The 1,153,433-nt window shown below is 41.1% G+C and overlaps 2 protein-coding genes, 1 non-coding gene and 1 pseudogene across 4 annotated transcripts; 2 read left to right on the top strand and 2 right to left on the bottom strand.

Moving 5' to 3' along the window:
* Positions 1-98,538: 98,538 nt before the first annotated feature.
* On the top strand, positions 98,539-226,178 carry LOC126185182 (isocitrate dehydrogenase [NAD] subunit gamma, mitochondrial). Of its 2 annotated transcripts, XM_049928040.1 has the most exons (11): positions 98,539-98,777; positions 103,506-103,562; positions 107,663-107,766; positions 119,627-119,742; positions 129,342-129,532; positions 145,218-145,351; positions 167,493-167,724; positions 174,608-174,794; positions 181,185-181,266; positions 213,971-214,006; positions 223,518-226,178. In XM_049928040.1, the coding sequence occupies exons 1-10, from the start codon at positions 98,694-98,696 to the stop codon at positions 214,002-214,004; spliced, it is 1,221 nt and encodes a 406-aa protein (XP_049783997.1). In that variant the 5' UTR covers positions 98,539-98,693; the 3' UTR covers positions 214,005-214,006; positions 223,518-226,178. The 2 variants fall into 2 exon arrangements, with proteins under 2 accessions (XP_049783997.1, XP_049783998.1); XM_049928041.1 differs by lacking the exons at positions 213,971-214,006; positions 223,518-226,178 and adding an exon at positions 213,475-213,854.
* Positions 226,179-258,459: 32,281 nt separating this feature from the next.
* LOC126183857 (microtubule-associated protein 1A-like) lies at positions 258,460-868,679 on the bottom strand. The gene is made up of 16 exons (XM_049926148.1): positions 868,555-868,679; positions 766,671-766,795; positions 586,216-586,368; positions 540,459-540,714; positions 516,479-516,608; positions 487,268-487,457; positions 477,665-477,795; positions 443,588-443,720; positions 442,010-442,196; positions 437,339-437,464; positions 404,160-404,309; positions 349,773-349,955; positions 322,740-322,952; positions 296,974-297,000; positions 274,193-274,312; positions 258,460-259,988 (listed from the first exon to the last, which is right to left on the bottom strand). Exons 3-16 carry the CDS (start codon positions 586,279-586,281, stop codon positions 259,495-259,497), a joined length of 2,406 nt encoding a protein of 801 aa, XP_049782105.1. The 5' UTR covers positions 586,282-586,368; positions 766,671-766,795; positions 868,555-868,679; the 3' UTR covers positions 258,460-259,494.
* Trnat-cgu (transfer RNA threonine (anticodon CGU)) lies at positions 814,447-814,520 on the top strand. The gene has a single exon. It is a non-coding gene; the product is annotated as a tRNA-Thr (tRNA).
* A 176,113-nt stretch (positions 868,680-1,044,792) lies between the features above and the next one.
* LOC126185949 (5S ribosomal RNA) lies at positions 1,044,793-1,044,911 on the bottom strand (annotated as a pseudogene).
* Between the last annotated feature and the right edge of the window lie 108,522 nt (positions 1,044,912-1,153,433).

Raw genomic sequence — 1,153,433 nt, 5'->3', positions numbered from 1 at the left:
TGTCGTAATATCGCATTCAAATCACCACTTATTGCCTTGTAGTGGGCTGCCATTTATAGTTATGTTTATCTCCGTATACTTCCATTACCTCCTTATAGATTGTGGGGACGGCATGTGCTTATTTTTAAAACAAGTCTTGATGTTTCTGTGAGAATATTTTAGTCTCTAAAACTGTTTTTGGTTTTCATGTTTACTATAAAGCCTACCTCTGAAATTTTTACCTGCGCAATTCCTCTGTAGCAAATCATATGTCCTGATTTTTATTCTATTTGGTGTCCGCTTTTTCGACGCTCTTCTGAAGACCTGTTACATACAATTTGCTGTTAGTTTATTGATCCTCTAACTCCACTAACATATAATAAAGATTTGTAATTAATTGTCGATAAATAAGGAAGTGGTAAGCTCACCGGAAAAAATATTACTCACAACCTAAAAGCGTCTCACAGGTCGCTTTGGTGCACAATAGACGTTGTAAAACTGGCACCAGTTGGTCATGTGACCCCCACTGCTAACCTTAGTCATGCGTATATGTAAGTCGGTTTTATGGAATCGGTGGTCGTTATACATCCCACTCAACAAGTACCGGAGGCGAAGGTCACTCCTTCTCAACGGCAATCGGCTTCGAACCCTACAAGAATTGTTAGTTTCTCCGTGTTCGGAGGGTGCTGGTTCCGCAGCTGTGTCTTCAGTTAGTGAAAGGCCGCTCTAGTTGCTAATAAGAACTTTGTTAAGTTCACGAGCGGTTTCAGGCTTTACATCAGGCCCGCTTCAAGTGGATTTGAAACTGCCGTTGTTAATACATTACAAGATGGATATATAAATTTTTAATAATGGAAGATGAAAAGTGAAGCATAGATATGTACAGCGTATGTACAGAAAGGATGTGTACCTTCCATTGTGCTGTAGAGAAGCAATGTCTGTTGATAAAAAAGTAGAAAGGCATGTGGATTTTAAATGTGCCCAATGACATTGTGAGACAAATGGGTATTTTAAGATTACGAAGACTATACAATTCCATACATTAAAATTATTGGTATGCATTTACCTTTAAGAAGAGGTATATTCACACACGTTTGAAATTTCAGATTGCATGCTTTATCAGCAAAAGGCTACAAATAACTTTAACATTTAATAGAAGTGAAAAATAGTTGCAGTTATTTAGTTTCATGTCCCATAGACCATTTGAACGGTTCTTTTATCGAAACCAAGTGGAACGAGTCAGTTTACTGGATATGTATACATGCTTAGTGTTAACATTAATGAGCACATTAATTTTTTAAACCTGCTCATGCAACTACACTTAAAAACTAGTGGGTTCTTTTTTTACGGGATACCAGTTTTCAAATAGAAATTAGCCCATGGAATAGAAGTTCTTCAGAGTAAATGATTTTAGATTAGACTTGCTTTGCACCCTGACGGACACTTTATATTATTGAGCAAATGACCAAAAGCTTCTGTTGCTGCATATTGAACTTCATTCTGAGCCGCTGACAGATTTAATAATGAACATGGTGGAGTATTTATGACGAATTTCATTAGTGAATGTGTGTACTGTTACGGTGTAGTTACAATGCCTAACTCTTGAAGACGTACCTACATGACGGACGCGAGTGAACACCACGTATTATTTTTAGTGTTCACTTTTGCGCACTTTCTAAGTTGTGAGCTACCCGATAAAATTATCCCATAAGGCATTAATGAGCGTAAATATGTAAACTACATCAAGAGGTTGATTCGTTTGCCGAGTGTAAAGTTACATCCTCTAATTCTAAAAAACTAAAACACAGGAAACAGTCGAAGGAGCTAGCGTAGATTGGACCTATCGTGGATTGCTTACAAAAGCTTGTTTAAAAACATCTAGTTACAGCTACGAACTTGCGGAGTAACTTCGTAGGTAGTTGTCAATAACCGGACGGCAGATCAGCAGGAAACTAGTGTTTCTTAATGTGCTTTGTGTCTTTTCTTTGGGGGGGCACCAATTTCTATTTCTTCGTATATGTTCATAAAGTACCCCCTCTTCATTGCATGAAGGATTTCGAGGCTGTTTTAGATATTGTACAATGTGTGACTGTTTTGCATGAAATGAACTGCAAAGGAGGACTTTCGTCCCACGTTTGTTTTTCTTTTTTTTCTTTTTACTCTGGGTGTTCCTTGCATCGCGCTTTAAAGTTCTTCCCGTTTTTCCGATGTAAATTTTGTATATGCGGCCGTCTGGTATAAGCCTTGTGATGTGTTAACGTCAGGTATGAAAAGACGTAACAGTGAAGATGCAAATTTATACGTGATGTATACATTATGATTTTTAAAAAGACTTCCGAATCTCTATGAGACCTGATCATGGAAAGGAAATGACACAAATTGCTTTTTATGCAGTATTTCGTTTTGTGTCAATTGATTGCATTTATACTTCGTGAAACAGTAAATTTCATCCGCGACCATGCTGTGACAGTCGTTATTGCAGGCTATATATCGCAGACAATCTAAGTTGCTTTTCTACTTCATTAGCTTATAGGCATTTTTTATTGAACAGAATGACGTAATGCGGCAGGAATAAGGTTTATGATCAACTGAAAAAACATGCTCATGTTGACTCGTGGCAGTGGAAAGATCTAAGAAGTTACTGTTATCCAGCCGATGCTCGACTGTTCTTACATTATTATGCACTTTACTAAAGGCTTTTGTAAACTGGTCAGTTTCTTGTTGTGAGCCACGGAAAAGGACTAGAACGTCATCAACGTAACGCTTGTAGTGCGATTTACAGGCGTTAAGTTCAGGGTGACGTTTGAAGAATTTATTTTCCAAATGATTGACGAAAACATCTGCCAGTGTACCTGCTAATAGAGATCCCATAGCTAATCCATCTTTTTGAAGGTAAATTTTGTTTTGAATAGTAAAATAGTCGTACTTTAATACAATTTCCAGTAACACGATAATTTCAACTTCCCTGGGGAAAGTGTCTTGTGTGTTAGGAAATTGTTTTAATTACTGTTATCATTTCGTTTATAGGAATATTAGTACACGTATTTCCTGTGTCAAGCGAAACTAACTTCGCGTTACGAGAGATACAAGTTTGTCTCATTGATTTCGCAAGATTTTGTTAGAGAGCAATTGTTTTGAAAGGTATAATGATCTCTTTCTAGATTATTGAGTTTTTCCTCCAGAAAGCTTGAAAACATATGTATAGATAAAAACGCTTGCCCAGTATCCACAAATAAATACGAAATTGCAGTGGATGTGTTATTCTGATTACGATGCAGAATTCCTTTGGACAGGCATGCATGTCAAAAGGAACAGGCACTGCGGCGACTGCAGCCGTTATGAAATACATTAAAGGAGTTAGAAACTGGGAATAAGGACAACCATCAGCTATAGAATGCAATGAAGACAGTGAATATTTGTACCGGACCGGGACTCGAACCCGGATTTCCCGCTTACCGCGAGCGGTCTCTTACCATTTTCATTGTCGTCATTCCATTCTACAGTTGATGATTGTCATTATTCGCAACTGTGAATTCATTCAATGTATTTCATAACGGCTGTGGTCGCCGCAGCACCTGTTCCTCTGGACATGCATGTATGCCCAAAGGAACTTTGCATCCTAATTAGAATAATGCAGGTACTGCAATATCGTATTTAGCTGCCGATAGCGGGCAAGCGACTTTTCTATACAACTTCTGACCTGTAAGGGAATATACATAATGGATGTACGAGTACGGGTCTTAGACGTATGATTGACGACATATGGAGGTTTGGATCTGCCCGCGGGTCGTGCACGGATCGTTGGGTGGTAAGGCGACCGCTCGCGATAAGCGGGAAATCCGGGTTTGAGTTCCGGCCCAGTACAAATTTTCATTGTCGTCATTCTATTCTACAGCTGATGGTTGTCCTTATTCGCAATTGCGAATTCATTTAGTGTTTCTCCTCAGTTTATCGCGAAAGAGGGCATGCGGCCATGTTGACGGTGATCTGTCCATAGGATGAGGACGTTCATTTCAGCGGCCCCATTAGTGCTGTTCGAGATCACACGAGACTACATTATGTGGCCGGTAATTGCACCAGAAGCCACGTTAAACCTGTTACTATAACACATAGCTTAAATTATAACAGTACATACACGATAAACCACATGAAGGGACTCCATATATAGCATATACAACACAAATCAATAGTATAGTATACAGCGGTGATGTTGAATGTACAACTTAGTGTGGCTGGTTATTGTACCTGCAAAACGCTAACCTAGAATTAAGTAGCCTATCATATCACCATACCTCAGTAAGTACTCTTGGGAGGCACTGTACAGGGATGCTGGGCTCGAGGTCACATTCCGAGACCACCTCACTGGGCAGTGCAGGTAAAGGGACCTCTAACACTCAATCTCCTATCCTCTTTTGTTGCTTTTCTTAAATCAGTTCTTTCTTTTATAATTTCCTATTTCCAACACGATGTATAATAGTTTTATAGGTATGATACAGCTCCCATTTTTACAAAGAAAGAGGCCGAAAGGTATCCACGAGACCGAACATCCATGTGATGCTGCATGGGCAACGGAGCCCGTGGCCTCAGCTGCGTAGCGTGAGAACTGCGCGGTGGAGCCCACTGGTTCCGGCTAAGTGCACTGAGTGGAGCACTATGGCCCGCTCAAACTCAACAGATGACAGGCTCTAGTAGTCCAAATGCAGCATGGGAAAAAACGCTACATCATGTATAGAGCCAATAAAGAACACTTGAGATATAACTTCCACTCTTCGCTAAAGGAAGGTGCCATTGTGAGCGAAAGAAGGAAAAACTTTCCACATTAGACAACTGAAACTACTCCTCGGGAGTTCCTAGTCAACTGTACCACACGACTTCTCTTTATTTTATCTTAAAGTCATAACTGGTCCTGTATATATCCACACACACTTACAGAAACTGGACCATATACACTGAGGTAACAAAGGTCGTGGCATACCAACATACACATATATAGATGGCAGTAGTTCCGCATACACAAGGTATAAAAGGGAGTGCACTGGCGGAGATGTCATTTCTGTTCAGGTGATTCACGTGAAAAGGTTTCCGACGTGATTATGGCTGCCCGACGGGAATTAACAGACTTTGAATGGTAGTTGGAGCTAGTCACATGGCACATTCCATTTCAGAAACGTTAGGGAATTCGATATTCCGAGATCCACAGTGTCAAGAGTGTGCCGAGAATACTAAATTTTAGACATTACCTCTCACTACCAACAATGTAGTTGCCAACGATCTTCACTTAACGACGAAGAGCAGTGGAGTTTGCGCAGAGTTGTCGGTGCTAAAAGACAAGCAACAATGCGTGAAATAACTGTAGCAATCAATGTGAGACTTACGAGACATGTTGTGGGGTTAAGAACCGAAGGAGGAGATGAAAACACATAGGGGAAGGAGGAGATAGAGAGCGAGAGGGGGGGGAGGAATGGACAACAAGGGAAGAGGAGGAGATGGAAAGAGTGGGGGAAGAGAAGGAAATGGACAGAGAAACGGAAGAGGAGGAGCTGGACAGAAAAAGGAAAAAGATGAACAGAGAGAGGGGAAGGAGGTAATGGACAGAGAGAGAGGGGGAGGAGGAAACGGAGGGAAGGTGATGGACAGAGGAAACAAAGAGGAATGGGCGCAGTGAGGAGAAAGAGGAGATGGACAAAGAGGGGAGAAGGAGAACGTGGGCTTAGAGGGGATGAGGAGGAGATACAGGGAGAGGAGAAGATGGACACAGGGGGAAGGAGCAGATGGACAGAGGTGAGAGGAGAAGACGTACAGAGAGAGATGGAGGAAGAGATAGAGACGAGGAAGGCGGAGATGGACAGAGAGAGGGGAAGGAGGAGATGGACTAATATAAGACTGGAAAAAATACGTATCCGATCAACATTGAATACTCAGCAACTAGTTTATGAAGCTGATTATTCTTATACAATAGTCACTAAACTAAATATCAGTGTTTCAGATATCTTGATACATATGCAAATAAAGGAAAAAATTACCAACTTTCTACACATGTTTCACGTATTTTCAAGGAGCACTGTAAACAACTGACTTTATCACATTTCATGCACTTGTATGTCGTCATTTTATTCAGTGTATGGTGACAATAATGCCACTTATTTCACTTTTCTGGCTTATTCCTTCTTTCTTTTGTAATTGGATCACCATCTCTCTGCTCTTCATTTATGAGGTCCTGTAGAAAGTGTGGAGTCTGGAACCTTCTCTGCATATGTCTTATTGAGCTCATTCCTATACTCTTCATGAACTCAAATCTTGACATCCTATCTTTATGTACATACTGTGCACAACATAGACATTTGCACAGCTCGCTGATATTAGAAAGTAAAATATTGCCAGTCCTTGGTCGACGGTTAGATGCACTTCATGTCTAGAATGTCTACGCCGGGCTTTGTGACATTGCAGAAACTGATGATTTTCGTTTTGTTCCTTTTTCATTGAAATATACGCAGAATGGCGCATTGAAGGAAGAACTATAACCGACTTAGACTTGTTTAGAAACAAGAGACAGTAGTGTAAAGTGTGTGAACTGAGGTTCGTGACCATACAATGTAGGCTTTCACAGCCGGTGTTGTCTTCAGTTGGAACTTTCGGGCTGAGAGGCCGTGGTCGATGTATAAAATTTCCACCTAACGTCTCGTCTCCATCTGCGGGAGACATCTTCCAAGGTCGTCCGGCTACTTCCACTGAGCCTCCAGGTACTCTCGCATTTACAGAGCACATAGAGGGCACCACCATTCGTCACGTGATGCCGACAACATGTCTGTCTTTGAAAGGCGTCATCGTTCTCGATTAAGAGTGATTGATTGTCATTCTGCTGGCGCAACGTCGACATCTATATTTTTTCTAACTTTAAAACTTCCTCTTTTCTATTAAAATTATTATGGTGTTTGTGAATCTCTATTGCTTCTCTATAAATGCGCGCATGAAAATGGGATGTTCGTGCTAGAGCGCTTGTCTCATTAAATTTAATTTCGTGGTTCCCATCTCGAAAAACATGCTCAGCTACGGCCGATTTTTCGATGTGTCCTAAGCGACAGTTTCTTTTATGTTCGGCTAAGTGGGTGTTTACACTTCTTTTCGTTGTTACAATATATACTTTTCTAGTTGGTGTGCTAGTTGGCGCCGGCCGCGGTGGTCTAGCGGTTCTTAGCTCAGCGTGTTCGGTCAGAGGGTTAGCAGCCCTCTGTAACAAAAAAACTGAGTTAATCGATCAACAACGAACTTAAACCGATGTCTTACGACGTCCGCCCCGAGCAGATTCAACGAACAAAAGCGAACAAAATGAGATAAAAAAAAAAAGCGGTTCAGGCGCTCAGTCCGGAACCGCGCGACTGCTACGGTCGCAGGTTCGAATCCTGCCTCGGGCCTGGATGTGTGTGCTGTCCTTAGGTTAGTTAGGTTTAAGTAGTTCTAAGTTCTAGGGGACTGATGACCACAGATGTTAAGTTCCATAGTGCTCAGAACCATTTGAACCATTTTTTTTTTTTTTTTGCTAGCTGGCAGCTAGTTCTAAATGTGATAAAATTTAAGTTAATGAGGATGAGTAGGAAGAACAAACTTGTAATTTTCGGATACAGTATTACTAGTTTCCTGCTTGACACAGTCAAGCCATTTAAATATCTGGGCGTAGCGTTGCAAAGTGATATGAAATGGAACGAGCATGTGAGAACTGTGGTAGGGACGGCGAATGGTCGACTTCGGTTTATTGAGAGAATTTAAGGAAAGAGTGACTCACTTGTAAAGAAGACCACATAGAGGACACAGGTGCGACCTATTCTTGAGTACTGCTCGAGTGTCTCGGATCCGTACCAAGTCGGATTGAAGGAAAACATCGAATCAGTTCATAGGCTGACTGCTATGTTTGTTACCGGTAGGTTCAATAACACTTCAGTGGTATAGAGATGCTTCGGGGACTCAAATGAGAATCCCTGGAGAGAAGGCAACATTCTTTTCGAGGAATACTGTGGAGAAAATTTAGAGAACCGACATTTGAGGCTGATTGCAGAACTATTCTAGTGCCTTCAACATACACTGCGCGTAAGAACCACGAAAAAAATATACGAGAAATTAGAGCTCATACCGAGTCAGACAGTCATTTTTCCGTCTCTCTATCTGCGAGTGGAACAGCAGCGGAAATGGCTAGTAGTGGTACAAGGTAACCTCCGCCACGCACCGTACGGTGGCTTGCGGAATATCTATGTAATTGTAGATGTAGATGTAACATTCCACGCATAATGCCAGTTTTGTTTCTCCAGATGACAGCACCCCCCTGAGTATTCCCCACACAGAGATACGAATGCGGGGCTCTTTTACCTCCACAATATTTTACCCAAGAGAATTCCATCATCGTTTAATCATATTGCAGAACTGCATAAATAAATTACAACTGTAGTTCCACCTTGCTTTCAGCTGTTCGCCATACGAGCGCAGCAAAGCCATTTTGGTTGGTGTTACAAAGCTAGATAAATCAATAATCCAGACTGCTGCCTCTGAAACTACTGAAAGGCTGCTGAACATCTTCAGGAGCCACACATTTGTCTGGCCTCTCAACAAATACGCCTTCGTTGTCGTTGCACATACGCTATAGCTGTCTTTGTCGCTGAAGAGCACAAGCTAGCCCACCAAGGGCGAGGTCAGTGGCTCTTGGAGGGTATGGTCATAGATACACATTCCAAATTCGCTTGGGCTTTGTCAAGGTAAAGACAGGAAGCAGGTTTCAGAGGTGTATGAATAGTTATTGGAGACAGGAACGAATCGGTGTTTTGACTAACTTCAGACTGATCATGAAGGTGAATTTTACAACGGGTATTCATTTCAAAGTGGTAATGGACCGATATGGAATAAGCCACTAGTCAAAATTCTCCCATTTGAAAAGTGGTATTGCTGAACGGTTGAAAAGGAGCATCAAATATCAGACGTGAATGCAATTTAAGGGGACCCGGACGTCATGAGGGCTCTAAAACTGGGCACTTTATTATTTAATAAAATTTTGTAATTTGTTCTGATTCTAAAAATATATTCATTATGTATAGTACCTCATCATTTTCGTGTTTAAATGTCTTTCTAAATCAGATGCGCTACGTGAATGCCCAGTTGTCACACTACTGTCAAACACAAAAACTTGCCTATAATGTCTCGTTGTTTAGTTTTGGTGCCGCTGTTTCCATAGCACCTCGTTTGTGTAACAGCCTTGAAGAACATAGCGACTGTGCTATGACCAGGGATTTATTGTAATCGATTTTTCTGTCCATATAAGTAGATTACTTGAGTTCACTTACATTTTTCGCGTTCGGTCGTGTTTTCAACACGTTGTTGTGACTGCACATTTCAGCCATTTTACATCATAAAGGGCCAAAAACCAAGAGGTTTAATTGCAGTCGTAAATTTTATGGTAACCAAGAAAGTATGTTATTGGAAATCGTAAAAATGAATGAACTGTTACGCCACAGTTAAGGACTAAAAGTTTGCTAGACAGTGCTTCAAAACACAGTTTGAAACATCTTATCAAAAATGAACTAGATGTTGGTGTTGTAAATAGTAAAAATAAAGGTTACGTTTTAATTAGTAAGTGCGAGCTATCATTGCTTTTGTCTGTTGATAAATCTAAATAACATAATAGTAAAATATCCATTGCGTTTAGTGAGGACGTAAGGAAGAGGAGAACCTATCCTGCATATTTGTAGTAGAATGTCAAGTGCATAAAATAACGAAATACACAATGAAATCTCCTGTAACATGTATGGAATATAGTGAAATGAATATTCGCCTTGCTTGTGCCATGACGTGTATTGGATAGGGAAGAAAAGCAACCTAGAAATTCTGTGCTATGATGGATCCCCCACCGTCACCTCTCAAATTTGAGAGGTATTATAAACGTTTGCATTTTGCTCTAACAGAGGTCAGTGAAGCATGTATGCAGAGGGCAGCGAAGGAAACTATAGAAATTTGTCATTCTACTGATACTGTTACTGCATTGGACGATTTCTAGCCGAAGAGAGGCCATACATCGCTGAATGGAGTTGTCACAGCTTCCTCTGTAGATACAGACAAGGTGCTGGACTATGAACGTCTAACAAAACAATGACAAAGTTGTGCCAATAGAGTAAATGAACACAAGTATGACAAAAACTTTGAAGGTTTCAGTGGTGTTATGTAAAGTAAGGTGGCAGTCTCTATTTTTAGTAGGTCAATTGCTAGACGTGTTATGCGACATACTCACAACCTTGGCGAAGGTGACTCTCATAGTGTTGTGGTTGTTAAAACATATGGTGACACTGAAATTTTTAAAAAAATTGAATTTATAGGACATGTGCAGAAAACAACGGGGTCAAGACTTAGGAAACCCTGCAAGGACATGACAGGACAAAAACCCTCTGACGGCAAAGCACCTGGTGGGCAAGGCAGATTCACCAAATCAAAAATAGAAAACCCTTCACAATATTATGGTCTAGCCATCTGAAGAAACAGCGAAGATGTCAGTGAGATGAGAAAAGCAATTTGGGCATCTCTGTTTCACAGAATATCCACTGATGAATTTGAGAGGTGACGGTGGGGGATCCATCATAGCACAGAATTTCTAGGTTGCTTTTCTTCCCTATCCAATACACGTCATGGCATAAGCAAGGCGAATATTCATTTCACTATATTCCATACATGTTACAGGAGATTTCATTGTGTATTTCGTTATTTTATGCACTTGACATTCTACTACAAATATGCAGGATAGGTTCTCCTTTTCCTCTAACCAAGAGGAAACACTTCATGATGTAAGTGTAATAGGTGTGAAGCAAATGGACAGAAACATACACATGCACACCCATCTCACACCAGAAACTGCTGTGATTGAACTAAAGCCTACATACAGAGATATTTCAAATTCTAAACTCCTGGAAAGATCTTTACATATAAAGCTTCAATAGTTGCATTTGGGAACACTTGCTAGAAACTGTTTTCATAGGCATGTCGGCTTTTCTGACTAGTGTAACGCTCTCCATAATATGTTTTAATGGTGGAGTAACAAGCAGATTAAAAAGCATGAGTAGACTAAGCATCAAATTTGGGGACAACATGAAAAGTGGGCTGCTACAAGTGGACAGACACTATCTCGTTGAAGCTGAAAAAGCCGATGAAAGGATGACAAAAGAGGCCAAAATAACTAACAAAATAAAGAAAACTTAAGTAGATGAAAAAGATATTCAGAATCAACAAGATTATGGAGTTGGAAGTTTTGTGAGGTTATTGTTGAGAAGAAAATGACATGCAAATCTTTAATTTCAATTTTCCGTCATCAATGTTTTTTCACACTTGCTATCATTACCTTATCCAATATTAAGGCTACAACAACAAAATTTTGCATGAATAAAAGTATAGCACTTGCTTACACTATGAATCACATTATTCAACAATGTATTAAATATTTGAAGCTAGAGAATGTCATATGTTCATAAATTATAGAAGCAAAACTTTACTTCTAAATACATTTTTTTAAATACATTAAACAACAAATTGGTACATATTTCTTGTTTACTGTTTCAACAAGTTGATAATTAAAAGAATAAAAATTTTTTGACGTTTTATTTTAAATACTGTGGAAGTACAGTGTGCCTAAAATAAAATTATACGTAATTTGGTACGTAAGATAAAAGTCACTATTCACCTCACTTTGCATTCCACAGTTTTTAAATTTTTTTCCATAGAGATCACAATATACTAATTATTTGGTTAAAGATTCATTCCAATATCTGTTAAAGTTTTTGTGTTACGTAACTTAACAACCCTGCGTGTGTTAACAGTTTCCTTCCATTCTGCCCCCTCGCTTACTTTTCTTCTCTATTCTCCTTCCTGGAGCTGTGACGTTTCCTTCCATGTCGTCCAGTCATCGTGTATGTGCTCTTCCTTCTTCCTATCGGTTTCCATTGGAAGACCTTCGTAGTTCCTGTGTCCTCCGTCCTTAGGATATGCCCCAACCAGGCCAGTATTTTACTTTCAATTAGCCTTACAATATCAGCTCCTTGTATGAGACGATCCAACTCATATTTGGTACTTGCTTTTTAGGTACCACCATTGTTTCGAATCCTTCCATAACATTTCCATAATATCCTTCGTTCAAATATTCTGAGTTTTCATCAGTGCTGGTTAACATCCATGCTTCACGTCCATATGTAACCACTGACCTAATCATAACTTTATGTATAGTCAAGACGTGTTAAAGCGCCTAGGCTTCTGCCAATACCTAAGACATCTGGCGGAAAAACTGCGTTTCTAATCCCTGCATTTTCGGGGCTGTCGGACATCGGTTTGTTAGTAGAAGGAGCCACTGCCATAACTCAAGCAATGAAGAATGCATGAAACGCAGAGAAGCAACTACAGGAGACTAAAAGACATAATATGGCAATGGAGGCCTTCGCTGTCGGTAAAGGACAGAGCACTAACAAATGTAGATCTGCATAAACTCATCAGAAAAATCAAAATCCCAAGAGTTTTCGGTATGTTTATGTGGAATACATTGGCAAAGATAATGCAGAAATCCAAGGTGTGGAGACGACCACAAGAATTGTACTGTTACTTCACTGACAATTTTCAGCTCTATCAAGACATCAATTCATATCGCTTATTTATTTTTTTATGATTGCGTAAAACAAGCAATATGCATTTGATTGCATTATTCAAGGGCTAGATACGATGTCATACACTCTGACTTTAGGAGAACTTTCATCTACATTTAAAGTGAACCACTTTCCGCCAATAGACCTAATCAAGGGAGAGTGGAGTATTGCATTGATCGGGCTGGAAACATACATTAGCATAGCTGATGTTACTGACGCAAGCACTAATCTTCATCTACGAAGTGGGGAAACTATGATAAAACCTCCTGGCTCCTATAACACTGACTACTTAAATACGTATGTAAAAGATTTGTTAAAGGGTTCGAGTTACGTGCAAACATTAATTCGTTTAAAACAGAAAGAAGAACAACAGAAGAGACAGCATGATACTGATAAAATTTAAGAGTCGAATCAGAAAGTTTATATACTGCTAGCCAATAGGATTCATGTTGAGTGTAATATCGTTACGACTTTACACCTTAATGACAAATTAATCCACTCTATACACGGTTTTTTCCTACAGTGGGTCCACGTTATAAAACTGCAGAGGTTCCCAATAACACAACATAGCTCACAGTGACTATTCAAACATTAGACCAACTCGAGCTGAATATTACAGATCAGAATGCGAATCTAGTCGGTTTTCACAGTGAGGCAATTATAGTCCATCTTTATCTTAATCTACATTTACATAGAAAGTCTGGAAATCACACTTATGTGCCTGGCAGAGGGCTCACCGAATCATCTTCACAATAATACTCTATTATTCCACTCTCGAACAGCACGCGGAAAAAACGAACACCTATATCTTTCCATGCGAGCTCTGATTTCCCTTATTTTTTTATGATGATCGTTACTCCATATTTAGGTCGGCGTCAACAAAATATTTTCGCATTCGGAAGAGAAAGTTGGTGATTGGAACTTCGTGAGAAAATTCCGCCGCATCGATAAACGCCTTTATTTTAATGGTGTCCATCCCAAAGCCTGTGTCATTTCCGTGACTCTCTCTCCCCTATTTCGCGATAATACGAAAGTGCTGCTATTCGTTGAACTTTCTCTATGTACTCCGTTAAGCCTATCTGGTGAGGATCCCAGACCGCGCAGTAGTACTCTAAAAGAGGACGGACGATAGTTTTGTAGGCAGTCTGTTTGGTAGATCTGTCGCGTCTTCTAAGTATTCTGCCAATAAAACGCAGTCTTTGGTTTACCTTCCCCACAAAATTTTCTTTGTGTTCTTTCCCATTTAAATTGTTCGTAATTGTAATTCCTAGATATTTGGTTGAATTTACTGTTGAGTTTTAGATTTGACTGATTTATCGTGTAACCGAAGTTTAAAAGATTCCTTTTAACACTCAAGAGGATGACCTCACACTTTTCATTATTTAGGGTCAATTGCCAATTTTCGAACCATTCAGATATTTTTTATAAATCGTTTTGCAATTTCTTATGATCTTCTGGTGAGTTTACGAGACGATAAACGACAACATCATCTGCAAACAACCTAAGACGGCGGCTCCGATTGTCTCCTGAATAGTTTACACAGATAAGGAACTGCAGAGGGCGTGTAACACTACTTTAGGGAATGTCAAAAACCACTTCTGTTTTACTTCATGACTTTCCATCAATTACTACAAACTGTGACCTCTCTGACACGAAATCACGAATCCAATTACATAACTGAGACGATATTCCATAAGCGTGCCATTTCACTACAAGCCGCTTGCGTGGTACAGTGCCAAAAGCCTTTTGGAAATCTAGAAATACGGAATCAATTTGAACTCCGTTGTCAATAGTACTCAACACTTTTTGTGTGTAAAGAGATAGTTGTGTTTCACAGGAACGATGTTTTCTAAATCCGTGTTGACTGCGTGTCAATAGACCGTTCTCTTCGAGGTAATTCATAATGTTCGAACACAAGATATGTTCCAAAATCCTGTTGCATATCGAGGTTAATGATATAGAGCTGTTATTTAAGGGATTACTCCTACTATCTTTTTTGAATATTGATGTGACCTGTGCAACTTTCCAGTCTTTGCGTACGTTAACTTTCGTCGAGCGGGCGGCTGTATATTATTGTTAAATATGGAGCTATTGCATCAGCATACTCTGAAAGGAACCTAATTGATATACAGTCTGGACCAGAAGCCTTGCTTTTATTGAGTGATTTACGTTGCTTCACTACTGCAAGGATATCTACTTCTAAGTTACTCATCTTGGTAGCTGTTCTTGATTCGAATTTTGGGATATTTACTTCGTCTTCTATAGTGAAGGAATTTCCAAAGGCTGTGTTTAGTAACTCTGCTTTCGCAGCACTGTCATCAACAGCACTTCGATTGCTATCGTGCAGAGAAGGCATTGACCGTGTCTTGCCGCTAGCATACTTTACATAAGACCAGAATCTCTTTGGATTTTCTGCCAGGTTTCGAGATAAAGTTTCGTTGTGGAAAACATTATAAGCATCTCGCATTGATGTCCGCTTTAAATTTCGAGCTTCTGTAAAAGATCGCCAATCTTGAAGATTTTGCGTTCGTTTAAATTTGGCATGCTTTTTTCGTTGTTTCTGCAACAGTGTTCTGACTCGTTTTGTATACCAAGAGGGATCAACTCCGTCGTTTGTTAATGTATTTGGTATAAATCTCTCAATTGCTGCCGATACTACTTCTCTGAATTCAATCCACACTGGGACCACTTACATTGTTTAATTGCAACTATTGGAGATTGTCTCTCAGGAAGGCGTCAAGTGAATTTTTATCTGCTTTTTGAATAGGTTTATTTTTCGTTTATTTTTGGAGGATTTTGGGGTTACGATGTTCAATCTCGCTACGACAACCCTTCGGATAATGTTTCATGCGTACCTCCGGATTTAAACATGTATTTTCGACAACATATCGAGGGTAAATTAAAGTCACCCCCAACTATAATGGAATGAGTCTGGTATGTGTTTAAACTTAAACTCAAGTTTTCTTTCAACCTTTCAGCAACTTTATCATCTGAATTGGGAGGTCGGTAAGAGAATCCAATTATTATTTTATTCCGTATCTGAAGGAGCATTATGTGTATAAAGTATAAATATAGCCCACACAAGCATCAGAAGACCACTTTGCAGTGGAGTCAGTACGTGATAACTCGTGAGAGTTACGAGTTTTTTAAATACATTGGATTGAAACCCCGCAAAAACTCCAGTTCAATATGACGAGCACATCATCAGCCAGCAATATTTTTCCTACAAACGTATTTCGTAAGCAGTGGTTAATAATAATGATGACATAAGAATTATCATTCAACATCAAATTGTTTAACAATTTCTATTAAGTGCTTCCCATATTTTTGTTTGTATCCTGCTCAAAATGTTAATTGACTTCTTTGAAGACGATAAATGTGTTATATGAACGCCGAACAGGCTCTGATACTAGTTTGAAGTGCTAATGATAATAACTCATACCTACTATAAGGTGTAGAGCAAAATGAGATTGTGGTACTAACATAATCTGAAACTTTTATGTGTACTGAATTTTGGAGTTCAGCTGCCATGTCCTTCCACAGTTATCCCACCAAGTGACTTAGGATTTAGACTTCTGATGAGCTGGAAACGCCTCGTTTTATTATTCTAGCACTGCAAACAGACAGGAAGTGGAATATGAAAAAAGATCTAAGCATATCTGGTGACTATAAACTAAAAGATGGTAGGTTTTACCTAAATTCTCAGTTTTTCATAGGATAACAGCTTGATTGGGACAAAAACGTATATGAACTATTGTATGACACGTACACAAGGTTTTACCCTCCTTACTTCGAAACTGGTGATGGTTTCGGATGTACACTCAGCCCACAGAAGTTAAAGAAATTACCACGCATATTAGTGACAGACTGTTCAAAGCAATGTGAGGCCGGGAAGACTGGAATAGTGGATGTACATACTGAATTCGAATCATCACAAAACTTTCCTGCAGGCTATACATTATTACTACATGACCATCTCGTAAACTACTCGTCGCTAACGGGAATTGTACAACTTATAGTATAAACTTAGAGGTATTACCCGCCATGTTTTACAATGATGTCTCAAAGTGCGAATATCATCGCAGACACTAAAAGGTTTTGCAATGAGTGTGTACAAATTGTCTTTAAAGATGTTGTTTTCATAGCATTCTCCAATTCTGGACTAGTATTAACGAGGTATTCCACAATCATTGTTTCGCCCAAACAGTTTAGCTCGGTACAGTTTACCAGTACTCCAAAAACAGTGGCGTCGTTGAAACAATTTTATCATGCAAAACGCTGGGACAAGATGGAGTGGCATATGAAGATATGGTGTCGTCGCCCTGAACTTATGATGATAGAGGCAGCATAGTTTACATCAAAGTTCGTGAGAAGGTGTTCTGGTTTCAAGATATTTATAAAACTGCATCTATTCCGAGTCTGGAAACACAAGGGGTCCTGCCCCCAAGCAGCTAAACATGACATATGGGCAACATGAATTTATGAACGCTAATAAAATACTAACGCGAATTCTTTACAGACGAATGGAAAAACTAGTAGAAGCCGACCTCGGGGAAGATCAGTTTGGATTCCGTAGAAAATTCCGTGGAAAATTCCGTGGAAAATATTTCGAGTAGATTTCCCCACCATGTTATAGTTCTGGGTGGAGATTTCAATTTGCCGGATATAGACTGCGAGACTCAAACGTTCATAACGGGTGGCAGGGACAAAGAATCCAGTGAAATTTTTTTAAGTGCTTTATCTGAAAACTACCTTGAGCAGTTAAACAGAGAACCGACTCGTGGCGATAACATATTAGACCTTCTGGTGACAAACAGACCCGAACTATTTGAAAAAGTTAACGCAGAACAGGGAATCAGCGATCATAAAGCGGTTACGGCATCGATGATTTCAGCCGTAAATAGAAATATTAAAATGGGTAGGAAGATTTTTTCTGTTTAGAAAAAGTGACAAAAAGCAGATTTCAGAGTACCTGTTGGCTCAACACAAAAGTTTTGTCTCAAGTACAGATAGTGTTGAGGATCAGTGGACAAAGTTCAAAACCATCGTACATTATGCGTTAGATGACTATATGCCAAGCAAGATCGTAAGAGATGGAAAAGAACCACCGTGGTACAACAACCGAGTTAGAAAACTGCTGCGGAAGCAAAGAGAACTTCACAGCAAACATAAACATAGCCAAAGCCTTGCAGACAAACAAAAATTACGCGAAGCGAAATGTAGTGTGAGGAGGGCTATGCGAGAGGCGTTCAGTGAATTCGAAAGTAAAGTTCTATGTACTGACTTGGCAGAAAATCCTAAAAAATTTTGGTCTTATGTCAAAGCGGTAGGTGGATCGAAACAAAATGTCCAGACACTCTGTGACCAAAATGGTACTGAAACAGAGGATGACAGACTAAAGGCCGAAATACTAAATGTCTTTTTCCAAAGTTGTTTCACAGAGGAAGACTGCACTGTAGTTCCTTCTCTAGATTATCGCACAGATGACAAAATGGTAGATATCGAAATAGACGACAGAGGTATAGAGAAACAATTAAAGTCGCTCAAAAGAGGAAAGGTCTCTGGACCTGATGGGATACCAGTTCGATTTTACACAGGGTACGCGAAGGAACTTGTCCCCCTTCTTGCAGCGGTGTACCGTAGGTCTCTAGAAGAGCGTAGCGTTACAAAGGATTGGAAAAGGGCACAGGTCATCCCCGTTTTCAAGAAGGGACGTCGAACAGATGTGCAGAACTATAGACCTATATCTCTAACGTCGATCAGTTGTAGAATTTTGGAACACGTATTGTGTTCGAGTATAATGACTTTTCTGGAGACTAGAAATCTACTCTGTAGGAATCAGCATGGGTTTCGAAAAAGACGGTCATGTGAAACCCAGCTCGCGCTATTCGTCCACGAGACTCAGAGGGCCATAGACACGGGTTCACAGGTGGATGCCGTGTTTCTTGACTTCAACAAGGCGTTCGATACAGTTCCCCACAGTCGTTTAATGAACAAAGTAAGAGCATATGGACTATCAGACCAATTGTGTGATTGGATTGAGGAGTTCCTAGATAACAGGACGCAGCATGTCATTCTCAATGGAGAGAAGTCTTCCGAAGTAAGAGTGATTTCAATTGTGCCGCAGGGGAGTGTCATAGGACCGTTGCTATTCACAATATACATAAATGACCTGGTGGATGACATCGGAAGTTCACTGAGGCTTTTTGCAGATGATGCTGTGGTGTATCGAGAGGTTGTAGCAATGGAAAATGGTACTGAAATGCACGAGGATCTGCAGCGAATTGACGCATGGTGCAGGGAAAGGCAATTGAATCTCAATGTAGACAAGTGTAATGTGCTGCGAATACACAGAAAGATAGATCCTTTATCATTTAGCTACAAAATAGCAGGTCAGCAACTGGAAGCAGTTAATACCATAAATTGTCTGGGAGTACGCATTAGGAGTGATTTAAAATGGAATGATCATATAATGTTGATCGTCGGTAAAGCAGATGCCAGACTGAGATTCATTGGAAGAATCCTAAGGAAATGCAATCCGAAAACAAAGGAAGTAGGTTACAGTACGCTTGTTCGCCCACTGCTTGAATACTGCTCAGCAGTGTGGGATCCGTACCAGATAGGGTTGATAGAAGATATAGAGAAGATCCAACGGAGAGCAGCGCGCTTCGTTACAGGATCATTTAGTAATCGCGAAAGCGTTACGGAGATGATAGATAAACTCCAGTGGAAGACTCTGCAGGAGAGACGCTCAGTAGCTCGGTACGGGCTTTTGTCAAAGTTTCGAGAACATACTTTCACCGAAGAGTCAAGCAGTATATTGCTCTCTCCTACGTATATCTCGCGAAGAGACCATGAGGATAAAATCAGAGAGATTAGAGCCCACACAGAGGCATACCGACAATCCTTCTTTCCACGAACAATACGAGACTGGAATAGAAGGGAGAACCGATAGAAGTACCCAAGGTAACCTCCGCCACACACCGTCAGGTGGCTTGCGGAGTATGGATGTAGATGTAGATGAAATATCGGAACACGTGAGGCAATACTGACCCTACGACTTATCTTAGAAACTAGATTAAGGAAAGGCAAACGTACGTTTCTAGCATTTGTGGAGTTAGAGAAAGCTTTTGACAATGTTGACTGGAATACTCTCTTTCAAATTCTGAAGGTGGCAGGGGTAAAATACAGGGAGCGAAAGGCTATTTGCAATTTGTACAGAAACCAGATGGCAGTTATAAGAGTCGAGGGACATGAAAGGGAAGCAGTGGTTGGGAAGGGAGTGAGACAGGGTTGTAGCCTCTCCCCGATGTTATTCAATCTGTATATTGAGCAAGCAGTGAAGGAAACAAAAGAAAAATTCGGAGTAGGTATTGAAATCCATGGAGAAGAAATAAAAACTTTGAGGTTCGCCGATGACATTGTAATTCTGTCAGAGACAGCAAAGGACTTGGAAGAGCAGTTGAACGGAATGGATAGTGTCTTGAAGGGAGGATATATGATGAACATCAACAAAATCAAACGAGGATAATGGAATGTAGTCGAATTAAGTTGGGTGATGCTAAGGGAATTAGATTGGGAAATGAGACACTTAAAGTAGTAAAGGAGGTTTGCTATTTGGGGAGCAAAATAACTGATGATGGTCGAAGTAGAGATGATATAAAAAGTAGACTGGCTATGGCAAGGAAAGCGTTTCTGAAGAAGAGAAATTTGTTAACATCGAGTATAGATTTAAGTTTCGGGAAGTCGTTTCTGAAAGTATTTCTATGCAGTGTAGCCATGAATGGAAGTGAAACATGGACGATAAATAGTTTCGACAAGAAGAGAATAGAAGCTTTCGAAATGTGGTGCTACAGAAGAATGCTGCAGTTTAGATAGGTACATCACGTAACTAATGGGGAAGCATTGAATAGGATTGGAGAGAAGAGGAGTTCGTGGCACAACTTGACTAGAAGAAGGGATCGGTTGGTAGGACATGTTCTGAGGCATCAAGGAATCACCAATTTAGTATTGGAGGGCAGCGTGGAGGGTAAAAATGGTAGAAGGAGACCAAGAGATGAATACACTAAGCAGATTCAGAAGGATGTAGTTTGCAGTAGGTACTGGGAGATGAAGAAGCTTGCAGAGGATAGAGTAGCATGGAGAGCTGCATCAAACCAGTCTCAGGACTGAAGACCACAACAACACAACAATAAAATGCAAAACTACCACTGAATTGGTTTAGCAATAAATAAACTGTTTCTTTTTTAAAAAAATCGCATTTATTTATTCATTTTCTGTTTTCCACCTTGTCACTTACAGGCTTAAGCTATACATTTAACATGCATTGTCTGTGCTTCTCTTGGTGAATAGGAGAAATCATTTTGGAAACATCGTCTATACGGTGATGGAAGCGCCAGCGGTCGATTGTTACATGCATTCAGCAGTCCTCTGTTATTCTCCCTGTATACTTATACACCACAGAGCAGAAAAAGGGGTGAAATTAAATTTTGCTTAAGTTCACATTAGCACATACATAGGCGACACAGGCTGAGGTGGTGACATAGCTATGCAGTAGAAGGAAAATATCAGCACTGTAAGTCAGTCGCTTACATGAGCACACATTGCTTCATCGGAAACAATTGCCCAGCACAAATTGTACATTCAGCAAAGTATAAACCAAGAGAGGGGGGTGGAGACATAGTCATTAGCTCTTGATAAGAATCAACGAGAGTTACCTCAGACACCATAAAAAATTTCAGAGACCTGACGGTGCAGTGAAGAGACTGCAGCAAATTGTTACGCAAATGGAGTGGAACGAGGACCACTGACAACTGGTTAAGAAACAGGCCACATTCAGTCATTCACTTGCTTCACGCCAGTCTCCATAAATACCCATTCTCCAGTTCTGAATTCAGGTGGTCCTTGGGATCAGTGGAGTTCACACTGTTAGCACTCGATTCAGTGATTGTTATGCATGTGTTAGATATTCCCGCACTTCTCGTGAACACGCTGTTTTCTGTTCCTGAGATGGCAACATCCAAGTAACCACGACCTGCCACTTGTGGAGCTTTGCATTGGTTGCCACCTACTACATCGTTGACTGGGAGACTGAGGGTCTTACAATGCCAGCACATCTGGCGGTGCTTATTGCATTAATGTCATTGCCAGTGCCGGGTGAGAGGGCCACCCAGTGCCTCTGTTCCTGATCATTTCTGCAAGCACTTCCAGATGCCAGGGCCTACCTGTCTGGTGGGGTCAGAATCATCTGACTACACGACTTCTGGCAGCACAGCGCATCCTGATGGGTCTTCCAGAGTGGGACCAAGGACACTCTAAACAGTGTGGGCCACACCCTTAAGCTACAGCTTCGCCTGCAGATTGGCAGAAGACAGCCCACAAGACTTCAGCCAAACTGCTGGAGCAGTGACCAAGTCGAGCCGACAACAGGAATCAGCGGAAACTCACCATATAAAAAAAAAATGGTTCAAATGGCTCTGAGCACTATGGGACTTAACATCTTAGGTCATCACTCCCCTAGAACTTAGAACTACTTAAACCTAACTAACCTAAGCACACCACACACATCCATGCCCGAGGCAGGATTCGAACCCGCGACCGTAGCAGTCACGCGGTTCCGGACTGAAGCGCCTAGAACCGCACGGCCACCGCGGCCGGCAAACCCACCATATCACTGACACAAGGGGTCAGCTGATGGTGAGGGGAAGACGCTGAAATGTAAATATGAACCAATAAATGTTAACAAGAAATCACGTTTATTAGCGCTGAAAGATGCTCTACAGGTCCAGATAATCCTGAAAACGCAGAGGGATCTACGCTTAACACCCCTACAATATGATAAAATGAGACTCGTGCATCACGTGAGTTGACGTCCACATATTGTCCGGAAAGGGCATTATTTTTCTGGCGTCCATATCCGGGTAGCCTTGACTGATAACCAGAGGTGGCACAGTACCACTGTGCTGGAAGAGGATAGGCAACTCGTCAGTTGCCAGTTTGTGCCAGCAGTTGCGATGCAGCCTTGGCTGATAACGAGGAGCAGCTTGCAGACGCCATTATCAGGTTGTGTCAGCAGATGTTAGCAGCCACGCTGCCTATGCCTTGATGCCTCTACTTATCTCGTAATTTGTGAAGTTGTACCATAATTTTCTTTTCTCCCTGACTCGGTACAGTAGACCTTCATTAGTTATACCATTTACCCACCTAATCCCCAACATTCTTCCATAGTACCACATTTCAAAAGCTTCTCATTTTCTTTTTCTTTTCTGTACTGCTTATCGTAAACATTCCATTTACATATAAGACTAAACTCCAAGCCGGCCGAAGTGGCCGTGCAGTTAAAGGCGCTGCAGTCTGGAACCGCAAGACCTCTCCGGTCGCAGGTTCGAATCCTGCCTCGGGCATGGATGTTTGTGATGTCCTTAGGTTAGTTAGGTTTAACTAGTTCTAAGTTCTAGGGGACTAATGACCTCAGCAGTTGAGTCCCATAGTGCTCAGAGCCATTTGAACCATTTTTTGAACTGAACTCCAAACATATACTTTTCTAAAAGACTACATAACACTTAAATTTATATTTTATAGTAAAACAAGACGCAAAGGAATTAAATACATTAGTCATCAGTAGGCACTGATTTATATCAATGGGGCAAGTTGAAAATTTGTTCCAGACAAGGTTTCGAACCCAGGCCTACTGATTCCTAGGCAGATGCACTGACTATGACATCGTACGGACACACTGGTCATCGCAACCACACGGACTACCCTAGCACGCCTATCGTCAGTCCTAAATTCTGAGCCTTCACCACACCCTACTGTTGTAGAGCCCTTGCTCATTAGCCATTTTACTCGCGACATCTCGTCGATTCCCGTAGGGGTTCGAGCTTGGTGTGTTTCTGCACTGAAGAAACTATTGGCCGCCATAGTCTGAATTATATATCAGGTGTGTGTAATTTCAGACATGTTCGAAAGAACAGACACCACATATATGTTTTTTCAGAGAAGCATTTCTTGGTGCTGACAATGTGCTTTTTATATTCTCTCTACTTCGGTCATAATCAGTTAATTGCTACTCAAAACACATAATTCGCCTCTTACTTTTAGTGTCTCATTTCAAAATCCAGTTCTCACAGTATCACCTGACTTAATTTTGCTTCCCTAGATTATCTTCGTTTTACTTTTGCTGATGTTCACTTATGGCCTCTTTTCACAACAATTTCCGTCCGTTCACCTGATTGTCTTGTTTCTTTGCAGTCTATGACAGAATTGTAACGTCATTGACAAACATCAAAGTTTAAATTTCTTCGTCCTAAGCTTTAATTACATTCCAAGTTTCTTCTTGGTTTTCTTTACTACTTGATAAATGTATAGACAGAATAACATGAGGAGAGCCTAAAACCCGTTCTCACTTCTTTCTCAACCATCACTTGCCTTTCATGTCCCTGCTACATTCAGAATTTCAAACAGTGTGTTGTAGTTAACTTTATCTAAAGTTTTCTCCTAATCTACAAATGCTCATAACGGATCTTTGCCTCTCGACGGTCTGTATCCAAATATAAGTCATAGGGTCAATATTGCCTTACGTATCCTTACATTTCTTCAGAGGACAAACTGATTTTTAAATGATTACCTGCTGCCGGCTGGGGTGGACGAGCGGTTCTAGGCGCTACAGTCTGGAACCGCGCGACCGCTACGGTCGCAGGTTCGATTCCTGCCTCGGGCATGGATGTGTGTGAAGTCCTTAGGTTAGTTAGGTTAGTTAGGTTTAAGTAGTTCTAAGTTCTTGGGGACTGATGACCTCAGAAGTTAAGTCTCATAGTGCTCAGAGCCATTTGAACCATTTTTTGATTATCTGCTTCCAGTCTTTCTATACTTCTTGCGTCAACAAACTGATTGTCCGCACCTGTCAGCAACAGACTCCTTTGGAATTGGATTTATTAAATTCTGCTTGATGTCTAAGGATATTTCTCCTTTCACATATACCTTGCACAAAGAGGAATAGTTTTCCCAAGGCTGGCTCTCCCAAGGATCTCAATAATTCTGAATGAGTTCTAGTCCAGGTAGGTTGTTTCAACGTAGGTCTTTCAGTGCTCTGTCAAGTCCTTCTTGCAGTATTATATACCCCTTCTCATCCTTATCTACTTCCTCTTCCCTTTCTACAATATTGCCTTCAACTTAATTTCTTGTGTATAAACCTTTATATACTCGTTCCACCTTTCAGCTTTTTCATCTTTTCTTAGCACTGGCTTGACATCTGAGATCTTAATATGCTGTAGCTCTTTTCCAAAGGTCCCTTAAGTTCCTGTAGGCAATATCTGTATTTCCCCTAATCACACATGCTACTACAGCTTTGCGCCTCTCATCTAACCATTTCTGCTTTGCAATTTTGTACTTCCCATCAGTCTCATTTTTATACGTCTGTGTTCCTTTTTACTTCTTTTATTTTGTGAAGTTTTATACTTTCTCCTTTCATCTATTGAAATCAATCTCTCGTCTTATCCAAGGATCCTAGTGGACTTTGTCTTTACGTTTATTTGAGCCATTGCCTGTTTCTATTGCAAAGCTTCCCAATCGCTTTCTATTCTATTCCTCTCCCCTGTTTCAGTCAATCGTTGCCTAATGCTCCTTTTGAAACTCTCAACAATCAGTGGTTATTTTAAATTACCCACGTATCATCTTCTTATTAAACAGCTTGACTGAAAGAAGTGATCGATCGATAAGACACTTTCTGAGGCATCAAGGAATTGTCAGTTTCGTAATGGAAGGAAGTGATGGTTGGGGTGGGGGGAAGGGAGGAGGGGCGTTAGGACTTTAGCGGGAGCCCAAGCCGTGACTGCAGTCAACAGCAGATCCACGGTTCGTTTCTTGGGGAGGGCATGGGTTGCAGTTTGTTGCAGTTCTGCCCCCTTCACCTAAAATCTACCTTGCAGTCACCGTCGTTTTTTACTTGCCACAGACGCTTACGATTATAACTATAAAAAGCTACATCGGTTCCAAGGAATTTCATTTCAGACAAATGTAGCATTTGAAAAGGATTCGTCCAAAAACTTGAGAAATACAAGTGTTGGGCAATTTATTTAAGAACTATAATACCAATAAACTCACAATTTTAACACTAAAATTTACGCAATGTAATATCGAGGCCTGTATTCACCATTATCTGTATTTCACTTAGCGCTAAATCAACGTCCGTAACCAATGTCACTAATCACGTTCGTGGAGTGACACTCGACTCGGAGGTAAGCCTACATCTACATCCACATCATACTCCGCAAGGCACCTAATAGTGTGTGACGGAGGGTACTTTTGTACCACTAACTGAGCTCTCCAACACTGTTCCACGTTCCACTCGCGAATAGCGCATGAGAAGAATGATTGTCGATAAGCCCCTGCATGAGGGTGGGGGGATGGGGGGAGCGGGGAGGGGGGGAGTAATATGTTGTCCGACTCTTCCTGGAAAGTACTCTCTCAAAATTTCAATAGTAAACCTCTCCACGATGCACAACGCCTCTCTTGTAACATCTGCCAATGGAGTTAAGTTGTTAAGCATTTCCGTAACGCTCTCGCGCCATAAGCGATCCCGTAACGAAACGTGCAGCTCTTCGTTGGATCTTCTCTATCTCTGCTATCAGTCCTACCTGGTGGTGATCGCAGACAGGCGTACAATACTCAAGAATCGGTCGAACAAGCGCCTCGTAAACCACTTCCTTCGTGGATGAGTTCCATTTCCTTAAGATTCTTTCTATGAGTCTGAGTATGGCATTTGCTTTTCCCACTATTTATTTTATGTGGTGATTCCACTTATGGTCGATCTGTGTAGTTACTCCTAGATATTTTCCAGTAGATACTGCTTTCAGCCGTTTGTTATCAATAGTGTAGGGGTGCAGTAGTAGATTTCCCTCTTTTCCTCAGTATGAGCAATATGTTACATTTATTTACGTTCAGGGTCAACTGCAAGAGCCTATACCAATCATCAATTCTCTGGATATCATTCTGCAAATCGTTGCTATCTTCTGACGTTTCTACTTTGTTGTAGACAATCGCATCATCTCCCAACAGCCTTAAAGAGCATTCGACGTGTCGGGTTCAGCTAAACTGGTGGCTGTCCGACCTTTGCTTAACGTGATTCAGAAGAATGAAGACCTTCAGTTGAGCAACAATAACTTTATTTCGAGCGCGTATCTGACGACGCCCGGCATGCATGGACCGATCGGAGCTATAAAATTTGCTTCCGGCCTATACAGAGGATCCTTAATCCTCGGAAAACTTCCGTAGTTAGGAGAGAAAACAGTACTCGTCCACACAAGTCAGGAGGCACGGAACTACTCTCTAACTCAAAAAACAGGGAATAATAATAATAATAAACAGAACGTATATAAAAGCTAGAAAACACAGCGCCTCTAGAGGCTGGGCGCGGAACTACACAAACGTCACGTAAAGTAATATACGACCGCACACCACTGCACTGACACACGCGCACAGCACACACACACACACACACACACCGGCGAGCTTGAATTAGCGTGCGGCAGCGTCGCTACAAACGCTTTCTACTAGATCATTTATATATATTATAAACAGAAACGATCCTATTAGCCTTTCTTGGGTAACTCTGGAAATTACTATTACGCCTTTCGATTTTGTGCAGCCTGAATCCTAGTGTTGAATCAATTTTCACTGTCAGGATTTGGCCGGCAGGGGAAGCAGAGGGGTGACAGAAATTTCCTAATCTCCAGAGTTTGCGACAGTATCCTGTAGTAAATTCCAAACCTCTCCATAGTGTCTCCTGAGGTGAGGACATATGACACTTTTGATGGTGATCCAATCGTCGAATCGGAATGTTAAGACCAGTGGTTTCCTTGGTGCTAATCGTGAGGCGTAGGTTATGTGCCGCTCTGGGTTACGCCCCCCATCTCTCTCATCAGCATCATCATCATCATCGACATCAACATCAACATCAACATACACCACAAGCATAACATTACAGTGTACACACATCCATTACACTCAGTTAAACTCAACAAATACATACACGCTCCAGTCAAATTAATGTGACCACTGCCTATGTTCGACATCAACGTGCAATAACCTCTCAGAACCGGCAGGTGGCAGCACTAGCAGTGGAGGGTACATAAAACTTATCTATGGGAGGCGGACAACATTGCAGTCGTTTTCGTAATAAGGTATCGGAGCGATTTATCTGAGGTCCAAAGGGTATGATCAGTGGCTTTCGGACCAAAGGTTGGAAGCATTTCCGAAACAGCTATGTTTGTAAACTGTTCGCGTGCCGCCATAGGTAAAGTATACCGTGCATGGTAAAATGGGGCTATCCAAAATCGTCGCTGAGGCAGCTGTGGTGCACCACGGGCCGTAGATGACACGAGTGAACGACAGTTGCGGAGATGTGTACAGGTGAATATACGTGGAAATGTTCGGCAACCGACCGCCCTGATGAATCAACTGGCTACCAAGAGTGTCTCCCCAACGACCGTTCAGCGAACGTTGCTGCGTATGGGTCTCCACCGCAGGTGCCTGGTTCATGCGCCCATTGCTGTTCATTGCCGACGAAGGCTGGTATTCGCACGCCAATAGCGCAATTGGACGTCCGCTAACTGGCGACAGATGGTCTTTTCAGATGAATCACGTTTTATGCTCTATCGAAAAGATAGATGGCCGTTGGCGCATACAGTGTGAAACGTCTGAAAGCAAACACCCTGCAAAAATCATCGGAAGGGACCAGGCCAGAGGGCATTTCCTAGGTGATCTCGTCATTCTGAAAGGCAGAAACAATGGATCAACACAAGTATGCATCTATCCCTGGGGATCATATCTATTCGTACATACAGTTTGTTTTTCCTCGGTATGATCTACCAACAGGGCAGTTTACCGTACTCCACTGGCCACTGAACCCAACCGGATTTAAACCTAATCGGGAATCTGTAGGACCACCTTAGTCGGGCTGTTCACACTATGGATCGTCAATTGAGAAACCTAGCGCAGCTGACCACGGCACTGGAGTAGACCTTCCAGAACCTCAGTGACCATTTTCTGCACGTCTAGCAGCGGTCCACCCTGCAGACGGTGGTTATTTGGGCTTTTTCCAGGTGGTCATATTACTGTGACAGGACACAACTCTCAGATATCGGCTAGGAAAGGGGCAATTATGCCCGAGGAAGAAGACCCTTTCGGACTAGGCGGCTAAACCCACCCTTTGGGGTCTCCCAGCCATCAATGCCAAACGACTTGAGTGTAGCTCTACGACTATAAACGCATGTCTGCAGGATAGGACTATGCGAACGTCTAAATGACTGTTGTTTCTTAGAGTCATTTCCGCCTACACTCCTGGCGTCGGTCTTTTTCTTACAAGGGGACCGCACCTACTCTTCATCCCCCATTTCGTCCACGTTTGTGGCATATGCAGGGCTTGGTCAGACAGGAGTGAGAGCTCAAGATGGACAAGCGATTCGAAAAAACAGCATTTTTGGTGGGGACTGGGTGAGGCATGAGCCTTTTATGTTGGCATAGTTGCCAGGTGCAGTTGGTGCAGCGGAAATTTACACAATCCGAGTGTCGTGCGTTCGAGTCGCTACACAGTAGCGTTTTTTTATCTTCAGTTTTTACTTTACCTACACAGCAAAAAGCCGGAAATAATACTCAAAATATTTTATTTGTTAATATTTGCATAAAAGTCATAAAAAGGAAACTCAAAGGAAAATTTGGGATTCCAAATAAATTTCCAGGAAATGACTGTAAGCCATGCACGAGAACTTCGTACATAAAATAAGACACTTATTATTTTACAGTTGATGATTTATAGATGCTATGGCGACATTCATCTTAAAAACAGGGGAGACAGTAAAATCTTGCAGACGTTATAAACACCGCATTTTTACAATTAGGTAGTTGTTTTAAAGTTTCTACAAAAAACAGATTTGGTTTATTTTCGTTAAAGGTTCTCTCACGTCATACATTTTGGCAATATGATTCTTTCTTGGAAATTTACTAGCAACCTCAGCCGTTCCTTTTCCTTTCCTTACTACTAATAAACATAATATAACTAGCCTTATTTCGGTTTATTTGCAGTGTATAAGGACTCGACCCCAGGAGCCTCGGGTTACCGTTCTGTACTCTTTCCTCAGCGCCAATAGCCGCCTGAAAACACTCTAACATAATGGCTCATAATGTCACTCCCGACCCGCGCCAAAAATGCTATTTTTTCTAAACGCTTGCCCGTCTGCATCTCTCACGTTTGCCACTTCCATTTCTGGCCAAGCCCTGCATATAGCACAACTTTAGAAGAATTGGTGATGACGAGTAGGCGCTATCCCATTGTCAGTAGATGGGGTTCCATCCCATTTTACCACGACTTACTCAACTCGCTATGGTTTAGACACCCTGCATGAGCACTCATGAAACGCGTCGATTTGTTGTCGGCTTCGGATACGGTCAATCTGTAAATGGGCATCCTTTACTGACTGAAACGTTCTTCGCAGGAAGTCTAATCGCTAGCCAATCAACGTGAGCAAAAAACTTAAAAGTAGCTTATTGTCTGAAAGTTAGATAAGAACTTTGGAAATTTATGCATATAAGAATATAAATGCTTTTATTAAAATATTTCTGTGGAGGAAAATGACTTCCACGACCTTCTCCCAGCCCCCTCGGATCCGCGCCTGATTACAGTAAAATGGAAGAGTGGATTGAACGTCCCGTCGACATTGAGGTCATTAGAGACTTGTCGGATGTGCCCTTTCAGAGGAACCATCCCGGCAATTTCCTAAAGCGATTTAGGGAAATCACGGAAACCCTAAATCTGGTTGTTCGGTTGCGGGTTTGAACCGTTACCCTCCCGAATGCGAGTCCAATGTGCTGAGTATAGTAAGCAGTTTTAAAAGGATATAGGTTGCAGTAGGTATACGGAGATGAAGAGGCTTGCAAAGGATAGACTGGCATGGAAAGCTGTATCAAACCAGTCTTCCGACTGAGGTCCATAACAATCCCAAATTTATTACATCGATATTCAGAAACTTTAGGCTCGATCACATAACTAAACTGTTACTAATCACTCTTGGAGCTTCTTCAACTGCCAGCCATCGAAGAGGTTCATTTGTAGTAGTGTTTTCAAGTGTATTAGGATGCCGTGAACACTAGTCGTAACATTACTTACGTCAGTGTTATTATGTACGGCGGAGGACTACATTTAAGCTGGGCGTGATTTCGGTTGCGAGAGTGTGCAAGAGCTGTCTGATGTGGCATACAGAACGCAGCACAAGGGGTCCTGCACTGCCAAACGTTGCACATAGCTCTATGACTGTAACGCTACTACCGACATGTTTCTTAAACCCTGTCCACATGAGCTAGATAAGATAATTTCTGCTTTAGGAAATACAGGTATCGAGCTGAACTAAATTTGTTGTGGACTCGTCGAAATTGATTCTTTCAACTTCCAAAACTTGCATCTGTGTTAAAGTTTCAGGTACTAAGTGACTACTTTAAACGAATTCATTTTTATGCTTATTTTTTACTCGAAATAAACAGTTCATTTAGTTGGTAAGTAACTAATTTTGCCCTCATTGGCCTAATCAATCAGTGTCACACAAAAATTTGATAATACTATCGATTCATTCACTCAGCTGATTTTACAGGGCTTAAGTTACAAAAAACATTAGTCTGTATTTTCTGTGAATTATCCAAGCTATTTCACCATCTAAATCGGAACATTTAATTGCAATAGTGCGGTTTTACGGAATTAATGGCATAGCTAATACACTCCTGGAAATTGAAATAAGAACACCGTGAATTCATTGTCCCAGGAAGGGGAAACTTTATTGACACATTCCTGGGGTCAGATACATCACATGATCACACTGACAGAACCACAGGCACATAGACAGAGGCAACAGAGCATGCACAATGTCGGCACTAGTACAGTGTATATCCACCTTTCGCAGCAATGCAGGCTGCTATTCTCCCATGAGACGATCGTAGAGATGCTGGATGTAGTCCTGTGGAACGGCTTGCCATGCCATTTCCACCTGGCGCCTCAGTTGGACCAGCGTTCGTGCTGGACGTGCAGACCGCGTGAGACGACGCTTCATCCAGTCCCAAACATGCTCAATGGGGGACAGATCCGGAGATCTTGCTGGCCAGGGTAGTTGACTTACACCTTCTAGAGCACGTTGGGTGGCACGGGATACATGCGGACGTGCATTGTCCTGTTGGAACAGCAAGTTCCCTTGCCGGTCTAGGAATGGTAGAACGATGGGTTCGATGACGGTTTGGATGTACCGTGCACTATTCAGTGTCCCCTCGACGATCACCAGTGGTGTACGGCCAGTGTAGGAGATCGCTCCCCACACCATGATGCCGGGTGTTGGCCCTGTGTGCCTCGGTCGTATGCAGTCCTGATTGTGGCGCTCACCTGCACGGCGCCAAACACGCATACGACCATCATTGGCACCAAGGCAGAAGCGACTCTCATCGCTGAAGACGACACGTCTCCATTCGTCCCTCCATTCACGCCTGTCGCGACACCACTGGAGGCGGGCTGCACGATGTTGGGGCGTGAGCGGAAGACGGCCTAACGGTGTGCGGGACCGTAGCCCAGCTTCATGGAGACCGTTGCGAATGGTCCTCGCCGATACCCCAGGAGCAACAGTGTCCCTAATTTGCTGGGAAGTGGCGGTGCGGTCCCCTACGGCACTGCGTAGGATCCTACGGTCTTGGCGTGCATCCGTGCGTCGCTGCCGTCCGGTCCCAGGTCGACGGGCACGTGCACCTTCCGCCGACCACTGGCGACAACATCGATGTACTGTGGAGACCTCACGCCCCACGTGTTGAGCAATTCGGCGGTACGTCCACCCAGCCTCCCGCATGCCCACTATACGCCCTCGCTCAAAGTCCGTCAACTGCACATATGGTTCACGTCCACGCTGTCGCGGCATGCTACCAGTATTAAAGACTGCGATGGAGCTCCGTATGCCACGGCAAACTGGCTGACACTGACGGCGGCGGTGCACAAATGCTGCGCAGCTAGCGCCATTCGACGGCCAATACCGCGGTTCCTGGTGTGTCCGCTGTGCCGTGCGTGTGATCATTGCTTGTACAGCCCTCTCGCAGTGTCCGAAGCAAGTATGGTGGGTCTGACACACCGGTGTCAATGTGTTCTTTTTTCCATTTCCAGGAGTGTATATGGATCAGGTCGTAGTTAACAAAGAGAAAGCAAGCTATTGTAATTCACAGTTGACTAGTTGATGACAGGAGATACTATTTTGTGATTAGAGTTAAACAATTAATCGAGTTTACGACGTGCAATATTGTGTCCTCTATTGTTTCTCGAGTATATTAATAATCTTCCATTTATTACACATGAAACAGAATTTTTGCTTTTACAGGTGACACAACTATTGTAATCAATCCAAAATGACACACAGCAATAGAGTAAACTCTTAGTAATGTGTTTAGACGAATTATTAACCCTCTATTGCAAGGTGTTAGCATTTGGCAACAATCCGTAAGTTTACATGTAACGTTAAGGGAACCACTCATACTGTATATTCATGATGGAGTCACCTGGCAACACACACACAGTCTGGCAGCATCGAGCTAGACGGTGTTCACAGTTGAAAATCAGTAATTTTCATTGAAGATCGAGTGTATGTAAACAAGTCCGAAAGCAGCTGAAAGAGTGTATTATTTCTGCCACTTAGATCACATCTAGTTTGATTTCTAACGTATGTAAAATGATGCTTAATGATATAACAGATTATATTTCCATGTGTCTGTAACCGATTGGCTAACAATATTCAGACGTAGCACTTCGTGGATCTTCGGTTCCCGCCAAAAGTGTGCGCCGGGTCTGTTAAGGGGCGATAAAGCACAGTTCAAGTTAAGAGCTGCACAATCAAAATCTGCGTTTCGAGCCGTATGACATTATATTTAGTAATCTCTATCCTGTATGTAAAGCAGAGAAGAACAGACTAGAAGAATAACTTGATTTTGTGAATGTAATTTCTCCAAGATACTTACTTAAAGCACAAGACTTATTGGTATTTCTAACATGTATTATGAAACGTATGACTTTGTAGACGTACGTTTGCAAAATACACTTTCTGTAGCTTAATGTTTTGTATGCAGCATGATTCGTGTAATAAATGAAAAAAGCATCTGGAATTCTAAAACCTGGAACGTGGCAAATTATATCGCAGAGTTGAGAGTCGAGCCACTCGCTAGTTTCTTACAACCTCATCTCAAGAACAACGGATTCGCGACCTGTGTGCTACATCTACGCAGGGACAAGGGCAACTTTAGAAGATTCCAGATTAGTGAATTATTAAAAAATACCAGTGTTCTGCCTTGATGCGACAGAATACACATAGGTGCCTTACATGTCCTGCATTTCCAGTACAAACGAAAACGGTACATATTATCTATGGTTGCCGGAATCTGTGGCCGAGCGGTTCTAGGCGCTTCAGTCCGGAACCACGCTGCTGCTACGGTCGCAGGTTCGAATCCTGCCTCGGGCATGGATGTGTGTGATGTCCTTAGGTTAGTTACGTTTAAGTAGTTCCAACTCTAGGGGACTGATGACCTCAGATGTTAAGTCCCATAGTGCTCAGAACCATTTGAACCATTTTGAACCGTCTATGGTAACAATGGTAACACAGAAGAGGGAAAGAAGGAATGAATGAATGCGGAAGGCGCGTGTTGCACTGGACATTTACTGCATTCATTACGTTCGGTTGTCGGTTCACTTTTGATCACTCTGACTACCTTGCCCCTCCCCCCCCCCCTTTCTTTTCTTTCATTCATATCAGCGCCGTAAACCTTACACAAGGTATCCAGAACAAACTGGATGCATGTAGAAGCTGTCTCTGGGATTCTTACTTAGCGGAAATATAAATGTTGACATGTTAAAAAATGTTTTGGACCTCTAGAAACGCCCATCGTTATCTATGGCTGTCCCTAGATTGAAATGATGCTCCTCCCGTTCTGTCCCTCTACTCGCCGCCACCCATCCTCATTGTAGGGGAAACATGTAGAGATGAACAGTCAGTAACAAACTTGCACCTCGGTGAAACTTCCACGAAATTTATGGCTCAAATGGTTCAAATGGCTCTGAGCACTGATGTGTTGGCAGAAGAGCCAACACCGTGTTGCTAGAGGAGGTCGAAATACACGCGTTAAAGCTCACGCAGGCTGGCGTGAGGTCTGGAACTGTTAAGGGAATTATAGTAGCAAATAAAGTACGTAGTTGATGTAATACTTAACTTTAATCCATAATTGGAGAACATCGCTCTTGATGATACATTAATTATAATCTCAATATAAACTGGTAATGGCGCCTTGCTAGGTCGTAGCAAATGACGTAGCTGAAGGCTATGCTAACTATCGTCTCGGCAAATGAGAGCGTAATTTGTCAGTGAACCATTGCTCGCAACGTCGGCTGTACAACTGGGCCGAGTGCTAGGACGTCTCTCTAGACCTGCCGTGTGGCGGCGCTCGGTCTGCAATCACTGACAGTGGCGACACGCGGGTCCGTCGTATACTAACGGACCGCTGCCGATTTAAAGGCTACCACCTAGCAAGTGTGGTGTCTGGCGGTGACACCACATTCCTCCCCCGCAAATCGGCGAACGGTGGTGTTATAAGGCTTCCGCCCGCCGTGGGGAGGACCCCATGTTGACGTATGCGACGAGGTGGGGAGCCTAACAACAGGCGAGGCTGTGCCACCCGCACCCGGCCATTCGGTCCGAGGGGAGCTAGGAAACATCTGAAAACCTAGTCCAGGGAGCACGCCAACATGCGGTGTATGCGCCCGTAGATAGTCAGGAGGGGCCGAAGGGTCGACCTCCATCGAGTCGGAGCACCCGACTGGCGAAGACGACAGATGGTCCGGAGCGGGCAACAGTTCCATGGCGGAGGACAACTGGTCACGGGAAGCGATCTGCGGCGCGTGACCCAGGGAGGCGCCCGGCGGTTGCAGCGACGAGTCCACTGCGGGCGTCGCCGGCGGGAGAACTGGCGGCGGCGGCGGCGGCGGCGGCGCGTCGCCATGGGGCAAAATGGAAGGCAGCGTCGGTAACACCTGGGGCTGAGGCGAGCCAGTAGATGGTTCCCCAGGGCGCTGACCGGACGGCACCGTCGCGGAAAGCAGACGGGGAGCGGCAGAACCCAGCCGACGACAGAGGCGCAGCTGATTGAGATGCCGACGCACCTCACCAGAAGCCCCCAAAACCAGATACATAGCGCGGCCGAGGCAGCGAAGAATGCGCCCGGCGAGCCAACGCCGTGAACCTCGATAGGTGCGATATTATACAGCGTCGCCTGGAGCAGAAGCAGGCGTCCGCCGCTGCACAGGAACCTGATGCGGCGGATGCAGCAAAGACATCAAGGTTCGATGAGGGCGACCGTGAAGCAACTCAGCCGGCGAGCGACTATCTCGAGGATGAGAGCGATACGAGGACAAAAAGAGCAATAACGCGTCCTCCCGCGAATGCGACTCTTTCAACTTCAACATCTGTGACTTGAAAGTCCTGACCAAACGTTCAGCGGCACCGTTTGACTGTGGCGAAAAAGGCGCGGACGTCAGATGTTGAATACCATTGGCCTTGCAGAATGACTGAAATTCTGCGGACATGAATTGTGGGCCATTGTCGGAAACAATAGTCTGTGGTAGACCTTCAATGCAAAAGAAAGCGGATAACGCTTGGATGGTGGCAGAAGACGTCGTGGAAGACATCCGGACAACAAAAGGAAAATTACTGAAGGAATCGACCACAACCAACCATCGAGCATTCCAGAATGGACCAGCAAAATCAATGTGTAAGCGTTGCCAAGGGGAAGTGGCTTTTGGCCATGCAAAGAATTTCCACGGTGGTGCGGATTGTTGTTCGGCACACGCCATGCAAGAAGAGCACATATTCGTAATCGCGGCATCGATTCCGAACCAAGTACAGTGCTGACGAGCAAGTTGTTTCGTTCGCACTATACCCCAATGGCCTTGGTGGAGAAGCCGTAAGACAGAGGACTGTAACGAACGTGGGACCACGACCCTGGACTGATCATTATCAGAACGCAACAGCAAAACACCACGTCGTACAAGAAGTCTCTCCCTGTGAGCAAAAAATCGGCGAACCAACGGATCCTCGATCCGTGACTTTGACAAGGGCCATTGTGTAGCAACAAAACGCAAAACGGTAGCAAGGACAGGGTCAGCAGCTGTGGCTGTAGCTACACGACGAAAATCAATCGGAAACGATTCGACCACGTCATCAATTTCCGAATCAATGAACATGCAAGCAAGTTCGGAGGAATCGAATGCTCTATCCTCAGCAACAGGCAAACAGGACAACGCATCGGCGTTTCCGTGCTTAGCAGTGGACCGATACAAGATATCGTAGCGGTACTGCGAGAGGAAAATAGACCAACGAATAAATTTCTGCGCTGTACGTGGAGGGACAGGCTTGGTCGGATGAAAAAGCGATGTCAAAGGTTTGTGGTCTGTGATGATGGTAAAGTGACGACCATACAAGAAATCATTAAACTTTGTAACACGAAATACGAGAGCCAATGCTTCTTTCTCGATCTGAGAATAATTTCGTTGCGCAGACGAGAGCAATTTGGACGCAAAGGCAATAGGGCGATCATGCGATCCATCTTTGTGCGCAAGCACAGCACCGATCCCGAAATCCGATGCATCTACCATCAACAAAAGGGGTTTCTGGGGATCGAATGGCGTAAGGCAAGTAGTGGAAAGCAACGCCGATTTCAACTGGCGAAAGGCGCGTTCGCATTCCGTCGTTCAGACGAACGGAACACCTTTACGGCGTAAGCGATGAAGCGGAGCTTAAATGGAAGAGGCGTGGCGCACATATCTGTTATAGTATTTTGATTTTTCCCAGCACACTCTGTAGCTGCTTCAAATTCCGCGGCGAAGGCAAGTCCTGTATGGCACGGAGGTGCTCTGGACTGGGATGTATGCCTTGGGCATTGAGTACATGGCCCTGGTAGGGTAAGTCCCGAGCAAAAAACACACATTTGTCCTTCCGCAAGCGAAGACCATTTTGTCGCAAGACCTGAACTAATGTTCGGAGATTGGCTAAATGTTCTTCTTCTGTCTTTCCGGAGATCACAATATCGTCCAGATAGTTTGCTGCAGTAGGGACCGACGCACAAACAGTTTGTAGATATTGCTGAAACAATGCAGGGGCGGATGCACACCCGAATGGCAGTCTTTTGAATCGATACAAACCAAGATGCGTGTTAACCACCAAAACGCGCTGGGATTCTTCGTCCACCGGTATTTGCAAGTACGCATCTGCTAAGTCCAACTTCGAAAAATATTTACCCGGGCACAGCTTGTCAAAAAGATCTTCCGGGCGAGGTAAAGGAAAAGTTGCTGTCACTAGTTGTGGATTCACTGTTGCCTTGAAGTCCACGCAAAGTCTCAATTTTCCGGAAGGTTTTTGCAAAATTACTAAGGGTGATGCCCAGAGAGAAGCCTGCACACGTTCAATTACACCTTGTGATTCTAAATCGTTTAATGTTCTTGCGACCTCATCACGCAATGCATGGGGAGCATTGCGCGTTCTGAAAAATTTCGGTTGCGCGTTTACTTTCAGTTCCAAATGTGCTTGATAGTTCTTAGCGCAACCGAGGCCCGGTGCAAAAATGTCTGCAAATTCTTCACATAGACGAGAAACACTGGCTGAAGGCACAGTCTGGTTCACTGAGAGGACCTGATTTACTATCGACAAGTTAAACAACTGAAGTAAATCTAAACCAAACAAATTCACCGCAGAAGAAGAACAAAGGACGTAAAATGACACAAGTTTTGATTGTCCCTTGTATGTTACAAGAAGGCTGCACTGTCCTAACACAGGGGTAGCTTGTCCTGAATAACTATTTAACTTAACATTTGCGGCACGCAACAGAGGTGCGCCCAGTTGTTTGTACGTGTCTTTATTGATCAATGAATCTGCAGCTCCGGTATCGAGATGGAATGGTATCACGTTGCCATTTATGACCAAATCTACAAAAAGTTTATTGTCCTGCTGACGACCAGAGCGACTGTCTCGTGCAACGTGAACTGACACTGGTACAGAATCACTTGCGACTTGACGCAATATCCGGCGATGTCGACGCACACTATTTGTGGGACGAACACAGTCACTGTTAGAGAGAGTGGCACTGGGCGGAGTGGAATTTACTACATGAATGTCCATGGGCGAAGGGTCACGAGCCCGAGTATTCTTGGTTCGATTCCGGCGCAAAGCAAAGGGCCTGGAATGGTTGTGAGTGTCCGATCTGAGCTTTTTCTGGCAAACACTCTGAACATGTCCTTTTTTATTACAGAAAAAGCAAATAGCTTGGTGGGACGGGCAATTCTCACGCGAATGTCTAGTAGCACACTGTGGACATGATTTTAGCACTGCATTTGCTTGCTTGCGCGGCACACGTGGCTGCGCGGACGGGCGCGAGAGCTGTTTACTGTTCCGTGCAGCTCGCCCAGCGGGCCGGTTAATGTGACACACGGCTGGCGAAGTTTCAAAAGATTCCTGAACAAAGTCAAGTGTGTCCTGCCGATCCAATATGTCCAGCACTTGTTGAAGGGAGGGATTGACTAGTTTCAAAATCTGTTCCCTTAGACGAACATCAGAAACGTTCTGAGCAATTGCATCACGCACCATAGTATCTGAATAAGGGAGTCCACATTCACACTCAAAAGCACAATCCCTAGTAAGGCCTTGCAAGGTTGCAACCCACTCCCTATTAGTCTGACCTGCCGTACGTTTGGTACGAAAGAACGTATACCATTTCACAACTACATTGATTGAGTCTTTGAAATATGCATCTAATGCAGACAAAATTTCTTCGTAGGACAGAGTTGCTACGTCGCGTCAGGGAAACAATTTCACTATCACGCGGTAGGTGGACACACCTACACACGAAAGCAAAAAAGGCTGCCGCTCAATACCTTGAATTCTGTAGGCGGCGAGATGAAATCCAAATTGGCGTGACCACTCCGTCCAGCTTTCCAGTGCAGCATCAAAAGGACGAAAAGGTGGTGCAACTGCGTGTTGTGGCTGCGGTAGCGGTGAAGCGGCGGCGGCCGCATCGTTTTGCATTGCACATTGACCCTGGACGAGCTGTCCAAGGGCATCCAATAAGGCCTGCGTCTGCTGATTCTGCAAGCGATAAAATTCGGACAGTACATCTGGAGATTGTGGCGAAGCCATGACACAAGTAAATTAGTGCAATGTAAAGAAGAAGACCGTTTTTATACTCGTCGCCAAGTGTTGTGTTGGCAAAAGAGCCAACACCGTGTTGCTAGAGGAGGCCGAAATGCACGCGTTAAAGCTCACGCAGGCTGGCGTGAGGTCTGGAACTGTTAAGGGAATTATAGTAGCAAATAAAGTACGTAGTTGATTTAATACTTAACTTTAATCCATAATTGGAGAACATCGCTCTTGATGATACATTAATTATAATCTCAATATAAACTGGTAATGGCGCCTTGCTTGGTCGTAGCAAATGACATAGCTGAAGGCTATGCTAACTATCGTCTCGGCAAATGAGAGCGTAATTTGTCAGTGAACCATTGCTCGCAACGTCGGCTGTACAACTGGGCCGAGTGCTAGGACGTCTCTCTAGACCTGCCGTGTGGCGGCGCTCGGTCTGCAATCACTGACAGTGGCGACACGCGGGTCCGTCGTATACTAGCGGACCGCTGCCGATTTAAAGGCTACCACCTAGCAAGTATGGTGTCTGGCGGTGACACCACAAGCACTATGGGACTTAACATCTGTGGTCATCAGTCCCCTAGAACTTTGAACTACTTAAACCTAACTAACCTAAGGACATCACACACATCCATGCCCGAGGCAGGATTCGAACCTGCGACCGTAGCAGTCCCGCGGTTCCGGACTGAGCGCCTGGAACCGCTAGACCACCGCGGCCGGCACGAAATTTATGTAATGGACGTTAATCAGTAGAAAAAAAAGTGTCTCAGTCGAATAGCCTTGAGAATTAAATACCTAAATGTTCACACTGATTGGCATTATTTTGGCCTCAGCTCAGTTCTAGAAACTCATCCAGGCATATGCCTAGAGTGATTTGGGCAGCCCACGGAAAGCTTATGTAAAGCTGGCCGGAATGGGATTTGAACCCTCATAGATAAAGAGAAACGTCACTAGCTAGTAAAGTCCTGTGGTGTTGTGATATGAGACAGCTCGAGGGGTAATTCAGCCGTATAATTGGGAATGGAATGCAGATGACTGTCTTGATGTCATGTTGTGTTCTTGGTTACGATCACAAGGAAGCGAGAGGATTAAGCCAAACCTGCCTGAACTTGGAGGCGGCACAGGGCCTACTCCTCCGGTATAGCACCAATGGCACGCTCATCTTAACGTCACCATCCGACAAAATTGCCACCGTCGACAGTATCGCATGCCCTCACTCCATTAGATACTGTAGAGAGGTTAGTTCAAGGCAATGGACCAACGTCCGGCGATTATAAACTGTGCGCCATCACCTCTCCTCTCCTTGCCATATAAATACTGGTGATGAAAATGTTTTTCACCTGCAAGATTCGAATTGCCTACCCCCGAGTCATACACGGTCGCGCAAGCTTACATAATTTACTTCGGCTATGGAAGTGTATGCCGTTAATTGAATTCTTCAATGCGCCATACGTAACTGTCATGATGTGATAGCATGTCACTTGTCGAAAAGTTATCTTCTTTCAGCTATTTGAAGAAATTCTTACACTAATATTGCTCTTATACAAAGTTTCATCGTGGGCCGAGATAAACACATATTAGAACCGTCACAACGAGTACGAATGGAGTCCAATAACCTTAGCTAAACCTACTATGACAATGACCAGAAGCCGATAAGCTATCTAAAGAAGAGAAATTATTTTTAGTTACTTTCTGATAAGACACAGACCAATGTGGCCCTTCACAATCGAAGCGGTACTTTGCTTTCCCGCCATTCAGTCAGTGTTTGCACTACGTTTGCAAATTTATACTGTCCTTCCGTGATGTTGAGTAAATCTTTCAGGGATGACTAAAAGGTCACAAAAGCAGCAAAAGACGACTACAGACCTAGAACTAGAAGCACTACAGTCAATAACTGTATGTCACAACAGCTGTCGAATGGAAGAGTCCTTTTCGGGACGTAAGAATCTAATTTACTTTAGCGTTCTGCACCTCAACACGATTAAATTTTAAAAGAGGGTAAACAGTGCACTTAGAACCTGTAAATATACTGGTACCAATGGAGCCAAACTACAGTCCAATTGTGTGCGTACTCACCAGGATAACAAATAAGCTATTAAAGGGCTCTTCAGTTATGTTATTGACAAGAATGGTCTCATCAAATCAGAAGCATTACCACCCAGATTGTATGGTTTGCCAAAAATTCACAAACAAGGCATTCCACTGAGACCAATTTTTAGTGCCATTGATTGTCCAAACTCTTCTACAGTCACTTACAGAAAACTGACACTTATATTGAAGATCCTGGCCATTTATCGAAAAATTAAAATCTTTCAGGCCTAGTCCAAGTGATATTTTGCTCAGTTTTGATACTGCATCATTGTTTACTATGTTCCTCTTAATGAGGTGATGTCACAGTTGGAAAGTATTTTCGCAAAGCATATGTTAGATCTCTAAACATTGTCTCACATCAACAAATTCTACGAGCAAACTGATGCATTGAATGTGCGGAGTGAATGTCCTCAGGGCAGTTGTAGCGAAAAAACAGCCCTTCAAACTGCGAAGAAGAAATCTTCATCTTAATTTCGGTACGCAGATACTTTCGTTCTCTGGCCTCATGGAAAACTGAGCTGTCTGAATTTTTAAATCTTCTGAATAATACTAATTCTTTTATAAAATTCACTATGAAAAGGGGAAAAGATCAAATTTCACTTTTAACGTACAGGTAATTAAAAAACCTACCAGTACTTTAGGACATAAAGTCTACGTATAGCCCACTCACATGGACAGATACCTTCACAGACATTCGAATCATCATCCCAAGCAGAAAAGAGGAGTGATCAAAAAATTGGTGGACTAGGCTAGAAGAAGCAGTCAACCACAGTACTTGGAAGACAAGCCCGATCATTTAAAAACTGCCTTCAAAAGAAACGACTGCTTTGACAAAGAGATAAATAGTGCTCTACAACCTAAAAGCTGTAGAACGTCTGATGAAAGAACGAACTAAAGGGAAAGTTTTCCTTCCCTGCGTAAAAACTATCAGGGATGGCATCAAAGCACCCAGAAAACACGGTATTGATGCAGTGAAATTAACGCTGCCAAGGAACTACGTCCTCCGCTTGCCACAACAGGAGTACATAAAACCAACCCCTTGCACTTGCGGCCAAGTGTTCATAGAAACTACAAAAACAAGCATTAACACCCGCCATTAGGAAAACAAGAGCAATTGTCGCCTGTGCAAGACAGATAAATCAGCAGTAACAGAGGATGCACTGGGATCGGAAAACCATGGAATTCGTTTCTATGACACTTTAGTTTTAGGAGGATCTAATAATCACTACGCTAGAATGTACAGAGAGGTCATAGCAGCACGAAAGCACAAAATATTTCAACAGAAATGAAGAGGGATTGAAATTAGACAATTTGTGGGCCTTAGTGCCAAATAAAATAAACAGCCCCAACTCTTCCCCACAACAAGATTCATAACATACGACAGGATGACTCCGTCATCTTAAGCAGCATTTGATGACGTCACGAACCAACCTTTGCATGTAACAGCTCGACTGGCTGAGCTTGTTTGAGTTTTTAAGTGTTGTCTGAGTCATTAAAGCCTCTGATGATGCCTCCATCATTCAAAGACGAAATGTTAAGCAGAGAATTATGCCTTGGACCACGGCCTAATGCTCATAAAACATATCAGCAACATCGAATATATAGGGTTTTTGTTATCAGTCTAAAAATTGTGCAATGAAACGCTAACAAATTCTTAAACTGTAGATACTATGAAATATTATAGGTTGATGGCACTAACTCCATATCACAGGACAAAATGCTAACTTCATATGGAAAAGAATTATTTGTGGTTGCGACAGTGGCGGATACATATGGTGGGCGCGCGGGGCGCGCCCCCCTATCCAACTCACCCTTGTGGGGCCAACCGTATTGCCCGCGCCTGTCAGCCTGCCGCACGCTATTCGTTCGTTACTTTCGTCATTCGACTCGACTGAATCGAGTTATCGAGTAGTTGTACTTTCCTACGTAGCACGCGCTTCCGCGTCATCGTATTTTATACGTTTCTGAAACTTCCTGGCAGATTAAAACTGTGTGCCGGACCGAGACTCGAACTCGGGACCTTTGCCTTTCGCGGGCAAGTGCTCTACCGACTGAGCTACCCAAGCACGACTCACGCCCCGTCCTCACAGCTTTAATTCCGCCAGTACCTCGTCTCCTACCTTCCAAACTTCACAGAAGCTCTCCTGCGAATCTTGCAGAACTAGCACTCCTGAAAGAAAGGATATTGTGAAGACGTTCGATACCTGCAAAACCCTACATTTCAGAAGGATAATGCACGACCGCATGTTGCAGGTCCTGTACGGGCCTTTCTGGTTACAGAAAATGTTCGACTGCTGCCCTGGTCAGCACATTCTCCAGATCTCTCACCAATTGAAAACGTCTGGTCAATGGTGGCCCAGCAACTGGCTCGTCACAATACGCCAGTCACTACTCTTGATGAACTGTGGTATCGTGTTGAAGCTGCATGGGCAGCTGTACCTGTACACGCCATCCAAGCTCTGTTTGACTCAATGGCCAGGCGTATCAAGGCCGTTATTACGGCCAGAGGTGGTTGTTCTGGGTACTGATTTCTCAGGATCTATGCACCCAAATTGCGTGAAAATGTAATCACATGTCAGTTCTAGTATAATATATTTGTCCAATGAATACCCGTTTATCATCTTCATTTCTTCTTGGTGTAGCAATTTTAATGGCCAGTAGTGTAGGAGTTAGGTGTGGGAAACTATTGATGCGTATATCTCCGGTAATAGTGACTTTCGAGAAGATTCCTAAAAACACAATGTTACCATATAGGTTCTCTGTCTAATGCACTAGAAAGGAGTTAGTTGTGAGTCGACAATAAAAGTTCCACACACACAAATTGCCAGGGGACGTCATCATTGTGAACTCGCCATTATATTATACGTCGTAAGGTGCATATTGACTTGTCGCTTTCGCAGTAGGTATTTGTTCACACTCCATAGAAGTCTGGAAGCGAACATTCTGGTAGCGAATGTTCTCGAAACAACCGAGCCACATAAATAAGGGAAGCAGAGTCTCTGCCAGGTAGTCAGTTTGAAAGCTACAATCGTCGCGATATCTTGGAAGTAATAAAAAGTGAAAAACTGGAATTATTGGCTATTACCACGGACTTCTGTCAGCATTGTGCTTAGTGATATCAGAAATACGCGGAGTGTGACCGAGTGTGTTTTAGCGCTAAGTGTACTAGTGGGCGTTTTTCAGTGCGAATAAAGTGTTTACTCGAGAATAATTGGCATCTAATTTAACTACGTCGTAACAATACAATAAAATGGATCGTTATGCAGTAAGAAAAAGAAAAGTAGAAACATCTGAAGATTCCGTTCAACTTTCAGCCGCAAAAACACCACGAGATGTACAGGCAGAGCCCAGCACCTCGTCGAAACTTTCAGAACAAAGTTCAGTAACTGATTCCTTTAATCCCACAGATATCGGCAATTATTTGGATATATTAGCGTCAGGGAATATTAATGATGATATAAAACACAAGCCTCTCACAGCTCCAAGGAAACCTGAAAAAGGTTGTATCTTTCTTACTTCCGAGAACAACAAGAGGGGACGGGTTGAACACAGACAAGTGCACGATAATCACTTTGAACAGTTGTCACAAGTTTGCATTAACTGTTCAGTTTTTGGGAATAATAAAATAGTTGGAAGAAAGAAATCTATTATAGCCAAGAAACTTGTGACTAACCACTAACAAAGTTTGCCAAACTTACTGGTAAAGTTGGTGACCTTGAGACCCACTCTCGGCTCAGGTACCACGTTGAAGCAACAGATGCAAAATTATATTTGGCGACACGAGACAGCCGCGAACTTGAGGTCATAAATCAATGGTCCAGACAGAGAAGGAAAGCATTAGGGAAAACAGAGACCGCCTTGTGCCTATAATAAAAACAAACATATTTCATGGAAAGCAAAATATCCCTCTGCGGGGGCATAGAGATGATGGGAGTCTATTAGAAAACGAAAATGATAGTGAAAGTATAGTGAGTAACGAGGGAAACTTTAGAGCTCTTATAAGATTTAGAATTGACGCTGGAGACTTGCAACTAAAACATCACCTTGAGACTACAATAGCGAACGCCACTTACATAAGTAAAACAATGTGTAACGAACTCATTTAATGCTGTGAAACGGTGATGTTATCGAGAATACTAGAGGAAATCAAAGATTCTCGCTATTACAGCATAATTTTCGATGAGGCTACGGACATAGCGCACATCGTCCAATTGAGTTTAGCTGAAAGATGTGTTAATGGTCACGGCAAACTACACGAAATATTTTCGGGTTTCGTTGACATCCATAAAGACAATGACTGTAGTGGAAACATTGACGATGAACGTCAAGAGAGTCAAGATGAAGAGCGTAGCGCTACTGCTGAAGTATTAAGTACTACAATTCTAAGGAGAATAGAAAGCCTTTCTCTGTCACTGGAGAACTGTGTGGGTATAGGTTGTGATGTTTGCTCAGTTAATATGTCAGAACTGAAAGCTTGTTTGTTATGGGCCCTTACTTGGCACCAAAATAGGGTATCGGACAACCATAACGGGTCCACCTTAGTCAAATTAAGTTTGATTAGCCCGCTAGTTGGGTCTCCTAACCCCCACCCCCCGTCCCCCTCTGTTTCTCCTTGAAAGTGAGAGGTTGAGCGCTGCTGCAGTTCGTGTTGGTGCTGTTTGTAGGTTTCCGTCCTCTGTTGGAGGCAAGACCGTATCGTTTAGTTGACATGGTTACAGTTGTTTGTCTTCTTCTCGTGTTGACTGGCGCCACTTGGTTTCGCAAGCGTTGCGTGTGCGCTAGTGGCAGCATCGGCGGTTATCGATATGTAGGAGGGTAATCCCAAAAGTAAGGTCTCCTATTTTTTTAATATGTACATAGACCTGTTTATGTCTACAATGGTTTACATCAGTTTACAACTTGAACATTTAGCTATTTTTCGACATAATCACCATTTCTGTCGATGCATTTTTGTAGATGCTGTGGCAGTTTTTGAATGCACATGTCATACCAGCTCGCCGCCATGCTGTTCAGAAAGTTATGAACCTCTTCTTTCACCTCATCGTCGAAGCTGAATCGCTGGGACCACAATTAACGCTGACAGGTAGTGTAAGACTGAAAAACCTCAAACAGGCAATTCAGAACCGGAGAAGAGGAATACGAGCAAGGGCGTACACATTCTCCATGACAACGCTCGCCCACACATCGCTCGGCAAACCGTTGCTTTCCTGCAGCAGTTTCAGTGGAACATAATCACCTACCCACCCTATAGTCATGACTTGGCGCCCAATGACTGTCACCTGTTCCTTAGGTTAAAAGAACATTTGGCTGGAAAGCGATTCAGTTCCAACGACAAGGTGAAAGAAGAGGTTCATAACTTTCTGAACAGCATGGCGGCGAGCTGGTATGACATGGGCATACAAAAACTGCCACAGCATCTACAAAAATGCATCGACAGAAATGGTGATTATGTTGGAAAATAGCTAAATGTTCAATCTGTAAATTGATGTAAACCATTGCACATTGTAGAAATAAACAGGCCTATGAACTTATAAAACAATAGGAGCCCTTACTTTTGGGATTACCCTCGTAGTTAACTGTGGCACTTCTGGTTCCTGTCAGTGGGCAGTTCGGTTGGGGACTCTGGAGGAGCCAGGTCCACTAGTCCTTTTAAATTAACCTTTGCTGTTGTATTTGCTGTTTTACTGTATGTCTGTTAATTTTTTTTATAATTGCCGTTCTTGGGGTTAAAGGCCTTCAGCCGTGACTGTGGTTACTTGCCTTAAAATTCTAATTGTGATCACATAGGCTTGTTTTTAAAACGTTTTTGCTGTGTCTGTATTTTATGCTCATTTGGTAAATTGTAACGCACCGAAAGCACTATTAATTGCACAGTCGTTTATTACTTCATTAATAACGTGTGATATCCGTATTTATTGCTGAGTCTGGAATTACCGTTTTAAAATAAAAGTTTGTAATTCCAAAAGGAAACCAATAGTAGCTGATTACGGCCCCGTCCACAATCGTAACCGAATCCTGCCTGCCTTGATTACCAGGTTCCAGCTGTGGCTACAATACAAAAGAAAGCTATCAACGTGCAAGTAGCACCGAGTCGAAGTCAACAGCTCAACATCGCTGTCTCTCGCAGTTGTAAGGTTATAAGTGTGAGAAACTCACTTCGTACTAATGAAGAAGTAGTAGAATCGTTCTTTACAGCGTCTAGCAAGCGGTTCGCAACATTGAAGAGTCCTCTAAAACACTCGCTGCAGTCACATTGTCAAACGAGATGGGTTGAGCGACATGATGCTGCTATTCAATTCGCAGCTGATTTCGGAACAGTTTGCGAAATTCTTAAAGAAATACAGTGTTGGAGGGATAGAACAACGGCTTCCAAAGTCAATATTCTCCTTCGAGCTCTCTCTAATTGCGAGTTTATTATCACTCTGTTTACACTGAGTGACATTATGAGTATAACATACCCAGTGAGCAAAATCTTACAAGACCCTAGCTTGGACGTCGCAACGCCTAAAGTAATATTAGATTCGACGCTCAAGGTGTACGATGGCATGAGAGCTAATGCTGATAGCCACTTTGCTCGTATTGTTGAAGAGGCGAAGACAGTTATGGAAGAGTTAGACGTGGAGATGAGAGTCCCTCGTCTTACAGGCAGACAAAGACACAGGGGGAACTGCTATTATAATGATGATGCTGTGATATATTGGAAAAGAACTGTTTTTATTCCAACACTGGACCATGTTATGACTGACATGAGAGAGCTTTTTGTTGAAGAAAATAGTTATAATTTAAAAATCAACGTACTTTTGCCCTCACAACTATTGAAACATGACGATAATGATCTGTCACATAAATTGAATCAGTGCTTAACGGAACTACCGTCCTTTGAAGAAGAATCACTCTTTGTGATTAAAAGGAGACTAATGGGAGAGATTCTTCAATACAAGCAAACGATCATAAACGCCCTTATTTGTCGTGATTCTGTTATGAAAGCGTTGTCTGTTTGTCCTAGATCTGACTATCCTACTTTGCACAGGCTGTACAAAATATTTGCTTGTCTACCTGCATCTATTGCTACAGTAGAAAGAAGTTTTCACCATTGTGGCGTACAAAGACATGGCTGACGTCGACAATGAAGAAGGATCGACTTAATGGCTTAGCCCCGTTGAGTGTCCTACTGACAATATAATTAACCAATTCGCCATGAAGAATAGATGCACAGAATTCATCATTTAAGGAAGAAAACCACAATTGTAACTTTTTTGTATCATAAGATGGCATTGTCTTGTGTATGTGTATAATCAGTTTAAATAAAACTTTATTAAACTTTTCCTGTGACTTGATTATTTTTTATTATGGTAAAAGCAAAGGTAGATCAAGATATCTTTAGCGCCTCCTCCTTGAGGTTTTCCTGTATCCGCCACTGAGTAGCGGATTCATGACGCTACTGCCATTCTCATTTTTACAGAGAACAGTAAAATGACCTGGCATGGCTCTCCATACTAGGTATAATCAGTAAATCACCATAAGTCAAAATTTAGCCTACAAAAACAGCTTTCAAAATCTTCTTCGTTAGGTACCTTACTTTTGCATAAAAATAGTATACACGGAATCAGTTTCAGAGCGTTAATACATTCTACAAATGAACCGCACACATCAAACTAGTTTATGCGTCCCTTGCGCTGATGGTGTGACGTGATGTTCATATACGTGATAGTTTGTAAGAAATGTTTTGCCTTAATGATAAGGAAACAAAACCGATGTACCGTTGCAGTATTAAATTTGTAAATAAGATGCAACCAAGTATAAATTATATTGTGATATATATTTTAAGGTGATTATTATATTTTTAGAAGCTGTCGATATTGGTTAACGCAAGTTAGTCATTTGTACACTTCAGGAAACCGTGACAGACGATAAACTTAACAAGAGCAATTCAGCTATGACTGTTTTGGATATACACACCTGAATCGGTTGAGTTCAACACTTTACAGATAGAAAGTAAAATATGTATTTAGAAATTATATTTAATGTCATGTAAAAAATTCATAATACACATCTTGATGGGTGGTTGGTTGGGTGATTTGAGGGAGGGAACCAAACAGAGAAGTCGTCGGTCCCATCCGATTAGGGAAGGATGGGGAAGGAAGTCGGCCGTGCCTTTCAAAGGAACCATCCAGGCATTTACCTGAAGTGATTTAGGGAAATCACGGAAAATCTAAATCAGGATGGCCGGATGCTTGTTTGAACCGTCGTCTCCCGAATACAAGTCCATTGTGCTAACCACTGCGCCACCTCGTTCGGTACACATCCTGAAGTAGATTATTGATGAAGTATGCTATGGTCGCAGTTAAAATATTATAGAAAACCTTTATTTTTATCTGTAGTAGTTGTCTAGACGGCAAACTTACATAGTACGGCAAACAAATAAAAAATAAATTTTACTAACCAAAGGAGTCACGATATTGGGGAAAAAACATGGAATACTGAGCTCGCAGTCAATTAAGGACGATTTCATCATCGACAACTCTCTGTCTCTCTCTCTCTCTCTCTCTCTCTTCTCTCTCTCTCTCTCTCTCTCTCTCTCTCTCTCTCTCTCTCTCTCGCCCGCTCGCTCCCATCTGTCGGAAATTTCATTAACTGTTGGAGTCAGTTTATGAAAGCAATAAATAAGCTATTGTAGACCACAATTTAAGTTTAATATTTCAAGTGACTATTTTGTTTCACTTTACAGACTAAATTTAAAGTCAGTCTGTAGACAGGATGTGATGGGGCGAGACCCAATCATTGCTTGCAAGAATCATTGTTAACTCCGACGTGCATACGCAGATAACGACAGCCGGAGTCAGTTAGAAGTACACTATGTGATCAAAAGTATCCAGACACCCCCAAAAACATACGTTTTTCATATTAGGTGCATTGTGCTATCACCTACTGCCAGGTTCTCCATATCAGCGAACTCAGTAGTCATTAGACATCGTGAGAGAGCAGAATACGGCGCTCCGCGGAACTCACGGACTTCAAACATGATTAGGTGACTGGGTGTTACTTGTATCATACGTCTGTACGCGAGATTTCCACACTCCTAAACGTCCCTAGGTCCACTACTTCCGATGTGATAGTGAAATGGAAACGTGACGGGACACGTACAGAACAAAAGCGTACAGGCCGATCTCGTCTGCTGACTGACAGTTGAAGAGGGTCGTAATGTGTAATAGGCAGACATCTATCCAGATCATCACACAGGAATTTCAAACTGCATCAGAATCCACTGCAAGTACTATGACAGTTAGGCGGGAGTTGAGAAAACGGATTTCATGGTCGAGCGGCTGCTCATAAGCCACACATCACGCCGCTAAATGCCAAATGACGCCTCGCTTGGTGTAAGGAGCCTAAACATTGGACGATTGAAGAGTGGAAAAACGTTGTGTGGAGTGACAAATCACGGTACACAATGTGGCGATCCGAGAGCAGGGTGTGGGTATGGCGAATGCCCGGTGAACGTCATCTGCCAGTGTGTATAGTGCCTACAGTAACATTCGGAGGCGGTGATGTTATGGTGTGGTCGTGTCTTTCATGGAGGGGGCTTGCACCCCTTGTTGTTTTGCGTGGTACTATCACCGTACAGGCCTACACTGATATTTTAAGCACGTTATTGCTTCCCACTGTTGAAGAGCAATTCGGGGATGGCGATTGCATCTTTCAACACGATCGAACAGCTATTCATAATGCACGGCCTGTGGCGGAGCGGTTACACGACAATAACATCCCTGTAATGGACTGGGCTGCACAGATTTCTGATATGAATCCTATAGAACACTCTTGGGATGGATTGGAACGCCGACTTGGTGCCAGGGCTCACCAATCGACATTGATACCTCTTCTCAGCGCAGCATTCCGTAAAGAATGGGCTGTCATTCCCCAAGAAACCGTCCAGCACCTGATAGAACGTATGCTTGCGAGAGTGGAAGCTGTCATCAAGGCTAAGGATGGGCCAACACCGCATTGAATTCTAGCATTACCGAAGGAGAGCGGCACGAACTTGTAAGTAATTTTCAGCCAGGTGTCCGGATACTTTTGAGTCGGACCTAGACTCAATATTACATAAGACTCGCTGTCTGTAATCATTTGCCTGCCGACGATTAAACAAATACAGTAGAACCCCTCTAATCCGTCACCTTCGGGACCGGGACCATGGTCGGAATGAAAAAGAGGTCGGATTATCCGAAAAATTTAATATTTAATGGAAAAAATATAAAAAGACATTAAGTACAAAAGGTTAAACGATTTAAGAATTAAAAGACGTCTACAGAAATATAAAAAGATGTTTTTTACACAGATTTAACGATATACACTCCTGGAAATGGAAAAAAGAACACATTGACACCGGTGTGTCAGACCCACCATACTTGCTCCGGACACTGCGAGAGGGCTGTACAAGCAATGATCACACGCACGGCACAGCGGACACACCAGGAACCGCGGTGTTGGCCGTCGAATGGCGCTAGCTGCGCAGCATTTGTGCACCGCCGCCGTCAGTATCAGCCAGTTTGCCGTGGCATACGGAGCTCCATCGCAGTCTTTAACACTGGTAGCATGCCGCGACAGCGTGGACGTGAACCGTATGTGCAGTTGACGGACTTTGAGCGAGGGCGTATAGTGGGCATGCGGGAGGCCGAGTGGACGTACCGCCGAATTGCTCAACACGTGGGGCGTGAGGTCTCCACAGTACATCGATGTTGTCGCCAGTGGTCGGCGGAAGGTGCACGTGCCCGTCGACCTGGGACCGGACGGCAGCGACGCACGGATGCACGCCAAGACCGTAGGATCCTACGCAGTGCCGTAGGGGACCGCACCGCCACTTCCCAGCAAATTAGGGACACTGTTGCTCCTGGGGTATCGGCGAGGACCATTCGCAACGGTCTCCATGAAGCTGGGCTACGGTCCCGCACACCGTTAGGCCGTCTTCCGCTCACGCCCCAACATCGTGCAGCCCGCCTCCAGTGGTGTCGCGACAGGCGTGAATGGAGGGACGAATGGAGACGTGTCGTCTTCAGCGATGAGAGTCGCTTCTGCCTTGGTGCCAATGATGGTCGTATGCGTGTTTGGCGCCGTGCAGGTGAGCGCCACAATCAGGACTGCATACGACCGAGGCACACAGGGCCAACACCCGGCATCATGGTGTGGGGAGCGATCTCCTACACTGGCCGTACACCACTGGTGATCGTCGAGGGGACACTGAATAGTGCACGGTACATCCAAACCGTCATCGAACCCATCGTTCTACCATTCCTAGACCGGCAAGGGAACTTGCTGTTCCAACAGGACAATGCACGTCCGCATGTATCCCGTGCCACCCAACGTGCTCTAGAAGGTGTAAGTCAACTACCCTGGCCAGCAAGATCTCCGGATCTGTCCCCCATTGAGCATGTTTGGGACTGGATGAAGCGTCGTCTCACGCGGTCTGCACGTCCAGCACGAACGCTGGTCCAACTGAGGCGCCAGGTGGAAATGGCATGGCAAGCCGTTCCACAGGACTACATCCAGCATCTCTACGATCGTCTCCATGGGAGAATAGCAGCCTGCATTGCTGCGAAAGGTGGATATACACTGTACTAGTGCCGACATTGTGCATGCTCTGTTGCCTGTGTCTATGTGCCTGTGGTTCTGTCAGTGTGATCATGTGATGTATCTGACCCCAGGAATGTGTCAATAAAGTTTCCCCTTCCTGGGACAATGAATTCACGGTGTTCTTATTTCAATTTCCAGGAGTGTATTAACTAAAAAACGTCTACACACACTGTAATATCTATTGGTTTTAAAAGGAAAAACGACGAACAAGTTATAGTACTGTACTGTACTTAATAACGTATAAACGATATACAGGGCTATTACAAATGATTGAAGCGATTTCATAAATTCACTGTAGCTCCATTCATTGACATATGGTCACGACACACTACAGAGACGTAGAAAAACTCATAAAGTTTTGTTCGGCTGAAGCCGCACTTCAGGTTTCTGCCGCCAGAGCGCTTTAGAGCGCAGTGAGACAAAATGGCGACAGGAGCCGAGAAAGCATATGTCGTGCTTGAAATGCACTCACATCAGTCAGTCATAACAGTGCAACGACACTTCAGGACGAAGTTCAAGAAAGATCCACCAACTGCTAACTCCATTCGGCGATGGTATGCGCAGTTTAAAGCTTCTGGATGCCTCTGTAAGGGGAAATCAACGGGTCGGCCTGCAGTGAGCGAAGAAACGGTTGAACGCGTGCGGGCAAGTTTCACGCGTAGCCCGCGGAAGTCGACGAATAAAGCAAGCAGGGAGCTAAACGTACCACAGCCGATGGTTTGGAAAATCTTACGGAAAAGGCTAAAGCAGAAGCCTTACCGTTTACAATTGCTACAAGCCCTGACACCCGATGACCAAGTCAAACGCTTTGAGTTTTCGGCGCGGTTGCCACACCTCATGGAAGAGGATGCGTTCAGTGCGAAACTTGTTTTCAGTGATGAAGCAACATTTTTTCTTAATGGTGAAGTGAACAGACACAATGTGCGAATCTGGGCGGTAGAGAATCCTCACGCATTCGTGCAGCAAATTCGCAATTCACCAAAAGTTAACGTGTTTTTTGCAATCTCACGGTTTAAAGTTTACGGCCCCTTTTTTTTCTGCGAAAAAATCGTTGCAGGACACGTGTATCTGGACATGCTGGAAAATTGGCTCATGCCACAACTGGAGACCGACAGTGCCGACTTCATCTTTCAACAGGATGGTGCTCCACCGCACTTCCATCACGATGTTCGGCATTTCTTAAACAGGAGATTGGAAAACCGATGGATCGGTCGTGGTGGAGATCATGATCAGGAATTCATGTCATGGCCTCCACGCTCTCCCGACTTAACTCCATGCGATTTCTTCCTGTGGGGTTATGTGAAAGATTCAGTGTTTAAACCTCCTCTACCAAGAAACGTGCCAGAACTGCGAGCTCGCATCAACGATGCTTTCGAACTCATTGATGGGGACACGCTGCGCCGAGTGTGGGAGGAACTTGATTATCGGCTTGATGTCTGCCGAATCACTAAAGGGGCACATATCGAACATTTGTGAATGCCTAAAAAAACTTTTTGAGTTTTTGTATGTGTGTGCAAAGCATTGTGAAAATATCTCAAATAATAAAGTTATTGTAGAGCTGTGAAATCGCTTCAATCATTGTAATAACCCTGTATATTGTAAACTAAAAAATGTTGATACCACTATGTATATAAAAAAGGATTTTTATACAAAGAAATAAACTACTGTAAGTATAAACTAAGAAATGGTTATAATGTATGCATTTTTTTACAGTAAAAACAAAAACAAATTACTTGGAAAAAAAGTCAGTGATACATTTTTGTTTAGCAGATGTTATTCTAAATTTAGTTGCAGTGTCCCTCCATTTTTTAATCCACAAAACGTCCATTGGAGTTGAAGTTGGATTCTGTTCGATGTATTGAAGGGCGATGTCAAAAGCGTTTTTTGCGTCGTTGTGTGAAATCCGAGTGGGAGGTTCGTCTTCGCCGTCCGAGCCCTCATTTACAGTTTCCTGGCTAACAGCGGCAACAATCTGGTCGTCATTGAGCTCTTCAAAAGTGTCACAGTCTTTGTCACATTCGTTGATCCACTCTTCAACTTCATTGGCAGGGACATTCGGCTCCAGAGTTTGTATATCTTCAACGATTTCCAGTGCGTCGTTGTTTTGCTCATCTTCGGTATGCTCATTTTCAGTCATAACTTGTGACCAAAGCTTACGCCACGATTTCCGCAGTGTGTCAGGTTTCAGTTCATCCCATGCTGCAGCGATTGTATAGATAGCATCTTTGATATTCAGGGATTTCATTGCCTCAAATCTCCTTGAGATTTTTCCAAGACTGAGCTGATATACTTTCTGCGATATCGCCTTTTTAACCATTCGATAACGCCCTGATCCATTGGTTGGATGAGTGAGGTCACATTAGGAGGCAGAAAGAGAGCTTTTATGTCCCCTTTCACCAAATCTTGCTCAGATGGATGTGATGGTGCGTTATTCAAAAGCAGTAGAGCACGAACAGGAAGATTTTTTGCTTCAAGTCTTTTTCGACCGATGGCACAAACTCTTCGAAAAATCAGGATTTAAAAAGGTTGCAGTCCATCCAAGCAGATTTTTGATTGCGGTAATAAACTGGCAAGGAAGATAAATTTATATTTTTGAATGCCCTTGGCTTCTTAGATTTGCTAATGACGAACAAGGGGAGCTTGTGAGTACCATCTGCGTTGCTACAAGGAATGACTGTTATTCTATCTTTTATAAGTTTCGTTCCTACCACTGATTCATTTGAAGCTGCGAGCGTTTTTGTTGGCAACATTTTGAAGTTCAGCCCTGTCTCGTCGATGTTATACACTTGGCAGGGTAACAGTTCATTTTCTTCTACAATTTCTTGTAACTTAACAGAAAACTCCGTAGCAGCTGCGGCATCGGCAGATAGTTTTTCACCGGAAATAGAAACAAATCGGACACCTTGACGAGTTTTCCAACGATCAATCCAGCCTTCACTGGCAGCAAATTTACTTTCGGCTTCTAGTATTTTGTGCAAAACTATCGCTTTTTCTTTGAGAATTGGCCCGGAGATTGGAGTTCCTTTCCTTCTTTCTTGACAAAACCACATCCACAATGCGTTATCAAGCCGTTCAAGTTTAGGCTTTTTTAATGTTTTGCAATTCTTCAGAGTGTTTTCACCATCAATCGTAACTGTATAGGATTCAATGTCTTTCCTATTCTTCCTCCAATCCTTAATTGTCGTAACACCACATTCAGTTCCTTCACAATGTTTTGGAACGATTCTCCTTCGCCCAGTCTTTGTAACACTGCTAATTTTTCATTTAGTGAAAGAGTTACGTGTTTACGTTTGAATCCAGACATGTTGAAAAACAGACAACTGTACACACAATGAATCTACAGTAATACGCACTGTAGAGAACACGGAATAAAGCAAACAACGGTAAAACTAACGATAAAACTGCACAATAACGTGCAGTATAACAATATGCACAGCGATAGACACAGCAACAATGGCCCGACAGGCGTCCAGTCAGTGACAAGTCGGCACAGGCTCGCGAGCCTGAGCATGGTCGGACTAACCGGAGTGACGGACCATCCAAGGTCGGATTAGAGGGGTTCTACTGTAGATCGATCGAACATAAATGAAATGAACTGAGCTGTGCCATTTCTATCGATACAGAACAATTCGATCGATCGCTACGACCACAGTAACTGAATGAATTAATGACTGAATGATCGTAAGACGTTACTGACCACCAGGTGCAAGTCTTTCATTAGGCACCATTCCAGCGACTTGCGCATCAGATGAAGGTGAGATGAATTATGAGGACAAAACACACAAAAATAGTCACGAGCGGTGAATATTCCCTGGCAGGATTGGAACTCTGGGCCCCATGATTTACCCTAGGGGAAAAAATTTCTACACTAAAAAATAATTAATGTAGAGTAATGAAATTTATGGAATACGTTTGTCTAGGTAATAATTAACATTACAAGATCACAGGTAAATGTAGCGCGAGAAATGTGAAATTTCGATACATTAATAACCGGTTTAACCACCAGAAAGTTAAATGTAAGTATGCAAACGTGCATTCATTGTGTTTTACAGTTGCTGGATGTCAATTTGTAGGATGGAGTTCCATGTCTGTCGCACTCGGTCGGTCAATACATGGACGGTTAATGCTGTTTATGGATGTCGGTGTACTTGTCATCCGATGGAGGCAGACCTGGTGATCCAGTAGGCCAAGAGAACATGTCGACACTCGATAGTCGTGATGGGTGACAACAGTGGTATGCGGAGAAGCATTATCCAGTTGGGAAACATCCCCAGGAGTGCTGTTCATGAATAGCAACACAACTGGTCGAATCATCAGATTGACGTACAAATTTGCTATCAGGATGCGATAATGACGAGAGTGCTCCTACTGTCATACGACATTGCATCCCAGACCATAACTCTAGGTGTAGGTCCAATGTGTCTAGCAAATCCCTTAAGGCTGTCTGAAGACAATCCTCCTGGCAGATTTTGGTTTTTACAGTGAGTTGTAATAGTCCACTTGTGTTAAATTCCACAGTATGAATAAAATTGGTTTGACATATGGTAAATTATGCTATTTACATGATGGAATCTATTGTCAGTTTTTAATACAAGTAGTGTTTTGTTATTGGAATTTCTGCATTTGTGTGGAGATTGTTTGATAAATAACCTATTGATGTGACTCAAATGGTTAGTCATCAAGATAGATTTTTACTATTTCAACGTACTTTGGAGATAAGTATGGTTTCTTGATCTAATTACCACGGGTTCAGCAATACCAGTTCCCTACTTCTTCACTCTTTGTACCTTTACTGTACCTAAGAGGCTGATGAATCTTGTATATGTCATCTACATCATGAGCAAGATATTAGAGCTGGAAAGGCTTTTCGACAGGATATGTAATAACAAGATCTCATCTTATCCTGTCACTAACTTCAAGTGCGTGATTGTTACTGAATCATTTTTATGTTAGGCCTCGTTTTTGTTTTAGTCTGTACTATAATTTGTACAGTACTGTAATTTATATAATGTTACATTCTCAGTCTTTACATAGTGACCTGGTCAACTGAGACCTTGATGTAAGCTTTTCATTGTGTCTTTTCCTGTGTTTTAGGATGGCATGACTGTATTAAAAAAATTACTATGCTACATGACGACAGTAGAGATAAGATTTAGCTTTCTTTTACGTTATTTGTCACATTTTGCAATTGAATAATGTGCATAACGATACATCTTCATAGACGTATCTGAAGCATAATGAGATCTTTGGGCTGTGTTGCAAAGTCACTTTGTATTTGTTGTTGTGATCTCATATGAATAGGACGATTGCTGCACTTGTAATTATTCTGAATGGGTTTTTTATTAGATGTTTCACGTGGAGTAAAATATTCAGTGCTTTGTGTTTCAATATCCACGACAAAAGAAATGTTTTAAGTGATTTTTCTTAGGTGTATTTTTGTATAATTGCTAGGCGCCAATTTGTGTTGTGTTAATGTTTTGCGTGTGGGGTAGCTGCGTGATCTAGGGCGTCTAGCCACTGTTCACATGGTTCCTTCCGTCGGAGGTTCGAGGCCTCCCTCAGGCATGGGTGTGTGTGTTGTCCTTAGAGTAAGTTAGTTTAAGTATGATTAAGCAGTGCATAAGCCCAGGGGCCGATCAACTGAGCAGTTTGGTCCCAACAGAACTTATCACAAATTTCCAATTTTTTTCTTAATGTTGTTCTAGAAATTGGAATGTTGTGTTGATAGGTACTATGTGATGGCTTACGGCAGAAACTGGTAGTACAAATAAAATCCAGTTAATGAAGTTCAGTGTCATCAGCTTTCTGAAACATATGTCAACTGCTGAAAAATGCCTAAAAAGAAACCCTATGAAAAAATTCGAGTCTAGCTTTTCACTTTGCTTAGTTAGTAATCCAATCAAGTGCTATGCCCGAATCCCCATCCAACACAAAACTTGATGTCCCATCATTTCAGGTATGAACATGTACACACTTCGCTACTTGTGGATGAAGCCAAATTTAACATGGATGGCTCACTCCAGTACAAAAAATTTCATGAAACTTCAAGTTCACGCTCACTAAATGACACTTCTCTCTATTCCTAGTCAGCAATGATGAGCTATGTGTAGGAGTCCCAGTCAGGTATGAAAGCTTTGCCTAGTTAGCATTGCTGAATTTGAGTCCACATCTAGAAGAAAACAGTTCAGCATGTTGTTTATAGTTCAAATAGACATCAGTATCTAGTCAAGTCATTAGATATTTACTGTCAGTCTATACTAGATAACAGTATATTTTTATTAATCTGAGGTAAATTATATATATTATTTTTTGGATAAGTACTTCTATCAAAATAAACAGTTATTGATTTAATATCTTCATAAACATCATTAGTTTTTTATTATAGATATAACTATCAGTATCTTGATATTTTATATTTTGTTTCATAACATTATAGTGAAAATTAAATATAAATTCCTCCGATAAATCCAATATAAATAGGTTTATTAAACAAAATTTTCGATTTATTCCTATGTATAGCAACTGATTTCTTATTAAATACTGTTGCATTTTTAAAATTATGGCTTAAATATTAGTTTATTACATTTTGTATTACTCTGTTTCTCACATTTTCTATCATTTCTTTCAAATACAGACTTATTCATCAGTTTGTAGAAATCTTTTTCAACATCATTTTTTGCTTTCATTCTCCTTTATATATTTAAATCTATATACTTTTTAACCAATCAGATTGTTTAAATTTTAAAACTTAATGAATTTTTGTTATTTTCATTCCTAGAGATTGACACTGTTAAAAATATGTATAGTGAACAACGTAATTATATTTATTATCTAAGGGAGATAATAACTATTTCATTAGTTTCTAATACAATTTTATTTTTAGGGCTAATGGTAAATCTTTATGTAATTCATGTTAATTTTTTGGATATGCTGAATCACTTTCAAAAATATAACCGATTTTAGAAGTACCTGAAATTTCATTTCCTTTCTTCGACTCAAAAATTTTGGGTTCATTCCATTTTAATCTACCATATGCTAAATATTGACTCATAGCATAAACATATAAATTATTTGCATCTAAATATGCTAAATAATTTAATATCTGTTTTACATAATAATTTTTCATATTTTTATTATTTTCTTTAACATATCTTTTACAGCACTGGGATATACCATCTTTTATTCCTTTTTCAACAAATAATGGAATAATGGAAATGGTTGTGTATTTAGCACCAAAGGAGAAAGCAGGTGCATATAATACCAAGCTAGATCTAAATTATAAGGTTTCATGATAGTTTTTTAAAATTTCGAAAACTTTGGCACATAATAAAACATTGGTGTTCAGATATAAATAATGGTATTCTCCAAGATTTTTGATATTACTTTTTTCCCAAATTAATTGTACACGTTTATAATCATCTTCACTAATATCAGTTACATATAATTTATTATAAAACTTTTCTTTTGGTGGAATTTTCGTTCTTCAAATTTTTCGCAATTATCCATAAAATGATGAGGATAAACTCCATTTCTAGTTACTAAATTTATTATTTCTTCTGGAAAAAGTTTCTGTTAATTTCGTTTGATTCTTCTTTTAAATTTGAAGGAAGGATATGAATGCAATAAGGGGAAAATCTAAATGGATCGACAAACCTCATTTTCAGATTTTTTCATTTACCAAACTAATACATCTATTTTCAGATAAGTAAGAACATCATATAACTATACTTCCAGCTACCCACTTTCAACTACTTTTTGAAAATAGTTACATTTAATGTCTTTTAATAATGATTTTGCGTCTTTAATTCTAACTACCTTTTCACGAATATAATAAAAAAATTTCTGTATAAATGGAATTCGAAAATAAAATGTGTACTACAAACAATGAAAGATTTGGTTTATGGTTTCTTACAGAAAATTTAAATAATAATAATAAACTTATTACAAATATTATAGATATTAATTACAATATAGGAGAAAGATATTAGAAGAATTTGAACAAATTATAAAACCCTTTTGCAATAATATTATGGTTTCTTTAAAAAACAGACTTTATAGATTGCAAATGAAAAGCAACAAATTTCGTGTAAAACATTCGGCATATGGCAGTTTTAATAGTTTTTTAATATCTAGATTGTCTAAATTTAATATGGCCAGACATGGAATTCAATTAAAATTCCTTATTAATTAGTTTCTAATGCACAAACACTTAATAGTATTAAACAAATTATTAATAAAGATACAAAAATTATTAAACAAAAATATAAATAAACTATTGCTAATCCTTATAAAATAGAATTTTCAGATGTTAAATTAAATACATTATAAAAGAATCAACAGATATTTTAAAAGAACTTCCAAAAGAATATTATTATTTATGGGATTTAAATAAAACACTAGATTTGGAAGGAGTTTTCAACAAAGCAGAAATTGGCGAATATTTAATGAAAAATTTTAATTTTCTAATATAAGGAGAATATAAATAAAAATGTAATGTAATAGTGAAGAACAACAATTCCATTAGAAAACACTGCTTAGCTTGGACAAACTCTACTTCTAAAGTAAAATCTATTATAAATTTTACTATCAGTTGACGATTCAGTAATTAATAAACAACTTGGCAACCATATAAAAGAGTTTTGAAATTGTTCTGACAGAATATTAAAAGCAATATTAGCTTCTAAATTAGCTAAATAAAATGCATTTATAGGATTAGAAGCAACAATTTATCGTTTTACTAACCCAGATTCCCAAAACAGTAGGCATTTGGTCCATTAATAGATTGTTTAGAATTAATAACAAATAACAGCAAATATTTACAGGAAGTTCCTTTCTATTGTGTTTCATTATCCAAAATGTGGGAAAAAATAACAGATTCATTACAAAATTGTTGTGATCTTATTTACAATATATTACAACATGTTTATTGGGGGAACAAAAATTTTAAAAATTAACTGGAATATAAATAAAAATTATAACAGAAAATAGAGAAGAAAGAGAAATATTGCTTAAATGTGTTTTATCTGCTGTTAGTTTTAATTATTTACCTATTAATTGTATTGAAAGTTTCGAAGAGATAAGAAACGTAATTTCAGTAAAAAGAACGATTCATAAAATCTGGGGAAACTTATTTTCCTGAAACCAGTAGTTTATTTCCTACAATGTCAAAAGATATAAGGTTGGTTGATTTTGAGGAGGGGGAATGAAAAATGAGGTCATCAATTCCCATTGAATTATAGAAAGACGGGAAGGAAGTTGGCCACACCCTTTCAAAGGAACCATCCTGGCATTTGCCTGAAGCAAAATAGGAAAATCACAGAAAACCTAAATCAGCATGGCCGGATGCAGGTTTTAGCCATCATCCTCCCAGATTCTACTCCAGTATTTTAACTACTGTGCTATCTCACTCAGTCCAAAAGATATAAATGTAAAAGAATTAGGATTAATAAAAACAAATAATATTATTCCAATTGTCTCTAAAATTGACAAATATCTCTACTAAACTTACCTTTCCTATTAAAGAATTTAAACCAGTTAATGTGGTATATTTACAGTCTACTAAAAAACGAGAATAATAATTAGAAAATTTAAGTATACAAGAAAGAAAATTAGAATATTTGAAAATTAATATATCTTCAAAAAATTTTAAACAACAGTAGATAGATTTTGTAACAAATGGAATTTATAAAATTTATGATTTACTTGTATACAACAAAATAAGTTTATATATGTAGGTGTTTTGGGTGAACAAAATAAAAAATTCCTGTGTATGTTGTTGAATGTCTCAATAAAAATAAATTTATGGAATTTAATAAAAATAGCAATATTCTTAAAATGAAGAATTTTTCAAAATAAAAACAGATGGTTTTTCTTATTTTAATAGACACTTGTTTCCCAGAATAATTTATTTAAAAACATAATATATTTTCGAAAACAAAGTACGTTTATTGTATAAATATGATGATAAAGAAACAATCAAAAATACGAAAATGGGACAAATATTAGGAAATATAAAAATAAAAGAATGTAAATGACAGAAGCTTTACAAGAATGATTAGATCTAATTATTTCCAATATTGCCATTGAAGATTTTGAGGAAAGATTAGATACATTCTAGAATACATTTTTTACATTTATTGGAGCAGTTGTCTTCAGTTGTTGGGTTCTTATAAAAATAATTTAAATCTATAATTTCTTGACAGTTCATATAATTTTTCTGAATTTGCATCAGCTAAAGCAGACTCATCGTTTACTACGTTTTCATCATTTTTAACTGATAATATTTTAAAGTGTTCTTCATTGGGAATTCGTTATAAATGTTCTTTATAGTAATAGTCAGAAACATATTTTCCACATTTATAAAGTATTTAAATTTTTATATATTTTTATGATATTCAGTTAAACAAGGTCCACATGTTGTTCTTTAACCATCTTTTGTATATTTCTCTGAAGCAAAATTATCAGTTGATGTTGCAACCCCACAATTTTTACAAATCTTAGAGTCACAACTTCCATTTATATAGGAAAAAATTTATTAGGAAAAGTAAAAATTGAAAATATGTTCATATTTTAAAAATAACCTCAAAACATTTAATTTTCTTTGTTTGGGACTTTTCTTTCAGTTGAAAATTTATGATTAACTGATTTCTGATAATTTTCAAATTCAGTTAAAATATGTAATTTTTTATTTATTTTTGTTCATGAAATTTGGTTTTTATTTTATTTCTGTCGAAATAAAAATGGTGTGCCCCATTCCACTCATCTAATCTAAGTTTATTGAATGATTTCTTTCCCTGCCATTCTAGTAAAGTGAAACCAGAGCCCTTGAAGAGTAATAGGAGTCCCTTTGCAAGATCTCTGTTAGACACAGTCTCTTGAGTAATTAATGGTCGAAATATTTTCTGTCTTTTCTCTTCTAATGCCTTGTGGGAAGGTTAGATGTGGTGTAGTTTCATACCCCTCACCTACACCTAGGAGCTTCTTTCTCTGTTCTCATCATGTATAGACGTTTCTTGAAGTTCCCATGGCCATTCTTACCATGGCCACCTGTTCAAACCCAGGATTACATAACTTCTATTTAAACATTATACTATATTTTTGTGTGATTCTGGATATCCTAACTATTTCCGGTTTTTAACCTGTATGCCTCTGCCACTGTCTCCTTTGTAACATGGAAAAGTAATAAGGACATGTCGAGTATGCCCTCCATCCCAGAAATGAGTGTGCTACTGATTCTGCCTGTTATGGCTAAACAGGCAAGTCTATGCATCTTCATGAGCTACTTAGCAGTTACCTACTGTTCTTCTTTATTCCACCATACTGTAGCACCATAAATTACCATAGGTCTTATAACAGAGGTGTGTATACAGTACATGCTCCTTGGATGTAGACTAGAGCTTTTCCCCAGGCTCTTCTAGTGCACACGAGAGCATCTTTTGCCTTGGAACTTCCACCACTGGATTTCCCTGAAGTTGACACATTCTTTGGCAGATCGCAGTTCTTCCATTGGTTACCTGTAAACCTGTACCTTATCAGAACGGAATCTTGGTCTGTATCATCTCCTAGAGCACACTGAGGGAAGTGAACAGTCAGCATATCCAGCGTCTCTTGTGCTGTCTTTGAATACCCACCATCCTGCTTCCCCAGTGTGCCTCCGGAACTTGTTAGATTTCTTGTGAGGATTTCATGAAATCTGGTCGAGACAGCCATAACGTCCACTCTTTCATGATGGTTCTTTCACTTGCACAATAGCAAGATTGTATTTAGCAGAGACATCCCGATAATGTACCCACTGTCCTTTAGTTATTTAGTCTTCCAACCCGGTTTTTTTTCAATTCTGGATTATTTTTCCACCAAGATACATTCCTGTTTGTGTAATTCTTCGTGATTGGACAGTTTTCTCAGCACGAGGTCGTGACAGCAGTCGTTACTTCTGATGTGTCGTAACTGAGATGGCCTAGAAATACAACCAAACATCTACAAAAAGGTAACACATTAATAAGTTTATTTACAATATGTACACTTATGAATAACTTTGTATAGTTGTGAGTTCTTCTGCAGTGCTGAGTTATATGTAAGAAGAGTAATGTTCTTGATAGAAAGAAATTGTCTTGAATGCTGATACAGTCATACGCTCTTTGACTAGCAGGCCCGTACTATGTAGATGTATTTTCTCATTGCAGTCTTCTGTATTAATGTTAATACAAGTCTGAAGATACACTCAATTTGGGGCCAAAGCCCCGAGTATGACTGCTTAAAAATACACACCAGCTAATCAGAGTCGCAGGCAGTGAGGTCATGTGAATTCGGAGTCCCTTAGTGCCTTGTATCTTTGGCGCCACCCATCGAAGACAACAAGCGATGTAAGAGCGAGCTCACCAGCGACGGGCTGGCGGAAGGTTTAAACGTGTCGGCTTCCATGTAGCTGTGCGCAGTGTGTAGACGCATCAGATGTGTTCAATTAAGATGCCGTCGATGCCGCAACTATACCTGCCATGTCCTGTAAATGTGCTTCATTTCTTATAGAAGTTCTAACTTCAGATAAGCGTGAGTTTGTCTTTTCTAAATGCTTTCCAGTCTGTTTTCCTAGGATTCCTATAGGAAATGGTCTGTTTAACACTCGTTTCAACGCTAAACTTGACATACATGTGGTCAGATAAGGATGTCTTCATCGCCACATACCATTGTTTGACATAACTACTCAAAAGTTATGTTGGTTACTTCTTACCTTCTCCTGTTGCTGAAGGTAGGTTCCTTAGTCCCATTCAAGATCTCTAAATTGCTCTCCACTCACCTCTGCTATTGGTGTCACTGCTTCCTCACACCAGGTTGTGGGAATTGGCATCACAGTCACCAGCAGTTCATTTATCTGCAAGCAGCTATCTACCAGTCCCCTCCAATCCTAGTAAGGAGGTAAGCTGGGGTCACTACAAATGCCTTCACTTAGCATTCCTCAGGCTGTTTCGTCCAGATGGTCTCTCAATCGTGGAACTCTGTGGTTAAGTATTATCCAGTCTTCTTTCGAGACTTTCTGGTTCTGTATCTGTTACTTTCTCAAACTGGGTCACTGGAGGAACATCCCTCAGTAGTTTTTGTACCCAAATTGATATCTTCGCGGTCTTGAGGAGTTCCACTGCTATCTTGACTAGCAATTTCGCGTCCTCCAAAGTAGATATCTCGAGCCCTTTCTCCTTAGGCCAATCCACCGTTCCCATCCTCTCACAGACAAAGATTAGAGCACCATTGTGTAAACAGACCCACATATTTAGTTAATAAAGGGTCCACAACCACAGAAGTCACTCTCCAAGCGCTGACTAAAATATTAACAGTAGAAGGCGTACCCTGAAACCACAGCCTGTAATTTGCATCCTAAGTATTCGATGAATTTGCTCCCATCATGGCGTGTCGCACATCACAGTAGTATCCTGTTACCCAACAGTGAGGCAGGAAAAATGGTGTTCACGTTCAAACAACGTTGTCAAAGGCCATGGGAGAGACATTAATGCAGCATATCTAATGTATTTCTTAGCACTTGCAGGACGATGGCTGTCAAGTGTCACAGCTCTACTGAAGTGTTCCGTAGATATCAACCTCACACCCTCCTGCACTTGTTATCGTCGTCTCCAAGGCTGCATGGATGTGTTCCACATCTCCAGGCTACCAAAGCGGCTTCCTGGTGTAGGCCTGCACATGCAAACATCATCACAAATGCACTCTTGCGAAAATTATATGTCGTGTCTAGAGAAGGCAGCGAGATGGTGTACCATTCCAAACGGTTGCAGCCCCGTGAAGCAATCTGGGGTCCACCCGCCCCCCCCCCCCTCACTTGTGCACCAGAAGGGGTCGGTCATTTCCACCTGGACATCACCAGGCACCAGCACCACCTGCCCTTCCAGCAGCTCCACAAATAGCACCACAGGCAGCGTGAATAGCATTATTCAAGTACCAGTGGAACCAACACCTGTCAAACACCTGACAGCACACACAACTGACCCACAACCAAACCCAGCCACACCTCCACAAGAGGGGTCCTCTGCAACGCTGTAACATCCACACACATTCTGGCTCAGACACCAGCAGTTTCTGGTTCTTAGGCAAGGTGTGGGCATTACTGTCCACATGCAACAGTTGAATGGGGAACTTGTAACTGGGTCAGAATATACACTACTGGCCATTAAAATTGCTACACAAAGAAGAAATGCAGATGATAAACGGATATTCATTGAACAAATATATTATACTAGAACTGACATGTGATTACATTTTCACGCAATTTGGGTACATAGATCCTGAGTAATCAGTACCCAGAACAACCACCTCTGGCCGTAATAACGGCCTTGATACGCCTGGCCATTGAGTCAAACAGAGCTTAGATGACGTGTACAGGTACAACCGCCCATGCAGCTTCAACACGATACCACAGTTCATCAAGAGTAGTGACTGGCGTATTGTGACGAGCCAGTTGCTGTGCCACCATTGACCAGACGTTTTCAATTGGTGAGAGATCTGGAGAATGTGCTGGCCAGGGCAGCAGTCGAACATTTTCTGTATCCAGAAAGGCCTGTACAGGACCTGCAACATGCGGTCGTGCATTATCCTGCTGAAATGTAGGGTTTCGCAGGGGTCGTAACACATCTGAAATGTAACGTCCACTGTTCAAAGTGCCGTCAATGCGAACAAGAGGTGACCGAGACTTTTGTCATTCGTGCACCCAGGTTCGTCGTTGAGTACACCATCGCAGGCGCTCCTGTCTGTGAAGCAGCGTCAAGGGTAACTGCAGCCATGGTCTCCGAGCTGATTGTCCATGCTGCTGCAAACGTCGTCGAACTATTCGTGCAGATGGTTGTTGTCTTGCAAACGTCCCCAGCTGTTGACTCAGGGATCGAGACGTGGCTGCACGATCCGTTACAGCCATGCGGATAAGATGCCTGTCATCTCGACTGCTAGTGATACGCGGCATTTGGGATCCAGCACGGCGTTCCGTATTACCCTCCTGAACCCACCGATTCCATATTCTGCTAAAAGTCATTGGATCTCGACGAACGCGAGCAGCAATGTCGCGATACGATAAACCACAATCGCGATATGCTACATCCGACCTTTATCAAAGTCGGAAAGGTGATGGTACGCATTTCTCCTCCTTACACGAGGCATCACAACAACGTTTCACCTGGCAACGCCGGTCAACTGCTGTTTGTGTATGAGAAATCGGTTGTAAACTTTCCTCGTGTCAGCACGTTGTAGGTGTCGCCACCGGCGCAAACCTTGTGTGAATGCTCTGAAAAGCTAATCATTTGCATATCACAGCATCTTCTTCATGTCGGTTAAATTTCGCGTCTGTAGCACTTCAACTTCGTGGTGTAGCAATTTTAATGGCCAGTAATGTAAATATGGAGCTAGTTCCAAAGGCAGACGACAACAACAGACAGGAGATAATCGAGGCAGGTACACAGTCATCAGATGTAAACAAAGGATTGATTACAGAAGTTTCTGACGACAACGTGGAGGGCACCCCAACTTGGTGCTAGATCCCACGCTATCAGAATGTAGCCAAGATGTCGCTGCCAGTCTGCACATGTTATCCAAGGCATGTTGGCAACAACATGTGACCTGGGAGGTCCCGTTCGTCAAGGACTGTGTGTAAGGCTGCCAAGAATCAGTTACAGGCACTTCATGTTTGATCCTCACAGAGGTCCTTCTGCATCAAGTTACGCACAGCGTCGCTGATATCGCTGTGACCTGAACTCTGCTTACGGATTAACGACTGAACTCACGAGTGATTACTGCGCATTTGCACGCTGCCCCAGATTGCCTTATACACTCTAATTATGGACAAACTAATTTGCAAATGAGTGCTGCCATTATACTCTGCCTGGATCATCGTCGGATTCTCTGTGTAACTGTGTTTTGAAGGCATGTCTGTCGGATAATCACACTAATCAGACACATGGCGATTTCTGCCGTCTGCCACACAGGTAAAGTGCCACCTTCCAGTTTCTCTCATCCTGGCAATGTGAAATACGAGCCGAGTGGCCGTGCAACCGTTTCATAGTCTGGCGGACGCGCTCACATACGCGATTTCTAGTAGTGCCCAGAGGACTGTATAATAACAATTTCACATCAGTGTTGTTTAAAAGTTTTATCGATACAGAAGAGAAACATTTAACCTTCCACTCTTCCAACCATAATCAAATGGTAAAACAGAACAACTTGTCCGTACTTCAAATTATATATGATAAAGAGTTTAGTGGAGGCACCCACAGAATACATTTTAATATCATTTTTCAGCACATGCAGAACAAAATCTATCAACCAGAGAAGCCCACCCGAATTTCTTTACTTCTGGCAACCTCTGACTCTTTATTTGTTTTGCCAGAAACTGTAGGCGTAGCACCTACCAAACTGGACCCATTACAGTCTCAGCACTCCAGTCTGGGTCTCAACGCTCAGTTGCTTGTCAATCTAGACACTGGCAGTAATAATCGCAACGCATGGACCCTGCACGTTTACTGTCAACACTAAGGGTTTTCCCACCAGTTGCACCCACAATGGGCAGACAATGAGCAGCCTCCACTGTGGAGGCAAAAGCAGCAGCTGTACTGTCGTAGAGCTTTATGTTAAAAAACCAGCAATGTTTCACAATTGCTAAATATGTATGGCAATTGGATATTCACCTTAAAATCATTTCCCATTTCTCTGTCCATCTCCTCCTCCGCTCCCCCTCTCTCTGTACAGCACCTCCTTCGCCCTCTCTCTCTCTCTCTCTCTCTCTCTCTCTCTCTCCCTCTCTCTCTCTCTCTCTCTTTCACTCATTCTCTCATTCTCTCCATCTCCTCCTCACACCCCTCTCTCTCCATCTCCTCCTCCCCTCTCTCTGTCCATTTCCTCTTCTCCTCTCTCTCTGCCCTTGCGCCTTGACTGGAAATTGAAGTAGCTTAAAATGAATGGGTAAATCGGTTCGAATCATTGGTATACAAGCTGCAAAACCTGTAAGGAGAGTACCTTCACTGACAGTATTTTGCATAGCATTAATCTGCGAATGAGTGTGGTTACGAAGTTTCCGACTATTCCCATTCCTTAGTAGTGTTCTAATCATAAACCGATATGTCATAAATTCTGCTCCCTTGTTTTCTGTGAAACTGATGGTGGGGAGAAGAAAACAAAACAGCGTATTGTAAAGTATACATTTTTTTTTAAATTATACATATTGAGCAGCAATATATATGCTAGAAACAATTTGTATAATCGTTTACATGTCCTGCTTTCATAGTTAAAACTGACTATGAGAAAGAAAACGAAACCTCACACTTTCACAGCACAACACAGCATCTTCTTTCTTACCTTGGGCTTTACCAAAAAAAACTATACATTCTCGTTTTAAAAAGAATCTATGTCCATGTTTATTGGCGTTTCGTGCAAAATTTAAAGTTAATTGATCAAGAAAATTTCAAGAATTTTGATAGCAACGTTTCCCATATGAAAACTGACAATGGCCGGAACAACAGAGAGCTGAAAACATGTTCCTCCATATCTGCATCTTCTGATGCCTATCAGCTGAGAATGAACTGGCAGCCGGTTCAGCCCGTCAGTATTGCTGGGCCTTCCGAGGGCTGTTGGACGAAAAGTGTATATAGATGCGGATATGGAGGGGCACGTGGTCAGTGACTGAATAGACACACATTAAAAAAAAGCTTTGCATCATCTCGGTTCCGAGAGTCCCGGAACATGTACAGAAAATTGGAATAGAGCTCAACATCAACATCATATCCGTATTTTTTATTGCTCATGAAAGCCACACATTGCATGTTGTACCATCATACAGCGAGACCATCATAGGTGGTAGTCCTGATTTCTATACACATTGGTACCTCTAATACCCAGCAGCACGTCCTCTTGAATTGATACATGCCTGTATTCGTCGAGGCATACTATCCATAAGTTCATCAACGCACTGTTGGTCCAGATTGTCCCATTCCTCAATGGCAATTCGGCGTAGATCCCTCAGAGTGGTTGGTGGGCCACGTCGTCCATAAACAGCCCTTTCCATTTTATCCCAGGCATGTTCGATAGGGTTCATGTCTGGATAACATGTTGGCCACTCTAGTCGAGCGATCTCGTTATCCTGAAGGAAGTCATTCACAAATTGTGCACGATGGGAGCGAGAATTGTCGTCCATGAAGACGAATCCCTCGCCAATATGCTGCCCGTATGGTTGCACTATCGGTCTCAGGATGGCATTCACGTATGTACACCAGCTTCTCAGATCTCTAGTGCTACGCTATCCACTAGAAATGATGTCCATGCTTTCGAATCAGGTGTTTCCATTCAAGCACATACCTGCGTTGGATCCTATTGAAAATTCCTTTAATGATTACAACCACTACTCATCATATTTCTGGCACTCCCATATCTCGAAACTTGTATCCTTTCCCGATCCTAGCTGCTACAGTAAAATTCCAACGTGGATTTAGTCACCCCCTACGCATCTTGCAACTGCTCCCATTTCTACAGCTTTCCGCGTGTGATCGTTCCAATTTACGCCAGAACTGAGAAGAAGTCGGAGAAAGACATATCCACCACCTTCTGCAACCCCCGTAGAAACAGAACGACCTGAGATAGCGCGACAGGACCGTGTTTCGACCATTCGGCGGAAATGCGCGCAATGTGGTACGTCTCGAAACTAGATAACTAGATACAGATACTACAGTCTGAAGCAGATCCGCGTCGATTCATATAGCTAAGAAAAGGGGTTCGCTACGCTTTCAACTACCTAGTTTCAACTCCCTCCCCCCCCCCCCCCCTAGAACAACCCTATCCCGCACCGCACAACACCGCTATCACGCTCGGATACTACGATACACTAGTCCATTCAGCTATTGCGCTGCACCATCCCTCCGATACCGTGTCCGGCAACAGTGCTATACCCTACTGTGCGAATACTGGGCTGTACCACCCCGTCCGTAACCGAATTCAGGTACAGCCCCAGACTCTACTGCATGGATATTTGCTCTCACTATACCGTCCAACAAAAACGCGTCGATGTACTCACGGGGGGAGGGGGGGGGGTGCAGTCACCTTCCCTCCCACGGATGCATGAGAGCCGCAACTGATCAATGTTCTGTCGTTGTTGAAAGTATCAACATGGATTCGTCCAAAGTACTTAACATACCTCAACTATCAGGGAGGAGGACGAGACCAACCGACGAACGCTTTGGTTTATGATTACTACTGGAGAACTTGGACAATCTTGTTTCTGACATTGGCAACATAAATTACATGGTTACTGGTACGCTCCTTAGCAAGAACAATTTAAATGCGCTTACTGCTATTGCAGAACCGTTTTGCGATAACATTATGGTAGTTAAAATCTGTGATCAAGGGGACTGTCAGGAGCAGTTAGAGAAGGGACGATCTGTAATGTTAAAGAAGGAAATGTCTGGCTCATTTAACTATTATGTACGTAGTAAATTCTCCAAGTTCGACACTGCAAGACATGGTGTCAAGGCGAAGCTACCATTTCTCCTAGATGGAAGCGACAGTGTGGCAGCAAGAGGAATATTGGACAAAATCGGCAAAGAAGCACTGGAAACCATTTCGAAGAAATATAAAAATCCTGTGGCTATACCATATAAAGTGGAATTATCAGACGTTAAATTGGATGTTCTAATGGAAGAGTTGCCTGTAATATTGCAGCAGCTACTTGTAGACGATTATTACCTTTTGGATTTAGACATAACGCAAGACTTTGCGGGAATTTTTAATAATATGGAGATGTGCGACTACCTAATATCGACCCACGACTTCTGCGTGGAAGGAGACCATCAGGGAAGCAGTAATGTGATTGTGGACAACGATAAGACAGCTGGAATAGACTGTTTAACGTGGATTAGCTCCAATTGTAGAGTAAAGGTATATAACAAATTTATATGTCAAATCACAAGTCCAGGAGTAAACAAAGTTATTGGTAACCATATTATAGACTTTATAGTGTACAGACACGCTACTACGGGAAACTTTTACGTCTTCTTTGGCTCAGGAGCATGGCATTACCAGGCTGAAGGCTACTACGTACAACGACAGAATGGATCGTATGTTCGACCCAGTGCAAAGCTGTGTATTAGACACTAACAAGCAGTATTTACAATGTTCTCCACTTTACTCTGTGCCAGTTGCGTCTATGTGGTGTCGGCTAACTAATAATTTACAGAGCAGTTGCTGCGTGGTGTTTGACAACGTTCTGCAATTTGTCTGTTGGGGTAATAAGAACACCCGAAAATTGAGTGGTGTGCAAGTAAGTCTGTCGGATTCTCAAGACCGAGAAAAGCTCATAAGTTATGCTCTGTTTGCATACAGTTTTACTTATCTGCCTGTAAACTACGCAGAGATTCGTAATACAGACTCCAACAAAGTCAATATTAGTATTACACAGAAGTGTTATGTTAAAGCAGGAGAAACTTATTTTTTTCAGTCCAGAACTCTGTTCTCCACAATACCGTCCGATATAGATATCGCCGAATTGGGACTGGTTGGGACTGGTTCCTACAGATAATGTTATACGCCAAGTCTTAAGAAAAAGGACCAATGTATCAAACACACTTAAACCATTCCCCATTAAATAAATTGCTCCTTCAAGTGCAGTTAATGTATTAAGTGTACGGAAATGAAAACTGGAAATGGAGGACTCCGAAGTAAAGGAAAGGAAACTGGAGTATGTGGAGAAGACAACTGTCATAAAGGAAGAATATAAGCTGCATTTGGGAAAGGAAGAGACTATTGCCGATGTGCAGGCCAGGTTTACATACAGATTTAAACATTCTGTATGGAAAAATTTGGCTACGAAGGGGGAATACAAAATATTGGCATTTACAGTAAACAGCCATGGAAACTGGTCACGTGTTGGTACTAGCCGAAATCAGTGGAATCGAGAACGTTTACTATATTAAGGGATACACGAAAAATGTATTTATTAAGCTCTATTCTCATTTGGATTGGCCTAAGAAGGATAGTTATATTCTATCTAAGTGAGGCGGGCTGGATGTTGTCCACCTAGCAACTGAACAGCCATTTTCCGATTTTAAAACTGATGGAATAACTACATTTAATGGACACTCGTTTGCACAAGTAGTAAACTTAAAGTTCTATACAGAAGTTCCGCAAGAATATGGAGCAGACGAGTTGCCGACATACACACAGGAAGACGTGGAACGCTTTAACAAGAGCGTCATGGAGGAGATACGAGGAAAAATTTAAATCCCCGAATGCTCTCGCTTAGAAGATGGCTCTGAGCACTATGGGACTTAACTTCTGAGGTCATCGTTCTCCTAGAACTTAGAACTACTTAAACCTAACTAACCTAAGGACATCACACACATCCATGCCCGAGGCAGGATTCGAACCTGCGAAACTAGCGGTCGCGCGGGTCCAGACTGTAGCGCCTAGAACCGCTCGGCCACCCCGACCGGCTCACTTAGAAGAATTGCAGGAAGGAACAGAGCTAATAGTTAAAGCCATAAAACAAATATTTTACAGGAAGAAAATTAGATATGTATTAGAATTCGAGAATATACCTTCTCTATATTTGTCAAATTACTGATTGGAGAAGAAGATAGATGATTCAGATGTGGATTTAAGCTATAAGTTAAAAATTAAATTGGGTATTATTAAATCTACACCTAACAAAAATAAGGAAAGAGTTGTTTTCTGTGTGTAAATGTATATGCAAATGTTAATAAATGTTTTGTAAGAGGATATTTACCTGTCTTATTCGCTAACCTACCAAAAACCCTAAGACATTTCCTACGTTGATCGATCTATGTGCCTGTATTTCGGATGTGGAATTGAGCGGTTGGATGACCTTGAAAAGTAGTTGAAACTAGGTAGTTGAAAGCGTAGCGAACCCCTTTTCTTACGCATATGAATGGACGCGGATCTGCTTCTGACTGTAGTATGTGTATCTAGTTTGGAGACGTACCACATTGCGCGCATTTCCGCCGAATGGTCAAAACACGGTCCTGTCGCACTAACTCAGGTCATTCTGTTTCGCCGGCCGGAGTGGCCGTGCGGTTCAGTCTGGAACCGAGCGACCGCTACGGTCGCAGGTTCGAACCCTGCCTTGGGCATGGATGTGTGTGATGTCCTTAGGTTAGTTAGGTTTAATTAGTTCTAAGTTCTAGGCGACTGATGACCTCAGAAGTTAAGTCGCATAGTGCTCAGAACCATTTGAACCATTCTGTTTCTATAGGGTTTGCAGAAGGTGGTGGATATGTCATTCCCCGACTTCTTCTCAGATCCTACTTAAATTGGAACGATCACATGCGGAAAGCTGTAGAAATGGGAGCAGTTACAAGATGCGTAGGGGGTGACTAAATCCACGTTGGAATTTTACTGCAGCAGCTAGGTTCGGGAAAGATGACTCGTTTCGAGATATGTAAGTATCAGAAATATAATTGAGTAGTGGTTGTAATCATTAAAGGAATTTTCAATAGGATCCAACGCAGGTATGAGCTTGAATGGAAACACCTGATTCGAAAACATGGACATCATTTCTAGCGGATAGCGTAACACTAGAGATCTGAGAAGCTAGTGTACATTTTCTTACGACCTCAATCAGCACATCATCTACTACTACTGTTTGTGTTCCTTCTCAATCAGGCATCGCCTATAATTCTGTGGATATATCGCAGAACCTCTTATATGATATCGAGCCAGAATGCACTACAAATATTATAGAATTATCTAACTGGGGCGGTGTGAGCGAGTCGCAAATGCCGCTTACATACCACATTCCTTAGCCGAATCACTTTCAAAATGAGGTAATTTTATCACGAGGTTGCATCGTGAGCTACGTGTTGGTCTGATGATACACATTCCTACGATCACCGTCACGGTATTTGTCCAGAAAAATCCACCTCATTCAGAGGTAATGTCGAGCCTCGATTTGAAAAGCAGGTATAGCTTTTAACATGGATACTTGTGTGCAACTGTAGAACCAAGACTGTTTGTGACAGTGACATACAGTCGTTGTTGCGATCGGGTTTTTTTAACATCTGGCCGATTACGTTTCTCTTTCTAAGACACGGTGGTAGCACTCGCAAGAAAAACCTAAGGGACATGCCCACCCTTCGGAGATTTACGGTCAGAGCCCGTGGTCTAGGGGTAGCGTCTTTGATTCATAATCAAAACGTCTTCGGTCCCGGGTTCGATCCCCGCCACTGCCTAGATTTTGATAAATACTCAGCATTGGCGGCCGAAGACTTCCGGCATAAGAAGTCAGCCTCATTCTGCCAACGGCCTTGTCAAAGAGGGCGGTGGAGCGGATAGATGTCCAGGGCACTCTCTTGTCCTAGGGGTGGGAAATTGCCCCTAAATGCGGAAGAATCAGCAATGATCAACGACATGAGGATGCAGAAGGCAATGGAAACCACTGCATTAAAGACACGTAACGTGTATCCACAGGACATGTGGCCTATAATTGAAGAAGTGTCATGATGATCTCTCCATTGGCAAAAGATTCCGGAATAGTCCCCCATTCGGATCTCCGGGAGGGGACTGCCAAGGGGGAGGTTACCATGAGAAAAAGATTGAATAATCTACGAAAGGATAACGTTCGGGGCGCGGAATGTCAGAAGCTTGAACGTGGTAGGGAAACTAGAAAATCTGAAAAGGGAAATGCAAAGGCTCAATCTAGATACAGTAGGGGTCAGTGAAGTGGAAGGAAGACAAGGATTTCTGATCAGATGAGTATCGGGTAATATCAACAGCAGCAGAAAATGGTATAACAGGTGTAGGATTCGTTATGAATAGGAAGGTAGGGCAGAGGGTGTGTTACTGTGAACAGTTCAGTGACCAGGTTGTTCTAATCAGAATCGACAGCAGACCAACACCGACAACGATAGTTCAGGTATACATGCCGACGTCGCAAGCTGAAGATGAACAGATAGAGAAAGTGTATGAGGATATGGAAAGGGTAATGCAGAATGTAAAGGGGGACGAAAATCTAATAGTCATGGGCTACTGGAATGCAGTTGTAGGGGAAGGAGTAGAAGAAAAGGTTACAGGAGAATATGGGCTTGGGACAAGGAATGAAAGAGGAGAAAGATTAATTGAGTTCTGTAACAAGTTTCAGCTAGTAATAGCGAATACCCTGTTCAAGAATCACAAGAGGAGGAGGTATACTTGGAAAAGGCCGGGAGATACGGGAAGATTTCAATTAGATTACATCATGGTCAGACAGAGATTCCGAAATCAGATACTGGATCGTAAGGCGTACCCAGGAGCAGATATAGACTCAGATCACAATATGGTAGTGATGAAGAGTAGGCTGAAGTTCAAGACATTAGTCAGGAAGAATCAATACGCAAAGAAGTGGGATACGGAAGTACTAAGGAATGACGAGATACGTTTGAAGTTCTCTAACGCTATAGATACAGCAATAAGGAATAGCGCAGTAGGCAGTACAGTTGAAGAGGAATGGACATCTCTAAAAAGGTCCATCACAGAAGTTGGGAAGGAAAACTTAGGCACAAAGAAGGTAGCTGCGAAGAAACCAAGGGTAACAGAAGAAATACTTCAGTTGATTGATGAAAGGAGGAAGTACAAACATGTTCCGGGAAAATCAGGAATACAGAAATACAAGTCGCTGAGGAATGAAATAAATAGGAAGTGCAGGGAAGCTAAGACGAAATGGCTGCAGGAAAAATGTGAAGACATCGAAAAAGATATGATTGTCGGAAGGACAGACTCAGCATACAGGAAAGGCAAAACAACCTTTGGTGACATTAAAAAAAGCAACGGTGGTAACATTAAGAGTGCAACGGGAATTCCACTGTTAAATGCAGAGGAGAGAGCAGATAGGTGGAAAGAATACATTGAAAGCCTCTATGAGGGTGACGATTTGTCTGATGTGATAGAAGAAGAAACAGGAGTCGATTTAGAAGAGATAGGGGATCCAGTATTAGAATCGAAATTTAAAATAGCTTTGGAGGACTTACGGTCAAATAAGGCAGAAGGGATAGATAACATTCCATCAGAATTTCTAAAATCATTGGGGGAAGTGGCAACAAAACGACTATTCACGTTGGTGTGTAGAATATATGAGTGTGGCGATATACCATCTGACTTTCGGAAAAGCATCATCCACACAATTCCGAAGACGGCAAGAGCTGACAAGTACGAGAATTATCGCACAATCAGCTTAACAGCTCATGTATCGAAGCTGCTTACAAGAATAATATACAGAAGAATGGAAAAGAAAATTGAGAATGCGCTAGGTGACGATCAGTTTGGCTTTAGGAAAAGTAAAGGGACGAGAGAGGCAATTCTGGCGTTACGGCTAATAATGGAAGCAAGGCTAAAGAAAAATCAAGACACTTTCATAGGATTTGTCGACCTGGAAAAAGCGTGCGACAATATAAAATGGTGCAAGCTGTTCGAGATTCTGAAAAAAGAAGGGGTAAGCTATAGGGAGAGACGGGTCATATACAATATGTACAACAACCAAGAGGGAATAATAAGAGTGGACGATCAAGAACGAAGTGCTCGTATTAAGAAGGGTGTAAGACAAGGCTGTAGCCTTTCGCCCCTACTCTTCAATCTGTACATCGAGGAAGCAATGATGGAAATAAAAGAAAGGTTCAGGAGTGGAATTAAAATACAAGGTGAAAGGATATCAATGATACGATTCGCTGATGACATTGCTATCCTGAGTGAAAGTGAAGAAGAATTAAATGATCTGCTGAACGGAATGAACAGTCTAATGAGTACACAGTATGGTTTGAGAGTAAATCGGAGAAAGACGAAGGTGATGAGAAGTAGTAGAAATGAGAACAGCGAGAAACTTAACATCAGGATTGATGGTCACGAAGTCAAAGAAGTTAAGGAATTCTGCTACCTAGGCAGTAAAATAACCAATGACGGACGGAGCAAGGAAGACATCAAAAGCAGACTCGCTATGGCAAAAAAGGCATTTCTGGCCAAGAGAAGTCTACTAATATCAAATACCGGCCTTAATTTGAGGAAGAAATTTCTGAGGATGTACGTCTAGAGTACTGCATTGTATGGTAGTGAAACATGGACTGTGGGAAAACCGGAACAGAAGAGAATCGAAGCATTTGAGAAGTGGTGCTATAGACGAATGTTGAAAATTAGGTGGACTGATAAGGTAAGGAATGAGGAGGTTCTACGCAGAATCGGAGAGGAAAAGAATATGTGGAAAACACTGTTAAGGAGAAGGGACAGGATGATAGGACATCTGCTAAGACATAAGGGAACGACTTCCATGGTACTAGAGGGAGCTGTAGAGGGCAAAAACTGTAGAGGAAGACAGAGATTGGGATACGTCAAGCAAATAATTGAGGACGTAGATTGCAAGTGCTACTTTGAGATGAAGAGGTTAGCACAGGAAAGGAATTTGTGGCGGGCCGCATCAAACCAGTCAGTAGACTGATGACAAAAAAAAAAAAAAAAAAATTATTTTGCATCGTGTGGAATCATTTATTGGTCAAGTATTATGCTTAGCAATAGTAGGGGGTGCGTGGTATGTTCGCATTTGAGCATCAGGCTTATAATGTATGTGGTTGTGTTCTGGCACGTGTAAAGGAAATGACTATTTCCAGGTCGTAAGGATGGTACAGATATTTCCATTTCCAGTGCCACAGCCATCAACAGAGTGTACTTCCAATTCTTCGCTCACTGTCGAATGCCGTTCAGCTGAGACCGCAATTGTAACATTTAGTTGTAAGTACAGGGATAAAATATATATGTGATTGATTTCTTAGGATAAACATTCTACCTGTACGTGCTTGGCCTGCAGTGCCAGTGAGCTGTGCTGGGGGGATTCATGTTTCCCATTAACGGTAGGAGCTGTCAGACTGGAGATGCCTGTTGGAGTGTAGGTATGTATGTGAATTAACCGTATTGTCCTCTAGACGACCAAATAGCGAACTAATACTTAGTATGTGTTGGATAGCTTTCGTGATCGCATGGAAATTTGAGAACGAATATGGAGATGCGTTTGCAGTAGATCGTTATTCCCGCCCACATAATTTGTTCGGTCGACTGCTTCTGCACATTCCGCCCCTTTTTTAGTTAAGAGAAGATCGATTGTGGGGTCTGCATCTAGCACGTGGAAGACACATTTGCCGGTTCTCTAGACATGAGAAACACTTAGTTGATTTTGTACATTATAGGGATAATTTCGAATCTGTGATCGCATGGAAATTTGAGAATGAATATGGAGATGCGTTTGCACTAGATCGTTATTCCCGCCCATACAATTTGTTCGGTCGACTGCTTCTGCACATTTCGCCCCTTTATTTAGTTAAGAGAAGATCGATTGTGGGGTCTGCATCTAGCACGTGGAAGACACATTTACCGGTTCTCTAGACATGAGAAACACTTAGTTGATCTTGTACATTATAGGGATAATTTCGAATCTGTTACATCACCAACATCGGTATTCGAGAGTGGTAACATCATGTTTCATCTGTTTGTTTCTAGTTACTCAGTGGTCTAGAGCACGCTCCACCTAACTAAAGTTTTGGGTTAGTATAGAAATAATTCCCAGTCTATATCTTCAGAGTATTGTTGCGAGAGCGATAGGTAGGATACTTCTGTGTGCAAACCAGGCGAAAATGTATTTGTTCTTGTAATCCCCAGAGTCTGGAGATGGGTGTAGAAAAAAGCAAGCAGGGAAGCAGGTCTGGACCAGAAATAGTAATGCGTTTGTATCTAGAGGAAAACGGGCCAGTTTCTTGCTCTAATATTTAATCTCCTGTCCTCAGTGGGAGAGCAGTGTAATTGGGTAGGCGTCTTTCCGTATTTGACGATATGTATGGCACTTTGTGAGGTATAGTTATCGGTGCAATATGGCGATCAGTGTAAAATAGCTTTTTTGCCACTGAAAGTCACGTCTGTAGAAAGAAACAAAGATGGATGGTGCTTCCCTAGGACTGAGGAGAATCGTGGAATATAGACGGTGTGAGTGTAGGCATACCATAATTTTTTTGGGTGCTGTGCAGATATAAAGGATAAGTGCATTGTTTGTGTAAAATGTGTATATATTGCATTGTAAAGTTATTGTGGCTTATTTTGTGTAAAATGTGTGTATACTGTATTGTGAAGTTAGTGTGGTTTATGTTGTGGCATGACAAGAGAAAATGACTGCATGTGATACATCTATATCTACATTTATACTCTGCAAGCCACCCAACGGTGTGTGGCGGGGGGCACTTTACGTGCCACTGTCATTACCTCCCTTTCCTGTTCCAGTCGCGTATGGTTCATGGGAGAATGACTGCCAGAAAGCCTCCGTGTGCGCTCGAATATCTCTAATTTTACATTCGTGATTTCCTCGGGAGGTATAAGTAGGGGGAAGCAATATATTCGATACCTCGTCCAGAAACACACCCTCTCGAAACCTGGACAGCAAGCTACACCGCGATGCAGAGCGCCTCTCTTGCAGAGTCTGCCACTTGAGTTTGCTAAACATCTCTGTAATGCTATCACGCTCACCAAATAACCCTGTGACGAAACGCGCCGCTCTTCTTTGGATCCTCTCTATCTCCTCTGTCAACCCAACCTGGTACGGATCCCACACTGATGAGGAATACTCAAGTATATGTCTAACGAGTGTTTTGTAAGCCACCTCCTTTGTTGATGGACTACATTTTCTAAGGACACTCCCAATGAATCTCATACTGGCACCCGCCTTACCAACAATTAATTTTATATGATCATTCCACTTCAAATCGTTCTGTACACATACTCCCAGATATTTTACAGAAGTAACTGCTACCAGTGTTTGTTCCGCTATCATATAATCACACAATAAAGGATCCTTCTTTCTATGTATTCGCAATACGTTACATTTGTCTATGTTAAGGATCAGCTGCCACTCCCTGCACCAAGTGCCAATCCGCTGGAGATCTTCCTGCATTTCGCTGCAATTTTCTAATGCTGCAACTTCTCTGTATGCTACAGCATCATCCACGAAAATCCGCGTGGAATTTCCGACACTATCTACTAGGTCATTTATATATATTGTGAAAGGCAATGGTCCCATTACACTCCCCTGTGGCATGCCAGAGGTTACTTCAACGTCTGTAGACGTCTCTCCATTGAGAAGAACATGCTGTGTTCTATTTGCTAAAAACTCTTCAATCCAGCCACACAGCTGATCTGATATTCCGTAGGCTCTTACTTTGTTTATCAGGCGACAGTGCGGAACTGTATCGAACGCCTTCCGGAAGTCAAGGAAAATGGCATCTACCTGGAGCCTATATCTAATGTTTTCTGGGTCTCATGAACAAATAAAGCGAGTTGGGTCTCACACGATCGCTGTTTCCGGAATCCATGTTGATTCCTACAGAGTAGATTCTGGGTTTCCAGAAATGACATGATATGTAAGCAAAAACATGTTCTAAAACTCTACAACAGATCAATGTCAGAGATATAGGCCTATAGTTTTGTGCATCTGCTCGACGACCCTTCTTGAAAACTTGAACTACCTGTGCTCTTTTCCAATCATTTGGAATGTTACGTTCCTCTAGATTTGCGGTATATGGCTGTTAGAAGGGGGGCAAGTTATTTCGAGTACTCTGTATAGATTCGAATTGGTATCCCATCAGGTCCAGTGGACGTTCCTCTGTTGAGTGATTTCAGTTGCTTTTCTATTCCTTGGACACCTATTTCGATGTCAGCCATTTTTTCGTTCTTGCGAGGATTTAGAGAAGGAACTGCAGTGCGGTCTTCCTCTGTGAAACAGCTTTGGAAAAAGGTGTTTAGTATTTCAGCTTTACGCGTGTCATCCTCTGTTTCAATGCCATTATCATCCCAGAGTGTCTGGGTATGCTGTTTCGATCCACTTCCTGATTTAACGTAAGACCAGAACTTCCTGGGATTTTCTGTGAAATCGGTACATAGAATTTTACTTTCGAATTCACTGAACGCTTCACGCATAGCCCTCCTTACAATAACTTTGACATCGTTTAGCTTCTGTTTGTCTGAGAGGTTTTGGCTGCGTTTAAATTTGCAGTGCAGCCATCGTGAGGGATGTATAGATTGAGCACATCGCTAACCGCGAGGGTATGAGAGAGGTTTTTTACGTGGAAAATTATGTGTGCTAGAGATACTGAGAGTCGTTCCACAAGCATAGCCGTCATGAGGAGACATTACCTGTACATCGGTCGGTGTCAGACTGTAGCAGCAATCGTAATATTTAATTGTAGTTACACTGGTAAATATGTTTCTGGCTTCCAATATTCTTGTGAGTTTAGTATGTATTTGATGATATGTAGACAACTTTGCGGGTTTAACTGTCAATGAACTTTAGCAAAATAATTTTACCACTGAAAGTCTCGTTTGCAGAAAGAAAGAAAAGGTGGATGATGCTTCGATACTAGCGGCATCAGTAACTCGTCGGGTAAATTAGATAAGAGCCAATCATAATGCTAAATTCATTCACAAGACAACCTTTGTGGTGGGGTATAGGAGCCTCTGCATAGTGGTGAGGATGTTTGCATATCTTGAGAGCAGGAAGGGTATCACATTAGGACCGCTGGGAAGAGTGAATTCGATGTTATTTTCGTAAACAGGTTCTGTTAGAGAAAGAATTTCCATGCATACAAGCTGAGACATCACGAAAACTCCTACAAAAGCGCACATTAAGTATTTATGGGACACTATGCAGTTTACTAGAGTTCGACTTGGTTATTATTTTAGATAGCCATGTGGCTTCAGTATAACATTAAGAATGTTGCTAGATATGCTTGCGATGGTTTGTAGCTAAACGCAGTGATGTATCAGCCACACGTCACGCATGGTCCATTACAATTGCTAGGGAGAAAGCAGCTTGTGCTATTCTGGAACAGATTTCTGCAGCGTCGCTCGGCAATAAGCTCTTCGTCGGACTGCAGGTAGAGGGAGGGTTCATGCCAGCAGTGGTGAACACGCACACATAGCCCACCTTGGAGCGTCTGCGCTTTGTATATAGGTCTTTGTTCCCGCCTGGTCACATCATGAACAGCGCCTAGGTGAACACGTATTTCGATAGGAATTTCTCAGGTGTTGAGTATGAAAGGGATGCCGCCACCTCATGCGTGTGGGACCTGAACGGGCGCCTGTGTGTGGTTTGACAGGTGATGGCCGCGTCACTTCGCGTGGCTGTTGGTGCATCTTGTCTTCTGGGAGCATGTGCGGTCCAATGGACAGGGGTCGGCGGGTGGTGTCTGCAGGTGTCTGTCACATTATTTTGCGAGCGGGTCTGTAGGCTGTGCTATGAGCTATTTGGATAGTTTACGAGTACTGAGCGTGTCTACACATCACTGTGCTGCATTATTTAAGAGCAGTTTTCAGGTCTGTACTAAAACTATTTCGGTAAGTTAGGAGTTGTTTGCGTGTCTGCAGAGCGTTATTTAGGAGTAGTTTACAGGTATGCAGACTGTGTATTGTGACTCCAAGCATGTGTTTTGTATCAGTGTGATAAATATACTCTATCCCTAAATAAATTGTTCCAAAATAAATAAAGTACACTCCTTCCTTACGCTCTCCAGCAGCCCAGCACAGGCTGAGTCATTTTTGCGCCATGTCTTGGATTACGTCACAGGAGGGATGACAGGACCTTCTGGTGGCAATACTGTGTACTCGGTCAGTTGGACTCTAGATCTCTTGGTGGGGACACTGTCTGTCGCTATTTTGCCCCGCCATCTTGGACTACGTCATGGATTACAGCGCCCTGTCGTGACAGTACTGTGCACTAGGTCAGTTGGAGTCCAGATCCCTTGGCGACCACACTGGATGGTGGTAGTGACTCTCATTGTTTAAACAAAGACTGGTGCATGTAAAATAAAGACTTATGTCTAGCACTGGTCGAGTTGTTTACCCACGAATCCTTAGGAGGAGGTGGCGGTCAGGTGACTGAGGTTAGTGCGAGTGTCCATTCTTTCGCCCAATTTTCTTAGCTTAGTAGAAATACGCAAAATGACCTATGTTTACCACCAAATTTAGCGCCATTTCCTGGGAAGAGGTGTCGTTCGGGTGACTTACGTTAGTGGGGGTAGCCAAGTGACCTATGTTACCGCGATTTTCTTAGGTTAACAGAGATGACCGTGGTGTGATGCATTATCCTGTTGGAATTTGAACTTCCCGCCATTTTTCTAGGTGAGGGGAAGGGAGGGGACGTGGCACTTCCCCCCCAAGAGCCGACATCTTGGATGACGTCACGGCCGCCATGTTGGAGACGTCATCGCCGCCATCTTGGATAACAGTACTTTGGCGTAGAATGCACATTGCCCTAACACTCCCCATGACTATTCAATTTTCGTCGCCCTTAACTATCTGAATAATTTCTTTTATTGCATCATAGATGTCTTCAATCTCTTCATCATCTGCTGAGTTAGTTGGCATATAAACTTGTACTACTGTGGTAGGTGTGGGCTGCGTATCTATCTTGGCTACAATAATGTGTTCACTACGCTTTTAGCAGTAGCTTACCCTCACTCCTATTTTTTTTTTATTCATTGTTAAACCTACACCTGCGTTAGCCCTATTCGATTTTGTATTTATAATCCTGTATTCACCTGACCAGAAGTCTCGTTCCTCCTGCCACCAAACTTTGCTAATTCCCACTATATCTAACTTTAACCTATCTACTTCCCTTTTTTAAATTTTCTAACCTACCTGCCCGATTAAGGAATCTGACATTCCATGCTCCAATCCATAGAACGCCAGTTTTCTTTCTCCTGATAACGATGTCCTGAGTAGTCCGCGCTAAGAGATCCAATCGGGGATTATCTTACCTCTGGAATATTTTACCTAAGAGGATGCCATCATCATTTAACCATACAGTAGAGCTGCATGTCCTCGGGAAAAATTACGGCTGTAGTTTCCCCTTGCTTTCAGCCGTTCGCAGTACCAGCACAGCAAAGCAGTTTTGCTTAATGTTACAAGGCCAGATCAGTCAATCATCCCGGCTGTTGCCCCTGCAACTACTAAAAAGGCTGCTGCCCCTCTTCAGGAACCACACGTTTGTCTGGCCTCTCAACAGATACTCCTCCATTGTGGTTGCACCTACATTACGGCTATCTTTATCGCTGAGGCACGCAAGCCTCCCCACCAAGGTGACCAGACGGAAAGTATAAAATGCTTTCATTCTCACCTGACGTAGTATTCTAATTACAAACAAGAGTGGTGAAAATTCCTAACTCAAACAGAGGTTAATTTTTCTGAGCGAGCTATGTGTGATGCAAATGCATACTGCAGGGATTTCACCGTATTGTTGAATACTGAGGCCACTGAAGGTATTAATTACAGTCAGTCGTCTCGTAGTCTCTTAGCTCCTTCCTTATCCGAATCTGAGAAATACATTTGAGTACTGGAACTGTCATCTGCTACGTTGCTAACGAGTCGATCAACAACAGAATCCACGAAGCCACCCAGGCGCTGCATTTTCTCCTCCTCTTTTATGACGTGCCGTTCTATATCCCGCCAACGTTAGACAGTGACATGTGAAAAGGGTGCGTGCGTTAGTTCCAGTACGTCTGACAGCTTAACAGTCTTATTATTTCTCGGGCCAGATCCCTTAACGTGGCTTCATATCTGTTCTGTTGGGTTCATATTGTAATGATACAGTGGCAGATGTAAAAATGCATTTATTTGTGGATTGCTCGATGCTGTGAAAATGGTTGTTTTTCATGTTTCTACTACACATATCTACATCTGTGGTATAAATCAATGGACATAGTCCAAATAAAGAGTACTTTGTATTTCTTTTTTGCCTTAAAAAATTAAACTGTTATGTTTTCTTAGTTTAAGCAGCCTTTATTAACAGTCTTTCATAAAATATCGATAACTGAGACTTTATAGTTGACATGAAGACAGGAATTTCGCGGGTAATATGTAATTAAACACAAGAAGACATGTATTATTCATAAATAAACGATGATGAATTTTACAATTACAAGATGTAGGTAATTAAAATTGAACGTGGAAAAAGATTAACTTGGGCGAGATTTTTTTTTTTTTTACTGGGTGTAGCTAACCCTCTTTTCTTTCTTTCTTTTACAGCTAACCCACCTTTTTCCTCTTTACCTCCCCTGGGGAGTATAAAGATCGTTCAAAAATAAGGCAGGAAAATTGCCACCGCCACTTTTAAAAAAGAAAAATAAACCATCACATCAGGCGTTGGCCCCTATCCCAGTAAGACTAACCTAGAGTATGAGGAGGCGAGAAAGGATAAAGGAAAGGAAACCATAGAGCAGCTATGAAAATTTAACATAATTTGTTTTAATTTTTTTAATAATTATATATATATATATATATATATATATATATATATATATATATATATATATATATATGTGTGTGTGTGTGTGTGTGTGTGTGTATGTATGTTTTACATTTTTTTTACTGTTTTTTCTGCTATATATGGGCGCTTTGAGTAATGGATACTGCGTCAGCCAGCAAGTCCAAACGTATCTTCTCGTTGAGTGGGATTATATTCAGTTATTGGTTCTGTTCGGTTCGGGAAGGTTCAGATCAGTTTTCAGCTCTCATGTCTTGGACGTTCCACCTGCGAGGTGGATCGTTAAAGGTGCTCCCTAAGAAATTAGAGAAGTACTGCTGATAATGTGGGTTGCGTGTTAGGACGCAGTGTCGTTCGCTGAGATAATTCCAATACCCTAGTACTGACTTATGGCCAGAATTAAAAAGATAACGGATTGTGTGGCCACAGATCCATTTCACAGAGTGAGTTCTGGTGGTGGGGTAAAAAGTCCCTTCCAGGAATAAAAGTGTGTGGATGTCGATCTGAGCGGGTGTTTGGTGTGTAAGAAACGCCAAAATGCGCCGCACAAGCGTCCAGACAACGGACGCTGGACCACAGTGGAACCGGTGGTCGTCTGTGTCGTCCACTCTACAGCGGTTGCAGAGTGACGAGTCGGCTTGAGGGATGCGATGCAGTCGATGTCAGTTAACTTGTTTGCCATTCACTGTGATATACCACACTGATTGGACGTCGAATTCGAGAAAGTGGGCGTGGACCACTTTCCATATGTGCAGCCACACATACTGGGGATACTTAATTTCGATGGGGTTGGGTGAGCGGCATTGTTGTAACGCTTGGTAAACTGTTTTCATCTGTAACAACAGTGTAGGGGGTAAAGACTGGTAAACATAACTGAAGTCCAGGAAAAATTGCCAGATATGATAAAAGGGAGAGGGGATGGTTGACACCAAAGCTGGGCAGACAATGACACTGGCGCAAGGTCTTGGAATAGGAACCCAGTGAGGCTTTGTGGGCAACAATGCCAGAGTCTGAGTTGGGAGCTGATGTACAGCGCCAGGACTCTGGTCGGCACATGTATTAGTCCCACACCACCATGGTCCCATGGGAGTGCAAGAGAGTCGTACTGCACTTTGAATAACATCCGCGAGCTGACGAAGGAGCCCAGTGCCATCAACAGATGTCGGGTCAGGATACCACGTGGTATGCTTGTGGTATACGGGAGGCATGATAGATGTTCACATATTGGGGGTCTTGGATAATGTCGAGGGCTCATAGCTGGTGATCTGCAAGGCTGGTAGTCTGCAGCAAACGCTTACCTTTAATAGCCGTTGATTGACGGAGATTGGCGGTGAATTCACCAAGACATCGAAACACGGTGGCGACGCTAAGGGGGGCGACGCTTCTCTCTGGTAGACCCTCACCAGTGGGTAAGACCTTCGATTTGGACACGCTGAGAGAGCTGCCCGACGCTTCGCCGTAAGTCATTAGCCTTATCAGCGCTGCTCGAACTTCATCCTCACTGCACAGGTAAAGAACGAGGTCGTCGGGTACGCCATACAGCAGAAACGGTGCCCATGCAACTTCATACCTTCTAAACGTTGGCGCAGTCCCTGGAGCAGGGGTTCCAAAACGAAAGCATATAAAATCGTGGAAAGGGAGCAGCCTTGCCGGACAGATCGAGCTATGACAAGAGGGGGCGTAAGGCGGCCATTGTACATGATTCTGGAGGTCGCGTCGCTCAAAAGGCGCAAAATGACTGCGATAAAACCGCCAGGGAAACCCATATAGGAGTGGTCTACATGGTTGAAGGCCTGACTAAAGTTCAGCGATGCCAAGGCACCAGCAAGACGTTGGTGAAGAGCAAAGGCTATCATGTCCCTGTAACGTTAAAGGACCGTACAGATATTGTTGTTGCCTCCTAGGGAAGTCTGGTCGCTGTAGGTGACGTATCGTGCGACCTTCTTAAGTCGCGATACCAGCAGCCATGTAAATATTTTCATACCGCTGTTTAACAACGTGACTGGTCGATAATCATGGACGCCCAATCGTCTGTGCAATTTGTGAACGGGTATAACGATGCCCTCGAGAAAGATGTTAGGGATCACTGTCGTCAGGGTCATCAGCTCTTGCACGATGGTCGTCCATGTGGAAGCCAACAGAGAATTAAAACTTTTGTTAAATTCGATGAGGATAACATCGGGTCCTGGGTATCTGTTATGAGATCCCGCCTTGATAGCATCGAGTACTTCATCTGTGGTCACGTCTTCTAGGAATTCATGCGCTACCTCCACCAGGAGAGTGCTCCTAGTAAGTCGTGCGACCTCTGTGATCAGTTCCACGGAATGTGGTACAGCTGTATACAATCTGGCGAAATGATTGTGGAGAGGGTGGCCGATGGTTTGTTGGGTCTTATACAGGTGACCTTCCGCATCAGTGAGGGCATGGATCAGAGCCCTGCATCTTCGTTGTCTTTCCTGGAGGAGGTAGTACATCGATGGATGTTCTTGAAGCATACGATTAGAGGTCGAACATCGGACTACTGTGCCTTCCAGGTGACGGCTCATGATCAAGGAAATCTGCGCCTTTGTTCTGTGTGCCACCGTCCGTCTGGCTGGCGAAAAAGGCATCGTCGCACAGTCACGAAGAATTGAATAAGAAAAGTGTAATGTTTTAGCAAGCCATGCCGTGGCTTCCTTACCATAGCTCATCAAAGTTTTACGGATGGTCGGCTTTGCGCAGGAGAGCCACCAAGATAAGGTGGAGTCATAGGCGTTATCGTGCCCATGCTTCCTCGACCATATGGCGACAGTCTGGGAAGGTCAGGCTGGCGACATTGGATTTCCACAGACCACACTGTGCCACACACGCTGTCAGGCGAGAGTACGTCGCAGATGTATGCTTCACGGTCTGAAAAGGCCATGGGCCAGACTTCTGCATGTCGGGTGCCATCAGCAAGTAGGTGGGTGAGGTAGGTACAGTCTATGGGGCTCGACAAGTGAGCGGTGTAAAATGTGTAACCCGGTTGGGTTCTGCGGTGCTTTGTCCAGGTGTCAATGAGTTGCAGGCGATCGATGACCAGCGAGAGAGCTGTACAAGGTGAATTCTGTGGGAGTTGGTCAGCGGGTCCTTATATCAAGTTGAAGTCTCCATCGAGCGCCAAATCCTCGTCGAAGAACGTACGCACGCTAAATAGGGTGAGGGCCATACCCTGTGTAGTTGGGAGGTATGCGACATCCTCCGCAGGGAGCCCGTCACGTGCGAGGATGGCGACGCCACTACCAGCGTCAGAGGCGTGAGAAATGTAGATGGTGTACCTGGTGGGTACTTAGAAGTCAGAAATGAGCACCTCCTGTAGGAGCGCAATATCTACATCCACAGGGTAGATGATGTCTCAGAACATGGCCAGTGTGTGAAGGGCTCAGATGGTGGTAAGATTCATTGTGGCGGCACGATATTGCTGTGTACAGTCGCTTGCAGTTAATGCAGAATGCGTGATGGAAGCATCCTGCAGGTGATGACGCAGCGGGTCTGCCGCAGTGGTCGTGATTACCGGCAGGGTGCCTCCGTGAGATGCTCTCGCTCGGACATGCTGGTGGTCTGATCCGCTCCTTCAACATCATCGGCCCACGATATTGTCGCCAAAGGCATGTGACAGTCGTTTGCTGTCGTAGCGGGTGAAGCAGGCGTTGTGGCAGTAGCTGCGGGGGATGTGTCGTCCTCATGTTCTGGCAATACTGATTTCGCGTTCTGGACTAAGAGAGGATTCTTCACAGGAGGAGCGTCAGGAGTGGTCGTACCATGTGACTGGACACAATATGGAAGGTCACCATCAGACATCCGGTCGTCATCTCGCGAGGTCATCTCAAGGAGAGCGTCATCTGATGGTGTTCGTAGGCATTTCTTGCGCTTCCTGGGCGACCGCTGTTTCCTAATGTGTTGTTCCAGATCAGAATGTGGTCGCCCATCATCTGACGCTATGCCCGTCTGGGTGAAGGCAGCAGTCGGCACGACATCTAGTTCGACGTCCATGGTTCGGGCAGGGTCGTCCTCTACGGTCCTGAGAGTGAATGTTCCCGGTGCGAGCACTGGCAGTGACGCCTTGCTGGTTTCGTAGCCGTGCTGTGGTGCGGTGGATGGCGTTGATGGTGCTTAAGGCGTATGCTGAAGTGACATGGAAGGGTTTCGTGATCTGCCGGACGCCATTTAACACTGCGTAGATCGTAAATGTTTGCCACTTATGCGCGAGGTGACACAAAACGTTTCCATATGGCTGGAAAGCGGCAATGACCACCTCCTGAGGCACCTCGAACGGTAGCTCAAACACACGCAAAGTTCGGAAACCGATTCCCGCGTGGACCGCTGTCACTGCACCTACGTGTCCATCAGAGTGTTTAAATTTTAGTCCGGCGGCGTGTCGTTGGACAACTTCAGGGCACAGCGCTTCGTCGACATCTTGATGTCTGTAACACTTCCTGTGATGGAAAAATGTATTCCGATCACGTCCACGGGGCTCAAACGCAGATTCTCTCCTATGAACTGTTCAACTTCAAAAGCTCTTGGTCGTGGATGTTCGGCCTGAAACGTTATTTTGATCGTTGCACGGCGGTAAGAATGTGCCACGAGGTACGGTAGTAGTGGACTCTATAACGCGAGTACCGCGGCGCGAACGTAAACAACACCGAGAGCGGTGCGCTTGGCCTGTGTGCGGAATAGTTCCGCACGCTACCACGGTTGAGAGCCGACTGACTGGTACTGAATTGAGTTATCAAGATACTACGCTACCGATTCCGCTGTGCACGAACGTGCACTTACGTCTCAACTATACCTAATAGAGTTGCTCGGAAAATTTCAAAGCCGATTAGCTCTGTAAATTTATGACAAACATTAAAAACAACCTATTTCTCGGCACTTTTTAACCGTGTTCCACACGCGTGGTTCACTACGGAACAGGAAGCAGCCTCAGCCATCTTCATACTGCGTATTAACATCTCGACAATCAGACCACAATAGTGCAGAGGCTGGTGGTAATTAAAGCGTGATTAAGAAAAACGTAAGTGGTAGCTAATATATTTGAATATCTTAAAGTTTTATTTAACGTAACTTACTAATAATATATCTAATACATAAGTACGACCTACATCCAAGAGCGTAACAACACCAGTCTATGTGTGCTACGGCTTCTGAGCAATCACCGCGTTTGTGTTTTTTTTTACATCAGGTTTATTCTTATGATGAACGGAGTATAGTTTCACTCAAAAGAATGAATGAATAATTCAACCGATACGTAAAATAACAACCGAATGAGTTGATTGTTTTCATTCAGTGGTTTCCAACACTAATAGAGAGAGAGAGAGAGAGAGATTGTGGTGATCTAGTGGTCTGTTCTCTTCTTGTTCATGATCTAAGTGCAGCATACTGTTTACGTTTGAACATCAAATGCTGATGACTTGCATTTGCCTATTTCCATCAAGGAGCTCGCTTTCGTCGCATTGGTTTCTGAGAGGTGTATTGATAACAGCCGGTTTTTTGTAAGCACAACTTGTAACGAACTTTGAAAAGCTAGGTTTTTATTGTATGAAATGGTTGAAACCAAAATATGTTTGAAAAACCTATGTAATTGAGACGAGTACCATCCTCTAGACTTATAGAGATATGAAACTTATATCATCAACGAATATAGTGCTATTTGCAGCACTTATTGAGGAACCGCACCTTAACATCGTTGGTAGTTCTCTTCGAAAACGGAGTGCATCTGTCGGTGAAGTCAGGCAAGAGACAGTACCATAGATACACTCTCGTGAACCCTATCCGTCAAGCACCTATTTTCATCTTCCTTACAAAAACATTGAGCTCAGTGATTCACAAATGCACATCGTGTTAAAACACAGAATTTCAGTAACATAGGAACTCCACTGGAGGTGTTGGGTGCCCTATGTACAATGTTGAACAGTTATTTATGTGAGGAATCGCTTAAAATCGCCTGGATATTGGATCGCTGTCTGTGTTATGGGGAATGACTGGAGTTTAACATACTGCTCAACATGTAAAATTATCGTATTATTCCAAACTAAAGACTTTCATGCTGCTTCTGCTAAGCTACAAACGTTGGAAAGGCAACTATGTATACTCTGCAAGGCTTCGTTCAGTGCACTGTGTAGTATATCTCACACCACTAACAATCTTATCTTTCCTATTCCATTCGCAGATGGAGCAATGGGATACTTATTATGTGCCTTCATACATTAGGTGTTCTGCATCAAGTAACTTTAAAGTGTCCAAGTCTTGTTAACCTGTCCAGTTTCCATGCTGCAGTATGGATTGCTATGGAGAGACTCAATCTGTGGTGGACATATCTTAAACTACTCTTCGTTGATGTTGTCAAGTATGTATTGGAATATAAAGTTCATGTTCATGCTTTCAGGTCGGGGTTAAATACAGTTCCAGGATGTCACGACATGAGCAAAATATGGAATATTATATCGGATTTCAACTGGATTGAAGAGTTCCTAGTAAGTAGCATGTTGTCCTTAATGGTGGGTACTAATTTCATTGCTTTCAGTACTACAGGGTGTTTCAGAAATGACCGGTATATTTGAAACGGCAATAAAAACTAAACGAGCAGCGATAGAAATACACCGTTTGTTGCAATATGCTTGAGACAACAGTACATTTTCAGGCGGACAAACTTTCGAAATTACAGTAGTTACAGTTTTCAACAACAGATGGCGCTGCAAGTGATGTGAAAGATATAGAAGACAACGCAGTCCGTGGGTGCGCCATTCTGTACGTCGTCTTTCTGCTGTAGGCGTGTGCTGTTCACAACGTGCAAGTGTGCTGTAGACAACATGGTTTATTCCTTAGAACAGAGGATTTTTCTGGTGTTGGAATTCCACCGCCTAGAACACAGTGTTGTTGCAACAAGACGAAGTTTTCAACGGAGGTTTAATGTAACCAAAGGACCGAAAAGCGATACAATAAAGGATCTGTTTGAAGAATTTCAACGGACTGGGAACGTGACGGATGAACATGCTGGAAAGGTAGGGCGACCGCGTACGGCAACCACAGAGGGCAACGCGCAGCTAGTGCAGCAGGTGATCCAACAGCGGCCTCGGGTTTCCGTTCGCCGTGTTGCAGCTGCGGTCCAAATGACGCCAACGTCCATGTGTCGTCTCATGCGCCAGAGTTTACACCTCTATCCATACAAAATTCAAACGCGGCAACCCCTCAGCGCCGCTACCATTGCTGCACGAGAGACACTCGCTAACGATATAGTGCACAGGATTGATGACGGCGATATGCATGTGGGCAGCATTTGGCTTACTGACGAAGCTTATTTTTACCTGGACGGCTTCGTCAATAAACAGAACTGGCGCATATGGGGAACCGAAAAGCCCCATGTTGCAGTCCCATCGTCCCTGCATCCTCAAAAAGTACTGGTCTGGGCCGCCATTTCTTCCAAAGGAATCATTGGCCCATTTTTCAGATCCGAAACGATTACTGCATCACGCTATATGGACATTCTTCGTGAATTTGTGGCGGTACAAACTGCCTTAGACGACACTGCGAACACCTCGTGGTTTATGCAAGATGGTGCCCGGCCACATCGCACGGCCGACGTCTTTAATTTCCTGAATGAATATTTCGATGATCGTGTGATTGCTTTGGGCTATCCAAAACATACAGGAGGCGGCGTGGATTGGCCTCCCTATTCGCCAGACATGAACCCCAGTGACTTCTTTCTGCGGGGACACTTGAAAGACCAGGTGTACCGCCAGAATCCAGAAACAATTGAACAGCTGAAGCAGTACATCTCATCTGCATGTGAAGCCATTCCGCCAGACACGTTGTCAAAGGTTTCGGGTAATTTCATTCAGAGACTACGCCATATTATTGCTACGCATGGTGGATATGTGGAAAATATCGTACTATAGAGTTTCCCAGACCGCAGCGCCATCTGTTGTTGATAATTGTAACTACTGTAATTTCGAAAGTTTGTCCGCCTGAAAATGTACTGTTGTCCCAAGCATATTGCAACAAACGGTGTATTTCTATCGCTGCTCGTTTAGTTTTTATTGCCGTTTCAAATATACCGGTCATTTTTGAAACACCCTGTATATTCGCTGTTTCCAAGCAGAATTCAGTGTCGTCAATACAATATTCGTTTTAAGAGAATAATGCTACACCTGGAGACGGACTTTAAACATTTCATTGACTTTGGTATGGAAGTGGGAGGGGGGATTGGAGAAGATCTGGCAACAACACAAAGCACGCCAGAACCTGAACCCGGCCAGCCTATCTACTTGTGATATGCTTTTTCAACAGAATGATCCATATCGACATTCGGCTGCTATGACGCAACGTGCATTTTGTGGTCTTACAAGGGGAGCCCACATACTCATCACCGAATTCCTCCAAATGTATGCTATCATCAGGAATGAAAGTGTCAGAACTGGGAGTCCAGATGGCCAAGCGTTACAAAAAAATTGCATTTTTGGCGCAGATCTGGCGAAGCATAAGGTTTTAAGATGTTTAGTACAGTCGAAAAAGTTCAGTACGGTAATCCGATGGTCGTCGGGTCGAGTCCGTGTGCAGAATCTTTTTTATTTTCAATTTTTACGTTACTTACACTGCAAATAAACCGAAATAACGTTCACTACATAGTATTTATTAATATTTTCGTAAACGGCAAAGAAATATTCGGGATTGCAAATAAATTTGCAAGACCTTATTGTAGTTACAGCGTCCACGAGGCCTCTGTAAGTAATTTGCCAAGAAGGGGTTGTAATGATAGCCTCCGGTACTTCGTATTCCGTTAATTTCATTTCGACCTTCAAGCAGTTCTTGGCAGCTGCACACGGACATTACGTTGCCGGTGCAGGTAAAATGTACTCACCAGCCCTTGGGGACAACGGTAGCTACAGCAGCGGAGCTCATTCGTTTACTAACTCTCGACTCCTTTCCACGCCGTTTACGAAAATATTAGTAAATACAACATATTCGGCATCATTTCGGTTTATTTGCAGTATAAGGAACTAAGAATCTGAAAATTAAACAAACTACAAATACCTTTTCGCAGATAGACTCGACGTCACGACCCGCAGATTGCCGTTTTGAATTCTTTCTACTGCACTAACTGCTGCGTGGAAACTACGCTAACATAAATGGCTCATTCCTTGCCCGTCGGCGCCAAAAATACTATTTTTTAAACACTTGGACATCTGGAGCTCCTATTTCTGTTACTTTCATTTCTGGTCAAGCCTTGCATATATCCCGTACCATAAATTTGCACGAAATCGGTGATGAAGAGTAGTTGCGATCCCCTTGTAAAACATCTTCCCCGGCCAGCAAGATCACTAGATCTCTCGCCAGCTGAACCCGTATGGGACCTGATTAAGCGGGAATTCAAAAGATGAACGGCCAGCGCGTTGGAATGCCACGCACGGGGGTCTGTGTTCGGTTCCCGGCTGGGGTGGGAGATTTTTCTCCCCTGTTGTGCTGTCCTTCATCTCCGTTTCACCCCCATTGTCGAGGGGCAAGTCGCCCAATGTGACGTTGCCATCAATAAGACTTGCACTTGGCGACCGACCTTTCCGCCTGGGAACTCCCGGCCACTGACGCGGTATGATCATTTCCATTTATCCAAGCGGGAATTTACTCGTTCTCCAAATCTTGCAAGAACCATTGCTGATTTGCAACAAAAGGCGCAACATACTCGGGATAATCTATCGCAGGATGCCATACACGCCTTTATGATCATTTGCATGTGTGAATATACGCCTGCGTTGCCATCAGTGGTGGAGTGGTGACGGAGAGGGGTACGCTGTGTCTTGGTGCGAGTGAGAGGACATCTTTACTGTGATATGTGTGTTTTATTTGGACTGAATTCGTTATCGTATACTCCTACAACGATGAATTACCTGCCACCTCACCTCGATAAAATGACCTTGTTCTTGAGGGTGTTCCATTTTTTCTGGTAGTGTATAATTTGGGATGGACACGTTTGGTGAACAATCGTGGCTTACTTTGCAATAGGGGTGTATAACAACTACATTGAAATTAAATTAAAGGAATCACTGCAGATAAAATCAATGGAACGCAATGATGTAATATGATACCGGTATGTGTGAATTCATTTCAGAAATGCTGACCCTGCAATGTTACGAGTATTTCATCTCCATTGACACATTTCATTTGTTTTCAGTTCATCGAAAATTAATTCAACTGGTACGGCAGGATAAGCCAATGTCCTCTCAGTCATGTGATTCTCACAAAACTGTGGGAATAAGTCTTTCTGTAGTGTTATTACTGACACTGGATATACGATGCAGGCCTCGAAGCGTCCTGATGTAGTTCCGTGTTTAACAGGACTGCCAATAGTAAAGGGGAAATCCAGTTTCATGTCCTGGTATCGTACAATTTTTCACTAGCAACGACATATAAACTACATTTGAGCTCCTAAATGTACTTCACTGACATCATTTCATGTCGCTGCATTTCGCTCAGTTCACCTCATCGGTTCCGTTATTTTATGTCAATGAATTTAATACAATTAAACTGTAGAAAGCATTCAAAAAACAACCAAATCCTTCCAAGTCGATTAAATTGTAGGACACATTCGAAGAAAAATAAAATTCTTCAAAGTCGATTAATAGTATCGATTAGCAACTGTCGATATTGTTTTTTTAATAACACTGGATATCGATAACTTTCATGCCCTTTACCCAGCTGATTATACACGCCGGTCGAAGGGCTTAAAAATTAAATTATTATACAGACGAAGTTGAAATCTTAGCCGGTGACAGCTGTTCTATTCGAATTAACATCAGCTTAGTTATGGCAGCCACAGTTACGAGAAGGATACCTATGGTGGTAAAAAATGGTGGCGCCATTCAAGTACGAAATCTTATAACGAAGAAGGTATGCCAAAATGCAATGTATCATGATTAATTCCTAACTTCGTCGTTAGCATGCATAACATATATAGTGTATTGTATTTTTGCCAACGTATCTTACAAACTTGAACCTGACGACAGATTAATACGTTTTAACCGAATCGTCAGAGACTAAGTATTGATGCGAAGTCTGTGTTTAATAATTGGTTTTGGCCAACTGTTGTTCAACCCTGTGTATCATTTTGGATGTAAAGTAAGCGATACCTATGTTCTATTTAGTGCTTCTTAGGATGACGTCATTGGGATGCTGAGTACGCTCATTTTAGTCTTCACTCAGAATGTAAACTTCTAGTTGGAACAATATGTTTGTGGGATTCATACCCATCACTGTTAACAGAAAAACAATTTTGGGTCTGTTGACATTGATTGATGGCAATATAAGATCTGTCTGTCTGATGTATTGTACGACTGCAGGCTAAACTCCCCTATATTATTTTTTACGTTATAGGAGAGAGTTAGTATTTTTGAAATACGCTGAAGAGTGTATAGTCTCCATAAATAATGGTATGTAGCTTAGACAGAGAAAAGAGCTCGATAATATTGTTGAACTTGTGTGTCTGTGGAGAATATCTCTATGCTGTGTGATTCTCAGCTAGGTTTTTTGTTCCTTTTCATAGCAGTATCTTTTTAGATAAGAGAGATATTTGTTTTTCTTGCATGTTCTGGTACGGCGTGCAAATACTTTTGCTAAGTAATATTTCACATTTACCTTAAATAATACAGCTTCTTTTTAGAAACAAAATTCTTTAGCTGTGGCAGACATCTTGCCCATGAAATTAGCAGTATTCCTATTTCTAGTATGTACAGTTCAGTGAAATGAGGGTGTAGAAAGCACAGAATGCGGGCAGAGAAGTCAATTGATGGATGGATCAAGGAATATTGCTTATCTTTCATCAGATATGTAAACAGGGACTTATAAACAATTGAGGACTTCAAATGAGCAAGCTTTAATGAAAACTGTTTCCGTGAAAAAAATTTCAGTGTGGAAAACAAAATTTCATGGTGGAGGAACATCAAGTTTGAAAGTGAAAGGAACACATGTGCATTAGGAATGGCAAGTACAAGAAGTCAACAGAACAGGACTGCAAACCAAGTAATTTTGGTGCCAGGAATGAGAAGAGATGTAATTAAAAGAATCACTTGGATGATTATACTCACTGCATGGCAGAAGTGAAGGTGAATACGGTAGTAGTTGGAGTATTGATGGTGAAAGTTTGTGGTAGCAGTACTCAGTATTTTGTGTTTCCCTGTGATTAGATCAAATTATAACAGTAAGTGTGTGTGGCGTAATCGCTTGGTTCAGGGCTTTAAATTGGATGTTACTAGTGCAACATGTGCCTACCGTACCCCAGTAGTCCTAATGGGGAAATGGGAGCTATAGTTCAGCATAGAATATGAACCATGTGTAGTTACTAGTGAATCTTCACATCATAAGAGGTGAAGGCTAGCTTAAAGGCAGACTGAAATATTGTACTGTCCAACCAGGATTCAACCCCACAGCATTTTGGTCTCCTGGTATCATTAGACCTCCAGGCTCGACAGATGATCAAAGAGGTAGAATGAAAGCTATATACTGTCGTCATGATGTGATTGTTTATGCTGTATCAAGCAATGTTCACATAAGGCAGAAAACCAAACACCAGAAATATGGTTGACGGATTGTAATTTGTGGAATGTAGGTAAGAGAAGAAAGGTTGGGGAAGTACTTGGCAGGGAACAGGAAGCTGCTGCAGTGATGGGTGGTCTTGCATGGCTAATTTTGGACTGGACGGGAGGAGAACTCACCATATGGTTGACAAAAATATTGCAGTTCCTATCCATTGTAAAAATGAAAGGGAAATATTATAGTGATTTTACCTTATTTTGTGTTAGACAATTGTTTGGAATCCATATGAATTGTATGATTATGCTCCTGCAGATGTCAAAAATTGAAACGATTCAAGTAGGGGGGGGGGGGGGGGGGGGGACAGAATTAAAGCGATTGTTGTCGTACTTTTACAACCTGTGTGTTGTAAATATTACCAGATGAGTATGAAAACAGCTTTTCAGTGTGATATAAAATGAAAATAATAATTACAATTTCAAAGTAAGGAAAAAGAGTAGTGATCTTTGATAGGTCATTACAAATTAACATTTATGGTATGAAATAATGGTGTAACTGAAGTGAAAGTATTAGGTGTTCTGTTAGTTATTTTGAGTGACACACACAGGACTGTATCAGAAATGAAATGGCAGGAACACTTCATACAGCCTTTGCTTCATAGCTAAGCAGGTAACACATACAGGAAAGAAACTCCTTGTAAAAACAAAACTGTTCTTTGGAGTTGATATCACTTAATAAGTATTGATTTGTGTGGTTTGGTGTTAATATTATTGGTTATCTTCTTTAGTAAGAAAGAAGATATATTTAGAAAAGCAATAGCTGTATTAATAGATGTTATAAATAAGCTGCCCTTTATAGATTTCAGCACATGCAAATTATTGGTATATATTTCAGCTGCCAAGGTGAAAAAAATTATTTAATGTTAACTAAATGATAACTTATGATCAGTCTTATAAGGAAGGGAACACTGAATGGACAATTGAGGTGTCAGGAAACATTTAAAATAGGACACAAAATAGAATTGTCGAACATTTGTAATATTCTCATACCAAAAACTAGTGAAACTAATTTCAAATGGTCTGGCTTTAATTATAGTGTTGTTGTTTTTAAACCATTATGCTGAGAACAATGTCATTGACAGTAAACATAGATAACACTGTGAGGCAAAAATGTGGGCATCTGCTGATGTCGGATAAATACATTACAGAAGTGTCTTATTCCACCCATCCGCTTTGACCCGTGATGTCGTCAATATGGCGGAAATGGCTACTTCTAGCATATACGAAGTGACATCACTACATACACAGACCAACAAACGCGAACAAAAGGAAAAATGACACAATAACGTCTCACTCCAAAAATGAAATCAAACTAATGGGACAACCATAGAAAATTGTGGGTTTAAGGCTGGGACAAGCTAAATGTACGACAATAAAAAAAGATGTGGCTTCATACCAAAACAAATAATAGCCAAAAAACTTGAAATCACAGAACTCTGCTACACTGACAAAACCACAGGAATTAGACATTTCCCTTGACCTACATAGCTCAACTGTAATTATCGATACCAAACAACCAACAGCGACAACTCCGAAAAGGGGAACCAAAACCACCAAAACCAATAACTCAAAAACCCAAATATCCTATATTCACTACATCAATTAAAACATGACTGACCTACCATATATATACAACACACAAAACTTCATAATTACTACAGAATAAAACCAAAACAAAAATCACATACTAACAAATGCCTCTGGCAATACCATCTAGGTTGCCTACAAAGTGTGTGCAAGTGCCCCCCCCCCCCCCCCCCCCCCCACACACACACATTATGAACTGCCGGAACTCTCATCAATTTCATGTTGTTGCCACAAACTTGACATGTAACATATTTAGCAATAAGACCAAAATCTGCAGAAACTCTATGGCAGGCATCACGTCATCACCCATCTCAAGATGCAGTGATACACTACACTAAACTAATCAGATTTAACAAAAATCCCAATACATAAACAAATAAAGACCTTAATAACTCACTGAAAACACTTCCACTGCCCACATTATCGCGCACTAACTACCTAAACTCAGAACCACATAGCACAATGACAACAAACGAATGAACCCAATACTATAATTAAACTCAGCATGTCTACATCCACCACCAGTGGGCACCATCGAATATAACACATGACGTCTACAAACACAAACAACTCGAAAACTCCATGCTGTAGTGATGTCACACACAACAGCACTATTATCTCACAGGTCAAAGCAGATGGGTGGAATTGGATGCTTCCATTGACCCAAGATTTCTTTTTTGTCAGATGAGATGGTTGGGGTGTAAAATGGCTGAATAATAAAATATATGTGTGTATTTGTTCAATATTTACATAATCTAACATTGGGTACCGAGTAAGGTGGCGCAGTGGTTAGACACTGGACTCGCATTCGGGAGGACGACGGTTATTTCCCGCGTCCGGCCATCCTGATTTCGGTTTTCCGTGATTTCCCTAAATTGCTCCAAGCAAATGCCAGGATGGTTCCTTTCAAAGGGCACGGCCGACTTCCTTCCCCGTCCTTCCCTAATCCAATGAGACCGATGACCTCGCTGTCTGGTCTCCTTCCCCGAACCAACCAACCAACCTAACATTGGGTGGTAATAATTATTCCACGTGATGCACTGCATAATTTAGACAGAGATTTAGAGTCCATTAAGGAATTGTCCTTAGTCAGCATACTAAATATGTAAGAGTTCTTTCATGTGGTACCAGTTCTGTTATGTCTTACTACATGTAATTAATTTGTATGTTAGAAATGTTTGGCAGTTCTTCAGCACACATGCATATTCCGAGGTCGTGTCATACAACTGTGTGTAGTTTTTTTGCATCATATAGTTTCTTGTGTTTTTATTATTATTTTACTTTGTGTATAGTTAAGTTTCGTTTGAGATATTACATAAACACAGTACATCCAATTATTGAATGTTATTAACATGGTACCATTTCAAGCATCTAGTATGTTATACTTGATACTGCCTTTGTTGACTGTATGATGTATACAATAGAGATGTTCCACTGTTCACAGGCAGAAGTGCTCACTGACTTTGAAGCTCAGCATAAAATGCCAGTTGCAAAACGTGTGGTAAGTGTTAAGTTGTATAAGGTACACCTTTCCCTTTTTTTGCCCTCCCTTTCCTCAGATGGATGGATAGTATTGAAAACTAGAGAACAAGAATGAGGATTTTTTTTTTGTTTTACTAGATAACAATTTGCATGTCTCTTCCAATTATGAGCCAGGTGTATAATTAAGCTATGGTCAAGGAATGCAATGATCACAATTGTCCTAATATCAAATAGATATGACACTTTCAAAATGGGGCTGGTGTAATTGACCATGTTGTTGTTATTGCAAGAGTGGTTACTGACAAAAAAGCACGGGGATTAGGAGATCAGTTAGAACAGGTGTATAATCAGTAATAGCCAGTCCAAACTTATTAAGTCTTTAAAATCTGTCTCTGCAACTACTAAAATTTTAGAACTTCAGAGATATACAGGGTGTCCATAAAGTCCCTTTACAACTTCAAAATTTTATTACATCGGCAGTTGTTGAAATATTTTAACAACATTCCTTTTATTGTAATCAGTGTTTATAAAAGTTTTTTTGACAGTGTTTAATAGACCTCTATATTGGGGCCTTTAGTTACACGAAGCACAAGACGGTACTAGATTTCTTGCCATGTTCGCTGTTGCATAGCATCATCAATGGTGGCAGTGGTGTTACAATTCCTTTGTTCAAGTCAGCAATGTGGCGAATGCGCTGGCCAAGGATTTGGCACATTCCTCCCAATCCATCTGTCTGGAAATGTTTCATTGGGGAACCAATGAACATGCAGTCAACAATGTGGTGATGCACCATCTTGCTGGAAAATTATGGTTGGTTGTAAATCAATCAATTGTGGTGCTACTTATTCGGTCAGAAGGTCGAGGTAACCATCTGCAGTAATTGTTGACTCGTTGAAGAAAAATGGACAAATTATTCAGTTGCACATGATTCCACCCCACACACTCACTTTTGGACTATCCCGGTGAAGCTCTCTAGTCACATGGGGGTGTTCAGGTCCCCAGATTCTCACACTGTGTCTGATTACTGTCCCAGAAACAAGAAAAGTTGCCTCATCACTGAAACAAACTTGCTTGAGGAATGCTTCATTCTCCAAAAGGTGTTCCAGGATATTCAGTGCAAACTCTGTCCATTTTGGCTTGTCGTTTGGCTCAAGTGTCTCTAATAGTTGCACTTTGTAAGCTTACAACCAAAAATTCTTTTGGAGGACCTTACGCATGGTCGAACGTGGTAGTTGCAACTGTCTGGCAGCAGTGTGGATGGACTTCATAGGTGAACGAGTGAAGACGTTTAAAATGTGATCGATGTTTTCTCTTTATCCAACAATGTCCCTGTCTCCATAAATTTTTTGTGCAACTCTTTGCATCATTTATATTCTCACTGGCTAACATTTCTGATGCTGCTGTTGGTCTTAGTCAATAAGAACTACTTTCAATTACATGCACACAAGGAAGATTTTATTGCTTTCCTTTGGACCTAGTCAGCGAAAGATGGTAGGTGAGGGGATGGGATGGAAGTTGTTCTTAAGAAAGAAAGAAAGAAATGCAAGTTGCAAAAAATTGCCACTTTCAGGAAAGAAAAGTAGTTTTCCTAATTGGCATCCACGTAATTTTAGTCTGCTGTGATACAGGCTTAGAGTTCAACATGCCGTTGTGGTGTGTCCCAGCAACCAGGTCCTACTCTGAGGTAGTCGCATCAAGCACATACTGCAGAAACTTCTGGCTGATGGCCAATAATGCTAGATTACATGTAGAGGGATGCTGTGATGAAGGCAGAGATCCATTTGTGTTTTTTGGCTGCTGTGAGACTCCCATCTTCTCATGACATTGGAAGCTTGTTAACCTCTTATCAGTTATGTTCCTAGACGGTAACATTGCTTCTAAAATGCAGCTTCAAGAGCTAAAAGTAAATTATAGCATTGTTTTGGACTAGAGCTATTCTTCACTAAACAACTACAGAATGTTGTTGCTGTTTCTGACATGGTAGTGTCAGAGTTTGATGTGCTTTTGCGTCTTTAGAAAAGTACATTGGGCCACATTTTGAGGAGGTATCTTTCTTCAGTTCTTTTTTTTTTTTTGAGAAAATGTGCTGAAAAAGATTTAGGAGGATTTTGGACAGGTGCACCTCAATCTAAGGTAAATCTGAAAAGGCAAGTCGTTCAGGTGGTAATCCAGAGGGTCCCATGGTTTTATTCCTTGGGACAGGTTGTATTAACAGTAGTTGGAATCTTGTTCAGCTTCTGAGAGCTTCATATAATTTATTAAACATGTTTCTTTCCACCAAGCTGATTTCAGAAATATTACAAGCACCTCTGTTTTACTGCAGAAGTTTTGCACCATTGTGGAAAATAAAATGGTTTCAGTCTGGGCTCAGCAAATATTAACGGCTATTTAAAACGTGTAAAGAAAAAAGGGACGGAAGTCGGTAAAACTGAAACCTGAGGTCACTACTGGAATCCTAAGAGTCATAACAACCAAGTAGTGTGTGTGTCTTTGAGGGACAAGATGCTGATAGCTCATTTCACCTTTTTTGAGACTGGACACTCAGGTTGAGTAGTTTCTGACTAAATTTCAGTCAGATGCCCCCTTAACTTCACTTCTCTATACTTCCCTCCATTCTGTGGCCAGAGAATAAGGAGAAAATTTGTCAAACAAAAAGGTCATAGAAACAGACTACCTAAAAAATAGATCTTAATGACAACATTAATTAGTTACAACCCCAGAAAGTGGACATCAGGTACAGAACCAAAGAAAGCTGTTGGTCTATGGGAGGAAGATGTCTTTGCATTCTGGAATGAGTGCCTTACATTTATGAAGAGTATGGTAACCAAAGTTCTGGGTAAAGTACCCTTGGCATACTCTGTTATGAAGGACATTCCAAGTTTAGACCCAGAAGTGGCAATTAACGGTACCTATGAGAAAAGACATTTAGGTCATAGCATTGACACATCTCATTACCTTAAATCACTTTGGTGGTCACGAGCCTGATGCCATTGCCGCTGAGTTCCAAAATGTAGTAGAAACCATGTCAGTAAAGGAAATCCTCAAAGAATTTGATGGGGATCATGTTCACATCAATCAGTTCTGGATGGTGGTCATTGTGATCAAGAGTGGACATGAAAATGTGAAGAGATTTATCAAGGTTGCTTGCATTCTCGTCCATGGCAATGCCAGCCTTGGAAAAGATTTTTCTGACAGCTCTATTCTGGTCAAAAATTTGACAAGCCTCTTTCACAGCTTTTTGCGCTTTTCCTGAGGCAGTCAAGGTAACAGGGCTTTTGTCTCTGTAAATATAACAAAGCAGTTAATACATAGCTTCCAAAATGCACATGGTGAAAAGTCCTCAAAAGAAAATGAGAGAAAGAAGAAAGTGAATAGAAAAAAGCTACGTGGGGGACCTAATTTAAAATGCTGAGAAAGAGGTTTCTCAATTTCAAGCAGTAGTTCTATCATTACAAAATATCTGTCTAGTCTATTGCTATTCCTTCCTTAATCATTTTGCTCAAACAGTATTTGAATATTATTCTTAGATCTCTTTGTAAAAACTGCAATTTTTTACTAAAATATCTTTGAAACCTAGTCTCATTCTAATTTTTCTGTATTTTTTATTCAAATTACATTTTACACTCAAGTATATATGTCTGCTCTTGTGTGTGTGTGTGTGTGTGTGTGTGTGTGTGTGTGTGTGTGTGTGTGTGTGTGCGGGCGCGCGCGCGCGAAGGTAAGTCTTTCCGCTCCCGTGATTGGAATGACTCCTTACCCTCTCCCTTAAAACCCACATCCTTTAGTCTTTCCCTCTCCTTCCCTCTTTCCTGACGAAGCAACCGTTGGTTGCGAAAGCTAGAATTTTGTGTGTATGTTTATGTTTGTTTGTGTGTGTATCGACGTGCCAGCACTTTCGTTTGGTAAGTCACATCATCTTTGTTTTTAGATATATTTTTCCCACGTGGAATGTTTCCTTCTATTAGATTCATATATAAAAATTGCTAGACACCCTGCTAAATCATCATGAAGACTATAATGCTATAATGCACAAACTATTCTGGATGTAGGTGTATAATGTTATTCTAGTGCTGTATTTGGTTAGTGCTATTGTTTAATTTTTGTTCATGGACTCCTCAGGATGCCATCCCTATAGCTCAGTATGGAGGACGCCATGCTGTGACAATGTTAGCTGGTGGTGGTATAGGCCCAGAGTTGATGAATTACGTGAAACAAGTCTTCAGGTAAATTTTACTTTTATGTCTGTTCACTAAATGGAATAGTTGTAAGTTTATCAATACTTCTGTTGCTGCAAACACAAAAAAATGGTGAAATTCTTTTTATGGTCAAACTTACAAAGCAGTAAAATACAGCACCAAAGATGTTGTAAGTGTACAATCCTTGTAATAAAAATCTCACCATATGACATGTAGCACCACCTCTGCGTGTAGTCGTAGTTGGTTAACTCGAGGAAGGACATTGTCTGAAAGCTTGGCAGAGAAATTGGTGGCTGGAGAGCCATGTGTGCCACATTTTGCTTCTTCCATCCACAGTCTCACCATAGACCTAATTCAGCAGAAATCTGAAGCCATTAGGCCTGCACCTGTGAGCGTAGAATCTAACATGTCAAGCCTTGCTGTCAAACTGTACTGTCAACAAGGATGTTTGACACTTGTATGATACTGGAAAATTCTGGGTGGATTACAAATAATGAAAGGAATAAATGTAACCATTCACTGTACAGTTGAGGTGTTGATCGTTCGACAGACACACGAAAAAGATTTCAAATGTTCCTGAGCTTTCAGTGTCCTCCTCCAGTGCTAACTACTACAAAATGCACATACACATACATGTCTACAGTGTCCCACCACAGTAGTCTGATAAAGTTATGTTGGGTGGAGCAGGGGAGCAGATGAGGCGGAAAAAGTAGTCGGGAGGGAGGCAGAAGTCTAGGGGAAGGGTGGCTAATGGGTAGGAGGTTGGGGCAGTAAGGTAACATAATAACTCTGGGGCAGGTGGGGAAGTTGCATGTGACACAGTATGGAGTGGTTGGTTGATAGGGGTAAGATGGATCTTATGAAGAGAACCTGGTATTCTGGGGTAAAGGGGGGGGGGGGGGGAGGAGTAGGTGTGCTACAGGTGGCACACATTGGTAAGCAGCCATCAAAGTCAAGCATTTTGTGTCCATCGGTGTTTCCTGCCACAGGGTGGTCAACTTTACTCTGGACGACAGTTTGGCGGTGACTGTTTATTTACCAAACAAGGTGGTGCAGTGGTTAGCATGCTGGACTCACATTCAGGAGGACCACAACGGCTCAAATCCGTGTCTGGGGCCCTATTCTATATCATTCAGACCGATCGGTGCAGTAGGTTAGCCTCGGTAGTGACATCATTTTCAGTTCTTTATCCAAAGTTGCTATTCTGTAAACTGCTGAGACCTGTTACTGATTGGTCCCCCTGCCAAGTTTTCGACAACTGTACCATGGGGTTTTGGATTATAGTATGGCCCTCTTGTTCGGTTCAGTGTGATTTATTTGCACCTATAATTTGTTATTTTAAACATATTGAGCAGTTTTAGTGTCAGATTTAGCGACTGTGTTACAGAAAAATCACCAGGACGTGTCTGGGTGGAAAGTGAGTTCATAAGACAACTTTCCTTTGTTAGAAATATGGTTTGTATTGTTGTTATTGTGAGTGATTATAACATAAAGAAAAACAGTTTCAGTCAATATTCTCACAAAATACCTGTTATTTTTATGTAATTAAGAGTTTAAAAAAATCATTAATTTTCAAAAGGTCGGCTCTGCTTACGTGTATCACATGAGTGTTAGCTGAAATTACTAGTGACCTTGCGTACTTTTTTCCTCTAATTGTTTGCTTATTAATTATCAAAACCTGTTTAAAATTTTTAAGTAACAATGCAAGTGCCACAGAAAATTGCACGAGTCTCTTTGTGGAAACAAGAAGGCCACTTATTGACAAAAAGTGTGCTTTCATTCAAATATATTTAGATAAGCATTACAATACAAACGTTTTTAATGTTTGGTATTTGTTGGAACATTTAAGGGCGGATGGTTTCCATCGTCATTTCACTAAACGCAACAGCTACAGTTAGACACAGAATCAACAGAGGTTTCCCTAAATGGCAGTACTATGCAGCTTTGATGCCTTAGTACAGTCAGGATCAAAAATGAACCATGGGAGAGCTATGAAAAACTGTGTCGAATGAGGCTCGACATCAGAGTGGAAGACAAGATTTCCAATGTCGAGCACCACTCGCCATTGGAGTGGAAAGGGTTAAGGAAGATGTTTGTACAAGATAGCATTGAACACTGTGGTAAGATGCTCACTTGGAAATATGTGGTCACCGAAATATGCCAATAAAGATTTTACAACCAAAAGTAGGCAACATTTTATTTTTAATAGTTTGTTATGACTGCAGAATTATTAAAAAAATACAGTAGTGAAACAGCAGCCATAATTCCATTATTTAACCTTTGTGTTTTCATTCATTTACATCTGCATCAATACTCTGCAAGCCACTGTAAGGTGTGTGGGGGAGGGTATCTGTACCACTACATCTACATCTACATCTATACTCCGCGAGCCACCTTACGGTGTGTGGCGGAGGGTACTTATTGTACCACTATCTGATCCCCCTTCCCTGTTCCATTCACGAATTGTGCGTGGGAAGAACGACTGCTTGTAAGTCTCCGTATTTGCTCTAATTTCTCGGATCTTTTCGTTGTGATCATTACGCGAGATATATGTGGGCGGTAGTAATATGTTGCCCATCTCTTCCCGGAATGTGCTCTCTCGTAATTTCGATAATAAACCTCTCCGTATTGCGTAACGCCTTTCTTGAAGTGTCCGCCACTGGAGCTTGTTCAGCATCTCCATAACGCTCTCGCGCTGACTAAATGTCCCCATGACGAATCGCGCTGCTTTTCGCTGGATCATGTCTATCTCTTCTATTAATCCAACCTGGTAAGGGTCCCATACTGATGAGCAATACTCAAGAATCGGACGAACAAGCGTTTTGTAAGCTACTTCTTTCGTCGATGAGTCACATTTTCTTAGAATTCTTCCTATGAATCTCAACCTGGCGCCTGCTTTTCCCACTATTTGTTTTATGTGATCATTCCACTTCAGATCGCTCCGGATAGTAACTCCTAAGTATTTTACGGTCGTTACCGCTTCCAATGATTTACCACCTATGGCATAATCGTACTGGAATGGATTTCTGCCCCTATGTATGTGCATTATATTACATTTATCTACGTTTAGGGAAAGCTGCCAGCTGTCGCACCATGCATTAATCCTCTGCAGGTCTTCCTGGAGTACGTACGAGTCTTCTGATGTTGCTACTTTCTTGTAGACAACCGTGTCATCTGCAAATAGCCTCACGGAGCTACCGATGTTGTCAACTAAGTCATTTATGTATATTGTAAACAATAAAGGTCCTATCACGCTTCCTTGCGGTACTCCCGAAATTACCTCTACATCTGCAGATTTTGAACCGTTAAGAATGACATGTTGTGTTCTTTCTTCTAGGAAATCCTGAATCCAATCACAAACCTGGTCCGATATTCCGTAAGCTCGTATTTTTTTCACTAAACGTAAGTGCGGAACCGTATCAAATGCCTTCCTGAAGTCCAGGAATACGGCATCAATCTGCTCGCCAGTGTCTACGGCACTGTGAATTTCTTGGGCAAATAGGGCGAGCTGAGTTTCACATGATCTCTGTTTGCGGAATCCATGTTGGTTATGATGAAGGAGATTTGTATTATCTAAGAACGTCATAATACGAGAACACAAAACATGTTCCATTATTCTACAACAGATTGACGTAAGCGAAATAGGCCTATAATTATTCGCATCTGATTTATGACCCTTCTTGAAAATGGGAACGACCTGCGCTTTCTTCCAGTCGCTAGGTACTTTGACTACTTGTCATTTCCCCTCCTGTTGCACTTGCAAATGGAGTGATGGAAAAACAACTGTGTGTACGCCTCCGTATGAGCCCTAATTTCTTGTATCTTATCGTCATGGTCCTTATGCGTGATGTATGTTGGTGGCAGTAGAATTGCTCAGCAGTCAGCTTCAAATGCCAGTTCTCTAAATTTTCTTAATAGTGTTTCCCAAAAAGAACACCGCCTTCCCTCTAGAGATTCCCATTTGAGTTGCTGAAGCATCTCTGTAACACTTGTGGTTTGTTCAAACCACCTAGTTACAAATCTAACAGCCTCCTCTGAATTTTTTCGATAACTTTCTTCAATCCAACCTGGTATGGATCCCAAATCCTCAAGCAGTACTCAAGAATACGTTGCACCAGCATCCTATATTCGGTCTCTTTTTACAGGTGAACCACTCTTTTCCTAAAATTCTCGCAATAAGCCAGAGTCAACCATTTGCCTTCCGTACCATAGTTTTCACATGCTTGTTCGACCTCATATCGCTTTGCAATGTTACGCCAATATATTCTGTGCCCAAGGAGTCATTTTAAGCTATTAAAAAATTTCCTGCAAAATTTTGCTAGATGCATTCCTTCAGAAAGTCATTTTCTTGAGACTCTTCCATGTGGCCTATTAACTTAATCCAGTATTTCACAGTAACATTATCAATAGCTTCTACAAGTAAATTCTGCACATCTTTAATTGGAATGTGCAATTTCTGGATGCCATATTTCCTTTCATTTGCACAACACATATTTCCTATTACCTTGGATTTGCAATGATAAAATGGAAGCTTTGCATCCTTACATGCAGTTTCTGCTACTAAGCAGTCAAGTTCAGACATTATAAAGATGCTTGTCATGCCATACATTCTCCAACATATCATGCTTTCGCATAGCAGTCCAAAAGAAATATTTCTCTCTTCTGGCCACTGTGTAATATCTTCCCTCCTTGTAGTTTGAATTAGAGGTTATGTCCATTTTTGAATTGTAACTGTGCTTATCCTTCATTATCACTCAACTCTCCCTGGAACACTGTAATGAAGTAAAAACCACAGATTAAACATATCACTGTTCACCACCTCATAATGATTACCAGTTTTGCTGGATGTAAATATTACCTTTGCATATTTAATGAAACCATTTTGTGATGATCCTGCATGATAACCAATGATTGTTTCTTTTGGCTGTCAGCACTTTGTCTCCACTTGCCCTTCTAAGTGCCAGCTAGATGTTCGTTCCCACACAATATTGCTTGAGCCAGGTCTGATAAAGATATTAAATAGGATGACAATTATTTTCTTTCCTGTCATAGTGCCATTTTTCTGAGAAAAGTTGCTCTAGATGCTGCTTTATCAGATATCTCTGGCAGAATGCAGTTGTCTTTGTCACAGTTTCAGTATATAAATTCCAAAGATTTCAGAATTGTCACTCAAATGGTGGTCCATTGTGAAGTTAATTTTGTCATTTAAAAGATCTGTTGCTCTGACGTGTGGGATACACACTACAAGTGTGGTATGAACTACATTCTTCTGGAAGCAGTCCAAATTGATGACAGTTATCCTACAAATATATTTTCTTAGTGATTGTAACTTAATTTATTTATCACAGGTTTCCATTCCATATGTTATGTGAGTGATACGTAGGATGGGGGTGGGGTGTGTGTAGTGTATTCCTAGAGTCATCCTTTAGACTTTGTTAGTAGACTTTCTCGGAATTGTTTATGTTCATCTTCAAGAGTCTGCCAGTTCAGTTTCTTCAGTATCTGTGTGACTCTCTCCCATGGATCAAACTAACCTGTGACCATTCATGCTGCTCTTCTCTGTATACATTCAATATTCCTTGTTAGTCCTATTCAGTACAGGTCCCACACATTTGAACAATATTCTAGAACCTGTTACATGAATGGCTATCCTTCATTATCACTCAACTCTCCCTGGAACACTGTAATGAATAAACAACCAGTGCTTGAACACATCACTGTTCACCACCTCATGATGCTCTCCTGACAGCCAAACATGTTTGATTCAGCATCTGATTGCACTTCCCCAGTATTCTATCAATAAACCGAAGTTGACCACCTGCTATACCCACAACTGAGTCTATGTGATCATACCATTTTATATCTTTTATATCCCCACAAAGTGTTACACCCAAGTATTTGAATGAATTGGCCGAATCCAACAGTTACTCATTGATATTATAGTCATAGGATACTATGTTTTTTTTTTTCATTGTGTGAAGTGCACAGTTTTACATTTTTTAACATTTAAAGCAAGTTACCAATCTTTGCACCACTTTGAAATTTTATTTAGATCTGACAGAATATTTATGCGGTTTCTTTCAGACGTTATTCATTATAGATAACTGCATCATCTGCAAAAAGTCTTAGGTTGCTATTAATATTGTCTTCAAGGTCATTAATATACAGCATAAACAACAAGGGCCCCAACACACTTCCTTGCGGCACACCCAAAGTTACTTCTACATCTGACGATGACTCTCCATCCAAAATAACATGCTGTGTCTTCCCTACCAAAAAGTCCTCAATACAGTTGCAAATATCAATTGATACCCCGTATGATCATACTTTTACAATAAGTGTAAATACAATTGTACTGAGTCAAATGCTTTTCGGAAATTATGAAACACTTCATCTACCTGCCTGCCTTAATCCAAAGCCTTCAGTATGTCATGTGAGAAAAGTGCAAGTTGAGTTTCACGTGACTGATGTTTTTAGAATCCATGCTGATTGGCATGGAGTTCAGTCTGTTAGAGATACCTCATTATGTTTAAGCTCAGAATATGTTCTAAGGTTCTATAACAAATTGATATTGGACAGTAGTTTTGTGGATCACTTCTACTACCCTTCTTGCAGACAGTTGTGACCCATGGTTTTTTTTCCAAGAACTGGCACGTTTTTTTGTTCAAGGGATCAAGGATAGATTATAGGTAGAAGAGGGCCTAACTCAACCACAAATTCAGTATAGAATGTGATAGGGATCCCATCAGGCCGTGGAGGTTTGTTAAATTCTAATGGTTTCAGCTGTTTTTCAACATCACTGACACTAATACTTATTTCATTCATCTTTTCATTGGTATGAGGATTTAATTGGGGCAGTTCTCCTGAGTTTTCTTTCATAAAGGGACATTTTAAAACAGAATTAAGCATTTCTGGATTTGCTTTACTACCCTCAGTTTCAGTTCTTGTCTCATTCACTAGGGACTGTATGCTAACTGTGGTGCCACTAACAGCCTTTACATATGACCAGAATATCCCTGGGTTTTGTGCAAAATCATTTGACAGTATTCTGTTATGGTAGTCATTGAAGGCTTCACACAGTGCTCTCCTGACAGCCAAACATGTTTGATTTAGCATCTCCCTGTCTATAGTCCTATGCTGTGTTTTACACCTATTATGCAGTAGCCTCTATTTCTTTAGAAGTTTCTTTACAGTGACTGTATACGATGAAGGGTCCCACTCATTATGAACTGCTCTACTGGGTACATATCTAACCAGTGCTTGATCAACTAGTCTCTTAAACTTGACCCATAGTTCCTGTACATGTTCCTGCCCTGTGCTGAAAGTTTCAAGTCCCTCTTTGAAATGTGACACTACTGATTTTTTTAGTCTAGTTTACTGACCATATATATCTTTCTGCTTGTTTTAGTTGTCATTTGTACTTTGGTAATCATTGTTGCTGCACCCATGTCATGGTCACTGATGTTCTCATGGGGGTCAAGTCTGTTTCCATTAGGTCCAATATATTTCCATCATGAGCAAGGTTCTGAACTATCTGTTCTAGATAGTTTTCAGAGAAGTCATTTAGTAATGTTTCACAGTATGTTTTATTATGCACACCATTATCAAAACTGTAATTTTCCCAAATGATTCTTGGAAGATAGTCTCCACCAATGATTACAGTATGGTTGGGGAACTTACATACAAGTGATCTGAGGTTTTCTCTAAAGTTTTTGATACATTGGAAGATGAGACTGGTGGGCAATAGAAGGGACCAATTATAATTTTATGCCCATCTCTGAAACTTAAGTTTTGTTCGATCAATCTCTCAAGCAGCTTCAGTTTCTGTCTTGGTGTATTTGAGTTTCTTGTCTTGTGTGACAAATTCCACCTCTATTTCTCATTTGCCTACCCTTTCAATATACACTTAAATTTTACCCAAAAATCTCACTGCTATCAGTTTCAGTTTTCAACCAGCATTCTGTACCTAGTATGCTTCACTGCTTCTCAGGAACACTTCAGACTCTGGCACTTTGTTGTGAATGCTTTAGCAGTTAACCATTAGGATTTTAATACTCTCAACTGTGAAGGGCATTTTTTTTTTTTCCATACAGGTATTGTTATCTGGATTGGATGGAGTTGTTGCTCCTTATAATACTGCTGGGACCACAGCAGTGGGAGAAACGACACTGTGACCACAGAGCATGCTTAGTCACAGCTGCTAGACTACACTAGACCAGATATTAGCAGTTACAAATTAAGGGAAGACAAGGGCAGGAAAAAATTAAAATTGAACCCAGGACTTCCCAGATCACATTAATTTTACAATACAATATATTGATTTACAATTATCACATTCACCTAAATTTTAATATGTATGCTAATGATGATGATATCAAATGTTAAAATTCAAAGCTCATTGAATTCACCACCACTGCGGACACCATTTAGCTACATAAGTTATATAATTGTTCATCATCCTGAACATCATATGTCATTCAGTTGTGAGCCTCCTAACAATTATAGGAATGCTGTGTAATGATTACACCCTCTGACAGTAACAGTAGTAGTGCTGATTTTGGTGGGGGATGGGAGGATTGGCTGTGTGGGTCTATCTACAAGAGAGTGCCTTCCTCACCCTCTGATATGTTAACATAGTTAAACATTCATAGAAAAGCTACTATCTGCCTATAAGAAAATTTCATAAAATCAGCAAAATGACCACACAAAATCAGGGTGGTATTACTCTTTGAACGAACCCATCTGTTGCTTGTATGAAGGACATGTGGATATTTTCCTGTGTCAGCTGACTTAAAATATGATTTCAGGCTGTTTATTAGCATCCCTTCCTTCATCATAAATTAACACATTGAAAACACTTATTCTTGTTGTTAAACATCAGTTCATGCACTGGAAGCGAACTGTCAGCTTCGAATGTGTTAATTAAGCTGACAAGGTGAATGTATGGAAGCAAGTGGAAAATTCTTAAGCTTGCACTAAAAACCACATTTTATGTATGAATCCAAGTGGTCAAAGTATTGTGGAGAACATCATTTTTGCATTCATCAAATGCAGCTTCCTTCCAGTACGAAACCTTTCATGTAGATTGTACCATAATTTCTGTTCACACAATATCACATTATGTACGTCCTTGGTGTTTTTGTCTGTGGTTGCAGTTTTGTGATATACTTAATGTAGATCATATTCAAGGAAAGTGCAACCATGTTGAATATCATTGGCCATATCTCAGATGTTAATAATGAAGTACAAATTTCCTTATAAACCTTCTCCAGATCTGCATACATTTTTGTTTGCAGTAAACTGCATGGCAAAGAATTTTATATCATCACAGTATTACAGATTGTCAATTTGAATGACCCTTATACAACGCAACTGTTGTAAAAAGTTGTGGAAACAAAACTGTTCAGTGGCACTTCTGTTATTATGCAACAGGAACCAACATAACAAAAACTGAAATTTTGTCATTATCAGTGCCATCACTGTGCCAAGCTGAGAAATTTCTCCCCTCTACATATTTTGTCTCCAGTTTTCAGTTTATGTCCTCAGCTGAGTTATCTGTACTTTCCAGTGGTGAGTGGTGATTTATTGCATTATTGGATGCCCTGAGCTTTGTTCTGTCGTTTGGGCAGACATGTACTGTACACAAGAACAGTGAATATAGCAGTTCACAATTAGGACTTCCAGAGGCTTAGTTGCAACTTAGAGAGTAGTAGGATGCTGTACTTGATACTGATTGATACTTGACTTGAAGAAAATCAGAAGACTGCATAACAGCCCATAAACTATTCTGTACAACAGGGTACATCCGATCAGTTTTGTTGTTGTGTACTGTGGCAGTGGTGACTGCTGTGAAAGATAACACTATGAAGGGGCTGTTTGTTCAGATATGTCCAACAAAGATACTGATTGAGACCCTACATAGGTCTGTCTGTTGATTTTGCTAACTGAAAGGCTTGCATGATCCTGAGTGTATCTAATTTGGGCTCCTGAGATGTATATGCTTTGTAGGACTACCTTATCCATGGCTTATTCAAGCACTACACCACAAATAAGAGAAACTATAAGAAAGGTGATAAGTAAAAATGCTCTTGGGAATGCTGCAAAGATCGACCACTGACAACAGTAATGTGGGTGGGAGTGCTTTTGGCTCATGGCCCACCTAGGGATATAATTTACACAATAAACAAAATAATTGCGATCTGACGAGGGAAATAAAGCTTTCTGGCTTTGTGCATCTGTTACCCAAAAGACGTCAAAATGTTGCTGTCGTAGCTTTGACATACAGTGAAAATTCTGGGGAGGACTGAGATAAACAGCACTGCTTATTTTTGGACCAATGATGGGTAGCTGCTGCTGCTGCTGCTGCTGCCGCCGCTGCTCCTCCCACTGTGGGAGTTGAGAGCTGGTTCAGTAGGAGTTGCTGCTGTTAATGTTCAAAGACATTTATTAGTAATAGATCCAGTGTACGTTTTAACTGCTCACATGAAAATTACACCCCAGTTATTTTCTAAAGTTCCAACTGCTGCAGACAGGTGTTATTGAACAGAAGTGAGGATTTTTTACGCAAGTGATCTGCCGAAATATTGGCAGTTGCATCACAAGCTGTGATGGCTTCATGTATGGTTTAGCTGCTTCCATTATCTCTGATGAGTTGTGAGGATTAATAAAGTTGAAAATTAAAGAATTCAAATTATAGTGTCATGAGAATATATTAAGTGCATGCAGTCGTGCCCCACCCGCAATCCCCCTCCTTCCCCATTTCTGTTAACCTCACATTTCTACTTCAAAAGAGTAAACCATTAGCTAACTTCAGGAAGAGATCAGTTGTTCTTAGTGTTGCACATATTGTTACATTCAATAATTATACAGCACTTGCAATAAGCTATGCAGGCCATTCTGTTTTATTTGTGAGCAGATTCTGCTACTGCCAGTACCTCATCCACTCTTGCTCTGCTCTTTTCCAAGCCTTTGTAGGAGAATGATGATAATGTGCAAGAATGGATTTAAATTCTCCTCTGGATTTAAATTCTCCTCATAAATTTACCTGTGCTAGTTTTAACTACCCATGACACATGACTTTCTATTAACTGCAGTAAAAGTAAGTTTTTAACTTCAGAAGTCCAGTGAAATTTGTAGGTCATACTATTGCACTTCGGTGAAGTAAAAACAATTTTCTTTAGTACCTCACAAAGGATTATTCAGGAAGTATTGTTGTCATGTTTATTGGCTATATGAATAAATAATAAATGCATTTTGGCACAAGCTTTAATTTTCCTAGAATTCATTGTCTATGAACATTCCAGCTGTTTTTTCATAAGTAGTGAACTACAATAAGCATAAAATTAAATTTGAATGCTTTTAAAACATAACATAAGCATTGTAACATAAAAAATGTCACTTTTCCCCACAAAATTTGGGAATATTTCAAATTAAATTTTTGGAAGTGTCGATAGTGGACACCAGTATGGTTCTGAACATTTCAGTGATAAAAGTTCATTGACAACATGATTTTCACTTATGCAGCAGCACTGAAGTTACGATGTTGGGAAGCCCTCACCAGTGGGAAAGTAGGTTTAATATGTAGTGCAGATACATTTCTCGAGCTGATTTGGCTTGTTATTAACATTTAAATTTTTAGTGATAAATGTCAAGAAAATTCCTGTTTTCCGTGAATTTTGTTTATTCAGCTACTGCAGTGTTCAGACTTTTCTCTTTTTGTGACCCTTCTTTTTTACAACCACTCTCATATTTGAAGCCCAAATAAAATACAGTATATTTAGTATTTTTCATATGATGATTGGACACATTAACTGTAAAACAGAATTACTGTACAGTCAGTTTTTGTGAACAGTGGTTTATTGTTTTTAATTGTTGTTTACATTTTTAGAGTTGGTGGTGTGCCAGTCGATTTTGAGGATGTGCAAATGAACCCAAAGAGTGAAAGTAATGAAGATCTAGAATACGCAATAACTTCAATTAGGAGAAATGGTGTTGCTATAAAAGGTACATATATTGTGAAGTAGTAAAACTTAAGTAGCCCCAAAATGTCCCGCTTGAAACTATTCACTTGAAAAGCTCCCAATTGAATTCCAGTTACATTAAAGTAGGTTTTAATGTAGTGTCAGTCTCCTTAATAATAATAATAATAATAATAATAATTATTATTATTATTATTATTATTAGTAGTAGTAGTAGTAGTAGTAGTAGTAGTAGTAGTAGTAGGTAAAAGCGTTCTTGAGTTTAATGTATTGCCTTCTGAAATATGATAAAAATTTATTCTGGGCACTTAGCCATTTTAGTAATCAGTTATTAATTTCAAGTATTAGAGAGATTGCAAACCAATAAAAACTGATGTTTAAGTATTTCACAGATTAATCATGCTGGTTAAAATTTAAATCTAGGATAATAACCATTTAGTTTCTATAACTATCAGGTCAGAAGTTTCCACTGTTATTTTTGCCATGTAATGGACTGCTTAAATTGTAACCTATTGAAGTATTTACCTCCAGAACTTGAGTGTTTTTATATTTATTTAAGAGTCTTACTTAAGTTCATATTTCTGATTCCCATTTCATAATTTGGACACTGAAATGCCCACATGCATAGCTTTGGTAAATTGTCTGAATGCTTTTATAATTTTTGATTATTTTCTGTGAGCAATAAAAAGGGTTTGACAGTTTGTCTGAAATTGGGTCTTGTCTTCTGCTATCTTAGTATTGGATTATGTTAGAGGTGGTAAGGCAGTGACCTACTGGACATGTTTGAAACACACAAATCTGATGTCTGACTTCCCATTGTTTCAGAAAATTTTTGAAAGCTCTTGGTGATTTATCCTCTACACTAAGGGTTGCACATGCAGACTTCAAACATTAGTAATAAATTGAAGTGAATAGTGGAAAAGAGGAGACACAAATACAGTGAGACCTCAACCTAAGAAATTAATTCATATTCAAAAGTTACTTGCTACCTCAATATCTCCCGTATCTCATATTTTTTTGTATTTTAAAAATAGTGATCTTAAGATTCACTGCACACCCAATACTTTACTGTACATGGTCTCCTGTAATCTAACTGTAAGTCTAAAAATCCTGTCAAAGAAATTTGGTTCTGGACTGAAGTGTTTTTGTCTCTTCCTTATATTACAAAAAAAAGCTAAATTTACTCAGTGTGTTGATAACTTCATTCTAAACTGAATTATACTGCAAAGAAAATCACTAACATGTTTTACTTATTTCTCCATTCTGAAAATTTTGTTCTCAAAGTAGTCTGGAGGAGGCCAAAATTGAATGATATAAGTACCTGGCTGTGTAGTAGATGGTGGAAGAACATACAAAAATTGTGCGATATCCTTCATTGAAATGTTCCTTCCTGCATAAACTGCTTTAAAGTTACAACATATGGTCCCAAATTTGTTATGCCACCATGTTCCAGTAATTCCACAAGAATCAATCCCTGTGCATTCCAAATGAACTAAGATATGATCTTTCTTTTATTATTTGTAGACCTATGGGTTTCCTCTTTCTTGGAAAATCTGGGCACCCCTTCCATTGACTTTCTCGTAGTCTCAGGTTCAAAAAAAAAACACTCCACAGCTCATCACCCTTTTCATTGCCATATAAAAATTTGTTTTGTAACATAACAAAAGTGCAACAGATCTGGAGCTTCTACTTTCCTCGCCTCTTTGACTAGTCTAAACTTTCTGCAACCATTCTTAACTGACCTTTGAATAACATAGGTTTTCAGTAATTGACACATCACTGACTTTAATTGTAGACAACAAATATAGTTCATCCAGTGAGACCCAGAGATTCAGGTTAATGTTATTGACATATGATGAAGTCTTGAGTCAGTAAGTTAAGTGTCTGTGCTGCTGCGGGTAACATTTTCTTAAAATTTAATTCTTTTTGTCTAGCTTTGTCACAGTGCCATGCACATTACCACACTGTACACTAATCAACAGCTGTACCCACATAAACATTGTGCAGATGTTTGTGTTTGAAATTCTCAATTCTGAAAATTGTTTTAAAAGTAGTCCAGAAGATCCCAAGATTGAATAGTGGATCCTGGCTGAGAAATTCTGCACCAAAGCCTCAAAAGTTATAACAAAAAGCACCCAGTTAAAATTGTACCAATAAATTCATCATTTTCAGAAACAGTAAATACCATTTTTTATGGCTCCTAACACATACATACTTTATAAGGCAATATATAATGTATGGCATAGGGTTCTCTACATTGTTACTCGTCATTAGCTTCCACTTGGGAAAAATGATTTTTCCAATCTTCTTTGTCTATGATATTCACCCTTATCTTGTCCAGTCATTCTTATGAAAAATGTGTTGTAGAGACAGTCAGACTAATTTTAAATTTCTTAAGTCCTGGTTATGTTCTTTATGCTGCTGTAAAGACCCCAAGAAATACCACTGTACTACGGTCGCAGGTTCGAATCCTGCCTCGGGCATGGATGTGTGTGATGTTCTTAGGTTAGTTAGGTTTAAGTAGTTCTAAGTTCTAGGGGACTGATGACCACAGATGTTAAGTCTCATAGTGCTCAGAGCCATTTGAAATACCACTGTAAAATTTGGTTTAAAAATCAAGATTGTGAAAATGGGGAAAAAAAATTAGACAAACTTTTTACTCATTTGTCTTAAAAGTATGGAACTTGAAAGTTATTAATAATTAAAATAAAAAATAATGCTGTTGTGTAGAATTCTTGGGGTTTCTGTGACTCAGTGCTCCTTAATTTTTTGGGTTTTTTTGGTCAAAAATCTGTCAGAGTTAAATTTTTGTTCTGATTACGTGCTAAATTGGAGTGCTTCCATAATGATACATATTCTGCAAGTCACCATGTGGTGCATAACAGAGTACTAGTACCACTACTAGTCATTCCCTCCCCTGTCTCTAAGATCTGCACTAATTCCACTTTTGTGTGGTTGTTATTAGTATTTTTATCACCAGAAGGAATTACTTCATATCCCATCTTAGTATGTTGGCAGTCATAGAATCATACTGCAGTCAACTGCAGATGCTGGTTCTATAAATTTTCTGAACAGCATTCTACAAAAAGAATATTTCTTTCCTCCAGGGATTTCCATTTGAGTTCATGAAGCATCTCTCGATAATACTTGCATGCTGATTAAATCTGCCACTGTCAAATGTAAATGTAATGCCACACTTCTGAATTACTTCTTATGTCTTTCTTTAAAATGGTCTGGTGAGAATCCGCAAACATTTGAACTGTACTCAAGAATGGATCGCACTGGTGTTCTATATGTGGTCTCATTTATAGATGAACTAAACTTTCGTAGAATTCTCCCAGCAAACTGAAGTCGATCATTTGCCTTCCTACTATTGAACTTATGTGCTCACTCCATTTGACATCGCTTTGCAACATTACATCTAAATATTCAGTTGACATGACTGTATCAAGTGCACACAACTAATACTAAACTTGAATAATACAGGATTGTTTTCCCTATTCATGTCCATTAGCTTGCATTTTTCTACATTTTGAACAAGCTGCCATTCATCACTCCCAACGGTAAATCTGAGAGTCATCCTGTATCATCCTACAGTCACTCAGTGTTAACAGTTTCCCATACACTTAAAGAATCATCAGCGGTCACAGATCGCTGCTCACCCTACAAGTCAAATTGTTTATGTAGATAGAGAACACTTAACGGTCCTACTACACTTCCCTGGGGCACTCTTAATGATACCCTTGTCTCTGTGAACACTCACTGCTTAGGACAATGTATATGTAAGAAGTCTTCAAACCACTCTCATATCTGTGAGAACTAATCCCGTATGCTTGGGCTATTGTTAACAGCCTGCATTGGGGCACTGTGTCAAATACTTTCTGGACTCTGCCTCTTACCTTTTGTCCATAGCCCTCTGGATATGCACGAGAAAAGGGCAAGCTGAGTTTCACATGATTAATGCTTTCTAAATCTCTGCTGATTTGTGGACAGCAAATTTTCTGTTGATGTAGATGAATGGCACTTCATATTCTCTCTTCACCAACAAGTGCAGAATATGTCTGATACCTGATGGTTGTTGTTGATGAGTGTGGAGTGACCAGGTAATTTGTGGTCTCAGGCACATGGTTCTGTGGGTTCAACATAGGGATGCCTCATTAATATTTTGAACCAGTTTCATGTACAGATATCAGACACCTCTCATCACTGTTGAGGTTATTTAGAGGTCTGTGCAGTATCGGGACTGAGTCCTCCAACCTACTGTCCGGCCCTACAGACAATGTTTTAATGATGCAGTCATCATTCAAGGCAATAGTGCATGATCACATAATGTCTACCTAGTGAACACCTACCTCCAGGAGGCATGAATCAACTAAATCGAACGGCCAGCAGTATCTGCTGACATGAACCCAGCTGAGCACTCTTGGAACAGGTCGAAACTTGCAGTGTGACGTCACAGTAAACCACATCATACACTGGATACTTTCAGGAGGGCCACTGTCAAAGAGTGGAGCAGAGTTGTACAGCAACATGATGACCACCTACATTGGCTGCTCTGCAGTTGACAGTTAAGTGCCTGATAGAGGGTTCATCGAACCATCTTCAAGCTATTTTTTTACTGTTTCACTCTCGAAAAGATTGCGCGCTCTGATTTTTTTCTTTTTTTACAATGATCATCTCTCCCTGTTAAGGTGGGTGCCAGAAAAATATTTTCAAATTTGGAGAAGAGAGTTAGTAATTGAAATTTTGTGAAAAGATCTTTGTTTTAATGATAGCAACCCCAATTCATATACTGTATCTGTTTTAGTCTCTCTCCTGTTGTGCTATAACACAAAAGAGTTGCCTTTCTTTGAACTTCTTTGATGTCATCTGTCAGTCCTATTTGATGTGGATCCCACAGAACCACTCCAGCAGAGAATTGACAAGTGCTGTGTTGGTAATTTCTGTAGTAGATGTTTTACTTCTTCTAACTGCCAATAAAACTCAGTCTTTGGTTTGCCTTCCCCACAACATTATCGCTGTGATGATTCCAATTTGAGTTATCCATAACAGTAATCCCCAAGTATTTGGTTGAATTCACAGGAATTAGATTAGTGTGATTTGTCATGTAACTGAAATTTAGCACACTCCTTTTAGTACACATGTGGGCAATGCCACACTTCTCATTAATTAGAATTAATTTCTACTTTTCACGCCATACAGATATCTTGGCTAAATCATTTTGCAATTGATTTTGATCACTTGGTTGCTTTACAAGGTGGTAAATGATAGCATCATCTGCAAACAATCTAAGAGGGCTGCTCAGATTGTGTCCTAGATTGTTTATATAAATCAGGAAGAGCAGAGAACATATAAAACTTCCCTGGGGAATGCTAAATATCCTATTTTACTCAATGACTTTCCATCAGTTGCTACAAACTGGAACCTTTCTGACAGGAAATCATGAATCCAATCACACAACTGAGTCAATACTCTGTAGGCGTGCAATTTGATTAGAGGTCGGTCGAACAATCCGCAAATGTACTACCAGTTCATAAGTGTCCAACAGGCACAATATTTTGGTGATTGTATATGTTGCCATCATCAGATGTGCTGACGAAGTGAACCCCCCGCGAGCTGCTCCCTCTGTGGTTTGCACACCTGGCCACATGCTGGTGCCCACGCAGATGCTAGCATTGGTGTCTGGGATAGTGTTGATGTAAGTTCTCTATGCACCCTGGTTGCCAGATTGTCTTTCCTACTGAGAGTCGTCTTAACTAAACTCAGTGCTGGTTCCCAAACCTTGCTAAGATTATGGTTGCAGTCTCAGTTAATAAGATTGTCCCAGGTGTGAATGCCTATGACCCCTCTAACGACGCTGTCCCAGTACTTGGAAGTCTCTACCAATATCCTTGTATGTTTGTATGCCATCGCATGATTCTCGGACAAACAGTGTTCTCTGAATGCCCCCTTGTTGGGATACATCAGTCAAAAGTGCCTCTGGTGTTCTCAGCAGTGATTGTAGACTGTGCATACTGTCTATCCAGTATATGTCTTCCCACATTGACATGGAATCTGGTAATCACCGGCCTTCTTCATCTTTGACATTTCCCAATAATGCTATGTTTTATTGGGTGGGCAAAGAACAATTTTTATTCGATGTTTCTTCAGTATGCATCTGATTTTTCCCAATAGTGCACCAATGTAGGGTATGAAGGCAGTGCCTGCCATTTTGTCCACGATTTCTTTCACAGATCGCACTGTTGAGGTGGGGCGGAGAGCACGCCTAACATGCCATTTAGGGTCTAGTTTTTTTGGAATACTGTTTTGAGGTGTTTCAGCTCCTGGAGCAGACTCTGTGTATCTGAAATGGTGTACGCACTATGTACTACTATTTTTAAGTCCCCATTCCTCTCTGTAGGGTGGTGGCAGCTGTCTGCATGCAAATACAGGCCATTGTGTGTTTTCTTCTGATACACACCATGACCCAGAGTGCCATCAGCTCTTTTTCTTGACCATGACGCCCAGGAATGATAATCCTCTTTCTGCTTCAGTCTCCATAGTGAATCTGATGTTGGGATGTATGGATTTCAGATGTGTAAGTAAGTCAAGGAGTTTTTCCTTCCATGGGACCAGGTGACAAATGTGTCATCCACATAACAGAAAAAAAAAGTGAGTTTCCATTTGGATGATGCCAGGGGCTTCCTCCTCAAAGTTCTCCATGTACAAATTCACGAACACAGGTGAGAGTGGGCTGCCCATTGTGACTCCTTCCATTTGTTCATAGTATTCTCCATTAAACAGAAAATATGTGGAGATCAGGACGTGCCTGAAGTTGCTTGTGAGGAACGGGGTCAAAAGCCTTCGATAAATCTAAAAATATGGAATCAGTTTGAGATTCCCTGTCAGTGGCACTCATTACTTCATGTGAATAAAGAGCTAATTGTGTTTAACAAGAACAATATTTTCTGAATCCATATTGGCTATTTGTCAATAATTTATGTTAGAGGTAATTCATGATGATCGAACACAGTATGAGTTCCAAAATCCTGCTGTAATTCAGTGGCTTGTACGTATTTCCTTTCTTGAATATTTTTGTGACCTTAGCAACTTTACAGTCTGTAGGTACAGTTATTTTATTAAGTGAGCAGTTCTCTACAACTACTAAATATGGGGCTATTTTATCAGCATATTCTGAAAGGAACCTAGCTGGTATACTATCTGGATCAGAGGCCTTGCCTTTACTTAGTGATTTAAGCTGCTTTGCTACACAGAGGATATCTACTTGTAAGGCATTCATGTCGGCAGTTGTTCTTGATTTGAATTTGGGAAATTACTAGATCTTCTTTCGTGAAGGAATTTTATAAAACCATGTTCAGTACCACTGCTTTAGTGGTTACCATTGCTATCATGCAGTGAAGGTATTGATTGTTTCTTGCTGCTGGTGTACTTTTTTGCTGGTGTACTTTTTATATGAAGAGAACCTCTTTCAATTTTATGCCAGGTTTTGAGACAGAGTTTCAACATGGAAACTATTAAGAGTATCTTACATTAAAGTCTGCGCTGAGTTTTGAGCTTCAGTGAAACTTCACCAATTTTAGAGATTTTTTGTTCTTTTCAATTTAGCATGCTTTTTCTGTTGCTTCCACAACAATGTTCTGACCTCTCTTGTATAGCCTGGAGGATCAATACCATCTCTTATTTATGTATTTGGTATATCTCTTTCAGTTGCCATCACTACTGGTTATTATTATTATTATTATTATTATTATTATTATTATTATTATTATTATTATTCAAACCACATCTGGTACATGCTTACAAAATTAGATTGGAAGGTGTGAAGACTATCTCTTAGGAGGACAATCGAGTAGAATTTTTATCTGATTTTTTAAATAGATTTATTTTGGTGGATTTGGATGTTACAGTACTCGGTCTCACTATGATGACCTCGTGCTCACTAATACCTGTATTTATTATGATGCTCCCTATTTGCTCAAGATTATTTTTTGTCTCTAAGAGGTCAAATACATTTTTTCAACCATTATGGACAACATGCTATGGGGGAGACTATGTTGTTAGAATACACAACGTGAAGCTATACTGGATTGTGTTACCCATCAGGATATTTTGATTTCACCAATGTGGATTTTCAGACTGCCTGCCTTTAGTTTGGATGTTTTTTCATTTCATGGTAAAGTTCCTTGTTTACTTCTATAATGCTCATTCTTTCATTCGCTGTGCCCACTGATATTCACTGATGGCAGAAAACTTTTTTAACCACATGAATGGTAAAAAATTATACTCCTCTCTTAAGGAAATAAAATCACTCTTACTGATGTTATTATTCTGTTTCATATCTCCTCTTTTACTAGTTATTTATTTATCTGATTGTTTCAGCCATCTATGGCACACTATTACACTACTGCCTTCACTTCTTGCACTATTTCCTCTTTTTCAATTATTTCTCTATTCTGACTCAATCCTGCTTCCTTGTATTACAAGAACACACATCTTGTTCTTGTTTTCTTGCTGGATGGATTTTTGCTTTCCTGTATCATCTTTATTGATGACACACTTGACAAGGTTCTGATTCGCTTCTTTCACATGAGGCCCTAGTTTCTTTGCTTTCCTAGTATGTCAGTATATTATTTGCAGTCCTCTTTTAAATTTTCATGGGCACTTTTATTGTGTGTTTGTGTCCTTGCTTACCACATTTTTACATGTAATGTAATAAATATCCATTTTCTATGTAAATGTGTGTGCGCCTATCCGTAAGCAGGTATTTTCTGTAGAATTAAATAAATATTCTATTGGAGTCGAAATCATATTGACTTTTAAATATAGGAGTTCATTGGCAATATGCCTCGTAAAAGTGTTTGTATTCAATGTCATGGAGAGGTGTTGCAAATAAAAATTAATAATTTTTATTATAAAGAAAAGTTTTGAAAACAGTTTAGCATATTGACTTTAATAGTGCTGTTGTTCGTTTTAAAGTGTCTAAACATTAATTTTTATTCCATAATATATGACCAAAAATCTGTTTATGGTGTGCATACTAGGCAGAGGTATAGGAGGAAATAATTTTGAGCTAAATCATAGTATGGGTACAATCACGAAAAAAGCAGTACTGAATTTTTTAATCAGATATGGATGATTCGTATAGTAAATAGTGGAAATATGAAGAGAGAGTGATATGAACGTACGAGTTGTCAAATAGATCTTTGCTCATTTATTTAAAAGTGCATTAAGTAAAGAAAATGTAATATGTGATGGAAATGCTATTGTAAACAAGTAGCCTCAGCTACAGCTAGCTGTTTGTTATGTGATATTTAACTTTATATTTTATACTCACAGTATCATTTCTACACACACCTATGAAATGATTTCTGATTATATTGAATTGTAAAAATACTCATAACTTGACCTGCATGCTTTGCTTCTCCCGTTTTCCTTTGTTTTGTCAATTTCTTTTCTCAGCATTTTATTAGTCAGTAGCCTTGCTCTGTCAGTAACTTTTGCACAGTCAGTAGCTCTGCCTAGTTAGTAACGTCACAAGTGCAATTTATTTTTCAAATTAAATATTTTATATTGTCATTTTAGATACAAATTTTAGTGGTAAGAACAATTTCTCTAAATGTGCAGGTAACATTGAAACTGGCAGTATGAATCGAGCTGTAATATCACGAAATGTGGCTTTGCGAAATGAATTGGATCTGTATGTGAACGTACTCCACTGCAAATCTTATCCTGGTATTCCCACAAGACAGAAGGGAGTTGATATCCTAATTGTAAGGCAAAACACGGAAGGAGAGTATGCCATGTTGGAGCATGAGGTGAGAACATGATTTTTTTTACTTGTGTACTTTTACTTAGTGTGGTTGAAAGTGAATTCATGCTTCACACTTCATTCTTTGTTTATATCCTACTTATTTGGTCTCCTTTTCTTTCCAGAAATTTTTAATGATGTTTGCTGAATAAATATAAGTTCTTTCTTGCCTATAGTTGACAAGAAAAAAATTACATTTTCATAGCACAATTTTTCTGATTTCTGTTAATGAATAGAACAGTGTTTGTAACATTACTAACTACTGCCTCAGATCTGCTAAATGTTGCAACTATTATGTTTTTGCACTTGCCCTCAAAGTATGCTGTTTATTCTATTATTATTATTATTATTATTATTATTTATTATTAGTCGCAAAGCTCCCAGAGTGGAAGACGCTAAGTGAAGATGGTTCATTTTATGTTCTTCTTGTTCTTCTTATTTGCCACTAGTTTTTCATTGTTTACGAGAATTTAGCTCTTTCTTCACTCCATTTTGTTCCGGTTCTTAAGGCTTTTGGCTCTGGTTTAACCTCCCATTTTTGTACTTTTATTCTAAAATTGTTCCTTATGTCTATTTCTTCTTTGCTGATTTTGGTAATTCCAAGTCTTTAACATTTTGGATCCATTCTCCTCCATTAGTAAGGGAACTATGTACTTTACTATTCTTTTTGTTAGTCTGTGTTCAGGAAGCCTCATTATGTGGCCATAGAATTTGAGGCGTGTTTTCCTCATGTCTGTCTCTGTGTTGGAATATTCTTCAATTTTGGACATTTTCTGTAGTCTATATATATATTCTTAGTCCATCTTGGTCCCAAAATTTTCCTAATTATTTTTCTTTTTTCATTCTTTAGATTTTCTGTATCAGTTTTCCTGTTTAGTACCAAGCTTTTACTGGCATATAACATTGATGGTTTAATTACTGTTTTTTAATGTCTGATTTTGGCATTTAAAGATAAGCATTTTTTATTATAGAGATTTTGCACTAATGCTAAACCTTAATGAGCTTTTTATATTCTTTCTTGATGTGCATATTTTTCAGAGATAATTTCTCCTAAATATGTAAAGTGTGATACTCTGTTAATTTCTCCATGTTGGTTTGTAATTTGAAAATTCCTAATTTTCTGTTGTAAACACCGTCTTTTCAAATGATATTTGCAGGCCAACTTTCTCTGCGCATTCTTTTAGAGTTTCTATCTGTTTTATAGCCATCTCACAAGAATCTACCAGTGTTGTGAGATCATCCGCAAAGGCTGAGAAGGGGATTTGTAGGGTTGTGGTTTTTTTTCATAGTGAAATTTGTTTCCAGCAATTTTCTTCAAGTTTCTTTTCCCATTCCTCCATGACTCTATATAGAACTACATTGAACAACATCAGCTTGTCTAACCCCAGTTTTTATCTTGAATGGTTTTGAAAGTTTTCCCATAAATTTCACTTTGGATGTTGTATTTGTTAATCTCTGCTGAATGATTTTCTGTATTTTCTGATGCAATCCTTTTTCTTCAAGAATTCTATTATATTATGCGTGCAAATAAATTTTTATATTATGATGAGCACTGATTTATTATTTAGCTTATGGCGTAGTACATACATCACGCAAATTAATAATACATAAGTAGCCTCTGTTGTAGGCATTAAGAAGAATCCATGTAAGATGTACAAGTCATGTATAAAGAAAGAAACTAGACAAATACATAAAATATATACATTCACAAAATACAATATAACCCCAATTTTATATTCCCGGCATTAATGGTTTCTCACCGTTTACAATATTTTTTATCACTTGCATCAAATTTTCCTGGTCCACAATGTTAATTCACACCTGACTTTGCATCAACGTATTTATAATCTTCCCGTGATTTACGCTTTATGAAAAAATGTTTGTGGAGAAAAAAAATTATGTAAAATGATGCTGGCATGATGATGGCCATCAGGTGGTGTTTACAAACATTATGTGGTTAAGTTTTTTGACACCAAGGTGCTCTGCTTAGTGGACTTGAACTGGTAAACATGTGAAAGTAGGAGCAGTCTGTTCCCTATCTCCTGCCAATGCCAAGCTCTACTCGGCATGGCACCTGATGGGAGCAATTAGGTTCGTTTCAGTAAAAATATGACCAATCACAACCATTTCCAAACTGTCTCTGGTGTGCATGTGCAGTTTCGTGATTGTTGTGACACCTGTGTCGAACAGTATTCAGCGTGATTTGTCATTTGGCCGCTTGTAGGGCTAATTGACACCTTCACTCAATTTGCATTACTCAAATGTTTTTGGTTTAAACAGTGCCAATTACATATTTTTTCATGCTGACCATAATGTATTTTGAGAGTTTATTCTCATTGCCAAGTACAGTATTTACGTACATATTTTTTGTGATGTTACTCAAACAAACAACGTGAATGATAGTTTGTGTTTGTGTGGTTTTCTACATAACTGAGGAGGAACAGTACCTGATAACCTCAAAAAGATGACTACAGTGCAAGAGATGCAGAACAACACATACACAAACACCACACAAAATACTTTTGTAAATATTAACACTTGACAATGAAAAAAAAATTCTTGAAATGTAACATGATACGCATGAAAAAATATGTAACTTGTGCAGTGTTTCATTGTTTAAATAATGAATGACAGCTGCATGCTTTTCAGAAACGTTGGTTATGATGTGTGAAATTGAGTCAAACATTTCTAGTTCCTACACAGTTTATCAGCTTCAGTTACATCAATGATTTTTATTAGATAATAAACCTTTAGTAGATAATAAAAAAGTCTCTGACAATTATTTTGATGCATATTATGTACATATACTGCACATTAAGTGTGAAAATGCAAAGGGGTATCATATACATAACTTTTACAGCTTGATATGTTATTTCCCACATTTTACATTTTCCTGTATTTTACACTACTTTTTTGAAAAGTGTATAAGTAGGGTTTCACTGTTCACTATATACGGAAACACAAATACAGCCAGATGAATGACAATTTGGTCATACACTATTTAGAGTGGCCAAGATTTTTCTAGGCTTGTTGACTCCAAAGTGGTGTGGTGTGCTGAGGCCAGGCACATTACGGACAGCAGGAGGTGCCTCTTTGGCCCACTGCTCTATCCAGCAATCACTTAGCCTGAATGCATGTCCATCTATTCATCTAATTCTTGTACTCTTTAGGGGTGGATCTCTTAGAGTGCAGTGTGGTTCTCTCACTGTTGGGGATGTCATGACGGATTTGTATAGTAGTAGAAATCAGTATAAAGGCATGGGTATCTGTAGGAAAATTAACAATGTCAGTTGGAGTACTTGTGCACAGTGTATATGCAATAGTATGAGAGCTAGTGTACCAACAAATGCAGTCAGATGGTATTGCGTTTGATGTCAGTAGTATACCAGGGTGTGTTGTGTGCATAAACCATGATTGTGACAATTCCACATGGAAAACAGTTGTCATGTGATGGAAAAAGTAAAAATCAGTGCACACAATGAATTGGAACTCTGTTTGTCAAATCACCAAGAAGTGGAACTATTCAAGTATGGTGATTGATAATTTTGTTAGATTGGATACACGATACGGACAGAATGGGATGTATGGGCAGAGTAGAAAATTATTTGATGCATAGAAACAGTTACTTTTGGGCATAGCAAGGGCCACAGACTGTTATTCTTCTCAACTTGCTGATTTACAGTGATCTGTAACTGCCAGACATGTACGACAAATTTGGTCACTTGACAAATATTTAGCATCCAAGAAACAACTGCAGAAATTTGCTCTAACACCCAAACATAAACAGACTAGATTGGAGTTTCCTGAAAAACATATGTCATGGACTTCAGAATGAGAGAAAGTGATATTCAGTGATAAGAAGTAGTTTAATTTAGATGGGTGGGTGGATTTCAATATTATTGGCGTGGTCTAAGAACAAAGTAAGAATGAGCAGAAATGGTTTTGGCAGCATTCTGCCCAAAAAGTAAATAGTGAATTCTAACGTGTACACTAAGATGCTGGAGACAGAAGTGATTAGAGAGTATGAGGACTCAGTGGATGAAAGCCTAATGTTTCAACAAGGTAAAGCATCTGTGGATGTTTGTACTACAACCAAAAAGTAGATTGGAGATAAAGATATCAATAAATTGCTGTGACCTGCATTCATGCCCAGATGTGAACCTCATGGAGAACCTTGGTGAATACATCCACGTTGTGTTTGTTACAATGGAAGGCAATTTGAGGCCACATTTTAGCTGAAAACAATGATAAGAGAAGAGTGAGCAACAATTTCACTTCAAGAACTACAAACTAACAAAATCAATGCCGAAGAGTGTTTTAGAGATAATTAGAGAACAGAAGTCAGAAAAAGTAATAACAATGCAATAGTACAACAGGTCAGTGAGTGCCTTTATACAGATTTCCATCCAAGAAATGCGAACACCTTATTTTGTTACTTGTGTTATGAAAGAAACTGTGTAATTCCATAATGATTTTGTATGTCTTATATGTATCTACTACGTTCATAATAAATTCATTAAATGTTACTTCAGACATTGTAAATTACTTTCATAGGAACCCTGCCTTTACAGATTTCCACTACTGTAGAAGATGGTAGCTCAACCTTTCTTGTGTTCTTAGATAATTGGCTTCTCGCATCTCAGATGGGAAGGAGCTATATTGTTTAGTGTGGGTTGCCAGTAGATTGTGGTTGCCTCTGTTGTGCCTATTATAAGGCACACAGTTGTAGTTGGACAGTGATGCGACTAGTGTGAGAACTGTTGAGTCAAACCCGTTAACAGTATTGTGCTACCAGACGGACAAGACCTAAAGCTGAAGCCCATAGTGTACTGTCTGAAAATCCCCGTGAAGTGCCAGCACATGCAAGATTTGAGAGTTCAGAGTTTGGCAGCTGTGTTTGATAGTTGATTCATGAAGCTCAGTGATCTATCCAGGCTGACACCTAAATATTTTGGATGTTGTTTGTGGGATAGTAATTTGGTCTCAAAGCAAATAAGGAGTTCTCTGTTGGCTAATTAGTTGTCAAGGTGGAATGTAGAGACTTCTGTCTTTGTGCACTGGGTTACAATCTTCAATGGCAAGAGCATTTCCCAATTCCTCTATAACAGGATCAGCCTAGAGATATTTAATCTTTCCAAAAGTTTGTTAATCATGTTTAGCAGTGCAGTTGGTCTATAGTTTTGTGAAGAATCATTTATTTTTCCTGGTTTTAAGATGGTGGTGATCTTGGCTCTCTTGAGTTGGTGGAGAGCATTGCTTGTGTGCAAGACATCAGTGAAAAAGCTGGCAAGCCACTTTTCTGTATAGTTGCTAAAATATATGAGGAATTAGGTATGGATGCCATCAAAACCAAGGGCTTTTCCGTTTCACTTCTTGAAGAGCTGCCGCGCAAGGTAGCCGCGCGGTCTAAGGCACCTTGCTGCGGTTCACATGGCTCCCCCATCGGAGGTTCGAGTCCTCCCTCAGGTGTGTGTGTGTGTGTGTGTGTGTGTGTGTGTGTGTGTGTGTTTGTTTGTCCTTAGTGTAAGTTAGATTAAGTAGTGTGTAAACCTAGGGACCGATGACCTCAGGAGTTTGGTCCCATAGGAAGTTACCACAACTTTCCAGATTTCTTGAAGAGCTGCTGTGATTTCTTTCATGCTGAAGGGGACCTAGTATGTGGTTTCTGTGTTGCAGGCTGCATTAATGGTCTTTAGCTCTTTTTTAACTGTGATTGTATGCTTTCAGTCTTGAGCTCTTGAGGTTGACACAATGAGGTTAGTGACTTGATTTGGTGAAACAAAGTCGCATACACATTCCCCATAGCTTCCTTAGTGAGGACCAAATTTTTTTACTTGACAGTCTAAAATCCAAGCCTTAAACATCTCTGCCCACTTTTTGTGTGTCACAGTATCAATATTGTGAAGTAATTCATCTACTATGTCATGTCTCCACTTTTCGGGAATTCCTTATACAAGTTCTCACACTCAACAGTGCAACCATGGATGTATTGCTTCCGTAGTGTCATCTTTAACTTTACTGATAACTGCCTCAGCAAACCTCTGATAGTTCTTATTTCATGACATTAATCTCGTGCACTTGTTAAAGGTAGTGGAGGAAGCCTCTCCGTCACCTCTTTTGAAATTCCATCTAGCTCGCAGAAAAGATCGTATTACTGGGATACCGATAAGATGTCAGGACTATACTCCTGCTGCTAGGCTGCTGATCAGAACGTGTCAAACACAAGGTGTGTGGAATGCTCCTCAGTCCAGTTGATCAAAGCATCACCATCTTCATCTTTTTTTTTCTTTGTACTTCCAGCAATGGTGGTGACTGTTGAACTCTCTGAGATAGACTGTAGCATGGGGACGAGTGTTTAACACATTTTTTAGCTGGTTGCAAGTAGGAGATTTGTAGGCATTAATGACAGCGATTTCAGCAATCTTCACAAATGCTTCATGAAAATTGTCGATGGAAGTGGCTGTGAGAGATGCATTTTCAGTATTTGGTCTCAGATATTTTGCCCCTTGAGAGAAAGTTTTCTGCTGATTAAACATGTGTTTCCTGTATGACGACCAGGTTGGTATCTAAATTGGATTGAAAATCCTCCAAGATGAATACAGTCAGTATCACAGTACTTATGAAATAGATTTAAAAAAATACTGTTAGTTTGCTCAAAAATATTCAGAGCTTTTTTTGCGAATTTCTTTTTGTTTCTTGTCACGGCATTTTTTGAGATTATCCCATCATTTGATGACCGGAAAGTACATATGAACAACACTACTTTGTCAGTCCAGTTGAGTTTCGTCAATTAAAAATTTAATTCTAACAAGAAACCTAACAGGGATAAAGCTAGAACATATCGTTATCACTTAAAATGTTTTGTAAGGTTTGACATTCAGTTGTCATATTCCCTCCATATTAAAGTGACAAACTTATAGTGAGACTCCGAACTTCCTAGTCACGTGGTCCATGGAAGATTCGTTGGTTCAAATCATGCTGTGATATGTGATGTAAGTATGAGGAGATCTCAGTGGTGGTCTAATGCCAGTTGTGCTGACTCATGTAGCGTTATCCAGGATGCACATGTAGTATCCTACTGCAAATATGAATAGTGGTACATTCCATTAATTTTATAGAATACTTAAAAAGATGTGTGTGTTTCGATTTGTGACCTCATTACATCTACTGAATTGATATTGTAACTTGGCCAACAGGACTGATACTGAGTATGAGCAAACCCAAATACTGAAAGCAGGTTCATTGTACACTATGTGATCAAAATTATCCAGACACCTGGCTGAAAATGACTTAAAAGTTTGTGGCACCCTCCATCGGTAATGCTGGAAATCGGTATGGTGTTGGCCCACCTGTAGACTTGATGACAGCTTCCACGCTCACATGCATACGGTCAGTCAGGTGCTGCAGGGTTTCTTGGGGAATGGCAGTCCATTCTTCACAGAGTGCTGCACTGAGGAGAGGTATCGATGTCGGTTGGTGAGGCCTGGCACGAAGTTGGCATTCCAAAACATGCCAAAGGTGTTCTATAGGATTCAGGTTAGGACTCTGTGCAGACCAGTCCATTACGGGGATGTTATTGTCATGTTATCACTCTGGCACAGGCCGTGCATTATGAACAGGTGCTTGATCGTGTTGAAAGATGCAATTGCCATCCCCGAATTGCTCTTCAATAATGAGAAGCAAGAAGGTGCATAAAACATCAGTGTATGCCTGTGCTGTGATAGTGCCACACAAAACAACATGGGGTAGAAGCCCCCCTCTGTGAAAAATACTACCACACCATAACAACAACACCGCCTCTGAATTTTACTGTTGGCACTACACACCTTGGCATAAGACGATCACCGGGCAATCCCCATATCCACGCTTTGCCATTGGGTAGCCACATTGCGTAACGTGATTCGTCACTTCACAGAACGTTTTTCCACTATTCAGTCGTCCAGTGTTTATGCTCCTCACACCAAGCAAGGCATCATTTGCCATGTACTGGCATGATGTGTGGCTTATGAGCAGCCGCTCATCCATGAAATCAAAGTTTTCTCACCTCCTGCCTAACTGCCATAGTGCTTGCAGTGAGTCCTGATGCAGTTTATAATTCCTGTATGATGGTCTGGATAGATGTCTGCCTATTACACATTACGACCCTCTTCAACTGTCGGTGGTCTGTCAGTCAACAGTCATGAGGTCAGCCTGTACGCTTTTGTCCTGTACGTGTCCCTTCATGTTTCCACTTCAGTTCACTATCACATCGGAAACAGTGAACCTAGTGATGTTTAAGAGTGTGAAAATCTCGTGTACAGACGTATGACACAAGTGACACCCAATCATCTGACCACATTCAAAGTCTGCGAGTTCCACGGAGCACCCCACTCTCCTCTCTCATCATGTCTAATGACTACTAAGATCACTGATATGGAATACCTGGCATTAGGTGGCAGTGCAATCCACCTAATATGAAAAAGTATGTTTTTGGGGGTGTCCGGATACTTATGATCACATAGTGTACAAAGCAGAGCATAGACAGAGCTGAACTGCCTCCTCAGCACTGCTGCTGATACGAAACAGAATTTTCATAAAACATTCCAATATTTTTTTAACAAAAAGTTTCTAGAATCTGTTAAAAATCTCAAATATTTTCTGACCAATACTGGTGAGTCTGAATCAAACCTGCCACTTATGCATCACCAACAAGAAACTGTAAACACTTCATCATACTTTACAATATTTAGGCTGCAGTATTGCTTTCACTCCTAGGAAAATAGTGACATGCTGTTTTAGATGATTTTTCAGCATCATGGTTCTTGATCTGGTCAAATGATCTTGATATGATGGCACTTTGAGCATGCTTGTGCATCACTGGGCCATCATGGCCTCACCATAAATATACTGTTTTGAGATACCCACTCCCATCAGTGCTTTGTGAATGTTAAGTGGGTCGTAATGTTGTATATGAAGGTAGTCGCAATCATTGATTTGCGTTGCAGGACTATGTTAGCATGCAGAGAACACACATAAGATCATGTTTAAAAGGTCCTTGATTATGAATTTGGGATTAAAGTAACTGCCCTAAAGAAGGCAAAGCAAGATTCACAAACAGATATCCCATTGATGATGTGGTTATGTATGTTATTAGACAGCATTTTCTGCTATGTTGTGAATGATACTAGAAAATACCAAGACTGTAAAAATTTCACAGCTTTTGTCACTTGAGAGTGGACTTAAATTATAATACAGAGTGTATACACCCAGGCCAACTGGGAAATCCAGAAAATACCTGGGAATTTTTTCATCCACAAGAAATCTGGAAAACACCTGGGAATTTTTTGACTTCTGGGAATTTTTCCTTATTTTAGTTTTCACTTAAATTTTTGTAGTTTTGACTGGTAAGAACAGATAACTCTAACAAAGAACTTTACTTTAGCTCACTGCCGCAGTACAATATTGCAATAGTAAAACATAAATAAGAGAATAACATCAAAATAAAACTTCAGTTGCAAAGAAAATCTGCCATTTATAACAACAAATCACTGTGGGGCCTTGTCTCGATGAGTGTGAGATCACAACTGTTTACATTTGTAACAGATCGTGGGAAAATATTGTGTTTGGTGGTTTGAGAAGTGTTACTTTCAATGTAAATTTCCTTTTACCTAAGATGAGTTGTGTTACAAGTGAGAATGTCCAATGAATTTCTTAAATTGCAGAATATTAGATTCTCATTCAAGAATTAACTCTGTGGACCAGCCCCTAAGAAAAATTTCAGTCCCAGAAGACCAGCCATTTATGCCTGTATTTAATATTGTACTGGCACATTTGTGTTTGATATACCTTAAAGGGTAGCACACACACCAAGAAAGACCAGGTTTCAAGACTAATTTTTCATATTTATATTAGTTGTCTCATGGATCACAAATTATGCAATAATGATGGCAAAAAGTATAACTAAGTGCAAAGTGAGTTCTTGAGCAATTGCAAACATAATTGGCTTTTCTATGGAAAAGTTGGAGTGCTTGGTGGAACATGTATTCAGCCAGGTAACACACAAAATGTTTAGTGCACAGTAGTGAAATTCATAATCGTGCTTGTCAGAAATATTCAGCTGCTCCAATTGAAGCTGCGTTCTTGGGACCCTGCCTAATCACACACTCGGAAAAAAAGCAAAAAAAAATTTGATGGCCAATATTGTATGTGAAAGCTTAGCTTGTAGCTATGCTTCATGTATATTAATTGAAACCATTAACTTCACATATCTGAGTGTTTGCACTACTTAACAGTGATATTGCTATTGGCTGACTACATCACTTGTCCTATGTTCTGAATATCTGCTGTCATTGGCTGGTGAGGTCAAGTGACATGGTCTATGATGGCTGACATACGAGGGGCATTTGAAAAGTCCATGCAAAAATAAAAACTACTTATGTGTTTGGGGTAAACCTTTTTTATTTTTTGACATAGTCTCCTTTTATACTTATACACTTCGTCCAACACTGTTCTGATTTGTTCATCCCTTCCGAATAATAGGAATTGTCCAAGTCTGCAAAATAGCTATTAGTTGCTGCAGTCACCTCCTCGTTTGCATAAAATCTTTGCCCCGCCAGCCATTTCTTCAAATTGGGGAACAAATAGTAGTCCGTGGGAGCCAAGTCTGGAGAATAGGGGGGATGTGAAACGAGTTGGAATCCTATTTCCATTAATTTTGCGACCGCAGCTGCTGAGGTGTGTGCTGGTGCATTGTTGTGATGGAAAATGACTTTTTTACGGTCCAACCAATAACAATGAATAATATGCACCTGTAATAGTTTTACCCTTTTCCAGATAGTCGAGGAGGATTATCCCTTGCGAATCCCAAAAGACAGTCGCCATAACCTTTCCAGCCAAAGGAATGGTCTTTGCCTTTTTTGGTGCAGATTCTCCCTTGGTAACCCATTGTTTAGATTGTTGTTTGGTCTCAGGAGTGTAGTAATGTATCCATGTTTCATCCACAGTGACGAAACGACACTTAGTCCTGCGGATTCTTCCTGAACAGCTGCAAACCATCCTTGCAACACTTCACACGATTCCGTTTTTGAGCAAGTGTGAGCAATTGTGGAACCCATCTTGCAGATAGCTTTCTCATGTCCAAATGTTTATGCAAAATATTATGTATCCATTCATTCGAGATGCCCACAGTACTAGCAATCTCACGCACCTTAATTCTTCTGTCATCCATCACCATAGCATGGATTTTAGCAATGATTTCTGGAGTCATAACCTCCACAGGGCATCCAGAACGTTCAGCACCACTTGTGCCAATATGGCCACTCCGAAAATTTTGAAACCATTTATTAACTGTTCTAATCAAAGGTGCAGAGTCACCGTAATGTTTATCAAGCTTCTCTTTAGTCTCCTGAGGTGTTTTGCCTTTCATAAAGTAATGTTTAATCACCACATGAAATTCTTTTTCATACATTTTTTGACAATCCCTCGACTTCCTTGATTCACATGAATGCCAGACACAAAGAAATAGACCAATATTGCTGAAACTTGGTGTGTATTCTTTCCAAAGATGCTACTAACTAAACATTACCTCGATACGCGCCGGTGGTGCCATCTCTTGGACTTTGCATGGACTTTTCAAACGGCCCTCGTAAATGCATCGCCATTTAGATTTCAGTGCTTCGGAAGGTACCGTGCTGTAATTGGTGGAATTCTTGTTTATACTTTCATAATGCAAAAATATGCAGTGTAACTGTTGCTGTGCATTAAGGATCTTTCCAAATTTTTTTCTGGGTTTAGTTTCATAAAGTGCTGGGAGGTTTTATGCCAGTATGTAAAACCTTCACTATTCAAAGAATTGATGACTTTTACAGCTCCAAGGCAAAGTATATTGTCACTTAACATGGAAAAAATTTACTTTCACAAGGGTATGGTGTATTTTCACTTGGAAAAAAAAGTGTATTTCTAATAGGGAAATCCAGGAATTTTTTTCTTGTCCACATATACATCCAATAATAAGGGATGTTTGGGGAGGGAGAGGTATAGTTGCTCACAGTATGAGATTTGGTTTTAAAGGTTCCTATATAAGTGTTATCATATGCCTCTCAGAAACCTATATAAGTGTTACCATATGCCTCTCAGAAATGGCAAAGCTGTTTAGCTGTTTGCATGCTACAGTTTTGAGAATATATGAAAAATGGTTGAAGGGCGGTGAAACCACAAATAGGCAACAAAGTGTTGGACATCCACACCTTATCACAGAACATGTACTCGGAGGCTTGCCCTCTATGTAAAGCAGGATGAGCCACAGTTTGTGACATATCTAACAACAGAGTACAGTGCTGGTGCAGGCACAAGCTTCTCAGAGCACACTGTTCAGTGTATGTTGTTGAACATGGGGCTCTGCACCAAATGAGCCCTACATGTTTCCATGTTGAGCCATCAGCATCATCAGTTCTGATTACAGTGAGAATGGGATCATAAAGATTGGATTGTGGGGCAGTGGAAAAATGTTGCCTGGTTAGATGAATTACATGTCTTGTTACATCAAGTCAATGGTAGGGTCCAGAGATGCAAACATCCAGGTAAATGGCTGCTTAAAACATGCAACTCGCTATGGACACAAGCTGTTGTGGGGGAGCATTGCAGTATAGGGGATATTCACCTGGGTTTCCAAAGGACCTGTGAGAGTAATTGAAGGCACCATGAGAGCTGTAGACTTTGTGAACACTTTTTTTGGACCGCCTGCATCATTTCTTGCCTGATGGATTCCCTGACAGCACCTTATAACAGGACAACTGTCAGTGTCACAAAGCCGGAATCAGAGTACAGTGGTTTGAGGACCATGTCGTGTTGATGTCTTGGCCACCAAATTCACTTGATGTGAACTTGATGGAATATATTTGGGAACTATCAGGCACCAGCTTCACAACCCCAAATCACTGGTCCCTAATTAACCAGAAATATGTGACTTGTGCATTAAATCTGGTGCCATGTACCTCCAGAAACCAACAAAGGACTTGTTGAATCCATGTTACATTGAGTCACTAATATATTGTGTTAAAGGGTGAACCAACATGCAAGTAAACTGTTCCTTCATAATGTTTTTTCTCATCAGTGTTTATGTGTTATGTCTCACTTAATTTGTGTATTGCTTTTACTTTTTTGGTACTCATTGTTCCTCCCCTCTTTCTCTACAAGGTTTTTATTTCTTTATTTATTTTTTTTAATTTTTTTTTTTTTTTTCCATATTGCTTCTAGTCCCAAATGGCATTACTCACTGCTCTAACTCTAAATATTTCTTTAGTTCTTATTCTGTCATCATCTCAGAGCTGTAACTGGTGCTGCGCTAATAATGTACTACTTTGATCTCCTCCTTGCTCTGATGCCTCCTTTTTCACCTTTGTCTCCTCTCATCCTTGCAACAGGTGGGTCCATCTCATCATCAAGTTTGAGTGACATGCCCTCCCTTTTTAATCACCCCCAAGTATGCTGTCAAGGAAGGAACTAATAGTTCTGAAAGCCAGACTAGTGTTGTGTCCATCTATATGTGTATGTATTAAATGTTTTGCCTCCAGAAGGCAAGTGCTGCAGACAGTTGTCTCATACTTTTTGTGAGTGAATTTTCTTTATGTAAATCATAGAAGCTATCAGGTATTACGAAGGAACTCATTTCCTGCTCCGACATGTCCATCTCAATCAGCTAGCATTCAGTCTTTTTGTTCAGGCATCACTACTCAATGCAGAGACACCATGTGCTCTCTTCAGTGCCCATAACAACCACAGGAAAGGAACAAGGCTTCTGACAAATGAATGTCATCTCACAGCGTCTTATCCCCTTCTTCCAAATTACCAGACACTCATTGTCTCCACAAAGAGTGGTGACTGATGAGTGGATCACCAGTATTGATTCAGTGTTACTTGCTGGGTTGTCTTATTTGTGGGAACCCCATCTCTGTGTATAAATGTTGAGCTTAGTTTTTATGATTTTGGTGGTAGCCAGGTGGGTAGCTGGAACCTCTGTTTGATAAGGGAAATGGCTACAGCGTGTTTAGGAGTGACCTTGGTCGGTATGTGTCAGCTGTATTTGTTTGCAGTCATTTGGTATGGAATAATTGTGGTGTGGATGAAATCTTTGAGAGTAATACTCATCATTCTGTTCACCCTTCTTGCCAAGAGCAGAGGAAATTCACAACATATCCATTTTGGAGGCATATTGGCTTAGAGTCCTTGTGCTCCTGACACACGTTTCTCTCTTGGTTGTCCAAATTGGCAATGGTGATGATTGTGTGCAAATTATTGGCTGGCTTGTTTGCTGTTTGATGGTTGTGGTATCTAAAGTTGCGGATTCAGTTCTCCAATATCTGATGGCAAAAAATGATGTCAAAGGTTGATGATGAACCTATTTTTGTAGACGTGCGCCTACCTCATGCTATGAGGATTGGCATTCATGGCTCACAGTAACTCCTACCTCTCATCCCTCCTTACCCATCATATTGTGAATGAAAGCTTGTAGTGGTTGCTCATGACTTCCATAGATAACAACAGTATGAACTCATAATTTATTTTGATCTACTATTTTCGATATGTTGCCTTGATGAGTTAGTTTCGCTTGATAAAATCCTCTCGCCTCAGATGCACAGTTTTCCGATTTGTTTAATTAGGTGCAAGTTGTCGGTTTCCAACATAATTTGGTTCACCTCGTGACACCATGCCAGCATTCTATGTACATATGACTGTGTAGCTCCGGAGTAACATGACTCAGCTTCATTTGTTATTCTGATAAGCAGACTTTCTGCAAGTTGTTACCAAAAGCATACATAACTTCTAACTAGAATTTTTCCCAGCTATTGGACTTGTTTTTCAACCCTTACTGTTCTATGGTATTAAAGTGAAAATGGATATTAATCGTGTCATAAGAGCCTATCTGTTGACTTTAGTGAACAGGGCTGGGTCATCATCCAACTATTGAAATTCTCTTGAGCACTTTGGAACCCACATAACTCTTATTGTTGGGAGTAGCTCTTCCTTTCTTCCATAACCTTGTGAATGGTCTGTACATTCCAATGTTTCAAAGTCTATGTCATGCCTCATTTGTGCATTCAGACTCCTCATTTTGGGTATCTATAATCCTGATTGCATCATGATGTCTTTGTGTGCACAGTACTTATTGTCATTAAAAGGATCTTCATCTTGGGAATTGTCACAAGTTCCGCATTTTAGTGATCCTTATCTACTTTCTTTACACCTACTTACTCTGTCAAAAAGTTCAGTACAGAAAGTATTGCCTTAATTACACAGTACCAGTATAGCATACCTGTTATGGTTACAGTATTATCCTCTCATCTTTAGAACAGAGAACAATAACACTCAAAATTTTAAAATATAAAATTTAAAGTCATTTGTGCTCACCCAATGTACCAGGTATAGTGATTGTATCTGCTACATTCCTTTATCCCTGATTCACCTTTCCATCCTAATGTCATATTATTATTGTCACTTCTCATTTATACCACATAATGTTTCATGTTTAAATAACAATGTTGTTTACCAGTTACAGTATTTTCTATGTAGCCTTCACTATGAAGAGTTGAGGTGAGTTGTCATTGTTGCCTATCACACTGGAACACCTAGTCTCAGAACATATTATTAAGGATGTAAGTTTCTTTATATAATCTGTCTCACCTGATAGACAATCTTAATTTTACACATTTTTTCAGAGTGTTACAGGTGTAATCGAAAGTATGAAGGTAGTGACACAGGAAAATTCTGAAAGAGTGGCACGATATGCATTTGAATATGCAAAAAAGCAAGGACGAAAGAAGGTTACTACAATCCATAAGGCTAATATCATGTGAGTAAGAGTTGCCTTTTTGCTCTGTCTTCTGCTTTGTTTTTTTTTTTTTTTTAAATTCTTTACAGAGCTGTTGAAATCTTCTAAAAAAAATTCAGGAAACATCATTAGCTGTTAATAGCCCTTTATACCAAGATTATAAATGACAGGTTTTTATCACATTGTAATCGTATCTTCAAGTGAAAAAATTTGCAGGAACATATAATGTGGATCAGGAGCAAATTAATAATACAAAAAATGTGAGGTACTTAAACCAAGAAAAGACACAGTGAAATACCCACATAGTTAGTTTAACATTAGGCCAGTAAACAGCACAGTCTCCCAATGTTCGAATGGCACAAGACATTAGCGTTGCCAGTTAAAATGGGGAGTGAGTAAGCCAGGGAAAGAATATAGCCGAAAATAACTGGTTGGAGGCCATGTAATTGAACAGAGCAAGTCATGTTTGTAGACCTAAAACAGGAATTAGCATAAGAAACTCAAAAAACTGTGGGGAAACTAACTTACACTGAAATAATGGAATGATGTCTCACCAGTGCTGCAAAACCAGTGAAAAACAGCAAGGAGTCACATGTAGTGACTATGGCTGTGTGTGCAGCAGAAAGGTCATACCACCAGATGCAGGTGTATACACAGCCAACCACTGGGGAAAACTGATGTTGGGCAGTGCGCCACAAGAGGACATATGAGAAGTAGTCGAATGTGTCAATAGAGGGCTTGAAAGAGGATGTTTATAAAGCAAAGTTTGGGAGCCGTGAAATAAATTGGAATGTATAGATAAAAGAAATACAGTATAGGTAATAGAGCAACAGAACTGTTACATGTAAAATGACATTATGACAAATACTGTAAAAATTACTAAGATAAAATAATCTGAAAAATTACTTTGGTCGAACACCAATGGCGACAGGCGATGGAGAGCAGTACCACCTGTAAATAATCTGCCAGAAGAAGAAGAAGAAAAAGAAGATCAATAATGTCAAAATTATAAAATTAACTTAAAATAAGGCTCAAAGGCCCATAAAGAATACCACAATTTATTTTATCATAAATCAAGTTTATTTACTTCTGATACCTCTAATAACAATTCAAAATGCTTAGACATTGTTTTTGTATACTGGATAATAAAAGATGTTATTATAATAGGAATAAAATGAACAAATCACGAGATTCAGTTTATATATTTTTTGGAATAATGTTTCAAAATAGTGTTTTCTTATAAAAACGACTTTTTTAATTCGATACACTACATGAAGCAAACAAAATTTACTGTCTCATTCTGCAACGCATTTTTCACACAACACTGTCTTCCTGCAGTGTTTCCCACAGACGTGTTTGTGGCACTGAGAGCAGGTAACAGTTGACTTTCCCAGCTTGTTGTACTTGATCTTTTTAGATGCAGCTTCTTGGCAGCATAGGTGGCACCGTCCACGTGTTCCTGGTTCTGCTGTTGAGGATGATGGTTCTACAGAGCAGCGAGCTTCCGTTGTGTGATGCTTTCCATTGCCATTATTACTGGCTTCTGAAGTCCATACAAATTTTGTGCCCGTTTATCTACTTGAGATCTTATTAGTTCGAGACCTAAGTTAGTGATAAAAACTCTTCTGCGGTTTAGCAAATTCTTTTTCCAATTCGGAAAGTTGAGGAGGAAGAGTGAATATGCATTTATTGCTGCTATGTCAATGAGTGTGTAGAAGAGGGACAAAGGCCATCTTCTTGTTCCTCTCTTTGTGCTGTAGTGTCTTGCCATCTGGTCTATGGTGTCCACGCCTCCCTTTGTAGAATTATAAAAAAGATTTATGTTAGTCTTTTTTGAGTCTTCATTCAACACCCCTTCTGAGTGATAAGTTGAAAGCATCAACAGCAGTCGTTTTGGCTTCTCGCGGACTAGCGTTGATGCAAGAGTAACTGGTGGCCTCTGTGTCTGAGGGTCAGTATAAGCAAAGATGGAAGAGTGTAAACTGCGGCCAGTTGTAGTCTTCAGCTCTTCAGGTATGTGTCGTCTGTTAGACTGTAGGGTGCCAACAAGTGTGAGGTGAAAATCATTCCATAGAGTCTCAGCAAGCTCCACTGAAGTATAGTACCGATCTGTGGTAACATTACGGCCTGATTTTTCAATAGGTTTTATTAGTCTCTTTACAATTTCCATCGGTCCATTTGAATGCTGTGTATTTCCTGACTTGCCTGTATAGATGTCCATGCTGATCACATATTTAGTCTCAGAATTGGACAGCATTCGAATTAGAATGCCGTATTTTCCAGGTTTTTCTTTTAGAAACACCTTGAATGGACAGCGACCACGGAACAAAGACAACATCTCATCCACTGTTGTATGTAGACCAGGAATGAAATACAATGGAAGTGAAGAATTGAAGCTTTCAAAAATTTCCCTCATTGGAGCAAACTTGTCAGTCTGGCGATGAATTTCTCTTGTGTTCTTATCATCAAACCTCAATATTTTAGTCAATTCGAAAAATCGGGTCCGACTCATTGATCCATAGTACACTTGTTGGCCCTGAAGCAAAGACCATAAATCTTGGACAGGTATCTTATTGTCATGATTTGAACCCATGATTAGCAAGAGTCCTATATAACAAAATAACTCGTCTTCATCTGTGTGCTGAATACCTAGTCGAGAAGCCTCTTCATTTGAGTGTAGTTTTATTAGATTCATAATTTGAGGTGTAAAAAAGAGCTCTATAGCCTCTTTCGGAGACGCAATTCTTCCTTGTTGTCCTAGCCCCATTCTTTCTCGCACTATATTTTGTACAGAACGCCGATATTGTCGAGATGGCTTCGTAATATACTCTCGTCCACTTTTTGCAATGAATTTATCACATTCCGTATCATTATCATCTGGTGGATTGGCTTCAACCTCATCTTCATTCTCAGACGATGAATCAGTTCTAATTTCTTCCACATCATCATCCACTTCACTTTCCTCTAAATCTGATTCGTTCAAAACTTCTTCTAGCACTCTTTCAATGGAACTATCACGTAAACGATGTCTACTCATGTTGCTGGTTCAACAGCAGCAGAAACACTGAAAATAACAATGGTCCGCTTCATAATAATATGTCTGAAGGCAACAATGCCAAAATTCGTTTCATGGTAAGAATTTGAAACGAGAGACTCAACCTCGTAAATCTTTCCTTGCTATTACCAATGGGTGGGCTTCTAAGGCCCACAGAGAATTAAATCAAGTAAATGAATTTTAATTACATTTTTATTCCGAAATTCTGTAATGACTCAATAGTACATTCAATAACGAACAATTACCTTTGCTTTCAAGTTCATATATCAAAGGGTGTGGATACAACATAGAAAAACTGAGTCAGTGGGCCTACGAGGCCCCCCCGTTGGTAATGCTAGGGTTAAGTGCCTTACATTTTTTATATTGTTAATTTACTTCTGATCCACACTGTATGTTTTTGTATATTTTTTCACTTGAACATGTGATCACAATGTTACAAAAACCTGTTGTTTATAATCTTGGAATAAAGGCTTATCAATAACTAGCATGTTTTCCAGAAGTTTTTTTAGACAATTTTAACAGAATTAAAAAAAAAAAATTATGATGTGTCAACTAAGCTGTTGATACCAGCACTGTAAAATCATATGCTTCTGCTTTGTTTTAGAATGTCTAATTGTTGAAGTTTTTGAAAAAAGTTATTTTCCATTTATATTGTTAGACCAGTAAGTCATTAATCTTAAGACTCATTTGAGGTGATCCTTTTATTGATATATCCTTCAAGATAGCTTTCATCAGTTAAGTAACCAATCATCTAATATTTTACTGAAAACTATTTTTCATGCATTGCTGAAACAACAGTTAATTCAAACTGTATGAGCCCACTTAATCAATAATGTTCTTACAAAACACACAGATTCAATTACATAATATTCCCCTTGCTATTTTAACATTTTACTATACTCACTGTCATTGTGTGACCTGAAACTTGTAATTTCAGGAAGGCCTTTCTTGTATGTTCATACCAGAGTAATCTCACTAGCAAAAGATACTCAGTAATTCAGCTTGACCCTGTTTTTGTTTCTGAAACTGAAGATCAGTATTTGAAGAATGTGAGTGCCAACATCAGAGGAGTCAATATGACTGTTCGCTCATCAGACACAAGGGTGCACTGCATTAAAAATGAGCTGGTGGTTTGTCATCTGTCAATCATTGTCTTTGCAACATTTATACATTTCTGTGTTTAATTAATAATTTCATCTTTTTTTTTTTTTTTTCAATGTATGTGCTCTGTGTTCTACAAATATTTGACTTAACATCCAATTACTTTGTTTATTCTGTGGCTTTGCCATAGTTACCTTTCCATTTATGTGCCAAAACAGCAGAATGTCATTTATGTATTATTGTTCCTTCAACTACAATATACAGGAAACACACACCACAACATCCTTGTGCATTTGCTGAAGAGTTAAGTTTACACTTCATATTATTCCAATGACTGTGGACTGTATGTGCAATTTTCAGTTTTGAAGCCCTTGACCAATGGCCACATGCTGAAATGGGTTGATAGTGAACAAGTGAATGATGACATAAGGAAACATTGATTATTAAACTTTTTAAATAGTGAAAGTGTGAAAAAAAGGTTCAGTCTTCAAAACATCTGCTTTCAGGTATACACATTGCACAAGACAATTAACGGTGCAAATCAAAAATATGTTGACACCTGTACCTGATATGATAATAAGATTGCATTCACTGCATCTTAAATGAGTGCTGTTAAGTCAGATAATTACCTGTGAGAGAGGTGCCAACTGTTTTCTTCTTGGTATGCACGACATGAAGCTTCACTTCCTATACATTCTCGTAACTTTATCTTGAAATCTTAGTGAAGGAGCATGTATAGATCAGAATTATTATTAGTATTCTTTTCATAAGGATGGAATGAGATTCATAAATTTAAGCTTAATTTTATGTACAGTGAAGAAATGAACTTCATTAACTTTTGTTGAGTGAGGTGTTACAGTACTTAAGACTCTGGTATTGTATTTAGGAGAAATAAACAAACATCAGTCCATCCACCAGGATATCTGTTGTAGTGTTGGTAAATGAGGAATACACCGTGCACATTTTTTTGTAGAACCTAAAATTTCATTTTCAATTGTTTTGCACTGCATTCAATCCAATATTTAGGATTTTTGTAGATGTCTGCAAATTTTATATGTGGACTATATCATCTACAATAACTTTCCTTACAGTTTCAGTGTTTCCTTATATCACTGCTGTTGCAGGATATCCACTGTGTCAAACAGAAAGAGCCATCTATCTAAAACACATGAAACAAATTTTTGATTACTGTCTTTGAAAGAAAACTCAACCGAAAGAACAATGGCAGTCTTTTTACATCCACACTACTTTTTGTAATCCTGTAAAATCACATTGTGGATGGCAATCTTGGGATTGACTCATTCAATAATTACTTTGTTTCACCCTCTCCATTGTTAGCCAACCTTTTTAGTTATCATTAATTCAGTATGAGGGTTAATAATGAATGTTTCTTCATATTTCAAAAGTCATATTGTAAGACTTTGGTACTGGTGTATTCAAAAAACTGTATTCATTCCATAGAATGAAAAATCAGTCAAAGTTGCAAATATTTTATTTTTCATTCGATGGCTAGTTTCAGGCCAAGACCCATTTTCAAATCGACCTACAGGACAGAAAACCAAATTTACACTCATACGTAATACAGTTATTACAAAATTCTTAAACATATGCCAAAGATACAGAACACATCATTTTAAACTTACGTAACAAAGTCCAAAATGGCATTTCCGAAGATGTCAACAAAATGTGAAATGTACATTAACAGTGCATACAGATAACTGGTAGTTTATTCCTTCCTCTGTCGTAAAGAAACCTTGGGAAGGGGGTGCCCTAAATGGATATAGGAAACCTTTTTATTTATTAAATTATTCTACAACCATCAAGAATACAATAATTCATACAATTGTTTTGATTCCCTTGCTGCATTGTCAAGTCTTCGTTGTTTTCTCTACTTTGTGATGACAGTTTTAGTTATTTCTGAACAGACGTCGCTTTAACTGCCATTGTGTCCATTTATTCTGTTGCCTCTGTCTATGTCACTAATTGGCTATTCACTGAATATTTGTAAGGTTTTTTAACTAGTCATTCAACATTTAATACACAAGTATGTCCTAGATTTATTAGCATCTAAATATGTGGATTTACTGCAGACTACTTAGTGCATATTGTAGAGGAGCAACTTCAAATCTTAATAGAACCATTAAGATTACAGTTGTCTTCCTGTCCTCTTTACCCTCTGAAGCATTCCAGGAGTGCAGCAAAATGTATCCTTGAAGTAGTGTTCCTTTGCTAAAGATTTTTCTGTTAAGATGTTGGACAGCAGCCACTATTTATATAAAAAAATTGATCTTTTGCTAAACTGTGTTATTACTTGATTAATTTACTATCTAAAATTTCAAGAGTTTCACATTAGTATCATTTCCTTTTCTGTTCATTCATCTGAAATCATCTATACTTCAGCTATATCTGCAATCATACCTTGCATTCCTGCATTAAATTTTTTTTGTCTAGTTTTATTGTAGTTCAGTAACTTAAATAATAATCTACTCTGCTGAAGCTTTGGATATAATGTTAACAAACCGACTTTTTTGTGATATTGCAAAAATTATGCAATTGGATGGGTGACCATCCGGTCTGCTGAGTGCTCTTGCAAGTGTGGTGCATTCAGCCCTTGTGAGGCAAACTGAGGAGGTACTTGATTGAGGAGTAGCGGCCCCGGTCTCTTAAACTGACGTACGGCCAGGAGACTGGTGTGCTGACCACATGTGCCTACATATCTGCATCAAGTGATGCCTGTGGGCTGAGGATGACATGGTGGCTGGTCGGTACCATTGGGCCTTCCAAGGCCTGTTAGGATGGATTTTAGTTATAGTAGTATTTCTCCATTGTAAATTACCTTATCTTTCCATTACTATAATGTATTTGAATCATTTTTGACTGAGACGTTATGTAGTTGTTGACTTGAAAGACAAGAAGAGGTCTTTGATATATTGCAACTGTACTTGGGTTCATTCACTACCTATTTTTTCACGTGGCTCATCTGCAAAGGGGGTTGGTAGTGAACAGTTGCATTTGCACCCCTAATACTGGGTCATATATTGGCTAGCCTTTGAACAGCAGTGAATTCAATACACAATTATCTATACCACAACCTTGCATAAAATGAGGTACACTATACAGGTTCAGATTGAAACTTATTTATTTAAAAACACACACACACACACACACACACACACACACACACACACACACACACACACACACAACTTTGTGGCCATGCATATTAGAGTTCACAAATAAATCCGATCTGGATAAATGACATTCAGTGCAGTTTGCACACATGGTTTATTGTCTCGCATATACACACTTTCATGTTGTTCCATCACAGTTTATTCGCATACACTGGCATCAAAGCTTACACTTGTGGCACTTTGCCACTCTGAACTTGCCACCACAACAGACAACTACCAAAAGCCCCACTTTCACGCTCATATCCCCAGTCCTGAGTCGGGTCATGTGATACTACGTTAATCAAAATAATTCCTAAACATACCCACAATTCGTTTACAATTTCATCAGATTTAAATACTTAAACCTGAATACATTATATAATTTTACACACATTTATCACCACATAATTTTATAGTTCATTGCAATTAAAAAAAAAGGCACTATGCAACAGAACTATGAATGCTCATCAAAACACAAAACAAGTACTTTCATGTCCATTTTGCATTACACTATTTTCACTCAGCATTTAATACATAATTTTATTCATAAGCACGGAAAATTAAAATCAGTACTAATTTATGACATGCTATCAGATTTACATAATTAGAAATAACTCCATGTTTTGGCACAGTTTCACCCCTCTCCCTTCATTTAATGATGCCTTTGCACGAAATATGAGACATACAAATACTTATCTGGCACTACAAAGATCGAAACTGAATTGTGTATTCATAATAAAATAATGACTTAGTTTGCAGTTGTTCTAAACATCTTTATAACTTAATTCTACTATGAAACATTTTGATTGAAGTACACCAGCCGAACATATTATTTCTGCTGCTGTGCTTTAAATTTAAATTACAAACTACGTAGAAGAGCTCATTTTCACATGACTTCTATTTCAATGATTAGGTATCCAGCAAATCCAAGGACTCGCATTACAAGCACACCCTACATTATTTACTTAAGTGCAAAGTCATGTACAGTAATTATATGCAGTTATGTAACCAAGTAATTTAAACCATCTGAAACTGCTGAATGCTGCCTTCTCTTTATCAGGGAAAGATGAGTCTATAAATGTATTGACTTGTGTTTGTGCTTTTCACATTCCATCCTTTTTCGTAGCAGATATTTCCATTGCTAGCAAAGCTGCTGTCTTGCCATATTATCCCCCATTACCTTACATACCCCCACTTCATGGAGACATTACCTTAGTAATGGCAACATGAAGTAGCACCAAACACAGCCAACCTATATTACTTTTTATTTATATCACCAAAACATGTAGAACAGTGTTACAGTGGTGAGTTAATGAGTGTGAATATTGTCATCGGAAAATGTACAAACATTGTCCGACAGTGTAGCCAACCTAAATATATAATTAGATAGTCTCATATTGTGGCTGATTCGGCTGGCAAAATGCAAAGAAATTTATAATATATAAATGCCCATGTTATTCTAAATGTAGGTTGCACACTTACTGCACATTAACACTTCCACTTTTTACACAGTTGTTTCTGTAGTTGCATGAGGTTGTTGTAACTAGATCCTTGTGTTCACAGCTTTATGCATTGGAATGCAGGCTTTCCAAACTTGTCAGCCAGCAGTACTGTGCTTCCTCTCGTTAGCCAAGCCATCCTATCAAAATTTGATCAAATCCTCTTAAATCTTGCCTAGACATTCAGACCCATGTTTCCCAGGAGTCAGGCTTTCCAAACTCTTCCTGGAACATCCTGTGTTCACTGATCAGCTGTTATTGGGGTTTATACAAATGGAAAACATGCACACAAACCAAACATAAACGTGGCATAATTAAATATATTCTATTTCACCCCTCAAATGTTCCCAATCAGGAGCTCTTACATAAATAAACTCCAAATACTTGCATGAATTCCTATATCATTTTTGCACATAATATTTGGTAATATCTTGAAACCCATTCTTTTCTGCCATTTCCATGAATAACTAGATTCAATAAAAAATGGCAAATAAACTCAATAAGGTCATAAAGTTTTACATGCATCCACTTAGCCATTAGTGTTCTTTCCCTTACTTCCCTCATTAACATCTTACAATAAGCAAGTTAATTATTTCCCATATGCCTCTACAATTTGCATATTTGGTAAGTGCCCTACATGAGTACCGTATTTACTCGAATCTAAGCTGCACTTGAATCTAAGCCGCACCTGAAAAATGAGACTCGAAATCAAGGAAAAAAAAAATTTCCCGAATCTAAGCCGCACCTGAAATTTGAGACTCGAAATTCAAGGGGGAGAGAAAAGTTTTAGGTCGCACCTCCAAATCAAAACAAAGTTCGTCTAATTGTAATATGAGACACAATTTAGGTCGAAAGAAATGACGATGCAGCTACAGTAGTTTGGTTCGAGTCGTAAGCTTAGCAGTTAAAGTTTACCAGGTAGCCATTGCTACGCGTCAGGCACTCCGTCCGTATTTATACGGATATCCTTCCTTTTTCACGTGCTTCGTCTGGTTTGAATTGATTGCTTATTTTTCTTTGATCTGATAAGTGCCGTTTTCTTTGTTGTAGGTGTTTACGTCACTCTAAGCTGAAAATGCATTATTGTACTGTGTTATGTATTGTTTGTCGCATTCTAATAGTGCGTGTTTACGGCCTGTCGCCGCTCGCAGCATGGCTTGCTTTTGTGCGCGCTACCACCGCTTACAAATAAAAAATAGAGAGGAATTATCTCATTAGCAAAACATTTGTTGTTACTTATACTACTGCTTTCTTTGATAATGATCAACAAGAACCAAATAATAGACTGCGTATGATAGATGATGTTCTGAACGAAATTTTAGCGAAAATTTTTCTCAGTTTGAAAATTTTTGCATGCGCCTCTTTAGTTCATTACTTTCTGCACAGAAATTAGAGTCATCTTAGATTTAAAAATCTAGTCAGTTGCCGTGCTTCATTTCTGACTGTATCACTATTAGGCATAAGAATAATGACACAATACGCATATTCTTTCGCGTTTGCTGTTGTCTCACTCTAGTTTTGTAGTTTATTAGGCAGACAGGATTTAAATGAGATAGTAGCAAACATGAAACAATACATGGCAAAATGTTTATATTCGTATTAATCTTATGGTGAAGAGAATACTGCATGTGATTCACAATTCATAAAAGTTCCTTCTCACAGGTAGGAAAAAATTCAGAACGTAGAGTTGGCCATATTGACAAACATCCCAAACAGTCTTGCCAGTTGGATTTTCGTAGTACATTGAAATGCTGCTACATTCGACGATCAACAATACAGAATTTGTATTTACTTCGTTGGATAATGTACCAAAATGCAGTGGTCGAAACTCTGGGCGGAGGAAAAAGGCTCGTCTTCCACCCTTTTTTTTTTTTACTGACGCAGAGGTTTTGATGCCAGTATTTATCTTTGTACCTACAAAGCATGCCTGTGTAGCGCTACATATATTCGATGGCAGAAGTTAGTTGTGGTGGAACCCACCAACATTTTTCAGAACTCCCGCTTGCTTTGCACTCGATTCTAAGCCGCAGGCGGTTTCTTGGATTACAAAAACCGGAAAAAAAGTGCGGCTTAGATTCGAGTAAATACGGTATCCCAGCAACAATCCTACACCCGCACACCAGTATCAACTCCAGGTTCAACAGTTACATTAGAAATTTTAATAAAATCTCAACTATTTTTAAACAAACTATTTGCAGAGTTCTCCCTGCTTCTGTATTCTCCACACTCATTTATACAGCAATAGAGACTATATATACAGTAGGTTTCAGTTCCTGTATGACTTTTTCCAACAAGGCTTCTATCATACCCACACCAGTTGTGCAAATTCATTGCACAACAGATTCATTTAATGCAAATACATACAGTATAATGAAGTTCGTTGACCATCAAACAATGGCATTGCAACATACACAGTACACAAGTAATCCTCCAATTATAAATACGCATATATATAGCCCCCAATAATTTTTATAGCTGCATAAATAAACCTAAAATTTTTTAACTAGACACAATAGTGTACATGGGAATCTCTTGCTTCCTTACCCTTTATTCTTTCACCACATATTGTTTCAACTCCATTACATTTCTCAGTCCATATGGCTTTTTGGACACTGGATATACTAACCTATATGCATTAGGGTGTGGACAACCAGTTATCTCGAAGTGCCATGGTATAATTCAAATAACTTTTTGATAGCACCTTATCTCCCTCCTTGAACTAGGTTGTCTTATACCTTTCTCCGTGCCTCCTCTGTCTCTCATGTGCTTTCTTTAACATTTGCTGTCTGGCCAGCTGCATCTTCTCTTGACTTGTCAAGCCTTGAGATGGAGAAAAATTAATGTGTTCTGCTATTACATTGTCTGGCTTGATATCTTTCATGAGCTCATAGGGTGAAAATCCTGTTGCACAACTCTTCACTGTGTTCATTAGATCCTCGAACACAGTTACGTACTCTGCCCAAGTTCTATGCCTTTTACTGCAATATGTCCTACATAGACTACCCAGCTCCCTCATATACCTCTCAGCCAGGTCTCCCGTGGGGTGATAACACTGAAATCCTTATATGCTTTATCCCAGATCTTTGCATAAATTTCCCCCACACACTAGAAAAAAATTGTGCTCCATTATCAGACAGAACATTCTCTGGTTTTATAACATTCACAAAGTAATCTTTCTCTAGCTTGTTAATTATTTTCTGGCTAGTGACCTTTTTCAGTGGATACAGCTTTACAAACTTGGAGAATACATCAATAGCTAATAAAACATACTTCACACCCCCTCAACCTGTTGGCAGCATCTCAAACAAATCAACAGCCAGCAGTTCACCATTTCTTTTAGGAACAATATTCTGCATCTTTCCGTGTACTGCAATAGTACTGTACTTCACTTTTTGACATTTGTTACAAGGAGGCAACAGTCTCTTTACCCTCCTGGCCATGTTGTTAAAACTAACGTAGTCCTGCAGTATTTCCAAACATTTCTGAGCACCATAATGCCCATGGCTAAGGTGGATGTAATTGATTAATGTTTCCACATGCTCATCTGGAAAACATCTCTTCCACTCCTCTTTGTCCAAACTTCTTTGGCTAAATAAAATCCCCTTATAAATTCTATAATATTTAGCAATTTTTTCATATTCTTTACTTCCAAAGTTTGTTTTGATAATCTTCAAAGTTTGGTCCCCATTCTGAAGTCTCCTCATGTCCTTGCAGATGGATTTGATTTCCTTCCCTCCACCCACTCCTTTCATATACAGTATCTGTAGTTCTTTCTCGTCTCCATTGCCTTTATGTTCTTCTCCAGTGAAAGGTAACCTTGATAAGGCATCAGCCACATTGTTGTCTGTGCCTTTTACATATCTTATCTCATAGTTAAATTGCTGCAGAAACATGGCCCATCTCATGAGTCTATTATTTAACAGCTTACATTCTTGCAAATAGCTCAGGGTCTTATGGTCTGTGTAAACAATCATTTTCCTACCTTCCACATATATCCTGAACTTCCGAAATCCAAAAACTGTGGCTAAAAGTTCCTTCTCTGAGATACCATACATTAATTCGTGTTTGGACAGCATTCTGCTTGCAAAAGCGAATGTCCTGTGCTCTGTCTTCCCATCTACTACCCTCTCCTGAAATAGCACTGCCCCTGTCCCGTAATCTGAGCTGTCTGCTCCAATACAGAAAGGCAAAGACAAATCTGGGTAGTACAAAATTTTGCTATTTTTTAAGCTATTCTTTATGGCTTTAAATTCCCTGTCGCACTCAGATGTCCAGCACCAGCTTACACTTTTCTTTAATAGTGTACGTAAGTTAGGTGAATTCAGGATATAATCACTTTTATACTTCCTATAGAATGAACATAGTCCTATAAATGATTTCAGTTGTTTCCTGTTTGTTGGCACCTTGCAGTCAACAATAGCCTTGATTTTCTCTTTATTCGGCAAGCCATCAGGGGTTAGCTGATGACCGAGAAATAGTAATGATTCTCGAAAAAATTCGCATTTACTTAAGTGTCATTCCCCCTTTAGATATAGCCTTGAATACATCCTCCAACAGCTGACAGTGCTCGTGGCAATTGCTACTCATGATCAAAATGTCATCTACATACCGTATTTACTCGAATCTAAGCCGCACTTTTTTTCCGGTTTTTGTAATCCAAAAAACCGCCTGCGGCTTAGAATCGAGTGCAAAGCAAGCGTAAGTTCTGAAAAATGTTGGTAGGTGCCGCCACAACTAACTTCTGCCGTCAAATATATGTAATATATGTAATTTGATTTTCTTTACGGACATGGAATGGATAATTGTCCTGTGCCCCCTCACACCAAATACACATTACTGCATGTGTAGTGCTGATAGATGCAGGCATGCTTTGTCGGCACAAAGATAAATACTGGCGCCAAGATTTCTGCGTCAGTAAATAAATTTAAAAAAATGTGGAAGACGAGCTTTTTTTTCTCCGCCCCGAGTTTCGACCACTGCATTTTCATACATTATCCAACGAAGTAAATACAAATTCCGTATTGTTCATCTTCGAATGTAGTAGAATTTCAATGTACTACGAAAATCCGACTGGCAAGACTGTTTGGGATGTTTTTCAATACGGCCAACTCTACATTCTGAATTTTTTCCTACCTGTGAGAAGAGATGGTTGCTAATAGTAACCTGATGAAATGTGAATCACAAGCAGTATTCTCTTCACCATTCACCATAAGAATAATACGAATATAAACATTTTGCCATGTATTCTTCCGTGTTTGTTGCTATCTCATTTAAATCCTGTCTGCCTAATAAACTACGAAACTAGAGTGAGACAACAGGAAACGCGGAAGAATATACTTATAGTGCCATGTTTATATTCGTATTATTCTGATGCCTAATAGTGATACAGTCAGAAATGATGTACGGCAACTGACTATATTTTTAAATCTAAGATGACTCTAATTTCTGTGCAGAATTTGATGTACTAAAGAAGCGGCCGCAAAGATTTTCAAACGGAGAAAAATTTTCGCCTAACTCTCGTTCAGAAGATGTTCTATCATACGCAGCCTATTATTTGGTTCTTGTTGATCATTCTCAAAGGAAGCAGCAGTGTAAGTAACAACAAATAGCAGTCTCTTGCCATTGTTTCGCTAATGAGACGATTCGCCTCTTTTTAGTTGTAAGCGGCGGTGGCGCGCACAAAAGCAAGCCATGCCGCGAGCGGCGACAGGCCGTAAACACGCACTATCAGAATGCAACAAACAATGCATGACACAGTACAGTGATGCATTTTCAGCTTAGAGTGACGTAAACACCTATAACAGAGAAAACGGCACTTATCAGATCAAAGCAAAATAAGCAATCGATTCAACCAGACGAAGCACGTGAAAAAGGAAGGGTACCCGTATAAATACGGACGGAGTGCCTGACGCATGGCAATGGCTACCTGGTAAAGCTTAACTGCTAAGCTTACGACTCGAACCAAACTACTGTAGCTGTATCGTCATTAATTCGACCTAAATTGTGTGTCATATTACAATGGACCAACTTTGTTTCGATTTGGAGGTGCGGCCTAAAACCTTTCTCTCCCCTTGAATTTCGAGTCTCAAATTTCAGGTGCGGCTTAGATTCGGGAAATTTTTTTTTCCTTTATTTCGAGTCTCATTTTTCAGGTGCAGCTTAGATTCGAGTGCGGCTTAGATTCGAGTAAATACGGTACACTGTCAATTTTATCATTAGTTCATCACCCAACACATGACTTAATGCCCTTACAAAAACTGCTACAGATATTGATAAACCAAATGGCACAATTGTAAACATATAAGTCCTTCCTTCAAATAAGGAAGCAGTGTACTTCCTGCTCTCTTCAGCCAATTGCACCTGCCAAAACGCTGAAGTCAGATCTACACTGGACAGAATTTTAGCTTATAAAAATTCTCCAACAGCTCATTCATGTTCTCTGGCTGATCATTTTCTTTGACTATTATTTTATTTAGTTTTCTTGCATCTAATACTATTCTTACAGAACCATCTCTCTTTTTCACCAATACTATTTGATTACAATACTCACTCCTCCCCATTTCCAGTATGCCGCTCTTCAACATCATCTGTATCCTGGCCCTTACAGCCTCTTTATCAGCTATTGCTATACGATAAGGTTTGGCCTTTATTACAGCATATGGCAATACCCTCAAAACATAATTGAAATCTACAACTTTTCCAGGTCTGTCAGAGAACACATGCTTATGTTTATACAATAAATCTGTAAGCGGCACCTTTCGTTCCTCATTTAAATGTCCCATTTCATTTACTGTTGTCGCATATCAGCTGTTCGGTACACATTTCATCACCAACCTCATCTATCCTCTGTAAATGAGTCATTGTCTCATCCCCTTTAAATTTTATTCTTCGTCTGTTTCCACCAGCATCAAATGCTACCACTCTGTCTTTTACAAAACTGCTACAGTCATATTTGTGCAGGAAGTCCACATCCAAAATTACATTCAGTGCCACACCACAAACCAACTAATATCAAAACAATAATCACTACTCTTAAATTCCAGAGATACTTCTCTGCTGATGGGCTTACTACATGTCCCAGTTGCTGTCTTAATTTTGACTCCTGTAGCTGGTAGTTCTATTAATCCTAAACATTTAATTTGCTGCCAGAAAAATTCAGAAATTGCAGATAAACTTGAGCCAGAGTCAAATAATACTATGTCTGTAATTCCTCCCACATTAATATCAATTATTGGCTGTATCACCACTATTTCTACTCTGTTCAACCCTGATTCCTGTAATAAATCGCTTTCTATTTCACTCCTGCTTTCCTCTTGCATAATGAAAATATCTTTAGGTCTTTCTCCAAAACATACATCAGTATCCCCTTCAAACAGATCCTTAATAGCAAACTCAGCATTCTCTTCTTCACTTAATTCTTCAAATTTTCTGGCAATCTTAAATTTTATTTTACTCCATTCTTCAGGCAATAAAGCTTTATGTAATTTTGCATAGGATACCCAATCACTCAAATTATAATCAGCTTTCAGGCTTGCATACTCATCAGTTAAGAAAACATAGGTTTCAATTTTATCTTCAGGGCAACCTATGGCAACATTCTCCATATCATTACACATTTCCATATCCACATTGAACTAATTATCACTACAACAGTTATCACCTGCACCCACAAGCACAGTAACAGTATCATTAGGTATTTTACCAGCATTTTCCACATTGTCCCATACACCATTCATATTAACCTTTACATCACACTGAATAATCCTCTCCTCACCTTTTCCATAATTCTCCGTACTATTTCCGATAGACATCTCTACCCATTCATCACATCCATTATTCCTGTGAACATTGCCCCTTAGTTCCATTTCCACTTCTGTTTCCCCTTTTGATGAAACTACATCTGTCTCTGATCTTTTAATGAATTTTGTTGCACACAAACCAATATTGTCCTCCTCTGCTTGTAATTTCTCTTCCCTCTTAAACATGTCATCAATGTTAAACTCACAATGTCCATTGCTGATATTAGCCTTGTTCCATTTTTTCCTGTTATACCTTTTATCTCTCTTTCTGTAATTGTTAAAACCTCCCCACAGATTTTCATTTCCTAAGACAGCATCATATGATACATTCCAATTTCCCTATTTTCCTTGCTGACTTTATTACTCATCCCATCATGCCCTTGTCTGGCCCTGTTTCCAGAATTACCAGCCCCCCTGCGGACCATAAGTGAGCTTTTTGACTGCCTACCCTGTCCATTTGTATCTGGCATTCCCTCTATTCTCACACCTTCTGTGTCACTCCTCCTCTGATCAAAATTGTCTCTTCTCCCCCCAAAACTTCTGTTATCTTTGTGGCCTGCTTCTTCAATCTCTATCCTGATTATTCTCATCACTTCTATCCTCTCTCCACCTGTTATGATTATTACTGTACTCATAATTAATACTGTTTACCTTTTCATGATACATTCCACTCTCCCTCTGTTCCATGTATTTAGGTCTGTAGCATAATGCCCTGTCCATATTATCCACAAAATTAAGAAATTCTTCCACTGAATCTGTTGCACTGTGAATCAAATCCTGTTGCAAATGCTCTGGTAATCTTCTCTTTAGTTTTGATATATCTGTTAATATACCCATTGGCCTATCCAGATGATTTAATTTATCCAGTTCTATAACACAGAACTCACTCATACTTTCCTTTCCACTCTTGTAACTGGATCCATTCAAAACATCGCTTTGCAATCTTAATTGTTTTGCCTGGCCCCAGGTTTTCAAAAGTTTTAAAATCACAAAATTTTTTTAACATTTTGGTTAGCACATGTTTGAGCTCTCCCTTCCAACTGCGTCTTAACATATTTAATTTTTGCCTGCTCACTTATCCCTGTCACAAAGATATCCTTACACACAGCTAAAAAGTCAGCTGCATGGTATTTACTTTTTTGTATCCCACCCGTATAGGTGGTGTGTGGGTCTGCTCCTGTGAACTGCTCGCAGGAGCAGGAGAGGTGAAGCACTTCCGTACTGCATGTAACTTAAACACTTTTAATCGAGTCAAAAACGCAAGTAAAAATAAAAGGCATACATAACTTTGGCTAGGATGAACACGTAGGTGTGAAGCCGTAGTCCATGTCTAATCTAATACAAAGTCTCAATAGCAAGCTAGCTCACTCGGTAGTAGTAGCGATATTTCCAGGCCGTCTGCTCTTGATGAAATGGGCAGAAATAAATGTCTGCCTCTGTTTCTGAAATAACATGCATTTCTGTTCCTGTGCCTGAATCTTCCCCACAAGATTACTTTGCACAGTGTCCATGTTGGCTACTAGTCCCTTCTCAACCTCATCAACTCTCAATAATTCCTTCAACAATTTTAACCATGTTTTCGACTTTATCTGTAATTTGAGGGAATTTGAGATCTAGCTGATAAAATTTTTCACTCACTGTCTTTATTTTATCACTTTATCACTAAGCCTCAGTTCCATATCTCCTATTTTTGAATCCATTTCTCCAACTATTCCAGATTTAAATTCCCTATTTTTGACTCTATTTATCCTAATTTACTACTAAATTTTACAAAAAGTGCACTCAGGTCACTTCCTGGTATCCAACCTATTTCTTTTGGCATGCTAGGGCTACTACAGCTACTCCTAACATCCACTAATTTGCCTTCACTTTGAGTTTCACGCATCTCATCGGCCATGGCTAATGAAAGAGCACAATTTTACAATGTAGCTGTTGGCTGTACTTATCTTTTATATCCTCGTGTGACGCAACATCTGCAGTCAGCAGTGGCGGCACAGCTATGCAATGGGTCATAGTCGGCGGCATGGACATGCAGCAAACTCAGTCAGGAGCGATAGGATGGGCATGGGCCCCTGGCAGCATGTAGACGTGTTGGTCGGTGGCACGGACAATGGTATGATCCTCGGCAGCACGTGGATACAGCTTCATCAACTACTTTACCCGCAGCAACACATGGGCACAGCATGGATGACGGTTTAACCCGCGGCAACACGTGGACGCGTCACTGAAGACTGCGTGTGTTCGGCACCTGTGGTAACACATGGTCAACACACCAGGCTGTGTAAATGACTGCATCACAATCATGGTGGCCCTACATTGGCGTAACCAAGCTGCAGCGCATATCTTGTCCAGTACAAACACGCTGCTACTGCTAATGCACTGATTTAGCTCAGAGCCCCTTCACTGACTGTTCAAAAGCCTAAACATTAGGCGGACACCTGAGCCCAAAATACTATGGAATAGAATGAAAACAAAAAAGTCCTATCCCAGCTGAGCCTCCAATGGCAACTGTACTCGGGCTCATCTGCAAAGGTGGTTGGTAGTGAACAGTTGCATTTTGCACCCCTAATACTGAGTCATATATTGGCTAGCCTTTGAACAGCTGTCAATTGAATACACAATTGACTATACCACAAACTTGCGCAGAATGAGGTACACTATACAAGTTCAGATTGAAACTTATTTATTTAAACACACACACACACACACACACACACAACTTTGTGGCCATGCATATTAGAGTTCACAAATAAATCCGATCTGGATAAATGATATTCAGTGCAATTTGTACACATGGTTTATTGTCTCGCACCTACACACTTTCATGTTGTTCCTTCACAATTTATTCGCATACACTGGCATCAATGCTTACATTTGTGGCACTTTGCCACTCCGAACTTGCCACCGCAACAGACAATGACCAAAAGTCCCACTTTCACGCTCATTTCCCCAGTCCTGAGTCAGGTCACGTGATACTACGTTAATCAAAATAATTCCTAAACATGGCCACAATTCATTTACAATTTCATTAGATTTAAATACTTAAACCTGAATACATTATATAATTTTACACACATTTATCACCACATAATTTTATAATTCTTTGCAATTAAAAAAAACACTATGCAAAGGAACTACGAATGCTCATCAAAACACAAAACAAGTACTTTCATGTCCATTTTGCATTACACTATTTTCACTCAGCATTTAATACATAATTTTGTTCATAAGCACGGAAAATTAAAATCAGTACTAATTTATGACATGCTATCAGATTTACATAATTAGAAATAACTCCATGTTTTGGCACAGTTTCACCCCTCTCCCTTCATTTAATGATGCCTTTGCACGAAATATGAGACATACAAATACTTATCTAGCACTACAAAGATCGAAACTGAATTGTGTCTTCATAATAAAGTAATGACTTAGTTTGCAGTTGTTCTAAACATCTTTATAACTTAATTCTACTATGAAATGTTTTGATTGAAGTACACCAGCCAAACATATTATTTCTGCTGCTGTGCTTTAAATTTAAATTACAAACTACGTAGAAGAGCTCATTTTCACATGACTTCTATTTCAATGATTAGGTATCCAGCAAATCCAAGGACTCGCATTACGAGCACACCCTACATTATATACTTAAGTGCAAAGTCATGTACAGTAATTATATTCAGTTGTGTAACCAAGTAATTTAAACCATCTAAAACTGCTGAATGCTGCCTTCTCTTTATCAGGGAAAGATGAGTCTATAAATGTATTGACTTGTGTTTGTGCTTTTCACATCCCATCCATTTTTTCGTAGCAGATACTTCCATTGCCAGCAAAACTGCTGTCTGGCCATATTATCCCCTGTTACCTTACAAGACGGAGAATTATTGTCTGATGTACGGCACAGATCTTACTGCTGCAGTACTTGTTCTTCTTTACGATTATCTGTGAATGTAGGATAAGAGAGTTCGTAGGTCCTGAACTCATGTTGTATACTGTGTTAGTTGTTGTGTTTTGTGAATTTTCCATTTTGAAGTTGTGCGATTCAAAAGTCAATAAGCATGAAAATTGTGTTGTATCAAAAGAAAAATTCATTTGTGGAAACTATAAAGAGATTGAATAGCTGGCCCGAACTTACCATCAGGAGTCAAAATTTCAGTACTGCAGATATATTCAAGTTCTATCTCATAGATGTGAGTACTGGCCAGTCTTCTGTTTCTCTGTAGTTTAGAATTTCTTGGTAAATAGGGTGTTTCTGTTCAGAGAAAATAAATATCCTTGTGTTGTCGGCCTGTTGCAGTACATATTCACTCATTAGCCAGAACATTATGACCATCTACCTCATAGCCGGTATGTCCATCTTTGGCGCTAATAACAGAGGTGACACATCATGGTGTGGAAGCAATGAGACCTTGATAGGTCACTGGAGGTAGTTGACACATCATCTGCAAGCATGCGCGCGCACACACACAACCTAATTCTCATAAATTCGGGGGGGGGGGGGGGTGATGAGCTGTCATGCCACATTAAATCACATCCCAGATGTGTTCGATAAAGATCAGATCTGGTACGTTGGAGGACCAGTACATTAATTGAAACTCACCACTATGTTCCTTGAACCACTCCACCACACTGGCCTTGTGACATGGTGCTTTATCTATGGTCTGCAACCAGTGTATGATACTCCGTGGCCATCATGATGCCTTGCGTGAGCTCCAGTGGACCAATGGATGTCCACATGAATGTTCCCGAGGGCATAATGGAGCCACCACCAGCTTGTCTCTGTCCTGCAGTACACATGTTGAGGAGCTGTTCCCCTGGAAGATGGTGGATTCGACAGGATGAAGAAGGTATCAAGATTCATCAGACCCTGCATGCTCTGCCACTGTGCCAATGTCCAGTACCGATGGTCACATGCCCATTTCAGTCATACTTGCTGCTGTAGTGTTAACATTGGCACATACGTGGGTTATCGGCTGCTGAAGCCCATCATTAGGAGTATTTAGTGCACTGAGTTTACACATACATGTGTACTTTGCCCATCATTAAAGTCTGATGATGTTAATTCCACCACAGTTCACTGTCCGTATCGTTTCACCAGTCTGCCCAGCCTAAGACGTCTGACACCTGTAATGAGCGGTGGCCGCCCAATCTGACGATGTCTGATGCGGTTTCACCTTGATTTTGCCATGTGTTGAAGACACTCGCCACAGCACTCTTTGAACACCTGAAAAGTCGTACAGTGTCCGAAATGTTAGTGCCGTGCCTCCGGGCCATCACAATCTGCCCTCAATCAAACTCAGATGAATGGTGTACTTTCCCTACTCTTTACACGGACAGCAGACTCACTGATACTACATGCACTGCGTGTGTATGTCTGATTAGCAGTCATTCATTGCCAGGTGGTGCTGCTATTGCCTGGATGGGTTTATGTTGATAGTTGGCCGTTGGTCGTAATGTTCTGGCTGATCAGTGTAATTGCTATTGTTAAATTATTGTGTACAGTAATGTCATCTTGACAGCTGTGTTTTTAATGCTTTACAGGAAACTTTCAGATGGACTGTTTTTGGAAACATCCCGTCAGATAGCAAAAGAATATCCGAATATAGAACATAATGATATGATCATTGACAACTGTTGTATGCAACTGGTTTCTAATCCACATCAGTTTGATGTTATGATAATGACAAATTTGTATGGTACAATAGTATCAAATGTGGTCTGTGGAATAGTTGGTGGTGCTGGCTTACTATCAGGAAAGAATTATGGAGACCATGTAAGTTGTTTTCACCTTACATTGTTCATACTGATTTTAAACTGAAAAGTTCAGGTTTTCATACCAAAATAAAAAACACATTGTCCTTTAGATATGTCTGGTGTTTGGGTCAGGCATGATGAGAATACTTAAACAACTAGAGACAGAAAAAAATAGTTCTTGGCCAATTTATGTATTATCTTTAAGCAATTTTGATTTTTTTATGGTGTTGGTTTTATTTCTGATGGCTTATTTTTCAAGTTTGTTCTTTATTTTTTTTGTCTTGTGACATAGTTTTTACAGTGTTATGTTGAAAATTAAAATATTCTTACAAATTCTGTCAAATTTATTGGGCATACAAAATGCATTTATTTACATTGTTGGGAAAGAAACCAGTACTTAAGTTAAACTTATTGAGTCTAATCAGTTATAGAAAAAAAATTCTATTCTCGTAAATCACTAGAAGTTTTTCAAAAGAAAGCATAGTCATAACATCAAAATTGTATACCTACTTAGAGTTTATACTGGGACATGTAACAACAAGGAATTGTGGGTTGCCATGTTTTGTTGGATATAGACATTTCCTGCTGCCATGGAAAGTTGCATTTCCACTAAATTTTGAAGGGATTTGTATGCATTCAGAAGATCTACACCATCCAGACCTGCCATTTCTATTACTCATAAAAGACTTGTCCAATATCAGCACTGATAGAGATCACTACCATCATCCTGGGGTTGAAAAAAGAATCTAGGGCAATGAACACAGACTTTCATAGCTCTGTGACCATAAGAGTTGTCAGCCTAGTTCAAAGATGCCACCTAGTGCATTTCACTATTTCATGTACCTTTGCTTGAAGTATTTGCCTCTCCATGTGGGTGCCAAGGTTTGTCGGTTTCATCACCTAAACAACAAAAATGTGAAGACATCTTCAAACTAGTTTACCATGGAATAGAGTTTATAGGAAGTAGGGTCTTTTGTAGGGTAAGTATAGTGTCAGGTTCATTAAGTAACTGGCACATTTAACAAACGTGAGATGAATTTATTTAGTGAGAACAAAGTGAATGAAAGTATTCAGTGCTTGCACGTGGTAATTACGTCATCACTGTGTAAGAATTCCACTATTTGTTCAAAATAATCTTCCAGGTAAGAGGCCATGGAAAGCCAAGAGTTAGCATGTTGTTACTGTAAGAAGGAAAAAAAAAAGTTCAGCTTCCTCCCCTGCTTGTCTTTTCTCTTTCGAAGAACTGTAAATACAAATTCCCTGGCTTTCTTGTGTTCAGGAAAGCACCCTTCTTAGTTGCAGTGTTAAACTCATAAAGTACCTTAAAAATTTTCAACTAGATTCCGTTTGTGTACCCAGCACTGAACATAGCTTATGTGATCTCCAGTGACTGTTCTTAAGAGTTGACGCATTTGTTCATATATCTGCATTGGACATAAATGAAATGTAACAGCACCATCAAATAGTGATGTGTTTGCCCTAGGAGGATCATCACCTCACTCAGTCTAATACTGAATGGCAAATATGATGTTATGAGGGACCATTTGCCTTCAAAAGGTTGAAATGTAGCATCAACATCAAAGCATTCTTGCTAGAGTGGCCAGAGGTAGCAATTGTGTGTGTGGAGATGTGCCTGCTTTTGTGAATGTGAGTGTTTTTTCCTTTCTTTTCTAAAGAAGGCTTTGGCCAAAAGCGTAGTATATATTAACACACTTTTCCGTGTGTTTGTCTGCAACTCAACAAATCATCTTTATCATGAGCAACAATCTGCCATTCTCATAATTGCTGATATTCCAACCTAGACTTCACACTGATAACACAAAATTCACTATGGAGATGGAGAATGGTGATATTTCTTCAGTTTTAGGCAAATCGGTGTGATTAAGAGTGATGAACACTTAAGCCATTCACTGCCTTGTGTCACAGTGGGACAAGTGTCTCAACAGCCAGGGTTAATACTTCTAACATACAGGTACTGATTTCTGTAATTATGCCTCCAGTTATTTATTTTTGAAAGCCTCTTACATAACCTTTCTTTCCTCTATGGAGGATAGTAATTTCGCCTCCCTTCAATTTGTGGCCTGTAATAAGCAAATAATCCACAAGGGACACTTTACACACATTAGTACCCTTTCTTCCTAATAAATACTCTTTACGAGGGCTATTCAAAAAGTATCCAGTCATATAAATTGTTGTATGTGGGCATGTGCTCTCTCTTGTTTGTGTGCATGCCTGATTTCTCCCCTCACCCCGCCCCCTCACCCCCACTCCCGCCTGCTCCCCATGACTGTGGAAACAAGAAGTCACTGGCTAGCCATTGACAAGTGAACATGTGTAAGTTGTTGGTGTCTGATTTTGAATTGTGGGTAAAATTACAGAAAAAGGGGAACAATGTTATTGCACCCAGTGTGTGTTTTAAGCTTGGCAATTCTCAAGTGGAAACCATTTGTAAGATTTGACAAATGTTTGGGGATGAAGCAGTGGGCATCACCCAGATGAAGAAATGGTACAGCTGTTTCAAATATGGCCACTCATCAGTGAAGAGTGAAGCATCTTCTGGTAGGCTCTCAATGTCCGCAAATGAGGTTATTATTGATCATGTAAGGATCCTGGTGATGCAAGAGAGACAAATCATGATCAGAGAACATGTAGACAAGGTTAAAATTACTATTAGGACCATGCATTCCATTTTAATGGAACATCTGAGCTTCAGAAGGATCTTTCAAAATTTGCGCCCTTCAGCTTATATGGTTTTATTATCCCTCCATGTAATGTGAACCTATGTAAGTAATCCCAGTTTTATTTTTAATACTCCGAGTGCTACTTACAGTTTTTGATATGGTTGTTATTCTCCTATGTTGATTAAAATATTTTTGTAGGTAACCATAACTTCTGATGAACATACACTTACAAGGGGAAGGCCTCAGACACAGCCAACCGATTCAGCTCAGATTTGGCAGGTCGCTTGTGTACAACCTAAAACGAAGGACTCTAAGATATTTTGGGTCAACACCCCTGCAATTTTGAGAAAATCACCCCTAAAGGTTATGACGAGCAATCAACTCAAAATTGGAGGGATCTATAGATAATTGTAAATAGAGCATTTTTCATCATCAGGTATGGGGTCCGCAAATGCAAACTTTTCCAGAAATTGAGGTAAGAAACTTTTACAACTGCCGCTTCTGTACCCACATGGTAAACGCTTTTCGCCAACAGTGCCGATATAGCACAGTGGCCGAGGTAACTGGCTGGGAATCGAAGAACCCGGGTTTGAATCTCGAAGAAACCTAGTGGATGTTATTCTTTTCGTTTGTATTTTTCCATATCTCAATTGATAGGGATAGGAGGGTCAATAACGTAAGTAAATCAATAAGGAATGATAATAATAAGGTAGGCAAACTAATTTCTCAAATGCCGTGAGTTAGTAAAGTATTAAACTTTTAAGCCTTGTCACATGAAAACAGCTCCGAGTAAGAGTGCTGTGAATTCCTCATGAGGGATCACAGATAGCCAACCGCACGATGCTTATTTACAGCAAGGCATGGGACAGAATGCACACGGGGAGAGTTATGTTGTCCCGGTTGCCTCTTCGTCATATCATAGTTGTGAACCTGGAAGAGTGAAGGTGTCCAGCACGAGCCTTATAGAAGTCAATCGGAAAGAGTTGTTTTCCATCATTAGGATGCCGTGAACCTCGCGGATACATGTAGTGAGTTTTCCATCATTAATGCGCTGAATGAAATACGTTTTGTGAATGAATACAGTGTTCTTCCTTAAGTAACATATGACGAGTACTGTATGTAGTTTGTAGTAAATAGCTTGTCTGTTATGCCATAGTAACTAGTTATTGTTTGTTGTGTCATATCTTCCAGGTGCATAATCTGAATAATGGAGGACGTACACCCTTTGACTATTGCTGTAATATATAGTTGAGAGCCTCTCACAGAGGATGACAAGCGGGAAGTTACAGACACTGTGTTTTGGTTTGTAAAAGCGTTGCAAGACAGATGCATCATCAATACACTACTGGAAGCGGGCAGTTCTGTTCCTCGGCATTCCAGATTGATAGGAGCGGCTATCGTCAAGTGATTTTTGGAGCTGATGAACGAAATGACTTTTTTTGATACTGAAGTACTGTACCATGAAGACTGAGCAGAAGATGATTCAGTGGAAGATATCCCGACTAATGAATCACAAAATGGTCATAACACTTTGGAAATGTCCACGTCACTGGGAATATGTGCTTCATCTGTTCCCGATGAGTACTACGAACCGGTTACTAAACGATTGAACTACGGCGCTATACCCCTTGAAGTAAAAGTAAAGGTGGTAGCGCTAGCCAGGAATCATCCAAAGTGTAACTTACAAAAACTGCAAAAGAATGGAGCAACAACAGCCCTGAAAAGGAAGAAGGACTTGAAATTGTGGGAAAGTGATATTGTTAAAGGAGGGACAAGATACGACAAATACCAGGCAATAAATAAGTGGACATACAACCGATTTGTCAAATCTCATTGTCGTAACGAGAATGTAACAACGAGAATATTTCAGGAGTGGGCTGCAGGTGCAGTGCTTCAATATATGGCCAACGAGGATTTTACATTTGCTGCATCATTATCTTGGGTAAGAAATTTGAAATTGGAGTACAAAATTCGTCAACATCGCGTCACTAAATACATCTCTAATAAGGAGGTACAAAATATGAAGATATACAGAAAGTGGTGGCTCTTTTCAGCACACAAACAGCGTCACTTATGACTGGTTTTAATCGTGATTATGTGATCAACACCAATCAAACAGGATGCGAGTATTGGGTGAACATTCGACGGATGTTATCACATAAGGGAGAAAAACGAACCCTTGTCGCAGTTGGTAGTAAAAACAAACTAACACATTCGTACACGCTGCAATATGCCATCACAGCCTCTGGAAAAGTGTTGCCTGAGGTTTTCTTGTGTTTACAAGAAACGAATGTTACATTTGGTCCTCGGGTTATAGAAGAGGTCAATCGTTTAACTGATTCATTGAAAGCTGTTTACATTACCTGCTCCAAATCCAGGAAACTTACGAATGTGATTTACAGAACATTTCTTGAGAATATTTTAAAACCATATGTTTCTGATAACAAGTTTCGTCTAGTATTGGATTCCTGGAGTGGACAAATTAATACTACAATATATGACACAATGTTTATAGATGGCGAGGGTCAGCCGACGTGCACAGTAAAAGTAATACTACCAAACTGCACACTTGTGTGCCAGCCGTGTAATGTTTATTTCTATCGCCAGGTTAAAAACTTTATTTCCAGGCTTCAGAATTGCAGTGTGCTTCTGGAAACCCAGTGGGAATTGCACAACCACACGGATGCAATAACTATTCACAGCATAAATCATAACCAACTTTCAGCACACTGATTTTTCAGGCAATGATATCGTATGTGTGGTACACATCAAAATTAATTCCCGAAAAACACATATTTTTTAATGTAAATCATGTTTGTTTTTTGCCGACTCTTCGGAAGGAACAGTGTAGCTGTCGAAAGATTGCATTCATTAGATGTTCTTGGTGCTGTGAGTATATTTGTCTCAAATGTTTATATGACAAGTACCATCCAACTAGTTGTTCGAAGAAAAGTGAGGACACGTAACAGTGACTGGAAGAGCCATTGTAAAGTGACCTGGAGTAACATTCTAGTTGTTTACTATCCCAAGAAATTTGAGAAATTGATTTACTTACCTTATTACCCCACCTATCCCTATCAATCGAGATATGGAAAAATACAAATGAAAAGAACAACATCCGCTAGGTTTCTTTGAGATTCGAACCTGGATTCTCCGATTCCCAGCCAGTTACCTTGGCCGTTGCGCTATCGGTGCTGTTGGCAAAAAGTGTTTACCATGCGGGTACAGAAGAGGCAGTTTTAAAAGTTTCTTACCTCGATTTCTGGAGAAGTATGTGTTTTCATACCCCATACCTGATGATGAAAAGTGCTCTATTTACAATTATCTGTTGATCCCACCAATTTTGAGTCGATTACTCGTCATAACCTTTAGGGGTGATTTTCTCAAAAACGTGGGAGTGTTGACCCAAAATATCTTCGATTCCTTCATTTTGGGTTATACACAAGTGACCTGCCAAATCTGAGCCGAATCGGTTGGCCATGTCTGAGGCCTTCCCCTTGTTAGTATTGACACCAAGTCAGTGCAATAAAATTTTTGCAACTGGATGGATGTTTATGTCCTTCATTACATATTACAGAGTTACCACAGTGACATCTTGGAAGCTTTTATGTTGATTAGGAAAGATATCTTCACCCAATTCTTTTCCTTTTATTTTTTACTGTCATTTAAAACAGATAGTCTATGCAAATTAAGAAATAGAATTTTGGGTCACCTGTAAATACTGTGCCATTTAACATCATTGATCTTAGGTTTGAATCATATAAAATGGTGTTCCTTTGTAACTTGTGTATTTTAGATTTCAGAATTAACAAATTTGTGGTGTTTCTAGAATGGAACCAGACTTTCCCCACACTGCCACCATTCCCATTTCCTATGGTAGATTTATGTATAGTGCTAGAGTGAGACATTACCATTGTCACTGGATAACCTAACCTGCTGTTTATGTATTGCCATTACTGGACCCTGAGAATTACAGCCAGACGTAATCTGTCGAAATCCCAAACTTAAGTGTCTGAAATTTGACAGTGATTGCTACTGCAACACAGGCTACGTAGACTATGTTGGGCGGTACCTGTTTATGGCAGTGAGATTTTAGTTTTAGTATTCTTAATTATAATACAGAGATTTTTTTGTAATAAAGTTATGTTACACATGAATTAAGTACTGAATCATAAATTTCACATATTGTTACTGTTTTTTTATACATTTTGTGATTTGCAGTATGCAGTTTTTGAGCCTGGCACCAGGAACACAGGAACTGCAATTGCTGGAAAGAACATAGCAAACCCCATTGCAATGTTAAATGCTGCCGTAGACATGCTTGACCATTTAGGTCATGTCCATCATGCAAAGATTATCACAGAAGCTATTGATAAAACTGTAAATGAAGACCGTATCCACACACCAGGTATTTATGTTTCATTGTGATTGTTTATTGTATAATTTACATTCCTTTCTTGCATATAAATACAGTTATATAATTATTTTGTGCAATTTCAGTATCCAATAATATTGGTGTATGTGAAAGACCACCTCTGTTTCATCACATTGGATGTATGTTAAATAGGTAGTGTTACATTTACTACAAAATTGATATGGTTATAAAGCTAGAGGCATTGTTGTCCATTTTTTAAACCTTCCAATAAATGCTATTCCAGAGAAATTTACCACAATTTTTAATGTAGTGTGAAGAAACACAATTGTGACGTCGTGTAGGAGGTAGATGACCATGTTGAAAATAAATAGTAATACTGCATAAAGGCTCAGTTTGTTGCTAATTAAAAAAGAAAAAGAAAAAACACCCTTAAAAAATAGAATAACTTTATTGCTCATAATATGGTGCATTTTGGACTTTGACTTCTTACAAATATGTGTTAAAAATAGTAAAGATATATGGAAATAACAAAACAGAATCAGAATAGCGAAATACAAGAACAACTCTCAGTTGCACACACAAAGTACTTCAGGAAAAAACATACCTGGGAGCAACATGGTTCACATAGATATAAAGGTTGCAAGATGTATACGTAAGTCTTAAACAGACCAATGAAAAAAAATCTTAACATGAAACTTTGAGGCGAACATTCACATTAGATGCCAGGATAGTAGTGATGGTGGCAGCATAATCAAAAAAATTAAATCGTAAAAATACGGTAGTAAAATACACTCCTGGAAATTGAAATAAGAACACCGTGAATTCATTGTCCCAGGAAGGGGAAACTTTATTGACACATTCCTGGGGTCAGATACATCACATGATCACACTGACAGAACCACAGGCACATAGACACAGGCAACAGAGCATGCACAATGTCGGCACTAGTACAGTGTATATCCACCTTTCGCAGCAATGCAGGCTGCTATTCTCCCATGGAGACGATCGTAGAGATGCTGGATGTAGTCCTGTGGAACGGCTTGCCATGCCATTTCCACCTGGCGCCTCAGTTGGACCAGCGTTCGTGCTGGACGTGCAGACCGCGTGAGACGACGCTTCATCCAGTCCCAAACATGCTCAATGGGGGACAGATCCGGAGATCTTGCTGGCCAGGGTAGTTGACTTACACCTTCTAGAGCACGTTGGGTGGCACGGGATACATGCGGACGTGCACTGTCCTGTTGGAACAGCAAGTTCCCTTGCCGGTCTAGGAATGGTAGAACGATGGGTTCGATGACGGTTTGGATGTACCGTGCACTATTCAGTGTCCCCTCGACGATCACCAGTGGTGTACGGCCAGTGTAGGAGATCGCTCCCCACACCATGATGCCTGGTGTTGGCCCTGTGTGCCTCGGTCGTATGCAGTCCTGATTGTGGCGCTCACCTGCACGGCGCCAAACACGCATACGACCATCATTGGCACCAAGGCAGAAGCGACTCTCATCGCTGAAGACGACACGTCTCCATTCGTCCCTCCATTCACGCCTGTCGCGACACCACTAGAGGCGGGCTGCACGATGTTGGGGCGTGAGCGGAAGACGGCCTAACGGTGCGGGACCGTAGCCCAGCTTCATGGAGACGGTTGCGTATGGTCCTCGCCGATACCCCAGGAGCTACAGTGTTCCTAATTTGCAGGGAAGTGGCGGTGCGGTCCCCTACGGCACTGCGTAGGATCCTTCGGTCTTGGCGTTCATCCGTGCGTCGCTGCGGTCCGGTCCCAGGTCGACGGGCACGTGCACCTTCCGCCGACCACTGGCGACAACATCGATGTCCTGTGGAGACCTCACGCCCCACGTGTTGAGCAATTCGGCGGTACGTCCACCCGGCCTCCTGCATGCCCACTATACGCCCTCGCTCAAAGTCCGTCAACTGCACATACGGTTCACGTCCACGCTGTCGCGGCATGCTACCAGTGTTAAAGACTGCGATGGAGCTCCGTATGCCACGGCAAACTGGCTGACACTGACGGCGGCGGTGCACAAATGCTGCGCAGCTAGCGCCATTCGACGGCCAACACCGCGGTTCCTGGTGTGTCCGCTGTGCCGTGCGTGTGATCATTGCTTGTACAGCCCTCTCGCAGTGTCCGGAGCAAGTATGGTGGGTCTGACACACCGGTGTCAATGTGTTCTTTTTTCCATTTCCAGGAGTGTATATTTAACATTATAACAGTAAGAAAGCTAGCTTTAAAAAAAAAAAAAAAAAAAAAAAAAAAAAAAAAAAAAAAAAAAAAAAAAAAAAAAAAAAAAAAACCAGCTGCATGGCTACAGAATCATAGCGATTGTGATGCTGCACATCACCAGGAATGACAGTGAATTTTATGTATGAAGAGTAATAGACAGTAGTACATAATAAAACTTCAATAAGAAAATATTTACAAAGTATGAAATAAAAACTAACAAGTGAAGGTGTATTGTGTCTGCCATCAGTTGGCAGAACATTAGCAACAGTGGTGTCATACGTGATTGCAGTTGACTATGGATGTGATAAAGGCTAGGCAACAAAATCGTGTAAAATTACAATGCAGAAAAGACAATGCATTCACAGAGCCATATTGGCTTACATCATCTGTAATAAAAACTAACACATGAAAGGAGTACAAGAGCTATCCCGAGTGTCTTTACAAAAATTGTAAACACCCAGAAATCGAATAAATAAATAAATAAATGTACCACAATACAAAGGAAAATCCAGGAAGGAACTTAACAATATTATGAAAAGGATAGTTGCTACTCACCATATAGTGGAGATAATGAGTCGCAGATAGCCACAACAAAAAGACTGTCGGAAAGTGAGCTTTCAGCCAACAAGGCCTTCATCAGAAATAGACAGTGTGCGTGCTGCCTCCCCCCCCCCCCCCCCCGCCCACACACACACAATCTCTAGCTGCTGGGGCCAGAATGCGAGCAGCAGCGCATGATGGGAGATGCAACTGTGTGGTAGGGGTAGGAGGAGGCTGAGATGGGGAGGGATAGCAGGGTAGGGGTGGGCAATGGTAAAGTGCAGCTTGTGGGAGCGTTCAGGGGTGAGGTGGAAATAGAGGAGGTCAGCTATGTGAAGGCAGGAGGTTAGATGGTGGGCGTGAGGGGGTGGGGGTGGAGGAGGCAGGCAGCGGAAAAGAAGTAAAAAGACTGTGGGTGCATTGGCATTGTGCTGCAATGGGAACAGGTAATAGGCTGGTGGGTAAGGACAATGATTTAATGCAGGTTGAGGCCAGGAGCGTTAGGGAACATAGGTTGTATTGCAGTGAAAATTCCCACCTGCGCAGTTCAGAAAAGCTGGTGTTGATAGGTATAATCCAGATGGTAGAGGCTGTGAAGAGCCACTGGAATGAAGAATGTCGTGTTGGGCAGCATACTCAGCAATGGAGAGTCCAGCTGTTTCTTATCCACAGTTTTGTCATGGGACAATTCATGCAGACAGACAGCTTGCCCACATAAATGCAGCACAGTGGTTGCAGCTTAGATTTTAGTCACAAGATTGGTTTCATAGGTAACCCTGTCTTTGTAGTGTTAGGTGATGTGATCTGACCGGAGTATGTGGTGGTGGGACATGTCTTGCATCTAGGTCTGTTACAGGGATATGAGCCATGAGGCAAGGTGTTGGGAGATACCAACCGTTTCCTCCACCAACTCTCCACACTTCGTGTTCCTTTACCACATGGTGCCTTGCTGATCACTATTGATGCCACCTCCTGTTACACTAACATTCGTAGTGCTCATGGTCTTACCACCATTGAACACTACCTTTCTCAACACCCAACAGATTCTGAACCTACAAATTCCTTCCTAGTCACCATGACCAACTATATCCTCACCCACAATTACTTCTCCTTTGGGGACATTATCTATTAACAAATCTTGCTATGGACACCCGTGTGCCACCATTCTATGCCATCCTATTCATGGGCCATCTAGAGGAATCCTTCCTAAACACCCAGAATCCCAAACCCCTCACCTGGTTCAGATTCATTGATGACATCTTCGTGATCTGGATCAAGGGTAAGGACATCCTATTCACATTCCTCCAGAATCTCAACACCTTCTCCACCATTCACTTCACCTGGTCCTACTCAACCCAACAAGCCACCTTTCTCCATGTTGACCTCCACCTCAAAGGTGGCTACGTCAGTATCTCTGTCCATATCAAACCTATCAACCACCAGCAATACCTCCACTTCGACAGCTGCCATCCATTCCACACTGAGATGTCACTTCCATATAGCCTAGCCATGCATGGCTATTGCATCTTTGGTGACAAGAGGTCTCACTGAGGCCTTCACAGACCGTAATTACCCTCCGAACTTTGTGCGAGAACGTATCTCCCGTGTCTTATCCCTCCAGTCACACACCACCTCCCAAAGTCCCACCATCAGGCCACAGAGGAGCATTCCCCTTGTGAGTCAGTACAACCTAGGACTGCAGCAACTGAATCACATTTTCCTCCAGGGTTTGATTACCTCTTGTCATGTCCTGGAATGAGGAGTATTCTACCCACTGTTCTTCCCATCCCTCCCACATTGGTACTCTACAACCCACCGAACCTGCACAGTATCTTCGTCCATCCCTAAACAGCCTCTGCTCCCAACCGATTGCTCATATCCCTGTAATAGACCAAGATGCAAGACCTGCCCCATACATTCTCCCACCATAACCACCTATTCCATCAAAGGCAGTACTACCTGTGAAACCAGTCATGTTATCTAGAAGCTAATCTGCATGACTGGCCACCGACAGACTGTGGCCAAGAAACAGCTGGACCACTCAATTTCTGAGCACGCTGCCCGACACAACCTCCTTCATTTCAGTTACTGCTTCACAGCCTATCCTTCTCACAAACACCAGCTTTTCTGAATTAAGCAGGTGGGAACTCACCCTGCAATATATCCAATGTTCCCGTAACATTTCTGGCCGCAACCTTCGTTAGTCATTGTCCTTACCCACCGACCCCCTCCCTGTTCCCATTCCAGCACTACACAGCCCTCTATTCCACCAATGCACCCATCATCTTTTTACTCCTCTCCTTTTGCAGTACGCCCCCCCCCCCCCCCCCCCACACACACACATTCTGGTGCTCATCGTCTATATTGTCTAGAAGTCCATATTTTGTTCTCTTTGCACCACAAAAGCCTCTTGTGTGCATTTGCCTAATTTACAAGACATTTAGCAATAGCCATGAATGAATGTTTAGTCACTGTAATATATTTATTTGTTAATGATCTGCAGCCACAGTTAAATGCTGAAATATTAGTCACAGTGTGAATAATTTTGACAGCAGCTGAATTAGGTATTGAAAGAATACCTATTGGCGACACATGACAATTGGTGTGGTAGATGTGAGTAGGACATGATTACAAGCAGTTGGATGGTACGTGGACCAAGGAAGTTGTTTGCAGGATTAGAGATTAGAAACAATTTAATATAAGTTAGCTGCATAGTATTAGAAAATCTGAAGAAGGTGTGTGTGTGTGTGTGTGTGTGTGTGTGTGTGTGTGTGTGTGTGTGAAGGCTGTATCAGATGGAATAGTGTAGAGGAGACCATTATCCAGCAGTAGATGTGAAATCATTGATGCTGCTCATTGATGTCGTCGTCGTCGTCATCATCATCATAACCTCATTAGGAATCAATCAAAGCGAAGTCACAAATCACTTAAAATCATTGTGGGATTGTAACAGATATGCTCAACCAGCTCCAGTTTCAGATGCCATAAGAGGGGCGTGATGCATGTCAGAGAGGCTCTGTTTCACTCGAGAGAGCACACCTTCCAAGAAGAATTGAGCAACATTCCATATATACTGCTCCAAATACCAGTATGAATTAAAATTTCTGCAGCTTTATGTATGCAGGTGTAAATCTTACCAGAGGCTGTTGTGAGTTCTAGAGACCCATCAAATGGAGAACTAATATAAATATGACAAGAAGGAAAATCAAATGAATTAGTGACTTTCCTCTAACTGGAAAAGAAATATTTGGTTCAAAAAGTTTGAGATTTGGGGCAAACTCATTAAATTTACAGCCTGTTTTAGTCACTAACTTCTGTAGTCTAATTTCGAGACACTATATTATTCTCGTTTCTCTGAAATTATATTTTAATGTAAGAAATTTTTATTGTAGGTGCAGAGTATTCCCTAGGCATTATTTGCCAATGTAAGGCTAATTAACTCTTTCAGAAACTGGTATTTTTGGTGGTGAAGGTACAGAAATTGTTGGTGCATTTAGTAATGTTTCATTTACATATTATTATTATTATTATTATTATTATTATTATTATTTTATTATTATTTTATTATTATTATTATTATTATTATATTTTGCAGTATGTTACTTCACCTCTTTAAATGTACTAACTTGTACTAATTATTACAGATTTGGGTGGAACTGCATCAAGTACAGATGTTGTAGAAAATATTCTGAAACATGTTCAAAAAGCAACAAAGACTATTTACTGGTAAGTCCCTCCTAAAAATATAGTTATGTGTTGTTTTTTAACTATATTTTTATAAAGCTTTTTGTTAAGAATGAAATCTCTTGAAAAAGAATTTGTACTATAAAAAGCAAAAGTGGGTAAAATCTAAGGATAAGGCCAGAGCTGTTAAATACATATTTTGACAGTAGTTATTGAATATTACTGTGCTACATATTAAGGAATTCCAAGCTCACAGCTTCAGTTCAAAAAGCACATATGTTTTTTTTTGCACATCATTGGTTACCCAAAACTATTCTCTGATTGGCAATGCAAAATTGATTTGTTGCCAACGTATGAATATCATTGGCAAAGTGTCCTGGCCTGCATTGCCTTTATACTTACTGTTGCCAATACTGGTCTTTCATGCTTATGAGTAATGCCTAAAAATTATTTTGGCCATAAAATTTTATGACGGTAAATTTATTGTCAGCTAATATGATATTCTTTTAGCTGATAAATTTTTATAATCATAGTGATGGTTGTATGATATGTTGCCTATTAGTGTGGATAATTTTTCAGAAATCTGTTCTGTTGTAGTTGTGCTTTAAAAACATGCATTTTCTATGTCATTAATGCTTAACTGTATTAATTACCTTTCATTGACAATGTGAAGAGTTCAAAACTTCAAATTAATATGTAAGGGCTCTTTTGACTGTGAAGTGAGTTGCATGGGGGCATTTTTTTCCCACTAACTTCCCTTAGGCTACAGCATTTTGATCTTGTTAATTTAACTCCGTGTGATCTATGTTGAGTGAAGTGCATCGTACCAGACTTTCCCAGTTTTTTTCTTGCATCTTATATATAGTTTTTATATTGTCATCTGGAACTCTGACTAGACAAATTTCCAAAGTGAGTGATTTGTCCGTCTTCTGTTCTAGTTTAACAACGAAACATCTACATCAACATACATACTCTGCAAGCCAGCATTGGATGCACAGTGGAGGGTATCTTGCACTATCACAAATAGTCATTTCCTTTCCCGTTCCACTCGCAAATAGAGCAAGGGAAAAAGACTTTCTAGATGCCTCCTTATGAGCTCTAATTCTTCTTACCATGTATTTGTGCTCTTTATTCGAAGTGTATGTTAGCAGCAGAAGAATCAGTCTGCAATCCACTGCAAATAGTGATTATTGTAGTTTTCTCAATAGTGTTTTGCAAAAAGCGCATTGTATTCCTCCAGAGATTCCCATTTGAATTCACAGAGCATTTACACAAAACTCGTGTGTTGATTGACCCTAGTGGTAACAAATGTAGCTTCGTTGACATTTAATCCAATGCAGTGGGGATCACAGTCATTTATGCATCACTCAGTAATGGGTTCCACTAATGTTCTGTACACAGTCTCCTTTATAGACAAGCTAAACTTTCAATAATTCCCCCCCAATAAACCAAATTTGATCATTCGCCTTGCCTGCTATTGACCTTATTTGCTCTTTCCATTTCATACTGCTTTGCAGCATCATGGCTAGATAGTTAATCGACAAGATTATGGCAAGCAGCACACTTCCATTATTTTTTCCTTGTACTCGAGAGTTTTCAGTTTCTTATGTTCATTCCTTTGTGGATGATTTATTGTATGTATCCTTCAATCAAAATACTTTGAGATAGCATGTCTTCAAATTGAACTACTTGTGCATTTTCATACTCCATTGCCACCTGAAACTCTATTCGAAGTACATCACAAGCTATATGCATATTCATAATATTTATTTTTTCATCTGTCCTTTCATCAAGTATCAAAAAGTCTCACTTCTTGACTGTAAAGTGAATTCCTTGTTGCCTTGTACTCGTTTATCAACATGAATAAATTGTTACAGCACAGTATAAGGTTATGTTCCTCTCACACACATGATTTCTTCTATTTTATCCATTAGCAGTGTGAAGAATTTTGTCCAAATTTTTATTTGCAACCATTATTTATATTACCTTACCTGGTTCAATAGGTTGCTAATTTAAGTCTTTTGTACACCATTTACCTCGTGCATCTTTGTAATTGTGTAACTTGGAAATCCCTACAAAAAAACCAATTTGGAATTTGCATGTTTGATGTCTTCTTATGATCCCATGGTGGTGTGAAATTTATAGTCTTCGTCTTCCTTTAACAAAGAAATTATCATATCCATGCCAGTTTTGTCCATTTTTCTCAGAGGTTGCCATACGACTTCATACAAAATTTGCTACATTTTCTTGCACAGCTGCAGTTGAAATGCAGTGTACTAAGTGGAGCCTCATTGTGGCGCTGCTTTGCTGCAGTGCAGTTCTGCTCAGTGCAGTCTTGCCTTTATGGCTATCAGCTAGTCTTCCAGGTTTTAATATAGCGATTATCTAAGAGAGTTTTAATTCTTGTGGTATATTGGTGGTTTGCATAATCTGTAAAGAAATGAGCCATCCATGCTTGTATATTTGCCGCAGTTTATTAGGAAGTCAGTATGGATATTGTCAGACCCTGGAGCTTTTCCTGGCTTAACATGTTTAAGTGCTGTTGGGGACTTCTTCAAAAGTGAAGGGACAGGATTCTTCAGTTTCTGTGGCTTTTGATTTTAGGGTTTGAAGTTCTCATTTCGCATTGATTGTAAGCAATTTGTCCCTCAATGCTCTGGATGTCGCTACTAAATGTCAAGCAATGGCATTTCGATGAACTGTTGTCTTAGTGCTTCATGTGGGGTCTCTGCTTCCTAGTTTCCTTAAAAACATACATGCTTGTCTACTCAGTGTCAGAAAATTCAAGCTTTCTTCAGTTTCCACTCACATTTGCCATCTCACTGTATTTAGAGTGTGTAGTAGATCACCTATGTCATGATCACCATTTTTGTGGAAGCTTCAGTACAACTCCTCACTTTTTTGGGACCAGCCAGGGATGTATTGCATTCAGTAGCCTCTTGGTATACACATTTTGGAAGTCCTGGCTGTGACAAATCTTCTGTAGTTTTTGCTGATAGGGGGTATCCAATGTAAGTTGTCAAGTTCTGTAGAGAACTTTGACCATTTGGCTTTCTTTAAATTTAACCTTGTACAAGGAATAAATGTGATTAGAGCAATTTGTGTGCCTGCCACTATTTTTACTGCTTAGTGCTTGCTGTGTGGGGTAATTGTCAAGGACTTTTTGTGAGACTGCTAAGGTCTTGCCATTGTTATCTGCTGAAACGAAACATCGATTGGGCTTTCCCTGCCTCCGTGCTGCTGACTTTTAAATAGGTCAGTCTTCAGCAGTGAACACAAGCATAAGGTGTTCACCTTCTGTTCATTTTACTATAGTCTGATTTAAAGTAGTTGTCACTTGACAGGCAACGGGCTTCAGGGCTCCCGCCACCAATAAACCAATGGTAGCCGGCGCTGTCGGCTGCCACTGCGTTGCCACTTCGCCCTGCTGAGCTGACTAAGGCATTGTGCCAGCCAGTCCTCAGCGAGCCGTTGTAGACGTACGGGTGAGAGATTTGAGTGACTTGTAGCTTCGCGTGTTTACGATGTCTGATGAAAGCAGTCGCAAGAGAGGGAGGCCGAGGCTGCACACTCCTCGGAAACCTCCAAAAAGTGGCGGACATGGCATCGTTAGACACAGTCATGCGCGTGAGTACGTGTGTTCCTTAAGGGAGTATTTTGAGAGAGAGAGGGATGCAGGAGGGCCTCTCGTTCCTTTGAATAAGGTGGTGGAGCGAACTGCAGCCGCTCTGCAAGTTAGCGAATGATCAGTAATAAGAATCTGCAAGGAGAAATTCATGAAAGAAGGCTCAAGTGAATCATCTAAATTGGATACACTTGGGAGAAGGAGGTGAGTAGAGAAAAGGGTCACAAAACTTGACTCTTTTCAGGAAGATGGCATTCGTCGTCAAATATACGCATGTTATTCGAGGAGGGAGTATCCAACACTCAAAAAACTACATGCTACTCTCACAGCGGCTGACCTATTTCAGGGTAGTAAATCGTCTTTGTTACGAGTTGTGAAAATGTTAGGATTCTGCTATAAATCCATCTCTGGCAGAATGTTACTAATGAAACGCCAAGATATTGCAGCCTGGCGATGCCGCTTTCTTAGAGAATTAGTGGGGACAAATTTTGATGATATCGTTTGGCTTGATGAAATGTGGGTGAATGCAGGACACAGTTTAAAAAAAGGCTGGACAGACGGTACCATCAGCGGAAGTATGGCAGCTCCGATTGGCAGAGGAAAAAGGATAATTGTAGCACATGCCGGAAATTCAAAAGGTTTCATTCCAAATTTGCTGCTGCTATTCAGTTCAAATAAGACTTCCGACTACCACGAAGAGATGAGCCACAATACTTTTGTGAAATGGTTTGAAGACTGTGTGCTCCAGAACTTAAAAAAAAAAACTCTATCATAGTTATGGATAACGCTCCTTATCATTCAGTAATACAAGACAAAGCACCCACAAAGCCAATGAGGAAAAACGACATTGTTAGCTGGTTACAGAAACATAAGGTACAGATCAACAGTAATTTTACAAGGGCAGAATTATTAGAACTTGTATCGCAACACAAGCCAAAGAACCCGATTTACACTGTAGATGAAGTAGCAAAAAAATATGGGCATAAAGTGCTCAGATTGCCTCCTTACCATTGCCATTTCAACGCAATAGAGCTGATTTGGGCTCAGGTTAAACGGCATATTGCTGCAGAAAATAAGAAATTCACATTAACCGAAGTGGAACGCCTTTTGAAAGAGGCAGTTGAAATTGTGACATCGGAAGACTGGCAGAAAGTTGTACATCACATGAAAGGAGTGATACAGGACGCATGGAACAATGAAGGTATCTTACAACAAAATGTCAAAGACTTAATTATATCTGTCAATACAAGCAGCGAGACGGATAGTTCCCCTGACTCTGACTCTGAATTAAGCGGTGTTTTTGCATTGTCTGATTAGTGTGTAGTGTACTTACTGCCATTAAATAGTGTGTTTGTGAATTTATTTCGATTAATTCTTATTTTTGTTGTGAGACTAAGAAATACTGTTTGGCCAGCTCTCGTCATCGCCTTATGGTAAGTTAGACTGAATTTTAATTCTATTTCATTTTGTATATACACCAAGATGTTATTCAATGTGTGTAATAGTTTTCGAGATTTGCAATCTAAAGAAGAAAACTTTTCCGGATGCGAAAATTTCTCACACTTCAATAGTTAATGTAACAATGGCCCTAATTAAAATCAAGAAAAGATATTTGATTTGCTTATAGATACCACTGAGACTGATACTGTACGTAAATTTCAAAATATTTACATAATATTTATAGGAGATAGAGATTTTAAACGTCATACTGATAGGGTTGCTTAAAAATGCTGTTTTCAGAAATTTATATACAGGAAACGTGATGCACTACGAAAACTTTTAAGGATTCTTTGCTGAGTGCATTATTTTGGTAATGAATGGAAAAAAATATTTTGCTGTGACACCAATAGTTTTTCTGTAATGACATAAGTTAGAAGCTGTTTGCAAAATCGAGAATTTAAATGGTATCAAACAAATTAACGTAACTTTTGTCCTAATTAAAATTAAGAATAGATATTTGACAGATTGAGAGACATTGTAGAGATATACATCATATGTGGGTTTGAAATTAATTGCTTACTTTTTGTAGAAGATACAGGCTTTCAAACGATTTTCTATCGTCGGGGGTAGCGATGCGCTGAGGCGGCTGCCTCCAGCCAGTGCTTGACGTGACAACGCCGCAACTTCGCAGCGCAAACGTCAAGTGACAACTACTTTAAATCAGACTATAGTATGTTCCCATTATGATTGCAGTCTCTGTATTTCCCTTGATAGTGTTGGCTGTTGTAGGCGCCCACATATATAGTAGGATAAGGACGTGTGTGGAGAATTTGAACTGACTAGTATATGGCTGGTGGCTTGCGAGTGTTGGAAACAGAAATGCTCACAACTTTTACAACAGCATATAGATTTTGTCATTGGTAGATGTGGAAACAAGAGAGGTGTTTTGTCTATCTTGTTTAATGTATGTTGCTACGCCTTGTGATGGGTAACAAGTAGCATCTAACACTTCATAGCCCAGTATTCCCCCCCCCCCCCCCCCCTTTTTTTTTTTTTTTTTTTTTTTTTTTTTTTTTTTTTTTTTTTGAAGGTTTTCATAGGTACTGGCTTTTCTATATTAATATGACAAATTCAGATGTAGTGTCAGAGTTTTCTGGTCAGTAGGTCCTGAGAAGGACGATTCGTTAGTTGTGACAGCATGTTTGCTTTTTGAGATAGGTAGAATGTGTCTTACGGTCAGCAAATTGCAAGATTGCCTGACAGCCAGTATTGCTAGTTCATTTAGCATTATCCAGGGTGTATGTGTAGCCTTCTGCTATGGAATTAATGAACTTTTTTATTGACGTAAAGTTCCTGCCTAAAAAGTTGGCATTATATTGGTTTTAAACTTATGCCATTTATTGATTGTCTACGCTTTGAGTATACAAGAAGAAACAAAATAAACAAAAATAAATCCTTCAGATTAATTCTTATTTTCATTTCCTTTTTTCTCCTTACTATGTAAACCTGTTGTCCATGGTATCACTGTTTTTAATCTTCATTATCACTACTATTGTGGCATACCAAAGTAAACAAGTGTCTCATTGGTATTGCCCATATGGGGTAGCAAATAGTCATATTGTTTCCTCAGATTGATTATATGACACTGATACAGCAGCAGTTTTTTGTCAAATGCCATGGGAAGTCACTAAGTTAGCATGGTTCTAGGTCATACTGTAAGCCCCACACTGTTCATTATTCTCACACACCATCCAGTACTTGCTTTGAAATCTGTGACATGTGCTGTTGTAAAATTCCTCATTATCTCCAGCATGCATCTTCATACAGATAATTTCTCTAGAAAAGTGGGAAGCCTCAATTGCATTTTTCTTGCCCGTACTGAACAGCCTCGTGAGACCTTTTCTGCTGTGGTCACCTGAAAGTTTGGCATGTAGAACTCATGTGCTTTGATTTAGTCTTTATCTGGTGCATCTACGAACATTCACTTCTGTGACATCAAATTTTGTTTCTACTACACATTCATTTGTGGTCTCTTCTTCATGGCCCCCTGCGGGTCTGGGAGTTAGAATAGGCCCGAGGTATTCCTGCCTGTCATACGAGATGACTAAAAGGAGATTCACACGTTTTGACCTTTATGTGATGGTTACCTGTAGGGTTTGACCTCCATTCTTCAAAATTTTCCCGAAGAGCGAGCCAATTGCAGAAGGGCACTTTACAAGGTGCATCGTGTCCATCGTGCATTGAGATCTTTAGCCACTTTCTCGTTGTCGCATTGCAGTCCTACCCATTCTCCATCTCTTGGGCGAGGACAACTTCCTGGTTGCGTTTTCCACCATGCACTACACAGTGTCGATTTCTGCATTGATGATGACCATGTTCTTCTTAGCACCTGACATCCAGCATGGTAGCCAGTCCGTTGTGGTGGGGCCGCCATGTATCCTATTGGTTGTAGCCCCCTGACCACACAGGGATCGCTCTGCTGATGCCTGCATCGTTAACTCCCCACATAAGCCAAGGGGTAGATGTCTATCCCTCTGGGGCATCTGGACTCCTGGCAATGGCCATCCTGCCAGGTGGCCTTTGCTGCAGCTGGGTGGCGCCTGTGGGGAGGGCCCCTGGTTGGAGTGTGTGGCATCAGGGAGGATGATACACACTGGAGCATAGCACATCGTCTCTTGCTGGTGGTGAAACACCAGCAGTCTCTAAGCGATCATGAGCTCAATTCAATGCACAGAAGTATGACCCCAAATCGTTCCCCTCCCTGACCACACCATTGGAGGAACGACAGGCTAAGGATGGCAACAGATCTTATTCGCCCCGGTGCCTTGTATGTTCGAGAGCTGATGGGGAATCCTTTCATGACGATGAAGCCTCAGTTTTTTGTTGAGCATGTAGAGCTCAAGTTCGGGGAGGCAGAGGGCTTGTCCAAAATGAGATCTTGGTCAGTCTTGATCAAAACAGCAGCCTCTGCCCAGTCACGGGTGTTACTCACTTGTGACAAGCTGGGGATGTTTCTGTAACCATCATGCCCCATAAGAACTTAAATATGGTCCAGGGTATCATATTTCACAGAGACCTTCTTTTGCATTCTGACGATGAGCTGTGCGCCAATTTAGAGCGGCGAGGTGTACATTTGGTCCAGCGTGTTCACCGGGGTCCGAAGGCTAATTAGGTTGCCACCGGTGCCTTCATCTTGGCCTTTTAGGGTGATACATTGCTCGAGAAGGTCAAGGTGATGGTCTACCAGTGTGGTGTAAAGCCCTATATCCCTCCCCCAATGCAGTGCTTTAAATGCTGGAAGTTCAGCCATATGTCTTCCCGCTGTAATTCCAGTGTCACATGCCGAGATTGCGGATGTCCATCACATCCTAATACTCCATGTGCCCTGCCTCCCATCTGTGTCAACTGTGGAGAGCACCATTTGCCTTGCTCGCCTGACTGCAGGATTCTCCAGAAAGAAAGGAAAATCTTGGAGTACAAAACCCTGGACAGACCCCCCCCCCCCTCAACCATAGGGGACATCCATCCCCACTTCTAAGTAGGAGAGGCATAAGTCTTCTTTGGCTTCTCTCACTAAGTAGGAGTACCTTGGGTCACTCCCTTCCCAGGTTTCTTCTAGTGGGAAAGACGACACCTGCCAGTGGCTGAAGAGCCCAAAAGCAGCTGGTTGTAGGGCATCACACTCACTCTCAGCCTCGAAGACTGAGCCAGTGAAGTCCTCCCAGCCAGGGAAACCCAAGGAGCAGCGAGAGAAATCCACTTCCGGGAGATTTTAATGCCCATAACCCCTTGTGGTGTGTTACCATGCTTACTAGCCAAGGCAGAGATGTCGAAATTTTACTGTTGCAATTCGACCTCTTAAATACTGGGGTCGCCACACATTTCAGTGTGGCTCATGGTAGTTACTCGACCATTGATTTATCAATTTGCAGCCCAGGACTTCTCCCATCCATACACTGGAGAGCACTTGACTACCTGTGTGGTAGTGACCACTTCCCCATATTATTCCTGTCACTGCCCCAGTGTCAGGCACACAGACGCCTGCCCAGATGGGATTTGAACAAAGCAGACTGGGAAACTTTCACCTCTGCTGTCACCGCTGAATCTCCCCCACATGGTAACACCGATGTGATGACTAGCACAATTGTTTCTGCAACAGAAAACGTGATCCCTCACTCTTTAGGGTGCCCGAAGCGTAAGGCAGTCCCTTGGTGGTCGCCGGAAGTAGCTGAAGCAATTAAGGAGCGTCGGTGAGCTCTGCAGTGGCGTAAGCGGCACCCTTCCCTGGAGCACGTCATAGCCTTTAAACAGCTCTGTGCCCGTGTTCACTACCTTATCAAACAATGGAAGAAAGAGTGTTGGGAGAGATACGTCTCCGCCATTGGGTGCCACATGTCACCTTCCCAAGTCTGGGCAAAGATCAAATGTCTTTTTGGGTACCAGGCCCCAACAGCTGTCCTCGGTGTTACCATAAATGTTGAGTTACGTACCGACGCAAACACGATTGCCATGCACTTCGCTTGAGCCTCAGCATCGGAGAATGACCCCTAGCCTTTCGCACACTCAAACGGTGGCTGGAAAGGAACGTCCTCTTATTCACTACACACTGCAGTGAATCCTGTAACGCCCCATTTACAGAGTGGGAGCTCCTCAGTGCCCTTGCACATTGCCCCAACACATCTCCTCGGCCTGATCGCATCCACAGCCAGATGATTAATCTTTCATCTGACTACAAGCGACATCATCTTGTCATCTTCAACCAGATCTGGTGCAATGACATCTTTCTATCGCAATAGCGGGAGAGCACCATCAGCACCATCATTCCAGTGCTCAAACCCGGTAAAAACCCACTTGATGTGGATAGCTATCGGCCCATCGGCCTCACCACGTTCTTTGTAAGCTGCTGGCACATATGGTATGTCAGCAGTTGGGTTGGGTCCTGGAGTCACGTGGTTTGCGGGCTCCATGTCAGGGCGGCTTCCGCCAGGATCGCTCTACCACAGATAATCTTGTGTCTATCGAGTCTGCCATCCGAACAGCCTTTTCCAGGTGGCAACACTTGATTGCCGTCTTTTTTGACTTACATAAAGCATACGACAGGACTTGGTGACATCATATCCTTGCTACATTGTATGAGTGCGGTCTCCGGGGACCACTCCCGATTTTTATCCAAAACTTCCTGTCACTCCGTACTTTCCATGTCCAAGTTGGTGACTCCCATAGTTCCATCCATATCCAGGAGAATGGAGTCCTGCATGGCTCTGTATTGAGTGTCTGTGTAGTGGCCATTAACGGTCAAGCAGCAGCTGTCGGGCCATCCGTCTTACCTTCTCTGTATGCAGATATGCAGATGGCTTCTGCCTTTCTACTGCTGCTCCAGTACTGTTGTTGCTGAGTGGCACCTCCAGGGAGCCATCCACAAGGCGCAGTCATGGGCTCTAGCCCACGGCTTCCAGTTTTCAGCCGCAAAGTCGTGAGTCATGCACTTCTGTCGGTGTCATACCGTTCATCCAGAACCTGCACTTTACCTTAATGACGATCCATTCACTGTAGTGGAGACATATCAGTTCCTACGACTGGTTGTCGTTGCTCGTTTGACTTGGCTCTCTCATCTTCGTCAGCTTAAGCAGAAGTACAGGCAGCACCTCATTGCCCCCTGTTGCCTGAGCAACACCAGTTGGGGTGCAGATTGCTGTACGCTGCTGCAGCTCTGCAGAGCCCTTGTCCAATCCCAAATTGACTATGGGAGTGTGGTTTATGGTTTGGCAGCGCCTTCAACATTGCATTTACTCGATCCTGTGCACCACTGTGTGGTTCGATTAGCAACAGAAGCTTTTAGGACGAGTCCGGTGACCAGCGTACTGGTGGAGGCTGGTGTCCCTCCACTGCAGATCAGACATGCACAACTGCTCGCCAGGACGTAGCACACATTCATAGTTCCCCTGAGTATCTGAATTACCATTTCCTTTTCCCGCCCGCGGCAGTCCAACTCCCGCATCAGCGGCCCAGATCGGGGCTAACAATAGCGGTTGGTGTGCGGTCCCTTCTCTCCGAACTCTTCACAACCTCTACTTGCGGTCCGTTCATGTACGCTTCCGTGGTGTATGCCTCGGCCACAGCTTCGTCTGGACCTTTTGCATGGCACTAAGGACTCCGTTAACACCGCTGCTCTCTGCTGTCACTTCCTCTCGATTCTTGACATGTTCCGGGGCTCTGAAGTGGTTTACACCAATGGCTCAATGGCTGATGGCCACGTAGGCTTCGCATATGTTCATGGAGGACATATTGAGCAGCACTCCTTGCAGTTGGCTGCAGTGTTTTCACTGCAGAGCTGGCGGCCATATCTCATGCTCTTGAGTACATCTGCTCATGCCCTGACGAGTCATTTCTACTGTGTACTGACTCATTGAGCAGCCTTCTAACTATCGACCAGTGCCACCCTCGCCACCCTCTGGTAGCGTCCATTCAGCAGTCCATCTATGCCCTGGAACAGTCCCGCCATTGAGTAGTGTTTGTGTGGACCCCAGGACACATCGGAATCCCCAGCAATGAACTTGCTGACATGCTGGCCAAACAGGCAACGCGGAAACCGCTTCTGGAGATAGGCATCTCGAAAACTGACCTTCGTTCTGTCTTACACCCCAGGGTTTTCTGGCTTTGGGAGATGGAATGGCATAACAGCTTGCACAACGAACTGCGTGTCATTAAGGAGGCTATGAATGTGTGGAAGTCTTCCATGCAGGCCTCTCGCAGGGAATCAGTTGTCCTCTGCTGGCTCCACATTGGCCATACGTGGCTAACTCATGGTTACCTACTCCGTTGTGAGGACCCACCTCAGTGTCTCTGTGGCTCCCAAATGACAGTCATCCACCTTTTGCTGGCCTGCCCACTTTTAGCTGCTCTGTGCCAGACTTTTAACTTTCCCAGCACCCTGCCTTCAGCAGCTTTAGTTTTATGTTTTATCTGTGAGAGTAGAATTTATACTTCTATGTAGGTTTTAGCATATGTCCTTTGTCCCTCTGTGTCGTGTTGCAGAGTGGCTGGCTTTCCCTTTTTATTCTCGTGGTTAACCAGCCACTGTAATCTGCTTTCATGTTTTACTCTCTTCTGTTTCTAGCATGTCTCTGTTGTTTTCTTGTCCTCTTTTGTTCCTTTTAGTGTTCATTGCCTTCCCTTCGATCTTGTGGCTTTTCCTTCCTTTCCGTTTTGTGTTATATGTTTCGTCCGTTTTATTCTCACACTTGTAGCATTGTTTTATTAGGAACAAGGGACCAATGACCTCATAGTTTGGTCCTTTCTCCCACCTTTAAACCAACCAACCTACCTACCTACCTATTCGTCATGAAACACCATTAACTTAAAATCAACATTGTATTGCCTGTGTGAACCATTAGTGAACTGAGAACTCGTAGATCCAGGTTTCCCGACAGAGTAGTCATGGCTGTATTATGCATCTATTACCGATTGCTACGGCTTACGGTCCTTACAGCACTGGCAATGTAAGCAAACTTAATGACAACAGTATGTTGTCTTCTCTACTCCTGACTGCAGAATTGATAGAACTTTTACCACTTCACATTAACACTACAACCAGCCTTGAAAATTAGAAGTGCTGTCGAACAGTAGCAGCTTTAGTGCCATTGTTAAAGATCATGTTTCATTTGTTGTTTCATGTTTGTCATGTTCTATGTGAATGCCTCTTTTTTTGCATCAGTTTGTCTCCTGTGGAAATGTATACTAGTGTTGAATGTTTGTCCAGTGTTAAAGGCAATTTAATTCCAGTTACTAATTGATTCAGGTGACTACAAAAAGCTGGTGTTACAATGGGGTAAATGACAACAGTCTCTGGAATGATGACTTAACTGAAATATGTTGAAATAGAGATACAGAACACCAAACATTTTAAATTGTTTTTTTATTCATTTCAAACTCTCATACACGGACTAAATTTCAGTCAAATATATACAAAATAGTGTTGTTTCAGAATATATTGCATGATATTATAATATGTAAGACTTGCTGATTTGAAGTGATAATATAGTACTAAATTTGTTTTTCCATAAATCGTTGTGTAACATGAAAAATAAAACAAAACTTTCCATTTTATACTATTAAACAGTCATTGAAACTGAATGTGGTGTTCTCAGACCATATTGCAACAAAAACTATATTTTATCAAACAAATATACTTAATATGGAAAGTAATAGGTCATTTGAAAGTTGTTTCTTAAGTCTTTTTATGGAACAATGAATGAAACACACAACATTTGCCTTTAAAAATGTATTAGTAATAATATAATTCACAATGTGAAATAAATGCATTTTTCTAATTAATTAATTAAATAAATAAATGGATGAACAGCCCAGAATGACTTACTTTCAAATGATCTTCAGTAGTCTTTGTGTGATCATTAATGATTATTTTTCTGTTTCACATTCTGAGTATACATTTCACTAGATGCATGTTCTTCTACAACTGTCATTAGCATTTCAGTATTTTCTTCTCACAGTAATTTGATTAGTGCAAAAATATCTTTCTTTTTTGTATCTGTAATCCCAGAATGTCATGTCTTCAAAATCACCATTTCAGTCTTCAGCTTTAGCATTGTGCATTTTCTCCTTTTCTGTTTGTTAAGGAATGCATGTTCCTGCACAAGGACATGACTGGAAAACAAATTTTTGTTTTCCATGTGTTGTTTTAAATTTGGGTTTGTTGTAGTATGGTAATCTAACTGATGCCCAATCCTCAATAAATTCCACTCCTTCTCGGGGGCTGTTTAAGGTCCAAGCATCACAAGCAGTCACTTAGGGTGTTCATATGGAAGAGGCACCAGGGGTGCCCAAGTGCTTCATCTGTGTAAAATGTGTATCACAATTAGTAGTGAAAACTGACACTGGTGAACATATACAGCAATAGAAGCAAAAATGTTCCAGCAAACATGGGTCTCCAAACAGTTGGTTTGCAAAATAATTGTGAAAGTGTCACACTGACTTCAATATTAAGTCTGTCCTGGTTAGTGCAAATGTATTCAAAATTTAAGCTTTTTTTCCGAGTCCCCATCTAATTGGGATTAAATTTCAGCCAAGGCCTATCTTAACAAAAAATAAAATACTACTTCAGTATGTTACAGTTTACTGTGCAATCATACATGCTAATGATGTTAAACATCTTTTCCTTGCATTTTGATGCAGTACCGCAATAGTGCCTGCAGTGAAATCTGAAGTCTTTCAAACTCCCCTAGAGTATGAAACTTCTTGGCAGATTAAAACTGTGTGCCGGACTGAGACTTGAACTCTGGACCTTTGCCTTTCCCGGGCAAGTGCTCGACCGTCTGAGTTACCCAAGCATGACTCACAACCTGTCCTCACAGTTTTAATTCCGCCAGTACCTCATCTCCGACCTTCGAAACTTTGCAGAAGCTCTCCTGCAGACCTTGCAGAGTTAGTGCTCCGGGAAAAAAGAATATTGCGGAGACATGGATTAGCCACAGCCTGGGGGATGTTACCAGAATGAAATTTTCACTCTGCAGCAGTGTGCGCTGATATGAAACTTCCTGGCAGATTAAAACTGTGTGCTGGACTGAGACTCGAACTCGGGACCTTCACCTTTTGCTCAGATGGTAGAACACTTGCCTGTGAAAGGCAAGGTCCCGAGTTTGAGTCTCGATCCAGCACACAGTTTTAATCTGTTATCATCTACTGTAAGAGCACCAGTCTTTAATGCCTGTAAAACTGTTTTTAAACAACTCTTAGTGAGTTGCAAAACTCTCTGGAATACGGCTTTACAGATTGCAGTACTATTATTATTGCAGTTTAGTTGATAAATATCTGAAGAACGACAGTTCGAACCAGGCTTAGTTTCATGAAATGTTCTAGATTTTTTTAAAAATTAAACTTAAAATCATATCTTACTTGTTCTTTTCACCTGTTGTCCAAAATCTTTCATGGATCTCTTCTTCATTTTTGGGTTTGTGTATATAATGTTTTGTCAACAGAAGATCTGTTAGTACAGCTTCGATATTTGCAGGAAATGGAAAATAACTTAATGGCCTTAACATTGTTATTCTAAGGAACAACTCAGATATGGTAATTCACACTTGTCTGCCTTGAGAATGTAAGGAAGGGTATTTTATTTTGCTCTAAAGCTTTATATCTGTTGCATATCACCAGACAATATTTGTGCATCAGATGCCTCCAATTCATTCCCTACAGGCAAGGTTAGGATGTCATTTGTCATCTGTATTCTTATTCAGGTTTTAGGGTCCCTCTCTGGTGCATCCCCACGCCCCCATTGTCCTTCTGCCTTGTTTACAGCTCAACAGTCTCTCCGTCCTGTTTGTTTTCAGTGATAGTATCATCCACATAATGAAATCATTAACATTCAGATAAATGTTTCTTTAGCCTTTTGACGTAAATCAGAAATTCTGTGCATTAATTATGACTTCATGTCTTTCATTGTTGAGATATTGTTCTCTTTTAGACCAGTCTGCCTTGTGGATATGATGAAGAGGTATCAGGGGATTGGCTTGTTTACTTGTTTATAGCTAGAGTGTGTGGGTCATTAGAAGATTAGCACACCTTATGGATACAGTTACACATTTAAAAAATTAAAAAGGAATTACATGACATTGTTGTTTCAGAATCATTTGAAAGTGAATATCTATTTAATTGTTGCCATTTTGGAAGGAGACTTATAAAATATGAGGGTAACAATATCAATGTTTGATCTCAGTGTTCAGCAACTCGCTCATAATGGGACATGCCACCACTGTCATTTTCTAAACAAATAACCTTGTTTTTGACATTCTGGAACTTCTGAGGCAAGTAACTTTCCCTTGTTGAGAAGTTAGTATCATATTAGCTCAGAAAAAATACTTATATTCATACTGTTTTTGTAAACACATTCATTTCCTTTTTCAACAGGTGATTTGATAGGTGACATGTTTGTGTTTAGTGAGATCCCCCTCCCCTTTTCAAGTCTTTCACATTGTAAATGTAAACCTCTCCATTTGATTGATAGTAGATGTGAAACAATCCAAAACAGTCATTGGATGCACTCTCATCCTCTTTTTAATTGTTACTGTTGTTTTTGCTTGAACGGTCACATCATGAAATAGTACATCTTCCATTTCTAGTATTTAAAGTGTTTAACAAATAAGTTTGTTTATTCCAGTGTCTCAGTCTTCTGCTCAAACATTTTATTTCTCAAGTTGTGAAGTGTCTTTCAACTATCCATTGCTGATTTTGTTTTTATTGCTTAAAGTCTCACCCATTGTGTGCCTCGGCTCTCCTCAAAAACAACCACCTTACAATTTCTGACCAAACTTTTGAATCATTTTGTTAATTATTCTCGTTCTTCAACCAATTTTTGTTTACTGCTTGATACTATAAGCACCTTACAAACAACATAACTCGAGCCTGTAGAATATTTAATTTTATATATATGAGGGTACTTTCTGGTTGAACTGTATGGTCCAAATGTTTGTTATTGGAATTATTGAAACTGTTGGCCTCCAACATCGATACATTTCCATGTATGAAACACAACAGATGTTTAAGCTTGCAGCAAAGCGTAAAATTATTATTATTATTATTATTATTATTATTTGCATACTGTTTGAATCTATACTTTGTTGTACTCTTTCTCTTTAACTGTGTCCATTTAGAAAAAAAAAAGACCAAGTGCTGTAGGGCCTGAAGAATATGGAGAAAAGTTAAATTGTTCCCCTAAATCTTATTGACTGGCCTGGAACATTTTAATCCAAATAAGTTCGCACAGCCCTATGACAGTGCAGAAGGCCACCATCTTGTCGGTAATAAAATCTGTCATAACCATACATTGTATGAATGGAAGGGAAAATGTAATCATAAACCACCATTAGGTACTTTACTCCTGCTACAATTCCTTCAAAATCTACATCAACATTTATACACGGAAAATCCACAATGAAGTGGAAGTGCATGGCAGCTTTGAGTCCCCTAGAATACAAACCACACCACATATCCCCCCACATCCCTTTCACCACTAACATGGGGATTATCTTCAGCTCAGGACACACCATTATGCTGACTGATAATTCCAATAAGTTTCAGTTGTGCTTTGTCAGATTAAACAGTGCCACCCATAAGTTGTAATTCACATGTAACCATCCCTTCAATGAATTCACAAAATTATGGTTGTCGCTTACCTGTTATACCACCCTTGGAATGATGTAACCTAACCTGCCTCTCTTCAGAATGTGTTGCACACTACTAGCACACACACCACTCTTGTGACCCTTCTCTTGAAGATTTTCAGGGTAAATCTGAAACATTACGAGCATCATATTTAATGATTCATCACTTGTAGCTGTGAGAAATCACCTGGATTGTCCTTTGTGCACATCACACACTATTCAGTGGACATCAGATTTGTGTTGTAGACATTTGTTGACCTTGTAGGTGGATGAATTGGAGACTCAAATTTCCACTATCTCTGAACTGCAGCAGATCCCAAGGAAGGTTGAAACGATTACTAATTTGTCAGTTAAATGGCCATCTTCAGATCTGAAAGTATAGAGAAGGCTACGGGCCAATATTCACAATATGAAGAATAGATGGAATCAGTGATCCGGTAATAGATTTTTTTTTTTTTTTTTTGCGCTGTACGCCGTTTCATTGTGTGATATAACACATACACCGTAGTGCTAGTGGCAACATAAGGAGCCATCTTGTCTGTTGACAGTATTGGAAGAAGCTATCCAACTGACAGTATCAGATAGACTGACCGATACAGTGTGTACCCGACTTTTGACTCATTGAAGCTGCCAACAGGTGACAGTTCAGTGAACAAACAGTACTTTTACAGAGTAAAACAATAAAAAATATACCGTAGTTTAAAAATAGGTGTAGAGTACATTACCGTATTTTGTTTATAAAGGTATGAAAGCTGCACAGATAGAACCAGTGGGTGGCATAGGTGATGAAGATTTGACATTCCATTAGAGCAATCCATCTGACTATATTTAACATAAAATGCCAGACACTAGATCATACAGTAGTATGTTTAAAATTATAAAATTTATACAAAATACGCTTTTACAAAAATTTTAAATATTGTGTATCATGGACAGTCGCTATGCAAGTAGCAGAACATCGACATAGTCGTGGTGTAAACTATGTAAGAAAAAATAATTCTGACATTCAGGACAATAGCAAACAATTACATATAAAGGCACGAGTACCATAAGTGCATTTAATGCTGTATGTTGAGTAGGTTAAGAGAAATAGAAGTACAAATAATCATTGTATCTCTCCATGTGAGCTTTTTATTTGAAAAGTTTTCCAAACGAAGACTACAACTCTATACTTAAAGGTCGCCTCCCATAACACTAACAATGTCAAGTAATTATAACATCTAAACTGACAATTCTACTCCCATGTAAACATCAAATTACTTTTTCCCAGAGATTTAATTTTTAGGCTCAAAATAAATATTCTATGACAGTTCCAACTTTGTATACTAAACGAACAGTTTATGCTATACTGCAATTACAAAACTTATTTTGTGTATTACCTAACACTGTCCTTACATGGGACATGTTTCTCATCATGTAGCACACCAGATGTGGTGTCTGTTGTGGCTACTGCGCATTGTGAAATGAAATGACCTGCTACATCTTAACAGGGATGCTTGTCGTCAGGGTTTGAGACCACAGAAATGTCCAATGGCAGTTCTTGTCTGCATCTGGCTTGCAAATCACAATTTCATAATGAAAATGGACTTGATTAAAATGGCATTGTTCATTCTGTTAGCAATTGTCTAGGAAGAGTGGAGAAAATGGTGAAGAAGATTCTGGACTCGTTGATAGCGTGAACATCAAATTACTGGTTGAGAAACACTACATAATGCTGTACAATGATCTGAGATATGTACTAGTAGAATTTAACAAATAACTCAATTGAATGTCCATCTTCTCTTCGGTTTCAATTTAAATACAGTTAGAGTATGGTGTCAAATATCAATTTGCACATCCATGTTCTATGATCACCCTGAGGTAATGTACTTCACATAGGTTTCAATATCAGGATTCGTTTTGTAATTTCATTTGAATGGAAGAAAAGTTTCTCACTCCCCCCCATTATATATATATATATATATATATATATAAAAACAAAGATGATGTGACTCACCAAATGAAAGCGCTGGCAGGTCGACAGACACACAAACGAACACAAACATACACACAAAATTCAAGCTTTCGCAACAAACTGTTGCCTCATCAGGAAAGAGGGAAGGAGAGGGAAAGACGAAAGGATGTGGGTTTTAAGGGAGAGGGTAAGGAGTCATTCCAGTCCCGGGAGCGGAAGCCTTTTTTTCCCCCTAAGGTAAGTCTTTCCGCTCCCGGGACTGGAATGACTCCTTACCCTCTCCCTTAAAACCCACATCCTTTCGTCTTTCCCTCTCCTTCCCTCTTTCCTGATGAGGCAACAGTTTGTTGCGAAAGCTTGAATTTTGTGTGTATGTTTGTGTTCGTTTGTGTGTCTGTCGACCTGCCAGCGCTTTCATTTGGTGAGTCACATCATCTTTGTTTTTAGATATATTTTTCCTTCGTGGAATGTTTCCTTCTATTATAACTATATATATATATATATATAGAGAGAGAGAGAGAGAGAGAGAGAGAGAGAGAGAGAGAGACATTCCACATGGGGAAACAAAGATGATGTGACTTACCAAACGAAAGCGCTGGCACGTCGATAGACACACAAACATGCACACAAAATTCAAGCTTTCGCAACAAACAGTTGCTTCATCAGGAAAGAGGGAAGGAGAGGGAAAGACGAAAGGATGTGGGTTTTAAGGGAGAGGGTTAAGGCGTCATTCCAATCCCGGGAGCGGAAAGACTTACCTTAGGGTAGAGATGTCAGTCGAGGCGGAAGTACAGAGGCAAAGATGTTGTTGAAAGACAGGTGAGGTATGAGTGGCGGCAAATTGAAATTAGAAATTAGAGGAGATTGAGGCCTGGCGGATAGCAAGAAGAGAGGATATGCTGAAGGGCAAGTTCCAATCTCCGGAGTTCTGACAGGTTGGTGTTAGTGGGAAGTATCCAGATAACCCGGACGGTGTAACACTGTGCCAAGATGTGCTGGCCGTGCACCAAGGCATGTTTAGCCACAGGGTGATCCTCATTACCAACAAACATTGTCTGCCTGTGTCCATTCATGCGAATGGACAGTTTGTTGCTGGTCATTCCCACATAGAATGCGTCACAGTGTAGGCAGGTCAGTTGGTAGATCACGTGGGTGCTTTCACACGTAGCTCTGCCTCTGATCGTGTACACCTACCTGGTTACAGGACTGGAGTAGGTGGTGGTGGGAGGGTGCATGGGACAGGTTTTACACCGGGGGGCAGTTACAAGGGTAGGAGCCAGAGGGGAGGGAAGGTGGTTTGGGGATTTCATAGGGATGAACTAAGAGGTTACGAAGGTTAGGTGGACGGCGGAAAGACACTCTTGGTGGAGTGGGGAGGATTTCATGAAGGATGGATCTCATTTCAGGGCAGGATTTGAGGAAGTCGTATCCCTGCTGGAGAGCCACATTCAGAATCTGATCCAGTCCCGGAAAGTATCCTGTCACAAGTGGGGCACTTTTGGGGTTCTTCTGTGGAAGGTTCCGAGTTTGAGGAGATGAGGAAGTGGCTCTGGTTATTTGCTTCTGTACCAGGTCGGGAGGGTAGTTACGGGATGCAAAAGCTGTTTTCAGGTTGTTGGTGTAATGGTTCAAGGATTCCGGACTGGAGCAGATTCGTTTGCCATGAAGACCTAGGCTGTAGGGAAGGGACCGTTTGATGTGGAATGGGTGGCAGCTGTCATAATGGAGGTACTGTTGCTTGTTGGTGGGTTTGATGTGGACGGACGTGTGAAGCTGGCCATTGGACAGGTGGAGGTCAACGTCAAGGAAAGTGGCATGGGATTTAGAGTAGGACCAGGTGAATCTGATGGAACCAAAGGAGTTGAGGTTGGAGAGGAAATTCTGGAGTTCTTCTTCACTGTGAGTCCAGATCATGAAAATGTCATCAATAAATCTGTACCAAACTTTGGGTTGGCAGGCCTGGGTAACCAAGAAGGCTTCCTCTAAGCGACCCATGAATAGGTTGGCGTACAAGGGGGCCATCCTGGTACCCATGGCTGTTCCCTTTAATTGTTGGTATGTCTGGCCTTCAAAAGTGAAGAAGTTGTGGGTCAGGATGAAGCTGGCTAAGGTAATGAGGAAAGAGGTTTTAGGTAGGGTGGCAGGTGATCGGCTTGAAAGGAAGTGCTCCATCGCAGCGAGGCCCTGGACGTGCGAGATATTTGTGTATAAGGAAGTGGCATCAATGGTTACAAGGATGGTTTCCGGGGTAACGGATTGGGTAAGGATTCCAGGCATTCGAGAAAGTGGTTGGTGTCTTTGATGAAGGATGGGAGACTGCATGTAATGGGTTGAAGGTGTTGATCTACGTAGGCAGAGATACGTTCTGTGGGGGCTTGGTAACCAGCTACAATGGGGAGGCCGGGATGATTGGGTTTGTGAATTTTAGGAAGAAGGTAGAAGGTAGGGGTGCGGGGTGTCGGTGGGGTCAGGAGGTTGATGGAGTCAGGTGAAAGGTTTTGTAGGGGGCCTAAGGTTCTGAGGATTCCTTGAAGCTCCACCTGGACATCAGGAATGGGATTACCTTGGCAAACTTTGTATGTGGTGTTGTCTGAAAGCTGACGCAGTCCCTCAGCCACATACTCCCGACGATCAAGTACCACGGTCGTGGAATCCTTGACCGCCGGAAGAATGACGATGGACCGGTCAGCCTTCAGAATACGGATAGCCTGGGCTTCAGCAGTGGTGATGTTGGGAGTAGGATTAAGGTTTTTTAAGAAGGATTGAGAGGCAAGGCTGGAAGTCAGAAATTCCTGGAAGGTTTGGAGAGGGTGATTTTGAGGAAGAGGAGGTGGGTCCCGCTGTGACGGAGGACGGAACTGTTCCAGGCAGGGTTCAATTTGGATAGTGTCTTGGGGAGTTGGATCATTAGGGGTAGGATTAGGATCATTTTTCTTCGTGGCAAAGTGATACTTCCAGCAGAGAGTACGAGTGTAGGACAGGTAAGTCTTTCCGCTCCCGGGATTGGAATGACTCCTTACCCTCTCCCTTAAAACCCACATCCTTTCATCTTTCCCTCTCCTTCCCTCTTTCCTGACGAAGCAACCGTTTGTTGCGAAAGCTTGAATTTTGTGTGTATGTTTGTGTGTCTATCGACGTGCCAGCGCTTTCGTTTCTGGCCACTGGGCAAACGTTTCAGTTGCTAGCCTATACAACAAGAACTGCAGCAAATACATTATTTATAATAAGTAACATTGAGTATTGTATATAATACTTCTATTAAATTAATAAGAATGACACAGAACTTTTAGAAAACAAAAGGTGAAACAAAATTTGGAGGTAGCTAGATGTGAACCTGCTACCGTTTTCTTTGTAGTTCATGACACTATCAACTATGGTACAGCTTTCACATGGCAGCTGTGCCTCCTTATATGTTATACACTGTGTAATAGTTGAATCTCCAAATTTCATTATTTTATATTTAACTGTGACAATTTTTTTAAAAAAAGATGTGCTTTTGATAACCACCGTTGAGCTGTAGCATAGAAATGGTATACCTTCATGGAACACAAGTTGTAACACCAAAAGCATCAAACATGGGAAGTCTTTAACTACCGATATGTATTTCCTGTCATTTTATTATAACAGATTGTACCTAAAATGATGTATTTTAAAGATATCCTCAATGTGCTGATGCTGTGAAACATTTTATATTCATACTGTGTTGTTGTTGTGGTCTTCAGTCCTGAGACTGGTTTGATGCAGCTCTCCATGCTACTCTATCCTGTGCAAGCCTCTTCATCTCCCAGTACCTACTGCAGCCTACATCCTTCTGAATCTGCTTAGTGTAGTCATCTCTTGGTCTCCCTCTACGATTTTTACCCTCCACGTTGCCCTCCAATACTAAATTGGTGATCCATTGATGCCTCAGAACATGTCCTACAAACCGATCTCTTCTTCTTGTCAAGTTGTGCACAAACTCTTCTTCTCCCCAATTCTATTCAGTACCTTCTCATTAGTTATGTGATCTACCCATCTAATCTTCAACATTCTTCTTCTGTAGCACCACATTTAGAAAGCTTCTATTCTCTTCTTGTCCAAACTATTTATCGTCCATGTTTCACTTCCATACATGGCTACACTCCATACAAATACATTCAGAAACGACTTCCTGACACTTAAATCTATACTCGATGTTAGCAAATTTCTCTTCTTCAGAAACGATTTCCTTGCCATTGCCAGTCTACATTTTATATCCTCTCTACGTCTACCATCATCAGTTATTTTGCTCCCCAAATAGCAAAACTCCTTTACTACTTTAAGTGTCTCATTTCCTAATCTAATACCCTCAGCATCACCCGACTTAATTCGACTACATTCCATTATCCTCGTTTTGCTTTTGTTGTTGTTCATCGTATACCCTCCTTTCAGGACACTGTCCATTTCATTCAATCGCTCTTCCAAGTCCTTTGCTGTCTCTGACAGAATTACAATGTCATCGGCGAACCACGAAGTTTTTATTTCTTCTCCATGGATTTTAATACCTACTCCGAACTTTTCTTTCATTTCCTTTACTGCTTGCTCAATATACAGATTGAATAGCATTGGGGAGAGGCTACAACCCTGTCTCACTCCCTTCCCAACCACTACTTCCCTTTCATGTCCCTCAACTCTTATAACTGCCATCTGCTTTCTGTACAAATTGTAAATAGCCTTTCGCTCCCTGTATTTTACCCCTGCCACCTTCAGAATTTGAAAGAGAGTATTCCAGTCAACATTGTTAAAAGCTTTCTCTCCCTAAGTCTACAAATGCTAGAAACGTAGGTTTGCGTTTCCTTAATCTTTCTTCTAAGATAAGTCATAGGGTCAGTATTGCCTCACGTGTTCCAACATTTCTACAGAATCCAAACTGATCTTCCCCGAGGTCGGCTTCTACCAGTTTTTCCAATCGTCTGTAAAGAATTCGAGTTAGTATTTTGCAGCTGTGACTTATTAAACTGATAGTTTGGTAATTTTCACATCTGTCGACACCTGCTTTCTTTGGGATTGGAATTATTATATTCTTCTTGAAGTCTGAGGGGAATTTCACCTGTCTCATACATCTTGCTCACCAGATGGTAGTTTTGTCAGGACTGGCTATCCCAAGGCTGTCAGTAGTTGTAATGGAATGTTGTCTACTCCCAGGGCCTTGTTTCGACTTAGGTCTTTCAGTGCTCTTCACGCAGTATCATATCTCCCATTTCATCTTCATCTACCTCCTCTTCCATTTCCATTATATTGTCCTCAAGAACATCTCCCCTATATAGACCCTCTATATACTCCTTCCAACTTTCTGCTTTCCCTTCTTTGCTTAGAACTGGGTTTCCATCTGAGCTCTTGATATTCATGCAAGTGGTTCTCTTTTCTCCAAATGTCTCTTTAATTTTCCTGTAAGCAGTATCTATCTTATCCCTCATGAGATAAGCCTCCACATCCTTACATTTGTCCTCTAGCCATCCCTGCTTAGCCATTTTGCACTTCCAGTCGATTTCATTTTTGAGACGTTTGTATTCCTTTTTGCCTGCTTCACTTGCTGCATTTTTGTATTTTCTCCTTTCATCAATTAAATTCAGTATCTCTTCTGTTCCCCAAGGATTTCGACTAGCCCTCGTCATTTTACTTACTTTATCCTCTGCTGCCTTCACTACTTCATCTCTCAAAGCTACCCATTCTTCTTCTACTGTATTTCTTTCCCCCATTCCTGTCAATTGTTCCCTTATGCTCTCCCTGAAACTCTGTACAACCTCTGGTTCTTTCAGTTTATCCAGGTCCCATCTCCTTAAATTCCCACCTTTTTGCAGTTTCCTCAGTTTTAATCTACAGTTCATAACCATTAGATTGTGGTCAGAGTCCACATCTGCCCCTGGGAATGTCTTACAATTTAAAATCTGGTTCCTAAATCTCTTTCTTTCCATTATATAATCTATTTGAAACCTTTTAGTATCTCCATGGTTTTCCATGTATACAACCTTCTTTCATGATTCTTGAACCAAATGTTAGCTATGATTAAGTTATGCTCTGTGCAAAATTCTACCAGGTGTCTTCCTCTTTCATTTCTTACCCCAATCCATATTCACGTACTACCTTTCCTTCTCTTCCTTTTCCTACTGTCAAATTCCAGTCACCCATGACTATTAAATTTTCATCTCCCTTCACTACCTGAATAATTTCTTTTATCTCATCATACATTTCATCAACTTCATCATCTGCAGAGCTAGTTGGCCTATAAACTTGTACTACTGTAGTAGGCGTGGGCTTCGTGTCTATCTTGGCCACAATAAGGCGTTCACTATGCTGTTTATAGTAGCTTACCCACACTCCTATTTTTTCTATTCATTATTAAACCTTCTCCTGCATTACCCCTATTTGATTTTGTATTTATAACCCTGTATTCACCTGACCAAAAATCTTGTTCCTCCTGCCACCGAACTTCACTAATTCCCACTATATCTAACTTTAACCTATCCATTTCCCTTTTTAAATTTTCTAACCTACCTGCCCGATTAAGGGCTCTGACATTCCACGCTCCGATCCGTAGAACGCCAGTTTTTTCTCCTGATAACGATGTCCTCTTGAGTAGTCCCCGCCCGGAGATCCGAATGGAGGACTATTTTACCTATGGAATATTTTACCCAGGAGGACGTAATCATCATTTAATCATACAATAAAGCTGCATGCCCTCGGGAAAAATGACGGCTGTAGTTTCCCCTTGCTTTCAGCCGTTCACAGTACCAGAACAGCAAGGCCTCTTTGGTTACTGTTAAGAGGCCAGATCAGTCAATCATCCAGACTGTTGCCCCTGCAACTACTGAAAAGGCTGCTGCCCCTCTTCAGGAACCACACATTTGTCTGGCCTCTCAACAGATACCCCTCAATTGTGGTTGCACCTACGGTACAGTCATCTGTATCATTGAGGCACACATGCCTCCCCACCAATGGCAAGGTCCATGGTTCATGGGGGGGATATTTATACTATGTACTATAATTTGTTTTATTTAAAAAAGGCATTTAACTTCATACAATAGGGCACCACCTAAACTGCTTGTGATGTAAAACTGATGCTGCATGTCATTAGTCATGTTCCTCTCCACAAGGCAAAAATCTGACATGCCAGATTCTTCATTTGCTGCTTCGCAGTGTAGTGTGTTTGTGGAATTCCACACTGGTGTCACCACCACCTCATCCATGTACATTTTCAGGTATTGTGACAGGCCCGCTGAAGACTGACTTTTGTTCGATTATATTGTTGGTGTTTAAATTCTCTTCTGTCTTAGTTCTAGGAAGGTTTGTGTTTTAGCCAGGTTGTTTTATATTGGAAAAATTACACTTTTTAGCATGTTTTTCTGTAGTGAGGGCAGATACATTAGTCCACAATCTTACTTCATTTCCCTATAAATGAAATAAATTTGGTATACAGTGTATGTATTAAACATGTTTGTAGATAATTGTAGGAATGGAGTCCTCTTTTCTTCCCCTGCAGAAACAAGATTTTCTGTAGGCTGCTTTACCCAGATATGTGCTATAACCTGTGGCTCTACAGTATTTATATTTCTTTCAATTGTATGGGTAACTGTAGGTTCCATATTTTGATGTCATCTAGATACATGGATGTGGCAGACTGGGTTTGGGGCACACCCAAAAACCACCAGCAACATGTCAGAATTTAAATGGTGGTTGATGGTTGTGTTACTTTAATATTGTTTCTTATTTTGTCCCCATTCAGCATCAATTTTCTTATGTTTTGTTTGGTATAATAACCCAAACAAAACACTATCAAAAAACATAACAACATGTAAATACCCTTTTGCCCCCACCCCAAAAAAACAAAAAGACAGCTGAACTATTTAGCAGTCACACTGTCGCGTCATGGGCCAACATGCCAGCAGCAAAATCTCTAAATTTGACAGCATGTCAGCAGCTTCTCGTGTGGCCTGATGTGACTGAATGGATTCAGTTTCAGGCCTTTCTGCCATAGAAAAATCTGAGATAGTCACTGGAAATTAATAGGCTACAGTTCTAACTCGATCAAATTGGTTGGATGTGTACCTTAATGATTAAAGTCAATTATGACAGTGATAGTGCAGCACAGAACCTGCAAGTTGGCCTCCACTTCAAGAAGAGCAGCCTAAAGCACTAAATGTACATGGGAGACTTACAGAATAGTCAGTAGGTTACAAGCCGGTGTAGTGCCAGTGAAGACCACCCCAGAAAGATGGGACCTTATCAACGAAGACATTATTTGTGAATACAATATCCTTGTTTATTAACAAATAAAATCATGTTCAAAACTTCAGGATGGGTGCAAATAATTCTGGTTGTAATTGATTATAGTTACTAAAGAATCATAGATTATTAGTAATACTATACATTCTAGATTTGTCAGGTTATATATCAGTCTTTACATATTGTTTGTTAATTTAAATAATTCAAGGTCTAATTGTAGCAAAAATTTCTATGGTTATCTCATTACAAGCAACCCTAAATAAGTGAGAGGGGGAAACTATCTAGGGGTAGGGAATGCTTGAGCCTAATGTGGGGTGGTGTGGCTTTGGATCTGTCAGTATGTGTGGCAGTGTAACAGTGTAACAAATTCACCCTTAAGCTATACTGAAAGAAAAGGGCAGCTAAAATTTGCAAGCTACAACCACAAAGAGAGCCCTATTTGATGAATAGAGTTAATTAAAATTGCAGAAAAAAACTGTTACAAAAATGAAAGGATTATTTTAAAAATCTTCATCACTTCCAATCTTCATCAAACAGTGGACAGATTTAAATAGAAAAATTGTCCAAAAACTGGTTGACGATTCAGATAAAAACATAATGCTGAACAAAAGAAGATAAACAAGACTGAGCATACCAGAATGGTCCTAGTACTAAGTGTCATTCATGTTGAGGAATGCCACCATTGCAGTACTGTGTGTTGCACAGTAAGTGAAATAAAAACTCTTTGAAGAAAGAAATCGCTATGCAGAGCAGTGGTCTGGTTAGTTGGGCTTCAGGTAAGGCTATTATAGAGCTATGAAGTGAACCAATGTGGTTCAGGCAGTGGTTTCATATTCATAAGTATGAGGACTAAGATAAATATTCAGCCTTCCAGGTAGAGTCCCTCCAGCTTGAGTAATGATCGATCTGTAATGAACTGGATTTTGATCAAAGACAAAGTCATAAGTACGTATCCTCAGAACAGGGAAGGAAGACAGTTTACATCCAGAAAGTGGAATTTGTAACAATCATTCATAATCATCAAAAGTGGAGATAAACAGTAAAACAAATTCCTTATGCAAAGTAAAGCATTGTAAAGCTCTAAGAGACCAACTTAAAATTTCTCACATTGATTTTAATGTTCATTTACCACCAAACAACATTGATAAATAGGTAGATATGTAGAGAGAATCATTAATGCTGGGATCTGAAGGGCCCATTAACAAAGGTGTTACAGTATATTGATAAACCAAATAAATTCCCAGGAGTTAATCTGAAAGCTTTAATAAGTAGGCTGTCCAGTTATCAAGATGCAATAACAATAATAAAACTTAATTATGAAAAGTAACTGCAAATTATATGTTTGTAATAAATATACATAAGAAATGTAAATGATTCTCATTCAAATGATCAGAAGAAATGGAAACATATTAGGTCATCCAATTTATTCTTCTTTTTTCTTTTCACTCAGAAAACAGCTACACTACATGTTTAAGAAAGGAAAGGGGGTCATCCTCCACTAGTTTCTATACTTTTGCAGCATTCCAGCATCATCTATAATTGACTGGGCCATTCAGTTCAAATGTGAGAGGAAGGCAAGGGCATACTACACCTAGCAGGAGAGTAGTAAAGCACTGTGGTGTTTAAACCAACCTTCAGTCATGTTCGTGACTATGAGCAGAACTCTCCAATTTGTGATGTCCACAGATTGAATGTGCAGATGAACCTTAAACCTCTCTCAAAAAGACATCAAGTAGTTTTAAATTCTGAAACTGTTTTAACAAGACTCCACTTGACAGTAAAATAATTGTGTACATTATTGTGGGTACACACACACACACACACACACACACACACACACACTCTCTCTCTCTCTCTCTCTCTCTCTCTCTCTCTCTCTCTCTCTCTCTCTCTCTCTCTCTCTCTTTGTCAAGCATAGAAAGTGGCATTTTCAATTTTTGCTTTATAATTTTATTAGGTCACAACTAAGTTTAGCTTTCTATACCATTCTCAAGTGATTTTGTGTACAAAATATATTCTATTACCTCAATGAATAGAAATGTAAACTTATTTAAAATCCATTTACCTGCAGTAGAAAATTATGCCTTACATATTGAAATGACAGTGTCTTTAAATTTGTCTTTTGTAGTCATGTTGGTTCACAAAAACTGTCTTCTTGGTTTGGCAGCTTGACATTTACAATGGTATTATGTTGATCAAAGAGTAAAGTTTAACATGGAATAAATGGAGTAATAATTTCATATACTATGACTATGTGTGTGTGTGTGTGTGTGTGTGTGTGTGTGTGTGTGTGTGTGTGTGTGTATTTGAGGAAGGTTAAAAATACTAAATGACAAGATAGTATGGGAAATAAAATAAAATGAAAATTAAAAGTAAATATTAAAATATATTCCAGTCGGCCATCTTGTCTTCTATTTCTTGCATTATATGCTCTCCAGTCTTCTTGACAATGGGTAATTTCGTTATGAATAAAATATTGTTCACAAGAGACCAATGTGTGTGTAATGTGCTGTAAGTGTGATGTAGTGCACCTGACTCTGTGAATTAATCCACATATCGACTGTCACAGTGCACTTCTTAGTAATTATTTCCATATTAAAACATGGCACTACACCATTTCATATTGTCAGCCTATTCACTGACATGGTTACTTGCAGTAGAGGCTTATTGCATTAAATTTGTAGTACTGATTTTTCCATAATGTGTAGTTACATCTGTTAATTGTTGGCCTACTCTTTGGAACTTTCACCCAAAACAGGATTAAAAGGTCCCATCTCTAGCACACCCTGAAACACACATTGCAGCAGTACTATTTTCATTACTACAGGTATCTCAGAAGGACCTGTCAGTGGGATCTTGTTAAACATTTTTTTTCTTAAATGGAATTGTTCACAACTGGAAACATAACACTGTTGAACAGTTTATGCATGATAAGTTAATAGTAGACTTGGTGTTTTCATCTACAGTCAGTGTAAATTTATTCCAGACATCACGTTTTAGACTCTACCATTTCATCAGTGTTTACACATTGCTGTCAGTCTTAACTTGTTCCTGCACCTGCTACCAAATACTGCAGGTCTCTCTCTCTCTCTCTCTCTCTCTCTCTCTCTCTCACACACACACACACACACACACACACACACACACACACACCACATATGAAACCTGACTGGCAGTTTCTCAGCCATGCTTTCTGCAATAATCCACTTATTTCAGGTGTTGATGTTTCTTATTGAAGTTTATGCAGATCTGCTTACTTTTTGTAAAATATACTAATTGCCTACTCTCGTGGTATTGCCATTTAGTGTAATGAAGCTTCACGGTACTTTGACGGAACTTAATTGTTTAAATATTTCTCCTGTGATACTGCTGATGCTCTTGATTTCACAATAGTGTAAGCACAGTGATCTATATTGACATTAGGCAATAACAATTACACAGTCCCAGGCAAAAAATGTCCTTTTTTAAGTTTGAAAATGTTCTTGTAAGGGAAATGCATGCCCTCAAATGCTCGAAATCACACAAAAATATGCTTAAAATATAAATGATTCATCCCAGAAACAGTAATATAAACTAGTATGCAAAACGGTGTGTTTTCCCATGAGACATATTAGAATGATCATCTGTTCAAGGTCTAAGAGAGGAGCTTTGGTAATGTGAAGAAACAGAAACCAATGTAATAGGAACAAAACCACACTGAATACAACAAACTATTGTCAGCCCATTGATGTCTATTTCCTTAGGCGATACAAGTTCTGCATGAGAAGGATTGTTGATATTGCAAAACCACAGTGAGAAAAACTGCAAGTTAAGTCACACAATCGTCATTTCATCATCAGTCTTCACTGTGTTCTCTAGAATCAACCTTCCACACCAAAGTAAAAGCCTATGTTATAGTATGCATGGCAAAAGGCAGGTCATAACATTGACATACCAATATCATAATATCTCAAACACAGTTTGATCGGCATTTGATATTGGACTGCATGAATGCAGAAATGATGTTGAAGTGAAAAAGCATCTTCAGTCAGATGTCCCTATTGTTCTGACTGAAATCCCACACCTGCACTTTGAAGACAGTATAACTGTGCAGCACTATTAAGTCAGTGGGAAAGTTCATTCTTCAAATAGCATAATTATATTAAGCAGAGGGAAATATAACAGTAAATCACAACATTAAAATATATGTATTTTTTGTCCTATTGTACTGATATTTTGTTTCTTCCTCTTACCAAAGTTCCTGCCTAAAGCCCTTGAATAGGTGATCCTTCAAAAGTATTTCATGATAAGACATGCAGTTTTTCATGCAAATGGCTTGTACTGCTGTTTTTGGGATGAGCAATTTATGTTCTAAACAAATTTTTGCATGGTTCTGAGTATTTGAGGTCACTCACTTCTGTTGTTAGAAAGATATCAAATTTTACCTTGTTTTGCATGAAAACAAGTGGTTACATTTTTTTCTTCTCTTTTGCCAGTAGATTGCTTGTTCGTTGCTCTAACAATTATGGCTTGCATAGGGTGCTGGAATAAACCTAAAGCCCTTAATTCTGTAACTCTTCTTAACTGCACTAACCTTAAATCAAAGGTAGATTGTGTGCCGAATTCAATAAGATTAAAATTGCATGCCATTAATGGAAAAGTACAAAGTTAGCTCATTTGTCACAGCAATGACCTAAGCTCAACATGGAGTTCAATCTTTGTGTGACATATTATTGTAGTTGATAAATTTATTTTAAAATTTACAGATAGCTTTATCAGGCACATCTATTTTTCTTGTATTTTGATGTTAAAGGAATTATTTTTCTTTTTTTCAGATTTCGTGACCTGCTTTCTTTTAAATCTGTCTATGTAGTGTATTGTTCACCTCATCCAGAATTCTTCTGTAGTGAGGAGTTCTTAGTAAGCTTAATCTTGCTCTTATACTTGCGTGCTTGCTTTGATATTATTTTGCTGGTAAAAATGTTTAAGTGCAGTATTTGACTTGTAGTCCTGTTGAAGGAACTTGTGGTATTATTCTAGTCATTATACTCAATATTTATTTCCAGATGTTATGTAATTATTTTTAAGAGTGGATGAAGTTTTCTCAAAGGACTGCTACATATTATTTGAGGAGTTCATGACTCCAAATTGTACAGAAATTTGTATTTGATGTACCACGTTCTTGTAGAAATTGAATAATAATGTATAATAAGTATTGTATTATTTTCACTTTGGTCCTTGTCCTCCAAATTACATGTATTTTGTGTACCATGTTCAGAAGTCATTTAGCACTTGTTCATTATATTTTGTCTTCCGTGTGTTTCTCTGCAGGATAAAACCAGGATCAATGAGGGTTTCTGCTTAGAGGTAAGCAAATGTTATATGTATTTATATATGTGTGTGTTGGGGAAAATTTGTCTATCTGAATGTTTTTTTTGTAATTATCAGTAGGAACTATTTCAATTTCATTAGTCACAAAAAATTGTGAAATATCAGTATCTAAACTAGTACAAGATTAAACACATTTAGATGAGGGAGACAAAGGGAAAGTCATTTAAAAGTGTGATATTGTTACCATCTTAGGTGTCTTGAATAGCAATGCTTTAATACCCCTGTGGAGCCGGCTGGTGTGGCCGAGCGGTTCTAGGCGCTTCAGTCTGGAACCGCGTGACTGCTACGGTCGTAGGTTTGAATCCTGCCTTGGGCATGGATTTGTGTGATGTCCCTAGGTTAGTTAGGTTTAAGTAGTTATAAGTTCTAGGGGACTGATGACCTCAGATGTTAAGTCATATAGTGCTCGGAGCCATTTGAACCATTAATACCCCTGTCATCCTTTTGAGTCACTCTTCAGTTTCAACAGATGTTTTGCTTCATTTCTACTATTGAATAATGGTATGTGAATACAACTGTATAGTTGAAGTATATTTAAATAGTGTAAGAAGTGGAATGAAATTGAATATCAACTGAAGAACATATATTTTGTTTGCTACAAATACTTGAAAAACATTTGGAATCAGCCCCTTCACTTTTTGCAGACAGAGAAAAAGCCTATGATTATATCCATCATGCAGTTTGTGGAAGGCTTAAAATCAATTCCATACCATAATTAAAGCAATCCAGAACCTATATGAAAACTACAGCAAGAATAAAAATACAAAGAGTTACTCCCCCTCCTCCTCCTTCCATAAGAGGACACCAGTCTCTTACTAGGGTAGTCAGGTGGTGGGTCTGCCACTTTGTTTCCTGACCTATTTGATCTTTCTGTTGGGGTTTCTCCCTTAGCCAAAAAGTCCAGTTGAGATGTAAGCCAACAACTGGATGCCAAGAACTCAACCTTCACTCTCTCCCATCTGCTACACTCCTAATGAGAGAGTGCTTTACCCAGGGGCTATATGGTTTTCACCTTCATGGATATGGGAATAGGATTTGCTAGCAGAGCTACAAAGCAATCACACAACCATTGCCCAAAGTTTCAGTGTCATAGGAATGGAAAGTAGCAAGAATTATAACTGCATACAAGGAAGGAGATAAAAAAGAATGCTGAAATTACAGGGCTCTATCCATTTTAAGTGCTACTTGTAAAGCTTATTCCTCTATCATTAAAAGGAAACTCTAGCCAATAGCAGAAACATATTTACGAGAGGGCAATGTGTCTTTTGTAAAGGCAGGTCCTGTGTAGATGCAACATTTGTTTCAAATCAGTTGTTAGAAAAGAGGAGAATTCAACAAACCACTATTTATGCTCTTCCTAGACTGATAAGACCTTTCATATGGTAGGTAGGATGACATGGAAAAATTCGCTGACAACAAGGTACCGCCAAACTTGTTGAATTCCATTAAATCATTATAACACCAAAATTAGTATAAATGAAGAGTTATTGACTGTAAACCAGGAACTAAAACAAGGGTGTCATCTCTCACAATCCTTTTCTATGTATACAGAGTGATTAACAGGTATCTGCGTACTCATTATGTGTGTAATGTATGCATCAAAATTAGAGTAAAATCTTAAATAAAGATTTGTCTGAAATTGCTTTATTACTGAGATATGCAGTAGAGTAGGGATCACAAGTGCAACACAAATGACACAAAGTTAATTCTTCTCTGAAAGCAATGACATGAAGGGACCAAAATGATTTCTGTGTAGATGAAGACAGTGACGTGCTTGACATCTTGCTATTCTCAGAATCTTGCAGACGCCATTCATCTCGTTCTGCACTGTTGCCAGCCATTTTCAATTCACTGCTGTAGTTGTGTTACATTCTTGACTACAACACCATAAAAATGTTCCCTGAGATGGACACAAAGGTACAAGTCCAGGGGGGCTAAGATCTGGATATCTGGCAGGCCAGACAGCTGGTCCTACACGACATATCCACTTATTGGATAAGAAACCTGATGTGCTCTCTTGGCTCCCAACTGAAATCTCCAGGGACACCATCGTGCATACACCATGATGTTGGTTTGTGTAGTAAATGGGACATCATGAAGCAAGCCACCTAATTCATTTTCCAAAAACTGTCAATACACTCTGCCAGTCGGTCACTGTAAAATAACATGTGGTCCGCGTAACTGGTTGTTTACTGTGCCAAACCAAAGGTTCACTGCAAAATGCTGTCTTGCATAAAGATTCTCATCCACCCACATGTGCATGTTCACAGTACCCACATGGATAAAGAGACTGTCATCTATAAACAGTACCCAATGACTGAACAGTGGATCAGCAGCATTGCGCTCATGTAACCACTGATCGAAATTCTGACATTTGGGTAGTCTGCAGGTGTTAGTTCCTATACCTTCCACAGGTGAGATGGATGAAATTGCTGTCTGCGAAGCAAATGCCATACAGTTGATTGAGGAACCCCTACAGTGCCACCTTTACAGCAGGTACTTATGACCAGATCTTCCTCTACCATTTCCAGGCTGTTCTCAACACCCACTCCATCCAGTTGAGACCAACTTAACTGTGGCACACCACACGTGCCATATTCCCATAAATGCCTGTCCACAGCTGTGAAAGTCCTATGGTTTGGTACTCTTCTGTTTGGAAACATTTACATATGCCATCATCTTGTTGCTTGTGCATTGCCTTGTGCTGCACTATTATGGAGGTGCATATCTGCATATCACCTTTTAAGTATGCCATCATACTGTACACAATGTCCGCCCCCTGTAGCTGAGTGGTCAGTGTGACAGACTGTCAATCCTAAGGGCGCAGGTTTGATTCCCAGCTGGGTCGGGGATTTTCTCCACTCAGGGACTGGGTGTTGTGTCATTATTTCATCCCCGTCGATGCGCAAGTCGCCGCAGCGGCGTCAAACCGAAAGACTTGCACCCAGCGAACGGTCTACCTGACAGGAGGCCCTAGTCACACGACATTTACTGTACACAATGATGATTAGTCAGTGATCTAGTGACATAGTGACAGAATGAATTTACGTAGTACACTGGGTGCCACTACACCGAAGTGAAGTAAACAAAGGCATTTGTGTCAGAATCAACTGAGCAGTGTAGAGGGGTGTACAAAGCAACATCTGTCGATACGCAGGTGAATATGACATGCCAAAAGCCTTTACTGGCCCATCGTGTAATGCCTACCTCAAATGATGTTATGCATAACAACTCAGAAATAAAGCCATTTCAGATGAACTTTATTTGACATTTTACTTTTGCTTTGATGCATACATTACACCCATGAAGTGTGTACAGCTACTTTTGAATTTCCCTGTATATATCAACAAGTTTCTAGAAGAATGGTATTCTGCATACCCCAAGGAGATGGACCTGGGAAGGAAGAAATTTACTGGCACTATTTTGTTTTTTTAGATGACCAACTTCTCCTAGCACAGTGAAAGATCTTTACAAGAAAATGTATTTAAATTGAATAACATTTTACAAAATTATCAAACAGTTATATCTGTAAATGAAACTAAAGTAATGGCAATCAAAGGGAAACACGCAAGAAGAGCAAAAATAGTGATAAACAACAAAATAATAGCACAGGTAAATTCACTTACATATCTAAGTACGGGGATGTCATTGTACAAAACTAATTCAGATGTGTTTCAGAATATACAGAAATAAATATAAAAAATAAAATATAAATAAATAAATATAAATGGTTTTATTTATAAGACGGTACTTTGTTAGGAAAATGGGGTATGGGACAGCCAATGAAGAGATTGAGACAAGAGTTTTGTTCAGTTCTGTTACTTTCAGAATGGGCCAGCTGTCACTCCATGAAAACAGGGAGAGGAACGAAAAAAACTTTACAGCTTCTAAGATGTTACAGTATGAATGCAGCCAAATACCAATGTTTTATAAAATATATGCTGAGAGAGAATTGGAAAAATGGAAGAATGTGGAAATCCCAATAAATGATAGTGCTATATATTCACTACAGTTCGCAGATGACCAGCTAATTTTGGCACAAGTTGGAGAAGGAATTGAATATATAACTACGAAATTAATAGAAGAGTGTAAAACATTGGCCTTTAGGTCAACATGAATAAGACAAAATATCTGGGAACAGGACAAACAAAGAGAGATTTGACCCTGGAAGAAGGAATGGGGATGATTACACGTACTGAAGAGTACAAATATCTAGGAATAAAAATCACACAAGATGGTAAACAAGATAGAAATTAATTCCCTGTTGGAACGTCAAATGGTAGGTGATTTGGTCCTCAGATCTAAAAGGAGACAAAAGAAACAATCATCAAAACAGGTATTAGAATCATAGTGAGATACGGATTGGAAGTGTGGACTGTTTAATCCCAAGTAATGAAAAGATTGACAGCAACTGAGATTGACTTTTCAAGAATGACTGCAGAATATTCAGGTGGGAAAGAGTCATAAATGAAGTTATCAGAAGGCAAATTTATGTCAGAAGTGCAGCTCTCGTATGGTATAGACATACAACAAGGATGTCAGAGAAAGATTGACTTGAGGGTTCACGGAATGGGAACCACCAGGAAAGAAGAAAAGAGAGACAACTGACTACATTGATACAAGGAATTCAGGCATTAATTAGAAGAAGAGATATTGAAGGAAATTTATGGACAAATAGGCACAAATGAAGAACAAATATTCAGTTAGGTGTACAGTCTCCTCCTCCTGACAAAGTCATTCTGTGCTGTGCATTTCTCACAGTGTCCCGTTAAATTAACTGTACTGAGAAAGATGTGTCCTCTGTACTTTTGCTAATGTGACCAAGAGAATAGTGCCCTGTGTAATTTCTCAGTGTTCTGTTACTTAGTTACATCTGACACATAAACGATACAAAGCAATACAGAAATGTGAAGGATTCAATTTTTTAAAATATTTGTTGACATATTCACATCTTTACTACCTTATCATGCCTATCAATATGTGGATTGCATCTTCCACTATTGTTATCAAGGCAAAAACTGGGAAATGATTGGAATAATGTGGGAAAAGTTTGCTTGTTGGGAATTCAGTAGTCAAATGTGGCAAGGTAAATGACTCAATGCTGATTAAACCTCTTTCTTTTGTAAGTTGCTGTTGTTAAGTCACCTTTTTTCAGTTATCTTTGTACCCACAATTATTGTCCATGCATGCAAAAGATGTGTAAGTATGTTTACATACTCCTCTCTCTCTCTCTCTCTCTCTCTCTCTCTCTCTCTCACACACACACACACACACACACACACACACACACACAAATGAGAAAGATTCTTATATATTTATAAATATTTCATAGAAATTGGGTGAGCTATGATGACCCACAATCCATCACCACAGTGACGACAAAGGCATTGCAATCTCACAATAAAGTTGCCACAACTCCAGAGAGCTGGAGCAGAAGCGTAATTGAGCCTGGTGGTCTAGCAGTAAAGCAAGTGCCTGAAAACCAAAAAGTTCACAGGTTTGAATTCAGGTTGGACCACAGAATTTTATTTTCATTTTTCACCCTAGCAATCACTTCTCAGTGATGTGGAGATTTGCCAGAAATGAAACTTGTTTTGGATTCCACTTTAAATTGTAGCTAGCCTTTTCCCGGTTGGATAACTGGCAAGGGAGATGCAAGTCGCTGAAGTGACGTCTGCATGAAAGACTTGTATTTGGACATTAAGCCACGTGGAATTATTATTATTACCAAAATCTGTATGTACATTCATTCATTCATTCTCCTTCTATACATGTTGTAATTTAAACTCTCCACTGCCTTTTTCTGCCTATACATACATGAAGGCTAATCTCAGGATTAACTGTAAGGATTTTGATGCAATTTTTCACTAATAGATACATTAAGTCATGAGAAAGGTTCATGTATATAATTTCTAAATATTTCTTTCCAATTGGTTGAACTACAATGAATTCCAGTCCCCCTGCCACATTTTTCTGTCTTTATGTAAAGGCTAATGTCAGTAATGACTGTAGGGATTTTGATATTTGCAGTGGACTGGCTCTGCAGTCTGCAAGCTCTCAGGAGGCACAAATGTTATATGTACTATATGTAATTGGCGTTTGGAGTGACATCATGTAGCAATATTGGGGGCTGCAAGTTACCGCACTACCTACAGTGGCAGGAGCAGTATCCAGTGATGATTTCCAGCAAACGGCTGGCTCTTACTGCCAGCAAACAGTGTATCCACAAAGGTGCAGTGCCTTTGATGAACAGTTTGCGTTGTTAGCGGGATGCGATTGGGCAGTCTGATGACACCTTTAGATGTTGCAGTACACCGTCAAGTGGCTTGTGCTGCTTAAATCATTTAATTTTTTGAAAGTGATGATATTGTCACCCGATGTTGTACTCTGACCTTTTTATCATAACCATGCAGTGCTCAGCTGTAGATATTTAATGCTACCTGTGCAAAACTGGGTTGGGTCACGAGGCTTCTTATCATTATACATTTTCAACACTTTATCCTTGACACATACGCACTACTTCGGAGATTTCTTTCATCTTAAGGGTCAGTTAATAATGATTTCATGTGAAAGAATTATCATCAAAAAAGATTGCTTACCAGATAAGCAACCGTTTTAATGTATAGAAACTGCATAAATTTATAAATATAATTACATGGAATACTTAGAACTTTGTTATTCAGTAATCCTTTGTGTAAGAGTGGGCATTTCAAATGTGTTCAGTTACAGTTGTGTTGTTGAAATGAAAAAGCATGTGAAGCCTATGGCTTTTGGGTTATTATTGAGTAAATCTATTGTTGCAGTTAGATGTTAAGAAACAAGGTTTGGTGTTATGAAAAAGATGAAAGTTAGGGTGGTTTAAATTTATAAAATATTTAAGTTATAGCAATTAATCCTTACAAAATAACTTACAATTATGGCATAAAGTGATAGTAAAGAAATTAGATTATTTGCATTATCATTATAGACAATACTGTGCATACATTAGTGTTTTTGTTTATGTACTTCAAGTGAAAAAGTATAGCACTCACAAATCTTAGGATTTTGAATATCTCTTACAGTGTAACCCATTTTTTCTATTTTTGGAAAGACAGCAAATAAGTAGAAGCAGATTGCTTCGCAGCATAAGCACAATCTTCTACAGTTCAACACACAGGAGGAAAGAGGTCTGATGAATACAGGCAAGAATTATGTACCTCATGAGCCATAGCTATCCCTTCCAGGGAAGCACCTACCATTTTGCGAGTCTTGGGCTGTAGCAGCTGTGTCAGTTACAAACAAGTGTGGAGTGTGTTTTCAAGTTTTTGGATAAGTGTAAATGTCTTTGAACTGATGATTGAATAGCTTTCATTCTTTCGGTTTAGTCAGCCAGTCAGAATGTATTCTATTATTTTATGCTTCTGTAAAATTAACTACACACGTAAAAAAAAGTTTTGCATCACATTGGTTATGAGAGTTCTGGAACCTGTACAGATAATTGGAATAGAGGTCAACATAATCATCATTTCCACCCTTTCTATTGCACATGAAAACCCCACATTGCATGTTGTACCACCATACAGTGAGACCTCCAGAGGTGGTGGTCCAGATTTCTGTACACACTGGTACCTTTAATACCCAGTAGCACGACCTCTTGCATTGATGCACGCCTGTATTTGTCGTGGCATACTATCCACAAGTTCATCAAGGCACTGTTGGTCCAGATTGTCTCACTCCTCAACAGCGATTAGGTGTAGATCCCTCATAGTGGTTGGTGGGTCACATTGTCCATAAACAGCCCTTTCCAATCTATCCCAGGCATGTTCGATAGGGTTCATGTCTGCAGTACATGCTGGCCACTCTAATCGAGCGATGTCGTTATCCGGAAGGAAGTCATTCACAAGATTTGCACGATGTGCGAATTGTCATCCATGAAGACGAATGCCTCACCAATATGCTGCCAATATGGTTGTACTATCGGTCGGAGGATGGAATTCACATATCATAGAGCCGTTACGGCGCCTTCCATGACCACCAGTGGGATATGTCAGCCCCACATAATGCCACCACAAAACAGCAGGGAACCTCCACCTTGCTGCACTCACTGGACAGTGTGTCTAAGGTGTTCAGCCTGACTGGGTTGCTTCCAAACACTTCTCCGATGCCAATCCTGAGCAGTCCATTCGGCATGTTGTTGGGCCCATCTGTACCATGCTGCATGGTGTCGTGATTGCAAAGATGTACATCACCATGGACGTCAGGAGTCAAGTTGTGCATCATGCAGCCTATTGCGCACAGTTCGAGTCATAACATGACGTCCTGTGGCTGCACAAAAAGCATTATTCAACATGGTGGCATTGTTTTCAGGGTTCCTCCGAGCCATAATCCGTAGATAGTGGTCATCCGCTGCTGTAGTAGCCCTTCGGCGGACAGAGTGGGGCATGTCATCGACAGTTCCTGTCTCTCTGTATCTCCTCCATGTCCGAACAACATAGCTTTGGTTCACTCCAAGAGGCCTGAACACTTTCCTGGTTGAGAGCCCTTCCTGGCACAAAGTAACAATGTGGATGCGATTGAACTGTGGTATTGACTGTCTAGACATGGTTGAACTACAGACAACATGACACATGTACCTCCTTCCTGGTGGAATGACTGGAACTGATCGGCTGTTGGACCCCCTCCGTGTAATATGCGCTGCTCATGCATGGTTGTTTACATCTTTGGGTGGGTTTAGTGGCATCTCTGAACAGTCAAAGGGACTGTGTCTGTGATACAATATCCACAGTCAATGTCTGTCTTCAGGAGTTCTTGGAACTGTAGAGGTGCAAAACTTTTTTTGATGTGTGTGTATTTCCTTATTTACACTATATTTTATCAGAAGATTCAGTTTTACTTTCAGCTGTGCAGATTATTATTTGGTACTGCAAGGAAAAGACTAACATTTACCTCATAAAAACATAATGTACTTCACAAAGGTAGGGCACTGAACATGCTAAGACATTAAAGAGGAGATGATGATGATGATGATGATGATGATGATGATGATGATGATGATGATGATGATGATGATCATCATCATCATCATCTGACCTTCATTTGTTAGGAATTGGCCTGATTATAGTGCTATTTTTCTTTACATTTATTCAGGTGCCAGTACTTTATTCTGTATGCATCTTCTGTGGGATCTGCTGTCTTTATTATCTCAGTGGACTTAATCATGTGCAATTACTATTAAATAATTTAAGGAGCTAAAATAATATGGTTACCTGACATTGTCATAACAACTCAGTGCTTCAATTATTCATTACCATTTTTATACTCAGTGTAATAATTTATAATGTAGTAGAATTAGGTGGTAGTTAATGAAAGTAGTAAACTGGAAAAGGCTTATGTAACAATCCAATTTCATCAATCAAGGGTCTCCTTCCCTCATACCCCATACGAAATCATATTTATTCTTCTGTGAGTGCTTTTGTTTATTTCTAGAATTTATACATATTTATTTCAGGTTCCTCAATACGCAACCAAGATGATAACCTGGATGTTGACTTTGCAGTATTATTATTCTTTATGTCCTATTAACAGGTATAAATCTGTGATGAAATTGTTTTTAAAAATTTGCAATTAATATTATGTTTGGATTCATTTAAATTGTTGAATGCAGATACACAATATAAACCGTGGGTGGCTAAGAGCACCCAGTTTTTGAAATGGGAACAAGATTAGCGCAGTCTGAAAACTGACATTTCATTTCCTGTATCACATCAGCTAATTTTCTGTCAAAATGAATATTTCTCCTAGTGGAGGGAACCTCAGCAGTAAAAGAATTAAGCAGACTGAAAATGTAACTAAGTCAAATGTCTTGTTCTTATTTCAATGACAGGTACTCATTTTTTAATCATAAAGTAACATTTAATTTACTGTGGTGTTCTCTTTGTGATACACTTGCACAGGTTATAATTAGTAATATATGAGTTTCTGAGGGCATGACATCTTGTCCCCAACTGGTGTAACATTGACATGCTGATGGTGGTTCTGTTCTTACCAAAAAGGTATTTTAATTTCCTTCATACACCATTGGAGCACTTGCATACAGGCCACTGAGTTGTCATTTTGCACAGTTAAAGAGTCTTCTATTTGAAAAATAATTGCACAGAAGTTAATTTAGTTCTTCAGAGGAACAACAGAAATTGCCTCTAATGCTGGAATTCTAATTGTTATACCATATATACCAGGCAGGTATACATAGAAGTTAATGGTAGTTTTGAAACATAGATAACATTACAAAATAATTAGTCTTAAATTTTATTCAGATCGTTTACTTCATAATTAAAATTGGTTATCATTTTGGAAAATGTGTAATGTTGAACACAGCAGATGGTCAGATTGTGGACTCTCTTACAAAATGAATAAAATATATTCCATGCACAGCAAATGATGACATGAATAAATAATGTTAACTTAATTAGTACATTCAAATTAATGGGAAAAGGAGTATTTTTAGAAACTACCATGAGTAGAGTAATAACTTTTGTATTTCGTCACTAAATCAGAAGAACTGCTTATCAACATAGTATTCCAGCTGTGTTACTTAGATTTGTACTCACAGTTCACTGGTATTCATTTTTAAGGACATTATTGGACCATTTATTCAGTGATCATATGCCATACATTATTCATTGTTGTGATGTGAAGGTTTGTCATACTAAGAAGTGGACTTGAACTTTGGTAAACTGCAGTTAACTGTTACTCAATTTGAGTAAGATGCCGAGAACGGGCTGCAGACATGGTATTATTTCAATTTGTACAACTCTACTGAGGTAGCACTTGAATTTTAGGGTACCTGAGTTTTAGGAGCTGGAATTTTTGATAACATTCTACTACAGTCCTCATTATCCAGCCTTCTGTTTATTGGATATGGTGCATTGAAATACATTATTAGTATCTATTGAATGTGGAGCCATCATTGTGTTCAAAGCTGTAATTCACAAAGACAGTGTCCCTTCTCAGCATGTTTGTCATGATCTTTGACAAACTGGCTTTGTGTGTCAAATTGTGAACAAATATACAAAATATATATTATTTATTCCATTTACTACCAGTAGTAAAACAAATAAATAAGAAAACTTCATCAGTACAGCCAGTACTTAAAATAACAACCACACCTCAGGAAAGATGTAGAGGTGCTGGGAATGCCGTCCTTTCGACTCATTATATCAAAACTAAATTGCTGTGTACTGTTTTATTGAATATCAAAGTTAGTTTCTCCACACTATAAAGGTACCTTTCTTTGTATGGTGTCATTTAAACCATGTGGAATATGATCACTTAGCAAGTGGCCTACACATTTATCCCATTCGTAAGTACTGATGTCCTGGATCAGTCAAATGAAGTCCTCCATCAACAAAATATGCCCCCTCTTTGTCATTTTACACTTTTTTCTTATATATAATTTTCTTCTGCCTGCCTTCCAGAATACTCACCTGTTTCTTGATACATTTATTTGTGTAACACAATGGATGTTGGCACTGAAGTCCTGCTGAATCTCAAGTCCTGTGTGTCACTTATTACTTATAGTGTCAATGCTAATGACTTTCCTCTTCTATGTGGGAAGTGGAAGTTCAGAGTACATTCATTGTAATATATTGTCACAGAGGGGCTAAAAACGTAAGATAGTTGGCAGCTACCTCTGCATTTACATGTATTCATGTGTAATTGTCTCCTAATGGTTGTCACAGTGGAGGGTAAATGAGGCCGTATATCTTCAAAAACAGTTTGTGTGTTCCATTGCTGAAGTAAGACTGCAAGAGTAAACAGAAAATATGTCTCTCTTGGTAACTGAATTATGCACATTTACCCAAACTTGCCACTATCTAGAAATAAAATTGGTCAAATAATAAAGAAATAAAGTTATTGATGCAAAATACCTAAATATTACCACATTTTTATTAAAAGAGTCTATGCAGTGCATTTGTTGGTAAAATGTTGATTGTAGAATATGAGAATTGTAGCAACTGGAATAGGAAGGAATATAGTACGTTACTGTGTTAAAATATGTATGTTCTCTTATTTGTATTCTCCATAGTACTGAATCAATTAAGTATTTATATAAAAATGTGAGATGTATTGTATAGAGTTTCCAATTGCCAAATAAATTTTTTAAGAAAGACTTTTGTAGTTTTTTGCCTGTCTTTTACCATGAAGCTGAATTTACAATAAGTTGACATAAAGTTACAGTATAAAGTTATACAAGATTGTTTTGAATGATTCATTTCAGTATTATAGAACTCCAAAGCCATCGACTGAATTTGCTCATTCAGATTTTAAGAAAAAAGAAAGAGAGACCCTCAGTACCTTCATTACCATGTTTGCCTTCATTGTCTGCAAGAAAGCAACAATAGCTCTATTTCAAGGGCTGTGGTCGAGAAAGGATAATCTAAGGCTGCTTAGGTGGAACCCAAAGTAATAAATCATTGCAATTTTGCAGGTTTCCCTTTTGAGCTTATTAAAGAAAATGTATTATTTCTGTTAGCAACACTGGATGTCTCCAGGGATGCGCTGATAGAGATTTTGATGTTGCGAAGGTACCAGGCTGTCTGTGAAGAGAAACAGAGTTCAGCTCCACATCTGTTCAACCAGATTTATGTTTTAAACACACACACACACACACACACACACACACACACACACACACACACACACACCTGTGCAGCATCATTGTGGCAGCTCAACAAACAAGACCAGGATTGCTGTTCAGCAATAGAGTGGATTGGAGTGAGGGGCTGTATGGGGCAAGGTAAGGAGAGGGAGAAATAGGCAGGAAAGGAGGAAGGGGATAGGACGAGTTAACTTTCAGCTCTGAGGTAGGCAGCTTGTGTGAGAGATAGGAATGCAGGCGGAGAAACAGCGGGTGCATGGTGTAAGGGTGCAGCACAGGCATCAGAGCCAGTGAATTCCTGTGGTGCACAATGAAGGTGACTGACATAGAGCTGTGAATTGGGAGAGGAGACTGTTGGGTAGAGAGTGTGCGTCTAGTGGGTTAGTGAAGATTGAGACCAGGTGGTTTATGGGAGTGAACCATGTGTTTCAAGGATAACTCTCATCTGTGTAGTGCTGAAAAGGAGGTAAGGATCCAAATGGCACAGATAGTGAAACAGCCATTAAACTCCGTATGTTGTGCTCTACTGTGTGATCCACCACTTGGTGGTCAACTTGTTCTAGGCTACAGTGGCCATTCGGTCTGGTGGAAACTAGATGATGGTCATGCCCACATAGAATGCTGTGCAGCACTGGCATATGACATGGCTGCCTCTGATGGGATTGAATAAGTTTATGACAGAACTAGAGTAAGACACGTTGGGTGGGTGAATTGGGCAGGTCTTGCACCTGTGTCTTCCATTGGAATATGACTCCTGTGGCAAAGGGTTGGGAGTGGGAGTACAACAGAGATAGAACAGGATGTTGTGTAGGTTGGTTCTTTGGTGGAATACCACTTCAGGGGGGAGGGGAAGGGTCATGGGTAGTGTGTCCCTCATTTCTGGGTGTGATATAGTTGCAGCATGGGTGACCAGGCTAAAGAAGAGTGATTTTTGGTGTGGGAGGGATGACAGCTGTCAAAATGCAGTGGGTTTGGTATGAACAAAGGTATGGAAGGAGCCATCAGAGAGGTGGAGGTCAACATCCAGGAAGGTGGTAGATAAGGCTGAGGAGAACCAGGTTAAGAGGTGGAGAGATGTTGAGGTAGTGGAATCAGGAGGATAGGTGTCTTTGTCATGGATTCAGATCATGAAGATATCATCAGTGAACCTGAACCAGACTAGGGATTGAGGTTTTGTGAGACTGGGAAGATTTCCTCTAAATGGCCTATAAACAGGTTGGCATAAGTGGGTTTCATGAAGGTGCTGATGGCTGTGCCATGGATTTGTTTATATAACTTACCCCAAATGAGAAGTAATTGTGTGTGAGGATGTAAGTGGTAATGGTTTTGGAGTCTGAAGGACATTGAGAGAGCTAGTGTACAACAGCATCAAAAACACTGGCTTGAGGAATGTTGGTGTATAGAGAGGTGGCATCAACAGTGACATGTAGGGATCTAGGTGGTAATGGGATGGGGATAGTAGAATGCAATTGAAGGAAGTGGCTTGTAGTTTTGGTGAAAGAGGGTAGGCTACATGCAGTTGGTTGGAAGTGTTGATTGAAAAGAGCAGTTTTTTTCTTTTTTATTTTTTTTCCTTCTCCTTCTTCTTCTTCTTCTTCTTCTTCTTCTTCTTCTTCTTCAGTGGGGACACAGTAACCAGCTACAATGGGGCATCCAGCATTGTTGGGTTTATGGATTTTTGGAAGCCTGTAAAATGTGGTTGTGTAGGGGGTCATTGGGGTAAGTAGGGAGATGGATTCAGGGCAGTGATTCCGGACTGGGCCTACGGATCTGAGTGTGAATTTGGTGCTTATGTTAGACTCTTGGGATGGGATCACTATGGCAGAGCTTGTAGTCGAGAGTCATCACAGTGGTGGTGTCTTTGTCTCCAGGAATGATGACTAAATCAGGTTGTAGCAAATGGCTGTTCTGTTAAGAGGTTTGTGTTGGGAGGATCCTGAAGAACAATGGTGAAGCCTGGTTGGTGAGGACTTCCTGGAAGGGGAACAGGGGGTGGTAACGTGGGATAGGGAAGATGCAAAGTTCAATATTGGGATTAGGTGGGCTTTGGTTGAAGTGTTTGGTAGCAAAGAACTGAGTGTTTGAATGGAGAAGTCCATAAAATAAGAGTGTTACCGTATTAATGCAACTTTTATTTCATGTAATCCATTATTTGCCAGAAGATGCAGTTAGTAGTAAAAGAGCACTTTGTAGGTGATTCTGAAAGCAGTATGATATGATGACTTTTCCTGAGTTGAATATTTCAAACATGTTGAAGTCAGCTTGGATTACTCTCTCTGTCTGTGTGTGTGTGTGTGTGTGTGTGTGTGTGTGTGTGTGTGTGGCCGCGCGCACGGGTATCCGTGCTTGCGAGCGCATGTGTGTGCTGACACGTGTGTGCGTGCAGGCGCACGCGTGCGTGCTTGTGCGGGTGCGCGCACGCGCGTGAAAGAAAGAAAAAGAGAGAGAGAGAGGGGGGGGGGGTGGAGTGATGTCAAACTCAATGGAGAGCTATAATAAATGATCAGCAAAACAATGAGAGAGAGCATGTGCTTCAGGTTGTATCACCATAAGTTTCCAGGGCATTACAAAATAGTTCATTAAGGAATAAGAGATTTTAAAAGAAAATGTGATTATTTTTCCATTACTGCCTCACAAACTTTGCACATACTAGATTCATATGTTGTGTTACTAAAATTAATATAATAGTATTAATCATTAAGTTGAAAGCAGTAAACTATTGGTTACTGAGCTACTTCAGAACAATATATTTATATTAAAAATAAATAAAATTTTGATATTTTACATTTACTGTGTGGTAGCACAAAGAAACAAAAATTGTCCTTAAAGAGGAAGAGCTGTTCTGCTGTATATCGTGCTCACTGAAGGTTACAACCAACGAGGTAGGAGGTACATGGGATAGTGATGGTTCTTTGGTGGGAATTTGAGGGAAGAAGAAGAAGAAGAAGAAGAAGAAGAAGATGATGATGATGGACTACGTGGATCCAAAGTATACAGATAACAATGAGAATATCTGATGCAGAAAGAAATACACAAAATAGAAATACCTGGAGGGGTGGGCATTAACAGCATCAGAGTTTGAGCAGTCATGTGACATGGAGATGCCGTGTATACTTGTGAGACAGCTTTATCAGCACCTGACATGGGACTCATTGTGAGTCTCCATTTGGCAGCCTGATCAAATTGTGCAATATACAGAATTGTGTGACATTGGGATGAAACTATGGCCAGATATTGAACTGCAAGGGAACATGAGGGCAGGCAGACTTGTCAAGGTTCCAGTCAACCACATCTGACAACCACATTCAAGGATAGCCAGACTGTGCACAAAGTACATCATAACTCCTTCACAACTCTGCATTCCATCAGAATACAAGTAATGAACTCCCTGCAACATTCCGTGTCATCCTGCACCATTCATTGAATACTAACAGCAGCCAGACTAGGGAATTACCATCCCATGCATTGGCTGCCATTAACATACCAACACAAACAGCTTTGTAGAGTGGTACCATGATGAAGTGTGGATTTGCTGATGATTAGCATCATACTGTGTTCAGTGATGAATCGCAGTTCTGCACTACCCCAGGTGATCATTGTCAGCAACTATGGTGGCAATGTGGGAAGAGGACCCATTCTTCCAGTGATTATTAGAGGCTTTAGCAGTGTTACTCCTGATGTCAAGTGTGGGGATCCAATGAGTACGACTTCAGTTCACGGCTGGTAGTGAGTGAGGGCGTCCAACGGCACAACAGTATATCATAGACATCCTGTCTCCTGATGTTACCTCTTTTTAAATTCCTTAAGAAAGCAATGACTCATAGAATGTGTCAACAATCATTTCAGACTATTCATATGACTATGACCCTTGCCAATTCATAATAATAAGAGTTTGAGCAGCTAGATTTTTGGATATTTTGCTTAGTTGCTGTGAAAGTCCTGTAGAAATAGACGATAGGGTCTTTAAGCACACAACTTAACTGAGTGAACTGAAGGCATGAGAATTGCGTGGGGAGAGAGCAGGACTATAGGACAGGTGCTTGAGTACATCCCAGTTAAGTTGGTATAACTTCTGATCTTTCCCAGACTTCAACCGGCATCATGTATCGAATCGTGACCAGCACGGAACTTGGCTCACCATTCCACAATAGTGATTTTTGACCGAAATGCTGCTCCATACACAGTCTTCATTCTCCAGTGGATGTCTATCTGTGTTTTTCCTTTGGCAGCCAACAAAAGTATAACAACACACTGGTGCAGTTTGGATGCATTTGGCAATAAAATCGCCATAGTTCATGCTTCCACATTTACTGCAATGCACATTGGGGAGGGAAGACTGCCATACTAATCTTTTGCCTATATGTCTGTGTTTATATACCTGCATTGGTGTAGCGCTACGTTGCATATAGGCTGCAGCAATGCTTTCAAATGGAAACCCTCTTGTATATTTTTTACAAAACTTTTAAGCAAAATACTCTCCACCATTACATTGCAGTTTCTTTTAAATAAAAACTGCTAAGTTCCCTTGGAAATGCTAGAAACTGGCAAAATTTGAAAACCTTAGAAGATAACAGAGGCAGAGGAAAAGGTGGTGGTTTAGGGTAGATAGAAAACTGTTATGGCTCAAGCTAAGGCAAAGACTCATTGCCATAACCTGCTGATGCAGCATTATGCAATGCTGCCCACCTAGGAGCTGTAGCATGACTGTTAGTCAATGACCAGTGATGTAAAATGGGACACTTCAGCAATGTTATGGCATCCAGCATACATAACAGCTGCAGCAACCACTCAAGCAAAGTCATCCTGATGCATACAAATACTGGCCATCTGCCCAGGCTGGGGATCGAGTCGCCCTGTGTTGTAGGGTAAGCTCCTGCTGTGAGGTGGCCTTCACACAGTTAGAATTCTGAGATGACCAACTGCATGGGGGTAAAGTCACAGTGCCAATGGACTGGGGGTCAAATTGAGACCCTCTCAACCACCAAGCCAATGGGTGTCTGACAATGCCTGATGCTGCCAGTCAGATACTGAGGCTTTGGGTTCACATCCCAGATGTTGATAGTTCCGTCAGTCCCCACAGCTGGTGCAGGGTGCCAGTAAACCCTGCTATTGGCATAGGCGTCCCCCGCAGGGGGTCCCATCTGTTGAGTATATGCATGGCACCATGGGTCCACAGACCTTGACATGTTACCTCCATTTCTGTGCTGCAAGTCATTCCTTCTACTATTTTTTGCTCCATTCTGCGTTTCCATGGATAATCTTCTTGGTTCTCATTGTGCTTGGATCTTGTTTACGATTTTGGACAATCGTTTACTTCCCTTCTATTATTCTGCAACTTTTCATCCTTTGGTTTGACTTGCTACACCTTTTCGATATTTTATAGATATGTGGATCATGCAGTGAAGGTTAGCCTGTGCAGGAGAGGTACTATGCCCAAAACCTGGCATGGTAGCCATTTCACAGTGGGGGGAGGGTGTAATAGTAGTAGTAAAGTGCCTGCCCACTGACCACACAGGGATTGCACTGTTGGTGCCTGAGATGGAAACTCTCCAAGCTAACCAATGAGTATGTGCCCATCATGGCTGGAACATGGGGTCTTCAGGCAAAAGTTTACTGGCCAGGTGACTGTTGCTGTGGCTGGGTGGCACCCATGGGGGAGCCCCCATTTGGAGTGTAAAGTACCATAGCAGAAAAGATCCACACATGAAGCAAATTAAACCATCTTCCATGTGTGGCCTAAAGGTTGCAGCTGTTTCTTGAGATGGCAAAGCTTATTTTCATGCAGAGAGATAAGTCTGCACAACATTTCCTTCACTGGCTACACAATGGGCAGAGGGACAAGCCAGATGTCAAGAAGTGAAACATTTCATCCAGTACTTGGTATGCACTCAGAATGAGGGGGATACTTTTAGCGCAACAAAACCATTTTTTTATGTCAAAAACATTGAAGAAAAATTTGGTGAATCTGTGAGAAAAATGCAAAATGGTTCGCTATTAATTAAAACTTATTTGCTGCCCAGTTTGGAGCTCTTCAGACATATGATCGTCCAAGTGATGTACCTATGACCATTGCCCCATACAGAACTTTGAGAATGTTCCAAGGACTCATTATCCACAGAGATCTTGTGCTCCAAACAGATGAGGAGCTCTGGACTAATTTCCAGTAGTGAGGTGTACATTTTATCAGGCATACACAAAAAGGGCCTTAGGATAATCACACGGATACGGGCCTCTTTAGCTTATCCTTTGAAAGGAATGTCCTCTCAGGGGAAGTGGGAAAAATTAAGGTCGTGGTGTACAGGTGTGATATGAAACTGTATGTCCCACTGCCTATGAGGTGGTTCAGATATTTATGCCTTGGGCTTATGTCACCCTATTGCATGGCGGACCCAAAGTGTGCCAACTATGGATGACAGAGTAGTACTTGTGAACATCCACCTTTGTGTGTCATTTGTGGGAACACCACCCTCCACATTCACCAGTTTTCAAAAAAGATCAGAAAATCTTGGAGTACAACTCTGTTGATTGCCTGTATGTACTGGAAGAGATATGAATGCTTACATCCTGTGGATATGATCATCAATTATGCTAACATCAAGACCATCACCACCTCTAACTCAACCTTCCTCCAACCAGATGTCCCAACACCTTCTTCTCCTGTGGTTCCTGCAGTACCTACTTCAGGAACCACATCCCACACCCGGCTGGGAAGCATTCTCCTTCTTCAGCATCTACCAGTGACAGCACTCTGTTTTGAGATTGCTCTCCCTGGCAACCCCCGGACGTGGAGGCCCAACATCAAACAATGGATGAAGGAGCTACAGCCTGTGGGTACCAGGGCTGTTCGTTCTTCATCTGTCCCTGCACTCAATGTGGATAGCCCCCTTAAACAAACCTTGTGACCAAAGATGATGATGATGATGATGATGATGAAGAAGAAGAAGAAGAAGAAGAAGAAGAAGGAAAGAGGTGCCAGATCCACCCATGCAATCAGATTCGGAACTGATGTTTGTGGCTGTGGCTCCATCTCCACTTGTTACAGGCAGCGATCCTATGGCGTGAGCGGTCCTCCTGGCCCCTTCATGCCCAACCTGGCCGCCATTCACCTAGTCATTCAGTGGAGCTACAGTGGGTACTTCTGTCACCTGCTGTAACTATCACACCTTTTTTCCTCTTTCTGTAGTTTGCATTGCTCTCCAAGACACCCAAGTCACTGATGACCATTCTCCAATGCTCTGTGGTTATCATGTGTTCTGTCAAAGCTGTGCAGGTCTTGAGAGGGCATCTGGAGGGGTCTGTACCTGAGTTCATTCAAATGTTGTCAGTTAATGGCTTCTCCTTCGTACCTTGTTGGAAGCAATGGCAGTGCTGGTGCAAATGACCTCAACAATTACCATTTGCAACCTCCACTCACCTCCAGGCAGGCTACTTATGTTGAATTGACCACAGTAATCCAACAACTTGCCCCCTTTTCTTCTGCTCGGGGACTTCATCTCACACCACCCCCTGTGGGAGAGTACCACTTCATCTGGTAGGGGCCTTCTAATTGACCAGCTTCTCTCATATCATGATACATGTCTCCTCAATGGTGGTTTTTCTACCCACTTCAGTGCTGCTCATGGCACCTTTCCAGCTGTCAATCTAACTTCCTCTTCTCCTAATCATGTGGCTTTGCTATATCTGCTATATCGGTCACTTCATGATGACCTTTGTGACAGTGACCATTTTCTGGTGATCCTGTTGTTTCCTAACCACCGCCAGACCACCCGACTACCGCATTTGGCACTTCTCAGAGCCAGCTGGCCTTTGTATACCTCTGCTGTTACATTCGCTATCTCTCTGTCAGATAGTAATGATGAGGTTGTGTGAGGCATCTCAAATGTGATCATTCAAGTTGCTGGAACTGCTATTCCCCTTTCTACACACACACCATACTGTCGGCCGGTGTCACTGTGGACCAAAGACATTGCAATAGCTGTTCATGACAGCCGACGAGCCTTACAACAATTCAAACATCATCTTTTGCAGGCCAATCTTATCACTTTTAAGCGACTTCATGCTAAGGCTCACTAAGGGACGTATGCCCCTTCATCTCGGGTGTGGGCCAAACTCGGTGGTCTTATGGGCTGGCAACAATGAACACCTGTTCCAGGTCTTTGTACCAATTCATCATTTCTTACAGAATACCTTGTGACTCACTTTGTGACAGTGTAAACATGCTTTTCCTATCCAGCTACCTTTATACTGCAGAACTGTCAAGTTGAAGACATCCCCTTATGTTTCACTCCTCACTAAGCTGAATCCTCTAAGGAACACTTCACTGGCTGGAACTACTTCAGGCTCTTGCCTCATCTCACAACACAGTCCCAAGCCCTAATTCAATTCACAATTACATGATTCAACACATGAATGTTCCCCAAATGCAACATCTCGTCAAGGTCTTCAACTGCCTTTGGCTCCAAGGTACCTTCCCCTCGCAATGGTATAGCATTGTTGTGTCAGTCCTTAAACTTGGCAAGAACCCAATATCTCTGTAGAGTAACAGGCCAATTAACCTGATCAACATATTTTGTAAGCTGCTTGAAAGGACATATCCCCACATATTACATTGGGTTCTCAAATCTCGGGGCCTTTCGTCCCCTTACCAGTGCGGTTTCCAGGAGGGATGATCCACAACTGATCATCTCCTTAGTTTGGAAACAACAGTCAGACAGGTTTTTTCTTAATGCCAACACCATGTCACAGTCTTTTTCAACCTGCATAAGGTGTACAATTCCATGGCTGGGGCTTTCTGTGAGCCCTACTGATTTTTGTTCATCAGTTTTCATCACACTAGTTGTTCTGGGTTAGAGTCGGCACTTCACTCAGCTCCCCACAGGTCTAAGAGAATGGTGTTCCACTGGGCTCTCTGTTTAGTATCACTCACTTAATGATTGCTATGAACAGGCTTGTGACCTCTGCTGGGCTGCTGGTCACCTGTGTGTTGTATGTCAGCAATTTCTACAGTTGGTACAGCTCCCACTTGGTAGTCTCTGCTGAAGGCCAGCTAAAAGGTGCCATCTAGCAGTCCTTTGCGTGGACTCTTTCCCGTGGTTTCCAATTTTCCTACAAAAATATGGATCATGCATTTCTGCCATTATAATACGGTCCATCCTGGCCTAGAACTCTACTTAAGTACCCAGCACATGGATTTTGTAGCACAGTTCCGTTTTTGGGCCTCCTTTTTGTTAAAAAGTGACTTGGCTGCCCCATATTCATTACCTGAAGAGTAGCTGCGTGGGAAGCTTAATGCTCTGATTCCTTGCCCACACATCTTGAGGTGCAGATCGTGCTACTCCTTCCATAGTTACCAGACCCTGGTTTCATCCCAAATGGACTATGGTCACCAGGTTTATGAAATTGTGGCTCCTTCAGCTTTGAAACTGTTCGACCCAGTCCACCATCATGGCGTATCTCTGGCCACTGGTGCCTTTCACACTAGACCCATTGACAGTCCCCTTGCCAAAGTGGGGATCCCCCCCTCATCAGATTCGATGGTACTAGCTCCTGGTCCCCTATGCAGTCGCTGTTCAACAATTCTCTTATCACCCTCTGTATCCCATTCTCATTACATACAAGGAGTACCAGTGAGTGGGATTGCCAGTAAGAATGCACTCTGCTTCCCTCTGCCAAGGTCTTGATCTCTCCAATTTTCTTGTGCACTCCCCCTTGGACAATGCCCAGGCCACAGATTAGAACCAATCTCTTCAAAGGTCCTAAAGTCTTAGCCACCCCATGACCTTTTGACATCTGGTACACTCAATTCTTCAAAGAGGCCCAGGGTGCTACGACGTCTTACGCCAGTGACTTCAAAAGTGTGGAACACACAGTATATGTATTTACATCTCCTGCTGGTATGTAATGCCATTTGCTGCCAAGAACATAAAGTGTATATATGGAAGAGCTGACAGCCATTAGCAGAGCCCTTGATTATATTAAATGGGCCTCCTTGACCATGTTTTAATATGTACTTACTCAACAAGCAGTGTCCAGGCTATTGACCAATGCTATCCATGCCACCCTTTAGTCTCTGCTCTCTGACCTCCTTCATGCTGCCTGCTCAGTTGTTTTTCTCTGGGTCCTAAGTTGTGTCGATCCCAGAGAACGAACTGGCCGACAGTTTGGCTAGAAGAGCACTTCCGCACTTCCTGTTCACTTTGTCGACCCCAGGTCTGGATTTATGGGTGCGTGAGAGATCACTTGCTTAGAAACACAATGACATCTGGTGGGCTACTGCCCCTTCTAATTAACTCCATACAGTCATGGAGACTACTGCAGCACAGTGCTCTTCTGTTCCATTCTCCCAGAAGGAATTCACAGTCCTATATCACCTCAACATCAGTCATACCAGGTTAACCCAGTTTTCTTTTGTGTAACGAGCCACCCCCACATTATGGGTGTGGAGCTGTACAGACAGCACCTCATATCTTGATGGAATCTTTCCACCATTTGGCCCTCCACGCAAAGTACTGGCTTCTGGACTCAGTGCCTCTAATATTAGTGGATGATTCACAGATGGTTGAACTGGTTCCCAGTTTTCTCTGTGAATGTGGTTTTTATTCTCAGTAACAAGGTTTTAATCTACATCTGGAGCAAGGGCAGGGTGGTTGGGATGGGGCATCTCCCACTGTATGCTAGGTGTGTGGGATCCCTGACCCTACCTCCTTGACAGGGCTACTCTCTTACAGTAACTTTTAGATTCAGTTTGCCTCCATTTTGCTGCATGCAATTCTCTTTCACAATTTATTGAATAGTGGTCTCTCTTGACTGTAATGGATCAGGGGTGGGACAGCTGTGGGTGGAACATTTCGTGTTGCATGTAGAGCCCTGGGGACACCCACCTGCTGACTTTCCTATCTCCTTCACCTTGCTTTTATTATTTAGAGTATAGAAGATGTCCATTACATTTTTAGCCTTTTCACATTTACCCTTATGACACTCTGACTGGATCAGAAAACATTTTCGGTGGACATCTCTACCTCCTGATGCACCACTCTTGGATTGTTGGATCAAGGAACTGACGACCTCATTGTTTAGTCTCTTACCCCTCCCACCCCTTTTATCCTAAATCAACCAACAACCGACCAACTATTGACGTAGTCTACAAGTTTGCTGTGCCAGTTCATGACACATCTCTGCCACCTTGCCAAGGTTGTAAGTGTCATGAGGTTTCCCTGCTGTCAGCCCAGACTTGACATAGCAACTACTAGCTTCGTCTTCTCTACACATTGTGCACAGTGAGTTTGATGCCCATCAGCATGCTTCCACCTAATGTGGGCATGATAGTACAATTACACTACCTGACACAAAATGTAAAGCACTCAAAGGGGTGGAGGAAACAAACTAAAGCTTCACAGTTTGAGAGGGTATTTGATATTATTTTGGTAACAACAAAATCGAGTCAAATTTACAAAGAACTTGAGAGTATGAGTCCACTTATCAGTATGTCCCATTCGGCCTAGATGTATGCATGGATTCATTTGGGATTGGTGTCATAAAGCCATTGTATCCTCTCATGAGGCAGGGTGCATTACAACTGTTGTAATTGGTGATGGATATTCTAGATACTGGCACTGAGACAGGTTGATATCATCCTGCACATATTATATCGGAAACAGATTTGAGGATCTTGCCGGCTGCAGGAGTACTTCAACATTATGGACAAAGACTTTTCATGTGGATGAGCATAATCCTGTTGTAAAATGGCACCACAGTACTGTTGTCATATGATAGGTAACGTGAGGATACTGAATGTCCATGATGTATTGTTGTGCCATCAGAGTTCCCTCAATCACTACCGGTCATGACCTATAGTCGTACCCAATGTCTCCCCTCACCATAACCCCAGGAGTATCACCACTGTAACCCTCCAAAACATTGGAAGAATGGGTCCTCTCCCAATATTTCTGTGATACTAACAGTGGTCATCCAGGGTAATGCAGAGCTGCAATTCACTGCTGAACACAGTGCAATGCCATTGATCACGAGACCCTGCTTTCAGTTCATGGCACCACTACCAACTCAGTTGTTTGTGTTGTGGCGTTAACAGCAGCCTAAGCATGGGACAGTGATTCCATAGCTCAATGGCTGCTAGTCTCAGACCAATGGTGCAGGATGACAAAGAATGTTGCAGGGAGTCCATTACTTGTTCTAGGATCGTTGGCACAGGTGTGAAGGACCTACAATTTGCTTGATGAACAATATGATGATTTTTCTCTTGTGGTGGCCAGACATAGTTGACTGGAATCTTGACGACACACATGCCAGCCCTCACAATGAGCCACTGTCATATCCAAATGACACATCACTAATGCACTCTGGTTTCTGTTCTACCTGTTACAGAGAATTGCATTGTAATCATTTATATACTTGCTGATGGTGTGCATGTGTACAAAATTATATTGACGTCCAACTATGTCTTGTGGGTGCTTCTCATTGTGTCAGGCAGTGCATAAACTGTTGAAAAACTGTCTTTGAGCTGTGTGTGACTTATACTGCCCACTTATCTCCTTCTGAGAACATCTGCAATCCCTACAAAATATGTACATAAATGACCAAAACTTAGAAGCAACAGAGAAAAAAAAATAAAGAAACTGCAGGCACACTATTTGGAGCCAGCTTTGAATTCTGTGGAAGGCACTGTGGTATTAGAACATTGTTCCAGTGATATAAAGTTTTAATTAGGATCATACAGCAAGCTATACAAGGTTACATTTCGAAGAAACTGCACAAATGGTTGCATTGTCTATGTGTGAGGAGAAGCAATTGTTAATGTTTAGAGTGAAGAATAAGTTTGAGGATGTCAAATCACAAAGACCTTTCAGCCGCCTAATTTCCAGACAATTATTTTATTTGTCTACCAGTTTTGGTGATTTACTTTGCCATTTTCAGACCCCCTGACTGACATGTAGGAAGATTCCAACCTTGGTTCCGGTCAAAATAGGGGCCAGCATTCAAATACTGGAGTCTGTAGATTTCTGCGTGATACAGCGATCACTTCAACCATCATCTCATCTCAGGGGGCCTGAAGGTGGTGTAGTAAATCATCGAAATTGGTAGCCAGATAAAAACTAACAGTTTGGAAATGTGATGGCTGAAAGGCATTTGATTTCATGTCCTGTACGGAACAGTAGAGTCCCGCAACCATCTCTGAAAAGAGGGACATACAGAGTGTTAATATCTTTGATGATGTTATTTCCAAATCAAACTCAAGATGAAGGGATGTACTGTATACTTCCAGCACGACAAAGGTGCTCGGTAGTTGTAAATTATTTGTGGTGGTGAAGTTAAAAGGGTTGCCTGGTGATATCAACAGTAGACGCAATATTAGTGAAATCTGTACTGTATGGATTACACACTCTCTCTCTGCACAATAATGGTAAATAATGCAGTAATATCATACTGCTTTGTGATATCTTACATACGTACCTTTTTTCACAGCATTCAGGACTTACCTATATCTTTGTGGATAGCCTTGACTGATCACTTTGATGACTTGCCAACAGCAAACCCCCCCCCCCCCCCCCCACTGCAGTCTCTGATGTCAGCAGTGTTTCAAGAACGCGCAAAGCGACTGCTGATGTCAGAGACTGCAAGGGGGATGGTTTGCTGTTGGTAAGTGATCAGTCAAGGCCATCCAAACAAATATAGGTATAAAAGGAAGGTACTATGAGACAGATGTTCAGTTGTATTGCAGTAACGATGGGAACATAATGTTAAATCATTAACACGGAAAGATAAAAGGACAGGTACAACTCGTTCTGTACTGTGGGCTGCAGTAAGATGAGTTTATGATGCAAGATCTACTTCATTTCGTACTCATGCTACTGCTGCTGTTGATAGTGATAATTCTGTTATAGATGAAGTACTTGATGCTGTGGTTGATCTGTTTACTAATTTAGATAAAGAACCATGAGATAGTATTCAAGAGGCATATAACAGTGGTGAGTTAAATACTCCACCTATTGAAGAAACAGATAAGCATTTTGGAATAAAATGGAAAGCTGAAGAAGATTCTCAGCCTGGTCCGGGAGAATGTAAGCAAGCATGAGAAGATACTCCAAGTAACAAAGCATGATAGTATTTATACAGTTGTTCAGTTTCACAAAGTAATTTATGATGCCACTTGAAGAGCATTCATAAGAAATATTGCTGGATTGGGGGAGAGATCAGTCACCATCGATGGTTCAGTAGTGGGTGGTGAACTCTTCATAGGGGTGGACAATGTGTTTGAAGAAGTGGGAGAAGTCCATGATGATAAGAAAAATCCCAATGTGCCCTTCATGACTTTGTCAAGCCACTTGTTAAGAAGTAATGGGAATTGAGCTTTCAAATCTTTTTTATGGCTGTCACAAAATTTCCTGAAATCAGGGAGTATAGACTTACAAAACATCCAGTCACCATCATCAGCTGATGAATCCCATTGTGTTTTCACTTTAGTAAGTGCTTCAGCATTTATCAGTAGCATATGAAAAATAGAAACATGAGGCAGCTCCACATAGCAGCAGGCAGCATTTAGCCTAGCACGTGACACTTAGCCGCCAACCTCATCGTGGACTACCTCCAGTTTACTTCACGTATTTTCTTAAGAATGAAGAGAGAGATGTCTCTCCTTCCACCATTAAAAACCATTTTGATATGTTAGCTACATTTTGTATGCAGCAAAGTATGCCATAAAATGTACAAAATTTAAACCGTCTAGCAGCTACATTTATTGCTTCAAACTTTTCAAAATAAGTTCTTTGTTTTACCTTTCTTCAAAGTATTACAATAACCATGAGCAACAACAAAAAGAAAACCAGTATATTATCAAGTTGTGATGTCAGACTATAAGATGCAAACACATCAATTATTTTTACCGAATATTTTCCTCAAAATCGAATGAGAAAGACTGCATAGCAGAGAACATGCATAAATCCCAAAACAGTAGTTTTTAGTTTATCTACATGAAAACTAACAGTATCACTGAGAAAGTAACTACAGAGATAAATGTAGCTGTGCTTCATCAATATAAAAACTTCTTTTTTAGGCACATGGAATGACTTGAAATACGACTCCCCTTGCATTGGAAGACACAAGTTGCATGCAGCAACCAGCACTCCATGTTGTACCAGGCTATACAATAGACATATGTAACAATGTTTTCTTGCTTTTATCTCATTGGGAATTGGGTAAGTGGCTTACACTGTGTTTCTATGCTCTGTGCTGATGCAGGATGCTTCTGCATCGTATTGCGAGTAGCGTTGTGTATAGTAACTCAGTGAGAACTGTGCCTTAAGTGCTTGGAAGAGGGTTAATAGAAGCACTTTCAGACTATTTCATGATGATTCCACTGTCAAATAACCCATGGGAAAAATGAACACGTAAGTCTTTTTCCATGTGATCTCTACTTTCTCCTATTTTCTCTCTATGTAGGTGGAACTTAACAAAATATTTTCACATACAGCAGAGAAAGTTACTGATTGAAATTCAGGGAAAAGATCTTGCTGCAATGAAATACATCTTTGTTTTAATGATTGCCGCCACAACTCACTTGTCACATGCATGACATTTTCTCACCTATTTCACAATAATACTAAACAAGCTGCCCATCTTATTGTTCAGGATCAATTGCCTCTTTCTAGGGGTACTAATATCCTGTGTAATTTGTTTTGATTTTTTGATGATTACTGGACAGTAAATGACAAAATCGTCTGCAAACAATCAAAGAGTGCTGCTTAGATGGTCTCTTAAATCGTTTCTATAAATTAGAAACAACAGACAGCGTATAGCATTTCCTATGGAAGCCCCAGATATTACTTCTGTAACATTTGATGACTTCCTTTTAGTTACTATGGACTGATTCATTTCTAACAGGAAATAATGAATCTAGTTTCACAATGAGACCGTGTTCAGAAGACACTTGTGGAAAATGATGTGACATCAAAAGCCTTCTGGAAATCTAGAAATCTGGAATCAACTTAAGATGCCCTGTCAGTGACACTCATTACTTCATGAGAATAAAGATCTAGTTGTGTTTAACAAGAATGATATAAAATGAATCCATGCTGGCTACACATCAACAGATGGTTTTCTTTGAGGTATTTCATAATGTTCAAATAGAGTGTGTGTTCAAAAATCCTCTTGCAAATTTATGTCATTGATGTGGATCTATAATTCAGCAGATTACTTCTGTTTCATTTCTTGTGAAATGTGTAACAAGTGTGTAAAATATTAATTACTGGCTTTTGTAAAGTCAGGCAATAGCTTTTGTAAAGTCAGGCAATAAAAGTAACCAACCATACTGAATTACTGAACTCCACACTATTTCACTGAGATGACAAAAGTCATTTGATGCCTCCTAATATTGTGTAAGATCTTTTGCCAGATGTAGTGCAGCAACTCTACATGGCATGGACACAATAAACTGTAGGAAGTCTCCTGCAGAAATACTGAGCCATGTTACCCACCCATCCATAATTGCGAAAGTGTTGCCAGTGTAGGATTTTGTGCATGAACTGATCTCTTAATTATATCCCATAAATGTTCAGTAGGTTTCTTGAAGGGTGATGTGGGAGGCCAGATCGTCCACTCAAATTGTCCAGAATGTTCTTCAAACCAATTGCAAGCATTTGTGGCCTGGTGACATGGTGCGTTGTCATCCATAAAAATTCTGTCATTGTTTGGAAATATGAAGTCCTTGAATGGCTGTAAATAGTGTCCAATTAGCTGAACATAACCATTTCCAGTCAATGATCAGTTCAATTGGACCAGAGGACCCAGTCTATTACTTGTAAACATGGCCTTAACTGTTATGGAGCTGCCACCACTTGCTTGCACAGTGCCCAGTTTGCAACTTGGGCCGAGGGGTCTGTAACACACTCAAACCCTACCCTCAGCTCTTACCAACTGAAATCCTGACTCACCTGACCAGGCCATGGTTTTCCAGTCGTCTTGGAGTCCAACCGATATGGTCACGAGGCCAGGGGGGTAGCTGCAGGTGATTTAGTGTAGTTAGCAAAGACACTTGCCGTAGCCTATTAATGCCAAATTTTGCCAAATTGTCCTAACAGATATGTTCATTGTAAATTCCACATTGATTTCTGTAGTTATTTCATGCAATACTGCTTGTCTGTTAGCACTGACAACTCTACGCAAATATCGCAGCTCTTAGTCATTAAGTGAAGGCCGTCGGCCCGTGTGTTTTCTGTGGTGAGAGGTAATGCCTGAAATTTGGTGTTCCCTGCACATTCTTGACACTGTGGATCTTGGAATACTGAATTCCCAATCAATTTACAAATTGGAATGTCCCATCATGTAGCTCCAACTATCATTCTGCATTTAAAGCCTGTTAATTCCTGCCCTGTGGCCATAATCACATCAGAAACCTTTTCACATGAATCACCTGAGCACAAATGACAGCTCCATCAATGCGCTGCCCTTTTATACCTTGTGTATGCAGTACTACTGCCATCCATGTGTGTTCGTACTGCTATCCCATGACTTTTATCACCTCACTGTATGATGTTTTGTAGCTACTGTAAGTAATAAGCCTCGAACTTCCCCTCCCCCCTTTTCTTCCATAAATTTTTCAAGCGTATCTGAACAGAAACACTGTAGGTGAACTGTGGCTGTTACTATTATAAGAGCCAGTTCAATTATGGCATCACATTTGAAAGAATATTAAATTAGAAACATGAGAAAGCTAAAGTACAATAAGTAACAGGTACAGGACTGACATTAGGTATGCAGGGCTGGATACTTAGCAAACAAACTATATATATGCTTCCAAGTACCACAGGGAAAATTTGGACAGTCAGTCCACATCAGAAGAAACTGAACAGAGTTTCTCACGAGGTATTTTCATAGCTGCATGTGCGATTGGGAAGAACACAGACATCCACTGTACTGATATTGAGTTCACATTTATATCTGTTCCTACTGGTCTGCAAACAAAGATGAACAACTGTTGCTGAAACATGTGAAGAAATGGGGGGGATTGAAGTATGATGCCAAGAGAAAATCAAATTTTATTACATAGTGTTCTAATATGATGTAACTAAACTTACACAGCAAATTAATACACTGACATGAAAAAAAAAATCCACTAAAAAATAACTAATGTAGAGTAAGGAATTTTGGGGACTACATTTGTCTACATAATGTATTTAAGTGATTAACATCGTAAGATCACAGGTTAATGTTGGCACGACATAAGCCATTGCAAATGTGAAATGCTGTTACATTAATAACCCATGTAACTGGCAGAACGTAGAACGCAATCATGCAAATGTGCATGCATTGTATCATACAGGTGCCAGATGTCAGTTTGTGGGATGGAGTTTCATGCCTGGTGCACTTGGTCAGTCAATACAGGGATGGTTCTGGGTGGTTGTGGATGACACTGGAGTTGTCGTCCAGTGGTGTTCCATATGTGCTTGACTGGAGATGGCTCTGATGATAGAGCAGTCCAATGTAACAAGTTGATGCTCTGCAGTATGTGGGTGAGCATTATCATGTTGGAAAACATGTCCTGGCATGCTGTTCATTAATGGGAGCACAACAGGTCAAATCACTTGACTGATGTACAAATTTGTGGCCCGGGTGCATGGGATAGCCACCGGAATGCTCCTGCTATCACACGAAATCATGCCCCAGACCATAACTCCATGTGCAGGTCCAGTGTGTGTAGCATGCAGATAGGTTGGTGGCAAGCCCTCAACTGGCCTCCCCCTAACCAATGCACAGCCATCACTGGCACCAAGTCAGAACCATCATCCATCAGAAAACACAATGGACCTCAGTCCTGCCCTTCAATGAGCACTCACTTGATACCACTGAAGTCACAAATGGTGATGACTTGGGGCCAGTGGAATGCACGCTAGAGGGTGTCTGGCTCAGAACTGTACTTGAAGTAACAGACTTGTAATAATAGTTCATTGTGTGACTGTGGTGCCAACTGCTGCTCAAATTGCTACTGCGGCTGCAGTACGATGCACCAGAATCATACTCGAACATGATGGTCTTCCCTTTCGGTAGCGCCATGTGGCCATCTGGAACCCAGTCTTCGTGTGACCATACATTCTCATGACCACCACTGCCAGCAGTCATGTACAGTGGCTATATTCCTGCTGAATCTTTCTGCAGTATCATAAAAGGAACATCCAGCTTCTCATAGCCCTATTACGCGACCTCGTTAAAACTCAGTGAGCTGTTGATAATGTTGCCTTTTGTCACCTTAAAGGTGTTCTTGACTAACATCAACTCACCACATCCAATCTGAAAGTTAAATAGCACTCGTGACCATTATAGCATGTATTTAAAGCAAACCTGATTTGCATCCTCCCAGTGGCAGTACTAGTAACACTGTTATGTGACTGATGTGAAATTTGAATACACATCATTTTTCAGTTGTAGAAACATGCCTGCCAACTTTTGTTTATGTCACACAGCTCTTGAGTTTTCTTCATGTTACATGCCCCATCACCCTTCCTTAGAGCAGGGGGGAGGGGGGGGGGGGGCTGGGAGTGAGGGCTTCACTCGAGTCCTGGTGTGCTTGGTCAGATGTCACCTTATGCGGCATTTAAATGTTTCTCAACTGGGAGCACCTGCAGTGTATTCTCGGCAGTAACAGATCCAAAGCAGAACATAGTTGGTAGTGACCATCTCTGATTATGAGGCCACCACTGGTCTCGATTTCAATGGCTTCCTGTATTACGCTGTCTCAAAATCCGCAGGGCTTGCTCAGCATTCTTGTCTGTTAAAATCAAACATATGGTTTTCTTCTAAGCTGTGCTCAGCGACTGCTGATTTATCCTTCTGTCTCAGGCGAATACATGTGGTGTACCACAAGCAGTGCTGCTGAGCCCAGCATTGTGTCTGCCCAGTGTGCTGCAGCCCACACTCACGGATGCCAGGCATGAACAGTCCCACTGGATCCTTGGCCTAGCCAACAAAATCTTTAATCTTCTGCAGTGGCTGAACGACTGTTTTAACATTATATTTCTTAAGGATCTTTTTCATCTTTGCTGTTGGTGGTCCCACATATGGCAAGAATGCCATTCACTTGTCCTCTTCCTTTCTTATTTCAGAGCAGCACATTGCGTGTATGCCCTTCTTAATTTGTGTCTCACTGTAGCCATTATCAGGAAAACTTCCCTCAGGTTTTTCACTTTGGTGGACAGGCTTTCCAGGTCAGTTATAGCCTGAGCCCTGTGACCAAGAATCAGTTAGAATTGTGGTACATTGGATCAAGTGATGGAAGATAGATGCATGCCAACACAGATCAGTGTGCAAAATGTCCAGAAATGGGAGGCAGCCATCAGTCTCCACCTCCACAGTAAATTTTATATTCTCGTGTATGGTGTTGGTGTGTCCAAGGAATTTGTCAGTGGTTTCACTGCCGTACACAGAGTTATCCACATACCTGCAGATGTGTTTTGGGTCTGAGGCATGTGGGCTCTCTAACCATAATCTCAAATATTCCATGTACAGACAGGCTATTCCTGGTGCCAGGGGAGACATCCTAGCTGTAGTTATTAATACTTGCTGCAATTAAAGTAAGAGGGAGTGAGAGGTTGTTTCAGAGGTCTCACAATCAGTGGCTCAAAAAGTTACACTCGCCAACAGAAGTTTTTTGACTTGAATATCTTCCAATAATTGTATAAACTCATAAAAATTCTTCACATGGTACACACAGTGCCCAAAGGTTTCAATAATTCTGCTACATGTTTGGCCACTCCATATGTCAGTGAGCTGGCAGTTGTTTACTGTTGAATGTAACAGCATTGCTTCCTTATGCCCTTTTAGGAGCACAAATGAGCAAGGATGTGCTGCTGCCTGTGGCTGTAGTTGTTTTATCCATTCGAGTGGCAAGTCAAAGTTCTTTAGAGGAGCGAAAGTCTTTCATGGTTGATGTCACATTCTTCGTAAGTTCCTTGTATGCTTATTCCAGGAATAGTTTATCAATTTTTCTGGTGTTATTCGGTGGTACTCAATAAAATGGTCACATTGCCTTTATTTATTGACAGCTCAATAGTATTTTTATCCTCTCACAAGGTTCAAAGTGTTGTGCTTTCTGCTGCTGTGATGTTCAGTTTCAGAATTTTGAACGTGCTGTCATCCGGGGCCTGCCTAACAAAAGAAGCCATTGAAATTAGAACCAGTGATGGCTTCAAGAACAGAGATGGTGCCTCCCAACAAAGTTCTACCTTGGAACCATTATTGGCCACAACATGCTGCCAGTACTGCCAACCAAGAGACATCCGTACGTCGTGTGAGACGGAGTCTGAGGGACCGTGCTGTTACTCAAGTGTGACCCCTCCTCCCTCTCCCACCCACTCTGTTGGGAGGTGAGGGGGCAGCCCACTGCCCTGCAATGCCTGTATAAGAATAACCAAGATGCCACCTCAACACTTCACCAGAAGATGATGGGAGTGACATTCTATGAAACATCACTCATTTTGACAAACTCACTCAGCTGGAAACCTGAGAGCTTTGTATTAGTTCACCTTGCCAAGAAAGACAATGCAATCATATAATGTGATTTATCCTTCAGCTATAGTCTGTCATTTACAAGCAATTATCATCTGATATCTGCAGATCAATGATGCATTACAAACTGCAAAATTCTGATTACGATAGTAGTGGCTCTAGACATTTTCAAAGGTGTTACTGATGCTGATTTTAATATTGATGGTATGAGGTACACATTTATTTGTCACATTGTTAACAAAAAGCGTTCATAAAAATGTGCAATACTGAGGCATTGGACATGTTTGCAGAGCTTTGCCAAAAAGTAGCCTTTTGTAGTTTATTTCAGAGATATGTATATATTGCACTTGTTCAGTTTTGACTGCTTTCTTTGTCCATAATTCAGCAGGTAGACAACTTCACCATGCCAGGGATGGTGCAGAGTCCATGATATGCAGCTGAATAGCACTTGTATATACAGGGTGTTTCAAAAATGACCGGTATATTTGAAACGGCAATAAAAACTAAACGAAGAGCGATAGAAATACACCGTTTGTTGCAATATGCTTGGGACAACAGTATATTTTCAGGCGGACAAACTTTCGAAATTACAGTAGTTACAATTTTCAACAACAGATGGCGCTGCAAGTGATGTGAACGATATAGAAGACAACACAGTCTGTGGGTGCGCCATTCTGTACGTCGTCTTTCTGCTGTAAGCGTGTGCTGTTCACAACGTGCAAGTGTGCTGTAGACAACATGGTTTATTCCTTAGAACAGAGGATTTTTCTGGTGTTGGAATTCCACCGCCTAGAACACAGTGTTGTTGCAACAAGATGAAGTTTTCAATGGAGGTTTAATGTAACCAAAGGACCGAAAAGCGATACAATAAAGGATCTGTTTGAAAAATTTCAACGGACTGGGAACGTGACGGATGAACGTGCTGGAAAGGTAGGGCGACCGTGTACGGCAACCACAGAGGGCAACGCGCAACTAGTGCAGCAGGTGATCCAACAGCGGCCTCGGGTTTCCGTTCGCCATGTTGCAGCTGCGGTCCAAATGACGCCAACGTCCACATATCGTCTCATGCGCCAGAGTTTACACCTCTATCCATACAAAATTCAAACGCGGCAACCCCTCAGCACCACTACCATTGCTGCACGAGAGACATTCGCTAACGATATAGTGCACAGGATTGATGACGGCGATATGCATGTGGGCAGCATTTGGTTTACTGACGAAGCTTATTTTTACCTGGACGGCTTCATCAATAAACAGAACTGGCGCATATGGGGAACCGAAAAGCCCCATGTTGCAGTCCCATCGTCCCTGCATCCTCAAAAAGTACTGGTCTGGGTCACCATTTCTTCCAAAGGAATCATTGGCCCATTTTTCAGATCCAAAACGATTACTGCATCACGCTATCTGGACATTCTTCGTGAATTTATGGCGGTACAAACTGCCTTAGACGACACTGCGAACACCTTGTGGTTTATGCAAGATGGTGCCCGGCCACATCGCACGGCCAACGTCTTTAATTTCCTGAATGAATATTTCGATGATCGTGTGATTGCTTTGGGCTATCCGAAACATACAGGAGGCGGCGTCGATTGGCTTCCCTATTCGCCAGACATGAACCCCTGTGACTTCTTTCTGTGGGGACACTTGAAAGACCAGTTGTACCGCCAGAATCCAGAAACAATTGAACAGCTGAAGCAGTACATCTCATCTGCATGTGAAGCCATTCCGCCAGACACGTTGTCAAAGGTTTCGGGTAATTTCATTCAGAGACTACGCCATATTATTGCTACGCATGGTGGATATGTGGAAAATATCGTACTATAGAGTTTCCCAGGCCGCAGCGCCATCTGTTGTTGAAAATTGTAACTACTGTAATTTCGAAAGTTTGTCTGCCTGAAAATGTACTGTTGTCCCAAGCATATTGCAACAAACGGTGTATTTCTACCGCTGCTCGTTTAGTTTTTATTGCCGTTTCAAATATACCGGTCATTTTTGAAACACCCTGTATTAGTACATTGCTTCATTGTTACTGGCTTCTGCAACACTGCAGCTGACTGCTGTATATTTTAATTACTAGGAAGATTCATTCTTTGCAGTTAAACAGGTCAAAGAGAACAACATGACCATGCAACATCTGAGCTGTCACAAATTCATCTTATGCTTTACATTAGGAATCAAGCAACTTGGAGCATATACCTCTTTAGCCATTACTTTATTAATCTGGCCCTATTGTTGAGAAATGTGAAAGACAACACATCATATAACATTCTACGTATGTCAGAAGTTCAGGTTTTATTTTGAGCCAAAGAAGTGGAAAAAAATTAATCAACTGGAAATCCAACCAGCTGTCTCATGAAATTAATGCAGTTATATCAGACTATAAAAGCTCATATTCATATAACCAATAGAATTCTTAGAAGTTGTTCACACATTATAATGTTCATTTGGAATATTGGCACATCATAACCACACTTGAGTCCAAATCTGATTGCAGGGTTATCATTGCAATACAACACTTCGCATCGAAAGAAGGTATTGTGAACACCAACATACAGCTAGAACAGAACTGACTCTTGGACAGAGAGTGCAGCTATTTATAAATTTGTGGAATATTAAGAATATACAAATATTATGAACATAAGAAATTTTGAGAACCTTCCATAACTGATAACTACTAAATGACAAATTGCTTGTGGTCAGGTTTGAACTGGTAACCCACAGCATGATACTAATTTTACACCACACTGAATACAATACAGCTTGTGACATTGCTACCTCTCCTGGAGAAACAGTGACTCGCTGTTTCTGAAGTTCTCATTGGAGACAGCTACAGCATCCTGGATCTAGATATTGTCAATGGTCCTCTATATGGCATTGTTGGCAGAGCCTCACTTTTTGGTTGTGTTGTCAGAACCTCTTCACTATGATGAACATCAAATTTATCCCAACCCGTCAAATCTTCACAAAGTTGAGCTAGTCTTCAGGTTCACTGAATGACAAGCCCTCATCATTGATCTGCACTTCAGGAATGTAGTAGGGTTTCATGCGAAGAACATGGATGATGTCTCTGCATTTTTATCTTCTTGAGGAATGGTTATAATCCTCAACTTTGGTTGTGATGTCCGATAAGCAACAATGTTTAAGATATGGCCCAAAGCACTACTTTATTAACTTTTCAAGTACTCACATTTGCTGAACAGGTGTAAATATTGATATCAAGTCCCCCAACCCATATTCCAATGGCTAGTGTTTGTCATTCTAGCATTCTTGATCTTTGTCCTTAACATGCAGAGTCTGTAGATGACCTAGCTGTCTTGCCTCGGTGGTCCTTGTGATTATGTGGTTCGCGTAGTCATACTGAGTATCGTCCACTTCAAACTGGAACAATGTATCCATTATGGTTTTGGCCTAGTGACTGTGAAGCAGAAAGAACAGTGTGAAACATGTAGTGTCTTGCTTCACTGTGTTGTATGTGAATGTCATGATGGGCAGTATTGTATCCCAATATCTCTGTTTGGCATCAGTGTACATCATGAGCATATATCTGCCATTGTTTTGTTAAAGTATTCTGTGAGACCATTCATCTGTTGGTGATGTCATAATGTGAAATTACATCTGATGCTAGTCTCGACTGGAAAACTTTTCCACAATCAGAAATCATTACACAGGGTGCTCGATGCTTCAAAATGATGTCCTCTACAAGGACACTTGCAATTTCTGGAGCTTCAGCAATCATTGCAGCTTTAGTGACAGTGTAGCAGACGGGGTAGTAAGTGCAGACTGTTATCAATCGATTCCAATTTGTCAGCTTTGGGAACCTCCCCAAGTGCCGCTGTAGTCAGAATTAGTACTAGATGCCCAGAGGTATTTGCTGCACACACTTCCATCACTAACATTCCTTACTGCTGCTCTGGTAGTATATATTCTGTCTAGAGTCGTCACAGATCCCAGGTGACCATATTTTGGAGTGACATGGATAAACTTTAGGATGACTAGCCATAGATCAGCTGGGATGATGAGCAACCAGTACAACCCCATTGGATCATAGTTTTTCTTAGACAATGTTCTCTTTATTAATTGAAATTCTCCTTTGATCAGTTCCTCATTCTTCAAGCCTTTGTGATTTTCCCTGTGTCCAGCAGCAATGTCATTTAATGCAATAATGACAGAGTTCATCCATACTGCTCCATACTGCTGTGCTCCACCAAAGGGTTCCTCGAAAGGCAATTGGCATCCTTCTAATTGCATGCATTTTTATATACCAGTGTGCTGTACTCCTGAAACCTCAATACCCATCTTGTCAGTTGACTCAGTGGGCTCTACGGGCTAGTCATCCATCATAGAGATTAGTGGTCTGTCACAATGGTGAATCGTTTGACAAATAAACATGACTTTTTAATGGCTCATACAACTGCAAGGCACTCTTTCTAGGGCGTATAATGCTTCCTCTCAGCTATTGAGAGTACTCTGGAAGCATAAGCTATCATTTTATCAGCACCTTCATGAATTTGTACTAGGACTGCTCCTATCCCATAACCACTAACATCAGTGTGAAATTTTGTCTTGGCATTCTTGTTATACAATTCTAGGACTGGAGATTTTAGCACCTTGTTCCAGGAAAATTTTGCATCTCTCTGCAGTAGAACAAGCACATTCCAAGAAAACATCTCACATCTCGAATGTGCTGAGATATTGGAAATTGGTGACTGCACTTCTTTATTCTGGTTTGGAATGGACTCCACTGCCATTCACTAGGTACACCGAGACTTTTATTTCTTTGGCAACAAAGATGCATTTTTTCGGATTCAGGTGTAAGCAGAGGCCTGCAGTCTGAAAACACTCCAACACAGCTTTCAGTGGCTTATATTTTCTTCAAATATGTTCAAAAAATATCATGGTCATCCAGATAGCAAACACACTTCATTCATTTAAGGTGTCAAAACAGGTTATCTATCATGTACTCAAGGCTGGCTGGTGTGTTAGATAGTCCAGACAGCATGACTTTGAACTGATAGAGGCTGCCAGGAGTTATGAAGGAAATCTTTTCACTGTCAGCCTCATGGCCCTTGATTTGCCATTTGTCTGTCAGTGTGTCCACAGCTTTTGTTTCTTTCAAGCAGTCTATGGTGACATCAGCATGCAACAATGGGTAGACATCTTTTTTCGTGAATGTTTCACCATTGGTCATTGGGTTTATCTTTCCTCCACACCAGATTTGAAAGGATGCAAAAGTGAGTGTGGAATGGGTAACACTCGACCACTTTGCTCCTCTGTCAGGTCATATCCTAGTGGCATTTTGATAGTAGCTTCCTCCTCTACATTGTTTGCAGTGTCAGAGGAGTACGATTCTTCATCAATGGTATTAAGCTACCCTTACTGGACTCGTCTGCGATTCAAAGTTCTCCTTGACCACCTACAATGCTTATGATCATTGCTGGGATGTAGATTTATTTTGTGAGCGTGAGTAGCTGTTTGCAATCAACAGTGTGTTCACAGTTTAACTGATCATCTATATTGATCTTTGTTATGTGTGCTTGATGAAATAGCTTTGTCAGCTGTGAGCTCCAATCTTCCACAATCTATGACTGCTCCTGATGCCTGCAAGAAATCCCATCCGAGAATAATGTTATGACTACATTCAGATAAAGTGACAGATTCCAAGAGCTGTGTTCTGCCACTGAGAGTTATAAGACTTACATTTTCTTATTGTCTGGACATATTTCCCATCTGTGACTTTCAGCACAAATGCCTTCATACCATGGGACCCAATCTTCTTTAGCTGGCAACAATAAGCATTTAACATTACAGAAAAGGAAGCTTCTGAGTCAACTAGTGCCCAAACAGGTTGACCATAACGAAATTTTCTGACATCTTAGGGGGTGTCGTCCATGGAGGATTTTCATCTGTGGCTGCCTCTCCTCCATAGAGGGTTACCTTGCTTAGTATCCCTGAATTCAGAGGCGAAGTGAGTGGCAGATACTCCTGTAAGCATCAGGGAAAGGCTACAGTGTGTTGGGGAGCAACTACATCCCCCAGGTTGGTTATAATTATCTGCAGTTGACTGGCGTGAATGGAACTGTTGTGATGGTAAATGTCTGATGGTGCAGTAGTCATCAAAAAATTCTTCTTCTTTCTTTGCAGCAGTGCACAACATGTCCAGCGCACCTACAGTGGATGTTTTGAACCAACCACTGTCTCCACCAAACAATGTCACATCATGACAAAACTCAAGTCCAAATCCCAAAGCACAGTCATCAATGAAATACAGCATTTAGCACTGAAAGCACATTTATTAAAACACCAACATATAGCCAGAAAATAACCAACTTCTGGGTGGAGAGTGCAGCTATTTGTTCAGTTATTGAATATTCCAGGATATACAAATGTTAGAAATGAAATTTTGAAAACCTTCCCGAACTGATAAATACTAAATGACAAATAATTGTGAGTGGTTGGGTTTGAACTGGTGACCCGTGGCATACCAGCCACTGATGCTAACTGCTACACCACAGGGCAAGTAGCACAGTTCATGGCAGTATGTAATCCACCATTCTCAGGTCATTTTTCTAATGTATTTAAAATGTTCTGTTGCTGAACTTCTATGTATGAATGTTGATAGTAGAGATGTTAGTAATTATCAATCTTTATCACTGCTGACATTTTATAAACACTTTGAAAAGTTATTTATTCTAGGACAGTGCCCTACCACAATAATGATGATGACGATGATGATGGTAATGTAGAGCATTGTAATAATAATAATAATAATAATGAGATAGATTTCAGATGAGGGAGAAATTCTGAATAACATTTGACAATATTTAATCTGAGATCCACTATTGCCACACATTGTGTGAGTAATCTCTCATTTAATGTAACAGTACTGAAACTAATCAGTAAGGCTTTTCAACAGGACACAATTGTTATACTCAATCCTTAGTACATATAGAGTAAAAGATGAGATGGTGTGTGATGTTTGGAAAAGAATCATGAAGTTATATATGTGGTGTCTGTTATTTTGGACATGTGAATCAAGACACAGAGGAATGACTGACATTAGATGCCAGTGGGCATTGATTAAATCAACCGGAAGTCGAAAATTTGTGCCAGACCAGAAACTGAACCCGAGTCTCCTACTTACTAGGGAGATGCGCTGACCACTGTGCCATCCGGACACAGTCGTCATTGCAACTGCACTGACTCCTTAGAACACCCCCATCAGACCCAAATTCTCAACTTATACATACACTACTGATGTAGTGTCCCTTGTCCATTATCATCATTACTTGTGGCAGTTTGTTAATTCCCGTAAGAGTTCAAGCTTGGCGTGCATCTGCACTTAAGTGATCAATTGGTCGTCCTCACCTTAATTATATGTCTGAAAGAACAGACAAAATTTTAATTCTGCAGCCATTATGAATCAGACACAAAGAAGAGCCTAGTAAGCAGAATACCCGGGTTCGAATCAGAGTCCTGCACAAATTTTCAATTTTCACCATTGATTTAAATCAGTGTCCACTAGCAGCTGATGACAGTCATTTCTTTGTTTCTTCAATCATGAAGTTGTTTACTGTAAATAATCTTAATTTTAAACACACATACATTAAAATCAGTTACTCCCATCATGGGTACAACACAAGTCATAAATACAGGGTGTCCCAGGAGGAATGGTCAATATTCATGCATATGATAGGGACGATCATTCAAAGCAAAAAAAGTCTAGTAAACATGGGCTCTAACATGAAAACCTTAAGAGCTTTGAGCACTTCTTCATCTCCTGTACTGTGAAACAAATCTCTTCTACTGCAAGTTCACAACAAAAACAAAAAAAAAAGTCTAGTAAATATGCCTGAGGGTGTTTTCATGTGACATGAAGTGCTAATTAAAAGCATTGTTACAATTCTCATTACAAACAAAATGTTATTCCTAGTGTAATTTAATGTGTTCAATTCATTTGATTTACATTCACTTCAAGAATGTGGCGATATGCTGAGTAAGGCATGTGTGACTCTCGGCTCTCTTCACATTATCAGCACACACAAGACTTTCTCAGTTACATATGAATATCCTGATTGCTCTTCAAATTTTACTGCCATCACATCTAGTTACTGTCAGAAAGCACAACCTATACATACTGGAAATTTCTAAATAATAAATCTGTAAACAGAGAGATGCCAAGTAGAAATTTTTTCAGTTTAATTTTAAAGTTAACTTTTCTAGACATTTAATGTCACGTACATCCATCCGTATTCTACAAACTATTGTGAAGTGTATGGCAGAGTGTACTTGTGATTCATAATTCCATCTACACATCTCAAAAACAAGACTAAAGATGTCTTTGGAAACACTAGCAAAAAACACACGATATCTCAGTGGAACTGCCCCTTATAGTGCCTGTATTAGGAATAGCTTTAATTGTAGTCTTCAGTCCAGAACTGGTTTGATGCAGCTCTCCATGCTACTCTATCCTATGCAAGCTTATCCATCTCTGAGTAACTACTGTAACCTACATCCTTCTGAATCTGTAGCTATTCATCTCTTGGCCTCCCTCTACGACTTTTGCCCTCCATGCTTCCCTCTAGTACTAACTTGGTGATCCCTTGATGCCTCCGAATGTGTCCTACCAACTGATCCCTTCTTCTAGTCGAGTTGTGCCACAAATTCCTCTTCTCCCCAATTCTATTCAGTACCTCCTCATTAGTTATATGATCCACCTATCTAATCTTCAGCATTCTTCTGTAGCACCGCATTTCAAAAGCTTCTATTCTCTTCTTGTTTAAACTATTTCTCGTTCATGTTTCACTTCCATACATGGCTACACTCCATACAAATACTTTCAGAAAAGATTTCGTGACACATAAATCTATACTCAATGTTAACAAATTTCTCTTCTTCAGAAACACTTTCCTTGCCATAGCCTGTCTACATTTTATATCCTCTCTTCTTCGATTGTCATCAGTTATTTTGCTGCCTAAATAGCAAAACTCATCTACCACTCGTCTGATTTAATTCGATAGCTATAGCTAACTAAACTTAATATCTGATGCTACTGAATAAACTCTTCTATATGTGTGCAGCTTGTGCCATGTATGTAAATGAATTATTAATAGTTTGGAAAACCACATAATTACAGTATTTCATGCAAACTATCTCTATCTAGCCAAGACACATCAGTTTTTCAAATTCTTATTCAAGTGTTTGTGTGAAAACCAGTTCTTTAAATTGTTCATTGACTTTTGCTGTCATAATTGGATGTTATTCATTGCTTTATAATTATCTCAAGCAGCAGTGACTTCTAACAATTGTTATCTTATCTGGCAGGGTGTTGTGATGATTTGTATAGACTTCTGTAGTATTAGACACTAAGTCAGCTGCGACACCTATTACCATGACAATCTTTGCAAGAAATTCTTCAGTTAAATGTGTACCACTGTTTGATGCATAAAGACCCAAGTTTATCTTGAACTACTTATAAACTATGCTACATAAGACTCCAGTGTATATTTCCTGAACAGTATGAACATGCTGAAAGAGTGCCATGATAAATAGTCAATGAGCACAATGAAATTTTGCCGTAACAGTATATTTCTGTTAATTTGCTCAAATATATGTATATCTAAATACACTTTATATAAAAAAACAAAGATTCTGTAACTTACCAATTGAAAGCGTTGGTATGTTGATAGAGACAATAACAAACACAAACACACACACAAATTTCAAGCTTTCACAACATACGGTTGCTTCATCAGGAAAGAGGGAAGGAGAGGGAAAGACGAAAGGATGTGGGTTTTAAGGGAGAGGGTAAGGAGTCATTCCCATCCCGGGAGTGGAAAGACTTACCTTGGGGGGAAAAAGGGACAGGTATACACTCACGCACACACACACATATCCATCCACACATATACAGACACAAGCAGACTTCCGCTCCCGGGATTGGAATGACTCCTTACTCTCTCCCTTAAAACCCACATCCTTTCGTCTTTCCCTCTCCTTCCCTCTTTCCTGATGAAGCAACCGTGGGTTGCGAAAGCTTGAAATTTGTGTGTGTGTTTGTGTTTGTTATTGTCTCTATCAATGTACCAACACTTTCGTTTGGTAAGTTACAGATTCTTTGTTTTTAGATATATTTTTTCCACGTGGTATGTTTCCACACACACACACACATATATATATATATATATATATATATATATATACTTTTCTTGGAGTGGAGAGGAAAAGAGGATATAGAAAAGAGAAATCCACTTTGTAACAGAATACACACAAGAATGTTCAATTGTTCATCAAATACACTTTATTTTCAGTCATCAAAATCAACATGAGTGACAAACTGCTTCCTATAGTACACTAAATCACACAAACTCTTGTGATATATGGAAGCAAACAGTGACTTAACCTTTATCAACAGCAAATACAACAATTATTAATTGCAAGCAACAGATATAATATTACATCCAGTCTGTTTCTGAAGTAGCACAACCAATAGATGAAAGCAGTCTGCTATGAATTTGCTCTGAACTAAGAAGCAGACACATAGATAACAAATAAAATGAGTATTTTTGGAATATTCATGTTGAACAATGCATTTCAAATTTTATACTTACAGAACTGTTTTTATTTCTTTTTTTATTTTTTATTTTAAATTACATAAGCAATGAATCTCATTTTTTTCATTTTGTTGAAAAACAGATATTCTTTTGAGTAAATATGTAACATGAAATAAAGAAATTAAAAAAAATGTATTCATTAGAAATTTCAATAGCTGACAGGCTGTTCACCTCAGAATTGCTTTAGAACAATAGATTAAAATTCAGTGCCATATAATTTTTTATATACACTGACAATTTGAAACAGCAAACAGTAAGCTCTTGAGGTACAAATGACATATTTTGCTACTTATTTGTACCACAAAATAAATAAATTGGCCATTTTGACATCTAAATCTGATTTATTACTATAATAATAAATTAGCAAACAAACTGTTGATTTATCTCCCATAAAGTTTAGGACAAGGGCACAGTCTCTTGTAATTATAAATTTCATATATCTTCTGAATGGGATGTTTCAGTGCATTTCCATTTTAATTTGTCATATCAAAGATATATAAATAATAAGTGAATCATAAATAACACATGTTTCTCAATAGTAAGAACAGCTAAAATGGAATAACATCCCAAGCAGGAGAATCAAGGGAATGGTTATCTACTACAGAAGTAAAGCATCGATATACAGTTTTGTTCCATGCATAAGACATGCGTGTGGACGCTGCAGTACATAAGAGCTGGATTACTATACAATGAAATGTGCTATAGTTTTATACCTTTCCTTCCCTGTCAGGTGACTCCTTGCTTTTACCCCAGAATTTGTCAAATCTTGTTCTAGCTTTCTCTAGAACATCAGATGCAAGTGAACGGCCAGAGGACGGGGATACAAGTGGCAAAGGTTTAGTGGGAGATTCTTGTGTCAGTGCTTGACCTTCTAATACATGGTAAGAGCCCTGTGCGCTTCCCAGCTCACTTGGCTGATATGCAATGTCGGATGGTGGACTAGGAGCTTCCAGAACTCGGTAACCAGATGGCCCTCCTGGTTGCTGTGTTCCTATAACTTTACCCTCTTCAGCACCAAATGAAACATCTCCAAGACATTTAAGTGTAGTTCCAGGAACAGGTGTCTCATAGTGAGTCAGTTCTGACCCTGTTGGTACGTTCTCCTCCCCTTCACTTTTTTCTTCAAGCCCATTAACTGTCTGAGAAGGCTGTGGAACTGGTGTGCTTGAAGGTTCAGTCTCTGTTGTGTCAGATCGCCAACCTGCAAAATACGAAACATAATGTGAATGCAACCAAATTAATATTTTTACTATTTTATTGAGACATAGCAGTAAGTTTTACAGCAGTTAAATAAAACTGGAATAGTATGAGTATATTATTATATTAAAAGTGGGTGGTTGGGGGGTATACAGGGTATATCAAAAAGAATCATCCAATTTTAAAAAATCATAACTTTTATGTTATCTGAGATGTGTGCGTGAACAATGTACTGTTGGGAAGAGCAAACTCTTGAGTTTCACGTGGTTCCCACTAGGTAGCAGCAGTGTACTTAAGTTTTAGTAAAAACTGTGTCGGGACAGCAGAAAGCATTTTGTGTTCTACATTTTGCACGGTGTGGGTCAGTAATAAATGATCAACGTGACTTCCATACTAGGTATGGTGTGAATCCTCCAACAGCTCAGATCATTAGATGATGGCATGAACAATTCTGAGAAACAGATTGTTTGTGTAAAGGCAAATTGCTGGGCTGTCTCTGAGTGTCTGACACCGACATTGAAAGCATCCGCCATAGTTTCACAAGGAGTCTGCAGAGATCCGTTCACCGTGCAGCTCAACACGACCCTGATGTCCATCTAGTATGTGTTGGATCTATGTTTACACATCAAACCATACAAAATTCAGTTACTGCAAGCTCTTTTTGAAGGTGACAAATAACAGTGTGTGGAGTTCTGTAATTTAGTACTTGGCAACATGGAGGATGACAGTTTTCTTCCATGGTTAGTGTTTAGTGAAGAGGCAGCATCCTATTTAAATGGAAAGTTGAACCACTGTAATGTGAGTATATGGGGTGCAAAACAACCATGTGAAGTTGTACAGCATGAGAGGGACTCTCCAAAATTTAATGTGTTTTGTGCATTTTCATGGGAAAGGTTGTATGGTCCATTTTTCTTTGCTGAGAACACTGTTACAGGAAGCACATATCTTGATATGCTTGAGAACTTTCTTTTCCCACAGTAGGAGACTGATTCGAACAAATTCTTTTACCAAGAGGATGGGGCACCAATACACTGGCATCTGGAAGCGTGGGAATTTTTAAATCAAACAATTACTGAACGATGGATCGGTTGCACTGAACCAAATGATTCAGCCTTACATTACTGACCTCCAAGGTCACTGGACCTGACTGTATGTCATTATTTCTTGTGAGTGTTTATAAAAGACTCTGTTTATGTGCCTCCATTACCAGCAACAAAGAATGAACTAAGACATCACATAGCAGCAGTTGTGGAAGACATCCTTGCTGCAGTGTGAGAACTCTGTGAATACTGCATTGACATATGCCATGCATCTCAATGGGAGCATAATGAACACCTATGAAAATGTATGTAAAAAAGCTTATTGAGTTTCCCCTTCACCGAGAAACAAAATTCATTGTATATGTTTATTAGTTTCAGAAATATAGATGTGCCAAATTGGGTGATTCTTTTTGATACACCCTGTATAGTACTTCCAATTACTGTTAGATACCTAACAAGAGAAATAATATGTATGGAGATACAGTATGTTACATGTGCTGGCAATGGCTGCAAGCATTTTACAGAATTTAAATACTGATCAATAGGAACAAGTGAAACTGAACAGCAGATTAGTTGCAAAAGCATTTAAAATGATAAAGAGGCTAGGGTTTTGGGGAAATTAAGATCTTTAGTACACGTCAGTGATGACATGAGGAAGGCATTTTATGTATTGTCCATCTACATGTTGTCTTTCTCACCAAAAAAATTCATATGAGACTTTACTGTTGGACACTCATTACAGAACAAAATTATAATTGTTACTGGACATTTACAAATACATCAGTGACAGTGTCTTCAGAGTAGATGAATAACTTAACTGATTCCTTGTTTGCACAACAGCATGTAGAGTGTTTGTGAAAAGAAGAAGTGGGGCAGAGGAGTTTATTCCACCAAAGACCAAAAATAGAGCTCTGCACTTAGAGCCTCTAGAGACCATGCCACTGAGATGCCTTTATTAGCAATGCTTCTGTTGGCATACTATTGGCTTAAATCAGTGGTCATCAAAGCTTTTTGCTCAATATCCAGTATTAACATTAAGGGTTGACACCTTGGGCTGCATGTGTACCAGTATTATTATTAATTGGTAAGCTATGGAAATCGGTATTTTGTAAGCGTCCAGTAGACTAGTTGTGGTAAGGGCGCAATAAGCTGGCAGCTGGCCCCCATGTAGTGATCCTTAAAAATCAGCACCATTCAGACCAATTTGAGTCAAACATTATCTATTTCAGATCGTTGCACCCTCAGCAACCCCAGAGTTGTAGCACAGCTTTGCATAACTAAGTCTTGTGTTGTCCGTGTGAACGGATAGTTAACTGGTTAATAAAAGTAACTGTACTTATGTTTTAAAGCACTATTCAATACAAGACCCTATGACATATGATTTGAATGTCAGTTTTCTTCTACTCATTGCCCCGTATGATAAGATCTTTAATGTAATGTTCCTTGCTGCAAGCAAGTATCACATTTGAAGATGACCATCTCTGTAACATGCATTCACAAATTCATGTTACTTCCATCTCAAAATTCATACCGTAGACTCTGATCACTACAAGATGCTCGCACACGAGAGTTGTTGGTACTGGAAGACAAAACAATAACTTTCCCGCGTTATTAAGCAGGAAAACTACAGCTGTTAATGTTAGTTGGCGTTTTGGGTTCAACTGTTAGTTGTCAGATGCATATTGTTATAAAATACAGCTGAGGATCGCGGGCCACACGAATACTTGATTCGGGCCGTATGCGGCCCGTAGGCCGCAGCTTGACGACCACTGGCTTAAATGAACACGTTGAGACATACAGTGCCACTGCACTTCTGTGGCTCTTAACAGCAGGCTATCACCACCACTGGCAGAACACTGCTTTCATTCATGGCCTTTGCTAAATGCCACTCGGTGGTACTACTGACAAGTCAAGCAGCAGATTAAGCTGCATAGGAACCATCAGCACATGACATACTGATATTGCCGTGTATGAGCATCTTGTAGCATTAGTAGACCTTTAGCAATACTGTTGGCTTGAGATGGAAATCAATGCAGAAGACTTCATCTGTGATACTGAAAAACATCCATCAATATGAAATGTGTAGTGTGAAGAATATTAAAGTCAAGAAATTTAAAGCAATGGAGGCAATCATCATTATGTTTTCTCAGGACTTTGGAGACAAAAGTACATCAGAGAAGAAAACAATTGGCAAGTGTCATAACAAAAATGATCAATAAACTGTACATGTACAACATTTTCACTTTTATTAAATGATTAAATATGGAATATACTTCATTTAAATATGTTCAGTAAGGTAATAATTTTTCAGACTGCCATGGTAAATGTGTTTTGCCTGTTGACATGTCATGTTAACTGAAAGTAGTCAAAGTGTTTTCAGATCTGTATCCATCTTCATCATATTCAAAATTCTCAAAACAGCATGTTTTCACATCATTGGCAAATTCTGGAGACCATTGAAAAATTCTCCACTTGTCATTAAGAATGCCAAAAGTATATTCAGTGTATCTTCTAGCCCTACAGAGATGGTAGTTCAATTTTTAACTGTTAAGAAATTGCTTCTGTATGGATGCAGAAAGAACAATGACATACTAAAACCTTTACCACCAATGATTGGTGGTACACACAGCTGCCAGTTTCAAGGGAATTTAATTATATTCTCAATTAACTTCTTATAAAGCAATGAATTCTTGAATACAGTTGAACCTTTCGCTCTTCCACAGGCACCAGCATCAGCAAACGTGAATCTGTAGTAGTAATCACACATGGCTAGCAGCACTATGGAGAAAAATTTTTGTATTTGTAATAAACAAGTCACTGTCAGCTGGTTTGATGGCACATATGTGTTTACCATCTATAGCTACCACTCATTTGGGGTTTTCTTGTTCATTAGGAGAAGTAAAAGAAAGTTATCTTCCTCATCCAAATCTATGATGGAACAGCAACATGGCAGAATGTGGTAGCGACGTTCTCACAGTGGCACAGTGCAACAACAAAGAGCCACTGCTCAATGGTGTAACACTGTGTGAGAGATCAGTGAGAAGCACAGCTTGGTGATGTTGTTTAAGGCCAGACTTAGTCATATGGCTTGCATCTGGATGTGTACCATCATTTTCACAATAAAAGGGTCTTTCATAAATGTGCAGAGGAACTACACATTGAAAATATTCAGTAATTAGTTTACTTTTGAGGTGTCATGAAACTATCAAGAGATATTATTGTACCAACAGTGATCATATTTAGCCCACCTCCATGGATGAGTGATTAGAGCAGTTGGCTGGAGAGTGGGGATGCAGGTTCAGTTCCCATACAGCCAGAGATTTTTCCTTGGTGGGGGACTGGTACAGGATGCACTCAGCCTTGTGAGGCCAACTGCAGAGCTACTTGACTAATTAGTAGTGGTTCCAAGCTCAAGAAATCAACAGTGACCAGGAGAGTCGTGTGCAGATCACATACCACTCCGTACTGCATCCGATAACACCACTGGCAGAGGATGACACAGCAGTTGGTCAGGCCCAATTGGCCTGCCTAGAGCCAGAATGCAGAACTTTACCTTTAGCGATCGTATTTGGTGTAGGGTGAATATTTCCTGTTGAGCATGTTAACATCAAGATCATCATACTCACATTTGACTGCTATGATTTAGTGGATCCATACCCAATATAAATAAACAAGGTCATACAAAGATTCAGTGTTTCATATAATACACTACATCAGTCAGTAATGACTCAAATTTCCATCTACTGCACACGCAAAATTTATGAAAAGTGTTACAGGTTGGTGGTTAGTAACTTAGAATCATGAAAAAGAACTGGAACACTTATGTTCTTAATAGTGAGTATATAAATATAACTTCCTGCAACTTATGAAAAGCCCAGGATAACTATCAGTATTCAACCTTATCTTCAGTTATTTATTACTCCCTTTTTCATACTTAGAACATGCAAGGAAGGCACACTGTTCTGCTCTTCATTTCTTGTCTTTCCTTATGTCAGCAGTGCAATGTGTTGGAACATTTATTAACAATAAAAGCAAATCAACATAACTCTTGTTCCTGTATTTGTTTAATCCTTTAAGCTCAAGACCCATCTTGTGATGGACTATTGAAATTGTGCGCTCACTGGTAGCAGTTGTTCATAAATAGACAGTGTAGTATGTAACCTCCCTCTCTCTATATTTTCTGATTCTTAATTGCAGTGATCAGTGATAGGTAAGGCACGGTTAACAGAGAGAACACACTTTTCATGGAACCCGTCAGTGTTGCTAAATGGAAACATATCTCTGTTCTTTATGAAATTTAAAGGTTCGCTTCTTCAGTGTAAGTGACATGGTTGCTCTGAAAGGAGAACAGTTCATACCATTACTTAGATTATTGAGTTCATAAATAGCACAATTCCTAACAATGGCCTGACCCAACCATGCTCGTAATAACCATCAAATCCCGTTCCATTTGCAAGCTAAAGGTAGCAATTGCTGTATAGCTTTTCCAAATTAAAATTATCATGTTTTAGAAGTTCATAGTCATATTAATAATTGTTCAAGGAAGAATATAGCTTGCCAACAGACACTACTGGCTAAAAATCATGATACTGATTTGTCCACTTGTTTTTTTTGTATAATTATATGCACTTTTCATGAAAAAACTGATTAATCACTCAACTTTGCTTTACTATTTGACAGAAAACTTCCAAACTCATATTTTATCAATATCTACAAAGGGTCAATATTTTTTGTTTGACTTGACTTCATGCTACTATTCCATGCAACCTGAATAATAAATTTTCTCACCTTACGTAAAGTACCCCTTACAAGTGTGAGCTCTTTCACTTTCTGCTGCTTGTCTGTGCTGGATGATCATTCTGTGGATTATATGCAGATTTTTAACTGAACATTTTGTAATTTGTATGAAACTCAGTATGTTGCAGGCAGTGGAGTCACTGCAAATGCACATCTGCAACTGTTCATAAGGCCAAAGGGACCTCATATATCCAAGCTGCTGGAGTTGTTGGAAGTACTTATTAAAACTGATTGCAAGGATCTGTCTGATCTTTGTTTGTCAGACAAAGATTCTGACTCCAAAGAAAGAACTGCATCTCCTCAAGCCTCAACCACAACAGGTATTATACATGGAACTGCATGTTGTGTTATTTCCAAATAATATTCAGACTTGTATGAAAGTAACAGTGAATGTGACTTCTCTACAAAAACAGAGAAGAGTACACATAACGTGTATTGGTCACAAAACAACAAAACAAATACCACCCACTAGTGCATCCTTTAAATGTGGAGAATGCAGGGATTATTTGTTATCTGGATGCCTGATGTTCAATCTTTCAATATTTTCAATTATTTGCATCACTGTCAGTTTTAGAGTTTATTGTGGAAGGAAGTAGTAATTTTTTATACACCCATTTTGGAAGAATTGCTCTCAAGAAACTGATTTTATTTGATTGTAAGTGTTCTGTATTTTGCTGACTTCTTGGATAGTGCTGGAGACAGACTTCTCAAAGTAAGAAAGGTTGCTGATTAAATATGTCAGACCATTAGGAATGTATTTCTCCATTCTGTGTAGCCAAAAGTTTACTTCTGTTCAATGGGAAACTATTCTTTAAGCACTACATTACTTCTAAGAAAAGATGATCTGAAATAAAGTTATCCATGTTCTGTGACTGCAAGACTGGTTACATACTGGATTTCTTTGTTTATACAGGGGCTGAAAGTGACATCAAAGAATATAGCCTGGGGAAACCAAGGGCTATAGTGGTCACTCGATAGCACATCTATTTATGTGAACAGATGGTATGTGATTGCATTACAGAGCTACAAATACATGTGGAAAAATCCCCAAAAACACACATTACATGCCTTAAATGAAAACATTGCTGAAAAAAGAACAAACTCTGTTAAGGTCATCTGATATTTTATTAGCTGTCAAGTGGTGTGATAAAGACAAGTTTGGATCTCACAAGTTGCAGCATTGGCAAAGAAAACTGACCATAAAACTAGAAAGAAGGTCCAGAAACAGGAGTGCGCACTGGACTACAATGAGTCAATGGCAGCAATGGACACATTGGATATGGCTCTAAGCTCAATAAAATCTATCCAAAAAACCATAGAATGTTGTAAGAAGTTCACCAGAATTTGTTTCCACTGTGCAGTGAAGTGCACACTGATTTGAAACATCTTGGCAGATCACAACTGTGGCAGACCAGGACCCAAACCTGGTACCTTTGCCTTTTGCAGGCAACTGCTCTATCAACTGAGTTATCTAAGCACAAATCATGACCCAGCCTCACAGCTTTATGTCCACCAATACCTCTTCTTCTACTTTCCAATCCTCACAGAAGTTCTCTTGCATGCTTTGCTGTAAAAAAGTTGTTTTTTTCATGTTTTGGACATGCGTGTCTTAAATGTACACAAAATACAAACACTTAAAATCATAACGAAAGGTTGAATGGATAAATACCACCATAGTCGTATATGAGAAATATTGGAGGTGTATGGCAAAGAAAAGAGGAACAGTGTTAGCAGATGTACCAACCCTTTGGTTAATCTTGTAATCTTATCGAACCTATATAGAGATCATACCATACTCAAGGATCAGTCAAATAAGTATTTTGTAAGTCTCTTCTTTTGTGGATGAATTATATTTTCTTAAGATTCTCCCACTGCATTTCAGCCTAGCATCAGCTAGGTGCATGTTAGCAGGTATTCCATTTTAGGTCACTGTGTATGATTACTTGTAAGTATTTTGTAATAGTCGCTGTTTTCTGTGATTTTACATCAATAGTGGCTGGCTCTGGTACCAGTTTTAATCTGCTGACTGTCCCATTCTATAACTGTCAATTTCATGATCAGGAAACTTACTCATGATATTGTCCAAGTTCTCTCTGAATCACTCTGCCACTATAGCTGCTGATTCATATAGTGCATAAAACCATCTGATGACCATGTTTGTTCCACCTTTGATGCTTAACTTCACTCAGATTATTTCACATTCATAATCCATAGTAACCCCACTACATATTGTTGAATTCTTTTTGGCAATAAATGTGCTGCCACCATTATGTCAAACATATCCTTCAGATATATGTTCGATCTGAATTTATGATTTCACTGCTATTCATTTAGATTTTCAGCTTACTTTCTGTTCTTAGTGTGTATTATTATCTTTAATAAACAATACAAATTCTGGAACCTTACTCTTTGTGCTCTTTCAGTCTCCCATTACCACCTTAACATTTTTGCTTTCTGATCTGCAAGGATGAATGTTCACCTCTGAGAATAATATCACTGATCCATCTTCAATTTCAGCAGGAAATTCATCATTGACCATGAGGAGGAATTCTTCTAACTTAAAAAAGCCTCCATGTGCACACTACATGTTCTCTGCTATCCAAGTAGTTTCTTTCTTCATGTGGTCCATGCCTGACCTATTCAGGGGAGCCCTATAATTTCCACCCTAAAGTGGAGATCAAGAAATTTGCATCCAAGATCATCACAGAATAATTTGAGCCTCTGATTCAGAGCTTCCTTTTGCCTCCAAACCAGAGTAGTGAGAGCCCTGTAATCTGTGCTAACATGATCTATGATTTTCAACCAGTTGCAGCCAATGTGTTCCATAACGGATGGCGCACCCTCCTCCATGTCTCGGATGAGACCTCATGACAGATGTACCAAGTGCATATGGGCCTTCATTCCTGGACTGCTTGCTATTTCCCTAAGGGGTTCCATTACCTGCTTAATGATGGAGCTCACTGAACTGGTGCAGCTTGCATGTTATGGTTGATTCTTATTTTGATATCTTTGGTGGTGTCCTATCTTCACCATCTTGCTTATTTGGCCAGCTTTGGTTTTGAAATTGATGATGGAAGTAGTGAACAGGGAGTGCTTGGATGGGAGCAGTGAGTGTGTTTGTGGCAGTGAGCGTGTAAAGAGTGTACAAAGCTGACAGCCGTTGAGTGCCGCACGTGGAAGTTTGCTAGCTTTCTGGACCAAGCTGCGGCTGTGTGGTATTAGTTGGCTCCCTTATACTGGAGAACACACAGTTCTGCATGACTCAGTGGGGACTGCTAACTCAACCCAAAGTGGCCTTCTGTCGTTATCAGCCGTGGACATGGAGCTGTAACACAGAATACTGACTGAGTGTTTCTGGCCACAACAGCTTACTGGCATTGTATTACTGCTCATGGCTGTCTTTGGCAGTTCTGACTGTTTGAAATCAATTAGCAATTAAGATCACTAGTTATCTGTTTTGCATCAGGTTTGTTGCTTTGGTGATTGGTACTGGCTCAACCTCTCAGTGTTAATGGTAGGTCACTTTCGTAAAGTTTGATTTCTAAGCTGTTATTGGTTATCAAACTGTAGTCTTACTTAAGGGGAATATTTTAAATTATAGGCTAGCCTATTTTTAATTGAGTTGTGATCAGAAATTTGTTTTAATCACTGAGCTGTATGGTTGTTTTTCCTTAAGCTTTGATTGATACTGCATATGGTTTAGACAGAGGTTTCCAATGTTTTGCTAAGTTACCCAACCCATTTTTATGTGTGCTTTGTGATGTATTGTCACTCACCATTGATTCTGTGGAGTGTCTTGTAAAATTCCTGTGATTTTCAGTTGATTTGGAGAAACAAGTTAGGATCTTTAAAGTTCCTTGACAGGTAGAGTTACAACTCATTTACCCACTATGTAAAGCTTCGCTCATTGAGTTTGTCAGTGACACCTTGGTGCAGGAATGAGATACAGGTAAACTGAGGTACACCATCCTACAGAGAAGATTATTTATCCCCATGGGCTCCTCAGCAGGAAAGGGAGCCTCTTTCATGCTACATTTGGGAAGTGCATGTGGCAGCACAAGCCCTTGAAGCAGCTTTATCCAAAGCTGAGATAGTGTCTATCATTGTTCAGGGGATAAATCCAGAAGATCGATCATATAATTTTGTTCATGGGTAGACCCTCCACATTTCAAGAATTAGAATTGTAACTTGCATAAGGCAATGCAAGGTGCTGGTGTAGTCGTGATGTTAAGCAAACAGAATGTGGGATTAATTCAGAATCTGGTGCCAGTATTGCTAATCAATCAAGCAGATGTTTTTGTTGTAGGTGGACACTGGACACTTTGCCTGGCAGTGCAATTGCCAGCCTAGCACAGAGCCAAACAGTTGATGCTGAAGTAGGACCAGGCAGAATGGCCGAAATAAGATACCACATGCTTGCTATCATCTCAGTGTGGGTAGTGCGCTGCCTGCCTGCACCAATATTAATCATGAACCAATATGTGGGTTAGTGGATTTGGGAAGCTCTGCATCACTAGTCAGTTATGAATGGTATACTAGACATGAGCATATTTGTAAGTCTGGGCAGTTGCACCCAACCTTTGTAAGGCATCACACTGCCAATGGTCAGCAACTGGTTACCATCAGAGCCTTGGGAGTCAATTGCAGTATTGGGAAATTTTCTTGGCCACTTTAGGTCATCATGATTAAGAATTTGAGTCTTGAATTAATTTTGGGCTGTTACTTTATGGATAAAACTGGATTAGTATTGGATTATGGGCAAAGGTCATTTTATTTCAGTTCATGCCTACAACAAAGTTGGTCTTTTGCCATGATAAGTGTGTCCGTGAGGTATGTTTGGTGGCTGATAGTTATGGGGAGTTTAATTTGCAGCATCTGTTGGAGGTGGAGGCATAACAGCTGTGGTGGGTATTAAAACAATTTCCTCACATGCCGACTAATAAACTTGGGATGACTTATAAGGTGGAATATGGTATTCAACTTAACAATGATATTCCTGTTAGACAGTCACCATATTATGCCGAGATTGACAAAATGTTGGGCAAGGGAGTTATCCGGCTGTCTGTCTTGCCCTAAGTATCTCCAATAGTTTTAGTTAAGAAATGTAATGTATCAGGCATCAGACCTATGGTGGATTACCATTTGTTAAATAAGAAGGTGGTGTTAGAATCTGTTCCTTTGCCAGACCTCTACCACTGTTTTACTTGATTTGCTGGTATGAGGTACTTCATGGTCTTGGACCTCAACCAAGCCTACTATTAGATTCCCCTGGTGAAGGCTTCTAAGCCTGTTACAGCCTTTGCTATGGACTGGAGTTTGTATGAATTCAGCTGACTCCATTTCAGTTTATCCATGTAAGCTGCAGTTCTTTCGTCTGTTGGATTCCATATAGTTACAGTTCACATACAATTATTTAGATGATGTCATCATATACAGCAAAACCTTCTCTGAACTCCTGGAGCATCTGTGCCAGGTTTTGGCAAGGTTGGGGAGGCAAGTTTAACCATGAATCCATCCAAGGTCGACTTGGCCCATCCAGAAATCTCATTTATAGGGCACTTAATATCAGTAGATGGGGCAGGAATAGATCATTCCCACATGCAAACCATTTTGAAATTCTGTTCTCCAAAGAGTAAGACAGGGATAATCCAATTTTTGGGAATGATTAATTTTTATAGCAAATATATCCCCAAATTTGCTGAATTAGCAGCCACTCTGAACACACTACGTAGGAAAAATGAGGAATTTACATGAACTGATGCCCAGCAGGCGGCCTTTGATACCCGAAGTATGCATTGAGCAATGCTCTGGTTTTAGCATTCCCGAATTTTGACTTGCCCTTCATCCTTCAAACTGACGCATCGAACTCTGGTGTTGCAGCCATGTTGCTGCAAGGGCAGGATGGTCAGTGACATCCTGTGGCTTATGCATCACATGCCCTTACTAGTGCTGAGACCAAATATTCCACCTATGAGCTGGAGGTGCTTGTGGTGCTATTTGGTACTGAAAAATTTCGATTCTACCTTGACGATCATTCCTTTGTGTCGGAGACGGACAACCAAGCCCTGTTGTGGGCGCTGGCACGTCCTTACAAGACTGGTCAGATCATGAGGTGGACCATTAGGATATTAGTGTTTAAGTTTGAAGTCAGACATATCACGGGTTCTGACAATATGGTCACTGATGTCCTTAGCAGAATGTTTGAATCTGATGCTGAGAAGAGCCCTAGAGAACAGGTGGCCCAGCAAGAGGCCTTGATGGCTGTGGTTTTGTGTGAAATGCCTGATCTCTTTGGGGATCAGGGGCTACATCAGGATTCAGACTCTGCTTTAGGAAAGATTGAGCAATGAATCCAATCCAGAGAAGATGCACCTGGGTACCTTGTTAGGAAAGGCATTACATGCGCAAAAACCCAAGGAGGTGGGATTTGGAAAATCTGTCTTAAAAGGGAGCTAATTCCTGCCATCTTTAAATATTACCATCATTCAATGTTGGAGGGGGGGGGGGGGAACCTGGGCCTTTACAAGATGCTTCATAAGATCAGGGACCACATCATCTGGACTTTCCTGCATAAAGATGTTAAGCAATTAGTTACACAGTATCAGGAATGCAAAAGGTGCAAACGCAGTTTGGGGCATAAGTGCAGCCTTCTTAACTCCAGATGGGTGGAATTTTCCATGCAGCAACTATTTGTTGACTATGTGGGCTCTCTCTCCACACAAAGTGTGCTTATTTTCATCACTGTTGATGCGTTTACTAGGTTCACGTTGTTGAGGCCCATTGACAGTGTAACGACAGGAGCTAGTGCGAACCTCCTAAGTAAAATCATTTCATGGTTTGGTCCTCCTGTTACCTAGGTGAGCAATAATGTCCTGGCTTTTGTTTCCCAGGAATTTTGCAGGTTTTGTTTTAAAAATGGCTTTAAGCATGTGACTATAACACTTTATTACCCACAGCCTGGCAAAATGGGACCAGTTTTTGTCACAGCTGAACTTTGCATTTACATGGCAAGACATGAGCCCCACTAAGCTACCTCGGTTTCATTGATGTTTGCACATCCAGTTAACTCCCTACTCACAAACATGTGGGGGGAGGGGGGGTACCGATTTGTTGCCCGAGGTGTTTAGTCCAGATATTATTCAGGAGAACTTGTGACAGGCTAAAGCTAATACTTTTAGGGCTCATTGTACAGATACGACAGGTTACCCTGCACAACTGCTAATGCACCAGCAATTTTCTAATGTTTTTGAAGCAGATGATTCAAAACTATCTGAGTGTAGTCACGTATCTGGACTATATGTTAATAAATGGCATTACAAGAGAGTGACAGCTGGCAAACTTACATCTACTATTCCAAGCACAGAAACAAAACTCACTGAAGTACAACCTAAAATCATGTGAATTCTGTCAAGAACAAATGGAGTGCTTAGGCCACATATTTAATTATAAAAGACTTCAACTAACTCAGCAACATGTGGAAGGCACTGAAAGAAACCAAAGTGCCTCTGAACTTTAAGACTTTGAGTCATTTCTTGACAATGAAATGAAATGATCGTATGGCATTTATTGGCCAGGATATCCCCTTCAGGGTTTGGCTGCCGTATTGCAAGTCTTTTTAGTTGATGCCACTTCAGTGACTTGCATGTCAATGATGATGAAAATGATAAAGGACACACAACACCCAGTCTCCTGCTGGGAATCGAACCTGGGCCCCCTTGCATGGTAGGCGGTAATGCTACCACTGTGCTACGGAGGCAGACATTTCTTGACAAAATAAACTATTACGAAAATTTATACAAAATGTGACCCAGGTCACCAAACCTCTTCAAAATCTTTGCAAAATATGAATGGTGACAGCTGTATCAGGACACTTTCCACAAGTTTAAATATCATCTAAAGTTTTCTCCTTGTCTGCTGAAATATGTAACATAAAAAAGCCTTAGCCTAGCCACCAACGTGTATCAGTGTTGCATCAAGGTAATTCCTTTTCACAAATGTGATGAAGGGCATGAAAAATCCATTGCATATACGTTTAAAATGCTCTCTTCAGCCTAGACCAAACACTCACAATTCATAGTTTCTTATGGCACAAAATTTCACCTCATAATAGACCATAAACCATTAATTTCCTTGTTTGGTCGTAAGAACTGCCTTCCAGGAAAAATAAAATGTGCAGTGCCCACTACACTGGACCCTTTTCCACAGCAATTAAAAATATTCAATTTAGTATCAGCTGGCTCTCAGAAAACAGATTTTCTGTACACACACACACACACACACACACACACACACACACACACAAACTTTTGATAATACTGACTACTATATTTATATACATTTATTTCATTCTGAATAATATGTATGTCATTACCGCCTGAGAGAGGTTGTTCTTGTTCAGCTAGTTCTGGTGGTGCAGACTGTGGTGCTGGAGGAGGGACAGCTGGTGGAGTCCATGCTTTTACCTCACTGTGTGGCCTGCTTATTAGTTCACCTGAAAAATAGTTTTAAGTGCAATGTATAAAACAGAACTTTCAAAAACACATCTAAAATAATTTGCACATGCTGTTTCTGAATGCAAGCAGATTTTTCATATCTCTTTTGAAGAAGCTTGCCATTATTGTGCCACTAGCTTGAAATATGTATTACTGTAACTAACTGCAAACACAATAAAATCTAACACTAAAGAATAATCAACTTTCAGCAGTTTATTTCCTTTGGTGCCGATTTGAATCATGATGAAGTCCTAACATCTGATGTGTTGTTCATGATAGTGTTTCATAGTAATACAGATTGTAAGCTATCCTACTCACTGTGTGTGTGTGTGTGTGTGTGTGAGCGCGCGCGCGCCAGAGAAAACTGAAGTGTGAATTCTTAATACTAAAATTCTGTATGAGTACCGCTTCGCTTCAAACAGAAAATGTATTATGAATTTTCACTAACTTCATGATGTTATATTCACTCTGAGTGATCAAATTTTTCTGGATATCAAAATGCAATTAAATCTGCCCCTCAAAAAAAATTGAAAATTTAACAACATTGTGTCATATACAGTTTTATCTAATGTCACATTAATGAGCTTAGTCTTTCTTGCAACTGCAACATAACTGTCTATGTACTGCTGTCCAGCAGCTAGCAACAGGCATGATGATTCTGCGAAACAACTTTTGTATCTAAAGATACATACTGGCATGCATTATGAAGCACAATGAAAACTCTGTAAAATCCAGAATGCGTAGCTGTTGGTGCCATATACAAGAAATAAGTAACTGGTCACTACATGTCTTTATAATGTACATATTCAATAATTTTCATTAGTTTGGTCAGTTTCCCTGACCATTAAAGTTACTTAAATGCATGCAAGTATCAACATCAACTAATAATGTAAGAGCCTTCTGCTCTGAATTATTGTTTTTATTTCATTGTGAATATATTTGGTGGCAACTTTGTATCTTGAGTCAGTATTTATGGTCATGTGGAGTAAACTGTAGATCATTAATCATAGCTGAAAATAAGAACTCTTTGTTGTCTGACCACTTTCTTAATAAAGAGAAAAATAATTCTACTATACATCAACAAGATAAAAGAAAAGACCTGTGACAGTCACAGTAAATGTCACTGAATGCAGTTGTTGTTTGGAGACGAGCCATCCAATGTATAGGCCTTTCAGTGAGCTGCAAATGAATAGATTTATAACAACAAAAACAATAAATTATTGATAAAATTATTTAATTCGATAGATGAAGAAGCTACTCACCAAGAGGTGGCAGAACACACACATAAAAGACTGTTGTGACTGGCAAGCTTTTGGAGCCAGTGGCTCCTTCTTCAGGCAGAAGGGTTGAAGGGGAAGGAAGAAGGGTGAAGAAAAAGGACTGGAGAGGTCTAGGAAAAGGGGTAGATTTTGGGAAAGTCAGCCAGAACCGCTGGTCAGGGGAGACTTACCGTACAGGATAAGAATGAAAGACTGATTGTTGGGGACTGCATCGGATGAGATATCTGTGGTTCTGGGTGACTTTCCCAAAATCTACCCTTTTTCCTAGACCTCTCCAGTCCTTTTCCTTCACCTTTCTTCTTTCCCCTTTAACAATTTTGGCTGAAGAAGGAGCCACTGGATCCGAAAGCTTGCCAGTCACAACAGTCTTTTATGTTTGTGTTCTGCCGCTGCTTGGTGAGTAGATTTTTCTATCTATCTAATTAAATAAATGTATCTAAAAACAAAGATGATGTAACTTACCAAACGAAAGCATTGGTATGTTGATAGAGACACTAACAAACACAAACACGCACACAAAATTCAAGCTTTCGCAACCGACAGGGAAGGAGAGGGAAAGACAAAAGGATGTGGGTTTTAAGGGAGAGGGTAAGGAGTCATTCCAATCCCGGGAGCGCAAAGACTTACCTTAGGGGGAAAAAGAGAGAGGTATACACTCGCGCGCACACACACACATATCCATCCGCACATATACAGATATGTCTGCTTGCGTCTGCACACATGTGGATGGATACGTGTGCGCGTGTGCGAGCGCACACCTGCCCCTCCCCCCCCCCCCCCCCCCCCCAGGCAAGCCCCTCCCAGAACCGGAACGACTCCCCACCCTCCTCCCTCACTCACAGTGAAGAAGAACTCCAGAATTTCCTCTCCAACCTCAACTCCTTTGGTTCCATCAGATTCACCTGGTCCTACTCCAAATCCTATGCCACTTTCCTTGACGTTGACCTCCACCTGTCCAATGGCCAGCTTCACACATCCGTCCACATCAAACCCAAGCAACAGTACCTCCATTATGACAGCTGCCACCCGTTCCATATCAAACGGTCCCTTCCCTACAGCCTAGGTCTTCATAGCAAATGAGTCTGCTCCAGCCCTGAATCCCTGAACCATTACACCAACAACCTGAAAACAGCTTTCGCATCCCACAACTACCCTCCCGACTTGGTACAGAAGCAAATAACCAGAGCCACTTCCTCATCCCTTCAAACCCAGAACCTCCCACAGAAGAAACCCAAAAGTGCCCCACTTGTAACAGGATACTTTCTGGGACTGGATCAGACTCTGAATGTGGCTCTCCAGCAGGGATACAACTTCCTCAAATCCTGCCCTGAAATGAGATCCATCCTTCATGAAATCCTCCCCACTCCACCAAGAGTATCTTTCCGCCTTCCACCTAACCTTCGTAACCTCTTAGTTCATCCCTATGAAATCCCCAAACCACCTTCCCTACCCTCTGGCTCCTACCCTTGTAACCGCCCCCAGTGTGAAACCTGTCCCATGCATCCTCCCACCACCATCTACTCCAGTCCTGTAACCTGGAAGGTGAACACGATCAGAGGCAGAGCTACGTGTGAAAGCAGCCACGTGATTTACCAACTGACCTGCCTACACTGTGAAGCTTTCTATGTGGGAATAACCAGCAACAAACTGTCCATTCGCATGAACGGACACAGGCAGACAGTGTTTGTTGGTAATGAGGATCACCCTGTGGCTAAACATGCCTTGGTGCGCAACCAGCACATCTTGGCACAGTGTTACACCGTCCGGGTTATCTGGATACTTCCCACTAACACCAACCTATCAGAACTCCAGAGATGGGAACTTGCCCTTCAATATATCCTCTCTTCCCGTAACCCACCAGGCCTCAACCTCCGCTAATTTAAAGTAGCCGCCGCTCATACCTCACCTGTCATTCAACAACATCTTTGCCTCTGTACTTCTGCCTTGACTGACATCTCTGCCCAAACTCTTTGACTTTACATATGTCTGCTTGTGTCTGTGTGTGTGCGGTGGATGTGTGTGTGTGTGTGTGTGTGTGTGTGTGTGTGTGTGTGTGTGTGTGTGTGCGCGCGAATGTGTGCCTTTCCCTTTTTCCCCCTGGGGTGGGTCTCTCCACTCCTGGGATTGGGGTGGCTCCTTGCCCTCTCCCTTGGAGCCTGCATCCTTTCATCTTTCCCTCTCCTCCCCCTCTTTCCTGGTGAGGCGGCCGTGGGTTGTGGGAGCTTGAACTTTGTGTGTGTGTTTGTGTTTGTTGGTGTCTCTATCGGTGTGCCAGCACTTTCGTTTGGTGGGTTGCATCATCTTTGTTTTTGGATGTATTTTTCCCATGTGGAATGTTTCCCTCTGTTGTATATATATATATATATATATATATATATATATAATGGAGGGAAGCATTCCACGTGGGAGGGGTGTATCTGAGAACAAGGATGATGTGGCTTGCCGGGCGGGGGCATTGGTGTGTTGATGGAAACACTGACAAGCGCAGGCACGCACGTGGGGTTCAAGCTTTCACAGCCCACTGTTGCTTTGTCGGGGGGGGGGGGGGGGGGATGTGGGTTTTTGGGGGGGGAGGGTGGTGAGTCATTCCGGTCCCGGGAGCGGAGGGGCTTGCCTTGGGGGGGGGGAGTGGGGGGGGGGGACAGGTGTGCGCTCGCACACGCGCACACGTATCCGTCTGCACGTGTGCAGACGCAAGCAGACATATCTGTATATGTGCAGATGGATATGTGTGTGTGTGCGAGTGTATACCTGTCCCTTTTTCCCCCTAAGGTAAGTCTTTCCGCTCCTGGGATTGTAATGACTCCTTACCCTCTCCCTTAAAACCTACATCCTTTCATCTTTCCCTCTCCTTCCCTCTTTCCTGATGAAGCAACCGTGGGTTGCGAAAGCTTGAATTTTGTGTGTGTGTTTGTGTTTGTTAGTGTCTCTATCAACATACCAACGCTTTCATTTGGTAAGTTACATCATCTTTGTTTTTAGATATATTTTTCCCACGTGAAATGTTTCCCTCTATTATATTCATATAATTAAATAAATGAATAGATTTATACTAGTGATTTGCTAAAATCTCATACAGTATGAGCTGGAAAATTTAAATTCAGTCTCCCAATGATATCAAAATCAAGAAAAACAAAGCACAAAGTCAGCTGGATATGGAACGGTAAAATAATCACTTATGGTAATAAACATGCATAGGTTTTCACAGCTTGAGTCACTTTCCATAAAATTCTTCAGGAGTGCTGACCACATCATCCTGTAAAATGATTCAGTGTTTCTGCAATCATATATGCGGCCTTCATCAGAATGGACAACAATGCGTAAAAATCTTATGGACGCTACAACCTTTGTGAAGGAACCCCAGAAACATAAATTTGGACGATTGAATAGGGTTCTTAACCATATCCCATCCCACTATGATTCCCATATTTCAAAACAGTACTGCCATGCTTAATTTAATCTAAAAAAAAAAAACTGGTTAGGCTCATTAAAATCCAGGTATGGTGGTGCACCATCTTATAAAACCAATGTTTTGGTCATGTTGTAGTGGAATTTCTTAAAGTACAGGCTAAATTTAGTTGGGAGGAGGGGGTGGGGTGCTTCAGTATGTTTGATTTCTAAAGGTATGAATTTCTTTGGTAGCAGTCTTTTTGAATTGTTTTGAGAAAGCAGTGTATAAGAGAGTAGGGGCACAACTGAGAATGCACAATTCGCAGTCAGACTCACACCTTGGCTCCAGGATAGGAGTCTCCAGAGAAACTGCAATTTACCCTTTTATGTGTGAGTCACTATTGAGGGTAACCAAAGGTTGGGGATATTGGGTATTAGCTATGAGTTAACAAAAGCATTTGACTGGCTGGCCTATGCAATGCTTTTGCATAAGTTTGAAGATTTGAGACTGGGTAAAAAGCTCAAAAGTTGTTCCATTCATATCTGGAAGTAGGAAGCAGAAGGTTGTCCTCCAGTGTCAACAAGAAGAAGTCTGAATCTGACTGGAGTCACGTAAAGTGCACATGGGGGAGATTGTTTTTCTCATTTTATATGTCAGTGATCTAACACCAAACATTCAATCATTTTTATTTTAGTGTGAAACAGTGTAATATAATTTAAATGATAAAGCTATTAGGATAGTTAGTTACATCAGCATATGGCTTTCAGAAAATAGATTAACACTTAACTACAATAAAATGCATTGTGCAGGGTGGTTATAATTAAAATTTCACTACTTGAGGCAGTGTAGACAAAAACTATTCACCATATGGGTACCCAACTTTGTAGGACTGTGTGCTGCAGGGTATGCATCGTTACCAGTGTGACTTGCCTGTTTTGCTCCGGAACTGGTATGGCAATGTAGGGTTGAAGCACAAGCATCAGTGTACATTACAGATGAAGTCAGTCTGGACAAGGTGAACAAGACTTTACTTGTAAAGCTGTTTGTTTGATAAAAACAACAGGCTGATGCTTTTTGCAAGTATCGACACATGAAAGGAATACTGAGATGTCCAGAGGTGCATAATCTGTGTCATGACAACTGAACATTCCATGGTCCACCATTCAAAATGTGCTGTGGACAAAGGAATTGATATCTTTAGTGTGATTCCAGAATGTCATGGATGCTGATGGTTGTCACACTGAGCAATGTTTGTAACCTGGAACGTAAACATGGTATGCAATCAACAAATGTTACCCTTTCATTTGTAAATTAAAAAGTGTTTCTTTCAATGGTTTACCCATTATTTCTCTTCTTCATGTCTTTGCAAATGTTTCCACTAACATTCATTGTCCTATGATCACCCATTTTTTTAGGCGGGCCCTCTCAAGTAGCAGAAATTTATTTATAGGGTGGCACACAAAATGTGTCACCATTTGTTTTATACATAATTTATGAGTTGTGCTGGATATCATGTTGAGCATCTCAGCATCTGTAGGAGTAGAGCTTGGAGAAATAAAGTATTTTTGAAATGATGTGGAATTCATCATACCGTCGCTAGGAGACTAGTGTTTACAACATGGCTGACAGTGGATGACTAACAACTTTCGACAACAGTTTAACCCATGGTGAGCCCATTGCAGGAGAACCATTCACAGGCTATATTCTCAATTTCTATGGGAAGGATCAATATTGGAAACAAAGCAACCCTGGCTGAAGCCTGTTTGTTCACCAGAGAATACAGAAGTGGCACAAGTTGCTTTGCAGAGAAACCCTGGCAAATTGTGTAGAAAGGCAGCAGTACAACTGGGCATATCCAGAGATGCTCCTTTCAACAGATTCTTAAAAGTGACTTCTGGATGTACCCGTACAAGATGAACTCTGATCAGAAGCTCACTGCAGAATACAAGCGGTAGACACAGCTGTTTTCCTGCTGGGTGTAGGATAGGGAACAAACGGTCAGCAATGTTTGGTTTTTAGATAAGATGCATTTTCATTTGGATGGTGTGGTTAATAATCAAAATGCATGCTTTTGGGCTCCTGAAAATCTGCAAGTGCTTCATGAACGACAACATCATGTTCTGAGGATTACAGTGTGGGTTGCAGTTTCAGTCACAGATTTGTTGGACCTTTTTCTTTGAAGAAAGTGTGAACAGTGCATATTATTTGAGCATGTTCTGAAATAACTTCCCTCCATAGCTTCTTGCTAGTATGTTGCCCTTCAACAGGCAGTGGTTCATACAAGATGGAGCAAGGCCATGTACTGCAAATACTGTGTTGCATTTCTTACACAAGCATTTTGACATACAGGTTATTTCAGTCAGATTTCCAGGTCATTTTAGTGGTGGACAATTTTGAACTCCCCTATAGCCCAGACCTCAACCCATGTGACTTCTTTCTTTGGGTGAATCTAAAGGAAACAATTTTCCTGAAATGTCTGTATGATTTAATGGTGCTCAGATGCCTTATTCTTCTCACGTTCAGTGAAATCAAGGAATACATGTGCCATAATGTTATTGCTAACATCAGTAATCATGTGAAGGAAGTTAGGAATCAAAATGGTGGTCATATTGAGCATGAGCTGAATTAGAACAATTCTCCACAGACCATTTTCCATAGTAGTGTATGTTCCATTGGGTTTATCTTGGCAGTAAAGTGTTTATTCAGAAACAAAATGGTGATACATTTCTTGCACTACCCTGTATAACAACCCGGTATATTGTTTCTCAAAAGTGAAATTTTACAGTCCCAGTGTGGTCAAACAGTCAATGAAGTCATTCATTTTAAATTCTTAGCGCATAGGCAATTGTTTAGATGGTTCTGAATTCTATCTCTGCCATCCCTGCATGTATGTACATTGTTCAAAGAAACTGCGAGATTCATTCACTGCACACTGGACAGAAAACTGATATTCACTTGGATAACACTTCTTCAAGCAATGTAGAAGGTTCATTTGCAATAGGGTTCCAAAAAAAACCGCCTGATAAACGACAAATATTCAAATCCAAGTTGAAGGGTTGAAGGCTTGGCACATTCCTTCTACCCTGTACAGGAGTTCCTCACAATAGTTCAGAAATTTTCTCTGTAATGTCTTATTTGTATGTATACTCTCTCACGAGACTTGTAGAGCTTTATTACTTCTTTAATTCTATTTATAAATTTTCTAATCTGAATTCTGTAAGCAATGTACTGACTTATTCCTTGACCAAGTATCTTTGGCCCACTGAACCCGAAATACACTCCTGGAAATGGAAAAATGGAAAAAAGAACACATTGACACCGGTGTGTCAGACCCACCATACTTGCTCCGGACACTGCGAGAGGGCTGTACAAGCAATGATCACATGCACGGCACAGCGGACACACCAGGAACCGCGGTGTTGGCCGTCGAATGGCGCTAGCTGCGCAGCATTTGTGCACCGCCGCCGTCAGTGTCAGCCAGTTTGCCGTGGCATACGGAGCTCCATCGCAGTCTTTAACACTGGTAGCATGCCGCGACAGCGTGGACGTGAACCGTATGTGCAGTTGACGGACTTTGAGTGAGGGCGTATAGTGGGCATGCGGGAGGCCGGGTGGACGTACCGCCAAATTGCTCAACACGTGGGGCGTGAGGTCTCCACAGTACATCGATGTTGTCGCCAGTGGTCGGCGGAAGGTGCACGTGCCCGTCGACCTGGGACCGGACTGCAGCGACGCACGGATGCACGCCAAGACCGTAGGATCCTACGCAGTGCCGGCGAGGACTATTCGCAACCGTCTCCATGAAGCTGGGCTACGGTCCCGCACACCGTTAGGCCATCTTCCGCTCACGCCCCAACATTGTGCAGCCCGCCTCCAGTGGTGTCGCGACAGGCGTGAATGGAGGGACGAATGGAGACGTGTCGTCTTCAGCGATGAGAGTCGCTTCTGCCTTGGTGCCAATGATGGTCGTATGCGTGTTTGGCGCCGTGCAGGTGAGCGCCACAATCAGGACTGCATACGACCGAGGCACACAGGGCCAACACCCGGCATCATGGTGTGGGGAGCGATCTCCTACACTGACCATACACCACTGGTGATCGTCGAGGGGACACTGAATAGTGCACGGTACATCCAAACCGTCATCGAACCCATCGTTCTACCATTCCTAGACCGGCAAGGGAACTTGCTGTTCCAACAGGACAGTGCACGTCCGCATGTATCCCGTGCCACCCAATGTGCTCTAGAAGGTGTAAGTCAACTACCCTGGCCAGCAAGATCTCCGGATCTGTCCCCCATTGAGCATGTTTGGGACTGGATGAAGCGTTGTCTCACGCGGTCTGCACGTCCAGCACGAATGCTGGTCCAACTGAGGCGCCAGGTGGAAATGGCATGGCAAGCCGTTCCACAGGACTACATCCAGCATCTCTACGATCGTCTCCATGGGAGAATAGCAGCCTGCATTGCTGCGAAAGGTGGATATACACTGTACTAGTGCCGACATTGTGCATGCTCTGTTGCCTGTGTCTATGTGCCTGTGGTTCTGTCAGTGTGATCATGTGATGTATCTGACCCCAGGAATGTGTCAATAAAGTTTCCCATTCCTGGGACAATGAATTCACGGTGTTCTTATTTCAATTTCCAGGAGTGTATTAAAAAAGTTAAGATCACCATCATCAAATTTCTTACATTTTATTGGGATTAAAGGCCACTATATGGCATACTATTTGCAGGTAACTGATAGCTCACTGGAAATTGGTGACAAGCCTGTGAGGCCCGTGTTTCCTTGCTGTTAGTTACAGAAAACTGACATCAGTTTTGCATGTGTTATTTGTTCAGCTGATTGTGTGAGCTCTGATTTCCCATATTTTATTATATCAACAAAACATTATCACATTCGGAGAAGACAGTTGGTGACTGGAATTTTGTGAGAAGATTTCTCTGCAGTGAAAAATGCCTTTGTTTTAATGATGTCCCCCCAAATCCTATATCATGTTGGTGACACTCTCTCCCCCCTATTTCTCAGTAATACAAAACATGCTCTTCTTCTTTGAACTTTCTCAATGTACTCCATTAATCCTGTCTTGTAAGGATGCCACACTGCACAGCAGTACTTCAAGAGAGGATGGACAAGCATAGTGTAGGCAGTCTCTTTAGCAGATCTGTTGCACCTTCTAAATGTTCTGCCAATAAAATGAAGTCTTTGGTTCACCTTCACCACAACATTTTCTGTGTGTTCTATCCAAATTAAGTTGTCCATAATTGTAATTCCTAGGTATTTAGCTGAATTTTGTGGCTTTTAGATGTGACTGATTTATTGTGCAACCAAAGTTTAACGGATTCCTTTTAGCAATCACATGGATGACTTCACACTTTTCATTATTTAGGGTCAATTGCCAATTCCCATACAGATATATTTTCTAAATTATTTTGCAGTCTGTTTTGATCTTCTGATGTCTACTAGACAATAAATGACAGTATCATCTGCAAACAACCTAAGATGGCTGCTCAGACTGTCTCCTAAGTCATTTATATAGATAAGGAATAGCAGATTAACTCCAGCTGCGGTAGCCTATACACTTCTAACAGATTAGGCTGGGGCAAGAAGATGTGAACTTACAAAGTAATATAATGAAGGGATGGGAACATTTACAGTGGCCTACAAGACTGAAATCCAGAACAGTCTAGAAAATAGTATACCAAATGCAGTTACAGATGAATTTTCTCAATAAATATTGTTACATGAATGAGTAAGAATTCATTACAGCTGCAAACATAAAAACTACTGTAGGAACTGCTGTGCTTCTACAGTTGTGTGTTACACAAAAACAAGTAAGCTTACATTGTACCTACTAATGTGAACAGCTTGTGAACTCATTCAACAGTTATTAAAGAACCAAAATAATGAAAGTTGTCACAAGCTGTCAAGCAGATCTGCAATACTCAGAAAGACCACTGAAGTATGCTCAGTCCTCAAATTATTATACTCTAAGCTTCCTTCTTTTCCTTCTCCTTAAAAACAGGCTTTATGATGCAAAAAGAAATAGAAAACACTGTATTACATTCAAAGAAAGTATATTCACTTAACATGTAACCTTCTAAAGTGATACCATAGTGGCCACTTTCTTTGAAAAAATTATGGGCACAAATTAAACTAGTGTTTAGATAAAAAAAACTGAATGGGATGGACTTGTAAAGACCTTGAAGAGATTTTTTCATAGTAAAAACTAACACTGTGTACTGGAAACTCGAACATAAGTTCTGGAATGTGTAAGGTGTTAACCTATATGCAATGGAAAACTCTATTACTGCAGAGACAGAGAGATGACAAAAGTGCTCCAAAAGTATGTGTGTTGGAAAAAAATGTCCTGCTGCATAACATAAGAAAAGAAGAAGATTAGTGCGGAAGAAATATGATATTCAGTATCAGCGCCAGAGTTTTATAGACTATGAATGAACTGAGATGAACAAGAAAGGTACCATCAAGTTTCTAGAAATGTATTGTCATGACACTATATAAAATTCACATTTGGGTAAATGTGAAGTCTATCAAATGATCATTGAACAAGATGGCACAGTGGTTAGTTATGGACCTGCATTTGGGAGGATGGCAGTTCAAATCCCCACATAGAATCAGGTTTTTTGTGGTTGCTCTAAAATGCTCAACTTAAACACAGGTGTTTCCTTTGAAAAAACAACGTGGCCCGTTTCCTTTGCCATCCATACTTATTCTAAGTTTGTACTCCATTGTTGATGGGACATTAAACCCTAATCTGCCTTCCTTACTTTTTCAGATGATCAGTTTGATATTACGTGCTCATAAGTTTCTGACAATTTCTTAATGAATCTCTACCTCACATGCTGAAAGCAGACTTGTCATTTCTATCATAGCTATTTAAGCTTTCTGATAAAACACCCTGTGATCTTTTCTTCTGGTACTCATGAAAGAAACCATTGATGTTTAGCCTCTGTCAACAGTGTTAGATGAACTATATCACAGTTCCAGTGAGCTCAATAAACCAATACATTTTCCATTGGCTGATTGAAATATTTAGGTACCATCTGGCTGTTACCCTGTTACTTGTGCAACCAGAGTGGGCACATTGAGTACCTACATCAGGTATCACCCGATGTAAGTTACATAATTCACATATGTATAGTCCATAAAATGACAACTACAGACAGGAAACCCAAATCTGGAAAAAGTCATAGGGTCCAATGCCTACATCTGGGCCTCCCTTTTAATGGAAAAAATGAGGGTTTTTTATTTTATTTATTTATTTATTTATTTATTTATTACTTCCTGTGGTATTTCTTGCAATTCAGTTGACTGCATTTAGGATGTTAGAATGTCTCAAGTGCATTGACATCCGTCACAAAAACACTGCTTGTTGTCCATCATCACTACTAATTCACATATGCTACCAAGGAGGTCACCTAGTGAGAGGCATGCCCCTACAACTTTGTACCTGTGTAGGGCCATTGGATGATGTTTCCAGAAGCAGGTTCCTACTGTCAATTTGTTCCTCATCATAACCTCTACAACCCTTCTGAGTTTATCAGTATTGTTTTGTTACACTCTGTTTATTTACAAAAAATATAGCTCCCAGAAAATACTTGATGTGTTGCCATTTTCTTTAACTTGTAATGAATATTTACATTTTGAGGCAGTAGCCATTTCAAATTTAGCTCTGGAAGTTCATGGTTAATTTGTCAATGATTGGAAACTTAATGGGCACGTCACTTCTAATATGATATAAGACATTGTTTGTGTTAGCTCAAAAACGTGGGATCAAATCATTCATCATGCTGTTCAGCTGAAAATTTTGAGTGGAATAATGATGTAAGATTAGTGGCATGGAAATTCCAGGTGAATTGGTACTGAAAACAACATTTTCATTCTTGTACAGTGAAATTGCAGTATTTTATTAAATAAATTACCAAGCACATGTACAGAGCATTTACACAAGAAGGACAGAATGAAGCAGCTAACTGCATGTTGCACTGTAAAGATAAAAAACTAAACAAACTAGACTTCTTCTGAACAGGCCATGAAGGCCCAAAGGTACTGACCAGCTGCCATGTCATCCTCAGCCCATAGGCATCACTGGATCTGGATATGGGGGGGGGGGGGGGGGCCATGTGGTCAGCACACTGCTCTCCCGGATGTATGTCAGTTTCTGATACCAGAGTAAAGATAAAACACACTCAAAAGAAACTATTCAAGTGCTCAGATAATGGTGCGCATAATTGCGCAATTAAGATACAAGAACCTTGTAATATTTATCTACCCTCATAAGCTCTTATTCATCCCATGTATGCCTTGTTGTGGCTGTATAGTAAAGGCAAAGATATACTGGTTTATCAGGTTGGAATGGATTCATAGAGGAAAGCACCCAAGATCTCCATAACACAATCACCTTTGTAAGTTACTAGCTGTTCGTTCACAGTTACTGTGACACCATCTTCACATCTCCGTTGTATGCAGTAGAAAAGACTGAAGAGTGGAATGAGAAAATATATGGTAACATTTGATGAGCCATGCATTTGAAAGCCTGAGGTGCTGTAGCATCTCAACATTGAGAATCCAAGCTTTTAAATCTTATCATACAACTTGTTGGATTCTCTCTCACAATGTCTTTGATGGGAGTAATAGTTTACATAACAGAAGCATTATTTATGCTTTTGTAGGTGAGCAGATGATGTTGAGGACCAGAACCCTGAACAGTTTGGACCTTCCAGAATCAAAAGACAGAAATTACTGTGATGTGTGTTATCTATCATCTGCAGATAGTAAATAATGTTATTAACATGTTATGAACAGACATTCAGTTGTGTTCTTTATCCAGTCCATTAAGTCCAGTAAGAAGGTAAGATGTTTCCTCTATGGTGTAAATAACATAAGAAGTGATAAATATTATAAGTTATTCAAGAATACTAAACAGAAAATCACTGTCTTAAATTTCCCACAAGCATATACTGCAAAACATGGCAAGACAAGTCAAAAAGCTAGTTCCATTATTTTACATTAGAGATGGACACACAAACACATAACTGTTTCGAAAAAAATGAAACAGTACAATGTAATGGTTCAAAACACTGTTTCAAAACAGTGAAACAGTTTGTCTTGTTTAATATACTGCCTGAAGATACTAAAAAAGTTTAAGTTTTTGAGATTAAAAAAAAAAATACATTTCCAGGGGATATTCAAGGTGATTGAGTTGAAGTTCATAATTGGCACCAGCCTGGAAGCTACCCATGAACAAGCAAAGTTTCAGAACTCCTCTGAAACTTTCAAGGTAAAATCCTAATATGCCTGAAGTAACTGTCCAGGTAAGTGAAGAGGCAAGAGTAAAACTGATGACAGAAGAAAGAATGAAATGGCAAATAAAAAATTTACAAAAGAAGACACTGGAAGAGATCAAATTCCAAAATTTAGTTCTAGTTGTCATAATATAATGTAAGACAAGAGACTCAATATGCTGATAAGGGAATATATTCTTTTTACAAGCAGACAATTCAGTGCCCTTGGATTGAATGTAAACTGTCCACTAAAAGTTTTGGACTGCCTCGGTGACTTGCACAGTGTGCATATTTTTGATCAGGAAACTCTTTCTCAGTACTCTTTTTAACACAGGAAATCACTACCTGTGTAAGGGACATAGAAAATAAACCTCCATTTTCAGTGGAAAGCAGTTCAATGCAGTGCCTGTTGTGTTACAACAAGCTGTCTTTAGCATGGGACACCGCTGAACTGTTGTATACAACAGTGAGATCATCATAACATTAAACCACTATCATGCGACACCAAAATTGAATATCTGTTTCACAGTGGTCTCCACAGTTAACAAGAACTGTTGATAACCAGTTCCTGAAAGTAAAGGCACATTGGTAGGCCAAGGAAACTACAATGCAACTGTACAACAAAATTTCGGAGGCAACTGTGAAGGCTGCATCAACTCAGATAGTACACAACTGTCTCCATATGATTAATTTGGCCTCTAGGCATCCCAAACAACATCACAATCCCCCAGGAACAGTGGTCCACAAAGTAGGAGAGCAAGGGAACACCTAGACTGGAACCTGGCTCTTCATGAATAGTGAAAGTTTTGTCTGATGCTTGATTATCATTGTAGAAGAGTGTGAAGGCAGCTAGGTACCAATAGAGTCACACATGTTTTGATGGGAGATGTGTCAGTCATGTTTTGGGCTGGTCTCATGTATGGATGTCAGACACATCTCATTGCTGTCAAGAATAATTTTAGGGCTGTTTAGTGCCACAGCAGGATCTTCCAACCTATTACCCAGCAATACACTCCACACTGTTGCAATGGATCTGTCTTGCAAGCTGTTAATGCACAAGCCAGTCACACCCACCTCATGGACACAATCCTCAAGAAGACAGGCATTGTGGTATTTGCTGACATGAACCCAATTGAAAATGCTTTGGATGTGTTGAAACTTGTAGTGCATCATTCTAGGAAGCCTTCATGCACACACTGGATGACCTCAGGAGGACAATGATAGAATGATGGAACAGGCTTTGGCAGCAATGCCTCAACCCGATTGTGGACAGTGTGCCAAGGAATATCCAAGCATGTTACTATGTACAGTCAGTTAAGTTATTTTTTAGTTTCATAATGTTTATTTTTTTACTCTCCGCTCCCTTTGAATGTAATCTCACACACATTTGCAGATGGATTTTTTTATTTTCCTTTTTTAGCAGTTTAGGTTAATCTAGTTGTGTCACCTCTGATGATGAATAAGTGCTACAACACACAAGCACGGATTTGAAACAGCAGAGAACATAGCACAGAAAATAAAATATGCTAGATGTTATGTTGATGAGACAATATAACATCTTGTAGGGCAAGTTCTCAGAAACTGTCCATAAGGTATGTGTTGCAGAGTATGCCCCACAACAAAGTGTTATTTCTTACTGATCTCAGTTTCTGTTCTATATCCATTAATCCTTTCTGATATTTAAGTGCTCATCCTGGTAATGTAGAAAACTGAATGGTGGTTAGTTGTTAGTTGCTATGTCATGTGTATTGTCACACAAGTAAGTCTTCTTTGGATGAAGTAAATATTATTAATGACTGAGCCTGAGCAGCAGTAGTAGGTAGGGCACAAATAAGTTTTATTGCAAAGATGTTCACATGGGTATGACTCATATGCAAGGACATTTTGAGGAGGTGAAAAGGATTTGACCAAGATCTTGCAGAGGTTGTAGAAAAGCTTTTGTGGGTGTTTTGGGGAGTGAAGTGGAAAACATAGACTTAATTTGAGGTAGTAACTTCAGAAAATTATAGCACTAGTTGAGAATTAGATTGATGCATTTCATGTGGTAAACTATTTTCTGGTCAGAAATAAAAAATCGTTTTTGGTTTCTGAATGAATCGACAATTTTGTAGTGACTGAGAGGCCACAAGAAATCTTGTGAATGACGCTTGCAGTGTGTCTCTGAGTAGAAGTGCTGTGGTGAAATTGCCTGTGCATTTATATAGCATATCAACAGATATGAATACTGATTCTGTGAGGGAGAGGACCTTTCATGTGAACAGGATGGCTATTGAGAAAGTGTAAGCACTGAACAGGTGAATTTATTTGTGAAACTGAAATACTGTGTTTTGGAAAAATCAGCCCTCACATTTGCGTTGATGTAATGCTTTGGAACTGCTTGCTTTCATGGAACTGCTTGCTTTGAGAGAATGAAGAGCCTCTGGTTGAACAATGTTTACATTGGGACCATGTTGGAGGCAACTGAGAATTTATGCAACCCAGTTATACGTCAAGAATTCTTGGAGTATCTGTATGTGTTGATTCTGTGGCAGAAGTGTTGGATCATATTGGCTCACTGACAGATCAATTTATCTGAAGGAGGCAAGACGACTACAGGCTTTGCTTTTTTTTTTGCAAGAGAGGAGTAAATGTGCTGGAAAGATGAGTGAAAAACCAGAGTGGGACAAATGAGGAACAAAAGTAGTGATGTAGGCAAAGAAGAAGGTCTGGTAACCAATTAAGGTGACTTAACTTGTTGCTGCAATATGTAATTATATCAGTGGACATTTTCCAGTGAAACATGATGGGCAATCAACTGCAGAGTTTTATGCAGCACAATATTTCACTTGTGTAAAGAATTACAGATAAAATGTATAACCTGAGGACAGTTTGGCTGAAGCCAAGAGAATGTTGTGACTGCAATTTCAAAAGACGATGGTGAACACTTCAAGCTAAGCCCTTGGGGGGTGATTCCTAAGGATATGCAAGTGCAGATGAAACATGTTTTCAAAGGGAAAAAACATGTTTGACAAAGAAATGAAGGTGATATACTGTCAAAATCATCTTGACAAAACAAGAAAATTGTAAGAATAGGCAACACTAGTAGATCCCAGCGAATTACTGAATTACAACAAATTGTGAGAAAAATCAAGGCTAATACTTACATCAGACGAGTGATAACTGTAGAAGAAAAGGAAACACATTGGCTCTCAAAAACACACAAAAAATTTAGAAAGAAATAGCAGAGATATTATCTTGATATAAGAAATCAAATTATATGAAAACAAAAAAATGATGCTACAGATAATGCAGAAATTTAAGAAAACCAGAGTAAATAGTGTACGAATTACATTCAAACACATGAAACAGAATGTGGAAAGAAGCACAGAGAAGATTTCAGAAGCCCCTTTTAAACTCCAGCAAGCATTATTACTCTTTTTCTTTTTCTGTAGTTGATCTCCTCATGCAGCCACTTTGAAAACAATATCCATGTCCCCATTGCATACCTCCCATTCCCTAACACTTCAAATGTTCACATTTTCTTCTACTTCTGTAATTTCAAGCACACTCCCTGACACATACCAATGCATGTCCACTCATTCCATGGTACAGAGAACAGAGCAAAGAACAAATGTACCTACATTAACATCCATACTCTGCAAATCACTGTGAAGTGTGTGGCAAAGGAAGCTTCCCATTATCACACACATTAGGGTTTGTTCCTGTTCCATTTGTGTATAATCACCTGCCTCGAGATGACTGGGTGTTTGTGTTGTCCTCATCATTTCATCATCATCCAGGAAAGTGGCGAAATTGGACTGAGCAAAGATTGGGTAATTGTACGGGCGCTGATAACCACGCAGTTGAGCGCCCCACAAACCAAACATCATCATCATCATCATCATCATCATTTGTGTATAAATCAGAGGAATAATGATTGATTAATGCTTCTGTGCATGCTGTAATTAGTCTAATCTTGTCATTCTGGTTCCTACAGGAGTGGTAAGTGGGAAACTGTAGTATATGCCTAGATTCCTAATAAGTAATTTTCCTGGAAACTTTGTAAGTAGGTTTATGTGGGATACTTGATGTCTAACACCAAGTATCTGCCATTTCAGGTTTTTCACCATTACCATGCCGCTCTCCCATAATTCACACAAACCTGTGATCATTTCCGCTGGCATTTTTTGTATATGTTCAATATCCCCTGTCAGTGGTATTTGATATAGGTCCACACACTTGAGTGATATTCTTGAACAGGTGATATAAGTATCTTGCAAGCTATCTCCTTTGTAGACTGACTGCCTTTTCTGAGTATCATACAAATAAACAAATGTCAGTCACCTTCTTTACTCCATCAAAATAGTTATACCCAGATATATGAGTTGTCTGACTGCAGTTGTGAATCTTTGCTATTTTAGTCATGTGTTACTTCATTTTAGCATTTTCTAAAGTGCAAAATTCCTTGTCATTCAGTTGGTATGTTTATCCCTGTATAGTGTATCTTTGTGTCAATGTCCAAAAACTTATTTCTACTATCACTACATATTTTTGTCTCTGTTTATGTATGTAATTTGCATTTGTATTGAATAATCATTCATCATGCCAAGTAGTAAAGAAAGCGTGATCTCAGATTTTTTTTGATTTCTCTAGTAATTGTCGTTTTCTGTAAATCAGATCATGAGAAAACAGTATAAAGATAAATTATGATTTTTCAATGAAAGTGGGTAGTCCCGATGTTCATTCATTGTAACATGTAATAGTTAGTCCCAGAACCTTGTACTCTTTCACCATTGGAATATATTGGAATGTGGATTGCCTTCTGATGCCGAATTTGTTTTCATGTCTGCTGTACTAGTGCTGCAATAACTGACATGTAAATGGGCCACAGACATTACTTTTCCATCACATTTCTTACAGTACAAGAGTTTGTAATATATATGGTTCCATGCCTTGAGTGCAACATTTCTGACTTGCACTGCTGTGACAGTTAATGCACAAATTTCTTTCATATTTTAAGTACCTTGAACGTTTTTGGACTAGTCAGCAACCATTCTTTATAGATACAACAAAATAGAAATGTAGCTCTTCAGATGAGCTATTCTATATTTTCAAGAGACTGGAAAAACATAGCATCTTGAGTAAGGACCAAAATAGTTTTCAAACCAACTTTCAGATTAGTGACTGCTTTATTTTATTTCTCAGTCGGAATATATCCTCAGATTTCAGCCTACATGTTCAGCCTACATGTTACATGTTACAATTTACTGTACTTCTGTACTTGTAGAAGGAGGTGTTCCAAGTGTCATTCTCACGCCTGGATGCATTACATCATTTCTGCAGTGATTTAAATTCTTTCAAACACACTAGACCACCTCCTAAAGCTTGACAGGACTGTACAATTTGCTGTTTCTTTCAATAAAATCTTCAATAAAATCAATAGTGCTGTACACTTTACATTTAAGATGATCTCAGATAGAAAGGTCCAGAATAATGATGGCACATGATCTTTTGGGGATCAAGTTACAGGCCTTCCTTACCTATCCATCTTTGACCATATTGGTTCATTACATGTTGCCTTATATCAACAGCAAAATATGCTGAACTGCATCAAGCATCTACTATATACCCCAATCTTATACAAGAGGCATTGGTTACATCTGAGGCTAATTGAATGGAGACTTAATGAAAAACTTTACATTTCAAATACATTTGTACTACATAGCACAGTTTTTCATAACCACACATTCACAAATACCTTCACCCATGTCAGTTTTTGTTAACATAACAGAAGTTGGACAAAAATATGGAAACTAAATGAGAAATGCATGCTTGAACATAAATGCAGGTGCTGACGAAGCCTGCAGGTTGCACTGTTGTATTTGACCAAGAGTGGCACCTGCAAGATATTGTCAATACATTGCAAGTGAAATATCCTCAAGACATTGTAAGTGTCAGTCATGATGAGAACGGTATTCTGTATAATTACAAGTCCATTATGTTGAGTCCGCAGCTCGTGGTCGTGCGGTAGCGTTCTCGCTTCCCACACCCGGGTTCCCGGGTTCGATTCCCGGCGGGGTCAGGGATTTTCTCTGCCTCGTGATGACTGGGTGTTGTGTGATGTCCTTAGGTTAGTCAGGTTTAAGTAGTTATAAGTTCTAGGGGACTGATGACCATAGATGTTAAGTCCCATAGTGCTCAGAGCCATTTGAACCATTATGTTGGAGCTAATTGAATTTGAACATGGGCAAATTATTGGTGTTTGTATGGTGGGTGCTTCCATGACTAATGGAGCCAAAGTGTTTAGTGTTTCGCCGGCCGCGGTGGTCTAGCAGTTTTAGGTGCTCAGTCTGGAACGGTGCGACTGCTACGGTCGCAGGTTCGAATCCTGCCTCGGGCATGGATGTTTGTGATGTCCTTAGGTTAGTCAGGCTCAAGTAGTTCTAAGTTCTAGGGGACTGATGACCACAGATGTTAAGTCCCATTGTGGTCAGAGCCATTTGAACCATTTTTGTTTTGTTTAGTGTTTCAAGAGACACTGTATCTAACATTTGTATTACATACAGAGAAAGCAGAAAAACATCATCCACTAAGACACAGTGCAGATTTAAGTGTGTAAGTGTGTGTGTGTGTGTGTGTGTGTGTGTGTGTGTGTGTGTGTGTGTGTTCATGACAGATGGACCTTGACAAGGATTGTGACAAAAAATTAGAGGACAACAACTGCAAAGCTCACTGCAGTACCGAATGTCACACTCATGAACTCTGTCATCACCAAAACAATATGAAGAGGCTCTATAAGCAGGGAATGCAGGACCAGCTGGAATTCCAAACTCACTCATCAATTATACAGATGCCTGCAATAGGAAAACAAGGTACCGAAGACATAAAATGTGGTCTGAGAAGCAATGGAAGAATGTCATTTGGTCAGATGAGTCTTGTTTCACACAGTTTCCACTTCTGGCCAAGTTCACATCCCAAGGGAGAAATATGGTGGGAGTTCTGTGATGATTTGGACATTCATATCGTGGTATCCCATGGGGACCATGGCTACTGTGCAAGTTTGAATTACTGTTAAGGATTATGTAAATGTTTTGGTCGATCAGGTCCTTCCCATGGTACTATGTTTGTTCCTCAGTGGTGATACTGTGTTCTAAGCTGACAGGACCACTGTTCACATAGCTTGCATTGTCCAGAACTGGTTTTGTGAGCACTTGGATGAATTCTTACATCTCCCCTGGCCACCACAGTCACCAGATCTCAATATTATTGAGTCTTTATCATCTATTTTGGAGAAAAGTGTGTGTGTGATTGGCAGCCACCTCCATCATCATTACCCAAACTTGCCACAGTTTTGCAGAAATTCCCTTGAAAGCCATGTAGGACCTGTATTTATCCATCTTGACAAGACTGTGAGCTGTCTTGAATACCAACAGCTTTTCTACACCTTTTGAGCATTGTAATTGTATCGTGTTTTTGCTGTTTCCATATTTTTGTCCATTTCTTGCATATATTATTTCAGAGTGAAGGGTTTACACTATATTTTGTTTCTACAAGGGTTGGAACTTTAATAGTGGCAACTATTTGTTTACAGTTCATACAAAACAGATACATGTTTCAAAGTTTTACTGACCTTCAAAGTAGTCACCAGCATTGTGTATAGCTCATTGCCAGCAATGTGGAAGTCATAGGATACTCTTAGCAGTGCCAGTTGTGTTGACAGTTCAAGTGGTGCGGTCTACTGCCCGACAAATTTGTAGTAGTTCTGAAGCAAATGCTGTTCATTTTTGGAACACAACCTACGACCAGCTTAGAGACAGAAGTGATGACACTTTCTGCAGGACCTGACCATCATTTTGCAGGACAATGCTCAACCACGTACAGTGCAAGCTGTTACTGAGTTGTTTGACTGATGGGGTTGCTAAGTGCTATACCACCTACTGCACTCCACTGACATAAGCCCTCATGAGTTCAACTGGATTTCTAAACTGAAGGAAACACTTCACGGCATTCACTTCAGAACTGCTACAAATTCATCAGGCAGTAGACTGTGCCGCTCAAACTGTCAACACACCTGGCATTGCTGAGAGTATTCTACAACTTCCACATCACTTGCAACAGGTTATACACAATGCTGGTGACTGCTTTGAAGGTCAGTAAAACTTTGAATCATGTATCTATTTTGTACAAGCTGTAAATAAATAGTTGCCACTACTAAAGTTCCAACTCTCATACAAAGCAGTGAATTCTTTGGGAAGTAGTCATAAATCATTATTTAACAAGAGCACTTCTGTGGACTTAAATGTTTAGCTTATGGCTTACTTATGATGACACCCATCAATGCAGACTTTTGTCAATTGTTCTCATGAAAATTTGATATTTCACTGCAACAGCCTTTAAAAATCATGAGATCTATGTACTGGCCTTTATTTGAAGCTGGTCCGTGGCTTACTTTTATAGTAAGCGCATACAACTGATAACATGATGAGTGCAGGCAAAATAAAGAACTAGTTGATACTCTACCTACACATTTCAGGAAGTGATACATATGTACCAATAGCTATAATTCTTAGAAAAATAAAATCAAAATATCCATTCAAAGTAACATAAAAAACAACATTGGAATTTTATATCCTTAGTAGAAAATGAGTGTTTTACTCTAATAATGAAAATTATAATTTTAAATATATGTGAAAATACTCTAATTCCATACCTCTGTAAAACCTCACATTTGGCATAGCTACAAGAAAATAATCAACCATGATAGTGTCTGCATTTACACACAGTATGTGAACTTAAATTACTTATTACAATAATGATGATACTGTGTACAAAAATTCAGTAATTTACCATGCACTAACTACTGCACAAACACATTAAGTGTGACAGAGTTCTAATCTAAAGTGTTTTGTTCGACTAAATTATTTTTAATCACATAAATGGGGTTCAACTCTATATTTATTCTGAGAAAATACTGAAGATCACATTTCCTAAATGAATATTTCTATTACTGGTAGTTTACATCTGCGACACTCAAAACTAAATACATGTCTGATGAATTAATAGTATGTGCTGTGTTGTTTGATCATCAATTTCTGTCAAAGAAACAACAGCCACAGCTATCTGAAATCAAATGTAGTGTGATTTAAATTTAAGGCAATGATAGAATTTGCTTCCTGTCTGAATTTGTAAAACAGAAAAAAAGAATTTTAAAGAAGATGCCAAGCTAATAACAGATCTATAAAAAGAAGAGTACCTGTACAACTCCAGTAAATGACAGATGTCCCAGTACCTACATAATTCACCATTTACCACAGAAAAATTATTTCTTAGGCTGATTAATTGGGAAATAATAACTCTTTTAGGTGTATTTTTTCTATTTTTAAATGTAATCCATAAGGTATGGTATTACTGCGGTTTACTAGTAGACCTAGTCTGCATAATCATATTTTCAATTTGAACATGCAAAATAATAAAGTTAAAACATGCTACATATATGGAATTACACATGGATATCTTTTAACATAATGGCCAAAGCATTTTTATGGAAACTTCTACATAAATGTGGCCTAAAACACTTTTAACATTATCTATCAGTTGCGCTGCACAGAACATGGGATGATTTTATAAGTAGACAAATCCACAATCTATTTTTTGTTTCTCTGCCACATTTAAAAGAGTAAAATTGTTTTAAAAGCTTTGATGGTTATGTAATCTCTGAAATTCAGTCCTAGAGATACTCCATAAATAGGAAGGGAAGGACTGATCCCAATCATTTCCTTAACTAGTTATGTTACAAGCCAGTAAGGGTACGTTAAGAAGTGTTGCCAAAGCCAACACTAATTCATTGCATTATCTCACAACACCAGAAATAGTGAGTAACTAATACAGTAATACGACAAGACTGGTAAATCTAGTATTTTTGTAAAGAATGCCAGAAATGGGCAACATTAAGTGCCATACCACCTCGGAGGAAAAAAAAGACAAGAAGAGCAAGTAAAGGAAGAAGTGAGCAAATGAAGACATTAAGTGGCAAATCACTCGAACAGAGGTACTGAAATGGCAGATGATGTTCAAGATGCAATCATAAAACAGAAAAAAGGTGAAGATGAATTTTTAAACATCCAGAATATTTCTTTGACCAAAATGAAGGAGAAGACTTAAATATTAGGATTACAGAGGCTGCGAGCAACTTCAAACTGCTGTGTTTCATTACAATAATATACCATGAAGAGCCAAAGAAACTGGTACACCTGCCTAATATTGTGTAGGGCCCCCACGAGCACTCAGAAATGCCGCAACACAATGTGGCATGGACTCAACTAATGTCTGAAGTAGTGTTGGCGGAAACTGACACCATGAAACCTGCAGGGCTGTCCATAAGTCTATAAGAGTATGAGGAGGTGGAGATTTCTTCTGAACAGCATGTTGTACGGCATCCCAGATATGCTCAATAATGTACATGTATGGGGAGTTTGGTGGCCAGAAGAGTTTAAACTCAGAAGAGTGTTCCTGGAGCCAGGCTGTAGCAATTGTGGATGTATGGGGTGCAATGCACAATGGACCTGAATAGATGCAGGTGATCAGACAGGATGCTTACGTACATGCCACCTGTCAGAGTCATATTTAGACATATCAGGTGGTCCCATATCACTCCCACTGCACATGCCCCACACCATTACAGAGCCTCCACCAGCATGAACAGTCCCCTGCAGACATGCAGGATCCATGGAATCATGAGGTTGTCTCCATACCTCCATATACATGGAAGCACCAAAGAAACTGGTATAGGCATGCGGATTCAAATACAGAGATATGTAAACAGGAAGAATACGGAGCTCCAGTTGGCAGAGCCTATATAAGATAACAAGTGTCTGGTGCAGTTGTTAGATTGGTTACTACTGCTAGAATGACAGGTTAAGTGGGTTTGAATGTGGTGTTATAGTCAGCACATGAGAAATGGGACACAGCATCTCTGAGGTAGTGATAAAGTGGGGATTTTCCTGTACTACCATTTCACAAGTGTACCGTGCATATCAGGAATCTGGTAAAACATCAAATCTCTGATATCACTGTGGCCAGAAAAAAAATCCTGCAAGTACAGGATGAAGAGAATCATTCAATGTAATGGAAGTGCAACCCTTCTGCAAATTGCTTCAGATGCTGGGCCATCAACAAGTGTCTGCATGTGAATCATTCAACAAAACATCACTGTAATGGGCTTTCAGAGCTGAAGGCCCACTGGTGTACCCTTGGTGATTGCACAACACAAAGCTTTACACCTAGTCTGGGCCTGTCAACAGCAACAATGGACTGTTGATGACTGGAAACATATTGCCTGGTTGGACGAGTCTCGTTTCAAATCATATCGAGCGGATGGACATTTGCCAGGATTGGAGGTCTGAATGTAAACTTCAAGTGCTGAAATGGGACTCAATTAATGACGTATGTGGTTTTGGAGGGCAAAATAATGAAAGAGATAAGGGTTTGCAGCCAGTTAGATATTTGTAGTGTAACTTGATGGGGCACAGTGCTCAATGGGCCCAGTCATGCCCTGTAATCTGTTTCGAGGATGTGTTAGTGTTCATAAAAACCCTATTAAGAGCTGAAAATGCTGGATGCTGATCAGAGCAGCTTTTATATATTGCGTAATTATGTTTGGTGGGACAAACTAAGAAGTTCTGGAACACATGGACATTTGAAATTCTGTCAGTAAGCTTAGTACAGCAATACAGAAGAACAATGTATGTAGGTATTGCAGAGAACAGTTGGGCAGTGTGTTGCAAAGACAGGGAGTCCATCAAAAACTTTGCAAAAGGGATTAGAACGCTAAACATTAATATATACATGATGATGGATGAGAGAGTCCTTCTGCAGGAGACAGAACAAAGGGCACTATATGCATTTTTATGGGGCCTGTTGCCTGGTGTATCAAGAAATGTACAAGCAGAATTCTGTGACTGTGATGGTGTTAATGGAGTTAGACGTGGTGACCTTAGTTTGAGATAGGAAGGGAATTGGTACCACATGAAGATGCGAGAGAACAAGCCACATACAGTGGGAATGCCCCATGATCTGCAATGTAGAAAATGCATGTGAATGTGGTGAACGTAAGAGGACCATAGACAAAAGCCTACCATGGAGCATGATAGATGCACATGGGGTGGGAACAGTAATCAAATGTTAACAACAATGGGTGTCCAGGGGTGCTGTACAGTGCTTCCAGTAAATAGAAGCTCTTCTAAAATGTGTGCAATGGTACAGTTTTACTCAGATAACTTAGTGGATGAAAGAAAGTGTAAGATTTTACTGGACACAGACTTTGAGATCATGCATCAAGACAATTCAGATACAGCAAATCCAGACCCTAAGCTCAAGCAAGCCACCAGTTTCGTTGCATTATGATAAAGGTAGAGCATTTGGAATGGGCAAAGAAGATAGCAATGGAGAAGTTATTCTTGGAATATGAGGATCTCTTTAAAAGTTGTGCATATTTGCCAGTGAGCCCAGTGACACAGTACTGAATCCCAAGTGGGGACGAACTGTCTGTGTATTATAAGTTGTACTGTATAGCACATCACCTGCAACCAGTGACGGAAGAATTTATTAACCAACAGTTATGAGGTGAATCACTTTTGGTGTGACTATTGGTACCATATCAAGTGTACAGTTATGGATGCTTATCCAGTGCTGAATATAATGGAAACATTGAATAATCTGGGGCAGTGCAAATATTTTCCTATCCTGGATCAGTGGTGTGGTTATCACCAGTTACAGAAAGCACAAAGGGATCACCCAAGACAATATTTATGATGCTGGCAGAACATTACATTATAGGTATATGTTGTTTAGGTTTAAAAAATACCAGCACATTTCTGCACGTCTTTGATAGGATATTGAAACTTAGATAATGTATGGTTAATGCAAAGAAAATGGAAGAGTATGTATTACAGCTAAGCAAAATGTTTAAGTAGCTGCGCATAGCACATTTAACACTCAGATTAGAAAAATGTTACTTCAGGCCAGAATAAGTACAGTATTTATGGCACGTAATAAGTTGCAAGGAAGTTGGAGCAACTCCAGGAAAGACATGCAGGATTTTCCAGTGCCACATAATACAGGAAAAGAGCTGCAGTCTTTCTTAAGCCTGGCAAACTGTTACTGTAAGTAAAAGCATGGCTACTCACTCATCTATTGGAAAAAGGAGTGAAATTTCACTGGTCAGTGGAGTGCAAGGTAGTGGTCAGTCAGTTGAAGAAACCATTAACAACTGGACCGGTATTAGTTTTCCAAATTCTAAGAAGGAATTTCTGCTGTCAGGCAGTGTAAGCAATCATGTGACCATCTGTGTATTAAGTCAGGAAGTGAATGGCGCAGAACATCAAGCTGCCTTATCTCAATACAGTTGAATAATGTGGAATAGAACCATTCTACAAAGGAGAAAGAGAAACCTAGTCTCATATATGGCATAATATATTTTTGACGTTATTTTTATGGAAGAATATTCGTAGACATAATAGACCATGCAGCACTGAGATGGCTATTAGCATTGAAAAACCCATCTACCTGGTTAATGCATGTGGCAGTAATATAAAGTGAATTTGATTTTGAGGTGATTCATCAACCTTGAAATTTACATAGGAATGAGATGGCCACAGTCAGAAAATTTGTGTGATTCAAAGAGTGGGTGCTTTCTCTGGAGAATGGCAGAATGTACATGCTACTGATGTGGAAAGCAAACTATCTGGAATGTAATGAAAGGTCACTGTGCATCATGGAATGTATGTAAATAAACAAAATTTTGATCTCATATTGCAGTACGAGCAACATTACAAAATGAAGTGTTAAAACAGGTACATGATCATGTCATGGAGGTCATAGAACCACAAAGTGACATTTAGCCATACAATATTGGAAGCAGGCACATAAGCACGATGTACAACATTGAGTAAGGAACTGTGTACATGTGCACAATAAGTCAAATTAAACCATCAGCATATTACACTGCAGAGGTCATTGGGGGCCAGCAAACCATTTGAGGTCATTGGGTTAGACATTTTAGGCCCTTTTCAGCAGACACTAGCAGGGAATCATTGTGTATTACCCATAACAGAACACTTTTCACCCCCTGTACAAATGATATTTATTATCAATTAATAAGCCACCACAATGGCACAAGCCATGGTTAGTAACTGGTTATTAAACTTCAGTACACCAGAGATCTTGATCTGGATCAATGTACTTACTTGATGTCAGAACTGATAAAGCAACTTCATTGTTTGCTACAGATTTGTAAAAATTAAGAACAAGTGCCTTCTACCATGGGTCCACAGGATGGTAGGAAAGATGTTGAGGCACTATGGCAACAGTCATCATCATGACTGGAATACACTGTTACCTTACATAGTGACAGCATACATTTTGAAAGTGAACGGCAGTAGAGGACTTTTGTCGTATGAGGTAGTATGTAGACAGAAGCCACCATCAGCATTTGAGATAGTAAAACACAGAGTGGGGAAAATGGTGCATCAGTGCTGAATTTTGGGAAAATGGTCCACCAGTGCTGAATTTTGAGAAAACTTTATACACAGTACGTCATCAAGGCCTAAAAGTGAACATAAAGGTCCTTGAGCAGTGGGAGTGAATGGGATAGCACATTGCTGAATTCTGTAAATGTCATGTAGGATGCTATGGGATGTTGATAGTCATTACATCCCATATGGAGAAAATAAAACTTCTATGTTCATTACCAAGATCCACAACAGGTGATCAAGATGATCTTACCAGTAAATGTGAAGTTACAGCTCCCTCCTTGTACCACAGTCATCTATGTTGTTTATATTCATCTCTTTCAAGGTGCACCACAGGCTTTACCCCCATTACCAGCACTGGTTCCAAATAAAGGTGGGTTGAAGGGGGGGGGGGGGGGATGCGAAAGGGAAAGTGGCATGACAAAGGAGCAAGCTGCTCCACATAGTCTGCACATACCTCACTGTGTGCACTAAGATCAAGAGATAGGCTCGCATAGAGAAGTAAGGAGGGTGATTGAAGTTTCCTTGCTTTAGGCAACATCACTGACAGACATGGCCACAAGATGTATCATGCTATTGATGCTGCTGCACTTCTGCAATTGTGGGGGGTTGCACACAATACAGGTATGGCCACTAGAGGATGGAGTCCTGTTAACTCAGTGAGAAGGCATTGACATGACAGATCACTGGTGGACATTGAAACTGAGAAATGAGGTTCAAGGCTGCATAAAGTCTTTGGGGAGATCCATCAGAAAGCTAAGGAGAAGGGGGTGTTAAATTAAGTGTGTGGTGAATACTAGAGTTTAAGGGCCTCTTATAATTGTTTAGAGGGACAGTTATAGCAGGCTACGGATCTAGTGCTGCACACCGTGAGAAGACATAAGCAGGGATGTGTAGATGCAGGAGGAAGATAGTTGATGACTGTCTTGAGGACAAATTATGCTGAAAATATGAGGCAGGTGTGCAGCATGATGATATATGTGCAGTTGGAAGCAGAGGGCAATAGAATTCTGACTAAATGGTATACAACCCAGCTCGCTAATCTGGAAAATGAAGTGTTGAAGAACAGTAGGACTAAGTGTGGAGCTGACTAACTACACTAAGGGGGTGGGCAATGAGGTGAATTGAGATTTGGATATTATACAAGCACAATTAGATCTGTCAGACACACAGTTAGCCCTGGAAAGAGTTTTGCGTACCAGAACTGACAGTAATGGCAACGCTCAAATAGAAGTAGCAGAGTTACAGGAAGCCTTCCAGTATGCAGTAGAAGGGCAACTAAAACTGTGCTACCTCCAGGAAAGTTTCTGGCAGGGCTACGTCAGACATAGGTAGGGGTACCAACCACTCTGGAAATAATTTGGCCTTCAGAGGAAAACACATTATCAATCTATCACCATCTTACAAGAGTGCATGTTAGTGCTGTCACAAATGACTCCATGGATAGCATGCAGTAACAGTAGTTATGAATGATGTGAGATACATCAGTATCCAGTGAAGTGGAGAACATAAGGGAAATTTATACATCTCAAAACAAAGAAGATTTTGTTAGTTATTTCAGATAGGAAGACTGATGAACTGATGGCAGCAGAAGTGCTGTACCAAAGCCAAAGGGAATAGCTTACAGTATGCTCTATAAGATGGTCCAAACTATCACTAGGACATGTGAATTGGAACTGTTTCTCATGAAGCAGATGGTGCTATGAGCAGGGACACTCAACGGTAACAAAACAATTGGAACAGTGGAATACTGCTAAACGAAACTCAATGTGACATCTCAGGATTCACTTTTTGGCTACCAGCAGTGATAATATGCTCAGAACCTTATGTGTCCTCTACTGTACCTACCTAATAATCCTCTCAAAATCCTGCCAGCAAAGAACCTAATTTACTCAATAGCTACCCTCTATCTCACCATACTTAGTTCCTAAACAAGCTGTTAGCAGCACTGAACGGCCACATTAGTGTAGAACAGTTGTTCCAGCACATTCAGCAATACTGCATTGGGTGCCAGCACTGAGACATGGTAACAGGAATTTCAATGTTGGGAATGTTCTTAATCTCGGCCATCACTTTTGTGGGCTGTATCCACCATCAGAAAAGAGCTGTCTGCCTATCCGATCTCCCATCTCACCTACCAACTTAATGGAAACCACAAAGTTTATCACAGGTGACCGAATATTCTGGTTGTACAAGTCACCATATGATATGATGGACTGTTTAAGAAGAACAGAGAGTGCATGAAGTGTAAATAGTGGAGTGGGAAAGTGCACTGCAAGAGTAGGGGGAAATCTGTAGACACAGTAGTGCTGTGCTGATTTAGTAATTCGTAAGTTCAGCAGCAGCCTGGAATTCAGAGGACTGGATGTTCCTGAAGGGGCAGGAGCATTGTGGCCTGAGCTTCATTTAGACCTCCATGACCAACTGAGTGATTTGTTGGCCAGCCATTCAAGTAATTCTGCAGCCACCTGCTGCAATAGTGCTGGTACAGTACTCTGCAGTGTGGCTTTCTGCTGTCAGAGATTCACTGCATTACTACATGCACAGTGTGGTACAATGTGGCTTCTCCATACTCAAATATGTGACCAGAGCTTACCGCTCCTTGAACACACCAGTCCAGAGGTAGTATAAATGTTCCTAGCTCAGCCAGTGGTTCCATTCCTGCAGATTCATGTATTTGACCAGTCATTGGACAAATGTATGACTCAGCTACTCTACCCTCAAGTGGCATCACTGACTAGCTGAAGCTGCTGATCTATGAGCCATCATTGATTCCTGATGGTTCTGAGCTCCGAATTGGATCTTCCAAGGTGAGGCCATCCGGTGGGTGATGTCAACTGACACTTCAGCCAGTCTCTGTGGGTCCCAGCTTCAATGTGGAGCCTGCTCAGTTCCTGCCTGACTTGCCCTTCGTAACCAAACTGATGGGGCAACTCACATTGGTAAAGTTACTGGTTGCTGCCGGCCCCCACTGTCTGAGCATGGCACAGAGGATATCAATCGCTGCCTGATAGCCATGAATAGTACTATGCTGATACCACCAATGCTGTAATTGTATTGAGTAATGAAGAATGTTCTTGTTGAATAAGTATTTTTGACTCAGTGCTTGACATGGTACTGGAAACCATATTACAGCTTCCCACACAGGCAACTCTGCAGCTAGAACCAGTCAGCCCATAACAATATGAACACGAATCTGCAATGAATTATTGGCTGTTTCCTATATGTTGATTACTAAGTCATCTGTAGTTTGGAAATGTACACATCAACCAGTTTGCTTATAACCAGGGCCTACCTTTTTTCTTTAGCTTTTTTTTCTAATCTCTTACTGTGGTTTAACAATAATTTTAATTCATGGGATTTTTCTCTACTTCACTATTCTTGCTAAATGGTAATTATGCTTCCCAATTATAAATAACTGTTATATTCTGAATATACAACAGACATGAGTATTGAACATCACAGTTTATGAAACACATCCATGTGTTACAATATTTTAACAACCATTACAAGACCAAAGGTGTACATTCAGATGCAATTTTTCTTTGGTATGATACTAGAAAATCCTGGGTGAAATAAAAACAATGGAATGACTCAAAATAATGATGCATATATAGGCATATAAGCAAGAGCCAGAACATAATAGCTTGGATGTTTTCAGTGGTGTTACAAGAATATTAGCTTGCAGTATTGCACCACAAAGCATTTGTTTGTGTGTAAGGCAATGGATGTTGTTTGAAGTAGGTGGAATACAGTAACTCCACTTCAGAAATTTTATGGACAGAAATGTGAAGCACTTACTTACAAAATTTACTTTACACTACAAATTATTGTACTGTGAATTATCTTGCATATATTACAGTTAAACAGTGCATCACTGAATGAAACTTTCAACTTTTTGCAAAATTATAATAGCTGAAATACTTTGACAAAAGCCCTTAGAGTCAAGAATTACAGAAATATAGCAACTGATGTGGAACATCATGCAGTGTTCAATCAGTTGAAAAAAAAAGAACAATCAATGCTTCTTCTATAACTTATTAATGGTAGCTAACAGATCAACAGCTAATCCCAATTTTGAAAATTTCAAACTGTAGTAACAAAACCACTTTCAGAATTTAATTCCAAAATTTACTTTACTACTCAGGAAATTTGATTATAATGTGTCTGACTCAGTGTAAATATAAACATGCCTCAGAGCAGCATTCCGTTTAATGAGGAGAATTTCTTCCTGTACAAATAGTCGCATTTTCAGGCAAACGATTATGAATATAAAGTTTAGTAAGGATGTCACCAATGCATAAATGAACACTGTTAGCACATGATGGCTCTATTTGCACTCAGAGCTCATAGCATGAGAAATAACTTTGTATCTCACAAGGAAGCCACGTATTGTTTCATTAAGTTTGGTTTTTGACTATGGCAATCTAACAATTTCTCAATAATCACACATGCTGTGACACTATGTTAGTTGCATAACAATGCTATTGAATAGAAATCAATGTAAATACAACACATACATCTTGAAGAGAAAAAGATTAACTGTATATCTGTGTTAACATTATGAATGAATAAATTGGTTAACATTTATTTCATAGTTATATGATTTTTCCCAAAGAAGGAGCTTTGTTATCTCCATATTTTTCATTATGTCATGCAGGACTTTCATTTATTACAATGATAGACAGTACTGGTATGGTAACAAAATATAACATATATGAATGATGTTCCTTTGACTTTTGAAGTGGAAACTCTTGCACTGCTTTAGAATCTTACATAAATACCATTCACATAACTCAGTACACCCAAAAATGCTATACAGTACCCTACAAAACAAAATTTATTACCACATTACAGTCGGCGTGATGGATGGTTTGAATTCTGGCAGTCGAGGTATTTTTTACCATCAGTATTTAGCTAACAAGAAGAAGACAGTTCGCAGTACAAAGTTACTGATTACCAGATTGTGAACCAAAGTCCGGGATTCAGTCTTAATTATCTCCCCATTGCGAGTGAGCACATGTGACACTGTTGATGGTGATTTGTCTCTCAGATAGAGGCTTAAAACTTAGGGAGGGTTGGGCTGTTTTCTTATCCTGCGACTGGTTTCATATGCTCCCTTCCTTTTATGATACTGTACATCTGCTGTACCTGGAATCCTACAGGCTGTTATTGCAGCAGTATTACCACTTTTCAAAGTATGTGTGCCCTGTTGCTATGTATGAGAGAGTAAGTAAAATCATGTCAGAGTGTAGCCTGCATGTGTTAAACATGACTGGAAGAACTCCAAAACTTAACCTCTCTGTGTGGTGTACCAGTTTTATCAAAGTGTTTTATTGCATCTCTCAACAAGACTTTGCAGAGATGCCTGCCATTTGTAAAAGGAAGTGAAATAAAGCCACACTCTTTATTGTGCCAAAAAATACAAGTGATGACTGTACTAACTCCTGATAAAGTTTCAGATGTATCATAATCTATAAATCTCAATCATGAAGACATTACCAAGAGAGCAAGGAGGATGATCTCGAACTTTGCTATTCTAAGTGCCATCTTACTCACTCAACATTATCTTATGTATTACATAATGACCTGTTGAACTGGCCTTTAACAAAGACTGTGTAAAGTGAAACTTAAACAGAATTAAAGATAAATTTTAGACAGTTTTATTGTATAACTCAGTGTAGCCTTCCTGAACAGTAAATTAATATTTTGGTAGTTCTTGCATTTATTTTCTGGGGAAAATTTATGTATCTTAGATAGAACAAGAAGAACTACATATGTTAGTGGGAAATGATGTATATTAAAATTGTGGCTACAACCAAAATATATTTTTACATCCTTTTTCAAGGCTCAGGGAATGCTCTTTTCTTTTACTGGCATTTAACATCTTGTTAAGTGTGAATTTCAGTTAATGTCTGTGATGGTTTTGTAGGATTTCAGTTACTAAATTTACAAACTATCAGTGGCTGACATAAATAATGTTTTACAGAAAGTTGTTAAGGGGAACATCAAACATGTGGTACCTCATTAATCAAAGAACAAACGCGAATGTTGAGCAGATATGATAAAATTTGGAAGTAACAAACTAATGTACATACCAAAACATAGTAAAAATGACAATTAATTCCAAGGGCATCTAGAAAGTAAAGTCCTCAGTGTAACTGAGGTGGAATAAGGGAAACCAGCCTGCATTCACTGAGACAGATGAAAAACCACCTTAAAAACCATCCACATACTGGCCGGCACACCAGACCTCGATGCTAATCCACTGGACAGATTCGTGCCGAGGACCATCATGACTTCCCACCTGGGAAGCAGTGTGTTAGACCTCATGGCTAACTGGGCAGGCTTCTTCCAGATACTTAATTATCACTTCTTAATTTTCATTTCCTGCTGTCATATTTTGGTCCCAAGATTTTTCTCTGTATTTTTGTTTTTATCTTTTATATTTTACCTAATTGCTTGGCTGTATTTAGCGAAAGAAATCCTGAAGCATAAAGGCATTCTGGTCTAATCACAGTGTTGTAGTGATGGAGTTTTGCATGTATGGATAAATATTTTTTGTTATACAAGTTTTTTTTGTTAATTGAAGAGCCATGGCTTCTTTGTCCAATGTATTTGGTTGTATTATTTTACCTTGATATGTAAACTTTGTAGTCTTTTATTATTCTATAATAAATTTCCATGCATGTTCATGCCTCCAACAAGTATGTCATATACTCTGGTTTTTTTCCCAAAGAAATACAGTTGTCTACTTTTGAAGGTGTCTCTTTTACGAGCTTTAACTGCATTGTTGCATCTTTTATACATTCATCTAAGATGTCAAGACTGCCTGCAAAAGATTATCCTCTTTTCTCTGAATTAAGCTTTTTTTGATTCCTTATTTTGTTCTTCTCTTTCATTCCTTTATTACCTATTCCAGTAAACAATTGAACAGCAACAGGGATAATCCCTCTCCTTCTCTTACACCAATTTTGATCTCAAAAGCTTTGGAATGCCTATGCAGCCCATGTTAAAATCACTAAGTTTGAGGAACATTTATGAATAAACTACCAAATAGAAAAATTTGAAATTTTTTTTACATATAGAGTGGTTTAGTATTGCAGTTATGACAGAGGGATTTTGGAGTATCTTTTCTAGTTTCCTTCCAATTATTTTTTTTTATTAATGACCCAATTTTTTTTACAAATAATTGTTTTATAATTAAACTGAAATGAAACTACTGAACATATTGCCAAATGGCTGTGTTACAATGTAAGTTTGACCACTAGGAGTGCTGTATAAAAATTTCATCTCTCTAGCTTGAGTGGATTTTGAGAAAATGTTCCTTATATTCGAAAAATTCTAATTTACTGGAAATGGCTTTCAAAGTTTCTCAATACATTCCTGCACTACAGGATGGATTATCAGGGTCTTCTTCTTCATCCTCCAAAAGCTTCCTCTTCTGTCTTCTTTTCTGGCCTGTTGTTCCATCATACTTCATATGCCTTTCTCTTCTTTCTGCTCCTCTTATCCTTTCTCTGTCAATATTTCTTAGTGCTCGTACAGTGTTCACCCCAGCTGTAAATCCTAATGCCTTTAGAACTTCACACTGTTCCCTTGGTTGTAGGTTGCAATTGCATCATAAATGCCAAAGTGCAGTCTTTTTACGCTTACAAACACCCTTTTAGGAATCACTTTCCAAATCAAATTGTTTACGCTCTCATTAGGATTCTGCGTCTTTCCGTGTAGACATTTGTGTAACAATTCTGGCTGTGCTAAGTCATGAAAAATTGGTTTTATTGTTTCCTCCTGATTCTTGTACATACTGCATATTATCCGCTTTACACAAGAAGTATAATACTACCAACAACAGGTGCAACACTGAACTAATTCGAAACAGTAAACAGCAAAGAGACGATGTTCCGCACTCTTATTCATTGTAGTATCGCAACTTGGTATTAGTGTTAATTTTCTTTTCCCTACATTCTTCCTCTTCTTATATACACGGTTACTAAAACGTGGCACCATAGCCAGAACAAAAGTGTACGACAATATTAAATGGAGCAAGATGTTCGAAATTCTGAGGAAAATAGGAGTAAGCTGTAAGAAAATACGGGTAATATTTGTCACAGAAAACAATGTAGCCAACACTTGCATACTTGCTGTATGCGTAACATAAGGCGCTGTATGCGTAACAGGCTGAGAAAATCCCAAGCAGTTCGCCAGGAAGTCATGAGAGGGTGTTAGATGCATTCAGCGGCCGCCCATTTCCTCTGCAGGCGTGGGGGAAAATAACTCCACTTCTAGGGCGAGTAGAACAATAGTTCAAAGTTTAAATTAAAGAGGAATGTTCCAATTAATTTTCAGTAGCAAAACAAAAAAAATCGTAGTTTTTTGGATTTGTCCACCTCCGGCTCCCCTTAAAATTTAATTTTACATTTTGTATTTGTTAGTGTGTCTTTTAGGACTGCAGCTGACTTTTTTCAACTCCCAAGTCTTTTAAAGGTCTTGAATAATGTTTCTCTGTCAATTGAGCCATATGCTTTTTGAAGCCCACAAATTTTTGGCTCTCATTCATCTACACCTGATCTTAAATTTCAGGTTTAAGATTTGTTCCACAAAGGGTTTTCCTTTTCTAAACCCTCCTTTGTACACTTCTAATTGCCAATCCAGTTGGCTTCCCAGCCTTTTTTTTTTTTTTTTTTTTTTTTTTTTGATGGAGTCAGTTTCATCACCTTTTTGGTGAATTGGGTGAATTAATGCTGTTTTCCAATTTTCTGGTATAGTTTCTGTTTCCCAGGCTATTTGAAAGACTCCATGTAGCTGCAGGACTGTCCCAGAATCTGCAGTTTTCCACATTTAACCAGTTACTGATTCTTCATCTTTTATTACCCTTCAGATCTTTAACGATATTTTGGATTTCACCCATACTGCAAGATCTTGAGTTTGTGTATATGCATCCCAAATTTTGTTCTAGAACTTTTTCTCTTGTCTCTTGGTTCCTCACAATTTAGTAATGTCTTGAAATAACTTGCTAGTATTCCACATTTTTTTCTTTTCCTTTTTTTGGCTAATTTTATGTCTTCATTTTTGAAGCACAAGTTGGTAAGTTTGGAGGCTTTGTCTAAAAGTTTTTTAGAAGTTCCTGGTATTGTTGTTTTGGAAGTCTCCCTTGGTTAGTGATAGCTTGTTCTTTTCAAAATTATTTTTGACTGTCCTTATTTTTATTTTTTGTTGTTGTTATTGCTTAAAGCTATTAAAGTCTTCACTTCTGGTGGTGGACAACCATTTTGGCCAAGCTTACTTTCTCAATAGCAATGGTTTTCACACTGTTCATTTCACCATCCCTAGTGTCTTGAGAGTGGCACTATTTCAAGTGCTGTTATACTAATTTTGCTTTAATCTCTTCCTACACTTCTAAGCCTATACTTACTTAGCTGTTACTTGAATTTTTGTTTCATTAGAGTTTCAGAATCAAATTTATAAATCCAATGCCCCTGTTTTGAAATCCATGTTTGTGGCATAAATTTAATTTTTATTGCAGTTAGATAGTGATCTGTTGCTATATTTGCCCACTTTGTAACTTTCAGGTTCTTAGTTTGTTTTTGATTGCTAAAAGATATAGTTACATGGCCATGTGAATTTCTTCTGGGTTTGTATTGGGTGATTTCCAAATTTTCTGTTTCCTTGGCAGTTTGTTAAAGTTTGTGGACCATAGTTTCCTCAGTTTTATTCATTCTTTTGTGCTTTGGATACTCTCCAATAGTTTTCCTGAACTTTCATTCTTTTCCAGTCTGTGCTTTGAAGTCCCCTAATAAAAGCTTGACATTCTTCAGTGGAGCTACTACTAAGATGTTTATTTTAATAATGTAGATAATAAGAGTTTGCTGCCACAAGTGATTGAGGACATAGGACAGATGAAGCTACTTAGTGTGAGTTTGCAGTTGTAGGGTGGAAGTCCTAAGATCTTGGGTCCAAACTAAAACAACTGATTTTATGTAATTTTGTATTAATTGAGTTGTGAAGCATAATTCCCCCAGTCAGATCCCTCTTTCTTGTTCTGGATTGCCTGTCACAGGTTTTGCAATATCTGACAATAATGTCAGCATTTAAAGCGCCTCCCCTTGTAGTAAAACTTGATCAGGAGGACACCACGTTGATCCCAGAAGACAATGCACACAATTTTTGACAGAGATTGTCTGTCTGAATCTGACTTTCATAACAGAGCAACCATACTGCCAATGAATGGATTGACAACACAAGCAAGAAACTATTGCCTTTCTTTTCATATCATTGTCAAGATGTGAATGCTGTGGTGAGAATTTGGGTTTGTGTTTATCTGCTGGCAGCCATCATGCACATATACTGTGGAAACCAAGCCTTTGGCTGATAATTTTGTTCAACAGTGAGCAAGAGATAGGGGGAAAAAGGCAAGTGTTCCAAATTAGTGAAGTGCTTGTGCTGCAGAATTATTTGTTGCAGACTTCTCATCAGTTCTGAAGTAGTCAGCCACTACAATATTTTCTGTGCAAATTGTATTGACTTTAAATGAAATGTCTGTACCATTGTCTAATTACGTATATTGTTGCTCACAATGTCAGGTCTATGGATGTGGCAGAACTGACAGACAGTTCCTGCTGGAGTTAGTTTCTGAGTGTGGTACCAAGCTCACAGTTGGCAGAAGATAGTACTGATGTTGGCTGTATCTCCTACACATATGAATGATGACTACTGCCACAACACTGAAACTACACCACAATGTTGCCTCATACCCACTCTCTGCAATCAGTCATGTATGTTTCACACCCATGACTCATGCCATAACTGTATGTGGTTGGAAACTGCATTCTAGGTGACCTTCATACAAAGGCTAGTAAAATGGCAGTTGTGGTGATATAACACCACTTATGCCTTAAGAGTTCCTGCACAGCTGTTTTAGAGTGCCACATCAGACAAAATGCATGCATGTGCAACCTTTGATGGTTATCCTTTATCCACAATAACAGTACGCAGACACTTGCATGATGATGTGCACAACATTACCAGATCAGTGGTTTGTTCACCACTGGCCTAGTATCACAGAAAAGAGCATTTCCAATGGAACAGGCATATGTGAACTGGACTCACAAGCAACTGCAGACAGTGCTCTTTGCTGATGAATCCAAAGGTTTGCTTGACAGTGATTTTCAGCTTTCTCAGTTTGCCGGCGAGTACCTGAGCCTGTTTACCAAAGATGATAACATCCATTTTTCTGATGGTGTTTGTGTTGGAGGGTGGTTCCATATGGGACCATGTCTGCTGAAGCATACAAAGGTGACATGTTGTATCACCAAGTAAGCATAAATTGTACAATAATGAGGAGAAAACTGAGCCCCCACAACTATAATAACTATCACCACGGAGTATGTCTAGTTAACTGAGAAATCACAATTTATGAATGAAGAATGGGCATGTGGTAAAGTTCTCTGTACATTATTCCTCCAGTATTATATGTATTTCTTGTGCTTCTCTACAAATCCTGATAAATGTACAGTGATACTAGTCCACTTGGCTCATGCCATTACTCCTACACTTGTACTTCAGAGGCCAACTAGGGTGTCTGGTGAAAAGCATTCAGCATGCCGGTATTGTTAGCCCCATTCTCCTTGCACGAATATATGGTACATCTGCGAGAATCACAAGGTTCTTTGTGATGATATTATTTCTTATTACACTTCAAACAAAATTTTATTTTTATTTCTTAGAATTATTAATAAATTAATGTATTTATATTCTGCTAAAATAATGTCATTATTTAACATTCTGCATCTACCTAAGCAACAAGTGTTTCAATTGCTCTGTGATATTTTATGGAATATAGCAGTGTAAGACAGTTCACTTTAGCAAAATTGTATTTTACAGGAATTAAGATGTAATTTCATGTGAGGAAAGTATATAATGCTAGATTAGCAACAATACTAAAAAACCCAGGCTCCCACTTCAATGGATAAATATCTGGCTTACTACCACTTATATGAGCTTAGGTATTTTTCAGCCCTTCCTCTTTGTTTATTGCATGTAACACATGGCAGTACTCCAGAAGAGCATCACTGAAAGATTTATAAACTGATAGATCATAATTGTTGGTTAAAAATTTAACTCATTGTTGTCAATCTATAAAAGTGTCATTTCAAGAGGCCACTGCATGTAGCAAGAAGTTAGAAGTGTTGGTTAAACTTCATTAATGAATTTGAAAATATTCAATTAAATTCATTGATAAATCAAGTTCCACAGACCCCAAGAAGAAGGAGAATCTTCAGGGATGTGCAACGAGTCAATTTATACATTAACAAAAGACAAATATATTTAAACCTGTATAATGTATTAACAATAAACTAGCACTACTACATTTAATGTCATTCACACGTATGCTACCGAAATTTAAATTCTCATGAAACATAATGATATTACTGTCTGTCAGATCTGTGTACATAACAAATTAAATAATGAGTAACTCAAAACTATATGCCTCACAAAACACATGTCAGTGAACTGAAAACATTTTGTCTGTTGCCAGAGAAAATCCACTCTTCAAGTGGGAGCAGATGGAAACAAGTAGAAAGATGTAAAATTGTAAGCTCTCAGAACCATAGGCACCTTCTCTTGGCAGAATAGAGGAGAGAGTTGAATGAAGAGAGGAAAAAGATGAAGATACAGGAAAAGTTACTCAGTACCCCAAGTCAAGGGAGACAAACTGGACAGGGTGAGAAGGACTATGTTGAGAAAAAAATATGTAGACATGAAGAATAAGGATCTAAAATCTTAAAAAAGTTTGTTTTATTTGAAAATCTTTAAGAGTTTTCACATAGCAAATACACATGCATTACTTTTCAGAATGGTCTCATAATATAGAAGCAGCATTCACATATGAGGTATCTTCAATATGTACAATGTCCATCACTGGTGTGAAAGTAACCCACACATCTCTTACAATCATGGATATCCAGTCTGCCTTAGCTTCACTGTATATGCCAGAATATTGGGAGACAGTGTTTCGGGTCTCTACTTGATTATTGTGTCATTCATTTCTCACAAAAAAATTTCTGAAGCACTACAAGATATTAAACTTTATGTTCAACAAAGGATATGGTTCCACACACTTTGAAAGGAATGTCTATGGTAGTTACTCCCATTGACTTTCCTGGGATATGAGTTAGTCATGGTGGTTCTGTTTTATGGCCTCCATATTCATCTGACCAAAATCCCCCTGGATTTTGTCCTGTGGGCACACTTGAAGGAGCACATTTAGTCTACTCCACCATCCACCAATGAATGTGGAAAAACTGGTAGTGCAAGTCCATGCTCCTCTTGTAACTGTAGATGCAGCTCTGATATGAAGAGTTCAGAGAAGCATGATCCAGTGAGTCTCTAAGTGTTTTGAGATACAGGGAGCTCACTTTGAACATGTACTCTGAAGTCATCATATGCTTTGTGAAAGAAAAGGTGTCACTGATAGTTTGTTTATAAGATTTTAGAAGGTATCTGATGTATTACGTATGGCTGCTTGTACTGAATGTAGTAGTATGTTTAACATCTCCACATTGATAAGTTTTGTAGTTATTTCTGTTTTATGATAGGTAAGTTTTGTTCGATAAATATTTTCAATATGTCTGACCAATGATTATTATTTTCTCCATTAAAGTTTCTGCAGCTGCAGGATATGTATAATTTAAGAAACAGTGTACACTATAGCAGTATTGGACAAACTGATGCCTTCACTATTTAATCTCTCAGAACTATCCATTCATCTTCTGCTGTATTCCTTGCTCCTGTTTCAGTCATCACCTATAACCAATAAGTTATGGTCAGAGTTCACATCTGCCCTGGGAAATGTCTTACCCTTTAATATGTGGCTCTGAAAGCTCTATCATACCATTATATAATAAGTCTGAAAGTGGTATATTGAAAGTAAAAAAAAAAATGGATTGAAAGGAAATACAATAAATAGGAACCATAAATTGAGGCCAGGTTAGTAGCACATTCTGGAGGAAATTTCCACCTGTAATGTTCTGAGGAACTGATACTGGGCAGGAGAATCCTGATTGCACATGTTGTGAAACAGACACATCATCACAATTATCACTTTCTAGACCATGAACTGCCTCAAAAGACTATTTATTGCTTTCATATACAGAGTGAAGAAAAATTCATATGTTTTTCCACAGTCCAATTCCCTGTCCAGCACCAATACAAAAATGTCACCAACGCTTCCTGGTTAGTGCAGTGGGTAGAGCTTTGTGTTAGAATATTTGAGGTGAAGAATTTAATTCCTGGTCTGGGTGTAATTTTTTTTTTATTTATCAAACAAAAATATTACACGTAGACCCAGAATCAAACTTCTCACCTCAAATATTCTAACATGAAACTTTTGTCACACATGCGACTATACTGTCACCAAATTGCCATTATTTGATGTCGACTTTCTACTGAAAATATGCATAGGATGAAATTTTCTTAGAGACATTTTTGTGTTGATAGTACATTGTGAAGTCCAACTTGATAATTTTTTGTTCATCCTGCATACTTTCTGCCTGTACCCGCTCATTCTAGTTGACAACTTTGTGACTGTCTCACCAATAAGTTTGGCTGCAAATAAACTGACAAAGCCTTTTCTTACAACTTTTATGTTTTCCTACACCTTTTTTCACCACTTATTTCAACTCATTAGGGTCTCCTTTTTTACCGTGATGAGTTCCATTACTTGTTATTTCTTTTTTCCTTTTGGTAACAGGCTTTTTCAGTCTTAAAAGTGATGTTCTACATCCTGATCTGTGAAAGCTGCCTGTCTCTGGAAAACCCCAAAGGTCAAACCTTGAAAGTCCCTATTTCCAGATATAACCCCACCCTCCACCATTCCCTTCTATGTTTCTAAGTACAGCAATCAGTTGCCTTTACTGAATCCATCCATGACCTTCATTTGCCAATAAGCTTTGGATCTCCAAGTGGGAACTACTCAGGAGCATGTAGTCATCAGGAAAAACAACCATAGCATGCTAAGAATCAGAATGTGAAATGACAGATTCATTAATCACATATGTAGGTTAGAAAATTTACAAAGGGAAACAGATAGGTTGAAATTAAAGTGAGGACCAGTGAAGTTCAGTGGCTGTATGAACAGGCCTTCTTGTCAGGTGAGTACCTGACTCAACTAAAAGTAATGCAGGAGTAGGTCTAATAATGAATAAGAAAATATAAATGCAGATACGCTACTGTGAGTTGCATGGTGAATGCACTATTGATGCCAAGAAAGCCAACACCCACCACAGCAGTACAAGTTTATAAGCCAACTATCTCTGCATCTGATGAAGAGATTGAATGAATGTATGAGAACATAAAAAAAATATTCAGATAGTTAAGCGAGAGGAAAATTTAATTGTGTTGGGTGCAGTAACCCAGTGTTACCAACTCGATCATGTTGGCAACTCTCTGTCCATTAAATCAGCAGGACATGAGGTGCTGGCCTGTCACTTGTTATTCAAGTAGCCTGTGTTGGTGCATGATGGCTAACCTCAACTTCCAAGAGGTGGCACATTCAGACAGCACTAACAGCTGTGCATCAAGAGTGGCAGCTGCCAACACTTGGGAATGTCACATGCTATCGTGTATAACCCCAGAGTGGAATGGCTTCATTTCATTGTGTAATGGTTTATGCTCTTGTTACCTTCACACTGAAATTCTGGGAAAACGGGTACAGCCATGGACAGGTGTCACAGGCTGTATCTGGTGTGACACGCAAGAGACACACCAACAGAGAAGAGAACATGACCAAACAAGAAAGCAAGAAACTTGTGGTTTTGCCTTTCTGTGGTACAGTGTGGGGAAAGGTTAGCTGGCTCCTGAAGAGATATAACATTTCATCGCTGTTCAGATCCCCAGAAAACATTTGGCAGCTCATGAGGCCTGTGAAGGACGATCTAGGGCTTTGAACGCCTGGAGTGTACAAGATACCATGTAAGTGTGGCTGTTACTATGTCGGCCAAACAGTGCGCACTGTGGAGCAACGCCGGACGGAACACGAGAGGTGCCTATGCCTACGCTATCCAGAACATGCCTTAGAAAATGGACACCAAATTCTATTCGACGAAACATCTGTCATTATGAAGATGAAGGGATTTTGGGATAGCATAATAAAAGAAGCTATTGAAATAAAAACCTCTGAAAACACCATCAACAAGGACGGTGATTTGCAGCTCAGTACAGCTGGGGACCCGGATATCGCAAAGTTAAAATGGCCGTGACAGACGTGGGATGAAAATATTACCATATATGACAAGGAAGAGCACCAGTGATGTCACAGCCAGCAGTATGGCTATATAGCGACACGGCCATGGCGACACAGCAGTCCGTCTTACCACTTGACAATGACCGGGGAGAGCTCGGTCCAAAGCTCATGGGATTTTAACTACGTGATGCGGTTGGAAGCCCAAGAATATTTTATCAACTGGATGTATCATTTTGCTACCAAACTGCAATTTTTTTGTATGGAAAACATATCATTGAACCTTGCCTTGAACAGTTCCTCGCAGTTTGATCCAGCACCATACATAAAACCACCCATTACATGGAGAATTATTCCACCAAGCTTTCTTTGGTCCCAACTTTATGACACCAACACATCCACTGTTATCTTACACTTTTCATTTCCTCAAAACAAATGACTTCATCATTATCTCCCCTTAGACAAGGAATCTACGACTTAGGTACTCAAATGTCACAAGTACATGAAGGAGAGTCTGCACCAGCTGACCCTTTTACTTTTGGCATCTGCCATCAGGATCTTAGTTTACTGCTTCTAATTGACCTACAATATTTCCTAAAACTCAAGCATCTCCAAAGGATTAATGTGTGAATCCCTATCACTTCTTACCCCCTCAAAACTGTGTACCCCCAACGTCAACTACTTCAGGAAACCAAACTGGCCTAGTGATCCCTTAGCTGTTGTGCGTCTACATTGCAACCTACCATACAGAAAATTGCTTCTAATTTTGCTGACACCAATGATTTCCTGGAACATCTGACATCTGTACCTGATTTACCCCAGCCACACACCTTGTTAGTCACTACTGATGGCACCCACCTCTATACCAACATTCCCAACACACAACATTTATCTGTAGACTGGTTATAGAAATATACTTCTGGTGTTACCTATGCCTTTACCACCCATAATTATCCAATGAGTCTAGTTCACAAAAAAATTCTCAGGCCAAATAAATTAGTTTTTCTGCTGCCAGTCTCAAAAAAAACTAAGGAGCACTCTCTTTCAATGTCCAATCTCATCCTGATATAAAATTAAATAAATAACTTCTTCAGCATGGTTATAAGTTTCTGACATGATATGCTGAAATGAGGTCTACTTTATTTAAAATTCTACACTTACATTTATACCGTTACACCCTATAGTGGACATTTATCCTGTCGCCATTATCAATTTCCTCTCTCCTGTTCCATTGGCAAAAAGTGTATGGGAAGAATGATACTCAGTATGCCACAATTTGAGCTCTAATTTCTCTGATTTTACCATCACGGTCATTTTGCAAGATGTGTGAGAAAGGAAGTAATATGTTGCTTGACTCTTGTAAGTAACTACACTCTCACAATTTTAACAGTAAACACCTGTACGATGAGTGTCTCACTCTTGTAGTGTCCATCAACAGAGTTTTACTGTCTCTGTGGTGCTCATTCTTATTAAGTTAACCTATTATTAAAGTCAGCACTCTTCTTTGGATCATTTACATTTCCTCTATTCATCCTACTTGGTAGGGACCCAGACTGAGGAGCAATATTCAATAATCAGTTGAATGAAAGTTTTGTAAGCCATTTCTTTTGTAAGCGAAGAACATTTCATTGAGATTCTTTCAATGAATCTCAATCCCACATTTGCTTATCCTGTCACATATTTTATTACTTCCTATCATTTTAAAACACTTTGGATAGATACTCCTAAATATTTTACAGTTACTTCTACACACCAAATCATAACATCTTGCTGTCACATGCCACTCCTTTTGAATCTGTTTCCTTGCTCCACAGTTTTTACCACTGCAAGATTTTTTCTCTACACTCTCCAGTAACTTCATGTGCCAGCTACTTGAAAGAACTATCCCACTGATGGAAGAAAAAGCTGTGACACAGCTTATGTCACATACCAACTTCATGTTGGTATAACAACCACAAACATGTCAATAAGGATAGTCAAAGCATATATATTAACAGCACACAGCACTTCATTTAGAGCATAATCTGAAACATGATGATATGAACTTTGGAGCTTATTTAGACACATACACAACTGGGATTCTTCCTGTCAACAACAGTTCCTCATAACTTCACTGATGGGAACTCGCTTTACATTGTATGTGCTCGGTTCTCGTCACCATCTAATCTCAGTTGTCATCATTTTTTGGGTATTGTTCCTCTTTTCTTTTCATTTTATTTACTTATTAATTTTAATCTCTGAATCATTTGTCTTGTAGTTAATTTTCCACTCATTTTACTTATTTATATGGTGTTTGCACTTATCTCTGACATGCCTACTGCCATCTCTGTCATTTCTAAGTTCTCAGGTTTTCAAATTTTGTCTGCATCCAGCAATCCATTTTTCCCTCTCATACTATCTTATTCCAGAAAAGGGAGCCCTTGGCTCTGTAAGCCATCAATTTCACAGTCATGTTTTTTCTCTCTCTCCGTAAGAACATATTTTGAAATATTGTGTTTTATATGTTTGGTCAAATTCAAAGACAAGAAGATAAACCAATAAGAAAAAAACAACTGCTCTAGTTTTATATGTTTGGTCAAATTCAAAGACGAGAAGATAAACCAATAAGAAAAAAACAACTGCTCTAGTAAACAGTACTCTCTACTGACACAGTTGGAACTACTACTTACCAGCATGTCGTACACTCATAAACACTACAGATAAAACAAATGAGTCTAATCCTTACTAAATTGAGGATTAGCACTTTCTTCCACTGACCCCTTATATGCATATTATAGCTAAGTAAATGGACACATAATCATATAATATAATTTAATTCATCATTATGAATGAGTCATTTCCTAAATCTGCTTTTATTTTTATTATACAAAAAGTCAGTGGAGCAGCTTAGTCTTTCCATTAAGTTACCATGTACTTTTGTGGATGAATAAAACTAAGTGTTGAATAAGTAAGCAGTGATAGGCTGGACATTTAAGAAATTCCGTGATGCAGACACAGATATATTAGTAAGAGAGCCATTTCTGTAAAAGACAGAAATCATAACATGTATTCAGGCCTCCATGCTATCAGGATCTGCTGTGAAATTTCATTATGCCACAAATTCCAATTTTTAGTGTCAGATTTTATATGTAAAATGACTGCACAGTGGGAAGGATTTATCTATGACATTTTATTTGTCTATAATAAATCAGCAAAACAATAAAAATTCAAATAATGCTGAAAAAAGAAGAATTTGATTTCAGATCCTCTCAGTATGAGTCCGATATAGCACTTATATATCCTCTTGCTCCCCAAATTGATCTTTGTGGAGGAAGATACTGATCTAAATGTTATTTACTTTTGTAACACAATACTGTGAAATTTTAGTTTTCCACTATTTAATTTAGTTTCTGATGCATATAACCAAAGTTAGTATTATGTACTTAGATGGAACAACACTTGCATAATGGAGGATGAAGCTTTCACTATTAATTTAATTTTCCCACAGCTTCTGCACATCAGCCAGTTTAGTTGCAAGAAGCAGCATCTCATCATTGCATTTGAGGAAACGCTAGTATCCTACCAGTCTGAACAAGTTGCTTTATTTCCAGCACACCTCACACTGAAATATATTAAGTACTGGGAGCTGATAATGAAATATGTGATGAGATAGTAATATGATAGACATAAAAACTTCTGTGAACATAAACTTAAGGAAGGGAACCCTACCTTCAAGAACATTTTGGGTTACAGTGAAAGTCTTTCCTGTGTCTAGCGGCACAGTCCAGTTGACTGGTTCAGGAGATCGCATGATGATCTGCTCAGGTGATTTCACCCTAGTTGGCTCAGGTGGAGATTTCACTACAGCTGGCTCAATCTCTTCCTTTGACTCTGATACAGTTTCTTCCTTTACTTCTTCATCCTTCTTTTCTTCTTCAGCACCTGAAAACCATCAATAAATAATTTAGCTGAAGTATATATCAATATTATTGATCCCACAAATAACTTATTTCTATGTACATAATGTGAATTCATTGTGCCATTTCTCATTTTCTGTTTGCTTAAGTTTATTATATATAAAGGCAACAATAATATTATTTATAAATATAAAGAAGTTATAATTATGTAGAACCAAGACTGTATTATGTATTATATGTTCATTTCTTCTTTATGCACAAGATGTGCATAAAGAAAAAGAACCATTACTGGATGTTAGTAATTATGCAGCGTATAAAATTAATGACTGTAAAAAAAACCACAGGGGATGAGCAGTGGCACAATTCACACAAGTTTGTGTACTTTGCAAACATTTATTCACCAAACAGACAGAATTTTATTGTCAGACTTCCCAACATTATCTATTATGTTTATGAGGCAAACATCTAACTCTGCAACTGATTGTATGAAGTAGTCTGACACTCTTAAAAGTATCAGTCCTGCTCATCAAAAGGAAACTATTATAATAAAACTGGCAAATGTGCCACACATAAACAATTAGGACCACAAAGATAAACATGCAAAGTATACGAGTATGAATGAAGCTGTCTCCTTATACCCTACTGAATTGAAAATTACAGAGCTCTTAAATAATGTGTCAGCAGCAATGTTGCATTTACAAAGCAAAATTTAAGGATATATAATAATGGAGACATGACACAAAAGCTGATAGGAATCTTGGAAAAGAGCCAACTTTCAAAAACTATTAAACACATTAAAATGTACACAAACATTAAAATTATCCCTTTGGGTTTGTTTAATGAAACACAAAGTAGTAGTAGGGTGTTTCAAATGTAGAAAGCAATGATGATGTTTCTTAGTGTAAAATCAGTTTGTTTTCCTTTCTATTTAATAGTATGTATCAACTGGAAGAAAGTACCTATGATTAAGGAATATTTAAAAGCTGTTGCTGAAGTAAATTAAAGAAATGTAAACTAAATCAAGTGATGACAAACAGTATGGGTATGAAGAATTAAAGTACACAATCATTTAAAAGTTAACACCATAAGAGTGCCACATAATGTTATATTTATGTGCAACAGAAGAATTAAGGGCTTTCATGTGCCAGAAGAACATAAACACAGAAATCTAGCTTCAAATGAGACAACTCTTCTTTGGCAACTAATGCTCACTACAAAAAGTAGACGCCTTGAGGAAGAATAAATACATGATGTAGTACCTGTTTGTAAGATCATTTATATCGTATTGCTCATACCATACTTTCTATAGACAATGATGTGGACTAAGAAGGAAGAAAACCTGAATTACTTTGCTTACAATATTCTGCATGATCACTGTTCATTTTCATTACATTGCACGTTGAAGTGATAACCAAAATACATCATATTGGTGTAAAATATCTGTGGAACTGTACACACAAGCAACAGTAAGCAAAAAAGATAGGCAATACTTGTATGAAGCCACTACATAAATGCATTACTTCCAATGAGTCTTGTGTGTAATAGGCATATGGAAAAAAGCTTAAACATTTTGGAGCACTTATGCGCTCTATTCTTTACGAGATTTATTGTTCTGATTCTATGTCAGAGGCTTAGTATGTATGTGACACACTAAGCGTCAGAATGTAGTTGTTACATATTTGATCACACAATTTCAGCATAGGACTGAAAGTTTGGTTTCAACAGAGGACTGTTAAGTTTTTAATACTTTAGTGTGTTGAGAGTGTAGCCAGTGAGACAGATGATGTTTGGCTAAGTCCTGACACACTGTTAAAATACTGGTGCAAATATATTTATAGTTACAAATGTAATGGCAGTGTTTGTAATTGGGGTACATCATGTACATGGCATTCAGTTTTCCAAGCTGGGCAAGGAGGCAAAAATGTTGCAGAAACTACAAAAAACTGTTTCTGTTTTAAAAGTGAGATAATAGCTAAAATTATGGCACTGTTCACATTGGAAGAATAATCTCCTTTCAAACTGGTATGTTGATTTTCAGTACCCTGTAGGTGTTTTATTCTTGTGGATGAGAGTAATTAGGAAAGCTGCAGTTCAAATACAGTTGTTGTTGCTTCATAATGGTAAAGGATCAATGATACTGTTAAATAATTAGTTACCTGAAGTAGAAATTATGTCACAGTTCACATAATGTATTGATATGCAAAATACACTGTCATACATATTCTGATGTGGATGACCTTACTCACTGTGCACAATTCAACAATGCTCCTGTTGAATATGGGAGTCTCTTGCAGATAAAATGCTGCATAAATATACAGCAACATTGATAATCTTTCATGGACTATGCACACTGCAGAAGACATCAATTTTACAATAAACTGTTAATATATAGATCTGAGTGCACAAATATATACATAGATTAAAAGAATACAATATCCTGCACCATCAGCAACTCCAACAGAAGAACTGTAGACATTAACTAGTGTCAAAAGTAGCCATTTTAATTCTAACAGCTTACAATATTTGCACAAATAATAGAAGTATATATCCACTGAAAATACCGAGCTCAATATATGAGAATAATGGTACAATTATGTGTATACCAGATGGAAATTATTGATTTACTATGACCGAAAATTCATCAGACATGAAAGAAACCAAGACATAGCTTATAAAATGATATAGGATGGAGAGTTTCCAGATAGGCTTAATGTAAATAAGATACTTCTAAGTCATCAGTGGAGTTTTGAATGGAAGACATAATAAACATCTGTTAAATTACTGAAGAAGCAAGATGTTTACATGCAAAGGAAGAGAGAAATGTTGAATGTCATACAGTGGTTTACAAGTATCAGTATCTTCATGTTACACACAGAATGTAGAGGTTTATATCAACAAGCAAGCTACAGTGCAACAAGTTAAACAAATTTATAGTAAAGCACCAGTTGATGTTTCAGAATTATTTCAAGGTTAGAAAATAATGCTTTTAAGCTACTTTGACAAGAGTGCTTGTGGTACATTTATAGACACAAACTATCACTTTATGTACATTCTTGTGTAGTATAATACTTCTTTTGATATATCATAGTGACTCTGGCTGTAGATTTCCACTTTAAATGGCACAGTTGATTTACTCATTTGCTTCACTATTAGAATGCTGTACAGCTTCTTAAAACAACCCCTTAACCAAACATGCAAGCCTAACTGTATACAGAAATATTATGTGGAATACAGAAAAGATAATACTTAAGAATATGCATATGTTGTTTGAATATGTTATATGAAAGAGGACATAAATTTAATTATGTTCAGTAATATATTTCTTTGTTAAGTACCTACAGTAATATAGTGGGTGAGTTTGTTCACAGGGCTGAGAAAGTCAAGGGCACACCACTTCCACTATAATCAAAAGTATTATAGCAACCTTTGGGTAGATGAATGCTTTGTTATAACAAATTGAAATAATTTTCAAAATACATACTTTGACAGAAATCTCTACCAAATGTAGCACAGCACTTCTTTATTAGATTTGTATAAAAATCATGACACAAATTTCCTTAGACTCCTATAGGAAGTAGAATGTTTTTGATTTAACTGCAACAAATTTGTTCAAGAAGATGACACAGCAGGTGAAACTGATCTATCAAAATTATAATTTGTGAAAAAGTAGCTTTCTACTTAAAAATTATATCAGTTAGAAATCCACAGAAAGCAAATTACATAAAAAGTTTGTCACTCTGATGTTACTTTCCTAAAGGGAACTGCACAAAAATTTTACAATTTTTCACAGTCTTTGGTGTTTTATTGTTTGAAGAGTATACACCATATCTGGCATGCCATGTCTGAGTCCTCACAATCTAATGATAACTTCATCTAAGTAAAGAAATATCATATATGCCATCTCTCTGGGAGATATGCAAACTCTACTCAAGTGTTTACTCACATTTTAACTGTTTGTGTACTGTGTTTATGAAGTGGAGATGGAAAACCATATGAGCATGACATCAATTTTTTGTAAACATGAATAAGTTTGAAAATCAATTATAGTTAATAGGAAAAATATATCAGCTTTGCAGTGATACCCAGTGACACAACTTATTATAGCTTTAAAAACAATTATATAGTGAATGGAGAGTGTGCCTTTGGTTTGAATTGAGATCCTTCTGATTGTCATCCTTATATCATAAGCCATGAAATCACTAGTACTACAATTTAGTACTCTCATTCTACCAATGTGATGGATTGTATATTGTTGAGTTACAGACAGGCACAATGAAAAGACTGTTACACATACAGCTTTCAGCCAAAGACTTCTTCAGTAAACAAAACATACACATATTCACATAAGCAAGCATACCTCATGTAGACATGACTGATACCACTGGCAGTTCCAATCAGAATGTGACTGTCATGTGAATAGCAATCTGGAGTGGCATGGGCAAGGGGGAGGGAAAGCACATTATGGATGGGGAGAGAGAAGAGCACTGTCTGGCAGAACATGCAAGGACTAGAGAGCGCCAGGCACAGCATCGCGAGGTGGGGATGTGGGGGATGAAATGGGGACCAGAAAAGATAAGGATTAGGAAAGGAGAGGGGCAGGGAAGGGGAAAGGACAAGAGGGTACATTGGCAGGGGACAGCACATAAAGGGAGTGAAAGTATGTGAAAAGGAAGGAACTTAGGGACAGGGGGGTAGAAAGTGTTGGGTGGAGGGTGTGAGAAAAGTAGGTTACCATTGGTTAAGGTTGGGACACTTTTGGAAGTGGAGAATATGTTGTAAAAGTGACTCCCATTTGTACAGTTCAGAAAAGCTTGTGGTGGAGGGGAGGATCCAGATGGTCTGAGTTGTGAAGCAGCCATTGAAATCAAGCATATTGTGTTCAGCTGTATGTTGTAGGATGTCTCTCATTTCAGGGCATGGTGATAGATAATCAAAACCATGACAAAGGATGTGGTTCAGTTGTTTCAATCCACAAGATAATTGTTGGGTGGTGAAAGGGACACTCTTTTGTAGCTGCCTCTTGGGGGATGGTGGGAGGATTGGGAGTGTGTTGGGAAATGGCATGGGAAATCTGTTTGCAGACTAGTTCCAGGGAATGGTGCCTGTCTGTAAAGACCTTGGTGAAACCTTAGCAGTTCCCCTGGATCTAGTCTGCAAACAGATTTACCAAGCCATTTCCCCACACACCCCCAGTCCTCCCACCAGCCCCAACAGCCACCTACGAAACAGTGCCTTCATCATCCAATACCACCCCTGACTGTAACAACTGATCTACATCCACTTTGATTATCTATCATCATGCCCTGAAATGAGAGACATCCTATCCAAGATCCTAAAGTGGAATGCCCACCTAACTTCCACAACATCCTATTCCATTCCTATGCCACTCCCAGCCCCAACCCCTTACCGTAGGTATCATATCGCTGAGGAAGACCCAGGTTCAAGACCTGCCAAATCCATTCACCCCGCACTTCCTCCTCCAGTCCTGTCACAGGCTTATCTTATCCCATCAAAGGCCAGGCCACCTGTGAAAGCAGCCGTGTTATATACCAGCTCTGCTGCATCCATTGCACAGCTTTTTATATTGGTATGACTACCAACCAGCTGTCCACCAGAATGAATGGCCACTACCAAACTGGGGCCAGGATCAAAATAGACCACCCTGTGATGCAACATACAGCTGAACATAACATGCTCAATTTCAGTGGCTGCTTCACAACACAGGCCATTTGGATCCTCCCCTCCACCACTAGCCTTTCTGAACTGCACAGATGCACTGAACTGCACACATTCCCCATTCCCAAAATTATCCCAGCCTCAACCTACAGTAACCTACTGTCCCCACAGCCTCCACCCAACAGTTTCTGGTCCCTTGTCCTGTCACCTCCCCCTTTTTCATATTCCCTCATTCTCTTTGTGTGCCGCCCTCCACCAGCATACCTTCCCATCCTTTCCTTTACCTGCCCCTCTCCTTTTCCGCTATTCTCCTTTTCTGGTCCCCATTTTTTCCAACACAGCCACCTCCTGATGCTGCATCTGGCAGTATCTAGTCCCAGCATGTCCTGCCAGACAGCACTCTTCTCTCCCCCCATCCATACCCTGCTATACCACACCCATCCCCACTCCCACTCCAGATTGCTATTCACATCACATTCACATTCTGGTTGGTGCTGCTGGTGGTAGTAGTCACATGTACGTGAGGTGTGCTTGCGTGTGAATGTGAGTATGAGTTTTCTTTGCTGAAGAAGGCTTTGGCGAAAAGCTATTATGTGAAACAGTCTAGCAGTATTTTCGTTTTGCTTGTCTGCAACTCAACAGATCTTCTTTACAGTGAGTAGCAATCTCCCTTTTTCCTAATACTGTTGATATTCCAACCTGGTGTTTCCACTGTTTGGCATTGTATGTTGTGATTTATACTCATACTCGTAAAATGGGCATGAGAAAGAATGCTAGTAAACAATGCAGATGCCTTGTCATTGCTTGGTAGAAGTCGTTTATTACAGCCAGCTTCATATTTTCCTATTAAAGATTCATTATATACTGTAAGATATAAACACAACAAAGATTAAGGAAGGCCCAGTTAGTATTATATTGCTTAAGTAGGTATATGTAAATTGCAGTACACTCATAAACTTTTTGTTATGAAGCAGCTACAAATTTCTAAATAATTTTTGAAAATCATCTTGAAACAAAGTTCTTGCAGGTCTTTTTATGGCTAATAACAGAATACATTATTCAAATGCAAGAGAATACATCTGTAAATTAAAATATTGTATCAGATACAATAAAGATGAACATTATTTCTTTACTGTAAATATATTTACACCACCAGATAGTAAGTGTACTGTCAAGGAGTTATTTATTTTGTTCCTTAATAACACTACAATAAAATAACTAGTTTCTTATAATGCAATAGTTTTATTTTATTAATTATAAGCATGCCTGTACTGTGACACCTGGACATATATTTAACAAACCGAATAGTTGTTAAAGGATTAAACACTTATACTGACTGTTAGTGTGTCCTTGTTTATTCAGATTAATGACTTTGCCATAGGACAGAGTACTGCAATGTCTTAGTGGTAATTTGCATCAAATTTAAAGCAACAATTTTAGGAGAATTCTAACAGTTGGTCCACGGTGTATATATCTCTATGTTGTAGATAACATTGACACATAACTTGTTTCTTAAAATTCTTAAAATTTACAGTATATGTACATACTCTGTTGTATAAGAAAACAGTAGTTCTCTAGGAAGTTTATGGCTTGTGTAGCATAATGCTAAACTATTCAGCTGGAAAATTTCTCAAAATATATATTTAACAATACTGTGCACCAGTACATATATTTAATAACTAAAGCAAATTACTGGCAACCAATTTAGCAGCCATTCTGCTGTATTTACAGTTGAGTGTGTATATATTTCAATATGAGGAGTAACATGTATGAGAAATACATAGGGAAACTGATCTAAGCAAGGATGTTATAAATACAAGCAATGCAATACTGCATTCTGCAAAGCAGCTGTAAGTCACAATCATGCCAAATGCAAAAAGAAAAAAGGAAATACAGAGAAGGAGGTCTATTCTTTTCATCTCTAGTGCATTTAAATTCTAATCAGTCATCATTATACCAGGCAAAATTTTTCTATAACATTAAAAGACTCTAATTAAGAATCAATATGGAGTATATGGAGTAACAGCACTGTTGTGTAATGCTGAAAATAAAACATTGTCTGAATATAAAAACTACACAAACATTCATGTTTACCTGAAAGATATTCTGTTAGTGACATGTGTCAAATAAAGTAAATTATACAAAATACATAACATTTTCTCTGTTCCCATCTCTCACTGACATTTCTGACATTTATCCACAATCATACCTAAACATACACAGCGAAACCACACACACATGTACGTTTGGTAAAGGAAGTGATAGTCATTATGGGGGTATGTTGCATATTTGATTCCAGTACTTCAATTACACTTAAAAATTGACATCTGTAAAATCTACATTTTGTGATATCACAGTGAACAGCTCTTATAAAAGGAAAATTTTGTGTACATTCTTATCATGGCAAGTGAAAGCCAACTTAAGCAAGAAGTTTGAAGTGTAATAGCTCATCATTTCATAAGCTGTAGCTGACACAAGTCATAATACAAAGCTGTTAGGATACTTGTTTGTTACTGTCACCTTTATCTCCACAATCTATTTATGAAAATTATCATAGCTATGCAAGGTTGTTCCCAAACTTGTAACACTGATTCAGATTTTTATGGGTTTTTCATGCAGTATTACCACAGAGAAATCTGAGGTTTCTTCTATTCACAAATATCAGTGAACATGTTTTCTGATCAGAAGTAACACCAGTTGCATCCCAAACAGTAACACTGCAATAGTCATTCTCATCTATGAATTTGAAAAACTGCACCAAAAAGATTATTGAATTTTTAGTTTTCGTTCATGACACTGGAGGTTTTATTTTTCATGTCATATAAAAAACAAATGTACTGAACAGTTATTGAAGCTTCTTAGTTGTGTGAATGGAATACAGAATGTGTAAATATATTATACAAAATTTTAGTTAAGAAACTGTAACTCTTTACAAAACTGATAATAAATGAAAGTAGAAGAAGATAATGGGAAGTGCTACCCAGCAGCCTGATGATGAGCCAGTCATAACAACTACAATAATCGTTTTGGCTTGATGTACGATAGTTTTAACATTAATGTTGTTAACAATTGTTTATTAATTTTTCATGTATGAATTTGGTTTCTGTGCCAACACAGTCTATAGGAAAATTTTATACTATATTTTTTAAAGTGTTTATTAATGATTCTGTCAATCGTTGGAGAACTTATATTGGGTGAATAGTTTCAAATTTTACAGGTTCATTCTCAAGCCTGTCCTACTAATGCTGCGCTGACAGTGCCTGATGTTAATAATAAACATCAATGTAGTAGTAGTAGTAGTAGTAGTAGTAGTGGTAGTAGTAGTAGCTTTATTCATCTGTAGATATCTTTTTATAATGATATAGGACATGTCAAAATATTTACAAGTTTAGATCAATTTAAAAAAAGCTAATTCGTATACACATATATTTACGGAATTCTAATTAGACACAATCATTAGATTTACCTCCTGGTATACAATACTTTTCTTACAAATAACTTATTAAATAATGTAATGCCACACTGCACACTCATATCTCACTATCAGCCACTGCACACACTACACACACATTGTGATGTTGAGCTCAGAAAGAGGAAGAGGTGTTAGTATTGTGCTATGCATAGCTTGCGGGTAAGTATTTCTAGAAAGGAAAGAAGAGGGGAAAAAAACATAAAGTGAAGGTGTTATGAGGAATGTTGGATGTGTTATAATCATTATTATTATTATTATTATTACTTATTTGTATAACATTTTTTTTATCGAATCCCTGCTCTGTTTTACCTAAGTAATCCTTCAATGTATAAAATGTATTGTATAACAGGTACTTTTTAGCTGCCTTTTTAAATAAATGTATTTTTGCAATTTCTTTAATGCCAACATATTCTTTGTAAAATGTTTGCAGAATGAATGCCACAATCCACATGTGCCTCTTAGCAAGTCAAAATGATTGATTATGTCTTGCTAAGAGGCATGTGTGGACTGTGACAACTGTGACATTCATTATGCAAACATTTTGTAAAGCATGTGTTGCCATTTTGATGTTTATTATTAATGCACTGTCAATGCAGCCTCAGAAGGCTAGGCTTGAAATTGACCCTGTAAGGTTTGAAACTAATCACCTAATATAAGTACTGCAGCTGTTGACAGACTCATTAATAAACACTTTAAGAAATTTAGTAAACATGCTGGTTCCCTTTCAACAAAATTCTTAACAAAAATACTATATTGTTTTTGAAATTCTTGTTATTGACCCAAACACTTATAACATAAAACCAAATTTCATCATTCACGTTATACAACAATAATTAACAGCACATGACATTACCAGTAGTTGATTTACTAAATATCCACAATGAGACACTAAACACACTTTAAAATATGTTACTCATTTCTAAGCATATAAATTGCAAATTTTCAACACACTGGAAATATTAAAATGGATGAGTATCCTAGGTATAAGAAAACCCACTGCTGTAGTTAAATATGGCATGTTTAATATGGGACATGCTATTTGGTCAACTGAGAGATTACATAAGGAACACCAGAAACAGATCTCACTGAAGCAACCAAGCAAATCAGCTGTTACTGAGCATACTGAGTATTTCATCATTAAATAAATGACAACTCCAGTATCATGGTGCGCTCTAAGTTTCTGGAAAAACATAATTAAGCAGTGTATGAAGTTCTGATGTTCTCAGATTCAGTGGGGCCTAATATCAAGTGCTGAATTTATGAAGATCTCACCGGTCACTGGATCAATGATAAGAAGACAGTGTTGATGGAATTAATATTATAAAAGAGCTGTTATTAGTGATAGGAAAAATAAATGTTTATAAAAATGATGGGTCCAGCCATGTTGAGAATTGATTTAAACTGCATTTATCAGCACATGGCTGACAATGTCACAATTTGGCTGGAGTCCAGACAACTAGCAAATCACAATTAATCATTTTGATGGAGAAGATATTGCTATACAATACAGAAAAAGGCTTGATACTACCAAAGCTGTCTTTTGTTATCAAAATTTATTCCCAGTAGAATAATTCCCAATTTCCTGCATAAATAAAGAATAATTGATGATAAATACAAAAGATAGGAGTGTTCCCCATAACCAGAAAAATTAAGAAAAACATTAGTTTCAAACTAAACAGAAATATGATAAAACTGGTCATAATGAGTTGACTATGGCAAAACAGGGTGGAAGGGGATAGGGACCTGTTGGGATGAGGTGTAAGCATAAAGAGAATTTATCACTATATTAGAGCACAAAAAATTAAGAACAAAGTAAACCAAACCCTGGATGACTCTAGTGATGAGGCACAGCAGTAAAGTAATAAAATTTTAAAAAATCTCCTTTGCATTGAGTTCAAAGGACAAAGAGGCTTTCTTTATGGTTAAGGAACATCAGAAGAGATTTTAATGCAACAGTCATTGATATAGGGAAGAAGAGAGTTCAAGTTATATTTGATGCTTTGGTTTATGTAAAATTCAAATTTATTTGAAACTTTTAGGCACTCATATTTACTGGATGACCTGAAAAATAGCTACCCATTTCTGTGCACATGTGGAGGAAGGTCATTAGTATCTGAATAACATTCACATTTACAGTAAGAGATTTGATTTTCATTTCCAGCATGTACATTGTTTTGAAAGCCATAGTACTGCAATGTTGAACTATTTCTGTTGACAAAGACTGACTTCCGAACTCAACAACTAATTATGTTATCCATATTTTTTGATTTGAATAAACCAAAAGTTAAAGCAGATAATATCTTTCAAATCCAGTGTATGTGCAATCATGAAAATAACAAGCTTGCATTCTATCTATTGTTTCAACTGTCAACACCTCATCCTTGAAAAATCTAAAGACTGATTTTCCATAGTAAAAAGGGAAGGAATGTAGCTTGTTTATGTGATTGATATAATACATAAAACATAATTAAATCAATAAGTGGTAGAGGAGACCTCATGAACTAAAGGATGCACAGATAAACAGAAAAAATACCCTTACAAAGGGCATAATTTGTGGAACTACTAGCAGCTCCAAAAAAGTTCACAAAGCATATAGGTTTGATGTTAAGCAGAAATTTATCGAGTTGTGCTGTCCAATACTGAGTCAAGAGTTCTGCTCTGGACATGTATCATTATTATGTTGAAAAATTAATAAAACTTTTAAAATAGCATAGCATCATTAAAAAACGAAACACCCTCTGCTTGCTGTGATCAATTTTCCATTGTTACTATATGCATAAGAAATATAGTGTGCAAAGGAAGCTGTCTGAAAAAACTGAAATGCAGTGTGATTACCAGATTTTGGCAGTGACTGAAATGAAAGAAATGAGAACTGAATTAATAATTTTAGCAACAAGAAACTTTTAATTACTGTAAAAAATAAGTACCAGTGCAAAATTTTAAACTAGATCTCACTTTTTGAGAGTCAGTGTGCTGTCAACTAAACCATTCATAAATGCATTTTGGGATGACACGCCATCTCCCAAACTGAAGGTTCCATTTCTAATGGCATTGGTGACAATGCAGAAATATACTCTAACCATCTTTCTCTTTCCTTCAAATGTATGAAGGAGAGCTAATAAGAAACGGAAGCTCTGAGTTGACCACAATAGTAAGCAGGTGGCTAAATTGGGAGAGTGTCTCCAACAAAAGGCAAGTGTCTGTGTTAGAGTCTCAATCCAGCACATACCTTTTCCTTTTTGCAAATGTTCAGTGTAATACATGGCCCCATTAAAGAGTACCATTCCATCTCAGTCACATTATTATGTAGTAGGAAGAACTAACCAGACTCTTACTAGAAGGTATCATTAAACAATTCAGAGAGTAGGCGAAGAATTTGTTATTGAATAAGGGGCAGTCAAATGAAAATGAGAAAGATGGAAAAAGAAAGTAAATTGTTTATTATTTCAGAAGTAATCTCCACAATTGTTAATACATCTATGTCACTGTGAGACAATATGGTCAATGCCTTCGTGGAAAAAGTTTTGCAGTTGCTTGCAGAACCATGATTGTACCCGGGCATGCACTGCCCAGGGCTCCAAAAATATGGAAATAAGATGCAGAGTGATTGAGACTGTATAGAGGATGTTAAAGGCTTCCCAGCAAAACATCTGCAGCATAGTCAAAACAACCTTGGCAACATGTGAGCCTATTCACATGCTGCAGAGGTTGTTTCATGTATGTTGAAGTACTTTTGCTGGGAAGCCATTACACGTCCTTCATATAGTTCTGATTTCTTCCCATGTGATTTCCATCAGTTTTGGAGCACTGAAGTCAGACATTGGTGGCCACTGATTTGCTTCACATGAAGAGGTGTATGCCTGGGAACAATAATCGTTCCGTAGGCAACCACAAACATTTCCCGTGAAGGCACTGGCCGCCTTTCCTCACTCAGGGATAAATGTATTGACAATTACATAATACTTGGCTTACTTACTTTTTCTCATCTGTCTTGTTTTAATTTGACTGTCCTTTATAGATTAGCCCAGATCTGTGAAAATTATTAGAAAGGATCACAAAACTGGGTACAGATGACAAAACATTATAGGATAGGAGAAGAGGATTTCTGCAGTAATGATTACATTTGATGCTGTCAATAGCATGAGAAGACCATTCTTTCTAATATTCACTCAAATTTTTAACTCACAAGGAGACTACATAGCAATTGGACTCTTGTAATTTTATTTTTATGTGATGTTCAGAACTCAAATATCAATCAATCAAAGCACTTCCATTGCACTCTCTAAAATTCTTGAGAAAACTGAATTTGAAGTTTTCCAACAATTTTTAATTTCTTACAGTAAGGTCCATTTTTCGCAACTGGCAATATGGCTGTGTAGTAGGATGCTCCCCTGCCACACAGAAGTCCTGGAATCAATTCCTGGCTGATGTAAATTTTTGAAGAGAGGCCCATGTTCTACTAGCATTTCCATAAAGTGTAAAATACATAAAGAGGGCAAAAAGTCTGGCTCATGTCTCATTTCAGTCATGACTTTTTCTTCATTCTTTTTTGTTCAATTCAAATACCTGCATCATTTAAATTAAAATTCATCAGATGTATGCTAATTAACACATATCTAATTGTCATTTTTATGAAAAATTCACCTCTCCTTGTTTCTAATTACATAGCACACACAAAAATCCAATTTCATTGTAAATATAAATTCTTGATTACCAATCTTTTGTAAAGGATTGTTACTAAAGATTGTTTAAATTAAAGAAACACATTAGAATTTTTTTCATATTTATATATTTTATGCTTCATGCAAATACTCATGTAACATGCACTTTCATTTAAAATCTTACCACAACTGAGAATTGAGCCCAACCCACTCACTTGGTAGACAAGCGTACTACTACAGAGCCACTCACACCATCAGAAATACAGCTTTACTTCAGGGTATTACAGATGTGCAGAAAACTTCAATGTTTATTCTCTTGAGAATTACTATGTGTTACATTGAACTGCTTTGGGAAATCAGTGTTTGAGTTCTGAACTTCACATAATGAAAATATTTTAAAAATACTACAAGTAAACATGAAATGTTTATTCCACTCAGGAACAATTTAAACAACAAAATGTTTCTTGCCACAGCTTTTATCTTAATAATACAGTGATTTTCATAGTCTGCAACTGTATTGTTACATAAACCAAACATTGTACACCATAAACCAATACACCCTATTACAATCACATATGCAATAATTATTATGAACATCTATAGAGGCAATTGATACTTCACTTTTTGTTTAATTTTTTGCTATCATTTTCCTAAATTTCAAAGTCAAACTTTTGCTCTGCAGGTAATGGCCCACCAAAATAAAAATCTGTCATTAATTAAAACTGCAACGTCTGTTCAAAAATCCAGAACTTTGTCCACAATTTTTCTTGCGCTTACCTTTTACTTATTGTGTACGGTCTCCAAAATTGATAATCACTCCCAACATTATTTCCACTTCCAGAAGCAGTCTTGGTATGCCTCTTGCTGGATCGTGCAACGTGCTGTCTGCGAATGTTTTTATCTCATCTATCATTGCAAATCTTCACCCAGTCAATGGGTTTTTCAACTTTGGAAATAAAAAATGTCTGCAGTGGCCAGGTCTGGAGAGTACAGGGGATGTGGCAGCACAGTGATTTCATTTTTTATTCAATAGTCATGCACCAACAGGGATGAATGTGCAGGTGCGTTATCATGATGCAAGAGCCATGAATTGTTTCACCACATTTCAGGATGTTTCCTTCTCACATTTTCTTGTAGGTGTTGCAACATGTCCTGACAGTATCATTGATTAACATTTTGTCCCTGTGGCATGAATTCATGATGAACTAATCCATCAAAGTAAAAGAAAACTATCAGCACAGCTTTGACATTTGACCGGACCTGATGAGCTTCTTTTGGTCTTGGAAAACCTTTCCCAACCCATTGTGAAGATTAAACCTTGGTTCCAACATCATAACCATAGACCTACATCTCATCAGCAGTTACAGTTCTCTTAAGGACTATCTCATTCTCATTTGTGTGATCCAAAAGCTTTTCATCGATTGTGAGGTGCAGGTCTTTTTGGTCTTGACACGTGAGCCATGGTATGAACTTGGCGGCAGCGTGATGCATTCCAAGATGCTGTGTCAGGATTTCATGACATGATCCAACTGAAATGTTAAATTCTTCTGCAATCTCTCAGATGGCCAACCTTTGATTGGCATGCACAATTTTGTTGATGTTCCTGACATGAGCATCATCAGTAAATGTCGAAGGGCATCCTGAACGAGGATAATCTTTAACTTTCATCTGGCCATTTTTAAATCACGTGAACCATTGTGAGTATGGCTTAAGGACTCATCATTGTAGGCTTCCTGCATCATTTGGTATGTCTCTGTAAAGGGTTTCTAGAGTTTCACGGAAAATTTAATGAAGACACATTGCCCTTCTAACTCCTCCACCTCAAAATTCACAGTGTTCTACTCAATACAGCACTGAACAATACTAACAAATGTGCAACAATGAAACTTTCAACAGTTACACATTAAACACATGTGTGCAGGGACGCCAACCATACTTTGCTCCATCACAGCATTGGTGTGAAATTATAAAGCTCTGGAATTTTTTGAACAGACCATGTATATAGCAAATCAGTGTTTGTGCTGAGACCTGTACCATTTCATGAGCAATGCTGTACCATTTAAGCCACCAGAGTACGTGTCATTAATTGATTTAAAGCTAGAATCTGCTAATATTTCTCTCCTGTATTTGCATAGCAGCACTCCCACATATTTTTCTAGATTAACACCCACAGGTGAAAGGATATGGCAAAGAGTAGGTTAGCCACAACCTACAGGATGGTCCCAGACTGTAACTATTAGTGTGAAGCAAAGTGTACACTAAAAATAATTCTCCTACAACACTGTAATTGTGTGCTTGGAGAAAACTTGAGTTAAATTTTGTCTCTTGTGGAAAATGATATATAATACGAATATATTTCATGACCTGACACAAAGCTTCAATATTTATCTCCCAGGAGTACCCTTTTCAGCAAATGATCCAAGAAGAGTGATAGTTTTAGTCTGAAGAAATGGAGGAAGGAAGATTTGGGTTTAACATCCCATTGACAGTTTCATTATGAAACAGCCCCCTAGGTTGTGACAAAGTGAGTCTTTCTCTTTAAATGACAGTTGTAGTGCCATATTGACCAGAAATCTTTCTGTTGTGTAGATTATTTTGGGTCAGTTAGATCTGTGACTTTAGATCAGGTCGGCTTATTACAGGGAGAGACAGTCACTGTCATTTGTCACAATCAGAAGCCAAAGAAGAATGAAAAAAAATTCTGTACCCCTCAATTGCCATAATTTACACAATTTGAATATACACCTATAGTTATACTAGGAAGACTTGAGCTTTTCAGAAATTATTGTAGAACAGGCTAAATAAACAATAAGGGCTGTCAATAAAAAATGTTATATAGTCCTGTAAGATATGTAGGAGAAACTCTGTTGAATATGGAGAAATGAAAAAGGTATACCAGCTCACTGAAGCTTTGACTTAACCTATGAGGTACTGCAAATAGCTCAACTGATAGAACACTACCTGCAGAAGGCAAATATCTAGATTAAATTCATTATCCACCACAGTTGTAATCTGATAGAAAGGAACATATGCAGTATTCTCTGATGATTCTTGCACACTCAGGCAGAGACAAGAATCACAAGCTACTTTTTAAACCAAGAAATATCAGTAGCTTGTTTGAAGAAAGATGGTGCCAAGTTAAAAAGCTTGGCATTATTACTAGTTTACCCAAAGTTTTTCTGATTAAGTTTTAAATTACAAACAGTCTATTTTGAAAAAGGTCTTCAAGAAGGACAACCATCTCCCTCAAAGTACACTATTGACTGTACTTATAAGTGCTGCAAAAACAAAGTACTGCTTGAAATACATAAGGTCTGCTTTTATATTCACTGCTATTTTCCAAAATAGTATGCCATAATAGAATTAGCTGATCACTATAATCAGTTACCTATGATTTGAATTTCAGTAGGAACTTGATTTATTATATAACCCTGTAATATACAGCCTTTTTGGTATAATCTAGGTTAAAAATTGGAGTCCTGAAATCTTCATTTATAAAATAATGTTTAAAACTTATTCCTTTAAATTTCAAATAAAATGAGTAGTATAAAAAATTAAATCCTGAGTAAACATGGAGGAAAGTTAGAGGAATGGGCTGTACTCATCTGTAGAGATTTTTATCTTTAGTAATGGGTAAAAATTTCACGGAAAGAAAGACAAAGCAGTGAATGAAATATTATGTGTCTGATGGAATCTGATATGGATTTGTGAATGAAAGCATTTAGATGTGCAAGTAACTTTAACCATGACTATCCATATTTATATTTACCTTTAAGTCTCATGTTATTATTATTATTATTATTATTATTATTTTATCATCAAGTAAAGCTGTCATCAATCTGAAGATTGTTTTGAACACCACAGTGCTTTACTAGGCATGTTCCTGCTATGGGTGGTATCCCAGATCATGCATACATGATCATTGATGGTATGCCTTTGCTTTCATCTGAACTTCGAGCTGAGTTCCCCAGCCTCATTAAAAGGACACCTACAGCTTAACGTGAATTCTGAACCACAGTGTCACTTAGCATTTTTCAGATAAACAAACATTTTCAGAGGTGAAAGAAGTGGTAAGTGACAGATAAAAATCCTAGGTTTGACCAGGGATCAAACCCTTGATCTTTGGGTCCATAATCTGCACCACCAAGCCATGTTTTATTATTATTACTTTACTGTGGATTACATCCTCACACTATGACTACCTTCAACTACTTGCCTCAAGCCAGTGGCAGTGGATGAACAATTTATTGCAGACAGGTTCTAATGTCCTGGTACTTTTCCATAAAATATTGTACACAAAATCTGACACAAAAAGAAGGAGAGAAATGCAGGAAATTTGTGTGATTACCAAATACACTCATCAGCAACTGAATATGAGGTAGCTGTTGTATTGGAGAGAGTCACCACAGTGAATAAAATAGTTTGACATCAGACCTAATGGTGGCTGTTGATATGACAGCATAGGATGAGAAAGACATGCTGTCTCAGCATATTTAGTTGGACACACATTGTGAGTGCCTGATGCAGGGGAACTCTCCATGGTTACACAGTCACTGGGCTTGTCACATGCTACCTTGTTATGGTTGCAATGAGAGTACCTCAACTCCACCACCAGAGTCAACTGCAGTGGGGAACAGTGTGTTAATGACAAGGGTGCTGCCAACTGTATTGGACTGTAATGGTGCAGCGAATCTTTCATAAATTCAGGACTGGATGACAACAACCAACAAGCTGTGACCAGCTACACTATCCAGAACCATCTCTTCATTGTAGGGTACAATGTCACTGGCTCACACATGTATTTCTGCTCACTGAACATCAAAGAGAATATATATTAGCATAGGGGTAGAGACACAGCTATTAGCTATTCAGGTTTGGTATAAGATCATGTTGACTGATGAGCTGTGGGAAACATTGGTATACACTGATGGATACTTATGATTATGTTAAAACACATTAAGATTGCCAAGGGCCTCCTTTCAGGCCAGTTTTGAAGGTATTCTCAGGTGAAGGTTGTTTGTAAGTGATTAAAAGGGATCCCTGGTCACTAGTGAATAATAATGAACTCTACTATCTAATTCTGTGCATCTGTTCATTCGCCTACAGTATACTGCACATGACTTATATCATCAGTAAGCCAACACTTCTTCTGAACATTCTTGAAGCTTGTAAGAATGGTATAAGGAACCATACTTCATTAACATGGTATGACTGTGTTTCCTCCACATTACCAGACCTCAGTTCTACTTAAATCTGGCAGTTGAATGAGATACATGTGCCCTGGACACAGACCATTCTACATGAATTGTGGGTGGAGGTTGAACTGCCATGGATTAGGACGACTCCTCAATGCTTTCAGTATTTTGTGGAGTCATTCTTGCAAATGATATTAAGTAGCTGCCTCTAATTCAGTTGCTCAACACTAAGTGTTCAGTTAAAGGTGCCTAACCTCAAAGTAAGACTTAGCTGAGTCCATACAAATCCAAAATTATTCCTTCAAAACAGTTTTGCATTTCATTTTCCATGAGGATTCAGAGGTTTGACATATTCACCATAGTGCAGAGCCCAAGAACACATTTGTAGTAAACTTGCTGTTCACAGCCACTTATTTTTGTTTTTGTATTTCCAGAAGTTGTATATTCCATGCATAGATAAGTATGGACACTATATGTGAACCATCTGTGCACATGTGGTTCCAAATAATGTGTTATGGGTAGTCCATATTATTCTACATTTGCCACCTGTGAAACAATACTATGCTGTGCAGCTCAGCTCAGCATATGACAATTATTGAACCATATGAAATGAAATCATCATAACTTCTGAACGGTTTGCATCAGGATGTTCAAACTGCACAGCTGACCACAGGGCGTGATGGAAATTAGGATGCAGATGTGCACTCATCTTCATGTTGTTGGTCATTTGCACATGGAAATGTCCCAGTACAGCACATTTGGGGGACAGAGAATCTGCATTTCACAATCAAGAAGTCTCTTCACCCTCAACGGGTGACTGTGTGGTGTACAATATCCAGTCACAGAATAATCAGTGCAACATTTCTTGATGGCACGGTGACTACCAAATGGTATGTGAAAGTTTTGGAAGATGATTTCAACAATTGCGGCTCAACCACAATGAAGCAGAAGAGTGTTTGATGTCCTTGAGGAGCATTTTGGGGACCATATTCTGACTCTGGGGTGCACAGAGGCCAATAGTATAGGCCTCAATTGGCCACCATATTCTCCAGATCTGAACACATGCGACTGCTGTTTGTGGGGCTACATTAAAGAAAAGGTGTACAGCAATAACCCCAAAACCATTTCTCAGCTGAAAACAGCCATTCAGGAGGTCATTGATAGCACCAAATGTTCCAACACATCAGTGGGTCATGAAGAATTGTTTCATTCATCTGCGTCACATGATTGCCAATGAAGAAAGGCATATTGAACATGTCATAACCTAAATACAAATAGCTGTATGTGACATTTACATGTTGAATAAAGTATCTGCATGCCATAGTTTGTAACTAATTCTTTTTTTTCATATAGTTCAATAATTGTCACCCTGTATCTTAAGCCCACCACCACCAATGGCCGGGATGGTGCTCCATACTGACTATCATTCTACAATATGAACACTGGTGTACAAAGTTAAAGCAACAAAGTGCTATTTCCCCATCCTGTATCTAATTCACAATACAATCATACAAACTGTCAATCAGATGTCTGTACGATCGTGTTCTGCACGGAAGATGGCATTTCTGTCAATGGACAACCACACCAATAATGATGTCAAAGCATCTATGAAAGGAGGTAGTGTTTGCGAGGTAGCCCCACATCCACAGTCGCTGTGTACACAGTCACAGATGGTGTAGTTTGGCACAGAGAAGATGCCTACTAGACTCTCTGCCATGGGAGCCCATAGAAGGAAAGTAAGCAGGACAGTCACAAACTGATTTGGCCCGATGGCTTAATGTGAATCATTCAGGTGTTTCTTGGATGTGGTGACAGTTTGTACAGACAGAAACTCTATCTCAAAGACCAAGGCAGGGCCAACCATTTGTGATTTCAGATGAGAGGACCATTATTTGACTGTAAAGGGATGACACTACCGCCTTAGTACTGCACAGCAACTGGCACGTGAGCTCGCAGTATCCACTGAACATGTTATATCAAGGCAAACAGTGTGCAGAAGACTTAGGCAGAGCAGCCTTCATTATTGGAGACTTGCTGCATGTCTACCTCTGACGCATCTTTGCAGAAGGAACATCGAGAGTGGTGTCATCAACATGCCACCTGGATGGTCCAACAGTGGGCCAATGTTGTTTTTACAGAGGAGTCCTGATTTAATCTGGAGAGCGATTCTCAATGGATTCACATGAGGAGGGAATATGGAACATGATTTTGGGACCCAAATATTGTGGAAAGAGACAGATATTGAGGAGGATGCCTAATGGTGTAGGCAGGGATTATGTTTACCACTCGAACTCCACTTCATGAAACTGTATGGGTGCATTGGCAAGGTTTAACTGCTGTCAGGTATTGTGACATGATCTTGGGACCTCATTTGTGGTTGTTGAGAGTTTCTGTGGGCCCAGACTTCATACTGATGGATGATAATGCTCAACCTCATAGCGCACAGGTGGTTGATGTTTTCTTGGAAACAGAAGATATTACATGCATAGCGTTGTCTGCTCACTCTCCTGGTTTGAATCCCATAGAGCATGTCTGGGATGCACTAGGGAGATGGCTTGCATTATGCTCGTATCCAGCAACCACTCACCAAGATTGCGAGCAGCTCTGCAGGGAGAATGGGAGTTATTGCCTCAACGTGAGACTGATGACGTCATTCACAGTATGCCCCGTTGTTGTCAGGCCTGTATTGCTGCCAGAGGTGGTCCCACCCCATACTAAGCACACTAACCAGTTGTTGTAATGTGTGTGCAAATCTATTAAGTCTGAAAAATGAAGAACATTTTTGTCTACCTTTACGCATGTTGCTGTTGTTTATGTTCTGTATTATTTACATTGTTTCTACTTTACTATCACCTGTTTATACTGTTTTGAGACAAAATAAAAGCAACATTGCAAAATTACCTCTTGTTGCTTTAATTTTGGACACCAGTGTAAGTTAACTTAAGTCAAAACAGTAACCCTCATATTAAAAATAAATAACTAAATAATTTATAGGGTTTTTATCTATTTCACCTGAGCAATTGGGCCTAGTACACATCTGTACTACAATAATAGTTTACAAGCACCAATTGTAACTGAACACCGATTATAACATGTGAATGTCATATCTGTTTCAAAAATGTAATTTTAGGTGATAGTCTGGCATCACACACTCAGATCTGATAAATTACTGGCTCTTGAAGTCTTGTAAAATTTTCTACACTGATATGACACATGTTTTCACTCAACTAATGATAGGATACATATATTGGAAAACCTGTGTGTGAGCATAACAATCTTTTGCCAGCACTTCTGATGAAAAAACTGCTCTCTGCTGCAATATCTCAAGAGAAAAAACTAATAATAAGGGCAAAACTAAATAAGAATAATCATGACTATTGTGGAGTTACATAGAAATTATCCATAAAACTCATGGAAAAATACAATTCAAGATGGATGCACAATAGAACATTTACACACTCATTATAGCTTCAGTGTTTAGCTTATGTACAGTACTGTTTCCTGTAATAGTAGTTAAAACAAATATTTCTCTAAAGGATTGTGCAGTCAGATACATTTTCCAAGATAGTCTGCTATAGTAGGATTAGCTAATGACTGTAATCAGTTACTTTCATGCTACCTTAATTACTAAATGGTGGGACAGGAGTAAACAAGGGCCTCAGTGAAACAATAATCCTATAATTAACTCAGAACACATTCAGAAGTCTACAGAAATTGTAAATCAGGATTCCTGAAAGAAGATCTCAGTCTGGTTATTCATGAATGCAGGTATCTTTTTTCACACAATATTCCATACTGGTGGGAAAGAAACATGGAGGAGCAAGTGAGAAAGTAAATGAAAAGTGGCACTCTGATTAAATGAAAAAGTGAACAACATTTAAAGATCTGAGAATAAAGAAATAAAAATGTGTTACAGACAGAATTCAGAACAACTATTTCAGAAATGAAAAACAATACATGAGGAATGGAAAGGCACAAAGAATCAGTGCAGATAGAAGCAAAAATTGTTGAAACAGAAGAAAAAGGCCCTGAAAATAAAACCTTCATCAAACAAATGCCAGGAAAAGTGCAACAGCTAGTATGAAAAATAGAAGTGATAAAAGCAGTTCAGAATGATGGAGAGAAAAGGAACTGTAGAAAAAATATTTCGCATCACTGAGTCCATGAGGTGACATAAGAGAGAAAATATTGATTTTAGACAGAAATAAAAACAAAAGTTGGGGAGGTGTGTTAAATTTAGCAGCTTATAATGCAAAACAGTAGAAAGAGAGTAAATGACTGCAGCAGATACACATGCTGATAACAGAATACACAAAAATGAAAATTCAGAAAGGGGCACAAACTGATATTCATTGGCCAAGTGAGTGAAAAAATCATCTCAGTAACAGTACGTCTATACGTAATTGAAGTTACATTTGTCTTCTTCATATAGTCTTGTCTCTATAATTCTACACATGAGAGAATAATTTATGGACAAGAGGAGAAGATTTAAAACAGGCCAGCAAACAGAATTATGGTTCCTTGACAGGGTCACTATGAACAGCCAACTCTTCTTCACACCTATGTGGCAAGGATTTGAAAGCTCAAAGATGAGTTTCTGAGCTACATTGTTCAACTCCTTCTGTCCCAAGATGATCTGCTGTGACCAAGATTCTGATAAATTCTAGCCAAAAGAACAGACATCACTCTCATACATACATTTTTTAACATTTCAGTGTGGATGCACAAATATCATCTGAACTCCTGCAGGAACCAGTAGTTGGTTGAAAATGTCTGACAGAACAGAAACCAGTCAAATATATACATTTCTGTAAGAGCACAACAGCTCCTTGGCATCTGTTTCAGTGCAGATGCAGTAATATTGTGCACACTCCTACAGGAATGAATAATTTGCAAGCAGGGGGTAAATGGACAAAGGGTGCTGCATTGTAGTGTATGATAAGTTGGAAATATGGGTTGGTCATGAACCATGTCTGGATGGCCAAAGCTGTTGAGGCACCCCCTCGTGAGATGTGGTAAATCTAGGTTTGAGTCCTATTCCGGCACAAATTTCCAACTTTCACCACTGTTTACCACAAGGCCCTATGTGGTTGAGAGTCATGAATTCCCCACACACCCCTTCCCTTCCCTTCCCCATTCTCTACTTCATATAAATATGTGCACCAGCCTCATCATTTCAAGTTGTGTCTGTTGTGTCGGACATGTCCAACAGAACAGATACCACTCAAATGTATAGATTCCTGTGTAGTAGTCCAGATTGTTCTTATCCCCCTTCTTATGTAGTGGGTGAATGATGGCCATGGTTCTATGTTTGAGGAATTGATTTGCTATCCAAATTTTTGTCTGTACAAACATGGTCTAGCTGCCACTCCATCCTTTCTCTAGTCTGGATGTTTCCATGTTTTGAATTTATTAAAGCTGTAAAGAGCTTTGAATTACTACAGCTTTTGCAGCTACAGTCCATTATGCTCCCTCCACTCCCACACCTACCAAGCATTCAAGCTGTCCCATCAACCACATCCACCACTGACTACCCCTTTAAGTTACAATAGTCATTCTGTAGCTGCGAGAAGGTTGTGTAACTTCCATAACACCCCCTCACCTATAAGAAAAAAGATTACAATACAGTTCAAAAGCTGGATCACTTTTGGTTCTGTTCAGTGTATTCTTTCCATTGTTCCACACTTCTCTGTAAAGTAAGTGGAAGCTTCATTTTTTCTCCTACGAGATTTTTCTCTTAGGTTTTTTACAATTATGTTAACAAATTAAGTGTTGTAATGAGTGCTCACTATTGCACTGAAATGATAAAGAAAGAATGAGGAATTCAATGTTCTCCATTTCAATAAAAATACTGCAACTGATTCAGTATCAGGAATGTTACTGTAGTATGTATACTATAGTATATCCTAACAGCAACATATATGTGGTTAAGAAGTTACTGGAACAGGAAAGAAAGAAAGCTGTTCTCATTTTAAAACTGTTCTTTTGACATTACTTAGAATTTGAAAAACCAGTTTGCTTGTACACAGACATTCTCAAAGCAAATTGAAGTTTGTGTCACTGAAATATTACGCATGGTAACAGGGGCTGGAATGAAATGAGTGTGGTTTCATTATTTAGAGATAGTGCTTTGATGGTTTGGGTTAGTTATTTTCAACTAGATGAACTGATTGTTCTGTTGCTGCAACAGCTCCCATCTGTGTGGTCTGTTTGTTTACACTTTCTGCAAGCTGAAGTTTCCACAGTTTGTTATCACAAAATGTGTATTATAGTAACATAAAATATAATGATTATATAGAATTACATGTGCTAGACATTCTATGATGAAATGTGTGACAGACATTTAACAGTCAGAATGAAATATTCTCCAGACAACTAATTTGGCATTTTACCTCCACTTCTTAGCATATAAAAAACATATTACTTACAACCATTTGTCAAACAAAATGATACCATAAATGGAAACATAATGGGTAAATTTTGCCATCTCATGTACTGCAATTTTTTCATCACAGACTGGAAAATTATTTCCACAAATAAGACTAGTGGAACCCATATCATATAAAGACTAGTGGGGTTAGTATCATAACCCCAACTAACATGTAATCGTTTTCAAACAAACTTGTTAACTGGCTCTCTTTTAAACAATAACAGCTGATACATGACCATTATGTAGAGGGAACATGAAGAAAGTGAATCCCCATATGTTTGCAATTGTTTGATTTCAGTGATGTGTTAAAGATCTTAGTGAAATATGATGACGCAAATAAGAGGTACCATTCCAATACACAGTTATTACAAATACAAATAAATAAGGTGAACAAAATAATAACTCTCTCTCCTATTTATGAAACTACAGTACTTTTCTGTGTCGGTGATAGAAACCTATGTGTTTTTATACTATTGTACCTGATTAGCATTCAGGAAAGAATAAACCTGCTCTAATTCATTATAATCATCAGTTTTTACATTAAATTCAATGCTCACTAGAGATCAAGAGTATATAGCATATCATTGAAATGTAGTTACAGGAGTAACAGATCACTAAGTTCAATAGGGAACTCTTTGATAGCTTCTCTATTGTAACATGATATGATTATGTAAACAACTCGGTGACGTACAAGTATGTAAACATTTGTTAATTAATAATGAATAATATGATGTGCAATTTTAGGGGAAACTATAGAGGCAAGCCTGAAGGATACTACCAAAGACACAATGTATATAGATAGATGTCTCAAAAAGCATAGAACATGATACGAGTTTCTCAATGAACCAAGAGATACTGAGTGGGGATTCCAAGATACTTCAACTACCTACTTCTATTTTCAAATTCAATAGTAATAATTACAATCCAATTTTACGAAACTATTAATCAAATCTGTATCCAACCTATTAATTCACATGCTTAAAAATGATTTACAGATGAATGATGACAGTTTCAACAGCTAAATTCAATACTGTCATACACTTACAGACAAAATCATCAGACCTCTGAAAGAAACAAAACCATAAAATAGTCTTATGTAAAAATTTCAGTTGAGTATAAATGTATAATTCTCTTCTATTAGCTTATAAATGTATTCAGTACTAAAAATTATGACCATATAGCTACCTAGAAAAAAATATGCTTTCAGATATCAAATGATTAAGTCTCAGAGTGTATATTGCATGACTGTATGAATATACCCTGCACCAAAAACATGTTTTAAAGGGTTTGCATACATCACTTCCAATACCATCTGTAGTTTAATAACAGGCTTCATCTACAGCACTGCTAAGCAGACATCAACATCCATCCATCTTTACAACACCCGGCCCAACTATATCAGTTTACTTACTGGATTCTTTTGTGTCAGCAACTTTGGTCCTGTCGCCTCTGACTTTAGCTCCTTGCACCCCACTCACCACCGATTTTGTAGGCATTTGTTTGGCTTTAACGGTGTGATGGGATTTGCCTTCTTCGGGTTTTAAGGGAGCAGAGCTACTTTTAGGACGGGAAGGACCTGTTGTGGTTAAGGAGGCTAGAAAAAGGTGAGAAGCAGTTGTAAAAAATATTAGCCTTCACAATCTAAAATCTGGCTCCAGCTACTTGAAAAATGTGAATTAATGTGTTTGAACACTAGCACATACAACATACATGACCAGACATACAAATTGCAACTATTAAACTAAGTTTCTAAACTCTTTTTCATTAAACAATTGACATTAATTTTGAAAGGAAATTGGCATTAGCAGAGAAACTTACAGTAATAAGCAACTTGTGTATCAGAGCACAAATAAGCTCTTAACCTAAACATAAAAAAATAAATGTCATATCCAGGTGAGGTAACATATGTGATAGAAACATACAAACATCAATGAACAACCATTAGGTTGTCCACTGTTTCATTGTCCAGCTAGAACAGTGATAATGTGTCAGACTAAATCTGACTGAACAACTAATTAAGTGAATAACTAAATATAAAGAAATATTTCGTGTGCCCAGTGAAGAGATCACTAAAACAATTCTCATCTCCAAATGATGACAGAAATGGGCAGCATCACATCACAAAAGGAACTATACTTCTAAAATAGGTGAATTATAAGGAAACATTCCAATTTAAAAGAAAATGGTGCTACCTACTGCACAACAATTATTAGGATCATAATACTCATCTGGCAAAAGATCATTCCCACTCTAAGTCTATAACTGAACATAACATACTGAATTATGGTTACGAGGGATATACCAGAACACATCTGTGCTACTACACAACCAACAGGAAACACATACTGTTCTATACCTAAATGTGACAGGCATTAATTTTTTGAGACAAACACATGATAAGATTAATAACTACAGCAAATTCTATTTCAACCATTGTGACCAGTCTGAGCAATTTACCATCTTTCCTGCTTTTAAATTAGTGGTTAATATTATTTTCATGTAGCTGCACTACATATATCAAAAGGCCTTTTATGGTAATGCTGTGTTTAAACTAGCAATAATATTCCATTGTAATTTATAAAATGTTATTTTTTTAGTTTTAATGAAAACCGGTAGGTTATTAATGTGCCTGATTTTAGAACAACAGTTGTTGTGTATTATGAGAAATAAAAAGTTGTAACTTCAAGAAAATTTTCGCTTGATAAGAGTTGAATTTTCTGATTAGCAGTTCTGCATTTTGAGGCTTATGAGAAAATTTATGATTTTTTTTAAAAATCTGGGCAGTTAAAAGAAATTATTGGTAATAACTTAAATGAAGCACAAACAAACTGGAGAAAAAACTCTGACTTACTAACAATATAAAAGGTAAACAAGAGTATGCATGTGACTTCAAATCAAACACTTTACAGAATTTCTGGGCTGAGAGGGTATTCCAAAATTAGCAGTTTCAAACCACCATGTAGGAAAAATCAAGTTCAGTTAAAAAAAAGCTACAATATCAAGTTACTCATGCTGTATTAGTTTCCAATGGAAAACTACAGTAATCCATTTAGCAATATCTGAAATATAGAAGGAATATTATGAGGTATTACTACATACATCACAGATAATACACTCTGATCTACGTATTCAATTCAAGCTCATTACCTGCATAGTCCAAATAGCTCTTCTATTTTAAATATCAGTTTTTGACCTTAGTGCTTCAGTCATTTGCAGCATGACTGTTGCAAAATACTGGATATGACAGCAGAGCACTCACAAATACACATGGAGATAATGGTCAGACACAGAAGAGGAACATTTACCATTGTATATGGGCTATAAGAGCCACATTCTTTATAGCAAATAAATTTATTAATCATATTAAATTTAGATAAACACACAAAATAATTTTTCATAAAACTAAAACTTTTTTCATATGTGAAACAAATTATTTCACTGATGATTATTTACACGCACACATAAATGTTCATTGCAAATCATCCCTAAAACATACTATTTAGCTGTTTATATAAAAGGGATGTGTACAATCTGTACATATTTTGTACTTATATGATTTTTTATTGAAATATACCAAAACTCCATTTTCCCACAGAGTGTGTTAGCAGACACATAATCAGATAGTAAGACACATGTATTAGGTTTTTAGAGTGAGACATGCCTTCAGCTGTTAGAACAAAGGAAAGAACTGGGCAAAATACACTAACCACACAAAATGTTACAAGATGGGAAGGAAATTGATTCCCCTCTTGTTCCATTCTGTTGAGTCTTTTTGATCAGGGGACTTTTCTAATTTGTTCATGATCAGTCTCATTTTCTCCAGCAGTTTCTCCCCAGATTAAGGAAATAAATGGTCTGAAATCTAGTGGCTTCTTATATGTCCTTGTGTCCCTTACATCTGCTGGGTAGTTATAATTAAACTTATGGTGTTCCCAGTGCTATTGCAGGGCACTGACATATCATAGGTATGTTCGTTAGTCAGTGCACTCATGGAGTGTGCTGAAAAAATAATAGTCTGGCTTTCTGCCACCAGGTGCAACAAAAGGCACGATACACAGTCAGAATGTGAGGTAGGTGCAGGAAAATGATAGGAATGATCAAGCACATGATAACAGTGGACCTGGCATGTTAATTAGGATACAGGCACAAATTAGAACATGTGTTCAATATGGTCTCCTTACTCAGCAACATACCGCATCCATAACATGGCATGTTTGACAGTTGCTCACAGCTTATCCAGGGTAATCAGAGCAATGTATCATTGTATGCTATCATTAAGATCAGGAAGAGTCTGGATACACTCCTGATAGACATGATACTTCAGATATCCCCACAATCAGAAGTCACAAGAATTTATGTCAGGGAGATATGGAAGACCACACACCTTGAAATTGCTTAGAGATGATGCAGTCATTAAAGAAGGTTTCTTGAAGCAAATCTTTTACCTGGCAAGTGACATGTGGTGTCGCCTCATCTTGCATCAAAGTAGTGGTGTGGGCACAGTTGTGTTCTTGGAAAGCTGGACTCATGTGTTGTACATGCAGCTCCTTAAAATATGTAGATTTCACTGTACACCTGATGGGCCTGTGAGGTGTCATGTCATCTCCTTGAAGAAAAATGGATGAAGTATGAAGGAGCTTGTGAAACCATACCATATAATCACAAATACTGAGTGCAGTGAATGTTCCTGCACCAACATGTGGTGCAGTAGAACCCCATATGTAATAGTTGTGTACATTCATGGCACCATGCAGAGTAAAATGTACCACATAGAATAGTCCCCAGCCACATGTCATCCATTTCCATGCATGTGCGTGCACGCGCGCGCACACACACACACACACACACACACACACACACACACACACACACACACACACACACACACATAAAAAAATGAAGGGCAAAGTCACGGTGTTGTAGCCTTTCTTGGGGCTTCATTTGCTGCACATTCTGAATCTTGCAGGGACACCAGTGTAAAATGTGCCACAAAATCTTTTGAGCCATTGACCAGGGGAGAGACAATTCCTGTGATGCAGCTTAAGCACTGGCTGCACAATCTGAGGCATGCGCTGCTTGGTCAGCTATAGATACAGTGACTTCATCAACAGTTGTCATGGAAATGGGCCACCTCCCTCTCCATGCTGCACCACTTAATTCACCCATTTCTTCCAATTTCTTGATCATATACTTTAGCCCATTTATTGACATGGGACCTCTTTGCAGATGTTTCTGTCAATTAAATTCCCATAGTGCAGTGCTGCTAATGCTGGCATTCTGATAAAACAACTTTAACAGCAGTGCACAGCTTTTCTTCTCAATATCTATAGTGTTTTGTATGAAAAATTCAATGTTCTTTACAGTTTACACCTACAGTCACTTCACAAAAGAAATCAACACAGGACACCAAGAGACGAACAATATACTGACATCAAAAAAGGAAACATGTCACCTTCTGACTGCTTACAGCATGTCATTTTCACCTGATGGCAGGAAGTGGAACTATTATTTTTTTCAGCATGCTCCCCAGGCGCACCAATTAACGAACATACCTACAGTGTTTCAGCACCCTGCAATGTATACAGTGTGCAATGCAGCACCTGGCACACCAAATTAATTGTAACCACCGAGTACAAAATTAGAAATTTTATCTACATTTGCCTGTATTTTCATTTCCTGCCATGTGGTAGCAAGATGCACTCTAAGACAAAAAATAACACAATATGAAGGAGTTATCCAAATGGGATGGAAATTTGTAGCTTACATTTACAGACAAACATACAATTACAATTTCAGAAAAATTGAATGATTTATTCAACAAAAAGAGCTTCACAAACTGAGCAAGTCAAAAACACATTGATCTACTTCTGGCTCTTATGCAAGTAGTTGTACAGCTTGGCACTGATTGACAGAGTTCTTGGATGTCCTCTTGAGGGATATTATGCCAAATACTGTGCAGCTGGTGTGTTAGATCATCAAAATCATGTGCTGGTTGGAGTGCTCTGGCCATAATGCTCCAGACATCCTCAGTTGGGGAGAGATCCAATGATCTCGCTGGTGAAGGTAGGGTTTGGAAAGCACAAAGACAAGCAGTAAAAACTCTCGCCATGTATGAGTGGGTATTATCTTCCTGAAATGTAAGCCCAGGATGGCTTGCTATGAAGGGCAACAAAGTGGAGCATAGAATATCATCAACCTATCTCTGTTTTGTAAGGGCACTGTGGATGACAACAAAGGGTGAACTGCTATGAAAAGAAATGGCACCTTGACCATCACTGTTGGATGTTGGGCTGTATGGTGGGCAATAGTCAGCTTGGTATCCCACCACTGTCTGGGGTGACTCCAGATACGTCTTTGCTGGTCATCAGGGCTCAGTTTGAAGTAGGACTCATCACTGAAGACAATTCTACTCCAGTCAATGAGATCCCAGGCCAAAGATGTGTCTGGATATGTCCCAGACAATGGTGAGATAACAAGCTGACTGTTGTCACCATATGGCCTGACAACCCGAAGTGATGGTTTGGGGTGCCACATCTTTTCATAGCAAGATCACTTTGGTTGTCATCCATGGTGCCCTTACACCACAATGGTATGTCAATGATATTCTATGCTCCATTTTGTTGTCCTTCATGGCAAGCCATGCCAGACTCTTATTTCAGCAAGATAATGCTCACCCACACACAGCAAAAGTTTCTACTGCTTGTATTTGCGCTCCCAAAACCCTGTCTTGGACAGCAAGATCACCAGATCTCTCGCAAAGAGAGAATTTTTGGAGCATTATGGGCAGGGCCCTCGAACCATCTCAGGATTTTGATGATCTAACATGCCAATCAGCAGTTGGACAGAATTTGGCATACTGTCCCTCAGGAGGACATCCAATAACAATACGAATCAATTCTTGCATAAGGGCCAGAGGTGGACCAATGCATGATTGATTTGCTCAATTGGTGAAGCTCTTTCTCTTGAATAAATCATTACATTTTTTTGAAACTGTAATCATTTGTTAGCCTGTACATATACATCACATCTATCGACTTCCATCCAATTCAGATAATTATTTCGTGGTGCATATTTTGTTGATCTTAGAGTGTATTTCAAAAATGTTGTTTCCAAGTACTAGATTTTAAATGCCATATTTGCCTATATCAGTGTTTTACTAAGTATATGTAACATTATTTGGGATGTTATGCAACAGGAAAGGAGCCCCTGACCACTGGAGATAGTCCCATAGACTATCCCAGTGTCATACAAACATGTTGTATTAATTCGCATAAATCCACCTGATGATGGAGGTATTAGTTTCTATTCTTCTGCCAGAAAAAATTTACATACTAGGAAATACTTTGAGGTCTGCTCTTGGAGAAAAAATTACTTTTGAGCAAGGAACATACTGGTTGGCTGTAGAGAAACATTGTAATTGGAAGGCTAAGTGGATAATTGATGATTCAGTAGCTTGAAAAGTTGTCCAGGTACATACCATTCAAAATAACACTCGATAAATAAAAGTGTTAAGCGTCTTACCACTGACTGTGTCAACTCTCAAATTACACTTATGAAAAGCTATGACCTACTGCACAGAAAGAGCAAGATAAATGGAAAGAAATATTATCATATTTTGATCAGTGGAACATAACCATTAAACCCAAAGAAGGAGTGGCTAAAATATAGAAACTGTCATAGTCAGAGGTGGTAAAATGGAGGTGGTAAAAAAATAAAATCACCTGAGATGAATAAATAGGCCTACTGGGAGAAGTTCTACTTAGCTGAAATGAAGTATGCAGTAGGCCTTCAGCTATAAATGAAAGTAAATATAGAATCTTCAGTCCTCAGAACTGGAGACTTCTCATTCAGGTGCTAGAAAGAAGTATAGTAGTTTAGAAGCTGCAGCTAATAAGGTGAGGCAATATTATTGACAAATCAGGCTCAGAAGAGGGCTGGTGAAAGCAGTGTGCATATTTATATCTCTTATGTACTGTCCCAGGGATTTTTTGTTTGTTTGTTTCATTGCACATGACTGCTGAGTGGTACCACCTGTGGGGAAAAGTGCATGGTTATAACAGTACTTGAAGTTGACCAATTATCAGCCAGGAAAGTTGTGTAAAAACAAGTCAATACTGACTGAGAGCTCAGGATGTAGCCACATGCACATAATGGACTTGAACAAGACCCTGTTTGTCTTTTCCTTAAATAGTGTTTGGCATTTAAAATGCTAATGTAATGAGTTTACAAATATGACAGTTTTAGCTGTATTTACCTATCTGAAATATAACTACAGTACTATAAAATATACAGCAAATACTAATACAAAATAATTTAAAAAAAAGACAGCAACAGCAGGACTGGAAAGGCAAGACAAACCTTAACAACTGAGTGGGCCATGGATGGTTAGTTACTGTAACTATCTTACACTCTACTGGCATCATCTACAATATGGCGACATATTGCATATGAGTTTTCAATACATTGTTTCCATTTTGAATTTCTTCAATCTCACCTGCATTAATGGTTGTGGTATCTAGTAATAAAAATTTCACTGTAAAGCAAACAAAACTCAATGAGGTCTTCTATTATTAACAGAATAGCACTGTTATTTGTGCCAAATAAAATTTATTTTGTCTGTCTTGTGTGCACCATTTTGTCTACCAGTGCCTGTGACCTTTTGTAAGTGCTAGACATCTCTAAATTTATTCTGTATAGGTTATCTAAACATTTTGGGATCCCTAAAAGTTACTGTTATGTAATAGCAACTTCAAGAAAATGACAAGAGATTATTGTTGTCATTTGTCCTTTTCAGACCTACTGGAATGTTGAAAAACTATTGCATTTTTCGTGGTCCACAATAAATGGCATATCAGAATACATTGTGTAGGTTTCTTGTTTTGAAATATTAGGATATGGTACCCTCTTAATACTCAAATATGTTTTCGCACATTTGGAGAGAGATATAAATTGTGGCAGCACTGAACAAGAGAAAGGGAACCTAATATACAAGCAAAACAATAATATTAAGTGAAAGAAATCACAACAAATGTCTGTCATTTCTGCAAGAAGTTCTTATGAATGAAGAAACCATCTATATCACTATTTCCTTTATTAATGATGACCAGTTTTGACCTGACCAGTAGATAATTTTCAGATCGAGAACTGCAAGGTGTTCTTTGTCAGGAGTGGTAAGAATGTAACATAAAAGTTGAGTTTTATGTTAAATTCTTATCACTACTAACAAACTGCACCTTGCAGCACTATATCTAAAGATGATCTGCTAGGAAGCTCAAAACCAGTGATCATTAATAAAAGAAAAGTATATTTATCCAGACAATGGTTTTCATTCATTGTACCAAGAGAGATCACTGTCTCTTCAAACATGCCTTAAATTAATAAATTATTCTGTCCTAGAGAATACCATGATCACTTCAATGTTGATTAAAATCCTTTACTATCAACGGTACAAACAATTCCTGGTGATCTCAAAAAATTATTTGTGATCTTAACAGTAATAAATTTCTTAATAAAAACTTCCAATTGTTCTCAAATATGCAGGATGTTATTACTTTAAATTGATTCTGGATGAAGCAATATATGAGATTCAGGTGAGCTTGGTAACTGTGAAATACACTTCTCTTAAATCAATATTCAATCAACTGTTGTTGCAGAAAGTAGTCAGTTATGAATTAAAAGATCTAGTTATCAAAGTGTACACCCCTGTTATCAAAGTGTACAACCCCATACTTTCAATATTAAGACAATATAAAATGTAATACTTTCTGTTGGCAGTTTCCTCATTCAAAACCAAATGTGCTCTTGCTGAATGAAAGCATTTAATTCCCTATTCAAATGGCCTGTTGACAGCATCTACTGTGCAACACCACAAATGAAGAAAATAATTTTAGATCTGCACAGTGTGTCTACTGAGTAACAAAAACCTTTCATAGAATTTATGGCATAAATACTATTTTCATTGTAGGTTTTGCCAGTTCTAAAGTCTGGCACAAAATACAATCTGCAACTGTTTAAAAATTGAAGAATTTTACAATATCTTCCATGGTTCAATAACATTTGTACAACAAAATGATGACAATCTTTTGTCAAATGTAAATAATGTTCTGTAATTTTTAATGAAATTGTACGCCACAGACTTAATAGAAAACTTGTTGACAAGGTAATTAAACAATGAAAGTAACAAAAATTAACAGTGAATGATGAAAGGAATAATACTGCACAATTATACCTGAGGATTTACACATTGATTTGAGTAATCAAAAAAAAAGACTGACTTTCTAATTTCAGGAAGCACATAACATAAGAGAATCACAAATGAAGATAAAATGTTCATTCTCCAGAAGCAAAGAACAGAATAATGTCAGTAGAAGTAATCAATAGTAAGACTTATTCTCATCCTAGAAACTAAAATATAAATCAGTATATGGAATTGAGCATGGCACATTTGGTACTGGTGTAACAGGAAATGTAGAAGCAGTTGTGACAAAATTTTTCTTTTTGTTTGTATTGAAACAAAGGAGCCTTTAGTTCTGATAGCTCATAATTAAAAAATTGTGGATGTTTCTCCTCTTCGCTTATGGTGAGTGTTACACTTGTCATTTGTATTTATTCATGTAATTTCATTTATGTTATTATACTAACATCAGTTACTTAATATGACACATAAATATTTCAGGAACACTGGGACTGTCTTTTCATCATAACAAATGCAAAAGGTAAACAACAGCTTACTCTACATCTTTGCAGGCATCGCCAATTACATGAAAATATTTAATTTGTGCTGTAGCCAAATACTAAAGCAGAGAAAATATTTGAAATATGACACTGTGTAAAATCTAGTGTTGTTTCATCACTCACTGAATGGTCTTCGGGAAAACTAAATAATCTACATATTCCAGAATGAGATTTTCACTCTGCAGCGGAGTGTGTGCTGATATGAAACTTCCTGGCAGATTAAAACTGTGTGTCGGACTAATACTCGAACTCAGGGCCCTGAGTTCGAGTCGCGGTCCAGCACACAGTTTTAATCTGCCAGGAAGTTTCAATCTACATATTGCTACTAGTATGCATCTTCTGTTATTGTAGCATACAATGACCAGTCAAAACACAAAGATAACCCTCCTATTGCAACGGCCATGGCTAGGTTATGTGGAGGACACATGTTCCAATATCAAAGTTACATGAGCCGTACTTTATGTAAAAATACATAATTTGTGTTCTGAAAACTGGGAAAGCTTTTAATTTATCTGACTCTGAAAAAAGACTGTCACTCATAAACCCCTGCCTAGGAATCACAAAACTGGTGATATTTGTTTGCTGTTCACTTGATGCTAGCATTAGTATCTGTAACATGTAGTAAATTGACTGTGAGAACTATGGTAAATGATTAAGTGTTGGGTAATTGTGCCAAATTCAGGAACATAGACATTGGCTGCTTCTCTGATAAGAATATATTATTATGAGTGGGGTAGTTCTCTGTGGAGTACAGTGTTGGAGAAGACATAATTCCTTCAAAAATCTCAGTTCATTGTTAATTGTTCATTGTTGAAAATAGGGCTTCGCAGCAGGTAGTCTTTATGTTCTTCGCTGTTCAGCTAACAACATTATAAGCTACAAATGCAGGTGCTGTTGGAATGTTGTGATGAGAATATGGAGCAATGAAAATCAACTGCCTTGTCTTACACATCACGCTTTCTGTGACATTATGATAATGGTTGGGTCAGGATACACAATACTTCAGGAGAATTACTAATTACACAAACATCACATAACATACTGTGTGTAGATAGAAAGCTGTAATCTATGACAGTATTGTTTCTAACCACTTGCACCCCCCGAAGGGTGATGTATTTACTACTCAATAGGAAGTTTTCCAGATGTTGAAAATTGTGCTACATTGGTTTGTGGAACATGACGATAGACTCCATTTGATATCATGGCCTGTAAATTTTAGTCATTTATCCTACAAACATATTTGTGATCCAAAGAAACCTTCTTACAATATTAACACTTGCCAATCTACGGTAGCCCAGTGCCCTTTCCTCGAGTTACTGGACATGGTCACTGTTCACCACTAACCCACAAGGTGCAGAATGGTGCAGCTCTCATATTATTGCTTCTAACACAAGTTGCCAATTGGTGCTGGAGGCAAATCCGTCATCCTGATTAATAAAATTCAGTGGAACCCACATTTTAATTGCTTCCTTAAGTAATGTATCCTAGAAAACATCAGTTAAACAGAAAGGAGATTTATATATTGCTGAACACAGCTTAATAAATAATAATAATAATAATAATTCAGCTTGTGGTTGCTGGGTAATAATGAGGCAATTGATACATGAGTGTTACTAAATTTCATCAAATGGAATAAAAGATTTGCCCTTAGCACAGTTCGTCAGCCCTTAATGGCAGTGATAAGACAGAAGTTATATCACACTGTACTTCATGGATCAGCACTGTAAAGTGGGTATCGAAATATTGAAGTGTTCAATGCCATACATTAGCTTTGACCCATGACATCATCACAATGGTGAAAATAAGCATCTCATCCACATCCAACGTGGTGGCCATTACTTCACTCATGCAACCGTAGAAAATGTAGAAAATAACAATTGTTTTGTTATTGAAAATATAAATAATTTAAAAAATTAATATGTAACTAATGGAACAATTGTGTGTATTGGAGTCTTTAGGTATGGAAAAATCAAGCAAACAATGCCACCTCCTTTACATAAGCACCAAAGCCAAAAATTAAGCAAAAGTCTTTTAATAGCATATTACACAAACCTTCTAAAACCATCAAATACTTGGTATTGTAATCTTTAATATAAAACTCTGAACTCCATGACACCAACTGATGAAGAAACAACTATTTCAACAAAAAATTACATAACTGCTTGACTGAAACTTCCTGGCAGAACTGTGGTCAGATCAGGACTTGAATTTCAGACCTTTGCATTTCACAGGTAAGTGCTTTACCAGCTGAATGGGGCAAGCACAACTCATGATTCAGCCTCACAGCTTTACTTACATCAGTGCTTCATCTCCAAACTTTAGAACTTCACATGCCACATTTCAAATAGGCTGTTCATACATGATGCCAAATGCCACAAAACATCATTACATCAAAATTCAAAGCTAAAGCCCAGTACAGAACATTTCATGTGACCAATGGACATGAGCTGCCACTCTCACAAGTGGGGCTGATTGTTCATTATGGATTTTAAATGTGTTGCCACTACCAGGTCATGTACAAAGAATTGGGCAGTGACACACTTTATTTTTACAGAAGATGGAAAGAGCAAATGCATCTTCCAAAAATCATTGCTCCATAAGAATATTTTACTGTATTAACAAACTCCAAAGCATTCATCTAAAGATATCTGAGATAACATTAAGCACCAGATTGTAAATCACCATCTTATCTATATATATAAAAGAAAGTCATATTAGTTACACTATTTATAACTCAAGAACGGCTGAACCGATTTGCCTGAAAATTGGTGGAGAGGTAGCTTAGAACCAGGAGACAGACATAGGATAATTTTTATCCTGTTTGACCACTATAAAATGTGGTATAACAAATACGCATCTGGCATGGAATAACAAAATGCAAATGTTAGATGAACATCTATGGTTAAGTATCAGTATATAACATTAATTAAAAATTTAAAGAAATATTTTGTATTTTCTTTGAATCATCATTAACAATGCCGTGACCAAGGTGATTGAATATTTCTTGACAAAGCCATAATGCAAGAAGGATACAAGACATTGTGCATGAAAGGACTGAAGAAGAACAACAAATTGCCTGTGAACAGCGCCGCATTAGTATGACTCGACTTCGTGCTTCTCAGTCACAAGAGCAAAGTGAGGCAGCCTGTGAAACGGCTCAGTTGGCAATGCAAAATCATCGAGTGAACAACAGAGATCAACATGTAGATAATTTTCGATGCACAAGAAGAGCTTTATCATGTGATGATTTGAATTGAGCAGCGTTTATTTATTGGCTTTAAGGCGGAACAGAGTTCACTGGGTCAGCTAATAATGTATAAAAATTACACACTTGTCCACCTATTTTTAGTACCATCTATCTCCATAGATATACAACATATCTTGAGGATCCAGGATATGGAAAAAGAAGAAAATATATGCTTTTTGAATGTTAAAGGTGGATAACTATGCAATTAGTTGTAATTAAAATATTCTGATTGAGTAGTGCACTTCAGTAAAGAAAATTCTTTTGAATAGGGTGGGTAATACAGAAACTGTTTTATTGAAGGATAAAAACAGCCAACTAGCTACACAAGTTTTATTGAATTCCTTGGTTTTGATACTGACTAAGGGCATATTAATTAGAATAAGTTATATTTACATATAATTTTTTTAAATAATGTAGGAGAATAACAACCATATAAAAACCTTAAGTGGCACAAGAAGCATTAAAAACGGAACAGGTATTAATTACACAGGAAACATTTATAGGTAGCCATAACTTATTCACTGAGTGGGGTGGTGCACTGGCTAGCACACTGGACTTCCATTCAGGAGGAGGACTGTTCAATCCCATGTCCAGCCATCCTGATATAGGTTTTCCGTGATTTCCTTAAATCACTCCAGACAAATTCCGGGATGGTTCTTTGAAAGGGCACGGCTGACATCCTTCCCCGGCCTTCCCTAATCCAATGAGACTGACGACCTTGCTGTCTGGTCTCCTCCCCCAGACAACCAAACCCCTATAACTTATTCTGATGAAGATACCCTTAGTTGACATCAAAACCAGGCCATTGCAATACAATTTGTGCAACCAGTTGGCTGTTTGTATTCTCCATTACAACTTAAATTCAGTTGCTGAATGTAAGCCATGCTGAAGATTGGAACAAACGCTGTTGTTACAATTTACATCTGATAATACATCAACTATTACATCCTGTCAATAAAAGCATAAATATATGAACAGATGTGTTGCAAAATATTTTGAAAAGTGAACTTTAAAAATGTGTGGATATAGAAGTGCTCACATCATTGTGAAGAAAGTATTATTACAATTAATGATAGGAATAAAATTTATATTTCATTTACATGAAAAAGAATAATTTCACAAATCAAAAGTCTGACTCCTCTAGTGGTATCACCATAGTGGAATTCAAACGTTACCTCTTTCAAAAGAGTTTATAGTAGAACCAGGTATTGCACATTGTTAATATTGAGTTTGCACTCCTAATATTATGAATTACTTCATTTGTTTTTTCAGCTTCTATAATTACAGTAAAGTAGCCAAGATGTATAGTTTACACAATGTGCTATCTCTTTGTAAATTATCATAGTTAAATACATTGTCCAGTCACATTAATGTGCAAGACGTTTCTTGGTTGAGGATCCTAGGTATGAACAAACCAATAGGGGTGGTGCCAAAGAATCTTGACTGGATTGAAAATTGTAACTACTGTAATTTCGAAAGTTTGTCCGCCTGAAAATGTACTGTTGTCCCAAGCATATTGCAACAAGCAGTGTATTTCTATCGCTGCTCGTTTAGTTTTTATTGCCGTTTCAAATATACCGGTCATTTTTGAAACACCCTGTACTTTAACCAGGGTGGCATGCAAACAGTTTAAAAACTTACCCATTTTGGAAATGCTTCCACTCTTGATCTGAAAGCTAATGATATGCCCTTTTTGGATGTCAGATCAATCACTCTATTTCTGCATTACAACAATGACTGCACTGTTTTACACATCCCCTAGCACACTTTATATACCCTCCACTGCTAACGTTACTACCTGCTCTTTGTGAGTGATAATTGCACATTGACATCATACATAATGGTGGTCACATTAATGTGAATGGACCTTGTAATAATGTACTTAGTTTTTTTAACATTCATTAAATAACATTCAGTTGAAAACAATTACATCAAAACTGCAAGGCAGAGACAATATAATACAAAGGTCATTCATATCATTCATTCATTTATGTCTGTCATGTCAAGTGGAACTAGATATGGAATTAAACTGCACAATGTGACAATTTGTGTGACAGTGGAGCTTTGTATACATAATAGAGGATTTAAGAATCTGTACAAAGATACTATCACTATATACAGGTATAACTAACACATGGCCATCACTGGCACTGAGGCAGAAACACCTTTCATCAGAAAACACAACAGACCTCCGCACTGCCCTACAATGAGCTCTTGATTGACACCAATGAAGCTGCAATAAATATTCGAGCTTCTGACAGAGTGTATAAATGTATCCCCTATATTGTATTATGATTAAAAGCTTATAGAAATAAAAACATTACTACTGAATACAAAATAATTTAGTAACATACAGAAATATTTATGTTTTCATGTACATATTATAAGTTTGCTAAGTTCCAAACTTCTCATACATAAAGTGACATTTTATTTAAAATTATTTTAATGTATTCAATCTAGTGTCTGAACATACACAATATGTTTTTCTTAAACTGTGTATTTTTGGTCTGATGTTAGCTCCTTGATGGAAAGGCATGCTGAGAAATGGAAATTTTCTGCATTTAGTTGTATGGAAAACCTGGTTTTCAGTCTTGACATAGTTTTTCACAGGGCTGATTTGAGGTTTTGGGCTAGAATCACAGATGATAACTGTACAGTACAAAACAAACACAGCTGAAATGAGTAAAATCCTAGCAATCAATTGCCAAAGCATTCACATCAAAGTCCCACAGTTTGAGACACAGGCTAAAAAAAAACAGTGGTTTGTATATGACTTTAGATACACAATGCTTGCTAAGATCCAGAATTGAGAGGAGTGAGATTTATCATGTAAATCTAAGTGTATATAAAAAGGATGGGGTAATGGGGCATGGAGGTGGTGATTTCATCACAGTAGACAAGAAACTCAAATCTAGCATGACAGAAATTGAAGTGGCGTGTAGCATTGTTCTGGGAAGTCTTGGTATCAAGTGTGGGTATAAATTTGTAATTGAATCCTTCTCTTATATATACACTGAAGGCAAAAATCTAAACACCAAAAAAAATTAATGTATAGTAACGAAATACATTTGTCTGAATAATGTACTTTAGTGATTGACATTGCAAAATCACAGATTGATGAAAGTGCAAGATAAGACACAAACTTGAAATGTTGGTATATTAATAACCAGTCTAAGCACAAAAATGTTGAATGCAAGCATGCAGAATTGCATTCCTTGTGTTGTAAAGGTGACAGTTGTAATTTTGTGTACCTATTGCACTTGGTCGTGCAATACAGAGACAGATAATGCTGCTGTTGATGACACTGGAGATGTTGTCTGATGATGTCCCATATATGCTCAATTTGAGACAGATCTGGTGATCCAGCAGGCCAAGGTTACATATCAACACTCTGTAGAACACGTTGGGTTACAGTAGTGGTTTGTGGGTGAGCATTACACTGTTGAAAAACACTCCTAGGAATGCTGTTGATTAATGGCAGCACAACTGTCAAATGACTTGATTTATGTACAAATTTGCAATTAGAGTACATGAAATAGCCAGGAGAGTGCACCTACTGTCATTTAAACTCACATCCCAGACCATAACTCCACATGTAGGTCCAGTGTGTCTAGCATGCAGACAGATTGGTTACAGGCCATCAACTTGCCTCCTCCTAACTAACACATGGCCATCACTGGCACTGAGGCAGAACCACCTTTCATCAGAAAACACAACAGACCTCCGCCCTGCCCTACAATGAGCTCTTGATTGACACCAATGAAGCTGCAAATGGTTGTAGTTTGGGGTCAGTGGAATACACGCTACAGATCATCTTGCTTGGAGACGTCATTGAAGTAACCAATTTGTAACAGTTCACTGTGTCATGGTGGCACCAACCTCTGCTTATATTGCTACAGCAGATGCAGTATGATGTGACAGAGGTGTATGCTGAAAACGATGGTTTCCCCTCTCAGTACTGCCACATGGCTGTCCAAAGCCCAGTCTCCTTGTGACCATACAGTCTCATGACCATCGCTGCCAGCAATCACACACAGTGGCTACATTCCTTCTTTCTGCACTATCACAGAAGGAATATCCATCTTCTCGTAGCATGATTACATGACCTCATCAAAACCCAGTGACATTGATAATGGCATCTCTGTTGTCTTAATGGCATTCTTGACCAACATCCAATCTCAAAGGTACTTAATGCTCACAACCATTACAACATGTATTTAAAGCAAACCTGATTTGCATTCTCACAGTGGTGCCACTAGCACCAGTTGTATGCAGCTGGTGTGAATTTTGATTAGACATCATCTTTCAGATGTAGAAACACACCTACCACTTTTCATTTATGTTGCACAACTCCTTCTTGGTGCTGCAACTTTTTTCTGTCAGTGTATGTTCTCTAATCATACTGTTATCATTGAAGGAGATTTAACAACCAAACAATTGATGTGAGTAATTTGTTATGTAAGTGGTGGATATGACAAAACATCCTGCAAAACAATGCTAAATGCCTTCTCTGAAAACTACTTAAAATAGGTAATTCAGAAGCCCAATGGTAATGACAGTTTACTAGATCTAATGGCAACAAACAGACATGACCTCTTTGCAGATGTTCACATTGAAACTGGCACCTGGAACCATGAGGTGGCTGTAGCAACAATGATTACCAAAGTACAAGGGCAACTAAAACAAGTAAAAAGATTTACATGTCAATAAACTATATAATGAGGCAGCAGTGTTATATTTCAAGGAGGAACTTGAAACATTTAACTCTGGGCATGAAATGTAGAAAAATTTTGACTCATGTCTGGAAAAATAATTTACCAAATTGACCAATGTCAACAAGTCACAAGTTGAATCAGTCAACTGATATAAATATCTGGGTGTAACAATTTGTAGAGGTATGAAACAGAATGGTCACATATACTCATTAGTGGGCCAGGCAGGTAGTACACTTGGGTTCATTGGTAGAGGGCTGGGAGAATGCTCTGAGTCTAAAAAGCACACTGATAATAAAACACTCATGCAACTTGTCATAGAGTATGGCTTAAATATGTGGAATTCGTACCAAATAGGACTAACAGGGGATATTGAATGTATACAAAGAAGAGCAGCATGAAGAGTCACAGATTTTGTCTGACCCACAGGAGGGCATCACTGGGATATTGAAAAACCTTAACTGGGAGACAACTGAAGATAGATGCCAAATAATATTGTATGTAAGCCATCTTATAAAGTTTCAAGAAACAGTATTAGTTCTGTATCTACAAATTTATTACAACCACCAACTTATTACATCCATAGGGACTACAAAGACAAGATCAGAGCAACTACAGAGGCATATAAGCAAGCTTTCTTCCTGTGCTCCATGCAAAAATGGAATGGGAAGAACGATTAATACATGCAACAATGAGAGGTACGCTCTACATTGCACTTCATAGTGGTTTGTACAGTATAGATATGCATATAAATCCAGGCGAAACTTGCACTATTTACAGGAAGAAGGTGACAGTGTTTCAAATATTATAATTAAATAAAGTGTAGATCTAGAAAAACCTTAAACAATTTACATGCACAAGATGACAGTCTTTCAGTTATTAAAAAGAAATCAGTGTAGTTCAATGCTAATCCACGCATATCGCATTCCACTCATGAACAAATGATTAGATGTTCCATAGTGAGGACATGATATGGATTAATACACAGTCATAGATTATTATATTCTTATGACAATTACCTAGCTGTCATTTCTGTCTTAAAAAGAGAGTGATTATAACTAAAGGCCCAATTTCAAAATACTGCAAAGAACAAACCACTGCTCACAACAACATCAAGTTTAAATGGAACATTATCAAAGAAGGGGGAAATGTTACAGAAACAAAATAAAAGACCACTAGATGGTATGTGAAGTGGCAGAATATGCAAAATAAAAGATGCAGAGTACATGACCACTCCTCAGTTTGCATCTGAGATACTAGCATGACTGTTTCCATGCAGGATCATGTACTGCTGGTAAAGATCTTTTACAAAAACAGTCACTGTGTGCCAGTAGCACTGCAGAAGTTCCAGACACATAGGGTTCTGAAAAAAGGAATTGGTTAGGTGTCTGCCAAGGAAAAGGATGGCTGCCTTCCCTTCCTTGATGTGTTGACCAGAAGGAAGGTTGAGGGTATGTTAGGACATGCTGTTTATATGATGCCTACTCACAGTGACATGTATCTATACACTGATAGTTGTTGCCATCTGGCTTAGCATTATGGCATACTTTGTACTTTGGTTCACAGGACCATGTCATTTCAAATCCCAGGAGTTTATCAACTGAGTTAACTCATCTTCCATCAAAATGGATATAGTGAAAGATGATCAGATGTGCATTCACTATGAACCAACTGTGCACCAACTGGGTGATGTTAATACTGTGCTGGTACTGAGGTCTATGGCCTTTCTGCGTTATGCAGGGAGCATGTCCAACAAGACTGCTCATATTTTGTGGAAATATGATGTGAAATGTATTTTCCAGCCTCCCTCTGAAATTAGGGTCATGGCTTGTCATATATTGGTCAGACTATCAGGACCATGGAGGACCAGTGTATTGGCATAATCATCACATATGCTTACAACAGCAGAGCAAATTATCTGTTACAGAACATTGTCTTGGCACCAGTCATCCTATCGAATTTAGCAACATTGAGATCCAGCATGCACTACTAGCTACTGGGATAGCATTGTTAAGGAAGCAGCTGAGATTAAATTAGCAAATAACCTTGTAATCAGAGATGGAGGTTTTTGCTTAAATTCTGCATGGAGTCCTGCTTTCTCCCTTGTCAAAAAACAGAGGAATAGAGTTAATGCTACCTCACCTGTTGTTTAGTAATTTTCACTATCAATAACTTCTGATTTCTGTCATCTATGGTTGTGTGGTGATGCTAGTGTTTGCAGTGTCTGTGTCTGTGTGTGTGTTATCTTTCTAGATTTGCTCTACAAACTGAGGTATTAAATTCACTTGCACTGCACTTACTTGCTGACTTTGGGCTTGAAAAGGACAGGGCGGTCACCTGTCTAAACATTAGTGGTTGTCAAGAATGTCACTCGGCTGCATTCCCGTAACTTATTTGGACATTGCATGTGCCAGAAGAAACTCAGGTCTCACAGTGTCACAACTGTTGAATGCCAAACTTATGTGGTCATGAAAAATTGTGCAGTATGGTTGGTTAATTACACAGTATGGTTGGTTTAATGTGCAACTCACACCATATCCATCATACTGCAACTCATTTGTTATTTGTAGCTGAACCCATCTACATTATGCTGCTTGCAGCACTATCTAGTGGGAAAATTTTGGGTAAATTTCTTTTGTTTCCATAATGTTTCCCCTTCTTCAATAATATTCCATTCAAATTTGACGTCATTCTGAGCAGCAGTTCTTTTTTTACAGTGTTTTGAAACTGTAACTTTAACTATTATCACCTTGTATATTGATGTTTCAAGTATACAGATAGATTCCACTCTACTCTGATATAATTTTTCAGCAAATGGTGTAAGCTGTAACACCTATATGAAAACAACTGCTTCCTCACAAATTATCTTCCTAGATGCATCTGGCTGCAACTCACATTGGAAAATAAAGACAATGAGAGTATTTTCTCTGTATGTTATAACAGGGTTGGAAATTTATGATAATAAATTGTTTAAATGTGTAATAAAGCCACTGAGTGCTACAGTGTAGCCGAGTGGTCTAAGGCGCTGCAGTCATGGACTGTGCGGCTGAACTCGGCAGAGGTTCGAGTCCTCCCTCAGGCATGGGTGTGTGTGTTTGTCCTTAGGATAATTTAGGTTAAGTAGTGTGTAAGCTTAGGGACTGATGACCTTAGCAGTTAAGTCCCATAAGATTTCACACACTTTTTTTTTTTTTTGTGTAATAAATTCTCCGGATGTGATATCTGCATGGAAACACATGTGCAACAATAATCACAACCTGTTAAAAATCAAAACCACTTATACAAACAACAGAAAATTGTTGTTGTTGTTGTGGTCTTCAGTTCAGAGATTGGTTTCATGCAGCTCTCCATCATACTCTATCCTGTCCAAGCTTCTTCATCTCCAAGCAACTAATGCACCTTACATCCTTCTGAATCTGCTTAGTGTATTCATCTCTTGGTCTCCCTCTATGATTTTTACCCTCCATGCTGCCCTCCAATACTAACTTGGTGATCCCTTGATGCCTCAGAATATGTCCTACCAACTGATCCCTTCTTCTAGCCAAGTTGTGCCACAAATTCCTCTTCTCCCATATTCTATTTAGTACCTCCTCATTGGCTATGTGATCTACCCATCTAATCTTCAGTATTCTCCTGTAGCACCACTTTTCAAAAGCTTCTATTCTCTTCTTGTCTAAACAGAAAATTACGGCTGGAATAAAACCTGTTTGAAAGGATAGATGCTACTCACCATACAGAGGAGGCACTTAGTGGCAGACAAGCACAGTGGCAAGGACTGCTAGACATTATTTAGCTACGAGACTAAGTCCCTCAACAGACAAATACAACAAAACTCACACACAAGCACAACTCATACACACATGGCCACTGGCGTCTCCATGCACTAAGGCCCAGCTGCGACTGTGTCTGAGGTAAGCAGCTATTCTTGCCGAGGTGGGCAGTAGAGCTACAGAGGAGCTGTGTGGCCTGATAAGATGTGGGGTAGGGTTGGGGGATCTTCCCAGTGCTGCTTGTGGGAGCATGCAGCAACACTTGGGAGCAAGATAGTGTCTTGAGGATGTGTGTGTGTGTGTGTGTGTGTGTGTGTGTGTGTGTGTGTGTGTGTAGAGGGGATGGGGGGTGGGGGGGAAGAAGGCAAAATGACAGAGAAGGAGAAAGGACTATGCAGGTGTGCTGGTGGGATAGAAGGTGTGTGTAGTGCTGGAGTGAGAGTAGGACAGGGATAAGTAGGTGAAGGACAGGAATTGGCATAGGTTGAGACCAGGGGTTACGGAAACAGACATGTTGCAGGAAGACCTCCCATCAGCAAAGATGGTTTGAGAACATCCACCTCCCCCTCCCCCAATCTCTCTCCCCCCCCCCCCCCCCCCCCTCTCTCTCGCCCTCTCCGCCTTGTTTCCTGACACATTTCCACCCTGTCAGTTTCCACTATTAATTGTGATATGTACCATGTAAAAATCTAGCACTTGGGCACCACTTTCCTGTGCTTTGTCTCCCTAGTCACCTTTCATTCTCCACATACCCACAGTCTGGCCATATAAGAGTACACCTCTTATGACTCAGTATCACCCAGGACTGGGGCAACTGAATCACATCCTCTGCCAGGGTTTCAACTACCTCCCATCATGTCCTGAAATTAGAACTGTTGTATCCACTATCCTCTCCACACCTTCCACAGGAGCATTCTGCCACCCACACAACCTATGCAATATCCTTGTCCATCTTTATTCCACCCCTGCTTCCCAACTGCATGTCCCAATGGCTTGAAACCCAGACCAAGACTTGCCCCATATTGCCACCCCAGCTACTCCAGTCATGTCACTGACATCTCCTACCTCATCAAAAACAGCACCACATGTGAAAGCAGCCACATAATCTATCAACTTACCTGCAATCACTGTGCTGCTTTCTACATGGGCATGACAACTAGCAAGCTGTCTGTTTGCAGGAATGGCCACTGCCAAACTGTGGCCAAGAAAAAGCTGGAACACCCAGTTGCTGAGCATGCTGCACATGATGTATGCGATATCAGCACCTACTTCACAGCCTGTGCCATTTTGATTACTCCCACAAACACCAGCTTATCTGATTTGTACAAGTGAGCAGGGCCAATTGAAGGCCAAAGTGACACAAGCTGCCACTAGGAACACCAAGTTGACGGGGTTCCTGAGGCATCACAACTGTAAGATTTCTGTAAAGGAAGTATCACAATAAGTAGTGGCCATTTGGGGTGCCAAGTTGAGAGTGGCACTCAAATGCAAGATTTGTGTACAGTGAATATCACAATTGGTAGTGGAAACTAACTCAGATGGAAATGCACAAGGGAGAAAAATGGAAAGAGGGGAGGGGGCATGGGGGGGGGGGGGGGGGGGGGGCACCAAATGCTAAGTTGCTTGTGTGGAAAAATGTTCTCATACATCTTCGGTGGTGAAAACTCTACCTCCAACATAACCAAATATTGGTCACAGTATTATGACTTTTCCAGTTGAAGGTACTGGTGATTTTCAAGTTCAGTAATAGTACAGAACACCTGGAGGAATTTGACAGTCATGCAAACATCAACCTTGAAAAATTTTGTTCATCCTGAGCATTTTTTGAGGGCGTGTCAGAACCAATATATATCACACTGAGAACATCAGAGTTTGTGTCCATAAATTAATCTGGAGATTGGCATATATTCTTAGCAATTTTTGTTTTTTGAAACTTTGACACATTAATTTGAACCCAAAAATTAACAAACTTGTACACTGAATTAATTTATCATCTATATCACTAACAACAGTTTAATAATTTACAAAAGGATTAACACTGAGTGTGTTGGAGGCTGTAGATACATGGAGTTAAGCTGTATTAGTTTGTAATTTATTGAATCATTTGAAGCAGTTGATTTGAGTTCAGAATATGAGGTAAAAAATAACATATAAACAAAAAACAACTAAAAAAAACTAACAAATATCAACTGGAAAACAGGTTATGAATAAATCTACTGCAATCTAACTCAATCTATACACAATGCTGAGAACATCAGTACTCAACAGACTCAATTAATATGATGTAGCCTATAATGTTTGATAGTTCTCATCCTGAGGAGTATGAGGTATCTGGATGTAAACGCAACAAGGTACAATTCTGACAGTTCAGGCTTACTTATGACAAGCAAAGCATAAAAGGAATATAATATGTTTTGAATTCAATCTTGAAATATACATATATTATGGTTGATGTTCTAGCTTAATTACTTTCCTAAAATGTGCTAAGGGCCATGCCAATGTTTTCATGCTGAAAAAAATTTCTCACTAAATATTATTAACCATGTGTCACCTAAACTACTCATACAAATATTTTCATTATTACTACAGCATGTTGAAATAAGCCATAGTACATGAACTTATTACTCTTCAAAAACTGGTAGTGTCCTAATGATTGTTTTCCACTGTCTGAAAATTGATTCCAGGATCTAAAGGGTGGTCCATTGATAGTGACCAGGCCAAATATCTCACAAAATAAGCATCGAATGAAAAAACTGCAAAGAATGAAACTCGTCTAGCTTGAAGAGGAAAACCAGACGGCGATATTGTTGGCCCACTAGATGGTGCTGCAATAGGTCAAACGGATATAAACTGTGGTTTTTAAAATAGGAATCCCTATTTTTTATTACATGTTCGTGTAGTACATAAAGAAATATGAATTGGACCACTTTTTCTGCTTTGTGATAGATGGTGCTGTATTAGTCACAAACATATAAGTACATGATATCACGTAACACTCTGCCAGTGCGGACAGTATTTGCTTTGAGATACATTACCCATGTTAAAATGGACCGTTTACCAATTGTGAAAAAGATCGATATCGTGTTGACGTATGGCTATTGTGATCAAAATGCCCAAAGATGGTGTGCTATGTATGCTGCTCGGTATCCTGGACAACATCATCCAAGTGTCTGGACCATTTGGCGGATAGTTGCGTTATTTAAGGAAACAGGAAGTGTTCAGCCACATGTGAAACGTCAACCATGACCTGCAACAAATGATGATGCCCAAGTAGGTGTTTTAGCTGCTGTCGCGGCTAATCCGCACATCAGTAGCAGACAAATTGCGCGAGAATCAGGAATCTCAAAAACGTCGGTGTTGAGAATGCTACATCAACATCAATTGCACCCATACCATATTTCTATGCACCAGGAATTGCATGGCGATGACTTTGAATGTCGTGTACAGTTCTGCCACTGGGCACAAGAGAAATTATTGGACAATGACAGATTTTTTGCATGCATTCTATTTAGCAACGAAGCATCATTCACCAACAGTGGTAAAGTAAACCGGCATAATATGCATCTTTGGGCAATGCAAAATCCATGATGGCTGCGACAAGTGGAACATCAGCGACCTTGGTGGGTTAATGTATGGTGCGGCATTATGGGAGGAAGGATAACTGGCCCCCATGGCAATCTAAATGGTGCAGTGTATGCTGATTTCCTACATAATGTTTTACTGATGTTACTACAAGATGTTTCACAGCATGACAGAATGGTGATGTACTTCCAACATGATGGATGTGTGGCACATAGCTCACGTGTGGTTGAAGCAGTATTGAATAGCATATTTCATGACAGGTGGATTGGTCGTCGAAGCACCATACCATGGCCCGCACGTTCACCGGATCTGACGTCCCCAGATTTCTTTCTATGGAGAAAGTTGAAGGATATTTGCTATCGTGATCCACCGACAATGCCTGACAACATGCGTCAGTGCATTGTCAATGCATGTGCGAACATTACGGAAGGCGAACTACTTGCTGTTGAGAGGAATATCGTTACACGTATTGCCAAATGCATTGATGAGATTTTCACTCTGCAGCGGAGTGTGCACTGATATGAAACTTCCTGGCAGATTTTTAATCTGCCAGGAAGTTTCATATCAGCGCACACTCCGCTGCAGAGTGAAAATCTCATTCTGGAAACATCCCCCAGGCTGTGGCTAAGCCATGTCTCTGCAATATCCTTTCTTTCAGGAGTGCTAGTTCTGCAAGGTTCGCAGGAGAGCTTCTGTAAAGTTTGGAAGGTAGGAGACGAGGTACTGGCAGAAGTAAAGCTGTGGGTACCGGGCGTGAGTCGTGCTTCGGTAGCTCAGTTGGTAGAGCACTTGCCCGCGAAAGGCAAAGGTCCCGAGTTCGAGTCTCGGTCGGGCACACAGTTTTAATCTGCCAGGAAGTTTCAAATGCATTGATGTTGACGGACATCATTTTGAGCATTTATTGCATTAATATGGTATTTACAGGTAATCACACTGTAACAGCATGCATTCTCAGAAAATATAAGTTCACAAAAAGTACATGTATCACATTGGAATAACCGAAATAAAATGCTCAAACGTACCTACGTTCTGTATTTCAATTTAAAAAACCTAGCTGTTACCAACTGTTTGTCTAAAATTGTGAACCATATGTTTGTGACTATTACAGCACCATCTATCACAACGCGAAAAAAGTGGTCCAACCAAAACATTCATATTTCTTTACGTACTACACGAATATGTAATAAAAAAAGGGGGGTGCCTATTTAAAAAAACACAGGTGATATCCGTTTGACCTATGGCAGCGTCATCTAGTGAGCCAACCATACCGCCATCTTCAAGCTAGACAAGTTTCGTTCTTTGTAGTTTTTTCGTTTGACGCTTATTTCGTGAGATATTTGACCCGGTCATGATCAATGGACCACCCTGTATATCAATCAAAGATTGCCACTGTCAGGCATCACAGATAAAGGTTATTTTCCCTGATCCACTTTCTATATGTACCTCCCCTTACCAAACCAAATACTGTATATTGCCAGTGAACTGTAATGACTACATGGCGATGTTCAAAAACTCCATTTGCTTTCAAAACATATCATTTTCATTATAAACACCTTCCTTGATGACTATATTTTTGCTTTAAATGAAGCTGACTTGATGAAAGAAGTAAGATTATAATTTAACAGCTTGATGAGTGATTTGTTTAGGTTCAAGTCAGAAGACAATGATTGGGGGAGAAGTCAGCTTGGTGATGCATAGCAACATAGTGGTGCACAGCATTTGCCTATGGAGAGCTGGCAGTAGGTAAACAAAGGTGATTTCATGTGTACAGAAAAACATTTACTAGGGACTAAAGATTACATGCATGGAGCATCAAATTATCAGAGTCTCCTGTACTGAACTACTGGCACTAACTGCACTCTAAACCTCGTATCAGTTGGCGAAGAGGAGACAACGGTAACATACGTGTGTACCTGCTGTACTAAGAAGGCTACTCTGTGAATGCACTGGACAATGATAATACTAGAAATTTATGCACTAGGTATAATCAACAACTGAATGAGTTGATAGACACTATCCACTGAACAATATTATTCTGAGAACAATTTTTAGTAATTTGTGTGTTAAGACCAATTAACTAAGTTGAACCTGAAATCAAAGAGGCCACTTACTATAGACATTGCAAGAAACCATTGTCCAACACATGTAGTCCAGAGCATTATTAATATTTTTTGTTTTAGCATGAGACTTCGCTGTTCCATGCCAGTGTTGATTTCAGAAGTAATGTGATTTTCAAGTTATGTATCACTGCCTATATGGAGCCAGCTATTTGCTTACTCAAAAGTAAGTGCTGATTATTACTGTCAGTGGCAAATCAAAAGCACTTTGGTGACATTGCTGCCAAATGATGGGCTCCCTGTGTGTGGCACCAAAATGTCGACAGCAGCTGCCAGTAGGCGTGTTCAGCTGCTCCGCAGTGTCACAGTACCTGTTAGTGCGTGATTGTCGTAGTCCATTCTCATAGACACCCTACCTCCTTGACATTGGCTCAGACCTCTCTGTCTGCCCCCTCCAGTTACTGCCAGCTGCTGGGTGGCATCCGCCCTCTCCCCTACTCCTCAATTCAGAATATAGCTCATCAATCACCACTTACTGTTCTCACGCCCATTCTGTTGATCACAGCCTCAGCAGAGATATCAACATGGACCATCACCATGGCTGACATTACAGACCCCATACTTGGTGACTATATCATTGCCCACTATAGCTCATCAATCACCACTTACTGTTCTCATGCCCATTCTGTTGATCACAGCCTCAGCAGAGATATCAACATGGACCATCACCATGGCTGACATTACAGACCCCATACTTGGTGACTATATCATTGCCCACTATGGTCTCCGCCTCGACTTGGTGAACCGCCGTGTCATCAGCAGCACCATTTTGCCTTTAGACAATTATCCTACTCTTGTTTGTTTGGTGACCTCTCTGAATTCCTACTCCTCACCCACCCTTTCAGCACCCCCCCCCCCCCTCCTCTCCCAACAAGGTATGCCACAATATGCAGCACTACACTGCAATGAGCCTGGATTCCCCAGTTTTCTACTGCCCCCACCACCTCTCACCTGTCAAATGCTGGCCTGTGCAGGGCGACATCGAGGCAGCCTTCGCTGCTTGGGTGTTATGCCTCTCAAAAACCCACTGGACTTCTGCCTTGCATCTCATCCCCAGAAAGGATGGGACTTGGTGCCCATGCAACAACTTCCACACCCTCAATAAAAGAATGGTTCCTGTCTGTTGTCCGGTCCCACTATTGAACAGCTACAGTGACAACCTATAGAGCGCTACCATGTTCAGTAAATTAGACTGCAAAAAGAAACTTTTATGCAAATTTTTGTTGTTCTGGAAGAAATGGAAAAGATTCCTTTCAGTCTATTCAAAAGTGTCTTTAAGCCACCTGGCAGTGTTTCCTTGATAACATCCCATGTGGTGCCTCAGGTCACTTTGTGTATGTTAATGACCTCTTTACCTATTTGCACACCCCAGTGGAACATCATTGCCACCTCCGGGAGGTTTTCTCCCACCTCCAAACAGCGGGAGTGATAACCGACCTGGAAAAGTGCATTTTCTGTGCCCTGGAGATTGACTTCTTGCGGCACAGAATATCAGCAACGGGCTCCTGCCCACTACATGAGAAGACTCATGCTCTTGATGAATTACCACACCCCGAAACGTTTAAAGAACTCTGCATATTCCTCAGTATGGTGAATTTTTTCAATGCCACCTAAAGAATGCAGCTATTATCCAGTCATTGCTCACTACTGCACTTCAGGGCAACCACACCAAAGGCAACAGGCCCATTCCCTGGGCAACTAAAATGAAGGATAACTTTGAGCTCACAAAACAAAGTCTTTCTGACTGCACTCTCCTCCCTCATGGTCACTGTAGATGCCAGCCAAGCTGCCATCAGTGCTGTCCTACAGCAGAATGTCAAAGGTGCTTGGCAGCCACTGGCATTTTTATCCGCAGAGATGTCTGAGCTGAAACAGCAGTGGGATGCATATGACCACGAACTTCTTGCTTTGTGTAAGGTGATAAAGTATTTACGTTTCTCTATTGAAGGGCTCCCCATTGCAGTGTTTACTGACCACCACCCCCTTAGCACAGGTTTCTGTCAGAGAGACAGCAGCCAAATTTCCCATTGGCAGTTCTGCTAACAAGAAAATGTTACACAATTCATGACCAACACACAACACACGGCAGGCATTGGCAATGTTAGTGCCAACTGTCCTAGTCACTCTTGTATCATTACAGCCCCCTCAATCACACCACCCTGACAGCTGACATCAAATTACAAAGGTTGCACAGGAACCCAAACTTTCAACTGTATATTATTCCAGGTACAGTGTCGTGCTTTTGGTGCAATTTCTGCATGTGTTGTGACCATATAGATGGGTCTAATGAATACATACACCCATACCTAACTCCCCCCAGTTTACGCCAGCCAGCTTTTGAGCACCTCTAGAGTTTTTCTCATGTCAATGTTTGGGCATCTGTGACACTTGTGCAAGAACAGTTTGTAAGGCCCAGCGTACAGTGAGGTTGAACCATCTGCGGTGCTCTTGCCTCCATTGTCAACGTGCCAAAGCATGCTGCCATATCTGTGCTCCAATTGCCTCTTTCCCTCCAGTCTCTCATGTCCATATTGACCTCACTGGATCCCTCCCACTGTCAAATGGTCACAGGTATATACTCAATGTCATTGGCAGCTGAAAACCATACTGCTGCCTGACATAATGGTGAATATGGTGGCTGCAGCTTTCATAGACATTTGGGTCTCACATTTTGGGTGGCCCCACCACATAGCAGCAGACTGCAGATGATTGATCACATCAAGCATATTTAAAATATTGGCTGCAACATGCAACACACTCATTCATTTCATGACCAGTTACCACCCTACAGCAAACCAACAAATAGCATGGTGGAGTTTCCACAGAACATTGAAAGCTGCCCTCATATGCCAAAGATAAACCTGGGGGACTGCCCTACTGCTAGTTGTCCTAGGTTTGGGTATGCTCACGAACCCAACATGGGTGCATCCACCACTGAAGTTGTTTATAGGCAACTACTTATCATTCCAGAAGACTTCATTGAGTGCCAGCCAATGTCAACCATCAGCCAAGTTTCAGCCTTCATTCAGCAGTTCCTTGACTGCATGGTGTGCCTTCATCTGGTACCCTAATGGCACCATGGCAAGCACAAGTCCTTCATGAACAAAGACCTCTGCATGTACATACACATTGTGCTCGAAGTGAAGGGCAATCAGCCACCCCTCTGCTCACATTATTCTGGTCCACACCTCGTCCTCAAGAGAGGAGAGAAGATTTTTTCTATCTGCATCCACAGAACCCCACCACAGTCTCTATCTACCATCTAAATCTGACATATACACTGGACCTCCCCAGCCCATGTGCAACATCCAATGTCAAGGTTGATCTGTCATCGGGTACTGTAAGCAATACCCCAGTTGCCATTGCTGATCCAGGAACTGAAACATAGGGCTCTCACCTGGGGTTCATGCTGCCACACCCATAGCCATCTACACCAGTGGAGCTGCCCACAACAGCTGCCACTGCCATCCCCTAGATGCGAACCTCTGATTGCCATCCTACCTGGGTTGTGGGATGCCTGCACTATGCACCCGCCACTGAGTGATGGATCAGGAAGCTCATGATATTAGCTCATGCCCACATGATAGCACGTAATATGCCCTTACACCAGGAGGTTACAGCAGCCTGTGGCACTGGCACATGATGGCGTGCAGTGTACCATGTATGCGGGAAGCATGGTGTACCTTGTACTACCTGTCCAAGTGCCAACAGCCTGCCATGGTCTCCATAGCCCGTCCGACCCCACCAGCCAGCTGCAACACTTTGATCTGCCTCCCCACCCCAACTGAAGGTGAAACATGCAACCAACCCATAGCCAGTACCAAATGATTCTTCAGAGCCCACCAGGTACAATGCCACCCGCATCTGGTGACCAGCATCTGTGACAGGCGGGCTAGCACCGAGCAGACAACATGTCAATTAGTGTGCACAACATCACAGACCGTGCGTAGTGACGTGGTAGTATATCTCATGCCCATATCTTTGCCAGGCATTGACTTTTTCCCAAAAAGCCATATGGCAGAAGGCATTCTTCTCAGTGGCACTTCCCGTGGAGATGCCTAGCAACACGCACGATGGGACATGCTCTCCTAAGTTTTGTTAGTGATTGTAAAAATAAGTTTGCTCATGTGATATCAGACATTTAACAGTTTGCCAAGTGATGATAGATGACAATGGGATAAGTCAGCTTTGTAACGCAAGCAACATAGTGGTGCACAGCATTTGCCTATGGAGACCAGGTGATAGACAAATAAAGAGCTGTAGGTAATTTCATGTGTGCAGAGAAAGACTTCCCAGGGGCTAAATATTACATGCATGGAGTATCCAATTATCAGAGTCTGCTGAACTAAACCACTGGCACTAACTGCATTCGAAACCTTGTATCAGTTGGCAAAGAGGAATACTAAGTAGACCCCTCTATGAATGCACTGGACAATGATGATATTAGAAATTTATGTTCTAGGAATAATTAATAACTCAGTGATTTGGTGGACACTATCCGCTGGACAATATTATTCTGAGAGCATTCTTTAGTAATTCGTGTGTTAAGGTCAGTTAACTACATTGATCTTGAAAACAAATAGATCACTTACTATAAACACTGCAAGAAACCATTGTCCAATCTGAATAATCCAGATCATCATTAATATTCTTCATTTTAGCAAGATACTTAGCTGCTCCACACCACTGTTGATTTCAGAACTTATGTGATTTTCAAGTTACATAGTGCTCCCTGTACAGAGCCAAACTTTTGCTTATTCAAAATTGGGTGCAGGTTATTATTGTCAGTGGCAAAGTGAACATTGTAAGTGATCAATGAGATTCTTTCTTTTAACTCAATAGATGTTTTTCTTGTGATACATAGTAAGTTGTTACAAGTGTCGTATGTCCTGGGCCACTCTGTCCTGTCCATTCCAATGAAACATTTATTTGGAGCAGATTAGTTGGTGGAATGTACAACAGTTACAACATGCTTATCATCATGAGCATGATGTGCCAATTTTTAACTGCACAAGAACAGCATATTTTGTTGACTGAAAACATAAATAATGCTGTTGTATCTATTGTCATGTTTCTCTGCAGAATTTTAATTTTGTAATACAGTTCTAAATAAGATTTCTGAAAAGAAATAATCAGAAGACAATGCAGTGGAGCTAGGAGTTCAAAGGGTTGCAGCTAAAAATTTAAATCTTGAAAATTGTGAAACTTCAACTGCACAGTTGTCATGCATTGACGTATATAGTGGCTTTAATTATGCAGATGGATCAAAAATGCCAATGAGAAATCAAAATAATTTTTAGAAATGAAAGTTTTTATACACTAGAAGTATTAAAGTGAAATCCCAGGCAGCAGATTATGTCTGCAAAAAGAATACTGAACTCATGAAACAATAACTATACCTGAAACTTCCTGGCAGATTAAAACTGTGTGCCCGACCGAGACTCGAACTCGGGACCTTTGCCTTTCGCGGGCAAGCGCTCTACCATCTGAGCTACCGAAGCACGACTCACGACCGGTACTCACAGCTTTACTTCTGCCAGTATCCGTCTCCTACCTTCCAAACTTTACAGAAGCTCTCCTGCGAACCTTGCAGAACTAGCACTCCTGAAAGAAAGGATACTGCGGAGACATGGCTTAGCCACAGCCTGGGGGATGTTTCCAGAATGAGATTTTCACTCTGCAGCGGAGTGTGCGCTGATATGAAACTTCCTGGCAGATTAAAACTGTGTGCCCGACCGAGACTCGAACTCGGGACCTTTGCCTTTCGCGGGCAAGCGCTCTACCATCTGAGCTACCGAAGCACGACTCACGACCGGTACTCACAGCTTTACTTCTGCCAGTATCCGTCTCCTACCTTCCAAACTTTACAGAAGCTCTCCTGCGAACCTTGCAGAACTAGCACTCCTGAAAGAAAGGATACTGCGGAGACATGGCTTAGCCACAGCCTGGGGGATGTTTCCAGAATGAGATTTTCACTCTGCAGCGGAGTGTGCGCTGATATGAAACTTCCTGGCAGATTAAAACTGTGTGCCCGACCGAGACTCGAACTCGGGACCTTTGCCTTTCGCGGGCAAGCGCTCTACCATCTGAGCTACCGAAGCACGACTCACGACCGGTACTCACAGCTTTACTTCTGCCAGTATCCGTCTCCTACCTTCCAAACTTTACAGAAGCTCTCCTGCGAACCTTGCAGAACTAGCACTCCTGAAAGAAAGGATACTGCGGAGACATGGCTTAGCCACAGCCTGGGGGATGTTTCCAGAATGAGATTTTCACTCTGCAGCGGAGTGTGCGCTGATGTGAAACTTCCTGGCAGATTAAAACTGTGTGCCCGACCGAGACTCGAACTCGGGACCTTTGCCTTTCGCGGGCAAGCGCTCTACCATCTGAGCTACCGAAGCACGACTCACGACCGGTACTCACAGCTTTACTTCTGCCAGTATCCGTCTCCTACCTTCCAAACTTTACAGAAGCTCTCCTGCGAACCTTGCAGAACTAGCACTCCTGAAAGAAAGGATACTGCGGAGACATGGCTTAGCCACAGCCTGGGGGATGTTTCCAGAATGAGATTTTCACTCTGCAGCGGAGTGTGCGCTGATGTGAAACTTCCTGGCAGATTAAAACTGTGTGCCCGACCGAGACTCGAACTCGGGACCTTTGCCTTTCGCGGGCAAGCGCTCTACCATCTGAGCTACCGAAGCACGACTCACGACCGGTACTCACAGCTTTACTTCTGCCAGTATCCGTCTCCTACCTTCGCAGGAGAGCTTCTGTAAAGTTTGGAAGGTAGGAGACGGATACTGGCAGAAGTAAAGCTGTGAGTACCGGTCGTGAGTCGTGCTTCGGTAGCTCAGATGGTAGAGCGCTTGCCCGCGAAAGGCAAAGGTCCCGAGTTCGAGTCTCGGTCGGGCACACAGTTTTAATCTGCCAGGAAGTTTCATATCAGCGCACACTCCGCTGCAGAGTGAAAATCTCATTCTGGAAATAACTATACCTACACGACTGTCTGAAATTATAGATGTCACAAAATATACTGCAGAAATCTCCAGATCTCTTTGAAATATATCAAAGTATGGAGTACATATGGTACTGGAAACTTAGCTCCAAAAGAAAAAAAAATGCAGTCTGACCTTTCATTACTATGTGTTGATGTAGCATTTCAATTGTAACAAAGTAAAGGTACTACAGTGAAACCTAGATGTTTGTGGGTTTGCATTTCTGATCCAGAAACATAACACTAATAGCTGCACACAGTGTACATTTTCAAATGATATTTTGTTCTATTTTTCTTGTTAATTTTTGACTTACCGGATACATCACTACATGTCCTTTGGATTTACAGAAGGAAAGTTTACATCGCCTATTATTAATAGATATCTTAAATTGCATCCTGTGTGTTCTTTGTGTATAAATAATGTAAAAAATGTCAGCGGCAGGCACACATTTAAGTATTTCCACAATAATTAGGTTGCTCTATCCACAGTCATAAAGAAATGTGAGAGACAATAATGTGAGGAAGATGTAAAAAAGTGACCACACAGTCGCTACTCATCAGTTGTCAAAAAGAAGGAACCAGAAGCAATGCTTAATTCCTTATGATACACTTCATCATTTGAGGTGTACATCAAATGTGAAGCACTTGGAAATAAAACTGAGTAACATTTGCAATGGATAAATATGTGTGGCTTCAGACATGTATGAGACGAAAATTGAGAATCTTGTCTTTTTACTTCATTTGAGCCTAATAATTACAATAACAATTATAAATTTAGATTCAAGCAAATGTAAGAAGATATCAGAATCTACAAAAGTGAGAGGGAAAAGTTAAGAAAAATGTGTAGAGATTGGGTGTACAGAAGTGGTCAGGTCCAAGAGATGGAGATTGGTGGGGCACACAGAGACAAACATGAAAAAATTGAATACTTGTAACTATATATATTGATAATAAAACATGATGAATAAGACATATAGGAACAAATAGGAGACATACACAAGAATAGTGACAGAAAAGAGACTAACAGAGTGAATACTAAAAATGGAACATAGGAGTGAAACTGGGGACAGATATAAAGTGAACTGGATGAGAATAATCCTGAATGTTTACAACTATACAGTAATTGAAAGAAACTGACAAAGTTATATTACATTCTCTTAATTTATTGCCATTTTAGTCATCAGCAACAGGAGCTGGCAGTTGTAATTGATAGTGTGCTGATATTTTAACTGACACTGTCTTGGTATTTTATGAATAACAGTTGGACAAATTATGTTGTAGTGACATTACACAAAGATTAAGGAGTTTAAAATGGCATGTTCCACATCCATGAGGATCTCATCACTCTGGGTCTGTGGAACAAAAAGTGTATCTAATCTATTGTAGTCTATCATTACTACCAGAGATTGTGTCAGTGTGATTTTGAAACAATAAACATATAGATGCTCAGCCATTAGATGATTATCCACATATAGTAATCTTCCTTCCTGTGAGGCTACATCAAGAAAAATAGAAAGGATTTTGGCAGACAAGGCATTCAACATATTTTTCAAGGACCCATGAAAATAAAGGATGTCTTGCACACAACAAAAGACAATTTTGGCTTCATGATTCTTTGAATTTATAAAATACCTTATTTAGTGTCACACATGTTATATTAGCATCATGTGGAATGCTGATAACACATAATCAATTATGGAAAACTCAGCAACGGTTGAGCACTACCACACAAACAAATAAAGAATTAAGTTTGATGAGATAAAAACCTAGTCCCACACATTGACCTAGTTGAATATTGGATTCCTTAACCATTTTATTGCTGTGGACGTGTTTAACCATGGCCTCCAGGATTCTCTTAAGTGTTATTGATGTGTTTACGTGTTCTGTTCTGCCAACTCTCTCACTCTCTCTCTCTCTCTCTCTCTCTCTCTCTCTCTCTCTCTCTCTCTCTCACTGAGCCTCTGGTGCATGCAAAGATGAATTCCTGCACTGTTCTTACAGATATTTTTTGATTTTTTGCTGCATAGTTAATGTGCACATCTACATTTGTTGTTCTGGATCATAGCAGATGTCAGTTTTGCTTTACATGTTTTTCTCAGTAGCAACTTTGCATTCTTCTGTTCTATGGGTAAAATGTCATGTTGCAGTGGTTGCACACAAAGAGAAATCCTGGAGATACTCACTAGGAGTGACTGTGAGAGTGAATTATGTGATGTTAGTAGCAGCAATGAGTCACCAATGTAATCCTGAATTAACAATCCTCAGCTCTGTGCATCAGCTGGTACAGCTCACTAGTCTGATCTTTCTCCAGGAGGCGCAGTCAGCAGATATTTAGAATCTGAAGAATCAGAAAATGATAGTGAAACACTTAGAAAAAGAGCACACTGAATGGCACTTTCGACCAGAAACAAACTGATTTTCAGCCATTGGAGTGTGCATTTGAGGAGTCAGCTTCAGGGCACAAATGTCAGCTAATTAGTGACTCAAGCAACCTGTAATTTTTTATGATATTAAAGTCAGAAGACTTGTTTCATTTTACAGCAGATGAAATGAATTGATTTTACATATACAGCAAGGCAAATACTTGTAAATCTGGTGGAAAGGTGGAAAGATATTGGATTTGAGGAACTTTTACTGTTTTGTTGCTATTTGTCTTATAATGGCTCAAGTTAGAAAGAGAGCTGAATGTAAGTCATTACTGGTCTACAGAGACACTTGAACACTCCAGTTTTCACTGAAATTATGTCGTAAGACAGTTTTATTTTACTTTTGAAAATGGTACATTTTAGTGACAGCTAGGCAGGCAATGGATATGACAGTTTGTTTAAAATTATGAATTTTGTTGAAAAAATTCATTCAGCATTTCAACCACATTTTAACCACATCAGAAATTTTGCATTGACAAAAGTCTTCTGTTGTTGAAAGTTCAATTATCTTTTAAACAATTTATTTCAGCCAAATGAAGTAGAACTATACTAAAGCCATTTGTGCTGTGTGAGTGTCAGACTGGGTTCATTTAGGAAGTCATTGCATATATCAGTGCAACAACAGAAATTGGGTTCCACAACGTAGAGGAAAGTGGTTATATGGTGGCAACACTTATGAGACAATATTTGGAAAATGGATATAATCTGTATCTTGACAGTATTATTCCAGCCGAGACCTATCTCTCTGACTTCGCAACCATGGAACAACAACATGTGACACTGTTCACAACAAGCACAACATGCCAAAACTGCATAGGTACCTGAAATGAGGAAAAACTAACTTTAGGTCAACTAACAAAATGATTGCTATCAAATGGTGTGATAAAAGAGAAGTGTGGGTGTTGATCATGTGTAACACAATACAAATGGTTGAAACAGAGGAGACTGACAGAAACACTAGCAAAAGATAAATCAGTAAAACCAGAAGTATTGTACGTGACAACTCAAATAAAAGTGCAGTTTACCGCTGTGACATGCTACAGAGCTCAGTAAGAATAATGTGTAAGATTGTGAAATGACATAAAAAATATATTTTCACATCTTTGATCAGTGCATTTTAAATGCTCATTTTCTCCATAACTCAGTTACAAGGGGAAAAATGGCATTGTAGAGTTTCACCTACCTCGCATTAGGGAGATTGTAGAAAAATATGCAACAGAAGGAGAAAAGCTGGCAGACAAAGTAATTCTGATAACTGGAATCTTCTATGATTTAGAAGAAAAATTTGCTAATCTACAGATGTGTGGTTTCCATTAAACATAAAGTGCACCAGGATACCAGAGACCAATGCAAATGCAATGCACCATTATGTATTGTACCCTGTTTTGAGACTTGTCATACAAAGAAACTCTTGCGAATAAATTATTTAAAAAAGACAGAAAAAAACACAAAAATGTAACAAAAGGACAAAAAAATCTATTTTTAACTTCATCAGTGCCAGTCCAAGGCCTGGACTAAAAGAAAAAATGACAAATAGATACAATGAGAGCAAAAAGTATTCAGACGCTTCCTTCAGGTAAAGTAGATCACTGACAAATGAATAGACATGATCTTTCAAAAGCTACACTATACATTTCTACAGCAAAACAAAGCTCATACATATGATGAGTGTTTCAAAATGAATATTTGGGTTTAAAGGCTTTGTAGCATTTATTACATTCAACTTACAATTATAAATTACATATCAAATGAAAGAGCAACTCAAATATCTCCTTATGATATGCTGATATTATTACCAAATAATGTATACAATTCGTATAGTATGAGTTTTGACAATGAAATTTACTTAGGCAGATATGGTACTGTAAAGCACACTTGAAATACAGACTGTGTGTTAAAACAAGTCTTAATGCTTCAAATTTATGAGTATGAAGCAGAACTCCTGATGATGAAATATGCTGGCAGCTAACAGATGTGGTGTTTCAGGTGCTACAATACCTATTCCGTGCATGATGCCAATACACAGTTAAACAAAACCTACATTTATTCATCACTTTAAAATGTTATGAAATTATTCCAATGTGAGGGAAACAATTATATTCAGGTAGCCTGATATTTGGGTCATGGTACTTGCCTAAGGATGCAGGGAAGGACTGAAAATATATACTGAGTATTTAAAATGTATTCAAAGAATTAAGTTTCCTCACTTTGGAGTGTCTTTCCAGATGAAGAAGTATGGTGGCAAGAAAAAGACTTGTTGTTTCAGATGATGTTAGATCTATTTTGTATATGATGTAATTACACAGCATACATTGCATGAGTAAAACAAATATTATAGATATTCATCTGCTTATGATATGCTGATATGCTGAAATTATTATCAAGTAACATAGACAATCATAGTCAGGAATAGTGATTTTTGGCTGTGAAAGTTGCCTAGAAATGTATAAAAGCATTGAAAATACATAATGCACATTGTAAAAAGAATTCAAAAACTTCAAGATTCCAAGTTTAACATGTCTTTCTAGATGGAATAGTGTAGTGGTAACAGACAGACCTGATTCTTCATATGCAGCAACAGCTATTCCATGCACAAAAGTAAATACACAGAACACATAGCACCAGTTAACAAAACATTATGCAGATTCATCTCTTTATGATGTGTTAAAATTATTCCAACATAATGGAAAGATTTTGTATTTGAAAACATCGATTTCTGGCTTTCAAGTTTGCCAGGGAACAATTAATTTTATTTATGTACTCAAAATGTATTTCAATGCATCAGAAGTGTATTTCAGCAAGCAATTCACTTCCCTTGTGAAGTGTGTGTGAATGAATTAGTGTGCTAGCATGCCCTAAGAGCACAGATAAAATTTACAGCATTTCTACAGCATTTAACTTGAAATCTATGACCAAAATATTCAGCACACAGCCAGGAGGCCACCACAGGTGCTACAGTAGCAGGAAGTCGACACAGACAGAGGGTCCTGTCACAGATAGTGGGGTAAGACCATAATGACACTGCACTCGGCATGGTCTGTGGCAAGTGTGTCAGTAGCAGTGAAGGGGTTAAGCAAGAAAGCTGTTAAGATCAGATTACACAACCACAATTTTGGTTAAGATAGGGACTGTAACTTCTGTAACATACTGCATGTAGTGTTTAATGTTGAGAAGTTACAGAATAATATTCCAAGCAGTATACATTCCCAGGAGATTGGCAGCTCTATCAAAATTCTTGCATTGCATGTCCAGGCATCTCTGGTTGCATATATGAATCCCTTTGCCCTTGCATGAGGTCACAACAATGTCATTTGGCTTACTGCTACATTTAAAATATCAAAACATCATAAATTTAAAGTTACAACACAATATTATTTACAACAGTCAGCTCCTGGGGATGACAGAGATATTATTCAAACTGAACACAGCAAGTGAAGTGAAACAATTTCATCTAAAACTGTTATTATAAAAACCTTGCTTACAGCTGATGAAATTTGTTACAATAACATCGTAACAGTTTGAGATTGATACACAGGTGTCATACAATAGGATATATGAACTGTAAGTGATGCAGCCTTCTGAAACACAACTACTGTTTTTTTATTAGTGGATATATCAAGTTCTTCAGACGTGAGATGAAAGTTTACTAGATTAGATGGCCACTCTTATTCCTGAGAATGCACTACTGATTTCTTTTTATATTTGTGACCCATAAGTTAAATGACATATGTTATGATAATAAGAGAAAATGTATATGGGACACTATTAGAGAGATATGGCACAGATAACATAAATGTTCACAAATGCAGTGTCAGATGGGAACACAATAATTCTGCAAATATCCTTGTATCACTCTCACAAAATTCAACTTATAATACATAGCAATATTTCACTGGCATCAGAACTCCATATTTCTTCCAAGAAAAACATCACTCAAGGTGAGTTTCAAAAATCAGAATTTGGAAAAGAATCAGTCAATATATTAATATAAATGGTAAAAATGATAACAAAATTGAGAATAGGCACAGTTAATTTCAGTGCATATGTTACATGGCATCACAGTAATAGCAAAACAAATAAGAGGCACAGTTAATTTCAGTGAACAAATTACTGGCTATTTCAATACAGCTTTTGCATAAATACAGCAAGAGTAACATATACAACAATTCAGCACCCATGAACAATGCAGCCATGTATAGAACAATGCTCTGCATTAACAATCAAACACTGATGAAGCAAATTGCACCATTGCACATGACAGCTTACTGATTTTAAAATAAAAATGAGCAAAATAATATTTATGCTTTCAAGCTGCAGCAGTTACATGATGTAAGAATAATTGGAATATTAAAATAAACTCAGATTTTTTAAGAAATACAGTGTATCATATGCTCTGCAGCCAATTATTATTTTAGAACCTTCAAAGATTATTTCAAACATGGGCAACTGCAGGATACTGGTATCATGGCTGTACATTTCTTTACATGTGAATTACTTAATGACATTTATCAAAAGGACTAGTTATTGCCATGAAGGAGTTATAAAACATCAAAAGTGAAACAGTACCACCAGTCATTATCAAAATAATAAAAAAAAAAAATAAAATAAAAAGGACACACTTATGAACTATTGTTACACTATACTTGAGAAATCAGTGGTACTGTACATGGATATAACTGAACCTGGGTTGCTACAATAATACAAAACCAGTGTTTCTGATGCTTCAGTATGTCTTTCACTACAACTTTTTACAAAGTGGGACTACTGAATGATGCATTTCTCATTTTTTGCAGCTGGGAATTAATCAACCTGAATTATTACAAAAATTCAGTATCTGTAACAATTAGATGCTTTAACTTCTTTAAACACATTGTACTAGTCTAAAACTAGAAGGAAGTTGTAACAGAACACAAAAACATAGAAGCAGAATCTTCATAAACAGAAAAGAAAGTGTGTGTGTGTGTGTGTGGGGGGGGGGGGGGGGGGGGGGATGCGTGAGGTGGGTGGTTGAATGTGCGTGTTGCACGGGGTGGGGAGGGGGGTGCAGGGGTGGAGGGATGTGTGTGTGTGTGTGTGTGTGTGTGTGTGTGTGTGTGTGTGTGTGTAAGCTAGTACGTGAGTGGGTGGGTGAGTGATCATTGATCACATGGACCCCCTTTGTGATGAAAATGGGAATCTAATAGCTGAGCAGCAATCATTGTTACTTCTTTGTGTACCATTTTATCATCTTGCATCCAGGATTTCTGATACTGAAATATGAAATGAACCAAAGAAGATTTTAAATGTCTGCAAGTAATCCCTACATTAGCTACAGCATATTTAGAGCAATTAATTTTAAAACTGATGGATATGTTGATGTCTGGTATAACACAAGCAAAGCTGGTGCAGACACTATTCTCATATATCTTTCACCACAACTTTTTAGGAATCATGTAATACAAAATGATTCAAGGATCATTTTATGCAACTCAAGAGTGCAAGCTCGTAATAAATAACTGATGACTTACAAATAACACCAAATTTTTGTAAATGATTGATCAATCCTAAAAGTGTAATAGTACCATAAAATTTCACATCTAGTGCCAAAAATTGAGAAAACTGCTTTGGGAGAAAGGTTTCTACTTCTGAGGTGACCAACAAAAGAGTAAGACATTTACATTACAATAATGAAATATGCTGCCTGTATCAAAACCACAATACAGATCATGACTGTTTGTTACCTCAATGAAACACTTCAGTGTACTTCCAGCCTAATGGAATGAGCTAAGAGGTACACTGGTGTTACAGACACATGTGACATAAAGTAACTGTGTTGAAAGATAAGACCAAATAGATAATCACCTAGAAAAACAATTTATAGAAAGAAAAATATCCATATTGTATCATTTATATTATTGTATAAATGGTCCATTTTTTAAGCAGAGAAAAGGTCACTGGTAAGATCACTCAACAAAGAATTATGCATTGATCTGTCATTAAGCTGGCTAGGTTGCATAAAAAGTCATACAGCAGGTGAAGAATGACTTTATTGGTCACAAAGTGAAATGTTTGAAGATTATTTCCATCTTCAGAGTCCTACACAAGTACAAAGGTAGCACAAGGATAAGAGTATCACCAAATGTGTTTGTAATATATCACAGGCTAGGAAGTCTGTCATCTCATGTTATGAACACATCTGGTAATGCTCTTATCCTTGTGCTACCTTTGCAGTTGGGTAATACTCTGAAGATGAAAATAATTCTGAAATGTGTCACTTTGTGATCAATATAGTCATTCTTCACCTGTTGTATGACTTTTTATGACACCTACCCAACTTAACGACAGATTTACACATAATTACTAGAATGGTCACTAGCCTCCTACATGAAATCATGTCACACTTGTATTATTTAAGAAGAAAACTGAGAATTGAGGAATCTGTCAAAAACAAGGTGTCATTTCTGCTGGTGTCTTCACGGTATACAAAAGTATGAAAACTGTCCTCCAAGAAGTGAATGTCAGCATCACAGAACATGACACTGAATATTCAAAGACAAAACTTGATAAATACAATTTCTGAAAATAAATTATCCTGTTCTCAAAAATTAAATTATTCAAATTCACATTCTTTATCCATTTCTATCTCTCTTGTTGCACTCTGTATTGCTTTTCCATCACCAATCTTTCATTCTTCTACTAGCACTATCTGTTATTTCTCATATTCTTCTCATTTTTCCTGAATGAGTATCTGTGTTTTGGTCTGAGCAGACTGGTAATTACAGTGTAGTGAATGAGATCCTGAATAGTTGGGACAGACTTTCCAAGCCAAGCAAATGGTCTCAGGAGAACTCCTGGGTGTGTGTTTTGATGTGTTACAAACTTCTGACAAGCAACACTGAATATGAAGCACTTAAGAGAAAAAATATTAACCCATGAACTTGCAGCCCAGATTAGAAAACTCTTGTGACAGTTCCTTTACAAATGTTATAGGACGGGACTTTTCTGTGTGTAAATGTGATGAGACATTTCCAGTTTGGTAAGCTGAAACGAATCCTATTGTCTGGACATTCTCTGGTATATCATTAGGAGTGGCTGAGATGCTTAACAGGTGGGGCACATACAAGCAGCCACTAATTTTGCATGGCTCATATGGCACAGCAAGCAGCTATTTGTGGTTCTTAAGATGAAACTCGTGCCAGTATCAAAGGAGGTGGGATTTTCACCACTTCAGAGTTACTAACATTAAAGCACATGCCACATCACGCAAGACTAAACATATTATTTTCTTATCTTCAGTATCAGTGCAGTATTAGGAATGTGCAGAATATTTATGTCTTAGGTTAGTAACAAAATGAATATTCATGTTAGTATGATACTTATGAGACATTATTCATTTTAAATATGTAGTGTTTTATGTCATTTTGATCAGTGTCTGAGAGTGATTTATTAGATAACTTTCTTGAATTAATGTTGGCCAATTGGTTCCAAGTTTTATAATATTGAAATAATGCATATACCTACAACGGAGTGGCACAGCAGGGAAGAGACAATGGCGGTAGCCAATAGCAAGAGAACTGAAAGAAGTAGAGGGGCCAAGTCACACAAGTCACAGTAAGCTGGGCTTGGGTGCCAGGATAAGTTCTGTTTTCAGGACATGATTTAGTAAAGTTTTTATGATTGTTTTCCACTTGGCAGGTGGCCATGTACTGGAAGTGCTGAAACTTTGATTATTTTTTTAGTCCATGACAATTCAGAATTTTTCTGTGTGCTTGATCATAGAGGAACTGGCAAGTTTTACAGAAAAGTATTTTAATGTACATTAACAGTGTGAACAATTAATCATGAGTTGTGAGCATTACTTTGAATCTGCTCTGAGGGTTTGGTTACCTGTTAGAGTTTACTGAAACTGTTTACTGCCACTACTTCAGTTGTGTTTTAATGAGTAAACAACTGAATTTCAAAGGTATTTGTTCTGTTGCCTATCTTATTCCTAATAAACACCTCCAGCTCCATTCTTTTATTTATATTGTATTTAACACATGCGCAAAGAACTTATGGACTTGAAATCTTTTGAAATAGAAACTCTTTTGCAGCAGTGTGCAATTGGTCTCTAGGCTACATGGCCACATCTTATGGGCAAACAGTAAATAAGTTTGTGCATTCCCCCCACCCCCCCCCCCACCCTCCCCAGCTCACCCCGCAGCCCCCCCCCATTCCCCCCCCCCCCCCAAGATAAATTTTCATTAATACAGGGTGGTAGTTAGGCAGCCCATCATCTGTTCGGGAGTTTGCGAGTCCAAAATTATCACTTCAGCACTATGAAATAACATATCCCTTTAGCCAACACTCTGAGATTTCCTGTCATTGTCAGTCCACAGTGTTGGTCAGAGATGTCACAGCTCATCAAAACAGTGCCGTGGCTTCCTCAACAAACAAGTTTGGAGTACTGCATCAGCACACACAGCATACGACATCTAGATTGTCTACATACATTAAGTATAGCTACTACTGCATTTTGTGAATGTTTAACTGAATTTTAAGCCATAGCAGACCATTGACTATGACTGTGGTTTGAAGCACAGATCTAGTGATTCAGTAAGCCCTGAGCTGGGAGTGGAAATGCCAATAGATACAAATCCATGGTAGTTCATTTTGGGTAAACTGTATTCAAAGTTTGAGAATAAATTTGAGGAAATTAGATCTAAATTTGAAAGTAAAAGTGACATAATTGAAGGGAATATAAATGCAAAATTCGAAGGCTGAAAGTTAGATTTATAGAAGTTGAAAATATGTTTTTTGCACATTGGAAGTGATCAAGGAGAATTTAAGAGAGTATATGAGAGGGAATAAGTTACAGATTGACAAATAGGAGAAAGATGTTAAATCTGCTCTTGACAAGCTTACCAGCAATGTAGACATCTGAGACCTGAATTAAAATGTGCTGTAGAAACTCAACCTACTCATTTTGATTCCAGGTTCACAGAAGCGGTAAGTTTCATCACGATTACTGAAACTAATAAGTCTTGTGTGTCATGCAGGGACCTGCATTGAAATTGTTTCCAAGTGATAACATGTATCACACTGTTGGTTTATTGCCTTTTCATAGGGTTAACTTTGTTGTGGGCGTATGTATTTGCTTATCAAATTATACCAGCCAATGATTTGTGTAATGGCTGCATACAAAACAATGAATGTCAATATAGAGTGAAAGACTTGAGGAGTAAAACAAAATTTTATAAATGCGTTAATGCTAAAGAGTGGAAGTAAGTTGAGAAATTTAAGTTTCACAGGGATCTATTAAAAAATAATAACCCTGAAAATACAGTTTTGCCTATATGGAAGTTTTTGGAGATGATAAAAATGTAGAGCCTGTATGTTGTATGAATGTAAACACTACACAGAGTGAATATGTGAAAGATGTGGGGAATGGTTTGCTGAAATAAACAGAATTAATGAGAAAGGATGTAGAGGAAGTGTAGCCATTTATTGATGTGAATGTGTATGATGTGTGTGTAGAGCTGTTAGCTGGGAGTGGGAGTAATATTTATGACTTAAATGAGAAGTTCTATGAACATGTTAAGGAACTGCATGGTAATAAAATGGTACAGTTTCCTGCAAAAAGCATAAAAAATTAATACAGAAAACCAATCAAAAGAGAGATAATGGTTGAGTTTGTTGTAGACAGGGAGTCATTTGTGGAGAATTTCCTTGTGATACCAAGACTGACTGTAAATGTAATGCCTGAAATGGATTTACTGATCAATAAATTTGTGACTGTGAAATGCATGAAAATGAGTTTGATTGTGCATTAATCAGCAAGAGGGTTAGATTTAAATATGTGTTATCTGAGGAAAATGTAATATCAAATGTGTGAAATTACAGGAGGCTGAGGATGCTTTCAACATAGAAGAGAAAACTGAGTATAAAATTAGCAATAGCGTCTGAACTTAAATTTATTGTGTTTGCTTTTGGAGTGGAGTACTGTGTAATTTTTGTGTATGTAGATTCTGTTGTCTTTTAAGGGTATAGTGTATTAATGATTTTGGTGGATTTATTAATAAAATTTTTATTAATCACACCATGTACCATGAAGTGAGAATGTGTGGAGTAAATAATGTACAAATGATGAAAGTTTCTTGTTTAATTAGAGTTTTAATTATATGTTTATGTGTTCTGATAGTACCAAAGTCATGGTACGTGGAGATGGCAGTATCACTGTAAACTTGTTGGCTGACAGTCAAGTGATTTTGACTGATGAAAAGTAACAATGGTAATCTGGAAGAATTTGACTCCTATGGTACTTATATATTAACAGTTATTTGTTGGATATCATATGAATTGTGTTTTTGAATTGGATCTAGAGCCTTATTAGTGTGGCGATTCAGCGGGTTTGTTTTTGTGTTGAAATGAACTTCAGGTGACAGGGATTTTGATATATTTTTTGGTATAAATGTAGTGTGAGTGATGTACAGGGTGATCATAATTAAAGTTAAATTTTCAAAATGATGTAGAAATAAAACCACTGGTCAGAATGACGTCAAATTGGAACGTAATATTATCGGAGAAGTGGGGAAACATTTGGAGGAAGAAAAAAAAAAAGTTACAAACTGTAGCAATAGATGGCACTGTATGTGTCAGAATATGTAAATGAAAACACTTATCATGAGCACAACCCATTGAAGTTGGTATAAACACGCTGGGTGCACGGCTTTTCCTTCTTTCACGTCTGCGACGTTCTCCATGACTGTCTCAATTCAGGATGGTCCTCTTCTTGTAAAGTTGTATTAGAAGAATGATTACTGTGTATAAATCACTCTGCAGAAGTTCCAGACACTGAAGGGTTTGAAAAAAGGTGTTGGTCCGATGACTGGCGTGGGTCTGGAGAAAATGATTCAGAAATTCGAAAAGACGGGTTCTTTTGGTATGGAACCTGGTAGAGGGAGGAAACAATTCGATTCATTGCCAGTGGAAGCTGTGGCTACAGCAATGCAGGAGGAGATGAGTGGTGATGTGCAAACATTTAGTGCACAGAGAATTGCCCGAACACTGGACATACCTGTGAGCATGGTGCATAAAATCCTATGAAACATCCTTCTTTGCTATCCATTCAAAATTAACCATGTGCATGAGTTGCTTCCTGTTGACCTGCCAGCAAGAGAGAACTTTGCTTTAGAATTTCTTGCTCACATGGAAGTGGACAATGATTGGCTGTGGAATATTTTGGGGACAGATGAAGCCCACTTCCATCTGACAGTACGTCAATACACAGTATTGTCGAATATGGACAATGGAAATTCCACACTCAAATCAACCAGTACCATTTCATCCTGAAATGGTCACTGGTGGTGCACATTTATGGCATCATTTGTCATAGGGCCACATTTTTCGAAGAGACACGTGTTCCAGTCCTGTTACCTGTACCATCACTGGTAAGCACTGTGAGCGTCTTCTGTGCAATCACGTCATTCCAGCTCTCCAACAGCATGGATGTGTGGATGGGATCATTTTTATGCAATATGGCACACCTCCACACATTGCAAATACAGTTAAACAGCTGCTGAAGCTCTATTTCACAAATGCTAGAATTATCAGCCACCATTTCCCTACAGCCTGGCTGTCCTGATCACCTGATCTTAATCCGTGTGACTTCTGGCTGTGGGGCTGTCTGAAAGGTGTTGTATTCGGTGTTCCAATTGCAAACTTAGCTTCATTGAAGGCATGCATTGCACAATGCATTTTGAACGTGACCCTGGAAACACTTCGATCAGTTGTGGAACATGCTGTTTCTTGATTTCACTTGTTGCAGAAAATGGTGGACAGCATGTTGAACATATTTTGCACCATGATTTTAATTGGTGCCTTTTATGCAGTTTTTCGCCTCAGGACAATTGAGAACCAAGGTTAATGATGCTTTTTATGCCATTTTTGCCTCAGGACATTTAAAAACCAGATTTTCCCATCTGTGTGATATGACCTTCCCATGGTGGATGGGCTTACATAACTAACAGTATCATACCCATACACCCATGCACACTGAGTAGTACAGTTAGTTTAACACCAAACATACACCTTAGGCATTGTTGTATGATTCATTTGTCATTTGTAGTTGACCAAAATTAAATTATGATGCTTACAGTGCCACTTATTACTATGTTTTGTAACTATTTATTTTTCTTCTGCCATACGTTTTCCCCCTTCTCCAATAATATTCCTTTGCAATTTGACATCATTCTGACCAGTGGTGCTATTTATACAGCGGTTTGAAAATTTAACTTTAATTATAATTACCCCATATAACTATGCTTATTTTCTAGTTACACAACTGTGGACACAGCAGTGCCTACAGAACATTTATTTAGAAAGTAGCAAATTCAGAAAAAAAGTATTCTTTATACAGTTTGATAAGAAATGAATTGATAATTAAATGAAAGCTTGTTTTTTAATTGTGTGTTGGTTTGGCTAGCTACTTGCATAAAAGCCATGTAACAGCTGATTCAGAGATGTAAATTCTGTAGTATGGGCCTACACAGTCCAATTGGGTTGGATCCTTGAACTAGACATCACAAGCAAGTTAGAGTCAAAAGAAAGTTCTCTGTTCGATTTCTTGTTTGAAACATTGCTACCATATTGGCTTTCATGGATTTAATTGAATTGTGTGAGATAATGCACAATTTGGTGAGTATTTATTGAACTGAAGATTCAGAATCCCTCATACCAACTCTACTTCATGCTTCTTTCTACCATTTTTAATTTCTATGCAAAAAAATTAATTATCAATTCCAAAACAATGTAAATACAATACTTTCTAGCAAGCACTCCTTTTTAATTTCTTTCTGTTTAGACTTAAATATCTGTACACACATAAGCAGTGAATAGACATATTTGTACTGGAAATAGAGCATCTCAACAATGCACTATGTCCTATATGACAGGAATATTGGCACACCTTGCCCTGCCCCTTATCATGACAGTCAAGCTCAGGATAAACAAGGCACATGATATTAGCACTCTGGATCATAAGCAGAACACGAGTGACTGACAAACAGGACACTTCCAAGCCTGAGGTCATGCAGACATTGTGCATTGTGTCACCCTGTAATGAGTGCATTATGCGTAAATTCATTGCAGGAAAGCTGCCACCACCACAGTCAATTGCCGTTGGTGATGATGTATTCATGACAGGCATTACATGGCAATGCAACTGACTGAAGTCTAAGACTGAAAACAGAAGTGTGAAATATCTCCATTGTTGAACCCATGTTTCCCTTCGTTATTGTTTTTCCTATAATAACATGTATCCTCACATTGGTGTTGCATATATTTCTTCAGTAAATTAATGAAGTGTGTGTAACAAATATTACTCATGTTTTATTGAGGATCGACATTCCCACTAGTGGTGACCCTGCAGTGAGTTGTTCATGCAACCTTCTGAACTAAGAGGAGGGGTGATATCCATGGTGTGTTGGAATGTTGAATAATGCTTTTATGTTTCTGTCCTTTCTTTGATTTGGTATACTTTCCTGGTGCCAACTTGGACAGTTGAAAAACGATTGGTGGTCCCACAATAAGAGGAATGTGGAAGCAGATGTTATGTAGCATCCTTGTGAAAGCTTCATGCAGCTCTTTCATGTCAGCCAGATTCTACATAGGTGTAGTGACATCTTTTAATTTCCACAGTTTAGTCTGAACTGTCCTTGAGGTAGTGGTGCATACACTAATGTGAGCGCAGAACACTTCATTGGTTTTAACTATGCATGTTGTCACTTCCTGCAAGGCCATCACCTTTCCAATCAACTCACTGGCAGTGTTCACTATGGTAAGAAGTTCACCTTTCAATGATGCTTCTGTGTTGACAGGTAAATCTGTAAGCTTCCATGAGGGCAATGTCACACCAAAAACAACAGTGTTTTTCAGTTTGTGAGGAATGCTTGAACAGCTTGTATGTCCATAAACAGTCTCAGTCTTTATATGGAGTTGAACCTTCCATCAACATGAAAATGGTGTACAAAATCCACCTCAAGGATCGGTTCATTGACTTTGGCAACCAGGAAGATCCTCTGCAATTTCTTGGTGAAACCCAAACTCACCACCTCACTGCATTGTCCAAAAGAAGGTATCTTAAAGCTGTTTTCAGCAGTGAGCCAGGGGACAACAGAAGATCATTCTTCAGGTTTCATCTTGAGTGTCATCAACTGACACAGCCACCGATGAAGCCACACCATCACCAGACTAGCCTCCACAGGAAACTTCCCAGTTTCTCCTGTTTTAAGACCAGTCTGCATGAAGGCTGGCAGGAGCATAGAGCATGAATATTCATTCACCCCAAGACATCCACTCTATGGGAGGGGGGCTATATGGTGAAATAATTAATTGAGGACTAAGACTGAAAGTTGAAGTGTGGAATATCTCTGTTGTTTAACTGACATTTCCTTTGGGTCATTGTTTTTCCTGTTAGTTTAGCTTATGTTTCCATGCAACATGTATACTCATTTTGTGTTGCATATATTGTTCTAGTAAATAAAAAAATGTGTGTAACTAATATTGTTCATGCTTTATTGCGGACTGATGTTCCCACACAATCAACCATTACAGATTGCAGTAGTGGATAGATGAGTCACAGTGTAACAACTGAAAAGCCACCTTCTTGCTATGGGGTACAGAAACCACCACCCTACATATGTACCTCAGCTCATCGAACATCTCAAGGCACAAAAATTAGCATGTGCACAGAAACAGCAGCATCACACACTCAAAGAGTGCAATACGTTTGTCTGGGTTGATTAACTGATTAACATGTTTGATACACACTGGAAGCTGGATCAGTTATGTCCAAACTCACATGAGGTCATGCATCTCCATTGCCAGAAGAACCCTGTTCAAGCAGGTGATGGATGGACATCAATGAATGGATCACAAGAACCACCTATAACTAGTGTCCATAAGTTATGTACAGTGATTCAGCAGTCAAGGATCAAGGTGGTTCCATAATACTTTCTCCGCACCACAATGTATCATCATACTCACCAGGGCAAAAAGAGATGCTACATATTACCAGGTACGTGTGCCTAATCCAACCACTCATAAACGTATAACAAGCTTACTATTTAAAGTGCTACGTTAGTTAAAACACAGAAAGTCAGTTATAATCTAACATAAGGAATTGTTTTACCTTAAATAATTCAAGAAAGACATTAACCATGAGCACTTCATTAGTACGATAACACCTACACTGCCAGAAAAAAATGCAACACCCTCAATGACAAAGTCATTTTATTGACAAGTGAGGTGACCGGTAATACATCACTGCAGAATTGTAGGGAACAAATTCAGACCAAACAAAACACATGTCACATTAAAGGGTGCCCAAATGATTACATCAATACACAATCCACCCCCTCTGGTGGCAACACAGGTGTGTATTGTCATGTGCAAACAATAATAAAGATGCAAAATGGCATCCTTCACTAGGTAGACCCAAGCATATAGCACCTTTTATTGCAATTTGACAATGGTTCTTGCAGGCCCTGGAGAATGAGTCAATTCCAACTTCATCATGTCCCATATGTGTTCAATTTGTGAGAGATATGGTGATTTTGCTGGTCAGGTAGTTATACACCTCAAAGAGCACCTTTTGTCACATCATCTGTATGTGGGCAAGCATTACCTTTCTGTAAAAGCACATCACCTTCTTGTTGAAGAGATGGCAGTAGCATAAAGATAACACCTATTGCAATGTAACAGGCACTGGGTACTTTGCCCTGCAGAAACACTATATGTGACTGACAGTTGTAACTGACAGTCCCCACATCATAAAGCCTGGGATGGGAACTGTGTGCCATGGGCAAGTGAATTTGGGAACAGGTAGCTCACCAGGTCTATGCCATATATGTATACGTCCATAACCTGAATACATACAGAACTTACTCTCATCACTGAGGACAATAGTGTGCCATTACACTCTGCAATCAACTCTTTCACGACACCAGAGTAGCCACGCTTGGTGGTGTCATTGTGCCAGGGGTAGCCTGATAAGAGGCACACATGATATTAATCCTGCTGCAAACAGACGGTTCCCAATGGTCTCTGATGACACGACAGGTGCAATATGTGTTCAGATTTCATCCCTGGATGATGTTTGGTTGGCCACCACTGCTCACACAGTGTGTCAATCTTAACATGTGTCTGTGCTATGCAGATGTCCAGAACCTGATGTAAGTGTATGGGCATGTTCCACAGACTACTGTTGAAAGCAGTTACACACCACTGACACATTGTGCTCAACGTGGGCAGCACTCTATCAATATGTCCATCTGGCTTCCTGCACACAATGCAACCCCTTTTTGAATGGTCGAAGCAGCTCAACAGGAGTATGTACTCCATTGTGGGACATGATTGTAGCCTAGAATGAATGTTGCAAACAGCACACACCTTTAAACTCAGCACAATTACCGCCTGCACAGTCAAAACAGAGGGTGCACAGACAGGCCTCCTGGGCACCATCTGATTGATGATGATGATGACAGATGAATCATTAACATTACAACCTCTCTGTATCCACATATTACACCCTGCTGCTCCCGACCACATTTTTTTCTGACAGTGTACATTCAGCCATAGTTCTTCAAACAGGCACCAAACACCTTACTGTCATATTGATTTATTTAGTTCAGAGTTTCCTTTCGCTTAAGTGTCAGCTTCACTTTGGAAAGTATTGACTTTTATCTTTCTAAAATCCTTATATTTCCACAAACTCTCTTGGGGAGGTATTAGTTCACTGAGCATAAATATGAATGATTGAAAGAGATTGATTCCTTGAGAATGTGACAAAATAATATTTTTCTTTCCAAGTTACAAAGAGCTGATGGAGGTTACTAGATAGTAAACTTCCCTTTGAATAAAACAATAATGCTTATTTGGGGTAAAAATTACTTCTATAATTATGTGAAAACTGCACTGACTTAAAAATAACTACTTTAATTGATGTTATTAGGAGAAATTTCAGTGTAGAAAAATTAAGAAACAAACCAAAAGGAAATTGTTACAGTAAAAATGAAACAGAAACAAATATTCTGGATAGATAAGAAGAGTCAGAACCAATTATTTGGCTGTTGGTCATGGCCCAGATTGATTTAACAGTTTAGCTTTGAAAAATATATCTGACAGCAATGGAAATAAATTCAGGTTATATAGTTTATACTTCACTAATATAATTAATTGTGCCAAAAGTTACTAACCAAATTAAAGTTCTGAAACTAATATATGTGAATTCCGTTGTAGATAAAAGTTTACTGATCACATAAATGTAACTAGCCTCATTTAAGCACTTAACTTTTCTTAAAATTTAAATAGAAGTGGGCCTGTAGCCACTTTAAATGTGAAACTCCATTAATTATTCTCAAACATTTTGCAGGAATAATGGTAATATAGCATAACAGAAATCAAACAGTAGTGGGTAAGTTGCTTGTTGGAGTATCAGCATGCAAACATGCAGAAGTCTTGTTACTTAACACTTAGTTTGTAAGGGCAAATTATGACACACAGACTGCTGCCAATTCCAAGTGGTATACTATGATTAGGCATAAAACAGTTCACGATATTTTTGTAAAAGTATTGGAATCCCTGCTCTAGATGACTTTTCTGTAATTTTAGGTTACCTCTTCTGTGAGAGTATGTGACTGTATAATGTTAGCAGGAGTTAATTTAAGTATTAAATTACCAGTTACACACTTACATTTAATTTTTCATTCCTATTTGTTGTATACAGGATGTGTATTTAGGTATATGTAATTATTTGTGTTATTATAATATGTATTTTTATATCGTGAAACAGTGTAATGTTATTTTCTTTCTTGATGAGTTCTTATGTTTTCTAACATATCCAGGAAATGATTAACAAATAAATAACAAAAAATTCACTGCTGGACATGTTGAAATGATAAATCAGTCACCAAGGCTTTTTTATGGCTTAAATATTAGCTCTGAACTTTGGAACAGTCATTTGACAGACTGTAATTGACTATCACTTGATTGCACACAACTTTTGTGGATACTGTGATAAATTAGCTTTCAATCACATGTTCAATCTACACAGATACAGATTTTCTATGGATAAAAGAAAATTCATTTCCATATTTTTGAAAACAACTTATTAATGTAATGTAGATGCATGTGGGCCTGAATACTTTTATATAGTAGATTGTCCTATTATAATTAATTATAACACCTTAAATTACTCACTTGGGCGTGGCCGCCGCTCTGTATGAACTGGTCCATTAACCTGGCCCTTATGAACAGCTGCAAGTGGAGCACTAGAGACAGGTGCCCTCGGTTGTCGCTTTGGTGAACGATTTTCAACGCTGACCCCTGGGCCCACGGAGTGAGAACGAACTAAAAGTGAAGTCCATACACAACTTGTAAGTATCAGTATCAGTATATTCAGTCTACTCTTAATCTTGCTATTTCCACTTAGATACAAAGTATCAACACCCTGAGAAAAATTTGAAATTTAGAAATACTAATTGTTGCAACTAAAACCTTTTTCTCGTGTGGTTGATAAACATATAAAATAATGCTTTAAAACTGTCCTTCATTTACTTATTTCTACTCTCCTCCCCTCAGACATCAAATAATAAATTCTAAATAATGAATATCAGCTGTAGAAAGAACAGTGTTGACTGATGTGTTATTTCATAATACATTATGACAAAATTACTTTTAAGTACAGAATTACAATGTATTTTAATGTTCATAGTTCTATATATTTAAATTCGCTTTATTAAATATGAATTGCCTGTATCACACTAATTAGCCCAGTCATGAATAAACATTCTAGATTTTTTTTTTAAATTGTTGCACTACCTTGAGGATTGGTTCAAATGGCTCTGAGCACTATGGGACTTAACTACTGAGGTCATCAGTCCCCTAGAACTTAGAACTACTTAAACCTAACCAACCCAAGGACATCACACACATCCATGCCCGAGGTAGGACTCAAACATGAGACTGTAGCGGTCACGCGGTTCCAGACTGTAGTGCCTAGAACCGCTCGGCCACACCGGCTTGCTACCTTGAGGATTATTTCACTATCAATCTGTGGAGTCAACACTAAATTTAAGACTATTATTTCTTGTACTGTGTTGTGGTTTTCAGTCCAAATACTGTGTAAATACTGTAATCTGTATCCATTTGGACCTGCTCTCCATATTCATCCATCTACAATTTTTACCCCTCATGCTTCTCTCCACTATCAAATTGACAATTCATTTATGTCTCAGGATGTGTCCTATCAATTGATCCCTTCTTTTAGTCAAGTTGTGCCATAAATTTATTTTGTCCCCAGTTTGATTCATTACCTCCTCATTAGAGAAATGATCTACCCATCTAATGTTCATTCTTCTGTAGCACCATATTTAAAAAAAAAAAAAACCTCTATTCTCTTCTTGTATAAACTGCTTATTGTCCACATTTCACTTCCATACAGGGTTACACTAAAGACAAAAATACCCCCAGAAAAATCTTCCTAACTCTTACATTTATAGTACATAGTAACAAGTTCCTGCTTTTCAGAAATAATTTTCGTGCTATAGCCAGTCTATATTTTGTACCCTCTCTACTTTGGCCATCAAGAGTAATTTAACTGCCCAGATAGCAAAGATCCTCCACTATTTTTAGTGTCTCACTTCCTAATACAATTCCTTAGCATCACCTGAGTTAATTCAACTACAACCTTTGTTTTACTTCTGTCTTCTAAGATAAATCTTGCATCAGTATTGACTTGTGTGTTCTTACATTTATCAAGAACCCAAACCCATCTTCCCCGAGGTTGGCTTTTATCAATTTTTCTATTCTTCTATTAATCACCCCTGTCAGTGTTTTTTTAACCGTAACTTATTAAACTACTATTACAGTAATATTCACCTGAAATTCTAAATATTACATTCTTCTTGAAGTCTGCTGGTAGTTTACCTATCACATAAATCATGCCTCCTAGATCAAATAGTTCTGTCCTGACATATTTTCCCAAGGACCTCAATAATTTTGATGGATTGCCATCTACTCCCAGTGCATTTTTTTTATTTAGGTCTTTTGGTGCTCTGTGAAATTCTCCTTTTAGTATCACATCTCCTTTTCCTTTCTATAATAGTTTGTTTCTGTAATAGGTTTTTCTATTGTACAACCCTCTACATATTCCTTACACATTTCAACATTCCCTTCTTTGCTTAGTACTGGCATGCCATCTGAGCTTTTAACATTCATTCAGGTGCTTCTATTTTCTCCAAAAGATTCTTTAATTTTCCTAAAGGTCTGTCGTTCTGATTGTCAAGCATACTTCTGTACTTTTGCATTTATCTTATACCAATTTCTGCTTTGCCATTTTGTGCTTTCTGTCAGTCTCATTTTTAGATATCATTAATCCCTTCTGCCTGCTTTATTTGTTGCAGTTTTATATTTCATGCTGTTAATAGTTAAAAAAATATGTCATGTATTATGCAAGGGTTTCTACTGGGCTTTGTCTTTTTTACTTAGTTGGCTGAATTCATGAGTAAATTTAATTAATACTTCCATTTTGTAGCAGTAAGGGCTGAGTCTCATAAAAGTAGATCATAGATAACAAAATGAATTACAGTGTCTAGCATTAAGAAGATGGAACTGCATATGGAGACAAAAGTTATTGAAACCCTGAATTTCTTAAATATGTAAGCACATACAAAAAAAAGTTTGACAAAAGTCATTAACTAGCAAAGCATACTTCAAACAATAGATTCATTTTAAATGCTAAAAACAAATCAAAAGCTTTTTGGTCTGTTATAAGAAGTTAAGTTGGGAATGAAATTGAGAGAAAATGTCCCTCTAAACTAATAATAAAAGGTAGAGCTGTTACAGAGCCCTGTGCAATATGTGAATCCTTCAATGACTTATTCATTAGCTGTAATGAAACTGGTGACTGCTCACCACCACATACAAATTCTAATAAGAAAGAGAGAAATTGCTCAGATTTTAAGTTTTCCTATGCTTCAAACTCTGATGTTATGAAAATCATAATGTCCCTAAAAAAATTAAACTCAGTTGGTCAGGGTGAGGTTCCCATTAGAATAATAAAAACAGTCTGTCATAGTATTGCATATCCACTCTCCCTCATAATCAATCAGTCTTTTGATGAAAGATGTTTTCCAGATAAATTAAAGTATGCCAATGTTTGGCCAATTTATAAAAAGAGCAAACAAGATAAAGTGAGGCAAAAAATGAGAAAAAATCTCATTGTTACTGATTATTTCGAAAATATTTGAATGGGCTTCATGTGATAAGACAGCAAATTATAATTCATCCCACAGCACTATTTTACATAATCAGTATGTTTTCAGGAAAGCCTGCAGCACAACCTTATCCATTCATGAACTGGTCACAAAAGTTATCAGCTGTCTTGGTAACAGAACATTTGTATCATACATCTTCTGTGAGCTTACCAAGGCCTTTAACACTGTAAATCATGACCTGCTTCCCCAAAACTGACAAGCTATGACTTTCAAGGAATATCTGTTACTTGAATGTGATCACACTAGGCAGATAGAAAACGAAGAGTACTTGTTAACAGAAGTGGTAAGAAATACACACAATTATACATTTCATAAGGTTCAATATTAGCACCAATACTATTTTTATATTGTATTATCTTTGCCATGCCAGATTCAATCCAATACTATCCATTATGCAGATGATTCAATAGGAATAGTCTGATGTAGAACCTATGAAGACTTAATCCACCATATTGCACAGATACCTGAAGAAGTAGAGGCATGGGTCAAATACAATAATTTGGAATTAAACTTTGCAAAAACAGATATTGTTCTTTTCACCACAAAACAAACAGCACAATGTATAAGTGAATAAGCTCTATGGACGAAAAATAGAACACTGCAAATTGTATCAAATTCCTTGGTGTAGTAGTTAATAAAAATATAATTTGAAATCTCATTGACCAATAATCACCTGTGACTGTTTTAAAAATATGAAAAGGTTTTCAAATACCACAAACAGTCACAACATTTGTTGATTACTAAATTATTTACTAAATTATTTATCACCTCAAAAATGTCACTAAATAACTAATTTAATACTCAACAAATTTTTTGACTGGTAGTGGTACTTGAAAATCTTTTCATAATAAAAATATGTTGTAGAGTTACCATGTGGACAGCATACTGATTCAACTGAACAGTCTCACATATGTCAGAATGTCTCATATCGAGTCACTGATTTAACCATAACAAAACTGTATATTCTGCATATTTTGTTTCAGTAGTTTTGTATAGTATAATTCTCAGTGGGTCTGATAAAACTAATCCACTAAGCTTTCAGACTACAAAAAAGATCATCCAAGCCATGATGAGAGATAAAAAGAAACAACACTCCAAGCAAACATTTACTTAAAAAGCTACAGCTAATGTCCATTCCAAGCATGTATACAACTGAGATTCTTGTTTTCACAAAGAAAAACCCACAACTTTTTGAGGGGCACTGCTTCTTGCATCAGTATGAGGCTAGACATAGAGAGATTTACATGTTGCAAAATTGCTTGAATGACAACCATGTAAAATAATGTGTGTCTATAGAAGTAATGTCACATTTATTATAACCCCTGATTATTTTTCAATGGTAGTTGTGTAAAATAATAACTGTCTGAAGAAGTAACAACGTAAGTTTTATAACCTTAGATTAAATTTATTAATCTGCATTCTGCTTTAGAATTGATAAGCCACCTCTGTCACAATCTTCAACTATATGAGGCATGTTATGTGATAGTAAAAAATTGATTTTATCTGACTGATTCATTTGACCCTATGCTGCCTTCACTATTTCATCTATCAAAGCTACCCATCCATCTTCTTTTGGATAGCTTTCCCCTGTTGCAGCCAATCATTGCCTAATACTTCCTTTGAAAACCTCAACAAACCCTGGTTTTATTTATCCAGTTCTCATCTTCTTATTTTCATACATTTCTGCAGTTTCTTTAGCTTTTAATCTGCAGTTCATAACCACTACATTATCTTTGATGATTTTTAAACAAAGCATTAGCAATGATTAAATTATTCTGTGTCCAAATTTCTACCAGGTGGCTTCCTTCTTCATTCCTTTCTCGTAGTCTATGCTCTCCCACTATTTTTCCTTCTCTTCCTTTTACTGCTATCAAACTCCAGTCCCCCATGACAAGTAAATTTTCTTCTCACTTAGTGACATGATGAAATTTTGTACCTCAGAATTCATTCTTTCAGTCTCTTCATCATCTGTGGATCTAGTAGGCATACAAATTCGTCCACCTTGAGATATAACTGGCTCATTAGGAGAACTGTATAATGAAAAACTCAATATTAGATTTATATAGGAGTAGACAACATACTTTTCAAGTGAATTTTCCAATACTTGTGTTTAATACATTGTATCTCTGTTATTTTGATCTACATTTGCAATTATGTTTCATACTGCCACATATATTAATTGCTGTTTAATATCATTTAAAGTAATTTAATGAGTTGTAAACAGCTAAGTTCGTCATCTCATTTCACATATTAAATTATAAAATTATACAGATCAAAACTTTGTTTACATCTATTTCAGTTCAGTCAATGTTTTAGTGACAAATCCAGGAAATCAAGAAATTTGCTAATTTTTTGGTGACTGCTGATGGCAGATTGGCTATCAAGAGTCTGTCTAAGCTGCTGTGAAGCTGTGTGATATCATCTTTGACTCGGTATGTTTTCTCTTGGTATTGTGATAATTAGTGAGTTAGGGCTTTGTATCACTGTACTGTAATAAACACGTTTTGTTACATAAAGTGGTCACGTGGCATTATATTCGCCAAGCATAGTGCCTTTTTTCCACATTGGTGAGCCCTTTTTTGTTTGTTTCATTTGTGAAATACATGTTGTGTGTTACCTGCTTTGCACCAGTACCTGTAGGCAATGGATTGCTTACCACATTGTGACTTGAATACTCTGTTCCTGGCTCCTACAGTGAACTTTCACTGTGAAGCACAAACTCTGCCTTCATAACACTTCTCAGATTCATCTGAACATGCACATTCACTTCATACTGGTTCTCCAAAGGGTAACCTCACCTGGCTGATGCTGCCATGGTGGGAACCACATATAGTCAGGCCACTATGTCCTGAGCAACACTGTTTGTTTCCAGGCTCATTTGGTCTATCCAACCTGTGTGCCACATGATTGGAAGCATGAAGCCACATTCCCACATCAGCTTGCTGCACCGCTGTCTCCATCTTCACTGCCTCAGCAGCCTGTGAATTTTGTCTATTTGCATGCAATGCAATGTTCCACTCGCTCATCCATACTGTTTCCTACAAACTACTTGAACTGTTCTCCAGTGAACATGATCATCCCATCTGCACTGATCAGGTTACCTTCCCTACCAGCCGCACCATGTGTGACATGCACACAATGCCCACCTGCCTCCCTTACGCAGGCCTCAGGCGGTACGTTGCATCCTCTGCCTACCTTGTCCACTGCTCTGTATCAAAATTCCACTGCTGACAGCATTCCTCTTCAACTACCTAATTCTTCACCATCCGCCAACAGCCCATGCCCTATACTGTTCAAGAACAGCACATTCCTACAGACAGAGTCCCCAGACTTCCCCATCTGCAGAAAGAAAACACAAAAACATGGTTTGCCTCAGTGGGCATCTAGGACATTTATGGAATAATTGACGACAATGCTCATTTTATTTGTCTTATCAGTCACGTCCATGATCATATAGAACTTATTAGGGATTTGCTTCTCAACCTGCCTACTCAATGTAAATAGGTCATTGCAAAGTCTCTCATCATTGATTACCTGTCGCACCCTCTGCCGGAGGTGATGCATCACATCCTCTGTGAGATACAACTACATGACAGAACACCTTTGAAGCTGTGGTGGCACCTTCAAGTGTAGGTTGGTTCAGAGGATATGCCTCATGTTGCCTTGTGGTCACTCCAGCTCATCAGACATCCACTGACCTGCAACTTCAGTTACTTTCACACTCCACCCACACAATGGAATCCAAACTTCAGTTGGCAGATCAGGCATATCATATCATCTGCCTTCGACAGCTTCTCCCTACTGCTGACTCTTTGTCTACATCTAAGGTTGGCAAACTTCAGTTGGCAGATCAGGCATATCGTATCATCTGCCTTTGACAGCTTCCCCCTACTGTTGACTCTTTGTCTACATCTAAGGTTGGTAACAGTGCTCCTGCTTCCTGCCTATCACCTCCATGTCCAGCTGCTAGAGCTGAACAAGCTATCTCCCTGCCACCTGTTGGACTGCCGCTGGCACCTCCTACTCAATCCTCTATGAGACTCCCCTCCAGCCTGACCTGAAATGTAGCAGTTACCTCAACATGCTGGCTGATTTAGATGCTACAGTTCATGGTGATGTTACAGTGTGACATTACTCACTCAGTTGTCCAACACAGTGGCTCCTCCCAGAAGCAGAAACTACATCTTGGACTCTGCCAGCAACCTTCCATTTCTGGTCGACACTGGGGCAGATGCCAGTGTCATTCTCCTCTCCTGCACACCTCCAAGCTTTCTCTTTACAAGGCTAGTTATTTGTGCTGCCAATAACTACAACATTACTGACCATGGTGCTGCTGAACTCAGTCTCCAGCTTATGCTGAAGCTACAATTCCCTTTAACCTCCTATGTTACCAATGCCGATGGCCTGGTCCTCAGAATCAATTTCCTCTAGCGTTTTGGTCTCTCTCCCAACCTGCATTTGGCCACCTTACTCTATCACACAACTGTCACCAGCATTCCCAGCTCCTTTGCCCCTTACAGGCCCTCACCTCTGGGTCAGTGTGGCCCCTTTTTTCATGCTACATCTGAGTGCTCCCATTTGACAGCTAACCTTGTCAACTCACTAGCTGAACTTGTGACACAGAGCTGTGAGATCAATGCCCTCCATTCCAACAGCAAAGTTCTCCATCAACTGATTACCAATGCATCATCCAACCTCGCAGGTGCTCTCCACATGGTCAATGACCTCACTACTTCATGGCTGTTTCACATCACTGGTTCGGCCTCCATGCCCACTGCTCCCTTGCCCCCCAACCATGCTTCATACAACTTAGGTCAGTGACACTCAAACTATTAATTTTTGTGTGATCTGGCACTTTCATCTCATGTTGATACACTTGTGTTCCCCCATTTACTCAAACTACTCTCATTGGTGCAATCACAAATGGTAACTGTCATAGGTTATCCACTTGAGAAGGCCCTCCAGGTCATTACAAGGCTAGGTGCCTAACCTCTAAGAAACTTCTTCATGTCAAACCAGCCATTCACAAACTATTAAATGGCAAAATTGTGCATCCATTCAATAGAAACTGGTCATCACCCATTCATCTAGTCCCTAAGAAGGATGGTTCATTCCAGTTGTGCTGTGACTACACAAGCTCAACGCTCATACCATTACTGACAACTACCCTATTCCTCACATACAAGACTTTGCTCAACAACTCAATGCCACATGGATTTCATTTTGATTGACTGTTGCAAGGCATATCATAAGATCCCTATGTACAAAGACACCATAACAAAAACATCTATCATTATGCCTTTTGGCTTGTCTGGATACTGCCTAATGCCATAGAGTTTCAAGAATGCTGCTCAGATGTGGCAACAGTTTCTTGACTATGTTCTTTTTCCCCTGCCTTTTTGCTACTCCCATCTTGATGACATTCTCTTCTACTCCACCTCCACCAAGGAGCATGAGCAACACTTAACATAGGTCCTTAAAGCAATTTCCAACCATGGTATGGAGATTAACCATGACAAATCACAATTGTGCCGCTATAGTGTTACTTTCTTTGGTTACATCATCACTGCTGCAGGAACCCATCTGATGTTGCACCATATCACATTTACCAATGACCTGCCATTACAAGAGGCCTACTGTGATCTGTGATGATACCTTGAAATGGTAAATTTTTTCTAGTGCAGTATACCTCATGCTGCTTCTCTCCAGGCCCTGTTGACAGACACTTTGTTGGGCAAGAATACTTTTTGGGTTGTGGAAAGTGCAGTGGTCCAATGACATGATCCACACATTCAACACTCTCAGGACTGCCCTTGATAAAGCAGACACTCTCAAGACTGCCCTTACTAACGCCATTACACCCACCACCTGCTTTCTGATGCTCACTTTGCTATCATGACCAACGTGAGTGAATCATCGGTCAGTGCCATTCTTCAGCAACACATCATTAATATAACCCAAACTCTCCATTTTTTCAAAAAAACTTCCCTTCTCAGTTCAAGTGGTCAGTATTTGTCCAGGAATTCCCCACAGTCTATGACGCCATGCAATACTTCCAAGAGGACACTGAAGGACGTGAAGTCACGATCTTCACTGAGCAGAAACCATTCATGGATGTGGTCCACAACCCTGCCAATGATCTTCCCCTGCAATGTTTCCATCATATGGACCTCACTGGTCAATACACCACATTTGTCCATTACATCAGGGGGACTGATAACATTGTCAATCATTAGCTTTCATGTGTGCATGCCATTTCTTCTCTCTTGGACTTGAATGAACTAGCATGCCTGCAGATGGATGACACAGACATTCAAAATCTGCAAGATGCTATCTCTGTGTTGACAGTGGAAACCTACTGTCTTATCAGCTCTTCATGTCCGGTGTTATGGGTACTCCCTGTCCCCTGGTCCTGGCCTCCCTCCAGTGTATGGTTTTTTCAGACACTCATGATCTGACACACCAAGGAATTAAGGCTACCATGTGCCTTGTGACTGGACATTTCATCTGGCCTGGAATAAAAAAGGATTGCCGCTTTTGGACATGCGCCTGATTACCTTTCAAGCATAGTTAGGTTGGTCATCCCCCTCTAGGAAAATTCAGGATACTGAAAGGACAGTTCCATCATGCACACCTTAATCTCGTGGGTCTTCTTCTCCCTCCAAAAGGTTTTAGGTACATACTATCAATCACTGTTCATGCCAGCAGATAGGTGAAGGCTGTTCCCCTCTCAGAAATATCTGCCAGTTCAGTTGCATGAGCCTTTGTCACTACATGGCTCCCCCACTTTGGTTGTCCCTCTTCTATCATGACTAACCAAGGGAGACAATTTAAGCCACTTCTCTTTACCAGGTTAGCCAGCCACGTTGGTCTAGCGGTTCTGGCGCTGCAGTCCGGAACCGCGGGACTGCTACGGTCACAGGTTCGAATCCTGCCTCGGGCATGGGTGTGTGTGATGTCCTAAGGTTAGTTAGGTTTAAGTATTTCTAAGTTCTAGGGGACTTATGACCTAAGATGTTGAGTCCCATAGTGCTCAGAGCCATCTTTACCAGGTTATGTCTCCTGTGTGGTGTTAAAAAATTCCACATGACTGCATACCATCCCCACAAAAATGGACTGGTCAAGTGTTGGCACCGCACCCTCAAAGTGGCCCTCATTTGTCACTCAGACTCCTTGTTAGAGATCTTTTTGTGAGTGTTTCTCAGCATCTGCACAGCCTTTAAAGATGATCAAAACTCTTCCTTAGCCAAAATATTATATAGCAAGCCTTTGACAATCCCTACTGAGTTTGTTGAAGACCCCAAGCTCTCTTCCCCTGCCATTCTCTCCAGCTCAGTCGAGCATATCCACTCTCATATTGACAACATCTGCACTCCACCTCCACAAGCTCACACCCTACCATGGTTTTTTGTACGCAAAGAGCTAGAACACTGTGAGTTCATTATGCTCAGAGATTACACAGTCCGGATAGCATTATGGCCTCCATATTCCAGCCCACACAGGATGCTTTGGTGCACAAACAACGGTTTAGACATTTTCCTGAGCTGGAAGCAACAGATTGTGATGCTTAACCACATTAAACCCACTTGGACCCTTGATGAGAACCCTCTGTTGATATCCAATTCTGAGATGCCATCCATGGACATGCCTTCCTCCATGTGCACCAACATATTGTCTTCTGAGTTCGCCTCTCCCTGTGTATCCATTGATGCCAGTGCTACACATGACGACTCTCTGCTGGATGACTTTTCCTCTCCATGTGTGATCTCTATACCATTATGTCCTCACTCTTCTCCTAGTGTTGCCATCATCACAGCTGACATACCTACATATCACATCAAGGATCTCTCTCTCCAGCTCTGAGATGGCACCCTCTTTATTCTCAATGCTCCTCTACACTTGCTTGATGATTCAGCAACCATACACATCATTCTTCTCTGCTCTTTCCAGCTTCCACATGCTGGTAATGAGGACAATATTGTGGCTTCCCTCGACAACAAAGGTTGCCTCTTTATTGCTGTCTCACTCATCACACACCCTCCTTCTACGGCACATGATCCGACAATCCCTCTCTCTCAAGCAGGCCGACCTCTGCATCCTCCTCACTGGCTAAAGGCTTATGTGTCTCCTGGATATGCGACTTCACACCACCTTTGGCATCAAGAAATGGTACAGTCTTCTCTCCCTCATGGACCTGCCATGACACAACTGGTCACACTATCTCGCACACCTCCTCACCAAATGCTGACTGGATACCACTCCACCCTATCAACCCCAGTGCCAGCTCTTCATTTCCTTCCCCATGCTCCACAATCCCAGGAGATAGGGAGCTCTGTAGTGACAGCTGACAGTGGATCGACTATCAAGAGTCTGTCTGAACTGCTGTGAAGCTGAGTGATATCACCTTTGACACAGTCTGTTTCTCGTGCCATAATGATCATTGGAGATTTATGAATTTGTATCATTGTATCGTAATAAATTTGCTTTGTTACTTAAAATGGTTATGCATCATTATATTCTCCAAATGCAGTGCCTCATTCCCACAATGTAATACAATTTTTGAAAAAGCACACAAATGTACACTACACAAATCTCTAGAAATAAGGAACAGTAAACCAACATTGTTGATCATTCAAAATAAGAACATTTCAATCTTTCACAACCTTTAGCATGATTTTAAAGACATCTTTATGTATAAATTAATAATACATCAGCACTGGAAAGTTTGGGAATAAAGTCAACTGAAATACACAAACTTTTTAGTTAGAATTTGTAGATTTCAAAGGAAATTTTTCAGACATAAAATTTAACGAACCTCCATATACAAAAAATTAATGTTTAACAAGACAAATATTTCAAATGCTGTATTTTCTTTGTTTAAGTGGAACTTGCTTACACACTTAAAACTTTGTGAATATATAAACTATAGTCTACTAATAATAAAATTATAAAACTGTTATGTCTATCTGTTTGAACACGCTAATCTCCAAAACTACTAGGAATTTTCACAGGTAACTTAAGAGTAGCTTGGTGCAACATATAGGCTTTATTTCATCAAAATCAGATATTGGAGAAAACAGCTATTGAGATTTAAGGTTTTATCTATCACCAGCATGTCTGTCTGTTTGAATATGCTAATCTCCAATACTAATAGACAAACTTTTGTGGGGTTTTCACAGGTAACTTGAGCATAGCTTGTGGCAAAATATAGGCTTTATTTAATCAAAATTGGAACACGGAAAAAAAAGATATTGTAATTTACAGTTTTACCTAAAACCACCACATCTGTCTGTTTGAATACATGAATCTCCAAAACCACTAGATGAATTTTTATGGGGTTTTTATAGGCAACTTGAGTGTAGCCTGGAGCAAAATAAAGGCTTTATTTTATGAAAATTGGAACACATAAAAAAAGGTATCAAAATTTAAAATTCTATTTAAAATCATCTGCTCAGCTTGCTAGTTCAGGTGTTTAGTCATCACAGTGTAGTACACCAAAGAAGCAATAGATTATGCCATTAGTTTCTTAGGACACTAACAGATGGTGGTGTTAGTGTTTTTTTTTAAATCAGTGACAGATATATTTTCGGAAGTTTATGTCAGTGTGGCAGTCTTATCTTTATGAACACAAGCTAACAGTGAATTTACTTGGATAGGATATATGGATTTACTGATTTTTCTTTTTGTATTAAAAACTTAATGATACTGCTTTGCTTCTTCAACAGGTTTTATTTATATTCTTTGCTAGAAAAAACAACAAGTTTATTAAGCTTGCTTTGTGATTTGTGTGCTAGCTCACTATATTTTTATTTCATTTTGTTTATGAATAAAAATGCCTAGAAAACACTCATGCCTTTCTGTATACACTGGAATGGCTAAAAGACTTAAGTCTACGTCTGAAGAATCCAATGAAGATTATGAAGTGAGACTTGCTGCTGCACAAGAACATGATGCTTTAATTTGCTTTTTGGTAGCTCCTTCCAAAAGTGAGGCAAGATATAACTTTGCTTGAGAGCATAGTGTGTTATCTCATTTTTAGAACTGTTCACTCTCACAGGGTAAAAGTTACTTCTCTTCAATGTAACATCATGGAAGTTGAAATCTTGATGGGAAGTGGTGCAGGAAAGTGAGTTTTTGCACCAAAATTCTGGTCATTCCAAGCAATTTACCATTTAACTTTAAACATGTACAATTCCCAGTGAGCTTATGTTATGCTATGAGCATAAACAAAGCACAAAGCCAGACACTGCATTTTGCAGGCATGAAACTTGGTGTCAACTGTTTTCCACATAGCCAATTTTACATGGCAGAGAGCCTCGTTAGTAAAGCGATCAAGCTCTTTTCTCATCCCCCCAATCATACCACCTCAAAAGTTATATACAAAGAATCCTTATAAGTCAAAAATAAATTAAATTCTATGTGTATGAAGTACTGGTTACAGCTATAATTAAGTACTTGTACAGGATTTGCAGGTAGTTCTTCATTATAATTATGTAAATGTAAAATTGGCAGTAATGTAAAAAAAAATTCTGATTGTTACTCATTTATATCAGGGCCAGTGCCAGGCCAGTTTGTGAAACCATTATGAGCAGTAATTTTGGGGGAAATTGAAGAAGTTATTTATGATCTTTTCTTTCCCAAATTTATATGTGGCCCAAATTTCTCACTCATCCACAACAATATGCCATCTTCAAAAGTTAAGTATTTAATGAAGTCTCCACACTCCTCCTTTCATAACTTTATGTGCTAAAATAATTTCATTGAATTAATAGCAGTGATAAAGCTGTATGTTTTGTTTGAATTGGGAGGTTATCTCAAAATCTTGACAGACACCCCTCTCATGTGGTTGCACCTATGGTATGAAGCACACAAGCCACCCCTTCACAGCAAGGTCCGAGGTTTTTGTGTAAAATATGTACTCTATATTACATTTTTCTCATGTTTTTCCTCCACAAGGATGATGTCATCACTATGGACTTATAAAATGAACACCATATTTAATATGGTCTCAGCTATACTAGATAAAAAAAGATGAATAAATAATAAAGATATATACTACACAAAATATTTAAAAAAGGAAATAAAATGTTGGCAAACACATGTGAAATACACAATAAATGAAGAAAAAATATGGTAAGAAATATAATATTGATAGCAAACAAGTTAGTGTGTCTCTAAAATATAAAGAGGGAAGCTATTTGAACAATAGACACATCTCAAATGACACATTAAACCAATTGCAGTTCCCTCAACAGAAAAAAGTACTACTTAATTCTCATAATTAGTGCAAACGTCTTATTGGGAAACTGTACAAAATTGTGAAAGAAAGAAGGCTAAGAATTCAACACACAAATGAGAAAGAAATTGATGAGTGGGACAAATTGATGAATGAAGAGTATCTTCTTTGAAATGTTTGATGTCTTTTCTCCCCAGCAATGAAGTGTTTAGCTTGACTCACAGCACAATACTAATTTTAATGAATTTACTAAGCAGTACCATTCTGATATTCAAACCTGTAGTGCACAGGACAATTATTTCCATTTCAGGTATGTCTTAAAATATTCCCCCATCTTTATCATTGGGTTGGAGAGTCTATAACCACACAAATCATATGAGCTGAAAAGTAAATATTGAGACAGAACTGGTAAATTAGCTTTTCACTAAAAACTGTATCTCAACTGTTTAGAATGCAGTAACTTGATCTGTATAAATGTCATCTCCCTGTTTCAAGAGTGGCTTACACAATTCAGCTTTTTACTTCCGTGGTGTTATGCATCTGTTCCTCAGGAATGAAAGAGCTCATTGTGTTTAAAATACTACAGTGCTCACACCCTTCTGTGGTAATTCATAAACACCCATTATGAGTAAAAGTATCATATTAGAATGAAACTTTCAAATACTTTGATATTTGGCCATATTGTCAATACCTCATACATGGGATATTCCATGTCTGAGGTTAGGCAGGTAGTAGACTTTTTATGCGCAAACTGCCAAAGAATTTCTGTGTGCACCTCAATTATGGGAAAACCACTGCAACAGTGAACTACCATTGCCAATAATATTTTGATTGTAGGTTTCATCGTTGTCTGCCATGGAGTGTAACAGCAAATACATGGATCAAAGAACAGCAAATCACCTCAGGAAACAAGAACTGGTGAGCAACTGTGACATCCAGAAACACCTTCTCATTATGGAGCACAGAAGCTGCCACCCCACATATGTACCTCTCACTTACAGCACATCAGAGGCCACAAAGATAAGCATGAGAGCAAGGACAGCAACAATGCATGCATACAGCATGGGAAAAGATCATCTGGATTTATGAGTTGTACAGATTGGTACTCGCTGATGGCTGTATGCAAGTATGTCAACAATATCACAAGGTAATACATTTCAGTCACAAGTAGAGCTCTATTCAGGGAGGTGTGGGATGTTTACATGAGTTGAAATGGGGCCCTGGACATGGGTGCAATCAGCTCTCAACAGTGAACAATATAGGAATTACTGTCTAAATATGTGCATGCATTGTTCACCTACAACATCTTACTTTAGTAAGCCAATGCTCCACTCAGACACTACTGAGTTTTGTTAGAGTGATTTCAGGAACCCTTCTGAAATACGTATGTGCTCACACTAAGGTCAGCAGACTTATTGAATACAACTGGAATGCCACTGAGTGACACGTGCATACCTTCAAGTCAGCTCCAACCAATGTCAACAAGAGTTATAGACAGAGAATCAGCAGCCATAGCTTAGAGTGGCTCCCAAATGATTTTGATGTCTCATGAAGTCTATGCCATGACAAATGGCCATTATTGTCATGTGAAATTAAATTCTATACAATAACAGGAATATGTCTGTAATCTAATTGTTGATGAGTGTGTACTAAGATTTCTTTCCTATCTACCACTATTGGATGGCATACATAATATGTAAATGACAATTGTTAATAATTTACCACAATGATGAAGAGGAAGCTGAGACAAACAGTTTGATATAGCACACTTGTGGCATATCAAATTGTAAAACTATGTCAAACTAGCATAAAAAAGCTACCTAAGCTACAGTGTACACACACCATGACATATCCTGAATATCTTTCACTTTAGTACACTACTGGCCTAGTCGGTCAAAATTTTATACATTTTATTTCATTAACATTAGTACTTTAAACTTTCCCATGAGGCAATGAAGGGAAAAAGATCTTTGTAAATGGTATGCAAAACAACTGAATTATTAATTTTAAGTTATTAAAAGTCACAAAATGTTGAGGTAAAATTTACACAGAAACCAATTTTACAATTTTTAAGTCCAAGAACAGGGCGTGTTTAATATTCAAGGATGATTTTAGTGTGAAAAAGAAATGATGTTCAAATGTGTAAGACTGACTATGCTGGTTGTTTAAGAAGGCTTTTTTTGTTGCCAATTTGAGGTAGTTTACTGACTTGATAGACCACAAGTGGCCTGCATAAAATTGCTGATCTTGACCTCCTCTACACCAGTACAGTATGGTACATTGCAAACAGATATCATTTACAACCTGTATACAGGGTGAAGAAACATTCATGCACTCAGACTTTGCAGTGTGATTCCTCACATACTATCAATACAAAAATGTCTCCACAAAATGTCTCCTGCACTTATTTCTGGCAATAAATAGACATTAAAGATTGGCAGTCTGGCAACACTGTAATCACATAGATGATAATTCCCTCTGTCAGCAGACAGGAGGAGACCTGTGCAATTGGTGCAGTTGATAGCGTTTTGGTTTAGCATGCAGGAGGTCCAGGGTTCAATTCTGGATGAAGGAGTACTTGTTTTTATTTGCCAATTTTATCCTGCATATAATACTGTAGAATGCATCATTTCTTCAGTCATACTTATCCAACATTTCCGTGTACATGTTTAGAAATTACTTGTTTGTAAGGACACGTTGCTAGTCCCATTGGTTATGTAAGGCCATAATGAAATGTAATGGACTTGAACATGGCATGAATAATAATTGGTACTAATCAATGGGACCACTGGGGAGCGGGGGTTACAGAAAACGGGTCTGATATCTAATAGATGCAGTGGTGTGAAACAATTTGCATCCATGACATGGAAAAGGCTTCTTTAAAGGCTGACCAGTGAAAATGATTGTACTTTCATTCCTGTGTTCACATACTGTACCACACAGCCTACATTTAGCAAATAAAAACAAATATGCCTTGCCACAATCCTGAACCCTTGACCTCCTGCATACTAACCCAAAAAGCTATCTGCTGCACCAACTGCACAGCATTACTCCTGTATGCTGACAGGGGTAGTTGTAGTACATGACTACAGTGTTGCCAGATTGCCAGTCTTTAACATCTATTTACTGCCAGAAATATGTGCAGGACAAAATTTTGTGAGTGACATTTTTGTATTGCTAGTATGTGAGGAATTGTGCTGCAAAGTCCAAATGTGCAATTTTTCTTTGCCCTGTATATTTACAACAATTTTTAAGAGTCCATCTGACCTAAGGGCAAAACTGCTCTAATTGTTATGTACCAGAAAATAATGTATGCAATTTATGTCTGAGGTATGTTACCAGTGATTATTTATTTAAGCTATCAATCTGAAAATAGTTTTGCTGCAACCAGAATACTTTTATGTTTTCATGGTATCACATTTCAGTTTAATGAGGAATTATTAAAACAACATTTAACATCTAACATCACACAACCAGGTACTATGCAATGAACATTTCGAAAACATATGCTATATGATTGTGAATAAAAGGTAAATTATACAGAAGGGATATTTTTCTCTTCAAGGTCTGATCGGTAATGAAATTAAAACCAGAGTGAAAATCCAATAAGCCTTTGTGTAGATGTGTTGCACTGTGTTTATAGTATGTCTGTGAATCCTGTCATGTCATAATTTCCACTTCTGAGCACACAATGAACATGTAAAAATGCCTGAAACAACACTCTGAAGCAGGACATACAGACTTTTATGATGCAGATGGTCAAGGAAGGGAGTGAGTGTTTCACCAGCTGAAACAAAAGCTGGACAGCAGCTACTTTAGGAACTGCCTTGAGGCAAGTATATTTTACAACACAACGCTCGGCATAACAGAGAATCACAAATTTGTCATTGGGACTGTCTCTTAGAAGCATCAAGGTTGCTACACAAACACAGCTGTGTCAGAAGGTGAGAACATTGCCTTTTTGGTGGCTATCATTGAGCTTATACGCTGGATGCATAAAACAAGATCTGCTGGAAATGGAATTTTCTATTTGATCAGTTACGTAAATAAAATCCTGAAAATGAAAAAAGGAAAAAAAAACCCGTCACAGTACCAGTATGTATTATTCACACAAGACATCAAATTTGATAAAAAAAACTGCATAAAATCTACATCTACATCCACACTCTGTAAACATCTGTGAAGTGTGTGGCAGAGGGTACTTCAGATTGTACCAAATATTATGGTTTCTTCCCATTTCTTTCATGTATGGAGCATGGGAAGCACAACTGCTTAAGTGCCTTGCTGCATGCTGTAATCAATGTAATCTTGTCTTTTCAGTTTCTATGGTAACAGTACAAAGGAGCTACAGTTTATACCTAAATTTGTCACTTAATACTGTCTCCTCAACATATAAAAGTGGTTATAACAGATTAGTTTTGATATCTATTTTCACATATCTGCCAGTCTAGGTTTTGTTTTAAGCATTCCCATTGACTTTCTCACATGAATCATGCTGCCCTCCTTTTGTATCTGTTCAATATCTACTGTTAGTCCTGTCTGGTGAGGGCCTCACACACTAAGCAATATTCTAGGATGGGTCATACATGTGTTGTAAACAGTCCCCTAGAAGACTGACAAATGAACTGAAATCTGCCATCTGCTTTACCTATAACTGTGCCTCTGTGAAAATTGTATTTTATATCCCCAAAACTGTTACACCCAGGTATTTCTAGGAGTTACCACATTCCAGTTGTGATTCAGTGATACTGAAGTCATAGGATGCTATGTTTTGAGTTTTTGTGCTGTGCACAATTTTATCTTTTTCAGCATTTAAAGTGATATTTGCACAGTTTTGAAACCTTATCAAGATCTTACTGGATATTTTTGCAACTTTGAATCCATTAACTACCATTAATTTCTTGAACAGCATATGGGAAAAATGAGCACTTAAATATTTCCTTACACGCTCTGATTTCTTTTACTTTGTTATGATGGTCATTTTTTCCTTTGTAGGTTGGCATCAATAAAATATTTTTGTGTTCAGGAGAAAGTTCATGATTGAAATTTCATGAAAGGATCTCTCCACAATGAAAAATGCCTTTGTTTTAATGGTTGCCACCCCAACTCACTTGTCATATATGTGACATTCTCTATCCTAATTTACAATAATACAAAATGAGCTGTCTTTCTTTGGGCTTTTTCAATATCCTATGTGGTAAGGATCCCATACCATGCAACAGTATTCTAGCAGAGGACAGACGAGCATAGTGTAAGAAGTCTCTTTAGTAGGACTGTTGCATCTTCTAAATGTTGTGCCAACAAAACACAGTCTTTGATTTTCCCTTCCCACAATATTAGCTATGTGATCATTCCAATGTAAGTTGATTGTAATTGTAATTCCTAGGTATTTAGTTGAATTGACAGTCTTTACATTTGTGTGATTTATCATGTAGCTGAAATTTAATGGATTCCTCACACGTTTTTTATTTAGAGAAATTTGACACTTTTGCACTATTCGGATATCATGTCTAAGGAATTTTACAATTGGTTTTGATCTTCAAACGACTTTCCTAGACAGTAAATGACAGCATCATCTGCTGACAATCTAACAGGGCTGAGCTCAGACTGTCTCCTAAATCATTTGCATAGATTAGGAACAGCAGAGTGCCTAAAACACTTCCCTGAGGAACACTTTCATTTTACTCGGTGACTTTCCATAAATTACTGCAAACTGTGACATTTCTGGCAGGAAATTAGAAATCCAGTCACACAACTGAGACCCTATAGGTACACAATTTGATTAGAAGTCTCTTGTGAGGAATAGTGTGAAAATCCTCTGGAAATCTGGAAATGTGGAATGAATCTGAGATCCCCTGTTGCTAGCACTCTTAACTTCATGCAAATAAAGAGTTAATTGTTTTTCAAAAGAACAATATTTTCTGAATCTGTGTTGACTTTGTGTCAAGAGATTATTTTCCTCAAGTAATTTATACTATTCAAATACAGTACATGTCCCAAAATCCTACTGCTAAGCAACATCTGCAGTATAGGTCAGTAATTAATAAGATTATTCCTATTTCCTTTCTTGAGTGTTGGTGTGACCTGTGCAACTTTCCAGTCTTTAGGTACAGATCTCTTGTCAAGTGAGTGACTGTATAGTATTGCTAAGTGCTATTCTAATAAATGTCTGAAACGCTGTGGGTGAGAAAATATTGTCTCCTTTAAAGTATCTGCAAAGTGTCAAGTCCTATTGAGGGGGCTTCATCCAAGTTCATGTAGCCCACATAATGTAACTGGCATGTGTTCCCCTCTTCATGACAAATATCAGTCACATACTGCAGGGGCAAAGAAGATCCTCCTGTAGTGTTTTAAATGGGAAGTGTTTAATCACCCACCATATGGCTTGGACTTGGCTACTATTTTTAAAGCCCTTCATTCACATGAGGCACTGGCTATGAAGACAGCATTGTGGCACAGATAATGAGCTGCAGACCAGCACTGGGGATTGGCAGGAATCACATGCAACTACCTTCTATGATGAGGGTATTGGAAAGTTGGTACCACGCTACAACAAATTTCCAAGTAGGAGTGGCAACTATGTAGAGAAGTAGCTGTAAGGTGTCTCTGAGGTGAGTCAAGTGCACTGTGATGCTGCATAGGTGACTGCACATTCAACTGTGACACAGGCAGCTCACAATGTCCAAACTGTTGTGGTATACATGCTGTTAATTACAGGGTATCCATTACTGTTACAGACATAATCACAAGAGAGTGAAGGTTGGCTATCATGCCTGCTGTAAAGATGAGTCATAAAATTATCTAGAATAACACAACAGAAGCAAGTTTTGAAATGAAGCCTCTTTTATTTTATTTTTTTAGCTTTGCTTTTATTGGTTTGAAAGTATCTCTTCATCCTTCCACATCACTCATCCTTCCAATTTTTTCTAGTTTCTTCCAAAAACTAAATATATTTACAAGCCAATGCCTACTGATGGTTTCAATCTGTATAAAATTGCTATTTCATCAGGCAGACCTTCTTAATGAAGATGTTCAAGAACTTTGTAGCCTAGCACAGCTAAAGAGTAACCACAAATTACTGTACTTACTGAAGTACTGTCATTATGAAGAACTAACTTCTAGATCTTAATGTGAAATGCTTTGTTTTTAGTGCTTTATAATACTACCTGATTCTGATGTTGAGTAAGTGTTTCAGGACACCAAATAGCTAAGGTCATCAGTCTCCTACTCACCTCTCAGGACAGATGCAGTGAACGCAACCTGCCTGCATGTAGAGTAAATTCTGTGTGCACATGTGAGAAAGTATACTAAATATTTGTATAGCATGTATCAGAAGCAGAATGTGGGAACCAGACCAGTATTCACCTAGTGTGATGAGCGAAACCACCTAAAAACCATATCTAGGCTAGTCAGCTCACTGAGCCCAGGCAGATTCGATTCAAGGTCTGTATATGTTCCAGTCCCAGAAGCTGTCACATTAACATGAGCGACTACATGGGCAGGTCTAACACTACCTACCTACCCTCCAACAGTACACTTCATAAACCATTAGATTGCTTCCAGTAAATGTAAATTTTGCGCATAAATGCCAACTTCCAGAAGACACAAATATTTGCATAAAAAAAGCATTTGCATCATCATCAAAACACCAGCTCTCAATTAACTGAAATGAACTATATTATGTAAATTCCCTATAGATCATAACCAACTGCATATTAGTTATATAGTCAAAAACCTACCCATGTACTCATGATAATTATAATCTCTAGCTAAATGTTTAAGCAAATTATGAAGTATACCTTTGCCTTCCATGCCACTTCCATTTCTCTCTCTCTCTCTCTCTGTCCCTGAAATCAACAGCCTTAAGTTTATGTAGAAGTACTATATTTTTAATATTAAAAATGTCTATCATTCTGTTTCTAAATCCGTCAGTCATTCCTTTTCTGCACCACCCCATCTGACCCTCTCTCTCTCTCTCTGAAATTCACAGTCTCAAGTTTACATAGCAATATTATATTCTTAATATGTAATGTGTCTTTCCTTCTGTCTATAAGAGTTTCCAATGCTCTACATTTACATACATAAAGAGAATTATACTCACATACTCAAGCATATAATATAGAAATAAAACTAACGACTGAGCTGATATTGTACATCCACTGAAGCTAGAGGCAAGCATCATTTTGCATGCTCTTTTATCAGTGGCTGTCCTAAAAACTTGAGCAAATTTTCAAGATTGGCTGTATGGTGAAAACAGTTATCATCATTCTCTTCCCAAAAGATGAGAATTTTCCAGACTACAATACTGAGACCACTTTCCTTAAAATACTGTAATAATAAAGACAGGTTTTTATGTATTTAGGAATCCTCTTTACAAGATGATATGTACCAATTTTAAAGTTCTTTTTTGTTTTCTCACAACACATGACAAAAAGTGCAGTCTGCTCTCCTATCAAAGAATGTGGTTCCCTGATGGAACAAACATTCCTCATATCATCATGAGAAAACTGCATGGGTGAACAGGCTCAATGTCTCCTTTATGTGTTTGTAGGACATAAATCCATCTTCTTAGAAGTTTCAGTGTTCCAGCAATACTACTGCAAGCTGTACTGCATGCAGTGTGGCCTAGTGATTAGTATTGCTTCTGACATGCTGCAGGTAACCAGTTCAAACCTGAGCACCTGTAATTATTTGTTATTTAGTTTTTATCATTTCTGGAAGGTACTCAAAATTTGTTATGTTTAAAATGTTTGTGCATTCTGGAATATCTCATGTTCTTATAAATGTAGCACTTTCCATCCAGTAACTCAGTTCTGTCTGTATGCTGGTCTTCATGATAAATATGTTTTCAATGCTACGTATTGTATTTCATTAATGACGCTGCCTTTGGATTCAGACTTCATTTTATTTAGAACATGACATTGTTTGGTAGAAATAGCAGGTACTTTTAATCATCTGCATCATTGTGGCTCCAATTAGGTAAAATAAAACTCATTGCTGACACAGACAGACATAAGAATACAAGCAGTATATCATTCCCAAGGTCTATGTATTCATGAAACCAGTGCATTCCAAAACAGCAACAGGTCAGGTTTATGTCAAACATCTGTTAGTGTTTTCCAGAGATGCTGGTTAGTACCATACAAACTGGCTAAAAGCAATCAGCTGGGTCATTAAATACAACAAGTGGGATGTCATGATGCGTTTGCCAAATGTGTATTTTAACTTGGATGGCACAGCCCAGCAGTAAGCTGCAAGTTTGCTTAACAGAAAAGCAATTTAAGAACAGAGTATAACATGCTGAGGAAAGAAAACAGTCTCAATTAAAGACTGTTTTGGTCCTATGCCACATCATATTTCTGAAAATGACAGAAGCTGAAAACATCTCACACTTGATGAAAGGAATCACAGAATACATGTATCAATCTCTTCTGATAAGTGATATCACAATGACAGAGGAATTCATTGATTGGTGCTAGTTTATCAAGGAAATGGAACAGAGAAGAGTCAGACAAAATAAATATTACTGACTTCTGAATGTGGTAATGATGCCAGTTGTGGAAACCACCATAACCTCATCTCTCTCATAATCCAGGTGGTAAGAGAAAAGATGCAACAGATTATGGCAGCCTGAACTGTCAGATACCACATATCAGTAGGTAAAAGAAAATCGTGAAGAAAATGGGCATCGTTCTTTAGAGCCAATCTCCACCACACCTCAGACACACAAGAAAAATGGGCTCAGCCAACTTGGACTTCCACTGCAGCCCTCAAACAAAAACTCAGCATTGAGCATTGTAGGTACACCAATTCCTCCACCAAGTTATGGCCCACAGAAGAACAGACATCTGAGGTACAAAAGAAACAAGCTGGTACGTTTTCTATTTGGACAACCCAGACACAATGTATGCTACTGCAGAGAAGGAAGATGAGTGTTCCACAACTACTATGTCACCAGATGTGAACCATCACAACCATTTTATTCATGCCAGTCAACTGCAGATGATTATAGTCAGCATGTGGAATGAAGCCCATCATTGTACCCTGGATGAGGTCACTCCCCAATATGCTGTAGTCTTTCCCCATCATTCTGCAGAGATACCAGCTGCTTGCCTAGCATTTGAATTCACCAACTTGTTTGAACATTAGATGAATCAAGGGCATTTTTTTCCTATAATACCAAATACTTACTGAGTCAAGCTAAAGAAGACTAAGTTCTGTGATATGAAAGTGACTGTGCAGAAAGTCACAAATGGGACACACATCCAACCAACAGCAGCAAATGTTGCCAGTACACCTATGACTGACAGAACACAGACATTCAAATTTTTCATTTTAACAGAATGTAGTCATAGTGTTTTTCTCAGATGGGACTTCTTGCAAGTATCACAAGCACTCAGAGACTGTGGAAGATCAGAGTACCATATTTACAAAGCTACTCCAATGAGCATACATAACAAAGAATGGTCTGGGCAGTTGTTTGCCATTGAAGATGGCATTAGTATGCCATCATCAATGAGACAAGTCCCAGTCCTCAATCCAGATGCTCAGTTAAACAGTGAAGCTCTTGTTGACTGCAAAAATCTACTCAGGATCATAAAAAATCTACTTGTCTACAATGATCATAGCACTGCAGGTGGTCAAGAAGAACTTTAGATCACTAATTGTCATGAGCAACCACAGCTCTTTCCTAAAGATATATCCATAGGAACAGCCAAAGGAATCAAAGAAAGACACCGTGATTCCACAACAAAGAAGTGTGGTCTGCTACTTCTATGGACAATGCAGTGGAGGAACCAGCTATCGAACTGTCAATAAGATTTGGCCTGATTGTGGAACAATGTTACTGAGTATCAGATGTTCTGCACCAATTTTTTGATGTTTTTAAATCCAAAGCAGAGAGAAGGCAGACCAAGCAGCCCATGGCAAAACCCTGTATCAGCACTGGGGGTGATCCACCAATTAACCAGAACTCATATAGGATATCACTGGCAGAATGACACACAACTTGGAAGGAAGTGGAGAAGATGTCGCAAGATGAGATCATTGAATATTCAGAGATTCCTTCATACTCAGCTGTAGTCCTCATGAAGGAGAAGGATAGGACATGGCATTTCTACATCAGCTACCAATAACTACAAAAAAAGTAAGTCTACCCACATTGTGGAATGCTTGGAAGGAGCAAAGTATTTCTCATTTATGCTTTATGGACATGCAGACAAGCTACCTGCTAACTGAAGTTGGCAAGGCTGATTGGAAAAGAGACTGCCTTCATAAAACCTGCCACTCTCTGTGAGTTCAAAGTTATGCTGTGTGGGCTGCATAACACTCCAGCCACCTTCAAGCATATGAAGTACAACTATTGTACCTTTGACACCTTAAATGGAGGATATATCTTTGCTAGCTGGATGACACTGTAATTTTGAAGGTATTAAGAACACCTAATCCAACTGACAACCACTTTGAATTTTTTCAGACCACCTGAATCCAAAAATGTAATTCTTCACCACTCAAGAAATAAAAATCTTGGGGCATGTAGCAAATGGTAGGCAGATCGTCTCCATCCAGACAAGATAAGCAGTCACAGATTTTCAAACCTTTCAGCACATTTATGACATGAGAAGTTTCCTCGGGATGTGCTCATACTACCTGTGATTCATAATAGACTTCTGCAACACACCTTACAAGGTCTACTGTAGGGAGAGGCCAGATTTTCCTGGAATGAAGTATAAGAAAGATCTTTCATTGTACTTAAGGGGGTCCTAACATCTCTACCAGTTCCAGTACCATATGACAAAAATGCTGAGACAAAACCTCACACCAACACTAGCAGTCATGGCGTAGGTGCAGTCCTAATGCAGATTCAGGAGGGTGCTGGAAAAGTGATAGCATATGCTCCCATAGTACTCTCCAAGGCTGAGATCAACTATTCTACAAGTGAGAAAAAATACCAGCAGATTCCGGTCATACTAGTTTCACCATTCTGATGGACCATCACTCTCTATGCTGTCTGACCAGCCTGAAGGACATTCCAAAAGTCGACAGATGGAAATGGATGGACAATAGTTTGCACTACCTACCTCACTCATTAGGCTGTCAGTTCTTGAAATTGCAAGGTTCTTTGTAGAAGACATCATTTTGAACCATGGAGCACCCTGAGTGATGATCTACAACTGTGGGAATGTTTCCCAGTTGGGACTAGTATCAGAGGTAATTTCGCATTGCAACATCACCCTCAGGATGACAACTGCCTACCACCCACAGACAAATAGCTTCACAGAACACTTTAATAAGACATTTGCAAATAGGTTTTTGATGTATATTGATCTTGAATAGAGAGGTGGGTAACAATACTGTCAATCATGACATTTGCATATAACACAATGAAGCAAGGCACAACAGGTTTTACACCATTCTATCTGCTCCAGTGTCATATGGCTGAAATGACAATGGACATACTAATCTTGTTTCAACCAGATGACACTCAGGATGACCTTATCACCAGGACCAAAAATCAAACAGGTGGCTTTCAACAAACCTTGGATGTCCAGGAGACAGACTGAGAGCACTACAATGGGAAACAGCATCCAGCGAGATGCAGCCTGGGAGCCATGGTATGGAGTTTTACACTTGTGGAAAAAGTGGGGCTACTGGAAAAGTTACTAAAGTGTTACTTTTGGCTGTATTGTATCCTCCATTGCTTGTTAGACATTGCATATGAAGCGAAGGATTATGACACACCATCAAGAAAACAAAAGCACAGAGATGTCGTCCAAGTCCTCTGTGTTAAGCACTGCTACAGTCCTGAGGTTCAGATCAATGATGGGGATTCTTGATCCAAAGAAACTGAAGACCCACACAGTAAGCACAGAGCTTTAATGGGAGGGGCTATTTTCAGTGCTCATCATAGTGAAGTTCACATCCCAACACAAGGATCTGCCAGTGCTTCTGTACAGAGGACTACTGACAAGATCTAGAGCCAGGGTGCTCAATTTGGCTCCAATAAGAGCTTCTGAAATTGCAATTATTTACTATTCAGTATTTATCATTTCTGGAGGGTTGTTGAAATTTCTTATGTTTGGATTGTCAGCATATTCTGGAATAGTCAATGTCTGTATAAAGAGCATTTTATGTCCAGGAGTTCAGTTCTATCTGTACATTGGTATTCACAAGAAACATGCTTTCAGTGGTAAGTGTTGTACTTCACTGGTGACTCTGCTTTCACATCTGGACTTGATTGTGGTTATGACATGACAATATTTTCTTCAGTAATTTATGAAGAAGGCTTTCTGATCCATCTAAAAATTGTGTGGTAGTGTGGATAGTTATTTTAACATTCAAAATGTTGATGTGTTCTCTGAGAGCTGGAAACACTTCCTTGATATATTCTTGTTCTTTTTTGCCCTTTCATGTTTTTGTGTCTGTTAATACTATCAGATTGACTGCATTGGCAAATCTGGTAGGAACAGCACAGTTCTTGATTACATTGGATAACTGGACTGATCTAAACATGCTCAAAAACTGAAGTCTTACAGTAAAAAGCTTTTAAGGACCCATTGGACAATATAGATGAAAACACACAAAATGAGAGAAAATGTCCTGTAAGCCATATATCATGGCAAGAAAATGCCGCAGTGATAGTGTGCATGTCACTCCAGTCAGCACTGTGTACAGCATGTGTCGTAGCAACTTTGTAGTTCCGTGGCTGACTGATAAGCAACTGCACAATGAACACAGAAAATTAGTAGAACAAACAGTTCAATGTTATTAATATGTCTTTTCGGTCCTCAAAAGGGCACAGTATGTCATTTCTTTACCATTTAATTTCTCTTCCAAAGGCCTTCCACTTCAATGACCATCTGCACCCTGTGACCAAAGAAGTCTACAAAATGAATACTAAATCTCTCATTTTCTGCAACCTCCTCTCAGCCAACTTAGGTGTTATTCAAAGGTCATTACAGAGCCTTGGCATGGGGTCACACAAGTTTTCACTCATTTCATCTCCATCTATATATTTTCAATGGGGCTGAAGTCTGTTGTAGAGGGAGACCAGTCAAGAAGAGGAATCTCACTCTGTTCAGTAAAACACTCTTGCACTGTAGTTGACATGTGTATTGGAGAGTGGTCATGCTGCAGACAGATTAATCCCTCCAGGATACAGTTGTCATACTGATGAGATCAAAACATTATCTATAACATGGGTATACTGAGCCACATCAAGTGAAACACCGAAAGTACACAGGAACACATTCAACCCAAGCAGCTACAAACACTTGGCCACTGCAAGCTGTCTCACAAATATACACTGCCTGACAAAAACAGTGAAGTACCCAGAAGGTGAGGAAGAAATGAAATAATACTTCATAGTTTGAGTGGGTATATGACATAATTTCAGTTATTACAATATTGAGTCAAATTTATGAAGATCTTGGCAGTAGGAGCCCACTTATCAGTATCACGTTACACCCCATCTGGCTTCGGTGCATGCTCTAAGTTGCTTAGAATGGCTGTCATAAAGCTGCTGTATCCCCTCCTGAGGTAATCTGGCCCACAACTGTTGTAACTGGTCCTTGATAATGGCACTGGGGAAAAGTTGATGTCTGAGTTGTTCCCACACATGTTCTATCAGGGAGAGGTCTTGGGATCTTGCTGGCCACAAGAGTCCTTCAGGCAGTTCGTGGAGATACAATGAAAGTGTAGATGAGCACTGTCTTGTTGAAAAATGGCACCATGGCACTGTCTCATGAGACATAATGCATGAGGATGCAGGATATCTATGATGTATGGTTGTGCCATCAGAGTTCCCAGAGTTCCCTCAATCACTACCAACCATGACCTGACTTCATTCCTGAAGGCTCCCCACACCATGGGACAATGAGTAACACTGCTGTGATTCTCCAAAAAATAGGAAGAATGTGATCTCACCCTAGGTTGCCACTATACTTACTGACAATGGTCATCCAGGATTGGCAAAACCATGATTCAGTGCTGAACACAATATGACACCATTCATCAGCAATCCATGCTTCCTATGCAGCTTATGCATGGGACAGTAACTTCCTCTTCCAGCAGCTGCTAATCCCAACCAGTTTGTGGGATGACACAGAATGTTTCAGGGGGTCCATAACTTGCATTCGTATGGCAGGCACAGATGTGAAGGGGTTGCAATGAACTTGGTGCACAATGTGTTGATCCTTCCTCATGGTGACCAGACATGTCTGACTGGAACTTCGATGAATATGAGTGGTATTTATGACTATAAACATACCCCCATCACTAGTGTCAAGCCCTTCCATGTGATATACCGGGTGATCAAAAAGTCAGTATAAATTTGAAAACTTAATAATAAACCAAGGAATAATGTAGATGGAGAGGTAAAAATTGACACACATGCTTGGAATGACATGAGGTTTTATTAGAACAAAAAATAAATAAATAAATAAATTTAAAAAAATTGCTAGACGCCTGTAAGATCTCTTGTGAGCGTCGTTTGGTGATGATCGTGTGCTCAGCCGCCACTTTTGTCATGCTTGGCCTCCCAGGTCCCCTGACCTCAGTCTGTGTGATTATTGGCTTTGGGGTTACCTGAAGTTGCAAATGTATCGTGATCGACCAACATCTCTAGGGATGCTGAAAGACAACATCTGACACCAATGCCTCACCATAACTCTGGACATGCTTTACAGTGCTGTTCACAACATTATTCCTCGACTACAGCTATTGTTGAGGAATGATGGTGGACATATTGAGCATTTCCTGCAAAGAACATCATCTTTGCTTTATCTTACTTTGTTATTCTAATTATTGCTATTCTGATCAGATGAAGCTCCATCTGTCGGACATTTTTTGAACGTTTGTATATTTTTGGTTCTAATAAAACCCCATGTCATTCCAAGCATGTGTGTCAGTTTGTACCTCTCTACCTACATTATTTCATGATTTATTCAGTTTTCAAATTTATACTGACTTTTTGATCACCCTGTACATTCCAATCAGAACTTAGAATTTTATTGCTATTAACATTTGTTTTCAGTTAGTTTCTGGCTGTATTATTGTGCGAGCATTACTATCATTTATAAGCAAGACTAGTTCTGTGATCTTTTCATGGATGATCTTGCAGTTAACTAGCACTGTATTAACATTTCCTTTCTCTGATCTGTCATGATGAATCTTACTCTCTGTAGCTGATGGTACTAATATCCATTCCTCTCTGAAATCAGAATATAATTTATTGGGCCTTTGGTGGGATTTCTCTCCTCTTACAAACAAAATTTTCATGTCACGCATATTCTACTACCCTCATAGCCACATTCTGTATGTAGTGCACAACTGTCCTATTAAGAGGGGTCCTACAATTCTCCATTCAATGGCAGAGGTAAAGGAATTTGCATCCAAGATTGTCACAGAATAGTCTGAGCCTCTGGTTGAGCAAGATGGTGCAACAGTTAAGATATTGGAATCACATTAGGGAGGAGTCACATTCAAGTTCTCACACAGACATCCATATTTATGGATTCCATGGTTTCACTAAATTACTTCTTCCTCCCTGAACAGTCAGAGAACATGCTTTATCTCCAATGATCTATTAGCCAACATGACATAAAATCACGACTTCCTTCCCTGCCACCTTGTGGTGTCACTCTATCTGACTGGAAAGTTTTTCTTGGTAGTCATTTCAGTGCTGAGAAAACCACACAAAACTCCAGGATGGCCTGGGTGGTGGCAGCAAGGTTATCTGTGCTGCTTAAGTACATGAGATGTTTGTTGTCAGTCCTCATGAGCTAACAATATTCTTTCAGCAAACAGATGTACTTGACAGGAGCATAATGGAAACAATGTCACATAACAATGGAGGTGAAATGAGAAATATACTAAACTTAGATCATTTACTGATGATTGTTTAATTCCCTATCATTTTTGCTGCAATCTGATGCAGTTAACCAGACCATACCAAATATTAGATAATATGCTATCACTGTTTGGTTTTCTATATGATAGTTTCATAACTGTCAGTACTGATGATAAAATATATGCCGTAATGCACAGTACTCTTCCAAAGGGCATGGTCTGCAATATGATAGTCATGACCATGATATCTGTTCACCAAATAATTCTTTTTCCTAGCACCAGAAACCCGGGTGAGTGCATTTTTTGTTGCTACCATGCCAATGGCCTCAAATTTCCTCGAGCTGTTTCTCGCTTATTTTACTTTTTCTCTCATGTTTCATTTAGCTTTTACCTTACCTCTGCACTAACATTACCTTTGACATCTTTCTGTGAGCTTTGTCCCCTCTTGACATTAATCTCTTTTCCCTTTTATGACTCCCTCTGTTATTCCATTTCATTGATGTGTAAACTGCATTGTTGTTTCTATTTTATTGACTTATGTTCCTCTCTTTTGTGATTTACTACTTCATGGCATCCTCTACAATTGTGCCTTTAATTTAATCAACTTATCCAAATCCACTTTCTTATTCCCATATGGCTAAATTGTCAGCTGCTCATTCAGTTGAATATTGTCTGTTGGTGACATCTCCATGTTGACTTCCTAGTGATACTAGCAACTTCTCTTATCACTCACTCAGCTGCAGCTTCATTAGTAGACTTCTTTTCTATTTTTATTTAAGAGGTAACCATAGACAGTGGCAGGTACACAGAAGATGGAAAGTATCAATTTTGGCTTAAAAGTAGCAGCACTTCAAAAAAAAAAAAAAAAAAAAAAAAAAAAAAAAAAAAAAAAAAAAAAAATGCTTTACTGATAGCATTCACATCTTCTGTGCAAAATGTCCATTAAATGACATTACCAACATAATTAATGTAAGCCAAATTCATTTGAACAGATATCATGCAAGCAGAACTATCATTATTGTTAGCATATTTATAGCTACATCAGCTTACAGAAGACCATGACATTCATTACTAGATTCTACTAATTGATTCTCTGATGTTTTTTCTTCAATGTGAGAAATCCTCCTGTCTTTTCATGCATTTAGCAATAATAAGAGCTTTCTTTCTTATTCCATTCACGTATTAAGTGAGGAAAAAGGCTGTCTATATGCCTCTATCATGGGCCATGATCTATCCCTAAATGAGATATATACTGGCGGAAGCTTAATGGTCTCACAGTCTTCTTCGAATACAAGTTCTCTAAATTAACCCAACAGAGCTTCACGAGAACTATGTAATCTTTTACTCATTTCAGGCCCCTGAGTATTTTTGTTCCACTTTTGGATGGGCTTTTCTGATCTGTTATGATTCTAGCAGCATGTCTCTGAATTTATCTGAAATCTGGTATCATGCCTATTTGTTAAGGCCTCTAAAAACTAGAACACTATTGTAGAACTGGTTGCATCAGTGTCTTGTAAGCTATTCCCTTTACAAATTCAAGGCACTTTCACAGAATCCCCCCCCCCCCTCAATAAATCTAAGTGTTCCATTCTCCTTCACCAATAGTGATCTTATGTGATTTTGTCCCATCTCATATTGTTTCTTAGTATTACCCCTAAATACACTATGTAACATGCTCAAGATGTTTACCACTAATCTTGTAATCAGATACTATATGGTTCTTTCTCTTTGTTAGAGCTGTTATATTACATCTATCTAGTGTTAAAGAGAGCTAACATTCATTCCACCATGAGTCAATTTTGTCCAAATGTATCTGCAATGCTTTAGAATTGTCCAACAACGATACTTTCCTGCACACAACTGTGTTGCCAATGAACAGTCTTATAGTTTGGAGCACTTATGAATGCATGTACATATTTGCACTTATTCAGCTCTTTTAAATTTAAAGTCTATTTTGAAACCAATTAGCTGTTAATAGTAACATTTATTACTTCAAAAGATGATTTTGAAATTCTTACCTGCTCGGGGACTACACTTTGGGCTGGATTTTTGTGGACTCTTGTTTGGGGCTTCCTCTTCTTTTGGACGAGGTACCACTGGCTCCAGTTTCTCTCGGGTAGGAGATGGCAGCAAAGCACCATCAGCTGAAACAAGACAATTCATCTACATGCTCACTGAGAGTTTTAAAGTTAAATTTGTGCAAAACATATTTTATTGCCAGAGTAAATGTTTTATTTTCTGATTTTCAACAAAATTTTAATATATATGTGTTGAACAACTTATTATGAATTATGAAGGCCTGTTTTAGCTTAAAAAGGCATAGAAAAAGAATCAGTGGTAAAGGAGGTCAATATTCATCAAGAACAAAGTTCTGTTTTGTAGTGGTGGTGGTGGTCGGGTTTGAGGGTATACGGCAGCACCAGAATTGAGCTATGTACTGCCAATCAAATTTGGGGGAGACTGCTTACTGTTGTAGTTTAATAAATTTACTGTAATTAGTGACACAGAAATTAATACTGGAGTTACTCAAAATAAATAATTAAAAATTACGTGGTTGTAATCTGCAATAGAAATGAAAATTGTGAAAAGCCTGACACTGACGAAAGAGGAAACATACTCAATGAAAATTGTGAAAAACCTGGCACTGAAAAAAGAGGAAACATACTCTATTTCTTGAGGGTTTCATCTTTAATTTCTTTGCTCTAGAGACTTAGATGAGAAATAGGAGACATCAAGTGGTAAATAATGCAGTTAGGCCATTGATAACAAAGTTTATGGGAAAGCTAGTATAAGCAGAGACAATAATAAATGCTTGCAAAAACATATCCTTTAACATCTGCACATATTAGGCTTTGTTTCAACCTATAATGTAGCTAGTTCATCCTTTTTTCCATATTGTAATGTATCCCTTTCCTCCTTTTCTTTGGAATAAAAAATGTCCATCCAGGAAAGGTGAGAAATTTGGGTACTCTTTAATATGCTTCTTTCCACCTTGCCATGATTTCAAATTTTTTAAGTCAGTATAGCAATAGTATTTTTCATTTGATTTTTGTAAACAAAAATTTTTGCACTCTTTCATTTTTATTCTGACCCCTTCATGATAAAATTTAGTAACTGATTCTCTATGGTTTAACAACTAAATTCAAAAAATGCCAACGAAGCAAAGGTTGTTGCACTCTCAGTTCAAAAGAGAACACACCAATGATGACATATAAAGGTTAGTAGAGATTCACACAACTGTGATGAGATCTATGCATGAAGCACACAACAACCATCACCATCATATCTTACCAAAATATCTGGGCAAGAACATGAGAAAATTCTGGTCCCATGTAAAATTGCTAAGCAGGTTTAAGGCTTCCATCCAGTTATTCACTGACCAGTTTGCTGTAGCAGTTGAAGCTGGCAAAACGAAAATGGAAATTTTAAATTTTGCATTTAAGAAATCATTCAGGCAGGAGAATCATACAAGCATACCATCATTTGAACATCAAACAGACTCATGTATAGATTGCATAGTAATAAGCATTCCTGGCATAGAGAAACAACTGAAAGAGTTGAAAACAAGTAAGTTGCCAGGTCTGGATAGAATCCCAGTTTGGTTTTACAAAGAGTACTATACTTGACTGGCTCCTTACTTAGCTTGCATTTATCATGAATCTCTTGCCCAACACAAGGTCACAAGCAACTGGAAGAAAGTGCAGGTGACTCCAGTATATAAGAAGGATAAAAGAATGGGCCTGCTATATTACAGACCATTCTCCTTAACATTGTTTTTCTGCAGAATTCTTGAATGTATCCTAAGTTCAAATATAATAAATTTACTTTGGACTGAGAAGCTTATGTCCACAAATCAGTACCATGTTAGAATGCATGACTTGTGCAAATCTCAGCTTGCCCTTTCCTCAAATGATATGCAGTGAACTATGGATCAAGGCCAATAGGAAGTTTCTATATTTCTAGATTTCTGAAAAGCATTTGACACAGTGCACCACTGCAGACTTTTAACAAAGGTATGAGTATATGGAATTGGTTTCCAGATATGTGAGAGACTTGAAGACTTCTTAATAACAGAACCTAATATGTTGTCATCAACAGTGAGTGTTGATCAGGGACAAGGGTATTTTTAGAAGTGCCCCAGGGATGTGTGATAGGACTGCTATAGTTTTCTTTGGACATGGTGGGCAGCGATCTGCAGTGTTTGCTGATGATGCTGCAGTGTATGTAAAGGTGTCTAAGTTGAGTGACTGTAGGAGGATATAAGCTGTTTTATACAAAATTTCTAGTTGATGTTTGGATACAGCATTAGTAGTGTCCTACTTGACACAGTCATATTGTCTGAATATAAGGGTGTAGTATTGCAAAGCAGTATGAAACGTAACAAGCACATGTGGATTGTAGTAGGGAACTTCATTTTATTGTGAGAATTTTGGGAAAGTGTGATTGATTTGTAAAGGATACTGCTTATAGGACACTGGTGTGAGCTATTCTTGACTACTATTTGAGTTTTTGGGGTCTACACTAGATTTGATTAAAGGAAAACACCGAAGCAGTTCAGAGGTAGCCTGCTAGATTTGTTACTGGAGTTTTGAACAACATGCAAGTATTGTGGGGATGCTTTGGGAACTCAAGTGAGAATCCCTGGAGAGAAGCCATTGTTCTTTTTGAGAAACACTATTGACAAAATTTAGAGAACCAGAATTTGAAGCTGACAGCAGAATGACTCTACTGCTGCCAACATACATTTTGCCTAAGGACCATGAAGATAAGATACAAGAAATTAGGGCCTCTATGGAGGCATATAGATAGTCATTTTTCCCTCTCTCTATATTGAGTGGAACAGGAAAGAAAACAATGAGTAATGATACAGGGTGCCCTCTGCCATGCAGCATACAGTGGCATGGTGAGTGTGTATGTAGATCTAGATGTATATGTGGATGTATATTCATAGCTAACATTACCAACCTTACTCACAATGCATTTTAGAACTGTTCTATATTTACTTAAATACATCAACAAATATCATAGCCAATTTCAACTGTGAATATAACAATTCAGTTGGAAAATGAAGATGAAGTAAGATAGGTCACAAGTGAAGATGATGAAAAATGAGTCCTGGAGATATCAATAACAAATAACACAGTTACACTCAACAGAAGAAAAATGAAAATACAAATGAAGGATTTAGTTTGTTAACTAAAATGCAGAGACATTAGGAAAAAGAAACTTAATTTCATGCTTTTGAAATTGCATATTTCATAATACTGAAGTAGATCCTAAAGGAACAGATGATTGCTTACAAATGCCACACAGTGTGAGGAAGGGAGACGGAAAGAATATTATGGTTTAACATTCTGTCAATGACGAGGTCATTAAAGATGGAACATAACCTGAGACTGAAAATAATGGGGATAATAACTTCACGAAAACTATAAAAAACATGCATCTGAATGGCCAGACGGGTAATTGACCCCACTCTTAAATGTGACTACAGTGCCTTAACCACTGCATCATTTTATTTGGCAGCCCGGCACATATATATGAGATCCACATAAGGACGGGGCCAGAAGGTACAGGACAGTTCTGAGTCCTGAGTACCATGAATTTTCCAATTACATGAAGAATGAATTTTCATTATCTGTTTTATTTATTAGAAATGTTTGAAGAAAAGATAATATACAAACTATTGAGTCCTAGAAATTGTTACTACAGGTTATTTAAACCTGTCAGGAAATGTGCCCTGAGTCACTAATTAATAACGAAGATAGCTTACAGCTAATCATATGAAGTCGTCATAAGATTTTAATATTCTGCAACAACCATCATCATAGCCACCAGAATTACTATTTTGTAGGTACCTGAAGAATTATGTAATCTCCTTATGCATTGTATTTTTGAAAGTACTGTTTGTTGATGATGTTCAAGTAAATTTAACACTTGGTAGAGTGTTTTCAGTCACTGTGAGGAAGTAATCATTAAATTTGGTGTACAATGATTTGAAAGTGCCATCATTTCTGCCAGAGCTATTTTCTGGGTGCTATATTTCATTTGGATGACTAGTTTTGTCTGTTTCTTGTTTAATAATGTTCCAATTAATATTAGCCTTATTTTAAGAGCATTTAATTTTTTGCAAATAGAACATGAGTTTTTAATGACAGAGTGGAGGACTTGACAGTACTGATGATAATGGAGTTCCAAATCTTGATCACTGCTCGTTCTCCGCATTTTAGCTTTCTCTCCCTAACACAAGATACTTTAATCCCAGGAATTTTCCATACCTTATCCTTGCTTCTGTTCAGTTTTTCTCTTATTTGTTTTAGAGGAAAACAGGATTCAAAGTGCTGGAAGAATACATTTAAGAAAAAGTTAAATTATTTTTTAAAGTCCCCAGTTTAAGCTGCACAGTATTTCCCAGAGACACCTGCTCATTGTCTTCAGGTGCATGCATAAAGATGATGAGCAGCTGTCTCATGGAAATACTGTACAGCTTAGACAAAACCATCTGATACTGTGCCCATGAAACTTTCAAGCAGTTATTACACTGGGAAAGACACAAACAGTGCACGAGTTAAATGTCCATCAACATTGTCTGCCTTATAAATTTCTCCCAGGTGTTCTTCCTTTAATCTCTCTTTAAAAACTGATACCACTATTTCTGAACAATTAAAGAAAATTTGATATCCACACACTTGCTCCTGTTGTGCGCTCCAGATGATGCCGTATGAGATATTCTCGTTTTGATCGAGGGAATTCTTTCTTCATCTCCTCTTTCAATTCCTCCCGTTTCTCTTCTTTCTTCTCTTCTTTTTTATCTTCTTTTTTCTCTTCTTTTTTCTCTTCATTTTTCTCCTCCTGTTTCTCCTCTTTTTTTTCTTCCTGTAAATTGGCACAATTAAGTTATAAAAACAACACACTCCTGTTACCATGAACTTAGTAAATTCACTGAAATAACAAAAATTGTCAAACAAGTTTAAAATATCTGTTTTGTTCCATAATATATCAAGCTCTGTATTTTCATTTATTCTTAACCATCATCCATAAGTTAAGAATGCATCACAAAATTTGAGAAATGTTTGAAACATATGGAAAATGCCATTTACTATTATTATCCATGCAAATTACATCAACGCTAAGAAATCGAGTTACTACATACATTACTCATGCACTACATAGAAAAAAAATTGCAGTGTAATAACTGAGCCAGTAAATAAAGTTGAGTGGCACAAAATAATGGTATATCACACTGTAGAGTATCAGTAAAATTCTACAAACATAAACACTTCTGCTTATATAAACACAGAAAAAGTTATGCAAAAATATGTTACAAATATCTATGTAGCACAAATCAGTGTAGCTGTATAAACATTTACATTGATAGTTTTAAAATGAAATATTCACTAAAGCACTCAGCATCAGTCAACTGCTCATTGCAGGCTTTGAAAATGGCCAGTATGACAATAATTTGCTTTTGGGAGGTACAAATACATGCTATAATAATGAACAAACATTCAGAAATTTACAGTCATTATCAGAAGCAATTCAGTATAAAAATACACATACTAAGAGATCATTTGTTATTTGAAGATCTAAAAATTTCTCTATACCTATAACAACTTCTAGTGTCAAATAATCCATCAGATTCTAGAGTTAGCCTCGTACTTACTCATTTCTTTGCAATATGAAAAAAAACTGATTTTCATCTATCATTAACATATGGTGCACACATAACTGACTGCTTATATATAAAAAGGTGATAACAGAATTAGAGAAAACAGATGAAATTGCACAAAATATATAGTGTATAAGTATTTGTGAACATACTGTATAAGTACTTCAATTGATATTTTGAAACAGGGCACAGTTTTTGTTAATGTAAATATGTGACACAAGTACTTGTACCTATAGGTATACAGTCAAGAACATAAGAAAAAAAAGAGTGAAAAAGAGTTAGCTTCTGTAGTGAAGAGATATATGCTCAAGAACTCATTGCTAACTACAATTAATTAACATATATTATTAAAAAATAATTCACATAGAGTGTTAGAGGAAAGAAACATGTTGCCCATCAACTTTAAACAGGTAGTGCAGGGCTATGTTTTAAAAATATGAAACAGAATATAGAAATATTTTGCAAAAAATTCTATTAAAAATTGACTACTCTTACCAAAGTTAAATTTTAATTAATGGAGGATTTCACAACATATTCTAAGTATGGGTTTCCCATAAGTAATGATATGATCCTTTCAGACTGACATCTGCTAACTTACCCGCTTTCTTTCATAACGTGTAATCTTATCTTGGAATGTTGATACTCTAGCAGACTTTGGGCGATGGGAAACTGGCTTTGTGGGGGAGCTTTTCTTTGTATTTTCTTTCTCTTTTTCCTCCTTGGAAATGGATCTGGAATTTAAAAGGGCAATTGCTCTACATCAACATCCTGAACATCACTGAACTGATGCATCTGCTGTTTTAAAAAAAGGAATCATGTTTATGCCATATGGCCTAAACAACGACATTTTTTATATACTTATAAAACAACCATGAGTTATAAGAAAAAAGTCAGTACAATACCAAAGAATATGGAAATAGTTAATCAAGAGACTGAACAGAAAGGAAAGGAGGAGAGAGAGTGGAAAGAGCAGGAGAAGTTCTGCAGAATTTCATTCAAAAGAGACTCATCAGACAGTGGAGATCAATCAAACATTCCTTTGTTGTCAACAAAAGGGGGTGGAGGGAGCAGAGGAAGACAGCTGCACTCAGCACACAGACTGTTGTGAGGAGAGGAGTGATGTAGGGGACAACAAGTTCAGCTGTCTTCGTACTGTGCGAGTATGACAGCTAAGCTATATGCTTCACACTGAGTTTCAATGGACGTACAAGTGCCGTGTCTTCCTACATATTGTAACCCACCTTCACTGAGTAGTCATAGGCAGTGTCTGTCATGAACCCAGAATTGCCTTATAATTCTTTTTGTAATACAGAAACTGACAGCAAAATATGACATTCACAACTTAGTGTTAGCTACAATGCTGCACACAGTATTTTCATTGTTAGATCTGTACAATTGGCAGTGACTTGACAGAAGTAGCCCAAACTCTTTCAACATCTACTAATTCAGAACTAGAGAGCACACTGATCAAGAAAAGTTTGAAAATGGCAGAAAATAGCAAGTTCCTCTTTTCCACACTTTCTTGCTTGTCTGTACTTGGTAGGTTTGTCTGTTTTATCTTTCTCTCAGAATGACTAGACATTTCCCACACCACTTCGTCTGACAGTTTTATTCTTCTGTTTTAGAAAATAAAATCTACATTTTTAATATTTCCCAATTATTTACAAGTGCTTTGAATTTGGCACCAGTTTATATCTGTACAAATTACATTTTTGCCACTTTTCTGCAGACCTCAAAAACCTTGTGGCATTCTTATGAGTTGTCATCCAGAGAGTTTCTATATCATTGTATGCTTTAGAATTCATACAGTTTACAAAAATTTGTATTGAATTATATATTAAACTTACATACTACCTAACAGCCCATTTGTAAATCAATTTGGCTACAATACTGAAATTAGTGCTACCAGTTCCGTATACGTTCAGTGATGGGAAATATGTGTAGAATTAATTTTATTATTTCATCTATGCACAAATTTGAATAACTAATTTAACATACAGGAGACACCATCAAGGTGCATTGTTTCTTAATCATAAAAAAAGATAACCAACATAAATTCTATATAACTATAAAAACCTAAATTAATATTGAACAACAGTGGAAATTACTGGATGGAATAATACATAAAATAAGGGAAAGACAGACACTCACCTACAGCTGACTGACATGTGGCTCACAGAAACATGAACAGTGAAATATTTATACTAGCTTTCGAGCTCTTGCTCTTTCTTTAGTAGATGTACACACATTCATGCAAACAACCACACAGAACACAAATGTAGATGCCTGTGGTCATGGGTGTGTGTGTTTGGGTGTCTGTATATAAAGTTTCCTTTTGCATATTCCTATGTGCAACACACATCAGTAAGCTATAGATGACTGGTTGTTTTTCCTTTATTTTGTTTTATAAAAAATGTTAATTCTAACATGAGTTCTCCAAAGACAGTGCTACAATCACTCAGAAATTCTATTATTAAATTATAGCAATTCAGTGTAAATTTGGAGTGTAAGCTTTTTTTTTATAAAAGCAACATGTGTAATATAGATGTGTCTGCCTTTAAATTTGTCATGAATCATTGTGAATATATCAAGTACAGTTTGTAAAAAGAGTTTCAATCTGTGACACAGAAGCATGAAATTCTCTTCATTTCTGGTATTTTTCAAACATTCAGAATGATTTCCTGAAAATAAGTCTGAATTTTTTATGTACAAAGTTAAAATACAAAGATGCAGAGTAGTTAAAACATTTAGCTTTCTAACTAGCATAAGAACAAATCCCTGGGATATGTCTAGACAGATTTCTCCAGACTTTGTGTTACACATAATTCTATTCAGATAAACAAACTACTCACCAAGTGATGGCAAAACACACACACAAAAGGAAGTTATAATTAGGCAAGCTTTCAGAGCCAGTGGCTCCTTCTTCAGGCAGAAGGACTGACAGAGATAGAAGAGGGGCAAAGGAAAAGAACTGGAGAGGTCTTAGGAAAAAGGGTAGATTTCAGGAAAGTCACCCAGTACCGCAGGTCAGGGGAGACTGACCGGATGGGATGAGAAGGAAAGTGAGAAGGAAAGACTGATTGTTGGGGACTGCATCAGACAAGATTTGAAAACCTAAAAGGTTAAAAGTGGAAGACACGGTAATATGCAAGACAGAGATTGCTGCTTAAACATCATGCATGAGTTAATAAGAGTTAAAAGCTAAGAGCATCGTAGGATCATATGTAACAGAGAACGGGGGAGGGGGGGGGGGGGTGAAAAATAGATGGGTAAGACAATGAAAGATGTATTACACTAAAATGGAGTGGACAAAAGAGTAGTTACTGTGAAGAATTGCTGAGACAGAAGAAATTAATGTAAATTAAAGCCAGGTGGGTGGCAAGAACCAAGGACATGTTTTAGCACTAGTTCCCACCTGTGCAGTTCTGAGAAACTGGTGTCTGGGGAAAGAGTCCAGGTAGTGCATATGGTGAAACAGCCACTGAGGTCACGTTTGTTATATCATAGAGCATGCTCTGCAACAGGATATTGCATGTTGACAGCATACACCCTCTGCCTATGCCCATTATCCTAATAGATAATTTGGTGGTAGTGATAATGATGTAAAAGGCGAAACAGCATTCACATAACAGCTGGCATATGACATGTTGTTTCACAGGTGGCTCCAACTTTGATAGTATATGTTTTGCCAGTTACAGGGCTGGCATAGGCGGTGGTAGAAGGGTGAATAGGTCAAGTCTTGCAGCAGGGACAGTCATAGGGGTAGGAGCCATAGGGTATGGAGATGTGTGCAGAAGAAGCATAGGGTCTGATAAGAATATTGCAGAGATTGGGAGGGCGAAGAAAAGCTATTCTACATGTGGTGTGCAAAACATGCACAGTCTCCCACCTTTAAGCTCGCAGGTTTTCAAATCTCATCCAATGCTGTTCCCAACAATCAGTCTTTCCTTCTCATCCCGTCTGGTAAGTCTCAGGTGAGAACCTGTGGGTCTGGCTGACTTTCCTGAAATCTACCCCTTTTCCTAGACCTCTACAGTTCTTTTCCTTCACCCCTCTTCCCTCCGCTTCAACCATTCTGCCTGGAGAAGAAGCCACTGACTCCAAAAGCTTGCCTAATTATAACTTTCTTTTGTTTGTGTATTCTGCCACTGCTTGATTAGTAGATTTTTTATCCATTCAATTAACTTATTTTGTCAAATATTGATTTTTTCATATGTTACATATTTCTATTTGCAGTTTTTCTTGTTTTCATTCCCTCAAAATATTGTTCCATACTGACAGTATCTGTGGGATGCTCTCTATCCCTTCTCCACAACTGATGCACAAAGCAGTACTGCACAGGAAAGACTGTGTCATTTGTTTAACAGTTAGTGAACATGTGAAGACCTAGACAACTTTTTTTAACCAAAAATATCCCAGGGAATTTTACACAGTCATTTTTATTAAGCTTCTAGTTCTTTGCATAATTTCAAAATAATTTAATTTTGAATGCTCAGATTTAAACTGTGTTAGTTAAATGTTTGCAGAATTTAATCTTAATCTAATTAGGCTATGGTGCCTGTAGTACTTGGAAAAAATTCCCCATGGCTTCAATGAACATACACATCTCATCTGTACATAAAAAAGAATGGCATTTGATATTTAATGCTAAAACAGATATAGAAAATAAAAACAGGATTGAGCTCAGTACAGGACCTAATGGGACTACCTGAAAAATAATTTGAAAACTAAAAAATTATTGGCTGTGTCTTGAGGTAAAATTAGTTTCTTTCTGTTGATAATATGATCAAAATTATCTACAACCAGGGTCCCATATCCATATTTTGACAATTTGTAGAGCAGCAGATGGGAGTCAACCTGCCAAATGGTTCATGGACTGAGCCATGACAGTATGACCACCTACATAATAGTGGGTTCGTCCACCTTTGGTACATGGTACAGTAGAATTACTGCATGACACAGATTTGACAAGCCACTGGTAGGTTTCTGGAAGTATGTGGCACCAGATGTCTGTGCACAGCTCCTGAAATTCCCATAAATTATGGGCCTGTGGCTTGCAGGCACAGAGATGATGCAAAATAATGGCCCAGATGTGTTCCATTGGTTTAGGTGAAACTGGTGGACAAGACATCAATGAGTTCACTGTCATGCTTCTCAAACCACTGTAGCATGATTCTGGTCTTGTGACAATGACAGTTATCCTGCTGGAAGATGCCATCACCATTGGGAAAGACATCAAGCAAGAAGGTATGATGGTATCCACATTAATGTTCACATAGCCTACAGCTGTAATGGTGCCTTCAGTTTTTACCACAGGTACTACAAAAGCCCAAGTGAACATCATCCACAGCATAATACTACTCCCACCAGCCTGCATCTATGGTGCTGTACACATTTCAAGCAGTCATTCATCTAGATGATGGGATATCTGGATACAACCATTGACCTAGTGTAACAAGAAATCTGATTTATCCAACCAGGCAACACATTTCCCTTGATCTATGGTTCAATCTCAGATATCCTGTTCACACTGCAATTGTAGATGATGATGTCATGGGGCCAACATGAAAACACATAGGAGGATCTGCTATGGAGCCCCATGTTCAACAATGTGAGCTAAATAGTGTGCTCCAAAACACTTGTTCCTACATCAGCATTCTACTCTATCATCAGATCTGTCGCCTACTCATGGTTTCACTGTCCTTCATTCACTTTCAAACAGACATGAAATACCCACAACAGTAGTACTTAGACATGAAATTCCCACAACAGTAGTACACAAACAGCCAACCACCTTCACTATTTCTGAGAAGTTCATTCCCAGACGCCATGCCATAACAACCTGCCCCATGGGAAAGTCATTTATGTCAGTAGCTTTCCCCATTTGTGGCCAATGATTCCTCATTTGTCTCTGCTTCTCTAACATACATTCCTTCCTGTGTCATGTGCCCACAGTGCAATTGGGTGGCATTCAGTCTCATGGTGGGCAGTGATCAAAATGTTTTGGCTCGGAAGTGTATCTTAAAATGTTGTCGTATTAGCTGGCCAATATATCTTCAGTGCTATTTCCCACCATATCCAGCTGCTAATGTAACTGGTAAGCTACAACATAAATTACCTTGGCACAACAAGTCTTCATAGTTGGATTCCACAGTAAACAGTTGCTTTATATAGATGTTCAGCATTTAATACAACATCTAATTCTGATTCTGATTCCAATATAATGCCTGAGAAATGGTTAAGCAAAGTCTATATACGCAAATATGCAGTTTCCACTACAAAGTAGAAGAACAATCATTCCAAACAATATGTAGCCCCCTGCTAAAAAATATCTCTGCAAATATGAATGAAAATATATCTGAGACATATTTTGCGAATTTTGTGTTTGTATCAGGAGAAAAAGGGAACTGTATCTGTCAGTCACAAGCAAACATTAAAGCACTGTGACAAAAATATAGTCACACCAAGTAACAAAATAAAGATGATATGAGACATAATGAAGAAGAAGAGTGGTGGAACTAGAGGTGAGGAGGTGCAGATAGCTTTAAGAATAAAAGATACATTGTTAACAGTTGTGTATGGTGCTGCAAAAATTTTAATAAACATTTCATAACCATTATTAAAAAGATGAAGATGTCAGATTCAGTAGATGGTGCCATATCTTCAACCAGATATTACAAATAACTGCAGTAATATGAAGAGAACCTGCACTATACTAAAAGAAGTAATGTCCACCATCAAATCCTTAACATAAAGAAAAATTCTAAAAGATATGATAAATGATCAACAAAGTGTAATTGAAGAATATTTCTCTGAGTTTAGTATGATTAAGTTATTTCTGTTTCCAGTCATTTATCACTGGAACATTTCCCAATTGGTTAAATATGCTGCAGTTATGTTTCTTTATAAGAAAGGATCTAATGAAGCACTATAAAAAATCTGCCAAATTTCAATTTTGTTGGCATTCTCAAAATTTTTAGAAACAAATGAATTCTTAACCATCTGATTAATAATAATGTGTTGTCAGAGTCACAGTTTGGATTTCTACAGGCTCCTGATACTGAGAAGGAAATTTACTTGTACAGCAAGAATGAACTTAAATTTTTTAAATTAAAAATTACAAGCTACTTGTATAATCAATGACGTGACAAAGGGATTCTGTGTAAATCACAACATTCTTTTAAATAAACTGGAACATTAGTGTTGACAGGAAATGGCTCAAAATGTCTCAGATCATATCTCTCTGAGAGGAAAAAAACAGTGTCAATAGGAAATTGTCCTGTGTTACGCCATCAATATTATCCAATTAGGAATTAATTATATGTGGTGTCCCACAAGGTTTCATCCAATGGCCTTCACTTTTTCTTGTGTGTATTAACAATGTTTCATCAGTAACAGTACCTAATGCCAAGTTTGTTTTGTTTGCAGATGATATAAACATTGAAGTAAATGGAAAGTTACATATTTTTGGAAAGAGTTATTAATGAAATTTTTATGGACATTAATAAATGGTTCCTAGCCAATTCTCTGTCATTACCTTTGAAAACAGACACTATATGCAATGCAGAACTTGTAATAAGGGGTTTCCTCCCAGTATATGTCTAAAATATGACAACAAGCACACAAAACAAGTTGACAGTGTTCAATTCTTGAGACTATAACATGATAACAAATTCAGCTGGGAGCAGAATACTAAAGAGCTGCTGAAAGGCCTCAACAAATCGTTGTTAACAATTTGCATCTTGTCAGACATAGGTGATATGAAAAAAGAAGATAACATACCTTACTTGCTTACATTCCCTAATGTCATATGGTATAATTTTTAGGGTAACTTACCAAACAAAGCTAAGGTTTTCTTAGTCCAAAAGCATGCAATACAAATTATTTGTGGTGTGAACTCACGAGTGTCTTGCTGAAGCCTGTTCAATGAGCTGGGGATACTATCTACTGCTTCCCAATATAATTACCCACTAAACGAAATTTATCATAAATAACATCTCATTTTCAAACTACCAGTTCAGTTCATGGAACCAATAATAAATAGAAATAAGAATAATCTAAATAAAGATTTAAAGTCATTTAATTTGATTTATAATGGTGTCCCTTAGTCAGGAACACAAATTGTTAGTGTGACCAGCAGCCATAAGAAGTTTAGCTACTAATAAAAGTCAGTTTAAGAGTTGCCTGGAAGGGGTGGCCAATTCCTAATCCACTGATGATTTTCACAGTAGAAACAAGCTTCTGTCAAGAAGTGAATATTATCTATATTTTTGTCTGGTTTGACCCATGTTTATTCACATTTTCTAAGAGCTTGCATATTTTTTCCATGCATTAGCTTTTTGGCAAGATGTCTTTGCTGTGAAATAGTGTAATCTGTTTTTATTTTAAGTGCTTCGTGATGCTGTGACCTTAGTGTACTGTGAGAACTTTGCAGAACAGATTTTATGGTTTGCTTATTCTTCTTGTTTATATTTTGTGTCCATCCTAATTTCAGTAATGCCACAGTTGGTTAATTTTATCTCTTGTTGAGGTCTGTTTGTTCTTTCTCAATTAGTCATAACTGCTTTGATAATATTGTTTTGAGATTTGATAAAGTTTTTTACGCAGTATGACACACATGTGGACTGGGATTGTTGTGTGCAGTCAGAAGAAGAATTGACCACTGTCTGGAAACAGCTGAAATCTGTGTTGGCCACAACTGACAATCTTCAGAAAGCTGCTCAAGCTGCAAAAGTATTATGGCATCAGTAGTGAAATGTATGACACCTATGGTACTGTTGGTATCCCTTGTAATACTGCTGTCATTGTGTTTTATGTTACACAACATGAGTCTTCACTTGAGTACAAGTGGAAATGCCCATTTCTGTTCTATGATGGTTTCAATTCAGAGGTGTAATATGTCTACATCTGCTGAGGAAAAGAGAAAAATCTCAGAGCTGCTTGTCCTGGTATGCAATAGGATAGACAGGATGACATGTGCTATGTTAGACGGTCACCTGATGTCACTTAATGTCTGCCTTGCTGTGAAACCTCTTCAATGCCTGTGCATCTCTGATACAATAAGAGATTCTGATCATATGTGAATTATGCTAATGGCAAGACACAATCAATGCCTTCTCTGCTGTGATAGCAGTGGAGATACTATCAAAGACAGTGCTGCCAAAGCAGAGTTACTAAGCACAGTCTTACGAAATGTCCTCACAAAAGAAGACGACGTAAATATTCCAGAATCTGAATTGAGAATAGCTGCCCACATGAGTAACATAGAAGTAAATATTCTCAGAGTAGTGAAGCAACTTAAATCACTTAATAAAAGCAAGTCTTCTGGTCCAGATTGTATACCAATTAGGTTCCTTTCAGAGTATGCTGATGCAATAGCTCCATACTTAAAAATCATATACAACCATTTGCTTGACGAAAGATTTGTACCCATAGACTGAAAAGTTGTACAGGTCACACCAATATTCAAGAAAGGTAGTATGACTAATCCATTAAATTACATGCCCATATCATTAATGTTGATATGCAACAGGATTTTGGAACATATATTGTGTTCAAACATTATGATTTACCTAGAAGAAAATGATCTACTGATGCACAGTCAACATTGATTTAGAAAACATTGTTCTTGTGAAACACAACTAGCTCTTTACTTGCATGAAGTGTTGAGTGCTATTGATGAGGGATTTCAAATTGATTCCATATTTCTGGATTTCTGGAAGTCTTTCGTCACTGTACTACACAAGCGGCATGTAGTGAAATTGTGTGCTTATGGAATATCATCTCAGTTATGTGACTGGATTTGTGATTTTCTGTCAGAGAGGTCACAGTTCATAGTAACTGATGGAAAGTCATCGAGTAAACCAGAAGTGATTTCTAGTGTTCCCCAAGGTAGTGTTATAGGCCCTTTGCTGTTCCTTATCTATTTGGGTGACAATCTGAGCAGCCATCTTAGGTTGTTTGCAGATGACGCTGACAGTTATCAACTATAAAGTCATCAGAAGACCAAGACAAATTGCAAAATGATTTAGAAAATATATCAGTATGGTGCAAAAATTGGCAACTGACCCTAAATAACGAAAAGCATGAGGTCATCCACATGAGTGCTAAAAGGAATTCATTAAATTCGGTTACACAATAAATCAGTCAAATGTAAAGGCCGTAAATTCAACTAAATACCTAGGAATTTTTCATTGCTGCAGATATTCTCACAAAATTCCAATCACCAACTTTCTCCTATGAATGCAAGGGAGAAATGATCACCATGATAAAATAAGGGAAATCAGAGCTTGTATGGAAAGATATAAGTGTTCATTCTTTCCACGTGCTGTATGAGATTGGAATAATAGGGAATTGTTAAGGTGGTTAAATGAACCCTCTGCCAAGCACTTAAATGTGATTTGCAGAGTATCCATGTAGATGTAGATGATTTGGTGCACATTTTTGAAATATACAGACCTGCTCCCTGTGCATGGAAAAGCTCAATGTATTGGAGAAGCTGTTAGTCAGCCATATCACGAATATTTTCTGCAGTGTAGCATGCCATCACACAAACTTTTTGTTCAAGTTATGCAGTGGCTCTGAGAAACAGGTACCTTCACCATGAGAAGGCAGGTCAGTGGTGCTCCACAGCAATGCAACATGCCCAAATTTGAAGAAGGTGTACTGCATCACATTGAAAAGAATCTTTCAACAAGTACATAAAAACAACTGTGTATGCAATTAGTGTTAGTCACAGTATCACCTGGAATGTTCTGCATGAGCAACAATTACAACTATATCACTTACAAAGGGTACACACCTTGGGTCCAGCCAATTTTCCACAATGCGTTGCCTACTGCACGTGGTTCCTACACTGCTGCATCAACATGCCCTGTTTCCATGTTGAGTTCTGTTTGCAGATGAATATAAGATCACTAGGGACCATGTTCTGAATTCATGAAACTGCCATATCTGGGCAGGCAAAAACCTTGTACCATGCACCTTCAGGGGTTTCAGCACAGGAATGGTGCTAATGTGTGGGCAGGTATTCTGGACAGTCATGGGATTGGGCCATACCTCCTACCAGTCAAGCTAATTGGATTCTTCTAAAAACATATTGGACCTGTTCTTGGAAGCTGGGCAACTGAATGTCCATCAGGAAATGTGCTTTAAGCATGATGGTGCACCATCTCATTTCTCAACTGTGGTTTGGAGACATCTCAACAAATGATATAGTGGAAGATGGATAGGCCGAGGTGGTCCAAATACATGCCCACCAAAATTGCTGGATTTAGCTCCTATGGAATACCTCTTGTGGGGTTGTATGCAAAGTTTAATTTATGAGACAGAGGAAGACTTGCTGACATTATTTCTGGCCACTCCACTACAAATTGAAGAGACACCAGGTGCCATGGAGAGTGTGTATCAGAACATGTTTCATAGGTACAATGTCTGTAACAATACTGGTGGTCATCACATCACCACTGCTGTTGCACTGCATCAGTACTGTTCTGTATGTACAGTATGCTGAGTTCTTTTTTGTTCTGGAATAATGCAAACACATAAGGTTTAAGGGTTAATACAAATAAATGTGCTGAAGTGATAAATGGATGCTTCATTATGTTTCCTTTCAAATTGTTACCTAATAACTGTACTGGGTCACACCTGATTCAGTTCCTTATACAGAAGTGGACAAGTTAAACATCTGGATTGAAAACATAGCACAGAAACAGTACATTTCTGGACATGGGTTCATATTCAAAATGTTATGTACTTACTCCCCTCCAGAAATCCTAGATGTTTGTAACAGGAATTTCCAAACACCCTATAGAATGCAGTTTTCCAGCTGTCCTCTTATCAACAAATAACACAAAGTCAATTAAAATGTGGAGTACTGAAAGCTGCATGCCACAACCACCACAAGGAGTTGCATCCTACACAGCTAAAAGAAGAATCATCATTACAGTATGGATGGTTTCATGAAATGCAGCTTGTAATGTATCATCTCTGACCACTGAGTGTCCCAATGATAAATGACAGATCATCTTAACAATGGCACTGTAATACACAAAAGAAATGTACAATGAGTCATATTATGTAGTCTATCTCAGTTTATGCATGAAGAATTTACTAATTTGTTTCCTCAGATTTTCATGTGCACTAGAATTCAGAAATATGAAACCTCTTTTCCCTGTCATTACAAACACTGACGGACATTCTGTATATTCTGGACCGCTTTAACTGTTGGATAAAATTGGAGGATGGTCTGCACAGCAAATAAGGTAAGGAATTTAAAAATCATTAGAGAGATACAACCTGAGAACACAATCAGGAATGATAATGAGGCAGCCAAGGATGAAACTATGCCTGAACATATAAGTTTTTATCAAATGAGAATCTTTGTTCTCATCTGAAATGTTTAAATTTGTTCCTACATGTACACATGTTTTGTCATGAGCTGGGTAGGGTCCTCCAACCACCCTAGATTTTGATGATCTAACATGCCAGTTGGACAGAATTTGGTATGATACCTCTCAGGGGGACATCCAAGAACTCTATGAACCAATGCCAAGCTGAATAAATGCTTAAATAGGCACCAGAGGAGGACCAATGCATTATTGACTTGCTCAATTTGTGAAGCCCTTTCTCTTGAATAAGTCATCCAATTTTTCTGAAACTGTAATCATTTGTTTGTCTTTTATTTATTTATTTATTGTCTTAAGAGTGTATTACACTCTGGCTGAAAATGAGACAACATATGCTGATATATTTTGTGCAGGTGGTGTTGGACAGCTTTTAGGGACATTGAGAATTTCATTGTACAATACACAACTGTACAAACTTCCTTTCACAGAGGAAAATTGATTTTGGTCTTGCATCAATAACTGGAAGGTGGTCTGGTGCAGACAAAAATCAAGGGTCTTCAGCAAAAATAAAGTAGCACAGTTGTGTATTGTACAATGCAGTTCTTAATATGTAGATATATTCTAGGATAAGTATACTTTCTTGGGTATTTATTGAGAAGTACAAGATTTATATGACCACGGAAACTAGATGTCATTTTTGCCAAAATCTCTTATTCATAGCTTATAAATACCACTATTTCTTATTTACTGGTGCATATTTGTTGATTCCTTACAGCCATTTCATCACAATAATATCTGCCATAATATAGCTGTTGGATTTTCACAGTACTTATTGCAGCAGCAGCAGAGAAAACATGGCTGCAAAACCTAATCTTTAGTACACATACTTGATAACATTTTGATTTACAATAAGCTCTAAATAAATGAATATTGTAATCAACTGTGCATTTGTAACAGTGAACTAAAAATCAGTGCATGATATGTAGTGATTAACTCAAACAAATTTTTTGAGACATATTGCTATATTAAAAGATTATTTTAAGCTATTTTTCTGTTATCTGACTTCATATTACTATTGCAGTTGATTAGTTGAATATGTGATGATTATTTTATCTTGTGACAACAATGTATTCTCTGTGAATATGTAATGTTGAGCTCATGTACATGTCTCTCTGAATTCCTTCAGAGAGGCAGAGTAGTGTGTTTACATTTTGCAGGATGCACTGCAGCTGTAGTGGTTATAAAGCTAAGTACTGACAAACTTATTTGTGCACTTTTATATAGTTATTAAATTTAACAGTTTTCGGCGGTGTTTCATGCCATTTGTGACAAAATAATGATATAATAAACTTTTGGAAACTCACTGTGGTTTTTAGAGTTTTCTGTGTGCTGAAGTCATTTAGTAAATGAAACTTCCTGGCAGATTAAAATTGTGTGCCCGACTGAGACTTGAACTCAGGACCTTTGCCTTTCGCGAGCAAGTGCTCTACCATCTGAGCTACCAAAGCACGACTCACGCCCGGTCCTCACAGCTTTACTTCTGCCAGTATCTCATCTCCTACCTTCCAAACTTTACAGAAGCTCTCCTGCGAACCTTGCAGAACTAGCACTCCTGAAAGAAAGGATACTGCGGAGACATGGCTTAGCCACAGCCTGGGGGATGTTTCCATTCTGGAATCATTTAGTAAATTTTGTGCTTTAGTTTTCAACTGACATTTCTTATTGTTTCTAGTGAAATATTTCCATAAAATTTTCATTCAGTGGTTTAACTTCATTTAGTGTTCCAGTGGCTGTTTGAATTTTTTGGTTTTAGCTAATAATTTTGTGAAGTTTTGTTGGTATTGGTATTAGCTATGGTGTAGTAATATTAACACAAGTAGTTGCTTTCTTAGTAGGCAGAGAATTTTGAGACCGTTATTGTTGGTTCTATAAATAGTTCTACTGGTGTCACTGAACTTTGGTAACTTAGACATATAGTTTTTCTCAGTAACTGTAAAATTTTACCATGAGTGAGAAGTGTGGGCTCTGTCATAGGTTTGTGAGTAGTGGGTTATGGTGTGGGATTTGTTCAAAGTATTTTCATTTGGGGGAATGCAGTGGGGAAGCTAGTGGTTATTTTAGTGAGATCCTCTCATGGTAATGCAGAATCTGTAGTAGAAATAAGCTGACAGAAGAGCAGGAGCGTAAGATCTGTGCCCTTCAGGTGAAATTACAACGCACAATGGAAGAACTTGATAGGTTGAGGAGGGTGAAGTGTGGTGGGGAATGGGAACTGGCAGTTCGCAAGAAGGCAGCTAGGAAGAGGAGGTATTCAGACAGTTTTACTTTGCGTATATGCAATAGATTTGACCAACTGTCAGAGCTGAGTGGAGAGGAGTCTCGTGCAGCTGTAGATGTAGGGAACATGCAGCAGCCCTCAGCAATTAGGAGGCCTAAGTTAGTTGCAAAGTCTAACAGAAAGAAGAAGGTTCTGCTGCTAGGTAGTTCTCATGGTAAAGGTGTGGGCCAACAGTTGCAGGAAGTGTAGGGGAGTGAGTACCAGGTCACCAACATTGTGAAGCCTAGTGCAGTGTTGGCTCAAGTGACTGACAGCATAGGGGAGTTATGTAGCAATTTTACAAAGGAGGATCACCTGGTAAAGATAGCTACTCAAACTGGTGGCACTAATGTGCATTTTGTGCAACTGTTTCAGCGTCATGATTGGCCTCACCTTAATGCGGTTGTTAGGCACGCTGATATGGGGCTGAAGAGGGTACTGATTGCAGAGGGCATTGGTCACATCTCAGTGGTGCCAGTTGGGTGTATCAGCAGATCAGGTTTCACTAGTCATGGCCTGCACCTCAATAGGTATGGGAAGGGGAGGCTGCCTAAGCTTATTGGTGACAATTTAGTGGGTGGTGGTGGTGGGGTCACTCATGGAAAAATTCCTGTAGTAGTTGGTGTTAGAGCATCACCTTTTTTAGATTGAAGTCAGCTGATAAGTATACCTGCTTAAAGGAAGTCCCTCTAACTAAGGGTTCACCTTACGAGGATGTAATGTTTCCAAGTAGATAAGGAATTAGCATATTTCATCAAAATATACGAGGTATTAGAGATAAAGATAAAGTTAGTGAACTGCTTATAGATACTGAGTCTGAAATTATTGGTATATCGGAGCACCACTTAAATAATTTGGCAATTCAGAGGCTTCCTTTACCAGGATACAGATTAGCAGGCTGTTTCTCAAGGAGTTCCTTGAGGGGTGGGGGAGAGGCTATGTATGTAAAAAACAGTATTCCAGTTGAATCCATAGATGTATCACGACACTGCACTGAACAGATATTTGAATGTTGTGCACAGGCAGTTGAATTTAGTGAAACCAAACTTCTAATTGTTGTTGTTTATAGGTCCCCTAACTCCGACTTCAGAGCATTTCTGCTCAAGCTAGAGAGGTTCTTGATTCACTTTGTACGAAGTACCAGAAATTACCAGAATGAGATTTTCACTCTGCAGTGGAGTGTGCGCTGATATGAAACTTCCTGGCAGATTAAAACTGTGTGCCTGACCAAGACTCGAACTCAGGACCTTTGCCTTTCGCGGGCAAGTGCTCTACCATCTGAGCTACCGACGCACGACTCACGCCCGGTACTCACAGCTTTACTTCTGCCAGTATCTCGTCTCGTCTCCTCTCCTAGGAGATGCTTCGGTAGCTCAGATGGTAGAGCACTTGCCCGCGAAAGGCAAAGGTCCCGAGTTCAAGTCTCGGTCAGGCACACAGTTTTAATCTGCCAGGAAGTTTCATACCAGAAATTAGTTATATGTGGTGACTTCAAAGTTAATTTTGTATATGATGGTGCAAGAAAAGGGATGTTGGTAGATCTCCTAAATTCATATGATCTGATGCAGACTGTATTTTTTTCCAACTAGGGTGCAAGGGAACAGTAACACAGCCATAGACAATATTTTTATTCATTCTTCATTACTAGATGGGCATTCTGTTACTAAAAGCGTGAACGGCCTTTCAGACAATGATGAAAAAATTTTAACTCTAAAAGGCTTTTGTACTTAAACCAATGTCATATTTAATCACAAACTATGTAGCAAAGTTAATTCAGCAGCAATAGAGAGTTTTTTAAACCTTGTCAAGGAACATGAGTGGCAGGATGTTTATGGTGCAGATAACATAGATGATAATTAAAATGCTTTCCTTAACACATTTCTCACACTCTTTGAGAGTTGCTTTCCATTAGAACATTCTAAATGGGGAACTAGCAGTAATAGGAGGCAGCCCGGGTTGCTGACTAGTGAGATAAGAATATCTTGTAGAACAAAGCCAGAATTATATCAAAATGTTAGAAGTAGTCACAATCAAGCTACAGTAGCCCATTACAAACAGTATTGTAAGGTGCTTAAAAATGTTATTAGGACGGCAAAGAGTATGCGGTATGCAAACAGAATAGCTAATTCACAGGGTAAAATTAAAACCATATGGTCAGTTGTGAAGGACTGGTCAACAGCACAAGGTTGACGATATAAAGTCAGTTCACAGTAAAAATATTTCTGTTACTGGTAAATCAGATATATGCACAGTATTTAACAATCTTTTCTGAGCATTGCTGGTCAATTAAATAAAGATTTAGTTTCTACAGGAAATAATATAACTTTCTTGGCAAATGCCTTTCCAAGATTGGTGTCTGAAATACTCCTCTGTGATACAGACAAGAGGGAGATCGAGTCAATAACTAAATCACTGAAAATTAAGGACTCTCATGGTTATGATGGAGTGTCTAGCAGAATATTAAAGTACTGTGCTGCACATTTTAGCTCTGTATTTAGCCATATTTGTAATTTTTCCTTTAGGAATGTTCAGTTTCATGAGTGATTAAAGTACTCAATCATAAAGCCACTTTATAAAAAGAGAGAAAGGGATAACATAGATAATTTTGATCTATTTGTATGCCATCAGTGTTTGCAAAAGTTATTGAAAAGGCTGTGTATGTAAGGGTAATTGTTCATTTTCTATCACACGATTTGCTATCGAATGTACAGTCTGGCTTCAGAAATCGTTTAACAACTGAAAATGCTATAGTCTCTTTTCTTTGTGAGGTACTGGATGGGCTAAACAAAAGGTTTCAAATGCTTGGCATATTTTTTATTTAACTAAGGCATTAGATTGTGTTGATCACAAAATATTGCTCCGGAAGTTGGACCATTACGGAATACGGGGAGTAGCTCACAATTGGTTCACCTCTTACTTTAGCAACAGGCAGCAAAAGGTCATTATTCACAATGTTGATAATGGCTGCGATGTGGGATCTGAGTGGGGTACTGTCAAGTGGGGAGTGCCCCATGGATCAGTGTTGGGGCCACTCCTGTTCCTTATTTACATAAATGATATGCCCTCTAGTATTACAGGTAACTCTAAAATATTTCTGTTTGCTGATGCTAGGTAGTAAAGGATGTTGTGTGCAACATTGGCTCAGTTTCAAATAGTGCAGTACATGACCTCGGTTCATGGCTTGTAGAAAATAACTAATGCTAAATCACAGTAAGACTCAGTTTTTACAGATTCTGACATGCAATTCAACAAAATCTGATGTTTTAATTTCACAGAACAGGCATATGATTAGTGCAAGTGAACAGTTCAAATTTCTAGGTGTTCAAATAGATAGTAAGTTGTTGTGGAAAGCCCACTTTCAGGATCTTGTTCAAAGACTTAATACTGCCATTTTTACTATTTGAATGGTATCAGAAGTGAGTGATCGTTCGACACGGAAATTAGTCTAATTTGCTTATTTTCATTCACTTATGTCATATGATATTACATTTTGGGTTAACTCTTCCCACTCTAAAAGGATATTTTTGGTTCAGAAACAGGCAGTTTGAGCAATAAGTGGTGCAAGTTCACAAACCTCTTGTTGACCCCTGTTCACGAGTCTGGGTATTTTGACAATGGCCTCTCAAAATATATATATATATATATATATATATATATATATATATATATATATATATAAATAAAAAAAAAAGAAAGATGATGAAACTTACCAAACAAAAGCGCTGGCAGGTCGATAGACACACAAACAAACACAAACATACACACAAAATTCTAGCTTTCGCAACCAACGGTTGCCTCGTCAGGAAAGAGGGAAGGAGAGGGAAAGACAAAAGGATTTGGGTTTTAAGGGAGAGGGTAAGGAGTCATTCCAATCCCGGGAGCGGAAAGACGTACCTGAGGGGGAAAAAAGGACAGGTATGCACTCGCACACACACACATATCCATCCGCATATACACAGACACCCTCAGGTAAGTCTTTCCGCTCCCGGGATTGGAATGACTCCTTACCCTCTCCCTTAAAACCCAAATCCTTTTGTCTTTCCCTCTCCTTCCCTCTTTCCTGACGAGGCAACCGTTGGTTGCGAAAGCTAGAATTTTGTGTGTATGTTTGTGTTTGTTTGTGTGTCTATCGACCTGCCAGCGCTTTTGTTTGGTAAGTTTCATCATCTTTCTTTTTAGATATATTTTTCCCACGTGGAATGTTTCCCTCTATTATATATATATATATTCTCTCTATTATATATATATATATATATATATATATATATATATATATATATATATATATTCCTTACTGTCATTTTTTGTTAACAACATTAGTTTATTCCCAAGAATAAGCAGCTTTCACTCGGTTAATACTCGGCAGAAATCAAAGCTGCATTTGGATCGGACTTCCTTAACTCTTATGCAAAAAGGTGTGTAGTATACTGCTGCATCCATTTTCAATAAGCTACCACTCGAATTCAAAAATCTTAGCAGTAATTTATGCACTTTCAAATTGAAACTGAAGAGTTTTCTCATGGGTCACTCCTTCTATTCTGTCGAGGAGTTCCCTGAAAAATTAAGCTGATTCTTCTTGTATTGTTGATTGTGTTTACTTAAACTTATAGACTCACTTTTTTCGAGTTCATAAACATTTATTTTTATCTGTTATTACTTTTATGTTGTAATTTTATGTACTGAAACGTTCCATGACCTTGGAGAGTTGGTCCTACGGGACTTGATGTGTGTAAAAAAAAAAAAAACATGTTGCACAACATACTTTAAGATGGGGTGGAGTGGTTCTTTGCCACCTTGTGCCTTCCAGATGCTCAAATTGTCTTGAATTCATACCATATAACAGGCAACCTCATAGAGTTGCTCTTGTTACCTACTGAGAATAATTCAGACTCCATAACAAATTCTTCTATTCTTAAATGGGGCAGTGCATGTTCCATCGGGCCACATTTGTAAATTTATTGCAATATTTGAATGGGAGTTCTATTTTATTGCTTTGCAGCCATTCAGTAATATGAGAGCTATTTTTTTTACCTCCAGTCAGTCATAAAATAAAAACAACACTGAAAGTCTGATGAAACTTTGTGCAGTGTCTCTAGTATCCCCACTATTGTGTCACATCACACTTTAGTTCTGATTGCATATTGAGCATGTAAAGATGCCAAGATAATAGTGTCTCCCACCAAGTGTGAAGTCCTCATGAGGAGTTTTATCTCATTTCATGAGGCCCACATAAAGTAACTGTCATGCATTTCCTTGTTCATAACAATTCTCGGCCACATACTGCAACAGAAACAAGGATGTTTCTGCTGTGTTCGACCACCCTCCATCACTTTGCTCATGTGGTCTGCTCAGCTTGAGCACATTATTTTGGCACAGACAAACAACTGCAGACCACCACAAAGAAATAGTGGAAATCACAGATGGCTGCCTTCTATGAGGAGGGTATTAGAAAGTTGATGCCATGCTACAGCCAGTGCGTAAGTCAGACTGGTAACTGTGTAGAGAAGTAGTTGGAAGGCATAGCTAATGTTTCAAATAAAACATTTTGGTTTTTCACGGTGGTTTCCACTTCACAACTAATTGAAGTTTGGGGAAAAAAAGCCCTCGTAACATTTTCTCTGCACCAAAGAGAAAGCTGATGATACTGGACATATTATTATGTGATAAGAGGGGTGGTTGATTAGAATCACACATTATGGAGTGATCTTTTTCAATGAGCATCCTGGACCACTCTTTTTAGCATCTTGCATTCATATCAAAATGATAATCCTCACCACCATTTTGCACAAAAAAAGAAAAACTATCATTTTTCATGCAGCAAAGGATGAGGCATTATGAACTACATAATAATGTATTGTAAATTAACTATATCCAGTTCAAAAATGATTAATAGTTGCAGGACATGTATGGTCAATGTTTCATTAGATGTTACACTGCATCAGAATGCCACATATATATACACCACATATATATATATATATATATATACACTATTTGATCAAAAGTATCCAACACCCCTATGTAATGTGGAATTGACCACTAGATGTCATGAGAAGCAGACCAGCCAGTATAAGAGTAGAGTTGCAGTAACAACAAAATGAGTTGGTCAGGAGAACTCAGTGACTTCAAATTTGGACTGGGCATTAGATGTCACCTGAGTATCAAATCCATTAGAGACATTTCAAACCTTCTACATCTACACAAGTTGATTGTTGGTGATGTGACTGTGAAGTGTATAATAAAGGAATGACTACAGCTACACCAAGACCGGTATATCTCACATAATGATGAATGGGGATCATAAAACATTGCAGATTATGGTTGTAAAAGATCACATGAAATAAGCAAAAGGAATTACTCATGAGTTCCAAAAAGTTACCAGAAGTCCAGTCAGCATTACAATTATGTGTAAGGAGTTAAAAAGAATGGGATATGATTAGATCCACATAAGCCACACATTTCTGTAGTCAATGCTGAGTGATGTTCTAGGTCTTATAAAGAGTGACATCACTGCACATTAACTGACTGTAATTGAGTCATTTGGATGATGAATCACCTTATACCTTGGGCAATTTGATGAGAAAGGTCTAGGTTTGGTGAATGCTTGGAGAACATTACCTGCCATCATGTGTAATGCCAACAGTGAAGTATGGAAGAGCTGATATTATGGAATGGTGATGTTTTTCATGGTTATGGTGCATTTCCCTTATGGTTCTTAAGAAAATGCTAAATGCAGAAAGTTATGAAGTTTTCACTGCATTATGTACTGCTTACATTATGGGAAAAGTTCAGAGATGATGATTGTCTGTATCAGCATGCCATGTCAGCATGTCATGTCATTAAGCAGTATCTGTGAGCCAATTGTTTGTGATAAACAACATTCCTGAAATGGATTGGCCAGCTCAGAGTTTCAAACTGAATTCAATGGAAGATCTTTGGAATGAGTTACAAAGTCGATTTCACTCCAGACCCAAGCATCCAACATCACTCACTACCATGTATGGTTTTGGCTCTTGAGGAAGAATAGGCTGCCATTCCTCCACAGATATATAGGCACATCACTGAAAGTGTCCCCCTGCAAAGCACAAGCCATCATAAAGGCAAATATCCATTGTAGCATATAATTGGTGTCCAGATGCTTTTGAATAGATAGTGGGTGTACTGAATCACTTCATGAGTTGTAAAGAAATATTTTAAATATTTTGTTCATTAATATTCTTGACTTTTAAATCCAAAGCATTAAGATCAAATTAATCAAACAGCATGTACTAAACAGTCATTCCAGATGTGGATCCAAATGATAGTTTGGTATAGCCAACATCTGACATGCCACCAAGTTCATCATTCCAGTACATAATGTATTACTGCTGACCTGCTTGCGTCAAGTTGGTGTGCATAGCTTAGGAAAGAATAAATGATGAGCAGTTCTTAATAAATCAATAAAAGGACAAAAAGTTTGAGTGTAGCATTTTTTTTTTCATTTTTAAACTTGATTGAGAAAGTGGTATATTTGATAATGACACATTGATGATGAAACACATTTTGTAACACAGCAACACATGACCAAACAATATAATACCAGTCATCTCAGGAGTCCCACAAGGATCAACTGTATGGGAGGATGAACCGTAGACTCAATCATCCTTATTCTTGTTCTTAATTGCTACCCAGAAATTGTACCATCAATTTTCCTTTATTAATTGCCAACTACACAAACATACTCTCTTAGAACATTTTGCCACAGCAGATGAAAGTTAACTAAGCTGACAGTGGTAAAAGTTTATTGTACTCGCTCTATGATAACATCCTGCTCAACATGGATATAACCACTCATATGACCTTCCCATGAAAGAACCATATAATATATATAAAACCAATAATTATTGAAAATAAAGCTATTGAACAGGATAGTCACACTAAATTCCTTGCGCTATGGACAGATGATGCGTTACAGTGGAATATTCACAGAGATAAATTATTAAGAAAATCAATCAGCCTCTGCTAGACCCTTAGAGAGCTCACTCAAAGGGTGACTTGACTACCAAAGAACTGTTTCCTCTGTTCAGGTCAACTTTGTCATCTCATATGGTATTTCTTTATGGGAATCAACAAACATAAAAATATGGCTCTGAGGAAAAAAAGTGAAGATCATGATGTGATTCCCATGATATGCAACAACTATGCCAATTTTTAAATAAATTTTACCTGTCTCATGCAAATATATATCAGACACCATTTCATTTGTTAATACAAATTATCTCAATCTGTCTGGAAGAAATGATGATATGCAGATGACACGTGCATACTACTGGACTCAGACTCAGTGATTGCCATGAGAGTTTGAAGCACACAGCACTTCATAATAAATTGTCCTCCTCAGTCAAAAATAATAAGAATTTGCTCATTAAGAATGCCACCAGTATACTGCCCCAACATTGATTTTATTTGGATACAGAATACGTGGAGACCAATTCATGACAAATTAAATTAAACTTAAATTTTCCTTGCAGCAATAACTAACTTTAAATTACTTATTCTGTTGTGTTTACTGGTTTGTTTTAATAATTGAGACCAATTTGTATACAATTTAATGCTATAAACTGAATTGTAACAGTTTCAACTTTCAATTAATTCTTATGTTGATGTGGCACAACATACCCTGTCCTCTGCAGACTGTTATTTTGTATAAATAAATTGCTACAGCTGATAAATATTTGAAGAAAAATATTTCCATAGCTATCAGCTGCAGACATTTAACTTTACTCTTGACCAGTTTTGGTTTTTACAGCCATCATCACTGGAAGACTAAACAACAAATACGGAAAACATATCTAGTATAAACAGATGAAAACAACAAAAAATCGTACTCTGTACTTACAAAACAGTACATTAGATGGGTAAAAAAATGCATACTTCACATACATGACTTATTACCATACCAAATAAGATGATGTCTTACATTATTATGTGAAATACATATGCATTAGCCAATGTCATAAATCACACTGACAGGTTGCAGAAAGACTAATATTAGTTAATAGGTGAGTGTCATCAGAGGCACATGTAACCAAAGATCACCAAAGAGGCTAATGCAGAAGAGTAAAAACATGTGAAGATCTGAAAAATAGTCATTACAAAAAGTGAAAGAGTACAACTAATAAAAGACTAATGCTGCTGTTACTATCAGTGGAACAATATACACTTGAATATACAGATTGATTCATAAAGATATGCAAATATTTTAACATGTTATTCTACAAGTAAAACTAAAGAAAAATGTTTGTATAAACATAGGTCCGCAAATGTTTTTTGTGGAGTTATGGCTAATAAAAGATTTTGCTTGGAATTAAGCAACTTCACTAATATGAAGCCATCACAAAACTGTATGAGGTTAAAGTATAACATAATTTCCATTTATTTTACTGTTGTTGGTCTGTAGAATGTAAGAAAACATGTCTCAGACGTGTATATGCAGTAGTTTTCCAGAACTTCCAGACAAGCAAAAAAGTAAATTCATAAAATTTTTAATTTATTAACTACATAGCCCATTTTTTTAAATTCCAGACGATTTCACAAAGTTTTCAACAGAAGTTGTAGAGAATTCAATTTTAGTATTAATAAAAGCAGATTATCTGACACATTCACACAGTTTCAGTTAATATTATTACCATCATTTATCCAAAATTAAGTTCCATTGAAAACTTTGTACAACTATCCGGAATTTAAAAAACAAATTGGGCCAAGAAGTAAATAAATTAAAAATTTTATGAATTTACTTCTTTGCTTCTCTGGATGTTCTGGAAAACTACTGCAGATACACATCTGGAACATGTTTTATTAGATTCAATGGACCAATAACAACAAAATAAATGAAAATTGTGCTGTACTTTAACCTCATACACTTTTGCGATGGCTTCATGTTAGCAAAGTTGCTAAAGTTCAGGCAAAATCTTTTATTAGCCATAACTCCGTAACTAAACATTTGTGGACCTATGTTTATATAAAAAATTTTCTTTAGTTTTACTTATAGAATAACATTTTCAAATATTTGCATACCTTTGTGAATCACCCTGCAGTATAAGGAGAACAAGTCTAAATGACACTACATCATAAAATATTTCAACTAAACAAATCACACAAATGATGTCTTCTAAGATATATGTTTTTGGTATAATAATAATAATATACACTGAGGTGACAAAAGTCAAGGGATAATGATATGCACATATATAGACGGTGGGAGCACTGCTTTCACAAGGTATAAAAGGGCAGTGCATTGACAAAGCTGTCATTTTTACTAAGGTGATTCATGTGAAAAGGTGTCCAATGTGTTTATGGCCACATAACAGGAATTAACAGACTTTGAATGTGGAATGGTAGTTGGAGCTAGACACATGGTACATTCCATTTCAGAACTCATTAGGGAAGTCAATATTCTGAGATCCACAGTGTCAAGAGAGTGTCAAGAGTACGAAATTTCAGGTAGTACCTCTCATCAGGGACATGGCTGATGGCTTTCACTTAACAACCGAGAGCAGTGGCGCTTGCACAGAGTTGTCAGTACTAACAGATAAGCAACACTGCATGAACTAACTGCATAAATCAATGTAGGATGTGCAACAAATCAATGTGGGATGTACAACAAATGCATCCGTTAGGACAGTGTAGCGAAGTTTGGCAATAATGGGCTATGGCAGCAAATGACTGATGCCAATGCCTTTGCTGACAGCACAACATTGCCTGCAGTGCCTCTCATGGGCTTGTGATCATACTGGTTGGACCCTAGATGACTGGACAACTGTGACCTGGTTGTACGAGTCCAGATTTCAGTTGGTAAGAGCTGATGGTAGGGTTTGTGTGCGACACATACCCCATGAAGCCATGGGACCAAATTGTCAACAAGGCACTGTGCAAGCTGGTGGTGGCTCCAGAATGGTGTGAGCTGTGTTTACATGGAATTGACTGGGTCCTCTGGGCAAACTGAACTGATCATTGACTGGAAACGGTTATGTTTGGCTAGCTGGAGACTATTTTTGGCCATTCATGGACTTGATGTTCCCAAACAATGATGAAATTTTTATGGTGACATTGAGTCATATCACAGGGCCATAATTGTTCATGATATGTTTCAAAAACATTCTGGAAAATCTGAGTTAATGGTCTGTCCACTCAGATTGCCTGATATCCCATTGAGCATGTATGGTACCTGATCTGGAGATGAGTTTGTGAAGAGAATCCTGCACTGACGACACTTTCACGATTATGGATGGCTATAGAGGCAGCATGGCTCAATATTTCTGCAGAGAACTTCCAATGACTAGTTGAGTCCAGGCCACATCGAGATGCTGCACTATGCTGGGCAAAAGGATGTCCAACACAATACTAGGAGGTATTCCCTGACTTCTGTCACCTCAGTGTATAAAGACATTTGTACGTGGTAATTACAATCAATGAGCTTGTCATACAAGTTAGGTTGGTTAGCATGTTTTTTTATGATGTAGCATCATTTAAGCATGTTCTACTTAAGCTGTACTCAATGTATGTCATTTGTTGATAGTAACCACAACATGTTGTCAATACTAAACCAGTCTTGTGTCACTGAAGTCACTGACATTTTCTAATGGCTACATTGCACATCCTCATGTGTTTTTACACTCTTTTGTGATCTTACATTACATGTTATTTTGATGACATTTATCTATTAACTGTCAGTAGTTTTTATGTAACCTGTCTGTGTGATTTATGACATTGATTAAATTATGTGTATTTTATAGACCACTCTGAGACCATTGTATTTGGCATGCTAATGAGTCATGTAGGCTTATGAGTAGTGTGTATTTTTAATCCATCTGATGTAAGCACTGAGCACGATTTTAATTTACATAAGTAAAATTCTTATATTTTTCATGGTTTTTGTCCATGTATATTACAGATGTTTTTGTCTACTTGTTGTTTAGTTTTCCAGTGAGGTTTGGTTGTAAAAATTGAAACCAGTAATGAATAAAGTTGACTGCCAGGCATTTAATTTTGAATTGGAGTGATCATGTAAATGTAGATGTGTAGCTGATAGCTATAAAAATGTATTTATGCTCCACAGAATATATTTCCCTGTATGTAAGAACTGTTGTAACAAAAAGATATATGCTTTCCCAAGTTTTGTTTTACTATGTACCCAATATCATGGACATGTTTTGTCAATTAAAAAATAAATATTTATGTATGTGAAAAATTCATCAATGTAAATACTTTTGAATGAAAGGAGACCATTCACTGAAAAGGAGAAGCATTGATTTGTTGATAGGAACAAACAAAAAGTAGGAAAACTTGCTAGCTTTTGGATTAATTCTTGAGCTGGAGTAAAATACACACGAAAAACACACACATGCACATACATACACATACATTTGTAGTTATTCCCGAACATGGTGTCAGATGGAAAAACAATGCCAGAGCTACATTTCGGCAGGTGGACTGTGTTGTGGTGGGTGTTGTGTCAGGTGGGGTTATTAGAGGGACAGGGAGTTGTGAGGCAGGGAGAGGGATTGAGGGTGTGTGGCTAGTAGCTCAGGGTTTGCTGGCTAGGAATGTGGCAGTAGGGGTGGCAGGTACATGGGCTAGGCATATGGTGCACAGTTGTTGGAGCTGGTGGAGTGTGGCACATGCTGAATGTGACTTGGAGACATGAAATGGGAGGGGCTGACAGGATGGAAGAAGCAGAAGTCTTTGGGTAGAGGGTGTGGGGACAGAGGGTTACCAGATATTGCGGCCAGGGTGATTACAGGAGTGACAAATGTGTTGCAAAGATAACTCCCATCAGCATAGTTCAGAGAAGCTGGTGGTGGAGAGAAGGGTCCAAATGGCCCAGGTTGTGAAGTAGCAACTGAAATTGCAAGAGTTGTGTTCATCTGCATGTTGTGACACTGAGTGGTGAACTTTGTTCTTGGCAACAGTTTGGTGGTGGCCATTCATCCTGCTGGACAGCTCATTGGTAGTGATAACAACATAAGAAGTTGTGCAGTGTTTGCAGCAGAGATGGGGTATGACATGGCTTCTTTCACAGGTGATCTGGCCTGTAATGGGGTAGGACAGGATAAGCTTGTGACTCCTGCCTTGGGGCACCACTATCTGTAAACATCCATCCTACTCACAATGAAACCCCAATCAACCCTCATAGCATCCAGACCCTGCCTAGCTGACTTTTCAAATTTACCATATCCTCCAGAACTTCCTTCCAATGCTCCACAAAACCCAGACCCCAAGCAAACACAAAACACTGTTGTTAACCTTTCCACTGAACACCTCAGTCTTCAGAAGTTTCAGTCCAATCCAAAGGCCTCACCTTCAGCCCCACACAAGACCTACTCCCCTTCTCCCGATCCCTATAGTGGAAACACTTCTTAGCCACCAATCCCTCCAACTAAAGCCTACCTAGTCCCAACATTACCTTGCCTGTCCCACTTCATACTACCACCCAACTGCGACCCTCCTACCGCCACTCCCCCCACCTCCCACCCAACCACCCCCTGGTAACCTTCCAGGAATTCCTCACCTCCAAATTGGTCTCATCATCCTTTCTAAGGGCCCTTCCCAAGAACACTAACCTTTCAGCAGAAGAAAGGACAGTCATGCAGAACTTGAAAACAGATTCTGATCTAATCATCCTCCCTGCGGACAAATGTTCCATCACTGTCATGATGAATCACATTGACCACCTGACACTGCCTCTGCCAACTGTCCGACTCTCCCACCTACAAGTTCTGCCATAGTGATCCCATCCCAGAAGTCCAACATAACCTCCAATCTCTACTGAAAACTATAGGCCCTTCCCAGAACCTCTCCCCCTTGTCCACCTCTCTCCTGACCCCAATGACAACCACAAACCCACCTTCTATATGCTTCCATAAATACACAAACTCAACAATCTAGGACAATCCATTGTAGCTGACTGTTGTGCTCCCATTGAAGGAATTTCTGCTCTTATTGACCAACACCTCCAACCAACTGCCCAAAGCCTAGCCTCCCACATTAAAGATACCAACAACTTTCTTCAATGGATCTCCATCATCCCCACCCATTTACCTACAGGATCCCTACTTATCACTGTTGATGCCAACTCCTTATACACCAACATCCCTTATGCTCATGGCCTTGCAGCTATTGAACACTAACTCTCCCAACAACCTTCAGATTACAAACCCACTACCTTATTCCTTATACACCTCACCAACTACATCCTGACTCACAACTACTTTTCTTTGAAGGGAAAATATACAAAGAGATCTGAGGCACAGTCATGGGCACCCACTTGGCACCTTCCTATGCCTGCTTATTTATGGACCATCTAGAGAAAACCATTCTGGCCTTCAATAACTTCAATACTCTAGTCTGGTTCTAGTTAATTGATGGTATCTTAATGATCTGAATCCAGAGCCAAACCACTCTACCCTCATTCCCTCCTCACTTTCTGTCCCATCTGCTTCACCTAGTCACTCTCAACCCAATGTGCCACCTTCCTGGTTATTGACCTCCACCTCTCTGGTAACTCTATCCACATCTCTCTCCACATTAAACCGCTAACCACCAACAGTACCTGCAAATCGACAGCTGCCATCCCTTACACACCAAAAAATACCTCCTATACAGCCTAGCCATCTGTAAATAATGTATCTGCAATGATGACAACTCCCTTGCCCAGTATGCTGAAGGTCCCATTAAAGCATTCCCACACAGCCACTACTGCCCAAACCTAGACCACAAACAAATTTATCATGCCATTTTCTCACACAACCCCAATCCTGCCAGAACTCCCACAAGTATCAGCTACTAAGGAGTGCCCCCTTTGTCACTGAATATCACCCTAGTCTGAAAGAACTGAACCATATCCTTCATCAGGGATTTTACCCTAGCACTAATAAGGATAACTCTAGAATATAGCTAGTATTCTTTCTTTTTGTGTATGCCTATTGATGACTCTGATTTTTGGTGAGTGGTCTCCTCTAATCCAAAAGTACTTACATTCTACCCGAACTTTCCTTCAACAAAAATATACCAATGTAATATTAGCACAGATTTTTACTTAGAGCACATAAAACAACTAAATACAGAGTAACTGTGTTCATCACACACTGGACTCGGGAAATGGGTAATTTTACTGTATACAATTAAGTCCTATGAAAAAGAGTGTCATTCTTCTAAAATCAAGCATCCAGAAGCTCATGAGGTAGTAAAACTCTCCTTTTCAGGACAACCATGCAATGTATTTGAACTCTCAATAAGAACTGTGATGGTTCTGATCAGCTGACAGTCATCCATCTTTTAATGAACTATACTGAGAATTTGGTCAAGGCTGAAGTGCACATATATCTAACGTTTTAATATTATATTTACATAAAAACAAATGATAAATATAACATTAAATGATTACTTTAGATTGTGCCTGATCAAACAGCACTCAATGAGTGTGAATGGAGAATCATTTGGCAACAGATATGATGATCAACACTGATACAATCACACAAAAATTAATACTTTGGAAAAATCAACTTCAAGTTCATGGCATGTAATGCTTCCTAGAACTCAAGACAGTCATTTGTAGACTAGACATAGCACATTTGAGTAACTGAAACATTTCATTATGAGTTCTGAAGGAGATTCCAAGACATTTCACAACTGGACACTGATTTACATTTCTCTGCCAGACTGTTCTCGCTTTTGACTACTGGTGTACCTCATTACTTCCAACTTGAGCTTGTAGACGTACATCCAGCTCAATGACCTGTTTGTCCAAACCAGGAATTTACAAGACTTTTATAAAATGTTACCCCAAGAGCAATATTCTTGACTGCACAGAGAAACCACATTCAAAGCACATTCAATAAATGTGTGCAAACATTTATTTTTCCTGTTATGAAATTGACAGAGCCCCACCAGTATTTGGGTTTAACAGATTTGAAGTCTGCGTACCTCCATGTGTTTGAATATATAATGAACCACACTTACAGATATATAACATATTCTAAAATTGAAATGTGAATAAGTTTACAAACATCACAACTTAATGTTAAATGCCTGTATGTATAGGTTTTTGTAGTCCTGCTCACTGTATTAACTCTATCTAATGTACTTATTTAGTTAAGTAATAAAATTTGTTCTTTTGGCAGAAAAATACAAAGATTAAAATAAACACACATGATTCTGCTTATGAAAATATGCTCCAATATTCACCTCTTACACCCAAACCTCCAGATATCAGATATTCAGATCAGTACCAAATGTTATATATCAACAGAGTATCAACCAGAACTACAGTATAGTTTGGGCTATGTGCTGTTGTGCAGCAGAATGTGTGTAAATGGTAAGTAATAAGTAGCTCCTGACCTACAGAGCACAGTAAAAGAAAAGCTGAGTGTCTGTTGTGTAGAGCTTCCATGGGAAAGTCAGTAGAGTGTTAGTTTGTAGAGACCTGGTCACACCAATTTTTGTACTGGTGTATGTGTGAAACTGTCACAGAGGACAACATATTCCTGGCATGTAAAAGGACTGTCCAGAGTTTATAGCAATGTTCTGCTGGAAGTCCGCTATTGCTTCATTTATTTGAAAGTAACAAACCTATAGAGTGCATTTGTAGTTTCACAGAATAAACATAAGCAATTGGAACAGAAGAATAAAGAAAAAATTGCATCACACACGTGGAAGTATTTATGGTATTGTCTAAAAAATGTGGTGCCACACCAAAGTTAACAATGTCTCACTGCAATCTGCAATGATGAATGGGAGGTGCTCCTGAAGAAACACTCTCTCTCAACACCACAGTGCCATCACACAGAGGTTGTTATAGAGCTGAGCATGAACTCGGTCTGTCTCAGTTCATGACCTGTAATAAAGCAGTCAGCATCATCTAGTTAGGACACCAGTGCTATTCAAGTCTCAAATGGAACTGTACTTCAAGAGAAGAGTATGTAATTGGATGCAGCAAGTGAAGACAGTTATAAATATTCAATGCACTCCTGTTGCAGTGGATTGTGTAAAGTTAAGTAAATCTCTTTATCATTCTTGTAATAAAGTAAACTAATGTTTCATATGTTGTAGTTCCAATCAGCCACCTCCCAGAACAATCAAAGAACCCACAGTTATGTCTGTACAATTGTACTTTCATCATGTCATAAGAGTATAAATAGTAGTAATAACAATAATAATAACAATTTACTGCTAGATGGCAGCACTACTGTACATCAGAGGTGTGTGTTGTGGCTAGAGTGTTTTGTTTGTGCATACATAAACAAGCAGGTCTGGAATTGCTGTCCAGTTTGCACAATACTGCCACTGCTGCAACTGACTGCTGTTTTGTGACATGAATCCCTAGATCACTGCTGACATTCTCATCGAATTTTTGCATAGTGACACCTGTGTACCTACAACAACGGAAATAACTGAAGATGACAGAAAGTTTGCAGCATTCGTACTGGACGTGACTGGTCAGTGGAAGGTGTTAAATTTCACCATAGGGGAAACATTACATATCAATGAGCCCACACCAGATGGAGCAGAATCATTCATTTTTGTCCAAGTATATGGACAAGAGACAATGTCTTTGATATCGCCACCAGGAGAGTCCTCAAATGATGGAAATGATGAAATACCATAAAAGGAGAAAAGGACATTGTTTCCTCAACAAACAAGAAAATCAAAATGCTAAAATATTAGCTTAATGCCAAAAAGCAGCTGAAGTCAACTCAAATATTTGTACATTGGTGTCTGTAATGAAAAACAGATTTCTCACCAGATGTCCTGCATGATGTATGTTGTTTCAGTGGAAACAGTGGTGGAGAAGTGGAGAGAATAATGTCTGTAAAAGATAGGTACAAATATATTACGATGCACGTGCTGAAGATCTTCAAAGAGCATTGCTGGAAGGGATGATGTCTTCATGATGTAGACATGTAATCGTGGGCAAAAAGAAAAGCAAGGTAGTTAAATTTCCCAAGCTTTGATGCACATGACAGTTGAATATTGCACTGGAAGCATAAAAATAGTATTATAAGTTGTAAAGTCAAATCTTTTGTTACAGTGAAAATGTACCAGAACAGAAATGACATAAAAAACAGTAGAGAGGACTGGTAACAAACAAATTGCACATTCATGACAGCCTACACAGATGTACATATCTAGTGCTCATGAAAGTTGATTCAACAACAATATGACTGTGGGCTGCACTCTCTTGAAGCTAGAGGATCTACAGATACTGTAGGGATTGTACGATCTATTCACGTGACCTCACATACATACACAGTTATTCCATTGCTTCCACAGACAGCCAAATTTGCTCCAGAGTTGTCTGTAGTTCTTCAAGAGCCTCTTTCTTTGAGTGCTTATATATGTCAGTCAATGTCTGCAGCACTGAATTTAATTGTCCACTCTCATTCCTCTGGCAAAATGACCGAAGAACTGTCCAGGACATTTCTACAAAAAGTGGTAGTGAAACAAAAAACCAGTGGAGAAAAATGTCTGCTAATACTGGTTCCTTACAGGCTTCACAAAGATGGCAGTGTTCTTCATGGCCTGCACATACAAAATAACCTGCCAGAAGACAAAATCACAATTCACGTAATTCCAGCAAACGCAACCTCCATTCGTCAACTGCTTGATCTTCATTTCTTCAAAATGTAAAAGCTAATGATTTCTAAAATCTCTGATGCTGGTCAAGGTTCTTCAGGAGAGATTAATCCACAACAATGGAATAATCTACTTAAGCTGCAGTCCCTCTCATATAATCAGTTGTGTTCTCCACCTTTCTATAATTCTCACCATCACAGCTTAATGATGGCTAAACTCATTGAGAAACCCAGATCCTTTGAATATTGATACAGTTCTGTTTCAGAAAGTTCCATTCTGCAATCTAACTGCAATCTACAGGTTGGATGCACAAATATGGCATTCATCAAATGTTCTTGGTGTACAAAAGTAATTTGTTTCATACACTTCTTGGTATGCAAGCACTATTGTGAAACCGTCATTCCAGAATGAACAACACTGTGTTTGTGTGTGTGGTAATGTTTGTATTGATTCCTGAACATTATGAACTTACAATTATTCTTATTATTTTGTTTATAATTATTATCATTATTAATGTTATTGCTGTTGTTACTGTTCCTACTTCTGCTTGTGTGATGTTGTGGTTCCTTTATTCTTCCAATTGTTAATGTTTATTCTGTGAAACTACAGATGTTGTCTATAGGTTTGCTACTTTCAAATAAATGAAGCAAAAGCAGACTGTCAGTACAACATTGCTATAAACTCTGAACAGGCCTTTTACATGGCAGAAACATGTTGTCCCATATAACAGTTTCACACTTACTACAGTACAAAACTGGCTTGACTAGGGCTCAAACCCAGGACCCTTGATACAAGAAACTAATGCTCTACCAACTTCTCATGGGAGCTCTATACAACAAATGCTCACAGTTACACCTTCCCTGTGCTCTTTAGGGCAGGAGTTACTTATTACTTACCATTTATGCACATTCTTCTGGATGACAGCACAAAGCACAAACTATATCAGAGTTTTGGTTGATGCTCTGTTAATATACGATGTTTGGTACTGATCTGTCTATCTGATATCTGGAGACTTGGATGTTAGAAGCAGTTGCACTATGTAGTAAACACAGCCTTCTAAATTTCCCACATGTGCAGCATTTGGTATATAGCCATCTCATTCACACCCCTGCCGGAATAGCTCAGTGGTGGGGAAAGCTGGGGTGCTGGGCAAACTTATCTGCACTTGTGGAGAGTGACTGCACTCCAAGAGCACAAACCTTGGCCAGGCCTGCTTTAGATGATATTACTTTTAAAAATGGCTCAAAGACATTGGGGTATGCAACAAAAAACACTACATGCATTGCAAGTTGTTATCATTGTTCCCATGAAACAAAAAAAGTTGACTTAAAGATCTAGATATAAATCACAGTAAAACATAAACTTTATCAAAAATCAGAAATTACAAAATGAAAGTTACCTTGGGGTTGTAGAAGCCAAAGACAGTGCAGACAATGAACTTCTGCGTGATACTTGTTCCCAAAGAGTCATTTGCTTGCTGTACAGTTCTGCAATGTGCTGAGGTACTAACTCAGTCCCCCATCCACGGTGCTGTAAAGTGATTTATTACATGTAAGCATACAATATTTTTCTCTTTTTTATAGAGAATAATGTTTTTTGTTTTATTACAAATGACTAAAGTTCAAGTTCAAAAGATGTATTCAATGCCCAAAAGCTACACATCACTTTCTTCCAAGATATTACAATTTTGATCATTCAACATTTTCAGAACTGAGAAACTCTGCAAAAAATTGTTTTTTTTCCCCTTGTGTGTACGTTCTAAATTTTGATAGTTAAACTTTCTCAATAATGATTCCATACAGCTGTGCAATTTTCAGAGATAATTACATTTTGTTAATCTCATCATTTCCAAATGACCTTGGCATTCCTTTAAACTACATTTCAGTTTATAAGTTAATGCATTAAGTGTCACAAGTACTTGTGGCATCTTCAAGATGAGAGCAGTTATATTTAAAATAGTGATGTTGGTTCAAAGCTTGCAACATTTTCTGTTAAACATAATTTCATGTTTCTACTCATTTCATATCAGAATCTACCTTTAATGACCTCACTGTGAACAGAATTTTAAACAATAATCTTCATTTCTCTTTCCTTATATTGGTTGTTAGTTTTACAGTGAATCATAATACACTCTATGTGTGTGTGTGGGGGGGTTCAATGCACCATGAAGGAATTATCCAAATGGGATGGAAATTGATAGATGTTATGTACATGTACACACAAACAAATTATGACAGTTTCAGAAAAATTGGATGATTTATTCAAGAGAAAGAGCTACACAAATTCAACAACTCAATAATGTGCTGGTCCACCTGTGGCCCTTATGCAAGCTGTTATTCAGCTTGACATTGATTAATAGAATCATTTGATGCCCTCCTGAGAGATTTTGTGCCAATTTCTGTCTAACTGATGAGTCAGATCATCAAAATCCTGAGCTGGTTGGAGGGCCATGCCCATAATGATACAATTGTTTGCAATTGGGAAGAGCTTGCCAAAGTAGGGTTTGGCAAGCATGAAGACAAGCAGCAGAAACTCTCACCGTGGGCAGGTGGGCATTATTTTGCAGAAATGTAAGCCCAGGATGCTTTGCCATGAATGGCAACAACATGGGGTATAGAACATTGCCAGTGTACTACTGTGCTGCAAGGGTGCCATGGATGACAACCAAAAGAGTCCTACTATGAAATGAAATTGCACCACAAACAATCACTCCTGGTTGTCAGGTCATACAGCAGGCAGCAGTCAAGTTGGTATACCACTATTAATTGGGACATCTCCAGAGAAATCTCCACTGGTCATCGGGGCTCAGTTCAAAGTGGGGTTAATCACTAGATACAATTATACTCCAGTCAATGAGATTTCAGGCCAAATGTGCATGACACCAATGCAAATGGGCTAGCTGGTGTACAGAGGTCAACAGTAGTCGGCACAAGGGGCACTGTAGGTCAACAGTAGTCAGCACAAGGGGCACTGTGAGATCAGCCTCATTTCTGTGAGACACCTATTAATGGTCCTCATGGTCAATGAAGCACTAGTTGCATGTTAGATCAATGATAATGATGAATCCAGGGCTCTGAGTGCCACTCTGATGATTGCTAAGCTCTCAAGTTCTGCATCTTTCTAGGTCAACTGCTTCTTTCTTCATGCTGTTCCGTGATTGTTCACCCACTCCTACAAACACTGTCAAATAATGGTATCACTCGTACTCACATGTTGAGTGATTCACCAACTACTCCAACCACCCTCTTTGAGCCAACTATACGTCCTCTCTCAAATGCTGACATCTGCATGTATTGTTCATGCACCTGTCTGTGAGACACAGTTACTATCCAATTGAGTACACAAAAAAGATATTCACAAAGACTTTATGTACTGGTATTGACATGTCCCCAGTTTACCATCCTTGCCAGCTGCACAGTGAAATTGGGTTGCAGCATCACACATTCATCTGTCAGCCTCCAAATTGTATTTTGCATCAGTACCTGCATAGATACCCAACAAGGATCCAGTTTCTTAAGTAGACACAGCAAGTTGCTGAGTCAGTGTTTTAAATACAAGAATGTAGAACCTATCTAATTATGTTGGCCTATGTGTGCATGATACCAAGGATGATGAATGCAGTAATAGTAAAATCCATTCAACTCAAAGAAGGTTGTTTATTTGCAGATGAAAAATAGATACATTGTGTGGCTTGTCAACAGCTGTGAGTTGTACTTTCTTCTATTCTCTGAGGACTCATTCTTGATACAGGGATTTCAAAAAGTTATCTGTAAAAAGGCTGATGGAGTCTCATTGAATGGAGTGGCACAAAGAAACACTTGAAAGTATGTTTTCTGCTTACAATTGAACACTGTTGGTGTGTAACTTATTAACAAGTAACTATATAATTTTTCCTGCTATCGTAACAGATTGAAATTACTGGTAATTGTAAGCAGTATTATTACTGGCTGCTGCTGTTAGAATAGCCAATATTCCATATCTATTTTTCTTCAAGAAAATCACATTTAAATTGCCTTTCATCCTGTGTAAATTATAATGTTTGTACACAGATAATTTGTGTGGTTGTCTATAAATATGACATACTAACTGAATTAAATTCACTGCAATGAAATAAATGGAAACAGAGAGGATGAAATCAGAGAATGTGATGACATGAAATGATACTGGTGAAATTCATTCAGAAATACTTAACTTGCAATATATGAATATATCATGTCAAATGAAAATTTTTGCTAGACCAGGATTCAAATCCAAATATCCTGTTTCTTGTGAGCAGTCACAATAATAAATAAATAAATAAATAAATCATCACGTAAGCACAAGATCTGGGTTCAAATCCCACTCTGGCACAATTGTTCATCTGTTATATCATATTAAATACAAAATTAGCCACTTTAAATAATTGGGCACATGTCACACATTTCATCCTAGGATCAACTGGCCAATGGAAAATTTTACCAGCAGCCTGGCTGAATGAACTGTAGAGTTCAGGCAATTTCACACTCTCGCCTGTGAACCATTGGGGCCATCACCAATTTTATTTGTAATTGCTCTATTCAAAAACACACATTATGATTTTTAAAATCCAATTTAATTAATTCACAAAGGTCACCACCATCACTTTTTTATGTAGAGGCCAATTAGAGGTAAAAATGACTGTTCATTTTGTGGTCCTTTTTGTACACCTATCTATTGCCCAATGTTCCCTCTCTTTAGTGAATTTAACTGAACTGAATTTTATTTGATCCTGCAGGATAACACGTGTATAGTAAATGTGCGCCGTGCGGGATTAGCCAAGCAGTCTAAGGCACTGCAGTCATGGACTGTGTGGCTGGTCCTGGTGGAGGTTCAAGTCCTCCCTCGGGCATGGGTGTGTGTGTTTGTCTTTAGGTTAATTTAGGTTAAGTAGTGTGTAAGCTTAGGGACTGATGACCTTAGCAGTTAAGTCCCATGGGATTTCACACACATTTGAACATTTTTTGAGTAAATGTGCATGAAATGCAGGAAACATCAAAAACAAAAACATTTATTATAAATTACTTTCTAAGGAGCAATCATTTTGAGGATTATAAAAAATAATATACCCAAATTTAATTTAACAGATACCCTTTAACACAGTACAATTTCTTTTCCACCAGACAGTCTTTGAGTGTCTTTAGAAAGTCAGTGTCAATAGTATCACTACATATTAAGTGCATAATAGATCACAAAGGTCATCAGCATGCATTATAGCCCTTGATCATTTGATTTTATTTGATTTTTACTGATCCCAGAATGTCTTCTTTTTTTCTATTTATTGACTTTCAAGCTATGCCCATTCAGCAATCTCAACAATATGATGTCAGTTATAGCAATACAAATGTAAGGACTATATGACACCCAAATCTCTAACCTGGCAGGGAATAAACCCAGCCCCCTTTGCTTAGCAATCCACTTTTCTCACCATGCAGCTACTTAGGAGGACATTCCAAAAATTCTGTTATCTGACATTACACATGGGTATCAGACAAGCCACAATTACAAACTATATAAATATAATTAACTCATAATAAAAAAAAAACAAATTATGTCTGTAGAACAAAATATATTAGCTAAAAACTTGTGGTATTTAAGAAAACATTAGACTCATAATAACAAAAAACATAATAAAAACATTTAACTCAAATATTTTAGACTAATAATACATAAAATAACAGTTAAATCTGTAGAATTAACCAAATCAGCTATAAGTAAAGTCATAGTGCATGAATGGCTGGGAGGCCCTGAAGGGCTGGTTCAGCCACCTAAGGAAATGTTTTCCCTCTCCTTTGCAACTGCAGCCACCTTCCCTTTATGCAGTATGAGAGCTGTGTGTGGAAGTGTATTTGTTAGGTACAGGTGACTGTAATGGGTGCGTGTGTATTGGTGTAGTGTAGTGTATTGTTCGTGTTGGGGCCTACTCCTTTCAAAGAGCACCAAGCAGGCCACTGAGCTTAATGTCCCCATCTGGTGGATGGATGACCATCAAGAGTGTAGCACTCTCTCAAATCATGATGCGCTGCAAAGACATTTGGAACTTAATCCAGGACATTGGCACAAAGACTGTTGATCTGGGATGTTACACCACCACCCTTCTTGACTCAGCCTTAAAGGCAAAGAAAAAATTGTCAACAGTGTGTGGCAGACCCAGATGGTCACACATCCATGTACTGACCACATCATATGGAGCTTAACTTCAGCAATCTGAAGGAAAATGGTGTATCCATCACAACACAACCATTGAATAAATCTGCTATGAACTTATGGTATATATGGAAAATATTTAAATTCGTCATTTTAGACTTGCATTCATAAATTCTTCTACTAAACAGAAGCAGATCTTCTGTAGTAACATTTATTTTTGCTCTGAATTCTTCTCTATTCAACTTTAAGCTTTTTGCATGAATCACCTGAGTACAAATGACATCTCTGTCAATGCATTGCTGTTTTATACTTGTGTATGCAATACTGCTGCCATCTGTATATGTGCATATCACTATCCCATGACTTTTGTCCCACAGTGTTTTTATTTTTTTTATTTTTTTTATTTTGTGTGTGTGTGTGTGTGTGTGTGTGTGTGTGTGTGTGTGTGTGTTTCCAGCAGGCTTGTGTACGGGTCCAAGATGCTGTTGCAGTTACGATCAACATTTATGTATTGTTAGAAACTATATAATTTATGAAGAGGAGCAGAGGCTTTTTTTCGAAGTAGCTGTTAGTGTCCTGATATATATATATAGTCTAGAAGTATTTCCATATTCGTTAGCGTGAATAGATTCTCACCAGTCAAAATTTGTTTTTAATGTACTTTATAGAAGTAGCTTGCTTCTTCCTATTACTGTATAACTTAACTCCTTCCACATAGCTGAAGGCTCTCCATGATGGGATTTATGGAAAACGTTTTATCACTGAAATGCCAATTCTAACTTGTTTGCCAATTATGTTGTTGATGCTAATTGTAACTACAAAGTTGTTGTTGATTAATGTACTAGAATTGACAGTGACTTGAACAAGTAAGATCACTGTGGAAATTAGATAAAAGGAGCACAGCAGGGGATAAGATCTACTTTATAGCAGAAGTCAGTTAAAACTTCATATTAAAATTTATGAGAATTGTAATAGCCTTCACTTTTACTGCATTTAAATGCTGTAACAGAATACCTAAATGACTCATGAGACACCTGAAATTATCAGGAGAAACTCCATTAATGGCTGTAGGTGAAAGATGTTAGAAATTCATTCCATTTCAGTAGTCTTGAATATTTTTGTCTCAATAATGAGACATCATCAGAAGTACAAATGATATTACATGCACCAAAATAAACTGTGGTAGGATTATTATCATTCAAAGGCATATATGTAGAAAATTGCAGTAAAATGCAGTAGGCTGCAATAGAATTACATACTACCAGTGGTTGGTGAACACATTCGTAGCTGACTTCCAATACAAGTGAGCAAAAGTTATGTTTGCAAAGAGACAAAAAATTTCTGTATCTTTATCCTGCACAGTATGCAATAAATTTGTTACAACAATCAGTCACTATTCATGCAGTACCACTTTTAGACAATTAACTAATAGAAAATCACATTTAAGGCTAAAATTCATCGGAAGAATTCTTAGAAAATGTAGTCAGAACAAGATTGTCATTCATTTACTTAATGATATCCAGTTGGAGACATTAAAACAAAGACAAACAGTGATGAACCAGCACATTATGATAACTGCACACTGCAAGACTTAATGCTGCTTGGTGGCAGTAAAACAGTGGACATGGTAAATAAAGCATATAAGTGAAACAGAGATGGATGGAGAATCAATCCAGTGATGCTACGGGCCACGAATGAGGAAATTCACTATCATAAGTGATTCTGACAAAGGGGACATTGTTACAGCCCAGCACCTGCAAATGAATATCTTGTATATGGTTAAGCTGGTCAGTTCTCACATGCTACTATTATGAGTTTCTCTGAAAAGTAGCTGCACACAGTGAAGCCACAAACAGGTAACAAGGTATTGGATGTCCACACCTCATCACAGAATGAGGAGGTCAGAGGTTTGCCCACTCTGTGAAGCAGAATGGATGACAATCTGTGGCAGTCTGATGAGGGAGTACAATAGCAGTGCAAGCATATGCTTTTCAAAGCATATATTTCAGCACACTGTTGAACATGTAGTTCCATGGTTGACAACTGCTACGTGTTCCTACATTGAACCAATGACATTGTGAGTTACAAGCACAGTGGGCATGGGATGGTTAAGACTGGACCATGGATCAATGGAAACATAATGTCTGGTTGGATGAATCACACTGATGACTGGAGTTGCTGATGACAATTTCAGATCATCGTAATTTAAAGATGGGCCATAGTGCAGAAAGTGTCTCATCACTGAATGCTGCACTACAGAAACCAGTAAGCATCCATGCCTTTCAGAGCCACCCCCTTGCTGTGGATTACAGAAGTCATGCCTTGAATGTGTAACTCCACTCATCACACACCATAGGTCCTAGAGATTATCACAAGCATGGGACTAGCACTATTGGTTGTCAAAAGCCTAGAGAAAAGTTAATCTGGCCTGATGAGTCATAGTATACAATAGTATGTACTGATGACAAGTTATCTCTAAATCATAACTCACAGACGTGATGGAACCCAATTACCAACAGGGCACACTTTGGGGATGTACTTTAATGTGAAGATTGTTTTTGTTGAATGAATGGTCCCCCACAGATATCTGCATTCTTTCATTATTCACACATGGTAAAAGACCCAACAATCCAATTATGTGCATCCACCTGTTTGGTTCAAATGGTTCAAATAGCCCTATGCACTATGGCACTTAACATCTGAGGTCATCAGTCCCCTAGACTTAGAACTACTTAAACCCAACTAACCCAAGGACATCACACACATCCATGCCCAAGGCAGGATTCGAACCTGTGACCTTAGCAGCAGCGCAGCTCCGGACTGAAGTGCCTAGAACCACTCACCCACAGCAGCCGGCCATCCACCTGTTTACCTACAGTATTCCATGGAAACCTCGTGCCTTCAGCAAGGTGATGCATCACTCGTAACTTAAGTCAGCATAGATTGAGGAACACTCCATGTACTTGAGGGTGGATGGTGGCCTACGTTATCTGATTTCAACGAACATCACTGAGCAAGATGTGCATGTACCTTGGACTCAGCTCAACTTAATTCCCATGAGATGAGGGAGAGAGTTGAGTGGTCATGGATCAGGATTCCTTCCCGATACTTTGTGTCTCGCGGAAACCAAACTGTGATGCATGCTCCTGTATCATGGCAAAAGAATATTCTACACATTGTTAAATATATATCTGTCTCATACATTCTGTGTGTGTGTGTGTGTGTGTGTGTGTGTGTGTGTGTGTGTGAGAGAGAGAGAGAGAGAGAGAGAGAGAGAGAGAGAGAGAGAGAGAGACAGACAGACAGAGAGAGAGAGACAGAGAGTTGTAAGTGTGGGCACCTCCAACAGCCAACGGTGGAATCACCAATGCAAATGAAGCCATCAGTTACAGTTTTTAGAAACTTACAACACATGCACATTGTTACAATGTTCTAGTGACTGATACTGACAAGAAGTAGGGTGCGAAAGCTGGTAGAAAAGGGAAATGACTATTGATAGCAGCATCTTAAAAATAAATAGACATTACAGCTGGAGTGGACTGTCAAATGTGTAAAAGACGCATGAACACAGCAACTGGCTGCAGTTACTATAATAAAATCATGGGCATACTCCTTTGTGGGGGTGGTGGGAGTGGGGGGGGGGGGGGGGGGGTGGGGGATTAGGGAGGCAGCTTTCATCTCTCTCCCCATAGGAAAAAAATTGTTACTGTAAATAAAACATTCAAATCATGACCCACTTCTATAATAATTGATTCCTAATGGCAAAGCACCTAGAACACAGTTTTGAATGTTTGCTGGCATTAATATTGACATATGTTACATCATCAAGGTCACTTCCAACAAAATCTCAAATGTCTATTGTGTTTCTTATTACATGAATATATCTTTCACTTAGTGACACTAATAAAGTCATTCATGTCAGTAACAATTTAATGCAGTCCTTGACATCTACTTACAGACAGGTTGATGATCAAGGGATTTATTTTATTTATGTCTTTCTGTAGTATGACTTTCCACAGGGGCCAATGTGGGCAGCACAAATGAATCAGCAGACACACAGATATGGAAATATGTCTGCCCCTGTGGTGTTTTCATGTGTCCCTTTCCTCTAGTGGCATTTGACAAATGTTTGATCTCATGAGCAAACTGCATTTGACATCCTACAGGCAGCTGCACAGGTTGGTTACATGTGGCCCTTGCTGCTGGTATGGGCTCCCAGCATGCTGACTGCATATCTATAATATACTATCTATTGTATAAAACTGGTCTTCTGTGTTCTTGGTCAGTCTTGTGTTTTTGGTAATTTAGTTTCAATTTTTGCTCATTATTTGATGTAACAAGAGGCTGTGAAATGACTCATTATTTTTCTAAAAAAAGTCTCTTTTATAAGTGAATACTGAAAGATATACTGAAGATGTTGCAAAGGCTCAGTCACTAGTAGCAGTTTCTTACAAGTATGATTTTGTGCTTTGAGGAGATGGAAGCATTTCATATTATCTGAAGACAGTATCTGCTGTTGTTTTCACAATAAACTAGTCTGTAATAAAAAAAATGTAACAATTCCATAAAGAAGCATTTCAAGTAACAGAATATACCTAAGCAGAATATATAGGGAAAAAGAATTAAAAACAGTCTAATTTGCAGAAGAGTAGCAGTTTTATTTCAACGCTCATTGCAGCAGTTTTATTTCAACAATATCTTATTCTTATTATGTACACAGGTAGAGCAAAAGTTACTTCTAAAAACAAAATACCATGTTTCACTGAGAGCAAAACTTTATGAAGAAAATTAACACTAGGCATGCACATAATGTAAACTGTGTCAGGAAAATGTTCTTTACCTTGTACTCTCCAGCCTTTTTTCGTAGTTCAAGAACTTCACAATACCATGAGTCACTATGGGGCATATCAGATAGTAAAAGCTGTTGTGAAGAAGGATCTGCATGTTTCTTTTTGAAGAATTTTCCTTCTACATAATCATAATGAGAAAATGGCTGGAACTTTTTCTTGTATTCTGTTTTATATTCTTTCCTAATGAACAGAGAAAGATTTAATTTCAGTAAAATACACACATATTGGTGGAAAATATATGCAAATATTCAATGTTATAACTGAGGAAATCAGACACTGTTCTTTACCTATGTAACATATGAATTATGATTTCTGAAAGCCCTTCTTTCCCATATTTTGAAAGTTGATTTACTTTTTCTTGTTTTTATTGTTTATAATGGTATTTCCCTTCCCACAGTTTCAAAAGAAAAACATATAAGCACTTAAAGATAAACTGATATTTATCACACAGGGAATGTGTTGAGCAGCAGAGAAGGCATTCTACAGGGCAACAGGGTGAGTTGAATATATTTTTAATGCAAAGAGGCTCCCTATAGGAGAGAAAGTAAGATACCTATTGCCAGAAAAATCAGCCAATGATATGATTAACATACAACTAATATCAACTGGAGAAATATCACTCATGTTGTATTACTTGAGTGATAGGATGGTTTCTCCCAGAAACTCAAACCCTTTAAACTAAGAAAAGACATGAACTATACAGAGGTATATACACTGATGTCAGATTTTTATTTCATTGAATACACATTTAAGTTGGTCTAAAGTTATTGCTTGCAACTTCTCTTTGTCTGAAGTGACGTGGACTGCACACTTTGATATTTATTTTGCTGTTGTCTTGCCCTGTACGTAAAGCTCACACCTGGAGCTATGGAATCCTTAATATTGTAGTGACCTCAGGATTGACAAATCAGTTGTGAACAAACAAAAGACAGATTGTGTGCAAAACTTCCCTATATTGTGCTCTTTGCACTTTCTCACTGATCACATGCTTTTGCTTGTTGTAAGAAGTTTTCATGTTGTGTAAAGTAAAGTAAAATAATTATGCATATTCAGACAACATGTCTACATAATCATTGTAGTGTTTGTTTACTTTGTGTCCACAAAAATCCTACAGTGATGACCATGCAAAGGAGCACAGGAAATTAATAACCTCAAAGATGGCAGAAATGTCAGGCAGGAGACTACACATCAAAAAACACATATGGTACAGCATTCTGAGGCAAGTACACAAACTAATCATCATCCCATGCTACCTATGATGTCAGCACAAGGAAGGATCTCCAACCATGTTAAACAGCCTCCATTCTGGCCAAGGAGACCAGAGTTATGGTTCACTCATGTAGAAAACATTTTCAATGAGCATGGCATCAGGAATGATATGGAACAATTTCACTGTGTCATTGCTCACTTGAATTAAATTCAGATAGTCTAAGCAGAGGAAGCATAGTGAACTCATAGTTATATTCCTTTTAAAAAAAATGCCTTATCAAGCAAAGCATTTCATGTCAATGCCTGCAATACGGCTTCAGAGATTACTTACGGACATGCAATTGGGAAACAGAGCACCCAAGCATCTATTCCAAGGGTTTAGGTCACTGGTGAGAGTGCATTTGTTGATTGTTTTGGCAGTAGACATGGAGTTGCCACTTAACATGGCAGCAGATAATGTAGAAGCCTTTGTAAGTTGTTTCCAGTACAAAGTCCACAGCATAGAAGCAAAATACAACAGGGCGGAAGGCACCAAACCACACATACTAGGGGTGGAGCCACCTGATAGCCCAGATCAACTGTCTATGAGCGTGAAAGAGTTGAGTGCCTTAATTTTGGCACTTAAAAACATGCAACACACTGATGACATGAGACAGTGGCATAATGCATCCTTTCCTCATGATCAGGATGATGAGAGATGTTTTGAGAAATTCAGCTGGTGCCGGTATTGCCAATGATTCAGAACCAAAGCTCAAAAATGTGTAGCATCCTGCAGTCACCCGAATGCCTCTGACAGCCACTAAAGGGCACCAGTGGCTGTCACTCTCTTTTAAATAGTTTCTGTACCCACTATTCTCCTTCTGTGGCTACCACATTGGGAATTCTTGAGATATGCTTCCGTTAACTCCCGTGGAGTGCAGCCACTTGCACCACACAAGAAGATGTCTGCAAACAACTAGTCACAACAAATTCCCCACAATGCTACTGTTTGACAGAACCAGTGGTACAACACGCAAAACAATGAATGAATGGGACATAAGTGGCTCTGGTTTCGACCGCAACTGGTCAGCTCAAATCCATTTCACACAACGTGGTGACAAGTGTGACAAACTTCTCCCCAGGGCAGAATAATGTTAATATTCAGAAGGCACAGACCACTACCATTCCAGATTCTGATACAATAGCCACAGATGGAGTTAAAACACTAATAAACATAAGACACCATTGTTGAGGCTTTCATGGCTACTTGTTGACATTTGTCAATGTTTGGTTTCTGTCTCGGATTCTTTGGCCAACGGTTGTTTGATGATGTACAAGTGACTGGCATTGTCAAAGCTTCACCCTCCATTGTTGGTGGTGGACTGTCCATCATTAAACAAATGTTGGCCAAAGAACCTGAGACAGAAACCAACAGGCAGTTTGTCAACAAGACGCCACTGATCAACCTTTCATTCAAACATTTAGTAGGAAGCAGTTCAATTTGGCCCTCAGTTTGGACAAGAAGTTCCAGTGGATATTCATAGTCCTGAACATTACTGAACCTATAATAGGGGTGGATTACCTTCACCAGTTTCTATTAGCAGCAAATCTCCACAACAAGAAACTACTTTCATTAGCAACAGTAGAATCAACACAGTGTGACCAGAACTTGGATAGTATCATAGAAAAATTTCTACAGATTAAAACAGTAGACAAGGCAAGGTGCCTGGGCAGTCTATGCATTTAATTATGATATTGCCTGGACCACTGGTGGTGGCCAAGCTGTGCTGTATAACACAAAAAAATTTGTGGCTGCAAAAGAATACATTAATAAGCTGATCCAAGGGGATGTAATGGCACCTTTGGAGAGTCAGTGGGGATCACCACTATACATGGTGATCAAGCAGAACAGCACATGGTGTTTGTGCAGCAACTACAGAGCTCTGAACACCAGAACTGTGGCAGACAGATGTCATATTCCCCATGTGTTGCTTTTTAATAATGCTAGTGTGAAATCTCAAATCTTCAGTTCATTGATTGTGTAAAGGCCTATTCAAAAATACACCTGGATATACAAGAAAAGACAGCCATCACTACCCCAATCAGCCTGCTGAGTACCAATTCATGCCATATAGTTTGAAAAATGCAGCACAAATGGCAGAGTTTTATTCACCAGGTTCTCAGAGGCACTGATTATATGTGTTGTTATGTGGACAGTATTGTAGTGTTTTCAGAGTTGCTAGAGCAGCACAAAAATGATCTCAGACAGATTTTCCAATTCATATGCAGACACTGGGTTGCCATCAATAAACACAAATGCATCTTGGGAAAAAGCAATGTAAACTTCCTCAGTTTTAAGGCATCAACAGAGGCCATAGTTCCAATGCTTGAGAGGGTAGGAAACACTCACGAAGTGCTGATACTGAAGATGTACAAAGATCTGTGGTACTGCCTCAGAATGATTAGTTATTAGAGAAGGCACCTACCAAAAGCAGCAGAATCACAGGCATCTGCAGGAAAATATACCAAAGGAAAATATGTAATCAGCAGGAGGAAAGTGAGGTAGAGTCAAGGGCAACTAATGGCATTTAACTCAATTAAGGACTACGTAACTCAGGCAGTGCTCCTCACATACCAATGGCATTAAAGGTGGACATCAGCCAGGTAGTGGTAGCTTGCAGCAACTCGTACATGGGGCCTGGCAGCCCCTAGCATTTTTCTTGCAAATGATTACAGCAACACAGCAAACATTGAGTGTGATAGAAAGGAATAGTATGCTATATTATCTGCAATACAACATATCCAATCTGCAATACAACATATCCACAACTTGGAGGAAGGAAACACTGCACTGCCCACATGGACCATGCTCCACTTACTGCCTTCTTTATAAAGTCTCTACCCATGGCTCACCAAGACAATGTGGACAAGTGGACCACATTTCTCAGTTCATTGTTGTTGTTGTGGTCTTCAGTCCTGAGACTGGTTTGATGCAGATCTCCATGCTACTCTATCCTGTGCAAGCTTCTTCATCTCCCAGTATCTACTACAACCTACATCCTTCTGAATCTGCTTAGTGTATTCATCTCTTGGTCTCCCTCTACAATTTTTACCCTCCACACTGCCCTCCAATGCTAAATTTGTGATCCCTTGATGCCTCAAAACATGTCCTACCAACCGATCCCTTCTTCTAGTCAAGTTGTGCCACAAACTTCTCTTCTCCCCAATTCTATTCAATACCTCCTCATTAGTTACGTGATCTACCCACCTTATCTTCAGCATTCTTCTGTAGCACCACATTTCGAAAGCTTCTATTCTCTTCTTGTCCAAACTAGTTATCGTCCATGTTTCACTTCCATACATGGCTACACTCCATACAAATACTTTCAGAAACGACTTCCTGACACTTAAATCTATACTCGATGTTAACAAATTCCTCTTCTTGAGAAACGCTTTCCTTGCCATTGCCAGTCTACATTTTATATCCTCTCTACTTCGACCATCATCGGTTATTTTACTCCCTAAATAGCAAAACTCCTTTACTACTTTAAGTGTCTCATTTCCTAATCTAATTCCCTCAGCATCACCCGACTTAATTTGACTACATTCCATTATCCTCGTTTTGCTTTTGTTGATGTTCATCTTATATCCTCCTTTCAAGACACTGTCCATTCCGTTCAACTGCTCTTCCAAGTCCTTTGCTGTCTCTGACAGAATTACAATGTCATCGGCGAACCTCAAAGTTTTTACTTCTTCTCCATGAACTTTAATACCTACTCCGAATTTTTCTTTTGTTTCCTTTACTGCTTGCTCAATATACAGATTGAATAACATCGGGGAGAGGCTACAACCCTGTCTTACTCCTTTCCCAACCACTGCTTCCCTTTCATGCCCCTCGACTCTTATAACTGCCGTCTGGTTTCTGTACAAACTGTAAATAGCCTTTCGCTCCCTGTATTTTACCCCTGCCACCTTCAGAATTTGAAAGAGAGTATTCCAGTTAACATTGTCAAAAGCTTTCTCTAAGTCTACAAATGCTAGAAATGTAGGTTTGCCTTTTCTTAATCTTTCTTCTAAGATAAGTCGTAAGGTCAGTATTGCCTCACGTGTTCCAACATTTCTACGGAATCCAAACTGGTCTTCCCCAAGGTCGGCTTCTACCAGTTTTTCCATTCGTCTGTAAAGAATTCGCGTTAGTATTTTGCAGCTGTGACTTATTAAACTGATAGTTCAGTAATTTTCACATCTGTCAACACCTGCTTTCTTTGGGATTGGAATTATTATATTCTTCTTGAAGTCTGAGGGTATTTCGCCTGTCTCATACATCGTGCTCACCAGATGGTAGAGTTTTTTCATGACTGGCTCTCCCGAGGCCATCAGTAGTTCAAATGGAATGTTGTCTACTCCCGGGGCCTTGTTTCGACTCAGGTCTTTCAGTGCTCTGTCAAACTCTTCACGCAGTATCTTATCTCCCATTTCGTCTTCATCTACATCCTCTTCCATTTCCATAATATTGTCCTCAAGTACATCGCCCTTGTATAAACCCTCTATATATTCCTTCCACCTTTCTGCCTTCCCTTCTTTGCTTAGAACTGGGTTGCCATCTGAGCTCTTGATATTCATACAAGTGGTTCTCTTCTCTCCAAAGGTCTCTTTAATTTTCCTGTAGGCAGTATCTATCTTACCCCTAGTGAGACAAGCCTCTACATCCTTACATTTGTCCTCTAGCCATCCCTGCTTAGCCATTTTGCACTTCCTGTCGATATCATTTTTGAGACGTTTGTATTTCTTTTTGCCTGCTTCATTTACTGCATTTTTATATTTTCTCCTTTCATCAATTAAATTCAATATTTCTTCTGTTACCCAAGGATTTCTATTAGCCCTCGTCTTTTTACCTACTTGATCCTCTGCTGCCTTCACTACTTCATCCCTCAGAGCTACCCATTCTTCTTCTACTGTATTTCTTTCCCCCATTCCTGTCAATTGTTCCCTTATGCTCTCCCTGAAACTCTCTACAACCTCTGGTTCTTTCAGTTTATCCAGGTCCCATCTCCTTAAATTCCCACCTTTTTGCAGTTTCTTCAGTTTCAATCTGCAGTTCATAACCAATAGATTGTGGTCAGAATCCACATCTGCCCCAGGAAATGTCTTACAGTTTAAAACCTGGTTCCTAAATCTCTGTCTTACCATTATATAATCTATCTGATACCTTTTAGTATCTCCAGGATTCTTCCAGGTATACAACCTTCTTTTATGATTCTTGAACCAAGTATTGGCTATGATTAAGTTATGCTCTGTGCAAAATTCTACAAGGCGGCTTCCTCTTTCATTCCTTCCCCCCAATCCATATTCACCTACTATGTTTCCTTCTCTCGCTTTTCCTACTGACGAATTCCAGTCACCCATGACTATTAAATTTTCGTCTCCCTTCACTACCTGAATAATTTCTTTTATCTCGTCATACATTTCATCTATTTCTTCATCATCTGCAGAGGTAGTTGGCATATAAACTTGTACTACTGTAGTAGGCATGGGCTTTGTGTCTATCTTGGCCACAATAATGCGTTCACTATGCTGTTTGTAGTAGCTAACCCGCACTCCTATTTTTTTATTCATTATTAAACCTACTCTTGCATTACCCCTATTTGATTTTGTATTTATAACCCTGTAATCACCTGACCAAAAGTCTTGTTCCTCCTGCCACCGAACTTCACTAATTCCCACTATATCTAACTTTAACCTATCCATTTCCCTTTTTAAATTTTCTAACCTACCTGCCCAATTAAGGGATCTGACATTCCACGCTCCGATCCGTAGAACGCCAGTTTTCTTTCTCCTGATAACGACGTCCTCCTGAGTAGTCCCCGCCCGGAGATCCGAATGGGGGACTATTTTACCTCCGGAATATTTTACCCAAGAGGACGCCATCATCATTTAATCATACAGTAGAGCTGCATGTCCTCGGGAAAAATTACGGCCGTAGTTTCCCCTTGCTTTCAGCCGTTCGCAGTACCAGCACAGCAAGGCCGTTTTGGTTAATGTTACAAGGCCAGATCAGTCAATCATCCAGACTGTTGCCCCTGCAACTACTGAAAAGGCTGCTGCCCCTCTTCAGGAACCACATGTTTGTCTGGCCTCTCAACAGATACCCCTCTGTTGTGGTTGTACCTACGGTATGGCCATCTGTATCGCTGAGGCACGCAAGCCTCCCCACCAACGGCAAGGTCCATGGTTCATGGGGGGCTCAGTTCATTATGGACATAAATTACATCAGCAGCTGTAGAAATGTCATACTGAGTTTTTCTCATGTTGTTGTGTAAGTGTGAGGGCCATTCCAGGGTATAGCATTGCACAACAACAACAGAATGACAATGACCTATGTTTTATGCTTGAGTAGCAGTAGAGGCCATAGTTCCAATGCTTATTTATTACGGAAGGCACAAACCGAAAGTAGAGTAACTGTGGGCACATCTGTAACAGATACATTTGCCCAAACTGCAAGATTCATTGTAGTGTGACATATAGCACAACCTACAGAACACTTTTATACCCACAAACTTCTGATGCCAAGTTTTTGTGATAAGGTGAAGTCAAGCTGATAACAAAAAAGGAGGTTTGTTTTGGGAATAAAAAAGACTGCTGAAAATGAGTTGAAGCTTATGCCAGATGCCAACAATGCAAGATTGGCAGGTACTTATCAGCACCCCTCAGCACCGTAACCACACTTATGGTGCACTTCATGTATGTTGATGTTGACCTGGTGGGACCCTTGCCATATACAGGACAGTGTAGTTACTTATTAGCAGTTGTTGACAAATGGTTCAAATGGCTCTGAGCACTATGGGACTTAACTTCTAAAGTCATCAGTCCCCTAGAACTTAGAACTACTTAAACCTAACTAATCTAAGGACATCACACACATCCATGCCCGAGGCAGGATTCGAACCTGTGACCGTAGCGGTCGCGTGGTTCCAGACTGTAGCGCCTAGAACCGCTTGGCCACCCCGGCCGGCAGTTGTTGACAAATTTACATGCTGGCATGAGACAAGATCACTGATATGGCTGTAGAAACAGTGGTCAGAGCTTTTGTAAATGGCTAGATTGCAAAATTCTGGGTACTTCTGATAATAACAACAGACTATAGAAGACATTTTGAATCATTACTGTTCCACAAGGTCCAACAACTATGTGGCTGCTCATATATTAAAACCAAAAGCTCCCGTCCCACTAGGAATGAGATGCTACAAGGATCCCACATGACCTTGAAAGTGGCCATTATGGCCAGGGAGAGTAATGGATGGAGATGTTACCCCTTGTGCTACTGGTGTTATGGACGGTGGTGAAACAAGAGCTGGGCTACACCGCACCTCAACTGGTGTTCTGAGAGCACTTGAGACTTCCAGCTAAAATCATCTCTACAAGATCAAGACTTCTGCCTGCTGAGGAATTGAGGAAGCCACAACAGAATTTGTACAGCTTCTTCAAAGAAGCATGGCCCAAATTCAACCTTCAGCACCAGAAACTCAAGATACTGAACCTATCTTTGTCCAGAAAGACCTACACAAGGCCCCACATGTTTGGCTGAGGAATGATTCAGTACAACCATCATTAAGACCTCCTTACACAGGACTATTTAAATTCATTCAACATGGAGCAAACACAATCAAGATAGCATGGAATGATAGGGAAGAAATGGCTCCATCGAAGGACTCAAGCCAGCCCACATGGAGGATGACTCCACGGATCAGAGGCCACTGGTTAGACATCCTACTCCATCAGGCTCTAACTTCAGCCTGTCTCCATCAGTTCAAATAATAGGGCCATGGTGTAAGACTCACTGGCACACAAGTATCACTAACTACAAACACATCTTCCTGACATCCCCAGTGCCCCAGGATTCAGAAAGAGTGTGTGTGAGAGGGCAGGGGTATTGTGGGGGGGGGGGGGGGGGGGGGGAAGTAGCAGGGGTCACAGCTAGTGTAGTGACCTCTGGATCAACCGATCAGTTCTGAACAAACAACAAACAAATGGTGTGTGACATTTTCTAGGTTGTTTTCTTGTACTTTCTTGTTGGTCTCATGATTCTACTTGGAGGGTGAGAGGGGGGGGGGGGGGGGAGGTGTAAGAAGTTTTCATATGGTGTAAAGTAAACTAAAATAAGTGTGTGTATTCAGAGAGCATGTCTACATAATCAGTGTAGTATCTGCTTACTTTGTGACAAGATAAATCCTACAATGTCTTTCAAAATGGCATAGTCAGTCTTGATGGTATTGGTTCATTTTTTAGCCTTTCATTATTGTATTTATCATATTTTTTAGAGACATTTACTTACTTCTTTAACTGCTCCCAAACTGTGACAAGACATGGATGAGCTTAGCTTATAGCATTTTACATATAATTCTTACATGCACACATTAATACCACAACATTTAAAATACACACTTAAAGTTAATAAAAAAACTAGTAGCACAATATCAGATTTTATCCACCCCCAAAACACCATTATTCAGTTTTGGGCCATGTGAACACACAGCTATGAGCCATCTCTTGAAATCTCTCTGCAAAATTTTGCCCACTAACTTCTGACCTCACTTGGTAAGGAGCCATGACACAGCTCCTTTGATATACTGACTGTTTTCCATTAGTCTCAGTCTTCTCCAGTCTAAGTGAAAATCTTCCTTTCTCCTTGCATTATAACCATTAATTTTTAAATGCCTGCTGGTAACTTTCCTGTCCTCTATCACTATTGTATTTTTTTGGAACATATAATAATAATGCCATATGGTTCAATGGTCTGGTGCAAGTCTTCAAATTGGATGTCATTTCAGGGACTTAGGTGTCTCTAACCTACTCCAGTAGTCCTACCATGAAAGGGGACCTACTGTTTAATGTGGAATCTAAACTGTGTGTCGTCTCTGGTGAGTCTTCACATCACTGAGAGGCGAAAGTTAGGTTAAAGGAACACTGCAAAATTTCTGTGGTTTGAATGAGATTAAATCCCACACACTCTCATTTTTCAGGCATACACTTTATCACTAGACTGCAAGACAGAAAAGAGTTCATAAGTTCACAATATGCCTTCCTTCATGTTTTTGAATTCGGATATGGCGCTAACCTTCTCAAAGTGCATAGACTAGATGTTAGCTTATTACTCACATAATCAACTTGATGTTTCTAGTTCAGTTTCTTATTTATTACATGCCCAAAAACATGTAAGGAGACCTTGTGTTGTTCAGCACATTTATTTTTTTTATATAAGTAGCTTATTTTCATCCATTTTTTAGAGCCACATGTACAAACTTCACTGCTTCTGACATGGTGCTCTGCTCTCTTCTGAAAACTTGTTGAGAATCCCCTGATTTATTCTTACTGTTATAATGAACCAGCATATGTTTTAGTATTTTTTTCCAATAAAGTGTAAATTAGAACAATAGGTCTGTAATTTTGGAGAACTTCGAAATCTCCACATTTAAACAAAGTCTTGGAAGTTGTCAGTTACAAGTTATGGGAAATATAAGCACCCGGAAAACACAGTTTATTGAAGGAATCAGTTGTATAAATAATTCTTGTTTACATTTTTTCTAATAATAATAGAGAATTTTGTCACAACCTTCTGAATTTTTTAATTTTTAGGCTATTTATCAGCTGAACAACACCCACACAATTGTAATTTGTTCCTCAGTTCTGTTTTCATGGACTCATCAGTATTCTGCTACATAATCTGACCTTTCTATCTGTAAGTTAATATTATGAGCTATTGGTCCCTTAATTTCTCTGTGAAACATATGCATGCTTTCTGTATTGCTCTTTATGTAGTGGTACATTTAAATTTGTCTGTCTATGTAATCTAGACATGTCTAACATTTTCCCACTCATCTAATGTTAAACATTCCACATAAGATATTTTTTGTTGTTGAGATTTACTTTCCTTGAGGTATAACCATTTATAGTGTCTTTTCAAAATCAGTAATTATGCGATCTGTAGCCTCAGCAGTTGTATGATCTATTCTAGTTGGGATAAGTGCAAGCAAATCTTTGTGTCCATAGAACAGAATGCAGTCTGTTTATTCTCCAGGGTATTAATGTTTAGACAATAAGAATGAATGTTTATGTCACCAAGAATTAAGAGATTAATATTATGTCTATTAAATGTTAATTTACATATTACTAAATCAAAAAATTTCAGTTAGAACACAAAATTTGCCACAAGGGATCTATATATGCCCACAATAAAAAAGTCAGTCTGAGGGAAAACTACTTTAACTATTACTATTTCAGTGTGTTCATCTTCACAAAATTAGGTTATCCATGACTGTTTTTTGAAAGAGATCATGAAATATTTTACTTTCAGTGTAAAGCTACTCCACCATTTTTGCTTTTAGAGCAACAATAAGATGCAGCTAGATTATAATTTTCCTGTTTGTGATTCTGGACATTATTTAATTTTTTGGTTTTAGTATTCACTACTATGTGTGGGCCTATATCTAAAATAAATCATTCAAAAGCATCAATTTACACCATCTAAATTATAATGTAAAAGTGGTTTTTCCTCTTTGAAGCATATATCTTCAAACAGTTCATTCATAAGTGTACCTTCTTGTTTAACAGTACTGTAGCCCTTACTTATCTCAGAAGAACCTGACATTGGATCAGTTGTACTACATTACATCTTGTGTGTAGCATTTTAGCAATTACATCTGAAATATGTTTATCTACTACCCTTCACAACACAATTAACAGGTTACTTTTTTGGAACCCTATAATTGTCTCCCATTGTCACACAGAAGTTTAAAATTTAGGTCAAAGGGCCTAAAAAGTATCCTCAGCAATAGCACAAAAGCATGGTATCCTGTAACATCACCATCGGGTTCAGCAACACTTCAAACAGCAAGGTGTCAACATACGTGAAAACAAGGTCAGAGCTCAAGAGTTCATGTGAGGTGTAAGGTGGGATAATGATGTCACATTGGCAACAAACTTCACCACAATTCTGCCAAACACCACTGTGGATGTGTCACATGATTGGAACGTTGTCACACCACCTCTTACCCACTGTTCACCCCTAGTTTGGTGCCTCTGTCATGGAGGTCAGAACCACAATATCCAGCCTTTGAAATCACGTGGTTTTCTTATGGGTGGTCAAGGAAAACATTTCAGATACACCTCCACTCAGAATCAACATGATAAGGCCTCAGGGGGTGGCGTAAAGGACATAAATGAAACTAGCCTTCCCCTTGGGCTGTTGGTTCCCACACATTTCACAATCAAAAAAGACAGTTTGTTTTGTGATGAACAACAGGACAATTTTCTTGCAACCTTTGACACTGCTGACACTTCCCTGATAATTCAATCTTTCTCTGAAGAGATTGTGGGCCTGCAATGCTGCTAAAAATGATAGCATCCCTTTTGAGAGCAGTGTGATCACAATTTTTGCTTTGCTGTACAAGATGGAAGTGCTAGGGGCCTTTCAAAACCATTTGAAAAAATTTGAATGTGATCTGAAGCAGCAAAGGGTGTTTATGCTTTTTCAACACTCCTGTTTTCTGCCCTCCTGTGGTGTGTGTTGCTTTTTAATGTAATGCTTGATATGTATGCTTATGCTTCCCATAATGAACACTACAATGACTAAGTAACCTCACCATAATCAAAATAAATCCTTAATATTCTATGGGCCCTGCAAAGCATGATCTACAGAAGCCAAAGGCTGGTATTGGCTGGAGCATTACATTGTATACTGGTCCTTGCCACTGTGCATTGCCCCATCACATGCCCTGTTATGTGCACCATTTTAACAATTGCTTGTGAAATATGCCACTTCAAAATACTGCTTCCACTGGTTGCAAAACCACTTGAACACTTTACTGAGATGATCAGGAAGACTTTTTCTGACATTGTTTACCTTTTGATTTTTGTTTTTCAGTCATAGTCAGGGACACTGCCACATTGTTATCATAGTGACACTTCCTCTTGAAGTATCAGTTAAAGAACTAACTGATATTTTGCAATGGAATAGTTTTGTTGGCAATGCTTGACCATATGTAAGAATTATGCTACCAGCAGGCATGACATTTGAATTGAATTAAGTTTCTTCAATCATTCTGTGGAGGCATTACTTTTCAAATAAAACCTTGAAGTGTGTAGCAAAATGAACCCTTATAATCTATGTCCTTTGATGCCTCACATCACCTGATAAACTTCTTACAGCTTGGGCTTTTGATTAAAAATATACATAAATCCACATTGCCATAAAAACATCTCCTCCATCTCTGTAGCTGAGTGGTCAGCATGGATGGTTACTGTGCAGAGGAAGATGAGCTATTTGAATGAGAAGTAGAAATTCCAAGGTCAGGTAAGTTGGTAAAATGGCAAGGAGTGCAGTGTGCTGACCACATGTCTCTCCATACTACATCCGCATGATGAAAAATGGTAGACGATGGCGTGGTGGCCAGTTGAAACGCTCATGTCTCCAGTGCCTTGACGAGGAACTTATTACAAAATAAAATCCAGCAAAAAGATGTAACTGTGATGCAATATTCATATCCTTATCCTGTTACTTGAGTACAGTACACATTTTTTGACATAACTTTTATCAGAATTACTTTGCGCATCCACCCCCAGAGGAAACACCATCCCATAAAAAGGATTTTAAATTACATAGAATTTCACTGCCAAATTGACACTGTTCCATTTTAAAAACTATGACCAGTCAGTAACATCAGTATTTGGCATATTAAGTCAAGAAGATAGTACAACACAGTACTGTGTGGCAATAGTGCACTGCATAATGGTTTGGTGAGCTGTTACAAATTGTATTGTCTACTTTTGTTTACACACAATAGGCATATATTATTAGATGAAAGATTTCAAAAGTTACAAGAATGAAGAGATTAAGAAAATGATCAGGAGAAAGTGCAATGTTTACTTGAGTAAAACATATAACAAATTTTTGTCTATGGGAAGGAATAAAATTAAAAACAATGAGGGAAGAATCCTGCTGTCATTAATCTATGAATGATGATGCATCTCTTAATGCAGATAAATTAATGCACAGCTACTATCGCAGTTAGTGATATTGTAATGGGCACCTGGAGACCAAACTAGTGTTGTAGAGACAGTTTCAAACTGTATAGGTTGACAAAGCCCTCCCATTTGCCTCCAAATGGTAGCACATAGTTCTGCTTCATTCCCCATAGGTTATGTAGGATCCATAATTAGTGGGTAATGGTCATCACATGATGGTGCTGACTGTGGGTAACAAGTACACTATAATTCTTCAATGTTTGGGTCTTATAATAAGAGTAGAATCTTGTAAAGATGTTTCTGAGGTTATGCAACCCCCCATGCTGAAAATCCTTTTTGCCATAAAGTGACAAGGCATGCGTGGTCTAAACTTGAACTGACCAGACTGAATAGTGTACACAATGAACATTCTCCTGTTTTACATTTGAGACACAGTGTGCTCTACCCAACTACATGGAGTATGGAAGTTTACTTGTACCTCCATTATACAGGTGATGGTAAGTAGTGACTTCCTGTGGCCAATAAGGTATTGAGAGAAATAAAATAAAAAGCTATGCAAGTGGTAAGGATGGTGCAAAATGTTTATTGTAAACATACTTAAACTCTCTTTTGAATCAGAGTTATTTATATTAGTGATTATTTTTATTTAAATATCTACCACTTTGTACATTCACAATTATATTATGATATGTAGTCATTATTTGTCAAATAAATAATCTAATGTAGCCCACAAGAGCCAAATTAGTTTGCCTCTCAGTTTAGATTCTGAGTGACCTGCCCCTCCTTACCGACCTATCTTGATCAATACCTCTTTCTCCTCTGAGGATGAACATCACAAGAGTATTTATTACTTTTAACTGATTTTATTGACAGAACTTGGAATTTCATTTCTTGAGGTTAAGTGCTGGCCAACCATGCTATCTCCTTATAATTTAACAGTAAACTAGCTAATGAAACATTTATGATACATTCTTGTCTTGTCTGCAATTTCTGCAAATAAAATGAGCTCTGCTATACAAAAGAGCAAAACTAATGTACTTTATTAGAAGTCAATAACAATTTTGTGCAGTTTTACTCTATTTTCCTTTTAGAGGTTTCATAAATGGTTTGATACCTGCATCACTGCCTTCATTATTCACAAGCACCATATTAAAACATAAATACAATCAGCCAAATCAGATTACACAATGTGACCCATGATCATAACTTTAAAATCCTACATAATTTATCTGTTTCAAAGTAATAGATACCAATATAATTACATACATGTCTGCATTAAAATCCTGAGTGTACTACCACATCATACTTCTGTTGTTAGAAAAGTTCCAGGACAGGTTTTTTATTTCTGAGTTTGCAACACTAAAAAGGAACAAATGTTGTTTTTTGTTACATGGTACATGTGCATCCCAGAAACGACCTTGGCCATGTTCCTTCACAAACTCGTGAGGTGGCAGGGCTGTGCTTAGCAACACACTGTTTGGGTTCTTAGTGCACTAGTTACAGTCACACAATTGATGCTGATTGTGAGCAAAGAGTGAACATTAACTTCTGTGTTAAGCTTGGGGAAAATGCTAGTGAAACATGGACAGTGATTAAGCAAGCAAACATAGACAAGCCACTTTCAGGAAATCATGGTTTTGAGTGACACTAAAGTTTCTGTGAAGGCAGAATTCAGTGCAAGATGTTCCCTGATGCAAACGTGGAGTGTGTAAGGCAGTTATTGCAAGAAGACCATCATGTAAGTGTGGGTGTGATATCAAAAGAACTTATTGTGAATCATGATGTGTGTCATAAGATTTTACAAAAAGATTTAAGGAAACAAAAACTTAATGCAAAACTCATCCTTCACACACTAACAGATGAACAGGAAGTGGTAAGACAAAGAATTTCTGCTGAACTACTGGGTAGAGCCAGACATGATTGCACATTCTTGTCAAAGATTATTGCTGGGGATGAAAGTTGGTTCTAAGAGAATGACCCTCACACAAAAAATCAAAGTGCTGAATGGTGGAGACCTGGCTCAGCAGCATCAAAGAAAATCAAATGACAACCTTCGAGAACAAAGACAATGTTGATTGCATTCTTTGATAGTAAAGGATTAGTTTTCCCTGAGAATATTCCTCCAGGTCAAACAGTGAACCAAACTCTTTATGTCAAAGTTCTGAAACATATGTGACAAGCAGTCTGATGTTACTGTCCTAATATGTGGCATTCTAAGGACTGGTTCTTACTGCATGACAATGCAAGGCCCCTATACGGCTTTATCTGTTACCGAGTATCTCAGCCAACACAAGTATCTCACCAATATGTTGTGAGCTCCCAATTCCAGCAAGTACTATAACTTATAAATAGTGTGCCATACATCACCTCCCTCTCTCCTACACTGAACAATGGTATTTTAGGGCCAATAGAAATCTAAGAAATGTGTCTTATGACACTGTTAGGAATGCAATATACTGAAGCTCTCACCCTACATCTAATTATTATTTGCCCTGAAGAAGGACACTGGAATGCAGCTGGAACATTTGTTATTTTAGTATTTTTAGAATTTCAGCTATTTTACAAGATGATGTCACATTGCACTCTGAAGGATCTACATCTACATCTACACAGATACTCCACAAGCCACTATACGGTGTGTGGTGGAGGGTGCCCTGTACTACTACTATTCATTTTCCTTCCTGTTCCTCTAGCAAATAGCGCGATGGAAAAATGACTATCTATATGCCTCCGTATGAGCCCTAATTTCCTGTATCTTATCTTCATGGCCCTTATGCACAATGTTTGTTGATGGCAGTAGAATCATTTGGCAGTAAGCTTCAAATACCAGTTAAACTTCAAATGCTGAGTCACAAAATTTTCTCAATAGTGTTTCTTGAAAAGAACGTCACCTTCCCTTCCGGGATTCCCATTTGAGTTCCCAAAGCACCTCCATAACTCTAGCATGTTGTCCAAACTAACCAGTAACAAATCTAGCAGCCTGCCTCTGAATTGCTTCGATGTCTTCTTTCAATATCACTTGGTATGGATCCTAAACACTTTAGCAGTACCCAAAATAGGTTGCACCAGCAGTCTCCTTTACTGGTGAACCACATTTTCCTAAAATTCTCCCTATACACCAATGTCAGCTATTCACTTTCCCTATCACAGTTCTCACATGCTCTTTCCATTACATATTGCTTTGCAACATTATGCCCAGATATTTAAACAACTTGACTGTGTTAAGCAGGATACTACTAAAACTGTATCCGAACATTACAGGTTTGTTCTTCCTACTCATCTGCATTAACGTACATTTTTCCATATTTAGAGCTAGCTGCCATTCATCACACCAACTAGAAATTTTGTCTAAGTTGTTTCATATCTTCCTACAGTCACTCAACTTCAACACCTTACCATACACCACAGCACCATCAGCAAACAACCATAGAGTGCTGCCCATCCTGTCCACCAAATTGTAATTTTTAACATTGTAGTTTTTAACTGCTACTAGTTTTCACTTTCATACATTATGTTGGCAAATAAGGGAATGCATGTCAGTGATAGGTCACCAATCAATGACAGTTGAGGAAATGAAGCTACAGTAAGAAAAGGAAAAAAAGTCGATGAAGATAGGCATTTCCTCTATTGATACCAGAATATATCATCAGAAACATAGATATTGACATTTATTTGTATGGTTATGAAGACTTGTGGTAATAGTTATCAGGTAGATTCCATTCTTCTTGACATTTAGAAGATTTATAACTTGCTACTTTTGTTTGCAAAATACTGACATGGATTATTTATGGAAGAATGGAAAAACTGGTAGAGGCTTACCTTGGGGAGGACTAGTTTGGGTACTAGACATATGTAGGCGCTTTTGAGGCAATGCTGACACCAGAACTTATCTTAGAATAGAGTTTAAGGAATGTTAAATCTATGTTTACAACATTTGTAGATTTAGAGAAAGCTTTTGACAATGTTGCATGGAATACACTATTTGAAACTCTGAATGTAGCAGGGATAAAATACAGGGAATGAAAGATTATCTACAACTGATACAGAAACCAGATTGCTGTTATGAGAATTGAAAGACATGAAAAGGAAGCAGTCTGTGCAATGAGCAAGATTTGAAGGAAAACTATAATACAGTTGAAAAGGGAATTAAGATTCAGGGAGAAGAAACAAAAACTTTGAGATTTGATGATGACACTGTAATTTTGTCAGTAATAGTGTCTTGAAAATACAGTAAAGATGAACATCAACAAAAGTATAATTAAGGTAATGGAATGTTGTCAGACTTATACTGAAGTGCCAGACAAACTGGTATAGGCATGTGAATTCAAATACAGAGATATGTAAACAGGCAGAATACAGCACTGTGCTTGGCAATGCCTATATGAGACAAAAGCGTCTGGCACAGTTGTTAGACCATTTACTGCTGCTACAATGGCAGGTTATCAAGATTTAAGTGAGTTTGAAAGTGGTATTATAGTCAGTGCACAAGCAATGGGACGCAGCATCTCAGAGGTAGTGATGAAGTGGGGATTTTCCCATACAACCATTTCATGAGCGTACCACAAATATCAAGAATCCAGTAAAACAGCAAATCTCCAATATCGCTGTGGTCAGAAAAAGACCCTGCAAGAATGGCACCACCAACAGCTGAAGAGAATTGTTCAACATGACAGAAGTGCAGCCCTTTCACAAACTGCTGCAGATTTCAATGCTGGGCCATCAACAACTGTCAACATGTAAACCATTCAACGAAACATCATTGATATGGGCTTTTGGAGCCAAAGGCCCATTTGTGTATCCTTAATGACAGCATGACACAAAGCTTTATGCCTTGTCTGGGCCCATCAACACTGACATTGGACTGTTGATGACTGGAAATATGTTGCCTGGTCAGACGAGTCTCATTTGAAATTGTATTGAGCGGATGGAAGTGTGCGGGTATGGGGACAACCTCATGAATTCATGGACCCTACATGTCAGCAGGGGACTGTTCAAGCTGGTGGAGGCTCTGTAATGGTGTGGAGACTGTGCAGTTGGAGTGATATGAGCCCCTGATACGTCTAGATATGACTGTGACAGGTGGCATGTACGTAAGCAACCTGTCTGATCACCTGAATCCATTCATGTCCATCGTGCATTCTGATGGAATTGGGCAATTCTGGCAGAACAATGTCACACCCCACACATCAATAATTGCTACACAGTGACTCCAGGAACACTCTTCGGAGTTTAAACACTCCCACTGACCACCAAACTCCCCGGACATGAACATTATTGGGCATATCTGGGATGCCTTGCAAAGTACTGTTCAGAAGAGATCTCCACCCCCTTGTACTCTTACGAATTTATGGACAGCCCTACAGGATTAATTGTGTCCATTCCCTCTAGCACTACTTCAGACATAAATTGAGTCCATGCCATGTCACACACTGTGGCACTTCTGCGTGCTCGCGAGGGCCCTACACAATATTAGGCAGGTGTACTGATTTCTTTGGATTTTCAGTGAGTGTAAATCAGGTGATGCTGAAAGAACTGTATTAGGAAATGAGGCATTAAAAGTAGTAAATGAGTTTTGCTATTTGTGCAGCTAATTAACTGATGATGGCCAACACAGATAGGACAAAAAATGCAGACTAGTGGACAAAAGCATTTCTAAGAAAGAGAAATCAGTTAGCAACAAGCATAAATTTAAATGTGAGAAAGTCTTTTCTGAAGATATTTCTCTGGAATGTAGTCATTTACAGAAGTGAACATGGATGACAAACAGTTCAGACAAGAAGAGAATACAATTTTTTAAGATATGTTGCTACACAGTAATGTTGGAGATTAGATGGGTAGATCAAGTAAGTAATGAAGAGGTACTGAATCAGATTGGGGAAAAGAAATCTATAGCACAACCTGACTATAAGAAAGGACTGGTAGATAGGACACATCCTGACACACAAAGGATCATCTGTTTGGTAATGGAGAGAAGTGTGGGGGGTAAAAATTGTAGAGGAAGACCAAGGCATGAATACAAGAAGCAGGTTCAAAAGGATCTAGGTTACAGTTGTTATGCAGGGATGAAGAGACTTGCACTGGACAGACTACTGTGGAGAGCTGCATTGGACTAGCCTTTGCAATGAGGATCTTCACAACAAAAATTAATATAGTCTTCCACCTTGTTCACTTTTTATTTCAACAAACTATACAATTTTAATGCATTTCAGTTGAAGCTGGAGTAATTGTGGACTCATCATTTCATGTCCTTTATTGACAGAAGTGTTTTAACACAGTTGCACATCACTATATAATAAACTGTCACTGAAGTAACGATACAGCATAACTGATGCCATGTCAACTGCCCCATAAATATAAAAATGCAGGCAGCCACAAATAACTGTCTAGCTTGTTACATATCTCTCTGTTTTGGGAAGCAGTTCTTGAGTCACGTTTTCAGTTGGCAGAAATGGACTGCATTTCAATAGAAGATCTTTTCACCGAGAAAGAAATTGTTGCTAACTTGAAAGTAGCATATGAAAATAAATATTTGTTTCTGAGAATGACTGACAGATGCTAGCCACTACTCCGATCTTTAGTCCTCCTCAGATCTTCCTCACAGGCACCGACAGCATGGGGCCTGAGGGGGCCCAAGCCCCCTCAAAATTCATAATTTAAGAAAATTATTAATTATATTATGCTTTGTAAAATCACAAAATTATGTTGGAATTTTTTATTTTCCTTGTTTGACAATAGTTACCTTTTAGAATGCATTGGTTAATGAGTTAAAACAAATAATTACTATGGTAGTAAGCAGGTTAACTGAAAATGAGTGGTGTGAATCATGGTAGTGTTACGGTGCTGCGGGCACACTTAGAATTTGTCCCAGTGAGCGAACCTTCAGGTAAAGTCTGGTGCTGGGAGGCCAGTGCTGCAGCCATGATGACATCAAAAGGACTGGAGAAAAAGCACGTGGAACTCTCCACCTCACATTGCCTTGATGCTTCAAGACATTAAAACGCCATGACTATATAAGGCCCACCCTGCAGTCGCAGTCATTCAGTCGTTCAGCGCATGCTGCAGACGTGTTAAGTATTCCAACTTTAGTGTCTAGTGGATTATTTTACATGACTATATTTTATTTGTTTACTTTAGTCTCTTAGTGTATTGTGAGTTAAGTTTGCAGTGGATAAATTTGTTATCAAAAAGCACGCTTGGAAGTTGATGATACTGCAAGTCAACCTCCAACAATTATTGTGCTTCAACTGCTTTGTTGTCTTCAGGTGAGAACCATTCACAGCCCAAAACCTGGACAATCTGGTAAGGGAAGATCATTTTAGAAGTCTTGGTTGATCAAATATACATGGCTAGAATATGAAGCAACTACTGAAAAAGTTTTTTGCAAAACCTGCAAGGAGGTAGATGCTAAAAGTCTATTACAATTTTCTTCAAAAAAAGAAGATTCATTTACTTCCATAGGGTTTTATAACTGGAAAAAGGCTTTGGAAAAATTCCATCTTCATGAAAATACGTTTATGTGTAAAGAAGGTGTTCTGAAACTGAATTCTGTCGCTAACCGAAGTGTGGCCTCCCAATTGAACGAACAGTTAGATAGTGATATGAAGAAAGGCCTTTTAGCTCTTGAGACAGTTTTTACTACCATACAATCTCTGTGCTGACAAGGACTGACAATTAGAGGGCATGAAGATGTAAACTAATTTTTTTTTCAATTGTTGGAACTCCAAAAGAATGACATACCTGATTTTAAAGATTGGTTAGGGCATTTGAGGTATAAATGGATGTCCCACAATATTCAAAACGAGATCATTGATCTACTAGAAAAGTCTGTGTTGAAATAGGTATTGGCTTCAATCAAGAAGACTGAACATTTTTCTATTATGGTTGACAAAACATGTGATTCTTCGATTCACGAACAAGTTTCATTTTGTATTTGTACAGTCGATGATACCTTAATCATCAATGAAGACTTTATTGGCTTATATGAGACCCCAAACACTGAATCACACACTCTATTTAGTATTTTAAAAGACATTTCTGCTCATCTTGATTTGTCAATGAATAACTTAAGAGGACGGTGCTATGATGGTGCCTTGAATATGAGAGGTAAGTTCAAAGGACTAAAAAAGTTAGTTTTGGATGTACAACCAAAAGCACATTATGTGCACTGCACTGCTCACAGTTTAGACTTGGCAGTTGTAGACAGTCTCCGCCATCTTACATCTATGAGGGATATTATGGCTTCAGCCAAGGACTTAACAAACACCGTAAGGGAATCCAACAAAAGGATGGGACTTTTCAGAAGCATACGCTGTGAGAGCACCAGCGACCAAGTTGGTCTACGACCCCTTTGCCTGACTCGATGGACTATGCAAGCTTCTAGTATCTTGAGAATATTGAAAAACTTTGAAGACCTCCTAGAGTTTTTTGAAACATTTTCTGCAGAGGACAAAACAGAGGCAGGTTACAAATATGCAGGCTACCTTGAGTCAATGTTACAATTCAAGACTTATTTCCTTTTACGTCTTTATTACCATGCAATGAATCCAGCAGAGAATGTCAATTAAAAAATTCGATACCCTCATCTAAGTGTTGCTGATCTGGAAAAAATATATGAGGGCTTGATTTGTATGTTGAATGGAAAGGAATGATAGTTTTGAACACTTTTGGGAATTGTGTTTTAAAGAAAAATGTTCACTAGCTTCCTTGGAATCGAAGTATACCAAAGAAGTATGAAAACAATGAAGCCAGCTCACTGCACACTTTCAAAACCCCACAGGGATACTACAAAGCTATTTCCATTAAAGTTTGTGAAATGGTGCAATCTTGCATTACCGAGCAGTTTGCTTCAACTGGACTCACACAGGTCATTGCAGTTGAACAAGAGTACTTGCTTTTAGTGAACAGAGGTGAAACAAATTTGGAAAAATCAACCGAGTTTTTAAAAAATGATCTAGACATTGAGAGACTGTGCTTACACTTGAATATGTTAGCTGATATCACTAATAAAAAACAACTGGTCGTAAAAAAAAAATGTGTGATGTAAGAAAGTACATTACACAAGAGCCTGCAGTTGGAGAAATGTTATGTGAAGTAGTGAAGTGCATTAAGCTTCTCCAAGTAGTTGCAATCATGACAGCAACAGCAGAATGGTCATTTAGCACCCTTAGACGTCTGAAGTCATATCTGCAAACATCAATGGGACAGAAGCGACTGATCAACTTGGCTGTTCTTCATGCCCACTGAGATGTTGTGGATGAATTCGATATCTGACCAGTCATCATATTCAGTAATCCAGTAAGACTGTTGACATTTACACCTTTCTATAGACACTCTAGCCCTAATAATGGCATTTAGAGCAATATTAAAAATCTTTATAAAATAGAGAATTAAATACATACAAGGTTTACAACTTTGCTTCCAGCATTTGCCGATAAGTAGTGACAATGGTAAGTAGCGGTCGAAAGAAACAGATCGCAGATGTCAGGCAGTTAGTTTGGACCTCAGTCAACATAACGTAAGTCAAACATTAGTCAATTTGTGTCTGCATCATAAAGCTGATCTTGATTGATATGTCAGTTTATGAGCCTAATTCTCATTTTTTGCAGGAGGTGTTACTGTTTTGTTTCAATATGAAGAAAACAGCGGCTGAGTCTCATTGAATGCTCTCAAGTATGTATGGTAAGGATGCTATTAGTGAAAGAATGTGTCATGAGTTGTTTCAATGCTTCAAGAACGGTGATTTTAATGTCGTAGACCAGCAGAGTGGTGGAAGGGAGAATGTTTTCAAAGATGCAGAATTGGAGACATTGGTGAGTGAAGACTGACATCAAACTCAAGAAGAATTGGCATGATTAGTGGGAGTGACACAGCAAGCCATTTCAAAATGTCTCAAGACTATGGGCATGATTCAGAAAGAAGGAACTTGGGTCCCTTGTGAGCTGAAACCAAGAGACGTTGAACGGCATTTATGTGTTTGTGAACTGTTGCTTCAGAGGCAAAAATGGAATGGATTCCTGTATTGCAATGTGACCAGGGATGAAAAATGAGATCATTACAATAACCCTAAATGCAAAAAATCATGGGGATATCCCAGCCAGCTTCCACGTCGTTGGCCAAACCGAATATTCACGGCTCCAAAACCGAGCGAGGTGGCGCAGTGGTTAGACACTGGACTCGCATTCGGGAGGACGACAGTTCAATCCCGCGTCCGGCCATCCTGATTTAGGTTTTCTGTGATTTCCCTAAATCGCTCCAGGCAAATGCCGGGATGGTTCCTTTCAAAGGGCATGGCCGACTTCCTTACCCGTCCTTCCCTAATCCGATGAGACCGATGACCTCGCTGTCTCGTCTCCTTCCCCGAAACAACCAACCAACCAACCACGGCTCCAAGATCATGCTCTGCATTTGGTGGGACCATCTCAGCGTCGTGTACAGTGAGGTGTTAAAACCAAGTGAAACAATCACAGGTGCACATTATCGAATGCAATTAATGCATCTGAGCAGAGCATTAAAAGACAAATAACTGCAGTACGGCGAGAGGCATGATAAAGTGATTTTGCAGCACAACAACGCTTGGCCCTATGTTGCACAAGAGGTCAAAATTTACTTGTAAATGTTAAAATGGGAAGTCCTACCCCACCTACTGTATTCTCCAGACATTGATCCCTCTGACTATCACCTGTTTAGATCAATAGTGCATGGCCTGGCTAACGAACGCTTCCAATCTCATAAAGAAGTCACAAATTGGATTCATGGATCGCTTCAAAAGATGAACAATTTTTATGACGCAGTATTCGTACACTGCCCAAAAGATGGGAGAAAGCAGTGGCTAGTGATGGAAAATACTTTGAATGATGCATGTGTAACCAATTTGTTTCATTAAAGCCTCAAATGTTCGGGAAAAAATGGCGAAAACAAAGTAGTACACCTTGTACATAATGTTAAATTTTCAGTTTCGAAATATTAGTACTAGTTTAGTACTATATTACTATAGTACTGTATTAGTTATTTTCAAATACTTAAATACTTTTAGGGTATAAGACCCAATTAAAACCCGCTATTTACATACTTTTTGACTGAATGTATTAGGAATACTGAATTTACTTCAATAACTGTATTAAAGCATTAACTTTGAGATATTATTTTTATTTAATGAACCCTGAGTCTTATTCAAAGTAAGCTTAAATTTGCTATTTCACTTATTAATCAAAGTGCTATTACTGTGCAACAGCAATATTTTATGTTTTATTCTTTTAATGATAGTTTAGGATTTATTTAAATATATATTCATTACTCTGTAATAATCTATAAGCATGTTTATTACTGTAAATTAAATTAGCTTTTTATGAAAATGCCGTGCATGTTTGTTTTGTTTCTTTTTTCAAAGCCAAAAACTGAGTCAGGCTTGTCAAGTTCCCCCGAGTGCCAAGTTACTGAGAGTCCAGTTTTCAGGGTTCTAATGTTGATCATATGACTCTAAAATGCTTAAAAAACTTTAAAACTCACTATTTTTCATCTACAATTTAGAAAATTTCCCAGGGCAAGACCCCCAAGTACCCCCCCCCCCCCCCCCCCCACCGCAATAGTTTTTGTAAGTCGGTGCCCCTGGTGTTCCTGTATGTTGCTATAGGGTTCTGGAGTTGCAAGGTTCCTGTGTACAACAGCAGCATTCATAAAAAGCCTCATAGATCTTGCGATGCTCCAGTTATGTGGTGGTTTTTCAACTTCATTTTCATTATAAAGAATTGAAAATATGCTATTTCAGCAATAGCAACAGGTATTTTGGATCAAGTACGCTAACTGAACAAAATCCAGAAAATGGGAAGTCATTTGCATGGTATCGTTTCTTCAGCAGTGATATGAGGAAAATATCTGATCCTACATGTGACTGTATCAGGATTTATCATTGGTCATTGCCTGGTATGTCCTCGTACATGCATAGTTTGCATTATAAATATATGCCATATGGTGTGCCCTTGCCTTCTTCCCATCTCTGAACTGACTTCCACAGACAGTTAGGGAGGGACGTACAGTTCAGCACATACTGTAAAATATGGTACAACTTACATGACATTTTTTGTACTGGAAGTGAAATAAGCACAAAAATCACAGGACCACAAACTGTGAATTCTCAGCGATTTACAAACATGATTGAGAAATTTTTCGGCCCAGTCTTGAACAAACTGATATTGGGGATGTATGGTTTCATCAGAAATACATCATGGCAAAGTGTTTCTGGCAGGAAAAGTTTTTTGAGCATCTCATCTCCTTTAGAGGCAATGTTATGCTTGACCAATTTAGCATCTTGTGAGCTTTTTTATAGAGATGTCAAAAATAATTTGCTTATACTGATCATTAAAGAGTCCTTGCACTCTTGAAGAAGAATATTTACCAAGCAATAGCCCATTATACCCGTCATTTTGCTGATAACAGTTGACTGGAACTTTGGAATTTGAGTAAATCAGTGTATTGACAATAATGGGCACTATATTTATGATATAATAATTAAAAAGTGCAATTTTAAATTTACAATTATGCAGAAACACATACAAATGGGAATTAAAATGATAAATGTAATTTTTGTTCAAATCAGAAGTTTCATTGCCACATCTTGTATCATCTACATCAGTAATATATAGGGTCTTAAAAATTCAAATGTCTTTAGAGGTCATTGAAACAAGAAAAACAAGTTTAATAAACAAGGGTTTGTGATGACATATTTTCTGAGATCTGAATACTTTTTCTTGGGAGGGGATGAAACATTTTTCATTGTGGATATGAACACAGATGTTGTGTTCACATTACATCAACATGGACAACAGAGTTTTTTATGTCTGCATGTATGACAATAGATATATGACAGTCTGAATATTAGGTAGTCTGCAGTAAGTAGTGTGATTTGAGTTGTATTTTACCGAAGCTTCAAATATTCCCATTACTGTATAGTAAACTAGCTAAATACCTTTCACTGCCTGGGTATGTATTTATTCTAGTTATTAGCTAAATGCCTGGGTATATATTTATTCTAGTTATTTGAGCAAATCTCTTCTTTCTCCCTCTCTCTGTGTATCTCCTTTGCCCTCCTCTCTGCCCATCTCTTTCTCCCCTCTCTGTCTGTCTCCCTTTTCCACCCCACCACTCTCTACCTCCTCCTGACCCTCTCTCTCTCCATCTGCTACTCCCCACACTGTCCATCTCCTCCTCACTTTCTGAGTCCATCTCCTCCTGCCCCCTTGCCCCTCTGTCTCCTCCTCATTCCCTGTACCTCCTCCTCCCCCTCTCTATATCCATTTCCTTTCCCCATTTCTCGCTTCATATCCTCCTCCACTCTTTCCCTGTCTATCTCCTCTTTCTTTTCTCTGCCCATTTCCTCTTCCCTGTCTGTCTGTCTGTCTATCTCCTCCTCCACCCTCTCACGATCTCTGCTCCCCCCCCCCCCCCCCCCACCCTTGCCCACTACACTAAAAAATATCCATGTCACAGGGTACTATTGAATGCTTAGTCAACTTTTACACTGTAGTAATGAAAATCCTGGAACTGGTATGCAACAGTTAACAGCAGAAAAAGGTGTCAGTCACCCTCTTGTGTAGTTCATGAACAACTACTGCATCCACACCATCTTCAGCATATCCAGATCGTAGGACCACAAGACCACTGTGGCAGATCGCATTTCTGTCAATGGCTCTTGTAAAAGTGTTTACACCTAAGATTTTATTTACTACAGAGCTGAGTTCATGACAGAGGGTCATGTGAATTTTGACAATCAGCATAAAAACGCCCATACAATAGCAGAGAGCATCATTTCTTGATCAGCACATGGGTAGGTGTTCTTGGTGATAGAGTAATACTGCCATTACTGTCATACATGTTACCACAGAGTTCAAATGGAATGCATTATCAGTGCTTCCTACTTAACAATTGTCTGCCTTGCTCAAGGATGTGAAAAGTCAATAAAGAATATACATATGTTTCAAACATGATGGCACATTAGTACATTTTCACAACAATATGAATGAATATCTGACACTGACACTTCAGGATCAGTAGATTGGTCAGGAAATACCCACACCTTGGCACCCTCATTCCACAGACCACAATACTCTCCACCTCTGGTTAGGGGACACTTGTAGGAATTGGCTTATGCTACTTCAGTCAATGATCTGTAGACCCTACAGGATCAAATCTTCAGTTAATGAAAGCCTGTATAGTTACTGAGTAAGCATTGAAGGGCAGAAAGATGCTTTGCCATAGATGAGCATCACAATGTCATGTTGAACACCTGCAAACAAGTGTCATGAATGAATGTCACATTGAATCCCTCCTATTAAGAACTGCCAAAATCTTAGAAAGTAAGTGTTGCCAAACCCATGTGTATTGAAATTAGTTTTCTTCTTTGGATGAGTATTACTACCTCTCAAAGTACTTAGTATATATTTAACACCTCACATACCAGAAAAAACACGAGTTGCATCTCAAGAAACTGTAACAGGGTTGCTGCCTTTTACTACACAACACTTAAAAGGTAGTGAAATCTAGTTCTCCAAGATGTTCACTAGATGATGCATTCAGAAAAACCAATGTTTCAAGAGTCAACTACAGCTGAATTTCTTCCTGGTCAGCCTGAATAGGATAGAAAACCTGAAGCAGTACTCAACAACAGATGATACTAAAAGCTTTGCTCCCTCGTAAACGTACCACATTTTTAGTGAATTCCATATACAAATGGAAATCTTCAATTTGCCCTCTCACCTAATGAAAACCAACACAGAACATTATGTCCATCAAAATAATCTGACCTGTCACTATCCAGGGAAACTCTTCAGCTACCATGAAATGCTATGTATTCCCTTGTGCAGTTGTGAATTTACTATACAACCAAATGGAACAAATTGTCAGCAAGACCATATTTATACAAGCACTCATTTGACAGTGTGTTGTTCTTGAATTAATTTGTTGTAAATAATATTACTACATTCTCTGCTGACGTTCCTTACCTGTGGCGAGGCTTCTCTTCTTTGCTTACAATTTCTTTCTGAATTTTTTCTTCTCCAAAAGAGTGATCTTCCAAACTTTTCATTGTCTCCCCACCATCAGTTCCAACTAATGGTTCTAGTTCTGAGGCCCCTTTAAAACAAAAGACAACATCACTGAGTCACATATCAAGCATCTTTGCAACTTGAATAAATAAAAAGGATACACAAATAGAAATAGTTTTTCACATGTTAATCAAGATACAAGGGTACCCATACCCAGAGGCAAGGAGGATTCTTTGCCTCCCCCCTCCCCCCTCACCCCCCCCCTCCCCCTGCTTTCAGGGATAGGAAAAAACATAGTGTAGTCAGGTGTTTTTCTTCCAAGAAAATAATTTAAAAGCCAGTATTATGCAGGTTTTTAACGTTTAACGTTTAACAGGGTCAGAACTGGGACTTTTTTTATGGGCACTTACAAGTAACCTTTCATCATTTTCCAAAATATAGAAATACTTCAAACCCCCATCATGACTTGCTGCTATTATATGGGTACCCTTGTCAATATACATGTACATTAATATGTATTTAATAAATACAATACAAGGAAGAACCAAATAATTCCTAGAAGTTAGTGATAACAGCACTTTTGTTAAATTTACATTACTTTAAGTTCAGTTTCCTTCAAAATGCTTCCATCCTGTATTCACAGACTGATTTCAATATTTATATAGCTATTAAAACATTCCTGGAACTCCTTTATGTATTATTTTGTTTGGATCGTATGCATCATTTTCAACCACTTACACAGAATTCATTAAATGTGGTCTATTTAGTTTCATTTTTAGTCGTACGGAAAGAAAGAAATCAGCTGAATGTATGGGTGAGTAAGATGTCCCAGCACATTAGTGCTACACTTCACAAGATAATTTTTAATTAATAATGACTGGCATGCAGGAGCATTGTTGTACAATAAAACAAAATTGTGTAATGGGTGTTTTTCTTGGGTGTTCCTTCAGACAACATCTCAGTTAGTAGAGACTGCCCATATTACGTTTCTTAATAAATGTCTGGCTCTTTGTCATGAATTTACAATGCCTGTGAAATTTTAAGTATTTGGCAATGTTGTCTTCTGTTCAAGTGACTGCTGTTTTGGCTGAAGAAACATCCGGTTTAATTTCATTCATGATAGTTTATGGAAAGTTTTTAGCTTTATATGATGTTGTAATCAGATTATTTGCCGTTGACAACCCAATACAGGCACAAAATCTCACCAGTATGCTATAAACAGTGTAATACGAGGGACTGAATTGCAATTTCGTGTCATCAAACGTTTGTCATCTCCATAGCCTGATGACCACTGAAATGCAATCAACGTTTTTGTCAGTGGTGAAAGTGAACAGGTGGCTACATAAAGGTTTGTTTGCAATACTTGTATGGTGATCAAGAAATGTCTTGTGCCTCTCATCCCACTGAAGCAAACGGACGTAGCGCAATGAAATCTGGCAACAGAAGAAGACCATCATAATAGTGATTATGCAGAATGTACCAAGAAAGCCAAGATCTACTATAAGAGTAACTATTTAGAACTGACACAGCAGAAAAGAGCATCTGAAGTGACCAAGACAGCTCACCAAATGGGAAAACAAGGTTACTTGATGTAATTGCTGCCTCTCCACACCATAGACATGAGAGTGACCGGCCTAAATACTACTTCTGTTCTGGTGGATTTCTATTCAGTTGCAGTGGGGCACTTATGTCAGTCAACCCCCCCACTTGCCTGGTTACCTGCAAGCTTCCTTGGAGCACCAAGTCCTGTTGGAGGGACTCAGCCACTTTGAGCAGCTGTGCCTGCTACTGAGCCAGAACTGCTGGGGTGCTGTGACTGTCACAATCCAGCTGGCCTTCTGGAGGCCTGACCAGCAAGGCCTATGAGCAGATCATCATCCATAAATATGAGGGTGAGCCACTACTGTCGCTCGCCCTCATTCCTGCAGCAGACACTGATGCTGCCAGCCTCTCTCTCCTAATTGGAGGCCATGGCCTTCCTCTGAAAGACTACTCATGCTCCAAGCAGGGCTGGAGGGTGCCTCTCCTGGGAGTTGATCTTCAATATCAATGAGAACACTCTGAGATCAACTAGCAGATCTGTGGACCACTGCATCCAGTGCTGGCTGTGTGCTACCGGGGTTGTCGTCCACCCGTGATGTAGCAGCCCGCTATGTGAGCCATCGCTGCCACTCTGAGAGTGCAAGGCGTGCATGCGTCAGCACCTGCTGCCTGACATGTGATCCACCAGGGTGCCTAAGCTGCCAGCATCCTGGAGAAGAGGAATATGTACTTGTGATTCATAAATAGAAAACTGACAGTAATGTTTTCTTAACACTTTCGAGAATCTGACAGATATCCACTATCGCATCCCACACAGTGCAATCCTAATGACTGTAGGGGCCATGGACCAGCCCTCTATATCTAGTGTCACCAAGTCGTTCCCAGTGGTAGAGATGCCTACGCCTAGTACCACACCTGGACATCTACAGTATTATCAGCCTACATTGTCTGTTCAGTTACTCCTTGAGCTCAACAGTTACAGATTGCAGTTCACCATTGTGCGGTGCTCTGAGAAACTGTCTTTTGTTGGCCTTTTTTGTGCCCCCTAAGTTGTGGCCATACTAAGTCATAGACACATCCCCAGTACTTTAAAAGTGGCATTTGTTAGCCCACAGGAGCCCATGGGCCTACCTCAGTTCAGTGGAAATAATAGGTAAGTTTACCTGAGGTCAATGAGGTGCCCATATTGTAATTTGTCTGGACATGAGCTGCTGTGTGTTCAGGCAGTGTCAACAGTATGTAGTATATGCAGAAGGCTTGGCCATGAGACACATCAGTGCAAAGAATGCTGTTAGGCCACGTACAGTGCAAGGATTATTATAGTTTGTTTCTTGTTTGTGAATCGTGGTTACAGTTTGCATATTTTTCTTGTACAGCAGCAAAGGGAGGTTGTAAAAATGCCAGACACACGTGCAGCAACTTCACACAAGATGGTGGGATCCATGAAAGGCAGATGGCTGTGTTGTTGGAAACTACAGCTGAATATAAATGGAGTAATATTGGATTACGAAGGCTTGTAGAAGCATTGCAAGTTACTAGTGGGCAAGCATGATCCAATTCAGAAAAGGTCAAAGGTTTATTGAATACAGGTGGCCCTTATGTTGATCTTGTAGTGGCTAATCTCTTAGTTCTGGGTTTGGGGAAAATGACCAAGAATGCGTTTGTTTTCATTAATGAAGTGAGGGCTGCCACCAAACAAGGGTCAGACGAAACTCCTGTGAATATGGTTATGCTACAATTAGTGGGTGACACAAAGTAAGGCAGAACCATTTGAGGAGCTGGCTGACGGACTTGTCCAGCATTATCATAAACAACATAGCACAAGGTCTTTTAGCAAAAAACTCAGGTGCTTGTCACAGAAACATGTGAATCAGTGGAGTCCTACTCAGACAGGATTAAGAAGACCAGTTCTCAAAATTATGAACTAACATGAAATGCAGAGACTGACAGAGTCATCCTGGATGAGGTAGACAATAGGGTTCTAAAAGTGTTTCTGAGGGGTATTTTTGGCGATATGTCCAGAAGGGTCAGGATGGAAAACCCAAGTAATTTGCCTGCTACTATTATGATCAACACACAGCTGGAAGAAACTGAAATTGCTACTCAGAGACAGAGAGACTACAATGTTTCTTCCTCTGAGGTAAAATGTTACAAATTTGGGAGTATGGATCACATCAGAAAGCAATGCCACCAGCCAGAATGTTGCAAGTGTGGAGAAGTAGGACACAAGGTACATGATACCACAGCAAAAACAAAATAAGTAATGTCCAAATAAGCATTCGTTTAATGGGAACTGGAGAGCAACATCCATCAGACAGCATTGCCAGTAGAACAGAAGACTGCAAAAAGTGTATGCGTGATACAGAGGACTGGTCCATTGCCCCTACAGTCATCAGGATTGTGCTGTGCAGGATTCAGTAGTAAGGAACTGTCAGATGCTCAGAAGTGCTAAGAAAACATTACTGTCAGTAATATAGCTACTAATCACAAGTAAACAGTTATCTTCTGCAGGATGCTGGCAGATTTGACACACTGGTGGAGCACATATCAGGCCAGCAGGTGCTGAGACATGCACACCTTGCAGTCTCGGAGTCACAACAACAGCTCATATTGCAGGCTGCTACGTCATGGGTGGACGACAACCCGGGTAGTACCACCGACACAGTCAGCATGGGAGACAGTGTTCTGCAGCTCTGCCAGTTGATCTCTGGAGTGTTCTCGTTGATGCTGAAGATCAACACCCAGGAGAGACACCCTCCAGTCCCGCTTGGAGTGTGAGTAGCCTTTCAGAAGAGGGCCACAGCCTCCCATTAGGGGAGAGGGGCTGGCAATATCAGTGTTTGCTGCAGGAACCAGGGTGAGTGGCAGCAATGGCTCACCCTCACGATGATGGATGATGATCTGCTTCTAGGCCCTGCTTGTCAGACCTTTAGAAGATCAGCTGGATGGTGAGTCATAACACCCCATCAGCGTTTAGTCAGTAGTAGGTACTGCTGCTCAAAGTGGCTAAGTCCCTCCAACAGGAATTGGTGCTTCATGGAAGTTTGGAACCATCAAAGTGAGTCGAGGGTTGACTGACATAATGCTCCACTCTCAAAAGGAGCACTGAAAGCGAATATAAATCCACCAGGACTGGATTAGTATTTATGCTGGGCGTGCTCATGTCACTGGTATGGTGAAGCAGCAATGACATGCATCATGGTTTTTCCGTTTGATCATCTCTTTTGATTGCTTCAGGATTTCTTAACTTCACCTTTCAGATGCTCTTTTTTACTGCATCAGTAACTGAGTAGTTACTCTTGCTGACACATCTGCGCTTGATGACAATCTTCTCGGGTAGCCAGTCAGATGATGCAGTCATCTTGACACAATATTTCAACTTTAATATCAGATAAAACCAGATTCCATGTCTTACTTACAAGGAAACCCTTATCCTTATTAATAATATTATGAGATAATCAAATTTCAATACATTGCTTCAGAACACATTCCCAGTAGCGAGAAGCACTTCATTAAGAAAGTGTTCTGCCACTGTGTATTTCTCTGGGTGGGACAAATGAGTGTGATGATGGTTTCCTACACATCCGTCCTGAATAATACAGATAGTTTGGCCAATATAATCTGTCCCACAATGACATGGAATTTTATATACTTCGGGTTCACTCAGTCCAAAATCATCCTATACTGATCAAAGATGGGCTCTAATCTTAACCAATGGCATAATTACCTTTTAATATCAGATATTCTAAAAAATCTTGAAATTTTTGAGGATATACTGCTGGCAAAAGGCAAAAATGCAACAGATTTACAAATAACATCTAATGGTTCAGCTAACAGTCCAAACTGAAGAGCATGACATATTAGTTTAGTTTGTTGGGTGGACAACAAAAATTCAACAATAGTCTCACTTTCCTACAATGAGAGTATGTGTATAAACAAGGTAAGAGATGATGGTTATTTTAACTACAATGGTTAGGCAATTTTAATTCTCCCCTTGTTATGTGTTTTTTTTTCCTTTTTTTTCCCAACTGAGGTTAGTTCATGGCCTACGAATATCTTACTATGTGGAAACAGGCAGTTGGTTATGATTCTATGAGCTACATGCTGTTTTTTCTTTTTTAAAAATATGTCCTTCAGTCCTTACACGTTTGATTCTTGTTGTTGTTGATGTGGTCTTCAGTCCAGAGACTGATTTGATCTCGCTCTCCATGCTACTCTATCCTGTGCAAGCTTCATCTCCAAGTACCTTCTGCAACCTACACCCTTCTGAATCTGCTTAGTATATTCATCTCTCGGTTTCTCTCTACGATGTTTACCCTCCATGCTCCCCTCCAATACTAAATTGGTGATCCCTTGATGCCTTAGAATGCATCCAACCAAACAATCCCTTCTTCTAGCCAGGTTGTACCACAAATTCCTCTTCTCCCCAATTCTATTCAGTACCTCCTCATTCGTTATGTGATTTACCCAATTTTTATGCAATTCTAATCTTTTGAAAACACCATAATTTTATGTTACATTAAGGTAATAAGTGGCTTTTAGGATTTTAAAGCTCAAATAGGGAAAAATGAGTATTAATGTCGAAATAGGCTGTTTTAGGTGCTATAAAAGTAACAGTTTCAAGTTTAAATAGTCATGAAATGCATAAGCACAAAGTTTATTTGCAACTAGGAACTCAGGAAAAGAATAGGTTTTAACCTGAAGGTCTGTGGTCTACCGTATTTACTCGAATCTAAGCCGCACTTTTTTCCGGTTTCTGTAATCCAAAAAACCGCCTGCGGCTTAGAATCGAGTGCAAAGCAAGCGGAAGTTCTGAAAAATGTTGGTAAGTGCCGCCACAACTAACTTCTGCCGTCGCATATATATGTAGCACTACACAGGCATCCTATGTAGGCACAAAGATAAATACTGGCGCCAAAACATCAGCATCAGTAAATAAAATTTAAAAAAAATAAATTGCAAGACGAGCTTTTTTTCTACGCCCGAGTTTCGACCACTGCATTTTCATACGTTATCCAATGAAGTAAATACAAATTCCGTATTGTTCATCTTCGAATGTAGCAGAATTTCAATGTACTACAAAAATCCGACTGGCAAGACTGGGATTTTTGTCACTATGGCCAACTCTACGTTCTGAATTTTTTTCTACCTGTGAGAAGAGATGGTTGCTAATAGGAACCTGATGAAATGTGAATCACATGCAGTATTCTCTTCACCATAAGAATAATACGATTATAAACATTTTGCCTTGTATTCTTTCGTGTTTGCTTCTATCTCATTTAAATCCTGTCTGCCTAATAAACTACGAAACTAGAGTGAGACAACAGCAAACGCGGAAGAATATACGTATCGTGTCATGTTTATATTCGTATTACTCTTATGCCTAATAGTGATACAGTCAGAAATGAAGCATGGCAACTGACTAGATTTTTAAATCTAAGATGACTAATTTCTGTGCAGAATTTGATGTACTAAAGAAGCGGGTGCAAAGATTTTCAAACGGAGAAAAATTTTCGCCAAACTCTCGTTCAGAACATGTTCTATCATACGCAGTCTATGATTTGGTTCTTGTTGATCATTATCAAAGAAAGCAGCAGTGTAATTAACTACAAATAGCAGTCTCTTGCCATTGTTTCGCTAATGAGACGATTCCTCTTTTTTTTAATTGAAGGCGGCGGTAGCGCGCACAAAAGCGACCAGCGACAGGCCGTAAACACGCAGTATCAGAATGCGACAAACAACTCATGACACAGTACAGTAATGCATTTTCAGCTTAGAGTGACTGACGTAAACACCTATAACATAGAAAACGGCACTTATCACATCAAAGCAAAATAAGCAATCGATTCAAACCAGACGAAGCACATGAAAAAGGAAGGGTATCCGTATAAATGACAGAGCGCCTGACGCATAGCAATGGCTACCTGGTAAAGCTTAACTGCTAAGCTTACGACTCGAACCAAACTACTGTAGCTGTATCGTCATTCATTCGACCTAAATTGTGTCTCATATTACAATGGACCAACTTTGTTTCGATTTTGAGGTGCGGCCTAAAACTTTTCTCTCCCCTTGAATATCGAGTCTCAAATTTCAGGTGCGGCTTAGATTTGGGAATTTTTTTTTCTTTATTTCGAATCTCATTTTTCAGGTGCGGCTTAGATTCGAGTGCGGCTTAGATTCGAGTAAATACGGTACTCATTAGTCTGGGACCCTTATCAGGTAGGATTAATGGCAGAGTGTTAGTGTGTATGGAAGCATAAGGCACATCAGATGTGAGTGGGGCTAGTCATTTACTTAAATTTGTAACACTTGTAATACATATTTAGAAGCAATATTAGTTTTCTATGCAAGTAACAGTTTATACACTTACTTCATTTTTTCCTATCCTTCAATCACTAGACATAATATATGATTTACTACTGTTTTTCAACACTTTTAAAAGCAGATGAAAGAAAGGAAGGAAGAAATATTATGCTTTAATTTCCCATCACTGGTGAGATAATTAGAGACAGAGCTCAAGCTTGGATTGTGAAAGGGCGGGGAAGGACACCTGCTGTGGCTGAACCTGACAAATAACATTTAGAAAGCTTGGTACAACCATTAACTCTTCATCAATAAAAACAAATAAAAAGTAAACTACAGCATTGTTTTAAACAGTTTCTTTATTTTAAAAAATAAATATTATTTTCAGGGAATAGGGCACAAGGCTAGCTTATATTGCAACTTTACACTGAGCAGACAGTAATGAAAGGAAATATCTGACAGTAAGCTTGTAATTGGTCTGGTCTTTCATGTTGCTAATAATGCTCATGAGCCTCCAGCTCCACATTAAACCTGATGCTAATGCTTTATTAAACCTGATGCTACTGCTTAGCCCAGTATATTCCTAAAATGTACAGTCCCACATGATCAGCTCTTCTTCATTGTCTAGGGGGAGACTGAACACCCACTGCACTAGAAACCTATCATGGTGAGCTCCTGTGACCAGATGCTCCACTGAAAACCAGTCCATACATTTGGAAGTTGATTTGAGAAATCACCAATGATGCATCCCACAATGAAGTTTAAACTTGTGTTTATTCTTATAATAGACATACCCCAGTTACAATAGCACTGCACTGGTAAACCTCACTGGAAGAACTATAGTGATTCCTTACTTACTGTCAATTGCAATTCATTGTCCCACGAAAATTTCTACGAGCAACAGTCTGTGAACAGTCTCTATCACTCTCAAATGGCACTCTCAAACTTTCCAACAACAAGAGAGCACCACAACATCTCTGTTCTAGAAGACTCATTCTAAAAAACTACTGACTTATTGTTAAAAACCACTCACTGCAAAAATGCCCTCTCCCTAGAGCACAGCTCTCTGCTCTTATTTGTCTGAGCTGCTCTACCTTTTCCAATGGCTTGTCATGCTAGCACTGCAAAATTACACTTTTATAAGTGTACTTTTACTATTATAGGTTATATGATCATCCAATGTTTTATTACGAGTTGTATTTAATGTAGGGAGGTCGTCATTTTCAACTGACCTTACTACTGGTTAAATCTACTTACCATTTCAGTAATACTTTATGTTAAGCCTTATTCATATGTCACAAGTCATATTCTAACACTACTCAAGTATTATTACATCTATGATGTATATTTTTGCCTGTACAATATTGTGGCATAAATGCTGTGCATTGACATCTCGCACATGGTTGTTGGTATCAGCATTCACTTGCAATCGAGTTAATTAAGTCCGATTCATGTGTCACTCTTCAATTAAAAGTGGTGCTGAAACCATGATATAGTTGACACTAGACTGTGTTGCTTACATATTCTGGATAACATTCTTGATTATCATCTGATTTACTACTGGTGTCCTTATCATGTTTTGTTTTACAATATAATTACATTGTGAACAATAATATAAAATTCAATTAAATTTCTTGTGGCATGCAGAGTTTCTGAAGTTCAGATGAGTCCTTAGTCTCACTGCACTTGTCACACTGATATGGAGCAATCAGTGTGCTAATTTCATTTTTAGACTGTAGTTCATATCTTGTTGTAAACGGAAGTAGTTTTGTAATACTTGACTTTCTCTGTTTTCTAAGGACATGGGTCATATTAGCATCTGTCTCTGGGACTTCCCAGTCTCTTAACCATCACTCTCAGCCCCTAAAATGCTTTCCCACACCAGTGGCTATTGTGCTAGACAGGACATACCTCATTCACACCAACCAGCAGCTCCCTACCTGTGGAAGCTTTCAGCTAGCACTGAAGTGTAATGTCATAAGCTGTAAATTGCAGATGATAAATATAGGTATTTCCAGATAAATTGGTATTGGTCAAACTGGCCAGATCACATGTAATCTCAGAACACTGACTGCAAATTAACAGACAAAATAAGAAAAATAGACTTAATATACTTGGAAATAGCCAAAAAATTCTTGCACATGGCTGCAATCATGGCATGGTTCTGGAAGGTTTCTCACACAAGATCAACATTATAGGCTTTTTAAGGGGAGAATTTAATAAGAAGAACCATGTAGTCATTATGTAGGGTGCTAATACTCATTTATACAACAATTACAATTACAAAATTGAGAACAATACTGTAAACACTACTCAACTCTTACATACAAAAGCGAATATTGTGTCATTTTACAATTAATTTAATTAACAATAGATGGAAGACTCTGTGGAATATACCATGAAGTTTGTGAAAATTGCAACACCCAGAAAGAGTAGCCTAATAAATGCAAATCTGGAGGATATCTAGAGCAGTGTGTGTGGCATCAATAAGCAATTTAGGAAAAAATGACTTTCTGTCAGTGGAGTGACTGATGAATTATACACCTTTATTTTTACTTTAGACATATTCACATTTATAATATAGTAATAGTCATTACTAGTCTTGGCCATTCATTAGCTATCTTCAGTTTCTATACATCACAGGTGGTAGTTGTGAATGTTTTGTACGCCAAATGACACCTATGACATATACAATCTGAAGATGGCTAATGTATGGGCAAAACCAGTATTGACTCTTATCATATCACATATGTAATAGTGTCTAAAGTAAACAGAAGTGTATACATAATTTATGTTACAGAAAGATGGCATACACCTAGGCTCTGAAGCTTGCCCTGAAAGATCAGTGTCTGACACAGTTAGTAAGTGATTAACTGTGAAATGACATGGAAATGAGAAAACAGTTATCAGTGTGTGATGGTCAGTTCAAATGAGATTGTCGTAGTATAACAGTATTGTTTACTGTAGTGTTTTCAGACAAGCCACTTCAAGCTATTCTATAATAATGACCCCATATGCATTAGATGCTGTGGTAACCACAGTGTTACAGCTTCCGTGGATGAGTGCTAGAGTGCTGTCGTGGATGAATGTTAAGTGTGATTGTTGGCGCATCCATTCCAGCAACCTTTACATAAGGGAAGTTTCAGATCCCAATGTACTGCCCCTACTTGAGGCAATTTTACATACTGCATTTCAAGTGGTAACATGAGGAATGGGAAAGCCTGGTTCAGGAATGAAAGGTATCACTGTCACTGGTTCCTTGAATTACACATGTGTCTAAAATGTAATCAATCAAAAATTCCTGGGATACTGTTGGTCAGAAACTTACCAGTAATTAACAAAGGACTTAAGCCAAGTAAAAAGTAAGCAAAGACATATAGGTATAAAATCACAAATAGACTCAGCTGCTAAAATAACATCCTGTGTTACCTTGATGTAACCATCAAGTATCAGTCCAGTGTAAATAAGGAGGAAACAAAATTTTATGGTAATTGGATACAAAGTGACCTAAAGCGGACAAACATATTGAATACATCAATTCAAAACTGAGTACAGGTTGTTATCCTTTAAGAGTCCCTAAAGGATGTGTAAGTGACCAGTCAGTAATTAGTGATTGCTATGCATATTTTAATATGCATCTGAAATATAGTCTCATAGTCTGGGGAATTTCCCGAGCAACTCAGAATCAAAACCCATTAGGGTCAGTATAAGGAGCAGAGATAGACATTCATGTAAAGAATTGTTTAAAATATTTAAAGTGCTGCTGTTGCCATGCATGTATATTATAAACACACTAATGTACAGGGTGATTATAATTAAAGTTAAACTTTCAAACTGCTGTAGAAATGACACCATTTGTCAGATGACATCAAATTGCAACAGAATATTATCGGAGAAGGGGGGGAAACGTATGGCAGAAGAAAAATAAATAGTTACAAAATGTAGCAATAGATGACACTGTAAGCATCATAATTTAATAGTGGTCAACTACAGGTGACAAATGAATCATACAGCAATGTGTAAAATGTACATTTGACAATAATCAGACTGTACAACTCAGTGTACATGGGTGTACAGGTGTGATACTGTTAGTTACGTAAGCCCATCAACTATGGCAAGGTCATATCACATCAGATAGGAAAAATTGGTTTTTAATTGTCCTGAGGCCAAAAATCACATAAAAAGCATCATTTGCATCAGTTTTTAGTTGTCCTGAAGCTATAACCCACATAAAAAGCATCAATTAAAATCAAATTGGATTATTAAATTCTGTGTGACTGCCACAAAACATGTTCAATATGCTGTCCACCATTTTCTGCAACAAGTTGAAATCAAGAAAAAGGATGTTCCATAACTGATTGAAGTGTTTCCGGGTCATGTTCAGAATGTGTTGCCCAATGCGTGCCTTCAATGCAGCTGAGTTTGCAATCAGAACACTGAACACATCTTTCAGATAGCCCCACAGCCAGAAGTCACACAGATTAAGATCAGGTGATTGGGACAGCCAGGCTCTAAGGAAATGGTGGATGATAATTCTAGCATTTCCGAAATGGCACTTCAGCAGCTGCTTAACTGGATTTGTAATGTGCAGAGGTGTGCCATCTTGCATAAAAATGATCCCATCCACAAATCCACACTGTTGGAGACCTGGAATGATGTGATTGTGCAAAAGACACTCATAGTGCTTGCCAGTGATGGTACAGGTAACAGGACCGGAAGCACCTGTCTCTTTGAAAAAATATGGCCTTATGATAAATGATTCCATAAACCCACACCGCACAGTGACCTTTTCAGGATGAAGTGGTACTGGTTGATTTTTGTGTGGATTTTCCATTGCCCATATTCAACAATTCTGTGTATTGGCATATCCTGTCGGAAGGAAGTGGGCTTTGCCTGTCCACAAAATCTTCCACGGCCAATCATTGTCCACTTCCATGCGAGCAAGAAATTCTAAAGCAAAGGTCTCTCCTTCTGGCAGACCAACAGGAAACAACTTGGGCACTTAGGTTATTTTGAATGGATAGTAAAGAAGGATGTTTCGTAGGATTTTAAGCAACGTGCTCATGGGTATGTCCAATGTTCGGCAATTCTCCGTGCACTACACGTTTGCACACCACCACTCGTCTCCACCTGCATTGCTGTGGCCAATGCTTCCACTGATGACAAATCAATTCGTTTCCTCCCTCTATCAGGTTGCACACTAAAAGAACCTGTCTTTTCAAATTTCCAAATCATTTTCTCCACACCCAAGGCAGTCATCGGACCAATGCCTTTTTCCGAATCCTTCATTGTCTGGAACTTCTGCAAAATGATGTGTGCACAGTCATCATTCTTGCAATACAGCTTTACAAGCAGAGCACAATCCTACATTGAGGCAGTCATGGCAAACATTGCAGACGAAGAAAAGCCGTGTACCTGGCATGTATATACCAACTTCAATGACAGGTGTTTTCATTTATGTATTCTGACACATACAGCACCATCTATTGATCAATTTTCACACTTTTTCTTTTGTTCTGCCATTTATTCCCACTTCTCTGATGATATTCCGTTGCACCAGTGATATTATTTCTACAGTGTTTTTAAAGTTTAACTTTAATTATAATCACCCTGTATAATAAAAAATGTAACTGACAATGATAGTAGTCTAAGAAAAAATTGTGAGATACATAATCACAATACTCGATTGAAAGGAGAATATCCACAGTACCACTGCTGCTATTCAGCTGTTCAGTACATGAACTTCAATGTGTAAGGAGTATTCAAATGAAAATGTATGAAATGTCATAAGAACCAAATTGGTTGAAATTTGCACATACCACTTTCGGATAATGCTGCAAGACTTCTAGGGATGTGAATTTAGTATGTGGCATGGATTTGTGCCCATGACAGAGGAGAGAAACAGGTAGTTGTGTGTCATATCCATTTGACATGGCAAGGTACAGTCACACTGCAAAATTTGACAATTGAGTAGTAGTGAGGCATTATCAGATTTTGGACTATGAAAGGGGTTAAACTGACCAATATTCACTGCCAGATGGCAGCTGTATATGGGGGAGACTCTGTATCTGACAAGTCAGTGAGAAAATGGAGTACCCGTTTTTGTGAAGGCTGGGAGTGTTTGAGTAATGACCCGAGACTAGGCCAAGCAAACATGGTAATCACAGTCAAACTCATTGAGAAAATGAACAACCTGGTGAGATGTAATCAATGTGTAACAATGCAAATGTCGGCAGTGATACTGGGGGCCACTGTTGGAACAGTGTAGACAACTGTGCAAGACAGATTTGGTTACCAGAAGGTGTGCATGTAATGCCTTCTGAAGAAGCTCAGTGAATCACAAAAGTAACTGCATATAGGGGATACCATTGCAACATGTGTTCCAGTATAATGAAGATCCTACTTTTCTGGAGGCGATCATTGTTGGTGGAAATAACTGGTGCCATCACTTCAAGCCTGAGATAAAGCAGGAGAGCATGCTATGAAAGCATATGTCATCACTGTCTTTTTCAATGTCTAAGGTCCAATAATCATTGAGTTCCTCAAGCATGGAAAAACCATTAACTGTGACATGTACTGTGAGACATTCTATAGCTACACAAGTCCATCAGGAGCAAATGGCCCAAGCTACCTATGGAGGGAATGATTCTGTTGCATGATAACACATATGCATACATCTCTAAGGTCACACAAGGTGTAATGGCCAAATTCAAGTGCGAACAGACTGAGCAATCACCCTACAGCCTGGACATGTCACCCTAGTTTGGTCCACTATAAAACATCTCAAAGGGAAGCACTTTGACTTGGATGATGAACTGAAGAATACAGTAGAGGACTGGCTGTTGTCACAGACACAGGGATTCTGGCAACACAGAATCCTTCAACTAGTTAAACAGTGGGACGGTTGTGCTCAGGCCTCTGGTGATTACATTTGAACAAAGACTCCAATTATACCCACAATGTTGTTTCATACCTTTTCTTTTGAACATCCCTCATACATATTTTTGTACTTTGTAATATGTAGGCCTACATCTTATTTTGATTATGTTTTTGCATAAATAATAGATTTAAGCCAATTTTCATATCCTCCTGTATACTGTACTTCATATGATAAAAAAGAGCTAAATTAACAAACATAAATAAATAAAACACTGTTGACTCTTTGTTGACTTGCATGTAAACAACAAGCAAGAGTTTGAATGACATTGCAATAGTACCACCTCAACTGCGGTGTAACTATTACAATGATCAACAAATTTATGGCTGTCTCACCCTATGTGTAGAAAATTATGTGAGAGCTTGTCTCGGAACACATTAAGGTCCTCTTTGATTCCATGCCCCTTTTTTAGCCAGAGTCCATAAGGTTCAGTTCTCTAATCTTAACTGTGTGAATATTTTCAGGTATCTAATCTGTCACTTAAAATTCATTTTGTGATGTGTTGCTCCTATACATAGTTCCCAGGTTAATAAATCTCTGCACAAAAATTCTGAATCAGATTTGTCACTAACATCAGTTTTAATAAAGTTTCCTGATCATGTCAACCAGGATTTCTCATACAACACAGTTTGGGGAAGGGCAGAAGGTCATTAAAAACTAGTTATCAATGTACTCAGGCATCCACCAAGAATAAATTCCCATACAGCACTGGGAAGGCAACTAGTGCAGTTATTTTGGAATCCAGAGAATAATGAAGTTCATCACATGTGAGTAAATAAGTGAAGTAAAATGAAAGATAAGTGATAAAATAACAACAGATTCCATTTCATACCACAAGTGAAACATCACATTATAACTGCTAATTCATATGCATACGTATCGACAGAAATTGATGGTGTGTAGGTCATGTGCATTTGTCACTGTGCTGGACAGCATCCAAAGTGGTTGAAAGTTAACCCAATCTTAATAGCATGGTCAGTTACCTAAAAGCACGTTACTTGACTAAGACACTGAAGATGACCAAAAGTTCACTTCAAAGTAATCTGACTGCTGAACACATGACTGCAGAAAACTGATCAATTGAATCTACTAATGACCACAGACGAAGTGAACACAGCCTGCTCTACGAGATGTTACAAAGCCTTAGTTTCATCAACAGATCAAAATTGTTGTGGTGAACTCATCAAGAATGCTACCAACCTGACCCATGCTGCGGCAGGGCACCGTTGCAGTCAGTTAACTGTGGAAGCACCCTGGACCCTATTTTTAAGGTTACCAACACTGCCATCTGACTTTTGGTTACACTAATCAAAAATGTTCAAAGCCTTATCACTATATTTACATACCTTCCCTTTGTAATAATGACATTGTTTGCAACTACCTTCCATTTCCATACTTAATGGTCAATTTGGTCTGAAACCTTGTCAGGCCATAGTCATCTTCTTCCATGTTTTGTCTGATTAACTTTCTTCCCTCTCTTTTAAGCACAAAATGCTTAAAATTTTATCAAAAATTTTAAGAATTGTTAATTGATCAAGTTATGCTAATTTCATGTTTGCCATCAAACTTGCCATGTTGCTCATATGCAAATTCAAGATGCTGCTTTTTGACTGTGATATCCTAAGGGTGTACTATGACATGTAAGCTCAGTGAAGAAGAGATTTGTCAACCTCTTGAAGGAGCACACTGATCACATTGGAGTGGTGCAGGTGGTGTATAACTGGTACCAGTTGTTTATTTGACCCTCCAGTATTGCCATAGGTCATGGCAGTAGTGTGTATGTGTCAGTCAGTTCTATGGAATTAGCACACAGTAAGAATGATTGATGTGGAGAAGTGACATAAAGGTAGAATGGAACTATTGTGCTTGGACATGCTTATGATCACACTGACAGTGAAGTTGCCTCATTTATTAGGGTTTCAGTAGGGACTGCCCTGCCCAATGTGTATATAAATAATTGTGTGCCATTCACTGCCATGTAACCTGAAGTAAGAACAGTGATTGTAAAAAAATTATAACTGATTGGGACCAGAGATGAGATTTAGGCATTATCAATGACAATTGGTTCAAACCTGACAAGAATTACTGGTTTCTGTGAATGGAGATCCATGCCAACCAGTTTATAAGTGAGTATTTTGAAGGGAACTGCATTAATAGCCATATGGAGTCAGGCAATTCACAAAAAGCCATTGGTAACAGCAGCACATAAAGCTACAAATCTTAAATGGACCAAACAACACAGAAACTGGACAGTAGTGGACTGGAGGCATGTATTGTGGTCCAGTAAGTCACAATTATGCTCTTTTCAAGTGATGCAAGGTATTAAGTGCACTAACAGCCAAATGAGGTGTTTAACCCACAGTATGTGTAAGGTGTAGTTCAGGTAACTTGTGGTTCTGTCATCTTTTGGGGGCATGTTTCATACCATTCAGCTTACTGTGAATATGAACTATGATGTTTATTTCAATGTCTCAGTAACAGGTGTTGCCCTTTCTTCTACATCTTTATGATGAGTGTGCTGTGAACAATTCTATCTCCCAAGGGTGACAAACGACCTCATTCATAAAGCAGCAAACATACCTTCCTAGTTTGACAAACACACAGGCACCCTATGAAACCTTGTCTGATTGAGCAAAATCACCTAATCTTAATCGTATATGGGAATATTTGGAACAGCTGGTGAAATGTACCAGTCTACATCCTTGCAATTTGGTAGCTCTTCTTCTTTAAACCTATTCTGACCCCAGTTTCATCTTTTAACTGGCCATCTTATATCCCTATTTCTTTTGGGTTTATATTGTAAGGCTCTATAAAAGACCTGGCCAAATAGCACTCTGCGAGTGTGGGCACTCTGGGCACACTCCTGGCTAGCACTCTGAATGCAGTGGTGAGTGGGGTTGAGGAGCGACGAGGAACAGGCAAAGGCTGCTAGAGCAATTCAGTGTGCTAGTCATACTTTGCCAACACTACCAGTGGCGTTAAATTAGATTTACACTCTGCATTAAGAATAGCATGGCATCTATGCACTTGTCTGAAAAGAAAAAAAAGGTGGAGAAACCACATCATTCAATGCTTGAATGCGAACTGCTTTACTTTTATTGGAACATCATTACAAATCCAGCCACAAAGATGATATGATGCACTTGCCTTCTGATGAATGATAGTGAATGCTGGTGGAACTTAAGATGGTCACATTAGGGGAAAACATGAGTTAAGGGTAAATAAAGCAGTGACAGAATCTTTTATGATGTGCATCACCTACTGTTTGATTTCATTAAGTCTTTTAATGCAAGAGAGGAATCATTTGGTAACAGATATGTCAAACAAGATTGATGTTATGAAACAGAAATTAATCTTGTGGAAAAATCATCTTCAGGTTCATGACCTGAAACATTTTCTGGAACTGAAGGCAGGCATTTGTAGATCAGACATGACCGATTTTGTTTCAATAACTGAAACATTTCACCATGCGTTCTCAAAGAGTTTCTGAGACTTTGCACATTGAAGACTGATTCCAATTTATTTGACAAACAGTCCACACTTTTGGCTGTTGATATATCTCCTCATTGTCTCTCACTGGACCTGATTGATGTACAGCATAGCACCTGGCTCAACGACCTGTTTGTCCAGTCCGGGAATTTACAAGACTTATAAAATCTTAACCCAAGAACAAAATATTTGACTGCACAGACCATTCGCTAAAGTTATTTCAGTGTTTGGTTTAACATTTTTTATAATATAAATTTGAGAATGTTCCACCAACTCTCAGGTTTAACAGATTTTAATCTGTGTAACACCATGTATTACATATCTAAATTAGAAATGTGTAAAAATTTATAAATATCACAACTTAATGTTAAATGCATACATATAAAGCTTTTGTAGCTCTGCTTACTGTATTAGCAACGTCTAATGTACTTATTGAATTAAGTAGTAAAGTTACTGGTTTGACAGAAAAATAAAAAGTAGAAAATAAACATTATTTATAAAGTGCTCCTTATAAAAGTATGCTGCAATATTTGCCTTTTAGAAGTAGTCACACTGTTTTTCAAACACATCCTCCTTAGTTTCCTGCATACACAGTCTTCAGTAAATAGCCATCTCACACAACACCTGCTCGGAGCAGTCCAATGGTGGGGGAAGCTGGACTGCTGAGCAGACTCGGCTGCACTCGCAGAGTGCGAGAACACTCTGGGAGCACAAATCTTAGTCAGGACTGCTCTATAAGATGTAATCATCAATGAGAGGCTTTTTCTGGATATGGAATACCTGAAGAAAGATGTGGACTGTCTTTTGAGCAAAACTGACACCATTATCATAGCTAGATGAGGTGTTAAAGAATATTAGTGTGACATCTCCTGCAGTTAAATAAATTTTTATCTGGTGTGCTTCACTTTCTTGATGTCACAAATTTCACAATCATCATGTACCAATGCAGGGCTAGGAAAATCGTGGATGAAGACAGAGTGATTAACATACACTATCTGTTCAAAAGAATCTTGACACCGATTAGTGGACCATTTGAGTTCTGCTGGGGACACTTTCAAAGAGGTATCTGAATGTGGAGGAATGGCAGCCCATTCTTGCTCAAGAGCTGAAACTGAGAAGGGGAGTTTATTTATTTATTTATTTACTCATCAAGTTCCGTAGGACCAAATTGAGGAGCAAATCTCCAAGGTCATGGAACATGTCAGTACATGAAATTACAACATAAACATGATAACAGATAAAAAAATGTTCACGAACCTTAAAAAAGTCAGTTCATAAGTTTAAGTAAATGTTATCACCTTAATTTTTCAAGGAATTCCTCGACAGAATAGAAAGAGTGACCCATGAGGAAATTCTTCAGTTTCGATTTGAAAGCACATGGATTACTACTAAGATTTTTTAATTCGAGTGGCAGCTTATTGAAAATGGATGCAGCAGTATACTGCACACCTTTTTGCACAAGAGTTAAGGAAGTCCGATCCAAATGCACGTTTGATTTCTGCCGAGTATTAACCGAGTGAAAGCTGCTTATTCTAGGGAATAAACTAATATTGATAACAAGAAATGACAAAATGGAATATACGTATTGAGAGGCCAATGTCAAAATACCCAGACTTGTGAACAGAGGTCGACAAGAGGTTCATGAACTCACACCACTTATTGTCCGAACCACCTACTTCTGACCCAAAAATATCCTTTTAGAATGGGAAAAGTTACCCCAAAATATAATACCATACAACAATAGCAAATGAAAATAAGCAAAGTAGACTAATTTTCATGTCAAACGATCATTCACTTCTGATACCGTTCAAATAGTAAAAATGGAAGTATTATGTCTTTGAACAAGATCCTGAAAGTGGGCTTTCCACAACAGCTTACTATCTATATGAACACCTAGACATTTTAACTGTTCAGTTTCACTTATCATATGGCCATTCTGTGAAATTAAAATGTCAGGTTTTATTTAATTGTGTGTTAGAAACTGTAATAACTGAGTCTTACTGTGATTTAGCGTTAGTTTATTGTCTGCAAGCCATGAACTGAGGTCATGTACTGCACTATTTGAAACCCAGCCCCTGTTGCACACAAAATCCTTTACTACCAAGCTAGTGTCATCAGCAAACAGAAATATTTTAGAGTTACCCGTAATACTAGAGGGCACATCACTTACATAAATAAGGAAGAGGAGTGGCCCCAACACTGATCCCTGGGACACTCTCCACTTGACAGTACCCCACTCAGATCCCACATCACAGCCATTATCAATATTGTGAATAATGACCTTTTGCTGCCTGTTGCTAAAGTAAGAGGTGAACCAATTGTGAGCTACTCCCCGTATTCCACAATGGTCCAACTTCTGGAGCAATATTTTGTGATCAACACAATCAAATGCCTTAGTTAAATAAAAAAAAATATGCCAAGCATTTGAAACCTTTTGTTTAACCCATCCAGTACCTCACAGAGAAAGGAGAATATGTATAGCATTTTCAGTTGTTAAACGACTTCTAAAGCCAAACTGTAAATTTGATAACAAATTGTATGATATAAAATGATCAATTCTCCTTACATACATAGCATTTTCAATAACTTTTGCAAAATCTGTTGGCATAAAAATAGGTCTAAAATTATCTACATTATACCTTTCTCCCTTTTTGTAAAGTGGCTTTACTACTGAGTACTTTAATCGCTCAGGAAACTGACCATTCCTAAAGGAAAAATTACAAATATGGCTAAATAAGGGCTAACATGTGCAGCACAGTACTTTAATATTCTGCTAGACACTCCACCATAACCATGAGAGTTCTTAGTTTTCAGTGATTTAATTATTGACTCAACCTCCCTCTTGTCTGTATCACAGAGGAGTATTTCAGACATCAATCTCGGAAAGGCATTTGCCAAGAAAGTTGTGTGATTTCCTGTAGAAACTAAATTTTTATTTAATTCACCAGCAATGCTCAAATAATGATTGTTAAATACTGTACATATATCTGATTTACCAGTAACAGAAATATTTTTACTGTGAACTGACTTTATATTGTCGACCTTGTGCTGCTGACCACACACTTCCTTCACAACTTACCATATGGTTTTAATTTTATCCTGTGAATTAGCTATTCTATTTGCATACCACATACTCTTTCCCTTCCTAATATCATTTTAAGCACCTTACAACACTGTTTCTAATGAGCTACTGTAGCTTGATTGTGACTACTTCTAACATTTTGATATAATTCCCGATTTGTTCTACATGATATCCTTATCCCACTAGTCAGCCACCCGGGCTGCCCATTATTGCTAGTACCTTGTTTAGAATGTTCTAATGGAAAGCAACTCTCAAAGAGCATGAGAAATGTGTTAAGGAAAGCATTGTATTTATGATCTATGTTATCGGCACTATAAACATCCTGCCACTCTTGTTCCTTGACAAGGTTTAAAAAACTCTCTATTGCTGTTGGGTTAACTTTCCTACATAGTTTGTAATTAAATATGACATTGGTTTGAGTACAAAAGCTGTTAAGTGTTTTAGTGTTAGTGATGTCATATGCTGGGGTCTGGAGTGCCTGGAGCGAAGTAACATCATTCACTCATCCCAAAGGCATTCCATTGGGTTCAGCACGTGACTCAGGGCATGCCAGTCCATCTCAAGAATGTTATTGTCCTCAAATCATTTCCTCACAGATGTTGTTTTATTAAAGGGTACACTAACATGCTGATACAAACAATCATCATCTCTGAGATGTTACTCTGCTGTATGCAGTACATAATGCTGTACAACGTTTCCAAATCCTTCCACATTTGGTGTTTTCACAAGTGCAAAAGGGGAAGTATACCCTAACCACAAAAAACATCCCCATTCCATAACACCACCTCATTGTTGGCACTAGATATGATGGCAGGTCCAACCCAAATGCTTCCATCAAATTTCCACAGGGTATAAGGTGACCCATCATTTCAAATCACTTGTTTCCAGTCATTCACTGCTCAGTGATGTCACTTTTAACAGGACCTTGAGCACTGCTTAGTACTGACTACGTAAATGAGTTGTGTGAGGTACTGCTTGGGAATTATATGCCGAACTTTTTGACTCCCTACACACAGTCATTATGCTAGCTGAACTGCTGGTAGCACTTTGGAAGTCATGACTGATTCCTTCTGTTGATTTCATGTGATTTTTTATTACCACTCTCTGCAATTGCTTGATGGCTTCTGTACATCAGCACATGAGGCCTACCTCACCTTGGTTTAGCTGTGGTTATTCCTTCACATTTCCACTTCACAGTCACATCAGCAAGAGTCAACTTGGGCAGCTTTAGAAGGGTTGAAATGTCACCAATGGATCTTTTACTCAGGTGACATCCAAATACTAGTCCATGTTCAAATCACTGAGTTCTCCTGCCCCACCCAGTCCACTGTTAGTGATTCTCTATTGACAACACAATACTCCCCATTTCTTTTGTACTGGAGGATCTGCGTCTTGTGACATCTAGTGATCAATTCTGGATTACATAGGGGTGTCCAAACACTTTTGTCCAGATAGTGTAGATGTGACTGATATAGTGTCACCAAACAGGTAACACCACAAGAGACATAACCACTGGTCTAACTAATTACCGAAAAATGTAATGCAACTAAGATGTAATTTGTTCAGTACCAACATATATGCAGTGCAACAAGTAGACATTGGTGTTAGTGTAGAAGAAACATGAAATTACAGACCAACAGCAGTTTTAGACAGCACATATCACTCATATAAAAAATAAAAATATTGAGGATTCAAACAAAAATGAGTATAGCTTTAGGATAGAGAAATTATACAAAATAACTATAAACATATTTTTGTACTAGAAAGTAATCTGATAACTGCAGAAATTGGAAAATAGGTATGGATCTTAATAATGTAGGACTGACTGACACGAAGGAACTGTAATAATTTACAGAAATGGGATGTACAAGCCTCAGGCCAAAGATCATATCTAATGTTATGCTGTTAAAATAGAACTTAAAATGTAAACATTAAACGCAGGAAGAAGGGTGGGACACACACACACACACACACGTATATACTGGGAGTGGGGTATAACTGCCCCCCCTCCCCCAAGCCATGAAGTTTCCTCCTCTCACACACACATTTTCCTGACACCCTTATGTTTGCAAACGGACTTCAGGGATAAAATGCGTGGCAAACTTATGTTGTGCATCAACTAAAAAATAAATAGCATAACGAGTGTGTTTGAACATGCCCAGCTCTGTGATATAATTGTACATAACCTTGTTACTTCTATGTGTAATGTATACCATAACTGCTAATTATCTGCATGCATGCATGTCTAAAGCAGCATCATTGTACAGCAGACAGATAATATTCCCCCTTCTAACACAGATATTTTCCCAATCAGATAACTGCTTTCACAGACAGTATTACTTACACACAATTTAAAAAAATATTATTTACAGGAATCAGTAACAATGAATAAATATGAGATATGTAAGTCATGAGTGATTAAAATATGTTTCCCAGTTGTAAAATGACATACTTTTCAACAATTGTATTAAAGTTATTCATAAAAGTAAATTTTTCAACAATTATATTAAAGTTATTCATAAAAGTAAATCACAGTTTTACTGTAAGTGCCACTCATAATAAACAAACAAATAATGTGTACTTACCTTCATCACCACGATCAAAGTCTGCACTTCGTTTCTTGTGGACAGGTGCAGGTCCAGTAGAACGTATGGCACCCATAGAGAGAGATTTTCTAGGTGGACCACTAGCTGCATTGCCTGGAACAGCTGACATAATGTCTGTCTTGGTGCGACCCCCACGGGGCCACGCAAACTGTAGCCGGTATTCAGTGCTAATGCGACTCAGAGCACTGCTTAAAGGGTTGCCAGTTGTCGTAGTAGGAGGCAAACTTGAAGTCATCTGTGCACATAAAAGGAAAGGCAAATGAATCATGTCATGCTTTCAATAAGATGTAAAAGACAATCATACTTTTAAAAAATTATACAGCAATTGCTGGTGAAATGTGGGTTTTATAATTCCACATGCATGAAATTATTTCTTTCTGTGTTGTTAAATGTAGCTTCATGCATGAAGAGGTGCCCAATAAGTGACAAATATTCTCTGTATATGTTACATTAAATTTTTTTGTAAAATATCATAATGAGACCAGCTTTTTGTATACACAGATTTTTGTGTCTTAAACAAAATTCTGATAACCTCTAGTTCATTGTATATCTATTGACTATATTAGAAAAAAATATTTTTTACAATTCTCTCCTCAAATACCTACAAGTGAAAAAATGCATCTATTTAATGACAATAAATATTGTTTCACCAGGCAATAATTAATTTTGGTCTAGTAATATTTATCTTTTTGTTGTCTTAATGGATTCAACATTATTTCTGCAATTAATGTGTAGTATGAAAGTAATACAGTACACATATAGTTTTCAGTGGCGTGGCCTGAATGGTCAGAAAGAAGGATATACACTATGTGATCAAAAGTATCCGGACACGCCCCCAAAAAACACGTTTTTCATGTTAGGTGCATAGTGCTGCCACCTACTGCAAGGTGCTCTGGGGAACTTACGGACTTCGAATGTGGTCAGGTGATTGGGTGTCACTTGTGTCATACACGTGTACGCAAGATTTCTACACTCCCAAACATCCATAGGTCCACTCTTTCTGATGTGATAGTGAAGTGTAAACATAAAGGGACACATACAGTACAAAACTGTACAGGCTGATCTCATCTGTTGACTGACAGAGACCACCCACAGTTGAAGAGGGTCGTAATGTGTAATAGGCAGACATCTATCCCGACTATCACACAGGCATTCCAAACTGCATGAGGACCACTGCAAGTACTATGACAGTTAGGTGGGAGGTGAGAAAACTTGGATTTCATGGTCGAGCAGCTGCTCATAAGCCACATATCACCCCAGTAAATGCCAAATGACGCCTCACTTGGTGTAAGGAGTGTAAACATTAGACAATCTGAACAGTGGAAAAATGTGTGGAGTGATGAATCACAGTACACAATTTGGCAATATGATGGCAGGGTGTGGGTATGGTGAATGCCCAGTGAATGTCATCTGCCAGTGTGTGTAGTGCCAACAGCAAAATTCAGAGGCAGTGGTGTTGTGGTGTGGTTGTGTTTTTCGTGGAGGGGGCTTGCACCCCTTGTTGTTTTGCTTGGCACTAACACAGCACAGGCCTACACTGATGGTTCTACACGATCAAACACCTGTTCATAATACACGGACTGTGACAGTGTGGTTACAAGACAATAACATCCCTGTAATGGACTGGCCTGCACAGAGTCCTGACTGAATCCTATAGAACACCTTTGGGACTTTTGGAATGTCAACTTTGTGCCAGGACTCACCGACCAACATCGATACTTCTCCTCAGTGCAGCACTCCCTGAAAATAGGCTGCCATTCCCCAAGAAACCTTCCAGCACGTGATTGAACATATGTCTGCGAGAGTGGAAGCTGTCATCAATGCTAAGGGAGGGCCAACACCATACTGTATTCCAGGATTATCGATGTTCGGCACCAAAAAGTTGTAAGTCATTTTCAGCCAGGTGTCTGGCTACTTTTGATCACATAGTGTAGTTAAATTATCTGAAATCTTTAAACAAAGAAGTTTTATCATCTTTGAACAGCCATTTCCTTGCACTATTCTGCATCATGCCATATAAATGGCCTGTCTAAGTTATTCCCATGACACATTTATGTATGGTTTATATTTAGTGACAATTTACATTCTATCTTATTCCTTGGTTCATCTGATTTTAAAAATGGTATGTGTAAGAAAAAATTTAGTTATTTTCTCAAGTGGTAATAAATATATTACGTAAGTGAATCACAGAAAAACTTATTGTGTCCTATTTTACGAGTATTAGGTTTTTTGTTTTCATTTTCAGAGTTATTTTGGAAAATAGTGAGTACAGACTGTGAATATGTGACTCAATATTGTTGGTTGATTGCTACAATTGTAGAAAACTACATGTATATGTGCCAAAGTAAAGAAAATGATGATCCATATCTTTTCAGGAAAAGATGCAATTTCCATGGTAAACTGTATACCATACTTCATATTTCTAAAACTGAAACCATATAATTGAAAAGAATGGTGCGGTTTCCTTGATATAGCAGAAAGAGAAATCTTAAAAGTCAATTATAGGCTTCATTTTAAAAATACAGCAGAGAAAACAAAATGAAATTCATGTGATGAATAATCATTGCTTAATGTTGTTATAATGATCTCCAGTTCTCTGTTTAAATGGTATTTCCAAGACATTTTCAGTCAGTTCTGTACAATTGTTGCAGTAATTTGATATTGTTTAAAAACTGTAAGTATGTTGTCTCCAGTTTGCAAACTATTTCAACTGCTTATAAGTATTGATCAGAAATTCATTTCTTCTCTTAATCCCATCAGAGTTCATGTTTACAATAACCACCAGACCTTTACTGCCTTATATTGAACCATAAAATGTATTCAGTATACTTTCTTTAGTGCCATTGTTGTGAGTAACTTATCCCTTGCCCTGTTACATTTGTCAGCTATTTGTACATTTTCCTTTCCTACTTATTCATATTGTTTCCAACAAATGGATCTCCAGTTCAAAAGTTTCAGTATTATGTTCATTCCTGAATGGCTCTATCAATCATATTACTGTATTTATATGGTACAGTAAGTATAACTTATTTGTTATTTATTGTGATTCATGAAGTTTAATTGCATTCTGAGTTTACATTATAATGAACATAGATGACGTAACGTTATGGATTTAATATTTCATTCAAAACATGCTCATTAGAGATAGATATGAGGCATTTCATACGAAAGCTGTAGTAGTAATATATTTAATTCATATTCAGGCCAGTGCAAACCATTTGCAATAAGTTTAAGATGTGTGACAGAGCAGGTTTCATATCTGAACACCAACCTTTCATGAAGAGCCCTCTTTTGGCTTGCCAGTCTAGGGATATCTCATGACTCACTTCCAACTTCAACCTCCCTCCCTCTTCCCCCCCCCCCCCTCTTATTCTCTTTCAAATACCTTAAAAATAATTCCACATGACCCTGAGGATCTAACACATCTGGGTTAAAAAATACAGAGCAGAGGTTATGTAACATACTGCACACACATAGGAAAAGAAATCCACTACTGTACAACTGCATTACTGATGATAAGTTTCTGGAAACAGTATCTACCATAAAATATTTAGAAGATTGACCTTAAGTAGAATGACCACATAAAACAAATAGCAGGGAAAACAGTTGCTGGACTTAGATCCGTAGGAAAAATCTTCTGGAAATATTACTCATCCATGAAAGAACTGGCTTACAAGGCATTTGTTCTTTAATATTGGTCATCAATATGGGACATTTACCAGTTATGACTGATAGAAGAGATAGAGAAGATCCAATGAGGAGCAGTGTGTTTTGTCAAGGAATTGTTTTGTTGATGCAAGAGTGTTACAGAGATGCTCAACAAACTCCAGCGGAAGATGATAGAAAAGAGGCATTGCATGTCACAGAGTGTTTTACTATTGAAATTTCTAGAGAACACTTTCCGGGAAGAGTTGGACAACATATTACTCCCTCCCACAAATATCTCACGAAATGACCATTATAAGAAAATCTGAGAGATCAAAAGTAATACAGAAGCTTATCGACAATCAATCTTCCCACATGCTGCTCAGAAGTGAAGCAAGGAAGGGGGGACCATTTAGTGGTAGCCAAGGTATACTCCACAACTGACCATCAGGTGGCTTGTGGAGTAATGATGTAGATGTAGACTACAGGCTTTCTCAGTGTATTCCAATGATAAAATCTTCTCGGGTAATAAGCTGAGTGGTGGCATAACCTTGTCACAATGTTTCAGTTAGTTTCACAACCAGCACCTTCAGGCAAGGTGTAGGGATGCCATGTTCTGCATTTCTATGTAGCCACTGGACCAGTGATCACCTCTGCAGGTGGGCCAGTGATGTGCCTCTGGAAATGAGTACTGTATTGGTGGTGGGGAAGGGGAATACTGCACGGCCCTGGTGCAGGCATTGGCTCCTGGTGCCTGTCCATTCTGTTCATGGACATCACCTTCATGGTGGAGCTCTGCTGTAATATTTTTTCAGTTGTGGAATACCACACTATACTGTCAAGGAACACATTTGACAATGAATGCTTGGAACTGCATGAAACCACACTAAATAACACTCTATCATAAAAAAATAAAAAATAAAAAGAACAATGGTCTGAGCCATTTCCACATAAAACGTTGCATTCTGCCATAAGTGTCATTTTAATAGAGAGGAACAAAGTAACAAGATGCCAATACCATAGGAGGGAAATTATACATAATTTAATAACACCAGTGTATCATTACATTTTCTGTCAACAGTGCCAAAACCCCAGTGCTTAAAGTAATTTGATAGTGCAAAACACAATTATCCTACACACCTGATAGTGCTTACATTAGTCCTCATAATACAGATGTGGGATCTTGATGAAGTGATTAAAACAAAGTGTGAGAAAGCAATGTGTACACCTCACTAAAGCCACGTTTTAACATTCAAAATCACTTCCGCATTCAGGCAATCCAGTATCAACAGCCACATTAACTGCATTTTCAAATGATGATATAGGTATATCAACCTGTCTTTCACCAAGCATGTTGCAACATAGGCATACACTTTGGTGCAGAAAATTGATTGTAAATCACAGAGTGAAGTTTGATGGTGAAATAATGATCATGTATCTTCACTTGTGGTTTGGCACATTGTAGTCTTATAAAATCAGCAGTCCTTCTGATATATAGATTATACTGCTGAAAGAAGTAAACATTATAGGACTGGGAATATTTTTTTTTGTTTTTGGAGGCAATCTCTTCAGCGTAAGGTCTTTGTTTGAAAAACTTGCATCTAGAAGGGTATGACCTGTATGACCTGACCAGAAATCACACAGCAATAGGCTCTTTTTCACTTGTTACATGTTTGTCAAGGACTCAAATTAGAAAACATTTCATGTGTTCTTTAGTCATTTTTCCACTTTTACTTGCCTTCACATGAATGTTTCATGGGCAGGGTATTTCGAGTTTCTTTGAAATATTTGAGTGGAAAGTGCCTTGCACCTCTTGAAAACATATGTACAACTTGTCTGCTAGCCTGTTTCTCACTGATAAACCACAGTAATTGTGTATCTGTGGGCAGTGGCCTTGTCGCAGTGGAACACCGGTTCCCGTGAGATCACCGAAGTTAAGGGCTGTCGGGCATGGTCGGCACTTGGATGGGTTACCATCCAGGCCGCCATGCGCTGTTGCCATTTTTCGGGGTGCACTCAGCCTCGTGATGCTAATTGAGGAGCTACTTGACCGATTAGTAGCGGCTTCAGTCAAGAATACCATCATAACGACTGGGAGAGTGGTGTGCTGACCCCACGCCCCTCCTATCCACATCCTCCAATGAGGATGACATGGCGGTCGGATGGTCCCGGTAGGCCACTCGTGGCCTGAAGACGGAGTGGGTAGATCCACAGATGTATAGACAGCAACACAATAGCTGTAGTTGTCTCTCCTCTGTGAGGCAGTGTTGATGATGAAGACATTTCATACTGGAACTGACTCTGGTCATTGTTCCAAACACTTCCCTTCTCCACAACCTACTCTGTCATAAAAATGTTCACTTACTCCACAAACTATTGTGCCTTCTGACATATACTATTATCATCTTCCATGTCCTTACATGTGACAAATGTAGTATTAGGCCTGGCAGAGATGCCATATTCAGCCTTAAGATCATCAGTAAAAGGAACGGAATCTTTGAAATTGTCCAAGCCAATCAATTTAGGTGCTTCTAGTGACCACATTTGCATATGCCATTAGCGAATGGTAGATCTATATGACCTCGCTCTATCAAATTTTGATATTACGTGCTCTTTTATAGTTTGTAATTGCATCAGTCTGTGTTATTTGAAATGAGCTCCTGCTCACCTTTTGCTAGACATATAATTTAAAATTAATGCAATTTGATTTACTTTTAATACACTTTTAGTACCTTATTAGTTTGCTGCAGGAATTGAAGCCACAACTGCAATAGTCATCAATATCTTATAATACACTGGGTCTCAACTGTTTGAGTGAAGACAGTTCATACTCATTTTGACTGGACTGTTCCTGTTGCTCTGGAGATGAGTGTCATTTACTGCTTGAACAGCCATCTTTAGGTCCAGGTTTTTCCTGCCCTTCAAACTCAGTGTATCTGTCAAGTGTAACATCATGTATTTCTGTCTCATCCCCCTTACATTTCTGAATTATTATGTTATATAATATATCCATGAGCTCACTATTCTTCAACCTGCTTTCATTCCCATATTCAGCAAATCGCAATCTTGTCCCTAATATCTGGACCACATTCATTGGATTAATTCTCTTCATTATATCACTGTACACAATTTACACAGTAACTCACATGTGAACACTCCAAGAGACACATTTGTACAGCAAATATACCATTCACGCAACTCGAGTTCCAAGCATTTGAGGTCAAAGGTGTCCCTTTTGAGTTGAAATCCACTATCCACCTTCATTATCTTGTTGTGCAGACATGTTTCAACCACCTATTTAACTGTTAACTCACATAACCCATTAGTGGTGCATATCTTCTTCATTTGTTGAATACTGAAGGTGTGTTCCTTATTAATGCCATGCTCTACCACTGCAGACTTGTCTGACTGCCCTAGTCAAACGTTTCTATTTTGTTCTGTATGGTGCAATGAGATACAGTCTTTCTGATACATTTCATCTGATATTTGCAGTCAATACTGTGTGTACCCCTTGTCTATGAGTCTTGCTGGTCTTTGGTTGAGTCAAGCATGTCCTTAATTTCTCCATGTGGAAAATGGCGTTTATTTGGTACTCCTCCATTATTCTCATGATCTTGGCTGTTAGCGGCCCCACATATGGCAAGAAACCCACATGTTTGGCTTCTTATTCTTCTGATTTGTCCTCCCTCCTCTTGTAAGTCTGTAAAGAGTGTCTTATTTGCATCTTGTTGTAAACGATTATCCCTTGGTGGGATGATTGGTATAGGTGCACTCAGCCTTGTGATGCCAAGTAAGGAGATACTTGACCAACTCGTAGTGTCTCCAGGGTCAAGAAACCCAAAAACAACCAGGAGAATGGTGTGCTGAGCACATGCCTCTCTATACCATATCTGATGGTGCCATTGACAGAGGATGACATGGTGGTCAGATAGGCCAAACGGGCCTGTCTAGGGCCACAATACAGAACGTTATCTTACCTGACCTTAACTTATTTTTGTTCATCAATAAATGGATGAAGCAGTAAAAACAGTAAAGAGAAAAGACCATGCAACAAATATCTTTGTTTTTGGTGATGATCTCATAGTATGGATTTAGTAACTCTATTAGGGGACATGTAGATGAATGATACAGATGATCACCATGGCTGGGTGTTTACTTCCTCAGTAGCTAGTAGTCACAAAGACAGAAGCCTGTAGCCATCATCTCTATTGCAATTTTTGTGCGGGTCCACAGTCTCAACATGTTTAGAGAATGAAAACATGGTGCAAGTAGGCTGTATTGCAACTGCACTCATTCTTCGATATTTCAATTGCTGTGTGGGCTTTCCTTCTATATATAGAAATGTAGATTAGAGATGGCAGCCTCAGGTTTCTATCTTCATGATACTCACTATCATTGAAATAAACATCCAGCCACAGAGAGTGGAGAACAAAACCACCTATTAGAAAACAACCAAACTGGCACAACAACAATAATATATTGGATTCTCTCTCTGTTTCAATGTCTACTTTCAGTATTTACCAAACAAAAATAACCCACCAATGGTAGCCTGAAGAGTTTTACCAAGCAACTCCAAATCTCTGGAAAAATACAGGAAAGTAGCCTTTTACACGTGAACATGACACTGTCTTTCAGCAGTGCTGTCATCCAGGGAAACTGCTGGAATCCTGATGAAGGATCTAAATTTTGAGCATTCAAGAAATTTAAGGAAGAATATGATGTGACCCAATGACTCAGAAGATTTTACCATCAGTGACAATGTCCACAAAAGGCTACACACTTACATAATTTCTGTCTCCTTTATTTGCCTGTTGACTGTTCAATGCCTCAACTGTATGGTGACTGATTACATTTATTCACACTGTTTTATGTATTCAACTCAGTAATATCCAGTATCATATTAATTTACAATCTCTGAGGTATGATATTAACTTTGTCAGCAATGATTTTTCATGCAACATTTATTCCATTCCATTCCATTCTGGCTGGCTGGTACAGCTACTGATTTCGATTACTTCAAATTGAAAAATAGTTTAAGTTGCAAAGTTATTTTAATTTCAATAACATGTTTTATCTTTCGGGACACCATCATATTGTCTACAAAACAAGAAAACAATCTTTTAAGAACAAATAGAGGTAGGGGTATGGTCCTATCTTGCACGATTATGCAAATAAATAACTAAAACATATAATTAAACTTACAAAGAAGTAACTGGGTATAAAACCATGCAACATAGAGTCTCAAAGGCCTAATTAAAAGAAAGAAATTACAACCATAAACCACACTATGTATGAAAGAGATGGAAAAATTCCAAAAAAGTTTGAAAAAATTATATATTACCTTAAGCATGCTAGCAGACACTGTTGTGGCAGCACAGCACAGGACCATGCTTACAAATGTATAAATGCAGTATTGGTGTGTATGGCACAATAGGTCCATTTAGTGCCCATGAATATATGCCTGCGATAGATTAGAAAGCACACACTGTGCTGGTGTGGCAAAAGGTTACGAGATAGTGTGGAAAACTATGCAGATGTGCAAACGTAAGAAGTCATACAAATTACGTAAAACCATATATATATTAAGATGCCCATACATGAGAGAGGGGGGAAAAAAAGGTAAAGTGATGGTAGCATGGTACGTAGTAAGTCAAGTATGTTGTCAAGGCCCAATAACGTGTAGCAAATTGGCTAAAATTTAAAGTGCACGTTCAGTGCATGCATCCAATGACCAACAAATCCAAACATCAGGACACCAGAAACAGGAATCACAAAAAGCAAGACCTATCCTCAGACACTTAAAATCAAGAAATACAAAAATGTAAAAAAGAAAATATGCCACATACAACAAAATAAATCCCTTAAAAACCCATAACAATCCTCCCCCAACTTCTCTCACACCAAAATGGTAATATTAAAATAATCCTGTTCTGTGAGATGACCTAAAACAGAAACCAGAAAGTGTCATTGCATTAAGATTGTAAAAGTTGGTTACACTGAATTGTAATACACCTTATTGTTACTAATCAATTGATCATTCAGAATATTATCTGGGCATTACTGGGCTTTTACGACATACTGGACTCACTATGTATTGTACCTCTTGTATCATATCACTTTTTTTGCTCATTTATGTAATTTGTATGACCTATCATGTTTACACACACTCATTGTAATCCATTCATTATACATTGTTTTATATTCATGCACACACTTTATGACTAGTTTTGCACAATATTCGGTTACCTTTTGCCAGACTGGAGCAGTGTGTTCTTTCTAGCCTGTCACAGTCATATGTGCATGAGCATTAAACGGATCTACTGTGCCATGCACAGATAATACTGCATTTACACTTTTGTAAGTGTGGTTCCATTTGGTGTTGCTATGGTGGTGACTGCTGGTGTGCTTAAGAAACATAGTTTCTTGAAACTTTTTTGAAGTTTTCCCATATCTTTCATATATAAGTTGGTTTATTGTTGTAATTTCTTTATTTAATTCGGTCCATGTCTGATCATTTATTACTCTATGACAGATGGGTTTTATATCCAGTTACTTCTGCATAAGTTTTAATATATGTTTTAGTTATTTACATGCATAATTGTACAAGATAGGAATATGCCCCTCCCTATATTTGTTCTTAATGAATGTTTTATTGTTTTGTAGATAATCTGATGATGCCTCAAAAGTGCCAAACACATTACTGAAATTAAAATAACTTATCAACTCAGGCTGTTTTTCAACTTGAAATGATTTTCCATTCATATAGCTGAGATTAACACAGACAAATATATATGGAGTGGTCAGAAATGGTCTGTAAAGATGGAAAGGCTGTTCTGAGGTAGGTTGCGCTAAGAAATAATTGTTAAGAGAAAAATTCAATATGTTGTGCCATTTCCAAGTTAATTAGCATTGAAGTTAGCCAATCACACCATTGTGTGTACAAATTAAAGTGGCCCACCAGATACAATTAGTTTCAATTGTTCTCACAGTATAGATGACAGTGCACGAAATGCTCAGCCTTTGAATTTGGTTCGATCCTTACTGTCATCCCACATCCAAATTTTGTAACACTCTCTTGTTTGGTTTTAAGAAACAAAATGAAAAACACACTGGGTGAAGCCATCTTGGCAGGCTACTTGAATCTACATGCACAATGGCCTCATTGGCTATCTTCAATACAAATAAACTTAGAAACGATGCAACATATTGAATTTTTTTGTTAACAGTTATTTCTCAGCACAACCTACCCTGCAACATCCTTACAAGCTATTCAGATTCACTCAAAAGCAGAAGTTTTGAGTCATCAACAGGCACACACAACAAGAAAGGAAATTTGCTAGCTTTCAGAGTCGTTTTTTAAGCTAGAATAAAATACACACACGCACGCGCACACACACACACACACACACACACACACACACACGTGTGTGTGTGTGTGTGTGTGTGTGTGTGTGTGCGCGCGCGTGTGCGTATTTTATATATATATATATATATATAAAAATGGAAAGAAACATTCCACATGGGAAAAATATATTAAAAAACAAAGATGCTGACAGTTACCAAATGAGAAAGCGCTGGTAGATAAGACACAAGAAAAAACACACAAACACACACACACATTTCAAGTTTTTGCAACCCACAGTTGCTTCATCAGGAAAGACGGAAGGAGAGGGAAAGATGGAAGGATGTGGGTTTTAAGGGAGATTGTAATGAGTCATCCAATCCCGGGAGCAGAAAGACTTACCTTAGGGGGAAAAAGGGACAGGTTTGCACTCGCACACACACACATATTGATCTGCATATATACCGACACCAGCAGACATATGTAAAGGCCTTTGGTTCCATCAGATTCACCTGGTCCTACTCCAAATCCCATGCCACTTTCCTTTATGTTGACCTCCATCTGTCCAATGGCCAGCTTCACACATCTGTCCACATCGAACCCACCAACAAGCAACAGTACCTCCATTATGACAGCTGACACCCATTCCATATCAAACGGTCCCTTCCCTACAGCTTAGGTCTTCGTGGCAAACGGATCTGTTCCAGTCCTGAATCCCTGAACCATTACACCAACAACCTGAAAACAGCTTTCACATCCCGCAACTACCCTCCTGACCTGGTACAGAAGCAAATAAGCAGAGCCACTTCCTCATCCCCTCAAACACAGAACCTCCCACAGAACAACCCCAAAAGTGCCCCACTTGTGACAGGATACTTTCCGGGACTGGATCAGACTCTGAATGTGGCTCTCCAGCAGGGATACGACTTCCTTAAACCTGCCCTGAAATGAGATCCATCCTTCATGAAATCCTCCCCACTCCACCAAGAGTGTCTTTCTTCTGTCCACCTAACCTTTGTAACCTCTTGGTTCATCCTTATGAAATCCCCAAACCACCTTCCCTACCCTCTGGCTCCTACCCTTGTAACCGCCCCCGGTGTAAAACCTGTCCCATGCACCCTCCCACCATCACCTACTCCAGTCCTGTAACCCGGAAGGTGTACACGATCAAAGGCAGAGCCATGTGTGAAAGCACCCACGTGATTTACCAACTGACCTGCCTACACTGTGAAGCCTTCTATGTGGGAATGACCAGCAACAAACTGTCCATTCGCATGAATGGACACAGGCAGACAGTGTTTGTTGGTAATAAGGATCACCCTGTGGCTAAACATGCCTTGGTACATGGCCAGCACATCTTGGCACAGTGTTACACCGTCCGGGTTATCTGGATACTTCCCACTGACACAAACCTATCAGAACTCAAGAGATGGTAACTTGCCCTTCAATATATCCTCTCTTCCCATTACCCACCAGGCCTCAACCTCCACTAATTTCAAGTTGCCGCCCCTTCTACATCACTTGTCACTCAACAACATCTTTGCCTCTGTACTTCCACCTCAACTGACATCTCCGCCCAAACTCTTTGCCTTTACATATGTCTACTTGTGTCTGCATATGTGCGGATGAATATGTGTGTGTGTGTGAATGTATACCTGTCCCTTTTTCCCCCTAAGGTAAGTCTTTCCGCTCCCGGTATTGGAATGACTCCTTACAATCTCCCTTAAAATCCACATCCTTTCGTCTTTCCCTCTTCTTCCCTCTTTCCTGACGAAGCAACCGTGGGTTGCGAAAGCTTGATATTTGTGTTTGTGTGTTTTTTTTTTTGTGTCTATTTACCTGCACACACTATATATATATATATATATATATATATATATATATATATATATATAGACACACACACACTCCTGGAAATGGACACCGGTGTGTCAGACCCACCATACTTGCTCCGGACACTGCGAGAGGGCTGTACAAGCAATGATCACACACACGGCACAGCGGACACACCAGGAACCGCGGTGTTGGCTGTCGAATGGCGCTAGCTGCGCAGCATTTGTGCACCGCCGCCGTCAGTGTCAGCCAGTTTGCCGTGGCATATGGAGCTCCATCACAGTCTTTAACACTGGTAGCATGCCGCGACAGCGTGGACGTGAACCGTATGTGCAGTTGACGGACTTTGAGCGAGGGCGTATAGTGGGCATGCGGGAGGCCGGGTGGACGTACCGCCGAATTGCTCAACACGTGGGGCGTGAGGTCTCCACAGTACATCGATGTTGTCGCCAGTGGTCGGCGGAAGGTGCACGTGCCCGTCGACCTGGGACCGGACCGCAGCGACGCACGGATGCACGCCAAGACCGTAGGATCCTACGCAGTGCCGTAGGGGACCGCACCGCCGCTTCCCAGCAAATTAGGGACACTGTTGCTCCTGGGGTATCGGCGAGGACCATTCGCAACCGTCTCCATGAAGCTGGGCTACGGTCCCGCACACCGTTAGGCCGTCTTCCGCTCATGCCCCAACATCGTGCAGCCCGCCTCCAGTGGTGTCGCGACAGGCGTGAATGGAGGGACGAATGGAGACGTGTCGTCTTCAGCGATGAGAGTCGCTTCTGCCTTGGTGCCAATGATGGTCGTATGTGTGTTTGGCGCCGTGCAGGTGAGCGCCACAATCAGGACTGCATACGACCGAGGCACACAGGGCCAACACCCGGCATCATGGTGTGGGGAGCGATCTCCTACACTGGCCGTACACCACTGGTGATCGTCGAGGGGACACTGAATAGTGCACGGTACATCCAAACCGTCATCGAACCCATCGTTCTACCATTCCTAGACCGGCAAGGGAACTTGCTGTTCCAACAGGACAATGCACGTCCGCATGTATCCCGTGCCACCCAACGTGCTCTAGAAGGTGTAAGTCAACTACCCTGGCCAGCAAGATCTCCGGATCTGTCCCCCATTGAGCATGTTTGGGACTGGATGAAGCGTCGTCTCACGCGGTCTGCACGTCCAGCACGAACTCTGGTCCAACTGAGGCGCCAGGTGGAAATGGCATGGCAAGCCATTCCACAGGACTACATCCAGCATCTCTACGATCGTCTCCATGGGAGAATAGCAGCCTGCATTGCTGCGAAAGGTGGATATACACTGTACTAGTGCCGACATTGTGCATGCTCTGTTGCCTGTGTCTATGTGCCTGTGGTTCTGTCAGTGTGATCATGTGATGTATCTGACCCCAGGAATGTGTCAATAAAGTTTCCCCTTCCTGGGACAATGAATTCACGGTGTTCTTATTTCAATTTCCAGGAGTGTGTGTGTGTGTGTGTGTGTGTGTGTGTGTGTGTGTGTGTGTGCCTGTGTGTGTGCGCGCATATGTCCTTACATGATGTTAGCTGGACAAACAGTACCAACATGCATTGCAGCATATGAACTGTGTTGTGGTGGGGGTAGTGTCGGGTGGGTATGGTAGGGGGAGAGAGAGGCATGAGGCCGGGAAAGGAATTGGGTTGGGTGACTAGCCACTTGGAGTGAGGCAGGCTGTTTGCTGGCTAGGAAATCAAGAAGGAGGGGTTGCAATTATATATAAAGAAACATGACATGTAAAATACATATCCTGATGCCAGTTGTCTGAACATGATGAGAGAATGTCAAGGGCTTTAGTGAAGTAATTAGTTTATGAAGCCCATAATATAAAGGAAAATACTCTTACACTGTAACAACATCTTTCTTACTTATGAGCAAGTGCTTCTGATTTTTTATGTGAAAATTCTTAAATGTTTTTAAGAAAAGCAAACACTATTAACATTCTACATCTTTATTCTTCATATCTACATATTTATTTCTCTACACAGTCACCCTGGTGACAAACACATTTCTCCCAACGGGTCAGTTTGTTGATACTGTCACTGTAAAATGTTTGATTTTGTTGACAGAAATGCAATGACACCTCTGCCGGCACCATTTCATCACTATTAAAGTGAAGTCCTCAAAGGTGTTCTGTAAATTTTGGAAAAAAGATGAAAATCTTATGGGGTCAAGTCGGGGCTATATGGAGGATGAGCGATGACAGTGTACTCAATGTGTCAGATTGCTGAAAATGTTGCAGTGCTCATTTGTGATCTGGGATCGTCATGCTGAAGGAGAGGATGCTCCATGTTTGGAAGAACTATTCGAATTTGAAACTCAATTACAGCATGCTGTACTCCAACATAGTTATCACTTTACACACTGCCATATTGAATCCTACAATTTAAAGAGCTCTAGTGGCACAGGACTGCAAATATGTAAACATGAAGAAAATAAATGTATAGAATGTTAATAATGTTTGTTTTATTTTAAAATTGTTAAGAGTTTTCATGTAAAAAATCAGCAGTATTTACATTAAATGCAAAATGTAAACTGAATCTGTCAGCAAACAGAATCATAAGTTGAACAACAGCCAGGTTTCCTTGAAACAGTACAACATTTAGTGGCACACTGGCCCATTTGATACATAATATATAAAAAAAATTATGAAAAAAAAATTCAACAGTGCCTTGACAAAACACAAAATGGCACAACAGAAAGATTTGGAGTCATCATTGTCCAAACATGAACAAATACCAGATAAACATTTCAAGAATATAAAGTGCTTGTATCAAGTGCTGTCACAGAAAAGGTTGGGAATGTCATAATTCCTTAAACTCATGCTCCAGAATTAAGGTCTCCTCCACATATTAGAGGTTGTCACATTTTAATTATCAGCTTGATAAAATAAAGTTATGTAATTAATGTTTTATTTGTTGTAGGTACATGTCTGGAGTCCTGGTAGACACTGAAATTCTCTCGGCACTATAGAAGAAAAAGGTGGAAAATGGTGGAGCTCACTGATAAACATAAATTTTGCACAGTAATTTGTTTTCTGCATTTGAAGGGTAACAATGTTGCAAAAAATCATGTTGAGTTGGTGGAAGTGTATGACAACAATACACCAACACATTTGACAGTGATTAGGTAACACAGATGCTTCCAGTAGTGTCAAAGAAGTCTGATTTTTAAGAATAGAGTAGCAAACCACCTCACACTGAAGGACCACAAATCACAACAGAAGTGGAGCACCTGGTGCTCAAAGACCAAACTGGCATGTCCCAACTGAAGTGAAAGTGAAGAAAAGGTAAATTAAAAACAAATTATCTGTGTCAGTCACTTTTATTTCCTTCCACAATGTATTTCAAGGGTTTACATACTCATCTTCACTTGGATCAATGGATTACATTACAATTTTATTGTGCTGGATTTAGCTATTTGTATGTTTTGAACTTCATTGCAAAGATGTCACAGCAAAAACAACCCTAAGAGGTATTATTAATATACATTTTTCATTATTAAATGGCACAAAAATATGAAACAATGACACAAACAGTTCAGAGATTGTACATGTGTAGAAGTACAGTACCTCATAAGCCAAAGAGAATTACCTGATTATATTGTGAAGCAAAGATACAGATAACATGCATAGAAGTGTTTAAATCATTGCAACCTTTCCACTTAAACATATCATTATTACAAAAAAACTTATAAACATGCATTTCAGAGTACTTATTTGTTAATGAATCAGTCTGGTGATTTATCTCTTATGTCATAAACAGTTGCAATTTCCAAATCACAGTACAACTTCAATGACACAAGTTTAAAGAGCAGTGAAAAAAGTAAAAATAAGTCATTTCTGAACATCTTGCACAACATTTTGAACATGACAAGGGTTTATTGACCAAGTGTGTACCACAACTGGTGACACCCTAAGGCCTCCAGATCTGAGGGAGCAACAGAAATATTTTAGCTATATTAGGCCATGAATTTCTTATCTGAACGAGTGCTGGGTGTGTTACTATGACCCTGAGACAATGCAAGCATTGGAAACATGTGAGTTCATCATCTCCACTAAAGGCAAAGACCCAGCCATCATTGAGCAAGGTGATACTGAGTATTTTTCCAATTGTCATAGTGTGGTGCTAATAAAATATGCTCATAACGGGACAAATATTCATGGCAGCATACTACCAAAATCTCCTGGTGAGGTTACAGTACACTAGCAAGATAAAACTTTGCAGGAAGCTATCAAAGGGGGGTATTTTTACTCCACAACAACACCCTGCTTGCTTTCCAAAGGGTACAGTGGCACAAGCTGCTCCTATCACCTACCAAATTTTGCATAACCACCCCACCCCCTTCTATTCTCCTGACACATCACCTGGTGACTTCTTACTCTTAAGTTGGATTAAGAGACCATTGTATGGCAGACATTTTCAGTATGATGACAAGGTTATTTTTTTGTAGTTATTATACTTTCAAAGGCCTTCTAAGCTTCAATACCTGGAACCTCTTAGGTGCTTTCTTACTTCTGAGTGCAAAATCATTTTCCACCACTTCAAGTATGTAAAGTGTCTGCTTGTTATTGACAACAGTTATCTTTTACAATTTGTCAGTGTTGTGCTACACACAAATGGTATGCTGTGATGGTGATGTGACACATAGCCTGAACCAATGCAGACTGTAATGTTGCACAATGTCATCCTAATGTTATGTCAATGCGAGTCCATTGCAATTTGTTATTATACAATGCAGAACGTTGATACACATTTCACAGCTGTTTTGCAGTCTTGTGTTGCATTACTTTGTTCCTATTCATTTTATCCTGATATAGTAGACTTACACAGATGTCTGCGTACTTATATTTCTTGTGTTATGGACTGAACTAAACTACTATCAATGATAATTTAGCAGGTTCATTCAATGCTGTGTAAAGTACTTATGTGAATTCTTTGACAGTGTATAGTCAGTATCAACAAAGATGCTACAAGGTGGTTCAGTACTGCTCATTTCAGGAAGTAACGGACACGAAGAGAAGAAAATTAGATGGAGTGGAAAATACATAGAAATATTATTTTTGTTAAATCAAAGTGACTCTCACAGTTAGTGTTTCAGATGACAAGATCATTTGCACCATTAAAAGTGATAATTGTTGCCAAGTTAGGTAACTCAAGCAGAGAGACAATAGCAACCTATCTATACAATACTGATCAAAACATGTAATTCCTTAATGAACCAAACACAGCACTTTTCATTTTCAGTTGGATATTGAAGTAAATGACAATCAGATCTTTTATAATGGTAATAAAAATTACAAAAGGTAATATAAAACTGAAAAGAATCAACTGAAGCAGAATGAGGAATGTGGTTTACAGTAATTTGAATGAGTATATAAAGATAAACAAAAAATTTGATCAAAGAAGACTGACTGAAGGGAATCAGTCAAACAGAATTGCATAACTACATTATCTGGTTAATTTTTCAGGTCAAGGATCAATTTCCCATTCACCTTACAAGCTGCTTGGAGTTACATGATAACTTCACTAGAGAAAACTATAAAATTATGGAAGAGAATTGTTTTTCAGTATGTACCATCAGGAAGTGAAATATCAATACTGATAACAGACACATACAAAAATACAAGACACTATTCTAGCTTTTGAAGCTTTTCTTCCCTGGGCTTGAGAGAGGGAAATGTTGGGGAGGTTAAAAAGGGAGGGCTTCTTGCTGATGTGCCTATTGGAAGTACTGATATTTGGCATCTCAATCGTAAGTACTGACCACAAATTATTGTATCGTAATTTTATAGAACTACAGGAATCAACAATCAGATTCCACAACAGATACAAATGATAGTATTTTGTCATATAATTGTGCATATGACTCTGCATATAAAGAGTGGGTGGGCACAAAAATTATGCAACCTAGAGGTTCTACATATTTATTTATTTATATTATTTATTTAAATGTAATCAAATATGTGCCTGAGTGTATATGTTAGTTTCAAATACATTGATGACTCTTGTGTGCCATCTGCTTTGAGTTTGATACGTATGATTAGGAACAGGAGTTGACAAATTATGTACCACTTCAAAAGTTCAAATTATGCCAATGTATTATTTATACATTCACAAAAGTGTGTCAGTTTCAAATCAGCTAGTTAGAGGGTGTACGTTCCAGTTTTTATAGTAACATTTGATGCTGACAATAATATAAGACACTCTATTGACATACTGTTTAATGCTGCTAGTTTACAGTAGTTTCCATAAAAAGTGATGAAGGTGTACATAACAACAAATGTCAACAGCTGTCGATTTGGTTTTGAACTTTGCATTGATCAACATTAAAAATTCACTGGATGTTGTGCTCATGCAGAACAAGATTGTTAAAAGTAACTGTATGATAATTAAAAAATTTTGAGTCCTTACAGCCTTTGCAGAGAGTGGCTTTGAAGTTTTTAATCTTATGTCTGCATGCTTCCATGCAGAGACAGACTCCACATCAGTTTTGTGGTTTCATGCAAGGGGAAAAATTGAATGATTCTGGTAAAATCTGAATTATCTCCACCTCAACATAAACTTTTGTTTGGAAGTAGTACAGGATGGCCAGCTCTTTTTTGTGAACATGCCATGGGAACTAGAAGTATACGGAACCTTTGGAAATGTTGTATTCAAAAAGGTTTCCAATCAACCATCCAAGACCAGCACTACATTTTTCAAATACAATTTGGATGTTTTCTGCGATCTCTGACAGTGCAGTAGAGTACACATCAGCTATAAAGGAAGCCTCATTGAAAGAAAATGCTGAAAGTACAGGGTACCACATAAAAAAACTCTACCAGCCTGCAGGACAGCAACAATACATCTTTGTGGGTCATGGTAAAGCAAAAGTACCAGGACTACCTGCCTTCTTTCCTACAATTATAGTTTGAAAGAAATCATTTTACTCAACTAGTTTGTAATTTTCTATCTTAGGAGAGCATGAGACCTCAAATTTTCAGTAATGAGTATGCAATGCTTATCTATGGTAGAGCTCAAACTGAACAGGGGTTGCACCACTACAGAGCTGACTAGTTGTGTCATCACATTAATTGTCAACTAGGTAATTCAGACTGGCATATTCAGGTACACTCTGTCAGAGAATGCCAAATGGTGATCATGCTCAGTAAACCACTGCTAGCCTGCTGAAAGAGAGGATTATTTAATGCCTAACTGCTTCAGTGTCAGCGATTCTATGGTATATGTTAACTTGCCTCATCACCTTCCAACATCACTGACAGGTTCTTGGTAAAACTACATTTGGTATACTTGCATCCATTACATGTCCTTCTATTAAGACACACTCATCATTGCAACTGTTTGCAGTTGTGTTATGAGAGTACATGCTGGATTTTAAAGTATTAGAGTGATATTGTGTTTAGTAATGAATTTGAGACCTCATTCACTAATATTTTTCTGATGTATCTACTAATACAGGATGTTTTCAGACTATCTTCAGGAAATGTAGTTTTGACAATCTTGCATTCAGAACAGTCCTTTTTGCTTAAGATCATATATGCCAGCAGAGCATCTGCACATTACAATCTTTAAAATTTTCAGTAAAATTTGTTAGATACACAAATTACGGCAAAAATATTTACTTATCTGTGTATCAGAACTTCTGCATGCTGAATGAAGTAACATATATTGATTTTTGTATTTGCTTCAATCTATGTAATGTTGAACTAATATTATTACATACCAAGAATTCTACAACTTCTTAGGAACTTTGTGAAATTATAGAGTGAATTTAGTACTCACCTTTTCAGCTGGTTACCAACTAACTCTAACAGCAAATGCAAAAGAAGATAAGTCAAAAACAAAAAGTAGGAATAGACACCACATGATATGCAAATACTAAATCAAAAAATGAAGATGAGAAACGTAGAGGTGATAAAAGTTACTCATACTTAAATATGGACAACACACCATGAGTGCAAATTTGTAATATAACAGTACATGGTGCCTTAACAAGTAATAGTTTCCAAATTTTTAGCAAGGAAGTTAAAATTCACTTGAATTATTTTATCAAAAATAACAAACGTGGCCCACTTTGGGTAACTCCATAAAAATGAAAAACATGGCAGTAGTGTATCCATGACTTTTCTGAGCATACTCAAAAGATATCTCCAAAAGACGTTATGTGAAATGTTGGTGACCATTTACTTGTATGTATATGTACTTCAAATATTATACAGGGTACACATTTAATAACAGATAATCTAGTGGAATGTACTAGCTATTGTAAATATAAATTATGGAAACAATGGCATTCAACTTTATTTCAGTGGCAACAATCTTGCAAAACATGGATGTCTCTGTAAATGAATTGTGCTGATTGGCAGTACAACAGAAAAGCTGGTAAAATTAAACTACACACAATTCACCTCTAATTACTTTATATACATAGAACAGGTATATTTCTAGTAAGAGACTATTTAATAAAAAATAAACAGATAAAGTAAAATATACTATGTCAGACTCCTATGTACAAAGATTAAAATTTAAACTTACATTATGCAAAAGATTTTATTTTGCTTAACACATGAGTACACCTGTTGATAATCCAAATTTATAATATATTAACTATGAGCTAATAAACAAGTGGAAATAAAATTAGATGGAATGTAAAATAATCATTTAAATCATATATGCTGCTTTGTGGATGCAAATACTCCTGAAAATGAAGTAATGATAAATTCTACTAGATTTTTATTGACAGGTTAATGGTAAGTTAAATTTAAAATACAGATGTGAATCTACAACTATTCTAATCAAAAGACATCCAGTGCTACCAGTACCTGTAATTATTGAATTATCTTTAATCATGAAGGAAAACCACATAATAAAAATTAAGTATTTACCATCAAACTGAAAAATCGTAAGTATTCTCCTCAACAGATTATTTGTTTACTAAAAATATTTTTATCAATATATATTTATGCAATGCATCTCTCACCTTTATTTTTGCAAAAAGTGTTTTCCAAATGGTAAGTAAAGATTTGTAGCATGTGGTGCACCTTGGATAACATTTTTAATAGAAAATAAATGTTTTAGTACTTTATAGCACTCAACAAGTGCCTGGGCCACAGAATACTGGAAGTAAAATTTAAATCAGGCTACTACAATAGTCAAGTAATGCAGTTTCATTGTTTTATTCACACACTGTATCTATATCAAGAAGGAAAACTCTCAGGGATTGTGAACAAGTGCAAAAACATACTGGTACAAAGTTGTGGCACCATTTGTGCATGATTTGCAGCGCAGTTGAGACAAAAGTGAAAGTAGAAAGAGTCTTTGAGTGTCTGAGCTCCATGCTGAGCTCTTTATAAAACTGGCAACTGTGCAGACATCAAGTAAATATGAGCAAAGTTAGTAATGTGAATACTTGAACTTTATGTACAGTATACCACATAAAATGTCACACAACATATATTGACTTCCAAAGATTAGCATGAATTTCCTTTGTAGGATTGATGAAAAATAACAGCTTCAGGACAACAGAAGAGTACCCCATGAAATGCAAAACAGTCACTAGTCATCTGTTCAGTGGTACCTATACTGCTCCAAGGATGGCATCTGTCACAGCACATGTTGAAAGCTTTCCTCAATAAGTACATACCCCAAATTTGACATTTCAAGAGTTGCAAATGCTTCACTAGTTTGACCAATTTATGAGAGACAGTGGATTTTCTAACCAAGATGCCATTATTCTGTTAAGTTGGTGCATAAGTTTGTATTAGTTTTGTTTTGCATGTTGGTATTCCAGTTGCTGTGGGTTTATTTATCAATAGTCTTTTTTACTAGTGGTTGACTGTTACTATCTGAATTTACATATTGTCAGTTTGCTATTTGGAGATAGTGAGTGGAGCTGTGGATGCTAGAAAATGGAGTGCCAAATGGAGAAATTGGAACATTTCCGATGTATTTTTCTGTTTGTGTTAAATGGAGGGGTGATAGCAGTGGATGCAACCAGAAACATTTGTGACATGTATGGTGATAAAACCATTGAACAGAGTATGGCAAGAAAATGGTTTCCTTGTTTTAGTGAGGATTGTCTTGACATTAGTGACTCTCCATATTCAGGATTTGATGAAGATTGCACAAATGCATTAATCCACAATGATCCACAACAGTGTACTCAAGAACTTGCAAAGGTGACGAACTGTGATCATTCCACCATCACACAACATTTGCATGCAATAGGGAAGGTTAAAAAATTGAGTGTATACTCTAAGCCAAAATTTAAAAAAAAACCTGTGGGTGGCCATATGTGCACCTCTGCTTGCTTGTTATCAAATGGTTGATGAACAATACTGACCACTCCTATCCTGTATCATTACTGGTGACAAGAAATGGTGTCTTTATGTTAACATAAGGAAAAGAAAGGAATGGTTGAGCCCCAATAAAGGAGCATCTTCCCGTACAAAGACCTGTGTGCATTCACAAAAGATAATGTTCTGCATCTGGTGGATCACTGACCACATGATGTACTAGGAACTGCTTCCCTGAGGTGTAACCATCACTGCTGACATTCACTGACAACAACTGAGATGTCTTGTACACGCAATCCAAGATCCATTGACCAAGAAGACCACATGAAGTGATGCTACTCCATAATAACGCCAACTCGCATTATGCTAGACTGACAGAAAACACTATACAGGAGCTCGGTTGGAAAGTCATTCTGCATCCCACTTGTTCATCTGAACTTGTGCACTCAGAATTTCACTTTTTCTGCTCTCTATTGAACAGCCTTGAAGGAACTTTCTTCCTGGATGAAAACGCACTCCAAATATGGCTAGATGAGTTCTCCACATGAAAACTACATGGTTTCTACAGCCGTGGAACTGAAAAGTTACCCCAGCACTGGCAGACTGTTGTAAACAGTGAAGGAGAATATATTATGGATTACTAAAGTCTCTGTTATGTGTATCTATTGTGTTTATTAAACTTATGGAAAAACATTACAAATTTATGCACCCGCTCAATACATCTCTGTCTACATCTACATAATATTCTGCAAAGCAACACACAATGCCTGGTGTAAGGTACCTTGTACCACTACTGGTGATTGCCTTTCCTATTTCATGAAAAAATAGTGAGATGGAAAAACAGTTGCATATATGCCTTCAAAGGAGCCCTAATTTCTGTTATCTTGTCTTCACAGTCCTTATGAGAAATGTGCTTTGGCAACAGTAGAATTGTACTGTAGTCAGCTTGAAATGCCAATTCTCTAAACTTTCTCAATAGTGTTTCATGAAAAGAATGTTGTCTTCACAACGGGGATTCCCATTTGAGTTCATGAAGCATCTCCATAATAGTCATGCATTGACTGAACCTCCTGGTAACACTCTAGTGGCATGCCTCTGAATTGGTTTTATGTCTTCCTTTAACCAAACCCAGTGGGGATCTAAAACACTCAAGCAGTAATATGATCTTATAGATTCCCTCAGCTTCACTTGTGGAGTCCAGGCTGTGAATACATATTACAACAAAACTAGCAGCACCTGAAGAAAATAGCTGGGTCAGTCATTGAAATATTGTGCATAAAATGGAAACAACAACTTGTCAGAACATTCAAGCAGTACTCACAAATTGGTTGCACTAGTGTTCTATATGCGAACTCCTTTATTGGTGAACTACACTTTCCTAGGATTCTATCAATAAAACAGAGTTGATTATTCACATTCCTTGCTACTGATCTAACATGCTTGCTCCATTTCATATCACAGTGCTATGCCTATATATTTAAAACAACATGACTGTGTCAAGCAGCACTCCACTAATACTGTATTCAAACATCACTTGGTTGTTTTACCCATAAATCTACGTTAACTTACATTTTTCTACATTTACAGTAAGCTGCTAAATAGAAAATCTGTCAAAGTCATTCTGTATCCTCCTACTGTGACTCAACAATGACATTTTCCTACACTGCAGCATTATTAGAAAACAGTCACAGATTACTACTCACCCTACCTGTCCGATCATTTACATGTATAGGGGAAAAGAGCATTATTATCGTACTTTCCTGACACACTCTTGACAGTACCCTTGTCTCTGGTGAACACGCACTGTCCAAGACAACATCTCGGTTCTATTATTTAAGAAGTCCTTGAGCAACTCACATGTCTGGGAACCCATTCCATATGCTGAGACCTTTGTTAAGAGTCTGTAGTGAGGCACTGTATCAAATGCTTTCTGGGAATCCAGGAATACGGAATCTGCCTGTCACCCTCCAACCATGGTTTGTAGGAGATTGTGCAAGAAAGGGGTGAGCTGAATTTTGTATGAGTGATACCTTCCTAATCTGTGCTGATTTTTGGACAGAAACTTTTCTGACTCAAGGAAAGTTATTATATCTGACCTTGGTATATGCTCAAAAATTCTGCAGAAAATTGATGTTACAGATATTGTTCTGTAATTATGCAGGTCTGTTATTTTACCCTTTTCATGTACAGGAGTCACCTGCATTTCTCCCTTACCTTAGGATCTTCTGTTGGGTAAGAAATTAACAATATATACAAGCTAAGTAAGGGGTCAATGCCAAATACGTGTAACTGAATCACTTCTCTACACCAGAGATGACTATTTTTATGAATGGTATATTATGTATGTGTTTTTATGGTATGATGAAAGACATTCTTGTATGCTTCAGCCACTGACCTTTACATAGACACATGAATTTCTATTAAATTTAGCCTGCTGACATTTCTGTGTTCTTTTTTAAATCAAGAGTGCAACAATTTCTGCTTCCTTGGGATTTTTCAAACTTTGTTATTAAACTGCAGTGGGTCTTTTCCATCCTTAATCTAATTACTCAGCACATGATTCTCGACATTGTGATTTACTGTCAGTTTAAGCTTTGCCCATAATTCCTCTATGTACATCGTATCGAAACTAAGTGATGCCCACTTGTTGTCTAAGTGGGATGCTAACAACTGCTTATCCGCTCTTACCAGCATTGAAAACCCTCCTAGCATTCTTGATGGACTTATTAACTTTAGTAACCATCATCACTATAATTACATGACAATCACTAATCCATGTCTCTGTACTGACACTGTCAGTAAGGTCAGGCCTGCGTGTAACTACAAGGTCTAAAATATTTCCACTGTGTGTGGCTTTTAAGACTAGCTGCTCAAGACAGTTCTCGAAATGTGTGTTCAAAATTACTTCACAAGACTGTCTGCCTGTACTATCCACAATGAATCCACAGACATCCCATCTATACTTGGTGGGTTAAAGTTGCCTCCAACTAATATTACATGATAGGCATACTACTGCATTACTTTCTTCAACTGATTCAACAACTGTTACAGCAGAACTGGGTGGCCTGCTCACACATAATCATCTTGTAGGTATCTCTTTAAGGAGTTAGGCATTCTGACTAATGCTTCACAGTATATTTATTTCCTCATGAAGTTTGTTGTCAATAATCCATTACTGTTCAAAAGGAACAATGAGGTACATAATTACAATACTGGTAGGAAAAATGACATTTGTTATTCCACATTAGGGTTGTCTTTAGCACAAAAAGGGTGGACAGTGCTGCAACAAATATTTTTGATCACTTACCCAGTGACACAATATGACTGACTGACAGCAAAATTAAACTTGATAACAAACGGAGAAAGTTTCTTCTTGACAACTTCTGTTCTGTAGAAGAATTTTAATAATTTTTTTTTAATTTAAAAAATTGGAAATGTTCAGAATGTAAACCATATGTGCAAATTAATTTGTGATGTGAATGTAAAATGACCCATTCCACATCATTATGATCTATTGTGTAAAATGACCCATAAAGCATGTAACTAACTAAATAACTATCTAGCCTGTAGAAACATCCAATGATTAACTTTAGTTCACCTAGGCTTGGTATTCTTGTCCAGATAACATCTCAGTCAGACTCAATTTTTAACTCAACAGACACAATATTTTTGTCAAATGCAGTGAACACTTTTGTCTTTTTGATACATGTTCCATGCCTTGTTAAATATTTCAGAGCTTTCTACTTCAGGTCTGATCCAGCTCTTGGTTTCAAGTACCATTTGAACACAACAGTTTCCCTGAAGGGCAGTAAATTCAGGCCCTTCACTACAAGTGCTTTACTATTTTATTGTTAAACTTTTGTATTAGAAATGCCTTTACTTTGTAGGGGATCTGATTTTGCTCTCAGTGTATTGACTGATGAGCTCTCATCAGAGAACCTCAAACTGTCACCTAGCTTTAAAAAACAGAAACAAGAGAAAGAAAAAGAAGAAGAACAACCATGTGCACTGTACAAGACTCTGCTACCTGAGTGACTGATTCATGTAGTGCACCCCTGACCTATTAAGAGCAGTCCTACAATTCCCCGTCACACAATGCACGTCCATAAATCTGCAGTCATGACCATCCCAGAATTGATGGAGGCTGTGATGGAGACCCAAACCAAATGATCTCAAGCAATTCTGGGTATAATACTGAAAACTGTAAGCTCTGCTTGCACCCCATTGGTGAGGCCAGTCATCTTAACCACTTCTGCCAGTTGCCTGTATAAGTTGAGGATGACCTAAGGACCCAAGTGGCAGGTGTAATTGATGCCAACATGAGCTATAACTTGGAGATGACTGCATTCTGGACCCTTGATACCTGTATACAAGGCCTCCTCCACATCTCAGATGAGACCGCCCAGTAGGCATACTGACTACACACAGGACTTATGCTACTAGCAAAGAGTTAGGATCCTGGTTTGCACCTTTATGGAATTTTTGTATGCAAACAATTTTCAGCAAAGCATGTGTTTTTTATGAGTAAAATGTATTTCAGCCTCTCTTAGTAAAGTGCCAAATACTCACGAGAAAATCAATCAAAAATTTTATTTTATGTAATTCATCTTATGTTGTGTGTGGCAATGAGAACAGAAATTATACATCAATCATGTATGGGGAACACATCATAAACACGTGTACACATATTCCCCTCTCCGAAATTCCTTTTATCTAGTATTTGAAATCACCATTACCAATGAATATCTGGAATATCTGCCCCTTCCAGCAGACATATCAAATCTGTTTTCCCTTAGGCCCAGGGCACTCCAGGTTTCTGCTGCAAAAAGGCCTCTTAAACAAGTGTTTGAGCATAGCACTTCCAAACTGGGGTGGGGGGCGGCGGGGTGCAGGGGAAGAGGGAAGGTTAATGTGATGTATGCAACGATGTAGTGATCAACTACTGAGATGGGTCAAATTAGTAATGAGTGTACATTACATGTGTGTCATATCTTTTAACTGATCACCACTGCTTTGTCCTACTTGTATTGTTAGATTGAACTGTGTTAAATAAAGAAGGTGTGTTAAAGTACTTGTTACATATCTCATCTCTACACAAGGTTATTCTTGTTTCTGTTGTTGGCCCAGCTACATTTTAAAATCAGTGTTATGATAATGGAAAAACTTAGTTTGAATACAAACAATGGACTGAGAAAAACACACATGGAGAGAGAGTCACAGTCTCAGTTGACCCCCTGACCAAGATGCAGCAGCCAACTTGACTTGTGGAATCTGCAGCCAACTCACCTGAGACAGCCATGCCAGTTCCCCCTCCATCCTCCACCCTCCATCCTTTGCACCTTAGACCTATTCTGGGAGACATATCAAATCTGTTTTCTCTGAGGTCCAGGGCACTCCAGGTTCCTGCCGCAGCAAGGCCTCTTAAGCATGTGTTTGAGCATAGCACTCCCAAATGGGTGGATGGGAAGAGGGGGGGGGGGGGGCTAATGTGGTGTATGCAATGAGTGCAGTGATAAATGACTGAGATAGCTCAAATTAGTAATGAGGTACATTATATGTGTGTCATATCTTTTAAATGATCATCATTGCTTTGTCCTACTTGTGCTGTGAGGCTTTCTGTATATGTTAACCTCTTCTATGTAATTAGACTGAACTGCATTTATGCTCTGAAAACATAACTGCAACTTTGAAAGTTGAGCTGCAATGCTCATGCACTGGTCAATGCCTGTATTATGCTTACATGCTAGTCAATGCCTGTATTATTGGTTGCATTATCGTAATTACTCATTCCACTGTTGATAAATGGCGAATCCACAAAACAGCTCACAGATCTTTTCTAAGAGCCAAAAATCAAATACGTAAATCATGTACAGTAGACGCAGTTCAGGAACATAGAAGATAGATCAGTTGTAGTCAAATACATGAAATGGTTGAAGATCAAAAGCTTTAAAAAAAATTACTAATTATCTAGCACCTCATTGTGGGATTGTGCTGATAGCTCATAATCTGGACCATTTTCTTGCACAGATCATAAATTTTTTCTCGCCTAGCTCACTGTTTATTTTATATTATTGCTGCTCACTTGGTTGTATGACAGCTCAACTTAGCACTGTGTTACATCTACATCTACATCTACATTTATACTCCGCAAGCCACCCAACGGTGTGTGGCGGAGGGCACTTTACGTGCCACTGTCATTACCTCCCTTTCCTGTTCCAGTCGCGTATGGTTCGCGGGAAGAACGACTGTCTGAAATCCTCCGTGCGTGCTCTAATCTCTCTAATTTTACATTTGTGATCTCCTCGGGAGATATAAGTAGGGGGAAGCAATATATTCGATACCTCATCCAGAAACGCACCCTCTCGAAACCTGGCGAGCAAACTACACCGCGATGCAGAGCGCCTCTCTTGCAGAGTCTGCCACTTGAGTTTGTTAAACATCTCCGTAACGCTATCACAGTTACCAAATAACCCTGTGACGAAACGCGCCGCTCTTCTTTGGATCTTCTCTATCTCCTCCGTCAACCCGATCTGGTACAGATCCCACACTGATGAGCAATACTCAAGTATAGGTCGAACGAGTGTTTTGTAAGCCACCTCCTTTGTTGATGGACTACATTTTCTAAGGACTCTCCCAATGAATCTCAACCTGGTACCCGCCTTACCAACAATTAATTTTATATGATCATTCCACTTCAAATCGTTCCGCACGCATACTCCCAGATATTTTACAGAAGTAACTGCTACCAGTGTTTGTTCCGCTATCATATAATCATACAATAAAGGATCCTTCTTTCTATGTATTCGCAATACATTACATTTGTCTATGTTAAGGGTCAGTTGCCACTCCCTGCACCAAGTGCCTATCTGCTGCAGATCTTCCTGCATTTCGCTACAATTTTCTAATGCTGCAACTTCTCTGTATACTACAGCATCATCCGCGAAAAGCCGCATGGAACTTCCAACACTATCTACTAGGTCATTTATATATATTGTGAAAAGCAATGGTCCCATAACACTCCCCTGTGGCATGCCAGAGGTTACTTTAACGTCTGTAGACGTCTCTCCATTGATAACAACATGCTGTGTTCTGTTTGCTAAAAACTCTTCAATCCAGCCACACAGCTGGTCTGATATTCCGTAGGCTATTACTTTGTTTATCAGGCGACAGTGCGGAACTGTATCGAACGCTTACCGGAAGTCAAGAAAAATAGCATCTACCTGGGAACCTGTATCTAATAAAGCGAGTTGGGTCTCACACGATCGCTGTTTCCAGAATCCATGTTGATTCCTACATAGTAGATTCTGGGTTTCCAAAAACGACATGATACTAGAGCAAAAAACATGTTCTAAAATTCTACAACAGATCGACGTCAGAGATATAGGTCTATAGTTTTGCGCATCTGCTCGACGACCCTTCTTGAAGACAGGGACTACCTGTGCTCTTTTCCAATCATTTGGAACCTTCCGTTCCTCTAGAGACTTGCGGTACACGGCTGTTAGAAGGGGGGCAAGTTCTTTTGCATACACTGTGTAGAATCGAATTGGTATTCCATCAGGTCCAGTGGACTTTCCTCTGTTGAGTGATTCCAGTTGCTTTTCTATTCCTTGGACACTTATTTCGATGTTAGCTGTAGCAATTACGAAAGAATGGCTATGGGCTCATAATTGTGAAACAACAATGAAACGGTACAAGACAATGTCATTTGTGCTTGGTGTACATTATACATAAGGGCACCCACTTGAGAGTTAAACATGAAAAAATGTAAGAGATGTCCTGTTTAGGTAGTTTTACACATACAGAAAAAGAATTGAGTTTGATTAACTTATACTATGACCTTCAAAAACAGAAAAATAAAACACTGCTTAATTACATGAGAGAAGTAATGACTGATAAAATAATTGCATATTTAAAAACTTATGACATCGATATAAAGTTGGGTGTCTATTGTTTTGTGCTATTGGGACTTTGAGAGCTTTGAATAAGGAAATGGTTACATAGAACAGGTCTTTATTTCAATCAAAATACATGACATATGAATATCCGAAGAGGAAGGAAGTCAGCAAGCAGTCATGATTCAATCTGTACTTTATATTGCAGATCCAGATTTCAACTACAATATAGCTATTATCAGTGTGTATAAAGTGAGTCATATACACTCAACAGGCTTGTAAATGCACATGTTATTACACGATCTCAGCATGTACATAGTTTAATTTAAACTGAGTATGTTGTTTACAGACTTATAGGTCATTTACAGCTTCCACTTTTGTGGGGAAATGTGAGCACCATATCCATAATTAAATGAGTTTTATTAGTAGCTTAAAAATTCTGAAATTTAACAGTTTTGTATTATAACCCACTACAGTGACTATTGCTGATTTTTTTCACTAATTGGCAGCAAATCTCATGAAGGCATAACAGCATGACTTAAGCAATTGTCTCCACTAGCTTATCATTTGATAAACAATATTTTTACAGACTGATACTGTCATGCTCTCAGCCTAGGTCCTAACATTTATGGTGAATTCTGATGAAAAATCACTCAATTCTGTAGTTTTAAATCAACTGTGTTTCAGAGATACATCAACGATACATTTATAGCATGGCTCTGAGGTGAGGATAAACTTGTGGGGGTCTTGGGGCATCTTAAAGTAATTAATAAAAATATGACATTTACCATAAAAAGGGAGAAAAAGCTTGTCTGACCATTTCTGAATGTATTAGTTTGATGTAAGAAGGATGGGTCTTTAGGATATTGCCTCTACCACAAGACCACATATACTGATTTATGCTTGCATGCATACAGTTGTGACAATACTTTGCAAACTGTGAGTGTACTTAAAACTTCAGCTCACATGGCTCATGTGTTGCCTCATGTTGACAGTCTGCAGGGTGAACTAGTACACTTGGAGGCATATTTTTTAGGAAAAACAGATATACACAACAACAGCTTAAGAGACCTCTGCAAGCCAAACCAACAAAAGGAAGAGGAAGAAGAAACACTTGTAAAGCCTATGGCCTTTCACCAATAAGTAAGACATGATTCTTCAAGAATTGCATGAATAATGAAGAACCATAAAGCGATTGTCATCTTCTGCTCACAGACCAAGATGGCCGCTCTTCTGGCCTTTCTGCAAAGGATGATCAGCTTTTACAAACTGTGAGAATCTATGAAATTCTTTGTCAATGTGTTAAAAGTTACATAGGACAAATTACATGCACTGCACAAGAATGGTACATTGAACACCAAGAGCACACCCACCTTCTACAGCATAACAGATCTATGGTGGCTGAACACTATATTCCTACTGGCTATCCCATGTAATACAGAAATATTAAGATACTGGCCACAGTTTCATTCTGCTGGGATTCAGTTATGAAGAAATGTGTGGAAGTACAACTGGCAGACAACTTGCTCAACTGAACAAGGGCGTCTGTCTTAAGAATTAATGGAAATTTCTTATTTCAAACCTGCATTCTGAAAAGGAATTTCATTTTGAATCTTCATTGCTGGACATTCCAACACCTTCCATCAATTTTAATGACTAACCACATAATTTGTAAGTACTGTGCATTTTCAGACTCAGTCCTCTCAACATTATCATCTTGGATGAATATGTTTTATTTATCACAGGCATCATCATGCCATTTGCAATATCTGTAATACATACACATTTTACTCCAAATACAGGTTTTAGTATTTAGCATATCAGCATACACACTGTCATGCTTGGATATATGAAACTAAGTCACCAATTTGCCTTTAAAATGGTTCACACCCGAAATATCAAAAGAGGGAGTATCGCTGTTCTGGATGCATGTCTGAATAATTACGGAATATTCTTTTCACCAGAAAAAATCTTGATAATCTGTTCATCTTAGTTATATATCTCCAGATGCCACATAGAAAATTATGAGTCTTACCTAAGTTGCTGATTCGAAGCCACAATCATTTTCACTGATCGATGAGTTTCACTGCCTGTTTCTAAAGAGCAGGTGTCTCTGATCTCCTACATAAATTATTGCCTTTTCATTTTTGATACAAAGGGCAACTGTACCACCCTTCCACTCTATTCAATAGTGCTATTCCTTTTTTCATGATAGTTTTCCAGCTTGTCATTTTAAATCAATATCTAGAAATTCTGTTCGCATTTCATAGCCATTAGATCCAGTTCCTCTGACATTTTCAGGATAATGTCTTTGACCATAAATTTTTAAATCTATTAATGAAAACTAAAATGCTTATATGTTGCACAAAAACCATTTAACTCATAAATCATACCATTTTATTTTTTTGTTTTTAGATTATTTTGGAAGTTGTAGGCTCTGTCTACACTAAGATATTTCTGCAAATAAATGTATCATTAAGAGGTGTTCTAATACTATAATCCACTTTGTTGTATAATTTATGAACATAGTTAATACCATGTACCTTTGTGCACTGTCTGTGATGGAATTAAATATAAAGTTCCATTACTGCATTTAGACAAACACTGTGTCATTGTAAAGAATGAAATGATAATGGAGGCCACACAAATTTTATTCAGAAGACAGTGATAACTTTGAGGGCTCCTTGCTTGGATCTGACATGATGCAATTAATGATTTTTTTCCCTCTTTTCTCCAAATCGCCTGCTAAAAGAAAGCCATCATAGGTTCACTCCCACAATCAACAGCAGAAGGCTCTGTAGAAGGTGATAAAATGTAAATAAAGCATAAGGGCATATAAAAACAGAATGAGCTTAAGATATTTTAACATTAAATATTTTGAAACACAGTATCCAAATAAAAGTTAGAAACATTATGGGTATTTACAAAGACATTTAAATTAAACATGTATAATCATATTCCTGAAAAGAGAGAAGACATTAAGGCATTCATTCATCAAACAGATAACAACACGTGGACATGTAAAAGTGTATTTTTCACAAGGAAATATATTTCTAAAGTATATCAAATATTTTTTGTTCAAAATAATAATGAAATTTATAAAATGTTATAGGTTCAGATTGCACATACTGTTTAACAGTGTGATGACAGTCTACAAGATGTACTGAAACAAATTCATCATGGTGAATACACTTTAATGAAGGGGAAACTGCAGTAAAACTGGTTTGCAGATTGTGTTCACAATGTAAATATGTGATTATTTGTCTTTTACAGCAATGACTAACCTTAATCTGAGCAGTTGACTGAAATTTAAAAAAAAATGAATAAATGAAAAACATAATATGTTTCTCATGTTAAACAAAATAAACCATTGGCAAGATGCAGCACCATGCTAATTACATTTGAAAAGCCTAAAAGAAAAATTTGGAAAATATGGGATCCATGCAATCAGCAGGCACAGCCAATACAAGTTTAACATACCTCTACAGCTTAAAAGCTAGAGAAGAGCAGCAAGCAATACAAAGTCCCACATACGAATTGTAACATACTGACACTGGAGAACCATTCATAAGGTTCTTTTCCTTTGTGTGAAAACTTTTTCAACCAGTGACCTCCAAATGAATAATATTCATTAAGAGGAAATTGTTTTGTTAATTCTGTTAACTTAAGAAATTAAGTCTTTAGCAGTCTAATGTGGCTTAATAATCTGTTTAATCCAACTGCCTATAAGCTGAGCAAGCATCTCCTTCATTCAAGTTTTTTAAAAAGTATCTTGCTTTGTATGTTCAAAAATTCTACTATGATTTCTTTTAAATCACAATATGAACTGATTTAAATTCTCTACCAGACACAATATTGCAAGAGGTGGTCTCCTGAAACTTTTTAAAATGTCTGGATGATACCTATATAGGACAATGACATGAGGAAAGAACAGGAAAAGGTTATAAAATCTTAATGAGATAATAGCGACCAACTCAATTATAACTATGGCAGAGAACATACAAAATGAACTTACACTCATCAAAAGAACAGGAAAATGTAAGTAGTGATGGAAATTCCTCATTGTGAAACTTGTTATGCCAGGAAAAGGTACCATAATTAGTGTTGTTGCAATATCTTCAAAACATTTGCACAATATGATTTCAATCCTCTGCCTTTCATTTACACCACAGAGCATCTTCCAGAAAATGAGTTTCGGTGAACATGTGTCTAAAACTTCACAAAATAGAATCCAGTAATGTTGGCATGAACTTGTAATCTGCTTGTAAGGCTTTGGAAGATAAAATAAAAATTTTCTTTCTCATTTAGCCAGCACCTTTAACTGACATGACAGTACTTACTAAGAACATTCCTCCCTTAATTTTGGACTGTACCTGCATTCTTCCAATAAGGCACCGAATATTCTGCCAGGTGTGTAAGTCTTCAAATATCTTGGCAGCAATCAAAGATTTATCACCTCATTTAAGCTGACATTAGGCATATTGAGTTCAGTATATAAAATTCTAAAAGTAACACAGAGGATGGGAAAAATATATAGGAATATCCATCTGTATCATGAAAAGAGTAAGATACTGATATGATGTGCAATTTGTTAACAGAGACCAGAGCAGTGTACAGTGTGAAAAATGCTCAAAGCATTGATACCAGTAAAGAGGTCCCAGAAAGGAAAATGCCTTATGACTCACCAACATGCATGATTGTAAATGTGGCACTAAGAAACAGTTCCACAGAGAACAACAGCCTGTTAATAGACTACAGGCAAATAAGTTCAGTACAAGTTTTCATCTCTGGAGGGCACATTCAGTAACATGATTAACTGAAATTGATGGCATGGTAAGTCACTGGTATGATATGACAAAATGAGAGGCCACTGATGCTATCAAAGTTTTCAAAATGGAATTCAGCAATTGTGCACTTATTTTCCCACAAGACGGGGTGTTTGAAAAATGCACAGTAAGGTCATTTGTGTAATCAAAGCTGATCATTATTCCTAGATAGCATAAGTAACAGAAAGCAGCTCTACTGAAAACAGAATTAACAAATACAATATTACCCCAAAGGTGCCTCTATTTACACAAGTTCATAGAGTGTATGTCACCATGACATCATAGCATCTCAAGGCATATACGAGGAAACAGAAGGTAGAGTCCTGATTTGTTTCTAATGAGCTACAAATGTATCTAAAGCATAAAAATTTATGCATCTTTTCCACAAAAAAATCCAAAGTTATTGTGGCAAACTAGTGATATCAAAAGGGGTCACCACTGGAAACCCTGGACTTTGACACCAGTCAAAGCAATTGTAAGAGGTAGATATAATAGAATAATCGTTCATCTGTTTTGTCTGGGATATACTAGTTCCATTGGTGATAAATTTAATATTATATTGAAAGAAAACCCCAATCCTAAAGCAATCATTTTCTAGTTGACATTCTGCAAGGTGAAACATTTTCTCAAATATCAAAATACACAACTGACTTAAATCAAGACCTGCTTTACGTAAAGGGTGCAATTCTAAAGGCAGAAAGACAGACTCAGAGTACAACATGACACTTTCCAGAATACAGCTGGAAAGATCCGCAGTAATTGTCCCAAATTCATGAACTGCTTTTCAATGGGTTCTGAAAACTACAAGTTTACCCCAGAAGCTGATAAACCTGTAATTCATCTTACAAATGCTGAGTCTCTTCTGGTCATATCCCCTATGCCAGTGTCCCACTTTGTGAGTGTTCCAAACTAAAACCATGACTCATAAATTCACCTGTAACCACCTAAGGCTTTTATTCATATCATCAAATGTAATGCCATTTGTGACAACATTTATCTGATTGGTCAACTCACACTGAATTGATTTCCTGTTTTGTACAGTGGGATTACTATCACAAAATGGAGTAGGCAGAAAGCTAAATAATAATCTTTTTAATCATTAACTTGTAAATCATTTGAGATAATTCTTATTTATTGTTCCATCTCAGTTGCACATTTTTTAATTATATTACATGTTTTGATCCCTCTGAATCATATTCACATCTAAAACAAAGTAAAACTAAAAATGTACCACCCAATAGCTTAGAACAAGTAGAAAAGGAAAGAATTGTGAATGAATGTACAATTTACCTAAGTGGTTCCGTCAGTAACCCATCTTTTCTACTCAGAACCACATATCAGAGTACTGTGTTTCGCAACTGGGGTCACTGTTTTAAATAGGCATATCTACATCTACATCTACATACATACTCCACAAGTTACTGAATGGTGCATGGCAGAGGGTACCCTGTACCACAATAAGTCATTTCTTTTCCTCATCCGCTCGCAAATACAGCAATGGAAAACGACTATCTATATGCCTCCATATGACTCCTAATTTCTCATACCTTATCTTTGTGGTCCTTATGTGTGGTGTATGTTGGCAGCAGTAGAATCATTCAGCAGTCAGCCTCAAATGCCAGATCTCTAAATTCTCTTAATGGTGTTCCTTGAAAAGAATGTCGCCTCCCCTACAAGGATTCCCATTTCAGTTCCCGAAGCATCTCCGTAACAGTTATGTGTGGTTTGAACCAACAGGTAACAAATCTAACAGCCTGCCTCTGAATTGCTTTTCATGTCCTCCTTCAATCCAACCTGGTACAGATCCCAAACACTGAGCAGTATTTGAGAATAGGTTGGACCAGCGTACATAAGCAGTCTCCTTTACAGATGAACCATACTTTCATAAAATTTTCCCAACACAACTGTAGGCAGTCCTTGCAGCACGCTGGCATGTAGACTGGCTACTGTACATACTGGAAAAGTGCGTGCAGCACAGTACCACCAAGCAGAAGCAAATGCAATGAACCATAACTGTCACACCATCTTTCCTATAGTTTTAGCTGCTGCACCTAATTCCACTTTTATAAATAATTGTTGTATACTTTTTACAGTTTCATTCTTTCAATGTTTTTAAAATTTTATAATATTTCATGACACTTCATGCAGGTCTAGGTTCTGTACATAAATCCACTTCTGTAATTTTATGATCCTTATGTCTTTTGCTGTGTATAAAGCCATCCTAAGCCTATACTTTTAACATTTTAATGAAAAAAAATTTGTACACTTGTTATTTTTATGCTGTCACAGTAAGACCTTATGACTTATACTTTCAGAGTTTCAAACTTTGAATATCTTAAGATGCTAATTCAGTTTTAGCTACTTTATTTCCACTTCTATAGACTACTATTTTAGCCCCCTTTTACAGTTGTACACATTCATTCCAGTATTTTACCACACAGTTTTTAAAATAATTTACTTTTTGCAATTTTAGTATAAGACCCTCTCTTGTTAAGCCCATAGTATCCTTGTCACTATCAATTGCTCATCTCCTCCCCCACCCGCCTTGCCTTTGTTGCCTGCTTTCAACCCCCCTCAATCCAATTTATAATTTCACTATTTTATGCCATTAGAATTTCACATACCCATTGTTCTACACTATTATTGCTTCAATGAGAATTTTACACAATTATGTTTTCTACGATTTTAGCATGGCCACTCTTGTTAAACTCACGACATTCCAACCACCCTCATGCTGCATCCTTTCCACTCCCCCAACCAGCCTCACTCCATTTTCCCTCCCACCGTCTCCCCACCTCCAACATATGCCTATTTAAAACATTGACCGCAGTTGCAAAACACTGTATTCTGACTACTTAGGTAAATTCTACAGTTATGTACAATTCTTTTCTTTCCTGCTTATTGCAAAATATTACATGGTATGTATTTAGTTTTCCTTTGTTTTCTATCTGAAGATAATCTGCATGTGACCAAAACATGTATCTAATTAAAAAATATGCACCTGAGATGGAATAATAAATGAGAATTATCCTAAATATCAATACAATTGCTGTATCTCTCAAGATAAATATGTAAGCTGTAGTGAAAATTGTAAATCATATGGTGATAAATCCTTAATTCATTTTTGTTTTATGTCTCTTTATACTAAGTTTACCATGAACTTGCTTTTACTTCATTATTTTTTATGTTTTCTTCTTCTCTCTTTGCCTTTATAATCTCTAAAAGAACAGCCTCTTTATAATCTCTAAAAGAACAGCCTCTTTATAATCTCTAAAAGAACAGCCTCTTCTTATAGAGACTGTAATTCAATACACAGTCTTGTACATGTTTGTCAGTTAATTTAAAACATTCATTGTACATACATATTATGTTTTATCCTTACATCAACATTACATGGAACAAAAGTAATTTTGTTCTTCAGTTATATTGTGGCAGCATACAAGCTGTCTGACAGTATTTAGTTGAGGCATTATCTTACTGAAATTCTGATTTGTCTGTAACTTCATAACCAGTGACACTATTATCTGCAATTTTAAGTGAAACAATATCTAGTCATCTCTTCCTCTGTACAATGAATGTCAGCAGTTATCACATGAGAACTTCTGTTATTAAAAGTGAATAACACCAAATGAATGAAATATGGTTTCATATTTTCACCAATTGTGTAAGTGGGAAAGCTTCCAACTATGGAACTCCACAAACACCTTATGTGAGTTTGCATTAATTTATTGATAATTATAAAGCTTGAAAATGCCATCAAAATAACCTAAATATGCTAATGGAAGTCCTTATACAATCTAAATAATTTAGCCTTGAAAGTTAACAAAGTAAGGTATTCAGGACATGCAGCTGGGCATATATGTGATCACATGGAACAGATTACCTGCATTGTATGTCAAAAGGAAGAAGTCTGACAGAGATCCATAAGAGTGGGCTACCTAATTTCCAAGTTATTTTAACCAACGTGAAAAATGAGTTTTGAAAAAGCGTATTTGTGTCATTAGCTGCACAATTTTATGTTTATTCTCTACTGTTTTTGACTCTTACACTAATCTTCAAGGAGAAAAACACTGTACATCAGTGGATCGATCATACATTTCCCATCATATATGAGCCACACAAATATAAAACACATCTAATTATCTTAATAGGCTGCCTTAACTCAGTCCATATAAACATGCTGTGCCATGGCATAATTACAGTCTGAAAGCATGTTTATATGGACTGTATTAAGACTGACTATTATGGAAGATCAGACAATGGAAACTCAAAGTAGGAATATCAATAATGTGGGAAGAGATAGATTTCTTCTTATAGTAAAGAAGACACTTCAAGTTGCAGACAAATACAATTGAAAGACATGTAGCTTTCAGCCTCAGCCTTCATCAGTAAAAGAAAACACACACACACACACACACACACACACACACACACACACACACACACACAGGAGTTAGTGGTCGTATGTTAATGAGATGAGATGTGCTTGCTTGTGTGTGTGTGTGTGTGTGTGTGTCTCTTTACTGACGAAGGCTGTGGCTGAAAGCTACATCTGAGTGACTTCTAATCGTGCCTGTCTGTAACTTGATGTGTCTTCTTTACGTTATGTAGCAATCTGTGTTTTCCTGCATTGTTGTTATTATGACAGTTAGATATGTTTTACATTTGTATGTCTCATATGTGATGAAAATGTGTGGTTGATGCATTGATGTACAATGTTTTTCTCCTTAAAATGATGGTAACAACTGAAACTGGTAGAGAATCATCAATGAAAATCCCCATAAATATTGAAGGAGATGTACTTGCCCACTTACAAGTTTGCAATGGAAAAACAGTTGGCTCTTCAAATCACTCATATTGGCAAAAATATCATCTTCAGTAACTGAAATGCAGATTCTCTGAGCAAGACTAACAGACTTCTGTGACTTTATGCAGTTTGGCATAGGGCTAATCATTACAAATCTTAACAACTGAATAAAAAATTAATCAATGGCACCATGACAGCTGAGGAAAGGTGATTACACGACTTTATAAATCATTATGTACGCATACTGGATTACATTCCAATCCTTTCAACTGCATCTTAAAAAGTGGGGAGTACACCATCCTGTTGATATTTTATTATATTTGGCTATTAAGCCTTGTAAGCATCTTAAGTGTTTTCCAACAACCGTATGTTATGTAACACTAGGTTTCATCACAACAATCCTTCCATCCTCAGTACTGGAAATGAAACACCACATTTAGTATACAGTCATCTAGTTGAAACTAACTGAAATAATAATTTCATTAATTTATTTTAACCACATCTTATATTGCAGACTGCATCTGGACAAACTGTAAGGAAAGTCCAAATGCATCGCTTTGACAAATTGTTAACATGTAAAAGATCTACAGCATAAGGTTTATTCAGTGAGTTGAAATCTCAATGAATTAGCACCAATAGCACTTTGAATAAAATAAATTGGTTTTCCAGTCATAGAAACATCAATTTCAGCCCTTTTTATTATGAGTGAAACAATTGTTTTAAAACAAATATTTTACGTTTTTTGAAGAGGATATAAGTAAATTTGAAACTTTAAGAGTACCAAGTGGACATGATTAGAATACACAGAAAAGTTCTTTGTGGCTGGTAGTACTAAAGTCTTTATGGTTACACAGATCCAAGATTCTAAATGTTTTCCACTCACACTAGATTTAATTTCAGATTTAGTCATGGGAAGCTACAATCTTTTGTCAAACATTTACATGACTACTGACTTTCTACACTGCAGATGAGTGAACATGAAAACTAAGGAGCAGTTACTTTGTTATATGCATTTATAAGTTACTCCAGTTGTGGCAAGACTTAAGAAGCTCATCTCAGCTTCCATTCTGCTGTGTGAATCATCATCTAACTTGTGGTTCATAGTTACTAATGTCTCTTTAAATAATGCTGTAGCAGAAGCTATTTAGGTGGTGTAGCACCTTGATGTGGTTCTGATGAAACACGAAAAAACCACTAAAATGAATACAGTCAAAAATGACTAAGTTGAATCCAGAATTTATCCAGTAAAACAACACCATGACAGTCCACATGTGGCATATGGGTCTGACAGAATGCAGTAGACATCCTGAAGTACAGGTTTAGCCATATTTGTAGTTTCTGGTGCATTATTGATAATCGCCAGTATAGATTTCTGATGTTAACCCTTTTGTTATCAGAATTAAAAAGGTCACATTAATTCAAATGTTTAGGAAAAGCTTTAACTGAACACATTGATGAGTGACATTTTAATATTTTTATTCAACTGAGAAGATATCCATAACTGTAAAGCTATGTTTTTGCAGGGAAGCCAATTTGGCAATGTACGTAAGTGGCAAGAAAACATTAACTGTGAATCAAACCACGTAACCAGATATTTTGTAACGGAATGGTTTTCTTGAAATGGGCACAGTAACCCTGATTTAAGTTTATGTAGTGACAGGTATTTCCAAAGGACAATCAACCTCAATTCAAGTTGTCAAAAAACAAATATATGATATTTATATTACAATGTGACTAAAATGGCTAAATTCATGAATTAAAAAATGTAATATATCAACATTTACTTGCTTCTTTACAGAACTCGTAATGTGTTTCATTTTCTGCTTTGAAAGGATTTATATTGTTCCACCAGTAGAGTACACCAGCTTTAATTGCACTATTGAAAAAGAATAATTTTTTAAGAGACAGTGGTTTTCAGTGATAAGTGCTAAAATATAGGCTACAAGTGTAAGCTGTCTCATGCATGTTACTTTCATTTTTATGGCAAGTTTCTTGTGCCAAGATATCTAACTGAATAGTAAATGATGAAAAGCTCAAAAATAAGGTCACAGGTAATGAGCAAAAAGTTAATACATAATGGAAAATTATCTTCTTTACTGTAATAATGTCATATACTCATTTTGAAAGAGTGACCTACATCACATTAATACAGGTCAGGGATGAACCTTGTTAAGAGCTGTTTGCTGAATTGTTCAATGTGTAGAACTGATAGTATTAAATGTCTTGTAATAATGTAAACTGATATCAGTGTACCAGCCATGTTATTTTTTTGAACTGGACAGATGGATTTTTATATTAAAAATGAATAAATTGAATATTCATTTCATTCTGACAACTGTAATGTCATATATTAGGCACAGTGAAACAAGATTTACAAAACAAACACAGGAGTACCAAAAAGTCCTCACACAAAACCCATACACTTAATTTTGTGGCTTCCACAGTAGGGGGTATCAGCTGTTGAACTTGTCACAGTGGAAAATAAATAACATTTATTCTTAGAATGAGATTTTCACTCTGCAGTGGAGTGTGCGCTGATATGAAACTTCCTGGTAGATTAAAACTGTGTGCCCGACCGAGACTCGAACTCGGGACCTTTGCCTTTCGGGGGCAAGCACTCTACCATCTGAGCTACCGAAGCACGACTCACGCCCGGTCTCACAGCTTTACTTCTGCCAGTATCTCGTCAGTATCTCTTAACATTTATTCTCTTTTCATTTATATTTAAAAACAGATGTGTTATTGATTTCCACTTTAATTGCTGTCAGCTGCAAAGCCACAAGGTTGCATCTTCAGGCACAAAATGCAGTAACTGGTGTATTGCAGCTACGCTCATAAATATATCATATGGAAATTGATAGGTAGATGGATACCTGATATACTTTCAACTGTACAGTATGTCACTTTCCACATTATGTGCATGAATCTGAAGCATTGCAATTTCGAAATGGATTGCAATTAAAATAAAAAGCAAAAATTATAGCTGTTTGAAAATAGAAATAGAAAGGAAATAAATAGCATTTTTTTAACCATGGAAAAAATATGCCTATGTTACAGTTCCGTTCAGTATCAGTTAGATTTTGTGTATAAAACAGTTCCTTTACAGAATGTGGTTTAAGAGACACTGATCAACAATAACATGGATCCGGCTGCTTGGACTGTTGCACCCATAAAAGCTGTACATATGGAATGGTAAAATGTGGGCAGCAGTTCATCTTGTGTTTTTGTTCAGTGTAATAATTGTCACGGTTAACATTGTGCATGCCTACATTGAAGAAACACTTTTTACATAAACAAACATATGTACAACAACATACTGAAAAATGTATATGTTTTGTCTTTTTGAAAATTGTTACACTAAGCATCCAATTTGATTCAAATTTTATGATTATCAGCTCTTATGCACATGAACTACAGTTGCCAGAAAATAATGAGTAACTTACTTATTTATTTTTACAATGAATATCCATCAGTCACAGCCCACACACCATGTATGTTTTACATCAGCATGAAATTTCTAAAGAATGAGTCTTTGGACCCAATGACTGGGTTAAAGCAACCACCCAATAATCAGATCTCTGAAAATTAGTCAACAGAAGCTTTACAGGTTGTTTCACATAAAAAGTATTTCAACTTATCCATGACCAGTGTCACAAGGAATTTAACTGTTACCTCATGTTAATCTGCTCTATGAGAGATTTTCCTCTCATGACTTGTAATGGTAACATGACAAATAGTTATAGCCAGATTAACTTGGAAAGTCTGGACTAAACATTCTACTGAGCTGTCAGTTTGACAGTGGTGTGGCTACATAAAATCTTAACAAATGATACAATACTGTATCATATTAGAAAAAAGATAGATTGCTTCTCATGATAAAGTAGACACATTGAGTTGCAGACAGGTACAACAAAAAGAAAAGACTGTTACACATTTAGCTTTTGGACAAAGCCTTCTTCAGAAACGACAACACACAATTCGCACAAGCAAGCACACCTCATGCACACATAACCACCACCTCCAGCAACTCAGATCGGAATCCGTTCTGGTCCAAGCTGCCAGAGATGTTGGTCATGTGTGCATGATGTGTGCTAGCTTGTGTCTGTTTTGTCTTGTGAAAAAGTCTTTGGCCAAAGGCTAAATGTGTAACAGTATTTTCTGTTCATTGTGCCTGTCTGCAACTTAACGTGTCATCTCCATGGTGAGTAGCAAACTATCCTTATCCTAATATCATTCATATTCCAACCTGGAGTTCCCATTGTTGAATACCGTATTATGTGTGTTAAATATCAGATCAAAGAAAGTAAGAGAATAAAATCAGTTCAGAAATTTTAAATTGGATTTTGTATTGAGCTGCACTTCTGATGAAATTCCTTTCTGATATAAGACTAATAAAATTATTTCCTATATCTGACCACTGTGTTATTCTACTACAGTATTGGAGGTAGTGACAAAGTGTCTAAAAGTGTGTGTGTGTGTGTGTGTGTGTGTGTGTGTGATCTCATCAGAGCTGCATCATGCACTTTCTTAGAAGACCAAGGTGGACAATATACTGCAATAAAGACAGGAATGAGCCATTTGAGAAATAAGTCTACAAAAAATGTGCTTGTCACTGCAATAAAATGATGAATTATGAATCTTCAGCTTTAATTACACCGGGCAAAAACCATCACCACTAGCAAGATGTAATATTGAATGAAGCTCCTATACAGGATTTCATTTAAGTAATAGTGGAATTGCCTCCTTCATTGCAGCTTTGTTGCAGTATTATCACAACCTTGCATTTATTGTAGCTAACCCCTACATTTCAGTACATATTTGAATTTAGCTGAGCGTATCATGTCACACCAAACTGGGTAAAATACTGTTGCAAATGGCAGTTTCATGAGCATGCAATACAGCAGTGGATGTTTTGCAGGAAAAGATCTAAGCATTCCGAAAAGTGTATCTCCATATTTTGTTGGTTTCTTTTCTTTTTTTAAATTTTCATGCTGGGTCAGGGTAAAGGAGGGATGATATGGAGCAGGGGTGGGTGTGCCCTTCTCAGGGCTTCCCGTCGCCTACCATGTCCTGGTCTTCTTCAGGATCGCAGGGGTCGGAGTCGGAGCGGTCCACTGGAGCGAACTTCATGTATTGTAAGCGGTACTCGGATTGCGGGGGGCCCTCCGACTTGCTCCTGCGAGCGGGCCTCGCCCGGCCACCTCCGCGCTCCTCCGACTGCAACACCAATCATCCACTTGTTCCCGATTCCACTCACACTCGTAGTACTTCCAGTGTACCACACATGGAAATATACACTTCGACAATGGTAGCCCTGCAAAATATATTTTACTGCCCCACAAATTCCACAGAGAATTTCACTCTACTCAATTTCTCTTGTTGATCTTTTAATCTATATTGGCATGGAAATGCATTAGGCCATGTAGATATGATCAGTTTCTTGTAAGACGTGATGGTGATTACTCTTCATATTTCAGCATTATTGCTAGCCCTGAACTTGAGAAAATATTGGTTGTCCACTGTGAACAAGTCTTAAAGAGTTTTTCTGTATTCTTCACTGTCGCAACTGATTATCCTTGCAAGAACACTCCCCTGTTTTGAGGTTTTCCAGCAACTTCAGGCAGAGAGATGCAGGTCTCAAGCTTCTTCTTTGAATTTCTTCATTACTTGGAAGTCATTTATGGCAAAAATGTACTATTGTGAGTCATTTTTATGGGAAAACATTGTTGAATGTGAAGTTCATTCAAATTCTTTTTTGTATTGGATGACATCTGTGGGTTTGTTATGGGGAAAAACTACTAGTGTACACCTACATGCAAAGCACAGTTATGTTACTTCAAAGGAAAATGTTTGCTATCCCTGCCAGCTCTGTCTTCTTTGTTAGTTACACATCAGTAAAAATGTTGCCCCCAATGTCCCCCCCCCACCTCCCCCCCTCTCCATTTGAAGGGCAACGCCAGCTCAAATAGAGTCAGTTCTTGTAAAGTAGGTTGCTCTTATGGTTGATTGATACCTTACTTACTCTATGCCTGTGATACTCTCAATGAGATTTTTTGTTCGCAATACCATTCGTGTTTAATCTCAGTTTTAACTGATTAAACTGTAAAGTTTTTAATCTTGAGATACATTTTAGGAGCCATTATTATCCTCTCTCAGTCCCCTTGTCATTATTAAAAAAGTTATAGTAAATGGAAATCGGTGGTACTTTAAGCAATAGGAACTTTGCTCCACATTTTAAATTCCTAAAGCTTACAGTGAGACAGATATTAGAGTTATATTAGAAGAACTGTAATTGTGTCTCTGAAGTTGTGGAATGTGGAACAAACAAATGTAATGTTTCTATATTTTATTTTATGAAAAAGTTACCTGACCAAATTAATAATATATAGTCCATACATAGCTACTTCCCCAGTTTTTTCTTTCTCACTGATTTCATCACTGGGTAGTAATATAGTAGGATGAAACATATGAATTGAGCATTGTCCTGAAATATTACATGACCGCCTTGTAAGATATAACTATTAGGCTATAACGTCTGAAGTGAATAATTCATTTCAATTCCTCAAAGCAGATTTGTCTGGCGTCATGTGTAACATACAACAGTGAAACTTAACAATATGAGGCATCTTTCAAGCATCTGTGAATGTCGCAAATACTACTGAAAGCATATGCACTTGAAGGATTGAGTGAATTTTTTAGTGTATTAACATGCCACAACAGCTAACAGCAGCAAGTTGTAGAAGAATCCACTAGCACAGTAAAGTTTTCAGGCAGTACCTGGTCTGATTAGGGAATCAGGAAAGGTATGCACAGAATGCAGTACAATCTACAACAGGAAGCTGGGGCTGTCACTCACCTGAATATTAGACAAAAGATGGAAATGCAAAAATATGTAGGGGCCTACAGACAGACAGTGGGTGCATATGGACAAGGATATACACACATTGACACTGTTGGAAGGTGGAAGAAGATTTACTGCTATGATTTCTCCATCTGAATTGTGACTTCATGAGTTACATAAATATATTTTGAGGTCCTGAGTTGGAGCATATTAAGGTGAAATAATCATGTAAATTTAGTTGTGGGGGAGGCACATACTGTAAGAATCCTAAGAAAATGTACTTAATACATTTGCAAAAAATGTCATCTGACAGTTCCTGTGTACTATTTGTCAAATTTGGACTCTTAACTGCATTAATAGAAGAGACACAGAAGATGCATCACAAGTTTGCTCAGTTAGCACGAAAGCCTCACAGATATGCTTAAAAATACCCATTGAGAGACATCACAAGGAATATGGTGTGCAGCATAGAAAGGACTGTTCTTAAAATTCTGTGAGCATGTGTTTCAAGATGAGGTGAGAATCATACTATTTCTTCCCACACTAATATCTCATAATTACAGTACCTTCTGTGGAAGTGTAGCAACATTTGCTCTTCCCCAACACCGTCCATCAATGAAATACTGTGGGAGAAAAGAGTACACAATATATCCCCTGCTGCACACCCAATTGTGATTTGCAGAATAATGTCATGTCATATGGCAGACAGAGAAAGTAAATAACACCTGCATTCACATGGAACTTCTGGCAGAAGCAAATGAGTAATTGTAGAATATCCATGGTGAGTATATGTGGTCAGTGAATCTATGAGCATTATGAATCCGGATGCAAGCTGATAAAGAAAAAGAAACTAAATGACACTATGCGGTGAAAAAGACTGTTCTGAGTGCCCCATTACAATTCTGAGTAAAAATCGGGCTGATTCCTTCAATAAAGACATGTGCTATTTGTTTCCAAACTAAACTGCCACCTCTGAAGGCCTAATGACAGTTGGATCAGGAAAGGCATAGGAGAGGGCAAAGAAAGACAGAAATAGAAGTCTCATAGGTAAGAAATGGGTGTTTCTCATAAAAAGAATATTCAGTATCACTGAAATGATTTTCTGCATAGAGCAAGAGGCCCCAACATTCCAACCGCTGAATTGTATCCAGTTGGTGCCATAAGACCAGTACCTCTTCTTTCCTATGCTGTTATCATACTTAGATAGTGCTCTGTCTTAACAGATGTTACTGTTAGCAGTTTTTTCTTTCTTTTTTTCCAATATATTCCACACATTTCAAGGGGTAGGAGCTGTGAGCAGGTGGCCACTTTCCAGCCTTTGATATATAAAATTAAAGAGATAAATGATACTGACTGACATAAAAAATATAACCTATGGCACAATGAAATGTAGATGAAAAACATTATGCAACATTATTTTCGGTATTGGCAAAATTTTTTTTGTTCCTGGAATACTTTTTTGAGCTGCTTTCAGATCTATTATTAATTTTTTCTGTTACTTCTAGTTTTTTCAGAAATCAAGCAAACTCATTTTCCATTTAAACCTAAGCTCCACAAAGAGACATTTTATTGCAAGTAAGAGAAATTTTATTTTAGTTATATGGAGTACATGGCCACCTATCTGGCTGTATCACCTGGCCACCAAGAGGTGTTGCATAATGATTTGATTCACGGATCCAGTTATATGGCTCCTTCCGTGTATAGCGATTTTACGACTATGATGTGTGGCGCCTGAAGATAGCATCAATGTAATGCCGAAACTGGTAGCACGTAAGAAGTTCATCAAATAAATTTCTACAATACATATGGCTGTTGGTAAATTATTGCATCAAGAAATATCTGGCTGTTAGGTGGGAAACTTTAGTACATTGTTGAAGTGCTTTAATGTTGTGAGGTTATATCTGTGCTGTCAAATGTAGTTTTGCACTTTTTAGAAATAAGTTTCCACAAGTGTTTGAATAATTCAAATGTATTCTGTTGTGTTTGTGGTAGCTAAATAATTCTTACACAAAGACAGGAAATTAACAATTTTTTGAAAAATGGCTACTACACACACTTTGGTGTAAGACTTGGTGATCAAGACAAAAGGTGGGGACCACACAAGGTGTGCTGTACATGTGTTAAGGGACTGTGACTGGAAAAATGAGAAGAGGAAATCAATGCCTTTTGCAATTCCCATCGTTTGGAGGGAGCCGTAAAATCAGGTATATGATTGTCATTTTTGTATGAGTAACACTGAAGTAGGAAGGATATGAAATATTCTAATAGTTCTTCAGCTTTATGACAAGTTAATGTATACTGAATCTCTCCCTATTCCAATTGCACCAACCATCCTTGAAGATTTGCAAGAGGACAGCAGTGCAGAAGATGAATGCCACGATGCTGATGATTACAAGCTGGAAGAAGATTCTGTAGCACAACTTTGAGTCAAAATAAACTAAATGACTTAACTCATGACTTGAATCCGACAAACTGCTTAGTTCATGACTGAAAGCAAACCATCTTTTACTACCCAGGATATGATCCTCTTGATACAAGACCAGACAAAAGGAATTGATAAAGTTTTTTTAAAGAAGAAGATCATCTGGTTTTTTGTTGTGATATTAATGGTTTACTGAATTTCTTTAATGACACTAAGGATCCACATCAGTGGAGGTTGTTCACAGACTTATCAAAATGTAGCCTGAAATGTGTATTTTTACATAGTGGAAATTTGTTTGGCTCATTACCTGTTGCCCATTGAGACACCATAAGGAGACATATGAAAACCTCAAAGCTATGTTGAAATATGTGAACTATCAAAAATATCCTTGCTCAATATGTGAGGATCTGAAAGCAGCTGGCATATTACTTGGCCAACAATGTGGCTACACAAAAATGCCATGCTACATTTGTGATCAGGACAGTCGAGCTAAAGACAAGCCTGAAAGAAAAACTCTACAATCCAGCCCACAGAATACAATAAATGAACCAATTGTTCAACCAAGCAAGATATTATTACATTCTCTCGAATTAATGAAACAGTTCACTGAAGAACCCTCAAAATATAGCAATGACGGGGTCTTTGTGGGGCAGAAAATCAGAAATTTAATGAAAGACTATAGTGTTTTAAAGTACAATGAATCCACTAAAAAGAAGGGCTTGGGTCTTGTTTAAAGAAGTAGTTCCCAACTTTTTGGACAACAAAAAACAGGAAAATTACAAAATCACACCATGAGTGTGAAGCTTCATTTTCTATATCCACGTACTGATTTCTTCCATGTGAACCTTGGCAATGTCAGTGAAGAACATGGGGAATGGTTCCACCAGGACATCAAGGAGGTGGAAAAGAGATGCCAGGGAAGATGGAATACATACATGAAGGCTGACTACTGTTTTATGCCAAAGGGAGATGGCACTGGTGAAAGGAGTCAATCAAAGAAGAGAAGTTACACACCACGTCAGAAATACGAGGCGTGTTTTTTAAGTAAGTACCATTTTGAAATTAAAATAAAAGATGTGCTAAGATATCTCAATAGTTTTATTTTTACATGAAACCCTGTACCTTCATCTACGTTGTACCAGTTTTTGAATACCCTCCTCATAGAAGTCTGCCGCCTGACTTGTTAACCACTGCATCACCACTGTTTTGACTTCGTCATCGTCTTGAAGATGCTGACCACCCAGGTGTTTCTTCAAGTGCAGGAACAGATGGTAGTCACTGGGTGCAAGATCGGGGCTGTACGGAGGATGACCTAGAGTTTCCCATCGAAAAGATGTGATGAGATCTTTGGTCTGATTTGCCACATGTGGATGGGCATTGTCTTGCAGCAAAATGATGCCCTTGCTCAACTTCCATGGACTGTTGCTTTGATTCTGGTGTGATGTAGGCCACCCATGTTTCATTGCCCATAACAATTTGGCTTAAGAAATCATCAACGTCATTGTGTACCGCTCAAGGAAAGTCAATGCGCTGTCTAAATGTTTGGTTTTGTACACATCCGTCAACATTTTTGGTACCCAACGTGCGCACAATTTTCGGTAATTCAAATGCTCAGTCACAATGCCATACAAAACACTACGAGAAACATTAGGAAAGTCATCCCACAAGGAGGAAATCATAAAGCATCTATTTTCTCTTGCTTTATTGTCACTTCCTGCACCAAACTTTAATTAATGACCAAAGGACACCCACTCCGTTGTTCATCATGCACATTTGCATGGCCATCTTTACATGTTCTCACCCACTTTCTTACCATTCCATCACTAGTAATGTTTTCTCTGTAAACTGCACAGATCTCGTGATGAATGTCGATCACTTTTAGGCCTTAAGCACTAAGAAATCTTGTAACAGCCTGTACTTCACAGTCGGCGGGACTCACAATTATCGGAGGCATCTTAAACACTCAGTATATAATGTAAGCAAGGAAGAATCAGACTGTAATGGCGTCAGTGCGTAGATTAAGGTACAGGCTTTCATGTAGAAATAAAATTATTGAGATCTCTCTGCACGTATTTTTTTAATTTCAAAACGGTACTTACTTAAAAAACACGCCTCGTAACTTGATGCAGTGACATCGGCAAAGGGAAATTAAACTGTCATACATGTGCCATGTTTTTGTAATAATTGTTAGCATTTTTAAGGGAACAAATACCACTGTATACTTTAATGCAGTATGTAGTGATTCTGTACAACATAAGAAAGTAAATAATTTACTTTTAGTGGGACAAAAAAATTCACTGTTACAAAAAAATGTGATTTCAGCTACAACTTCAAATGTGATTTGTACAGAAATTGGACAAGGAACAGGACTCAAATCAAATTTTAAATCAGGATGAAAAATACATTAAGTATACCTTACAGTCATAAAACATCATTCAAAAAGTTTTAAAATAGAGCATAGTGTAATGTGTGTACTTCTGTGACATATGGAGCTGATTGTGGTGAGAGTGCCTCATAACATTTTGTAACCGTGAGATGTAATTGCAAAGGGTGTTATGTGAAAGAGGATGTGGAACGTGTACAAGGGAATAAACTGGTAGTTGGATCATAGGTGACAAAAGTGGGTAGGAGTGCACCTAAAAAGAATAATGTTGGCTTGGAGCCTTTATTTGGCATGTAGGAGAAGTTACAGTTGATAGTATAGGCAGATTTCAGGGATGATTTCACAGCATGAGAGGAAAACATGATTAAAATTACCTCTGGTGAGGATATTGAGTGCTTTTAGATAGGGGAAGGTGAGATGTGTTGATACAGAAATGGCAACAAGTCAGAATTCTCAATGATGGGAGATAGAGTGGCAAAGATGTTCTAGCTGTATGAAGGTGTGTAGGCACTTTATAAGGTGATGCAGGATATAGGTAACAAAAGTAAATGGATACAAAATGCAAGACTGAGTGGGTGTCATTCAAGGATTTGTAAGGAGTGATAGAGCATGGAAGAAGCAGAAATCCCTACATTTGCTTGTATAAGAAGGGAATGAATAAGTCTTGTACACATGGATTACAGTCATGAGATTTTGATTTTGTTCTCACATTTGTCTGATTAGTCTTCACAGTTTTTTTGTGTGGGGGATTGTAAACTAATTTTTGATGGTGTGTTGTCCTAGATACTTCAGAGTTTTAACTAGATGGATCGAATGGTCATGAATTTTGTGAGTTAAATTGTTGAGATGGAAAAAGAGTGATTGATGTGATGAATGGACAGTGCACTGTTCACTAATCGCAGCTTTGGTGTATGGAGTATAAAGGAAGATAAAGGAGTTGTGCTATGACAGATATGGGGGGCACAATGTTATTTGTTGTTACACAAGACATCCATCCATTAGGATGGATGCAAATAAGCTGATGCAATTGACTGGAAGGGTATACCAGACAAGTTTCAACAGGAGATCTCAGTGTCACATGTAGTCACAGTATTGGTGACTGTGAATAAGAACTGTGAGGATATATTCCCTTGTGTTGGTGGACTAGATGCAGCAGAAAAAGCCAGGATGGTTTTAAGGAGTGAAGGTTCCAGGTCAATAGGAAGAGGTTTCTCTGGGGGTGGTTTGTTGACTTTTAGGAAAAAGAGAACTTCTGAATTATTCCATAAGTTGCAGTGGAAACCAATGTTATGGGTGGTTCTATACAAGACTGAAATGGTTTCTGGACTATAGAGAGGACATTCTTCAAGGTGGTGATATGTGATGGAATCATGGCAAGGAATTGTATTAAATTTCTTTGCAACAGTGCCTTTTATACTGTGTGCTGTGATTGGTGTGTCTAAATCTGATTATGATATGTTATGTAAACATTGGAAGTTGTTAACAATGTGAGTGGCAGATGTATGAATGCATTTGTGGTTGAGTGGAGGTTAGTTGAGATCAAAATTAATGTTGTCAGTAATAGTGAATATTTCTTAGATGTAGAAGGATTGTTTTTCCTTGGGTTGTTGGGCAGGGGTTAGTTGCTGCAGAGGAGTGAGTAGTAAGCCACAGGATCGTGACCTCTATGTCAGGTTTTAGTGAGATATGTGAATGGTTTGGTATGGTTGTAGAAAAGAGAAAAATAATGTTGTGCCTTTGCCACACCATTTTGAATTTTCAGGGAGTACGGTGGGGAAGTAGATAGGTTACACTGCAATGGATGCAGGGTAGCTGTAATGATGAGGAGGAAAGTGAATAGGGGATCTAGGAATATTTGGCTGTAGTGTTTGGAAGTTCAAGTTGGCAAATGTTTTGTATAATTTTTGTATCTAATCAGGTCGTCGTCATGTGACTAGGGCCTCCCGTTGGATAGACTGTTCGCTGGGTGCAAGTCTTTCGATTTGATGCCACTTCGGCATCTTGCGCGTCAATGGGGATGGAATCATGATGATTAGGACAACACAACAGCTAGCCCCTGAGCAGAGAAAATCTCCAACCCAGTCAGGAATCAAACCCGGGCCCTTAGGATTGACATTCTGCCACGCTGACCACTCAGCAACCGGGAGGGGGGCATCTAATCAGGTAATGTCTTTGGATTTTAGAGGAAATGAATGGGGGTTTCAACAGACTTAATGGTGAAGGTGAGTCTGTTACTTTTTGGCATGGAAATGGAATAGGATTCATTATTAGTATCATGGCGAGTTATCAAAGTGACACAGGAGGGGAGGGGGTGATTTGGTACTTTCAGACAGGTTGAGAAGAAGAGAGTGAGGATGGCTGAGATTCCACAGGCAGGAATCAGGTGTGTGCAGAAATTGATACCTGTGGATTTGATAAGGACAAAGTCTATGCTATGACAACTTGGGAGATGGTTATTTGTGAACATTTGTACTCCTGGGTAATGATTTAAGGATTCAGAGCTTTGTGTGGGTCTCCTTGATTGCTGTTGCATTAGTTTTGGGGAAAAAAATTATTCAGAACAAATGAGTTGTCAACATTTTCCCCAAAAAGCAATCTGGCATCATTAATGGTAGTGTCCACACAGTAAGTGTTTTCTATACATGAAATGGTAATAATAGTAACCATACATGTGTCTACGATTTCAGTAACAGTTCAATACAACATTTTTATAATGGAGTGGAATTGAATTTTATGGGAATATGTACTTTTTTTTATCATCAGTCTACTGACTGGTTTGATGTGGCCCGCCACAAATTCCTTTCCTGTGCTAACCTCTTCATCTCAGAGTAGCACTTGCAACCTACGTCCTCAATTATTTGCTTGACGTACTCCAATCTCTGTCTTCCTCTACAGTTTTTGCCCTTTACAGCTCTCTCTAGTACCATGGAAGTCATTCCCTCATGTCTTAGCAGATGTCCTATCATCCTGTCCCTTCTCCTTATCAGTGTTTTCTACATATTCCTTTCCTCTCCGATTCTGCATAGAACCTCCTCATTCCTTATCTTATCAGTCCACCTAATTTTCAACATTTGTCTATAGCACCACATCTCAAATGCTTCGATTTGTACTTGAGGACTTTTATTTGGCCAAAAATATACAAGAAGTTGGGGAATGAGCATTTTGTGGTATAAGCTGATGGGAGATCTGCCTAAAGTGATTTAAAAAACCTGTAAAGTTTCCAGTTCCTCACTGCTCATCCGTCACTCTGACAATGCACATACAAGATGATGGCATTTTCTTAGCAGAAACAATACATCTCACATGATGAAGCCCAAACAAGAATTTATTTTGTACATGGTGGTTGATGAAAATTGGGATTTTAAAAGAATGCATCATTCAGCCACAAATATGGTAGGCACTTTTTTTTTTTGAATGAATCTTCCACTTTGTAGAGAAGTGTATGCTATACTGGAACTTCTAGATAGATTAAAATTTTGTTCCAGACTGAGACTCAAATTCTGACCCATGTGTTCAAGACAGTCCTTGCTGTATACATAAAATGCCCCCTTCACCAAGTACAACAGTGAAAATTGTACTGGCAGTGTGTCTGAATCTCTATCACCAGCACATAACATGTACATCAAGATACATGTTGCAGATGTCACCTGTAGGAGGTAGTCATAATAACCTCTGACCCAATCTCTCCCCCCCCCCCTCTCCCACCCAAAAGAAAAGTTGAGAACAAAATGTTAGGAGCTAACACTCTTCAAATCACTATGAAGTGTGTGGCAGAGATGCTGTACTTGCTATTGTACCATTTATTAACATTTCTTTCTGTTCGATTAAAAAAAATGCAGCATTAGGACAATGTCTACATGTACACCTTCGTATGAGCTCTTATTTGTCTACATTTATTTCCACAATTTCTATGAGATTGATACATGGTGAGTTGAAGAATATTTATAGTTTCTGCCCTGAAAGGAAGTTCTTATAATAACTTCCTTCAAGTGACTCTGGTGAAATTTGTTTAAAGACTAGAGATATTGTTGCATTCTCCTGCTAATCAACATGACTATTTGCATGAACATTCATTGTCTACATGCAGTGTACCCTGGTAACCCTACTTGATACAGAAACAAACAAGATCAGGTTTTAATTTCCCAAGGTCATTATCAATCCCGCATTCACATTAATCAGTTTATGGGACCACAGAAAACAAAGTCCAGATGGATGGACACAGTTTGAATACTTGATATTTGTCCCATTTACTTGCACATTATTCAGTTAGCCTATGGGGACCAAAAGCAGGTAGACAAAAATATGGAAACATCAAAAGAAAGGCATGGCTGTACATAAATGCTGATGCTAGCCAAGCCTGCAGGTTGCACTATTTTATTAGACCGCAAATGGCACCTGTGCAATGTCCTCAATATATTGCAATTGACTGTTGTAGTCGAAATTGTGTTCTGTGTATATAGTTGTGAGTGTATTATATCAGAGCTCATTGCTTTCAAACATGGTAACATTGTTGGTGCTCATATGGTGGATGCTTCCATAACCAAGGTAGCCAAAGTTTAGGTGTTTCAAGAGCGACTGGTTTACAATTCCCTTGAAAATCATACAGGACCCATACTTCTCCATTCCAAGATGACTGGAAGCTGTTCTGAACGCCAACGGTTTTCCTGCACCATATTACACATGGTAATGTGTTGAGTTTCTTGTGTTCCCATATTTTTGTATACCTCCTGTGCAAGTGTTGCATTTGCAATTGATTTTGTTGATTAGCTGCCGTTATCCAGTAATCTAGCAAGGAATGGCAGCTTGGCATTTGCTTTGCTGAGAGTCATATCTATATGGTTGTACCATTTCATATAACATATGGGTACGGTACTCCCAAACATTTATATGATACAATAGACTATATTCGTGACTCGTTAGTCAAAGGACGCCACGAGTTTACGTTTTATAAAGTGTACAACACTGCATTTCTCCATGTTAAGAGCTAATCGCCAGTCTTTCATTTTGTCAAGCTATTGCTATATATTACTGCATTTTTTTTTTCTGGATAGAATTTCCTCATTCCCAACTGTAAACAATTTGGGACTGAAACTAATACCATCCGCCTGGTCACTAAATGTTCTGGGCAAATCAAAATGAATATAGCGATCACAGAATGGGATAGGCTAACTATTTAAGCATAGTGATACATTGATAAGAATGACAGAGAATATAAAAGAAAGAGCAAGAATGTTTTTACCTACTTTATAGATGTTCTGTGGTACTCCCCTTGGTTACACGGACAACATCGAAGTCAAAACACATTTCACGTCATACATTCTGAAGCCTATATGGTGCCACCGATAGGAGCGCATTAGAAATGCGCATTTTGCGTTCTAGAATCGTTTTCGGCAAAGGACGCACGCACACACACGACGTCTTACACGTGACCGCATAAAAAGAAATCCGTAGATATCAGTTCTGGACATTTAGGAGACCATGAGTAGGGCATAGCATCGTCGCGTCCAGTGCGGCTGATCCAGTGGGCTGAAAGATGATTTAAAAATCTGTGAACGCCCATATCCCAATGTGGGTGTAATCCATCTTCCTGACAGATGTAATCAATGTTAACTGGTGACAGCAACCATTGCTCCAGCAGCTAAGGTAAATGTATGTTGAAACACTTTTCTGAATGAAGAAAAAAAAGGCCGTACAATTTTTTTATTGACATCACATAGAATACATTAACTTTCTGAGTGTAACTCTGCTGTTGTTCTTCTTGTGTAACGGTCCCTGTATGAGCACGGCTAATCCCTTCTTGGATTGCATTTGCCTCTTCTCCTCCTGGAATCTCTTCATTGTTTCTCTTCCTTACTCCCGTTCTTCTTCCGTGATCTTCTGCATCCTCTTCCCTTGTCTGCTCCAATGGTAACACACTATCTCATATTAGGATGGTGTGGAAAGTTTCCTCATCACTAAAAGTGAGACGTGCAGCAAATGTTTCTTCCTCCATGGCTTCCAGCATTGCCATGGCATAATTCTTACGTTTTACTTGGTCTTCGAGTTTCAATGCCCGTAAAATTTTAATTACGTACGAATTCATTTTCAGGTTAGTTTAGAGAATATGCTAAACCGCTGTTATAGCATTTGTACATCCCTACTGCCTTCATACGTCGATTTCCGTGAACTATGTTCAAATAAAGAGGAGAGTCAACGTTTTGTGCTGATACAAGTTACCGTCCGGTATATTTTCAGTTGCAAAGCATCGTGTTTCTTCAAATTGTCAACGCCATCTGCGAATGTTTTTGGCGTTTGGAAGTGCTTGATTGTATCGCTGACGACATCTTCCCTGCATTTCGATCACAGAACGACAACTGCTAAAGCGCCCTATACATGCACCAACCGATCGACCGACAAACTGGACTTGTGTGTAGTCGTTTTGATCGACCGACGGACGAACCTTTCTCGCTGGGATGTCGCCATTGTAGGATCACCCCACCACTCCACCTAACAAATCGTGCCGTGTGTAGCGCTTTCGCGCCAACCACCCGACGGCCGTTTGTCGTTACTCTTATGTCACCGCGCGCAGGAGTGAACGCTATTCTATAATAAACATTACAGGGTGCGAGCCGGATGAAACTCTAAAGACAGAGTTTCTGGAGAAATTTAATGACTGTAGATGTTTGTTGCACAGGTCGTGCGAGAAGTATAGCAATACAGATGCAAGAAATGAAGCAAAATGGTTCAAATGGCTCTGAGCACTATGGGACTTAACTTCTAAGGTCATCAGTCCCCTAGAACTTAGAACTACTTAAACCTAACTAACCCAAGGACATCACACACATCCATGCCCGAGGCAGGATTCGAACCTGCGACCGTAGCTGTCGCGCGGTTCCAGACTGTAGCGCCTTTAACCGCTTGGCCACCCCGGCCGGCCAAGAAACGAAGCACTTTTTTCATTTTCTGACGAAGCCATAATAGTTTCGTGTGGCACATAGAGAGAATAAAAGATCGTCGACCTTCCGTATTTCTGACTTAAATGGAAAGTGTGGGATTTCTTTTCACGTGTGACAGCTGCTAAATGCTTCATTTCTTATGTATGTGTTATTGTATTTATTAGATGACCTGCGCTACTACCATGCGTAATCTTTCGCCTTCGAATTTGAAATGAGTTTCTTAGCTTACAGACCATCTTTTATGCTATGTACATAAATAAATTAATAAGTTCACATGAAAGTCTATTGTTTTATTTATTTTACTTTACCATAATGTGTTTCCTGAGTCAGCTATCAGTCACTTTGTAGGTTTCAAGAATCATAATTGTGGGGATACGGCAGCACTGGATTGGATGCACTCTTACTTCTGCAAGTGGCTAGAAATCGTAATGTAGCTGACAGCCTCTCTCATTACTGTATTCTTTTTCGTTAAGAATGGTTTGATGATGTTCAGCAGTTCTGAAATGCATGATTCGTCCATTCTTAGATACATATGAATATCATCGGCTCCCAGCTACTTAAGTAACAGAAAATGAGTGTTTTTTTCCATGGTTTAGCCGCTTCATTGTCCACAGCTTTCCCTAGGACTTTTTTGGCCTTGTTATCTCTCAAGCAGCCAAGGCAAACCGCCGTTTTTGTTTCTGTGTAAAACCAATCGTAGAACTGAAAAAAAAACTTGAGATAAGCAAATCAAAACAATAGGGCGGCGTTGTAATCGCTGAGTGCAGTCGGTCGGGATGTGCATAGAGTGCCTCTGAATTGGTCAGTTGGTCGGTTGGCTAGTAAATTGATGTGTGTGTAGGGGCTTTAATTTATAACACGTCGAATACCTTCTGTATGGGATGCGCAGTTTTCACTTACGACACGGAACTTCTCACTTTTACATCACTGCGCACGCGTCGGCTTCCGATTCACTGCGCTTGCGCAACGATAGATATTCTGAAATTTTTTTTTTTCACACTCCGTAATTGTTGCCGATGTATCACTGTGGGTTAAATAGTTGTAGCCGTTTGTAATAGCTATAATCATTTTGAATTGGCCTGATTTCTTCCGGAGGTGCAGAAAATATTACTCGTATATGCCTCTAGCTTTTACAGAACAATTGTATGGCTAACGTTGTCTGTTCATTCCATGACGAGGGGCCGCTGCGACACACTGCGCCAAATACGAGGGGATTCCAGGTCAACGTTCCCCTCGCGCAGGGCTCACAGGGGGAATGTTGGCAACACCGCCACCGCAAATGCACTACTGGGGAGGGGTGCACGCCTCACACAACTACTGCCCACGTGCTTCTTGCCGGGACTGGCGTTATAGGTATAATAAGCGCTGCTCAAGACGTAACCCGTCTGTACGATGTGCACTGCAGCAGTAGCTGTATTAGTACGGAACTCAAGCCGACAGAGAGTTCACTTTATAAAGCCGGTTTGCCAAATACAACTAAAGTGACGTCCCAGTAACTGGATGGTGGTGGTGATTAGTGTTTAACGTCCCGTCGACAACGAGGTCATTAGAGACGGAGCGCAAGCTCGGGTTAGGGAAGGATTGGGAAGGAAATCGGCCGTGCCCTTTCAAAGGAACCATCCCGGCATTTGCCGGTAACTGGAATGACGGTCCGAACTACTGTGGTGCCGAAAGTTACCGTTTCCACACGTTGCAGCAGAAGCGCTTGTGGTACAGTTTCCAATACGACGTCAACTGACAAGATAGAGTTGGGCAGTAATGTCACCGTTCAGGTTGCGACAGTAAATCTGCACTAAGAACTAAATAGGAAAAAATAAGAACCACAAATATTGGGTACAAAAATAACACGTGTATACCAAATATAGTCACGTGTTATAAACACGAATATTCATTCTTTATCGTCCAAAATTTCGAGCTATCATTCACTGTGTCACAAAGTAAAACCAGCAATTTACTCAATACCGGGAGCTTGTGTCGAATCGAAATTATTTTGCATGCAGCCTTTCAAGAAGTGCTTTTGTGTTTTTAATTTTCAGACCTTTAAGTGATTCATGACCAGTTACGTTGTCATTACCAGAATCTGAATGTATTGTCAAGAGTGAACGACAGATCCTCATTAATTCTAGAGCTTTCATTTTTTCCGCCCATGGAAAAGACTGAGCTGCTGAGAAATTACTATTGCCCTTCTGTTATTAATTAATCAATTACTCTCGTTTACCTACAATGTACCTCACATAAAAACAAGTCTTATCCGTGGATCTGATGGTATGAACGTGTTATACTTTCTCCGCAATGCCTTGTTTTAAAGTAACAAAACACGTAATTGTCAGATAGATTGTAAATAAAATATGCTTTCACTGTCACTGAATTGATCTATTCTGATCAAACTTCGAAACTTGTTCTAGGGTATGGGCACAGTGCAAGGTCGAAGAGCCGGCCTCAGTGACCGAGCGGTTCTAGGCGCTACAGTCTGGAACCGCGCGACCGCTACGGTCGCAGGTTCGAATCCTGCCTTGGGCATGGATGTGTGTGATGTCCTTAGGTTAGTTAGGTTTAAGTAGTTCAAAGTTCTAGAGGACTGGTGACCTCAGAAGTTAAGTCCCATAGTGCTCAGAGCCATTTGAACCATTTGAAAGGTCGAAGAACAGTTGAGTACAACTGTTAGCGGTTTCGTTTCTTTTGTGTCCAGCTAACACACTCGCAGCACTGACATCGACACCAATTCCGGCCGATACAGGGGTTTTGTGTTAGAGAAAACACACACAAATTGCTAATGCACCCAACTCTGGTAAGACATGCTGCCTACGCGTCACAGGACGGCTAGTCGCTGGATTTTTTGCGATTCGATTCCCAGTGAGACAACGAAATCAGTATAGAGGTTTGTGGCAAAAAATTTTTAGCGATGGCAGGAAAAATATTCCTTTGAAAGCAAAACACCGGTCCAATCATTGAGTTTTTTTGTACATCTCTTGATATTAACTGAGAGAGAGAGTTTCTTCAACAGTGCCCCGGACAGTTTCCCCCTCCTTCCTCCTCCTCTCACTCTCCATCCTCTCCCTGTTCTTGTTTAACTGAACTAGAGGAAGGGAGACATCATAAGAGACGGAAAAAAGATTGCAACGAACAAGGATGATAAGGAAATAGTCCGTGGCTTTTCCAAAGGAAACATGCAGAAATTCACCCTACTTCGTTCAGGAAAACCACGAAAAACCTTAATCTTGGTGACCGGACTTCAATTTGAGGTCTACTCCCCGAAATGTGATGCGAGTGTGTCAGTGAGCCACATCTCGCAGTAACGACAGCATGAAAGCGCAGGAATGCCAACGCTGGCTACATTACGCAAATAAAGATAGCAATAAAAAATAGTTAGGTGTAAGTCATGTCTACGTCGAGGTCCTTAGAGGCAGTGCATAAGCTCGCAATGGACAAGACTGAGGAACGAGATCCTCGTCTTAAGCGATTTAAAGCAGCTACGGAAAATATTAATCTAGATGACCGGACGCGAATATGAACCCTGCATTGGTTACATCCTTTACTCCAGCAGAACATAATTCATTGTATCCAAAGTACACTCATCTCACAGCGGCGTAGCATCGCACACTTTCATTATCTAGCGTGACGTAAAAGCCGCAATAAATTTCTTGCTGGGTGACATATTCCTTTACACATTCCGATTATTATCAACAATTAAATCTGCAGAATATTTAACTTAACTCACAGAAGAACGATCAAAATGCACCGTTTTCGAGGTTTCAAATACAGCACCCACGACTCAACGAAGATCACATTCTTTGTAACAAAAATGTTGTTGACCATGTGAGTTAACGAGCATTACGCTCTCATTTAAATATATGGCCGAAAGAATCAGCCTACAGGAATTGTGAAGCGAACCCTGGTGTCCAAGACTGCGTGCCACAATGGGCGCAGATTCACCACGAGATGGGGAAACTCACAGGCGTCTATTGTCTATTGAGGCCTAAGCGCTGTTATGTGCGAGTGAGACAGACGAGAACCTACGTCATTGGATAACCCAGTAGAAGCCTTTTGTGGCCAAGGAGACGTAGCAGTGTTAAATATGGCGGACCTAAGATCGGCCATAAAGGGAAACGTTTATGAAAACTATTTAATTCTGTAGTAATTCAGGGAATTAAGCCACAGTTATTTTAATCTAGCATCCTTCATAAATTTTTATGGCGATCCCAATAAAACTTGAATATTGATCATATCTATAATAGTTTAGGATTTACTGTTAAAGTGAAATTCACAAGTTTTGTAACAAAGAGCTGAATGCTAAAATCTGAACGCTTTAGTCGATCTTAACGATCGGCATTTCATATAGAAGCGCATCATTAAAATGACAAACTTTGTAGATACCAACTCTGCAACTTCATTCGTTTAAAAGATATAGTAAACTTAAATTATCAGTATTTTCAGTTAAGCATCATTTCCTCCACACGGAACACATTGAACGATGACAGCATGACACCTTATCGAATCATTCATTAGGTAATAGAATATTTGTTGTAAAGTTTAGTGCATAGTAGTTACTTTTGTTCTTTATTTTATTATCAGAACGCACATTGGTGCAAGGCTACTTACTGCCTGTGATATTCAAAGTTAAGAAGGAAATTGTATTGGTTTTATGTAAAAGAATTTAACAGTTGATATTATTGTTACTTTATTTAGAACGTGAAAGTGTTCAAGCTTTGATTATTTAAATATGTTAAAATGTAAAATAATGTAGAATAAGCTGTAGCCACTCAGATGGACGGATTCAGGAAAGGGAACTGCGCTAGGCAGTTGAGCGAAGATGATCGGCGCGGGAAACGCGGTCGGAGACGGGCAGGAGAACAGTTCTGGTCTAGACACCAAAGAGTAGAGTTCGGCTGGAGACACCAAAGGGTACAGTTCGGATTGAGACACGAAAGCGGACAGTCGGTCTGTAGGCAGCTAGGAAGTGAAACGACTTAGAGAATTTCGCGTTGCGTGGTATCGCAGGACTTAGTCTCTGAGCGGTGAGCAGTCGCACGATGAGATTGTGAATGATCGAACTGTGTCAAATGGATATGCGTTCGAGTGTAAAACAATAACTCTAAATAAGACCACTTACACTATTAGTTTGCTTTCTGAATAAAAATTATTCGAACCAAATAGCAAACGTGTGGCCTGCATCATTTATGGGTCGTTAATTTAGTTCCCGATATTATTATTACTCTTATTATATGCTATGTTAACTTTGTAATTCGCAAACTTGCCAACAGCCAGACAATTTAACCAAAGGGTCACAAGTGTCTAATTTAGGGCGTGTAATGCGACACGTGCGGTTCAACCACTAGACGAGTTTGAGCCAAGACATTTCGACGAAGAGGAACCGCATGTGAGCCCGAACATCTTTGGGAATGTTAGCTCTCAACCAGTGTTACAACGCTCTCGCGAACCTGTTAGCCAAGTAACTACTGTTACCTGTTACCACGAAACAAAAGGAACGAGAATTTTTCGCATTACTAAGGCCTCATTTGTCACGACGTATTATTTCGCCCCTGTTTTTCGAAACCTACGCAGTGACAAGTTTTATGGAAGTGGATCAATACAGTGGCACATAGGGAGTGAATAAGTAGTTTAACACTGACGTGTCCTTATCTCAGTCGAAAAGCAAAAAACGGCGCAGCTTCTGCGCAGCCCAACAGGAAACGCCAAGCAAAAATATTCTGGGTAGTTACGACTTTCTCAAACGAGACTTATATTGACAGCGCTCACCGTTGCCACGAAGACAGAGTAAATCACGTCGAGGAAATGATTAATTACACATGAACAATCTGTATACGTATATCTAGACCTACACGGTCCAGTCACATTAATGTGACAACCGTCTATGTTCGACGCCAACGTGCAATAACCACTCACAGATAGCAAGTGGCACCCCTATCAGTGGAAGCTGTATGAAGCACGCGGGGGCACGAGGAAAACAGTGCAGTCCATTTCGTAATGCGGAAACGGAGCGATTTATATGACGTCCTTCGGGCCACAGGTGAAAGCGTTTCCGAAACTGCTAAGTTTGTAGACTGTTCGCCTGCCGCCGTGGTTGAAGTATACTGGGCAGGGAGAAATGGCGCTATTCAAATCCGGGACCGTGGCAAATGTGGTGCACCACGGGCCGTAGATGACAGGGCTGGACGACGGCTGCAGAGACGTGTACGGGCGAACGGACGTGCAACTGTTGAGCAACTGATCGCCCAGACGAACCAAAGCGTTACCAGACGGTTCAGCGAACACTGCTGCGTATGAGCTTCCGCAGCAGGCATCTTGTCCATGCAGCCAAGCTGACTGCTATTCATCAGCGACGAAGACTGGAATTTGCACGCCAGTGCCGCAACTGGAAGTCTGCTGAATGGCGACAGGTAGCCTTATTAGGTGAATCGCGTTTTATGCTCCAGCGGGCATGTGGCCGTAGGCATGTATGGCGTGAAACATCTGAAAGCAAACACCTTGCAACAATAGTGGAAAGTGTTCAGGCCGGATGGTATTCCCTGAGTGATCTTTTCGTTCTGGAGGGCAAAATGGACCAACATAAGTATGCATGTAACCTTGGGGAACACGTCCACCACTGTACGCAGTCTGTTTTCACTCAACACAAGGAAATTTACCAGCGTGACAATGCAACGTGTCACACAGCTCGCAGTGTTCGTGCGAAGAGCACAAGGATTTGCTTACCGTACTCGCCTGGCCACCAGCCTCCCCGGATCTATACCCAATCGAGAATCTGTGGGACCACCTCGATCTACATCTACATCCATACTCCGCAAGCCACCTGACGCTGTGTGGCGGAGGGTACTTTGAGTACCTCTATCGGTTCTCCCTTCTATTCCAGTCTCGTATTGTTCATGGGAAGAAGAATTGTCTGTATGCCTCTGTGTGCGCTCTAATCTCTCTGATTTTATCCTCATGGTCTCGTCGCGAGATATACGTAGGAGGGAGCAGTATACTGCTTGACTCCTCGGTGAAGGTACGTCCTCGAAACTTCAACAAAAGCCCGTACCGAGCTACTGAGCGTCTCTCCTGCAGAATCTTCCTCTGGAGTTTATCTATCATCTCCGTAACGCTTTCGTGATTACTAAATGATCCTGTAACGAAGCGCGCTGCTCTCCGTTGGATCCTTCTCTATCTCTTCTATCAACCCTATCTGGTACGGATCCCACACTGGTGAGCAGTATTCAAGCAGTGGGCGAACAAGAGTACTGTAACCTACTTCCTTTGTTTTCGGATTGCATTTCCTTAGGATTCATCCAATGAATCTCGGTCTGGCATCCGCTTTACCGACGATCAACTTTATATGATAATTCCATTTTAAATCACTCCTAATTCCTACTCCCAGATAATTCACAGAATTAACTGCTTCCAGTTGCTGACCTGCTATATTGTAGCTAAATCATAAAGGATCTTTCTTTCTATGTATTCGTAGCACATTACACTTGTCTACATTGAGATTCAATTGCCATTCCCTGCACCATGCGTCAATTCGTTGCAGATCCTCCTGCGTTTCCGTACAATTTTCCATTGTTACAACCTCTCGAAATACTACAGCATCATCCGCAAAAAGCCTCAGTGAACTTGCGATGTTATCCACAAGGTCATTTATGTATATTGTGAATAGCAACGGTCCTACGACACTCCCCTGCGGCACACCTGAAATCACTCTTACTTCGGAAGACTTCACTCCATTGAGAATGACATGCTGCGTTCTGTTATCTAGGAACTCTTCAATCCAATCACAAAATTGGTCTGATAGTCCATATGCTCTTACTTTGTTCATTAAACGACTGTGGGGAACTGTATCGAACGCCTTGCGTAAGTCAAGAAACACAGCATCTACCTGGGTACCCGTGTCTATGGCCCTCTGAGTCTCGTGGACGAATAGCGCGAGCTGGGTTTCACACGATCGTCTTTTTCGAAACCGATGCTGATTCCTACAGAGTAGATTTCTAGTCTCCAGAAAAGTCATTATACTCGAACATAATACGCGTTCCAAAATTCTACAACTGATGGACGTTAGAGATATAGGTCTATAGTTCTGCACATCTGTTCGACGTCCCTTCTTGAAAATGGAGATGACCTGTGCCCTTTTCCAATCCTTTGGAACGCTACGCTCTTCTAGAGACCTACGGTACACCGCGGCAAAATCGAACTGGTATCCCATCAGGTCCAGTGCCCTGGGTCCTCAACCGACAAACCTAGCGCAGCTGGCCTCTGCACTGGAGTTGACATGGTTCCACAGCCCTGTCAGTACATTCCAGAACCTCAATAACTCTCTTCCTGCACGTCTTACAGCGGTCCGCAGTGCAAAATGTGGATATTCAAATTTGTATAGATGGTCACATCAATATGACTGGACAGCGCCGGCCGCGGTGGCCGTGCGGTTCTGGCGCTGCAGTCCGGAACCGCGAGGCTGCTACGGTCGCAGGTTCGAATCCTTCCTCGGGCATGGGTGTGTGTGATGTCCTTAGGTTAGTTAGGTTTAAGTAGTTCTAAGTTCTAGGGGACTTATGACCTAAGATGTTGAGTCCCATAGCGCTCAGAGCCATTTTTGAACTGGACAGTGTATATCCTCAAGCCAGTTTACAGAGTGTATCTTATGTACCTCTGCCAATCTTTTCCCGTTTCAGTCGCGAAATGTGTGAAGGAAGAAGGACTGATTTTAACCTCTGTGTGAGCTCGAGTCTCTCTGATTTTACCTTCAAGGTCTATATGCAAGAGGAAGCAAAATGTTAATTGACTCTTCTATGAATGTACGATCACAGAGCTTTAACAGTAAACCATATCTTGATACATCCCTCTCTCGTAGTTCTGTCATTGAAGTTTGATGAACATTTCTGTGCCGCTCTCGAATTTACTAAACGAACTGTGACGAAATGTCCTGCTCTTATTAGGATTTTCTCCATTCCCCCTATCAGCCGTACCTGCTTAGAACACCAGACTGTGGAACAATACTGAAGTATTGGTGGAAGGACGATTTTGAAGGCTGCCTCTTTCGTGGCTGGACTACACATTCTGAGGTTTCTTCTGCTGAATCACAGTCTGGAATCTACGCTAACTTAATTTTATGGCCGTTCGATTTTAAATTTTTCCGTGTGCATACTCTTTGATATTTAATGGATCTGAATGTTTCCAGTGACTGTCCGGGAATCAAACAATGACGACTCTTTCGTCCTGCTTACGCGCAACATCTTGTATTCGTTGTCATGGGTTACCCGTGAATTCCTGCACCAAGTATCATTTCTCTATCGACTTCGCTGCAATTTTTTACCACTACGACTTCTCTGTATACGACGGGATCATCCAGGAACTGCCTAATGTGGCTTGAAACGTTATTCAATAGACCATTTTGATATATTGTGAACAGTAATGGTCCTATAAAACTCCCCTGTGGTTGCGCCCGAAGTTATTTTTACGTCAGAAGATTTCCCTCCGTTAAGATGGGCATGGTGTGTTCTGTTTGTTCGAAACTCTTCAATCCAGTCACACAGCTGGTCTGATATCCGTCTCGGTCGTACTTCGTTCAGTTACGTGAATGTGTTTCGGAAGTAAAGGAAACAGCGTCTACCTTTGCGCCGATATTTACTGCCTTCTGTATCTCGTCGTTGAAGAAAGAGAGCTGGACTTAACAAAAGCGTTGTTTGTGGTATTCTTACGGAGGAGATTTTCGTTCTCCATAAATTATTATTATTATTATTATTATTGTTATTGTTTACAGAATAATTTTCGTTCTGGAATTTTCAGGTATGCATTTCATTACTCTAATTTGTTTTCTCTCAATAACTTATGGTAATATAATGACGTATTTTATAACTTTGTGTCGTTGACACAAATACTCGTACGGCCAGCTGAATAAAAATAAAATTGTGAGCTCAGTTTACTCGAGTATTTTTTGCATTTCGTTTAACATCTGCGCCCGGCCTTACACAATACATATTCAGTGATCAACGTGGAAATGAGTTGACTAGGTCAGCATCACGTATCACACGAACGTGGAAATGTAAATGAGCGACGCCACCACAAAGTGAGACTGAGTGGGAAGGCGCCTCTTGTCAGGGTGTACTTTGCAGTATACGGTCCAGCGACTGAGCACTCTGCGTGATTCAGTGCTAGTCGCTTAGCAGATTTGACACAGGGTCGTAGTTTAATGTACTGCGGTTATTAGGCGCGTTTCTATAGGGCCGAGTTTTACGTGACAGGTTGAATGGTAGAACCGTAGACTTAAAAGAAGGGAAGGAAGGAATATTAGGGTTTTACGTCCCGACGACGGAGATGTCGCAGAATCGTCGGAATAGACTTTTGGAGGCTCAGACTGTACCACGTGGGGCTTCACTCCATGCTGAAACCACAAAGTCCGAGCTCATGTACAGTTTTAAAACCCTAACCATTTGTGCCTAAACCCTAATCATTTGTGCCTTAACCCTAATCATTTGTGCCTTGTCATTAACCTAACCTGAGCTGTACAGTTAATTTTTTCACATGTGGCCTTACTGATGACCCGGCTACTGTGACCGAGCGGTTCTAGGCGCTTCAGTCCGGAACCGCTCAGCTGCTACGGTCGCAGGTTCGAATCCTGCTTCAGGCATGGGTGTGTGTGTGATGTCCTTAGGTTAGTTAGGTTTAATTAGTTCTAAGTTTAGGGCGCTGATGACCTCAGATTTTTAGTCCCATAGTACTTAGAGCCATTTGAACCATTTGAACCTTACTGATGCATCAACTTCTTAATCGTTAGTGTACATCTGACAGTGTGCTTCCTCTTCTTTCAGCCTATACTCTTTCGTGCAAGTAAAGTACCCACACGTTCTAAGTAGCGCGTAGCAGCCGATTTCGCAATGATAATGACGGTAACGTATCGTGGCATGAACTTCACGATACACTTAAAATGTTAAGAAATCATCTTAATCTAATACCTACCAATATCAGATTTCTCAGAGATGGGCCCAGTGCGTGCATATATTGCTCGATAGCGTCCCAGTTGAGCTCAGTACGAGTGAAGTCTGGAGAGGGGATCAATATAAGCATCATTTTCATTTGTGAACAATGGAATGGGGCGTTGTCTTGCTGAAGGCATACATCGCCTACAGGGTACTTTTACACGCGATAGGAAAGTAGGTTCGTCGCGTATCATTCGCTGATGAGAACGAGAGGAAACATACCAGAATCTCAGTTTCATCACATTTAAACATCAGCAACCGGCCTGGATGTTGCCGTTTTACCAACCGGAATGCTCATAGCTTGCCATTGGTGCATACTAACGTGTACCGTGAAATATCAGTCGTGGAGCCTCTGGCAGTGCTAGTGTACAGTGTCATTTATGAATACTTCTGGGATTTCAGAAAACTAAAAGACATACAGAAAATAGACACATATCAGGGGATAGAACATTTATCCAAGTTTTTAACTCACATTGCAGGTGGTTACTGTGAGCACTGTTTGTGACTGATTGAAGTCGCCACTGCAGCTGTCTCGGAAGCTGTATCAGCAGACCGCTTTGGGACTCTATCTGCAGGCGCCAACTAATTCGATCCGCCAATGCGGAACGGATGATTTGTCTACATGTTCTGCTCCCTAGGGTGCTGCGCTCTGCAACTACGCCACGACGCGTAATACGAATCGAAACTTTGAGAGATGCTCCGTGCATTCATGTGTGTCATTTTTCTGTATGTCATGTAGTTTTTGCGCAGCCGCGTTCTGATTTCCCGGAGGTATTTATGAATAACCTTTCGGTCTGTGAAATGCGACGTACTGTTTTACATAGGTGGGATGGTGGCCCCTGTTCTTCTCAGTGCCATAGTGGTACTGAATAGTATGGCTGCTCACATAATTTTGTTACCTAGCAACGAATTCACTAATCATTTGCCCGTCTGTCCACTGTTACAATCGGTGGCAGTCTACGCACTCGCGGTACACTCTCATCACCGTGGGATGTGCATGATCTGGGGATGAGATGTTCAACGTGACGAGCGCCTTTCGCTCAGCCGGCGCACACTTTTCTCGCGACGGCCGTTACAAGTATGACGACATTGCAGTGACGTCAAACCCTCTGACAGCTATCTCTATTACAGTTTTGCGCCAGTGTATAGTTTAGTTGGACTTTACACACTTCTAGAACTTTATAGGACACAACTACTCCAGACATGATTCATTAATCTTTTTACTACATACTCAACTTTTCTTCTTCATTTCGATAAACAAATAAACTGCATTTTTGTTCTGCTAATTTGTTTATACGGAAGAATCCGTTAATATCATAGGCTTTGACGTTTCTAAGATCACATTTCTTAGATTTAGAACTACCTGACGTCTATGAAGCAGGTTTGTATGTTGTCAAGAACTGTGACTTGTTCGCACTGCGAATGCGCAACAGGCTAGCTCGCGAGACGAGGTGACCCAGACTCGGATCGAATCCGCGCGGCGGATTAACGACCGTGGCCGGTACACGGGCTACACTGAGTCTGGTTCTTAGGCTGTTGATCACACTCGTTCAGGCAAATTCCGGGGTGGTCCTCAAATTCCGCCACGATACACAAACAGTTCAAACAGTTAAAATACGATCAGTTAAAATACAGAACAAAATTTACACGATTCACAGACAGATTAAGCCCACGACATCCCTCCCTTAAGTTGCTTTGACGACTGTGACGTCACGAAGAGCATCAACAATTAACTAAAATTAAAAAAATAAAATAAAATGTGGCAACCCCTGAATAATTGGACCCTATATTAGATGGGATGAACGCTAGGCTATGGAAGAGAGGTATGTTGTCAAGAACTGACTGGATACGACTACCATTGTTATTATTTCAAGAACATTTTTGTTGGGCAACATGTACACTGTGGTCTATTCCCAAAATTATAACTCAGCCGTGTGTGCAACTTTCGAAAAATATGTGAAGTGTTAAGTGGGAAATAGCGTACGCTGTATTAAGACATCATTGATTACAATTTATGTTGATAATTTATTGGTTAGCACTTTGGGACAAGTAACTACTCGTCAGAGCACTTTTGCAAGTTGTGTTTCCCCCATTATGGAAGTTCTTCAAATGGTTCAAATGGCTCTGAGCACTATGGGACTTAACATCTGAGGTCATCAGTCCCCTAGAACTTAGAACTACTTAAACCTAATTAACCTAAGGACATCACACACATCCATGCCCGAGGCAGGATTCGAACCTGCGACCGTAGCGGTCGCGCGGTTCCAGACTGCAGCGCCTAGAACCGCTCGGCCACTCCGGCCGGCTATGGGAGTTCTAACAAAGCTGAGCAGTAATAGGAAATACAATAAAAAACGAGCAATTGCGAGTAGGACTGGTACAAACTGAAACATGTATATAGGCGACAATAATAATTACTTCGTGCGTCTCAGTGGCCTAGTGCAAATCTTTCGGTTGGGCGTACTGAGGTAATTTACGGGTGCCATTCGTGGTCAGATATAACAACGCCACCTGCAGGCTTTGCTGACATCTGTATTTATGTTCAAGCGTGCATTTATAGCGGTGTTTCCAGATTTTTGTTCAATCCCTGTATGTTTAACAAAGAAAACTTTTCGGTGCTTGCCCGAGGGATAACCCACATGGCTGTATTTGCAGGCTGGCTGGCAACAAATAACATTCCAGCCAAGCAAAGGCGCCGACTGTACCTGCTGCCAACAACAAATCTGGCACGGTTACTGAGTCTGCTTACAAAACGGGCAAATCACTGGAACTTGAATAAACAAGGCAGGAAAACATAGGCTCTCCGTAAGAAAAAATAAATAACAGGTAATTTCCCGACCGTAGGTGGAAACGACTGAAACAACATAATCCCCCCTCCTCCTTTTATAGTCTGCAGACCTGTCTTCACAACCGTTGTGCTAAGTGAACTATTGATGATGTTAAGTGCAATTCTCAATTTTATATCGTATGAATTATGACATTGTGAAAATTGTTCGAGTTTGTTGCTATTATAGATTTTAAGTGAAATGCATGACACATTCACTTTTCAGTTTTTTAGCAAATACTGTTCAAGTGATGTATTTTTCTGAACTATAATTTCTCGTAAGTTATGCTAAAGCGATGTACCAAGCGCCGATGTTAACAAATTATTGACGTTGTAGTAAGACCTCCGACATATTTTACTGTTATTATTAAAATTGAAGGCGTCTGTGGCACCTTAAAAGTGAGGGCAACTGGAAGCTATATTTTGTTGGTGGAGTGGGGGAACAGTCCCCCCCCCCTCCACCCCACCCCCCATCTCTCCGGCCCTCCACCTCAGAACTAAGCTGGCTGGACGGTGTGAAGGGAATCTGAGCCACGGGATTTGGGTGAATAGGTCAGTGGCGCACGGCGCCGGCTGCTTTACTGAGGGGAGGAGATAATGCCCAGTGACCCCAGCGGGGCTACCAGGTGGGGGAGACATCGCCGCTACAGCTGTCCGAGTGTCGCTCGACGCAACTGCGCTCACATTGCTCTGTTAAATACCTCAAATCGCTTCATCTCGCAATTTCTCCTACTTTTCCTGTTACGGCGATGTGTTATTGTATGCGTAGACTTAGGTCAAGAATGGTGCAAGTGAAGTGTAACAGCGTGCATACAAACATGTGTGAAAAGATATCTGATGAGATTTTCCTTTACGAAGTAACACACTATAGCACGTGGTACACAGTTTCAGTTGCACATCGAAATTAATCAAACGATTGGTTCCAGAGGTCTTCAAATTTGCTACAACAATACTTAAAGTTAGTATCATTAATGTATATTTATAGAAGAAGTCTACTTTTTTAATGGAGGTGGTAGAACGCTTACAATTAGCGCTAAAGCTGCCGCTTCGTCACAGAGAATTTACAGAGAAATTCCAAAGGGTTTACAAAGAGTTTGTAGTGTGAACTTATATTTAAACTATAGCAGTCGTGACATAGAAATCTAGGGCTAAAATAGGATATAACAAACAAAACGTAATCTTCATTGGCCAGTAAGCAATAAAGACTTTGTATCCACTTTTTTCCCAGTTTTAGCATGCAAAGTTACTATGGCGGCTCCAAGAGTTGACCACAAGGCACGATAAAGGGCCCCTCACACGCCAATATTTACAGCACAATAATGAGCATTACGCAATAATATTAATGATCTGGGGTCGGTATTGACGGTTTGAGCAACATATTAAAGAAGGTAGCAAAGCTTTAAAAATATTGAGACTCATTTAACATACTGGGCAATATGTTGTACCACAACAGGGTCCACAACAGCAGAGGAAATTGATGATCACGGTGTCTTGACAATAAGCAGAATTGTTTATTTTAGTTGCAGCAGTTCTCGGAATTGACAAATAGGATCATGGAAGGTTTCAATTAGCATAATTGTTTTATTTCATTTGGAACAGTATTTACGGTAGAGAGATACACAGTAAACAGCATGTGTACACGATAAATTATACAGTTCACTTACTTAATTTGATATCTGTTGTTGTTGTTGCTGTGGACTGTGCGGCTGATCCCGGCGGAGGTTCGAGTCCTTCCTCGGGCATGGGTTTGTGTGTTTGTCCTTAGGATAATTTAGGTTAAGTAGTGTGTAAGCTTAGGGACTGAAGACCTTAGCAGTTAAGTCCCATAAGATTTCGCTACGGTCGCAGGTTCGAATCCTGCCTGGGACATGGATGTGTGTGATGTCCTTAGGTTAGTTAGGTTTAAGTAGTTCTAAGTTCTAGGGGACTAATGACCTCAGGTGTTAAGTCCCATAGTGCTCAGAGGCATTTGAACCATAAGATTTCACACACATTTGAACATTTTTTTTGCAGCAGAGCTGTATTAAGAGATAAATGGTGTTCTGGGGGTATAAATGGGCGGTGGAGTTTGGAGGGGGGGGGGGGGGAGGGGCGGAAAATAGAAGTGCGAGGTAAGGCAGGTCACCGGATTGTGGTCATGCAATTCCCTCCGTCATACGTCTACAAGTTGAAGAGCGAGCAGATGATTTCCCACTCTGTTTACCCCTCTACGTCACAAGAAGCAACTATATGTTGTTTCACGAAGTTATACCGACCGTCCGCAGTGCACTTTATGAATCACTGGCTACACAGCGCGCAGATATGCCGGAGGTGTTTATTTTCCACAAAGTTCTTTGACGCTGTATTAACTACTAATGTATTAACTACTAATGATACTAACACAAGAAACGCATATGCGCCGAATCTACATAAATCCCTTCACGGTATTCTACACTGCTAGAGGGGAAACTGATTCCTCGTTATGCTGCACGGCAGGTGTAGCATTCTTCTGAGAATGGCAGCACCCTCACCACGAGTGCTGCTCGATTTTCAGTTTACAGACAGACTATGCCTTCCCAGAATTTTCTGTCCAGTTTTTTTTTAAGTGAGCAGTCAAAATAAGTTTATTGAGATCGTTTTTATATAGTGGAGCTATTTTCATTTTACTAAATGAATAGTTATTTGCAGTTGTTAAGTGCGCATGTATGTAAAATGATTTACCATAAACAACGGCTGAGAAGTATATAGCCGGCCGGAGTGGCCGAGCTGTTCTAGGTGCTACAGTCTGGAACCGCGCCACCGCTAAGGTCGCAGATTCGACCATGGGCATGGATGTGTGTGATGTCCTTAGGTTAGTTAGATTTAAGTAGTTCTAAGTTCTAGGGGACTGACGACCACAGCAGTTAAGTCCCATAGTGCTCAGAGCCATTTTGAGAAGTATATAATTTGTGTGATGTCGTCAGGGACCTTCGTAGTTTTGCTGGGAAAGGGATCCGTTGGTAAATGTGGCATCTTGTTGCTGTCTGTCGTTGACGCCATGTTGTAAACCCGTGTAACTCTGTTGCAGCCACTTGATGATGAATTAATGAATGACCAGAAAGTGCTGCATTTCTCGCACTATTAATTATGTAATCGGTAGACTGCATAAATATCTTCCGTTCAAAAATGGTTCAAATGGCTCTGAGCACTATGGGACATAACTTCTGAGGTCATCAGTCCCCTAGAACTTAGAACTATTTAAACCTAACTAACCTAAGGACATCACACACATCCATGCCCATGGTCGAACCTGCGACCATAGCGGTCGCGCGGCTCCAGACTATAGCGCCTAGAACCGCTCGGCCACACGGTCGGCTCTTCCATCCAAGAATTGTTCGCACGTGTAGAGTGGGCTGCAATGAGCGGAGCCACTTGACACACATCCACAGTATTTCCTCTAAGGTGAGTGACAATATGTCTTATGGAATGGGACTGATCGTGTTCGCCGGCCAGAGTGGCCGAGCGGTTCTAGGCGCTTCAGTCTGGAACCGCGCGACCGCTAAGGTCGCAGGTTCGGATTCTGCCTCGGGCATGGATGTGTATGATGTCCTTAGGTTAGTTAGGTTTAAGTAGTTCTAAGTTCTAGGGGACTGATGACCTCAGATGTTAAGTCCCATAGTGCTCAGAGCAATTTGAACCAATTTTGATGGTGTTCAGCACTAGTGCAGCAATCTGCTGTAATGCAATGCTTGACTTATGTTGAAATATTTGAAGTTCCGTAATATCTAGGGGACGTAATTCTGTTGCAGATGGAGAAAATTTAAGCACCCGCCTCTCATCAGATGGTGAGAGAGCTGAGGCTTGATACCCCTCATGCTGCAAAAAGGATTTCAGACAGTGATAGTGGGGACAATGAAATTGACATTATCGAATACGTATTGACAGCGTGTTACACTTGGGACAGCCGGCCGGAGTGGCCGTGCGGTTCTGGGCGCTACAGTCTGGAGCCGAGCGACCGCAACGGTCGCAGGTTCGAATCCTGCCTCGAGCATGGATGTGTGTAATGTCCTTAGGTTAGTTAGTTTTAATTAGTTCTAAGTTCTAGGCGACTGATGAACTTAGAAGTTAAGTCGCATAGTGCTCAGAGCCATTTGAACCATTTTTTTTTTTTACATTTGGGACAAACTCTTCAGCGTGACAGCTGACAGCTCCAGCTGTTGAACGTTTCTGCATAACAGGTCACATAACAACTATAAATAAGTACTCATTTAATAGATTGAAAATAACTCCACGTTATAAGCACAAGCTCAGTGAAGCTATTTTGTCTACTCACATAAGAGAGCTGGACAGGAAAAGCTGGGAGGATATCATCTGTCTGCAAAATGAAAAGCGAGCAGCACTTACAGTGGGGGATGTTGCCTTTCCCGAAAGAATGCTATAGTTGTCGTATAGGATCACTAAGAATCAGTTTCTCCTCTACCAGGGTAGAATACTGTGAAGAGATTTACGTAGATTTTGTTCATGCGCATTTCTTGCGTTAGTACTATTATTTACTCGTATTTGTATTCCAAGCAGTGTTAATGCACTTTGTGGAAAATAAACGCTCCTTGGGCATGTCTTCGCACAGCGTCACCAGTGATTCATAAGACGTACTGCGGCGGGTTGGTATAACTTGGTGAAATACACTGTAGTTGTTTCCTGTGACGTAGTGGGGTAGATAGAGTGGGAAATCACCTTCTCGATCTTCAGTTTGCAGATCTATGAAGGAGGGAATTGCATAGCCACGATCCGGCAACCTACCTTACCTCGCGCTTCTACCCATTATCTCCCTCCACCACCACCCAGTTACACCCCCAGGACACAATTTATCTCTTAATATGGCTCTACTGCAATTAGACGTGGTACAAACGCTTAATATTTGTTCTTCACCCAATTCATTTAAGAGTAAAGAATAATTTTGTATCGTTAAAAATCTACTTTTAATAATTTGCGATGTTTCCATCCCCTGTAACGTAGAAAATATTAGTCCTAGTCAAAAAAAAAAAAAAAAAAAAAATGGGGGCCCTTTCTGCTGGGAATTTAATGTATTTTAATTTTGTACTGAGGTTGTGGATTTTTAGTATGTTGTTCATGATACTCCCTCCTGCCACTGCACAAAAATTGGCGACTACATGAATTTTTCAAGGCTTCAAGATTGTAATCTACTTCTGAAAAACAAGCGAGAATTGTACAGCCGCGAGGGAGCAGTAACGATTCATATCATAATTCATTATCAACTGTCAACAGAAATTTTTTAGGCAGTGTTATCATATGCGTGGTATGCATAAAAATTAATTGGCGAAAAAGAAATATTTTAAAATGCAAACCTAGTCTGCTTTCCCCGGAATCTTTGAAAGGAGCGATGTAACTGCGCGAAGATTGCATTCATTAGATGTTCTTGGTGTGGCGAGTAGGCTATATTTTCTTCAAATATTTATATGACAAATACCATTCATCTAGTTGTTCGAAAGAAATGGAGGACATGTAAAAGAGTGAGTGAAAGCGCAATTGTAAAGCGGCCAGCATTAAATTTTTAATTCTCTCCTGATCCAGTCAATTTATTTGCTTACCTTGTTACTATTACTTATTGATTTACTTACCTAATTAACTCTCCTATTCCTAGCAATTTCGAAACGGGAAAAACACAAATAAATAAAAGAAGAAATGTATTTGGCAATCGAACACAGGTTCTGTGCTCTCTAGACAAATGCATTGGTTGTTACACCAGCGGCACTTTCGTTGCAAGGTATTTACCTCGTGGGTACATAAGCTACAGTCAAAAAGTTTTTTCCTCGACTTCTAGGAAAACATGTGTTTGGGGACCCCTATATGTGATGAATCCATCAATCTCATCAATTTTTAGTCGACTGCGCGTCATGAACTTCAGAGATGGTTTTCTGAAAAAACGGGCTGTGGGGGGTGTTGAGGCAAAGTATCTTAAATTCTTTCATATGAGGATGTACTCAAACGACCTGCCAAATATTGAGCTGTGTCTGAGGCGTTACCCTTTTCAGCCTTGTTTCACCACTTTTGCATAATTTCTGTTTATGTGTCGCAAGACAGGCGACTCAATTAGCAATATATGTGAGTTGCACATCGTCGAAGAAGGAATTGTAACTGACGCGTCGTGGCATGAACATTATGCAGCAACATTGTGCCGTTCTGTCTCGCACTTCCGCGCCATAGCGGGTGGTTGGAATTAACGTGGAGGTCCAGAGTGGGCTGTAACTATTGTATGGCAGCAAAACTTGGTAGTTACGCTAATGCGTTAATCCGGAACCGAATTATGCTGAAAACAAAATTATTTCCAATTTTGGCCATCAGGAAATCTGGCACTGTACAACGAGCAGTCGACGTCTCTGGTGTTCATTTTGAACAAATTGTACAAGCGGCAGTTAATAATAAAATTAACATTATGCATATCTCACCTGTTTGACCTTTTCTGCCCACATCCCATTCCTAATACATCACATAAATTATGCAACCTTTTCTATACATCTTTCTTGCATTCACTGCCCAGATTTACACCTGGTGGAAGTAATTTTTTTTCCGCATTAATGCATTACAATATCTACCAAGTTTCGCTGCCATACGGTAATTACAGCCCACGCTGGACGTCTGTGAACTGCTGCACTTCAATTATAGCCGCCGGGCATGTTTACAAAATAACGTTGTATCAATAATACAACAACACCGAGCGTGTTAGAGTCACTTAAAAGGGAAGTGCTCTGTGCCCATGCGTAACACGATTAACGAAGCCCTAGCGGGGCAAATATCAGTCGTGCCATTGTTAACGTGGTTAGTGGTCATTATTGACATTTGCTGTAGGGTCGGTGGCAGCTCATATGCCTACAAGCTACTGCGGCCTCTCGGGCACGTATAGTATCGCTTACTGTGTATAGATATTTGGAGAGTGACATCCGTTGCTAGGTGACTTACTGTACTTGTTTATTCCACTGTTACGGCAGATGCAGGTTTACTCGATTAAACCTTTGTAAACTCGCTGTAAAATCTCTGTGACAAGGATCCAGCTTAACCACAACTTTAAGTGGTCTGTCAGTTCCATTACACAAATAACTGGAGATTTGTACAGTTTCCACATTAATACGAGTCACCTTAGGTTATATATTGTTGTAGGACACATGCGAATGGCTGCTTGACGCACTAAACCGGTCGTCTAATAAATTTTACTACACAAGTAACACTGTACCCCTCAGCTCTCGCTATTGCTCTGTTACACCGTTGAAAAACTTTCCTTGAAAACATTGCCTCACAAGGACATATCATTTGACGAAGCCTCCCCGCCCCCCTCCCACACCCGTAGACATTAGTTGCCTCTACTTTTGTCGTTACTTATTTTAGTCACGTCGTAAATATTAAAGTCCCCTTCCGTAGCAAAAGGGTAGTGTCCATGCTTTTTCACACTGTGGATCTGGGTTCGATTACTGGTGACGGCACCAATTTCATTGACATTCTCGTCACTGAAATGGAGTCAATTGAAAATATTTTCACCAAGCTGTGAACCACGTGAGATTTATTCCTTACTTATTTATGAACATTAGAATAGAAATTTTGTTATAATGTATGCAATATGGGTCACAATTAGCAGCGAAAGCTGACACGGGTGAAGGTATACGATAATAGCAGCGAAAACCGTCCAGTAAACATGGGTCCGCAAACGACCCATTTCTGAGATAACTGCGAGTCGTTACGAGACATCGCTGACCTCTGCTTAATAGATTGCTCTAGTTAGTACAAATGAAAGAGGAATTGTCGTGGAATAGGAATCCCTGTAGGACAAGAAATACTGCATAATCTGGTTTTCGCTGACGACCAGCTCCTGATAGCGGGAGACAAAGAGGAATCCTGTTACATTTTCAGGAAACTGTATGAAGACTACGCAAAATGGAGACTGACAATAAACACAGAAAAGACAGAATACGTGATAATGACTGAAGATCATCGAGAAGATTTGGACGTAGAATCCCAGCACATTGAAAATGTTGTACAGTTAAATACTTGCGAGAGTATGGGAGAGAGTGTCACAGAAATGATACAGAATTTGGGCTGGAAATCATTAAAAGAAAGGCGTTTTTCGTTGCGACGGAATCTTCTCACGAAATTCCAATCACCAACTTTCTCCTCCGAATGCGAAAATATTTTGTTGACACCGACCCACATAGGGCGGAACGATCACCACGATAAAATAAGGGAAATCAGAGCTCGTACGGAAAGATATTGGTGTTCATTCTTTCCGCGCGCTATACGAGGTTGGAACAATAGACAATTGTGAAGGTGGTTCGATGAACCTTCTGCCAGGCACTTAAATGTGATTTGCAGAGTATCCACGTAGATGTAGATGTAGACTTGGGAGTCACAGTTACAACAAAAGAAAGCAGCACACAAGACATCACAAACAATAGTATGCAAGAAAAAAGAGTAAATGGTCAGCTTAAGTCCTTGCTATGGAGTGAAAAAAATATAAACACAACAAAGGACTTTGTATAAAGGTCAGTCGTAGAGAATATCACCACATAGGGCGCAGAATTATGGGAGCTAACCCGAAAGGAGGGAAATAAAATTATGTCGCTTCAGATGAATTAGGCATCATCAGTGGTCTGTAAAATAAAAGATAACTGTTTAGCTATACATTTTGTTATAATACATGTAGTGTTTCCTGTCAGCACATTAATAACCCTGAAGAGTGAATGTACCCACTCCGCTCGTGCATAACACGTGATGGATGAAAATTACCACCATACTGGGATAAGAACAGAAATGACAATCTTATGCAATAAACACAAAATAAAGTGAGTGCCCACTCTCCAGGAAGTACATTTCATACAGATGATCGTAAAGAAGAATGGATATATGCTCAATAATCAAGAAAGCAATAACAATATTGCCACTACTTCACAACTTACCATTCTGCCTCCCTTCCTTCCCTCCCGAACACCCCACTCCCCCAGTATCCCCTACAGCCTCCATGATCCCTCAGTCAGCCCTACAGCAAGGTCATGTGTAGTTTGCAGCAAGAAAGGTAATTTCTAGTGAAATGCATAACTCTGAACTGCATTCAATTGGCAATCTGTGTTGTATTCATATAGTGTCTCCACAAGAATAATGGACACACAAAAACCATAGGAAACATAAGTTAGGTGACAAATCACAATTTTATTACTATATGTTATGTTAACTGGGGACCTAGAAACGACGGAGAGGCTCCGTCCCCGCTGCAGCCGCAGTGGTCCGCAACCCCACGACGACTATCGCAGTCCACTTCACCCCTCCGCCGCCCCATACCGAACCCAGGGATATTGTGCGGTTCGGCCCCCGGTGGACCCCCCAGGGAACGTCTAACACCAGACGAGTGTGGCCCCTATGTTTGCGTGGTAGAGTAATGGTGGTGTACGCGTACGTGCAGAACTTGTTTGCGCAGCAATCGCCGACATAGTGTAGCTGAGGCTGAATAAGGGGAACCAGCCCGCATTCGCCGAGGCAGATGGAAAACAGCCTAAAAACCATCCACAGACTGGCCGGCTCACCGGACCTCGACACAAATCCGCCGGGCGGATTTGTGCCGGGGACCGGCGCTCCTTCCCGCCCGGAAAGCAGTGCGTTAGACCGCACGGGCAACCGGGCGGGCTTTATTACTGTAAATAGTAAGAGAACCTGGATGTGATGCTAGGAAAAATCCATTCTTCAATAATATTTCACGAAATCCACTAGACGTAGTCCAAGTGCTATACGATTTTCAGCTATTACACGTTTTCAACACAGGGCAATTACACAGTCCAGCCACATTAATGTGCTGTAATAAGTCTTCACAGCATGCTGTTCGTCGGCAATGAAGGCTGGAATTTGCATATTAATACCGCATCTGGACGTTCATTGCGTGGCGACAGGAGGCCTTTTCAGATGAGCCACGTTTAATACTTCATCGGACGGATGACCGTTGGCGTGAATGGTGTGAAACGTCTGGAAGCAAACACCTTACATTCCCTAGGTAACCTCGCCATTCTGGAAGGTACAGTGGATAAACACAAATATTCATCCATCCTTGGGGACATATCCAGCCCTTCATGCAGTTTGTTTTTTCTCGGCTCGATGGCATCTACCAACAGGACAATACAACGTGTCAGACAGCTCACAAGTGTACGTGCGTGGTTCGAAGAGCAGCAGAATGAGGTTACCGTGTTCCTCTGGCAACCAAAGTCCCGGATTTAAATCGAGTCGAGAATATGTGGGATCACCCCAGTCGGGCTGTTCGCACCATGGATCCTCAGTCGAGAAATCTAATCAGCTGGCCACGGCACTAAATTAAAGTGCCCTGCCACGTTTTTCTGCCTGCGTAAGAAGGCAGATGTCAGGAACTACTGTAGGGATTTTCATACGGTTTTCATTGATAGATATACTGGTTCCCGAGGAAGTATTGTGTATATAACTTATTGCCGCTACGCCAGACAAATCGTCCTGCCGTAGATACTTAGTGCTACTCTTGCGAAGCCAGGGCTGGTTGCTAGCAGCTAAATAGAGGAGTTGATACGGCGCATTTAAAAACTAAGAAAAATTCATGAAAACATAAAAACTCCTAGTTAGTTTACTACTACGGATAGATCACGAATGGTTTAACACATGCTAAAGATCTTTATTACAGTCCTACAACGGCAACCTACGACATGATTGACTCTGCAACTGTCTCCGATGCTCTAACGTCGCCCTAAACTCTTGCGTGACCCTTTCCTACGATCAAGTTACTTCTTCATTCAGAGACCTCAGCCATTTATACGCAAGGCGTCAGCGGGATTGCCACGCATCACTTTCCTGTAGCAATACGAGGATATGCTCAGAAGTGACGTCGTACAGACTTGCTCTCTGACATACCATTCTATTTTCAGCGACACCAGATCTACATTGTTTTTCTTTCCTCCTGGTGTCCCAAGTACTTACGCCACATTTTTTTCCGAAAGCTTGTAGAAGTTACTTGAAACACAAAAGTACGTACATATTGACAGTTTTGTCCATGGTTTACATCTTCTTACACACTGCGCACGTCAATGTACAGCACATGTTAGAGGGTACTTCTATTACTCCTGGTCATTACCTTTCCTGTTCCACTCGCAAATGGAACGAGAGAAACATTATTGCCTGCATGCGTCAGTAAGACCCCTTTCCTCCCTGATTTTGTTCTTGCAGTCATTACACGAGATGAATGTTGGAGGCAACGGAGTCGTTTGCTGTCTGCTGCAAACGACAGTTCTCTAAACTTCCTCAATAGCGTTTCATTAAAAGATCGGCTTCTTCCCTTCAAGAATTCTGATCTAAGCTCACAAGGCATTTCCGTAACACTCTCGTACTGACTGAACCGATCGGAGACAAATCTAGCACGCTTCTGAATTACTAAGATTTCTTCCATTAATCTGACCTGTTGGAGATCCCAAACACTTGAGCAGTACTCAAGAATGGGTCGTACAAGCATTCTGTAAGCGATTTCTTTTACCGCTGCGCTACACTTTCACAGAACTCTCCCAACAAATCGTAGTTGCTCATTCGCTTTCTGGACTACTAATAATATTTGCTAGTTTCACTTCATGCCGTTTCACGACGTTACACATAATCAGTGAAGCACCATATCATTCTAACATAACAGGAATCCACAGTGAGATTTTCACTCAGCAGCGGAGTGTACGCTGATATGAAACTTCCTGGCAGATTAATACTGTGTGCCGGACCGAGACTCGAACTCGGGACCTTTGCCTTTCGCGGGCAAGTGCTCTACCATCTGAGCTACCCAAGCACGACTCACGACCCGTCCCCACAGCTCCAATTCTGCCAGTACCTCCTCTCCTACCTTCCAAACTTCACAGAAGCTCTTCCGCGAACCTTGCAGAAATAACACTTCTGGAAGAAAGGATATCGCGAATACATCCCCCAGGCTGTGGCTAAACCATGTCTCCGCAATATCCTTTCTTCCAGGAGTGCCCGCGAAAGGCAAAGGTGCCGAGTTCGGGTCTCGGCCAGCCACACAGTTTTGAACTGCCAGGAAGTTTCATAACAGGAATGTTTCTCTACCCATAGGCATTAAATTGCATTTATTCACGTTTAACGCAAACATTTAACGCACCAAATCGATATGCAGTCTAAGTCATCCTGAATCCTCTTATACTCACCTGAAGGCGACACGCTCCCGTACACATCTGCATCATCAGCATTATGAATAATATCTTATGTCACTATTGCCTGGAAGACGTCAAGATGTAGGTTTGACCTCCTAGTCGGGACGGATTTTCCTCCTCCACTTGCACAAATGTGAGTGTTGCATCTGATGTGTATTTTGTCGAGTGCAGGTTACAGTAATGGATGTATGTATACCGTGGCGTTATGTTTGTTTTGTATGGTAATGAGGAAAGGAGAACGTGCAGATAGCCCACTTCTCTCGGCACTGAGGCGGGACATCACGGAGCAGGAGGTAGCCGTATGTCACCCAAGCGTGGCCAAAGCAGAGCTGACAGAAAACCACAGAGTCCCTGCGAAAGGTCGGTCCACACATTCGTAGTCTCCTTAATGGCACGCAGTTTGTTGTGCGTACTGAGATGATGCCAATCCGTCTCCCAAAGCCGCAAACCTTGAGGCGTAGTACTGATCGCAAGTCAGTTGCAGAGGAGCCGATCTCCATAAGCGGTTTCCGTGTAGCCTGTCTGGCCAGCCTGTCGGCAAGTTCGTTGCCTGGTATTCCGACGTAATCTGGCGTCCAGACAAACACCACTGAACGACTGGACCGTTCCAGGGCTTAGATGGACTCCTGGATGGTCGCTACCAAAGGATGACGAGGGTAGCACTGGTCGATAGCTTGTAGGTTGCTCAAGGAGTCAGTACACAGAAGAAACGACTCCATAGGGTATGACGGGATGTGCTCAAGAGCACGGGATACAGCCACCAGCTCGGCCGTGGAAACACTGCAGCCATCGGGCAAGGAATGCTGTTCAGTGTGTCCTCCATGAACATACGCGAAGCCGACGTGATCATCAGCCATCGAGCCGTCGCTGTAAACCACTTCATGGCCTCGGTACATGTGAAGAATCAAGAGGAAGTGGCAGCGGAGAGCCGCGGGGTTAACTGAGTCCTTAGGGCCAAATGAAAGTTCCAGGTGAAGCCGCGGCCTAGGTGTACACCATAGAGGTGTACGTCAATGGACCTCAGGTACAGGTGGTAAAGCCAAGGACTCCAGTTCGGAAAGAAGTGGTCGGATACGAACTGTAATTGGAAGCCCTGATCTGGGCCGCCAATGAGGGAGATGAACTGCCGTGGGTGGGAAAAGGAGACGGTAATTCGGATGCGCAGGAGAACTACGAACGTGTGCAACGTAACTGGCCATCAGTTGTGCACGCCTAACCTTCAATGGAGGGACTTCGGCCTCGACCAGGACGCTTGTCACCGGATTCGTCCTGAAAGATCCTGTCGCTAGGCGAACGCCACAGTGGTGCACTGGGCCGAGTAAACGCACGCTGAGGGCGCCGCCGAACCGTGAACCAGACTCCCATAGTCAATGCGGGACTGAACAAGGGCCCTGTAGAGCTGCAGCACCGTAGAGCGATCTACACCCCAGATGGTGTTGCTCAGGCAGCGGAGGACATTGAGGTACTGCAACATTTCCGCTTAAGCTGACGAAGGTGGAAGCCAAGTCAATCAGGCGTCGAAAACCAGTCCTAAGAATCGATATGGCTCCACTACAGTGAGTGGATCGTCATTAAAGTAAAGTTCTGGTTCCGGATGAACGGTACGACGCCGACTTAAGTGCATAACACACGACTTTGCGACCGGAAACTGGAAACCGTGGGCTAGAGCCCATGACTGTGCCTTGTGGATGGCTCCCTGCAGGCGCCGCTCAGCAACACCAGTACTGGTGGAACAGAAGTCGTCTGCATACAGAGAAGGTGAGACGGACGGCCCTACAGCTGCTGCTACACCATTAATGGCCACTACAAATAGAGATACACTCACTAAAGAGCCCTGCGGGACCCTATTCTCCTGCATATGGGGGGAGCTATGAGAGGCACCAACATGGACAAGGAAAGTACGAAGAGACAGGAAATTCTGGATAAAAATCGGGAGTGGGCCTCGGCGACCTCACTTGTGCAATGTGGCAAGGATATGATGTCGCCAGGTGGCGTCATACACTTTTCGTAAATCATAAAAAGACGGCAGTTAGGTATTGGCGTCTGGAAAAGGCTCTTTGGATGGCAGACTGGAGGGACACAAGATTATCAGTAGTAGAGCGACCCTGGCGGAAGCTGCCATGACATGGAGCCAGTAGGCCACGTGACTCCAGGACCCAACCCAACCGCTGACACACCATACCTTCCAGCAGCTTATAAAGAACGTTGGTGAGGCTGATGGGCCGATAGCTATCCACATCAAGCGGGTTTTTACCAGGTTTGAGCATCGGAATGATGGTGCTCTCCCGCCACTGCGAGGGAAAGACGCCAACGCACCAGATGCGATTGAAGATGACGAGGAGGTGTCGCTTGTAGTCAGATGAGATATGTTTAATCATCTGACTGTGGATCCGATCTGGCTCAGGAGCTGTGTCAGGGCAATGTGCAATGGCACTGAGGAGCTCCCACTCTGTAAATGGGGCGTTATAGTATTCACTGTGGCGTGCAGTGAACGAGAGGACTTTCCCTTCCAGCCGCCGTTTGGGAGTGCGGAAGGCTGGGGGGTAGTTCTCTGATGCAGAGGCTCGAGCATAGTGCTCAGCAAAGTGCTCGGCAATCGCGTTTGCGTCGGTAGATAACACGGCATTTATGTGAACACTGTAGAGCTCGCCGACGCTCCTTGCTTCAGCGACTTCCGGCGACCACCAAGGGACTGACTTTCTCCGGGGGCACCCTAAAGAGCGAGGGATCGCGTTTTCTCCCTCAGAAACGATTGTTGTAGTCACCTGCTCAACCATCACATCGTTGTTACCGAGTGGGTGAAATTCAATGGTGACAGCTGAGGTGAAAGTTTCACAGTCCGTCTTGTTTAAAGCCCATCTGGACAGGCGTCCGTGTGCCTGACGCCAGAGCAGTGACAGGAAGATGGGGAAGTCGTCACTACTACACATAGTCATGTGCTCTCCAGTGGATAGAGGGAGAAGTCCTGGGCTGCAAATTGATAAATCAGTGGCGGCGTAACTACCATGAGCCACATTAAAATGTGTGGTGGCCCCAGTATTTAAGAGGGAGAGGTCGAACTGAGACAGTAAAGTTTCGACATCTCTGCCTCGGCCAGTAAGCATGGGGCCACCCTGTGGGAGATTTAGGGAGTTGATCAATCAGTGCAGCTAATATATTCAGCGGTACTGCACCATCTGGAGGAAGATATACGTTGCAGACAGTTATTTCCTGCGTCGTCCTTATTCTGACAGCCACAGCTTCAATAGGGGTTTGAAGGTGCTCAGTTTCACTACAGACTGAGTTTACGACACAAACGCAAACTCCACATGACACTCGATTATAGTCGCTACGGTTCCTGTAATATCCCTTACAATCACAGAGGGCAGGGGTCTACATTGCCGGGAACCAGGTTTCCTGAGGGCAATGCAGAAAGCAGCTGTAAAGCTTAACAGTTACCATAGCTCAGCCAGGTGGTGGAAAAATTCCATTGGAGGGTGACGTCATCGTGGGACTGGGAAGGCATGGAACATTCAATGAGGCAGTTTACACCTCAGGATCACCTGCTGCCACCGACTTATTGCCTGAACAGTCTATATCCATTGTGCCTGAGGGTCTGGCGAGATCTAGGTCCTCAGTGGAAGCCAGAATCTCCACCTCATCCTCAGGCGTAGAGCTTGTAGATAGCGGGTTGGGTGCCACCACAATTCCCTTTGTCTTGGGGGTCTTTGCTAAAACAGACATAATGTCTGATGGGATAACCGCAATCAGTGGTTTTACAGTGTTACTTATAATCTGTCTTGATTGAATAAAATGTTTTTCACACGACCGGTTTCTGTTCCTCTAGAACCATCTTCAGATCTGCAGTTTCGGTTACAGGAGTAACCCGTCCACACACCGCAACCTTCACATGCTGCGTCACATTAGACACAGTATGTGAAGGTTGCGGTGTGTGGACGGGCTACTTCTGTAACCGAAATTGCAGATCTGAAGATGGTTCTAGAGGAACCGAAACAGGTCATGTGAATAAACATTTTATGCAATCAAGAAGTGTTATAAGTAATATTGTAAAACTTGGGGATCTTCTTTTTGGATTTCTTTCGCTGTTACGTGGGTTTCCCTGGCTGGGAGGATTTCACTGATTCAGTCTCCAGGACTGAGGGTGAGTGTGATGCCCAACGATCAGCTGCTTTTGGGCCCTTCAGCCAATGGCGAGTGTCATCTTTCCCATTAGCAGAAACCGGGGAAGGGAGTGAGCTGAGGGACCCCTTCCTAGCGAGAGGAGCCGAACAAGTTGTACACTTCTCCAGCTTAGAAGTGGGGACGGACGTCCACAATGGTTGGGGGGGGGGGGGGGAAGTGTTTCTCCTGAATGAAGTAGTGCAGGAGCAACAGGGAGGGAAGTGCCCCCCCCCCCTTCCATCAAGGGGGCAGGTGTAGTCTTCTGGCTCTGAGAATTGACTGGGGTTGGCGGAGCTGAGGGGGCTAGAACTGTTGCAGCGGTGGCGTAAGACGATGTCATGCATACAGGATGTAGCCTCAGTGTAGGTCAGACGGTCCAGGGTCTTATACTCCATTATTTTCCTTTCGTTTTGGAGAATCCTGTAGTCTGGTGAGCAAAGCAAATGGTGCTCTCCGCAGTTGACACAGATGGGAATCGGGCACATGGAGTATTGGGATGTGATGGGCGTCTGCAATGTCGACATGTGATGCTGGAAGTTCAGTGGAAAGACATATGGCCGAGCTTCCAGCATTCAAAGCACCACATTGGGGGAGGGATATAGGGCTTTACATCACAGTGGTAGACGATAACCTTGACCTCGAGTACAGTACTACGCTCAACGGCCTAGATGAAGGCATCGATGGCAGCCTGATTATCCCTCAGATGCCGGTGGACACGCCAAACGAAATGTACACCTCACCGTTTTGAATTGGCACGCAGCTCATCGTCAGACTGCAAAAGAAGGTCCCTGTGAAATATGATCCCCTGATCATATTTAAACTCTTTTGGGGCGTGATGGTTACGGAAACATCCCCCAGCTTGTCACAAGCGAGTAACGCCCGTGACTGGGCAGAGAATGCTGTTTTGAATCAAGTTTGACCCAGATCTCATTTCGGACAAGCCCTCCACCTCCCCAAACTTGTCCTCTACATGCTCAACAAAAAAACTGAGGCGTCATCGTCATGAAAGATTCCCCATCAGCTGTCGAACATGCAAGGTACCAGGGCGAATAAGAGCCGGTGCCATCCTTAGCCTGACGTTCCTCCCATGGTGTGGCAAGGGAGGGGAACGATTTGGGGTCATACTTATGTGCGTTTAATTGAGCCCGTGAACGCTTAGAAACTGCTGGTATTTGACCACCAGCAACAGATGATGTGCTACGCTTCATCGCATGTCATCTGCGCTGATAGCACTCACTCTGACCAGGGCCCACCCCACGGGCGCCACCCAGCCGAAGCAAAGGCCCCCTGGCAGGATGGCCATTGCTGGGAATTCCGATGCCCCAGGGGGATGGGCATCTACCCCCTGGCATACGTGGGGAGTTAATGGCGCAGCCATCAGCAGAGCGATCCCTGTATGGTCAGGGGGCTACAGCCAACAGGGTACATAGCGGCCCCACCACAATGGACTGGCTACCATGCTGGATATCAGGTGCAAACAAGTCCATTACCATCGTCAGCGCAAAAAACGATACTGCACAGTGGATGGAGGGTGACCTCGCACAACAGCTGGAAAATGAGCGGAAGTGCAGATCCCTGTCGACATAGGATGCGAAAGGTCTCAGCGTGCAATGGACACGATGCACCATGTAAGGTGCTCTTCCCCAATTGGCTCGCTCTTCGGGAAAATTTTGAAATATGGAGTTCAAACACTACAGGGGTCCATAACATAAAGGCCGAAACATGTGAGACTCCTTTTAATCGCCTTTTACAACAGGCAGGAGTACCTCGGGCCTATTCTAACCCCTGGACTCGCAGGTGGGGGGTACTGTATTGACCGTAACAGATGTTGAAGAAAATTTTAGACAGTAAACAAGCAAAGTAATAATCTTTTTATGCTAAATACGTGAACCTACTTAGAGAGCGTTAGTCGTCTGAAATGGAAGTGAGGCACTGGTGTACCAAGTATCAGACTAGTGGCATCGATGTTGAACTGCTCAGTTTGCAATGCTTGGAAGACATAACATAAATAAAGAATTCAGTCGCGAATTTCTATGTGAATCACCCCCTTGTAGCGTCTTCATCCAAGCCATCTGGATATCTGAGGCCCTCTAGTACTGCAGTTAATTTTGTTACGCTGTGATCCAACCGGTAAGTTAAAGCTCCCCAAGGTTTCGAAAATTTCAGGTGAAGGAGCAGGAATCTGATAACTAACCTGGTACGAATGTGTACTAACGATTGTGCAACTCCTGCCCACATACATCGGATAGTCATCGAGCGGAAGCATTTCTGCGACTGTCAGAAGAAAGGAGATGTAAACCACCTGGTATTTTCCTGTAGGGTCTTCGACGTACATCATATTGCTTGCTTCAAAATCTTGTTAAAATGAAAGTACGACTTCCATAAAGAGCTTCCGTTTTACTGTGCCATGAAGGTGCTCAAATAATAATAATTATTATAATAAACGGTTTTGATATTATACGGGATAGCAACGTGTGTACATGAAATCCGGTATACCATCAGTCGTTATATTAACAGATTAATCTTCTGGCGTGTGCTTTTCAATCTGTGTTGAGTTCCTTTTTTCATGTTCTATTTTCTCCAATGTTGATAATATGTCAAGATTCTCTAGCTGTGTGTATTGTTTTTAGGTGAATACTATAAATAGTGTTTGATCACTGTACAAACTCTCTTTATATCGTGATTACTCTGTGTAAGTGTTTTCGTATTTGTACGAAGCCATTGGCGGACTGGTACAGTAAATTCAAGCTAAAAAAACCATCCCTGTGTGATTATGGTACAGAGAACACCTTCCACATAATTTTCGGCTGCCCACGTGGTACCATATGAAAACCAGTTTACTGCAGCGCTTAGTGCTTTGTGGATCACAATTACCCAGTAAGATGAGGACGTTGCCCTCTCCCCCATCTCCCCCTCCTCCCTATCACTCTCCTCTCTCTCCCTCCGTCTACCTCTGTCTCTCTGTCTGTCTGTCTCTCTCTCTCTCTCTCTCTCTCTCTCTCTCTCTCTCTGTGTGTGTGTGTGTGTGTGTGTGTGTGTGTGTGTGTGTGTGTGTTTGTGTAAATATGTATTATATTTGTTAAAATAAGTGTTGCTCATTACAATTTGTAGAATATCATGTAACGTAGGCTGGCTGAGTCGATAATGTCCCGACGTCCTGCGTATGTCCAATGCGATTTAAGAAAACCATAGAAACTTAATGCATGATTTTTCAGCGGTGAATTGAAGACTTAAAGCTTTGAGGAACTCGATCTGGCCAAACTGCGGATTCCATAAAGGCTGGTTGCAGTTTTACAGAAGGTGTTCCGTTGCTAATTTTGTATCTCAGCTTCAACAGATATGGTTCTTTTTTTCTTTCTCTTCGTGCATGTTTCTACACTGTACACAGGAACCTAAAGAAATTTATTGTGGTCTCATTGGATTTATGAGGGACAATTTTAGCTTGTTCTTAACGTTTCATTTACGTACTGTATTGCCAGCTGACTCGTACATTTGTTGTGTTCCCTAAAATTTCACAAGTAAGTCCGAATTCTGAAAGTCTCTTCCAGTTTTATTTTCAACTATACGAATTGTAGGTATTCTTCTTTTGCTCTATGATCTACAAATAATTTTTATTTCCATGCCCCAGAAATTATCGTAGACTTTTCTTCACCGTGCCATTTGCACTTTAGGATGAGTGGATGGGCCTCCATATGTTCGTGTCAATAGGTGCTGCCGTAAGATTATACGCAGCTGTCTGCACTCTTCGTTAAGTGCCTATCCATGTTCATGCTTGCGAGACAGCGGCTAGCTGGAGGAAATTACTGTTCTTAGTGTTTGCACTGATTTCTGCCACAGTAACTAAGTTAAACGCCATCAGACCACCTACAAGCTACGGAATATTCAGATTCTAGGGGAGGAAGAAATTTAACGAGGGCAATTAATCGATCTGGCGAACGCCGCAATGTGTTCTGACGCACGGTCACGCCATTTACTTTCTCCGGTCATTGTGATATGTGAGGTCCTTTCAGATACAATGATCTCACTGCCGACAGTTGTTAAAATCCCACCGCAAAAACTGATCTGTCAAGACAAGAAAACTGAAAATACCGTAGATAGAAGTCACATCACCTGCTTGAAGAAAGATCCCCCCTACCCGAGTTCTGAAAGAACTGCTCACCGTTTAAAAGTAGCCTACACGAGAGAGAGAGCTGTCGCGCCTGGTATTTCCCGGTATTGTTCTTGAACGAGGAAGGCACAACTTGCTTCGTGCAGCGAATGTACAATGCCGCAATTACAGGCTCCTCATCACAGTCCCTTGTCCGACAGAAAAGGCGGCGGCCGAATGAACTGAAGCACGCAACTCGCGCACGCCGCGACTTTTTATAGCTGACAGAAAGGCGAAAAAGCTCCGGGCGAGCGTGTATACACCGGGAAAAGTAAGCAGTCTCGAAATGATTCATTCTCTGAGTCACTAGTGCACTCAGCGACGGAATGGACTTTCACTGACTTCAGTACAACACGGCAACGTGATGGCACTCCCCTCGTTCTCATGTATTTCGTTGAAAGGTAAGGGTTCAGAGGGACAGAGTGGAAATATTACCAACGTTCTTTTTCTCTCAAAAGAACCTGTGGTGAAACAGTGCTGTAAACACACGTTCCCAAAAGGGTAAAAATTACGCCACAAAGGATTGCTCTCACTATTGAAAACTCAGACGATCAGAGTTTTATATTTTCACATAGTAGGAAGAGTCATGAACCCCCCCGTCCCTCCCCCCACCCTCCAAAGAGGTAACAAAGACGTTCAACTGCTTCACGGCAAATAAATATTTCTAATGAAAAACCAGACCCTGTTTGCGGAATATTACACTGAGGGATGTAATATACATGACGACTAGAATAAAACTGGTCTGAAAGTTTTTTCGGCATTTCGGGACATCATCACCTAACCTCCATAGAGTTCATTAGAAACTTTCCGAAATGAGTTTCAACACTAGGAAACACTGTTCAACAGAAAGACTGCCTGCAGAAAAGCCAGACGAAATCGCAACTCCAGTTGTCTGTGTAAGTTAGAATTAAAATGTAACCGTGCCAGAACATTATCAAAAAGGCCCTGCGGTTTTACTCTCGCAAACTTTCTGTTGTCCATGTTTTATAGCTTTGCGGCCAGTTTTCGAATACTGAGTTCTGCCAGAGATTCTTGAATGAAGCGGTATCGAAACATTTGGAGCATCGGTTTTTTTTATTTTCTTGGATGCAGGATTGTTCAACCTATCAGAGTATATAAACTCAAAGGAACACACGCAGTTAGGCAACAGACGTTCATCATCGACCTACACAGCATGTTAAAAGTTTTTTTTGGTGCTCACTTTCCATGTGGTTTTATTTTGGCTACCCTGTGCACAGTTGTCCACAGCTACTTGGATTATATCTTTATCACTTCATGATCAGCTTCTAGACTACATGTTTCATGAGCATTAATTGAATATTGTAATGTAGGATGGTCATCATAAATCTTAATAGCTGACATTGTCGGGAACCAGGCATCAATTGCACATGACAGCAGGCCCGTTATCAAGGCGTTAACTTTTCTGGAAGATAATAGATGACAAAAAGCTTGTTACCTTATCTAAGGAGTCTACTTTGCAGTACTGTCGGCAGAAACTGATTGCTAGTAGCGTCCTATAACATAGTTTGGAGAATGTGTCACGTATAGTGATGAGCGTTTCCACAAATTCGGTGTGACCCAAACCTTTAGGGTCAGACCTATAGAAATGGCAGAGGATCCTATACCGAGTACTTCCAGATGAGGGACAAAAGAAGGGAATAAGTATTTAGATTTTTATTTACATAAACGATTTACATCTTACAGCAACGTCTCAAGCTCATAGCAAGTGTTCAAAGGGATTACTGCAAGTCCAAACGCATTCATTGCGAAGATTATGATGCACCAGTTGCCCAAAAGTGCGATTTGTTTTAAAAAAAGATGTTTGGGGGTAAATACGATACCATTATTAAAAGACCTAGCCGGCCGGTGTGGCCGAGCGGTTCTAGGTGCTTCAGTCTGGAACCGCGCGACCGCTACGGTCGCAGGTTCGAATCCTGCCTCGGGAATGGATATGTGTGATTTCCTTAGGTTAGTTAGGTTTAATTAGTTCTAAGTTCTTGGGAACTGATGACCACAGATGTTAAGTCCCATAGTGCTCAGAGCCATTTGAACCATTTTTTTAAAAGACCTATAAACAAGAAAAACAGAAATCATTATTTCGCATTATTTCACATACTAACACAAAAGTAATGACATCTGTCTATATTCTTCAGTTGAAACTTCCGGGCTGAGAGTCCGTGGTCTATGTATAAAATTTCCACCTGACGTTTCGTCTCCATCTGCGGGAGACATCTTCTGAGGTCGTCCGGCTACTGTCCGTGTAGTATTACGTACCTTAAAAGCATTATGGTACTACGCACAATTAAAAATAAGCAAACAGTAAACATGCATTGTAACACATATAAGACTCCCCATTATACAGGGTGACAATTATTGAATTGTGCGAAGAAAACGTAAATTAGTTACAAACTACGGCGTGTACACACTTTGATCAACATGTAAAACGTCACTACAGAGTTTCGGATTTACGTTATGACATGTTCGATATGCCTGCCATCATTGACGATGATCTGGCGCAGACGAATAGCGAAATTCTGCATTACCCGCCGAAGTGTCGGAACATCGATGCTGTCGATGATCTCCTGAATGGCTGTTTTCAGCTCAGCAATGGTTTTGGGGTTATTGCTGCACACCTTGTCTTTCATATAGTCTCACAAAAGGAGTCGCATGTGTTCAGATCTGGAGAATACGACGGCCAATCGAGGCCCATGTCAGTGGCCTCTGAGTACCGCAGAGCCAGAATGCGGTCCCGAAAGTGTTCCTCCATGACATCAAACATCTCCTGCTTCGATGGGGTCGAGCTCCATCTTACGTGAACCTCATCATGTCGAAATCAGGGCCACTTGGGATAATAGGGATGAAATCATCTTTCAAAACCTTCACATACAGTTCTGTAGTCACAGTGCCATCATGGAATATCGCACCGATTATTCCGTGACTGGATATTGCAAACCACACAGTCCACCCGTTGGGGGTGAAGAGACTTCTTGATCGTGAAATGCGGATTTTAAGTCCCCCAAATGCGCCAGTTTTGTTGGCGAACCCATCCAAATGAAAGTGGACTTCGTCGCTAAACCAAACCATATATCGCATGCACGGATAAATTTCGTTGTAAAAACAGATATGTTACAGCAATGGTTCTCGTGTGAGAAGTCAAATGTTACTGTGAATTCCCACTATATATCATCTGCGCAACTGATCGACGTCTTCAGGTACGACTAACACCCCGCTGAGCTATATGCCAGTCCAATAAATAGGGAAACGCGCAGGCCTGAAAACGCTAAATTCGGTAGCCAGAAGTGAATATTTTCTGATTGGCAGCGGGAAGGACAGCTACGCCACCTGCTGGACGATAAACCAAGGACTTCGACGCGCACGCAAACACTGTCGTTCCTACTGTGCGCTGCCCCCCCCCCCCGCTCCCCTCCCCCACCCACCACCACGACCATCACCACCACCACCACCTAGCACAGTCTGGTGGAAGCCACATGCCGAAATACGCGTCCGCGCTGGCTACTGGTTAAAAATGGTTCAAATGGCTCTCAGCACTATGCGATTTAACATCTGAGGGCATCAGTTCCCTAGAACTTATAACTACTTAAACCTAACTAACATAAGGACATCACACACATCCATGCCCGAGGCAGGATTCGAACCTGCGACCGTAGCGGTCGCTCGGTTCCAGACTGCAGCACCTAGAACCGCTCGGCCAAATCGGCCGGCCAGCTGGCTACTGGCTATACTCGAGATTGTCATCCGGATATCGAATATACATGGTGGTCAGTAACAGCCTGAAAGGATTTTGAGGACGTTGAAGAGTAGGTTGTGCTGCGTAATAATTGTTAAGAAAAGAATTCGATATGTTGCTCCGTTAGCGTTGAAGTTAGCAGTCGTGCACTGAGCTTCAAGCGGACGCCGGATACCGAGTCGCCAAAGTTGTTCTTCATTTGCTTTCCTAAACCCGAATGGGAGAGCAATATACAACTGGATATGGGATCAAACCCGAGCCAAAGGCTGAGCAGTCTCGTGCGGTATCATCTACGCTATGGGGACAAGTAACTCTAACTGTATCTCACGGGTCGCTTGAATTTGCGGTGAGCAACGGCCTGATTCTCTAACTTCAATGCCAATTAACTCGGAAATGGGGTAGCGTATCCATTGTTTTCCTTAACAATTATTTCTCAGCACAGCCTATCCTGCAGCACCCTTACAAGCTTTTTAGACTGATACTGACCAGCATGAATAAGTCGCCACCAAAGCGTCATCGCTTGGGTGACCAATAGTCTCACAATGACATCCAACGTCTCGTCCGAGAACTATTTCTACAACTAGCCTCCAGCAACGCACATATGTTACACATTACACTGTTTTTTCTTTCACATTTTAACATTCAGAATATCTATATACACTACAAAAATATAAATATATCAAAGACTAAGACACATAGATACTGCATGTTTTCTATTCGAATACGTGACTATAGTTATGGTGATAACTTTCGCCAGATTTCAGAGAGGGCTTGTATGTTATACACAATGTTAATTTCTTGTATCCATGTCTTCAGGTCTCGACATTTTTAACTAATAAATACAACTATGACCGAAAACTTATTTTTTTCTAAGTCATGCGTTCGATCACTCATGTGTATTATGCACACTAGCTGAGTACCATGTTACAGAAGATTCACAATTTCAAAAGCAGACAGTACTTCGTCACATATGACAAGGCCGTATGCTAGTTGAATTTCGAGCCCAGGTTCCTGCATTCTACAGGCAGCGCACTATGCCTCTAAAACATTCGGGCTAGCATTTTCGTTACTTTTTAAAACATGATTTGAAACGCAATTTCTTAAGTCCCAAAGAATATCTTTCCGCTTGGGAATCTGTAGCAGAGTGGAATGGCAAATACAATTTCGAGGTAGTAGATTCCGCCTGTTGCTGAACTCGAGGGCCGCTCCGCTGGGTGGCCCTACGTATCGGTTGCAGCGTAAGGTAAACATGATTTCGCGGCGTGGCCGGCTTCGAGTTGTGTCACGACTTGTTAACGTGGCGGTATGCAATGTTTGCAGAGCTTACGAGCTCCGCGCGGTGAGGTGACGATCTTCTGCGAGGCTGTTATATACACGATTTCTCTCCAGAAGCTCGGGATATGCCATCAAGAAACGACAAATATTGCAAACAGGTGCTGTCTGCGACTCCGGAAAGACATTTTTTTAAAAGTGTAACTCATCATCGAATATCTGGCCACTTCCCACAGTCAGTAAACACTCTGTGATTTAAATGACAATATCTCTACAACCACTGGATGGTGAGGCTTTGCTATGAACATTCAAACGTGCTTCTAAGTAGAACGTGAGCGCAGTAGTTATAGTAAAATTCGTGGTGGGTGTGGAGTAACTAAAATACACATATAAATGGCAAAGGCAGTTGACAGTACACATCTCCTTGTGGATAGAACACTAGCTTGCTGATAGTAGCACAGTGATGCTAAGAAGCCAACAATAAATGTAATACTTAGGACAAAATCAAATGTGGTTTACAATGGGGAGATCGTGTAAAATTGTCTAACACTAGTCGTACTAGGAACTGAAGAGATCACTAGTATGTCCCATTATATTACTAGGCTATCATTTTTGCTGTAATAAATAAATATTTGAATTCTTCCGTTCCTCTCCGTCATCTCTCAAACTTTTTCCCGTTTTCACGCAACTTTATGAGTATTTAGCATTGTAGTGCTGAGTGAGGTAGCACAGTGATTAGCATGCGGTGCGCCGTTCATGTAATAATCATCTGCATCTACATCTCCACGTCTACTTTGCAATTCACACTTAAATGCCTGTCAGAGAATTCATAGAACCACTATCAGATTCTTTCTCTGTTGTTCCATTTCTGAATAGCGCGAAAAGAAAAACAACACTTAAATCTTTCTGTGAGAGTTATAACTTCCCTTATTTTATTACTATGATCATTTCTCCCTAAATAGGTTGGCTTCGACAAAATATTTCCGCATTCAGAGGACTGAAATTTCGCGAAAAGATCTCGCCGCAAAGAATTTTTGTTTTTATGACTACCACTCCAACACGCTCATCATATCTATGACACTCTCTCCCTTGTTTCGCGATAGTATGAAACGACCTGTACGTCTTTGACTTTTTTCTGTGTGCTCCGTCAATCCTATCTGCTACGGATTCCATACCGTGGAACAGTATTCCAGAAGAGGACGGACAAGTGTAGTATAGGCAGACTTCTTAGGAGACCTGTTGCACCTTTTAAGCGTTCAGGTCTTTTTTTTTAATTAAAAATTTTAATTATTACTAAGACTCTTACATCGCCGATTACAGTACTGCCTCGTACAGTACTTTCAGAGATACAGTGTCGTAGCGAGAGGCAGTTCCCCCGGCTGGAGTTAGCTTCAACAGCACATGTCACGACGCAGTATTTGGCGCGTATAACAGATTCGGTTGTTTGAGGAGCGACTAGCTACGTGAGAAGATATCTTATACAGTTATAGCATAGATGTTCTACCAGCCGTTGCTCATAATCCAGCTCCAGAGAAATTCGTACAGGCTAAGGCATGTTAAACAACAGAGGTAGTGGAATATGAACGTATGGTGCGGGACTACTGGAGGTATGGTCCTCACTTCACTGAAGAAACCTTAACGGCTAAAAGATACGCCCAGTTTCTTCCCGAAGGGCACCGTTTCTCCTACAGGAAGGGCTATTTGAAATACACATGGGTGTATGTGGTATCAGCACAAAGGGAACCTGGTTCACTTTTCGTTTGTGCCTAGGAAAGTAGTCACCCATCTCTTTCCTGGTCACTGAATAGGACTTGAAGGTGTTACCAGTTGGCCTGCACGTTCGCCTGATTTGATGCTACTGGATTTTTTCTCTGGGATAAACTGAAAGATGATGTCTATGCACAAGTTCCGACGACCCAAGGAGATTTAAAATATCGCATTGTTACAGTATTTGCAGTTATATCAAAGGATTCTCGTAAGTAAGCCCAGAAGTCCTTATAACAGTTACTGCAAAAGTATTCTACAGTAGATGACGGACATTTCCAACACTTGATGACATAAATGGAATTTTAAAGGTGTGTTTGTAACAACATGCCTTCCAGTTTCCTTTAGTTGCAGTTGCTGATGTAATTTTGCAATATAATGTTTATCTTGACATTAAAATAATGCCGCGAAGTTATTATTTTACAATTGTTATGCATCAGTTCCTTGTTTTACAAATCCATTCAGATTTGGTGTGTATCTTTCTTTCGAGGCTTTGACAGAAAAAAAAGCAGAAATGTTACCGTAGTCATTAGATGCCAAATCCTTTGCCTTCCAGCCGGTTGTCGTTCCAACCAGAACTAACCAGTTATGATTAGTAACAGTTTTTAAATTAAACTTTTCTCGACTATTCCACTTTTGTAAGTAGCCTCTCTTATCCGTGTCAAGCTGAAGCGCCCCGTCGGCCTCATGTGACAGCTCGGATTTTTATTTCTTATTTTTTTGGCCTCCAGAGTATGTATTCTGTGTGGTCATCCATACCACATGGTTACATTATACATTGAATTATATGAAAAGAACTCATAAATTCGTATATACAGACATAAAAGCTCAAGCTGTCACAATTTTGTTCATCATAAATTGATAAAAAATACACTGAGAAGTAGATGACACAGTTGCGACTTATCAGTTTACACCAGTAAGGAAATTACATTACAAGCAGGACACAAAAATGAAAAACGCATACCATTAAAACCTATAGATTTTTCCCAATATTATTAAAGAAATGAACAATCATTTTAGAAAGACGAATTTCTTTGGTAAACAAAAGAGAAGACTATGAATAAGAGAAGTGGTACGGTAGCACATGCTCAGCAGTGTTTTCAAAATGTCCACCCTTTCGCAGTCAAATTTGGGGCATGAAAACAAGATGTGGTTTAAATCAACTTCCGATTCAGAACCACTCTCACATGCAGCAGAACTGTAACTGTTGATTCGATGTAGATGGAGAGGAAAAGAGACTTGGTTGAAGCGGGGTCGAATGATGGTTGATATCGTTAATCGGTCCAAATTTGTGCCCTTAAACCACGGTTTTGCAGAAATTCGACGTTGTAACACCGCATAATAACCACCCTTCATTTTTTGGGACACGTTCCACATCTCTTAACACTGATGGTTTCCATCGCTCTTTACTTCACATAATTAGGGAAATTTCAGATTAAGAACAGTGCCTATAAAGGCTGCTTGCTTTGATAATACAACTTTCTCATTATAGCGAATGCCAGCGTGGGAAAGCACCCAGAGCAAATGGATGATCTGCCCCCTCCATATAGTATGAACATATTCTAAAACGACATCCAATATACAACAGTTGGTTATTTTATTCCATCTCCAGTGGTGAATATTTTTAAGGACGCGCTGGGAGCCAGACACGATTAATATGTTTGAGAAGAGAGCTGAAGATACAAACCTAAGTGCTTACAAAAGTGTCACTGTCTCAGCCACAAAAATAGAAGCGCTTGTAGGCAGTTTAAAGGGACAGCTCCCTATAATAACATTAATTTCCGCATAAGATGGCAATAAGTTTCTTGTTCGGAACAGATAAATCCTAAGTTCTTAATACTGTAATTTCTCAGAAATTACCAAGCGGATTTTGAAGAATGAAACACCAGAAATTCATGTCTTTTAGAACTAAAATACTGGCATCAAAAGTTACTACATTTCTATTTAAAAAATTTTATTTGAAGAAAAGCATTTTTATAGCCATCAGCTGTAGACAATGTGTGCAGATGATGGGTATAAATAGGCTTTTTTTCATATATTAGTAGCAAGTTAAGATAATAAAATAGCGAAGTTGATACCAGTATATCTTTGATTAATATAGCTATGAAAAGAAATTGTACATAATTTAGTGAGGAATTTTTCGCAATTAATTTGGGCGAAAACAGAATTAAGATATCTTGAACGATTCGGGAAATACCTGAGGTAGCTCGTATAGTTAATTTTATAGCGCGCCAAGTCCGTCAGGGCTTGAACACGATCCAGCAGAGATCTTCATGTAGGCCACAATCTTAGTATTTTCCATTTGTGAGTGAATTATGTTAGTTATCATCAGAAGTGTATTTATTTTCAAAACATTCAGCGTGATAGCATCCCCATTATTTATTTATTAACTGTAGCTACCCACTTTCCTATCAGAAGCCATACTTTTATCTGTTTGCAACACAAGGCTGGTACCGAATGCGAGGGACAAGATCGGTGTAGCAGTACGGCACCAAGGACAGTGCTCGCGTGCGAAGCGTGTGCTTCTAATTAACATCGTTAGGGGCAATGCATGGAAGGGACGTTGCGCCTGGACTCGTATTGGGAACGGGCAGTGTTCAAAACCCCCGTCTAGCCAATCTGATTTGCGTTTTTTGTAGTTTCCCTAGATCGATTTTGATCAATGCCAAGACGATTACTTCGAAAAGGACATAGACTATTTTCTTCACCGTACCTGCTCTAACATCGTGACCTGAAATGCTAATTTTCCTTCCTTTCTACGTCTGATTTACGAGACGCTCTAAAAAAAACCTTACGCTAAGTAAATGGTAAAACACTCTCACAGGTTAAAAATTTTGTGCCATACCGAGAATCGAAGGCGAAATTCTGAATTTCGAGAGAAATGTTCTACAGTTCACAGACTGATGCAGAATGAAAAGTAAGAAGGAGTAATAGAATCTAACGTCGATATACGGTGAGATCATTACAGACAGAGCATACCCTCAACCTAGGGAAGGGCGAGTAAGGAAATTGACTGTGTCCTCTTCAAATGAACCATTCCGGAATTTGTCTTGAGTTGTTTATAAATACCACGGAAAACCTACATTTGAATGGCCACCCGGCATTCTGAACTCCGGCCCTCGCAAACACGAGCCTGTGTCGCAGTTACTGTGCCAACTTGCTCAGTACAGAGACAAAAATTCATTCCGAAGTGGTATCTAAAACTGCTAACGTGGGGACACGTGCCAGTTGCAGGTTGCGTACCTAGCGGCTTCCAGGGGCAACAAAACTTTGATTTTCAATATTTCAAAGAGCTATTGAACAAATTTAAAATGCTGTTGTAATCTACTCATTAAGAGCAATAATATTATGTGAAATGTTTAACACAACAAGTATTACAATTGGAAACTGTGTAAATGTCTTGAAGGAACGCAACTCGTGAGGCGCAAATTACCCAGACTACAGTGAAGCGCCAAAGAAACTGGTAAAGGCAAGAATATTCAAATAAAGAGATATGTAAACAGGCAGGAGACGGAACTGCGGTCGGCAAATCCTATACAAGACAACAAGTGTCTGGCGCAGCTGTTAGATCGGTTACTGCTGCTACAATGGCAGGTTATCAAGATTTAATTGAGTTTGAACGTGGTGTTATAGTCAGCGCACGAGTGATGGGATACAGCATCTCCGAGGTAGAGATGAAGTGAGGATTTTCCCGTACGATCATTTCACGAGTGTACCGTGAATATCAGGAATCTGGTAAAGAATCAAATCTCGACATCGCTGCGGCCATAAAAGATCCTGCAACAACGCAACCAACGATGGCTGAAGAGAATCGTTCAACGTGACAGAAGTGCAACCCTTCCGCAAATTGCTGCAGAGTTCAATGCTGGGCCAACAACAAGCGTCAGCGTGTGAACCATTCAACGATACATCATCGATTTGGGCATTCGGAGCCGAAGGCCCACTCGTGTACCCTTGATGACCGCACGACACAAAGCTTTACGCCTCACCTGGGCCCGTCAACACCGACGTTGGACTTCTGATGATTGGAAACATGTTGCCTGGTCGGACGAGTCTCGTTTCAAATTGTATAGAGAGGATGGACGTGTAGGAGTATGGAGACAACCTCATAAACCCATGGGCCCTGCATGTCGGCAGGGGACTGTTCAAGCTGGTGGAGGCTATGTAGTGGTATGGGGCGTGTGTAGTTGGAGTGATATTCGACCACTGATATGTCTAGATACTACTGACAAGTGACACGTACGTAAGCATCATGTCTGATCATCTGCATCCATTCATGTCCATTGTGCACTCCGACGGACTTAGGCAATTCCAACAGGACAATGCGATACCGCACACGTCCGGAATTGCTACAGGGTGGCTCCAGGAACACTGTTCTGAGTTTAAACACCTTCGCTGGCCACCAGTCTCTCTAGGCATGAACATTATTGACCATATCTGGGAGGCCCTGCAACGTCCTGATCAGAAGAGATCTCCACCCCTTCGTACTCTTACAGATTGATGGACAGCCCTGCAGGATTCACGGTGTCAGTTCGCTTCAGCACTACTTCAGACATCAGTCGAGTCCATGCCACGTCGTGTTGCGGCACTTCTGCTTGCTCGTGGGGGCTCTACACAATATTAGGCAGGTGTACCAGTTTCTTTGGCTCTTCAGTGTATATTCATCGACTATTTAAGAATGTGAGCATTGAGCGACTTCCAACAAACTTTACGCATAATTTCAAACCTTCACGAAATTTTTTCTCGGTGACACCCCATAAAACGATTAATCGAAATTTTTTTATCGCTTACTACATTTTAGCTGTTCATGCAGTAAAACTGTAGTACCAGGCATGACGTTTTAATTTATTACTTCTTTGCTACTAACTCTACTGCAATACATTTTGCACAGTGTATCCACATATAACTCTGAATGTACTCGCAAAATTGTATCATTGTGCGGTACATAGCTCAGGAGATACGGCGTTTTATGCATGGGAATGCGATTCCTTAAAGAGTGCGGGGTAGTGGTACTGGTTATTTCTAATTCTTACCGTGTTTTTAAGAAATGTTCACGGGTGTGCGTGTGGTGAGACACGTGGGGAAAATGCCACGCATTGTAGAGCACACTAAACCAAGGCCATACTGGCTGTTGCAACCAATTTAACGTAGTGAGTGACAGATTCGCGATTTATAGCGGTATTAACCAACAGCATTTCAAATCGCTTTGAGATTCTCGTGATTATGAGCTGATTCAGGTAGTGCAGTGGACTCGCATACGGGAGGACGGGTGTTCAAATCTTCATCCGGTTACACAGATTTAGGTTTTCCACGGTTTCCCTCCATCGCGTAAGACTTACAGTAGGATATGTCTAATGAAAAGGACTTGGTTTACCAGTCCTTTTCCTATCCAAACTTGGGCTCCGCCTCTAACGACATCGTGGTCGACGGAGCATCAAACCACAATATTTGTAACAAAGACTACGAATTATCCATTCGCACCTCTCTCGCTAAAAAGCTTGAAACTTTCATCGGATTTTGTTGATGCGATGTGCAACATCTTCTCTTAATTCAAGGAACGGCACGAGGAGAAACTGAAATTCAATCGACGCTTACAAAGTGAGGTGCGCAGAATACTAGACTTGAATAAAGAACGTCTGAGATCCAAAATGCTCTCCAACCACCGTCATCTAAGTATTCGATGGCTTGCCTGTTGAATTCACGTAAATGGCGGGATGGTTCCTTCACTAAAAGCACAAGTGAATGCTTTCCAACCCTTGTCCAGGAGAGCCGGTGCTCCCTGTAACTATCACGCCGAAGAGATATGACGACTGTAACCTTATTTCGTTGATACTGTAACAAGCTGGAACAACTGGTAGCAGGGAGGTGCAAGAAGTACTGCACGTTCGTCAAGCTGGCGCGTTCCGCCAGCTGACCTCAATATTGCTAAAGTGGACGTTTCCGGAGGAAACTGCAGTCGGTCATGGACGTCGCGCGTTGCTCAGGCTTCCAGGCCGCCTGCATGGATATCCTGGCTGAAAAAAATTGCGTTACTCTTGTGATTAAAAAAAAAACCGTCGCTTCAGAAGTTTTCCATTAAATGGAAGTAGAAATACATTATTGTTCTAAGAGCAGTTGTTACTCGTAAAACTGAGGTACAGCTGTACCTTTAAATCAGGATTCGATTCGGTCATAACATATCCCCGATATGGCTGCCGTACGTGCGACATTGAATGTGCTCAAGGTTAACCGTTACATGTTGCATGGACGTCCCTCATAGTTTTCTAATCAGTAACCTGGTTACGTTAAGCGAATTCTTACGTTTACTTTCGGAATCTGCTACTTAGCAAGCGTCCATTGCCTCCAGTATGGAATATCGGTTATTAACATGGAAGTAATTTAATCCACAGTAACGTATTTAAAGGAAATAATGATTTAACACCTGAAAAATTCAAACATTAATACCTTGTGGTGTGTAACTTTCGGTGAGGAACATTCCAATAACTGATGGGTACAGAGGTGTTGTCATAGGTGTCTGCAAGGGGTGGAGAGGGGTGAGGGGGGCAGGGGGAGGGGATAGGACTGAGGTGCTTGCAACCACCACCCTCCTCCCCCGCCCCTTTCCCACAGCAATCATGAGTACAGAGTTTTTACTAATTACGGAATTCCCATATATTTATAGAGGTGACTTCAGGTGATTCCTCTAAACCTTTCGTTTAACTAACTGTAGCATTATGTGGCTGATCGCTGTGAGACAATACTATAGTTTCTCGGAACAGGTCACTCATTTGCATCAAGAATGATAGTTTTAGTTACTCCAAAGGGACTAGCGCGTCCCACTATAATTACGTCTCGGAGCTGCTGATTAATAAACTCCTCCATTAATGACTGTGGATCATGAGGAAACGCGAATCGGTTTTATGTATAAAGGTGACTCACTCCCAGTGTAAATATTACGCTGCGCTACTGGCATAGCTGGCAGTTGTCTAGGCGGATTAAATAATTCCATGTATTCCTCCAATAGCCTATTCATGTTCACCCTGTCACGTATTTTCAAATTTTTCAGTGCGGATAAATCGGGAGACTGTTCTGACACCAAATACTTTACACTGAAATACCTCGTCAACTCATCTCCCTCTAACAACTGTAAGTTCGTTATCAGTGCGCCACTTCGTAGGTTCACCTCTTCCGCACCAAAATTGTTTACACCGACAGACACTACCCTGCTTCCGTCAGTTTCCTGCAGGTATGATGAACCACGTAGTATTAAATATTGTGACTGATCCAACTCCTCATTTTCTGACAAGAGTTGAACCACACATAAAGAATTATACGAAAGGTCAGTTACTACGTTCACCCAAAGCAGCTTCCTTGTACCTTTCGGTATTCTATCCCGTGAGTCGAGTCTAAGAGATCGTGCACGCAGTTTAGCTGGCTTACACATTAATTGAGTGTGTTTTGCGAAAGTTCGGTTCTTTCAGCAGCAAAACTGAGATGGAACGACGACCCATCCACCTACAAAATGCGCTGTTGGAGAATGACATTGGCGTGATGTTTAATCAGGAAATCTTCCACACGCACCTGGAAGTCTCCCCTCCCCCCTTCCCCCACCACCCCTCCTAGGAAACCGAACAATAACGCAGCGAGCGAGTGCGCACTATTGCCAACCACAACACATAGCCAACATGATGGGTTCAAATTTATTACACCACATATACTCAGTTTTGTCACAGATACAGGTATCCAATGAAAACCTACAAAACTTCCGTTTTACTTCACTGGTTAGATAAATGCTAGCCACTGGTTTCACACAGGGATATCCCGTGTCACAATTACTGAGAGCGTTGCTCAGTGCTCACAACGTCCGGTCCTGTTTAACATAGTGGTGTGAGCTTCTCCCAGAGTTTCCCTTCCTAGCGCCTGTGGATATTTTCGATCGGAGTGCCCCACCTGCCTACATCTTTGACACTGATCCTTCGCGAAGACGAGAGCAATTGTCTGGCAAATCTTTCTGAAACTGAGCTAAAGCTCGTCATCTAAGAGTCTCATTGTCGACTGACACTAATTTTCAACAACAACAAAAAAGAAAAAGAATTGTGCACGAGAAGAAATACTTGGTTCAAAGCAAACACAGATACAAGAAGGAAAATGACAATGGTGTCATTGTATCATAATAGTTCTATATCTACATATATATTTCGCAAGCAACCATACGGTGCGTGGCGGACGGTACTCTGTACCGCTACTAGTCATTTTCTTTCTTGTTTCACTCGAAAACAGAGCGAAGGAAAAATAGTCTTCCTACGAGCGCTAATTTCTCTTCTCTTCGTGATATTTACGCGCAATGTATGTTGGCGGCAGTAGAATCGTTCTGCAGTCAGCTTCAGATGCCGATCCTCTAAATTTTCTCAATCGTGTTAATTCGAAAAGAACATCGCCTTCTACGACGGATTCCAATTTAAGTTCCCGAAGCATCTCCGTAATAGTTGAGTATTGTTAGAATCTACCGGTAACAACTCTAGCTGCCCGCCTCTGAACTGCTTCGATGTCTTCCCTCAACCCGACCTGGTGCGGATCCCGAACACTCGAGCATTACTCAAGAATAGGTCGGGTCAGTGTCCTATATGTCGTCTCCTTCACACGCGAACGACACTTTCTTAGAATTCTCCCAATAAATCGAAGTCCACCACTAGCGTTCCCTACTGCAATCCTTACATGCTCGTTCCATTATAATTCGCTTTGCAGCGTTACTCCTACATATTTAATCAGCGTGACTGTGTCAAGCAGTACACAGTACTCGAAAAGTACGGATTTGTTTTTCCTACTCATCTGCGTTAGCCTACATTTTTCTACATTTAGAGCTATTTGCCATTCAACACACCAATTACAAATTTTGTCTAAGTCATTTTGTATCCTTCCAAAGTCACCAAACGACAACATCATTCCGTACACCACAGCATCATCAGAAAAAGACAGTAGCTGGTTGCTCACCCTAACCGCCATATCATTTATGCATAAACAAAATAACAGCGCTCCTATCAGACTTCCCTAGAGGACTCCTGACAGTTCCATCGTCTCTGATGAACACTCATTGTCGAGGGCGACATAGTGGGTCCTGTTACTTAAGAAGTCACTCACATATCGAGGAACCCATTCCGTATGCTTCTGAGAAATCTAAGAACATGGAATCTGCCTCTTACCTCTCATCCATGATTCGCAGAATATTATGTGAAAAAGGGGTAAGATGAGTTTCGCACGAGCGATGCTTCGTATAACTATGTTGATTTGTGGACAGAACCTTTTCCGTTCTGTTATATTCGAAATGAGAATGTGTTCAAGAATTCTGCTGCAGACCAATGTTAAGGACATTTATCTGTAATTTTTCTCATCCGTTCTTTTGTCCTTCTTATATGTAGGAGTCACCTGCACTTATTTCCAGTCGCTTGGGAATTTGCACTGGGCGAGAGATTCGCGATAAATGTATGCTAAGTAGGAAGCCAGTGCCGTAGAGTACACTTGCTAGCGGCATATAATAGTATCAACAATTACTAGCGAAAACTGACACGTCTCGAAGTATAAAATGACTGAAAAAAATCGTTCCAGCAAACGCGAGATAATTGCCAATGTGTGGTTAAGTACCACCACCGACTTCAGTATGAAATATTGTAGTATTCAGTGCAGATTTATTTGAAACCCCCATCTAAATGGGATCAAATTTCACCTGTGCCATGATTGAGCACCGGTATGTTCTGCTGCTGATGTAAGATGGCATCCAACACATCAGTGTGGATAGATCGAGCACGGCCTGTACCTTAGGTTTCCAAGATCACATCACCTCAATCCTCTGGAGTATTCTGTCTGGACTTATCTCAAAAGTGAAGTGTACAGCACTCTCGTTAATAGAGTTGGAGAACTGGAGTAGCGTATTGTACAGTCTTGTCAAGATTTACAAGATGTTTCGGGGTGTTTGAAATATTTCGTGACTGCAGAAATGAGTACAGGATTGTATCCAAATGCGAGGACGACGCCTGGGACACCTACCTTAGTAGGTACGTGTGCACAGTAAATTGTGTCATGTAGCGTGGTGAAGCAGTTTTTTCTTTCTTGTTAAGGTAGGACATGGGTGAAATTTGAATCCCATTAGATCCGGTCTTAATCGAAAAGTTTACAATTCAAATTCATTTGCAGCAACTAGGACAATATTTCCTACTGAAATCAGTGGCGGCTCGTAATAAAATATTCGTAATATTCTTGCAAATGCCTTGTTTGCAGAGCCATGCCTATTGGGATGTCCTCTACTGGCGTACCAGTATATTTTCACCCGGGTCAGTTTATGATACACCTAGCATATACGCACGCTCTGATACACTCAAGTGTAGACGTGTTGCAAACCATGATTATTCCGACCGACCGCCGTGTCATCCTCAGCGGGTGGATGCGGGTATGAACGGGCACGTGGCCAGCGCACCGCTCTCCCGGACGTTGTAAGTTTTCGTTACCGGAGCCGCTACTTCTCAGTCAAGTAGCTCCTTAACAGCCTCACAAGGTCTGAGTGCGCCCCGGTTGCTAATAGCGCTCGGCAGACTCGGACGGTCACCCATCCAAGAGCTACTCAAGCCCTACAGCGCTTAGCTTCGGAGATCTGACAGGTACCGGTGTTACCACTGCGGCAAGACCGTTGGCACATCGTGAGATTAGCAGCAAAAAAAGGCTGCTTTTTGGTACTTCGCGCGAATACGCCAGGGAATGCGATGCGAGATCGTTATTGTGTTATCTTACCAAAAACCGTCTAACTACGGAGTCGAGCACGATAGCGCAATGTTTCACACATCAGACAGGTAGACACATTTGGAAGGTGCTATCAAATTCTCGTCTGGCCATCCTGAGTGAAAATTATCTGCGGTTTGCCTAAATAGAATCATATGGGTCTCACGATGGCTGTGGCCAGAAGAGACATCAGGATTTAATGACCCGTCGGCGTCGAGGTCATCAGAGACGGAGCATAAGCTTGGGCAAGCCAAGCAAAAGGACGGAAATCTAATGCATCCTTTCAACTGAAGGACTGATTCCTCTCTAACGATCTCACCTTTCTTCCAGTTCCTTCTCTCTCTTTTTCTTCTTCAATTTACAGAAGAAGCTATATTTCTTCACCACGTCGGTGTGGCGTCAGTAACGAATAATCGCGTGATACTCCAGATTAAATGAAAGCAAGGAGGAAGCACATTACGCTGCATAGTAAGAGCGGTGTTGAAGCTCCAGCTAATGCGAGGAGCGTGCACCCTGTCCATCTCTTCCTTACAAAAGTGTGATTTATCTTAAAGACAATGGGCCATCTATCCATTATAGCTACTGCTGGTCTGGTCTCTCTTCACTGAGAACGAAAGGGACTATATTCACGTGTTAATGCCAGAACACATTAAAAGAAAGAAGAGACATCAGGATTTAATGACCCGTCGGCGTCGAGGTCATCAGAGACGGAGCATAAGCTTGGGCAAGCCAAGCAAAAGGACGGAAATCTACTGCATCCTTTCAAAGTAACTATCACAGGCCGGCCGGAGTGGCCGAGCGGTTCTAGGCGCTACAGTCTGCAACCGCGCGACAACTACGGTCGCAGGTTCGAATCCTGCCTCGGGCATGGATGTGTGTGATGTCCTTAGGTTAGTTACGTTTAAGTAGTTCTAAGTTCTAGGGGACTGATTACCTCAGAAGTTAAGTCCCATAGTGCTCAGAGCCATTTTGAACTATCACAGGATACGCCTTGATCGTTATCTCTGAAATCACGGAATACTCTACCAGGTTAAACCCCGTTCCTCCCGAATACATGTCCAGCGTCTCACCACTTCGCCTCTTCTTCGCTCAGAACGTACGAAGGCCATTTACATTTGTTTGGTTGTTATAACCGTGGAGGCCACTGGCTCCACCCACACGTGGAAGAGCAGCTGGAACCGTCCACTGGCGTCAGTCTACGCCTTCACATTTACCACTAGTTATGCTTATTTTAGGAGACATTTCACAGTGAACACTGACGATTCTTATATTATCTTATTCTTGTTCAGGATTCAGATTGCCGTTCGTAAAATACATGGTTCCATTTTGTAAATGCATAGTTGTTCGAATATTTTGATAGGGCATAAAAGTAGGAGCACTGTACAGCAAAACCCTCGTTGATTATTTGGAGTAAGTTTTGTTTAGCTATCTTTAATAGTTTCGAAAATATTTGAACTCAGCAGTTTGATTTAATCATATACGATATGACGATACTGGTTTGCCGCGACAGTGTCATAATGAAGCTTATAAATATCTCCCGATATTTTCCACAATGTTTGTGTATTATTGCTTGCTTTAATTTATTCGCGGCGCGTTTCGAGCGACTGGTGTTAACATTAGACATCAAATATAAACAAAACTCTATCAATTATGTCGATAAAAGGCGGCCAATTAAATTAATGTCTAGGTTATCTTTCGATTACGAAGGTCACCGCTTGAATTTCTGTTGTTATTGAAAGAAATATGTTCTGTTGCGTAAATATTTTGCCAGCAGCTTAACGCGTATTAAATCTTCAGTTGTTGTGATGGCTGAAATTCTGTCTTCATTTCGTTTCATGCTATAGTGTACTGCTTCACCCTGTTTTAAACGCCACATTTGCCTTCTCACTTTTTTGTACATGACCATAGGTCGACAGCGTAAAGAACTCACAACATAACATCACATTGTAACCGCAAGATGGACACAAGATAAATATTTACCTGCCCTATACAGGTTTCTTGCAGACAAATATGTTATAATCTTACAAGATGCTTTCTTGCTTATATGACGTATGACATAATTTTGGGATGATATGTATCGCGCAGAATATTTCTCGCATTGTGTTGAGAAGCATATAAATTGGTCGTCTCCAGCGCAAGCAAAGTCCTATATTACATGATTTCCATTTTGATGTATGGAGACGTGAGAGCTGAGACTTCAGCAATTGAGAAATAACCTAGAGGTTAAATTAGTTGAAAGCATTTTTAAGAGTTCTGTAAGCGTTTTAGATCTGGTGAGGAACTGTAGTGGTTCGAAAGATGTCGCAAATAAACTGATGCGAAACAAAACGTTGTTACCGGCTGCAATAAATAAATACCACCTCCATCAAGTGGATTACACCTTAAGAAAATGCGGTGCTGAGAAATGTGACTGAATCTCAAGTCACGTTACAGCTGCGAGTATAGAGTAAACTTGAGAGGATTACTCCTTATTCCGCTGACTACCATCGAAATAAAAAATAATAATTTTAAAAGTTTTCACAAAACTGACATTTATTATCATAGTAAGCAACGAATACAAGAAGAAAATGCCAAAAGTAATCAATCAATTGTTTTAGAGTTGTTATTTTACTTTGGAACCACTGGGACATATAATTCTCAACCACGCATCACTTAATGAGATATATTTGAAAGCAATTTCTCATTTCTCCTAGCCAAATTCCCACATCTCGAAACTTCCATAAACTCCTAATGCCTACATCAAATTACAGTCGTAAATAGTAAGCAGAAAAGGGCCTAAAACTTTTGTAAATTTATATCATGAGTACGTACTGCTCAAGTGGTTTCATTTTGAAACCACTCATGACATCCCTAGTACCAGCTCAAATTTATCTTACAGTAACTTTAGATGTACTTATTTTCACTGTCAATGACCTTCTCAATACGATCCCTACAAAAAAATAAAATGTCACGGTCTCCAATAATAACGTAGCACAATATTTGCGCCGACTCTTGCTTTGAACGCTGTCACAGACTGCTACAATGTACTACATATATAGAAGTATCTCAGTGTACCACAAGATGTATCTGTATTGCAGTAAAATCGGTGGTTTCATGCGAAAGTCACTGGTGCTTTAAAAAAATTAATGAAATGGTAGTTTCAGGGCAGAAACCACTGGTACTCAAAGGGATAAATAATATATTTTTGGCAACAGAGCTGGCTGAGCTACTATCCACAAATACACTGCCAGCACACAGTATTGTAGTTTATATTATTTTATCATCATGATGACCTTGCTATGCAACTGTTTTTACAAAACCGTCCCATAACTGATATAAACCTGAGTTAAAGAAACCAATGAAAGTGGAATAATCAGTCCTCATCAGTAAGTGAGGTGTGTATCAGTACCAGTGTTTGACAAGTACTTAATTAACGTAGTTATCATATTTACATTGAGTTTCATCGTTCATTTAAATAAAAGGCCACTCTGGAAGCATATTAAGTTGAGCTGCATGCGCAAGGGTGTGCAGCGGATCAACTTAGCTGGATAGAGGAACCCACCCCTTGGAGAATTCTCGGAAGACACTAGCTGGTAGCTGCACAGCTCACTGCCATTCGGTCAACCAGCCTTTCTCTGAGGAGCTACAAATGGATGCAGGTCACTGAAGTCACAATACAGAAACAATCTCCCTTAGTGTAAGGCCACCAGCAGAGTCTCTCCTACAACTTGAATGTGGAAGGAGAGAAAATGTCATTCATAGCGAGGTATGGAAGGACGCTTTTGTGAACAGAACTTACAAAACAGGGCTGTCTTCGAAACTGCCCACCATAGATGAGATAGAAAGTTGGAGTTAGAACCTGTAGTGTGGTGACCTTTGAGGACTCGGGGTGCCGTAGAACTCAGACACTGCCAAAACCGAATATTTAACACAATGTATGAGCCACAAGGACTGGCTAACGTAAATAAATTAAAAGTTAGAGAGAGAGACTCGACTGTGCTGCTCAGGACACACCTCATTGGTTACAGAAAGAGACAGAGGGAGAGAGAGCAGGACACAGTTTTTCAGTGCCAAATGTTAGGAAGCGTGTTATCTGTTAACCGCATGATATCAGAGTCGGAGATGGGACCAGCATTTTTAAAAATACCCTTTTACTGATTGGTGCTCAGAATAACCGTAGTTTAGTTTATCGAAACGACGAGACAAACGAAAACACGAAAATACGAGTCTTCAATTTTGGAAGCAGATGGAACACAATCACTTCATCACCGGGGCTCTTCTTCTCCGCCAGACTTCTCCCCATCTCATCGACCAACCAGCCAGGCGCCTCCGAGCAGATGAGCTGGGAAGTCAGAAAATTTTTCGGCTGAGTGGAACTTCATCTACATCTACATCAACATCCATACTCCGCAAGCCACCTGACGGTGTGTGGAGGAGGGTACCTTGAGTACCTCTATAGGTTCTCCCTTCTATTCCAGTCTCGTATTGTTCGTGGAAAGAAGGATTGTCGGTATGCCTCTGTGTGGGCTCTAATCTCTCTGATTTTATTCTCATGGTCTCTTCGCAAGGTATACGTAGGAGGGAGCAGTATACTGCTTGACTCCTCGGTGAAGATATGTTCTCGAAACTTCAACAAAAGCCCGTACCGAGCTACTGAGCGTCTCTCCTGCAGAGTCTTCCACTGGAGTTTATCTATCATCACCGTAACGCTTTCGCGATTACTAAATGATCCTGTAGCGAAGCGCGCTGCTCTCCGTTGGATCTTCTCTATCTCTTCTATCAATCCTATCTGGTACGGATCCCACACTTCTGAGCAGTATTCAAGCAGTGGGCGAACAAGAGTACTGTAACCTACTTCCTTTGTTTTCGGATTGCATTTCCTTAGGATTCTTCCAATGAATCTCAGTCTGGCATCTGCTTTACCGACGATCAACATTATATGATCATTCCATTTTAAATCACCCCTAATGCGTACTCCCAGATAATTTATGGTATTAACTGCTTCCAGTTCCTGACCTGCTATTTTGTAGCTAAATGATAAAGGATCTATCTTTCTGTGTATTCGCAGCACATTACACTTGTCTACATTGAGATTCAATTGCCATTCCCTGCACCATGCGTCAATTCGCTGCAGATCCTCCTGCATTTCAGTACAATTTTCCATTGTTATAACCTCTCGATACACCACAGCATCATCTCAAAAAGCCTCAGTGAGCTTCCGATGTTATCCACAAGGTCATTTATGTATATTGTGAATAGCAACGGTCCTACGACACTCCCCTGCGGGACACCTGGAATCACTCTTACTTCGGAAGACTTCTCTCCATTGAGAATGACATGCTGCGTTCTGTTATCTAGGAACTCTTCAATCCAATCACACAATTGGTCAGATAGTCCATATGCTCTTACTTTGTTCATTAAACGACTGTGTGGAACTGTATCGAACGCCTTGCGGAAGTCAAGAAACACGGCATCTACCTGGGAACCCGTGGCTATGGCCCTCTGAGTCTCGTGGACGAATAGCGCGAGCTGAGTTTCAAGACGATCGTTTTTTTCAAAACCCATGCTGATTCCTACAGAGTAGATTTCTAGTCTCCAGAAAAGTCATTATACTCGAACATAATACGTGTTCCAAAATTCTACAACTGATGGACGTTAGAGATATAGGTCTATAGTTCTGCACATCTGTTCGACGTCCCTTCTTGAAAACGGAGATGACCTGTGCCCTTTTCCAATCCTTTGGAACGCTACGCTCTTCTCGAGACCTACGGTACACCGCTGCAAGAAGGGGGGCAAGTTCCTTCGCGTACTCTGTGAAAAATCGAACTGGTATCCCATCAGGGCCAGCGGCCTTTCCTCTTTTGAGCGATTTTAATTGTTTCTCTATCCCTCTGTCGTCTATTTCGATATCTACCATTTTGTCATCTGTGCGACAATCTAGAGAAGGAACTACAGTGCAGTCTTCTTCTGTGAAACAGCTTTGGAAAAAGACATTTAGTATTTCGGCCTTTAGTCTGTCATCCTCTGTTTCAGTACCATTTTGGTCACAGAGTGTCCGGACATTTTGTTTTGATCCACCTACCGCTTTGACATAAGACCAAAATTTCTTAGGATTTTCTGCCAAGTCAGTACATAGAACTTTACTTTCGAATTCATTGAAGGCCTCTCGCATAGCCCTCCTCACACTACATTTCGCTTCGCTAATTTTTGTTTGTCTGCAAGGCTTTGGCTGTGTTTATGTTTGCTGTGAAGTTCCCTTTGCTTCCGCAGCAGTTTTCTAGCTCGGTTGTTGTACAACGGTGGCTCTTTTCCATCTCTTACTATCTTGCTTGGCACATACTCATCTAACACATATTGTACGATGGTTTTGAACTTCGTCCACTGATCCTCAACACTATCTGTAATTGAGACAAAACTTTTGTGTTGAGCCATCAGGTACTCTGAAATCTGCTTTTTGTCACTTTTACTAAACAGAAATATCTTCCTACCTTTTTTAATGCAACAAATGACAGCTTTCGCAGCTACTTCGGCCTCCGCCTGCTGATTAACACAGTGAGATCTAGCCGTGGCAGCGAGTCGAGCCGTAGGTTTCAGAAACTTCAAGCTTCATTTGGAAGACTTGCTTGCAGATTTTACAATAAATATGCTTTCAACTCCAGCCGCAGATGCTAATGTATACCCGTCTCTAACGTGATCTGCCCTTTAATACATTTCAGCAATAACGCTACGACTTCACAAAAAAATAAGAAAAAAGAATAGGTAGCCACAGATGACAATCGTCAAGAAGTGAGGCTAAACACGAAACATATCAACACGTTAGTTCTTGTAGTACGAGTAAAACTACTTGTTCCATAGTAAAACAACTCGTTCCATATCGTTATTGTATGTCATTAAAAAGAAAGTTATGTGACTACGGCCTCCCGTCGGGTAGACCGTTCGCCGGGTGCAAGTCTTTCCATTTGACGTCACTTAGGCGACTTGCGCGTCGATGAGGATGAAATGACGATGATGATTAGGACAGCACAACACCCAGTCCCTGAGCGGAGAAAATCTCCGACCCAGCAGAGAATCGAACCCGGGCCCTTAGGATTGACATTCTGTCTCGCTGACCATTCAGCTACCAGGGGCGGACATTATACGTCATGAAAGTGGTCTACAGAAGATGGAACTAACAGCCTAACGTCATTGTCGAACATACAGTGACAACTTTCAGGTCACTGAAATCAAGGTCGGCCATCGTGACTTACGTTTCAGGTCATTTTCTTACACTGTTTTGGCCATTTTTTTCAGCTAATATGAACTACGTATCTTGAATCCGCAGCTCTGTATAAAGTACTATCTTCACTTGGGAGACTTTTCAGTGGGGTCGTGAGACATCAGTCGAGCAGTGTGTAGCACCCTCTGGCTCCCTGATATCGGGCCGTAGCATGGACTCCACATGACAACGAAAGACATCGGATGCCAATCGGATGGACGACCTCTCAGCTGCCGCTCAGAAGTTGGAGCTGAGGTTACACCTGAGGATCCATTTAGCACTGTGCCAACATAATACAGGGAATTCCAAAAATATTCTTCCAACTTACCAAGACTGCGCCGGCCGCAGTGGCCGAGCGGTTCTAGGCGCTACAGTCTGGAACCGCGCGACCGCTACGGTCGCAGGTTCGAATCCTGCCTCGGGCATGGGTGTGTGTGATGTCCTTAGGTTAGTTAGGTTTAAGTAGTTCTAAGTTCTGGGGGACTGATGACCTCAGAAGTTAAGTCCCATAGTGCTGAGAACCATTTGAACCATTTGAACCCAAGACTGCCATATGTATAACGATAAAACTTGGGGTAAATTTTAACTTACACAAAGGAGCACAAAGTTTTAATTGTTAAAATAATTATCGAATGTTCAAGGATATATCTTTTACATGAATCAGTTACAATTTTGGAATACTTTTTACAATTGCATTTAGGATCTAAATTTTCATTTATGTTTCACAAATGTTCCACAGGACTCATGAGAAACATCCATACGGAAGAAAATAACATGAGATCAGGTTATCTTGGAGACCAATGGTGCAATGCTGGTAGCAACGTCGAATGCTTTGAGCTGTGTTAGGTGCAGTCTCGTACTCTCGACGAAAATCACGCCGTACAGTTGTAACTGACTAGCTCCTGTCGAAATGAATAATGAAGAAAACTTTTTGCCTCTGTGTTAACGCTTCCTCGATCCGATGCGCACTGCGTAGTGAGTGGGCGTGTGAGCTAGCTGCGCTACGGTGACCCCTACCGTCAGCCACATGAGCTGGAAACCTACAACTGGCGCCAAGACACGCTTCTGGTTTCGATGCGTAAGTTAAAATTTATCCTAAGTTTCTATCTTCATTCATGCGGAAAATGTTGAGTGTGTAGGGCTGCCCTCTGCATATTTCGGCTACCATACTTAGGTGTATGTTTCGCAGGCCAGGTATGGCCCCTGCTTCACCTAGGAGGTTATCTGCATGCAGAAGAGTAAGGTACTGTGTACGGTCAAGCCGCCAGTAGTCTCCACAGCGTCCGGAGGCGGCGGTCACGCCACTAGGTGGCGTGCAAGCGGCAGCACACAGCGCTGCTGTCGCGGGCACTAATTTACGTCCGCACGGTCACGTGCTCACGTGATATCACACACATTATCCTCGCGCAGGCGCGTACTTCAGTCAGCGTTCCGCCTACGGAGAGCCAGTTACGTCCCAAGCTCCGATTAACCAACGGCTGCCTCAAGTCTCCGCTGCGGACACCGTCTGCTACTGTCGCTTCGCTGTCCGCAGCTCGTGGTCTAGTGGCTAGCATTGCTCCCGGGTTCGGTTCCCGACCGGGTTAGGGATTTTCTCTGCCCGGGGACTCGGTGTTTGTGTTGTCCTCATCATTTCATCATAATTCGTGACAGTGGCTCTATTGGACAGTGAAACAAATTGGACTGCGAAAAAAATTGGAACTTCGTATGGGTGTTGATGACTTCGCAGTTGAGCGCCCCACAAACGATACGTCATCATCATCTATCGCTTCGCTGCCCGCCACGGTGCCGTGCCGTCCCCGTCCTGTGCCACGACCGACGCTGTGCTTCCACCAGCCGCTTCGCAGTATTTTTTGCTGCCCACGTGCTTATCACCTTGAGGGAACTCCTTGTTACCAGCTGACTGCATACGAGCTCTCGGCCGCGTAGAACCGTGTCGTCACAGCACCAGCTTTTCGTCAGGAGATTGCCTACGAGTTACCAGCCTCGTGGGACTGTGTCGTTGTTAATCTTCCCTGCTCCTGAATACACTGTTGTTCTTAAGTTTCGTAGACATTAGTTTCAGAGGTTGTATTTAGCTTAAAGCTTGCAATAAACTGTTGTTACTGCAAAGCGTATGTCTCACTTCAGCGAGTCTCGCTTCTCTAGAACAGGATAGAACAGACAATATAGTCTTACGAAATTGGATTAATCGTTTTGAAACACGCTGTGCCTCGTTCATCCGTGTGAACGGTGCCGTGTTGTCAAACTAAATGCATTACTTCACCAGATATATGACGCCCCTGTATCCTGCCATTACCCCCTAAAAGCTTGTACTGCGATTCATCAGTCCAAGCCACCTTTTCACATGCTTCGACCGTTCAAACGACTATTTATCATATTGTTTGATTGTAAAGATCAAAGCCAGTAGAAAAAGTGTTCTAAGGCAGAGTTCCTGTTGCCATGCTATTCTGTGACGTGCGATACACGGAGGTGTTTCCAAAGTCTGGTGACTCGCTGCTTGTTCTGATTTACTGCACTGTGGCCCATCACGCACGGAGGTAATGACAGTGGCACATAAGGTGCCCTCCGCCACACACCGTTGGGTGGCTTGCGGAGTATAAATGTAGATGTAGATGTAGATGTAGATCCACTGTTACAAGCTGAGATAATCGGCGACGTTGTTTCCAAGACAAGTAACTGAATTAAGGCAATCATGCTTCGTCCTTGACGCGGTGTCCAATAGCGGTGATCAAATTCTCATGGCTTCGCCACTCTGCTCCTGTACGTCACACCGACGGGCAGTTCAGAGTCTGACACCATTCCTGTTTTGCATGTCCACAGGAACGGCGTTTCCCTCCAACACACCAACTATTCTGCGAGAGCCTGCTGAAAAGTAATGCCTCCGATTTTTTTGTATGCGAAAACTCTTAAAGCCCTTTAAATAAAACAAATTTTATTAACAGTCAGCATCTTTATTCTTTATGTCTGCTGCGCGGGATTAGCCGAGCGGTCTAAGGCGCTGCAGTCATGGACTATGCGGATGGTCCCGGCGGAGGTTCGAGTCCCTCCGCGGACATGGGTGTGTGTGTTTGTCCTTAGGATAATTTAGGTTAAATAGTGTGTAAGCTTAGGGACTGATGACCTTAGCAGTTAAGTCCCATAAGATTTCACACACATTTTTTTCATCATGTCTACATATTTATTTTTCGACATAGTCACCCTGACGACAAACACATTTCTCCCAACGCGAGCCAGTTTTGTTGATCTGTCACTGTAGAGTGTTTGACTTTGTTGACAGAGCCAAAGCCTCACCTCTGCTCCCAACACATCATCCCCGTCAAGGTGAAGTATTTTTTATGTTTTCAGAACAGATAAAAATCGGATGGGGCTAAGCCGGGGCTGTCTGGAGGATGATCGATGACAGTGAACCCAAGGAACTGGAACATCGCAGATGTCGCAGTGCTAGTGTGTGGTCTGGCACTGCAGTGCTGAAGGAGAAGGTACTCCATGTGTGGGCAAACTCGAGCTTCCAATGTTTTGACGGTTCCTCACGTACCGACATAGTTACATTACACACCGCCATCTTACACGCTGCAGTTCGACACAGGGTTGCAATTTTGGTCAACAAAGCTGGTAAATCAACCGAGTAATATGCATGGCCTCGACCGGTATTGAGAACAGAATAAAAAACCGGAGGCGTTACTTTTCAGCACGCCCTCGTAACTTGGCTACTCACATGTATGTATAAAGCGTGTACTGATCTAATTTACACGAACTAATTTCAAGGCCACTTCAGTATATTCAGTGGGTTGAAAATTAGAAGTCATTACCTCATATTTCGTTTGATCTGCTGACCAACGTCAAAGAGAAGTTATAAGAAAGTAAGTCGCTGATCATTAGAATGATTAAATTTTACACATGAGTGTGTCACTGTATGGGTGAGAAAGTTCAACCCCCCCGGAAAATCGACAGAAAAAATTAAAAGAAACTTGGGAAGTGGATAAGAATAGCAAAGATAGAATGGGCAAGCAGAGAATGGCCGAAAGAAGTTCGACAAAGGCAAGCAGTTTTGGCAGACATCCTACACAGAAAGTCTGATTGGACATGGCACTGTTTTCAGACACAGTTGTTCCCTACAAGAAGACAAGATGTGAGGCAAGTGCGGACTGAGAAAAAGAAGAGTACATTTTATTGATGATTCGAGGACAAACAGAAAATACTGACTGTTGAAAGAAGTAACTGAAGATAGAGATCAATGCAAAAGAAGAACCATAATCGGAACATGGAAAGAAGTGGACGAGCTCTTCATGTCAATAGGCACAACGCTGTTGATGATAACTGCTTAGTTATTGGCCACTGCCCTTAAATTAAGTTTGCAATTAAACATCATCTTTAGCCTCAGCTGCATTTTAATTGTTGCGTACAATGTATTTCCAGTCTTATGACTCTAGCACCCGCTGACGATTCGACTGGCTTAGAAATGTTTTATGCACAGGGAAGAAAAATTACATCTAATCTTGGCTTAGAGTCATTATTTCCCTTGTAAGCGTTCTTACTAGATATGGTACAATACGGTACAATATTTGTATATCTATGCAGTGCGAAACACAGTTTGCAAGACGAGGCACTAACAGTATTCGTGAAAATGGAAGAGACCTCATCTGTCGCGCCAATGCATTTGGCTCGGACTGTTTCCAGCCAGAAGGCCTGGAGCCAGCCTGCTTCATCTCCGCTCTCTAGGAAATTGAACAGTTAACTCGCTCGCTGTCTTGGTGGATTAACTTTGCTTTCATAGCTAAGCTCGTTACCAACCCCATTTCCCACAATAAACTACGAAATGACGAAGACAACAGAAACACAGCAAAATCAAACTCGACGGAGGGAAAGTGCGATAAAGGCTTGCATGCGAAGCGACATCATTGTCAATTGCTGCCAAAGGAAGGAAGACGAGAGACAACATTCTGCCGCACTCCTCCAAAATGCGAGTTCTGTGTGTTTGTTAATCACCACACCATCTGGCTCAGAAATTGTCTCGAACTCAACCACTCGATTCCCATTATAGTTTCTTCTTTTTGTAGTCGTTGAAAATTACTTAGGTTAAGAGCTTAAACACGCTGGAAATTGCGTCGGAGAAAGCAGGATTAAAATGACGGCTTGATACATCGATTTACATTTGCCGTGATTATGAAAAGGACAGATTGCTACTGACAATAAAGATGAAACGTTGAGTTGCAGACAGGCATAACGAAAAGACTGTTACACATTGAGCCTTTGGCTAAAGCCTTCTTCAGAAGAGAAAACACATATACAGTCATACAAGCAAGCACGCCTCACACTCATATGCCTACTATCTCTAGCAGCTCCAAGCAGAATACAAATATAGCGTTGAACGAAAGCAGCAATCCGGAATGGGGCTGGGAAGGGGTAAGGATAGGAACATACCGGTGCCAGGAGAGAAGAACGCTATATGGAGGAGCGTGGAGGGACTAGATGACGGTAGGTCAAGGCTGCCAGCTGCAGCGTCAGGAGGCTGGGGGGAGAGTAAGGGGGGGGGGAGTACGGAGCAGAAAAGGAGAGGAGTACAGAAGAGGAACAGACGGGTGGGTGTGTTGGCAGAGCGTCGGCACAATAAGGGTGAGGGGCTGTGAATTGAGAGGAGGTGACAGGAGAGAGGGGGTGGAAACTGTTGGGTGGAGGGCGTGGGGCAGCAGGTTACCGTAGGTTGCAGCTGGGATAATTTTGGGAGCGGATAATGTGTGGTAAGGGTAGTTCCCATCTGTGCAGTTCAAAAAAGCTGATAGTTGAGGGGAGGATAAAGATGGCACGGGTTGTGAAGCAGCCATTGAAATGTAGCATGTTATGCTCAGCAGCATTTTGTGTCACAGGGTAGTCCACTCTGCTCTTGGCCACAGTTCGGCAGTGGTCATTCATCCTGGTGGAAAGCTGCTTGGTAGACATACCGATATTAAAAGCTGTGCAATGATTGGAGCAGAGCTGGTGAATGATACGGCTGCTTTCACAGGTGGCCTGGCCTCTGATAGTTTAGGATAAGCCTATGACAGGACTGGAACAGTAAGTGCTGAATGGTTGAATTGGGCAGGTCTTGCGCCTAGGGCTTCCACAGGGATACGAGCCCTGTAGCAAGGGGTTGGGATTGGGAGTGGCATAGGGGATGTTGTGGATGTTGGATGAACGATGGAACACCACTTTAGGGGGGTTAACAAGTCGGTACAGAAAATGCGAGCGTCCAGCAAAGATGCTCAGGGACCTTAACTGGGGGACTTTGAAAGCATGAGACTTTGTTCTCGTGAAAACCTGTTGGGTAAATGCAGAGAACTGGAATTCAAGGTGTAAGTAGGCTGTTTAGGTTTTTATGTTGGTAACGCCACGTAGCGCTCTATATGAAAATCACTGACTGTGCTGTGTGAAGGCTGTGGTTCGTTTGCATGGTTGGAATTTGCTATTGTAGTGTTGGGCAGTTGGCTGTTAACAGCGCGTAGCGTTGCGCAGTTGGAGGTGAGCCGCCAGCAGTGGTGGATGTGGGCAGTGAGATGGCGGAGTTTTGAGAGCGGATGATCTGGACGTGTGTCCATCAGAGACAGTAAATTTGTAAGACTGGATGTCATGAACTGATATACATATATTATGACTTTTGAACACTATTAAGGTAAATACATTGTTTGTTCTTTATCATAATCTTTCATTTGCTAACTATGCCTATCAGTAGTTAGTGACTTCAGTAGTTAGAATCTTTTATTTAGCTGGCAGTATTGGCGCTCGCTGTATTGCAGTAGTTCGAGTAACGAAGATTTTTGTGAGGTAAGTGATTCATGAAAGGTATAGGTTAATGTTAGCCAGGGCCATTCTTTTGTAGAGATTATTAAAAGTCAGATTGCGTTGCGCTAAAAATATTGTGTGTCAGTTTAGTGATGAACAGAATAGGTAAAGAGCGAAATGTCTGAGTACGTTCAGTTTTGCTCAGCTGTTTGAAAATCAAATAACGTAAGGTGTTTACCAGCACAGTAATTCATTAATTTTTCTAAGGGGACGTTTCAAAGGAAGACTGCTGCCACTGCCATGTATCTCATGCAGGGACCATGAGACTAATTGAAATTAGGGAGTGTACAGAGGAATTTCTGACTCACTCAACATGTGAGTGGAATATGACATAAAATTGATAATATTCATATCCCTCACCAAGCAGTGTACAGTGGCTTGCGGAGTATACATGTAGATGTAGAAAAAGAATTCTCAGAGGAGCCAACAACTGTGCTGCCTGGACTGTTGTCTATGAAAATGAGTATTTACGTGTACTGGATGCTTTCCCTCTCTTTCTCTCTCTCTCTTTCTCTCTATCTTTCCTACCTTTTATCCCCTCAGTTTCTTTCATAAATTTGTGGCCAGATACCCTTCCTGCCACTATAGTCCTCAGGTAATCTAAGGTACGGAAGTCATGTGTCCCATTTGTCTGTTAATCGTGTGTACTTTGTACTGAGTATCATCATATACACTGTCCAGTTACATTAATGTGACCACCAGTCAACAGCCAGAATAACCACCTGGACATGGAGGAAGGGAGTTAATGAGGTTCTGGAACCCACCAACAGGGATGTGGAGCCCAGCCGACTCCAGTTCCGTGGTCAGCTGCTTCCTTTAGGTTGAATGGCGCTAACTGCACGATGCAGGTGATCCCAAACATTCTCGACTGGGTTTCTACCCGGGAAGTTTGGTGACCAGAGGAGTACGGTAAACTCATCGTGGTGCTCTTCGAAACATATACGTACACTGCGATCTGTGTGACACGTTGCATTGTCCTGCTGGTAGATGTCATCGTGCCGAGGAAAAACAAACTGCATTTACAGGTGGACATAGTCCTCAAGGACAGATGCACACTTATGTTGACCTATTCTGCCCTCCAGCATGACGAGATCACCCAGGGAATGCCACGAAAACATTCCCCAGGTTGTAACGCTCCCTCCTCCAGTCAGGACACTTCCACCGACTGTTGTAGGGCCGCACACGCCAACGGTTACCTGTCCGATGAAGCATAATACGTGATTCATCTAAAAACATCATCTGTCACCATTCAGTGGACTTCCAGTTGCAGCACTGGCGTGCAAATTCCAACCTTCGTCACCGATGAACAGCAGTCACCATGGTTGCATGAACCAGGCACCTGCTGTGGAGGGCCATATGCAGCAACGTTCGCCGAACAGTCGCTGAGGAGACACTGTTGGTAGTCCCCTGGTTCATCTGGGCGGTCAGTTGCTCAACAGTTGCACGTCTACTCGCCCATACACATCTCCGCAACCGTCCTTCATCCCTGACATCTATGGCCCGTGGTGCACCACAGACGCCTTGGCGCCGGTTTTGGATAGCGCCATTTTGCCATGCACGGTATACTTTAACCACGGCGGCACGGGAACAGTTTACCAACTTAGCCGTTTCGAAAATGTTTCCACCGTTAGCCCGGAAGCCAAAGAGTCTGCCACTTTGGACGTTACATAAATGGATACGTTTCCGAATTGCGACAACGACTGCATTATCTTCACGTTCCCCCGACATGCTTTATATTCCCTCCACTGCTAGTGGTGCCACTTGTCGTCTGTGAGTGGCTTTTGCACGTTGACAATGAACATCCGCGGTGGTCATATTAATGCGACTGGATTGCATATTGACTGTTAGTGTGTCATAATTTTTTTTTTTTTTTTAAGCGAAGATTGTGGGCCAGACCAGATTTTGCCCAAAGGAGCGTGTGAAACCACCTGGAAACCACACTCGGGACGGCCGGTGTGGCAGTCCAACGGGCATTAAAATGCTGCGCTGATTCGATCCGGGTTTGCCTCACTTACCTGGGTCGGAAGCTAGCGCACCGCACGTTTAGTTAGACGAGCAGTTGGAGATATGTGCGGTGGAAGCTATTTGGAGGAAGCTCGGCTGAACGTGTACAGAGGCAATAAGGCGCGGCAGTGAGGCCACCAGTCACAGCCGCGATTGATTTACAAGCTATGGCTGAGAGCATGCCCAACAAGTGGGTGGTTGGCGGAGTGCGAGGCGGCACAACTCACGGCGCTGAGCTTTGTGAAAAAGTCAGTGTTCATCACTTGTATACTTTATTTCAATACGATTACCAGCTCACTATCTTTTTTATCTGCACCCAAACGCTTTGTCACTAAAGCAAAGGTAACTATGTATTTCATCTGCTTTTCGATTTCTGTCATGAATTACTTGACACGCACTCATTACAAAAAATGAACAAACTACTACGAATCTTTTTCTAAGTATATCACTAAATACCAACGTGTAAAGCTATGAAGCGGTATGAAGTGCACGAAAGCGTGAATGTAGTTACGGGACGGATGAAATGAAAACATTGATATGTTTGAATAATGATGCGAAACTGCAGCGCGACTGTAGTTCACTTGCGATCGGCAGAGATATCTTCGGGTTGTACATTTAGGTACCTGCGACATCCGACGTATCTTTCGGCGGCACGCGGTTAGCCCGCTCTTTGAGTCCTCGGCAAAGTAGTCTGCGGTCCAGCAGCTGTAAACGACTGAACTAGACGTGAACACAACATTTTGCCTCAAGATGATGAGTAGGAAACTTACCGAAACGTTGCGGCAACAAGACGCCACGACTCGGCTGACAGCCCGAGATTTCATCACAGATACACAGGGTGTTTCACAATTCCTATTACAGGTTTCTTGGTGCTGAAGAGGGGACTTAGCAGATAAAGTTTTTGTTACGAACCCATGTCTGGAGATGTACCATTTAGATATACACAGTCCAATCACATTAATGTGAGTACCATATATGTCTGAGGTCAACGTATAATAACCACCCACAGACGGCAGGTGACACCACTAGCAGTGGAGGGGTATATAAAGCATGTTGGGGGCATGCGACGCAACGCGGAAACGTAGCGAATTATCCAACGTACAAAGGGGCAGGATCTTTGGCTTTCGGGCCAAGGGTTGAAGCACTTTCGAAACGACTGAGTTGGTAAACTGTTCGCGTGCCACCGTGGTTAAAGTATACCGCGCGTGGCAAAATGACGCTACCCAAAACCGGCGCTGAGGTAACTGTGGTGAACCAAGGGCCATATATGACAGAGATGAAGGACGATTGCGGCGAGTAGATAAGCAACTATTGGGCAATTGACCGCCCAGATGAACCAAGGGACTACCAATAGTGTCTCCTCAACGACCGGTCAGCGACCGTTGCAACATATGAGCTTCCGCAGCAGGCGCCTTGTTCATACACTGATGCTGACCTGTGTTCATCGGCGACAAAGGCTGGTATTTTTACGTCAGTACTGCAAGTGGACGGCACCTGGGCCCCAACATGCAGCCTTTTCAAATGAATAACGTATTATGCTCCATCGGACAGAGGGCCATTGGCGTGTACGGCGTGAAACGTCTGAAATCAAGTATCCTCCAACCAGGAGGGACTGTTATGGTCTGGGGAATGTTTTTGTGGCATTCCCTGGGTGATTTCGTCATTCTGGGAGGCGCAATGGATTAACAGAAATGTGCATCTATCCCTGGGCACCATGTCCACCCATATACACTACTGGCCTTTAAAATTGCTACACCAAGAAGAAATGCAGATGATAAACGGGTATTAATTGGACAGATATATTACACTAGAACTGACATGTGATTACATTTTCACGCAATTTGGGTGCATAGATCCTGAGAAATCAGTACCCAGATCAACCACCTCTGGCCGTAATAACGGCCTTGATACGCCTGGGCATTGAGTCAAACAGAGCTTGGATGGCGTGTACAGGTACAGCTCCTCGTGGAGCTTCAACACGATACCACTGTTCATCAAGAGTAGTGACTGGCGTATTGTGACGAGCCAGTTCCTCGGCCACCATTGACCAGACGTTTTCAATTGGTGAGAGATCTGGAGAATGTGCTGGCCAGGGCAGCAGTCGAACATTTTCTGTATCCAAAAGGCCCGTACAGGACCTGCAACAAGCGGTCGTCCATTATCCTGCTGAAATGCAGGGTTTCGCTGGGATCGAATGAAGGGTAGAGCCACGGGTCGTAACACATCTGAAATGAAGTGTCCACTGTCCAAAGTGCCGTCAATGCGAACAAGAGGTGACCGAGACGTGTAACCAATGGCACCCCATACCATCACGCCGGGTGATACGCCAGTATGGCGATGACGAATACACGCTTCCAATGTGCGTTCACCGCGATGTCACCAAACACGGATGCGACCATCATGATGCTGTAAACAGAAATTGGATTCATCCGAAAAAATGTCGTTTTGCCATTCGTGCACCCATGTTCGTTGTTGAGGACACCATCGCAGGTGCTGTGATGCAGCGTCAAGGGTAACTGCAGCCCTGGTCTCCGAGCTGATTGTCCATGCTGCTGCAAACGTCGTCGAATTGTTCGTGCAGATGGTTGTTGTCTTGCAAACGTCCCCATCTGTTGACTCAGGGATCGAGACGTGGCTGCACGATCCGTTACAGCCATGCGGATAAGATGCCTGTCATCTCGACTGCTAGTGATACGAGGCCGTAGGGATCCAGCACGGCGTTCCGTATTACCCTCCTGAACCGACCGATTCCATATTCTGCTAACAGTCACTGGATCTCGGCCAACGCGAGTAGTAATGTCGCGATACGATAAACTGCAATCGCTATAGGCTACAATCCAAAATTTATCAAAGTCGGAAACGTGATGCTACGCATTTATCCTCCTTACACAAGGCATCACAATAACGTTTCACCAGGCAACACCGGTCAACTGCTGTTTGTGTATGAGAAATCGGTTGGAAACCTTCCTCATGTCAGCACGTTGTAGGTGTCGCCACCGGCGCCAAGCTTGTGTGAATGCTCTGAAAATCTAATGATTCGCATATCACAGCATCTTCTTCCTTTCGGTTAAATTTCGCGTCTGTAGCACGTCATCTTCGTGGTGTAGCAATTTTAATGGCCAGTAGTGTATATGCAGTTTGTTTTTCGTTAGCACGATGGCATTTACCAACAGGATAATGCAACGTGTCATACAACTCACAGTGTATGTGCGTGGTTCTAAGAGCACCAGGAAGAGTTTATCGTATTCATCCGGCTACCAAACTCCCCGGATTTAAATCAATCGAGAACATTTCGATCGGGCTGTTCGCGCCATAGGTCCTCATCAGTTGGCCACGGCACTGAAGTCGGCATGGCTGCGTATCCTTGTCGGTACCATCCACAATCTCACTGAATCTCGCCCTGCACGTCTCGCGCTGCAAAATGTGGTTACTCGGGCTTTTTTGAGAGGTGGTCATACTAATGGGACCGGACAGTATAAAAGGAGCGCAAAGATCGAATCACTTTCTAGTCTTCTGCTTTACGGTTCGGTACTTAACGGTAGAACTGCACAACGCGTGTATCAAGAACGTTTTCCTGTTCGTCTCAGTTCTTCACCTACGCTTTCCGTTCGACTAGGACAATGTCTGTGTGTTAATTAGGAGCGTGGACTGTGGTGCTCCACACAGACGTGCGCCATGGTACGTGGACAGTGTGTATGGCTTGCGTCGCAGATACACCTTGTACAACGAACAGCTGGTCGCTACGTGTTGCAGCTCTTCTAGAGCACACAGGTCAGAACTCACTGTCTTCGCTGTGTACGTATTGTGATGCAGGAGATCTGCAAGTGATCCAATCTACAAACGTTAAATTTCCGGACGTAGGCTCCTTATCAAAACTATATTTTATAAATTCCCTCTACAATCACTAGAAGCCTGTAATAGGAATTGTGGGACACCCTCTATATCGAAGAAGGTTGTGAAGTCTCAATACGTTATTTACTAGTTTTTAAATTATAAGTGTGGTGTCACCGCCAGACACCACACTTGCTAGGTGGTAGCCTTTAAATCGGCCGCGGTCCGTTAGTATACGTCGGACACGCGTGTCGCCACTATCAGTGATTGCATACCGAGCGCCGCCACATGGCAGGTCTAGAGAGACATCCTAGCACTTGCCCCAGTTGTACAGCCAACTTTGCTACCGATGGTTCACTGACAAATTACGCTCTCATTTGCCAAGACGATAGTTAGCATAGCCTTCAGCTACGTCATTTGCTACGACCTAGCAAGGCGCCATTATCATTTGCTATTTATCTTGTGATGCATGTACCGTCAGACCGATGTTCACCAATTATGAATTAAAGTTAAGTATTCCAGTAGTTACTTACGTTCTTTGCTACTATAAATTCCCTTAACTGTTCCAGACCTCACGCCAGCCTGCGTGAGCTTAAACGCGTGCCTTTCGGCTTCCTCGCATAGTGGCTTGGCTGTCTTGCCAAGTCACAACAATAAGCATGTGATCCTGTCTTATCAAGTGGATGGCAATTACGTGACATACAGGGCTAAACCAAAGAAAATTGATTAATTTTATGTCGTTGTATCACTTTTTTAATTGTTGATTTTTTAATTGTTACTTGTTTGTATGCCCGCCTCATTTATGTGAATGGTTTTATGGGAGTTTCACAACGAGAAATTAAAAAAAAATTGTATTCCATGCTGCTAATTTTCCTACCGCTGAAGTGATATTTCTTGAGTGCATTGAAATGTATAAGGTAACAGAAACTACGTACCCGGAAGGAGTCCGAATCGTGTGTTGATGCGGCAACAGCGGGAAACCTAGCCACAATTCGTTTTGAAGGGAACTAATCATTTGGAGCACGAAGAGGTGAGTAGTGGTTTTATTGTTGTCAGCTGTAAGGACCGCGTCGGAAGGCAGTAAATGGCAGGAACGTGCCTGAAGAAGCGGAACGACCGACCGCAAACTCTCAGCTAGCGCTGTGCTCGAGACACTTGCACATCAGCGGACAGCAACGTGCGAATCCTGTTCATAAGGTACTCCAAAGACAACGATACCAAGTCAGACAAATATATTTACTAATCTAAACAAAACGCAGAATGAATTACTATACATTTCACCCTTTTCAGGGACATTACGCATGTTCTACTTGCGCCACTCTGCAGAGCGTGGATCAACACTCGGTTACTAGCGAGGGGATTTACAACATGTAATCACAACTTGGTGTTGAAAGATTGCTTCATTTACCTTGACTGGTTTCGGAAGTGCACTTGTGTTAATCGTAACGCTACACAGTGTTCAGAGGTTGGACAAAGCTATGGAAAAACCAGAAACACAACACTCTACTGCCTAATACGGTGTAGGAAACTCGTTAGCATTCAAAACAGCTTCCAGTCCTCTTGGAATGGATAAATACAGGTCCTGTATGGTTTTCAACGAATTCTTATATCATTCTTCCTGCAAAATAGTGGCAAGTTCACGTAACGATGATGGAGGTGGACAGCGTAGACCACAAAGGCAGAAGTTGGAAATAGTGTGAAATAAGACTCATCCTACGAAATGACTTTCTTCCATTGCTCTGTGGTCCAGATTTTATGGCTTCGGCACCACGTTTCCTTGTTACGGCCATTTGCATCACTGATGAGTGGTTTTGGAATGCCATCACGTAATGTAATTCCCTACTTTTGGAGTTCGTTTCTGAGGTTCTGCAGTAACCTTTGCAGTTGTCAAAATGGTTCAAATGGTTCTGAGCACTGTGGGACTGAACTGCTGTGGTCATCAGTCCCCTAGAACTTAGAACTACTTAAACCTAACTAACCTAAGGACTTCACACACATCCATGCCCTAGGCAGGATTCGCACCTGCGACCGTAGCGGTCGCGCGGTTCCAGACTGAAGTGCCTAGAACCGCTCGACCACACCGGCCGGCTTTGCAGTTGTCGTCCTCTTATTTTTCGTCAGAGTTCTCTTCAATGACCGTCATTCACGACCACTTGAAATACATTTTCGTCCGCGTTGAGACATAGCGGATAATGTTCGATACGGCGTCTCTTGAAACACCAAACGCTTCGGCTCCCACGATTGCGGAAGAACTCACCACACGAGCACCAACAATTTGCCCACGCTCGAATTCACTTAGCTGTGATACAATGCACAGAGCGAGGTTCTGATCAGCACTGACACTTGCAACGTGGTGAGGGCGTTGTACAGGCGCCGTTCTTGATCAAATACAACAGCGCAACCTGCAGGCTTGGCTAGCATCTGAATTTATGTTCAAGCATGCATTTCTCGCGATGTTTCCATATGTTTGTCTCACCCCTGCACGGAAGTGCCGTGATGACGTTCGCTATCGTGTCCTCTTAACGTTTCCGTTCTTACTGCAGGTGTGGTACGTACCCTACTGTCGTGTCGCGTAATGTACAGACTCTGGAACTTCATAGACATGTGACACTCAGTAGATAACTACAGGCCCAAGTTACCCTCGTTTTTTCTGGCATATTTATTTTGGCGAACTATCGATAAAGCTCGATTAATGTGTCACGCTACACATTGATAGTGGGAACAAGTGTACCATAGACGACACTTCGCAAACCGGGCAGCGTTCGGCAATGTGCTGGAGGTATCCTGGTGCTGATGATGTTAATATGGACTAGCTGCTACTTGTACCATCGTCTGTCTCCGACCAACGATACGAGAACCTGCAGTTCCCTCCTGTGTTGTCTTTTGTCCGGCTACAGTAGCCAGTAGGCGACATACAGCTTCAGCAAGACAGTGTAACCTATATCAGAATTGTTCAACACTTTGTGGACATTACGGTGTTTTTGTGCAAAGGCACTACACTTTCATTCGAGAGGAACAGAATTCAAATCCTATTCAGATTAAGGTTTATCGTATTTATATATATACCACTTAAGAGAACTGCTTTCGTTTCTCTGGAAAGGACACTGCTGATCTCCTTCCGAATCCCCTTATCCTATCTGAAGAAGTGCTCCATCTGTAGGGAACTCAGTGTCGACCGAAGGTTGAGCCCTAAATTTCCTCCCTTCCTTCGACACTAAGTAGTAAAAAAAGAAAAACGCAGGGAGATAAACTCTATTTCTTCTTCATACTGTCTCTGCACAAGCGAGCGGCAACATCTTTTATTTTTAATATGAATAACAAGAATGAAATACTCACTGAATAACTTATTTTTCTACATAGCAACCTAATATTAACTCATTAATAAATAGACTATTTTATTCGGCGAGGGTATGGTATTTGAATCTCCAATTATTATCGAGAGTCTCAAACCGTTTGGGTTTAAGTAAGCTGGAAATATACCATATTAAAATTAACTGAATTTTCTGCCGGTGCTTGGCAGAAAGTAATAATAGTATCAAAAAGGAAAATGCATCTTAATGTTCTGCAACATTGTATTTATTTGGACGCGAACAGGCTTTCGGCTTTTCAGGCCATCTTCAGGTAACAACTGAATATTGTAAACACGGAAAATCATGACATGCGACTTAGACAGATATTATTTGTACAAAATATACAAAAATGACAAAGTGCTTCCGTAGCACAACAACAATTACGTTATCTAAAAAAGTTTTAACAAAGTTTTTATGAAGAGACATATTTAACAAATGATGAGAAATAAGATGAATTTACAGTCTGAATCTAGTATTTGTAACGAAAACTTACTTTAACAAAGGGGAAAATGGAAATTTAGTCTAATCATTTAATACTAGGTCGGCATTCTGTGTCATGTGTTTGTTGATCTTCAGTGTTTCCGGTAGGGTCATATTACTACTTTTCTCGACAGAATGTCCCCATCATTTGTTGAACGTATTTCCACATAAAAAGTTTGTTTACCCCCTTTTTTCAGTTAATGTAATTATTGTAATGTTTCCCTATGTAGACGCTTCACTATTTTTGTATATTCTGTACAAATAATATCTGTGTAAGTCGCACATCTTGCTTATCTGTGTTTGCGACATTCAATTGTCATCTGAAGATGGCCTGAGAAGCCTAAAGCCTGTTCGTGACCAAATAAATATAATTTTGCAGAACATTAGAAACTGTTTTCCTTTTTAATGTTAAATCATATTAGATAACCAGGAATGAAAACAGCATCAATGCTCAGAAGGTTCACCCATGGGGAAAGGAGATTAAGCAGCAATATCTGTAAAAGGAAAAATAATCATGTTGCGTTTATTCGATAGGACACTATACATCACTGATAAAAAAGAACAATGGGTTAATGAACATAAAAATTTCACTTAATTTAACAATCATGAACACAAAATTTATTCATAGTCTCGAACAGTGGTAGTCTACCTGTTTCCTACCGCCCAGTAGTGGGCGTTCTTGCTTTTGTGGTGAGCGGTATGTGACAGGGATTTTAAAAACATTTTCATTAAGTTTCCATAAAATTTGGACATAAAGTATTTGGTAAGTAATTATTATAATATGTTTTAACTTTCTATAACTCTACTTTATAAATTTAATGAAAGTAATGCTACCTCCCTACTTTATAGCTCACCATTAACGTGGAACCGGTTGGTGGTTAGAAAATTTTTATTGCTAATAGAGATACAAAAGTGAGCGGTAGGTGATAAAGATTGACTACACCTAGAGTAGAATAATAAACACGAAAAGAGGTATGAACGGCTTCAGAGTAGTGTTTATAACAAAACAATTGCAGTATATACTTATACTTGTTAGTACATAAATAATCTGTGCTGTTTCTGCGCACCTGACTTATATATTAAAAACGGGAGGAGTTTTTTGCCTTATGAAATACAAGGCAGGCCTGTATATGGAGTACTCGATTTCTACTTTTCATTCACCCGAGATGCATTAAAAACGAAATCCCTGTTTCAACACTGCAAAGCAATAATTGCTCAGTCATTATCTCTAACGTCTACTGCCAGACGTCGGCTACCAGAACGATTTCTTACGTCAGTTCTATTCGTAGTGCACTGTTAACTGTAACCATCTCAGCCCAACAATCAATTATACTTCTAAATTATGTCTCTATTTCTTAAGTCTGCATTAACTGAGGCTATGATGTAAATTTCTCAGTCATGACAGATGGATTTAATTTATCTTAGTATATGGACTGAAATTTAACTTATAAATTTAACTTAAGAAATGTTACGCTAATAATACAGAACTGAACTTTTCAAAAAGTTCTCCTTTAATTAAGATGCTATTAATAGCAAGTTTAACGAAGCAGATATTTTCTTGTGGTACTATCTTTTCAAAAACACAATTTACCACGTATTTGTTACAGCTTCAGAAAAGTTTTCAGTCTGAACTGTCGCCCATAACGAATAACGGATTAGAATTTATCTTCAAAATTACAAAAGAATATTGGGAGCACCTATGCGGGACGAGCTAACGACTTGAAACTCTTGTGACTAAATATTTGGCACAAAATTTAGGAAGCTCACTGTGAAGTATACATTTCTTGCAGTTATTCTCCTATCAGCAATTAATAGCACGCTTAATATGCGATTCTTTCTAACGTGAAAATGTCAAATTAAATTAGCAGTTTCCAGTCAACGCAACCCTTGGACCATAGACGATATAGACCGCGCGTGGCGTCATGATATTGAAACCAAAATCTCGATCACCTGACTATCTGCAGCATCCATTTACAGGTGACATCTGGAATACTTTTCAATTGGTTTTCATCTTAACTGCAGTATTTTCAGAAAAGGTTTCTTTATTACATTGGAGAAATTTTGTGCAGCGGTTGGTTGCACCGAAAGATATGTGAAAGTAAGTAATATTTCGTTCTATGGGTAAAGTTGCTTTAAACATACAAAAAAATTTGCTAATACACTTTTCGAGTTTTTGAAAAAATGGTTCAAATGGCTCTGAGCACTATGGGACTTAACTTCTGAGGTCATCAGTCCCCTAGAACTTAGAACTACTTAAACCTAACTAACATAAGGACTTCACACACATCCATGCCCGAGGCAGGATTCGCACCTGCGACCGAAGCGGTCGCGCGGATCCAGACTGTAGCGCCTAGAACCGCTCGACCACTCCGGCCGGCTTTTCGAGTTTAACTCAATTAAAGCTAAGCAGCTGTGAATGGCCTTCTATTTGAGATTAATTTTTTGTGTCTGCATATTACGAATTAAATGATATAGATCATTATAAATCAGTCTACGAAAAATAAGTACAAAAATTTATGAAATATTAATTGCAAGGATTTACTTTTTCACTGTTTTCTATCAGCTTCATTACTTGTTTCATGTAATCTCAGAGTTCGTTACAGTTTTGCCGCTGATGAAGTAAGAAGGCACGTTTGGATCCTTGCCACGAAAAGGGAGAATTTTAAGTCAAACGATTTCACAAAACTATGCAGTAAACGTATTACGAAATGCTTGTGGATTTCTTTCCACGACTGAAAGATAGGTCGTATGTTGCTTTTTAGATGTAAAAGTCTATGAATGACGAAGATTTTGGAGACGACAGAATATTAACATGTTCTTATCTTCATATAGTTTCTGTATGTGCACTGGATTAAGCAAAATTCGAATGACATAAACGCTTATTTTGAGTGAAAACTAGAAATTATGGTTTTTAAAGGAGTGTCGTTTCTAATGAAAGTGTATTGTTGCGGACCAATAATAGAAAACAAAATACTTCCTGCCAAATTGATATTTCGTCTTCTCCTCCTATGGAAGCAGTGGACTAACTGATTCACAGTGGAAAAACTGTCAGTACAATGTTTGAGTCTGTTTGTTAGCCATTTGCCTGGTCAAATGTAAAAACTATAGCCATCACATTACTATCGGGATTTTCGTAGAATTTAGGTGTTGTACTACATGTGTAATACTAATATAACAAGTCGTGCAGTTGCTGAAATCAGTGACTGATTTCAGCTATGAATGAGGCAAACTAACTGTCGGTTGCACTTCGCGTAGTGCGTAATGATAGTAATTCGGCTTTTTGCCCACCGTCAGATGACATAGATGTTCGTTTCACACCAGAGACAGGCCGTGCGCGGTCTACATGTATCTACGATGTAAGCTGCCAGCACACGTGTGTCGCTAACCTGCGAGGGCGGCGGCAGCTGCATGACGGCGGGCCACGCCAGGATACGCCCAATAACGCCGTAATTGCAACGCGCGGTGCGGCGCGGCTGCGCGACTGACTCACGCAGCCGCTTCTGCAAGCCGCACGGCGCTCGCCGCCGATGCCAGCGCCTCTGTGGCCGTTGCACCAAGCTGCGGCCGTGTAAACACGGCCACGCCGAGCCCAGTGACGTCATCGCGGCGTGTCAATCGTGTCGCATCTTCGCTTCCATTCCCCATTTACACTTTTCTCATTTTCTAGCGATGGAACTTAGATTTAGCTGTTAGTGTCCAGCAAAATTCTCATTCTAGACAGCTAGGCCCAACCAGGTGTAATTAGCCTCGAGGAGTAAAATGGTGTTTTTTGAGGGATCAAGGGAAAAAAAGTGTTCGAGTACCGTTTGGTCACGACTCCAAATTGTTTGTAAAAATAATCTCTATTACTTTTATTCCCGTAGACTCTAATGTTTATTAGAGCGTCTGCATCCGTGATAATTGATGGAAAGTCCTCGAGTGATACGTGTGATATTTGGCGTTTCGAGTAAATGTTATAGCCTTCCTGCTGTTGGTAATCTATAAGGGGTAGAGTTGTAAAACTACCATAGGCTTCCGTAGATTGTCATAAATAATCGTAGACTACCGAAGTTTTCCTAGCAGCATTGGTCAGTTAAGATCGTAACCGCGCTACCTGTATGTGAAGTATGTTGCGTACCTATCGGGCGTTACCTCACTTCGATCGCTTTATTTGTATGTGTGATCAGCGTCTCACTAGTTTCCCATAGAAACCGGAAGCGACGAACCGTCTAGAAACTAAGTGAGGATATAAAGAAGGCGCTACCTATCTAACATTTTTGCTCTACTTAGTTATCCTCCTATCTGTTACTTAAAAGTAAACAGTATTTACAGCAAAATTGAAGTTGTCACTGTTTAATTCAGATTTTATTCGAAAATTGTTGATTTGTAAGGTGAGACAGAGGTGGAGTGTAATAAAAATAAGAAAAATAAATATTTATCATTTAGCCATACAGAATGCAATTTCCTAAAAAAGGGTAACTAAAAAAAGAAAAAAAAACTCAAAACGAGTTCTAATTATGTGCAGAGCATACAAGCAAACAAAAAACCAAGGGAAGTCGTCGGCTCCCAGTTTCTCTCTCACACATCCATTCACGTTTCTTTCCCCACCATTGCTACAAATACTTCTGGTAATCCCACCATTGACTACGTCATTTATGAAGTGTACCAAAACCACTGAACCGTAGTTTTGGTAGAGGGCAGCTCCAATAAGGGCGATCAAAAAGTTTCCGTTCGAAGGCCACACTAACCCCTCGGTTACATCTCGGTGCTTATATACCCGCATTGGAATCGTGCTGGGTTGCATATACGCTGCAGCAATCCACTCAAACGGAAACTTTTTGAACGACTCTTATCTACAAATGATTTAGGAGACAATTTAAACAGCCCTATTAGACTGTTTGCTGATGATGCTGTCGTTTACCGACTAGTAAAGTCATCAGATAATCAAAAGGAATGGCAAAATAATTTAGACACGATACCTGTATGGAGCGGAAATTGATTCTCTAAACAATAAGAAGTGTGAGGTAATTCACGTGAGCACCACAAGCATGCGTTAAATTTCGCTTACAGATAAATTACATAAATTCGAAGACTGTCAATTCAACTAAATACCCAGGTATTACAGTTACGAACAATTTGAAACTGGAACGATCACATGGCAAATGTTGTGGGGAAGTCAAACCAAAGACTGCATTTTATTGACAGACCACTTAGAAGATGCAACAAATCCACTAAAGAGACTGCCTACAATACACTTCTCCGACCACTTCTGGAGTACTGCTGTGCTCTATGTGATCCTTATTAGATGGACTGACGGAAGATATCGAAAACGTTCAGAGAAAGGCAGCTCGTTTTGTATAATTTCAAAATAGTGGAGAAAGTGTCACGGATATAATACGCTAGATGGGGTGGAAATAATTAAAATAAAGGCATTTTTTGTTGTGGCCAAATCCTTTCACGAAATTTAGATCACCCACTTTTTCCTCCTAATGCTAAAATATTGGGTTTACTCCCATCTACATTGGGAAAAACGACCATTGTAATGAAATAGGATATATAAGAGCTCGCGTGGAAAGATTTTAGTGTGTATTGCAGAGTTGTCACGTCGGTGAGGATGTAGATCATGATCATCAAGCTTTTTGACGTCTCTGCTAGGTAAATGCATTCTCTAGAATTTCTATATATTTCGGTCATTGTGATAGGCACCCATACTACTGTAGCATTTTTGCTGTTGGCACCTACTTATCTACCATTAGTTCTTCGTCTTGTTATTTTAGATTAGATTAGATGAGCTCTTCGTCCCATTGATCAGTATAGAGGTGATCCCTGTGGACGTGGGATATTTCAGATGTCTCTTACATTATGCGATATTAATAAATAATATGGTAATAATACGTATAGTTCATCAAATGGCGCTTTTTTGAAAATTAGTCAGTGGAGTAGAAGAAGTTGGCCCACAGGTAAGTCTTTTAGACGTATTTACAACAACAAATTTCATTAAGGAATAAATATACTGAGAAGCAGTGCTTGGTATACCCAGTTGCTTGAACAGACTTGTACAGGATATTTGCGCATTCACACCGCAAACAATGCACAATGGACTCTGGAAACGTTGTTTGACATGAAGGGTTACTCCAAAACATGATGTCATATTGCGTTATGGAGTGAAAGTAAGTAATGTATGCCAGCTTTTTTACTGTGGTGTCACCTATGTTTGATAACATTCGCATTACATTGCATGCTTACCTTTTGAGTGTAGCAAATATCTTTCTTGGTCCATGTCCCACTCATATGCCTGTTCACATGTATCGCCCACACCTTTTCATTTTCATTAAAACCATAATTACGATGTGTACTCCAGTCTGTTAACTGATCCAGATGTTTGGTTTCCTGCCTCCCCTAATAATTCACATCATATGTAGCTACATTACTCGCTGGTCAACTCTAATTTTGAATGGCTTCTGCATTAACAGTCCCTATGTCACTGCCGTAAATCAAAACTGCTAATACGCACTCATTCCAAACTTTCAGTTTCAGGCACAGCAGAAGCCAGTTTGGGAAACTATATTTAGTTTACCAAAAGCATTCAAGACCATTTTTGGTCTCTTGTTTTATTTTTGCTGTCCGTCCAGTGATAGTAGCCAGCACTTGCCATCTAAAAAACTCTTTTAGCATCAATTTTTCTTGTTCATTAAATTGACATGTGAATGTCAGAATCCAAAGACCATTTTCTTGGACTCCACGACAACACACTAAAGATAGATTGTTACAGATCTCGGTTGTCGATATCTGAGAGGAAGGTTGATGGCGAGTTTGCATTACAGGGAAAAAAACTAAAGGAATATCGTTTCCATTCACAGTGGGAGTAATGAAAACAAAAGCAACGAACCGAATGAACCTCGACCATCACTTGCGGTGAACACTGATCGACGTTAAAACGTCAACGTAACAATTTCCTTATCTAGCACAGTCGTGGGTATTGTATTGTGCGAGGGTTTACTGAGGAACAGCAGAATTAGATACGCCTAATAAGTATTGTGCAGTATTCCGTTCCACAGTGGCGACGGCGGCGATTCAGTCTGGATTCCAGATAAGACGGGTTTCTCAACGAAGAATGATGTTTACACATTCACTCACAAATATTAACAGCCTTAAACAATAAAATATTGCCAGATGGTATTTCTTGTGATCTTTCTAAGGCATTTCACTGCGTAGATAATGCTACACTCTTAGAAAAACTAAAGCGTTATGGGATTGATGGCTTTACACACAATTCATTTCAGTCAAATGTGACTGAATCTAAGCAGAATGCAAAATGTTGTGCTGAATATTTCAGACAATGTTGGAAAGGTAGAAAGTTTTAGTGACTGGGGAGAAATCACAAAGAAAGTCCCACAGGGTGCAATTTTGTGTCCACCCTTATTCCTTATACACGTGAATGAGTTTCATTCACTGGGAGAATTGGTACTTTTCTCAGGCGATACTAGTGTCACAATAAATCTCATTAGATAGAAAACAAAAGAGCAGACTGCTATTGATGTTTTTCAAAGAGTTGTTAAGTGGTTCTCGCAAAAAGGACTCTCCCAAAATTTTGAGTAAAAAAGCTATATTCGATTCTGTACAACAAATAAAATCATACCACACTTAAGGTAGAACGTAAACAGGACTCCGTAAACAGGGTAGAATACTCCAGATTTTTGGGTGTACGTATTGATGGAATCTTTAACTGAAGGAACATACTACTAAGCTGCTCAAATAATTAAGCTCAGCTACTTTGCGGCTTTGTACAATTGCTAATCCTAGAAACAAACGAATCAACCTCCTGACATATTTTGCGCCTTAGCAAGCAGCAATATCTTATGGAATAGTTGTATGGGGTAACTCACCACTTAAAAAGAAAGTACTGATTGTAGAACAGTAAGAATAATACATGATATTTACTCTCGGTCAGCGTGTAGGCATTTCAACTGCATCATTACAATACACATATTCGCTAATCAAATTCGTCGTAAGTAATGCATCACAATTTGAGAAGGATAATGATATCCATACCTACAACTCTAGTGGAAAAAATGAACTTTATTACTCATTATTAAAGCTGTCAGTAGCTCAGAAAGATCTTTAATATACAGCAACAAAATTATTTGATCATTTGACCAATATCATAAAATGTCTGGCAGATAGGAAAAAAAGTTTTAAATGTAACCTAAAACCACTTCTCCTGGACAACCCCTTCTACTCTGCGAACAAATTTCTATGTAAAAACAGAGAGACTATAAAAAATTCAAAATAAATTAAAAAAACTACTTTTAAGTGTAGTGGCATAAGGACGACTAAAAAAATGTAATCTGACTCGTTCCACATCATTTCTGTAAAATAATGTTTCGAATTAGCTATGGAACACGTAACTAAAGAATTATCGTGGGCACCGAAAGCACTGGGGACCCGTTTCACCGCTCAGCAGCCTCCCAGAACTCACAGAGATTCGACGGCGCCGGGTCCAAGGCATGCACATCTCGGTCGGCGGTGTCCAGGGCGTGTCAATAAGACCGAAAGGCAACTCCACCACACTCAGGTCTATCAAGTATATCTCACACGAACTTAGTGGCAAATTAAAACGCATTACCGGACTGGGACTGAGACCCAGAACCTTGTCTTTCACAGGAAATGCGCTTACCGATTGAGCTATCCCAGACGATTCAGAAGCAACCCTCAGAGGAGAATCGTCAGGAGTGAAGCTGTAAGGGTGGATGTTTGATTAGCTCAGTAGGTGAGACCGCGCGACGAAGTGTATAGTGATTTGCTGAGGAAAAATGATTAAAATGGCTCTGAGCACTATGGGACTTAACATCTGAGGTCATCAGTCCCCTAGAACTTAGAACTACTTAAACCTAACTAACTTAAGGACATCACACACATCCATGCCCGAGGCAGGATTCGAATCTGCGACCGTAGCAGTTGCGCGGTTCCGGACTGAAGCGCCTAGAACTGCTCAGCCACCGCGGCCGGCTTTGCTGAGAATATACAGGGGTTGTACGAGAATATTGAAACACCAAAACCACAACATATTACCATTCCTAACACGGTTTGGAAAACCCTTCGGCGGTCCAAACAGCTTCTAGCTGTCTTGGAAAGGGTAAATAAAGGTCCTGTAATGTTTTCAAGGAAATGTCATAGCATTCTTCCTGCAAAATAGTGGCAAACTCATGAAACGACGAAGGGGGTGTATAGCGATTACGCATTCTTGTTTCCAAAGCAGACCACAAAGTCTGAGTAATACCGACGTCTGGTGACTCTGGTGACCGGGGGAGACGCGAAAATTTATCGCCATGCCCACAAACCATTCCTGGACGATGCGAGATGTTGTGAATAGGGGTCCTGTCGTCTTCGAACACAGTGTACCATGAGATAGACCATATCAGCCAAGATAATAAAATAATCCTTGCCAGTAATGCGAGCTTGCAGAGTACCCATGGTTCCCATGAAATTCCATGACCTGGCTGCTCAAATCACCCCGAAACCCCACCGTGTTTCCCCCTTGGTACGTAAACTCGACCAGAAATCGGAAACAACGTGAAACAAGACTTGTCGGGCAAAATGACTTTCTTCCACTGCTCCATAGTCCACATTTTATGGCTTCGAGACCACGATTTCCTGTTACGGGCATTTCCATCACTTGGTAGTGGTTTTGGAGTTCCAACTCGCCCTACAAATCCCTGATTGTGGAGATCCGTTAGTGTTGTTTTGGTACCGACAGGTTCAAATGGTTCAAATGGCTCTGAGCACTATGCGACTTAACTTCTGAGGTCATCAGTCGCCTAGAACTTAGAACTAGTTAAACCTAACTAACCTAAGGACATCACACACATCCATGCCCGAGGCAGGATTCGAACCTGCGACCGTAGCGGTCACGCGGTTCCAGACTGAAGCGCCTTTAACCGCACGGCCACACAGGCCGGCGGTACCGACAGGATTCTTGTGTGCGACATTCTCTGCATTGACATTTGCAGCTGTAGTTCTCTTGTTTTCCGTCACAATCAACTTCAATGACAGTCTGTCGCGATTCCTGTACACGGTGTAAATATGAAATTCGGTACCCCTCGAAACACCAAACAAATCGGCTCCCTTGGCTACGGAAGCACTCGTCATACGAGACCGAACAATTTGCCTACGTTAGAAGTCACGTAGCTCGACATGATGCAGTAAAAAGTACACAGAGGGCTGTTCTTACCACGACTGATACTTGCAACGCAATGAGGATACTGTACAGGTACCATTCGTGGCCAAACGCAACAGCGCCACCTACAGGCTTAACTATTTATGTTGAAGCATGCTTTTCTCGTGTTTCCGTATTTTTGTCCAGCCCCTGTATGTAGGAGTACAGGGCATTCCAAAATGCTTGCACCAAACGTCTAGGGATGATAGGTCACGTCATGGTTAACATCTTTTGTTGCAGACAGTGTTCTTTTTTGGTGACACTAAGCGTACTATAGTATACGCTGGCTCTGTGATGACGAGATATTACCAAACTGGCGGGGTGTAATAACAAGGTCTGGTGCATGCTACCTATCCTAGTAAGCTGACAGAGTGATTTTCAGCAAGAAAACCTTAAGTATGAGTGTCTCTAAACGAAAAATGATATTTTAGAAGCGAATAAGGATCTTTAATTTTGTTGGACCCACCCCCTTTCACAGTGATATTATGGCTAGATTATAGGCGACACTACAACCTACGCACGCTGCAGAGCGCCCACGCACTGCCGCGTCTGAGGGGTGTAATCAATACAAACGGACGCCTCGTGTCACCGGGGAGCATCAGCGAACATTTGTATCTAACGAATGTTATTCCTCATGGCGTGATCTGTCACCATTAGACGTTTCAGAAAAGACTTAAAAGCACTCTGTAGAAGCGATTTGACCGCAGGAGCAAGGTTCTGGTTTTGAGCCACGGTTTGATACACAGTTTTAAGCCGCCATGTAGTTTCATAACGGTGTACACTCCGCTGCAGGCTGAAAGACTCATTCTGGAATTTCAGACACATTTCTCAAGCGTTGAGGTGTAGCGTTGTCTTGCTGTATGAATAGATCGTCTTTGGGTGCTGCGGGCGAGTAAAAAGAAGCAGATGTTCGGCAGTAGCTTCATGTTTAATTCTCCGCACTCTTTCGCCCAAAACCTTCCTGAACGGGGCCCTGTTACCAAGTTGGATGTAAAGCCCCGTTTCTGCCAGCCTGCCGTCGACGTGTACTGTCTCATCACGCTGGGCTACTTTTCATCTTGCATCGAGGGTCAATACGGTCTTCCTGCCTCGTACTTATATCTTTGCCCTGCCAGAATGAATTTTCATTCTGCAGCGGAGAGTGCGCTGATGTGAAACTTCCTGGAAAATTAAAACTGTATGCCATTCCGAGGCTCGAACCTGGGACTGATGCGTCTCTTTGGGTTAAAAAGGTACTCAGGCAGTCAGCCTTTTTAGATAGCAGAGGTTATCACCTCAGTAAATAGTTAATGATTCTGTCCCACAACAATAATGACAAACCTTATTCATAACATAAGATTTTAAATAGCTACAAAAGTGTTATCCCCTCGTGTTACCTAGCGTTACCTTGCAATACACTTCAGCATAAGTGCCAGCCATTATGAGGGCACAGGCAACCAATAGCCAGACCAACCAAGAGTGGGTGGGGAAACAACAAATTCACAATGAGGGCAGCTAGCCCACCGACAGTACTTAAAATGGTGGATTCACTTTCCATTAGGGAATCGAGCCAGCAAACGGCCGCCCGCGGCAATGTTCAAGATACAAATCAAAGTAAAACGTGCTTACAACTTGAGGAAGTATATCAGACGTGCTTCGCAGAACTGACACGAACGCTCTCTCTCACTATCGTTTGAAAGAACCAGCCATCAGCAAATCCTGGGGCAAGATAGTACCATACCAACGGAACACACTAGCCGCTCCCCAGGAGACACTCGAACAGGTCGCATCGTACGTCCACGGCACGGCCGCGCAAGACCCCTACTCCGGGTGTAATTGTACCCTCCGTCAACCCGTGCAGAATCAACACCCGGCGCAGTGCGGAAGAAGGTAGCGTCTGCTGCTCACCCGTGTCCGGTCCCCACTGCCAGCGACCTGGAGCCTCCCCTCCCAGCTGCGCGAGACGGCCTGCAGACGGCGCTGCGGCCCAAGCCGAGCGCGCAACGGAAAGATAGCACTGAGTGACAGCATCAAGATATCGCAAGCGAGCCATACGGTTCAGGAACCTTCGCCTATCGCGGTCTGGTGCTCTACCAACTGAGCTATCTCAGCACGACTCACGAACTGTCTCCACAGCTTTACTTCTGTCGGTAGCTCATCTCCTACGTTCCAAACTGGGCGAAGGTCCCAGGTTCTAGTCCCAGTCCGGCACACAGTTGTAATCTGCCAGGAAATTTTCATTTGTGCCCCATACCAAACGACCATAGTGAAGAAGTGGTTTTGATGGTACGGTTGCTAATCGGTTGTTGCACTCGCGCATTGAAATATCGAGTGATTTAGTGCCGTGTGGCCTGCGTATATGCTGTTACAATTCGTGACAGTCGGTCTCCCATGGAATCGTCACATTTTTGTCCGTAGTAGATAACTCTGCTGATGGCGGTTTCCCCTTAATCCAGGTACTGACGATACACAGTCGATATAGAGGTACGTGAAAAACCCAGTGCTAGCACGGTCTCGGATTTAAACTGAAAATGGGACCGCGTCATCACTAGTTTCGTCGAAATTTATTGTATACGCAGGGTTGGGCCATAACTGATAGTGACAAAAGTGGGGCTCCAGATGGCCAAGAGTTTAGAAGAAATAGCATATTTTCGTGGCTCAGGCGAGGTGTTGGCGATTTATGTTGGTGCTATTCCAGGAAGCGGTTGTGAAGCGGAAAGAGTACAAAAATGGCTCTAAGCACTGTGGGACTTAACGTCTCAGGTCATCAGCCCCTAGAACTTAGAACTACTTAAACCTAACTAACCTAAGGACATCACATACATCCATGCCCGAGACAGGATTCGAACCTGCGACCGTAGCGGTCTCGCAGTTCCAGACTGTAGCGCCTAGAACCGCACGGCCACTCTGGCACGGAAAGAGTACAGATTTGTAATCCGAGTGTCGTGGGCGTGACACACTACGCGGAAAGTTTTCTTAATTTTGAGTTTTTACGTTATTTACACTGCAGATAAACGGAAATAACGCTGGATATATTGTATTTGATGTGATAAAGCCCTACGAGCAGAAGAATAAATTTCTTCTGTCAAATGAAACGTAGGCAGGACAAACAAATTAGCAATTTTAGGAACAAACTTTTCAAGGTGAAGAAGGATTGCCATCCTTCTGTATTAAAGTGATTCCATCCAACCCCTGTCCCCCCCCCCTCCCCCTCCAAATGCAGTCCCTAGTGCAACCCCGCGAAGCCTGTTTTTAGCGTCAACTACAGAATTTGATCAAGAAGCTTCAAAACTGCTCTTACCTCGTCGAGAGAGAGAGAGAGAAAAAAATCACTTCCCAAGAAGACTTCAACAAAATGCATTCCATTGTACAGTGAGTCATGGGATAGCGATATGCACACATATAGATGGCGGTAGTATCGTGCACATAAGGTATAAAAGGGCAGTGCACTGGCGGAGTTATCATTTTTACTCAGGGGATTCATGTGAAAATTATTGCTTCTACATCTACATCTTCATCTACATATATCCTCCACAAGCCACTGCATGCTCATGGTAGAGGGTACATTTTACCGCACTAGTGCCCTCTTATTCGGCGTATATTACCCTAAGACGTGTAAATAACCAACTGCAAAATAATAAAAATGTTTAATTTTATAATCACAGTTCTCATGCACGCCTTAAATCCCGTCCTGGAAATTTATTTGCAATCCGAAATTTTCCTGTGCGTTTACTTTCAAATGGTTCAAATGGCTGTGAGCACTATGGGACTTAACATCTATGGTCATCAGTCCCCTAGAGCTTAGAACTACTTAAACCTAACTAACCTAAGGACAGCACACAACACCCAGTCATCACGAGGCAGAGAAAATCCCTGACCCTGCCGGGAATGCGTTTACTTTCCTGCCTTTTATGGAAATATTAATAAATACTATATCGTGAGCATTATTTATGCTTATTTGGAGTGTAAGTAATGTAAAAACTGAAAACAAAAATAAAAAAGTTTCCACATAGGGAGCAAGTCCACTGCCCTCGGATTACAAAACGGCTCTGAGCAATATGGGACTTAACATCTGATGTCATCAGTCCCCTAGAACTTAGAAATACTTAAACCTAACTAACCTAAGGACATCACACACATATTTTCCCGAGGCAGGATTCGAACCTGCGACCGTAGCGGTCGCGCGGTTCCAGACTGAAGCGCTTAGAACCGTTCGGCCACGCCGGCCAGCCTCGGATTCCAATTCTGCACTCTTTCCGATGCACCGACCACTGCCTAGAAACTACGCTAACATAAATCACGCATGCTTCGCCCAACCCGCGCCAAAAGAGCTATTTTTTTAAACACTTGTCAGTCTGGAGCTCCCACTTCAGTCAATTTCCTTTTTGGTGAAGCCGTGCATACACCATAAATTCAGGCGAAATCGATGATGACGATTAGGCGGTCCCTTTGTGAGTGGCTAAAAGTCACGGTTATCCCATTTGAAGAAGGCCATATGTGATGGCTGGATTTCTCGACTTGATGCGGTTTGCGGCATGAATGTAGACACGACATTTGAGCAGTCTTTTACAGGCAGGTATGCAGTGAACTTGAAGAACGTCGTGAGTTAATCGAATTTGGACATGGTATGCTAATCGGTTCAAGGCGCACGAGTCATGGCATATCCGAGATTATACAAGAATTTGGTTTCAGTATGCCAGCAATGCATAGGGTGGATGTTCAACGTCGCAGCGAAAATGTTTCCACACGCATAAGACAGATGATTTTTTTGAAGTAACACGTCTGTAAAATGCCGTATCAACATCCAAAGTTGATACTTCAAGTAGGAGCAAAGTTACGGGTCATTTAGTTCGGGCACGCAGGGGCTCCCTGTAGTGTCTCGGCGAACAGATGCGAATGCGGGCACATTTGGCGCTCTCGGTCAAATATTTGATGGAACACATGAATGCTAGTCGGTATGGGCCATCTGGCAACTGGTTCAACTGGCTCTAAGCACTATGCGACTTAACATCTGAGGTCATCAGTCCCATAGACTTAGAACTAATTAAATCTAACTAACCTAAGAACATCACACAGATCCATGCCAGAGGCAGGATTCGAACCTGCGATCGTAGCAGCAGCGCGGTTCCGGACTGAAGCGCCTAGAACCGCTCGGCCACCGTGGCCGGCTGCCACCTGGCAGTTTGCTCCAAAACACATTGACTGCGGCTCGAGAACCGTTAAAAAAGTGTACTTTATGGCGCCTTCAATTTTCAGTGAAGGCTTAAAACCCGTTTTGAAAATACTGCAAATTGTGGGAGGTCGAAATTAGCTACCGCGCAGAAACATTTGCCATCGATCGCGACTATGATCGCCTGCAGGACGCTCATCGCCGGGAGCTGTACGAGTCCAGCAAAGCGCAGGCAGTCAGCAATCATGCGAAAACTGTGGCTCAAAAGGATTTTGAGGTCGTAGAAAGACTCTTGTGCTGTTCCAGGGTAGCAGATTAGTTGTGAGTATGAAAACTGTTACACACATTCATTGTTAATCTGACAGAAATCATACTTTTATCTGTAAAAGCTTAGTTCTCGATACAGTGTTCAAGCTGATGGAATGGATTTCGGGCAAACTAACAAAGATACCTTTCAGAAATTTGGCTGAATTACTCCTCGGGCATGTCTGCAAGGAGTAAAAGGCTCATTCTTTGTATTCTAATATATTCATTAGTTACTGCAAAAATCGCAATCAAAGAAATACTAGCCGGCCGAAGTGGCCGTGTGGTTCTAGGCGCTGCAGTCTGGAACCGCGAGACCTCTACGGTCGCAGGTTCGAATCCTGCCTCGGGCATGGTTGTGTGTGATGTCCTTAGGTTAGTTAGATTTAACTAGTTCTAAGTTATAGGGGACTAATGACCTCAGAAGTTGAGTCCCATAGTGCTCAGAGCCATTTGAACCAAAGAAATACGACAAAACTACATTTCTGTTTCAAACGTCGGCCGTTTTATTATTTTTCCAAATTTCATAAAAACCGTGTTATTACTGCTTGCGCAATTTTAAAACAATAGTTAGTTTCTTTTTATTTCAGATAAGATTTGCAGAATTTAGGACTTCCGTCATGGACACACCTCATGTTGGAGACCGCAACTTCGATGACGACTGAATTTCTTACACCAATCAGTAAATGTTACTCTAGAATCAGTGAATAATGTGCAAAAAGATTTACGTTGATTGCTTCATTAGCTTAAAAAATCGTTAATATCGCTTATTTGATAGGCTGACTGAGAAGAATGTATCCTTAATTTAGTTGATAACATTGCATTCAACATGCCTGATGAAGAACACCAGAGGCAGAAAACGAGTCACGAGTAAGGCAACATAAATAAAACAGACAAAAATTGCGACTGATTGTGGAACATACATATAACCTTAATTATACACGGTTATTCATAAGTACATCGGGGGTTTAAGAAGATTGTGAAAATTACAAGACGTAAACGAAACATATTCAAAACAGTGGGTAGAGAACCCCTCCGAATTTTAAGTCAGATTACAGATGCTCAATGTGTCCATTGTTTGTAATTCGGTGAACGTCAATACGTGCGTGCAGTTCACAGAAATCGCTCACAGGAATTTCCAGGAACGCTGGGACAGCAGTCTGCTTTCAAAATCTGTTCATTGGATTGCTTACCTTGCAGGTGCGAACTAATTCGATGCGACAAACGGGAGCGGATTATCTGTATACATGTCCTGACATGCCTGCCCCCTCGTGCAACTACGCCACGGAGTGTATTGTGAATCAAAACTTTGGAGAGAAGCTCTGTCCATCGATATGTATCATTTTTCTGCATGTCTTTTAGTTTTCGTGCAGTCCACCTAAACTCCAGAGGTAATTATAAATAACCCTGTATATAATAATTTAAAAAAAAGGGTTATGTGGCGAATCTAATGAAACGCTGTGCCTGTTCGGAAATAAGCTCGATTTCAAACCAAGCAGTAACCACAATAGGTAAAAAACTACCTTAACTAAGCACGCGATGTACAGGTAATGTACCTGTAAGTTTAACATTCTTTGTCAGCTAGTGTAAAAATGTAATTAATGATGTGATACACGTGTTCAGGTTTCTGAGTAAGAAGTGAGGTACACTACCTACACACTACAAGATTAGTTGCCCTATTTGTTTAAGTACGTTGGTATCAGCCTTGTGTTTGGATTTTACTTGGCTTGTATTCGTAGACTTGTGAAGTCATGTCCTCTTTAAATACACTCCTGGAAATTGAAATAAGAACACCGTGAATTCATTGTCCGAGGAAGGGGAAACTTTATTGACACATTACTGGGGTCAGATACATCACATGATCACACTGACAGAACCACAGGCACATAGACACAGGCAACAGAGCATGCACAATGTCGGCACTAGTACAGTGTATATCCACCTTTCGCAGCAATGCAGGCTGCTATTCTCCCATGGAGACGATCGTAGAGATGCTGGATGTAGTCCTGTGGAACGGCTTGCCATGCCATTTCCACCTGGCGCCTCAGTTGGACCAGCGTTCGTGCTGGACGTGCAGACCGCGTGAGACGACGCTTCATCCAGTCCCAAACATGCTCAATGGGGGACAGATCCGGAGATCTTGCTGGCCAGGGTAGTTGACTTACACCTTCTAGAGCACGTTGGGTGGCACGGGATGCATGCGGATGTGCATTGTCCTGTTGGAACAGCAAGTTCCCTTGCCGGTCTAGGAATAGTAGAACGATGTGTTCGATGACGGTTTGAATGTACCGTGCACTATTCAGTGTCCCCTCGACGATCACCAGTGGTGTACGGCCAGTGTAGGAGATCGCTCCCCACACCATGATGCCGGGTGTTGGCCCTGTGTGCCTCGGTCGTATGCAGTCCTGATTGTGGCGCTCACCTGCACGGCGCCAAACACGCATACGACCATCATTAGCACCACGGGAGAAGCGACTCTCATCGCTGAAGACGACACGTCTCCATTCGTCCCTCCATTCACGCCTGTCGCGACACCACTGGAGGCGGGCTGCACGATGTTGGGGCGTGAGCGGAAGACGGCCTAACGGTGTGCGGGACCGTAGCCCAGCTTCATGGAGACGGTTGCGAATGGTCCTCGCCGATACCCCAGGAGCAACAGTGTCCCTAATTTGCTGGGAAGTGGCGGTGCGGTCCCCTACGGCACTGCGTAGGATCCTACGGTCTTGGCGTGCATCCGTTCGTCGCTGCGGTCCGGTCCCAGGTCGCCGGGACGTGCACCTTCCGCCGACCACTGGCGACAACATCGATGTACTGTGGAGACCTCACGCCCCACGTGTTGAGCAATTCGGCGGTACGTCCACCCGGCCTCCCGCATGCCCACTATACGCCCTCGCTCAAAGTCCGTCAACTGCACATACGGTTCACGTCCACGCTGTCGCGGCATGCTACCAGTCTTAAAGACTGCGATGGAGCTCCGTATGCCACGGCAAAGTGGCTGACACTGACGGTGGCGGTGCACAAATGCTGCGCAGCTAGCGCCATTCGACGGCCAACACCGCGGTTCCTGGTGTGTCCGCTGTGCCGTGCGTGTGATCATTGCTTGTACAGCCCTCTCGCAGTGTCCGGAGCAAGTATGGTGGGTGTGACACACCGGTGTCAATGTGTTCTTTTTTCCATGTCCAGGAGTGTAGCTCTGCAGCCAATAGTAGTATAAATAAAATAAAGTCTTCGTGAAAAAAAAAAATACATACATCCTTATTGCCTCCTGGCATGTACGAACTCAGTGAACTGAGTTTCGCAAAATCACTACTGCTGCCTATAGAGGAGAGCACAAAACTTGTCCCATAATTCTACAATAGACTGGCGCCAAATATAAAGTTATAATTCCGTCCGGTCGTACGACGATCTCTTCTGAAAACGGGAATGATCTGCGCCTTTTTTAAAATCGCTTGGCTCTCTTGATTGCTCCATCGCCCCATGAACTGCAGGGGTGGGACAAAAATATGGCAACACCACGAGAAGCTTAAACATAAGTGGAGGTGCTAGCCAAGTCTGCAGGTCTCACTGTTATATTTGATCACGAACAGTACATGTACAATTCCCCAGTACGTTGCAAGTGTCAGTCGTAGATATAACAGTGTGCTGTGTCGTCATGAGTGCATTATGTCAGAGCTAAGTGCATTCGAACGTGGGTACATAGTTGGTGCTCGTATGGTGGCTACTTCCGTAACCGAGGGTGTCAACGTTTCTGGTATTTCAAGAGTCACAGTACCGAAGATTTATACCGCATGCAGGGAAAGCGGAAAGTATCAGTCTCTAAGTCACAACGCCCATGGAAGTGTGTGTTGAGTATCGTGACAGATTGACTGATGAGGACTGTGACGAAAAATAAGAGTAATACAGCTGCAGAAGTCAATACAGAACTGAATGTCACAATTTCGAATCCCGTCAGTACCAAAGCAACACGAAGGGAGCTCCATAAGTAGGAAATAGCAGGTAAAGCTGGAATTCCAAAACCACACACATAACAGGAAAACGTGGTGCCGAATCCATAAGGCCTGGTCTATGGAGCAATGGAAGAACGAAGTTTGGTCGGCTGAGTCTTGTATCTTACTGTTTCCCAATTATGGCCGAGTTTACGTCCCAAACGTGAAACACGGCGCCAGTTGATTGATGATTTGGGAAACCATATCGTGGCATTCCATGGGCCCCAAGGTTACTCTGCAAGGTCGCTTTACTCTCAAGAATAATGTGACCATTTTGGCTAATGACGTCCACCCCATGGTACAAAGTTCCTTCCTCAATAGCGATCTGTGTTCCAAGACTACAGGGACCCTGCTGACACTGCTCGCATCGTCCAGGACTGTTTTTGTGAGCACGCTGGCCACCACAGTTACCAGATCCCAACATTATTGAGCCATTGTGGTCTAGTTTGCAGTAAAGGGTGCGTAACCGATATCCGTCTCCAGCCCCGTTATCTGGACTAGCCACTGTTTTGCAATGCAAACGGAACATTGATCCTTGTACCTACGTTCATTCTGTCAACACCCCTGAAGGGTTACTTGAAGCTTACACCGTTTTGCGTTGTCACTTTACGCACAGAAGGATTGTCAGCACGCCAGGTTGCCCGCCGAACTGGTGTACACAAAAAAATGGTTCAAATGGCTCTGAGTACTATGGGACTTAACATCTGAGGTCATCAGTCACCTTGAACTTAGAACTACTTAAACCTAACTAACCTAAGGACGTCACACTCATCCATGCCCGAGGTGGGATTCGAACCTGCGATCTAGCAGTAGCGCGGTTCCGGATTGAAGCGCCTAGAACCGCTCAACAACCGCGGCCGGCTGGTGTACACAGCGAAGTCAGTCGAACATTCAGTTGCTGACAGGAGACACCAAATGTAGAAACTCTGCTTCTTAGTGGTAGTCCGCGGGCAACAATACCAGCTGATGACCGCTACCTGCCAATTATGGCTCGTAGTACCACGAGCAGAATGCAAAAGAATTGCACATTGCATTTCTGGAGGCAACTACATGGGCTGTGTCGATCCAGACAGTATATAATCCGCTTCTCACGATCAGTTTGGTCTCTATGTGTCGATTTCGAACAAAAAGTGTGGTGTCACCGCCAGACACCACACTTGCTAGGTGGTAGCCTTTAAATCGGCCGCGGTCCGTTAGTATACGTCGGACCCGCGTGTCTCCACTATCAGTGATTGCAGACCGAGCGCCGCCACACGGCAGGTCTAGAGAGACTTCCTAGCACTCGCCCCAGTGGTACAACCGACTTTGCTAGCGATGGTTCACTGACAAAATACGCCTTCAGCTACGTCATTTGCTACGACCTAGCAAGGCGCCATTACCAGTTACTATTGATACTGTGAATAATGCACCGTCAAGAGCGACGTTCACCATTAATGGATTAAAGTTAAGTATTCCACCAGCTACGTCCGTTTTTTCTAAATTCTAATTTCCTTGTCCTGTTCCAGACCTCACGCCAGCCTGCGTGAGCTAAAACGCGTGCCTTTCGGCTTCCTCTAGTAACACGGTGTTGGCTTTCTTGCCAACCACAACAAAAAGTACCAACCTAAAAACGTTATGGTACGTGGAGGAGGTGACAAGGAAAAGTCTGGAATGGATACTGGATCAGAGGCATCGGGCTCTCGTCGGGTACGAATGTAGTAGTTATCTGACGTCTGATAATCGTTGCGGAATAGTGTGGAGGCGGCCAGATACTAATGATCGTCTCAGAAGTGCAGTATCATCGGTTCAGTCATGTTCTGGCCAGTATCATACACGGATGTCGCGATCTCTTATCGCTGCGAGGGTAATCTGAAGCTGTGTAGTATCGGGAAAGGATGCTGGAATCAATTTTCACCCTGTACTCAACAGTTGGTCGATGGTTTCGTCTTTTAAGACAATTAAAGACATGCAAAATGCGGTCACATCATGTACTCGTTCCACCAGAAGTAGCCTGCTGTGCCGATGGACACGACTGAACGCGATTGGGGCAGTTGAAACATGAGTATGTCATCTCAAGAACCTTCTGCACGCAGACGAAGAGTAGGACAGGCTTCAGCAGCAACGTCTCGACTACCTAGTGGACGGCATGCCAAGGGGGATCCAAGCGTATTCCAATGTGCAGTGTAGAGCAACAGGTATAGGATATTACCCAGCTACAAATTTTGCTGTCACTCATGTGAAAATATGTGTACCTTCGAACAGACTACCTGTTTGGACATTGTTTTGTTTTTGTTCCACAGTACAGATATTTTTTTTAGTTTAATAAGTTTTATTCCTTCATTCTGTGCTCTGCTGAAACTAAGCCCGCATACGTTCGCATAAATCCATGTCTTATTCATGAATGTACTTGCCAGATTCTGCGTATGCAACTTTTGCTGGTCACATCATACTGTTGAGCGAAATGGCAACGTATGTTGACCGTTATGGGTACGCATTTCTTCAGTGGGTGAGTCAGTGGGAGAACTGGACTGCATTCGTTTACCATATGGTTCGCAGTCAGCCATTGCACATGATGGACTGCATTAATAGGAGGGGATGTTAACCGAACACGGAAGAACATCCCTCACTTTAATTATTTACTCGGCTCCAAGTCCAACAGGCACGGTTGTCCCAAAGACAAAAGGAGGCTCATCTAACTTTAACAGAAATTTCTTTACATCGTGCGGAGTAAGGGGAAACTCCTCCATGAATAGCTGCAATTGCACGCTTTCACTTACTGAGCGACAGTAAAAAGAAGTTACTCATATTAGAAAGATATGTCTGTCCGTATCGTCAAGAAACATTGCACAATCTGAAAGCTTCACGTGACCATTTGCACAGACGTCTAAGTAATAACAAGAAATGTTTATTTACTTTCCTTTAGGACCGTAAACCTGTGCTCCAAGGTAGCTGCAGTACACAGTAACTGCATATATGTAAGTACACATAATATTTTCAGTATTTTGATGTTGTCCCACACTATTGGTACTATATACATCGTGTTTCAATGTTATATGCGAAACTGCCACCACCAGATGTCATAGGTCAAATAGATGAGGAACTCATGTATAACATAGTGTCTAAAGTGATATCTGAGGGTGCTGCTTTGAAATGTTTCTCAGTGATGGATACCGAATGCGATATAGAAACAAAAACTGGCGTACCGCCAAATATTCGTAAGATAGATTACCATGGAACACAACGGATTACAGAGGAATTCTCACCATGAAATCACTTACACTTTGGACTTGCGGCAAATTCACAAGATGAGGTAAGAATTGCAAGCGCTGGTCTTAGCCATTCTCCTCTGTAGCCTTTCTCCCATCCTCCCGACTCACTGTTTTTACTGATTTGAAAAACGTATTTTTTTTATCTTTGTGGCTGTTGGCCCCTCGGTTGCCACAGTCATCAGTTAACATGGGAGAGATGTGGTATTCGCCAACTCTTTGCGAATCATGTAGGCTTTGTCTTGTATGTTATCGTAATTTAACTGCATGTGTGTGGTATATTATGAGGCGGTAATTGCAAACTAATCGAACGTGCGAACCAAATAAAAACCGCACAAAAACTGGGCGTTGTTACTAGCACATTCACTCACAAAATTTTACAAGCATTAAATAACAAAAGAGCGCCGGATGGTATTTTCTGCGACCTATGAAAGGCATTTCACATATGGATCATAGTATTCTAGTAGATAAACTAAGGTTTTATGAAACTGATCTTATAGTCAACCAGTGGATGTCAGATCTAACCAAAAGTACGCGAAAATTGTACCTAGTAATTCAACAAATGTAATCAGAGGAGACCATTCTGACTCGGATCAAATCACATATGCCGTTCCCCAAGGCTCAGAGTTTGGTCTGCTGTTGTTCCTTTTATAAGTTAACTATCTCTAGTCTAACGTATAACAATCAGAAGTAGTTCTTTATGCGGATGACACTAGTATTGTAATGAATGCTAGCATCCATACAGAAATGGTAAATAATGTTCTTAAAGTCTCACCGAATGTTTTCCTGCGAATATCTTACACTCAGTTTTAAAAAGACACAACATATTCAGTTCTGCGCGTCTATACTTACTACACCAGTGACTAGTAAAACACATTGTGAGGAAGTAATCAATAGGCTGGAAACTTTAAAATTTTTGGTTGTCGATTCTGATGAGAATTTATACCGGAAAAACACATTTAGGAACTCCTGAAACATCTTAATTTAGACAGATTTGCACTTACAGTCATTGCAAATCTTGGGGAGTGACAAATCAATAAGTTGACATATTTTGAATGTTTTCATTCAATAACGTCATACGGAATTCTGTTATGGGATAACTCATCTTCAAGGAAGCAAATCTTCATTGCTCAAAAACGTGCTATTAGAATAATATGACGCGCTCACCCACGATCACCTTTTAGACAGCTGTTTAAGGAGTTGGACATTTTGCCTACTGCTTCACAGTATATTTATTTCCTCGTGAAGTTTGTTGTGAATAATCCAAGGAACAATGATGTACATAATCACAATAGCAGAAAAATGACATTCATTAAGCGACGTAAGGTTGTCTTTAGCACAAAAAGGGGTGCACAATGCTGCATCCAATCGTTTTGATCATTTACCCAATGATATAAAATGTCTGATGGACAGCAATGTAAAATTTGAAAACATACTAGAAAAAGTTTCTTCTTGACAACTCCTTCTATTTCGTAGAACAGTTTCCGTTAGTGTACTGTGTAAAAGGTGCAGAGCAGGAATTACTAACTCACATCTGTATGTAAAAAAGCACTTCTAAATGATCAGCTAGCCACATTTAGAAAATATTTTTTTATGTAAGCATAAAATTACTCGTTTATCATTGCCACATCATCACGATTTATCGCATAAATTATCAATAGAACATGAAAATAACTAAGACACCAGACCAAGGGTCGCTAATACGCCGTGAAGATTCGACCCGGATCTGGTAGGCGTAACTCCCAGGCTTGCAAGGTAGCACATTGCTCGTTAAGCTATACAAGGTGCAGAAGTATGAAACCAGAATTTTGTTGCAATAATTTCACCTCTGCTGTTTGAAACTGATAAACAATATTTTCTCCAAAATAATCTCCATTGCTATTTATACATTTCTCCCCGAGCCATTTTTGTTCATTTTCATATGGATTGAAGCGTTGTTCAGCGAAAGCGTGTCCGAGTGATACAAATAGATGATAATCGGATGGAGCCAAGTCTGGAGAATAAGCCGCATGCCTTAGTATTTCCCAACTGAACGCCTCGATCGTTTCCCTGACTCGTTTTGCTGTGTGTGCTGGGGCCTTATCATGGAACAATATGACTTCGTGTAGCCTTTTTACATATTCGGGTCGTTTTTCGCGTAATGATCGATTTAAATTGATCATTTGCTGTTGGTAGCGGTCAATGTTAACGGTTTAACCAGGGTTTAGCAGCTGATAATAGATGGCACACTTCTGATCCCTCCAAACACAGAGCATTGTCTTCTTTCGAAAGCGATTTGGTCTTGCAGTGGATGTCGATGGTTTGCCTGAATTCACCCATGATTTACGACGCTTAGAATTCTCGAAATATATCCGTTTTTCATCACCTGTCACTATTCGATGGAAAAACGACTTTCTTTTGTATCTGGCGAGCAGCATTTCACAAGTGGTCTTTCGATTTGCTTGCTGTCTTTAATTCAGTTCATGTGGAACCCATTTTCCCACTCTCTGCACCATTCCCATAACTTTAAACCGAAGAGAAACGGCTTTCTGCGTCACATTCAATTGTTCCGCGAGTTCGTTTTGAGTTTGAGTAGCATCTTCTTCCAATAAAGCCTGCATTTCGTTGTCTTCGAACTTTTTCGGTGGTTTCCCGCCCTCGTCGCTTCTTACATCAAAATCATCACTTTTGAATTTTTCGAACCACTCGAAACACTGTGTTTTCCAAAGAGAATGTTCGCCGAGAGCTTCGACAAGCATTCGATCCAATTCTGCAGCAGTTTTCTTGAAATGACAACAGAAAACCAATGCTGTCCGCAAATCTTAGCTCGCAGGCACAAAACCCGACATATTTAAGAGGTTGAAACAGATCCCGATCTATGGAAGTTGGGTTACTGTGTATTGACATTACGGAACACATGGCGCTGCAGACGCGATCTCATAGACCCTACACTTACGGCTAGCCCCATGTGTAGGGAAATTCCGGTTTCATGCTTCTACACGTGGTACAAGCAGGTTGTGTGTTAATTAGGAATTCACAACTTGAAATTGCTCAAGCTCTTGACTAGGCGCAAGTTCACTCGAAAAACAAGACTACGACAAACATAAAACAATGAAAGAAGGTTTCCATTGTGGTAGGCGCTAATCCTCTCCATTAACGCAAAAATTATTTTTTTATAGATGGAAAACAAATAGAATGCTGCCTCTGAGTTGCACAGCGCACACTACTATCGTGTAAACTGATATCTCGGCTACTCATCCTATCCAGAACAGCTGTCTAAGAGTACTCAGAAGTTACTACAGGAAAGACCTTTTTTTGTATTGTATCAAGTGGCGGATGATGGAAGGGACAACAGCCGCGATATCATTTAACACTACATAGTTATAAAGTTATAAGCAACTCCACGGTGTGAACCCTTGTTTAATAGATGTTAGTCTCCAAAAGGCCTTCTTGTGAACTAACGTGTCTTGAGAACGATTGCCTCTATGCCAGTTTTCTTTGATTTATTGCAAGATATTTCTGATTTATTGTTGATAACTCATTTCACGTCAAACAGCTATGTTTCCCTGTTAATTTCCCAAGGAATATGCTCATGGCATGTTAGCATACAGTAATGAAATATTCTGTATATTATACTCGTAACAGCGATAATTTTAAAATAGAAACTGAATATGACTATAAAATAAACATAATTTCTATATTTTGGTTTCTGAAGCTATTATAAATTTCGTGAGAGACAACTTTTCCTTCCACAGCAGTTGGAATTAATTATCTTCGCTCAGCTAGTTTTGAGTAGATCGCATCTCTGGGTGGTACCTTTGTTACGAATCAATATTTATGGGAACGTTTCGTGTTACCAAAATTCATCTGTTATAATCAGTAAGGTTAAAATATTTTCAATGATATTAAAACTTACATACGTATATTACACAGGTAAACGGCAACGTCATCGCCATATGTTTTTATACAAGTCGTTGGTTTGGAATTATTTATCATATGGTGCATCACGAGAGACATGAGAACAAGAGATATACGATCATAGCATCTCTTCGAGTTCATAAATACCCTGGTGTGTTACAGTTACACATGCGTAAACAGCGACTGTTCCCCCTATCGCAGAAAACGTTGTTGACGTTATCAATGTAATTTGCCTCACGATGTTCTACCACTGCGCCACCTCGCGTGCTGCGCAAAACAATTAAAAACATGTAAACTTGTAAACTCCGTTCACAGGTAATGGCAGACCCATCGGTACCGAGCAACCGTCGTGTTATCCTCCGCCACTGGCGCCAGTGGATGCGGTACGGAGGTGCGTGGTGACAGCACACCGCTCTCCCGGAGGCTGTCAGTTTTCGTGCCGTGGAGCCGCCACTGCTAAGGTCAAACAGCTCCTCAATTGGCGCCACGAGGCTGAGCGCACTCAGTTCCAGTCCTCTCACCGAGAAAAGTCGCAGGCAGTACACGCAATCGAAACTAGTTCCTCCGCATGTCAGTGAGCCGCCCTGACCGTTCAGTTACCGAAGCGGACAAAAATGTACAAAAAACGCATGTATATTTCAGGGATATCCATCACAGATATTAGACACGAGTCCAAAGTTTTATTTCTAGATCAGTAAAATCTGAAAGTTAATGTAAGGCCTATTACAAGCTTATGTCAACTATGTATCCTAGACGAATTACTCGGCACATTTTGTGCCGTGCGTATCTGCCCTGATATAATGCAGAATATGTTTTCTTGGAGACAAGTTTCCGCTTGGAGATGCTGTCCTCCCGTAATGTCAGCTGGGACGGTTAAAACTTAGCGTGAATTCCCCAGAAGCGGTCGTGACCGCGGAGGAGCCTTGGCCATTGTGTCCACTGAACCGTGCAACCTCGTGGTCTGAACACCGTGATTTGCAGATCGTGACGCTAACCTCGAGCGTCACGTGGCATCCGTTACCCACGTGCCCTTCTCCAAGAGACCCGGAAGTGCCTATTTGCAAATATGCTTCTGTCTTACTTTACTCAACTTGCTGTCACTTGCCGGTTCTGTAAATGGACTCACTAACCGTGTCACATTTGTTGTTGCCAGCACGTACAGTCAGCACCTTTCCCTGGGTGGAATGTTTTCTGTTGCCAGTCAGGCTGCAAATTCAGGCACTTGGGCAGCATTCAGGCAAGCACCGAAAAGTATTCTGCGTTAAACATACGGAGGTTGGACAAAAATATGGAAACACCGTCAGAAATGGATGCTCGAACATAAATGCAGATGCTAACAATCCTGCAGGTTGCGCTGTTGAATTTGACCACGAATGGCATCTGTGCAATGCCCTCAATACGTTGCAAGTGTCAATCGCGGATAGAACAGTATTTTGTGTAGCTTTAAGTGCATTACGTCGGAGCCAAGTGAATTCGAACGTGGGCAAAATGTTGCTGCTCGTACGGTCGTTGCTTCCGTAACTAAGGGAACCAAAGTGTTGGGTGTTTCATGTGACACCCTATCGAAGATTTATACCAAGTACAGGTCAAGCGGACAAACATTATCCGCTAAGTCACAACGTGGAGAGAATTATGTTTTGCGTGATCGTGAAGACTGTCATTGAAGAGCATTGCGACGAAAAATATGGGGACGACAGCTGCAAAAGTCACTGCAGAACTGAATGCCGCGCTCGCGAATCCTGTAATACCAAAACAACACGAAGGGAGCTCCGTAAGCTGGGGATTGCAGGGCGTGCTGGAACTCCGAAGCCACTCATCCTTGATGTAAATGATCTTAACAGGGAAACGTGGTGTCGAAGCTATACAATCTGGTTCAAATGGCTCTGAGCACTATGGGACTTAACTTCTAAGGTCATCAGTCCCCTAGAACTTAGAACTACTTAAACCTAACTAACCTAAGGACATCACACACGTCCATGCCCGAGGCAGGATTCGAACCTGCGACCGTAGCGGTCACGCGGTTCCAGACTGTAGCGCCTTTAACCGCTTGTCCACACCGGCCGGCATACAATCTGGAATGAGGAGCAATGGATGAATGCGTTTTGGTCGTAGAAGTAACGTTTCACACTGTTTCCAATTTCTGGACAAGTTTACGTCCCAAGAGGGTTCGGTGATGATTTGTGCAGCCGTCTGGTGGTAGTCTGTGGGCTCCATTACTCTGCAAGGCCGTATTAATGCCAAGGATTATGTGACCATTTTGGCTAATCAGGTCCATTCCATGGTACAAAGTTTGTTCTCCAATTGCAATGCTAGCGGGAATCCTGTTCACATAACTCGCATTGTCCCCAACTGCTTATACACTGATCAGCCAGAACGTTATGACCACCTACCTAATAGCCGGCATGTCCGCATTTGGCACGGATGACATCGACGAAGTGTCGTGGCATGGATGCAATGAGGCCTTCGTAGGTCGCTGCATCACCACATCTCCACAAACAAGATACATAATTCCCGTAAATTCTCGGGAGGGGGCGATGAGGTCTGACGTCACGTTCAATCACATCCCAGACTTATTCGATCGGGTTCAGATCTGGCCAACTGGGGGCTAGCACATCAATTGGAAGACGCCACTGTGTTCCCCGAACCACTCCATAACACTCCTGGCCTTGCGACATTGCGCAATATCTCGGTGAAAAATGTCACATCAGTCGGGAAACATGATCAAAATGGTTCAAATGGCTCTGCGCACTGTGGGACTTAACATCTGAGGTAATCAGTCCCCTAGACTTAGAACTACCTAAACCTAACTAACCTAAGGACACCACACACGTCCATGCCCGAGGCAGGATTCGAACCTGCGACCAAACATGATCATCACGAAGGGGTGTACATGGTCTCCAACTAGTGTACGATACTCCTTGGCTGACATGATGCCTTACACGAGCTGCAATGGATCCATGAATGCCCACGCGAATGTTCCTCAAAGCTTAATGAAGCCGCCGCAAGCTTCTCTCTGTTCCGCAGTAGAGATGCTAAGGAGTTGCTACCTTGGAAGACGACGGATTCGCTCCCTCCCATTGGCATGATGTAGAAGGTTTCGGAATTCATCAGACCATGCAACGCTCTGCTACTGCGCCAACGTCCAGTGCCGATGGTCACCTGCCCATTTCAGTCGTAGTTGCCCGATGTCATGGTGTTGAGAGTGGCACATGCAAGGGTCGTCTGCTGCGGAGGCCCATCGTTAGGAGTATTCAGTGCACTGTGTATTCAGACACACTTGTATTCTGCCCACCATTAATGTCTGATGTTAGTTCCACCACAGTTCGCCACCTGTCCTGTTTTATCAGTTTGCTCTGCCAACGACATCCGACATCTGTAATAAGGGGTGGCTGCCCAACCCCACGACGTCTGGACGTGGTTTCACCTTGGTTTCGCCACGCGTTGAAGACACTCCTCGAACGTCCGACAAGTAGTGCAGTTTCTGAAAAGCTCTTGCCGAGCGGCCGGGTCACCACAATCTGCCCTCGGTCAAACTCAGATAGATCACGCTCCTTCACCATTATACACACGGACATCACGCTCACTGATACTACATGGACAATGCGTGTGTCTGACTAGCAGTCATTCCTCGCCAGGTGACACTATTATCACCTGTACGGATTTATTTCGGCAGTAGGTGGGTGGTCATAATGTTCTGGATGATCAGTGTGTGAGCACGAGGATGACTTGTCGCACGTTCCCTGGCCACCATAGTCACCAGATCTCAATATTATTGAGCCTTTGAAGGGTGCTAACAACCTGCATCACCGTATTTGAATTTGCCACTATTTTGCAGGAAGAATGGTATAATAGTCCCTTGAAAAACACAGGGAACATGTATTATTCATTCCGAGACGACTGTAAGCTGCTTTGAATGCCAACGGTTTTCCTGTACCGTATTAAGCGTCTCGTTACAGTTTAACCAACCAATGGACACCTGCAGATGGCTTCTAATGGCAAACGTGTTGTGTTTGTGGTGTTTCCGTATTTTTGGCCACTCTCTGTCGTGTCCTGGCTCCGTATTGCAAGCACGTTTTTGTAGAGCAGACTACGCCTGCATACTGCCGATACATATACGAAGACGACTAATAACTTTATCTTTCCCTGCATCTCCGTTTATTACTTCTATCCTTAAGGTGAAATTTACGAGGAATTCTTCGAGCGACCATTGGACACAGTCTAAGAAACAGCATTTGTAGCTGTTTGTATAACGTTCCTCGCAACTCTTCGTTCAGCTCTAAACAGGTTTGCTAATACTATAAATTTTTCACTACAGCACAGCAGCATATGTGTTACTAACATTAAACACCCGACAAGAAGTGATAGAACCTGAGGGTTCAAAATTAGGCGTTGACTAAATAAAGGAGTTAGGACGGGAAGATCGCCTTGTTATTTATTTAAGTCACAGTTATGAGGTGATATGATTAGTCATGACGTGCGGCCGTTGATAGAGGCCATCTTCAAGTCTCGATTGGTTAATTAAAATGTTACAAAATGCGTCTCGTTACAGTTTAACCAACAAATGGACATTGTAGATGGCTTATAATGGCAAATACCGGTCATGGTCACTTATATCTCGTCGCAGTTGCGACTGAAAGAAATACGCAGTTATATCTCAGTAACGTGTGCTGTATCTCTTGAACGCAATAAGCCTGCCCTAATGCCGGCCGGCCGGAGTGGCCGAGCGGTTCTAGGCGCTACAGTCTGGAACCGCGCGACCGCTGCGGTCGCAGGTTCGAATCCTGCCTCGGGCATGGATGTGTGTGATGTCCTTAGGTTAGTTAGGTTTAAGTAGTTCTAAGTTATAGGGGACTGATGACCTCAGCAGTTAAGTCCCATAGTGCTCAGAGCCATTTTTGAACCTGCCCTAATAAGGCAGATTTTAATCGCAGTATTTATCAACTTCGCAATACTGTAAGTGTGAGGCTGAAGCTTAAACTCGTTTCTACCCCTTCGTCTATGTCTTTCACTGTGAGGTCCGTCTCTATAAAGATGAATAATCCATTCTACGCTTCCCCTGAACTACGGATCTTTTATAGATTTCGCTTCAGAATTTCTTTATGGATTTCTTGTCCAGATTACCGATACTGTGTAAGAAGTCTGTCTCAACAGCAAATTCCGCCCTACAGCAGGATATATAAGATGTTGAGAGTAATTTTCACATTTTTCTTTCTATTTATTGAATAATTTGTTTGGTTCTTGTAGTTTTAATATGGGTCTTGCTTTGATATTGTTCCGCGTTACATATTCTATGTTACCTAACAGCCCTTTAAGACTATGGTGTTGAGATTTTCTTCTATGTCTCCCATAAATACTCAGAAAACTTTTGCTATCCATTCTTGAGTACTGCTCCAGTATTTGAGATCTCCATCAGATCGAATTAAAGGAAGAGTCCGAAGCACTTCTGAGGTGTGCTGCTAGATTTACTTTTGATGCAAGTAGGGTTTACATCCAAAATCATAAAAAATCTATGTTATTATTGTTTTTTGACCTCAGTCAAAAGCAAGAGTTTCCTGTTATTATTGATAAGCGCGAAAACTGTTAATGAATAACAGAAACATGTTTTACGTATGCTCGACGAAGTACTGAAGCGACTTTTGATGTGTTTTTGTTTTGCGGTTTTTTAAAGTTTTCTAGCGCTATATGATAAATCTGGATTGTATTTTTTATTTTTAGTACAACGTCTCTCTGTTTCATAGTAAAAGTTAACAAATATCGGATAAAAACCTGAGCTACCGACAATTCCAGTTTTGCTATAAATACTGTTTATTTTTAAGTAACAAGTAAGAGGAAACAATGTAGAACAAAAATATTCCGTATGTTATGGAGCCCTTCATGCATCCTCACTCAGTTTCCAGATGGTTCACCGCTTCCAGTTCCAAGGAAAACCTACATATTAAGACACGGACCGCATATGGAAACAAAACGATAGAAATGAGGTAACGCCCATAGGTATGCAACATACCTAACCCACAGGTAATGCAGTTACGATCTTAACCGACCAATGCTACTAGAAAAACTACCGTAGTCTACGCTTACTTGCGATAGTCTAGTGTAGCCTTCGGTAGTTTTAAAACTTTAGATTTGAGCCAGTGTCGCATCACAGAGGACGCCACCGTAAGTGCCGCTTATGTAGTGCCTCTCGGGTAGACCCTCTGGCTGTCTTTTAAAGCTAGCGTTGTTTTTATCGTTGGTGCTGGCGTTACCTTCTCGCTACCCCTGTAATACCTGACAGAACCAACATTATATCCAGTCGCATCGGGAAATAGTTTGTACACGTGACTAGGTACAGCCACGTTTCAGTTCGAATTAGAGCATATTGCTATCTGGAAGTGCAGGCATGGAATGTGACCGCGGTAAATGTTTTTGCGGGCAGTTGCGGTGTCCTGCTGTCAACGACAGTAAATGTACTCACTACGAGAAGGCTAAAGAAGGGATAGTGCAGATGACAATTATGACGGAATTAACTAACAAAACGTCAAGTTGAGGAAGTCGACAGAGTGCAAATTACGGCACGAGGGACACAGTGCTGCGCGGAGTGGGATTCTAGTATGTGTCCAAAGGTGCACACAATAAATATCCCACTGACGGTATGGATAGAGCTGCGATTTCTAAGATGTGACCAGCTGTAGCGCCATCACGATTTTTCGGCACTACTAACAAGGGAAACTCCCCATTGCAGCCCCCTCAATTTGGTGGTAAGATGGCCCAGTGGAGAGCCTGTCAGAAACTAAACACAGATCAAGCATGAAAACTGGAAAACTATGCACTGAACTGTGGAAAAAGAAGCAAAATGGAAACAGTGAACGGCCCAAGCTCAAGACGTGCAACATCGAGCGAGTTGGAAGAGCCACGGCGCCGTGGTTACGTGGTCACGGTGATTGACTGCAAAACGGGAGATCCGTGTTCAGTTCTTCCGTGTGCACCATCATTTTTTTTCGCAGAATTATGTACTGTCCGCTCGGTCATTGATGTGTCTGTTCTCTTCTTGTAAGCCTGGAAATTGTCATACTGTACAGTGGTTGTAGAATATGAGTAATGTGGTGAGAATATATTACCATCGCAAGCAAATGTAATGAATAGGGAGAGCAGGCGAGATACCGCATAGGCCTCTCACAGAAAAGAAAAAACAAATAAACGGGTGTGAACTATGTTACAAAAAAGGAATTCAACAGTGAAGACTTACAAAACGGAACACAACTTCAAAAACGTTAAAAACGTATGTTTTGAAAGAGTACAGGGAAAGCTGTGTGATTGTGAAGCTATTACTTTCAATTGTTGCAGCCTATGTGACAAACTATTATGTCATTTCTTTGGCAGTAATCACATTCACATTCATGCGAACACCCGAAACGGGCAAAGAGGCATATCTCAGTCATTCACTTACCAGGCGTACAAGTTAGGTGCGTCAATGAGAGATTCCAATCATATGACACACATACTATCACCAATGTCGTGTATGATATGCCAGAAGTGTTCCCCGGTGGTGGGGTAGATGGACTTGTCACTTTGTCATCAAACGTTTGCGCTTCCCATTCGAGAGCCACTTCCTTTCGGCTACAAATAGAGTAATTGTGCGGGATCAACTTCGTTATAGGTCCCCTCCGTACATCTCGCTGTCGCAAATGGACTTTACACCATGACTCAGACACAAATTTGAATACAACGAACAGACACGTCAGTGACCGGATGGACAGTTCATAATTGTGTGAGGAAAAAAAAGGGAAATTTGAAGACGGATCTCCCGCTTCGCAGTTCAACACCATGACCACATCACCACGACGCCGTGGCTCTTCCAGGTCGCTCGATGGTGCGCATCTTAAGCTTGGACAATTCACTGTTTCTATTTTGCTTCATTTTTCGCAGTTCAGTACACCTTTTTCCTGTTTTTATGCTTGATCTGTATTCGGTTTTTGACGGGCTATCCACTAGGTCATCTTACCACCATATCTGAGGAGGGCGCGATGGGGAGTTTCCCTTGTAAATGAAAAAGCAGTGCTGCCGCAGCCGTTGCGAGCGGGCCGTAGATGCCAGTGACCACGGAGCGAACCAAAACAACTTTGAATGAGTTGTAGCAATCCCGCCAGCCGGTTTCCACATTGCAGGCCACTGGTCAGAGCTCGCAGTACTGACTACGCAGTGGAACGGCAGTGACAGGCCATTTGACACACCTTCCGGCCGCCACCTTATTTTGGTTTTCGTGGTTAGAAGCAGTGCCTCGGCTAGAGTTGCACTCTATCAATGTTACTGTGTGGTACTTTCGGTCAGACATAAATGACGTAATAAATGATAGGTTTATCGGTAGTATTGGTATCATTGGTAGGGAAAGAAACATAAGTGTATGTATGAGGGACAAACTGGGAACCGACGACTTCCCTTTGTTTATTTGTTTGTTTTGCACATAATTAGAACGGCACATCGTTCAATGTTAGTCCACTGTGTAATTTATATCCATACAAAGTATAAATTGCATTTTATAAGTAATAAAAACTTTTGCGCTTTTATGTAACCAGAGCAATTACTATTGATACAAGTACAGTTTACATACAAAAACATACAAAAATCTATGCGATTATTGTTGTTATTTTGTACTCTGTAGTACGTTCTTCATCATGATCAAACACAAGAGTTTCCTGTTATTATTGATAAATGTGGAAGTTGTTTATGAATAACAGAATCATGTTTTATGTAAGCTCGATGAAGTACTGAAGCGGTGTTTTACACGTTTCCGTTTTGCCGAATTTCTTAAGTTTACCTTTTTTTAAGAAATTGCGTTTTCTAGCGCTAAGTGATAAATCTTTATTATTTTTTATTTTTACTACAGCTTCCTTCTGTTTCACATTACAAATCAACAATTTTCAAGCGCATCCTGAATTAAACATTGCTATAAATTCTTTTTACTTAACGCGGTTACGATGTTAACTGACCAAGGCTGCTAGGAAAACTACTGTAGTCACTCTTATGTATGATAGTCTACGGTAGTTTTGCAGCTCTAACTTGGGTATAACAAGTGGATACCTATTTTCAATACAGGTTTTCACAGTGTGGCGGCACCTACGGGGGTCTACGCCAGGCAATAGCATGTCATGGTTTTGGGAACTGCCACCATCATTCTTAGATTCCACTTCCGACGTGGCGTGTATTGGTTCTAGGTCCACTCCCGTAGGCTTGGCGGCCTCCATCTGGGTGCGCCAATTCGGGTTCACTTCAGTCACAGCTGGACTCGGTAGCCTTTTTCCACCTTGGCGGTGCACCCGCTCATCTGCTCTTAATTGAGCTGGTAAACTCACGCTATGCTCCTCCGCTGCTGGGATCTGTCTTCCACTAGAAGAATCACCGAGTGCTGCCGCGTCTGCAGGCGCACGGTGCCCCGAATTGCAAAACTGTGCCAAGACGGTGCACGTACTGCCGCAGGCGTTCCGTGTTAGCAGACCTGCTCCGCTGCTGACGTCATGTCGGCCATTGGCCGGCCGTTGCATCAGCAACCACTGTATTCTTGAGCCACCATCGGTCAGCGTGCTGACGTCAACCCACCACCTCAACTAAGCCTTTCCACTGCATAGGCCATCAAACTCGAGCCTCTACACAAGAAATATCAAGATACAAAAACTTCACAACTGTTATCTCACAGAAACAGGCTTCACGGCTAACAACGGTACTCTGTGAAAAGTTGTTCTGTCTATGAGATTTAGTTTTATAAGGTGCCAGAATAAACTAGTAATCATGTGCGAACGAGGCTACATAGCTTCAAAAGGTATACAATATTAGATTTTTTCTAAAAAGTGAAACATCAATGTTAAAGGAACCAGTGGTTTACTCACACGAAACATGGCTTCGCTTAAGTTATACTGTGTATAAATGTCATAGTGATAATGAGTGAGAAGTATTGCCAAAAAATGTTAAACTGTTTTTCTAGGCAGGGCACTGTCGCATAGACGTGTAGTGGTGTTAGCGCTACACTTGTAAGACTGCTGGAGCCGTACACCGTTGCTAACTCCACTTGCTCGTATAGTGTAACGCACCACGGGATGGTGTGACATACCTGGATCGGATCCGCACGGTTGATTAACGACTGTGGCTGGGGTGCAGGGCAGCCTGATGGTGGTTTCCAATGTTCGTTCAGGCAAATGCTAGTCTCGTACCCTGTTACCACCTCAGACAACACGATGCTTAAATATTTAAAATACGATCACACAAGCAACAGAGTTTACACAGTTGACAAGGAGGTGGCGCACACAGCATCCCTCCCTTAGGTAACTGACGACAACGGTGATAGGAACTGCATCTAGCTAGTAAGTTAAATAACAATAAATTTGCCTAATCCTACGAGTACAGCGGACCCAGTACTCGACGGGGTTACCGCTAAGTAAAATAAGAAGAAAACGCTGTTACTAATTTGCCGGCCGCTGTGGCCGATCGGTTCTAGGCGCTTCAGTCCGGAACTGCGCTGCTGCTACGGTCACAGGTTCGAATCCTGTCTCGGGCATGGATGCGTGTGACGTCCTTAGGTCAGTTAGGTTTAAGTAGTTCTAAGTCTAGGGGACTGATGCCCTCAGATGTTAAGTTCCATATTGCTTAGAGCCATTTGATTCGTTTGTTACTAACTTCCTTCCTTGTTTCTCTGATGTAAACACGACAACGCTAGTATCCTGGCAAGATCTTAATTTCGCTTTGCCAAGTAATACAGATTCAGCTAATTTCACAATGCTGTGTTCATCATGCGTGAAGACAGAAACTTGCTGTAAATTTTAACGTACGCATCAAAGCTAATAGTTTACTTTGCCGCCAGCTGTAAGTTTCCAATTTTTTTCGCTGCTGATAGGTTCTCCATACGGTGTTAGCTCCCTTACTCATTCATTTCCCACCTTGTGGCGAGCCGAGATTGCAATAACTCAGCAACAAAAGTCGTTTGCGTTCTCCGTTTCGACTGGTGCAATTCAACTGTAACTGTGTGATAGTACTTTCTCTATAGATTCAGACAGGTCTGTCTTTTTGCCCTCTTTCATATTTTTTCTCATTTCATGCCTTACTAATATTTCGCTTATGTTGTTTTTACTGTCTAGTCGATCATCTGACGGTACTTTGGAAAAGGATGCGATAGAGCGCCAATGTTTTATTTCTTTTAAAATCAGTAACCCCTTCCTTTTCCTTACCACCCTCTGAATGATTTCTGTAAGGTATGGAGGCATGGACAAGTGATTTCAAAAACCCGGTGAAGGTCACAGGTGTTTCCTTTAGTCAGAATATAGCCATACCAATCTCACTGGACACCTTCCATAGACGTCCATTTACATAGGATGCCGTAAACTCAGAGTTTTCCCGTTTGTTTGGTCCGTTCTACAGGCTCTAGACCTATGATGTAGTGGAGTCCTCCCCCAACATGTAAATAAAGATGCACTGTCTCCAACCGTCTTCCGTTCGCTGGCTCTTTAGGACACACTTGTTGCAGCCGTCGTCTCATGAGTAGTCCTGTTCTTCGGACCATGGTCCGTTTTAGGTTCCGATCGCTTTGTGTAGTCCAGAATGTGAATAGTGATGGAGGAATCATCGCATTTACATCTGTTTACCAATCAATAATGATTTTATGAAGATCACGTCTTGTGTAGAACTAAATTCAAGTGTAATGGTTGAACTGTGCTTTGTTAATAGTCTGGATCAGACCACATGCTCTCAGCATAATCGTTTTGGTTGAGTTCATTGTTTCCGCCCAAATTCAAATAATTAATACAAGCAAAGGCATGGAGGGCAAGTTCGTCACAGCGCGTTATATGAAAGAAAATGATCCGGTGTAACAGACAGCATGTATCATGAATGATAGGCCCTGTGCTGATTTCTAGTAGACTCAATTTCCCTAATAATTCTATCAATTAACTGGCATCGGCGATTTTTCTACATACATTCGCGCGCTCTTTATCGTGCTTTCACTAATATACATCCTCTATGTAGAACTTTTCCTTTGTGTGTAGCCGAATGCCACATGTATCTGAATCTGATTTGTGGACAGGACGCCTTCGGATTAGATTGATCCAAATTTCGTGAATGTAACGAACCCCTAAATAGACAGCAATAATTTCATGTATCAAATTTTATAGATTTTTTCCCTCTCTGCTCTGATCCCAGAGTCTGTCCTCAGTTATCCTCTGTAACAGCATGGTGCTAAATTTAATTAGTAAAAGGAACCCTAATATGTACGGTAATGTTTCCATATATCAAGATTTAACAGAACAATTTGGTTTCTGTCAGGTTTAATGGACTTCGGTTTCCACCCTTCGAGACTCCCTGTATCCAAAGGACTCTTCTTGCACTGGCTTAGCTTGAATTAGTTTCCGTTGTTCTCTCCTGTGTGACTCATTATTCGGTGCAGCCCAGAATTATTCATTCCTCAAGAGTTTCCGGAAATCATATCCCAAATCCTCATGGGAGTGTGATAGCTGTTGTCTAGGTTAACGAAGTGTATTAATGTTTTTCCGTGCGTGTATAAGGGACCACATAGGATAAATATTTGTCGACAGTGTATTTACTGTTTTCTGGACAATAGTATTGTTTCATTGAAATAAATGTCCATTTTGATCATTTAGGACCTGCAGGTGGTCTAACTTCTCCTCACACTCCATTTTGCCTTGTAATCTCCGCATGTTCAGCAGTCAGAGCCACCTATTTCAAAAAGATTTTTCTGTCACAAAGAATGTCAAAGGTATTAATTAGCTTCGGAATTCTACTTGTATTGGTCCGTCTTCATCGCATAAATTGTACAATTTAAAGTTACCGGTTTCGGTCATTACCATCTTCAGATCTGTTACAAATAGAAAAAACATTGGTGTAACCAACTCAGTTCAGTTAGCTGAAGCAAAATCTACAACAGACCTAGTGACCGTTATATCTTTAATAGTGCTCATTTTTATTTTAAGGAACCCCTTCAAGTGATAAATTTGTGCCTAGTCAGGCCAAGAATGAGGTAAAACCATTCCTTAAAATAAAAACGCGCACTATAAAAGATATAATGATCACTAGCCCTGTTGTAGATTTTGCTTCAGTTAACTGAACTTGGCCGGCCGGGGTGGCCGAGCGGTTCTAGGCGCTACAGTCTGGAACCGCGTGACCGCTACGGTCGCAGGTTCGAATCCTGCCTCGGGCATGGATGTGTGTGATGTCCTTATGTTAGTTAGGTTTAAGTAGTTCTAAGTTCTAGGGGACTGATGACGTCAGATGTTAAGTCCCATAGTGCTCAGAGACATTTAAACCATTTTTTTAACTGAAATTAGTTGATTACAGCACTGCTTTCTACTATCAAAGATCTGAAGATGGCAATGGAAGAAACTAGTAATTGTGAATTATAGAATTTATGTGATCAAGCCGCATCTTTACCAGTAAAGTACCTTCACATGATCTTGGATTCATTTACAGACTTCGTGTCTTCAATCGATAGCTCCGGTATGCATAATAAGCCCAATGGAATCGACTGCCACCGCGTAGTCGTGCCGTGCCGAGACCACGGTGTTTTTCCGTTGCGCGTCTTAATGTTTAGTTATCGACTTCGTCAGAGCTCAATCAGTGACTTCATAAGGAATGAATAGAATCCCATGCTTATCTCAGCGGATCCGTATTTAAGAGTAATCGTTAGAAAAACGTAGGGACCAATTTTATTTTATCAGTGGTAACCTAAACTGACCGTCCCAATACAATGTACCTCTTTAAGGTCAGCGGTCAAATTTTAAAACTGTTATCTAAAACAGATCTCATGAGACATCTAAGAATTGCCTCATCATTCTGCAGTAGAGGACTAGTAACGCTTGCAAGAAATGCTACTCTGAGCTTTCTCAATTATGTGGGGCGGCCGCAATCTAAGACAGTCTCAATATCAGTTTAACTGCATGAATTTACGCTGTGTTTCTGAGTGATAAACTGCCCGAGTTGTTACAACATATCGATCCTGATCTTCGTGGCATGTGATTCTAAAATGATATACATCTTCGTCGTGAGACGGGAAGAGAAAGTCCAGTACCTCGTTCACCTGGTCTGAGCCCAAATGGTTCGTTTTTGTAGTGTCATTTGGAAAATCTTGCATACGAGACGCCTTTAGAGAGTTTCCTGCTTAGACTTTTCTGACTTTTCTGGAGACTAGAAATCTACTCTGTAGGAATCAGCATGGGTTTCGAAAAAGACGGTCATGTGAAACCCAGCTCGCGCTATTCGTCCACGAGACTCAGAGGGCCATAGACACGGGTTCACAGGTAGATGCCGTGTTTCTTGACTTCCGCAAGGCGTTCGATACAGTTCCCCACAGTCGTTTAATGAACAAAGTAGGAGCATATGGACTATCAGACCAATTCTGTGATTGGATTGAGGAGTTCCTAGATAACAGGACGCAGCATGTCATTCTCAATGGAGAGAAGTCTTCCGAAGTAAGAGTGATTTTAGGTGTGCCGCAGGGGAGTGTCATAGGACCGTTGCTATTCACAATATACATAAATGACCTGGTGGATGACATCGGAAGTTCACTGAGGCTTTTTGCAGATGATGCTGTGGTGTATCGAGAGGTTGTAACAATGGAAAATTGTACTGAAATGCAGGAGGATCTGCAGCGAATTGACGCATGGTGCAGGGAATGGCAATTGAATCTCAATGTAGACAAGTGTAATGTGCTGCGAATACACAGAAAGATAGATCCTTTATCATTTAGCTACAAAATAGCAGGTCAGCAACTGGAAGCAGTTAATACCATAAATTATCTGGGAGTACGCATTAGGGGTGATTTAAAATGGAATGATCATATAATGTTGATCGTCGGTAAAGCAGATGCCAGACTGAGATTCATTGGAAGAATCCTAAGGAAATGCAATCCGAAAACAAAGGAAGTAGGTTACAGTACTCTTGTTCGCCCACTGCTTGAATACTGCTCAGCAGTGTGGGATCCGTACCACATAGGGTTGATAGAAGAGATAGAGAAGATCCAACGGAGAGCAGCGCGCTTCGTTACAGGATCATTTAGTAATCGCGAAAGCGTTACGGAGATGATAGATAAACTCCAGTGGAAGACTCAGCAGGAGAGACGCTCAGTAGCTCGGTACGGGCTTTTGTCAAAGTTTCGAGAACATACCTTCACCGAAGAGTCAAGCAGTATATTGCTCCCTCCTACGTATATCTCGCGAAGAGACCATGAGGATAAAATCAGAGAGATTAGAGCCCACACAGAGGCATACCGACAATCCTTCTTTCCACGAACAATACGAGACTGGAATAGAAGGGAGAACCGATAGAGGTACTCAAGGTACCCTCCGCCACACACCGTCAGGTGGCTTGCGGAGTATGGATGTAGATGTAGATGTAGATGTAGACTTGTCGCGGTTTGTGCCACAATCTTCGGGTCGTACGAATGGGTACTGCAGAACTTCGTGCGACAATGCCATGCCTCGCACAGATGTCAGTTTCATCACTTTTGTGAATGTAGCAATTTGTTCAATCTTTAACGATAAATAACGTTATTAAAAAATTTTATACTTTGCTTCCACGTATTTTGTCGAGTCTTTACTTCCTTCTTATGCACAACAATGCGACCCAGCCATTTACTTCAGGTGCTGAGTTGTACCTGAAGAAGACGGCTGTGTCGGTCATCGGAATATTGTGAATAAGATAAAAACAACAACTAGACAGAACACAATATCAATCAGTCGCACCGAAGAGAGCTGAGAGGTTAAGAAAATTGTCTACATTGACTTTTGTAGTCGTCAGCAGACAAACTTTAATCTTGAAGTTTTCGTGTTTTCGCTCACACTGAGGTGAAAGTCATAGGACAGCGATTAGCACATGTGCAGATGGCGGTGGTGTCGCTTACACGAGGTATAAAAGGGCAGTACATTCACGGAGCTGTCCTTTGTATCCAGGTGATTCGTGTGATAAGGATTCCGACGTGATTGTGGCCGCACAACGGGAATTAACAGACTTCGAACGCGGAATAACAGTTGGAGCCAGAGGCGTGGGACATTCTATTTCGGAAATCGTTAGGAACATCAATATTCTGATATACACAGTGCGAAGAGTGCGCTGAGAATACTACATTTCTGGCATTACCTCTCACCACGGACAATGCAGGGCCGGCGGCCTTCATTTAACGACTGGGAGCAGCAGCGTTTGTGTAGAGTTGTCACTGCTAACAGACAAGCAACACTGAATGAAACAACAGCAGAAATCAATACGGAACGTACGTCGAACGTATCAGTAAGGACAGTGTGACGAAATTTGGTATTAATAGGCTATAGCACCAGACGGCCGAAGCGAGCGTCTTTGCTAAAAGCAGGACATCGGCTGCACCATTCTTCTGGGATGTGACTATATCGGTTGGAGCCTAGGTGACTGGAAAACTGTGGCCTGGCAAAATGAGTCCTGACCTCAGTTGGTAAGAGCTGATGGTGGGGTTTGAGTGTGGCGCAGTCTCCACGAAGCCGTGGGCCCAAGTCGCCAACAAGGCACTGAGCAAGCTGGTGGTGGCTCCGTAATGGTATGGGCTGCACTTACATGTAATGGATCTTCTGATCCAACTGAACCGATCATTGACTGGAAATGGTTATGTTCCGCCATTCATGGATTCATATTCCCAAATAACGATGGAATTTTTATGGATGACCATGCGCCAAGTCACTGGGTAGAGTTGTTCGCAATTGGTTTGAAGAACCAATTCGGGTGAATTATTTAACCACCCAGATCACTCGACATGAACTCCATCGAACATGTATGGACAATAATCAAGCGATCAGTTCGTGTACAAAATCCAGCAACAACACCTTCGTAGTTATGGACGGCTATAAAGGCAGGATGGCTCAATATTATAGCAGGGGACTTCCAACGACTTGTTGAGTCCGTGACACGTCAGTTGCTGCACTACGCCGGGGAAAAGGAGGTCCGACACGATACTGAAAGGTGTCCGATGACTTTCGTCACCTCAGTCTATAACTTGCTTTCTGGACCAAGGACTTTTACCTCAAACTGACCTCATCTCTGGAACTCTGTGTCATCATCACAGAAACACACTCAGTGAGTTAACGGTGAGAGTGCGTGACTGCCATTTCGTGGGCGCTGTTTCGATCTGAAATACTACCGTCCTTGGTCAGAAGACTTTCAAGTGAACAGCTACTTGAACGAGAACTAGAGGTTACAATTTAGAAAACGGAGATGAACGGCCGCTAGAGCGGCGTGTTAACTGCAAACACATCCAACACTACAACCTTGTGTCGTCTTAACGGCTGAAGTGATGGTGAACGTGGACGTAGGCGTGGAGCGTGACAAATTTTGTACGTCGTGGGGTGGAATTCCACGACGCGGACAATCAGGAACATTAGATTTTTCAGGTTTGCTTTGAAACATAACCAGTGCGATGCAAGATCGTTTCTACCTCACGGGTGGAACCGTGCAGACGCCATATTGGAATAAACCTTTCTGAAACTAAAGTGTGTCCTTTCAGTGAATCTCGATGTCGTATCTCCCTTTCATAGAACTAATATTATGTGATCGTTCCACTTAAAGTCGCTGCGGAAAAATACTTCCTCATACGTTAAGGTTGTTTCCAGTGACTCATAATAGAGCACTCAAACAACAGTAGGTTTTTACCTCATATTTATGCGCAATCCGTGAATAGCCCCAGAGAGCTTCCGACGCTGTCCACTATGACTGTATATTTTATTAACAGTAACGGCTCTGGGGTACGCCCAAAGTTACTGTTACAGCAGACGACTTGGCCTCGTTACGAAGGACGCGTTGAGGTATGTCTGCTAGGAAGTCTTGAATCGAATTACAAACCTGATCCACGAAAGATTTTAGTACGATTTGTTACAATCATACGCTCTAAGAAAAAAAATAATGAAAACGAAACAAAATGATGCACCACGAGGAAATCATCCGTATGTGACAGAATCGGAAGATGTGTCATACATGTACAGGCAATCAGATGATCACAATTTCAGAATGATTTGGTGATATATTCAAGAGATTCACAAACAGAGCAATTCAGTAACGAGCTGGTCCACTTCTGGCTCTTATGCCAGCAGTTATTCGGCTTGTCATTCATTTCTAGAGTTGTTAGATGTCCTCCTGAGGGATATCGTGCCAAATTCTGTCCGAACGACGCGTTACATAGTCAAAATCCCGAGATGGTTGGAAGGCCCTGGCAATAATGCTCCAAACGATCTCAGTTGGGGAGGGATCAGGCGATCCTGCTGGTCAACGTGGCGTTTGGCATACACGGAGACAAGCAGTAGAAACTCTCGCCGTGCGTTGGCGGGCATTATTTTGCTGAAATGTAAGTCCAGGATGGCTAGCCGCGAAGGGCAGAAAAACGGGCATTAGAATATCGTCGACGTCCCGCTGTGCTTTAAGGGTGCCACGGATGATAACCAAATGGGGCCTGCTATGTAAAAAAATGGCACCCCAGAACATTACTTCTGGTCCTCGGGTCGTATGGCAGGTTTGTATCCCCCCGTTGTCCGGGACATCTACTGACACGTCTTCGCTGGTCATCGGGGCCTGGAATCTCATTGACTGGAGTAGATTTGTCTTCAGTGATGAGTTCCGCTTAAAAATGAGCCTCGATGACCAGCAAATACATGTCTGGAGACGCCCCAGACAGCGGCGGATACTAACCTGACTGTCGCCTGACAACCAGAAGTGAAGGCCTGGGGTGCCAATTCTTTTCATTGCAGAACACCTTTGATTGTCAGCCTTTACAGCATAGCGGTACGTAGACGATATTCAACTCCCCGTTTTGTTACCCTTCATGGAAAGCCATCCTGGACTTACATTTCAGTAAGATAATGCCCGCCTGCACACGGCGAGAGTTTCTACTGCTTATCTTCTTGCTTACCGTACCCAGCCTTGGCCAGCAACATCGTCGGATCTCTCCCCAACTGAGAACGTTGGGATCATTACGAGCAGAGTCCTGCAACCAGGTCGGGATATTGACGATCCAACGCGCCAATTGGACAGAATTTGGCACGGTGTTCCACAGGAGTACACCCAACAACTCTATCAATCAATGCCAAGTTGAATAACTGTTTGCATAATGGCGATAGGTGGGCCAACGTGTTGTCTCTGATTAAACCTGCTTCCGTTGTTCTATGTGCAAAGGAAGGATGCTACTATAAACCTGCCCTGATGTTTCGCTCATCTAATGGCTGTGTGCATATCCACCGATTAAATAGAAGTTTAAATTGTATTTGATATGAACTTCCTGGGTATAGGGGCGAACAAATGAAAACTACAAACTTTTAATAGCTAAGTATCTTATGCTCCAACTGCGAATCCGGTAGCGCAGTTGATACAAAATTCAAAGATCCCCTTTGGGAACATATTTTTTTTGTCGAATGTTCGACATTTCATTTGGCTGGGTGATTTGTTGTGAAGGCATGATTGCTGTGGGAAGATGAAATATTTAAAGCTCTCTTTTCAACCTTTTTTTAGGATCTTTGTATCTGCCTACGTCTCCACACCGTCCATCTGAACGTTCTCCTCCGATCTTCCACTATCGCTAATGGAACTGACGCTGCTGTTTTACGTGTGTTGTAACGCTTCTAGCTCTTGAAGCTTAAGTTTAATTCCCACGTATCACATTTCAGTTGAGCGAAGATACAGTAGCTGACGCATGACGTCATAATGTGGAGTGAGGCAAGAATGATATGTGCTGCTACCTGGTTACAGCAATCGTGGGAAATTGTGCCAACTGAATCAAATAGTGTTCTGACTGACAGCTGTAATAGAAAATGAGGGGACTGTCCGCTGGCCTTGCCTGCGTGCCGAAACTGTTTGTTTTCGATAATTAATTATTACTAAATTAACATTCAGATTTTGTTCATAATTACAGGGAAACCTCTTAATATTGCGCTATCGTTTCGTAATCAAAACATCATTTTATTGTTAGCTTTTTGTGGTATCAACGTTGGATACCACACTTGTTAGGGGCTGCAGTTATCGACCGTGGTCCGTGTAAGTATCGTTGGACCCGCGAGTCGCGACCAGCGCAGCTGGCGCCGCTCCGCCGCTTGTGTCAAGTTTCTAGCGAACTCTCGTTCTCTCATAGCCTTCAGCTGATAGGAAGCAACCTCTAACAAGGCGCTTGGTAACGTATGGTCTAAGTGAGGCCTCAGTAGCTATCTGTTTATAATTATATGTATGCAGCAAAAACGAACCCTGTACAAACAGTTAAGTACAATATATATTATTTTTTACCATCGACTTCTAATTATTTTAGTCGTTGCAGATCCAGACCATGCAGCCAGCACCTGATCGACGTTACTGACAAACCTGCTGTGATTTATATGTTTCTATTTAACACTGGCCATGAGTCAACATTGGCGAAGACTAGTCCGTCGTCATCATAACACTTTTAGTAGGCAAAGAGGCACAGCACTTCGTGTACATCGGTTTCGTACCGATTACCGAGTTGGTTCGTGTTGTGTTGGCAGAAGAGCCAACACCGTGTTACTAGTGGAGGCCGAAATGCACGCGTTTTAGCTCACGCAGGCTGGCGTGAGGAGGGAAGAACTTTACCGACGTGAGGTCTGGAACATGACAAGGAACTGGAATTCAGAAAGCGGACGTAATTAGTTTGATACTTAACTTTAATCCATTAATGATGAATGTCGCTCTTGACGGTACATGATTCACAATATTATCTGTTCAGAATACATTAGTAGTAACTGAATATGGCGCCTTGCTAGGTCGTAGCAAATGACGTAGCTGAAGGCTATGCTAAACTGTCGTCTCTGCAAATGAGAGCGTATGTAGTCAATGAACCATCGCTAGCAAAATCGGCTGTACAACTGGGACGAGTGCTAGGGAGTCTCTCTAGACTAGACCTGCCGTATGGCGGCGCTCGGTCTGCAATCACTGATAGTGGCGACACGCGGGTCCGACGTATACTAACGGACCGCGGCCGATTTAAAGGCTACCACCTAGCAAGTGTGGTGTCTGGTGGTGACACCACAGTTCGCGCCTAACATATCAGTGTTAAGTCGGAGGGAATAGAGTTCAGATGATAAGTTGGATAGAACGCAATGCGCACCTGAGATCGCGAAACTGCTAGCAATGCTGATTATTATTGAATTTAGGGAATTGTATTTTGGCTTGTGATATGTTAGTAATATTTGTTGCTCAGTTTGAAAATGAGAAAGAATTGTACTTTGAACCGTAACAATGATTGGTAACTTTGTAAGTAATTCCTGTAGGTGTACCCTAATGTTCAGTTTTCTACTTTATCTGAAGAAACGTTCACAATAAGAAATAGCTAGCATCTCAATATACTACGGACCTCATCATTTCATTGTAGTGTCATTAAAGTCTCACAGCAAAAATAGTGGACTAAAGATCTACGTGCTACCTCTGAGCTGGGGCCAACTTGGTGAAAATATTAGAAAGTCTGTGTTTTGCTTCAACGCGGCGAGAGACAACTAGGTTCCTGATACGTCCTACTACTCCGGTTCAAATGGAGACAGTTGCGTGCAATGTGTGATAACACAGAGAAGGAAAGCGCACTGGTGACTCATATTCACTGCACCCGGGATCGACGTAGTGTACATCTTCGGAAAAAGAAGAATCTGTATCGTTGGTGTGGCAAATCTAGCCGACAGCTGCCGCAAGAGACCGTTGCTTGCGCCACGCCCCGTGTGATTATTTCAGAGAGTTCTCCAAACACGTCGTCGTTCGAGTTCGCTACGACTTTGGGCGGAGAGTGAAGCAACGATCGATTCGATGGCCAATAACTTATAGGACAATAGCGCCACGGAGTTTGCTATAATTTTGATACCTATACCCTGAGCGCCCAGTTTTCAGAACGATATTATTTTCTAGTTTTCTTGTTCATTTCTCCGAGACTTTAAGCGTTTGCGGGAAGGAATGTCTACTATTGGTGACTAGAATATTAGCTGATCAGAACTGCGGGGGCAGCAGGAATCACTAAGCAAGTAGACGACGCGACGAGACAGTCGGAGTAGAAATCCAAAAACAAGCCAAAGTTGACGCGAAGCAAAGTTGATAGTATCAGAACAGAAATCCAGACACGTAAACAAGACACCAGAGGTTGACCGAATGACAGGTACCGAGATGCCGCTTTACGAAGAGCAATACAATGCTGTACGGACTAGGGCGCTCCGCCAGCTGTGCATTTCGCGAGACGCTGTACTGGCTCATTGGATATTCGCACGCTCGGGATCGGACACTGCTAACGCCTCTGCATCCAAGTCCGGCGTCCTAGCATACTAATAGATGACAGAAAAGCAAAGTTTTATCTACGTCAGGTGCTACTGGTTCTGTGTGGATCGTAGACGATGGAAAATGTGTGTCAAAACTTCGGCGACTATACCATTGTAAACATACGCTTTACTGTTAATCGTCTCAACCACGGAGCCACTTCCACACTGGCTGTATACTGCTGGAGCTACAGACCAAACTATGGACCACACTGTAGTAATCATTACGTCAATTTTGCCTGTTTCTCCAGTTCGTGTAGTAGCTCTGCTGCGTTTCGCTACAAACAACACAAGTTTCTACCGAAGCGACAACACACCAATGAGCGCCAACAATTCTACAGTGCAGCGTCAACAACGCTTACCTCGAGCCGACTTCTGCTGACGGCTTTCAGCCAGGGTGTTTGTTATTTGAAATGGAGAAAGCGAAATCGAAATATAAAAGAAAAAAGAGGGAGAACCTTTCACTGACGAGTGACAGTACGTACCGTACGAAGAGGCCAAAGTCCTCTCTTCAGCACTGCAAAATGGACAGCGCACAAGCAAAAGCCGACTGCAGTTTTGTAAGGTGCGCTAAACGCTCACGCCAGCATACACTAATATGCAGCTACAGTATCTCCTACGTACGTGGAGACGTTTAATGTTCCGTGCTATACTGTGTCTTACAGTTGCTGCTATGAACTATGATGTCTGCATTTCGATAAACTTGTCTTCATATGTACAGGATGATAATTATTGAACTATATGAAATAAAATCGTCATAACTACTGCACAGTTTGCGTTAGGACGTTCAAAATGCACGGTTGGCCTCGGGGAATGATGGGAATTAGTGTGATCAATATGGTTTGGTTTAGCGACGAAGCTCACTTTCATTTGGATGGGTTTGTTAATAAGTAAAATTGGCGCATTTAGGGGACTGAGAACCCGCATTTCGCGATTGAGAAGTCTCTTCAATCTCGACGGGTGACTGTGTGGTGTGCAATATCCAGTCACGGAATAAACGGTGCGATATTCCTTGTTGGCACGGTGACTAACGAACGGCGCGTGAAATTTTTGGAAGATGGTTTCATCCTCATTATCCAAAGTGACCCTGATTTCGATAAGATGTGGTTCATGCAAGACGTAGTTCGGCCTCATCGAAGCAGGAGAGGAGCACTTTCGGGACCGCATTTTGGCTCTGGGGAACCCAGAGGCCACTGGCATGGGCCTCGATTGGCCGCCATATTCTCCGGATCATGCGACTACTTTTTGTGGGCTGTATGAAAGTGAAGGTGTACAACAAAATCCCCAAAACCATTGTTGAGCTGAGAATCGCCTGTGTGAAAGACAAAGTGTACAACAAAAACCCCAAAACCATTGCTGAGCTGAAAACCGCCATTCCGGAGGTCATCGACAGCATCGATGTTTCGACACTTCAGCGGGTCATGTAGACTTTCTATATTCGTCTGCGCCACGTCATCGTCAAAAATGGCAGGCATATCGAACATGTCATAACCTAAATCCGAATATCTGTAGTGACGATTACGTGTTGAATAACGTGTGTACTCACCGTAGTTTCTATCTAATTTACGTTTTTTTCCATATAGTTCAATAATTGTCAGCCTGTGTATTTACGTGACTGACGGGTTGATTCCGTATCTCGCCCTTAGGAACACTAAAGACAAATAAGTAAAACAAATATAGCAAAGCTTATACGGTTCGCAGTCAGATGGTAATGTAGCGTCAGGACGAGGCCTGTAGGAAGTGGCCTGCTGTATAGGCTAGATCGCACCACACCATCAGGAGAATACAATCTTACATCACTTCCTAGAGGAACTCGGTACTTCGCCTCAAGAAAAAGTGTATGAAACTTTTAGAAACGGTGCTTAAAGACGACGATGTTGCTTGAGTGTTAACTTGAGAACTTTTCGTCGGTTACATAACTTGTAGCAATAGAGCGTATTAATTGAAGGAGCATTATTAATTCTCGGTGCCACAATGTCCACAAGCTGTTGTGAAATGAAATTATCGTATGGCATTGATATCCTGGAGTCCCCAACTAGGGATGTTCGGCAGCCGAGCTGCAAGTCTTTTCAGTTGGCGCAACACTGGGTGACTTACATGTCGATGATGATGAAATGATGACGAGGACAATCCAACATCCAGTCGGCGAGCGGAGAAAATCTCCGACCCGGCCGGGAATCGGACCCGGGCCCACTGCATGACGCGCTGAATATTCAGCTAAGGGGTTGTAGACAAGATGTGGTGTTCTCATATGACGCTTTACACTCCCGGCGAGCTCCAGAAAAGTCGTATGACATTGTTGGTTGGGAGACCTCGAAGGGCAGGTTCAGCCGCGTAATGGGAAAGGTTTTTCTGTCTCTGGCGCACAGTGACAACTTTCCTTCGAGAAGTGTGAGAGTTGTGTGTTTAAGTGTGTCTAGTAAGTTTTAGTGACAGTAATGGGTGTATGTAGTGTGGTGTCATGTTTTGTACTGGATGAGGATTAGAGAAGGGAGACGGTGAAACACGGTGCGGGCATACAGACCAATCCTGAATAGCAACATGGGAACAGCCGAGCTTAATGTGCCCATCCAAGGGACGGATCGCTGTCAACAGCGTCACATGCCCTCATGTTATGAGATACTTCTGAGACGTTTGCAATTTAATCCAGGACAGTGATGCAAGGTCTGGTGATCAGCAACTTTACGCCACCATACCTCATCCCCTTTGCCATAAAAGCAAAAGAAAAGCAGCCAACAGCACTTGGTGTACCCATGAGGCTACCTAGCCAAATACTGCCCACGCTCGACGTCGCTTAACTTTGGTGTTCTGACGAGAACAGGTGTATTTAACGAAACAAAGCCATTGGCAGGCGCTAGACAATGTTGTTTGTAGAATGCAGCAAAGTTACTGGGTTGTGGAGTGTCTTTTACTAGACCGATCCTCCTAGATACGAAGAGCATCTGTTCCATTACAATTCGTTGATAATCTCACCGTTGAGTGCCCATAAGATCCAGCCTCCGTTGCCTTTCGCCTCACCGTACCACATTATCATCCCAGTGTGCTCAAAAGCTTCGCTGTCCACTGTGCACCTAGAACTGTCATTTAAACAACTGGCAAGTCACACTCATGGCGTAGAAGCAGAACATGGAATTTTGAGTTGGTTGCGGTGGTCTGTCCTGTATTATAATCAGTGCGTCTTACTAGAGATGTGAAAATACCCAATTGAAAAGTTAAATTGAAGTAGTCATGGTTTTAAAAGTTTTTTTAAAAAATTTATTGGCTTTCTCAACGTGCCCATTTGTGCACTGGAAATACTATGTTACAGTTTGTTTTTAGAATGGAGAGTATACATTAGTTTAAGTCGTATCCTGGTACGAATTTATATAGGACTAACAAAGAACAGATTTCGACCTAAAACAAATTTTACTTCCTTAGTATATTGAAACGAGTAAACAAGACAAAAATGTGATACAGGATACAGTTTTCAAAGGTTTTATAACAGGTTATTTTAGTTGCTTAAATTACTGCAACCCGCAAGACGTGTGCTGGGAGTTGCGAAACACCCCTGGACGGGTAAACGCTCGTTAGGGGAAGTGCAAGAGCGGTACGTGCTAGGAGGTGCTGTAGATAGTGCACTCTATCGAATGAAGCGCTTGTTTACTCGTTATGCAGGCTTATAAATCCGTGGAAGTGTCTGTGATCGTAGTAGTTACAAAACATTCCACAACGATGCAGCTTCGTGGAAGTTTTTGGAACCGGTACGAAACACTAACTGTAAATGGACAAACAGAAGCCAGATATAAAAGCCAGCATCTCAGTGAAAGTCAGGTATGTCCGTCTATTAAATGCTTGGTGTCGTCACGGCGTACAACAAGATATGAACGGAGGCAGTCACAAATGTAAGTTGAGAAGAGTAGTGTTGAGCCTAGACCTTCTACATTAGCGAATAGGTCATGATCTGCAGAGCCATCTAAGTGGACAGATATACTGTTGCTCATAACATCATCTACCGTGCCGTCCACAATAATCACAGACGAAGGAGCTGGAGAAAGTATTGCACGAGACGTGTATGCAACAGGCGTTCCGCATTCACTGTTAGGATCCAAATACTGGTGAGAATCCTTCCAGAAGATAAGACCTAGTTATAAGCCATTACCTTGAGGGAATCCTTCTGTTCACTGAAAACCAGTGTGTGCACGAGACTTTTATGCAGAAGATGCAGAAGTCACATTCGATCGTATTAATAAATTGTGGATGGTCAGACATATGCATCGGGTCACAGTGTTGTTAATTTCGTAATAACCACTCTGGAGCTAGTATTTTACAAGAGCATCCGTCCTTGAGCGCAAAAGGAACTTGCCCGATACTGTTTAGATACCATCATCGACCTTATCGGTGAGCGAGACAATGAGAAGTTCGTTGCTGTTATAACAATGTTCGAAATAGGCTAGCTGCAGGCAACAGTTTACACCAACAATATCTGCGTATCGTCAGTATAGGCTGCGCAGCACACAGCTTCAACCTTATGATAAGAGACTTTATGGCTCCAGAAAAACTTCATTACATTAACCATTAGCTAAAACAATGATTAAATCTTTGAATTTCAGCCATACCCCTAATGCGATATTTTAGGGTAAGCGGAAAGAGAAATACAGTACATAATCTGTCGCATTCAGATTTCAATTTCGGACGCGCTGGGCTGCTGTAGCAATATGTTTTGATATATTGTTAACCAACGTGGAAGCTGCACTGGAAACAACTGCTTGCACTAACGTACAGTTCTCCAAGGCCGGGGAGACCGCTGTGATAAAGGATGAGAGATTGCAGAAACTGTAAGAGGCCTTGTAGTTACTGAAAGCTGTGTATGATGCTACAACGCGATCAGAAGCAGACAATACCGTTTTGTTTGAAGTACGTGAGTTTTTGCTGGGATTTCAGCAAATCTAGAAAGGCTGCTGAAGCGGAGCAAAATATTTTCTACAGCAGACCAAGGAGTTGTAAAAGTAGCACTGAAATGCTGGATAGAATTTATGTGCAAAACAGTCCACACAGTAGCAGCCCTTCTCGACTCCGGTACAAGGGAGTAGCTCTTATTGCAGATGAAAGAAGTCAAGTAGAGGACTATATAGCAACACTAAGTAATTTGCTTTAATCTGATTCGGGAATTATTGCGGTAAGTCTAACGGAATTTCGAGATGGTGTTGCTCTCTTTACAAAGATTTTCTCTGAGCTGATGCTAGTAACGTCTCTTCGCCATCCTGGTGGCCAGGACTGTCTACTAAGCAACATTCGTGTTTTTTGTAATCCAGAATGCGCCAGGACACAACTGCTCCGTTCATAGCCGGATTCACAAAAAAATCCGTAACAGGTAGGCGGACAGAAAAACTAGTCTGTACAATGTAATCTCAGATACAATTCTGATAGAGCAGATTTACAAGATCCCCCAGAAAATACCTTTCTTTTATCGGATGAAGACTCAGTATAGTGGGCGTCTTTATACTTCAAACTTTGTGAACTTATTTAAAATATTGAAAGGGGTCTACTTTAGCCCAGTTTCATTTTCCAAAATTCATATTGCCTTGTTATTTCGATTATAGGTTACACGGGTGTTATCTGTGCTATTCGACAAAACCTTCTGAAAGGCAGTAGGTATGGAGACAACGTGTTGTATTCATTCTGATAACCAGTCACCTGTTTTACGAGAGTAAGGTTTCAAATATGCCGGTGGTGAGGCAGGGAGTTTCTTTTCTATCGGGTTGAGTTTCCAACTTTTAGAGTTCCTTCAAAGACGTCTGGTAACGTTGTTACCTTTCAGTTTCTGCACTTTTCGTCCTTATAATTGGTTAGAGGTCCGCCCACACACTGCTGGATCCTAGCTGCAACGGCCGTTAGCCAGCGCTTTTTTAAGTCGTTCTGGGATTCGCTACGGAGCTGTGAGTACGCCTTGTTCTCCAGAACACGGCTAGGTATGATTACGTTTGAGTTAGTCGCACCGAACAGTTATTTTTTATAGGTGAATCACTGAGCTATTTCAGTTACGCATTCTGATACGCTTGTGATTTTATTCGTGTTCTAACTCCGATGCATTTACTGTGGAATGAACGAACTTAGCGTTAGATTAGGAAATAAGACACTAAAAGTTGTAGAAGAGTAATGATGTTTTAGCAGCAAGATAACTGACGATGGGCGAAGTAGAGAGGACGCAAAATGCAGAATGCCAGTTGCAAGCAAATCTTTTTCTGAAAAACGGAAATTCCTTAACATTTAATATAAACTGAAGTGGTACGAATCCAATTCTATAAGTATTTGTCTGTTGCATAGCCCAATATGGAAGTGACATGTGGACAATAGACAGGATAGGAAAGAGCAGAAATTTTTTAAATGTCGTGCTACCGATGAATGCTAATGAATAAATGGATAGATAGTATAAGTAATGAGGAGGTACTGAATGGAACTTGGAAGAAAGGAGTGTTATGGCACCACTTTAGTAAAAGAATAGATCGATTGATAGTACATATCCTGAGGCATCAAAGATATGATTATGGAGGGAAGTGTGGCACCAGTAATAGTAGAGGGAGATCAAGGATTGACTTCAGGGAACAGTGATAAGGAAAGAAGCTGAAGAAATGAATTAAAAGTTGTGCCAAGGCAGGGATTGTAACCCAGGTCTCCCACTTACTAGACAGCTGTGTTATCCACTACACCACCGTGGCACTGTAGCAGGTGATTACCCTAGTCCAATGCTCTCCCTGACTCTGGCAGGATTTCCCCATTACCTACAAAGCTGGAGCGCTATTCCAATAGAGGAGAGCCTCGCAAATACTGGCGATTTAAGAAGGGGAAAATCAGGATGGGCTGACGCGTAAACTGACGTTTGAATTAGGGAGGGCATTGGACTAGCTAAGCCGTGCCGCGCTGTTAGCCACACTGGCAGGATGGTGTAGTCGACAACCCACCAACCTAGAGAGCAGGAGACTGGGGTTCAAGTCCTGCCATTGGCACAATCTTTAATTCATTGCTTCAGTTTCTATCCTAATCGAAAGTAAAGTTGGGACTCAATCTGTTTTCATGAAAACGTTGTTCAATAATCAGATTCAAGTGGGCGTAGTATGCATTAGTTATACAATAATGAAGCGGCTTGTGCAGGATAGACTAGCGTGGTGAGCTTCATCAAACCAGTCTTCGGACTGAAGAGCGCAGAAACAACAACGTACAACTCAATCGCTTCCTGTCTCACTAACGCTCTTTAAAGTTAAAATTGCCGCTTCGTCAGTGCGCGAGTAAGCATTCAAAATGTATAAGCACTTAGTAAATCTGAGCTTTGACAAAAATAGCTGATGTCGCACCCAGTTACAGCGAAGTAAGCTGTACAGTGTTATTTGAAGAGCCGTGGCTCCCTAAAGCCTACCATTATCACTGAAGAAGTACAGTGGCTTCCACGTGCTGAATGTGTGAGACACACACGAGAGTGCAACTGCTGTGCTGGACTGGATGATAACACGCTGCATCGTACGTCGACAAGTCACGCGATTTTGTCCGCGTTGCGTGTATGTAAGTGGAGTAGCCACGGCTGGTCGCTTACGGCGTGTTAACATCGGCTGCCGAACTGCCGTCTGCAAATTATCAGTCCTGGTCCACTGGGGAAAATACAGCGAATAAAACGTAGCTAAATGGAGTGTCTCCTTTTGTCCTGGTATCACTTTTAGAGTAAATTAATACAATTTTTTCTTTTTCGTCTGAAATTTGCTTTTGGCGAATAATTGCCTATTAGAAATCAAAAATTGCTTCATGGGCTATGTTTTACAAATTATTGTGATTTATATACTAAATTTTTGGTTCACTGATTTATGATTTTGATGGCGCAGTTAGATTTGCTGAGGAATTCCTATTTTATTGATATCTAAAATGTCATTGTGGCCAGTAATTTAGTCAACTAAAATCATTTACTTGATAGGAAATCTAACCGAAAGTACAAACTGGAGATGAATCACGCTTCTCTCGGTGCCAGGCAGTCTTTTGCCTCGTTTTTCTAAAAAGGATACAAGCAGTAGTAGATTGTCGACTACGAGAACAACTGGTTTTCTTCTGCTCTGAAGAAATATTGGTTCTGCAAAACGTAACAGAAAAGTGCATAGAATTCAGCTGTCCACCGTATCTGAACTTGAAATTACAATGAAATCCAGACCTTTAGCTGCTTACAGGCGTTGATAAATATCAACGGAGACAGTTGAAATTACGTACCGCGACCGGGACTCGAACCCGGGCTCTCCTGCTCACATGGCAGACACTCTATCCGTCTGAGCCATCGAGGACACAGAGGATAGGGTGACTGCAGGGACTTTTCTCTATCACGCTTCCCGTGAGACCAACACTTCCAACTTTCTGTCCACACACTACGTTTGTAGCGCCCCTGTCCACTACACTCAATACTTGCGGCAATCAATCTACCGATTCCCGTAAGAGTTGGGGCAATGTGAGTGCATCCGCACTGAAGAAGATCATTGGCCGGTTAGCCTTTTGTATATGAAGATGGTATCTGTTCATTCGGACATGTCCGAAAGAACAGATACCATCTTCATATATGTATCTAAACTTCGTTCATTTTTAAAACGCGCCGACACTCATTGCGGAACATTGTAAGCCTATACGTTACTCCTGACCACCTCACTGACGTTTCCAGAAACCTGTATCTATACTCGAGATGCTGCATAACAACAGAAGATGGAAACGTCCTTTCATTTAGCATTCTGAAAAGCGTCAAACAATAATGTTTCCTGTCACCGTTCCTTTTCATATTAGTGGTGGATTTCACAATGAGAAAAGCTATGGACAACTAAAACATGGACATGCATTGAAATGAACGATCTAGGCTTATAGATATGAATTTTGCTAATGACATCATTCTTCTGGCAGAAACACCACAAAAATAACAATTCATCACTGTCAAGCTGCATGGAATGGCCAGTTCTGTGGGGCTCAAATTAAATGGTGATAAGACATTAGCAGTGTGCATGAAACGTGGAAATATGTCTTCTCAGATTATAGTGCAACAAAAGGCATTACAAAATGTTAATCGATTTTCATAATCCTACAGTCTTATTTGGGTAATAACGGGGACGTACAGCACATTACCACGACTAATACGGTATACGAAAACCGTTGGCATTCAAAACAGCTTCCAGACGTCTCGGAATGGATAAACAAATGTGGTATATGGCTTTCAATGAAACCTCATATCATTATTCCTGCAAAATATTGTCAAGTCTAGCTAACAGGAATGGAGGCGGATAGTGGTCACACACCATTTTCTTCAAATCAGGCTCATTAATATTGTGATCTGGTGACTGCGCAGCCGGATGAAGCTGTGACAATTCATCCTCGTGATCACAAAATCAGCTCTGAAGGATGCAAGAACCAGGATCCACTCCTCTTGCAACACACTATGGCCACTGGGGAGCAAACATTGCACAAAGGCTTGGACCTGATTAGCCAAAATTGTCAAATAATGCTTGGCAGTAATGCGACCTTGGACAGTAAGTGTGGAGCCATGGCAAAACACGATATGGTTGCCCAATTCATCACTCTTGGAATGTGAAACCGGCCAGATGTTAGAAACAATGTGAAACAAGACTCATCCGGCCACATGACTTTCTTCGATTGTTCCATAGTCCATATTTTATTGCGTCGGCAACACGTCTTCCTGTTACCGGCATTTGCGTCACTGATGAGCGGTTTTGGAATTCCAGCTCGCCCTGCAATTCTCTGATTCTGGAGCTCCATTCGTGTTGTGTTCGTGCTGACAGGGTTCGTAAGTTGGACATTCAGTTCTTCAGTGACTTTTGCGAATGTCATCCTACGTTTTGTTACCGTTCTTTACAATGACCGTCCGTCACGATCACTCAACACACACTTTTGTCCGCGTTGTGACTCAACGGATGATCTTTCTGCGCTTTCCCTTTATGCGGTATAAACCTTCGTTTTGGTGCCTCTTGAAACACTAAACACTACCGCTGCCCTGGTTACGGAAGTAGCCACCATACTAGCACCAACAATTTGCAAACGTCCGTGTTCACTTAGCTCCGACATACTGCACTCACAACTATACAGAACACTTTTCTGACCACGACTGACACTATCAAAGTAGTGAGGACATTGGACAGATGCCGTTGATGGCCACATACAACACCAAAACCAACAGGCTTTGCTAGGATCTGCATTTATGTTCAAGCACACATTTGTCTCACTGTATCTGTATTTTTGTCCAATCCTGTAGTTTTCGTACAGTAATCTTCTGGAACCCCGGACGTAGTTATAAATAAGCTCGGCCAAGCTCGCCCGGTTAGCCGCGCGGTCTAACGCTCTGCTTCCCGAGCGGGAAGGCGTGCCGGTCCTCGGCACGAATCCGCCCGGCGGATTAGTGTCGAGGTCCGGTGTGCCGGCGAGCCTGTGAATCGATTTTAAGGCGGTTTTCCATCTGCCTCGGCGAATGCGGGCTGTTTCCCGTTATTCCGCCTCAGTTACAATACGTCGGCGATTGGTACACAAACACTGTCTCCACCTACGCGTACGCTATAATTACTCTACCACGCAAACATTTGGGGCTACACTCGTCTGGTATAAAACGTTCCCGAAGGGGCCCACTGGGGGCCGAACCGCACAACAACCATGGGTTCGGTGTGGGGCTGCGGTGGGGTGGATGGACTCCTGTGGCCTGTTGTAAGGTTGTGAACAATTGAGTGCCACGGCGGGACGAAGCCTCTCCGTCGTTTCTAGGTCCCCGGTTTAATACACAATATACAATACGCACAATAGTTATAAATAACTCTGCATGAGTAAAGTCACAATCAGTGTGTGTGTTATTATTTACATTTCTTTATTTGTGATTCGTTTCATGCCTCTGGCGTTCTTCATCAGTCGTCAAAAAATTGTGCTGAAAGCAATGTTATCAACTAAATTAATTTAGGACTCGTTGCGGTGAAAGTCTCGGTGGAGTCTCGGACAGTGTGTCTCCCTACAATGAAATGAAAATGATATGTAGGATTTTTTCTCCCAGACTTCCAGCCCAACTGCAGACCGGCAGTGGGACCTAACTGCAGTTGTTTGAACACTGCCCACAGCCTAGACCGTACCTGCTCCAACTCCTGCCTGGACACAATATGGTTGAGGCTCAACATTCATAGCTTCATAGAGCACTCGCCACAGTCTCACGCACCCAGCCCAACTGGAACTGGGTTCATCAGACCATGCTACTACACGCTGCCACTGTTGACGCCACCCAGCAGCAGAATTAAGAAACCGTCTGTCTTCCAACGAATATGATCCATATGGCAATTAGACTTTGTAAGTATGTCCACAAAGTTACGGTTGTAATCCTCTATCATTCTAGCGACGAACATATATTCGAACGAGCACTGGAGAATGTCAGCAAAATCAACACACAAGCTCAAGGTTTTCACCAACGATGTCTCAGGCGAATCTTGAAGGTATGTTATCATGATCAGGTTTCAAATAAAGAACTGCTGAAAGGAAGTGGTCTACGCAGCCGGCACAAAATCGTTACTGAAGGAAGACTGAAGCTTGCGAGGCATGTTGTACGCAGGAAAGATGGAAGAATTCCTACATCATACTGGTGTGGAAACCTATGAATGTATACAGAAGTAGAGGATGACCTCGTAACACCTGGAAACGAACTTTTGCGAAGGATCAACAACATATGGACATGAGATTGTAGGAATCTTAACAAAGTGGCAGCTGCTCGATTTCACTGGAGGAAACGTGTTACTCGATACGCAGCCTAGCGTTGGAGAAAGTAAATCTAAGTAAGTAAGTAATTAATTAATATCAAAACAGCATCAAAACAGCCGCGTGACGTTTGGGTCTATGAATAGCACTTACCACCCTGCGAACGGTTGTTTGTTAAGCTTTGGTAAAAACTTTAAATTGAACTGGTCAGAAGAGCGCTTTCGGCAGATCGTCACAAAGCTTTTTAGAGGATGAATAACTGTCTGAATGGAGAACTGCACACACCGCACTTGCTACCTTGGCACGAGTTCATGAGTTTTTCGGTAATGAGAGGGCAGTCAGCAACGACAGTAGAATCTCCTTGCCCCCAAAATCATCTGATCTGTCTCACTGCGATTTTCACCTGTGAGGCAAGTCAGTTGTACTCCAGTAATTCCCACCCAATGAATCAACTACAGCAGAACAATGAAAGAAGGAAGAGTAAGGTTTAACGCACTGTCGACGACGATGTCTTTAGAGTGGGAGCACAGGCTCTTATTGGGGACAGATGGAAGGAAAGTGGTCGCATCCTTTCAAAGGAACCGTCTCGGTATTCGCGGTTTAAGGAAACCACAATAAACCTAAATCTTGATGGCCAGAAGGGGATATGAACCACCGTCCTCCCGAATATGAAATCAGTGTCTTAGCACAGCGTCGCCTTCCTGTTAAGCGGTAAGTTGGACACAGCGCAGCGTGTGACGTCAGCGAAGATCATTTGCACCAATTATCCTGTCCATTGAATAAGCGACATTATTTCGTGGTAGGCTTGCATACTTTTGATAACGGATCATATGTTGTCACGAGACATGCAGCAAATGTATATTCTTTAAAATATTTATTGTACAAGTCTCAGTTTGCAATTTGTCACACATGATAACTACAATCCTGGAAATTGAAATAACAACACCGTGAATTCATTGTCCCAGGAAGGGGAAACTTTATTGACACATTCCTGGGGTCAGATACATCACATGATCACACTGACAGAACCACAGGCACATAGACACAGGCAACAGAGCATGCACAATGTCGGCACTAGTACAGTGTATATCCACCTTTCGCAGCAATGCAGGCTGCTATTCTCCCATGGAGACGATCGTAGAGATGCTGGATGTAGTCCTGTGGAACGGCTTGCCACGCCAAATCCACCTGGCGCCTCAGTTGGACCAGCGTTCGTGCTGGACGTGCAGACCGCGTGAGACGACGCTTAATCCAGTCCCAAACATGCTCAATGGGGGACAGATCCGGAGATCTTGCTGGCCAGGGTAGTTGACTTACACCTTCTAGAGCACGTTGGGTGGCACGGGATACATGCGGACGTGCATTGTCCTGTTGGAACAGCAAGTTCCCTTGCCGGTCTAGGAATGGTAGAACGATGGGTTCGATGACGGTTTGGATGTACCGTGCACTATTCAGTGTCCCCTCGACTATCACCAGTGGTGTACGGCCAGTGTAGGAGATCGCTCCCCACACCATGATGCCGGGTGTTGGCCCTGTGTGCCTCGGTCGTATGCAGTCCTGATTGTGGCGCTCACCTGCACGGCGCCAAACACGCATACGACCATCATTGGCACCAAGGCAGAAGCGACTCTCATCGCTGAAGACGACACGTCTCCATTCGTCCCTCCATTCACGCCTGTCGCGACACCACTGGAGGCGGGCTGCACGATGTTGGGGCGTGAGCGGAAGACGGCCTAACGGTGTGCGGGACCGTAGCCCAGCTTCATGGAGACGGTTGCGAATGGTCCTCGCTGATACCCCAGGAGCAACAGTGTCCCTAATTTGCTGGGAAGTGGCGGTGCGGTCCCCTACGGCACTGCGTAGGATCCTACGGTCTTGGCGTGCATCCGTGCGTCGCTGCGGTCCGGTCCCAGGTCGACGGGCACGTGCACCTTCCGCCGACCACTGGCGACAACATCGATGTACTGTGGAGACCTCACGCCCCACGTGTTGAGCAATTCGGCGGTACGTCCACCCGGCCTCCCGCATGCCCACTATACGCCCTCGCTCAAAGTCCGTCAACTGCACATACGGTTCACGTCCACGCTGTCGCGGCATGCTACCAGTGTTAAAGACTGCGATGGAGCTCCGTATGCCACGGCAAACTGGCTGACACTGACGGCGGCGGTGCACAAATGCTGCGCAGCTAGCGCCATTCGACGGCCAACACCGCGGTTCCTGGTGTGTCCGCTGTGCCGTGCGTGTGATCATTGCTTGTACAGCCCTCTCGCAGTGTCCGGAGCAAGTATGGTGGGTCTGACACACCGATGTCAATGTGTTCTTTTTTCCATTTCCAGGAGTGTAGTTTCGATCACGGGTTATGAAAAGTCAATTTTTTTCATAAAAGAACACAGTCATTAGTCGTAAAATAAAAGGAACAGCTTAGTAACAGACTTGTTATATCATTTAGTGGTCAATGCTGAGTAAAATGCTGGATTCCACTGAATGTTGTCACAAGTCTGCTACAGTACTGCTCCTTCTATTTTACAGCTGATGGGTACATTCTTCTATTAAAAGTTTTGACACTTTCCACAACTTGTGATTAAGCAGACACGAAAGTGATCATTAAGTGATCGGACCTAGTTAACATCTGTGACAAATTGCAACTGATACTGTCGCAATAAATGTTTCACGTATATCTTCTGGGCCATTTTTATTTGATCACCTTGTTTTATTTGCAGGGAACTGTTGTGGTGTGATCCTGTTCCACTGATTAATGTTAGTGCTGGTGGACAATGCAGTTCGATAGCGAAGTCTGCGGTGCCCCCGGAAGTGAAAGCGGAGCCACCTCGATCGTACGGCTTCGTGGCCACCAGTGCACCAGCAAATTCTTTGCTGTCTTTGCAAGCAGCGTTCGATTCTCTGTAGCTCTATTCTTTAGTGACCTACATTCAGTTCGGTGACATTGAGATAAGGCGTGCGCGCTGCAACAGTGAAAATAAGCCTCGCAAGACTTTACAATATCCCTGAGAATTTGATGTTTTAGGCTTAATTGATATTACGCGCAGATCATTTTATGTACATGCATCAGTTCAGAACCTTACTGTTATATAAATCACACCGATTTGTGGGAAGAAGGGAACAAAAGAAGACTAGTGTTCAACGTCTTTAAGCGATTTACGGGAATCACGAAAAATCTAAATCTGGTTGGTCGGGCGGTCATAACGTGCAAAACGTACCAACTCCCTCTGTTCCATTCTAGGGGACACATCAGCACCTCATAATATGAGCCTTTTGTGGTTCGAAACCAGCCGGGGTCAATTTAGACACCTGCGTGAACATTCGTAGCACGTCGTGTAGTATGAGAGTATGGAAATAAAACGATACCTGAGCATGTCCTGATATAAAACATTGAACATCGGAATAGTTGAGAGATTGGTTGTCAATTTAGTCTAAAGGCAAAGACATAGGTCACTATGTCGCACCATTCGCCGTACTGTTGCTCAAAACATTATTTTTGTCTGTTATTATTGTTATTTCTTACTCATGTATTCATTTAAACACGCGGCGTGTGGCTCGGCAGCTCGGAGGGCAGGTATGAAACTACGAAATTGTCGATCAGCGTAATTAGCCTCCAGGCTCTTGAAATCACATGCAGGAAATTTTCTGTTGACATACAACCAAAATTCATTTTAGGTAATTTCCAGTATGAAACTATTTGCGTCGATTTCACTTGAACAATAAATATGTTTTGAAGACTACGCCTGAGGAAAGCACAATTCCTCGTTTCTTTCTCTCTACCGTCATCAGTGACATTGCCTTTACTTTAGCGTCGAACAACAAGTAAGCCGGTCGCGGTGGCCTAGCGGTTCTAGGCGCTTCAGTCCGGAACCGCGCGACTGCTGCGGTCGCAGGTTCGAATCCTGCCTCGGGCATGGGTGTGTGTGATGTCCTTAGGTTAGTTAGGTTTAAGTAGTTCTAAGTTCTAGGGGACTGATGACCTCAGATGTTAAGTCCCATAGTGCCCAGAGCCATTTGAACCATTTTTTAAACAACAAGTCCCGGCCGTGGTGGCCGAGCGGTTCTAGGCGCTTCAGTCCGGAACAGCGCGACTGCTACGGTCGTAGGTTCGAATCCTGCCTCGGGCATGGATGTATGTGATGTCCTTAGGTTAGTTAGGTTTAAGTAGTTCTAAGTTCTAGGGAACTGATGACCTCAGATGTTAAGTCCCATAGTGCTCAGAGCCATTTGAACCATTTGAACAAGTAAATGTTCGACGAGAATACATGCAAGTTAGTGCTGTGGTCATCATATTCACATAAAATATGTTTTAACAAAAGCAAGCACCTTAAAACATATTTTGTTATTAATGTTGCTATTTGGCAACACAGTCTGTCATCTGCAAGGAATGACGATTTTTTTTTTGCAGTATGTAGGTTCTATAGAGCGAAAATTTGGGCCTAAAATAAAATTAATGGTGTATGAGCTATTTTTCACTTTTTTATTGTTTTCTTACGTAACTTACTATTACTATATATTTGATATTTCTGTTGTCAACACATCTCTATTGATTGCGCTAAGCGCTTTTTTTATACTAATTAGCGGGAAATGTGCGTGCTTGTTAGTTGAAAAACGTATTATTCGTGAATGTGGTGAGTGTGGGAAACTGAAATTTGCTTCAACTTACTTTTATTTTTGGTGGTAGTGGTTCAGGGAGTTAGAGAGAAACAACAGAGTGAAAAATAACCGGAACACCAACTGTTTCATTTTAGATTTAAATTCTCTCCCTACAGGAAGTACAGATCTCGGTGGCCAAATCATTCAGTCGAATTGTCCAGAATGTCCTTCAAACCAATCGCGAACAATTGTAGCACGGTGACATGGCACATTGTCATCCATAAAAATTCCATCGTCGTTTGGGAACATAACATACATGAATGGCTGCAAATGGTCTCCAAGTAGGCGAACATCCAAAAGACCAAGTCCATTCCACGCACACAGACCCCACACCATTATAGAACCACCACGAGCTTGTACAATGCCTTGTCGACAACTTGGATCCATGGCTTCTTGGGGTCTGCGCCACACTCGAACCCTATCAGCCATTACCAAATGAAATCGAGACTTATCTGACCAGGCCACTGTTTTCCAGTCGTCTAGGGTCCAACCTATATGGTTAAGAGCCCAGGAGAGGTGCTGCAGGTGATGTCGTGCTGTTAGCGAAGCTACTCGTGTCGGGCGTCTGCTGCCATAGCCAATTAATGCCAAATTTTGCCGCACTATCCCAACGGAATGTGCGTCGTGCATCCTACATTGATTTCTGCAGTTATTTCACGCATCATTGCTTGTCTGTTAGACTTGACAACTCTACCCAAATGCCGCTGCTCTCGGTCGTTAACTAAATGTCGTTGACCACTGTTTGGTCCGTGGTGAGAGGTAATGCCTGAAATTTGGTATTCTCGGCACATCCTTGATACTGTGGATTTTGGAATATTGAATTCCGTAACGATTTTCGAAATGGCATGTCCCATGCGTCTAGCTCTAACTGCCAGTGCTCGCTCGAACTCTGTTAATTGCCGTCGTGCAGCAGTAAACCATTTCTCAAGAATCACCTGAGTACAAATGACAGCTCCACCAATGCACTACCCTTTTATACCTTGAGCATACGACACTACTGCCATCTGTATATTAACATATCCCTGCCTCATGACCTGTCAATATTTATAAGCCTATTATACTCATGGCAGTTTTCAGAACCACTTGAAATTTGCCTAATGTAAAGATCGAAACCAATAGTCGGCTCTATAAGGATCTCAGTAGCAGCTGGAGTGGTTTCCATTAAATAATTGTTTCGCTTGCTTCAGATCCAGAACAACTTCAGTAAAATATGCATGAACTGAATATAGCAAGTGTAGCAATAGACCTGACCATTAAATACGATAAGACCAAAATTATGTACAATCAGTATGCCTATTGGAAAATAGTAAAGATTAACAAAGAAGCTATACAAACGTTAAATGTACGAGATGTTTAAAAACAGATGGTTGCCCAATAATCAATGGAAAGTTGCATATTGGGCATAGCAAGGAGGGATAAGAGAAAATAATTTAGGACGTAATAGTGATTGTTACGAAGATGGAATAGAGATTGGCTGGGTGTATAACGAGAAGAAATTATGGGAAATGTAGTACGGAGATTCCGTGTTAGATTGCTAGTGCTATGTTAGAAACCAAAGGACGACGTAATGGAAAATGAATTTATGACGCAAAGAAACAAGCAGAATCCATTTGACGGTGTGCAAGGAGGTCCACCCTGCAGTGGACTACACAAGGCTGTTGTTGATGCAACTAGTATGTGTTCTCATTGAGTATCACCATATTGCTTTACTGTAGCGTAGGCACCGAGGCAAGTATGAGTAATGTGAGAAAAAGAGGAAATGTGACCTGCCCAAAATGTATTTCCTCAAAACTTATTTAATGTGTAAATAATTTTGTTTTGTCTGTTTATGTAGGCATACTATACAACCTGTTCTTTTTTAATTTGACACGATTGATTATACCGTTAACTAATTTTCGAGTCTCTACAGGGTCATCATTAGATGGCTGTGTTACAGGAACATTATCTGGAGCATGTGCAGCAGAACTCTAGGGTCGTGGTGACTGCAGTGTCTCATGGTAATGTTCCTGTAACACCTCCATCTGATGATGAGCCTGCAGTGGCTCGAAAACTAGTTAGTGGTACAATTAATCATATCAAATTTAAAAAAAAAAAGCGACTGGTTGCGTAATATTCCTACATAAATCGCCAATTTAAATCACATTTGCAGTTCGTCATCCGCAACGGATGTAATGAAGTTATTTTATATTCAAATGGTCGCCAGAAATATTCCACCGCAGTTATGTTGAAACAGCAGCCATTACTCGGTAAAACTGTTTGTGGCGGAGATGAGCAGATGTAACGGTACAGACTCCAGCTAGGTAGAAGTGTGCAGACAGAACAAACGGCGGCGGCCGGTCGAGGGGGCGTGTGCCGCTGGGTCAGGCCGGCAAATCAATACAGCCGGACAATAGCGCCGCCGCTGACTCACGCTATGTAAATAACCGCTAGGCTTGAGTGACGGCTCCCTGTAAGGTGCCATCTGTCAGCAGCTGGGGGAGCCCCTTAACCTCGTTGCACATCTCTCTACGTTCCCGTTCAAACTCATTGAATGGAACTACAAAACAAAACGGGGGCTCAGCAAAAAGAAAACAGACGCTTATGTCCTGTGCCTTGTGGATGTCACATATCTTCGGGTGTAAAACGTCGAGTGACTTACCATTTCCACCCATGATGATGGTTATTTAACTGTGACTTTGCTAACATTTATGAATAGATTTTACGGGGACCGCTACCTGACACAATTCTTTTTCACCTTGCTTCAATTGCCTTATATATGCAACATGTTTCGAGGTATGACCTCCTCGTCGCGCAAATATTCCGTACAAAAATATCTTCACTTAAATACACGGACATCTTATAGTTTTTTTTTTTTTTTTGTCTCGGCGTGTACTGTAGACTTCCTGCTACATAAGAACATAAGAGCAGTATAACAGGTTTGTGAGAGCGTTTACTTTGTTTGCTGATCTTGTGGCGCTTTCCAGTGTCTGTAATCTCACCAAATATTCTAACGACACGTTATGTGTTGCACAGAATACCACTGTGCAGTAAAGCCAAAATAGCGCTCAAAAAAAGGTTAATTCGACTTCAGTATTGATGTGTCGATGCTGCTAATTTCTGTCACTTTCTAATATCTTCTGTACACTTGGACAAAGTATGTTTGATATTAAGAGACGAACTGTGTGACGATACGAGGGTATATAAAGTGTTTATTATCCCTAAACACAATCACATAATTACTTTGAAGTCCGCAGCTCGTGGTCGTGCGGTAGCGTTCTCGCTTCCCACGCACGGGTTCCCGGGTTCGATTCCAGGCGGGGTCAGGGATTATCTCTGCCTCGTGATGACTGGGTGTTGTGTGATGTCCTTAGGTTAGTTAGGTTTAAGTAGTTCTAAGTTCTAGGGGACTGATGACCATAGATGTTAAGTCTCATAGTGCTCAGAGCCATTTGAACCCAATTACTTTGAAGTTATGAACACATATTTTCTGAAAAAACACAACTATACATTCCATAATGACTAGTGCTTATACACATCTGTATTTTCAGAAACGATGTCTTTAAAGTAATATTAAGGGCGAACGCAGAGTTTATTGAGAGATGTAGTTCCTGTTGGAAAGCTATGCGAAATTATTTATTTCAGACACATTTTGAATTTAATATCGGGAATTACCGGCTTCTACCGTTATGGCCTTCTTCAGATCTTTCCAGCGTAACACTTCCACTTCGTCGTCGTGTATGGCTGCCTCAACATTAAAACGCTGTATTTAGTATTTTATTATTGGTATACCTGCGTGGTGCTATGAATATGCTGGACGGATAGTAGGTTCCTGTGGCGTGGTTAAAGACCTCTCTGCCAGGACCCGGCGTAAACATCCAAGCAGGATGAATCACTATGGAAGTGCACCAATGTTTATCGCGAATCATTCTTCTAGGTGTCCTTTTTCCATGCTTCTAGGGGGTTAAGGTTGGCGTTCCTGACCACATTCCGATGTTTTCAAAGTGTATCTTTAATTTCTTTCGCAGATTTTAACGAGGAGCTTTAAGTACTAATATAAAGTGGGCGTAGTACAAGTAAATATGTTCAGACAACAGCGAATCTCCTAACTGCATACACATCGCTTGAAACCATCTAACTACGTTACACTTGGGAATGACTCATTTTTCGGCTTGCTACAAATACTTTTATGTGTGAAAGCACGTACCGGTGAGTTATTTCACTTATTTCCAACAAAGCATAGGAGAAAGATAATTTTATTATGCACGGTGTGGACACACAGGGTGTAAACAGTAACAGTTTACAGTGAATCACAGTAGCTTAGATGACGTCGAGACGAACAACCTGATATACGACACAAGTGGTCTATCAAGTCAGGAAACTACTTCAAACTGGCCTACAAGAACCACCTAAGCTACAGGGCATGCACGTCGTGAGAGACTTTGAGTATCCTCTCTCCCTCTTACACCACCGGCTTAGTCAGTCAGAATTTGGAATTTCTCACTTTCTTAACACTAGTAATTTAATCTTGAAGAAAAAATGAAAAAGAAGAATGAAGAAAATGAAAGAAAATGAAGAATGAATGAATGAAGAGAAAGAAAGACTTTTTTGAAACTAATTAGTTTGAAAATCAATCTAAACTTAGCACTTACAAGCACAGTAGTCTCGCAGTAAGAATGCCAGAGAAACAAAAAGATTTAATTATTAATTTTAAGCGGTTCAAATTCACAAAGTCGGTGAAAAAGTTTACACGAACCGCAATATTGCAAAGTGTGAATGTAAGAACAACGTTTGTTAATTATTCAAGTATAGGTACAGAAAGCTGGCTAAAGTCTGAAATAAGTTCTGCAGAAATTTTTACGAAGTCTCAGACGGTGTTCAGGAAAGATAGATTAGGCAGAATTGGTGGTGGAGTGTTTGTGTCTGTCAGTAGTGGTTTATCTTGTAGTGAAGTCGAAGTAGAGACTCCGTGAAAATTGGTATGGGTGGAGGTTATACTTAACAGCCGAACTAAGTTAATAATTGGCTCCTCCTACCGACCCCCAGACTCCGATGATATAGTTGCTCAACAGTTCAGAGAAAATTTGAGTCTCGTAACAAATAAATACCCCACTCATACGGTTATAGTTGGTGGGGACTTCAACCTTCCCTCGATATGTTGGCAAAAATACTTGTTCAAAACCGGTGGTAGGCAGAAAACATCTTCCGAGATTGTCCTAAATGCCTTCTCCGAAAATTATTTCGAGCAGTTAGTCCACGAACCCACGCGAATTGTAAATGTTTGCGAAAACACACTTGACCTCTTAGCCACAAACAATCCAGAGCTAATAGAGAGCATCATGACTGATACAGGGATTAGTGATCACAAGGTCGTTGTAGCTAGGCTCAATACCGTTTCTTCCAAATCCACCAGAAACAAACGCAAATAATTTTATTTAAAAAAGCGGATAAATTGTCACTAGAAGCCTTCCTAAGAGACAATCTCCATTCCTTCCGAACTTACTGTGCAAATGTAGACGAGATGTGGCTCAAATTCAAAGATATAGTAGCAACAGCAATTGATAGATTCATACCTCATAAATTGGTAAGAGATGGAACTGATCCCCCATGGTACACAAAACAGGTCCGAACGCTGTTGCAGAGGCAACGGAAAAAACATGCGAAGTTCAGAAGAACGTGAAATCCCGAAGATTGGCTAAAATTTGCAGACGCGCGAAATTTGGCACGGACTTCAATGCGAGATGCCTTTAATAGGTTCCACAACGAAACATTGTCTCGAAATTTGGTAGAAAACCCGAAGAAATTCTGGTCGTATGTAAAGTACACAAGCGGCAAGACGCAGTCAATACCTTCGCTGCGCAGTGCCGATGGTACTGTTACCGACGACTGTGCCGCTAAAGCGGAGTTATTGAACGCAGTTTTCCGAAATTCCTTCACCAGGGAAGACGAATGGAATATTCCAGAATTTGAAACACGTACAGCTGCTAGCATGAGTTTCTTAGAAGTAGGTACCTTACGGGTTGCGAAGCAACTCAAATCGCTTGATACGGGCAAGTCTTCAGGTCCAGATTGTATACCGATTAGGTTCCTTTCAGATTACGCTGATACAATAGCTCCCTACTTAGCAATCATATACAACCGCTCGCTCACCGATAGATCTGTACCTATAGATTGGAAAAATGCGCAGGTCGCACCAGTGTTCAAGAAGGGTAGTAAGAGTAATCCATCGAACTACAGACCTATATCATTGACGTCGGTTTGCAGTAGGGTTTTGCAGCATATACTGTATTCAAACATTATGAATCACCTCGAAGGGAACGATCTAAATGGTTCAAATGGCTCTGAGCACTATGGGACTTAATATCTGAGGTCATCAGTCCCCTAGAACTTAGAACTACTTAAACATAACTAACCTAAGGACATCACACACATCCATGCCCGAGGCAGGATTCGAACCTGCGACCGTAGCGGTCACGCGGTTCCAGACTGAAGCGCCTAGAACCACACGGCCACTAGCGGCCGGGGGGAACGATCTATTGATACGCAATCAGCATGGTTTCAGAAAACATCGTTCTTGTGCAACGCAGCTAGCTCTTTATTCGCACGAAGTAATGGCCGCTATCGACAGGGGATCTCAAGTTGATTCCGTATTTCTAGATTTCTGGAAAGCTTTTGACACCGTTCCTCACAAGCGACTTCTAATCAAGCTGCGGGCCTATGGGGTATCGTCTCAGTTGTGCGACTGGATTCGTGATTTCCTGTCAGGAGGGTCGCAGTTCGTAGTAATAGACGGAAAATCATCGAGTAAAACTGAAGTGATATCAGGTGTTCCCCAGGGAAGCGTCCTGTGACCTCTGCTGTTCCTGATCTATATAAATGACCTGAGTGACAATCTGAGCAGTTCTCTTAGATTGTTCGCAGATGATGCTGTAATTTACCGTCTAGTAAGGTCATCCGAAGACCAGTATCAGTTGCAAAGCGATTTAGAAAAGATTGCTGTATGGTGTGGCAAGTGGCAGTTGACGCTAAATAACGAAAAGTGTGAGGTGATCTACATGAGTTCCAAAATAAATCCGTTGGAATTCGATTACTCGATAAATAGTACAATTCTCAAGGCTGCCAATTCAACTAAGTACCTGGGTGTTAAAATTACGAACAACTTCAGTTGGAAAGACCACATAGATAATATTGTGGGGAAGGCGAGCCAAAGGTTGCAAAGGTTAGAAGAAGCAACAAGTCCACTAAAGAGACAGCTTACACTACACTCGTTCGTCATCTGTTAGAATATTGCTGCGCGGTGTGGGATCCTTACCAGGTGGGATTGACGGAGGACATCGAAAGAGTGCAAAAAAGGGCAGCTCGTTTTGTATTATCACGTAATAGGGGAGAGAGTGTGGCAGATATGATACGCGAGTTGGGATGGAAGTCATTAAAGTAAAGACGTTTTTCGTCGCGGCGAGATCTATTTACGAAATTTCAGTCACCAACTTTCTCTTCAAAATGCGAAAATATTTTGTTGAGCCCAACCTTCATAGGTAGGAATGATCATCAAAATAAAATAAGAGAAATCAGAGCTCGAACAGAAAGGTTTAGGTGTTCGTTTTTCCCGCGCGCTGTTCGGGAGTGGAATGGTAGAGAGATAGTATGATTGTGGTTCGATGAATCCTCTGCCAAGCACTTAAATGTGAATTGCAGAGTAATGATGTAGATGTAGATGTACTTTCTGTGGCGAAAACAATGAGCTTCATATGGTTAAGACTGACGAAGCCGGTGGCGTGAGAGGTCAAGAGGATACGCAAAATCTCACAAGGCGGGCACGCGCTGTTACTACGGTGGCTTTTGTACGCCAACTTCAGTTAGTTTCGCATACTGATAGACAACAAAACTTCCATATAAATTTTTCGTCCTGGCTTCCCTTGCACCACTATGGTGCACAGTAAACAATTATCATTTACGCCCTGCGGAGACAGTTATACCGATGGAATGCTGCAGATCCGATGATAGAAAAGAGATTGCTCACGATAGCATTTCTTTTCGGAGTGAGAAGTAGACGGGAAATACAAAGCTAAAAGTGTAAGAGAACTGGTAATCAACAAGAATCTTCCACATTCACTGCATTGCTGGAGAGAAAATAATGACAAAACGAAGGTCTGATTGTGCAGGAGCTTTGATGTAGTGTCGCCCATCGATCGGGTAGAGACATGAGGGGTGAAGTGAGGAGGTAGTAACGGTAACTACCGCCTACGCTCGTAACTGTCAACGAGATTTACGTACTTGTACCAATGAAGTAAGATGTAGCTTCCGAAAATCCGAGAGTATCCTTACCAGCTAACATACTAATAAAATATTTCACGCCCGACAAGATTTTATAAAGTAGTCAAATTTCCATTTGAAACTAAGGGGAAGGTTACATACGTACAGAGTAATCAGAAGCAAGGAAAACAATTTTATGATTTACTCTGATACTGGAATGAATAGTTTCCTGCGTGTTAGATTTTATATCACATCCTTCTCCATGGTACACTTAAGGGAAAGTATAGACTGAAAAATAAAGAGGAATGTCCAAACGCTAATTTATCTCAATGACTGATAAACAATAAATGAAGATAAATCAGCGTTACTGAATAAAAGGTGTTTATAGTTCGTTGCGTTTCGAACTGATTCATAGGTACGGATGCTGCCGAAACGAATTGTCCGTTTTTCTTTCACGTAGCGTTTCACGCGACAAAGCGTTTTCTTCGAAATTCGCAGCAGTTACGAGCAGTCCTGCACCCTTTAAGCCACACGATCACTGAAATCTTACGAACGGATGGCCTGTTGCAGGGATAATAATTCTGAGTAACCACTTTTGACCAGCAACCATTAAAAAAACAACCCAAAGTATATTCTGTATTCTAAATAAATACAGGGCTATTACAAATGATTGAAGCGATTTCATAAATTCACTGTAACTCCATTCATTGACATATGGTCACGACACACTACAGATACGTAGAAAAACTCATAAAGTTTTGTTCGGCTGAAGCCGCACTTCAGGTTTCTGCCGCCAGAGCGCTCGAGAGCGCAGTGAGACAAAATAGCGACAGGAGCCGAGAAAGCGTATGTCGTGCTTGAAATGCACTCACATCAGTCAGTCATAACAGTGCAATGACACTTCAGGACGAAGTTCAACAAAGATCCACCAACTGCTAACTCCATTCGGCGATGGTATGCGCAGTTTAAAGCTTCTGGATGCCTCTGTAAGGGGAAATCAACGGGTCAGCCTGCAGTGAGCGAAGAAACGGTTGAACGCGTGCGGGCTAGTTTCACGCGTAGCCCGCGGAAGTCGACGAATAAATTGGCTCATGCCACGACTGGAGACCGACAGCGCCGACTTCATCTTTCAACAGGATGGTGCTCCACCGTACTTCCATCATGATGTTCGGCATTTCTTAAACAGGAGATTGGAAAACCGATGGATCGGTCGTGGTGGAGATCATGATCAGCAATTCATGTCATGGCCACCACGCTCTCCCGACGTAACCCCATGCTATTTCTTTCTGTGGGGTTATGTGAAAGATTCAGTGTTTAAACCTCCTCTACCAAGAAACGTGCCAGAACTGCGAGCTCGCATCCACGATGCTTTCGAACTCATTGATGGGGACATGCTGCGCCGAGTGTGGGAGGAACTTGATTGTCGGCTTGATGTCTGCCGAATCACTAAAGGGGCACATATCGAACATTTGCGAATGCCTAAAAAAACTTTTTGAGTTTTTGTATGTGTGTGCAAAGTATTGTGAAAATATCTCAAATAATAACGTTATTGTAGAGCTCTGAAATCGCTTCAATCATTTGTAATAACCCTGTACTTGTCTACAAAATGGCAAAACTAAGTGGTGAAGTGTTGTTTGGTGACAGAAAGCGTCAGCCTAAAACTCCATAAATCTGAAGTTTGGCTTTAGTCGATCCTAGTACTTTATTCTCGTAGTCGCGCATATGAAAAAGCAAGTTACCCCGTAGATCGCTTTTTATGTTAATTTGTAAGACCTTGTATGACGTGTTGGGTGGGACGACTATCGTGTCGCCGGCCGGGGTGACCGAGCGGTTCTAAGCACTTCAGTCTGGAACCGCGCGACCGCTACGGTCGCAGGTTCGAATCCTGCCTCGGTCATGGATGTGTGTGATGTCCTTAGGTTGGTTAGGTTTAAGTAATTTGAAGTTGTAGGGGACTGATGACCTCAGAAGTTAAGTCCCATAGTGGTCAGAGCCATTTTTTGACTATCGCGTCGCAGGAAGCCGAAGGCATGCCACCTGCAGCTGGACCATGCTTAGTAATGCGCTTTATAGATCGGGTTGAGGACAGATTTACTTTTACCTTTTGCTGTGTAAATCTGCATTCTTAATTTCGTTTCAGTAAATCATGAACCCTGCGGAAGCCTTTCTGTCATTTCACTGTTGTTAACTTGCGTTTTTCAGGAAACATAATCGTAGAAAAACTACCGAAATGGAATGGCATATTCTACACATATGCTTTCATCTTACATGTATCCGCTAGTGCCGCTAAGAAATGTTACATTGTCTGTTGTTACGTAAATTGCAGTTATACTGAGTGTACTAGAAATACTGTTACATTTACTGAGGACATACGCCTGACACCAAAACAAGGAAGAAATGTCTAAGCATACCTAAGATCTGTGCATCTGCAAAATGGCAATTGCAGCATGATCCGGTTTTCACACTAAGGAACATCAAATCAACCTTGGTATTTAAAACTGTTTCGCTTTAAAAAATATTTCGTACAAATGTAGAACAACAGAAAGTGGAAAGAAATAAGTCAGTCCTCTACATCCTCACAGCCTTTCTAACATAGGAGTAGTCTCTGTTCTGTCGACGCAAATGTATTATTCACTCCAGCGCTGGTAGTTTGAAAGTCGCTTCGAATATAGGAGTTCTTAGACAGGAAGTTCTGTTGTGTAGTTACTGAAAGACAGCGGTGTAGCGCTGTTCAGATACAACCTGCATATGATTTACAATCGTCTAGCTTGCAAAAAACCCATTGCTCTTTTCTTTCGCTAAGACTCTTTGTTTTCCTAGCTAGTCTAAATTTTGTATTGTGAACAGAAGAAACGTAATTTCGTGTCTCTAGTGGAGGCAAAACGAGCGATCGAAGTTTAGTTTTTGCAATAGAAAGCTGACGGTTCGCACTTCAGTTGGAGCAATTATCGCTAAAACTTCAACGGCGACTATCGTCTATGTGTTGCGGCATTCCATTGCCAGAGATTGTACAAAACTGAACTTTGCAATAAAATGTCTCAAACTGAAAAAAAACCTGCTCTGAGCATAAAACTAAGATACGGGTTCCTTTACCCACAAAATCGGACGTGTCTTAGTCTGCAAGAACCTTGAATGTTCCGTTTGTGAACTGTTGTACTGCGCAGGTATGTGTGAATTATGTTCGTTGTTTTGAAGTATTTTCCGAGGATTCGACAGAATATGTATTTCACGGAATTTAGCGGGACTGGCGGTTCCGTACTCCTCCACTCTGTTTCAGCGGCTGAGTCGATCGCCTGCCTCAGGGGCAACTAGTGACGAACCCAGACGTGATCGTTGGCTGGACTCGAATCAACTGTGCGCTACTGTTGACAACGCGCCGCTATTTATACCCAAGATCGATCCCAGGCAACGCCCACGCCCTCTCTGAAGCCGGGCCTCTCTCCGGCGAGTGATTCGTCGCACGTTTCATCAGATATCTGTAATTTAGTTTTTGCGATGTGGATGTCAACCTAAAACACGCGAATTGCTTATGCGTGACGCCCATTGTCAACGAAACACGACGGTTTATTTCTCTTTACAACCAAAAAATTTTAAGTGGAATTCTGTTTTCCCATTCGAGAGAGCAGTGTTGAAGTAGTCCGTGGCGATATTCAGTTCGTGATGTGTGTTAACAGAGACGGCAAAATAAGGAGAATATCAAGTGATTGGGTAGCGACTGGCTATTTCTGATACTTGGCGGTAGTAGGCAAGCAGCGTGGCGCGGCTCGGCGCACGATACGAGAAGGGGCGTTTGGTGCCCGTCAAATGCTCACTGATGTTTATCGACTGCATTAGAGACTGGTGGAGAGTGAGCCATTGTACTATCGCAGACCGGAACAATATCGCCTTGAGAATATTTTCACTGATCGGACTGGAGTATGATTTCCCACATCACAATACAATAATTACTTTATTTTACGAGGGTCGTTCAATACGTAACGCCTCACATTTTTGAAAAGCCATTAATATATATAGACAAACGTCATTGTTTCTGCTTCACATTTGATGTTTGTTCTGTGTGCCCGTGAATTTTCGAACCGTTCTGGCAGATGGCAGAGCCGTAGTACAGCGTGAAAATGACGTCTACATACGACTCACGTTACAAGCAGCGTGCTGTTATTGAATTCTTGTGTGCAGAAAAAGGAACCGTGGTGAACATTCATAAACGTTTGTGTGCAGCACATGGCGATGCTGCAGTTGATAGGAGTACAGCTAGGCGATGGGTACAGAAAGCTACAGCCTCAGGAAATGCGGGAACAGAGCTCCATGCTCAGCCACGTTCGGGGTGTCCTGTCACGGCCACTACTCCAGACATCCAGACATGCTGAATCGTGCGGGTGCCATTATTCGTGCCGACCGGCGCATCACATCTCGCCAATTGGCTATACAGCTGTCGGTCAGCATTGGAAGTACGTCTGCAATGATCGACACTCTCGGATATTCAAAGAGGTGCTCACGATGGATTCCACGAATGCTCACAGCGGACCACAAGATTCAAAGAAAGGCCGTTTCATCTGAGCTGTTGGAGCGTTTTGAGATCGACAGACAGGCCTTTCTGTCACCGATCGTTACGGGGGACGGAAGCTGGGTGCAATACTTTGCGCCGGAAACAAAAAGGCAGCCCATGGGGTGGCATCATCCTCATTCACCACAAAAGAAGAAATTCAAGACAACCAGGGGAGGGTGGGATGGCAAGGGGGCGCCATGGGGGCTTTAGTCCCCCCCCCCCCCTCACAATAAAGTATCATATTACTCAGGATAAAATGACTTCAGAAATCAGATTCAACATTTTTTTTTAATAGCCGGCCAGAGTGGCCGAGCGGTTTAAGGCGCTACAGTCTGGAACCGCGCGACCGCTACGGTCGCAGGTTCGAATCCTGCGTCGGGCATGGATGTGTGTGATGTCGTTAGGTTAGTTAAGTTTAAGTAGTTCTAAGTTCTAGGGGACTGATGACCATAGTAGTTAAGTCCCATAGTGCTCAGAGCCATTTTTTATAATTATGTAGCAATGTATTTCAAACACATTTTAACAAATGAATAAGAGCGGCAAATAGTTTACTATCTAAACCAATAAATATCATTTAAATTAAAATGTGCGTCTTATTATTTATTAATACACATTGGATTTATATTAATTTATCACTTACAATAATCGAGAAAACTCAATATGCCGGGTACGCCTACCAACACTTAAGTTGCTAACCCCAGACAAAAACTTCAAAATCGCCGGATACCTGGGTCAAATGGTATTATTTTCCCGGGCACACACATTTCTGTAGACGCGTTGCAGTGCTGGCGACGCCCAAGATTTTCGCACCATATTACCACTTGAAGGTCTCATTCCTGCATACCGTTTAAAATACAATGAGGATGAAGTGATCCAGGCATCCGAAAAATATGAACAGTTCTTGGAGAGTTCTTCGCTTTTAATGAAAGGAGAGCTGAAACTATGGAAGAAAAAGTGGATTGATGAAAGTAAAGACTTGAAACAGCAACTGAAGTTTTAAAGAACTGTGACAAGTTTTTTCTCAAATGTACATGTTTTACTTCAAATATTTGGGACTATTCCTGTCACCAAAAGTGCTCCTGAACGAAGCTCCTCTACTTTGAGACGAATAAAGACTTATTTGCGTAAAACAATGGGGCAGGTGAGACTAAATGGATTGGCTCTGACAAATATCCATAAAGAAAGAGATATGGAATATGGCCATTGAAAATATCATTGACGTATTCAGTAAAAAAGAAACAGAGACGAATGAGCATGACAAATTGGGCAGAAGACGGAAATACCCAGTGAATTTTGTTATAACAAATTTTACCAATTTGTCGGTTGAGGACCCCAACTCTCCTTTTGTTAAGCGATATTCCATTCCCTTGAACACGCTCCTCTCCTCCCCCCCCCCCAATTAACACCCCCCCCCCCCTTGACCGACTTCTAGCATCGCCCATGAAGACAACCCCCTCTGCCGGAAAAGTCATGGTGACCGTCTTCTGGGATTGTGATGGCGTCATTCTCGTGGGTGTGATGCCAAGAGGGCCAACCATCAATTCAGAGGCATACGTGAAGACCCTGAATAAATTTCCGACGTGTTCGATAGGACAAGAATCCAGCAGAAATCTTGCTCCAACACGATAATGAACGCCCACGCACAAGCCTGAGAACCCGGGAACACGACGCCAAATTCGGTTGGACATCTTTGCTTCATCCATCCTACAGTCCAGACCTGGCACCCTCGGACTTTCATCTGTTTGGGCCGCTTAAATATTCTCTACGGGAATCACACTTTGAAGATGACGAGGGTGTCAGTCATGCAGTGAAAACATGGCTACTCTTTTAGGACAAGAGCCTTTACCAGCAGGGAATACATGCTCTTCCACAACGTTGGCGTACTGTCATAACACGTGATGGAGACTACGTAGAAAAATAGAATATGGACAAGACATTTTGATGTATATTATCACAAAATTCTGACTCTTAACAATAAATATGTACTGAGAAAAAATATGTATTGCATTACTTATTGAATGACCCTCGTACCATGCTGAAAAAAAAAGTCAGCTCCAGTGTCTTCTGTCAGTCGTCTATACGGTAAACAATTATTCATCATGTCTTCTTTACCGAACTCATCCCGTTCCTACTCACTCGCTGCTGGTGCAACGGATGTACGTCGTGTTTTGATCTCCCTGTTAATATAAATCGTTAAGCCGAATATCGTACTAGACTAATTTGGACAACTAAAATTCAATTTCAAAAACATTTTCTTTGCAACAAGAAACAAACCGTTATGTTATGTTAACCCTTGGCGTCTTATGTGAAGCATATAGTTAACAGCATTTCTTTGGATTGAATCCACTCACACATTTAGAAAGCGAACTTACAAATATCTACCTTAACGCTAGAGATAATGCGTCTGAAAACTGTTACGGTAGAGACCTGGTGTAATGAGGACAGTGAAATACAAACCCGGCTGCACGCGCGGTAATATGCATTCTATTTCTTCGCATGTTAGGAGGGAACTGAACACCGTACCGGCACGCTTAGTTTCAGTTATCCTGCAAACGCATAAAAAAATTTGTAGTTCAACTGGTGTTAAATAGCCCAAGTTAGTTTGCAGCTGCATCCTGTAGACGACCAGAACTTTTAAGTAATCTGTTACTCTGTTGAACACTTCCTTTTCTCGGTAACCATACACCACATCACACTGCGCATACGGTGGTCACAGAATAATGCAAATTTGTGTACGCATGCGAAGGAAAACGATTCTCAAGCTAGACATGCAAAGAAATTTAACATATTGGTAAGGTATACAAACTCAAAGAACAATAGGTTTTTGGTGTTCATAAGGTAACGACTGAAGAAATACTTGTCTTTTCTTGCAGGAAAACTACGCAAGAAGGTTTCTTTTTATTTTCAATCACTGGACGACTACATTCAGATACAAAAGCTAGTAATAAAATGTCGTACTAGGTTCAGGAACGGGAGGTCTGTCCACCAGCTACTGATGCCAAGTTGGACACAAAATTCGTTTGTAATTACTGAGCATGTATTCGTGCTTTTGATTTTAGAGAATATGAAATATTTTAATTTCACATCATGAAGATGGGGCAGAACGCTGAATTCTTACTGTGTAATTGCAACTTTCGAACAAAGGCACGTAAATTAAGTTCGGCGGCACTCAAGTCCCTGGTGGCAGGCAGGATGCTAATAATAGCGGCCTCTTTTTCTTCGCTGGGTGCACTCAGACAAATTACACCCTGGCCGCAATGCTGTGCGATGGAAAGGCACTTCACATAATTGGCTGAAGATTTGGGGCACAGAACATATTTTGTCACCGAATAGTGACAGGCTGATATCGCGGTTATCGGTCGGGGTTCCGGAAAGAAAGAGCCAGCCATTCCTTCACCAGTATTCAGAAATCAGCTGATGCAGTACTATACGCATGCATTCCAAGGACATACCGAGTCAGTGCTGGTCGTACTAACTATTAGCAACAAATGGATAATATTAAAATTGTATACAATAATAAGGGGAAAAAACATTGTTCCATTCATGTTCTCACCTGTCGCTGACGTTATGAGGGCTTGATGACAGTATTAAATAAAAACTTGCTTGCAGAAATGATCGTTGGTGCTTTCATTTAGAACTTACTTCTTTCTTCAGTTACCATGCAGTCTTGAACCAGAGAGGTGGTGGTAGTTGTTGGTAGTTCTACAAAGAACTGGATCTCGACTTTCGTTTGTATTTTGCATGCCACTTATCATTAGTTCGTCAGTAGAGCTAAAGACATAACGTGGGCGTTATGCATTTTTTATGGAGGGACAGTTTACCTGGACACTTCGTTGCCGCTGAAGTGACATAGCTAAATGAGAGGTATCAGGAAAATATAGTTTCCAGGTTATCTGGCTGTGAGCATGCTTAAAAAGGTTACCTAGTAAGACCTCTTATAAACTTGTAATTATGCTGACACATTATGTCAGTTTTTTCGTCGATAACTGCCAGACATTGGCGTCATTAGAAAAGAAATCTGTTTTGAGTCCTCAAACTACGTTAAAGACATAGGCTGACGGTTAGTGTTCTAAATGCCTACCATAAAACAGATGGAAATCAATATGTGTGGTAGGGCTATATGGAGAGCATGTCAGTGATTCACTTCTCAGCAGATAATCACAGAAGCATTTTGTGGTAGGAGAATCACAAATGATAGTGTCGATCAGCATTTCACACGACAAATGCAATGAATATTACAAAGGGACGGCTAGACTGTTAGAGACGAAAACAAACTCAGGCTGTTTAGGGATTCTCTGTGGCTGAATCTGAGGCTTGCTCTTCAACACCAGGACACCTCGATCGAAGCAATACGTGCGCTGCGTATCATTGTAATTGTCTGTTGAATAAAGCTGGATCACGAAAACTCTTGTTGTCCCCACTTTTTTACTTATGATCGCATTTGGATAACGGGCAAATGAACGAAAATGAGGCCCATGTTCATTCAGAATGTCCTGTAGTCTTTTTGTCATGTTTCCACTAGAGACATTGATACCTCGTATTAAGAAGACTCGTGTGTATCAGAAGACAGGAAATTGTCTTAACATCTTGATGCACTGCTACAGACAATAGCCGCCATTAGGTTTGAGAGGGATCAGTTAAACAACGTATAAAATGTGTCGTAATAAAAAGACGCCTAAAGAAAGGAGTTAAAGCATTATCGGAAAGAAAGAAACAACAATGAGAAGGTTGCGCGAATGCTCAGAGGCGATAAGACTATAATAACAGCAATAACAACACATTCCTGTATCTGGCCTGTATAAAGAAATGTATCATCGAAACTATGAACCTATGCGTGACTGAATCTCATGGAATAGACCAATTCTAGACCAAGAGGAGTTTTTCACTTACACAAACCAAATTTGATAGCAGGTACGAGAAAACTACTTTATGAATTATGGGTATTTCTCGATATTTTTCTATTTGCAGTCACGTAACATATCAGACTACGAGGCAGACGCACTGATGTTCTTTGAAATCACTGATGACTCACGGTGATTGTTTATGAATTAATTTCTTCCGCTTCCGTCACTTTTCACTACTATTTAATTATCATGACGCAGGTCAGCTGCATGTTGTCATCATCAAGTGCAGTTACACATACATGAACATTACATTAATCTGAAGTGTGCTGAGATTCATTTGCTGGGTGTACCAATGAGGTTACGTATCGAAATACAACCCTGTACAAGAAGATACATTTATTTTAATGTGTACTATAAGAGGATTGTATGTTTAAATCACACAACATAAAACTCAGTTATAGTACGCATTAAAATAAATGTTTTTAAGTACAGGATTATTTTTCGATGTATAACCTCAGGGTACAACCAACAAATAATTCTTATGATACTTATGATTAATGTAACGTAATGCAAATGTAACTATCAAGACCTTCTGATGGCAGCACTCCGCCGAAACGAATCATGCTAATTAAATATTACTAAAATGTGAGTGAAGCAGTAGAAATTATTTCATAAAAAAGTCGCAGACCTCAAACATTTCCATGTAACGTGGATAATTTAAGTCACAGTGATTATGTTTTTAAGGAAGGTGGACTTTCCTGGCCCCCAATATCATGCCTTTCTTCATGAGGTACTTCGTTGCTTAAATTCAGTGTCACCTTCAGCTTCTGGGATAATCTATGTATGACACATTCCCGCAGCTGGAGTTATTACTTCTTTCCCTTGTGAGTTATTGATCTCTGCATGCCACTATTTCCTATCTGGTTTGTGCTGCTTTATAACTGTTGATATATACATAGGGTCTAAGACGTGATGAGGGCGCCCCTTATATTTCACAAACGGTTCGAGATATTTCGAAATAATATTTTCAAAAAGTGAATAATAACTGAAAAGCTCAGTATTTAGTGGTATAGTTAATACTATTAATTTTTTTATCTGATGAAATATTGAAGATATATGGGAGTATTTTTTTTTACAAATAGAACGAAGAGAGGTCTTGAATAATAGGAGTACTACATAACGCATGTTACGTTTGGTATTAAAATTCGACTAAGAAAGATAGGATATGAGCCAAATAGGCCGACACAGCACAATTTCAGACCCATCTATGCCTCGCAGGCATGGTATACCAGAGTACAGACAGCGCTGTGTGTGTTTTGTCAATGTTTGGTTTCGGAATAGTTTTGGGGGAACTTTCACAAAGCATCACTTCACTAAATTTCCTTTATTAAGATCTCACGAATAATATTAAGGAAGGCCATATTTCCTTTCAAATGAGACATCGATGTTTCAGTGTTTCCGTTCATAAGAAGTTGCAAGTACGCTAAAGTAGGAAGGTTAGAATTTAACGCCCGTCAATGTTGAAGACATTAAAGACGGATACCAGCTCGGATTGGACTACCGTAGGGGAAGAATTGGTCAAGGGTAACCGTGCTGGTTTTGGCTGGAAGAGAGAATCAGGGATTTCAGCCCCCATCTTTGTGAATCCATTGTTTCAGCCAGAACCCTGCCTCGTTCCGTAAATCTACATTGAGAACATGGTGAAATACTCGCCCTTTACGAATTACCACATAAAACATAGTTTCGATATCTTGAAGCGGTTGTGAAATATGAGAGATGTCCCTTCTACCTGAGCCTCACTGTATATAACAAACAGGTTCCTATGCTTAGAGACTGTGTTTGTAGACAGACTGCTGAGAATTTCACCCGGTGCATTTAAAGAATGTAGCGTGGTGAAATTCTCCCAGGAAGGTTCCACATACGAAGTTCGTCACACTCTCATGTCCATAAGTCAAGGGGTCTTCGAGAACCACGAAACCACATTGGCTGATGGGTAATCCGTGCGGACTGATGTGTGGTGGGATAACACGGAATAACTTGACACGCAAGGTGCACCAGTAGGAGACTGCTCAGTGTGACTACAGGAGTCCGTGTCTACATCTGCAGACATACTCCACACTACGTGGCTGACGCGATTTTCCACTTCTAACAATTCACCTATTGAGCGAGAGAAAAGTGACCCTCTGCACACGTTTGTACGCGCCAGGATCTATCTTATTGTATTCTCATGATCTCTCCCCGAGATATACGATGGTACAACAAAACAGTTTTACAGTCTGCCACGAATACTAGTTTTCCAATTTGTCCAACTGGGTTTCGAGAGAACTAAGTCACCTCTCTTCGAAACATTTATGTAAGATTCAAGAGCATCTTTGCCACACTTTCGTGTAGGCTATACCAACTTCTTTACGATCGAATCAGTACGTTTCTGAATAAAATCGATGTCTGAGACGTCGCACTTACTTGATAAAGGCTCCAAACGCTGGAGCAATGCTCTAGAATTGATCGCACGAGCGACCTGCATGCGATTTCGTTTACAGATGCACTGCACTTTCCCAGAAACGCTTCAAGATATCTAAGTCTTCCATTCGTCTTTCTTAGTGCTCATTTTAAGTATTAGACCTATTCCATTCTTAGAATTACACCTGAATATTTAAATGACATGACGTACTCAAGATGTTCGCCACTACGTTTTAATAGTCTCAATTGTTTTTTTCCTCTTTTTTTCTCCCTTGGGTGTACTGATCTGCATGTTTGAGGGATCGGAACACCATAATCGAGTCGTAGTGAAGCAGGATGGCACAGGTAAGTCAGTAGGATGACATTATGCACGGCCAGGTTAGTGGTGGGCTAGAGGTCGACCTAAGTCTCCGCGATGTGGGCTAGGAGTTATATGTCACCTGTAGTGTCGTTTTGTAGCTGTGAAGAAGATTCATCGACTGTACATGCACGCTCAACCACAAACTACAACCCATTGCCACTTTTTCTAAGAGTTCCCGAAAACATGCGACTAGTACAGTACCTGCCCTACAGTCACTTGTCTGGCGCTAGACTGTGTAGGGAGAGTCTGCTCTGTGACCTGCCATCTCGCGACTTGGTGAATGTTTTCTTCTGGGTACCATGTGTATACTGAAGAACAGTAAGTAGTGTTCTGTTCACGGACTAATCGTCTCCGGAGGGCGGTTCTCGACGCCTGTTTGTCTGGCGCTCCTGGGACACCCTACAACGCTGCCAAAATTGTGCAAAGTGGCCGTTATGGGGATGTCGGAGTACTAGTCCGACGTTTCAGAAAGTGTTGAAACGTTATAAACGATTTCTTTTTGTTGCTGGTTTCATCCTTGTTTAACTGAAGAAGAAATGTGTTGCAGATTAGGCCAGTCATTGTCCCCCAGGACGTTTGATGCCACGGTTACACCGAGGCTCAGAACGTCTTCACAGAAAAGCATGGTGAGGATGCACCAGACAAGTTCACCATCAGGCGGCTGTACTAAAAAAGGAAGGAAAGAAGCTTAGAACTTAACGTCCCGTCGACGACGATGTCATTAGGGACGAAGCACAACTTGGAATTGGGGAAGTATCGGGAAAGAAGTCGCTCCTTTGAATCACCCATGCATTTGTCTTGATCAATTTTGGCAAATCATTGGAATCTTGATGACTGGACGAGGATTTGAACCACCGTCCTCCCGAATACGAATCGAGTGTGTTATCAATGTGCCGCCTCTCTCGGTGGCTCTACAAGTTTCAGAAGACAGGAACTCGTAGTAGATGCAGCCAAACGTGATCCACAGAGAGTGTTGACACCAGGAAAGTTCATCGAGGTGCAAGCTGCGTATTCCTTGACTCCTACGAAGTCTGTATGTCGGCTTTTACAGCCAGTCTGGTTTCTCCATTGGCAACGCCTACACCGCACTGCGCGAGCGTTTAAGTAATTGGTGCTGTTGATGAGTCGTTACCTGAAGACTATGGAAGATGAGCGGCATTCTGTAAGTGTTCGTGTCATCTGTATCGCTAGGTGTGCAACTCGATTATCGGTCTGGTCTGACTACGCGTGGTTCCACGTTGATTCGCAGTATATGTGAGTTACGTGAGTGCAAAAAACCCGCGCATTTGGGGTAGATAAACCCATATCATCTACAGTAGTCACCTCCACACGGAAAAAAGGGGGCGCTTGTTGTGCAGTGTCACGTAGACGAATCTTGTTCACAAGCGTTGATGGCACAGAGAACAGTGAGTGTTAGACTCATATGGTGCAAGAACTTGTAAATCAGATACACTTGGTTTCAACAGGGCAGTGTTACGACATTGCTGAGTCAGTGTTATAATCAACAAGTGATTTTGTAGAGGTTGTGGCCTCTTCGATCTCCTGATTTATCTTCATCTGTCTTTCCTTGTGGGGATACCTCACATACGTAGGTTATAAAACTCACCGTCACACTATTCCCGACCTATAGAAAAAAGTTGGACGATATGGTGCTGTAGTTCCTCAACAAGCGATACAGCGTTTGTCTAAGAACATACAACGTTGTACTCTACTGTGTAATTTTACATGTTGCTTTCACATCAACTGCTGCGGTTGTGGAAAGACGACAAAGAACATTCGAAGCGTGGAAACTGAAAACGTTCTAAGTGCTACTTTTTTTCAAAAACATGTTTCCAGAGATATTGTTTTTTCGGCACTCTATTGCAATACCTATACTTGTTCCATGTGCCAAACCAAAGAGAAATTGTTTCAAATATTCATTATTAGAAGGTGCATGATCTTCGTACCAAGCAGTGGTTCCAAGTGCCATGCTCAGACGTCCTCCATTTCCCCTGGGTTTGTTTGAAGAGATAGCACAAAAGTTTTCAGCTGCGACAGACATTTTACAATTATAGAGAAACGAAGAAAGGTAAGCGAGGCTCTTGTCCACAAGATTTACACAAGATTTAATCAGCTAATCCTATGAATCCATGGCATGTAATGCCAATGCATACAACTGACTTCTTTGATTTTAGAGATGCTGTTGAAACATTTGATGTTAATGCAAAGTTTCTCATACTTATCCACCTCAAATAGCTATTAATAATTCTTAACTCTGAAACAGAAGAGTGGAAAACGACGATGTTTTCAAAAGAGGAAAGGCATTGGCAAATGTATGCCATACCGTACTTCATCTGAAAGACCAGCTATGTTTATCAGTTGCAAAACGGAAAGACCATTTGACGGTGTAGCCTCAACGGCACAGGGAGTTTTTTAGTAAACTTTACGACATCTGCTCCCAAGGCTGGAGTTGTTTAAGAAACAGAAGTCAATATTGAGATATTTTTTATAAATTTAATTTTTTCAACTTCTTAAAATTGAAAAAATCCTTTTTGAAAACTCTTTCGATTGCTTACATCGCGTGCATACAGCGTGATCCTTGAGGATGTCACAAACTTTCAGGGACGGTGGAGAAGGGAAACATATCAATTTGAGGTAAGGGACCCTGGTCCGGAAACGACCATGTCGAAAGTTAGAAGCGAACATCGTTCTATTACCTTTGACAGAGAACTAAATTTTCTGGTACTCTTGTTGCGAAGATTGTACGGTAGGCAACTTTCAGAGTTGGAGGTACGAACCACAATAAATATGGGCTCTAAAATGTGTACCTTAAGAGCTATAAGCACTTGTTCATCTTCGCAACTGTGAAACACATCTGTTCTACCGAACAAGTGCCCATAGCTCTTGAGGCATGAAATTTAGAACCCATATTTACTTAGACTTTTTTTCTTGGTTTGGTCCATATCACCTCTTCCAAAAATATTCAAACCAAAGAGCTTGTAGTAGAAGAGATGTGTCTCACGGTAGTGAAGATGAACAAGTGCTTGTAGCTCTTAAAATATGCGCTTTAGAGCTCATGTTTGCTAGACTTTTTTTCTTGCTTTGGCCCATGCTACCACCTCTGAAAGTTGCCTACCTTGCAATCTTAGCAATAACAATACCGGTACATATATTTCACCATCAGGGATATTAGAACGATTTTCGCATATAAATTTCGACCTGCTCGTTTCAGGATCAGGGTCACTTACCTCAATCTGATAATTTAATCTTAACCATCATCCATGAAAGTTTGTAACATCATCACGGTACAACCCTGCATATGGAAACTGAAATATGATGACTAAACTAGTTCCGGCTTTGAGCGCAACCGTCCTCAGACTATACTCTTACGAGACGCAGGTTGAACAAATACTGGGTGTACCATTAGCAACCATATCATGCATAAGAGACAAGTTCACTGAAAACTCCTTTGGTGGTAACAGCACAACAGAAATGTGACTGGTGCTGCAACATGGGTGATAAAGTCGTAGTCAAATTTTCAGTTATGTTTTGGCTACGAATAGCCACACCGTACTTCATCTGAAAGACCAGCCATGTTTATCAGTTCAAAACAGGAACACCTATTGACGGTGTAGCCATTTCTTCCTCAATGGCACAGGCAGTTTTTTAGTAAACTTTGCGACATCTGCTCTCAAGACTGGAGTTGTTTAAGAACCAGTAGTCAATATTGAGGTTTTTTTTATAAATTTAATTTTTTCAACTTCTTGAAATTGAAAAAATCTTTTTTCAAAACTCTTTCGATTGCCTAGCCAAGTTGAATAGTCAAGTTAGCCGAACTGGACACACAGAGATTTTATTTTGCCATCATCAAGTTACACCGTGCCACGATGACTTTTTGACACCTATGGTGTAGAATAAGTCTTATTTTTGTTGTGTTGTTGCAACCAAAATTTTTTCTTCAGTGAATTTTCCTCTTATACAAGCGCAAGTTATTGCATGATATGATTATTACAGCTACATCCAGGATTTGTTCAACTTGTAGTTCATAAGAACATGGTCTTAGGATGGTTGCACTGGCAGCTGAAACTAGTTTAGTTATCATATTTTAATTTCTGTTAATGTAAGCGACTGGGCAAATAAAATATTTAAAAAAATTATTTAAAAAAATATTTTTTTAAATTTTAAGAAATTACATATGATCATCGTTTTCTCATTCCACGAAAATTTCAGGCATTACTAATGTTTCCAGAATGAGATTTTCACTCTGCAGCGGAGTGTGCGCTGATATGAAACTTCCTGGCAGATTAAAACTGTGTGCCCGACCGAGACTCGAACTCGGGACCTTTGCCTTTCGCGGGCAAGTGCTCTACCATCTGAGCTACCGAAGCACGAATCACGCCCGGTACTCACAGCTCTACTTCTGCCAGTATCTCGTCTCCTACCTTGCAAACTTTACAGAAGCTCTCCTGCGAACCTTGCAGAACTAGCACTCCTGAAAGAAAGGATATTGTGGAGACATAGCTTAGCCACAGCCTGGGGGATGTTTCCAGAATGAGATTTTCACTCTGCAGCGGAAACATTCTGGAAACATCCCCCAGGCTGTGGCTAAGCCATGTCTCCACAATATCCTCTCTTTCAGGAGTGCTAGTTCTGCAAGGTTCGCAGGAGAGCTTCTGTAAAGTTTGGAAGGTAGGAGACGAGATACTGGCAGAAGTAAAGCTGTGAGTACCGGGCGTGGTTCGTGCTTCGGTAGCTCAGATGGTAGAGCACTTGCCCGCGAAAGGCGAAGGTCCCGAGTTCGAGTCTCGGTCGGGCACACAGTTTTAATCTGCCAGGAAGTTTCATTACTAATGTTATTCTCATGTAAAAATGTGAAAGAAATGACATACTGTTTTTGCTGACTAGAGTTCTACTAGTTAGAATTATTACTGCTGTATTGCTGTACTTGTGTTATCACAAATAAAAAGTGGTGGCTCCATATTAACGGCACTTAGAATAAAAACTTTCTTATTGGTAATCGGAACCATCCAGTTCCCTGGTATGGCACTTGGAACGTAGTTAATAAATCACTTTCGCACCTAGAACGCATTCCGCTTCCAGTCTTTATTTGGACGCATACTCTTACAACACTTCACACTTTGCAAAGGAGAGATGCCAACAATCGTTAAGCATTCCAGTTAAGCGGCTACATTTATCATTCGGCGATCCCCTATTCAAAATTTCGCACATCACCTTCTACAGCCCGTATTGACTATCTTAATGGCACTGGCCCATAGCCAGGCTTCCAGTTTCCCTAATATCCGTATCACGGGATGCAGTGTTGCCAGGGCACCTTTAAACCGTCAGCGGTCAAGTTGTTTCGTGGGTCTCGAGAAATCGGTGACTAACTGACATGAGTGTGTGTGTGTGTGTAGGACAACTGGAAGTGAACATATTTGCGACGACGAGCACAGCAGGCTGCCAGTGAAGTAAGTCGGCTACTTACGCGCCACTGGGCTGACGGGTGGGAGATGGCGCCAGAAGCACTTACCAGCTAGCGGCTCTGCAGAGCAAGCGGCCGGAAAGCGGCGCATACTGACCCTGGCGCGGTCCACCGGAACGGCAGAGTCCAGAGAGTCGTCCGACGCGGCCAGGAACTCATGCGTGCGGTACGCTAACTCAGGGTGTTTCTTGCGGCGTGGAAGCGCCGGCTCGACGTTCCCGCCTGCAACACAACACACAGCACTCCGTTAGTGTCGAGCGCACCGGAGCGGAGCGTCGCGGGATGGGCAAGATAGGCGGATTAGCAGTACAGTCGATCGCAACAGTCAGTTGAAACTTCCTGGCAGATTAGAACTGTGCCCATACTAGAACTGTAACTTGCAAACTGGTCCTTGGGGCAAACCTCTTACCGACTGAGCAGTCCAATCACGACTCACGATCCGCCCTCAGATTTACATTTCTACCAGTTCCTCTCTCTTCGTTTCCAAACTTCGCAGAAGCTCTCCTGCATAACCTGCTGGAAAAGACCTTGAGGTCTACCGCTAAGTCTAAATTTGCCAGGAAGTTTCAAAAGAGCACAAGCAGCTCTGCAGGGTGAAACACACTGAAGCGCCAAAGAAACTAGTATAGGTATGCTTATTCAAATACAGAGATATGTAAACAGGCAGAATGTGGCGCTGCGGTCGGCAACGTCTATATGAGACAACAAATGTCTGGCGCAGTTGTTAGCGCACGAGCGATGGGTCACAGCATCTCCGACGTAGCGATGAAGTGGGGATCTTCCCATACGACCCTTTCACGAGTGTACCGTGAATATCAGAAATCGGGTAAAACATCAAATCTCCGACATCACTGCGGCCGACTAAAGTGAATCGTTCAACGTGACAGAAGTGCAACGCTTCAGCAAACTGCTGCAGATTTCATTGCTAGGCCATCCACAAGTGTCAGAGTGAGAACCATTCAACTAAACAACATCGATATGGGCTTTCGGAGCCGAAGAAAAAAGCTTTACACCTAGCCTGGGCCCGTTAACACCGACATTGGACTGGTGATGAGTGGGAACGTGTTGCTTGGTAGTACGAGTCTCGTTTCAAATTTTATAGAGCGGATGGAAGTGTACGGGTATGGAGACAACCTCATAAATCTATGGACCCTGCATGTTAGCATGGGACTGTTCAAGCTGGTGGAGGTTCTGTAATGATGTGGGGCGTGTGCAGTTGGAGTGATGTGGGACCCGTGATACGTCTAAATACGACTCTGATTTTGATCACATGCATCCATTCATGTCCATTGTGCATTCCGAAGGACTTTTGCAATTCCAGAAGGACAATGGGACAACCCACACGTCCAGAATTGCTACAGACTGGCTCCAGGAACATTCGTCTGAGTTTAAACACTTCCGCTGGCCACCAAACTCCCCATACATGAACATTATTGAGCATATCTGGGAGGTCTTGCAACGTGCTGTTTAGAAGATATCTCCACCCCCTCGTATTCTTACGGATTTATGGACAGCCGCCGGCCGAAGTGGCCGTGCGGTTCTAGGCGCTGCAGTCTAGAACCGCGAGACCGCTACGGTCGCAGGTTCGAATCCTGCCTCGGGCATGGATGTGTGTGATGTCCTTAGGTTAGTTAGGTTTAACTAGTTCTAAGTTCTAGGGGACTAATGACCTGAGAAGTTGAGTCCCATAGTGCTCAGAGCCATTTTTGGACAGCCTTGCAGTGTTAATGGTTTCAATTCCCTCCAGCACTACTTCAGAGATTAGTCGAATCCATGCCACGTCGTGTTGCGGCATTACTGCGTGTTCGCCGAGGACCTACACAATGTTAGGCAGGTGTACCAGTTTTTTTGGCGCTGCAGTGTATTTAGTCTGGAGTCAACACCTACGCTGTAGCTAGTCATTTCTCTGCAGTTTCCTTTTGGGTCAAATGTTCGAGCGGAGCAAAAATAATACTCACAACGAAGAGTGGGAAATCAACAAATGAGAAAAAAAACTGACCAACGAGAGGTATGGTTTTACAAAAAAGGGTTCATTTGCTTAAAGGTAATAATGGTAATGAAGAAAAAATAATTAGTGGTTTACGAGAAAATTGAAATATTTCAGTAACAGCTGCTCCTAAATATGTAAATGAAGTGCCAAAATCTTCATGTCTTCAAGGCCTAGATACTATGCGTAAAAAAATTGCAATGTTGTGATATTAGATTTTTATAATGGTTTCCTCCGAATTAAGTACCAAATTTAGGATACTTCGACAACAGTAGACACTAGGAAGACAAAGGAGTTTAAAAAATTTGGCTGTTCAAGGTGTAGCTATTTCGCGCACAAGAAGTTACATTAGTGTAGCATTCATCAATAAATATGGTTTCCTTCGAATCAAGTACTAAATTCAGGACATTCAAAGAATAGAAGAGGCTAGGAAAACAAATGAGGTGTCAATAAGTTCATGCTTTCTGAACAAATCTCGAAAATAAAATGATTAAAATATCAATCAAATGTTTTACAGAAAGATTCTTCTAAATTTAAGAAATAAAAGAGGTTACACAAACATCTTAAGAGCCTTTGAATTATTCTCGAAATCATGTACAGGAAATGAGGTATCTCAAACGTTTCTGTAATCTATTTTATCTCTTACATTTAGACAAATCTCTTCACAAAACATTTTCCGTTGTTTTTTTTTTCGTTTGCCGGTGTATTAATCCAGCAAGGCATGGTGGAAAGCGTCTTTGAAGGTTAGAAATTAGGCGTGAGGTATCTCACTGAAGTTCATCTGTGTGAAAGATTCGTGAGTCGTGTTTGAGTAGTTCAGAAGATAAAAGCATTTCCTGCGAAAGGCAAGATGCTGGATTCAAGTTCCAGTCCGGCACGTAGTTACAACCTTCCACAAAGCTTAGAAACATCGTGAACTTCTCTGCAGAGTAAAAAACTCGTTCTGGTATCAGGTTCTTAGATGATCCGTCCACAGTTCATTTATGCAGTGATGTTTCACACGCCATCTTAACTCAAAGGGATAAACAACTAAAAAGTTAATTAGTTCATAGATACAGCCATGTCACTACAGACAAATTTAGCTGACAAATTATTTATGTGTTGTCAACAACGCTGTTGTTTGTGCAAACGAATTTATAAAGAAGAAGTTAACCAATAACATAAAAGAATACTGGTACACTTTATAATTTTATTTATTCGTGTTGCTTCACAAGTCACTCTCTACACTAAATTATACACCCACCTATCCCCTCCCCCTCCCCCTCCCCCCCTGGCCACACACACACACACACACACACACACATTACATACAGAAGATTGACGATACTTCTGCTTTTGTATTACCTTCTTCTTGTTTTACCATCTCTGTACATAAAGAGTCTGTGTAAGGATGCCTCCACATGTGAGCGAGTGTTGAGCTCAGGGCAGTGGAAGGAGGTTAGTGTATTATCCGTCGCAAATCTTGAGCGTTAGATTTTACACAGCGGTGCACTATATTTTCATTGTATGCTTTAGAATGACATAGGTGTTTGTTACAAATGTATGTTAATCTTTCAGTAGTCCCTGCTCTGTATAATGAAACAAAACGAGATTTCCCCCTGAACTCTGGTAAAAACAACTACACCATTGGCAAGGAAATTTCAAGCACCGAGAAGACGCCTATCAGACTCTCTTTAGTGGAAGGCGATAAGAAGAATGAAAGCAGGACAGTCACAAACTGAAAAGGCCAGATGGCTTAATGTAAATCGTGCTGTTGTTTTTCGGGTGTGGTGACACTATATAGAGACTGAAACTGTATCGCGAATACAGGGCACTTAATTTGCCCGTGCTCTTTTAGAATACCGCTGATCGGTGTGGGATCCTTACCAGATAGGACTGACGGTGTACATCGAAAAAGTTCGAAGAAGGGCAGCACGTTTTGTACTATCGCGAAATAGGGGAGAGAGTGTCACTGAAATGATACAGGATTTGGGATGGACATCATTAAAACAAAGGCGTTTTTCCTTGCGCAGCAATCTTCTCACGAAATTCCAATCAACAAATTTCTCCTCCTCATGCGAAAATATTTTGTTGACGCCGACCTGCATAGGAAGAAGCGATCACCATCATAAAATAAAGGAAATCAGAACTCTTACGGAAAGACATAGGGGTTCGTTCTTTCTTCGCGCTATACGAGATTGGAATAATTGAGAATTGTGAGGGTTGTTGGATGAAACATCTGCCGGACACTTAAATGTGATTTTCAGAGTATCCATGCAGACGTAGAAGAGTAAATGACAAGTAATGTTACAGTAGTCAGTTGTTGACAATCACTACTACTGTGTTGTATCATATTCCTCGGTGACGATTAAATAATGCTACCAAATGGGTCTTTCATTATTAATTGACATACGTTACATGTCTTTTCTCCGGAAAAAAGAAGCGTTACGTTTTGTGAATGCGAAAGTAATAACGATGGTAATATGTATGGAACCAATAAAACAGTAATGATTCTCAAAAAATGGCTCTGAGCACTATGGGACTCAACTGCTGTGGTCATAAGTCCCCTAGAACTTAGAACTACTTAAACCTAACTAACCTAAGGACATCACACACATCCATGCCCGAGGCAGGATTCGAACCTGCGACCGTAGCGGTCGTGCGGTTCCAGACTGTAGCGCCTTTAACCGCTCGGCCACTCCGGCCGGCAATGATTCTCATAAAACCACTACTGGAGTGGAAGAACGACGGACACTGTCTATTTGTTTTAGTTACATGAAAGAAATAAAAGTAATAGAAACGGTGTAATAATAATAGTTGCTGCTGAAGGTTGCACGCTGTTGTAGAAGCCAACACTAATTAAGAAAAACATAATAAGAATAAGCAGCAAACAAAAGCAAGAAGAGAGGGAAAATAAAGAAAACGAATAAAAGGAAAATAAATGAACGAAAGCTAACGAGTAGGAAGAACAGGGAAGGGGAGATAGTGAAATGAAAATGGGAGCGAGGTAATGAGGAAAAAATGAGGTTTTCACTGCTGGATAGGAGGAGCCGGTAGCGTTGCCTGCAGCGGCAGATTACTGGAGAGATAACACAAGGACTCCAGCTGCCTTTCAGTGCAGCCCGGCATTTGATTTCGCTTAGATTACTAGGTACTCCGCTCCACAGGCCTGTGACAGCATTAGAGAAGCAGTTGCAGGAAGTTTTATTTCATGCAGGCGTACAAAGACTTTATCGCAATGTTGAGTGTATTTGCAGCTAGACGATAGGCATCTGTTGAAAGAAGATAGAGTTCTGAGGAGACACTCCAGTATCCGACACTAATGCAGCGTAGATACAGCACTAAACAGTTTGTACGTTTTTTAGTGACTTCTTTTACTTCTTCATAATAATCACCCCTAACCTCTCTTTCAACTCAACAAACCTGATCGGACCCACCTCGGTGTTCACACGAAGGTCTTGGATCCTTCCATTTCTGGCACATACACAAACATCTAAACCAGCACCTACCCCTCCCTGTGTGGTGTCTGTCGTAACATCTCCTCTGACGATCAGCCCCTGTACCTTAGTCAACCCTATCTCACCAATTTAATAATTGTAAATAATAATTGTAAATGAATTTGTAATAATTGTAAATGAAACAAAAGAAAAATTTGGTGTAGGTATTAAAATCCGTAGAGAAGAAATGAAAACTTTGAGGTTTGCCGATGACATTGTAATTCTGTCAGAGATAGCAAAGGACTTGGAAGAGCAGTTGAACGGAATGGACAGTGTCTTGAAAGGAGGATATAAGATGAACATCAACAAAAGCAAAACGAGGATAATGGAATGTAGTCGAATTAAGTCTGGTGATGCTGAGTGAATTAGATTAGGAAATGAGACGCTTGAAGTAGTAAAGGAGTTTTGCTATTTGGGGAGCAAAATAACTGATGATGGTCGAAGTAGAGAGGATGTAAAGTGTAGACTGGCAAAGGCAAGGAAAGCGTTTCTGAAGAAGAGAAATTTGTTAACATCGAGTATAGATTTAGGTGACAGGAAGTTGTTTCTGGAAGTATTTGTATGGAGTGTAGCCATGTATGGAAGTGAAACGTGGACGATAAATAGTTTGGACAAGAAGAGAATAGAAGCTTTCGAAATGTGGTGCTAAAGAAGAATGTTGAAGATTAGATGGGTAGATCACATAACTAATGAGAAGGTATTGTATAGAATTGGGGAGAAGAGGAGTTTGTGGCACAACTTGAGAAGAAGAAGGGACCGGTTGGTAGGACATGTGCTGAGGTATCAGGGGATCACAAATTTAGCATTGGAGGGCAGTGTGGAGGGTGAAAATCGTAGAGGGAGACCAAGAGACAATACACTAAGCAGATTCAGAAGGATGTAGGTTGCAGTAAGTACTGGGAGATGAAGAAGCTTGCACAGGATAGAGTAGCATGGAGAGCTGCATCAAACCAGTCTCAGGACTGAAGACCACAACAACAACAACAATAACAACAAATATTCTATCTTTGTGTCCTTGACTTTGAGAGAGTATACGTGTATCTCCATATATGGAATTCCAATCTCCTTTCCAAACATGAGATGTATACATTTCCTTAGAAACTATATCCATCTTATTGCATCCTTTCTATACAACTGTCTATTCTACGTAACAATAAAGAACACTGATTCCTGTTTCTTCTATCCACCTACAGGTGTGTACCAAGGCTCTGTCTTTTCTCCACTTCTATTTATCCCCTACAAGATTTTTCTAACTCTGCCTCATGGGGTAAGGCTGTCGGGCCATCATCTAGCTCACAGACAGACGCAACTATTGTAGGCTACCTGCCAGGCAGCTCTATTGCACACTGTCTGCGCATGCGCTCACCCCTTAGCCTCCCCTGCCCGCGGCCGTGAGGCCACTGCAGTACGCTAGTATGGCTGCCAGACTGGCCGCGCTTCACATGTTAACCCGTCAACCGTTGCCTGTGGGCACCCGGCTGCCCACGGGTAGCAGTCAAGTCTATAGAGATGATATGCCGCGACCCCCACTCCTCCTGTCTTGCTCTAGTACAACGACAACACCGTCTTTCTAACCCTACACCCATCCCAGAAATTTCAACTATCTTTTCAGTTCAAACTCAACCAATTTACCGGCAGGTTCAGCCAGTGGCTCCTCAAGCTCAACCCTTCCGAGACTCAGGCAATAATTACAAGGCAAACCAACCGCAACACCGAACACTGTGCCTTGCCTTCCGTAGCCATCGACCATCCACCACTAGGATACTGTATCAGCTTGCTATTTTCCCCTCTTTGACATTGAGTCCCTTCAGATTTCCTGTTTCCAGCAGACTTGGCATCTTCCCTTCTATCGTTTTATCACTGTTCTGCATTTGTACCAACGACACTTGAACAATATCCCCTTACCTTACCACAAAATCCTCCCAGAGATCTGTCTACCCTTCTGGCATTAAAGGAATATTCCTCATCTTCTCTATGTCGGGGCTCTTGCTTCCCCTCAACCACCCCCCCCCCCGTCCACATTTTCCACTCTTCCTTTCCAAAGCCCTTTAGGACTAACAATCCTTAATGTAAATTGCCCGTAAATAATTTATTTTTTACTGTTTTTTAGAATTCATGGTTTTATATTTCTTAACTGCTCTCGGTCGACGAACAGCAACGTACTGCTGCTCGCCCATAACGAATGATCAAGAAAATAGCAGTAAATCGCACTCATACAAAGGGAACTGAGAAGAAGTTTGTGGGAGGAGAACTTTTAAAGCTTCAGGCATAGCGAAGCATTGAAGTATTTAGAGGATGGGTAACTAGACCTATTGTGTTATGTGGCTCTGAGCACTATGGGACTTAACATCTGTGTTCATCAGTCACCTAGAACAACTTAGAATTACTTAAACCTAACTAACCTAAGGACATCACACACATCCATGGCCGAGGCAGGATTCGAACCTGCGGCCGTAGCGGTCACGCGGTTCCAGACTGAAGCGCTAGAACCGCATGGCCACACCGGCCGGCAATTGCGTTGTGTATTCGACTCTATACAGATTATGTGACAGAACGTCCTTCCCTCCTAGTAGAAATTTATCGTAGATCTCTGGTGCAACGAACCGTTATAAGCGATTGGATAAAAGCGCAGGTGAGTCCTTTTTCCAAGAAGAGTCGGCCGGCAGATGCGCGTAACTATAGGCTTACAGTTATTGCCGACGTCAGCCTGTTGTAGAGTAACCGAAAATTTGCTTGCGTATACAACCTTCTTCGAACAGAAAATATGGTCCATAGGAATGAATGTTGATTCTTTGAACAGCAGCCTTGTGAAGCTCAGTTCGCTTTGTTTGTCCGAGATCCAGCAGGCGGTATACAGTGGCGTCCAGGTAATGCCGTCTTTCTTTACTTCCGGAAGGCAAACGATATTGTCACCTAGACAGAAACACCTGCGGAAGATCGACGCTTTGTGCAGCGACTAGTAACTGACTCCTCATTTAAGTAAAAATATAGGAGGGTCCACCACTGCACTATTAACTTATCAGCGAACAATCACTGGAAACATCCATAAATATTTAGGAATATGCGTTTGGAACTAACTTCACTGGAATGACCACAAATATCAGGAAAAGCAGATGTCAGACTGTTCACCTTCGTAGAGGAGCGGTCAGAGCGATTGACTGCCTTGTGGAGGACCTGTGTTCGACTCCCGGCACTGCCTGAGATTTTTCCTTGGTGGGAGGACTGAAATGGGGTCCGCTGAGGGTCGTGATGCACACAGAGGAACTGTTTGACCAAGTAGTAGCGGCTCCAGATCACGAACACTGACAACTGCTGGGGGAGTAGTGTCCAACATCCATTGACGGGGGATGACACGGCGGTCGCTAGCTACCGATGGGCCCACCAGGGTCGGTAGACAGAGTTTATGTTTAGATGTCAGACTATGGAAGAATTTCTTAAGTAACTGGTCCACAAAAGAGATAGCTCAAAACCCTCGCTCTATCTCTTCTTGAGTATTGCCGTTAATTTAGGACATACATCAGATGGATTGAATAAAGCTGATAGACGCGACACAAAAACTGCGGCGCGTCTCATCACGGGTACATTTAGTAAGTGCGAGGCAGTCACGGAGACCACATCAGACTCCAATGTCAGAGGCTATTAAAGTGACAATGTGCTTCACGGTAAGGTTTTCTCTTAAATTTGCGAGAGCGTACGTTCCAAGAAGAGCCAGGCAAAGTATTATCCTCCCACATACATCTAGTGAAATGCCCACGGCAGGGAAATCTGAGATATTCGACCTCATTCGGAGCTTTCTGACGCACACTACTCGTGAATGGAACAGGAAAGCGGAAAATGATGGTATTAAAAAATGGTTCAAATGGCTCTGAGCACTATGGGACTTAACATCTATGGTCATCAGTCCCCTAGAACTTAGAACTACTTAAACCTAACCAACCTAAGGACATCACACACATCCATGCCCGAGGCAGGATTCGAACCTGCGACCGTAGCGGTCACGCGGTTCCAGACTGAAGCGCCTAGAACCGCACGGCCACACCGGCCGGCAATGATGGAATTACTCTCCATATGACTACGTAATACGATTTGCCGATTACGGATGTTGACGGTGGAGCTTAGACTCTGGCTCCGTAAAAGTTTACTTCTCGCCAATTGTAACGATACTCCTGAAAAAAATTTGGCTCTTCAATAAACGTGCCTTACATCTGCAATCATTTTGAGACGTTGCCTACAGTTATTATTATTCGATATTGACGTATGGTCAACTATGAGCGTAGGATACTGGCACCGTATCAAATTTGTGTTAAACATACAGGGTGTTACACAACTAATATTATAGGCTGCTAGATGTTGTACAGGGGCTTGGTAGATAAAGTTGTATTAAGGAACCAATGTCCGGAAATGTACCACCTGGATGTAAACTAAGTTTGAAGGTTGTGAAGCAGGACATTTGAAAATGATCCGATCTTCAGATTTACATCCAAACGGTACATTTCTCGATATGAATATCTTTTCGAAACTTTATCTACTGGGTCCCTTTTAGAGGCCCTAGAAGATTATAAAAGGAATTGTAAAACACACTGTATAAACGACTTGTAAGGAGTTTGCTTTGATACCTTATAACATACAGCGTGCAAGTAATATCTCTTAGCCATCGTTTAATTCACTAGTAAATAAGAATTTCAATAATTTGAAGAAATAATTTTTACTTTGAGGAATTCACGTGAGACTGTTCTGCTACGACAAAGACATTAATGCCTCCATTAACATTAAACTGAAATAGCTGTAACACAGTCCCGGAGATATGTCTAGCTAAAGTAACGAGATCGTTCTTTAAAGGGCAGAAAAGTGTTGAGTGTACAACCTCAGTTAATACTAACAAAAGCACTGTATGGGTGACAATGATAAAACGTTGCATTGTAGTATTTTCCCTTTACGTAAACGCCCTTTTCATTCATGCTCTCTGTAACTGCTTCCCGTGGGAAAGCAGGCAAACTGATGATAAAAGGCAATAAGACGTTGCCCTTTTGCAGGTGCGACTCACTGCTGCACCCAGCGGAATGTTCTGGTGAAGGATCGATAATAGGGCAAACGTGGCGTCGAGATGCGCCTCAGCAACGGCGCATGCGTTACGAGTATACTGCGATGAAGCCACTACTCGCTTCTTTTCCTCTTCCAGTCACATCAGCAGATCGGGAAAACGCTTGTCTGTATTAAGGGCTTCTCTCATCAGCGCGAAAAGACATTATAATGTCTGTGAAACACAGATATGAACTAACAGTCGCTTTTTCGAGACTACTAGTGTTCTTGTACAGCAAAGCGTATTTAAAGCTCTCCCAGTTCACACTCCACATTCTTATAACAAATATAAAACCTGGACGCTGCTCCTTTAGAATGTTGTATTCAGTTCCAGCTTAAACGAAAAGAGGCAGATTGTGAAATTTCTGCTTGACAGGGGAATTTTTTGTATCTTCAGCTGCCTACAAAAACCTGCTGCTGTAAAAGTAGTAAGATTAGAGTTTAATGTCTCTTCGACGAGGCGATCGTTAGAGACGGAATAGAAGTTTGTATTCGGGAAGGAGGAGAGGAAATCCTTATCAAGGGAAGCATCCCGGTATTTGTGGAAAATCGAATTCTGGGTGAGCGGACAGGGAACTGAATCCCCAGTCCTTTGGAATATGAGTCCAGTATCTTAACAACAAAAAGCGGCACCGCGCTCAACGCTCCTTTACGCAGTCACCAAACACACACACACACACACACACACACACACACACATACACACAAACACAAACTTATACGTCGAGCCATTGCTGTAGACGGTAAATTTGAATGAAGTCGGCTGCGGTTATATGGGAGGCAATATAACAGGGTTAGCTATTTGGCTATAGCCCGGGTGTGGCACAGTATATTTCTAACCATTTTTCAATAAGTGGACTTTGCACTATATAGCAGCTACTACAATAAAAAATTGGTATTTGTTAAAACATAAAAAGAAATTTATATGAAATTGTTTCTAAAAGCCATAATTATTTGTCCAAATCTAGCACGGTCGAAGTCATATATAGCTAGACAATTTCAAGTGCTGACTAATAGTTAATGCACTTGCGCCGCGCGGTGTGGCCGCGCGGTTTGAGGCGCCATGTTGAGGACTGTGTGGCCCCTCCCGTCGGAGGTTGGAGTCCTCCCTTGGGTAGGGGTGTCTGTGTTGTTGTTTTTAGCATAAGTTAGTTTAAGTAGTGTGTAAGTCTAGGGACCGATCACCTTAGCATTTTTGTCCCTTAGAAATTCACACACATTTGAACATTTAATGCATTTGCGCCGCGCGGGATTAGCCGAGCGGCCTAAGGCGCTGTAGTCATGGACTGTGCGGCTGGTCCCGGCGGAGGTTCGAGTCCTCACTCGGATATGGGTGTGTGTGTTTGTCATTAGGATAATTTAGGTTAAGTAGTGTGTAAGCTTAGGGACTGATGACCTTAGCAGTTAAGTCCCATAAGATTTCACACACATTTGAACACTTGAACGCATTTGCGGTCATTTTATGTGAACAGTTGGCAGCACGAACGTGAGATGGAAGCAGGAAAGCATGTTGTGTTAAGTTTATTCTTAATCAGTTGGTGGCACTACCACATGTGTCGCATGCTCTGAACAGACAATACTTCTTTTATTCATTTGATTGACTTCCGTAAAACAATTTTGTAGAGGTTCATTTTGTGTCAATTATTGGAAATTAATTATGAGTTTCGTATGATGTTTTGCAAATATAGTGATCCATACAGAGGATTTGTAAACAGCATTTGTAATGTAATATTAGAGAAGGAAAAGCCGTGTGAAGTCCCTCTGTATTAGGTACATGTAAAAGATGGATAACAGAACTGAGTGCACGCCAAGCCAGATGCAGTGAGTCACTCAAGTATTGAGTGCTGAACAGAGCAGTAAGTTGAGGGCAAATTATCAGCCAGTAAAATTTGTATTGTGAGCTGTTGCTTCCAACTAGTAAACTGATACTGTATCCTCAGATGTTTTGTTTTAATGATAAGAAGATGAGTACTTGGAGCAGTGGAGCTCTAGCTAAGCACTGGATGTCCGCAGCTCGTAGTCTAGGGGAGCCGGCACGGTAGCTCAGCGTGTTCGGTCAGAGGGTTAGCTGCCCTCTGTAATAATAATAATTAAAAAAAAAGAAAAAAACTGAGTTAATGGATCAACGACGAACTGAAACTGGTGTCTTACAACGTCCGCCCCGAGCAGATGCAACGAACTAAAACGAACAAAATAAGATTAAAAAAAAAGGGGGGGGCTAGCGTTTCTCTGGATCACGGGGTCCCGGGTTCGATTCCCGGCCGGGTTGAGGATTTTCTCTCCACAGGGGGTGTATGTGTTTTCCTCATCACTTCATCATCACCATTTCTGATAGTGACTAGATTGGATTGTGAAAAGAAAATTGACTGTGTAAAATTGGGACTTTGTATGGTCGCAGATGACCGCGCAGGTGAGCGCCCCACAAACTAAACATCATCATCATAAGTACTGGATGGATGTTGCAATGTGCTTATGTTGCAAGAGTAAGACACAATAAGCTTCATGATACCTTTCAATATGCTGCACTAGCAAAAAGAATGACCTTGCGGGAACTGCAGTGTAAACAGGCTACATGAAATTGGTAAAATTGCCGTTGAAGGTACAATGTACTCGACGTAGAGTCTCACCACCTTCAGGCAAAGTAATAACTGGACTTGTATATGCGTGGAGCAGCGGTTTTTTTTTCAAGAAATACCAAGCATTATTTCAAATTGTTGTTAGCGTATTGGCTAATCCTCTTCGTGCCTCTTCGTGTAGGTCCATGGTCCGCAAACTTAGATCTAAGCTTTAGCATCGCAACTATACACTTATAAGAAAAAAATTATTTAGAATGATTTTAAAGTGCCATATTAAGTTTTCGGTTCGTTATACAAAATAATTTTCTTAGGCGTCTTATCGCCCGCATCTCGTGGTCGTGCGGTAGCGTTCTCGCTTCCCACGCCCGGGTTCCCGGGTTCGATTCCCGGCGGGGTCAGGGATTTTCTCTGCCTCGTGATGGCTGGGTGTTGTGTGCTGTCCTTAGGTTAGTTAGGTTTAAGTAGTTCTAAGTTCTAGGGGACTGATGACCATAGATGTTAAGTCCCATAGTGCTCAGAGCCATTTGAACCATTTTGAACCTTAGGCGTCTTATCGTAAAGTACGTTCACGTAGTAAAACAAAATTAAGAGACTTCCATTTGGGTGTTAATTGTGAGTTAGTAAATGATTTATAAAGCACATGGAAAATAATTAAAATCGTTCACCAATTTCATATATTATCTTAAAATGTTATGAATGAAATCTCTTTCTCTATAATTGTTTTGCCAATTGTTTGTGTTTCAGTGTCCCTAGTGGCGTTATTACCAAGATTGGAACGTTCCATTTCTGTTATTTAGTGTAAAAAATAAAAGCTTGGTAATAAGTGCAAATAATTGTCCTAATAGGATTGGCAACTGTTTCATACCTATAACTACCGCAAAATAGTCGTGTGTTTCTTGCATGTAAAGCTGCTGCGAATTCGCGCTCTTCCATAATTTTATGATTCAGCACCTTCGGAATAACTGCTAAAAAACGACGAATGCAAGATTATATTGCTACCTTTTGCTTCATTAATATAAATAGTCTCATTTTTTAATCCTAAGTAAAGGCAACACTAACAAGACGCAAAATATTTTCAAAGAAGCAATAAATGCAGCCACAAAAAATTTTTACGTTAACATCAACTTCAAGTTCGTTTCCCAAGAACAGCATAAAAATACATATGCAAGAATGAGTAGTTCGCAGCAAACTGTTACAGAGAACGGTTGTTTTTATTAAAGTTGATTCGTGTCGATGAATCTTCTGCCTGTGACGACAGGAACGTAAGCTCAATGAGAGGTGATTTTTGGAGTTTTAAAGACGAAAGAAAGAAGTTGGACCAACAGGTGTGAAAGTGGAGACGTTAGAACATTTGAATTGCGTAGATGACTTGCAAAGACACGAGTTGACAAAATGAATAGAGAATCAGTATAGCAGTTACCGACTAATCCATTCTGGATTCGGAATTTAATAAGCACGTTTGAATCAAATACTTGTTTCATTATCGAAAGCCTTTCCTCACCAGATTGCTTACATGCTCACGCTTGAAAGTAACACTAACCGACTAACATGTTGCCAACAGCTTACATTTCGTTTCAGGAGAGGAGGGAAGCATTATCCTATGCATTATCGCTGGAGATGAAATTACTGGGAGTGCGGCAGACGTGGAGAGGGCGATGGATCATTTACAGACCTGGAAGAAAGCACGTCCATAGAGTATTAGTACATGGGCTGAAAACAAGAAAAATTCGAAATGTTACCATTGGCTGGAAAAGTTATCGCATATTGATTTTATCGAATAGAGCATGACAATATATTCAGCTCGTTACGCACTAATGAGCAGCTGAGGTAGAGACACGTACCTAGTAGCGGTGGCGTGTAGCACACTCTTTCGCGCTAATGACGACGGCAACGCTTCGTGGCCCTGGCTCCGCGAGACAATGTAAGCCATCACCGTTCATCCAGCACTCTCATTTCACACAGATTAGTCGTAATTGAGTCTAAGGCGCGCACACCTTGCTCGAGAGAAGGAAAAAGAAAATTAAAGTTTAACGTCCGTCGAAGACCATGTCATTAAAAACGAAGCAAAAGATAGGTCGAGAGAACGATAGGGAAGAAGATCGGCCGTGTCTTTGCAAAGGAACCACTCCGATATTTGCCTTAATCGGTTTAGCGAAAACACTCAAAACCAAAATCTGGAAGGCTGAACAAAGATTTGAATCGCCATCTTTCCGAGCATAAGGCCAGTGTTTTACCACTGCGCCACTCACTCGGTATTTTGCTGGATGGTACCCCAAATTTGCTCTATAGAACTGAAGTGAGGTGACGTAGGGAGTCACGCAAACGCCACCATGTCCATGATGTGCTCCTCAAATTATTTAGGAGCAAGTTTGTTTTGCAATAGAAGAACAAGGACTCAGATTCTAAAACAAACTTGTAGCTTTCTTACATAGCCTTTGGCATATTAAGGGTGTCGGAAACGAAGGGACTCATCGGCTTTTTGCCACTTTGAAAATTTGAGATTAATGGCTCTGAGCACTATGGGACTTAACATCTTAGGTCATCAGTCCCCTAGAACTTAGAACTACTTAAACCTAACTAACCTAAGCACATCACACACATCCATGCCCGAGGCAGGATTCGAACCTGCGACCGTAGCAGTCACGCGGTTGCAGACTGAAGCGCCTAGAACCGCACGGCCACCGCGGCCGGCTGAGATTAATGGTATTACACTGAGGTGAAAAAACTCATGGGACACCTCCTGATATCATCTCAGAGCTCCTTTTGCCCGGCGTAGTTCAGCGACTCGACGTGGCATCGACTCAACAAGTCATTGGAAGTCCCCTGCAGAAATACTGAGCTGTGCTACCTCTATAGCCGTCCACTATTGCGAAAGTGTTGCCGCTGCAAGATTTTGTGTACGAACTGACCTCTCAGTTATATCCCATAAAAGTTTCTTGCTATTCGTGCCAAGCAATCTGGATGCCCAAATAATTCTCTCGAACTGTCCAAAATTTTCTTCAAAACAAAGGCGAGCAATTGTGGCCCGCTAACATGGCGCATTGTCAGCCACAGAAATTCCATCATTGTTTTGGAACCTGAAGTCTATGAAAAGTAGGAAAAGAGCTCTTTAGCAGATCATCTACAGAATTCGCCATGTTGCTTGCACAATACTTTAGACAGACTTCCAAAGAAAAATACTGACCTGATGGAGTGAACAACGTAGCACCCATAGTGGGGGAAGGGATGCCGTCTCATCAGAGCATGCACAGTCGAAAACAAACATCTGCGCCCCTTCTATGGGAGGACTGTCATTTCAGCACTCGACACTGGTTCGTAGTTATCGTGGAGAGAGCACTACAAAACATGTTTTCGTCCGTTTTATTCGCGTACCAGGAAGCTTTCGAAGAGAAATGTTTTTTTAATGCGATTTCCAGCTCGCATTCGAAGAGAAATTGCGTACTTTTTATGCGATTTTCGGCTCGCATTCGAAGAGAAAAGGCATAATTAAAGTACGATATTTTCAGAGTGCAGTAGCACATGAGCATATGGTCACCAGCCGTACCTGTGCAACAGCTGCGAACGGTAAGCATTTATTCTTTACTGGTTTCGAAAACTATATTTCCATTTATTATCGATGTTAAAGTATAATATCTTTTGGAGAAGAATAGCTGATTTATATTCGAATCCAGTAAAGGATAAATACTTACCATTTGCAGCTGTTGAACGTAGTTGACTCCTTCGTCAGCTCAAAAAGATACTGGAGAAACAGTAGCAGGCTCGCGGAAGTTGGCCAATCACCTCTGGGGCGAAACTTGGTACGAGGGTAGATAGATTTGCCGTTGGTGGGCTTGGCGGGAGTGGGGAGGTGACGTGACAGGAGGAATGTTTTCATGTTTGTCTTCCAGTACTGACAACTCGTGAGCGCATGTGCCTCGTACCAATTACCTGCTATGGTATAAAACTGAAACGGAAATAACACGGATTCGGGAATGTGCACTATAGAGACAGTCACCTTAGGATACGGTACTTCTTTTAAGCAAGAAATATGAAATGAAATTAAGTCTGTTGTAACACAATGCAATGAGGAGAAGAAAAATGACATTTAAAAGATTTAGTAAACATAAGTGATCGTGTCTCATATTGCATAATGCACTTAAATATATGTACAATATCACTGTAATTAATCACGTAATCACCAAAATGGTTCAAATGGCTCTGAGCACTATGGGACTTAACATCTGTGGTTATCAGTCCCCTAGAACTTAGAACTACTTAAACCTAACTAACCTAAGGACATCACACACATCCATGCCCGAGGCAGGATTCGAACCTGCGACCGTAGCAGTCTCGCGGTCGTAATCACCAGCTAGCAAAGAAAACACAACGACACTTCGTCAAACAATTACAGTTTCACAATTTTGGGATCGGTAATGGTGGTAGAAATATACGAATAAAACAGGGAACAGTCAACACGAAGTCTTCCGAATAGTGTCGACTTTTAACGATTAGTACTTGGAGGTGAGCGGGAAATTATCGCTCCCTTATTATAGCTAGTTTGCAGACGGCTCATAACATTCTAATGTATGTAGGTTACCTATTAATATTAAGATCTGTACATAAGTAGCCCGAGGTGCCTCCCCACATTATCAGTATTGGCTCTTGAGCAAAAACGTTTGAGGAACACTGGATTATAGGTCTTGTGCCTAACTTTAAACTTATGATTAGATTTGGGACCTAGCTCTCGATTTTATGACATAAAAAAATAAAAACTTGGTGTTTCTATTCTCCTTGCAGAGAGAGATGAATAGAAACAGCAGTGTTAATCTTAGTATTTTTTCTGGTTATTGGTCTTTCGAGTGAATTGGGACATGTCTAAATATATTTTGGATCTAGGAGAACAAAAAATAAAGTTTATTTGATTAAAAAAAGTTATATGAAATGCAAAATCTAAAAATATTGTATGGACTGTGATTTTTTATTCTGTTTTTCAAATAAAAATTGTTATAACTCTGACTGCTTTACCGTAACATTAAATTAATAAACTTCATTTGTTATTAATACATTTAAGTAACAGACCTCTTTGAATCTAATTCGTACCCTCAAACGTAGCGGCGAGCTTTTTAACACCGTCTCCTTGACTAAAAAATGGCTCTTCATTTATTAAAATACATGTGTTTAATCGGCCTTCTTTTTTTTTGAAAAAAAAAATCAACATAACTTTTCTTTCTAAACACCAAATTTTACAGGTATACAATCTCGATGATTGTTTACTTTTCTCCATTTACTCTAGTCACAGCATAATATCATGGGTTGAGAACAGTGGTTTTTCACTTCTGTCAAATTCTTGGCCTTCTTCTTAAGAAACACCGATGATTACTGTTTCTATTCACCCCAAAAATTCCGAAAAGCAATCCTACATTTTCAGTTAACCGAGATACAAGAGACATTAAATTATACTTTAAAACTGAACTTTTGGGTTATGATATGGAACTCTAAATTTTCTTAACATGTACATAAAATAACGCATTTTAGATTGGTACCTACAGATAAATTTCGAAGCAGGCAAATTCAGTATGACATCCGATGATTGTCATAGAGTGAACAGAACTTCAATGACACTGTCGCGAACTTTTAAATTCATAAATTCCCTGTTATATTTGTTCTCAACAAACCTAGACAGACAAATCTTTGAAATATATTCTCATTTGTTTTCTGACACTATAGTATAGAACTTTTTTTGGAAGTTTCGTTTCTATTCACTTCACTGTTTCTATTCACCCCATTTTCGGTATAGAAGGAGACAGGAGGTGTTGTGTTGTCGGTAGAGAAGCAGTAATGCCAAAACATGACGCTCTGGAGAGCTCAGAGATTTCAAACGAAGACTAGTGACTGGATGTCACCTCAGTAACAGGCCCATCAGGGACATGTCAGCTCTTCTAAAACTGCTCAAGTTCACACTGTTGGTGAAGTGCCTGTGAAATGAAAATGCAAAGGAACAACTACAGCCAAACTAACACTAGACAGATCTCATGTGCTGACTGAAATAGACCGTCGTACATTGCTGCCGGAAATTGTAAAAAAATCGCATTAAATCGTGAGGTCCAAAGTGCTATCAGCAGTGCAGCTAGCACAATGATTGTGCGCACAGAGTTAAAAAGAATGGTTACAGTGGGTGAGCTGTTCCTCATAAGCGATAAGCGACGCTTGAGGTAGCGTAAAGGCCGACGCCACTGAACAGTGGGCGACTGGAAACGAATGATCTGGAGTGAAGAATTACGATATATCCTGTGGTAACCCGATGGAAGGCTATGGGTTTAGTGACTGCCTGGAGAGCGTTAGCTGCCATTATGTGTAGTGCCTACGGTGAAGTACGGAGAAACTGGCGATACAATACGGTCGTGTTTCTCCTGGTTAGAGTGTCGTCCGCTTATTGCTCTTAAGAAAACTTTAAATGGAGAAGGATATAAACAGATTTTACAGAATTGTGTACTGCGTGCGGTAGAGGAACAGTTCGCAGAAGATGAGTGTATCATCATAAGAATGCATACAGTCACAAAACAGTATCTGTAAGGTAATGGTTTGCGATCAATAACATTTCTGAAATGGGCTGGCGTGTCCAGAGTACAGACCCGGTGCCACTAGAACACCGGATCAGTTAGAACGTCAAATTCGCTTCAGACCCAGCGTCCAGAACTATTACCTTGTCTAGTTTTCGGTCTTGGGGAAGAATGGGCAGCTATTCCTCCACAGACATTCAGACACTCCACTGAAGGTGGTCACGTCGTCATAAAAGCGAAGGGTGCACACAACCCGTGTTAATTAATAGGTGTCAGGATACATTCGATCGGATAAGTGTATCGTGCTCGTGGGTCATGGCTTTTCTAGAGTCCCAAAAAGTCCTATGTAGAAATCAACATTGTATCCGCAATGACTCTTCGTCAGAACCCAGCATCCTCCGTTCGTTCACGTGATACGACAGACAGAAGATAGTGACGCTCAAACTGACGCCGTGTATGTTGACTTACAGAAAGTCTTCTATACAATTCTGAACCGTGCACATGAGTATTCGAAGAAATACGTGACTGGATTAAAGACTTCGCAGCAAACAGAACACAATATGTCGTTCATAAAGTGGGAGTATCGCCAGAAGCAAAGGTAGCGGCCGGCTCACCTCAGAGTAGTGCGATGGAGCCTCTGCTACTCACAATGCATACGAAGTGAACGACACAATTTCGGAGGTTGGTGACGGAGATTTTCTGAGTGTTTCGATGTAAGGAATTTGTGGTTTCCCGTGGCTCGTTATGGAGTAATTGCATTCGTCTGATATCTTACCTCCATTTATCTTTGTACCTACACTCGAGTGAAAAATCTGTAAATGTCGAAGGCACGAGCTATGTCTTTGGAAACAAACTCGTTCCATTAACTCACATTACTTGCTATTGACAGGACTAAAGCTCACTTTACTCTTCGCCCTCAAGTTTGCATTCAGTACTGCTCGGTACAATAGTCTCGGTTTTTTTCCGATAGACTTAGTTGTGCGTAAACAGTGAAACACGGCAGTACTGACAGGTTTGCAGATGACGAGCTGGCCCATACTGAACGTCGTGTATGAGTTCACTGAATGCACTGCAATTTCGGCACAACGGCACTGTTTTCAGCTGTTGCCGCGTCCAAGGGTTGTTTTATTTCTCTGATTGGTGACTGAATACTAAAGGATTTTGCACTGCTGTGAAGGTATTTTCACAGAAGCAAACCCAATAAATCGTGAGTACCTTATCACTTTGTAGCGAGCAGCCGGAGACCATGGATTCCTTAAACTAAAATCCTCTAAAATATCCCTGAAGAAACACGGATAAATTGTCGTTGACGTTTGGTTTTGCCTTGAATAAAGAAGTTGGGGGATAATTTCAGTAGGTCTATAAAGCTATGTGGAGCGATATGACATAGTAAGAAAATTACTGAGTACTGGAGAGAGACTTACGGTTCGTCAGAATCTGATAGGATTATTAGCAGCTTATTCTAAACAGAAGTACGGTTTGCATAACAGTTGCTTTATTTCCTACTGTGTATCGTTACAAAAAAAAAAAAATGTTCAAATGTGTGTGAAATCTTATGGGACTTAACTGCTAAGGTCATCAGTCCCTAAACTTACACACTACTTAACCTAAATTATCCTAAGGACAAACACACACATCCATGCCCGTGGGAGGACTCGAACCTCCGCCGGGACCAGCCGCACAGTCCATGACTGCAGCGCCTAAGACCGCTCGGCTAATCCCGCGTTGCGTATCGTTACCAAAGGACAGCAATTTACGTTGCAAACCTCTTCGGGTGTGGCAGCAAATGAGGTCTATTAAATCAACGTGCTGGAGTGCGGAAGCAGTTTCGCATCTGTCTGCCTGTCACCAATTTGATTAGCCGCGGATCTCGAGATGCTCTCGGCACTGGAAGGCCCGCACTGGAAGAGTGTACCTCCAGGCCATTACGTTCACATTAACCCGCTCTAAACTGTTCTCCGACTCGCAACTGCAATGTGTAATAGCAGGGCCGTGAAGCGCGAAATTCAGTTTGCGAGATGAGTCAACGCCATCTTGGCGGGTTATTTAGGTGCTAGTGAAGAATATCATCTTCCACTCCTTTCTCATTTCTCTCCTAACTTTTGTCAACAGCTAGCACACTCTTGTGTAATAATTTAGGTATCATCGTACCCATTTACTGCTTAATAAACATACACCGCCTAAGTGACGCACACAAAAGATGTAGTCGGATGTCAGTGTAACTTTGTATATGTAAACATCATCGGCGTCTATGTAAATGATTAGAGCTGCAGTTCTCTGTGACACGTAGAACGGCCACCAGAGAGCGTTAGTGTTGCTCGTGTTTAGTGCTGCTGCCAGGCCTGTGGGGTGTATAAGGGAAGTGAAAAGCGTCAGATGTCCACTGAAACCACTTCCTCCCCAACACCCAATGTAACTTTTGACCTTCCTTCTCTGCTGATGACCAACTCCTACGCCTCACTCAACTCCACTCCCTCCAGCTTAGCTCCCGTCGCTCCGCCATTTTTGTCTCCCTCGACTTCGAAAAGGCCTACGACAGTGTCTGGCATCCCGGTCTTCTGTTTAAACTCCAGACCTACGCCCTTCCTGTCAACTACGTCTGTCTGATTGCCTCCTTCCTCTCCTGCCGCCCCTCCTACGTTACCATCCACAACGCCGATTCCTGCGCCTTCTACCCTTCTTCAGGTGTGCCCCAGGGCTCTGTCCTCTCCCCTCTCCTCTAACTCCAGTATACGCCAGATATGCCCCAACACCCCCCCCCTCCCCAGTACACCTCCTGCAGTATGCCGATGACACCGCATTCCTTGCCCTCACTCCTACCCTCCAATGGTCCCAACGCCTTCTCCAGAATCACCTTGACCTTTTGGCCACATGGTGTAACCAGTGGCTCGTGAAAATCAGTCCTTCCAAGACCCAGGCAATCATCGTAGGTCATACCACTCGCTCCTTCCAGCTCCTTGATTTCTCCCCATCCTGTCTGCCTCTCCCCCACCCTCACCTACCTTGGCCTCACCTACCTTGACCATCACCTCACTCCTCTGAAAGGGCACGGCCGGCTTCCTTCCCCATCCTTCCCTAATCCGATGAGACCGATGACCACGCTGTCTGGTCTCCTTCCCCAAACAACCAACCAACCAACCATCACCTCACCTCAATCCCTCATTTCCACTCTATCCAATCCAAAGTCCACAACTGCCTCCGACTCCTCAAACTCCTCTCTGGCCGGACATGGGGGTTGAACCCCTCTACCATCCTCCACACCTACAAATCCTTAATCCATCCCATCCTGTGTTATACCAGTTCCGCCTGGATATCCGCTCCCCCCCCCCCATCTCCCAAATTCAGTAAGTTCCACCAGATCCTCGAGCGCCATGCACTCTGCCTCGCCTTCTGTATATGCCTCCCGTCCGCCATGCTGATCCTCTAGAACCTGATTCCTTTCCCCCATCTGCTCCTATTCCTCGAACATATCCACATACTCTATACCTCCTGCTGTCTTGATCCCCTTGTCCACTGGTTGCTCCTCTCCTCTCCAACCCCCGCCCTCTGCCGCGCCTTCACTGTTGTGTCCCCCTACCCTCCATTTATACACCCTTCAACTCCTTTCTCAAGGTGACTTCAATCAACTCCCCCTCCCGGATGATGTCCTCTCTCCCTCCATTTATCCCTCATATCAACTCTGATTCTCACCTCCTCCTCCTTTCCTCTCTCCTTTCCCCGGGCTCCCTCTTCCCGCCCCCCTTCCACCTTGTTTTCCCCACCTACCCTCTCTCTGCCTCCCTTCTCTCCCCTGAGTCCTTTCTGCTCTCCCCTCCACAGCCTTTCCCACTCCTTCTCGTGTCTGCCCAGCCCCCTCTTTTCTATGTCCCCTCCCTCCATCAGCTCCCCCCTTTTTCTTTTCCTCTCCTCCCCCCTTTTTCCCGTCACAGGTCCGGGTCCTCCCTCCCCCCTCCCCATCTCCCGCCGTGTCACCTGTATAGTGCTGTTATAAGCGAGTGTTCAGTGTTGTGCATCCCTTGTCAGTGTTGCGAACAGCCGCCATAGTGTCGCTAGTTATGTTTTTTATCTCGTGCGAACAGAAACTAGACTGACGCTGTGGTTTTTAATTGTGCCTGTCTACTTCTTCATACCCATCGTCACCACAGTGTTTTTATATTTTAAATTCCACCCTTTACCGCCATTTTACAGTTTTTTTACCACGTCACCGTTTTATCGCCTGTTTTTCTTGTTTGTTTCTATTCTCATTAGGTTTTTTAATTTTTCTGTAGGCTTTAGAGCAGCATATTACGCTGCTGGCCAGCCCGCCCCCGCCTCCCCTCTGGGGGGGGGATTGAAATCCAATAAAGAAAAAAAAGTCAGATGTCGAGTGATCACTGTGGAGGATACGGAGATGCCGCCTACTTCTGTGAGGCAGCGTTGTCAGCAGCATATAGAGTTTGAAAGGCGCCTCATTGTGTGTCTCCACTTCCCAAGCTGGTCAACTGTGCTATATCCACATTGGTGGGGGATTCGGATGTGACAGTGGCGCGATGTTGGAGCTGTTATTAGAAGAGGTTTAGCACTGGTTCTGTCAGTCTGTTTTACTTTAATCATTTTTCTCCACAATCACATTTCAAAAGTGTAGGATAATTTTTCCTCATTCTTTTGGACTGGACATGATTCAGTGCCATACAGATGAAACACTTGGCGAATCACTTACTTAGTTCCATTAGATTTCCTTTTCATTTCATGAAGACTTTCATTTATTCAAAATATTTTTGATCCATAGAAATTGTACTTTTAACTCCTATCACACAGTTTCCAATATTTTTCGTTGCTATGAAGTCCACAGCCGTGATAAGTTTCTTGAATGATATCAACCTACCGCTCTGGCTGTTATTTTTAGGACTAACCGATTCTTTGATTTTATATTATTTACTACCACGTAGTTTCGTTATTGAAGCCATTCTCGGTGCCTGCAATACATACCAAATATTAAAAAACTAAAATACTAAATATAAAGCAACCGTTGGCTGTTTTCTCGGCAGTATAAAAATAGAGCTCACAAAATACAATCCGTTAAACGCACGTACTTCGGTCACAGTCAACGTACTTGTCTGCATCACACAACTGTAGAAGCAGAATGTGGTTGGCCTGATACACAATAAAATTAAACACGAATTAGGTTTAGTTAAAAATGGTAAATATGTAATAAGGGAGAACATCATACAATAAATTATATGATGCTCTCCATTATTCTGTAGTTATTTACCCTACCTTCCAAATTATCTTACGTGTTGTTGTCTGTCTCAGATAGTACCACTGTCTTCGGCAAACGTTAATGTTTTTATTTCTCCCACTTAAAGTTTAATAACTTTTCTAAATTTGTTTTTTACATTTCTTTACTGCTTGCTCAGTGTACAAATCGGGTAACACGGGGAGGGGCTGCGATCCTGTCTCACTCCTTTCTCAGTTAGTAGCGGCCTTTCCTGTTCATTGCAGTCTGGTTTCTGTGCAAGGTGCAGAGAACCTTTCGTTTCCAGTCTTTTATTCCAATAAGTACAGAATTCGCGACAGTGTATACCAGTCGACACAGTCAAAAGCTTTCCTCTAAATCTTCAAATGCTATAACAGTGGGTTTGTCTCTCTTCAGCCTGTTTTCTAAGATATGCGGTGTGACCAAGAAGTATGCACCGTCCATCCAATAAATTTCGAGACAGATTTTATTCGTGGCGTGTAAGCGACGTCAGCGCAGTAACTAAGGTGGCAGCTGTGAGCAGGCAGTGTAACTAGTGAACATGTGGCCGAAAAAGTCAAACTGTTGTGTCACAAGTCGAATGGGGCAAGAAACTGAATGTCTCTTAATCATTTGTTGAAGGCATTCCCCAGATTGTTTTGAAGAAGAGAAAAGTACGTGTAAGGATTGGCAAGCAGACCTTGACGCTCCAACATAAACAACGACGCGCGAACGGCTGCCGCGACTTAATTAAACCGAAAAACGCAGATAATTCTCTTCCGGAAAAAAATCATCACAGTGACTAGATACGCTGTCATCATTCCGAGCCTCCCCGCAATGAGAAAGTGCATAATGGATCTCTGATGGTTCGCCAAGGCCGAAGAAGGTGCGAATGTGACGCTCGAGTTGATGGACATCGCAAAGAAGGACTTTTCTGACAGTTTGGGATGGTTGTACGAACGTTCTGTGTGTTGAACTCATGAGGGGGAAGACTATGTGAACACTGAAGCATTAAAACCACTGTCTTAACTTTTCTGTATTTCTCTCTTTTTTTGGACGGACGGGGTATCCTCTACCAAAATACACTGACTGAAAAAAGATCGCAACACCAAGAAGGAGCTATGCGACAAAAACGAAAGTTTGTAGGCGTGTTTCTACATCTCAGAGATGATGTCTATTCATATTTCGCGCCAGTTGCATAACAGTGGCGCTAGTAGTACCGCTATGAAGATGCAAATCAGGTTTACGTCAAATACACGCTGTAACTGTCGTGAGCGTTAGTTACCTTTGAGATTGGACGTGGTGAGTTGATGTTAGTCAAGAATACCTTTAAGGCGACATAGACGCCATTATCAACACCTCAGTGAGTTTGAACGAGGTCGTGTAATAGGGCTACCAGAAGCTGGATATTCCTTCCACGATACTGCAGAAAGGCTTGGCAGGACTGTAGCCACTGTACATGGCTGCTGGCAGCATTGTTCACGAGAATGTGCGATCGCAAGGAGACCGGGCTCCAGACGGCCTTGTGGCATTATTCAGAGGGAAGACCATCGAGTTTAGCTTATGGCTCTTACGCATCGCACTGCACCTGTAACAGAAATCTGAGCAGCAGTTGGCACGCAACGAACTGTTACAAATCGGTTATTTCAAGGACAGCTGCGAGCCAGACGCCCTGTTGTGTGTATTCTACGGACCCCACACCACCGCCGTTTGCGACTTCAGTAGTGTCCTGGAGTTCGTTGGAGGACAGGGTTGAGGTCTGTTGTGTTTTCTGATGAATGCTGTTTCTGCCTCGGTGCCAGGGATGGCCGCATGTTGGTTCGTAGGAGTCCAGTTGAGGGGCTGCAACCAACGTGTATTGTGCTAAACACATTGGCCCAACACCTGGAGCTACAGTCCGGAGTGTGATTTCGTATGAAAGCAGGAGCACTCTCGTGGTTATGGCTCTGAGCACTATGGGACTTAACATCTTAGGTCATCAGTCCCCTAGAACTTAGAACTACTTAAACCTAACTAACCTAAGGACATCACACACACCCATGCCCGAAGGAGAGTTCGAATCTGCGACCGTAGCAGTCGCTCGGTTCCGGACTGGAGCTCCTAGAACCGCTCGGCCACCGCGGCCGGCACTCTCGTGGTTATCCCACGCACAGTGACTGCAGAGTTGTTTGTCGATCTGCTGATTGGGCCGGTTGCGCTCTCATTTATGAGCAGCATACCAAAAGGATAACCCCAGTTCACATTCAGTTTTTTAACCCAACATGCTGTACAGAGTGTCGACATGTTGCCTTGGTCTGCTCGATCACCAGACCTGTATCCAGTCTATTACATATGGACGTCATCTGGCGACAGTTCCGGCGTCATCCTCTAACAGTATTAATCGTTCCTGTATTGACCGACCAAGCAAACAGATATGGAGCCCCTTCCCACAAACTGACATCCGGCACCTGTACAATACAATGCACGTACGTTTGCATGTTTTCATTCTGGTGGTTAGATTAAAGTACCTGCTATGCACATCTGGCATGGCTTATCTCGCGCTTACATTAACCTGTGATCCTGCAATGTGAATCACCTAAATATGTTACGTAGACAAATGTATTCCAGAAATTTCATTACTCTATATTAATTATTTTTTGGTGTTGCGATTTTTTCCCATCTGTGTCTTAATACTGTGTCGCATCTTGGTGGGACTGGTGATGGAAGAGCTAGTTTGGGATGTATATATCATCATAAATTAAGTCACCCCTTTTCAAGTACTTCATAGCACCCTTCCTGCTGAGAATATCGCATAGAGACAAATATCCTTGGCCGTAGAGTTTCCAGCCTATAGAAACCTGTCTTCTACGTATATTGCAGCGTCCTACGAGGTTCACGTTTGAGCGGTGCTCTGGGCCGAGAGTAGCGGGCAGCGACCGCGATTAATATCGTCGGTCCCGTGAGCTGCACAACCTGTTCCGTGCATGCGCCGCTACACCAGCTTCGTTCCGGTTTCGTGCAACTGTGCGGTGCGCACCGTCTCGTACATATATTTACATAACGGGGACACATTACAGCGTGCTTCACGCTTTCTGATATTAGCTTTGAAAGAGTTCCAGATCGTTCTATTTTCGACTATTACTGAATTATTCCGTCACTCATTTCACTTTTACAAGTTGTAAAGGAAAGAATCAAGTTAGAGGAAGATTTATGATGAAAGATGCATTATCTGTCTGAGTTGGGACAAATTAATACTGATATTCGGCATTGTTCAATTCTAGTACCACTTCTGTTTTTGCTGTGTATAAAAGACCTTCCATCTTACATTGATAGAGCAGCAACAGTGCTCTTTACTGATGATGCAAGCATCATTATCAAGGCCAATAGAACTGCTGCAACAAAGGGGAGAACAACTGAAATAGCTAAAAGTATTATTGGCTGATTCTCGGTTAATAGCCTGTCAATTTACTTATAAAATGCAATTCATTCAGTGTTATACAAGACAAGATATATTGTCAATAATAATACGGCACGGAGGAAAGAAATATGTAAAGCCGATCATTCATGTTTCCTAATAATTGAATTGGAACTCACATATTATAGACCTTCTCAAAGACTCTTGAGCCTATTTCCATCCATTAATGTCATATGAAGTAATTTTCTGGGGCAACAGAAAACTTGGACACAAAGAATTCATTGCACAGAAACGTGCTCTAAGGATAATGCATGGTGTCAACCCAAGAATCTCAAGTTTAAAAAAGTGGGAATACCAACAACATCCTCACAGAAAATATACTCTCTTTTGAAATTTCTTGTGAAAAACCAGGAAAAACCTGGAAATAGTAGTAATATTCATAAATACAACAATAACAGTAAAAATATCCTACACTATCCACCCCTGCACAGAAAGACGCTAAGTATGGAGGTATAAAAATATTTGATTACCTCCCTTGTGAATTAATCGTACGAGCAGATAATGGAAGTGTTTTAAAATGAAATTTGCATTATTTCGACATGGTAACTCCTTCTACTCCAGAGACGAATTTCAGAGTTGGTTGTATGCGACTGGATTACATTTATCAAATTTTCTTGTAGATAAATATTTAAAAAAAATGCAGTCAAGGAAAAATCTAGCCATCTTTTCACAGAGGAAACCTGCTGATACGTTCTACAGCATAGCGTAATACGCAAAAAATTAAAGTAAAATAAATTGTTCTGTCGTAGCCACTTGAACAATCCAGATGTGTTCCAATAGTGCTACAGGCAGCGAGAATTCTTGAGACGAGAGTATCGGCAGGTGTCTCGTACAAAAAACTCTTCTCGTGACCCCACAAGCATAAATCACATGAGGTGCAACAGATAATCAAGAAAGAGAAACCATTTTTCATATATTTCATTCATTAAACATTTGTCAAAAATGTTCCCAAGGAGTATGGAACATGTGCCGGGGTTTCATCATGATTCAACGATATATATGTACGAAAATCAAGTGAGGTACCTTCTAACAATTTGAGGAGTACGTTTCTCAGAAATTCAGGTTTCACTGAGGCTGTTACAAAGGAGGAAGCAGATAGAGGCCTAGTAACCAATCACAGATTCATTGCAAAACTATACGTTCGACTCTTTACAACTGTAGCGTGTCGATTGTACATGACCCATCCACTCTGCTGCTATTACTGAACTTTTCGTCCCTGGTGGAATAAACTTCATCCCACGGGAAAAAAATACATACACAGGAAAGTAAGAGCTACCGTACAACTCAACACGACGCAAAGTCACAAGCCAGTAGAAGTGAGCGCATGCATTTTTTGTGAATGGTGAGAATGTTATCGTATCACTGTCTAAATAATATAGTGTATGAAACCCATTTCATGTACAAGTGGGCGAGAACTTCTTATCCGCGCGGCCGAGAACTGTTTCGTCACGTTGAGAGCTATTAAACTCGCGTTTTCCTCGGTTGTTGGGTTGTGGCACCGCTTGCACTCTTACCATGAATCGTTGGCAACAGTCTTTGAAACACACTGTGCGCCAGACATCTCCCAAATGTACATTTGGCCCGATACAACGTTTCAGCTTCATTACAGTTTCCATTATGGTCCGTACATGAAAATTACGTCCAATACTTCTGTAAGCTAGTACACCACAATTTCACCAGGGCTGAGCACAGACTATTACAACATGTCTGACCACTTCACTTACCAGAGTTTCCTATCCCCATCCCTCACGTAACTCGCATTTCCTTAGCCTACAGTATTACCAACTATGAACACAATAAAGTAATTTATTAATCAGCAAAACAACAATTCTGCTGGCAGAGTTACCCCACGACGCTATTTGGCTTCATAACGTTAGACTCAATTGTTTCCGGATCAGGGTTGGCCATCTCGAATCAATAAATTTGTTCTTCTCCACCACTCCTGAAAACACGGTAACACTCTGTAGATAGCGTAACAAGTCCTGTTGACAAGTCGTCATGTACAGCAATGGGCAAAAGTTATATAAAATGGAGATCGCCTTATGTATTGAAATATCGTGGTTTGATTCAGAGGAAAAGAGAATTTGTAAATAAGGCTACTCGTCCAGAACAGAAATTGGGGAGGGATGAGTACGTAAGGGGGATGGGATATCGCTTCTACGAGCTAATACCTATAACATCTCGCAGTTTGACGTACATATTCATGGTATTTTTAGAAATACCGTATGAGCCAAAATCCCGTCGAAGACGAGGTCATTAGAAACGAGAAACGTATAGAATTGTGATTCTTGTCCTTGGCGAACTAGTGGAAGGAGGGTTAGAGTCTGAAACGAATTTCATTAGGTACACCAAAGTGGTATTTTGCACTCCTAATTTTAATTTCAGTTCAACTGCTTAGATTAGAGCTCTGGTTACGAGTAAAATACGAAGATACGAATAAGTGATTTTACCAGGCCTAGAAGACAAGCAAATGATAGAGCATGGATAGGAAGGAGGTTTATAGTAAAATAATAAAAATAAAAAAATGGGCTGATGCTAAGAATCATTTGCTACTCCAGCCATAGCCCTAGTTTCGATTCTCGGTGGCCACTTCAGACTTTTTTCTGAGGGAAATATCTGAAAAAGGTGCCTATTCAGCCTTTTGAGGCCAAATTGGAGAATCTTCTTGAATATGTAGGCAGTGGAACGGACACTCAAGTTGCACCAAGTGACATCAGGTAGAAAGGTTTATATCATTCTTGGAGATACATGGCCATAATTATTATTATCCAAATATCGAAGCGGAATCTGCGAATTACGTCTATTTAAGCTGAAGTACCGCCAGCACTGTAGTTCGTCTCTGTCACCCGCTGACAACGGCCCAGCTCATCTCACCACAGGATCAATATTAAAGAAGCGCTCGCCAGATCTTCCTGCGCAACACTTCCTAGGGAAACGCCACATTCTATAAGAAACTAGCTACCATTCACTTCCTTAGCCACAGTATTCAGTCACGAGGAGTGCATGCGAGGGCAGTCACTAGGAAACAAGAAGCGTCTCGTGGTATTTTTCATTACAGCACGGCCCCGTAAAACCAGAACTTATGCCTGAAAAAATAGAAAAAAGCAGGAAATGCGTGTTCTCCACGCAATCCGACATGAAATATGTTACTCAGGTTTCGCTATTACCTGCAAGTAAGCCTCATTTTTGAGGCGTGGAAGGATAAGAGGCTGTTACCGCTTTCTCGTTTTTCTCGACAGAGACTATCGAACCATGTGGTCAAAACTTACTTTATTATGCTAGGAAGCAATATACATACAAAGCCTGACACGTCCTACTCAATACGCCTTTCAGTTTCTACAGTAGTGTGGCTCAAAGAATTTCGTCAACAGATATCGATCTCCAAACGATCGTTTGTTAACAGTAAATTACTTTTGAGTGAAGTTTTTGCTGGGAATGCCAATAAGGTTAGGCAGTGAACTTTCACCTCTGAGCGGAAAATAATTATAATTGTTTAGTAGGAATAATTAAAGATAAAAGAAAAGTAAGAAAAATGAACTTGCAAAATTATTTGTATGAGGGGTGACCTAAAAGTTCCGTTCGAAGACCGTACCGTCCAGAATTGGTATGACAGTTAGACAAAATCGCCACGAGCACTGATGGAATCATCCCACCGACGCACCACGTTGAAGATACCCGTTTGATAAAAAACCGTCTGCTGCGTGAAGAAGACTGTAAATGCCTGCTGTACATCCTCGCCCGACAGGAATCATCGCCTTCTCAAGACCTCTCTTAGGGGACCGAAGGCTTGATGTTCGAATAGGGAAAAATCGGGATTACAGCGCGGATGCTCGACTGTCTCCCAGTTGAGTCTCCCAGTTGAGGCTGGCCTCCCAGATTGACCGGTGTCCCATGTCGAATCACGACCAGCACTGCACTTGGCATACTATTCCACAACCGTGGTTTTCGACAAAAAATGCTGTTCCATACACATGCTTCTCTCTTCGGTGAGTGTCTATCGATGTTTGTCTTTCGGTAGCCAAAAAAAGAATAACAGCACGTTGGTCCTGTTTGGTCGCATTTGGTAATAACGTCGCCACAGCTCACGTTTCCATGTTTACCTCATCTCACGCCGGAAAGAAACGAATGCGACAATAATCCCTTACCTACATGTCGGTGCCTATATAGGATGGTCAGAAACAGTCTGAAAAGTTTGTCAGGGTGTTACAGTGTAGGTTTTATTGTTAAGAAAAAAAGGCGATACGTTGCGCTGTTTTCGAGTTATTTAGCACTGAAGTTAGCCAGTCAGGCTGTTGCACGTGCAAATTCAAGAGGCCCGCCAGATACAGTTAGTGTCAGTAGTTCTCGTTCATATGAATGCGTGGTGTCTGTTGTTTCGGGCATGTCCCAAAGAACAAACACAATGCATTCATATAACTGATTCGCCTCGATGGGGAATGAATCGGCCACCTTCAATGCTGATGCACAATTACGTTCGACCTTCTGCATGAATCTCAAAGTAGCGAACATGGAGGACGTGGACGAGGACTGTGGATACGTGGCGCGAGGTGGGAATGGTTGTCGGCCGGGAGGCGTGCCCAGATAGTCCGCGTAATTGCGATAAAAGCTGTGTCCGGGTGACGCAGTGATTAACGCAACTGCCTTGTCAGCAGGGGATCCGAATTCGAATACCAATCCGGCACACATTTCCACTTGTAGCCGATGATTCGGCATGAAGCCCCGATGCAGCTTTTCCTTTTCCTTTCAACCCCCTCTACCTTCAGTTTACCTAAGTTGTTCTCACAGAGTAGATAACAGCGTGCGTACGAGACTGCTTAGCCTTTGACTCGGGGTTCGATCCTTATTACCGTCACATGTCTAATTTTTATCACTCTCTTGTTCGGTTTTAGCAAATCAAACGAAGAACACGTTTGGCGACGCTGTTTCCCTAAAATAACATCACGAAGAACAAACTGCGATTTGCGTATGATGATGTATTGTTTGTCTGTAACGTAAATAAATTTCGGCAACTAATGGAATAACTTAACAGAGCAAGTTTGCAACTAATACAGAAAATAACTCATGAAAAGATTGAAAAAATATGTAGCCACTAATCAGTACATTGAAAGAAAATCTTACAAATTAATAGTGAATTCATAGTACCTGTTGATAAGTTTGTTTATTTGAAGCAGTTGAAGAGAATGAGTGCCGGCCGCGGTGGTCTCGCGGTTCTAGGCGCGCAGTCCGGAACCGCGCGACTGCTACGGTCGCAGGTTCGAATCCTGCCTCGGGCATGGATGTGTGTGATGTCCTTAGGTTAGTTAGGTTTAAGTTGTTCTAAGTTCTAGGGGACTGATAACCACAGCTGTTAAGTCCCATAGTGCTCAGAGCCATTTGAACCATTTTTGAAGAGAATGAGTGCAAGGAAAGCAAAGAAAATGCACCGCAAAGTAAAAACAGCATGGAGCGTTTTCGAGAACCTAATAGAGTTTTCAGAACTCATTTTCAGATACACTTGAAACCGAAAGTTTAGAATGAGAGTGTATTACTAGTTTTGATTTAAAGCAATGTGGTATGGACCTTTAATGCAAGAATCATCCAAAATCTGAGAGTTTCTCACTGAGCAGTGCTGAGATACATGCTGCGATTTCTAAGGAGAAACTGGAAAATGAATGGTCCAGGGAATGCATGGTGAGGCTGCAATGTGGGTGTGGAGAAAACGCAGTCAGACAAATGGATGGGGAGTACGGTTCTGGCTTTTTAAAAGATAAATAAGGACCGAAAATAGGATCAATAGATGCAAGTAGACGAAGGCTTAGCGTGAGGACTTCTCGAGGAGATCTTTGTCTGGCAATGGATAATGATGATCTCATGATGATGATGATGATGATGATGATGATGATGATGACTGTGGTGGTTATGGTATCATGGTTTTTATATTTCATATAATACAACAGAAAATCTGTAACTTACGCGTCGCTTATTATCATTTATGCAGCACTATACAAAAACAGAAAGAAAAATATCGTCTCTTAAGTATTCATTACAAAGCTGTTTTCATAGGTGTGGTCACTTCGACCAGTTTAGTAAATCTTTGAGATACTCGAGCCACTTTCGTGTAAAAGGGTGCATATAAATTAATGTATAGTCAATTTCTATCAGAAGCAGCATTTCGTCGCCTAACATAATTAACATGCTCTACAGAAACGTCGCTACCGAAAGAATTATGTACTAAAGGAAAGAATATATGCCTACTTGAAGATGGCAATGTGCTGAATATTCGCGTCGTCCCAATCTTTTGCTGGAAATGAATAATGATATAATTAGAAAAGTGTAACGTTTTATAAATTTTTAGACAGTCGTAAACCTCAATGAATTACATTGTCATATGGGTACATTTAAGACAAATGTGTTATTTTTCAAACGATGATTCTTGCTCTTTGGACGCTATGGGGCATCGAAATTTGTGAGAGGCGGTGCCAATGTTCCTTCGGATTGTACTGTATATGATGCTCTACTTATTCATGCTGTCCCAGTTACACTGACTGAGCACGACAGATTTCTTCACATTCACTGAGATTATCTTCATCTAATAGTTCTCGCCGAAATTACGTATTATGTGTCGTGTATCACAACAGTGGCATTTTTGATACCAGTATATGAATCAGCGCACAATTCAAAAATAACTGACGTTCTGCTTACAAAAGACATCATACACAAAGGTGACAAAAGTCATGGTGTACCTCTTAATTTCGTGTCGGATCTCTTTTGCCTGCCGTACAGCAGCAACTCGACGTGACACGGACTCGGCCATGCTGCCTCTCCAGCCGTCCATAATTGCGAAAGAGTTATCGGTGCAGGATTTTGTGTACGAGCTGACCTCTCGATTACGTCCCATAAATGTTCGTTGGGATTCATGTCGGGCAATCTGGGTGGTCGCATCATTCGCTCCAACTGTCCAGAATGTTCTTCAAACCAATCGCGAACATGGCCTGGTAACATGGCGCATTGTCATCGATAACAATTTCGTCGTTGTTTGGGGAAATTAAGTCGATGAATAGCTATTACCAACGGAAGTCGACACTCACCTGACCAGGCCACGGTTTTCCAGTCGTCTAGAGACCAACCTACTTGGGCACGAGACCAGTAGAGGCGTTGCAAGCGATGTCGCGGTGTTACCAAAAGCACTCGCGTCGGTCGTCTGCTGCCATAGACTATTAACTCCAGATTTCGCTGCATTGTCCTAAAGAATACGATTTTCGTACTTGCCACACTGATTTCTGCGGTTATTTCAGGCAGTGCTGCTTGTCTGTTAGCACTGACAACTCTACGTAAACGCTGTTGCTCTCGGACGTTAGGAACCGCGCCACCGCTACGGTCGCAAGTTCGAATCCAGCCTCGGGCATGGATGTGTCTGATGTCCTTAGGTTAGTTAGGTTTAAGTAGTTCTAAGTTCTAGTGGACTGATGACCTCAGAAGTTAAGTCCCATACTGTTCAGAGCCATTTGAACCATCTCGGCCGTTAAGTGGAGGGCGTCGGCCACTGTGTTGTCCGTGGTATGACGTAATGCCTGAAATTTGGCATTCTCGGCACACTCTTTACACTGTGGTCTCAGAATGTTGATTTTCCTAACGATTTCCGAAATGGAATGCCCCATGCGGCCAGCTCCAACTACCATTCCGCGTTCAAAGTCTGTTAATCCCCGTCGTGCGGCCATAATCATGTCGGAAACCTTTTCACATGGATCGCCTGAGTATAAATGATAGCTCCATCAATGCACTGCCCTCTTATACCTCGTGTACGCGATACTACAGCCATCTATATATATGTGCGTATCGCTATCCCATGACTTTTGTCGCCTTAAATGTAAGTGTCGCAGGCGTCTGTGTAGTTGTAAGCTGAAGCTTTTTCCGCCTGTCACACCCCGTATCAATCGACGTTCGCAGCTGTTCAGGAAGACAAACTAACCAGTTACAACGGAACTATGAACTGTGGAAAGAAGTAGCGCATGTCCAAGAACTGAATGAAGCACTGCACGGCCTATACTAATCTCTAATTGCTTACGTTATGAATTAATATACAAAACACAATCTGAAGAGCTTTTTGATACTTTTGTTCTCAAGCTTCGACAATACACAACGTATAAAGCGTCTTTTTACGATCAGGAGTTTCTTCTTGCAAAAGAGATTTTTCATCCCTCACAGCATATTACATCCAATCTGTGTTGTTGATACACAAACTGTCTTATCACAAAATACGGTATCGCAGACTTACAGATACTACTGCTTGCTTATGACCCAAAATTATATAGACGATAGATGATCTGAAACGGAGTACTTCGAGGCGAATAACTAACTGTCGGAAATGAATACTTACAGTAGCTTCTCATCGTTATAAACACCTTGCATCTTACAGCAACAGCGTAAGCTCATAACACTGTTCAAAGTGCTGACTCAGTCTCAGTGCATGCAGCAGCCACGTTTAGTGATGAAAGTCCATGCGTCACGACAATCGCTTATCACCAAGGACGCCTCTCTACCCGTTCGTGTGGCCCTCCTGATATCTGGGATACAGACTTTTTATTCATTACACAATTGTTATACATTCTTGTAAAGAACCATTCAATCTGCATATTTAGCAGTACCAACTCCAATGGAGAGCACTGTGGCTTCGGCAAGCCCAACATAATTTAGTTTCGTTGTCAGGCCGTTCACGGAATATGCCTGTTATATCTTTGTCTTGGAGCGGCGGCGATTTCGGCGTTGTTTTACAGTCATGGCGGATGTAAAACTGGGTACCTAATCATTTCATTTGTCACTTACTCGCTCAACCATTATCAAGCAGTTTGAACAGGAACACAACGAAATTATCTGCAATTTACCTGCCCGACATTTGTACCAATTTCCATGATGACAGATCCTTCACCTGCTCCAAAACTCAGTCACAGCAGTGGTCTACGATTTTTCTGCAGACAAAGAAGTGTCGTGTACGACTTCGTACACAACGGTAAGGAGAGATGGACTACAGAGTGGCGCGGCAGCTGTCGTCGTGGGACAGCTGGACTACAGAAGAAATAATAAGCGAACAATCAACCCAGCTAACAGAAGATTTACTTAACTTGTATTTCTCCAAACGTAAGAAGCAGAAGTACCATTTTCTGGACCAGAAACGAAGAAAAAATGTGAAATTTCAAGATGTATCAAACTGTATACAGTGCGACATGTAGCCATAAATTTACGAATTCTGCAGACCAGTAGGCAAGGCTGCACTAAGATGTCGAACTGAGGAGAGGTGACCATCTTGGTTCAGTCCTAAGCTATTAAGAATCAGTGCAAACTGCCAGTTTGATGCATGTCTAGGAAGGTATCTCACATTCACCTCGTTGAATGATGACTCTGAGCTACACTTGTAATGCAGCTTTCAAAACATATTTTGTTTAACTCTTTTTATGCCAATCAGCGTTAAAAAAATAAAATACAGGAAGGTAATGCATTAAAGCTATTAAAATGGTCAGATGTGAAGTTTTGTAGGCAATAAAAGCGTTATACGAAGCATCAAAGATGAATAAGAGATTTAAAGTTTATTTTCTTTTCCCCATTTTGAGGAGTATTAATCAGTGCTAATTAATGCTGTATAGCTGTAGAAAGCATCAGAATCTCTTCAAGATTGTTCACAGATGCTGCGGTTATCTGTAAGAAAGTGCCAACGCTTTGAGATAGTATCGATTAGCAAAATGACCTACAGATGTTCAAATGTGTGTGAAATCTTATGGGACTTAGCTGCTAAGGTCATCAGTCCCTAACCTTACACACTACTTAACCTAAATTATCCTAAGGAAAAACACACACACCCATGCCCGAGGGAGGATTCGAACCTCCGCCGGGACCAGCCGCACAGTCCATGACTGCAGTGCCTGAGACCGCTCGGCTAATCACGCGCGGCACCTACAGATGCTTGATGAATGGTGCAGGCTGTGGCAGTTGGTCCCGAAGATAAATAAATATGACATACTGCTCGTACATAGGAAAAGATATCCACTACTGTACAACTGCACTATTGATGACTAAATTGCTGGGAACAGCATCTACCGTAAAATATGTGGGAATAACTATCCAGAGCAACCTTAAGTGGCATGACGGCATAAAACAAATAGTAGGAAAAGCAGATGCCAAGATTCACAGGAAGCATCTTAAGGAAATGCAAACTCATCTACGCAGTAAGTGGTTTACAAGGCGCTTGTTCGACCTATTCTTGGAAAAAAGAGCGGCGCGTCTCTTCAAGGAATTCTTTAGTCGGCACGAGAACGTTACAGAGATGCTCAACAAAATTCTGTGGAAGACTCTACAAGAGGGGCGGTGCACATCACGGAGTCGCCTACTATTTAACTTTCGAGAGAGTACTTTCCGGGAACAGAAAATTCGCGAAATTATAGCTAATGCAGGGGCTTAGCGACAGGGGAGATAAGTTAGTGGTACCAGACGCAGCCTCCGCCATATCCCGTCAGGTGGCTTGTGGAGCATTGATGTAGATATATATGTAGATTTTTTGTTGATATGCAACAGGATACCTCAATTCATCTGATCTTTTTGTGTATTTCAAACTTTTAATTATCAGTGTCACTTAAACATTACTGGCATTTGAACAACACTTTGCAGCTTTCCTTCCCTACCCGTTGGTAGGAATGAAGATTATGGTTTATCATCACGTCGACGACGAACTTAGAAATAAACGACAAGCTCGTGCTGGGAAGGTCTGAAAACGAAATCGGTCAGTTCCATTCAAAGAAAACAGTGGGCATTCGCCTTAATTGACGTAGGGAAGTAAAAGAAATACTGAATGTACATATCTGGATAGGGATTTAAACTCCAGGCGGATGTTTTGTCACGGTACTATCACTCTTGATAAACTCGTTGGGCCGCTGTTTTAACTATAATATGATACAATTTCAGACGGTTAAATCAAAAAGTTGATATCCGTATTTACGTTAAAATATAAGGATATGTACTTGGCATAAGGTAACGAAATATGCTCAGCTTTTAAATATAAAAGTAAACTACCATCAAAAACATATGGAGTGGTTAAGCATCAAACGTTTGACATAGAATAAGTTTTGGGAACTTCCTTTCAAATTTAGCTCTTGAGGCACGTCACGTTCTCAAAAACCACCGAACCAGTTATATAAAAATCGGCAGTTTTAGAATATTGCCCTATGTTGTATAAATTTCCATGGGTGCTGATGAATCTATCAGTAGACCGAGCGAGGTGGCGCAGTGGTTAGACACTGGACTCGCATTCGGGAGGACGACGGTTCAATCCCGCGTCCGGCCATCCTGCTTTAGGTTTTCCGTGATTTCCCTAAATCATTCCAGGCAAATGCCGGGATGGTTCCTCTGAAAGGGCACGGCCAACTTCCTTCCCTAATCCGATGAGACCGATGACCACGCTGTCTGGTCTCCTTCTCCAAACAACCAACCAACCAACCAATCTATCAGTATGTTTCTCTTTTAAACTTACGCCAGAACCTACACGAAAATATACTGACATTGCACCCTTCCATAGCGAGTGTTAGTTAACAGAGGCTGTAACGAGCTGTCATTTGTCAAGGACAGTTAAAACTGTTGTAGGCCAACTTGCCTCTGTAGAGGGTACAGCGGTTTTATGGCATCCTTGCCAGCTGATACAGTCAATGCATCTAGACCAGAGTGGGTGCAACGGCATATTGATAAGTGGGATCATACTGCCAAGTCTTCATAAATTTGACTCACTTTCGTAATCACTCAAATAACGTGACTTACGCTCTCAAAGAGGCAGACTCCAAGAAGACGAAGGCAAAAGGAAATAGACACGATAGAGTGTTTATGTCATGTCTAGGGAAAAGAATAAAGCAACAGGTGACATGAAACTACAGGTTCATGGTTAGCTGTCACCTGTGGATGCGTGAGAACGGACGGATTGTGAGGTAGCGTGTGTCACGCGGGTCTGGGGATTGTAGCACGCACGCAAGAAGCGGCATTGACTCTGGCACAGAGAAGACCATTACGCCGTACGCATACACAGACAAAAAAAGTTAAACACATAGAAGAAATTGACCAATGTAGATGACATTCCGTGCACTTACTTACTAGGAGTGGATAGTGGTTAGAGATGCAATCTTCAATGACTGATAGAATGGCCACTAAAGTGCGTTAGTGTCTTCACCACTACGTCATGTTATCGAGTCTTACGGGGTACATGGTAGCTGCGCAGAGAGCCAGATGGCTAGTAAGCATTGTGAAGGACCACGGAGAAAGTTGAGTGCTCACTTGAGACATTATCTGCATTTGATAGAGTTTGAGACAAGAAGATTTGTGCGTCTGTATGTGGCTAGCTAGTCACATCGTGCAATATTCAGCCCACTATTGGACAGAATGGGAACATGAAAGGAAAACATAAACATTACAAAGGTTCCCCAAAGGAGCATTAGCCTATTATGCATCTAGCACATCGTAACCGCTTACATCTCCACTTGCCATCCGGAACAATTAAAGGACCTATATCACCACATATTATCCCGCACCACTGTGCAGAGACTGGCAGAAGCCAGTGATCCAACTGGTAGGTAGCTGTTAACATCGCTTCACACACTGCTGCCTTTGGAGTGACGCTGTACGTGGAAAGTATGGACTCCTGACAAGTGGCATAGCATCATTTTCAGTGATGAATTTCGGTTCAGCACTACCTTGGATGACCTTAGTCAGCGTGTATGGCAGCACTGAGGGAAGACGTGCGTTCGGCCAATGATTTGGAGATATACATTGGTGTTACCTATAGCACTCTGAGTTGGCAGCCACCGGGTATGACCGCAGGTTACCTCTGGTAGTGATTCATGGAACTCTAGCAGCACAGAAGGTCGTCGTGGGCATACTGGGTCCTCACATGTTCCCTCTAACGATGAGGTATACGGGTAGCGTCTTTCAACAGGACTACGCTCGTCCACACACCGCACGCGTCTATGAACTACACCCACAGTTTTGAGGTACGTCCTGGGCCAGCACGATACCCCAATCTGTTCTTAATAGAACTTGTGGGGGGACAACTCAGACGTCAATTCCATCCAAGTCCCTACATGAGGAATATGTAGGATATTGAGTACCAGTTACAAAACTTTTGTAGCAATGTACCTAAGGAGAGGTTAAATTGGCTGTAAGGCACACTTATCAATGAAATGAAATGATCGTATGGTATTATTGACCGGGAGACCCCGCCTGATGTTTATCAACCGGCCGCTGTAAGGCCATATGTAAGTCAACACTTTTTTTTTCTCTGGACGTAGGTTAGTTTTATTCAGAGTGACAATGCACCATATTATTTCCTACTCTTTTGGCTACAAAACTCATTTTTCTACGTAAGCATAATGAGACGGCCTTACGCCACCTTACTGGGAGGGCCTGTATGCTCGCAAAGTACCACTCTACTGGCCGACGTCGGAGTCAATGTCTTGCTGCGTCAATAACCTCCCGACGACCCACACACTGATTCCTGTGGAGTGCGCCCTTCTTTGAGCCAACCGGATGGAATATGGAAGGTGGGAGATCCGGGCTGAGGGATCGATGAAGAAGAAAAAGCCAATGAAGTTTTGTGAGATCCTCTCGGATGCGCAGACTTGTGTGAGACCATGCGTTGTTATAGAGAAGGAGAAGTTGGTTTGCATTTTTGTGGCGTAGTTGTTTCTTCAGTTTCCTGAGGATAGCACAATAAAATTTAGAGTTGATCGTTGCACCATGATGGAGGAAATCAAACAGAATAACTCCTTCAGAGTCACAGAAGATCGTCGCCATAATTTTACCAGCTGAGCGTGCGGCTTTGAGTTTTTCCTTTGGAGGAGAGGTGGTGTGCTGCCACTCCACGGACTGCCGTTTTGTTTCCGGTTCGAAGTGATGAACTCATGTTTCATCGACTGTGACGGTGTTTGACAAAAAATTGCCACGATCAGCCTCGTATCGCGCAAGCAGTTCTGTATAGATAGATGGCCCTTCGTTGCTCTTTATGGTCTCTTGTTAGACGGCGAGGAACCGAACAGGCACACACTTTTGAGTACTCCAACTGTTGGACGAATGTGTCAACACTACAAACAGAATAGTCCACATGAGCAGCGAGGGGTTTGTTATCCGTCTCATCCCGAATGAGAGCGTCTGCACGTTCCAGCATTGCAGGAGGCGAAGCCGTGCGTGGTCGGCCGGCAAGCACGAGATGACAGACGCCTCGCCCAATGACTCACCGTGCTTCTGTTCACTGCCATGTCTCAGAAGACATTCTGTAAGCGGCTATGAATATCTCGGATGCTCTGGTTTTCCTCCAAAAGAAACTCAATGACAACTCTGCTTGGAACGCACCTCCGCTACAGAAGCTACACTCCTGGAAATGGAAAAAATAACACATTGACACCGGTGTGTCAGACCCACCATACTTGCTCCGGACACTGCGAGAGGGCTGTACAAGCAATGATCACACGCACGGCACAGCGGACACACCAGGAACCGCAGTGTTGGCCGTCGAATGGCGCTAGCTGCGCAGCATTTGTGCACCGCCGCCGTCAGTGTCAGCCAGTTTGCCGTGGCATACGGAGCTCCATCGCAGTCTTTAACACTGGTAGCATGCCGCGACAGCGTGGACGTGAACCGTATGTGCAGTTGACGGACTTTGAGCGAGGGCGTATAGTGGGCATGCGGGAGGCCGGGTGGACGTACCGCCGAATTGCTCAACACGTGGGGCGTGAGGTCTCCACAGTGCATCGATGTTGTCGCCAGTGGTCGGCGGAAGGTGCACGTGCCCGTCGACCTGGGACCGGACCGTAGCGACGCACGGATGCACGCCAAGACCGTAGGATCCTACGCAGTGCCGTAGGGGACCGCACCGCCACTTCCCAGCAAATTAGGGACACTGTTGCTCCTGGGGTATCGGCGAGGACCATTCGCAACCGTCTCCATGAAGCTGGGCTACGGTCCCGCACACTGTTAGGCCGTCTTCCGCTCACGCCCCAACATCGTGCAGCCCGCCTCCAGTGGTGTCGCGACAGGCGTGAATGGAGGGACGAATGGAGACGTGTCGTCTTCAGCGATGAGAGTCGCTTCTGCCTTGGTGCCAATGATGGTCGTATGCGTGTTTGGCGCCGTGCAGGTGAGCGCCACAATCAGGACTGCATACGACCGAGGCACACAGGGCCAACACCCGGCATCATGGTGTGGGGAGCGATCTCCTACACTGGCCGTACACCACTGGTGATCGTCGAGGGGACACTGAATAGTGCACGGTACATCCAAACCGTCATCGAACCCATCGTTCTACCATTCCTAGACCGGCAAGGGAACTTGCTGTTCCAACAGGACAATGCACGTCCGCATGTATCCCGTGCCACCCAACGTGCTCTGGAAGGTGTAAGTCAACTACCCTGGCCAGCAAGAACTCCGGATCTGTCCCCCATTGAGCATGTTTGGGACTGGATGAAGCGTCGTCTCACGCGGTCTGCACGTCCAGCACGAACGCTGGTCCAACTGAGGCGCCAGGTGGAAATGGCATGGCAAGCCGTTCCACAGGACTACATCCAGCATCTCTACGATCGTCTCCATGGGAGAATAGCAGCTTGCATTCCTGCGAAAGGTGGATATACACTGTACTAGTGCCGACATTGTGCATGCTCTGTTGCCCGTGTCTATGTGCCTGTGGTTCTGTCAGTGTGATCATGTGATGTATCTGACCCCAGGAATGTGTCAATAAAGTTTCCCCTTCCTGGGACAATGAATTCACGGTGTTCTTATTTTAATTTCCAGGAGTGTATTATGAAGGCTACGTATAGCGCCGGCACCTATCGCAACTTCATGAAAGTATAGGGGCTAAATTGGGAATGTTCCTCGACGTTCCACAACAAATTCCACATTTTTAAACCGAAATTGGCCGAGAGAAAAGCAAGTGTTTCATTACTTATCGAACACTCCTCCTATTTGATGCTCCTTCGGCGACTTGCGCGTCGATGAAGATGTGATGAGATGATTAGGACAACACAAACACCCAGTCTCCGAGGGAAGAAACCTTCGACTCTCCGGCCCCGGCGGGAACCGATCTGGGGACCGTGCGATCTAGAGCGGTACGAACGGCTCTATTTTTTAAACACTAGACCAGGTGCTGTGAATTATCCTTCCCAATCAAATTAGTGCGAGCATCACGGTCCAACGGGAGCAACATCGTCCTGACAAGTAACCAGCAGTGTGCTCGTACTGTCAGTTTGGTCACTAATAACTCGATTTTGTAATTTCTAAAATAAAACCAGAAAACCTCTCAACGTGTGTATTTGTTCTGGGTGCTTGACTTTATTTGTCAGTGAGTGTACTTGTGCGCCTCGCCAGAAGATAATTAGTGACGCTATTATGGTCCATTGTTTACGTCTGACCGACATCCAGTCGAGTGGAAAATTAACGAACAGTGCGTTATGAGGAGCGGAGCATCTGTTTCAAAATATAATTGGAAGGGAAACGTCATCAATGAAATGTGCTTGAACAGAAAGACGAAAATACCACCAGCATTATCGGCAGCGACAGCACTGCAGTATAGGGGCTTCCATTACAATTTTGCGCGCTTTATGTTCTATAGCTACTCACAACCATGTCGGTCCTGCATGTTTTTAATTACATATACTCATTACTCATTATGTTGCATTTTCAGTCTATTCTCTTTGAATATATAACGGTTATATGAATACTGTATACACGGAGTTGCACAACTCACAAATTACAGGAAAAATAAATGAAGCAACGACATCGCTACCCTGGAAACATGTGATGTCGCAATAAAATCTCAAGTTACTACTAGTGAAATGTTTACAAGTAAAAGAAGTAAGTGTTCCCAGAAGACAATGTCATTCACGAAACTATGGCCTTCTAAAAACTGTCAGGAATTGATATTTGCGTGCCGGCCGGAGTGGCCGAGCGGTTCTGGGCGCTTCAGTCTGGAACCACGCGACCGCTACGGTCGCAGGTTCGAATCCTGCCTCGGGCATGGATGTGTGTGATGTCCTTAGGTTCGTTAGGGTTAATGGAGTTCTAAGTTCTAGGGGACTGATAACCTCAGAAGTTAAGTCCCATAGTGCTCAGAGCAATTTTTTGATATTTGCGAATGTGTACAGCTACCGTTCACAATGAAAGAAAAAAAAACAGTTGTCGTTAGAGCATGTAAGAGCGATAAAATTGTTATAATTTGTAACAGATGTCATACTTAGACAAAATAGTTGTTATGTCAACAGTTCAAAAAATGTTCAGATGTGTGTGAATTGCTAACGGGCCAAACTGCTGAGGTCATCGGTCCCTAGACTTACACACTACTTAAACTAACTTACGCTAAGAACGACACACACACACACACACACACACACACACACACACACACACACACATGCCCGAGGGAGGACTCGAACCTCCGGCGGGAGAAGCCGCGCATCCCGTGACATGGCGCCTCAAACCGCGCGGCCACTCCGCGCGGCTATATGTCAACACTTAATCCACGGAATAAACATTACTATATTCGCGAGCTGTTTGTCATAAAAACTAACGATGAATCGTTAATAAAAGTAAAATACCTCTGGCGAAAGAGCTTTTTCATTTTCATTACGCTCAAAGAGAGAAGAAACGAAAATAATTATTGTCACAATAGCAGCTTCAGAACATAGGCATCCATACAAAATATTAATTTAGGTTACTTTCATAAATTTGGCACCATTGATGGTAAAGTATTTTTTATTTGCTTCTAGCATACAAACATTTTAGCAATCACAAATGTTGAAGTAATTAATGCCGATGCGCAGCAAAGAATTAGCTGTACACTCGTCAGGACAGCGTTGGCCAATTTTGTGAGGTGTCCTCGTTTAAGGTTTTCGGTGACCCACTGCTAACCCCACCCCTCATGATGGATCCTCATCTTCCATTGGCTCCTTTCCCCCCTCCCCCTTCACTTTTCCTCTCCTTCCCCCCCTTTTTTCCCGTCATCTGACCAGTTTTCCCCCACCTGCTCTCGGGTGTGGTATGTCGTATTTGTGCAAACTTTTTAGTGCAGTGTTTAAGTGAGTGTTCAGTGGTGTGTGTCTTTCCACGGTGTTGCGAACAGAAATCATGCTGTCGCTGGGTGTGCATGTTATATCTCTTGCAAACAGAACCCACTGTCACCGTGCTTTTTTTAATTGTCTGTCTATTATTTTTCTGCTTCCTGTGTATTTTATTAGCATCATCAACCCTGTGTTTTATGTTTTAAGCTCCAGAATTTTCTGCCATTTTACCTTTAAGTCACCGATTTTATTGTCAACTGTTATTATTTTTTATTATCTTCATCTTTTTAAACCAAATTCTGTAGGCTGAAGAGCGGCGTAATAAGCTGCTGCCAACCCGCCCCCCTTTAGGGGGAATCGAAACTCAATAAAGGGAAAAACCACTGCTAACAGGCAATAGCTGCAAGTAAGGTTGGTTGGTTGGTTGACTTGGGAGAGAGGACCAAACAGCGTCATTGGTCTCATCGGATTAGGGAAGGACGAGGAACGAAGTCAGCCGTACCATTTCAAAGGAATCTTGCCGGCATTTGCCTGTAGCGATTTACGGGAAACACGGAGAACCTAAATTAGGATAACCGGAAGCGTCGCCCTCCCGAAGGCGAGTCCAGTGTGCTAACCTCTGCGCCACCTCGGGCGGTGCAAGTAAGGGAATATAAAAGCATCTCCATTAGTACCATGGCCGGTTTCAGTAGTCATAGAGTGCAGTCCTAGGCATTGGGCAGGTATATGCCATAGGACAATATGTCGACTACACACTTATGATTCCCATGTCTCGGGTACACTGCACTACAAAACCATCCACCGTCTGCCAGACAATTTCCTGTACAGCTTATGGCTGCAGTTTCCCTAGGACCTTAGTGCAGAAGCCTAAGAGCAGTTGGTCTTTACGTGCGTCCTGCTCACAGCTCTGTACAAACTGGTGGAGTCGGGGATATTGAGATTGTACTCGTACGCTGAACAAACTGAAGCAAGAACGTGTTTTTAACGGATGAATGCATCAGTTTTCATAATGAATCACACAGTGCGTTCTTCTCGAGGGAAAGTTTTGTCCGTACATTTGCAGGAACATAGCGAAAAACAGAAAAGCTTTTTCTTGGTGGTAGGGTTCATTTATAGGGATACGTCTTTGTGGACGGAAGTTTAGAGTTCCACTACTTCGTTCGTTGTCAGTGGAATGCTGTTCAGGCCTAAAGGTGAAGAGATTAGGTAGTGTAAACACATATTTACTAAGATAGTATCTGTTCTTTCGGACATGTCCGAAAGAACAGATACCATCTTAGTAAATATATAATTAAGGCTTACCGGCCACTTGACCATCTTCTTCTTCTGTGCGAATGCACAAACAGTGTCCGAACTCTTACGGGAATCGGCAACGCGCCGCGAGTAATGAGTATAATGGGTGGGGGCACTACGAATGTAGTGCGGGACAATACGATGAGAATGTGGGTTTCGCGGGAGGCGTGCCAGAAATAAATCCCTGTAGTCTTGCTATCCTCTGTGTCCTCGGTGGCTCAGATGGATAGAGCGTCTGCCACGTAAGCAGGAGATCCCGGGATCGAGTCCCGGTCGGGGCACACATTTTCATCTGTCCCCGTTGAAGTATGTCAACGCCTGTAAGCAGCTAACGGTGTTCATTTCATTGTAATTTCAGTGTAAACACATATTGTGTGTGACTCTGCGGATCCGTCGGTATGCGCCAGACTACAAATCTAAAGGACCAGGTTTCGATACCCAGCCGCCCCAAGCATTTATCACCTCTAGGTATGACGTATCGATCTGAAAAGTGTCAAGTCACAGCGTGGTTCGGAGTTCATGTGAAGCTATGGTTTCCCTACAACTAGCTGGGTAAGACATTTCAAGTAAGGAAATAAAAAACTATCTCCAATAGTACTATGCCCAGTAAAGCACTGTGATGTTGGATCCAACCTTCGGATCGACAGATTTAGCTTAGACACACGTGCAACTTCTCAAAGGTTCGGCTGGACCAGATAATAGCTGCACGCGTCGAGTTACGCTGGTTAACGAATTACTCGCGTCTAAGAGAGGCCAGAGAAATCTTGGTTTTTAATTCCTGTAGAGCATGTCTGGGGACCTGCCACGGTCCCCCTTCACACCTATTTCTCTGGACTGGGATCGATTGCTGATGGAGCTCGTTTAACCAACCCAAAGAGAGCAGGGCAACTCACACACAATCAGGTGTGGCAACTAGCGGTATTAGCTGTTTTTTTTTATAGGGGAAGACATCTTAAGATGTCGTTTTTTATATGTATCTTCTGCTTACGAGCTTTTATTGTTTCATACTTCGGACACTACTTCATTGTAAGCTTTATCTTGCAGTACAACACGCAAGACAACGCAAATAAGAAAGAATTCGACAGTAAACGATTGAAGAATTAGTGATGAACATGTGCAGCTAGTCGCATCGTTTAAATATTTATGAGTTCGTTAACTCTAAGAAGCGTTATGAAATGGGACCAATACGTAAAGCCAGTATTACGAAAGGCGAATGGAGGACTTAGATTTGTTGGAAGGGTACTGGGAACTGCAGTGCTTCCATATAGCAAATCGCCTACATAACAGTAGTGCAGTCAGTTCTGGAGTATTGCTCCAGAGTTTGGTAGACGTCACACGAATTCAGAGATGTGCTGCCAGTATCATAATAGAGTGGAACATACAATTCTGAAGTGTAACCGAGGTGCTCGTGGAACATAAATGGGACTTTTACTTTTTAAGAAAATCGCCGCTGCTTCGCGAAACTGTGTCGGGTGAGTTTAGATAACAAGTTTGAGAAAATCTATGCGACAATTCTACTGCCGCCAGCGTATATTTCGTGTATGAATGGTGGGAATAAGGTTAAATATTAGGCCGCGTACAGAAGTATCCTAACAGTCATTCTTCCTGCTCTCAGTACGAGAATGGAACTGGACAGAATGACGATAATATTGATTTAGTATCACTGCCAGATAATTATCCTACAACTTATCTTGAAAAATAATTCAGGGATAGGAAAACTACGTTCATAGCTTTTGCAGATTTGGAGAAAGCGTTTGACAATGTCGACTGGAATACCCTCTTTGAAATTATGAAGGTAGCAGGGGAAAAATACAGGGAGTGCATGGTTATATACACTACTGGTCATTAAAATTGCTACACCACGAAGATGACGTGCTACAGACGCGAAATTTAACCGACAGGAAGAAGATGCAGTGATATGCAAATGATTAGCTTTTCAGAGCATTCACACAAGGTTGGCGCCGGTGGCGACACCTACAACGTGCTGACATGAGGAAAATTTCCAACCGATTTCTCATACACAAACAGCAGTTGACCGGTGTTGCCTGGCTAAACGTTGTTGTGATGCCTCATGTAAGGAGAAAAAATGCGTACCATCACGTGTCCGACTTTGATAAAGGTCGGATTGTAGCCTATCGCGATTTCGGTTTATCGTATCGCGACATTGCTGCTCGTGTTGGTATCACTAGCAGTCGAGATGACTGCATGACTGTAACGGATCGTGCAGCCACGTCTCGATCCGTGAGTCAACAGATGGGGACGTTTGCAAGACAACAACCATCTGCACGAACAGTTCGACGACGTTTGCAGCAGCATGGACTATCAGCTCGGACACCACGACTGCGGTTACCCTTGACACTGCATCACAGACAGGAGCGCCTGCAATTGTGAACGACGAACCTGGGTGCACGAATGGCAAAACGTCATTTTTTCGGATGAATCCAGGTTGTTTTTACAGCATCATGATGGTCGCATCCGTGTTTGGCGACATCACGGTGACCGCACATTGGAAGCGTGCATTCGTCATCGCCAAACTGGCGAATCACCTGGCGTGATGATATAGGGTGCCATTGGTTACACGTCTCGGACACCTCTTGTTCGCATTGACGGCACTTTGAACAGTGAACGTTACATTTCAGATGTGTTACGACCCGTGGCCCTACCCTTCATTCGATCCCTGCGAAACCCTACATTTCAGAAGGATAATGCACGACCGCATGTTGTAGGTCCTGTACGGGCCTTTCTGGATACAGAAAATGTTCGACTGCTCCCCTGGCCAGCACATTCTCCAGATCTCTCACCAATTGAAAACGTCTGATCAATGGTGGCCGAACAACGTGCTCGTCACAATACGCCAGTCACTACTCTTGATGAACTGTGGTATCGTGTTGAAGCTGCATGGGCAGCTGTACCTGTACACACCATCCAAGCTCTGTTTGACTCAATGCCCAGGCGTATCAAGGCCGTCATTACGGCCAGAGGTGGTTGTTCTGGGTACTGATTTCTCAGGCTCTATGCACTCAAATTGCGTGAAAATGTAATCACATGTCAGTTCTAGTATAATATATTTGTCCAATGAATACCCGTTTATCATCTGCATTTCTTCTTGGTGTAGCAATTTTAATGGTCAGTAGTGTACAACGTTTGTAGAAACCAGACAGCAGTTATAAGAGTCAGTGGGTATGAAAGGATGGCTGAGAACGGAGTGGGACAAAGTTGTAGCGTATCACCAACGTTAGTCAATTTGTGCATTGAGCAAACAGTAAGGAAAACGAAAGGAAAGTTTGGAGAAAAAATTAAAGTTCAGGGAGAAGATATAAAAACTTTGCGGGTTGCCGATAACATTGTAATTCTGTCAGAGACAGCAAAGAACTTGGAAGAGTAGTTGAACAGGATGGACAGTCTCTTGAAAGCAGGATATAAGATGAAAAGCAACAGAAACAAAACAAGGGTAAGGGAATGTACTGAAATTAAATCAGGCGTTGCTGAGGGAATTAGATTAGAAAACGAGACAACAAAAATAGTAGATCAGTTTTGTTATTTGGCTGGCAAAATAACTGATGGTGACTGAAGTAGAGGGGATATAAAACGTAGACTGGCAATGGTAAGAAAAGTATTTCTGAAGAGGAGAAATTTGTGACCATCTAATATAGGTCAAAGTAACAGGAAGTCTTTTCTGAACGTATTTTTCGGGAGTGTAGCTTCGCATGGAAGTGAAAGGTGGATGATAAACAGTTCACACAAGGTGAGAATAAAAGCTTTTGAAATGTGTCACTACAGAGACCATGTAACCAATGGCCGGCCGATGTGGCCGTGCGGTTCTAGGCGCTTCAGTCTGGAACCGCGTGACCGCTACGGTCGCAGGTTCGAATCCTGCCTCGGGCATGGATGTGTGTGATGTCCTTAGGTTAGTTAGGTTTAAGTAGTTCTGAGTTCTAGGGGACTGATGACCTTAGAAGTTAAGTCCCATAGTGCTCAGAGCCATTTGAACCATTTTTGTAACCAATGAGGGAGCACTGAACATAATTGGTGAGAAAAGAAATTTGTTGCATAACTTAACTGAAAGAAGGGATCAATTGACAGAGCACATTCTCAGACATCAAAGGATCACCAATTTAGCAAATGGTTCAAATGGCTCTGAGCACTATGGGACTTAACTTCTGAGGTCATCAGTCCCCTAGAACTTACAACTACTTAAACCTAACTAACCTAAGGACATCACATATATCCATGCCCGAGGCAGGATTCGAACCTGCGACCGTAGCGGTCGCGCGGTCCAGACTGTAGCGCCAAGAACCGCTCGGCCACCCCGACCGGCACCAATTTAGCACTGGAGGAAAGTGTGAGAGGTAAAAATTGTAGAGGGAGACCAAGAGATGAATACAGTAATCAGGTTCAAAAGAACGTAGGTTGCAGTATTTATTCGGGGCTGAACGGGCTAGCACAGGATAGAGCAAAATGGAGAGCTACATCAACCGAATCTTCGGACTGAAGACCACAACAACAATAACAACAACACTGCCAGCGGACAACGACATGGACGCAGATGAGCTGGCGTGGGTCTCACGGCAGAGTAGTGCTGGAAACTGTCGCTGATGGGGCGCGGGGAGCGTTGTAGGGGCAGAACCGTGATCCAGGTATTTATTTGATGGTGGTGACAGGCCGGGCCCGTCAGTTTTACGCTGACATTGACTACCTTGGACCTAGTTCTCGCATCGCGCCATGCTCTTGGTTCCAGCTATCAGTCACTCGTAGTAGTCAAGTTTTGCGCTTTTTTCTGCGCTGTCTCTACGCGGTGTTCGCATTCTCAGCTCACTCGTAGATTAACCCACACGTTGAGTTTGTTTTCCTCGTCCGTGGTCCAGCTCCTTGACTTCCGTAGTCGAGCCACCGCCGGCTGGAGTAGTTACATTCTACATTTACATTTACATCTACATAGATACTCCGCAACCCACCTTTCTTTCCTATTCCACTCTCAAATAGAGCGAGAGAAAAACGACTGTCCATATGCCTCCGTATGAGCCTTAATATTTCGTATCTTATCTTCGTGGTCCTTACGCGCAATGTATGTTGTCGGCAGTAGAATTGTTCGGCAATCAGCTTCCAATTCCGGTTCTCTAAATGTTCTCAATAGTGTTTGTCGAAAAGAACGTCGCCTTCCTTCCAGGGATTCCCATTTGATTTCCCGAAGAATCTCCGTAACACTTAAGTATTGTTCGAAACAACCGGTAACAAATCTAGCAGCCCGCCTCTGAATTGCTTCAGTGTCTTATTTCGATCCGACCTGGTACGGATCCCAAACACTCGAACAGTACTCAAGAATAGCTCGCACCAGTGTCCTATATGCGATCTCCTTTACAGGTGAACCATTCTTTCCTAAAATTCTCCCAATAAACCGAAGTTGACCATTCGCCTTCCCCACCACAGTTCTCACATCCTCGTTCGACCTCATATCGCTTTGCAACGTTATGCCCGATATTTAAACAACTTGAATTTGCCAAGCACGATACTAGTAATACTGTATCCGAACATTACAGGCTTCACAAATTGAGCAAGTAAATAACCTGTTGGCCCGCCTCTGGCCATTACGTAATCAGTTACTCGGCTTAACGTTATTTGATAGAGTTGTTGGATGGCCTCCTGAGAAATACCGTGGCAAAGTCTTTCCAATTGGCGCGTTAGATCGTCAAGATCATGAGATGGTTGGCGGGCCGTGCCCATAATGCTCCAAACGTTAAACGTTTTCCATTGGGGAGAAATCTGGCGACCTTGCTGGCCAAGATATGGTTTGGCAAGCACGAAGGAAGCAGAAGAAATTCCGCCATGTGCGGGCGGAAATTATCTTGCTGAAATGTAATCCCAGGATGACTTGCCACGAAGGGCAACGACACTGGGAGTGGAATATCGTCGACGTACCAGTGTGCTGTAACGGTGCCGTGGATGATAACCACAGGGAGCCTGCTATGAAAAGCTGGTCGCTGAGGCCGAGCGGTTCTAGGCGCTTCAGTCCTGAACTGTGCTGCTGCTACGGTCGCAGGTTCGAATTCTGCCTCGGGCATGGATGCGTGTGATGTCCTTAGGTTAGTCAGATTTAAGTAGTTCTAAGAGTAGGGGACTGATGACCTCAGATGTTAAGTCCCATAGTGCTTAGAGCCATTTGAACCATTTTTGCTATGAGAAGAAATGTCCCACCTCTCTCCAGGGCGTCTCCAGATACGTCTTTGGCCTGGAATCTCATTGAGTGGAGTGGAATTGTCTTCACTGGTGAGTCCCGCTTCGACCTGAAACCAGCGAAGACGTGTCTGGAGACGTCCTGGACAGCGGTGGGATACCAGCCTAACTGTCGCCCGCCATACGGTCCGACAGGAAGTGATGGTCTGGGGTGCCATTTCTTTACATGGCATTACCCCTGTGATTGTTGCCCTTTCATTGCAAGCCATCCTGGGCTTAAATTTCAGCAAGATAATGCCCGCCTGCACACGACAATAATTTTGACTGCTTGTCTTCGTGTTTTCCAGACCATACATGGCCCGCAAGGTCGCCGGATCTCACCCCACCCAACTGAGGTCGTTTTAAGCATTATGGGCAGCCTCCCCCCCCCCACCATCTTTGGATTTCCCCAACTGAGATCGTTTGAAGCATTATGGGCAGCGCCCCCCCCCCCCCCCCCCACCATCTCTGGATTTCGACGATCTAACGCGTCAATAGGACAGAAATTTGCACGATATCCCTTAGGAGCACACCCAACAACTCTGTCAATCAATGACAAGGCGAATAACTGCTTGCTTAGGGGCCCGACGTGGACCAACGCCTTATTGACTTGCTCAATTTGTGAAGCTCTTACTCTTGAATATATCATCCATTTTTTTCTAAAAATTGGAATTATCTGTTTGTCTGTACGTGTACCTTACATCTACCGATTTCTGCATCATTCGGAAAATTTCTTCGTGGTGCATCTTTTTCTTTTTTCTCTTAGAGTGTTTATTGATGTGCTATATGTATGCCTTCATCGGTATCTGACGACCGTTAATCAAAGCACTGTAAAATCTTTTCGGACCAATAATAATTTATTTTTGTTTGTTTGAGAACTTCACCGCCGTTAAGTTGTAACAAAACGTGGTAGTGGTATCTCTCTGCACGTGGAGAGAGAGTCTATGATAAGATGGAGTATGTACTAGTTTCTAGGCCTGTCTGTTCGACTCTTTCCTCCTACCATCCCTTCAATTGCTGCTTCCAAGAACAACTCATGTTTTAATTCGTTTTCAACTACTCTACCTCTTCGTTTCATTATATTCTTCAGTAGACAATTTTTCTCATTGACTTGTTGGACTTCTCGGTTTCTTACTTATCAGTACATCTAATATTTAACAGTCTGCATTACCAAGAGCTTTCAACGCTCTAGTAGTTTCTTTTCTGTCTTCATCATTGTCCATATTTAGCTCATATACAGAACTGTGTTTCAAATACAGGTTTTCCCTGAGTCTTTCTCTAATCGTAAAGTTTTTAGCTTTGATATTAGTAGCGGTTAATTTTTATAGATAGCCTTATACCTTGTGCAATGCTACTTTTTTCTTGCATCTTCTCTCTGAAAGAGATATTAACTGGGTATACCCCTAGGATAACCAGTAGCGAATAGAGATTTTAGGCACCGAATGCTCCAGTTGTCCCTAGGAGCACATCCCTTTGTGTACGCCCCTGGAGTGATATATTATTATTTGTAGGTGGAGCTGCAGCCCTCACGTTAAGAAAACTTCACACGAACTAGTGTGAAGAATGTGGAGGGTCATACAGGGGAAGGGCGAGGTTGTGCGCTGCGGCTGCGGCTGTCGACTGTCGGCTGGTATCGATCTATGGCGGCGCGCCGGCCCTTGCCAACACAGCTCACGGCCGCACGCACACTAACTCAATTATCCCTTTTCGCTCCCCAGACTCGTTATTGAACCCCTTCTGTTGTCACTATCAGCGGCTGCGGGTTCTGAGCTTATATTCTGTTTACCACAGCTGCCCAACGCGAACGAGACCAATATGTTCACTGGCTCGGAAAGTTTAGTATGTCAGCGCAACGAGCAATTTTTCATTTTCCCCCTTTACCCTAACGGAAGAACTCGTTTCCAAAGAGTATTAAATCAAACAATTCGAATTTTGTGTCCTTTTTATATTACTGGATGCACTATACCTCCTCACATCTAGTCAACGATATGTTATCAAGCTAATCTGATATTTATCGTGATGTAGACGGTTTTAAAATTGGTGACTCTTCCCGATTGTATGGCTGTGGTCAACTTTCCCGTTCCTAATGTTTAATATAGATTATCTCCGCCGATCACATATAATCTTCGACCACGCCCTTTTTCCACAGTATTTATGTCACTCTCCGACGTCCGACCTCTCCGTCGGCGAACTCAGCGGAGGTCTAGAAGAAATGTTGGGAAGAGAAAAGTTTCGTGGAATATTCACCAACAGCTAAGAATTCTGTCGTGAAAGCCTCCACTGTATGGTTTAAAAATTGTTTTCATATTGAATATAGAGAGAGAATAATCGAGATATAACACTCAGCCTTTATTCACCACGTTTGATGAAATCTCGAAGCAGACAGTTCAGATGTTCAGGTGAGATTATTGAATCATCGGTGTTAAATATGGAAGTAAACAAAGATCGAATAGCATACAAAGAGCATGAAAACTCAGTTGGAATAAACACCAAAACTGACGAAATTACGATACAGTTTTTAAAATGAAATTGTTTTATGCATTAAAACTGTCATACTTGGTGACTGATTTCAAATTATAAATATCATACACCAAGAAAGAAAAGTTCGAAGAAGGAACGTAGGAACAAAAAGGCGAAATGGAATTTAGATGAAGAAGGAATCAAAGGAAATGTGTCAAGCTGCAGAAAAACTCACAGATACAATCAGGAAAGGTCGATTACAATATTATGGTCACTTACATAGAATGAATAACAACAATCTCATAAATAAAGTTAAGAACTTAGCTTTGTCGATGACAAACAGAAGAAACTGACTAACAGAAATCATTGAAGACGTTAAGGTAATTGGCAAGCATGAAGAAATCATTTAAGAAAGAACAAGACTCTGAACCATAATTAACAATCAAAAATTAACAGAGAATCCCTTTCGACAAGCTACAGGATGGACAGAAGAAACACAGCCAATGCATTAACGTGTATTGAGAGGCAAAGAAACTTTACACACACTCTTCAGTTGCACACAACGAAAAAAAGCATCTAACATCGTCGTTGTTTTTCACTTCCAGTATGTCTTAAATCCATGTTGTCACTCCATAGAAGCAAAGCAGTCTGCGACACATACCGTGTATCTCGGGCTACGTGCGGCAATCAACTGTTATTGTAAGAGTCAATGCATTTTTTATTCTTCTTATTTACATGATCGAAATAAATCTAACATTGAAGAAGAAGAAGAAGTAGTGTATCACTCGAATAGTTCCTCTAGCAAAATGACTATAACACCAACAATATGAGTAAAAACAAAGTACGTAAATAGACCACAAATAACTCGCAGCCTACACTAGCGATAAATGTCATTAGATTTCTTCCCCTTGTTATACTGGCAGCAAGCGTTTCCATACCATCGTTTTATTAGTGTCAAGTAAAATGGTTCAAACGTTTGTCATAACAATTAATATCACTTTTTCCGGTAAGAGGACATAATTATTTACCAGCTGATAATGTTTTTTACGTAGCAGATGCTTTTTTACGGAAAATAGAGCAACCTACGTTGCTATTTAGTTACCATAATGAATTCGAAAATTTAAGATACGCGTATGAAATTTTTAGGACTGATTTCTCTACACCTGCAAAGCAATTTCTAGAAATAAATTAAATCCAAAATGAACATTAAAACAACGCAAGTAAAACCCATTGAGATAACAGCTTGAAAAGCGGGTCTGAAAGCCACCTACCCGGATATTATCAGGTGTTTTCACTCCCTGTTAAAGAGGTAGACGAGGTAGTCATTACTTGAACCAAGTAAAGAAAAAAAAATGGCTCTGAGCACTATGGGACTTAACATCTGTGTTTATCAGTTCCCTAGAACTTAGAACTACTTAAACCTAACTAACCTAAGGACATCACACACATCCATGCCCGAGGCAGGATTCGAACCTGCGACCGTAGCGGTCACGCGGTTCCAGACTGAAGCGCCTAGAACCACACGGTCACACCGGCCGGCTGAACCAAGTAAAGAAGCCTAACTGACTACTGAAGGGAAGTTGATATTACATTGCTTTTCAGTTAGATAGGAACCTAGGAGCACCAGTCTGCAACGTCCTTTTGGCGTAAGTTCTGCTTTGAGATCTTGCCTTTTGTAACATTGGTATTTGTTTTCGGAATTTATTAAATTCATTTGAGCTAAATCATACCTAAACAGTTTGTTGTTCCAAAAAGTATGTTCTATGGAAATTGTTTCAGAAAGAAAAAATTAAATCGCGTAAATGACCACATTTTACCACACTTTCTGTCACTGTGTAAATATAGTAAAACACTGCTGTGTTTTGTCTCCATTACTGTACAATTTCGGCTGTAAAGTCTTTTCAGATGTTTTTGTGTACAACCCACTAGAATATCCAAGATCCTATCAAATCGTGCATTTAATTGTGTAAACGGAGTTTGGCCCATTATCAAATTGGGCAATCAAGAGTATGACAAGTGTATTTTGAGCAACAGTAATTCGGCGTGCCACTTAGACCTATATGGACTTCTGTACAGTGACCTAATCAGATATATGCAAGAGCACATGATACCCAAATGTGGGAAAAATGTAAATATTTTTGAGATGTCTATGGAACTAGAGAGCTCTTACTGTGTATGAATTGACGACAAAGTGTACAGTAATCTTCACATTCATTGCATGTGGTCTAGGGATACCGAGAAATATTTCAAAGAGCTTATTTGTTTCTGTTACTTACAAGGGAATGGTCAGACTTGTCATGTCGAAACCTGTGTTGCTTTTTTTACCACTGTGAGTTAACATTGCAAGAAATCTGTATTCAGAATTTTAAATGCTGACATGACCTGGAAGTCTGTAAACAATTTTATGAAGTAAGACATTATGGTTTCCACGCTTGTAACTGCCTCTTGTACAACCCCGACCTCTCTCGCTACGTTGTACCAACGCCATCTAGGGACAAGGTGGCGTTAGCTACGCGCCGCTCTCTTGCCACAGCGGTGAGAGAGCTGATTCCCCCAGTGAAAGCGATCGTATGATAATTAAACATTCGTTGACAAATATGGCTACGACATTCCTTCCAAATAGCTATGAAATAGACACAAATAAATAAATGGTTTAGAACACGTCCAAATTTTATTTCTTGTAATTACCACAAAAATGCGAAACATTGATACAATGTTCAAAACATAGGTTTTTTGTGCACCAAGAACATACAAGGAAAGACGACATATGACAGCCCTGCGAATCACAGACGTTGTTAGATGTCCGTAGACAAAACTGGGCTGGTGTTAGGAATGAATCAGGCCTAATATCAGCATATTTCGAGGAGTGCCACGCATATTTAATCAAATTCTGAAATCGTGGGGAGGAAAATTGATAATGTACTACTGATTGCAGCTTGAGAATATTGTCACGGTGATAGGCAGGAAATTGCAGTGATCAGCACACAATAATTTTCTCTGTTAGTTTTCTGTAAAATGCCTTCCACTGGCCGGAAAAATTCTCTGTCTAAAGGTTGAATTACGTTGGTCGTGCCGGGTGCAATCTGAAGCATCTCTACTTCTTTGTCAGGGTGGGCTCGAAATACAGCTTTTAATGAATCAGACCTTTTATGACCTGACCACGAATCTAGAAGGAGAAGAGATTTGTTCCCGCAGAACGGAAGGGCCGGCCGAATTGGTCGTGCGGTTCTAGGCGCTTCAGTCTGGAACCGCGCAACCGCTACGATCGCAGGTTCGAATCCTGCCTCGGGCATGGATGTGTGTGATGCCCTTAGGTTAGTTAGGTTTAAGTAGTTCTAAGTTCTAGGGGACTGATGACCTCAGAAGCTAAGTCCCATAGTGCTCAGAGCCATTTGAACCATTTTTTAGAACGGAAGAAAAGCATGACGCATGAAAAGTGTAACGTTTTCGTTTCCCATTTTTCCAGACTTCGATGCGTCTACTACAAGACTGTTCGCGTAGAACATTGTTCTTTTGACACGTAGTCCAAAACGTCCAGTTGGTTCTTGAAGACACACATATATTTTAGGCAGCAATGAACCATCCAGACTAATTATGGGCATTATAGTGTATGAATGGGTGAGTGCAGTCGTGGGCTGTGCAATCGCCTCAATATGTTTTTCTCCTTTGAATGGCAGTGTTCTCTTCACACGCATTTCTTTTTGAAAACCTGACTGATCTGCATTGTACACGTATGACTCACTAAAACTAGCGATCTTATTTTTTGTATTCGTAAGAAAAGCTTCTATCATTTCGATTTGTGTCACTTCATTTTCTGACTTGTTTCTCGATACAAATTTTGTTATTTTTCTTGCCACAATTTTATGTGATCTTTTGAAGCGACTAATCCAACTTTGAGAAGCTGTAAATTCTTTAGCGCCTATCGCGTTGGCAATCTCTAACGCCCAATCACGCAAAGTTGTATTGCTCACACCAAATGACTGTTGTCTGGCATCGGTAAATAACTCAAAAAGTCGCGCATTTATCCCCGTCGCAATTTCCAGTCGACTATTACGTCGTCGAGCGACTTGCTTTTTCCACCTATACAATTCACGTTCAGAACGGACAAAGCGATACTTATTTTGAACAGTACTGACACGTAGGCGTTTCTTAGCACTTTCGTTCAACCAATACGTCACCGCATTTTCTTTGTCTGATAAGGTAATTGTAGTTGCTGGTGTTACTTTCGGAGATAATTGATGATGATACGTGGCACTATCGCTCGAAGAGTCTTCATGAGTGCAACTTTCGTCGGTGTCTTCGCCGTCTGTAGAGTCACTGTCTGCAATATCGAGTGTTCCAGTTGTTTCTAGCCACATGTCTGCGCCATTTACATGCTCGTCTAGAAGTTTAACAACCATGTCGCACAACACATAGTCTTCACGCGTGTTTTCTGTTGATTGCTTCATTTGGCGTCTGTGGTATATCTCCATGGCAAGCAGCAAAACATTTACCGGGTTCGCCATCACCTGTGAGGGGAGATTGAGTGTTCACCGTAAAGTGGCTTGCGGAGTATAGATGAACATGTACAGAACATCTTTCATATCTCTAACCAGTTTCAGGACGGTATGTTTCGAAATACGTACCAGAAATTAAAAGGACGTGCATGCCACAGAAACGAATATTCGTTTCCCCTTTCCACCAAAACCTTGCAGCGATATTCCTCTTTAGTGAACGCCGCGATAAGACGGCCGCACTTGCCGACCATGCGCACAACGCTGGCGACTCGCCATTTCCAGGGGTGGCCAACCGTCACTGCAAGCGCCAAGCAGGAAACACAGCCATGTTCGTGATTTTTTTTTAGGGATTACCAGTTCATGTCAGCAGTTACAATTTTGCAAACGGACCTTTTTCACAGTTAAATAACAGTGCTAAAAAAATCAATACATGTTTCGGCATGACAAGTCTGACCATTCCCTTGTTAGATGGCTTGGAACTAATGAAACAAGAGAAAGTGTGTCAAAGGTTATTTTACACACGGACGCTTAAAAACGCTTAAATTGTAAGAACAATAGAAGTGAATGTCTTCCTCACTTCTGCGGTTAAACAAAAATTGCTGAATACATGATTTGAAAGGAATGCGACGTTTGCACTACCGAGAAACTATTAGTCATGGTGTATTAGCGCACAACGGTTTTTCGTCTTCAAACTGCGTCCTTGGGCTGTGACAGTTTAATGCAGAGGTATGATTGCCCTCTGTTGGAAGGAATGACAAAAAATAAAAGAGATTAATACTGCAAATTAATGTTTTACCACACATATATTCAGTAAGTAGGTGTTGCCTTAAAATTATGACTCGGTTGGGTCCTTAGACATCTGATTCGTTCCTTTTGGTGCTCCAAAAATATTTCTCACATTGCTCCCCGTGAGACTGCGCAGAAACTCCGGTGTTCTTTCTTCACGCTGGAGCTCACAAACACATCTGCGGTAAACAGCTCTTCCTCTGCCAATGAGTTGGTAGATTTTGTGGGAACTTTACTGTCATGCTGCTGTAAAAGAGGTTCTATAGTGGAAATCAAATATTTTCCTTCTGATCAACAAACACCCTCAACTTCAATGAAACTTCGTGTTAGAATATGAGGCTATAAAACAATAGGAAAAGTAGGTCAGTTTTTTGTCATTTTCATTTCAAAAATCTGTTGTAATCGGCAAAGCAAAAGTGCACAGCTTAGACATCTGTAATATGTAGCTTATAGGAAGGTACAGTAGATATTAATGTCCCTCCGAAGAGAAATTAATCAGAGACGAATCACAAGTTTGGATTGCACAAGGATGGCAAAGGAAACTGGCCTTTGATTTTCAAAGGAAAAATAGTGGCATTCGCTTTCATAGATTGAAGCTACAAATGATGTGAAAACACTGATAGACTGTAATAACGTCTTGTCTTCCGTCAGTCTAATACCAGTACCTTTTTGTAGCAGCAGCGTTATTGTCGGTGTTACTAGAGGGACCATTACGTCGATTAGCAAGAACACGTCACAATTCTGTGCACCTGGTACCTCCGGTGGTATCATGTAATTGTGTGTGTAGCAGTTTGCGATAGCCCCTGATGAAATGTCCTTGGAGATGAGACCCATGTCACGGGGCCGTTCCACATTGTATCTCATATTGGATGACTTGTCAACAGAAGTAACTGTTGTAATAATGATCAAAGTGCTGAGTGTCAACTGAACCGTGTCACTGGAACAATCGCTGGATGATGAATAGCATCACACAGCAAGCCGAAAAGAGCAGTGCTCTTAGCCTTACGAAAATGTTGTATAGTAAATCAATCATACTTGGCGCTTACCTTCTAGATTCAACATCTATAGACACACACCGCAAGCCGCCGGCCGAAGTGGCCGTGCGGTTAAAGGCGCTGCAGTCTGGAACCGCAAGACCGCTACGGTCGCAGGTTCGAATCCTGCCTCAGGCATGGATGTTTGTGCTGTCCTTAGGTTAGTTAGGTTTAACTAGTTCTAAGTTCTAGGGGACTAACGACCTCAGCAGTTGAGTCCCATAGTGCTCAGAGCCATCTCACACCGCAAGCCAATGCACAGAGCATGGTGAGGGGTAATTTGTACCATTTCCTCACCTGTTACAGTCATTAATGGAACGAAAGGAAAATGAATATCTGTGTACCACTGTACGGACCATAATCTCCCTTACTTTACCTGTGCAATGAAAGTTTAGCTGAATGTGGTCTGCAGATGATATGAAGGAATTCGATTGCGGCGACTTAGTAAAAACCACCACGTCTTTCGCCTAACGTGATTTACGGAAGCAGAGGGAAACCTACATCTGAATTGCCTTAAGAGGATTTGAATCTCGCTTCTTCTGGACGCTAGTCCGTTGTCCTTAACGCTGCGTCACCTCCATAGTTAAACAGTGGTCAGTTAACAAAACGTAGACAGGCACCTTCAGTGCCAGCCGCTCTCGCTGTAAGGGAAGTGAACATGCAGCTTGAGTAACGCAATCCAGGTTTTCGAGGCTCGGGAGCTAAGGTAAGAAAGAAAAGTGTTTTTAATCCGTTGTAATGAGTATGTCAGTGTTATTTAATGATTTTTCTATATTTTCTGTTAAAAGTAATAAGTAACAGAGAAAATGTGTGAAACTAGTATATTCCTCAACGGTCAACAGCGTAAATACTCTCTGAGAACCATAAAAAGAGGATTTTCTCTCAGCCTGAAATAAATCAGCCCTGTGAAGACATTTATTTGACGTGACTTAGGGACAGCACAACCAATTCAAATGAAGTCGGTTGTAGAATGGCGTTAAGCCGTTGGCTCCTCAGTACGAAATCGGGGCTATATCGCAAAGCCCCTTCGTTCTTGCGAAGCAGGTTTTTACAACGCAGAGTACGATGAGAATTTAATCTCTAATTAACTTTAAACCATAATCTTCCGTTTTCTCCCTTAGTGCCTACGGCAAGTAATAACTGCGGACGACGATCAAATTTAATGACCAGTCAGCCATATCAAACTTGTTTATGAGCTTGTTTTCCAAACTACCGGAATAAGGAAAGGGTATCCATTAGGCCCCGTACACTTTAAAATTTTCCTTCTGCCTACTGCCTTTGACATTTGCATCACATACGCTCAACTAAAAATCATACCGAAAATATCGCCTTCTCTCCTTCGGCGGACTGTGAAGACTTGCTGAAATGCAAATCACATATAATAAAATCACTTAGATGCAGTTTGTTAATAATTTTCATAAATGCTTAAAGCCATCAGTCTGCAACCGAGAGAGGTGGCGCAGATCCAGATTTAGGTTTTCAGTGATTTCCCCAAATCGCTCCACACAAATGCCGGGATAGTTCCTTCGAAAGGGCGCGGCCGATTTCCTTCCCCATGTTTGACACAATCCAAGATTGTACTCTGTCTCTAATGACCTCAATGCCGACGGGACGTCAAACCCAATCTTCCTTCCTTCCTTCCTTTTAACGCTAGTGCAACCAGTTCTTGAGTACTGCCCCATATTTGGGATCCACACATGGTCAGATTAAAGAAGGACATCGAAGCAGTTCAGGGGCGGGCCGCTAGATTTGTTACTGGGAGGTTGGATCGACACGGAAGTACTACGGAGACTATTTGGGAACTCAAATGGGAACCCCTGGAGCAAAGACTATGTTCTTTTCGAGGAACACTATTGAGGAAATGCAGAAAACCGGCATTTGAAGCTAACTGCAGAACGACTCTATTACAAGCAACGTACATTTCGCGCAAGGACCACAAAGACAAGATACTAGACATTAGGGCTCGTACGGAGGCATATAGACAGTCGTTTTTCTCTCGCTCTGTTTGCGAGTGGAACAAAGAAGAAAATGACTAGTAATTCTACGAGGTACCCTCTGCCACACGCCTTACAGCGACTTGCGTAGTATGTATGTAAATAGACTGAAGCGCCAAAGAAATTGGTATAGACATGCGTATTCTAATACAGAGATATGTAAACAGGCGGAATACGTCGCTGCGGTTGGCAACGCCTATATGAGACAAGTAAGTGTCTGGCGCTGTTGTTAGATCGGTTGCTGCTGCTACAATTGCAGATTATCAAGATTTATGTGAGTTTGAACGCGATGTTACAGTTGGGGACCGAGCGATAGGAAGCAGCATCTCCGAGGTAGCGATAAATAGGGGTCTTTCCCGTACGAACATTTCACAAGTGTACCGTGAATATCAGGAATTCGGTAAAACATCAAATCTCCGACATCACTGCGGCCGTAAAAAATCCTGCAAAAACGGCACAAAAGGCAACTGAAGAGAATCGTTCAACGTGACAGAAGTGCAACCCTTCCGCAAACTGCTGCAGATGTAAATGCTGGGCCATCAAGAAGTGTCAACGTGCAAACCACTCAACGAAACATCATCGATATGAGATTTCAAAGCCGAAGGCCCAGTCGTGTACCCTTGATGACTGTACGACACAATGCTTTACGCCTCATCTGGGCCCATCAATACCGACATTGGACTGTTGATGACTGGAAACATGTTGCCTTTTCGGACTAATCTCGTTTCACTTCATGAATCCATGGACCCTGCATGTCAGCAGGGGACTGTTCAAGCTGGTGGAAGCTCTGTAATGGTGTGCGGTGTATGTAGTTGGAGTGATATGGGACCCCTGATACGTCTAGATACGACTTTGAAAGGTGACACGTACATAAGCATCCTGTCTGGATCACATGCATCCATTCATGTCCATTGTGCATTCCGACGGACTTGGGCAATTCCAGCAGGACAATGCGGCACTCCACCCATTCAGAATTGCTACAGAGTGACTCCAGGAACACACTTCTGAGTTTAAACACTTCCGCTGGCCACCAAACTCTCCAGACATAAACATTATTGAGCATATCTGGGATGCCTTGCAATGTGCTGTTCAGAAGGCATTTCCATCCCCTAGTACTCTTACGGATTTATGCATAGCCCTGCGGGATTCATGGCGTCAGTTCCCTCACACAAATGATTCAAATGGCTCTGAGCACTATGGGACTTAACTTCTGAGGTCATCAGTCCCCTAGAACTTAGAACTACTTAAACCTAACTAACCTAAGGACATCACACACACCCATGCCCGAGGCAGGATTCGAACCTGCGACCGTAGCGGTCGCGCAGTTCCAGACTGTAGCGCCTAGAACCGCTCGGTCATCCCGGCCTGCTCCCTCACATATTAGTCGAGTCTATGCCACGTCGTGTTTTGGGTTACTTCTGCGTGCTCGCGGGGGACTACATGATATTAGGCAGGTGAACTAGTTTCTTTGGCTGTTAAGTGTATAAAGAAAGTGAAACGCCCAGAAGACATAATTATCTGGACCTGAAGAGTAAATTACCTACGCGATTCTTCCTTTAATTACTTTTATGTTCTCAATGACATGTAATTAAATAATCTGAAATAGCGTATAGACATATTCAACTTATGCGTGAGTACGCGAGAGAACACCGTGCCGTCACGGATTAAAAATGAGTTACGAGTAGTCATCGATTAAGATAGGTGTACCTCAGAGCTGAGCTCTTCTTGTTATGGTTGTTTAGTACAGGGCCGCTGACAGTCAGTTGTGAGACGTATGGAGATGGAAGGCGAAGTCGCCTTGTATTATTTATAATTGCAATTGTGCGTTCTGTTCTGAAGTTAATGTTAAAAGTGTGTAGTTCCATGAAGTGTAATAAAAATGAGTTACAGAAGAGAAAACTGCGTATCAGAAATTCTCTCAAGTTGTATCCCAGGAGAGCCTTACAGAAAAAGAATTCTGCAGCAAGGAAATGAAGTCGATATAACTGCTCGGCGAGCGAACTTCTGACAGGATTCGACGAATAGTTCATATGTCATCGTCTCTTTGGCAAAATAAGAGGTACGAGGTACTGTCATACCGATTAGCAAAACTTATAACAGTAGAGAACAGGCTTGTGTTAAAAAACATACTCTGTAGAAAGCCGCTTTAATTACGCTGCGATTGAGAAGTAAATGATCGTATTGTAGGAGTGTGTCCACAAGTATCACAACTTCCAGTTCAACACATTCAAATATAGAGGTATACTCTCATTTATATAATTAAATAACATCTCTTTATTACTCACTCATTTATAATTTAATTGCATTTTTTGTTAGATCCTGCTACACACACACATTCGACATAAACGGTTCGATCGACAACATCTGACCATCCCAAAGGAGGATCGACCTATCGCCTACTAGGAACATCATAATGGGCGCCTTGCAATATTCTGTTATCTCGCACCAGTGGTAGAACACTAGCGATAGCCGGAATAATGAATTAGTGTCCCAAGAGTAGGCTGCCGTTAACACCACAACGTAAACGGCTTTAGCTGGAGCGGTGCAGTCACTGGGAAGTATGGATTTCCGATGAACGGCGTCCCACTGATTTCAGCGATAAATCTCGGTTCTGCATCAACCCGGATGACCATCGTCGGCGACTATGGTGGTGACCTTGTGAGAGACACCTATTGTCTCCAAAAATGTTATTTATTGATACATGTACCCACTTGATATAGTTATGGCTGCTTTACTTTAATTATGGAAATAACTTCCGAATTTCAAACTTCAGAGTTCCTCCTTCATACAAGTAGGCTAAATGAGTGTTTTTTTAATTTTTTTTAATCAGTCCTCCTACCTTAAGGAGTATGTTATTTAAAGACTCCGTCGTCAAAGGGATATTAATCTCTAATCTCTTACAGATAATGTTAAAATTCGTCAGTTTCGTGAGGCTTTCAGAACCGTAGTTCTTTATTTGATTTCATTCATACCTTCTACGAATTAGAACATAATTAGTTGTCTTCTTTTACCATAGAACTGCCTTACGTATACGACTAAGCGCCTTATAAAATAAAATTAAAAATATTTAAAAATAAATTCCAGTCTATGAAATCTTCACGGGTTATCAGTCGAGTGGCGACACTTCGCCTGAAGATGATGGATACGCAATCCATTGAAACGTTGCGACTAGAAGAGGACACCACTCGGCTGATAACACGTGAAGATTTCATAGCTGAAATACGCCGAGGAAGCCTGCAATCGTAAATTCCAGCCTACCGTACTACGAAATCGATTGCCGCCGTAATTGTAATCTGTGAATATCAAGCTATTGTTGATACGAAGTGAGGTATGGAAAAAGGTAGATGTAGCTGTTGCTTTGGAGAGACATTGCCACGGCTAATGCAATAGTCGCGTCCGACACGAGACCGGGATGCCGCCAGGCTGTGAACTGACAGTCGAGAGATGGATGGGTAAGACACGCGATAAGAGAGCCATATCGTGACGCACGGGACATTCCATGTCTGATGTCGTGCATGCACTATGACATCTACCTGACACCGTGACTACCTTGATTGGATGGAAACCTCTGTCGCCAGTGTAGCGCCGTAGACTGCAACGTGTTGGTAACAGGGGTCGCCGTCACCTTCCGTGGATGCTAATAGTGGACAGATGGGCTAGATTGCGACTTATCGCTCGTCATCTCAGTTTTGGACTACAACAGCCAGCGAGAAGGCATCCCATTCAGCACCACCTCCACGCTAAGTGGAAGAGAAGCCACTGCTCCACACCCATCTATTTGATCACTACACGTCACAGATATTAGTGCTGGTGCTAATACGGATTTCCTCACCCATAGCATCCTGCAAATGACCTGCTCTTTAAGCAAGGCAATGCATCACCCTTGTCGTTCTAAATCTGTGCCAGAACGGATCGAGGAACATTTCAACACACGAGAATACTTTTGTGCCGCCTCTGCATATCACTTGACGTATTGTATTGAGAACATACGAGGTGCCATGAAGCGATATATTACCTGTTAGGGATCAGTTTGGTACCGGGACGCTTTCGGTGCCAGGAACAGTTCAGTCTATGACGTGTCGCATCCCTAATTAGAGTGGAGGGATGTGATACACGACACCAGGTGTGCGAACGAAACGAAGATTACGGTTTGATGTCCCGTCGCCGACGAAGTCACAAGAGACGCAAACTCAGATTGGGGGAAGGATATCAGTCATGTCCTTTTGAAAGGAACAATCTTGGACTTGTCTTAAGCGATATAGGCAATCAGTGAAATCTTAAATCAGGGTAGCCAGGAGGGTGTTAGGAGCGTCGTTCTCCTGAATGCAAGTCCAGTGCCTTAACAACTGCGTCTCCTCGCTCGCTAGGCAGCTATATCCAGTTCTATTACTCATGAGTGTATAGTATACTCTGCATTAGTCTAAAATATTTCCCAGATTTCTAGCACAAGAAATAGTACATTATGTCGTCGTAACTAAATATTCTAAATTTATTTATTAGTACTATGTGTGTATCTACGAATTATCTGCATATTTAACTAATAACAACTAATAACAAGTTTATCGCAAGTCTGAGCACAATCATTGAAGAAAATACTTTTTTAACTGTTTGCACCAAAGACGCTAATTATTTACTGGCTGCGTGGTTTCGGGATTTGCCCATTTACAAAAGCCACCTATTACAGGGAACGAAGATTTTTATGAGTAGATGTGTCGAAAGTTGATAATAAGGGTATAAGTAATAATACGGTCCAGATGGTAACTACTTATGTATTCTGTATTTGGTAAATACTTGGTGTGAACAGTTCTATTTATGTCATGACATTTTAGATGTGGCTGAAATCTGTGTTAAAAATGTCACAATTGTAGTTCATCTTAATGTAGTATGTCAGTATATGAACACAGGATATATTTGTTTTAATTGTAGTACCTTCTTTATCCAGAACGATATGATCTACATGACAACGATATATAATGGAGAATATATTCTCGTTGGAGTTCACTATGTGTCACACTGACTTGTTTTCATAGGTGCCATCGTAGACTGCCTTGCTGTTGTTGTGGTCTTCAGTTCAAAGACTGGTTTGATGCAGCTCTCAGTGCTACTCTATCCTGTAAAAGCCTATTCATCTCCTAGTAACAACTGCACTCTAAATCTCTCTGAATCTGCTTACTGAATTCATCTCTTGGTCTCCCTCTACGATTTCTACTCCCCCCTCCCTCCCCCCCTCCCCCCACGATTCCCTCCAGTACTAAACTGGTGCCGGCCGAAGTGGCCGTGCGGTTAAAGGCGCTGCAGTCTGGAACCGCAAGACCGCTACGGTCGCAGGTTCGAATCCTGCCTCGGGCATGGATGTTTGTGATGTCCTTAGGTTAGTTAGGTTTAACTAGATCTAAGTTCTAGGGGACTAATGACCTCAGAAGTTGAGTCCCATAGTGCTCAGAGCCATTTGAACCATTTTACTAAACTGGTGAATCCTTGATGCCTCAGAATGTGTCCTACCAAGCGATCAAGCGATCCCTACTTTTATTCAGGTTGCACGACAAATTTCTCTTCTCCCCAATTCTATTCAGTACTTCCTCATTAGCTACGTGATCTACCCATCTAATCTTCAGCGTTCTTCTGTATCACCACATTTCAAAAGCTTCTATGCTATTCTTGTCTAAACTGTTTATTGTCCATGTTTCACTTCCATACATGGCTACACTCCATACAAATACTTTCAGAAAGGCCTTTCTGACATTGAAATCTATACTCGATGTCAACAAATTTCTCTTCTTCAGAAACGCTTTTTTTTGCCATGCCAGTCTAATTATTTTATATCCTCCCTACTTTGAACATCGTCATTTATTTTGCTTCCCAAATAGCAAAACTCATTTATTACTATAAGTGTCTCATTTCCTAATCCAATTTCCTCAGCATCGCCTGATTTAATTCGTTTACATTCCATAATCCTTGTTTTGCTTTTTTTGATGTTCAATTTATATCATCTTTTCAAGATACTGCCCATTGCATTATCACTGACTATATTCAGTGAGAGACACAGTGCTCCATTAAATTACAGTTATACAATAAATTTTCGTTTTATGAATCCATTGCAGTCCCATATCTGGTGATTAATGTAGGTTGGAGTGCATTTCACATACTGATCAAGGTTGAAATTTTCTATGAATTTTTTGGTGCGCAATTCTGTTTCATTGCTTGATTTTTTATGGGTGCTTGGTTTTGTGAATGAAGAATTCTATTTCTACCAAAATGTCTATTAATTACCTTTGGAAGCATTATGTAAAAAGTGAGATTTATCTAGAAATGTTCAGCAAAGTGTTCAGTTTCTCTCAGATCCGTGGCGAAAGCTGGAAGGTTATTTGAGCTTATGTTTCTGCTTATATTATCTCGTTTTAAAATTCTACCTGTCCATCCAGCGTAGGCTTTATTACCGTTGTGTTTGGTCTATTTTACGAATTATATTAGTTCCTAATGTATTACTGGTATAGAAACCTATTCTGAGATTTGTTTTCTTTAACGCGTAATTTATTTTGTCTGATACATGCCCCCAGTATGGAATTACTACAGATTTATCTTTCTTTTAGTTTCAGTCTTTGTTAGCGTGATTTCGTCTTTAATGCTTCTCCGTTTTTTATTTAATTTCTCTTTTATTTGTAGAGCATAGATATGTTTAAAAAATGGCTGGGTTGTTACTAGAGGGGTTGAGAAATGGGAAATTGTAACGTCTTTGTGTGTGCAAATGCAGTACATGATTTAGGTTGGCTTCTCGGACCGGCAACAACTAAGAAAGCGTTCACGGGGGTGGCTCTCAGAAACAAGTGAAATAGGGGCTACCTGGAAATCTGAATTAGCGTTGAACTTCGTCACAGGTTTACCAAGAACAAGTAAATAACGCCAGAGCAGCCACCCTTGCAGGTGAACTTCTGTGCGATAACGAGCTGACGAGGTGGAAGCCACTCAACCGAAGAACTTCTCGCAAGTTGCCGAGTTTCCCATGGCTGTTTGGTGAGCAGTTCTTTACAGGGAATCCACAGCTTCGGTGAATCGTTATTACTTCTTGAACATCTCTGTTTCATATTTTATTTCCAATTAGCTAAATTACCTAGCGATAATTCATGCCGAATTTACTTCGTCTTTTGTACTAAACATCTTTTGCGGATGACCACATATGATACGCTAAACCTGAGTGCCCTACCGGGAATCGAGAAAAAGATCGGTTGCTTACGCAGGTTGCACTCCAAGAAGCATCATTAAACTGGTGACCACAGAACTCGGTGTATAGCGAGCGTTTATCTATGGTTCTCTGTTCTCATTTTGGACGTGTTGAGTTCATCCTTTATGTGAAGTTCTTTTGCAGTCGAGAGAAACAAACGTAAATAGAAAACGGTTTAGAGAACGGTATGTGCAAATTCCCTTTTCATCCCAAGAGTGAGAGAAAGTGTGAAATGCCTCAGTCGATTGGGTGGTAACAATTATATACATAAACAAGAAAACAGTCTTCTAGTGAACGAACAGTATTACGGAAATGTCACGGACATAATATATCTTAAGAAAACGAAGTATGAAATCTAAAAAATCAGAAGACCTCGAAGTGAACACGTATTGTCATAGGTGTCGTGGAAATGTTCCCTCTGACTTATGAATGGATAACATGAAACGCTGATTTTGGAGAGACAGAGGAACAATTGTAATGTTTTATTCACATAAACAATTACGATGTGAGCTGTTTCGAATCTATAAGTAAAACTAAAACTTTATTTTCCAGAATAAATCCACTGAAGATGTCTTTAAAATAAAAGGCGACATGTATCTGGAACATAAACAGATGTTATATCATAGCAAGAAGAAGCGGTTTGAAGTTAATAAATGGATGTAGGAAGCTCTTCATTCTTCATGCTTGTAACAATATGCCGCAGCATTTATACGGCGTGAGAATTTTCTTAATTTAGGGTGAGGAAAGACTTCAGTTTGTTTCGGGAGGATCGGGCCAGGATTTGTTTTCATTCGCTGAACCTTAGAGTGTAGGTACATTAGAAACACTGCGCACCAGTTCATCATATTGACATTCTACAACGGATTCTTGAATCTTCAATAGTATCAAAGATTTATCGACTTTCTCGTCCATGAAACTATTTATTTTGACCTTTACAGCTACATGTACATACTGGAAGCCACTGTACAGTGTACCATTGCTAGTCATTCCCTTTCCTTTTCCGCTCGCAAATGGAGCGAGACAAAAATGATAGCCAGCATGCCTGTGTACGAGCCATATCTCCGTTATTTTGACCTGTGGTCTAACGCGAGGTGGGAGCTGGAGGCAAAAGAATCATTCTGCAGTCTGTAGTAAATGCTAATTCCCTAAATTTTCTCAATAGGATTTTTGGCAATGATCATCTTCATCCTCCTCAGAGGATTCTCATCTTAGCTCACAGAGAATTTCCGTATCACTCTCGTATGATCGAACCAACCGGGTAATGTTTCCAGCAGGCCGCCTTTGGATAGCGTCGATGTCTTCCTTAAATCCGACCTGATGTGGATCACATCCACTCAACCAGTACTCAAGAACGTGTCATACGAGTATCGTGCACACGGTCTTATTTATAGGTGCGCTAAGATTTCCCAAAACTCTCCCAGCCAACAGTAGTTGGACATTCCCCTTCGCTACAACCGATCTAACGTCCTCGTACTATTTCATGTCATTCCACGACTCACGTGTGACGGTTACTGTTGTATAATAGAATTGCGCCTGTCCTATTTGCATACGAGGGTCGTTCAATAAGCAATGAGACACATTTTTTGTGAGAGCGGGTTGGTTTTATTCAGAATTCCAATACACCATATTATTTCCCACTCTTTTAGCTACAAAGCTCTTTTTCTCAACATAATCTCCGTTCAATGCGATGGCCTTACGACACCTTTCAGGGAGGGACTGTACGCCTTCGCGGTACCTCACTACTGATCGACGTCGGAGCCAGAGTTCATCCCTCGTTGCACCAAACACATGCAAGTCGGACGGTGCGAGATCTAGGCTGTAGGGTAGATGAGGAAGAACAGTCAAAAAAAATCAAATGGCTCTGAGCACTATGGGACTTAACTGCTACGGTCATCAGTCCCCTAGAACTTAGAACTAGTTAAACCTAACTAACCTAAGGACAGCACACAACACCCAGCCATCACGAGGCAGAGAAAATCCCTGACCCCGCCGGGAATCGAACCCAGGAACCCGGGCGTGGGAAGCAAGAACGCTACCGCACGACCACGAGATGCGGGCGAAGAACAGTCCAATGCAGTTTGCGATGATGGCAGACACTTTACCCAACAACTCACCGTGTTTCTTTTCATTGCCAGGTCTCCATAGACATTCTGCAAGGCCATATGAATATCTGCGAAGCTCCGGTTTTCCGCCAAAGGAAACTCAATGACAGGCAGCTCTCTGCTTTACACGCACCTCCGTTGCAGACGCCAATTTGAAGTCTAAGTATAGCACCGCCACCTATCGGAATTTCATGAAACTATAGTGTCTGAAGCGCGAATATTCCACGATGTTCCACAGCAAATTCTGCATTTTTTTCATCTGAAATTGGTCGAGAAAGAAATATGTTGCATTACTTATTGCCACCCCTCGTATATACCGGGTGATCAAAACGTCAGTATAAATTTGAAAACTTAATAAAACATGGAATAATGTAGATAGATGGGTAAAAATTGACACACATGCTTGGAATGACATGGGGTTTTATTAGAACAAAAAAAAATACTAGATGCGTGAAAGATCTCTTGCGCGCGTCGTTTGGTGATGATCGTATTCTCAGTCGCCACTTTCGTCATGCCAGGTCTCCAGACCTCAGTCCGTGAGATTATTGGCTTTGGGGTTACCTGAAGTCGCAAGTGTATCGTGATCGACCGACATCTCTACGGATGCTGAAAGACAACATCCGACGCCAATGCCTCACCATAACTCCGGACATGGTTTACAGTGCTGTTCACAACATTATTCCTCGACTACAGCTGTTGTTGAGGAACGATGGTGGACATATTGAGCATTTCCTGCAAAGAACATCATCTTTGCTTTGTCTTACTTTGTTATGCTAATTTTTGCTATTCTGATCAGATGAAGCACCATCTGTCGGACATTTTGTGAATTTTTGTATTTTTTTGGTTCTAATAAAACCCCATGTCATTCCAAGCATGAGTGTCAATTTGTACCTCTCTATCTACATTATTCCGTGATTTATTCAGTTTTCAAAATTTATACTGACTTTTTGATCACCTGGTATTTATGGAAAATTTTCCAAATTTCACTATGTTTAATTCAGTTGGAATTATACGCAAAACTTAGGACATTAAAAGAGTCGTGGCTTTAATACGTGGTCACAGCGTTCATACGCCACCAGCATTCCGTGTTTAATGTAAGTTATACTGAATCGATCCTCGCTTTGGCTACACATTTAAATTGAATTTTGCGTGATGTTAATCGTTCACGAGATGGCCGAACGAGGTGGAACAGTTGCCAGATATTGGACTAGTATTCCAGATCAAGGTTTCCCGCGCTCTCCCTAAATCGCCGAAATCGAATGCCGTTGTGGTTCCTTTGAAAAGGAAAATCGGCCGGTGTGACCGAGCGGTTCTAGGCGCTCCAGTCCGGAACCGAGCGACTGCTACGGTCGCAGGTTCGAATCCTCCTTCGGGCATGGATGTGTGTGATGTCCTCAGGTTAGTTAGGTTTAAGTAGTTCTAAGTTCTAGGGGACTGATGAGCTCAGATGTTAAGTCCCACAGGGCTCAGAGCCATTTGAACCATTATTTAAAAAGGAAACTGCAGGTTTCGTTCTCTGTCCTCCCCCCAACCCGCTCTTCTGCTCCATCTCTAATGAGACGCACCGTTAAATCATAATCTTCCTCAGTTCCTTCACGTGCCTCGCAGCTTACAGGGGATGAGAGATGGCGATGCCTATTGCGTATTGAGTGTGTCACGTTGTGCCGCCTCTTGACACAGCTCGCAGCATCCAGCGTGGTCTCCCTAAATCGCCAAATTCGAAAGGCGATACAGATCCTTTGAAAAGGAAACTGCTTGTTGAGTGTGTCACGTTATGGCGCCTCGTGACGTAGCTTGCAGCATTCAGCATGGTCTCCCTAGATCGCCAAAGGCGAATGCCGTTACCGATCCTTCTTAAAGGAAGCGGCAGGTTTCCTTCTGTATTCTTCCCCCAACCTGAGCTTGTGCTCAGTCTCTAATGACGTCGTTGTCGACGGGACGTTAAATCACATTCTTCTTCAGTTCCTTCACGTGGCATGCAGCGTGCAGCGAGTGATGGTGACGCGTGTTGAGTGTGTCACGTTGTGGAGCCTCGTGACGCGGCCAGCAGCATCCAGCAGCAGCACACATTCCTCCAGATCGATGCAGCCCCACAGCTGACGCGCCTCCCTCACTCCACACACTCGCCACTGAAACACATCACTCACGTGCCCCTCCTGCATTGACACAGTAACAGCTTTCGTCGCCGAGATACGGACTTGCATTCGGGATTACTGGTAGCCTTATTATTTGCCTCTCACGCCGATTAAGCTTATCTGTCATTTCCCTCGTCACTCTGTGAAGTTTTCGGTCTTATCGGTGATTTTGTTTGATTTTCTGTCTCGAATATGAATTCTTCGAGAGTTCTCCTCTGACTATGCCAAATTATCGACACTGGACGATCGTAATGAAACTCGCAAAGACAAAATTTTATCTTGAAACTTCCTGGCAGATTAAAACTGTGTGCCCGACCGAGACTCGAACTCGGGACCTTTGCCTTTCGAGGGCAAGTGCTCTACTTATTCTGATCAACACTAAACTGACACGAGTTCGAGTCTCGGTCGGGCACACAGTTTTAATCTGCCAGGAAGTTTCATATCAGCGCACACTCCGCTGCAGAGTGAAAATCTCGTTCTGAAAATTTAATCTTGTTGTAGTGTTTGGTAGCTTCCTTTAAAATTGGATGAATGTAGGAAAATGTCTAAAACGAAGAGAAAGAAGCCGATAGTACCGGATTGCAGGATAAGTGGTCAATATCTGGAGCACGCCACATCTGTTAAATACCTAGGGGTAATATTAAGAAGAAAAACGAAACGGTACCAACACGTACAATTACTATTAGGGAACGTGCATGGAAGACTTCAAACATACCCTTAGCAAAATTTATGAATTACTGTGCTGGTAAACCTCTTACGTTATTTGATTTTCAAACAGCTGAGCAGAACTGAGCGTACTCAGACATTTCTCTCTTTACTTATTCTGATCAACATTAAACTGACACACAATATTTTTAGCGCAACGCAATCTGTCTTTCAACAATCCCTACAAACGAATGGGCCCTGATTAACAATAACCTATAACTTTCATGAATCACTTACCTCACAAAAATCTTCGTTACTCGAACTACTGCAATATAGTGAGCGCCACTACTCTCAGCTAAATAAAAGATTCTAACTACTGAAGGCACTAACAACTGATAGGCATACTTAGCAAATGAAAGATTTTGGTAGAAAGCAAACAATGTATTTACCTTAATAATGTTCAAAAGTCATAATATATATATATATCAGTTCATGATATCCAGTATTACAAGTTCACTCTTTCTGGTGGACACACGTCCAGATCGTCCGCTCTTAAAATTCTACCATCTCTCTCCCCACATCCACCACTGCTGGCGGCTCACCTCCAACTGCGCAACGCTATGCGCTGTTCACATCCAACTGCCGAACGCTACAATAGAGAATATTTCAACAATGCCAACCAGCCACAGACTGTGCACAGCACAGTCAGTGATTTTCATACAAAGCGCTACGTGGCGTTACCAACATAAAAACCTAAACAGCCTACTTACAGACTTATATTAGTGGGTCGCGTTCTGGGAAATTGCAGCTCAAATGTAGAGAAATCGCATGCACACATTTGTTCTAACAGTTCTATTGTGCAGCTTCAGTGTTTGGAGTCCTTATCACGAAGACATAACAGCAGACATGAAACGAATTCAGAGGTGCGGTGCTAGGATCGTAACTGGTTGGGATAATCCTTACCAAAATGTAAGAGATGCAGATCTGTTCTGGGAAGTTAAGCGTGGATCATTGGGTAAATTGACAATGATCTTGAGTGACGATGTTGTAGTTGCGGAAGACTGTGGGAGAATTATGCTGTTATCACTGTATCTTGCATCGGGGTGATAAAAATACGATATGATTAGAAAGGGATCCTTACAGAGGCATATACAGGGACAGGGGCCTCATCTTTTAACCTCAAATAACTGTGGACTGAAAACAGAAATTTTTAATCTGTTTTCACCTAGACGATTAATGACCAGCTGCTAGTGAAACTACGACCAACGCGTTTTCGCAATTGTATTAATCTACGAGGTACAAGCACTGAATGATTTCTTTTTTAATTTAATTCTGGTACTTTTTTGCAGTAGTGTAGCAGATTTGTATGAGACAAGTTCATTATTTCCGTCGAGCGTCACGTAAAAATGACGAATCGCATACCTCTGTAGCCCTAGATTCCGTGGAGAGAGGTTTAAAATTACGTGCGGCGTGTTGTTCAAGCGACTGTACAACAGCACAAAGACCCATATTCAATGTATTTTTAATACGCAGCTTCTTGTCAGACCAACAAAAGAGCTATTTGATTAAATTTCATGACTATTTGTCTAGGTGAAATGAGGCTATAAATATCTTTAACGCTTCAAAAGTTATTTGAAGTGAAAAAAACTGGCCGCCTTACACTGTAGGTACTAATTTTTTCTCAATATATGGTAGGAACTGGTCAGTAAATTGCCAATATCGGTTTGGAGTATATTCTGCCATGCACTGTTAAGTGTCTTGTGGATTATATTGTATGTGTATTACATATAGGGTGATTCAGTTGCCCCTACCGATGGCGTGTTATGCAACCATCAATATTATATCTTGGCTTCAGAAACCACGTGTGAGATTTTCATATTCTCTCGCTCGCTACGCGCAAACTACTTGTCATACGGAAGAAATGAACAAGATCTTTTTGTAATAAATTTAATATAGTTAAATTTTATACTCGGATCCGTTTTCGCTGGCGCCCACGGCTTTCGAGTTATTCGAGAAAAACGTACGAAAGTGACCTTGAAACCCACGTCCACCTCTACACTCATCACTCATCAGTCAGGATTTTTGGTATGTTGTTCGTGACACTCCCTCCAACCACCGTAAAAATATTCTCGACTACACGAACTATTTCCGATATCCAACCTTCTTTGGTCTCTACTGGTTGGGCTACTACGCCACCATCATATTCAGCTATTTCGTTAACATTATTAACTTAAACGTGACTGTGGGAGTAATGAAAGGAAAACGACTTTTGTGAACGTTACGCTAAAACTAATTACTTTGAGAATTTGATCCCAATTTAATTATTAAAAACACAGTAGTTCGTAGTCAGAAGGGTTGATGAAAATAATAATGTAATTGCTTATTATATGCTGTTAAAATTCATAAAATTATTAGGTAAAATTTACAAAAACGTGAATTTTAAAATTTGTAGGTGCTCGACTAAACGGTGGCGTAATAAAGTAAGTCGATGGAGCCCAAGAAAGGTCGAATGTGGAAAATAATTCGTGTAGGTGCAAATTTTTGTACAGTGGTAGGTGGAAATGTCATGAGCAACAGACTAGAAATCCTGACTGGTGAAGACTGAGTGTGGGAGTGGGAGTGCGTTTGAAGGTTTTTCTTGAATAACTCAAAAACTGCGGTCTATACCCAAAACGTATCCCAGTACAAAATTTAAATTTCCTACAAAAAGGTATTGTTCATTTTTTTCTGTAGGAGTAATAGTTTTTGCGTAGCAAGGGAGAGAATATGAAAATCTCGCGCGTGGTTTTTGAAGGCCAGACAGAGAAACGACATCGATTGTATGAAACGACATCGGTAGGGGCAGCTCTTTCACCCTGTATACGTAAGCATATCAGACAGAAAATTTAACACCATCCCCTCGCCCACCTAGCCCCAAGAGACATCAAGCTTATCCCGTGTTTAGCCTAGATAATGGCCTCAGTTCGACGTGGAATCCACAAGTTTCTTTATGTACGTCGTTCTCAGCCGAAGCCACTCGTTAATGCCATCTCGAAGAATTTCCATAGAATTGCGGAGATGCTGGATGTTACATTTTACTTGCTCGTCTAAATAGTTCCATATATTTTCTAAGGGTATAGGGACGGATGGTTTATCGGGCCAGTCGATGCACGACAATGATCACGAGTGTTCGTCAAACCCGGAACGTATGCGTAAAGTCCTGGGAAGACGACTGTTGTCATCTTGGACGGGGGTGTCCACAGCAGACTCATCACCAAGATGTAAAAAAAGATAAGGCAGCCCTTGGCCACTGAGAATGTTGAAACAATCATCCTTGTTCATGTTCACGGGATCCTGAATATGTTAGCCGACTCATGTTACGAGAAACACCACCTAAACCTCGTAGAACCTCCTCATGCCTAAAATACGTCCTCTACACATTCCGAGTTTAAAGCCACATTGAGCCGCCACTGCACTCGATGCCTTGCATCATTTGAAAAGTGGCAAAATCGCGACTCGTCTGACCATATTTTTGAGGTAGGGTTATTACTGACCCACCGAACGAGGTGGCTCAGCGATTAGCACACTAGACTCGATTCGGAAGGACGACGGTTCAAATCTGCATCCGGCCATCCTGATTTAAGTTTTCCGTGATTTCCCTAAATCGGTTCAGGCAAATGCCGAGATGGTTCCTTTGACAAGAACACAGCTGATTTCCTGCCCCATCGTTGGTGAACTGGGACTGTGTTTCGTCAATAATGATCACGATGTCGACGGGACATTACACCCTAACCATCCTCCCGTCTTCCTTTCACAAAGTGTTGGCACGATGCCATTGTCCTCAGCTGTGGGTGGTAGAGCCGTCCAAAGCCGTAAACACACAAAGAGAATTTCTCCTTTAGTAACGGTCTGGATGTATTTGCTTTTCCGTTGCTTTTGGCGACGTAAGCAGTTTCTCTACGGAAGAATAACTTATGTCGCCGTAAAATGGAGAAGACTTGAGCCCCTACGTTTGTGCTTTAGTGAAACGCACAAGTAGAGCGGATAAAAAGGCGAGTGTATGGGCAAGCGGAAAACGGGTGCTGGGCTCTGTGTGTGGGTGGCCGCTCCCGGATCGATGGCTGGAGTTCCCCGGACCGACCCGTGCATTCGCTTCGTCCCCTGTCTGGACGTCCCACACGACGGCACACTGAAAGCTGTATACTTCAGCGCTCCTCAATTCGAAGGCTGCACCGTAATGAAGGAGTTATCACAGGAAAACCAGTGTTAGGTGAATTGCAGGGGATGTTATCAAAACGTTACTAGAAAAATGTAAGGAACGCAAATTGCTACAAATAATTGGTTTGAATCATATTTAATGCCACAAGAGCGTTAAATTATCAGACTACGTTGGAAGTGGAGCAAATTTTAGTGACTGGGGATAGCTCAGTGACAGAGTTCCACAGGATTCAACGGTGGATCCATTTGTATTCCTTACAGAGGATGTTTTGTACCTACCGAACAAGCCTGAAAGACGTTTCTGGAAAACTGATAAGGGTAAACTGAATGGTGAATTATAAACTGACTAGAAGCTGCTTGAAAACAGAGAAAACGAACTTCACCGCAGAATTTAAATGGGGCGTGGCACAAAAAATAATAGAGTCAAATAACACACTCTAAAAGTAAAATTTTTCCCGAAACTCACGAAAGGTCTGCAAGTTGACAGCAGATGTTGCTTTAAGGACAGAGTCATGATCACATTCATCAGAGACGAAGTTTTGTATAGCGGCGTATTCCGGCATTAAACCAAAGCATCTATAGTATGGGATCAGTCTTCATTAAATGGAAGTTTTACAAACCGAAGTAATACTCTTCCTTTAGGTTACTCTCAACGTTGTATTCCAGTAAAGCAACGACATACAAAATCTTATTCGGAATTTCCACACCGTTTCCGAAGAACGGCAAAATAGCGTTCGTTTCCTTGTCTTCTCGTTGTTGCCCAGGCGTACTTGAGCTGAGCGTGTAAAGGTTATAGTCTCCCGGGAGTGAAATAAGAACATTACGTGCAAAAAAGCACCTTCAAACGGCAGTTTACAGAGCTACAACAGCAGTCTTAAGGTTTTAGTTACGACAGTTTGCTACAGTTGGTTGCAAACGTGGCTATTTCCTCACAGCAGAGACCACAGTGCCAGTGTTAGGAAAGTTTATTTGGAGTTGACAAATCATCTCCACAACAATAAAGAAAGCATTGGTTTGGTATTTGGGTCATAGATACTTTGCCAGATACTTTTTACACTCAAACACGGCCACAAGTAAGGAAAGAAATTCAGTTGTTCTTGACTCAGGCATTGGCGTATGCGGCAGCAAATAAGACTCATTATAGGGCTCTGAGCACTATGGGACTTAACATCTATGGTCATCAGTCCCCTAGAACTTAGAACTACTTAAGCCTAACTAACCTAAGGTCATCACACAACACCCAGCCATCACGAGGCAGAGAAAATCCCTGACCCCGCCGGGAATCGAACCCGGGAACCCTGGCGTGGGAAGCGAGAACGCTACCGCACGAGCACGAGCTCATTATAGAGAGGAATTCACAATATCACGATGAAAGTACTCGGTTTATGCAGACATGTAGAAAATCGGCAACTAAAAATAGTAATAACCCTACCCCGGAAAAATTTTCAGCCATATAGGAAAACAAAACTCGGAGAAGTGTAATAAACACATTTACAGTAGAAGTTAAGGCCTTTCCGCTTTGTGATAAAATGCGCCGTGCACGCGGCTGTGATATTCATTGCACAGAGGAAAAGAATTTTCAATGTGCAGCTACCGAATATGCAAATGTATTATTTTGTAAAAGGTTTCATAAGATAATAGCTCCAGTGCCAGTGCAAACAACTCAGTTCATAGGTTTGGAGGCCGTACAAGTAGTGTACTTTAATTCATAGTTCATGGATATCAATCAAGGTATACGGAAGCACTTGTCTTTGTGATGACCAACAATATTCATAAACATCATCAATAGTTCATGTGTGTTTCATCGTAAATAGTTTTGGAATCGGCCTTCAGGGTTTGGAATTTTTATTTTCAATCTTGTATTTACTTGGATCACTGTATGTCCTTCTACAAGGTGGCGTACAGTCCTTTTGGTTGTCAATGAGACAACGCTGTGACATGGCGTTAGCGCACCGCCTGTTTTCGTAGTGCTAAGATGGGAGGCTCTCCACGCTAGTCTATCTTGTGTAAGCCTCTTCATATCTTCCATAGTACTGAAACCTAGGTCAACTTGAACCTGCTTGTACTATTTCTAAAAGCGCAAGTGAAGCGTTGGCATTGAAAAATAGACAATAAAACTTTGAAAATCCGATGCAAATAAATCGTACGTATTTCGTAGCTTCATAGTGAAAATTCTACTTCCTCATATAAAACGCTGATAAATTTTGCTCAGGAACATAAGGGCAGAATGGAAGTCAGTCGTCGGTACAGCCTATACGAGAGGAATTACTCAACAAAGAGTCATACTGTTACGCTTTTAATGCCGCATATGAAACTCACATTATAGATAATACTTGTTTCATTTTATATGTAAATTCCTGATTCGGAGTAATATTTACCTCTCAGGTCTACTAGATTTGTGATACTCGGTTTATTCTTTGTCTTAGAATGAGAGGCAGTTTTGTACATTTACTTTATTGCAGTGAAATTTGTCAACGACCTGTGCAGACACAACAAAAATAGGAAATAATAAATAAAACAATGAAATCTGGAGGAATAATATGGCCTGAGATACAAGCTGTAAAAGAAGTGTGGTCGTCAAATCGGTTCCTTTGTATGAAGGAGGACGCAAAGAGCGCAAGGATATCTCTGTTGGGACTGGTCCAACAAATCTGTAGAGATCTCTTAGAATTCGCTTATAAAAGAGTCATAAAGTATTGTAGTAACGTCCTTTTAGGATGGAAATGGAAAATAAAGCCAACCACGACAGTATGGTGTTTTCTTGCTCGAATCATATCTTTAAACAGAAACACAACAGGATTACACAGGCTCATTTTTGTCGGTTTTGTAAAGCAGCCTTGTGATGTCCGTTTCATGTAGTCTGTGTCCACGTCAGTGGACTTCTCGCTCTGCGCCACGTTGGCAAAAATCTCATATGAGAGCTCACACAGGAATCGTAAGAGCCTCTAATGCAGAGCGTGACGTTTACCGTTTACTTTCGTGATTTACGAGATCGCAACACGAACAGCCGGCTTGCGACCTGTCATGTAGAGATGCTCCATCCTACAGGCTAATAACAAGACATCATGTTCCACTCTTGCTTCTCGTCGCTCGCAATTCTCTCTCTTTCTCTCACACTTGTCACAACCCCATACTGCCTCTCTAAATATAAAAAGATATTAATTTTGAAACTTTTTCAAAAAGTATGTTTTTATTAACCAGTGAACCCCGATAATCAACACTCTTTTTCCCCGATTTCAGTGCTAAAGATTTGTTTGTTAAAGTGTATGTAAACCTTTGGGGGACAGTATACAGGGTGTTTCAGAATCTTTGCATCAAACGTCTTGTAGGCACTATGCGGCGTCCTTATCCGTACGCAGTGTGTGCTGCTTATAACCCTGTCATCTGTTCGGCAAGATAGGCCGAGCTTCTTTTATGTTCATCCGTTTACAGACCTTCATTCATAAGGGTCTTTTTTGTTGAAAGTCACTATCAATTAACTAGGATAGATCTTATCAGATGCAGCACACCTGGCTAATAGGCCCTGCTAGTTTGGTGAAATTTTGTCCGTCGTCCCAGGGCCGGAGAATTCAATAAAAAGAGGGCTAGAGTCAACGAGAAGTGTCAGCGAACAATTTTTGTCCAAAAAAAAAATTGTTCTCCACAACATGATCTATCATTTCTGGAACTTTGATACGAAGATTTTGAAACATCCTGTATTTTAACTGTCGAGTCAAATTTGGACTCTGCCCAGTGGTCTGAGCCTTCCTGTTCGCTTGCATCCCGGGGATTAATGTGCATTAATGACCAATTCGAGGATGGGTCGCGCAAGTTGATTTCTGCTTTTTGTGAAGTGCACAGTTTCACATTTCTGAAGTAAGTTGCCAGTCATGGCTACTTCACGTCTGTAAGAGGGATCGAGCATGGCGCTTACGAGACCTCACGGAATGGAATCTTTTTCTCTTGGTTCCACTAAATGGTGGGTAGGTAAGGTGTACTGCCACACTGACAACCATACTCGGCAAACCACTGTAAAGTGTATAGTGGAGGGTACTTCCCTGTGTACCATACAGTTTCTTCCAGTTCCGTTCTCGTTCTTTGGAAGACTGACTACTTAAATGTCTCTGTGCGTAGCGCAGTTAGTTTTACTTTATCTTCACGGTTTCTACCGTAGTGATACATGTTCCTAGATTTCTTACTTAATAACTGTTCTTGAAACTTTGTAAGTAGACTTAAGCGGGATCTTCAAGTGTCTGCCAGTTTAATATTTTGGCATTTCTGTGATGCTCTCTCGTGAGTGACACCTCTCACAGTTAGTGCTGCTGTTCCTTGCACATTTCCAATAACCTTTTTTATTCCTGTGTAGAATGGCCTCCCGCTTGACCAATTCGAGGATGGGTCGCGCAAGTTGACTTCTGCTTTTTGTGAAGTGCACAGTTTCAAATTTCTGAAGTAAGTTGCCAGTCATAGCACCATTATGAAATCTTATAAATGTCTGACTGGATATTTGTGCATCTTATCTCCTATAGTACATCATTACCGATAGCAGCTTTGTTTGTAGAAATCTGAGGTTACTGTTAACATACACTCCTGGAAATTGAAATAAGAACACCGTGAATTCATTGTCCCAGGATGGGGAAAGTTTATTGACACATTCCTGGGGTCAGATACATCACATGATCACACTGACAGAACCACAGGCACATAGACACAGGCAACAGAGCATGCACAATGTCGGCACTAGTACAGTGTATATCCACCTTTCGCAGCAATGCAGGCTGCTATTCTCCCATGGAGACGATCGTAGAGATGCTGGATGTAGTCCTGTGGAACGGCTTGCCATGCCATTTCCACCTGGCGCCTCAGTTGGACCAGGGTTCGTGCTGGACGTGCAGACCGCGTGAGACGACGCTTCATCCAGTCCCAAACATGCTCAATGGGGGACAGATCCGGAGATCTTGCTGGCCAGGGTAGTTGACTTACACCTTCTAGAGCACGTTGGGTGGCACGGGATACATGCGGACGTGCATTGTGCTGTTGGAACAGCAAGTTCCCTTGCCGGTCTAGGAATGGTAGAACGATGGGTTCGATGACGGTTTGGATGTACCGTGCACTATTCAGTGTCCCCTCGACGATCACCAGTGGTGTACGGCCAGTGTAGGAGATCGCTCCCCACACCATGATGCCGGGTGTTGGCCCTGTGTGCCTCGGTCGTATGCAGTCCTGATTGTGGCGCTCACCTGCACGGCGCCAAACACGCATACGACCATCATTGGCACCAAGGCAGAAGCGACTCTCATCGCTGAAGACGACACGTCTCCATTCGTCCCTCCATTCACGCCTGTCGCGACACCACTGGAGGCGGGCTGCACGATGTTGGGGCGTGAGCGGAAGACGGCCTAACGGTGTGCGGGACCGTAGCCCAGCTTCATGGAGACGGTTGAGAATGGTCCCCGCCGATACCCCAGGAGCAACAGTGTCCCTAATTTGCTGGGAAGTGGCGGTGCGGTCCCCTACGGCACTGCGTAGGATCCTACGGTCTTGGCGTGCATCCGTGCGTCGCTGCGGTCCGGTCCCAGGTCGACGGGCACGTGCACCTTCCGCCGACCACTGGCGACAACATCGATGTACTGTGGAGACCTCACGCCCCACGTGTTGAGCAATTCGGCGGTACGTCCACCCGGCCTCCCGCATGCCCACTATACGCCCTCGCTCAAAGTCCGTCAACTGCACATACGGTTCACGTCCACGCTGTCGCGGCATGCTACCAGTGTTAAAGACTGCGATGGAGCTCCGTATGCCACGGCAAACTGGCTGACACTGACGGCGGCGGTGCACAAATGCTGATCAGCTAGCGCCATTCGACGGCCAACACCGCGGTTCCTGGTGTGTCCGCTGTGCCGTGCGTGTGATCATTGCTTGTACAGCCCTCTCGCAGTGTCCGGAGCAAGTATGGTGGGTCTGACACACCGGTGTCAATGTGTTCTTTTTTCCATTTCCAGGAGTGTAGTCTGACGCGTCATTAATACACAACCTCATGAGTTTCGGTCCCTACACATTTAACAGGGGCACTCCTAAAGTTACTTCTACACCTGTCGATGCCTCTCCACACAAGATAACATGCTGCGTCCTCTGTACGAAGTCCTAAATCCTGTCACAAATTAGATTTGCTATTCCACATGATCGTACCTTCGTTAATAAGCGTCGCCGTGGTGGTGAGTCAAGCCCTTTTCTGAAGTCAAGAAGTAGTGCAGCCACCTGATTGCCTCGATCTATGGCTTTGAGGTTCTCACATGTTGAAGGAGAGAATTGGTTTTTGCTTGCGGAATCGATCTCCTCACGGATATTCGACTCGATAACACCTTTCTTTGCTGAGCTGTGAATGCGAAAAAGCTAGGCAACTGGAGAATAATCCAGAGCAAGCAGAGCATAACATGTCGTAAGTGTCTGAGCGACGAGCCGCAGCTGAGAACAGACTAGAAGGCTCGCCCGCAGGGACCGGTCGTAGGTAGCCCGAGGGCGTGTAGAGGGCATCAAAAATTTACCGCCGCTCCAGGAAACGGCGCCGGTCGAGAAGGGGTAGGGGTTCGGAAAGGCTGGGAGGAAAGGGGGGGGGATGTAGCCGTATTACTGCGACGCCAGATTGGAGGCGCTACTTTCCTGTCCAGCCGTCGCCCTTCTCCATCCATCACGCTACACTTAGTCACGTGCATGTTCCGTTTATCATAATTGGGACCTCCTACGCACCTACACACACACACACACACACACACACACACACACACACACACAAACCATTTTATCCCACGTTATGAAACTGTTCTATGGAGTAGGAGTTGTCAATCAGAAGTCAGTTCGTTTTGAAGTTCATTTTGTTACCTGTTGAATTGTGTACATCACTGGGTAGGTGATAAAAGATTTTTATGGTGTAGTATCTCGCTTCTATATGTAACACGCAAATGCTGGGTGATGGATAGTGTAAGTCATTTCTTCTTCGAGTGTTATGTTTATGAAGGACACTGCTGTTTTCGTACTGTGACTGACTGTTGACAACAAAATTCATAAAGAAATAAATTTACTGTGAAGTTGTCTGCACGAAAACTGTTTAAAGAGCTGCCTACAACAGGTTCAAAAGTGGACACCACATGTCACCGTTAAGAGAACGAAAACTTTTTCGTCAATGACGAATTACCGAAGAATATGTTCCCATAAGGCACTGCTGAATGTAAATGTACAAAAGTAATCAAACTGATAACATTTTCATCTTCAGCATCTTGTATTATCCATAACACGAAATTTGCAGAGCTTAGAACTTCACGAAGACCTGTAACATGTGACTCCTACTATAGGTTCTTATCACTATAAACCTCTAAGAATTTAGAATATTCGCTCTCATTTGCCATTACACACTATTTATAATGGTGGAGTCAGGCCTTGTGCAGTGCTGTATTGTATGTATTGTGTTCTCTATAAGTTCAGCAGAAAGAGTTATTACTTTTCAACAAAATATTATTTGCTTTTACAAGTGTAATACGTATCTCCATGATGTGTAATTACAACACTTGTGTTGTCAGAAAATAGGAGACTTTATGCTTCTTGAATATGTGTTGGCAGATCATTTTTATACGTAACAAGAAAAAGAACGGACTCAATATCGATCACTGTGGTACACACATATTAATTGTTACTGACGCCAGAGCTTCCGGTTTTACGCCAATGGACGTATGAGAAATCTACGAAGTCATTATTGGTGTCGACTGTGAGTCTCTTGTGTTTAATCGATACTTAGGCGGTATAGGCCAGTAGCATTAGAATTGATTCCCGATGAACTAATATTCGACTCCTAGTTTGTTCGTACTAATGTGACTTTTCTATTACCGTCTGAGTTGTTCGAAAGGATTTGCGGGGAGACAATAAGATATCTACAGCTAGCTATTGTCTGGTTAAAATCATTAAATTTTTTTGATACTGCAGATCTTGAAAATGATTTTGTTAAACCGCCACTCTTAACGTCACACACCAGTTACCAGATTCAGAAGTTCAATTACCAAATTCGATATGATATTGGTTGCCGCTATTCATATCTAACATTGTATAGACACCTCGATAATATCGGAACAATAGTATCGATACACGCAGCATCGCAAGGTATTGATTACTGATGTATGTTTACTGTTCTCACGAGCGCAAAATCATTTAGTCAGAACAGAATGTGAAACATAAAATTATGCTATGTTTTCACTAACCAGCTTGCGTATAAAATCAAATACAAACTTATGGAATAGAGACTAATAACTCCAACCACAGACGAATTATAGTCCTTGACATAAATCTTATACTACCAAATTGTGTCATTATGGGAGAAGTCTCTTACCAGCTTGCGAAGTACTGTAGACGCCCGAAAGGCGGGCGCAATCTATATAAGTGGTATGACCACGTGTTAGCAAGGAGAAAGGCAATGAAGCTAGAGCTTCATTTCTTAATATGCTACGTAAGAAGAGAAATGCCAAGAAGCACGCAACAAATCGAGTTCATTTCGCGTAAGACGTGATTCCGTACCAAGTACACAGTTATTAACATTATAAAAAACTTCATACTCTACATAAGCTTCTTACCACACTTTTCGAAGTTTTAAATACAAAATTACGGCAGGCCTTCAAACGTAAAATGAACTAGCAGACATGACCGCATGGCGCAGCAGATTTTTAAGGGACGAACCATACTGATTAGCTTTTACTGGCGTGAACAAAGCGAGCGTGTTTAACAGTTGCGCAGAAGCGTCCACGTGGTGTTTTGTCCTGTACGCGTCTCAATACGAGACTGTTCCCGTTGGGACACGAGAGTACTGTTTGGTTTTGTGTCCACACAGCAGGCGTGATTAAATTTTCTACAGTAGATGTCACAGGTGTCTGGCCGCTATTTTGTCGAATAATTGCACCTTGTGAGGTTTGCTAGGTTAGGACACGAGTTTTGCTCGGATTACAGAATACACTGTCTGCGTGCTGTTCTGTCGTTGGCTCCTCAAAACCAGATCCTGACACAGAGTTTGCGTTCCCGTCGCGTCCAGTGAGCTGAATACTGAACTGGAAAGACTAATCGCTGAAAGAAAGCCGCGATGCAGCATGTCAGAGCCGCCATGACATGTTGGGGCAAGCATTCCAATTATTTTGCTAGACTTTAGAAACAGCAATTGCTGCTTACTGATACTACGTAACTCTGTCAGATTTAATTTACAGTTCACTATTAAAACTGATTTGTATCTGCTAATTCTTCTCTGCAAGCTCAGTTACGCATTTGTTCAAGTCTGTTTATAAGCGTAATTTTTGTGTCGTCTCAAAAGAGATTCTCTGATTGAACTTGTCAAAACACTCACCCGTGTGTCAGAATTTTCAATTTCACTTCGCATAGCTAACTAACTGAGTGACTACAGGAAATGAGCAAAACATTGACATGAGAACTTATTTTTATATGATTATCTCGCCAATTGAGCTGTAAACATTACTCAGGTAATAAATCATTTTAATGCAGCGTTGTTTGGATCCTGATAAACACATTTGGTAGAAACGCTTATCCTTCTGTATCTATAGGACAAAAATAGTTTCGCTGACTTCATTAGGCAACAAAATTGCTCAGTTATTGTTTGCTTTTTTTTTTTCAAACAAGATATTGTATTAAAGAAGCAACAACTACATAAAACTGAATATTAACTCTACCATGCATCACTTACCAAGAAAAGTTATGTTAAGAATTTGCAGATATGATTTTTCAGGAAGCGAGGAGGATGTCAAATCACTAATGTTACCTGTAACACATTTTATTTATGTACTAATTTTTTGCGACACATATGTACAGAATGTTTCGACATTGACAAATGTAAACAGCTCGTATGGTTGCTGTTCTGCTACACATAGCTGGGAAAACCGAATAAACTCGACGCGTCGTCTTTCAGCAGCTTTTTATTACCTTCTGGTCGCACCGTGTACCGCCTTTTGCAAAATGATCGCTACAAATAACTCTATATTTCTATGTTTTAATGTTCTTTACGTACCACGCTCACCAATTTAGTACTTATACGTAGGTGATAGTAATGAAATCTCAAAATATTTTGCATTTCTTAGTAGCGTTATTTTTATTTCTCGAACATCAGTTTATTTCAGTTACATAGCTTATCTATCTTAATTGCGGAAATGAACGCCACTTGCTATCGATAAATGGAACACCGATCCTGACCATTTTGACCTGAAATACAAGAAGAGGAGTAGTTCGAATGTGGCAAAGAGTATGGCGGCTCGACCAAAGATTATCATACTTTTCTCTGCAATCACACCTTTGCGTAATCTCTCCGGTTTAGTACTGAGCTACTGATCACATGTCACAGCGGGCGGTGTCCAAAGTGTCCCGGAAAACAAGTAAGCAAAGGTGACCCGTTGCACCTGTGTCGCAACATTTGACAGCCGCTGTAGCGCCGCGTCAGACAAGTCGTTTTAATCACAGTACCGTCTCTTCCTCAGTAAAACTAACCGAGTTCACCGTTTATGACGACAAAACACTGCTACGAAAGGGAAAAAAGGTAACGCACTTACAGTCATCTTCTCTGCTGAGGCATTTGCGTGGAGGGGAAATTTCCTTTCACTCCCCTCAGGTTATGAAAACGCTTTTCGCTTCGCATTTTGTGCCTGTATGTCCGTGTAACGTTGCAGTCACGTTCGGACTATTAGTACCTTGCTGTAAACGTTAACGGAGTCGCCTCTTCCGCGCACGTTTTCCAACTGTTCGTTCGTGTTGACGGTAGTCCATGTTCCGCCTGTTCGACAGTCATATTCTGCGGAGAAAACTCAAATCAATTGTTAGCATTTTCTGCTTTTAAAGAGTTTATGCTGCTAGTTCTCTCTTCTCGCTGCTCGCTCTTCTACAAACTTGAATGTTTCTCAATTTCTCTTCCTGCTCCCTTCTTCAGCTCCTTGCTCACTCGCTGTCCCGATTATTTTGGAATCCCCTTTTCGTCTTAAAAAGGTGGGTTCGACATTAAAATATTCTTAGGCAGTCTGTACATGCCAGGGCACTATATACGTCATGATATGTGAATTTCCAGTTCCAAAAATTTCATTTTCTGTCACTTTCAACACACGTTTATTTCATAGAACCATAGACGCACCTACATTTAGTTATACGGTAGTTCACCAAAACCTATTGAGCAAAATTTCGGAATGATTCCTTGAACAGGTCACGGATGATTCTTTCCTGTCTTCTTCCTCCAACTAAACTAATGCTTCTTTTCTAATGACCACAATGCCTACGAGACAGTAAATACCAGCGTTCTTCCTTTTTTTTACGTTTCTTGGATTCTTTTATACAGTCTCTTCTAAATCTAGATTCGTATTTAGTCCGCAGGCGCCCTTACACTGTGTGACGTAAAGTATATCGTATTCCACTATCATCCCAGTTCCACGAGGTGCCGTGCGCGAATTGTGTTGTAGAAGCTTGGGTTTATCTGATTTTACCGTTACACTCATGCCAGGAGACGCCTGAGAGGGGAAACAATATGTTCCTTGACTCGTCCTGGCCGGCGTGATTTCGAAATTTTGACAGTAAGCCTCTCCCGGAAGCACAATGTCTGACAATGGTATATTATGGTCGGGTCACTGATATTCGGGCGCTGACTTAAAGACCCCGTGAGGAGACGCGCTGCACATCTTAGAAATTTATGTACCTCATGAATCAGCCTACTGAATATCGTTCCTAGACTGCAGAGCAGCATTCAAGAATATGTCAAAAGATGGTACTGTAGTTGCATGCATGTGGATGAATTACATTTCCTTAAGAATCTTCCAAGTATCACAAAATGTCTGTCTTCCCCAGGACCAGTTATATGTTGTCGTTCCACTTCATGTCGCAATCGACGCTAACCTCTAAGTAATGTACGTCTTTGTCTGTTCCCAATCAATGATCGCCTATGGTACAGTCAAACAGTAGTTGGTCTTTTCGACTATTTAGGAGCAATACGTATCATTTGTTTCTGTTTATGGTCAACTGCCATTTCTTGCACTAAGTACAGAATTTACTGCAATATGATTAAGTTCTTAGACTTTGCGACTTCATTGTGTAAAACAGCGTCGTCTACGACCAGAGTCGCGGAGTTTCCGACGCTGTCTACCATTTACTTACATACATTCACGAATTAGAGACGCCCACATAGCAGCGTGTAGCAGCACCATGTGCTCTGATGACGGCGACGATACGTGGTGTTAGAGTTAAGGGACATCGAACATGGGAAGTCTTCCTACTCGATTACCGCTTAGACACCGTCTTCTGTTCACGGAGATTGGTCGGAGCTGGATCCAAGGCGCACACACATCGCTTCGTGGCGTCCGAGATGTCATACGTAGGACTGAGGTCAGATGACCTGAGAGGCGTCATAGAAACCTTCCTGCGTGTGGAAGATTCCTCGAATCATTGTGACACGTCGGAGTGGTACAAGGTCTTGCTGAAGCTACAGGGCTCCTACCAAGTGCTGTAGGATGCGTTTAATTGAACAGTTGCTTCTTGTGTCGCTCACCGGTGAGAGATAACAGTAGACATAACAGTGGTACCATTTAATCCCATAACATCTTCCAGGCACGTGAAAAGACGAGTGCCTGCACGACGATGCAGATATAGGGTGTTACGCTTTAGAAGCGCTCTTGCCTATCCGACGCTCGACTCTCACCCTGCTGATCATTAGAAGACTTCACGACATACAAAACACGAAGTGACAGGAGCGCTCTGTCTGTCCAGTTCTGCAAAATTTCTAAATCAGTTGCTCACGAGTATACATCGTAAACAATAGCGGCTCCACAAAGAATTTAAGAAGAATGTCTCATATTCTTATGGTGTGTAATACTGGACAAAACTAGAAAAAAATGTGTAAAAATTTGACGGTACATAATTATTTATCGAGATGTGGGCCATTCCATCCTATGGTAGCCAACTGTCTACGGAAGGTGATCAATGAAGTTCCCTGTCATTCTTACACATCCTTCAGCCAAAGTTCTCAAAGAATCAAGAATTCGTGCGAAAACTCCTGGCTGCCCTCGGTGTTGGCTATACGCTTGTGATACGCGCTCCTGTCTCATGTGCACGTTGGCGATAGGTATGAAATACACAGGCTGTGTCGGCCAGAGTTGCGAGGCACAGTCGTACGTACCAGAGGGCTGAGCTGTCTGCAGCTCAGGCAGCACTGAGTTAAGGCAAGCGTCCAGAGAGAGTACCACACGGCAACTGCTGTCGTATTCTTCCGCCATGTGTCTCTCAAATAGTTCTGAAGACGACATCCTTGCGCCAAACGAGAATATAAACGAACACAAAGCTTTACTCAGTTAGTATAGCGCAGTATAAACAGGAACAGTAGTACCTCAAGGTAACATTAGTGCTCAGTGTACAGTCCCCATAAAGAAGAGCGAAAAATAGACATTCTATAAATGATCGTAATTATCGTCGATTTGATACTGGACTAGACCAGAGTTAAAGACAGATCAGTGCAAACGAGCTTTGAACTTTTACCACGCACTATCGTCATATTAAAGTTAGGCGGTGTAATATTTATTTTAATAAATTAGTATAAACTGTTGCTGACACGCGTTGCTATATATTTTTGTTTCACCGTTGCCTAACCGTATTTGGTCCTGTGACGATGCTGTATAACTGCAGCGTGCAAGCAAGCCACCTCATGAAAGTAAGTACTTTAGATGGTACAGAGTTCTCTTCCTGCACCCATTGAAGTTTTGCACCAAGTATGCTTGGTGAACAGAACAACACCAGTTCCTTTGAATGTCCCCAATAAGAACTTTACGGATTTAAGATTATGTGACCAGGGAGACCATGCTACTGGATCTTCTCGACCCGTCATCCCGCAAATAACGTTTGTGCTAATCACTATCGTATGAGGCGTAGAAAATGGGGCTTTCTCCTGTCGTGCATAACTCACATCCACTGCCTTCCAGCAACGGGTAACGTTCCCCATAGCGCAGGCAGTTTGTCGCATAGAAAACGGTGATAAACACCATCTATTAATGCGTACGGTAAAGTGAACAGCCCACAATTCCTACCCATATATTGATACTAAAGCGAACCGGATGCCCTGCTTTCACACTCACTCGAGGGTTTGCATCTGTCCGCACACGGTTGTTGCTTTAATTTATCATACCAATCTGTGTGAATTCCACCTCATGCAACAAGAAAATTCAAGCTGTGTAACAGCAGATCTTCAGTGCTCTGCCTTAGAATACATTGGTAGAACTATTAGGCGGTTTACTGGTCTTGTAGCCTAAGAACAGTCTCACAGAGGACGAAGTACAGAGAGAAACGCAGGCAATAAGTAATGAACCGGAAGATAGCTTACACTAACATGTAGACTGATAACCGCTCAGTTTGGTCCCTTTAATCCACAAAAAAAAAAAAAAATGTATGTAGTGATGGTTCATGCACAAGTAAACTGTCCCGCACGACAAGTGTTTATTTGCAGACATACATTTAAGGGGCTTTTTCTTCTAGTTTTGACCACTAGTACTATCTCGTGTAAGAATATAGGACACTTCTCTTTAAACACCCTGCTTAGTATTTACTTACCATCTTCTGTAGACACACCGAACATAGATGGTTTAGTGGTTGGCACACAGGACTCGCCTTCCGGAGGACGACGGTTCAAATCCGCGTCCGGCCATTCTGATTTAGGATTTCCGTGGTTTTCCTAAATCGCTCCAGGCAACTGCCGCAAGAGCTCCTTAAAAGGGCACCGTCGATTTATTTCTCCATACTTGAACGTTCCGAGCTCGTGCTCCTTCTCTAATGATCTCGATGACGATGGCACGTTAAATTCTAATCTTCTTCCCATTAATAAGATTTCTCCCCCTTTGAGTACTACGCACTGGCTTGGTCCTGCTAGGAACTATTCAGTCCGGCCACAAAGTTCTTCCAATTTGGAGTACCCAGCTATTTTGACGGTGACGAAGATAGCAGAGAGCCGAGTTGTCGCCTCGGCAGAGGCGCAGAGATGGGCGCGGCGGGCGCCGTTAGTAGTGCAGGTGTGGGCAAGCATTTAACAAGGCGGCACTGCGGATCTTGAGGCTCGTGGCCATCGACCGCGATGGCGCAGCGGCAACGCCGCGGGAGACGCCGGGGTCGATCCCCGGTCACGCCGACCCCGGCGTCGGAACTGCAACTAGCCCTCTCGCGGTACAAGGCCGAGCGCCAGCCAGGAAATCTCCAGGAAGTCACCTCTTGCACATACACACTGGGACTTCACACCTTTGACTGGGACGTATTGACTCAGAAATACCCCAGTTCTGGCCAAGACTCTCGGAAGGTTCCCCTCGGCTGTGTAAACAATTTGCGGAAGTAAGTATCCCCTCCTCCCAAATACTGCCAGTTGGGAACAATCCAGCCCAATTTGCAGCTCGCTACCGAGCGAGGTTTTTAATACAGCGGCAAGACACGGGACACGCATTCGGCAAGACGGCGGTTCAAGTCGACGTCCGGTCTTCCTTCCTTCCCTTTCTTTTTAGCTCGCCTGAAGTTTCTCCGAAGAGACAGCTCCAGACGGATCTCAGACAGTCCGTCCTACTATTAAGGACGGGGAACTTTACTAAAATAAATTTAAAAAAAAAGGGTCACTTAAATAAAATGCAATTAAACTTGCCGGTGCTCTGTTACTCTCGCGAATAACAACTGAAATTTACAAGTAACTGTAATCAGTCACTCCTACTGAGCTTACCAGTACGGATACAAGAAGATTATACCTCCTCTGCAAGTGAAAAGAAATTATAACTCATAAATACAATCTTTGCTTAGTTCGGTTTATAGAATTTGCGCGTCATGGTAATACCTGAGTTCAATGAAAGATACTGATATTTATACTACTGTTTGTCTATGCAGTCAAACCTTCCCCTAACTTTGAGCTATGTACTAAAATAGCTTCTTGTCCTCTGCTCCATGAAAATGTCACAAATTTCCCAGGAAACTCTGATGTCTAATTAATATAAATTAATCCGTTTAACGACTGAAGTATAATCCTCCAAAACTCGTAGTGGGACGGTCGATTGATTTCACTGTTTACAGTTACTTGTGTATTTCAGTTGAGATTCCTGAGTGTCAGTCACATTCTGACCCTCGACGGGGAAATTATAAAAAAAATAATGGGATAGTCAGAATTTTCTGAATGATTTACAAAATAAGTGTGATAATCAAGTTCAAAGTTAGGTTTTTACAAATTTCTTTGGCTTCAGGTTTATTGTGAATTTCTAGACTTTCTTTCATTTAATCTGCTGGCACGGCTAATTCTCTGAGTTCCCGTCTGGCTTCGCATCTTCGTTATCGTAAAATTTTTCTCGTTTGTCGACAGTTTAATTTAAATTCACGACCTTAAGCTGTTTGAGCAACTTTGCTCTATCGCTGTCTTCTGGAATTACAGGATTACTCACGCTAATTTTCCTAGTGTTCATTTCCAGGAAGATAAATATTCGTGTCCTTGATGCACCTTCTTTGTACTTTTGGCTTGTGTTCTCAAACTTTGCCGACAAGTGCAGTCGTTCCCTATTCATCGTCTAATTTTCATTGCTAACTGGCGTCCTCTTGGGTGGTTTTTACAGTCCACGACTTCATAAAGGATAGGAAGTTAGGGCTCAACGTCTTATCGACACCAAGACCATTACATGCTGTGCGCAAGCTCGCAAAAGACAAGCAAGTAGAAGACAATGGGCCTTTACACTGCCAACGGGGCAGATCAGTATACGTGGAGAAACTACGGAAAACCTATACGTGGATGTCTGTGCGCCAAGTAGAACCCCGCTCTTGCCGCATGTGAGTAGACAGCATTAACTACTTGGTCGTCTTTCCTTACCACCACGGAACAGCTAACAAAACTTGTCTGCTGACATCACTGCCATTTCTCTGTTCACACTCTGGTCTTAACAACAAAGCAGTGTTAGTTAGGCTGGTTCCAACAACACAGTTCTTTAATTAGCATGGTCCTTCCTCTCAACTGGAAACTAGTCGTAACGGGGTCGACAGACTGTGGTGCAATTCATGCCACGGTGCGACTCGATCGTTTTGCTGACAGAGTTATGTTAAATTCGGAAATAAAGTCCTTGGAGTAATCGAGAATCGGAACCCATGTTTATGCATATCTATTCAGAAGTAAGGAGAAATATACCGACGAAGGAAAGTAAAAACACAATGACATGTGGCCTTCATGTCATGCTTAAATGACAAAAGATGAAGAAATATAGTGTACGAAACGTATCAGGTACTTAAAGCAAATACATGAACCGTTTAAACAAGAGCGGTTGAATTCATGATTTTCTGTGTTCTTGATTACAAATTGTAAGCTGCTAGGCAGGGAATTAGAATCTATTTCTGATATTTCCCTCCACGGAGATAACTTTTATTTTCTTATTGCCCTGAATTTAATAAAACGAATTCGTCGTCCAGGCTGTGAAAGCCCAAAGGATGTCTATGGCCGCCGTGTCATCCTTTGCTTTTCGGCGTCACGCTGATGCGGTATGGAGGGCATGTGCTCAGCACACCGCCATCCCGTGTGCTTTGTAGACTTTCCAGAACGTGAGGCCGCTACTACTCGATTAAGTAGCCCCTGAATTGGCATTACGAGGCTGAGTGCATCTCTTACCAGTCCTTCAACCAACAATAAAGTCCTTGGCAGTACCGGGAATCGAAGCTGAGTCCTCCACATGGCAACCAATTACGCTGATCACTCAGCTACTGAGGCAGACTTGAATTTCATAAATCCTTTGCATAATTTGTTCACTATTCGACATTAATTCATTTGTCAATGCATCAGATTTGTACATAGATTTGATATTTTCATTGAAAATAATACATTTTGCGTATCGCATATCAGTAGTGCGAAATAATACCGTCCGGAACAAGAAATTTCTTCTGAATGTCAAAACAATGTTTTTTATACTCTATATTTTGAACACACCATTGCTTGCATAAGTTTTCAGTCTAAAATAAATGTAATAGCGGTGGTTAATGAAAAACTGCTAGGTCGGTTACACCAAATACTTGGCCAATATCGCTCTGAATAACTCAACGTCATCCCTGGATATTTTCTCACACAACGGAAATGCTCAGTTTCTTCCTCGACAGTCACAATATTTGATATTTCTTGGGTTGATAACTCCATAGAAGCAAATGATGAAGAATTGTTCTGGAATATTTTTTGGTATTCAGTCTTTACGTATTCTGTTCTGTGAAGGAGTGGCCATGCAATTGGAAACAGTGAACACAAGAAAGCTGAGGTATTTTTGATAATCTCGATACGGGGCAGGAACTGTTTTACGCGAGCTTCTGGTCTCAAGAGAAATTGTATAAACATGAGATGCAGGTTATGCGCATGTCAAAAAAAGAAAAAGCATCTGAATAACACATTGCACCGGGCTGTTGACCCGTTTCTGGAGCAGGTTTGAAGATCTTTGTCTTTCCAGGCACGTAGCTGCTAAGCTTACACGCAGCAGGAGTATACGTTGCACATAATGTGTACCGATGGTAAAGAATTATGACATCACTGCATTGACTTCCGTCTGTTCTTCACATGTCATGCGTTTTAAATATTTACCAACAGCGAAGCTAAAAACAGAAATTTTGATGGAAGAGAAAATTATCTTATTTATTATCCTGTTCGCAGATTAATAATTTAACAACGAATAGTAATAATGAAGAACAGAAAAGTTACATCTAATACAACATCAACACTGTTAAACGTATATAAATTACGAAGCCAATGTATTGAAAAAACTAACTTTCATGAAAAATAATTAAAATTAATGGTACTCTTTCTGTGAGAATTGTAAGATTGGTCCTGCCTGGAATAGATACCTTAACCTCAAGAGAAGCCGAACTGTACACTGTATCAGAAAAGTTCTAATATTTTGAAATTCGACAACTTTTCGGCCTGGAAAGAAAGCGTATCGTTGTTCGTGGCTAGTTCCAACGAGATTAAAAGGTTTTGAACAAAGTAGACACATTTACCAACAACGTGTTTGCCAGACACGCTCTTAAGCTCATGAGATGATCAATGGCAGGTAATTTATCAAGCTTACTATGCACTGGCTGATGTGCCAACCGTAAGTAAGCTTGGTCAACCGACATTCCGTCCTGGTCAGAGATTCCTCCAGACATAACACGGATATTTGCTATTTCTACCAGTAAACAATAACTGTACAGAAATCAAACATTTTCCCGTAAAATTATGTGGTAGAAACTATTTGATATTCATACATGAAGCACTAATTTACTAATTTTTTAAGGTGACGCAATGTTCCTGTACAATGTGGCAATTTTTTCGTATTTATAAAATATGATATAGTCGCGCGTGGTTATCTGTAAGTGATAATTTTAATTCCGTTTGACTGCATATTGTGTGGGAGGAGAGAAGCGTGAGCTTGCACTGTAACAGCAAAAGTAGTTTTTTGCCCTATTCAGCTGTTAAGAGACAAAAATATACAGAAGAAAAGAGAAAAATGAACTCACTGCGTAAAAGAAGGTTGCAATTATAAGAAAGAATCAGAAGAACAACAAACTTTTGAGGAGTATTTTACGAGTTAAGTAAACAGCTCAGTGTCGTCTGACAGGCATCGCGTGTAACTACATGATGTGTGACAAGCAACAGGCAAAGCAGAAAGTTTTTTTCTTTTTTTTCTCAACGAACAGCGCTAACATCAATATCCACCAGACACGAAACCCGCTCCAGAAGAGGAATAAAGCAACACTTCCTGTTTAAATACCGTCGGCTACAATAGAACACAGCTGACTGACGCCGACATGGGTATTTGTGACTCATAAATTATCACCACCGCCTTATAGAATGTAGTCGGGTTAGTAAAATCTTCAGAAACAGTATATACGTAGAAGCGTGTTTTCTTATTATTACAAGTATCTTACATAGTTCGTAGAAAGTATTTGCGGTTGGTAACATCTTGACATTTCTAGCTCTGCAGAAGGAAAAATCAATATTCTCAAGCCGCTTAACAATAGATATTAGCATGTCTTTGCGTATCTTTGTAGTGAGCGTCAGCCATACGTCTAGTAAAGCGAATGAATTCACTACAGCAGATGTTGCAAATCACACGAATGTTAAATAACTATGTAACACTTCATTACGATTCTTCCGGTAATTATGACGCGCTATATCATTAAGCTCTTCCGGTCTGTATTACTTCTGGTCGACGGGACGTGCTGCCGATCGACCTGTATCTGAAAGGAGGCGTGTCGGCTGTATCGATCTGGAGTGCACGTCATTGATACTCGTTTCTGTCTTTGGTACTCTTCGAAGGATCAGAAATCTGTAACGGGAAATCTCATATTTTATAACACATATCTTTGAACGGACGGCAGTTTTGCGGTGCTACAGCGCCACCACGAGTGGAACTTCTAGAAATATCGTACGGAGTATACAGTGGTGTACTGTATTTTATATCGTGGCCCACACAGCATTGCAAACAGGTTGTGCGGATTTAAAGAGGAATTTGGGCGAGACGCTACGATGTTCTAAGAAGAATGTTTGTAAATCTAGTAACTGTCATGTAGTTTAGGCAAACACACGAAATTTTCGAGAGCTATGTTTTGCTCCTAGCTACAGCTCAAATCGAGATTTCCGTTTGAGAGGTGAATTCTAAGGCCACAATAACTCACGATTTTGTCGTTCTCAAAGTTGAAAGAGTTTACGACATACACGAAAGCAGAATAAAAGATCAGTATTTGGTTAATCCAATGAGTAGACTTATATAAAATAGCGAAGCGAATGTGATATTCGTACAAATAAAAATTTATCGCAATATTCTGCTTCCGCTACTCGAGGAGCAGCGCAGCATTGGAAACATGTGGAGAGGGCTGCTGCCGTTTAAAGTCTACGGTTATTGCAACATCAGGCTATATGGCCATTATCTGATGTTTACATGTCGTATATTTAGTGAGATTGCAAGTTTCTCCGAGACGTCTCACTGTAAACAGTAGAGCGGAAGCTTCCTACTTGAACTAGCGGAGTTTGAAGTTGGCATTTACTCACGGAAGGAATGGTGGTCGGCCGTATGGAAATCCACAACGACGTTTTGAAGGGCGCGAGAGCGCTTCGCGATGCGCGCGACCGAGAGAAGAATGTTGGCGGCTCCGGCGGTGGACGCGGTCAGCCACGGCGGCCCGCACTGGCGCTCCCGTCCGCCGCCGCGACGCCCGCGCGCCTCGCGAAAGCGCCCGACCGCCGCCGGAGACGCCCGAGGCCGCACACGCCTCGTTACCCGCAAATTATTGTCGCCACTCTCCACTCACCGCTCGCCACCTAATGCTACAGAAATCAGATCGAGGCTTCCCGTCTCTGCGTCCGCCTCGCCTCTCACCGTAGATGAATATTACAAAAGCCATACTTTGTTACTTCACGTAAGCGAATTCGCATGCCTGTCGTTTGATGTCGTGACGGACACTGAAACTAACTTTCCGCCACTGACAAATATTGTTTCTGAAATCGAGAAAATCTTCTCTCACCATGTAACTATAACCTCAAGATAGTCTGAGAGTTTAGTGAAGTCTCAAATTTTCTTAGACATTGTTAGATCACAGTAAATACAACTAGAAAACGGTACATAATATGCGCCAAGATAGTATAAGACTACTTCGTCGTTATTATGACTTTTTCACTTTGTTTAGCAGTCCGCCTCCGGTAGCTGAGTGGTTGCTATCACGGTAGCTCAGCGTGTTCGGTCAGAGGGCTGCGTGCTCTCTGCAATAAAAAAACTGAGTCAAGGAATCAACGATGAAGTTGAATGGATGTCTTGTGACGTCCTCCCAGACGAAACGCAACGAACTAAAAATGTCAATCCTAAGGGCTCGGGTTTATTCCCGGCTGGGACGGAGATTTTCTCCGCGGAGGGACTGGGTGTTGTGTTGTCTCAATCATCATCATTTCATCCCCATCGACGTTCAAGTCGCAGGAAGACTTGCATCCGGCGAACGGTCTACCCGACGGGAGGCCCTAGTCACACGACATTTTTTAGTTTGTTTAGCGAGGTTATCGCTTTTTCACCCTGGAACTATCGCCAATACTGTTTATATACGTATAATTTTGGAGCTGTGCAATGAATAGGCTGTCAATTGTTGCCATGGCAAAGGTGAGGCGCTTTTACTTGAATAGACTGTATGATGTGATATTTTTTAAGCACATAATCCAGATTATTTGATGCGTTTGGTATTGACCACTTCCGAGATCAGAGGTGCGTCATTCGCACACCTAATACACACGCTTTTAAACTGGCGTACCAGCATGATAATGCTTACTTACTTTGAAAATGGGCAGTAAAGTTCTGCATCAAAAATTATCTATACTTCCAGTGCTATAAGGAACGTGACTTTTGGTGAAATTACAGATTTTACTTGTGTAATTTACCCCCCTTGCCGGCGTTAACTGCTTCGGGCCTGACGAGTTAGTGATCATCGTAAATCTAGAACTGGATTCTGCGGTCTTCCTGTCCCATCTCTAACGACATGGACATCGACGGGAAGTAAAGCTACAGTGTGGGCAAAATACACTACTGGCCATTAAAATTGCTACATCAAGAAGAAAAGCAGATGATAAACGGGTATTCATTGGACAAACATATTATACTAGAACCGACATGTGATTACATTTTCACGCTATTTGGGTGCATAGATCCTGAGAAATCAGTACCTAGAACAACCACGTCTGGCCGTAATAACGGCCTTGATACGCCTGTGGGCATTGAGTCAGAGCTTGGATGGCATGTACAGGTACAGCTGCCCATGCAGCTTCAACACGATACCACAGTTCATCAAGAGTAGTGACTGGCGTATTGTGACGAGCAAGTTACTCGGCCACCATTGACCAGACGTTTTAAGTTGGTGAGAGATGTGGAGAATGTGCTGGCCAGGGCAGCAGTCGAACATTTTCTATATCCAGAAAGGACCTGCAACATGCGGTCGTGCATTATCCTGCTGAAATGTAGGGTTTCGCAGGGATCGAATGAAGGGTAGAGCCACGGGTCGTAACACATCTGAAATGTAACGTCCACTGTTCAAACAGCCGTCAATGCGAACAAGAGGTGACCGAGACGTGTAACCAATGGCACCCCTTACCATCACGCCCGCTGATACGCCAGTATGGCGATGACGAATACCCGCTTCCAATGAGCGTTCACCGCGATGTCGCCAAACACGGATGCTACCATCATGATGCTGAAAACAGAACCTGGATTCATCCGAATAAATAACGTTTTGCCATTCGTGTACCCAGGTTCGTCGTTGAGTACACCATCGTAGGCGCTCCTGTCTGTGATGCAGCGTCAAGGGTAACCGCAGCCATGGTTTCCGAGCTGATAGTCATTGTATCTCGACCAACGCGAGCAGCAATGTCGCGATACGATAAACCGCAATCGCGATAGGCTACAATCCGACCTTTATGGAACGCATTTCTCCTCCTTACACGAGGCATCACAACAACGTTTCACCGGGCAACGCCGGTCAATTCCTGTTTGTGTACGAGAAATCGGTTGGAAACTTTCCTCATGTCAGCACGTTGTAGGTGTCGCCACCGGCGCCAACCTTGTGTGAATGCTCTGAAAAGCTAATCATTTGCATATCACAGCGTCTTCATCCTGTCGGTTAAATTTCGCGTCTGTAGCACGTCATCTTCGTGGTGTAGCAATTTTAATGGCCAGTAGTGTAAATACACTGACGGAAAAAAAGTCGCAACACCAAGAAGGAGTTGTGTGACACAAACCATAGTTGGTAGACGTGTTTCTACACCTGAAAGATGATTTCTATTCAAATTTCGCACCAGTAGCAAGAGAGTGGCGCTAGTAGCGATGCTATGAGGACACAATCAGGTTTGCTTCAAATACACGCTGTAACGGCTGTGAGTGTTAGTTACCTTTGAGATTGGATGTGGTGAGATGGTGTTAGTGAAGAATGGCTATAAAACGACAGAGACGCCGTTATTAATACCTCTCTGAGATTGAACGAGGTCGTGTAATAGGGCTATGAGAAACTGGATGTTCCTTCTGTGATACTGCAGAAGGACTTGGCACGAATGCAGTCACTGTACATGACTGCTGACGGCGGTGGTAATGAGAAAGTACGGTCGCAGGAGGACCGGGCTCTTGATGGCCACGTGCACTACCGAGAGGGAAGGCATCGCATCATATTACATCTGCAGCAGCAATTTAAGCAGCAGTTGGCACCACAGTAACACAAAGAACTGTTGCAAATCAGTTACTTCAAGAACAGCTCCAAGCTTGACGCCCTGTATCGTGAATTCCACTGACCTCAAACCACCGCCATTAATAACTTCAGTGGTGGCAAACGAGAGCTGATTAGAGGGCAGGGTGGAGGTCTGTTGTGTTTTCTGATGCAAGCTGGTTCTGCTTCGCTGTCAGTGATGGCTGAGTGTTGGTTAGAGGGAGGCCAGCTGAGGGCGTGCAACCAACCTGTCTGCATGCTAGACACACTGAACCTATACCTGGCGTTACGGTCGGGGGTGCGATTCCGTATGACAGCAGGAACACTTTCGTGGTTATCTCGCGCTCCCTGACTGTAAATTTGGACATCTGTCTGGTGATTCGACCTGTTGTGCTGCCATTCATGAACAGCATTCCACGAGGTGTTTTCCAACAGGTTAACGAAATGGTTCAAATGGTTCTGAGCACTATGGGACTTAACATCTGTGGTCATCAGTCCCCTAGAACTTAGAACTACTTAACCCTAACTAACCTAAGGACATCACACACATCCATGCCCGAGGCAGGATTCTAACCTGCGACCGTAGCAGTCGCGCGGACAGGATAACGCTCGCTCACATAGCGCTGTTGTAACCCAACATGCTCTACAGATCTGTCTCCGATCGAACACATATGGTACATCATCGGACGAAAATTCCAGCGTCATCCACAACCAGCATTAACCGTCCCTGTATTAATCTACCAAGTGCGACAGTCATGGAACTCCATCCCACAAACTGACACCCGACACCTGTACAACACAATGCATGCACCTTTGCATGTTTGCATTCAACATTCTGTGGGTCACACCGATTATTAATTGACCAGCATTTCACATTTGCAATGACTTATCTCGCGTTTACATTAACCTGTGATCTTGCAATGTTAATCACTTAAATATGTTATCTGGACAAATGTATTGCTGAAATATACATTACTCTACATTAATTACTTTTTGGTGTTGCGATTTTTTCCTTCAATGTATTTCAGACACATTAATATAGGCAACCCAACTTACATCGTCTGCCCCAGATTCGGGTTATGAAAACTGGGCTGCCTATCTTAAGATGCATGAAGTATTTTGCTGGACTGTTTCCCCCCCTCCCCCCTTTTTTTTTGTTCGTCGTCGCCCACCTTTCTTTCTTACCATGAAACGCCCCTGCTGTCTATTTTTAAGTGTATCGTTCATGCTATCTGTCTCTGTGAATCGCGTTAAACGTGTTCTGTTTTCCTGTTTTTATATTCCTTCATTGACATGTAGGCGGGTAACCAATCTTACATCCACTCAAACAAGTGCGGGAAGCCGCTGCGGTACAGGGTCTCGGAAAACTTTAGGATCGCGGTAGAGATCAGAGAAAATCGTACAGTGAATATTGTGAGATGACGAATGGACGGTCGGAAGTGCATATTTCAGGCTAGAACGAACAGTGTGTGAGGCACATGTTGGTAAGTTTCTTATGTTTCATAATTAACTGCCTGCCACATCCATTACACAATCGTATGTGATATTGTGTTGATAGTGGATTACCATTACCCGTTAGAGCAACATGCAGACGTCCATTTAACGTGTAGCGGAAAGTAGTACCTGGAGAAATAGGCAGAGAGAAAAATTTCGCATAAGGCTTCTTCGCCGCTCGAAAAAACTATCGATGTGGACAGAAATTTACGAGAAATAGGACCTTTCATGCCAAGGAGAGCTGGCTAAGGTTGTTCACATACTAAAATCTGGTGTTAGATGATGTTCGATTGTGTGTGGTAAGATTCATCTATAATCAACAGTCGACCTGGCCATGAAATGTACACGTCGAACAATAGTGTATGGAGAGTACCGATGAAGTAACAATTACATACGTATCATAAACAACGTATGCAATCAATGTAATCAAATGATTTTGAGTACAAGGCTGTACTGTTCACTGGTTAGGCTTGTTTCATCCATGATGGTGATATGAAATGACACACTGGCCACGCCTGAATGGATGAAAATGCTTTCGTCACGCTCGGTTCAGATTACTTTCACCAAAACGTGGATTGGAACTGTACAAGATTAAGTAATAGACACTTATGTGCTGCCACCAGTTTGAATGGCGAACGCTACCTGGTGGTAATTTGAGAGGTGCTGTCGCAGTAGTTGTACGTCACTTACGCGAGACGGGGAGGAAGTACTTCCAATGAAACGGTGCACCATCTCACAATGATTACAAAATGGTAGATCTGAAATAGACGACAGAGGGATAGAAAATAATTAAAATCGCTCAAAAGAGGAAAGGCCGCTGGACCTGATGGGATACCAGTTCGATTTTACACAGAGTACGCGAAGGAACTTGCCCCCCTTCTTGCAGCGATGTACCGTACGTCTCTAGAAGAGCGTATTTTTCCAAAGGAGTGGAAAAGGGCACAGGTCATCCCAGTTTTCAAGAAGGGGCGTCGAACAGATGTGCAGAACTATAGACCTATATCTCTAACGTCGGTCAGTTGTAGAATTTTGGAACACGTATTATGTTCGAGTACAATGACTTTTCTGGATACTAGAAATCTACTGTGTAGGAATCAGCATCGGTTTCGAAAAAGACGATCGTGTGAAACCCAGCTCGCGCTATTCGTCCACGAGTCTCAGAGGGCCATAGACACGGGTTCACAGGTAGATGCCGTGTTTCCTGACTTCCGCAAGGCGTTCGATACTGTTCCCAACAGTCGTTTAATGAACAAAGTAAGAGCGTATGGACTATCAGACCAATTGTGTGATTGGATTGAAGAGTTCCTAGATAACAGAACGCAGCATGTCATTCTCAATGGAGAGAAGTCTTCCGCAGTAAGAATGATTTCAGGTGTGCCGCAGGGGAGTGTCATAGGACCGTTGCTATTCACAATATACGTAAATGACCTTGTGGATGACATCGGAAGTTCACTGAGGCTTTTTGCAGATGATGCTGTGGTGTATCGAGAGGTTGTAACAATGGAAAATTGTGCTGAAATGCAAGAGGATCTGCAGCGAATTGACGCATGGTGCACGGAATGGCAATTGAATCTCAATGTAGACAAGTGTAATGTGCTGCGAATACATAGAAAGATAGATCCCTTATCATTTAGCTACAAAATAGCGCGTCAGCAACTGGAAGCAGTGAATTCCATAAATTATCTGGGAGTACGCATTAGGAGTGATTTAAAATGGAATGATCATATACAGTTGATCGATGGTAAAGTAGATGCCAGACTGAGATTCATTGGAAGAATCCTAAGGAAATGCAATCCGAAAACAAAGGAAGTAGGTTACAGTACGCTTGTTCGCCCACTGCTTGAATACTGTTCGGCAGTGTGGGATCCGTACCAGATAGGGTTGATAGAAGAGATAGAGAAGATCCAACGGAGAGCAGCGCGCTTCGTTACAGGATCATTTAGTAATCGCGAAAGCGTTACAGAGATGATAGATAAACTCCAGAGGAAGACTCTGCAGGAGAGACGCTCAGTAGCTCGGTACGGGCTTTTGTTAAAGTTTCGAGAACATACCTTCACCAAAGTGTCAAGCAGTATATTGCTTTCTCCTACGTATATCTCGCGAAGAGACCATGAGGATAAAATCAGAGAGATTAGAGACCACACAGAAGCATACCGACAATCCTTCTTTCCACGAACAATACGAGACTGGAATAGAAGGGAGAACCGATAGAGGTACTCAAGGTACCCTCCGCCACACACCGTCAGGTGGCTTGCGGAGTATGGATGTAGATGTAGATGTAGATGTAGATGTTAAATCCATAAGCACCAGAACAGCTGATGCTCTCATTGTTGGACTAGAAGGTAAGGTTTTGTCCCGTTGTCAGCAACACCGCCAGATCTCACGCCTATGGATTAATTCCTGTCGTGTTACATGAAATTGTTAGTGATTGAAACACCAGTAGGAACTGACGAGGATCCCAGAGGCTTTTCAGGTAACATGAATGTTTTATAGAGTGCAGCCCAATTTCAAGCGTCATTGTAAAGATAGTATGGTGACTGGTGGTATTCACTTTGAGTAGATGATGTGAAGTAAAAAATCTAAATAGGATCCTAAGGATCTGGGAGAACTTACATAAAACTCTGTGTGGCAGAGAGTAGACGCGCACATCTACCGCATGTCCCCGTTTCTGACGCTAGCGCCCACACGATACACTATACTTAGAAGACAGTTTTACGTCACCGGTAAAGGAAAATATACGTATAGTGCTACATTTTACGTCTATATTCCAGCACCTTATTATTTCGTTGTCTCTTGTAAAACAGTAATTAAACGGTAGTTTCAGCTGCTCATAGATTTATTACCACTACCGATTACGTCAAATGACTACTGACGATCATGTTCTATGAAAAATGCTTCTTAAATAATTGTCATGCTTGTATCGTACCCCCTATATCAAAACTTTGATGACGAAAACCTTCATCTATTCCATTTCTTTGTCTGCAATGTAGCTACACTCCCATTATTATACCTCCTAAAACGTAGCACTCGCTAATCTGTCTAATTCTAATGCCATGCCCAGACATTGTAAACAGCTGACGGTGTGGTTGCGTTTTACACCGCTGGTTTCAGTTATAGCTGTACAATATGGTCTGACAATTTTCCATTTTCGTGCATTCAGAAATTCATCCGCTAGTATCACCACCCACTTCCTGCAGGCTCCCCTTTATTTTGAGAACTGTTATTATCACCACAAAAATCTATTAGTGTCTGTTGTCCATTAGTTTATGAGCAGTGTACGCTGTGACACTTTTTCTTACCTAACACCTCATGCTGAGATACGATCCACAAAACGAGATGATTTACGATCTGGAAAATAAATAATACCGTGGTAAGACACCACTATTGGGTAGGTACTCTGTAGCTCCTGGAGCTATTGGTACAGACAAAACTTACTACCTGGAAGAAAATGCTGCTGCAGTAATGTATCCGTAGCTCCCGTGCTAAGTGGAATGGGCTTTGGAAAGAAGAGATATGTAAAGCTAATTGAAGACGACTTATTTTAATTTGCGAAGCCTATAGCCTGAATGTGATGGTCCGTCTGACATTTACGTTAAACTAATAGTGTAGTGAATTTGTAAGAGATGTTACTTTATAATTTGTATACTGAAGTCACATATTTTGAAAGCAAATCAATAAAATTACTTCGATTTTACACTACAGACAAATTCGCTTCATTATGAGACTGCGCTTTTCAGCGGAATCCCGAATGTCTAGATATCGATGATAATAATTATACGCAGAGAACACCCCACTGATCATTCTGTGCATTTTTATATTTTGTCAAACGTTCATTTTTTCTCCTGTAACTCTTTGTTTTCCATTTACTTTAAATATTATTTTCGAGACATCTGTGTTGGAAGACCTACTTACTGCGTTTACGGCGCAGAGGTCTGAAATCATACTGAAATATTATACTGGGTTCAAGTCGCTTCAGGATGCAACGGATGCATGAAAAAAAGTTGTTGAAGAAGCCTCGAATATTTTTTGCCACGATAATGGCCACGTACGTAATTAATGACTGCCTTATTTAGGAGAATACTTCTGGACGTAGCAATAACAAATTTTAACTTTGATCATTGGTGTATGTCAGGGTGTAAGCTGCCTCCACATTATTTGTGTAATGTATTTTTTAGATTTTATGCTTTCTTTAGCACTCCTTGACGGTGCTGCACTTTTTTTGTCTTCGTTCAATTTCACAGTAGAAAAAGTTCGTTCTTTGAGGACTTTTTCACATGAAAACTGCTGAAATAGATACCTGCAAGCCATAAAGTTTAAAATTTCGTAAATAATTGTAGCTTCCAAAGAGAATATTTTTCTGTGGTGTCACAGCCAGACACCACACTTGCTAGGTGGTAACTTTTAAATCGGCCACGGTCCGCTAGTATATGACGGACCCGCGTGTCGCCACTGTCAGTGATGGCAGACCGAGCGCCGCCACACGGCAGGTCTAGTGAGACGTACTAGCACTCGCCCCAGTTGTACAGCCGACTTTGCTAGCGAAGCGACACTGACAAATACGCTCTCATCTGCCGAGACGATAGTTAGCATAGCCTTCAGCTACGTCATTTGCTACAACCTAGCAAGGCGCCATAGCATTTGATAATTAATATTGAAGCATGTACAGTAACGAGAGATGTTCACTAATTGTGGATTAAAGTTAAGTATTCTACAAGTTACTCTTGTTTGGCTAGTCATATTTCTCTGACCTGTTCCAGACCTCACGCCAGCCTGCGTGAGCTTAATCGCGTGCCTTTCGGCTTCCTACAAACTCCATGAATTGGCTCCTGCCAATTCACAACATTTTCCCTACGTGAAGAGCAACCCAAGATATTATTCCATGGCTCATCAATAAAAGGAAACGTGAAATATATTTTCTGTCATCTGTGAAGGAACGTATAATTATGTTAACACTAACTGAAACTAATCGCCGTAGAATAAATGTACTCTGTTTTTATTAAGCTTAAGTTTATATCACGATCCATCCTAAAATACATCTATTCTATTTTCTGTCGGTATACCACTTTGGTCCATGATGGCACATACACTGCCTGACAAAAAATGGAGAGTACACAGATGGGGGTGAGAAAAAGAAATAAGGTATGTGACGTTATTCCGGTGATTTTAAAATCGAGTCACATTTACAAAGAACTTGCCAATGTGAGCCCCCTTAGCAGTATGACGCTAGGACCGCTCTGTTCTGGATGCATGTTTTGATTCAGTTGGGAAGGGTGCTATGAAGCCGTTGTACCCTCTCATGAGGTAAGTTGGCCAACAAATGTACTCTGTTGGTCATTGATATCCTGTGTACTGGCTCTAGGAAGGAGTAGACGTCCGATCTGGTCTAACACATGATGTGGGTATCTGGCTGACCATGAGAGTACCTCAACACAACGCAGACAGTTCATAGAGGCACATGCCTTATGTGGAGACGAGCACTGTCCTGTCGACAAATGGCACCAAGACGCAGTCGCGTCATAAGTGACAACTGAGGACCCAAGATGTCCGTAATATAGCGTTGTGCCGCCATGACACGAAGTCATAACCTATGACCCCCACACCATGACGCTAGGGCTAACACCGCTGTGGCTCTTAAAAACAATGAAAGAATGGGACTTTCTTCCAGATTACCGCCATACTTGCACGCAGTGTGACGCCATTGACCAATAGTCCATGATTCCCTGTCACGGCAGTACTCCAAATACAGCCGTCTGTACTGTGGTGTTAAAGGGAGCCTCCGCAAGGGCCGGTAATTCCCTAGAGTAGCTGCAGCTAGTCGCCGATCAATGGCGTGGAATGAAACAGAATATTGTATGAAATCCATTACTTGTTCTTAGATGGCACGTGCAGGTGTGATGGGCTTGGCGCACAATACGGCGTCTGTCTTAGATGTGGTCGACCTGAGTCCGGACAATGAGTATATCTGCACTCACGTTCCCATGCAGTCCAACATCGTGCCACTGTCACAGTCGAATACCCCACAGATCAAGATACTGCACGATTTGACTAACTGGTGAAATGGAGACCCACAATAAGGCCCATTTCTAACTCTGCCAAGTGCTCTAATGCTGTCTCACATGAGTATGCGGCATCTCCATGTCCCTCACAGTGATCACGCACTATCTGACGCTATTCACGCCCCTTACGTGCCGTACCAAGCCTGGCAACAACACTAAATGCAAACAAGACTAATGTACTCTGGCTGCTGCTCAGCCTGTCACAGAACTACAACTCTAATTATTTACATACCGGAGTGTATGTGTGCGAACTTACATTGACATCCGACCATATCTTCTGAGTGTTTCACTGCTTTTTGTCTGATGGTGTGTATATATTACAAAATGTGATGACATGTTACTTTGTACTTAAAATTCCCGCTGAACCATATCGTTAACGGTTACCTATATTTGAAAGCTTTTATCTCTCATCTCACTTTCAGTGAGAATTAAAAAACACATCTAATTAAATAAGTCTTATATGAAATTAAGACCACTTCCTTACTGTCAACGCTTAGGTTTTAAAATTGTTATAAGTATTCTGAATTATTTATAATGTGAAAAATAGTATATCTGTAAACTAACGAAAAATAATGAACATTGTTTAAAAGTACTAACAGTGGTTACTGCATGACTTCCACTACTGAATAAAGAGCTCCTCCACAACTCTTCCATCTATTCGTATCTATGTTGCTCCAACATGTTTTCTGAAGTCACAGATACTTCTTCCATTAGGTCTTCATCTTTTTCTATTCTTATCTTATGAATCTAGAATTACCTACCAACTATTTGCATGACTCTACCTCCGACGCACAACCATATGATTTTACTCACCGTTGTAACTGCGCCTTCCAGTCCATTCTTATCCCTGATAGATGTGTTTATTTTCCATCTCTCCTACAAACATCCATTTCTCCATTCCTCTCTGAGCGACCGTTAGTAAACATTTTTAAACTGAGAGGCCAAGACAGAAGACATGGTCAGATGTCAATGTAGCTTCGTACACCTCCACACCATCAATGGATGCGTAAACAGCTACAACTGCAATTCTCTGTGACAGGTAGGACGGCCATCAGCATGTATTACAGCAGAGTCCCGCTAATCCGAATCCCGGTAATCCGAATGTTCGGTTAATCCGAACATGAAAAATGTTAGGCATAACAATGAAAGAAAAGCTGTCAAACTTACTAAAATATAGCGGACATTTTATCCCTTCTTTTTAGATGACAAAAACTCATTGTTTTTTTGGCGTAATGAAGACAGTCTGTTATATGACGCATAGTTGCGCCATCGTCTCATACACATAAAATCAGCATGTGTAGCAGTGGTCTGTTGCTCCAAATAACGTAGCGCGAGGTCAAGGGCTTCTGCTGCGTCAGTGTGTGACACCAGCTCTCCTTTGTCGCTTTCAGGCTCATTGTCACTTCTGTCACAGCAGTCCACTTCTTCCTGGTCTCGAGTCACAGCAGCAACTAAATCAGCGTCAGTAAGTTTCTCCACACATGCCCCATCCGCTGCGATCCATTCATCTATGTCTCCTTCACTAGCTTCTTCACATCCAGGGATTGTGTGTATCATTTGTAGTAGATTTTCCTCTTCATTTTCAATTTGGTTGTCCTGAAATTCAAGAGATGTCCACAGTTTTCTCCACAATTTTCTCAGAGTATTTTCTGAAATATTCTGCCATGCCTCAGCGGCCCAATAAACAACATCCTTCACTTTTCTTTTTGTCCACTAAAGGAATGCTATCATCTTGGATCAGCATTCTTAAAAATTGTTTTCTGTAAATCAGTTTTAATGTTTGCAGTACGGCCTTGTCCATCGGCTGTAGAAGTGGTGTAACATTCGGCGGCAAAAGTTCGCCACAATTTCACCATCACATAATTGCTCAGTGCTGGGGTGCGATGGCGCGTTATCAATCAAAAGGAATGCATGTGCAGACAAATGATTTTCCTTAGAAAACTGTCAAACAGAGGGAACAAACAGGCCGTGAAACCGTTCTTTGAATAGCTTACTATCCATCCATGCTTTTTTCTGGTTGCGATAATATACGGGCAGGGATTTCATGTTGCAGTTTTTGAAAGCACTGGGCCTAGCATATTTGCCGATCAGCATTGTAGGCGGCTTGTGATTAACAGCAGCGTTGCTGCACGCTAATAAAGTCACACGATCTTTGCACATTTTAAAACCAGGAGCATGGTCTTCTGCTTTTGATGCCAGGCTTTTTGTTGGCAATGCCTCAAAATTAAAGCCAGCCTCGTCAGCGTTATAAATTTGTTGGGGAGAATACCTTCCCTCTATTATCATTTTTTTCAAACTCGACCAAGTATTCCTTCGCTGCATCACGGTCAGAAGAAAGCTTCTCTCCAGTAATTGTTAGCTGATGGATTACATGACGTTTTTTTAATCTGTCCAACCAACCCGTACTCGCACTAAAAGACTCATCACCATTCATTAACTTGTTCAGGTGAACAGCCTTCTCCCGAACCAGTGCTCCACTCAAAGGAGTTCCCCTTTCTCTTCCCTGCGTAAAACAAAGGAAAAGAGATTCATCAACTTTATCGTACTGGGACTGTTTCAGTCTGCCGAATTTCGAGTGTTTTTCCAGAACACGTTTTACAGGACTGTTCAAGCTTCGCTCGGTTCTTCTTCCAATCACAAATGGTTGCTTTACCAACACCCAGTTCCCTTGCCAGTTTAGATACATTCTCACTATTGTCTATCCGCTTCAAAGCATTCAGTTTTTCTTTGAGAGTTAACGTTGTATGTTTCCGTTTACTCATGACGAAAATACGTACACCACTACACCTGAACGAATACAATACAACTGTTACGCATGCTAGCGATCGATAACTAACATAACCAAGCACTTTGCAAGCCAACTGGCAGTGCACTGATCGCAGACACTACAAAGGTCTCAACAATGCACAACAACAAGGGCAGGGAGTGAGAGTGAGCCATTGTTCACACACTTGTTTCCATTTGTTACCATGGTGTACCTACTTATCTGCTTGGTATACTTCATTCTAGAAACTCGTCACTGTAATTCCGGCTAATCCGAACAAATCAATAATCCGGACAAGGTCCGGTCCCAATTAGTTTGGATTATCGGGACTCTACTGTACTGTTGTTCCTGTGTAGTGTTGTTACCAGGCATAGAAAGGTATATAAGGAGCTTGAACTGTGTCAGATGTCGAGTGATCACTCACACAGAGATGTTACGTATTCGTGTGAGACAGTGGTCTCCATTTGGCCAGCTGCTCGAATCGTGCGTTATCCAGATTTGTGGGCGTTCGGACGTGATAGTGGTCGAGTGTGGGCTGCATTGAAACGTGACAGCAGGAATTCTCGTCGTCAGAGTTCCGGTCGACGACATCTGACCACCACAAGGAAGTGTCGCCGTAGTGTGCACCAAGCACAGCGTAACCCATACACGTTAGCGCCTGCCGTCCGAGAGCAAACGATGGACTCCTTGCCACACCACTGGTCGGAGACTAGCAGCAGCTGGACTGTCCCATGCTTAAGCTGCCGTTAACACTACAACACTAACAGCTGTGTTTGGAGTGGTGTCGTGGCTAGTAAGCATGGACTGCTGGCCAGTGGTATCGCACTGCGTCCAGCTATGAATCACGTTTTCGCACGCACTAAGCCGGACGACCATTGTCGGCGAGTATGGTGGCGACCTGGGGAGAGGCCCAGTTTTTCCATTGTTATTGAGACGCACAGCGGTGTTGCTCATAGCGTCATGATGTGGGGAGCCATTGGGTATGACTTCAGATCATGGCTGGTATTGACTGAGGAAACTCCGAAGGCGCAACGATATGACATGGATATCCTGCGTCCTTATGTGTTAGGTTTCATGCGATAGTATAACGGTGCCATTTTTCGACAGGACAATACTCGTCCACAAATGGAACGTGTCTCTATGCGCTATCTAATTTATTCAAAGGTATTACCATGGCCAGATAGAACTTTTATGGAATCAACTTGGACATCGAGTCTATACTAATGAAAGTGATCAGGATATCAAGGACCAGTTACTACACATGTGGGCCATCCTACTTCAGGATGAGATGCAAAAGCCTTATAACACCCTTACTAAAAAAGTGAGTGCATGCACCCAGGCGAGACGTGGTGCAACGTCTTACAGATAACTGGACACATACTGCCAAGATCTTTTATCCTTTCTATTAATCTCTATTCTGACTGGTAATTTATGCATGTGGGACAGGTAATTTCGCTTATTAGCCTTGGTCTTGGGAGCCAGCGGATGGTACAGCAGGTGCTATGGACTTAGATCCCTGCAGAGATACTTTCTAAACGACAGGGTCTGACATTTGTAGACTATGCCAACAGAATGAGGGGTTGCGCCCCTGGTCAGCTGAGGCGCAAATACTCTCCCGACCAACATTGTTCTGATGGGTGCCATTCTGGAGGCACGGCAAATTTTTTCCGTGGGCCATAGGTTGCCAGTTCGCGCAACACGGATCCAGCTAAAATGCTAAGAATAATGAGTCATTCCAGAAACAGACGGCCATCGTCCAACCACGCCCACGTCGGTCAAAGCACGCATTGCAGAGGGCATTGTACTCAACCCAGTGTATTCTCGGAAAGCCGGTGGAGTCGGAAACAGTTTGAACACATCCCCACGTCCTGTCCTTCCAAAGGAAGCGGCACTTACAGCTTTATGTACTGAGTTTTGTGTCTGTCGATGAAAGTGAGTTACGTCAATCTGATGGCAGCCTTGGTGCAATGAGGAATTCTTCCATCAAATGCGGGAGATGTTTTCATTGGGGGTTCTTAAGAAATTCTAGAAAGTGAGAAGCTGGGAGCTGACGTTCTGAAAACTTTATACGAACGAAAAAACCACTGGTCGACGGACTAAAACAGATATCGATGAGATAGGAAAGTCTCATATAATGTTCTAGAAAAGGCGTCGGCGGGAAGCCGGCTGAACTTTTAGCACCGATTAATCGGTGGGAGAACGGACAGTGGCAAAACAATTTCTTCATTGGCCAGAGTCTGAGGCATCTTTTTATTGAAAGAGTATGTTTTTGGCATGAACTCTGTCTAGAGCAGCGACTGGGTTCGGAAAGGAAAGACACTCTGTGAGGAGACAAGATGCTGTACACACGTTCAGGGTCAAGACAAGAAGCTTCAACAGCGAGCGAAACTTACGTTTGGAGAGGCGGATTGCACGATGAGGAACAGTGGTAGCCACCTCCACTTCACGTCGTTTCCATTCTTTCACAACTATTGTGTCGATATTATCTGTCGGCTTCGGCTGGTTGGGACGGAGCGAGGCTAGGCGTTTTGCGACATTTAAATTAGGATGCATTCACTACCAGGGGATCAAGGATAATTGCATGTTATTTTCTCCTCTACGATCGGTACTGTCCTAAAATCACTTTTATTCACCCATGCCTACGTTTCACGTGATTGGTTTGTTAACTATGCCAAGTTAAGCAGTGTTACTTGTATCTGATTTTTTTTTTTTGAAATTTTGTGGTAAGGACTACAGGACCAAACTACTGAGGTCATCGGTCCCTAGGCTTACGCACTACTTAATCTAACTTAAACTAAGTTACGCTAAGGACAACACACACACCTATGCCCGAGTGAGGATTCGAACTTCCGATGTGAGGAGCCACGCAAACCGTGACAAGACGCCTGAGACCGCACTGCTCCCCGCGTGGCATATTTGATTATTTGTTCTAGTTTAATGTTGGTTTTGTTGTGCGTTTAATTAAGATACACATTAATGCCTTTATCTGACTTCCGCGTTTTAAGAATTATTATAATACACGTGGAGTCACTTGGGCAAAGATTTTAATTCTGTAGTTAATGAACCCTTTTCCATGCAGTATCCTGGTAATGAGTTTGTTAAGCCCAGCACCCACGATTCATTTATTACGGTCACTCCTTCAGTATTGTTAAATCCGTGGCGCAGAGTTCTTAGATCAGTATCTGAGTTCATTGGCGAGCGATGGGCCTCTCAGTATCCCAGCTGATGCAGTCCTTATAGCAGACGGAAGACTCGCGTTCATAGCTCGGTTGACACTTCACACAATAAGGCAGCTAATGTCCTTATCTGTTTATTTCTTTCCAGTAGTATTCACACACTATAAATAATAATCACACAAAAAATTCATTAGCTGGTTCTAAGACTTTACTGTTAATTGTATTATTTTCTTATCACCGTGGTGATTCTCCATAGATGAGCCACAAAATTATGACCAGTGCCGTACGCGAAATTGCTGGCTTTGCAGACAAGTGACGAGGTAACGAAAGTGTATAAGCTAATCAGAGACGAATGGGGGATCATTCTAGCGACAATACGGGCCGCAAATGGGGAATGCACTGACATAAAAATGGTTCAAATGGCTCTGAGCACTATGGGACTTAACATCTGAGGTCATCAGTCCCCTAGAACTTAGAACTACTTAAACCTAACTAACCTAAGGACATCACACACATCCATGCCCGAGGCAGGATTCGAACCTGCGACCGTAGCGGTCGCGCGGCTTCAGACTAAAGCGCCTAGAACCGCTCGGTCACTCCGGCCGGCGCACTGACATGAGCGGCTGTGGTACAGGGCAGTTTTTTGAGGCCCGGTGCTTGGTAACGAGTACCTCGGAAAGGACGAAGCTGTTCGCTGTTCGTGCGCTACTGTCGTGAGCATCTATGAGAAGCTGTTGGACTATAACGAAACCACGCGTAGGCGACACGATGTTGAACGTCCATGCCTCATCACAGAACGTGAAGGTCTCATTCTTACCCGTTCTATAAAGCTGGACACACGGCAGAGGACAATGGTGTTACAGGTGTTCCAAAACACACCTTTCAGCGCGCATTGTGGCCATAGACCTCTGCAGCAGATGACACTTAAGGGTTCCCACACTGACCCAAAGACTTCGTCAGTTACGTTTGCAGTCGGCTCGGGATCATCGAGATTGGTCAGCAGGTTAATGGAGGTGTGTTGCCCGGGCGAAAGAATCTTGTTACACCAGAACAATGGCTGTATCCCTAAACTCCATCATCTAAGCAAATGGCTACTCGAAGCATACACCGCGCCACGGACACAGGCTAGTGGGGGTGGGGAGACAGCATTATGCATTGGGGGATATTCACCAGAGGACTAGGTAAACATTGTTGCGGACCGTCTTCATCAGTTCACGCTTGATATCTTCCCCGAAGGCGTTGGCATCTTCCAGCAGGATGACTGCCAGTGTCACAAGGCCTGAATCGTACTACATTGGTCTGAGAGCATGCCTTGGCAACCAAATTCGCCTGAACTGAACCCGGTGGAACACATTTGTGACGCTATAGGGCGCCAGCTTTGCGCGCACAAACCGCGGGTCCGTAATTTATGGGAATTGCGTGACTGTGCATAGATATCTGGTGTCATATGCCTCTACAAATCTACTAAGGACTTGTCGAAACGATGCCACGCAGAATCGCTGCTGTATTGCAGTCCAAAGGTGGTCCAACGTGCTTTTGAGCAGGTGGTCATACTGTTTTGACTCATCGGTGTATGTTATTTTTATCTTCTTCTTATTATCATTTTTATTTACAGGACCTCTTCAGACTTCCTGAAGGATATTTTTGTAGAGACAAGTATTATAATGCCACCATCAATCGAAGTTGGTTCAGATTTGTCCATTAAAAGGTATTCCTTCTAATTGTTTCCAGTTTATGGATACGCAATTTCCGTCGGATACGCTGAGACTGTATGGAGTTTCCTTCCCTGACTCCCCTTTCTCACTATCTTCACGAAGTGTACTGGAACCTAAGGATTCGTGCATGCCGGCCGCGGTGGTCTAGCGGCTCTGGCGCTGCAGTCCGGAACCGCGGGACTGCTACGGTCGCAGGTTCGAATCCTGCCTCGGGCATGGGTGTGTGTGATGTCCTTAGGTTAGTTAGGTTTAAGTAGTTCTAAGATCTAGGGGACTTATGACCTAAGATGTTGAGTCCCATAGTGCTCAGAGCCATTTGAACCATTTTTGATTCGTGCATATTTTAATCAATTAACTAATACAGATTAAATGAATGTCTTGTTCTCAAGCGCTGTTAGAAAAAGAGTTTATTACAATTAAGTCAAACCCTTTCACAAAATCTATTAACTCCCGGCATAGTGTTAATTCATACTCCTTTCTCCGTACTGTAATTTACATCGCGGCTTGCAGATAGTCCACTGCGTTGCGTCCACTTCCATCGCATGTTTTATGCGATGCTACTGTGTCTAGTTTATGGTGTATCTGCCGTACAATTGAGAAGTGAGGCAGAGCACAGTGCCTCCCGTTTTGCGTGGGCCGCACCGGACGCGTTGCTAACACACGTCACGGCCCTGAATGTGGAAGCGCAGCCTGACCTCCGATCGAACTCGTGACCTGGAGTGCTCGTGAGCTTTAATCTGCCTGCTGGCTGGGGTCGCTATGATTTTCCGGGCACGTCCCGCACCTCACAGAGCAAATACTGTAATGGTACCCCATTTAGCCTCGTCTGCTGTGTTCAGCAACATAAAACAATGTTACGTTCCTTTAAGCCATTATACACTTGGTCTCATTAACCTGCAAAACATTGTGAAAACGGCGTCCAGCCGCTGCGATTTACATTGCTTTGTCTAATTTGCCGCGTTTTTTCATAAGTATTTTCTATTTCTCATAGACATTACTTCTATTAATCTTCTTTCAGATCTCCGTTAATGTTCCACTAGCTACGTTCCACAGCTGATCGGCTGGTAAAATGCTCTGAGAATTCGGGTAACTTACAAAACATACACTACTGGCCATTAAAATTGCTACGCCACGAAGATGACGTGCTACAGACGCGAAATTTAACCGACTGTAAGAAGATGCTGTGATATGCAAATGATTAGCTTTTCAGAGCATTCACACAAGGTCGGCGCCAGTGGCGACACCTATAACATGCTAACATGAGGAAAGTTTCCAACCGATTTCTCATACACAAACAGCAGTTGATCGGCGTTGCCTGGTGAAACGTTGTTGTGATGCCTCGTGTAAAGAGGAGAAATGCGTACAATCACGTTTCCGACTTTGATAAAGGTCGGATTGTAGCCTATCGCGATGGCGATTTATCGTATCGCGGCGTTGCTGCTCGTGTTGGTCGAGATCCAATGACTGTTAGCAGAATATGGAATCGCTGGGTTCAGGAGGGTAATACGGAATGCCGTGCTGGATCCCAACGGCCTAGCAGTCGAGATGACAGGCATCTTATCAGCATGGCTGTAACGGATCGTGCAGCCACGGCTCGATCCCTGAGTCAACAGATGGGGATGTTTGCAAGACAACAACCATCTGCACGAACAGTTCGACGACGCTTGCAGCAGCATGGACTATCAGCTCGGAGATCATGGTTGCGGTTACCCTTGACGCTGCATCACTAACAGGAGCGCCTGCGATGGTGTACTCAACGACGAACTTGGTTGCACGAATGGCAAAACGTCATTTTTTTCGGATGAAACCAGGTTCTGTTTACAGCATCATGATAGTCGCATCCGTGTTTGGCGACATCGCGGTGAACGCACATTGAAAGCATGTATTCGCAACACCGACTCAAAGGAAGGCCTTGGTGCTTGTTGGTGACGTCACGTCAGCTAGGCACGGCGAACGCCAGGTCTGTTGCAGGTAGAAACGCCTGGGCGTGCTTATCACTTATTTTTGGACAAAATCTTTGGTATTGTTTTGGATTCTGCAGTTTTATTTAGATGAAAGATTTTCTTACTGTCGTAAAGCTACAAATGAAGAACATAGTTCTGTATTACTGAATCCAGTCGAAACAAACGTAGATCAATATGAGAAGATGCTTTGCCCCATTGCAAGCTTCGGAAATTTTACATTCAAGTAACTATATTTACTTGATCCACTTTGTTATCGAAAATTACCCCAACACCCTTACAATGAACTCGTTTCTTTTATTTGTTTATTTATTTTCATTTGACATCGTCACTGGAAATGTGAACTAATTTACATGTGTAAATGTCCAACTGTTGCCAGTCACTAGATTACAGTCGTTTTCAACGAAAGGAATTCTAAACAGGAAACAAAATAGCTTCATACATCGAAAATACTGCTGAGCTTAAACTTTTTTAAACATGCACATTAGAAAAGATAAATAATACCCTCTTGTAACTGAAAGGGGAAACTTTATAAGATAAAAAAAATTATTTTATAAAACAAGTATCTTTATTTTGCCTCTTCTTCTGTCCCCCACCCCATCCCCAAACGTGTACAATCGCAAGATATTTCATTAACATTCAGTGCTCCTCACCCCATAGTTAAACAAGATACGTAAAGAAGAGTACCAATATGTTCACAGTTTATTGTAAAAGCAACCCAGTACAAACGTAACTTCCTCAGACTTACAAATGAGGTAAAGAAGCACGAATACTGTTGGTGCTGGACCATGAAGTTGTTTTTGTATGTCACTCCTTAAAACAGGTGGAAATTTAAGTTCAGGAGTACACTATTTGTTAAGAAGTGTGATGAATTGCACAATTCATTGATTGCAGAAATCTCTCAGAACAATGTGTGTTGGTCAACTACCGCCAATAGTTTCACATTTTCCTGTGTCAGAGAGGGAGACACCACCATTATGAGTATGCCTGCAACAAACCTGGCGTTGGTCGTGCCTAGCTGACGTGACGTCACGAACAAGCGCCGAGGCCTTCCTTTGAGTCGGTGTTGGTATTCGTCATCGCCATACTGGCGTATCACCCGGCGTGATGGTATGGGGTGCCACTGGTTACACTTCTCGGTCACCTCTTGTTCGAATTGACGGCACTTTGAACAGTGGACGTTACATTTCAGATTTCTTACGACCCCTGGCTTTACCCTTCATTCGATCCCTGCGAAACCCTACATTTCAGCAGGATAATGCACGACCGTATGTTGCAGGTCCTGTACGGGCCTTTCTGGATACAGAAAATGTTCGACTGCTGCCCTGGCCAGCACATTCTCCACATCTCTCACCAACTGAAAACGTCTGGTCAATGGTGGCCGAGGAAGTGGCTCGTCACAATACGCCAGTCACCACTCTCGATGAACAGTGGTATCGTGTTGAAGCTGCATGGGCAGCTGTATCTGTATACGCCATCCAAGCGCTGTTTGACTCAATGCCCAGGCGTATCAAGGCCGTTATTACGGCCAGAGGTGGTTGTTCTGGGTACTGATTTCTCAGGATCTATGCACCCAAATTGCGTGAAAATGTAATCACATGTCAGTTGTATTATAATATATTTGTCCAATGAATACCCGTTTATCATCTGCATTTCTTCTTTGTGTAGCAATTTTAATGGCCAGTAGTGTAATACCGTATGTATTGTGAAGGTGGTTCCCTCTGACAGGCACTTTAATGTGATTTGCAGAGTGTCCATGTAGATGTAGATGTAAACCTAAACTTTTAAATCACTCTATTATTACACATATGAGCAGATACTTTCATATGCAATATAAAGTTCTGGAACATACTGATATAAAGAGATGGTGCCTGTATGATTCAAGGGATGAGAGGATACCTTCACACTTTTTGCACAACTCACAAACAAACGAATCTGCCATGGCTAGTCCTAGTGTTTCCTCATATGGGTCGTTACCACGAATACCAACGCTACTTCGCGTCGTATGTCCCGTGACATTATTGACGAGCACGTGAGGTACCTTGAAGATTAGCAATCTCCATATCTGTAGTAACATTCCTACAATACCCTGCAGGACTCATCTGTAGTTAGAGGAAGTTACAGAAATATAGACATTTTAAACCAGCAAAGCCCTTTGGTATATGATTTAGTGATGAAGATTCTGCAGTGCGATTCCAATTTTCGGCTTTTTGCCCTGGCGTCATTTGTTACGTCATGAGTTTACGAAGCGGCCTGTGATTAAATGTTATTTGTGGTTGCCTTACTAACCGCGTAAGCTAAGCTTTTTATTCTGAATATGTCGCGATTTCTGAGGGTGCAGGAACCTGAGAGCAAAGCTTAAATTGCTGCGAGGGAAACGAGTAGCAGCCACCTTTATGATCTTGGTTCTCACAAATATTTAGTTGTTTTCCTCCGATTGCAGCACAATTTCGGAGGCTGAAGTTTGGCAGGAACTCGAAGGACAACTGAAAATTCTGTGGGTGAAATGCGTAACACTGATATTTACGATCTTAGTTCTTGGTTCGATTTGGTGGTAGTGATAGCACGCCTGTGGAAAAATATAAACACACATATACACACGCAGAGCAATAGCAGATGCTCCGGATACCACCAAAATGAAACAATAGACGAACGCATCCCGCAGTGTCAAAACAAAGAATACGAAACGGCAAGATGGCAGTGGATGTTCACAACACAAAAACCGTCAGTACATAGTGTTAGTGAAAATGATGCGTGCTAAAATGTACCACATACCCGTAGAAGAACTTGAAGATTCGTATAAGAAACTGTACATCAACTTAGCAAAGAAATTGCGAAGCTAGCCGCATTGTTACAGTGACCACTGAGGATGGTTATTAATAAAGCGTAACACGTTTGGTCTTAACACGACTTTTATTACGGTCGTAAAAGATGTTATTACCTTATATAAGAAAACGTTTGCTGACTTCACGCTGGCGCTAGAGCGCCTTTTGCTTGTGATTAAGCCCCTGAGGGGTGGCAGGGTGTAGGCAGTCTGTGGCGTGCATAAGCAATGTGTGTTGCCTATAATCCAGTCAGCTGCTCCGCGTGAAAGGGCGTACAGATCAAAATTAAAGTTCCCGTTCGCTTCTACAATATCTTTCTCCACTTACACACAATCATTCTTAAGGTTTTCCTGTTGAAAATCACTATCTATTCACTGGACTAGGTAGTACGCAGGTGCAGCCACCTGCTTAGGAGACCCTGCTAGTTCGGTGTAATGTAGTCCTCCCAGATACGGTGAATTCAATAAAAGGACGTGTATTGTTGCCGCGAAGCGTCTAACAAAAGTCGTTTCCCATTACGTAACTTATTATTCTCAGACATTTGATGCAAAGAACCTTGAAACACCCTTCTCGGCGAGTTGCTGTGTAGTGCGTGACGGCTAGTTCTCTAATTTTTTTAAAAAATTGTTTCTTATAGAAAAACGTGTAGGACTCATCTGTAGCTAGTGGAAGTTACAGAAACATAGACATTTTAAACCAGCAAAGCCCAGCCATACTAAACACGTTGTTTTAAATAATTGGTTCATTTATCATGACGACTTCGTATACCCTCTGCACAAAACTCTGATGCCAGTCTGTGGAGTTATGTCGTGACTGGACCCTGTGGGTTCTCATTTGAGGTCAATCGGCGCCCTCCCAGTAACTTCTTTATTTTCGGCGCGCAAGTAATCTAGTCCCCAAGGAGACAGGCAGAACGTCTCATTTGAATGTAGAGGTGATGTAGCAGCATGCCGTCACCCAGCAGTACGACACCTGAGGACTGCCTGTTCGATTTGAATGGATCTGCGTAGTCTCCCCAATATCTAATTCGTAACGGAAAAGTAAATTTGGGCATGCTCCACCAGTGTAACAGGACCATTACTATTCACAATAAAGATGGTGTTACATAATGACGTTTCAAAAATTCGGGAGATAGAAAATGCAGTTCAGAACTTCTGCAATAAGGAAATTACAGCCAGAAATATGAAATAAAATTTCTATAGCACTATGCACTTTCAAAGCATTTGGTAGATTAAATGAAACACCAGAATAGTGTAGTGTAGAAAACTTGTATTGGCAGTACAGTAGACTACAAACGAATACTGTAAATACTTCAGAGTAAATGTTCACTGAGACGACCACCAACTTTGTTAGATTAGATTAGATTAGATTTACTTTCATTCCAATTGATCCGTAGTGAGGAGGTCCTCCAGGATGTGGAACATGTCAGAAAAACAACAACACATGACAAATATTAACAACTAAAACAAATAACCTAATGTACCATTCCACAGGTCCCAAGTGGAATGATCGTCATTTTTTAATGAACACTAAGAGTCATTTTACAAATACTAATGCACTGAATTTATATGAAAAAGTTTTTTATTTATTTATAAGGTAATAAACATGTAATACAACTACTGTAATACTTATTTACAATGAACACATTACTGCACTGAAATGGTGCAGAAGTTAGATTATACTTACACACACACACACACACACACGCACACACACACACACACACACACACACACACACACACACACAAATTTTCAATGAACACATCACTGCACTGAAATTGTGCAGAAGTTATGTTGTACTTATATACAAATCAGTTGGTTTTACTAAGAAATTCATCAATGGAGTAGAAGGAGTTGGCCACCAATAAATCCTTTAGGCTTCTCTTAAACTGAATTTCATTGGTTGTGAAGCTTTTTATGGCTGCTGGCAAGTTATTGAAAATGTGTGTTCCTGAATAATGCACACCTTTTTGTGCAAGACTAAGTGACTTTAAATCCTTGTGAAGATTATTCTTATTTCTAGTATTGATTCCATGAATTGAGCTGTTGGTTTGAAAAAGTGATATATTTTTAATGACAAATTTCATTAAGGAATAAATATATTGGGAAGCTGTAGTTAGTATCCCTAGTTCCCTAAACAGGCTCCTGCAGGATGTTCTTGAGTTCACACCACATATAATTCTTACTGCACGTTTTTTTGCCCAGAAAACTTTAGCTTGGCTTGATGAATTACCCCAAAAAATAATCCCATATGACATTATGGAATGAAAGTAGTCATAGTATGCCAGTTTTTTTCATTTTTATATCCCCTATGTCTGACAAAATTCGCATTGCAAACAGAGATTTGTTAAGACGCTTCAGCAGTTGTGTGGTGTGCTCCACCCAGTTGAATTTATTATCAAGCTGTAATCCCAAGAATTTAACACTGTCCACTTCTTCTACCTTCTTGTCATCGTATGTTAGACATATACTCTTGGGACATCCCTTACAAGTTCTGAACTGCATGTAGTGTGTTTTTTCAAAGTTTAGTGACAAAGAATTGGCTAGGAACCAGCGATTAATGTCCACAAATATTTTATTGGCTGATCTTTCTAAGACTACACTTGATTTGCTATTCATTGCAATGTTTGTATCATCGGAAAACAAAACAAACTTGGCATCTGGTAATGTTACTGATGAAAGGTCATTGATATACACAAGAAAAAGTAAGGGCCCCAAAATGGAACCTTGTGGGACCCCACATGTAATTAGTTCCCAGTTGGATGATGCCTGATAACTTGATACATGTCTCTTTCCTAATAACACTCTTTGTTTCCTGCCACAGATATAAGATTTGAACCATTTTGCAGCATTTCCTGTTACACTATAATATTCTAGTTTACTTAAAAGGATATTGTGATTTACACAGTCAAATGCCTTTGACAGATCACAAAATATACCAGTTGCCTGCAATTTTTTGTCTAATGAATTAAGCACATTTTCACTGTAAGTGTAAATAGCCTTCTCAATATCAGAACCTTTTAGAAATCCAAACTGTGACTTTGACAGTATGTTATTTGAGATAAGATGGTTATAAAGACGACTGTACATTACTTTTTCGAAAATTTTTGAGAATGCTGGCAACAGTGAAATTGGACGGAAATTTGATGCTATTTCTTTATCTCCCTTCTTAAACAGTGGCTTAACTTCAGCATATTTCAGCCATTCAGGAAATATTCCACTGATAAACGACTGGTTACACAGATAGCTTAATATATTACTTAGCTCAGAATCACATTCTTTAATTAACTTTGTTGATATTTCATCATACCCACTAGATGTTTTTGATTTTAAAGATTTTATGATGGACATTATTTCTGTTGGGGTAGTGAGGGTCAAATTCATGTTATGGAAGTTACTTGAAATGTCTGGTCTAAGGTAGTCCATAGCAGCATCTACCGAACCTGACAACCCCATCTTTTCAGTAACAGTTATAAAATGTTTGTTAAAAAGTTCTGCAACACTATACACATCTGTCACCAATGTATCATTTACTCTTAATGCTATTTGTTCCTCTTCATGTCTGGTTCTACCGGTCTCCTCCTTCACTATATCCCATATTGTCTTTATTTTGTTATCTGATATGACTATCTTTTCCTTGTAATATATTTGCTTTGACATCCGTATTACAGTCTTTAATATTTTGCAGTATTTCTTATAATGTGCTATAGCATCAACATTGGAAATGTTTCGGATTGACAGATACAGTTTTCTTTTTGTTTTACAAGATACCCCTATTCCTCGAGTAATCCATGGCTTCTTTGTAGACTTTGCTCTAACCTTGGTAAGTTTTGGGGGAAAGCAATGTTCGAATAAGGTAAGCACTTTATTAGCAAAAATGTTATATTTTTCATTCATGCCATGAGCACTGTAAACATCAGTCCAGTGAATGTCTCTGAGGAGTGTCGTAAAATAATCAGTTTTTGGCTTACTGATTACCCTCTTGAGCTCAGATTTAACAGATTTTATATCCTGTTCAGTATTAACATTTAACAGAAGGAACTGCATGTCATGGTCTGAGAGGCCATTGACTATTGGTTTTGTAATATAATTTTGTTCATTGGACTTTTCTATAAAGATATTATCAATGGCTGTTTGTGAGCAAGTGGCTATCCTAGTGGGGAACTTTACTGTGGGCATTAAGTTGAATGATAGTGTTACTAACTCAAATAAGTTCTTATTGGGAGAGTCTTTAAGGAAATCTACATTGAAATCACCAGCAACCACTATTTCTTTGTTTTTGGTTGTTAAATGGGCCAGTACAGCTTCAAGGTGGTTTACAAACAGATTAAAGTTACCTGCAGGTGCTCGATATACACCTAATATTATGAAGGATTTTTTGTGAAAATCTAATTCTGTTGCACATGCTTCCATATGCCGTTCTAGGCAAAATTTATGAATGTCTATGTTCTTAAATTTATGACAGTTCCTGATGAATGTGGCAACTCCTCCTTTCTCCATTTCTGATCTACAAAAGTGAGATGCTAACCTAAACCCTGTAACACTTAAAAGTTCTATACCAGTGGTCACATGATGTTCAGAGAGGCAGATTATGTCAGCTGGGTTTGAAGACTCTAATTCATCTATGCAGATAGTTAATTCATGAATTTTATTTCTCAGTCCTCGAATATTTTGATGCAATAATGATTTCACATTGACTGAGTTAAAATTGGGTGGAGTTAAAATATCTGCTGTCAGTTGAAAATTCTTAACCAATGGCTGTTTATGCTGATGTAATAAGCTGGAATTATGTTTTTTGATTTGTTTCTCAAACTGAAGGTTTGTCTCAGTTCTAACCTCTCTTAAAATTTGCTTTCTTTCTGTCCACCCTACCCTAAAAAAGGGTCTTTTCTGAATCCTATAACCACTGGTATTTTACCACTCATGACAGTGCCTCCCCCCTTTAACTTTCCTGCTATTTCCCCAGCCAATTTACCCTTCCCCTTCCTGTTGAGGTGAAGGCCATGCCTAGTATAATCCCACCTACTGAGAGAATCAACATGAACCACACCAATGTGTGACCCCGCACCCGACATGAGCAGCGGTTCCAGCTTCAAATTAACCCTCTTGACAGAAGAGTTCAAATGAGGTCGGTCATGGCGCCCAAGAACAGATACAAACTCAACACTAGTATGCTTCGATGCTGATGCAATCTTTGCCAGGTCACACTCTATACTGTACCCAGGATCTCTGTCAATACTGTTACCTGCCCCACCCACTATAACCACGGTGTCTTCCTTAGTGAAATCTTTGCAAAGTGATCCTAAATCCTCTGCCACCTGCTCCAGACCAGCACTAGGTTTAATAAAATTGGTGACCTGGTATTCTGATCCTAGTTCATCCTGAAAAGTTGGCCAACACCTCTTCCATGGGAACTACCTAACAACAACACTTTATTTCTCTTTACTGATTTCCCTACATTCTTACTTTTCAATTTGCTGCTGAAAGTTTGTTGTGCCGTGTCTACACCTGCAACTGCTTGAGGCTCACCAGCTTCTAACTGAAGCAACAGGTCAAATCTATTCTCCACATTCACCATAAAGCTGTCAGACAAAGTTCTAGGCCTGTTCCTCCTGTTGCCTGTTGCCACTTCCCATCTCTCTTTACCCTTCTCCCTCCTTAACCTGTCAAGATCTCCCCTGGCCTTGTCTAACTCAGCCTGAAGGGCGGCAATTTTCCCCTCCTGTTCTAGTATCTTCCTATCTCTACTACAAATCCTACAAAACCACTGATGAGTCTCATTTACTTCCCCTATTCCCACGCCACTACAGTCACCCACATGGGAAAAACTACAGCACCCATCACACCAAAGCCCCGACCTAACAATTCTACGGCAAGTCAAGCACTTTTCACTCATGATAAACGTAATAGTTTATTAAGAATAAGTCAGTTAAATTACAGATAAACACGAAAATATGGTTACACAAATTTGGCCTATACGCAACTGTGTGTAAACAAAAAAAGTGCAAAGTTTCTGAAACAACAACTTAAACTTTACGCTACTTTCCGGAAATGCTAGTTAAATAATGAAGAGGTACGCTAAGTTAAATTGCTGGAGAGAGCAAGGAACAACTAAACGAAATTCTATAGATTTGCTGCAGCAGAACGTAAACAGAAAATACGACTGTACGGTCTTTTCGCGTTTTCTGCTATATTACGTAAAGAAAAATGAAACCTTTAATGGTACACTTAAACGGCACACTAATACACTTATTTACCACGTAATCAGTACTAATCTATATGTTCTATAATCTAAAATGACTTATCTTTACGAGAACACCAAAACTCGCGCTAGTCGCCTGGCTGCAGGGCTGCCAACCCATAATGTACATAATGTACTGCGTCGAACCACGTTTTGCCTGGTTCTCTGTAAGACTCTACACTCCCCTCTGATTGTATCAAACGCTGTATATATACCCTCAATAAGCTCAGATGGTGTTCCTACGCGTACTGAGTGCACAAGGGACTTAACATAACAGTAGAGGAAAAAGTCAAGAGGGGTGAAGTCAGGGCGCCGGTCGCGGTGATCGAACGGTTCTAGGCGCTTCAGTCCGGAACCGCGCGACTGGTACGGTCGCAGGTTCGAATCCTGCCTCGGGCATGGATGTGTGTGATGTCCTTATGTTAGGTAAGTTTAAGTAGTTCTAAGTTCTAGGGGACTGGTGACCTCCGATGTTAAGTCCCATAGTGCTCAGAGCCATTTGAACCATTTGAAGTCAGGGGAGCGCGCAAACAAGGCGCTAGGAATCCCCTTCCAATTACTCTCGGCCTGAAGTTTTCCAGCGTTTTAAGTGTCCTGAGACACCGTCGTGCTGAAACCACAAACTACAGCATAATTGCAAGGGAATGTTCTCGAGAAGTTCAGGCAAGGCATGCTCCATGGAGTTCCAATACCAAGCAGTGTTCAAAAGGTTTTGTAGGATGGGTGGTCCAGTAACGCGATTTCCAAGAATTCCAGCCCAAACGCGTACTGAGAATCTTACCTGTCAACTTTTCCTAAGGGAAGTGTGTAGAGTTTCAACAGCTCATTCCAGCACTGGAGCCTTAAATTTCATCTAGGAATCTGGTATGAACCGTCAATGTATAATTATGTACTTGTCATTCTCGAGACTGTTTACGAAAGCAAAACGACGATGAAGAGAACGCAGTAGTGAGTAACATATTCACCTGAAGAAATAAAGACATTTGAGAAAATCATTTTAAGATTGTAAAGAAAAAGAATGTAAGTGCAGACTCTTTTTTTAAAGAGTATATTGTTACTGCTTTTGTAAGTGTAAGAGGAGGAAATTGTATGTTAGGTATATGCATAAAGATTTGTTCAAACATTTAATTATTATTTTAATTCAATGAAAGATGTAGTTAAGAAAAAGCTGGCTATTGCGGGAGTTAAAAAGTACTCTTCCTTATGAAAGTTGACTAATTATAAAATAGCACGATGTCTTGAAAACTGAGGACAGCAACACGTTGACGCAGGAACCATTGTGAGAATCGTTACCATGTTTCAGAGTCAGGCTTTCCCCTAGTTTGACCTAGTTGATCATGGAATGGATGCAGGCGAGCACTACGCAAAAGCTGCCAGATATTCACGTGAACTAGTATATACATTGCGGGCGAAATTGCACATGTACTTCTTCATAGATAGGCAGCTACATGTTCCATAGCATCTTCTTAAAATCCTGGGGTTCGTATTCTTCTTCTTGTACCTTCCTTGTGTGTATCAGCTGACACGTTCCTCTCTCTCTCAGTCGACCAACGACATTGGTAAAAACACTGACGGAAAAAGAATCGCAACACCAAAAAGTAACTAATGTAGAGAAATGAAACCTCGGTAATACATTTGCCTAGGTAACATATTTAAGTGATTAACAGTGCAAGATCACAGGTTAATGTAAGTGCGAGATAAGCAATTGAAAATGTGAAATGCTGATACATTAATAACCGTAACCGCCAGAATGTTGAATGCAAGCATGCAAATGTGCATGCATTGTGTTGTTCAGGTGCAGGATTTCCGTTTGTTGGATGGAGTTCTATGACTTGCACTTGGTCGGTGGTTAATACAGGGACGCTTAATGCCGTTTGTGGATGACGCTGGAGTTGTCGTCGGATGATGTCGGTGATCGAACAGGTCAAGGCAACGTGCCAACACACAGTAGAGCATGTTGGGTTACAACACCGGTATCTGGGCGAGTATTATCCTGTTAGAAAACACCCTCTGAAACGCTTTTCATGAATGGCAGTACGACAGGTGGAATCACCAGACTGACGTACAAATTTGCCAAATTTACAGTTAGGGTGCGTTGGATTACTAACGAGAGTGCTCCTGCTGTCATACGAAATTGCACCCCAGACTATAACTCCAGGTGCAGGTACAGAGTGTCTAGCATGCAGACAGGTTGGACGAAGGCCCTCAACTGACCTCCTTCTAACCAACACAGGGCCTTTATTGGCACCGAGGCAGAGCCAGCTTGCACGAGAAAACGGAACAGACCTCCACCTTGCCCTCTAATGAGCTCTTGCTTGACTTCACTGAAGCCGCCAATGGCGGTTGTTTTGGGTCAGTGGAATGCCAGCAACAGTACGTCTAGCTGTAGTGCCACTTTGCCAGAGCCTGATCCTCTTACAACCGCACAGTCTCGTGACCACCGCTGCCAGAAATCATGTATAGTGCTTACATTCCTGCCAAGTCTTTCTGCAATATCGCAGAAGGAAATTCCAGCTTCTCGTAGCCCTATTATATGACCTCGTTCAAACTTACTGAGGTGTTGATAATGGCGTCTTTGTCAACATAAAGCCATTCTTGACTAACGTCAACTCACCACGTCCGGTGTCAAACGTTAAAACGTGTATTTAAAGAAAATCTGATTTGCATCCTCGTAGTGGCGGTACTAGCGCCACTCTCATGCGACTGGCGTAAAATTTCAATAGACATCATCTTGGAGATTTAGAAACACGCCTACTAACTTCCGTTTATGTCGCACAACTCCTTCTTGGTGTTGCGATTTTTTTCCATAAATGTAATTGGACGCTAGGCAGTCGTCTGGGTACCTTCCTAGGTACAACCGTATAACTGCATTCGCATTCCCTCGAGCTTCATCATAACAGAAATGCGTATCAGTCAGTTCTCCAAGTGTGTAAGTATACTATATAAGGCAGAACTTCCCTACAGTGTGGAAAGCATGGTAAGCAGACAACTGAACACTGACTCACGTAGACTAGCTGTGTGTTTACAGCGCAGCGCCAGTGGATGAAAGGGGTGAGGGATGACAAGCACTAAGTAACCAATATCCTGCACACAAGCTCATGTAGACTACTGTAGTAGTTTATTTACGGCCCTCCTTTCGCAGCAATAACATAGCGTCAATTGATGGAAGGGCAGTTACCCAAGTGATTGCAGATCAAACACCTCTTACTGCAGAAGAAACTTTATTTCACATTTCCCGCTATATGTTCCTTAACGTATGTAGTTCCTAATTTCATCCTCTAAAATGTCCCAAATTTGTTAAACGTCATTCTGTAAAGCTTTGTATGTAAAATGACCCAGTAGATAACGTCGGAAGGACCATTAGGTTGCTGGCGAATGATGCTATTGTATATAGGGAAGTCGTAACACCAGAATATTGTAGCGAAATACAAGAAGACCTGCCGGCCGCGGTGGCCGAGCGGTTCTAGGCGCTTCAGTCCGGAACCGCGCGACTGCTACGGTTGCAGGTTCGAATCCTACCTCGGGCATGGATGTGTGTGATGTCTTTAGGTTAGTTAGGTTTAAGTAGTTCTAAGTTCTAGGGGACTGGTGACCTCAGATGTTAAGTCACATAGTGCCCAGAGCCATTTGAACAGGAAGACCTCCTGAGGATCATCCGTTTGTGCAGGGATTGGCAGTTGACCCTCAACATAAAGAAATGTTTCGTATCGCGCATAAATACAGGTAGGAAGACCCGTTATTAAGTGATTAAACGATTTCTGAACAGTCCCACCCATTAAATAGTTTTAAAAATGCGTAAGGAACGATCTGATGTGGAAAGGCCAGATAAAGCTAATCAAAGGTAAGGAAGATTCCAAACTGAGATGAATAGGGAGACAGTTCAAGTTCAGTCCTCAGGCGAAGGAGATAATTTACAAAACATTCCTGCGTCCTTTACAGTCTGGGACGTGTATCTGATAAAGGAAACAGAAAAATCGAAAGAAGAAGAGTGTGTTTCGTCAAAGTTTTGTTCAGTAATCGCGAGAGCCTCAAGGAGACGATCAATCAAGACCAGTGGCAGACGCTACAAGAGAGACGTTGTGCATCACGACTTGGTTTCTGTTAAAATTCCGAGAGCGTACGTTCCTGGAAGATGCAACCGATATATTCCTTCCTCCTACGTATCTCTCGCGAAAGGAGCATGAAGGTGAAACTAGAGAGATTCGAGCTTGCACGGGGGCTTATCTACGACCGTTCTTCCCGCGCACCATTCGTGACTGGGACAGGAAAAGGCAGAAATGGTAGTGGTACACGAGGTATCCTCCACCACATTCCATAACGTGGCTAGCGGTGTATACAGGGTGGTCAGACCAGTCTGAAAAGCTTGTAAGGGTCTTTTATGGTAGGATGTGCTGGGAAATAACTATTAAGAAAAAAATTCTATACGTTGTGCCGTTTCCGAGTTAATTAACATTGAAACTGGCCAATCACACCGTTGTACGCGCAAATTCAAGTGGCCCGCCAGGTAGAATTAGTACCAATTGACCTTGTAGCGTAGATGATAGCGCACGAGACTGCTCAGCCTTTGGCTCGAGATCGATCTGTAATACCGGCCCGTGTTCAATTTTTGTGTTGCTCTCTTTTTAGGTTGTAGGAAACCAAATGAAGACTACGTTAGGCGACACCGTCTCTGGCAGGCCGCTTGAATTTGCGTGTTAATTTATGCACACAGAGGCCTGCTTACCTAACTTCAATGCTAATTAACTCGGCAACCGCGAAACATATCGAATGTCCTTCTTACCAAATATTTGTCAGTACAACCTACCCTAAAACACTCTTACAAGCTATTCAGACTTCCTGACCACGCTGTAGACGTATATGAGTTTCACTAATTCCGCCAACAATAAAACAAATTAGTAGTTTGAAAATAATTGTGCAAGGTACTTCACGAAAGTAATATGGCACGGCTGGACGTGGTGGGTGGTATACTTAAGGAAGTTCTGGAGGAAGCTAGGGCACTAAACTTGAATTGGGGTGGAATCTTTAATAGCCACCGCGACCACGCCAAAACAGAAGTACCGCCAAATTTAGATGAAAGGTTTCCCATCGAACAAAGTCTCTGTTGACTGTCGTTAAATTTGACAATAAAACTTCCTAACGAGGGAATGATGGCAGTGTTCACAGTCTGACGTGCTTCAGTGCGGGCGCAATTTAAGGGAGGAAACTAAATAGACACACAGTCTCTCTTTAAATGAGGACAGCATTTTTGTGTATTTAAAAATACCTCATGAATCCAGCGATAACTTTTTATTGCGTAATTCCATCCACAAGTTGTAGGAACCAAAGGCCCGTATTTCTCAATGTTCAGAATATGTGAAATATTAAAATTATTTAAAAAATTCTGGTTCATTTACCGTAGCTTTGCGGTTCATTGTGCTGTTGATCTCCTACAGCAATCTAAAGAATGATAATGAAATAAAAATGTGTGAAATGAATGATAGATGGAAAAGCACAGAGATAGCCGATGTTAACCAGGTAAAGTAATCTACCTATCGTGGAGTATTCTAGAATGTCTAAGGAGTGTTCAAATGAATAGGTACGGAACACCGTAAGAACCAAACTGGCTGAAAGCTGCATACACCACTTTAGGATAACGTAGTGAGACGTGTAGGGATGTGAATGTAGTGCTGTTACCTCCCCCTAAAAAATTCAAAGCTGTGCCCTCAGCGTACAAAGGGACGCTCAGAGTCATTTTCGACGTCCGAGGTCCGATATTCCTCGAGTTGCGCGAGCACGGAAAAACCATTAACGGTGACGTGTACTATGAGACACACGGTAGCCTAGGCAGGTCGATCAAGTGCAAACGGCCTGAGCTGCTCACGGAGGGAGTGATTTTGCTCTACGATAAGACGTGCCCACGTGCCTCTAAAGCCACACAAAGCGTAATGGCCAAGTTCATGTGGGAGCAGCTAGAACATCCGCCCTACAGCCCGAACATTTCGCCCCGAGACATTCATGTGTTTGGTCCGCGAAATAAAAAAAGAAAAGAAAAACATCTCAAAGGGAAGCGACTCGGACGACAAACTGAAGGACACTGTAGAGAACTGGCTCCTGCCACAGCCACAGGAATTCTGGGACCAGGGAATCCTTCGGCTCGTGAAACAGTGGGGTAGTTGTGCTCTGGCCTATGGTGATTACTCTAGAATAAAGACTTCGATTATATCCACAGTGCTGTTTCGTGCCTTTCCTCTTGAACACCCCTCATATAAATGATTCCTTAAGGAACGAGACTGAGCTGTCCTAAGACACTGGATTTGTATGACAGAATAATTAGGTGCAAATCATAGTGAATTTGGGCGTATGTGGTTTCTTTATTTTACGTCACGGCTACGCTGGAATTATTCTCTGTACAGGGCCACCGCTGAATCGCTTTCGCTTCCTTCCATTCGACCGAATACATTAATGCTTTGTTTCTAGCTCTTTCAATGTTGACACTGAAAATGTCCAATAAAGAAAAAAGCGGGTCAATGTCGGGAAGATAAATGCAAGGCGTGACGAGTAAGGTTCACATCTGTTTTACTTATTTTCTGGGATTCCGAGAGACCATTTTAAGCAAAGCTACACTACTGGCCATTAAAATTGCTACAACAAGATGATGACGTGCTACAGACGCGAAATTTGACCGACAGGAAGAAGATGCTGTGATATGCAAATGATTAACTTTTCGGAGCATTCACACAAGGTTGGCGCCGGTGGCGACACCTACAACGTGCTGACATGAGGAAAGTTTCCAACCAATTTCTCATACACAAACAGCAGTTGACCGGCGTTGCCTGGAGAAACGTTGTTGTGATGCCTCGTGTAAGGAGGAGAAATGCGTAACATCACGTTTCCGACTTTGATAAGGGTCGGATTGTAACCTATCGCGATTGCGGTTTATCGTATCGTTACATTGCTGCTCGCGTTGGTCGAGATCCAATGACTGTTAGTAGAATATGGAATCGCTGGGTTCAGTAGGGTATTACGGAACGCCGTGCTGGATCCCAACGGCCTCGTATCACTAGCAGTCGAGATGACAGGCGTCTTATGCGCATGGCTGTAGCGGATAGTGCAGCCACGTCTCGATCCCTGAGTCAACAGATGGGGACGTTTTCAAGACAACAACCATCTGCTCGAACAGTTCGACGACGTTTGCAGCAGCATGGACTATCAGCTCGGAGACATGACTGCGGTTACCCTTGACGCTGCATCACAGACAGGATTGCCTGCGATTGTGTACTCAACGACGAACCTGGGTACACGAATGGCAAAACGTCATTTATTCGGATGAATCCAGGTTCTGTTTACAGCATCATGATGGTAGCATACGTGTTTGGCGACATCGCGGTGAACGCACATTGGAAGCGTGTATTCGTCATCGTCATACTAGCGTATCATCCGGCGTGATGGTATGGGGTGCCATTGGTTACACGTCTCGGTCACCTCTTGTTCGCATTGACGGCACTTTGAACAGTGGACGTTACATTTCAGATGTGTTACGACCCGTGGCTCTACCCTTCATTCGATCCCTGCGAAACCCTACATTTCAGCAGGATAATGCACGACCGTATGTTGCAGGTCCTGTACGGGCCTTTCTGGATACAGAAAATGTTCGACTGCTGCCCTGGCCAGCACATTCTCCAGATCTCTCACCAACTGGAAACGTCTGGTCAATGGTGGCCGAGCAACTGGCTCGTCACAATACGCCAGTCACCACTCTCGATGAACAGTGGTATCGTGTTGAAGCTGCATGGGCAGCTGTATCTGTATACGCCATCCAAGCGCTGTTTGACTCAGTGCCCAGGCGTATCAAGGCCGTTATTACGGCCAGAGGTGGTTGTTCTTGGTACTGATTTCTCAGGATCTATGCACCCAAATTGAGTGAAAATGTAATCACATGTCAGTTGTAGTATAAAATATTTGTCCAATGAATACCCGTTTATCATCTGCATTTCTTCTTTGTGTAGCAATTTTAATGGCCAGTAGTGTACTTGGTCATGGAACCAAGCAGTACATGAAGTATATAATGTAGGAAATACTGGTTGAAGAAGCGAGATGAGCATGAGACTTGCAACAACGTATTCATACCTGTAAGCCGGCATAGAGATAGCCTCCAAACTACTGCAAGGGGCTCCTACATAATGATGGGGTAGTGAAGCATGCTGTTGCAACAAACAAGATTTTAAATTTAAATTTGAAAATTCCAGTCACTCACATTTTTGGATTCTAAATGAAGCGCAGTGGAAATTGAGTCTGTAGTGCAGACCTTTCTGCACGATGATAGGGAAGTGCTATTGAAGTAAAAATCTTATTGTTTCTATTTGTCAAGTGGGGTGGCAAAGTGGTAAGACGCTGGACTTGAGCTCGGAAGGGTGGCGGTTCAAATACCGTCGGGCAGTCCAGATTTAGGTTGACCGTGATTTCCCTGAGTTACATAAAGCGAATTGCGGAATGATTCCTTTGTAGAGGCACGGCCATTTTGCTTTCCCAACCTTCCTTATCCGAGATTGTGATTCGTCTCTAATGACCTCATCGTGAATGGGACGTTAACCACTAATCTTCCTTCATTCTGTCTTGTTTCACGGAATGAATACTTATGATGGTACAGAATATTTTGTGAACACGAGATATTCAACTACGAGGAGCGCAGTTTTCATTGAATTTTTAGAAGGGATTTAGTCGTAGAAGCCAGTTTAAAGGCTTTATTGCAGCTTTTCTGGTACTTATATGTTTATGTCACCAGCTTGTGCACAGGCTACTGACAATTACATATAAATGTAGGGACGTTGCTGCTTTACCGATGAGAATTATTTCCTTCAGTATTTTAATGCGTGTAGATGCTGACATAGGCTGAAAATTTCCATAATTGCTTACAAACGTTTGAGAGAAATTTTAAAGCTCCATTATTACACGCAATTGGCACTGGAATCTTGTTGGACAGAAGGGGTTTGAAATTCTAAGCCATATTTTTAGTTCAAACATTCCGGAAAAGAACAGAAATCGCAAGAAATCCAGTACGAAGCTCGAACTATTCACACACGAGACCATAGGTGTTATGGATAGAAATTAATTGAAAAGCTCTTAATTTAATTCCGTGTCGTTCTCTAATACTAAACCTGTGGTGGCGTTGTCCAGTGCAGTGGAAAACTGTTAATGTCGCTTCTTTGGCGTTTTCAATCGCTCCTGAGGTTGCAAATGCACACAATCCATTCCAGTTGATGCTTCTTACTGGTGCAGTGCCCTGCGTGCATTCTCGGCATCGGAATTCATTAAAAACGCCAAAGAAGAGGCATTAACAGCTGTCCACTGCAGTGGATAACTGCACCACAGGGATAAGACAAGTTGTTATGGTGTATCTAGCTAAGGCTGAGAACAACTTGACACGTGAAACGCAGTTCATTCTCCTTGACTGTCAGCCATTGGTACACGAGTAATAGCTAGTCTGCGCGGCGTGTTCCCTCCCTGATGTTAGTGCATTAGTGTAGTGACTCATTTTAGAATGACATGAATCTTTGCGCTCTAGAAACCGCAGTTACTGGCATTTTATACTTTTCTGTTGTGAGAAATGAGGCTGTGTTGTGTGCAGTGTTTTATATATTAGGGGTTCTACATATTTAAATGATGTATAACAGATTAAAGAAATTTGAAGGATATTCTTAACTTTTCAGTTACAGAGTAAAATTCTAATTATTTTTAAAATTAATTACTAAAAGTGTGGAGGGTTAAGCCATACTTCGATAGTAGTGCTCCATCTTGTCCGTTGAAACGGAAGGGCGTTTTCTACCGCGAAGCACGTATATTTGTAAATAATCTGAGTTTGTTTAATGTATTAACAATCTTCCGTGTCTTAAAAATAGAAGTTGTATTAGTTACCAATAGAATCTATATCAAAATGATGTTAATTTGTATTTTTTTTATAATATTACTCCCTAATACGATTTCACTTACTGGATATTGATGTTTGGTAATGTAATAGTGTAACATACTGACTATTAAATACAGCACTGACAAGATTTACTCGATTACACCACATAAATTTAAATAGAATATTTGTTCCGATTTACATGATCATGTTGTAACCTGGAGCAGCGCTTCACGCGTGGAAAAGCTTTATTTTTCCGAAGTAATTTTTGTAATTAAAAAAAGATTGCAGCACACATAAAATGAATGCTATCATTTCAGAATGGTGTAGAAAAGAATATTATACTTCTACAGGGTGGGGCAAATAAAAGTGACCTAGATGGTTGTGGCCGAGCGGTTCTAGGCGCTTCAGTCTGGAACGACGCGACCGCTACGGTCGCAGGTTCGAATCCTGCCTCGGGCATGGATGTGTGTGATGTCCTTAGGTTAATTAGGTTTAAGTAGTTATAAGCTCTACGGGACTGATGACCTCAGATGTTAAGTCCCATAGTGCTCAGAGCCATTTGAACCATTTTGAACTAGACGAGTGAATACGATTGGACCTGAATGTATGCACATAACCGCACCCCAACAGGATGGAGCAACTGCCATACAGCCGGCCGAATCTTGGAGCACATTTACACACTCTTCAGGTCAGTTTTGTCGCGGCCATGTCGGGCCATCCAGGTCATCTTATCTGTCAGTGTGTGATTACTTGGTGTGGGGAGCCCTCAAGCCTAAGGTGTATTGCAACAACAATCATGGTCTTCAAGAAGTGCAGAAGAACAGTTCCGATGAAACTGCAGCAGTCCCAGCATTCCAGCTTTGATCCGCCTTCAGCAGCTTGCTGACCAGGGTCAAAAAGTGCCAAGACATGAATAGTGGTCACTTTCTACATCTGCTATAGTCAGTTTAGCACCGTATTTCCTATGCTCTGCTGTGTTTCTTTGAAACCTGGAATTCTGTTCTCCGCCCCACTTTTATTTGCCCAACACTGCATTACATAGCTGGCTAGACGTGAAAGCCTGAAAAGTGTTCCAAGCTACAACGCTGTCCGGTACATAGCTTATTGTATATGCTATAATTTCTGACTAAATGGAGATGGTTCGGTTATCTACGTGGAATTGATATTCGATAAACGTTGTGGCCGCCCTCATACAAAGGCTTAGAATTATTTACGAGTAAAGGTGCACGGAGGTGACACAAGTCAAGGGATACCTCCTAATATCGTGTCGGACCTCCTTTTCCCCGGCGTAGTGCAGTAACTCGATGCGGCACGACTCAAGTCGTCGGAAGCCCCTGCAGAAATATTGATCCATGCTGCTTCTATAGCCGCCCATAACTGCGAAACGAAAATGTTGCCGGTACAGGTTTTCTCGCACGAACTCATCACTCGATTATGTTCCATAAATGTTCGATGAGATTCATGTCGGACGAGTTGGGTGACCAAATTGTTCTCTCGAATTATCCAAAATGTTCTTCAAACCAATCGCGAATAATTGTGGCCCGGAAACATGACGTGGTTGTTTGGGAACGTAAGTCCGTGAACGGGAGCAAATGGTCTACAAGTAGCCAAACATAACCATATTCAATCAATGATTGGTTTAGTAGGACCAGGGGACTTAGTCCATTCCATGTAAACACAGTCCACACCATTGTGGAGTTATCACCAGCTTGCACAGTACCTTGTCGACAACTTAGGTCCACCGTTGCGCTACACTCGAACCCTGCCATCAGCTCTTACCAACTGAAATCTGGAGTAATCTGACCAGGCCACGGTTTTCCAGACGTTTAGTGTCCAACCTGTATGGTCATGAGCCCAAGAGAGGCGTTGCAAGTGATGTGCTGCTAGCAAAGGCACTCGCGTCGATTGTCTGCTGCCATAGATTATTAACGCCACATTTAGCCGCACTGCCCTAATGGATACGTTCAACGTACGTCCCCCATTGACTCCTATTGTTATTTCACACAATGCTTCTTGTCTGTTAGCACTGACAACTCTATGGGAATGCTGCTGCTCTTGGTCGTTAAGTGAAGGCCGTCAGCTACTGCGTTGTCCGTGGTGAGAGGTAAGGCCTGAAATGTGGTATCTCGGCACACTCCTGACACTGTGGACTGAGGAATATAGAATTCCGTAATGAAGTCCGAATTGCAATGTCCCATGCGTCTACCTCCAACTACCAGTCTGCATTCAAAGTCTGTGAATTCCTATCGTGTAGCTGTAATCACGTCGGAAACCTTTTCACGTGAATCACCTGAGTAAAAATGACAGCTCCGCCAATGCAATGCCGTTTTAAACCTTGTGTGCGTGATACTACCGCTATCTGTATTTGAGCGAATCGCTGTCCCATGACTTTTGTCACCTCAATGTATATGTAAATAAGGACACCACAGGATTCGAGTCTTTAATTATCGATTAGTGTGTTACGATTAGAGTTCACCAGGTAATTCAAATAATTGGCAGCAATAAAATGTGGAAGTAAAAAGTGGAGCGGCCGACTGTCGTGACCGAGCGGTTCTAGGCGCTTCAGTCTGGAACCACGTGGCTGCTGCGGTCGTCGGTTCGAATCCTGCCTCGGGCAGGATGTGTGTGATGTCCTTAGGTTAATTAGGTTTAAGTAGTTCTAAGTCTAGGGGACTGATGATCTCAGATGTTAAGTCCTATTGTGCACAGAGCCATTTTTAAAGTGGAGCGATAACATTTCAAGTATGTAAAATGAATAGCAAGCTTAGATTCACTGATAAGATTCTAGAAAAGTGTTGTTCGTACACCGAAGAGATTGTTTACGAAAGAACTGTACGGCAATACTGGAGTGGCTCCATATCAGGATGGACTAATGTGGAATCTCGACCATGTGTAAATGACGTGAATGGTCACAGGCTTGTCTGATCAGCGAGACGGTTTGACAGAAGCGCTCAAAAATCACATCTGTCAGACAGTTGGGGAAAGGAACCACTTATCTAGCATAAACCGTCCCAGAAAATTCCAGAAATCGGCTTTCATGGTCGAATTTGTAAATAAAAGAAAATTTCTATGCATTTTTCCTGTAAACTTCTCATGAAGACAAAACAATGCCAATAAAAGCTCACTCTGAAGAGTATAAGCAATCATTCTTCCCTCGCTGCATACGTGAATGGAATAGGAAAAGACCTTAATGGCTCTGAGCACTATGGGACTTAACTTCTCTGGTCATCAGTCCCCTAGAACTTAGAACTACTTAAACCTAACTAACCCAAGGACATCACACACATCCATGCCCGAGGCAGGATTCGAAACTGCGACCGTAGCGGTCGCGCGGTTCCAGACTGTAGCGCCTAGAACCGCTCGGCCACCAAGGCCGGCGAAAAGACCTTAATGCATGAATCAATTAAAAGTACGCTCTGTCCCGTAGTTCATAGTGATTCATGAGCTAAGAGTACAAGGGATACAAGCGCTTGCTGAAGTAAACTGAATAAATGACTGCCAAAGTTAAATAGCTATTTATAAATTATGTGAGTTCTTTAAACCTCAGATACATCTTTTTAATGTTTAGTTAGTTTGTGTATAGCTGCAGGTATGGTTCGAGTTTTTAGTGCATCTGCATCATTTTGTGATATATTAAAATTAATTATACGCCTTGAACCTGAAAACTTTTTGAGTAAAATAGGCACAAGTGCAAAAACACTTTCTTTACTGTGTTTTACTCTAAAACATTTTCGGTACAACACACATGATAGTCATAGTAAAACACATTTTAGTTATCAAACAAGAATTTATGCTTAATTAATGCAAAACTAATATAACAAGCTGAAAAATAGATACATATCAAAATAAAAATATCAAAAGATATTGGTGTGGTTCCAACACGTAAGAAAGATTATTCTTTCTTATTTTCTATAATCCTTTCACAATCAGTGCCTTGATATAGAATCAGAATCATTTCCTTCTGTCGCATTTCTTGATGAATGTTCTTCCTAGGCAACACTTATGTTGCTGTACCATTGTGTTGCGCATTTTTCTGCCTTCCTCGTCCCCTTCTTTGACCACTTCCTCTTCTTTCTCCGCTCCATCTTCCTTACATCCATGGTAACTGCTGTCTGCGGATGGGATATGTTGTTTTAGAACTCTTGATAAACTGGTGAGATGTAGTTCTTTATTTCCTGAAGATCTTTTCATTTCTCAAATTTTATTTCAAAATGATTTTGATACGAAGGCTGCAGAAGTGGTATTGATTGCGACAAATGTTGTGCCTCCTAAAAGCCGCTTCAGTAACCTCAAGATCATGTCTTAGTGAACACGTGAACTGCACTGTTAGAGGAATTTCCTCGCTGATGCCCATCCTACTAATACTCATTCAGTGTACTTCGTGTTCTTGAGTGTCCTTAGCAACTTTGGCCTTTGCTATGGCATCCATGGCTTTAATCGAAAGGAGGTTTTTTGTTTTCATTTCCACTATTGAAAACTTTAGGCTGACCTTCTTCACTGTTTCCATCCTGTCTTACGGGACAAATAGATATTTCAATTGTTCCTTTGCAATATCATATTCCATGGTGAGGTTCAAGGAACTTGAGATCTATTGAGTCAATTTTGCCTCAAGATTTACATCCATTATTTAAAAAGAGGGCCAATTTTAACATGCATTAAATATTACCACAAATAATATTCAAAGCATATGCTTTAGGCTATTGCACTACTTTGAAAAGAAATCGTACCTGAAGATTTATTAAAGACAGCAGCAATTCTCCTTTCGTTTGCCATTTCACTTGTCCTAATTGTATTCTGAATGTACTCCAGGCATTGGCTTATAATCTAACCTTTATCGTCACAGAGTGTAGAACTATGCAAGAAATCGCTTGTAGTTTGAAGAGATCCACACTTAAGAAATGTGCGCTTAGAGAACTTTTATGTGAAATGTCACTTGTACCCTCGCCTGTACAACTTGTACTCTGTCACTCGCCTGGCTGCGTAAAGACATAGATGTGCAATTTGATTCTAACATTCCGTCCTAATTTTTCCTCTGGTTCTCTAGTGCTAGCCACAATTTCTTATTTTATTCTTTGGTGCACCAGATGATCTGTAACCAGAGGGTCTCTAACGGTATCGGTATGGATGGAAAGTGAAAATCTGTTCTAGGTATTCAGCTCGATAGCTGCCAGAGAGACTGTGGGGCAATGCAGAGGCAGCAGAGCTTTCTAGCCTGTGAGGCAGCTGGAAACAGAAGAGAGCCTCCACACGCTCAAGTCTTTTAGCCCCTAACTAGTTCTCTGGGAGAGTTAGATACACGAGAGGCTATTAACTGCCAGATGTAGTGCCAATAAACGACTTAATTTGGTCTCTTTTAAGTGGAGCCGCGCAGAGGCTAGACTGCCCATCTCGCTAGTTATTTTTAGCTGTTCGACTATTATGTACAGCAGCCGCGGCCAGCCGAGTCTGAAAAAGGAATCGAAATGACGCTGAGGATTTTAGATGCAGCGTGTTGCTGCAGCAGACTGTTTTATACCTTCCATTAATTGTATGTCAAGAATAGCTGGTCACTGTAATGAGAAGCAGCCAGCTTTAATTTGCAGGTGCTTCAAAGGAGACAAGAATGCTTCCCTAGCGGAAGAGATTCTTTTTCAGATCATTTTCATCACTCGCAGTTTGTTACCAACAGTACAAAGTGAAAGCAGCGACTACATCATTTCCTTTAAGTTAACAACCCTTTCAGCATCGTTACAATCTCATTTCTTCGTGAACAGACCGCGGCACTAATGGTGGTAATTTCTTGTTATAATAAGGGTTCCATTCGCTTCAATTGCATCAGTAGTATATAAAACATTATTTTGGCGTTTTAAGCAGTTAAATTTCATCGAAGCCAAGATTTGCATTTCCTTCCTTCATGTTGTTTTACCCGAATCATAAACTGGCGCCGACATAGAGAGTTTAGGTCGACAACCGACATCAGTCAAAGACGATCGATCTTTACAGATCTGTGCAATCTGAGTGCAACTGACTTTATCGGCCAATGTTTCCCACCTCGGACGGTGATCAGTGGAATTCAAATCAGTTTGTTTTATTTGGACTATCTGGGGGACGCTCTCTTGCGACAGGAAACAGATTGCGAAAAGCGTGATTCCGTAAAAATATTTTTTTCTAAATGAGGGTACACCGTATGTATTTCTGAAGTTCGATTTTAAGCAAATATATTCATCCGAAAAAGAATAAATCTTCTACTTTCCTTTCGATTACCGAAACAATTCCCTCTTGAAATTAAAATAAAAAAGTTTAACTTGGAAATTCTAACTAATTTCAAACTGATATGGTAACATCTTAGTTCCGTAAATAGGCACTTGCCATTACCAATGAGAAATCCTCCCATTACCAAACACGCGCTCTTGAATGATTAATGGCCGGCCGCTGTGGACGAGCGGAATCTAGGCATTTCAGTCCGGAACCGCGCTGCTGCTACGGCCGCAGGTTCGAATCCTCCTTCGGACATGGATGTGTGTGATGCCTTTAGGTTAGTTAGGTTTAAGAAGTTCTAAGTCTAGGGGACTGATGACATATGTTAAGTCCCATAGTGTTTAGAGCCATTGAACCTTGATTAATGTTGCGACGAAAAAATCATTGGTTTCTATTACATGTTTCTTCGTACGAAATTTTGTTGAAGGTCCATCATTGTTTATGGATTTGAAATGAAAGTGATATCTGTCTGTATTCATGAGTGACTGGTTGCGGTACAAGAGCTTTAAGACTGTACGTCTCAGATATACACTGACGGAAAAAAATTATGACACCAAGAAATAATTAATGTAGGGAACTGAAATTTCGGCAATACATTTGTGTAGGTAACATATTTCCGTGATTGACATTGTAAGAATACGCCATAACAAATCTGAAATGCTAGTACATTAATAACTGGTGTAACTGCCAGAATGTTGAATGCAAGCATATAAACGTGTATCCATTGTGTTGTACAGAAGTCGGATGTCAGCTTGTGTGATGGACTTCCATATCTGTTTCACTTGGTCGGTGAATACATGAACGGTTAATGCTGTTTGTGGATGACGCTCGAGTTATCGGCCGATGATGTCCCATATGCGATCGACTGGAGATCGATGTGGTGATAGAGAAGGCCAAGGCAACATGTCGACACTTCGTAGAGCATCTTGGGTTAAAAAAGCTGTATGTGAACGAGCGTCATCCTTTTTGGAAAACATCACCTGGAATGCTGCTCATGAATGACCGCGCAACGGGCCCAGTCACCAGATTGACATACAGATTTGCAGTCAGGGTGTGTGGGATAACCACAAGAGTGCTCCTGCTACCATACGAAATCGCACCCCAGACCATAACTGAAGGAATAGGTCCAGTGTGTCTAGCACGCACACAGGTTGGTTGCAGCCCCTCCAAAAACCTCCTTCCAACCAACTCACGGCCATCGTTGGCACCGAGACAGAACCAGATTTGATCAGAAAACACAACAGACCTCCCACTTAGCCGCCAATGACCTCTCTGTTGACATCAGTGAAGTCGCAAATGGCGGTGGTTTGGGGTCAGTGGAATGCTCGTAACAGGGCGCCTGGCTCGAAGCTGTCCTCGAAGTAACAGATTTGTAACAGTTTACTGTGCACTGTGTTGCAACTGCTGTTCAGATTATTGCTGCAGATGCAAAACGCAGAACCATACACCGAACACGATGATCTCCGCTCTTAGTTCCATGTGGTCGTCTGGAGCCTGGTCTTCTTGCGACTGTACGTTCTCGTAACCACCGCTGCCAGCAATCACGTACAGGGGCTACATTTCTACCAAGTCTTTCTGTAACATCGAAGAAGGAACAGCCAGCCCCTATTAGTCCTACTACACGACCTCGTCCAAACTTGGTGAGATGTTAATAATGGCGTCTCTGTCGCCTTAAAGGCATTCTTCAATAACATCAACTCACCAAGTCCGGTGTCAAAGGTAACTAACGCTCACGACCGTTACAGCGTGTATTTAAAGCAAACCTGATTTGCACCCTGATAGTGGCGCTACGAGCACCACTGGTACGCGACTGGAGTGAAATTTGATTTGACATTATCTTTCAAGTGTAGAAACACGACTACCAAATTTCGTTTGTGTCGCAATACTCCTTATTGGTGTCGCGATTTTTTTCAGTCAGTATATTTTGCTTCCTCATTATCATGAGTTCGTAGGATTAGTGCTCTTGTTCTAATAGCTCAGGAGAACATAGAGATTTCGGTTGTATGACTTCGTCATGTTTTTAATATTAATAAAAAAACAGGAATCCCGGACTTGTGACTAACTACATATGACGGATTTGTTGTGGCAGCTGCGCAAGACAGGTGACGCACTGTGACCAAGTTGTCGGTTGATCTTGTTGGTTGTCTTCTGGCGATGAGTTCTAGAGAAAAATATCGATGCCATTATTACTACAGCATAAACAATTTTGCTGCTCTCCTTGTCATATAATTTGCTTAGTAACTTCAAGAATGGCTATCCTGATTGAAAAAGTTTGCTTTTGTTTATAAAACACTAGGCACAGAACCTCACTAGTGTTGCGAACAGTCTGTCGCATCCAGGCAGAGTTGACCACTCGTGGTTCCTTGTTGTGCCACACTGCCTTTGCGAGTTCTTAGGAAATGAAGGCGGTTTTGCTCGTATTACTAGCGAACTACCTTTCTTTACATACCTGTATTAGCGCGTGACGTTCGACCTTGGCTTGTTTCCTTTCGTTGTGGAAAAATTTCATCTAAATCGATTCGTGACTGTGGATGGTCAGTTTATTGCAGACGTGAACTGGCACTCCATTGAAAGGAAGACACGGTGGAGATTCTGGCCAGCCTCAGGGAGAATCGTGGCATGTGTGTGGACTTATATGAAAATTTTTGCTAAGTATAGGAAAATGTCGATAAAATTAAAGGATCGAAGCAACCTAGATGCGACTGCTGAGCTATTATTATACATCGGATCCTTGATGGTTGAAGGGAGACTGAAGCTTCAGAGCACACCTATGTTCGAAGCGTTAAGTGATAATAACAAATTTAGCTTCTCGAAGTCTATAGGTCCAATTTTATCACAGAAAGCCAAAAGAGAACGTGTTGACAAACTGACGCGAGCCTACGGTAGATAACTATCACGTGCCTTAGGGGACGGGGACGAGAACGCCTGCATACAAGGATGAGAAAATAACCGAATGAAGGAAAAGAGATCCAGCAAACCGTTAGCTTTTTTTCGGATCCGAAAACGGAGATGAAGGAGAGACTGGATTTTCAGTATCCAACCTATTTCAAATAAACGGGGAATACTCCAGCACGCCGCCGACTTGCTTCCAAATCGGCGTGGTTCCTGAAGCTAGTGCATATAGTAAACTTTATGTAGAGCACTCTAGTTACTATCATTTTCTTCATTTCCTCTCTCTGCCTCCGTTTTTATTACTATAAATTCATTTATTATTATTTTCTTTACTAATATTAATGTTGTAATATTACTGGGACGAAAGTTTTAAACGATAAATTTTTAATAATTAAATATCATAAATTTCGTACAAAACGTAAATGTAGATCAAAGCACATTTAAAAACGATCGTCCACAGATGAGGGAAGGAGATGTGAACAATGTAGCCGGCAGGGGTGGCCAAGCAGTTCTAGGCGCTGCAGTCTGGAACCGCGAGACCGCTACGGTCGCAGGTTCGAATCCTGCCTCGGGCATGGATGTGTGTGATGTCCTTAGGTTAGTTAGGTTTAAGTAGTTCTAAGATCTAGGGGACTGATGACTTTAGAAGTTAAGTCCCATAGTGCTCAGAGCCGCTTGAACCATTTTTTTGCGTTCGATTCCCGGCGGGGTCAGGGATTTTCTCTGCCTCGTGATGGCTGGGTGTTGTGTGATGTCCTTAGGTTAGTTAGGTTTAAGTAGTTCTAAGTTCTAGGGGACTGATGACCTAAGATGTTAAGTCCCATAGTGCTCAGAGCCATTTGAACCATTTTGAACCATTTTTTTGCGAACAATGCAATGGCTGTTTAAAGAAAAAACAACAAAATTATTAATGGACTGTTTACAACGTGTTTAAAATGTTATGTAAAAGTATACTGTTCATGTTAGTAACCACGGTGACGGGTCACTAATAAAGATAAATAAATAAATAAATAACAGACAATAATAATTAAGGTTATTCACATTTGACGCGTTAGCGTCCTTCCTTTTGTGTAAGGCCTCGTACATATCATTTTCGCGTGAAGTGTCGCATACTACCACTGAGAAGTTACTTGTTACAGCGTAAGGACAAAGTTCAAAGACGAAAAACTGTTACGCACGTCAACGGTACGGCAAATAGTTCTGTAGCAATGCGATTAGCGTGGTTTCTTTCTTGGTATACTCTGTGTATTCTGCTGCAGCTGATGGAAACGTCATGTAATAGTGACGCTCTTAAGGCACATGATTGCCAGCTAAGGCAAAGGTTCTGCTTGTCAAATCCAGCTAAACTGCACTTACGTTGCAGAAGGGGTAGGAAGTATTAAAGATAGCTGAAGACGTAAAAGTAATATGGATCTGATATCGTGTTTTAGAGGTTTGCAAGTAGTGTAGATGAGATAAAACGAGTTTTTCAGTAATACGTTCGGAAAATTGCATGAGAAATGTATCTCAACTAGATATCAGGGGTGGGTACCGATTGAACGCGGAAAGGTTTACTGTTTGCCCAACTGCACTAGAGCAAGATTAGCATTACCGCAGCAAACATGTCGACTGCTCACGATGAAGTATGATATAATAACGTCGACAGCGCGTTAGTGTTTTGTTTGCTACTTGGTAATGTATGCAGTGAACTGTTGATGGCATTGTTATCATTAGTCACTTTCTCAGTGTTTGACAGGTCCGTATTTCGGAAAGAAAGAGAATGAGAACAAAGTAGAGTAGCGTGGAACTGCACAGAAAAAACATGACGTCACATATTTACTTAAACGATTCTTCAACCCACATTCTGTTTACTAATGAAGTCAGTCATTATCATGAAACCATTGATAACTTAATCAGAGAAATAACTTCCAATGGGTGAGTTCCCATAAATGTGTTATTCCAACTAAATCAGTGCTTGTGAGGCATTTCACAGGGCTTTCACCCTCAATTTTCAGAGGTCACATCCACATATATATATAATTTTGTTGACGGTATCGTTCGAACTCAGGCAACCACCTACGTCAATCTGAGTCACACAGCCGGGCCTCGCCGATCTAACAATAAAAGTGAAAAACATATGCAGTTTTATATAGGAATTTATTTTAAAGTCAGAAATGGAACTATGACACATTTGAATTTTTAAAAAGCGCTTTTTATTATTATCATAAGGTATGAAAATAGTTCCCGTGTATTTTTAAATTATCCATTATGAGCATGCGTCTTTTATCAAGTATTTTGAACAAAAGCTATGACTGGGCTACCTTAGCAGTCATAGACAGTTCTAAGTCTCTGAAAATTGGAAGGAAAATACTGCAGTGGCATATTATGTTTTCCTCCGCTTGCAGTTGACATGACACAAAAATTGAAAACTACACGCAGTTGACCTATTTCGAAAAGTGACCGTGCGCGCAGCTGACCAGTTCAAGACTAGTAAAAGTTTGCATATGCGAGCAGTTAGGATCACCCTGATGCCACACGGTAATCAACAATGTAAACATCATGACAGAATTAAATAGGGAGCTTACTCAGAAAGGTTCGAAATCTTTGTGTTTCAGAAACAGAATCTCTTCCACTAAGGACTCTGTCTCATTTGCTTTAGAGTACGTGAAAATTAAAAAATGGTTCAAATGGCTCTAAGCACTATGGGACTTAACATCTGAGGTCATCAGTCCCCTAGACTTAGAAATACTTAAATCTAACTAATCTAAGGACATCACACACATCCATGCCTGAGGCAGGATTCGAACCTGCGACCGTAGAAGAAGCGCGGTTCCCGACTGAAGCTCCTAGAACAACTCGGCCACAGCGGCCGGCTGTGAAAATTAAAACTAAATGCTACTCACAATGCTGACGAACGATTTTTGACTGATAAAGAACCTCACACCTATGTATTGCAACAAACGTCCTTAACATTTTTCTTTTTGCGAGTCTCTGGGGGATTGGAGGACTGTTACTATCCGATGGACGCTTGGTACCGTGCATCGAGGTAGCCCTGCAATGGTCAGTTGTAAGTACGCTGTCTCTGAGAGAAACAGATCCGAATTAAACTTCCGGTGCTGCATTCAGATTTAATCCTTCTGGAAATTTAATTACAGTTACACTCCTCTGAAGAGTAAAAAATTTATGAGATTTATTTAAAATAAGCACGTGGTGGACGTTTTGAGCTTTGTTGCCCTTATTTGCACAGACATGTTGCGCGCCGGACTGATTTTAATTGTTTCTGTTGGGTTAAATGCGAAACAGCACCACATTGATCTTAATATTTTCACCAATATTACAAATATATCAGAACAACACCATGCTGGTCCTAGTATTATAGCAGAATTTTACTTTTTTCCCACTACCCAGGCTTTTGACGATGAGACTGGTATTACAAGTCTGTCATAAGCGTAGTTTCATCCCCTAGTCGAAGTCGACAATGTTTCTTCGATGTCTACATATAAATTTACACATATACTTTAGAAGCTACTGTGCGCCGTGTTGCGGACGGAATTTACTTTCATTTTTGACGGTTTTATGTCGTACTTCATTCGCCTCGTGTTGATTGAGGGAAAAGTGACTCTACTTGCCTTCGTGCGCACCCTAATCTCTCACCTTCTTCTCATTATACCTACGCAAGATATTTGATGGTGCAAGCAGGATGTTTACTCAGTACCACTAGAATACCGCTACTCTAAATTTATCCAAGTGGGTTTGGGAGGAGCAGCATCTCCATTCTTTCAAAGATTCTCGAATAACTTCCCCGAGCAACACTGTTGCACTTTTGTGTGGGCTACTCACCGATTACCACCCTAGCAGCGCGTCTCTCAATTCTGGCGATTTCTGCTGCCATAGCGACTTATAAGCTGTTTCCTTCAGATACACTTCATGTTCCCGGACATACTGAGACTAACCAAAGTATTCCATTTCCCACACCTACTACAGAGTATACGCAGTCCAGTCACATTAATGCAACCATAATCTACAGTATGTTCGATGTCGACGTGCAATAACCATTCACAGAAAGCAAGTGGCGGCACTAGCAGTGGAGGTTATATAAAGCGTGTTGGAGGTACGCGGAAATCAGTGGAGTCGTTGTCGTAATGCGTAAACGGAGCGATTTAGCTGACGTCCAAATGGGCACGATCATTGGCTTTCGGGCCAAAGGTGAAGGCATTTCCGGAACGGCTAATTCTGTAAACTGTTCTCGTACCGCCGTGGTTAAAGCATACGGAGCATGGCAAAATGGCGTTATCCGAAACCGGTGCCGAGGCAACAGCGGTCCACCACGCGCCATGGATGACAAGGGTGAACGACGGCTGCGGAGATGTGTACGAGCTTATACACGTGTAACTGCTAGCAACTGACTTGCCCAGAGGAACTAAGGGGCTACAAGCAGCGTCTCCGCAAGGACCATTCAGCAAACGTTGGCAGGCGCCTGGTTCATTCACTAATGCTGACTGCTCTTCATTGGCGACGAAGACTGGAATTTGCACTCCCGTATTGTAGCTGGTCCACTGTGTGGCAACAGACGGCCTTTTCAGATGAAACACGTTTTATGCTCCATAGGACAGATGGCCGTTGGAATGTACGGAGTGAAACGTCTGAAAGCAAACACCCAACAACAATCGTCCGCTTTTCGTGGTATTCCCTGGGTGATCTCGTCACTATGGAGGGCACAATGGATCAGCATAAGTATGCATTTAACCTTAGGGACCAGATCCTCCCCTAAGTGCAGTCTGTTTCTCCTTGGTATGAGCCGGCCGCTGTGGCCGAGCGGTTCTAGGCGCTTCAGTCTGGAACCGCGTGACCGCTACGGTCGCAGGTTCGAATCGTGCCTTGAGCATGGATGTGTGTGATGTCCTTAGATTAGTTAGGTTTAAGTAGTTGCTGAGAAAGAGAATTTTGCACAGTCGTTTTAAACGTAGTCACTGCTCCGCTGACAAACAGAAATTATGCGTAATGAAAGCCGCTGTCAGAAAGACAATGAGAGACTCTTTTAACGATTTGAAAGCAATATTTTATCTGCAGATCCTAAAAATAACCCCAAAAAATTTTGGTCCTACGTAAACTCTATGAACGCTACAAATAATTCAATACTTTCTCTTGCTGACAGTACGGGTAATGTAACTGATGATGATAAACAGAAGGCCGAAATTCTAAACCTAGCTTTCAAAAACTCGTTTACGATAGAGGACTCCAGCACCATTCCCCCTTTCAATTTTCGAACAAACGAAAGGATGGCTGACATAGTGTTTAGTGTATCTGGGATTGTAAAGCAGTTAAGATCCTTAGACGCCAGAAAGGCATATGGCCCACACGGTATCCCCGTAAGATTTTATGTTGACTATGCTACAACTACAGCACCATTCTTATCCGTCATCTATCAGAGATCATTGGAACGGCGGAAAGTTCCACGGGACTGGAAGAAGGCCCAGGTCATAGCAATCTATAAAAGCGGTAGAAAATCTGATGCACATAATTACCGGCCAATTTCACTGACATCGATTTGTTGTAGAATCATGGAACATATTTTGTGTTCAGAGATAATGACCTTTCTAGACTCTGAGAAGCTCATCTGCAGAAACCAGCACGGTTTTAGGAAACAACGGTCATGCGAGACACAGCTGGCCCTCTTTGTGCATGATATACAACAGGCTCTAGATACCGGCTCCCAGGATGATGCCAAATTTCTCGACTTTCGAAAGGCGTTCGACTCAGTTCTGCACTGTCGCTTGCTACAAAGAGTGCTCGCTTACGGTCTATCCAGTGACATATGCGGTTGGATAGAAAGTTTTCTAACAGACAGGGAGCAGTATGTCGTCCTGAACGGAGTAACTTCAACAGAAACAAGAGTAACTTCAGGTGAGCCCCATGGCAGCGTAATAGGTCCTCTGCTTTTTACTATTTACAAAAACGATCTGGTTGATGGTATTGACAGCGGCCTTAGACTGTTTGCCGATGATGCTGTAGTCTACAGGAAAGTAGTATCACACGAAAGTTGTGAACAAATCAATGAGGATTTTCAGAAAATAAATGCGTGGTGTAATGACTGGCAGTTATCTCTCAATATTAGTAAGTGTAACCTACTGCGTACAACAAGGCGAAAATCCCCATTAATGTATGAGTACAAAATAAATGATCAGTCATTGGAAGCGGTAACATCAGTCAAGTATCTGGGTGTGACTATTCGAAATGATCTCAAATGGAATGATCACATTACACAAGTAACGGGTAAGGTGAACTCTAGATTGCTGTTTATTGGTAGAATCCTGAAGCGATGCAGTCCTTCAACAAAGGAAATAGCTTACAATACGTTAGTTCGTCCAGTCTTAGAGTATTGTTCGTCTGTATGGGACCCTTACCAGTTGGGTCTGATTCAAGAAATTGAGAAGGTCCAAAGAAGAGCGGCAAGATTCCTGACTGGTACATTTAGCCATCGCGAGAGCGTTACAAATCTCATAGAAAGTTTGAAGTGGGACACACTTGCAGATAGACGACGCGCTAAACAGAAGGGGCTGCTCACTAAATTCCGAAATCCAATCTTCACCGAGAATGTAGAGCATATATTATTACCACCAACTTTCGAATCGCGTAATGATCATCATTCAAAGATAAGGGAAGTAAGAGCTCGTAATGAGGCGTTCGGACAGTCGTTTTTCCCTCGTGCGATCGCGTGAGGAACATAGGGGGGGGGGGGGGGAGGGAATATGACTTTAGCGCGAATTGTGCCCTCCGCCACACACTGCTTTCTGGCTTGCGGGGTATATATGTAGATGTAGATGTAGAAGTTCTAGGGGACTGATGACCTCAGATGTTAAGTCCCATAGTGCTCAGAGCCATTTGAACCATTTGAACCTCGGTATGATGGCATCTACCAGGAGGACATTGCAACTCGTCACAAAGCTCATGGTCGAAGAGTACCAGGGTGAGTTTACCGTACTCCCCTGGACACCAGACAACCCGGATTCCACAGCAATCCAGAATCTGTGCGACCGCCTCTATCGGGCTGTTGGCACCATGGACCCTCAACTGAGAAACCTATCGCAGCTGGCCATAGCACTGTAGTCGTCATGGCTGCACTTCCTTGTTAGTACCTTCCAGAACCTCATTGACTCTCTTCCTGCACGTCCGGCGCTGAAAAAGTTAGTTATTCGGGCTTTTGAAAGGTGTTGGCCTTAATGTGAGTGGACAATGTACAGGTGTGTGCCTTTTCATACCGCTCTTTAGGTATTACTCCAAAATATTCCAACGATTTCACGTGTCCCAGATTTTCGCTACAAGTAGAATGCTATCGAATACCATCTTTTTGTTATACACAGTACCCTGCATTCATTAGTATTTTAAGGGGCATTTGTTAGACTAAGTCAAAATTTTTTCCACGTTTTCCTGCATTTAGTTACAACAGTCCAACGACGTTAATTTCTTGTAAACAACAGCATCATCTGCGAACAAAAAATGTTCAGATATGTGTGACATCTTATGGGACGTAACTGCTAAGGTCTTGCACACTATTTAACCTAAATTATTCTAAGGACAAACACACACACCCATGCCCGATGGAGGACTCAGACCTCCGCCGGGACCAGTCGTACAGTCCATGACTGCAGCGCCTAAGACCGCTCGGCTAATCGCGCGCGGCCATCTGCGAACAATAGTATAGTGTCGCTGACTCTATACTATAAATCGTCTATTTATACTGAGAACACTACAGGGCCTATTTACGTTTCCTTAGGCTACATTCGATGTTACTCTCGTTTTTGTTGATCATAGGCTAGATTCAGTTTATGCTATGCATGTGATATATGTACCAGTGGGTAATATATTACTGGCGCTTGAGGTTTAATATTTAAGCAATCACAAGTCTCCTGAGTCTGCATATTGAATTAAGCGAAAGGTATTTGAACCCATTATTTTCGTAGTCCACTATGCTGCAAAAAAAGTCTTAGTATTTTTTTGTCGAGAAAATGGCGGAAACGAGAAAACATGAACCATATTTAAAGTCAGAGTGGATCTTGGCTCGATAAGAGTCACATCGAGTAAGGCGACCCAGTGGTGAAGGCAGTGGACACGCATTCCGAAGCGATGTTCAAATCTCTGCATGACCATCCAGATTTCAGTTGTTTCCGTACGTCACTTAAGCCAAATGCAAGGGTGCACCATTGAAAAGAATGGTGTTGATTTTCTCCCCCATTCTCGTTCTTCCATAACTTTACTATACCTCTAACGAAAAGGTCGTCAACGGGACGTTACACTGTAATCTTCCATTTTTGCTACAGATGATGGTGATAGCGTTAACTGCGATTGAGGCATATAAAACAAAGTAGACCCAATGGATCGGCAGCCAACCCGCTGGAGAGAGGGCATGGTTTGCCCATCAAATGCTGCAAAACACGTTGCATCACCCCGTGATATTCTTGAAGTAATGAAGCGTAAGACTCAAGGAAGAAGATCTACAAAATGAATGGCGCCGCTCGCACTGCATGTAGGCTTCGAAATACACCAACAGCAGCTAGACCTAACCTGAGGCGTAACTCGGCAAGGGCTGCATAGCCAGTTGGCGGCAAAGTGTTATTCTTATAGATGCCCGAGACGCTCGTAACTTGGTTGTAGAAGACGGGTTCCTCGTACTGCCTTCAGTAATGTGTATTTATTGTCAAAACGAAAGATGTGTGGTTAGAGCGCGACACACCACCTACTTCGCTGTGTTGTAAATTCCGAAATTTGTGGTAAGAATTTATGGGACCAAACTGCTGAGATCATCGGTCCGTAAGCTTACACACTATTTAATCTAACTTAAACTAACTTACGCTAAGGACGACTCACACATCCTTGCCCGAGGGAGGACTCGAACCTCCGACGGGGGGAGCCGCGCGGACCATGACAGGATCCCCTAGACCGCGCGGCCACTGTACTGTGTTGAAGAGAACTTTTACTGCTGAGTTCATAGCAAGTGAGTACTTCCTCTCATAGAATGTTCTACAAGTCCCGAAATGAACATTTTATGGACTATGAAGCAGAAGTTATGGGTGTATGAAATAGTAACAACCATTTCATGAATCGTGTAACGCGTTACGCAACGGCATTGTAAACACTTTGATCGTTTTCACTGGCAATAATGCTGCAAGGACATTCGTGGTAGCATTAAGACGGTTAATAATTGAGGAACAAAGGGGAGCAAATACGTAGGTATGTATAGCTTACTGATGAGTTCAACTAAGGTGATATTCTAATAAAACGTTTGTAATTTAAATGATAAATGCGCGATACATTGAAGTTCGAGGAAACCTAACGAAGAAACTACCTTAACTGTAGTGTTATAAATCAGATCATAAATAAGTGAGAGACAAGCAGTGAGTAAATCTTTTTTGTTTTTATCCTTCTCCTTTCAAACAGTGGGACATTCGCCTTTCCAGTGACTGGAAACATTATTTCCAAGGATTCCTCCGTCTTCCGATGTCTTTTCTATAATTCAGTGTATGTAATAAAGTCTCTTTTGATATTCTTCCTTCTTGCAAGTGTCAGAGCCACCTTTCTTTATTTTCTTCGATTCTGTCTTCCATTTTGAAAATATTCAGTTCTCCTCACACATCGTCATTTTTAAATCTGTCCAATCTCTTGCAACCTTTCATGGGTCTCAGTAATCTCATTCTTATCCCTGTATCTCACTAACATATTAATTCTGAATTTCTCAATCATGGCTCTGAGCTGTACGGCCAAATTGATACAACCATTTCTCTACAAAACTTCATTCGTGTTTCTTTTCTCTTTTTCCTAGTTTATTTTCCCACATGTCACCCAGTAAGCATTCGTGATCGCATCGAGGCCATAGTTTTGCTCTATTGAGCAGATATTTTATTACTGTATCGTGATCAGCAGAGATCGGATTATATGCATCATAAAACCTTAAAATGTGCATGAAAATATGCATGAAAAATGCTTAAAATGCATGAAAAGTGTCGAAATACTCAAGATAAAATAATAATAAAACATGGTAGTTACTGCGTGCACTATATCTCAAAGTCGAACTTGTGCATATCAGTTACGAGGAAGAGCACCGGCCACGCGAAAAATCGGTACATTTAGAACGTTGATATCACATTCTGAATACTTTCTGGTAGAGGTTAGGAAGGGGGCCTTTCTGGAATTATTTTCTAAAAATTTGCAGCCGGCCGCGGTGGTCTAGCGGTTCTAGGCGCTCAGTCCGGAACCGCGCGACTGCTACGGTCGTAGGTTCGAATCCTGCCTCGGGCATGGATGTGTGTGATGTCCTTAGGTTAGTTAGGTTTAAGTAGTTCTAAGTTCTAGGGGACTGATGACCACAGATGTTAAGTCCCATAGTGCTCAGAGCCATTTGAACCATTTTCTAAAAATTTGCAAAATGGGAGCTCATACCGTGTTCCAAAAATTGTTCCTTCTTTGCTACTGTTGCCGGTAACAAGAGGATGCTATGCGAGTGAGTTACAGCGAAACAATCTATATGTACATGAACAACTTCGAGATATATCGCACGTGAAGGGCACGCTCAGTAACTCCGTAATATTTTATTTAAAAAGCAACATACAATGACGAATTTTCTTGAACAGCATTAACTTTTAACTAATACTTTTGGACCAAAGCATCATCTACAATTTATTTTACATTTTTCTACTATTGTAGACGTAAACGCCCAAATACTGTTCCAAACGTTCGGTTATAAGATTGTGTCTTCGATCAATCAAAACATTTTTATAACCAAAAAGGACCGTTCTACATCAACTGAGGTAACTGGGCAGTATTTGAATTTGGGTGCTATGTTGGCACTTATTGTTCCTGGTAAAAGTTCACCCATCCCATTAATAGAACTATCAATTTGGCACAAAGGTTCAAAGCCTGGGTTACTGTTTAAAATATTTTCAAACTTTTCTTTGAGTTTTCTTGGGCATACCTCTGGCAATGAGTAGTTCACTAAAATAATTCCATTCATTAACTGAACAGATTCATTCAACGCCCATACCTTGAGTTTCAAGCTATTTAATACTTGCAGGTATATGGGAAAAATGAGTGCTAATCACCGCAATGTCTTTTTTAATATCAGAATCATCAAAAGCTTCCTTGCACTGGCAAACTGCCTGTAGCCGTGCGGTCTAGGGCGTCTTGTCACGGTTCGTGGTTCGTGCGGCTCCCCTCCCCCCCCCCCCCCCCGGTCGGAGGTTCGAGTCCTCCCTCGGGCATGGGCGTGTGTGTTATCCTTCGCGTAAGAAGTTAGTTTAAGTTAGATTAAATAGTGCGTAAACCTAGAGACCGATGACCTCAGCAAAAAGGATTCAAATGGCTCTGAGCACTATGCGATTTAACTTCTGAGGTCATCAGTCGCCTAGAACTTAGAACTACTTAAACCCTACTAACCTAAGGACATCACACACATCCATGCTCGAGGCAGGATTCGAACCTGCGACCGTAGCGGTCGCTCTGTTCCAGACTGTAGCGCCTAGAACCGCACGGTCACTCCGGCCGGCTGACCTCAGCAGTTTGGTCCCATAGTCCTTACCACAAATTTCCAAAAACTGCCTGTTCCGGCGTAACGACAAGCGCTGGGATGAAGATCAAGAATGGAAGAGCAGCGAGGGCTGTGAGACAACGTCAGCCAATAGCACGCTGACTAGGGCGTCACACTAGAAGAGCCTCTCTAGAAGGCGGGTGCTAGAAGAGCCGCACTAGAAGACGAGCTGTGACTTAATTTGTGTGATTTGCTTTCATGGAAATTTTATGTATCGAAGGACACTGATTATTTGCATGTCGCCATTTTATTGTAACCTATCTTTGTAGAAACGCAAGTTAACTATTGTCAATTTAACATATTGTAATAAACTCCATTAATAAGATTTTATTGAATTGTTGTGTAGCTATTCGAGGAAGCAGCTTGCTAGGCACACTATATTACACGAGTGGGCAGGATCCCACACTGCCAAAGCCTCTGCACTATCGAAGACGTTTACTACCCCTCTAACGGCCTCGAAATATTCGTCGTAAAACAACACAGCTTCGACCCACGCACCCCAACGAGTTATCACAAGTTCAAGAGGTAAAGGCAAACTTGGTAGTTTTTCTTTGTAGGTCTTGGTGCGAACAGGAGCCTTTAAAAACACTTTATTTGTGGATGAAATCAGTTTATTTACATTCACAAACGTGGAACGTACTTCTTCAGCAAGGCGATGTACTCCACGAGCAAAGCACGTCACATGAATCAAATTAGGATAAAATACTCGGAGGACTTCTCGTACTTTGATCATACAGAGAGCAGCATCTGAAATAAACACAAACACCCTTTCATCTGCAGAAGATTCTGGAAATATTTTTCTAATACCCTCATTCACAAATCTGGCGATAGTAGAACGATTTACTTTTCAAGATCTTTGCAGGCCGCTAAATAGGAAGAAGAAGGCTTTCCTTTTAAAGCAACAACAATTAAATTTCCAATGTAAGGGCCACAAGTGTCTGTAGTTTCGTCACCTGAAATCCGGATAACACTGCCCTTGAGTTCATTGCGTATTTCTTCCCAAACATTTACGTAAATTGTCAGTATGTAATTTTTACACAATGTTGATTCATCTGGTATATTTTGATTTAAGTAATATTTGGGCAACAAGCCTTTGAGGGTAGGGTTTGCAAGTTTGTGAAGAGGAATACTGCTTGTAATGAATGTTTCACATATATCCATGCTAAACCGACTTTTTTGGTTACCTTTATAAAAAAGCCTGCTACTGAAACTTGCTGTTGTCAGAAGCTGTTGTCGTGGTCGTTTCTTCCGCATTCCTGCCATTTGAAGAATTGTCTTGACATGCCGGTCTATTTGAAACTTTTTGTTTTTTGCACGAAAAGTTTTTCGCGCAAACTCGGCGATATACACTCCTGGAAATGGAAAAAAGAACACATTGACACCGGTGTGTCAGACCCACCATACTTGCTCCGGACACTGCGAGAGGGCTGTACAAGCAATGATCACACGCACGGCACAGCGGACACACCAGGAACCGCGGTGTTGGCCGTCGAATGGCGCTAGCTGCGCAGCATTTGTGCACCGCCGCCGTCAGTGTCAGCCAGTTTGCCGTGGCATACGGAGCTCCATCGCAGTCTTTAACACTGGTAGCATGCCGCGACAGCGTGGACGTGAACCGTATGTGCAGTTGACGGACTTTGAGCGAGGGCGTATAGTGGGCATGCGGGAGGCCGGGTGGACGTACCGCCGAACTACTTTACATGTAAACAGTGTGCTAGAATACTGATTTGTGACGATTTACGTTAATGATATTAACATAGTGAAAAGTTCTACTTTTGATGATGATATGTATAAATGATATTAAAAGTCTGACGTGTGCTGAAGCAAAATTGTTTGCAGTACCACTTGAAAATGGCCCACAGGTCGAAACTGCAATTGCGAAACAAATAATTTCTGCAGTCAACGGCAAATATGATGTCATTTTAAAAAATTCTACAGGACTGTGAATGTCGACCATCAGAAGCTGATGCGTGTTATTTATTTGCCTAATTTTATCTCCTTTCTCTTACATATTCATGCTCCACAACAACTAACTACCTCATAAATAAACTCATTACTGGCCACCATAGCTGCTAATTAAATATCTTATTCCAATACCACTTACGGTCAGTTGATCATCTACAGGTGGAATATAACATTACGAAGCACACCTGCCACCTGAAGACGATCATGTCTTCATAACCACTGGGGAATAAAACCGTTAGAAACTGTGACAGACTAGAATGAGTTTATTTACAATTTTTAATCGATTGAGCATTAGCATCAATGGCAAAAGATCGTGGAATAGAGAGTAGCATATTCAGAACTTGGTAAAAAAGGGTGAATAATAGAACCTGAAACTATGAAATTACAAAATGAAAATAACAATAAAAGCAACATTACTACTACTGATTTTTTGTTGCTGCGTTCGACTTGAAAGAAACTGCATTGTACACTCACCTACGAAATTTATCATTTTTCATTTATCTAATGATTACTAGTGAGGAATAACGAATATCTGGTTACTTACGTGTACGCTCGTGGGAACTGTATGATTACACTTACGTGTAAGGCCATGGCTGGAAAATGGACGTGATGGCCCAATACTAGTCACCACAAGAAAATGACTGTTATCGCGACTGTGACGGATATTAGAAGAAAATAAAAAAAAATACATTTTCTTTGTCGTTGAATTTGTGTTTCACTTGTAATGAAAAAGACTATATTTAGCTAGTAATATATAGGTTTGCAGCATGCAACCATGCACTCGAACGATTCATGTGTACATACTATACGCGCAATATAACTTGGCATATTCCCAGGGAATGCGTGGAGCGAAGGAATTGGTATATCGTCTGGAATTGACTCGTTTCCGCTCGGTGCCACCCTCAGTATGATAACAATACTACTCGGAGTAACACTATGCAGTAAAAATTTGTAATTTTCACCAACAAGATTACAGGAACGAAAATCATCGATTTACTGTTTCAGTGGGAATCAGATTGCCGTTTTGTGTATACAAATTCATTTGAGCGCTTGTGTGTCATCTCTTCTTACACGGAAACACAGATTCATGTTTGTTTTATGCACAACGTGCCCTGTGAGAGTATTAAGGATAGCTTGCATTTGCTTTCATGACTCCTCGGGTGAAGTGCCAAGTTATATAGTAGCCTGTAAACTGATTCACTCCAACTCATTCCCACAGAAACAGTGCGAATGATGTATGAAGCTTTGAACAGGTTTTTAAAGCTCCTCTTAAGAGCAAAGTTACGGTTATAGGTTTCTGGTTGGCGCCCTACGAGAAACGAGAGCCTGGACTCGGGGCACGGCGTGCTGACCTTTCGTGCGCAGCTGGGGAGGCGCTGCGGCGCGCTGCCCGGTTCGCGTGCAGCGACCAACGCCCATTGCAGCTCCAGCCCCGACTCTTGGATGTGACATGACGGCGCCGACGATAAACACGGCACATTTATCGCCTCCTAAGCCGTCTCCACGCCCTGAACCGAGTGCTGATCCACCTTATGCCTGAGTCATTCATCGAAATAAGATTCTGAAGGACACTCGAAAACATTCTGTCGTCTGCAACGCCACCCATCTGGAGGTAGCTACAGTCCGTCTGGCCAGAGATCTGTGACAGTGAAAACGCTCTCGTCAAGACTTTTTCTCACATTTGACACAGTCACTTAATACGATTTTGGTTACGTTTCTGTGTCAACGTCTCATTGTCACCGCAGTTCTAAAGGCTCTTCAGAAATTCCCATTACAAAGTTCTAGGGCTTGTACAGGGGAGTGAGAACATAATATTCTGAAGAGGAACCTATGTGCAGAAACGTATCTGTGTTACAGCCGTTTGAAAACACGTTTGCTACGCAAGTTTGCAACAGGTAGTCATGATTGGGGGTGGGGCGGGTGCTCACTTCGGATTGGCTGATGTCATTTGACGTCTGTCCTACCTCTTTGACCTGGTTAGACTCTCATTCACGTGTCTGTGAGTGTTCGATCAACATTGTTGGGTATATGTTTCCAGAATACACCGACACGACCCTTCTGGATGGCGAAGCTCACGGTAATGGAAGAGCTGCTCGTTCCCTTTATCAAGATCGTTACTCACAACGTCCGACTCCACCGCATACCCTTTTCGGCACAATCACGCAACGACTTCGAGAAAGGGGCACCTTCAGGGTCAGCAGGCGAGCCTGTAGTGCTACAAGGAGACGCCGCATCCCCGAGTTGGAAGACGCCGTACTGCGTCATGTTGAAGAGAACCCGTCGACTAGTACCCGAGAAATTGTGCGTACAATGGATGTTGTTCCCCGCTCCGTTTGGTATGTTGTGGATGAGCAACAACTACATCCATACTGCTTTCAACACTCCATACCACCTGTAACACTCTCAGTCATGTGAAAGAGGCTCGAACCATGTAATACCTCAAATGACGTAAGCCAATCCGACATAAGCATCCCCCACCATGACTACACTGTTGCCAACCTACCTAGCAAATATGTTTCCAAACTGCTGTAGCACGGAAATAGTACGTTTCCGAACATGGATTCCTATTCAAAATATTATGTACTCACTCCCATCTACAATTCCCAGACTTTTGTGACGGGATTTTCCGAACACCCTGTATAAGATCCGATACGAACCGGACCAGAAATCAGTTGTCGGACAGATGAGCTAAAGTCAACATTACGTAGGATAAATTCGGTAAATACGCAATTAATTTCACACACACATCGAAGTACTTAAACAGTATGTATGATGTAAGCCTAAAAATAACTGAAGAGTGGAAATGTTTCGCCTTCTAAGTGCTAAATTTCACATTTGTCAGGCGAATCAAGAAACAATGTATCTGTTTTTGTACGTAGCTTATTTTTATACAAAAACTGACATGGTATATTGATGCTACTCATCTCATCACTGCAAAAAGTAAAGGGGCAAATTAGAAAATAATTTATTAAGAGCGTTGTAGGTAATATACCAGTGAACAAACTGGTTGTAAGTGCCTATAAGAAATTTTTCGTTCCAAGTGCCATTAATACAGAGGCACTAAGTTTTATTTGTGACAATACAAGATAGAAATACAGCAACAGTGTTTCAACTAACAGAACTGTATTAATTTTTTTTTCAATTTCGTTACATGTTTACAAGAGAATAACAAAATTAAATTCAAGAAGAAAGTCTCTCAGTACTGACTTCTGTTTCTTACACAACTCCTCTCTTGGAATCAGATGCTGCAATGTTTAATGTAAAGCTCACTACTGAGGAACAAATGGCACCATCGCCAACAGGTTCAAATGTTCAAATGTATGTGAAATCTTACGGGACTTAACTGCTAAGGTCATCAGTCCCTAAGCTTACCCACTACTTAACCTAATTTATCCTAAGGACAAACACACACACCCATGCCCGAGGGAGGACTCGAACCTCCGCCGGGACCAACCGCACAGTGTATGACTGCAGCGCCTAAAACCGCTCGGCTAATCCCGCGCGGTGCCAACAGGTTCAAATGGCTCTTAGCACTATGGGACTTAACATCTATGGTCATCAGTCCCCTAGATCTTAGAACTTCTTAAACCTAACTAACCTAAGGACAGCACACAACACCCAGCCATCACGAGGCAGAGAAAATCCGTGACCCCGCCGGGAATCGAACCCGGGAACCCGGGCGTGGGAAGCGAGAACGCTACCGCACGACCACGAGATGCGGGCGGTGCCAACAGGTGTTTTGCAACTGTTAGAGATGGGAACTGATAAACATGACAAGGAAAACATCAGCCATGACCTTGCCCCTTTTGAATAATTAGACGTTTTTCCATTCTTCTGTTTCAGTGTAAGAATTTTTAATAACTATTAAGATGAATGAGTATGAGACACATTGACCATACTGCATTTGGAGATCTTATATGCCTGGCTTAACAGCAATGTTTCACGAGCATCTTCGAAATAAAAGAATTCATTTGTGAATATTGGAATTACATGGAATGGATTCATATCTTCAGCTGACTCAACAATCTTGTGTTAATCTTGCCGAACAAAGAATGTGAAGCATGACTCTTAGAACTCTAACGGGAAACACTGCTAGGCACAAAGGCACCATGCAATAATGAATGTTGAAACATTTGTTCCACGTTCTGGAACTTGGAACAAGTCTAGGGACATGCAACAGAGTACCGAGAACAAAGTAGCAATGAAAACGTGTTTTTTTTTTTTTGAAGTGGCACTTACAATGTTTGACAGATCCGCTCTTAAACTGATAATAATATTTAAATTAAGTGCAATTTCGAAAAGAAAATAGAGCAAATTAACAATTAAACTATAGCAGTAGTTGATGGGTTTTTTCATTTACGCCAGTTCAAGAAAATGACTGTATGGACAGCAAGTGGAATAAAATAAGCGTATAAATGGCCTGGAGTGCCTTCGTTACCCTAAGTAGAATTTCCGAAACAAAGCTTGAGACGTATCCGAAAAATGAATATTTATAACCAGTATGTATTGCCAGCTTTAACTTGTGGCAGTGAGAACATGGACTTTTAATGCAGAAAATATTCGAATAATTAGGATTTCAACAAAACTTGGTATACTTACTATCTAGAAATAATTTCTGTGGTGGTAGGAACCAATACCTGTCAAAGGAGTGCAGGTGAAGAATCAGTGTAGCCCACGACGCGCGTTTACAGATACTTAATTCATCCAGTATTTAAGAATGAGAGTACTTAGTGATTTGCAATAAACTTTACACACAAATTCGAACCATTAAGAAAGTTTTTGTCGCTGACAAACCCCACGAAATGATGAAAGTAAAAAAGTTTATCGCTTACTACATTTTCGCCGTTCATGCACTATAACTGCCGCATGAAACATGCCGTTTTAATTTATTACTTCTTTACAAGTAACTATATAGGTGACAGATCTTGCAGACAGTATTCACGCATACCACTAAACGCACTATCAAAATTATATTATTGTACTGCGTATTGAGCGGCCGTGCGGTTCTAGGCGCTACAGTCTGGAGCCGAGCGACCGCTACGGTCGCAGGCTCGAATCCTGCCTCGGGCATGGATGTGTGTGATATCTTTAGGTTAGTTAGGTTTAATTAGTTCTAAGTTATAGGCGACTGATGACCTCAGAAGTTAAGTCGCATGGTGCTCAGAGCCATTTTGAACCATACTGTGTATTGTTCGGGAGATACGGCGCTATAAACACCGAGATGTGTGGAAAACTGTTGCATAATGCATGAAGTTTAAATTTATTACTTTCTTGCTGCTACATCTATTCACAAAAAATTTCTCAGGGAGTTGCCACATACAGGGTGTTACAAAAAGGTACGGCTAAATTTTCAGGAAACATTCCTCACACACAAAGAAAGAAAATATGTTATGTGGACATGTATCCTGAAACGCTTACTTTCCATGTTAGAGCTCATTTTATTACTTGTCTTCAAATCACATTAATCATGGAATGGAAACACACAGCAACAGAACGTACCAGCTTGACTTCAAACACTTTGTTACAGGAAATGTTCAAAATGTCCTCCGTTAGCGAGGATACATGCATCCACCCTCCGTCGCATGCAATCCCTGATGCGCTGATACAGCCCTGGAGAATGGCGTATTGTACCACAGCCGTCCACAATACGAGCACGAAGAGTCTCTACATTTGGTACCGGGGTTGCGTAGACAAGTGCTTTCAAATGCCCCCATAAATGAAAGTCAAGAGGGTTGAGGTCAGGAGAGCGTGGAGGCCACGGAATTGATCCGCCTCTACCAATCCATCGGTCACCGAATCTGTTGTTGAGAAGCGTACGAACACTTCGACTGAAATGTGCAGGAGCTCCATCGTGCATGAACCACATATTGTGTCGTACTTGTAGAGGCACTTGTTCTAGCAGCACAGGTAGAGTATCCCGTATGAAATCATGATAACGTGCTCCATTGAGCGTAGGTGGAAGAACATAGGGCCCGATCAAGACATGCCTGCCCAAACGTTCACAGAAAATCTGTGTTGATGACGTGATTGCACAATTGCGTGCGGATTCTCGTCAGCCCACACATGTTGATTGTGAAATTTACAATTTGATCACGTTGGAATGAAGCCTCATCCGTAAAGAGAACATTTGCACTGAAATGAGGATTGACACATTGTTGGATGAACCATTCGCAGAAGTGTACCCGCGGAGGCCAATCAGCTGCTGATAGTGCCTGCAATCGCTGTACATGGTACGGAAACAACTGGTTCTCCCGTAGCACTCTCCATACAGTGACGTGGTCAATGTTATCTTGTACAGCAGCAACTTCTCTGACGCTGACAGTAGGGTTATCGTCAACTGCACGAAGAATTGCCTCGTCCATTGCAGGTGTCCTCGTCGTTCTAGGTCTTCCCCAGTCGCGAGTCATAGGCTGGAATGTTCCGTGCTCCCTAAGACGCCGATCAATTGCTTCGAACGTCTTCCTGTCGGGACACCTTCGCTCTGGAAATCTGTCTCGATACAAACGTACCGCAATTCGGAGATGGCGATTGAATCCTTCAACACGATCGAGTACCTATTCATAATGCACGGCCTGTGGCGGAGTGGTTACACGACAATAACATCCCTGTAATGGACGTGCTCCATAGAGTCCTGACCTGAGTCCTATACAACACCCTTGGGATGTTTCGCAACGCCAACTTCGTGCCAGGCCTCACCGACCGACATCGATATCTCTCCTCAATGCAGAACTCCGTGAAGAATGAGTTGCCATTCCCCAAGAAACCTTCCAGCACCTGACTGAACGTATGACTCTGAGAGTGGAAGCTGTCATCAAGGCTAAGAGTGGGCGAACACCATATTGAATTCCAGCACTACGGATGGAGGGCGCTACGAACTTGTAATTCATTTTCATCCAGGTGTCCGGATACTTTTGATCTCATAGTGTACCTCTTGATGCACTTGCAAAATAATATCATTGTACAGCATATGCTTCAGGCGATATGACGTCACAAACATTGCGGTGCGTGAAAATAATACTACATGGCGAAATTCGCTAGAGATACAAGTGTCTACAAATATGTGAAATACATTAAACAAATGTGAAATATTGTTGGTATGTGCGTATGCGGACAAAACCACGGTAAAAACCCATCCAAAACTCCGGGAACGATTTCAACCATATTTGTTAACGTATTAGTTACGATCTGAAAAGAAATACTGTGAGGATAAGAACCACCAGCCTCCTATTGGAGAGGGGATGATAACGTGCAGAGAGAAAAGGTGAGGAGGAGTTGGACAGACAGTGAGGGTGAAGGAGGAGATGGTCACAGATAGGAGACGGGAGATGTAGAGGGAGAGAGGTAGGAGGGAATGGACACGGAGAGGCGGAAGAGGAGATAGAGAAAGGAAACACGAGGAAATAGACAAAGACAGGGGAAGAAGGGATGGTGAGAGGAGGGAGGAGGAGGAGATGAACAGAGAGAGGGAGAGGAGGAAATGGACGTAGAAAGCGAAGAAGAAAAGATAGAGAGAAAAGGGGAGGAGGTGGACAGAGAGAGTGAGGAGGAGGTGATGCACAAAGAAAGGGGGAGGAGGGGATGGAATTAGAAGGAAGAGTAGGAGGTGGACAGAAGGGAAAGGAGCAGATGGACAGAGAGAGGGCAGAAGGAGATGGACTAATGGAAGACTGGAATAAATACACATCCAGGCAACGCTGGGTATTCAGCTAGTATGGCAGGTAATAATATTAGCACTGAACAGAACATCGCTTAACTGCAACAACACGCAATGTGTACACTAAACTCTTGTAATACCATGATGCGCTCTGAAGTCGAGCATTCTAAATCCTTCTGACTGAGAGTAGAAGGAAGGCTTTTTTGGAAAATCACGCTCAAGATCTTGCACATAAAATGGATGTTTCAGTCTTTAGTACACTGATAATCCCCGCTTTCTGTCAGCTCTGAAACGCAAATTCTTTTTGACTTTGCTTACCATCACTCTGTTATCTCGTGGGTGTTACATTTTGGACAACTCTTATGCAATGTTAAGAGTATTCTTAGCCGGCCGGAGTGGCCGTGCGGTTCTAGGCGCTGCAGTCTGGAACCGAGCGACCGCTGCGGTCGCAGGTTCGAATCCTGCCTCGGGCATGGATGTGTGTGATGTCCTTAGGTTTAATTTGTTCTAAGTTCTAGGCGACTCATGACCTCAGAAGTTAAGTCGCATAGTGCTCAGAGCCATTTGAACCATTTGAAGAGTATTCTTAGTTCAGCAGGCCGTCGTTCGAGAATTCTCAATCTGCCGCCTCTGTGCATGAATTCCATCATGGGATTTGCTATTGACAATGCTGATTCATTCAGAAGAACCATCAACATACCTTCATTGAACACCAGGCGGTAAAACGATATGCAGTTGTATAAAAATCCCTTAAACTTTGTACAGAATGGTGTAAACTATTCAGCAGATTTCCTTTTCAACAGACTTCCAACAGGCTATGACGTAATGGAATGTGGGTAGATGACAGAATAAAACATCGATGTATACAGGTGAAGACCACAAGGCACGGGAAAGTCGGGAGGGGGTAATTGATGTGAAATGTCTGAGGATGAAGTAAACTACCTACAAAACAGTTCTGCAATCATTAATACTAATCATCTTGTTTCAGATACAGTCTTTTTGTTCAAAAGGACAGCCACACAAACGTTATGTGGGAAGAAGTCTTCGATAAAACATTCAAAACAGTGTTCGGGACAGACTACGAATTGTTTCCTTATACCTTTCATGCAAATAACATGCGAATAGTAAAAAATAATTTGAGACACTCCATTCTCGAAAGGTTATGAAAAATGGAAATGTAAGAGGTCCGATGACAGAAAATTGAACTACTTGCTGAATCAAGGTTTTTTTCGTGCGTATCAGTGGACGACTGCTTTTAGACCTTGAGTTACGTCCTTATACTGCGACATGATTCATGAAAATCGATCAACTCATTGGTAGTTGGCGAAAAGCGACATGCGACATGTAGAAATTTTCCGAGCAGTTGAAGGAACGATTGCTGACGCATGGGGACTGAGATGGGCTCTATGCTGAAAGCAAGTAAGTGAACGTAAGCTCACCGGACAAAAGATTTGTCACGCCCAGAGAAATCATTACAGGCATCATTTAATACGTATAATACCGCTCCTGGACTTGATAAACACCTCGATTCGGTTACGGAGTGGGTCGACAAGGTTGTGCAGGTATGTCGCATTTACGTTAAACCACTCACTGAGGGTTTGATCGAGCAATTGCTCCAGAGCGCGGGGATGGTGCCGTTTTAACCACTGTTCCAGCATGCCCCACAGATTTTCTGTGGTGTTCAAGTCAGGTTATTTTGCAGGCCAGTAGAGATGTAGTAGGGTGGGCGTGTGTTCAGAAAATCAGTCGCACATTTTTCCAGCCCGACGAACGTTGCTGTAGTCATCATTACGGTATGTCTCTTTGTGAGCAATGGTCTCTTGCAAGGTTGTATGCAGTTCCCGTTGCAGTGTTCTCTCGCTAACTGGTTGGGGTGGACCTTCATTCACTGCCTGCAGCAGTTCCTGTTGGGTTTGGAAGCCGTGAAACGCGTCTCCAGTCACTCTCAGGGTATCTTTCCGACCACAGTTCTGACGTCGTGTTTCGTGGCCTCGTGTGTTACACCACTGCTTGTAGACACGTTGAACGTCCACCGTAAAGCAACTTCACGCACCGTATAGCCATGGGCACGGCCAAACAGGACCTCCCATTTTTACTACTCTGACACGTCCTTACATATACCCATGGTTTTCTACAATGTGCGCTTGTAACACACGTCTCGCTGTTTGCTGCTGCCTTATGCTCACATAGAGGCAGTACGCGAGTGATAGAGCACGTGACGCGATCGCTGCTCCATCTGTAAAGGCGTAACATTTCATCTGTGCCTGCTCGCTAGGATGACTAATTTTTTGTCCGGCGAGCTTATCTCAGAGGTACACAAAGCACTTCAGTTCTCTTTTACAATACTATGATCGTGCTGGTTCAAATGGTTCAAATGGCTCTGAGCACTATGGGACTTAACAGCTGTGGTCATCAGTCCCCTAGAACTTTGAACTACTTAAACCTAAGTATCCTAAGAACATCACACACATCAATGCCCGAGGCAGGATTCGAACCTGCGACCGTAGCAGTCGCGCGGTTCCGGTCTGCGCGCCTAGAACCGCGAGACCACCGCGGCCGGCCTATGATCGTGATTGGAGCTTAAAAACATATCTGCAGTAAACTGATCGTCAACTGCCGCAAAGTTGATTCAGTTTTCTGAAAGGTATCACTGTGTAAGGACGCAGTTCAAGGTTGAAACGAAGTTACACACGTTCGCCATGATAGTTTCTTAGAACTGGAAGTAGTCTCATTTCCTTTTTGGCACTCCTAGCATTCTGATGTGTAGTATCATCCATCAACCGAGAAAGAATGACTTTCGAAAAGTCCGTACTTATGCTGCTCCTTCACCAAACGATGTGAAACATATTAATGTTAAACACTAGTAAGCAACATTTTTGTTTCCTAAACATTTAATCTTTGTCCTTGGAAACTGAGTCTTCTCTTACCTACCGCATCAGCCACTTACACAACGATCACCAAAGGAGGTATGATCCAGAATTTGGTTTTGTTGTTATGGGCGAATGAAAAGGAGAGTTCTCGGAAAGTATAATACACATATAAACTGCACCGTGTATAAAACGCTTGTGGGACCCATTTCTGAATAGTGTTTGAGTGTTTGGGATCCCCAACAAGTCAGATTCAAGGAAGACATCGAAGAAACCCAGAGGCGACTGTATTCGAATATTACACCAATGCTTCTCTTACCCATTAACTTACATTAAGTTTCCGCTGCAAGCTCCCACTCATCGCACCTAATAGAATTTATGAAGGGAGAAAACTGAAAGTTGCAAGTAAGACATCGAAGGAATTCAGAGGCGTGCTGCTGAGTTTGTTACTCGCTAGTTCGGGCAGTGCGAGTGTTTTACGGAAACGCCCCGTGAGCTCAGACAGGAATCCTAGGAAGAAAGATGACGATCTTTTCACGAAATACTGTTGAGGAACTTCAGAGAACCAGCATTTGCGACCGACTGCAGAAGGATTCTGTTGATTCCAGCAATCCAGTAAGGATCACAAGGACCGAACGAGGAAGATTAGGTCTAGTACAGAGGAATGCAGGCAACCATTTTTCCGTCGCTACACTTGCGAGCGGAACAGGCAGGGAATGACTAGCAACGGAAAAAAGTACACTTCACTTCTCGTGTATCTTCTGGTTTATGTGGTCGTGGTCCACGAAACTTTTTCGTACCTGAAGTTTCGTCTAGAGCTGCGCTGGACATCTGCAGAAGTGCTCCTCGTTCCGCTGAGTCTTGCCGACTGATGAGTCGGACGTCAGAGAGCGACAAAAATACTGTGAAAAATGGGCGTGGTAGAAGATTACACGAGATCGGCAGAGATAATCCTTGTCAGAGATAAGAATTAAGTAACGAAACGTCGTTTATCGAAGATAAAACTAATCCCTCGATTCTGCAGAGCTACTGTCCATATATCACTACGTTTCATGGTTTTTTTGCCGGCCGTTTTGGCCGTGGGGTTCTAGGCGCTTCAGTCCGGAACCGCGCTGCTGCTACCGTCGCAGGTTCGAATCCTGCCTCGAGCATGGATGTGTGTGATGTCCTTAGGTTAGTTAGGTTTAAGTAGTTCTAAGTCTAGGGGACTGATGACCTCAGATGTTAAGTCCCATAGTGCTCAAAGCCATTTGAAACAATTTCATGGATTTTTCTTTCCTATTAAAATTATCACCATATTTATATACATGGTCCAATCTCATTAATGTGACCACCGTCTATATTCGACGTCAACGTGCAGTAACCACCTACAGACGGCAGGTGGCAGCACTAGCTGTGGACGGTATAGAAAGCATGTTGGGGGACGCAGACAACAGTAATGTCGTTGTGGAGGAGGGAGGAGATTACTGTTTAACATCCAGTCGACAACGAGGTCATCAGAGACCGAGCACAAACTCGGAGTAGGGAAGGATGGAGAAGGAAATCGGCCGTGCCCTTTCAAACGAACTCTCCCGGCATTTGCCTGAAGCGATTTTAGGGAAATCAGGGAAAACGTAAATCAGGATATCCGCACGCGAGTCTGAAACATCGTCCTCCCCAATGCGAGACCAATGTACTAACCACTGCGCCAGATCGCTAGGTGTTCTGTCGTTGTCGTAATGCGGAAGCAGAGCAATTTATGTAAAATCCAAAAGGGCATGATCATTGGATTTTGGGCCAAGCTGGTAGCATTTCTGAGACGGATAAGTCTGTAAACTGTTTGCGTGCCGCCATGGTTATGGTTCTCGTATACTGTGCATGGCAAAATGGCGCTACCCACAACCGGCTCCGAGGCAACTATGGTGCACCACGGACAATAGATGACGGGGGCGAACGACAGCTGCGGAGACGTGTGCGGGCGAATAGACGAGCAACTGTTGAGGAGCTGACCCCCAGATGAACCAAGGGGCCACCAACAGTGTCTCCTCAACGACCGTTCATCGAGCGTTGCTGCGTATGGGCCTCCGCAGCAGACGTTTGGTTCATGAACCCATGCTGACAGTTCACCGACTAGGGCTGGAATTTGCACGCCAATGCCGCAAATGGTTGTCCTCTGAGTGGCGCCAGGTGCTCTTTTCTGAAGACCCACGTTTTATAATCCATCAGATGGCCGTTGGCGTGTACGGCGTGAAACGTCTGAAAGCAAACAACCTCCGGATGGGTCCAGGCCGGAGGAGGGAGCGTTACGGTCTGGGGAATGTTTTCGTGGCATTTTCTAGGTGATCTCGTCATTCTAGAAGTCACAATGGCTCAACACAAGTATGCATCTATCTCTGGTGACCATGTCCACGCCTCCATGTAGCCTGCTTTTCCTCGGTGTGATGTCATCTACCAGCAGGACCAGGCAACGTGTTACACAGTTCCCAGTGTACGTGTCTGGTTCGAAGAGCACCACCGTGCGCTCCTGGTCACCAAACTCCCCGGATTTAAATCCAATCGAGAATCTATTGGATTACCTCGCTCAGGCTGTACTCGTCACGGATCCTCAAACGAGAAACCTACTGCAGGTGGCAACGGTACTAGAGTCGGTGTGGCTTCCAGAACCTCTCTGAATATCTTCCTGAACGTCTCGCACCAGTCCGCGTTGCAAAAGGTGGCTATTCGGGCTCTTGACGGGTGGTTATTGTTATGTGACTGGACAAGTATTTCGATGGATTCTCTCTAAAGCCGTGGAAGCTAGTTCGTCATTGTAGATACACTCCTGGAAATGGAAAAAAGAACACATTGACACCGGTGTGTCAGACCCACCACACTTGCTCCGGACACTGCGAGAGGGCTGTACAAGCAATGATCACACGCACGGCACAGCGGACACACCAGGAACCGCGGTGTTGGCCCTCGAATGGCGCTAGCTGCGCAGCATTTGTGCACCGCCGCCGTCAGTGTCAGCCAGTTTGCCGTGGCATACGGAGCTCCATCGCAACACTGGTAGCATGCCGCGACAGCGTGGACGTGAACCGTATGTGCAGTTGACGGACTTTGAGCGAGGGCGTATAGTGGGCATGCGGGAGGCCGGGTGGACGTACCGCCGAATTGCTCAACACGTGGGGCGTGAGGTCTCCACAGTACATCGATGTTGTCGCCAGTGGTCGGCGGAAGGTGCACGTGCCCGTCGACCTGGGACCGGACCGCAGCGACGCACGGATGCACGCCAAGACCGTAGGATCCTACGCAGTGCCGTAGGGGACCGCACCGCCACTTCCCAGCTCCTGGGGTATCGGCGAGGACCATTCGCAACCGTCTCCATGAAGCTGGGCTACGGTCCCGCACACCGTTAGGCCGTCTTCCGCTCACGCCCCAACATCGTGCAGCCCGCCTCCAGTGGTGTCGCGACAGGCGTGAATGGAGGGACGAATGGAGACGTGTCGTCTTCAGCGATGAGAGTCGCTTCTGCCTTGGTGCCAATGATGCGTGTTTGGCGCCGTGCAGGTGAGCGCCACAATCAGGACTGCATACGACCGAGGCACACAGGGCCAACACCCGGCATCATGGTGTGGGGAGCGATCTCCTACACTGGCCGTACACCACTGGTGATCGTCGAGGGGACACTGAATAGTGCACGGTACATCCAAACCGTCATCGAACCCATCGTTCTACCATTCCTTGACCGGCAAGGGAACTTGCTGTTCCAACAGGACAATGCACGTCCGCATGTATCCCGTGCCACCCAACGTGCTCTAGAAGGTGTAAGTCAACTACCCTGGCCAGCAAGATCTCCGGATCTGTCCCCCATTGAGCATGTTTGGGACTGGATGAAGCGTCGTCTCACGCGGTCTGCACGTCCAGCACGAACGCTGGTCCAACTGAGGCGCCAGGTGGAAATGGCATGGCAAGCCGTTCCACAGGACTACATCCAGCATCTCTACGATCGTCTCCCTGGGAGAATAGCAGCCTGCATTGCTGCGAAAGGTGGATATACACTGTACTAGTGCCGACATTGTGCATGCTCTGTTGCCTTTGCCTTTGGTTCTGTCAGTGTGATCATGTGATGTATCTGACCCCAGGAATGTGTCAATAAAGTTTCCCCTTCCTGGGACAATGAATTCACGGTGTTCTTATTTCAATTTCCAGGAGTGTAAATTTTGAAGTTTAATTGTTGAAGTTATCCAGTAATGTAGTTGCGCAAGAAAATTCAAAAGGCCTGCCAGATACGGTGTCGCTAAACGCGTCCATTTCGTTTCCTAAAATCGAACAAGAGTGCGATGCAAAACTTGGACATGGAACGGAAGTATGGATCAAACCGGAACCAAAGGCTGAGCTACATGAGAACAACTGATATAAATTGTATCTGGAGGGCTGCTTCAATTTGCGCGCACCACGGCCTGACTGACTAACTTCAATGCTAATCAACTCGGAAACGGCATAATGTATCGAATCTTTTTCTTAACAGTTATTTCTCAGCACAGCCTACTCTGCAACACCTTTACGAACGTTTCAGACTGGTTCTGACCATCCTGTATACTAACGGCAAAAATTTCTTCTCCCGCCAGGATTCGAACCAGCTGCCTCCACGTCGAGCAGTAACACGCAAGTTCGGCGGCTACCTGCTGGCCTGCACTCCAGAAACGGCGTAATTGTAACAAGTCGGAACCAATGCATGGGCCACTAATGCTACTATGAACAGTCGTCAAATTACTTAAAGCACACTAACTACCTGCGGTAATAAGAAATTTCTAGAGAGATTAAAGCCGTGTACTAGCCTGAGACTGGAAGCCGTTTGTCTGCGTGCATGGGCTCGAGTCCCAGTACGACATACGGTGTTTTCCTTTCTGAAAGTCTTACAGCTACGCATGGTCCACTGCAGTGTGAAAGAGTCTTTCTGCCTGTAGCAATGTTTGCGTGGTCACTGCATTACGACGATACTCTGCCACTCTCCGTTCAAAGAGCAGTTCCTTTTCTAAACCTTTATAATGTTTCAAGAACTGCTGTGTCCCAACTCTGCTTTTTTTCTGTCTGCAGAGGGCTGGCCAAGTTCAGCGTTTCTCGCAAGCACACAAGAAACTCGACGCGCCTTCTCTTTTAATCAGAGTCCGCTTCTTTGTGCAGCATCAGCTACTTTGGAAGCAGTTGCGGCGGGTTTGCAACTGACTGCTCATTTAATTTTTCCCTCTTATCCACAGTAGCCTCTGTTTTGTATTATACGCATCTTGCATAGTACCACAAACTTATTAAGTTTACTTACGTTTGTAGAGAGTTCTTCAGAATGTTCAAAGAGTACGTTACTTCAAATAGGACTAATAGCCTTCTATTTAGTCTGTTCGAGAATTTCGAGTCACAAGCAAACTGGGAAAATCTACTGAGGTAGCACAGATGGGGCAAGTATTTGTAAGTGCAATATTTCAGCTGTAACATTATGCCCTCCACCATTTTACTAATTTGTTTGTGTATCGTATGGAAACATAGATACAGTCACTCAGTTAGTGTCCCTAGTATAGTACGAGAAATGTGGTATTTAACAAAAATTTAATCAAAACGATTCCAAGAAAATGTTTCGCTTTCTTTCTCTGTCCAAGGGAGGTGGTACAGAGGTTAGACACTGGTGGACGGAGGTTTAATTCTCCGTCCGGTCATCTAGATTTAGGTTTTCTGTGATTTCTCCAACTCGCATATGTGGTTCTTCTCCACGGGCAAGGTGATTTCCTTCCCTATCCTTCCCGAATGCGAGTTTGTGTATGGTCGCTAATGACCTCATTGTCAACGAGGCGTGAAACGCTAATAGGCCTTATTTCTTCTTATTTTCTATGTCCCTCTCTCTCACTTCCTTGTAACCCTCACTTCGAACATTTAGAGTTACGATACCGTATGCAGGGTGTTTCGACAAATCACCGACAAAATTGAGAACAACGACAAATCATGCGGAGCGGAACCATGTTTTATGGAATATATTCTTTTAACTCGTCTGTTATGAGATATATGCATAAAGCACTCGTGCAGTTTTGACAACGAATGAACCGAAATTATATTTTATCGAGGGCATTTTCGAATAAATATAAAACAGGTGTTTAAAAAGTCTGCCATAAAATGTGCTGGGGGATACGTTATGCTGAAAGCAGAGGTTAATGGGCAAGGCAAATTTTACTGTAACCAACAGTTCTGTAGGTATGGTATGCAGAATCTGATCCTAAAATGTTCCGTTCAAACGAGATTGCGGAAGTAAAGGTACCGGAAAATGATCAAAATAGTTTGCACCCGTAAAGTAGCTCCCAATTGTGAATAGCAAGTGCGTGTAGACGGAAGCACTGTTAGCATTTTGATGAAAAAGAGGTGCGAAACCCCGTCTGCCTGCACTTTATAAAGTGAATACACTACTGCAATTCTCACTCAACAGTTGCTTAATTTGTCTCAACAGCATTCGTACTGGTTAAAGATACATTACTAAATATCTCTATAGCGACATCTTTAAAATGCGGAGTCCTTACATGTCTTAATGTTTCTTAATAAAAAGTTGACCTATGATCGTGCCTATCGACCTTCAACGTGTTTCTCTCTCCGGAAACAACTTCATACTCGGTCATAATCATTTATTTTTAACGATAAAACTTGAAATGACCAATCACAGTATCAAAACCAGCTAGGATCTCTCGCTACAAAACTGCCTCGCATTTCTCAAACGCGAGGAGCGTAAATCAAATATATGTCTTCATTTGTGTTCCCATTGTAAGATAGTGACATTGTTCAATGAAGTTGTTTACAGATACCACGCACGAGTTATGAAGCTCAAAAGAAGATGGATGAAGATATACACTAACCGAAATGTGTTATTTTATCTGTGTGTCTAGAGTAAAGTTGATGGAGACTGAAAGTAGAGGAGCAGGAGACGGGAGTGAGAACAGTACATAAAAGGAATCAGTTATGGCAAAATCAGCGTTCTTTTTTCCCGTAGCAAGTAATGCACTCAAGTGACTCCGCCATACAGACAAGGCAAGAACGATCCTTCCACAGTGACCGATGAGGCCCGCTCAAGCACTGCGGCTAAACGCTTTTTCTGACAGGCTGCGTTTCACCTTTCATATATCGGCAGCACTGTTGAAAGAACGCACTCAGAGAAGTGACACGGAGACTCGGGGAATCGCGGAGGAAGGATGGAGGTTAATACCTGACCGACGTCAAGTTAATCGGAGATGGACCACTAACTCATATGGACAACGATGACGAAGGAACTACGTACATTAATCTGAAGTGGTTTTTGGAAACAATGGGAAGCTTAAAGCAGGGTCGCTTGATAGCGGTTCGAACTCTGATATTCCGTAATACCAAGCAGTTATCTTAATCACCGCGTCACCTGGCTCCCTGAGATGCAGAGGAAGGAAAGGAAATGTGTATATGTCTCTCATTTTATAAGGCAAAACTCCGACACCGATTTAAACACCAATATGGAATGAAATTTTCTTGTGTAACTTCTTTTCTTACAAAGAGACAGAATTTGAACGCAAGGATGAGAAAAAAGCTCTTTTCTATAAAGAAAGCTGACAGCAGATTCGGGAGCTGAACTTTTCACTCCGTCACCGAAACCATATAATGGAATTAATAGGAATTATTTGATCGAATGGATTCACAGAAGAATGAAGGAGTATCTTAGTGAGATACAATAACGTACGTTTACAGTGTGAGCATTACATAAAATAACGAAGACGGTGATGATAAAAGTGTTTCATTCAGCGATTCTTGGTTGAATGCTGTTAAACAACTTCAATGGTAAGGGATTTTCATTAGCAATAACATAACGTGTTTAATAATACGTACACGTCTGGTAATTCCAGTATATATAGCGTGTGATCATTACTATCCATGCTCAACGAAACGGCTCTGGATGTACAACAGACGGACTAAATAGAGATGTTGATGATGCGTTCAAATCTGACATTCCTTCCGGGACGGTTAGATAAGCGAAACGCGCGAGTGACGTTTCCAGGTATCGTTTGGAGAGACTCCTGCAACATATCAACTATTGGTGACTGTTACCTGTGCACTGTTGACTCTTAACAATGGTTATTAAACTGAAAATACATCCATTGACATCATTCTTCCATTAACTTTAAAACAGCATTGCCTAATCTGCTAGCTGTTTAGTTTTTTCTCAAGTTTTCAAGTTTCCTGCACACAAAAATACAAATAGATATAATTTAGTCTGCTGTTGCCCAGAATGTCAGTAAATACCTTGATATGGAGTATTTTACTGCCCCGACTGGTGTGGCCGAGCGGTTCTAGGCGCTTCAGTCTGGAACCGCGCGACCGCTACGGTCGCAGGTTCGAATCCTGCCTCGGGCATAGATGTGTGTGATGTCCTTAGGTTAGTTACGTTTAAGTAGTTCAAAGTTCTAGGGGACTGATGACCTCAGATGTTAAGTCTCATAGTGCTCAGAGCCATTTGAACCATTTTACTGCCACGTAATAGTGATCGATGTTGTGGTTTGTTGTTTTCAATTGACGTATTCAAAAACTGGTAGTCTGTTCGCTGTCCATTTCTACATACACAAAGTGGTGACTTGACAACGACATTACTATTTATGCGTTGTCTAAAACATACATGGCTAAAACAGTATTGGATTTTATACCTGGAAACGGAAAGACGATTTGAATTTAACTTTCTGTCAACATCAAGGTCATAAAAAAATCGATAAATGATGGAGGAAACGCGTTAGCTGAATTCGAGAAGTGAACAAAAAGCGTACTCTCATTAGATCTGTCAAGATAAGACAAGCACAAAACTGACTTTGTAAGTAGGCTGTTTGGGCTTTTATATTGGTAACGCCACGTAGCGCTCTGTATGAAAATCACTGACTGTGCTGTGTGAAGTCTGTGGCTGGTTGGCATTGTTGGACTATTCGCTATTGTAGTGTTGGGCAGCTGATGTGAACAGCTCGTAGCGTTGCGCAGTTGGAGGTGAGCCGCCAGCAGTGGTGGATGTGGGGAGTGAGATGGCGGAGTTTTGAGAGCGGATGGTTTGTTCTCTATCAAAGTCTTTCATTTTCTAACTATGCCTATCAGTAGTTAGTGACTTCAGTAGTTAGAATCTTTTATTTAGCTGGCAGTATTGGCGCTCGCTGTATTACAGTAGTTCGGGTAACGAAGATTTTTGTGAGGAAAGTGATTCATGAAAGGTATAGGTTATTGTTAGTCAGGGCCATTCTTTTGTAGTGATTATTGAAAGTCAGACTGCGTTGCGCTAAAAATATTGTGTCAGTTTAGTGATGATCAGAATAAGTAAAGAGAGAAATGCCTGAGTACGTTCAGTTTTGCTCAGCTGTTTGAAAATCAAATAACTTAAGGGGTTTACCAGCATAGTAATTCATAATTTTCCAAAGGGTACGTTTCAACTTAACCGTAAAAAGAGCCACATTGAATTAAATGATACTGATTATAATTTGTATAACAAGAATGAAATTGTATGGAACGTTCCAATTTGAGGATAATTCAGGATCTCTTGTTATTATGAGATGAATGATATGATTTAGGGACCTAATCTTTCCATTAATTACATAGAAGTACTCGGTGCCTCAGAGTGTACTGGTAGTAATTGGAAGAACAACTAAAAACCTGACAGAGAGTAATTGAAGAAACAGGTATGGAAATAATCTTAAGAAAAAGTGATGTAATGAAAATCAGCAGGAAAGGCGATGAAAAGAAGTACGTAACTTGTTTCGGAAAAAGGTTAAAGAAGTGGATGCTTTCAAGTACATAGGAAATAAGTTAACGAAGAAAGGAAACATCAAGGATGAATTTCGGAGGGGATAGAAAATTGTTCAAAATTTTATTATTGTGTATCGGACTTAAGTAGAAACTGGAAAGTACTGCCAAGGCAAAGATCATGATATAAAAGTCATATTATCTGCCAGTTTTGTCCTATTGATCAGAATGTTGGACAAAGGCAAAGAAAGATCTGAGCAGAATACAAACGTTAGAGATATGCTTTCTACGAGGCATCCTGGGTAAAACGAAAAGGGACAGGATAAGGAATGAAACAATACGAAACACCTATCAGTTCAGTCCCCTAAAAGAAACTATGGAGAGAAATATGCTTAAATGATTTGGCCACGTTAAAAAAAACAGTACAAGAAAGACTTCCACGAAGAGCTCTAGAATGGACAGATCCTGGAAGACCAACTGCAAGGCCACGAGCAAGATGGAGAGACTAGGTGAATGATGATGTGAACTGAGGAGGACTGCGATGGGGGGAGATACTGACCAACAGACTGTTGGAGAAAAGAGAAGATTTGAAGAGGCTCTCTGAACGACCTGCATTAGCAGAAACGTTTCAAGAAGAATTACTTGTTCCACCCAATGAAAACTACACACATGAATGAACGATGTTTAATCTACACACTTTATTTTTCCACGTAATCTCCATCCGTCTCTACGGCCTTCCTCCAACGAGACAGAAGGACGTGTATGGCCAGGTCGGTACCAGCCCTTGTTCTGGTCACGAAGCCATTTCTTCACTGCATGGATCACCTCATTGGCATCCTCATAATGTCTTCCAAAGAAGTGAAGCCCGGAGGAGCTAGCTCAGGGCTGTACGCTGGATGGTGTAACACTATCCAACCCTATTTCGTGGTGCTTTCAGAAGTCCTCAAAACCTGTGGGAGGCCGAGTGTTATTGTGTTGAATCGAAACAACCCCTGGATTGTTAGGACGCCGAAGTCGCTTGAAACGCATCTTGAGTGTGTTTAATGTATTCACGTATACCTTCGAATTAATGGTAATGCCTTTTGACTTCACGTCAATGAGAATCATGCTTTCACAGTGCCAAAAACAGTCATCACGATCTTACTGGTGGAAGCAGCTATTTTGTATATTTTTTCCTGTGGAGAGTGCGAATGACGCCATTCCATCGATTGTCTTTTTGTTTTAGAATCGAAATGGCGAATCCACGTTTCAGCACCTGTCATTGTCGGGAACAAGATGGCCATCCCCTCAGCTTAAAAGCGTTGCAACAACGCTAAACAGGCCGGCCGGTGAGGCCGAGCGGTTCTAGGCCCTTTAGTCTGGAACCACGCGACCGCTACGGTCGCAGGTTCGAATCCTGCCTCGGGCATGGATGAGTGTGATGTCCTTAGATTAGTTAGGTTTAAGTAGTTCTTAGTTCTAGGGGACTGATGACCTTCTCAGATGTTAAGTCCCATAGTGCTCAGAGCCAATTGAACCATTGCTGCGAGATTTGTGTTCTGTCGTAAACCAGCGCAGAACCCATTTTGCACACAGTTTCGAGTATCCAAGAGCGTTCACACTGACTGACACCAGCAGCGTAAGTGCCGAGCCGAAACGCGTCGGTCCGTGGCAATGAGAACGTTAGCGCGCTTTTACGCGTCAGATGTGCCAGTCGTACATAGTTCCCCGTTCGCCAAGAAACATGGGAGCTCCGACGAACTGCCTTCTGTGAGCTCACCGTCTGTGCCCAGCGACCAACTGTACACCTGTCGACTGCAGATGTTCCATAGACTTCACACAAACGTTTGTGAATACTCCCGACAGTTTCTTTCTCAGCGACAAATTCAACGGAGACACGCTGCTTGGAACGTACATAGCTTACTCGACACCATTTTGATACATTTCTGCAGCTACGGTGTCTGTCAGGGGAAACGGAAATTTTGAGCATACAGTCAGGAAGCTTCAAAGAATTCATACCTAATGTTTCGCTTTCGCATCATTGTTGTTGGCAGCCCTTCTTGGCAGCCCTTCTTGTTACCATTCACTGATAGACTGTCGAGTACCACGGACTTGTTTGACAATGGAGCGGGGGGGGGGGGGCATTTATTTCTAAATGTGTTTGAGAAATCGCAGAAAATGAACCCTTCAATTCTTTTACTAATTAAAAGATGTACTTGAACGCTGAATTGTAGTGAAATGTTTTTTTTTTTCATTCATGGATGATTATTGCTGTAGTAAGGGGTAACCAGGAGTTGATCGGAAATCCTAGACGGAAACCTCAGGGTCAATGAAAGTTTCATCCAAGACTGTAGCTGTGCTTAGGCAGCCTAATAGTTAAGGCAACTGCTCGGAAAAAACGGAAAATTTGGTTTCGAACTCCAGTCTGACAAAAATTTAGATTATTCACTGTATGTTCATTATACGTTTCTTCGTATGCATTCTCTGCAGTCATATCTCTGTCCAACACGTGCCCTTGTGACTAAAGAAGCCTTTCACTGATGTCTCCGGCGCAACTACGTACACAGCCAGTGCGCCAAACACACTCGACACAACCGAATTTGCTACGTGAAAGACGCTTATCACACATATTACCTTGCCTGATGATCACGTGATTCAGTAACAGTGGGCCAAATTTTAAAAGTTCCGCCGCAAAATGTATACTGTTGTTCTTTGAAAACATGCTTATCAAGAATACTGGAGAATTTGTGTGGCAAAAAAATATGGAACGACACAGGTACTGTAGTAGTATCCTGGGCCCTAAAATTAGGAACGGAAGAACTTGGCGCAGTTGAGAGCATCGACTGCTTGAGATAATGCTAACTCTCCTTCGATAACGAGGAGTTACGTGTTCCATTAAAAAGTTGTCCAGCGTGAAGAAGTAGCAACTCCGCGAAACGTTTTCGTCTCAAGAAGTTTTCTGCGAACTTTTTAAGGTAAGAGAGCCACCTGTGCCTCAGAGGCTCGAACACGACATGCCCACAGCACAGCACGCACAAGCTGCAGACCAGTACGAATCCTCCAGCTCTTAGTTCTGGTGCAGTTGCAAGCCATTAATGTGGGGCGGTAACATCTTTGTCATCATTGTATTATTTGATTTAAAAATGTTCTCACTGTCAAACGAAGATATTTAATATAACTGTACCCCATCTGTCCAAAACGTTTCGATACTGTACTACTAAAATATAGAGAAACGTTAAACTGGTTCAAAAATGGCTCTGAGCACTATGGGACTCAACTGCTGTGGTCATAAGTCCCCTAGAACTTAGAACTACTTAAACCTAACTAACCTAAGGACATCACACACATCCATGCCCGAGGCAGGATTCGAACCTGCGACCGTAGCGCGTTAAACTGGTTGTCCTAATGCTTCCGGTGTTGCACATAGTCACCCTCACTTAAGGAAAACGCATAGAATGGCTATAAAACCATGTGAAACTGTCAGAAAAGTCCTTCTTTGGAATGCCGTTCAGTTCGTGCGTAACATTGGTTTGAGTGTCGTTTATGTCGTCAAAGCGTTGATCATACGTGTGAAATTCTGCACTTTGTTATTTTGTGGTAGGTTCGTACTGATGACGCCAAGTCTCGTAATCCCTGATGATTTTTTATGCGGGTGAGTAAGAAATACAATCCTGTAAAGTTAGACTACAGCATTAGTAGTGTGCAGCTTTATACAGTCACATCGATTAAATAACTAGGCGTTTGCAAAGCGATATGAAATGGAATGAGCACGTCAGGTTGGTAGTAAGGAAGGCGTATTGACGACTTAGTTTTATTGGGAGAATGTAGCTCACCTATAAAGGAGACGGCGAATAGAACAACAGAGTGACCCATTCTTGAGTACCGGTAGAGTGTTTGGGATCCTCAACAGGTCGGATTAAAGGAAGAAATCGAAACAATTCAATGTTACTAGATTTGTTACCTGTGTGATCGTTCAGCAAGCGAGTATTACGGAGAAGCTTCGGGAACTCAAATGGGAATCATTGGAGGGTTGGCGACGAAAATTTAGAGAGCAGGCATTTAAGGCTGACTGCAGAGCAATTGTACTGCCGCCAACGCACACTTCACACAATGGTCACAAAGATAAGATGAGAGTAATTGGGACTTGCACGGAAGCTTATAGACAGTCGTTTTTCCCTCATTCTGTTTGCGAGTGGAACAGAGAAGGAAACGAAGCCTTCGCTATACGCTGCACTGTGGGTTGCGTATTAGGCAGTCCATTACACATTAGCGCCCGCATCCCGTGGTCGTGCGGTAGCGTTCTCGCTTCCCACGCCCGGGTTCCCGGGTTCGATTCCCGGCAGGGTCAGGGACTTTTTCTGCCTCGTGATGGCTGGGTGTTGTGTGCTGTCCTTAGGTTAGTTAGGTTTAAGTAGTTCAAAGTTCTAGGGGACTGATGACCATAGATGTTAAGTCCCATAGTGCTCAGAGCCATTTGAACCATTACACATTTGCGAATAGCATCGGCGTGAGAACTATAGAAAGGAGAGGTTCCTCTCCATACGTGGTTCACCTGGCGGTCAATTACTTGTGTGTGTGAACGTATCTTGTTGTTCGAGTCTGGTGCTATGTATTTTGCATTTCTACACCCAAAAATGCGGTGGTGACGTCCAAAATACACTCTAAGGCAAAAAGCAAAAACAAAAAAGAGACGCACCCCGAAGGAATGATCCGATTGGGACTGAAATCAGTAAATGTGATGTGCATGTACAGAGACAAAAAAGTAATTGAAACTTCAGAAAAATTGGGTGACTGATTCAAGTGAAAGAAGTGGAAGTCGGTAAGACGTTGGTCCAACTCTGGCCGTTATGCAGGCAGTTATTCAACTTGGCACATAGCTCTTAATCAATTGATTTTTTTAGTCTATTACACACAAGTGGGTTTCTTGTATGATTTGGAATAAAAAGTAACTCCAGCACATGAACATAAGCGCATATATTCAAAGAGTGATACAAGGTATACAGTAAATGCATTTCATTTATCTAGCCGGAGAAGAAACGGTGTATTACACAGATAATTACCTGGCGAAAACTAAGTAACAGCACAGCTTTAGGAGTTAAGTGTTATGCTGACAAAGTTTCCAGTGAGTGTCTACAACATACTAGTATAACAATGTAAACTAATCACAGCTAACAAAGTTTAAAGAACATTATATCACAATCCGCTCTTTTCATTCGACTGCTAATTACGATTAATTAGTTGTGAAAGGAAGCGACCTAGTTTTCCTGCCACAAATTTCAGTTTTGAGTAGAGAACCATCGCCCCAAAATAACATTCAAAACAAAGAGTGCGATGCTCTCGATGTTTCATTGAGAAACATCAAGAATAAACAGAGCCTTTGAGACAAACTTTCATTGTTAACATTCACCAAGTTCCGAGCCATACTGGCAGTAAGAACACGAATACAAACAAAGCTTACCTTTTTGCTGATAACTGACTTTGGGGCTTTTGTCCATGGTACAAGGCTTGCTTGTTTTATAGCCTAGTGTTTCGCCTCTTGCTGCTGGAGCTATCCTCAAAACTAATGCAGATAGTTGGTTGATAGATCGACGACAAATACTTAGAAAGGAAAATACGGATCATATTTTCTCTAACCAACACTCGTTGTCAGGTGACGTCATTCGAACACCACCGAAGATCGTCAAGTCTCGCCGACGCAATGTGTACAGTTCGTTCGGCCGAAGAGTTGCTGCTGTAAGTTTTATTTAGTACTATGGCCCATACTCTATCTAATTTAAGTCCCCACTCTTTCCTGTTGCGTCAATTTCCTGTTCTTGGATTTCGACGGCATCCTTATACATTCAGCCACTGTACGAAACCAGAGCTTAGTGTACACTTTACACGATTCGTTAAATAAAGGCGTAGAGTGCATTCTACTTGCAAGGTAAGGTGAGACCAATGGTGGGGAAAGTACGAATTACGAGTGCTGCGGTTAAGCAAGTACAATGCGTTGAAGGAAAAATAAGAAGTATTTGACGAAGATGAGAGAGAAAAAGCATGAGTGGTTCTGACGTAACACACTCCTTCCATTTGTAATTGCTAAAAGGTGCTAGGAACTAAAGACGATCCAACTCAGAAACAACATACCATCATCGTCAGCTGTGTGACATCCCGCAGATGTGCTTGGTAACGTGGTAGCACAGTGCGGATCCATCTACGGACGTGTAAGACTTGTTGAGTTTTCCCAGCAGTAAAATCTATGTTTTGTAAAATGGGTTGAAATTACACAAAAAATATTTTTTGAGATACTTATCAGATTTAAATTCACGAAGGCTTTCGTTTTTAAATAGAATATTTCTGTACTAGGACTTCAAAGTCAGATACATTTCTTGCTGGACAGATATCAGACAGAACGCGGATACCGTTTTCGTCATTCCGAACGACTGCAGAGATTCACCGGAACAATATTAGCATTGAGATGACAAGATTTCAACTTCCAATAAAATATACGCTATGATTTGTAAGCTGCATCTGAAAAGTTCGGTGAATGGTCTTAGAACATAAAGGAGACAAGAGTTACAAACAAAGTACTTTTACTAGCCTTCAAAGTAATCACCATTAGCTACAACACAGTTCTGACAACTCTTGTAAAACTGTTGAAAACTGCCAGGAAACGCATGGAAACGCATCTTGTGTAACCTCTGCGGCACCGTGGTCACGCCTTGTTGGATATCCACAACGCACGCGGAGCGTAAGCCTTTCAGGGCTAATTTAAGGCTGGAAACAAAAAGGAGTCTGCCGGTGCGAAATCTTGATAATAAGGAAGGTGTTTAAGAACAGTTGTATCTACATGTACATACACATTCCGCAAGCCACCGTATGGTGCGTGGCGGAGGGTACCCTGTACCATTCCTTTTCTGTTTCACTCACAAACAGACTGAGGGCAAAATGACACTCTGTATGCCTCCGTATCAGTATTGATCTCTCTAATGTTATGTTCATGGTCCTTGTGCGAAATGTACATTGGCGGCAGTAGAATCGCTTTGTAATCAACCTCAAATACCGGTTCTCTAAATTTTCTCGATAGTGCTCCTCGAAAAGTACGTCACCTTCCCTCCAGTGATTCCCATATGAGTTTCCGAAGCATCTCCGTAAAACTTAAGTGTTGTTCGAACCTACGAGGAACAACTCTAGCAGCCCATGTCTTAACTGTTTCAATGTCTTCCTTTAATCCGACCTGGTGCGGATCCCAAACACTTGTAGATTATTCAGCAATGGGACGCACTAGTATCAAATATGCGGTCTCTTTTACAGATGAACCACATATTCCTAAAATTCTCTCAGTAAACCGAAGTCGACCATTCGCCTACCCTACTACAATCCTTGCATGCTCATTCCATTTCACATTGTTTTGCAACGTTACGCCTAGATATTTAATCGCTGTGACTGTGTCAAGCAGCAAATTACTAATACTGTATTCCAACATTATGGATCAGTTTTTCACACTCATCTGCATCAACTTACATTTTTCTACATTTAGAATAAGCTACCATTCGTCACACCAACTCGAAATCTTGTCCAAGTGACTTTGTATCCTACAGACACTCAACGACGACTCCTTTCTAAACACCACAACATCATCAGCAGACAGCCGCAGACTGCTGCCAGATCATTTATGTGTGTAGAAAATAACAGAATTCCTGTCAAAATTCCCAGGGACACCTCTGACGATACCCCTGTACTGATGAACACTCAGGCCGGCCGGTGTGACCGAGCGGTTCTAGGCGCTTCAGTCTGGAACCGCGCGACCGCTACGGTCGCAGGTTCGAATCCTGCGTCGGGCATGGATGTGTGTGATGTCCTTAGGTTAGTTAGGTTTAAGTAGTTCTAAGTTCTAGGGGACTTATGACCTCAGATGTTAAGTCCCATAGTGCTCAGAGCCATTTGAGCCATTTGATGAACACTCACCGTCGAGGACAACATACTGGTTTCAGTAACTTAAAAAGTCTTCGAGCAACTCACACACGTGGGAACCTATTCCGTATGTTTACACCTTCGTTAACAGTCGGCAGTGTGGTAACGTGACAAATGCTTTAGGGAAATTTAGGAATAATGAATCCGCCTGTTGCCCTTCATTCACGGTTCACAGGATCTCGTGCGAGAAAAGGGAAAGATGATATGTTGAGAGAAAGTTTTCCCTCTCAAGGAAATTTATTGTATTCTAACTGAGAATATGTTCAAGGATTCTGCAGAAAACCGATGTTAAACCTATTGGTCTAATTTTGCGGGTCTGTTCTTTTATCCTTCTCATATAGAGGAGTCACCTGCGCTTTTTTACTACCGCTTGGGACTTCGCGCTGGGCTAGAAATTCGCTATGAATGCAAGCTAAGTAAGGGGCGAGTGCTGTAGAGTACTCTTTGTGAAACCGAATTGGTATTCCATCAGGCCATGGCGATTTAGTTCCTTTCATCTCTTCAGTTGTCTCTCTACAGCAGCGATGCTTATTACTATGTCCTCCAGACGGAAATCAGTGCGATGGTCGAACAATGGTATGTTTGTACAATTCTCCTTGGTGAACGATTTTTTAAATGCGAAATTTAAAAATTAGGTTTTACTTTTGTTATCTTCTACTGCCACACCAAACTGATATACGAGTGATTGGATGAAAGCATTAGATCTACTTAGCGATTGTACGTACGACCAGAATTTTCCCATGTCCTCGGCAGGATCTTTTGCTAAGGTATGACGTTGTTAGTTGTTGTAAGCTTCGCTCATCGGCCTTTTTACAGACGTACGAATTTCTATTAACTTTTGCTTATCGTCATTTGCACGTTCCTTTTTGAAGTGAGAGTGCAACAGCCTTTGCTTCCTCAACATTTTCGAATTTTGTTGTTAAGCCACACTGTGCCTTTTCCGTCCTTAATCCATTTACTCACACATGCTTCTCCAGAGTATGATTTAAAATCCTTTTAATCTTTGTCCATAATTCCTCTACGTCCTTAGTACTGGAACTAAATGATCTCAACTCACTGTCTAAATGGGGTGCTAACTACTGTCTGTCTGCTCCATCTAGCAGGAATACTCTCCTAGTCTTGTTGACTGATTAATTAACTTCAGTGACCAAAACCACAAGAATGAAATCATGGTTACTAATCCCTGTCTCTATACTGACGCCGTCGATTAGGTCAGGTCTGTTTGTAACTATCAGGTCTAAAATATTTATGTTGCGTGTGGGCTACCGAACTAGCTGCTCAAGGCAGTTTTCGGAAGCGCGTTCGAAAGAACATTGCAGGACTGTCTGTCTGTATCCCCTGCTATGAATCCATAGACGTCCCAGTCTATACTCGCTATGCTATAGTCGCATCTAACCAATACAGCATGATATGGATATTTCACTTCTGACAGTAGACTTTCTGTCAGTGACTCTAAAACCGTCACAGCGGAATCGGGTGGCTGGTAGAAACATCCAACAGTTAACTTGATTTCACCTAGATCTTTTATAAACAATTAGATAACCTTGCGTTGAACGAGAAAGTTGAAAACGCGGATCGCAGTGTGCGGACAGGCGTTCTCGCTTAGACAATTTCTCTGCTCATTCTGGTACAGTTCTAGCGGAACCTGTCGGATGAGTTGCAGCAGCCGTTTCAAAACTTACTCGTAAACTACGGCGCTAATGGTTTTACCCTTTGGTAGACATTCATAGTGGATCAAGCCCTTGATGCTGAAACAGACGATCAGCATCTTGGAATTTGTCAACCAGTTTCTTTTTGTGGGTGCGTGTGTGTGTGGGGGGGGGGGGTCAGAGAAGACGATGAACATCATGCCGTTGACTGTGGCTTGGTCTCTGGATCGTACTGATAATACCTGGTCGACCCGAACGCGGCTCATTCTCGACCCCTTCCTTTCCGTTTCTAAAGCGTTTCACCCACTAAAACGCACACTTTTTACTCACTGCTTCAACAACGTGCATTTGCACTAACATTCCACGAATGTCCGTCGCCTTGTTCCCCAATTTGAAGTAAACATCATATTAACGCGTCGTCCATTTTGGAGTGACAAGACTTCTCAGATTGACTCCGTTAGCTTGGTCGCAGCGTACACCACTGCTTCACTGCGGTGGTTTCCACTATCGGGGGTGCTTGTTGACATGTGTCTCATTGCGTATGCGCGGGTGCCTCCTCCTAACCAGCGTGATTAGTAACATCTGACACCATTCATCTAACTTTTCAAAACGCGCTTTGTGCACCAAAACTACGTGCTGGAACAAGACTCGAATTCGAGGACGAGATTTTCGGGGTCAGTACGCTTCCACACTTCCAAGAGAAACTACACAAACTGGTATCAAATTTCCAAGCTACAGACGGCACACAAGAAGTTTCGAAAGGCTACATCGTTTTGAGACTGTAGTTTAAAAGGAAGAGATAACACTGACATAGCCTTCTGTGTCTGCAACTACGTCTCCACTCCGATGGCCACCTTACAGTGTGTAATTTGTCATTTTGCTCTCTTGCTGTTCCATTCACGAATCGCCGAAAGGCTGTCTGTCAGCGTTCGTATGAGCTCAAATTTCTCTTATTTCCCAGTAGCTTTTATTTCGCGAAACACATGTGGAAGGAAGTTTCATATCGTTTGGCTCTACTTAGGAAGTTCATTCACAACAATTTAACAGTAAACACTTTCGTAACACAAAAAGCCTTTCTCGTCGCATGTACCTCTGGAATTGGATGAGCATCACCGTAGCGCTTTCGCACTTAATAGACAAGGTAGCGACGGAACGCCTTGCCTCTCTTGGATCTTCCCTACCTCGTCTAGTAATCATACATGATAAGCTTCCAAAACTAACGATCAGTGCTCAAACATTGTCCAAACGTCCATTTTTAAGCTGCCTCCTTCGTTGGTGAATTACGTTCCCTTAGGATATGGGTCGCAGGCTGTGTTGACATCAGACTACAAATCCAAAGGTTCAGCGTTAAATCCTAGGATTCTTTCCGTCATTTATTGCTGCTTCTACCCCTGGTAACAGTTTGTATTTATGAAAAATGCCAAGTTGCACCTTGGTTCGGTGTGCACATTGACTTTAAGTCTCACTCTCAACTCGATGGGCAAGATCAAAATACGAAGGAAGGTAAGACCATGTCACTTACAGTAGGATCATGCATAGTGAAGCATTTTTGGTGTTCAAACCAACATTCGAGTTGAAAACAGTTTTACAACACAGGATTCTCCCAATTAATCTCGTTCTGCCTCTGACTTTCCTAAAACTTGTATACCACTTTAATTCGCTCCGGACACATAATCCTACATAAAAATAGCTTATTGGTTTACAGTAATTGATTGGAAAACAGTAATTCATCACTCCACTTGTTGTTGTTGTGGTCTTCAGTCCCGAGACTGGTTTGATGCAGCTCTCCATGCTACTCTATCCTGTGCAAGCTTCTTCATTTCCCAGTACTTACTGCAACCTACATCCTTCTGGATCTGCTTACTGTATTCATCTCTTGGTCTCCCTCTACGATTTTTACCCTCCACGCTGCCCTCCAATGCTAAATTTGTGATCCCCGATGCCTCAGAACATGTCCTACCAACCGGTCCCTTCTTCTTGTCAAATTGTGCCACAAACTCCTCTTCTCTCCAATTCTGTTCAATACCAATATCACTCCGCTTACATAAGTGTAATACGTTACATTTGTTTATGTTGAAGGTCGTCTGGCACCGCGACTTCCTGGCGTAAAATAACTTTAATAACCACGGACAGCCTCATAGAGCTTCCGAAATTATGCACCAGGTCATGTTAAAAAAATTGCGACTTTCTAGGAAATTGTTTTTTAGTACTCTACTTGTATAATGGAAGGAATGTAAAAATTTTTATCTCGTAATTAGGTCACAGAGATAATATTTAGATAAACAATGAAACGTGCATTTGAATTCATTAGGGAAACTACGATACAATTTTAGATACAGTCAAAAACATTTGTATTTTATTATGTCGTAGCGCAGAGAAAGATGACCTATATGCAATAGGAACACATCATTAAGTTGCCCTTTACAGCAACGGAAATGTGTCTCGTTATCCAAAAGTAAGGAAAATAGTGAAAATTAATAATTAGGAAGATACCGTCAAGAGAGCGGTGCAGATCCGGTGAATCAATGGAGAACTACGTGCCTGTTTTCTTATTTTTTAATAAAAACGTTTACTTGTGATAGTAGTCATATTTCCCAGCTGCGTTCTCTGAACAGACGAACCGCATATTTAAATAAATAAAGCGCAGATACACACAGCGGTGAACTGATGTACGCAAATATTGAAAATACTAATATCACTGAAGCGCAAACTGATAAATAAAGCGCAGATACACACAACGGTGAACTGATGTACGCAAATATTGAAAATACTAATATCACTGATGAGCAAACTGTTTATGAAAAATATATTATTCTAACGCTGCAGTTCTCCATTTTGTTAGATTCAAAATGGTTGAAATGGCTCTGAGCACTATGGGACTTAACTGCTGAGGTCATCAGTCCCCTAGAACTTAGAACTACTTAAACCTAACTAACCTAAGGACATCACACATATCCATGCCCGAGGCAGGATTCTAACCTGCGACCGTAGCGGTCGCAAGGTTCCAGACTGTAGCGCCTAGAACCGCTCGGCCACTTCGGCCGGCAATTTTTGTTAGACAATACATGTAGTAAGTGCAATACTGTGGAAACAAAGAGCTGCGGGCAATACGTTTACAATAAATGTCTTACTTTTTGGGTCGGCCGATACATAAACCACGCGTCGGTACAACCAGGACGTATAGCTTCACCCTCTAAATACATCACTGGTCCTAGCCAACCAATAAAAAGAAGAAGAGGGCTTTGACAGCTTGTCCATAAAACCAGCGCATCAGTGTTGTAACCTCAGATATGTTTTTACACATTCGTCATTTGCGTTCTCCACCTGTAGTTGACGCGTATACGTTTTCCTAACATTGATTCTCTATTATAACTATAGATGAGAGAGAGAGAGAAAGAGAGAGAGAGAGATCAAAGCGGGACTAGAGAAGCTGTAACAGACACCTCGCAAAGATGTGTTACCGGTACGAATAACATGCAGGATATTCCAAACCTTTCTGGTTAGAATTATGGAGTTACTAGAGGATTCTGAAAGGAATACTTTCAGATAAGAAACTAATAGTCACAAATCGATATTTAGTTTTTAATTGACATAAGCAACATACATCTTAACAGATTACAACCTCAGCTCATAGCAGCTGTTCAAAGTAAAGACCACCAGTCTCACTTCATGCATTACAAAGCGCATACATTTTTGTCACGTTCTTCCTAACGTTCCTGTTTCCTTTGTTCAGAGGGGCAAAAATAAAAATAGCCCATAAAATATTTCACACATCTTAATATAGGCAACCAAACTTACATCCCCCTCCAGAGGCACTTAACGGTAGATGAAGTACTTTCCGGGCCAGTTTTGGTTTGGCCACCCTGCACAACAGAACAGGCAGCTAGGACCATATCAACCTGTTCCTCTTCCGGTTTTACCACTTTCTGTATTTCCACTAGAAAAAAATCATAAGCGTGATATTCGGCTATACTCTCCCCTTGGGACAGGGCCTTCCTTCCCAATCCGTCAATGAGAGTTCGGTCGCTCAGGTGCTTACGCACATTAATATTTAATTAGGATGGTACTTCGTCGTGTTGAAACCACGCAAGAGACCAGCCTCCAACAATTGTGGCACAACGTCTCCAATGACCACCAGGTAACGTGCACCATTCAAACGTGGTGGCACCAAATTAGGTCCAATAGTTCATCTTTTCTAGCGGTATGAGTCGAATTGCGCGTTTGGACTTTCGTGGCGTCAGATATTGCTATTGTGGCAATTTAAAACACAATGACGGTTGAAAGAGGTCTCACCTCTGATTTATACAGTCTGTAGAAAATTGACATCTGCAGTACAGCGCTGGATAATTCGTAGTCAGAAACCAGGGGTTCAAAATCATATGGTCCCAGTCACCTGTGATTTATACAGTCTGTAGAAAATTGACATCTGCACTACAGCGCTGGATAATTCGTAGTCAGAAACCAGGGGTTCAAAATCATATGGTCCCAATGCTTCCACACTTCGATTTTGACAAGCGTGTACTTCCTACTGTTTTCTTCGAAGTATACATTTCATGGACAAATTGACGGCTAACTGTAGTTTATAATTCTTCAGCACGATACAACACCTAAGCCATACCGTGTCGATAGGTCGCGGTACGTCTTCCGCATGCCACCTTTGCCTCTAACGGAGGGCGAGCTGTTTTGACAGAAGCAAGTGAGTTTGAACAATGCGATGGGACACAGCATCTCCGTGGTAGCGTTGTTGTGGGAATTTTCCTGTACGACCATTTCGCTAGTGTACCGTGAATATCAGGAATCCGGTAAAACATCAAATCTCCGACATCGCTGCGGCCGGAAAAAGATACTGCAAGAAAGGGACCAACGACGACTGAAGAGAATCGTTCAACGTGACAGAAGTGCAACCCTTTCGCAAACTGCTGTAGATTTCAATGTTTGGCCATCAACAAGTGTCAGCGTGCGAACCATTCAACGTGACTTCATCGATATGGACTTTCGGAGCCGAAGCCCCAATCGTGTACCGTTGATGACTGCACGAAAAAAAGCTTTACACCTCGCCTGGGCCCATCAACGCCGACATTGGACTGTTGATGACTGGAAACATGTTGCCTGGTCGGACGAGTCTCGTTTCAAATTGTATCGAGCGGATGGAGGTGTATGGGTATGCAGACAACCACACGAATCCATGGACCCTGCATGTGAGCAGGGGATTGCTCAAGCCGGTGGAGGCTCTGTAATGGTGTGGGGCGCGTGCTGTTGGATATGGGCTTCCTGATACGTGTAGATACGACATGTGGCACGTACGTAAGCATCCTGTCTGATCACCTGCATCGATTCATGTCCATTGTGCATTCCGGCGGACTTGGGCAGTTCCAGTTGGGCAATGCTACACCCCACACGTCCAGAATTGCTACAGAGTGGCTCTAGTAACACTCTTCTGAGTTTAAACACTTCCACAGGCCATAAAACTCCCCTGACATGAACATTATTGAGCATATCTGTGGTGCCTTGCAACGTGCTGTTCAGAAGAGGTCTCCACCCCCTCGTACTCTTATGTATTTATGGACAGTCCTGCAGGATTGCCGGCCGCGGTGGTCTCGCGGTTCTAGGCGCTCAGTCCGGAACCGCGCGACTGCTACGTCGCAGGTTCGAATCCTGCCTCGCGCATGGATGTGTGTGGTGTCCTTAGGTTAGTTAGGTTTAAGTAGTTCTAAGTTCTAGGGGACTGATGACCATAGATGTTAAGTCCCATAGTGCTCAGAGCCATTTGAACCATTTTTTTCCTGCAGGATTCGTGGTGTAAATTCCCTCCAGCACTACTTCAAACATTTGTCGAGTCCATGCCACGTCGTGTTGCGGCACTTCTATGTACTCGTGGGGGCCATACATGACAGTAGGCAGGTGCACCAGTTTCTTTGGCTCTTCAGTGTATGTGGACTCATTTATTGCTGCGAATGGCTTTGATGCTTACTGGTTAACTTGTTAACTCTGAAAGAAAACAATTCGTGCCCATTGCTTGTTATTTACGGTACTGTCTGCTAACGTAATCTAAGTTCGTTTGCCAACCTTGTGCATCCATTCAAATCTTGTTGATTTTCCTTCCCGCGTGGCGGCCCCTTGCTACCGTTACGCCATCGGGCCCTGTTTTAAAAGTGAATTGCGGTTGACAGACTTATCTCCTTATATCCTTGTTGTGATTTTGGTGTGCCTTCAGATTGTTTTTTGCTATTAATGACAGAGGGCTTCTTTTCTGAGCCTTAATTGGTATGTGGGTGGGTAATTACGCTTTTAGCCATATTGTGCTCAGTTTCATGATTGAGTGGTTAAAAATAATTTATGATTTAATTATTTGTTGAACTTAAGCATCCTTTTTCTTGCCAGGTAATACTAGCAGTTACTAGCGCCATGCGCAGAAATGTCTTCGTTATTCGGTAGGTGTCTTTTTCTGATTTACGCTAACTACCTGGGTGGATCCGGTTGGATTCTGATGTTGCGAGTTGCACTGCCTCTGGGTCAGTAGTACTCGAATGGGGGAAAAAGAAAAATTGCTTGACGCAACATTCTACCCGTCTTGGCTTTTTTTAAATTACGTATTTTTTAAATTGTGTCTGTGTTTCCTTTTGGGGAACTGAATTTAAATTTTAAGGTCATTGTTTTAACAAGTCTTCATTTCTTTGCTGAGTGGTGTTGCGGAACATTCTGTGATACCAAGAAAATTGTAAATCAGTAAACTGGCTCTCAGAAAACACGATAAACGGAATTCTTAAATTGTTTGTCACACAAATTCTTCTTGTTGTAGCTGTTTTGTTGAAGCATAGGTACTATATTAAATTTCTGCATCGGTCTTATGTTACATAAGCTTCTACTAAAATGTTTTAGTGTCCTAATAATTACATTGTATCTAATTATAGGAATTGAAACTTAAAGATAAGCATTTAATTCTAAAGAAATTGCAAAAAATATTCTTGCCTCTGTAATATGCGTTATTAAATGTACTGGCTTCAGTAACTGTGTTAGTTAAGTGCAAAGCTTATTTTGTGTATCTGAACATAGATATTTTCATAACCTTATACAGCACTTAGGATTTTCTATATTTTTAACAATATAATGTGAGTCAGTGTGACAGTGTATCAAAGTCTTACTTGAATGCGAAGTAAACACTGAAGCACATGTTGGGGAAGTAAATAATTATGAAATTTCTCGAGACTTGTTGTTGCTGTTTTTAACGTATTTTTTAAATTAATTGTTGAAAGCTTACACGTAATTTTTTCTTAATGGATTTGATTGATCCTTTAAGCACAAAAAATTCAATGAATATTTTGGTCACGAATGATGTTCAACCCTTACTTGGCCTCTTGCTCCTCCGCCTATACAACTCACGCAGTAACTATGTTCATCTCAGTTTCTACTATCCGAACCTTGGGAACCTTGTCCAGCTCTCTGTTGTTTGAAGGACCCTGTTTCTCGTACGTTTTGGTCCACGGGGGTAAGTTAGGATAACGCTTGTTGCGAAACTTTTAGCTGAACATTCTTTTAGCATTCCGGGCAATCCATCATGTCGTACCATAAGTACAATGCATGTCTGCAAGTACTGGTAACAACTAATGCCTCATCATCGACAATCAGTCATGCGCCGTAAAAAGTGGCAGAATCCACCGTGAATACATCACAAACTTGTATTTCTGTTCAAGGTAGCGTCATCAACGTCAGTACGGCAGGCAGTAGTTTGAGAAACCCATACTCCACATGTGTTGATCATTGAAGGCCTAGCATGTCCTGAAATATTCACTTCCGACCTGCTGTTCTTATCTAAAAATACTCAGTTTAGGATTCTCTACTTTCAATGTTGTTTTGATCCTATTTATCTGGGAAAAGCTCTATACAAGAAATATATCCGTATTTTCTCATAAGAGAGTACGGTACCTTTCGTTCAGGCAATGAGAAGTGACGCTAGCGCTGCAGTAAGTCCTTCGGTAACACCTATTACGTTTCAACTTTCCCACTAGCTCGTCGAATTATTTGTAGAGCAAAAGACCGAATGACTTATGATTAACATTACAATAAACACTGCAAACAGCTGCGGAATGCAGATCGGAGGTAATGCGCCGGTGTTAATGGTGCCCGACAGCAGGTATCAGTGGGACGGAATGGCGAGATCGCTGTCAACGGCTGCCATATACGGTAACAACTGCTCAAACGCGTGTTTCTCTGCACCGAATCAAAACCGAGCACGTCTGCATTTAGGGGAAGTAGGATGCTGTAATTAGTAGTTCAGCGTTGTTAGAGATATTTTCTAAAACTCGGAAAACAGTAGACCACATTCGTACTCGTCAAATGTAGAGCGAATACTGCGTGTAGTTGTTAGAGTGGAAGTTAGCCACTGCATTCACACATCTCACTGTTATTTTCGTCTTCATTTCTGTCAAAATCTTTTGTATTAGAATTTAGTGTGAGATTACAAAAAGTTCTGAGTTTCTAACAAATGCGTTGTCTCGTTTCACTACCGAGATCGCTACATCGGTAGATCTCTACCCAGACGGTAATGCATTCTAATTCTGGATGTGGAATAAATTTTCATTGTCTGTAGATGATGCCGTTGAATATAGGGAATTCACAAGGGCGGAAAACTGTAATGAAATGCAGAAAGACGTAATGAGCACCGACCCTTAGTTGAACGACTGGCAGTTAACCCTCAACTTGAACAAATACAACGTAATATGCTTAAATTGGCGGACAGACCCATAATTGACAATGAATCACTGGAAACAGTCACAGCCCTTATATTTTGGAATACGTGCGTGGTTTTCAAAAATAGTTCAAATGGCTTTGAGTACTATGCGACTTAACTTCTGAGGTCATCAGTTGCCTAGAACTTAGACCTAATTAAATCTAACTAACCTAAGGACATCACACACATCCATGCCCGAGGCAGGATTCGAACCTGCGACCGTAGCGGTCGCTCGGTTCCAGACTGTAGCGCCTAGAGCCGCACGGCCACTCAGGGCCGGCTGCGTGGTTTTATTTCAAATGAAATGACCACGTAAAACCAGTGGTGGTAAGGCAGATGGAGACTGAGATTCATTGGAAGAAATGTAAAGAAATGTAATTCATACATAAAAGAGATAACTTAAAAAGCCTCGCTCGGCAAAGACCTAAGTATTATTCGTTATCCCCTATTCTTTACTAAACAGAATTAATCCAGGAGACCCAGCGTCGCGGAAGTGAACATCAAACTTCCGTAGCTGATGCTGCAAGACGGACATCGTGCATCACGGTGAGGTGTACAGTAAAAATTAAGAAAAGTAGATTGTAACTAAATCTTCTGATGATGGAGGTCCATTACACCTTTACAAACGGAGCACAAATTCGGACGGGACAATGACGTAACAGGAACGGTCCTGTTATTTTTTAAACGAACAATTCCGGCTTTTGCCACAAGCAATTTAGGGAACCCGTGGAAAACTCAGAATTCAATGTTCCAGTGGGAATTTTGATCCCACTCTCACCGAACCGTAGCCGAAAGGAAGACTTATACAGGATTAGGTTACTCCACAACCACGGTTAAAGGATCCCCGGCGGCCGCCTCGTCTTCCGTAAGACGCCATTGTTGTTCGTTATTGAGGGACATACGGTTAGCACAATGCTCCCTTGGCCGCTAACGTACGGTTTTCCAAAATGGAATCACTGTTGCCCCTTCAAGTACACTGATATGAAAAACTGATGGACCAAAGTAACGTTCACATGATGTGTCATTGCCAAGTACCATAGATCAATGATACATAGAAATAACTGCTACAGTGTAGTACAAAAGATAACTACAAGAAATACGCAGTGATGTTAACTGAAATGACACTTTAAATCCAAGACAATAATTACGCCGAAGTCACCGCGACACTCGATGGCTCCCTGGACGATACAAAAGGCGGGACATGGTTCTTAATAGGGTGTGAGATCACCACGGAGGTGGTCTCATGTTTTCCGTAAGCTTGGTATGAATTCTTGTTGTCGGGCATTCCATTCCGCTACCAGGATGGCTGACAACTGCTGAGTGGTCGTTGGTGCATGTGGACGTACTGCAGTACGTTTCTTCAACGCATCTCTCGAATGCTCGATGGGATTTAAGTTGGGTAAACGGGCAGGCCAGTCCATTAGCCGAATCTTCCCTGGTTCCAAGAGCTCCTTTAAACGCGCATGCCCCCTTCTCACCACGCTATCCAACCAGCAGAGAGTGTCAACCACAGACTGTGCCAACTGTAAAGCCTCCCACCCAACTAACCACCGTAGCTACGAAGTGCAAATATACTGACACAAAACCAGAGGCAGCGGAAAACTGCCGCTACAACAACGGCTGCTTCAAGTGTTAAACTCGCCAAAGGCAAATTTCGAACTTCAACCCGCAGAATTCCGGACTATGCGAGCAAGTAGGGCAGCTCTGATCCCCCCACCACCGTCTCTACTGTCGCGACGACTCCTGCGACTGTGCAGCTGTCGACCCTGTCCCCACTCCCACCGCCACCTCCCCCAGCCGCACCCCAAGTATCACCAGCAACAGAAGTTCCCGGAGAGGCTACTGTAGCAACTAATGAAGCTACAGTCCCAGTACAGGAGCCGCCTCAGGCGGCACCAGGCACGGGCAGCTATCTCGGAAGTTTTCTGAAGGATCTCACGAGACATTAGGACGCTATTTACAGGGCTCACCCTGGGCGCAGCGGTCCAAAAAGTGAGAGAGACTTTAGCGGACGTCAGCTCCGCGAAAGATAGATCCGTGCAAATGCTGATAATCGCCGAAGCAGCTATATCACTCTTCTTTAGTGGATCGTAATGGAACAAGAGCGTTCAAATTATTAACTTGGAATGCCGACAACATATTGTCCAATATACCGCAATTAGAGTCTTTTATAGACCGGCACGCCATAGATGTCACCTGCATCTACATCTACATGCACTTGATTACTCTGCTATTCACAATAAAGTGCCTGGCAGAGGTTTCAATGAACCACGTTCAAGCTGTCTTTCTGCTGTTGCACTCTCAAACGACACGCGGGAAAGACGAGCAATTCAATTTTTCTGTGCGAGCCCTGATTTCTCTTATTTTATCGTGATGATCATTTCTCCCTATGTAGGTGGGTGCCAACAGAATGTTTTTGCAATCGAAGGAGAAAACTGGCGATTGAAATTTCATGAGAAGATCCCGTCTCAACGAAAAACGCCTTTGTTTCAATGATTGCCACTCCTATTCACGTATCATGTCTGTGACACTATCTCCCCTATTTCGCGATAATACAAAACTAACTGCCTTTCTTTGAAATTTTTCGATGTCATCTGTCAGTCCCACCTGATGCGGATCCCACACCGCACAGCAATACTCCAGAATAGGGCGGACAAGCGTGGTGTAAGCAGTCTCTGAATTCAGGAGATCCGTTTATCACCGACCGATCGGTTTAAGGTGTGTAATTACTCTCTTCTCAGGGTCGATAGGCGAGACCGCGCAGGTGGAGTCGCCGTCCTTGTGAGGCGGAAGACTTGCTACCATACAATCAATATGCCAAATTTGGCCACGGTCGAGGTGACCGGAATAGAGTTAAAATAGACAAAAAAATTATTAATATAGTTTCTGCATCAAGCCCCCGCAGAGAAATTACGGCCCACAGCACCTTCAGAGCTTGTTCGACATCGGCAAAAGAGTTATTATAGCGAGGGACTTGAACTCCAAAAGAGTGGACTGGAAGTGCAGCACTACAAATGGCAGCGGTTGGAGATCGAGGAGGTTTATCGATATCAATCCCCAAATGAGGTAATTGCTCCCGACTAGCCTACTCACACCCCCTACAACCCTGACTGCGCACCAGACATCCTAGATGTCTTCCTGTGCAAATGCCTGCCTTGCAGGGCTGTGCTAACAGTCCGCTACGAGCTGAACTCAGACCACAGTCCGGTTGTCCTGTAATGTGTCAATGTCGAAGACACACTCCGAATGATGGCAAAAATAACATATCAGACTAACTGGGAACAATATATCGCCTGGTGGGACAACACCTGTAGTACATGCACCAAAAGCGGAATGAAAGAGAGGTGGACACAGCAGTTGTACAACCGTCATCCAGAGCTGTGCTCGAGAGACAAGCAACAGACTGACCACCGGACCTGGTGCCAGGGACCTCATATGGGACCTCATAGTCTGTAAGCGGCACGAGAGGAAGGATTGGCGGCGATACTGCGATTCTACCGATCGTCGCTTGCTTATGTGGCTTGAAGCCGAGGTAAAACAAAGATGATAGATCACAGAGATCTCTGCTAGGAAGAGAAACTCAGGAATGTCGGGCAAGACATGATCCAAGTATGGGTGATAATGAAAATCCAGAAGGATACTCCGAGGGTAGACAGGAAACTCCGAGGTCCAAATGGGCCAATATATGACGACGAGGAAAAGGCAGAAGTATCAACGACATTGCTATAGTTACAATTCCGTAATAATAGTCGGACGAGTGGCTCAATTGAGGCAAGAGAGGCCACAGACAGAATTTATGCCGGTTTCCGATCGACTTGTTTGTGCTTACATCTGACGCCTAGGGAAAAATAAATCCCCGAGTTCTGACAAGGTCCGAGTCCGAAATCTGGAGTGTCTCCCTCCCACCGCAGTCCCCTACCTCACTACACTATACAACCTGTGCCTCTCCCTAACCTACTTCCCAACTGCCTGGAAACCTGCTCAGGTTACAACCCTACCTAAACACAATAAGAACCTTATCTTTCCACAAAGCTGTAGACCCGTATTACTCCTGTGCTTCCTAGGGAAAGTACAAGTGTGTCTTAGCCTCAGAACTCTTTCCAGATTCCTACAAGAAATAACACAATCATCACCGAGCACAGCACCATTCACCAATCTCTGCGTCTGGTGGAACACATATGCAGGGCAAGAGACCGGGAACACAGCACAGGAGAAAGCATACAACAAAGTCTGGCATGATGGCTTAATTTACAAGTTATCCCAGTCAGACATTCCTGGACATTTGGTCAACATGACGGACTCCTTTCTGACGGGTAGGCAGTACTACGTCAGGTGTGGCAAGCATGTAAGCAGCATCAGGGACTCGGTGACAGGAGCTCTGCAGGGCTCAGTTCTGGGCCCCATATTATACTCGCTATACACTAACGACGTGCCAAAGTTGCCAGGTGGTGAGATAGCGCTGTGCGCCGATGACGCTGCGGTTTGCAAAAGTAACAGCAACCTCGCCTTCATAGCACGAAAGCTACAGGAGCACCTGGACAAAATTGTGAAATAGTGCAACTTACGGAAAATCAGGATAAATCCCGAGAAATGTTCACGAGAAAGTTACATCTCCAAATAGACAGATTTCTGTAGCCGACAAAGAAATAGAATAGAGCAGCTCAACTACTTATTTCGATCTTGTGCTGGATAAAAGCTTAACCTTCGCAAAGCAGATAGATAGATCCAGGAGCAGAGGTCGCACTGCTTTAGCCTAACTGTACTCACTCCTGAAGGAGGGGTGGGGGGGAGGGCGAGGGGGAGGGGGCGTAGCATACTGACGAAACTAAGATTTTACAGGTCTGTTATCCTCCCTACTATTTTGTATGGATCTGAAGTTCGGTCAATGACTACATATTGGTATCTGCAGGAACGTCAGAGACTCCAAAACAGAATTCTCCGCCTCATTGCCGCTGCAGACCGATACACGGCAAACACACACACACTAAGAACCTCTTAGAAGAACCATCGATCTACACTTACATCAAAATGAAGTCAGAAGAGTTCTATGAGTAGACTCCCACACCGATCTACCATCTAATTCACCACCAAGTACACAATACCCATATGCTTCAGATAAGGGACTAATCCCCACACTAACCAGACAGTTTAGGGCATAACAGTTACAGACAAACAGTCATACATACAAATATCATTTGGATAAACCATAAAAGCCATTTCTCAAAATGTCATTCAGCCATACTAGAAATCAGACGGGCAAAGTCTTTGGCAGTAACATATCCTGCGAAAGTTACTTTCGTCCTTAAGGTTTGCACACCGTTGTAGCACCTTCATTATCCTCCTGTTCTTGTCCCTCCACCGACAATCGAACATGTATCTTCCACATAACAGAGATACCGGCTGCTTAACTAATGAAGCGATAAATGGCTTCTCAACGACTGCACAGCTTAGGTTTGAAAGTATGTCACAAAGTGAAAGAAATAGGAAGACTAGGACCTGAGATCGCGTCGACTACGATGTCATTAGAGACCGAACGCGAGTTCGGAATTGTGGAAGGATGGAGAAGGACTCGTTCGGTATTTATCTCACGCGACTTAGGGAGACCACAGGAGATGTAAATCTGTATGGCTGGAAGTGGATCTGAATCGCCGTCGTCACGAATGAGTGTCCTCCATCAAGTAACGATGTATGTGACATCAAAAACGTAGAACCTCTACGAGCAATACTAACTAAACTACGAGCCAAGTATGGCAGACACATTCTGATGAAAAGACGGGACAAGGAGGATCTACTGGCAACTAGGGTAAGGTAAAAACGGCGCCCAAAATTCAAATACATACGTCCAGCGCCCACAGTGGCGCAAAACCCGACTGCATCCCTCCCAAACCTCGTCCCACCATGACCCCACTAATAAACAAGGGCCCCACGCCTCCCCACCCCGACGCCAGGCAACAGCCTGTACACACACAACAGCACATACACAAGCTAGCACACACACACACACACACATATATATATATATATATATATATATATATATATATATATATCACTCACTCTAACACACAAACATTAAAATAAAATGCGGCTGCACCCTCCTACTCTCGCCCCAGTCCCAAGAATCCCTATCCCTCGCACAGTATACCCTCCTCCTAATCGTTCTTGACCTGTTGATCCCACTGTATTGTACGATCTTACTATAATGCCTATACTGTTTCGACCGAGCGAGGTGGCGCAGTGGTTACCACACTGGAATCGTATTCGGGAGGACGATGGTTCATTCCCCCGTCCGGCCATCCTGATTTAGGTTTACCGTGATTTCCCTAAATCACTTCAGGCAAATTCCTGGATGGTTCCTTTGAAAGGGCACGGCTGAATTCCTTCCCCATCCTTCCCTAATCCTATGAGACTGATGACCTCGCAGTTTGGTCTCCTCCCCAAATCAACCCAATCAACCCAACCGCATACTGTTTCAACCAGTGTGCAATTAAGAAAATGCCAACGGGCTTGTCGTACTGGTAACACTGATTCCCGCCCGATCACAGAAGTTAAGCGACGCTGAGCTCGGCTACTAGCGGAGAGCGGAGCTAGAAGTTACCGAGGTAAGTTGTTCCGATTGAAATAACTCCGCGAGGGAAAGAGAAATGAATATGAAGTAAACACGTCGTGAAATAAAACGCTACAGCGCACCGACGGCAGCTATGGTAAACAGCCTAGTGGTCCCCGAAACACCGGAACGACAGCCTTGCGTCGCTGGTTCACGTAAATAAATATTTTCGTATTTGGTATTTTTGATCTATCTCACGAATTTTAACGAGTAGCCTTTAGTGATTCAGCGTTTTATTGTAAGGATTTATCTATTGTTTTGGTGCACAATGCGTATATTACCTAAGTTTCGTAACGTAACCAATATCTTGCTTTTATTTCAACATGTGTGATTGGGGCTAGATGTTCCGTTTTCAGGGGGCACGCCGTGACCTCGGAACAGCTTGCCCCAATTCATTTGTACCACCAATGGAATATAAATATCGTTATTTTTTTCTTTTGTAGTATAAGCACGTATACCCGAAAAACAGGAGTTGATGCAGAAAACGGCAGATTTAGTTCTCAACGATGACAGGAAAATAAAAATTGTTGCCAAAGAATTAGATATTTGTCATATGATTTTATAAAGATTTGTCAAAACGCTAAGATCTAGGGTAGAAAATATCGTGATTGGTTACAAAAAAGGAAGATTATTCCTTACTGAAGAACAGAAAGATAAGTTAGCAGAATATCTCTTGCAACGTGCTTTAATTTTCTTTGGTCTTCTGCCGGAAGAAGTCGAAAAGTTTGCGTACGAATGTGCACTGAAATTCAATGCTCGCAATATTCCACCATCTTGGCACGAAAATAAAAAAGTCTGGTCCAGACTGGCTGACTGGTTTTTTAAATATACATCCTCGGCTGCCAATACGAACATCGGAGTCAACGAGTTCCAGCAGGGAGATATCATTTAACAAACCCAATGTTACCGAACTTTTTTACAAAGCTGATAGTCTTGGATAAATATAAATTTCCACTTTCAAGAATATATAATTTAGATGAACAGGCATTACCACAGTGCCAAACCAGAGGAAAATTATTGCCAAGAAGGGAATGAAGCAAGTTGGACCCATAATATCTGCTACACGAGGGACATTGGTTACAGTGGAACTGGCAGTAAATGCATTAGGTCATGCAGTTCCTCACATATTTATTTTCCCAAGGCTTAAATACAAGGATTTATTTATAAAAGGCGGACCACCGGCATCTATCGGGGCAGGAAACAGTTCAGGATGGATTACAGCTACGGAGTTCGTGAAATATATGGATCATTTAATCAAACATACTAACCCATCACCTACAGATCCGATTTTGTTGTTGCTCGATAATCAATAATCTTATACCGATATCAATGTGGTGGAAAAAGCGAAATCTAAGTCCATAATAATGCTGTCATTCACGCCTCATTGTACACACCGCCTACAGCCATTCGATGTTGGAGTAAATGCACCTTTCAAAAGGATCAGGACAATTTGCCTCGCATTAATCCTGGCAAGACAATGTCGATATATGAGATCCCAGAAATAGTTAGATACGCGCTACCTCGTGCAGTGACTCCCATAAACGCAACAATCGCTTTCAGAAAAGCTGACATTTGGCCTTATGACCCCAACGTTTTTACAGAAAACGACCATCGTATGTTACAGATCGCTCTTTAGCTTTAGTAAACGCATCAGATGTGACTTTAGGCATTTCACATGACATCATCACCAATAGGTCGGAAGCAGTATGAGAGACTGTTACTAGCATAGACGCTAATGCATCTGAAATTGTAAACGTTAGTACAGATACAAGACAAATCGTTGATGCACCAGGGCCATCAGGGGTTGTTAACCTGCCTGCATCTTCTGGTGTCATAGAAGAACAATTCGGAGATCAAGTCCCTTTCAAGAAATACGTACTTTTCCGAAGACACCGCCAAGGATTGCAACAAACAAGAGACGTCTTAGGAAATCCGCTATTTTGACCGATACTCCAGTAAAACAAACCTTAGCAGAAGAACAAAGCAAGAAAAGGAAAGTAAACATAAAATATGAAAAAGTGAGAAAAAGTAAAGTAAAAGGGAAAGGTAAAACAACACAAGGAAATGTGAAAGGAAAAAGGCAAAGGGAAGGGGAAGTCTGTTAAACAATAGGTTTTACAAACGAGTAGTGAAAGATTTCAGAGTGAAGAGGACAGTTTAGAGTATTATTATCTAGTGTGCTGTGACAGTTACTCTAAGTCACGTTCTGGGAAAGAATGTGTTCAGTGTCAAGAATGTAAAAACTGGGTTCATTCCAGATGTAGCCAGAATCAAGCACTATTAATCTATCTATGTCCGAATTGTGATTGTGATACATCTTCTGATGATTAATTAAAGTGTATATGTTTTCTGCCTATGACAGCAATATGAGAGACATTTTCAGCCTAAGACAAAGCCAGTATGAGTGAAGACTGAATTATCAAGGCTGAGTATTTACAAGTTATTTGATAATCTGTTAATTGATAAAGGTTTAATAATTGTTTAAGTAAAAATTATAGTTACTTGTTGTATAACCTGATGTTTCGTGCAACATTGTTGATTATTACTTAAATAAACATACATGGTTTAATCATTTATTGTTTTTTATTTCACAAATAATAACTTTAACAATATGGTAACAACTTATCCTGGCATGTTAACAATTTGCCCCAAGTTAGGGTAAGTTGTTTTTTTATGACCTTAGACATTAAAACATTATTACTAAAAAATCTCACAACAAATAACCCAAATAACCGTTTTAATATCAAAGTTGCGTATATAAGTTAATTTTTATTGCATTGCATGAATACCAAAATCAAAGATTCTTAACGAATTTTGAGGTTAACTAAAATTCGGAACATGTAGCCCTGCTCTTCCCTACTTGGAAAATCCGGGTGCCGTCGGCTGACGGTCATGCAAGTCGCCGAAGTGGCGTCCAATTGAAAGACTTGCACCAGGCTTAAGAAAATACACTTGCAAAAGTCTGTAAGAAATTATAACCTCAATCCTTATTTTGTATCATTTTATTCTTTTATCAGTTACCTTAATTTTATCCATCATTATACAGGGTGAGTCACTAACTATTGCCACCAAGAATAACGCCGAAAGTTTGATAGGAGCTGAAAAGTTTGTAGGACAGAAGTTGCATGGGACATCAGGGGCCATAATATGACGTCGGTTTTTTGTTGCTCGGTGGGGTCACGTCAGAGATATGAAGGTCAACTTTGTTTTTTAAGTGGGATGCTGTAGATTGGTACTTATTTTCTGATAGCGGATGTCGAGACGAAGCCAATGATTTGTAACAGTAAGGTCTTTGAAGGTCAACGGAGGTCACAAAGGTGGCATGAACGTCCATTTACAGAAGGTGTTCAAAGTGATGACCATTGGTCTCAATGCAGTGGTGCTATCTTCTTATCATGGATTGAATGGTATTCCTTATCACATCGGCACTTATCGAAGCACATGCTCTGACAATTCTCTCTCGCATATCTTCAGGTTTAGTTGGAACGTCTTTATAAACAATGTTTTTTACGAATCCCTACAAGAAAAAATCCAGAGACGGCAAGCGGCCAGGACCCATCTCCTCCGCGTCCAATCCAACGATTTAGGAATTGTCTCTGCAACTTATTTCTAGCCTTTAGCGGAAAATATGCCGGACACCCATCGTGTTGATACCACATTCTGTTCCTAAAGGTATTTCTTCCAATAACAGACCTAATGTTTCTTGCAGGAATGTGGTGTACTTCCTACTATTAAGATTTCATTCGATGACATAGGGGCCTATAATTCTGTCCTCCAGAATCCCACACCATACGTTCACCGACCACGGTTTTTGGTGTGCAACTTGTCGGAGCCAACATGGATTTTCAGTTGCCCAATAATGTATGTTATGCAAATTAACATTTCCGTGGTTCGTGAATGTAGCCTCGTCAGTAAAAAAAATCAAGTTAATAAATGTGTCATCCCGCTGAAACTGAAGTTGAGCCCATCGGCAGAGTTCAATGCGACGCATACAATCCATGTCAGTTAATTCTTGGTGGAGACTTATGTGGTAAGGATGATATTTATGGCGATGCAGAACACGAACAACACAACTCCGGCTCAATGCCAGATTCCCTTGCGATTTGACGCGAACTAACACAAGGATCTCGAACCACAGTGGCAAGAGTACCAATTTTCGTTTCCTCGTTAGCAACTTTCCTTTGCCGGATATGTTTACGATGCGTTAAAGATCCAGTTGTTCTTAATTTATTATATACATATTTAAATGTACGACTTGTACGGTGAGTACGTTGAGGATATCTTTCAGCGTATAAGTCTCTGGCTCTCACTGAATTCCGTTGCCATTCTCCGTAAATGAGAAGCATTTCGACTTGTTCTTTGAATCAATACATCATTCACATTCGCTTGATTCGACGATACTAGTCTTACCATTCCTATTAGTGTTGTATTGCGAAACCGTCGCATGGTGTTTACATTTCAGTGGCACGTTAGATGGATACGCCGTATTCGGCGATTATTTACTATTTGCACGATATACGAGAGAGAATTGGCAGAGGATGTGCTTCGGTAAGTGCCGAAGTATGAGGAATACCACTCACCCCATGATAAGAAGATTGCAGCACTGCATTGATACCAATGGTCATCACTTCGAACACCTTCTGTAAATGGACGTTTATGCCACCTTTTTGACCTTCGTTGACCTACAAAGACCCTACTGCTACACATCATTGGATTCGTCTCGATAGCCGCTATCAGAAAATAAGTACCAAACTATAGCATACCGTTTAAAAAAACAAAGTTGACTTTCATATCTCTGACGCGACCCCACCTAGCAACACAAACCAACGTCATATTATGACCCCTGTTGTCCCACAAACTTTTCAGCTACTATCATACTTTCGGAGTTATTCTAGGTGGCAATAGTTAGTGACTCGCCTTTTATTACACATCTTAGTCACTTTATACCTGTAATTAATACTTTTGTTAACAATGTCAAAGCTAAAGGACTTTCTTTTTTCATTGATTTGTCTCCTTATTTTGATCTGTCATTATAATTCACGTATTTGTCAATCTATTCCTGATAGAACTACATTTTTTAAATACAGATAACCCAACTATGTATTTTAGTTTTTATACTATCTTACGTAATTCTTAAGCAGGCTAATTGTTAAGTCAAAAATTACCGTAAAATTTTTGCAGTGTTATAGAAAAGCACTACTGCAATTGATGTTAATAAAGAAGAAAGCTAAATCTGTATCGTACACCTTTGACTGAGAAATAGCTCTATCTAGCAAGACTCGCCCCTCCGCTCTGGGAAGAGAGTGAAATGCGCTGAAAAAGAAAAAGTGTGCTGGCCGTTGCACCATGTCGTTCTTTGTATGACAATGTAACCACTGTATCTGTGTACAATTATGACTGATTTACAAAGCACAAACAAATAATAGTGCTTCTTCGTTAACCTTTCGGGAGGGTAGATGGTTATTTTCTTCCTCGGCCGGCTTTTCAGCTAACAAATCTTTCAACCGTCTTTTACGCGAGTCTTTGGCTGTCGGCTTTTTGTGATCGCGCTGTGCTTTTATCGACACTAGGAGAAAAAGCGTATGCGTCAGAGGTGTGACGCGCCCTCGTTTTTCTTCTGCAGAGAAAAGCACGACTGAAAAAGCGGTAGTTCGCCGCTCGCTCGGAAGATAGCGACAAAGTTTTCAGTCGACGTGGACAAATGAATCAGCCCATGTCCTAGAATTTTGTTCAATAAATTACTTACGTGAGAACACTTGATTACACTCTAATGATTGTGTTAATGGGCGAGTTCGATGACTGATGTAAGGCTGAAAACCAGTTGTACTTGAAATCTGCAGCTTGCCGTACAAGAAAGAGTTCCGGTGGACCAGTATCGTTGGGACTTCACTCAGCATCGCGATGGCGATTACAACGGCCAGGAGAGCCGTGTTCTGAACCCATGCCCCACAATATAGTGTTGTCTGGTGTTCTACATCTACATCTATATCTACATACATACTCCGCAATCCACCATACGGTGCGTGGCGGAGGGTACCTCATACCACAACTAGCATCTTCTCTCCCTGTTCCACTCCCAAACAGAACGAGGGTAAAATGACTGCCTATATGCCTCTGTACGAACCCTAATCTCTCTTCTCTTATCTTTGTGGTCTTTCCGCGAAATGTAAGTTGGCGGCAGTAAAAATGTACTGCAGTCAGCCACAAATGCTGGTTCTCTAAATTTCCTCAGTAGCGATTCACGAAAAGAACGCCTCCTTTCCTCTAGAGGCTCCCACCGGAGTTCCTGAAGCATTTCCGAAACACTCGCGTGATGATCAAACCTACCAGTAACAAATCTAGCAGCCCGCCTCTGAATTGCTTCAATGTCCTCCCTCAATACGACCTGATAGGTGTTCGGCCTTAGTCGGACATGTCCGGCTTTTTACGGTCCTGCCCGGACAGCTATACACAAATTCGGCATGTGTTGTTTTTGTTAGGCTTTTTAGCGATGATATAAACAGTCTGTGTTATTCTTATGTCTGTGTCCTGTGTTATTCCTCATTCGCTGAATGAAAAGCTTTTAGTTGAACATAAGATTGTCTTAGGAAGATGACTGTCATAATTGCTAAATTATATGGCTGTTTAGCCAATCTTTTTTACTATTAGCACGTTTAATGTTGATCTGGCAAAAAATGACTGTAACTGATTATTAATAAATGACGGAAAATATGCAATTGACTATTTCTATTTAAAGTAGGTAGTCTGGCTTTTAGGGTGAAATGTCTGGCTAAATACAACGCCGAGTCCAGCTTTTCAGTTCTTTGAACTACCGACCTTACTTGCACGCTGCCTTCAGATTACGCCATATGGCAGAGGACAATACGTCAGTTACATGATGTGTGCTCTGGGCATGCGCAAAGAGTTACTTTTTATTCCATATCATACACGAAACCCACATGGGCGTAACAGACTAAAAAAATCGATTGCTTAAGTGCTATTTGAACAGATAGGTAGATTCGCTATCCCTATACATTTCAAAAGCTTTTCATTCAGTGTCACACGGAAGTCTACTAAAACAATGACTAAGTCGTGTGGGACATCTAACGAGGCTTACCACTGGGTGGGAAATTTCTTGACACCCTGAACACAATATGTTACTCTGGATGGAGAGTCATTTACAGACACTAGATTAGTGTCGGGCGTATTCTAGAGAGCTGCAACATACTGGATGAAAGGAAGACTGTGGTTTACCGTCCCGTCGACATCGAGTTCGTTAGGGGTGAGGCACAAGTGCCATTTGAAAGGTACAATCCCGGCATTTGTCTGGGGCGATTTAGGGAAATCACAGGAAAGCTAAATCAGAGTTTGAACCGTCGTACTCTCGAATGCGAGCCCAGTTTGCTAACCATTGCACCAACTTGCTCGGTCTGTGAAATAACCGTTACTATCATTACTGTTATTAGCGTTAGTATCCACCTCAGATAGATGATGCAGTTGTGCAGGAGAAAGGTTCATCATAACCCAGTTACAAACTGAACAAATGTCAACTGTGTTCAGACACTGGCAATTAATCCCTAATGTGCCAAAAGTATAATTTCGGATTTCAGTAAACGCAAGAAAAAAGTAGTAGCATTTGACAACACTGACGAAAAGCCACAATTAGCGTTGTTTGTACAAAAATGTGATGTTCGCAGATTCTTAACTGACAGGTACTATACGAAAAACGCGTTATCTCTGGGGAATGCCTGCTTAGAAACTAGAAACATTTCCCCTGCGTACCGATCTTGAAGAGATAGTGAAGGTAACATTCAAGTAATAGCAGCCCAGAGTTGTTCAGACCGTCTTTCTTCTCATGCCCAATCTGTGCATGGAACGTGAAGGATCCTGGATATATGGCGCAACGTACACGCCGTAGTGTTCTGGAGAGTATAAATTTGTATGTAAGAACCTGCTATGAGGGAACGTGCTATTTAAGTTAGAATCCTCATTATGATTCTTCTTTATATTTATCGCGAAGGCAAGTCATTGTCGGACACGATGAGTTGAATAAGAAGCATTTTAAAAAGATCTTCGGTAAGTGTTTGTGACCACTAATTTGAACTGAACACGAAGTAAAGTGAAAAGCAAGATACAGTGCACACGTGGTGTAGCCATGCTTATTAGAATATTAAGGCAATTACAAAATCCCAAAAAGAAGGAAGAAACAAGGCTGGTGTCCCATTCTGGAGAGCGAGAGAGAGAGAGAGAGAGAGAGAGAAAGAGATAGATAGATAGATAGATAGATAGAGAGAGAGAGAGAGAGAGAGAGAGAGAGAGAGGGGGGGGCGGGGGGGGGTGGGGAAAGACGAAGAGAGAGATTAATTATGCAGCACAGGCACGTAATTTGAGATGAGACACGTGGGAAAGGAGGAAAAATTCAGCAAACACTGCAAGGGGAAAGGGTGGAAGGTAATTTTATGAAAGATCAAGCTAAGACGGTTCTGCAATTCTAATAACTATTCTCTTATAATCACAGGTGCTGTTTCTTGTACTTACTTGAATGATGAACGTAACAGCTGGTACACTATGTGATCAAAAGTATCCGGACACGCCCAAAAACATACGTTTTTCATATTAGGTGCATTGTGCTGCCACCTACTGCCAGGTACTCCATATCAACGACCTCAGTAGTCATTACACATCATGTGAGAGCAGAATGGGTCGCTCTGCGAAACTCACGGACTTCGAACGTGATCAGTTGATTGGGTGTCACTTGTGTCATAAATCTGTACGCGATATTTCCACACTCCTAAACATCCCTAGCTCCACTGTTTCCGATGTTATAGTGAAGTCAAAACGTGAAGGGACAGGTACAGCACTAAAGCAAACAGGCCGACCTCGTCTGTTGACTGACAGAGAGCACCGACAGTTGCAGAGGTCGTAATGTGTAATAGGCAGACATCTATCCAGACGACCACACAGGAATTCCAAACTGCATCAGGATACACTGTAAGTACTATGACAGATAGGCGGGAGGTGAGAAAACTTGGATTTCACGATCGAACGGCTGTTCATAAGCCACACATCACGCCGGTAAATGCCAAACGACGCCTCGCTTGGTGTAAGGAGCGTAAACATTGGACGTTTGAACAGTGGAAAAACGTTGTGTGCAGTGGCGAATCACGGTGCACAATGTGGCGATCCGATGGCAGGGTGTGGGTATGGCGAATGCCCAGTGAACATCATCTACCAGCGGGTGTAGTGCCAACAGTAAAATTCGGAGGCGGTGGTGTTATGGTGTGGTCGTGTTTTTTATGGAGGGGACTTGCACCTCGTGTTGTTTTGCGTGGCACTATAACAGCCCACGCCTACATTGATGTTTTAAGCACCTTCTTGCTTCCCACTGTTGAAAAGCATTTCGGGGATGGCGATTGCATCTTTCAACACGATCGAGCACCTCTTCATACTGCACGGCCTGTGGCGGAGTGTTTCCACGACAATAAGATCCCTGTAATGGACTGGCCTGCACAGAGTCCTGACCTGAATCCTGTAGAACACCCTTGGGGTATTTTGGAGCGCCAACTTCGTGCCACCGACCAACTTCGATATCTCTCCTCAGTGCAGCACTCCGTGAAGAATGGGCTGCCATTCCCCAAGAAGCCTTCCAGCACCTGATTGAACGTTGCCTGCGGGAGTGAAAGCTGTCATCAAGGCTAAGGGGTGGGCCAACACCATAGTGAATTCCATTATTACCGATGTAAGTCATTTTCAGCCAGGTGTCCGGATACTTTTGATCACATAGTGTATAAGAAAGTTCGCTAATGAATGAATGGGGAAACCACAGCCTGGTTTGTAGTGGCGAGGGTTTTTTACAGTTACTAACGAGAACTGTGTTGATGTAAACTGTACTGGGCTGGGAATCCCATGAAATGCAGTTTGGGGATCCTTGTTTATTCTGAAGAGTGAAAAGTGAGTAATGTATTAAACTAATCCATTACAGATATTGTTGAACACCGTGATTGCATATTAATTGACTATAAACATAGAAAACTGCAACCAATCATTCACAAAAAAATGTTTATTTCTATTGACTGTTTTTCCAGGCAATTTTTTCAGGCTCATCTCCAGATGGGGCATGCTGAAGTTACATAATTCTATTTGTAGCATGACACAGGGTACTAGCTTGCGGCACATCAGCGAAAATGGTGTTAATATCCACATCGTAGCTTTCATTTTCAGTCTCTGTCTGTTACAGAATTCACCATTCACTAAAAACTAATATTTGAAACATGACTATCACAAGAAGAAAAGACTAGAGAACCACAAAATATAACAGAGACGCTGTAACTAATGGTGCTTGAATACTGCCAGACAACGTTGAGCCAAGCGTTAAAAACAACTGACGCAGTATTTCATTCACACAATCAACGATGCAGATAATATGGCCTAACATTTTTAATAAACGCTACTATAAATCGGATTAAAGTCACTACATTAATGAAATTTTAAAATGGAAATGACCCAAGATTGTATAATGAAGTAGAAAACAGACTCTGGTTCACGTGATATATTGCTTCACATGAACTGCGGCAGAGTTGCGGCAGAAACGCCCCCTTTTCCTCTCTGTGGAGCAGGTGCCGGCGCCTGCTGCTCTCTGTCGGCGGCTCTGCGAACTACTCGAAGAGCCTCCACGGCCTTCCGCAACGGGCGCTGCTAGTCTAGCGCGCCCTTTCAAACAAGCCGCTCCTTTCGCGCGTCTGTTCTGGGTTCGTGATTTGAGATACTATCTTCCCCAGTTTGCAGTTTTTATAAATAATGAAAAAAAAGGATCCAGGAAAATATTCATTGCCATATAAAAATGAGATAAACCTTCCTTTTCGAGCATGAAACCATACCATACAAGTGAAACGTTTATTGAGAGATATGAGCGTAGGCATGACGTTTAATGAGAAGTGCTTCTGCTGCTTATAACACGTTTACTGCTAATGTGAATGATTGCCAAGTATTCCGTTAATATACACACAGCACAATTTCAGTTTCCGGGCTGGGAGAATCTTTAAGATATTTACATTGATTACTCATATTCTTTCTTTTCATTTTCCTCTTTTTCCGATCGTGCTTTACGTTTGGAAACTAAAGACATTATTAATAAATAGCGCTATAGAAGCAAATGATTTCAACAATTTAATCACGTTACAAATGAAGTGTAGGAATAAGGGCAGGTGCTATGTCAATAATTTCCGCAATGACTGGAAAATTTGATGTTTTTTTAGATACATAAGTATGGGAAAAAAGCCGTCACACCTCCACCAGATCAATGACTCATCTTAAAATACTTATTTTGGGCATATGACCATCTTCATATGACAGCATGCTCTTTTGTGCTATTTAAGTGATATTTTTTATGTTTGCCCCATACAAAGACGAAACATAGTGTAGACCGAGGAGACCAGGAACAGTGACTTTTCGTACATTTTAGCGAAGTTGTCCCTCATCTTATGTCACTATATACCCAAGTTTTCTCCAGGGATGAATAGGCAAGCCACATAAAACTCAAGTTCTAACACTATTACGAAATAAAAGTCTTAGTACTACACCCCAAAAGGACTGTTATTCCTGCACAACGCTCATCTAGAACGTTTACGACAAGTTCAAATGGCTCTGAGCACTATGGGACTTAACTTCTGAGGTCATCAATCCACTAGAACTTAGAACTACTTAAACCTAACTAACCTAAGGACATCACACACATCCATGCCCGAGGCAGGATTCGAACCTGCGACCGTAGCGGTCGCGCGGTTCCAGACTGAAGCGCCTAGAACCGCTCGGCCACAACGGCCGGCTTAGTATAGGTGACAGGTCATATTGGGCGACGTGTCCCCGTAGGAGACATCATTAAATATGAAATTTCGGACTTGCAGCCGGATGGCGTCAGCATCTTGCCATAATATTTGGCTGACAACCATTTAGCCATCTTCAGGTGAGTTGTACACTGGTGATTGGCGGTGTACGTCGCTAAATTTAGGCCCACAAGCTGACGCAGTGGCGCATGCGCTTAGGTTACCGCTGCAAGACCGACCTCTGCAGAGTTCAGCGCCCTCTGTCGAATTCTGCTGCATCCGAGGAACGCAGGCGCATGCGCAACGTTGATATTGCATGCACGCTCTCTGTTGACTTGCGAGCCCACGAAGCTAAAATTCGTTGTTCAAGAAATTAACTGTCGCTATACGTGTCATTAGGCGTAAAGTTTTGTCTGTCTGAAGATTTGAAAGAAATCACCGGGTCCCATGCCTTATAAAGCTGAAAGCCGCCGACACGATTTATAAGATCTCCCTCCAAACGTATTTCCACATATTCCTTAATAACTGAATCTTGGAAGAATCTCAAGACCGCCCCGATGGGGAATTGGAATACAATAAAGAAAGAAAGGAAAAAAAAGGATCTCTTCGAGACCAAGATTTTTGTAACACACTAATTAGAAGATGTATTGACCACGTATGCGAGGCACGCCCTGGACTCAAATAGCTCTTTGTTCTATTTATCTTGTGAATGGTCACGTTTATTCCACGTTAAGGCTTTACTAATTTGACGTGGAGAATGTCCATTGTCCCTGAACACAGATTCTAGGTATTCCAGTTACTTTGCAAGTCCGCTTTTACGAGACACAACATGTGCCTGGTGCATCAACGTTAGAAGGATATTTACAGTTCGTGAAAGGTGAGAGTAACTAGACGCTTGCAAATAAAGGTCCGTATGAGTGGGCTTACAGAAAACGAAATGCCCAATGGTACCTCTACTTTCCGACCGTCTAAGACACCTACAACGGTAGCCAGCCGCCTTTTCCCACTTCCATCGTAAATCAGATATTCTGGTGGATTGAATTTAGAAGTTGTAGTAGTCGTGACAGCTCCTCTTCATCATGGAGCTACACTACAGAGGTATCATCTACATACCGTCACAAGACTTTTGGTTTACCTTCTCCCGACTCGAGCGCCCTGTTCTCAATTTTTCCATAAAAAAAAAGTTTGCTTCCAGAGGGAGAGAGTCCTATCCACGGCAACACCATCAATTTGTTTGAAATATTCTCTGTGGTACGAAAAGTAAGTTGAGGAAAGGGCATGGCGGAAGAGCCCTGTTATATCGTCTTTGAACATACTGCCAGTGAGTGACAACGAATACATGAGAGGGACCTCTGTGCAGAGAGAGATATGAAAACTTACTAATAAGTCCGACTGACTGAATAGTAGTGACTTCAGTCTACTAATAAAATCAGCAGAATTTCGTGAGAGCATTTTCCCACAATCGAAATATGGTGAGAAGGTGTCGACGTCATACATTTGCAGTCCCGAAACTACATGAAATATTGAGTATGCCGGGGATACTTCAAGAATCACCGGAGACGTCATGTTTCCAAGAATACCCCAACGGTTAACGGAAACAAGGAAGTTGTACTACAATACAAAGGCAACGAACTGTAGCTGATCCGATCCTACTTGACACCTTCTGGTGACGTCAATGAAAAGTGTTCTATCTTGTATACATGATTGAAGACGACCTCCTGGCAAGAATGCTCGCACTGTTCGAGCAATACCAACGTTATTCAAACTTCTTGCGAGTTGTGCAGATAAACGTAATTATTGTGAAAAAATACTGTATGTTTCTGGAATTTTATTGTCAGGAGACTTATGGGATTACTGAAGTTTTCACATTTTCGCTTATAACTTTGGATTGAACCTTTCGAGAAATTCTATATTTCCATTGCTCCGTCATACCTGTGTAGACAGTCATATTACTCTCGCCCCATACGCGAATAAAACAGGACACAAAGTCGCTGATACCTTTACAAAGACTCTCCCGCATAATGTGTACAATTTCTTGCGGAGTAGCAGAGTAGCGCCGGCAATGCTGTGAGGGTTGTCAAACTGACCATTTTCCAAGCGGGAACGTCTGTTTGGAAATGCGCAGTTTGGGCACTGTGGAGCGTGAATGTTTCAGAGCTGAACTTTGGGTTGTGTTTGGTAGCCTAATCAAGTATGCAAGTCATTAGCCATCAGTGTAAGGTAAATTCACGGACCGCTCCTAATAGCATTCGTGAAGATGTCCTGCATCTTCCGATAGTCCTTTGCTCCCGTCAAATTGGCTAGATGAGTTATGCGCCAGTGTAGCGACGTTGTTGAGATGGTTCAAATGGCTCTGAGCACTATGAGACTGAACGTCTGAGGTCACTAGTCCCCTAGAACTTAGAACTAGTTAAACCTAACTAACCTAAGGACATCACACACATCCATGCCCGAGGCAGGATTCGAACCTGCGACCGCAGCGGTATCGCGGTTCCATACTGCACGCCTAGAACCGCACGGCCACTTCGGCCCGCTCACAGCAATTAAGAAGAGACTAAAGAGACCTAAAAGTTGCAAGTAACACCATATATTGTATCCCGAATATTTCAAAAATTGTAGCACCTACTGTCAGAAAAGTGCGTACCCGTGCTTATTACATTTCTCTATATGTACAATCGAGCGATGTGCGTAATGGTTAGCACACTGGAATCACATTCGGAAGGATGACGGTTTAAATCTCCGACCGCCCATCCAGATTTACGTTTCCGTGATTTCCCTAAACTGCTTACGGGAAACGCCGGGATGTTTCCTCTGAAAATGTACGGCCGTTTTCTTACCCCGTCCTTTCCCAATCAGAGCCAGTGCTCCCTTTTTAATGGCTTCATTGTCGACGGTACGCTAAACACTAATGATTCTGCCCTCGTTCTTCTCGCGGCGTTAGAAATCGTTTCAGCGCACACACGGGTGCACCACAGAGATAATCGCGCAGCAGTACTAGCTTGGAAGCTAACCAGTACGCACGCAGGCAGTAGAAATCAGACACTGTTTGCCTTTTTCATCTATGAGTACATTAAGAATCACAATAGGAGGTTTTGCACTCACCCGATGGTTAATTCACGGATGCCGAGAGGAGCGTTCGTGAAAGTGTTCATGGGTTTAGGAAGAGATGAAAAGAAATTTTTTTAAATTGTGTATGATCGCTTGATGAATTAACAGTAAAACAACAGCTGTAGCGTCAACTGTTGACCTTTTCCAGATATATGGGCAGTGGCTGCACTCTAATGGATCTGGATTATCAATACAGAATTTCCCACACAACACAGCGTAAAACTGTGAGGAAAGTTTCTAAATCTGTGGGGAATCTTGCACAAAGAGTGCATCCCGAAATTCACAGAAGAAAGGTGGCTGAAAAATGTCAGGGGATTTGAAAAGTATGCTATGTGATGGTTCAAATGGCTCTGAGCAGTATGGGACTTAACATCTGAGGTCATCGGTCCCCTAGAACTTAGAACTACTTAAACCTAACTAACCTAAGGACAACACACGCATCCATGCCCGAGGCAGGATTCGAACCTGCGACCGTAGCGGTCTCGCGGTTCCAGACTGCAGCGCCTAGAACCGCACGGCCACTTCGGCCGACATCAATTTATCCCCGAACGTGAAAGACTATTCAATTTCTGTCACTACTAAAATGTGTAGAATTATCTTTTTCCCGGCTGCAGTACAATAAAGCATTGATTACATTGAATTTGCGGAGGTAACAAAATTTACCTTAAACTGTTATTGTAAACTGAAGATTTGTTCATGCAGATGAAACAGCTCTCGCCATGGAGCAAAGCATTTGCTGATTAGCGTTATTTCAAGTTTTCAGTGGCCAGATTCGAGCAAAAACGCCACCTCTACATCACAAACACGAAATAGTTTAACAGTGACGTTTACCTATATCGTGTCTTTACTGATTCTGTTTCGCAGCAAAACCAACACAAACATTACACACACTTAAAACATGTGGCTCTCTTAATCGCACCATGATACTCCGTGCGAGATGTATCCCACGTTTCAGGGTATTTTTTCACACCTTCAACGAAACATTCCACTTCCGGACCGGCTGCGTCTATGGCCAGCTGACGGCAGCATTCGATAGGGTTCCGAGCCCCATTTCGCAACGACGACTGCTGCTTCACGAAGATGGAACAGAACGCTGTAATGCAGCAGTGGCTGGCGACCACAATTCTGTCGCGGCGAGTTCGGAGCGTCTCCGCCATAGTGATCGGCTCCATTGTTTCACATGCACTGCCGAGACGCAAGAGGATATGACATTGCTAACTAGCGATAGTAAATCGCTCCGCTTGTGTGCATCGAGCCTTAAGAAGTTTTCTGTATGTATATTAGACCTTCTGAATTTTGTATCAAGTATCCTGCATTTATCTCCGAAATGTATCAAGTATCCTGCATTTATCTCCGATATCAGATGTGTAATATGTATACTGGCCATCCATCTTAGTCTCCAGTTGTTGAATTTGAAGAGGAGACCTTTAAACACTTTGAAGATTATTGGTACACCAGCGCTCGTCGAATGGCTCGAGCGTAAATATTTCTCACGGTAATGTGTGGAGAGCTACAGTCAACAACGGCTACATCCACACCATCTGCACAGTGTCCATGCAGTGTGAAGATCTACCATCGACAAGCACAGTAAGTGCAACTGTATTTAGAGCGCTGCCGACTTCAGCCACAATTCCCGACTATGGTGCTATTTACCGATGAACACACGATGAATGGAATTGTCAAGCTGTACAACACTCCTATATGGGCAGAAGAAAATCCATGTGAGCAAGTCGTTAGACGTGACCAAAATTCACTGTCTGATGAAAAGTATCCATACACCCCTACGTAATGCGAAATTGACCATTACATGTCACGAGAGGCGGACTCGCCAGGGAAGGGAGGCGGGAAGTAACGTGTATTCAGTAGAGAAAGAGTAAAAGCAGAATGGATCGGTCAGGATAGCTTTGTATCTTCGAACGCGGAAGTCATTAGACAGTCATTAGATGCCACCTGAGTAACAGATGCATCAGGGACATTTCCACCCTTCTAAAGCCCAATTAGAGTGTTGCTGAAGTGATTGTAGAAACGCGAAGGAACAAGCACATCTACATCAAGACCAGGGAGGCCTAAAGTAGTGACAGGCACGGACCAACGAGCTTCGCGGAGGGTGAATGTAAAAAATCGCGTCAGATCAGCGGAAGGAATCACTCGTGAGTTCCAATATACTAACAGCTTTCCTGCTAGAGAACTGATTGAGCCTAGGGAGTTAATAAGAATGGGGTACGATGATCGAGCCTCTTAAGCCACACATTTCTGTAATTGGTTGTTGGTTAGGATACGTAGACGACACATTCGTTATTTGGCCACTCGGGGAGGTGGAGACGAGAAGCCTAATTCACTAATAAACAGCCTGCATCAGAATATACGGTTCACACGTTTGGCGCCAGCTGTTATGGCAACAACATCATAAAGAGGGAGACCAAGGCCAACCGATACAAAATAAGAGAAGATGGCAATGAAGAAAAGCTTCCGCTAGTGCACTTACCGTATGTGAAGGGCGTCAGTGAACGGCTAGACAACGTCCTCCGCCGACGAGGTTTGAAACCGATTTTCCGTAGCAGCCACAGGAACCACAACTTGATAGGTTCCACTGAGGATGCATTCAGCAGACTAGATATGCAGGAGTATATGAACTACATTGTGAGTGCGGAGCTGCCTACATATGGGAGACTGAGAAACCAGTTAGCACACGAGTAGCAGAACATGAACGTTGTGTGTGATTAGCGCACCAATATAAATCGGCAATAGCGGAACACCACCGTGGCTGTGAACCTCTTATCTTGTTCCAAGAAGCCCGTGTGAAGAGTCGTGGACGCGGCAACGAATAATTTGAGAGGCGATTGAAGTTATTAAGCAGCGTGACAACAGCGACAGAGAGGACGGCTACAAACTTCCGGCGTCCGTGTCGCCAGCTATCCCAGTTCAACGGGCCGCGAGTGGTCGCGGATCAGCAGTCACACCGGGCATGGATCGACAGCCTAACAAACAGCTATAGGGAGAGTGTCAGCCTCGCGGGGTGACCGCGCGGTTTGAGGCGCCATGTCGCCAAGTGCGCGGTCCCTCCAGCTGGAGGTTCGCTTCCTCCCTCGGGCATGTGTGTGTGTGTGTGTGTTGTCATTAGCGTAAGTTAGTTTAAGTAGTGTGTAAATCTAGGGACCGATGACCTCCGCAGTTTGGTCCCTTAGGAATTCACATACATTGGAACATTGGAGACTGTGCATTTTCGCATACACGAGGAAGTAAACGTACCACTTGAAGCCAAGTACTGACTGGCAGACTGTCGCCAAAGACTGACAAGCCCGCCAGCCCATCAATAGCTCCTTTCCTACCAACTCCCTTCCGTCATGACTAGCCTATTATTTTTCAGAGCTAATAAAGTTTGAGAAAAAAAAGTAGTATTGACACCGATCGTTTGCAGTAAATAGAGGCACCTTTTCTCCACCAAAACCAGTCTTACTCTGAGGAAGGCCGTTGACATAAAGGCGAAACTGTGGCGAAACAAGCGCTGTATCATTTGAGAGATACAGAGGCGAGCGAGTGTGCCGGGACTTACGCCAGTTCACTGCTATACTCTGTTCATCACAAGAATAAATCTGGTCAGAGGCCGTAACACATGTACACTGGTGTTGTTACGCTCTTGGGAGTAGGTCCTACTTATATATTAGATATATTATTACTAACTTACGTTAAATCAAATTATAAGATATTCAGATGTATTACGAGCCATAAAGGTTTTTCTTCATCACGCTTTAGCTGTGTAGTTCTTATTTCAAAAATTGTGTACAATCACAGTCTCTGCACTGGTGTGCTCTGATAGTCGCGCTGTTAATACGCAGTATGAAAATGGGTGAGGCTGCTTCCCGTTCCGTAGTGAAACATGCGTGTGAAACATGGTTAAAAAGTACTGAGGAAGAGGTTGTTCTTAATATTTCTTATAAATTTACAGAAATAATCGGCTTTTAAGTTTACCGAGGCACTGTATAGATACAGTTGAGATACAAGTACACATTGTATGTAAGGCGGGAACGGTAGCGTAGATGATTAATGGCTGATTGCAGTTCATGGTTCGCTGGTTCAAGTCTCGTCTGAGTCAACTGTTTTTCTCGTTCAATTTGGAATACTACATCTCGTAACTGTAAATTTCATCATCATTTTTTATGAATAAGGCATGTCGTCTTGTTTTTGATTACATAATGCAAATGAAATTCATGTATTAATTTCCAATATAAATTCTGAATTATCAATATTTTATGAAAGATTGATAATAAAGGTTACTTAAATTAAAAAAAAAGAGATCTAACATTTTAATTTTTTAAGGCAAAAATGAAAACCCAGATACTCTTTATTTGGACTGTGTCCATTGTTTTATAACACAGATAGAGATAGGTGTAGAAACATGAATAACAATCATTTTCACAGCATCGTGCACACCATACGAATGCTACATTTTCACATTTACTACTGTACCATTACAATATGAACCCAACAGAACTGATCTGGGCCGGCCGGACTAGCCGTGCTGTTCTAGGCGCTACAGTCTGGAACCGAGCGACCGCTCCTGTCGCAGGTTCGAATCCTGCCTCGGGCATGGATGTGTGTGATTTCCTTAGGTTAGTTAGGTTTAATTAGTTCTAAGTTCTAGGCGACTGATGACCTCAGAAGTTAAGTCGCATAGTGCTCAGAGCCATTTGAACCAACCATTTAGAACTAAAAATGGTTCAAATGGCTCTGAGCACTATGGGACTTAACATCTGTCGTCATCAGTCCCCTAGAACTTAGAACTACTTAAACCTAACTAACCTAATGACATCACACACATCCATGCCCGAGGCAGGATTCGAACCTGCGACCGTAGCAGTCGCGCGGTTCCGGACTGCGCGCCTAGAACCGCTAGACCACTGCGGCCGGCCATTTAGAACTGATCTGGAGGCAAGTTAAGGGATCTGGACCGAGAAATAACAAGACTGTTAAGCTGCCAGACGTACTGGAACTAACACACACAGTTTTATCACATGACACTGCCGAACGCAGTCGGGATGTAGAACGGCATGTCATAAAAGGAGAAAATGCGGCGCCTGGTTAGTTTCGTGGATTCTATTGTTGATCGACTCGTTATCAGCGTAGAGGATGACAGTTCCAGAACTGAAATGTTTCTCGCATTCGGATAAGGCAGGAGCTAAGAAATTACCAGACGACTAACTGTAATTAGTACCTTCAGTGGCTTCAGTATTCAACAGTACGGTGAAATTCCTACAGTATGCTTTTGCATCACGCATAGCTCGCTCGAAAAATTACCCTATGTTTAAGTTAGAAATTTTCATCACTCAGGCTTGTAGTTAGAATACTATGCCAGGTGAGAAGGAGAGAATTTAATGCTTTCCGTCTGGTCACCTAAGAAGCGTGCTGTAGTTCTGGAGTTTCGCCGATTATTATTTCATTCTCTTTGAAAATTAAATGACATTCGAAGTTTTATTGTTTCTTTCCCCGTGTCATTTTACGTCTGAATTGCAACTGCTCACATCATTGTACGTTATTTGGACCGCTGGCTGGCCAGTGCTGTCCAAGTTTAATGCGCCAGTAAAGCTGTTGTTCCGCAGTACCGCTCAGTTTACACGCATGTAACACAGCATGAAATGTATCCTGATGACCGTACTTGACTGTACTGGACACAGCTTGGATTTCGCTCCATGTGAAACGAAATCCAATAAGATTCAAACATACGCAGAAGGATACATGGCGTAATGTTCACATCAGGTTTACTCTTATGATGAACAGTTTACCATAAATCGTTTGTGCGTAGCATACAGGTATTGCACCGTAATTTAAGAATGAAATTAAAAATTAAAGTAGCTCTTCCAAATTTTGTCAACATATGCATCAGTATACTAACGTTTAAATTGTCAAATCTCAGAGTGTTCAGGTGAATATCTTTCCCTAAATACATCGTTTTAAGCAAAAAATAAGGGCGCTAAATAATAACGCTAGGAAGCCAAAAATTAGTCAGAATGTGCAAATGTATGTCAAAATCAACTGTGACAGGTTTCAGTTTGATCGGAACAAACTTTTAGTCAGAATCCACGTTTTTGCAAAAAATAAGTGGCGTTAAATATTAAACTTAGAAATATAAAAATTTGTTGACGCTTCAGTTTAGTATAAAAACATTAACTATATGACCCCATTAAGCTGCCTCTACCAGTTTTCGAGTAATTTACTGAAAACTAAATTTGGAACAAAAACGTCCTTATTTGTAGTACATTAAATATTATTTATATTAATGATAGAAAGTTTTGATTACAGCACCTGATGAAATCCATTAAATAGTAGAGCTATAACAAGTTTCAAGACTTCTACATCTATACTCCGCGAGCCACCTTACGGTGTGTGGCGGAGGGTACTTATTGTACCACTATCTGATCCCCCCTTCCCTGTTCCATTCACGAATTGTGCGTGGGAAGAACGACTGCTTGTAAGTCTCCGTATTTGCTCTAATTTCTCGGATCTTTTCGTTGTGATCATTACGCGAGATATATGTGGGCGGTAGTAATATGTTGCCCATCTCTTCCCGGAATGTGCTCTCTCGTAATTTCGATAATAAACCTCTCCGTATTGCGTAACGCCTTTCTTGAAGTGTCCGCCACTGGAGCTTGTTCAGCATCTCCGTAACGCTCTCGCGCTGACTAAATGTCCCCATGACGAATCGCGATGCTTTTCGCTGGATCATGTCTATCTCTTCTATTAATCCAACCTGGTAAGGGTCCCATACTGATGAGCAATACTCAAGAATCGGACGAACAAGCGTTTTGTAAGCTACTTCTTTCGTCGATGAGTCACATTTTCTTAGAATTCTTCCTATGAATCTCAACCTGGCGCCTGCTTTTCCCACTATTTGTTTTATGTGATCATTCCACTTCAGATCGCTCCGGATAGTAACTCCTAAGTATTTTACGGTCGTTACCGCTTCCAATGATTTACCACCTATGGCATAATTGTACTGGAATGGATTTCTGCCCCTATGTATGCGCATTATATTACATTTATCTACGTTTAGGGAAAGCTGCCAGCTGTCGCACCATGCATTAATCCTCTGCAGGTCTTCCTGGAGTACGTACGAGTCTTCTGATGTTGCTACTTTCTTGTAGACAACCGTGTCATCTGCAAATAGCCTCACGGAGCTACCGATGTTGTCAACTAAGTCATTTATGTATATTGTAAACAATAAAGGTCCTATCACGCTTCCTTGCGGTACTCCCGAAATTACCTCTACATCTGCAGATTTTGAACCGTTAAGAATGACATGTTGTGTTCTTTCTTCTAGGAAATCCTGAATCCAATCACAAACCTGGTCCGATATTCCGTAAGCTCGTATTTTTTTCACTAAACGTAAGTGCGGAACCGTATCAAATGCCTTCCTGAAGTCCAGGAATACGGCATCAATCTGCTCGCCAGTGTCTACGGCACTGTGAATTTCTTGGGCAAATAGGGCGAGCTGAGTTTCACATGATCTCTGTTTGCGGAATCCATGTTGGTTATGATGAAGGAGATTTGTATTATCTAAGAACGTCATAATACGAGAACACAAAACATGTTCCATTATTCTACAACAGATTGACGTAAGCGAAATAGGCCTATAATTATTCGCATCTGATTTATGACCCTTCTTGAAAATGGGAACGACCTGCGCTTTCTTCCAGTCGCTAGGTACTTTACGTTCTTCCAGCGATCTACGATAAATTGCTGATAGAAAGGGGGCAAGTTCTTTAGCATAATCACTGTAGAATCTTAAGGGTATCTCGTCTGGTCCGGATGCTTTTCCGCTACTAAGTGATAGCAGTTGTTTTTCAATTCCGATATCGTTTATTTCAATATTTTCCATTTTGGCGTCCGTGCGACGGCTGAAGTCAGGGACCGTGTTACGATTTTCCGCAGTGAAACAGTTTCGGAACACTGAATTCAGTATTTCTGCCTTTCTTCGGTCGTCCTCTGTTTCGGTGCCATCGTGGTCAACGAGTGACTGAATAGGGGATTTAGATCCGCTTACCGATTTTACATATGACCAAAACTTTTTAGGGTTCTTGTTTAGATTGTTTGCCAATGTTTTATGTTCGAATTCGTTGAATGCTTCTCTCATTGCTCTCTTTACGCTCTTTTTCGCTTCGCTCAGCTTTTCCTTATCAGCTATGATTCGACTACTCTTAAACCTATGATGAAGCTTTCTTTGTTTCCGTAGTACCTTTCGTACATGATTGTTATACCACGGTGGATTTTTCCCCTCGCTTTGGACCTTAGTCGGTACGAACTTATCTAAGGCGTACTGGACGATGTTTCTGAATTTTTTCCATTTTTGTTCCACATCCTCTTCCTCAGAAATGAACGTTTGATGGTGGTCACTCAGATATTCTGCGATTTGTGCCCTATCACTCTTGTTAAGCAAATATATTTTCCTTCCTTTCTTGGCATTTCTTATTACACTTGTAGTCATTGATGCAACCACTGACTTATGATCACTGATACCCTCTTCTACATTCACGGAGTCGAAAAGTTCCGGTCTATTTGTTGCTATGAGGTCTAAAACGTTAGCTTCACGAGTTGGTTCTCTAACTATCTGCTCGAAGTAATTCTCGGACAAGGCAGTCAGGATAATGTCACAAGAGTCTCTGTCCCTGGCTCCAGTTCTGATTGTGTGACTATCCCATTCTATACCTGGTAGATTGAAGTCTCCCCCTATCACAATAGTATGATCACGAAACTTCTTCACGACGTTCTGCAGGTTCTCTCTGAGGCGCTCAACTACTACGGTTGCTGATGCAGGTGGTCTATAGAAGCATCCGACTATCATATCTGACCCACCTTTGATACTTAGCTTAACCCAGATTATTTCACATTCGCATTCGCTAATAACTTCACTGGATATTATTGAATTCTTTACTGCTATAAATACTCCTCCACCATTGGCGTTTATCCTATCCTTGCGGTATATATTCCATTCTGTGTCTAGGATTTCGTTACTGTTCACTTCCGGTTTTAACCAACTTTCCGTTCCTAATACTATATGCGCACTATTTCCTTCAATAAGAGATACTAATTCAGGAACCTTGCCCTGGATACTCCTGCAGTTTACCAATATTACGTTAACTTTTCCTGTTTTTGGTCTCTGAGGACGGACGTTCTTTATCAACGATGATAATGTCCTCTCTCTTTGACATAAATAACACTCAATACAAGGTCTCTTAAAGTTGCAGCTCAGAGGACATATTCTACTGTCAGTTCCGTTCTAAAAACTGTAGACGGCAGAGGTTAAATGTAGTCGAGCTAAATCTTTTTTGTGATATGACGTCACAGACAGACTGTTACTAAATGCATATTTTCAGTAATAATAGACAGTGAACTCGCGAGGATTGTACACTGTCCTGGATCGCTTAGATTTCACAGAAGTAACTGTGTGCCGCCGGTAATGATACCAAAGACGCGTGGCAAGTGATGAGAATATTTTCCAGTTTTGTGGCAAGCAATTATATTGATTATCAGAAGTCAAGGCGAAAGACCATTTAATGGGAACTTACTGTAGAGGTCACCTCTGTACTGCTCATAGTGCTGTTTCGGATAGAGACGTATATCATTAGTGTAATCGGCAGGAATATTACTATGTTGTGCGTGTGAAAGTTGATCAAATATATCTATCAATTAGAACTTAAATCTTCATTTATAATCATAGTTCCTGATCCCGCTGAGTAAACAGAATATAAATATTTCTTTCACTGGGCTGGACAAGAACGTTGACTTGCTGAGTGGGAACTATGGTCAGTATGTTCACTATCGCGTTCTGGCTAACCACAGAAATAGTTTTCAGGTGCTAGTACAAGACGCCGCCGGCGCCCCACAAAACGTTAGTTTTACAATGAATGGATTTTACGCAATGACGCGTTACAACACCCAGAAGAATTTTGATCATCATGACACTGGCAGCGGAAGCCTACGTAGTTATGAGTCAAAAGTGCTTAGAAGTCCTTCATTCACGTAAAACGGATTTGTTGTCCACGTTTATGCGTAAAATAAAATTAGTAATACAGAAACTATGCGTACAAATTCTTAGTTGGCTCGGTGATGGATCGCGCGCCCGTGTGCGATGCAGTCCTTGCACAGGGGAAAGGTGGGGCTGTTTCCCTCACTCAGACGGTAGCAGTTAACGAACAGCCACAGTTCCTTTGCTATGTGCGTGATTCTCTATACCGCCAACGTATATTCTTATTTACGTTGGGCCTCAAAATTTTTAACCTCATTTGACGAGAACTGCTCGGTTTTCGTTACGTTTCTTAACGAAATGTTGAACACCGATTTGTAGCCACATGCAGACGTTAGTTCTGTGTAAGCAAATGACCAGTTTACCGTCCTGATCAACATTCCGCAGGAGCTGTCAGTGCGTCCACTTTACATTGATGGCTACTACGTCACCTGAGCAACTGCAACACCAGACAGAATATGCAGAAGCTTTGACGCCCTAGTCTCAATCTTCGACGCCCCAGACGCCAAAACCGCGGTTTTAGGAACAGTTTGCATTTTGAAAAGTGATCAGTGTGCCGTCCCGCACAACATACTCATACTAAGCGTTGTCGGCGTTTCCTTGATACGCACCGTATGTATATGTAACTCATCTGGTACAAAGCGATGGAAGCAGAATTAGGAAACAGGCTAAACCCGTATGATCCCTACTGTAGTTTCACTGCCGGTGCACAGAAAACGGTGTGAGCGCTACGCGAAAAAAGAACGGCATCGCCGCTGCATGTGACGTCTGCCACTTACTAAGAAAATACTGCCGGATGCGTTTTTTTTAAATCACACCGCTGTTTGTTCGTGGGTGCATGTGCTCTTATTCCAAACAACGTATTTCATTCTGGTGACAAATAAAGCGCACAGCGAAAAATTGCATTAGTATTCCTAGTAGCTTTGGTCGGTTAAGATAGTAACCACTTTATCTGTACGTTGGATGTGTTGTATGTCCTCATTCCGATATGTTACCTCATTCCGATGGTTTTGTCTGCGTGTGCGATCAGTGTCTTACTAAATTCCTCTAGAAACCGGAAGTAGTTGACCATTCAAATGATTCAAATGGCTCTGAGCACTATGGGACTTAACATCTGAGTCATCAGTCCCCTGGAACTTAGAACTACTTAAATCAAACTAACCAAAGGACATCACCCACATCCATGCCCGAGGCAGGATTCGAATATGCAACCGTAGCAGTCGCACGGTTTCGGACTGAAGCGCCTAGAACAGCTCGACCACCGCGGCCGGCTTAAGAAGTTGACCGTCAAGAAAGTTAGTGATGATATACAAAGGGCCACGTATGGAATATCTTTGTCCTACAGAGTTATCCTTCTGTCTCTTGCTTAAAAATAAACAGTATTTATAGCATAACTGTCAGTGTTTAACTGAGGTTTTATTCCAAAATTGTTGATTTGTAACGTTTAACAGAAGGACTTAGTAGTAAAAAAAAATACAGATTTATCATATAGCGCTAGAAAACGCAGTATCCTAAAAAAAAGGTAAAATTAAAACGAAAAACGAAAAACAAAAATATATCAAACATCGCTTCAGTACTTCTTCGAGCCTATATAAACCATTTTTCTGTTATTCGTAAACATCTTTCGCGATCTTATCAATAATAACAGAAAACTTTTGAATTTTTATCATGATGATGAACGTTCAATTGAGTACAAAATAACAACTATATAGATTTTTATGTTTATGCGTGTAAACTGTACTTTCATCAAAAGTAACTGCTTTAGTTACATAAAAGCACAGAAGAACCATGGTCAACTAATTTTTATTACTTAAAAATTCCGTTTATATTTTGTAAGGATATAAAATACACAATGGACTAACGCTGAACGACGTGTGGTTCTAATTATCAGCTGGAAAACAATCAAACTAGCAAACAAAAAACAAAGAGAAGCCGTCAGGTCCCATTTCCTCTCTCACACACTAATTTATGTTTCTGTCCTTACCAATGCCACCAATACTACCGGTAATCCAACCATTTACTACGTCTTTTATATACTGTACCAAAACTAGTGAACCGTATTTTTTTAGAGCGCAACTCTCCTTGGGTATGAAGATGTTTATGGGCTGGCGAGAATTAGCCATTATTTTGTTGAATGACCCTGCACTACACTCACCTGCAGCAGTTCATGGAAACTATGGAAAGTGGCATGACAGGGATTCGAATCGTGCTCCCTGGAATTAGGGTCCAGCGAACTTAACGCTAGCTTGTTCGTAATCCAGCTTTGGCAGGACGAACAGTGCGGGAAAATCCTGTAGTCATATATTAACGTCAACTACAGTATGAAATAACTTTTTTAATGAATAAAATAAAATAAAATCTACCTTAGTGCTGCTGGCTGTTACCGTCGTGTGGAGTCTATACTATTACATAAAGACAAGGCGTTGTTTAACGTTGTTACCAAAAGTCTCGAAAAGTTCTTGACCAATTTATTTTAATTTTTCACACGATACTTTAACGAACATTCGAACTGACATAGGCTACAAGTTTTTAATGTATACAATAGTTAAATATATATTTCTTTGTATACTAGTATACAAAGGCGAAACGTCGTTTTACGTACTTCTTGAGCGATTTACTTCGAACTTTTACACGACGCTCTAATAAACATTTGGACAGGGGTGGGCTGTTTATTTTTGTAGTATGGAAAGCATACACAGGGTGTTTAGGGGTATAAGTGCAGATGCTGTGATCATTGATACCGTAATATGTGCCCACTTCAGTAGGTTAAGTGGTTTTGTTCTCTGCATCTGACAGCTTTCCCGCGAACACGTCACATAATTTACTACCTGGTGTTTTCTGCATAGTCGTAACTGCACTATTAAGTGGACAATGCTTAACCATATACATCAACCATTTTACGTGCGAACGTCCACACTTCAGCACTTGACCTTCTCTCCGTTGGCTCACTCTTGCCACGTGTACTTGGAGCTACTAACCAAACTAAAATGATATTATTCTTAATAGCTATAATTATTCGTCTGCGATTAATACTGATATAATGTTGCTCAGTACACCGTCTTCAGTCACCAATAAAAATATCTGCACTTCTAACATCCTGTATATACACGGTGGCCGGAAACAGTCTGAAAAGCTTGTATAGACGTTGTAGCGTAGGTTGTGCTGAGAAATAATTGTTAACAAAAAAATTCGATATGTTGCGCCATTTCCGAGTTAATTAACATACCGGATAGCCAACCAGGCCTGCTAGATACAATTAGTGTCAGTTTTTCTCGTAGCATAGATAATAGCGCACGAGACTGCTCAGGTTTTGGCTCCGGTTCAACCGTTTCTACTGTCCCATATCCAATTTTTTTTTCGCTCTCTTGTCCGATGTAAGGAAAGCGAACGAAGAACACCTCTGGCGACATCGTCTGTAGCAGGCCGCTTGAATTTCCGTGCCCAACTGCCTGTTTGGCTAACTTCAATGCTAATTAACTTAGAAACGACGCAATGTATCGAATTTTTCTTAACAATTATTTCTGAGCAGAATCTACCCTGCAACACCCTTACGAGCTTTTCAGACTAGTTCCGACTACCACTGTTAGCAAAAATCTCGAAAAGTTATAGATCGATTTACTTTAAATTATTACATGATACTCTCACTCATACTCCATATACCAATGATTCCAACCGATTTACGCATTTATTTTAACCCTCCGTTAATTGCGCGAAAATTCGTGACATAGTCATTCGCGCGGACGACAGGTGTCATCAACAAAGCAAGCGGTCTATTTGTGTACTTTGAACTGTGACTTATTTTATGATTTTTTTTATTAAATCATAATATAACACATTTAATATTCGCACACAGTATATTACATATCTAACGTTTGAAACAATTTGTGCAATAATTTAATAAAGGCCGCGGGGTAGCCGCTCGGTCTAAGGCGTCTTGTTACGGTACGCGCGGCTCCCTCCCGTCTGAGGTTCGAGTCCTCCCTCGGGCATGGGTGTGTGTGTCGCCCATGGCATAAGTTAGTTTAAGTTAGATTAAGTAGTGTGTAAGCTTAGGGACCGATGACATAAACAGTTTGGTCCCATAAGATCTTACCACAAATTTACAAATTTACAATTTAATAAGGTTACATTTCAAAATAACAAATTTACATCTGTTCTCCATGTAAGGATTGAGGTGTGTGTAACAATGCAACTATTTATCAAAAGAACATGGAAATGTTTATTTCAAAACAACGACCTAACTAATAAGCATATACAAATAGTAATTTAGTGACAAAGACCAAACAAAATTGAAATAGAGAACACATTATTTGACAACACAGTTTACACACCTGTCTTTTAGATGATCTACACATGTCCAGTTGTTGCGTAGTGCACCATCTACGAGTTATTTTACTTCGTGTTCTTCCACATATATAATACCTTCCACGTGATCCAATTGATTTTTCTGGCTGTTCCACAATTTCTTGAGTGCCTAAAAGTAATTTAGCCCTTCTCCGAATTTCACAAGGAAGGTTTTCAATAAGGGAGCGTCGCCCTATTTGAGGCTTAATTTTTTCTATAAAATCAACCCTTTTTACAATCTGATTTGAAGCTGTGCAGTCGTATTTATATATACACAAAGTATCTATAGCTGCAATGTTCAAAATATTGTAAAACAATACCATAGGTCACCTTCTTGTATGACGTGACACATTGTTCCTCTGACCAAGCTGATCTAAAAGATCTACCCCCACTTTTGACATGCTATAGAAAGTGATCATTTCAGGTTTATTTTGTTCCCCTGTTGAACGATCTATAGCGTCATTGAAATACATGCTTGACAACACCAACACTATTCTATTTTTCTTTGGATAGTATGAGACCAATGTACAGTCTTGTTGAAATCCAAAGATAGATGATTTTGGCTCCCTTTTTCTTTATGGTAGAAATTCTTTCGGCACTTCTATCTTATTTTTTTCGTACTGTTCCGACATATGTCAGTTTCTTCGCCTGACATTTCTTGACTAAACAGAAACTGGTAAACCAGTTGTCTCAGTAATATTTCTGCTTGTACCTTGTATTGGTTCGACCATTCAAAGAACAATATCTTCAGCTGAATTCCTGGCATTATATGGCGTCTCTGGTTGCCTACCGCCGTACGGTTCTAAATTCAAAGTGTAAGCTGTTTTTACCTCAGCCAAAGCACACACTTTTAATCCATACTTTGCAGGTTTGATAGGAATACATTGCCTGAATGGGCAGTTTCCTCTAAATGCCTAAAGCCGTTCGTCAACAGTAAGATATTCACTAAGTGAAAAATATCTTTGGCAATTGTTTGAGGTGTCCTGTCACGGACTACGCGGCGCCTCCCGCCGGAGGTTCGAGTCCTCCCTCGGGCTTGGGTGTGTGTGTTGTTCTTAGCAGAAGTTAGTTTAAGTTAGTTCAAGTAGTGTGTAATACTGGGGACCAATGAACTCAGCAGTTTGCTCCCTTAGGAATTCACACACATTTGAACATTTTTTGAACTGTTCGTGAATAGTTCAAGTGCCTCTCTGATAGCAGCCAACTTGTCGATCTCTCTGCGAACACCTCTATCACGGATATTATCAGACCTCAGACATCTCAACAAAATCTGAATCGGTCTTCACTCACGCATAAATAACATGATTCAAGTCCGTTTCCCTTTGAGTTATACCACAATTTCGATATACTCTTCCTAGAACATCTCAAAGATCCACACAGATAACAAACCAATGAAAGCTCTGATCTCTATCGCATCTGTTTCTTTAGCATCCCTTTCCCTAAAGAAGTTACCACGAACTTCGTTGCTGTATATATTACTTGGTGTTGTTTGGTTTGTGGGGCGCTCAACGTATATATTACTGCATGTTACGATAATGTGTATTATGTTTTCTTCCAAGAATAAATTCAGAATTCCTATTTAGGTCTTTTTTATACGAGCTTCATTTTCTGGTCCAGGCAAATGCGTAATAATATTACAAGATCTGCTTCTAACATTGATAGGATATTTATTTTTCCTCCATTGAGTTATTACATCTTTCCCTAAAAAATGCATCCTCTTGAGTTATTTCTTTCTGTGATTCATATTCATCATTTTCCGACACTTCTTGTTCTGTTCCTGAATCATGACCGCTTTCATGATCGCAGTCCTGTCTCTGAGTCAGCGCTATGACTCTGAGCATCTTCATCACTCAGCTCATTGAACCACTCCAGCCATACATTGGGATCTCTACTAAACTCAGTACGAGGGTTTTTGCATTTGACATTTCTTCCACAATCTAAAAATAAAGAGAATACTAAGTAACACGGAAGGTAACTGCAATCAGTTTCAATACGCCCAAATTTGCGCAGATGAAATATCGATTGAATCTAGGCAAGCAATAAAGTAATATAGACGTACTTTGTCTCAGATTGTGGCAGCAGAGCTCGCACGGATGACCAGTGTCCATCAGACTATGATGATGTTTCACAAAAATGTATCTTTCGTAACTGAAAGCCAAGTATGACTGGAGCTAACAGCCCGAGAGTTCACAGAAAGGTACTGAAAATGGAGCGAAATCAATCCAGCCCTGTCAGACAAAACTGAGCGGGAAAGTCATGTGGATGACGAGTGTCATCCGCGCGAGCAACGGAGGAAGCGACTTCAATTCCCAATCACAGTTTCGTATGCAATAACAATAAATAATGTTCAAGATTAGAGAGAGGGGGGGAAGAGGAAATGGACAGAGAGGGGAGGGGAGGAAATAGACCTAGTGAGGGAGAAGAAGGAAATGAACAGGGACAGGCGTAGAGTGTGATGGACAAAGAAAGAGGAGAGGAGGTTATGGACAGAGAGAGTCGGAGATGGAGGAGAGAGACGAAAAGAGGGGGGGGGGGAAGGATATAGACAGACGGGGGGGGGGGAGAAGAAGATTTCGACGTATATCCAGTTCTAACGCATAGTTAGTAATTGTAAGGCATTGCCGGCTTCGCTAGTATAAGCAAAATGTACGAAACTTGAGGTGAGCAACATGCAAATTATGTTTGTTTGACACGCACTGTACGTAGATGTACCTCAGAAGTACGTCATTCGGTACATTGGGATGGAAATAGAATTACGGCATAGGCCCTATTCCTGTCACCTCCTCTCCCTCCCCCTCCGCCCCCCACCCCTCTCACTCGTTACGCTGCAGATGCATAGAACGAGTGATGGCACACAATGAAAGAAAACCGCAGTGTAAAATATGCAAAATACACAAAGTGGGTTGTTTGACAATAATAATCAAATTGACCTGGGATAATTAGTCAGTCAGCGAAAGTTCTTGTCCATCCATGAAGAACTAGTCATTGCTAATAAATTTTGTGTGGCTCAATGACCTGGAGGAAGTTTTTCTATTGGATGCTACTTCGGCGACTTGTGTGTTTCTAACGCACCCCAGTTATCCAATCGGCAAAGGTAACCTACAGTTTAACGTGGAATCCGAGCCACCTGCCGTTTTTGGTGACTCCTCACATCGTTGAGAGGTGAAGGCTAGATTACAAAGCAGACTGAAAAATCTGTAATCCGACCTTTCGGTTACAAGAAGAAGTCTTTTCTGGTAGACCACCAATCCTGTTGTTAGTGTCTGGAGCGCAATTTCCTCGCCAGTTTCATTTTGGCCAGTAGGTAGTTGGTATTTTGTGACTCCGAACAGCTGAAAACAGATTATTCAACCTTTTCGACTGTAGCTGCAAATTCGTAAAGCATGGAAGAAAACTTAGCTTGACGGATTAGCGCGCAATGGAGGGTACTTTCGAGGCTAACAGAAATGACGTACCAAAAGTGCTTTCCGTCGACAGATTGTGGTTGTTGTTTTTTGCGGCTTTGTTCACCTACCGGCGAGTGGAGAGCATTGATCAGTCTGTGCTTCCTGGGCGGCTTAGCGATCTCTGGCTGTTCATTCGTGAGATTGCAGTTCAGCAGCGAGTGGCTCGCAAAAACGGGTGAAATTCGAACTGTCTGCTTCCGCTCCACTCTGTGTGTCCGTTTTCATGGCTGCTCGGGCGCTCCACTCTCGCATGTGACACTGCAGTAATTACTTTCGCTAAACCGCACACGCTGCTCAAAAAAGGCTGCACGCCTGACGTGATACAGGTATAAATGATATCAGGACGCTGAACGCCAAATATCGGGTTTCTGGATGGATACCGCCATGCACCGTCCTGATGGTGCCATTTCAGCGAGTGATATGAGCAAGGTATGAACTGGTTGCTGACGAACCATGCTTTAGAGTTAGAACTATATGTAAGGACAAAAAATACTCCCAAATTTTGTTTATGTGTATAAACTTAGTATAAACTTAGTCACTGTGCAGTAAATCGGACATATCCCGCCCAGCGCCATTCCATTTTCATAGTCTTTCAGTCTTGTTTGTTACCTAATAGATTCGTTTGTTTTCCTGCTTCCTCTAGTAATTCTCAACAGGCACCTATTACTAGTCAAGGGGCTTCCATTTTTAAAATTATTTCTGCATTAAAAGACCATGTATCAGTATTTTAACTGAAAACTGTAATACACAGATATTGTAAGCTTTTCTTTTGAAACTAATCGGAAGCTTTGTTTTAAAAGAATGTATAGGTTACCAGAAGCTCTTGAGGTCACTTTTACCATTTTGTTTACTAATTTTTGTGTCCATCTATTCCTTGTCTTTAAGTGCCCTTAACACTGATGAATCAGCTGGTTCTGTGTCTCCATTGGTGGTGGCTATGAAACTTTTATTATAGTGAGTACACAGTTCTCCTTTCACAGTTGTTCTGTAAGTTCTTCAGTCAGTCGTCGAAGTTGATCTACTTGAGAAACTAACAGGAGTCATTAGCAGTAAAAAGATGGTTTAGGTGTGCTCCATTAACACATATTTATTCTTCAATTAGACAAGTTAAGGATATAAATACTTCCCCTACGGTTGTTGAGACAGTTTTGGTAACTTGTAACCTCCTCGTTCGACTCTTTACCCAATTCTACATTTCGCACAACCACGATGAAATCCAGTGGAAGCGGTAACACTGATGTATGTGTTTTCCATAACAGAAACATAGTTTGAATCAGTATCTCAGCCCTCAAGAGTACTTAGTACAGATTTTGCTGAAACTATATAACTAATTTTATCAAAATCTTTCACTCCTACGCAAAGTGATAGTTCATGCTCATTGCTCTGACCTACAATTTAATTGACGGGTACCAAGTTGTCCATTGTGCAATATTTACTTCTAACGACAGCTTATCTTTGCTTAATTAATATCCTGTCTTTTCAAGACACAATTATTACTTTTTATTTCACCCATTGACATATGGATATTTTCTGCCCTATTTTCAGTTGACATACGTTTATTCCATTGCAACATATATCAATTACTTACGTTGACAGTGCCAAAGGTCATATTACCAACACTTGTCGTGCTTTTTTGCGGTTTATCTAAGTCTGTGTGCCATCAGGAGAATGAAATGATCAGATTTGTATTTTATCACACATGTAACTTCGTCGTTTGCATACTGAAATAAGTGACTGTTTTCTTTTCTTTCAGTGACTGCGACTATACGGACTGCTTCTGGCACGACCTTGAAACTAACAGTTCTTCCATGCTATGATTTTTGTAATATAAAACGCTATATGTCGCAAAAATCTTCTTTTTTTTTTAACAGAAAATAATAGGCGGCATGTTATGCTCACGGTCTTTCTTGGCACTTAACGTTCCATTCACTGCCACGCAATTTTACACCACGGTACATGGCTCAGTTTCGATAATGTTGTGGGAAGCAACCATCCACGACCTCATTTAAGATCCCGCTATTGTAATGAGGCTACCCGAGACGGAATTCTAACCTCCACAAAAATACAGAAGTATGGCGATAGGGTGTGCTCTAAAAAGTGGCCCGGCATCAGTTTGGTAAGTGACTTTGTGACGCGGATATGAGGTGTACCGGAAAACCAACCACAGCCTATACAGCGGTAATATGGGATGTGGTGACCTCGTTCGTTAAAACAGGCTGCATTATAACTAGCTGGGCTATCATTCGGAACAAGCGCCCAATGGAGACTGCAGTGGCCCATGATGTGGCAGTATTAGGAATACAGTCCTTCTTTGACAAGTGGCCCATGAATGTAAAATTTAATTAAATCATGACAGCGAGATGACCACTAAAGATGCTTGAAGTGAAAGGTATTCGTCCATCCATGAAATGGGCCGCAAGTCCAAATGCACGCTGAAAAGAGTGCATATGTCGTGTAGCTATATCCTTAGGAGATTACTAGAGTATATGCGCCGGAAATTACTAGAGTATGTGCGCGTATCATGATGTCGAAGTAGACGAGAACCTTGGAACCATTACAATAAAGTTAGGGATGAAGCGGTTTAATTGGGCTCATCAGATGAGAAGACTGCGGTCATCTCTCTGCAATCTAAGAAGCGAATCATCCGTAAATGGGAGAGTACGCCACTATTCCTGGGGCCGATCGCAGTGGGCAACGCATCACATTCGCGTCCCTTTGTGTGAGGACAGATCTCTGAGCATACAGAGAAAACGATACACAGGCTGATGGGAGATGAGCGATCCAAAGGCTGTTGCTATTCTGCTTGGATGTCTTCGAGAAATTCCCGACAAATGCGGGTAATAATCCTGACACTGGATTGTAGCAGGTGGTCGACCCGTCTCGCACTGCCGTTAAATGGTTAGTCGTTCCTGGAAACATTTCCACATTTATGAAATAAGACGATGGGCGACAGTAAACACACAGTCAGTGTGATGGTGATTCTGGCCAGTCTGTATTAGACACCACGTAATGGCAGATTGGAAGTTGACTTATATTCACACACAATTCCTCTGCTATATTTTGCAGTGACATTTGAGGTCGCGTTTCGGAAGCACAGTTGATAGCGCATAGTGTGTCCAACAAGTGTCATGACTGAAGTCGTGGTGAATGGGAAGGGGTAGACCGCTGTCTCTATGGTGGGGTATGGCGCTTGAGCCTGGAGGCCCGCTCTAGTTGCTTTCGAGCCATTTTAGCGTACAGATCGTGCCTGAAATCAGTGTATGTTCACTGCCGTGAACTATCGAGCAGCGTTCTGCTTTAAAATCTGCGTAAAACTGAGAAAAAATAATCCTCTGTCGAATGTATGGTATGTTTGGACAGCTGAGATGGTCCAAGCGACTTGTATGAAGAACTTGAACAGCCTTGCCGTTTTCGGGCCCAGAGGAAGTGTGAATGTTGGAGAAAAAATAATAAATAAATAAATAAAAACCTCGTCAGGGTTCTAGTAGATAAAATCTGACTACAGCGATAGAGGATTACCCTACTGCTCACTGAGAACATTGTAATCCCTTCACACTTGCTGCTGCCATTCAGGCACAAAAGTGGACTCAATACAACGCGCTATGTCATTTCAGACTGGCAGCTCGAGTCTAGGGAAGCCAGATTACTGATTCGCTCTGTGACCAGTCTGTATGATGATGAGGTACCTCCTGACCAACAACATCCCCTGATCTGTTCCAGATACAAGATGTCTGGGACCAGTTCGGACGTAATCTCCATCCCAGTATCAGTACCCAGGCTACGATGTCCAGTTTCAAAAATTGTTGTTAAGAGGATACAATGGTTGAATGACTCGTTTCGCAACCGAATCACTTAATGGATTCATTCAGATTTAGATGTGACATCATACTGATTATCGGTCGGGGGATGAGATCCACGTATCGTACAGCCGTTACGGCGTCTTGCATGACCACCAGCGGCGTACGTCGGCCCCATGTCTTGCCAACCCAAAACAGCAGGGAACCTCCACCTTGCTACACTCTTTGGACAGTGGGTCTAAGACGTTCAGCCTGACCAGGTTGCCTCCAAACACGTCTCCGACGATTGTCTGGTTGAAGGCATATCCGACACTCATCGGTGAAGAGAACATGATGCCAATCCCCAGCGGTCCATTCGGCATGATGTTGGCCCCATCTGTACCGCGCTGCATGGTGTCGTGGTACAAAGATGGACCTCGCCATGGATGTCGGGAGTGAAGTTGCGCATCGTGCAGCCTATTGCGCACAGTTTAAGTCGTAACACGACGTCCTGTGTCTGCACGAAAAGCATTATTCAACATGATGGCGTTGCTGTCAGGGTTCCTCCGAGCCATAATCCGTAGGCATCGGTCATCCACTGCAGTAGTAGCCGTTGGGCGGCCTGAGCGAGGAATGTCATCGACATTTCCTGTCTCTCTGTATCTCCTCCATGTCCTAAAACATCGCTTTGGTTCATTCCGAGACGCCTGGATACTTCCCTTATTGAGAACCCTTCCTGGCACAAAGTAACAATATGGACGCGATCGAACCGCGGTATTGACCGTCTAGGCATGGTTGAACTACAGACAACACGAGCCGTGTACCTCCTTCCTGGTGGAGTGACTGGAACTGATCGGCTGTCGGACCCCCTCATGCATGGTTGTTTTCATCTTTGGGCGGGTTTAGTGACATCTCTGAACAGTCAAATGGACTGTGTCTGTGATACAATATCCGCATACCTACGGTATGGAAAACCTCCAAAGCAGTGATTATTAAGAAATCATCGGACAGGGATCCCTCAGATCCAAAGACTTACAGGCCAATATGCCTAATAAACACCCTAGCAAAGATTCAGGAGAAGCTACTGTGTAAGCGCCTGCAAGCACACAGAGCTCTCAGGGGTATGAGCTAACACCAACTCGGCTTCAGAATTGGCAGGTCAATAGATGATGCCATCAACCAGGCCCTACAAATAGTAAAAATACAAAACAGGAATACGCCATGGCAATAATAATTGACATTGCCGGAGCATTTTATAATCTCTAGTGGCCCGCACTGTTTCAGAGGTCAAAACATCTGGAACTACCGCAGTAACTGTACAACAGTTTCCTAGACTACTGTAAAGACCGAGTAGTCGAATGGCAGATGAACAGCCGGAAAGTAATTAAAAGAATTACCAAAGGCTGTCCTGAAGGGTCGATCTGGGACCCCATCTTCTGGGACATAACAATCGAGCCCCTCCTACAACTTGTGGATGGGGATAACACGTCAGACGGAATTATCGCCTACGCAGATGACCTATTAGTTGTAGTCACTGCAAACAACAGAGTCGAGTTAGAAGAGAAAAGCAGTGGAATACTACAAACAGTTACACAATGGTGTCAGAACAATAAACTCAGGATAGCCGAAAGCAAAACAACATACACATTACTGAAAGGATCACTTCAAAGGAATCCTTCGGTTAAAACTGGGGACACAAACATCAAAAGAGCACACGTTACGCGCTATCTTTGGGTACACATACTTGAAAAATTGAATTTCCACGAACACATAAGGCTAACAACAGACAAAGCAGAAAAAATACTACACAAACTGGTGAGGATAAATTCAAAAAAGTACAGATTACTCAGCTTCGCAGCTAGCACGTGGACACATAGACTGAACGTGGTCACCAACAAAGCATCGGTCAGACGAGGGCAGAGAAGTGTCATACTAAGGGTATCTAGAGCCTTCGGCACCACGTCAGCGGATGCACTGTGTGTGGTGCTTGTAATATACCCCATAGATATCACGATCAAATACAGAGCTGCAAGGTATTGGTTAAAGATGGGAAGACTAGATAAGGTACACACAATAACTGGTGTGCCGATATAGACGATACATCACCTTAAAAGTTGGCGTTTGGGTACATGGCAAGATGAGTGGGATGTGAGCGATAAGGAACGTAAGACTGCACGACTTCTTCCCTGACATAAGGGAGCGGTTGAGAATGAAACATATCGATCCCAGCCGCGGTATGGTACGTTTCTTAACCAGACACGGACCTTATCCCACGCACTTAAACCGCATGAGTTTGAGGCAGACACCTACATGAGCATGCGGGGAAGAAGGTTCTCCAGAACACACTGTCTTTTTCTGCGGGCAATACGCGTACAATAGACATACACTACACTTAGACTACACAAATACAGACATAGATATATACACAGCAATAAGAGACGAAGAACAATGGGCACAATTAAACGTACTGACAAACAGTATTTCAAAAACAACATATGTAAAGTACATGCGGATACGACATAAGAAACACGCCTATGTGCAACGTAACAACAATTTCCAGAAGGTGGACAGCGACACCCACAGTGACAGCGAAAACAGTGACAATGGGGAGGAACAGGAGGAGGAAGCTGAGATGTGACTTTAATAAGCATAAGGTGCTGGCGATCTAGCCAAGAAATCACCAAATGCTGTACACGGATGGGCACCTAAAGTTAATACATAGGATTAGCAATAAATAGGATAAGCAATACTATTTCGCTACTAATAACCATGTGTGTGTGTGTGTGTGTGTGTGTGCGTGTATTTCTGTGTGTGAGACTGGTGGTCAACGGCTAGAAGAAACCATTCTGAGGTATTCTCCGTCAGTCGCATTCGGTGATGGTACTAACAAATTTCTCCTCTATCCTATCATCTTTTTATATTCTTCTTAAAAAACAACAAAATTTATTTATATTTCAACCTTAAATTATCGTTTCTTGAAAAGTATAGTTCTTTGTAAAGGTTGTAGATAAAAGAAAAGAAAAGAAAACTGTAAAAGATTAAAAACGACAATTGTAGATGTATGACCTGTTTTAAAACGTCAAGTAACAAGTTTATAATTTGGCAATAAATAGATAAAGTAATGCACAATATCCACAGTCAACGTCTATATTCAGGTGCTCTGGGAAACGGAGTAATGCAAAACTTTTTTTGATGTGTGTAAAATAAGTTCATAAAATTTAGTGGATAGCTTGCAAGATTACGGATCTAACACCTGTAGTAAAAGGGAGAACTGAAAGGTCTTACTGTGGAATTTAAAGTTACTGGATCAGTCCGTCAGTCACCTGCGTTTAGGGGCAGAGACATGAGACGAGATTACACCTCATCGAGAGGGAGCAAGAGGAGAGAGAGAGAGGGAGAGAGAGAGAGAGAGAGAGAGAGAGAGAGAGAGAGAGATTTATCCTGGGTTCTTTTCATTCTTCTCGTGGCGTGTCTTTATTTGATCAAGTAATCAGCGCAACTGATATACACTACTGGCCATTAAAATTGCTACACCAAGAAGAAATGCAGTTGATAAACGGGTATTCATTGGACAAATATATTATACTAGAACTGACATGTGATTAAATTTTCACGCAATTTGGGTGCATAGATCCTGAGAAATCAGTGCCCAGAACAATCACCTCTGATCGTAATGACGGCCTTGATACGCCTGGGCATTGAAACAAACAGAGCTTGCATGGCGTGTACAGGTACAGCTGCCCATGCAGCTTCAACACGATACCATAGTTCATCAAGACTAGTGACTGGCGTATTGTGACGAGCCAGTTGCTCGGCCACCATTGACCAGACGTTTTCTATTGGTGAGAGATCTGGAGAATGTGCTAGCTCGGGCAGCAGTCGAACATTTTCTGTATACAGAAAGGCCCGTAAAGGACCTGCAACATACGGTCGTGCATTATCCTGCTGAAATGTAGGGTTTCACAGGGATCGAATGAAGGGTAGAGCCACAGGTCGTAACACATCTGAAATGTAACGTCCACTGTTGAAAGTGCCGTCAATGCGAACAAGAGGTGACCGAGACGTGTAACCAATGGCACCCCATACCATCATGCCGGGTGATACGCCAGTATGGCGATGACGAATACACGCTTCCAATGTGTGTTCACCAAACACGGATGTGACCATCATGATGATGCAAACAGAACCTGGATTCATCCGAAAAAATGACGTTTTACCATTCTTGCACCCATGTTCGTCGTTGAGTACACCATCGCAGGCGTTCCTGTCTGTGATGCAGCGTCAAGGGTAACCTCAGCCATGGTCTCCGAGCTGATAGTCCATGCTGCTGAGAACGTTGTCGAACTGTTCGTGCAGATGGTTGTCGTCTTGCAAAAGTCCCCATCTGTTGACTCAGGGATCGAGACGTGGCTGCACAATCCGTTACAGCCATGTGGATAAGATGCTTGTCATCTCGACTGCTAGTGATACGAGGTCGTTGGGATCCAGCACGGCGTTCTGTATTAGCCTCCTAAACCCACCGATTCCTTGTTCTGCTAACAGTCATTGGATCCTGACCAACGCGAGCAGCAATGTAGCAATACGATAAACCGCAATCGCGATAGGCTACAATCCGATCTTTATCAAAGTCGGAAACGTGATGGTACGCATTTCTCCTCCTTACACGAGGCATCACAACGTTTCACCAGGCAACGCCGGTCAACTGCTGTTTGTGTATGAGAAATTGGTTGGAAACTTTCCTCGTGTCAGCACGTTGTAGGTGCCGCCACCGGCACCAACCTTGCGTGAATGCTCTGAAAAGCTAATCATTTGCATATCACAGCATCTTCTTTCTGTCGGTTAAATTTCGCGTCTGTAGCACGTCATCTTCGTGGTGTAGCAATTTTAATGGGCAGTAGTATAGATTTTCCGACGTATTAGAAGATAACTCCACATCTCAAAAACTCTCTATGGAGTGGGAGATAATATAGTTTTAAATGAACAAAAGTAAAAATTTTCTCTGTATGGACTATGTGGAAGAACGTGGTACAGTTTACTTAGCGTTGTGCAATGTGATATCAAATTCTCATATTTGAGAGGACTGTAGTTAAAAATCCAATCAGGCCGTCATGTATCACAGTCTCTTATCTGAGTCTAAGTCTCTGTCAGTAACTGCCAGGGAGACAACTTTCGTACGGAGCTGACCAAGTATAGCTCGCATGTGTATTAACTTTAAGTGAAAAAATGTCGCGGGCAAAGGAAACCTGAAACTTTCTAAAATATATTTTACGAACGTACACTTCAAATTTCGGTTGTGAGAATAGTCGATCGAACGAGGCAGCTGGATTTGGGCACATTTTGGGCAGAGAGCAGGTGGCGCCGCGCAGTGCGTACGGCCCGTCAATATTTGCCTCTGATGGAGAGAGCAAACGCGGGCTGCAAGCCAAACACTGCCCATAAAGTGGCCGCCCTGCCCCGGCCTGCGCTGGCATTCTCCAAGGAAGCAGGGGCCCAGCCCACGCATCATATCTTATCATCCTCGTCTTCTGACTTTGGTTTGGTGCCGGCCGACCGTATTCACGTAGACTTTCGCTCAACATTCCCTCCCCCAACCTCTTTCACTTTCTTCTGGAGACTATTAGATATCTACCCGACATGGAAATTCCATTTTTTCTGGATCCGAAGCGACATTTCAATATCTGTGCCATCACCAAGGTTCTAACGTGAATTTACTGCGTTCTGCGCACAGTAACTTTGCAATTAGTCTAAATGGACCTTCTAGGCCGATCTAACTTCTCATTGTCTGTCAGTGGTGCCTCCTATATGACGAACAACTACCTATATGTGATCTTTTAAGGTGTCTGATTTTTTCAGCCCAGTTTCTTTTTTGGGCCTTTCCTGGAAACTTATTCGATTTTCCAAATTTTCGTTAAATAATGCACACGCTTGGGTCTTATCTCGAGTCATTTGGAGTTCTTTTACGTCCTATCTAGCGTCTTTACGCAATGGGCTAGCCGTTATCAGTATTTCAAAATAATTACGTAATTTCCTTGTGAGTCTGTTTGTCTGCTCTCTGAATATGACTATAAAATTTAGTTCTGGAACTGTGTAGATACTCTACAAACCACCGTACGCTGCATGGTGGAGTGCACCTTGTACTACGGCTACTCACTCGCTTTCCTGTTCCACTCGGAAATGAATCGAGGGGAAAACCTACATGCTTCCGTACGAGCTTTGATTTCTCTTATCTTGTCATTCCGGTCGGTGTGTGAGATGTTTTTCCTACTCATCTGAATTAATTTACATTTAGATTAAACTACCATTTATCACGTCAAATAGAAATTCTATCCAAGCCTCCACATATCCTCCTACAGGCACACGACAGCAACACATTCTCGTACACTTCAGCGTCACCAGCAAACAATGGCACATTGCTGGTCAGCCTATCCGCCTCATCGTTTATGTATACAGAGAACAAGTGTTCAAATGGTTCAAATGGCTCTGAGCACTATGGGACTTAACATCTGAGGTCAGCAGTCCCCTAGAACTTACAACTACTTAAACCTAACTAACCTAAGGACATCACACACATCCACGCCCGAGGCAGGATTCGAATCTGCGACCGTAGCGGTCGCGCGGTTCCAGACTGAAGCGCCTAGAACGGCTCGGCCACACAGGCCGGCCGAACAAGTGTGATCCTGTGGGATTTCCCTGGAGCACTACTGGCGATACCTTTGTGTCCGACGAATGTTCACCGTAAAGGACAACGTACTAAGATCTATTACTTAAGAAGTCTCTGGAACGTAGTCCGTATGCTTGGACCTTCGTTAACAATCTGCAGGGTGACACTGTGTCAAGCGCTTTCCAGAAATCTAGGAATATGGAACCTCCCTGTTGTCTTTCAGTCAGGGTTCGCAGAATATCGTGCGAGAAAAGATGAAGATGAGTTTCGCACGTGCAATGCGTTTTAAATCAGTGCTGATTTGTGGACAGAAACTTTGAAAATGTTCAGGAACTTTGCAGCAAACCGATGTGAAGGATACTGATCTTTAATTTTGCGGGTCCACTCTTTTACCTTTCGTATGTACGAGAGTCACCAGCGCTTTTTTTTCCGTCGCTTGGTACTTCGCCCTTGTCGAGAGATTCATAATAAATGCAACCTACGTAAGGGCCGCTACTGAAGAGTACTCTCTGTAGAAACGAACAGGTATTCCGTCCGACCCTGGGGACTTATTTGCTTTCAGCTGTTTCAACTGCTTTTCAATGCCGGGAATGCCTGTTTCTATGTCCTCTTTACGGGAGTTTGTGCGGCGAGCAAAGGGTAGTATATTTGCACATCTTCCGCGTGAATGGTTTTTTTAAAACGCAAAATTTGAAACTTCAGTTTTTCTTTATCACACCAGACTGGTCGATGAGTGATTGAATTCGGTCATTCCTTATTGCACCTGCAATTCTCTCAATGTGTGCGCGAAGTTCAGTGTTACTATGTCTTCTGCATTCTCCTTCAATTTTGATTTTTAAATGAGCCAAATGTTTTCTTGAGATATTTCTTTTAGTGGTTTACAATTCCTCCATAATTTTTCGTTCAGTAAGAGACATTCTGCAGCTTAAAGTGGTACTGAGTGTATTAACGTAGCGTAGTTAGCAAGTTTGGCGTTCAAGGATATTGATTTTTTGTTATAGATGTCTTTCGCTGAGTGTCACGCTACCTTGGGAGAATTGCATCCCTTTCATACAGTTTGTTCAACATTTCCCTTAAATTCTTGAATTTATTGGTTCTATTAATTTTCCCATATTTAGTTTTCATGTCTAACGGGCTGTCATAATTTATTTCATAAATTTAGTTTTCTCAAACGAGCTATGTGAATCTGTTTTTCTTTCCAGTCTATTTTCAAGTACATTTTTGTCACTATTTGTAGTTACTCTCCAAGATATGCGAAGACTAAGTGGTCTATTAACATTTTGTCTCTCCCATTTAATTATTTTTACAACTTTTATTTTTCTGGTAAACTGGTTGATGTCTTTCTATATTGGATCGTTTAATAATGAGATCTTAGCCTCGAAACGGTTTATTATGGCATAAGTAAATAAGGGAATTTCTATGTGGCTATGAAACATTTATTTCCTAAAAAAAGTTAGGATTCCTAGACTTTTGAACAACAGTCTACGCAAATTTCGCTAGCTGACAGCGCAGATGAGAAAATCAACCTCCCGTTCAAATTTGTTTCGATACAGCAACTGGCATCCCAAGCATAATGATACAGCGCAGTGTGAAATATAAATGTGTGTATTTTTAACACCATTGTCGAATTTTTGAAAAAATAGAGATGTTACCCAAAGCCGAACATTTTCGTTGGTTACATGTTCCATGCCGCTATAATTTTAAGAAAAAATACGTATCCTGTAAGTACCATTAAATAATGGTTTCATTTCCGTCAATGTTAATTTTATAATGCGTATAAATATATTAACCTATGCACATAAACAGAGAGAAACACATGAAGTAGCTCCAAATCACTTTTAAATCTGTAACATGGCGTCTATCGTTGCCCCAGCAAGAGACTGAACTCACGTCCACCCACCCAGACGTGCGCCTTGTGTTATTTTGTATATTTCATGGACTTGTAGTTTACACTTGGTATCGAGAATCAGGAAACTTTTTTGACTGCCACCTACATATGGAGGAACGATCATCGCAATTAAGTATAAGAAATTAGAACTCGCATAGAAATATTTGGGTGTTCATTATTTTCCATGTGCTGTTCGAGAGTGGAATGATGGAGAAATAATCTGGAACTGGTTTTATGAACCCTCTGCCAAACACTTAAGTGTGACTTGCAGAACAGTCACGTAGAAGTTGATATAGATGTGCAGGAGTACCGAGAGGTGCCACAGAACGTTAAATTTAATCCCTTGTAAACGACCCTGCAGAAAAAAGCTACGAGTATTGTAGCTGTGGGAGCTGCGAATAGTCAATAACCAAGTTCTGCATCCGTAACTGAGGAAGAGGGAAGCTGAAGTTAGGCAGCGAAGTTAGATAATACTGCGGCGGCGATGGCTACAGCCAGTTCCCGTCGTCCTCGAAAAATACCGCCCTACAGTTCCAAAGACAGCATCTCCACTCCAGCCTCACTGACAGATTCGTGTAATACTGTGATGTACAGCTGACCTGGCTACATTTCTCTTTAGGACACAGATTTTCTTTAATTAGTAAATCATATAATCCAATTTCTGTATAATTAAACGGAATCAGCGATCACTTTCTGTCACATCAGTATATTTAGTAAACAAGTAGAAGCCAGGATTCATAAAAAGTGCCCCGTTTAACTTATTTAACTGCGTACATTTTCGACGTCTGGGAAATAAAATTCTAGCAGTGCATTCATTCATGGTTTAAATAAATTCAGTAATGATTAGATAACTGGACAATAGTATTTTGACCGGCAGTCCAAAATCGATCTTACAATCATTAGCATTTTTACGTTAACAGTATTTCACGACTACGCATTGTTAAGGTTGCCACCTGCAAAATAAAACAAGGGTAACGGAAATATTGTAAATGACATCTGAAGACCAAACTAGATGCCTACCAGGCGACAATATTGCCCATCGTACTGCAAACCTGCGAGACACGGTGTCCGTATCGAGGTGACATCCAACGTATAGACACTTTTCATATGAAATAACTCGGAGATCTTCATAAAGTGATATGACACAAAAACGTTATATTACAGTTTTTGGGTCAAGAAGTCTGTACTAAATCATGCTTTTGTATTTGCGGCTTCATCTTCTGGTGAAATGTAATAGAATTACAGATTTGTTGTGAGAGGGAACTAATTCATTAGCCCCCCAAATAATCTTACAGAAGGTTAAACACAAACTCATTATACTACTTAAAATAATTTCTGCTGCAAACTGAAAGTTTACCACTCGGAACGCAGCAGTACTGTGGAGAACTGTATGAAGTGCTGAGAGAGATCTGTCAGATTCCTCTCATATCTTTTTGCTTTTCTTAACTGTTCATTGGCCCTTACCACTTGCTAAATGTTTGCAAAAGAACCACTGTCTCGGAAAGAAGTGTGCCATTATTTTCTTTAGGTTTGTGTGTTTCATAAATGATTATCTGGCTCCACTCTCCTCACTTCCTTGCTAATCCAACTAATATGAAAATCCAATTTGACAACGAACGACAGAGGGGCAGATTAATAAGAGAAACATGGGAAGATGCTGCCTTGTGTCTCACTACTTGCATCTTGACCGAGGCATCTGTCTGCTGTAATTAGAAATTGGTTAATATTGGTTTCCAGCAGTAGTTTCAGTGTGAGCAGAGCGGAAACAGTTGCAGTCATCGTGGTATTAGCTGCTCTTAATAGAATCTAGAGAGACAAATTGATACTACTCTTAACAGATCAATGAACAAGCATATCAAATTTTATTGAAATAATAGTTTTCGTTCTTATGAGGCAGTGTTAGGGTGCCTGAGTTTCACACAAGAGTCACGTATCCCTAAGACAGTGCCGGACATTTGCTTAACGCATTGAGAGGAACAGCTGTCCATGGCGATCTATTTACACGTCTGACAGGGATTCGTCATGGTCTGTACTTGCAGGAATGCGCCGGGGAGGACATTTCTGTGATTAACGGTGGATCCACGTCTCTTGCAGATACGATGGCTCCAGCCTGGAAAAAGACAAATGGTTCAAATGGCTCTTAGCACTATGGGACTTAACATCTGAGGTCATTATTCCCCTAGACTTAGAACTACTTAAACCTAACTAACCTAAGGATAGCACACACATCCATGCCCGAGGCAGAATTCGAACCTGCGACCGCAGCGGCAGCGCCGTTCCGGACAGATGCGTCTAGAACCGCTCAGCCACAGCGGCCGGCGGAAAAAAGGCAGCACAGGAACTGATGACCGTGTACGCCCCCATACGACATAGTAGCGCTAAGAGAAAATTGACGGCCTACTGATTAAGTAGTAAGTTACGACCCCGGCAGACATACCGAGGCCAAATGTGTTGAACAAAACTGTAAGAAAACAGTTAAGACGCTTTCGAAAAGTATTCAGTATGTTAGGGGAAGAAACAGCCACTTTACTCATGTCTCATAGGTTATAAAGCCAAGACCAGAGCTCTCACTGGCCCCTAATATGAGATGTAGATCTTTGTGATGGTCTTATGATATGTGGAATGGACTCATGTTGAAAACTTTTTCTCTTTGAATGCGTCAATCAAATAAGCACGAGGCCTGGTTCGCTGACGTGAGGTTTTGACGGTTTTATTTTTGTTGAGACGCCAGAGTTACAGAAACGAATAAGTGAAGAGGACAGATGAGTGAACATACTGTTGCGGAGACCGGTGGAGAGGACATTTCCGTGTCGGAGACCGATGACGAGCAGGTTGTCTTCGTTTGAGATGCAAGGTGTCAGCCACAATGGTGAGTATTCTCGCTGCAGTATTGGGATCTAACTAGGATCGTCATAGTGTGAAGTTTAGGAGCCTTGCCACTAATTTAGTGTTGTTTCATAGCCGTAGTCATGATTTATAACTTTTGATTTCAACTCTTTTTGCGTTTCGGGACACAAAGTTATCATCTTGAGTTACCTCAGAGTTGGTTAACTTGTCTGGTGCACGTATTAATTTTGGTGCATGTATTATCTCTCCTTAACGCCATGGGTAACGCAAATATTTCTGCTACACCATTTGAAGTCTATTTAGTCTCAATCTCTGGAAGTAATGCCTCTTTTACATCGTGTTTTCCGGTACCTGGCGGACCCACCACAAATGCTTTGCTTGTAACTGAGACAGTTTAATACTACATGCATTTCTAGCTATTTTGAACGAAGTCGTTCACCATGTTCAGCTTTTTCTATATGTGTAGAACTTTATAAAATAAATATATGCTAATCAAATTCCTCTTGATGTCATTTTGGTAGTTAATTGATCCCATGTCATTTGAATACAGATTAACCAGTGCCATCAGTCATAAATATACGTGAGGGACATTGTTTACTGTGACATTTCTGTAGCGCAAATCTTCTTTTAAATAACAGAGAGCTTCTGACCATCCTATATGCCATAGGATATATTAGTTTATTTTGTATTAATCACTGATGCTCAGGCATCTGATAACCCTTTTATGTTGACTCATTAGTACAATGTAACAGCAACAGCTTATTTATTCCTCCAAACAAAGTAGCAGACTTCCTTCATTTAAATCACCCTGCCAGGATATACAAATGGTTCCCCCATAATAGACGTCTTTCATTTAGCTCACCCTACCAGGATATTATTCAATGTAAGCAGACTTCTTTCGAGTAGCTCATCCTGTCAGGGTACATACTCTCCCATGGTAGTTATTTTTCATTTAGCTCACACTGCCAGGATGTTATCCACATATTCGTTAATAGTAGGTATCTTTCTCTGTAGTCACATTTTGTCTTCAACGCTGTGTAATATTATGTTTTGGACTAACGAAATTCGCATTTTTTAGTTAAAATATATAATTTCACAAAGTACTAAATCATATCAGACTATTTCACGCTAGTGACACAAATTTTCGGGCAGGTCTAGAGTAATGTTGTACGAGGCAGAGGTATCACTGTCTTTCGTTCACATAGACCTCCTGACTGCCTAGTACAAATGAGAATTAACATTTTATCAGTATTTTTGTGTTTTACTGCTCATTAAGAAAAAGCAGCCAAGCAAGATTACGCTTTGATGTCCTGACGATGGCGACTTCGCTAAGGCGGAACATAAGCTCGGATTGGACAAGGAGGGTAAAAGCGGCCATGGCTTGCTCGATGACTCTAACTCATTACTTTGCTTAAATTATTCAGGGAAACCTAAACCTGGATGAGAATCTGAGGCTCTCACCTCGCAAATGCAAGTCCAATCTACATGGTGACCCAGGAGGAATAGTCACTATTCAGGGATATGACAGGAACGAACATTCGAAGTAAATGTTTCTAATAATCACGGGTCCCAAAATTAATACGTGAAGTACTATTAGCATTTCTTCATTTTCACTAACTCTTTAAGTTATGGATTTTAGTGTCAATGTTTTTTGTTGTTTTTGTTCATATCACCTCCTCCCAAAATATGGAAAGCAAAAAGCTTGCGGTAGGAGAGATTTGTTTCACAGTATTGCACATGAACAAGTGGTCATAGTTCTTAAGGCACGCATTTTAAAGCCTATGTTTAGTAGAAGTTTTAGCTTTAAATGATTGTTCCTTAAGACTGTTTCCCCTTGAGACACCCTGTATATTACGAGGCATGCTGAAAAGTAATGTCTCCGAATTTTTTATGAGGAAACGCTTAAAGCTTTTTAAACAAAACAAACGTTATTAACATTCTACATCTTTATGCTTCATTTCTACGTATTTATTTTTTCAACATAGTCTCCCTGGCGGCGAACACATTTCTCCCAATGAGAGACCGACTTGTTGAATACCGTCGGTGTAGAATATATGACTCTGTTGACGGAGCCACAACCTGACATTTGTTTCCACCGCTTCATCACTATCAAAGTGAAGTCCTCGAAGGTGTTCTTTAGGTTTTGGAAACGGATGAAAATCGGATGGGGCCAAGTCGGGACTGAATGGAGGGTGACCGCTGGCAGTGAACCCAAGGCGTCGGACTCTTGCAGATGTCTCAGCACTCGTGTGTGGTCTGGCATTGTAATGCTGAAGGACAGGGCGCTCCAGCTGTGGACGTACTCATCGAATTCGAAATTCGATTACAGCACGCTGCTACTCACGCACTACCAAAGTAACGTTACACGCCATTATGCTACATGCTACAATTCGGAGCCCTCTTAACATCAGAGGGCTGCAAATATGTAAGACATGAAGAATATAGTTGCAGAATCTTTTAATTAAAAAGCTTTAGGAGTTTTCATATAAAAAATTCGGAGACATTATTTTACAGCGTACCCTCATACTAAGCTAACTGAACTTTGTACAGTAACCGGTTGTCTATCTAATGGCTTCCAGGGGTAACAGAAATGTGGTTTTCGATATTTCACGTCATTACTGACCGAATTTAAAATGCTTTAATACTCTGCTCATTAAGAGGAATAATCTAATGATAAAGGCTTAACACAATAAGACGAGTGTTACAGTTATAAATAGCGTTTTTGCCGTGAGGCAGTGTGACTGACGGTGCGCAATACTGGGACTACACGGCCCAGTCACATTAATGTGACGGCCGCATATGTCAATGTCAAAGTGCAATAACCACTCACGGACGACAGGTGACAGCACTAGCAGTGGAGGGTATACAATGCGTGTCGAGAAGACGTAGAAAAGGTTTAGTCGCTGTGGAAATGCGGAAACAGAGCGGTTTACCTGACGTGCAAAGGGGTCTGATCGTCGGCTTTCGGGCCAAGGGTGGAAGCACTTCAGAAACGGCTAAGTTTTTAAACTGTTAGCGTGTCACCGTGGTTAAAGTGTACCGTGAATGGCAAAGTCGGACTAGCTAAAACCGGCGCCGAGGCAACTGTGTTGCACCTTGGGCCATAGATGACAAGAGTGAACGACGGCTAAGGAAATGAGTACGGGCGAATAGACGTGCAACTGATATGTAACTGACCGCCAAGATGAACCAAAGGGCGACCTACAGTGTCTCCTCAACGACCGTCTAGCGAAAGTTGCTGCGTATGGGCCTCCGCAGCAGACGCACGGTTCATTCACACCTGCAGACTGCTGCTCATTGGCAATAATGATTGGATTTTGCACGCCAAGACCACAACTAGACGTCCGCCGAGTGGCGACAGGTGGTCTTTTCAGATGAACCACGTTTTATGCTCCATCGGACAGATGGCTGTTGGAGTGTACGGCGTGAAACGTGTGCAAGTAAACAAGCAGGGAGTATTGTGGTCTGTGGAATGACTTCGTGGCATTCCCTGGGTGATTTCGTCATTCTGTAGGGGACAATGGACCAACAAATGAATCCATCTATCCCTGAGGACTATGTCCACCGGTACATGCAGTTTGTTTCTCTTCGGTATGATGATAACTACCAGCAGGACAATGCCACGTGTCATACAGCTCGCAGTGATTCAAAGAGCACCAAGGTGAGTTTACGGTACTCCTTTGGCCACCAAACTCCCCATATTTAACCCAATCGAGAATGTATGGGACCACCTCGATCAGGCAGTTCGTACCATGGATCATAACAGAAATTTAGCGCAGCTGGCCACATCCCTGTCGGTGCTTTCCAGAACCTAACTGGCTCTCTTTCTGCTCCTATTGCAGCAGTCCACTCTGCAAAATTTGATTATTCAGGCTTTCGACAGGAGGTCTCATTAATGTGCCTGCACAGTAAATGTACTGAGGATTTGATAATGAGGGCGCATAGCGACTTACAACGAACTTTATGCATAGTTCCAAACCATTACAAAATTTTTTCTCTCCGACACTCTCAAAAAATGATAAATGGAAAAAAGTTTATCGCTCTCTACGTTTTCACTGTTCATGCAGTAAAATTTCAGCAGCGGACATAAGTTTTTAATGGTTCAAAAGCATTTGACGGAATCTGAACATGATTCGAAGCAGCAAAATGTACTTACGCTTTATCAGCCCTCCAGTTTTCCACCCTCATTTGGCGTTATCATGCCCGAGTGCCACATTAACAAGAGCATGAATAAAAGAGCAAGGTGCCCTCTAAGACCCCCCAGTTCGGTAACATCCTCTGTGCCACGCAAGCACCTTTCTTGAGCACGTTACAAATGAACTTGTCAGAAACTTCGACCTCAGTTCAGCGTGGCGGCTGCTCTAGCGGCTAGCGGTAGGCAAATCGAACCCAAAGGATGTTGAAGAGGTTGCCTAATCCCCAGACGCTCGAGTGGCTGCCAGGCTGATTTTGTGTCGAAATTTGTGAAGGTACATTTCTAACGTGCTCAACAAAGGTGCGTGGGTGGCACCAAGGGTGTTGCTGAACTGAAGGGGGGGGGGGATTTGCCGTTTAATTCACGCACATGTAGATGTTGCACTCAGTCGTCATCGAACCACAGGAGGATGGAAAACAGGAGGGCTGAAAAAGCATAAGTACGCTTTTCTGCTTCGGATCACGTTCAAATCCCGTCGAATGGTTTTGAACTGTTCCTAGTGATGCCAACCTGTATACGAGAGCAAAACTTACGGGAGTGCTGCACTCCTAAGGGTCGCGGTCAAGTTGCATGCGGATGCGGCCCCACAGCGCCCTTAGAGAAGGGTTGAAGCGGCCAAAGGTGTCAGGAGTGTCGAAGGTTCTCAAGAACATCTTCGTGTGGCTCATCGCACTGTGAACTATAGCTTTCGACCGCGGAATGCGTGGGAATCAACGTCCTATACAAAGGGGTGGTTTCGTTGAGCGTCGTAATGGCAGGAAATTACAGGTTTAGAAAAAGTGATCCTTTGATTCTGTTGCGCAGTATATAAGAGGGCTATTCGGAAAGTAAGGAACGATCGGTCGTGAAATGGCAAATACAGTGAAAATCTGATGAAGCTTTGCACAGATGCGTTGGGCACTGTGTCTAGTATGCCCGTCGATCGCATCATGTCACTCTTTCCAGTTCTGAGCTCAAAGTGAGAACGTAAAGATGGCTAGAAATTAGCGTCTCCCACCAAGTATGAGTGCCTGGCGAAAGATTTCGCCTGAAGCTATGCAACCCACATAACATAACTGTCATGCAGTTCGTTCTACACGACAATTTTCGGCCGCACTCTTCAGGAGCAATGAAGATGCTCCTGCAGCGTTTTCGGTGGGAAGTGTTTGAGCACCCACAATACAGCCCGTAATTGGCTACCTCTGAGGTTCATCCCTGCTTAAATCAACCGCTGGCTATGAAGACAATATTCTGACACAGACAACGAGCTGCAGTCCAGACTAAAAAATTGTCGAAAAGCACTGGCGACTGTTTTGTATAACGGGGGAATTGAAAAGTTGGTACAACGTTACGACAGATGTCTAAGTCTGAGCGGCGACTGTGTAGAGAAGTAGCTGGAAGGTGTAGATAACCGTCGCAAATAAAACAGTTTTGATTTTCACTGTGGTTTCCATTTCGCGACCTATCGTTCCTTATTTTCCGAGTAGTCCTCGTATTAGCTATAGAACATGATTTCAGTATGTAAATGAATAAGATAAACATACACTTTCAGGTTGTTAATAATTACTTTGTTGTACATGTTCTTAAAAAAAGCTTCATTACATCCTTATTGTTGTACTTGTCAATCATAAGAAAATTAATAGCATGATTATCAAAAGATGTATTCCCATATTGATATTCTACGTTAAGCGTATTAACAAACTGTGTAAACCATCTACTCATAGGACCGAAACGTGGTACTGGAGTGACGTCTCCATACATGTTTCCTAATTAGATGACGTCGTTTCAGCCTTAATATCCAACGCACTCGAGATACTCAAGCGAGGGGTCGAATAACTCTCCGACAACGTGCCCATCGTCGCGCATTTACATAAATACAATGTGTTATATAGCAGTTGGCATGAACAATATTTAGACGATTAATTAATACTTCACTCCCAATATAAAACTCTTTCGATACTCTAATTGCAACGCACTGTACAGACATAGTGGATATATGTCACTGAATGCATCTACAAAATTATATGATTCTACGACAAATACTTCAGGAGATAAGACTTCATGAATATTGTGGTGCGTGAGAAACGTGCTTTTACTGATAACGGAGAGCAAATTACCCAAACTATACCCATCCAGTGTTTCGTAATTTGAGCGCTTAACGATTTCCAATAAACTCTTAGCAAAGCTTTTCTAAACTTTTTCTCTCTTTCATGATTAATGTCAAATATTTAAAATATTAACGCATTTGGAAAGAAATCAGACATTTGAAGCTGTTTTGTACACGAGACTTCGACTGTTTAAAGAATCGGGTGTTTACTGGTGCTTTAACTAATACCCCTCTTCCCAACGTGGCGTACTCCATAATTTCCCTGGCTGTTGTCTCTACGGAGATTCATTTAACATACTCCGGTATACAGAAGTATAGCCTCCCTTTCATAGGAGTAGTTATGCCTGTTTCAGTTTTATCAAATGAAGGGGCACCGTGAATAAGATACCAGTTTCGGGAGAACTGGGCTTCGAATCTCTGCCCGTGAACCCATATTTAGCTTTTCCGTAGTTTCCTGAAGTCGCACTTGCGAAATTCTCGGATGGTTTCTTTGAAAATCGGCCGATTTCATCCGCAATCTTTGTTATATCCGAGCTTGTGGTTCCTCGTTGTCAAGTGAGATGTCGAAGGGATGTTAAAACGTTAGCTTTCTTTTTTGTCTGCGTTTCTTTGCATAGTTCCTCATTTGGTCATACACGCCGCTTTATATATAGAGCATGAGTTTGCGGCATTCGAAATGAACCGGTTGCACACATTTTTCTTATTTAGTTTAAGGGTAATGACTAAAATATCATGTTTCATCACTGCAGAAACTGGTTGATTTCATGCCGTTATTTAATGGAGAGGTGCCGTCAGTATCGTTAATTACAGCCACAGCCTCCGTGTAGAACACTCTGTCGTCGTAGGCGGAGATGCTACGAGAGGCAGAAGAAACATAAGAAAGGCTATTGCGCCAGAGGAATGTGCCCATTGGGCAGCCGAGCGAAATAACTGGAATTACGTGAATTCCTCGGGTCATAGAAACCGGAATTCCCCATGGTTACCAAGGGATCCAGAGAACTTAAGGAAGGTCGTTAAATAACTTGCACTTGGCACTCTCTAGTACATTATCGAATATTACGAAGAGAGAAGGAATTGGAGGTAATTTTCCGGGGGTCTGCGACTAACAAACAAATTTAATTTGGGAGTTCTCTCTAAATAGCTTTCATTTCTGCATCATAGGACTTAATTTTGTATGTGTTATATCCACATTGAAGTTTACATATCAAGCTAACACGAAACGTGAGTACGATGTGGGACTTAGTGTGGAAAAAGAATGTCACGAGACCATAAAAATGATTTCTACGAGAAAGATAAGCTAGCTTAAAGAATGTGAACCATCATTAAGTCAAGGAATATTGTTTAGGGCAGAGTGTCTTCTTCTCCAGTAATCCTGATACTCTTGAGAATAATGATGATGCCTTATGGTGTTTACTGTTGAATTGCAATTATTCTCATATCTATAGCTTAAGGCAGTGCTTCTCACCCATTCTGAGATCATTGTCTCATGGCCAGATGTCTCGTAGTACCACCAACAAAGTTTAACACGTAACTAAATTCTAGGAGATGAAACAGTTAAGAGTCCTATTTTTAAAACGAAGCACGTTACTGACGTTCAAGCGATAGAAACGCAAATGTTGGGTACGTGTTTTATAATATCAAGAGATAATTAATCAACGATACGGTTAATACTTCTTATTTCTAACAATCTTTTCATATTAGTTTTGACCTCGGGGAATACATATTAGGCGAGAATTCAGCTTTACAACTGTAAGCTATAGTGTAAGGCGTTCTCCGATAACACTGGGCTACAGAAACCAACTTTCCGTGAAAATGTTGCCAGCTCTGTTTTCATCATCAAAAGTCGTTGTGTCCATTCCTGAGCGTCGTGACCAGGTGACCCAAGCTTCTCCATCCTGGACGATTACCAGCTTCTCTTAGAAGCTGCTGAAGAGTTAGACCAGAGATGATCTTAATTCGATCCACTCACCTTCTCTATGCTCTTCCGCTCGGTCTCTTGCTCTCAACCTTCCCTTCCACGGCTATTTCCTGTAGGATTTCCCCATATTTCTTCACAATATGGCCAAAGAACTGGAGAATTTATTGGTTGACACGAGAAGAAAGGAGTTGCTCAATAATGGACATATTTGTTCCTCTTTCAGTCCATGTTATGCATAGCACCCTACGCCAGCACCAAAGCTCAAATGCATCAATATGCTGCTTGTCTCTGGCCTTATGAGACCATGTTTCGCAACCGTAAAAGAAGACCAAAAACACGAGTGTTCCAACAAGCCGGATCTTTGTGGTGTTCATGTTTGACCTATTCTGCCAGATCTTCATGAGCTGCTTCGCAGACACTCGCTCTAGCGTCATCCGTCCTTATCTCATCTTCACAGCCTACCGTGTCGCAGATGGTTGACTCAACATAGACGAAAGAATGTGCGACTTTCAGTTCTTTAATCCAGCTGTAAGTTGAACCTGTACTCGTCGATCAATTATCATTGGTTTGGATTTGCTGAGACTGAAATCCAATCCATATGATGTACTAATGTCCTTTACTTTTCTTAGTAGATCATTAAGTTTATCTTCGCTGTTGGCTAAAAGCACGGTGTCCTCCGCAAATCGGAGGCTGCTAATAGTTCTATAATCAACAGGGATGTCTTTAGTCCAACCATCGAGGGAACTCCTAATGATATGATCTACATAGATGTCGTACAGTTTGGGGGGTAGAGCACAACCCTCTCTGACACCTTTTGATACACCGAAAAAATCAGGCGTGCTATCACTCGTCTTCACAGCTGCGAGGTGATTACTGTACAGCCTTCTGATCAGTGCTATCAAGTGTGGTGCGACATCGAACTCTGCAAGCACCTGCCACAATTTTACACTTGCAACATAGTCAAAGGCCCTTATAGTCAGGTAAGCAGATTAAGATCGGAACACAGACCTCTCGCAATATCTCGATTATATGTCGTATGTTGAGAACATGCTCAAGAGTTCCTCTTCCTTAAAAAAAAGTGCTTGTTCTGTAGACTTGTGAGACCGAATGTATGGCATCAAACGCTAGTTCAAGATGTAGAGCAAAATTATGCTTGCTTGGTATATGAGAGCAATAGTTCGGTACTTGGAGCAGTTCCTGATTGATCCTTCCTTGTGTAGGGGGTTGAAGAGAGACTTCGGCCAGTCTTCTGGCTACTCCCCTGTTTCCCTATTCTTGTATACACTGAGTGCAGCACATTAGCATCCTAATGTCCCATTTCTTTGTTCATCTCACCGTATATACTGTCTAGACCAGGGGATTTATAGTTCTTCAAATGTTGGATTGCATTCTTTGTTTCTCTGCGTAAGACTGTCTGCTCTGATGTAAATTGTTCAGCTGCACGGTACTGTACTGTTATTGTTCCCAATATACAACTTTTCACAGTACTGGTTCCATCTCGCAACAACGTCTTCCTTGTGTCTTGTAGGGTTGCCATTCTCATTGTCTACCGTCCATGTGTGAGGATTGGCCCGAACGGCCAGCTGCGCGGCTAACGCGCTGCTTCCCAAGCGGGAAGGCGAGCTGGTCCCCGGTACGAATCCGCCCGGCGGGTTAGTGTCGAGGTCCGGTGTGACGGCCAACCTGTGGATGGTTTTTAAGGCGGTTTTCCATCTGCCTCCGTGAATGCGGGCTGGTTCCCCTTATTCCACCTCAGCTACACTATGTCGGCGATTGCTGCGCAAACACTTCCTCCACGGACACGTACACCATTGGGGCTACACTCGTCTGGTGTGAGACGTTCCCGGGGGTGTACACTGGCGTCGAACGGCACGATAACCCTGGGTTCGGAGTGGGGCGGCGGTGAGGTGGGTGGACTGCTGTGGCCTGTTGTGGGGTTGTGAACCACTGAGGGCTACGGCGGGACGAAGCCTCTCCGTCGTTTCTAGGTCCCCGGTTTAATAAATACATACATACATACATGAGGATTAAACTCACCAATGATGCTGTTGATTTTTTTGAAGAGATCACATACTTGATTGTGATGATGATAATCTATCTCATCACAGATACCGTTAATGAAGTGTGATCTTGTGGTATCGTAAATTGAAACTATCCTCGCCAGCATCTCACAGCTGGGAACAGAAACGCACTTTTCCGATAGACGCCGATAGAGGTCGCGCGGGAACCCGGAGGATCCAGTGATGTACATCCATTGAGTCACGCCTACAGCAGCTCCGACTGCGGGCGTTCACTGCCGCCGCCATATAGTATGGAGGGAGGCAGGTACACGGCCAAGTATCAGTTGCAGTTTTCGACACTCTTCAGTCTGTCAACCTCCTATAGTTCACTCGTGCGTTAGTAGCGGGAGTTTCTTAATGCACGACGAACTGTTCTTTTGTAAAGTTTCTCCTCAATGCATGGAGAAAGCCACAAATTAAGTAAAACTTCTGTTTACTGCATTTACGTCGAAGATCGAAGTCTTCCAAAGCTAACTGTTCATTACCGATTATGTGCTATTTTATATGTTATTAATATTATACACCCTTTATGGATCACGTGAAGCTTCTATAGTTCTTCCGGTGGTTTTTCATGAGACCTTCATTTTCTCGCTCATGGCTTTCTATCTTTCATCCGTCCACTTTTTACCGGTCTATGGCTGGACTTCCCACTTGTCTATTTTGCTTCTGTAGATGTTACGGTCTGCAATGTCCTGGATGGTGAGCTGAGCATCAGTAAGGTCTCTTCATACTTGTTCGGCCCATGTCATACCTTTAAGGTTTTCAGTGGATGCGAGTATCTGGCGTGTCACTCTATACTCAGGGAGTCTGTGTATGTATCCATAGAATTTAAGGCGTCTTTTTCTAATGCCAGCAGTAATATTTGAAATTTTCTTTGTAGTTTTGATGGTTTGCGGTCTATATCCACCTTCAGTTTTTTGTGGCTAAGGGTTTTCCTAATCATCTTTCGTTCATCTCTTCGTAGATTTTTTAGTAGCATCTTGTTACGGATTGATAAGGTTTCTGCTGCGTATAGCCCCTAGGGTTTCATGACACTGCTGTAGTGCCTGATTTTTTCATGCATGGACATGCACTTTTTGTTGTAAAGTTGTTTGTTCGACCGTAGGCTCTATTTGGTTTCTGTGCTTGAGTTTCTTGAGATTTTTTTCCTAGTCCAATGGGTTCCAAAATATCCCCCAGGTATTTAAAATGTGAAACTCTGTTTATCCATTTTTATATTTTTTATCCATTTTATTTATCCATTTGTCCGCAGCTCGTGGTCGTGTTGTAGCGTTCTCGCTTCCCACGCCCGGGTTCCCGGGTACGATTCCCGGTGGGGTCAGGGATTTTCTCTGCCTCGTGATGACTGGGTGTTGTGTGATGTCCTTAGGTTAGTTAGGTTTAAGTAGTTCTAAGTTCTAGGGGACTGATGACCATAGATGTTAAGTCCCATAGTGCTCAGAGCCATTTGAACCATTTATCCATTTTTTATAAATTTTATATAGAGGGCTGGAACTTTTATCGTGGCAACCATTTATTTACAGCTCTTACAAAATAGATAGATGTTTCAAAGTTTTACTGACCTTCAAAGTAGTCACCAGCATTTTGTATAACCCGATGCTAGCGATGTGGAAGTCGTAGGATACTCTTAGCAGTGCCAGTTGTGTTGACAGTTCGAGCGGCGCGGTCTATTGCCCGAAGAATTTGTAGCAGTTCTGAAGCGCATGCCGTGAAGTGTTTCCTTCAGTTTAGAAATCGAGTTGAACTCACGAGGGCTTAAGTCAGGGGAGTGCAGTAGGTGGTATAGCACTTAGCAGGCCCATCAGTCAAACAAATCAGTAACAGCTTGTACTGTACGTGCTTGAGCATTACCCTGCAAAATGATGGTCAGGTCGTGCAGAATGTATCATCACTTCTGTCTCTAAGCTGGTCGTAGGTTGTGTTCCAAAAATGAACAGCATAGAGACAGAAGTGATGACACTTTCTATAGGACCTGGTCGACTGATTCGTAGTGTTTCTCGTCTGTCTGGGGCTCTTAACAGGTGGAGTTAATAAAAAGTAATAGGGAGTAGAAAGGATTCAAAGGAGAGCAGCGCGTTTCGTCACGTGTTCGTTTGCTAAGACCGGGAGCTGAGATACTTGTCCAAAGGAGGCATTGAACGTCAGAATTTAACGTTTCGCCGACGACGAAAGCATTAGATACGGGGCGCAATTTCGGACTGGAGGACAGAGAAGGAAATCAGCCGTGGCCTTACTCCAATGGGACCATCCGCCATATTCCTTCAGAGATATAGGGAAACCGTGGAATACATAAATCTGTGTGACTGGGTGGGAATATGAACTGCTCTCTTTGTCACGGCGTAAAGTCAAGCACCGGCACGTCAGTCGGAAACGACAGTAAAGAGAAGGCTGTGAGAGGAAGTCAGCCAATCACATGCTGACCGGATCTCCTTCCAGGACGACAACGTGACAACAGCGGCCCTATGTGAAGAGGACATAAGCGCCACGACCGACTGGTGACGGCGCAGTTAAATAGCAGCTTCGAGACGAGTGACTTCTATAGCAGCGTCAACGATAGATACTTCGCTTGTACTCCCTATGTCGCACAGACCTAGGATTGTCTGTACTGAAGAAGACTGCATATTTCGTAGGTCGCCCTTTGCTCATGTCACATCTGTGTAATTGCAAAAGTTAAGTATTGTAAGTTTCTTTTTGTAATAAAACTCATTAGTACATTAAGTTTGAATGTTTGTCTAGCGAACCGTGTACGCAGGCTTCGTAGACACCACATATTTGACGACGAGGCTGGACGTAACAGTCTTCCCGAAAGAGAATCCAGTGTTCTAATCACTGAGTACTCCGCATGGTAGAGAAATTACAGGTCATGTGAAGATTTAATAACAGTCCTTCCTCCTGCAAGTAGAACAGAAAAGTGGGATATGGTGGCGGCCCATAAATGCCTGCAATATTACACTGAATCCAGTTTTCCGATGATTCTTCCCCGCGTGAAGTCATTGAAATGTTGTCTCCGGACCATGTAGCAATGAAAACCACTGACACAGTACATCTTATCTGCTCATTGATTGACACTCGCCGTCTTTTCCTCGTCTTTAAGTTGCCTCGAGATGCGAGGACAGCCCCATTTGGCGCTACAGTCACTGCGACTTAACGTCGTGCGACGTACTGCTTCCTGTGCAAGACTGAGACCTCTGGCAACATCCTCCTGCAGGTTCATTCCTTTCCACCGAGTTGTTAATATGTTAAGTTACTTTATCAATCTCGTTCTTAAGTTTTGGGAAGCAATGTACATACTCATTCGTTTTCCATTATATGTTCGTGTTCACAAAACTCCAATGAATTTACTTCGGATGTTTACTCAGAATTATAGAGTATTCTCTGCCTTTGTTGAGTTTTCGTCTTTGGAAAGAACATCAGCACCAGGTGGCATTAAAAGCCTGTCGGAATGAGCCACTGCATATCACCTTACTCTTGAGACAACTCTTACACAGGAAGAGTCCGTTACATCTGCTAACTGAGCTGTCGAGACATTCATGTCTCCAAGACACGTACTTTAGTTTTAATCTATGACGAGCAATACTGTTGATGAATTCTGGCTAGGCAAAATTCGAAATATGGAAAAGATACGAAATCGAGTTGCACTTCATTAGTTCAACACGCTGATGTGCTAGTTCCGAAATACTGCGCCGAGTTTTCGGTGCGTGACGTCAAACGTGTTTCCGCTTTAATGGAAGCTGCTCCCCTCTGGAACAGCACTTCTATTTCCGCGCCACGTTCGTCCATCTCCGGTCTGCTTGTAAGCTGTCCAGAGCAAGAACATATCTACGGTGCCTGGGGCACGAGCTCCGCTAATCGGCAACGAATTTGTCTGTCTGACAGTGCTACACCTGTGTAGTAATGTCTCCGCCTATGTTGTGTATATGGTTTCTAAACTGTGGTGTGAAGTTCACTCCGCACTAATTATGTAAAGAATGTGTGAGTATTTTACCTAAAGAGTTTATTAGTTGTGTGGACTTACCGAGTTACATAGTATTTTTCGTGTTTCTCCTTGTTAGTGTGGTAAATGGATGAATGCCCTAAAATTTTGGGCTAGCCTTAGGAAACAACAACATTCAAAGTTTTGTTTTATAATTCACTTACTATAAACAGTATCTAGTTGCTATTGATTTTGCAGCCATTATCATGGAGATACGTATGTGATTTTTCTCAGTTCTTTCATTAAAAATTCATGCCAACTCGTCATACGGAGCATAATAACGTATATCCTAGTGCCTTTTGTGAAACGAGACAGACAGAGGACTTTACAGCTTACATGAGTCTTCGCTTCCTTTGGCAAGTTATAAGAATAGCATATGATCTACACGGGGACACTTGTTTCGCCTCTCTCTCTCTCTCTCTCTCTCTCTCTCTCTCTCTCTCTCTCTCGAACAACTGATATGCTCGGAACACTGTATGCCTTGCGAATATGATATCTGTTGAGTCTGCATTTGGTGCGAAAATCAACGTAAAATACTGAACGCGCAGCGCGCGTCAGGCAGATGATATTGCACCATGCTACTGCACATCGCTCCAGCACCGCCTTTTTACGTGAACAACTTTGTAGACGCTTTACCACTGTCCTTGTTTGGTAAAACAGTATCGGTAGGTGACGAAGACGCTGACTTTTTAAATCGTACGCTATCAATACTTTGCGGCAATGAACACGAGCTTTACAAAGTGCCACAATTATTTGTGTTTTCGGGCACAATATTCATGACAATCGTGTTCACCGTATGCGCTGTGCCTTGGCAAACGTTAACGTCATCGACGAACTCAGTCGTAACTTAGACAAAGGAGGACAATGGGACAGCAACGAGTATGGGCCGACGAGCAAAGTCACTGTAAGGAAACTAGCTTGTACAAGCAGGTGCTGCAGTCTGTCTATACACTCGAAGCTAGAAACTTTCCTCTCCAATCCCAATGGAACTGGCTCTCAGTAGCCAGTTGGCTGCTCATCGTGCATGAAACATGAAAACTTTAAATGACACTGATTGTATACGGTAACTGAGTGATGAATATGTGGTTATACAGAGAGGCCTGTTGCTGCCGCGGTGTTGAGTGATACGCTGGCGGTTGACGGTTCTGGTGAAGGCGACGTTAGTGGCCGTACGGAGTCAGAAGCAGGCATTGATACTGCTGAGAACTGATGCTGCCGTTGATGAAGAACCACTCTTCGGCTGCTATTTGTGGAAAATTATGGGATGGAGGATGTGAGTTCTGCAAATATTTAGGATCTGGTATCGCGGATGGGGAACGATTCCCACTCCAGTTGAGTTTGAAAAACTGAAGGGAAATAAGCAAACAAGGCTACCTGTCAGAAACAGTACAGGTAAAGAGTGATAAGTGCTCTTTCAGGAACGATTAGTTTCTTGGACGGGAAGCCTTTTGAAATTACCTTCAGATAGGGCGAAGCGCATGTGCATATTAAGAGAAGTAGAGAAAGCAAGGAACGAATATTAGGGTTTAACGTCTCGTCCACGAGGGGATCATTTAAAGATGAAACACAAAGTCGCATAGGACAGAGAGGGAAAGTAATGGGCCGTGTCCTCTTGGGAAAAACCAGCCTCGGATTCGCCTTAAAGAAGCTTAGGGAAACCACGGAATACCCAAATGTTAAGAGGGATTTGAACCATAGTCCTCCCTATTAACAGTCGAGACCGTTAGTCATTGGACCACCTTGCACGGTGCGACGGAAAGCAGGAGGGCTGTGTTGATACTCATGTATTCAGCCCTGAGCTGCTGACGACAGAATAGAAGCAACGTAGCGTCTCCTAGGTGTACAAGGTGAAGGACTTCCGAATATGTTTCAACTGTTTTGATAAATTGGGAGCTTTATTAACTGCCTATCTGAGTTCTCGGCGGTGCCCGGGTATGTCTTTATTCCACTCTCCCATTTGTCCATCTCATCCTTACTGTGCACTTTGTACATCTCCCCCTCACCTCTCTCTCGGTCTATCTCCTCCACCCCCCATCTGTATCTCCTCCTGCCCCTCTCCTCTGTCAATCTGCTCTTTCCCCGCTCTCTGTCCATCCCCTCCTCGCCATCTGTATCTCCTCCTCTCCTCTCCCTCTGTCCATCTCCTCCCTTTCTCTTTCTCGTTCCACTTCATCCTCCCTCTCTATCTGCCCATCTCCTCCGTCCCGCCACCTGTTTCCATCTCCTCCTCCCTCTTTTTCTCTCCACGTTGTCAAACCCATCCAAATAGGATGTTGGTGCTTCCTACTGTCACAGCATTTCTTTACAGATAGTAATATGTGCACCAAGTTTGGTTGAAATCGATCCAAGGGCTTAGGAGCAGCTTTTGATCCGTAGCTTTGCTTACATACGCACATGTCACATGCATTTCACAAACATTTAACGTATTTAACACACATTTTTACACATATTTCATTTGTATATCTAGTGAATTTCACCCTACAGTTTCGTTTTCACGAAGCTCAATATTCATGATGTCATATCTTTTGAAATATGTGTCGTACAATGATCTAATTTTCCAGGTACATCCAGTAGTATATCTGAATACTGTCTGCAAAATGCGTTTGAAATAGTCAGTAGTAAGGAAGTAACAAATTAAGAAGTCGTGACTGATGCGACAATTTTAATACACGAAAATGTGGCGGGCGATAAAGTTTCTTTCCTTTCATCGTTTTGTGATGTCAGCGATAAAAAGTCTCGTAAGACTTTCAAATTATGTGTAAAACTGATTTCAAGTCACTGAGTGCTCTAATTTTCAAATGTTTGACGAATATAGTCCAGCTATTGAGCGTCGTGTGCTATGCTTCTTTTTCACCCCTATACCCACCCCTTTGAAACATAGGCAGTTCTTACACCCACAGTGGTTCTTTCCAGGCAATAAGTCAAATATGTACGAAGTCAGGTGGTGGCTAACCCTGTGGTTTAGGAGGACGTACATACTTACTTCCACTTTTATAATATATATGAATATGGAATATGAGGCGTGACAAAACTGCCTACAGTTGTGAATAAATATATCACCACCAAAACAATGAGAAAATATGTTTTTTCCTTGCTGCTCGTAGTTACAGCGTGTTAGCACAAAATTACTGTTAATTCTCACTGTTTAGATGAATGAAAAAAACTTCAGTCCGTGCCCACAATGGAAAAAAGGGCAATTATATTGCTTGATAGCGATAGCGAACAGTACAGCTTGACATCAGTAGCCGTTGATGCCAAGTTCCAAACTTTACATTGTCTTGATGCCTCCGGATGTTTCTAGAAATGCACCATGTGATCAAAAGTATACGGACATCCCCATAAAGCATACGTTTTTCATATTAGGTGCAGTGTGCTGCCACCTACTGCCAGCTACTCCATATCACCGACCTCAGTTATTAGACATCGTGAGAGAGCAGAATGGGGCTCTCGGCAGAACTCCCGGACTTTGAACATGATCAGATGGTTGGAATTCACTAGTGTCACACGTCTGAACTCGAGATTTCCACACTAATAACCATCCCTACCTCCACTGTTTCCGATGTGATAGTGAAGTGGAAGCGTACAGGCCGACCTTATTTGTTGACTGACAGAGACCTCCGACAGTTGAAGAGGGTCGTAATGTGTAATAGGCACACATCTATCCAGACCATCACACAGGAATTCCAAACTGCATCAGGATCCACTGCAAGTACTCTGACAGGTGGGAGGTGAGGAAACTTGGATTTCATGGTCGAGCGGTTACTCATAAGCCACACATCACGCCGGTAAATGCCAAACGATGCCTTGCTTGGTGTAAGGAGCGTATACACTGGACGACTGAACAGTGGAAAAACGTTGTGTGGAGTGATGAATCACGGTACTCAATGTGGCTATCCGTGTGGGTATGGAGAATGCCCGGTGCATGTCATCTGCCAGCATGTGTAGGCCCACAGTAAAATTCGGAGTCGGTGGTGTTATGGTGAGGACTTGTTTTTTATGGAGGGGGCTTGCACCCATTGCTGTTTCGCGTGGCACTATCACAGCACACGCCTACGTTGATGTTTCAAGCACCTCCTTGCTTGCCACTGTTGAAGAGCAATTAGGGGATGGCGATTGCATCTTTCAACACGATCGAGCACCTCTTCATACTACAACACGGCCTGTGGCGGAGTGGTTCCACGACAATAACATACCTGTAATGGACTGGCCTGCACAGAGTCCTGACCTGAATGCTACAGAACACGCTTGAGGTGTTTTGGAACACCGACTTCATGCCAGGCCTCACTGACCGAAATCGATACCTCTTCTCAGTGCAGCACTCCGTGAAGAATGGGCTGCCATTCCCCAAGAGACCTTACAGATCCTGATTGAACGTATGCCTGAGACAGTCAAAGCTGTCATCAAATCTAAGGGTGGGCCACACCATACTGAATTCCAGCATTACCGATGGAGGGCGCCACGAACTTTTGTCATTTTCAGCCAGGTGTCCGGATACTTTTGATCATATTAGTGTATGCTTCTGTAGATGAGTCTAGGCTGTCGCCTTCAGTAACATTATAGTTGGTTGGTTGATTCGGGGGAGAGGAGCAAACAGCGAGGTCATCGGTCCCATCAGATTAGTGAAGGATGAGGAAGGAATTCGTCCGTGCCCTTTCACAGGAACCATCCCGGTATTTATCTGGAGCGATTTAGGCAAATCACGGGAAACCTAAATCAGCAGTTGCTTTGAAATGGTGTCCTGTTCCGTGACACAGTGCGTATACTGACCGTTTATAATATCAGTTGCCGCTGTTTATTGACTGGACCGTCAGCTGTGAAACTGGTTTGATGTACACTGATTGAAAAAAAAAAAAAAAAGATGAAGCAGCCATGGACGGCTGTCATTGTAACTTCTTACACGCACTCACTGTCGGCGGATATGTGAATGATTATAGCTGCAATGCTCTGTGAAAGGTAGAACGGCCATCAGAGTGCACTGTTGTTGCTTCTATTTAGTGTTGTTACCAGGCCTGGTAGGATATATATGGGATGTGAGATGTTGAGTGATAACTGTGAAGGACTAGGAGAGGCCACAAACTCTAGTGAGACAGCGTTATCTGAGAGAGAACTCATTGAGAGTCTCCATTTGGCCCGCATATCTAATCGTGAAATACCCAGACTTGTGGAACATTCGGATGTGCAGTGACCCGATGCTTGACTGCGTGGGAACGTAAGAGCAGGCATACTCATCGGCAAGGTTCCGATCAACCACGTCTGACCACTACAAGGAAGGATAGCCGTATTGTGTACCAAATACATTGTGATCCCATCCGAGAACGACTAATGGTCTCCCTATTAAATTCTGTGTCACCCCACACCATTGGTTGTAGATTAAAAGCAGCTTAACTAGATAACTACCGTACCCCGTGTAGGCTGCCGCTAACACCACAACACCAACGGCTGCGTTTGGAGTGGTGTTGTGACCGGGGTGCACGGACTGCTCAGTGGTGTCGCATTGTGTTCAGCAACATCACGGTTCTGGAATATCCCGGATGACCACACTTGGCGTTTAAAGTGGAAAAATGGGGCAGGTCCCGTTTATCCGTCATTTTGGAGAGACACAGCTGTGTTACTCTTAGTCTCATCGTATGGGCAGCCATCTGTTATGACTTTAGGTCATGGCTGGTAGTGACGAAGGGAACTCTGGTGACAGAAAGGTCACGGGCATCCTGTGTCCTCATGTGGTACCTCTTGTGCGACACTATCGTGGTGCAATTTCTCAACGGGAAAATGCACTCCTCACATGGCTTGTGTCTCCGCGAACTGTCTGCGTAATGCTGAGAGCCTCCTGCGGCCAGCAAGATGGAGCTATGGACGGCCCATATCTATCCCGATGGAATATGTGTGACGAGCTCGGATGTTAACTCCGATCCAGTGCCAATATTCAGGATATCAAGCATGAGTTACAACAGTTGTGGACCAATTTGCCTCAGGAGAGAATACAATGGCTTTATGACACCCGTCCCATTCGGGTCTATAAGTGAGCTTGTACTGCAAAGTTCTTTGTAAATTTGACTCGGTTTTGTAATCACTGCAGTAACATCATATACATTCTCATCCCGTGGAGTTTCGTTTTATTTCCTTCTCCCCTCCTGTGTGCTTCACTTTTTTGGCAGGCAGTGTATTTTACTATTATCCATTTTGTGGTCCCGAAGTCGTGGTTGTTTAGCCAGTCATGATGTTTATTTAGGACGCAGTCCACAATGAAGCAACATTAATACACAGCTCCGCGTCGAACAGCCACACTCCCATCATATGGATAATAGTGTTTGAATCAGCAAACAGACGTGTTTGCACCTAGCAATTAGTAGTCATAAAATAATGCCGCTTGCACAAACAGTACTCGTAAAATCGCCAACTCATGTCCCCTTTCTCCTTTTCATCACCTTGCCATCACTTGACCAGTTTGACTCTTCTTCCACGCTATCTCCGAGCTTGTCCGCTGATTTCTGGCAACAGTATTATCCCTGTAATCGATACGACACTGTCTAAGAATGGAAAAAAAATGTTACTCCATTCCATATTATAAAAGCACCCTCCAAATCTACGAAAGCAATTTGTTTCACGCCGTTTATTTATTAACTATAGAATCCCCCTAATTCTCCTAAAACAAATTGGTCCTTTCCTAAGCTAATTTCGAATTTCCCTTCTGTTCTTGGATAATGTACCCAAGGGGATGTTTTTGGTGCATCTATCAGCAGACTGATTGTGCAATTAATATAGCATCTCAAATGCGAAACGTTACATACTCTGTCTTATCGTACCATTAAACTAAAACTCCGTCCGAACAGGTGATGAATGCCTAACGGTGCCGACTGCCGAGTCATCCTCAGCCCGTAAGCGTCATAGGATGCGAATGATGAGGGGACACGGCTCTCGCAGCTGTCGTCAGTTTACGAGACCGGAACCACCACTTGTAAATCAAATGTGTTCCCAACCTGCCTCACAAGGCTTGAGTGCACCCCACTTGCCAACAGCGCTCGGAAGACCCAGACGGTCACCCATCAAAGTGCTAGACAAGCCCAATAGCGCTTATCATGGGTGATCTGACTGGAACCCGTGTTACCACTGCGGCAAGGCTGTTGGCGTCGTACCATCAAGCTGCCCGTTTATAAAATACTCAACCAATCAACCAACAGGGACACTAATCCTCACCTGAAAGCTTTTGTGATCGAAAACTGGCTAGTTCTAGCGATCACTGCATAGTAAATTAGCATATTCATCTTCGATGAAATTGGATAGTACTGTAGGCTGAGGAGAGTCAGAGGTCGTCACGGACTCCTAAAGAAAAGGTTTCCTTCTGTCGCTGGTACTAGTATGTACCTCTGGAATACAGCAATTGGAAGGAAGAGAGTTCAGATAGACTTTTAGGTTTTCCGTTGTTTTCCTAAATCGCTTAAATCAAGTGCTGGTTGGTTCATCTACAGATCTACATGAGGGTTTCTCCGTTCTTCTTCCAAATGTATGATTTGACTAGTAGCGACAAAATTACTGGAAACAGAAACTACCAAAGGAATACCTTGGACTAAACAGCCGGAGTGACCTAAAGTTTAATAACCATCATCATCATCATCATCATTTAAGACTGATTATGCCTTTCAGCGTTCAGTCTGGAGCATAGCCCCCCTTATACAGTTCCTCCATGATCCCCTATTCAGTGCTAACATTGGTGTCTCTTCTGATGTTAAGCCTATTACTTCAAAATTCTTCTTAACCGAATCCAGGTACCTTCTCCTCGGTCTGCCCCGACTCCTCCTACCCTCTACCGCTGAATCCATGAGTCTCTTGGGTAATCTTGCTTCTCCCATGCGTGTAACATGACCCCACCATCTAAGCCTGTTCGCCCTGACTGCTACATCTATAGAGTTCATTCCCAGTTTTTCTTTGATTTACTCATTGTGGGCACCCTCCTGCCATTGTTCCCAAGTTTAATGACCAAACATAACAAATAGTAAGGGAATAAAATGATAAGCTGAGACAGCTTTGGGGACCACAGCTACAGATAATGATGGCGAATATTGGGTGTATCTAACGTTACTGGAACTTTTCAGCTGAAGATGGCAACTCAGTGTGTCCAGAGGATATGCACGTGCAGCTTTTCCCTATCTTTCTGACTTGAGAAAGGTTGAAACATTGGGATAAGGGACATGGGAGCGCCATAAAAAAGTATTTCAAAGACTGTCGATTCTAGTGCAATGCAAATGGACTCAAGATAACAACAAGAGTAGGCACAGATCCTTCCAAAAGGATTACATCAGGAGAAGATAGTAGAATTCATCGCCTGGAGCTGACAAATAGAAGGATGACAACAGTTGAAATCCGGTCAGAGGTCACTGGCAGACAGTTACCACGAACTGTCTGCAACAAATCACCGGAAGCTGAGTTGAGATTTTGAGTCTTCATGCGGCGTTTATTGCTGACACCATTCCGCACACAGCAGAAATGTGCGCGGTGTAGAGTTAGTCAAGTGAAACGTTGAGTCGCATTCTGTGTCCAAAATTAAAGAAACAAACCGAAATTTTGCAACGTTGAGTCTATTTTCCCACAAACCACTATAATCAAGCTATAGTACAGTAGGAAAAATGTAAAGAATACAGAACGCAAACAACTGCAACATGCATAACGGTAGACAAAGGTGTTCTTCGGTTTTTCCAACTTAACGGATTTACACACACATTCCGACAACTGGTTAATGCGTTCAGTAAGAGAGGTGACCACCTCTGGCAGCAATAAAGGTCTGACAAACGACGGGGCGTGCTGTGAATGATGCCAGCAATCTTATTTTGAGGCAATAACGCCCATTCTTCCTGCAGCGCTGCTCGCAAGTCTTGGAGATCCCTAGTGCATCCCAGACATGCTCTATGGGATTCAAATCGGGAGAGCGAACAGGCCACTCCATGCGTGCAATTTCTTCTGTTTCCAAGAAAACATCAACCACGCGTGGTCTATGAGGTCGAGCATTATCGCCCATCAATACGAAGTCAGGGCTCACAGCACCTCGCAGAAATCGCACACGAGGTCTCAAGATCTCGTCACGGTATCTGACAGCATTTAAACCTTGCCGATTAAACCGTACAATTTCACGAAAAGGTGTTCAAGTGGTCAACATAATCCCTGCCTACACCATTAGGTATCATCCTCGATATCAGTCTCTTTCCATTATGGTTGGGTCCCGAAATCGTGTTCCATGTTTCCTCCAGATGCGAATCCGTCGAGAATCACGGTCCAGACCAAAGCGGAACTCATCTGCGAAAAGAACACTGGCCCACTGTTCGACCGTTCAGGTGTCATGTTGACGGATTCACTCTAGACGTTCCCTTCTGTGAAGATGCGTCAGAGGTACGCATACAGCAGATCACCAACAATAAAGGCCACCCTGCCGAGAGCTACTGAACATGATCTGCCGCGCTACAACACGTCTTGTGGATGCTGCAAAGTCAGACGCCAGTCGTCGTGCAGTACTAAGGCTCAACATCGTACTCTTGCAGCCAAATAACGGTTCTCTATTTCTGATGTTGCAAGTGGTCGGCCCCGCCCTGGTCTTCGGGATACAGTTTCGGTCTCTATAAACTGTCGCCGCATCCGAGAAACAATAGAACGGTTCACATTAAGCCATCAGGATACATCACTTTGCGACTGGCCTGCTCCCGTTCGTCCCATGGCCGTCCACCGCAGAGTGCCTGGTAGGTACCTTCCCTGTGTCATACTGCACCGTCTGTGACTGTGTACACAGCGATTGTGGATGTGAGACTACCCGGCAGACACTATGCCATTTGATAGGTGCCTTGGCTTGGTTGTCCTTTGACCAGTATGCCTTCTTCCGTGCAGGACACGATCTTACGGACATCTGTTGACAGTTTGTATGATTATATCGTGAATTAGACACAGTACGATGAAATAGTGGTTTACTGCTTCAATTTTGACACCAGTGTATATGGCATTAATGCGATTCGTTATAGTATATTACTTCAACATTCAGAGTATTTATGAAGAATTCGTGATAACAGTTATTGAGTACATTCGAAGATGTACCACGTGTATCATAACAGATCAAGCAGGCACCTTACGGAAGTGTAGTGGAGACGTTCGAGAAACTGAAACGGAAATTTGTGATATAAAAAGTGTCTTTTTTCTCGTAAAATCCAATGGGATACAGTTAGTGCCTCCTGGGTGGACGACTGTTCAACAGTTCTACTACCTCCACCGAAGTACTGTTCCATGCAAGTCAGATATGAGATCAAATCTAATCAGTTTTCCCTCACTTCCTGCAGGAACGAAATAAAACAGATGGACACTCTAGTTACTATTAAGTATCTTCTTCCATGGGCTGTATAGAGTTTTGCGGTATATATATTCTTTCAGAGGAATTTTTATGCGGTTTGTAGAATGCAAGAGCGTAAATTTACAGGGGAAATATCTTTCACGTTTATATTTTGTCATAATCTTTTGTAATATGTTGTAGAACCTTCCTTTTGAGGTACATACGAATTTCCCATCTGCGATAATCACACCGAACCTACGTTAAACTTTAGAAGAGGGAAATGAGATACAGAAACGAGAATCTCTTGTGAATTGTACGCTTATACAGCCCGTTAAATTGGTTATTCAGATTTAAATCCTCCAGTGAATAGAAGCGGTGGCCCGAATTACGCTTTATCGTTTAATCGTTACTGTCCTTATTCATATTTTAACAGAGGGTAATGCAAAAGCCGAGTTCCCTAAAACAACAGCGGCCACAAATCCGCTTTCATTTACCGACACACAGCTGAGGTACAATGATAGATGCTGTAAGCTATTGTCCACGAACAAGCAGTCACTCGAATTTTCCATAGATATACCAAACCGTTCTATACAAACGCAGCGGGGATTTCGTGTCCTGTACCAAACTGGTTCATCATGGACTGCCGTCAAGTCAAAAAGACGAGTCTTCTACGAATGTCAGACTGAGTCCTACCGGAAAGGAAGGAAATGCATTTTGTTGCTATAAGTATCATAAGTAATAAACGAATTCTACGAAAAGAATAATTGCTATTCACGGTATAGCGGAGATGCTGAGTCGCAGATAGGCACACCAACAGGACTGTCAAACAAGTAAGTTTTCGGCCAGAAAATCCTTCATCAGAATTAGAGAACATATGCACACACACGCATACAAACGCAACTCAAACACACATGACCACAGTCTGTACCTGTCGAGGCCAGACTACAGCAAGAGTGTGTGTGAATTACGTCTATATATATATATATATATATATATATATATATATATATATATATATATATATATATATATGTGTGTGTGTGTGTGTGTGTGTGTGTGTGTGTGGTGTATGTGTTGTCTAATTCCGATGAAGGCCTTTTTTGGCCGAAAGCTTGCTTATTTGACAGTCATCTCGTTGTGCCTATCTCTGTGACCCACCATCTCCGCTATGTGGTGAGTACTAACAATTTTTTTCATAATAATGTCATTATTCTATTCTGGATTTTCGATTCTTTGACAAGTAACAAGTAATTATTCGCGAAACTTGCAACACCATTACCGAAAGACATGAATGGTACGAAGCAGGCGAGGGTACGAAATTAAGATGAATACAATTAGAGCGAGTGCGTATACAGGATTCGAAAAGTGTCCTCTGGACGGTAATGATAGACGTATACAATGTGTTTCAGTGTTTCAGGAGGAATAGTCAATATCTTAGAAGGCGAGAATGTAAGCCGCACAAATATTCACAGACGATATTAAGCAAGGGCAGACGAGAATTTCAAACTTAATTTCATGAATTACACCTCCGACTGCGATGTACTTTGGAAGTCTCTTCTAATAACATTTGTAGCTCTTTTGAGATCATCTTTACGTTATTTTATGAGGGCAGTGCTGTTCATAATTCTACGGATTAATTCGTCTCTCTCTTTTTTCTTTTCGTTTCGCCTTCCAACCATCCACACAGCCAAGAATCTAAAGGGGTGAGGGCCGTCGTCCTTAGTGGCCAAAAAACGTGGCTCTTTCTGTCAATCCATCTTCCGAGAACGTTAGGTCTAGATGGTGTGCCCCGTCATTATAGCCAAATAAACCTGTTCCAATAATGCTGGAAGCTCATCTTCAAGAAAGTCTAGTTGACGGGGATCTTTAATGTTATTTGGCATGCTTAAACGGTACAGAAGAAGTGACTAACAAATCACAATCTCAATCACAATTAAAAAATGCGGTTATGTAAACTCAAGTATAGCTTCAGAACATTAACCTTTAAACGAAGATGACCAATACTAGAAATTAAAAAATACCTCTGTAACCAGGTCTATCTATATAAGCAATAAAAATAGGACACATTTGAAACGAACTGAAACTTGACAAGTTTAGGGGATATGACCAGAAGTCATATACGATGGCTTCCATACCATGTCGCCCGGAGTAACAGCGATGTGCTGCACGAAATTACTTGATGACTGGAACCTCTCACCATGTCGCATCGATACGCCGACGATCATCCGGGGCAGTGCAGAACCGTGATTCAATGCTGAACATAATGCGGCAGCATTCATCAGCAGGCCATGTTTCCCGTTCACGGTATCACGACAAACGCAGTGCTTAGAGTTATAGTGTTAAGGGGAGGTACCGGTGAAATTTCAGGCCGGTCGCAACAAAATTGCAGGAGCTGAAAATTTATTTCAGAAGATACTTTGGGCTGCTGAATTCAGTGGGTAAATAAAATTTGCTACAAAAATTGTTTTCATCACTTTTCAGTTTTTGAGGTTTGGAAAAACCATTATCTTTTTTCCAAATCCATGCGTGGAGCTGTTGGTTGTCACGGAATGTATTCCCAAAAATGTTCTGAGCCAAAAATTTTTGAAACTGACGGAGGAGTAGCTGTGCTTCGTTTGGGTCATTTTGATTTTTTCAGAGAAATTGAACTACAGTTACCCTTTTAACACTATACGAAAAGTAAATCGATCGTAAAAATTCTGTATTTATAACACATGACAAGAATTTAGCGTAAAATACAATCACTATGGTATTATACACTGAAACACCAAAGAAACTGGTATAGGCATTCGTATTCAAATACAGAGATATGTAAATAGGCAGAATACGGCAACACCTATATAAAACAAAGGTGTCTGGTGCAGTTGTTAGGTCGGTTACTGCTGCTACAATGGTGGGTTATCAAGATTTAAGTCAGTTTGAACGTGGTGTTATAGTCGACGCACGAGCGATGGGACACAGCAACTCCGAGGTAGCGATGAAGTGGGGATTTTTCCGTACGACCATTGGACGAGTGTACGGTGAGTATCAGGAATCCGGTAAAACATCAAATTTCCAACATCGCTGCGGCCGGAAAAAGATCCTGCAAGACCGGGAACAACAACGATCGAAGAGAATCGTTAAACGTGACAGAAGTTTAATCCTTCCGCAAATTGCTGCATATTTCAACACTGGGCCATCAACGAATTTCAGCGTGCGAACCATTCAACGAAACATCAACAATATGGGTTTTCAGAGTCGAAGGTTCACTCGTGAACCCTTGATGACTGCAGGACACAATGTTTTACTCCTCGCCTGGCCCTGTCAACACCGACACTGGGCAGTTGATGACTAGAAACATGTTATCTGGTCGGAAGAGTCTCGTTTGAAACTGTATCGAGCGGATGGTCCTGAACGGGTATGGAGAAAACCTCAATGAATGCATGGACCCCGAAAGTCAGCAGGCGACTGTTCAAGCTGGTGGAGGTTCTGTAATGGCGTGGGGCGTGTGCAGTTGGAGTGAGATGGGACCCCTGATACGTCTAGAGACGACTCTGACAGGTGATACGTGCGTAAGCTTCCTGTCTGATCATCTGCATCCATGCACATCGATTGTGCATTTCGACTGACTTGGTCAATTCCAGCAGGACAATGCGACACCCCACACGTCTATAATTACTACAGCGTGGCTCTAGGAACACTCTTCTGAGTTTAAACACTTCCGATGACAAACAAGCTCCCTAGATACGAACGTTACTGAGCATATACCGGATGCCTTGCAACGTGCTGTTCAGAGGAGATCTCCACCCCTTCGTACTGTTACGGATTTATGGACAGCCCTGCAGGATTGATGGTGTAAGTTCCCTCCAGCACTACTTCAGAAATTAGTCCAGTCCATGCCGCGTGGTTTTTCCGCACTTGTGCGTACTCGCGGGAGCCCTTTACGATATTAGGCAGGTGTACCAGTTCCCTTCGCTCTTCAGTGTACGATTTATGGCCCAGAATGAAGGAAAATAAATAAAAGACGACTTGATAGTTTGAAAATTGTATTCTCTATTTTCGACTTACATATTAAATCACACATTGCCGTCTCCACTGCGTCCGCACGGGCAGGTCGTCAGCCTCGGATATAGCTGGCCACGCGGAATAAAAGTGGGTCATTCCCGCCCGCCAGGTGTCGTGCTGGGCTTCCCTGACGCGGTACAATTGCTAGACTGCAGGGGCGTTACCGGTAGAGTATATGTATATATCGTGGTCTGAATAAAGTTATGGAAAGTAACTGAACCGAGTTCGAATGTCGATCACCTTGTCGACCTAAGAACCTCACATTACGCCGCCACCAAATGGGTCAAATGGCTCTGAACACTATGGGACTTAACATCTATGGTCATCAGTCCCCTAGAACTTAGAACTACTTAAACCCAACTAACCTAAGGACATCACACAAAACCCAGTCATCACGAGGCAGAGAAAATCTCTGACCCCGCCGAGAATCGAACCCGGGAACCCGGGCGTGGGAAGCGAGAACGCTACCGCACGAGCACGAGCTGCGGACACGCCAAAACCCGTTCGGGACTTGAAACCTTAATAAATATTTACTTTCCAGTTCACAACTCAGTCCACAGCGAAAGTAAATCCGAATGACTGGAAATGGCAAAAATGTAAATTATAGTTGCACTTATTTATTTACTTTGTTTTCGGATATTTATATAGACTGGGAACGTATACATACACGATTACGGATGTACGTACATTTTATGCACATATACAGACATATTCACATGGAGTTAACGTTTCAATTAAATTTTTGTACCATAGATGTGTATCTAATAATAGAAAAGTAACTATACTTCGACTTCTTTGAAAAAAAAACCCTCGAAATGGCCACAATAAAAAAATGCTACTCCTCCGTCAATTTTAAAAATATTTTGACCCAGTTTTTTTGTGGATACATTCCGTGATAACCGACAACTCTACGTATGGGTTTTTCAAAACTCAAGAATTCGAAATTGATGAAAAAATTCTTTAGCGCATTGGATTTACCTCCTGAATTCAGCGTGCCGAGATACGTTATGAAACAAATTTTCAGCTACCTGCGATTGTTTTACGACCGGGTTGAAATTTCACCAGTACCTCCGCTTAATGGCAGCCTATGCATGGGACGGTAATTCCCTAGTCTGGTTGTCGCTAGTCTCTGGCCAATAGTACAGGATGACACTAAAGTCCATTACAGGAGTCCATTACTTGTTCTCGAATGGAAGGGGCAGATGTGAAGCAGTTACTATATGCTTGGTGCATGATACGGCGATCCTGCAGACGTGGTCAGTCGGAACCTTGCCAACAGATATGCCTGCCCTCACTTTTCTATTCAGTCCAACATGGAGCCACTGTCACACCCGAACGTCCCACAAATCTGGGTATTGTACAGTTCCAACAGCCGTCCAAATGAAGACCCACAACGATGGCCCTTTCAAATTCTGACATGTGATGATAATGCTATCTCAAACCAGTACGGGGCATAGTATCCTTCACAGTGAGCACTCAGCACCAGACGTTGTTCACGCTCCTTATACATATATTGTACCAGACCTGATAACAACATTAAACACGAATTACACTAATGTACTCCTGATGGCCGTTCTACCTGTCACAGAGAATTACAACTCTAATTATTAGTATACCCGCCGATGGTCTTTACGTGTAGAAATTTACATTGACATCCTTCCATGTCTTCTGTATGTCACTTTTTTGTCAGGCAGTGCTTTTATTATTCGTCCTGCAACATACTGTGCACAGGGTGTTTCTCAATTCCTATTACAGGCTTCTAGCAATTTAGAGGGGACTTATTAGATAAACTTTTAATAAGGAATTCATGTCTGGAAATGTACGGTTTGGATGTAAGTTTGAAGATAAGGTGACCACTTTCAAACTCGCGGTTTACGGGAGACACACAAACTAAGAAGGAGGCGCCGTTGTCAGTCCCTGTTGTAATCATGACATCACATACCATCTTCGTGCCAACGTCCTCGCCGCGGTGGTAACACGGGTGCCGGTCAGATCGTCGAAGTTAAGCGCTGTCGGGCTAGATTAATGCTTTTTTTAAAATTTATTGGCTCTCAGAATTCGTCCGTATAGCCAGCTAGCCACAGGAAATACCATATTAGAATGGGTTCGACATTTCATAGGTAGACGTTTTTTGAGTCTACGATGTAACATAGGATGAACTAAGGACTTATCCGACATAAAATAAGATTTTAGGATAGCACTTGAATGGGTCACTGTCCGTATCTGTTGGCAAGTGGGCGAACTCAGTCCTTGTGAGGCCAGTTGAGGAGCTATTTGGTTGAGAAGTGGCGGCTCCGGTCACGAAAACTGACAGCGTCCGCGGGAGCGGTGTGCTGACCACATGCCCCTCCATATCCGCGTGCAGTGACGCTTACTGAGGATGACACGGCGGTCGATCGCTACCGTTGGGCCTTACGAGGCCTGTTCGGACAGAGAGTTTATACCATTTTTGTCCGTCTGCAACAATAGCTGCAAGGAACTGGTGCCTTCGCAGCTAGGAGGACTGATTGTGTTGCTCCACGGAGGCGCCGCACTCTCGACTCAGAAGAGGACGTCCTTCGTCACGCAAAACAGACCCCGACGACGAATACGCGAAAAATTGCCCATGTCATGGTCTCCTATGTAGCACATTAGGACAGAGCTCATTGTCTCCACTTTGTGCGTGCCGTGCAGAGTGAGATCTGAAAGTCATTCCATCTTCAAACTTAATTTTTACCCAAACGGTACATTTCCGCATAAGGTTTCCTTAGCAAAAACATTATCTGATAAGTCCCTATACAATCCCTAGAAGGTTGGATCAGGAATTGTGAAATACCCTGTATAAATTGACGTAAAGGAGCATCGAAGTTATTTTCAGTTGCCTATCAACGAGAGATCACAATTCCTGACAGGAAGCTTCCATGTCGTATTGTACAACGGCAACTAGTATGGAGCATGTTGTTACTACAATAAATGCATGTGTGTGTGTGTGTGTGTGTGTGTGTGTGTGTGTGTGTGTGTGTGTGTGTGTTCGTGTATGCGTGCACAAGCGTATAAAATGGGCTAATAGCCGCAGAGTAGTAAATATGGCAGGGGAATGTGATGCATGCACAAAATGACCAACTGGTGATTTGGGATGTGGTGATGGACCACAAACCTTCATCCTGCATGATGAGTTAAAACGTTGCAACACTGCAACAGTGCTACACTCTGCACTCAAAGTTTGCTACCATCTGCTGCAGTAAAACTGTGCTAGAAAACTGTAACAGAAAACAAGACGCTTCAATGTAGTGAGGCGCATTTGGTAACTTGTCTATTCAGTGCTTCATATTGGACTACAGTTTAGGCGGAAAGTACATGAGACACTATGGATGTAAACTATAATCCCAGAGCATAAGGTCCTAGCATTTCGGTCGGCGAAGACCTAACGTTATCAGTAGCTCCACTTGCGTACCACGAGCGAGCGTGGCTATATCAGATTGTTTGTACCATTAATAGCGTCTGATTTCTGCAAAAATAGATAGAGACAGAAGAGGAACGCTTCTTTCAACACGTTCCCTGAATAGTATTCAAAAAGGAAATACAGTAGTATTCTTCATGTTGTACAAAAACGTCTCCATTTTCAAGCACAACAGAGATCGCTTCTTTCCTGGAATTCCCAGTCGCTTGTCATGTCAGCTACTGAACCTGCTTGTGACGGAGCAGGTTGAAATCTCGATCTTGACGCACACCCAGTACCCAATACAAGCTGACGATGGCATGAATGAAATGTGTCTGGAAAGTCATACTTGCAGAAAGCATTTTTAATATTAATGATTCCATATCACAACGTTCAGACCTTATCGCAACACTTTTCAAGACGTTTTGATATTACTCGCATAAGTAAATTTAGATGCTATTGATTCCATACCTATGGTACTGGTATCAATACCAAGTACTCTATTAGTTCATAATATCTAATGAAATATCTAGATATTGGAAAGTACCGAACATTATTCAAGCCATGCGCACACGAAGGAGAAATCGTTCCTCTCGCGCTCACCTATAAAAATTAATATTTCCGGGTAGTATATCAGAAAAAATATATTTCAGATGGACATTAATTTTAATTATTAAATTTCATTTTGCTTATAATAATAGAAAAAGTGTGTAGAATGAAATTTACATCAAGGCCTATATTTTTTTGTTCGTGCTTTCTTGCTGACATAAGTATTTGATTTTACATTCAAGGTGATACATGTAAACCCAGCATAATCCTCAGATTTTGCCTAGTATTTTAAACTAGCACTTTTGTCTTGAAGAAATCTTATGATAATGCTCTGTAATGCTGGCACATCTGTGCGACATCAGATTAATGTGAAGACCTCTATTTTTGTCTATAGCGGTAAAAAATCCAGAGGTAAAGTAGTCCCCCTTTCGGATCTCCGTGCGGGATCTACAGAGGATGATGCTGTCATAAGAAAAAAAAAATCACCGTTCTACGAGTCGGGGAGTGGAATGTTGGATCCCATAAAAATGTAGGTAGGTTAGAGAATCTGAGGATGGAAAGGATAGGTAGAAGTTGGATATAAAATATGTGTGAAATCTTGTGGGACTTACTGCTAAGGTCATCAGTCCCTAAGCTTACACACTACTTAACCTAAATTATCCTAAGGACAAACACACACACCCATGCCCGAGGGAGGACTCGAACCTCCGCCGGGACCAGCCGCACAGTCCATGACTAGTGACTAGACCGCTCGGCTAATCCCGCGCGGCGAAGTTAGATATAGTTGGAACTATTGTAGTGCAGTGACATGAATAATGATTTCTAGTCAGTTGACTACAAGTTTATCAACATTAAATCAAATAAGGATTATGCAGGAGTGGGACACACAGTGAGCGAGAAAATGGAAATGTGCGTAAACTAGTATGAACAGCGTAGTTAAGGAATACTCATAGCCAAAGTAGCCACAAAGTCACTACTACCTCCACAGGTGACAAGGGGATCAGAAAGAACATATATAATGAGATGAAAGAAATTATTCAGTACATTAAGGGAGACGACTATTGGATTGTGAGCGGGACTATGGGAAAAGTAAGTGAAGGAAAAATAATAGAAGAAAATGGAACGGGGCAAAGGAATGAAGGGGAAGACTTCTGGAATAATTTTGCACTGAGCACAATTTAATCATTGCTAACATTTGGTTTTAGAACCATGAAAGAAAGTTTTATACTTGTGAGACTTGAAGGCACCAGAAAGATTCAGAAAGATTGTGCAATTGAAAGATAGAGATTTAGAAAAGCGATTTTTGAATGGAAAACATTTACAGGAGCAGATGCGGACACTGGTCATTATTTACTGGTTATTAGCTAAGTACGCGATGTTATCTTGATATGTAATTATTCCAGTTTTCTATTAATTCATCCCCTTCTTCCCCCTCTCTCTGTGCTACTAGTCCTTCACCTCGTCTCTGTTTATCTCCTCCAACCTGTCTCTCTGTCCACCTCCTCCCACTCTCTTTCAATCTCCTCCTGTCCCTTTCACTGTACCGGCCGGTGTGGCCGAGCGGTTCTAGGCGCTTCAGTCTGGAACCGCGCGACCGCTACGGGGGCAGGTTCGAATCCTGCCTCGGGCATGGATGTGTGTGATGTCCTTAGGTTAGTTAGGTTTAAGTAGTTCTAAGTTCTAGGGGACTAATGACCTCAGATGTTAAGTCCCATAGTGCTCAGAGCCATTTGAACCCTGTCAGTGTCCTATCCTCCTGCCCCTCTTTCTGTCCATTTCCTCCTTCACCCTCATTTTGTCCATCTTCTCCACTTCCTCCTTCTCCTCCTCATCCTCCTCCTCCTCCTCCTCCTTCTCCTCCTCCTCCTTCTCTCTGTCCGTCTCCTCTTCCCCCCTTTCCTTGCTCATCTCATCCTCTTTCCGTTTTCTGTCCATCTCCTCCTCTCCCCTCTCTCTGTGCATCTCCTGCTCTTCCCATTCTCTGTCCATTTCCTCCTCTCCTCTCACTGTTCATCTCCTCCCCCTTCATCTCTATATCTTTTTCTACCTTCCCCTACCTCTGTCCATCGCCTCCTCTGTCCTTTCTCTGTCTGTCTCATCCTCTCTCCTCTCTCTGTCCATTACTCTCTCTCCCCTTTCTGTCCATTTTCCCCTCACGCTTATGTATATCCACCTCATCCTTCTCACTCACTGTCAATCCATCTCTCCTCTGTCTCCACATTATCACTCTCACCTCAATAGGAGGTTGGTGATTCTTACCCTGACAGTGTTTCTTCCCAGATAGTAACGAATATGTGTACAAAATTAGGTTCAGATTATTCCAGGGGTATAGCCTGAGCTTCTTACTTCTGGCTTTGCAGCTGCACGCACATGTCACATATAATTAACATATTTTCATACGTATTTTTACACTTATTTCACCTGTATCTGTAGTTAATTTCAACCCACGGTTTCATTTTCACGCATCTGAGTGTTTGACGACAAGTCTCTTGAACCATGTGTCGTTCAATGATATGATTTTCTAGGTACTTTCTGCGGCGTATGTGGATACTGCCTGCGAAAAGTGTAGGGAATAGAGTTAGTAGCAACGAAGTAACAAATTTAAATGTTGTGCATAATCTGCCAGTTTTTCACGCATCTCAGTGTTAATGACGGCCGCGCCCGGTAGCTGAATGGCCAGCGTGACGGATTGTCAATCCTCTTGGCCCGGGTTCGATTCCCGGCTGGGTCGGAGAAGTATCTCCGACCAGGGACTGGGTGTTGTGCTGTCCTCATCACCATCCTATCGTCCTCATCGACTGCAGGTCGCCGAAGTGGCGTTAAATTGAAAGACCGGCACCCGGGGAACGGTCTGTCCGACGGGGGGCCCTAGCCATATGATTAAATAAATAAATAAAGTGTTAATGACATCATATATCCTGAGCTATGTATCGGACAATTTTATAATTTTCTCGTACATTTAGTGTTATATGTGCATACTGTCTAAAAATGTGTAGCGAATACAATTAGTAGCCGGCCGTGGTGGCCAAGCGGTTAAAGGCGCTACAGTCTGGAACCGCGCGACCGCTACGATCGCAGGTTCGAATCCTGCCTCGGGCATGGATGTGTGTGATGTCCTTAGGTTAGTTAGGTTTAAATAGTTCTAAGTTCTAGGCGACTCATGACCTTAGAAGTTAAGTCGCATAGTGCTCAGAGCCATTTGAACCATTTTTTTACAATTAGTAGTAATGAAATAATAAAATAACACCACATGTTTCATGAGGCAGTCTTACTGCATGAACAGCGAAAACGTAGTAAGCAATAACTTTTTTTTCCTTTCATCATTTTGTGGGGGTTTTCAGCGAGAAAAAATTTCGTCAAGGTTAGAAATTATGTGTCAAGTTTGTTGTAAATGCTCTCATTCTCAAATACTGGATGACTAAAGTATGGGTACTCTCGTGTCGTGGGTTCCATTGATTTTTCACCATCACCCCATCCCTTTGAGAGGTACATGGTTCTTACCCTCACAGCAATTTTTTCCTGACCGTAAGTAGTATGGTTCTATGTTTATCAAGTCTGGTTGATATCGGTGCAATGATTAAGGAGGATCTCTGGAACATACATAAATACATACACTATATGATCAAAAGTATCCAGACACCTGGCTGAAAATGACTAACAAGTTCGTGGCGCCCTCCATCGGTAATGTGCCGGCCGCGGTGGCCGTGCGGTTCTGGCGCTACAGTCCGGAACCGCGGGACTGCTACGGTCGCAGGTTCGAATCCTGCCTCGGGCATGGATGTGTGTGATGTCCTTAGGTTAGTTAGGTTTAAGTAGTTCTAAGTTCTAGGGGACTTACCGACCTAAGATGTTGAGTCCCATAGTGCTCAGAGCCATTTGAACCACTTGAACCATCGGTAATGCTTGAATTCAATACGGTGTTGGCCCACCCTTAGCCTTGATGACGCCTTCCACTCTTACAGGCATACGTTAAATCAGGTGCTGGAAGGTTTCTTGGGGAATGGCAGCCCATTCTTCACGGAGTGATGCACTGAGGAGAGGTACCGATGTCGGTCGGTGAGGCCTGGCACGAAGTCGGCGTTCCAAAACATCCAAGAGGTGTTCTATAGGATTCAGGTGAGGACTCTGCGCAGGCCAGTCCATTACAGGGATGTTATCGTCGTGTAACCACTCGATCACAGGCCGTGCATTATGAACAGGTGCTCGATCCTGTTGAAAGATGCAATCGCCATCCCCGAATTGCTCTTCAACAGTGGGAAGCAAGAAGGTGCTTAAAACATCAACGTAGGCCTGTGATGTGATAGTGCCACGCAAAACAACAAGGGGTGCAAGCCTCCTCCGTGAAAAACACGACCATACCATAACACCACCGCCTCCGAATTTTACTGTTGGCAGTACACACGCTGGCAGATGACGTTCACCGCGCATTCGCCATACCCACACCCTGCCATCGGATCGCCACATTGTGTACTGCGATTCATAACTCCACACAGCGTTTTTCCCCGGTTCAATCGTCCAGTCTTTACGCTCCTTACACCAAGCGAGGCGTCGTTTGACATTTACCGACGTGATGCAGTGGATCCTGATGCAGTTTGGAATTCCTGTGTGATGGTCTGCATAGATGTTTGCGTATTACACATTACGACCCTCTTCAACAGTTGGCGGTCTCTGCCAGTCAAAAGACGAGGTCGGCCTGTACGCTTTTGTGCTGTACGTGTCGCTTCACGTTTCCACTTCACTACCACATCGGAAGCAGTGGACCTAGGTACGTTTAGGAGTGTGGAATTCTAGCACACAGACGTATGGCACAAGTGACACCCAGTCACCAGACCACGTTCGAAGTCCCCGGAGCGCCCCATTATGCTCTCTCACGGTGTCTAATGACTACTGAGGTCGCTGATATGGGATACCTGGCAGTAGATGGCAGCACAATGCACCTAATATGGAAAACATATGTTTTTGGGGGTGTCCGGGTACTTTTGATTATATAGTGAATATACGTACATCCATTTTTATATTATGTGTTAATGCATGAATTAAACACAGGTAGGAATTGCACAATTCGCAGAAAGTTAGGAAATTAAGGACATGGGACCTAGATAAGTTGAAAAAATCACAGCCGCTAAGAGTTTCATAGGAGGAATGAGGTAACGACCAACGGAATTCGGTGAATGAAATGCAATGATAGATGAAGGGATTGCTTTAAAGAATGAAACAGTGACTGCTCAGAGGAACAACTAAATAAAAATACAAAGTCCAGTAGAAATTCTTGGATAATAATTAATGCTAGGAAAAATATAAACACCTTCCGAAAGAAACAATAAAGAGGGAACATACACAACTAAAAATGAGGATGAAAGTGCAAAACGGCAACACAGGAACGACTAAGGAAGATATGGAAAGCTGAAGAAGCATATATAGAAAAGAAGATAATGTGAATAGGAAAACTGAAGAAATGTTTGGTGAAATGAGAAGCAGCTGTATGCACATAAAGAGCTCAGGTGGTAAGCCAGTACTAAGCAAAGAAGGGAAGGCTGAATGTGGAAGTAATATGTAAATGATAGGAACTAGAAACAATATAATGGTAAGGGAGGAGGAAGCAGAGCAATATGAGGTGAGGGAAGCGATAAAGCAAGAAGAATTTGACTGAGCAGTGAAAGAGCCAAATCGAAAGAAAGCACTTGAAACATTCTCTCACAATCGTTAAGATCATGACGAGAATTAATCACGAAAAAACCGCTCTGTCTGGTATACAGATTATGAGACGGGAGAAATACCCACAGAGTTCAGGAAGAAAGCAGTAATCTCTTTACCAAAGTAGGATGATGCTGACAAGTGTATTACTGAACCGTCAGTGTAACATGTCATAGGTGCAAAATACTAACGGGACTTACGTAGAGAAATATGGGACAATTGTTAGACGCCGACGTAGGAGAAACATCAATTCGCATTCAGAAAGAACGTAGAAACATACGAATCAATACTGACTCAACGGCTTACCTCAGAAAATAAATTGAGGAAAGACTAAAGCACATTTATAGTGTTTTAGAAAAAGCTTTCGATAATATAGGCAGTGACACACACTTCGAAATTCTGGTGTTGTAAGTACAAACTGCATGGAGCGCAACGTTTTCTGCAGCTTGTAAAGTAACCAGAGTTCTAAGAGTCAAAAGACGTGAAAGGGAGTAAATGGTTGAAAAAAAGGGCAGCGACACAACCTACTCGTTATATTCAGTCTTCACTTACTGAAACAGTGAAAGAAACAAAGCAGACATTTTGAGTGGAAATTAACATTCAGGGAGAAGAAATAAAACCATTAAGGTTTGACGACGCCATTGTCTTCCCATGAAGAAAAGCAAACGTCTTGGAAGAATAGTTGAATCCAGTACATCGTGTCTTGAAAAGAGGTCATGAAATGAACGTCGAGGAGAATAAACAACGAGTAATGTAATGTAGTAGAATTAAATCAAATGATGGTGATGGAATTAGGTTAAGTAATGTCACTAGAAGTAGTTTTTTGATTGTTGTCCAAGTTTTCATCGGCAAACTAAAAGCGAGAAATGGACGAATGGTGTATTAAACTGACCAGCGTAAGGTCTAGTTTTACGAGAAAAGCTTTAATTGCTTGAAAGTAATCAGGGCAATTAAGAAACGATCAATGATTTCAGGGAATATTTTGTCCAAATTTTCGTAGATGATCGAAGAGCGGGAAGTAGACAAATGGAGTATAAAATTGACCAGCGTGGTGTCTAGTTTTGCAAAAAAACAATGTAATCGGGTTAATGGACAAAAAACTTAGTGATTTGAAGTAAAAGAAATATTTCACAACCTGCTGCTGCAAGCTATGTAAATTAAATAAATTTTTTCACGTCTCTTCAAGGTCTAACTGTTTGTGCATAAATAATTGTATTGGTGCGATATTTAACGGTTAGTAAAAAAATTTTGAATAAAAAAATTTTGAAAAAGCGGTCAAATGTTTTGTGAAATGATGTGTCTAATAGTAAGAAGTGATTGACCCATCGTTCAATGATGCTGGACATCATGTACAGTAAATGAGGTGCCGAATTTAGCGTTCAATGTTTGACTTAGAATATTAAAATTTTAGAGAGCAGTGGAGGATATTTTTCTGGTGGATTATGTACACTGTGCAGTCTACCGTTTTTTCGGTGTAGGATTTAAAATATCGTTCAAAGGTGCGTCAAATTTTTCTCTAATTTATGTTACTTCTTACTTTTAGGCAAATCAGTTCATAAAACACTTCACTTTTTTTTCGAAATTTTTTCTATTTGGGCAGTATAATAAGTGATGATGGAGGAAGGAGACAGGATATAAAATGCAGACTGGTAAACAAGCATATCTGAAAAAGTGAAATTATTTATGCAGAGATACAGTGATTTCTACAGGAGAGACTAGTGTGAGAGCTGCATCAAACCAGTCTTCGTACTGAAGACCACAAGAAAAACAACAAGTGGAATATTTCTACTTTTCTGCTTACGTCTATATTTCATTTTATAATCTAGCTGTTTTATGAGAAGATAGCATATATGCCATATTTCGCCTTGCGTTCTAAATAATCTCTTGTGTGTTAAGGAAAAACTTAAAAATTCACAAATAAGCTTTCAATACGTGTTACGATGTATTTTTAAATAGTGGTATCGATAACGAATATCGTATCGAATCTGATCTTGGAACATCCAGATGCTGATTATGGACATGGAATATTATTTTATCACCAAGTACCTTTCATAATTTGTTCAAACAGTTATACTTATCACAAAACTAATTTCTACGTTTTTGTAATTATCCATTCATGGTGTTTCAGCAACGTAGGTTTAAGTATTTTTCTAGAGGTCGACTTGGGGCGAGAGGAGTCCGTCGGCAAGCGGACGTGGTGGCGCACGTGTCAAGTGGTGGCAGCAATTTTACTCACTCTTCTTCGTTCCGGGCGTCGTCGTTGTAGCGCCTGATGAGCTCCACATTCCTGGGAGATTAAAACCCTGCCGCGGCGTAGTGCCACGAGCAATACCCTCTTACCGTGGCGCCACAGCTCTCACAAACTGTAATCAGCTTCTAGAGACTGGGACTTGTTCTCTCTCCACAAAACTCAAGCAACTGGCGATAGTGAATTGTCTACCACTTCTTGACATTCAGCGTATTTTCCGATTATCATCCCAGCGTTCTCTTACAGGTGTGCGTATAACCTACTGAGAACCGCAAAAGGGAAATGGAAATTTATTTGCAAAAGTAAATACGAGTCCGGAATACTGAAACGGACTTATCGCCATTTTGAACAACGGTGACAAGAATTCGGCAGTATTTCAGGAACAGGAGATTTTTGTGGCTTTTTACGAACTGTTGCATGTTTAGTTTCCAGCCTTATGATGAAAGGAAATTACAGAATTCATACTTCAGTGGCATTTGCTGATGATGTTGTTCTATTTGCAAATGGTATAGAAGAACTTCAAATATTAGTTTACAGATTTGCGTTAGTTAGACCTGAAGTCGATCGAAAAGTTAAGTGCGATAAAACCAAAATCATGATGAACGAAAGAACACCAGAGGGAAATATACATTTTGGAAGTGTACAACCGCATAGGTTCACATAATCTGTCTACTTGGGTCAGGTTGTAAATATGAAAGGAGACCTAAAACCAGAAATACACTGGTGTGCAAAACTTAAGGTGAAAGTGACTTTCGCATATGTCACTGTCAAGTACCATAGCTCGATGAAACTTGGACCATACACAGAAAGAACTGTAGCAGTATAGTATAGTACAGAATAGTAAAGAAGGTAACTGTTAGAAATACGCAATGAGACGAACAGAAATGATATTTTTATTCAAAGAACACAACGTATTGTTCGTCAGGTATAGCGTGAGATAGCGTGCCATGCAGTCCTGTTAAAAGTGGTAGCAATTGCGGCGAATACTGTTTCACGTTCTTGCCTGTTGTACAATGTAGTTGACTGTGGTCGGCCACCGCCTCTCCTTCGGACAGCAGTCCCTGTGGTTCGGAACGCTTCCCACGCACGTGAAACAGTTCTGTGAGCAATACCAAACTCCTACGCTACACTCGCACACTTGGTCTTTCCTCTAGTTTCCCGATGATTCTTCCCCGTGTGAAGTTATCCGTGTTATCTCCGGTCCTTGTTGTAATGAACAGCACTACAGCGCAGCGTAACTGCTCGCTGATTGATACACGCTTCCTCTTCATGTTCCTGCAAGTGCCTCGTGTCGCGGGGTCATCACCGTATGGCGCTATACTATCGTGTGACGTCCAGCTTTCTGTGCGCGACTGGGATACGTCTGGCAACATGTTCCCGCACTTCCGTTCATTTCCACCAAGTACTCCATATGTTATGTTCCTTTATCCAGTACTTAAGTAAATTTTGCAGAGCAGTGTACAGGGTATCCAGCAAAGGAGTCCCTGTTTTCAAAATATCTCAAGAACTAAAACGATGGACGAATTCAACAAAAGGTATGTTTATTGTGATCGGTGTAAGAATTTTATGCAAAAGTTATACAGAAGTTCCAAAATAGTTCGAAAAGTTGCTAACAGATGGCGCTGTACGCTGTGCTGTGCAGCTCGTACGGTATCAGCTTTATCAGCGCCGTCCACAGTGGTGGGACGGTTCTGGTAATGGCTTTCAATGTGGCACACAAAAAGTAGTCACCCGGAGTGAAGTCGGTCGAATATGGTGGCCAATGCATCCTTGAGCCAGGAAATTTGCAGTAATTCAACGCAATGACTCTATTCCCGCACTAGTAGTCAAAAAAAGCGAAACAACTGTTCGGTGCAATGTGTCTGGACCCAACTTGCGTTAACCACTCTGTGTGTGGTTGATCCTCCAACGTTAGTTGTGTGACGACAAATTTTTCCAAAATTGCAACGTAATGTTCACTAGTGATCGTTTCACGCGTGAAAAAAGGGCCAGACTCTGCTCCATACAGTAGTCCAAGCAGTAACTTTTGGAGAATACAGTGGTTTCGGAGCACACAGATGGGGATTTTCGGAAGCCCAGGATAGCAAGTTTTGTTTATTCTCGTTTCCGGTGAGGTAGACGTGTGATTCATCTGTGAACTATATGTATCCAACATAAAATCCTTCATTATTAATCACTGTGGGAATCTGGTTTGGGTTTTGATTAGAAACGTATGTAGGTTTCGCCTCAGTACTTTCTGCTGGAACGCTTCAAACCAGTCTCTGCTGCAATTCTTTGGACGGATTTCCCTGGTTCTTGCGGAATAATTCCAGAAACCGTGGCGATACTTTCAGGAGTAACTACAGTTTGTCTGGGGCCAACATTCATGAGCCTCGCTGTCTGTCCAGTACCAGAAAAACACGTTGTTCAATATAATACGTAATTTCAGCCTCTGTCTTCGATATACTAACCCCCTTCAAATATTTCAAGGTTGGAACTGAGAGCTCTAACAATGGGAACCCGCCATGAGTCGCTCTCTGATACATTCGTAACTTGGCGTGGTGAAAGAAGGGTGAAACTAAAGCGATACCTATTTTGACTTAGCTGCCAATACGCAAAAGATTTCCCGACAATGGCGATCAATGTTTCGGCGTGGCTTTATCAGGCTACTAGCGCGCCGTAAAACCAGGTGTGTTGGTAACGCAGTGCCTAAGACCACAGTTTCCAAATTTCGCCTTCTGTGTTCAAATATAAAGTTATGTATTTTTTCTTTTGTTGTCGTGGAAGACTGTGACATCAGTAGTTTTGTGGCATCTTAAAACACAATGGAATTAATGGCAAAATAAATGTAGACTTAATATCTTATTAAAATTGATTTTATCATACCAACTGACACGGGTTAACACCTTACAGAAAACTGCTACCATCAGTTTCCGTTTCTCTCCAAATACGTAGTGACAGTTTAACCGTCGGGTCTATCAGAACGTAAGCCAGTTACTAGAACGACACCAGAAGGCACACGCAGCAGCCACGAAAGAAGTCTCACAAAAGAATCATGTCATCAGTTTCTCGACAAAGTTCTGCGACGTTACTTAAAAAATGGAACCATTTCTCTACATTATTGACTCTTGGAGTGAGCAAAGAGGTCCTTCCTTATACACTGATGCGCCAAAGAAATGGTACAAGCATGCGTATCCACATACAGAGATATATAAACAGGCAGAATACGACGCTGAGGTCGGCAACGCCAATATAAGTGTTTGGCGCTGTTGTTAGATGGGTTATTGCTGCTACAATGGTAGGATATCAAGATTTAAGTGACTCTGAACGTGGTGTTACAGTCGGCGCACGAGAGATGGGACACAGCATCTCCGAGGTAGCGATGAAGTGGGGATTTTCCCGTACGACCATTTCACAAGTGTACCGTGAATATCAGGGAACCGGTAAAATATCAAATCTCCGACATCGGTGCGGCCGGAACAAGACCCTGCAAGAACGCGACCAACGACGACGTTAAGAGAACCGTTCAACGTGACAGAAGTGCAACCCTTCCGCAAACTGCTGCAGATTTCAATGTTGGGCCATTAGCAAGTGTCAGCGTGCGAACCATTCAACGAAACATCATCGATATGGGCTTTCGGAGCCGGAGACCTACTCGTGTACCCTTCATGACTGCATGACACAAATCTTACGCCTCGCCTGGGCCTGTCAACACCGACATTGGACTGTTGATCACTGGAAAAATGTTACGTGGTCGGACGAGTCTCATTTCAAATTGTATCGAGTGGATGGACGTGTACGGGTCTGGAGACAACCTTATGAATCCATGGACCTTGCGTGTCAGCAGGAGCTGTTCATACTGATGGAGGCTCTGTAATGGTGTGGGGTGTGTGCAGTTGGAGTGATATGGGACCCCTGATACGTGTAGGTACGACTCCGACAGAGACAAAAACAGTAACAGTAGGCATAAAAGGTCAGAGCAAACAGTATGTTGAAACCAGAGGTTAAAAATGCTGGTTAGAACAATAGTAGCGAGTGTGACCAGCGATAATATTAGGTCAGATCTTAGGTAAGAATAGCAAACAACAAGAAGTTAACTGATAACATTAGGATAAAACCTAAATGAAAACATGGAGTAAATATGTAGAACACTGTAATAACTTTAGGACAGGCGCAGGTACATCTGAGAAAAACTGAAAGACATAAGCAACAGACAGTACAATAAGGCAATGAAGATACAAATCATGAACAACGGAGCTAAAGTGACGTGAGTCAAATATACCGACTGGGATTATTGGTGGTCTTCCCTCAGCTTCAAGGCGATTACCGGAAAGCGAAATTGCACAAAACAATGACAGAACATTAACAGAAGGGAAAGAGTAAATCCAAACCATATGTCCTATTACAGAATGAATGGTGTCACAACAGTGTAAATTATTCCTGCCCTATGACGAAAAGCGTGCCACGAGTCCTCAGCAGTGAGCGCGGCCCCCTCGGGGTGAACCAGTACTTAAAGAAACTTGACTTTTGCGGCATGTGCTGATGTACCACATTGAGCTAGAAGCTATAGCACTCGCCAGTGGAGAAGCAAACTGCTAAAATTGTAGTTTTCACGTCTGATAGTTTGATTCCCCAAGTTGCATTATCTAGTATGTTATTATTGGCACTGATCTTCAACTTAGTGTTGGACCGATGTCTCTGGAAAGTTAAAACTCGAACTAGGCTAACTTCCAAGTAAGCGAAATTGACAGAGTGCTCCAGTATCCTGCCTCACCATGGCATTGTCAACTTCCTTGAGTAGATTGCGAAGATGAAAAAGAAAATCCTTCGTTTTAGCAAGTGCTTCAGTGAGCTTTTGTTCCACCTCCTCAAAGTACCTTCTTTGTGCGGCTATTATTCTCTACCGCAGAAGATACATCACGAAAATAAATTCAAATTACAAGAAGTGGAAACGCCATGTGCCTTGACACAAATTTATTCACCTGACAAAAGCTGTTAAATTTATTCGCCTAGCAAAAGCTGTTTTCCATTTACAGTCTGTTAATCGCAAATGTAGGAAATACTGCATCAAATGACAGAATACGTGTATAACTCCTGCCATTTCAAACTAAATGAGCAGGTTGTAACGTGCCAAAGTTATTATGCTACTGTAGTAGTCGTTATTCAGTGCTAAAAGGAAATGAACGTAAACAAGCCGCTCACGGCGCTCTGTAGATAATGTAAGAAATAAGTAATTTTTCGATTTCTTATTTCTGAAATTCCTATCACGCTTTGTTCCAGAAACTCGTTTATTCGAATAAATAATTTGTTAATTCGACTGTATTATTTCTCAACTCAGAACAGTCAGCGGAATTGAAAAAGAGCAGATCAGTCGAAAAAAATAAAGGGGCTGCAATTCGGAGGCCACAGAAACTCGATTTCCAGCGCCCGTGATAGATGAAAGCCGTGGGCCATTCGGAGCTGTCGATACATTTTTCACGGGCGCTGTGATCTCTCTGGCAGACTAATCTCTCGAGCAGACACGTAAGAAGCGGGCGCTGACTTACTACCGAGAGCCGCGCCAAATTAAGCTGAGTAATAGTCGCAGATTATGTGCCGCATCCCTTTAATACTGTAGGCTCCAATAATTTTCCTCCCTTCTTCTTCTTCGCCGTTCGCTGGGAGAGAGAGGGACTGAAGGGCTAATTGCGAATCCTTTGTGTTATCTTCCGCGATAATCTGCGTAATTCCCAAGAAGCCGTTGTTGATGGCGAGGGATGAAGAAACAGACGTCACAAAGATATTTAATGGATTACAACAGTTATACGCGGCCTTCGGCAAACAGTATTCTTTGGAGAGTTAGAGTTATCACAGTTTACTCAAGCAAACTCCGGTCATTAAAATTCTACGTGCAAGAGTGAAAAAAAAATATTCCTACTTATTTACCTCCAAATTCTAGTGATGCGTTTTGCAACTTAGTGTAAGACGTTTCCAATACACAAAGCTGGACTTAGCATTACGGCACGTTCTTGTGAGACAGGGTACGTATAGAACTATACAGCAGCTGAGATAAGTAGAGGTATCAACGCTCTTTAGCAGATATGTTACTATATCTACCCGAAAGCTAATGCACTACGGGAGCAGGCAATACCGTGTGCCTGGGACCCATTTTAGGCAATTAATGATATGCTCTCAGTTCTATGTGCCCAATTTTGAAATATCACATTCCAGCCTTCTTTGTAAACTGGTGTTGGCAGAGTCATTCGTTCCTGCATAAGCTGCCACGTCACAGTACCTGTAGATCAGAAAATATTCTGTCAAATTTCAAATGCATCTGATCATGTCAACAAAATAATATGTCCAGGTATCTCAGGAAGGAAAAACTTCTAGGTATCTGAATACTCCTGAGGAAGAAAACATTTAGGTATCGGAATATTCCTGAGGGCAAAAACGTCTAGGTATCTGAAAATTCTCGCCAAGTGACACAGTCCTTGTTACGTGTCAGAAACGGATGATTGTTTAAATTTGCATTGTGTTTAAAGCAATGCGTTCCATTTTTTTCCTTTTAGTTCCTTTAATAGAAATTGAACACTACGAGGTGTAAAATTAACGTTAACTAATTGACATTCATTGCTGCATAAAGACCTCCTGTATTCGTCTCCGTTCATTATGATCCTCAAATGGTTCAAATGGCTTTGAACACTATGGGACTTAACATCTGAGGTCATCAGTCCCCTAGAACTTAGAACTACTTAAACTTAACTAAACTAAGGACATCACACACATCCATGCCCGAGGCAGGATTCGAATCTGCGACCGTAGCGGTCGCGCGGTTCCAGACTGAAGCGCCTAATACCGCTCGGCCACACCAGCCGGCTTATGATCCTACATCTACATCTACATTTATACTCCGCAAGCCACCCAAAGGTGTGTGGCGGAGGGCACTTTACGTGCCACTGTCATTACCTCCCTTTCCTGTTCCAGTCGCGTGTGGTTCGCGGGAGGAACGACTGTCTGAAAGCCTCCGTGTGCGCTCTAATCTCTCTAATTTTACATTCGTGATCTCCTCGGGAGGTATAAGTAGGGGGAAGCAATATATTCGATACCTCATCCAGAAACGCACCCTCTCGAAACCTGGCGAGCAAGCTACACCGCGATGCAGAGCGCCTCTCTTGCAGAGTCTGCCACTTGAGTTTGTTAAACATCTCCGTAACGCTATCACGGTTACCAAATAACCCTGTGACGAAACGCGCCGCTCTTCTTTGGATATTCTCTATCTCCTCCGTCAACCCGATCTGGTACGGATCGCACACTGATGAGCAACACTCAAGTATTGGTCGAACGAGTGTTTTGTAAGCCACCTCCTTTGTTGATGGACTACATTTTCTAAGGACTCTCCCAATGAATCTCAACGTGGTACCCGCCTTACCAACAATTAATTTTATATGATCATTCCACTTCAAATCGTTCCGCACGCATACTCCCAGATATTTTACAGAAGTAACTGCTACCAGTGTTTGTTCCGTTATCATATAATCATACAATAAAGGATCCTTCTTTCTATGTATTCGCAATACATTACATTTATCTATGTTAAGGGTCAGTTGCCACTCCCTGCACCAAGTGCCTATCCGCTGCAGATCTTCCTGCATTTCGCTACAATTTTCTAATGCTGCAACTTCTCTGTATACTACAGCATCATCCGCGAAAAACCACATGGAACTTCCGACACTATCTACTAGGTCATTTATATATATTGTGAAAAGCAATGGTCCCATAACACTCCCCTGTGGCACACCAGAGGTTACTTTAACGTCTGTAGAGGTCTCTCCGTTGATAACAACATGCTGTGTTCTGTTTGCTAAAAACTCTTCAATCCAGCCACACAGCTGGTCTGATATTCCGTAGGCTCTTACTTTGTTTATCAGGCGACAATGCGGAACTGTATCGAACGCCTTCCGGAAGTCAAGAAAAATAGCATCTACCTGGGAGCCTGTATCTAATATTTTCTGGGTCTCATGAACATATAAAGCGAGTTGGGTCTCACACGATGGCTGTTTCCGGAATCCATGTTGATTCCTACGGTGTAGATTCTGAGTTTCCAAAAACGACATGATACTCGAGCAAAAAACATGTTCTAAAATTCTACAACAAATCGACGTCAGAGATATAGGTCTATAGTTTTGCGCATCTGCTCGACGACCCTTCTTGAAGACTGGGACTACTTGTGCTCTTTTCCAATCATTTGGAACCTTCCGTTCCTCTAGAGACTTGCGGTACACTGCCGTTAGAAGGGGGGCAAATTCTTTCGCGTACTCTGTGTAGAATCGAACTGGTATCCTGTCAGGTCCAGTGGACTTTCCTCTGTTGAGTGATTCCAGTTGCTGTTCCATGTTCACTAATGTCATATTACCATTGATTGACCGATATAATCTATTGGAATCCAATAATGAACCACCTTGCGTGAAGTACCACTCATTCTTGTGGCTTACACACTCCTAATTTTACGAGGCGAGTTCAATAAGTATCGTAATGCCAAACATTTTTTACTGAAAGTAGGTTGGTTTTATTCAGGTTTCCAATACACCATATTTTTCCCCATTCTTTTGGTTACAAAGTCGTATCTTTCAACATAATCTCCACCCGCATGGTGCCACTCTAGTGGTCGATGTTGGAGCCAACGTCTTGCTCCATTCATCCACGTACTGCTTTCCGCGGAGTATATCCTTCTCTTGGCTAAAGAGATGGATGTCAGAAGGCGAGAGATCCGTGTTGTAGGACTGATGAGGAAAAACAGCCCAATGAAGTTCTGTGAGCTCTCTCGGGTGCGCAGACTTGTGTGAGACGTTGCTTTGTCATGGAGAAGGAGAAGTTCGTTCCCTCTGAGAGTAGCCCAATGCACTTAGAGTTGATCGTTGCCTCATGAGGGAGAACATGGAACAGAAAGGCCTCTTCAGAGTCTCAGAAGACCAACGTCATGACTTTACCGGCTCAGGCTGCTGCTTTGAACTTTTTCTTCGGAAGAGAGGTGATGCGGCGCCACTCCATGGATTACCGAATTCAACGCTATGAAATTTCAGTAGAATGTTTTTTACTAGATATACGAACTTGGCCGCGCGGGGTAGCCGTGCGCGGTCTAGGAGTCTTGCCTCGGTTTGCGCGGCTCCCCCCCCCCCCCCCCCCCCCAACCACCGTCGGAGGTTCGAGTCCTCCTCCCTCGGGGATGGGTGTGTGTGTGTGTGTGTGTGTGTGTTGACCTTAGCGTAACTTAAAGTTAGATTAAATAGTGTGTAAGTCCGGGGACCGATGACCTCAGCAGTTTGGTCCCATAGGAACTTACCAAAAATTTAAATTTTTTTATACGAACCTGTTACATTTTGGCAGATTTCTCACATCAGGAAAAACTTTTTTCTCCTGAGCAGTTTTTGTAATTTAAAAAAGTAATGCACTACACAAAACGATAATCTTATTGTTTAAAAATGTAATAAGAAAATTTATTTCTCAACTATTACACGGCTGGTTAGAGGTACAAGCCTGAAGAGTGTCCCAAGTTAGAACACTCTCCCTTACTGTATTGCACTAAACATAATAGACTCCTCTGAATGAAACAAGTATCGCGTCACTGGCAGTAAATATGCCACTAGGGATATTAAAAAAATTGTTGCACAAGTTATTTTCGATGCCGAAAATATTTTCGTATAAAACATTCAACCTATCCTTGTTTCCAACTTACTCAAAATAAAGCAGTAATACACAGTGTTTAACCGTTTCGATACCCATTATAAGTCTACCATGTTCAGTTCCACTGTCATTAGTACTGCATAGCACATACAGATTATCAACTCGCGGGTTGGGTAACTGTGTTTTTGATGTATTTTTAAGATGCAACGGGGTGTGATGAATGTGTGAATTTTACTTGATAGTATTAAAATCGTTTTTTAATACTTTAGCTATAAGAAATATTCTGTTCTCTCTCTTTCGCGAAGAGCAGTTGACCGTCTCATGTTGTGTAAATGTGTGACTGAAATTTATTGTCCAGTTCAGCACGTTCAAGTACACGCCTCCGTGGCCGAAGTCTGCAGCGGTCGTCGCTATAGATTTCGATAGCACCTTCGATAAAGTGCGCCACCGTTTCCTGTTTTCGGCGACAGCCCGTACGGGCACACCCTCTTCGTCCATCGACGTCCTCCGACGTCTTTGCAACACTGCCAGTTCAAGAGTGCAAGTGAATGGACGTTTAGCAGCGCCGGTACCGACCCGACGTTCCAAACGGCAAGGGTGGCCCATCTCTACCCTCCTGTATGCCATTGCCCTAGAGCCCCTCATTGGGGACCTGACAAGCAAACTCTCTGGCCTCAGCCTTCGCCAACACACTTTTCGCTGTCGATCATATGCTGATGACTTCCTCCTCCTCATCCGCTCCGGCTCTGAGGTTCGAGCAGTCCTCGAACTGATTACGCGTTATGGGGCTGTCGCTGGCAGTGCCACGAATGTCGCCAAATCTACTGCAATGTGCTTTCGACGAGGCCTCCACGAAGGTGAACTGGAACCTCTGCAGCTTGTGCGTACGTTACCGTACCTGGGCATTACCGTTACCCCCACGGTCTCACGCACAACGGCAACGAATTTCCGTCGCCTGTTACACGTCATCCGTAGCGACGTCCGCCAGAACCTCCTGCGTCGCCAGGACACACTTCAATGCGCTGAGTTTCTTAATTGTTACGTGGCATCAAAATTGGTCTTCAATGCGCAAGTTCTCTCTCTGCCGACGGCGATTGGGCGCAACCCTCAGGCGGCCTTTGGCTATTATCTCACGGCTGGTTCCATGTTTGTCAGTTATGAGACACTTACCCTGCTCCCACGGGATGGTAGCCTCGGGCTCGTCAACGTCCGTTTGCGGGCTGCGATCTTGTATACGAGTACCATGAGAAGACAGTGAACCGGATGGGGCACATCTCTAACACGCAACGATTGAGGTCCTCCTGCCAGCTTCCACCTCACCACCGGTGTACGTCGGCCCCATCGTGTCTCATTTGTCTCACATTTAGACCTTTTTCGTCCACTACAGTTACACACATACGTCCCCCAGATACGCGTCCGCCCAGGACTAAAGGTTTTTACAGGCTACTATTGCGCTGTTTTCCCCGGAATGTGATGGAGACCAAACATTCCTCCATCCAGTGTCTCATAGCGTGGACTACAACCCACCAGCCCTTTTTCCCTACGGACGTCCGGCCACTATGGCATCACCTAGTCAACAGGAACTTTGCCACGAAACAGCGACTGCACAACATTGGTTTGTCGGATTCCCTTCTTTGTCTCCTTTGCCAGTAACTCGAAGCTGATGACCACTGTATGACATGCACCCGTTCGCAAAATGTCTGGCGATTCGTGCATCTCCGAATGCCGCCAGACACGATCGAACTGCGAATGTATCTATACCCGGAGGACAAATATTTTCCCACCACCAAATATCATGCCATTACGTGGGTCAAGGGGTGGGTGGTCGGTTACCTCTTCCGTGAGGGACCTAAATCCGTCATCGACATCTGGAGCTATTTAAGAATAAAGAATAGACCATGCAGCTCTAGAAAAGACGCCACTTTACCGAATATTACTTGCTAATTATCTTCGAGGGGTCTTTGTTAGACCTCCAATAAGTTGGGGAGTGCGTGGACCTGAGGGCACCTACCCCTCGCCCCCCTCCTGCGATGTCTGAGTTTAAGCCGCCTATAATCGATTCTATCTCCGACCTCCGCGGATGGGAGAGCCGTAAATTGCACGAATGTCACTTCTACTTTTTCTATTTCTTTTCTTTTTTCTTTATCCAGTATTTATATTTTTTTCCTCTGGCGATGACGTATGTTCCACATAATCTCATAACAGTGAAAATGACAAAAACAAAATGAAAATGAATAAACAACAAACTTTCCACTTGTGTTGATTCCTTTGTCTACCACATTCCTGTGCTACACAGGCTCGGTAATCCCGGTTCGAATCCTATTGTTGCAAAAAAAAATTTTCGCTGCCAGTGTTTGGGCGGAACGGGGAGAAGAGGTGGTGGTGTGAGGTTTCTGATCATCAGAATTTGCGCCAATGTTCTGTTTTAAAAACCAAACCCCTGTGCATTGTCTAATGAAGTGAGGGCATGTGACACTATTGATGGTGATTCGCTCGTCGGATAGTGACGTTAAGCTTGGCGGCCCCCTTGGTACGATTGGCGAAGAATAGGCACCGGTATACATCCTCTTTCTTCTCTCATCATCATCATCATCATCATCATCATAAACATTACACTACACTCCACACACACACACACACTCACACACACACACACACACACACACACACACACACACACACACAAACGAACATACACACTATATACATATGTGGCGCAAAATTTGTAATTTTGAATCGAACTCTAAAACCGAATATTGTTCACATATTGCACCGAATTTATGGTATCTACAAAAATTCTTCCCGGCTGTGATGCATTGGTTCTTGTTTTTTCGATTGGCTAATGTTTTCTCTGTTCTTGTCGCTTGCCATCTTCTTCATCTCAGCATAGCTTTTACATTCTGCATCACCGACATTGTGAATTGTACACCCACACATACCTGTGGTTCGTTCCTTCCATCATCCCTTCATCTGTAGTTTTCAGCAATGACCTATGTGGTAACGGTCCGCCTCGGTGGCTATGTGGTCAACGTGCCTGGATGCTATGCGGAGAAGCCGGGTTCGACTCCCGGTACTAACAGGGATGTCCCCTTGATGAGAGGGCCATAAGTGGGTGAAGTCAGCCTCTACGTGAAAGAGAGTTAGCAGCTCCAAAGATCCAGAAAACCGACACCTGCCGAGAGAGTGGTGTGCTGTCCCAATGCCCCCCTCCCTCCCCCCAAACTGCATTCAAGTGGCGCCATTGGAAGCAGATACAGGCTCCCAGGTAGATGCTATTTTTCTTGACTTCCGGAAGGCGTTCGATACAGTTCCGCACTGTCGCCTGATAAACAAAGTAAGAGCCTACGGAATATCAGACCAGCTGTGTGGCTGGATTGAAGAGTTTTTAGCAAACAGAGCACAGCATGTTGTTATCAACGGAGAGACGTCTACAGACGTTAAAGTAACCTCTGGTGTGCCACAGGGGAGTGTTATGGGACCATTGCTTTTCACAATATATATAAATGACCTAGTTGATAGTGTCGGAAGTTCCATGCGGCTTTTCGCGGATGATGCTGTAGTATACAGAGAAGTTGCAGCATTAGTAAATTGTAGCGAAATGCAGGAAGATCTGCAGCGGATAGGCACTTGGTGCAGGGAGTGGCAACTGACCCTTAACATAGACAAATGTAATGTATTGCGAATACATAGAAAGAAGGATCCTTTATTGTATGATTATATGATAACGGAACAAACACTGGTAGTAGTTACTTCTGTAAAATATCTGGGAGTATGCGTGCGGAACGATTTGAAGTGGAATGATCATATAAAATTAATTGTTGGTAAGGCGGGTACCAGGTTGAGATTCATTGGGAGAGTCCTTAGAAAATGTAGTCCATCAACAAAGGAGGTGGCTTCGTTCGACCTATACTTGAGTATTGCTCATCAGTGTGGGATCCGTACCAGATCGGGTTGACGGAGGAGATAGAGAAGATTCAAAGAAGAGCGGCGCGTTTCGTCACAGGGTTATTTGGTAACCGTGATAGCGTTACGGAGATGTTTAACAAACTCAAGTGGCAGACTCTGCAAGAGAGGCGCTCTGCATCGCGGTGTAGCTTGCTCGCCAGGTTTCGAGAGGGTGCGTTTCTGGATGAGGTATCGAATATATTGCTTCCCCCTACTTATACCTCCCGAGGAGATCACGAATGTAAAATTAGAGAGATTAGAGCGCGCACAGAGGCCTTCAGACAGTCGTTCTTCCCGCGAACCATACGCGACTGGAAGAGGAAAGGGAGGTAATGACAGTGGCACGTAAAGTGCCCTCCGCCATACACCTTTGGATGGCTTGCGGAGTATAAATGTAGATGTAGATGTAGGTGATACGCCGATCGGTCGTTCCAGAGTGGCCCGTCTGGGACAGAACGCGCAGCTTTGCTTCGCTATGTTACGTGCTCAGCCATCCTGTATCATCATTCTATTCTTTATTGGACATTTTTTCTCATTGACTTAAAGCAGGACGTCTCCATTCTTTACTCGATCAATCCATGTAATCATCAATGATATCCTGGAACTGCTTCAAAAATGCAGTAACCAGCCACTTCTGGTATAGTTTTATTTTATGCTGAGATGCGTTGCGGACTTCAGAAAGTAGTTTATATATGTCGTCCCACGATAAAACCATCGCGCAACAAGAGTGGCGCATAGTCAACTTACAAGGGGACCTTCCGGTCTCCAAAATTCAGTTCGGGATAAGACTTAACAGGTTAGTGGTATATCTCAATGGTGTCCACTCATACAAGTCTTGAAGCGCAGTATCCAAAAAATTCTGAAAAAAAGAGCGGCTCTAAAGTTTTAAGAGTAGCTCATACATATCCCATATATGGGTCATAAGTAACAAGGTGGTAGATATGTGAAGTCGCTCAGTCAGTAGTGTGGTAGACTGCCATGCGGCCGATTTGGGATCGGTCCTACATACCTACCGGTATGGTTCCTTTAATTGTTTTAAAATTATAACAACTGTTAAATAAAGTTAATGACCTAAATAATAAATCATAAATAAATTCATTTTGTTTATGTAATGGCTCTCGCAGGCTACTTAAAATGTAGATTACACTCGTCAATACTTTCGTTTTAAAAAGGTGAATAATTTCAAATTCATTTTTAATGGAGGTAAATTAAAGCGTTAATTACTCTCATTACAATGTTATTACAAAATTGGTTGGTATCATAAGCTGTGGAAAGGTTATAAATATTCGTTGTGAATTCGAGGAACCCGTGTCTTCGTGGAAAAGCGGAGTATAGCTGTTGCTCTATTGCATATACAAACAGGCAGACGGTCAGACCGACACAGAATTAATCGAGCAATGGGCCTTACCTACTACAGTGCCAGTTCATTCTTGACTTTCGCAGAAATTGGAGCGTTTTGTACTGTGAAATGCTATCGGAATTTTTACAATATTGTGAATAAAAAATGTCTGTCAATGCAGACATCGCGAAAGTATCAGAAGCTGTAGATTCATTATACAGTGAAGTGTAGAAGGTAATGTCAAAAGATACGGTCGTTTATTACGAAAGCTTGCTTACTGAAAATAATTTTGGTCGCATCGGAATCTTTAGCGACAATTTCTCTTGAAGTGAGGGTGAAGTAATTTTACAGAGGTACTATGGACATGTTGGCAGAAAAATACTTGTGACTGATGATGAACTTGCTCGCGAAAACGAAAACTGTGAAGGTGAACTTTTCGAAAAGTGCGAAGACTACAGCTCATCGGATGAATATGAACCAAAAGAAAAGAAGGCAAAGAAGTAGACTGTCTTTCTTTGGATTAAAAAAATTAACGTTGTTAATATCGCAAAGGCTCACCCCACGTGAAAACTACAAACATTACAAAAAAGGGCTGCAGCCTGTTAAGAAAGAAGGAATATTTATCCCAATGGGATGAATAAATAAAAAAAGGAGGCAATCAATTTGATAAGCACGCAGAATCAGCTCCTGGACGTGAGGTCGTTTTGTTAAAGCCCGAGAGAATTATCAGCAAGTGAGTGCACAGATTTTACAACAGTGGGCTTTACCAGCAGCACAACAGTTTACAGACTTTGAATTTATAGCTTCAGACAGCTTGGGTCATATACTCAAAAATAAGGATGGAATTCGTCAGCGAAGAATGACAACATTTGTTTCAAGAAAGAAACAGCAACGATCGAAGAAACCTTGGCCGCTGCAGACACTTTTAGAACCCAGACGTTAAAACTGATATCGAATTTCAACGATGATTTTCTTATCAACACTGACCAAACAGGCGTTTATTATAGGGTATTTAAAATGCATTTTGCTCTCAATTTTTCGATTATCTGATAAAATACTTCAATTTCGGTTGTTTTTTCTTTCCATGATGTCAGTATCAGTCTGTGTACAACTGGACTCTGGCTGTCAAAGAAAGCAAAACTATTTTCGTCAAGAAACACGACATAAATAAAGTGACGCATATACAGGGTGTTTCACTAAATGTGTTTGCCTCTGTAAGTTACGAAGTAATAGGCGACGGAAATATTTATTGCGGTAAGTCACCATGAGAAACGTTACACTGTCTGCGGTGCTATGGACATAGTTGATTGTCTTATTATCCAAAGATTTACAGGAAAAAGATACAATTTTTTAAATGGAACAATAGTTGTTTCTATCATGCACTGGAATCAGTAACACCAGCTGTGTATACAGCAGTTTAAATTACATTCCTATCACTTTTAATTTGGGAGCTGCAACCCTTCAAAGTTTCAGGGGCAGATACCTCACACGCTGCGCTTAACGCAACGCGCCTTCTAACTGTGCAGCCGAGTTGTAACGTCGCCGTTGTCACGCAGCGAGAAGCTTCCTCGAAGCACTGTTAGACTGCCGACTGTCGCCGCACACGGCGACCATATACCCGACAGTTCGAGCCACACAAACAAACATGGCTCAATATACCACAGTTACTGACATCGGATGAAGATGGCATACACGAACAACGAGTACGTTGACATGTTGCTGATGCTCGGCGAACGCCGACACGATGCCACTGAAGCAGCCATGGCGTACGCCGTGAGATATCCTAGGTGAAGAGCTCCGGCAGCCATTACGTTCTTACGTGCCGAACAAGGACTTCGGGAAACAGGCAGCTTGGTAATGCGCTGCGGTAACAGACGAAGAACTGCAAGAAGTGAGGAGACGGAGGTGTTTGTTTCAGCTGCAGTACACCACGATCCTCATGTCAGCTTATGAGCCGTTGCTGCAGTCGCTGGTGTCAGTCTCACATCTGTTTGGCGTATAGTACACGGCCACAGGTTTCACCCGTAACGCCTGTCACTGACTCAGGAGCTGCATGGGAGCGCTTTCCGTGCGAGAGTTACATTCTGTGAATGGGCCATGCGTAATTTTACTCTGGAGTCTTTACAAGGTGTTATGTTCTCTGATTACTATTGTGGAAGAACTAAACAACAAGTTTGCAGGAAGGTGGTTGGGGCGCCACGGTCCTCATTCATGGCCCGCAAGGTCGCCCGATTTAACACCATTAGATTTCTCTTTGTGGGGATATCTAAAGGATCGTGTTTATGTCACTGAGCCCACGTCCCCAGATGGTCTAAAACGGCGCATCGAGGACGCATGTTGCATCGTAACACCGGCTATGTTACATCTCGTCCGCAGATCCTTTAGAAGGTGCATTGCATTGTACACTCAGGAACATGGACACACATTTGAACATCTCATTTAAATCAACTTGCCACCGCCAGAACAACCATCACCCACCACACAGCCATGTATTATGTACAGCGTGCGGTATCTGCCCCTGAAACTTTGAAGGGTTGTAGCTCCCAAACTAAAAGTGATAGAAATGTAATTTAAATTGATGTATGCACAGCTGGTGTTACTGATACCAGTGCATGATAGAAACAACTATTGTTCCATTTTAAAAAAACTGTATCATTTGCTGTAACTCTTTGGACAATAACACAATAAACTATGTTCATGGCTCCGCAGGCAGTGTAACGTTTCTTATGGTGACCTACCGCAATAAATATTTCTGTCGCCTATTACTTACAGAGGCAAACACATTTAATGAAACACGCTGTGTATACCGCTCAATATGCTCTCACTCTGTCAGGAAACACCCTACCTCAAGTGTTTACAAGAGGCAACTTTGGTCCACGACGTTAAAAACTTCAAAGAATATGATCAAAATTATAAAAACGATGTACTAACGTCTTCCAAATCTGGGAAGCTAATGGCAGACCTGTACACTGACTTTCTCAACCGGTTTTTGAACTTTTATGTGGGTCAAGAACGGTTTCTGTTAATTATTGACTCTTGGAATGGATAAGAAAAGCCTGGATTATACGACGAAATCTTTCAGGATGACGAGAAATCCACGAGGGTGTTTTTGATTCGTCTTTGCAACTACAAAAATGCGTGATATTTTCGCCAGACGCGTTTCTATTTATTAAGGTAACGCATCATCAGTGGTCTGTAATTAAGTTATTTACATTCTGACTTGCTGTTTGGATCGGAAAACAATTCGTTAAGAATAGATTGATTTGTACTTACGGTGATTTTTTTGTCCGATTTCTCGCTTACATCGGGAAATGCCATCTGCTAGCACATACATGTTTTTCTGTGGTACACACTCATAATTTTGGTCTAATTTTTAGATGTTCTGCAGCACTGTGCGTTTCTCACAACACACTTTTATGCACACCACTGTATTTTGTTTGTTTATGTACTTCAAGTATATGTTGCTGTTTGTGTGTTGTAGTGGTGCCAACATAACCTTTCCACTACTTTGCCTTTGACCTACAACTTTTTTATGGGAGGGGGAAACCATGATGAGTGGACGTAAGTATATAGGAGTGTGATGGAGTGTGAGTTAGAGGAGAAGGTAAGGAGCGAGAAGTGAAATGAAACTGTGAGTGTTGGGGGAGGGAGAGTGAGAGGGGTGAAGGATGGAAAAGGCTCTTTTTCTTTTTCATGTAATTTCATAAGTTATTCAATATAGAGTCTGGTTTCCAAAATGTACAGTTAACGTGATTCCCCCGAAATGTACTCCACTTGTTCAACCATGTGACGTCTATTTTTATAGACAAGTAAAAAATCCGGTACAGCGCGTTCAAAATTGCGCTTATCTTATTGAAAAGAATAGAGAAATAAATTCTCGTGAAGACTATATAAAAGTACAATCAAACATCAGCTGTCATTGCCAATTTTTAAAGAAATGATCAGATACGCCTGGTATGCTTCCAGACTATCTGAAGGACGAGAAGTCTTCAGGAATGTCAACGAAGTATGTTTTTCTACAGATCTTTTAAAAAAATGTTGTTCCTGTAAACAATCGTCATTCTTAAATTGTGCAAGATGCAAAATATTTTTCTTTCCAATTTCTTTTATGAGAATTACCATTCTGGTGCTTGCCCATAAAATACAAAATTAACAAATGTACATAACACTGTAAATATTGTTATATCATTGAAACTCTACCCAGAATTTTGTGACAGTGATAATTAATTTGGCACCATTAAAAATGCATTTGAAATTATTCAAATTCTTAAAGAGAAAAAATTGATAACTGTAATTTACATTTTAAGTAGCTATGACGGCCATTTCATAAGTAAAATAAAATTATTTATGATTTAACTGATAATACTTTAAGTCATTAACTGTATTTGACCGTTGTTATGATTTTTAAAACAACTATGAAAAAATAAACTAACCCTACCGCGAGATTTGTAGGATCGAACCCAGATAGATAGTATGGCAGTCTACCACCCTACTGACTTGGTTTTTTTTTTTTTTTAATAATCTCATATTGTTCGTTGCGGACGTCCCATGACACCCGTTGAAGTTCTTTGTTGATCCTTGCACTCAGCTTTTATTTTTTATTTTTTTATTATTATTACAGAGGGCAGCTAACCCTCTGAACGAACACGCTGAACTACCGTGCCGGCGATTGGCTCAGCTACTTCACTTACCTGATATCTGGCTCCTTATGACCCGTATGTGAGGTGTGTGTGACTTACGTTTAAAACCTCAGAGACTTTTTTACGGAATTTTATGCATAGTGTGCCTTAAGACTTCTCTGAGTGGACACCCTTAAAGTATACTACTAACTTGCGAAGTTTCGTGCCGAACTGAATTTCCAAGACCGGAAAACTAGAAGTACCGGGACAGTACGATTCTCGTGGCCAAAATTCAGACGATATCAGAGCTAAATACAATGTCGCGCCCTGCCTTAGTGATATGGTGGCAGCTATTTGACCAGGTTCACACATAAATGGGTAATACTGATCGTGAAGTTCAAATCTTGCACCATGAGACTTCCACCTTTTCGGCAAGCTTAATTAACGTCTGGGAGGAAGAGACTTTCCAGCAATGAGAACGTTCACTCAGCGGTTGTAGAATGGCTCCGCGAGCAAGCAGCGAATTTCTATCCTCGAGGGACTGAACGATTGGTAGAAAGTTCCGACCGTTGTTTACAGAGACTTGAGAACTATGTTGAAAAATACTGTCATGTCGTATAAATGTATTACGCCAGTAGAAGACGGGTGATGGCCTGAAACTCGTCTTGACATAAAAAAACGAGCTTCTCGTCTAAACATTGAAGGCACAACGGTTGTCTACCGGCCGCCGCGTCATCCTCTGCCTTTTGGGCGTCATACAGATGCGGTGTGGTTGGGCATGTGGTCAGCACACAGCTCTCCCGGCAGTTTAGTCGAATTTCCAGACCATAGAGCTACTTGTCATTGAAGTAGGTCCTCAATCAGCATCATGAGATTGAGTACACCCCGTATCAGTACTCTCACCAAGGTAAGTCCTTGGCAGTACAGTGAATAGAACCCAGTTCCTCCGCGTGGCAGCCGTCGATAGTAGGCAATGGAAATCTCGTAACTCCATCTGTCTTTGAAAACCTCGTAATTCCAGTAACCAGTAACTCCATATCAAAGAGAGATTTGGAAGCGCATGGATTCTCAAACCTCTCAATAACTATTCTTCTACTATATACACTCCTGGAAATGGAAAAAAGAACACATTGACACCGGTGTGTCAGACCCACTATACTTGCTCCGGACACTGCGAGAGGGCTGTACAAGCAATGATCACACGCACGGCACAGCGGACACACCAGGAACCGCGGTGTTGGCCGTCGAATGGCGCTAGGTGCGCAGCATTTGTGCACCGCCGCCGTCAGTGTCAGCCAGTTTGCCGTGGCATACGGACCTCCATCGCAGTCTTTAACACTGGTAGCATGCCGCGACAGCGTGGACGTGAACCGTATGTGCAGTTGACGGACTTTGAGCGAGGGCGTATAGTGGGCATGCGGGAGGCCGGGTGGACGTACCGCCGAATTGCTCAACACGTGGGGCGTGAGGTCTCCACAGTACATCGATGTTGTCGCCAGTGGTCGGCGGAAGGTGCACGTGCCCGTCGACCTGGGACCGGACCGCAGCGACGCACGGATGCACGCCAAGACCGTAGAATCCTACGCAGTGCCGTAGGGGACCGCACCGCCACTTCCCAGCAAATTAGGGACACTGTTGCTCCTGGGGTATCGGCGAGGACCATTCGCAACCGTCTCCATGAAGCTGGGCTACGGTCCCGCACACCGTTAGGCCGTCTTCCGCTCACGCCCCAACATCGTGCAGCCCGCCTCCAGTGGTGTCGCGACAGGCGTGAATGGAGGGACGAATGGAGACGTGTCGTCTTCAGCGATGAGAGTCGCTTCTGCCTTGGTGCCAATGATGGTCGTATGCGTGTTTGGCGCCGTGCAGGTGAGCGCCACAATCAGGACTGCATACGACCGAGGCACACAGGGCCAACACCCGGCATCATGGTGTGGGGAGCGATCTCCTACACTGGCCGTATACCACTGGTGATCGTCGAGGGGACACTGAATAGTGCACGGTACATCCAAACCGTCATCGAACCCATCGTTCTACCATTCCTAGACCGGCAAGGGAACTTGCTGTTCCAACAGGACAATGCACGTCCGCATGTATCCCGTGCCACCCAACGTGATCTAGAAGGTGTAAGTCAACTACCCTGGCCAGCAAGATCTCCGGATCTGTCCCCCATTGAGCATGTTTGGGACTGGATGAAGCGTCGTCTCACGCGGTCTGCACGTCCAGCACGAACGCTGGTCCAACTGAGGCGCCAGGTGGAAATGGCATGGCAAGCCGTTCCACAGGACTACATCCAGCATCTCTACGATCGTCTCCATGGGAGAATAGCAGCCTGCATTGCTGCGAAAGGTGGATATACACTGTACTAGTGCCGACATTGTGCATGCTCTGTTGCCTGTGTCTATGTGCCTGTGGTTCTGTCAGTGTGATCATGTGATGTATCTGACCCCAGGAATGTGTCAATAAAGTTTCCCCTTCCTGGGACAATGAATTCACGGTGTTCTTATTTCAATTTCCAGGAGTGTAGTTAAACATGTAGGAACGTTATCTCTATCACTTTACAAATTTTTTGAGAAACCGTTTTTGCTTCTCTCGTGAAATTCAACAAACTGGAGTTACGAGGTTTTCATTGGCTGCCATCGACATCTACGCTGACCACTCAGCTACGGAAGCGGATTGTCGCAAATTAAAGCTATACAAAATGTTGCTGGCTGCTTCTTCAAGTAATGTAGACCTCAGACACGGAGTCCAACCGCGATTAACATAAATTGATATTAACAAAATGCTGCAGCATTAAAAATGCGGTGGATACAGACTTGATTATAACTGCACCAGCGAACCTGACATTGCTTCGCTATTGCTAAATGTGTGTGGGAACTGGATTCACGTCCTTATCTGGTGTATTCCTGGGAATTCTGTCAGGACGTAGATTTCGGCTCCTCCTTGTGACATCGTCCACATTGAAGATACGGTACTCGAAATTATAACAAATCATACAGCAAATGCATGAAAATGACTCCATTGGTTTCGTTTCTGTTTTTATTGATTTTAACATTGTTTAAAATGTTTTGTCCATGCATCAATTTCAAAACTCCGGAAAATACAACAGTTTCGTTTTTTGGGTAAATGTCTCACCTTGAGCCTTGCTAATTGTTATTGCAAACAAAACACTGATAGGGAATGGAGTCGATTAAAGTAAGCAGGTGAATTGGTTGGGATCATTGGTATATGGAGTATGAGAGGGTCCTTTCCAGCTGCTTGATCTGGGTGACATTATTTCGCATACTTTTAATCTGCCGACGGGTAGCATTACAAGGTTTCGGACGATTCCGGTTGGATAATAGCGTTGTAATCATAAGCGGATAAGCCATAAATACAACTTTCCTAATGTACAGGTTTTCTGTTAAATCGACGCCGAGGAAGAAAACAAAACAGCACTTTGTTGTGTATACAATTTTTGTTTAACATTATGTAAACGGAGAAACATTGTATAGCATAAAGGCGAAACCATTTGTCTGTTGGTTTAAATGCCCTGCTCCTGTAGTTAAAACCGATTGTGAGAAAGGAAACGAAACTGCACATTTTCACTGCTCAGAACTTTCTTGCTCTGTCTACTTTTCGCACCCTTAAAGAGCTGTGCTGATGGATTGAAAAGCACTTAAAGAAAGACAGATATTTAGTAGGATAACGGATGGACTAAGGCCTTGCTAACTACCGCCAGCGACGACAGGCGGCAAGCCCTGGGTGGCGCGACGTCCGATCTGCGGATAACACAGGATTAGGCATCGGCTTTATTCTGGCCTGCAGGAAGTCGTAAGATTGAGGCGGGCCACTTGAAGCTGCAGATCAATACGGCTGAGCCTGCGGCGGCTTCAGGGTCAATAGCAGCCCGCCCGTTCGCTGCTGTGGCCACGCGCCACGCACGTGGCCCGCAATCAATACGCAATAGCCGCAGCCCGCAACCCAACACTAATTAACCCCTCAAATCCACACATTTCCGCCCGCTTCCGGTCTACCTATCTCGCCGCGGGTCGCTGCACTAACGTGGCACACCCTTATGCGCATGCGCTTTTCAACGGTAGCCATTGTTCGGGTCATCGAACCTACGCAGCGTACTGGTCTCGTATGACATACTACGGCACAATAGACTAGACGGTCGAAGATTTTAGAAGCCAAAGTCAAATTCCACAACTAATAGCATCTGTCAAGATATATCGCTACCACTGGAAATTTAAAACTGATTATTTATAAAAGTGGCAGTTAGGTTATAAAAAAGTCGATTACCGCATTCAGCCGTCAGGAGTGTACTTCAGATCTAAAAAATAAAACAAAAGTCAATATATATGGATTGGAAGAATGGCAGAGGCAGTAATAGCAGGGGGTAGGCACAGTCGTCAGTGCGTTATAAGTAACCCTCGTTCAAGTAATGGGTGACTAGCTTAACAGAAAAATTAATAAACTCAATCAGGAGAAAGTGAATTCCAAATACTTTTAATACAATTTTATAAAAATTAATTTTATAAAAAAATAATAATTTCATTTTTTCACGAATTTGATGATCAAAAGTTGAAGCCACTTTTGCAGCTAACCTTTATCACAGAATTTAATACAATGAGGTGACAAAAGTCACGGGATACCTCCTAATATCGTGCCGAGCCGCCTTTTGCCCGGCGTTCTGTAGCCACTCGACGTGACATGGACTCAACAAGTCATTGGAAGTCCCCTTCAGAAATATTGATCCATGTTGCCTCTATAGCTGTCCATAATTGCGAAAGTGATGGCAATGTAGGATTTTGTGTACGATCCAACCTCCCGATTATGTCCCATAAATGATCGATGGGATTCATGGCTTTCGACCATAGGTGGCCAAATCATTAGCTCAAATTGCCCCGAATGCTCTTCAGACCAATCGCGAACAATTATGGCCCAGTGACACGGAGCATTACCATCCATGAGTGAATGTAAATGGTCTCTAAGTAGCCGAACATAACCATTTCCAGTGAATGATCGGTTCCGTTAGACCAACGGACGCAGTCCATTTCGTACAGACACAGCCCGGACCATTATGGAGCCACCACCAGCTTGCACAATGCGTTGTTGACAAATTGGGTACATAGCTTCTTGGGGTTTGCACCAAGTTAGAACACTACCATCGTCTCTTACCATCTGAAATCTGGACTCATCTGATCGGATCATGGTTTTCAGTTCTCTAGAGTCTAACGGATATGGTCACAAGCCCAGCAAATGCGCTGCAGGTGATGTCGTGCTGTTAGCCAAGGCACTCGCGTCGATCGTCTGCTACCATAGCCCATTAACGCCAAATTTGGCCAACCAGTTGTCGTCGTACGTCCCAGATTGATTTCTGCAGTTACTTCACATAGTGTTGCTTGCCTGTTAGCACTGACAACTCCACCCAAACGCCGCTGCCCTCGGCTGTGAAGTAAAGGCAGTCGGCCATTCCGTTGTCGGCGGTGAGAGGTAATGCCTGAAATCTGGTATTCTCAGCTCAGTCTTGACGTTGTGATCTCGGAATTGTGAATTTCCTAACGATTTCCGAAATGGAATGTCCCGTAAGTCTAGCTCCAACTACCATTCCTCGTTCAAAGATTGTTAATTCGTGCGGCCACAACCACGTAGGAAACCTTTCCACGTGAATCACTTGACCACAAATGACTGCTTCGCCAATGCACTGCCATTTTACACATTTATACTTTGTGTACGCGATATTACTGCCATCTGTATACGTGTATATAGCTACACCATGACTTTTGTCACCTCAGTGTACAGTCTAAAGCAGACAAACAAATGATTATTGTTTCATAAAAATTTGATGAGTTATTCAAGACAAAGAGCTTCACAAACTGAGAAAGTCAACAATGCGTTGGTCCATCTCTGGCCTTTATGCAAGCAGTTATTCATCTTGGCATTGATTGATAGAGTTGTTGAATGTCCTCATAAGCGGTATCGTGCCAAATTCGGTCCTACTGGCGCGTTAAATAGTAAAAATCCGCACACTGTTCGAGGTTCCTGCCTATAAAGCTGCAAACGTTCTCAAGTGGGGAAGGATCCGGCGACCTGGACAAGGTAGGTTTTGACAAGCACGCAGTAAAAACTTTCGCTAGGTGAGGGCAGGTATTATCTTGCTGAAATGTAAGTCCAGGTAGGCTTGCCACGAAGGGCTGTAAGGGTGCCGTAGAAGACAACCAAAAGAGTCCTATTATGAAATGGAATGGTACTGCAGACCATCACTCCTGGTTGTCAGGCTGTATGGCGGGCTACAACCAGGCTGGTATTCTACCGCTGTCCTGGAGTCTCCAGACACATCTTCGCTGGTCATCGGGGCTCAGCACCGAAGACAATTCTATTCCAGTCAATGTGGTTCCAGCCATCCTGGGTTTACATTTCAAAGTGCTTGGCAAAAGCTCCCTGATCCAGCTAGGTCTCTCGCCAACAACGTTTGGAGCATTATGGGCAGCGCCTTCCAACGGGCTCCAGAATTTGACGATACAGAACGCCAAGAGGACAGATTTGGCAAGATACCCCTGTGAAGGACATCCAACAACTCTATCAATCAATGCCACATCGAATAACTGCTTGCATAACGGGCAGAGATAAACCAACGCGCTATGGACTTGCTCAATTTGTGAAGCTCTTTGTCTTAAATAAACACTCCAATTTTTCTGAAATTGTAATAATTCGTTTGTCTGAACATGTACATGATATCTACCGTCTTTCGTCCCATTCGGTTAATTTCTTTGTGGTGCGTCTTTTTTTTTTCTTTGGAGTATATATGTCAAGGCTATGTTTTACACATAAGCTGACATGAATTGTTTACATAAGAATTGGAAAGCTTGTGGAGGACGGCCATGGATAAGACCATTTTGTGTTATGGAGAAATGCAGAAACATGCAAGACAATACTGATTTTACGACTCATCTTAAAGGAGAGGTTGCAGGAAGGCAACCCTGCGTGTATAGCATTTGTTCGAGGGCGTTCTGAAAGGTAGTGCCTCCTAATTTTTATGTGAAAACATTCAAAGATTTGTAAATAAAACAAACTGTATTAATCTGGTATCCGGCTCCACGTAAGGTAAATATACGCCGGAGGTAATGGACCTAGAGGACCAGTCTCGCCGCAACTCTGCGCTCGCAGCGTGAGTGCGCCGCTCGTTACGGCATGTGCAGGCGACAACCAACAGTGTTCCTCGCGGCCAGTCAGTTCTGCACTTGGTCTGATATTGTTGGTTACTATCAGCGCTGAACTATAGATCACTGGATAACAACCCCGCTTCGAACTTCGTTTTCTCTCTGGTCGCTATTCGGACTGTTCCTCTGTTTGCTCTTGGTTTATTGGTATCGTAGTTTCCGCTTCAGTGTTTAGCCCGACTACCACTTGGCTCCGTATTCTCTTCTGCAGTCGACCTTCCACCACGCGGCTTCCGGTGTTTCTCTCCTGGATTCTCACACGTGACTTGATATCCGCCTACTCCCGGATATAGTATTGGCGACGAGGAAAGAGTTGTTCGGTAGCAAGGATGTTAAATTGGTTTGCCTGCTGGAGCAACAGGAGTAGTTCTACATCTACATGGATACTCTGCAAATCACATTTAAGCACCTGGCAGAGGGTTCATCGAACCACCTTCACAATTCTCTATTATTCCAATCTCGTATAGCGTGCGGAAAGAATGAACACCTATATCTTTCCGTACGAGCTCTGATTTCCCTTATTTTATTGTGGTGATCGTTCCGCCCTATGTAGGTCGGTGTTAACAAAATATTTTCGCATTCGGAGGAGAAAGTTGGTGATTGGAATTTCGTGAGAAGATTCTGTCGAAACGATAAACGCCTTTCTTCTAATGATTTCCAGCCCAAATCCCATATCATTTCTGTGACACTCTCTCCCATATTTCGCGATAACACAAAACGTACTGCCTTTCTTTGACCTTAGTTAATGCAACAGCAGCAGCTTTACATAGACTTGATACAGAAGTCTCTTCCGCTTCGAGCAGACGAACTCGAGAGTGCATGAGGCCACTTTGCTCCAGACCTCAGCGTCCCCTGCAGGAGACACACCCATTCGTCCTCCATCGTTTCCGCTTTTCAGTGACGCTACGGAGTACTGGGACACATATCTGCATCGACCCAACCTATATTTCGTGGCGTTTCAAGTCATGAATTATTCACTGCGGAAATCGGTATTTCTTTCTTGGGCGTCGCCGGACAATTTTTTTCCTCTTTTTTTTGTTTTTTTTTTATTTTTGCTCCCCAAATTGACGTCTCTTTCTGACCACGTCGCTTTCTCCTTTCAGGAGACATGCACTCTGTTTTCCTAATACCATTTCTTGTATTTCATACAGATGTCGATCTCAGCGGTGCATGTTCCTTCTGACATACATGCATGTCTGAAGGACATTGCAGAGTACATCTTTCTTCCTGTACAGGAATCATAGTAATTGTGCGAGTAAAAGACAAGGACACAAGGCGACAGATGGAAGTTCGTGTCGGATGGCAGAGGCCGTTAACGCAACTACTACCATAAAGCGCAAAATCCGGGTTCGAGTTCCTGTTCGGCATAAATTTTTACTGTCACCAATACACTGTACAGATGGAATATGATCATATTCGCAATTGCGAATACGTTTCTTGTTCTCCAGTAAAAATTTAATTGTGTGAAAACCGGCAAGAGATTTCGAAGATCGTAAAGGGATAGGATATTGTCTTAAAAAGAGGCTATAAGATGAACAGCAAGAAAAATTAAACGAGGTTAATGGAATGTATTAGAGTGAACTGAGGTGATGCTGAGGAAATTAGATTCGGAACTGAGAAATTTAAGATAGTAGCTTTTGGCAGCAAAATAACTGATGGTAACCGAAGTGGGGACGATATGTAGACTGCCAAAAACAAGAACTGAATTTATAAGAAGGGAAACTTGTGGGTACGTTATAAAATGCAGACTGGCAACAGCAAGAATAGAATTTATAAACAAGAAAAATTTGTTAGCATAGAATATAAGGCCGGCCGGTGTGACCGAGCGGTTCTAGGCACTTCAGTTTGGAACCGCGCGACAGCTAAGGTAGCAAGTTCGAATCTTGCCTCGGTCATGGATGTATATGATGTCATTAGGTTAGTTAGGTTTAAGTAGTTCTACGTTCTAGGGGACTGATGACCCAGATGTTAAGTCCCATAGTGCTCAGAGCCATTTGAACCATTTAGAATATAAATTTAAAGGTTAGGACATCTTTTCTGAGGGAAAATGTGTGGGTTGTAGCCTCGTACGGAGGTGAGGTGCGGACGATAACTACTTCCGACACGAAAATCATGGAAGCTATTGAAATGTAACCTTACACAAGAAAGCTGAAGATTAAATGAATAGATAGAATAACCAATGAGGAGGTACTGAATGGAACTGAGAAGAAAAGATATTTTTGGCAAAAGATATCAGTTTATAGGAAATATCCTGAGGTATCAAACAGTCGTCAATTTGGCAGTGGAAAGAAGTGATGGTGGTAAAAATTGTAGAGAGAGACCAAGGGTGGATTTCAGTAAACGGGTCCGGTTGTAGTAGTTACCAAAGATGAAGAGGCTTGACAGGATGGACAAGGATGAAGAACGGAATCAAACCTGTTGGGTTGAGTTGTTTTGAGGGAGGAGACCAGACAGCGAGGTCATCGGTCTCATCGGATTAGGGGAGGACGGGCAAGGAAGTCGGCTGTGCCCTTTCAAAGGAACCATCCCGGCATATGCCTGGAGCAATTTAGGGAAAACACGGATAACCTAAATCAGGATGGCCGGACGCAGCAATGAATCGTCGTCCACCAGAATGTGAGTCCAGTGTGCTAGCCACTTTCCTTGGACTAATGACCACTACGAGAACTCCAATGAAAGCAATTACAACAGTGGCTGCTCATTGTTTCATCATTTTAAAGTACGAAGGCGTGCTGAAAAGTAATTCCTCCGAATTTTTTGTGTGATTACTTTTAAAACTTTTTAAATAAAATAAGGTTAAGAACATTGTATATCTTTAGCCTCCGCCCCCGTAATAATGTCGGTACATGAGGAACAGCGTGCTTAATTGAGTTTCGAAATCGAAATGTTCGTCCAAGAAAGGAGCACCCTCTCTTTCAGTATGACAGTACTAGATCACACACAAACATCTCCAACAATCCGACGCCTTCGGTTCACTGTCATCGAACGTCCTCCGTGTAGTCCCGACTTGGCCCCATCCGATTTTCACTTGTTTCCAAACCTTAATAACACCTTCGAGGACTTCACTTTGACAGTGATGAGGCGGTGCAACCAGAGGTGAGGTTGTGGCTCCGTCAACAAATTAGAACATTCTACAGTGACGGTATCAACAAACTGACGTCTCATTTGGAGAACTGTGTTTATCGGCAGGGCGACTATGTTGAGAAACGAATGTGTCGAGATGTAGAACAGCGATATAGAATGTTAATAAAGTTTGTCTTACTTAAAACGGTTTAAGAGTTTTCCCATATATTCGGAGGCATTACTTCTCAGCACGCCCTCGTATGACGAGTTTCACAATCCAAATGAAATTTACGGAAATACGGTCTAAAATAATCTAGTAGGGACCCTGGTGAGATTTTTTTAATAGCGGTACGAGCGGAAGCAGGGTTCAGTCCAAGGGGAGGAGGAAGAGAATCAATATGTTACTGTCTGTCCACCCCCCCCCTCCTCCCCCCGCCGCCAAGTCCAATCACCCAGTAACAGTCACCCACACTTTTAATGTACGGCAGATGCCAATGATTCTAATATAACGCGGAACGCTATGAACACATTTTACGGCACTGTGTACTGCTTGCAGTAAAGGAACAGTTCGGAGATGATGGTTGATTGCATCAGCATTGCTGTGAGATTACCGCGGATGACAATCAAATGTGTCCTGCTATGAAATGAAGTGGCACCTCAGAGCTTCAACCCTGACTATCGGGCCGCATGGTGGGTTGCGAGTTGGTACGCCACCACTGTCCAGGGCATATCCAGACACGTCTTCGCTGGTCGTCAGGGCTCAGTTTGAAGCGGGACTCATCACTGAAGACAATACTACAGCAATCAATGAAATCCCAGTCCCCGATGACTGGCGAAGACGTGTCTGGAGATGCTCCGGGCAGCGGTGCGGTACCAACCTGCCATAAGGCTCGACAACCATGAGTGAGTATCTGGGGTGCCATTCCATTTCATAGCAGGAACCTTTTGGTTATCCGTGGCACCCCTATAGCACAGCAGTGGGTCGACGATATTCTACGTCCCATTTCGTTGCCCTTCATGACAAGCCTACGTTTCAACAAGACAATGTCCGCTCGCACACGGGGAGAGTTTACACTGCTTATCTTCGTGCTTTCCAAACCCTACCTTGGCTTAAAGGTCGTCGGACCTCTTCCCGACTGAGAACATTTGGAGCATTATGGACAGGGCCTTCCAATCAGCTCGGGATTTTGACGATTTAAAGCGCCAATTTGACAGAATTTGCACAATATTCCTCAGGACGGCATACAGCCTCTCTATCAATAAGTACCAAGCCGAATAACTTCTTCCATAAGGGCCAGAGGTGGAGTAGTGCGTTACTTACTTGTTCAATTTGTGAAGCTCTTTCTCTTGTGTGCACGTGTACCTCACATCTACCGATTTCCGTCACACTCGGACCGTTCCCTCGTGGTGCGTCACATTTTTTTGATCCTAGCTGCATTTTTTATGAAAATTTATTAGCAGAGCTGTTCAAAGCTTTGGTATATATATCGCATGTATCAGACCCCTGAAATTTAAAAGTAGTTGCTTTCGTGCAGCCAACTACTTTCAAGACTTGTTACAAGAAAGTCAGATCACTTTATCGAACATTGGCCACAATACGGACTAAATTTCCTTTATGTTACTGGAATTTTATGTTAGCGATTACCGTACATACATTTAAGCCTTGTACGGAACACTGACGTGGAATTATAAATCTCTGAAACTGGACTGACAATGAATTTTGTACAAACAGTAGTCGCTTAATGGATTCCCTTCCTCTACAAAATGAGACCACCCCCTGCCCTAACGAAGAAGAAGAAAAATCGGATTCTTTTCCTTTATATTAAGCGCTTCATCATCAGTAGGTACTCAGAGAGAACCAACTGCGAGATTTGTGTGATCTACCGCACTAACAGATCACACAGTATACGAGTTTCTTTCATTTGTTTGATATTAATGTAAATGAAACCGACCAGGGAGCTTATCGTACCATTTGTGTCAGAATTCCGCTTAAAAGTCCATTATTCGGAACCGTAGATTCAAACAAGACCAAATAACGCATAAAATGAAAGTAAATGCTTTCCGCGGTCCCTTAAACTTTCCATGCCAGAATAAATTTCCGCTAACGTCTAAGGCGAACAGAAAGCAATAAGGTGACTGGTGAATATGGAAGCGATGGGATGAATTTCGATTCTGGATTGGGAGGCGCACACAATGAGTAGTAAGGTGGGGTAGGGCTATTGAACACGTGCACGGGGTGGCAGTAATCTGAGAATGGCCCTCCCAGAGATGGGAGTCCGTGCACAATGCCCAAGGACGCTCTCCTAGCGCTAGAGCGACCCGGGGCTGTCCGCCTAGGATTCAGCTGTCCTCTGCTGGCTGCTGCGAATATTGCAGCGCTACACGTGAGTAGTGCACGTTTCTTCGATTGTTATCATCACTGTCCCTAAAAGAGGTCATAAGATGAACATCAGCGAAAGTAAAATAACGCTAAAGGAATGTAGTGAAACTAAATTAGGTGAAGGCAAATGACTTAGATTAGAAAATAAGTCACTAAAACTACTAGATAAGTTTGAGCAACAATATAACTGACGACGGCCAAAGTATAGAGGATACTACAAGTGCGTTGATGTGTCTATTATCCACAGCAAGTATATAAATATCCCTTTCACAATGTGCAATATCTTTTTATTGCTGCGATACGTATTTATTTCCTCCTTTTCATTAAGGCGTCATCTGGAATAATATAATTTTGTTTTTGTATGCGATTCCTATAAATCAGGAAACTTTTCACGTCATAATTTTACATTAGTAAATTATAACTCAGATTTATTCGTTTTTCCGGCCGAAATTTGAGCTTTCTCTCACGTGGCCAGCTCGCACTGTCACTTCGCGTGTAAAACTTCGACCGATTTTCTCTTTACGACCTTTCTGTATAGATGCTTTACAAGCGAAGTGGCAGTGTGACCTGTAACTTATGATCAGACGAGAAGAAATGCGTCGATGCACGTCGGTTTTTCATATTAGTAAAGTAAGGAAATACAGGATTTAAACGTTAAAACAGCTAGAAGTAGACCAGGATGTGTATGTAACAGGATATGCCGTAGAATGTTACGTCGATCATTGGTGGCGTTCTTCTTCTGGCTGCAGGATGTTTGCGTTGTTGGTGGCTCGGACAGGGCGGCATTGCACTACACTATGGCCATACGCAGTGTTTCCCCTAGAAGAAGACTCTCCGGGATACATGTAGGCCGTGGCTTGGTGAGCTGGTTGGCGCAAATTTCACTGGGTGCAGTTTTCATGTATCAGATAGAAGAAGTGATAACTACAGCAAATAACGAAAAGCATGGAAATCATGGGAAGTATAGTTGGATTATTACATAGAATCGGTTAATGTAAAGTGGAAAAGTAGCAATTTCGGAATAAGAGCACTGAGTTAAGTGCAGCTGCTGAAAAGAGCTATTAAAAGGCTAGAAATTTCAGAAAATTTACTTCAAAAGGTATGAAGAGAAACCGGAATAAGGAAGGAAGCAGTTTGCTTCCTACTATGGGATTACTTAAATATTGTCATAATACAACACTCTCTTCTAATCAACATATGGGGTGGTCAAAAACACTCTGAAAAGGTTGTGAGGGTGTTGCAGGGTAGGTTGAGTTGAGAAATAATTTTCAAGGAAAAAAATCGGTTCGTTGCGCCGTTTCTGAGTTAATTAGTATTGAATTTAGCCAGTCAGGCAGTTGCACACGCAGATTCAAGCGGCCGGCTAGATACAATTAGTGTCAGCTCTTCTCATAGCTTAGATGATACCGCACGAGACTGCTGAGCCTTTGTCTCGGGGTCGATCCTTATTACCGTGCCATGTCCAGTGTTTGTATTGCTCTCTTGTTCGATTTTAGGAAATCAAACGAAGAACACTTGTGGCACCGCAGTCTCTGACGGGCGTTTGAATTTGTCCGCGCAACCGCCTTATTGGCTATCTTCACTGCTAATAACGCGGAAACAGCATAACGTATCGAATTTTTTTCTTAAGAATTATTTCTCAGCACAACCTACTCGCAACGCCCTGAAAGCTTTTCAGACTGTTTCTGACCACCCCATACGCATTTTTCAGAAATTCCTTGCTGTGATCAGTAGGTAAATGAATGTTTGTTACACTGGGCAGTATTTGACTAGGTATGTGGCATTATCACTATATAAGAATAGTCTGCCATAGTTTTAGTCCTGATACCTGATACGTTTTTACTGTGTAAAGTAGTGAAATGAGCACTATATGTTTCCTGTTGCGGAGATGAGGAATTTGTTGTCACGCTGAGAGCTCCCGAATACCACGTGCTTTAACGTTGTCTGTGGATTTTCTATTCGTCAAGTCGTCTACTCGGGAGAGTCTCTCCAACCCATTAAAAAATCATAGTTCGACTGCCTGAACTCTGCTCCTATGAAAGAGAAGGAAAATTGCTCCAAGGAGAAAACATAGCTTGGAAATGTAGAATAAATTTTCAACGGTTTGTCATGTGCAGTGAATGAATATACGAGTGGCATCACATGGTATGAGTATGGTACGCAGCGTTGTATGGAGGCTGAAAATAATAAAAAAATGTTAATACGAAAAAATAGGTCGCTTCCAGTAAAGTGCGGAATACCAGACTTCTTTCTGTAATGTTTCAACACAACCCTTTTATATAGTTATCTTGCAGATCGAATGAACGTGAAAATCGTTCTTCTGCATCGCGCGTCAAACCAGAGGTAAATTAAGCGGATTACGGACAGTAGGTTTTGATCCATCACAAAATGACAGGCTGATAATTAATTTACTCCATTCCCCGTCGCTCGGAAATGGAGCACTTGATGCACGTAATTACGCCGACGCCGCACATGACGACTTTCACAGGTGGCTAATGAAAAAAGTGCCATCTGAAGGCAGGCAGATCAGCGGGAACAGTCCTCCTGCGATCGGGATTCCAACGAAATATCTTCGCTTATTAAAGTACACCAGAGTGAGTTTCACAGTTATTACGTTTCATGTACCACGTAAGCAGCTCAGGAGGTAAGTAAGATCTGACAGAAAATTGATTTATTCTTTGTGATTGCCTAGGCTGTTAAATTAGGGGAGTTGATAGGTCTCTACAAGGATGTAAACTTTTTGAGTCCGAAAACCAGATATATATTATCTCCAAGCAGCAGTAGAAGTTAACACATGTAATCGTGCATTGCGCCGAGAACTTGGAAATACATTGCTCTCGTTGATTTATCCATCGCAAACGCCCCAGGTGATCTTAGGAGAAAGCTTGTACGTTCATAGAATGATGAGAGTCGCCCAGCCATCCGGGCCAGGCCTGAAGCTCACTGCTGGTTTAAATACCGGCCAACGGTGGAAAATCTCGCAGATTTTCGGGTAGCGAGGGGTAAAATTCTATGCACAAACGAGGAGAGCAAGAAAAGATCATGGAAAGGGTTCCTGGACTTTATCAACCACTACGCTTGTTCTACAAAAGTATTGGAGACAATCAGGACGATCTTCGGTAAATGCAATCTGTCACCAATAGCAGTAGTGCTGAAGCAGGGAGATTTCCAAACACCTGGAGTCGTCGCACTGACTATGGCAGATGATTTTGCGATGGCTAATGCCACTGCTATCCAGGATATAACATTCGGTAGCTACCGTGTGACGCTGGACCGTGATGTGTTGAACTTCAAAACCAACAATTCTGAGCCATATAACTGCATTGTATGAGATACTGCACCCGGTCGCCAGCGAAGCCAGTACATCATGCTGTGACCCATATAAAAGAAATCAGAGGAAATTCTCCTAAAATATTTTAAACCGATACATCAGACAGGACAAGTTACAACTCGTAGGGGGAGGCTATTTTGATGCCCTTCCTCATAACGGTATTTACAGAAAAAGCACGCTAACGAACAGTGTACGAAAGACCCTCGAGCAGATGGTGAACCGTCAACTGGTCTGGACATTACATAGCAGGCACTTCCCTCACGGCTCTGTGGTGTTTCAGGTGATGTCGATCTACTATTGACAGCCGACCCTGATAGAGGTGACTATATAGCAGGCTTTCCTATACAGACAGCATTGTATACGGATATTTCTTGACGCAAATGAAGGGTACAACACCATTTGGAGACACAGTACTCTAGAACAGCTCCATCAATGGGGCATCCATTGACATCTACCCATATTCATTTAGTCCTTATTGCTGTTACAGGTTGGCCGGTTCTGGTTGCAGAGGTTTCATGCCTTTCGTACAGTACCTCGACGATACCTGCCCAGGGGCCGGTCGTGGCTAGGATGCAATGTGTCAGGACCCCAGCGGAATGCTGAGGCAGCACACCAGCAGCTGGTAGTGATGGTGCCCTAGCTGACCTAGCAGCCAGTAGTGCGTCAGCTACGCGACACCAGTGGGTGGCATTAGATCCCTGTGCCCCGTGGTGGCTGTCAGGCGTGTGTAGGTACCCCGAATTGAACTCAGGACCCTCAGAGGCTAGTCGGTGGTGAGGCGATGGGGGCCACTTAACGGCCTCGACACAATGGGTCCTGTTCGAAGCTTAGGATAATCAGGGCTGGCTGCCGGCCTTACATAAGCGGTTTACCCATTTGTTGACACTGCTTAATGAGGCTGGAGTAGCTTAGCTGTACATTCGATCGATGGCTGGCGTGAAGACAGCACTGGTCGAAATCGTGACGTTGAAGGACTGTTTCTACCGGCTGAGCTGGGAGTTTTTATAGCCTCTTCGATCAAGTGTGTTGTCACTGATAATAGACTCCTATCACGTACTCAGCTACGGAACCTCTGCGACACAACTTAGCGAACTAGTCACCCACTAATGACAGCACGCCGCACTGTGGGGTGCTGCGGCAGTACTGTTGCCGCTCCCAGCTGCAGAATTGCATCGGTGAGTGGCTCAAATAACACTTGCCTGGTTGCAAAAACCTACGTGAAGCTCAGGTGTAAGGCGTCAGGCAAATCCAACACCTTCCATGAAAACCCTGACATGATAAGCAAATCCGGCAGTATGTCACATAGCTCCGAATAAATCCTGACATTAAATTAACCAAAGCAATACGATCAACGAATGAGCAAATGGAATACCACAGACTAACACAAGAACGCCTAAATGCATGTCATACCTTCCCACCGTGAAACAGACGCAGTTCCGAGGGAAGAAATGAGAACAGAAGCCGAGAGCAGAACCGTGTTAAGCTAGAAGGCCCTACGATAAGGGACGGACACCCACATCGTCGGCTGACCGCCAGGACCACCCCCTAGCCCATTTTAAAAGATAGAGCCCTCCAGAAGAACAGTATAGATCTTACAATAACACAAAAAGGGCCACAGCAGCTGCAAGTTTTAGCGTGAGACTTTTTCGCGTCTCTGTTACGTTGCAAACGTTAAAAACATTGCCCCACCACGAAAAGTATAACGTTTCTCATTGGATAGACAGAATTTTGTAGGCGGTGCTTAAGGTTAACATTGAGACCCTGATTGGTCAGTTGAAAACACAGCCAGATAGCTTTTTTAAACCAACTTCGGTAAATTGTAGTAAGGAGAAGTTAGGAGAGAGTTGCTTCCGAGACGGCGAGCTGTATGGAGCTGTGCCGCCCGCTGCCCCCTGACGCAGCCTAAACACCGACAAGGTAATGAATGCACGCGATGCTGCACTTTTGAGCGCATAAGTCTTCACTCAGAACTCCAGAAGTCTCATCTGTTACATCCCCTTTTTACGTAATACTAGTGTCGATCGTCAATTAAATCTCATGGTGTTCACATTTCCTACTTGAAGTAAAAATCTGAAACGCGATGAGTTTCCTGTTATATGATTATTGAGAAGCCACATCAGCCACTGTAATTTACTACAAGTTAGATAAGTAATTAAAGATAATTGAAGGTCACTGTAGATCATTTGGATAGTTTTCTCTTTTGTGAAACTTAACTTAAACCTAGATTATAGATGTGATATGGCATAGGTCATCCTTCGATCCATTGTAGAACTTGGAAACCCATTCAGGGAATATTCGTTCACATTTTTGTTGAAGGCAGTTGGTTTTTATCGTCCTGTATTAAAATATTTCCTTTTATCAATAGTGCAATTTATAAACAATGTTCTGTGAGTAGAATAAAAATTCCAATGGTAAACTTAACTGCTTTTTCGACGTTATTTTACCAGCTAACTAAAAATAGGAAAGCCTTGAACCCCTTCCACTACATTTAGTTAGTATTAAGATTCTTTTACAGGGAGTGCAGTGGAGCTGACGCTGAAATCATTAAGTATTTGATTATACCATCGCTAGTCTCACTGAACTCTTCTGAACTCTACATGTCATGTGTGGTCTGGCGTCTCCTTACCAGCAAGAGGTCCCAGGTTCAAACTAATCAATTCCCTAAAAAACACGCTCAGAGCGTCGTTGCGCGAAAGTGGTAGGGAGACACGACTTAGAACAAACAGACACCATGCAGAATGTTAGACAGGTTGCAACAATATCAAAATGCTACCTCAGGTACTGTGTTAGTGGAGTGTTGTCTGATAATTTTGAGCAGGAGTATGTTGCTCACGAGTCAAGTGTCTTTTAGTGTTACTCAGTCTTGTACAAATGTTTCTTGTTTGTGGACAAGTTTGCAGTATTCTGTTGCTTCTCCGGCACTACAAAAGCAACGCCTCCGTTGCAACACAAAGAACTCAGAGTTAAGAGGTTGAAAGACTGAGCTAAGAGACAGATTTTAAATTTTCTGCAGATGAAAGTTTGTGTATTAGTTTTAATCATTCTTTTCGCAGCTTTAATATACTCGGTTTGCAAATGAAAGATACCATTCTGCATTTTAGAGGTATGGTGAGATTAATGGGGCTCATATTTGTTTCACAATTATCTTGGTTATCCCCAAGGACATGAAGACAGGAGTTTGAAACTCCTGAACATCTTAGTCCCTTAACCATGGTTCTTTGGGAGCCGACAGAACGTATCTGCTCCAGTTTTATTATAGTTTTGTTAGATCCGGGCTAGACTTTGGGTGCATAGTGTATGGATTACCGAGACCATTGCAGTTGCTTCAAGAACATTAGCGATAACCACCATGAGGGGATCAGGGTGACCACAGCTGCTGATATGACCAGCCACTCCCCCGTCTCTGTGCTGAGGCTGGGGTGCCGCTACTTACCACTCGGCAGCATCTTCTAGTGGTACATCAGGCTTATAACATCCTTCGCTGTTTTGAATGCACCAGCAAACCACATATCTGCTGGCCCGACTGTGGAGCAAATTTTCTCAAATTGTCCGTCGCGTGACCTAGTGTCACTTGGTGTGTCGCTAGGGTCAGAACCGACTACCGACCGGGCCTACAGTAATTTTAGATTTAGTGAGGTAGTGAGGCTGCACTTTAGCATATATCCATTGATATAATGTTTTGTGAAATTCTGAGTGAGCACCACAACTATGTAGCTGTATATACAGACAGATCTATGGAGGAGGGGGGGAGGGGTGGGGGGCGCCGGCTCACGTGACTATTCTGTAGTTTTCCCTAATCGTATAGTCAAGATTAATTGGGTACGTTCCAGAATTATACGCGACACTAGGCATTGGAGCAGATCATACGTGTTCAGACTGCAAAAACTGCTCATCTGCTCTGACCCCAGATGCCCTTCATTATCTAAAACACTTGTATCCATCGGATAAAATAGTCGGAACTACCCAGGATGTCCTTCTCCACCTACAAAGTCTGCGGATGGAGATGTCATCCTACTGGGTATCAGGGCACATGAGAATTCGGGGAAACTAACTACCCGATGTAGCAGCCAAGGAGGCGTTTAGTGATAATCAGGTGGTTCGGTGTGGCGTTCTCGTACATGCCATCACCTTGCTGTTGAAGTACATAGACATAGCTACATGGCAACAAGAATGCCTGGAAGTTTCAAGCAGTAAGCTGCTGCTCGTAAAGTCAAGAATACGGCCTTTGCCTACTTCCTTCCAGACAATCAGACGAGGTGAGGTCTTCGAACTCTTCTTCTCATAGGACACAGCTCTAAACTGCGAGAGGATCCTCCACTGTGCTGTGCTTGTGATGCCACATTCTATAAGGGGCGATCAAAAAGTTTTCCTTCGAAGGCCGGTGTGCAAACCAGGTAAAATTGCTGTGGGAACTGAGGCAATCATCCCACCGTCGCACTATTTTGAAGATACCCGTTTGGTAAAACACTGTGTCGTGCTGCGTGAGGAAGTCCGTAACTGCCTGCTGCTCATCGCCGCCCAAGAGGAATCGTCGACCCTTCAATGGCTTTTTATAGGGACTGAAGAAGTGATAATCGCATGGGCAGAGACCAGGATTATAGTGTGGGTGCTCGAATGTCTCCTACTTGAGTTGGCATTAACTCTGCGTACGATATTTGCGATATGGGGACGTGCGTTGTCATGAAGCTGCAGCATTCCTTGTCACGCAGAATTCCACAACGGTGATTTTCGACAGGCATACTACCCAATACATATTCTTCATTAGCCGAAGTACGTTTGCCGGTGTTTTCTTTTCGGCACCCAAGAAAAGAATAACAACATGTTGGTCCCGTTCGGACGCATTTGTTAAGATCGCCATAGTTCACATTTCCGCATTTGCTACACGCACGTAGGAAAGACACGCATGCCACCCTACTCCTTTGCTTACATGTCGGTGCTTACATACCCGCATCGGAGTCGCGCTACATTGAACATACGCTGCGGCAACGCCCTCAAACTGGAACTTTTTGATCGCTCGTTATAGCTAACCGAGTTTTGCATTCAGACAGGATGGCAGCGGCTAATTAATCTGGAGATCTGCCATCTAGTTCACCCGAAAATGAGACGAATGTATTAAGACTTTTAAGATTGTATGAACTACCGGAATCGTTCCCTTAATTTTTAATTTACTGTCTGGGTTTTTCTAAGTGCTCAGTCAGTCACACATCGCTGCATCGGTATTTTAGCCTCTTCGTCGTATTATCCTGTTTTAATAGAAAATTTGATGAAATTTTCAGTATATTCAATGTTGCGTGATAATGTGGTTCCGCTGGTGATCGAGAATGAAACTGGAAGAGAGAGTGCTGTGTTATGCAAGATTATTTTTTGCCTTCCTTTAATGTTTTAGATTTTTAATTATTTTAGTAAGGCCGCTGGTAACCTCGTAGATGAACGCTCACAAACCACAAACACACACACTCTCTCTCTCTTCTCGAAAATATTAGAGTTACGGAACATCGATATCAAGGTCGTTACAGGTGGACTGGAAACGGAAATCGGTTGTGGTTTTATTCAAGAAATAATCCTTGAGTATTCGACTAACGTGATTTAGGAAAATTCAGAAGTCGAAATGAGACACATCGAATGGTGACTCTCACCGGTGTCAAGTAAAAAGAGTTACAAGGGGCATTCAGCATGCATTGTAAAACATTTTTCTGAAAGCAGGATTGTTTTATTCAGGTTCCAGTACACCATAACTCCCTACTCTTTTGGCTAAAAAACTCTATTTTTTAACATAGTGTCTGTTCAGTGCGACGGCCTTACGTAACCTTACTGGGAGGGCGTATATCCCCGCATGGTACCACGCGACTGTTCGTCGTCGGAGCCAACGTCTTGCTGCATCAATAATCTCCCCATCATCCACATAATGCTTTCCGCGGAGTGCATCGTTCATTGGGCCAAACAGATAGGAGTCGGAATGAGCGGTATGGTGGGTGAGTGAGGACAGTTCAATGAAGTTTTCGATGATAACGGATACCACGCCTCGTTGTGCTTTTGTTCACTGCCAGTTCCCCGTAGACATTCTGCAAGCGGCTATGAATATCTGGTATGCTCTGGTTTTCCGCAAAAGGAACTCAGTGACAGCTCTCTACTGGAACGCACCTCCGTTACCGGCGCTATTTTGAACGCTACATATAGCATTGCCCCCAGTCGGAATTTCTTGACAGTATAGCGGCTGAAGCGAGAACATTCCACGACAAATTTCGCATTTTTCAACCGGAAGTGACCGAGAAAAACTTGTGTTGTATTACTTATTGAACGATTCTCGTACAATTTAGCGTCTCGTCCACGCCTTTGTCGTAAGAGGCTGTCTGAAGCTTGAGTCCAGTGTCTTAACTGATATGGCCTTCCACCGGGTCTCCCTACACATTTCTTACACTCATGAGCAATTAATTGAATTACATACAACAGATGTATTGGAGAGAAAGTGTGTGCTGCTGTCGCCACGGCGAATAGAGTATTTCGGCATTTTGCTTGCACTTTTGCCAGGCCTCCCACTGGCCGTTTCCGTGACAGTCGAACGCAGGATGGACAAGACGCGCAATGTCAATGGTTTCAGTATTGTAAGAGCGCATGGAAGGGCCACAGTGCAGAAAATCAGTACCCAGTTCAACACTGGGCAACAACAACTGGTCAGCACCTGTACCATCTCTATCGGCCATGTCCTATGTGATAAAGAGGACATTGTCCTATACGTGAACCTCTGATAATCACACACCTCAATGCACAGACCCTTGAAACACTGCCACTGGACGCTTGAAGCATAGGAGAAGGCCGGGACTTGGCGCATGCCAATGGCAGTATACGACTATGCCGCTTGCCAATAGGACACCATTCAGACATGAGGTGGATGTAAAAATGGTTCAAATGGCTCTGAGCACTATGGGACTTAACTTCTGAGGTCATCAGTCCCCTAGAACTTAGTACTACTTAAACCTAACTAACCTAAGGACATCACACACATCCATGCCCTAGGCAGGGTTCGAACCTGCGACTGTAGCGGTCACGCGGTTCCCGACTGTAGCGCCTAGAACCGCTCGGCCATGATGTGGATGTATTCTCAGTTAAGGAAAGTTAATGTGAGATGACGTGGAGACATTGATGCAACTACCATCGTCTCAGGAACCTACTGTCTGATCATGTGCCTCTGTTCGTTCGTAAAACTCCTGCATATGCAGCAAGAGAACGAACCACTCCACTCTTCCCAGAAAGGTTTGAGGAAGAATTCACGCCCATGAGACAGCTGGTATGTCAATGAAAGTCGTTTTACTTTAGTTCTATTGACGATATCTGCGATGCGACCCAGATAGACCTTCAACCTTGGACCAATCTCCAGCCAACACCAGTGTGTTGTGAAAGGCACTTGGTCAGTAGAAGAGATGTGCTTCGCAGTAGCGAAGATGAAGTAGTGCTCCTACTTCTTAACGTATGCATTTTAGATCCCATGTTTACTAGACATTTTTGCTTCGAATGTTAGTTCCTGTTATATCCGTGAATATAGTACATTCCTCGTAGGACGCCCTGCCGAGCCTTTGCTCTTGCTTGTCTCTCATATCTTATAAATAGATAACAAAATTAAATCCAACACAAATTAAAATCACGATGTTCGCAAGTAGATAAACCGAACTGCTGCAGTTAAATGAAATCTCGGTACTATCTTCTACATTCGAACATGGTCCCAAAGCAATGTGTCAAGTTCCTAGGCATTCTCAGAGACTAGGCGCGGACAGTGAAGCGTGACAGTAATTTAGTGGCTATCTGATCTCGTCGACGTTGATTAAATTCGCAGGTGCCTGCGTAATTACTGAAAGCATGGATAAATGGGAAACAGTGTCTGACGGGCGTCGGGTGTCAAACGAGAAATCGATGAGCCCCGACATTTTCCGGCCGAGCAAGCAACGCTGCTCGTATTTACCTGGCACTGAACGTCAAGCTTATAATTACATAGTATATAGTTGTGAGATAATACACGGGCTATTATTTGGAATTTCCGTGGATTGATACTGTGTTTCACATCATATTAGTTAGAATACTTTATAGCAAAGTAGTGTGCTACTTCGAACAAGAGTTTTAGTCACTATGTATCCCCGCAATGATATGTCAATATTTATGCTTCAGGGATAAAATGGTCTGGAGTACCGAAAATTCTAATGTGGTATTGTTACCCGTTATTGTATCCAAATGTGAAACACAATCATGACAAAATTATTTTGGTAACGTCACTATCAGTAACATTAAAATATGCAATCTACACTAGATCAATGCTCCGAAAGCCACCTTAGGGTGTGTGACGGAGGGGCTTCTGGTACCACTAACTGATCCCCTCATCCCTGTTCCACTCGCGATTGGGGCGTGGGAAGAATGATTGTTGCTGTTTTTACACTCTATGTTGGCGTTTCACCAGCAGCTCGACGACGCCAGTTTAAGATGTTGAGTGTTAATTAAAATCATTCGAGGGCTAAATTTGGTCTCAAGATCACCGTCGGAAATATCTCGCCTCAACTAGCAGTTCACAGCATTTATGTGTGTCCCTCATTACGCTAACACAAACGAGGTTAGCGAGGTGTGGCATTCAGTCCCCGTCTGGCCATTAAGATTTAGGCTTTACTGTATCTGATCAAAAGTATCACCGAGCGAGGTGGCGCAGTGGTTAACACACTGGACTCGCATTCGGGAGGACGGCGGCTAAAATCCTCTTACGGCCATCCAGATTTAGGTTTTCCGTGATTTACCTAAATCACTCCAGGCAAGTACCGGTATGGTGCATTCGAAACGCGCGACTGATTTCCTTCCCAATCCTTTCGTAATCCAATCTTCTGATAATGTCTCTAACGATCACGCTGTCAAAAAAACAAAAATAAATAAATAAACAAATAAATAAATAAATAAAATAAATAAAAAAAGTTCAAATGTGTGTGAAATCGTATGGGACGTAACTGCTAAGGTCATCAGTCCCTAAGCTTACACACTACGTAACCTAAATTATACTAAGGACAAACACACACACCGATACCCGAGAGAGGACTCGAACCTCCGCCGGGACCAGCCGCACAGTCCATGACTGCAGCGCTTCAGACCGCTAGGCTAATCCCGCGATGCACCGCGCTGTCGACGGGACGTTAAATTCTAATCGTTCTTCCTTCTTTCAAGAGTATCCGGATACTTATTAGTGGACATTAATATGGGGTGTGTTCGCCCTTCGCTTTTATGACGGTCTGAACTCTGTTGGGACACTGTCAGTGAGATGTCTGAATGTGGAGGAATGGCAGCCCATAGTTCATGAAGAGCCGAAACGAGGGAAGGGAGTGATGATGAACGCCAAAATCACCCCAAACATCTTCACTTAGGTTCAGGTCGGGACTCTGGGCACACCAGTCCATTTCAGGACTGTTGCCGCACGGGATTAGCCGAGCGGTCTCAGGCGCTGCAGTCATGGACTGTGCGGCTGGTCCCGGCGGAGGTTCGAGTCCTCCCTCTGGCATGGGTGTGTGTGTTTGTCCTTAGGACAATTTAGGTTAAGTAGTGTGTAAGCTTAGGGACGGATGACCTTAGCAGTTAAGTCCCATAAGATTTCACACACATTTGAACACTTTTTTTTCAGGACTGTTATTGTCCGCAAACCATTGCCTCACAGAAGTTGCTTTATGATAGGTGAATCGTCATGCTGATACAAACAATCACGCCCCCCACCCCCAACTGTTCCTCTACTGTACGCAGTATACAATGCTGTAAATGTGTTCATATCCTTCCGCATTTAGCGTTTCCTTAAGAGCAATAATGAGATCACCCTCTAACCACCTAAAACACCCCCACAGTGTAACACCGCCTCCTCCGTACTTCACTGTTGGCACTATACGTGATAGCATGTAACGTTCTCCAGGCATTCGCGAAACCCAAACCTTCCATTGGATTGCCGCGGGTATATCGTGATTCATCACTCCAAATCACCTGTTCCCAGTTATCCGTTGTCCAGCGGCGTCGCTATTTACACCACCTATGGCGTCGCTTAGCAGTGGTTACAGTAATGTATGGGCTGTGAAGAGCTGCTCGACAATTGCAACCCATTATTTTTAACTCCCTACGCACAGTTATTACGCACTTCGGAACTCATCACTCCTCTCTCTGATTTCATTTGATATTTTTACAGCCATCCTTCGCAATGCTCGACGGTCGCTGTCCGTTAGTACGTGAGCTGTGTATGGTCTCGACTTAGCTGTGGTTATCTCTTTTCGTTTCCATTTCACATTCACATCATCATCAGTCGACTTGAGCAGTTGCAGAAGGGTTGAAATGTCCCACCTCGGGCATGGATGTGTGTGATGTTCTTAGGTTAGTTAGGTTTAAGTAGTTCTAGGTACTAGGGGACTGATGACCTCAGAAGTTAAGTCCCGTAGTGCTCAGAGCCATTTGAACCATTTTTATCTCGGCCTTTTCCGGTCACGATCCTTGGCATATCAGTATACACTTACACTCTGTCCATAATGAGCATATTATCAGTGGGATATTCAAGACTAGTCTGGTTTCCTTTGTTCCAGAAATACAGGGTGGGTCACATGGTTGAGCCATAAATATGTATCTTGAAGTTTAACTTGTGTTAAATTTTTTATTTGTATGAAATAAAAGTTTAGAAAAACTTCGTTAAACTTACTTCCTGTGTCAGGCATCCATTTAGTGCATGGTATAGCTATTGCAAGGTACTTAAAGAAGCAAAAACAGAACTGTTACTGTAATTTAAGGGCTATTATCGTTTGTCTTGAGGTATGTGCGTAGGTCCACCGTTACACATCGATTCGCTTTAGTATCAGCTCTAAACGACAGTCTTTTGCATCGACACTTATACGCACAAAGCGAGGTATTACTTGTGGTCTATGCCCTATTTCAAACTGGTTGCATCAAAGTGGGTGACCTATCACATTTCCGTACAATATAATAAAGATTCAACTGATTCGGTACCGGCCTCGTACGCAAGAAAAAGTTATATTAAGTTGTAAATACAGTTAATCTCTCTAAACTATTTATCAGTTCGCACCAGTTTGCGCCATTCAGATCGACGAGGTAATACAGAATTTATTAGATTTTCGTGCGAAGAAACCAGTTAATATCAATATACCTACAATAAACAATACTGAAAAGAGAAATTACGAGTAGTTTACTAAGAACCGGCTTACAATGCCTTCAACTACTCCCGAATATTAACAGTTTAAGTCATTAAATATATACGTATAAATACATAAGAAAACATTCCTGTCAAAAGAAACATCCAGAGAAATGTTACAGTGTAGAGAACAGGAAATCAGAATGGTACGAGTCTGTTGAGGTACTCATTCGTATTTAATCGACTTAGTTCAGTGACAAGTAAAATAATTGCATTTGAGTTCCACAAGAAATATTTCACTATTTCTGACGAACGCCGATTTTCATCATTTGCCTATTCAACGTACGAATGACACATTCCGTGCGCCATTGTCAGTTACTTTTCCACGGCACAGACTGGAAGCCACACAGCACCCGTGAAGCTCGTGATTTAGGTTCGCTTCTGACGGAGAGAGATTTGTTCCCCATATGTGCTCGTCAGCGACGAAGCCGTCTGCAAAGAATTCATCTCTCCAGTTTTTCTGCTGCACTTCAATTTGATTTAGGAAGCAGAGCGAAGTGTAAATGTCAACGGCTATAAAATACTACTGCAAACTTCGATATTTCGCGTCACAGAGTTACGAAAGGTTAAACTGGGTGTCCCGGTGCTGCAAAGCAAACGGACAGATGGTCCAGGTGGTGGAGACGAACATTGGAAACAGCGACCGTACGGTCCTTTAGACGACAGAATTTACTTGGGTTTCCTTGATAAGGGTTCGTAAAACAATGTATGTGAATGACACTAGGAGATTGGAGGCTACATAGATAATACATGTGGCTATTTTGGTGTGGCACCTGAAAGGCTCGTACACATAAGAGATCACCGGGTTTTCATAAAAATAGTCAAGTATTTATATGTTATATTGACCTAAGATAAAGAGTGTCAGATTCGACAAGGAAATGTTTCAAAGCCCGCCAGCTCTGGTTTCGTATATGCACCGCAGTCGGACAGCCGCCAAAGAAAAGATGCCAACTAACGGGAACGGTCGACACAGTGTACTACCCGACCACGATATTATTGCATTTGAGCTCAGGTGGCCGTTACCGGAAACATGCGGTGATGTTACAGTTAACAAATGCACTAGTGAGTACGCAATACGCATCGAGTTGTGAATTATTTCAAAGCAGTTGTGCAAATACTGTCAAGTGGCCCAGCGTGTCCTAGTGAAATATCACGATAAAATCTCGCTATAAACCGACGGAAGCCCCCTCACTCCCAGGAGCAATAATGTTGTAGTCGACTAACAGTACGCCGTCCGCTTTATGTGACACGTGAGGTCTCCGCGATCCCCTTAGTCCAGCTACTAGCCGTTGGCGCATTGAACAAAGGAAGGGAGAAAACGCTTTCCGTTCGTGGCATTCGTTCAGGGGACACTGGGGAGTCAATCTGAATCATCATAGATGTATCGACTCTGTTGGTTTGGTAGGGCCCTTCAGTGCAGCAAAGCTTGTGCCACAGATAAGTTTAAAGTTTTTTCACCTTTTGCATTTAGGAATCTTCTCTGGGATTTAGACAAGATGTGATTTGTCTCCTGTTCTATTCAAAGTCAACTCAGATGACCTTGTCAGGACATGGAAACAACATATTACCTACAGTATAAGGATCAATAGGGAGAAATGCCTTAATTCTCTAATATAGGCACTTGATCAAATAACATTTCAAGAAAGCGGAGATAACTTCAAAGAGCCGTTTAGCACTTTAATTTGTTCCCTTATAAATATAACATGAATATCTCCACTGGTAAAAGAAACGTATGACATTGAAGAGAAAATAGCCTATAAGCTCTAAAATTGTAACAAATAATGTAGCAGGGGAGAGAGTTTTAGCCTGAAACACTTTTCACACTATCGTCTCCAGCCAGCCATGTAACGGAAGTTTAGTATATTTTCTTATTCCATTTTGAAATGGTTTGCCTTCCCTTTATGTGTGCTGCAGTGTTTTTCTGAATGTACAAAAATTATTCTGCAAAAGTATGATTTTTCAAAATGTGAAAAACTGTTCCAAGGTACTCCATGGTCATGCACCTAAGGATAAATATTCAGTTCAAATTTGAAAGCGTTGCAATCGAGAAAAGCTTGTCAATAATGTATGTAATAGTCCTGTGTCACATTATTCCCTCACTACATACCAATAACCGGCAGCTGAAATCGAATTGAGAAGTAGCATTATCAAAAACCAGTTACGAGTCAAACATTCTGAAAACGGAGCTGTTGGCAACTAAACCAAATTTCCACTTTCAAGACAGAGAAAATTGTTAGGAAATTAAAGAAACTTAGTTCATTAGCAAACATCTCGTATTACGATACAGGATGGTTCATAACTGACGAAGTATGGCTTAATCGTCTACACGTTATGTTAAGTGACTTAAAATATACAGAATTTTGTTCACCATAAAACTCTATTACTGAAGAAGTAAAAATATCCTCAAAATACATAATAGAGAACTTAAATATGTAGGACTCGTAATATTTACGAACGCTGCACAAAACACAACCCTATGTGTCACAACAACAAAAACAGTAGAAAATCCCGAAAACTGCCGTCTGCGGCCTCTATTTCGCGTTGATTCACGTGATTGTAAAATTGGTCGCTAGACTTGAAACACCGACCACGAAACATCATGTGTTCTTGGGTACACTATCCTCCAGGTGCAACAGTCTTCGCTACTGGAACAAATAACCCACTTTCTGTGAATCGGCAGTGACAGAGGACGAAATTTAGACACTGAAATTCATAACAGTGCCCTAAAATGTACCGCATTCTGTAGAACAGTTAGAAGCAAACTACTAAAAAAGGCTACGAAAGTGAGACGGATGAAGTTTTACAAAATCGTGGCACTACCTACTACGCTCTATGGATCTGAAACCTGTGTCTCACGCAAAAGAACTTCAGCAGAATCCACGTTGCGAAAATGAGATTGTTCCGTGGTGTTAAGCGTTAAAGGGTGCACCAGAGAAGATCCTTTGTGAAATGAAGACATTAGAAAGGGATTTCACGTTGATTCGATGCATAACGAAATAGATCTAAACCATGACAGATGTTGAGAACACGCAGATAGCATGCAAGAAAATATAATTCCAAAATAAATTCTTAGTTACAGACCTAGAGGAACAAGACAAAGGGAAGACTACAAGAGAGATAGCTGGACATTATTGACACGAATATGTGAAATTACCTAACCCTTGAAAGAAGAAGAAGATGAAGTAGAAAAAGAAGAAGTAGAAAAATATTCTCTGCAATGAGTTATTGTTTGCAATTATCTTTTCAAAGTTGTGCAACTTCTAAAACTGTATAGTTACACGCTTGTGTTATTTATGTCTTTAACGCTGTGTAAGGTAGCGCCATGTGTTTAACGTGGGAATTCTTATCGATTTCCTTTGCGAGGATTCACATGATCTGTCTCGAATCCGTGGGTACCGCATTACATAGTCATGGTAGTGGTGTATTCGAACTGTTTCCAGTACAAGCTGTATCATTTTAGAGCTAAGGACATCTCCTGAAAGTGGATTTTCCCTTGAAATGATTAGTGGGCAGCGTTCCACTCAGCCTTTGTCTAGTCTGCTTTCGTAGTTTAAACACGTGGGAGATGATTTATTACATAGAATGAATGCTCTTTCTAAGAAAATGTAGATTTGTTTCTCAATAGAAAATCGTAAGTTAAGCAATTTTGGTGTCTTTGCCAGTCTGTGGGTGAATGGGTATTCATACCCCATCATGTATCTTGGTGGCGGGAAGAGTTTGTAGTTAAAATTTGTCTGTGCTGTTCGCATTTGTTCTCAATTAATAACAAATAATTTTGTGAAATCATTTGTATACAAGCTGTGGCTGAACTATTGAATTTACCGATATTAAGCAAAATTTGTTTCTGTCGTTTACATCACTTTTACTTGGCAATCCCGTTTATTACTCAACTAAAAAGGGCGTCCCTTTTGATGCATTTTTAATTGCTGTATGCCTTGACTTTTCATTTAACTACTAAAGTTTGAAATTGCTTTCATTACCAGGCATTGTGACGTGTGTTACTGGACTGTGTTCGTTGCACCTCCCAGTACAACTAGACACGCACGCCACTACACTTTATTTCAGCCGGCGGTCGCTGGTACGAGTGTTCCAGTTACAATAATTGCTGGTATATTGAGTAGCGAGAGCAGATTAAAATAGGCACCGAAGAGTTTGACTAGAAGAGTTTAGATTCATTAGAGTTCTACGTTCATGAAAAGACTCATTAACTTTTGTGTGAAACGGTAGGTTGTTTATGATCGAATTCAGAAGGGTTCTTTCATTTTTACAGGTTAAATGTTGTCAAATGCGTTAGCTTTTATTGTTTTGGATTGGATAGATAGCAGTAACATCGGCCTCTTCTGGGTTCAGAAATTGTGCGTGTGTGATTCTTGATATAGAGTGGGCTTGAGAGAAAGGACAACTTAATAGTCAATTTATAATAGTACGTTACGTAACATTCATATCCAGAAAAATGTAGCTTCAAATTCATTTCAATTCCACGTATGGACTACATAATGATCACACAACTAAACAAAACACGAAGGTTGCTTAGTGTTCTTACGATAGATATGCCCATGTTAAATATCAACTCTAGGGTGAATTAACATGGATACCGCAATTGCAAGACGTTATTTCCGCTGAGACTGTACATTTGTATAGAATACTGTTTATTCAAACCACTGCTGTGTAATTTCTGCTATACAGGCGGCTTAAAATTGATATTTCCATTAATATCCAAACAACTAGGGCACATCACACTATCGGTAAATATGTGAACTTGAGCTCTGCAAATCTGAGCTCAGAACATGCTTTCACTTGTCGTTCACCAGCACGAGCAAAGGGTCAAAAACATGGGTATGTCCAATACAGAATTCTGCAGAACGCCGTAGGAGATAAGAAATTCGGAAGTGCTTCTATTAGGAGACAGTGCTGCTACTCCACATGACCAGCACTTGAGATTCTGTGGGAGGGTAGGTCAAGACTGGTTGTGAGCATATGTCATAACGTTCATTCATTGCCGGTAAACACCTGGTGGAGTTCAGCCGTAGCTACATGCGAGGAACATAGGTCTCTTGCAGATGCAGCATTTTAGTAGTGCATTATGGAAGCCACACTACAGTCGATACATTGGTAATGATATCCACTGAAGCATAGTAGTAAAAGTCTGTTTGTCTTTGTCACTAACAACGACCAGGAATATGATCCTAAGGTAATTATTAGTGAAATGACCGTATTATTGTTTTCAATTCTAAACAATAATGGAAAGATGTTAATTATTTTGGTAAGAACATTACAGATTAAAAAATAGGAAGATTGGGGTTTAATGTCGCATCGAAGACAAGGTCATTAGTGACCGAGCACAAGCTTGGACTGGGAAGGGTGCTTAAGGAAACTGTCCATGTTCATTTCAAAGGGACATTCTGCAATTTACTTTAAGCGCGTTAGGATTAAACTTCGGAGAACCTAAATCTTGGTAGATGGACAGAGATTCGAGCTGACATCCATCCGAACACTGCTCCAGCATCTTACCACCGTGCCACTTTGCTCGGTATGCAGAGAAGAATAATAAGTCAGTTTTTAAGGACAACCACCATCAATGTACCCATGATCCAAAAAGCCATTTTCATATCCAAATGAAAGCAATTACGCACTTTAGTTATATTCCTGTAGCTGGATCACTTCATCCTTTTATATGGAAACTCTGGTTTCTCTTCAAAGCTAATAAATCTTTCGCCTTTTTCTCTTCATATGGAAAGTACTACACTTCAGAGTTTAGGGTGTTACGTTGAATAGTATCTCTGATAGCAACTTCTTGCTGTTTTGTGTGCTATGAATAATGAAAAATTTTAAATAATCTAAATTATCTCTTCAAGCTGAAAAGCGTAAGGAATCATTCAAATGGCTGGTCTAAAGTGCGCTTAACGAAATCACACTATGAGAAATATCTCCTCAAATACGGGGTTAATAAAGTTTATCACGACAAAGCACATCTTGTGTCACTCATCGAAACGAACTCCTGACCTCTTCCAAAACGATGTTGACTAAACGTCTGTTAAAGGCTGGGGCACGAGATACATACAGCACGCAATAAATGATTTTACCTGTGACACACTATTTTGTATTGAATTTCTAGTACAATTGGTAGTGGATGCGACAGTCTTTGTGTGTGCGAGAGAGGCTTGTCCTTTCTGGAGTCAGAGGAGCACGGAGAGCACTGGGCTTCAATAATGCAGGGCCCAATAGACACATGCTGCCGAGTGGTCCTGCGAGAAGGCGCCAGGGAGGCGGTAGGTGACCGCTGCCTTACCCCTAGCACAAAGCTACGGGACACACGTTTGCTTCTTTATAAACCAGGGCCCCCTCCTCCTACAGGTATATCCATACAGGGTGAATCACTTGAAACTTGCACCGCAAATATTTCGAAAACGGAAAGTGCTATTGATATGCAGTTTTCACAGAATGGATTGATAGTCAGGGACTTGTATTGTTAGCTAATCAACATATTGTAATAATACTTATAAAGTGAATTTTTGTGCAGATATAGACTTTTCTAAAAGGAAAAACGCCTGTTGACATTAACAAACTAAAAGTAGGGAAAATTAGAACGTCAGTAGCCTGTATTATATGGCTCAAATGGCTCTGAGCACTATGGGACTTAACTTCTAAGGTCATCAGTCCCCTAGAACTTAGAACTACTTAAACCTAACTAACCCAAGGACATCACACACATCCATGCCCGAGGCAGGATTCGAACCTGCGACCGTAGCAGTCGTGCGGTTCCAGACTGTAGCGCCTAGAACCGCTCGGCCACTCCGGCCGGCAGTCTGTATTATAGTGCGAGTCGTTTTCAAGATATCGTATTTTGGATTGTTCCCATATCGACACCTGTACAATACATGTGGTAGCATACACTAAAGAACAACGCAAGTGCATACGCTAGTTACATGGATTTTGGATAGTAACAGACAACTGACCATCACCGATTGTGTTGAAAATGACCACTGGCAGCGGCAGTACACGCTTCCAGTCTGGTATGGAAGGACTAAGGACTACTGCACACCTGCTCGCATTTCAGCGTAGATGTCCATGCAGGCTGCAGTAATAAATCGTTGCTTATCATCGGGTGTGGTTGGTATGTCCTTATAGACAGCGGCTTTCAGCTTTCCCCACAGAATAAAATCTACAGGCGTCAAATCCGGGGAACGGCCGGCCAGGTACAGATCCTCTGCGTCAGATCCAACGACCTGAAAACTATTTGTGAATGCATGCTGTAGTACTTCGTGCGCTATGGTCTGAACAGCCATCATGTTGGTGCCACAGGTTCCTCCTAGTCTGTAGTGGAAGATGGGCTGTTAGGAGGCTGCGGTACTTATACACGTTCAGTGTTCCGTCTATGAAAAACGGCCTATGAGTTGATGGTTCATTATCCCAAATCACACGTTTACACTCAATGAACGCTGACGTTTCACCTGACGGAGCCAAGGGGGATTATCAACGGACCAATAGTGCATGTTAGGCTGTTTACCTGCCCATGAATGAAAAATGTGGTTTCGTCACTAAATAAAATACATGATACATTTGGAGTATCCTGCCTTAGTACCCACGTACAGAAGTTAACACGATTCTCGTGATCGTTTCCATGCAGTTCTTGATGGAGGGAGATGCATTAGGGATGTAACCTATATCGATGGAGTATGAGCAACACACATGCCTGACTCGTACTACGTCCTCGTGTGATTGCGCGTGAGCTAACGTGTGGATCAACTGCAACAGCAGCAAGAATATCACTTTTCCCCTCTTCTATCGTCACTTGTTTCCTTCTGTTATGTTGTATGGGTGTTACACTACCAGTTTCACGCAACTGGTTGAAGAGGTTAATAAATAATTGACGAGATGGGTGACGTCTATTTAGGTATCTTGCCGCATACGCCGCACAAGAACGAATTGCGTTATTCCTTCACGCTCCTTACACCATGAGCATGCATCATGCGTGGACTGTCACACACTAACTGACTAGTAAGTCGAAATGCACTCAAGGTACACACAAGCACACTGTAAGCAAACATAAGAACATCGTACCTTGCAACTACGCAGGTTGAATGGCACAAACAAGTGTCGGTGTGGAAACTTATCAAAATACGATATCTCGTATACGACTCGCATTAGAATCCTGCAAAAAACACCAATGAGATTCTAATTTACGGTAATTTTAGTTTGTTAATACCAATAGGTATTTTTAGATTAAAAAAGTGTAAGTTTGCACAAAAATATACTTCTTAAGTATTATTACAATCTGTTTATTGGATAGCACCAGGAGCCCCTGACTACCAATCCTTCCTGAGATAACAGTAGATCAGTAGCACTTTCCATTTCTTCAATATTTGCGGTGCAATTTTTAGGTGATTCACTCTGTATGTCAGTTGCCCAATTACTTTTTAATGTTATGTTTCATAGGTTACGGGTACGATTACAGTAAAATGATTCAATATATAGGCTGTGTTTATTTGTTTCCGCGTATAGCTATATCCCTGCCATTTAAGGACAATAAAATAGCGCTGTGGTTTAAATTTAAAAAGCAAATATATTCGTTTTCGCAAATTCTCGTTGTACAACAAAATCAAAGTTAAATTCAATAATGGGGATAACCAACGTTCCTTTTTGTGCTACATATGTCAACAGTTTACAATTTAATCTGAAATCGTTTATTTTGAACAATCCACTCCTATTCTGTGCTTCTTTTTTTACATTTAAAATTCTTGATACTACCTGTCAGTTATTTTGTTGATAGGCAATTGGTCAAATATTTTTGTGGCTGTACATTTAACTCCTGAGCCACTGAATATATTAATCAGTTAGTTACTTGGGTATAATTTCAATCTCTCATTAGAATATGGAAACTGTTATCTAGTTTACAGTTGTAATACAATTTCTTAGTGAAAAATATGCAACATGCTGGCCAGTTTCATGGTTGACTTTTGCTTTAATATTAAGTTATCTATAACGTTTTTCGTATTATGATTTGTACTTAACTCTAAGTGTAACTGTTCTTGTCCCATAACAAAGAGGCACTGTAACGCCTGCTTTTAGTTATCAATGATATTTGTCACTAGTATTTCATTCTCCTCATTCACCAATTTAGAAACCAACAGTAGAAACTAAACTAGGTACTGTCGCGATTCTTTACTGTCTAATTTAAGAAATTTAGTCAGCTGATGCCCCGTGAATATTTGCTCACTATGGTGTGAATTTTTTACGAATCTCTTGTAAACTGATGTTTTGGTGAATTATTCCGCACATCATTATGTAATGACGCATGGAGCTGCCACCATTCAAGATACAGATGTTTAAATGATGCTACAGTATTTTTGCTTTAATCACTTTACTTTGCAGTTATCAGAATGTGAAGTACTGTTGGGCATAGCACTGAAAGTTCTAAACCAATTTGTTAACGGTTGGTAGTGTAATTTGTCGGCAACAGCCCTATGTTCCGAAACTGGCTTCTTCCTACCATGAATTTTAGAGCATAATGTTTTGCTCTAAAACAGAAAGCTTTCAATGGTAATAACAATAATAATAATCTTATGTGCGACTGATTATGTGACATATCTATAGCGCTATTTGTTGTATTTTCTTAATGAAAGAAATGTGCTGAGACGCACTGGTCCATCACAGGAGTTCTCGTAACCTAGATGTACTGCATTTTATTTGAAGGAGTGAGCAAGGAGAGGAGGGTAGTTGTTTTGTGTGGATGAGTGCGTGTCTGTCTAAAATTCACTGCCGGAAAAAAGTACACCCTTTTAGAGGTTTCCAGATCAGTCAAGATTTATTGTAGCAACAGTGCATACGGAGTACATAAAATGATTACATTTACAGATCAACAGCACAAGTGGTTCTGAGTTACTAGGTATCGACCCCTTGCTGCAACACGCATATTAGTAGGTGGTGTAGCTTCCACGGGCTGCAGTACAGGCGCTGACTCTAGCATTGAGTACAGACTGTGAATACTGTCCTGGGATACATTATGCCAAGTCTGTTCGACTTGTTCAAGTACTTCTGTAAGCGTAGGTGGTTGACGAGTCGTACTAGTCACTTCTCATCCCATCACATCCCACACGTGCTCGATTGTATACAAGTCCGTATATCGTGCTGGCTAGGGAAGTTTATGCACATCTTTCAGAGCACCTTGAGTTTCAGGGGCAGATTGTGTGCGAGCACTACCCTGCTGCAACAACACATCACCTTGCTATTTCGAGAACGACAAAAGAACAGGTCCAACAATGTTCTGCACTTACCGAGCGCTGCTTAGCGTCCCTTCCGGAAACACCAAAGGTGTAAGAGATTTGTAACTTATCGCACCGCAGCTCGTAAGGCCTGGGGCGGGGCGTGTCTTGGACGAATGCACTCCACAAGATTCTGGTGGGAGCCTGTGCTGCACGGACATCCAGAACCACATTTACAGGAATGAGAATATTCACGTGACCACCGGTTCCAGCATCGTTGCACAATTGACGCTGCACGTCCAACTTGCATGGCAATACTACGAAAGAACCATCCTGCCACTCGGTAGGCCACAATTTGGCCCCTTTCAAACTCGTTCACTTGGCTGTAGGCGGAACGAGCTCGTCTCTGTGGCATGGTTGCCTGCTTGCTTCACGCATTTGCACCACACAGAGCCTTCTGGCTGTAAGCATGCCCTTTGAAAGTGTAGACACAGATGGCGCACTAGTAGCTATACCATTACGCTGTCTGTTGGCTGACGACGTTGAAATAATTATCATCTGCTATCCCCCAAGTGTCATATGCCGTCATCGGATCAAAATCGACGAGGTATCTCCTGGTGTACTAATTTTTTTCCGGCAGTGTATACGCGGTATGAAGAGGAGACGACTTCTAGCTGCATGTGCTGCTACCAGACAGTCTTAAAATAAACATTCCTGTGGATCCAGAATGAGGTTTTCACTCTGCAGTGGAGTATGCGCTGATATGAAACTTCCTGGCAGATTAAAACTGTGTGCCGGACCGAGACTCGAACTCGGGACCTTTGCCTTTCGCGGGAAAGTGCTCTCGCTCCGGCACACAGTTTTAATCTGCCAGGAAGTTTCATATCAGTGCACACTCCGCTGCAGAGCGTAAATCTCATTCTGGAAACATCCCCCAGGCTGTGGCTAAGCCATGTCTCCGCAATATCCTTTCTTTCAGGAGTGCTAGTTTTGCAAGGTTCGCAGGAGAGCTTCTGTAAAGTTTGGAAGGTAGGAGACGAGGTACTGGCAGAAGTGAAGCTGTGAGGACGGGGCGGTCCCGAGTTCGAGTCTCTGTCCGGCACACAGTTTTAATCTGCCAGGAAGTTTCATTCCTGTGGGGGTCAGAAATGTTAACTCCTGATCTGAATCTGCTGCGAGGCGGAACAAAAACCCTTCATCGTATTGGCCTTTCTCTCGTTATAGTCCATTATTACGGAAGACGTAACCAAACGCGTTTCAACAAATTATTTTTTATCGAGTGTTCGTAATAGACTACAAGCTACATTTATGTTAATACGCTGTAGCGTTATGCACTGTAAATATGAAAGCACAGCGCGAAGTAGTAAGAGTTCAAGCTGTGAAGATGGGTCTTGCCTAGATATCTGACGGTAAGAGAATTGCCCTCAAAAGACAAGTTCTAATCCACCAGGAAGTTTCAGAACAGCGCACATTCCACTGCGTAGTGAAAGACTCATTCTGGACTGCAAGAAATACAGTGGAGTGAGAAAGAGCCTTGAGATGAGGATGTCTCCAAAGTTTCAAGTTACTGAAGTATAATTCTTTTGGCTTTGCCATCGCCAACAGCCACAAGATGATAGAGAATGTGACACTCGCTCAGAAAGCAAAAGGTAGATGACTCCATCCTGAACGGAATCATACCCTTGCGTGGTCGTGTGTTAAAGAAAATCAGTTGGCAATGTTGTTTAACTCTTTTTTACTGTTAGGATAAGCTAGGTTTATTTAGAACTTAAAGGCATTATAACTCTCGTTTAATTTTAATTTAATTTTCATGCGACATGCTTCGAGCTCTGAATGTGTACCATCAGGTACAGCGTACTCTGCTGGTTGGAGCAGTGCTGCAATAAAGTTATGTAGATAAAACCTCATCAGAATACAAAACGTTGCAGGGGCATCATTACCTGGAACGAGGGACCACTCCACGAAATGCACTGTACGAAGGTTAAATATCGTGTCTGCTACTGATTATAAGGAAACTAGTGCACTATGGTTTGACACTGACGGTTGGTTAAAATTTGACACTGCTCTTTGTTATGAGACTTGCCCGTAATTCATTTTACTAGCGTGGCCCACTAATGTAGTATTTGTTTATTACAGTTATTTTGTTATTCATTTGCAAGAATAACAACTAGTAGGCTTGTAGTTGTATAATCAGGTGAGGTGCATTTTAAATTTTCAAACCTGATGAGTCCCGCGGCTCCCCATCCGCGGCTCCCCCTGCTATCCCCTCACCAAGAGACCACGGAAAACGGCTGAAATTTCTTTCTCGACTCGAAACATAATTATAATTTGCTATGGTATCTGTTAAACAACTTATAAGCACTCATCCATATAGGAAACTCAATGTAACTACTCTTTTGAAGTCATCGAGGTGGCACAGCGACTATAACAATGTACACGTTTTCCAACTGTGTGCGGATCAATCCTTGTCCGCGACTTCTCTAAATCACTTCACTTGCATGCTTTGTTGATTATTGTAGCAGTATCGATTCCTATTTCGTCTTCAGTCTTTCGTAAAAGAGTTAATTCGCCATCTTTAATGAATTTGAGGTATAAGAGATACAAAAAAAGAGGAGAAGACAGTATTAGATTATAGTAATCAGAGGAACGCCTTCTGCCGTCCTAGTGTTTGAAAGAGTTTTTATTTTATGGCTGGAGTTCTTCCATCGTCGCAGACGTGTACGAGAACCATCACTCTGACACACCGGATGCAGTACACACCGTGGTATTGCTAACTGCTTCGGCATATTAGGGCTATAAAGCTAAACAGATGTGATCACGCAAGTTGTATTTCCACTGAGGTAGCACACCACTGTAGATCATCATTGCAAGTATTGTCTTCTAGTGTTTGGTACGTAGATGATGTCAGTCATTTCACGTTATTTATATTAGATCACGTAGCCATAAAAGGGGGCAGATTTGGGCAGTTTGATCAATCATATTAGTTAAGAAATTCATTTGTATCTCTTTATGTCCATTGGACATTGATATATAAACATTTGTAATATATAAATGGTTTTTAATCTACAATAAATCTATAAGCAGAAACTACATGTATCATTTTGTAGTTACTAGATGCCATAACCATTCATTTATGCTTATGTTGTAATTTATATGTTAAAGAGCAAGAAGGAAGAAATAATATATAAATGGTTTTTAATCTACAATAAATCTATAAGCAGCAACTACATGTATCATTTTGTAGTTACTAGATACCTTAACCATTCATTTATGCTTATGTTGTAATTTATATGTTAAAGAGCAAGAAGAAAGAAATAATATCACAACTAAGAGATTCTAAGATCTGCTTCAGGGGGTAGTCAGAAAGGTCCAAATCTTGATTTTCTCTTTCAGTATTTTCCATTGTGAACATTCATTTTTACACCCGCCTGGAGTAGCATCTTGGAATAGAAACGAAGCTCACACCCACCACAGTAACCCAAGTTTATATGCTACTTAGCTCCAAGTATGATGGAGAGATTGAAGAAATGTATGATGACACAAAAGAAACTATTCAGATAATTAAAGGAGATGAAAATTTAATTATGATGTAGGACTGGAATTCAATAGTGGCAAAAGTAGGAGAAGGAAAAACAGTAGGTGAGTATGGACTGAGGGAAAGGAATGAAAGAGGAAACCTCCTGGCAGAATTTTGCACGGAGTATAATTTAATCATTGCTAGGCACTTAACTGTGAACAACAGAGTAATCATGTAGATGTAGATGAATCATGAAAGGAGGATGTATATGTAGAAGAGATTTGGAGACACCAGAATGTTTCAGATTGATAATATAATAGTAAGACAGAAATTTCGCAACCAGATTTTAAACTGTAAAACATTTACAGGGGCAATTGTGGACTCTGACCCCAATCTGCTGTTTACGAACTGTAGATTAAAATTGAAAAAATGGAAAAAATGCTAGGAAATTAAGGATATGGGGCTTGGATAAGTTGAAAGAACGAGAAGCTGTTGTGAGTTTCAGGGGAAGCATCAGGAAACGAATGACTAGAACAGGGGACAGAAATAGACTAGAAGACGAATAGGTAGCTGTGACAGATAAAATAGTGAAGGCAGCAGAGGATAACATAGGTAAAAAGACAGGGTTTAGTAAAAGTCCTTGGATATTACAGGAGATATTGAATGTAACTGATGAAAGGAGAAAATATAAAAACACAGATAATGAAGCAGGTGAAAGGGAATACAAACGTCTGAAAAATGAGATTGACAGGAAATGCATAATGCTTAAGCCAAATAGCTAGAGGTCAAATGTAATGATTTAGAAGCATATTTTACCAGAGGGAAGACAGATACCGCCTACAGGAAAACTGAAGAGGCCTTTGTACAAAGGAGAAGCAGTTGTATGAATATCAAGAGCCCAGATGGGAAACCAGTACTAAGCAAAGAATGGAAAGCAGTGTGGTGAAAAGACTGTATAGAGTGGCTATGCAAAGGAAATGAATTTGAACGCAATAATTTAAAAAAAACATGAGGACGTAGATGAAGAAGATATGGGAGATTATATGAGAAGAATTTGACAGAGCACTGAAAGACCTAAGTCGATACGAGGCCCCAGGAATAGACGACATTTCGTCAGAACTTCTGATAGCCTTGGAAGAGCCAGCCATGATAAAACTTTTCCATCTGGTGTTGAAGATACACAAGACAGGAGAAATAGCCTCAGGCTTCAAGAAGAATGTAGTAATTCCAATTTTTAAGAAAGCGGTTGCTGGCAGGTGAGAGTCTTACCGAACTATCAGTTTAATAAGTCTTGGTTGCAAAATACTTACACGAATTATTTACATAAGAATGGAAAAACTGGTAGAAGCTGACCTCGGGGAAGCAATACTGACCGTAGGACTTTTCTTAGAAGATAGTTTAACGAAAGGTAAATCTACGTCTATAGTATTTGTAGACTTAGAGAACACTTATGACAATCCAGAATGAGATTTTCACTCTGCAGCGGAGTGTGCGCTCCTATGAAACTTCCTGGCAGATTAAAACTGTGTGCCGGACCGAGACTCGAACTCGGTCCGGCACACAGTTTTAATCTGACAGGAAGTTTCACTTATGACAATGTTGACTGGAATACTCCCTTTGAAATTTTGAAGGTCGCAGAGGTAAAATACAGGGAGTAAAAGACTATTTACAACTTGTACGTAAACCCGATGGCAGTTATAAGAAGGTGGAGAACAAGACTAGGGCTCTTCTCAAGGACGCGAATTTACCAGAGGGTGTCGCCAAGAAATTGACATCTCAAGGACCGGTACAGCCAAGACTTTATGGACTTTCTCAAGTCCACAAAGAAGGGGTGCCGTTACGCCCAACTGTCAGCAACATTAGGGCATCTACATACTTGCTGGCCAAATACCTGGCAGAATTACTAAGCCCTTATGTGGGTAAATGGCCTCACCACGTTCGTAATTCTGTGGATTTCGTAAAACGTCGCGACAACTTCAAGCTGAGAGACTCAGATATCCTGGAGAGTTTTGACGTTGTTTCTTTATTCACCAGGGTGCCTCTTCAAGAGTCAGTTGAGCTTATTGCACAGAAGACCTTTTCTGGCACATTCTGACCTCTGCTATTTTCTCTTGAATGGAGGATACTATGAACAAACAGAAGGAGTCACAATGGCGAGCCCACTCTCGCCTGTGGTGGCGAATTTCTATAAGGGGTACTTCGAGGAGGAAGCTTTGGCGTCATCCAAATTGAAACCTACTTGTTTTCACCGTTATGTGGATGACACGTTTGTGATCGGGCCCAATGGAAGGGACAAGCTCCTAGACTTCCTTACACACCTGAACTCCATGCATCCGAACATCAAATTCACTATGGCAACTGAAGCAGAAGGAAGATGATCAATCCTGGACGTCATGGTCAGCCTGGGCCACTGGGTATACAGGAAGAGAGACCTCTATTTGTATGCGGATAGCTGCCACCACCCTTCGCAGAGGAATGGGGTGCTAAAAACACTGGTGCACAGGGCGCATACCATCTCTGATGCAGAGAGTCTACCCCATGAGCTGGAACACCTCAAAACTGTATTCCGGAAAAGACAGGTACTCGGAATGGCAGATCAGACGCGCTCTCCGCCCCACCTCTACAGTACAGTGTGTGGAGACGGAAGAAGTCACGGAGGAAGAGATAGCCACTGCCTATATACTGGCGCACTAAAGAGGAAAATAGGACGGATATTGAGGAAACACCGAGTAGGAACTGTCTTTTGCCCACCCAATAAAACACGAGCATTATTGTTGTTGTTGTGGTCTTCAGTCCTGAGACTGGTTTGATGCAGCTCTCCATGCTACTCTATCCTGTGCAAGCTTCTTCATCTCCCAGTATCTACTGCAACCTACATCCTTCTGAATCTGCTTAGTGTATTCATCTCTTGGTCTCCCTCTACGATTTTTACCCTCCACACTGCCCTCCAATGCTAAATTTGTGATCCCTTGATGCCTCAAAACATGTCCTACCAACCGATCCCTTCTTCTAGTCAAGTTGTGCCACAAACTTCTCTTCTCCCCAATCCTATTCAATACCTCCTCATTAGTTACGTGGTCTACCCACCTTATCTTCAGCATTCTTCTGTAGCACCACATTTCGAAAGCTTCTATTCTCTTCTTGTCCAAACTAGTTATCGTCCATGTTTCACTTCCATACATGGCTACACTCCATACAAATACTTTCAAAAACGACTTCCTGACACTTAAATCTATACTCGATGTTAACAAATTCCTCTTCTTGAGAAACGCTTTCCTTGCCATTGCCAGTCTACATTTTATATCCTCTCTACTTCGACCATCATCGGTTATTTTACTCCCTAAATAGCAAAACTCCTTTACTACTTTAAGTGTCTCATTTCCTAATCTAATTCCCTCAGCATCACCCGACTTAATTTGACTACATTCCATTATCCTCGTTTTACTTTTGCTGATGTTCATCTTATATCCTCCTTTCAAGACACTGTCCATTCCGTTCAACTGCTCTTCCAAGTCCTTTGCTGTCTGTGACAGAATTACAATGTCATCGGCGAACCTCAAAGTTTTTACTTCTTCTCCATGAATTTTAATACCTACTCCGAATTTTTCTTTTGTTTCCTTTACTGCTTGCTCAATATACAGATTGAATAACATCGGGGATAGGCTACAACCCTGTCTTACTCCTTTCCCAACCACTGCTTCCCTTTCATACCCCTCGACTCTTATAACTGCCATCTGGTTTCTGTACAAACTATAAATAGCCTTTCGCTCCCTGTATTTTACCCCTGCCACCTTCAGAATTTGAAAGAGAGTATTCCAGTTAACATTGTCAAAAGCTTTCTCTAAGTCTACAAATGCTAGAAACGTAGGTTTGCCTTTTCTTAATCTTTCTTCTAAGATAAGTCGTAAGGTCAGTATTGCCTCACGTGTTCCAACATTTCTACGGAATCCAAACTGATCTTCCCCGAGGTCGGCTTCTACCAGTTTTTCCATTCGTCTGTAAAGAATTCGCGTTAGTATTTTGCAGCTGTGACTTATTAAACTGATAGTTCGGTAATTTTCACATCTGTCAACACCTGCTTTCTTTGGGATTGGAATTATTATATTCTTCTTGAAGTCTGAGGGTATTTCGCCTGTCTCATACATCGTGCTCACCAGATGGTAGAGTTTTGTCATGACTGGCTCTCCCGAGGCCATCAGTAGTTCCAATGGAATGTTGTCTACTCCCGGGGCCTTGTTTCGACTCAGGTCTTTCAGTGCTCTGTCAAACTCTTCACGCAGTATCTTATCTCCCATTTCGTCTTCATCTACATCCTCTTCCATTTCCATAATATTGTCCTCAAGTACATCGCCCTTGTATAAACCCTCTATATACTCCTTCCACCTTTCTGCCTTCCCTACTTTGCTTAGAACTGGGTTTCCATCTGAGCTCTTGATATTCATACAAGTGGTTCTCTTCTCTCCAAAGGTCTCTTTAATTTTCCTGTAGGCAGTATCTATCTTACCCCTAGTGAGACAAGCCTCTACATCCTTACATTTGTCCACTAGCCATCCCTGCTTAGCCATTTTGCACTTCCTGTCGATATCATTTTTGAGACGTTTGTATTCCTTTTTGCCTGCTTCATTTGCTGTATTTTTATATTTTCTCCTTTCATCAATTAAATTCAATATTTCTTCTGTTACCCAAGGATTTCTATTAGCCCTCGTCTTTTTACCTACTTGATCGTCTGCTGCCTTCACTACTTCATCCCTCAGAGCTACCCATTCTTCTTCTACTGTATTTCTTTCCCCCATTCCTGTCAATTGTTCCCTTATGCTCTCCCTGAAACTCTGTACAACCTCTGGTTCTTTCAGTTTATCCAGGTCCCATCTCCTTAAATTCCCACCTTTTTGCAGTTTCTTCAGTTTCAATCTGCAGTTCATAACCAATAGATTGTGGTCAGAATCCACATCTGCCCCAGGAAATGTCTTACAATTTAAAACCTGGTTCCTAAATCTCTGTCTTACCATTATATAATCTATCTGATACCTTTTAGTATCTCCAGGATTCTTCCAGGTATACAACCTTCTTTTATGATTCTTGAACCAAGTGTTGGCTATGATTAAGTTATGCTCTGTGCAAAATTCTACAAGGCGGCTTCCTCTTTCATTCCTTCCCCCCAATCCATATTCACCTACTATGTTTCCTTCTCTCCCTTTTCCTGCTGACGAATTCCAGTCACCCATGACTATTAAATTTTCGTCTCCCTTCACTACCTGAATAATTTCTTGTATCTCGTCATACATTTCATCTATTTCTTCATCATCTGCAGAGGTAGTTGGCATATAAACTTGTACTACTGTAGTAGGCATGGACTTTGTGTCTATCTTGGCCACAATAATGCGTTCACTATGCTGTTTGTAGTAGCTAACCCGCACTCCTATTTTTTTTATTCATTATTAAACCTACTCCTGCATTACCCCTATTTGATTTTGTATTTATAACCCTGTAATCACCTGACCAAAAGTCTTGTTCCTCCTGCCACCGAACTTCACTAATTCCCACTATATCTAACTTTAACCTATCCATTTCCCTTTTTAAATTTTCTAACCTACCTGCCCGATTAAGGGATCTGACATTCCACGCTCCGATCCGTAGAACGCCAGTTTTCTTTCTCCTGATAACGACGTCCTCCTGAGTAGTCCCCGCCCGGAGATCCGAATGGGGGACTATTTTACCTCCGGAATATTTTACCCAAGAGGACGCCATCATCATTTAATCATACAGTAGAGCTGCATGTCCTCGGGAAAAATTACGGCTGTAGTTTCCCCTTGCTTTCAGCCGTTCGCAGTACCAGCACAGCAAGGCCGTTTTGGTTAATGTTACAAGGCCAGATCAGTCAATCATCCAGACTGTTGCCCCTGCAACTACTGAAAAGGCTGCTGCCCCTCTTCAGGAACCACATGTTTGTCTGGCCTCTCAACAGATACCCCTCCGTTGTGGTTGCACCTACGGTACGGCCATCTGTATCGCTGAGGCACGCAAGCCTCCCCACCAACGGCAAGGTCCATGGTTCATGGGGGGGAGCATTATTGAGAAGTGTCAAATACGATCTCGGTTTTCGAAAGGCCGGCATATACCAGATCCCGTGTCAGTGTGGGAAAACTTATATTGGACAGATAGTGTGCACCATCAAAGATCGATGCCGAGAACATCAGACGCACACTTGACTTAGGTACCCCAACAAGTCGGCGGTCACAGAGCACTGTTTGTCCGAAAAATCGCGAAATGGGCTACCAACATACCAGGGTCTTGGCACAGACATCTAAATACTGGGACAGCGCCGTTAGAGAGGCTATCAAAATTCGTACCAGGGATGGACTCATCAACCGATATTGGGGCTATAGCCTCAGCAAGGCATGGGAACCAGCATTGAGTCTGATTAAAAAGACGCTCAGCAAAGAAAACGAACGGGCGACCAGGGCGGATAGGACAGTTACACCGACGCCACCACAGACGCTGACGCCAGCGTCTCAGCCACCGCCGACGCGCGGCTGCGGGCGCGGACCGCGGAGAGAACGCCTCGCAGGGGAAGGGATTTAAGACGGCCGCCCGCACTCAGGAGCTCAGTTCGCCGAAATATTGTGCCCGTTGGACACTATGAACCGGGAGTACACCCGTGGACTGTTCGAGCAAGAAATACACTGGGAGAAAGTGAAGAATCACATAGATTTAAGTGTTAGTCTTCTCTGAAAGTATTTGTAATGAGTGTAGTCAGGTATGGGACTGAAACCTGGAAAATAAACAATTTAGACAAGTAGAGAACAGACGCTTTTTAAATGTTGTGCTACAGAAGAATACTGAAGATTAGGTGGGTTGATCTCGTATCTAATGAGGATATATTGAATAGAATTGGGCAAGTTATTCTCCGGCGCCAGGTTTCACCCTCTCCTCGTTTTTCATCAACATCATTACTCTTTACTCTCATTCATTATAGTCACCCACAACAAAAGAACAACACTCACGTCTTAAGAAGGGTAGCCTATACAATTAGGCAAATGAACAAACAGGCGAAGTACCCCAGCCAGTGACGAAATACAAGCTCTTTCTTTCGGTTGCCGTTGTAACGCATGAAGTGATGCACTGTACGGGCAATTATACATTTCTCACGAAGAATAGCTTACAAGTATCGACGAATACGATGACAGCAGCCACTTTCAAGTCACAGATCAAAGTAATCTATTAAGGTCTGCTTACATCCCGAGACAAAAAAAAAAAAAGAAAGAAAACAGTAATAAACATGAAAGTAAATAGCCATAGCAAAATACCTGTACTGCTTCGTCGGTGTATGCGAACGATATCTAAGGCACATGAAAAGAGCACTCAGCAATTTAAAGCGCGTAGCAGACCGAACAATATCGACGGAAGCGTGCATTTTTATAGATCTCGCACTCTTGAAAGTACAGGTAACAACCCTCTTCAGACACTAAGGTAATAACGTGGAAATTTAACGATGCTACATATTTATCGTCATAATGAAATGAAATGAACGTATGGCATTGTTGGCCGGGAAGTTCGGCCTCCGAGTGCAAGTCTTATTTCAGTCGACGCCACATTGGACGACTTGCGTGCCGGTGATGATGAACTGATGATGAGGACAACACAACACCCAGTCCACGAGCGGAGAAAATCTCTAACCCGGCCGGGAATCGAACCCGGGCCCGCTTGCACGGGAGGGAAGCACGTGACCACCATGCGGACTTTTCGTCATAGTTTTCCTGGTGTAAACATACTAAACAGCTTGTCGTACAGAAGACGACATAAAGACACTACCCGTCATGGCTGTTCAAAGACATATGCGTTCCAGCTCTGCAGCTGATGAAGATACTGAAAAAAAGGCCTGAAGACATGATAAAAATTATCAGTACGTTAAGGGAGACGAAAATGTAATTGCGAAAAGCAACTGGAATGCGACAGCTGAAAAGAACAGAAGGAAAAATAGGAGAAAATGGATGATTCAAAGGGGATGCCGCCTAGTATGATTCAGAACAGAACACAGTTTAACTATTGATAACACTTTGTTTAAGTATCGTGAAAGATGATTACATACATGGAAGAGACCTAGACACAACCGAAAGTTTCAGCCAGATTACACAGTGGTAAAACAGAGAGGTTTATAAAACATATTCCCTCCGTCGCTCTCTGCATTTTTATTCAGTCTCTAGAAACCGAGTGAAATAACGCAATGATAAGACACACAATTCGCGTTCTGGAGGAAGGTTGTTCAAAGTTCCGTCCGGCAACTCAGATTTAGTTTTTCAGTGGTTTTCCGAAATCGGTTCACGCAAATGCCGGGATAGTTCTTCGTTTCCCAGTCCGTATCCAATGACGTCGTCGTTGGTGGGACGTTAAATTGCAATCTTCCTTCCTCCCATAATAACTAGAAATTAGTTTCTACTGAACTAATGTCTACAATGGGTGCCCTAGCAGATTTTCTTCCTTTCCGATAAGGAAATCGAAATGAGTGAGAAGTAATATCAGAACAGCAAGTTCCAGCGTTAAAAGTAATTCATCGATAAACCCGTTAAGTTTTGGAGTGATGCAAACTTTCTCCTGGATCCAATACTTAGCAAAAAGCGAAAATGGAACCAGTTTAGCGGGGAGCAAGAGTAACATAACCTGCACACTCTGATCAGGTGCTGCTCGTGCAGGACATTTGGCTGCGTGACCAACAACAGACACACTTGCAAGCTGCAGTGTTCGTGTCCATTCGCGATCAAGTATCTAATGTTCAGACCGTGGTAGAGTTGAGCGAACTCCGTCAGCTCTATGAGAAATTCGATACTACTTGGCTAATCCGAATCTGCAAGGGGTGCAGTTGCCACGAAATACTGAAAAAAATGACGGACGATCATGTTGCCTCAGTTGCAGATAGAGCTGCTGCTCTATTTGCATTATAAAACTAGGTACACAGTATGAAACACCAAAGCTGTGAACTGCGCGCAACAACTTGTCCCGTCAGCTATAAAAATACTGACTTCTTTTCCTTTTTTTCTTTCTTTTTTTCTTTTTCTTTTTGCTTCTCTGTCGTTTCAAGAAAATTATTTACAATTAAACTGTAGAGTATTTGATGACGTAAAGCCTCAAATATTTTCGAAAGGAAAAATACCATATTCAAATTGAATGACTTGAAATTATGAATAACGTAAGGTCATCATTTTAATGAACGAAATGGTACGATAGTTACATTTACATGACTCGCTGTATAGTTGTGACATCAAGTAAAACGAATATCTTTGATACAACGGAGAATATATATCATTAACAATATACATACATAGACACCGCTGTAAACGAAGGGAGGAAGGAGGGAAGAATAGGGTTTAACGCCCGCAGTCATCGATGTCATTAGAGACACACAAGCTCGAATTGTTTCAAGGACGGGGAAGGAAATCAGCCGTGCCCTTTCAAAGTACCCATCCCGGTATGTGCCTGGAGCGATTTAGGGATATCCCTGAAAATCTAAATCTGGATGGCCGGACACGGCCTTCCAGAATGTCAGTCCAGTGTGCAACCACTGCGCCACCTCGTTCGGTGCTCCATTGTATCAAAGGTGATTGTTTAAGTTGATGTGCTAGTTATTCAGCGAGTCATGTAACGATAACTATCATTTCATTCATTACAAGGACGCTCAATCCCAACTTGTTACAAATGTCTGCCGTTGCGTAAAATAATGTCATCATAACTATTATTTAATGTAATACGGTATTTTTGTCGATTCCTCAAATTCGAAAAACTGTCTAATCAGTGGAGGAAAAGATAATCTATAGATGCCGATTTTGATCAATTATTATTTTCCAATCCTTTTAAAAGTAAAGGAATAGAAATATTATCCTGACAGGAGAAACAAAATTTGTAAAAAACATACGCGATTTTCCTCACAACGTTATAATACGTAACTGTATCGCTTTGACGGTTATAATACTTTGTACTATATTTTTAAATGTTATTCTTATTGACGTTTCTCCCTTCAGTGTCATATACACAGAAGAAAAAAAAATCTCAACACCAAACAATAGCTAAAGTAAAGTGATTACATTTCGGGTATAAATTTGTCGTGGTAACGTACTTAAGTGGTTAACATTGCAAGATCACAGGTTAAAGTAAGTGCGAGATAAGCCACTGGAAATGTGAACTGCTGGTACATTAATAACCAGAATGTTGAATATAAGCATGCAAACGTGTGTGCATTGTGTTGTACAGGGGCCGGATGTTTGTTTATCGGACGGTGTTCCATGTCTGCTGCATTTGGTCGGTCAATACAAGGACGATTAATACTGGTTGTAGATGACGCTGGAGCTGTCGTCCGATGATGTCCGATATGTGCTCGACTGGAAACAGATCTGATGATCGAGCAGGACAAGGCAACATGTCGACATTCCGTAGAGCATGTTGGGTTACAACGGCGGTACGAGATTGACTTACCAGTTTGCAGTCAGAGTGCGTGGGATAACCATGAGAATTCTCCCTTGTTGTGCGAAATTGCACCCCAGGCCATAGCTCCAGGTGTAGGCTCAGTGTGTCTAGCATGCAGACATATTGGTTGCAGGTGCTGAGCTGGGCTCCCTCTAACCAACGCACGGTCGTCCTTGGCACCGAGCAGAACTAGCTTTTATCAGAAAACGCAACAGACCTCCACCCTGCCCTCCAGTGAGCTCTCGCGTGACGCCACTGAAGTCGCAAATGACGGTGGTTTGGAGTCAGTGGAATGTACACTACAGGACCTTTCGCTCGGATCTGTCCTTCTTCCCTCTCGGTAGTGCCACGTGGCCGTCCAGAGCCCGGTTTTTTTTTGCGACCGTACACTCTTGTAACCACCGCTACAAGCAGTCATGTACAGTGACTAGATTTCTGCCAAATCTCTCTGAAGTATTGGAGAAGGAACATCTAGCTTCTCGTAGTCCTATTACACTATTACGCGATCTCGTTCAACGCAGTGAGGTGTTGATAATGGCGTCATTGTCGCTTTAAAGACATTCTTGACTAACGTCAACTCACGACGTCCAAACTCAAAGGCAACTAACGCTCTCGACCGTTACAACGTGTATTTAAAGCAAACCTGATTTGCGTCCTCATAGTGGCGCTACTAGCGCTATTCTTATGCGATTGGCACGAAGTCTGAATAATAGTCATCTTTCAGATGATACGACTACCAACTTTCGTTTATGCCGCATAACTCCTTCTTGGTGTTTTCATTTTTTCCCCTCAGTGTATTTATTCTTCTTCTTTTTAAGTACCTGAAGGCCATCAGAATTAATCGAATAGATCACCTCTTCATTTTTTGCGATAAATAATTGAAGACTAAAGATACGTATTGGAATGCTGTTAGCCTCCAGTACAAGCCTAGGACTACTGATGAAACATACCTAATAACAATTCGTTAATATGAACTACTCTTTACGATTTTCTACCCAGCCTGGTTACCACTTTGTTAGTAATACAGTTGGCTAGGAGAATAGCAGATATTCATCTTGTAACAATCGACTTCCAGACATGAAATCAGTTAACATTTGTGTAAATTAAAATGCCTAGGAACAACTCCCTGTGAAGAAGCAAATCAGCTTCCCCCTTACTCCAGCTCCCGCATCAGCAGATTTTATCGCACTACGCACGTATGTAGCGCATTACAAACTCTGTGTGTGTGTGGGGGGGGGGGGGGGGGGAGGGTCTAATTCCCATCCGACCGTCTAGATTTATGTTTTCCAAAGTTTCCCTAAAATTCTTCTTTTACTTGTGCTTTTTCCCCGAGTCTGCATGTGGTCGGGATGGTTAGTAATGGATTTGGTATGGTTAGTTTAAGGAATGGCCACATACCATTCTTGTCGCCATCCCATTATTCCAGCTTGTACTGTAATTCATGTGAAAGTGAGCGAAAGTTTTCTGAATGTTTGGGAATCGTATACCTGAGGCGAGACTTGGGTACCACCCAGGGAGTCATCAAGTGAGGTTTGGAAAATTGCCTAAAAACGACATCCAGGCAGGCCGGCTCACTGCCCCTTGTCGTTTATACGTCGACCGGATTAGATTCGAGGCCGGTATACCGCCCCGACCAGGAAAAGGTGCTTTAACACGTGTGGCTATCCAGGCGGGTCTCGAAGTTTCCTTCCAAAGATTTAGAATTGTGTCAACACGCTTCCTTTCAAAAAGATGTAGTCAGTTTCCTTCCTGTCCATTTCCAGTCCTAGTTTGTGCTCTTTTTCCTGATGCCTTCGTCCCTAATTATGTTAAAAAGTAATTTTTCTCCCTTTCTAAATTATCCTGGCTTACTTTTTTTCGCTCTTTGATATTGAATGAAAATACTTCTGATTTTTATTGTATGGTCTTACTGCGTTACCAACGATATTTTGTACGCAAATAGTATGGTGGTAGCCCGGGGTCAAACTTGCGTTGCCATAAAATATTACCAGCGATTCATTTGCCTCAATCCTATTACGTCTCTTCGTTTTCTAACAATGGCTCTTCCTTTCTTCTTATGGAAATTGTCATTACAATGTTATGTATTCACTTTAATCAGGTGTAATTGCTATTCTGTAAGTGTGATATTTACGCCACACTGAACACTTGCTTAGCTGAGTGTTAACAGGTTAGCCACTTAAGAGTTATTTGTACGTCTAGTAAATCGATTGATACTAAATATAAAACGACAGTGGATGACATACATTTAGAGAACTAGGTAGCCTGTAACGCTGAGGTAAAGTTACGTGAATGCGTGGTGTCTGTTCTTTAGGACATGTCCGAACTTTAAACTACCACCTTCAGTGCGGATGCACAGTTACGTTCGACCTTCTGCATGAATCTCAAAGTAGCGAGCATGGAGGACGTGGACGAGGAATGCGGATAAGTGGCGCTAGGTGGAAATGTGTGTCGGCCGGTAAGCCTACTTAGGTAGTCGGCGCAATTACAATGAACGCAGTATCCGGGTGGCGCACTGGTTAAGGCAACTGCCTAGTTAGCAGGAGAACAGGGGTTCCAATCCCGGTCAGACACACATTTTCATTCGTTGCCGCTGAATCCGCAGGAAGTCCCGAAGTAACTGATATCAACAGTTTCTTCCCTTTCCTCTTGTTTCCCTCCACTCCACATTCAATTTACATAACATGCTTATGTTAAGGTATACAAAGTCTCGACAGTTGTTGTCAATGAATTATTGCATTTTAGAGGTGGAATTTGCTTATAAGCGTCCAGTGACAAGCCTACCAGAAAAGTATATAACCTTGTAGACGCATTATATTTGATGAAGTCTCTGAGGAAAAGTAATAAGTAGTATAATTAGTCATCGTAAAACAGACATATTTGGATTAAAGTTGATCTAGCACAAAAGACGCAGTGAACAAGACTGTGTTGCCTTCATTTATTTTCTGACGATAACAATCACAAAAAAATTTCAGAATGTGGTTAACGAATTCTGTCAGCCAGTGGACGTTATCAGAATGTCTGTAAGTGTCTGATGATGATCAGTGGAAGGTCAAAGTTGCTAACTGCACTCTGAAATGTTTTTACCGTTGTCGTTGCAAGAAAATAAAAGAAGATAATTAGTCAATCATTTAATCTCCGTTGAGAACATGTAGATTTGTTCCCGCCGCATTGTCTTATTTGGAAAACTGCTGGTGAGGACGATCTGATTATGTCTTCTCTACGGAAAGCTGTCCTAAACTGTAGTTACTTCGATGTAATAATTTTAATCTGAGTATGAACAACCGATGCTACCACTGGGTTCACTCACGTAAACAAGACGTGGGAGAGCTGGGCCTCTCCGGGATTTGAAAATATTTCTAGTTTCTCGAGTGAAGACACACATCATCTCATCTGCAGCGGGAGCCTCTGGTCACCAGATGATGATAACCTCGCGTTGGATATACCTTAACTTCACACAGTAACAAACAAGACTGAGTAAACTTAAAAACTCATACCTGCTGGTGTATTATTAGTATGTCACGCACTTCGTTGCTGTCGTTAGCAAGTGACGGATTTCTGGACTCCTTACCTGAAACAGATGGGAAATAATAAGTAAATAATATAAAAGGCTGAGATGTTAATAAACAATCTGCATATTGTGTACATGATACATTGGTAATATCGGACAGCGTGTGTCAGTCGCCAAAGTGACGGAAATATATGGATGTATCGGCACTTCCAACAACTTCGTTGCCAAGAAATGTGAATGTACTGAATTAACAACATATCACATGTAACTTTCAAGTGTGCTGTTCTTTGCTCTCATGGAACAGAAGTGTTCTGGTTTTTACAGATAGCAGTTACAAGTGATGAATAATGATTATGATACGATAATCGGTATCACACTGCAGATGTGCTGCTACTTCCTGGAAACTGGCGAACCAACGAATGCTGGGACCTGCTGCACTCTGATGTATGCAGCCCAATAAGAATTAGGAATTCAGCGCTTTACATTGCTGAAGGGGAATACAACTGCAGTGCTACACGATTACATCAAGCAACATGTGACAAGAACAACAACGAAAAATGTTGCAGGGATTCGTGGCCGTTGTCACTGCAGGTAAAATCTTCTACGTTATTGTACCACCTAATATTCCCCTTCAAACAACTTCTTCAATTGTGGAATTTGCACAACATGATCCGGCGGCAAACCCATGAAGACTATTTACAACACATCCACCGGGAAAGCTTGAAGAGTCACAACTTCTTCAATATTCGATCATTCGAGACCTCTACTGGAAATTTCTCAGGAGTCTTCTGGTATGTCCGGTCGGCTGAAGAAGTGTTAAGAGCAATTTACATTCAACATAGTCAACATACCGGGTAGTTGTAATTAAAGTACAGTCACTCACGGAGGTCCAGTGTGGGCTGTAATTATCGTGCTGCACTTGGTAGATATGCTAATGCGTTAATGCGGAACTGATTTGTGCTGGAAAACATTAGTTCCAATTTTGGGCACCAGGTGCAAACCTAGCACTGTACAGGTTGTCGTTGACGTCTCCTGCGCTCATACTGAACAAATTGTGTATGCGGCAGTTAACAATAATATCAACATTTTGCCTTTCTCGCTCATGCCTTCTGCCCACGTCGCGTTCCTTGTCCATTACATATGGAAACATTTCTGTTCGCCTTTCTGTCATTCAAAGCGCCAGATTTGCACCTAGTGGCCAAAATTGGAACTAATCTTTCGCAACGTCAATCGGTTCTGCGTTAATACATTAGAATGTCTATCGCGTTTCGCCGCCATACGATAATTACAGCCCACACTGGACCTCTGTGAGTGGCTGCACTTGAACTGTAACCACCCGGTACATCTTTAAGGCTACTGGTGCTTGGTTCGGAACATGTGGAGTAGCTAGCTATTTCGGCTGTTCTTCGACAAATAACTAACGAACGGGTTTCGTATTCTTTCGCACGTTGGTAGAAGAAAGTAAGTTAAAGCTCCTGTCACACAGAGTTATATCATTTTCTCTTAAAATACAGAAAGTCACAAATGCTGCTATTTAGGTCTTTGATCCTTAAAATTAATTTTTCGTGGGGCATTTAAAAGTAACTGTTAAATCTTTGATACTTCGTTAGTATCTTATAATGCACCTTTTATTTAGACAGTCCAGTCAAAATCTGAGGAAGATGTAGACGTCGCTTGATGTACTTCTCTTTCTAGCGCTCTTCTGTCCGCTAATACCATCTCTAAATCAATGGAGGATGTCTACGAGTATTTGTAGGCTAAGATATGTAATGTTAGGAGCAGACCGTGAACTTAATCGGGTACATAGTGACTTCAGACTTTTGCAGAACTCTTTCTACGTTGTGGTGGAACAGTCTAGTCCGCTCTGACCTATAATACAAGACTTCGACGGTGTACGAGTCAGACAACGAAATTATTCCACTATGTCAGGTGACGTAACTTGTAGTAGAGCATGTTAGGCGCTCTCGGTGTTGACAAATTTCTGCCCTTCTTGTTTAATGTACTTGCTGTTTAACGTACCTGCTCTTTCAAAGAACGACATGATCTTCGTCAAAACTGTCGTCAAGACGACATTCCATGTATTAGAACCCCGCTTGCTCTTGAGAATGTAATTTTTCATGAGGAGAAGGACACTGATAGAACTGAAACTGTGATCACAGATCGCGAGTCCTTGATGAATTGCAGCAAAGAAGGATCGGTACAGTTCTCTCTCTTTAATATTATGAAGGTAGCAGGAGTAAAATACAGGGATCGGAAGTTTACCTTCAACTTTTATAGAAACCAAACGGCAGTGAAAAGAGTTAAAGTGCGCGAAAAGGAAGTTCCAGTTGAGAAGGGAGTGAGACAGATTTGTAGCTTCTCTCCAATGCTATTAAATCTGTACACTGCCGAATCAATAAAGTAAACCAAACTCCGGGTTCGAGTAACGATCATATACACAGTGTTGTTCTGTCAGGGAGTTTTAGCACTAATTTTCTGTCGTATTACAGTACTTGAGGATCACATTTTATTAAGACGCAAAACGAATTCCTTTCATCAATCAGAACTTCTCAATATTCGTCCTGCTTTAGAAACTTTGGACATTTCAGGACACACTTTCGCAGTAAGTTTCTTTTTCCCTCTTCTGATAAATCTTACGCCAAAGCTGTGCAATTTGTACTACTGACATCTTATCCTCTTTGTGAGCCAAATATCTTACTTATTACGCTGGAACGCTGACTCGATATTTCAAGCAAGCAGATGGAAAATTGCAGTACCGGCATGGAAAGCAAACGTCATCGTCATGGCCCTAATGTAAGCTAATTGTGTGTGTATAATGTGTGTAATGTTATATTATGAAATAATGTGTGTACAGTATGTGTAGCGCGTTCAGTGGTCAGTACTGGTCAACGAACAATGTTTACATAATTAAATTACTTCCTTATGGGAATGTATAAACAAAACAGTATTATACGTTAGGGGTAAACCGAAGGATGTCACGCTATTGTCTCCTGAATGCCCTTTTATTTGGGAGGATGGGGGTTGTAATCTCCATACGACCATCTCGACTGATGTTTTCTGTGGTTTCTACAAATTATTAGAGGAAAAAGGGTATGTGATGTTCTTTGAGTAATGACACATTCGAATCATATTTACAAAGAACTGACTTGGTTGAGAAGAATGTTATAAGGCCGCTGTATCCTCTCCTGAGGCATACTGCCCCACAACTGTTGCAACATGTCCATTTTATCCCGGGTTTGGCACTGGGACGGAACTGACATCCGACCTGGTTCCATACATTTTATATCGGCGGCGGATCTAGAGACCTTGCTGCCCACGAGAGTACCCCAACATCACGTAGACAGCTCATAGAGACACGTGAAATGTACGAACGAGCAGTGTCCTGTTCAAAAATGACATCACGATGCTGTCGCATGAAAGGTAACACATTTGGAGGCAACAAGTCCGTGGCGAACCATTGTGCTGTAAGAGTTCCTTCAGTCCATTATCTGCTATGTCCTGAAGTCATACGCAATAGGTACCATCAACGTGATGCCAGAAATAACTCCACTGTGCCTCTGCAAAATATTGGATGAATGCAACCTTTCCCTATGTCAGCGCCATACTCGCCGACGATAGTCATCCGGAGCGATACAGAACAGCGATTCATCTCTGAACACAATGCCATCATTCGTCATCAGTCCATGCTTCCCGTTCACAACACCTCTCCAAACACAGCAGTTTGTGTTGTGGTGTTAACGGCAGCCTACACATGAGACGGAAATTCCCTAGCTAGGCTGTTGCTGGTCTCCGACCAATGGTGCGGGATTACACAAAATGTTTTAGGGAGTCCATTACTTGTTTCCGGATGTCAGGTGAAAATGTGAAGGGGCTACGATGTACTTGGTGCACAACAAGGCGATCCCCCCTTCTGGTGGTCAGACGTGGTCGACCGGAATGCCGGCCATTGTGACCGTGCGGTTCTAGGCGCTTTAGTCTGGAACCGCGTGACCGCTACGGTCACAGGTTCGAATCTTGCCTCGGGCATGGATGTGTATGATGCCCTTAGGTTCGTTAGGTTTAAGTAATTCTACGTTCTAGGGGACTGATGACCTTAGAAGTTAAATTCCATAGTGCTCAGAGCCATTTGAACCACTTGAACCATAGTGCTCAGAGCCATTTGAACCATTTTTCGACCGGAATCTAGTTGACGGGTATGCGTGCCCTGGCGTTCCCATGCACTCCAACACTGTTCCATTGCTACATCAGAATGGCTCATAAATCTGGATGTTGTACGATTTGACGAGCCAGCCACATTGAGTCCCTCAATAAGGTCGCTTTCAAACTCTGCCAAGCTCATAACGCTGTCTCACACGAGTACGAGTACGCGGCACCTCCGTCTCCTTCTCAGTGATCACTCAACATCTGACGTTCCCACCCCTTCTGTACCCTATCAGGCTTGGTAACAACACTAAAAACGAACAACAGTAATGCCGTCTGGAGGCCGTTCTGGCTGTCACAGAAAATTGCGACTCTAACCATTTACATACCAGCAGATGGTGTATAAGTGTACGAAGTCACATTGACATCCGACGATGACTTCTGGGTGCTTCACATCTTGATCAGGCAGTGTATAGGAGCACAAATGGCTGGTACAGGTTTACCGTGGTCAGTTTTTAGGCGTTTCCCACATTTGTCAAATATCACCGCACTTGTCGCGATACGAAGGAAAAGAGGAAAGATTGGGGTTTAATGTACTATCGACGACGAGATCATTAGAGATGGAGATTGTCTGGGAGTCCTCAACAACTTCATTTATTAGAGGAATGTATAATGTTGTTTATGTTATCCCAGTTACGAGAAACTTATAGTTAAATAACAAAACATACGGAAGTTGTAATGCGAGCTGGTGTGGTGCTTTAATACTGTGGAGAGCAGAAGCGAGAAAACTTGCGGCCGGATAGTGCAGTTGGAAATGGACGTGGGGACGATGGCCTGATACATTATTCAGGCGGTGGCGCTCGCCGGCAGACATACCGCGCAATGCTTCACGGAGCGAGTGTCTTTCCCTTCTGCCCTCTTTTACTCTGATTCTTTACGGCGAGGCTGGCGAACAGATTATCCGCAGGAAGAGTGCCGACTACTTCTTGCAGTGCTTTAACTGCCACGGCAAAACATCTTTCTTTGGTGGTTTTGTACTTCTCTACAGATGTGTCAGATTTCTCTTCTGTTTGTGATATACGAGAGACGAGTTTGCATCTTTGATCAATTGTGTTGAGTGCTTGAATAACAGTAATAGCACTTGCAACTACATTCATTACTTCTTTACGAATAAATATAGGCAAAAATGTTAATAATAGAATAAACAAAACTTATAAATGAAACTGTAGCACAGTAAGTCACTTTCTGATGTGCAGGGAAATAGCCAGATATTTTCACACTACATTTAAAATTGTTGTAAGTAAATGTGTGGTACTATGATTTACGACGTCATCTGTTTATTTATAGCGAATGCTACCATTGCGTACGACATTGTCTCCCCACTGTCGCGTCTGTTCGTATACATGTACACCACGTGGTGCAGAGATCCTATTCCTCTTGCATTACTTAATTTTGTTTTCTTTTTATTTATGGAGATTTCCCATTGTAGGAATTTTCCTGTTGCTCAGCAGAAGAAAAATGTGTGTGTGAATTCCTAAGGGACCAAACTGCTGACGTCATCGGTTCTTAGACTTACACACCACTTAAACAAATTTAAAGTAACTTACGCTAAGGACAACACACACACCCATGCCCGAGGGAGGACTCGAACCTCCGGCGGGAGGGGCAGCGCGAACAGTAAGAGAACAGAGGAGAAGAGAAGATATTTGCGTACTGGCCAGTCTCACTGTGAGTATAATCCAAATGTAATATCATATTATTTATAAAATATCACATTCTTTTTAAAATATAATATGAGAAAATGGTTTCAAAACTAGTTTCTTCGTATCGTGATGTTAACTAACCACATGGCAAATGGTATGGACAGGGCCTCACTCAGTTCTTGATTCAATAGTGCAGCGTGTACCACCGTTTTCTCACGCTCGATCTGCCAATTGTGCTACCAGCAATACAGTAACGTGTGACGTATTGTCTGTCAAGCAGGCGCAAAAAACAGCTCTGATGATGTTTGGTCTGTGGGGCGCTCAACTGCTCGGTCTACAGCTCCCGTACAAAGTCCCAATTTTTACACAGTCCAATTTTTTACGCAATCCTATTGAACCACTGTCACGAATGATGATGATGATGAAATGTAGAGGACAACAAAAACACCCGGTCCCTTCAGAGAAAATCCCCAACCCGGCCGAGAATCAAATCGAACCCGGGACGCCGTGATCCAGAAGCAGTCACGCTAGCCACTTTTTTTTGTTGATCTCATTTTGTTCTATGTTGTTCTTTGAATTTGTTCGTGGCGGACGTCCGATGACACTCGTTCAGGTTTTTCGGTGATCCGTTCACTCAGTTTTTATTACAGAGGGTAGCTAAACCCTCTGACCGAACACGCTGAGCTACCGTGCCGGCACACTAGACCGCGAGCTACGGACACAGACGAACCGCTCTGAATATAATTTTGTGTGACACTTCAACGAGAGAGCTTTCTGAAACCAATGACATCATATAATTTGTGATGAATTTAGTGTAAAATTATTCAATGCGATCTCTCGTTGTTTTAAAAATAGTAGGTCAATATAGTGAAATAGTAGCCTAGAGCGTCTGAATACAACCGCCGCCCCCCCTCCCCCAATCCCCCTAGGGCGAGAAACAGGAAAAGCAACGCCGCCTGGTGAAGGAAAGCGCGAATACGCCCGCCGCCTCACAGCGAGAGCCACAATTTGTAGCGCCAGCGTGAACGTGTCAATCCATAATGTGCACTTAACCCTACTGAAAGCTTTACTTTCTTGTGGATAGTCAGAATGCAGTTCATATTATGTAATCTTCTATCCTGTTCGGAGCATGTAACAAGCGTGTAGCTTTTATCGTATATTATTGGAAAAGTAAAAAGCAAAATGTTCTCGGCCCGCAAGATGCCAAATGCAGTACTCCATTTTCAAATATATAATAACGTGTTTCGAAAGTTTGACGTCTTCTCTGCGTGCTTTGCGATGTCCCTGAATTCACATAAATTAAACGTCATGTTACAATACTGTCTGCAAGGAGTGAATGGTATTGTATATGGCAAATCCATTATTCATTTCCGTAATTTACAACAATGTCTGGCTCTATATCTGAGTGTTAGCGTATCAGACGGCCATACTGAGGAGCGGGAGAGCCAAGGTCTTTTCCTCGGTGGGGGCAATGGAACGGAAAGTTCTCAGCATCGCCAACTGATGTAAGTAACAGCTCCAAGGCTGGAGACCACTGCTGGGAGAACGATGTGCTGCTCAAGAGCCCCTCCATACCGCATCGCTTGAGCAGCGAGTGGTCTTCACGGCCTGAACAAGCAGTTAAATCAAAAACAATACATTTTGATTCCACGTGTCCAGGGGCTATTAATCTCACAGAGTACGGCACCATTGTACGTACATTGCATCTAAAGAGCTTCCAAGTAAGTATATCTCCACTTGGCAAATATGCCACATCGTCTTTTTTATGAAATGGGAGATAAGAGCGACCGCCTTCTTATATCGCAAAAAGGAAGGAAGGTTAGAGTTTAACCCGCCATTGACGACGAAGCCATTACTGACAGAGCGCAAACTAGAATTGGAGGAGCAAGTTGAGGAAGGAAACAGACCGCATCAGCTACGAAGGAACCATGCTGATATTCAGTTTTAGCGTGTTAGGGACACATTCCGTTAACCTTGATCTGAACTGGCGGATGTGGTGTCAAATCAACAATGCCACACGCTCACTTCATTTTCCTCCCAAACGCGAGTCTATTGTCATAGCCATGGCAATACATAGCGGTGAGGCGATTGCGATTTTTTATTGATAATTTGAATTTCCTTGGTGCAATGTATGATCCTCCACTAACTCATGCTACAGCCAGAAAAAAAATCAAATACATACAGGACAGCCAACAAAGTTGTCACGAAGAGCCCCTTCGCAGGACATTATCACAAGCTTCGCGGGATGACATACAGACGATTGATTGTTTAGAAGTATATACTTTTTTACATGTTCTTAAAGGTGACGTCACTGCGCGAGACTTGCCTCTTGAAGAAAGTGCGTGGGACTCTTTCGTGAGATGGCTTTCGCGTCCTTTCATTTACGAAGGAAAACTGTTGTGCAAAAATAGTACAAAAAGCGTGAGCTGTCAGTTTGGGCGAGACTAAAATGTCAGCATTCTCTACTGTGATTCCTGCTGTTGCATCTGCATTTGCCCTCAGGATGAGAAATCCACCTCAAACTTCAGCCGAACATTCCGAGACAGAAGCAATACGTGCTCACACACAAGTTTATATATCTGTTTAAAATGTTAGAATACAATGTCGGGAATTATATCAGCAGTTTGCGATGCAGTGCTTGACACACTTCAGGAATATGTAAAGGTAAGAACTGTTACACATTTTTTAACTGTATTTCACAACATGGTCTTCCGACACACACGGAAAGGATATATAAATGACAAAATTTAATCAAAGAGATAAATGACAAAATTTAATCAAAGAAATATTTTCACTTATAAAAACAAAAATATTCAAAAGTATTATAAAGTATTTCTTGAGAACAATTAAAGAGAGCAAAAATAACTGGTGAAAGTCTCAGATTACAGCTCTGAATAAATATTTCCCTCTTGTAAGGCCATAAAAAAGGGTGATGCACTAGCCCACTGTCTGCGCTGTGTGCCCTATGATCACCTTGTACAGACTGTACTAGAGGCTCAGATGTGTACAGAAAGACTGAGTCAGGCAGTACAGTATTTATCGCCCCAGAGGACGTTGCCGACCGATAACCTTCAAGGTAAGAGGTCACAGATGATAAGTACACTTCGGGAATAGATTACTGCCATATGACGTGGTAGTGTATAACATCCTTCCCATATGTGCTTAAACAAAACGTTCACTATGGCTCCTTTGGCATGCACAAGAATCTGAGGATTATACGTCCTTAGCTCATTGGTCAAGCTCCACGTGTATGTTAAGTATGAACATGCATACATATACAATATACAATAATACAATATACAATTTGCATACCTGATCCAGAGATTCTACTTTTATTCTTCCTCGATCTTTCCCTTTTGTATGATGAGTTTTCATATTTTATTTTAGAGTTGAGACGGGTTTGTGAAAGATGACTGTCATTTCCGTTCGGGCATCTACTCGGGTTGGGTTCTTTGGGGGAAGAGACCAAACAGCGAGGTTATCGGTCTCATCGGATTAGGGAAGGAAGTCGGCCGTGCCCATTCAAAGGAACCATCCCGGCATTTGCCTGGAGCGATTTAGGGAAATCACGGAAAACCTAAATCAGGATGGCCGGACGCGGGATTGAACCGTCGTCCTCCCGAATGCGAGTCCAGTGTGCTAACCACTGCGCCACCTCGCTCGGTCGGGCATCTACTGCTGATGCCCGATTGTAATGGGCTTTTTCTTTAGTATGCCACGAAAGTGAACAGTTAAGTACAATTACATGGGTGATGTCATTCCTCCTGGTTCATTTCGTCATCGATAAGTAACGATATTAGCTGAGAGAAGCATGGCTCTTCCATGCGCACCAAAAAACCGTCTGGGGTCTGGCTCTCCACGAAACAGACTCTAGCAACACGTTTCGGACTTCGGACGACGTTTGCACTGTGTGAGGCTGTCCGCTCAAAACTGTTGCGCAAGGTTGTTACGCATAGTGTTAACGCACGAGTGCAACGCGAGTCACCCTGAAAGTATGAGCACCCACATGTTATTGCTGTTAAATCCAGCAACAATGATTTCATCTGTACATTCAGGTTTGAATGGTTAGTATTCATCTCCTATGAGCACCTTACCATCAGTTTATGTGTACCACACTTGCGTATCTCTAGTAAACAGTATGGCTTATTGCAGGCAGCAAACTCAAGCTCCAACATTTTTAAGTACCATTACATTTGAATGTCGATGCACAAACACAGCTAAATGTCGACTTTGTGTGCAATTTGGGTGATCTAACAGCACTTACCACTAACGTCACGGCAAGGGCGTAGCTTACATACCCAGCCGGATAGCCGCGCACCTTAACTCGCCGCGCCTGGTATTCGCGGAGACGAGCGTGCCCCGCGTCGAATTCACCTCCCTCCGGCGAGGGCTGCTGCGCCAGCCAACCTACATTGGATTTTAGGCGGTTTGCCACATCTACTTAGGCAAATATCGTGCTGGTAACCACGTCCCGCCTCTGATACGCGCTACGCAAACAATTAGAAAACGTTTCCACATTTGAACTGAGATTTGCGCTAGACGCAGCAAGTGTGGTACTTATGTTCCATCCCAGGGGGAGTGGTGGCATCTTAAAGGGCATCCTGCCACCAGTTGTCACTAAAATTGCTTCAACTCAAATAACAAAATTGAGCCCGTAAATAAACAGGAAAAGGAAAAGTAGAAAATGATGAGTGTGGCGTACATTTTCGCAGTTGTTAGCATAGCTAAGCCGATCACTAGAATAAATTATGTGTTTTACAACATGAAAATAACCATGCGCTTCTTGAGAACAGGGTAGTTACTTTCGCAAAGATATAAAGAATGCGATACGGCTCAGACTGAATAGCTGATGTCAGTTTATTAGAACATGTTTTAATAATATATATATATACTTTTTTTTTAATTTGTGGAAAGATCCTATGGGATCAAACTGCTGAAGTCATCGGTCCATAAGCTTTCACACTACTTAATCTAACTTAAAGTGACTTACGCTAAGGACAACACACACACCCATGCCGAGAGAGGACTCGAACTTCCGACGGGGAGGGCGGCGCAGTCCGTGACAAGGCGCCATTGACCACGCGGCTACTCCGCGCTGATACAGTGTTGGGGTTATAATTGAACTTTCCCTAATTAATACGTCATAACACGAAAACTAATTACCGTACGAGTACCAGACGAGGTAGCATTAATTTCGATAGTATGGGGTGGATGATTCCCACGCGTCACAGCGCCACCGTCCAGTTCCAACTACGGCCTCAAGGTGCCGTGATCAGTCATCGTGATTCATAGTCTTACACACCTGACCTGTCACAGTGCACTTGTTGACTTGTCAACGTGAGCATGGACAAAAGGAGCAGGGCATTATTGGTGAAGCTCTATTACCAAAACAACAATACTGCAGTTGCAACTGCACTTCGAGACTATCGCCTGCTGAAAGGATTGCGGAAGGGTCCACTTTCTCCATCTGCTTTGCGGAGTATGATGAAGTAGTTCGAATCAACTAGGGAACTGGGTGTCACTCCAGGAAGAGGCCAACGACCGGTTGCTCCAGAGGAGGGTGATGAAATCGCTGTTGCTATGGCAAATAACGCTGCGCAATTCCCGATCGTCAGGTCGTGCGCGTGCTGTGTCACGACAGTTGAACATCCCGTGGTCCACTGTACGGAAGGTGCTTCGAACCATTCTCAGATGGTATCCGTGCTATCCATATCCTACAGCAGCGTGCACCACAGGATGCACAACGACGTGTTGACTTCGCTCTCTACTTTCTTGCAAGGATTGAAGTTGACTAGGGCTGGCCCTGGACCATTCTCTGGGCAGACGAATCTCCTTTTTCTCTGACGGGTGAAATGAACACTCAGAATTGCCGAGTGTGGGGATCTTCACCTCCAGTCACAGTGCATGAAATTCCTCTGTATGGTGAACGTGTCACTGTATGGTGAGGCTTCACGGCTACGATCATCATTGGCCCATTGTTTTTTGAACAGTTTGGCGCTCACGGACCAATGACGTGCAGTGACTGGTCAGCGTTACTGCGATACGCTTCGCCAGAATTCCATACCCGCCCTACAGAAGAGGGACACATTGAACTCAACAGTTTTCATTCAGGATGGGGCCCCACCGCACATCACTCGTGAGGGTCACCTGCTTCTCCGAAACACATTTGGAAACGAGCGAATTATCAGTTGATCGTTTTCAGATGCTTGGCCGGCAAGCTCTCCTAATCTCACTACCTGTGATTTCTGGTTGTGGAGCTATCTGAAGGGTAGGGTTTACCAGAGGAACATTCACACATGTGCTGATCTGATGCGCATCATACGAAGAGGGGTAACCAGCATACCTACGAACATGCTTCGTTATGCTGTTTAGAATGCAACCCTGCGCTTTCAGACTCTTCTGAACGCTGATGGGTGCCATATCGAGCCCCTTTTGTAGCAGTAACGGTACCGGTATGTAATGGCATGATGTTCCGTAGCAGCACATTAAAAGTGTTTTAACTGAATTTATTCTGCGTTATTTCTTTTCCCCATTCCTTGATATACGTTTCGTCGTCGTACAATAATTAGTTTCCTTGTGAAAACTTGTTAAATAGGGAATGTTTAATTATAACACCCGGTGTATATATTCTCAGAAAATTACAGACGTTGCATGTATGCAACATAACCGACAGGTTCAAAAGAAATTATTCCTTGACAAAAAACATTTATCGACCTGATCCGTAAACATCACGTACTGTCGGTTAGAAATTAGAAAGGAGGAGTGTATAAGCAATTTATTGGGTTACGTGTTTACTAAACAAACTGTATCGACTGTTAAATTACGCATAGCTAGAGTTGTAAAACTACGGAAGGCCACCATAGATTATCATAAGCAAGTGAAGAGTACGGTAGTTTTCATAGTAAACTTGGTCAGTTGAGTACCGTGTTACTTCTACGTAAGGCGTGTTGTATACCTATGGGTATTACCTCGCTTCTATCGCTTTGTTTACGCATGTGATCAGTGTCTTACTATATTCCCATAAAACCCGAAAACGCTGAACTGTCTAAAAATCGTGTGGGCGTATATGAAGGACCACGTAATCTATGGGACATTTTTGTTCTATATAGTTGTCAGCCTGTCTGTTACTTAAAAATAAAGAGTATTTATAGCAAAATTGAAATTTTCAATGTTTAAATCAGGTTTTACTAAAAAATCGTTGATTTTTAACGAGAAACAGAGGTATGTTGTACTGAAAATAAAAAAAAAGTTAACACGGCTTCAATACTTCATCGAGTTTATATAAAACATGTTCCTATTATTAATAAATAACTGAAGCAGTTATTAGTAAGAGCAGGATACTCCGTCCCTTAATCATGATGAAGAACGTTCTACTGAGTGCAAAAAATGACAATAATTATACAGGTTTTTTATGTCTGTGTATGTAAACTACATTACCATCGAAAGTAACAGCTTTGTTCACATAAAAGCGCAGAAATTACACGATAGCCCTTATAAAATACAATTTATATTTTATAAGACGATAAAATACATAGTGGACTAACATTGAACGATGTGCTATTCTAATCATGTCCAAAACAACTACAAAGAGAAGTCGTCGGCTCGCAGTTTCTCTCTCACACATTCATTTATCCTTCTTTATCTACCAGTGCTACCAATACTACCGGTAATCCTAGCAATTATTCCGTCATTTATGTACTGTAGCAAAACTACCGGACCGTGGTTTTTGTAGAGCGCAGCTCCAGACATAACATAACTGAGGCACTAAGGTCACATTTCACAGAAAGAACACAGAGCTCTTGGTTTTCAATTTATGACGGAGGCACGGGTGGGATGCAGTGACTGAAATACTGCGCCGTTGAGCTTACGCCGCTCTGTTACGAGGCATATAGGTACTCGCCGAGTGGCACAGAAGACAGCTCTCGCATTTCCATGCCAGCTCGCTAGGCTGTTCATTAGAACGTGAAGTAGCTTCTGGCACGGAGCGCGAGACTCATTACTGCAGCGGCCGCAGAGCACAGCCAAGACGCGGCCGCACTCGCGCCGCCGAGTCGGTGTCGCGTCGAAACTCAATTTGGTACAGCTTGATGGGCTGTGGCCCGGCCCGACACCTTCTGAAAAGTTCTTCAGACCTCACAGCTATTTTTGATCAAACTTTCCGCCTTTCTTTGGGATAAGTTCCTGTGAAAATAACTGCTACCTAGCACCACGTCAGACTTAAAAATACCATTGCTAAACAAAAATTCCAGAAAATTTATTCATCTGTCTATGTACTCCGTAAACAACTGTATAGGTATTATCGGACGAATGTTGGCCTCCACCCTCTTCTAGTTCTTTCGATTATCAACCGAGGGAGAAATATCTTTGTACTTGCCTCCATACGTGCCCATATCTCGTATGTTTCACGCGAGATAGCCATGAAGGTGGCAATATCATTGCACAGTCTACCATGAAAATAGATTCTTTATATTCATCCACACGGATTACCGAGTACAATTTTGTTTATTTATCGACGTGTGTCGGCCAATAAACAACAACTCAGAACTTTTTTTTCTGAATATATTCAATGCTAAGAGTTAGAATTTGGTTACAAAATCAGTCAATATTTATTTTCCATGCACTGTTTTCTACGTACGTAGTCTCCATCACTTTCTGTGGCTTTTCGCCAGCGTTGTGTAAGATCATATATTCCCGACGATAAAACCTCTTGTCCTGTGCTCGTAGGCATATTTTCATTGCATGCACTTCGCGCTCATTATCTTCAAAGTGTGTCCCATGTGGAGAATCCTCAAGTAGCCCAAAAAAATTGAACCAAGGGCGCCAGGTCTGGGCTATAGGGTGCATGAGGCAATGACGTCGCGAACGTGGCCGACTATGGGGCTCAGTTTCTACACTTTCTTTACCCATCGCCCAACTCTACACCTGCCAATGGCATCATTTCCGTACACTGCACACAAACGTTCATGGTTGTTTACCATTCTTTCTTTCGCACTTTCGCAGCAGTCAAGTACTCAATTACGGCATATTCCTTGTAACAAGCGTCTTGCGGAGACAGCTATTTACAGTCCACTACGGACGTTGCGGTTTGTATCTAAGTAGACGTTCTAACTCATCCCGAAGATGTTCCATTGGGTTCAGGTCGGAAATAAGGACAG

The sequence above is a fragment of the Schistocerca cancellata genome, chromosome 4 (assembly GCF_023864275.1).
Source record: "Schistocerca cancellata isolate TAMUIC-IGC-003103 chromosome 4, iqSchCanc2.1, whole genome shotgun sequence".
Classification (NCBI taxonomy): domain Eukaryota; kingdom Metazoa; phylum Arthropoda; class Insecta; order Orthoptera; family Acrididae; genus Schistocerca; species Schistocerca cancellata.
Note: the sequence above shows the minus strand (reverse complement) of the source record. Positions and strands in the feature narration are given on the sequence as shown.

What these genes read in the sequence shown, in the direction of transcription:
- LOC126183857 (XM_049926148.1), bottom strand. Translation starts at nt 586,281, where the DNA reads ATGAAGTTCGCTCCAGTGGACCGCTCCGACTCCGACCCCTGCGATCCT. An exon ending in AAAAGGCTGGAGAGTACAAG is followed by an intron (nt 477,796 to 487,267) that starts GTAAAGAACATT and finishes ATCACTTTACAG; the next exon opens with CACCGTGGATGGGGGACTGA. An exon ending in AAATGTGAGGTTTTACAGAG is followed by an intron (nt 274,313 to 296,973) that starts GTATGGAATTAG and finishes ACTATTTTTCAG; the next exon opens with GTGAACTAATAAGCAGGCCA.
- LOC126185182 (XM_049928040.1), top strand. Translation starts at nt 98,694, where the DNA reads ATGGCAGCCACAGTTACGAGAAGGATACCTATGGTGGTAAAAAATGGT. An exon ending in TACGTGAAACAAGTCTTCAG is followed by an intron (nt 107,767 to 119,626) that starts GTAAATTTTACT and finishes TTACATTTTTAG; the next exon opens with AGTTGGTGGTGTGCCAGTCG. An exon ending in GAAAGAATTATGGAGACCAT is followed by an intron (nt 167,725 to 174,607) that starts GTAAGTTGTTTT and finishes TGTGATTTGCAG; the next exon opens with TATGCAGTTTTTGAGCCTGG.